Consider the following 1,150,258-nt stretch of genomic DNA (forward strand, 5'->3'; position numbering starts at 1 on the left):
CATCATTTAACTTCAGAAGTGAGTTTACTTCAAACCTGCTGGAGTGGCAGAGCAACCACACCCTCAGGTCCATGGGTGGTTGGGGGTTGTAGGAAAGTAGGATCTGCTTTCATGGTTACACCCATTTATTTTTTGCCTGGTGTCAGTGTGTTTTTGACCTAGTCTGCTGGGATCTTTCTAATCAGGACCCCAACTGTATCGCTCTCCGAAATTGGTTCTAGTACCTTGGTGCCTCCGCAATAAGATACTGGTGTACCCTTTATAAGTCCCTAGTATAAGGTACCCAGGGCATAGGCACCCCAGGGGTCTCCCATGGGCTGCAGCATCTATTGTGCCACCCATGGGTGACCACTTAAGCTGTGACTAAAGGCCTTCCATTGCAGCGTGTGTGAGTTAGGGTTTGCACCTCTCACAACTGATATGCGTTTCCCTATATCTAAGGTCACTGCACTTAAAACCTACAAGTCACTCCTGTGGCAGGCTCTTCAGTCCTGAGGGTGCGGTGCATGGTAATAAGTATGAGCATGCACCTGAATTAGCAGGACACCCCTACAAACCCAATAGTGGACTCTCCAGGCTTTGAAAGTGCAGTCCGCCATTTGAAGACATATATTGGGTATCAGTTATTACAAGATATCTAACTATATAACGGCTGCACTGAACTTGCTCTTGCTGAAATCATGCCCCAACACATGCCCCAACACTGATTCCAGTGTTGGAAGGACGATCCTGTGTACTGGGGGACTCCTTAGGGAAACCCCCTGTACTCCCGACAACCACCTTTCAGGATCTGCAAGCAAGCTAATGCTGCCGACCACAGACACGATTCTGCCCTCCTGCTGCTGAGCCAGTTTCGAGCAGGGGAAGGTAGAACACTAGGTTTCCTGTTACAGGGAGGTGTGAGCACCTCCCAGACAGGACCTGGGGGCATATTATCAAGCTCCTTATCGCCGCGCCATCGGCACTTTTCTGCCAATAACGCAGCGATATTTGCATTGCCCTATTATCAAGGTATTATCAAGGTGGAGTTAAGTCAATTAACGTGGCTTAAAGCCACGTTATTTGACTTAACGCTGCCTTGGTAATAGAGCCCCTTTCATGATAAACTCATTGTGAAAGGGGGCGTGCAGTGGGTGTTGCGGAGGGTGTTCCACCGAAACACCCATTCACTTCGACGCTGCCACCTATTATCAAGAGAGGCGATAACAGGTGGCAGCGCCGAATTTAAGAACAGGAAAGACCTGTTCTTAAGGTGGAGAAACGAGGGGAAATGCTTCATTTCTCCATGTTTTTGATTTTTCCATGTGTGCTTCCTTGTGCAGCACACATGGAAAAAGCAAAATGCCAAGGTTTGTTTATGTACAGGAAGGTATCCCTTCCTGTACATCAACCAACCTCTTTTTAAAAATGCCAATTTGTAACTTAAATGTGTGCTGCATGAAGCAGCACACATATAAGTTACAAAATGGCATTTAAGCTTTGTTTATGTGCAGGAAGGAACACCTTCCTGTACATAAACAAACCTTCCCTGCCTGCGCTGGCGTTAAGTTGTAAAACTTATCGCAATCTCAGGGGGAAATGCTAGGCTGCACCATATCTTTGGTAATATGGTGCAGCCTAGCGTTTCCGAAGTGGCGAAGAGCGGTGTTAAGCCAAGGCGGCTAACACCTCTCTTCACAACTTTGTGGGTAATATGCCCCTTAGTGTAGACTGCTTTGAAGTGCACATTTGGTGCCCTCCTTCCATACTCCAGTTTGAACCAGTTTAGGAATTCTTGGTCCCGCTCTGGCACGAAACTGGACAAAAAACATGGGAGTATCTTCCCCTATTCTCCAGCCCCTCCTCTAGGAGGGACCCCTGAGTCGCCCCAACCCCTTCTCAAGGGTACATAAGGACTCCTTTGTGGGAGGATCCTCAGACGCATCGTAGTGCCAGACTTCCACTCTGAAACTATGTCACTCTTCAATCATCTGGACACTTGGACTTTGTTGGACTTCGACTGGAACCGAGACTGCACCTAGGAAGACCCTGCTGTTCCGGGTCTTGCTGTTCTTGAAGTCTTCTGCGTTGTCTGTCTCTGTTCTTCATCCAGGTTCTCCAAAAGACCACTGGGCATCAAGGATACCCAAAGAAATCTCCCTTGGAGTGAAGAAGACACTCTTCTGCATCTGCAGGCACCATAACAAAGCTGACCAGTCTGCTGCTCCTGACATCCCACAGACATCCTTGTTGGGGCTACGGAACCGAACCCCTGTGCACTGCATCAACTTCCCTTTGCCAAGGCTTGTTGCCTCTGCACTCCACAGATCTTTGGGCTACAAGAAGCTGCAGCCTCCAACACCTCACTTTCTGAAGAACAGAGTCCTCCCTGCATCTCCTGCATCGTGGTTCTCCGACTTTGGTGGGTTGCTTGAGGTCCTCTTGCAACTCCTGTGCCTCTGGCCTGTGGCTCCTCTTGAGGGTCTTCTGTTGCTTCAGTGTGCTCCCCTGCTTGCTCCGGCCTGGTCTGACTCTCCTGCACTTGGTGAGTCCCTTGGACCTTGCTGGTCCCAACGGTTGCTCCAAGTCGCTCTCCACACCAGTTGTGGCTACCAAGGCTTGTTGGTGCTTCTGCCAGACACCAACCAACAAGACACCAACGTCTGATGTGGGACAGATCATGCACAGCTCCTGGTCTTCTTCGGCATTGCATGGTCCTCCCAGCTGCAGCGACAAGGTCAACCTCATCTCTTCTGAACCTCTTGAAATCGGTGGGCATTGTGCTTTCGGCCTCCTAGTCACCTCGTAGTGGCATATACTCTGTCCACTCGGCTTGCAGTCTCTTCACTTCCACTATCCACTCTTGGATTCCACTGGAATCCTTCACAGTCTTCTCCAGAGACATCTTCTTCAAAACTCCTATTGTTGTCTATGGCACAATCCAACGTCACTATACCCCTCTGCAGCTGGCTTCCCTGGTGCAGGTAACCTGGTTCCTGGGGCGTCCATGAATGGGGTGGATCTCTAAACTTCTGTCTTCTGAAGGGTTTCTTCAGGGTCCTCCGGGAAGGGTCCAGTTTCCTTAAAACTGCAACCGCAACTTCTCTATTGACTTCCACTGGGCACGCAGCTGTGTTTCCACTCTGCACACAGCCTCTCTGGGGTTCCTGGGTACTTACCTTGGGTAGTTCCTTGTGTCCCCAGCTCCTCTGAGTCTTCTGGTCCAAGTCCTGTTCTCCTTTGCACTTTGCATTCCACTTTCTTTCTATATGGTTTGGTCTCCCCCTGGAGACCAGTGTATATTTGTGCAACTTATGTGATTATTTCAAAGTATATTTCTGTAGTGTGTTGATATCTCTGGGTAAGAGATATGTCAAATGTTATAATGGGTGTATTGTTTATAAATAGACTTATTTTTATATTCTCATTGTGTGGTTCTTTTTCATTGAACGTACACTATTGATTAAAGTTGGTTAAACAACCTGCATTACGCTCCTTCAAGATGAGCCTGCTCTCCAAAGACCACTTTGAGAGCTTTCCATGGTTATCAAAGACCACTAAAATCCCCATAAGGGTTGTATAGATTAGTGCAAGGTGCATCACTTGAATATGTGTGCGCCATATACTAAGCTAGCCTTTCTACAGGGGTTTTAGGTAGTATTTGAGGTTTTGGGTATTTGGATGGGGAGGTGGAAGGTGAGCAACACCTTCAAAATCCATAGTCTTACAGAGTCAGAGCAGCACGGCCAGATGCCAGCTGACCCAGTAGCATCCCCATATCATCTAATGAACATAGTGTCATCCATTGTAGAACAGATGACTCCCACAGCCGTTACTGCATCATTCCATGACATACCCACAGCAAGTCCATCCAGAAGACGAAAGTTTGATCCAACAAGTGTCACTTGCTTCTCTACAATACTGTGGACCTATAATTTCTGTCAATGCAGCATATCAAATTTCATTAGCCTCTATCTAACTAAGCCACCCATAAGTGAGATAGGCAGATTGAGTCAACTCTCATGTTTAGGTATTAGCTGATTGAGTCAGAGGGAGTTTAGTCTCCATTCCAATACAATCCTTAGCTATTCCCTGAGTGATTTACCTATGAGGTTGCAATGAGTGTTCATGCTGATTGTCCTCTCATTCATGGAATGATATGTCCTATGGCAGCAGAGTATTACTTCCAAGTATAATGAATGCATAGCATGTCTCTGGAGAATAGCCTTATATACTACTGGGTGGATCAGCTCTTCATATACAAGATGAGCAGCAACTTTCTTGAAGTAGTACATTCTCTTTTGAAGAATTTCTCTAGATTCAAGAAATCCATTTCCAGGTTATCCTACATCTTCCCACGGTTCTCTAGCCTATTCAGCCTTCAGTCTCTTTGTGTCTTCAATTTCACAAAATGTATTCAATTTCATTGAAAACATTTCGAGAAAATATGCCCTACAATATTAGCAATAGGTGGTATATAGGAAGTGAGAAGTAGATGAAACACATAGACCAAGGAGGTGACGTGGTGGATTTGAACAAGTTAGTAAGCTTCAGATCCTGATATGAGTAGACAAAGCCTGAAGGGTGCAATGATAAAGGGAAGGGTAGAGTATAGCTGACAAGAGAATGCAGTTCACTTAAATGATTGGAAACAAGACTGCAAAGTATCTTCCAGTGCCAAAAAGGCATGGAAGGCTACGAGAATGTCTGCAATTCTGGCCTTTGAGTGGTGGTTGGAACATAAAGGAGAGCAAGGAAGTGTGTGGGTGTAATCAAAAAATAGTTTGCAAGAGAATACAAAAAAGGGATGTCTGCTATGGGAGATGTATACAAAATGAACAGGGACTAAGAACTGAGCCATAAATCTCCTGTGGGCAGGGACTGGTGGGAATTTAAATGAGTGGCAAATGATAGAGATTGCAGGGTGGTAGATGAATGAGATAAATCAGCTGGGGACTATGCACTGTTGCCCAGGGCAGATAGGAGGGGTTAGCAGATGTCCTCCAAGAGATCTAGGAAAAGGTGGCTGAGAAGTCTAAAGGTAAGGATCCCTTGGATGAGAGCAGTCTCTGTCATGAGTAATTGTTAGAATCTTGACTGTTGGAGATTGAACTTTTGCAGTCAGAAAGTTAAAAGGAGAAATGGATGAATGCTAGCAATCTCAGAGCTGTGGAGAACAGGAAATGGGAGACTGGTTGGGTTGTAGAGGGCAGCTGAGTCTGCCATGGCCTTTTAGTTAGGGAATTCTATAACTACTTTGAATAATTCTGGGTACTTACTGGTGATTGGTTGAGGAGAAGGCTGAAGTGTGCTTGTTGGCTTCTTGGCTAGTGGAGAAGACATTGGGTCTGATGTTTGGTAGAGCCAGTGGTAACAACCAGGGTTAGCTTCCTGGAGTATGGTGAAGAGGTCATTTAAGGAAGATATGGAAAAGATTGGCATCCTGCTTGAATCTAGAGAAGGGCACAGGTTTAAGAAAAGTGGTAATGAGGGCGGTCAGGAGTGAAGGAGATGTGTGAACGGGTCGTGTCACATGGTTAAGTGACATTTAAATAATCATCAGGGATTGCCATGGAGCGATGTGATGTGGCCTTGGCAGTGGCAGATTTCTCCTGTTCTGTAGGACAATGTACAGAGAGTGAAAGTAAGCTATACCAAGAATATCTAAGGGTGGAAGAGAGGGTTGATTTCTTTTCCTACAAATGTCAGCATCTTTGCATCTTTCTGGTCATATTGTAACAATAAAACTGTTATTATTACAGGTGCGGAATGGAATGATATCAAACGTTGCAAGCGGTGTATCTTCTGGGCTCTCCATCATCATATACGTTGTGTCCTTCCAATATGTCACTGAGGTGTCATCGCTTTGGGATAAAGTCTTCAAGGTGAGCTGCTCCTGTTTCTTCTTCACAAGAGGCCGCCTATGAGTAATAGCGAGATACTGAAGCTGTGACTAATATTAGAATCATAACGTATGATACCCCTGTATTAAAATCTTCTTGGACCAATGTTTGATCCATTCACTCTTTGAGATCCATAGTGTACTGTACCACAAATGAGGCTCAATTTGGCCAAAGTCTGCATATAAAACACTGGTCCAGCAAAAGCATGTGTTTGGTTAGTGAGCTCCTGTGTTAGTCTAAGTAAGAGATTTTCTGGGGGTTTATGGGGCCACTTAAACCAATAGCATAAAGTACAATGCTCGGTAACATTGCGGGCACTGACATCTGAGAGAGGCTATGGAGTATTGCCCAAATATGACAGTGGAGATACTCAAAAGAGCCACCTAAAATATAATACAAATGAGAGAGATTGGGGGAGAGAAGAGAGCATAAGGCTGTAAACAGGAGGCTAGATTGAATGGAGAATCTTAAATCCCCTAGCCAACTTTAGCTTGAAGTTTGAGGGTTAGATATGATTAGAACCTATGAGTAAAACAGACAGATATGTTAAGTGCTGTCCCTTCATATGGGGTGCAACTGAAGTGTTGTCAGGCACTGCCTTTAACAGAGCAAGGTGTAGGCTAGGGACTCCAGTCAGTTGAGAGTTAATTAATTCTATGAATTGGAAAAGTGCCAGGAGGTCTTGCTGAGTGATGAAGTGACAAATATCCCACAGAAGATACAGATAGAAAGGTGTTTATGTTAGCAGATTTAAGGGTCCTCTGTAGATACTTGGCTACAGCACACCTCTCTGTTCATGGTACGGACAACCATCCAACCTATATAGAGATCCCCGCCAAGCTGTCTGCGAACACTGCTTGAATATCTTGGATGTTCACTATTTTGAACAGTGTGGCAGGAGCTGCTAAGTCAGTCCTTTCACAATGTTTGCTGAAACCTGCTCAGAAACACAGTTAACGTGTTTCCCTTTTGCAATTATTTTTTAACCAAACAACATCTGAAAGTTTTATCAAAATGAAACCAATCAAATTAAAATTAGATTTACAAGTAAAGACCATTTCCTTCTGTGAATCAGAAAGAAGTGGCAATGATAGCTCAATGGAGTTAACTTTCTGAAGAAAGAATTTGACCAATTCTTCAGGCTTAGCAGAAGTCGGCTGTGAGTCAGAGTGAATGATCATTTGCAGAACTACTTCACAGAACTATTTCGGGGGATTTTTGGTTTTGTAAATAAGACATTTGATTAGATTTGGTGAGAGTTTTCTTTGAAAATATTTCTGTCACAAAGTTTTCTTGTAGCCCTCAGGATTTCTTGATAAGAAATGGGGTGGGGGTTATTTCCAGTTGCAATGCAATGCTATACAGATTTTTCTTCTTTAACCTCTTCACTGCGGCAGTTATTCCGCCGCAGTGCTAGACATTCCAATCCCGGGTGTGGTCACAACAGCTCCCAGCCGTCATGAGCACACGCCCACTGTGACTCATGACGGCTGGGAGCCTTCATGAGCATGGAAGAGGTTAAACATATCTTCAGAGGAGCATGGAGTGGAGTAGTTAGGTATTTTTCTATAGCTCCTATGAAGAGCAAAACCATCAAGAAGTTTCATTATACATTAAATTAATAAATGGGCATTTATCAGGTGCTCTGGTACTTCACAAAGTGTCCTGGCGTTCTGCACCGCTTCCCACACATAGAAGGCCAACTCAGTTTAGACTTGGTTAAACAGCTATGTTTCCAATCTTTTCCTGAAATGAGACATATCCGTAATATCTGAATCACAGAGGGAAGTTTGTTCCAAGCTGACGGACCTAAGAAGGAGAAGGATCTTCCATCAGTCCTAGTGCGTCTAATCTTATCAATTTTGGTTAAGAAGGCTTTGACTGAACTAAGGCATCTGGAGGGTGCATAAAAACTAATGTGTGCCGTAAGATATTTGGTGCCCATCTGATTAAGGGCTTTATGGACCAGAACGAGAGTCTTAAATAAGATTCTCTTTTTTATAGATTGCCAATGCAGTGCCTTTAGATGTGGAGACACAGGTGCTCTCAAAAGCAAACCAAGGAGAGTATGTGCTGCTGCATTTTGGACCGCTTATAATTTGCTAATAAGTCAGTCGGTCAGGCCCAGGTACAAGGCATTGCCATAGTCCAGCCTAGATGACACCAGCGCCTGTATCACCTGTTTCCTGGCTAAGAAGGACAAGAACTGAAGAAATGTTCTTAAAATATAAAATAATCCGAAGATAGGGATTAATCCGAAGCAGGACCCTGCTACTGTGTTCACCTGCTGTAAGAATGAAAGGCCATGGTCGATTTTAATACTTGTATTCTTCACTGAGTTTGCTTGGTGCCCTGGAAAGGGGATTTCAACTGGCCAAAAAGATTGTCATGATTCCAGGGCCGTAGTACAAAAAAATAACTGCTCTGTTTTTTCTGCATTACATTTGAGCTGATGAGAAATTAGCCACTAGGAGATAGCTGCCAAGTAGGTTCTAATAATTTCACCGGGGAACCCTGTCTTGCAGTCCCATGAAAAATGTTTCTGGGTGTCATAAGCAAATGAAATTATTTTTGCTCCCAAGGGCTCCACAAGTAGAGCCAGAGGAGTAAGGTAGATGTTAAACAAGGTAGGCCTCAAAGCTGTGCCCTGAGATACTCCAACTTGCAATCCATGTGGTTCAGATGAGAAAGGAGGGATCCAGACATCTTGCCAACATCCTTCATTCAACGATGTCAGCCAGTCTAAGGCTAGACCCCCCAATTCCACTATTTTTGAGATAGGCCAGTAGAGCGTCATGGGCAACTATATCGAAGGCAGCTGAAAGATTGAACATTATCAGCAGTGCCTCCCCCCAGAGTTTAAAATACTCTTGATATAATCCGCCACCTCCACTTATGTCGTCTATTTACTGAAACATGGGCAGACCACAGACTGACTACGGTGTAATAAATTGTTGGTTTTCATATATTTGGAGAGCTGAGAGCTGATATGTCTCTCCAAAACTCTTGACAGAGCTATGAGCAAGGATATGGGTCTGTAATTAGATAATTTGGCTAGGTCTGCTTGAGATATTTTTGACAGAGGCTGGATCTTAGCCTGCTTCAAGGCCTGGGGTACCAATGCTGATGGAAGAATTGTGTCAACTGCTCACACTATTCTCCTGATGGGTCTGGACATCTGGAACTTGCTTCTGGTAGCATAAAGCTTTGCACAATTTAAAAAGATTCTTGTGATCTTTTCCCAGCTAGCTCAATTCTCTCCGAAATAGGCTTTCTTTGCAAATCGAACCTCTCTAAAGTACTCAGCCTTATACTGAGCTTTAGTAATGAGACTATAAGATTTCCTCCTTTGTCTTTCTAGAGCCTTGCTCTGTTTCTTACCTTATTTGAGAGTCAGTATACCAAAGACATGTAGGCTTGACTCTACTTGGGACTCGCTTGATTTCTGACAGTATCTCCTTAGCTGAGTCTCCAATTCAATTGTCCAGGATACGAGTGTCAAGATTCATATCAGCTGACAAGGACGGGGTTCTTGCCTCCAATGTTTGAAGAAAATCCTCTGACTGGATTTCATAATAGGCTCTTTAACCACGAGGAGCTATCACTGACTTCCGAGGAGAGTTCCCTGCGCTCGTCCAATGACATTTGATCAAAATGTGATTGGACCAGATTTTTGGTTTGGGAGTGTCCACTTCCAGAGACTCACTAAAAAATATCTGGTCCAACACATATCCTGCCTGATGCGTAGGACTAGATACAAAGCGTGACAGCGCCAGGGAGGATATAGTGTCATATAAGGAGTAAAAAAGGGGGTGGTGATGGACAGAGTATCTGAATTAAGCAAGACACTCCTACCCAGTCAACAGATCAGGGCTTGATCCATCACCGTTTTTTAGCTCACTGCACCATCCCAGCTCAGAACCTGGCTACATGCAAATTAGTCTGTCCATGGCCCAGTGCATCATGGGAACAGGGCAGACCAAACTACCGAGCCAATTCTTTACCAGAAAGGAAACAAGCTTCCGGGGACCGGTTTCTGGCATTACAGCACCATCAGTCACTGCACCATCAGGATTCAAGCAAGCCGGGCCGAAGACGGCTGTATTTATTTATTTTATTTTATTTTAATTTCTTCTATAGCGCAGGAATCAATCCCGTAAGGGTATCTCCGCGCTTTGCCAGCTATAGAGTTATCAGGTAGTGCATCCTAGGAAGTTAAATGGACAGAAATGCTTCTTGATAGAGAAGGGTTTTTAATGTCTTTCTGAAGGACAAGAGGTTAGTGGTCGTTCTGTGTAATGCCAGAAACCGGTCCCCGGAAGCTTGGTCCTTTCCAGTAAAAGAATTGGCTTGGTAGTTTGGTCTGCCCTGTTCCCATGATGCACTGGGCCAGGGTCAGACTAATTTGCATGTAGCCAGGTTCTGAACTGGGATGGTGCAGTGAGCTAAAAAACGGTGATGGATCAAGCCCTGATCTGTTGACTGGGTAGGAGTGCTCTGCTTAATTCAGATACTCTGTCCATCACCACCCCCTTTTTGAATCGTTTTGGCCACTACGAGTGTGGAAGGGTATGCTCAGACATGAGTCCCTTGCTCACTGCACCATCAGGATTCTAGCAAGCCGGGCCGAAGACGCTGTAATGCCAGAAACCGGTCCCCGGAAGCTTGGTCCTTTCCAGTAAAAGAATTGGCTTGGTAGTTTGGTCTGCCCTGTTCCCATGATGCACTGGGCCAGGGTCAGACTAATTTGCATGTAGCCAGGTTCTGAACTGGGATGGTGCAGTGAGCTAAAGAATGGTGATGGATCAAGCCCTGATCTGTTGACTGGGTAGGAGTGTTCTGCTTAATTCAGATACTCTGTCCATCACCACCCCCTTTTTGAATTGTTTTGGCCACTACGAGTGTGGAAGGGTATGCTCAGACATGAGTCCCTTGCTCACTGCACCATCAGGATTCAAGCAAGCCGGGCCGAAGACGGCTGTAATGCCAGAAACTGGTCCCCGGAAGCTTGGTCCTTTCCAGTAAAAGAATTGGCTTGGTAGTTTGGTCTGCCCTGTTCCCATGATGCACTGGGCCAGGGTCAGACTAATTTGCATGTAGCCAGGTTCTGAACTGGGATGGTGCAGTGAGCTAAAAAACGGTGATGGATCAAGCCCTGATCTGTTGACTGGGTAGGAGTGTTCTGCTTAATTCAGATACTCTGTCCATCACCACCCCCTTTTTGAATCGTCATATAAGGAGGCCACCTCACTCTGCTCCTTTTTTTCCTTATGGAGATTCAAGTCTTCTAATAGTGGACCAAGGCATTTGACAGGGAGTTGAGAAAACAGCCTGCATGACCCGGGGGATGATAAATGGAAGCTCTGGACAGAGATTGATGAGGTAATAAAGAAAGGCAGAAACCAAGAACCTATCAGCCTGATTCATCAAAGGGCCGTTTTGCGAGTCAGTAATAGCAATTCATAAGGAATCGCTATTACTGACTTGCAAAATGGTATTCATGTAGGAATCGCAAAATAAAATGCGATTCCTACATATTCCTTATTTGCGATTAGCTAATTGCTAATCGCAAATAAGGAATAACTCCCCATTCATTCCTATGGGCCAAAAGGCCCATAGGAATGAACGGGAAGTATTCCTTATTTGCGATTAGCAATTATCTAATCGCAAATAAGATAGTGATTTAAAGGGTGCCAGGGGTGTCCAAAGGACACCCTGTAGCACCCCTTAAATGCAAATTTAAACAGGTGTTGCGCACACACATGTCCAAAGGACATGTGTGTGTGCAACATGCAACTTCGAAAAATGCTTTTAAAAGCATTTTTCTATGTTTTCGCTATTTACCACGAGGTTTGACCTCGCGGTAAATAGCGGCCCAAAATTGCGAATTCGCAATTGTAAAATGGATGATGAATTGCATTTAAGGAATCTCTAATAGAGATTCCTTAAATGTAATTCCTCGCTAAATAGCGAAATCGCTATTACCGATTTTTGCATTTGGGATGATGAATCCCAAATGCAAAAATAGCGCTCGCAAAGGACCAGATTCTCAGAATCTGGCCCTTTGCGAGCCCATTTCGGCTTGATGAATCAGGCTGTATGCATCTTCTAAGCCCTCTATGAGAATTAATGTACAGACAAAGTTCTCTCTATAAATCACCTCCTGTACCACTCAGGCAGTCTTTGTTGTATATTTTATAACCTTTTGGAATGGCAGAGGTGATAGCCAGTTCGATTCTTGACCCAGCCCTGAGGCGGAAGCCGGGCGCTGGAGGTACTCTGTGCAACTGCATATTTGTTGTGTTTTAAACTTATGTGTGGTGTCACTTCCTAATAACTTGCTGTTTTTAAACAAACTTCACTTACTTGCACGCAGCCGATCTCAGCGCTGTCGCGCATTCAATCCCCCTTCAGCCGACGCCAATAGCACAGGCGTGTGAGCTAAACCACGCCCACCTGACAGGCCACGCCCACCAACAAGACTACTTAAACGCTGAATACGAGCGTGTAAGCATTGATTCTTGACCCAGCCCTGAGGCGGAAGCCGGGCGCTGGAGGTACTCTGTGCAACTGCATATTTGTTGTGTTTTAAACTTATGTGTGGTGTCACTTCCTAATAACTTGCTGTTTTTAAACAAACTTCACTTACTTGCACGCAGCCGATCTCAGCGCTGTCGCGCATTCAATCCCCCTTCAGCCAACGCCATCAGCACAGGCGTGCAAGCTAAACCACGCCCACCTGACAGGCCACGCCCTCTCCGCCCCTGCTAGAAATGTGTGTTTACAGGAAGCGCAGCGGACGAGCGCAGCGGGAGCGCCGTTTGCGCGCCAAAGGCGCACCTAAGGCAAGCCCGTCTGCGCCTGTCCGGGACAAGACCGCGACAGGCGCAGGAAACTCTGCCCATTCTTCCTCCCTAATCTCTTACCAACCCAACGACCTCCCTCAACTACAGGTCACTAAGCATTGTCCATGTATACTTGACCCTGTTGCGTTGGCAGGCCCAGTTAGTTGCAAATTCTGCCGCTGGACCACTGACCAACACTCTGCCCTTTCACCGACCAATGTACCACCCCCTCAGGTCGCCCAGCCCTCCTTTAAAGGTGGTCTGATCAATGCACGATCCATGTGCAAACATAATCAAGATATACATGACCTCATCCTGGAGTCCGATTTCGACTGCCTTATGATAACGGAAACATGGCTCACGGTAGACAGCAATCCTGACATCGCTGTCGCCCTTCCCCAGGGCTATTCGCTCTTTAGGCAAGATAGAGTTAAGGGTCGAGGTGGAGGTGTCGCAATCATACTTAAAGACACCCTCCCCAGTTTGGAGCCCTTAAAAAAGACAGAAGGCCTAGGCTTCTCTATTAAACTGAACGAACACACCTCTTTCTCAGGTGGACTTATCTACCGTCCACCCGGCAATGCCACCGAATTCCTTGACTCCTTGTGCGATTCTTTAGGACAACTTTCACTTAGATACCCATCCTTCACCCTCCTAGGGGATTTTAATCTACATCTTGAATCAAAAACAGATGTACAAACTATTAACTTTGCCCAAACCCTCGACATGTTCAATTTTAAGCAACTTATCACTTCGCCCACCCACTCCCTGGGTCACACCCTTGATGGAGTTTGCACAAACTCTTCCTCATTAATCACATTGCCCCCTTTGCCTCAGATCTGGTCTGACCATTCCCTAATCCCATTCCACATCATGAGCACAAATCCGACCGCCTGCAATAAAGTTAATTTCTTCCCCAACAACCACATCAACTGGAAAAAGGTCCAAGATAACATCATTCTTAAACCCCTAATTCAAACTCAAACCCCCATCCTATCTGGCAACGTCGACACCGACGCTGACCTCTTCCATAACTGGATCACCCAGGAAATGAATTCCAGAATCCCTTCCTCACGCTCCCGCACCTCCCGGTGTAAAACCAAAACCAATGCCCCTTGGTTCACACCTGAACTAACCAATGCTCATTTGTTATGTAAAAAGGCAGAACGTAAATGGCGAAAGTCATACGAAGTGGCAAATCGTCTTTCCTATATCGCCACAAGGAAAAACTATCTCTCTGAAATCAAAACGGCTAAAAAAAACTACTACGTAAACGCCATCAAAAACTCCTGCCAAAAACAAAAGGCACTGTTCGCGATAGTAAAATCATTCACGCAGCCCAAGGCACTTTTGCCTGAAATTCCCCCTTCTCAGAAATTCTGCGACCAAATTTCTGATTACTTTGAGGATAAAATTGCCTCTATTCAAATCAACTTTCCCCCCCCAGCTACTCCTACCATGCCCCCTTCACCGGACCCTCAAGGTAGCACTTTCAGTAGCTTCTCCCCGGTAACATTAGATCAAACTAGAGAAGCCATCCTGGCTTGCAAATCAGGTTCCCCGTCTGATCCCTTTCCCCCCAAAATACTTCACCAATTAATCGACGTAGTTAACCCGATCATTAACAATCTAATTAACTCATCGCTCAGCACAGGCTTAGTCCCCAGCCGTTGGAAAAAGGGAACTGTCAAACCCCTTATGAAAAAGGCAAATAAACCCCCGACAGACCTTACCAACCTTCGCCCGATATCGCTGCTCCCGGTCTTGGGGAAAATAACGGAACAACTAGTTCATAGTGAATTAAAACGCTACCTGGACGACAACAACATTCTCCACCCCCAACAATCGGGTTTTCGGCCCAAACATTCGACCGAAACCGCACTAATTGAACTGTCTGATACCATAAAAACCCTACAAGATCAGAGGAAAAACTCCATTCTCATCCTTCTCGACCTAACGGCGGCGTTTGATACCATCTCCCACTCCATTCTTATCAGTAGACTTATGGACATTGGCATCTCTGATTCCGCCCTATCCTGGATAAAGTCTTTTCTCTCTGACCGATCTCAAACTGTCGCTCTGGGCCCCTTCCACTCCAAAGATAAGCCAATTTGCTCAGGTGTCCCGCAGGGGTCCATCCTGAGCCCTCTCCTTTTTAACATTTACCTTATTCCCCTCCTGACCCTGATTGAATCATTCGGCATACCTGTCACCTCGTATGCCGATGATACACAACTCATTGTGCCACTAGAGGATAACTCCACTGACGCAGAACTCAATCTTAAACACTGTTTGACCGAAGTCTTCCGATGGATGGAAAACAATCACTTAAAATGTAACTCAAGTAAAACGGAGATCCTCCCGATCGGAAAAAACATCTCCTTCTGCCCAACACTCTGGTGGCCAGAAAATTCAGTTGCTCCCCCTCAGACAGTGTCATCGGCCAGGAATCTTGGTGTAATCTTTGATTCCGACCTCTCTTTTGATCAGCATGCCAGAACCGTCGCAGGCAAATGCTTCGGAATGATCAAATCCCTCAGAAAGTTCTTCGACTTTCTCCCCATCGACGCCAGAAAAACGGTGACAGTAGCACTCATAATCTCACGCCTGGATTATTGTAACGGACTGCTCGCAGGGGCTAAAAAGAGCACGATTCTGAAACTACAGAGTGTACTACATACAGCCACGCGTTTAGTCCTTGGACTGCCCCGTAGATCTTCCATCACCACAGCGCTTCGTTCCCTCCACTGGCTACCTCTTCACAAAAGAATTCTCTTTAAAATGCTGATCATAGCCTTCCGGGCCTACAACAAAACTGGCCCTAAATACCTTACCAGGCGTTTTCCCCACTTTACATTAGAAATATGTGGAAATGTCAAGCCCAAGCCATGCAAGAGCAAAGAATTCCGCAAATGGAAATCTATGGACCTTCCGGGATTTATTGATGTATTAAGTAAAACCGTACCACCACCGTACGATGATCTGGACACTGGCGAGAGAGCGCTGTCTAACTGGCTACTCAACGCAGCTGACCTCTCAGCCCCCTTAGTACTGGTCCCTAATATTAGAGGAAATGAAGCTCCCAAATGGTTCTCCCAAGAACTGAAAGATCTCAAACTGGGGGTTCGACAGAAGGAACGGAAATGGAGACAAAGCTACTCCCCTCAAGCTAGGACAGTGTATTGTACCGCAAGAAAGGAGTTCCAAAAAATCTTGCTCCAACATAAATCTAATTACTTCTCCCAAAATTTTTTAACTTCTTCAAACAAAACTAAAGATGTTTTTAACATAGTCAACGAGCTCTGTGACGATGATAGGACAGCCCCTTCAGTAGCCCCCACCCAGAAGTTGTGTGACTCTCTGAATGAATTCTTCAGAGAGAAAATTGTAACCATAAAACGCAACATTGCTAGCTCTCCTAAATCGTCTCCTTTGGATGATATTTTTAATAACCCTACTACACTAGATACCCTTCCTGCTATAGATCCTAAAACTTTTTCAACTCTCCTGGCACGGGTTAAGTCTGGTTCACCCGATGACATCTGCCCACCCCACATTTTTACAGAGATTGGGCACTCTATCCCTCACGGGATCCTTTCTCTACTTAACGACTCACTTAACCAGGGAAAGGTACCTGCAGGGTTTAAACATGCTCTACTGATTCCCCTGATCAAAAAACCCAGTCTTGATCCTCACGATCCATCTAACTATCGCCCGATATCCTTGCTGCCATTCCTATCAAAAATTCTGGAGGCACACGTTGCTAGCTGTCTCTCTAGCTTCGTTGAAACCACTGGATATCTGGAGCCCAATCAAGCTGGATTTCGACCAGGGCATTCAACCGAGATGGTGACACTGGCGGTCCAGAATGTACTAAGAAGCAATGCAGACAAGGACATTCACCAAGCACTGGTACTTCTTGACCTGTCGGCCGCATTCGACACGGTCGACCATACCATCTTGGTCGACCGTGTCGAACAGGCTGGCCTGAGAGGCTCGGCACTTAGATGGCTGAAGTCATTTATCTCGGAGCGTACCCAGGCAGTGAGATTAGGAACTTTTACAGCCCCTAAAATCAAAAACGAATGTGGAGTCCCTCAAGGCTCGTCCCTGTCCCCACTTTTATTTAATTTGTATTTACGACCCCTGTTATTTTCATTAAAAAAGTTTAGAGCCTTAATTTTTAACTATGCAGATGATCTGCAACTGATCTTCTGTTTGGACTCCCCGGCGCGGCCACCGAATTTCGGGAGGCCATGGTTCACATTCAGAGATGGATGGGCCTAAATCACCTGAAACTCAACCCAGGCAAAACTGAATTGATTTTGCCTGGGAAGAGTGAACTGTATTGGGGACCACACTTCTGGCCTCCAGAAATGGGAGACCCTCCAGCTAAATCCCAAACAGTTATGAGCCTAGGAATCACTTTCAACGAAGATCTTTCGCTCAAAAGTCAGGTAGGGACTGTGGTATCTGCAAGTTTCTTTCAACTTCGCAAGATTAAGAAGATTGCCCACCTTTTAACCCACCCTGCTCTGATTCAGGTCATTATCGCTCTTGTGCTGTCCCGTCTGGATTACTCCAATAGTTTATATTTGGGTCTACCAGCGGGGCAGCTCAAGAGACTTCAACTGGTCCAGAACCAAGCGGCCAGGTTGATTTGCAAAATTCCTAAGTGGCAGTCCATCAGATCTGGACTGGCCAGTCTCCACTGGCTGCCTGTAGGGCAGAGAGCAGCATTCAAAGCGGGATGCATTATCTTCAGGGCTCTACAAGGTAAGGGCCCTGGATTCATTAGCAGCCTGCTTGTCAGTTACACTCCCTCCCGTGCTCTCCGCTCCGGCCAAAAGAACTTGTTAGTGGTGCCTCGGATCAGGAAACAACGCCAGGGAGGAGGATCCTTCCACTTCCTAGCTTCCTCCCTGTGGAACTCCTTGCCACTGCCGCTAAGGCTCCATGAAGATCTGTTAGCCTTTAGACAGGCTTTTAAAACTTGGCTCTTTAAGCAAGCTTATCCTTAGTTAATTTTTCTTTCTGTCACATGTTATGTTTTGCCAGTCTTCCACAGCGCCATGAAGCCTACGGGCGTACGTGCGCTTAATAAAATTAATTTAACATAACATAACATAACACTATACCCCTAGTCGCCACCTTCGCTCGACCCATGACAATCTCATCCTTCCCTCTAAATACAATTTGAAAACTAAGGGTGGGAAAACCCTCAGTTTCCTTGCCACAAAAGCTTGGAATAAACTGCCTAAAACCCTCAGACAACTAACCCAGGAAAAACCTTTTAGAAAGCTTCTTAAGACCTGGATTTTTACTCTTCCTGACGATTACTCCAAAGCAGCTATCTAATTCCTCTTGGACTGGTCTCATAGAATCTTCAGCGCCAAGATGCTCCCTTCGGAGCGAACGCTGCGCTCTAAAAATACCCCCCAAATATCAAATATCAAATATCAGTTTAGGAGATTCAGTTAGCCATGTTTCAGTCAGAAACAATACGTACAGCTTTTCACCACACAGACTCAGTCCAGGAAGACAAATTAGATGAAATGAGCTGCTGAGTAAGGTTAAATTTAAAGCTGCAATGTGAACAAGGAGAGTCATTGTGCAGTGTATAAGGACAGTCAGTCATGCACATGGGAAATTAAGAGACTAATGTACGTTTCCGTGTAGGGGCAACATTGATTCATTAGTCAGCACTAGAACTAAACTGAGTCTTACCTTCTGTGGTGTTTCGGGCATTATGGCTGGCGCTGGCTGCTTCTGGGACGCTGACGGGCGCAGATGGATTTGCCTAAGGCACGCTTTCAGTGCGGCACGTCCACGCTTCATGCAGGTTTAAATACATACTGGGACCGGGATGCTAGAGCACACACTGACCAAGATGGTGGCTTTAGGTATCCCGTTTTAGTAAAAAAAGAAAGTGGACCAAGGTTTTAGCTACTTCCACCTCTTTAACTCCCGAAGCATTCCGATTCCCACCCGTGCAAAGTAAGTTCGATTTAAAATTCAATTTGTTTTTTAAAATAGGTTAAAATTCAGGTTTATTCAATTTCAAGATTAAAGTTGATTAAACAATTAAAACATTTGCCCACTAAAAGCATTCAAAAAGCAGTAAAACATTCTGAAGACGACACCACCCTCTAAGTCGGTGCTTCAGTGCCTCAGGGGACATTAATTGTACCTGAATGTGATTACATTGACATCATTGTTGGGGCCGATTGGAGATAAATATTTCAAGACAATTTCTGCAGTATTGGTACTATTGATGTTTTTAGTGTCCCAGAACTATGTGTAAAAACTATTGAGCGAGATCTAGGTGTCATTGGACGAATGTTCAGGGACTCCATTTTTTATCATAAACGATTAATTATATTATTGGGTAGATCCAATATACAGCCTTTGCAGAGTGGGATTACTACAGTGTCAATACCTTTGTCGGAGAAACAAGTTGAATAAATGGACAATAATATTGTGGGTATCACCACAATGGAGATTAAAATCCTGTAGAAAGGAGGTTTGCATTGGAAAGTGTTGTTGGTAATGTGTTCCATGCATTGTTCAGTAAAAGTCATGTAGTCACCAGGGGGGTGATAGATGACATTTTGGTTGGGCAGAGGATCTATAAAGAATTGATTACCAAGATCAGATATAGAAAGAAGAGAAGGAGTCAGAGAATAACATCCAGAACGGCAAAGACCTCTTGCATCTTACTGCAATCTCTTCACCATCCTTGCCTGGTGATCACAATGCAGTGTGGAGTACTTGGGTGGCAGAAGTTGCTCAATGATGATTGGTGAAGAGTCATTTAATCATGATTTCTTGAGCAGTAGGCAGTTATGAATTCGGTTAATAATAGTTCTAACGATTTCCACCATGTCATGACCTATCTACACAATCCACAGTTATGTGACAAACAAGGTAGAGATGGGTTTTTTTGGGGGTGAATGGTGTAGACATGGGTTCCAACTGGGACTGGGCAAGCTTACTATGAACAACATTCATTTGACAATATGTATAGAACATCTGCCAGTGTTCAGAGCCAACTGGGATAGCTGGGATGGAATTAAGATCAGTAACAGACATAGCAACCACAGAATTAAGGTCAGGAGCAGTCGGAGGAGCCCCCTTTCCAACAGCCACACTGTAGGCTTCCTCAGACCTGCCATATGTCAATGACTTCCAAAGTACCTGCCTGAGAATGTATATCAGGGCCTTTGAAGGGTGATGGACCACGCATTGCCATAGATAATCAGCCAAGGCCCTATGTAACATATAAAGGAGTGCCTACACAGGCGTGTATCTTCTCTTTAATAATATAGTTTTACAATTGCAATTTTTCGCCCTGTACCTTCTGTCTTTGGTATTGGTGGATCCTCGTCACTGGGGTGATCGGGAAGTGTCACTGCCTGGTCCATCCAGTTGGGGTCTTTAGTCTCTTTTGAGATAAACAAGGACTACATTCTCCTTGCTCTGACAACCCTCACTTTTCCAAAATAAGGATCACCTCTAGAGGTGAGTAAGAGATTGAGTATCATATTCAGTGATTCCTTGATGTTTACCCTCCTCGACCCCCATCCCTGTTTTCAAACTTCTTTCATTCACGGTTAATAACTAGTGTGTATAATCCATTTTTTGACTTCCACAGGTGAATCCCCTTAGTTCTGCGAGCAGGACAGTTGCTCAGTGTACATGGTTTGTTACAGATTTGCCACTAATTCAGCAGTGATTTAGTCTAATTCTGTCTTCTGTGCAATTAGTTCATAGACACATTTCTAGCATACATACCTTTAACTCTCTTCACTCATAACAATGGTGGGTAAAACCTTATCTGCAGACTCCCTGTCATGATAACATAGAATTGTGGGTATACAGCTCTGATTCAATTCTTTGGTCACTGCGTTAAGTCTTCAGTATGCATCGTAGAGAGTGACCTTACATCCATTGGACAACTTATAAAAGCAGAGAATCCCCTCTGAATCAATCCTGTAATCATTTGAGTTAATTCCATAGTATGTATTGTCCTTGGCAGACCACATCTAGTGGAGCCTTGTGATCACAGCATGGAATAACAGATATATATATCTGATTCAATCCTGTGATAATTGAATTATGTTGGTAATATACATTGGCCAAGGATATTTCTCTCTGTCTGTTGGGACCATGTAACAAGAGAACACAATTGTGTGTGTATTTATCGGATTCAATTTTCTGATAAATTAGGTAAGTCCCCAGCATGCAGTGCCCACGGATGTTCTCTCTTGCAACCAGTATCATGGCAGCTGAGAATAATGGACACCTACCGGGCATGGCTCAAAACTGTGATCAGTAGGACAAGGGCATAGTATTCATTGTTCAAAGTCAGCCTAGATTCTGTCATCCTCATATGACAAAATAAACAAATGATTAGTAAATATGTCTGATTAGTGTGTGTGGTATTGGTATGTATTGATCATTGATATCCCCATCACTGGCAGCCAAGTGTCTTGAGAGAATCACAGGTGTATATTTCTGCCTTAATTCTGTAATCAGAAAGTAAAGTCCCTGGCGTGAACTTTCATTGGCCTGTTTCTATATCTGAAGATATCCTATAATCAGTGATGAGTTTCCCATGGGTGCATTTATCATGACTTCATTCCCACACGAACTAGTGATTTGAGAGGTGAGCGTGAGACAGGAAATTGTCTTGACGCTCTTTTCCTACCTCTTGTGATGCATGGTCAAGTGGCAACTGATGTCCATTGGGGTGCTCAGCATTGAATTTCATACCTGGATTAAAGTCCTGATGCAGCATGTGCATCCCATGGTAAAATTTACTGCCACTGTGGTCAGTGATTGAAGCTAAGTTTTCTCTTGTACCCACAGGTCACAATATTGATTTTCCTACTGGCTCTCCTCTTCCTGAGCGCTTTTGAGCTACTTCTCTCCATCAAATCTGTGTACTACGCCAGCATGGCCTTGTGTCGTAGAGATTTCGGCGAAGGGGTATGGTAAATTCCAGTCTTCCATTTGCAATACGCTCCAATATGTACAGTATGCTATGTGCAGTTATGGCAACAACACCTTTGCAAGAATGTTTCACAAGCGTCAACTTGAAATATAGACATTCCAAACATGTCACCTGAAGGGAATCGACTATCAAATCAAATCTATCAACAGGTCACTATATCGTGACCATATAATCAAGGGTCAAAATAGCCAAAAGGCAAAATGCACACATGAAGGTTAAGAGTAACCATCTGTAACTCCACATTTACATACCATGAAGATATATGTATCACAAAAGTAAGTATATGGGGAGTTAAGTATAGAAAATGTGTACAGACCCTCAATATGCTGGCCATGATATTGTGGGCAATCAATGTTTTGGATAAAATATTTCCAGCCCACACCATCACACCCGAGCAATCCTCCACTGATGCAACTACTACCCCCTTGAACCACCATACACATTGACATTATGAAGAAGCCCACCTTTCACACCTTCCGAAAACATCTAAAAACCTGAATTTTCTTCCATCTTATAACCAAATTCCTCCTATACTGAATTTACATATTGAGTACAAGTCGATGTTCTGTTATTAAATTCCACTTTGTGGTCTAACACATTCTGTGCTGTTCTGCTTAAATATTAGTTTTATTGCACATTGCGGTTGAATTGAGCTATATAGGTATGGTAGAAGAGTATCATTGGCAGAATATCATCTGATATAAATATTGTGTTTAATAGGAATCCATTAGAATTAATAATTAGAAATCTACACTTAATGGAACAATATTTTTCCAAATGATATCCAAGACAATTGATATTTCCATATGCAATTTTCTGATTTAAAGGCGGCTCTAAAGAGAGGGAGGATCAAATTAAATGCTGGATGAAGGGCAGAGATGAGCGGAACAGCAAGATTGGAAGGATCAGTGGTAACGGGGTCCCAGGGCAGGAAAGACCTTCTATGAGACTCTAAGGCTGGCATGGTGGTCTTATAAATGATACATAAAAATGTATTGGCTTTTTTACTATTTCCCATACTCTAGGATTACAACAGCAACTTGTTAAGTACCTACTGTTAAAGATTGAAGCATAACCAGCTAATCCTGCTGATTATGACTATTTCTATAGCACACACTACAAACGTTTCTCTTGTCACTCACAAGAGGTGTTGCTATTACTCAACTCAGTGGTATTTACTATGTCAGCCTTAGACATTCTGGATTGGAACCCTTGACCCTCAGGTTTCTGTGGGCTGGAAGGGAACTGTTTGGAGTATGGATGATCATGTCAAATATATCTTTTCCACCAGCCCATCCATGAATGGTGAAGCTTGTAATGTTTTCAACAGAAAACTTAAGACTCAAAAGTAATGTGACTGTGTTTCGTACACCATCTCTACCGTATTGCATATGACTCTACCTAATGTACTCATCCATGCATGGCCTGTGAATTAAGCAGACTAACAGTGAATACTATTGCACTTGAGAAAAGGTGGCTATTCGTAGCTAACCTGTTCTGCTTTCTGCTCACCACATCCTTAAAATGAAACGTAGGCCCTGATTACCTAGTTTCATGGCTTAATCCAAATAGGTGTAGTTGGGACGGAGAAGTCTCCTGCTTGGTGATGGATGTGCACACCTGCTCAGAGTACCAGAGCTGCATGGATATCTGAACCGGTGGTAATGTATTTTGGAGATAGAGGAACATGGATCATGCATGTGCATCATGACCTAGGCTTCCCTCTTGATAAAAATATCTTGTTAGAGGGGGAGGGTGCAGGAAATGCTACCCATTAACTGGTAGAGGGCTATTGCTCTTGCCAGGAGTTAAGTGTGCTGATGACAGCATGCCCATATTGTGTTTGACAGTAATCAGTAGTGTGAGCAGGCCTCTTCGCCTGTGTCACTGCAGTGGTGCCTACCAGCCCATTAATGTAAAGTTCTTCTGCTGTATACTTGACTAGCCTTTGCCTATGTGCTGACTGTGTGTAGTGCTGGGCAGTGCGTGATAGTTGCATTTGCGTGTTTAGATGTATTTGCACCTGTGAAGAGTACATGACAAGAATTCCAGTTGATTCCGTTTTGGAAGCCCAGGGCCTGGAAATGCTATGGGAGGTGAGCATTGCAGCCCCCATGCAGCTTCTGTGGATTGCCAACATTTCTGAAGGTTGGAGGAGGGGAGCGGAGCATTCTTTGTGCACATGTCTTATTCCACTGAGAGTTGCTGGTCATTGGGGTCTGGGTTCTTTCTAAGGCAAGATGGTGAGTTTGATAAGCTTGGCACTGTGGGAATATTGATGGAGGGGAAAGCTTAAGGGAGGCTGGGAAGCCAGATGTGATCCCAGGTTACTCCCTTAGCCGAATCTAGGATTGTGCCAAAATCCATAGGTGGAAGCGTGGGAACACCTACGCTCCACACATGGAATGCCTCCATGCCACAGAGTAATGCAAGGCACCGAGTTGCGATGCCATATGTTACTCTAGATTTCTCAAGACATTTAGGGTGGCCTTGTGTGGCTTGATAAATCTCACGTAGGTAAACCTGGCCGTACGTTTCTACCCAAAGCATAAAGGACATTTTTCTTTTCCTCCTTTATTCCAAGTATTTCATCATGCTGGGGCTAGTTGGCCCAACAGTAGGGCCAGCTAGATATGCACTGGGTAACCTGCAACCTTGGATGGTGTCATCCGGATTAACCACCTACTCACAGAGGGGCATATTTATGAGCTCCATGTGCCACCGTAGTGTCAATTTTTGTGAAGCTCAGGAGGGGCAAACCAACAAGTCATATTTATGAGGCCACACATAGTTATTTAACATGTCTTTGAATGGTCTCATAGATATGGAGTAAGACAGACAGATTGGTCATCTGTTGAGAATGCCTTTTTAAGTTTCTTTCTTCCCTAGTATACCTGACAACTATGCCTAACTGCAAATTGACGTATAAAAAGGTACATGTAAATTGAAATTGTACAAATATTTGACACTCGAAGGGAATTCAACCCATAAGGGTGCTGCTTCAATCACAACACAGAAATCCAATTTACTCATTGATGACATTGAGAACTTACATCCACTATATGATTTGAGTAAGTCTTTTGACACTGACTGTGCCAGTGGTACAGCCTCCCCACCTTGTGATCCAACAAGTGTGCCTCCATCTTGGGTGAGGGAGCAGGCGAGCGGACTAGCGCTCGGCCCCTCCCACCCTCGGCCCTACAAAAACCCGAGCCGGTCACTTCACGGGTGATTAGGTACTAGTGGGTGGTCTCAGGCGCTAGCTGGGCTGGGGCACGCTATTTTAAAAACCTGCTTCGTATTTACACAGCCGGCAGCATTGTTACGCTTACCTGCCTGTATTTGCACTCTTTGTCTGCTTTTAACCCTTTTGTTGTGCAGGTCCCGGAGCTGCTGACATTTGATATTATTTTATTCATTCACCCTGCTTGCCCCCACCTCGCTCCGAGTGCACGCTGGGACCCTTCCTGGTCGCGCTGCACTCCAGTGCGGAACTTCTCTGCCCCACCTCCTGGCCCGCCCATCGCAGACGAGATAGGTTCTGCCTGGGTCGTGACCTAGTGTGCCTCCATCTTGGGTGAGGGAGCAGGCGAGCGGACTAGCGCTCGGCCCCTACCGCCCTCGGCCCTACAAAATGGTTCTTCCTTCCAGGGAGCGCAGCGGACGGGCGCAGCGGGCGCGCCGTCTTCGCGCCGAAGTCGCGCTTAAGTCCAGCCCGTCTGCGCCCGTCCGCGGCCGGACGGGTCCAGGGGCCAGGGACGCTGTCTCTGTTATCTCCTACACTCCCTCTGTTCTTAAGAGCCTACAACCTTTTCCATGTTCCCTATCCCCTGCCACCAGGGCTCGCATTTCTGCACTTGGAATCGAGGGGAATATCCCCCTCTACTCGGGGTCGGATACGTCATATATTTTACCAACTCCTATTGAGTCACATATCCGAATATTATATCTAAACACCGCTCTCTTATTAGACACCAAACTGACATCTTTCTCTTACTTATGGCCGAGAGCCCGGACATTCTCTTACTATCGGAAACATGGCTCACTGACGACTCCCTCCCTGATATTTTGGCGGCATTACCCCCAGACTACTATCTGCTGAATGCTAATCGCCCCGGGGGACGTCTTGGCGGCGGGGTGGCAGCGGTAATACGCAAGGACTTAAAAATTATAGCTACCACCTCCATGACTCTTCCTGAAGTTGACAACTTGGTTCTCAGCCTGGGAACTGAGGTGGGCGCAGTTACTATCATAATACTCTACCGCCCCCCCCACCCTATGCCTTTATTCCCCTCTTCCTTTACTGAGCAGCTTGCTAAACTCACTACATCCTCCTCTCGTGTCGCCATTTTCGGCGATTTTAATTATTGGTTCCAACACGAGGATGCCGGACCTCACGCCACTGAGCTATTTGAAGCCCTTTCTTGCTTAAATCTTATACAACTTGTCAAGTCCCCCACCCACAGTAGAGGTCATATTCTCGACCACATCTGGACTAACGGGGTTAAGTCCTCTTGCCCGTTGATCACTCCCTGTGTGTGGTCTGACCATTCTCTGATTGAGATTGTAATCTCTGTCGATGGTCACACCAGGGCCCCACCACTAGAAGGCGGTGCTGCCCGCAAGTGGAGGGCTGCTGACTCTCATAACTTGCTCTCCCATCTGTCAGAGACCCGTCCCTCTCTCCCCAACGATATCTGCATCAACGAGCTAGACGGTAACATCTCTCACTGGCTCACGTCAGCTAGCGATATTTTTGCCCCTCTAACCAAGTTTCCTCGTTCTCGGCACAGCAACTCCCACAAGTGGTTTGACTCCCAACTAAAAACTCAACATCTGGAGCTACGCCAATTGGAGCGTAAGTGGAGGAGAGATTACTGTACCACAGGCAGAGATACTTACGTAGCCGCTCGTAATAAATATAAAAAAGCCATCATTGCGGCCAAAACAGCATATGTCTCCAAGAGAATTTTGTCAGCCCCTTGTAAGTCGAAGGAGATTTTTAAAGTCCTCGATGAATTTACCTCTGACTCTAGGACGCTCCCGAGCCAGGCTCCTACTCAGGAATCATGCAATGCTCTTAGTACATTCTTCCTAGAGAAAATTGTTATGATTAAGGATACTATCCCGGTCACCTCTCCTGGCACTGACATTGTCTGTCCCCCTCATAATGCACTCTCCTTTACACTTTTCCCTCCTCTTGACCCAGAATCTTTGGCCAGACTGGCCGTTCGTGTCAAGTCTGGCTCACCTGACGATTGTTGTCCACCATCTATACTACGGGACATCTGCCTTACCTTACCTGACTGCATTCTCCCTTTGTTGAACTCTTCTCTTTCTTCTGGCACGGTGCCCAGCTCCTTCAAGGAGGCCGTTCTGGTGCCTCTATTAAAGAAGCAGGAGCTGACCCCGCAGTTTTGGCGAACTACCGGCCTATCTCTCTTTTGCCTTATTTCTCTAAAATTCTGGAAGCCCACGTCACCGCCTGCCTCTCACAGTTCATCGAGAGCTCCAACTTTCTGGAAGCCAACCAGGCTGGTTTCAGACCCGGCCACTCCACGGAGGTAGTGATCTTGGCCGTGTTGGATGCTCTGAGAGACGGCGCCGACAGGGGTACCCCCCAGGCCCTGGTTCTTTTAGATCTGTCGGCCGCTTTCGACACGGTGGACCATGACATCCTTCTCCATCGTGTCGAGCAGGCCGGCATCCAGGGCCTGGCGTTGGCATGGGTTGAATCCTTTCTGACTGGGAGGTCTCAGATAGTTAGCCTGGGTACCTTCAGGGCTCCAAAGGAACGTTCTCATTGCGGGGTTCCCCAGGGCTCCTCTTTATCCCCCCTCCTCTTTAATCTGTATCTTCGACCTCTTCTCTTTTCTTTGAGGCAGTGGGACGTCACCGTCTTTAACTACGCTGACGACCTGCAACTCACCTTTCTTCTCAATTCTTCTTCTGCTATCACTAATTTTCAGGCGGTCATGTCCCACACTCTTCAGTGGATGAGCCAGAATCCACTCAAACTGAATCCCGGGAAGACGGAGCTCCTTCTCCCCGGCAGAGCTAGAACCTCCTCCCACCCCTGTGGCCTCGGTGAAGAGTCTCGGGTCATTATTGACTCCGAGCTATCCCTTAAGCCCCAGATAGGGGCGGTGGTTTCCTCCTGCATGTATCAGCTGCGCAGGATTAGGAAGGTGGCCTATCTCCTGACTCCCGAAGTTTTGATCCAAGTCATCATGGCTCTTGTCCTCTCCCGCTTGGATTTCTCGAATTCTCTCTATCACGGTCTGCCCAAGGTCCTCCTCTCTAGATTACAGATCGTCCAGAACCAAGCGGCGAGATTGGCCTTCGGGATCCCGAAATGGCAATCCGCTAAACCTCTTCTTACCAACTTGCATTGGCTTCCTGTCATTTCGAGGGTAGCCTTTAAGATCGGCTGCCTTGCCTTTAAATCTCTAACTGGTCCCTGCCCTGCCTTCCTGAAATCCCTTATCAGTCCCTATTGTCCCTCACGCAACCTCAGATCCTCTCACCTTCGTCTCCTGGTTGTCCCCTCTTTCAAACTTTGCAGAATCGGAGGTCGGAGATTCACACATTTGGCCCCTAAATTCTGGAATTCTCTCCCATCCTCACTTAAATTCTCCAATTCGCTCTTCCAATTCCGCAGATCTTTGAAAACATGGCTCTTTACACAATCTGGCTAACTCCCCCCTGCCCGCCCCAGCACTAGATCAGCGCCAGGAAACCCACGGTGACAGAGCGCTCTATAAGCTCACCTTGACATAACATAACATAACAATGATAGAAAGCATTCAAAGAGAATTTGGGATCATTACAGGCATGTCTGCAGAGATTAAATTTAAACCACCATTTAAATCCATCCCTCAGACTGCGAAATATAACATTGAGGTTTTCTGTGATCTTGTAGCCGAATATTTCTTGAAATTGAGCAATAACAACCCTGAAACACATAATCTAAGCCAGGAACACTGGAGGGCCATTGGAAATCTGCAAAGTGATGAAACCATCATATTTAAACCCTCTGACAATGTAGGGAATGTGGTACTGATGTCCAGAGCTGATTATGTAAATGAGACCCCACGTCTACAGAGCAATACAGAATGTTATAGTAAGATTGACAAAATGTATTATATTGAATGTTCAACAGAGGTTCTCAGACATTTAAAAAAATGCATGACACATCCCCCAGGCAGACTGATAATTTCATCCAAAAACAGTTTATTATTATATGTCCATCTATGTGGACCATCTCCTCTTTTCCCTTGTTTAGAGTCTAAATTTATACTTAAGGGATACCAAAGATTTCTTGACAAGAATTGAGGATTTAAGTTGGGAAGACTCTCACATCATGGCATGCTTTGATGTTGCGAGCTTTTATATGAGCATCCGGCATGAAGATGGTCTTGTCACATGTAGGTACTTCCTGAGAGGTTGTGAAATCAATCTTCTAGCCCACACACATTTGTTTCTAGAAATGATTAACAACATCTGCCTCACCAAAAACATTTCCGTGTTTGAGAAGGTGCTATAGAAACAATTACAGGTAATGGAGTTGGGCACCTGTTTAGCCCCCTACTACGTCAACTTGCTGGGAGTAACAGGTGCCCTGGGAGGCTGTACTCTCCTTCAGGCCCTGGAAGCCTGTGCTTAGTCTCCCAACTGGCCAAACTGACATGCATCTAGCTAGCTCCTCCAGGTCTCTATGCTGCTAATTGGCAGCAGAGGAGGACACGCCGCCATTTCCCCCAGCTGGGGGCAGGATTTGTCACATTTAGTGCGGCTGCAGCGGGCAGGGGGGGCATTGCTGCCCCTTCCTCATGCAGAAACCGCTGCTGATGTCGCACAATCAATACCACCTCCAGACCCAACAAACTACTTTTGACCAGCCTGATGGAGCTAAGGTGATTCAGGTGAGCTGGGGGAGGTAAGGAGATGTTTATTCAGAGGCAAGTTGCTGCATAGATGTATACAGCCAAGGACTGACTTGTAAAAAGAGGATGCTGCCTCGTTTTCCTAGTCACCGGCAGTAAGGGCGGCACATTTCTTAATGCCAGGGCACTATTGAAGCAATTGCCTGGCTCTGACAGTTATTGTTGACAGTTATTGTTGACGAGGACAAACAAGATGGCGGTGGATAAAGCAACATGGCGTCAACTACTTCTGTACTTTTAGAGCAAAGGTGTATACATTCGTGTGATAACATTGTAGAACATGAAAAGCTTTTTTTTCCTTTGCCCAATGCATTAATATTTGAGACGGAAGTGGCTTAAACCTCTCCTTCGTGAATATGGGATTATGGAATGTTTGAATTTGCAAAGTGCTGAGTTGCCCAGGTGTCTTAGCACTGGTCACGTATATCTGCTTCGTTGCTGTGTAAGGTATCCAGCAATGATTTAGTTCAATGTGGAATAGTATGTTATGAATGGATAGTGTGGTTCCTAAGAATACAATTGATGATAACTTGTGTCTTGGAAGCAGGATGAATGAGCATTCAATGTGGATCATTTTATTATTTGTTTTTAAGTGAATGTCCCACAATGAGATGTCTAATTATATTTTGAAGAATTTGGCATTGATAGCTTTTTAATAGTTTTATACATCTACAAAATAAATCTATATTAAGCAGCACATTTTGGAAAAAAATAAGTGGCAATGGTGACGCCATGAAAATCAAAACTAGAGTATCCATGGCACACAATATTGAGGACCTAATATCAAAACTGAAATGTTGGTCGGTATGTAAGTACAGATTTTCTATACCTAGCTCCACACATATGTAGTTGGTGATATGTATATATATCTTCAAGGTACATAGATTTGAAGTTAGTAATGTTAAATCTATAGTTCTCTATGGGCCCGATGTAGGTAAATGGCATTTACCGATTTGTAAATACCGAATTTTACCGATTCGGTATTTACAAATCAGTAAATGCTATGTAGGTATTTTTACCGATTTTTTTACCGAATCTGTAACATTCGGTGATTACCGAATCGGTATTTACTGATTCAGTAATTGCCATTGATTAGGCCCATAGGAACCAATGTCAATTACCAAATCGGTAAATACAGATTCGGTAAAATTACCGAATTTACAAGGGGGACAGGGTGTCACTTTGACACCCTGTTGCACCCCTGTTTCAGGCTTGTGTGCCATGTGACACACATACATGCCCTCATGTGTCACACATACATGCCCTCAGGGCATGTATGTGTGACACATGGCACAGGTGTACAAGCACAGATGTGCATGTACACAGGAATTTGTTATTTGCCATGCAATAATATTACATGGTAAATAACGAATTCTTAGGGGCCTGTGGCACGGTTTCCAGTGCCACCTACATATAGATTTACCGAATCAGTAAATTTACCGATTCTGTATTTTACAGAATCGGTAAATTTACCGATTCTGTAAAATATAGGCCCCCACATCTCAATCACCAAATACCGTTCGGTAACGGCCGAAATCTGTCATTACCGACCGGTATTTGGTGACCTACATCTGGCCCTATATGCGCTTACCTTTTGTTATTTTGTACCTCGAAATTCGGCCAATGATATTCTTGTAGGTCAAAATTCTAGGGATCAGTATTCATCAGCAAAACCAGAAAAAGGTTACGAAAGAGTACAAATAGGCTGGTCTTGTTTTATTTACTGGTCACTGCTTGGGGACACATGACACCAAGAGCCCTAATGTGACGGATGGATATATTATGAATCACAGTGAGGAAGGCCAGATTCACACAACTTCTGTTTTTCACTCTTTTAGAACATTCCTGCTCTGAAGATTTGTGCTTCAGGACACCTGTGTGCCTTGCAACAATCCCAACAAACAACTGAGGTAAGAGAATGTTCTCTCCAGTTTCATTCAAACTTGGTCCCTGGGAATTCATGTTAAGGGACCCGATTCACAGAACTAACTTAAGACAAAATCCTAAACTTACTACTTTTGGTATTCACAGAAGTTAGGATTTTGTCTTAAGACAGACTTCAGACAGACTTAAGACAAAATCCTAACTTAAGTCTGTCTTAAGACAAATTTAAGACAAAATCCTAACTTCTCTGAATACCAAAAGTAGTACGTTTTGGATTTTGTCTTAAGTTAGTTCTGTGAATCGGGCCCAAGATGAGGTATGGGAGGCATTCAAGGGTTTATTGTTATGTCTTTAATCCTGCAGACAGGCTATTGGGCAACATCATCACAATTCTTTAGGCTAGCTCATACATTCTAGATGTTTATATAGTCCAAGAACTAAGCTATTCTTTAATATCAGAGTCACTCCAGCAGAGCTGTGGCCAGGCTCAGTGGCTGCTGCTTCTTCACTCGAAGGTCATCATTAGAAAATAGCTGGCAAACGATCAGGGAATCCTGCACTCAGCTGGCGAGATATTAACCCAATCGAGGATTCCCACCCAATTGCAAGTTGTTTGTCTTCAGAATGAGGAATAACTGGAAAAAATGGTATTTGTGTGACATTTTCTACACGTCTCTAATCATGTGAAACACTTTTAGCTATATTAATCTCTTAGGGCAACATGTATCGAAGTTCCATTTTGTATTCCCTAGATAGCGAATTTTAGGTAATTGTTATTTAAGGAATGTAAAATGGTATATAAGAAAATATCGATTCCTACAGAGTCGGATTTCCAATTAGGGAGTCGCTGATAGGAAAGGCTACTCCATTCGACCCTAGGTGCGCATGGTTTTGCATTACCTAATTTGCCATTGCATAATTGCTAATCACAAATTAGGAAATGCAAAACCAAGGGTGCCCAGCGGTCTAAAGTCTCCCTGAAGCTCCACTAAAAAAAGTGCTACATGGCAATTAGAAAAATTTATTTTTTGTGCATTTTCACAAATTGCACATGGTTACCATCAACTTGGAGTCGATGGTAATAGCATTTCGTAAACGTCCAGTTTGCATTTAGGAAATGCTTGCCACATGTGCTTAGGGAATCAAAAATTGTGATTCCCTATTTGGAGTCTCAATTTTAGATCATGAGGTAGAAGATGACAACAGAAGAGGTATACTTTCTATTTGCATAAGGTGAAATAAACACTAATTATTTTGTATGTATGCCTTTCTCCACTGTTACTTTGCTTGACTATAGTTTAGAGTCAAATGGTTGATGAGGATACAGGGAAATGTGTGACATAAATGTGTACTTATTACTGATGAGATATTTTCACCTCTGTTCTGAGCGACATCCTATGCAACTAAAGTTTAGTTAAGGGTGTGCAAAGGTATTACCCCAGTGAAGCCTTGCATATATTCTGATGACTGGATTACCATTATTTAACATCGTTTTCTGATTCTGCGCCACTATCCCAATGTAGGTTTTTCAGGTGCACTGATATTATTTCCACACACTTGCTAGTTGGCTGCAAATTGATATATTATCTCTTTAGCACTGGGACGCCCTATTGCTGGGGCAGCCATGCTCGGTATAAGTTCTCCTAACATAACATTACATAACAAGTTACCTTTAAAACCATTTCCCTACAGACTCTGAAACTACCTGATTTTTTATTTAAACTTTAGGAGGTGACCAAAAGTTCAGTTTGTAATGTAAAAACCTATCTACAGAAACGAAGTTTGGGGCCAGATGTAGGTCGCCCAATACCGGTCGGTAACGGCCGAAATTACCGAATTTCAGCCGTTACCGACAGGTATTTGGCATTTGGAATGGAGGTGGCATGATTGTAGGATTCGGTATTTTACCGAATCAGTAACTTAAGGAATCGGTAAATTACCGAATTCTTAACAAACGGATACGGTAAATTACCGAATCCGTAATGTAGGGAGCACTCAAGTTAGTGCTTTTCTGAGTTAAGGATTCGTTATTTACCACCAACTACAAGTTGGTGGTAAATATCGAAAGCCTTAGAAAAAGTTAATGTTTTGCTTTTACAAAAGTGCGATGTGGCAGCATACATGCCCTTAGGGCATGTATGTGTGCCACATGTGCACACATGCACGATTCAGGGGTACATCAGGGTGTCAATGTGACACCCTGCCACCCTTGAATATGTGCCCCCTATTACTGAATCGGTAATAGTGAATGGCTTCCCATTCATTCGGAATGAATGGGAATTACCGAATCGGTAAATACTGATTCTCAATTACCGAATCCTACCGATTCGGTAAAATTTACCGATTAATTAGCTACATCCCATTTACCTATTCTTAAATACCGAATCAGTATTTAGGAAATAGGTAAATAGAGATTACCTACATATGGCACTTGGTTAGTAATCTTAGGATTTATTATAATTACTGAAAGTTAGTAGAAGACAAACTTTCGACTGGGGGCGTGGCTTGGATGCCGAGGGGATAGGCAGCGTGAGCCCGGAGCTCCGCGCCCGATCCCCGGGATTATCCTGTTAAAGCACGAAATCCGTCGTGCGCAGGGTTCTCCGGGCACCACTGGAAATCGGAACGGCGGCAGACCCCCAGACAAGGGTCTTAAGGCGTCTCCAGCAGCCCATTAGCCCGGCAGGAGAACAAAGCGACATCGAGCGCGCTGTTCTAAAATGGCGGACGAGACCCGGAGCCGGAGGGATTAGAGACCGGGGGAAAACAGGGCTCCCCCAGCAACGACCCGAGGAAGAAGCGGTGCCGCTCGGATTTGCCTGGGCTTCCATGAGCACGAACAGTGGAGCCATTCACTCCGGCGGCTGGGGCGAACTGGATCGCTGACGGATTGCGGCGATGGCGGACAAGATGGCGGCCGCCCCGGGACTCGGCAGCTGAGCGCGGCCCTACGAGTAGCTGCGGGGCAGAGAGGCGATAGCCGCGCTGAGCGGCGGAAAACCCTGTTATCGGCTTTGCTGCGGGACGAGCGGCGAACTGGGACTTCAGGGGGTAAATCCTTCGGAGGACGACGGCCGGCGCTAACCGAGCCCAACGGGGCCATGCATGGGGGAGAGCAGCAGGTGATGGCCGTCTGACCAGGAGCCTCTGCTGGCACGCCGCGGAGGCCGGAGCACGGGACTTGGGCTGCGCTAGGCCTAATTACGCCTCTGGTGGTGCCGGGTCTACGAGCGCTGCCTCAGCTGACTGCAGAGAGAATCCCACAAAAGAGACGTAGTCCCGATAGATGGGAGGCTTGGCTGCCAGCGGAGCCGACTGCATCGGTGCGCCCTGATGGAGAATAGGAGGACAAACGGTTCCTGGCGGGTGTATGCCCTGGGCAGGGCTAAGACTGGTGCTGGGGAGTTGGCTGGGGAGGCCTGGGATGACCCTAGGATAGCGCCAAGAGATCCCGTGACTCCCTGCCGGCTGGGCCTGGGCTGTGGCAGCGCCGAAGGTCCCAGGGAATAGCGGAACATTGTGAGGGGAATAAGAGCGAGTGCCCGGGAGCTGTGGAGACCTGAGGCCCCGCGGGTGGTGCGCGGGGCGAAGAGTGTGAGTAGAGCATCGAGTGATCCTCCGAATCCTGAGAGAGCGGCCACTAGAAAAGAACACTGAAGCACCGACCGGTACACCGGGACTGGCCGAATCCAAGAGGGAACGACTATGTGGATCTGATGTGGGACTGAACTACTGGAACGGGAAGCCAAGATGGTGCAGCGCTTGAAAACTGTCGGGATATCGGCGCTAACTGATGCCAACGATCCGCTGCCTGAGGGGTATTGGAGGCAACCTGAGGCCTGGCACTCGCCACTCGTTACACCTGAAGACCAAACCCGCTGGATCCCGACATCCGGAAGAGAGCGGAGAGGAGGCTTCCCCCTTTCCCCCCCTCGTCTGAATTAGCGAAGCAGGCGCTGGCGGCTGACACACAGATCAAGATGGGGAAGCCCAAGGGGAGAGCTCTGGGGCATCGGATGGCACGACACAGGGCCCTGCGGACCTACAGCAGCTACAAACCTGTATCCTAGAAGCTAGCAAGGCCACGAAAGAGGCGCTGCAGCAAGATATAGCCCAAGTGGTAACGGGGCTGGGACGTCTGCGAGCCGATCATGATAAAATGAAAGACAGGGTTAAAAGTACAGAGGACACCCTGCAGGAGATATTACCTGAGCACAAATCCATGGAGGGGCGGCTGGCAGATGCGCTCGATCGAATGCAGGCACTGGAGAGGAGAGCGGAGGATGCGGAAAACCGCGGCAGGCGCAACAACGTGCGCTTGGTGGGCCTTCCGGAGAAAAAAGAAGGTGATGATATGGTGGGATACCTAGAGAACTGGCTGAAGATGGAGGTGGCGCCGGAGGGTCTCTCGCCTTTCTTTACTTTGGAGCGGGCGCATCGGGTCCCAGCTCGACCACCCAGACCGGGCCAGCCGCCCGCCCAGTGGTGATAAAACTGTTACATTACAAAGACAGAGACTGGTTGTTGCAGAGGGCCAGGGACGTGGGCCCTTTCCAAGTGGACAACAGTAAAGTCACGCTTTTTCCTGACTATACGTTCGAGACCCAGAAACTCCGCGCCTCCTTCCTGTCACTTAAACGAGAACTACGAGCGGAGAGCATAACATACTTGCTTCTTTTCCCAGCCAAACTCAGAGTAGTAGTGGATGACAAGACGCTCTTCTTCCCTACATCGGCGGACGCCTGGGCATGGTGGGACACTTACAAGGCCGGAACGGATGGCGCGAAATTCAGAGCCGAAGAGGAGCAGAATTTTCAACCCATCCGGAAATCGCAGAGGCTCTGAAAGCACCGGCAGAGATCCAGAAAACCAACAGAGTCCCAAACGGAAGGCGAGATGAGGGCAGCGCTACAAGCGGTACTTGATTTGTCAGGGACTGTGAGGACTCGTTCATGCGAGAGCTCGGACTTGGAGGGCCATGTTACTGTTACCGGCTCGGAAACGGACCCATCAGAACTAAATGGTGCCAAGGGCCCGTGGTGACACCGCAGACGCTTGATAATGTAGATGATTCATGCTGACTTTGTACGATGCCTGGGGGGGCCGGAGCCAACCGATGGTGAAGCACACAACAAAGCAGGATGGATGTTCGTGAGTGTTTGTGGGGGATTGTGGGGTGGGGGTATGGGACTGTGGTGACCACCTTCGGAGCCGAGTTACGCCTTCCAGGCCCCTAAGGCCACCGTGGTGCAGACTACGGAATAGTTGGGTAGTTGGGGGGGTTATTTAACTAGCCCTCACTAGGTTTGGATGGGAGCTGCTTTCGCGAAGCTGGGTCCTGTTCTGGGGGGGAGGGAACTGAGAGTAGTTGGGGGGGCTCGAGGCGGGGTGGTTGGGGAGGGGGAACTGTTGTTTTGGGGTCGGGGTGGGAGAGTTCAACCCTGGGTGCCTGGATGCGGACTACTGCTGGCTTACATTGGACAACATGGGACTATGGCTATTACAGGAACAGTGAAATGTGTAACCTGGAATGTGAGGGGACTACATACGATGACTAGGAGGCATAAAGTCCACGCTTATTTGGTTAGGAGAGGGGTTCAGATTGTGCTTTTGCAGGAAATACATCTGACAAAACATGAGGGCATTGCGCTGCAAAGAAGATGGAGAGGGCAACTGTTCAATACCACATACTATGCATTTGCAAGGGGCGCGCTAGTTTGGATACGGGCGGGGACTCCTTTCCAGGTGATCAGGCACACAATAGACCCAGAGGGTAGGTTTGTGGCAGTTGAAGGGAAGCTAAAGGGCAAGGATATAGTGCTATGTAGTGTGTACGCACCCAACACTGATCAATCATCTTTCTTCATGAAACTTTCTGGAGAATTGGCAAGTTTCTTAGCGGGCCCCATTATCATGGGAGGAGACTTTAATTCAGTGGCAGATACTGAGTTAGATAGGTCCCATCCACCCTTGGGAACGTCCCCAGTGCACCGTCTGGCGAAGCGTAGATTCGAATGGCAAGAGAGTTGGGAGTTGCAGGACGCCTGGCGAGGGCAGCATCCAACTGCGAGGGATTACTCATACTATTCTAGCCTGCATGACCTTCATGTCCACCTTGACACCTTCCTGTGCTCCCCACAGGTGCTCCCGGCGGTGACTAATACGGAATACTTAACCCGCACGTTATCCGATCATAACCCTTTGCTGCTTACGCTGCATTGGATGACTGAGACCTCGCGGGTGAGGTTCCGTGACAATTGTAAGTGGTGTTTTCGACTCGCACGAATATGGTCGAGTCTAGTATCTATGAACCGCAAATGACGAGTTTAGTGGGTGTACGCGTTTTCGCTGTGCTAGCCTAAATCGTTCGTTTGTTTCGTGGGTTTCTTCATCTGAACCCACGGGTTCCATCTTAGATACGGCATCCATTTTGTTTCTTGCCCTCAAGTAGCCAGCGAACGGACGCTGTCCGCTTCGCGACCCTGGGATTCCCAAGCTCTTGCGGAAGACACGTTTCCTTTGAAGGTGTCTTTATGATGAGGGGGATGGCACTGTAGGGCAGATGGCCCCGCTCGAGGCTCATCTTGCCGTGCCGGTCTATTGTCTTAGTTGTGTATTCATTAGGCACATCCCCTTTGATGCCTGCAGCTCGTGTTTCCCGATACCTCCCCTTTTACACCCTTCCCTGATCTGCTCACTGTTCCTGTCTTCCTCTGCACCTGTTTCTGTCTCTTCCTTGATTCGTTTACTGCTGATTGGAATGTACTAATGGTGGGAAGATGTGCTTTTACAGTTGGGAACTACCAAACATTACTGTACTTATGTTCCGGGCCCTGAATACATGAAAGCGACCCCTTTTGGTCTTTACGATGGGAACCAAGTTGTAAACCTTTGTGTACCATGTTATCCTATGCACGAAAACTGTATAAAAGGAGCGATCCACAGATACAAGTTGAAGCAGACTCCTCGAACCTACACGTGTTGTACTTCCTGTGACTTCTGTGTTTCCCTGCAGTAATAAACCTCAAACCTTTGACGCCGAAGGAAGTGTCCCGTGTCTCTGTCATTTGTACGCCGGAACAGGTTACCCACGAAGGTTTTAGGTGTTATCCCTGGCACCGCTGGGTCTTAGAAAAACCCAGTCCTTCAGTTGGCGCCCAACGTGGGGCTGCATCAGTGGTACCGGTCCAAAGCCCGACGATCGTGAGGAACTTCGTGTGAAATCTCCGAGGGGAGGTGCACCCCGCTTCATCGATCCTGTTGTCGAGACAAGTGGCCCGACGACTTTTCCCACGAAGATCCCCGCCTCCTGACGGCTGCGACGGACTGCTGCCCTGACTGTAGACCTGTTTTGGCGCCTGGCGTAGACCTTGGTACAGCGAGACGATTGACGGGCCTTCCTGGTGACGCCATTGATCTTTAAGTTAAGTATTTGTGGGTCGCTCCCAGAGTCCTTAGTTGTGGGTGCTTAGTTGTTGCATGGTTCCATTGCATTTGTGGTTCTTAGTACTTTGTTCTTTGTTGTGATATTTGACGTCTGCAGTCACCAAAAACCGAGGGTTTTTGCTCTTTGCAGGGACATTGTAAATCCTATAACCCTTGACGTTTGTGAAACTCGGTTAGTGTGCACGATGCCTGGCCGTAGTACTTTGTTCAGTTGCTTCAGAAGTTGTGGTGCGGATTCCCGGCTGGAGGACTCGTGTCCGATACCTCCGGTTGGAACTCCAACTTATGAGCTGTACAGTAGACATGGTTTGGGTCCAATTACATTCAATGAGTGTTGGGTTCGTTATACTAAAAAAGACGGTGTCCTTAGTTGGCCACCTCATGGTAGTTTTGAGACCCCGATTTTAGATAATCTAGAAGCTAAATTGTTCCAAAGAAAAGCAAGGCAGGCCATGTTTGATTCCTTTCGGTTGTGGCGTAAAGAAGCCAAGCAGAAAGAAATCAAGCAGATTAAACGTAATAAGAGAGAAGGTGTTGTTACAACGGTAAGAAACGCAGAGCAGTTCCAGCGAGATAAGGAGGAAAAGGAAGTTTTCGATAGATTGCAGCGTATGACCATGGATAAGTGTTACCCCGCTTTACCAACGGGTACAGATAAGAAGGAGGAATCAGTAGAGGACCCCTTGTTGTCCTATCTCTTGAAGTCACCACCTCCGTACGCACAGGGTACCATAGTTCCAGTGGTTCCCCCTGTCCCTGTTCCTCCACCTGCTCCCGTTCCTGCTCCACAACCTGTCCCCGTTCTTCAACCTGTTCCTACTCCTCTACCTGTTTCCGTCCCTACTGCTCCCCCACTTGTACTTCCTCATACTCCTGTTCCCGCTGCTCCTACTGTTCTGGTTACTCCTGCTGTCTCTTCTGTTCCTGACGCTTCTCTTGTTACCCCGTTGAGTTACTCTTCTTCTCCATCTGTTCGAAGTCGTACCCCCTCTGTTGCTGCTAACTTCTTTAATTCTCTTGGACCCATTCTTGAGTCCGCTGGTTCTGATGGTCCTCAACGGCGAAGTCAGCTTCCCGGTAGTAGGGAACGTGACTCGCTGTATAATATGGCGATGGGTTGGATTAAATACCCCCTTAGAAATCCTCCGCGTGTGGTGCTTGATACGTTTTGTCAATTCAACGTACCGACACAAAGGTTCGTGTTTGAAGAAATGTGCAAGCTTTTACGTGACCAAATATTGGTTGATGCATCTGACGATGTATTGACTGCTCTGACTAATCTTCAGCTTCAGTTTGCGAGCGGAATACTGGTGGGTACCAATGTTCGACGTGCTGTCGAGCAGTTACTATCTTTTCGTCTTTCTATAATGCCTCGGGCATTGTTTTTAGAAGACATTGAGGGACCGCTTGCAGCGCCTGGTCAGTATCCCATGCGCGAAGTTCCACCAGTATGGATGGCTGGTGATGCACAGGCTGTTCCTATTGTTCCGCCACATTTTCAGAGAGTGTGGATACATCTTCCGTGGAAGCGGTCAGAAGTTTTGCAGGTGAAGCAATCTCTGCCCGACCCTCGCAAAAATCCTGCAGGGTATTATAAGGAATTGTCGCAGCTCGTGGATGCTACGATAATGAATCTTGCCGATATCGATATGCTATTTGGCAATGTCGTGCCGCAACCGGTATCGGCAAAGATTCGTCAGGAAGACCATGCGGCGGAATTAGGCGGTGATTGGAATGCACTTCTTGCTGCGGATGCCTTGCAAGTTGGTGGGGCCAAGCCTGAACAGCTAATTACGGCTTTGCCCCAGAGAATTATTACTCTTATGAAAACGCCTATGCTAGCTATGAAGGTGAATTGGGACAAACTGTCCGCTTGCAAGCAGAAGAAGGATGAGAGTGTCTCTGATTTCTTTACGAGATTTGAGGAGGCATTCATTGATCATAGTGGTCAGGATATGGGCACTGAGGGAGGTCAGCGATTGTTTGTGAACAAGTTTGTCTCAAATTTGTTGCCGGACCTAAGCAACAAATTACGAAATTCAAAAAGTACGTGGGCTGTTTCCACTTCTGCTCAAATATTGGCCACGGACCAATATTATGAGAATAGAGAGAAAGAGGAAAGTGATCGTGCCGATAAAAAGACAAAAGAACTCAAAACTAAAGTATTGTTGCAACAAGCGTATCCTCCACGTTCGAATCAGAATGATTCGCAACAGCGGAATCGATCGCAGTCTCAGTCGAATAGGTCGCAATCACGTAATGACTCCTCTTCGCAGAGATCTACCTTAGGATACAATCAGTGTGCCTATTGCAGGGGAGAGGGTCATTTGAAATTTGATTGTCCAGTTTTGCGTGATCGAAATAGTGGTAATTCATTTAGAGGAGGTCGTAGTGGTCCTCAACAGGCATCACATGGTAGAGGTCGTGGTGCTCAAAATGATCGTTCTAACAATTCTTCTGATTCTAATAATTGCTTTGATCAGCGCGGATCGTCGCAAGGAAGATCTGCGCAGTACAATGTGGACGATTATTACGTCGATCAGGATGCTGACGACGGTAATTACTAGGACAGCCATAGACAAGGAGAGGGAGTAGTATCAGTTCCGGTTGATCAGAGAGGGCCTTACGTCACAGTTGCCACCTCGGGCGTCGTTGAGCCTTTTCTGTTGGACACTGGTGCAGCGAAAAGTTCCATCATGCATTCGAAACTCCCTGGCGCACCTTTGTCTGGCTTAACAAATGTTTCCGTTGGATTCTCTGGCGCCCCTGTTAGCAATCCGGTTTCGTGCCCTTTGCCTCTTACAATTGGGCCTCGCGAGCTGAAAGCTCCTTTGATTTTGACTACTGGTTGTGGTGAAAATCTCTTGGGCCTGGATTTGCTAAAACGTCTGTATGCGACTTTGTATTGTTCTCCTGCGGGAGTAAAGCTTACATTGGGTGAGAGAGTTGTCTCTCCTATGTACTTATCCATCGATAATCTTCCACCGGAATTGAGTTCTCTTCCTGCATCTTTGTGGGCAACAGGTCCCAATGACGTGGGCCTGCTTGACATTTCCCCTTATGTTGTTCACTTGAAATCTAATGTGCGATTGCCACGTATTCCCCAGTATCGTATCTCCCTTGATGGTGAGCGAGCGTTGTTAGCAATCATCTACGATTTGATTGAGAAAGATGTTATCGAGGAGACTCGGGGAAACGTGTGCAATAGCCCTGTACTGCCCATTCTGAAGCGCACTGATCCATCAAAGCCACCTGTTTATCGTTTTGTTATCGATTTACGGGAGGTGAATAAAATTGTGATTCCTCAGTTCCCTGTGGTGCCTGACATTACAGCTCTACTGACTCTGATTCCAGCATCTGCATCTTGGTTCTCAGTGATCGATCTGAAGAATGCTTTCTTCAGCATTCCGATTGCTGAGGAGAGTAGGGACCTTTTCGGTTTCTCTCTTGGTGGCCGCAGCTTTAGGTTTAAACGCGCTCCTCAGGGCTACTGTGAGAGTCCATCGATATACAGTCAAGCCTTGAAGGGCCAACTTGATGTGTTTGTGTTGCCGGCCGGTGCGGCCTTCATCCAACATGTCGATGACTTATTGGTGGCTGCGGATACTCAGGACATTTGCAAACTTGCTACGGTGTCGTTGTTGCAGCATCTCTGTGACTTACATCACAAGGTGTCACCTTCTAAACTGTAATATTGTTGCCAAGAAGTAACCTATCTAGGTCACTTATTGTCAAAGGAGGGAAGAAGGTTGACCCCAGAGAGAATTGCAGCGATTGCTCGAATGACTGTGCCAACAACTCAGAGAGATGTGCGTGCCTTTTTAGGTATCACGTCATACTGCAGAAAATGGATTCCGAATTTTTCATTGCTAGGGAAACCATTGGTGGCTCTTACGTGCAAGGATGTTCCAACTCCTTTACCATGGACGGAAGAATGTCAGAAAAGTTTTTCTGAACTACGTGATGCGTTGTGTTCGGCTCCTGTGTTAGGTACCCCTGACTACAGTAAGCCGTTTACACTATACGTTCACGAGAGGGAAGGTTGTGCGTTGAGTGTTTTAACGCAACAATTCGGTGGTAAGCAACGTCCATGTGCATATTTTTCCTCGACCTTGGACCCAGTAGCTAGAGCATTGCCGAGTTGTTTGAGAGCAACAGCGGCAGCTGCGGTGTGCATCCGACAATCTGCAGGATTGGTCATGGATAATATGCTTACGGTGATGGTTCCGCATGCAGTTGACACTCTCTTGAATCGTACGAAAACTCAACACCTGACGAGTGCAAGGTTGTCTGGGTATGAGTTGACGCTTTTGGCAAGTCACATTCAAATAAAACGTTGCAAAGTCCTGAACCCGGCGACTTTATTGCCAATCAGTATGGAATCAGACGAAGTAGCACCTCATGACTGCTACTTACGAACGGAGGAAGAAACAAAAGGTCGTGTAGACCTGAAAAATACTCCATTGGAAGATCCCGATGGGACCCTGTATGTGCATGGATCGTGTTTTAAGTTGCCGAATGGCGATGTAACGACTGTGTATGCTGTGGTGACATTGAGTACGGTTGTGGAAACTGCGAGATTGAATCAGAATTCTGCTCAGGCGGCAGAGCTGATTGCTTTGACTAGAGCGTGTTTTTTGTCGAAAGGGAAACGGGTGAATGTGTTTACAGTCAGTATGCATTCGGTGTTGCGCACAGTTTTGGACGTTTGTGGAGAGAGAGAGGTTTTATGACATCGCATGGCACGAAGATTCAGCACAGACAGCTCGTGAATGATCTTTTGGATGCACTTACATTGCCCAAGCAGGTGGCGATTATTAAATGTAGTGCACACCGTAAGGTGACGGATGATGTTGGTCGTGGTAATGCGTTTGCGAATGAGATTGCTAAGGAGACTGCCCGGAATCTTAGCCCTAGAATGTATGTGACGAGTTCGGTTAGGTGGCCTACAGAGACTGGTATGTGTGAGGACACTATCGAGAGTGTGAAAGCGATTCAGAACGAGGCCACTGAGTCTGAAAAGACGAAGAGAGTACGGGAAAGCTGGATGCGAATGGTTGCTGGATTGATTTGTCGGAGAATAAGAGGTGGATGTTGCCGGATGCGTATGTACTAGCTGTTGTGATGATGGCACACGGCTTGGCACATATTAGTGCGAAAGGTATCTGCAAGTTGTTGTCCCCTGTATGGAAGAATGATGGTATCGCTAAGTGTGCTGAGAGATTGATTAAGAATTGTATGATATGTATGATGTACAATCCTGGTAAGGGAACCCCTACACCTCCTGGCCATTTTGCTCCCCCTTCATGTCCCTTTGAGGTGATTCAGCTAGACTTCATTCATATGGAGCGATGCAATAACCTGAAGTACGTTTTAGTTGTGGTTTGCGCATTCTCCCGATGGATTGAAGCCTACCCTCTCAAAGATAACAGTGCTTTGTCCACTGCGAAAATCCTACTGAAGGAATACTTTCCTCGGTATGGAATGCCACGGATTGTATGGTCTGATAACGGAAGTGAGTTTGTGGGGAGTGTGATGAAGAGTGTGTGTAAGGGCCTTGGAATGGATCACTGAAATAATATAGACTGCCAAAATATCGACCTGCAAAAATATCGTTGCCAAAATATCGACAGACAAAATATCGACTTTCTATCTACAAACAGGTAAGTACAAAAATATCGAGTACAAAATATCGTTAACAATAATATAGATGTAAAAAATATCGACTTTATTAAAAACAGTGTTAAATTAAATTAATATTAAATTTAAATGACTAAAATATACTTAAAAATACTTAAATTAAATTATAATAATTAAATAATAAATGAAAATAATAAAAAAAAAAATTACAATCTTATTTGTTGACCCTGAACCCTAAAATATACCCCTTTACCCAAAAACCCAAAACTGACCCTGAACCCTAAAAATACCCCTTTACCCAAAAACTAAAAACTGACCCTGAACCCTAAAAATGCCCCTTTACCCCAAAACTGAAAACTGACCCTGAACCCTAAAAATGCCCCTTTACCCAAAAACTGAAAACTGACCCTGAACCCTAAAAATGCCCCTTTACCCAAAAACTGAAAACTGACCCTGAACCCTAAAAATGCCCCTTTACCCAAAAACTGAAAACTGACCCTGAACCCTAAAAATGCCCCTTTACCCAAAAACTAAAAACTGACCCTGAACCCTAAAAATACTCCTTTACCCAAAATTTATCAATATTATTTAATTACCAATTAATTATTAATTAACAATAACAATAAAGTAAATATATTAGCACATTAGCTGTAATTATTTTAATAATTAATATTATTTTTTCCCAATTAATTACTTAAGAATAACACAAAATTATATATTAAAATGTACTCTAATTAATGTAATTAACTAATTACAATTAATCAATTACCAATTAATTACTAATTCAAAATATGTACAAAATTATATTAATTAATTAACTAATTATTATTAATTATCAATTAATTATTAATTATAAATATTTACAAACATATATTAATTAATTATTATTAAATTACTTCCCACCCTATTCCCCTATAAACCCACAACCCGCTACAGAATTACATAACGCAATTATTAAAAAAACAAATTCCATTTAATAAAATATTTTATAACATTAATACACACTTTTCACACATATTATTACATAAAAATACACTATAAAATATTATATATCATTAAAAATAAAATTCGATATTTTTGCTATCTATATTTTAAACAGTCGATATTACTTCACTTACCTGAAAAACGATATTTTTGTAGTCGATATTATGTCCAGTCGATATTTTGTCCAGTCTATATTTAAAACTCAATATTATGTCCAGTCGATATTTTGGAGTCGATATTTTGTCTGTTCACCCCTTGGAATTACACAGAAATTCCACAGCGCCAATCATCCCCAGTCGGCAGGTTTGGTTGAAGGGTATAATGGCACCCTTAAATTGAAGTTAGCGAAGATTCAGGCTACGACTGGTCTCTCGTGGCCTGACGCTTTGCCTCTAGCTCTTCTGTCAACTAGGGCGACTGTACACTCCCGAGTAGGGCTTAGCCCCTATGAGATTGTGTTCGGCCGCCCTGCCAATGTTTGGGGGGTCCCTAGACCCAGTGTGTTTTCTGATCTTGAGTATCCAATGTTGATCGATTATCTTCATGATCTGACTGCTAAACTGAGGTTAATTCACCAACAGGTCTTTGAAGCACTGCCGACGCAGACGGAGGGTCCAGGCCACCAGCTCCAGCCTGGAGACTGGGTGGTGACACGAAATTTTGCCCGGAAGCGTAACCTTGAGCCTCGTTTTACCGGACCCTACCAAGTGCTCCTTGCCACAAGGACTGCTGTTCGTTTGGAAGGACGCAAGAATTGGGTGCATGCCACCCATACCAAGAAGGTACCTATACCTTTACCAGCAGACTCGTGGGTGAGGAAGGGCATTGCCTCGTCTGAAGCAGAAACTGTGCCGACTTTCGGCCCTTTTAGCGATGCTCAGCCTGTCGGAGAGACCTCAGTGCAGCAGAACGACATTGTTGAACATTTGCCATCGCAAAACTCAAGATCTGAACAATTGACTGATCAGCAGAACTCTGTCTCATCATCGGATCAGCTGTTTGACGAACAGACACGTCCTGGGAGACGCCGATATTTTCTTCGATCCAATGTCAAAGACTAATAAATATTTTTGCCTTCTCCCCTGACATCCACGTTACCCCATTGCCACCATTCAGTTTGAACACACTTGTATAATTGTGATTTTTGTAAATTTTGAGCCTTTTTCTACGTATGTGTTTTTGCTTCCACAGCTAGGAGATTTTGTATATATATTGTTGATTAAAGATACCTTACATCCGGGTGGACCGTAGGGCCGCGCGGGTACTTCCTTCTGGTTAGTAGGTCTTGACACTAGGTCAGAGACCGTCGATTCCTGGGAACTCCTGGGGATTGACTATTGCTACACAGAACGAAGTGCGTCAAGAACGTAGCGGACGGTTTTAGAGGATGGCTTTCTCAAAGCTGTTGGATTTGGAAAAAGCTCAGGCCCAAAGATTCAAGTTGCAACAAATTGCTCGTACAAAATGCTTCATGTTTCAGGTGTTCCTTCTGTTCTTAACTGTTTCTTCGTTATTGGTGGGTGGGGTGTATTACATGATACAGTCGTTCTTGCCTTCTGCCTCACCTACCCCTTCTTCTGAACCTAAACCTATCTCCACTGTTTCTCCTCATTCCTTCCACATCTTACCCCAACACGAGCAGGTTAGACGTGCGGAATTTATGAACAATTCCTTCGTTCAGTTCCTTCATCAGCATCAGTTGGTGGTGAATACTACCAATTGTTGGGTGTGTGGGTTAATGCCACATACCACCGATAAGGGAATTCCGTACTTGGTCCTTCCTTATAGTTCCCTGGGTTCAGCTCGAGCATTCCAAACAATGTTTCAAAGCGCACTAGATTCCTACCCCAATCGAGAGCCACGTTCTCCACACTTTGGTCCCGGTCCGTACCATAAGCTTTTGGCAATAGCGATTGCTGATTTAGATAGGGATATCTATGAGCCGTCGCTCATCCCAGAGGAAGAGGTGCGAGCCTATAGGGATCTGAGTGAGGTTGAATATAGTGCGCTCGTAGGCGAAAGACAGCTTAAAAGCTCGTCCCCAATATGGATCGTACCCACCTTGGTAATTTCTGTCTAAAAGGTCGTGGCCGAAGCCCGAGAGCTCACCTTGGAGAGAGTGCTTGCTCTGAGACGTATGTCTTACCAATGCTCTCTTCCCCTGTTCTCCTGACTGCCAAGGGTACGTACTTTGTCTGTTATGACCGTGCATATACATGGTTGCCCCTTGACTTTGCGGGCACATGTTATATTGCAAACTTGTTGCCACCGACTTTTACAGTCGCCTCCGATTACCACAAGACCAGAGTTGTGAGGGGCGTGATTAGCGAAGAGGACACCGCCGGTCAAGAGGCAGGAGACTTTTTCAAGGGTTTCTTTCCGTTCTGGGGACCTATGGTCAATAGTAGGAACCTGAGACAGTTGACTTGAGTGGTGGAATCGACAGCTAATATCACTGCCAGTGCCCTTGGTAATATCACAGCAGAGCTTCAGGCGGATAGGCTTATGACGTTACAAAATCGTATTGTTTTAGACGTTGTTTAAGCAGATCGAGGTGGAGTATGTAAGGTGATCCATTCGAGCTGTTGTATTTTCATTCCAGACAACGCTCCGACTGTCTATCAAGCCATCTCGAAGTTGCATAAGATCTCTGAGTCCATACACGTGGACGTAGGGGATTGGACGCTACTTGGGTGGTTTTGGGGCCTGATGTCGACTTGGGGTTGGAAAATTCTGATGATTATCGGAGTTGTTGTAGCATTCCTGTTCACGTGTTGTCTTTGTGTGCAGTGTGGCCCTGCCTTATGTGGCCTCTGTGCTACGACGTGTATAAGGCAGCCGCCTGTTACCAAAGGAACTCTGATGGATAGAATTATGTTGCAGCAGCATCTAGATGGTCTGATGAATATCGAGATCGATTATGATTCCGACTAGTGCTTGCCTACATGAGGGCAAAAGGAGCGTCTGAGGTTCCGTGACAATTGTAAGTGGTGTTTTCGACTCGCACGAATATGGTCGAGTCTGGAATTTATGAACCGCAAATGACGAGTTTAGTGGGTGTACGCGTTTTTGCTGTGCTAGCCTAAACCGTTCGTTTGTTTCGTGGGTTTCTTCATCTGAGCCCACGGGTTCCATCTTAAATACGGCATCCATTTTGTTTCTTGCCCTCAAGTAGCCAGCGAACGGACGCTGTCCGCTTCGCGACCCTGGGATTCCCAAGCTCTTGCGGAAGAGACGTTTCCTTTGAAGGTGTCTTTATGATGAGGGGGATGGCACTGTAGGGCAGATGGCCCCGCTCGAGGCTCATCTTGCCGTGCCGGTCTATTGTCTTAGTTGTGTATTCATTAGGCACATCCCCTTTGATGCCTGCAGCTCGTGTTTCCCGATACCACCCCTTTTACACCCTTCCCTGATCTGCTCACTGTTCCTGTCTTCCTGTGCACCTGTTTCTGTCTCTTCCTTGATTCGTTTACTGCTGATTGGAATGTACTAATGGTGGGAAGATGTGCTTTTACAGTTGGGAACTACCAAACGTTACTGTACTTATGTTCCGGGCCCTGAATACATGAAAGCGACCCCTTTTGGTCTTTACGATGGGAACCAAGTTGTAAACCTTTGTGTACCATGTTATCCTATGCACGAAAACTGTATAAAAGGAGCGATCCACAGATACAAGTTGAAGCAGACTCCTCGAACCTACACGTGTTGTACTTCCTGTGACTTCTGTGTTTCCCTGCAGTAATAAACCTCGAATCTTTGACGCCGAAGGAAGTGTCCCATGTCTCTGTCATTTGTACGCCGGAACAGGTTACCCACGAAGGTTTTAGGTGTTATCCCTGGCACCGCTGGGTCTTAGAAAAACCCAGTCCTTCACGGGTCCCGATGTGGCAACTAAGGCCGGACACATTGGATGATTTCGTGTTTTGAGAAGCGTTGGGGGATAGGATTACACATTACTTTGAAGAAAACGATGGCACCACGACATCCAGAGCGATGGAGTGGAACGCTTTTAAGGTTGTTGTTAGAGGCCACTGTATCGGGAAATATGCCGGAGCGCGCAAGGCCTTACTGATGATCTGGATAAGGCAGAGAGAACTCTGCGGAAGGTCGAAATAGCGCGCCCTAATCATCCGGAATTGCAGGAGGCGGTATGCACGGCCAAAGAAGTGGTTGCCGTCGAAATGGAGCGACTCCGCAGCTTTGATCATAGGGCCTATACGACGAGAGCGCATGCTGAGGGGGATAAGGCGGGGACGTTGCTTGCCTGGCTGGGTAACCCCACTAGGCGCAGCCACCCGATCTTAGCCATAGAGGGGGAGGATGGTCATACGCACGACACCCAAATGGAAATACTGGACTGCTTCCGCTCGTACTATGAAACGCTCTATAGGAGCGCGCTAGAAGGGCAGGACAGTGAGATCGATGCCTTTCTGGAGGGACTGCAGTTGCCGCAACTAGAACAAGAGCAGGCGGAGGCCCTGGGCAGGAATATAGAATTAGGAGAGATTAGGGGTGCGGTGAAGTGTATGGTTCATAACAAAACCCCGGGTCTAGATGGGCTGCCCATAGAATTTTACAGCAAATATATAGAGCAACTAGCCCCACGGCTCCAGATAATATACAATGAAGCTAAGTCTCGAGGGAGATTACCTGAATCCATGTGTAAAGCTTTGATGATACCGTTGCTGAAACAAGGGAGAGAGAGTAGAAATCCAGCATCCTATAGGCCGCTGTCCATTTTGACGACGGACTACAAAATCCTGAGCACTATATTGGCGACCAGGTTATTGCAGCACATGTCGGAGCTGGTCCATAATGATCAGTCTGGCTTTATTCCGACTCGAAACACAACTGTTAACATACGCCGTCTGGTATGCCTGCTGGAAGAGCCGATGCCAGAAACGCAAATGCCTGTAGTGCTATCGATTGACATTGAGAAAGCATTTGACAGCTTAGAGTGGGAATATCTGTATAGGGTCATGAAAAGTTTTGGCCTCGGAGACAGCTACATATGCTGGAGGAAAGTGCTATACGCCTCGGCGATGGCACGAGTACGGGTGGACTCCCTCGTGTCGCACCAATACCCGGTGTGTCGCGGCACTAGACAAGGGTGCTCACTTTCCCCCCTGCTATTTGCATTGGCTATAGAGCCCTTTGCAGCGGAAGCCAGGAAGGGATATTATTATAAGGGCTTAGTCTACAGGGGAAGTCCGCAGATTATTTCACTGTCTGCGGACGACCTCTTGTTATTCCTAGAGAACGCGAGTGAGGCGTTAGAGGGTGCAGAGAGACTCCTGATGCTCTTTGGCAGGCTGTCTGGCCTAAGAGTTAACTGGTCTAAATCTTGCTTATTCCCGTTGCGACAGGGGGAAATGAGACCTGCCACCCGCCCACTGCTTAATTGGGAGCCCAATTGTCTGAAATATTAAAGAGACCTGCCACCCGCCCACTGCTTAATTGGGAGCCCAAAAGTCTGAAATATTAGGGAGTGCACATATATCATAGAGTTGGGGACCTGCTCAAGGGAAATGTGGGCCGCTGTATACGGGCGTTGCGAGGCAGTTTAGCCTTTTGGGCCACCCTCCCGATTTCGGTGACGGGACGTATATCCCTAGTGAAAATGATAGCCTTGCCACGCCTCCTTTACTACTTTCGCACGCTGCCTGTGTGGATACCTAGATCCATCTTTCAGCAATTGAAATCATTACTGATATCGTTCCTCTGGGGTACGGGCAGGCGCAGAATAGCTCTGACCACGCTACTTCTGCGGAAAGATGAGGTAGGCCTAGCGGTCCCTGATTTCGAGCTCTATTACTTGGCAGCTCAATTGCAGATTTTCACGCAGGAGGTGGCGAGGGTATATCGAGGGCGGAGCATGAGAGAGAGAGGGGCACCTCCCGGCATGTGCTGGCGTTTATCGCCCTGCAGCAAAAGCTGACCGTCAGAGATCTATCACTGGAGGAGCAGACGTTCAGGCTCTGCTGGAACCGAACACAGAGACGGGCAGGGGTACACTGCATGTATGCGCCTGAGATACGGTTGGGCATGGTGACTGCACTCCCTCATGGCGGCGATTGGTCGCGACTGCAAGGTTGGAATGGATGCAGGTCTGCAAATTCTGGGGGACCTATACGAGGATGGGGCGCTGATCCCATACCAAACCCTGCAGGAGCGGTTTGACCTCCCGAGAGGGGACTTCCTGATGCATGCGGCTATAATAAGGGCGATACAGGTACATTGGGGGGAAGGGATCCAAGAGCCCACCACGTCCATGGCTTGCCAATACACCATGATGGCAGCTGGCACGTATAAAGCGGTGGCGTGCCTTTACTCAAGAATGCTGCATGAGGCGCTGCAACCTTTAACGGCGCTGAAAACTGCATGGGAATCAGATTTACAGGTAGAGATCCCTGACACCACTTGGGCGCAGATAGTGAGGCGGGCAAGGAAGAGCACGAGAAACGCACGCTTTCAGTTGATACATTTCTACCTCCTACATAGAGCCTACCTTACACCAGGGAAGATCGGGAAGTATTTTGGTGTGGAGAACGCAGCATGCCCTAGGTGTAACACGATAGGAGCGGACCTGGGACATATGCTCTGGGATTGCACACACCTACGGGACTATTGGAGGGAGGTCATCGAGACATTAAACAGCGTGACGGACAGGGAGTTACAATTCACCAAGGCTGTGGGTGTGCTGCACTGGTTTCCGCATACACCTCGGAATAGGATTTCGAGCAAGTTTATAGACATGGGTCGGGTCTTAGCCAAAAGAGAGTTAACAAGAAATTGGAAATCAAAGAAAAGTCCCACGCACAGACGATGGATTAATGAGATGCTGAAGTGGGCAGCGAGTGAAAGTACACTTAGATACGAGCTAGCACGCCGCAGGTCTGATGACAAAGCAATGGAGGCGGCAATGGAGTGGGAGATGCTAGGTAAGAGAAGAAAGTTCCCTTGAGGTAGAACTAAACACAGGTTTGAAATATAAAACCTTACAATGTCACAAGTACATACAACAAAAGCATGAGGAAAGTTAAAAATGCATTTATTTTGAATAATTTAAAAAACACAATAATCGGGATTACTGCTCTAGATCCCTAATCTAAAACAAAATTAAAACAGTACAATTAATTGCGACCTGCACAATTAGGAACAGACAGACCAAGTACAACATAAAATTGTTGGATACGATTTGTATATTCTTGCTCCGATCTGATAACACCAGTGTTGTATCGCTACCACCTCAGCATATCAATTATGGTGTTGGAGGCTTGAATTATACAGTTTGTTGCGTCAACGCATTTCGGTGGTGTCTCCTTATTATTGCCACCTTTATCAAGACATGTGATTATCTGTCAATACCAGGGAGTATATACAATCGCCCCTAAGTTTTTTGTTGAGGGTCTCTTGTTATGATCAATTATCAATTCCTGATTGAACCATAGACTCCAACTGGGGGCTCGTTAACTTGCTGCTGCCAGTTGTATATTCTGTTAGGTTTTTATACGACATTTATTGTCCCCACTGCATATCAGTATCCAAAGTTACATTCGTTATACTGAAGACCATTTGATTTGTTTGTAGTTAGGCCTCCATTGCCATCTGCGGATTTCGCGAGGTTCCAGCTTGTTGCAGTTATTGATAGAGTAGGTTGGATAAGTACCTCACTATTGGCCTTCACGGGAGTTACCTAATGGGATGGTACGTAGTTCCGCTGTCCCTTTAGATTTCTTTCTTGGCCATTAAAAAGACTACCTTGTCAGTAGCTCAAAGTTCCGCTCTCTGTGGGGGTCCGCGTCGTGTGAGATGCTAGTGAAGGCTCTGCGAGACAGCACAGTGGAGGAGGAGGAGGGACTTTCTGAATTAGGCGATGAGGCCCCTTCACACACACTGGGAGCACATTCTCGATAGTGCATTAGTCACTCCTAACAGTACCGACACACGTACTTCAGCAAAGAGCTCAGGTGCAGGTGGGAGCACTCGTGGGTGGGAGGGAGGGGGAACCAGGGTGGGGGGAGTTGAGGGAAAGATGTAGATCGGGGTGGGATGGGTGAAAAAGTAAAAAGCGGAATAAGGATCTCCTGGCAAGTAGAATAACCATGTTCAAGAATTGTTAAGAAGGGGGATCCACCGATTGACGCCGCCCGACCTCCGGGTTGTGGGCTTAATGGCTGTGTGTGAACAATTTAAACGGTGCAAGGGATGAGCATTAGCGTCAGCGGAGCAGGATCGATATAAAGATATGCTGTGTATTGTGTTGTCTGCAATAAAAACGGTTTTAGAAAAAAAAAAGGCAAACTTTCGACTTTTGTGGATCCTTTGTTCTATGGCGGCTCCCCCGCAATAGCGGGGGAGCATCGCCCCACTTCCTGCCTCAGAGTCAGTAAATGTAAAATAAAAGGATGTTCTTGCATTGTTTTATTTTATATTTTCTAGCTCCTAGGCAGCGCTGTTGGGAGTGGCGGGCCAAGGCCTGAGAGGGGGGAGGAGTGCTACGTGCACTCTACTCTGTAAGTGCTCATGTGTGTTTGGCCAGCTATCTCAAGTTGACAAAAGCACACATGCATACTTAGGTTTTCTCCAGCCCAGCTGCATTGAGCAGCTGGACTGGAGAAACTTCCTGATCTGAGCAGGGGGTCTATCCAGCCCACTCGGTCCAATCTGCGTCTGTCCCAGGGTCTGCTAGTACCAGGAAGGAAGAGTAGAGGCTGCGCAACTAGATGCAACGCTGGAGGCGGCCAGCGGCAAAAGGTACGTTTTTATTTTGTTGTACAATTTTATTTCTAACCAGCGTGTGTGACGCCTCCCACGTGACACCGACAGATTCGCCACCTTTTGTCTACGGCGGCTGCCTCTGCCTTTATTTCAGTTTCACTCTCATTGCAGTAACTAGGAGGCCATCAGTAAAGAACGTGTACCCTTCTTCATGTCCATAGCACAACCCTCGGCATCATGCCAAGTGACGGCCCAGGTTAGATTTGGAGCCTGAACAGGAAGAAAACTGTGAAGGAAAGGAAGACACTGAAGGTCCCCATTCTGAGTTGGCCGGCAATTAGAAATGGAAATCTGGGCCTGGCAATGCCGATTCTGGCCAGGAGGAGCACTACAATTAACAACCTTTATTGGTGTATATATGAACCTACACAAACACATACTGGCATTATTAATTTTCAGGCGTGGATGAAGAACAACATGGCAAAGCTCAACAGGTCCAACACCACGCGTGCTGCCCTATTCCAGGGACATTAGAGAGCAGAAACACTCTTGGTTTTACCGGGTTTGGGCACACCCATTCAATCTTATCATTACGGGTGGGTCCGTCTGACTCAGTATGAGACCCTAAGGATCCTTCTCTAGATAGAGTGCTCAAGGGAGTGAGGAGAGATCTCTTTGCAAGAAGAGGTCTCTGAAATGATTCATGCCAAACATTCAACCCCCTTAGGCAATGCCAAAGCCATGGATAGAAAGCTCGACCCAATCTGAGGAACTAGTAATAACTCAATGCATTGCATTAACGGCCACATGCATCATTGTTGCCGTTTGCGATTTCTTAATTGCGAAAATTAAGGAATCGCAATTAAGAAATCGCAAACAGCTATGCACCAAGAAATCGCAATTTTTTTTGCGATTTCTTAAATTTCCTCAATTGCGATTCACAATTTGCGAATCGCAATTAAGGAAACCCTTCCCATTGATTCCTATGGGCCTAGAGGCCCATAGGAATGAATGGGAAGTCATTTTCAATTTTCGATTCGCAATTTGCGAATCGTAAATTGAAAATGCAATTTCAAGGGTGCAGGGGGGGTCCAAAGGACCCCCCCTGCACCCCTGAAATTTAACTTTAAGGGCATTTTTCACACACACATGCCCCAAGGGCATGTGTGTGTGTAAAATGAAACTTTCAAAAATGCACTTTTGGGCATTTTTGAAAGTTTTAGCAAAGTACCATGAAGGTCAACTTCTTGGTAATTTACCTCCCCCTATTTGCGAATTCGCAAATTTAACATGTTCATGCATTGCATTTAAGAAATCTCAAATTGAGATTTCTTAAATGCAATCGCAATTTTAGAAATCGCAACGTGATTGCGATTTCTAAAATTGCGAAAAACATGATGAATCCCAATTTTGTCAATTGCATTCGCAAACGGCCGAAAATTGCGATTCACACCGTTTGCGAATGCAATTGACAATGATACATGCCATTAAGTCCCATCAGGGCTGCTGCAGATAGAAACCGACCACATGCACATCGTTAGTAGTCCCTGGAGGCCTACAGTACAGCCGGCACAAGGGTACAACTCGGAATCCATGTTGTTTTTGAATATCCTTAAAATATGCCATGGATTTGACTCTTCTAGGCCAGTATTTACAGCTCATGAGCTTTAGAAATGCAATCCCCTCGATTGACTGACAGATGATTGTAAAATGCATTTGGTTTTTTAAAGTCTCGCGCACATTCCGGACTTTGACACTAGATGAATATTTTTTCTTAAACTTTTAAACAGGCATGCCGTAGATTAAACTCGCTCTCTGGCGCTCTCTCCCCACAAGAGACTCTGGTTGGGGGCGCATGCGCAGATGACACTTGTATTGCACGTGGAAGTTATGATTGCCCCTTTTCTATCCTTCTAGCTCGTCGATGAGGTGGAGAACATTCCAGTGAGCTCAGCGATCCCTAAGGATGTGACAACAGTTTAGGGAGTAAAATCCTGCCAGATTAGCAGTAATCCAGTGCTCTACACAAAGAAAGAAGAGGCTACCTGGCGTGTGGGGAATGGTACATTCCACTAAATATCTGCTCCAATCAAATCCCTTTATAGTGAATAAAGAAACTAATGTGTTCCCTCAAAGGAACAGTGAAATACCTTCATATGTACCACGTCATGGCTGCATAAAATGGCACCTGAAGCACTGGAATTCGTTGTGGATTGATATTGAGAGGTTAGACGTGCAGCTTTGTTGTTGATGTAGCAGGAAAAGCAATTAGGGGAAGAAGTGTTGTCATACACCAGTCTCACTGAGGTGACAAGCCCTATATGGCAGTGCTTGGCCTGACACTACAGAAATGCTGCTCTCTCTGGCTACTCCCCTCAGAGAGCCCTACTCTGGGAGTAGTAACCCACGGGATTGTATGATGGATGGATTGTGCAGTTAACCTCATCCGCACTAGCGGTTTTCCCGCTGTGCGCTGGGTTTTTGAAAATACCTGAGTTCAGCTCGTCATGAGCGTCGAAGGGGTTAAAAAGACTGTGAACCCTCAATCAAATTTTGTATGTAGCTTCATCATCAGGGGTTGGCCCTACGTAGGGAAGTAACATTCACTGGAACTAGTGAAGGATGTGAGATGTCTGTCAGTCAAGTCCTACCACAGTCTGCTCAGTCTCACCCTGCTACACTGAGTATTCGTCATAGGAATGAACCCCAAACTAAAATGGTGGAAGGATGGGTTCTTAGCCACCTTACCACAAGTCTAAAAACAAGAGGAAGTTATCCATATGCCCTTCATTTATCTCAATTTTACTCTTTCCAGCGCGTGCTCACTCTTTACCTCTGTCTTTCTGCATCTCTCTTGGTTTCCTCTTGACTCTTGAGTCTCAATGTCGGTCGCTCTCTGTTCTCTAACTACCAGTCTCTCTTACTCAGCCTCTCCCTCTGTAGCTCTTGCATTCTCTGTATCTCATGTTATCTGTCTCTTTCTGTGTTGGCTTCTCTTTATGTCATCTCTCTCACTTTGTCTCTGTCTCAATCTCCATATCTATGCGGTCTCTCTCTCTGTCATTGTCAGAATATCATCTAATCCACATTTGTAAAGCGCAAATAATCACCCATAAGGATCTCCAGGCGCTGGGGGCCATCGGGAAGATTAAGCAAGCTATTGCCCTGAGTCACATGCTGCTGGGCTAATCTGCCGCCAGCGCCGGGGATCGAACCGTGATCCCCAGATTCCAGCGCCAGTCGCCCTGGCCGCGGTGCCACACCTCTCCCTTCTGACAAATCCTGTGTACTAAATATTGTTTACACCTAATTTGATGATATGTTTTCAAACAATATTAGGAAACAATAGTTAGGTCTGCCATTTCTGGACATGAACTGGGGCGTCATTTACGCCCCTACCAATTGCACAGATAAGGTGCCTTTTTGGCTATATTTTATTCCAAATGAGTCCCAGTACTCCAAGTAATCCAGTTTTGTAACCGTTTCTCTTAATTCAACTCTTGTTTTCAATTATCCACACACAGAGGGGTAGGCCAATGTTCATGTTTCTTATATTCAAATTGGGCCCTCCGGTCCTCTGTCCCAAGAATACGATAGACGCAAATTCGTCCAAGACAGTGGGCCCGATTCACAGAACTAACTTAAGACAAAATCCTAAACTTACTACCATTTTGGTATTCACAGAAGGTACTTACTCATTTTGGTATTCACAGAATGAACTTAGGGCCAGATGTAGGTGGCCGAAAATAGCCATTTACCGATCGGTAACGGCCGAATTCAACCGTTACCGACCGGTAAATGGCCATTGACATGTAGGGGCCCTTAAATGTTGCATTTTCGGTAATTTTACCGAATCGGTAATTTTACTGATTCGGTAATTTCACCGAAAATGCAAGATTGAAATGTGGGTAGCCAATTTTCCATTGGCACATGGCTTTCAGAATCGGTATTTTACCATGGAATACAAATCCATGGTAAAATACTGAATCCTGTGTACATGCACATCTGTGCATGTACACATGTGCCATGTGACAGACAGACGTGCCCTTAGGGCATGTCTGTGTGCCACATTGCACACATGCCCGTTTTGGGGGTGCTAGAGGGTGTCAAAGTGACACCCCCTGCACCCTTGACAAAATCGGTATTTACCGATTCGGTAAATACCGAATCGGTATTTGAATTGAATCCTATGGGCTTCAAGGCCCATAGGATTCAATAGCAAATACCGATTCGGTATTTACCGAATCGGTAAATACCGAATTTCAAGGTATCGGTAAAAAAACCAGATGTTGGTACCTACATCCCATTTACCGATTTTGAAATACCGAATCGGTAAAATTCGGTATTTCAAAATCGGTAAATGGGATTTACCTACATCTGGCCCTGAGTATGTGTACGTTTCTGTAGAAATAAGTGTAGTGGTGTGTGTAGAGCTGTATATGCAAGTAAATGGATTGATAGTTTATTTGCATGTGTGAGTATATGTGTGAATAACTCTATAAGTGTAGGTGTGTAACAGGATGTATAGGTGTATGAGTACATATGATGAGTGAGTACATGTATGAGTGACTATATAGAACTATTGGTGAATGAGTGGATGTGTATGTAGATTTTGGAATTATTGAATAGGTTGTTCTAACTGGTATTTGTATCTCCTTTTTTATTAAATTGTAGGTTCTATTTTTGAATGTGTGTATCAAAGGTCATATTAGGGTGAGAGGAGGTCTGCCACTCTTTCACAGGTATGATGTCATCAGTGATGTCATCAGTGATGTCATTTGAGATGTCATCAGTGATGTCATCAGTGATGTCACTGACCATGTCATGAGTGATGTAATATGTGACGTCATCAGCAGTGCATTGCAGGCGCGCGGGTTATAGTTAGCTGAACTAACTATAACGGGGGAATTTCAATGTTTTTTTGTTTGAGTGAAATGTCCAGCTAACTATAACATGTATGAAACCTATAGTTTTTTTCGGTGAATATATATATATATATATCAATGCTCCATTGCCAATCCCACCCAGGTGAGCAGCACTCGAACACGCACTAAGGTGGCAAGCCTTTAATTCGGGGTACAAGCAGGTTCAAACAGCCAGAACGCGATCCGCCTGACGCGTTTTGAAAGTCTATCTTTCTTCTTCAGAGGCAATCGCTGTAATGAATACGTGCTCCGGTCTCCATTGTTTAATGCCAAAATCACCCCCCAGATGGGCCCGTCCAATGACCCTCGGCATTGTGGATAATGAAGTCCCAGTAATTACAATCTCAGATAGTGCATTAATTTCTGATAAACATTTCAAGCCTATAGATGGGCCACCGCAAACAGCGCCTGCTTTCAATCCCAAATGTGTGTTCCCACTTCACGGCTCGACATATGCTCTGCCGCATGTCCCCCTCTCTTCACGGGGTGGTGCAGGCTCGACGGCTGGGTCACCGCCCATCATCAACTCTCCATTGCCAATCCCACCAGGTGAGCAGCACTTGAACACGCACTAAGGTGGCAAGCCTTTAATTCAGGGTACAAGCAGGTTCAGTTTGTAGTTTAAATCAAACAGCCAGAACACGATCCGCCTGACACGTTTCGAAAGTCTATCTTTCTTCTTCAGAGGCAATCGCTGTTATGAATGCGTGCTCCGGTCTCCATTCTTTAATGCCAAAATCAAAGTGGCACAGGATATTATTCTTATAGGGTCAGTTCTTGCAACATGCTAGAGTTATAGCCATAATCAGGGAAATATGACCCACGTTCCCTGCGGCCCCTAGCACGTCACTCACTTTTCAGGGCTTGATGGAACTGGACGGGTGTCAACACCTGGTCTCTCTCCTATATAAAGCCATGACAGCTGATTGTTTGCAAGTTCTGTTTCTTTTCCGGGCAGCCTATAGTGACATAGGAATACAACTTGGAAATGCCCAATAGGCAAGAATGTGTGCATTAGTAAAGTGTGTTTCGAGCAATGCCAGATTGAAGCATATATATTTTCATTTCTTTACACTGCACATATGTCACATTAATGCTTCTACATAAAATGGACACCAGTAAGCTGGTTCTTTGTCCTAGATGTCAGGCCCGTGGCTCTTTTTTGCATTTAGCGTGGGCCTGCCCAGAGGTTGTGCATTTTGTTTGATATTACTGGCTCGGCTAAGGATAGTGGTGCGGATACCAGTTGCCACAGACCCTGCTATTTGCCTGTTGTGTTGAAAGTCAGCCCAAATTACAACCGATGCCCAGGCTGCTGGCGCAAGACGCCTCTTAGTTCCCATCCTGAATAGTTACCAAATAAAGAGACGGGCGCTGGAGGCAGGAGCACAAGAACAGAGTTTTATTTCTCATGAGGAGAGCCTGTCATTTCGGACACGAAACACAGTGTCTTTCGGGAGGTGCTCTAACAAGTTCTCTGAGACATCGCCTTTTATACATTACAAACATTCCTTATTACAATAACGACATTGTGAAAACAAGGAAAAGACATCCCCAACCCCTCCCCGGCCCGGCTCATTCCAACATGTGGCTACAGTACAGGTCCTTATCCCTCATACACAAGGAGGGGGCTATCACGCAGCAAAGTGTTCCGCTGATTCCTTTGGAATGTGTGCGCCTGATCGATTATCGGGGGGGGGGGAAGTCATGATCAATAGTAGCTCCTTTGAAGAGGGGCGAGTGTGTACGGTAGTGGGCAATAAACTGTATCCTCAGGCGAAGGGGATGACCAGTGGTCCGGGCAGACAATCGGGCTCAGTGGAGGAGTCATCAAGGGAGAGGTATTCATGAAGGAAGGGAGGTGTTGGTCAGGCGCGGGGTGTGATTCCCAGGGACAGAGTCGCACAGAGAGAGAGGTCTTATGACCCGTACATGAGGGAGCGGGGGCAGTCAGGTACAGCTGGGGGGGGGGTTATGTCAGCTGAGGCGAAGGATGCTTCTTCGAGAGGAAATGGGGGGGTTTGCGTGGGTCAAGCAGGAGGGTTGCTTTTCAGAGCAGGGTCGCGCAGAAGGAGAGGGTTTTTATGGTCTATGCATGTGAGAGGGGGGGGTGTTCAAATACGCGCAGGAGGGAAGCCGGGGATTCCAACGAGCGGGCAAAAAAAAGGCCATGGTGCCTAAAATGGCTGTCATGTACATATGGGCACGGGCTTTTACTGGCGGAATGATGCGGTCAATGTTTCACGGTATTCATGGTGCTTACAGGGAGGGGAATGGGAAAAGGCAAATGAACGCCGCTTAGGTACATTAATTTTGCTAATTTCCACAGTCACCGCTTTTACCATAAGCTAGTTCATTTCCTAATTGATGGGTGTACATATAAACATGTATGGTTGATGAAAATTTGTCAATACTAGCAGATTGCATATAACCATGAGCAGTCGATGTGATTGGCAGAATGCAATACATAGAAATGTACATTTGTTGGGTTACTACAAGCCTAGGGTGCAGCATACTACACAGTATAAATGCTTCTGACTTTCTAAAAAAATGGCATCAATGTACAGCTCTAAAGGTGACCGACAAACATTTTGAAAACAATACCAAGTGGTTGAGGGAGGAATTCAGTCCAATATATCTTCGTCACAGTGTCTTTTTAGCAGTGAGCCATCACTGGTAGGCTCTCGTCCGTATCTTTTCGTTGGCGCTGTTGAGCACCGGCGGTGGAGCTATAGGTCCAGCTCGGATCTATCCTTACGCGTTGCAGGGTGCGGTCAGTCCTCTGCTGTTAGACCACAGTCCTGTTCCCTAACCAATCCTTTCGGTGGTGCCTTATGCTCGGCACCTATATTTCTTTTTACTTCCGTTTGCAAACCTCATTTCCACCAAAATGCTGTTTCTTCTTTCTGAGTCAAAAAAGTCATGTGGAAAAAGAGGGGGTTGTTGGATAGTCGAGGGAAGAGAGGGTGGAGTGGGATCAGATCTTTTCGGACACTTCCAAGGGACCAAGGGAGCAAAGGATAACGAGCAGGCAGGCCCATCAATCGGGCCCAAAAAAGGGGGCGAAGACGTCAGGCACACATGGGTTAGCAGACTGAGGGCTTCAGGGCAGCCCGTCAACTTTTCATTTTCCACATTTGAGATTGCTGTCTCGTCCCGTATCTTGTTGCTCTGCAGCGCCACCTTTGGTCGAGGTCACATGTGTCTCAAGATCTGCAGCCAGGCCGTACGTCACGTCCGACCCTTCTCCTCCGGTGATCGTATATCTTTGAATAGGTACAAAACAAGCTTTAGAGAACTGGCAGGAGAAGACATTTATGCATGTGAATTCCTCCTTCAATCCTACGCACTTGGGAGATACGTTCATCGGTCACAGTCAGAAGTCTATTACCATGCAGTGTATATGTCGGCATTCCTACTGGGTTCATGCCAAGTTTATTCATCGTCTATTCATGACACATATGGAGAGAAATCAGACTCCTATCAACTGCGCATTTCATCAAATTCAACATTTCGGAACCTCCAGCGGAGACTCGTCTTTCTAACCCGAGCCTTAACAGTCTAACATTTCCCTTCAGAGCTGGTTAACCCTTTCAAACAGGGCAGGGGTGCTATCATCGAGAGAGGGGGGGTAAACAGACTTTCATCGAGGAGCGACAGTTAATCAAGGTCATCAGTTATACTTCGGGGGTAGCTGATATGGAGCAGGGGTCAATGGGAGAAGCGGGGACGCTTTGAACATTCGCGCTTGAGTACATAAGGGTGGGGCAACCTGGACATTGGGGATCAATCTGGGCATTGGGGATCGTATTCCTAACGAACTGAAGAATAGGAAGCCATTGACATATAGTCCCCCCTATAAAAGGTCAGATTGGGGGATATCAGTCGTCTTACCTGCCCTTTCTTTTTTAGCCAATTCAAGTTCATTTATTTTGCAGAAAGGTGAGGTAGTAATATGGCAAGTCACAATCGTTTTACTTTCTGTCAATTTTGCTGAACACCTTTGCGTTCAAAAAAAGGGAACCCAATTAGACTGGTGCCGACGGGGCACAATTTTACCACGAAAGGGAAGAGGGAATAGGGAGACTCTCATAGAGAGTGAGAGTCGTCCGCAACCTAAACGAGCCATTCGGTACACGTATGACATGTAGAGAGAGAGAGAGAGAGAGAGAGACGTGTACAGTAATAGGTCATTTAGTGCGCTCACAACACAGAACAGCAGGGGTCAGGTAACACAGAGACGCGAACAGAGGGGAGACATAAACCCATACATTACATACACACAAACTCAGTCAAAGGAAGACAGTACATGTATTACATACAAAAAAGGTTCATGACAAAACATAAAACAGTTATTGGCCAAAAAGATCTCTTTCTGCATGCTGCGTATCTTTAGTATCCTATTTATCTACGTGCTGAGCTCTTTTTACCTTTTCCTCCTTTTCCTTTCGTTTGCTATCTTTGCGAGCGTTCTCGATCGCTAATACTTACACCTCCGTCAGTTGGTCAGGAATTAACCTGGTCGGGCTATTGCCCACGGTTGGATCTTGAACCACTTTTTTTTTTTTCTTCTTTTGGCGAGAAGTTCTCCAGGCTGAGGCAACGGAGGGCATTAATCGGGAGAACAGTCGGACAGCTTGGCTATATCTATAAGAGTGCGAGAAGGAGGTGGTACATTTTTGAACATCAACATCATTCCTACTTTTCCAGACGGGTGGTGCCTAGGTAAACCTTACCCCGGAACTTTCCTTGTCCTTTCCCTATCTAGTAAAACGTCATAGTTGCACTATCTGGCGTGCTGGTACGAGTCAAATTCTGTCATACAGTACTAACCCGTCAAGTTTCTATGTCAGTCCATCCTCCCAGTCGCTACGTTCTAAGGAGGAACAGTCATATCTAAGTCTACGCCTTTCAAAGCTCGTTAGCATAAGCACTATGCTCAGATCCCCTTTTTCCCCTTCTGTCGGTCGTTCGATCATCGCTCTTCCATACTTCAACCGATGTTCCGACGTGACCTGCAGAAGGGAGGAGAAGAAGGGGGGTGGGGGCAGCATTCAAAACACATCAGCGCGCATAAATCCGAGAATGTTTTTACCTACCACATACTCGACCTATCTCCACGGGGTGCATTCCCTACCATCTCGGCGTTTAAGCCCAGAGGGACCAGTAGTGTTAGATAGATAATCATCGATGGTCTGCGTATCTACATGAATCACTTGATCGTGGCCTTTTAGGTCATGTGCAAGGGTGATGGTCAGGTGGCATTTCTTCGGTATCGCTTAAGGGCGTCTAAAACACTTTTCCGGCTGCCTGTGACACATAATGTAGCTGCTAAGTATCGGGCCTTTTTTAACCTTCAACCTTAATCATGCTGCATGTATTTTACTTATATCGGTGACAGTAGCCATACATTTCGAAACTCATCAATCCAAACGCTACAATTATAATTGCGAGTTCAAAAAACCCTTTAATAAAAATGTTGGTGCACAAATACGGGCCTACAACCCAGTGGGCCGGCTACGGAGCAGACTGGAACTGTGCATAAGAGGAACGAAGTCGGTGGCCATTCATTTCATAATATAAAGCGCATCAGTGCAATAAAATCGTATCGAAATTCATTGGGAGCAAGCATCATAAATGTCGAAAAATTCGAACTTTCAATAACCATTGGTTTCAAACTTTACATCATCTCATTGTCCAACTATTCACTCAATACCTATCGTGCATCAATCCATTGAAAAATCACGTAACCAATATTCATCTTATGCTGAATTCATTGTTGAAATACATGATCAATACCCATCTCATATCTATTCATTATCCATCCACATAATTAGTACCCACCCCCTATCAGTTCATTGTCCCAACATATAATCAATACCTGTCCTATATCACTTCCTTTTCGAACACATAATCACTATCCATCTTATATCACTTTCATTATCAAAAACTACATACATGTCTCAGAACATCATGGCTTGAGCAACCATGGTACAACAACGAGTTGAAAGTTTCATTTGTATCGGCGCCATTTTGGGCGAGGTCAGGCAGGTCCCAGTATAGTCAGATTGTCTCTACTGACTCGTGGTTGGACCAGAACCTCTTTTGGCAGTTCAAAAAGTTTTTCGTAATAGGGTAACAGACTGGCGATATGAGCCATCAGTCAAAAAGTGGGGAGGGAGGCAACAATCTTTCCTACCGGGTCATTCTGGTGTTCCACCGGAACTGAACAAATCTGTATCTTTGCAGGATTTTTAGTCATTTCCAAACTGAGGCTGGCGCCGGCAGGAGTGCGCCGACGTCTCGTGGCTCCATCGGAGGACGGGGGCGGAGGGCGCCTCGTGGAGAGGTCGGGCCCCCCCCCGGCTCTTTTAGAATCTTCAAGGTCGATGAGCACAGGGCGCGCGTCAGTTCTGGGCAAAAAAACCCACCTTTTGATATGGACCCTCTTTGAGTAGGAGCGTTGGGGTGTCGCTGGAAGCCTCCACCTGGGGAGGTGGGGGAGGCTCGTTCGCGCCGCCTCCCCCTTCCAGCGACCCCGCGCCGTTTCTCCGCTCCAGCACTTTGGTATGGCCGTACCAGGCAATGAAGATGGGGGGGGGTCGGAGGCAGCAAGACACCCCCCCCCCTTTGGTGGCCTGCAAGGCACTGTTTTCCCTGGACCTTTCGTAGCGGCCAGACCAGCAGACCAGGTGATGCGAGGGGGAAGGGGGGGTCGGTGGCTGTGGCAAGACACCCCCCCCCCCTCCGTTGTCACGGCCATCATAAAAGAAAGAAGAAGTGCCGCCATGTGCAACCCTCCAGCGTTGTCGCAGAAGGGGCTACCTGCAACTCTCCAGTGTTATCGCTGAAGGGGCTACCTGCAACTCTCCAGTGTTATCGCTGACGGCCGGAGCAGGCGATAGAGAGGGGGGGGGGGGTCGGTGGCTGAGGCAAGACATCCCCCCCCCCGTGGCCCGCAGGGCAGAAGGAAAGAAGGGAATGGGGAGACCATAACAACCTTCGGGCCGTCCGCCCCACAGCCTCCCCTTCCGATGGCGGCCAGCCGAGCCCTGCTCTACACGCGCTGAGGCCTCGCCTTCCGGATGGGCGTAACCGCAGACCCGTTGCACTTCGGGAGCTTCCGGAATGGGGGTAGGTATCTGCTGATTTGTATCTATTTCATGTTACCGTTATTTGGGCGTGGCGGGCGGTGGGACAGACATGTTTGGAGCAGCGATAGGCAGCGGAGCCTAGTTACCTCGTGGCTGTCTTGACGTCAAGCTTTCGCCATTTTATATATATATATTTTTTTTTTTTATTCGTATTATTTCTAATGTTTCGTATTTTTAGTGAAGTCGAAAGCTCATCAGGGGGTTACTGACTTAGCCCGATTTCTTTTATTTTTCCTTCCTTTCCTTAGCGTGTTTCAGGCTAAAGTTTCTGTTAACAGGGTACGGTGATCACTTCATATTTTTATATGTCCTTTCATTAGGGGTACTCCTGGACGGACCAGATGAGTTACCTCCAATAAATGGTCCGGGTGGAACTAGATTATCAATCAGTGGGGAGCATGTGTCCTCTCATTAAGGTACCTGGACGGACCGGATGATTACCTCCAATGAGTGTGGAGCACATGTCTCTTCGTTAGGGTATCCACCTGGACGGACCAGATGGTCTACCTCCAATAAATAATCAATCAGTGGGGAGTGGGTAGGCCTGACGAATCATAAAGGGGCATTACCTACCCTTCTCTATCTGCAAAGACTAGACAGAATATTTCTATTCCACGTTATTTGCAAACATAAAATACCTCAAACGAACAATTCCTTGAACAATAAATGTCCAGTCAATCAATCAATCAGTGGGGAGAAAAACAGGCATGACGGATTACAATGGGGACAAACGTCTGCATTACCTGCCCTTCGCTATCTGCAAAGGGAGACAGAATATTCCTATTCTTCTCTGTTTGTAGACAGGGAAGATCTCAAAGAGCAACAATCGATATAAATCGATATCAAACAATCAGTGGGGAGAAAGGTAGGCATGACGAATCATAAAGGGGCATTACCTACCCTTCTCTATCTGCAAAGAGAGACGAACGTTCCTATTCGCCGCTGTTTGCAAACAGAGAATGTCTCGTTCTCAAGAAGAGAACCAATATTTCAAGTAGCAACCAAAGCTAAATGAACCAATAAACAAACAATATCAGTATTTAAATACCGATTCCAATACAATCAATCAATCAATCAGATGGATAAAAACCATCCTACCAATCAGGCGTAAAAACGCCCTACTTAATCTTACCCGGACCGGACCATGTGGACAGTTCTTCGTCTTCCTCCTCCAGCGCCCGATCGTTCTCTTACTCCATGCAGAATTCCTGTGGGATTCAAGTCAGGACAATAGGTCACTCGAGAGAGGTCCGTTCAGAATCGGTGAAGTTCATTCAATCGGCAGCCGGACGAGGGCCCTCTCAAGGCAGGTATACTCCAATCATTTAGATGTTCACCTCATCGTCTGGATCTCTCTTACTGGACCTTATGTCACTGAAGGACCCCGCGTTGGGACGCCAATTGTTGAGAGTCAGCCCAAATTACAACCGATGCCCAGGCTGCTGGCGCAAGACGCCTCTTAGTTCCCATCCTGAATAGTTACCAAATAAAGAGACGGGCGCTGGAGGCAGGAACACAAGAACAGAGTTTTATTTCTCATGAGGAGAGCCTGTCATTTCGGACACGAAACACAGTGTCTTTCGGGAGGTGCTCTAACAAGTTCTCTGAGACATCGCCTTTTATACATTACAAACATTCCTTATTACAATAACGACATTGTGAAAACAAGGAAAAGACATCCCCGACCCCTCCCCGGCCCGGCTCATTCCAACACGTGGCTACAGTATAGGTCCTTATCCCTCATACACAAGGAGGGGGCTATCACGCAGCAAAGTGTTCCGCTGATTCCTTTGGAATGTGTGCGCCTGATCGATTATCGGGGTGGGGTGGGGAAGTCATGATCAATAGTAGCTCCTTTGAAGAGGGCGAGTGTGTACGGTAGTGGGCAATAAACTGTATCCTCAGGCGAAGGGGATGACCAGTGGTCCGGGCAGACAATCGGGCTCAGTGGAGGAGTCATCAAGGGAGGGGTATTCATGAAGGAAGGGAGGTGTTGGTCAGGCGCGGGGTGTGATTCCCAGGGACAGAGTCGCACAGAGAGAGAGGTCTTATGACCCGTACATGAGGGAGCGGGGGCAGTCAGGTACAGCTGGGGGGGGGGTTATGTCAGCTGAGGCGAAGGATGCTTCTTCGAGAGGAAATGGGGGGGTTTGCGTGGGTCAAGCAGGAGGGTTGCTTTTCAGAGCAGGGTCGCGCAGAAGGAGAGGGTTTTTATGGTCTATGTATGTGAGGGGGGGAGGGTGTTCAAATACGCGCAGGAGGGAAGCCGGGAATTCCAACGAGCGGGCAAAAAAAAGGCCATGGTGCCTAAAATGGCTGTCATGTACATATGGGCACGGGCTTTTACTGGCGGAATGATGCGGTCAATGTTTCACGGTATTCATGGTGCTAACAGGGAGGGGAATGGGAAAAGGCAAATGAACGCCGCTTAGGTACATTAATTTTGCTAATTTCCACAGTTGGGTGACATCTGTCAGCAGAAGGGCCAGAAACTGGCCTTTAAATGTTTGCACTCGTTGCTGCTCCTGGCTAAGCAGTGGGTATCAATCACATGTCAGGTCCTAGTGAGGAGCAATGGGTGGCGGATGTGACTGAATGGGCAGTGGCTGAGGAAGTACATCTGAAGCAGTGCAAACATGATGATAAGGCTGGGGAAGACCTGGGAGTGTGGGAGGAACTCTTGGCCTGCTTCATGGACCTCGAGGGCTCTCAACTGCACTCCTCAATGAAGATGGGGGGTCTACTGCCATGGATGAGGGCTGATTTTGTTTCTATAGAGTCTCTGGGACCATTCAGGCATTCTATGCTCTGTACAGGAAAGTGTGTGATTTGGGCATGACACTGCTATGCTTTTGATTTATATATGCTGACAATGTGAATTTTGTAACCTTCTTTTAAAGATATATGTGTTATATCTAAATAAAGATAACTGATTTGATTTGATTTGATATATGCTGACCCTATCTGTGCCATGGTGGAAGATGGCTGTTGTTTCTATAACTGTTGTTTTTCTCTTCAGTGAAAACAATAGAAAATGTCATTCAAAAAATAAAACTATACCGATTGGTAGGTCAACAGATGCCCTAGGTGGACAGAAGCTGGGCTGCGTCTATCCTTGTCTATTCAAGACGGCTACCCAACCATCTCCAGGAATTCGGAATGTCAATTATATGTTTCTATATGGAAATTATCTGTTTATCCTCAGGATAGTTTACCCGGATGGAGATCTTATGATCCATCTGTGTATCCAGCACTAAAAGGAGCCCCCTGTTCTGCAGATTATTGGGGGGTTTCTATATGTCCCAAATGACAGGTTGAGCCTTCCATTATTGAATAGCATGCTTTTGCTACTCAGCTAGGTACCTGATATATTAAAACATTGCATACATACACAGACATATTGTTAGGTTAAGAGAATAAGAATAGCAGAATGGGTTTAGAGTCTTGCTTAAAGGTCGTTATGGTTGACAGTGTGTTGTGTTCTAATTCTTAGTTTGATAGTCGGCTTTTAAGATAACATCATGTTGGGGGTTGTGATGATCTAATTTATGAGGAAGACAAGCATGTGAAAATTAACAGTATTTCTATGGCTAGGAGGCACAGTTGAAATGTGGTGTGTTGTATCTTTTCTATCTTCATGAGCAGATTTGTGATTTATTGGAGTGTCAAGGAATCTATTTTTGTGGGGAGAACATGTTGGACTATCAAGCCATGGTGGAGAAGTGTGGCTCACTGGTTAGAGGAGGCAGACCCGGACGCTGAGATCAGACCCGGGACCAGGGTTCAATTCCCGACATGGCAGGCTCTTGAGCCCAAAATGTCTACGGACTCAGTAATTCTCGCTTCGGTGCCTACTCGAATCACAGGTTCACACTCTGCAACTCTGGGCAACAGCTTGCTTAATCTCCACTATGGCCCCCTGCGGCGAGATGCCTGGCTTTCACCTTGGGGCTATTTCACAGGGAAAAACCAGGACAGGTTCCCAATACAAAGCGCTTTGAGACCTGGCGGTGAGATTGCGCTATATAAAAACCTATCCATCCCATCCATCCCATACCATTTCTTTGAATTTGGGCCCACTGGACCTGATTTCCCAAAGACTTTTTAATAAGTAGGTATAACTTACCTTTGTGTTATTTTAGCATTTCACATGAACCTCTGACTTACTCCTAGCTTACTCTTGGAATTCAGTAGGAAGCCAAGAGTAATATAATCAATTTTGTTTCCCAAAAGGCAGATTGACAGATAGAACCCGGGATGTGCAGTGATGGAATCCGAATATTACAAATGGCCTTAGTTTCAATTTGGCAGACTGGATGCTCCTTCGTAATTGTGGCAGATATACCCCCTGTTAGACCTGGTACCATTGGCGTGAGTCTCCCTTCCTTTTTTAGCTGTTGTCTCCTCTGTTGTTAATATGTTTTGCTGGTTTAGATGCTTTGGGCACTGTGCCACTGCTATTCAGTGCCATAGTGCAAGTGCTCCCTTTTGGAAATTGATGTAATGTATTAGTGACTCCATAATTGGCTTACTTGATTTACTTGTCAGACCCTAGTACAGTGCACCATGTGTGCCCAGGGCCTGCAGATCAAATGCTGCTAGTGGGCTTGCAGCACTGATTGTGCCACCCACAGAAGCAGCTTGTAAAATGTGTCTCAGGCCCGCCATTGTAGAGCCTGTGTGCAGTCTAGTTCTGCCATGTCGACTTGGTAAGTGCCCCCACTTACCAGTCCCTAAACCTTCCCTTTTCTACATGTTAAACACCCCTAAGGTAGGCCCGAGGGCAGTGTGCATTGTATGTGAAAGGTAGGACATGCCCTGATGTGTGTGGCATGTCCTGATAGTGAATTACAGCCAATTTTGTTTCTCACTATTGCGAGGCTACCTGTCCCCATAGGCCAAAATGGGCAGTTTGATATTAACATCTTATAATCCTAACTGACCCAGGGAACATGGTAGAAAAATGAATTTAGTATGCCTGAACTCAGAATGATAAAATACATTTTATTAAAGTTGGTTTTAACATTCTGTATTTGAAAATACCACTTTTAGAAAGTAGGTATTTTCTGACCTAACCATCCAGCCTACCTCTGCTAGGTTGTGTATTGCATGTATGGTTTGCTGAGTGACAGGAGGGCTTGGGCTCCAGCAGTCTTATGAGTCAGGGATTGGCTGAATAGGACCTTGGCTGCACAGAGAATGTGGGGGGGGGGGGAGGCAGAGATTTTCTTTCACTCCTCTGAGGAGTCATAGAATAGAGAGTAGGAGGAGGAGAATTCCTTTCAGCTACCTGGGCCAGGTCTGCTTTCAACAATGCTGTCTCCAGCTCCTGCCAGGAAGCTGCACAGAACTGGTTCTGGGTAGGTACAGGCACACTCTGCCCTCAGAGGACAAAGGATTTAGTAATATAAATATTGGGACCCAGACCCATAGCCTTTAGATCACTCCTGGACATCAAGACGGTATCTGTGCATCTGTGCATGTACATCTGTGCATGTACACATGTGCCATGTGACAGACAGACGTGCCCTTAGGGCATGTCTGTGTGCCACATTGGGGAAAACCAAAAGAGTGTCAGAGGGTCTGGTTTATCTATGTGTGGGTCATTAACCTAACAGGACCGTGTCAGATCATCTAACCAAAACAGAAAAGAGAGAGAATTGTTGGATACCAGTGATCACTTACAGGTTATCCATCAGTCACCACACGGAACCGCCCTTCATCATTTGGCATTCCTGTTATTCACAATCATTGGTACGTCACTGGCTCAGGTGACACGGTCCTGTTAGGGTAATGACCCACACATAGATAAACCAGACCCTCTGACACTCTTTTGTTTTTCTACATGTAGCTAGGGAATGTGTCTTGGTCTCTAAAATCCCTCAGGCCCTCCTCATATCTTTCTGTGTTCGTTGTGTGCCACATTGCACACATGCCCGTTTTGGGGGTGCTAGAGGGTGTCAAAGTGACACCCCCTGCACCCTTGACAAACTCGGTATTTACCGATTCGGTAAATACCGAATCGGTATTTGAATTGAATCCTATGGGCTTCAAGGCCCATAGGATTCAATAGCAAATACCGATTCGGTATTTACTGAATCGTAAATACCAAATTTTTAAGGAATCTGTAATAAATCCAGATGTTGGTACCTACATCCCATTTACCGATTTTGAAATACCGAATCGGTAATATTCGGTAATATTCGGTACTTCAAAATCGGTAAATGTTATTTACCTACATCTGGCCCTTACTACTTTTGGTATTCACAGAAGTTAGGATTTTGTCTTAAGTCTGTCCTAAGTCTGTCTTAAGTCTGTCTTAAGTTTGTCTTAAGACACACTTAAGACAAAATCCTAACTTCTGTGAATACCAAAAGTAGTAAGTTCATTCTGTGAATGCCAAAAGTAATAAATGCATTCTGTGAATACCAAAATAGTAGTACGTTTAGGATTGAGTCTTAAATTCATTCTGTGAATCGGGCCCATTGTTTTTATTAATAGCCCAATGCATTTCGGGAAACTGGTGCCCTTCATCAGGGCACCAATTGCCCGGTCATCAGGGGTCACTGTCTCTCATCTTAACAAGCAGTCAGCCTCATCTCCCGTTCCGTAAAATGATTATTTCTGGATACCATATGTTGACATACAGTCCTTTCTCTGTCTCACCCTCTGTTCTTTGATCTTATTAGTATTCCTCTCTTTCTTTTTCCCTCTAAAGCTCCTGCTATTCCTTTTCACTTCATCCATTTTCTTGTGCCAACCTGCATGCAGGGGCCACTTCCCTTGTGGCAAAAGGAGGATTAGTAGGGATGCAGTCCATACAACTTGGGGCCAGATGACGTGAGTTGGAGCACGAAGCCTGGCACAACGGGAGGCTGAGCTAAAGCTATGATGAGGTCCAAGAAGGCAAGCCGCCTCCAGGGGCTTTGACTGACTGCAATTGTCCACAAGCCCTATAATGGTTATCACTAGTCTAGAGAGATGTGATGTTGTGTTATATGGTATGTTATGTTATATGTTATGTTGATTTGTTTGTTGCAGCTTATCACCCATCAGGGTATCATGGCGCTGGAGCAGGACTGTAGGTTGTGTGGAGCTCCTTGTTAATCAGCCAGGTCTTCAGTTTCTTGTGGAAGTTGAGTAGCAAAGGGGCAGTCCGGATGTGTTGGGGGAGTTCATTCCAGGTCCTGGTGGCTATGTAGAAGAAGCAGCACCCTCATGACTTGCTTCTACGGATGTGGGGGACACCTGCGAGTGTGAGTGAGGCCGAGCGTAGCTTTCTAGTTGAATGGTAGAGTTGAAGTCTGTTGTTGAGGTATACAGGTCTTGAGTGCTGGAAGGCTTTGCAGCCGTGGATGAGCAACTTGAATTGGCATAGTGTCTGAATGGGTAGCTGTAGGAAGCTGGCTCTCTATATAGTAGACCAAAATGAAGTACAGAGAGTCCAGGCAGCCCTTATAGGTTTACAGGGGTTTAAATAGTAATCCTAAATTCTCTCTTTTGTGGTAGTGTGTGCGAGCAGTGTAGGCTTATCAGAGGATAGTGTTAAGCACTTATTGCATACACATATTCAGTAAAGGAGACACACATTCAATAAAGAAATCCGACACCAATTTATAAAAGTAACACAGATTTTTATAAAAATGTAGACACCAAGATTATTGGAATAGTACATTTTAAGGCATAAACAAAGAGAGAGAAAGTGTAACACTCTTCAACCCCTGATAACTATATTGAAACAACAAAAGAGTGATCAAGGGTGTGCATCCAAATCAAATTAAAGCTTATACTCCCCAAAGGAAAGCTACGGAAGACAACAACAAAGGTGGGGGCGGGTTAGTGAGGGGACAATTTCTTGTTTAGTATGAAGAACCCTAACTCACCGACCTGGTCGGTGACATGCTTCATAATAGGGTTCCCGCCGGGTAGATCGAATGTCTGCCCGGTGTGCTTCAACGCCGGATGTTACAGTGGAGCTGGTTTTTGTGTTTGTGAGTAGTGCAAAAAGGCTTCTGTGGTGTTAAAAGAAAGCAGTCTGTGTCTCAAAAAATTCTTTATTGAGAGACCAGATTGCATTCGTTTAAAAACAAGTGTGGCGGATGCCAAAAGGTTACAAGTTTGAACCAATAGTGTTCTTAGTGTAAAAGAATTGTGTTGGTCGACATGTTTCTGCTCAAATTGGCTTGGTCAGCAAAGCTTTCATCAGGACCAGAAAGTACCCCGGGTGGTATACACGCACTAAGGTGTATCCTAACCTCAGGGTTGGATTTGTTAATGAACCAAACTCACGGTTTTGTGGACCGTCCTGGAATTATCCCAGCGTCCAATACAATGTGGAAGCGTTGCGTCCCGCTTTCATGGGCTCATGGCGGGTTTTTTTTCTTCACGCCAGGTATTTATTCAACTCTGGCGACTGCCCTCCTGCACACCTACCTATTGCACGTCCGCGGCCCGTGCAGCGGGACACAACGCTTCCACATGGTATTGGACGCTGGGGAAACTAGGGACTAGGGACTGTGAGAAGTTGGCCTGGCATATGCTGTCCACTATTCTAGTGGGCACATTGCACCAGTCCAAATGACCCCTTATTGATGGTAGGTTAAAGACAACCTTATAGAAAGCTATCCTAGTGGTAGCTGTGGAGAGCAGCCTTCAGGCTAAGTCTTGAAGGAATGTTAAGCAGCTTGTTTTACCAGTCTATAATCTCATGTAATGTCCAAATGAAAGGAGAACCACACCAGATTTATATGTAAAATATATGTATTTATTCTAAACACATCCCTCTAGTCTCTTTATGAGGCTAGAGGCAAAAGTACACAAGTAAACGTATTTAGCACACAGTAAATTAGCACAATATATGATTAGCCCTAGGGGCGTCAAAAACTATATACTAAGAAAGTGGTATAAGAACCACGACTGACATCGATACAAGGCCTAGAGCCTTTAGAACCACTGGGGCCACCAGGAACCACCCAAGGTAATGACACAGGGGACCGACGGGGGATGCATTCAGTGTCTAAACACAGCCGCAAATCACCAATAACTTTTATGGGGAAAGCCGCGGTTGGAAAATTACAGATGAGCCACTTAGGAGTGGACTTGGAGTGGATTTAGAGCAAACCCCTTTAGAACTAGGCAGTTCTAGAGTCAATACCCACGGGAGCACCGGAGTAAGCGAGTTACCGCACCCAGGGAAGCCGGGTGCATAGGTTTCTTTTGGTGTCAGGTTTTGTTGTTGTTTTAGATGGCAAGCTGCTGAAAAGTGTTGCAGGCGACCAAGTGGAAAGTGTCCGGATGGATCCAAGGGTAGATCGAAGATTTGAGGAACCTGAAAGCAGAGGGGACAGAGTCTGGGTCACTAGCCAGTGACCAGGAAGGCGAGGAGAAGATGCCAACCATTGCCGGGGAATTTCGTGACGAAGGTGAAGCTTGATTCTTCAGCCATGAGGACCAGGAGATGTCGTCAATGACCAGGAGCTGGATTCAAGCTGTCCCACGAAGGATGCTGAGTGCTGCAGCTTTGGTATCTGGAATGGACCCAACAAGCCTTGGCAACAGCAACCCACTCAAAAAAGCAAAGATGGGCTTCGGTGCAGACCAGCAAGGTCTGAGGGACTCACCCTTTGGAGGGGAGTCAGGGCACGTCTGGAGCAACCAGGAAAGCCCGAGAAACAGAAGAGTTACCTTCGTGGGGACCCACCAGTCGATGAACAAGGGATCGCGAAAGAGCCCCTAGCTGCAATGCTAGAGGCGGGCCCACGAAACACTCATGGAGTGTAGGCCTACAATCTACAGGAGCCCCGCAGCCTTTCCGCGCTGTTTTCCCAGCACTGCTCCGCCTGCCGCCGCATCACCCGGACATCGCGGCACGGCGGACTCCATTGCCCAGCGGCCCAAGCGACCGGAAGTCGCGCACGCCCTGTACCGCCCCCGGAGGTGCTCTAAAGTCCAGCTAGAGCCCCAGGGGTGCGGGGGACACAACGCAACTGACCTGGGAGTGGTGGAGGGTTACAGGAGCCCCGCAGCCTTTCCGCGCTGTTTTCCCAGCACTGCTACCGCCTGCCGCCGCATCACCCGGACATCGCGGCACGGCGGACTCCATTGCCCAGCGGCCCAAGCGACCGGAAGTCGCGCACGCCCTGTACCGCCCCCGGAGGTGCTCTAAAGTCCAGCTAGAGCCCCGGGAGCGCGGGGGACACAACGCAACTGACCTGGGAGTGGTGGAGGGTTACAGGAGCCCCGCAGCCTTTCTGCGCTGTTTTCCCAGCCCTGCTACCTCCTGCCGCCGCATCACCCAGACATCGCGGCACGGCGGACTCCATTGTCCAGCGGCCCAAGCGACCGGAAGTCGCGCACGCCCTGTACCGCTCCCGGAGGTGCTCTAAAATCCAGCTAGAACCCCCGCGTCGCGGGCAGCATGCGGGCAGCGCCGGGCTGAGCCCGGGCAGAGGGCGGGCCATCTGTGGCCATCAGGGGCCAGAACAGGCCGGGACGGGACAACCCCCCTTTCAATTCTGAACTGCGGAAGGAAGTAAAACAAAGACAAAAGGTACAGATATTCATTGACATTCCTCAGTGTATTACAGGTCCCTCCAGAGCGTCACCATAGTTGAACTTTTCCCCAGTGGTTGATTTTGATCCAGTTTTAACTTATATAAGCATTTCGCTATGACCCGCGAGGCGGATACCAGAAATACTCCCTCCCAGAGTGACTTGCTTAAGGGAACAATGGATTATTTCATTAAGAGGGCAACTCTACCCATTTCAAGTGAACTAGAGAGAATAGAACGATCCCCCGTCATGGATAGTCCTTCCAGTATATGTTCTCTTGTACAGACTGCCGATGCAGCATCAGATTTATCACTACTGGAGGAACTAAATAAATTATGCAAATCCACGTACGCCCCTGTGGAATCAGGAATTATGCAAATTAGTGCCCCTATTTGCACTATAGAACTCATTAGTCCCCAGCCCTGTAGAAAATTCCAAATAGCTGAAAGCTCCCAGGGTACTCCCCTTTCTGCACGACCAAAGTTAAATCTCAAATCTATAGTGTCGCCACAGGTCTCCTCCGCCAAAAGGAAGAGAGAGGGGGCTAAACAAATGGGGAGTCAGGCAAAGCAACAAAAACTAAATCCAAATCCCCCACTGCCCAACACTCCCAGCACTGCCACCGATAAAGCACCTATTCAGGCTTCCTTATTGGCCTCGATCGAAAACATGTTGAAAACTTTAATATCTCCCCTGATTGAAAAAATAATCAGCTTAGGGGATAGGCTCACGGGTGTCGAGGAAGCGATTAAGGCCAACTCGCCTCCCATAAAAACTCTGGCAGGACCCTCTCAGCCACAGCGCCTAGCCTTCATAGAAATGCCTAAAACCACCATACAAAGTAAGACCACCCGTAACCAATTAGTAACCCAACAAAAGACAATTTTAAATTCTTTGAAAGCAGGCCCAACAGTACGGAGCTCTGATTCTAGAGTAGGGCCGAACAAAGCATCTATAATTCATAAGGGATTAGCGGCCAACAGTAAGAATATGCCATATAAAACCAATCTCCTACATTTGCCACCGGAGGCCGCTCCTTTTGTGTGCGTCATCTCGGGTGTACCAGAACTCACTAAGGGGAATAACGAAAGACAACAGGACCTAAGAAATAAGGTCACGTTCTGTCTAACAAAAAATAGACCTCTGCCATCCAACATCGATGGTACTATACTAAGTGTTAGAAGGGTGGGCTGGCTAGGACCTCTTCCTAAAGACATTGCAGGCGATTTGGTACTTGTTAAATTCAGGAGTAAACATGTTGTCCCACATCTTCAATCACGGCAGCCACAAATAGGAGATGGTCCCATATCAACTTGGAGCATAAGTGAATTCTACCCCAGAACATTATATGTCCCATGTCAAAAAGCACAGAGTAATTACCTGATGGGTAGAAGTGGTTTTGTATCGAGTGGCTACATCATCTCCACTTTTAATCAATTTGACCCACTCTCTGGTCTAACTCTGATGGATTAAAATGTATGGACAGAGACACTATTTTAAAAAGCAATGAATCAAACTCTTATTTTTGTATTAATAATTCTTTTATCACTTTGTTTTTTCACAGTCTGTGACTATCGAATTACACCTTTTACTGAAATCTTCGGATATTTTATTTTTCTTGTGAATGTAATATTACGTGTCATGCTTTTATGGTTATATTTCTAACCGAATAAAGTACTTTGAACTAGTGTGTTCTGTGAGTAAGTAGGTGACCCACTTGAGGGTGTTTCCTCTGATGCCGATGTAGTGGAGTCTGGTGATGAGGGTGTGGTAGGATACGGTACTGAATGCTGCTGAGAAGTCCAGGAGTATCAGGGCTGCTGTCTCGCCCCAGTCAAGGATGGCTCTGATGTCGTCAGTTAAGGCTATCAAGGCTGTGGTTGGAGTGGAAGCCAGACTGGGTGGCATTGAGTACGTTGTTTTCTTCCACGTGATATGTGAGCTCGCTGTTCAAGGCTTTCTCCAGGACCTTGGCTTGGAAGGGGAGCAGCAAGATGGGTCTGTAGTTCTTGAGCTTGCTGAGGTTAGAAGAGAGTTTCTTCCAGAGGGGGTTCACCTCTGCGAGTTTCCAGGCATCAGGGAAGGTAGCCATGGTGAAGGATGAGATGAGGACGCTGGTGAGTGAACTGCTGATTTAATTCTGTCCCAGGTTGAAGGTGTGGTGTGGCAAGGGTCTATTGATGCTCTGGGGTGGATGGAGGTCATGATCGCTTTGGTGATTGGCGTGTTGAGTGGTGTCCAATCGGTTAGGTGGCTGTGGGAGTTGTTGGTTAGTGTCAGGAGGTGGCTAAGGTCAGTTGACTGCAGGTCGAGGTTGCTGTAGTTGTTTGCTATCTTGTTGTGGAAGTAGTCTGCCAAGGAGTAGCAAAGGGCTTGGAAAGGACAGATCGTGGTCTCGGTGGCCGATGGGCAGGAAAATTATCTGATGATGATGAAGAGTTTGTTTTTGTGATTGACGCTGGCCTTGATGTGGGTGGTTATGGCGTCTGTGTATTGGCTTCTTTGAGACGGTGGTGGGATTTGCAGAGGGCAGACTCAAGGTGGTGAGGTTGAGGGCTTCCTGTAGGAGCACCATCGTCTCCTTAATCACTTGTTCTCACGTGTGAAGGCCTGGTGTTTAGGTGTAAACCAGCAGGCGTGTTTGCTGGGTCTTCTGGTGCTGGCCATTTTCCTGGGCACTATAGTGTTTGCGCAGTTAGAGATCCTATTGGAGAAGTGTCAGGCGTCTAGCTCAAGGTTGCTGGCGGAGTAGGTTTTGGTGGTGTTGAGGGTGGCAGTCAATTGAGCCTTAGTGATTTTGTTCCATCTGCGGTGAGCAAGAGTGGGGAGCATAGGGGTAGGTCATAGAGGTTCTGCGATAGCGAAGTGGACAATGCTGTGGTCTGTCCAGGCTAGTTTGGCGGCATGCCTGAATTGGATTGTATAATTGACTGTGAAGACTGAGTCCAGGGTGTGTCCTGTGTGGTGTGTGGCGTTGGTGACCAGTTCCGTTAGTCTGATGCTTCTCATGGTTTCCAGGAGGCAGAGTTGGTGTCATTGAGGTGGAAGTTGAGGTATTGAAGTCTATTGCTGTGGGTTCAATAAATTCGGGGATGGTGTTGCAGAAACTCAGGCGAGGGTTCCTCTGATGGGGGTGTTGCTTCGATTCGGATTTGAAAATTGAGGTGCTCCATGATTGATCAGGTGTCATCTTCGGTGGTGTGGATGATGGCGATGCCTCCTCTGCTTTGTTAGCGCTGTCTCTGTGTATCTTCTTGAAGCCTTGGGGCATTGCGGTTATGATGTCGGTGCTGAGGATGGTGAGAGCCAGTTCTCGGTGAGGAACATCATGTCAGGGCTGGAGGTTGTGGTGGTGTCACAAATCTCGGTGGCAGGTTGCAAAGGGATCAGGCATTTAGTAGTAAGCAGTAGAGCTGATCTGAAGGGTTGGAGGTTAGCTGTGTGGGTGCGGCGATGATTTCGGTGTTGCAAGTGAACCAGCATCGGTGGCAGCCGAAGGGCCCTTTAGTGTCTCTCGGGGATGTGATGCAGCAGTTGTTCTTGTGGCCCCTGGGGCCAGGGCTAGGAGCTCGGAGGTGGTGTAGTGATGGGAGGCAGGAAAGTCAGGTTTCCGGGCACCTGGAACGGTCAAGGTGGGGATGGGCACTGATGGACTTTCCTTTAGTACGCCTTATGACTGCCCGCTGCGCTCTGCCATGCAGTTGCCTCCATAAGTAGTGCTAGCAGGTCGGAGGGGTTGGCATGGAGGGCGGGAAACCAGCAGGAAGCGACAGCAGGAAATAACGGTGGGTGATGTAGGTTCGAAACAAAAACCTACTAGACTGTGTACTAGGCCACAGGCAAACAGTTCGAGAATCAGGAGGAGTATAAAATAAATTTGAAAAAAAGCACAAAAGTACAATGTAGGGTTATGCAAACAAGTCTCAATCACACAAAGTCACTATGCAAACAGATCGACAGCAGCTGCATTCCTGGCTTCTTTGATTTGGGCATGATATCTTTCATAGCAGTATTGTAGGTGTCTCTTGGAGGTCTGTCTCGGCTGGTCCCCCATCTTCTCTCTAGTGTCTTACAATGAAGTTTGGAGTTTCCTAAATCTCCCACATTCCAGGATACTTGAGTGGTAGTTCTTGCCTGTCAAATTTTTCTAAGAGGAGCCAGTGTGTGGGCTCAGTCTGTGATCTAGTTGTTGAATCAGGTTAAGTCGTTGTGCAGGTCACCGGTAGAGATAGTCTGGTTGGATCCGAGGGTGAGTCCTCTCTCCCTACACATTAGCTTGCAATGATTCATCTGTTGTTTTCATATCAGAAATAGTAGGATATAAAATAAAAATAAAAACACTAGACCATTACAGATCAGATACACAGACGGCTGGACATAGAGATGACAAGACAGACAGGAAGACCTAACCATTGCTAACAGGGTGTGTAAATTCACCAGATTCCACTTACTCTCAAGCCTAGAACTTGGTTCCGGGTAGAGGGGCCATAAGTTGTTGGTCGATCTGACTGTGTACCAATGTAAAAAGCCGTACAAAAGGGGGGTGGTAATAGAAGGAGTATCTGAACCAATCAAACACTCACACCCAGTCAAAAGATCTCGTTTAAATCCATCACCGTTCCGTTTGTACCACCAGTGTAAAAAGCCAACAGCATTACAGTTCAGAGAGTGGAAGAGGCAAGATATCATTGCTGTGGTGGAGAGCAGGGGAGATGCTGTTCCATGTTTTTAATGGATCTTTTGTATTTTATTTTGTTTGGGGCAGGTTTGTGGAGAAGCAAAAGAAAAAATATGTTACATCTATCTATTTATTTTATATGTTTTAATAGGGAAAATATGCTCAGATCTACCCATGTATGCTAATTCTTACTAGATGTCTGTTTTTTTAATAATACTATCTTCCAGGCCCTTATATTACCCATTGTATACATATTTTACCTCTTTTTGTCTGGTTCTTTTAAAATCTATTACCCGAATGTTGAATGCACCTTTTTCTATGGTTCTAGAGCGCCATGGGAGGGGACCCTACCTCCCTATTCAGGTAACTGCTTTTAATCTTAGCATTCTCAAATGTTCTCATTTACCTTGTATTGGTTTGGAGTGGAGTGATGTGGCTCACTGGTTAGAGGCAGCAGATCCGGGAGCAGAAATCGGCCTGGGACCAGGGTTCAATTCCCGACGTGGCAGGGTCGTCGACCAGGGTCTGCGGACTCGACAATTCTCGCCTCGGTGCCTACTCTAACCTGGGGTCCCACTCGGCAACTCTGGGCATTAGCTTGCCTCAGCTCCACAACGGCCCCATCAATGCTGGGGATGCCTGACTCCACCTTGTGGATTCCCAGTAGGGACCATCCCACAGGGAAAGCCAGGACGAGTTCCCCAGCGGTATACAGTGCAGGGACGCCCCTTTGCTGGGGCAGCTGTGCGCTTTACAAGTATACGACATTTAACATTTAACTTGGAGCCAGTGAACTGAGCCATGATCCTGGCTAAATAAAATTGTGAGTATTTCATCAGATTGGGACATTTGTGTTAAATTGAGTGAAAAAATGCAGCAGTTTGTAGTTATGTGTGACAAAGTAGGTCAAAACATATTTAAGGAGGTAGAGTTGCAAAAATAATGCACACGGACAGGCAAACCATAGGATGCCTGTTGCGTACTCGGTTGTATCCCTTTAGTGTGACAATCTTGTCTTCCCTGTACCTTTCCTTTCCTAACTTTCTTTGTGCTACCTGTATTCCACCAACCTTCCACCACGGTCGAACTGGGAAAGGAAAGTAGTCCTGTTCACCTTGTTAAAAGTTGCCCCTATTAGCGGATTAGAAAGCTGAAACTGTGACAGACATTTGCAAATCGGGGCAGTTTTAAACGTGTTAGTGCTTTTCACAGTATCAGCAACTGTAAGCATGTGTGCTTGCTGAAGGAAATTTCTGTGGTAATATCAGCGAAAACAACAGTAAAGACAAGTGAATGTAAATGTATTTATATAGCGCAAATCACCAACCGGTCTCTAAGCGCTTGCTTAGGGAACCCGTCCTGGTATTCCCCTGTGAGATAACCCCAGCAGGGTATCCGCAAGGTGAAAGCCAGGCATCCCGCTGCGAGGGGCCGTTGTGGAGATTAAGCAAACTATTGCCCAGAGTCGCAGAGTGTGAACCAAGTAGGCACCAGAGCAAGAATTGTCAAGTCCATGGACATTTTAAGACTCAAGACCCCACCGAGCCAGGAATTGAACCCTGGTCCCGGGCTGAACTCTGCTTCCAGGTCTGCCTCCTCTAACCAGTGAGCCACACTTCTCCACAAGCACTGACAAAGCCAGTAGGTCTCACCAATGTGAGAGCTATTGGCTTTTTCAATGTCTTTTAGCCATTTTGTACAGCAGAACAGCTGCGGCGCTGCAGGGCTGAAGTAAATCATGCAGCATAGCTCTTTTTTTCATAACTTTCAGCCATGCAACGTGACTAAAAGTTATGGAAAAAAAGGCGCTAAGACGTCAAGGTTGGAGGAGGTAAAACACCATGAATAAGTGGATTCTAGGAGGTAAAGTTGCATGAGCAACAGGAGTGATGTCGCCAACAACTGGGGCATGGCAGATAAAGCAACGCAACCAATCAGCTGTCCTGTTCTGGATTGGTTTCTCTTCACAGCACTGGCAAGCATAACACACTGCATAAAAAGACAGCACCTGCATTAGGCTATTAACTCATCTTTATTAATTTCTCAGCTTTTATACATGGCCTACTGATGTGGAGCTACTTTCCACATGTCCTCTTCTCTCTGCTTCCCTCAATGTAGTGAGAGGGAAAACTAGTACTTCCTATCTCCACCCAAGAGGTTCCTGGCATCTCACTTCTGTCTGAACCAGCTAGACCCCTGACCTACTTATATAACAATGTCCTTTCCTGGAGGACATGACACCTGCTTGATAAAGAACTACAACCAACGGGCACAGTTTATTGTGTCATCGAAGCACAGATTTGAAACTAATATACAAGTATATTTTTTTTCCATGTTGGGACAGTGAAATGTGAGTGCCCTGCTTTGCCTGCTGGTGCATACATTCTCTACACATGTGCACAAAGGATAGATTAGATTGTGTATATATGAGCACCTGGCATGCTTTATAATATGAGCTTATCATAGAACCTTAAGGTCAGCCTGCGCGTGGATTAGGCCCTGCTGCTGCCTCTGCTTTCTGTTTGGAATCCTTTTTTAGGTCTCGCTGAACCAACATGCATGCGTTGTTCTGCGAGATTATAGTGGGCAAAACAGCTCTTGAAACCAGCGAGGATTGTCCCCAATGCATGTGAGTTACTCAAGTGTGACACTTCCCCAGCGCGCTCTTGAGCTCACTTCTTAATCACACCCCATATGGTGTTAACTCCCACTCGCTCGCACATCAAAGGCTGCTGCTCCCCCGCCAATGCGCCCGCCCCGCCCCCCCACAGCAATGCCAAGAGCTTATTAAGAATTTTACCCTTCATGTAGGCTAGCCACCTCAAACCACAGTGCCTTTCTTTCTTCCTCTTTCGGCTACATTTCATACCCCGTTTTGTTCCCAGAAACCCATTTCTCTCCATCCTTTCTAATGCTCCTCATGCCTCGATGTTCTCTGCCTCTTATGTCTCTCCTGGCCCAGTTTCCTTCGGAGTTCAGTTGTTATGGCTCTTTTCTTCCTACTTCGTCCCATCCAGAGTGGTTGAGTTTCCAAGACTACAAAGCCTAGAATACAAAATAAAAACAAGGACTGGGTAAGGTACTCACACATGAACCTAGGAAATATGATGCTTTTTATTAATTAACCCTTCCTCTCTGCATTCTATGGGTCTCCTTGGAATACTTATACCTTATTGTTGTCCTGCCCGTGTCTCCTACTGCTCAATCCAAATGTTCTGTCTCAAGATTACCAGAGAGCTCCAAGTGGACAGGTAACCTTTATATCCCGTCCTGTGCGTAACCTGCACAAATCTAATTTATCAGATTCATTATAATAGTCATAGTAGTTCTCAAGTGGACCCATGTCATGTGATGTGTTCAATCAGGTCTAACTCTTTTAGCAAACAGACGGGTGCATTGAGGGACTTGTAGTTTCGTTCCTAAAATTGTAACGGTAGTCCGAAAAAATTGCAAAAAGTTGTCGGCTAAAAACAGTAGGTGTTTGAAACTGTCACATGTGATATGAGAACACTTAGCTGCTATTCTTGGTGGCTGATGGTGTCTTCACAGCCTTCGTGGTTCTAAACTAGCACCCTAAACAACATTTCCGCAGACATCATGCGCCATAGGAAGAGCGGAAAGGCATTATATAATGCACGTATGAAGATGGATTTCTGTTCTACAGTGCAATCATGTTGCACTTTCAAAGTATGCCTGGAAATAGCTGACACACGCTCATTTCCTGATCTTACAATCCTACCACGGTTGATATATGTGTTGCGCAGCCCCACCCCCGCCTTCTTCCATAATCCTCTGTGTGTTTTATGTGCTCTTCTACTATAAACAACACGGGAACGGGCCAAGGCCGCAGCTGTCGCAGCAGAGGGCACCTGGCGCGATGCTCGGATCCATTTCAGACTGTTGCTGTTTCCTGTAACAGTCTTTGCATTACGTATCAGCGTTTGCACCCATTGACCTGTGGAAATCAGCCTGGGTCATGGGCTCTAGCTCTAGTTCTCTGACACAGTGGCACGTGACCTCAGCAGGTCAGCGTGGTCGCATTTCCTTAAAACACGGCGGAGGCGTCCCGAATGTCGTGCATCAAACCGCATGGAAACCATGCGAAGGACTTTTTGGTGGAACTTTCGTTGAGTTGCCACGAGTTTCCTTTCAACAGATGTTTCAGTCGGCTCATTGCAATTTCTTTCACTCTTTACTCAACCGCACTTTTTGTATCAATTCCAGATGGTTTGCTGTCTGACCAGTAACGCCAGGTAATTTACTTTTACTACACAGGACTATTTCTCACTTTAAATGAAATGAAAATGAAATTAAATTTGTAGAGCGCAACTAAACCCGAAGGCATCAAGGCACTTAAGATATTACAACTGTTTGGTCAAACGAGAACTGGGAACGGGTTACTGGTAAGCTTTCTGAAAGAGCCAGGTCTTGAGTGCTTTGCGAAAAAGGGCATGGGAAGCAAGACCCTTAAGGTCCTTAGGGATGGAGTTCCAAAGTCTGGGGGCGAGAGCTCGGAAAGCCCTTCCGCCCCATCTGGCCTTGGATACTCGAGGGACAACGAGCAGATTTTTGTTGGAGGAGCAAAGTGCTCTACCAGGGACATAAGAGGACACAAGTGACCCAATGTCTTCGGGCCCAGTGCCATTCAAGGCACAGTGCATAAGGCAGAGGGCCTTAAAGTTTACCCTAGCCTACATGGGAAGCCAATGCAGGTTCTTCCTGATAGCCGAGCCTGAAAAGTGTTTCGGGGCATCCATGACAAACCGGGCCGCTGCATTTTACACAATCTGGAGGCGTTGGACCAAGCCGTTGTTAATGCCTAGATAAAGTGCATTGCAGTAGTCCAGCCTGGAGGCTATAAGAGCCACTGCGACCTGTTTACGGGCTTCTAGAGAGAGGTAGTGGGTGATTTTTCTTAAAATCCTGAGGGCACCACAGCAGGTGGAGACTGTCCTGCTGACCTGTTTCTCAAGGGAAAAAGTGGTGTCCAGGATAACACCCAAATTATGGGCGGAGGAGGAAGGTGTGGGGCAAATGCAAAGGACAGGGGGCCACCAGTCCACTGACCAGGTCTCATGTTTGAATCCAAAGGTAAGGACCTCGGTTTTCTCCCCATTCAATTTAAGGAAGTTCTTGACCATCCAGTCAGCGACCGCCTCCATACAGTTTTCAAAGTTAAGAGCTGTAATATCCACAGATTGAGTTATGGAGACCATGATCTGTGTGTCGTCAGCATAGGAAAGAACTTCTAGGCCAAAGGATCTTACAAGCCTGGCGAGTGGGGCCACATAAATGTTAAAAAAGCATAGGGCTCAGGGAAGAGCCATGGGGGACACCACACTTCACAGGCTTGATTGGCGAGATGAAGTCGCCAAGCTTTACCCTTTGCTGCCGTTGGTCAAGGAAGGATGTAAGAAGGTTGAGTGCGGGACCATCTACTCCCACCCTACTAAGGCGGCTAGCGAGAATAGATGGAGAGAGGTATCAAAAGCCGCCGTTAGGTCTAGCAGCACCAGTAAAGTTGTTTGGCCACTATCAACCTTGGCCCGAATGCTGTCGACAACCACAGTGAGTGCCGACTCGGTGCTGTTTGCCCTTTGGAAACCATGCTGAGAGGGGTCCAGGGACCTGGATCTGTCGAGGAAGGCCCTCAAGTGGTTATTAAGGTGTGCCTCCAAGAGCTTAGCGGGAGCAGGGAGAAGGGAAATGGGACGGAATTTTTTTAACGTCCCGGGGTCAAGAGTGGGCTTTTCAGAAGGGGTTTGACAATGGCCATTTTCCGCGTCGAGGGATAAACCCCTTCAGAAATAGCCAATTTTCATTACCTCTACGCGAGGGGGCAGAAGTACCTGCCTGCATTCTTTTAAGATTTTCACAGGGCAGGGATCAAGGGGGATCCGGACTTAAGCCTGTCCAAGAGCAGACTAAGGTGGTCGGGAGTAAGGGGGGGAAAATGGGTAAACCGAGTGGGGGGCTCGGTAACCTGATTTTCCAGAGAAACGACAGATGAAGGAAGGGTCGCGGGGTTGAGATTGAGGGTTTCCAAGTCTGTGTAAATATCCAGGATTTTAGTATGGAAATAGGTGGAAATCCGATCACATAGATCTTGGGAGGCTATTATGGGATCGGGTGCCTGAAGGAGGGATAGGGTGTTGACTATATTAAACAGGTCTCTGGGGGATGTAAGTGAGCCAGTTAGTTTGGAAAAGTGTGCCTTCTTTTCAGCCAACACTGCCGCTTTATAGCCCTTGAGGAGGGTTTTATGTTTGTCCTTCTCTATGGGGTCCAAGCGAGATCTCCATAGTCTTTCTTGCCTCCTACAGCCCTGTCTAAGGATCCTAAGAGAGTCCGAGAACCAGGAGGCCAAGGGTCGCTTCCTGGCTGAGTAATGTTGCCGAGCCGGGAAGAGAAATTTGATGGCCTCCGCCAGGGTGTTAGAGAGCTCGAGAGCCGCAGCTTCGGCTTCCTTTATAGGCAAGATCGTACCTATGGATAGGAAGGGAGTAAGAGTATCATTATTTATCTTCCTGAAATTCCTCCTCAGTTCCCACTTGTTACGATCCGGCTTAGATCCAGTGGGAAGAGGGGGTGCAAATTCAAGGGGAACGGCCAGATGGTCAGACCAATTCAGGGGGAGGGGGAGACCAGTCTGGACCCGGGGGTCGTTAGTAAATACCCCATCCAGTGTATGCCCAGCTCAGTGGATCGGGCTACCCACTAGCTGCAGCAGACCGCAGGAGGCTAAGGAATCCAACAGATGGACGGTGTCGGAAGAGTTTTGGTTTTCTAAATGGAAATTAAAGTCCCCGAGGATGGTAAAATTAGGGGTGTCGATGTAGGGTTCCAGGATCTTTAGAAGTCCGAGACAGAAAGCGGACCTGGGGCCAGGGGGTCTATAGATCAAGATCCCTGAAAAGGAAATCGTAGGGGAAGGATTTAAAATGAAATGCATAGCCTGAAAGGGGTCGTGCCGGGAGGACAGGTAAGAGGTATGGCATTTTATCGAGCTATGGTATAGAATCCCCAAGCCCCCTCCCACGCGACCTATTCTATCCATTCTGCCCAATACATACCCTTCAGGGATAGCATTTATTAGGTCCGGCTCGGAAGAGTCCATGGCCCAGGTTTCGGTGCTAAAGACCCACGAAGGTTGATTCTCAGAGGTAAATTCCTTAGAAGTGATATTGTTTTTGACTAGCGAGCGGGTGTTAATGAGGAAACCGGTGCGGATAGACGAGAGAGGAGGACCTGGCCTTAAGGGGGAGGCAGATTTTTAGCGGTATCCGAGACAAGCTGATGTTTAACTATATTGTTCCAGCAGCACTCAGGAGTTTCCGGGGTGAGGGAATAGTGGCAGGGTAAGCGAGGGGGTTTGAGGGCACGTAGGGTGCTAAAGGTATAAAGGGGTTGAACTATGGTAGGGGGCAGAGGGGGGCAGCATACCTGGCCCCTTGTGCCTCCTTGTCGCTGACGGGCGCAGACGGGCTGGACTCTGGTGTGACTTCAGCGCTGATACGGCGCGTCCGCTGATCGCGTCCGCTGCGCGGAGGCATGGCCGTCTCCTTAAATACTGTCCCTCTAGTGCGGAGAATGAAGTCTCCCAAGCCAAAATGGCCGCTACAGGAAGCCCGGGACCGAGGGGCTCAGCACCTGACTCGGCTGAGTACCACTCGGAATGCGGGGAGAGCGAGTGAATAAGTAAGTTTTAAAACTGCTAGAAATAAAGCAGAGTGCAGGAGGGGTTTTAAAGTGAATTAAAAAGAAGGGGGAATCGCCGCGATAAAATCAGCGAGGAAACCCCAGTGATAGCATACTTAAATCTGGCTACACACTTGCTTGTCTAGTTGGAGGTTACTCTCTTTGCAGCGCTCCTGCGTGCCGTTGCGCTTTATGTTTTTGTATTGCCCCAGGCATAAGATGATAGTTGTGTGTCAAGACTATTTCTCACTTGCTTGTCTAGTTGCAGGTTACTCTCTTTGCAGCGTTCCTGCGTGCCGTTGCGCTTTGTTTTTTTGTATTGCACCAGACATACGACGATAGTTGTGAGTCAAGTAGGTGGTTTCTTTGTCTTTTTCGTTTTTTTGTGTTCACTTTAGTTCTTGGGTGCAGTTCATCTTGGCATGGTGGCACTGTAGCATGCTTAGAGCACTATTGATCACGCAGGAACAGTAGGCAAATTGGTGATGGCAACTCTTGTACTTTTTTCTACTTTTTCATTTTCTTCTTCACTCGAGAGTAAAGAAAATGGTAATGTCACCTATATCTTTTTGTAGCGAAACAATGGTATCTCACTATTTTGGTAGAGACATAACAAGCCAATTTATTAATGCTTTGACTACCTTAATGCATACATTTAGCATTAATTTGTATGTTTCTTGTATTGCAGTGGCCCCACTCTATCTATCGCCCTCACTCTATCTATCTATTGCCCTCACTCTATCTATCTATCGCCCTCACTCTATCTATCTCCCTCACTCTATCTATCTATCGCCCTCACTCTATCTATCGCCCTCACTCTATCTATCTATCGCCCTCACTCTATCTATCTATCGCCCTCACTCTATCTATCTATCGCCCTCACTCTATCTATCTATCACCCTCACTCTATCTATCGCCCTCACTCTATCTATCGCCCTCATTCTACCCATCTATCGCCCTCACTCTATCCATCTATCGCTCTCACTCTATCCATCTATCGCCCTCACTCTATCTCCCTCACTCTATCGCCCTCACTCTATCTATTGCCTTCACTCTATCTATCGCCCTCACTCTATCGCCCTCACTCTATCTATTGCTCTATCGCCCTCACTCTATCTATCGCCCTCACTCTATCGCCCTCACTCTATCACCCTCCCTCTGTCGCCCTCCCTCCCTCTATTGCCCTCCCTCTATCGCCCTCCCTCTATCGCCCTCCCTCCCTCATTCGCCCTCCCTCTATCTATCGCCCTCCCTCTATCTATCGCCCTCCCGCTATCGCCCTCCCTCTATCTATCGCCCTCCCTCTATCTATCGCCCTCCATCTATCGCCCTCTCTCTATCTATTGCCCTCCCTCTATCTATCGCCCTCCCTCTATCTATCGCCCTCTCTCTATCTATCGCCCTACCTCTATCTATCACCCTCCCTCCCTCTATCGCCCTCCCTCCCTTTATCGCCCTCCCTCTATCTATCTATCGCCCTCCCTCTATCTATCTATCGCCCTCCCTCTATCTATCTATCACCCTCCCTCCCTCTATCTATCGCATCACTCAGCACCACCACGGCATCACTCAGGGGTACCACAACATCACTATGCGCTACCACAGCATCACTCAACGGCCCAGCATCACTCGTCACCACCACAGCATCAATCTATGCAACCATTCAACAACTGGTTAAAATATGTTCTCTCAATGTTTCAAGCTTTATTACAAATGTCACAAAAAGATGTTAATATTTCACTGCTGTTCTTGGATTTTCGTCACAATAAAATACACTGAACATAATCTTCACAAAAGTTATTTACAAAAGTTTAAGCTATTGCCAATATAAATTACAATAACTTTTATTTAAGTATTAATTATTAAAAAAAATAAAAGCCATTGTTATTTGTAATATCAATACATCTAAGTCACTTCAAGACAACACATATTGCATTACAAATGTTCTAGGTGTCACATTTGCGAAAGTTAAAACTATTGGAATTGTAAATGACAAATGCTATTAATTTCGCTATTTTCAAAGTCAATACATAAATAAAAAATGTGTCATTTACAATACCAATATCTCAAACTTTCCTAATACAAGACCTATTGCTTGTTGTTGTTTGCCTGTGCTATGCTTTTCAAAGCTCCAGACACACATTTTCATTTATTACTTGCTTTTCCCTTTTCTGGTCACTCCCCTCCCACGCCACTCGACAAACAGTCACCTGTGAATGTGTCTCTTTTTACCTGGAGGTGTTGTGTACTACTACTGACGTGTTGAACATAAATAGGCTATGTTTTCTAAGGCTCATTGGCGGCCCTCACAATTTTTCCAAGTGACACAGTAAGGCTGGGACTGCACGGCGCTTGGGCCACACTGGGCATATGACCATCCCTCCATCCCTTTTCACTTCATGAGTAGAAAATGTCTCTATTTTGGTATCGCAATGTCTCAGCCATTGAGGTCTAAGGTCAACTGAAATACATGCATGTGAATGTCAGTAGTTGGACCTAAATTAAGTGAGACTGCAGCACAGCTACATGATATGGCACCAGGATTTACAGCAGCAACAGCACATCACCGAGTGACAGCAGCAAACTTTCAGGAAGCCGACAAGAACATTGTAGCCAATGGCACTTTGAATTATGCAGATAGGAATAGGTTCATGAGTGGATAGTGGTAAAGCGAGATAAGAGTAATTTTATAGCTATGGGATGGGTAAAGGGAGGTAAGGGTAATTTTAGGGTGGGTAGTGGTAAAGGGAGGTTAGGAGTAAATGAAGAACAAGGGGTTCCCCCCCCCAAAAAAAAATCAAAAAATGAAATTAAAATTAAATATATATTAGTGATTTTATCAATTGTGTCATGTAAGATGTCAGTGGTGTCATAAATGTCATAGGACATAACATGAGTAATATGTGAGGCCATAAGCAGTGCAGGGCGGGGGAGCAAATTATAGTTAGCGGATTAGCTCCGCTAACTATAACTGTTGAAGTGCTGTGCTTTTTTAGTTTAAAACGTTAATGTTGTCACTGACATATTCACCTTATTATAGTTTCACTTTAACCTTTGTGTTTTTTCAGTGAATACACACACACGCACATACACAGGGGTCTTACCTCAATTATACTTACTGTGCGTGGTAAAGGCATGCATGGTAAAAGCATCTGTGTGGAAAAGGCATGCGTGGTAAAGGCATACATTGTAATGTCATACAATCGTGCCACATTAGTACCAGTTTTACACCTGAATACATCAGTCAGAAACTGAAAGTGACTGGATAAACTCCTCCAAGGATCTGCCACTGCTTAGAAAGGCATGTAGTGCTCATTGTTTAATAACGTTTGAGATAAAATCAAAATTTCCTCTTTTGGACAAATATTCAAAAAAATTGAGTTTCTAACTATCTGCCAGGGGATGTAAGGGCTACATAAATACAAGTTCTGCCTTTTTTCTTGTGGGCAACATAATGTTAAAGAGCCCGGTGTGTGAGCAGCAAACCTTTCACTTTTAATGGGCGAATATTACCACCCCTTGGATAAATAAATTGGGGTTTACAAGTAGCGATGGGAGCAGCTTAGCACAGATAAAGTGTCTGAAGAGAACAGAAAAGCAATGTGCTAGCGCCGCCTTCTGAGCCTGTCCTCAGCCTTGAGGATGGTGTGGATAAGGTGGAGGCCGAAACAGGCATTTCTTTGACAAGTGCAGCATGGGCTGGAGGTGCTGCCCCAAGAAGGCCGCCAGGTCCAAGGACCCTCAGCTATGAATGGTTGACTGGAGTAACTCACGTGTCTCAAACACTGCAAACCTATCTTACTGTATGAATGAGCTATGCCTCATGGGTTGGTTCGAGCCCAGCCTTGAACAGCCAAAGATGTGTTTTCTTAGGCTAACCCAGACTGCCCGCACCATAGCGCTTTTTGATAGCACTATAATTTAGCACAGTACTATTTTTTTCATAATGTTCAGCCATTCAAAATGGCTAAAACGTATGGGAAAAGCTCTCTGATGGCAGGGTCGGAGGTAAGGTTGCCACCAGTCCAGATTTCTGCCACTATCACTGGTATTTTAATGTCATGATGGGTGGTCCCGGCAGCATTGGGTAGGTCCTTGGACACATTGCGTACTACGCAAACTACATGGGGAAGTTCCTCATATCTAGCAGTAGTATATCCCAATTAGGGTAGAACCAGTACTACCAGCCATTAGACAAAGTAAGTAATGCTGGCTTAAATCCCAAGCATGAAATCATTATTGTTTTCCAGTCCACATTAGTGTAGATAGTTTTTTAACTGTAGCTCCTGACGAATCGCCTCTAGGCTTGTAGAATTGCGAAGAAACATGTGGACCAACCACACGGAAGAGCACCACACCTAAGACATTAATTTTGCATTGCGCCTTTCCTCTTTATTTTAATCAGGGTAGGAGACCCCACAATTAAAGTTTTTTTTGCTGGTACTCCCAACCCTGTTTTAACTCACATAAACATCACACACCACTTATTCATCTACACTCACCAAATCTCTCACCCCCAAGGCACCAAACGGCTATTTGGAAAAAGATCTCCACCAAAGTGCCCCTCATCGAGATTCTGTCAGGCATTGCAGCGCTGGCCAGAGGAGCAGCCCGATGATGAAGCATGACACCCATGGAAGTGTGAGGGCATTACATTCCAAAGAAATAGATTCCCATCTCTTTGACTGTAGTCTGTTGTCCTTTGTACATTGCTAAATTCTAGATCATTCAGGAACAGCACAACTTTAATTTTCATCGTGCATTAGGGCAACTGTGTTGGACCTCATGTATAAAAGCCCTTTGTCCCTCTATTTGTGAATATTCCACCACACTGAATCAGTTTTTACTTCTTCCACTTTACTTGGACATTCAATCACTTTTACCCCTATAACTGACCCTGAACGTTATCCTAATGCTAAGAACTTCCTTCATCTATATATTTAATATAGCCTTGTAGCCCTCTATAGGGGGCTAAAGTAGGCATTAAAGGCCAGCTCCAGCGAGGGTCTTTTACAAGGGAGCTGGACTTTAATGGCCGCTGTAGCCCAACTACGGAGGGCTACAAGGCAATTAGAACATTCTGCCACTAGAGGGCAGAATGTTCTAACAAATATAACAAAGGCCTCACAGAGACTGATGGGACTGAAATCCCTTCGGCTCTGTGAGGCCTTTTTCTTTAAAACTTTTTATTAAAATATAAAAAAGTAGAATATACATGTTGGCATTCTTATATACAGTACATAATGTGGTACGCTTCGCCTTCGTGTTCTCCGAGGGAGAGAGGAGAAAAGAAAAAGAAGAAGGAGAGGGGGGGGCCTTAGTTGTATGTCCTTGGCTGGGCTTGTGTCAGCTGTGCGTCTAGGAGCTCCCACATCTCTTCTTTTGAGTTGTGTTCCTTTGAGAATTTCCCTGTTATGTTGTCTGCTCCTCTGAGAAAGGTGACCCAGTTCATCCACGTTTTAAAGTTAGCTTTGGCCGTGTTTTTCCAGTTCGTCAGGATTATTTTTAGGGTCGCTGTGAGCAGTAAGTCTAGTAGGTCTCTTTCTTCTTTGCTGTTTAGGTCTGCTGTCATGTGTTCTGTGGCCAGGCTTACAAAGCGGATTGTTAAGTCTTTGTTGAATATATCGTTCAGGAAGCTGTTCACTTTCATCCAGAACTTCCTGACCTTGGTGCAGTTGACGATCAGGTGTTCTAGAGTTCCTTCCTCTTTCCCGCAGTTCCAGCAGTTGCCTGATTCTGTAATGCCAATTTTGTGGAGTCTTGTCGGTGTCCAGTAGGCTCTGTGGAGGAGCCAGAATTTTGTCTGGGCTAGTTGTGGGGTTATCTTGTTTTTCGATGCCGAGCGCCACAGTTTGCATTGTTCGCTGTCGTTTAGCTGCCTTCCCAGGAGTTGTTCCCATGTGCTCGTTGTTTTCTTGTTCAGTGACGATGTGGATGGGTTGAGGAGCTTGTATATCTTTCCCGTTTGGTGGCCTGCCGAGTTTAGGCTTTGCATGTATTTGATGATGGTCGGTTCTTCCTTGCTTAGGTTCGCTTTCGTTATGGCTGTTTTGATCTTCAGGAAGGTGTAAAGTTCCCGGTTCGGGAGCTCGTGTAGTTGTTGCAGGTTTTGGAATGTTAATGGTGACTGTTTAGTTTCTAGCTGGCTTGGGAGGTTTATTCCTTTCTCTATCCATGTATCATTGTGCATTGTTGCTCCTTGGTAAGTTATCTTTGTGTTGAACCAGATCGATTCCCATGTCGTGCCCTTCAGTTTCCGTGCCATTCGTTTGTCTATTTTCATCAGTGCCTCCTTGGTGTGTCTCAGTATCGGGTTTATTCTTTGGGGGTGCCTGTTCGCGGTTAGAAGCGCTACGGGGTTTAGCCCCCCCAGGATGTTCCTTTCCACCTCTAACCAAACAGGTTCGTAGCTTTGGGTGTTGTCTAGCCAGAAAATTCCTTGCCTCGCTAGACATGCGGTTTGAAAGTTTTTAAAATTTGCTAAGTTGAGTCCTCCAAGGTCTTTCGTTAATCTCAGCTTCTGTAGGTTGATTCTGGGTTTCTTGTTTCTCCATATGAAGTTGTTTATGAGTTTGTCCAGTTTTTTGTGGAATGTGTCTGTCATCGGGAGCGGTAGCATGCTGAGCATATAGTTGATGGCTGGCGTTACCTTCATCTTTATTGTTTCGATCCTGCCCCACCAGCTTATGTATTTGGGTGACCATAGGCCCAGTCTTTCCTTTATCTTCTTCAGGCTTGACTCCTCGTTGTGTTCTAGTGTGGATGTTACGTCTCTCCCGAAAAGCAGGCCTCGGTATTTGAGTGGTTTAGTCTGCCACGCCAGTCCTGAGTCTCCGAGCACCTCTCTGGTGATGTGGATGTTCATTGGCTTACATTATGATTTGTCTTTATTGAGCTTGTATCCCGAGGCTTCAGCGTATTCTCCTATTGTGTGGATGAGGGCTGTTATTGACGTTGACGGACTGGTAGTTGTGATGAGGATGTCGTCCGCGTATGCTGCCAGTTTGACGTTTTTTTCTTTGATTTTGACGCCTGCTATTTCGTTGTTGTCTCTTATTCTGGCTAGTAGTGGTTCTAGTGCTAGAAGGAAGAGGCCTGGTGAGAGGGGGCAGCCTTGCCTGGTGCCTCTACCTAGTGTGAGTGTTTCCGATGTGCTTCCATTTACTACCACTTTTGCTTTTGGTTCGTTGTACAGGGCCATTACCATAGATCTGTATTTGGTCCCTAGCCCGAACCTGCTCATACAGTTGTTTAGGAATGGCCAGGAGACTCTGTCAAACGCCTTTTCCGCGTCTAGTGCTATCATCACCGCCTGCTTGCTGCTGTGTGTTGTGTGGTTGATGAGATGGCACAGTAGTCGTGTGTTGTCTTGCGATAGTCTGTTTTTGATGTATCCTACTTGCGAGTTGTGGATCAGGTTTTGGCAGGACCTTGTTGAGTCTGTTAGCCAGTATCTTCGCGTATATCTTACAGTCAACATTTATGAGCGAGATCAGTCTGTAGTTCTGTGGGTATTGTGGGTCCTTCCCCTCCTTGGGGATTGTTATGATGTTCGCTTCGCCCATGGACTCAGTCATCTTGCCTCTCTGTATGCAGTGAGTGTATGTTTCCGCCAATAGTGGTTTTAGTTGTTGGCTGAAGGTTTTGTAGAACTTTGCCGTGTACCCGCCTGGACCTGGTGCCTTGTTTGGTTTGAGCTGGTTGATGACTGCTTCGATTTCTGTGTCTGCAATGTCCACTTCCAGGGATGTTCTTTCGTCTGCAGTGAGCTCTGGCAGGGTGGTGTTGTTGAGCATGGCTGCGCCGCCGTCTGCTTTTAGATTCTTGTCCTCGGTGTATAGTTCCTGGTAGAACTGCCTGAATACCTCGAGTATACCTTTGTTTGTAATTTGGGACTTATTCGTTTTGTCTGTTATGGCTGCGATAGTGTGTTGCCTCTGTTTTGCTTTTAGGTATGATGCCAGTTGTTTCCCAGCCTTGTTGGCGGCACATAAGTTTATGGATTTGAATTTATTCAGCCACGTGCCAGCTCTTTCGCTTAGAATCTTGTTCAGCTCATATTTCTTCTTCGTTAGTGTGGTGAGGGTATTCTTGTCCATTATGTTAGCGCAGTGCCCTCTCTCCAGCTGTGTTATTTCCTCTTCCAGTTCACTGATCTTTTTGTTCCTGCCACGGTTCATTCTTGCTTTGATGTTGATCAGTTTCCCTCTTAGCGTAGCTTTGAGGGCGTCCCAGATGGTACCTTTTCCTACCTCATCGTTGTTGTTGTGTTCTAGGCAGTCGTTTATTGCGTCTTCAATTTCCTTCACATTGTCGTTGTTCTGCAGGATGTTGTCATTTAGTCGCCATCTTCTCGTTGGCCTCTCGTTGTGTCTTCCATTTAGTGATAGTGTGACGTGCGCATGGTCAGAGATGGTTATTGGCGCGATTTCTGTGTGGTCGATTAGGTGTGTGTGGGTATTAGACATCAGTATGTAATCTATCCTGCTGTAGGAGTTATGTGGATGCGAGTAGAAGGTGTATTCACGTGCATTTGGATTTTGTAGCCTCCACGGGTCGGCAAGGTATAGTTTGGTGCACAGGTCTTTCAGTGTGTTGGTGTTTTGAGATTCGTGGCTTATTCTATGTGGGTGTCTGTAGCCTGGTCCATTACCCTGTTCATGTCACCGGCTACCAGCATGAGGTCTTCTTGAGGAATGTTGGAGAGCATCGTGTCCACCTCCTGCCAGAATTTCTTATCCTCGGAGTTTGGCCCATAAATGTTGGCTATATGTATTTGTTCTTCTCCTCTCAGTAGGCTTGTTATTAGTACTCGCCCTTCCTCGTCTGCGCTTAAGTTTTTTAGGGTCAGGTTTGCCTTCTTGCTCAGTATGGTGATTACACCTCGTTTCTTCCCGTTTGCCGGCGAGCAGAAGACTTCCCCTATCCACCTCGCTTGTAAAAGCTTTGCTTCTTCTTCTGTGAGCTTGGTTTCTTGCAGTGTGTAGATGTCGCCTTTCAGTTTGGCTAGGTGGTCTAGTACTTTCCTTCGTTTGACTGGGTGGTTGAGGCCTTTTACGTTCATGGACACCACCTTGAGGTTTGTGGTTGGTTTGGTTTTTGGTGCGTTATTCATGGTGGTCTGGTGTTATCGCTGTCTTCTATGTTCTTCACTAGATGCATGGCTGAGGGTTTTATCTGTCTTCCTTGGATCTTCCTAAGAACCTTCCCCGAGGACTGGCGTGTGGGGTGTGGGGTGATAGGTGGAAAGAAGATATAAGAAGAAAAAGATGATCTAGTTACACATTTACGTACTGTACCATTCGCCTTTCGGTCTACATGTCCCCCCCTTCTCCCTCGTCCTCACCCCTCCCTCCCTCCCCCCCACCCTCCACCTGTGGAATTGTGGGTGTGTGACAGCAAAGGTCCTCCCGCTCTCTCCCCCCCAAGTCTCTGTCTGGTGGGAAGATGTAGCGCTCTTGCCCTTGTGTCTTTGCATAGTGTTGGCACACTTTGTTCAGTTAGTGACTATTTGTTGTTATTATGAATCGGCATGGATTACAGGGTTTTGAAAAGGATATAGCTGGTTATAGCTGGTTATCTTCTTCTTGGTAGGTCGCAGCTGTTCCCTTTCCCCTTGTAGAGGTAGATGCGGTTGTGTCTATGTGCGTACACCAATGTGCGTTATCTGAGGTAGTTTTAGTTCGTACCGCGCCTTGCGTGGTTTGAGAGTTCTGCTCTGCTTTGGTTCTCTTGATTGTCAGTGCGTACATTAGCAGGTTCCGTGGATAGTCTCTGTTGCGTCTGTAGACCGGGGCAGAGTCTCACAAGGTTTCCGCAGGGTTGGCCAGTGTTATATTGTTCCTTGCCCTTGTTTCACTCCCCTCCTCCCTCAGCTCCGTCCGATGACGCTCTTCGCTTTGCTCCCGGGCTTTGTAGGTCCATTTCCTCTGGTTCCGGGCCATTTAAGTATCTTCGTAGGTCGCTGGGGTCATCAAAGAGTCTGCTTCCGTGTCTGTCCGTTATCCTCATTCTGGAAGGCCCAGCGAAGGTGATGTTGTTCTGCGCAGTTGGTCTCATAGGGCTAGGAACCCTTTCCTCACTTCAACCGTGATTTTTGAGAAGTCTTGAGTGATTATCACCTTTTTACCATTGATCAACATTGGCTGGCCTTTCCTAGTTACAGCGAATATAGCGTCCGTATGATTGGCTCATAAGGGCTTGCAGATTATTGGTCTCGGGATGTTGCTGTTTGCCGGTTTCTTAGCTGGGATGCGGTAGGCTTTTTCGATCTCGAAGGGCCTGTCAAAGCTAAGGCCTGTAAGCTTCGGAATTATGGTCTCCACCATCAGGGCACACGCGCCGGGGGTGTCTTCTTCCTCTTCGGGGACTCCCAGCAGTCCCTTTGCGGCTTCTGTCCTCCTGCTCCGCCAGTGCTCTTTGTAGTGTTGAGGTTCTCCTTATCACTAAGCCCAGGTCTTTGTGCATTGACCCTGTGCGGTCCTCGAGATGGCTCACTCTTTTCTCCACTTCATCTATCCTTCCGTTTGCTCTGCTCTGCTCGGCTCTTATTGCTATCAGCTCCATTTGGATGTTGTCCACAGTCTTTTTTGTGGCCTTTGTTAGGTCGTTAACTTCCGTGATTTTCTTCAGTAGTGTGTCCAGCGTTATCGTTTCGTTGCCTTGGCCGTTTTGTTTTTTTGCTGGTGAGTCCGGAATGTCATTCTTGCTCTTTTTGGGGTCATTTGTGATCCTCTTGTCCTCCTTCCCTGCCATGGTGTTGAAACCTCTTCTGACCTGGTGGGTCAGAAGTCTTCCTTCTTTCTGTTGCTGTTTAGTTGGTTCCACCCTTGGATCTTTTGCTGCTTTGGTGGTTTGGGTGCTGAGTGGGGCAGGGTGCCTTCTCTGAACCTGCACGGCCACTTAATGATGCGGGTCCTGGTCTTCGCCCCCGCCAGCCTCCTGCGCTTGCGTGCACCACCTACGCCTCGTGTAGCCTGCACTTCACTGCAGCTGTCGCGCTTGCTTAGTGATTTATCTTGGCTCGCCTCTATCTCTGTTTCCCGCTGCGCGGTCCACCACGCGCTGAGGGGGTATGCGCTGTCGTGTGCTGACTGGCGCCCCGACCGGCTTGTCTAGGCCCGCTTATTGTCCGGGCGCCCCCCCGTGCTGTTCTCCCTCTTGGGCTGTTGTGACCTCTCTGCACCTTAGGGTGGCTGCCCGTGCCTGTGCCTCATATGTCCTTAGTCGGCTGTTTGTTGCGGCTGTTTGTTGCGCTTGGCCTTCTTAGTTTCTTTTCCGTTTCGTGCTTGTCTCTGTCCACCCAAGTTTCTCCCACTCGTGTATGTCGCTTTGTATGTTTTTGCTAGTTCCTCGCTGTATCGTTTTACTGCTGCATTAAGATGGCCGCCACATGCTTCTTTTCTTTACTAAGATGGCCGCCGTGATATCGGCTTGCTCCACGGCTTGTTTGTCTGCTTGAGGCTTGTGTGTGCCGCCTTGCTAGTTCCTGCTTTGCGCCTTATCTCAGCGCCACAGCGCTTTGTCTCTGTCTGCGCTTCTCCGCTCGTCTATGTCGCTTGACTGGTTCCCCGCCGTTCCGCTCACCGCTGCATACAAGATGGCCGCCCCGTGCTTCTCTCCTTTTGCAAGATGGCCACTGCGTTGTCGGCTAGCCTCTTTGTCACAGCTGTTTATGCTGTGACAAGATGGCTGCCCCCTGCTTCTTTGCCTTTGCCAAGATGGCTGTTTGTGTGCTCGGTGGGCTCGTTTGCTGCGCGCAGGTTTGGCTGCTTAATCTGCGGTGCGCGTTTGAGCTGCCTTTCGCCGGGGGCGCGCTTATTTGGTTATCGCCTCCCGGCAGTTCTGAGGTGGCAACTTCAGGGCTGGTTGCTTCCAGTCGCTCGTGATGTCATGCCTCTCCTTTCTTCTTTCTGCGGGCAGTCCGATGTGGGGGCTCGGTTGCTTGGATGCTGCGGCCGATGCTGCTTTGGTTCTGCCTGTCGCCTCCCGCGTTCCTCTTTCCGCCTCCGGAGTCACGCCGCCATCTTGTGGTCGCTCCTTCCTCTCCTGCCCCGTTCGCCTTCTTCTCCGCCATTGCTTCGTTCTTTACCCTTTTGGTCTTTTAAGCCTCGCGTGGGGTGCCGTTTCGGTTCCTGCACGCCCTCGTTGCTTTTGGTTACGTTTCCTTCGTGTTAACCTTCGTTGCGCGCTGCTCGTTCGACCTTGGGGTCGGGAGCTCCGGACTTAGGTATCCTGCCTCCTTGCCATCCAAGCCACGCCCCCGGCTCTGTGAGGCCTTTGTTCACAGCTGTTGCTATGAACAAACATTGGAATGTTGGAGCCTTGGGCTTCTACCAGCCATTCAAAGCCTGGAGCACTCCATTGTTTTCAATGGAGCTTCCAACATCCCAATGTTCTAATATAATTTAATTAATTTGTGTTTCATTAATACTAGCCCTATAACTTCAAATTAAATTACACTTTTTTAAATCAATTACATAATAAATCACTGTAATTCTAAACTAATCCTAACCCCACCCCTAAATTAAATTAATTTAACCCATCCCTAAATTAAATTAATGTAACGGCAAACCAAAGTTAAATTAATTTAATGTTTTACAAAAAATGAATACTAACCAGAATCCAATTTTCCTTTGCTTAATGCTATTAAAAATATATTACACCTTTGTAATCCTAAAGCTAAACCTCACCCGAAAATGAATTGCATTTATAGAAGTGGAAACAAATTACATTGTTATAAACTGAATGTAAATACGGTCGTAGGATTGTGCACAGCGGGTATGCAGACCCCTGTGTAAAATGTACGTTTTTTTCCTGCACGTGGAAAACTTTTTAGGTTTTGCCTGCAAGTGCACACGTAGTGTGCATGCGCTAAAAAACCTTTTGAGTTCTATGTCGGATCGATGACCCGCCTCTGTCTCTCATTGGCTAGCTCCATAAATGGGGGCTAGCCATTGGGAGACAGAGGCTGTCAATCACGCTTTCCCCTGAAAACGCGATTCGGGGGCGTTTCTCTGACTTTTTTTAAGCCCCGCCCCTTTGTCCTGGGCCGCGCTGTGATTGGCTGCCGGCCCGGGACACCCCTGTGACGTCATTCCCGGGCCGCGCTGTGATTGGCTGGCCGGCCCGGGACCTGACTTGTTTAAAGGCTCCTGTCACTGTCGTCTGAACGCACCCCTCCTGTCTTGCCTACAACCGGAATACACTGACCATTGCCGTCTGAACACGCCCCCATCCCTCCTGTCTTCCCTTAATACACGAACAGCGACACATAATGTATAATATAAGGGGTAGGGGAGGTTCACTGAGACCAGAGCTAGAAAGCGCAATTCGTGATAAACCGGGTTTTACGGCCATCCTTTTTCCCCAACAACCTGCTCACTTTCCACTCCATCTAAACTCTGACAATTTCTCCCTCCAAATTTACCTCTGGCGTCACAGCAAGTCTTTTATGGTCCGGAAGTATCGCCACCTCTCAGTATCTCTCATGTCCATTGGTCAGCGTCACACCGAACCGAACCGGGCCATGAACCAATGGTTGCTCGTTACTGAAATAAGTACCGGGTTAAGCTCAAACTCCGTAGAGGAGAGTGGGTTTTGCCATAGAAATGTGTGCATGAATGAGAACGATATCGTTGATCAAAAAAGTTCTATAATAATACTGTGACTCGGTGCCTCGTCGGGTCTGCGGGAGCAAATATAGGCACCGAAGAAGCCACGCCCTCTGAGGCGCCCAGGCAGACAGCCGCTTCAGCTCAACTTGGCACACTCATGGCAGTGAGCGACTGAGTGGAGTTGCAGTGACACCCAGAAGCGCAGCAGTGAGGGGGTGCTCAGTGTGCTGCAGCGAGTGCCGCCTGCTCATGAGTCATGCAGTGAGACCCCTGCGTGTTGTAGTACGTCAGTGAGCAAGGATCCAAAACGGCTCCGTGAGTGACAGTGGGATACTGAAGCCAGTCAGAGACGGGCTCAAAAGCATTGGAGTGCACGAGTGAGTGAGGCCCAAGAGCTGTGGTCGTGACACAAAGAGAGGTACACCCTGAGCCATGCCATGCGGCCGGGAGTTATTGCAGTGTGTCACTGAGGCACGGTGGGAGTGCTACTTTTGAATCCGTGAGTGAGACTCGGAAATATTGTAGGACATCAGTGGGAGAATGGCAGAGGTGCTGCCAGTGAACCGGAGGTTGTCACTCTGTAGTTCAGCCGGGCATGAGACTCCGCAGCGCAGTGGTTCCGATGTCAGACTGCAACACTCTGGAGACCTCACCAAGCGACAAAGAGATTCGCCGCGGGCTTCAGAACGCATGCAATTACGACGCATGCTATAACATCGCATGGACCATCACATCGCAGGCTATTACATAGCATTCCGCTTGAAATTGAAGGCAGCAGCATTCCGCTTGAACTTGAAGTTATGTAACGTGAACAGAAAGTCCTTTAATAAAATTAATTTTGAACTTGAACTTATGTAATAAATAAACAATAAACACGGCTCTCGGTTGCAGTGGCATTTGCAGGTTAGGGGCATTCGCAGGCTATTACTTTAACATAAATTCATTTAATCAATAAAAAAATTAAAAAGCGACATAGCATTACACTTGCACTTAAAAAGCATGGATCTTGGTTGCAGGGGCATTCCGCCTCGCTAGTGAAATGCACGTGATATTCCTAATATGTGTGCATGGCCTGGGGGAAATTATTAATAAATAGAAATGCAGGGGGATAAGTGAAAGGCGTGTAAAATACACGGATAGCGCTGACGACTTTGGTGCTGGGAACCAAGGCTCGAGACTCGCCTGAGCCACATAAACAAACAAAAAAATTACAAGTGCATTAAAAAACGACACTTACAAATGCTCCATCCATTCTTCCACGCACCATTTCATTCATCCATCCTCCCACCAATCCGCCATTCATCCAGCCTTTCACCCGTCCAATCATACACCCTTCATCCATCCACCCTCTCATCCATCCATCCACCCATCATTCATCCCCGCCTTCCATCATTCAGCCATCATCCAGCCATCGTCCATGCACCCATTGATGGACATCACGAAGCAGCTTTATTAATAATTATACAGCTTACAATAATGACTGTGTTAATGAATTTTTCATGTGCACGTGTGCCGAATAGCTTTAATTCTGTCCCTCAATTGTTCTTTTTGCATGAAGCAATGCAGACAGCAAACATGGTTGCTCCTGTCCCAGCCTAAAAAACAGGCCACCACCAGCAGTAAAACGGACCCCCACCCTGCCAGTCCAGCAGAAAAAAAACAGCAACCTGGTAGGGCCTAAGCCTGGACCCATTACCGCTCACAAATCAGAACCTCTGAAGCTTGAGCGTCAGAAACTGATTTCATCTAGGAGACCTGCTCTTGCAATAACCGGTACTGTTAATACACAGCATTAATTTTATTAAACAGATTGCATACAGAGGCAACAGGGGGATAAGTGATAGGCGTGTAAAATGCCGGACCTGCAAAGCGAGAGAGGAGGTGGCAACACGGATAGCGCTGCTGACTTTGGTGCTGGGAACCAAGGCTCGAGACTCGCCTGAGCCACATAACAAAAAAAATTACAAGTACATCAATAAACGACACTTACAAATGCTTCTTTTTTATATGTCGCATGTATGATTGCCAGCTGTTGATTCGGATTATACCACAGAATGACACCGTTGGGTGGATGCAGGATGGGTGGATGAATGGGTGGATGGATGCATGATGGGTGGGTGGATGAATGGGTGGATGGATGCATGATGGGTGGGTGGATGGATGCATGTGTGGATGCAGGATGGGTGGATTAATGGGTGGATGGATGCATGATGGGTGGGTGGATGGATGCATGGGTGGATGCAGGATGATGGATGCATGATGGGTGGGTGGATGGAAGCATGGGTGGATGCAGGATGATGGATGCATGATGGGTGGGTGGGTGGATGGATGCATGGGTGGATGCAGGATGGGTGGATGGATGCATGATGGGTGGGTGGATGAATGCATGGGTGGATGCAGGATGATGGGTGGGTGGATGGATGCATGGGTGGATGCAGGATGATGGATGCAGGATGGGTGGGTGGATGAATGCACGGGTGGTTGCAGGATGATGGATGCATGATGGGTGGGTGGATGGATGCATGGGTGGATGCAGGATGGGTGGATGGATGCAGGATGGGTGGGTGGATGAATGCATGGGTGGATGCAGGATGATGGGTGCATGATGGATGGATGGGTGGATGGATGCATGATGGATGGGTGGATGGATGCATGGGTGGATGCAGGATGATGGATGCAGGATGGGTGGGTGGATGAATGCATGGGTGGATGCAGGATGATGGATGCATGATGGATGGGTGGGTGGATGGATGCATGGGTGGATGCAGGATGATGGATGCAGGATGGGTGGGTGGATGAATGCATGGGTGGATGCAGGATGATGGATGCATGATGGGTGGAAGGATGGATGCATGGGTGGAGGCAGGATGATGGATGCAGGATGGGTGGATTAATGGGTGGATGGATGCATGATGGGTGGGTGGATGGGAACATCATGGGGGGGGTAATTGTAATTGCATGCGTTGTGAAGCCTCCTGCGATGTCCTAGTTGCGTTGCGATGGAAGCGCGATGTAATGCTTTCGTTTTAACGGGTGTTTCCCACAGAAGGGCAAGGAATGCTATGGAAAGTGTCTCTTCTTGGTCACAGACAGGTGACCAGTCATCCTCAGATTCCTAACAGCAGGTGCAGTAAAACTGAGAAGAAAGAGAAAGAGTTTGTGTGGACCACTTGACATGTTGCATTGAGCCACAGCAGGCAAAGAATAACAGCACAGCTGAGCAGAGTAATGGGCTCAAAGGATAGCGTTTCTTTGTCAACAGATGGTAATCGTCATGGGAAAGAGTGCCTATCCAAGCGTCCCTGTGTGCGTTTTCTATGAATGTATGCATACGTTTGACAGCGTGTGCACCTGCATATACTGTTTTGACTGTGTGCGCACCTGTGTACTAAGGCCAACGGATTGTTCTGCGCTTGCAGGGCCTGTCCTACCTACAAAGGTGGGGGGCGAGACTTTTGTGCAGGTATTTCTGTACCTACATCGGCATCTAGGACATTATGGGGCCTACATATGAAAAATGCTCATGCTGCCGTTATACAGAGATATTCTACAAACATTCGACCACCGTTGTCTGGCCATGGCGTAAAGGCACGGTGTGAAGCCTGTAATTCCTGGTAAATATGCACAATTAATTAAGGTGACTTACTTCGAATGGCGGAGGTCGCTGCACACGAACGTTGCTCTCACGTCTGGGCCACTGGACTAGAGACTGCAAAATGGATGGAGGGAGGGGGGCCACTCCTTTTATACAGCCCTACCCTCCCCCCCCACCCCCTCCCCGTTCCTCGGGAAAAAAAGTAATATAAAAGTTTTACATAAATAGGGTTGCATTACTTGCAATTTAACAAATAATAATATACGATACTAAGAAAGTAAGAAAATTAGAAGATTTGGTGGCGAGGGGGACGGGAAGGGGGGGCAGGGGTAGAGTTGGGTTCATGCGGGATATACAAGAAATCGCGTTGTTTTGCCCTGCGACGTAATCGACTGCGGGGTGATGTTCGGGCTAATGGGAGTCAATGCAATCGCGTTGCAAGGGGATGCGATGTCATAGATCACGATGTAATGGCGGAAGCAATATAATAGACGCGATGTTACAGCGTGCGATGTAGCTGACCGCGTTGTAGCGTCATACATTCACTAGGAACCAGTGACGTAACCAGTGTGTCATGAGATCTAGGAAACGGGCCTCCGGCCGCTGTTTGGACTGGGCAATACAGCAAACCCCAGGATTCAAGGGGTCCCAGTGCCACTGCATCTGCTGCCTCGATGGAAGCTATGACGTCATGCGAGCTGACGCTGCAGAGATGCCCTTTTCCCAAGGTCGCAATGTATTCACTCACATGAATCACTGACTCAACGGATGTCATGCCTGTTTGCACGGTTCGTTCTCTAGATTAATGTTCCCCGCCTGCCTCACAGCCCTTGAAATGACTGATGTCTTTAGCAATAAGAAAACACACGTGGCAGGGAGGAGGTTGCAGGGGTTGCTCTGTAGAGCTTGTTTCTGGACAAAAGTGAAAGCCTAACGTGCTTGTTTAGAGTAGCCTTGCTCCTCAAATGCTGTTGCTGTGTTGCCATCTCTCTAGGGACACTCAGCTTGAAAACACTCGACTTGCTAGCTGCAATGCTACATCCGCTATGCTTTGCCTCTAGACACGTTGATCCCTCGCAGACTGTGCTGACTGCCCCTCCGGATTCTGAAACTGACCAACGCAGTCAGCACGCAGTCTCTTCTCTCTGTCTTATGATTTCTGCCCTGCCACCATTTACTGCGGACCCTCACCCTCACACCTCCTCACCCTCACCCCCGTCACCCTCACACCCCCGCACCCTCACACACCCTCACTCATCCTCACAACCTCACACCCCTCACCCTCACAACCCTCTCACCCTTACTCATCCCCTCACACCCCCACACACCCTCACCCTCACACACCACATCACTCAGGGACAGCACCACATCACTCAGGGACACTGCCACATCACTCAGGGACACCGCCACATCACTCAGGGACACCGCCACATCACTCAGGGGCACCACCACATCACTCAGGGGCACCACCAGGGGCACCACCACATCACTCAGGGGCACCACCACATCACTCAGGGGCACCACCACATCACTCAGGGACACCACCACATCACTCGGGGACACCACCACATCACTCGGGGACACCACCACATCACTCGGGGACACAACCACATCACTCGGAGACACCACCACATCACTCGGGGACACCACCACATCACTCAGTGACACCACCACATCACTCTGGGACACCACCACATCACTCTGGGACACCACCACATCACTCTGGGACACCACCACATCACTCTAATACACCACCACATCACTCTAATACACCACCACATCACTCCAATACACCACCACATTACTCTAATACACCACCACATCACTCAGCCCAACCACATCATCACTCAGCACCACAACAGCACTGTCCTTGCTTGCTATCAACAAGCATTGCCATAGCCAATAGGACTCGCATTAGGAAAGTGTAAGCTATTGGCTTTGTGAATAACAATGCTATTAATTTATATATTTTCAAAGCCAACACATATTAAAAAATAATTGTCATTTACAATACCAATAGCTCACACTTTCCTAATGCAAAACCTATTGCATTGCAAATGCTTGTTTTATCTGTTGGAGAAAGTCTATAACCCCAGCAAGTCTGGGGGTGATCAGTTCTCCCAGTCATCCTGTGGGGAGGGAGTGTTACATGAAATATTAAGTCGTGAAGGGGCTCCTCTATTAATGTAAATCATTTGGGGCTTTGAAGAGCTACTCTGCACGCGCGGCCTGTGAGAGTAAATTCCTGACCGCAACGGTGACTGCACGCGCGGCCGGAAACAGTCCGTGCGTCACAGGGGCGGAAGTAGGAGCCTTGCGGCACAACATGGGTATACGCGGCTGACTGAGGCAGAACCGAAACTAACTCTGCAGCTCTCGCTTCTCGTCTTGACTCGTTTTGAGAAAATCAGACTCCTTTGTCCATATCCGATTACAGTTTCCAGTTTATTCGCGAATGTAAAAGGCGAGGCTCGTTTTCATTACCAACGCGTGTGAAAACGAGTTCTATTGAAGTATATGAAACAAACCATGATAGCTCAGTGGGTTCGGCGCCTGCGGACAGCATTCGGGTTAGCGTGCCTTTCAAGGGTCGGTTGAATTATTTGCGAATGAAAAATGTCAGAAACGTTAGGAAACTGGGCGGCTTGGGAGGGAGAGCTGTATAACTGCCCCCGCATAGTACGCCTGAAAAAACTGAAATGAAACACCCCCGCGTTCAATTGGCATTTTATAATTTAACTTTCATAATATTTTTAGCTGACTGAACAAACACACCCAGTGTTGATATATCTGAGTGCCATAGCGGCCTTTTTACCATCCGTATAAATACTTACTGGCGGGGTATGCACCCCACCCCTGCTGAAAGGTCTCATACCACAACGGGGCATTTCGGTACAAACATTTTCTGATAAGATAGCTTTGTGGGCTAGGCGCCACCTGCTGAGCTATAAACAATGGCACTTCGTGGTAAGATAGCTCAGAGGAATAATGCCTGCCCCGCTGATATCCGTGCTTTACAGTAAGCCCCGACAAATATTTACAGGGAAGATAGCTCAGTAGACTAATGCATTCACCGTCGAGGTCTGAGGCGAGGCGCTGTGTGCAGGGTGCCCTTTTCCTGCCAGTTGCAGGAAGCGTCAGTTGTTACAATCACAGGTTGTTAGGATTGTGTGGAGACCTCTATAAACTTAAAACTGGAAGACACAGAGGCTCTTTAAATTCATACCTGCTCCAGTATTTGGATGCGGCTCAAAACACTTGCCTCTTTTCTTGCTCATTCAATATGCATTGGGTTTTTGGGCCCACCTACCAGACAGCTTTGGACTGTCTGTTCCAGGGCTTTAAGTGGGATGAAAAAATAATGGGGTCTCTCCAAAGGGCGTGTTCAGGGTAATTAAGTGCGTGGCTTAAAAACACATAGCTAAAAATCGGTGCTTAGCATAGTGTGCTGCCTGACTTGTATTTTGCTGTTTGTGTCATTCCATCCAGCTATATGATCCTACAAGTAATATCATATCTACAAGTCAGGACTATTGGCCTTGTCAATGGTTGTCTGTTGCATAAAATAAACAACAGATTTAGGCCCAGATCTCTGTACTGGGGTGAATGTATGACTCTGTTCTGCATTCTGTCCATTATCTGTTGTTTTTGCATTTGTCACCCTGAGTGGGCTGGGTATGCTCAGACGTGAGCCCCAGGCTCTCCACATCACTGGAGTCAAGCTATCCTGGCTGAAGACGGCTGACAGCCAGAAAACGGTCCTAGGAGGCTTGATTCCGGTCCAGGAAAGACATGGCTTGGCAGTTCGGGCTGGACTGTTCCCATGAGGCACAGGGTCAATGCTGATTTGCATATGGCCATGTCTGAACTGGGGTGGTGTGGAGTGCAAAAAAACGATGGATTTAGGCCCAGATCTCTGTACTGGGGTGAATGTATGACATTGTTCTGCATTCTGTCGATCAACTGTTATTTTTGCATTTGTCACCCCTCCTGGACCAAAGCATGGGGGTCCTATGGAACAGAGCTCCCTTGACGCAGGTGCTCCTAGAGCACAGAAGAGTGTAACCACAGCTTTTGTAGCTCAGTGTTCCACTAGAAGCCAGTATCATCTACCTGTCCCTCCCAAAGCAGAGTGACCCACTGGAGCACTGCACCACGCAAGTGCCCCTCTATGAGCAGAGTGACCCACTGGAGCACTGCACCACTCAAGTGCCCCTCCCAGAGCACGACACTTAACTTTACCTCCGGACGGTACCAGAGAGCCCAACTGAAGTACTACACTATTTAACTCTACCTTCATTAGCAGAGCGGCCCTCTGTGGTATTACACGATTTAACTAGGGCTTTAAGTGGGCTGGGTCTCACTGGGTCCGAGCACTGGCAGTTTTTTAAGGGGGCCTCGAAACGGGTCTTTATCAGGCTCTGTTTTGTGCCCTGGCACAGGCGGTCCATTTTCTTTTTCCAGACTGCAGTGACAGCAGGCACATTGATGTGCACGTGGTGAGCGTTGTAGGGGAAGGGAAATCCCTTAAAGAGAGTAATGTTCTCTCTGGATTTCCCTTCTCTTTTTGATTCTTAGGAGCAGTAACATTGTCGTGGTGTCACCACCAGGGCTTTAAGTGGAAGTGCTGCTTATTTATCTTATGCAACCAGCAACCATTGACAAAGCCAATAGTCCTGACTTGTAGGTATGATGTGACTTGTTCTATCATATATCTGGACGCAATGACAGGAACAGCAAAATACAAGTCGGGCGGCATACTGTGCTTAACACAGATTTTTAGCTGCAGGTTTTTTTAAGCCATGCCCTTAATTACATTGACCACGACCCTTTGAGAGACCCCCCAGTTTTCCCATCCCACTTAAAGCCATGCATTTAACTGGATCTCTCCTAGCACTGTGGCCCTCTGGGGTCCCACCCATTTAACTGTACCTCCCATGGCAGAGATCCCTCTGCAACTCTCCCCCTTTTAACTTTAACTCCTGGAGCACTCTTCCAAAACCCTACTAGCTGGAGAATAGTGCTCTCCTGGAGCAACTACATTCCTTAACTTACTCTACTGATCTATTTCATTATCCCCCCAGGGACAATCATACCTACTGAAGTAGTGTTTCTTTACATGTACGGTTTAACCCTGTCCTCAAGAGAAGTGTTGCCCTTGTACCCCCTGGGGCATCGGACTATTTAATTGCCCCTGTTTCTTGGAACAGTAAATTCAGTTTACAAAGGAAGGTGGAATTTGTAAATGTCGTAAGTGATGGCTACAGCTGTTCGTATATTAGATCCTTTGTGGTGTTTAATAAGTGCGCATGTCTAAACAGGAGGGCAGTGTACAGTTCTAACTTCAATGCATTCCAATTTTCAATTTGGAGCAAGAAAATTGGTCATTTTTTAAATTACTTTACAAATACTTTTTTCTCTTGCTTAAAATGTCTTTCCTGCGCACTCACAGACACCTGGGCGCGCGCGCACACATACATAAACACCTCCCCCCTCAACTAACACAAACATAAATCATACCACGTTAGGTGACGGGGGCAAGGGTGTTTACTATACCTGATAGAGCAGATAGTTTTAAACTTGCACTTCCTGTCACCTCAGCCAAGTGGAAGATATTGTTAGCACCTTGTGAAACCTTTATTTTTGGCCATTGCAATTCCCCCATAAAAGCAGTGCCATAAACATTGTTCCATGAGGTACCAAAGTGGGGGAGTGATTCAATTCAGGAATATAGAGGCTGGAGTTAGATACATACAATAGTACAAAAAAGTTACCTCTGTAAGCATAAATGAAACAATTGTTCATACTGGTAGGACTCTGACCTCTTCAGGACTTCGACATTTCAAAAACATTGAGGACGTATATACAATAAGTCCCAATACCAGATAGAACTATGTAGGACACGAAGTCCATGTGTAAACATCTGTAGGTTGCAAATAGACTGAAATGCACATAAATGTTTTACGTTGTTTTCATGTTTGTGCAAAGTATCAGTTATCATTTCTATGTACGTTATGTAAATATTGTTCCTCAGACACGTTATTTGTAAATATTGAAACAGACTTAGAGGTGTATCTTTGAATATATAATATGGGGAAAAAACATTTGAAAAAACTAAAGAAAATATAAGTGAATTAAGCACGGAGTCAATAAAAAGGACTACTGTGGTATGAACAATTGTTTCTTTTATGGTTACAGAGGTAACACTTTTTTGTATAATTATAAACAGAATTCAAGGCACTACAGAAAGAAAATATTCGTTTTTGTCAGTTTTCAACCCTGAGGTATTATGAGCCCTCTGTAAATAAAGCACAACAGTTCATCATTCATTGTTAGGGTCCAGGGCTGTGACAGGTCTTTATTTGCATCAGAAGTAAATTAATCACAATTTACAAAGTGGAAGTTCGAGGTTTCATACAAAATTTGTTTCTTCCAAAAAGTTCACATGAACTGTAAAATGTCCAAGTTGGCAAACATCAGAGCACCTGAGACTCCCTTTAACTTGGCCCCTTAATCATAGAGCCCTTTAACTCTTCCTGCTGGAGGTACAGTTTCATACATGGCAACGTTATAGAAGAATGTATTTCTCCCATTGACTTCTGTTGGAGTAGAGGCAGTTTCAGGTGGGAGACAGCCACAATTAAGCCATAATGCCTTCAAAAATCGTGAATCTACCGTCTGAATTGGGTCTATTGACATGTATGCAGTGTGACCTTTAAATGCCCAATTTGGAGTAATGTGTCATTTCAATGTACCGCCTGCACCAGTACGCCTCCCACTCTGCCGCCTGCCTTGTAAGCATGTCTTCTGGGGAAATGTGCTCTTATATCACGCACTCGAGAGCAGTGCCCCACTTAAAGTGTCCCCGGGAGCAGTGTGCATTTGACTGTACCAGTGAAGAAGTCCAACTTTTAATGAGCCACTTGAAGCACTGTTCCCTTGTAATGTGCATTGTGGAGCGAGGTACATTTTACTGTGCTTCCTACTTAGTCCCTCTCACAAGGGCTCCTGGTTAAGTATGCTTTTCACTATGGTACCTGGCGACTTATTACCTTTCGCACAGCCTCCTGGAGCAGCGTGCCTTTAATCACACCTCATGGAGCAATGTTTACTGATCTTTCGGAAGAAAAAATCCCTTTCACTGTCCCTCCTGAAACAATGTTCCCTTTCACTGGCCTGCCTGGAGCAATGTTACCTTTCACTGTCCATCCTGGAACAATGTTCCCTTTCCCTGCCGCTCCTGAACAGTGTTCCCTTTCCCTGCCCCTACTGGAACAATGGTCCCTTTCCCTGCCCCTCCTGGAATAATGTTCCCTTACCCTGCCCCTCCTGGACCAATGTTCCCTTTACCTGCCCCTCCTGGAACAATGTTCCCTTTCCCTGCCCCTCCTGAACAGTGTTTCCTTTCCCTGCCCCTCCTGGAACAATGTTCCCTTACCATGCCCCTCCTGGAAAAATGTTCCCTTTCTCTGCCCCTCCTGAACAGCGTTTCCTTTCCCTGCCCCTCTTGGAACAATGTTCCTGTTCCCTGACCCCCTGGAATAATGTTCCCTTACCCTGCCCCTCCTGGAACAATGTTCCCTTTACCTGCCCCTCCTGGAACAATGTTCCATTTCCCTGATCCTCCTGGAATAATGATCCTTTACCCTGCCCCTCCTGGAACAATGTTCCCTTTCCCTGCCCCTCCTGGAACAATGTTCCCTTTCCCTGTCCCTCCTGGAACAATGTTACCTTTCACTGTTCCTACTGGAGCAAAGTCCACTGAACATCCTGGAGCAATTTCCCCTTCAGCTGACCTTCCTAGAGCAATGCTCCCTTTCACTGCCCTTCCTGGAGCAATGTTCCTTTTAGCTGACCCTCCTGTAGTAATGTTACTTTCAGCTGACCCTCCCGGAGCAATGTTCCCTTTATCTGGCCCTCCTGTAGCAATGTTCCTTCAGCTGACCCTCCTGTAGCAATGCTCCCTTTCACTGTCCCTTCTAGAGCAATGCTCCGTTTCACTGTCCTTCCTGGAGCAATGCTCCCTTTAGTTGACCCTCCTGTAGCAATGTTCCCTTTCGCTGACCCTCCAGTGGCAATGTTCCCTTTAGCTGACCCTCCTGTAGCAATGTTCCCTTTAGCTGACCCTCCTGTAGCAATGTTCCCTTTCGCTGACCCTCCAGTGGCAATGTTCCCTTTAGCTGACCCTCCTGTAGCAATGTTCCCTTTAGCTGACCCTCCTGGGGCAATGATCCCTTTAGCTGGCCCTCCTGTAGCAATGCTCCCTTTCACTGTCCCTCCTAGAGCAATGCTCCCTTTCACTGTCCCTCCTTGAGCAATGCTCCCTTTCACTGTCCCTCCTAGAGCAATGTTCCCTTTAGCTGACCCTCCTGGAGCAATGTTCCCTTTCGCTGACCCTCCTGTAGCAATGTTCCCTTTAGCTGACCTTCCTGGAGCAATGTTCCCTTTCGCTGACCCTCCTGTAGCAATGTTCCCTTTAGCTGACCCTCCTGGTCCAATGTTCCTTTTTTGACACCCCTTGAGCAGAGTCCTCTTTCACTGTACCCCCCTGAAGCACTGGACATCTCCTTCTGACTCTTGGCAGCCTCTCCTGGCCCCATGCCACCTATTTTCCTTGGGACATTGTAAATATTGTCCCCGTTAACTTTGGCTCCTGGTGGTTTCTATTTTGTTCTGAAGAGCACTAGTCTAAGTTGTTATTAGAAGGCATGCAATAGGCTCTCAAACACTGCTGGGAAAGCACAGACCTAAACTTCCCTACAGCTGTTTTTTTTTAAACGGGGACTTTCCCTAGAAAATCAAGACCGGTGATACCCCTGCACCTCCACCAGTAGATCCTAGCTAGCTGTGCCTGTGACCTGGTGCCCCTGTAGCAGGGTTTAAAGGCAGGAGTAGGTAAAGGCTAAGAAATGCGTTGCATTGAAGAGTAAAATGAGAAGCTTGTCCACTAAAAGGCAATGGGTGAGGGAACTTGCCCGCTGGGTCCAGGGGCTTGGGGATCAGGGAAAGGTGACCACAGGCAGGAGAAAGGAGAACAGGGAGCGGCCGGGATTTGGGGCTGGTTAACTGGGGTTCATGGCTCCATGTTTGAATGTAGGATTGCGAAAGCCGCTGTGCGTGGGGGCGGAGTGTGTGAGGGAATAAGTCTGTGTTTTGATGAGGGCAGTGCTTTAAACTATTTAATCCAAGGTACTCCCTCTCCCAGAGTACCTGTTTGCTACATCGAAGTGTTAGTAATCCCACATTTAAAGTATTGTACTCCTGTTGAGAAATGCTACCACTCAACCTTTCAAATGAAAGAAGTGAAGGTACTCAGATTGCGTGAAGAGATGACTGCACACAGGTAACAAGGGAAGCCTTTGTTCTGAAGTAATGTCCCAGGCGAGTGTGTGCAAGAGTAAGATAGATGGTTTTGAGTGTATTAGTGCAAGGTGTGTCACGTGGTGAGGTGGGTTGGTGGGTGTGTCTACATTTGTGTATGGAAGTGAGTGCACATGGTAGCCCGTTCGGCTTGTAAGATGAAATGTAAGGCTGCTAATGACGGAGAAATGTGTTAGAGTGAGTGTATGAATGCAAAAGGTAAGTGTGTGGGTGTGAGCCATGAATAAGTGTGCAGAAGGTGAATGTGAGTGAATAAATGAAGGAAAGACACCATTTGTGAAGTACTTTACTCCCCCAATGGTTTTTAGACGCTACCTAGTGGTCTCTTACTCCTAATAGTTCAGAATGTGAGTGAATAAATGAAGGAAAGACACCATGTGTGAAGTACTTTACTCCCCCAATGGTTTTAGGCGCTACCTAGTGGTCTCTTACTCCTAATAGTTAGGATAAATGTATTGGTGAATGTGTTTGAAAGTCAGTGAAAGATTGAGTGTACCAAGACGAAGGTGAGAGTGAGGTAGGTTGTGTAAGTAGCTTTCTGCCCTCGTCCCTTGTATCAACACCAGTATCTTATTCTATCCAAGTCCTGCTACTCCCCTTCCAACCTTATTCCTTTTTTTCTCTCTAGTTGCCTCATTGTGTATTCAACCCCACAGCGCCTCACCTGCACTTAACATCAGCCTCCTATCTTCTCTAAATGTCCAGAAATACATGGAATCCTCAGAAGACATAACCAGGGAACCAAAAGTGTTGTCTGTCCTTCATCGCCCTCAAATGTTGCATCTCAAGACCTTCTGCTCAGGCGGTGCTGATGGTCACTGGCTCTGCTGAGTCCCCCATGGCTCCATAGCTCCCCTGATCCTCCACCAGACGACTGGGCTGGATCTCTTTGAACCCCTTACTGCCACGAAAGCGCTTAAAACCATATATCACTGCGATGATGGCTGCAGCCAATACGATGGTCACTGCTATGGTGATCCCGGCAATATCACCACCACTGGGCCCAGTGCTGGAAGACCTTGCACCCAGGAGCTCAGCCATATTCTGCTCGTCGGTGGCGTTGGCCAGCCTCCAGATCTTTGTGCCCTGTACCTTCACCCAAGCCTTGTCACCTTCTGCACGGACCAGGATTGTCTCATTAATGTTCGAGTTGTATGCTGGTGGGCGGATAAATGGTGGCAACTTGATTGGAGGCAGTCGCTGGGCAAAGAGTGTGCCAGCTTTCAGGCAGTAGAGCACCTCACAGCCATCACTTATATATGCTTTGTGCTGGCTGTACCCCTGTGGGCACTTCATGGGATAATTTGTGGGGTTCTTGTAGAAAAAATCCTGTAGGACACCGGGACTTTGTCCTTTCAGTAGGCCAGTCAGCGGATTTCCCGCTACACAGCTAAAGAAACCCCCAAATGGCACTGAAAACTCATAGCCCATCTCATAGTCATCACTCACGCACACCTTCAGGTTGTCGAACAGCGGCAGTGGGTAGAAGTAGGAGGGGCATGCAGTATTGCCTGTCAGTGGGTTTGCTTCTCCAGCACTGTACAACCCACCAAAGAGAAACCCAGATCCCTGCGGCACAGGACCCGTGGCAGCGCACCAATACGCATTGAACTCAACTTTGCTAGTGTAGTAGTTGATGCCACACTCGGTGTGGCAGCACTTGGCTACCAGCCAGCATCGGTGGCATTGGTTGTGGCACTCAGTCTTTGGCTTGGTCACTGACCTCTGCTCGCCATGCAGCAGGACCGGGCTGTAGTTTGGCGGACATGAAAAGTCACCACTCTTTGGGTTCTTGGTGCGGTATTGCTGGCAAAGCTCCTCAGTGTCACCTCCAAATAGTCCATGACACTCCTGAAAGACACCCCCAAAGGTAAAGTTGGTGTTGGCGCCAAGGCACGAACCATCATCCACATTAGCTTCAAAGTTGAAGTTGCGTGATTTTAAGTCGACGCATCCCGGGTGGGTGTTGACAGCATAGTACAGACGGATGGCGTTCTCCACAGTGACTGCCACCCGCTTCACTGTGGGCTCAGGCAGGTCTGGCAACATCTCAGGGTTGATGAAGAATGGAAGTGGAAGTCCAAACTTGTCAATAGCCACAAGGCGGTTATTGATACCGTCTTGCCATTTTGGAAGAGTGATGCCTGGATAGAAGGGAAGGCTGCCATGACTCTCAATTTTAGAAGACACAGTATTTTCCAAATAACTCTTGGCAACTTCGTCCGAAACTGTGGTAGCACCTCCAATGCCTACGTTGATCTTGCCGAAGAAACTGGCGGAAGCTGAAGCTGTGATGGCCGCCTTCTGGCTGGCATGCTGTTCCATGAAGACCTTGGACACCTGGTCCTCCTGCACCAAGGTGGCCCCAGCCTCCAGGTTAGTGAGTACGTGCGTCCCATAACTGAGCACAAGCATCTCCGCCCAGTACTCTGCATCGCGACTCTGATTGTTCTCCAGATGATTGCCAATGTCAACCAGCAGGTTTTTAAAGCCGGGATCAAATGCAAAATTTGGAGCGGCCTTCACCGAGTAGATATGATGGCGTATCTGCACCCGGCTGGTCATCGTCTGGTCAAAGACATTGCATGTCTTGGTCTCCTGGCTGCTGGTGGAGAACTTGCCATTGACCACTGAGAGGAAGGAGGCCTGGGCGTTGATGGAGCGGGAGGTGACGTCTGTGTAGTTGAGCCAGCTCTCAATCAGCTCTGAGTTGACCTCAATGTTGCTCTGCTTGCGCGGGATGACGTGCACGTCGTTGGGGATGAGGTACTCTCCGTCCTCCGTGGTGCGGCACAGCGAGTAGTTCATGCTCATCACGATCCCCATCTCCACATTGCGCAGGTTGTCCCAGCCTCCTCCGGGCAGCACCTCCAGGACGTTCAAGCCAGAGGCTTTCTTGCACTCCAAGAACCCCAAGTCCTGAGAGGTGGCGCTGACGGCAGTCAGAAGCAGCAGGGCCCACGTTTGAGGTGGCATCCTCGTCTCAAAGTCAGTGGACAGCTGTGGGCTGAGTTCACTCTTTCCTCGTGTTCTGGAAGCAGCACTGTGGAAAACGTATTTTTATGACTGCCCCAGAGGACACTGCCCCTGCCTCGTCTCCCTCTGTTGCCTATGTCTCTGCTTGTCGAAAGTGTCTGCGTTTCTCCTTGAACTCTCGGCTGCTCACTCACCAGACGAGGAAGTTCTTCAACTTAAGAAAGCCGCAGGAGTCGTAAAAAAAACGGGGAATTCGTCACTCGGAGGAATCGAGCCAATCAGAGCCCTTCACTGGCCAGGTGGAAATTCCAGAGGCTGTGGAGAGGGCGACAGACAATCACATCAGTGCCCTGTTTACAGCAAAGTTGGCAAAAGCAACAAGCTGAAACTGTGCCCAGGGAAACTCCGATAAAAACATGGAGGGGGAACTCTGTGCGTGCCGGGCCGCATTATCAGCAGGGGTGAGGCACACATTGCCAAACTCCTCCACTGAGTCACGGCAGCTCCGGGGGAGGGGGAGGGGCGACCGGGGAGGGTGCATGGACTAAACCGTAACAACCGGCCCGGGAAGCCCCGTTCTTCATCCCTGCAAGAAAGTGATATAAAATACCCCGCCTTTCAAAGGAGACTTCAGGGTCGAGGACTGGGGGCTTTGTTTATAGAGTGGGAAGATTCGTAGGTTCAGCGGGCGGTTATTGTGCATAATAAAAAGTTTAGAGTAGAGAACCTTGAACCTGAGAGGAGGGATGGGTCGGGGAGGGAGGGGCCAGAGGCTTGGCTGAAACTAACTCCATGATCAATCTGTTGGAGTAACATATTCAGGTAAATACCTATAAAATATAACGCACGTTAGATTAATAATAAATGTAGGTTAATCAGGGAAATGCACTGTTTTATACGATGCCAGCTGAGTTGGTTAAGGTGGTCACTTCATGTGTCTGTGAGTGTTACCAGGGAGTCGCAAGGCTGAATCCTGGCTGCGAGGAATAATGACGTGTATTTTTTGTGCTATGCGGTTCCAGCACTATTCACATGAAAATGATTATTGTTTAATTATGTCCCACACAGTTGCACACATATATGACTAACATAAAATGTGACTATACATTTACTGTTTAAGATACAGCAAATGCACAAGACTGGGTGGCACTGGGTATGACAATAGCGAAAAGAAATATAGAGCAGCTCTGGGGCTCCAGATCAACCCCTATCCTTAGACGATGGTGCCAGGACATGGACGATGTGATGATAACTTAAAAATCTGTATTTTTGCACAGGGCATAGTTTTGGGGCAATATCTGTGAACCCCCACAAGAAGAATTACTATCAGAGGACAGTGCCTAGCTACTAAACTGAGAACAGTAAGATGTGGACAATGATGAGGGTGCAAAAGAAAACCCTAGATATGCAATGTCGGAATTAAAATACACTGCTTTAGTCGGATGTTCTAAACTATAATGTATGGGTTAGTGACTATTTAATGTAATGCATCACTGTTTTATAACACAAAACGTCAAAGAGAGATGTAAACATCCCATCTCTCAAGTGCATGTTTAATATTCCCAATAACAGTCCACAGTTGACCTCAACCAGCTCTTTCAGACACACCCGTATCTTGATACCCACATATATAACCTCGTTAACGACTCTAGAATCATTAGCCAGAATGTGCCAGAATGTGATTAGTACAGAGAATCTGCGTTTTAGACGTGTTAAGCTTATAGCCTGACATGCAGCCAAGTTCATGTGCCAGATGTTCGATTTCAGGTAAAGCCATTACAGGATCAGATGTTACAATGGCTATGCCATTCACGTATGCGAAGACACAGAAATGATCCTGCCTAACAGAAAACGGTTTTATCTTGACATTTCTCTCCAACATATCCAAAAGAGGGTTGATATACAGCTCAAACATAGCGGGGAGCAGGGGCACCCCTACTGTGTACCTCTAGAAAGCTGAACAGGTTCAGATGCCAATCCCATTGAACATATCCTGGCCGCAGGAGAATGATATAAGACCTGCAAGGCCTGAATATACCCTTGGCCGAACCCCATCTGCTGTAGGATCCCCCAAAGGAAATCCCATGCGACGCGGTCGAATGCCTTTTCAGCATCAACCAAAATAATTCCTAAATCCCTGGACTCAGCCTGTGCAATATCAAGCAGGGTCACACATCTTGCAATATTATTCACTGTCCCCTACCGGGTATAAACCTGTGTTGTCTTAGGGAAACCAAAGGGAAGATGACCTTGGCCAATTGGTTCGCGAGGATTTTAGCATACATTTTCCCATCCCAGTTCGTAAGTGAAATCGGACGAAAAGACCCCAGAAGGTCAGATGGGTTGTCCTTCTTCTTGAATACAAGAATGTTAGCCTCATCCCATGATTGCGGTGCACCCCCAATTTGAGCTGCTTTGAAGATGGCCAGCTAATCCATTTTGAGGTTTTGCAAAAAGTCCTATAGACCTCAGAAGGAAGCTTATCTGGACCCGACGCCTTACCTATCGTCATACTATTGATAGCCTGCTCTAATTCATCAATAGTAATAGGGCTATCCAGTATCTCACTTCCTCCTGATCTAACCGCTTAAATGGTAAACGTTGAAGCCCCAGGTCCCTAGCGTTTCGACCCATATCCTGTTCTGTATAGAGTTCTTTATAAAAATTATGAAAGATCTTTAGAATCTCCTGGGGATCGTGTGCCATGTATTCTTTAAGCGGCCTCCTTTGAACGTAACCTTTGAGCTAAACAACGCCCTGTGGCCTCACCATACTTATAACATTCTTTTTTATAAAGCTGATATTTTAGGGCAATTTCTTTGCTCCATGCCAGGTTGATGTTAGCCTGATCTGGCCACATTTGTTTGCAGCTCTGTAGTATTATTTCCCTGCGAGATCCCACATGCAAATTTTCTTCAGCTGCTTCAAGTTTGTTATACAATTCCTGTAATATACATTTAGCTTGCTTTTGTTTATTTAGTCCATAACTCAAGACTTCCCTTCTAAAACACGCTTTAAAAGTATCCCAGACAACCCACACATCGTGGAGTGATGATTGATTTGAAAAAAGTCCTTATTCCAGACTCTCATATGATTGATAAAAGTATTATCCAGGAAAATCTTCCTATCAAAAGTAAAGACCCTTTAAGCTGGGCTAATACCGAGTGTAGGAATGTCCAACACAACTGGAGCATGATCAGAGGTGATTCTAGGGAAAACTTGTATCTGAATAATAGAGGAGATAAAAAAAAAATTAGGGTCACCCTTGGTGCCCTGTGCAATAGTGACCCTACACACTTCTCAGACCAGCCCCCTATACACTGCGCCATCACTGCTGCTCTTTTTAGGGCTGGGCCAACGTCAACCACAGATGATAGTCTCTCCCAGCTCACCAAGGCCCTTGTCCCATACGCGGCCCCACAGACTGATAATGTCGACCAGACCTTATTCAATACATTTGTCCCCTGTTTATGGGGCACCGTACCATACAGTTGACCGTGTTGCTTGGTACCACAGCAGGTGGTGTTCCCTCTGGGGCTCCTAGGACTGGCTGCCAGCAGCTCCAGAGCAAGTCGGGCCACTTCATTGGCCTCCTTGTGAGCCACCTCCACTGCATTTCACGTGGGTCTATTGGTGTCCGGAAGGACCAGACTCTCCACTCTAGGGACCCAAATAGTCCCAAGCGACTTCTCAGGCAGTTCCCAGATCTGTACAAACTGCAGGATATGCAGCCACATGTGCTGAGAGCCTCCGCTGATCAGAACCACAGCGCGGGCCTGTTTGTGGACCCCACAGCGTTTCCAAGGCCCACCAAGTACCCAGTTGGGGATGTCACTGCGGCCCAGTGCTGGGCGATGTCACTCCACCTCACCTCATGTTGCGGCTTCGGGCACTTCAGCAGCCCCGCCGACAGTCTCGCAGTAACTTCTGGGCGGCACAGTTGATCTCCCTCAGCAGCTTCTGCAGTTCGCAACGGAGACAGCCCGCCGGCTCAGGGGCGTTGTCACCCATGGCGCCTCTTCATTCAGCCTCAGTCCAGTCAGCACGCTGTATGGGCCAAGTCCAGTCCTCACCCACAGGCTAGGAGATCTCTCTCCAATAGGGGCACTAAACGGACTATTCAGGACCAATTGCCATGGTGCTGTTAGGGTGACCAACCGTCCGTAAATTTCATGGACCGTTCGTAATTGGGACCTCACGTCCGTTGTCCGCGAGGATCCCTTTTGTCCGTAATTTTGGCATTTGGGGAACAGCACTGTTCCCCTCCCCAACTCCCTGATGGGGCGCCTTGATCTATGCTGAGCTCAAGAGCAGCCCCACCCCGCCCATTGTCATTCTGTATGGGGCTGATTGCCACATACAGAATGACAATGGGCCAGTCTGGCTTGAAAAGCATGTGGTGGGGCTCCTCCAGCCTCGGGCATCCTGTCAGAAGGAAGAAATGTACAAAACGCCCAGGCTGCTAAGAGAGAATATAGTTCCTCAAAATAAGGTAGTGAAAGAATTTAAAAAAAGGGTTATAGTTCTTTCACAGTCCCATCGTTTTAGAACTGATGCATTTTAAATATTATATTCAAGGAAGCCATTGTTTCTGCTTTTTTATTTGATAAAACGAACATTTGATAAAGCCAGTAGTCCTGGCTTGTTGTAAGTGTGATTTATTATATATCCGGGAGCAATAACAGAAGTAGCAGAAAATCAGTCAAGCGGCACACTATGCTAAGCACAGATTTTTAGCTTAGGTGTTTTAAGCTATGCCCTTAATTACATCGAACACCCCCTTTGGAGAGACCCCACAGTTTTGTGATCCCACTTAAAGCCCTGGAAACAACTCCATGCCACAGTCACCTCACGTCCTAGCACTGTGCATCAAGCATGACTCCCAAGGTTTCAGATTGACTATGTGCAGGGACATCTTGAACACCTCCCTTTGTTTTAGGAAAGACAGCAAGGTGTGAGTTCCTGATGGGTCTCTTCTGTCTGCAACTCTGCAGCCAAAGGCTCAGCTCAGAATTAATGTGAAAAGGTGGATGAGAGAGTAAGTGAAGGGATGGGTGGATGGCTGGATGGATTAGTGAAAGGGTGAAAGGATGAATTAAATGGTGAATGGATGGATGATGAGAGAAAGAATGGGTGGATAGATGAGTGAAATGATGGATGGATGGATTGATGAATTGATAAGTGAAAGGGTGAATGGATGGACAGATGTGTGAAAGGGTGGATGAGTGAGTGAAGGGGAGGGTGCATGGGCAAAAGATTGGATAAAGAAGAGTGGATGGATGGGTGTGCAGATAGGGTGAAAGGGTGTATGGATGGATAATGGATGGATGAGTGAAATGATGGATGGAAGGATACATGATGGATAGGTTTGCAAATGGTTGAATATGTTTGGATCTGGATTAGCTGCATCTTATGCGTGCCACTTTACATTTCACAATGTCTATCCGAGCAGACCTTCCCAACCATTTCTCTCACCAAACATGCCAGCGCAAGACCATGTATTGTAAACAAAATATCAGACTGGACAACCCAGTGCTGAAACCATATATATAGATTATCATATGAAATACCACAAAAAGACCTGCACAGTTGATCAAAGCTGCGTGCATACTTCAAAACCGGGAAGTGCACGATTATTTCAACCTAATATCAATTTATTTTGACTAGTGCTTAAATGGTTGTCTATTTACTTACTTACATACTATTGCACCACCTCCTCTGATGTGTCTGCAAAACTTAACTTTTTTGTCCAGAAGTTTTGTCCTGAATTTTGACCCTGTGTCTTGAATTTTTACACTCACCGTCCTGAATTTTCACCCATGCCAGTTGGTCACTCTAGGTGCGGTGCCCTCAGCAGTACTTCCAGGTCCGTGCTTTTGTTCTTTACTGTTAGGGTGCGCCGGGTCCTCAGGAGGGAAGGCCTCCATGGTCTGATGCTAAGCACTGAAGCACCGCCTCGCTTTACACTCCAGCCTCGGACTCAGTCGCAGTCTCGCCAGTAGACCCGCAATCTCTGAGTGGCACTACGGATCGCCCCCTTCAGCCGCTGCCATTTGCACTTAGCCTTTTGTCTCTCATGGTGATGGCCGCTTTCTCGGGAGCGCTGCCACTTGAAGCACCACCTCACCCAGCCTTCGCCCCGGCATTGCGTATCACAGGTCCAGTCTGGTCTTCCCCTCCAGCTGCGAACGTGGCCGGGAGGTCGTTGATAAACAGGGGCACCCATCCACTTTTTGTGGCCCGCCTTTCGAGGTGTTGCGCCAACAGCGTTGCCTTCAATTCTCGACCATGCTGGGTAGTGTTAGGCTCCAGCACCAGCGATGTGGTGTATGGCTTTTACTGGGACGCACCCGAATCCAGAGCCCACAGCTTCATTCAGGGGATTCAATATGGAAATCAGGCAGCAACAATTGCATGTGGGGAGGGCTGTTCTGCAGTTTTTTTCCTGGATTTGTTGCCGGAGCCAGGATTGAGCCCTACACTGAGCGGATGTACGACATTACAACGCATGCTTTTACATTGCATGCTTTTACAACGCAGGTTTTACAACGCATACCATTACAACGCATAGTGCTTTGGGGTGCTGGATAGTGAATAGTTTAATTTACTATTCCAACTCCAGTCTCCGAGGATAGTAGGGAAGGTGTTGGACAGTAAATTAAACCTATTCCCTATCCTAGAGCGCCCACCAGCGCAATGCGTTGTAATGGTTTGCGTTGTAAAAGTTGCGTCGTAAAGGCACTGCGTTGTAAAAGTTGCGTTGTAAGTGATGTTTCCCTCACTGAGCATCCAATGCGGTCACCATCTGGGCCACGCCCCTTGACACCGTTCTAACTTTAGTGATATTCCACGTCAGCACACTGAAAATCCTGCTGCTGTCATTCTGAGACCTGATTATATTGATTCTTTGTTTTTTCACGTATTGAGAAATTCCACTAACCTAGTAGGCCATTGTAATTTGAAACAGCCTTGTTGCTTCCTAAGTAATTGCGTACATGCCAATAGAACAAATTCAGGTGGGGTTCATTATTTTTTTTACTCCAAAAATAGCTTTATTTTAGCTAGATCCAGCCTGAAACTGCCTCTGCTTCAATTGAAGTCAATTTAGGGAAAATTATTTTCTTGATTTCATTTTGTTTGTCAAAATTTCACACTATTATGTTGGCATGCACAGAACTGTTTTTGTAAAATTAAAAAAAGACTGGGAACATTGTTTTCAATAGACCCTTTCCACTTAAATCACACATTGTTAGAGACTTTTTTTTGTCTGTGTGGGCCTGAGCGACGAGCTAATTATGGACCAAAAAGCATGGTTCCTGGGGGAGACAAAATATTACTTCACTTTGGGCAGTTAATATCAATGTACTGGTGCACTGTCCTAACTAATGTTAAAGTTTAGGCGAGTTTATAAGAAAGCCATAGGAAGTTTGTGAAGATGTTGAAAAGTTAGTGGCCAGACCTGAAAAGACATAGCTGGGTAACAAGTTGCCAAGAACTGTTTGATTTTTATGATATGATATGTGTAAGATTACTGAATGACTCCACGTCATCAGGTATACCATTTCCCGCCAGCCCTCAACTCTAAAAATGAAATGCATTCTTGGTCTTCTAGCTCAACTAATTGGACTGCCCACCTGAAAAGAATGATTTGCAAAAGGGAAGCCAACGACTTGAAACTGTGAATACTAAGTCAGCTGGTTGGAAAGGAATGTGACTTCAGTTTGGTTGTCAACCTCTTACATCTTTGTACAGTGTTTTTTCTTTTTTTTTACATTTCATCTAGTGATCTGGTTATGAAGTTTACTGCTGAAAGACTAACATTAGTATATATCTGTATATATATACTAGCAGCCCGTCCCGACGTTGTCCGGGTATGAATTGCTGCCGGCCAGGAGTATATTGTTTTGTAGAATTTCGTTTTGATAGGCATTTCTTATCTGTGACAGGCCTGTGAAATGCTCCGATTCACAGTGCACTGCTGATGCACTTAAGAGTGCGCGTTCAGTAGTGTGTGAACTCGAGTTTCCCTACTTTATTTTTCCTTGCAATATTATATAGCGCAAACTCGACAACATGGCATGAGCACAATTTACATTACAGAAGAACACATTCATTTGTGGTAGGCATGGGGAGACAAAGCGATTTGCCTGGAATCACAGGATGTTGAGCTGATGCCGAGATTCGAACGTAGCTACCCAGCTCTAAAGTTCGCAATTCTAGAACTTGTGGCAAGAGGTGTGTCTAAAAGTGTATGTCGGTGCTGGCCATCAATGAGAGAGACCTGTGCATTTTTCAAATGGGTGGTGAAAAAACATGAGTATGTTGCTGGAGATGTGGGCCGCCGTGCCACCAATGTACTTGCCGGGGGAGGGTAAACACCCATTATTCTGCAACTTTCTTTCCGCATACCATCACTCCGCATACTTTCATTACGAAAGTACCATGGGCCTAATTTATGAGAAATGACGCATCGCTGCGTGAAAGCAGCAATGCGTCACTTCTCAGAGCTCACTCCTTGCGACATTCCTGATGCGTCATATTTAATGTATGACGCATCATGTCGCAAGGAGTTACAGATACGTCAGTATTTCTGACGTATCTGTAAGCGCAAAAGTGAAGCATTGCTGGAGAGTGTCACAAAAGTGACGCAACTCCAGCAATGCGTCAGTCTTACGCCTGCTGTGAGGAAGGCGCAAGATTGTGACGCAACGGTGTCCTAAAAGTGACGAAGTGAAATCTCATAGATTTCACTGCGTCACTTTTACGACCCTTCCTTGCGTCAATATGTCCCCCTTGCATACATTATAACTGGCGCAGGTATAATGTGGCGCAGGGGTTTACAAAGTGACGCATCTACCTAGATGCGGCACTTTGTAAATATGGTGCAACAAGGCACATTTTTTACGCTGCTGGTGCGTCACAAAAAGGGACGCACCTGTGGCGTAAAACTGACGCATGGCCTCATAAATGAGGCCCCATGACTCTGCAATGCCATTATAACGCATGGCATTACATTTTATATGCTTTTACCATGCATACATTTACAACGAAATTCGTTGTAAATGCATGAATGGTAAAAGCATCTTTTTTTTAAATGTTTGGATAAGGTAAGTATGGGTATTGGGGTATATGTTTTGGGGTACTGAGGTATTTGTTTTGGGGTGTTTGGGTATTTTAAGGGTTCAGATATAGTTTTGGGTTATGGGGTACATGGGTAGTTTTAGGGTTTAGTGATAGGTATGGGTTTTGGGGTACAGGGGTATTTTTAGGGTTCAGGGCTAGGTTTGTGTTTTGGGGTATAGGGGTTTTTGTTGGGTTCAGGGGTAGGTTTGGGTTTTGGGGTACAGGGGTATTTTAAGGGTTCAGGGCTAGGTTTGGGTTTTGGGGTACAGGGGTATTTTTAGGGTTCAGGGCTAGGTTTGGGTTTTGGGGTACAGGGGTATTTTAGGGTTCAGGGGTAGGTTTGGGTTTTGGGGTACAGTGGTATTTTTAGGGTTCAGGGCTAGGTTTGGGTTTTGGGGTACCGGGGTATTTTTAGGGTTCAGGGGTAGGTTTGGGTATTGAGGTACAGGAGTATTTATAGGGTTCAGGGCTAGGTTTGGGTTTTGGGGTACAAGGGTATTTTTAGGGTTTAGGGGTAGGTTTGGGTTTTGGGTTACAGGGTATATTTGTAGGGTTAAGATGGGTTAGTGTTTAAGGGTGTTGGGGTATTTCAAGGAGTAAGGGTGGGTTATGATTATGGGGTGCAGGGGTATTTAAAGGGAGCAGGGTGGGATTAGCACACGATATGAGACATGGCATGAAGGGCGGAACGTACCACACGCCCCCAGAGTTTGTCACGCCCCCAGCACACGCCCACAGCACAACGCAGACATGCCCACAAGGGACTACTTTGCTGGCACGGTTCTTTTACCTTTTAAATGTATATGGTGGGCGTCTGCATAGCCTATGTCCTTCTGCTGCAACTGCTCTTTCCAACGCTGTATTGGGTGTTGTGATTGGTGCTGTGGTTCCTGAGATTACCCGCCTCAAAGGTTTGGGCTCTCTTTATTATATTAGTATGGATATATATATATATATATATATATATTACCTACTGGCTGTCGCCAGTAGGTATATATAGTTAGGATTTTTTCCCTATGGGATTTTTGAAAATTCTATGTCTAATAACTTTGGCGTTTGTGGACGGAATCGGCTGAAATTTTCAGGAAAATGGCACATTTTGTTTCTGAGCAGCCCTTGATAATTTGGGAGGGTTTCGTCAAGGGGGGGCCGAGAAAAAAGGGGGGTCCCAAAACGCGTTTTTCCCATGTTAATTTCCATAGGGCGGTTGGCCTCACTTTTAGCTCGAACGGCTGAATGGATTTGCACGAAACTTGGCAAAATTGTAGGGACTGTTAGCCCGATGTGCCTTTGCTAGGTCTCAATATATGTGCTCCAGTAGTTTTTGAGAAATTAACGTTCAAACCAAGATATATATCTGTAACAGCGCTCTGGGCAGCGATCCGGTCCGCTTACTTTTCGCTTATCGGAACTTTGCGCGCAGAAAGCTGATTGGCTCTCCGGTGTCTGTCAACATTCTAAACAGTCCGGAGCGGACGCCATCTTGTCTCTCGGTAGGATCGAGAGAGAAGAAGAGGTGGAAAACGAAGGGGGAATTTAATGAAAGGGGGCAAGGTATCCCCCTCTTGACCCCCTAGGAATGTTGTTGGGGTTATTAAAGGGTCCCGTGGGGAAAATAAAAAAAAAATGATTTTTCACGGTAGAAGCGCGGCCGCGAACTGGTAGCGAAACGGGAATTCGCCATTTTGTGCTTCGTAAATTAAATTACTAGTTATAAGTGGGTGCGGGAGACGTATCCTAATCCCCTATGTTTCCTGAGGGTGGGTGAGGAGGCTGATATATGTTGATACATCTCTTCCAGCGGCTGTGCGTGAGCTTTTTTTTTTTTTTTGCTGCGTGACAGTCCGGAGCGGCCGCCATCTTGTCTCTCGGTAGGATCGAGAGAGAAGAAAAGGTGAAAAACTAAGGGGGAATTTAATGAAAGGGGGCAAGGTATCCCCCTCTTGACCCCCTAGGAATGTTGTTGGGGTTATTAAAGGGTCCCGTGGGGAAAATAAAAAAAAAATGATTTTTCACGGTAGAAGCGCTTCACGGGCCGCGAACTGGGCCGCAAACTGGTAGCGAAACGGGAATTCGCCATTTTGTGCTTCGTTAATTAAAGTACTAGGTATAAGGGGGTGCGGGAGACATATCCTAATCCCCTATGTTTCCTGAGGGTGGCTGAGGAGGCTGATATATGTTGATATATCTCTTCCAGCGGCTGCGCCATCTTGCCTTTTTTCGAATGCCACAATTTTGTCGTGCACGGCAGCCATTTTAGATGCCAGGCTGGTCCCAGGCTATCACCTACCCCTGCGGATGTAGTTTATGGCCCCAGCTGTAGAGAATTCAGACATGCCAATCCTCCTGATTCAGGCGTGTGAGTACTGATTTCAGTGCTAGTCTCCCGCCTCCCGATTTCTGCAAGCAAAAACCCGGGGGCATATTACGAACTAGCGATAATTTTTGTCTATAACTTGTTTAGAGACAAAAATTATCGCCGCACATCGGCGATTTTTATCGCAGATAAACCTTGCTATTATCGCAGAAAAGTCAGCGATATTCATGTATTATCGACCTAATGCTCTTAGCCATGTTATCCACCTCCCATTGGATAACATGGCTAAGAACTGCTCAGGGCAGGTGTTAGATTTTGGAGATATTCGCGCTTAGCGCGAATATCTCCAAAAGTTGGTAATAGAAGGTAGCGATGTTAGGGACTGTTTCCAGTCGCTAACATCTTGGCACGCCACTTTGCATGTCATTAGTGATAAGTATCACTGACATGCAAAGCCGGGCCCAAGATGGTCGCTATCTCCTTTTAGGTGTCACTAACTGGTGTTAGCGACAGCTTGATAATAGGGAAATAATTTTATCTCCGCTTTCATGGTTTTTAAAGCCAAAAAAGCGGAGATAAACCCCCTTGATAATATGCCCCACGATTCCTTGGGGGTTTCAGCTGACAGGGCTTGGTATTGTGTTACATGGTAATTTTTCCATGAAACGTCAGAGGGTCGATGTAGGGGTTCTAGAAGAGGTGATAAACCATTTAAGCCTCATGAACAAGCGCATGGTCTTTTAAAGATTTGTGAAGTACTCGGGGCGGCGGTGTGTGTGTGCCCTCTTTCAGGAGCGGGCGGGGGGGCACTGCCAGCAACTTGCCAGGTCAGGTAGTGTTCAACACGTGCATCACCCTTTCTCTGCCTGCTATTGCGCTCCATGCTTCGGAAAGGTAAGAAAAAGAACGTGCATTTGAGTTTGAAATGTCCGATCCTGCAGCAGCACACTTCCAAAGCCCACACATGACAATAACCCGATTCAAGGCCCCATTCACCCGTTTTTCAAAAAATAGATAACACTCCAACAAATTAAGGTTATAAAACTTTATTAACTTTTAACGATAATGAACAGAACAAAAACTAAAAACATTTAAACATTTATTAACACAAAAAGCAACAATGGTTAGAAGCTGTCTTTTGTGCGAATAGTCCCAAGGCAGCACAACGTGCAGAGTTCTGGACGGCACCCAGGTGATGTCGCCTGGGTGCCGCACTGGTTTAGGGATCCTACAATGCTGCTCCGAAAATTGGCGTGGGGCGTCCCGGGTGGGGCGGGGGGAGGCCTCGTCAGTAGCGGTCTGTTGTGCGAATAGTCCCAAGGCAGCACAACGTGCAGAGTTCTGGACGGCACCCAGGTGATGTCGCCTGGGTGCCGCACTGGTTTAGGGATCCTACAATGCAGCACAGAAAAACAGCGTGGGGCGTCCCGGGTGGTGCGGGGGGAGGCCTCGTCAGTAGCGGTCTGTGTCCAGTGTCACATGGCTGACACAACATGTACGACAGGCACCCAGGTGATGTCCAGTAAACTGCCGCACTGGTTTTGGTATCCTACAATGCTGCTCCGAAAATTGGCGTGCGGCGGCCCGGGGGGGGGGGGGGGAGGCGGCGTGAACGGGCCTCCCCAGGTGGCGGCCATCTAGCTGAGTTGAGCTCGCTCTTGCGGCCACAGCGTCTCGCTCACCATGTTGTGGAGTTGCTCCCACTCTTGCAGTGCAGCGATAGGCGGCTGCCACATGGCTGTCAAAATGGCGGACGGCTCTTCGGTTTTGGGCCTGGTCCACTGAAATGGCCCTGGGACACCTTGGAAGTCGGACGCTTGCCTGCTAGGGCTTGGGCTCCATTCTCGAAAAGCGTCCCCTCAGCCGTGAAGATTGTATAAAAGTCTTGGGGGCCCCCGACTCCCGCAGGCTTCCGGTGGGGAGCGGCTGACATGATTGCTCGCGGAATGACCACGACGGAGCCAAGAGATGGTGGTGCTCTCATGCTGACGCCAGCTTCAGTCTGAATGATCCAGAAACAAGGTGGGGCTTTCATCGTTTGGGAAAAAAAAATGTTCTAAACCAATGAAAAGTGTTATTTTTAGGTCATATGACCAAGCCTTCCATCTTTAGGAAACCAAAAGTAAAATGAACCAATGAAAAGTTTTATAAACAAGTCACATGACCTGTTATGCGACATAGGGCTACAAAAAGCGTAGAAAATCCGTTGGCACGTGAGGCGGCGTCAGTAGCGGACCGATGTGCGAATAGGCCGAAGGCAGCACAACGCGCCGAGATCCGGATGGCACCGAGGTGGTGTCCAGCAAATTGCCGCACTGGTGTGGCCATCCTACAATGCTGCGCCGAAAGACGGCGTGTCCAGCTGAATTGCGGTCACTGTTGCGGTACAGTGACTCGAACGCGCCGAGATCCGGATGGCGCCGAGGTGGTGTCCAGCAAATTGCCGTACTGGTGTGGCCATCCTACAATGCTGCGCCGAAAGACGGCGTGTTCAGCTGAGTTCCGGTCACTCTTCCGGCACAGTGACTCGAACGCGCTGAGATCCGGATGGCACCGAGGTGGTGTCCAGCAAGTGGCTGCACTGGTGTGGCCATCCTACAATGCTGCGCCGGAAGTCGGCGTGGGGTGCCCCGTTGGCTTATGAGGTGATGTCAGTAGTGGACTGATGTGTGAATAGGTCGGAACCAGCACAAGGCGCCAAGATCCGAATGGCAAGTCCTGGATGTTGAGTGCCTCAGTTGAGATTTCTGAGCAGTGCTTGTAGAACTGTCTGAAGCTTATTTGCACCTGCTGCAGCTTCACTAGGTCCGGCGGAACTTGTTGCCTTTTCCTTTCTGCTTCTTTTCCTACAATGCGTTTCTTCTGAAGACACGACCAGGTCCTTGAATGTGTGCAGGGGGACGCTATTGAATGAATGAACGCGCCGAGATCTGGATGGCACCGAGGTGGTGTCCAGCAAATTGCCGCACTGGTGTGGCCATCCTACAATGCTGCGCCGAAAGTCGGCGTGGGGTGCCCCGTTGGTTTATGAGGTGATGTCAGTAGCGGACCGATGTGTGAATAGGTCGGAACCAGCACAAGGCGCCCTGCACTGTTGAGCCTTTTTCAATGTCTGTTTTTTGTTCTTTCCCCTCCATCAAAAACAAAACAAAAATACAAGGCGCCAAGATCCGAATGGCAAGTCCTGGATGTTGAGTGCCTCAGTTGAGAGTTCTGAGCAGTGCTTGTAAGACTGTCTGAAGCTTATTTGCACCTGCTGCAGCTTCACTAGGTCCGGCGGAACTTTTTTCCTTTTCCTTTCTGCTTCTTTTCCTACAATGCGTTTCATCTGAAGACACGACCAGGTCCCTGAATGTGTGCAGGGGGACGCTATTGATTGAATGAAAATGGCGGCTTGACACAAAGCTGACTCAAGCGTTACTGTTGGTGCTATACAGACAAAAATTGGTTTTCAGTTTGTACATTCTTCAGGTTTTTTTTTCCATCCAAGTCTGATTGAGAGTTTGTAGAAAAATGGCTTCAGATTTTCCACATACTACTCTTCAACATTCTTCCTAAATGTAACAATGTGAAACTCACTAGGAGAACGGCTGTTTCTGTTTCCTTTCAAAATGCTGCCACCAATATTTTCTGAATGGAAGACACCATCTTGTAACATAAAGGGCCGAAAGGGGTTCTGGTCTGGCCGATGGTTGGTGGAGACATTTTGACTATATCTTGGACCTGCCCGGCCTCGCCCAAAATGGCGCCGGTATAAATGGGACTCGTAACTCTTTGCCCGCAAATGTATATCTAGAAAATGTTATTGTAAGTGGCCCTGTCGTATTTTAATTACAAAATGTACGTCCACCGATTCCGCAACTGTTAGACACCTTTGTTCTTGTCACCTAATGGCCCGCTCGTTACGTTCTTCTACAGTGTAAATGTCTCCTCATCATATACGATTTGAGTTTGCTCCGTGGCCGGCCCACGTGGTTATAGGCCCGTATTTGTATACTGACATTTTCACAATAAAGGTTTTTAAAACAAAACACGGTAGTAGTATTTTCATTTGTAAAGTTTTTACTTTTAGTGACTGTTTTCGAATCAGTAAAAGGCAAGTGAAATAAAGCAGTCCAATTACATGACGGATAAAAGGTATAATATGTAGGAACGCAGTAAAGATAAATGGTCAAGGGCAGTTGTGTTTTTCATGTCTGCAACATAAAGTGATCGATAAGAATCTGATAATCAGGCGTATCGGCGACTAAGACAGCAGGCCGAATCTCTTTTACTCAACGGCTCCGTCATGGAAGGAAGAAACGCCCTTTTTCTCGAAAAAGGAATATATTTTACTTGCAAGACAGTTGTACATTTTCCGGGAAAGTACATTAGCCTGGAATATTATAACATATGTTTGAAAAAAAAATATTGTTCGAAAATAATAAAAAGCGTAATTTTTAGGTCATATGACCAAGCTTTTCATCATTAAATTAACAAAAGTAAAATGAACCAATGAAAAGTTTTATTAACAAGTCACATGACCTGTTATGCTTACGTTACGCGCTGCGCGCCGCGCCTCGGATCACTTCCGGGTGCGCTAACGCGGCGTGTCATAAAACGCATTACGCGACAACGTAGGTCAAGAATATAGTCTAAATGTCTCCACCAACCAGCGTTCAGAACACAACCCCTTTCAGCAGTCCAAAAAGTTCTGTTAAATGACAACAGAGGGGACAGGCAACAAGAACCATCAGTCAAAGAGGGGAGGGCAAGTTCTTCTCTTCCGGGTCATGTTGGGGCGCTACCGGAACTGATCGAATTGGTAGTCTACAGTGTTTCTGGATGTTTCAGACTAAAGCTGGCGTCAGCATGAGACCACTACCATCTCGTAGCTCCGTCGTGGCCATTCCACGAGCAATCATGGCAGCCGCTCCCCACCAGAAGCCTGCGGGAGTCGGAGGCCCCCAAGACTTTTGTAGAATCTTCACGGCTGAGGGGACGCTTTTCGAGAATGGGACCCAAGCCCTAGCAGACAAGCGTCCGAGTTCCAAGGTGTCCCAGGGCCATTTTAGTGGACCAGGCCCAAAACCGAAGAGCCGGCCGCCATTTTGAGAGTCCTGTGGCAGCCGCCTATCGCTGCACCGCAAGAGCGGGCGCATCTCAACTACATGGTGAGCGAGACGCTGTAGTCGCAAGAGCGGGCGGAAAACAGCTGAATGGCGGAAGAGGCACAGTGTAGCAAAAGCGGGCGGAATGGCAACTAAAACGATAAAGGGGCGCCTCACTACAGCTTGTCTTCAGGTCAAACGGATTGTGGGACAAGGTCCAGAATTGAAGAGTCATCAAAAGGCAAAAAGTACCGCCGGACCCCGGGAGCCGGCCGCCTATGTCGGGGGCGATCTCAGGCTACACCAGTGCTATAAGACTTGGGGAGGGTGTCGGAGCCAAGCGTCTTCTCCGAGTCCATGGCCATCACAGCGCCCCTCAGGGGCCTCCGTCAAGCTGTTTAGGAAGGTAACATATCACATTGTTTTCTAATGCAGTCAGGTCCACAAACGACACTCACTTACTTTGAGAATAGTGAAGCTGCAGTAGGTGGAAATAAGCTTCAGACAGTGTTACAAGCGCTGCTCAGAACTCTTAACTATGGCACCCAACATCTAGAACTTATGCTATTTGAGAATGGTAGTGACATCGAAGCATCTCAGGGACCAAAACCATTAACGTACTTTCACGTATGAAAATCTTACTTGGGGAGGGGGCAGGAGCGAAGCGCCCCCTCCCAGTCAGCGCCACCACACCGTATGTTGAAAATCTGAAGCCATCGTTCTACAAAGTCAACCAAACTTGGATTGAAAAATCTAGAAAAATGTACAAACTGAAAACCAGTTTTGGTCTGCATAGCATCAGTAACAACGCTTGAGTCAGCTTTGTGTCAAGCCGCCATTTTGATTCAACAAAGCACAGGCATTGAAAAAGGCTGAAATTCAGAACTCTAAACTATGGCACCCAACATCCAGGAGCTTGCTATCCGGATCTTGGAGCCTTGTGCTGTTTTCGATCTATTCACACATCGGTCCACTACTGACATCATCTTATAAACCAACGTTATGTAAATAGTTTTTTAATAAAATGTTTTACCCTGTTTCTTTGCTGGTGTGTTGTCTATATTTTTAATATTTGCATAGGGTTTGTCATTATTTTGTGCGGGATGGGTGATGGAGCCGAGCTGTCTTGCAGCCCTCATGGTGTGGAGCTCAGTTCATCTCACTATTTTCGTATTTCTCAAGAAGGGTTGTTCCTAATATTTCTATTTTAGCGAGGTCAAAAAGAGATCCAATTAGTGGCCTACTGATTTTGCTCGATTACTTTTATTTTTTTACACGATTTTTCACTATCTGCAAAGACTAAACAGAGTATTGCGACTTTGTGCTTGTTTGTAAATAGAGAATGATCCAAAGAGAACCAATTCTAAAACAGTAAATGCTTGGACAACAATCAATCAAATGGAGAGACAAGGAGGTACGACGGATTACAACGGGGGTAAAGGCCTGCGTTAACTACCCTTCTGTATCTGCAAAGAGAGAGTACTACTAAGGCAAAAGAGGGGAGGGGGGGGGCAGCGTTCAAAGCACATCAGTGTGCATAAATACGAAAATGTTTTTATCTATCACGTACTTGACATTTTAAAGCTTTTCATATTTGCTATTAAAAAACCAATGAAATTCACAGAAAAAACCATAGGTTATAGTGGATATATAGTTAGGAATTTGCATTTACAAAACCTTGAAAAATCAATGAAAAAACCATAGGTTATAGGCCATATATAGTTAGGAATTAGCATTTACAAAACCTTATTTTACTCGCATAAAACCATTGAAATTCCATATATAGTTAGCTAACTATAAGCGCTAACTATATATCGCGCACCCGCAATCCACTGCTGATGATGTCACATATTACATCATTCATGACATGGTCAGTGACATCACTGATGACATCACTGATGACATCTCAAATGACATCACTGATGACAACTCAAATGATATCAATGATGACATCTCAAATGACATCACTGATGACATCACTGATGACAACTCAAATGACATCACTGATGACATCTCATTTGTCATCACTGATCACATCACTCATGTGATAATACAATGAACCTCTTCAGACTCTAATATAACCTTACATACACTCAGTATAAACAGACACTCACAGACTGTCACTCATCCATGGAGTTACTCACACACCTAGTCAGTCATGCAAAGAATCAATCACAGCTCCATTTCCTCAACTATACAGTTATACACATCTTACTTATTCAAACATATAATAACACATATTTACTCTCTTATATAATCCCTGATACAAGCTCACAGTGATCGATACAGCCACTCACACATTCACTGGGTCTTATGTTCAGTTATTTATATATCTCAACTCTCACATGTATTGTGTTTTACATACGTACTTACTTGCACATGTAGCAATGAGAAATCCATTCACTCACCAACACACCCATGCACAGTCAACCGCCCATATAGCTGTTTCCACATGCACTCTTGAACTCATACTCCTAGTGAATCAACTGCTTACACATCTATGCACAGAGTCACGCACCTCCCAGCCACCCACACACACACTCAGCCTCCCATTCAAATATTTGGGCAACCAATCAATAACCCATATGGCCACTCTTATAGCTACTGATCAACACATGCAGCAGCTTACACAACAACAAACATACTGATGCACGAATTAAGACAGTTTAGTCACTAACCCATGTACTCAGTGAGACACATTTAATCACTCACTCATACAGTCAGTCATGCACCTACTAAATTCTTCATCCAGACACTTATACATCCACTCATTCTTCAATATGTGAAACATATTTAAACTTTACAGACACATACAATCACTGGTTGTTTTGATCAGTGATGTCATCAGTGATGTCACTGACCATGTCATGAATGATGTAATATGTGACATCATCAGCAGTGGATTGCGGGTGCGCGATATATAGTTAGCGCTTATAGTTAGCTAACTATATATGGAATTTCAATGGTTTTATGCGAGTAAAATAAGGTTTTGTAAATGCTAATTCCTAACTATATATGGCCTATAACCTATGGTTTTTTCATTGAATATATATATATATATATATATATATATATATATATATATATATATATATATATATATATATATATATATATATATATATATATATATATATATATATATATATTTATAATATCTTCCAGAGAATGTACAGTGACCGTTGGAGGCAACTTGTGGAGAAATAAAGATTGTGCCCCAAAGATAAGCACTTATATAACAAGCACTGGCGTTGCCAATAGGTTTCGCATTTGGAAAGTTGGAGCTATTGGTTTTGTAAATGACATTTTATATTTATATATTGTTATTGACAATGCCAATAACGATATATAAATATAAAATGTCATTTACAAAACTTATAGCTCCAACTTTCCAAATGCGAAACCTATTGGCAACATCCTTTTGTTGAAATTGGAGGAGAAGTAATTGAGGCCGAGCCCGCTGGGGGAAGCAACAGATGGCTTTGGTGTGGACGCGCATCGTGCGCAGGATGATCAGATGAGGCCGGCGCAGCACAATTACAGGGCATCGGAGTGGCGCTTCTCGAGTTCTCGAGGGCATGTGAAAATCTGCCCAGCTGATGGGAAGGTATGCCTCGGCCCTTACAGACACTGATGAAGGCTCGTGAGCCGGCATCAGGTTACCCTCGCCGTGTTTTTGCATGCAACATATTCATTTCGTCGAGGCATACCTGCAAGGCCTAAGAAATGTTGTGGGAAGAATGTGAGGTTTAGTCCTAAAAACATAACACCAAAATGGATTTTAGATCAGACTGGGTGGAGGGTATAGCCAGAGAAAAGTGGGAACCAGTAGACAAATCCGCCTATGATGGCAAATACAGCGCCTATAGACAAGACATAATGGAAATGTGCCACAACGTAATATGTGTTGTGCAGAACAATGTCTAGCGATGAGTTAGCCAGTACAATGCCTGTTAGTCCCCCTACTGTAAATAAGAAAATGAAACCGAGGGCTCAGAGTATTGCAGCGTCTCATTTGATGGACCCTCCATGTATTGTTGCTAGTTAACTAAATACTTTTACACCAGTAGGGATAGCAATGATTATTGTAGCGGAGGTGAAATATGCTCGTGTGTCCACGTTTAAGTCGACGGTAAATATGTGGTGAGCTCATACAATGAATCCTAGAAGTCCAATAAATATTATAGCCCAAACCATGCCTATGTGTTTGTAGAAAATAGTAATCGAGTGATTATCACAGGATAAAGTGGCCGAAGCAGGCGCAAGGTTGTAGCCCTTGCCATAAAGGATATGCGCGGAGGGAAGCCGGATGGGGGCGGGAGAGCCTGGTGGGGGGGCGGGAATGCGAGCGAGGGGAGGAGATTGTAGCGGAGGTGAAATATGCTCGTGTGTCCACGTTTAAGTCGACGGTAAATATGTGGTGAGCTCATACAATGAATCCTAGAAGTCCAATAGATATTATAGCCCAAACCATGCCTATGTGTTTGTAGAAAATAGTAATCGAGTGATTATCACGGGATATAGTGGCCGAAGCAGGCGCAAGGTTGTAGCCCTTGCTATAAAGGTTATGCGCAGAGGGAAGCCGGATGGGGGCGGGAGAGCCTGGTGGGGGGGCGGGAATGCGAGCGAGGGGAGGAGAAGTGTGGCAGGCGAATTAGGGAGATGCGCGTGCTTGTGTCGTCACGTGACCCGCTTTTGTGGTCACGTGACTCACATGCACTGTGGAAAAACCGCAGTGGTTTGACGAGTCGAATCGAGCACTTGAATTTTCGCCTATTACATTCGCAAGCGAATGATAATAGGCGAAACCTAAAAACTGCAAGGAGTTAAAGGTGAAAAGTTGTCTTATTGTGTTACATTGCTGACATCTTCTGTGAGGTTCAAGCCACGAGACTCGGTCTTTGCCACTCACTCCAACTCAGCTTTCCTAGGGGCACCTTCCTTCACAGAAACAATCCTGAGAGGCATTTTTCCCTTTCAATTTGGTCTGCAGAATGAAGCACACTTAGAAAGTGGAACTAACGAGGAGAAATAAAGATATTTCTCCTCGTATGCCTCACCTAGGGTGGTGTAGCATTTTGACGCATTCTCTGGTCAGCAAGTAATGGTAAATATGGGATGCGCCAATATCTATGGGTGGATACGTGGGAGCACTCAAGCTCCACCCATGGAATGCCTCCCTGTTGCTGTGTAATGCAAAGCAGCGATGTGCACTGCGTCACTCTCAGTGCTTTAAATGGGTCGGTGCTGTCCAGTACGGAGTACCAGCACTTTTTTATTTTGAGAGGGAGAGTACCGGCACTTCTCGAGAGAAATTTAATACTTCTAATTGGAAAGTACCGGCACTTCTTAGTGACAAGCAGGTACTCTAGTACAGAGTACCTGCACTTCGATTTTTCCATTTCAAGCACTGGTTTCTCTAGACCTATCAAAGCCACGCGGGGCCATGCAAGGTAGCCTTGCGCGAATTGATAAATCTTACTTAGTAGTTGCGTCGCCCTTGTGCCCCATTGCGTGATGTAATGGTGATGCAATTGCTTGATAAGTATGCCTCATGTTTCGTGGAATCTGTCTTTTTCACCCAAAGTTGAAGGAACAATGTTCCTAACAATGCAAGGGACGTAGATTGCAATAATATTCTGATGGTGTCTGTGGTTCCACACTCTGAGAGGCAAGAGTGGATTGAACATCATGAGTGGAAGCACCTAATGGCACTTCAACAAAGGGCATGGAACGACTGGCGAATCGACCTGATAAGCAGAAAAGAGTGGTCCCCTTAGTGAGCCCTGAACCGGTCGCAAATACTCCAGAAATAACATCTCACATGGAAGGACTTGTTCTTACAAGTGATATTTTTTTATCAACAAGTTATTTTATATTGAGAACAATAATGAACACCCATCAAGGTATTTTGTCGCTTATTAGGTGAATATTGCATCTAACTTGGTTAACTTTCATAAAACAATTGCCACATCTGCGATATTAGGTCTGTTTTGCGAAACGAAAAACAGCTTGCTGCGGTTTCCACCGACCCGCCCTTTGCCTGCAGGGAAATGAGTGGGCTAAGTGCTTAACCTGTCACGGGATTACAAAATTGAGCTAAAACGAAACCGAAAGGTTTGCGGAACCGGGATGCAGAGTTCATCGCGTACCAGACGGAAAAGAAGAAGTGGAATAGATTGCGTGATATTTCTGAGAAGTGCACTGTATTTCCAAACTTTCTGTCTCTTTGATATTACTTGAGCCGGAGCAGCAGGTTAACAACTCATTTTGGACTAGTGCCAGTAACCTGATCCGTACCTTTTATACCCGCTATTGTCAGGGAGCACTTTAACATTGCAGTGTCAACACCGGCACTTGTGACGGCCTGCCACAAGGTGGCGCTGTCTCGGATGACCACAGCAACACTCAATTATCACTTCAATATACTTTAAAAATGACTATTACCAGACTCCCAAGCCATTCTTATTGCTTTGGGGGCTTGGAATAATCTGGATCGTCACACTTGTAGGAGTGTGATGGTTAGCACTTGTGTTGATACTATCAGTGGCAGCATGGCAGGGCAATCTGTGATTCAAACTGCAGTGGTCTGCTGAGGAGAGCCCCTCACATATGTATCTACAAATTAAGCACTGGGTGGCTCACTGTGCGAGAATCTTTTTTGATGCCCCCCCATTCCTAACCACCTCCTTTTCCACAGACTCCATTCCTCCACCCTTCCTCGGTGCGCCTCATCTCTTCCCATAGCCAGCCCCTCCCGTCACACGCAGTCTATCTGTTTTATAGCGCTACTCATACCAGAGTAGGGTGTCAGAACACTTTGCATCACACACATATTATATAGAGAGACAACAAGTCATACGTGTGTAAAATCAGTCTACAGGCGGGGTATATGAGTCAACGAGGATTACAAGGTGTAGGCAGTATATTTTGAGTGTTATGTCTAGAGAAGCACACACCCAGGATTTAAAACATTTAGTAATAAGAATGTATTTCTACCCAAACAAAACATTTTTAGCAACATTAGGATAATGAAATACTGTGAAAAATATTGTTCTAACTTATACGTTTGCACTTTGTAAGCAGCTCTTTGATGACAATTTGCATGTCACTGTGCTATATTATTATTGTAATGTATGAATTGCAAGTATTAAAAAAGGGTCTCTGCTGCAAAAGCAGTAACCCACTGAGCGTCCACATGAAATGCAGTTTTGTGATCTGCATGGTACACGTTTTTGCAGCAGGCATTTTAACCCTCTGCACTACTTCATGATGAGTTAAAGCTGCCACTAGACAAAACTCCAATCTTCTCCAACAGGAAGAATAAGCACCGAAGTTATCTTGAAATTTTTATTGTTGCCTGAAAACTGCTGTCCACAAAAGGAGCTATGTAGCAGGGGCTTTTAAAAACAGAAGTTATTTCTATATTCAGCGCCCCCTAGGTCAGTGCCAGGTGTGGCTGCACCGGTTGCACTGCCCTAAAGCCAGCCCGGCTTATTCTGCTTTAACTTGGCAGCCTTTTGAACAGAAGTGGGGTTTTCCCACAAGAGGCAATATCTGATCACGCGCTGCATTAGCTTGTTTAAGCAGCACAACTTCCTTGTTTTGTCTGATAAATGATTAGGTTATAAGGACAGATTAAGGGGCATATTTATCAACAAGTCATTCAGAGCAGCTCAGTAAGTCACCTTGCTGTGCTCTGCTGCGTGACAGGGAAAGGACAGGAATGCACTGTATTTTACATACTACGCAGTGGTGTCTCACTGCCTTCAAGCCGGAAAAGAAGGGATACAAATTAAATGATACATTAAATGTAATGCTATTATCATTTTATTTCATCCTCCTGCTGCAGCAGCTTGTGTCAGAGGGGCGGGGCGGGCTGAAGAGCTGGGGAGGAGGGTACAACCCTCCTAAGTGCGCAATGACTGTTTGGTTGGCCCTCTCGGGCCACCCAAACCAGTCATGCCCACTTTCCCTGTTCTCCAAGCAGGCTATGTGTGGCAAACATGTCCACCCCTCTAGTCCCTGGCTAAGCGCCATGTTACAGCGCTCAGACCTATCACAACGCTGCATTGCAACATTATGATTGGTCAGGGGAGCCTGTGTGCTGGTTGCTTGCTGTTCCTGAAAGACTAGAGCAGGAGCAGAGCCGCTGGACTCGGCGGGAAGGTATGTTTTTTTTTATTGTGACCCGTGCGCCCCATTACTCCCCCACTCCGCCTCGCCACCCGCGAGCCATGCCGCCCGACACTCTAATATGGTGCATTCCTGTCTTTTCCCAGTCCTGGCGCACAATGTCCTGCTTATCGTCAATGTAGGCACCCTTCCACTGTGCCTGCGTTTCAGCAAGATTGTTTTTATGCAGTAAGGGACACCTGCCTGGACAAAAGCAATCACCGAGGCATTTTCCTCTTTCTGCAGCACACAAAGAAAGAGAAAGAGAACAAGGAGAAATAAAAATATTTCTCCTGATTATGCCTCCCCTAGGGATGCGTAGCAGTTTTGATGCATACCCAGGTATACCATTAATGGTTAATTTGGGGATGCAGCAAAATCCATGGGTGCTGCATGGGACCAAACACCCACCACACATGGAAGCCTCCCCGTGGCAGAGTAATGCAACTCAGCGATTTGCGATGCGTTACGCTTCTGCAGATTTATCAAGCCACTCAGGGCAACGCAAGGTGACCTTGCGTGGCTTGATAAATCACACTTATTTATTTATTTACTTATTGTAGAATTTTGTATAGCGCTAGCCAGACCCGAAGGTATCGAAGCGCTTCACAACATGGGTTTAAGCAACATTTTTAGGCGGTTGTAACACATTGATTCAAGGCGTAATTGGAAGTCCTGAGTGATTGGATAATACATACAGGGAAGGAAGACATAGAGTCACAGTAATGAGCACATGCAAGGAGGGGAAGAGGTGAGGCAGTGATTCTGTCCTGCAAAGTGCAGGATTAGACTTTTCGGCCTCAATTATCCATTCGGGAGAGACCTGTTAAGGAAGTGGTCTTTGAGTTGTCTTTTGAATTGTAAGGAGGGGGTAGTTCTCATATGAACTGGGATGGAGTTCCCGATTTTGGGGGCATTTCCAGAGAAGGATCGCAAAGCGGTTTTTTGTTTGCAGATTTTTGGTGGAATGAGGAGTAGAGTGTTGGAGCTTCTGAGGCTTCTTGTCCGACTGGACTTCTTGAGTTTGATGGCCAGGTAGGCTGGTTTCCCTGTGTGAAGGGCTTTGTGTGTGAGGCAGGCCGTTCTGGCACGCATTTCAATTGGGAGCCATTTTAGCTCTCTGAGTCGGGCGAGATGTGATCAAACTTCTTCACTCTGGTGACCATTCTGGCTGCTGCGTTGAGCGTCGATCTGAGAGAGGCTAGGTGGGATTTTGCTGTACCTGTGAGGGAAGCATTCCCATAGCCTAGTCTTGAGAGCACCAGGGATTTACTGGCTTGTTTGAGGTCGTTAGGCAGGATGAAGGGTTTAATTTTTGTTAAGAAACTTTCGGTTGAGGAAGGCACTCTTGGCGGTGTTCTTATAGTGTTTGGTCATGTCAAGTTTGGGGTCAAGGGTGATTCCGAGCGATTTTACTGAATCGGCCAGGGTGAGATTGACATTTATGGCGTCGATTGCTTTTAGCCTTCTGCGATTTGGTGGTTCTCCTGTTTGTTGGAGATGAGGAGGATTTCCGTTTTTGTCTTTATTGAGTTTCAGGTGGTTTTGTGATAGCCAGTGTTGGACTACTCTAAGAGTGTCGTTGAGTCTGTGAATATCATCAACGGAGGATGTTTCAAGTTAGATCTGGGTGTCGTCCTCATAGAGGTGGAAGGGGATGTTCAAGTTTTTGAGTATGGTGGTGAGGGGTTCCATGTAGATGTTGAACAGTTGAGGATAGTACTGATCCCAGGGGGACACCTCTGCTGATGGGGTGAAGGTCTGATGAAAAGTTTCTAATCTTTATTCTTTGGCTGCAGTTCTGGAGATAGGAGGAGAACCACTTGAGGACCACTTCTTCTGCCCCTACCCTATCATGGAGTACCTTGATGAATAGGTTATGCTCTACCGTGTCGAAGGCAGCCGATAAGTCCAGGAGAATTAGTAGGGAGCATTGGCCTGCATCGAGTGATTTGTGTAAGTCGTCGATGACATTGAGGATCATCGCTGTATCTGTGCTGCTACCTTTCCTGAAGCCTGATTGGTGGGTGTCTAAGAGGTTGGTGCTGTCTGTGTGTTGAGTCAGTTGGAGGAGAACGCACCTTTCCGGGATTTTGGCTAGGAGAGAAAGATTGGAGACAGGTCTGAAGTTGTTCAAGTCGTTAGTGTCTAAACCCGTTTTTTCAGCAGAGGCGTGACTTGGCCGACTTTGAGGCAGTCCGGTATGACTCCAGTAGTAAGGGAGCTGTTAATGATCTTGGTCCAGTGAGGGGCTAGGGAGAGATTTAGCTTTTTGGGTAAATGGGCCTGTATAAGATCGGAGGCGTGAGAGGAGGATTTGGCGATGGAGATCACTTTGGCTATCTCCGATTCGGAGATAGGGTTGAAGACTTTCCAGTGTATTGGGGGAGCTTGTGAGTGGTAGGTCCTGTCCCAGGGAGGCACTCTTGTGTGGGGGAATGCAATTGACCTCAAGAGAGAGCTCAATCTTTGAGATGTTGTCATTGATGAAGTTAGCGAAGTTCTCACACAAGTCTTTGGAGGCCAGAACTGAGGATGCAGGGGGTTTGGAAGTTTGTTGGCGAATGATCTTGAAGAGCTCCTTAGGCCTGTTTTTAGTATTATCTAACGCATTGCAAAAGAAAGAAGTCTTTTCATTCTGGTTGTGTTTTTATCCATCCCATGTATTGTTTTGAGTTGGTCTCGGAGAATTGGGGATGGGTTGTTCTGCCAGAGTCTTTCAGCGGCTCTTAATTGCCTTCTTTCAGAGTTTATGTCTGTGTTAAACCAGGATGTAGATGGGGTGTTTCTGACTATTTTTAATTTCAGAGGCGCTATTTCGTCTAGAATGTCAGTCATAGTTGAGTTGTAGTGGGCGGTGAGATCTGTTGTGGTAAGATCCTCTGTGGGAAGAAGAGAGCTTATCCTGACTTCCAAGCCCGCCAGGGGAATCTGAGTTAGATTTCTCACCCATTGAGGGGTGTTCCGCTTGGAGGCCTGGCCTAGGAGCACTTGGTTGATATTGAATAAGATGATGTGGTGGTCGGACCAGTCAACGGGCAGGATGTGGTCGATCGTGACTGAGTCAGGATGGGCAATAATGGCATCAAGGGTTGATCCTCCGTTGTGGGTTTTCTCTCCGCAGTGTTGGGTGAGGTTGTTGTTGTGTAGAAGAAACCCTATGAAAAATATGCTCCTAAATTTATAGAACCACTTTAACAACCACAATACCTGCAAAGATCAAGGTGCCCCTAAATGTTTGTTGTATGCACGTCTGTTTAAAAGGCAGGTAGGTGTAGGTCACTGCCCAGCCCAGCTTGGTTTGGATGGTCCATTATGCTAGACCCCCTTTAGTGTGTATAAGGTTGACTAAATGCGACAGTGTTTGGAATGATCATATTCTTGCTTGGTTTTCCTCCAGATTGTTGCCTCCTTTTGCTAAATCCGTTTGTGTTAGCATTTGGACTTTACCCTGGCTAACCAGTGGTAAAGTGTGCGTGCTCTTCCCTTTGAATATGGCAACATTGGCATTTACATGATTGGCATATTTAAGTTATATAATTCCCTTGTAGATTGTAAAAGTAATGGCTACCAGTGGACTGCAGCACGCATTATGTTTCCCACTAAAGTAGCCATGTAAATCTCTTCTCAGACCTGCCAGTTCAGCTCTTAGCGGTACAAAAGGGGGTGGTGATGGACGGAGCATCTGAACAAATCAAACACTCACACCCAGTCAACAGATCTGTGTTTAATCCATCACTGTTCTTTAGCCCACTCTGCCACCCCAGTTCAGACATGGCCATATGCAAATCAATCTGACCCTGTGCCTCATGGGAACAGTCCAGCCCGTACTGCCAAGCCATGCCTTCCCTGGACCGGAAACAAGCTTCCTAGGACCGGTTTCTGGCATTACAGCCGTCTTCAGCCAGGTTTGCTTGAATCCAGTGGCAAAGTGAGCAAGGGACTCACGTCTGAGCATACCCTGCCAACTTATGGCGAACAAAGCGGTACAAACGGGGGTGGTGATGGACGGAGCATCAGAACAAATCAAACACTCACACCCAGTCAACAGATCTGGGTTTTGTACCGCTTTTTTCACCATAAGTTGGCAGGGTATGCACAAACGTGAGTCCCTTGCTCACTTTGCCACTGGATTCAAGCAAGCCTGGCTGAAGACGGCAGTAATGCCAGAAACCGGTCCTAGGAAGGTTGAATCCGGTCCAGGGAAGGCATGGCTTGGCAGTTCGGGCTGGACTGTTCCCATGAGGTACAGAGGCAGACTGATTTGCATATGGCCATGTCTGAAAAGGGTTGGCAGAGTGGGCTAAAGAACGGTGATGGATTAAACCCAGATCTGTTGACTGGGTGTGAGTGTTTGATTGGTTCAGATGCTCCGTTCATCACCACCCCCTTTTGTACCACTTCAGCCTTTAGGGCATTTTTTTTCACAACAAATTTTATTGTTGACAGACACAAAAGGGCCAGGTGACACCAGGGCAGCATATTGTATACGTATCATTGCGATAGTAAAGATGTCAACTTTTACAATATACAATTGTCAAAAAAAGGAATATGCAAAAAACGGAATTAAACATATATAAACATTATTAACTAGAAACATCACTGTCACAGAGTCCATATGTATGTTATCATACAAAGTTTCCTATCGTAACATGTGAGTACAGATATCGTTATTCTCAATATAAATACCCAACGTTTGATCTTTATGACAGATCTTCATTGCGCAATCCTGATAATCAGCCCACCACTTCCATATCTTTGGGTGTTTCTGGAGACTTCCCAGTTCTTTAAAAATCAGTATTTTTAACCCCATGGAGCAATCAAGGCCCTGTTTCCAGGCCCCTACAGATGGAGGTGAAGTCGCCTTTCATGCCTTAGCAATGTCACACTTAGCATCAGGAATAGCAGATGTTTTTTGTATCTCTTACCTCCAATGCCCACCCTACTGTGAAACATAGACGCGGTGACTGTGGAACGTCCCACCCCAGCACCTCAGAGAGACAGGTTAGTGCCCCACGCCAAAACCGCTATAAAGCACGTTCCCATATTGCGTGGAGGAAAGTGTCCTCGGCCATTCCGCAGTGCAGAGGGGGGATGTAATCATCTTGGCTCACCAAAGCATGTAGCGAGTGAAATACACATGGTGAAGATATTTAAATTGCATAAGATGAAGGCGCACAGCAATGGCTGCCTCACGCGGGGACTCAGGAGCCTGAACCCAGTAGTCTTCATGAAGTGGGCCCAAATGTTCCTGCCAGGCATCTCTGGTCTTATTGATTGTAAAGTGACTGTTAGCGACCAATCTGCGGTAAAGCGCTGCGATTTTGTGCGGCCCCATCTTGCCAAGGAACACCTTGGCCTCAACGGGTTTAAAGTCAAATATTGTCTTGCTGAGCAAGGTACAAGGAGAATGTGTGGCAAAATTGTAAATATCCATAAAATTGAGATTGAGGCATTTGAAAATTGGTTTGTAACTGCTGGAATGACTTCAGAGTCTGACCATGGAGGACAACGCCAACTGTTGAAATTCCAATAGTACCCCATCCCATGAAGCCCTGTAGTGCAGACAGTTGTGCTAGGAGGCCATTGCGCTAAATAGGAGTCTGTTTCGTGAGTTTGCCCCACCACCCTTTCCTACCAAGTGCTTGTCGATATATCACAAAGACCATCTGGGTTGCGGGCGGTAGCGGGTTGAGCATCACACTAGAATGTAGAATTGTGATCAGAGATTTGCAGTTCATTAACCAATACTTGATGGCGTAAGCAGGGTCACGTCTATCTCCGTACCACCAATTATTCAAAATAAGAAGAGGAGACGTAGCATGAACCTGATGTCTGGAGTAGCGATACCCCCACATTATATGGACTGGAAGCACGTTCTTGGTGCGGCACGTACGGAGCTTCCCCCCAAAGGAAATTACTAAGGGCTGTGTTTAATTGGCGGAACCATGTATGCGGTATTGGGGAGGGATAGTTTTGAAGATGATAAAGAAGGCAGGGTAGCGACACCATTTTAAAAATGGCCTATCTGCTAAATAGTGATAAGGGCAAATGGGACCAGGAGCGTACCTGTTCTTTGATCTGAGTCAACAGAGTGGTTAGGTTATTATCCCAGGAGGTGGGTTGTGACGCCAACAAGAACAACCCAAGATATTTGAAGCCATTAGGTGTGAGCAGGAAATCCGTTACGCTCGCGGATTTTGCGGATTTTTGGGAAATCCGCAATCCGCGAATTTTGCGGATTTCCCCCAAAATCCGCAAAAAAAAATCTGCGAACGTAACGGGTTCAAAAGTTGAACCCCCACTCATGCAACTATTTTACAATGGCGCCAGCAAGCTGCCAGCGCCGTTGTAAAATAGTTACAAAGTTAGCTTACACAGGAACCACTAGATAAAACGAAGCAGGTGCTGCTTTATTTTATCTAAGTGCTTCCTGTGCAAGCTAACTTTGTAACTATTTTACAGCGGCGCTGGCAGCTTGCTGGCGCCATTGTAAAATAGTTGCATGGCTGAGCACAGGTCTGCAGCTCACTCAAGGGACCCTTGCGCCCTTCGGGGCGATTGCATAGTAAAACACACATGGTCGCTCAAACTAGTTGATGCTCAAATTCAGTGACTCATTCATTAGCCCAAAAACAATCGTGAGCATCGTCGAGGCTGGACAGGTGTGCCTTCTTCCCAAATCTACCGTGGAAAATCAGCTGTGATGCTGGATAGGCTTTGCATCCTTGACTTTCACGAGCGCAATACCCGTGCTGTTCCTGTGACCAGGAGCTTCTTTCTCTTCATCTGCTGAACTGATCTTTCTCTGACCTTTCATTCACACAAGAGGCACATACCCTACTGGGCAGCACATTGTGTTCGCACGGGTTTCTGCAAGTTCGCACGCATTTTGTACAATTTCGCAATTTGTGAAATTGTACAAAACCTTCGCAAACTTGCAGAAACCCGTGCGAACATAAAAAAAAAAAAATCTGCGCGGATTCGCGGATTTTGCAGATTTTGCGGATTTTCGCAATCCGCTAATTCACAAATCCGCAAATTCGCGGATTGCCAATCCGCAAAATCCGCTCATGCCTAGAAGCCATCCGTCGCTACAGTAACCTTATGTGTCCAAGTCCCGAGCTGATCACCACCTTACAAGGGCCATAGAAACGATTTGCAAGCGTTCATATAGAGACCAGAGTTTTCACCAAAGATTTGCATTATTCGAAGCAGGCGTGGGCCGGATCTATTTGGGCGTGTGAAAAAAAATAATACATTGTCGGCGTACAACGCTATATGATCGGAGACCTCCAGTGATCACTCGAAGCTCTGTACCTGGGCATCTATTCTTACCCACGGCATAAGTGGCTCCATGGCGAGTGCAAAAATATAAGGAGATAGAGGGTATCCCTGCCTGGTACCCCTTCTGCTGCAAAACGGCAGTGAGATTGAGTCAGTAATCCATAACGAGGCAGAGATGTCTGTGTATCGGAGGCAAATGTATTTAAGAAGTCGTTGGCCGATGTTAAGGTGGTTCAGGAGAGCAAAGAGGTAGCTCCAGCTAAGGAAATCAAAGGCCTTATCGATATCAGCAAGAAGGAGTGCTGCCAGCTCATTCAGTTGGTCTACAGAGGCAATATCATTGTGTGCACGATGGATGTTATGTCGGATGGCACAGCTGGGCATAAAGCCTGCTTCATCTGGGTGAACTAATGTTGTTATGTGCGGGACGATGTGGTTCGCAATGATTCTGGCCAACAGTATCGCCTCCACATTGAGTATGGAGATCAGTATATATGAGGTCCAACCTCCCCGACACTTTCAGACCAATCTCCAATATCCCGCTACTAGCCAAAATACGCGAGAAATCTGTACAGCAACAACTAATTCAGCATATCAATAACTTCAACCTACTTGATGACTTCCAATCTGGGTTCAGACCAGGGTATAGCACTGAAACTACTATGCTCCACATCGTGGACGATGCCCTCCAAGCCCTAGACCAAGGCAAAACCTGCCTTCTAATCCTCTTAGATCTATCCTCCGCCTTCGACACTGTCAACCACGATAAACTTCTTGAATGCCTCAATCTCAGGATGGGTCTGGATGGTGTGGTCCTAGAATGGTTCAGGTCCTTCCTCCATAATCGATCCCAGAGATTCCTCATCAACGGCATCCTATCAGCTCCCACCCCGGTCATGGTTGGAGTCCCTCAAGGCTCAACCCTGTCCCCCACCCTCTTTAATCTTTACTTAGAGTGACTCACTGAAGTTCTCCATACCGCCAATGTTTCCTGCCTTATGTACGTAGACCATACCCTGGGCATAACACTAGACGGTAACCTGAACATGCAGGACCACATCAACTCAATGGCTAAAGCAGCTAGATTTGACTTGAGCTACCTTTGGAAGCTGAAACCTTTCATTAAAGCTCCTGACGTAAAAATGGCAGTTCAAGGTCTAGTCATCTCCAGACTGGAATATGGTTGCTCCACCCTCAGTGGTCTATACAAGATCTCCCTAGCACCCTTAAAAGCTTGCCTCAACGCGGTCGCCAGACTACTCACCGGCACCAGGACATTCGACCACATCTCTCCACATATGAAAGCACTGAACTGGCTCTCCCTAAAGACCAGAATTCAGCTGAAACTGGCAGGCATCACACACAAGGCTCTTTACTCAAACTACCCTGCTCATCTGGCACAAAAACTAGTGGTATCTGGAGGAAGCAGGAACTTCCGGTCAGCCAGAAACCTCTTACTCCAACCCACCTTTTTTTAGAAAAAAAGAACCTATAATAGGGCATTCCCCGGGGCAGCACCAAGAATCTGGAACTCTTTCCCATCCACCATCAGAAGAATCCCTTCTCTAGCACGTTTCAAGAAGGAGGCCAAAACCTTCCTCATAGGTAAATTCCTCGTCCAATGCCTGCCATGCCTGACCACAAGTCTGATGATTCTAAGACTATCGCTTCTTCCCCAGATCACCAAATCTCCCCGCAGAGAATTTATGGGACCTTCATTTTTACCGACTTTAATTATGATTGCAATCTTACTTTTCTATACTCAGTATCCCCTATGTTCCCTGCACCCCTGCCCCTCGCCATCCCTTTGTACAGTTCTGTATATTTCTGCACCTTGGACTTTGTTTGTACACCTCTGTATATCTTGTAAAGCGCTCTGATACCCTCACGGGTCAAGTTCGCGCTCTATAAAACACTAAAATAAATTAAAAATAAATATGTGGTTCTGGGGGCCGACCCAGTTTTAAGAAGATCACTATTTCAGAATGACACCAGTCAGCCAGAAGCTGGTCGTCTTGCACTGCCACATGGAGTGGCACCAAATAATGTGCTGATATTTGAGATAAGTATTTCTAATAGAACTCACAGGGAAATCCATTTGGTTCCGGTGCCTTACCCGAGCTCATGTCCGCGAGGGCACTCTGCACTTCCTAAGTTGAGATCAGGGCATCCAGGTAATACCGCACAGAGTCTGACAGAGGCCTTGGGTTCAGATCAGTCAGGAATCAGTCAATGGTGGCCTCGGGGAGAATCTCCCACAGGGTTATAGGTCTGTGAAATAATCAGCAAAGCTGGTAGCATTTTGAGCGAGGTCTGTGAGCACATCGCCCACCAGTCCAAGGATTTCGGGAACAATCATGGGTCGGAGCATCTGCTGGCATAGATGATGTAAAAGGGCACTAGATTTGTCCCCCCACTGATGAATACGCCTACGCGTAGCAAGCCAATACATTTTGGCTTCGTCCAACCGGTTGCTAGCATACATTTGTTGTGTTATGGAGAGCTGAGGGCGAATCACGCCACCATCTGCATCCCTACTTCTACGTTCCAGATCAATGATTTGGGCCTCAGTGCGGGTTAGTTTTTCCCAGCGCTGCCGACGTTGTGCAGTACAAAAGGCAATGTCCACCCCCTTAGTGTTGGTTTTATAGCCTCCTAGAGAGACCTGGAGGAGTCGACAGTGCCGACATTGTGGGAAAAACATTCAATATGGCGGTATACATCTGGTTGTGATAGTGATCATCCTGTAGTAGCCATGAGGAGAGGCGCCAATGGGCAGGGGAGCATCCGGGGCCCAAGTGCAGTAGTAGTGTAACAGGAGAATGATCTGACAAGCCCTGGGGCAGGATCTCGGCTGTCTATATTTTGTGGATGTGGGGAGCAGAGATGAATTTATAGTCAAGGCGAGAGAAAGAATCATAAATGCTTGAGATATATGTGTATCAGATGTAATTTCCACCAGTTGTCAATCCATCCCACTCCCTGTGTCAGTGTTTGGAGTTTCGACTCACGCGTGTTGGCTAGCAGCTCCGTGCTACGCCATCTGTCTGTTGAAGGGCACATAATATCATTCCAATCACCCCCAGCTATCGTCAGGCCTTGCGGAATCTCCACCCAAAGGGAAGTCAGTCGTTCCACCAAGTTCGACGACAGGGGTAGGAGGGGGGCATGTAGACAGACAAGAGTCATATAATTTGCCTGTCCCCACTAAATATCTTCCCTGGAGATCAGACCAGGTCTGATCATGTACAAATGGCACCCTACGATGAATCATTATTGCTACTCCCCCGAGATCCCCTAGTGAATCCAGAGTGGTAGGTCTGGACAAAGCCAAAACGTGCGAGGCAGGGTTCTTTGTTGCCCAGTGGGGGGGTTTCTTGTACCATGAGAATATCTGTGTTGTAGTGCTTGGCCTGGTGGAGCATGGCCCCTCTTTTAATCTTGCCAGCTAACGATATTTAGTCGCCGCAGAGAGGTTTTAGTCATATCGGGTATCTGAAATACAAAACGAACAATATGTGGGTAATATGATATGATCAGACCCTATATATGACCCTATATATGAGATAGAATATTGTGACATTAAACAACAATGTAAACTTCACATTAACACCAACCCCTCCCCCCAATACCTCAAGAATTGTGAAGCATCTGTCACAGTATGGCCGGCGTCCCCCCTCCGCCATTAGGATCCGCTCCCAACCAATGGATCACCAATAAACTTGTTGTACATTAAAGCGTCTTCTAACCCACTAAAATGTTCAAGTCAGTGTAGCCCATCAAGATTAATGTGTCTTTACAAACAATTCTGCCAGAGTTTGTAGAAGATTGTTGACCCTACATTTCCCGCTGATCCTGGATGGGGCCCAACCGGGGCCCCCTGATGAAGTGTGTGAGTCTACTCTGGATGGATCATGGGGGTTTAATGTAATCGATTCATCCGTCCAACTGATCACCTCTTCGGGTGACTCGTAGAAATAGGTCCGAGATTTGTAGTAGACACGCAGGCGGGCTGGAAATAGTAGGGCATTTTGAATTTTCAGGCCACGCAGATGGGCTTTTGTCTCAGCCAATGATTGTCTGCGCTGTTGGACCACTTAAGTATAGTCTGGGAACATTTTGATGGGTTGGGAGCAATAAGTAAGGACCCCTTTCAGTCCTGCATGTTGGACGATCACATCTTGGTCCTTGTAATTAAGGAAACTGACAATTATTGGATGGGGACTTGCCCTGGGAGGCGGATCTGCTGCAGGGCAGGATATGCCTGTTCAATTATGAAGCATGTAGACAAAGAATCGGGAGGGAGCCATTCCATGAGCCATTTGGTCCTCCAAAAAGTTCTGTGACACGTGATAATACACGGTCAAGTAAGCTGTGCCGTCATTGTTGGTTGTTGTCATGGTTTCATTATATGACGGCAGTTCATTTGTCTCCCAAATTTAATTGCTTGGGAGAAAATTCAAATGTCCCTGGCTGTTACCATGGTATCATCCTAGATACAAAGGCATCCACTACTTCCACGCCCCAGTGGGCAATAATCAGCCTGATCATGATTAGGAGTCCAATATGGCCACATTGTCCTAGTCCATGCCCAAGTGGGCAATCATTCAGCTTCCTTCCAATTTTACCCAGCATCATAATAACTTTGTCCGTCAACAATAAGTAGAAGTGCCCACATCCTAGAAAATAATTAAAAACAGCATATCTTAAAAACAAGCAGAATATTAAAGTGCAGAATAGCCAACAGTCAAATTTAAATTTAAATTACTCATACAGATGAATTGATAACTCCTCACTTACATTAAGCCCTTTGGGTGTCGACAATAGAAATCTATGATGTAACGAGATTCTAGTTTGCGAAGTGACAGTTCTCTATTTCCACCTTGCACACCCAAATTTACACAGTCAATTAAAACCATCTGTACTAGATTCTCATCTTGCATGTGCATCTCACGAAAGTGACGAGCAATAGGATATTGTTTGTTATAGCCCCTTATAGCACGTAAATGTTCAAGCACCCGTTTTTTAGCCTCATGTTTGGTGCTTCCAACATACCATTTGTCGCATGGACAAATTAGAACATATACACTGTATGGAGTATTACAAGACAGTTTCTTCCTGATGACAAATTCCCTAGATGAATTGGGAACTAACAATGTCTTGGTATCTTTGCTGTTTTTGCATGCTTTGCATTTGCGACAACACCTAAATCCCTGGGAGTTGCTGTTCAGACTAAAATCAGTGCTAGTCACATAATTGTGACTCAGTTCGTCTCGTAGGGATCTACTTTTCTTAAAGGTAATTTGTGGGTTGTCACTCAATTCCTTTTTCAGGTGGTCATCAGTCATGAGGACATGCCAATGTTTCTGAAAGATTCTACGAATCTCATTAGCCTGCCCTGGGAATGTAGTAATGAATCTCACACTGTTACTGTTGTCCTGGTCTTTATTAGGGTGTAATAATTCTTCCCTGGTTTTCATTTCTACTCTTGTAGCAGCATTAGTTATCATTTTTCTGCTGTATTCCCTCTCGAGAAGTCTCTCATACATCAGTTTTTCTTCCTCTCTGTAGGCTGCCATGGTGCTACAGTTTCTCTTGGCGCGCAATAGTTCGCCATAGGGAATACTTTGCACCAAATTTCTAGGATGGCAGCTTTTGGCACTTAGAATGCTGTTGCTCGCAGTTTTTTTTGCGGAATAGTTTAGTTGTTAGTACTTCATCATATATATATGTAATCAAAGAAAACAATCCTGCTCCAACGAAGAAGAGGCACGTACACGAGGTTTGTATAATAAGGCTTCTTTATTGTAAGTCAGGTCTCCCTCGACCTCACATTGAAAGAGATGCGTTTCACCTGCGTGGCAGGCTTTGTCAATCTATATATATGTATATATTACCTACTGGCAGTCGCATAGGAAATCCGCAACATTCTATTTGGAATAACTTTGGCGCCGGTTGACGAATCTTCGAGAAATTTTCAAAACTGGTGGCCTGCTACAATCCGCTACTATCCTGAAAGTCTCGGGGTGATTCATCAAGCGGGGGTCGAGAAAAAAGGGGGTCCCAAAACATGTTTTCCCCTGCAATTTCCCATAGGAACCTTTAATGGCAGCTACAGGCTGAAAGAGGTAGCCCTTTGTCCAGAGTCATGCCTTTTGCTTAAATGGTGTAAATCCGTTCAGTATTTCCTGATGAAAATCATAAGTAAAATCATAGATATATCTATGGCCACGGAGGATCCGTGCACCCTAAGCGCACCCTACCGAGCACGAGCTGTATTCTAATTGGCTGTCAACACTCCAAATCAGGAAGTGTTGGCAGCCATCTTGTGCCTTGGTAGAACCGAGGTACAAGAAACCTAAGAAAAAAACACGAAAAACGAGAAAAGGGGGCAGGGTAGAAACACTTTGACCCCCTAGGCCTGCTCAGGGGGTCCCAAAATTATTATTATTTTTTTAAAAATGGGCAAAATCTGCGCAGGATGCGCGGATCTTGCTGATAAAAAACGGACCCTCAGGATTCAAGGGGAGTTAATTCCCCAACTTAAAACGCGCCACGGGCGCGTTTGCACAGTGGTGAAGGGAGGGGATGGGGTCTGAGTTCACATGTGTGCAAACAGACCCTGCTGCACGCTTTAAGTTGGGGAATTAATTCCTCGTCAATCCTGAGGGTCCCTGGAGGCCAACGAGCCCACCAGGTACCTCCAGTAAGCGCCACAGTGCTGAGTGTTGTTAAAAGGGGCGTGGCCTCAGAATACCTCTCTGCAATGCAGCCCCCTGGCGCATACTGGAGGTACCTGGTGGGCTAGTTGGCCCCCAGGGACCCACATGATTGAGGAGTAATAACACCTTACACTACAAATCCTTCCATCAGACTCCATTAAATAATCATCTGCCTTTCTCTCAACTTCTTGGAGTTAAACGGATTGTATCGGATGCTACTAAATTTGAGGAACAAGCCACCAGCATGATGAAACGCTTTGAACAGAGAGGTTACCCTCAATGATCTTGAAGCATGCGAAGGAACACTGTGACAAACTTAATCGTCAAGACATCTTGACTGTGAAGAAAAAAGACAACATCAAAAGACCTGTGGTCGTTTCTAAGTACTCGGTTGTTTCTAAATGTTATAAGGCATCTATACTCAGACATTGGTCTATCATCAGCACGGAGCCAGATTTCAAGCACATTTTTCAAGGTCAACCTTTATTTGCTTACAAGAGGGGTCACAATCTAAAAGAAATCATTTAAAAACCCAGACAAATCACCCCCACTGTATTCAAGGGAAATCAGCCATGCCTCAATTGCAAGAATTGCAATAACCTAATAAAAGGACCCACCATAAAACATCCGATGAAAGGCACAAACATCAATTTGAAACTCAATGCTACATGCGACACAGAAAATGTAATTTATATCATCAAATGTCCTTGTGGATTGATATACACTTGCAAAACTTCACGTAAACTGAAGACGCGGATAAATGAACACAAAAGTAATATAAGGACTGAGAACGTAAAGTCCAATTTGGCAACACACTTCAAAGAGAACAGACACAATGTTAGCCAACTCAGATTTGCTGCTGTTGAGGTAGTGGTTAAGCGTGACGACAGCGACAATAACAACTTTCTTTTACAACGCGAGAACCACTGGATAAAATGTTTGCAATCTTCCAAACCGCTTGGTTTAAATGACTGGGTGGAATTTACATGTTACTTATGATTGAACAGATTTCCTTGTAATGTTATGTTTCTGTGTGTTTTATTGTTGATCACCATTTTTTGTTTAGGATTTATTCATTTACTGTTATTTTCACTTCTCTTGATTATACACTATTACAGCATGGCCGCCATTCACGTAGTCCTCTTTCTATGCACACGCACATGCTTCACGTTGGTTTACTTCCGTATATACGGCACACGCAATCACTTTCATAGAGCGAACGGCGCCCGATGTAGACGCGCGGGTCTACGCGTTATCACCAGTAAGTTTTGTTGACGGTGTCTAACTTGGGTTATAGTTGGTAAACCTCATAGCACATAAAGAAGATCACGTTTTGGGTGTTGGACACGTTGAACTTAATTGTTTTCTTCACTTACTCGAATACGCACTCATTACACTCTGTTACACTTGGTTTCATATTACTTCCAGTTATCTCTCTTTACTTGGTGCTATTGGGATAATTATTCACGCCAGTTCATTTTTCTTATCACCGGTTTACTTTGCTTTCAATCACTTTTGAAATGTTCACTTTTCTGATATGTTTGGACGCTTCGATGGATCATACATATATTGTATTTATATTGTTTGCAGAACACCCCTGATGAAGGACTTCCCCAGTCCGAAATGCATTGGGTGAATTGATGAGCTTATTATGTAATCGATGTATTACATCTGAAAGGAGTGTTTGAAAAAATTAACTTCATGAACAAACAATTCATATGAAAACAACATGGAATAAAACGATGAGATAATCTACTACATCTCTCATTTGAACTTTATTGATACAAAATTTTATAAAACGTTCTTCATTTCCATTGGTTGTTGCTCAGAGAGTTGGCACTTACCCTAAATGTCACGTACTATATTAAGAGTAGATATCGGTCATGGACGATCTTACTCTCCATGACCTAATAACTAAACCCCTGATATGTCTATTGGCAGATGTTGTTGGATATTAAACCATGGAATGTGTTGTGTCATGCCCTCCCATGTCATGTATATCGATATGTAGATGGGCAGTGTGGTGCGTGCCTCCCCATTTGCTGACAGCGCTTAATTTGTGCAAGTGGTTACAGGAGGTGGGCAAAGGCACTCGTTTTTTGAGGACGAGGGCTTATTTTCCATCATCAGACTGAGCAAGAAAGAGAAAGTCAGAAAAGGAAGAAAATGCAAGAAAGAGAATGACAGGAAAACAGTAGAACATTGAGAAAGCAGATATCACAAGCATTTTCAAAGCCAATAGGTCTATCTGAGAGCTATTGGTTTTGTGAATGTCATTGTTTATTAACCTTGTGTACGGAGCATGCCATTACAGCTGACCCTGCCCGGTACATATGCTGCCGGATTATAACTGGCGCTCGTTGTGAACTGGGTTTGGCCGATCGCATGGCGGAGAAGCCGAGAAGGGCTTCACACAGCGATAACAACAGAGGGAACATGCCTTTAGAGCTGGCTCTGCCCGGTACATATCTTCAGGAAGTTCTGCACTTAAAGTAATACCACTGAATTTTCATTGTGTTATGTTAAAATTCTGTACACCCAGCAGCTGCATTCTCCAGAGAACTGCTGATGACCCCAGGTCAGTAGATGTGCTTGTTTCTTGTACAACTCCCGAATGTAACATCAACCATGTCTAATATTTGTAATACCTACAATGTTGCAGGCATTTACAGGCTGTATTGTGATTTAGTTCTTTTCTAAAATAAAACATGAAAAATAATTATGCAGAAAGCACTTTGGGGGGAAAGGAAACATCGTGGCAAGTGTCACACTAATCAATAGAATAAGCAGAACGTATGTAGAATACCCATTATTTCAACAATGCGCAGCCACAGGGTCAGATAAAGGGTGTGCTTGAAAGTAACTCAACTGAGTAGTGCAAAACTGTTTTTTTTTTTAACGTAGGGCGTAATTTTACTGCAAGAAGCGATCAAAGGAGGGTAAAGGAAGGTTGAGCAAGTCCTTTCTTTTCACTTGTGCCTCATCTGTGGGAAACAATTTCCTGACGGGAGAGCCAGACTCCCCAAACCCAAGTCAGAAAAAAACACCTCGGTCTAAAAGATAAAATTCATGAAACTAATTGATTATAAAGACGATTGGTGTAAACTGGGCTTTGCCGATAGCATGGCGGAGAGTGATAAGTGTAATAAAAGTCAGCTATACGGAAGCGGGGAAGCTGAACAAAATGGAAGAGAGGAAGGAGGCAAGAGAAGAAACAGATGGGGGTCAGAGGGGTGAAAGAGAAAAAGCAGCACCATGGAGAAGGGAGACACCCTGACAACACAATGGGGCATATTATCAAGGGGGTTTATCTCCGCTTTTTTGGCTTTAAAAGCCAAGAAAGCAGAGATAAAAGGATCTCCCTATTACCTAGCTGTCACTAACACCAGTTAGCGACAGCTAGTAGGAGATAGCGACCATCTTGGGCCCCGCTTTGCATGCCAGTGATATTTATCACTAATGACATGCAAAGTGGGCGTGCCAAGATGTTAGCGACTGGAAACAGTCGCTAACATTGCTATCTCCTATTACCAACTTTTGGAGATATTCGTGCTAAGCGCGAATATCTCCAAAAGCTAACACCTGCCCCTAAGCAGTTCTTAGCCATGTTATCCAATGGTAGATGGATAACATGGCTAAGAGCATTAGCTCGGTAATGCATGAACATCGCTGACTTTGCAGCGATATTCATGCATTTCGGCCGATTTTTATCGCTTAGGAGATAAACCTTGATAATAGCAAGGTTCCTAAGTGATAAAAATCGCCGCAGCTCGGCGATAAAATATCGCCGCTAAACCAACATAGCGATAATTATCGTTAGTTGTTGGTAATATGCCTCAAGAACTTTTATTGAGTGCTTAAAAACAGAAAAAAATAGCTCCAAAAACCAGGAGCAGTAAGAGGAGACATGTACTTGGTCCATGCTCTATGGGAGGGCCAAAACCAAGTAGAGAGCATGACACCCAAATCCCATGGTGAATGGCATCAAAGAAAATTAGAGCGATCCTGAAGTTTACCAAAAGTAGGCTATGGGCAAGCTGAAAGCCCACAGAACACATCACTTCTCTTCTAGACAGAGTATGAACTGCCTAGCCGAGACCTAACAACAAATAAATAAAGAGGCAGGAAGTGTAGGGTGGATGAGGAAGAGGCAAGAGTTGGATTCAAGTCTGGGCAGGCTAGGTATTCGCAAATCCATGCACGCAGCTTTCAAGACAAACATTGACCTCCTCCACGTATTTATATATTTATTTATCTATTTTTACACTTTTGACAACAAGTTGATCATGTGCCAATGGCACCCAAGAAGAGGTGCACAGAACAGGTTTGTCTGGTGTGGCCTAAGCACTTTCTCTCCAGCAACAATAGCAGAAATAGGAGCCCTGGTAGTTAGTTCCTTAGTAACAGCATGCAGCTTATCTTTATTGCAATGGCGTTAGAGCGGTAAGGGTGGGACGGGGTGGGATGTAAGCATTAAAATGTATACTTGAAGAGTGAGAAAGTGTGAGTTTGGAACTAGAGTCTGGTCACCACTGGCTCACTTGTATTTACTTCGAAGTGAATTTACAAATATACTTATTTATTTATATGAATATTGCTGAATATATATTTTGTATAAATAATGATTTTCTGGAATTACATTTATCCATTTGTACAGAAAAACGTAGTTATGGTTAGTTAAACACAAAACCGAGTACCCCCTGAAATTCATCAGGTTTGGTATACAATGCAAGACATGCTGATTATCTCATGCCCCAACATGATTTTTCTTATGGTAGAGAGACCCCTTGTATGCCATGATTTTGGCAAAGAGATGAGGTGAGCTCTCCACTGACTGCTGGTGGCTCCCAGAATAAAATGGAAAACTCTCTACATCAGGATGCATAGTTCTTTGGTACCTCTACAAATGTGTTTACCATTAAAGTCCAGCCAGGAACCTGGGTCCTCTCAGCTGAAACAACAATATAAGACCTCTCTTTTTAAGTGACTAACATATGAGAGAAGATGCAGAGGGGGCTGATTCACAGAACTAACTTAAGACTACCTTAAGACAGACTTAAGACAGAATCCTAACTTAAGTCTGTCTTAAGTCTGTCTTAAGACAAAATCCTAACTTCTGTGAATACCAAAAGTAGTAAGTTTAGGATTTTGTCTTAAGTTAGTTCTGTGAATCGGGCCCGAGGAGTTCAGGGTCCAGTCTGACACATCCTAGGCTCTGAGACTTCAGTTCAGACAATTCTTAAAACTGATCTTTTCTGTGTGAACAGATTTAGAGGGTTCTTTTGACAGCTTGATTGATTCTACCCCCCCTTATTTTGATACTTTGCTTCTTTTCAAGTGTTCTCGAGAGAAATAGGGGAGGTATCAGTCTTATAACACTTTCTAGTCTGATAAAAACTGTGTAAATGAACAAGTGTCAGATTTTCCATGTTTGGGATTCTTTAACATCCATGCTAATAATGCAAGTGAATTGTGGGAAACCTAGGATCAGGGGTTCCTCGGTGTAAAATAGCAGGGCACACTGAGATCCTGGGCCCTTTTGGTTAATATAAAAAAGATCCAAAAGGGAACGCCCTGGATAAGAGCAGAAATAGGACCACCACGGGAATAAGCTTTAAAAAGTCTTCCAAGCAGCTACTTTCTGCCAATCAGAAAAGGATATCCGAAGCTGCTACATTCATGCAGATGGCATGTGGATGTAGGACTTACATGAATCTGACCATGTCACATGAACGAGCAGGCACCATGAGATTGTGTGACTATGGAGGAGAATGTCAATTCTCATAGATTTTTTGCTTTGAAATTTGTGATTTTATTAAAGACAAGGAGGCTAGCATTATGCACATTACTTTTATTTACCACTTCAAAGGAGCAAATACTTCAAAGAACTATCTAAATAGAACTTTAACACCAAAAAATTGAAAAAGATCTTTAAGCTCCCATAAGATGCACCATCTTCTCCTGCTTTTGTTTGCTGATTCTTGAGCAAATAAGTACTCAATGTTTTATCTGTAAAGTTTTAGAAAATATGTTTAGATCAAGCCCTTACATTTAAAGATCATGTACACCAAGTTGCCGGTACCTGTTTTAGGACCATTGGACTGCTGAGAAGGGTGTTTCCATATCTACCTGACAGTCATAGGAAGACCTTGGTCCAGGCATTAGTCACTAGTAGACTGGACTATTGCAATGGCCTTCTTCAATCAACTAACGAAGAACAACTTAACAAACTGCAAATAGTCCAGAATACCGCGGCAAGGTTAGTCCTAAATGTTCCACCTAGGACTCCCTCCCGCCCTCTACTGGCTAAATTACACTGGCTCCCAGTGCGGTAACGCATCAAGTTTAAAATTCTATGTGCCATCCATAAATGCCTGTTAGGTACTGGTCCAAAGTATTTTACAAAAATCTTCTCACCCTATATTCCAGGGCGTTCCTTACGCTCCAGCAACCTCCAGCTACTACAAGTTCCCAGAATAAAAAAATCTAAGCAGGGAGGCTGTGCCCTAGCCTACACTGGACCAGCTCTCTGGAACTCACTGCCCCAGTCATTAAAACAGATCACTCATCACCTGACCTTCCGGAAAACTCTTAAAACCCATCTTTTCACAAATAGTTAAAACACCTATTTAAATTCAATCTATCACTTTGAACTCAGACCAGCATTATAGTGCGTTCCCTTCATCATCAAAAGCGCGGAGATACCCCTTCGGGAGTCTATTCAGGCGCTCTACAAGAACATAAATAAATAAATAAATAAATAAATAAATAAATAAATAAATGAATGTCATACTGGAACAATGAATCAACACTTTGGGGATGCTAGCTGACTTCAGCTGAAACAGATCAATATGGAACTGGAGGGCCGGGCCTTCGCTGCCATTGCACATGGACTACGTAGACCATAGATAGCCCTTCGGCTGCCTATATTCCAGAGGATTTTTAGCAAACAAAAAGATATATTTGTGCATGGTGGTCTTGGGGAAGTAGCCCTATTAGACTGTCTGCCACGTGAAAATGATGTTTTTAAAACAAAAAGTTCCGCAGCAATAGAGGCATTAATTTAAATGTCACACAGAGGAAAACAAACCAAGTGATGTTCTGCTTTAATGAAAAGGGAAGTGCTGAAATTCCATCTATTCCAGTAAGCAGCGGCCTGACTCACAGCGGGAGCCACTGTGGTGCACAGTGTGGTTGGCCATCTTGTGATGTGCTTCCTCCTGGGCAGTTGCAGCCTTCGGGTTGTGGCGGCGTGCTCTCTGCTTTAGCGATGATGGTGATCCTCTTCGATGCATCTGATGGTGAGCAGTGGTAGCACTAGGATATACCAGCCTGCACGCAAAGATCTTGAGTTGCAAGCTTTGTTTACAGAGTCTGCCACATGAAGAATGTAGGTAGATCTTTTGATCAGTGCTGGTTGCACTTCCAATAATAGTCAGCTTCATCTATGTGCTCCACATGCCAAGAATTTGCGAGATTCTCCTCCTTGACAGTCTCTTCTCCTGCAGGGTCAGGCATTCCTTCCCTCTCAGTGTGGGCAGGCAGGCTTCAGTGTGCTAGGCAGGCCCTAAGGTTCTACAGCAAGCTTTCAAACTCCAGGTGATATCCTGTTCCTCTGGGTGATTGGCCGTCATGCAGACACCAGCCCTGGTATGACAGCAGTGCGTCAAGTCCCTACAATCTCTTTGATCAGTTAAAACTGGAACCATGTAGTGTGGTTTGTGTCCAATTATTATACTCAGTGTCTAGACAGGGGATGCAGTTTAACTGTCCAAAGTCCTGGAGCTGGTTTGGGGTGGTTCTCTTTCTTATTCTGGCTGTAGTGCAGTCAGTTGATGATTCTCTCAGTAGGTACTGATGGCGCTGGCTTCAAGCATTAGTATCCAAAACATGGGCACCATGAGCTGTGATGACTCTATACTTGGCTGTCCTCAGCCTTCATGAAGTAGAAATCAGGGTCAGACAAAAGAGCAGCCCCTACCTAGAAAGCTCCCCTCTTTTAACAACAGGGTCTGCTGATTCACCCCCTTTCCCCAACCAGGTAAATGTAATCAGTAAACCCTTGCTAAATGGTGCTCATAGAAATTCTAAGGGCAGTTCTGACTTCGTCTTCTCTCATGTTAGTGTCTGGGTCTCCACTCTTAACCTTCAGGAACATATCCAATACAATTCCACCATCTGGAGAACCCTCCAGCATGTGCCATTCTATTTGAGAGGCCATCCTACATGGATCCTGCTAGTCCCAACGACCATACTCACAATACACACATTCTTACTGTCATGTATGTGCCATGCCCACAGTAGTTCCGGATTATTCTGCTACTCATTGAAAGAAGCACTTCAATGCCTTTTTAGGGATTGTAAGCACTATAAAAATACAGTTACAATGACAATATTCAGACCTACTCAACACACACAGAATGTCAGCACAAGATTCTGTGTTTTTTTAAACAGACCTTCTTAAGAGTGTGACCAGCAGGTCACTCTCCCTCCTAGAACAGAAAAATGGTCTACTCAGGACTATTAATCTTGAAAAACTGTTATGCTGCCACCACTGATATATGTGAACAACACAGGACATGCTTAGTAGTCCCTTGTCATAAAAGAGGGCACACTTGCGGCACCTCTGTAAGTCACAGAACGGGTGCTAGACCTTAGTTTACCATGGACAGGACTAGGCTTCAGTACACCCACCAGATTAGTATGCTCATTTGTGCCCATTTGAAGCTGGCCATATAACTGACTCTACATATTCTTGTGTGATGATATCATCTTCCCATGTCCACTGGCGATGTCTCCCTCCCAGGTTCTCTGTGCTGGGCTCTATTAGTGCTCTAAATGCTGTAAACTATGGGCCAGATTTATCAACATTTGGCGCAATGTGACACAGCAAGACAACTTGCTGTGCTGCATCAAATAGAGAGAGCATGAATGCACCATAATTATTAAAATAAGGCCAATTCTTGCTCACTTTCTGCACGGGTGCACTTGTGGCTGCTACACACCAAAGCAGGCCTCCTTGCACCATGGTGAAAGGGTGCCTGTGTTACAGCATGGATTGTTTTTTATACGGTAAGGGACACCTTCCTGCACTTATGCTGCAGAATTCAGCGCACACAGAAAGAGAAATAACTGGAGAAATAAACATATTACTCCTCATTACACCTCACCTGGGAAGGAGTAGCATTTTGAAGCCAATGCACCATAAACCATGGCTCAGATTTATGAAGTCCTTGAGTTGTCATTGTATCATGAAAGGGCTTCAATGAGATTTACTATGCCACGTAGAGCCACTTAGCATGGCTCTGTGTGGCTTAGTAAATCCAGAGTAACACAAGGCAGCGCAAGTCGCTTTCTTGCATTACTCTGCATTGGGAAGGTGTTCCATGGGCGGAGGATGGGTGTTCCCACACATCCAGACAGTTTTTGGTGCATTCCCGGATCTACTAAGACTAGTAAACCTGCGAATGTGATAAAATGGTACATTATCTCAAAAAAAGCATAATGGGGAGAAATATCTTCATTTCTCCTTGTTATTATTTCCTCTTTCTTCGTGTGCTGCATTCTGGCTCTGTCCTGCCTGTAACACAGGTTCCCAACTCAGCTCCCAACTCTTACCTCTCTGAACAGACACCTGACTCCACCGCAAAGAACTTCTCTCTCGGGCTTCAAAAAATCAATAGCATCTCAAATGGCGTATCTCAGAATCTTCCTGTAACACTCTCTCCATGAGTGCTCACAAACAAAGACACACATTCACACACCTTCCTACAGGAGTCAGCGAAACATGCTTACAGCATGGCACACTACACAGACTTAAATGACGAGAAAAAGTATGTATGTATGTATGTGATTTCTAGAGCGCGACTGTTACTCAAAGGAGTGTCCTGGTGCTAATGCAGAAGGAGGACTAACCGAGGGGGAATAAGGGTATGGACTCAGAATTTAAGGGAAAGCCAAGTTTTAAGCTTTTTACGGAATAAGGGGGTAACCCTTATTCCGCGGGGACACGCCGAGAGGGCGTCACCATGCCCTTTATAAACCCCTTTATTATTATTATTATTATTATTATTAATAACCTCAATGCATCTGAGTTCCAGAGACAGTTGTTCCACAGAGAGAGGACCAGGAAGGAGAAAGATCTTCCCCAGGACCTTGCCTTCTTAACCCCGCAGAACTTTGGCAAGATAGAGATTGATAGAGTACAGGTTTCCCCTGGGGGCTATAGAATGTAACTCTAGCTCGTAAATAGCCGGGGACGCTCCCATATAAGGCCTTCTGGGTGAAAAGCAGATTCTTAATGAATGAAATGAAAAGGGTTCTTGTAAAGCGCATGGCTTCCCAGAAGTGTCCCAGCGCTGGTCAATTATAAGAAAGGTAAACAAACCTAAGCTGATCCTCTTCCTGATTGGGAGCCAATGAAGATCATGAAGAAGCTGTGATACGTTGGAATTATGGGGCAGACCAAAAATAGTTCACACAACTGTGTTCTGGACTAGCTGCAACCCTATCAAGCAGGTAGTCAGGTAGGCCTAAATAGAATACATTTCCATAATTCAGTCATGCTGTGATGAGGGCTTGGGCCACTTGCTGTCACACTGTTAAATACAGAAGATATAAAAACTTTCTCGACATATGTAGTAAAGCGAAACAAGTGTCCATCACGGTGTTGACTTGGGAGCGAAACAACAGTTGTCCTTCAATTTTATTGCCTAAGTTATAGACTGATGAGGTCTGAGTAAGCGGAGTGTTGGCATCAGTTGGCCAGTAGGACTGCTAAGAAACGTCTTCTTCATGCCCAAAGGAAAAAAGCTTGTTCTTCCTGGCATTGCATTTGAGTAGATTTGATGAAAGCCAGTAAAAGACTGCGCTGAGGCAGTTTCTAATTTTCTCACCCTGAAATGCCTCGTTATTTTTCCAGGAAAACAGCAGTTGGGTGTCATCAGCGTGTGACACAATTTTGTCCCCTTGTGATTCTGTCTGGAATGCCATGGGGATGACATACACATTAAACAGTGAGGGCTCAACGACGAGCCCTGTGGAACTCCCACCCTCAGTTTACGAGAATTGGCAGAGAAAGGGGGGGCACCATATCTCCTCTCAAGAAAAGATGATAGCCAATTTCAGGCATGCCCTCTGATTCCAACAGGCCTGAGACGGGTCAGTAGGATGTAGTGAGAGATGTTATTGAACATGGCAGATAAATCTAGCATAACCAGCAGCGCCCTGTCACCTGCATCAAGGGTAAGTCTGGTGAAATCAACTACCTCAAGCTGTCTCAGTACTGGAGTTGGGACGAAACCCTGATTGACTAGCATGTAGCAGGTTGTTGATTTATAAATCGGAGGAAAGCTGCTGATCTATGTGTTTTATCAATAACTTTAGACAGAGCTGGATGTAGGGAGATTGGTCTATAATTGGCCGATCTGTTGGGTCGGCCTGTTTTTTGTTTAGAAGAAGCACCATTTTTGCCTGCTTCCATATATTGGGCAGTATAGCTGATGAAAGGGAGGCATTGAAAAGCTGATTTACAAGTGGGTTGATAGTCTCTGCTCCAGATAGGATAATGGCGGTCCAAGGGTGAACCTGTTTTAAGGCTCCTCAACGCTGATAGGGAGTCTTCCATGGATATTTGACAGAAGGACTTTATCATGAGTGAGGGGGGCTAGTTGAGCAGACCCAGGAGTGATCTCTCCCATATTATCCACAGGAGTTGCCATATCCCTGCTGGAACCGACGACACTGCCTTCATCCCTAGGGAAGGGAAGTCTGGCCTAGTTTGCAGCAATTTTCTCTTGAAAGAAGAGATTACGTTTTTCACACCATTCCTGGGATAGTAGTTTATTGCCTCTGCAGGATTCAGGGGAGGTGAAAGGTTTGACAGTTTTAAAGATTCTCTTGGTGTGATTTCCGTCACTTAAAATTTTGGCTTCAAAATAAAGTTTTTTTGCTAGTTTAATTTCTATGTGATCTTTCCTTAATGATGACTTGTACTCCACTTTTGCGACAAGGCAGTATGCCACCCTCCATTGTCTCTCCCTTTGTTTGCACTCTAGTTTGAACGTTTTAAGGGAACGACTGTTCCATGGACAAGATGGCTTATTCCGGTGTAGTTATTTTCATCTTTCTGGGGCTAGGCTAGAGGGGAAGACTCAATCCAACTGCCAATAAGACTAACATCCTTGTTTACCCTGCCGGAGAGAGAGGGCATTCCCTCTTCGCACCTGCTACAGAGGACTTCAGATTGCACTTTATGGATATCTCTTACCTTTCTGGATAAGAAACCTTTATTGATAGGTGAACTCTTTAACCTAGCCCATCTGAACCTGAGCATGTAGTGGTCCGACCAGATCAAAGGGATAGGGGCATAAACTTTGAGAGGTAGAGAGGTGAAAATGTGATCTAGAGTGTGACCAGTAAGATGAGTGGGACCGAATATTGACTGGGTCAAGCCTATAACTGCCAAATTCTCTTGAAGAACAGATATTTCTCTCAAAATCTCGCACTCCATGTGTAGGTTAAGGTCCCCTAGCAGGATACAGTGGGCATATCTAAGAGTTAGGGGAGCAAGAGCATTGCATAGCAAGGATATCAACCCTCCCGAGGGACCTGGGGGCCTATATATTAGTGCCCCGCATACAGATTGATAGGGGGAGCCAAACAGTCATGCGCACTTAGTAGTGCCCATCACCCCTCCTCCCCACTATTTCACATAGAGTGCATGGCTCTGCCCCGCCCTATGACGCGCCTTGCCTGCAGGTAAAAATAAATGATAATAAAATTGATTTATTATAATTTTTTTATTTTTCATATCTTTAACTTTGCTGCCATCTAGTGGGGCAATGCTCCTCCGCCATAACAGATGAGCCTCCCCTGACTTGTGGGCTTGAAGCACTGGTTGTGCCACTCAGTTAGTCGCAGGTCTGCCATTGCAGAGCGTGTGTGTGCAGTTTACACTGACATTTCAACCTGGCAAATTACCCCTTTTGCCAGGCCTAAACCGTCCATTTTTATACATAGAGGCCACCCCTAAACTAGGACCTGGACAACCGAGAGGCAGGATGCAATATATTTAAAAGTTAGGGCATTTAATTTTACTCTTTGCATGAACTGGAAGTGAAAAATTCTAGAATTGGTTTTTCACTACTGTGAGGCCTATCTCTCCCATAAGATAACTGTGGGATTACCTTATTACATTTTTTAAATGTAATTCCCAAATGTGAAAAGATAGATTTTTCAAGTTTGGTGACATTGGCTTCCCAATTTATGATCCCAATTTATAGTGAAGTCGGATTTTAAATTGCAATTCTAAATATGCCACTTTTAAAGTTCGCATTCTGTTACTTTAACCATTTGGTGCTGGCTGCTTGTCTCTAATACACGTCTGGGGAGGGTGACAGCTGGGCCCTGTGTTTCCCCCCAGAAAGCCACACACAATGGGAGCTTATGTGTGACCTAATGGGCCATCCTGGTAAGATAGGAGGGAGGATCTGGACCCAGCCTCACTTACACCTGAATAGGTTGTGTCCTGTCACCACACAAAGGGCAGCATACCCCTGGCAGTGAGTCTGGAGCCGGGGCAGGAAGGGAGGAGCTCTGTACACTCACTTCAAATACCTAACTTTGAAGCTTTTTCCAATTCAAATACACACCTACGTATAAGTACTGGGATCTGACACCACCACTTGAGTACACTTCTGGACCTGTGAAGACTCTATCATTAATAACTGCTGTGCTGCTGAAGAACTGCCGCTCTGTTGGACTCCTACTTTGCTGTGCTGCCGTGCTGCTTGCTGTCCCCTGCCTGAGTGAGAAGGAATGGGCTTGCTTCACTTGAACCCAGAGTGACTCCATGGGCTTGCTGGCTTTCCTCCTGATTTGAAGTCTCAAGGACATAAAAGAATTCCAACTTTTCTGCTGCTGCACGTGGACTCTGCCATCTGTGAGTCTGCTGTGCCAAGTTGTGCAACCCCAGAAGTGAGGCCTAAGGTGCTTGCTCCAGTAAAAAACCCACATATCTGCTTTCGAACCGGCACATCAGTACTGTTGCTTGGACTGGAACTAGTGGATCGTCCTGATTGTGTGACAAGAACCCATGCATTGAGCCCTGTTGCATGAACGAGAACCGACACATAACTACCTTTGCGTGGCTCGGAGACACCGCTCTACATTCTGAACCAGCACTGCACGCTGCTATTTAAATCTCCATTGACTGCCACTTCGACAACTCTGTATCGCAGCCCCTCTACCCATCGGAGATGACGAATTAACGCTGTTGTGCGGATCAGGATAGTACATGGTTGCCATTGCAAGGATCGACCTCGACTGCATCCTGCATCTTCCTTGACATCGATGCAGCCAGGATCAAGGTACTTTTATTTGGCGGGCTTAAGAGGGTCCCTGTATCCAACACACCCTCCATCACGGTTGACCTGAACGTTTGACTATGTCCCGGTCCAGCTTGACCAGATATGCCAAATAGGTTCTTATGGCTTTTAAGCACTATCTCACAGTTTATTCTCTAAAAATTCATATCTCAAGTTCTACTTATTGGATTTTTGTCATTTTGGTCTTGTTTATTTATTAAATTAAGCTCTATTATTCTAACCTGTGTGGAATCTTTCAGTGTGGTGCTTTCACTGTTTTACTATTGAAAGTACTGCACAAATACTTTACAAACTGCCTCTAAAGTTAGGCCTGACTGCTTTGTGCCAAGCTACCAGAAGGTGAGCACAGATTAATTTAGGGTTTGCCTGTCTCTTACCCTGACTAGGAATGTGGTTGCTGCTTGCCTAGGGCTCATACCCCAGTCAGCCAACAATTACATTTCTAACACACGGATCTGGTAAATTACACTTGCTAAATGAAAGTGATTATGACATTTTACAGTGTGCTACAGAATTGTTATTTACCATATGTGTTGAATACTAAATGTACGTTATTTACCACATGTGATAGAAAATGCACCCGATACATGGGTCATGGGACATGCAAAAAGCATCGGAAGGGGCCCATTTTCAGGCATTAGAAGTTCCTGGAGTAGGAAATGAATTCCTAGAGAACATAAACAGCCAGAACATCACACAGAAGAACCTCAGGACATCTCCATAGTCCATCAACAACTCCTTCCTGCGTGGGAGTGTGCACACATTTATTTTGTGCAGGCAAAACAACTTGAATCAAAACAAAGGCCCTGATTATTACTGACTCATCACAAGCAGAAACCTGCTAAACCCTTCCATCATGGACTCCAGCAGAAAAAGGAAGTAAAGGCGGTGTATGGGCCCAACTACGTGGCCAGAGAAAGTGTTGACTACTATTCCCGATAATGCTGTGCTGCTGGCGGCCATCACTCAGTCCAGGGACACGCTGAAAGCTAAAATTGGTGCGGTCGCTCGGACATTATGCTCCTTTGGCAGGACCTTCGCAATCCCCTATCTGCGTTGAATTGCGCTGTACAATTGCTCTGTGTGCCTAGTAATTTTGGGCCAATTAATACCTCTTGGGGCCTATCTCCCATGTTGACATGAGTGGATTTGATAATATTACCACCCTGAGCTTCCCCATCATGGTGTACAATTCTATCCACTCTCTCATAATTTCCCCTACTTAACGCGTCTATTTTTCTGCCCTCCTTATTATGGCCTAAATTTTTTATTACATTTTCTAGATGGTTCAGTTTGTCCCAAAGCTGTAAAAATCTCTTCTTGAGCAAGTCTTGAACATTATTAACCAGTACGCCTGTCATTGCATCATTAGTGGCGGCGTCCGTTCCAGTAGTAGCTTCCTTGGTATTAATGAGGCTAGAATCAGAGAGCACCTGGACCATGTCTGTCTGTGTGCCAACAGAAATGCTTTTGGGTTCACTTGTAATAGTGTTATAGACTGTGTTTGAGCAATCCGATGTTTGGGGACACATCATAAGCTTAGGTTTCTTTGCAGGTGCCCCCCATTTTTTTTTTACTGGTAAAGCTTCTGTTTTTCGTGCTGGCACATTTTTCAGGGCCCTGGTCCTAGTGGCTCTACCCACACCCACAGCCTCTTTTGCCACAGTTTCTGGGTCTTATACAATGGTAGGAGGGCACAACGAAGGTAAAATGCTAGTGGGGGAGACAATAGACAAGCCATCATCAACACAGACTCCTGTTCCAACTGCCTGCATGTCCATGGCCCTTCCCTGGACCCATCTACCCTCCGTTAATTTTATCTCATGAATCAATAATGATTCTGCCCTTATTAAAAAAGCATCTAGTGTCCCTGCCACACCCTTTCATTTCTCCATTCTATAATAACTCTCAATTGATAATAGAAACAGCCAAAAACTGAGCAAGGAACAGAGCAATAGTGTATAAGGGATCCACAATGGGCAGTACCTTCATTTGCCAACACATTTCCAGTCCATGGCTTTCAAAAGCAAGATGATAGGGAATTTGCCCAGCCCAGCCTATTCGGGCTTTGACGGGCCCGCCCTTGGCCCGGGCACGAACGCGCGCGTCCTGTGTTGCGGAAGCCCGCTTCCACTTATGAAGCACCACCTGGTGCGCCCTACTTGCGTGATGGCCGAGCGCACCACAGAGGGAATGCTGGGTGATGTAGTCCTCCCCCAGCCCGCCGTTATTATCAGCAGATGGAGAACAAGTGCTGGCGTTGCAGTCCCCTCAGACCGGTGGAAGGTAGGCGGCAGAGTAAAGGTTCTAGCGGGACCCTAAAGCGGGAGCCCACTTCCGCTTATGAATTGCCTCCTGGCGCTTCCTACTTGCATGGTGGCAAGAGGGAATGCTGGGCAATTTTAATCACTTTTTAATTTTTTACTATTTTCAATGCTACTAATATTTGCTGTTATTTGTTACAGTTCGTGGGCTTGGTTTTCTGTTCCGATGCCGACCGGCACAACACCGCAGGAGTGAAGAACGTCCCAATCCTCTACCCACGCCGTGACCCCCAACACCCACAATCAAAACGGATGGTGGAGAACACGACACCGGGTGAAGGTGGGTAACAAAACAAGGGAACCGAAGGTCTTGGGGAACACAACTCGTCTCCTCTGGCTTCTTGGCAGCTGACAGCTTGACACAGACGAGACCGCTAAAATGAAAAAAGGGGACAAGATTAAACACACCCCTACTACTATTACCAGTGCCAAGTACACACACGAACTACCGACCTCCCTGCTTACCCCAGATAACAAACGGGAGTGGCTTGATACGAAACAGGAATTCTTCCACTGCAATCGTATTGTTGTTTCTTGCGTAACCCCAGACCAACCACACCCCCTCGGGAAACACCGAGAATGTCAAAGGGGGTGGAATTCACAATTCTTAAGAAAAAAAGGGATAGGGGAAAAAAGGTATCAAGGGAATACGAAAGACACCCAAAAAAACCCTGGAAGCTAAAAAAGAACACGAAGGTAGCGCAAAAACGGCTGTTATTCAGCTCCTTCGTGAAACCACCCAAACACAAAGTACAACAAGATGGTTTGGATACAAAAAGGGATATTAACGGGACGTCAATACTCAAAGGAAACGCAGCCGAGAATCCCAGAACGTCACCAAAGATCAAAAACAGGTCCCCACAAAGGGTTCAGTAATGCCCACGGGAATAGGAAAACAGGGGAACAGGGAAAAAGGGGATCAAAATCCAGCACTGCTAAAGACCGCTGGAACAGAGCTCAAAGGAAGGGGAACAAGGTAGAACCACAGGAACAGGAATCACACGGCAAGGGACCAATAAAGAAACCAAGCACCTGTTTCCTGTTGGCAACCCCCTTTTAAAGCGAGCCCTAGGGAGCGTCCATAAATTCGCATATGCACTTGGCACTTTTAAGAAACACCGCTGAATGGGGAACTAGACAGAAGGCACCAGGCCCCCTTGAACCCCAACAGTACCCCCTCCCGAAAGCCTTCCTACAGGCCTAGGCTTCCCAGGGTGCAGGCGATGAAACAGACAAACTAACCGGGCAGCATGAACCTTACTTGCCGGAACCCAAGAACGGTCCTCTGGGGGGGTAACCCTTCCAGTCAATAAGGTAATACAGCCGTCCCTTCATCCGCTTGGAATTCAAAATAGTTTTAACCTCATACTCCACATTATCATCTATTAAAACGGGAGGAGGAGGTGGCAACTCTTGAGAAGTGGTGACGTATGGCTTCAACAATGAAGTCATAGGCGAAACAATGTAAGAGAAATGACTGATAAAATGCCTGTAGAAGTTGGCGAAACCAAGTAGCACCTGTATATCTTTAACACATGTGGGTATGGGCCAGTTAACAATAGCTTCGATCTTCCGGGGATCCATCTTTATACCATCCGCAGAAATCAAGAATCCCAAAAACTCAACATGTGTCGCACCGAAAGTACATTTATCCAGCTTGACAAATAAACGGTGTTCCAACAACTTAGACAAAACCTGCGAAACATGAGCATCATGTTCCTCAAAGGACGGGAAAAAAAACCAAAATATCATCAATGTAAACAATCACACTGACATCCAAAAACTCATGCAAAACCTCTTTTATAAAAAACTGAAAAGCGTCAGGGGCGTTACACAAACCAAAAGGCATAACACAATATTCAAACAAACCAAACTTAGTACGGAATGCCGTTTTCCATTCGTCGCCCTCGCGGACGCGAACGAGATGGTAAGCACCTCTTAAATCAAGCTTTGTGAACACCTTGGAATGTCGCAGCTGATCTAACAACACCGGTATGAGAGGTAATGGGAACTTGTTCTTTATTGTGACCTTATTCAACGCTCTGTAGTCCACCCAAGCGCGAAGATCACCCTCCTTCTTCGGTATAAAAAATATGGAGGAAGACACAGGCGAAGAAGAAGTTCGAATATACTCATTCTTTAACATCTCATCCAAATACTGCCGTAGATGTTTCTCCTCCGGCTCCGACAACGCATAAACCCTACTACAGGGCAAAATGGCCCCCGGAATCAAATCAATACGGCAATCAAAAGCCCAGTGTGGTGGCAAGACACACACCTGATCCTTATCAAACACCTCCTTATATGCCACAAGCGAAGGAGGCACGCTGCTCTGACCGCAATCACTCACTGCACAAGACAACGGAGACACCCAATCAGTCGCCTCACAATAACAGTGAAGAAGACAATACTCTGAATCAAGCGTGACCAGCCTCCGCGCCCAATCGATTCTGGGATTATGGGCCTGTAACCAGGGCACCCCGAGTACCACACCGAATGCTGGTGTGGCAATCAGATCGAAACAGACCGTCTCAGAATGCCCATTATCGAATGTCATCAACAATGGTTCGGTTTGTCGTACAATCGACCCAGACGTTAGCTCCGTGCCGTCAATAGCCCTCTCGGGTTCAGGTTGTTTCTTCATCACACAGGGAACCATCAACTTCTCGGCCAACCCGATGTCCATAAAGTTCCCTGTGGCCCCACAATCCAATAATACCGACAAGGAAGCTCTACCACAAGATGAATAAGCGAAACAAGCCGATACCGTGAAACGATGCGGACTCTTTGAACCGCCCCTTGTACGTCATATGGATTACAAATACATCTTTCATGGACAATAGGACTCTCACAATCCCTTCCCACGAAAGCCACAGCCTTATTCTCCGGGATCCGGGACGGTTTCACTGGACACTCTCAAGCAAAGTGTCCACCCCTCCCACAATACAAACACAACTGCAACTAGCGCCTTCGCTCCTTTTCCTCCTTGGATAAGGGACCCCGCACCCCACCCAAAGGCATAGGTTCAGGATCTGTTTTTACGCCCCCATTTTCAGATGTTTCTCTCTTGGTTACAGTTGTCCTTGGGGGTTGAAACCTTATCTTTTCCCCTTTTCTTTCAATCATTCGATGGTTGAGTTTAACAACCAAATCGACAAACTCCACACAATCTTCAGGGGGGGTCTACAACCTGTGAGACTATATCTTTTAAGTCCTCGCACAAGCCCTGATAAAACAAAGAGGTTCTTTTTGACATGGGCCATTGTGTCTCTGCTACTAGGCGATTGAAAGTAGCCACATAACCCAAAAGATCCTGCTTACCCTGCCGTAGCTTTAACAATTCAACATCGCTTGCCTGCATGAAAGCATGCTTAGCAAACAGACTATGCATCTGGTTCTTAAAGGCCGGGAAACTACTTAACACAGCATCATAGTTTTCCACTAAGGGGACCGCCCAACTAGCTGCAGTACCCGAGAGATATGAGATCACAAACGCTACCTTAGTAGTGTCATCAGGAAAAGCGGTTGGTCGACACATGAAGTGCAAATGGCACTGGTTTATAAATATAGCATATCTGCTACTATCCCCGGAAAACCTCTCTGGAGCTGCTAGAGGCACCGGCACGGGAGTGTTCACTGTAACGGACAAAGGAGAAGGAGACCTTCTCTGTCCCCCACTCCTCTCATATTTAAATGTGGCTGGTTGAATCAATAGGGGCCTAGCCTTAACTGAGGGATCCCTGCCTCTTCTCTTAGTGCTTTCCTTCACCTCACTCAGTGTCCCCCGTAGCTCCTGATTCTCCTGACGCAGGGATTGGACTTCACCCTGCATGTGCGCTAAAGCCTGCATGATTTCCTGCACCGAAGAAGCCCCCCCTGCTGCCTCCTCAACCATTCTTCACTCGGGCGGTGTATTAATTCGTGGGCTTGGTTTTCTGTTCCGATGCCGACCGGCCCAACACCGCAGGAGTGAAGAACGTCCCAATCCTCTACCCACGCCGTGACCCCCAACACCCACAATCAAAACGGATGGTGGAGAACACGACACCGGGAGAAGGTGGGTAACAAAACAAGGGAACCCAAGGTCTTGGGGAACACAACTCGTCTCCTCTGGCTTCTTGGCAGCTGACAGCTTGACACAGACGAGACCGCTAAAATGAAAAAAGTGGACAAGATTAAACACACCCCTACTACTATTACCAGTGCCAAGTACACACACGAACTACCGACCTCCCTGCTTACCTCAGATAACAAACGGGAGTGGCTTGATACGAAACAGGAATTCTTCCACTGCAATTGTATTGGTTGTTTCTTGCGTAACCCCAGACCAACCACACCCCCTCGGGAAACACCGAGAATGTCAAAGGGGGTGAAATTCACAATTCTTAAGAAAAAAAGGGACAGGGGAAAAAAGGTATCAAGGGAATACGAAAGACACCCAAAAAACCCCTGGAAGCTAAAAAATAAACGAAGGTAGCGCAAAAACGGCTGTTATTCAGCTCCTTCGTGAAACCACCCAAACACAACGTACAACAAGATGGTTTGGATACAAAAAGGGATAATAACGGGACGTCAATACTCAAAGCCGCGAATCCCAGAACGTCACCGAAGATCAAAAAAAGGTCCCCACAAAGGGTTCAGTAATGCCCACGGGAATAGGAAAACAGGGGAACAGGGAAAAGGGGATCAAAACCCAGCACTGGTAAAGACTGCTGGAACAGAGCTCGAAGGAAGGGGAACAAGGTAGAACCACAGGAACAGGAATCACACGGCAAGGGACCAATAAAGAAACCAAGCACCTGTTTCCTGTTGGCAAACCCTTTTAATGTGAGCCCTAGGGAGCGTCCATAAATTCGCATATGCACTTGGCACTTTTAAGAAACACCGCTGAACAAGGAACTAGACAGAAGGCACCAGGCCCCCTTGAACCCCAACACCCTCTCCATAAATTCCTGGGTACCAACTCCGTCCAGGCAATGCAAGCCTAGACTTCAACACCTCCAGATCCCTCTGCATCAGCTGTAAAAGCGCCAAACCTGACAGCTGAACCAAGTAATTTTCTCCCAGATGGATAATCAACAAATCCGGGCATCCCCTTTGCGGAATCATCTTCGCGAGCCAGGGCAGTAGTGCCCCTCATCGCATGCCTCCTATGCCCCACCATTGTACCTCATGCAAGTGTCCTTTCAGTCCTAGGTTACGCCGTACACCTGTTGTTTCGCATATTTAGACGCGCAGTGCACGAAGTAGTGCCCAACAATCCATGTCACCGTCTTAGTCCCCGGTCCACCCACGCAACCTACGAAGAGAAATATGTTAGAAAAGAACACAAACTCCATGTCCCATCAACTGACGACGTAGGACCTTCTTATTTTCTCACATACCTCTCACAACATCGAGACTTCCACCGCCCAATCTGCCTAATCCTGTCCCAGGACCACCCCAAAAGGGCCGCAGCTGTCGCAGCCCCAATCCTAAAGGAGTGAGTCCCAAAACCAGACGCATCCAAACCCAATCTTCCCAAGGCCTTGCACAACACTGCCAACAATTGGCCAGCCGCCATTCGCGCGCCCGATGCGTGACAGAAAATCTCACCTTCCAACACACGTGCCATCCCCAGGAAAGTCCGCCACTCAGCCACCGGGCAGACCGCCCCAACATCCGTCTCATTCAGCCACACCCATTTACCCCAGCCCAACTGATCAGTCTTCGAGCACCGCAACCAAATCCCCAGGCGACCTCCATCCACCCGAATCTCCTCCACCAAAGCATCCGCAATGTCATTATTCGCCCCCGGGACATGCTTCACCCGAAACACCACATTCAGCCGCAAACAAGCCAACATGAATCTCTGCAACAGCCGCAGCACTCTCAGGTCCCTAGCTCTCCGATGATTCACCAGCTCCACCACTGTCATGTTGTCAACGTGGAAGAGCACTGACCTGTTCCGAAATTCCTCCCCCATACCTCCAGTGCCACCAGTAAAGGGAAGAATTCCAAGAAAGCAATGCTCCTCCCCTGTTTGAGCCAGTGAGCAGGCCAGCTCTCAGAGCACCACCTTCCGTCCCAGAACACACCAAACCCCGCTGACCCGGCTGCATCAGAGAAAATTTGGCATTGCCAACCCGCCCTCTCCTCATCCAATTCCAGGGACACACCATTGAAGTCGTTCAGGAATGCAATCCAGGTCCTCAAATCCGCCCACACCCCCATGGAAATCCTTACTCTGTGGTGTGGGAGTATCGCCCCCGACATGGCCATGCCGAGCCGCCTACAGAACGTCCGCCCTGCTCTCACCACTCTACACGCAAAATTCAGGAATCCCAGGAGTTTCTGCACCGCTCTCAAGGGGATTCGCTTTTCTTCAACCGCCCATCTCAAACATGCAAGGATTTCCGCCACCTTGGTCTCAGGAAGGCGCGCCAGCCACTGCACCGAGTCCAGCTCAATCCCCAGAAACGTCAGGCAACAGCTGGGACCAGCCGTCTTCTCCGGCGCCAGAGGCACACCAAAATGTAAGGCCATCTCCTGGAATGGCGACAGGGCCCTGCCGCAATCCCCGGAATCCGCCCTCCCCAGGAAGAGGAAATCATCCAGGTAGTGGGTGACTTCACGGCACCCACTGACTCTTACCATGGCCCACTGCAGGAAAGTGCGAAATAGCTCAAACAGTGCACAAGAGATGGCGCACCCCATGGGCAAAACCTTGTCCACGTAGATGGCCCCCACTAAACTGCATACCCAAGAGCAAGAAATCCACCGGATGAATCGGCAGCAGACGGAAGGCTGAATTGATGTCGCACATGCGCTGTGTCGCGCATCCACAAAGCCACCATGGGGGGAAGATCCTTCTCCTACTTAGCGGCCAAAACCTGGAACTCCCTTCCCATCCACCTCCGCCTTACCCAAAACCACCTAGCATTCAGAAAACAGCTTAAAACCTGGATATTCGATAAGTAAACCTCCCCCCTTCCTCAAGCGCCTTGAGACCCTCTAGGTATGTAGTGCGCTATATAAATCCTGACTTGACTTGACTTGGCATTTCTCCAATTCAGCCCCCGATCCACACACCCTCACCAAACGGATCGCATCGTCCACCGACGCATAGGGCACCCTAAAATCCTCCTCTGCAATGAAATCATTCACTGACTGGCCCTCCGGCCACGAGAGATGGTGTATCATCCGAAACTCACCTTCCTCTTTCTTCGGCACCACCCCCAATGGAGAAATGATCAGATCTTGCAAAGGCCAATCAGTAAACGGGCCAGCTACCCTTCCTTCCTCAACCTCCTTCCTCAACTTGGCAGACACCACACTGGGCAAATCCTTAGCCGATCTCAAATTGTCTGCCCAGCGGCGCACCCTGGGGCCTTGATAGCCCACCCTAAAGTCCTCCGTGAAACCCCAGAAAAGCTGCGATGCCGCCTCCTGATCTGGGTAGCACGAGAGCCACGGGGCAATCGCCTCCACTCTAACTGGTGTAGGCGCCCTTCTGTCTAGGGTGGCCCCGCCCTTTGGCGTTCCTCCACTGTTCTGAGGGAGTGGCAAGTGTAAGGCACTGGGTGAGGGCATGCTTCCCGCGCATTTCAAGCATTCATGCTTAAACTTACAGGGGTATCTGGAGCAGTACCCCCTGTTGTAGCTCCAACAAGCCCCCGTGGAATATCCCCCTGACTTGTTCGGCTGACCTGAGACAATGGTGTTGGGCACCGCACCTCCCCCCGCCCCGCCTTGGACGGGACAAGGCGGAAAGGACCGATACACTACCGCCTTCCGCTGGCTCTGTGTGTGGATGCGGTGGAGTGCGTGGACGCCATCCACTGTACCCAGAGTTCCTGATCTACTTCCCCCAACTCTTCTCCGGATTTGCACTAACCCGAGCCCTGAATTCCTCGTCATAACTCAACCAGGCAAATCCCCCAAACTGCATCTGGGCCTTGCGAATGATGTCCATGTACTTAAACAACGCAATTGCCCTATCTAAATACCTCTCACAGTAGATACTGGCATAAATCAGAAACGCTAACGTCCAGTTCTCCATTGTCACTGGCACCCTAGGGCGCCTCGTCAGCTCCCACTCTTCCTCCTTCGATCCCTCTTTGGCCTGCACCTCCCTATGCAGCAACTTAAACACATGCACGAATTCGTGCCTCCAAATCCGTGCCCTGAGTTTTTCAGAAAGATGCGAACCCAAGGGCATTGCCAAACCCATATATGGGAGTTTCTTCTGTACCTTCAGTTCTTTCTCCTCCTTACCTTCCCCTTTGTCCGTCTGCACCCCCGTAGTCACCGACTTACCGTCCACCTTCTCACCTTCCCCCGGTGGACTGCCCGATGGCCCCTCCGTTTCCCGAACTGAGCCATCCCTCACACCCACTGACCAGCAAGTCCTCTTTCTCCCCCCTCGGGGACCGTCATCCCAGGCTGCCCACCAGGAGCCCTCACCTGTGAGTTCTGTGGTCCGCTCCGTGGGCCGTCCTCTGGGCGCTGCCACCTGGACCGCCGCCGTCTTGGTCTTCTTCGCCGTCGGGGCCTGTAAGACACCAAGGTTGCCGTTGTCCGCTGCCCCCCCTAAGCCCTCTACGTCATCCCGCACCTCCCCTTCTTCCAGTTCCTCACTCTCATCACCATAATCCAACTCAAGCACCGGTTCCATTTCCACACGCGCACTCACCACCTCTTTCACTGCCCTCCTCACACCCTTCTGCACACCCCCAGGCGCACGCGTTCCAGACTCTACACGCGTCCCAGCTGGGGCCCGAGTGCTCGGAAGAGGGACAGCCGCCGCAGACTGCCTGCTGCTTCTGTCCTGCGTTTTAGAGCTGTCTTGCGCCCCGCCAGGCACCCCCCGGGCTCTGCCAACAGCCGCCGGCTTGGTTCCCCTCCCGCCCCTCAGGTCGCTCCAGCCAGAGCGGGTCCCAGCACCATCGGGCCTCAAAGCCGTCCTGGCCGCCCCTACACCGGCCATCACTCTCTTGCGGGGCTCCTCTACCGCCTTCTTGGCCCTGACTCGCCTCTGTACCTCTTCTAACTCTGCCTCCCGTTCCTCCTCAGAGGTCGGGGTAGGAGGCCCCTCAATCTCAGGCCCCCACACTGCCCCCACTCTAACCCTGGTCTGCTCCGCCCATCTGACCTCACGGATCTGCTCCAGGATCCGCTCCTCCCTGGCCCTGTTCTCCCAAGACAAGGAACCCCAGATCTGCGGGGGTGGGCAGTAGCCAAAAAACTCAGCCCCGGGGGGAAGAAACCCCCTGGAACAGGCCCCGGGACCCACCCCCCAAACCCAAGGGAACAGGGACAGCTGACCCTCCCAGACCTGCTGTACCCCCAGCCGCCTCACGCCCCGCCGGGGCAGGGGTGGGCACCCTGGAGCTGGTGGACAGGTCGATGGGCGCATCGTCCCACTGCCCCATGTCCACAGACACAGCCCCCTCGATCCAGTCCTTCCCAGAGGTGAGGGCCTCCACCTGCTCCCCATCCCCGGTGTCCCCTACCTCTCCACCAGCTCCCACAGTCACCAATGGGGCCACAACCTGGCGGTCCTCTAGCTCCACCCCACCTTCCTCACCCTCCGGTACCTGCTCCTGCAGGAGCAGCTTGTCGGAGGGGCCGCGCCCTTCACTGCTGCCCCAGAGGCACCTGGCATGAAATCGAGCGGAGGGAAGACTCGCGGGGGCAGGCTCTTGTGCTTCCCGCCCCTCGCCGAGTCTCTGGGCGCCCACCCCCCCTCCGCTCCACCATCTGCCCACGTGTGCCCAGCTCATCGTCCAGACAAGCTACTACAGCCGCTTTTACCCCGGCCGAGGCCGCACGCGTGCCCCTCGTGGCCCCCACCCACGCTTGACCCTACACACCTGGTTGCAGCAAGTCCTCCCTGCCAGCCCGGGCCAGCAACAGCAAGGCCGCCCGGACCTCCTTGGACGAGACGCCCGACATCGTGCAAAAGCTCACGACTCGGCTGCCGTGTAACAGCCCCCGACGCCAAAACACAGGCCAAACTCGCTAATCTAACTACAACTTTCACTGTCCCTACACTAAGCTCTCCTTTCGCTACCCTCCCGATGGTGCCAGGCGCAGGAAGAGGAAGTTCCCTTCCTCCCCTGCACCTTATACCCACCCCCTAAACTCCTCCCCTTCCCCTGCCTACCCTATCAGTGCACGAATGACCCCGGGGGAAGACTAGTCTGCGACTGTGCTTCCCCCGGGGCCCGGCAGTGTTACATCACTTCCTGATGTGCCGACCTTTTCTGTGATGTTCTCGCCTGCCCATTAACTGGCGAAAAATCGCAATTAGGTCGCTCACTGGAAATGTTGGTAAATCCCTCGACTACTGTAAGTGTGAATGTCAGGGCATGCATACCATTTATTTTAAGTAATTGAGCCCCTAAAATTGCTGCCCTCCCATTCCTGAGATCTCGAGAGGTCACTCTAACCTCGCTCATGATTCTGCATTGGATAAACATTGGGTTTTGATCACTTGAGCACACCATAACATGCACTAAAGAGATCAATCAGGTGGTGGTGGAAGAAAAGGGTACTCAGTGAAAATGAAGACTAGGCAGCCTTGGTACACGGCACGCCGACATTCAATAGCGCCGGCCGCGGGTTTATCAGAAAAACTTTGAGCTGGGCCGCCTATTGTTTTTTACAAACTGGTCCACACGTAGATGTAGGAAGAAAAATGGGCCTCAGCCTGTGGGGGACCCCCACTCACCAGGACACGGGTAAATACAGTGAGACTCAGACCACAGGATAGTCTGTGATTAAGGCTCTGTGTTTTCCATTTTTACTGACTTATACAGAGAATATAGACAGAAAACCACGTATTTTCCTGTCTGTATTTATTTTTAAATGTGGATAAAAATGTAAATTAGGTTGCTTTTTGAGTCATCCAAACGCTATCACTCATGACTGCCAGGTCAATAGCTGTGCTGATTGAGAGGTAAGAGGGTTTTAAAAAGCAAATACATTTTAGTAATGGGGCTTAAAATTCAGTATATAAGCACAAGTTCGATATTTATATGAATATTATTGAAACATGGCAGGCATTCCAGTAAGAGTGCATATTGTGACCTTCCATGACAGTGTTCAGAGAGAAAATCCAAACTTTTTCTCTCTGTTTGCGAGTCTGTTCTGTTGATACGCCTTGTTTTGGTCTCACCTTTTTTTAAATGTACCATTGAAGATCTGTGTCAGGATGATTTTTGTCCTGGAAATGTTACACTATAGGTGCAGTTTTTTGCTTGTGCGTATTGCAGACTTATGTCTGACACAAAACTCTCCACCTGTCCCACCAATGTACCCCAAATTGCATGGGCACAATGTGATATTAATTATATTCTGGCTTCTGCAATTGGCCATGTCCTTTAGTTTACCTCTCTTGCCTCTATAGTCCCAATAATCAGTTATAATTGCATTTGTGATTTCCCATAACAGGTGTAAGGCCAGTGATCGTCTTCTGAGTGGTCTTAGTTCTTGGTCTGTCGCTGGTGTTCACTAATGCGTCTTTGAGATTGCTATTTCTCCTGCATGCTACCCAAGGGAGCTGTATTTTTTACTCTTCATCATGCACATTCAGTATTTTCCAGTTTTTGTTCAAGATGTTCTTTACTTTGAAGTTTAGTTGTGAATGATTAATAACACATACTAGTTAGTCGCTGGTTTCTCGAGCTGTGCCTTGTAATAGTGCATCTCGATTGTAGTATTTGGCGCGTTTGAAAGAGGTTTTGACTAAACGCCTAGGATATTCGCAATCCAGAAGTTGATTCTTCAGAAATTCTCCATGCCTATTAAAATCTTTTATGTTCGAACAGTTTCTGCGAATTTGAAAGAATTCACCAAATGGGATCAAGTCTCTTTGGCTTGAAGGGCGAAAACTCTGGTGCTGAAGAATTGTGTTTTTTGCTGTTGGTTTCCTAAAGGAGCCTACCTGCAATTCACCTGTCTTCCCTGAGATGAGTATATCCAGGAATTCCACCTCTAAGGTACTGAATGTGGCCGAGAAATGAGGTTGGTATCGCTGGCATTGAGCCATTCGATATATTCTTGAAGCAAGAAAGCATCAACTATGCATACATAAAATATATCATCTATAAAAAGTCTCCATGTTTTAACATTTTCATAGAATGCTGCTACCTTGTTGAAAACGAAGCTTCAACTCATATTCCCCCATATACATATTTGCTATACTGGGGGCACAGCATGCCCCCATGCTGGTTCCTTTGATCTGTTCGAAAGCTTGTCCAATGAATTGAAAGAAATTATTGAATAGGACAACTTCAAGGCATTCCAGGATGAAGGCATCTGGTCTGTTGCAAGGTGTTCTATTTAAAAGGGACGCTACAGACAGTAATGCTTGACATTGGGGAATGTGGTATTGAGTGCCTAAATGTAAAGTGTTAACTGCAGCCCTCATCCTACTGGACCTCTCAGCTGCCTTCGATACCTTCTGCCACTGCACCTTAATCACGAGCCTCCATGACGCCGGTATCTGCGGCAAGGCCCTGTACTGGATCCACTCCGCCCTTACCAGCGGAACACAGGGAGTCAGACAGCATATGTTCCTCTCAGAACCTACAGAGACCAGCTGCAAAGTGCCCCAGGGCTCCTCCCTGAGCCCCACCCTCTTCAACATCTGCAGGGCCCCCCTCATGGCCATTGTCAGAAACCACGGACTCAACATCGTCTCATACGCCAATGACACCCAGCGGTTCCACTCCCTCACCAATGAACTCACAGCTACCAAAACCAACGTTCACAGCAAGATGGAGGCAGTGACAATCTAGATGAAAGATAGCTGCCTCAAGTTCAACTCAGTCAAGGCTAAAGTTCTCATCCTGGGACTCGACCCCCTCAGCCTGGGATGGCTCCTGGTGGCCTACCGCACTGGGAATCACTCCCACCATCAAGGACGCTGCACATAACCTGAGCATCATAATGGACTTCTCGCTCACAATGAACCACCAGATCAACACCATTTCCTCATCTTGCTTCCACAACCTCCGCCGTCTTCGAATCACATTCAGATGAATCCCCAAAGAATCCAGAAAGACTGTCACCCACGTATTTATCGCTAGAAGACTCGACTACGACAATGCACTCTACACCGGCATCACCTGATAAAGTGCAGGAAACGTTCAAACGGTTAGACTGGTCCTCGACATCCCCCACCACAGCCACATCAGACAACACCTTTGACAACTCCACTGGCTCCCAGGTGACAAGGGAATCAACTTTAAGCTCCTCACACATGCCTACAAAGCTCTGCATGACGCAGGACCAGCATATCTGAACAAACGCCTCTCATTCCATGTACCCACCAGACAACTTCGCTAAACCCAACTTGCCCTGCCACCATCCCACAGATTCACAGGCCCAGAACCTTGCCACCAAAACCTGGAACACCCCGCCCCTCCACCTCAGACAATCCCCGTAAGTGATCAAATTCAGGAAGGATCCCATGACTTGGCTGTTCGACCGAAACTCCGCACCCCTAAGGATCAGCAGCCCCCCCCAGCACCTTGAGACCTTTATGGGTGAGTAGCTGCACTGTACAAACTCCAGATTGATTGACTTCAGCCTAGCTAGGCAAACTGGTGAGGGATGAACTGCGCCACATGGAAAGGACCCTAGTTAATTTGGCTCAGTCTACGAAGTGCCAGGATAGAATCCTCCATTGGATAAGTATTTATTTGTTTTCCACTTCACCTGTCTCTCTACCTCTAGCCTTGGGCTCATAGACTTCTACTTGTGTATCAAGACCTTGTGGCACACTTTGGAACTTCGTTTACCTGAATCCTTTGTCTGCAGCACTAGATTGCTAGGCGGCTATTCACAAAGGTATACATACACACAAGTAAAACTTTATGTGTAAGGTTAGTCTTACACTTTTGAGTAACTTTGCTACTTTTGGCTGGTCAACATTTACAAGTGTAAAGTTACTCCTTGCAACTTCACATGTAGACTGTTGTCTCTACCATCAGGATGGGTATTTCACTGTTATACATTTTAAGGAGATGATTTCAAGTTTATTAAATGTAAAAAAAAATACTAAAGATATTTTAATTACAAAATAAGTTCAAATTAATTCAACATATAAATTTTACATGTAAACAAAAATGATGGAATATTGAACATTAACATTTTTATTAACCCCTTCTGTGCTCCCGTCGGTCGTTGGCTGGCGCAAGCACTACCTCGCTGGTACTGCGAACGGCAAACGTCCGACACGGCCCGTCCCCTCGCGGAACACCCGCCCTGTGGCGAAATAAGGGCCACAGTAAACGGGTTAATTAAAATGTTAAATTACTTTGAATGTTTTATATTTTTTTAAATATGTGTAAATATGCAAAAGAAAACAACTTAAAAGAAAACATTTGTATGTATTTATTGTGTAGTAAACATTCTAGAATTTATTTTAATTATGTTTTCATTATTTGTAATTTAAGGTCCATTGATTTGTAAATTTAAAAAAGATTATTAACATTTTATAATAAACTAATAATTATGTTTAATGTATATTTTTTAAAATGAAATTACATTTATTTATATTTGAAAAAAAGTTAAAATTAGGTAATTTATTTTAACATTAGTTCGTATGGGTTTTTATTACAAGTCCCTGTCCTGTAATCTTTCAAGGGAGAATGTTGCAGTACCAGCCGTTGGCCATGTGTGGTGCTGGACTTACACCAGGTCTGAGCTGGAGTACATTTACTACTGTTTCTGGTTCTTTTTTACTATAGTAATTATAGAAGTGCAGTTTGTGAATAGCAATGGGATTACTCTTTTGTGGGTAGGTGGGTGCATGTCGAAACCGAAACCCCTTATAATCTTCCCTAAACTCCTCCTAATTCCTCCCATTTAGCAGCAGCACTGAAAACACACTCTGCAGAGACACTTGCGACAGGGCAAGCCAGATAGTTTATCACCAGCTTGCTGAGCACTGGTCATTGGCGGCTTTTCCCATTCCAATACACCAATGGGTTTTGATCAATGTAGACCTCTTTTGGGTCATCCAGATAGGACTGGACCATACGTTCAATGCTTTGGGGTGCTCCGCTGTGCTGGGCATCTTTTGCCTTTGCATTAGTACTGGAACTAGCAAGCCCTTGTTGTAGAAACCAATACTGTGCCGATTTTACTTGACTGATGATCCTGTTCTTGCTGTTGTTCATGTTGTTATTGGTAGTGTTGGTGACTGCTGTGAGCCAAACACACTGCCCTTAGGCTCTAAAGTTGAACTTGACGCCAGATGCCCTGCAGTACTTGTTGTGGGCTGGGGTAGCGTGCCACTAATTATCAGCCGCTCTTTTTCAAAGTCACTGGCTACCTCAGCTATCCAAGTTTTCTACTTGTCAACATCCACTTCTGAAAAAAGAATTAATGTCTTAGTGTTCAGTACTGCTTTGTACTGTTGAACCAGATTTGTGGCAGAAATGTAATGTTTGTCTGACACAATCCTAGTTTGCACCCTTGCATTTTCAGCTAAGTGAAGGGTTAAGCTCTCCACCAACTCATATGTGTATTTTCCTTCCTCCACACCTCTGTACGTTGCAGATACGCCCTTCAGCTGTTGCTCTAGCATGTGCAACAATGGGATAGCTTTGCTGACTTCACGTGTGAAGATCTCAAAAGGAAGTAGCATCTCTGTCAGGCATTTAACTAAGCCCATTGGTCCATCTCAATGGGCATGCCTTTCACAGAGGGATCCCCTAGTCTTTGCATGACATAATCATTGATTGGTCTGCACTGATCAAACAGATGATCAAGCATCTAATAAGTTGAGTTCCAACGTGTTGGCACCTCCTAGATGAGTGTTTTGACTGGCACTCTATGCTCATGGGTACCGTGCTTGCTTGGTTCCAATCATTCCTTGAAGACAGGTACCAGCTAGTCTCCCTCCCTCGCCCTAATATGTGGTGTGCCCCAGGGGTCGGCATTGAGCCCAACACTATTTAATGTCTATCTGGCCTCTCTGGTTGAGGAATGGGATGTTAAAGCTGTCTCCTACGCTGATGACACCCAGCTGGTGTTCTCCTTTAAGGAGCACACGGAGGCAGCCTTCTCCAACTTCAGGCAGTGTCTGCTCAATATTGCTTCTTGAATAACAGACAACTGCCTGAAGGTAAACACCAATAAAACAGAGGTGCTATTTTTTAAGCAGATACAACCGCCAAGAACAGAACTATGGTGGCCTGTGGAGCTCAATCCCCCCCTGGAACCTGCTCAGGTGGCAAAAAACCTGGGCTTCAAATTTGACTCTACACGCACAGGCAAAGCACAGGTTAATCATGTCTCCTCTCAATGTTTCTGGAAACTAAAAACTCTTCGTAGGTTTCTACATTTCCTTCATATGGATAGCAGGAAGTCGGTGGTTCATGCTCTGATCACCTCACAATTAGACTATGCCAACAGTCTGCATTTGGGCCTTCCTGCATATTTAATTAGGAAGCTTCAGATCATCCAAAATTCAGCCGCAAGGTTGATCAGGAACGTCCCACTCCGCCATCACATCTCCCCTCACCTGTGGGCGCTCGTTTTCTGTTAAAACAGCAGCACTCTGGAACACCATGCTGATACACATCAGGAAAGCCAAGACAGAGAGACTGTTCAGGAAAACATTGAAAACCTGGCTGTTCAGCCTTCCATGAATTGGTTAGCTACCATCATCCTGCTGCTGCTAGCTCCGGGACCCCCCTGTTGGGGGTAGCCGTGCGCTTTATAAGTGGTAATAATAATAATAATACTAATAATAATAATAATTATAATAATAATAATAATAATAATGATTCTCAGCTGCTTCCGGGTTTTACAAGAATGGCTTAAATGTGTGTATATTCTTCTGCAGGTGTTCAGTAAGTTGCTGACTCTGTCTTCTTTTTTCAGAAAGTCTTGAACAATGATGTTAATGCAGTGCGCCAAACACAGGACCCTGCATCAGCCACCATCTTTCATGGCCTTAGCAATATTACTGCCATTGTCTGTTGCAACAAAACCAATGTTAAGCCCTCTTGGCCGCAGCCACTTAAAGACCTTGCTGTAAAACTCTTCCAAAACTTTTGCAGAAGTATGAGATTTCTCCATGGCGAACATGGCTACAGTTGCATGTTTGCAAGAGGCATTAAAAATCTCATCAGTGTCAACACCTGCAGATATCTTTTCTGTAACCCCTTTAAAAGAGATCCAGTGTGCAGTGGCTTGGCACTGGTCCACATGTCTGTTTTCAGGTGGATACTGTGAGCAGCACTCTGCTGCAAAGCTTGTCGAAGCAATTCCAGCATGTCATGATGTAGTGCTGGAACAGCAACTCTGGCGAAATAGGACCGGCAGGGAAACTTCAATTTTGGGCAGATGGCTGTCACAAATTCCAGAAAATCAACCCCTTCCACAAAAGAAAAAGGGAGAAGGTCCAGCGCTAACTTTTTAGCCAGCTTCGTACTGTGCAAAAGTGCCGTTGGGTGGATGAGTTTGTTCTGCCCCTCCTTCAGCCTAGACAGGCTGAGAAAGGTAGGCTGGATTTTTTTTCTTTCTGATGCCGCTGATGAAGATGACTTCTTGAACACAGATTTTTTTAGGCTCAACGCCACACTTTTTTTAATTGCGGTTCTCAGTTGCCTTGGTGTCTCAGCCTGACTATTACTCTTGTGCCACTGAGATGTTTCTGAGGCTAATGAGGATGTGGGCGGTACCAGTGTCACTGCACTGCAGGGGACAGGGCTACTTTGGGTACCTGAGAAAATGTCTCCCTCTGTTCACCTTCCACGGTGATCGTATCTACGTCTACATCCCCACCAACAGCAGTGGGTGCCGTTTTTAGGCCGCTAAGGTACGCCTCTCAATGGATCAAGTGGTGTTTTTTCAGATGGGTTGTTTGGCCTCCAGTACCATAGTTTGTACCAAGCTTACCCCGACTAACACCATATTTACAATTGGAGCATATAGTAATGTTCTCCTCCTTACTGCTAACTGAAAAGAAGTTCCACACTGGGGAGGTCAACTTTCTCGCGCTGCTGGATGTACCACTTGCAATGCCGGATAAACTGGAGGGTGTGCGTGGAATTTGACTCTGTGCAGTACCTACTTCTACTGAGGTGGTGGTTGTGCTGGATATAGGTCACGGCCGGGCCTTTGCAAATGCAAATATGGAAGCTGGAGGTGGTGTTGGTGTTACCTGTGTTAGTGGTATCCTTGTCACATCCCTCACATCAATTTGGGTTGTAGTAATGTTGGTCTCCACTGGAGCGTGACTGATGTTCATGGTGATTGGCTCATCATCATCCTCCTCTTCCACATCTAGCTCCAGAACTCTAAGGCTTTCCGGAACCTTAGCCTTGTCTCGTGGGGTCTCTCACTCTAAGACTGAGGTGGTGGGATCCAAGTGGCATCTTGATCATCAGAAGGGGGGGCTTGAAGAAGAAGTTGATGGACTAACCCTCCTTTTCCTTGCTTGGGATCTGGAAGATAATCGATGTTCCGAAAAAGTGGCTTGCTCCTCTTCTTCCTCTGCAGGAAGCTCGATTTTCTGAACTGCCCCTACTTCAGGAGGAACAAATGCTATTGCCTTCTGCGATGATTGGGTTCTACTTTGCGATAACGATAAGTTAATGTCAACATCATTGCTTGTTGGCGTTCTGGTGATTAGACCGGCTGCCTCTGCGACACTCATGGGCTTGGCCCTAGGTTGATGGGGTGGGCCCACTGATGCGGAGGTGCTTCTCCCAGCGTGATCCCCAGACACTGCTGCTGCAGGCGCAATTTTTGGTTTCCCAAAAAAGATCGTGGTCGGCACACCAAAAGTAGTAAGTGGCACTTCCTTCTTCTTCTCACTGGCAACTTTCTTGGTACTGGAGGACCTGGTACCTTTATTTGGGGCCATCTTCTTCAGATGTCAGCAGCAGTCAGTGGCACAAGTTGAAGAGATGTCTGTAGTCACACGTCACATGACGTCGTGCGTAGAAGGACTTCTGTCTGGCAGTACCATGGGTAATGACGTCTCCTCCTCATTTGTGCACCTAAATGCAAAGAAGCAAGAAGAACATCAGTGAAACGTGGCGTTTATGGTGTGGTTCAAATTAGTAGTTCAAACAAACAAATATAATATATAACTTAGTGTGTGGTCACATTTGTTAGTGTTATAATTAATATTATTAAATGTTATTAACTTAGTTATTCAATAAACATAACAGTGTAGCCATTTGTGAGACTTTGACAGCAAGGGCTTTCATGGTGTAAGGTGTACACTCAGGAAGGATAGGAAAGAACAAAAACAAAAATACAAATGTAATGGAACCTGTTTGGCATTAATTTGTGTATCATGTTGGACTCCCCTCTTACCAATGACGAGGTAGCGCACGCCATCAGGGGAGTTAACTCTGGCAAGGCCTCGGGGTCGAATGGCATCCCTGTAGAACTTCACACACTGGCTTCTAATAGACTCGCTAAATTTCTCCGATCTATGTTTGTGGAGAGCAGGGATAGAGGGGAGCTTCCATATGATCAGCGTATTTCCAACATTGTAGTTATCCACAAGGAGGGTAAACCCAAAATGAGTTGTTCATCGTATAGGCCCATCTCACTCTTGAATGTGGAACCTAAGGTCCTGGCGAAACTGCTGGCGACGAGGTTGACTAAGGTCATCACCTCCTTAGTGAATCCGGACCAGTCGGGCTTTATGCCGCATTGTAACACGGCCCTCAACCTGTGCCGACTCTACGGGGTCTTAGGCCGAGCCCCAACAATTCAGGAACCAGCAGCGGTGGTATCGCTGGACGCTACCATGGCGTTCGACAGAGTCGAATGGCCCTATATTTTTGCGGTGCTGGAGAAGCTCGGCCTTGGACCAGAATTTATAGGCTGGGTGCGCCTTCTCTAATCTGCCCCTTTAGCTCGAGTAGTGGTCAATAACCTTAAGTCCTCCGATTTCCCCCTGAACAGAGGGACTAGGCAGGGATGCCCTCTGTCCCCGCTATTTTTCACCCTGGTTCTGGAGCCTTTGGCGGCAAGGGTCCGGTAGGACAACTCCATACACGGGATGCAATGGACTCTCACGTGGGAGGATAAAATCTCGCTATATGCGGACGACATCCTGCTTTATCCCACTAACCCGAGGTGGTCCTTGAGCTGGTTTTTGGATATACTGGCGATCTTTGGGAGGCACTCAGGCTTCGCTATCAATTGGTCCAAGTCGGTTCTTTTCGTCCTTAGGGGAAACATGCAGGTCATCCCCAGAGCCTACCCTATACAAGTTGCCCGATCGGGCTTCCGATACCTCAGTATCTATATCACCCTGGATCCCCGGGCCCGCTTCGCTAATAACCTGTCCCCCCCTCTGACCCGCTTTAGGGAAGATGTGGCACGCTGGAAGAAGCTCCCTTTCTCCCTTTTGGGCAGAGCGGTGCTCATCAAAATGTTGGCCCTTCCCCGGTTCCTGTATGCTCTACAAACCGCTATGGATCCAGTTCCTGCATCATATTTCAAGGAAATAGAGTCCCTCCAGAGGCAATTGCTCAGGGACGGTAAACCCCGTATTGCTTATTCCAAACTCACCCTCCCCTGGTACGATGGGGGCATAGGGCTGCCAGATCTCAAGAAATATTATTGGGCCTCTCAACTGGCGGCAGTTAATCACGGGATATATGGGGCCCCTAATGACCCCGGCTGTGCCATGGATCGTTGGCAGATGCCAGGGGAAGACTACATCAGAGCGCTATATGCGGGACCCCACAGATTCTTACTCCCGGGTCCCTCGGGGCATGCCGTCTAGGTGTGGCATGCGGCCAATAGACATCTTAAGTGGGAAGGAAAGCTTACGCTCGCCACCCCGTTATGGAGCTTGGAAAAGTTGGGAAGGGTGTGGAAGTCGAAAGGCTTCGACAAATTGGACCTCATTGGCATTACATGCATAAAAGATATCTGGGAGACGGCGCGATCTTGTCATTTGAATCCCTTAAACTACAATATCACCTGAGTGACGGTGAATATTTTCAGTACCTACAGGTTTGACTTGCACTACTTACACATATTCTCCAGGACACAACACTCCCTGACGCTTTTCCACTAGAAGATAGGGTGTTAGATGGCCACCTTCCAGACTATTTCCTTATTATATAAAAAGCTCATAAATTATATGGAAGACCCACTAGGTCTCCTTAGAAGACAATGGCAAGAGGACGGATTGGAACTGGATGATAAAGACTGGCAGGAGGCTGTGTCATCCCCGCGGGTTGTGGTAATCCTGATGAGGCTTAGACTGGTGCAGCGGAAGATTTTGCATAGATCGTATGTCACCAGGCCCGATTGGTCCACATGGAAAACTCAGAGAGAGGGGAATGTAGGAGGGGATGCGGGGAACTGGGGACGTTTACACATACTTTATGGCATTGTGCCAGGGTGCAGGGGTTTTGGGAGAGGGTCCACAGCACGTTGCTGGCAATCCTGGGTATGGAATTGCTTAGGGAAGCCCGTAGATGTATCCTGAATATCTGGGAGCCAACTGACCTCAACGCATATCAAAAGCAGTGGGTAACATTGGCGCTCATGATAGCGAAGCGCAATGTGGCCCAGTTGTAGGGAGCCAGTCAGCCATCTCGGGTGGAAAAATGGAGGGAGGACTTGGACTGGTGTATGTTCAGGGAAAGATCAGTATATTCCGCCAGGCGTTGTCCAGGGAAGTGGAGCAAGACCTGGGAGGCCTGGAATAAATATAGGGGGGACATCTGCACCCCCCTGACGAGTCCCAATGAAGCCGAGGAGCACGTGTCCCCTTGATCCGTCAATTGAGATAACTGCAGTATATTTTGGAGGTATTGAATGTCATCCATTGATCTGTAATATTTTGTACTACGTCACCTGATGTTTCTTTGTTGATTTTGTTTAATAAAAATAATTTAAAAAAAAAATGTGTGCCTCACGTGGGATGGATGCAGCATTCAGGGAGCTGCAGCTGGCAATAGGGATGGAAGCAGTGAGCCAAGAGGAACAAAGGAAAGACATGCAGGCCTTTTGGCAAAAGCAGCAAACTACTAAACTACCACCACAAAATGGCCACCAGCCACATGGTCACTCACAGTCACAAGCAGGAGGCCTGGAAAACAATTACCTAAGCAGGCCTATAGGGCCAGACAAAGGAGGCATGCTAAACAATACAGCTTTAATGCAAAAATGCAAAAATGAAAATCCACAGAGCCCAAAAAGGGTCGAAAGTTACACAACAGCCACAACACACACATCCAACAAAGGCATTTATTTAACACAATAAAAAAGTGAAATAACACCCCAAAACACAGTTTGCAATTCAATCCAATGCCTTCCATGCCCTAAATGATGTTTAAATTCAACAGACACCACAGAAACAGTTGTTTTATGCACCCATGAGCAGCTTTGGGGCTACTGGTAGAAAGGCCTATTGGCAGACTAGGGCACAAGCTTGCAGGCCTATGGCAAAAGCACAATGGCTGGCTCCACAAAATGGCCGCCAGCAACATGGCGAGGCAGCCCACAACAACAAGAAAAGGAAGACAGACAATGCAGGCCTACGGCAAAAGCACACTGCCTGGCTTCACAAAATGACCGCCAGCCACATGGCCAGGCCACAACAACAAGAAGCATAAGCCAAGAAAAACAAAGGAAAGACATGCAGGCCTATATGGCAAAACCAGCACACTACTAAAGTACCACCACAAAATGGCCACCATCCACTTGGTCACTCACAGTCACAACAAGCAGGAGGCCTGGAAAACAATGAACTCAAGCAGGCCTCTATGGACAGAAAAAGGAAGCAGGTTAAACAACATAGCTTTAATGCAAAAATGCAAAAGCAAAAATCCACAGGGCTAAAGAAAGGTTGGAAAGTTACACAACAACCACAACATACACATCCAACAAAGGCATTTATTTACCACACACCAAAAAAGTGAAAAAAAACCCAAAACCACATTTTTCAATTCAATCCATTGCCATACATGCCCTAAATAATGTTTAAATTCAACAGACACTACAGAAACAGTTGCTTCATGCACCCATGAGAAGCCCTGGGCTTACTGGCTGAAAGGCCTATTGGCAAACTACTGGGCTGGTGAATTAAATAATTGTTGCAAATTGATAGCAAAAGTTGGAGAATATGTAGTGAACTTCACAACATGTTACCTTTATAAAGCAAAACAAGTAGAATAATTACATACAAAGTAAAACAACTAGGCCCTTAAAGAAACTACAGGCCACCCACAACAATACATTTTTAAAAAATGATCAAAAGTACAAACAAATGTAGGTGCAATGCTCCAATCAAACAAACAAACACCAATTCTCCAACTTACTTGTAAAATCTCAAATCCAAAAATCCTCAAATCCAATGATAATGATACAGCAGGCACAAAGAGTGATACTTATCTTGAAAAGAACAAGGGCCCCTCTGTATCTAGGATAAACAAGCCCGGACAGGGAATGTTCAATAACATGAAAGGACACACCTGGGCGCAGTGGATTACAATTGTAGTGGGCAAATGAATCCTAGAGTTCCAACATCATAACATTAAATATGATAAACAAGTCTTTAACAGTATTTGTTTACTACATCTATTTTATCATTTTTTTTCTAAATATATCAAAATTCTTCCACAATTATTTTTTGTCAATAAATGTACATATTTGTTACAAATAGATACATTTTTGTTAAAATTAATTTACAGCTGTCATTCTTCATATCATTATTATTTTCTACATTAATACAGATTCCGTGTTCTTTTGTTTCCCAAACAAATTGTTGGGATAAGCAATTATTATAATCAAACAATAAAGTGATGATGTGCAGAGACTGGCGGCATGTTGTCAAACTACGCGCGTTTCGGCTAGGCCTTCATCAGGACTCTGTCACAGTGATTACTAAATGAAATAGACAAGAATAATGTCAACAATAATTAATAAGCCCACTAATTTAAAATATTACCACTAAAATGACAGGTAACCAAAAACGTATTTTTACAATTTAGAAACACTGTGTATCAAGTTGATGTAATATCCAAAAGAATGACCAGGAATCGCCACCAACCACCAAAAGAGTTTCATATTAGAAAGTGCCAGTGCAGTGAAACTAAGAAGCCTTTAGTGATTTAAAGTCATTACATGCATGCTTTAAAGATAAAGAAAGAAAAAAGATTGTGGCTTCCTAGAAAACTAATAGGGAAGATAAAATAAAATAAAACATCCCTTATAACCCTTTTTAAAGCCAACCTAATAAGCCCTCAGCTATGAACACGATAATTATGTGTGGCATACCTACTGTTTGGTCAATATTTGAATTTCGGCTTAGGGACATGTGGCTGCTAGCTCTTATCGATGAAAATGCCGGTCTTAACACCTGGGGGCAGATTTATGTTAACTGGCACATCCCCAGGGATGCTCCAGTTAATGTGCGCCACAGTGCGCCACAGCTCCGCCACCCATGGTGCGCCGCATTTACAATGCAGCGCTCCATGGGGCAAAAACGGCACAGATGCGTGAGGCATCTGTGCCGTAAAGGTGGCGCATTGCTGGAGTTGCGTAGCAAGCACGACGCAGCTCCAGCAAGGCTCGGGGGTGCCCCATCTTCACAATGCTGCGTCAAGACCTACGCCTGCTTCAAGCAGGCGCAGGGTTTTGACGCAACATTGGGCTGAAAGTGACTGAGTGAAATCTCATAGATTTCACTCAGCCACTTTTAGGAGGCGTTCCTGCGCAGGAACGCCTCCCGCCCCCCTGTGCAGGAACGCCTCCTTATGGTGCAGGGCTTTACAACGTGACGCATCTTCTAGATGCGTCACGTTGTAAATAGGGCGCATTGTTTGCACCGCCATTGCGTCAAATAAAGTGAAGCAATTGCGGCGCAAAGAGGCGCAAGGGCCTCATAAATCTGTCCCCTACTCCCTATTTGAATATAGAAAGAGAACATAAAGATGCATACTAATTGTGGTTAATGACCCACCAACATAATAAGCGCATCGCTACTTCTGGGTAGAGAATTACCTTGTAATTCTAAATCTGCTTGTGTAGAGGGCAAACCCCTATAGTTTCTCTCGTACCACAATTTAATTCGCTGATGTATAAAGGTGTTGTTCTGAATGATGAAGATAGATACAACCGAGACAGGAAAAGGAAGTAGTATGGAGATTAGTCAATATATTCCTCCCTAGTCAGACTCAATGCCATTTTTAGGGTTTTAGGAATGAATACTGTAATCTTTACCCATCATTTTTTTGTTTGGGGTCCAAACACACAGCGAAGGATGTTACGGGGACGGAGCAGATGTCCTGGTCTTGTCCGAAAGAATATAATGGGCAAAAATGCCCTATAGATAGATAAAAGATAACGGTAAGCCTCCGCCTGGACCCAATTCCTTAATTATAAATGAAGACTGTGTCTAGATACCAACCATTAATACAAACTTTTTTCATGTAGTCGTGGTCATCAATTGATATGCTTATTGCCTGGAGTGAGAATCGTTCTAGAAGTCTCTCAGAGCAATCCAGCTCCACTATGTGGCTAGAATAAATTAATAAATGACAAAAGTGCAAATTAATAATAGATAAGCCACGGATTTGTTTTTACGATTGTTGTTAAGAACCCTTACACCCGGTGGCAATGGCATCCTAACCGTAACTCGTAATGGCAATGTATATTTATAACCATTCACCAAACTGTATACATACAGATGGCCCTGTTTTGATTGGCCTTTGTGTTTAAAGCGAAAAGCTTAAACTAACTCGATCACCAATGGTCATGCCCTGCCCTTGACTTCGATAAACACATAAGGAACATGCTATCTATATCGTGACCTCTGTTAATATAGAGGAACCTTGTGGTTTATGCAAGGTAGAAAGGACTACATGGCTGTAATCACGGGTGCCATATTTGAATGGCTTCCAATGTGTATGGCCCGTTGAACCATATTGACTCAGTGAAAGGATAGCGTCAGAAGGGCAATATTTTAGAGAGATGTATCATTTGCAGAATATATTGCTGGATTGAAGAAAGCCTTCTATCAAATCAAACACATTAGTTGGCTGAATCATTCCTATTACTATACGAGCGGTATTGGCCTGCTTAGGAAATATCTATATTTATTATTGATGAACCTGAGTCCAGAATGAATTTAAGACTCAATCCTAAACTTACTACTACTTTTGGCATTCACAGAAGTTAGGATTTTGTCTTAAGTCTGTCTTAAGTCTGTCTTAAGTCTGTCTTAAGACAAACGTAAGACAAAATCCTAACTTCTGTAAATACCAAAAGTAGTAAGTGCATTCTGTGAATGCCAAAAGTAGTAAGTGCATTCTGTGAATACCAAAATAGTAGTAAGTGAGATGAGGATTGAGTCTTAAGTTCATTCTGTGAATCGGGCCCGATGTGTATATTCCTATGTTGAATGTTAGAGATACTCAAAATGAAAATAATCCATGGGTGCCATAATGTTGTTACTGATGAAATTCAAACTTCAGTAAGACGAGCGTCCTGATGGGTATGTTGCAAATTTAAACTAGATAATGTAATTGCTCTGATCGTAATACAAAGATTTTGTGTCTGTACATAATCCCCCTAAATATGCATGTTCTCATATGTAATTATCTCTATATCAGGTTGAGAAGAAGAACAATGATCCATGAATGGACCATGAGACTATAAAGATGAACACAGATGATTCAGTTAAGCATTGCACCTTATTGCCTGATCCCACTGTATTTCCTGGTTCAACCCACTTTTTGCTGTTCCCAACATAAAAATCCAGTAAACCGCCCTATGTTTTCGTATGGCTTCACTAGTCATTCCCGGTTTACTGTGGATTTTTTCTAAGATATACCATTGTATATCTTCGGGAGCATGATTGTTGTCAATATAATGTTGAACTATTGAGGCAGCAATTTTTTTGTTCTTATCGCTGACTAATGTTTCTGATTTGATAGAAGGCTTTCTTCAATCCAGCAATATATTTTGCAAATGATACATCTCTCTAAAAATATTCTTCTTGGGGCGGGGCCAAGATGGCGGCGTGAGCAGACGTACTGCTCCAGAGCTCTAGCCGACGGCCTGCCATAGCACCGACTTCTTTGCCGTCTTAGCTATTGTCGGCCCAGGCATTGCGAGTGGTTTTGGTCCCGATTTTGCTGAGCTGTCATCCTGGGGTAGTAGCGGAGACAAGATGAGCGTATTTCCACGGCAGTGAGATGGAGCCCAGACACACCGCTGGGGCCATGAAGAGAGGCCTGGGGTCTGCAGACGAGCCGTGAGTGGCACGGAGAGCGGAGTATTGGTTCCCGCATAGCCTGGCAGGAGCAGTGACCCATACCAGGGACCCCAACCAGCCAGAGGTAGTTCGGACAGCAGCAAACTGCAGGGACATCGCGAGTGAGACTCAGTAGGTCACAGAGGAGTGAGAACCCGAGCTGCCATTTTGTGGAGAAGACTGCCACTCCCGGGCTAGCACGGAGGAGAGTGCAAGCCACCTGGTGACTGCGGCGCCCTTCAGCAGCGAGATGGAGAACGGGTACGGTGGTACTCCCTGCAGCAAGGACGATCCATTGGGGGTCACGAGTCGGGGTGGCCACTGAACATCTGTCTACACCGACCAGGGTGCGGAGTGAGGAGCTGCCTGTGCCAGGGGCCATGACTCCTGCCCGGACTGTCTGGAGAGTGCGGCGAGCTGGAGTGGCGCCCACTGCCGAGGGACTAAAGTACGGCCCGGTGAGTGAGGCTACCGGCTGCTTTGCCGCATTGTGAGGACGGGCACAACTGGCTGGACGTGCAGCGGCCAGGCTGCTGGGCGAAAGAGGATTGACTCGTGACCTGTCCTTGTGGGCCTCACCGGAGATACATTGAGAGAACTGCCGGCAGATGGTGAGAGGAGGTGCCGGCCAGGGCTACTACAGATTGTGGAGAGGAAGGGTTGTGTCACCGGAGGCACAGCAGGACGTTGAGGAGCAGATAGGCAGTCCGATCCGCGATTTGGTGACGGTGCCTCCACCGGCCCTGGACTCACGCGGCTGAAGCAGAGGGCCCACAGTGAAATGGAGGGCCCTCTTAGAGGTTTAGCAGTACCAATCCAACAAACTTTCCGCAATATGGAGGAGACGCAGTGTACTGTGAGGTAGGAGTACACGCTGATTGTTGATCCACTATGTCTGAGGTACAGAGAGAGGAGCAGGCTGTGCCCAAGCCTAGGCCCGATCCTTGGGCTGACCCAGAGGGTGCTGTGCTTCGAGAGGACGCAAGTGAGCTGGAGTGCGGCCCGGCAGACTGCACGGCAGGTAGAGGGGAGGTGCCAATTGATTGACTGTGGCAGCGAGTGGGGACAAGTGGAGCAAGCAGCGGCCCGATCCTGGAGCTACGTGAACCCTTAGAGAGCTCCGCCCCTGCAGGCCTCTGCCGGGGGAAATCAAAAGGGGGCTGGGGACTGCCTTCAAGGGGGAAAGTCGCCCGGTGCAGCAGCCAGGGGCTCCAGCAGAACACCAGGTAGCTGCATGATTACTGACTGCCACATGGTGACCGCCTTTGTGCGGGAGAGCATGACCTGACTTGGAGGCGTTGGTGTAGGTGTGGAAATGCTTGGATAGACAGTTGACCACGGCCTGGTCTGGGACGAATGGACAGTGCCACGGTCCATTTGCAGGGCTGTGGGCCAGTGAGATAAACACAAGACTGACTGGGGCTCCCAGGAACCAGAGAGGCCCCCCGCGCTGGGACGCAAGTCTGAGGAAAGCTCTTAAAAGCCGGATCTGCCACGAAAGACTAGGGGCCCTATTCACAGAACTAACTTAAGACAAAATCCTAAACTTACTACTTTTGGTATTCACAGACGTTAGGATTTTGTCTTATGTTTGTCTTAAGACAGACTTAAGACAGATTTAAGACAGACTTAAGTTAGGAGTCTGTCTTAAGTCTGTCTTAAGACAAACTTAAGACAAAATCCTAACTTCTGTGAATACCAAAAGTAGTAAGTTTAGGATTTTGTCTTAAGTTAGTTCTGTGAATCGGGCCCTATGTGCAGATAGTCAGGAATCTCGGACGCTTTGAGCACTGCCACTCTATGGATGCAGATACGGGATGAGAGTGTGGGGCGACGGCGCCTGTTGATGAGAGCAGTGAACCGACAGAGGATCTGGGAGTCACCTGGAGCAAAGGCAAGGGGTCCAGCCTACCAGAGGGAGTATACAGTTAGAGAAGCCGCGGACCCCCACCCTGAACGTCAACACAACCAACTGGACCGCCCGGTCCCACCGACCATTGCTCCCAACGACCCACTAATGCAAAATATAGCGGAACGGACAGTCACTCTACCCTTGATGTTTCCTGTGGTGGTGGTCTTGCTGCCCAGGGAAACGTGTTCAGCTCACAACTCCTCCAGTGCCTGGAACGCGTAATGTCCACGTCCAGAGGACGTAAAGATAAGACTTTGAAAGATTTGTTCGCCAAGGCCAAAGCGAGTCAGCAATCCACCAGCTTGGCTTCAGGCGCTGTCCAGCCTGGCTCGGAGCGGGATGATGGAATGGAACCGATTACCAAGGCATTATTGGAATCAATGTTTGTAGCACTGAGAGATGGAAGGTTTATTTGAGCGAGTTGCCAAGCTAGAGAATAAAAGCAACGGAAGGGACACTGAAATAGCAGCACTGCAGCAGGAAGTCCTTCGGATTCATGACCAGCAAGTTGATTTCCAGACCCATCTTGAGGACCTGGAAATCCGTTCCCGGTGGCATAATATAAGGATCCGTGGAGTGAGGGTTGAAGACCACACAAATGACCCTTTCAGGTATACAAGAGAACTATTCAATCACATTTTAGGGAGGCCTCTGGAAACGGAACTCCGTCTAGACAGGGCACACAGGGTGGACCCCCCAAGTGCCTCCTTGGCTCCACCACCGGACATACTGGCCTGTGTGCAGCATTATTGCACCAAGGAAGAGATCCTCCAAAAAGCTTGAAAGCTACATCCTCTGATATTTCGAGATCAGTTGCCGGTTCTATACCAGGATTTGTCAGCACTCACCCTGCAGAAGCGTAGAACATTTAAAACCATCACTGCTCACTTACAAAAACGCAACTTCTCCTACAGCTGGGGCCACCCGTTCTACCTGGTGTTCCGAATGGACAACAAACTCTATCAGCTACGATCCCTGTCGGAGGCCTGCCACTTGTTGGGCATAGATCCTCCTACCGAAGAGAATGACACAGCGAGCCACACAGCAGAAATGGACGGCTCCAAGCCCCGGTGGCGTCAACAGGGCCGAAGACGTTGTGCTAGGAAACCTCCTGTAGCAGAAATTATGAAGGGCCAGCAAGCCACATTGGAAGCAGTGATGATAGAGCTGATAACGTCCCAACCTAGCTGAACTTCATGATATCATACTGCCAATTGATTATTTATTTTTTCCCCCGGGCCGTTGGCTGGAGGGGGACTTCTCGGATCTTGACGGACTATCCCAAATCACTACACTTCCAATCACCTACGGATGATGGACAATATGTTTTTATTCTCTTTTTTCCAAATTGTGTTTTTTTGGGGGGGAGGGAGGGTTGTTTGGGGGTGGGTTCCAGTGTTCCTTGTCCACCTTCCTCGCAGGGCTAGCATAGGCCCACATCACTTGGGCTCTCTAGAGTGGAAACACACCCTGTGCCTTGATAGTATCAGATTCAGCGCTCCACCATTGCTTTTAGTAATTTTAACAGAGTGAATGCCAGTTACCAAGCTTAAAGTACTCACCTTAAATGTGAGAGGTCTTAACAACCCAGTGAAGCGCAAAGCAGTCCTTTCGTGTCTAGGTCAAACCCAAGCAGATATCTGTCTACTGCAGGAGATGCACCTTTTGTCGAAAGATTGTCACCGCCTCCGGTCCCGGAGGTTCCCACTGCAGTTCTTTTCTTCAGGCAATACTAAAACGGACGGGGTTGCTATTCTGGTAGCTCAGCAGTTTAAGGGAAAGGTCTTACACAATGAGGCTGAGATAAAAGGCAGGTTTCTCACTTATAGATTTGCCATAGGCGAGTCCACGTTCACTATTGGTTCAGTGTATGCCCCAATGAAGGCCAAAGCGATTCTTTCACTCGGCTCTTACAGAAGCCTCCGCCACACCAGATCGCCTCATCCTTCTGGGGGGAGATCTAAACCTTGTTCTTGACAACACCCTAGATAGATCATGTCAACGCACACACCAAGCAGGCGCACTTTCCACAGAGGGACTGACCCGTCTACATGACTTAGGATTTAGTGACATATGGCGTAGCTTCCACCCCCAGGAACATGAGTACTCCTACTTATCCAATGCGCACAAAACATACGCTCGGCTGGATTACCTGCTAGCATCTGTGCCCATACACGTGCTGGCGACAGAGGTGGAAATAGGGGTCGTCTCCTTCTCAGGCCATGCCCCAGTGACGGTTGTTCTTTCTCTTCCACCAACCCACCGTCCCATTAGGACATGGCTTCTCAGAGAGACACTACAGCACTGCAAAGATGTTGTCACACGGATATAGCACGTCCTCACTGACTATCTCTCTCACAACAGTAACACTGACACCACTCTTGCTACTCAGTGGACAGCACTGAAGGCAGCCATAAGGGGGAGTTAATAGCCATCTTAGCCACCGACGTCGAGCGCAGGCGGAAGCGGGAAGAACTCACCCAACCGACTAGGGAACTGGAGAAAAAGCACCAGAGAACAGGAGCCCCTTGTGTGTGGAGGCAACTTAAAGCTGTGCGTCAACAACTTGCAGCTATTGACTAAGACAGGGCAGAATTTGCAGCCTTGCGGCTAAGACACGCTTATTACACAGGGGAAAAAGGTGCGGGTGCTTGCTTGCCCATAAATTGTGCAAGACTAGACAACAGCAGAAAGTGCAGGAGATTCTCCGGAATGACGGTAGGTGCGTTTCAGAGGACAGCGACATTGCTGGTGCATTTCGTGATTTTTATGCCGACCTATACGCTAACTCTCCACTAGAGAGCTCAACTGGGGAGGCCCTCCTTGAACTAAAGATCAAGCAGACTACCTTGACAGAGACATTCGGCCAGAAGAAGTTATCGCCGCCATTTTGCGTCTCAAGCTAGCGAAAATGCCTCGGCTGGATGGCTTCTCCAATGTCTTTTATAAAACAGTCTATGCCCAAGTCGCCCCTCTCCTCACTCACCTTTTTAATTCCTTCTCGGAACCCGGTGCGATCCCAGGGGACCTTCTGGAGGCTTCCATAGCAGTAATCCCCAAACCAGGAAACGACAAGTCTCAATGTGGAACATACCGTCCTATCTCCCTTCTTAACATAGATCTTAAATTATACACTGGGATTTTAGCTTCCTGCCTCGCACCTCAAATGACTGGTCTAGTTGATCTGGACCAAGTGGGCTTCATCCCGGAACAGCAAACCTCTGACAACACTAAGTGGGCCTTGCATCTTATCGAAAAAGCCACACGCACACAGAGAGAATACATGATGCTGGCTATCGACGCCGAAAAAGGCGTTTGATAGGGCCCAGAGGCCCTATCTAGAACAAGTCCTGGAAAGAGTGGGGCTGGGCGTGAAAATTCGCACATACGTCTTGAATTGCTGCAAGATTCCGATGGCCACGGTTCGAGTCAACGGATACACATCTCCCCGTTTCACCATTGAGAGAGGTACAAGGCAGGGGTGCCCTTTGTCCCCCTCCTTTTCCCTCTTTACATGGAGCCACTGGCACAGAGCTTGAGGCTCAACCCGTTGGTTACTGGGATCAAATTTGGCGGTTACGTCAATACGATTAGTCTCTACGCAGATGACGTTTTGATTTTGTTATCAAACCCGCCTGATGCGCTGCCAGCGAGCCTGGAGGACCTAGATTTCTTTGCACGAACTGCCGGGTTCAAAGTGAATATGGACAAGTCGGTGGCCCTAGACCTGTCTCTGGACAAATCCACTCGGGAACACTTGCAAAGTTTACTCCCTATCCAATGGGCAGCAGACATGATCCCATATTTGGGGATCTAGTTAGCCCCTCACTTTGGGAAACGGCTATCACTAACTACACCCTACTGCGAAAGAAGATTTGTCGGGAACTGGGGCGAAAGAAACATTAGCCTTTGTCGTGATTAGGCAAAGTAGCCGCAGTCAAGATGACCATTCTTCCACAGATCCTATATCTGGTTCCGATTCACAGAACTAACTTAAGACAAATTCCTAAACTTACTACTTTTGGTATTCACAGAAGTTAGGATTTTGTCTTAAGACAGACTTAAGACAGAATCCTAATTAAGTCTGTCTTAAGACAAAATCCTAACTTCTGTGAATACCAAAAGTAGTAAGTTTAGGATTTTGTCTTAAGTTAGTTCTGTGAATCTGGCCCTCTGTTTTGTACCATCCCTCTCAGGCCACCTTCTGGCTGGATACAGCAAACACAATCAGAACTGACTCAGTTCATATGGAACGGTCTGAAGCCATGCCTGAAATAGAGGCTAAAATTACAAAAAACAATTTGATGGACAGAATGTAGATCAATGTCTTACATTCACCCCAGTACAAGGATCTGGGCCTAAATCCATTGTCTTTTGCACTCCACACCACCCTGGGTCAGATAATGGCTTTATGCAAATCAGCTCTGACCCTGTGCCCCATGGGAACAGTCCAGTCCAAACTACAACAGCCATATCTTTCCCAGACCGGAATCAAGCACCCGAGGACCGGACCGGTTTCGAGGTAACACCTCTCATCGGCCCGGCTAGCTTGACTCCAGTGGTGTGGAGGCTCTGGGACCCAGGTCTGAGCTACCCCAGTACACTCAGGGAGAAAATTACAAAAAACAATTTGATGGACAGAATGATGGACAGAATGTAGATCAATGTCTTACATTCACCCCAGTACCGGTTTCGAGGGATTTGGGCCCAGATCTTTTGGCTGGGTTGAATGTGTGACATTGATCCACATTCGGTCCATCACCTGTTTTGTTTGCAATACCGCCATAAGTGCGCTGGGGATGCTCAGACGTAGGTCCCAGGCACTCCACACCACTGGAGTCAAGCTAGCCGGGCTGATGAGAGGTGTTACCTCGAAACCGGTCCGGTCCTCGGATGCTTGATTCCGTTCTGGGAAGGACATGGCTTTTGTAGTTCGGACTGGACTGTTCCCATGGGGCACAGGGTCAGAGCTGATTTGCATATCGCCATTGTCTAACCCAGGGGGGTGTGGAGTGCAAAAAAACGATGGATTTGGGCCCAGATCTTTTGGCTGGGTTGAATGTGTGACATTGATCCACATTCGGTCCATCACCTGTTTTGTTTGCAATACCGCCATAAGTGCGCTGGGGATGCTCAGACGTGGGTCCCAGGCACTCCACACCACTGGAGTCAAGCTAGCCGGGCTGATGAGAGGTGTTACCTCGAAACCGGTCCGGTCCTCGGATGCTTGATTCCGTTCTGGGAAGGACATGGCTTTTGTAGTTCGGACTGGACTGTTCCCATGGGGCACAGGGTCAGAGCTGATTTGCATATCGCCATTGTCTAACCCAGGGTGGTGTGGAGTGCAAAAAAACGATGGATTTGGGCCCAGATCTTTTGGCTGGGTTGAATGCGTGACATTGATCCACATTCGGTCCATCACCTGTTTTGTTTGCAATACAGCCATAAGTGCGCTGGGGATGCTCAGACGTGGGTCCCAGGCACTCCACACCACTGGAGTCAAGCTAGCCGGGCTGATGAGAGGTGTTACCTCGAAACCGGTCCGGTCCTCGGATGCTTGATTCCGTTCTGGGAAGGACATGGCTTTTGTAGTTCGGACTGGACTGTTCCCATGAGGCACAGGGTCAGAGCTGATTTGCATATCGCCATTGTCTAACCCAGGGTGGTGTGGAGTGCAAAAAAACGATGGATTTGGGCCCTGATCTTTTGGCTGGGTTGAATGCGTGACATTGATCCACATTCGGTCCATCACCTGTTTTGTTTGCAATACCGCCATAAGTGCGCTGGGGATGCTCAGACGTGGGTCCCAGGCACTCCACACCACTGGAGTCAAGCTAGCCGGGCTGATGAGAGGTGTTACCTCGAAACCGGTCCGGTCCTCGGATGCTTGATTCCGTTCTGGGAAGGACATGGCTTTTGTAGTTCGGACTGGACTGTTCCCATGGGGCACAGGGTCAGAGCTGATTTGCATATCGCCATTGTCTAACCCAGGGTGGTGTGGAGTGCAAAAAAACGATGGATTTGGGCCCAGATCTTTTGGCTGGGTTGAATGTGTGACATTGATCCACATTCGGTCCATCACCTGTTTTGTTTGCAATACCGCCATAAGTGCGCTGGGGATGCTCAGACGTGGGTCCCAGGTACTCCACACCACTGGAGTCAAGCTAGCCGGGCTGATGAGAGGTGTTACCTCGAAACCGGTCCGGTCCTCGGATGCTTGATTCCGTTCTGGGAAGGACATGGCTTTTGTAGTTCGGACTGGACTGTTCCCATGGGGCACAGGGTCAGAGCTGATTTGCATATCGCCATTGTCTAACCCAGGGTGGTGTGGAGTGCAAAAAAACGATGGATTTGGGCCCAGATCTTTTGGCTGGGTTGAATGTGTGACATTGATCCACATTCGGTCCATCACCTGTTTTGTTTGCAATACCGCCATAAGTGCGCTGGGGATGCTCAGACGTGGGTCCCAGGCACTCCACACCACTGGAGTCAAGCTAGCCGGGCTGATGAGAGGTGTTACCTCGAGACCGGTCCAGTCCTCGGATGCTTGATTCCGTTCTGGGAAGGACATGGCTTTTGCAGTTCGGACTGGACTGTTCCCATGGGGCACAGGGTCAGAGCTGATTTGCATATCGCCATTGTCTAACCCAGGGTGGTGTGGAGTGCAAAAAAACGATGGATTTGGGCCCAGATCTTTTGGCTGGGTTGAATGTGTGACATTGATCCACATTCGGTCCATCACCTGTTTTGTTTGCAATACCGCCATAAGTGCGCTGGGGATGCTCAGACGTGGGTCCCAGGCACTCCACACCACTGGAGTCAAGCTAGCCGGGCTGATGAGAGGTGTTACCTCGAAACCGGTCCGGTCCTCGGATGCTTGATTCCGTTCTGGGAAGGACATGGCTTTTGCAGTTCGGACTGGACTGTTCCCATGGGGCACAGGGTCAGAGCTGATTTGCATATCGCCATTGTCTAACCCAGGGTGGTGTGGAGTGCAAAAAAACAATGGATTTGGGCCCAGATCTTTTGGCTGGGTTGAATGTGTGACATTGATCCACATTCGGTCCATCACCTGTTTTGTTTGCAATACCGCCATAAGTGCGCTGGGGAATGCTCAGACGTGGGTCCCAGGCACTCCACACCACTGGAGTCAAGCTAGCCGGGCTGATGAGAGGTGTTACCTCGAAACCGGTCCGGTCCTCGGATGCTTGATTCCGTTCTGGGAAGGACATGGCTTTTGTAGTTCGGACTGGACTGTTCCCATGGGGCACAGGGTCAGAGCTGATTTGCATATCGCCATTGTCTAACCCAGGGTGGTGTGGAGTGCAAAAAAACGATGGATTTGGGCCCAGATCTTTTGGCTGGGTTGAATGCGTGACATTGATCCACATTCAGTCCATCACCTGTTTTGTTTGCAATACAGCCATAAGTGCACTGGGGATGCTCAGACGTGGGTCCCAGGCACTCCACACCACTGGAGTCAAGCTAGCCGGGCTGATGAGAGGTGTTACCTCGAAACTGGTCCGGTCCTCGGATGCTTGATTCCGTTCTGGGAAGGACATGGCTTTTGTAGTTCGGACTGGACTGTTCCCATGAGGCACAGGGTCAGAGCTGATTTGCATATCGCCATTGTCTAACCCAGGGTGGTGTGGAGTGCAAAAAAACGATGGATTTGGGCCCAGATCTTTTGGCTGGGTTGAATGTGTGACATTGATCCACATTCGGTCCATCACCTGTTTTGTTTGAAATAGAGGCTGGCAATGCTTCCATATCCGGGGGGACTCGGACTCCCCGATTTACTGCTCTACTTCCAAGCTGCACAATTGCGTCTCTTGGTGGAGCGGAGCCGATGGGAGTCAGAGAAACATTGGTTATTCCAGGACCAGGCGATAGCTGGCTGAATCCTGCAGGAAATTCAATTTCTTCTCAAACAACACAGACCCCCTAACTTATATGCTTCATATATCACAAGGGTCCCCATGGAGATATGAGATCAAACCAATATTAAACACAAACTTATCACTTTCCCGTCCCCACTCACTCCACTGATGGACAACCCAGACTTCACTCCGGGTATGGACATGATGGCTTTTGCGAGGTGGCGACCCTCTGGGTGTCGATACCTCTACCACATGTATACCGCAGAGGGAGTTATTCCTTTCTCCCAATTTAAACAAGAATATGGGATGCCAGAGTCGGAGAGACTTCCATATCTGCAAACGCGACATTGGGTGTTCAGTGATCAAGTCCGTCCAGTGGCTGATAGACACCTCCTTCCCTGTGAACACTGGCTTATTACACACAAGACAGACAAAAAGCTAATATCCGATTCATACAAGATGCTACAGGCCAGATTTGCTCACACTTACAGCTCCAGAAGGGCACGATGGGAGAGGGAACTAGGCAGGAAACTCAGTCATAATGAGTGGGAAGGCATATAGTATAGAGCACGTCATTCCGCATATCACATGGGACTCACTGACACACTTACAAAGATAGCAACCTACTGGTATTATACTCCTGAACGTATCCATGCCATGGCCCACACTAAAGAAGCGACATGTTGGCAGGGCTGTGGACAGGTGGGCACATCGGTACACCTTCTTTGGGACTGCGTTCACCTCCAAGGCTATTGGAAACAGGTATTGGACGAAGTAGATGCGCATTTCGATGCATAAATTACACTATTCCCCTCATACATCCTCCTGGGCCTCCTAAATCCTTTGACCTATCAATTGCGCTCTTGCAGATGTCGCCAGATAGCGATTGGGCTCAGCACAGCAATGCAAAATATACTCACACATTGGCGGACCGCCCATGTCCCGACATTCAACGGCTGGCTCCACAGCTTGTGGCAGGTACTTGCTATGGAGAAGCTTAAGCTGACTATGGCAGGGGAAGGATCCAAATATGTAGAAGTGTGGCAGCCCTTCTTGTCCTTGTTGGCCTCTGAATTTCGGGAAGTCACTTGCCCTCTATACCTCCGTTTACTGCGCCTCTCTGATACGAAACTGATAACATAAGGCTAGCGGTCGCAAATGGCCTAGATAGTTTAAGTGGTGGACTTGGAACACAGGTGGTGGGTGGGAAGGGGAAGGCAGTGGCGTTACTAGGAGTGTGCGGGGGGTGCGGACCGCACCGGGTGACACCATCACATGGGGTGACACTGTGAGCCTCTGCTTTAAATAATTGCTACGTAAATCAGGAGCCGAGTGTGAGAAGTTGGCCTGGTATATAATGCTCACTAATTCTAGTGATCACTTTGTACCATGCCAAGCAACCCTTATGATGATTGGTTGTAATTCAACCTTGTAGACCAGTTATCCTAGTGGTAACGTGGACAAAGCAGTCTTAGGCTAAACTCTGAAAGGCATGTGAAGCCAGCTGTAATACCATACACAACCCCCTTGAATACCAAATGAAAGGGACACCACACAGATATATATTGAAAATATATATTGATTTATTAACTATAAAATCCCCTGGACTCTTTATGAGCACAGAAGCACAAGCGTTAAATCACAAGACAGTTTAAAATACACAAAAGATGCACAATATGGATGAGCCCTAGGGGCCACCTAAACCATATACTAAGAAAGTGGTATAAGAGATACCAATCGGAATGGGAACAGGCCTAGGGCCTTGGGAATCGCTGGAGCTATTCGAGACTAGCAGTGACTAAGTCGGGAAAGGCCCGCGGGACTCGGGTGCAGTGTTCAAAGTGCACGCACTTTCCAATGTAAAGTCTATGGTGCGTAAAAAGTACAAAGTTTGATAGTTAGGAACCTTCCGAGTGACCTAGAACGCTGAAACTTAAGACACAGGCCCTTGAGATGTGTACCAGTGTAGGAACACCGGCGGAGCTGAGTTACCTCACGCACAGGAAGCCGGTGCACAGGGTCGAAGTAGTGTCGGGTTTCGTCACGCTGGTCGATGGTGCTTGGAGCTGAAGATGCTGCAGGCGGCTCGATGTGAAGAGTTCCGGTGGATCCAAGGGTGGATCTGAAGATGTGAAGACCTGAAAGCAGAGGGGACAATGTTCAAAGTCACTAGCCAGTGACTACCGTGGAACCAGATTGGAACCAGGCGATGTCGGGTGCAAACAGGCGTTGTCAGGTAGCTTCTCTCTGCAGCCGCGTGGACACCGGGGGTCGAGGACGTCCAGGAGTCGGTCACGAGCTGTCCCACGCAGGCTTCTCGCTGATGGCAGTGTCGGCGACCTGATCGGAGCAAACAGGCCTTGGCTAATGCAAACCACGCAGGAATCGAAAGATGCTTAACACTCGGACCAGCAAGGTCAGAGCGAGTGCTCCTTTTCACAGGAGCTTGGGTGAGTCTGGAGCAACCAGACCCGCTGTGTAGTTTGTCGGTTTCGTCGCCAAGATGGCCGCTGACCACGTGGCTAGTGGCCGGGATGGCGCGTCAAGTGGCACAATGCAAAAGGGCCCCACGCAGATCGTGGAGATGCTGGAGGGCTCTTCTTCGGTGCAAGGGCTGCTCAGGGGTGGGGGTTCTCAGTCCCCAAAGCACAACGTCGAGGATGCCTCAGATGCTGCGCAGTCAGCTTTTCGAGTGTCTTCCAAGATGTCCGGTCCCACGTCACTCGGCGCCTCCACGGGTCCCTTCTTTGCAGGGACTGTGGATCGGGCTCTGAGAGGTCTAGGAGTCTGGGTCTTGTCGGGCTCTGGGCTCGGGCTCCGGTGGGAGGCGGTGGCAAAGCAGACGTCGAGTTGCTGGTTGGTGCCTGTGTTCACAGGGTGGCCACTCCTAGGCCACAAGGGAGATTCTCTTCAGTCTTCTGAGCAGCAGAATGTCGAAGTCCAGTCTTCTTCTTTGTTTAAAGTTGATTCAGGATGATCTGCCGTGCAATGGCACTGCTCCCACTCTTATTCCCAATCTGAGGGGTGGATCACCTACTAGGTCCCTCCTCTGGGAGGAACCAGGAAGGGGGGCGGTTACACCCCCTTTCCTTTGTCCAGCTCCTCGCCAGGCCTGGGCCTGGAAAGTCCCAGGACCGGTTTGGACTGGCCTATGCACGGGGACACCTTGTGTGCCCCGGGCATGTCTGATTCAATTCAGGCCTGTCCTACCCAATACACAAAACACTGTCTGGGGTGGTGCTCGCACCTCCCCAGGCAGGAAACCCTTTGTCCAGGCCACCATCTGCCGAGTTTCGGTCAGCAGCAGGAGGCCAGACTCGTGTCTGTGGTGGCAGCATCCATTTTGTGATGCTGAGGCTCTGGTTAACTTTAACCGGGGTTAAGGCTACACACATGTCGTGTCCCTCTAGAAGGGTGGAATGCTATCCCCGTCGACAGAACTGTCGAGGGGATAGTATTCCAATTCGTATGACACCTTACTCGACATGTTTTGATAAAGCCAAACCAAAGATAGCATTTAACCGCAAGGATTATAATGCACTTAAGAGTATATGGTATGGCAATATCCCGGAACAGCTTAGGGAGTGGTTCCCGACAGCTGCAGACAGGCTCAGCTCATGCTAGAGCACCATCTCACATATTTCCAAGCACTCTGCCTCCAGGATTGATGAGGCCTTCCATAGGAGTGGCTGATAGGAACATATGTGTCCAGTTTAGGGTTAGGCACAGGCATACTGTACCTAAGTAAGAGGTGATTACACCAACTTACCCCAGCTGAGTGATCAGCCAGTTGTGTCAAATATGGAGGCCAGGCCAGGGGTGGCACAATACATGCTGCAGCCCCTGGTAGGCCTTGGAAACACCTATGCCCTGGGTACCTAAGGTACACTGTTACAGGGGCCAATAAGGTGAACCAGTTCCAATTCGTAATGCACCTAAAGTGCATTGGCAGTAATTTAGAGAGAGAACAGCAGGCTGTGGGTCTGATTAGCAGGCCCACAGCCACATTAAGTCAGAAACCAGTGAAGCAAAAAGCAAAAATTTGGGGTGACCATAGGATAGCAGACCCTACTCTCCTACATAACCCCCCCCCCCCCAAACGCAGGGGCATTAGACTAACCTTGACCAGTTGTGTCTTCATGTTCTAAGTGGAAGTACCTGGAGAGACCATCTGCGTTGCCATGGTCAGTCCCTGGGCGGTGCTCCACTGTAAAGTCCATCCCCTGTAGGGAAATGGACCACCTGAGTAGTTTGGGGTTTTCACCCTTCATCTGATTAAGCCATAAGAGGGGCTTATGGTCGGTCTGAATCTTGAAGTGAGTGGCAAATAAGTATGGTCTCAACTTCTTCAGGGCCCACACCACAGCAAAGGCCTCCCTCTCTATAGCTGACCAACGTTTCTCTCTGGGGGTCAGCCTTCTGCTAATAAAAGCAATGGGCTGGTCCTGGCCATCTACATTAAGCTGTGAAAGCACTGCTCCCACTCCCAACTCAGAAGCATCTGTTTGGACAATGAACTCTCTTGAGTAGTCAGGAATCTTCAGGATAGGTGCAGAGCACATGGCCTTCTTCAGGTCATCAAATGCCTTTTGACAGTTTACTGTCCACTGAACCTTTTTGGGCATCTTCTTAGATGTCGGATCATTAAGAGGAGTCACAATGGACCCATAGTTCTTAACAAACTTCCTGTAGTACCCAGTCAGGCCCAAGAAAGCTCTGACCTGAGTCTGGGTAGTGAGAGGGTACCAGTCCTTGATGGTCTGGATCTTACTCTCCAGTGGTTGAACTTGGCCTCCACCTACAAGGTGGCCCAGGTATACAACCTTGCTCTGCCCTATCTGGCACTTTGTTGCCTTGATAGTGAGGCCTGCCTTTTGCAGAGCCTCAAGCACCACTTCCTTCAGGTGGACCAGGTGATCCTCCCAGGTGGAGCTAAAGACAGCAATATCATCCAGATAAGCTGCGCAAAAGTCATCCAACCCAGTGAGGACTTGATTCACCAACCTTTGGAAGGTGGCAGGTGCATTTTTCAAACCAAAGGGCATTACCACAAATTGATAATGCCCACTAGGGGTAGAAAATGCTGTCTTGGCTTTAGACTCCTCAGCTAACCTGATTTGCCAGTAGCCAGCTGTTAAGTCAAATGTGCTCAAATATTTGGCAGAAGCCAACTTGTCAATGAGCTCATCTGCCCTTGGAATAGGGTGTGCATCTGTCCTGGTGACAGCATTGAGTCCTCTGTAATCCACACAGAACCTCATCTCTCTCTTGCCATCTTTGGTGTGAGGTTTGGGGACCAGAACCACTGGGCTAACCCAGGGGCTCTCTGAAGGCTCAATGACACCTAATTCCAGCATCTTTTGCACCTCAGTCTTTATACAGTCCCTGACGTGGTCAGGTTGCCTGTAAATCTTGCTCTTTACAGGAAGACTGTTACCAGTGTCCACCACATGTGTACACCAGTTAGTCTGACTGGGTGTCAATGAGAACATATGCCTGTATGCCTGTAGAACTTGTCTGCAGTCATGTTGCTGATGTTCAGTGAGGCTGCCACCTAAGGCCACACCATCAACTGAGCCATCCTCAGGGTTCTGAGTGAGCAGGTCTGGGAGAGGGTCACTCTCTTCCTCCTGTCCCTCATCTGTAGCCATGAGCAAGCCCATGTCTTCCCTGCTGACATATGCCTTCAATCTGTTGACATGGTGCACCCTGTGGGGGCTCCTGGGAGTTCCTAGGTCCACCAAGTAGGTAACCTCTCCCTTCTTCTCCAGAATTGTATGGGGTCCAGACCATTTGTCTTGGAGTGCTGCTGGGGCCACTGGCTCCAACACCCATACCTTCTGTCCCGGCTGAAACTCAACAAGGACAGCCTTTTGGTCATGCCAAGCTTTCTGTAATTCTTGGCTAGCCTCAAGGTTTTTGGATGCCTTTTCCATGTACTCTGCCATCCTGGAGCGGAGACCAAGTACATAGTCCACTATGTCTTGCTTAGGCTTTTTGAGAGGTAACTCCCATCCTTCCTTCACCAGACACAGGGGTCCTCTTACAGGGTGCCCAAACAACAATTCAAAGGGGCTGAAGCCAACCCCCTTTTGAGGGACCTCTCTGTAAGCAAACAAAAGGCAGGGCAGTAGGATATCCCATCTTCGCCTGAGCTTTTCAGGTAATCCTTTAATCATGCCCTTTAGGGTCTTGTTAAATCTCTCAACAAGCCCATTACATTGTGGATGATAAGGAGTGGTGAACTTGTAGTTGACACCACATTCCTTCCACATAGCTGTCAAATATCCTGACATGAAGTTGGCACCTCTATCAGATATTACCTCCTTAGGAAACCCCACTCTGGAGAAAACTCCAAGTAAGGCCCTGGCCACAACAGGAGCTGTTGTGGTCCTAAGTGGAATTGCCTCTGGGTACCTGGTGGCATGATCCACTACCACCAGTATGAACCTGTGCCCAGATGCTGTATGGGGATCCATTGGACCTACAATATCAATCCCCACTCTTTCAAAGGGAACCCCCACCACAGGTAGTGGTATTAGGGGGGCCTTTGTTGTTCCACCTGCTTTACCACTGGCTTGGCAGGTTTCACAGGAGCGACAAAACTCCTTGGTGTCTTCAGACATGTGAGGCCAGTGAAAGTGAGGGACAAGCCTGTCCCAGGTCTTGTTCTGGCCTAAGTGTCCTGCTAGAGGAATATCATGGGCTAAGGTGAGAAGGAAACCCCTAAATTGCAGAGGTATAACCAACCTTCCGGTGGCACCAGGCTTGGGGTCTCTACCCTCTGTGTAAAGGAGTCCTTCATCCCAATAAACTTTATGGGCACCTTGAGCATTCCCAGCAGCCTCAGCAGCACCCTGCTGTCTGAGGGGTTCAAGAGAAGGACAGGTTAACTGAGCCTGCCCCAAGTCTGCCCTAGAAGGTCCCCCTGTCCCCAGAAACTCAACCTGACCAGGTTCAAGTTCTTCAGAGACAGTTCCTTCAGGGGTCTCAAGACCAGCTTCCTGTGAAGCTTGATCCTCACTTGCAGGCAGTTGGGAAGGCACAGCCTTAACCCTCCTGTTCTTCTTCTTGGAAGGTGCTTGGTCCATTGTTCCAGGATCCAAGACCTGAGGTTCAGAGAGGCACTTTTTGGCCTGTGACCTGGTCACAGCAAGGACATGTGATGATATCCCTAACATCTCTGCATGAGTCCTGTACTAAACTTCTGACCATAGAGAGTTCTCCAGGTCATTGCCCAACAAACATTCAACTGGGAGATCAGCACTAACCACAACTCTTTTTAGGCCAGTTACCCCTCCCCAGGAAAAGTTAACAAGTGCCACACTATGTGTAGTAGTGACATTGCTGGCATTGGTCACCAGGTAATTATCACCTGGCATGTATTGTCCAGGGTCCACAAAGTTAGGTGTCACCATAGTGACACTGGCACATGTGTCCCTGTAAGCTTGAGCCACTCTGTTATTAATCAAAGGCGTCTGTCTGTATTTGCCCAGGTTACTGGAACGTATGTCAGGGGTCAAATCTATGTCCCCTTCACAAATCAGAACAGCCTGTGTAAGGGTTCTGACTAGGTCAGAATCTCCTTCAGTTCCCAAGGTGATACCCACTACCCCCTTGGTTTGTGGACCAGCACTGCTAGCTGTACTAGTGGGTGCAGTTGCCTTAGGGGCTGCAGTGCTGGGGGCTCCACCCTTTTTACACTCACTTGTCCAGTGAGAGGTGTTTTTACAAGTTTTACACCAGGGTTTCTTCTGACCTTCTTTCTTCTTCTTCTTGGAAGTTTGGGACCCACCCTCTGTATCATTTTGGGGCCCTGTTGAAGACTTCTGGTCTTTAGCTTTCTGCTCCCCACCCTTCTGGTCTGTTTTCTTCTGGTCACCACCCTGGTTCTGGTTCTGGTTCTTTTGCTTAACTCTGGTTCTTACCCATTTATCTGCCCTCTTTCCCAATTCTTGGGGAGAGGTCAAATCTGAGTCAACCAAATGTTGATGCAACTGCTGGTTCTGACAATTATTTAAAATTTTTTCTCTCATCAGCAAATTATACAATCCTTCATAGTCTGTAACTTTGCTTCCCAGCAACCATCCCTCCAGAGCCTTAGTGGCACACTCAACAAATTCAGACCAGTCCTGAGTCTGTGTCTTCTGGGTATCTCTGAACATTAACCTGTACTGTTCAGTGGTTAAGCCTAACCCATCAATCAGAGCACTCTTCAGGACCAGGTAGTTTCTAGAATCCCCATCACTAACTGTGAGGAGTCTGTCTCGGCCTCTACCTTCAAAGGAGAGCCACAAGATTGCTGCCCACTGCTCCTGAGGGATCTGCTGTACTCTGCAGGCTCTCTCCATTGCAGTGATCCATTTATGGATATCATCCCCAGCTTTGTAGGGGGGCACAATCTTACTCAGGTTTCTGTTATCAAAAGACCTGTCGTTATCCTTGTGGATATTGCTGCCACCAGTGGGTTCTATTACCCCACTCTCTCTAGGCTGTCTTGCTCTAGCAAGTCTCTCTTGGACCAGGGCAACCTCTAATTCTCGCTTCTGGATCCTAAGCTCAGCCTCTCTCATTTTGGCCTCATGTTCCCTTCTCTGAGGGCTAGTCATCTCCCTTCTGGAATGACCATGAGAGCCTCTAGAAGCATGGGAGTTGTCAGAGTCACCTGAGTGAGTCCTTCTCCTCCTAGGCTTCTGGTTAAGTCCACCTGGGGGTCTGAATGGGTTGTTACCAGATTCATTCCCAAGTAGGCTTAAGTTAGCCTGGTTCAGTCTACTGACCAGCACCTGACTATTTCTGTCATCATCTGACTCACTGCATCCCCCCTCTTCCTCTTCTTCCTCTTCCTCTTCCTCCTCATCTACCTGAGGAGCTCCAGTGATGGGGGCTTCCTTATCTACTAGGATGATAGGTACAGGGGTGTCTACAGTGTCATCCTCTGAAGGATGGCCTCCTTCAGCATCCCCTGTGGGGTTTGCCTTAGAGGGCTTTAGAGTCTCAGACTGGTATAAGAGCTCTCTTAGGTGGTCTGTAGTAGGGGAAGGCCCTGTCTTCAGACCCCTTAAGACACAAAGCTGTCTTAATTCCTTAAAGGAAAAAATAGCACATTTGGATGGTGCCCTTGGAGGGTCACTCTCAACAGGGATGTTCCCAGTGGAACCCTCTGCTCCAGACATTGCTCTAGTGTGGGTGGATGTGTTGCAATCTACCTACACTGGTGTTTACCTACTAAACCTATCTAGTAGTTGTAGTCAGGGTGTGCTACTCCCTTCACTCTACAACAACTAAGTTCAGTAGAACTTAAGTATACTAGTCTTGTTTTATATGTACCTAGCAGGTTCCTGTATGATCTTTCAAATGATAATCTCAAAGATTGTAATGGTAAAACAACAGCAAGCTCAGATCCCAATCCGCTGCTCACCAATGTGAGAAGTTGGCCTGGTATATAATGCTCACTAATTCTAGTGATCACTTTGTACCATGCCAAGCAACCCTTATGATGATTGGTTGTAATTCAACCTTGTAGACCAGTTATCCTAGTGGTAACGTGGACAAAGCAGTCTTAGGCTAAACTCTGAAAGGCATGTGAAACCAGCTGTAATACCATACACAACCCCCTTGAATACCAAATGAAAGGGACACCACACAGATATATATTGAAAATATATATTGATTTATTAACTATAAAATCCCCTGGACTCTTTATGAGCACAGAAGCACAAGCGTTAAATCACAAGACAGTTTAAAATACACAAAAGTTGCACAATATGGATGAGCCCTAGGGGCCACCTAAACCATATACTAAGAAAGTGGTATAAGAGATACCAATCGGAATGGGAACAGGCCTAGGGCCTTGGGAATCGCTGGAGCTATTCGAGACTAGCAGTGACTAAGTCGGGAAAGGCCCGCGGGACTCGGGTGCAGTGTTCAAAGTGCACGCACTTTCCAATGTAAAGTCTATGGTGCGTAAAAAGTACAAAGTTAGATAGTTAGGAACCTTCCGAGTGACCTAGAACGCTGAAACTTAAGACACAGGCCCTTGAGATGTGTACCAGTGTAGGAACACCGGCGGAGCTGAGTTACCTCACCCACAGGAAGCGGGTGCACAGGGTCGAAGTAGTGTCGGGTTTCGTCACGCTGGTCGATGGTGCTTGGAGCTGAAGATGCTGCAGGCGGCTCGATGTGAAGAGTTCCGGTGGATCCAAGGGTGGATCTGAAGATGTGAAGACCTGAAAGCAGAGGGGACAATGTTCAAAGTCACTAGCCAGTGACTACCGTGGAACCAGATTGGAACCAGGCGATGTCGGGTGCAAACAGGCGTTGTTGGGTAGCTTCTCTCTGCAGCCACGTGGACATCATGGGTCGAGGACGTCCAGGAGTCGGTCACAAGCTGTCCCACGCAGGCTTCTCGCTGTTGGCAGTGTCGGCGACCTGATCGGAGCAAACAGGCCTAGGCTAATGCAAGCCACGCAGGAATCGAAAGATGCTTAACACTCGGACCAGCAAGGTCAGAGCGAGTGCTCCTTTTCACAGGAGCTTGGGTGAGTCTGGAGCAACCAGACCCGCTGTGTAGTTTGTCAGTTTTGTCGCCAAGATCGCCGCTGACCACGTGGCTAGTGGCCGGGATGGCGCGTCGAGTGGCACAATGCAAAAGGGCCCCACGCAGATCGTGGAGATGCTGGAGGGCTCTTCTTCGGTGCAAGGGCTGCTCCGTGGTGGGGGTTCTCAGTCCCCAAAGCACAACGTCGAGGATGCCTCAGATGCTGCAGTCAGCTTTTCGAGTGTCTTCCAAGATGTCCGGTCCCACGTCACTCGGCGCCTCCACGGGTCCCTTCTTTGCAGGGACTGTGGATCGGGCTCTGAGAGGTCTGGGAGTCTGGGTCTTGTCAGGCTCTGGCCTCGGGCTCCGGCGGGAGGCGGCGGCAAAGCAGACGTTGAGTTGCTGGTTGGTGCCTGTGTTCACAGGGTGGCCACTCCTAGGCCACAAGGGAGATTCTCTTCAGTCTTCTCAGCAGCAGAATGTCGAAGTCCAGTCTTCTTCTTTGTTTAAAGTTGATTCAGGATGATCTGCCGTGCAATGGCACTGCTCCCACTCTTATTCCCAATCTGAGGGGTGGATCACCTACTAGGTCCCTCCTCTGGGAGGAACCAGGAAGGGGGGCGGTTACACCCCCTTACCTTTGTCCAGCTCCTCGCCAGGCCTGGGCCTGGAAAGTCCCAGGACCGGTTTGGACTGGCCTATGCACGGGGACACCTTGTGTGCCCCGGGCATGTCTGATTCTATTCAGCCCTGTCCTCGAGGATTATAATGCACTTAAGAGTATATGGTATGGCAATATCCCGGAACAGCTTAGGGAGTGGTTCCCGACAGCTGCAGACAGGCTCAGCTCATGCTAGAGCACCATCTCACATATTTCCAAGCACTCGGCCTCCAGGATTGATGAGGCCTTCCATAGGAGTGGCTGATAGGAACATATGTGTCCAGTTTAGGGTTAGGCACAGGCATACTGTACCTAAGTAAGAGGTGATTACACCAACTTACCCCAGCTGAGTGATCAGCCAGTTGTGTCAAATATGGAGGCCAGGCCAGGGGTGGCACAATACATGCTGCAGCCCCTGGTAGGCCTTGGAAACACCTATGCCCTGGGTACCTAAGGTACACTGTTACAGGGGCCAATAAGGTGAACCAGTTCCAATTCGTAATGCACCTAAAGTGCATTGGCAGTAATTTAGAGAGAGAACAGCAGGCTGTGGGTCTGATTAGCAGGCCCACAGCCACATTAAGTCAGAAACCAGTGAAGCAAAAAGCAAAAATTTGGGGTGACCATAGGATAGCAGACCCTACTCTCCTACACCGAGGAACCCATTACCCGGCCAAGATTATTTATTGTCCAATTACAATTAGCTATACAACGTCGGCGTCCAGCCGTCGCCGATGTTTGAAAGGTCACTCACGCAAGGAACGGCACGCTTTTGCGTGAAGCACCAACGGAGAAAAGTTAAGAGGAAAATCCACGGTAGAGGAGGTGAAGGGCAGGTAAGGAAAAAAGTTGCGCGCGCAGTGGGGTGGGTGGTTCAAAAAATGCCACTGCCACATACACCACCAACCGGGCTATATATCGAGCTGACCACTTACAAATGGGTCCTACTAGGTACATATCACTCAGAGCTTGCAGGTGACTGACGGCGCGCCTAATTTTCCCACACCAATCTAATAATATTTTATCCAACTCAGATATTTTTCTCTTTGTATTCTGGCACTTGTAGACAGAGGGCCCGATTCACAGAACTAACTTAAGACAAATTCCTAAACTTACTACTTTTGGTATTCACAAAAGTTAGGATTTTGTCTTAAGACAGACTTAAGACAGAATCATAACTTAAGTGTCTTAAGTCTGTCTTAAATCTGTCTTAAGACAAAATCCTAACTTCTGTGAATACCAAAAGTAGTAAGTTTAGGATTTTGGCTTAAGTTAGTTCTGTGAATCGGGCCCCTGGTATTTTTGTAGGCTAAAGTGGATTACATGTGACAGAATAGAAAGAAAACCTCAAATGATGAAGTACTTTGAGACCTGGGACACGTGATGGTTCTAGTCTGAGCCCATAATAGCACGGCAGGAAGTCTAACATCCAAAAATTATCAGTCAGCAAGTGAATTGAGCGAGTGATACTTTAGATAAGAAGCTAGCAAAAATGCACATTGCTAGCCACTCGGTGTCATCTGTAATTTATGAAGCGTTTAGTTATATCTAGCTTTTAGCTAATGAACTTTGCATGCTAGGCATTTCCAAGGCTTTTTCTAGAGGAGGGACTATAATCCCAGAACCACAGAACGCAATGTGTCATTTTTAGCTAAAAAGCTGCGGTTCTTTAAAGATGCCGCACATGGCATGGGACGGTGGGAGAAAGTTAAAAAATGGCATAGATTTAGGCAAAAAATAAAGAGCCTCACATTAGTGTGCCACTCTGTACCTTTGGAGGCACGGTGTTCGAGTCCTGGGCGTTTGAATAATCAATCTAGTGCATTCTGGGAGTTGTAGTTCTGAGTCATGTCAGTTGGTGAAAACTATTGTATTTTCGCAATTGTCTCATTTTACACGCATGTGTCAATCTCAGCACCCTGCCCACAGCACATTGTCATTGTGGTGTCTTCGGCAGACAATGCTTTGGGGCTGAATGCCGACCCTAAGATTCAAGTGTTCATCCATACTAATATAATAAAGAGAGAGCCAAAAACCTTTGAGGCGGGTAATCTCAGGAACCACAGCACCAATCACAACACCCAATACAGCGTTGGAAAGGGCAGTTGCATAGGCTATGCAGACGCCCACCATATACATTTAAAAAGTAAAAGAACCGTGCCAGCAAAGTAGTCTCTTGTGGGCGTGTCTGCGTTGTGCTGTGGGCTTGTGCTGGGGGGCGTGACAAATGTTGGGGGCGTGTGGTACGTTCCGCCCTTCGGGCTGGACTGTTCCCATGAGGCACAGGGTCAAGGCTGATTTGCATATGGTCATGTCTGAACTGGGGTGGTGTGGAGTGCAAAAAAACTATGGATTTAGGCTCAGATCTCTGTACTGGGGTGAATGTATGACATTGTTCTGCATTCTGTCCATCAACTGTTGTTTTTGCATTTGTCACCCCGAGTGGTATGGGTATGCTCAGACGTGAGTCCCATGCTCTCCACACCACTATCCTGGCTGAAGACAGCTGATAGCCAGAAATTGGTCTTGGGATGCTTGCGTCCGGTCCAGGAAAGACATGGCTTGGCAGTTTGGCCTGGAATGTTCCCATGAGGCACAGGTTCAAGGCTGAGGTGGTGTGGAGTGCAAACAAAATGATGGATTTAGGCCCAGATCTCTGTATTGGGGTGAATGTATGACATTGTTCTGCATTCTGTCCATCAACTGTTGTTTATACATTCCGCCCTTCATGCCATGTCTCATATTGTGTGCTGGGGATGCGGGGCTCATATCGTGTGCTGGGGGTGTGGGCGGGTGCGGGGCGCGTGTTGTGTCAAATATTTCATTGTTTTTTCTTCCCAGGTTCTGTACATTCCAGCTCTGGGTGTTCACCCTGCTCCCTTGAAATACCCCAACACCCTTAAACACTAACCATCTTAACCCTATAAATACACCCTGTACCCCAAAACCCAAACCTATACCTAAATCCTAAAAATACCCCTGTACCCCAAAAACGAAACCTACCCCTGAACCCTAATATACCCCTGCACCCCAAAACCCCAAACTACCCCTGAACCCTAAAAATACCCCTATACCCCAAAACCCAAACCTAGCCCTGAACCCTAAAAATACGCCTGTACCCCAAAACCCATACCTATCCCTAAACGCTAAAACTACCCCTGTACCCCATAACCCAAAACTATATCTGAACCCTTAAAATACCCAAACACCCCAAAACATATACCTCAGTACCCCAAAACATATACCCCAATACCTATACTTACCTTATCCGAACATTAAAAAAAACATGCTTTTACCATTCATGCATTTACAACGAATTTCGTTGTAAATGTATGCGTGGTAAAAGCATATAAAATGTAATGCCATGCGTTATAATGGCATTGCGGAGCCATGGTACTTTCATAATGAAAGTATGCGGAGTGATGGTCTGCGGAAAGAAAGTCGCGGAATAATGGGTGTTTACCCTCCCCCGGTAAGTACATTGGTGGCACGGCGGCCCACATCTCCAGCAACATACTCATATTTTTTCACCACCGATTTGAAAAATGCACAGGTCTCTCTCATTGATGGCCAGCACGACATACACTTTTAGACACACCTCCCGCCACAAGTTCTAGAATTGCGAACTTTAGAGCTGGGGAGCTATGTTCGAATCTCTGCTTCAGGTCAACATCCTATGATTCCAGGCAAATCGCTTTGTCTCCCCGTGCCTACCACAAATTAATGTGTTCTTCTGTAATGTAAATTGCGCTCATGCCATGTTGTCGAGTTTGCGCTATATAATATTGCGAGGAAAAATAAAGTAAGGAAACTCGAATTCACACACTACTGAATGCACACTCTTAAGTGCATCAGCAGTGCACTGTGAATCTGAGCGTTTCACAGGCCTGTCACAGATAAGAAATGCTATCAAAACGAAATACTACAAAACAATATACTACTGGCCGGCAGCAATTCATACCTGGACAACGTCGGGACGGGCTGCTAGTCAGTACATAATATGATGAGTTGCAAGCAGTGTCATTGTTTAGGGCCATAGGCCAAAAACAATTTTTTATGGCCGTAACCTATATACAGCTCTGTAGTAAACGTAAACCCTTCCAAGTAGATATGTGGAACTTTCTTGAGGAGGACTTCAGAAGTGTTGCAGTAAAACCGTCAATTTTTTATTTAATGCTTTATGTTGTCATTATTTTCAGAAGTGTGCTAAGTTTTTATTATGTGAGTGAAGTCTTATGCAGAACCCTTTCATTGCCTTGTCTGTAGCTCACGGCGCTTCCTGCTTTTCGGCCCTGATGCAGTGTTTACTTTGTAGATGCGCAATATTTCGCTATGATTGGTATTTGGTGCTGAAAATAGATGCACCACTTGACTTTGGAATTGGAGGAATGTTGGGGCATATTATCAAGGACTGGTGTTAAAATTATCGCCGTTTTATCAGCAGTTTCCTGCCGATAAAAAGGCGATAATGGGCTTGATAATACGCCATTGTTAATTCCCATAAAAGCCCATGTTAACACCAGAACATGGGCTTCTATGGGAATTATCAAGGGCGTATTATCAAGCCCATTATCGCTGTTTTATCAGCAGTTTCCTGCCGATAAAACAGCGATAATTTTAACACTGGTCCTTGATAATATGCCCCGTTGGTTTTTCTTTTTTGTTCTTTTCATTTCAACAACCTAAAAGGGGTGTAAAACTCCTTATTTTAACATACCCTGCGCATAAAGCTGTCCGGATCAAGTAAAGGAATTGTAGTATTCTGTGAAATTACCAGACGTTTGCACAAGACAAACCTACATTTGTGCACCTCATGTTTCTTAGCGTAATAAATAGCGGGGGGTGACACCATGAGTTACCGCACTGGGTGACACCAACCCTAGTGACGCCACTGGGGGAAGGGAAGGGTTTAGGGTTTTCCATATTGTTTTGTTTTTTCTTGCCATTTATAGCATATACAAGGCTTCCTTACAGTGGCACAGGTCCACTTTAACACTGATGGACTTAGCTTGTCCTTTTCGAGTCCTGGATTTAGCACTGTTAAAGGATACGATGGCTACACCTGCATGTTTATTTCTTTGTGTATGCTTTACATTTTTCAATAAAAAAGATTTAATACTGAAATATTCCCCTTCTGATGCTATCATTTCAATTAGTCAATTTGGTCAAAGTGCCATACACATTAGGAACCATTCAAATATGGTGCCCGCAATTACTTCCATAAAGACCTTTCTACATCGCATAAACCGCAAGTAATTAATATGTGACAAATCCGGAAGAGTGTGAGTATAAAATGGCAGGCATTCACCACAGATGCGAACCAGCGTTTTCCATGATAGGCACCTCTATTGATACGGACAGTAAGCCTAGTATTTTAGGAAGGAAATTAAAGGGAGAGATACATGTGAAATGGGCAGCGTAATCATTGCGATTATATTGGGTTGCGCTTGTCTTAAAACTATTACATTGTGATGCATCTGTAGGACATGACACCCTCACCATTGAGTTCCTGCCGCTAAAGTTCCTCTATATTAACAGAGGTCACCATATAGATGGCATGTTCCCTATGTGTTAGTCTAATTCCAGGGAGGAGCATGATCATTGATGATCGAGTTACTTTAAGCGTTTCACTTTAAACACAAAGGGCAATAAAAACAGGGCCCTCGGTAGGTATAAAGTTTGGTGAATGGTTATAGATATATTTTGCCATTACGAGTTACGGTTAGGAGGCCATGGCCACCGAGTGCAAGGGTTCTTAACAACATCATAATAGCAAATCCGTGGATTATCCATTACTAATTTGCGATTTTGCCATTTATTAATTTATTCTAGCCACATAGTGGAGCGGAATTGCACTGAGATACTACTAGAACAATTTTCACTCAAGGCCATAAGCATATCATTTGATGACCACGCCCACATGAAAAATGTTCGTATAAATGGTTGGAATCTAGGCACAGGGCCCGATTCACAGAATGAACTTAAGACTAAATCCTAAACTTACTACTATTTGGTATTCACAGTATGCACTTACTACTTTCGGGATTCACAGAGTGAACTTACTACTTTTGGGATTCACAGAATAGATTTAAGACTACTAACTTTACGTCCGCACTCGGGCCGGGAATTCCAGCCCGTAATCTTTTATCTATCTATATACATCAGTGTATTTTATTGTGGCACAAGAGAAACTATAGGGGTTTCCTTCTACGCAAGCAGACTTAGAATTTAAGGTAATTTTCTACCCAATGTAGTGATGCTCTCATTAAGTTAGCGGGTCATTAACCACAATCAGTATGCATCTTTGTTCTCTTTCTGTATTCATATAGGTAGTACTTGTTAAGACCGGCATTTTCATCAATAGGAACTAGCAGCCACATATCCCAAAGCTGAAATTCGAATATTGACCAAACAATAGGTAGGCCACGCATTATTATGGTGTTCATAGTTGAGGCCTTCTTAGGTTGGCTTTAAAGAGGGTTATAAGGGATGTTCTTTTTTATTTTATCTTCCTTACTAGTTTTCTAGGAAGCCACAATCTTTTCTCTTTCTTTATCTTTAAAGTACCACCTGTGTAAATCACCAAAGGCTTCTTAGTTTCACTGCACTGGCATTTTCTAATATGAAACTCTTTTGGTGGTTGGTGGCGATTCTTGGTCATTAGTGGGCTTATTAATTGTAGACATTATTGTTGTCTATTTCATTTAGTAATCACTGTGACGGAGTCCTGACGAAGGCCTAGCCCAAACGCGCGTAGTTTGACAACATGTCGCCAGTCCCTGCACATCATCACTTTAATGTTTGATTATAATGATTTATTATCCAAAAATTTCTTTTGGAAACAAAAGAATCTGGAATCTGTATATATGTGTATAAAATAATAATGATATGAAGTATGACAACTGTAAATGGATTTCAACAAAAATGTATCTATTTGTAACAAATATATACATTTATTGACAAAAAAATCATTGTGGAAGAATTTGATATATTAAAAAAAAAGATAAAATAAATGAAGTAAACATATACTGTTTAAGACTTGTGCATCATAATTAATGTTATAATGTTGGAACTGTTATTGATCAAAGAGTGATCCTTCCAGCTCCAAATCCAAATCCAAATGAAAAGTGAAAAGAACATGGACAAAGCACTGGGAGGAGCGTGCTGGACAGGAACAGGAAGTTGGAGACTCTGGGGCCCTTCCTTCCTCTTAAAATAAAGTTAAAACAAGAAAAAGGCCTCCCTGCACAAAAGAGTACAGCCAAATGTCAATCTGAGGAGTTTTTTTCATCCAAGTCATCATTTTCAAGAACGTTTTATGCTGCCCGAGAGTTATTTTTCTCCAGATTGCAAATTCTGCATGTTCTTCATCGCGATCTTCACAAAACTTCCTCTGGATGTCCGATGGCGCGTCCGAATGATGTGTTCGCGATCGCACAATCTCGCAGGACCGTGCGGCTAGCTATCAAATCTTGTGGTGCACGCGAACGGATAGGAAATCTCGTCGGCAAATGCCGGGATCCCTGAAACTCGCTACAGTGTGTGTGCGAAATTGCATTTTGTGGAATGCAGAGTTTTCAGTAACTCCGCATTCTACGTGTAACGCGTAGGTGCCAAAACTCCGCAAACTCTGCAGGCGGAGCAGAGTTTTACCCCCAGGGTTAATCTATTGGTTTAATAAATGTGGAAATTTACAAGTTTCAGCTTTTTTTTTTCACTAACCTCAAAATAAATGTGGATAAATAAAGATAAAATTAGCAAAAAAGAAAAATGGATAAATACAGATGGAAATAGCAAAAAAGACTATTAAACCGAGAGCCCTAATATGCTCCTTTCTCACCTGGAGCCAGTCTTTCTATAAAAAAGAGCAGGCAGTTCAGAGGCTGCGGCCGCACCCTCTGGAACCTGTTCCCAGCCGCAGGAACAACTATTCTTTGTGCATGCACTTTGTCTGAACAGTTATAAATAGGCATGTACAATAACAACCAGTCTATTGCTCAAACTGTTTGGTCCACTGGAATGTTATAGGAGAAGTTTAAACAACAACCAGAGCAACCTGACACTTAGAGACCTGGTACCTGCCAATCAGCATGGGCACGTAGAGGGTCAAAGGTCCCAGGCATAGTAACGCTGTGTCTCACAGTCCCTGATTTTATAGGTTCAGATAACGTTTGCTTGCTTTTCTGCTCGGGATACTTGTACCCAGAGTCCCTTGAGTGGAGCTTGGCATCAGACCTGGCGTTGCTCAGAGAGCGCCCTGGGCGAAACCAAATTTAGCCTTTTCCCCCTCCCACTTGTTCTCTTTGATAAACTATGTATGGAAAATGGGAGGAGGAAGGTGAGAGGAGGGAAGCAAGATGAGAAAGTGCAATAAAAAGAAAAACTACCAAAAAGAAATCAAGGGCGGCAGCAGCGTTCAGAACATTATGTTTAAACACACTTTTCTTTGGACCTAAGTCGTAAAGAGACCCAGAGCCCATCTGGAGGTGGGCACCGTGGTCCCAAATAACACATGTTATAGGCTGCCCTAGCTGAGCATGATTTGATAATAATTTTCCCCGGCAAAAAAGTACGAATAGTAGTGGTGGCTGCTCCAATTTTGAGGTAGTGGGGCAATGCAGAGGGTGGGAGGGACGGGTGATGGGTTGAGGGGAAAATAATTTAAAAGAAACTTACCTGCTCTTGCAGCCGCCACTTCAGTGCTCCTCTTCTGAGGCTGGTCACACTGCACAGGTTCCCAGGGGAAATTTGCAGCACTGCTCTCATACTGGTAATACCAGCCAGCGCTGCTCTGACGCTGGTAACACCAGCATGAGAGCAGCACTTTGATTGACCTGAGTGGGCCGACTGGATGCTCGTTCAAGCCCAGGGAGTCTGTGGCTTTTCTCCAACTTAGCTGTACAACACAGCTGGGTTGGAAGAAACATGAGTGCATGAGCGCGCATGTCTGTTTGTCCGGCCTAAAATGGTGGCCAAACAGACATGCACAGTTACAAGTGCCCAAACGCTCCTCCCGGACTGTGGTGCTCGGCAGGATGGCCCGCTCCAGAATGAACCTAAGCTGGGAGTAATGACAAATAAAATGATAAGTGGGGCAACTTGCCTCCACCATAACCGATGAGCCATCATTCCATAGTTTTTATAAGATAATACAAAAACAAAGAGATGTTTGCTCTAAAAAGTAAAGTACAAATATCTCATTATATTTTTATTAGCAGCGTGGAAAGAACAATTAAGGCACTTAAGTCAAGTGATGGCCAGGACCCCACTGTAAGCATTGTTCTGGCACCACTGGTCAGGGGTGCCACAAAGATATTTGTCTTCTTTGTGATTTCCTTGAGCAGCTCAGTCACTGCTAGTTCCTTCTTTGCACTATACTTCTTGAAGTGTTTGTGGGTGCAGGAGGTGCTGGAAATCTCTGTTAGAAACGAGTGGATGCCAATCAAAGATAATTCACCCATCTACCGTAATTGCAGCTGAACAATTTATAAAAGTGGCTCTATCCAAACAGATGGTGTGGCTGTGACCCCTTTAGCAAAAACAGTCACCAAATAGCTTCATACCTTTTTTTCATAGCTCTTGACTTATTTGATTGCTGGTGTGCAACTGCAGAAGGGGGTGACGTACCAATACCAAACATGTTCTCATGTTTCAAGCTGCGAAACTCATGAGCTTATTTACAAGCCCCTTGCGCCGCTGGTGCAACCTGCTGTGTGACATTTGCAAGCATACAAAAAACCACCCTGCGTGGCTTTACGACTGCTTGTAAATATCGCCACTTTTCACACAACACTTTGCATGTTAGAGACGTGACATGGGTGTTGCTGTAGGTGTTACGACATAATAAACCATGAGCAATCATAAACCTGGAATGCGTCAGAATGCTACGCCACTCCAGGGGTGGCAAAGCAAGGCGCAACAAGGAGAAATGTTTTCATTTCTCCTCATTTTTTCCTCCTTTAATGTGTGCTGCATCTGCAGCATGCATTGGAAGAGGAAATCACCTCAATGTATTGTTTTTGTGCAGGAAGGTGGCCCTTCCTGCCCAAAAACAATCTCCCCAAGACGCAGGCCATGCACCGTGGTTAAAGGGTTTCTGCGCCGGCGCATGGAAGCAGTTTGACATGTTAATATGTTTTATCCTTGTGCTTTGAAACAAGCACAGTGCAGCAAAATGTCTTGTGGCACCGCGCTGCGTTGCCACAAGACATTGAGTCCTCAGAATGATGTGGTATTTTCTTGCATACATTCAACCAGGTACTACATAGAGTAATTCATTCGGTCACTATCCCAATTCAAGAAAAGGACTGGTTTGTGCCTGAATATGGGTTATTGGACTAAGTAGAATTAGGGCTATTCTGAGATGGGTTTTTTTTTAAAACAAAAGGAATATTTTTGGAAAGCAATTTTAGAAACATTACACACACAGCCCTGCACATGCGCAGATGTATTTTTTTTTATCAAATATTTAATTCTCGCAAGCTGTCCCAGTCAAACGCACCGTTAAAACAGGCACACCGTGGTCTCGGCTGAGTAACCATCATAAATCACAAACAGGCACGGGTCGTCCTTCAGCATAAAAACAAGTTACTCACATCTTATCCTTTTCTTCACCCCAACAAGACAAACGAAACCGCAGACAGTGGTTGAAATAATAAACTATTTTGGTGTTTTTGGAAAGCTTTTTTTCAGTGTCATAATATGCATGTGCAGGTGTGTTTTCACGACCTATTCTGGCATGAACAACAAGATAAATGCTTGAAAACAAAGGGCCCGATTCACAGAATGAACTTAAGACTCAATTCTAACTTAGTACTATTTTGGTATTCACAGAATGCACTTACTACTTTTGGCATTCACAGAAGTTAGGATTTTGTCTTAAATTTGTCTTAAGACAAACTTAAGACAGACTTAAGACAAACTTAAGACAGACTTAAGTTACGATTTTGTTTTAAGTCTGTCTTAAATCTGTCTTAAGTCTGTCTTAAGTCTGCCTTAAGTTTGTCTTTAGACAAACTTACGACAAAATCCTAACTTCTGTGAATACCAAAAGTAGTAAGTGCATTCTGTGAATACCAAAATAGTAGCAAGTTTAGGATTGAGTCTTAAGTTAATTCTGTGAATCGGGCCCAACTACAATAAATTGTGATTTCTTCTGAAGTCTGTTCCCTAGATGGGTTCTTCGGACAGTACTTAAACTTAACATATTCACAGTAAATATTTTTGGCAGGGCACCAAGGATCAGGGCTTACCACAGTCACAACAGAGCTCTACCCTGCGGCATCCCTGGCTCCGCATCTGGCTTGTGCATAACTTACATCTGCTTTGCCAGCTGCTTCTAGATTTGCAATGTAGCTCTGCACAATGTGGTAGGCGCCAACTCATCAGCAGTGCAGTCAAATTCTTGTATGTGCCAAACACACAGTGGTGCATTTTCAGTGTTTTCTGCATATGTTCACAATTTACCAAATCTCAGATTGGTTAAGCAATGCTCTCTTATAATGCATTCTTAATTAATTTAATCTATAGGGGAGTAGCTTTGGGGGTGTGAGGGGACATCTTACAAATAAATGTAGGGAGGGGGGGTCTGTGGTAAAACCCTCCAAATAAATGCATTCTTGGCTTGATAGTTGGGTCAGAGGGCCCGGAGTGGGATGTCCTATTTATGTGTTGTTTTTTTCTAATTGTTCTCTTCTCATTAAGAGGTTTTAACTTGTTAATCTTTTGGATTTAAACTTAAATGTATATATTGATGGTTTTACCACAAAAGTAGTAAATCTGAACCCATAGATGTACTCTTTGAATGGGTGCAAATGCACAACTTTTTTTAGAATTCCCAAACAATAGTGGGCTTGGAAAGCTGTGCCAGAGTCAAGTATCCAGGCATACTGCTGGCATCAAACACCAAAAAGATGATGGGTAGAATGCTTGCAAATTGTGTAACCAATGGCATGCGCTCAAGGTAGCATTCCAAGCCATCATTTTTTTGCCATTGTTCCATTCTAGACAAAGGCCCATCGAATGTAAATCAGTGCAGACCCTGTTCCTCGTGTGAACAGTTCATCCAGACGCATCGCCATCTTACCCATCCAACCGGCGACCCAGCGCTTTTTTAGTTAGGAAAGGTGGACATTTGAGATTCACACCACCCAATCTCACCGACTAAACTATGTCCTTGGTAATCTACTTGCTTTCTTGGATTAAGAAAAGTTTTCAAGTTTCACAATAGAATTATATTCCTGTGAGACCTGAGAATAGCTGCGGAACAGTCTTTAGCACGAGGGGTGGGCGGGGTCCTGTCGAAGAGGAGTCTTAAAGAGGCAGAGTCTAGTCCAGGTCTTTTGTAACCTACCAGGTGACAGTTCTACCAGTCCTTGCATGGGCTTCTCTTCAACTGTGTCTGTCCACTGCTTGTATACACAGGATTCAGGGGGAGGAATTGCTGCTGTTCCACAATTCACATTTCAAAAATGGGGGTGGAGCGGCGGCGATCTGTAGCGTGAGGTCACAGATGGATGTTGTGAGATAATTCCTGAGAGTGTTGGCCGCCATTTTCAGCATTTGTTGGACACACTGCTTTCTGGTCCGCGGAGGGAGAGGAGGTCTGAAAAGAGATGTCGGCGTTCTCCCTGACAGGCAGAGGCTGGTAAACGATCGCAGGCTGAAAAGTGAACAGAAATCAGGTGGATATTAGTGAGACTGACTTTGTTGTGCATATTGCAGGTAACACCAAGAATCTGTCACACCAGCAGCTGCTACATGTACATGAACAGCATCTATGGTAGCGCGCAGAACCAGATTTCTTTACCCACCAAGAATGTAATGTAATGTAATGTAAAATTTTATTTATATCGCGCAGCAATCACTCCAAAGGGTTCTGTCCCAGGATACAGGAATCCCAAACTATTGTATGCTGGTTGCTTACTGTCTTGTCTTTCCAAATGCCATGTTTTTAGTTAATAAACATCACAGGGCTTATTTACAATCCTGTGCGCCGCTTGTGAGTCACTTTTTTTGATGCACTGGTGGTCCAGTGTGCCTGCCCATATTTACAAGGCCACATAAAGCCACCCTGTGTGTCTTTTCATGGCCTTGTAAATATGGCCCCCTTTCATGCATTACTTTGTGTGAAAGTGGCATTTCATGGGTGTTGCTGTGGGTGTTCCCACGCAGCAATCATGGTTTGATAAACCTTCAAATATGTTGAATTCCTGCGTCTCCCAGGGGTAGAGGTACCTTTATTTTTCATTGTTTTTTCTTTTTCTCTGAGTGCTGCATTCTGCAGCACTCAGAGAAAGAGGTAAACACCTGTTGTGATTGTTTTTGTGCACATAGAAATTCACCCTTACAATGCAGACAGCCTTGCAAGATGGCACCCGTTGTGCAACAGCACAGGGAAAAAAGGCAGGAATGTGACGTATCTTGTAAGTACAGCGCATTCCTGTTCTTTTCTTTTGGTGCACGGCAGCGGAGCAGGAAGGATTGCTACGCTGCCGTGTGTCAAAATATTGTAAATGAGGCCCCGTGTTTCTAAAAATTCTGAAAACAGATATCACTAGTGTGATTACAGTGAACATGAAAAATATACATTGGACGCAGTTTCAGGGCTCCTCCTCTTTCTTATATTTACTCTTCTTCACGGTCCTGATCTGGGTTGTATGACATGACAACGCGTGGTATTACCACGCGTGCCATTACAACGCAAGAATTACAACAAAAGTTGTTACAACGACTTTCGCTGGAGGGTGCTGGATAGTGGAATAGTTTAATTTTCTATTTCAACTCCAGCCCACGTTGACAGTAGGGAAGGAGTTGGATAGAAAATTAAACTATTCCCTATCCAAGAGCGCCCTCCAGCGAAAGTCGTTGTAATGACTTTCGTTGTAATTCCTGCGTTGTAATGGCAGTGCGCGGTAATCCCCACGTTGTCATGGCTGTTCACCGTCGGAATGCCCAACTCAGCCTTTCATTCTTCTAAGGGTGAGTACTATGAAAACATAAATAGGTTCTCCTATGCTAATGCTGCTTGCGCATAGATCTCATCAAGCACTTATGTGTTACATAACCATATTTGGATTTTTTTCCAATATCACTTTAAAGTACTTGTTGGACTTAACAAGCAAGGTGGGTTTTAGGATTCTAACTGGCCCTCATGCAGTCTTGGACACTGTCGCACAGTTGCACATTCCTGTAGAAGATTGGCAACTAGGAGTGTGATTTTAGGAAACGTGAGTAATGTATTCCTGAACTCATCACCCTCTGAAGGAAACAACGCATCTTCTCCATATCAACATCCTCCCACCTTTCACAACTTTCAGTTACATGTTTTTGATCTATAGACTTGCACTGCATAAAGGTGTTTGTAAACTGTTGATATTTTACTACCTTTAGCTCGATGCTAAACTGGAGTGGCATTCTCTGGTCAGTTGAAATGCATTCTAGTTATTGTTAGTGATGTCGTCTCCAGCTTTCTAAGTGCAGACAGTGTCACTGGCTCGTCAGAAAGGTGTAAAGGGTTGAATGACGTGAGACCCCAGAGAGGAGTCGGAAGACAGAAATGAGAAAACGTAATTCCATGAGCTGTCATGCTCATCAGTTAGTATGTCTGCTTTCACCAGTGAGTATGTCTGTTCTCACCTGTGACTATGTCTGTTTTCACCTGTATGTCTGTTTTCACCTGTGACTATGTCTGTTTTCACCTGTATGTCTGTTTTCACCTGTGACTATGTCTGTTTTCACCTGTATGTCTGTTTTCACCTGTATGTCTGTTTTCACCTGTGACTATGTCTGTTTTCACCTGTATGTCTGTTTTCACCTGTGACTGTGTCTGTTTTCACCTGTATGTCTGTTTTCACTTGTGACTATGTCTGTTTTCACCTGTATGTCTGTTTTCATCTATGAGTATGGCTGTTTGAATAGGAGACTTTAATCCGCATTTTTTTACTCCGTATGCTATTATCCCACATGTTTTACTCCACATGAACTTTTACAATGCAGGGCTTTACAACGAAATCTGTTACAACGCATTCCCCATTCCAAAGCAATTACTATTCTAACTCCAGGGTTGCGTTACTTTGTAGCAGTTCACTGTGTAAAGTCCTGCCTTGTAAAAGTTAATGCGGAGTAAAAAATGCAGTGTAATACCATGCAGATTAAAGCATGCGGTGTAAAGGATGTTTCCTGCTTGTTTCCACTTGTCAGTATGACTGTTTTCACCTGTGAGTATGTTTGCTTTCACCTGTGAGTATGTCTGTTCTCACCTGTGAGTATGTCTGTTTTTCCCTGTTTTGGCCTGTGAGGATGTCTGTTTTGGCCTGTGAGTATGTCTGCTGTGAGTGTGTCTGTTTTCACCTGTGAATATATCTGTTCTCACCTGTGAGTATGCCTGTTTTCATCTGTGAATACGTCTGTTTTGGCCTGTGAGTATGTCTGCTGTGAGTGTGTCTGTTTTCACCTGTGAATATATCTGTTCTCACCTGTGAGTATGTCTGTTTTCATCTGTGAATACGTCTGTTTTCACCTGTGAGTATGTTTGCTTTATGTCTGTCCTCACCTGTGAGTATGTCTGTTTTCCCTGTTTTGATCTGTGAGTATGTCTGTTTTGACCTGTGAGTATGTCTGCTGAGAGTATGTCTGTTTTCACCTGTGAATATATCTGTTCTCACCTGTGAGTATGTCTGTTTTCACCTGTGAGTACGTCTGTTTTCACCTGTGAGTATCTTGGTTTTCACCTGTGAGAATGTCTGTTTTCACCTGTGAGTATTTTGGTTTTCACTGGTGAGCATGTCTGTTTTCACCTGTGAGTATGTCTGGTGTGAGTATGTCTATTTTCACCAGTGAATATATCTGTTCTCACCTGTGAGTATGTCTATTTTCACCTGTGAGAATGTCTGTTTTCACCTGTGAGTATGTCTGTTCTCACCTGTGAGTATGTCTGTTTTCAAGTGTGAGTATGTCTGTTCTCACCTGTGAGTATGTCTGTTTTCACCTGTGAGTATGTCTGTTTTCACCTGTGAGTATGTCTGTTCTCACCTGTGAGTATGTCTGTTTTCACCTGTGAGTATGTCTGGTGTTAGTAGGTCTGTTTTCACCTGTGAATATATCTTTTCTCACCTGTGAGTATGTCTGTTTTCACCTGTGAGAATGTCTGTTTTCACCTGTGAGTATGTCGGTTTTCATCTGTGAGCATGTCTGTTTTCACCTGTGAGTATGTCTGGTGTGAGTATGTTTATTTTCACCTGTCAATATATCTGTTCTCACCTGTGAGTATGTTCTCACACGTGAGTCTGTTTTCACCTGTGAGTATGTCTGTTTTCACCTGTGAGTATGTCTGGTGTGAGTATGTCTATTTTCACCTGTGAATATATCTGTTCTCACCTGTGAGTATGTCGGTTTTCACCTGTGAGAATGTCTGTTTTCACCTGTGAATATGTCTGGTGTGAGTATGTCTATTTGCACCTGTGAATATATCTGTTCTCACCTGTGAGTATGTCTGATCTCACCTGTGAGTCTGTTCTTACATGTGAGTATGTCTGTTTTCACATGTGTGTATGTCTGTTCTCACCTGTGAGTATGTCCGTTCTCATCTGTGAGTGTTTTCACCTGTGAGTCTGTTCTCACCTGTGAGTCTGTTTTCACCTGTGAGTCTGTTTTCACCGGTGAGTATGTCTGTTCTCACCTGTGAGTCTGTTTTCACCTGTGAGTCTGTTCTCACCTGTGAGTCTGTTCTCACCTGTGAGTCTGTTCTCACCTGTGAGTATGTCTGTTTTCACATGTGTGTATGTCTGTTCTCACCTGTGAGTATGTCTGTTCTCACATGTGAGTCTGTTTTCACCTGTGAGTCTGTTCTCACCTTTGAGTCTGTTTTCACCTGTGAGTCTGTTTTCACCTGTGAGTAGGTCTGCATCCTCCCCGGGGCTGCCGCTGTGTTGCGCGCTGTACCTCACAAAGCACAGTCAGAGCCATGAGATGCAGACTCCATCTCCAGTGAGACAAGAGTTCTCTTTCTCCTAGATTCTCATCTCGTATAGTCTGTCTTTCCCTCTCAGTCACTCTAGACGTCTGTGGTCTCTTCCCAGTTCAACAGTCACAATGATGCCGTGCATGGGTAGAGGAGGGAGGTGGAGCCCCACAGGGACAGTAAACTGAGCGGAATTTCAAGAACTCTGCTTCCAGTCATGAACCGATGCCTCTTTGTTGCCCCCTTTTCTTCTCTATAGGAATGCAGCTTCACAGGGCCATACGTTTGAGTTGCGTCGCCCTTGCGCACGGCATGGTAGCGCAAGGGCAATGCAACTACTAAGATGTATCAAGTCTTGCAAGGCCACCTTGCGTGTCCCCGCTTGGCTTGATAAATTGAGGGTAACGCAACGCAGCGAAAATTGCTGCATTTTATGACTCTGCCCCGGGGACACGTTCCATGGGTGAAGCTTGGGTGTTCCCTCGCATCCACCAATCGATTTTGGCGCATTCATTGATTTACCATTACTGGTAGACCCGAGGAAGCGTCAAAATACTACACAACCCCAGGGCAGGTATAACGAGGAGAAATATCGTTTCACCTCGTTTTTTCCTCTTCTAAGTGTGCTGCACTGTGCAGACCATTTAGAAAGAGGAAACTGCTTCGAAGGATTGGTTTTGTGCAGGAAGGTGTCCTCCTGCACAAAAACATTCCTGTCTGCAATGCAGGCACACTTGCGCCACGGTGCAAGGGAAGGACAGGAATGCACTGTATCATGTTAAATACAGTGCATTCCTGCCCTTTCAGGTAGCACAGCGCAGCACGGTGGTTCACTGCGCTGCGTGGAATAATGCTAAATCTGCTCCAGAGACTAACAGAGTTAAAATATAGGGGGCATATTTACAAGCAAGTGGTGAAGCCCGGGTTAGCTCAAAAACTGCTAATGCCCCACCCCGTCCACTTTAGAAACGCAGGGATGCATCGTATGTACAATAATACGGTGCATCCCTGCATTCCCCCCTGGGTTGGCGCTAAATTAAGTTGCCTAGAATGAATGTGTCTCTTCCTGCTCATAAACAATCCAGATTGGCAATTTATAACTTCTATGTGTGCTGCATTGTGCAGCACACTTTGAAACAGCACATCGCCATGAATGATTATTTATGTGCAGAACCTTCCTGAACATAAAGAGGAGAAATTATGCATTTCTCCTTGTTTTGCCATGTTAAGACCTGGTATTCTCTGGTCTTAATTTTGGCACTGCCTCTTTTTAACACCACCCGTGTAAATAGGGGGCAACATCAAAATCAATGAGTGTTGCAGTGGAACACCCACCACAGTAACCACTGCCCACCCCTTTCACACGCTAGGTATAGCGTGAAAGGGTGCCTTATTTACAAGGCGTCGCTAAGCCATGTTATGTGGCTTAACGCCACCTTGTAAATAAGGCGAAGCCCCCATCACCACAGGAACGGCGTCAAAAGTTACGTTCCTGTGGCAATAGGGGCTTGTAAAAATGACCCCACCTGTCCTCACTCTGTTCCTGCTTCGTCCCATTCGCGGATACAGTCCCTTCTGAATAAAGTCAGACTCTATAGATATAAAAAAGAGGGAACAAAGAGGTTGCAAAATTGCATACCTTTGCTTGCAAAATCTGGGAAATCCCATGTTAATTTTTTTTAAATTAAGATTAAGCTTTGGTGGTGAACTGTGGTTTGCCAGAATCTCGCATCACATTTGTGGGTTTTTTTCCATTCGAACATGCACCTCACAATTAGGTAGCAAGAGACTGGTAACAGTAGAAAGATTCCCTTGGCAAAACTCTTTGTGGGCTAACCAGTCTCCTGCTGGTATCTCACGAGAATTTTCAAAACCAAGGGGGTCATTAGGATGGCGGGTGACTCTGTCCGCCCGCCATCCTGTCATGGAATGGGACCACCTGCCATTTGTGCGGGGGTCCTGTTGGTGGCATTAGGATGCGCCGCCACACTGGCGGGCGCATCCGGCATTCTTGACATTGCGGCGGGCGGTGCTAAGAGCACCGCCCGCCGCAATGCCAAGAAGGCATGTCGTGCAGTTCCATGCACAACGTGGCAGGAACCGTGCGGTGCCTGCCATGTTGTGCATGGAAGTGTGCACACCCCGGAATCCCTGGGGGCCCGCTACGGGCCCCCAATGAAGAAAACTACCTGCCTTTCCGTGGCCACAGAAAGGCAACGCCCCGCATGCAACATAATATGGATGGCAGTGTCTACCAGACACCGCTACCATATTAACTGCTTTTCCGCCCGGTAGGCAATCGGGCCAATTGCCTACCAGCGGTCCACCGGGGTGCCCCCTGCCATAGAAATGTGGCGGGGTGAATTGGCATGCGGGCGGGCTCAAATGTCGGGCGGATCGCCACCCCCATGCGGGCTGTGGCGATCCGTACGACATGCTAATGGGCCCCCAAGTGTGCACTCTGGTAAAAGAGAAGTTAAATTACATAATGTGAAAATTCTAGAATTTAGCAAATTTCACCAGTGTAATAAATCATTTTACTCTAGCCTAGCTAAGAGAAAGAGAGACACGCTTAAACAGTGGCACACTGAGTACAGGAGGCTGGTCTCGCACCCTCAAACTGATAGATTCACGGGGAAAGTCCGGAATCCTGACTGCTTTGCAGCATGGGGTAGTAACAGGAGATCTTACCACCCACTGACTATTCCAGGTAAGCCCCTGAGAACCGGTATTGTGGTCACATGTCCTACAAGAGCACAGGGATAAAAGACAGAATTGTATGCTCAGGTAACTGCTGCCACTTCTTGGAAATAACTGAAGTCAGAGCCTGAAAAGGGAGTGTTGTTTGTGCAGGTAAAAGGGGAGGAGATTGCTAACAGTTTGCTGATGACCTGAGACCATGGAATGTTAGGTTTCTATACCTCTAGACAAGAAATCACGGGATGCGTGCATTGCTCCACCACAGTTTCAACGTATTTTTGTTTGCAATATATCAGTGTTGGTTTTCTCGGTTATTTTCAGAGTTCTCCCTTTTTGTCGTAATCTTTTATACAAGATATCTGGGAGGAAATCTGGGTACCCTGAGGGTACATCTGGATATGAACTAAATAAACACTGTTTAACTAACTATACAAAACAACGACACCGCAAGCCCTTTGACTGCGCCACGCTGCGGCCCTTTCAGAGCACAGGAAAGCGACATATCTACAATGATATGTCTCATTCCTGTGCTCTCCCCTGCGCTGGCGCAGAAACAGCTGCCATGCGCTGGCGCAGGCACCCTTGCACCATGGTGCAAGGATGCCTGCGCCATGGTTAGATTGCTTTTGTGAATGAAGCGGCCCCTTCCTGCACAAAAGCAATCACTGCAGGCATTTTCCTCTTTCAATGTGTGTTGTAGAATGCAGCACGCATTGAAAGAGGAAAAACGAGGAGAAATGAAAACATTTCTCCTCGTTACTCTTGGCTACGCTACCCCTATGATGGCGCAGCAAACTGACGCATTTCCAGGTTTACGATTTCTCATGAATCTGGAAATGTATCAGTGGACATGGGTGTTGTGTGGGAACACCCACAGCAACACCCATGTCCCGCCGCTAACACGCAAAGGTGTTACCTGAACAGGGGTGATATTTACAAGCACAGGTTAAGTCTCGCAGGGTGACTTTACCTGTGCTTGTAAATATCCCTTAGCAGGCTGCGCCACCGGTGCGTCACGCAACGTGATGCACCGGCGGCGCACGGGGCTTGGAAATCTGCCCCTTACTTTCTGGAGGTCTGATTGAGCAGCAGGGCACAATCAACTTCTCAGCTTCTCGACTCTTAGTTTTGCGCTAGTGCCCTCTCTCATTAGTGTCTAAGGTTTTGAACCCTGGTCAGTGTAATTAAATTAGTCAGGCGCTAGGTAAAAATCAGCACTGCTGCGTTGGGGAAAAATATGCTGCGCCATATTTAGCAAGAGTAGCTTGCTAATGATGACATCGGCCATGCTTGCAGGGCTCGAGTCGGGGTACCACGGGGGTGGATGGCGTCCCCCCACTTATTTTACGGGGGGGACGTGGTCCCCCCTAACAAACAGCTGGACTTCACTCTTTGGCCTCTCTGGGACAAGGAGCTCGGTACCTTTCATGACGTCACTTCCTGTCGTGAGGTCACTTCCGGGGACAGCGTCCCCCCACTTCTTTTTTTACGACTTGTGCCCTGCATGCTTGCATGAATAAAAGCTATCAAATGGTCACTTTCCAGTGTAAATTTCAATGCAAGGATGAACGTCCACCATTAAGCCACTTAAAATGTTTAATTTTGCATAAGTTACACGTTGCCCTCAAAAATAATACGTGATATTACACTAAAGCGACGAGCCAGCGGTGCATGAAAACCTAACGGTGTTTTCCCAATTCCTGTCCCATTACACCACCACCTCTGCATAGATGATTTCGGGTTGGCAATCCCCAGCATAAAACAATTCAAGATTGCAAAACTTTTGATATGAAATAACTTGTGTGGCACAAGTTCATTGGTGCAAAAAAACAGCCTGCCACATTGAGAAAAATAAACATGTATTGTCTGGTGGTAGAACAAGGAGGCACGTGAGGTGGAGTCAAACTAGACAGCCTTGGTATTCAGAAAAAAAAAAGTTTATTTACCTGTACAAGTTGTGTTGTAGCTTGAAGCATTTCTGGATTCACATGCGTTGCAGTATTCGGCCATCTAGTGGCTCTGTGCGTAATTGCCTCTTTTTTTCTATGGATGTCCTCAACTATTTAGGTGGCTTATTACCGGTCGGTAACGGCCAATTTCCGACCGGTAATAGACTTATCCTATGTAGGGGGCATATTTACCGATTCGGTAAATAACAAATCGGTATTTACAGATTCGGTATTTACCGAATTATCATTTACCGATTCCTTATTTACCGAATCGGTAAATGAAATGTAGGAAGCACTTCAAACAGTGCTTCTGGGCTTAAAGGATTCGTTATTTACCACCAACAATTAGTTGGTGGTGGTGGTAAATAACGAATTCCTATGTAAATGCAAATATGTGCATTTACACCTGTGCCATGTCACAGACATACATGCCCTTAGGGCATGTATGTGTGCCACATGTGCACACAATCACTAATCAGGGGGGCCACCCTTGACTTTTTCACAATTTTACCGAATCGGTAATTACTGATTCGCTAATTGACATTCATTCCTATGGGCCTCCAGGCCCAACGGAATGAATGGCAAATACCGAATCGGTAAATACTGATTCAGTAAATACAGAATCTTACTGATTCTGTATTTTTTACTGAATTATTATCTACATTGCAATTACCGATTCGAAAATACAGAATCGTAAAATTTGGTATTTTCGAATCGGTAATTTACAATTACCTACATCTAGCCCTTGGTGACCTATGTTCACCCCCTGTGATTTCAGACGCTAGCCCATGACTACTGACCTGCCCTGGCATTTGGCAGTGCTGGACGCAGGCACCTAAGATTTTTTTTCACACATTAACATACCTGCTAACTTGAGCAAAAATGTCACTGTGTGAAGAGGGGGGGGGGGCGAGACCTTGGAGGGGCGGAGCCTCATGCAGAGAAGTACCTACAAGCCCTTTTAAACTCCACCATGCTCCAACGCCCCTTCCACTCCCCCACCCTCCTCCAATGAACTTTAGCAGCTCAAAGCCTCAGAAAACGAGCTGGAAAACCACTACTTACAGTGGTTTACAGCTAATTTTTCCTGCTGCCGTGTGGTATCAGCTCCTCACCGGGAGATAGGTGATTATATTTATTTTATTTTATTTTATTTTTATTTGTTGCGTTTTTATATAGCGCGGACTTTACCCGAAGGTGTCAGAGCGCTTCACAAAAGGAACAGTAGTGAAACATGAGGAAAATTTACAAGTCAGCATGTTACAAAAGCAAACGTTACGTTACATAAGGCAACAGTGACAATTGTGAATGTATCAAGAGCAAACAAAATACAAGAGGTAGCAAATGATACGTTACAAGAGGAAAAAAGTGACGTGTGTATGTTACAAAAGCGTACAAAGTACAAATAGAGGTATAATATTGCACTAAATGGCAGATACTCAAAACACAAGAACAAATGTTACATTACATGAGGCAATGGTGGCAATTGTGCATGTATCAAAAGCAAACAAAATTCAAGAGGTAGCAAACAATATATTACAAGAGGGAAAGTGACGTGTGCATGTTACAAAGGAGTACACAATACAAGTAGAAGTATAATACTGCAATAAATGGCAGACTCTCAAACCAAAAGAACACATTGGGAAGGCACTTCTATAGTCCTGTAGAACAGAATTTCCTATAATGGAAGGACTTCCTTCAGATAATAGAGAGGGCGTGAATTAAATTTGGTGGTGTCTTTGAAGGAGGAGAGCTTTAAGGTCAGTTTTGAAGGCCTGGGAAGAGGTGGTGGTCTGGAGCTGAGGCAGAAGTGAGTACAAGATTCTCACTGCGTTGCCTGAAAAGGATTGGGCCATCGACCTTTCCTTCTTGAAAGTGGGGGGTTCAAGCAGTAGATTTTCCGCATTACGTGATGGTCTAGAGCCTCCAGAGAGTTTCAGTTTATTCGCCAGGTAGCGAGGAGAGGAGGAGTGCAAGGCTTAGTGGGTGATGCAGGCAGTCATGAGGATAGATCTTGCCTCGATGGGAAGCCAACGGAGGGTGCAACAAGACCTGAACTTTGGTGGAGGGGAGGCTAAGACTCCCAGCCAGTGCTGGACCTAGCACTGGTGCAACAGTTTTTTTTGGCACCCCACTCCCCCATTTCCTCCTTATCCATGAATTTACTCACTATCACTCGCCAACAATGCACCTCATCTCTCTATAGCCCTTCTGACAAACATTCAATTTTTTTCTAGGGCTACTCGTAGTTTACTCACACTCAGTTCTGTGATCTGCATGGTGCACATTCTTTGTAGCAGGCACATTAACCCTCTGCACTGTGTTGGTGACAGGAGTGCCCATGTGAGTGCACGGTAAGCGATGCAAAAGTGTGAGAGTAGGGTTAAAGGAGTGACTGCAGGGCGAGTGAGGTGACCATATGAATTTGGGTGCAGATGAAAGTGCAGAGTGGAACAAATGAATGTATGGTTAGTGATGGGCTTGTTTGATTGAGATTGCAGAGGGAGTAGTGAGGGGGACAGGTGAGTGAAGTGTCCCATGACTGCAGGGTGAGTAGTGTGTTCATTTTAACGGCTGGGTGAGGTACAGGGTTAACAGCGCAAGTGCATTGTGAGTGCAGAGTGATCACTGTGAGTGCAGAGTGAGTGGTGTACTCATGTGACCGCAGGGTAGTGGAGGCAGAGCGGTGTGAGTTCATGTCGAGTGGCATAAGTGCTGTGTGGTCTTTGTGAGCACAGGGTGAATGGTGTGAGTGCATTGTGATTGCTGTGAGTGCAGGGTGAGTGTGAAAGTGAAGAGAAGGGAATGAGGAGTGAGTTGTCTGAATGCAGGGTGCATTCCCAGACACTTGAAGCAGCTCGGCATGTTATTATGGGATGGCATAGGGTTTCAGATATAAGTTAAACAATTGCTATTATGGTATTATTCAGGGCCGGCCTTGCGATACCGGGCACCAGGTTTTTTTCTCTGTGGGCTGGAAAGGTAGGTGCCGTTTTTGGTACAGGGGGGCCGGTTTTGCAGCAGTCCAGCAATATTGCCCCCCTGTACCAAAAGCAGCTTCAGTGCTTTCCACATTCACCTGCCATAAAACCCCCACCACCCCCCAGCCGTACACCCCTCATCAGCGGCCGGTCAGACTCAATTGGCAAGGCTAGTTTGCGTTCCCAGCCTGGCTCTGTCCAGGGATCGAGGGTAGAAGAAATAAATGGGTATGTAAATATGCAAATGGTCTTCAAAGACCTGTGAAAAACTTGGGCGTGCCAGAGATAAGACTCCAGACACTGTCCAGCCGAGCCCACAGCAGCTCAAGCGGCAACAGCCCTGGCTGAGACAACATGACAGGGGGCGGGGGAGGAGGAGGAGCGCCCTAGGTGGGTTGCGTGCCTGATGGGATCCGCTATTGTGTGTCACACGGTGGTACAGTGTGAGTTGGAAGGTATGAATAAAGCCCACAACTTGTGCCTATCCTTGCCCTGTAGCTTCTGTGTCTGCAAATATTTCGCTGAATTTGGTGGAGTATTACTAGCCACAGTTCAGTAATAAATAAATAAAACATAAATAAAATAATACAAAGTATTTATTTTTATAAATCATTTAAAATAAATACAATGAACCCATAAAATAAATATTAAAAATCATTCAAACTAAGCAATAGTAGAGAAAGTATTGGATTTTGGAGGGGGTCAAAGTATTTAGCAAGAAATCCATAAAGGCACAGCAAACCAAATGCATATCTTTAAGACTCTCACCCAGAGCCAGCCTTAAATGTTGCAAGTACACAAGATCGAAATAAAATAACACAATACATGAGTACATCATTATATTTACTATTCCACTCCAAAGTAAGCAAAGAGCAGGGAAGGTGATGATCGTTGAAGGGTTAGATTTACTCTCACCAATCCAATCTTAGGAACAGTAGGGAGCACATTTTATAGCACCACTTCAACGTGAACAAAAACAAGGAAAGTGTTGGACTTTGGAAGGGTTTAGTTTGCTGTTCTCATTCTAATGTGAACAATGGTGTTGAATTTCTTTCACTTTAGAGGGGTTAGATTTACTCTTCCCACTCCAATCTGAGCAAGAGTTGGGGAATTCTTGCACTTTTGAGGTTTTAGGCTTACTATTTCCACTCAAATCTGAACAGTAGTAAAGAAAATGTTAGTCTTTTGATTGGTTTGACTCACTCTTCCCACTGCAGCTTAAACAAAAGCATGAACAGTGTTGAACTTTGGAGAGGTTAGAGTTACTTTTCCCACACCAAAGTAAACAACAGTATGGAAAGTGTTTGACGTTAGTGGCTTAGATTTACTCTTCCATCTCATAACATTTTTTTCTAAAAGCAAACATTTAAATATAAAACAAAATATAACAATTTTAAATAAACAGAATATTATAGATATATGAAATTTTAAAAATCTGAATTTCATATTACAAGATAAAAAAACAAAAAGTTAAACGTGTTTAAAATAAATTCGCTACCCTTCCTACCACACAAAAATCACAATTAAAAGTTATTATATTTTTTTAAACATGAAAGATCATTAGCAACAAATTAATTATTGAATAAAGCAATAGAAATTAAAACAAATACATATTAAAATATTTTCAAAATCTTGCAATTAAATAAACAAGCCATTAACAAGTAAAAACAACGAATAATCTAAATAACATTTATTCCATAAATAATTTACATAATTATCGATTATCAATGTAATTAACATACACATTAATTACAAATAAAGGGCAATAATTTGTTATTGAAATAACTTCCCTACTCTACTTCCCTGCAAACCCAACAAGCCGCTAATCTAGCGGTTCCCAAACTGTGCACCGCTGCACCCCAGTGTGCCATCAAAGCTAGCCAAGGGTGCCGTGAACAGACGAAACTATGATGTTCTGATGGTTCCAATTAATCTTATGACCTAACAGTAAGCCATAAAACTGTAAATTGATATGGTAATTGGTCTTTTTGTTCATTCCTCTGTTACTGGATCTCTTTAAATAGCACAAGTCACAAAATTAAAGCATACAAACAGATACCAATGCCCTAATTTGGGATTTTCTTCAGGAACTACGCTAGTCACAGACATAATTTCACAGACTCTTCCGCCATCTACTGGAAAGGGATTGAATAATTCTCAAGTAAAACCACTCCATTTATTTCTGTAATGTATATCATGGTTATTTATTACCTAATGTCCTTGGTTTTTCCAATGCTCCACATGCTGGCTGGAGGGTAAACTGCTAACATAGATTAAACATCGAGCGTTGCCCACTGGTACTGTGTAAGCATCTTTACGTTTTTCATTACACAAGCCCATTCCTATGGTTGCCTTTTTTCTGCACATAAGAAAATTCTGTCATCGTCGCCCACTATTCTTAGGCCTTGCTGGGTCTATCGTTTTACTGATTTTCCCCTCTATTTTCCCCTCAGATTGGCCTATTTATGCTACAGCGCCCTGCTTACTCTTATAATCGCAGACATCTGTATTTGGAGAGTACACATCTGCATTCTGTGCACCACCAACAGTGTGAAGACTTTTGGGAACAGCCTGGCTTGCCTATAGAGTTGGATCGATCCCCTAACCAGTGAAGTAGTGTGGCTCACTGGTTAGGGGCGGCAGACCCAAGAGCAGAGGACGGCCCGGGACCAGGGTTCGATTCCCGGCGTGGCAGGTTTCTGGACCAGGGTCAGTGGACTCGATAATTCTCTCGCCTCGGTGCCCACTCTGATCAGCGATCACACTCGGCAACTCTGGGCATTAGCTTGCCTCATCTTCACTAACGGCCCCACCAGACCGCCGGGGATGCCTGGTCTCACCCTGGAGATACCCATTAAGGGACCATCTCTCAGGGAAGCCAGAAAGGGTTTCGCAGCGGTCGAAGCGCCTTGGGACCCTACGGGTAAGTAGTGCGCTATATAAATGCCTATACATTTACATTTACATTTACATCGATCCGGAAAAGGGTTCGATTGTTTCACTATTGGTGTACATAAGGTTTACCACACACATTTAATCTCACTTCGATCCCTATTAAAAATGTACACCCAAGTGGTGCAGAGTATTGTTTCTGACTTTACCAATTAAAGTGTTTTTTTCATTAAACAATTGTTAATATTTTAGTTTGTGGCATCTATGATTATGATAACTTCATCGCTTTTATTCCAATTATTTTCTGGGAGAAAAATGTAAGTACTCCCAAGGCCAGGCTTACATACCCCCACATGCCCAAAAATCTAAATTTCACATTACAAACCTAATAAAAAACAAATATCATAATACTAACACCTGATAATTATAATAACTAATTTATATTAATTCAAAAAACGACCTTCTATGCAACTATATTAAAGAATGCAATTTTATACAAAACAATTAATTTTTTAAAGCAGTATTATTCCTACAAAAAATTCTTACCTTCTATATTCTGTCCTACTATTGTTTTTGAATTGATGATATTTTTGACACAATATTCTGGTATCTTAATATTTTGGTTGAATGCCACCATGCGGCAGAGGACACCTCCTGCCTGTTTCTTCCAGAACCAGAAAACTGTCCCTTGAGCTATCTTAGGAAGGTACCGTCGGCTGTCGTGGACTTCAAACAGTGCTATCCAAGGGTAGTGATTGCTACCTTTCACATGCCCTTTGGACTCCTGGCAATGTGCTGCCAAGGGTAGTGATTGCTACCTTTCACATGCCCTTTGGACTCCTGGCAATGTGCTGCCAAGGGTAGTGATTGCTACCTTTCACATGCCCTTTGGACTCCTGGCAATGTGCTGCCACGGGTAGTGATTGCTACCTTTCACATGCCCTTTGGACTCCTGGCAATGTGCTGCCAAGGGGAGTGATTGCTACCTTTCACATGCCCTTTGGACTCCTGGCAATGTGCTGCCAAGGGTAGTGATTGCTACCTTTCACATGCCCTTTGGACTCCTGGCAATGTGCTGCCAAAAGTAGTGATTGCTACCTTTCACATGCCCTTTGGACTCCTGGCAATGTGCTGCCAAGGGTAGTGATTGCTACCTTTCACATGCCCTTTGGACTCCTGGCAATGTGCTCCCAAGGGTAGTGATTGCTACCTTTCACATGCCCTTTGGACTCCTGGCAATGTGCTGCCAAGGGTAGTGATTGCTACCTTTCACATGCCCTTTGGACTCCTGGCAATGTGCTGCCAAGGGTAGTGATAGCTACCTTTCACTGCCCTTTGGACTCCTGGCAATGTGCTGCCTAATCAGGTGTACTGATGCTTACCTAGGGAGGACCTGGGCCATGGTGGTGGTAATCAGTGTGAGGGTCTTGGGAGGAGACGGTAATTGCCTATGATGAGGTGTAGCATTTATAGAGGTGAGACCCTTGCCAATTGGGGGTAGACACCCTATTGGGAAACTACTTCATATATGTATTAACTATTTTATTAGAAATCTCCTACTGCGCCACCCTGATGACTCCTCATAATGTTGCCAAAATGAGTGGGTAACTGTATGTCAGGGAACATACTTCTGACAGCTAGATAAACGATGATTCTTTGAGAGGTTAGAGGCAGATTTACAAGCCCCTTGTGACACTTTTACCCCGCCTTTGCGTCACTTTTGTGACACAGCAGTCGTAAACAATATGCCACGTTTCAACACATTTACAATGTGACGCATCTAGGTAGAAGTGTCACGTTGTAAAACCCTCCGCTACATTATACCTGCATCAGGTATAATGTATGCAGGGTGGCCGTTACGACGTATGAAAGCCTTGTAAAACCTCTACACTTCTACTAATTCACGTCTCAAGCATAGTCCCAGATATCAAAATGGAAATCTACAAGATTTCACTGCGTCACTTCTACGACGCCACTGCGTCAAAACCTTACGCCAGCATATTAGGAGTGATGCAGCATAATAGAAATAGGCATTTTGAAGCATTGCTGGAGTTGCGTCGTGGCTGCAACATGACTCCAGCAATGAGTTGCCTTAATGCAAACAGATGCATCACACATCTGTCAATCCTTGCACCACGGTGCAAGACATTGTAAATGCGACGCATCTATGGTGGCGCAAGGGGTTTTTTGTGTGACGCAAATTAACTGACGCATCCCTGCTAATATGAAGAGATGTGTCAGTTTTCGTAAATCTGCCCCTTAGTTTCCTTAGAAAGTTTTTCTGAACTCAATGCTGTGTGGAGTGTCACGCATGCCCTGTAGCATGAGTTGGCAGGGCGGGTCTTAGCATGGGACCTCTTCCGGGACAATGTTATCAATCTGCCCAAGATTTAATTAATTGTTCTATCCTGTTTTAATGTCTCCACATAAAGAGAATCATAAAATATATATTGTTAGAAATCGGCTTTATAATTTGAAATGAAAATCACAAACAATACAGGTTTTATTTGATGAACAGCTAAAATAGGGATTCCAATTGACTGCAGACAGGACACCCTGTGTGAGAGAACCTTTCGAAATAATGCAATAGGTACATTTAAAATGCAAAATGTTATGTATTCTTTTAACGTTTTAAAATTTTGTTGTGGATTCCAGACATATTCACATACCACACAACTTTAATCAAACTTCAGGATGTCCGAAATGTAGTTCATTGCGATCAGTTTGACCTCAATTCTGTTTCAAATCCTCTACCCTCCCCCCAGAACCTCTACACTTCTTCTATTAATTCACGTCTCAAGCATAGTCCCAGATATCAAAATGGAACAATAATCAATCCATTTAAATACACAGGCATATTTATCATGATTGTTGCTTCGGCCTTGCACAATGAAAAGGGGCGCAAGGACGACGCAACAACAAAGTCAGATTTATCAAGCAACGCAAGGCCACCTTGTGTGGCCATGCACGACTTGTTAAATCAAGAGTAAAGCAAAACAGCACAAATGGCTGCATTGCACTACTCGGCCCCAGGAAGGCATTCCATGGGTGGATGCATGGTGTTCAAAGCAAACACAAGGAGATGATGGACTGAGCGCTGAAACTTTATAAACACTCACCCCCCGTCACAGATCTGGATTAAATCCATCATCACTCTTTAGCTCACTTTGCCACCCCAGATCAGACCCAGCTATATGCAAATCAGTCTTGGCCCTGTGCCTCATGGGAACATTCCAGCCTGAACTGCAAAGCCATGTCTTGCCTGGACAGGAAACAAGCCTCCTGGGACCGGGTTTGGGCTAACAGCCCTCTTCAGCCAGGCTAGATTGAATCCAATTGCAAAGTGAGCAAGGCACCCACGTCTGGGCATACCCTGCCAACCTAGGGCGAACAAAGCAAAACCAAAGGGGATGATGGACGGAGTGTTGAACAATCCAAGCACTCACTCCCAGTCAACTGATCTGGGTTTACTCCATCACCGTTCTGTAGCCCACTCTGCCACCCCAGCTAATCAGTTTGACCCTGTGCCTCATGGGAACAGTCCAGCCCGAACTGCCAAGCCATGTCTTCCCTGGACCGGAAAAAAGCATCCTGGGACCGGTTCCGGGTTCATAACCCTCATCAGCCAGGCTATCTTGAATCCAGTGACAAAGTGAGCAAGGGACTCACGTGGATGCATGGTGTTCCCACACATTCACCCAAGGATTTTGGTTCATTCCCAGATTTATCATTACTGGTGAGATGTAACAAGGAGAATTATCTTTATTTTTGTTTCTTCTTCATTCTATGTGTGATGCATTCTGCAGCACACATAGAAGAGTAAAATGCCTCGGAGGATTGTTTTTGTACAGGAAGGTGCCGCTCCCCGCACAAAACCATCCTGCTTACACAGGAGGCTCCCTTGCACCATGAGGCTCCCTTGCACCATGAGGCTCCCTTGCACCATGAGGCTCCCTTGCACCATGAGGCTCCCTTGCACCATGAGGCTCCCTTGCACCATGAAGCTCCCTTGCACCATGAGGCTCCCTTGCACCATGAAGCTCCCTTGCACCTTGAGGCTCCCTTGCACAATGAAGCTCCCTTGCACCATGGTGAAAGGGTGCCTGCGTTTGCACTAGGCAGACAGCCACCTTGCTTCACTGCATGGAAACCACAGGAATGTGCTGTATGATGTTTATGCTGCATTCCTGCCCTTTCATGCAGCGCAGCAAGGTGGCTTGCTGCATGAGCTGCGTATGAATTTGATAAGTGTGCCCTCAATCCTTAATCCAAGTCGTAATGATAATCGGGTTCACTAAAATTGCAAAAAACAAAGCAAAATATAATAAATATAGCAATTCCCGATGATAAAAGGCCCCCATCGTTTTCAAAATTCCATAAGAATATTTAAAACGTTTCGAAAAAGGCCAAACCAGGAGAATTTACATGAAGAAGTAACAGAGTTTACTTTTATTCCAGACTCTACAAGCAACACTTTTCATTGGGAGCCTAGATATCCATCAATAAAAGACTGTCATTACATTCACCACTTATTTTCAAGCTGAAATTACTAGTATTGCTTTTGAACACTTAAAACATTTATTAAAGACATGCTGCTTGAGATTTATACTATGTGTTACATTTTAGGAGTAGAACACCTTTGCTGAATCAGTAATTGATTTTGAACATTTTGGGCCACATGTACGACCATTTCATTTTGCGAGTCGCATATTGCGGTTTTTAGCGACTTGCCATTTGCGAATCTCAAAATTAAATGTTCCAAAATGTCGCAGGCACATGTAGCAATTCCCAATGGTGTCGCAAATGCCCTACCTCATTAATATTCATGAGGATGGCAGTTTGCAATCCATTAGGAATGAGCTGTAATCATAGGGATGGTGGCCTGCTGAGGTCAGCAGCCCATCATTTCTGTGATTGCTTTTTAAATGAAGCACTTTTTTGCTTCATTCCTTAAAGGAAAACAGGATGCATTAAGTAAAGAAAAATTAAAAGATTCCTTTTTAAGAGTAGGCAGTGGTCTGTGGGACTACTGCCTGCTCACCCTGAGGAAGAGGTCCCCTGGGGACACCATCCTGTGGCTGGCTTCCCACCTTCTTGAAGAGGGCAGTAAACTGTGATTGTTTTGCAACCACATTCCGGTCGCAAAACAATCATGCATCACCCTGTGACTCGCTATTAGGAAGGGATGGCTTTGGCATGCCAGTTCTCAATGGCAACGCGCAAACCTTTTTTGCGAGTCCGAAATAAGTTACCGACTCGCACAATAGGGTTGGTACATGGCAGAAGTCATTATAGCAGTCACAAATGGGCTGAATCTCCGTGTAGACTGCTAAAAATTGTTGAGCACGTGCCCTCATGTACCTTCACTTCTGAAAGGTGTTTTTCCAACTAGTAGCAAAATTATTTTTCAAAACTGAAGTCAGCAAATGTATTTCATTATTATTATTATTATTATTAATTTAGACTTTTAGAGCGCATACCTGCCCAAGGGCTTTCCAGCGCTGAGAGACAGGATGCAGACAGAATAAAGTACATAACTAGAGGTACTGCCTAAACAACCAGGTTTTCATAGATTTCAGGAATTCTAGTTCCTTGTCCAGGGAATGGCATTCCTTCAGTAAGGTTTTCCAGAATTGGAAACCTTGTCCAAGGTCCGGTAAGCCGTGATCCCAGGTGAAGTGGTATCGTTCCCACATCTCCGCTGCATGAGGCTCCCTTTACGCAGTTGACTCTCTCAGGAGGGTCTCTGAGACTCCAAGGCCTACCACCTGGATCCTTCCCCAACAAGGGGAGAGGGAGCGCTTTGGTAAGGGGCGCATACCATGCCTCAGCTGTGCGTGATTCCCTTGATGCTGTGGACTCTCTCAGACTAAGAATATTGGATCTTTCCCCAACAAGGGGAGAAGGATTGCTTAGTCAAAGAACAACAAGGGACAGGAGGCTAGAAGGCGGGTTGGAACTGGCAGGTCAACAGGGGGGAACATACAGCAAAATAAAAATCGCATTAATTACAGAAAAATAACACATTCAATACCAGGGTAAATTAGCGATCCAGAAAAAGGCAGGATCCACGAAAGGCAAGGGTCAGGGAGGACAACAGGAGGGAGTCAGCACGTTGAAGAGCCCCACAATGAAGAGATACAGATAGCAGAAAAGGAAATGTATATGTTGTAGAGTCAATCAGGAAAGAGATGCAAATAGGAAAGCTCAGAATCACAAAATAGTGATATCAAGTACAATGTAACTACATATACTAGTGGTTAGAGTTGTAACTATGCAAAATAGTAAATTCACTCAGGGTTCCATTTTCACAACGATTAGGCTAAAAACTATTGTATATTACTTTTCAACAGAATGAACGGAGAAATAGGACCTCCAAGGGGGTAGAGAGAGGGAAGGGAGGGAGAAGAGATTGGTGACAGTAGAGACTGGGCCTAGGGGGAGGAGAAAGAGATAAGGCCTTCCAGCCGAGGAGCAATGTCTGAGGGTCGAAAGGATGAAGTCCAATGGACTAAGGCAGAGGACAAGAAACAACAAAATGGTGGCTCCGTTCGGGATCCGCCATTTTGCACCGTCAGTTCCCAGACACATCACTGGACCGTCACTCTGATGTATCTCCAGCTATGCATTGATAGGGAAAACTAAGCAGTCACATCTGTGGAATAAATGAGGAAGAACAAACTCCAAGGAGGCAGTCTGTGTCTATAAATCCTCAGAGGGAAGGCAGTTCAGGCAGGCCGATTCATACAAAAACTCAGAGGGCCCGATTCACAGACTGAACTTAAGACTCAATCCTAAATTTACTACTATTTTGGTATTCACAGAATGCACTTACTACTTTTGGCATTCACAGAATGAACTTACTACTTTTGGTATTCACAGAAGTTAGGATTTTGTCTTAAGTCTGTCTTAAGTCTGTCTTAAGTCTGTCTTAAATTTGAATACCAAAATAGTAGTAAGTTTAGGATTGAGTCTTAAGTTCATTCTGTGAATCGGGCCCAGAGGGTTCCTCTGATTCCTGGGCGGCCCTCATCTGTCTTGCACTTGGTTTACCCATTTCAGTGGTAGTGTCGTAGGCACCACATGGCTATGCAATGGAATTATAAATACTATTGCCTGGGTTCACTCTCTCCCTCTGTCTCTCTGTCTCCATCTGTCTCCCTCACTCTGACTGTATCGCTCCCTCTCTCCCTCTGTCTCACTCCCTCTCTCCCTCTGTCTCACTCTTTCTCTCCCTCTGTCTTGCTCACTCCCTCTCTCCCTCTGTCTCACTCACTCTGAATGTCTCACTCTCTATATCTCCCTCTCCATCTCTGTCTACCTCTCCATCTCTGTCTACCTCTCCATCTCTGTCTTCCTCTCCCTCACTCTGTTTTCCTCTCCCTCAGTTTTCCTCTCCCTCACTCTGTTTACCTCTCCCTCAGTTTCCCTCTCTCATACTCTGTTTCCCTCTCCCTCAGTTTTCCTCTCCCTCACTCTGTTTCCCTCTCTCTCACTCTGTTTCCCTCTCCCTCAGTTTCCCTCTCTCTCACTCTGTTTCCCTCTCCCTCAGTTTCCCTCTCCCTCACTCTGTCTCCCTCTCCCTCAGTTTCGCTCTCCCTCACTCTGTTTCCCTCTCCCTCCTTCCCTCTGTCTCCCTCTCTCCTTCCTTCCCTCTGTCTCGCTCTCTCCTTCCCTCTCCCTCCTTCCCTTTCCCTCCTTCCCTTTCCCTCTTTCCCTCGTCTCCCTCTCTCTCCCTCCCTCACTCTGTCTCCCTCCCTCACTCTGTCTCCCTCCCTCACTATGTCTCCCTCCCTCACTATGTCTCCCTCCCTCACTATGTCTCCCTCCCTCACTATGTCTCCCTCCCTCACTCTGTCTCCCTCCCTCACTCTGTCTCCCTCCCTCACTCTTAGCGGGCTCCCTCACTCTTAGCGGGTTCCCTCGCTCTTAGCGGGCTCCCTCGCTCTTAGCGGGTTCCCTCACTCTTAGCGGGCTCCCTCACTCTTAGCGGGCTCCCTCACTCTTGGCGGGCTCCCTTACTCTCCATCCCTCTTACTCCTTCCCTCTCCCTCCCTCCCTCACTCTCCTTCCCTCACTCTCTCCTTCCCTCACTCTCTCCTTCCCTCACTCTCTCCTTCCCTCGCTCTCTCCTTCCCTCGCCCTCCCTCTCCCCTCGCCCTCCCTCTCTCCTCGCCCTCACTCTCTCCTTCCCTCACTCTCTCATTCCCTCCCTCTCTCCTTCCCTCACTCTCTCCTCCCTCACTCTATCCTCCCTCGCTCTCCTCCCTCCCTCTCCCTCCCTTCTCTCCCTCTCCCTCGCTCTCCCTCGCTCTCCCTCGCTCTCCCTCCCTCGCTCTCCCTCCCTCGCTCTCCTTCCCTATCACTCTCCTTCCCTCACTCTCCTTCCCTCTCCCTCCTTCACTCTCCCTCCCTCTCTCCTTCGCTCCCTCTCTCCTTCCCTCCCTCTCTCCTTCCCTCACTCACTCTCTCCTCCCCTCGCCCTCCCTCCCCCTCGCCCTCACTCTCTCCTTCCCTCACTCTCTCCTCCCTCACTCTCTCCTCCCTCACTCTCCCTCCCTCACCCTCCCTCCCTCGCCCTCCCACGCTCTCCTTCCCTCGCTCTCCTTCCCTCGCTCTCTCCTTCCCTCGCTCTCTCCTTCCCTCGCTCTCTCCTTCCTCCCCCTCCTTCCCTCCCCCTCCTTCCATCCCCCTCCTTCCCTCTCCCTCCTTCCCTCACTCTCCCTCACTCTCTTCTTCCCTCAATCTCCCTTCCTCGCTCTCCTTCCCTCGCTCTCCTTCCCTCGCGTTCTCCTTCCCTCACTCTCCCTCTCCCTCCCTCACTCTCCCTCCCTCACTCTCTCTCTCTCTCCCTCCCTTGCTCTCTCCCTCCCTCACTCTCTCCCTTCCTCGCTCTCTCCTTCCCTCGCTCTCTCCTTCCCTTGCTCTCCCCCTCCCTCTCCCTCGTCCTCCCTCTCCCTCGACCTCCCTCTCCCTCACTCTCTCCTTCCCTCGCTCTCTCCCTCCCTCGCTCTCTCCTTCCCTCGCTCTCTCTTTCCCTTGCTCTCCCTCCCTCTCCTCGTCCTCCCTCTCCCTCGACCTCCCTCTCCCTCACCCTCTCCTTCCCTCGCTCTCTCCCTCCCTCGCTCTCTCCTTCCCTCGCTCTCTCCTTCCCTTGCTCTCCCTCCCTCTCCCTCGTCCTCCCTCTCCCTCGTCCTCCCTCTCCCTCGACCTCCCTCTCCCTCACTCTCTCCTTCCCTCGCTCTCTCCTTCCCTCATTCTCCTGCCCTCTCCCTCCCTCACTCTCCTTCCCTCACTCTCTCCTTCCCTCACTCTCTCCTTCCCTTGCTCTCCCTCCCTCTCCCTCGTCCTCCCTCTCCCTCGTCCTCACTCTCCTTCACTCTCTCCTTCCCTCGCTCTCTCCTTCCCTCATTCTCCTGCCCTCTCCCTCCCTCTCCTTCCCTCACTCTCTCCTTCCCTCGCTCTCTCCTTCCCTTGCTCTCCCTCCCTCTCCCTCGTCCTCCCTCTCCCTCGACCTCCCTCTCCCTCACTCTCTCCTTCCCTCGCTCTCTCCTTCCCTCATTCTCCTGCCCTCTCCCTCCCTCACTCTCCTTCCCTCACTCTCTCCTTCCCTCACTCTCTCCTTCCCTTGCTCTCCCTCCCTCTCCCTCGTCCTCCCTCTCCCTCGTCCTCACTCTCTCCTTCCCTCGCTCTACCTCTCCCTCGCCCTCACTCTCCTGCCCTCACTCTCCCTCCCTCTCCTTCCCTCACTCTCTCCTTCCCTCACTCTCTCCTTCCCTTGCTCTCGCTCCCTCTCCCCCGTCCTCACTCTCTCCTTCCCTCGCTCTACCTCTCCCTCGCCCTCACTCTCCTGCCATCACTCTCCTGCCATCACTCTCCTGTCATCACTCTCCCTCACTCTCCTTCCCTCCCTGTCTCCCTCCCTCCACCTTGCCCGTTTGTGCCCGGGCTGAGACAGCTTCTGGGCAGGCACACCCACAAATACAGCCTCCCCGGAGCACTTCACACGTCTTCAAAAGACACTTCGTATGTTAATGAGGCTTTGTCACCTCTTAGCCCCCCTGCAGCCCCACTCTGACTACGAAGGGAATCGCCCGGCCCCCACAGAGCAGTAGTCTGAGTCGCGCTGCCGCAGGGGTTTTTGCTGACACTGTAAAAAAAAAAAATTTAAACAAGGGTACATGTCTGCAAGGTCCGCGGGCCGCCAGGGAAGGCTTGCCGGGCCGCCCCTGGCCCGCGGGCCGTACTATGAGTACCCGTGCTCTACGGTATTACCCCACTCCTCGGGCGTTGAGCTTAGCCCAGCACCTTTTCTTTGTCTCGTGTTTCCGGGATGCTCCCTGCTGAGCGCTCCCTTTTTTCCGATTATAGAAAGATATATATCAATGGTCTGACCAGGGGACTGGTATTGAGGATCCGACTGTGAGGTTCGAGTCACTTGAGATAACTTGGTCTAGTGTATGTCCCTTGGAGTGTGTGACACCCAATACCAATTGAGAGAGTTAGAAAGCTTCAAGATCTGCAAGCATTCTTTTTAAAACTAGGAAGGTTGTGGTTCTCTACGTGTCGGTTTAGATCTCCTATTATGGTTATGTTAGCTTTCTTTAAAGTTAGGCTGGCAAGTGAGTCCAAAAGGCTTTCTAGGAACTCACTATAAGGGGCAGGGGGGTATAAATTAGAAGCCCTGAAAAGGTGTGGTTGGGTGACAAAGATAATGCAAATTGGAGACATTCGCAACTTTATCCGGGAAGGTCTCGGTGGTGCATTTGTATACACTTTTTATTATAATTGCCAGACCCCTCTCCCCCTTTTCCTCGAGTCGTTCCAGTCTAAAAATGTTATAGTCTGAGGGCAGGGCCAATACTATGTTGTGGGAGGAGCATTCTGTAAGCCAGCTTTCTGTTTTACACCGACTGCAGGAAAATGCCACCATCTTCCTCCCCGTGCGAGGCTCTGGGGGAGGAAGACGGTGGCATTGTCCTGCAGTTGGTGTAATTAGCACTAATACCCCAACGTCTTGAAGGCTCATGATGCAAAATAGTACCTCTACAGCAAGTCTCTCAACGTAGATACGACTGGAATAGAGAGTAGGCACATGTAAGCCCTTCTTTGCTTTTTCGAAAAACTATTTTTTGAAAGACGTGAGTAAGGTGGGGACCTGTGCAACCTGTCCTGAAGAAGAAACCTAGCTTCGAAACATGTCGACACCGCACAGGTACTGTACATTGACATACTAATTACCTCATTATCACCCTTTTAACAGTACCAGCACGAGGGCACATTAAAGTTTTTTGTCAAACCTACGCACCAGGTACTTTGTAAAACCTCACTTTTCAGAACTCACCACTCACATAAACTACACAAATACCTCACACACACCACACATAGTCAAAAAGTGAAAGTGCTCCCGCGTAGTCTCTGGTAAGTAGCACGCCGCATCCCGTAGAGGGGTGCGAAGACCCCAGTGATGAAGCATGACACCAAGGGTCCTTTTGGTGTGTGAGGGGTATTTAAAGAACACTAAGTGCTCCCCACCATTGTAGGGATCACCAAAACACTTTTTACTCGTGGATTCTTTTTGTTTAACTAAGCTTGCAAAGGGAGAACGAATCCATTTTGTCTCTCAACTCCCCTCTTTTGTTATATTTAGCAGCCTGTGAACTGCCATGTCCTCCTGGTCAGTGCCCCCACTGACCAGGCCTAACCCTTCCCTTTCTGTGCACATTGGTCACCCCTATGGAAGGCCCAAGGTACCCCCTTGGGATGGGTGCAGTGTATGTGAAAGGTAGAGCATGTACTTGTGCAGGTGACATGCTCTGGTAGGGAATTACAGCCATTTTCGTTTTTCACTGCTGCAAGGCTATCTTGCTCCATTGGCTATCATGGGGGATGTTGGCTACAGTGGCTACCAGCATATCTTCCCATAGGAACAAGATAGGACATAAAAGTCTAGTATCCGTGAACTCAGAATTTAATTACACATCTTTTAGGAAAGGTTGTTTTTAAATCATGTGTTTGAGAACAGCACTTTTAGAAAGTTGCTGTTCTCTTGTCTGACCTTTCTGTGTGCCTTGGCCTGCTTGTGAATTGACTGTCTAGTTTGATAGTGACAGAGGCTGGGGATTCCCCGGAAGGCTGGCTGAGTCAGCCCTAGGCTGAAAGACTGCATTTGCAACTTGAGTGGTGTGAGGAGATAGCACCTGGGCCTGAATAGTGCTGTGCCTGCCTTTCACAATGCTGGCTCCACCTCCTGCTGGGCGGCTGCCGACCCTGCCCCTCACTCTGAAAGGAAAGGAGAAGCCAGGAAAACAAAGTGGTCAAGGAACACCCAGAACTGGTTCAGACTGGGCTCAGGTCCCACTTGCACAAAGAGAACAAAGACTTTTAGGGGTATAAGTACAGGACCCCTGACAACAGAAAATTAGATCATCCTGGAATAAAGAAGGAACCTCTGCCAAGGAGAAAGCTGAAACTGAAGAAGGAAGACAGTCCTGCTGTTGCTCTGCTGTATTGCCCTGCTGTTGCTTTACTGCCAAGGAGAGGGGAATGACTTTGCTTTGTGCTGTGTCCCCTTGCTTGAAGGAATCACCAAGGGCCTGAGAAAGAGCTGGCTCCCTGTTATGAAGTCCCAGGAACAAAAGGACTGCACCCCCAGCTTCCCTGAACTCTACTGAGGGAGTTCTGTCCTTCCTGGAGTGTGTGGCCCAGTCGTGGTGCCTCTGGAAGTTGTACCTGTGCTGGGAAGCTGGAAACCAAGCTTGCGGAGTGCATCCCCGACGGTGCAAGGAAATTCCCGCCGCTACGAAGGCCGAGATCATTGCAGCGCCTGTTGCCCCTGCCAGAGCCATCGCATCCATCGTTTGCTGGACGCACCAGACCGGTGCGGGAAGATTACCATTGCTGCGAGTGTCGTCGCAGAGCCTGTCGTCGCTGGGTGAGATCGCCGCAACGCTTGCTTGCGGACCGCATCACGTCGCTGCGAGTGTCGTCGCAGAAGCCATCGCATCGAGGAGCTGCGAGAGAGAGATCAACGCTGGTCCGTGCATCGTCGCCCCGGAGATCATCGCAACTCCAAACATCATCGCATCGTGCCTTTGCGAGAGAAAACTTCCTACGGAACCTACGCACCGGAATCCATACGAGTCCGCCTTCCTCCCCATACAGACCGGATTCGTCGCAGCACGCCCGCTGCTGCTGCGGGGTTGTCGCATCGCCAGGGTCTCAGGAGCAACGCATCGCTTGTTTTCCACCGCACCAGCTTCTGCTTTGGAACTTTGTCGCATTTAAAAGGTACTGTTGGATAAACGTGAGGCAACTGTGAACTTTTCACGCAACTGTGGACTATTTTATCGCAACCTTAAGAACTCTTTTTGCAACCATATTCTTGAACTGTGTATGTTGGATTTTTTTTGTCGTTTTGGTCTTGTGTAGTTTAGATTAAATACCTTTATTTTTCTAAACTGTTGTGGAGTCAGTTTGTGGTGTTTTCACTGTGTTACTGTGAGTGTTGGTACAAATACTTTACACATTGCTTTTGGATAAGCCTGACTGCTTGTGCCAAGCTACCAAGGGGGTGAAATGAGGTTATCTAAAGAGTGTTTCTTCCTTACCCTGACTAGAAGCAAGGGTCCCTATTTGGACAGTGGTACCTACCTCTGCCGACTAGAGACCCCCAGTTCTAACAGTTTTGTATTATTGACACTGGCGTGGCACATGCTACCACAGCACCAAATCTCACCCCCGGCCGCCAGATTACGAGTTACCTCGTGGTCTGGCGGGTGTTCCTTTGGTGTTCAAACAGCAGTGCCTATTAAAAAGGCATTGCAGTGGGAGTGCCACGTTCTGTTCCTGCACGGCATGGACTGTATAGTTCATTCTGTGAAGTAAAGGGGGTGCATGCAAACAGGGGGCACATCATGTGCCCCCCTGCATGCATCCTATGGCCCTGAGGCAAAAAGGGGCCCTGTAGGGCCCCCTTTGTTTCCTCGCTGCCACAGTTTTCATGGCGGCCTCACCACCATGAAAACTGTAGCGGTGAGGAAACTCCATATATGGTTGGCTGTGCTGCAACGGCATCACCAAGCATATTGGAGCCACTGACCGATGTGCCATCAGCTGGGATCGCGAATCTCTGGTGGTTGAGGCGATTTTGGGTGGTCCGACCGACATAGTTGTAAAAAAGGCAGTTGGACTGCCGGTGCAGTGGCCCCTGACCGCACTACCGTCACTTGTTTGGCGGTCCGATGGACCTCCAAACTAGTAATTAGGCCTTTTGTTTGCAAGTGCTCTCTATCTCACTCAGTTATGTTATGCTACACTATGAACATTTGCAACGCAGGGAACTGCTAAATGCAGGGCCTTGTAGAGCTGTAAGCTATCTTCAATATGAATGTCACTCCCTTAGCAGGCCAGAGTCTATGTCGTCGTAACATGCTATGAGTTGAGTATTGAAATCAAATCCAACTCTATCTCTGCATGCCCTATGTTGTATACCATGCCTGCATTCCATGCCTGCATTTGTCTTACCTCTGGATCAAGGTCTTTCTGTCGCAGGGTTTTGCACCCGAATGCAGAGGCGGAGATGGACACGCACAGCTGCAGCATGCTGAAGAAGAGAAACAGCAGGAAGATGCCTAGAGTAAAGGCCTGTGAAGGAAAAATGGACCAAAGAAAAGAGAATAACATTTATTGATGTGGAGGGAAAGAGGATAACGAGATGGAGGAGACAGACAGAAATAAATCTAACAAGTGATGGATGCACTGGGATGGGGAGAATAGCAAAAGTACAACATCGATGGACGGTAGGGAAGAGGAGAGAGAAACATCCCCTCCTTTGGATTGTCGAATAAAATAATAATGGTATGTAACTGGAAACACGATCAGTTTTCCTAATTGAAAGCTACTGAGAAGTTAAACAATGCAATGTGTAACATCATAGTCATGACCCTCTTTCAATGCTGCGTTAAAGAGGAGCAAAACAACAGCATCATCATACAGTCCATGTGACAGTAGCTGAGCTCATCCCACAAGGGGCACAAGAGCCTGGCCTGGAATATTGAAGGGTTGCCCACAACAAGACCCTTCCAAACCGCCAGTTGGTAACTATTCAGAATCCTATTTTAGGAGTCTCTAAAAGTTTACCAAATCCTCAAATGAGATTTGTGCAACGGAAAAACCTCTTTTCCACACCAGAGCCTTTGCACCGCAAAATATGTTAGTACATCTAGCACACTGTTCGAACCAAAATGGTGGTTTCAAATGTTATTCGCATTTCTACTCAAATAATATTAGTTTGAATGATTTATGTTAAAACTACTTAAGCCAATCACTAATCTTTAAACTAAACCTTATCCTGTCTCTAACATTAACTAACTGCGTCTCTAATTTAAACATATACAGTGAACACAATTTATTCCTAAATCTAATACCAACTTTCATCCAAACAGAACCCCCACTTTTAAATACATACCAGACACTATACAGCTTTGAATATTAATTGATTTACGGGAAACGTTTTCAATATAGTAAACACTGTGCAAATAAGAAACATTGGGCCCGATTCACAGAACTAACTTAAGACAAAATCCTAAACGTACTACTTTTGGTATTCACAGAAGTTAGGATTTTGTCTTAATTTTGTCTTAAGACAGACTTAACACAGACTTAAGTTAGGATTTTGTCTTAAATTCGCCCCCAGTGCGATTAACAAGCAAGATTTGGGAGCGAAGTTGCTTTAGAGTTACAAACTGAATCAATGGCCTGAGGCAATCCAGGGGACTGGAAGTCATTTGTCATTTCAGACGGTCATATTAGTTACATGTGGAAAATGTGGAATCTACATTTCTCTCATGACAAAAAATGGATTTCAATATTTGGGTGTGGTACCAAAACGAAATCAATGAATTTTCTTTTGATACCGACAGCAAATTGGAAACCACATCAGCCAATCTGAGATACGAGGGTCTTAATCTAAGCATAGAGAGGAGACGCAGAAGCAGAAAGATTGAATTTAAACCAGATTAAATATGCTTTCATGAATCCAACCTGAAAATAATACTTTAAACATAATGAAATCTGTGGATTTCCAGGCTTCAATCTTTGGTGGGTTTTGTCCTTTCCTAGGATAAAAAACACCCCAAAAGGATTAATTTAATTCACAGCCCAACAAGGGCAGCTTGCCTAAGAGGATGCAGCGCTACCAGTCTTCTACCATCACCGTGAGCGTCAGAAGACATGGAGAGATGATACACAGTTCCAGAGAACAGAAAAATAAATTCACAGTCTAATGGGCTGGCAGTCCAGCTTAACCAATCAAACTTGCCCAATTTATAATGTTTAAAGCACTGATGCACTAATTGACAGACTAATTCAAATTTTATTTGATTCAGATCTCGCCTGATGTCAACAAATGCAAATACATACTATTAAATTGTTGTATTTATATTTTTAAGACTTTCTTTAAGGCAGGTTATAGACATAGGGCCCGATTCACAAAACTAACTTAAGACAAAATCCTAAACGTACTACTTTTGGTATTCTCAGAAGTTAGGATTTTGTCTTAAGACAGACTTAAGACAGACTTAAGTTAAGATTCTGTCTTAAGTTTGTCTTAAGTCTGTCTTAAGTCGGTTTTAAGACAAAATCCTAACTTCTGTGAATACCAAAAGTAGTAAGTTTAGGATTTTGTCTTAAGTTTGTTCTGTGAATCAGCCCCGTAATTAATGCACTACATCTTGTGAAGGGGATCAAGCCTAGGACTGCGAATCCGCCCCTCGCGCATGTCTGGGGTTAAACACAAACAGTCCTCCAAAGAGGCACTGTTCTGTCATTTAGACTGTTCATGTGGTGGAGTTGTGGTCCAGAGAGCTGAACCTGGAACGCTGGGTTCTTTATAAAGTTCTGGTGCATTGCTGGCATCGGCCTATTGTTGCTTATTCTGGGATACTGAAGGCAGCCATGCCATGATGAAAGCCACCCTCGGCACAATGCTGACCTTGGCATTAAGCTGGTTATTGGCAGCACAGCATGGAGACTCGAGGCATGGAACTGTGATGCTAGACAGTCATGCAGAATCCATCCGTATGTGGCAGTGGTACATGTGAGCACTTGATGAAAATGACAAGCTGGTGCACGGGCAAAACCATGGATTTGATAAAAAGGAAAAGCCAACCCCTCAGGACATTTGCAGTGCTTTTCTCAAGAAAATAATGGGCATGAGTTTTGGGCAGTTGTTTATTTTTCCAAAACAGTTAACGTTATAGCAAAATGTATGAATTTTCATAAACTAACAAGCTTAAGTTTGGGGACAGATGATCGAATTTTCAAATATAAATTTGACAACTGTTATTTAAGTGATATTATTATTATATATATATATATATATATTATTATTTAACTGTTATTTAAGTCACTCTGCTACCAATGGGGCCGATTACGATGGTGGTGAATCTGCGACTGCCAGGCCAGCGGTCGCGGATTCACCGCCATCACCCTTAAAATTCCCACTGCAATATTAGGATGGCGGTGGGAAGGGAAAAGGGACCGCGGTGGACGGAAAGACCATCCGCTGTGGTCCCGCAAGGCGGGCCGGTATAGCCTGCCTTGCGGGACCAGGTACCGGGGGTCAATGGAGGCGGTGCCGTGCAGGCACCGCCGTGGGTATTTGGATGCCTTTGGATGTATTTGGATGCCTGTCTTTTGCGGCGGAGTTTCTGCTGTAAAAAGACAGGCGGAAAATGCCTTCGGCGGCCCGTTCTGGGCCCCCAGGGGGGTGGGGGTTAGGGTGCTGCACGTGGGGGGTACCTGTGGTACCCCCCTACATTTGCATGTACAAGGTGGCAGGCACCACACAGTGCCTGCCATGTTGTACATGCAAATGTGAAACATGTATTTTTACATTGTGGCGGGTGCTGCCACCCGCCACAATGTAAACATACAGGATGCGCCCGCCAGTGTTGCAGGCGCATCCTAATTTGTTTTGCGGAACTGCCGCACCTGTGGCGGGCGGTCCCTTTTGCACCAAGTCCGCCCGCCATCGTAATCAGCCCCTAAGACTCTATCCTGTGAAACTGGAGTAAGGCAACTTTCTCTGAACCTCTATGGTCTCTGTAATCTGACCGACAGGACTGATGTTGTAGCCTGTAGAGTATGTCTACCTCTGTTGAGCCCCGGGGCACTCCCTGGAGCAGGGGAAAGATTTTGGAAGTATGCGCGCCTTGTGTGACCTGGAAACCTCGCGGCGACAGGAAGGACATCATCCATTGCTGCGCCATGCCCCTAATTCCACTTGTTTCTAGTCTTTGGAGGAAGAGGCCATGTGATACGGTGTCAAATGCCCCACTGAGGTCCAGCAAGATCAGAGCAGCTGTGTGGCCTTCATCCGCTTGCTGTCTTAGGGTTTACATAGCCAGGAGGAGGGCTGTCTCTGTAGAATGAGCAGCTCGAAAACCTGATTGTGAGGGGTGCAACAGATTATTTCTGTTGAAATGGTTGGTCAGCTGAATGTTCACAGCCTTTTCTGCTATTTTTGCGAAAAAAAAGTTAGCAGTGAGATAGGGCGCAGGCTCTCAAGTACTGAATGGTCAATATGGGGCTTTTTTCTAAGAGGGCGGACCATAGCTTGTTTCCATTCATATGGAACTTCTCCCAACTAGAAGAAACGGGTGATTAATTCAGATATTATGGGTAAAATACATTCCGCTCCCTGCATCAACAATTCTGGACGAGCTGGGTCCTTCAGGGCTCCAGATCTTATTCCATTCACTAGTTTTCTCAACTTTTTTAATTCATTTAAACTCATTTAAACTCTTCTCCCTTAAATATTGTGGCCATAGTGCAGTCGCTACTTCTTCCCAGTTAAGCTTCTGCAGGGAATGTGTCATAGATCTTAGCTACTTTATCTGCGAAAAATTCAGCGATTTTATTGCATGACTCCTCTGTGGAGATATGCAGTTCGGTTATATTTTCAGCTGAATGTAGGGATTTTAGAATGGTAAACATTTATTTGGAAGAGTTTCTAGCCTTTTCTATTGTTTCAGTATAAAATGCACTGCGAACTTCTTTAATTACCGTGTGGTAGTACTTAAGTTCTGTTTTATACTCCTCCTTGCTTTTGGTGCAGTATTTTTTACGCCATCTGCGTTCTGTTTCCATTTTTGTTTTGCTTCCGTTAATGTCTCATTAAACCAGGGGGCCATTGTTTTTGTCCTCTTGGTATTAGTTATGGTCCATGGTGCTACTTCGTTCAGAGCTTCTATTATCCAAGCTCCCAATTGCTCATTGGCAACTTTTATGCCCTTATCCAAATCAGGTACTTTGGGGCATATTATCAAGGGGGTTTATCTCCGCTTTTTTGGCTTTAAAAGCCAAGAAAGCGGAGATAAAATTATCTCCCTATTACCAAGCTGTTGCTAACACCAGTTAGCGACAGCTAGTAGGAGATAGCGACCATCTTGGGCCCCACTTTGCATGTCAGTGATATTTATCACTAATGAGATGCAAAGTGGGCGTGCCAAGATGTTAGAGACTGAAAACAGTCGCTAACATCGCTATCTCCTATTACCAACTTTTGGAGATATTCGCGCTAAGCGGGAATATCTCCAAAAGCTAACACCTGCCCCTGAGCAGTTCTTAGCCATGTTATCCAATGGGAGGTGGATAACATGGCTAAGAGCATTTGCTCGATAATGCATGAATATCGCTGACTTTTCAGCGATATTCATGCATTTCGGCCGTTTTTTATCGCATTTGCGATAAACCTTGTTAATAGCAAGGTTTATCTGCGATAAAAATCGCCGATGTGCGGCGATAATTTTTGTCTCTAAACAAGTTAGAGACAAAAATTATCGCTAGTTGTTGGTAATATGCCCCTTTGTTTTTTAGTGCCTGTGTGAATATATAAGTGTTAAAGTTGGCCCATTTCCAACGGGTGACTATCTTTTTGGACTTTCTCGCCATTGAGCTCTGTATTGGAATCAGGAAAGGGATTATACGGTGGTCAGACCATGGGACTGGTAGAGGTACCCCTACTTCGAGATCTTTTACATTGGTAAAGATTGGGTCTAGGATGTGGCCAGCTCGATGTGTTTGCGAACTAACCTTTTGTGCTAGGTTAAACATCCTGAGGTCGTTACACACAGCTTGCGCTTCAGGATTTTCACATTCGTCAAAGTGTATATTCAGGCCACCTAAGACAAGAAGTTTATTATGGTGTATTGCTGTGTATATTACTCTTTCTACCAGGCTCCCGGGGAACTGAGTGGTGGGGCCAGGTGGGCGGTAGATAAGAAATCCAGCCATGGTGTCCTTTTCTGTTACTGAGAGAGAAAAGGAGAACGCCTCGCACTGTTCAAGATTAGCTTCATTAATTCAGCATTTCATAGGGAATTTGTAGACTATTGCTATTTTTCCCCCTCTTTGCCCTACTTGGTCCTGTCTTGCTATTCCATAACCTTCTGAAAGTGTGTCCGGTATGTAAAGGGTGGAGCTTTCATTGAGCCATGTTACAGTGAGAAACATAGCATCAGGCCTTTTATTCTTAGCCTCTTCGAGGCTCATGACGAGCTCAGCTCGTCATGGAGCTGTGCTCATGACGAGCTGAGCACGTCATAACCGCCGTGGAACGCCCACGCGGTGCTAATTCCCCTCATGTGTCATGATGAGCTGATCTCAAATTTGTGTTTAACTAGAGATCGGCAGTTCATCAGTATGAAAAGCAGTTTTTCCCTCTGTTGTAGGTCAACCTCAAACTGTCTCAGATTCTTATTGAGGTTTTTGCATGACAAGGAGCCTATGTCAACATCTACCCTATGCCAGATTTTTTATTTCTTCCGCCGTGTATTGGATTTGTTGATCGGGATTCAAACCAGAAGGGGTTCTGGCCCCTGGTCCAATTCCGGTGCGGAGGGGCGCGGACGGGCTGCGCACATCCGCTGCAGCATGTGAAATTTACAAGGCTCAAATTTCAATGACTACATCCTTTCAACAGGTTTTCTGGCATGGCTGATTGTGCGATTTTTGGACTGCTTACCATTTTAAACACCAACAGGTAGGGTAGAGAATAAAGTAAACTGAAGGAGACAGAAATGTTTGAAATAATGCTACTAATCAACAGCAAATTGCTCTAATTACACTAAGAAACGTATTCTCAATTTGTATCTCATCTGTCGCATTATTGGTGGGGAGAACTGCCTGGAACTCACTCCTTTTACACTCCAGCAGTCTCTCCAAATGTGCTAGGTCATGTCATCGACTACAGATGGCTTCACAGGGCCTTGTCAGTGAGGCGCATCTTGGTAAAAACAGGGGGCCCGATTCACAGAATGAACTTAAGACTCAATTTTTATTTATTTATTTATTTATTTAGTTCATTTGTATAGCGCAACAGCTACCCAACAAAGGGTTTCCCGGCGCTCATGATCCAGTGATTTGATTGATTCAGGTCTTTAGATGTTAAACAGCCAGGTTTTTAAGGCTTTTCTGAATTTCATGTAGTTGATTTCATTCCGTAGTGTCAACGGAAGAGTGTTCCAAAGTGAGGGTCCAAGATATGAAAATGATTTGCCGCCCATTCGTGTCAGCCTGATTTTTGGAATCACAAAGTGGTTAGCCGTGGCTGATCAAAGAGTTCTTGATGGGCGGTGGGGATTTACAAGATTTTGTAAATATTTGGGGGCATTGTTAGTAGAGATCTTATGCATAAAACATAGGGATTTAAACTTCACCCGATTCTCAATTTTCAGCCAGTGCAGTTCCCGAATGTACTTGGAGGTTGGTGTGGAGATGGGAATTTTCCACAGTAATCTCGCGGCTGCATTTTGCACTGTCTGTAAACGGCGGGTTGTAGCCTTATTGGCCCCCAAGTATAGCACGTTACCATAATCAAGTCTGGAGGTTATTAAGGCATTGATGACTGTTTTCTGAGTATGTTTGGGCAGCATCCAGCAAATTTTTTTTAACCACTTTAGTATCGCAAAGCAGGTGGCTGAAGTCTTCGCAGCTTGCTGATTAAGATTAAGGGACTCATCAATGATGACACCTAGGTTGCGGGCTGATTTGGCTGGAACCGGGAGGGTACCCATATCATCTGGCCAATGTTGGGGTCCCCAAAGTTCTTTGTTCTTACCTAGGACAAGTAGCTCAGTCTTCTCACCGTTGAGCTTGAGAACATTTTTTCTCATCCACTAAGCAATCTTACTTAAGCCGAGTTTTAATGCAGAGGGGTTCTCAGACTCCGAAGATGATAAAGAGAAGATGAGCTGAGAGTCATCAGTGTAGGAGAACATAAGTAACCCAGTCTCTTCTACCATTTTGGCCAGCGGGCTCATATAAATGTTAAAGAGCAGCGGGCTCAAAATGGAGCCCTGAGGTACTCCATGTTTAAAAGTCATAGTATCGGAGCAAGCGGATTGGGAGAAGACTTGGAATGTACGCTGTTCCAGCAGGGATTTAATCCAGTTACAGGCTGCGCCCCGGATGCCATTGGAATGGAGTGTTTGTGCAAGGACAGAATGTGACACAGTGTCAAATGCTGCACTGAGGTCGAGCAGCAGCAAAGCTACCGTTTCTCCCCGGTCCAGCATTAGACGGATGTTTTCTGTAACGCCTAGCAAGGTTGTCTCCGTGGAGAAACCTGTGCGGAATCCTGATTGATGGAGGGGTAGTAAGTCATGAGTGGTAACGAAATCAGTGAGAGACCTATGAACTTACTACTATTTTGGTATTCACAGAATGCACTTACTACTTTTGGCATTCACAGAATGAACTTACTACTTTTGGTATTCACAGAAGTTAGGATTTTCTCTTAAGTCTGTCTTAAGTCTGTCTTAAGTCTGTCTTAAGTTTGTCTTAAGACAAACTTAAGACAAAATCCTAACTTCTGTGAATGCCAAAAGTAGTAAGTTCATTCTGTGAATACCAAAATAGTAGTAAGTTTAGGATTGAGTCTTAAATTCATTCTGTGAATCGGGCCCACATGCTGTAACACAAGCACTTAAGAACAGAAATACAAGCACTTAAGAGCAGAAATGCAAGCCCTTAACAACAGAAGTACACTAACACAGCCCACTTGGTATGAACCCCACTTCACCTCTACTGCCCCATTGACCATCTACTGGTACTGCCTACACCTGTTCACTCATTGTTTCTCTCCTTCTCCTTTCATTCCATCCCAAATCTTTTCCTTCACCCTACAGCTTTCTGTCCTACTTTTATTTTCACCTCTTCCAGGCCTGTCTACTACATTCCTTCTAAACTTTACCTTGTTCTTTCCTACCAAGTTTTCTCTGAATGTCTTTCTTTCAAGTGAATCCTTTTAAACTCCCACCTTCACGAGTCATTTTCTCCTCTGATTCGAACTTTTTTGTCTCTGGAGCAAATAAAAAGCTCCCATATATCTGTTTTTGTTTGGTTCCCTCCCTGCCTGCCTTCTGGCCCATCTCTCCCTTTGATGAACTACAAGTACCCTGACGTGTTTCGGTGCTGAATAGATTATATCTAAGTTAGATTTGGGAGTAGAATACGATGAAAGGACAGAGAGAAGAGAGAGAGGGGGAGAAAACAGCAGGGACAGAGAATGGTAATCATGACAAAAAGAACAGAAGAGAGTGGAGTAAAACTGTTAAATATAGCAATAGACTCACGAAAACATGGTGCTTTGAAGTGTCACACTTTGGGCGCTGCGGCGTGCAGCGCACTAGCAGTAATGCCAAGGCATGGAAGACGATGGTGACCAGGTACACCACCCCGGCCACCCCAGCAGCAAAGGCACAGATGATGTTCAGGACCAGGCCACCTTTCACCTGCAGAGGGGTTTAAATGTTATGATGTTATGAGATGGTTACAGAACACGTTGTGAGAATATACCTCTTAGTGCAATCCTACGGCACAAATTCGCCCAGCCTACCTGCTACCCCACTCTAGCTGGCACTTACATCACATGCCCTGGAACTCTGAACCCTCCTTCCCTGGGGCAGCGCCCCCTTCTGCCCCATCCCCCCCCCCTATTCCACCCCCCTCCCCCTACTGTAGGAGCCCCACCTCATAGCCCTCTCTTGGCAGTCTCTACCAGTCATACAATATAATGCAGCTTTGTACCTAAATATGTAGGTCCACAGAAGTGAATACATTAGCACAATATATGACATTTGCATGACCTATGAATAAGGGGGCGGGCAAATATTTCACGAGATGTGCGCTCATAGGGGGTGTCTGACCTTTCAACCTTCCACTGCGCTGATAGGTGGAGGCCCCAGTCCCACAATGATGGAGTTCGATAGGTACCATAAAAAGAATGGGCTCTGGCGAGTTCTTTCTCGCTTTGCTGGGAGAGATGATGACATTAAAGCTGAGCTCCAGTGCTGTTTTCTAAACGCCACAAGGTGGCGCTAGTGTACCACGGCAGGTATAGGATTCGCAATATATTATGAGGTGGAAAATGGAAATATCCTGGTAGCATAGTAAACTAACCGAACTTCAGAAATTTGAAGACCAAAATACAAAAGCACACAGCCACCTACTTAATGTAAAGGCAACCCCTGCTCAAATCAATGTATCAAACAGATGTGAAAGTCCAGCCGCAAAACAAAGCATCTAAATACGTGCCAAAAACTGGGTCAGTATAAACTGCAGTAAAAGAGGGGCCTCATTGCAGGACTGTACAGGGAGAAGATCCCTGCTGGGGCCCCTCCCACATCCAGTAGTCGGCCTGCCTCGGGTCCCACATGGCAGAGAACCTGGACAGACTCTGGCAATTGATCATGATCTGATCATGTCATTAGTTTTATTGGTTGCCAGGCAGGGAGGCTCAGGCTGGCTAAGGCAAGGAATCTCTCTTTAATTTATTGTTTATCTGCTGCCCACCCAGCAACAGGTGTCCGACCTAGGCTGTGGACTGTGCCATGCTACTACTAAGTGTGGGTGACATTATACTGCTTGCGAGTAAGTGTCACTCATAGTCGTTAAATGTCACTCATAATTACTCTGAAATTATAAAAAATATCACACATCAAGCAATCTGAATCCTTGGCAGCTTTGTTTTTACTTTATTTATCTCATAAAGTACACGTATAGCATGCGTTCACCTGAATAAACCTTGGCACTAGCAGAAAAAGGTATAAAGCAAGCAGGCAGCGTTCACGAATAAAGTAAGTGTTTAGTCCGCTTTAACTGTGTGAGTACAGAATGTGGCATCAGTCACTGGGTGAAGCCTTCCAGGGCTGAGGCCCCAAGACTCTGAGAGCCCGGCCACCCACCACGCCCATTTACATCATGTGGACAGAAAAGGAGGTCCGAGGACAATCATAAGGACCTACAGCGGATGTAAGAGATGAATGGGTCAGTTAAACAGGCAAGTCCAACCTTGCTGAACAGGCAGGCAGCGGAGAAAGCAGGGGTCAGAAACACACAGTAGCATGCGCCCACCCCAGGCTGGCAGTCTTTGCAGTTTACTGACCAAACATCCAGGCAATCAATACAGAAAGCACTGCAGGAACCCACTGCCCCCTGCCCCTGCACATCTACCACAGAGCCTCCGCAGCCATCGCACCCGAACTGCATCGCACCATCAACACCACCTTCAAGACAGACACCTTCCCAACGACTGGAAGTGCGCAGATGTCAGGCCCCTGCTCAAGAAGCCCACAGCCGACCCCACCGACCTCAAGAACTACCGGCCCATCTCGCTCCTCCCCTTTGCAGCCAAAGTGGCAGAGAAAACAGTCAACAGGGAACTGACACGATTCAACAAAGAGAATGCTGTCCTCGACCTGTCCCAATCTGGATTCCGAAGCAACCATAGCACTGAGACCACCCTAATCCCCGTGCAGACGACATCTGCACCCTCCTGGACCAGGCCACTCCACAGTCCACATCCTCGACCTTTCAGCGGCCTTCATCACTGTCTCTCACCGCACACTAGTCGCCACAATACACGACGCAGGCATCCAAGGAACAGCACTGGACTGGATCCAATTGTTCCTTCCCAGAAGAAGCCAAAGGATCAGACTACCACCCTTCCTCTCCGATCCAATGAAAATCACCTGCAGAGTCCCACAGGGGTCAAAGCTGAGCTGACCCTCTTCAACATCTACATGGCCCCCCTTGCAGCCATCATCCGACAACACAACCTCAACATTGTACCCTATGCCGACAACACTCAGCTCATCCTCCCCCTCACCAGAGACCCTACAACCACCAACTCAACACCCAGAAAGGAATGCAAGACGTCACAGTCTGGATAACCAACAGCTGCCTGAAGCTCATCTCTGAGAAGACAGAAGCCCTCATCCTTGAAACCCCCCCCTCAGCATTGGACAACACCTGGTGGCCAACTGCCCTCGGAAGCCCATCTACCCCCTGGGACCATGCCAAAAAACCTCGGCATCATACTCGACTCAGCACTCACCATGAGGCGACAGGTCAACACCATCACTTCCAGCTGCTTCAGCACCCTCCACATCCTTTGCAAGAACTTCAAATGGACCCCCTGAGTCAAGGAAGACCGTCACCCATGCACTCATCACCAGCAGACTGGACTATGGAAACGCACTCTATGCCGGCATCAACAGTTCCCTACGCCGCAAACTCCAGACAATAAGGAACACCGCGGCCAGACTCATCCTCGGCATCCACCGGCACAAAAACATCAGCCAACACCTACGAAGACTCCACTGGCTTAGCATGGAGAAAAGAGTCACCTTCAAAATCCTCACTCACACCTACAAATGCCTTCACAACAACAGACCCAAATACCTCAATGACAGAATCAACTTTCACATACCCAAAAGAAACCTCCGATCTTCCAACCTTGCACTGGCCGAAACCCCGCGCATCCACAGAGCCAGAGCAGGCGGAAGAGCCTTCTCTCACATTGCAGCCAAGACCTGGAATGAGCTACCGGCACACATCAGATGCGCCCCCTCCCTGAACACCTTCAGGAAGACTCTCAAGACCTGGATCTTCGGCTAACAGATCTGCAGCCATCCCCCCTCCCCCCATCAGCGCCTTAAGACCCACACAGGTGAGTAGCGTGCTTACAATTCCCCTGATTGATTGATTGATTGATTGATGGAGGAGAGAGAGAGAGGCGACGCAGGCACTAATCACAAAAGTGTCCATCAAGAAGTGACAATCCTCTGCACCAGTCTGAGCTACAGAAAGCTGTATTTTTGTCTCTGTGCCTGGCTGGATAGGTCCTTCACAAAGTTTCGCCTTTAGTGACCAAAGGAGATAGTGGTCCAAAAGGGTCTGTTTAGCTTCTGGCAGACAAACAGTGCATCCTGCTTGTGAACACAGGTGCTATTCGGGCAGTCAATCAATCAATCAGGAGTTTGTTAAAGCGCAACTACTCACCCGTAAGGGTCTCAAGGCGCTAGGGGTGGGGGGGTGCAGGTTCCATTCCATCAAGGAGGGGTCTGCCGAAGAGCCAGGTTTTGAGGTTTCTTGCGAAGATGGGGAGCGATGTTGTCTGTCTGAGGTGGAGCGGAAGGGCGTTCCATGCTTTGGCCGCGAGGAAGGAAAAGGAGCGGCCTCCCGATCTGGTCTTTCTGGTGCGGAGGACCTCGGCGTAGGAGAGCTGGGCTGATCGTAGGGTCCTTTGGGGTGCGTGGAATTTGAGCCGGCTGTTCAGGTATGCTGGTCCGGTGCCGTGGAGGGCCTTGTGTGCACGGGTGAGCATCTTAAAGGTGATTCTCGCCTCGACGGGGAGCCAGTGGAGTGTGCGCAGGTGCTGGGAGATGTGGCAGTGTTTTGACAGGTTGATGACCAGTCTTGCGGCGGCGTTCTGGATGTTCTGTAGCTTGCGGATGAGGTTTTTGTTTATTCCGGCGTAGAGTGCGTTGCCGTAGTCGAGTCTGAGGGTGACCAGGACGTGAGTGACTGTCTTTCGGTGTTCGAGGGGGATCCATTTGAAGGTCTTACGAAGGAGGCGGAGGGTGTGGAAGCAAGATGAGACAGAGTTGATCTGGCGGTCCATTTTGAGCTCGGAGTCCAGGATGATTCCCAGGTTACGTGCGTGGTCTGTGGGGGTTGGCGGGTTTCCGAGGGCAGTGGGCCACCAGTTGTCGCTCCAGGCTTCGGGGTTTGGGCCCAAGATGAGTTTATTTTTGTTTTGTTGGTGTTTAGTTGTAGGCAGCTGTTTTTCATCCATTTGGCGACGGCTTCCATGCCTTCTCGAAAGTTGCGTCTTGCGGTGTTGGGCTCGTTGGATAGGGAGAGGATGAGCTGGGTGTCATCTGCGTATGAAACGATATTGAGTCCGTAGTTTCTGACGATGGGGGCAAGTGGAGCCATGTAGATGTTGAAGAGCGTCAGGCTGAGGGAGAAGCCCTGGGGGACTCCGCAGGTGGTAGGTGTGGGGTCTGAGAGGAAAGGGGGGAGTCTGACCCGTTGCGTCCTGCCGGAGAGGAAGGAGCAGATCCATTCGAGGGCCTTGTCCTGGATTCCTGCGTCGTAGAGTCTGCGTATTAGGGTGCGGTGGGAGACTGTGTCGAACGCCGCTGATAGGTCTAGGAGGATGAGGGCTACTGTTTCTCCTTTGTCCAGTAGGGTGCGGATGTCGTCTTTTGCGGCGAGGAGGGCGGTTTCCGTACTGTGGTTTTTTCTGAAGCCGGATTGGGAGGAGTCGAGGATGTTGTGTTCTTCCATGAATGTGGCGAGTTGGCTGTTGATGGCTTTCTCAATGACTTTCGCTGGGAAAGGGAGCAGGGAGATGGGTCTGTAGTTTTTGAGGTCGGTGGTGTCCGATGAGGATTCCTTCAGGAGGGGGTTGACCTTGGCGTGTTTCCAGTCATCGGGGAACGAGGCGGTCGCCTGGGAGCGGTTGATGGTGTGGCAGAGCATGGGTGCGATGGTGTCAGCGGCTCAGTTGAAGATGTGGTGGGGGCAGTGGATTGACGTCATTGTCTTCAGTGTGTCTTTGGTAGTGAGGGCTGTCCAGTCATCAATCGCTGGTTTCCGGGTGTCTGGGTGGTTGGTGAGGGTTCAGTGTGTTGGTTGTCTTTGTCGAAGTTGTCGTAGATGCTCTTGATTTTGTGGTCGAAAAAGGTGCTGAGTTTGTCGCGGAGGTCTTGTGAGGGAGGGATGTCGGTAGACTCGCTGGTGGGTTGGGCGAACTCCTTGATGATGCTGAAGAGTTCCTTGCTGTTGTGTGCATGGGTGGAGATTCTGTCTTCAATCACTTTTTTCCTCGTTTCTCTGATGAGTTGATGGCGGCTCTGAAGTTGTTGTGGGCTTCTGTGGATTTCGTGTTTCTCCAGGCCTTTTCGAGGTGGCGGCATGTGCGCCTGGACTCTCGAAGTTCAGTGGTAAACCATCTGACTTTCTTGGCACGGGTATTGTTGTTTTTCTTGAGGGGGGCTATGGAGTTGGTGCTGTCCGAGATCCATCTATGCAGGGTTCGGGCTGGGTAGTAGATGAATGTGCCATTCTCAATAAACCTTCACGATGCTGAGGCATTCGATTATTTAGTTTGCTGGAGTATGCTCATGGGGTGAATGGTTGTTTCAAGCTGTCCCGGTACCCTCATGGGGTGGATGGTTGTTTCAGGCTATCAAGGTGCCCTCGTAGGTTGGATGGTTGTTTCAGACTGTCACGGTACGCTCATGGGGTGACTGGTTGTTTCAGACTGTCATGGTACCCTCTTGGGGTGAATGGTTCTTTCAGGCTGTCACGGTACCCTCATGGGTCGGATGGTTGTTTCAGGCTGTAATGGTACCATCATGGGGTGGATGGTTGTTTCAGGCTATTACAGTGCCCACATCCGTTGGATGGTTGTTTCAGACTGTTACGGTACTTTCATGGGGGGAATGGTTTTTTCAGGCTGTCACAGTACCCTCATGGGGTGGAGGGATTTTTCAGGCTGTCCTGGTACCCTCATGGGGTGGATTGTTGTTTCAGACTGTCACAGTACCCTCAAGGTCTGGATGTTGTTTCAGGCTGTCACGGTACCATCGTGGTCGGGATGTTGTTTCTGGCTGTCGGAGTACCCTCAAGGTCTGGATGTTATTTCAGGCTGTCATGGTACCATCGTGGTCTGGATGTTGTTTCAGGCTGTCACGGTACCATCATGGTCTGGATGTTGCTTGAGGCTGTCACGGTACCATCGTGGTCTGGATGTTGTTTCAGGCTGTCACAGTACCATTGTGGTCTGGATGTTGTTTCAGGCTGTCATGGTACCATCGTGGTCTGGATGTTGTTTCAGGCTGTCACGGTACCATCGTGGTCTGGATGTTGTTTCGGGCTGTCACGGTACCATTGTGGTGTGGATGTTGTTTCAGGCTGTCACGGTACCATCGTGGTCTGGATGTTGTTTCAGGCTGTCATGGTACCATCGTGGTCTGGATGTTGCTTGAGGCTGTCACGGTACCATCGTGGTCTGGATGTTGTTTCAGGCTGTCACCATTGTGGTCTGGAAGTTGCTTAAGGCTGTCACGGTACCATCGTGGTCTGGATGTTGCTTGAGGCTGTCACGGTACCATCATTGTCTGGATGCTGTTTCAGGCTGTCACAGTACCATCGTGGTCTGGATGTTGCTTGAGGATGTCACAGTACCATCGTGGTCTGGATGCTGTTTCAGGCTGTTACGGTACCATCGGTACCATCGTGGTCTGGATGTTGCTTGAGGATGTCACAGTACCATCGTGGTCTGGATATTGCTTGAGGCTGTCACGGTACCATCGTGGTCTGGATGTTGTTTCAGGCTGTCACGGTACCATCCTGGTCTGGATGTTGTTTCAGGCTGTCACGGTACCATCGTGGTCGGGATGTTGTTTCTGGCTGTCGGAGTACCCTCAAGGTCTGGATGTTATTTCTGGCTGTCACGTTACCATCGTGGTCTGGATGTTGTTTCAGGCTGTCACAGTACCATCATGGTCTGGATGTTGCTTGAGGCTGTCACGGTACCATCGTGGTCTGGATGTTGTTTCAGGCTGTCACAGTACCATTGTGGTCTGGATGTTGTTTCAGGCTGTCATGGTACCATCGTGGTCTGGATGTTGTTTCAGGCTGTCACAGTACCATCGTGGTCTGGATGTTGTTTCAGGCTGTCACGGTACCATTGTGGTGTGGATGTTGTTTCAGGCTGTCACGGTACCATCGTGGTCTGGATGTTGTTTCAGGCTGTCACGATACCATCGTGGTCTGGATGTTGCTTGAGGCTGTCACGGTACCATCGTGGTCTGGATGTTGTTTCAGGCTGTCACGGTACCATTGTGGTCTGGAAGTTGCATGAGGCTGTCACGGTACCATCGTGGTCTGGATGTTGCTTGAGGCTGTCACTGTACCATCATTGTCTGGATGCTGTTTCAGGCTGTCACGGTACCATCGTGGTCTGGATGTTGCTTGAGGATGTCACAGTACCATCGTGGTCTGGATGCTGTTTCAGGCTGTCACGGTACCGTCGGTACCATCATGGTCTGGATGTTGCTTGAGGATGTCACGGTACCATCGTGGTCTGGATATTGCTTGAGGCTGTCACGGTACCATCGTGGTCTGGATGTTGTTTCAGGCTGTCACGGTACCATCATGGTCTGGATGTTGCTTGAGGCTGTCACAGTACCATCGTGGTCTGGATGTAGTTTCAGGCTGTCACGGTACCATCGTGGTCTGGATGTCGCTTGAGGCTGTCACGGTACCATCGTGGTCTGGATGTTGTTTCAGGCTGTCACGGTGCCATCGTGGTCTGGATGTTGTTTCAGGCTGTCATGGTACCATCGTTGTCTGGATGTTGCTTGAGGCTTTCACGGTACCATCGTGGTCATGATGTTGTTTCTGGCTGTCACGGTACCATTGTGGTGTGGATGTTGTTTCAGGCTGTCACGGTACCATCGTGGTCTGGATGTTGTTTCAGGCTGTCACGGTACCATCGTGGTCTGGATGTTGCTTGAGGCTGTCACGGTACCATTGTGGTCTGGATGTTGTTTCAGGCTGTCACGGTACCATTGTGGTCTGGAAGTTGCTTGAGGCTGTCACAGTACCATCGTGGTCTGGATGTTGCTTGAGGCTGTCACGGTACCATCATTGTCTGGATGCTGTTTCAGGCTGTCACGGTACCATCGTGGTCTGGATGTTGCTTGAGGATGTCACAGTACCATCGTGGTCTGGATACTGTTTCAGGCTGTCACGGTACCGTCGGTACCATCGTGGTCTGGATGCTGCTTGAGGAAGTCATGGTACCATCGTGGTCTGGATATTGCTTGAGGCTGTCACGGTACCATCGTGGTCTGGATGTTGTTTCTGGCTGTCACTGTACCATCATGGTCTGGATGTTGCTTGAGGCTGTCATGGTACCATCATGGTCTGGATGTTGTTTCAGGCTGTCACGGTAGCATCGTGGTCTGGATGTCGTTTGAGGCTGTCACGGTACCATCGTGGTCTGGATGTTGTTTCAGGCTTTCACGGTACAATCGTGGTCTGGATGTTGTTCCAGGCTGTCACGGTACCATCGTGGTCTTGATGTTGTTTCAGGCTGTCACGGTACCATCGTTGTCTGGATGTTGCTTGAGGCTGTCACGGTACCATCGTGGTCTGGATGTTGTTTCAGGCTGTCACGGTACCATTTTGGTCTGGATGTTGCTTGAGGCTGTCACAGTACCATCCTGGTCTGGATGTTGTTTCAGGCTGTCACGGTACCATCGGGGTCAGGATGTTGTTTCAGGCTGTCACGGTACCATCGTGGTCTGGATGTTGCTTGAGGCTTTCACGGTACCATCGTGGTCTGGATGTTGTTTCAGGCTGTCACAGTACCATCGTGGTCTGGATGTTGCTTGAGGCTGTCACGGTACCATCGTGGTCTGGATGTTGTTTCAGGCTGTCACGGTACCATCGTGGTCTGGATGTTGCTTGAGGCTGTCACGGTACCATCGTGGTCTGGATGTAGTTTCAGGCTGTCACGGTACCTTTGTGGTCTGGATGTTGTTTCAGGCTGGTACCATCGTGGTCTGGAGGTTGCTTGAGGCTGTCACGGTACCATCGTTGTCTGGATGTTGTTTCAGGCTGTCACGGTACCATCGTGGTCTGGATGTTGCTTGAGGCTGTCACAGTACCATTGTGGTCTGGATGTTGCTTAAGGCTGTCACTGTACCATCGTGGTCTGGATGTTGTTTCAGGCTGTCACGGTACCATCGTGGTCTGGATGTTGCTTGAGGCTGTCACGGTACCATCGTGGTCTGGATGTTGCTTGAGGCTGTCACAGTACCATCGTGGTCTAGATGTTGTTTCAGGCTGTCACTGTACCATCGTGGTCAGGCTGTTGTTTCAGGCTGTCACGTTGCCCTCATGGTCTTGATGCTGTTTCAGGCTGTCACAGTACCATCATGAGCTGGATGGTTATTTTAGGCCTTCTTGGTACCATCATGGTCAAGTCAAGTCAAGTCAAGTCATAAAATTTGTATAGCGCACTACATACCCAGAGGGTTTCAAGGCGCTTAGGAAGGGGAGGAGGATTATTTGTCAAATATCCACGTTTTAAGCTGTTTTCTGAACGCTAGGTGGTTCTGGGTGAGGCGAAGGTAAGCAGGGGAGTGAGTTCCATGTTTTAGCAGCCAGGTATGAAAAGGATCTGCCTCCCATGGTGGTCTTGTTGATGCGAGGTACAGTGGCGAAGGCTTGGCTGGAAGAACGTAGTTGGCGGGAGGGGGTGTAGAAGGACAGTCGAGAGTTGAGGCAATCTGGTCCGATGTCGTAGAGTGATTTGTGTGCGTGGGTAAGCAGTCGGAAAGTGATCCTCTTATTGACGGGTAGCCAGTGGAGGTCTTTAAGGTGACCAGAGATGTGTTCGTTGCGTGGGATGTCTAATATGAGCCTGGCTGAGGCGTTTTGGATTCGTTGGAGTTTCTTCTGGAGTTTAGCGGTGGTACCTGCGTAGAGGGTGTTTCCGTAGTCCAGTCGGCTCGTGACCAGAGCGTGGGTGACTGTTTTCCTTGTTTCGGAGGGGATCCAGCGAAATGTTTTTCTGAGCATGCGAAGAATGTTGAAGCAGGAAGAGGATACGGCGCTGACTTGTCTGTTCATTGAGAGTGATGAATCCAGGATGACGCCAAGGTTCCGTGCGTGGTCTGTCGGGATGGGTGCTTTTCCGAGGGCTTCCGGCCACCAGGAGTCGTCCCAAGCAGAGGGGGATGTACCTAAGATGAGGACTTCTGTTTTGTCTGAGTTCAGTTTCAGACGGCTTTGTTTCATCCATTCGGCGACTTCTTTCATTCCTTCGTGTAGGTTAGTTTTGGCGGTGCTGGGGTCATTGGTGAGAGAAAGGATCAGTTGAGTATCGTCCGCGTAAGAGATGATGTTGAGGTTGTGTTGGCGTGCGATGGCCGCGAGGGGGCTCATGTATACGTTGAAGAGGGTGGGACTGAGTGAGGATCCTTGAGGTACGCCGCAGATGACTTCAGAGGCCTCGGACTTGAATGGAGGAAGGCGGACTCTCTGGGTTCTTCCGGTGAGGAACGAGGTGATCCATTCAAGTGCTTTTCCTTGGATTCCGATGTTATTGAGGCGTTGTAGAAGGGTGCTGTGGCAGACTGTGTCGAAGGCTGCGGAAAGGTCGAGGAGGATGAGGGCGACTGTGTCTCCATTGTCCAGTAGAGTTCGAATGTCGTCTGTTGCTGCGATGAGGGCGGTCTCAGTGCTGTGTTTTGCTCGGAAGCCAGATTGTGAGGGGTCGAGGGATTTGTTGGCTTCGAGGAAGGCGGCGAGCTGGTTGTTGACGGCTTTCTCGGTGACTTTGGCCGGGAATGGAAGAAGCGAGATGGGGCGGTAATTTTTGAGTTCGGTGGGGTCCGCTGTGGGTTTTTTCAGAAGGGCGGTGAGTTCAGCGTGTTTCCAGTTTTCTGGAAAGGTGGCGGAGTTGAAGGAGCAGTTGATGACGTCTCGGAGGTGCGGTGCTATGACGGAGTCTGCTTTGTTGAAGATGTGGTGAGGGCATGGGTCTGTGGGGGATCCAGAGTGGATGGAATTCATCAGGCGGATGGTGTCCTCAGTGGAGATTGGGTTCCAGGCGTTAAGGGTGTTCACGGGGGGAAGATGGACAGCAGATGGTAGGGTGGGTTTGTTTCCGGGTTGGTTGTCAAAGCTGTTGTGGATGTCTGCAATCTTGTTGTGGAAAAAAGAGGCTAGGGAGTCGCAGAGGGTTTGAGAGGGGGTGATGTCGTTGGAGTTGGCCGAGGGGTTGGAAAATTCCTTGACGATGTTGAAAAGTTCCTTGCTGTTGTGGGCGTTGTTGTCAAGTCGATCCTTGAATGCTGTTTTCTTGGCTTTTCGGATCAGTTGGTGGTGAGTGCGGGTGGCGCTTGGATTTCTTAAGATCATCGTTGAACCATGAGGCCTTCTTGCTGCCAGGTTTGCTTTGACGTTTTTTCAGTGGTGCTAAGGTGTCGGCGGTGTTGGATAACCATAGGGTGAGGTTGGCGGCGGCTTCGTTGGCGTTAGAAGAGAGGGCTGGGGAGTTTCGAAGGAGCGATGCGGAGATTTGGTCCGTGGTGATTTTGTTCCAGTTTCTTTGCAGGGTAGGTTGGGAGTGGTTGATGGGTTTCGGCTTGTTGTAGGTGAAGTGAACGCAGCTGTGGTCGGTCCATAGGAGATCTGTAGTGTGGCTGAAGGAGACATGATTGCTGGATGTGAAGATGGGGTCGAGTGTGTGACCTGCGATGTGGGTGGGGGAAGTGACTAGTTGTTTAAGTCCGAGGTTGGCGAGGTTGTCCACGAGGGTGGCGGTGTTGTGGTCGTTTAACTTTTCAAGGTGAAAGTTGAGGTCTCCCAGAAGGATATAGTCTTTGGAGGGGAGCGCGTGTGGAGAGATGAAGTCCGTGATGTCTTCACTGAATTTTGCGCGGGGTCCTGGTGGTCTGTAGAGGAGAGTGCCTCTGAGTGTTGTTTTGGGGTCGATGTGGATCTGGAAGTGAAGGTGTTCGGAGTTGGCGAGGTTGGCGTCAGAGCTGGTTGAGATGCGGATTGATTTCTTATGGACGATAGCGATTCCTCCTCCTGTGTGGCTGGTACGGTCTTTGCGAGTGATCTTATAGTCTTCAGGGATGGCAATGGTGATGTCTGGTGCGGAGGAAGCATTCATCCATGTCTCCGTAAGGAAGGCGACGTCTGGAGAGAAGGTGTCTAGTAGGTTCCATAGGTCAATGGCGTGCCTGTGCACCGATCGGGTGTTGAGAAGGATGCAATGTAGGTGGTTGGGGTCGGGAATCTGTGGTGTAGTCGTAGCGGAGATGTTGACGGTGCCGCTGAATTTGCAGGAGTAGCAGGAGAAAGGTCCATGGGTGCGTCCAGGAGCGGCTTGGACGCAGTTGGGGGCGCGACCGGGGTTAAGGGCTAGGAGGGTGGCGGCATCGTAGGTGATGCGGGGGGGCTGGGCAGCGCCAGGGGCAGGGGGTCTGGCGCTGGGCGCGGTCTCGGCGCGGACGGGCGTAGACGGGCTTACCTTTGGCGCACCTTCGGCGTGGCCGTAGCGCGTGGACGCTGCGCGTGGGACCATTGGCCATAAATGGATGGTGGAGGGGGCGGAGCGTGGGAGGGTCAGCAGCTGGGAGGCGGTGGCGGGAGGAGGGGCGGCAACAACAACAACAACGCAAAATGGAGGGTCAAAGGCGAGAGCCTTACACGCAGTAGCAGCTGAATAAAGTTTAAATGCAAAGTAACTGCCTCAGCGACGTCGCGTTAAAAATTAAATAAGGGCGACAGTGCGGCGCTGATTAAATGAGTCAAATACACAGAGCAGCACAATTAATTAAATAATTAAGTTAATCTCAACAGTGCAGCGCTATGAAGCGATCGTGTAGCGCTGTAAAATGAAAGGTTATCTGAGACAATGCAGCGCTAGTATCTCGAAGGTAGGAGGTTAAACGATACCAGGCTGGAGCGTGGGGGAGCAACCGTGCTGAAGGAGGGTCCAGGCGGTCACAGTGATCTCGGCAGCGAGGAAGGGTTCTAATCGTGGGTGGGAGGGTCAGCAGCTGGGACGCGGTGGCGGGAGGAGGGGCGGCAACAACAACAACAACGCAAAATGGAGGGTCAAAGGCGAGAGCCTTACACGCAGTAGCAGCTGAATAAAGTTTAAATGCAAAGTAACTGCCTCAGCGACGTCGCGTTAAAAATTAAATAAGGGCGACAGTGCGGCGCTGATTAAATGAGTCAAATACACAGAGCAGCACAATTAATTAAATAATTAAGTTAATCTCAACAGTGCAGCGCTATGAAGCGATCGTGTAGCGCTGTAAAATGAAAGGTTATCTGAGACAATGCAGCGCTAGTATCTCGAAGGTAGGAGGTTAAACGATACCAGGCTGGAGCGTGGGGGAGCAACCGTGCTGAAGGAGGGTCCAGGCGGTCACAGTGATCTCGGCAGCGAGGAAGGGTTCTAATCGTGGGTGGGAGGGTCAGCAGCTGGGAGGCGGTGGCGGGAGGAGGGGCGGCAACAACAACAACAACGCAAAATGGAGGGTCAAAGGCGAGAGCCTTACACGCAGTAGCAGCTGAATAAAGTTTAAATGCAAAGTAACTGCCTCAGCGACGTTGCGTTAAAAATTAAATAAGGGCGACAGTGCGGCGCTGATTAAATGAGTCAAATACACAGAGCAGCACAATTAATTAAATAATTAAGTTAATCTCAACAGTGCAGCGCTATGAAGCGATCGTGTAGCGCTGTAAAATGAAAGGTTATCTGAGACAATGCAGCGCTAGTATCTCGAAGGTAGGAGGTTAAACGATACCAGGCTGGAGCGTGGGGGAGCAACCGTGCTGAAGGAGGGTCCAGGCGGTCACAGTGATCTCGGCAGCGAGGAAGGGTTCTAATCGTGGGTGGGAGGGTCAGCAGCTGGGAGGCGGTGGCGGGAGGAGGGGCGGCAACAACAACAACAACGCAAAATGGAGGGTCAAAGGCGAGAGCCTTACACGCAGTAGCAGCTGAATAAAGTTTAAATGCAAAGTAACTGCCTCAGCGACGTCGCATTAAAAATTAAATAAGGGCGACAGTGCGGCGCTGATTAAATGAGTCAAATACACAGAGCAGCACAATTAATTAAATAATTAAGTTAATCTCAACAGTGCAGCGCTATGAAGCGATCGTGTAGCGCTGTAAAATGAAAGGTTATCTGAGACAATGCAGCGCTAGTATCTCGAAGGTAGGAGGTTAAACGATACCAGGCTGGAGCGTGGGGGAGCAACCGTGCTGAAGGAGGGTCCAGGCGGTCACAGTGATCTCGGCAGCGAGGAAGGGTTCTAATCGTGGGTGGGAGGGTCAGCAGCTGGGAGGCGGTGGCGGGAGGAGGGGCGGCAACAACAACAACAACGCAAAATGGAGGGTCAAAGGCGAGAGCCTTACACGCAGTAGCAGCTGAATAAAGTTTAAATGCAAAGTAACTGCCTCAGCGACGTCGCGTTAAAAATTAAATAAGGGCGACAGTGCGGCGCTGATTAAATGAGTCAAATACACAGAGCAGCACAATTAATTAAATAATTAAGTTAATCTCAACAGTGCAGCGCTATGAAGCGATCGTGTAGCGCTGTAAAATGAAAGGTTATCTGAGACAATGCAGCGCTAGTATCTCGAAGGTAGGAGGTTAAACGATACCAGGCTGGAGCGTGGGGGAGCAACCGTGCTGAAGGAGGGTCCAGGAGGTTGGTTCAGATACACTTGGCATCAGAGAACTTTAAGGACAGGACGTCAATAAAAGTTCTAGTCATCAAGAGTAGATTATGCAAGGCAAAGCATTTTTACTTGGCATTTGCTTATTGAATAGTTTCCATTGTGTGTTTTTTTATTGTGACTGAGATTTTGATAATTGCCAATTTACATTATTCCTCTACAGCAACAGGAAGCAATTTCAACAAACACGATGTGCAAGAGCATATAGTACATAAGGTCTAAATATGTAATATTTATTATAATGTATTCATGAATTAATTTATTTTTTCAAACTAATGTATGATCATGTATTTAATAATATCACAGTAAGTTAGTACTTTTTAAAGTAAAATGTTTAAATAAAAAAAATAAAAAAAATTAAAAGTATATATGTAGGATATAGATCATCTATACCTATGTACTTCATAAGCAGCAAGGGGAGAAGAAAGCAATAGGAAATAATTCTGGCTACTTTCCAGGATAAGAAGGTGCAGTGGCAGAGCAGGTCTGAAGGTGCACGGGGGAGGTGGAATGAAGGCAAGGGGGTGGTTTCCAATAATATGGATCGAAGGATCAGAATTTCAAAGTGACAGCGAGAGATGAGTAACAAGGGGATTTAACTTGGCTAAGCCCAGGTTGGACAAGGGAAGTAGAAGAGGTCAAGGGGTAAATCCTCCCTCAAACTTCGTAGCTGTTGTACTTTGATCAAAGTGTGTGATCAGGGGCTTCAGTTGACTTCTTCTCTGGTAGTCCTAATGAACAGTATATGCTTGTCGAGTAAGTCAACCTATCCATTGGGTATGCGATAATGTGTCATGTTGCAGAAAAGCAAAGCTACAAAAACTATAGCCGGCATGTTTTGCGCTGACTTGTAGCTTGTTCTTGGCACTAATTAAGTGTGATTAAGCGCTAAATTCTTGGCATCAATTTGCTGTTTAGAGAGCCTGGTCAGCTCATCTCTTTGTGGTCAGCCTCAACTCCAAGACATCATCCTCGGTGTGCAGAGAGGTAGGGACATGTCCATGGCTGTCGACCACCTTGAAGACATGGGGCCCGATTCACAGAATGAACTTAAGACTTAAGACAGACTTAAGACAAAATCCTAACTTCTGTGAATACCAAAAGTAGTAAGTTCATTCTGTAAATGCCAAAAGTAGTAAGTTCATTCTGTGAATGCCAAAAGTAGTAAGTGCATTCTGTGAATACCAAAATAGTAGTAAGTTTAGGATTGAGTCATTCTGTGAATCAGGCCCATGATTCGTAGTTTGTGCGTCGTTATACATCCAAATCGATAGCCAGCAAATTTGGTTATGATAATGAGAGGATATTTGGGCAGGTTGTAGAGAGTCCAGTATAAGGCTAAGAAAGCATAAACTACTGGAGAAAATTAAACTCCACAAAAGCGATTCAGTGCACACTTCAGGAATCCCTGTCTGAGCTACTGGAATCCTCATGAGAGGCAGCCCATCGGCAGCACACAATGGACCCACGAAGGCCCCCCGATGCTTGAAGAGAAGCATTAACACTTGGAATGCGAGACCCACATAAATGTCTTCACTTCATTACTCAACCAGCGAAAATAATCCACTCCTAGCAAAAGGGTGAAGCCTAACTTTGGTGCATTACCCAATGCTCAAATCCCATGCGTCGAATTCAAAGCTGGCCCTCCGGAAACAGTCTTCTCTATTGAGCAGCGGACGGAATTATTCTCCAAGGTGTAAAGGTGGTCTACACCCCAAATTCAAGCTGACCTCACATGTCACTCTTACCTGGTTCTATGCAAGCACCCACAAAGTCTTGGACTGTTCTATCTTCTCAGTAGCAGAGAACACACGCTTACGCATTTATGCCGGAAGCGTACCACCTCCAATACTCATCAGTCCAGCACTAAAACAGTTTGCACATTCAGGACTACACAGTAGAAAGGGGGCACTAATCCAATTGTTCTTACACTATCTGAAACCACCACTGGTCCAAACAGTGACCAAAAACGGAAGTCTGTCAATAATCATCACATTCGACTTTTTGTTGCCGTTGGAGCAGATATGTGTCGGTGTCCTTTTGTAGCGCTCACTTGTCATAGAACATTTAGTAGAATTTCCAACATACAACTATTGTACTTGTATCCAGCAAGTTCCAGTTGATTCCACTTGGTCTGAGGAGGCTGGTGTGAGTATCACTGTAAAGGGGGCACTGCACTCTATAAAATATACCATAATGCCATCTTCCATTCTGTGGGCTCCCTCACCTCATTTACAGACCAAGGAAAAGTAATGTTCTGAACTGCAGACCAAGAGCTGCTCTGCTTTTCTGAAAAAAAGTCTTGACACAGAACAGACGCAGGGAGGAGTGATATTGAAAGGTAATATATTGGAGACAACAGGTCTCCAACAGACAGCTAAAGCTGTCTTAGCAATATCTAAAAATTTAAAAAAACAGTCACATAGAATTGCTGTTAAAATTCCTACTAAAAGAAACCAGTCCGGATCACTTCACTTAATGCAGCAATAGCTTGCACTGTCTATAAACCTTTATTCACTCATACAGCTATTTGCTGCTACTAGCAAGTACTACATGTATTGTTACAATCATTGTAAGGGGAGCAAGCAAGGTATTGCACGAACAAGTAGAATTAATATAATAAATTAAGTGCAATGCCCATAGCGCCCATCCATACTAATATAATAAAGAGAGAGCCCAAACCTTTGAGGCAGGTAATCTCAGGAACCACAGCACCAATCACAACACCCAATACAGCGTTAGAAAGGGCAGTTGCAGCAGAAGGACATAGGCTATGCAGACGCCCACCATATACATTTAAAAGGTAAAAGATCCGTGCCAGCAAAGTAGTCCCTTGTGGGCGTGTCTGCGTTGTGCTGTGGGCGTGACAAACGCTGGGGGCGTGTGGTACGTTCCGCCCTTCATGCCATGTCTCATATCGTGTGCTAATCCCACCCTGCTCCCTTTAAATGCCACTGCACCCCATAATCATAACCCACCGTAACTCCTTAAAATACCCCAACACCCTTAAACACTAACCCATCTTAACTCTATAAACATACCCTGTACCCCAAAACCCAAACCTATCCCTAAACACTAAAAATACCCCTGTACCCCAAAACCCAAACCTAGCCCTGAACCCTATAAATACCCCTGTACCTCAAAACCCAAACCTACCCCTGAACCCTAAAAATACCCCTGTACCCCAAAACCCAAACCTAGCCCTGAACCCTAAAAATAACCCTGTACCCCAAAACTCAAACCTACCCCTGAACCCTAAAATATCCCTGTACCCCACAACCTAAACCTAGCCCTGAACCCTTAAAATACCCCTGTCCCCCAAACCCCAAACCTACCCCTGAACCCTAAAAATACCCCTGTACCCCAAAACCCAAACCTAGCCCTAGCCCTGAACCCTAAAAATAACCCTGTACCCCAAAACCCAAACCTATCCTTGAATCCTAAAATACCCCTGTACCCCAAAACCCCAACCTAGCCCTGAACCCAATAAATACCCCTGTACCTCAAACCCCAAACCTACTCCTGAACCCTAAAAATACCCCTGTACCCCAAAATCCAAACCTAGCCCTGAACCCTAAAAATAACCCTGTACCCCAAAACCCAAACCTACCCCTGAACCCTAAAATACCCCTGTACCCCAAAGCCCAAACCTAGCCCTGAACCCTTAAAATACCCATGTACCCCAAAACCCAAACCTACCCCTGAACCCTAAAAATACCCCTGTACCCCAAAACCCGAACCTAGCCCTGAACCCTAAAAATAACCCTGTACCCCAAAACCCACACCTATCCCTGAATCCTAAAATACCACTGTACCCCAAAACCCAGACCTACCCCTCAACCCAAAAAATACCCCTTTACCCCAAAACCCAACCCTAGCCCTGAACCCTAAAAATACCCCTGTACCCCAAAACCCATACCTATCCCTAAACCATAAAACTACCCATGTACCCCATAACCCAAAACTATATCTGAACCCTTAAAATACCCAAACACCCCAAAACATATACCTCAGTACCCCAAAACATATACACCTATACCCATACTTACCTTATCCAAACATTTAAAAAAAACATGCTTTTACAATTCATGCATTTGCAACGAATTTCGTTGTAAATGTATGCATGGTAAAAGCATATAAAATGTAATGTCATGCATTATAATGGCATTGCGGAGTCATGGTACTTTCGTAATGAAAGTATGCGGAGTGATGGTATGCGGAAAGAAAGTTGCGGAATAATGGGTGTTTACCCTCCCCCGGTATGTACATTGGTGGCACGGCGGCCCACATCTCCAGCAACATACTCATATTTTTTCACCACCCATTTGAAAAATCCACAGGTCTCTCTCATTGATGGCCAGCACCGACATACACTTTTAGACACGCCTCTCGCCACAAGTTCTAGAATTGCGAACTTTAGAGCTGGGGAGCTACGTTCGAATCTAGGCATCAGCTGAACATCCTGTTATTCCAGGCAAATCACTTTGTCTCCCCGTGCCTACCACAAATGAATGTGCTCTTCTGTAATGTAAATTGTGCTCATGCCATGTTGTCGAGTTCTCGCTATATAATATTGCAAGGAAAAATAAAGTAGGGAAACTCGAGTTCACACACTACTGAACGTGCACTCTTAAGTGCATCAGCAGTGCACTGTGAATCGGAGAGTTTCACAGGCCTGTCACAGATAAGAAATGCTATCAAAACAAAATCATACAAAACAATATACTACTGGCCGGCAGCAATTCATACCCGCACAACGTCGGGACAGGCTGCTAGAAAAATATATAGGGCAGCCCCTTTGATATCTTTCCACCTTTAGTCATTCTGTCTTAAGCAAATCGAAAACAAATTAAAGAGGATACACAAAACTGACACATGCAGAGCTTAAAAAACACAAAAGTATTAAACTCAGTGGAAATACAAAAATATATACATTCAGGCACTCAAGACAACACATATACACACAGCACTAAGGAAAATAAATGAAATTCACCTTCACTCATAGCATAAACATATAAAAGCAGAACCGAACAATCAAATGCATTAAGAAGCCAAACAAATATATATACATAAAAGGAAGTCCCACAATTCACACACACTCATCTCATTTGCTAACCCACTCCTGTCAGATTCTCTATGAATGACTTACCAAGGATGTCTTTGGACAGCATGCTGTGACGACGGACAAGATTCCTGAAATCGTGTACTGTGAAGAGAGAGCGAGGTAGCATTAGTAGGATATGATAGTTAGGATTCTGCAATCGCTGTATAAAGTCCTGTCTCTAAGGGGCATATTATCAAGGACCGGTGTTAAAATGATCTCAGTTTTATCGGCAGGAAACTGCTGATAAAACGGGGGTAATGGGCTTGATAATACACCCTTGTTAATTCCCATAGAAGCCCATGTTCTGGTGTTAACATGGGCTTCTATGGAAATTAACAAGGATGTATTATCAAGCCCATTATCGCCGTTTTATCAGCAGTTTCCTGCCAATAAAACGGAGATAATTTTAACACTGGTCCTTGATAATATGCCCCTCAATTCTTTATAATACATGGGATTCAGCAATCCCTGTATCTAATGTCTTTATAACACATTGGGTTCTGCATTCCATATATTAAAGCCCAACTCCAATTTCTATATAATACATATGATTCTGCAGTCCCTGTATAAATGCGTGTCTCTAATTTTTTTACAATCAGCGTCTTGTGACACACCCAGTCACCAATTATAAAGGAAAGACGTCAGATCTCGGCTATTATATGTTATTACAGTTGAGTTCTGATGTCACAATGTGAGCTGGCTGACCCAGCAGCCAAGGTGAAATGTTGGTCAGGTCATGAAGCATAATCGAAGCAGCTGCTGAAACAAACCAATGGTTTTCTTTCTTCTGCTCTATTTTCTAGCTTACAGTGATGAACTGAGAGAACATGTTTATTTTTGCACTCCTTAGATAATTAGAGAAAATGTAGAATCCTTCTGCATGTCTCTACACATTCCAACTAGTGCAGTTTTTTTTTAAACTGACTTCTATTGAACTGTTTCTAATAATTGTTTGCAACAAATATCTAACAGGTTTTTGATGAATTTGCTTGGGAACTATAGGTTTCATTTTTATTCTTCCTGTTTGCAAACATGCTGATTCTTTCATGTGAAAAAGCTACGTACCAAGGTTTTAAGTGGTGTGTGGGGAAGGTGACGGTGGGACCATGTATTATTTGGTATAAAGTACTTCCTAGTGTACATGATAAGGATATTGCAAGTCATCTCAGAGTTCCATAACATTATAAAGTAACTCGGCTTCGGCCTCGGTCTTCTCTATGGTTATGAAAATCCTCTGTGACTTGCAATAGCCCTATAATGTACGGCAGGGGGAACTTTATCCCATATATAAGCAGCAATTTGTGACACAATCAGTCATCCATTATAAAGAAAAGAAGTCAGAACTATAATAAGTTATTACACTTGAGTTCTGACATCACAATACCTGCTGTCAGAGCCTGTAACTGAGTTGAAATGCAGGTCAGGTCACAAAGCAGCTGTTTAAAGCAATGAAATTAAATGTTGCTTTTCTTCTTCTGCTCTATTCTTTTAGCTTACAGTAACAAACAGAAAGAACATGTTTATTTTGTACACTCCTTAAATAATTATAGAACAGTTAACCGCATCACTGCGGCGCGAATTCCCCGCCCATGCTGACTCCGCCTTGCGCGGGCGGAGTCATGACGGAACGGTTCCGTCATCCGCACAGCTCACCCGACGTGCATGACGGAACCGTTCCGTCAACAGCATCGAAGGGGTTAAAACCTTTCTGCATGTTTCTATGCACTTTGAGCTACTGCAGCTTTTTGTTTTTATACTGACTTGTATTGAACTGTTTCAAATATCTTTTTGCAACAAATATCTAATGGGTTTTTGATGTGTTTAATTTTGCATTCGAAGTTCTATTTGTATTCTTCATCTGTTCAAACATGCTCTCTCTTTCAAATGAAGAGCTACATACCAAGGTTTTAAGTGGTTTGTGGAAAAGGTGATGGTGTGACCATGTATTATGTGCAAGTCACCTCGGAGTTCCATAACGTTATAAAGCTACTTGTCCTTCGGCCTCGTTCCTCTATATGGTTATGGAACTCCTAGTTCACTTACAATATCCTTATAATATACCGGAGGGGGTACTTTATCACTTATATAAAACTCACGCAGGACCAAGAGGGGCCCTCAGATTGTGTACACAGATAAGAATGAATTTTATGATTCTATAAACACGTTCAATAGGGAGTAGCACCAATCTATTTATTTATTTTCATGGTTTTTATACCAAGGCCTAAGTCCATCAGAATATCAGAGCACACAGCAACAACAGTGAGTGTATGCTGGATATACAGAGTGAAACAAATTATAAAAATACAGAAGTGAGAGGCATGGTTGATGGCCTTGCAATCCATAGTTAAATCACAGATTTCTACTCTGATACTGTAGTAAACATAATCTTACATCTGGCCAGAGCAGCATGCACCTTAGATATGAGGAACCGATGTGGAGCTGAACAGTGTAAGACATGAGTGGAGTGTTTTGGTTCCACCACTGTGAAGAGGCCACCACCTCCTTCCTCTAAGAGGAGAAGTTATGACTCACCTCCTGGTGGTGGGGCCTCTGAGAATTAGGGAGCATGTTTATGAGAGTCTTGCATCATTTTTGCACCATGCAAAGTGGTATATGCGTGATGCAAGACACTGAGTCAGATTTATGAAGCCACGCAGAGCCACATTGCTTGGCTTTAAGCTGCCTCATAAATCTTAAGTAAGACAACACAGCACAAATCACTGTCGCCCTGCGCTGTGCAAGGGAGGTGTTCCATGGGTGTTGCTGTGGGTGTTCCCATGCAACTTCCATGGGTTTTGATGCATTCCCAGATTTACAAGGACTTGTAAACCTGGGAATGGGTCAAATGTTACTCCTCCTCAGGGCAGGCCTAATAAGGAGAAATATATTTATTTCTGATAGTTTTTCCCTCTTTCTATGTGTGATGCATTCTCCAGCAAACATAGAAGGAGGAAACGCCGCTGGATTGTTTTTGTGCAGGAAGCTGCCCCTTCTTGCATGAAAACAATCTTGCCTACAACACAATTCAGAAAAGGGGGTGGTGATGAACAGAGTGTCCGAATTAAGCAGACCACTCTTACCCAGTCCAAAGATCAGGGCTAGATCCATCACCGTTATTTATCTCACTGCACCATCCCAGCTCAGAACCTGGCTATATGCAAACCAGTCTGTCCCTGGCCCAGTGCATCATGGGAACAGGGCAGACTAAACTACCAAGCCAATTCTTCACCAGAAAGGAGACAAGCTACCGGGGACCGGTTTCTGGCATTTCAGCCGTCTTCGGCCCGGCTTGCTTGAATCCTGATGGTGCAGTGAGAAAGGAACTCATGTCTGAGTATACCCTGCCACACCTATAGTGGCCAAAAACGATTCAGAAAAGGGGGTGGTGATGAACAGAGTGTCTGAATTAAGCAGACCGCTCTTACCCAGTCCAAAGATCAGGGCTAGATCCATCACCGTTATTTATCTCACTGCACCATCCCAGCTCAGAACCTGGCTATATGCAAATCAGTCTGTCCCTGGCCCAGTGCATCATGGGAACAGGGCAGACTAAACTACCAAGCCAATTCTTCACCAGAAAGGAGACAAGCTACCGGGGACCGGTTTCTGGCATTTCAGCCGTCTTCGGCCCGGTTTGCTTGAATCCTGATGGTGCAGTGAGAAAGGGACTCATGTCTGAGTATACCCTGCCACACCTATAGTGGCCAAAAACGATTCAGAAAAGGGGGTGGTGATGAACAGAGTGTCTGAATTAAGCAGACCACTCTTACCCAGTCCAAAGATCAGGGCTAGATCCATCACCGTTATTTATCTCACTGCACCATCCCAGCTCAGAACCTGGCTATATGCAAATCAGTCTGTCCCTGGCCCAGTGCATCATGGGAACAGGGCAGACTAAACTACCAAGCCAATTCTTCACCAGAAAGGAGACAAGCTACCGGGGACCGGTTTCTGGCATTTCAGCCATCTTCGGCCCGGCTTGCTTGAATCCTGATGGTGCAGTGAGAAAGGAACTCATGTCTGAGTATACCCTGCCACACCTATAGTGGCCAAAAACGATTCAGAAAAGGGGGTGGTGATGAACAGAGTGTCTGAATTAAGCAGACCACTCTTACCCAGTCCAAAGATCAGGGCTAGATCCATCACCATTATTTATCTCACTGCACCATCCCAGCTCAGAACCTGGCTATATGCAAATCAGTCTGTCCCTGGCCCAGTGCATCATGGGAACAGGGCAGACTAAACTACCAAGCCAATTCTTCACCAGAAAGGAGACAAGCTACCGGGGACCGGTTTCTGGCAATTCAGCCGTCTTCGGCCCGGTTTGCTTGAATCCTGATGGTGCAGTGAGAAAGGGACTCATGTCTGAGTATACCCTGCCACACCTATAGTGGCCAAAAACGATTCAGAAAAGGGGGTGGTGATGAACAGAGTGTCTGAATTAAGCAGACCACTCTTACCCAGTCCAAAGATCAGGGCTAGATCCATCACCGTTATTTATCTCACTGCACCATCCCAGCTCAGAACCTGGCTATATGCAAATCAGTCTGTCCCTGGCCCAGTGCATCATGGGAACAGGGCAGACTAAACTACCAAGCCAATTCTTCACCAGAAAGGAGACAAGCTACCGGGGACCGGTTTCTGGCATTTCAGCCATCTTCGGCCCGGCTTGCTTGAATCCTGATGGTGCAGTGAGAAAGGGACTCATGTCTGAGTATACCCTGCCACACCTATAGTGGCCAAAAACGATTCAGAAAAGGGTGTGGTGATGAACAGAGTGTCTGAATTAAGCAGACCACTCTTACCCAGTCCAAAGATCAGGGCTAGATTCATCACCGTTATTTATCTCACTGCACCATCCCAGCTCAGAACCTGGCTATATTCAAATCAGTCTGTCCCTGGCCCAGTGCATCATGGGAACAGGGCAGACTAAACTACCAAGCCAATTCTTCACCAGAAAGGAGACAAGCTACCGGGGACCGGTTTCTAGCATTTCAGCCGTCTTCGGCCCGGCTTGCTTGAATCCTGATGCTGCAGTGAGAAAGGGACTCATGTCTGTGTATACCCTGCCACACCTATAGTGGCCAAAAACGATTCAGAAAAGGGGGTGGTGATGAACAGAGTGTCTGAATTAAGCAGACCACTCTTACCCAGTCCAAAGATCAGGGCTAGATCCATCACCGTTATTTATCTCACTGCACCATCCCAGCTCAGAACCTGGCTATATGCAAATCAGTCTGTCCCTGGCCCAGTGCATCATGGGAACAGGGCAGACTAAACTACCAAGCCAATTCTTCACCAGAAAGGAGACAAGCTACCGGGGACCGGTTTCTGGCATTTCAGCCGCGGCTGAAATGCCAGAAACCGGTCCCCGGGAGCTTGTTTCTTTCCCAGTGTAAGAATTGCCTTGGTAGTTTGGTTTGCCCTGTTCCCATCATGCACTGGGACAGGAACAGACTAATTTGCATATAGCCAGGTTCTGAGCTGGGATGGTGCAGTGAGCTAAAAAACGGTGTTGGATCTAGCCCTGATCTCTTGACTGGGTAAGAGTATTCTGCTTAATTCAGAAACTCTGTCCATCACCACCCCTTGTTGTTAAATATTTTGTCCACCCTAAGCGTGGAAGGGTATACTCAGATGTGAGTCCCTTGCTCATTGCACCATCAGGATTCAAGCAAACCGGGCCGACGACGGCTGAAATGCCAGAAACCGTTCCCCGGGAGCTTGTGTCCTTCCCAGTGTAAGAATTGGCTTGGTAGTTTGGTTTGCCCTGTTCCCATCATGCACTGGGACAGGAACAGACTAATTTGCATATAGCCAGGTTCTGAGCTGGGATGGTGCAGTGAGCTAAAAAACGGTGTTGGATCTAGCCCTGATCTCTTGACTGGGTAAGAGTATTCTGCTTAATTCAGAAACTCTGTCCATCACCACCCCTTGTTAAATATTTTGTCCACCCTAAGCTTGGAAGGGTATACTCAGATGTGAGTCCCTTGCTCATTGCACCATCAGGATTCAAGCAAACTGGGCCGACGACGGCTGAAATGCCAGAAACCGGTCCCCGGGAGCTTGTTTCCTTCCCAGTGTAAGAATTGGCTTGGTAGTTTGGTTTGCCCGGTTCCCATCATGCACTGGGACAGGAACAGACTAATTTGCATATAGCCAGGTTCTGAGCTGGGATGGTGCAGTGAGCTAAAAAACGGTGTTGGATCTAGCCCTGATCTCTTGACTGGGTAAGAGTATTCTGCTTAATTCAGAAACTCTGTCCATCACCACCCCTTGTTGTTAAATATTTTGTCCACACTAAGCGTGGAAGGGTATACTCAGATGTGAGTCCCTTGCTCATTGCACCATCAGGATTCAAGCAAACCGGGCCGACGACGGCTGAAATGCCAGAAACCGGTCCCCGGGAGCTTGTTTCCTTCCCAGTGTAAGAATTGGCTTGGTTGTGGGATTGGTTGCTGGGCGACCCGGAAGCGCTAACACTACGGACGAATAACATGCTGTCAAAGATTGGTTACTGACCCAGACATGAGGTTGGATTTACGGACTATCCCTGCCCTGTGATCTGGTGTGTACTTGGACTTTGCATAAATATTTAACCATCCAATTGTTCCAGGATAACCTCGTCTTCTAGAAAGACACTCTTTTGGGGGCCATCCTCTTCTGGGCAACAGCTCCACCGTCACTGCTGTTTCCCTCCCGCCGCCGCTAACCACCGCGCCCGCTGTGCGGAGGGGGACCACAAATCCCATCATCCTTTGCAGCGGAACCGGAAGCCGCAGAATGAGATCCCACGCCTGGAGGCGCTTAAAGGCCAGCTGACACCCCGGCAGAGTGGGCGAGGTTTTCACCTACCAGAGACTCTTTTTGGGGCCATCCTCTTCTGGGCAACAGCTCCACCGTCGCTGCTGTCTCCCTCCCGCCGCCGCTAACCACCGCGGCCGCTGTGCGGAGGGGGACCACAAATCCCATCATCCTTTGCGGCGGAACCGGAAGCCGCAGAACGAGATCCCGCGCCTGGAGGCGCTTAAAGGCCAGCTGACACCCCGCCTCGCGGGGACCGCGCGTGGGACAACGCTCGGGGCTAAGCCCGGGCAAAGGGCGGGCCCTCTGTGGCCCTCAGAGGCCTGAGGAGTCTGGGCTGGGCACCACCCCCTGGCCGATCCGCCGCCCAATAAAAAGGTATTTACACACTTGACCAAAATAAGCATACTGTAAATCGCACCTATGGAGCCAAAGTCAAATGTTAAGACCATGGTCAAAAAAACACCTATCCATACACGCTCTGTCACAAGGAATACTGCCCCAGTAAAAACTCCGCTACCAACTCTAACTGCAATTGACCGCATGCTACAACAGACAATTGTGGTGGTAGCCAACGCCATTGAAAATACTGAGAGACGATTATCCTTACCACCTAGTGCTTGTTTAATCCAGCAGACATTACAACCCGAAGATCACAATGTAAATAACATAAATGTGACATCACTATCAAATGACTCTATACTAATGCAATCTTCCACGGGTCTTCCTGGGGCCGAGCCAACCCATGTGGAAGATCATCCCATAGTTCCTGCAGTGTTTCAAGATAGGGAAAGTCGGTTGTCCCTAACCCCAAATTTACAGATTAATGTTACACCGGCTGGGGCACCGGGGCTCAGTAACGTGCCTGAGACCAGCGCAGTTCTGATTTCACACAGGTTCCTCCCGCCAGAAATGTGGCCCCCACGGCAGCTACCGGCAAGCCCAGTAACTTACACACCTATATCCCAGGTAACACCACAAGTGGGCCCTTTGGGGTTAGAGGTAGAGAGGCAACGGGTCATACCCCAGTAAACGGGAATCCACCAGCACGCAGCTACTACAATAACATCATTCCTGCAGTGATTAATCTCCCGCCAGAAAGTAGACCATATGTGGCAATTCTCGCTAATGTCCCGAAACTTAAACCCTCTCAATTCGAAAATAACGAAACACTCAAAAACAAAATCTTGTACTGGCTTGTCCACAACTGTGGATTCCCCCTAAGAGGGGCAAGTCAGATCCTCTCAACCCAAAGGGTAGGGTGGGTGGGTCCCAGTAAAAAGGAAATAAGTGGGGACTGCGTAATCATAAATTATAAGACCACTGAATGGGCAAGGGATTCCATCTTGAATGCGCCGATCCCATCAGATAATGATTACAACACTACCCTGTTCCCACTGGACTACTTTTACAGGAATCAGGTGGGATTTAAAATTCCCGTGCAGAATTTTAAACACCCCAGAGCAATACACATGCCTCACCCACCTGTACAGCAGGCACCAGTGCAATCAGCTGGGCACCCTATGATTCCTTATGACCCAAACAACCAATATGTACTACAGCAACCACTGAACTTATTCAGAACACCAAACCCCAATTATTTTAATAACCCTAATGTCTCCGGGTTAGGAACTAGCGTTTATGGCCAATATGCAGTCCCAACATCTAATAGATTTCAGATATTCAACTCCCTAGATGAAAATGACTGACTAGGGGATACTCACGTTGCTAAGCCATCTGTAACTGAGGAACCTAGGTTGATGGCCGCTAATACAGTTGAGAAATTTCCAACAGACACCGCTGTAGCAAACTCTAATGATCCAACCCTGATAGATGCAATTATATGTACTGGTGAAAATCAACTGGAGAACCCGATAACATCTTCAGTCATAATAGTTACTGATCCACCACATGTAGTTTTAGAACCTGAGAACCTGAGGGTCATTACATGGAATATAGCAAATACACCCCCATTTGGGATGACTTTATCAAACAGGGTTACAACATAATTTGTCTGCAAGAAACCTGGGACAGGGAGGATGTACACGTCGAGGGATATATTTCCTTTAGTGTGCAGGCTGTGGCATCCCAGGCTGGTAGAGCCAAGGGTGGACTAGCGACCTGATATCCACCGCACTGACCGAGTTTAGTGTTAGCGATTATGTAGTACTAGGAGACCACGCTTCTGTTCTGCGCATGGTCCATAGCAGATGTAGAGATCTAATAGTAGTGAACTTCTACAATAATATTGCGGGGCACAAACGGGGAATGATCATTTCTGATATAGAGCAGGCCATTGACGTGACCTTATCAAGTACATCCAAACCAGCCGCAATCCTATGGGTAGGAGACTTCAACATCAAAACATGTAACCACGCACTCAAGGGGGCATGTGGCCACAGGGAGGAGTACTCGGGAAGGGAAACAGGTGTATATAACCACTTCCCACACAATAATTATGGCGGTGCTTTAAATAAACTACGTGCCAAATATGACCTGGACCTCCTAGAATGTAACAAGAACATAAACAATGTCAGGTGTCCGACATTTCATGGGAGAAACAGCCAATCATTCATTGATCACATTGTGATATCTTGCTCCGTAGTTTACATCAATGTCTGGGTAATTGAACAAACTGTTAGTGACCATAATAGTGTAACCGTTGAATTATTGGACTGGGGAACCAAAAGGAATACCTATGGCCAACCAATCCAGGACATTGTGGCAGAAAGACCTAATGGGATGAGGGTGAATTGGATAAAAGTTGACCCCACTCAATTTGTAGCCAACGTGATCACAAATTGTTGCAGAGAGGTTGAGTACTGCTTGTCCTCTAATCCATGCCCACGAACCTTGTTATTCTACTTCCTAAACATAACAAAAATGATTGAGAAATCCTTGACACACAAAGCTCGGAAATTAAGGAAGGTCAAGGCGATGTGGTTTGATGACCATTGTGCCCAGTCACTAAAAAGGCTGAAAACTTCACTTGATGCTACACCAAGGGACGCTAGCAAGCTCAGGGAAGAGCGCCACAACTACAAAACTGCACTCTCCACCAGGAAGAAGGAATTGCAGGACGAGGCATGGGCAAAACTAGATTTGGCTGCAGATACCAAAGATCACAAACTTTTTTGGGACACTGTAAATAGTCCGTTCCTGAAGAACGATAACATTCCTGAATTAACTTCGCATGTCAGTTGCCGGGCTTGGATAGCACACTTTACAGGGATTTTTAACTCTGATTTTACTTTTGGTTTTACTTCTGATTTTAATTCCAATGTTTTACCTGATACATCAAACTGTTTTAAATGGGAGAAAATATTGTTTTCCGTGACATTATGAGAGGTGATTGAGGCAATCGAGAAGAGTAAGGGGGGGAAAGCCCCGGGACCGGATGGGGTCCCTGTGGACTTTTACAAATTTGAGATTACCCTATGGGCCCCCATTTTGACCCGTTACTTTAATGCTGCAATTGAAGATAAGTTACCGATTTCATGGGGACAATCAATTATAGTGCCACTTTTTAAAAAGGGCTCCAGGGCAGAAGCACAAAATTACCACCCAATTTCACTCTTGGACTCGTCGTTAAAGATTCTGAGTCGTGTACTCTTGACGAGACTAGAGTCCTGGGTAGAAGACAATAACATCCTTTCACCTATCCAGTACGGGTTCCGAAGGGGTCTAGGAACTATGGAGCAGTGCGTGAACCTGGAACTTATTATCGGCAAGTACACGAAAGCCAAGGAAGGGAATTTGTTTATGTGCTTCGCTGATTTAAGTTCCGCATTTGACCTGGTGGAACACGCACTGCTCTGGCCAACACTACTTGCCATGGGCGCACCACCCGAAATCATCCACCTTCTGGCTAGAATGTACAGTAGTCTCTCAAGTAAGGTTAGATTCGGAACAGATGGTGAATGTACTCCCTTTTTTAAAATTGGCAGAGGGATCCGACAAGGGTGCGTGCTAGCCCCTCTTTTATTCTCCCTTTTTATCAATTATGTTGACCAATTTTTACGAGAATCTAATGCCGATGCCCCTATCATTAATGGAAAGCAAATACCCGTCCTTTTATACGCGGACGACGCGGTCCTGATTTCCAGGACCGCGAACGGGCTGCAAAAGTTAATCGAGAAGTTCCATATTTTTATTCAGGGCAGAAAGCTTAAAATTAATAAGAGTAAGACAATGACTATGACCTGCGGAAAGAAAATGAAGAAAAACAAGACATTTTTTTTAGATGGGGATAAACTCGAAGCTGTACAATATTTCTGTTATTTAGGTATTACCTTTTCAGGAGATGGGAGATGGGTAAATGAACAATCTTGTGTTGACCTGAAAATGATCAGAAATGTAAATTGCATTTTCAGATTTGCCTCAAAACTGGGGGGCCGTAGAATCCGAGAGATGATCTCCATCTATAATTCAAGGTGTATGTCCTCTGCCCTGTATGGAGCTGGGATATGGGGATATAATCCCCAGATTGCCCTGTCCATCCAGCGGGAGGAAAACAAGTACCTAAAACGACTACTATGCCTCCCCGTTTCTGCTTCAACTGAGATTACTCACAGAGAGTTAGGCCTAAATTACGTTACAGATTTGATTGCATTGCGTCCCCTGTCCCTATGGCGATCCATATGAGCTAAGGAAGAAACCAGGTTTACCCAGGAAGTAATTATGGATTGTATTAAACTTGATCGTCACTCGAAAATCCCCTGGCTAAAACACATTCAATTTTGGTATAAGACCCTCTTTGGTCAGGACATTTTTAAAGATATATTAACAGAATCAGTTTTAACAAAGCGTGACCTCAAATCCACTTACCTGGGCCATGTAAAAGGGACCAGAATGAAGGAGTGTGCAATGCAAAGTACGTTTAAATTATACATGGAATACAATCTTAGCACAGGTCTCTCCCCTTATCTCACATTTGTCAGTATTAATTCCCATCGCTTTGTTCTAGCTCGCCTGAGGCTGGGAATAGTTCACCATTTAGTGGCTTTCCCCACAGTAAAAAAACCTGGGATATGTCTGTGTCCATGCGATGGGAAATCTAAACAGAGCATCTGCCACTTTTTACTTTTTTGTAACTTTTATACTGGTTTTAGAAAGTTTTATCTGAAGCAATTATTCCTAAATTATAACATGTGCAATACAAGAGCCGCAATGCAATTGATGTTTGACTTGGCTTCCCCGGATGTGTGTTATCGTGTGGCCACTTATATCTTAAAATGACTTCTTTCCCCCCCGAATACTCCCCTGGCTGCTACACTTTATGTCACGAATGTGTCCTATTCTGCCTATGATTCATTGTTCTAGTTACATTGTTTATATATGTATTTATTTGCAATGCACTTTATACTGCACATTTGCACCTGCAGAAAGTACTCTATGGTAATGATTGTGTCCCGGTATTTTGCATTTTACACTGGCGTTTTGCACATACCTTTATCGTAAACAAATTGCTGCTAAAATGTTTAAAGTGACCAAACAGCCGTCGCACTTTATTCTTAATCCTGCCTATTTGCACATGTCAATAGCACTTTATGTATATGATAAGTCTCTAGAATTTTGCACTTTACATTAGCGTCTTTTGCACTAACTCTTTCTATAATAACTGCTGCTAAAACGTATATAGTGACCAATTTAACTTTGTACTCAAGTGAGACACACCTTGTATTACAATTGAACTAAAACGAAACTAGTGTATGGATACGATGTAATTTTAACTGTTTCATTATCTATAACTTACATAAATGTGAATTTGAAACTGTATTTATGTATGTTGCTACATGGTTGTACTTGTACAAACCGAATAAAGCATTTTGAAACTGAAACTGGCTTGGTAGTTTGGTTTGCCCTGTTCCCATCATGCACTGGGACAGGAACAGACTAATTTGCATATAGCCAGGTTCTGAGCTGGGATGGTGCAGTGAGCTAAAAAACGGTGTTGGATCTAGCCCTGATCTCTTGACTGGGTAAGAGTATTCTGCTTAATTCAGAAACTCTGTCCATCACCACCCCTTGTTGTTAAATATTTTGTCCACCCTAAGCGTGGAAGGGTATACTCAGATGTGAGTCCCTTGCTAATTGCACCATCAGGATTCAAGCAAACCGGGCCGACGACGGTTGAAATGCCAGAAATCGGTCCCCGGGAGCTTGTTTCCTTCCCAGTGTAAGAATTGGCTTGGTAGTTTGGTTTGCCCTGTTCCCATCATGCACTGAGACAGGAACAGACTAATTTGCATATAGCCAGGTTCTGAGCTGGGATGGTGCAGTGAGCTAAAAAACGGTGTTGGATCTAGCCCTGATCTCTTGACTGGGTAAGAGTATTCTGCTTAATTCAGAACCTCTGTCCATCACCACCCCTTGTTGTTAAATATTTTGCCTACAACACAGGCACCGTTGCACCATGAGGCAGATGGAAAGAACAGGGATGCACCGTATCAGCTAAATATAGTGCATCCTTGCCCTTTCATTTTGGCATGGGGGTAAGCGCAGCATGGTGACTTGCTGCGCTGCCCTACACCAAAACCCCATGAATGAGGCCCTAGGAGTCTGAGCTGTTTAATGGGTAGAGACAGCAAATGACCTGCCGTACTACATCCCTCAATTCAGTGTACAGAGGTAAATAGGTTTTCCCACATGGCATTCGTTGGCGTGTGGTATGAGCAGAAAGGCTAGACTATAGTGGAAAGTGCATGTGGTGTGTGGGTATATAACAATAGAATCTCATAAAAAAGTTTCAAGGTGTAAATCAAATTTAAATATAAATTTTAACTGACTAATCAGAAGCAACAATGATCAACTCTGTTGTGGGCGCATGGCGATGCTAAACCTAAAATAAGATTCACCAAGACAGGCGAGCCCACCTTGGAGTAATGCAAGGCAGCACAAGTCACTGCCCTGCGTTACTCTGCCCTGGGGAGTGTTCCATGGGTGGAGCGTGGGTGTTCCCACAAATCAACCCATTAAGTTATGTACATTACCATGAGCTGAAGACCTGGGAATGCGTCAAAATGCTACGCCTTCCAAGGGGAGGGGAAAGAAGGAGAAATATGTGTATTTCTCCTAATTCTTTTCTCTTTCTAGGTGTGTTGGATTCTGCAGCACACAGAAAGAGGAAAACGCCTTAGAGGATTGTTTTAGTGCAGAAAGGCAGCCTTCCTGCACAAAAACAACCCTGTACAAAAACAATCCCGCCTGCAACGCAAGCACCCATGCACCAATGATTGGAACCTTTTCTCCCACCCTTAGTTCAATTTGAACTTTATCACTGAAGTTAGTAGAAAAATGTTGTTTTGTATAGTCACTTCATGAAGGTCGAGTTAATACTTTGGGGTTCAGCAGGGTACCTATTGTTGTTGATTGCACTGCACAAAGTTAGACTGCTGCAGCACTAAGAAACCTATGCATTGTTCATGCAAGTTAAGAAAAATGAACCCGCAGCCGGTGAGTTGAGTGTCTACAGCACATGTAATAATGAGTGGTCGGGCCATTTCTAGCACCTCGTGACCTTACCAAAGCTCCAGACCAGACAGGAAGATTCATGGAGAGAGCTGGGGAGCCGAAGCTTACTCTGTGTCCCACCTCCTGCAGGATGATTCCAAAGCTGATCTGGAAGAGGCCAGTTAGGATCTGTGTGATCTGAGAAGAAACATGAAATTAGCGACCTACTGATCTCAAATTTGGCGAATAATAGCGCAGTTCAACAACACATACACCATTCTCAGCGTCAGTGTATTTACTTAAAATTGATGCCATTTGGTAGGCTTATTCACAAAGATTACTCACACTTTTGAATAAATTACACATGTAAGCTTACTCTTACACTTTTGAGTTACTTTAATACTTTTGGATTTTCACCACTTACAAGTGTAAATTTACTCAAAAGTGTAAACTTAAATTCCTCGAGCTCCTGAAACGGGGTGAAGACAAAATTACTACAGCTAATAATGAGCAGTCGTAAGTCCAGCACCACAGGCTGCCAACCACTGATACAGCAGCAACCTCCTACAAAATATAATGAAGGAAAGGACTTAAAACTGAACCCCATAAGAAATAATGGTAAATTAAAATAATGTATTTTGACTTTAAAAAATATATATATATATATTTTTATATATGTTCAAAAAGTTCCAAAGTAACGGTGCTCTCAGTCCGCAAAATATCACAAAACCGCTAAAGACTCCAAGGGTGTTTATTTAAACTAACAACATGTTTCGGCTGCGGACAGCCTTGATCACGTTAGTTTGAAAGTGCACAGTTTCCGGTAAATAATGCCAGGGTTCATAGCCAAAGAAACAGGACTTGGTCACATACAATTTAAATGTAAAATTTCACATTCATAACAAGCATATAAACATTTGTCACGTAATATACTATGTCAAGTGTTGTCCAACACATATTTAAACGATATAAAATAATTCTTTCACATCGTACAACTTAGTTGCAAATATAGAAATTCATGTGTGCCCGTTTTCTTACATTCTCCTGTTAACTGCACAGAAGAAAAATGATGCCCCTTTGAAAGCAACTACCTCAATGAGATCAAAATTAACAAAGGCGTCTGCCGCCATAATTGTAGTCAAACAGCAACTCCGAACTACAAGTTGCTATGACAACCATGCAAGAAAATACATTGTAGCGGTGGAATCCCAACCCAGTACCAATGCGCATTGCCTGGAAAAGAGGTTTGACGCCCTGCATATATGTATGCCAGCGTAAAACAAGTACGTGCAAATTGTATGTACATATAGCCCAACGTGCAAGATAAATTTGTACAAGTAGTTGGAAGCAATCTCCAGCATTCCATGCTTCCAGAATGTGCCACGCCCATTGAGGGAGGATACATTCGACCAAATAAATGGTTTAAAAACAGCGCTGCAGTCTGACTACTTTGTGACACACTCCATGATTACGGGGCGTTCCAGCCTCGAAACGCGTCGGAAAAGGTTTTATTTATGAGGGAAGATGCGCAGGAAGGCAAACAACAGCGAGGCAAACCACAGGCTTTTCAAGCCAGAGACAACATCGAGTGCTACTCTGAAGCTCCAGGGCTTTGCTCAGTCACATATTACACGGCCCCTGGCCGTGAGAGGAGGCACCAGTTTCATCGAGATCACCCAAGGTCAACATGAAAACGGCGATGGATAGGAACTTTTCCTGTCTGCATCAGCATGCTGTCTCGAGGGAGCTTACAGTTTGCATACCTGGACAATCCCGCCTACTTAAGGTACTAACGAAACAATGTGTAATACCGTCACAAACAGTCAGAACCTACTTAAGGAAATCACTGAGCAGCGCTGTAAGGACTTCAATCTCCAGCATTCCATGCTTCCAGAATGTGCCACGCCCATTGAGGGAGGATACATTCGACCAAATAAATGGTTTAAAAACAGCGCTGCAGTCTGACTACTTTGTGACACACTCCATGATTACGGGGCGTTCCAGCCTCGAAACGCGTCGGAAAAGGTTTTATTTATGAGGGAAGATGCGCAGGAAAGCAAACAACAGCGAGGCAAACCACAGGCTTTTCAAGCCAGAGACAACACTGAGTGCTACTCTGAAGCTCCAGGGCATTACTCAGTCACATATTACACGGCCCCTGGCCGTGAGAGGAGGCACCAGTTTCATCGAGATCACCCAAGGTCAACATGACAACGGCGATGGATAGGAACTTTTCCTGTCTGCATCAGCATGCTGTCTCGAGGGAGCTTACAGTTTGCATACCTGGACAATCCCGCCTACTTAAGGTACTAACGAAACAATGTGTAATACCGTCACAAACAGTCAGAACCTACTTAAGGAAATCACTGAGCAGCGCTGTAAGGACTTCAATCTCCAGCATTCCATGCTTCCAGAATGTGCCACGCCCATTGAGGGAGGATACATTCGACCAAATAAATGGTTTAAAAACAGCGCTGCAGTCTGACTACTTTGTGACACACTCCATGATTACGGGGCGTTCCAGCCTCGAAACGCGTCGGAAAAGGTTTTATTTATGAGGGAAGATGCGCAGGAAAGCAAACAACAGCGAGGCAAACCACAGGCTTTTCAAGCCAGAGACAACATCGAGTGCTACTCTGAAGCTCCAGGGCTTTGCTCAGTCACATATTACACGGCCCCTGGCCGTGAGAGGAGGCACCAGTTTCATCGAGATCACCCAAGGTCAACATGAAAACGGCGATGGATAGGAACTTTTCCTGTCTGCATCAGCATGCTGTCTCGAGGGAGCTTACCGTTTGCATACCTGGACAATCCCGCCTACTTAAGGTACTAACGAAACAATGTGTAATACCGTCACAAACAGTCAGAACCTACTTAAGGAAATCACTGAGCAGCGCTGTAAGGACTTCAATCTCCAGCATTCCATGCTTCCAGAATGTGCCACGCCCATTGAGGGAGGATACATTCGACCAAATAAATGGTTTAAAAACAGCGCTGCAGTCTGACTACTTTGTGACACACTCCAGGATTACGGGGTGTTCCAGCCTCGAAACGCGTCGGAAAAGGTTTTATTTATGAGGGAAGATGCGCAGGAAAGCAAACAACAGCGAGGCAAACCACAGGCTTTTCAAGCCAGAGACAACATCGAGTGCTACTCTGAAGCTCCAGGGCTTTGCTCAGTCATATATATATATATATGTATATATGAATTGGATTGCATGTTATGTTAAAATAAATTATGTTTATATAACAAATACATATTATTTATTAATAATATATGTTATGAGCTTTAAAAAAAATTAAATAAATGTTAATACTTTTTTAAAGAAAATACAATTAATTTGAGTTGTTTCTATATATAATTGTTTACACTTTTAAATAGGTAATCAGAAAATCCCTCTATTAACACTCAACTATAGCTGGGATTTTCTTGTAATTCATTTAAATTAAATAAAATATTTAAATTAAATAAATATTTAATTCAAAATTAAGTTAATAGTGCTGTAGCATATGTTTTATTTTGTCCTAACTTTAAAATAAATACATACAAATGCATTACTTAAAAGCTCAAATAAAATTATGTTTGTACTATTTAAAAATAAAGTTTAATACATCTTTTAAATCTTCTCTAAACTTTACTGTAGGGAAATCTCAGCCTCAGTGGCAGAAATCTCCTTATGGTGAAGTATAAGAAAAGTAGATAAGATTAGTAACGTTGAAAAAAAAATGTAAGCTATTTTTATGTTAATATTGATTTAAATTAATTTTATATATTTATTTTAAATGTAAAAAATAAAATAAACAAGCTTTGGCACATTTAATAGTAAGTAAAGTAAATCTTTCTTTATTCGATTTTCAAGTTAGATAAAAACCATAAAAGAATTTCAACAAGTATATCATGATGTACACACTCAACAAGTTACTATTTTACAGCATAAAAAAGGACAATCTTTCCCCTAATCGTTTGTGATATCTCTAATCTTCTAACATATACAAGTGGATTCCAGTCAAAGATTTACCCTATACATTTAATAGGTCTCGCCTATGCAATATCTATTTGCTTTGGTAATGTTATTTAGCCATGTTATACAGCTGCTTTGCAGCATGGCTGGAAGTAAAAAAAAAGTGATATGATGCAGTCAAAGTTGGATGTGATTCTGTACAACATGGCTAAAAAATCACATTGATTAAGCCACTGTGTATGTGATAGCTGATTGGCTTTGTCATTTTTTTTGTGGCCTTACAGGTGTGGGTAGGATGAGGCAAACAACAAACGGTAGGAGGTGCATGGGAGGGATGGGGCAAGTAACAACGGGTGAGAGGGATTGTGAGCGGTTGGTCAGGGTGTCGGGGCAAGCAAGAATGGAGGGGAGGTGGGACAGGGAAAGGATCAATGGGTAAGCAACAATATGGCAAGCAATGATGCAGGAGAGGGCGCAGGACAAGCAAATATAACGGAGAGGGTTAGGTGGGGGCAAGGGGAAGTACCACGATGGAGCAAGCAGCTACGGGTCCTATGAAAGTAAAATTGGCGGATTCAGAGAACAAATGCCATCCGCAGCTGAGTGAGGGACACGTGTTGATTCCTCTATGAGGGTGCTGACTTCGCATATGTACGCATCACATCAAACCAGCTCACTTGCATCCCAGACACCGAACATGCATCCTAGACACCTAACATGCATCCCAGACACCTAACATGCATCCCAGACACCTAACATGCATCCCAGACACCTAACATGCATCCCAAACACCTAACATGCATCCCAGACAGCTAACATGCATCCCAAACAGCTAACATGCATCCCAGACACCTAACATGCATCCCAGACACCTACCATGCATCCCAGACACCTAACATGCATCCCAAACACCTAACATGCATCCCAGACACCTAACATGCATCCCAGACACATAACATGCATCCCAAACACCTAACATGCATCCCAGACACCTAACATGCATCCCAGACACCTAACATGCATCCCAAACACCTAACATGCATCCCAGACACCTAACATGCATCCCAGACACCTAACATGCATCCCAAACACCTAACATGCATCCCAGACACCTAACATGCATCCCAGACACCTAACATGCATCCCAGATACCTACCATGACTCCCAGACAGCTGACATGCATCCCAGACACCTAACATGCATCCCAGACAGCTAACATGCATCCCAGACACCTAACATGTATCACAGACAGCTAAAATCCATCCCAGACACCTAACATGCATTCCAGACACCTAACATGCATCCCAGACACCTAAGGTTGGCGCCCCGCACATCTAGCCTCTGTTCAGGCCACGACGATCACTGGCATGTACACAGACACACAAACACACATAGCAGCTTATGAACAGCTCAGTAAGCAGTTTCTCAATTTGCTTTCCATTCTCTCTCAACCAAGCACCATTTTAACTGAAATGACAGTAGACATTAAGCAGAATCCTCCTATCTGAAAACATTTCACATTTTACTTCCATGTCTGGACAGCCTGCTCCATGGTGGAGGGCTGCCCACATACCAAACATTCCCAAGGGCCCTGTCTCCCTGGCAAGGAATGCTAGTTGCAGACACTGCGTGGTAAATATATAAGTTTAGTACATTCATAGGTTATTACCCTTTCCCACTGGGGAGGATGGCGGTCAGCCACACAGAGGCTCTTTGTTGAGGAAAGGTGGCTTCATGGAGGCGCCTACGTATTCTGAACACAACCAACCATCCAATAGATGTTTGGGCCTCAGTTTCAACAATGACCAAAGTTTAGGGTGAGGCCGCGGTGCCTTGACACCTCTCGCTCTTTCTTAGCTCTATTATTACACTTACCTTGACCTTCTGCCACCTGTCTCTCCGCCAGGATTACTGTGGTCTTAGTGAACACCTAGTACTTCATATTCAGAAACTTCCAATTAACATAGAACGCCAATCGTTTATTGTTCCATCTTATTTGCTAACTTTCACCAATCAGAAATAACTTGCTCTAACTGTTTATATCTGCCCACCTCTCACTGGGGCATATTATCAAGGGGGTTTATCTCCGCTTTTTTGACTTTAAAAGCCAAGAAAGCGGAGATAAAATGATCTCCCTATTACCTAGCTGTCGCTAACACCAGTTAGCGACAGCTAGTAGGAGATAGCGACCATCTTGGGCCCCGCTTTGCATGTCAGTGATATGTATCACTAATGGCATGCAAAGTGGGCGTGCCAAGATGTTAGCGACTGAAAACAAGCGCTAACATCGCTATCTCCTATTACCAACTTTTGAACATATTCGCGCTAAGCGCGAATATCTCCAAAAGCTAACACCTGCCCTGAGCAGTTCTTAGCCATGTTATCCAATGGTAGGTGGATAACATGGCTAAGAGCAATAGCTCGGTAATGCATGAATATCGCTGACTTTTCAGCGATATTCATGCATTTCGGCCGATTTTTATCGCTTAGGAGATAAACCTTGATAATAGCAAGGCTCCTAGCGATAAAAATCGCCGCAGCTCGGCGATAAAAATATCGCCGCTAAACCAACATAGCGATAATTATCGCTAGTTGTTGGTAATATGCCCCACTGTTCCTTCCTTTTCTTGCGCAGAAATTCTGCCGCCACTTTCATGAGGGTGCACAGGTCTACCACAACTCCCCCGAAGGATAGGTGAACCAATTCCTGTCTAAATAGCTCAGGTGAATCTTACCTTATTAAATGTTTTTCTACCCCAGCTCCTAACATCTCATTAAAATCCCCTCATCTCCCTATTCAGTTCCCCTCTAGCTTTGTCTCCAGTGGATTCTTTCCATGCCTCCCTCCAAACTCACCTAAGCAACAAGCGTGTCCTGCATCCTGGCACCATCTGCGCACTCCCATCCAGTCTCTTTATCACCTTCAATAATGCCAGATCTGTCATGTTTAGTACCTCATTAACTCTGAAGACACGCAGCGGAACCTATAGAAGGCGGTCTGGGTGCTCTAGAATGAAACACTGGGAATGCAGAGGTAACCCGGGGCGTCTGGCTGGGTGGAGGTCACAGCAGTTGATTCCCAGTGGGTGAGTTGTGAGTGGGGGGATCATTACATGAAGTGGTGTTATTATTGTTATTCTTCTGCCCCGCTTATGGAAAGTCAAGGTCTCTGTGGCTGCTACAATTGTGCAGGAACATGGGGACTAGACAGTGTACTTCACGCAACTTCACGCAGTGGCTGACCACCTGCGCCGACGACCTCGCACCACTGAAGAACCCTCCCAGCAGACCCAGAAGCAAGAAGGCCCCCTGGTTCACCGACGAACTCAAGGACTCCAAGAAGACCTGCTGCACCCTCGAGAAAGCCTGGCTCCTCGACCAGACCACTGACAGCATGACCCCCCACAAACAAGCCACCCGCAAGCACCACCAGCTCATCCGCACCACCAAGAAGAAATCACTGAAGGAACGACTGGACAACAACGCCCACGACAGCAAGGAACTCTTCACCATCGTCAAGGAGTTCTCCAACCCCAGCACCGGCAACAACAACATCACTCCCACACAAGATCTCTACGACTCTCTCGCCTCGTTCTTCCACCGCAAGATTGCCAACATCCACAACAGTTTCGGCGCACCATCCACGCACCCAACCGTCGAACCAACGCCCCCCATCGCCACCCTCCGCACCCGGACCACGGTGACCACCGAAGACACAGCCCGCACGATGAATACCATCCACTCCGGATCTCCGACCGACCCCTGCCCCCACCACATCTTCAACAAGGCCCACTCCACCATCGCACCCCAACTCCGGGACGTCATCAACACCTCCTTCAACACCGCCACCTTCCCGGAGAGCTGGAAGCATGCCGAGCTCAGCGCCCTACTGAGGAAACCAACAGCGGACCCCACCGACCTCAAAAACTTCTGCCCCATCTCGCTCCTCCCTTTGCCTGCCAAAGTCATCGAGAAGATCGTCAACAGACAGCTTGCCACCTTCCTCGAGACGAACGGATCCCTCGACCCCTCGCAGTCCAGTTTCAGAGCCAACCACAGCACCGAGGCCGCCCTCATCGCAGCCACCGACGACATCCGAGCCATGCTCGACAATGGGGAAACAGTGGCACTCATCCTCCTGGACCTCTCTGCAGCGTTCGACACTGTCTGCCACCGCACCCTAGTTCAACGCCTCAGCAACATTGGCATCCAAGAGAAGGCACTGGAGTGGATCATCTCGTTCCTCGCCGGTAGAACACAGAGAGTTCGCCTTCCCCCGTTTCGATCCGAGGCCACCGAAGTCATCTGCGGCGTTCCGCAAGGATCATCACTCAGCCCCACCCTCTTCAACGTCTACATGAGACCTCTTGCTGCCATCGCACGCCAACACAACCTCAACATCATCTCCTACGCCGACGACACCCAGCTGATCCTCTCCCTCACCAGAGACCCCGACACCGCCAGAACCAGCCTGCACGAAGGGATGAAAGACGTCGCCGAGTGGATGAAGAACAGCCGCCTGTAACTGAACTCAGACAAGACGGAAGTCCTCATCCTGGGACCATCACCCTCCGCCTGGGACGACTCCTGGTGGCCCTCAGCCCTGGGCACCGCTCCCAAGCCAACAGACCACGCACGCAACCTAGGCTTCATCCTGGACTCCTTCCTCTCGATGACCAGACAAGTCAACGCCGTCTCCTCATCATGCTTTCACACCCTACGCATGCTTCGCAAGATCTTCCGATGGATCCCGACCGAAACCAGGAAGACGGTCACCCAGGCCCTCGTCACCAGCCGACTGGACTACGGAAAAACCCTCTATGCCGGAACCACAGCCAAGTTACTTCCAACGCATCCAGAACGCCTCCGCCCGACTCATCCTGGACATCCCCCGACGCAGCCACATCTCCGGCCACCTGAGGGACCTGCACTGACTCCCTGTCAACAAGAGGATCACGTTCAGGCTCCTCACCCACGCACACAAGTCTCTCCACGACCTGGGCCCCAAGTACCTCAACGACCGCCTGACCTTCTACACGACCACCCGCCAGCTACGGTCTACTAGCCTCGCCTTGGCCGCCGTACCACGCATCCGAAGAGCCACCGCCAGAGGCAGATCCTTCTCCTACCTGGCGGCCAAGACATGGAACTCCCTCCCCATCCACCTTCGGCTGACCCAGGACCATCTCGCCTTCAGGAGACAACTCAAGACCTGGCTGTTCGAGCAGTAGCGGACCCCTTCCCCCAAGCGCCTTGAGACCCTTCCGGGTGAGTAGTGCGCTATACGAGTGTTATGATTGATTGATTGATTGATTGATTGTACTGAGGTGTTTAGGCTCTTGAAGTATGATACTGACACACCTATTGTGTTCTCCATCTCGCGTTTCTTAGATCTGCAGTAATTATTAGTCACGCTATGTTACGCACCGCCTAGAACAACGTGGTATGTACACATTGTATTATATGTTTATCCCTATTGTATTAAACCTATTTCCCAGGTGTTTTATAATCTTCACAATGTTAGTTGTTTTAATTCGCATTTCGTATTCTTCTTCTAGTATTTACTAGACAAAGTCGAAGTTTTTTGGACCAAATAGGTGTTTTAATTTTTAACAAAATAGTCATTTTATTATAGCATGTGTCATTGGGCCAGATGCATCAAGCATCCATTTTGCGATTCCTTATTAGCGAAAAATAAGGAATCGCTAGTAAGGAATAGCAACATGGAATGCATCAAGCAATCACACAAAAAATAGCGATTCCTTAATTGCGACTCGCAAATTGCGAGTCGCAATTAATGAATACCTCCCCATTCATTCCTATGGGCCTCGAGGCCCATAGGAATGAATGGGAAGACAATCTCAATTTGCGAATCGCAATTAGCGATTCGCAAATTGAGATTGCGAGTTCAAGGGTGCAGGGGTGTCCAAAGGACACCCTGTTACACCCCTGAATGTGATCTGTGCACATATGTTGCGCACACACATGCCCTTAGGGCATGTGTGTGCGCAACATGAAACTTTGAAAAATGCACAAAAGTGCATTTTTCAAAGTTTTTGCAAATTACCATGAAGTTGTACTTCATGGTAATTTGCGTGCCCTATTAGCGAATTCGCTATTTTTGATACTTTCATGCATTGCATTTAAGGAATCTCAATTAGAGATTCCTTAAATACAAACAATCGTATTTTAGCGAATTCTCTATTTGCGATTTTTGCATTTGGGATGATGCATCCCAAATGCAGGAATTGCACTCGCAAAGGGCCAGATTCTGAGAATCTGGCCCTTTTGCGAGCGCATTTCGCTTGATGCATCTGGCCCATTGCTCCCTACTTTGCACCCAATACAGAAATTACATATTGTATTGCGCATAGCACTATTTTCTGCCACAGAATACTGAGCAGGTTTGTGGGAGTTAACCCAAGAACGCAGCCAAAATTTGCACATTCAAAGTGTTTTAAACAAAAAACATAGAAACAAAGTATATCGTTTTTAAATCGACATGCTGTATTTTTCTAAAATGTTTTGTACTGTTTTATGTGCTTTTATGGCCTGTATGGCTGAAATAAAGTTTTTGGGACTGACTCACTGTTATTATTGTTGTTTTTCTTGTTGAAGTATTGACTTTTGGGCTGCTGATGGAAGTTACAGCCCTCAGTACGAATGGCCCGCCAGAGATGTCCGTATTGCACGGGGTCTGAACACAGGGTCATTGTGATCCTTGCCGATTCTGGAGGTTTGACTGTACAAGTGCGGTCTAGCAATATAACAACAAATTGTAAATGCTAATAAAGATACGTGAAAACATATTTTGTCAATCATTCTCACAAAAAATGTAAAACCACCATAAGGAGTCATCTTTTATTTTCCTTTAATTCTCACAATGTTGGCAGGAGTTCCTGTTTGGAGGGGTGGATGATGGGAAAAAATGGTGAGAGAATGTGCAATCATCTCCTGAGGGTGGCGGAGGAGCTGGGAGTACCTTTGGCGAGTGAAGAGACAGAAGGGCCACCAAAGACTCCAGCATTCCTTGGAATAGAGTTGGACTCCATGATTACTATGTTTTGATTAGTAATGGAACTCTAATGAGCAACTGATAACTATCACTTCCTAGTGACATCTTTAATTGACGTCTTATGTCCAGCAAACTTGCGTCAAACCCGGCACCTGTCAGGTATAAATATTACTAACGTTGCCTTAAGCAATGCCTGTTGTACGAGCTACTGAAGCCAGCTGCCTGCACGACCCCGTGTTGGTAAATCTAGCACTCTGTCGCTGCAGCCTGCTATCCTGTGGTGGTGAAGCTGCTGATACCATTATCGCCGCTAAAGCACGAACTATGGTGCAGTACGCTTAAGGAGCTGAACAGCCGTCCTCTGCGAAGACATCCAGCAGATTCCAGCTGCCCGCGGACGCTGTCCCCCCTCCTTCCTCGACGCGCTGAAGAGACCCGCTGCCTTTCTCGTGCAGAGAAATCCAGCCACGGCTTAGTTAGAAGCACCAGTTGAGTATGTTAGCCTAATGTATATATGACTGTATATATGTTTTATTACTTTTAAACCATTGTATGGCTAAGAAACCAAATCAATGCTTTTACAGTTCTATTTCGCAATACTTATCTTACTGTACGTACTTTTTATAATAACAATTATTGCAATTGTGGCAATACATTTCTCTTGTACGAGAAGAAAGACTGTTCAATAAATGTTAACCCTTTATTGACAAACGCCCGTCTCTCTATTCTCTACATCTCGTGAAAGTAAACTGCACTAGACTGACTGAGTGAAATACATGTCTATTGTTTCACACGACCCTAGAGATTGACTCTTGATCTGAGGAGCAAAGTTGTCATGTTGCACGGTTGTTGGAAAGCTGAATCCCTTCTTGTCTGTGCCAAGGAAGCTGATCACTTCCTATGCAGAGAAGAAAGTTTCCAGTGACCTCTGAGCTAGTTGGTAACACAACCCAATTAAGTTTAGCATAGTCAGTGGAGGCCTGGAATATCCGCAGTTCCACGTCAATACTACTGTTTATGTTATTCCAATGCGCAGGGCCTAGTGGGAAACTAGGAACTACACTACATGGCGCCCAACGTTTGGTAAGGCGATAAACTAACGCAAGACTTTTAGAGTAACTCAGTCGTGCATATTTCAAACAGACCCCTTTCTCCCGTAAATACTCCAATAGACGTCTGGAGTGGGTGAAAGGTTAAAATCCGCCCGAACTCAGTAGGAAGAGATTCCTATGTAAAGCTCTGGTTTATTCAACGTTGAAGGATACAGTGTTCCAAAATATTGTGCACCTAATCTTTGTCTCCTTGGAGACCTACTCTGCAAACCTCGCATTTTTACAATGCCAGAAAACGGAACCTCTGGGGCCGCAGCAGATGCGACTCAGCAAGGTCCCGAACACACTGACCCGGATGCTATTATCATCCCGGTCCACTTAAGTAAGAAGATCTATAACTTTAAAACTTATAGATAACGGACTGACACCTCAAGGTGGTACAGTAATTTTCGTGATAGAGGCTCACGAGTATCGGCAGACAGAAGTATTCTATTCATGGATAAACTTTCCAGCGGTAAACGCTATAACAAAAGAGTTTCAATATTACAAAATAGAGAAACCTCCGGAAGAGTACGCTCCTTTCGAGGAGATTGAAATCCCACTTAAATTTCAAGAGCACCTGCTCTGGTTTAATGGCGCCCTAAAACACACTGATCACATAACTAGGCTCGGTCCACTAGGTAGACCAGGAGCAACGTGGCCGGTTCTAGCCAGCTACACACCACATCCTGACATTGTAAAAATGTCTAGAGAAGAGCTGTTAGTACAGCTAAACACATTAATAAAAATACATAGGCAATTAGTCCAATATGTAATGCGGACTGCAACAGTCCAGCCAGCTGTTAATACACCACAGCTGACCCCTCATCAGGGGAACACAAATAAAATTACACCACAGAACATACAATCATGTCTTGGTAAAACACCCGTAAAACGGGAACAAATTCCTTTCTGGTTAGCCCAGAAAATCACTCAAATAGAGGCAGTATTTCCTGATACTACCCCTATTGAGAAACACAGAATCTTGACCATCTGCCTTCCTATGGGAATCGCACCACACGTGGAAGACTGTGACACTTGGGGTACAGTCTTTGCTTCCATTTACACAAAAACACACGGTGTTCCGTCTATGGCCGTAATACCAGAAGTGCAAAAACAGATTCAAAATGAATTCGGTCCAGAGCCCGCTTTAAATCTAGGTATGAAATTACTGAAAGACTTCAAGCAGGTCACGGCTATATTATTAGCCAACATAAGAGGAGAAGCAGCATCTGTGGTGATCCGCCAGAAGTTGAAGGAAACAGATATAAAAGATCCTGTTGAGCTTGCCAAAATCATAGAAAAATGCTATGAAGAATTAGGTAGAGACAGCTTGGGTGGAAAACCAGTAAAGCCACAACTGCTGAAAAATTATTTATTAAAAATAATTTAAACACTCCTAAAAAGAGCTGGGATGGAAATAAACAATCCACTCCCAAGGAAAAAGTTTTTCCAGTCCAGAGGAAGGTCTCCTCTACGGAGGGAAAGAACTCCGACTCGAGAACTCCAGTCTCCCCAGAGGGAGCCCTCTGAGAAAAGATATAACCTTAGAAATAGATATAATCTGAAAAAACCTGATAGATATCAAATTATTGATACACGTCCCTCTCGATCTTTTCCACAGAATTCGGAAAGAAGAGGACGGTCAGACCCAGGAGAGCACACCAAGTCCAAAGACAAGGAACCTGCTCAAAATAAGAAATCTCAATTTCAGAAAAAGAAGGTAGCCAGTATTAGAGTAATCAACCATGCCGAGAATACTGAGGACACAGTTGAAAAACGGGGAGTGGGCATTGACAATGTTGGACAGTGCAGCAGAAATCAGTATAGCGCGCAAGATCTTGATGTGTCATCTGGAGTCAGTGGACACGAATGAATACATTCAGGTTGAAACTGCCGACGCCAGACTTAGCATAAAATATACGAAATAACATTGCGTATGGAGGGTGATAAGACTAGGAAAATTAAGGGTCTATTTTGGGATAAGCTCTCAAAAGGCTATGATATTCTGTTAGCTGAAAAAGATTGGCCCCCAGAGTTTGTCAGGGAGTGCCCTCGTGGCGAAGAAGTGATTATGCCTGCCTTCTCGAATCACATTCCGATTCACAAAAAATATACATATGCAAGGAAATGGGCAGTGGCCCAGGCACCTGCATTATATAAAAATCATGTAGGATGGGATGAGGATTCACCTCCTCACAAAATCCAACTAAAAAGTGAACCAACTGCCCAACGGCAGTATCCCATAAAGCAAGAAGCTAAAAAACTAGTCAGGGAGATCTTAGATCAACTTGAGTACCAGGGGGTGATTGAAACATGCACCTCTCAAATGAACAATCCTTTGTTTCCTGTCTCCAAGCCAGACAATTCATATCGTCTAGTTTTGGACTACAGACACCTTAATACATGTTGCAAAACTTTTGCAGTACAAAACTCGCATAGTGCAGCCCTAATGAATAATATAGTTAGGAAAAAATATAAAACGACATTAGACATATCTAATGGTTTCTTTTGTCAAAACATTGCACCAGAAAGCAGATATTTGACTGCTTTCTCCGCATTTGGGTCACAGAAAAAATTCTGTCGACTCCCACAGGGGTTCAAGAACAGCCCAGGACTATTCTCAGCTAGTGTAACAGAGTTACTACAAATCTATGATGATGAAGCATTGTCTTACGTAGATGATATTTATCTCACAGACGACGACTTGGATACTCACTTGAAAAGAGTGAACACCATCATACTTGGGTTCGCAGCAGAGGGTTACAAATTCAACTTTAAAAAGTCCCGAATTGCCCATCTGACAGTACTATTTTAAGGGTACGAATTATCAAGTGAAGGGAAAAGCCTAGCGGACAACTTCTTAGAGAAGTGCGCTGTACTCCAAGCTCCAAAAACGCGGAAGAATTTACAATCCATACTAGGTTTTCTGAATTTCGGAAGAACTTACATTCTAAATTACGCAGAGAGGGTTAAACCTCTCTACGAACTAATAAAACCTGATTTTAAACAAATCAATTGGACTCAAAAACACACAGAAATTTTGAGATCACTGCAAACAGACATGTTAGCAAAAACAAAATTAGATACACGTGACAACACGATCGATCTTGTAATCCGAGTCATCCCAGGAAGATGCGGATTCACATACCTGACCTCTAATGAGGGGGAAAAGGTACCAATTTCAATTAAATCTCACTTGTACACACAAGCAGAAAAAACATTCAGTCACACAGAAAGAACTGTGAAAGCAGTGCAAATCGCATTTGCAAATGAACGAGAACTAGCACACGGCAAACGGATTAATATGCTTACAGCGGAATCCTGCCTTCGAAGCGCTATTCAGCCCAGTAAACCTGCCTACAGTGTCACTGGATCCGAAATGGATACAGTGCATAGATTCTCTAGGAGCGGAAGACGTGAAATACTATTTCGCCCCGCAATTTTAAGAACTGAATGATTTAGAATATGAAGAAGAATATCCTCTGCCAATCGAAATTCTGCCTCTCCCACAATACGCCTGTATAATCTATACAGATAGCTTTGTACAGCATTTCAACGTAGAGAGAGAATCCTACGATGCAGCATGTACGATCATTAAAGGTCGTTGGCTGTGCGGTAAATTCAGACCGAAAGTAACAAAAACTGAATCTGTAAGAAACTGTTCGGTTCAGAGAACTGAAATCAGATCTTTAAAGATGGCGCTAGAAAATGCAGAACGTGAATTCCCGATACTTATAGTGTGCGATTCTCATTTTTGCGTCAACTCTTACCACAATAAACTGCAGAGTTGGATCAAAAATGACTACAAAGATGACACAGGTGCCACAATAAAGCATAAATTGCTCTGGAACGAGGTAGCTCTTTTACACAAAGAACTACAAAAGACTCACGTGATTCACGCACAGAGTCTTCGACGTGATGGCGTTCACGTTGCAGGGAATTCATTGGCTAATACAGCCATAGCGGAAGCAACTAAACCGGCTTCCGTAGCCACAAAAAAGCGTACAGATAAATACATTGACGGGGAAACCATGCTGGCAGTAAAAACGACCGTAAAAGGCGACTGTGCAGCACTACCCGTAAACTATCCACTCAATTATGCATACATAATCGATGCAAACTCCGTTCCTTTTGCTCGAATCCCTGGAGTGGGGGACAGAGTAATTCCAAACAGGAGCAGGAGGGGCTTCCTCTTACTGGAAGCACACATGGGATTGGGTCTGAGACACCAAACAATTAAGGATTCTCTGAAAGAATTGCAATCAGAGTACTGGTGGCCGGACATGAGTGAAGGAATTCATGACTTCGCAAAGAACTGTCCAGACTGCAACAGAGATCGCAGTGAGGAACCGGCAAGTATAGTTTCAGAAATCCTGATAGACTGCATAACGCGATCTATCTGCGCAATCAAAGAAGAGAAGCGCGTCCCAGTGTACACCATTAAGACGAAAAGCACTTAAAAAATGAGGCCTCCAGCGCTCGGCTGACGCTAGAACGGTTATAAAAGATTTGCGAGTCAATATCGGCACATACGCAATTACCACGTTCCATTCTGACCAGGGTCCTGCTTTCAGCTCTCGAGCTTATAGGGAGGCCATGGCCAGCATGGGAATTGGGTTGCGGTATTCTTGTCCGTCATACCCCGGAAGGGAACAGTGTGGTAGAAAGAAAAAACCGTGACATAAAGCAATCTATAACAGCGAAGGTATTAGGTTCAGGCGCTGGGTGGGTCAAACATTTAATAAGTGTCCAGACTAGTCTTAACAACATGCCAAGAAATTCTCTAAAAGGTTTCAGCCCATACGAACTATTGTTCGGAATTAGAATGCGAGTTCAGGACCTCGATAGTCAGATGTCAGTGGCACAAGAAAAAACAACAGACTTTGACATCAAAGATCGTTTGGCTGTTTTACAGGAACTGAATGAAACAAGAAAATCATTAAGCAACATAAAGTTAAAACAACAGCCAAGTACCACTGACGAGGCACCACCCGCAACAGCCCCAGCAAGGCCTGTCTGGATTCCAAAGATTGGGGATCTAGTCAGAGAAAAGATTGCGGTTAAGAAGGAATTTGGGCCTTCTTACAGAAAAGCAGTACCTGTCTTAGCAGTCACCGGAACAAGATCAGTTGTGCTACCGCCCCTTGCTGGTAAAAAGGAGAACAGAGTTGTGTCTATCGATCTGGTAAAACCACAAGCATGTGGCCTATAATCAACAGTAGGCCCAGTGGACTCCCAAGAAACAACAGAATACCCAAACTTGCAACAATCCAAGAGGTTCGAACTGAAAGACTAATCACATTCGATCAGCCTGCAGTGCACAATGAAGGACTATGCAATAATGCCATGGAACTCGTGCCTCTTGAGACACAGATTGAAACAGTTCGTCAAGAAACAACACTGGTCTACAATGATGTGGCATCAGAAAGTGCTACCGAGAGACAGATTGAAAGAACAATCCCATCAATTGACAGAACTGCCTCTGGTTATTTCATCAACTTCGACAACTTCTCTGAAGATTTAAACGACCCCGAAGTGATGCCAGAAACAAAAAAGACTTTTAAAGAAAAAGCAACGGAACTCTTTCAGCAACTGAAGGAAATCTACCTTATTTCCCCTTGGCTAGAGTTCTGGTTCGGTCTAGGTGTATTTTTCCTCCTGCTTTGGCTCATCATGGTACTGTGTTTGGGAAAATTCATTGAAGGAAAATATATTACAATGGACACAGCAAGTCAGAACATCAACCTAGTCCTGAAACCACACAGATCATCCCACGTGAAGAAAAGAGAACTGTCAACAGTAAATGTCACAGCAATTCCAATACCTGGTGGGGTAGTATGGGAGAAAACAGACTATGAGATCTATGGTCCGGTCGAAATCCTGAAGTATCCTCATCAACTAAAGGTTTCCTTAAGTGACTTTGTGACACCTAGTACATTCTCTGATGATTGGGACTTTAACAGTATTAATGACATGATGTCTGATTTAGTAATGTCAGCTAGATTCACAGATCATGATTATTTACAAGGTTCATCTAGTTATGAGCAATTATTCTGTTACACCCATTATGGGGATCATTACTTGCATAAATCTGCACAGCCTAGAAATGTTTTTATGTATAATCAATGGGAACATTGTTCGACACCACCTAAAAGCAGTTCTAAAGCATTTTTTGAGAAATTCAAATACTTCTCAGGGTTTAACACCAGTGATGCAGAAACGTTTTATTACAAACTGTTAGATAAAACAGGAATGAAAACAATGCTGACAAATTCTAAATTGATATATTCAGAAGCATTTTATGACAAAATGATGACATTTGGTTTTGATTATTGGAAAAATAATATTGAAACGAAAACAATTTGAGGTACAAAAGATTGGCAGGTGCAAGGCACAGAAGCACTATTTAGAACCTGCATGATACCAGAACAAATGTTATTTTTAAATGACACAATACACCAAACATCTTGTCTTGGCCTAGCTAAGATCAAAGACCTTAAAACACCGTCTATACCAAAGCCAATACCTGAGAATACAACCACAGATATTGAGTTAGACGTGTCACAAATTTTACATTTCAACAGAACAAATCCTGATTGGAAAAAGTGGTTAATCTGGCCTACAGACACAAATAGCTGTCAAGATAGATTCCTGAATAAAACACAGGGGTTAATAATGACCAGATTAGACCCTAGATACTCCCAGAGACAACATCCAGGGATTATAACAACATACAGTGTAGGGAAACTCTGCCTTGAATGGCTAACTTCGTCCACACTGGCAGAAATTAAGCAACACTTGTCTTTGCTAAAAGATGGTGCTGATTTGCGCAATTTCATTTTTGGACCACGCAAACAGCGTCTTAAGCGTTTCATAGCGACCAGTATCTATGCTGCTTACAACGAGGCTTGGAAAGTAAAGCAAATTGAAACTGCTGAAAAAATACGAGAAATTGATCGTATTAATTTGGAGAAATCACTTTCTGTAGTAGACAATGGGTTAACGACTCTGTCTTCCAGAATATATTCGTTGGACAATATTGTATCCTCTGCCTTTGATGTGATAGACAGAGGTTTGCTAATGTTACAACATGGCCAGTCTCAATTACGCTCTATTATAGAATTAGGCTGGACGCTGCAAAATCTTCGTTCAGGCTATGTGCCTTGGCGTTTAATCAACACAACGTCATTATTTTCCAGTTTTAACCTTACTGATAAACAGATCAGTTTGGCACAGAAAGGAGCAGACTATACAATCCTGAGCATCGAAAAACTCGAGAGATTACCATTGACAATGTCAGAGAGTCCTGTCATTGAATGGATAATACACGGAATTATCACAATTCCGATAACAACTTTCCGATTTAAAAAGTGCCTTGAGTACATACCTGCTGGCCAATATGAACAATTGGGTAAAGGATATGTAAAATCCGAATGGAAATTACCATACACTCATTCTTGCTATAGTGACAGTGACAAAAATGTATTTCTTAGTGGTGAAAATTTAGATTTTTCACAGCCTGCTGAGCAGAAAATCTGGATTTTATTAAGGACACGGAGGCTAATATTATGCAAATCTCCTTTATTACTACAACTCAGTAGCAACAATTGAAGAACATGGAACTTCAATGAACATTCTAAAGAGGTATAAAGTTCCTTGTACACCAACACTCTTCCTTCTTTGTTCAGGAAAAAACTGCGAAGAAAGATCCACATGAAGAATAGAAATCTAAGATTCAAAATAACTGGAGGACCAACAACATCCAAGTACGAACTTCCAGAAGAGAAGAATCACTTTTACTCTGAAAGAAAAATAAAATATTATAATATGACATAAAGAGTAGGGTGGGGTACAACATAAGAGGAGGGATAATATTAGCCTCCGTGTCCTTAATAAAATCCAGATTTTCTGCTCAGCAGGCTGTGAAAAATCTAAATTTTATGGCACGACACGGAGGCCATATTATGCAAGTTTAAAGTGCATTGAGAACATTATCAATCACATTATTGATTGGTTTGAAGTAACAAGCTTTAAACATACTATCATTTGACCAATCTGCAGCTCTAAGGATATCTTGTAATCCTCCACCAAGACAGTACGCTTTAGATGCAGAAGCACCTCTAATAGAATGAGCACCAAAATTTGAGACATCCACACCACTTTCATTCATGACATTTTTAACCCATCTAGCTAAAGTTGGAGAAGAGACTCCTTTATGAGGAGACCTGTAAGAGATTAGTAATTGAGATTCATTCAATCTTAAATTTCTTGTTCTTTTTTCATATTCTTTTAAACACTTAACTACACAAAGTCTATTATTTCCATTAAAATAGGGATAGAAAATAGACGAAGATAGCGTTTTAGTTCTCTTTTTTAGGAAAAAACAAACTCCTTCAGGTTGAAAGGCTCTGCTTGAGATATCTAAAGCTTTAACATCTGAAGTTCTTCTAAAAGAAACTAAGCATAAAAGAACAGTAAGTTTAAAAGAAATACGTTTAAGGGAAAGAGAAGAATTATCTCCCCATGAAGATAAAGTTCGAAGGACGAGGGTAACATCCCAGAGGGTAGTATATTTTGGACCAGGTGGGTTAATAACCCTCATACCTCTCATTATTTTCTTAGTTAAAAGGTTCTGTCCTACAGAAATTCCATTAATTAAGGAATGACCAGCTGATATTGCGGATCTATAAACGTTTACGGTTCTATAAGATAGACCGGAGGTGAAGAGGTCTGAAAGGTAGTTAACAACATTAACTAAATCAGTTGAAATGGGATCGTAACATCGTTGAACGCACCAACGAACCCATTCATTCCATGCCAATCTATATGCTTTCCTTGTTCCTGATGCCCAGGATTCAGAAATGAGTCTGAAAGCATTAGACGAAAGGCCAGGGATTCGCCATTGTCGCCGGAAATCTTCCATGCCGTCAGAGGGAGAAGTCCCTGTTCTACTAGTGGATGGCAATGACCCTCTGGATCCAGGAGGATTTCTTTGAAAGAGGGGATTAGGATGGGAAAATCTATGCTCATTTCCAGGATGATGGGAAACCAGGCTTGGGATCTCCAAAGAGGAGTTATTATTACCATGCTTTGTTTGTAACGCCGAGCATGAAGGAGAACTCGAGGGAGCATTGCAAAAGGAGGGAAAGCATAAGGTGCTAGACCTGTCCAATCTTGAAGGAAGGCATCTACACTCATGGATTGAGGATCCGTCCTCCAACTGAAAAAGTTCTTCAGATGGGTATTCATACGGTCCGCAAACAGGTCTGTTTTGAAGGGACCCCAAATGGATTGAATTGTTCAGTCTCCAGTTGCTGGAGTCTCGGAAATTCCTCGAGTACCAGTCTGCTACTTCGTTGTTCAGACCGGGAATATGTTCTGCCACAATTGAAATACCTTTGTTCAAACAAAAGTTCCATAGACTCTTCGCAAGGTCTGTTAAGTCCTTGGAGTGAGGACCTCCGAGTTTCGAAACATACCGAACTGCTGAGACATTGTCCATGCGAAGGGTTACACAACATTTCATGGAGTTCTGAGTAAAAGAACGAATTGCAAAGGAACCTGCTAGTAATTCCAGGCAATTGATGTGTAACAACTTCTCCTGAGGAGTCCAACGATCCCCGGTAGTCAGATTTCCACATCTGGCTCCCCATCCCTCCAAACTCGCATCTGATTCTATTATAAGGTCTGGTTCTTCTCCAAAAATGGCTTTGCCATTCCATGCTTCTAGATTCTTTAGCCACCAGATCAGTTCTGTTTTCGATTCTTGATCTAAAAGGATTAATTGGGAATAGGATTGGTTCAGTCTCAAGTAATGTGTCTTGAGTCTCTGTAGTGCCCGATAATGAAGTGGGCCTGGGAAGATGGCTTGAATTGTTGAAGAAAGGAGGCCTAATAATTTGGCTAAAAATCTCAGGGGAAATTCTTTTAGTTTTAGGATTTTCCTGATTTCCTTCCTTACCTTCCTTACTTTGTCGCTTGGCAGGCGAAGTTCTGCTTTCACAGTGTCCACCAGGAAACCCAAAAATTGAGTTTGTTGGGAAGGAATTGTGCACGATTTTTTTAAATTTATCACGAAGCCTAAGTGTTCTAATAGATTGATTGTAAGGTTTGTAAGGTTTGTATGAAGAACAACAGTTTTCCTCGACTGACCCATAATGAGTATGTCGTCGAGGTTTATTATTAGTCTTATTCCTTTTTCTCTTAGCCAAGAGGCAACAGGGCGAAGAACTTTGGTGAAACACCATGGGGAAGAAGATAGACCGAAAGGGAGGCTGCAAAATTGATATAAATGGCCTTGCCATGTGAATTGGAGAAACTTTTGGTGGTGTATCCAAATTGGTATTGGCGTCTTTCAGGTCTAATCTTGTCAACCAGTCTCCTTTCCTTAAGATATCTCGTAGGAGGTGAATTCCCTCCATTTTGAAATGTTGATAAACTACCCATTGGTTTAATTCTTTTAGATTTATGACTGGTCTTTGTTCCTTGTTTTTCTTTTCCACAAGGAATATATTGCTCAGGAAACCCATTTGAGTAGTCTCTATAATTGCACCTTTTTAGGTCTCGGCATCGAGACCTATTGTCATGGAGTTCGCTCTGAAGGGACCTAGAGCTGTGAACGCGCCGACCAGGGTCTGTGAACGCGCTTATGCAGGCCGGCCGAAGGCAGGCACACACACACGCACGCGCAGTCTCTCACACACACACGCAGACACACCCACACACGTGCAGACACACGCGCGCAGACACACACACACACGTGCCAAGCCCCCCAAGCCCCACTTACCGCATCAGCCGCCACTCCTGATTTCTGCTGCCACCAGTCTCTGGGCCATCCACTCCATGGGCGCGGGCTTCTCGCAAAGACGGAAGTCCCGCCCCACGACAGCCGTGAGCTTGCACATCCCGAAACCGGAAGTTCGGGAGTGTGCACGCTTACGGCTTGGTTTTTTTTTGTGATCGTGTTAGGCATAGCACCATACGTGCAGAGATTCCCACCCACGAGAAGCAATTATTTCTGAAAGGAGTCACAAAACGCTGTTTCACTGTGGCTGTTTGTCAGTCCTGCTTGTGTGAGTGAACTTCACATCAAGTGATGCAGATGCTGTCAGCTGGCCGCCGCAAACCAACAGAAGAAGCCTGAGTGAGGACTGAGCAATCGTATTTATTCCTAGACATTTAATACAGTTTTGAACCATATTTCATAGTTTATCTTCTGTGCGGTATAGTCTGCGTGGTTGTCCGGTTGCTTGAGAAAAATATTTCTGGAGTTGCCCAGCGTAGTAGTGAGTGTGCAGGGTAGTGAGTGTGCAGGGTAGTGAGTGTGCAGGGTAGTGAGTGCAGAGTAGTGAGTGCAGAGAGTAGTGAGTGCAGAGAGTAGTGAGTGCAGAGAGTAGTGAGTGCAGAGAGTAGTGAGTGCAGAGTAGTGAGTAGTGAGTGCAGAGTAGTGAGTGCAGAGTAGTGAGTGCAGAGTAGTGAGTGCAGAGTAGTGAGTGCAGAGTAGTGAGTGCAGAGTAGTGAGTGCAGAGTAGTGAGTGCAGAGTGCAGAGTAGTGAGTGCAGAGTGCAGAGTAGTGAGTGCAGAGTAGTGAGTGCAGAGTAGTGAGTGCAGAGTAGTGAGTGCAGAGTAGTGAGTAGTGAGTAGTGAGTGCAGAATAGTGAGTAGTGAGTGCAGAGTAGTGAGTGCAGAGTAGTGAGTGCAGAGTAGTGAGTAGTGAGTGCAGAGTAGTGAGTGCAGAGTAGTGAGTGCAGAGTGCAGAGTAGTGAGTGCAGAGTAGTGAGTGCAGAGTAGTGAGTGCAGAGTAGTGAGTGCAGAGTAGTGAGTGCAGAGTAGTGAGTGCAGAGTAGTGAGTAGTGAGTAGTGAGTGCAGAATAGTGAGTAGTGAGTGCAGAGTAGTGAGTGCAGAGTAGTGAGTGCAGAGTAGTGAGTAGTGAGTGCAGAGTAGTGAGTGCAGAGTAGTGAGTGCAGAGTAGTGAGTGCAGAGTAGTGAGTGCAGAGTAGTGAGTGCAGAGTAGTGAGTGCAGAGTAGTGAGTGCAGAGAGTAGTGAGTGCAGAGTAGTGAGTGCAGAGTAGTGAGTGCAGAGTAGTGAGTGCAGAGTGCAGAGTAGTGAGTGCAGAGTAGTGAGTGCAGAGTGCAGAGTAGTGAGTGCAGAGTAGTGAGTAGTGAGTAGTGAGTGCAGAATAGTGAGTAGTGAGTGCAGAGTAGTTAGTGCAGAGTAGTGAGTGCAGAGTAGTGAGTGCAGAGTAGTGAGTGCAGAGAGTAGTGAGTGCAGAGTAGTGAGTAGTGAGTGCAGAGTAGTTAGTGCAGAGTAGTGAGTGCAGAGTAGTGAGTGCAGAGTAGTGAGTGCAGAGAGTAGTGAGTGCAGAGTAGTGAGTGCAGAGTGCAGAGTAGTGAGTGCAGAGTGCAGAGTAGTGAGTGCAGAGTAGTGAGTGCAGAGTAGTGAGTGCAGAGTAGTGAGTGCAGAGTAGTGAGTAGTGAGTGCAGAGTAGTGAGTGCAGAGTAGTGAGTAGTGAGTGCAGAGTAGTGAGTGCAGAGTAGTGAGTGCAGAGTAGTGAGTAGTGAGTGCAGAATAGTGAGTAGTGAGTGCAGAGTAGTGAGTGCAGAGTAGTGAGTGCAGAGTAGTGAGTGCAGAGTAGTGAGTGCAGAGTAGTGAGTAGTGAGTAGTGAGTGCAGAATAGTGAGTAGTGAGTGCAGAGTAGTGAGTGCAGAGTAGTGAGTGCAGAGTAGTGAGTGCAGAGAGTAGTGAGTGCAGAGTAGTGAGTGCAGAGTAGTGAGTGCAGAGAGTAGTGAGTGCAGAGAGTAGTGAGTGCAGAGAGTAGTGAGTGCAGAGTAGTGAGTAGTGAGTGCAGAGTAGTGAGTGCAGAGTAGTGAGTGCAGAGAGTAGTGAGTGCAGAGTAGTGAGTGCAGAGTAGTGAGTGCAGAGTAGTGAGTGCAGAGAGTAGTGAGTGCAGAGTAGTGAGTGCAGAGTAGTGAGTGCAGAGTAGTGAGTGCAGAGTAGTGAGTGCAGAGTAGTGAGTGCAGAGTAGTGAGTGCAGAGTAGTGAGTGCAGAGTAGTGAGTGCAGAGTAGTGAGTGCAGAGTAGTGAGTGCAGAGTAGTGAGTGCAGAGTAGTGAGTAGTGAGTGCAGAGAGTAGTGAGTGCAGAGTAGTGAGTGCAGAGTAGTGAGTGCAGAGTAGTGAGTGCAGAGTAGTGAGTGCAGAGTAGTGAGTGCAGAGTAGTGAGTGCAGAGAGTAGTGAGTGCAGAGTAGTGAGTGCAGAGTAGTGAGTGCAGAGTAGTGAGTGCAGAGTAGTGAGTGCAGAGTAGTGAGTAGTGAGTAGTGAGTGCTGAGTAGTGAGTAGTGAGTAGTGAGTGCAGAGTAGTGAGTAGTGAGTGCAAAGTAGTGAGTAGTGAGTGCAGAGTAGTGAGTGCAGAGTAGTGAGTGCAGAGTAGTGAGTGCAGAGTAGTGAGTAGTGAGTGCAGAGTAGTGAGTAGTGAGTGCAAAGTAGTGAGTAGTGAGTGCAGAGTAGTGAGTGCAGAGTAGTGAGTGCAGAGTAGTGAGTGCAGAGTAGTGAGTGCAGAGTAGTGAGTAGTGAGTGCAGAGTAGTGAGTGCAGAGTAGTGAGTGCAGAGTAGTGAGTGCAGAGTAGTGAGTGCAGAGTAGTGAGTGCAGAGTAGTGAGTGCAGAGTAGTGAGTAGTGAGTGCAGAGTAGTGAGTAGTGAGTGCAGAGTAGTGAGTGCAGAGAGTAGTGAGTGCAGAGTAGTGAGTGCAGAGTAGTGAGTGCAGAGTAGTGAGTGCAGAGTAGTGAGTGCAGAGTAGTGAGTGCAGAGTAGTGAGTGCAGAGTAGTGAGTGCAGAGTAGTGAGTGCAGAGTAGTGAGTAGTGAGTGCAGAGTAGTGAGTAGTGAGTGCAGAGTAGTGAGTAGTGAGTGCTGAGTAGTGAGCGCAAAGTAGTGAGCGCAGAGTAGTGAGTGCAGAGTAGTGAGTGCAGAGTAGTGAGTGCAGAGTAGTGAGTGCAGAGTAGTGAGTGCAGAGTAGTGAGTGCTGAGTAGTGAGTGCAGAGTAGTGAGTGCAGAGTAGTGAGTGCAGAGTAGTGAGTGCAGAGTAGTGAGTGCAGAGTAGTGAGCGCAAAGTAGTGAGTGCAGAGTAGTGAGTGCAGAGTAGTGAGTGCAGAGTAGTGAGTGCAGAGTAGTGAGTGCAGAGTAGTGAGTGCAGAGTAGTGAGTAGTGAGTGCAAAGTAGTGAGTGCAGAGTAGTGAGTGCCGAGTAGTGAGTGCAGAGTAGTGAGTGCAGAGTAGTGAGTGCAGAGTAGTGAGTGCAGAGTAGTGAGCGCAAAGTAGTGAGTGCAGAGTAGTGAGTGCAGAGTAGTGAGTGCAGAGTAGTGAGTGCAGAGTAGTGAGTGCAGAGTAGTGAGTGCTGAGTAGTGAGTGCTGAGTAGTGAGTGCAGAGTAGTGAGTGCAGAGTAGTGAGTAGTGAGTGCAAAGTAGTGAGTGCAGAGTAGTGAGTGCCGAGTAGTGAGTGCAGAGTAGTGAGTGCAGAGTAGTGAGTAGTGAGTAGTGAGTGCAGAATAGTGAGTAGTGAGTGCAGAGTAGTGAGTGCAGAGTAGTGAGTGCAGAGTAGTAAGTGCAGAGTAGTGAGTGCAGAGTAGTGAGTGCAGAGTAGTGAGTGCAGAGTAGTGAGTGCAGAGAGTAGTGAGTGCAGAGAGTAGTGAGTGCAGAGAGTAGTGAGTGCAGAGTAGTGAGTGCAGAGTAGTGAGTGCAGAGTAGTGAGTGCAGAGTGCAGAGTAGTGAGTGCAGAGTGCAGAGTAGTGAGTGCAGAGTAGTGAGTGCAGAGTAGTGAGTGCAGAGTAGTGAATGCCGAGTAGTGAGTGCAGAGTAGTGAGTAGTGAGTGCAGAGTAGTGAGTGCAGAGTAGTGAGTAGTGAGTGCAGAGTAGTGAGTGCAGAGTAGTGAGTGCAGAGTAGTGAGTGCAGAGTAGTGAGTAGTGAGTGCAGAATAGTGAGTAGTGAGTGCAGAGTAGTGAGTGCAGAGTAGTGAGTGCAGAGTAGTGGGTGCAGAGTAGTGAGTAGTAAGTAGTGAGTAGTGAGTGCAGAATAGTGAGTAGTGAGTGCAGAATAGTGAGTAGTGAGTGCAGAGTAGTGAGTGCAGAGTAGTGAGTGCAGAGTAGTGAGTGCAGAGAGTAGTGAGTGCAGAGTAGTGAGTGCAGAGTAGTGAGTGCATAGTAGTGAGTGCAGAGAGTAGTGAGTGCAGAGAGTAGTGAGTGCAGAGAGTAGTGAGTGCAGAGAGTAGTGAGTGCAGAGTAGTGAGTAGTGAGTGCAGAGTAGTGAGTGCAGAGTAGTGAGTGCAGAGTAGTGAGTGCAGAGAGTAGTGAGTGCAGAGTAGTGAGTGCAGAGTAATGAGTGCAGAGTAGTGAGTGCAGAGTAGTGAGTGCAGAGTAGTGAGTGCAGAGTAGTGAGTGCAGAGTGCAGAGTAGTGAGTGCAGAGTAGTGAGTGCAGAGTAGTGAGTGCAGAGTAGTGAGTGCAGAGTAGTGAGTGCAGAGTAGTGAGTGCAGAGTAGTGAGTGCAGAGTAGTGAGTGCAGAGTAGTGAGTAGTGAGTAGTGAGTGCAGAATAGTGAGTAGTGAGTGCAGAGTAGTGAGTGCAGAGTAGTGAGTGAAGAGTAGTGAGTAGTGAGTGCAGAGTAGTGAGTGCAGAGTAGTGAGTGCAGAGTAGTGAGTGCAGAGTAGTGAGTGCAGAGTAGTGAGTGCAGAGTAGTGAGTGCAGAGTAGTGAGTGCAGAGTAGTGAGTGCAGAGTAGTGAGTAGTGAGTAGTGAGTGCTGAGTAGTGAGTAGTGAGTGCAGAGTAGTGAGTAGTGAGTGCAAAGTAGTGAGTAGTGAGTGCAGAGTAGTGAGTGCAGAGAGTAGTGAGTGCAGAGAGTAGTGAGTGCAGAGAGTAGTGAGTGCAGAGAGTAGTGAGTGCAGAGTAGTGAGTAGTGAGTGCAGAGTAGTGAGTGCAGAGTAGTGAGTGCAGAGTAGTGAGTGCAGAGTAGTGAGTGCAGAGTAGTGAGTGCAGAGTAGTGAGTGCAGAGTAGTGAGTGCAGAGTGCAGAGTAGTGAGTGCAGAGTGCAGAGTAGTGAGTGCAGAGTAGTGAGTGCAGAGTAGTGAGTGCAGAGTAGTGAGTGCAGAGTAGTGAGTAGTGAGTAGTGAGTGCAGAATAGTGAGTAGTGAGTGCAGAGTAGTGAGTGCAGAGTAGTGAGTGCAGAGTAGTGAGTAGTGAGTGCAGAGTAGTGAGTGCAGAGTAGTGAGTGCAGAGTGCAGAGTAGTGAGTGCAGAGTAGTGAGTGCAGAGTAGTGAGTGCAGAGTAGTGAGTGCAGAGTAGTGAGTGCAGAGTAGTGAGTGCAGAGTAGTGAGTAGTGAGTAGTGAGTGCAGAATAGTGAGTAGTGAGTGCAGAGTAGTGAGTGCAGAGTAGTGAGTGCAGAGTAGTGAGTAGTGAGTGCAGAGTAGTGAGTGCAGAGTAGTGAGTGCAGAGTAGTGAGTGCAGAGTAGTGAGTGCAGAGTAGTGAGTGCAGAGTAGTGAGTGCAGAGTAGTGAGTGCAGAGAGTAGTGAGTGCAGAGTAGTGAGTGCAGAGTAGTGAGTGCAGAGTAGTGAGTGCAGAGTGCAGAGTAGTGAGTGCAGAGTAGTGAGTGCAGAGTGCAGAGTAGTGAGTGCAGAGTAGTGAGTAGTGAGTAGTGAGTGCAGAATAGTGAGTAGTGAGTGCAGAGTAGTTAGTGCAGAGTAGTGAGTGCAGAGTAGTGAGTGCAGAGTAGTGAGTGCAGAGAGTAGTGAGTGCAGAGTAGTGAGTAGTGAGTGCAGAGTAGTTAGTGCAGAGTAGTGAGTGCAGAGTAGTGAGTGCAGAGTAGTGAGTGCAGAGAGTAGTGAGTGCAGAGTAGTGAGTGCAGAGTGCAGAGTAGTGAGTGCAGAGTGCAGAGTAGTGAGTGCAGAGTAGTGAGTGCAGAGTAGTGAGTGCAGAGTAGTGAGTGCAGAGTAGTGAGTAGTGAGTGCAGAGTAGTGAGTGCAGAGTAGTGAGTAGTGAGTGCAGAGTAGTGAGTGCAGAGTAGTGAGTGCAGAGTAGTGAGTAGTGAGTGCAGAATAGTGAGTAGTGAGTGCAGAGTAGTGAGTGCAGAGTAGTGAGTGCAGAGTAGTGAGTGCAGAGTAGTGAGTGCAGAGTAGTGAGTAGTGAGTAGTGAGTGCAGAATAGTGAGTAGTGAGTGCAGAGTAGTGAGTGCAGAGTAGTGAGTGCAGAGTAGTGAGTGCAGAGAGTAGTGAGTGCAGAGTAGTGAGTGCAGAGTAGTGAGTGCAGAGAGTAGTGAGTGCAGAGAGTAGTGAGTGCAGAGAGTAGTGAGTGCAGAGTAGTGAGTAGTGAGTGCAGAGTAGTGAGTGCAGAGAGTAGTGAGTGCAGAGTAGTGAGTGCAGAGTAGTGAGTGCAGAGTAGTGAGTGCAGAGAGTAGTGAGTGCAGAGTAGTGAGTGCAGAGTAGTGAGTGCAGAGTAGTGAGTGCAGAGTAGTGAGTGCAGAGTAGTGAGTGCAGAGTAGTGAGTGCAGAGTAGTGAGTGCAGAGTAGTGAGTAGTGAGTGCAGAGTAGTGAGTAGTGAGTGCAGAGTAGTGAGTAGTGAGTGCTGAGTAGTGAGTGCAGAGTAGTGAGTGCTGAGTAGTGAGTAATGAGTGCAGAGTAGTGAGTAGTGAGTGCAGAGTAGTGAGTAGTGAGTGCAAAGTAGTGAGTGCAGAGTAGTGAGTGCAGAGTAGTGAGTGCAGAGTAGTGAGTGCAGAGTAGTGAGTGCAGAGTAGTGAGTGCAGAGTAGTGAGTAGTGAGTAGTGAGTGCTGAGTAGTGAGTAGTGAGTAGTGAGTGCAGAGTAGTGAGTAGTGAGTGCAAAGTAGTGAGTAGTGAGTGCAGAGTAGTGAGTGCAGAGTAGTGAGTGCAGAGTAGTGAGTGCAGAGTAGTGAGTAGTGAGTGCAGAGTAGTGAGTAGTGAGTGCAAAGTAGTGAGTAGTGAGTGCAGAGTAGTGAGTGCAGAGTAGTGAGTGCAGAGTAGTGAGTGCAGAGTAGTGAGTGCAGAGTAGTGAGTAGTGAGTGCAGAGTAGTGAGTGCAGAGTAGTGAGTGCAGAGTAGTGAGTGCAGAGTAGTGAGTGCAGAGTAGTGAGTGCAGAGTAGTGAGTGCAGAGTAGTGAGTGCAGAGTAGTGAGTGCAGAGTAGTGAGTAGTGAGTGCAGAGTAGTGAGTAGTGAGTGCAGAGTAGTGAGTGCAGAGAGTAGTGAGTGCAGAGTAGTGAGTGCAGAGTAGTGAGTGCAGAGTAGTGAGTGCAGAGTAGTGAGTGCAGAGTAGTGAGTGCAGAGTAGTGAGTGCAGAGTAGTGAGTGCAGAGTAGTGAGTGCAGAGTAGTGAGTGCAGAGTAGTGAGTAGTGAGTGCAGAGTAGTGAGTAGTGAGTGCAGAGTAGTGAGTAGTGAGTGCTGAGTAGTGAGCGCAAAGTAGTGAGCGCAGAGTAGTGAGTGCAGAGTAGTGAGTGCAGAGTAGTGAGTGCAGAGTAGTGAGTGCAGAGTAGTGAGTGCAGAGTAGTGAGTGCTGAGTAGTGAGTGCAGAGTAGTGAGTGCAGAGTAGTGAGTGCAGAGTAGTGAGTGCAGAGTAGTGAGTGCAGAGTAGTGAGCGCAAAGTAGTGAGTGCAGAGTAGTGAGTGCAGAGTAGTGAGTGCAGAGTAGTGAGTGCAGAGTAGTGAGTGCAGAGTAGTGAGTGCTGAGTAGTGAGTGCAGAGTAGTGAGTGCAGAGTAGTGAGTAGTGAGTGCAAAGTAGTGAGTGCAGAGTAGTGAGTGCCGAGTAGTGAGTGCAGAGTAGTGAGTGCAGAGTAGTGAGTGCAGAGTAGTGAGTGCAGAGTAGTGAGCGCAAAGTAGTGAGTGCAGAGTAGTGAGTGCAGAGTAGTGAGTGCAGAGTAGTGAGTGCAGAGTAGTGAGTGCAGAGTAGTGAGTGCTGAGTAGTGAGTGCTGAGTAGTGAGTGCAGAGTAGTGAGTGCAGAGTAGTGAGTAGTGAGTGCAAAGTAGTGAGTGCAGAGTAGTGAGTGCCGAGTAGTGAGTGCAGAGTAGTGAGTGCAGAGTAGTGAGTAGTGAGTAGTGAGTGCAGAATAGTGAGTAGTGAGTGCAGAGTAGTGAGTGCAGAGTAGTGAGTGCAGAGTAGTAAGTGCAGAGTAGTGAGTGCAGAGTAGTGAGTGCAGAGTAGTGAGTGCAGAGTAGTGAGTGCAGAGAGTAGTGAGTGCAGAGAGTAGTGAGTGCAGAGAGTAGTGAGTGCAGAGTAGTGAGTGCAGAGTAGTGAGTGCAGAGTAGTGAGTGCAGAGTAGTGAGTGCAGAGTGCAGAGTAGTGAGTGCAGAGTGCAGAGTAGTGAGTGCAGAGTAGTGAGTGCAGAGTAGTGAGTGCAGAGTAGTGAGTGCAGAGTAGTGAGTGCAGAGTAGTGAGTGCAGAGTAGTGAGTAGTGAGTGCAGAGTAGTGAGTGCAGAGTAGTGAGTAGTGAGTGCAGAGTAGTGAGTGCAGAGTAGTGAGTGCAGAGTAGTGAGTGCAGAGTAGTGAGTAGTGAGTGCAGAATAGTGAGTAGTGAGTGCAGAGTAGTGAGTGCAGAGTAGTGAGTGCAGAGTAGTGGGTGCAGAGTAGTGAGTAGTAAGTAGTGAGTAGTGAGTGCAGAATAGTGAGTAGTGAGTGCAGAATAGTGAGTAGTGAGTGCAGAGTAGTGAGTGCAGAGTAGTGAGTGCAGAGTAGTGAGTGCAGAGAGTAGTGAGTGCAGAGTAGTGAGTGCAGAGTAGTGAGTGCATAGTAGTGAGTGCAGAGAGTAGTGAGTGCAGAGAGTAGTGAGTGCAGAGAGTAGTGAGTGCAGAGAGTAGTGAGTGCAGAGTAGTGAGTAGTGAGTGCAGAGTAGTGAGTGCAGAGTAGTGAGTGCAGAGTAGTGAGTGCAGAGAGTAGTGAGTGCAGAGTAGTGAGTGCAGAGTAATGAGTGCAGAGTAGTGAGTGCAGAGTAGTGAGTGCAGAGTAGTGAGTGCAGAGTAGTGAGTGCAGAGTGCAGAGTAGTGAGTGCAGAGTAGTGAGTGCAGAGTAGTGAGTGCAGAGTAGTGAGTGCAGAGTAGTGAGTGCAGAGTAGTGAGTGCAGAGTAGTGAGTGCAGAGTAGTGAGTGCAGAGTAGTGAGTAGTGAGTAGTGAGTGCAGAATAGTGAGTAGTGAGTGCAGAGTAGTGAGTGCAGAGTAGTGAGTGAAGAGTAGTGAGTAGTGAGTGCAGAGTAGTGAGTGCAGAGTAGTGAGTGCAGAGTAGTGAGTGCAGAGTAGTGAGTGCAGAGTAGTGAGTGCAGAGTAGTGAGTGCAGAGTAGTGAGTGCAGAGTAGTGAGTGCAGAGTAGTGAGTAGTGAGTAGTGAGTGCTGAGTAGTGAGTAGTGAGTGCAGAGTAGTGAGTAGTGAGTGCAAAGTAGTGAGTAGTGAGTGCAGAGTAGTGAGTGCAGAGTAGTGAGTGCAGAGTAGTGAGTGCAGAGTAGTGAGTAGTGAGTGCAGAGTAGTGAGTGCAAAGTAGTGAGTAGTGAGTGCAGAGTAGTGAGTGCAGAGTAGTGAGTGCAGAGTAGTGAGTGCAGAGTAGTGAGTGCAGAGTAGTGAGTGCAGAGTAGTGAGTGCAGAGTAGTGAGTGCAGAGTAGTGAGTGCAGAGTAGTGAGTGCAGAGTAGTGAGTAGTGAGTGCAGAGTAGTGAGTAGTGAGTGCAGAGTAGTGAGTGCAGAGTAGTGAGTGCAGAGTAGTGAGTGCAGAGTAGTGAGTGCAGAGTAGTGAGTGCAGAGTAGTGAGTGCAGAGTAGTGAGTGCAGAGTAGTGAGTAGTGAGTGCAGAGTAGTGAGTGCAGAGTAGTGAGTGCAGAGTAGTGAGTGCAGAGTAGTGAGTGCAGAGTAGTGAGTAGTGAGTGCAGAGTAGTGAGTAGTGAGTGCAGAGTAGTGAGTAGTGAGTGCAGAGTAGTGAGTAGTGAGTGCTGAGTAGTGAGTGCAAAGTAGTGAGTGCAGAGTAGTGAGTGCAAAGTAGCGAGTGCAGAGTAGTGAGTGCAGAGTAGTGAGTAGTGAGTGCAAAGTAGTGAGTAGTGAGTGCAAAGTAGTGAGTGCCGAGTAGTGAGTGCAGAGTAGTGAGTGCAGAGTAGTGAGTGCAGAGTAGTGAGAGTAGTGAGTGCAGAGTAGTGAGTGCAGAGTAGTGAGTGCAGAGTAGTGAGTGCAGAGAGTAGTGAGTGCAGAGTAGTGAGTGCAGAGTAGTGAGTGCAGAGTAGTGAGTGCAGAGTAGTGAGTGCAGAGTAGTGAGTGCAGAGTAGTGAGTGCAGAGTAGTGAGTGCAGAGTGCAGAGTAGTGAGTGCAGAGTAGTGAGTGCAGAGTGCAGAGTAGTGAGTGCAGAGTGCAGAGTAGTGAGTGCAGAGTAGTGAGTGCAGAGTAGTGAGTGCAGAGTAGTGAGTGCAGAGTAGTGAGTAGTGAGTGCAAAGTAGTGAGTAGTGAGTGCAGAGTAGTGAGTGCAGAGTAGTGAGTGCAGAGTAGTGAGTGCAGAGTAGTGAGTGCAGAGTAGTGAGTGCAGAGTAGTGAGTGCAGAGTAGTGAGTAGTGAGTGCAGAGTAGTGAGTAGTGAGTGCAGAGTAGTGAGTAGTGAGTGCAGAGTAGTGAGTGCAGAGTAGTGAGTGCAGAGTAGTGAGTGCAGAGTAGTGAGTGCAGAGTAGTGAGTGCAGAGTAGTGAGTGCAGAGTAGTGAGTAGTGAGTAGTGAGTGCTGAGTAGTGAGTAGTGAGTAGTGAGTGCAGAGTAGTGAGTAGTGAGTGCAAAGTAGTGAGTAGTGAGTGCAAAGTAGTGAGTGCAGAGTAGTGAGTGCCGAGTAGTGAGTGCAGAGTAGTGAGTGCAGAGTAGTGAGTAGTGAGTGCAGAGTAGTGAGTAGTGAGTGCTGAGTAGTGAGTGCAGAGTAGTGAGTAGTGAGTGCAGAGTAGTGAGTGCAGAGTAGTGAGTGCAGAGTAGTGAGTAGTGAGTGCAGAGTAGTGAGTGCAGAGTAGTGAGTAGTGAGTGCAGAGTAGTGAGTAGTGAGTGCAGAGTAGTGAGTAGTGAGTGCAGAGTAGTGAGTAGTGAGTGCAGAGTAGTGAGTGCAGAGTAGTGAGTGCAGAGTAGTGAGTGCTGAGTGCAGTGAGTGCAGAGTAGTGAGTGCAGAGTAGTGAGTAGTGAGTGCAGAGTAGTGAGTAGTGAGTGCAGAGTAGTGAGTAGTGAGTGCAGAGTAGTGAGTAGTGAGTGCAGAGTAGTGAGTAGTGAGTGCTGAGTAGTGAGTAGTGAGTAGTGAGTGCTGAGTAGTGAGTAGTGAGTGCAGAGTAGTGAGTAGTGAGTGCTGAGTAGTGAGTAGTGAGTGCAGAGTAGTGAGTAGTGAGTGCAGAGTAGTGAGTGCAGAGTAGTGAGTGCAGAGTAGTGAGTAGTGAGTGTGAGTGCAGAGTAGTGAGTAGTGAGTGCAGAGTAGTGAGTAGTGAGTGCTGAGTAGTGAGTGCAGAGTAGTGAGTAGTGAGTGCTGAGTAGTGAGTAGTGAGTGCTGAGTAGTGAGTGCAGAGTAGTGAGTAGTGAGTAGTGAGTGGTGAGTAGTGAGTAGTGAGTGCTGAGTAGTGAGTAGTGAGTAGTGAGTAGTGAGTGCAGAGTAGTGAGTAGTGAGTGCAGAGTAGTGAGTAGTGAGTGCAGAGTAGTGAGTGCAGAGTAGTGAGTGCAGAGTAGTGAGTGCAGAGTAGTGAGTAGTGAGTGCAGAGTAGTGAGTAGTGAGTGCTGAATAGTGAGTAGTGAGTGCTGAGTAGTGAGTGCAGAGTAGTGAGTAGTGAGTAGTGAGTGCTGAGTAGTGAGTAGTGAGTAGTGAGTGCTGAGTAGTGAGTAGTGAGTAGTGAGTGCTGAGTAGTGAGTAGTGAGTGCAGAGTAGTGAGTAGTGAGTGCTGAGTAGTGAGTAGTGAGTAGTGAGTGCTGAGTAGTGAGTAGTGAGTGCAGAGTAGTGAGTGCAGAGTAGTGAGTGCAGAGTAGTGAGTGCAGAGTAATGAGTGCAGAGTAGTGAGTGCAGAGTAGTGAGTAGTGAGTGCAGAGTAGTGAGTGCAGAGTAGTGAGTGCAGAGTAGTGAGTGCAGAGTAGTGAGTGCAGAGTAGTGAGTGCAGAGTAGTGAGTGCAGAGTAGTGAGTGCAGAGTAGTGAGTGCAGAGTAGTGAGTGCAGAGTAGTGAGTAGTGAGTGCAGAGTAGTGAGTAGTGAGTGCAGAGTAGTGAGTAGTGAGTGCTGAGTAGTGAGTGCAGAGTAGTGAGTGCTGAGTAGTGAGTAATGAGTGCAGAGTAGTGAGTAGTGAGTGCAGAGTAGTGAGTAGTGAGTGCAAAGTAGTGAGTGCAGAGTAGTGAGTGCAGAGTAGTGAGTGCAGAGTAGTGAGTGCAGAGTAGTGAGTGCAGAGTAGTGAGTGCAGAGTAGTGAGTGCAGAGTAGTGAGTAGTGAGTGCAGAGTAGTGAGTAGTGAGTGCTGAGTAGTGAGTAGTGAGTGCAGAGTAGTGAGTGCAGAGTAGTGAGTGCAGAGTAGTGAGTGCAGAGTAGTGAGTGCAGAGTAGTGAGTGCAGAAAAGTGAGTGCAGAGTAGTGAGTGCAGAGTAGTGAGTAGTGAGTGCAGAGTAGTGAGTAGTGAGTGCAGAGTAGTGAGTAGTGAGTGCTGAGTAGTGAGTGCAGAGTAGTGAGTAGTGAGTAGTGAGTGCAGAGTAATGAGTAGTGAGTGCTGAGTAGTGAGTGCAGAGTAGTGAGTAGTGAGTAGTGAGTGCAGAGTAGTGAGTAGTGAGTAGTGAGTGCAGAGTAGTGAGTAGTGAGTGCAGAATAGTGAGTAGTGAGTGCAGAGTAGTGAGTGCAGAGTAGTGAGTGCAGAGTAGTGAGTGCAGAGTAGTGAGTAGTGAGTAGTGAGTGCAGAGTAGTGAGTAGTGAGTGCAGAGTAGTGAGTAGTGAGTGCAGAGTAGTGAGTAGTGAGTGCAGAGTAGTGAGTAGTGAGTGCAGAGTAGTGAGTGCAGAGTAGTGAGTGCAGAGTAGTGAGTAGTGAGTGCAGAGTAGTGAGTAGTGAGTGCAGAGTAGTGAGTGCAGAGTAGTGAGTGCAGAGTAGTGAGTGCAGAGTAGTGAGTGCAGAGTAGTGAGTAGTGAGTGCAGACTAGTGAGTAGTGAGTGCTGAGTAGTGAGTGCAGAGTAGTGAGTAGTGAGTAGTGAGTGCTGAGTAGTGAGTAGTGAGTGCAGAGTAGTGAGTAGTGAGTGCTGAGTAGTGAGTAGTGAGTAGTGAGTGCTGAGTAGTGAGTAGTGAGTGCAGAGTAGTGAGTAGTGAGTGCAGAGTAGTGAGTGCAGAGTAGTAAGTAGTGAGTGCAGAGTAGTGAGTGCAGAGTAGTGAGTAGTGAGTGCAGAGTAGTGAGTAGTGAGTAGTGAGTGCTGAGTAGTGAGTAGTGAGTGCTGAGTAGTGAGTGCAGAGTAGTGAGTGCAGAGTAGTGAGTGCAGAGTAGTGAGTGCAGAGTAGTGAGTGCAGAGTAGTGAGTGCAGAGTAGTGAGTGCAGAGTAGTGAGTGCAGAGTAGTGAGTAGTGAGTGCAGAGTAGTGAGTAGTGAGTGCAGAGTAGTGAGTAGTGAGTGCTGAGTAGTGAGCGCAAAGTAGTGAGTGCAGAGTAGTGAGTGCAGAGTAGTGAGTGCAGAGTAGTGAGTGCAGAGTAGTGAGTGCAGAGTAGTGAGTGCTGAGTAGTGAGTGCAGAGTAGTGAGTGCAGAGTAGTGAGTGCAGAGTAGTGAGTGCAGAGTAGTGAGTGCAGAGTAGTGAGTGCAGAGTAGTGAGCGCAAAGTAGTGAGTGCAGAGTAGTGAGTGCAGAGTAGTGAGTGCAGAGTAGTGAGTGCAGAGTAGTGAGTGCAGAGTAGTGAGTGCAGAGTAGTGAGTGCTGAGTAGTGAGTGCAGAGTAGTGAGTGCAGAGTAGTGAGTAGTGAGTGCAAAGTAGTGAGTGCAGAGTAGTGAGTGCCGAGTAGTGAGTGCAGAGTAGTGAGTGCAGAGTAGTGAGTGCAGAGTAGTGAGTGCAGAGTAGTGAGCGCAAAGTAGTGAGTGCAGAGTAGTGAGTGCAGAGTAGTGAGTGCAGAGTAGTGAGTGCAGAGTAGTGAGTGCTGAGTAGTGAGTGCTGAGTAGTGAGTGCTGAGTAGTGAGTGCAGAGTAGTGAGTGCAGAGTAGTGAGTAGTGAGTGCAAAGTAGTGAGTGCAGAGTAGTGAGTGCCGAGTAGTGAGTGCCGAGTAGTGAGTGCAGAGTAGTGAGTAGTGAGTAGTGAGTAGTGAGTGCAGAATAGTGAGTAGTGAGTGCAGAGTAGTGAGTGCAGAGTAGTGAGTGCAGAGTAGTGAGTGCAGAGTAGTGAGTGCAGAGTAGTGAGTGCAGAGTAGTGAGTGCAGAGTAGTGAGTGCAGAGAGTAGTGAGTGCAGAGAGTAGTGAGTGCAGAGAGTAGTGAGTGCAGAGTAGTGAGTGCAGAGTAGTGAGTGCAGAGTAGTGAGTGCAGAGTAGTGAGTGCAGAGTGCAGAGTAGTGAGTGCAGAGTGCAGAGTAGTGAGTGCAGAGTAGTGAGTGCAGAGTAGTGAGTGCAGAGTAGTGAGTGCAGAGTAGTGAGTGCAGAGTAGTGAGTGCAGAGTAGTGAGTGCAGAGTAGTGAGTAGTGAGTGCAGAGTAGTGAGTGCAGAGTAGTGAGTGCAGAGTAGTGAGTGCAGAGTAGTGAGTGCAGAATAGTGAGTAGTGAGTGCAGAGTAGTGAGTGCAGAGTAGTGAGTAGTGAGTGCTGAGTAGTGAGTAGTGAGTAGTGAGTGCAGAGTAGTGAGTAGTGAGTGCAGACTAGTGAGTAGTGAGTGCAGACTAGTGAGTAGTGAGTGCTGAGTAGTGAGTGCAGAGTAGTGAGTAGTGAGTAGTGAGTGCTGAGTAGTGAGTAGTGAGTGCTGAGTAGTGAGTGCAGAGTAGTGAGTAGTGAGTAGTGAGTGCTGAGTAGTGAGTAGTGAGTAGTGAGTGCTGAGTAGTGAGTAGTGAGTGCAGAGTAGTGAGTAGTGAGTGCAGAGTAGTGAGTGCAGAGTAGTGAGTAGTGAGTGCAGAGTAGTGAGTGCAGAGTAGTGAGTAGTGAGTGCAGAGTAGTGAGTAGTGAGTGCTGAGTAGTGAGTAGTGAGTGCTGAGTAGTGAGTGCAGAGTAGTGAGTAGTGAGTAGTGAGTGCTGAGTAGTGAGTAGTGAGTAGTGAGTGCTGAGTAGTGAGTGCTGAGTAGTGAGTGCAGAGTAGTGAGTGCAGAGTAGTGAGTGCAGAGTAGTGAGTGCAGAGTAGTGAGTGCAGAGTAGTGAGTGCAGAGTAGTGAGTGCAGAGTAGTGAGTGCAGAGTAGTGAGTAGTGAGTGCAGAGTAGTGAGTAGTGAGTGCTGAGTAGTGAGTGCAGAGTAGTGAGTGCTGAGTAGTGAGTAGTGAGTGCAGAGTAGTGAGTGCAGAGTAGTGAGTAGTGAGTGCAGAGTAGTGAGTGCAGAGTAGTGAGTGCTGAGTAGTGAGTAGTGAGTGCAGAGTAGTGAGTGCTGAGTAGTGAGTAGTGAGTAGTGAGTGCTGAGTAGTGAGTAGTGAGTGCAGAGTAGTGAGTAGTGAGTGCAGAGTAGTGAGTAGTGAGTGCAGAGTAGTGAGTGCAGAGTAGTGAGTGCAGAGTAGTGAGTGCAGAGTAGTGAGTGCAGAGTAGTGAGTGCAGAGAGTAGTGAGTGCAGAGAGTAGTGAGTGCAGAGTAGTGAGTGCTGAGTAGTGAGTAGTGAGTGCAGAGTAGTGAGTAGTGAGTGCAGAGTAGTGAGTAGTGAGTGCAAAGTAGTGAGTGCAGAGTAGTGAGTGCCGAGTAGTGAGTGCAGAGTAGTGAGTGCAGAGTAGTGAGTGCAGAGTAGTGAGTGCAGAGTAGTGAGTGCAGAGTAGTGAGTGCAGAGTAGTGAGTGCAGAGTAGTGAGTGCAGAGTAGTGAGTAGTGAGTGCAGAGTAGTGAGTAGTGAGTGCTGAGTAGTGAGTGCAGAGTAGTGAGTAGTGAGTAGTGAGTAGTGAGTGCAGAGTAGTGAGTGCTGAGTAGTGAGTAGTGAGTGCAGAGTAGTGAGTAGTGAGTGCAGAGTAGTGAGTAGTGAGTGCAGAGTAGTGAGTAGTGAGTGCAAAGTAGTGAGTGCAGATTAGTGAGTGCCGAGTAGTGAGTGCAGAGTAGTGAGTGCAGAGTAGTGAGTGCAGAGTAGTGAGTAGTGAGTGCAGAGTAGTGAGTGCAGAGTAGTGAGTGCAGAGTAGTGAGTAGTGAGTGCAGAGTAGTGAGTGCAGAGTAGTGAGTGCAGAGTAGTGAGTGCAGAGTAGTGAGTAGTGAGTGCAGAGTAGTGAGTGCAGAGTAGTGAGTGCAGAGTAGTGAGTGCAGAGTAGTGAGTGCAGAGTAGTGAGTGCAGAGTAGTGAGTGCAGAGTAGTGAGTGCAGAGTAGTGAGTAGTGAGTGCAGAGTTGTGAGTGCAGAGTTGAGTGCAGAGTTGTGAGTGCAGAGTTGTGAGTGCAGAGTTGTGAGTGCAGAGTAGTGAGTGCAGAATGCAGAGTTGTGAGTGCAGAGTAGTGAGTGCAGGTGCAGAGCAGTAAGTGCAGGTGCAGAGCGGTGTGTGCTGTTGAGTGCAGAGTGCTGTGTGCTGTTGAGTGCAGAGTGCTGTGTGCTGTTGAGTGCAGAGTGCTGTGTGCTGTTGAGTGCAGAGTGCTGTGTGCTGTTGAGTGCAGAGTGCTGTGTATTGGCAATGTAAATGACAATGTCATTTGTTTATGATTTAAAGAAAAAAAAAGAAATGTCATGAGCAATGCCAATAGCTCTTCCTTTAATGATGCCGAGACCATTGCATTGTAAATGCTTGTTTTTGAAGTTCTTGAACCTCTTGAGACACTAGTGTTATGTCCTTCCCAGAGAAAACTATTTCTCGGGGAGGTTTTGGTTGATGAGGGGTAGCTATAAAATCTATTTTGTAACCCTTGACAGTATTGAGAACCCAAGGGTCTTTTGTTATTAGATTCCAGTTCCCAGCGAATTGGAGTAGTCTCCCCCCTACTTTTGGAGGGGTATCTATAGGGTCTGAGAAGGTTCTTACCTGCAGAAAAGGAGCGTTGTCTTAGTTCTCCTCTAAAGTTGCGTCCGCGGTTTCTTTGTCTTTGCGGGAAGAACTGGTTGAAGTTCGAATTATTGGTGTATCTTCCTCCTCCGCGGGAGATAAAGGGCCTTGTGTTTGAGTTTCCACGGCCGGGAAAACGACCCCGCATTCTCCCGGCCCGTGTAAAAACACGATCTTGAAAGACTTTTTTGATGTCTTTTTGGGATTTTTGAATTGAGCTGAACGCTCCAACATATCTGGCCATGTCTTTTATGAATTCATCTCCGAAAAGGAAGCCTTGTGTATTTTCTCCTCCATTACCTTTGGCCAATTCAATTAGTTTGGGATCTATTTTAAAGAGGATCCCTTTTTTTCTTTCTATAGACAATGCAGTATTGGCATTACCAATTAAGCAAATGGTCCTTTGAACCCATTCCCTGAGTTCCTTGGGGTCTACTTGGCGATCCTCCAGGTAAGCTGATTCCGCCATCTCAAAAATTTTAGTAATGGGACCCACCGTATCAAGGAGGCGATCTTGGCAGGATCTTAAGCCTTTGTCAATGCCTTTCCTTGGATCTCTAGAGGTCTTTGAGATAAAGGCTACAACCTTTGGGTCGAGTTCGGGGGTAGCTACAATTTTGTTTGGTAATGAGGGTCTTGGGCATTCAGAGCGCAGTCTAGCTCTGACTTCTTGTGGGATCTCTTTTTTAAGCCAGAATGAAAGGTAGTCTCCCACATGTTGGGAGGGGGTCCAATCAGGAGACAAGGGATGTTTGATTAGGAGGGGATCAAACATTGGGTTACCTAAGGGGTCCAGGAGACCCATGTTATTATCTTGGGCCTTTGATGCCCCTCGTGAGCTACCCGTTCCCCTTTCTTGCGCCTCTTCCTCGTCTGTATTAAACTCAGAAGAATAAGAGAGGTCTATTTCCGGTTCTGAGTTGTCATCACTATCAATATCAATTTCAGTACGGGGCTCTGGGCCTTCTGTTTGCCCGATTGGGGTGCCCGAGGCACCATTGGTGTCACCACCCCGAGGGTGTGAGGGGAGGGAGGATGATTTTGATCTTTTAGGGTCTTTCCCTTTAGTACCTCCAATTCTCTGCTTTTTTGAAGCCTTTAATGCTTCATCTTGGTAATTACTACTGGAAGGGCGTGGGGATGTTAGAGATTCTAGCCTTCTATTGATTGTTTCATCAATAGATCCAATTACTTTTTCAAAAGCCTTATTTACCAGTCTTTCCAGGTGCCCTTCGATGTTAGCCAGTGGTTCAGACATTTTCTTATCTGTTTTATCTTATAGATAATTATATAAATGTTCCTTTTTTGAAAGGTCGATTTAAGAAATAATTTAGGTAATGTAGAGCGTCTTGGTTAAGACGCTGTATTCGACGATGTGTGAAGAGAAAAAACGGTGTAACTGTCATATATATAACAGTTATAATTACGAGGGTTTACGTTATCCCAACGTTAGAAATGGCCGCTTAATGTTGTTTAATGTGTGTTTCCCAAAGGTCTAAAATGGCCGTCACGCACGTTATGACGTGCGTCGGCCATCGCTTAATCCATTTCTCTAATCCTTCCCCTTCCGAGCCTCGTTGTCGGAGGGGAAGGCTGAACCCAAAACAAGTTTGGAGATCGGGAGGTCGGGAGGTCGGAAGCGTTAGGTTGGAGAAGTGCCGGTACGCTACGAGGTGTGACGACGGTAGGAGACACCGGGTAGAGCTTAACGCGGGTTTAATGCGGTCTCGCGCTGTGATATATTTGAATGGCAACAGACTAGATAATCCGGCCCGAAATCGGACCGGAGGGGGACTCACAGTAAAACAGGGGTCGCAAGTAGTACGAGCCCAATAAGGAAGTACACAAAAGGGTATTAAGCAATGGAGATCGAGGTGATCGATTGTTAAAAGGTCTTAAAAAGGCAGATATGAAAGGTAAAGCAATCATGATGGTAAAATATAGGCAAAACCCATGAAATATAACATGTCAATTATAAAAGCATATCAAATAATGAAAAATCAGTTTAAGAGTTATGGAGATATACTTATCTTTCTGAGCAGTAGCAACAAAGAAGGAAGAGTGTTGGTGTACAAGGAACTTTATACCTCTTTAGAATGTTCATTGAAGTTCCATGTTCTTCAATTGTTGCTACTGAGTTGTAGTAATAAAGGAGATTTGCATAATATTAGCCTCCGTGTCGTGCCATAAAATTGTAAACATTCACTAAGCGGTATACTTTTGTGTCAGGGTATTAATTTACACGGAGCATGTGATGGAAATTCAAACAACCTTTCATGCCACCAGCTAGTCACACCTGCAACTCAGATAGAGCCCTTCTTTATGCAACTTTCGAACGGGAGTTACATTCTTAGAACGGATCACAGATGTTGTGGCCTCGTGCCAGGGAAAAGTTATCTAGTAGAAGTAACATCCATGGTCAAATGCTGTATGCAAGCATTGTTTCCGAGTGGGCCTCCAGACATAGTGACTCCCATCTGGCCTCGTCTGAATCTCTATTCTATACGAATTGATACATTAAGCAAAATGAAATCTGTACTTTTACAGACAACAGTGCCTATAACGTCATCTAAAGAGACGTATGATCTTCTAGTTGCAAGGACAGCTACTGAAGTTCATGACCTTTTATCAACAAATTGCCCCGTGCATTTCGTAGAAATGTTCAGCCAACTCCTTAACATGTCTAGTGCAACAAGCATCCCAGGCATATTTAAGACAGTCTTTACGGGACTGCTAACACCCTTCCAGGCAATTTTGGGAATCTTTCCTAATTTTGTGCACTACATTTTTGGCGGCATACCATTATTTTTGGGACTCGTCGCAGGGATTCTATTTTTGACCCTCCTGCTTCGTTATGGCAAGCCTCGGCTCAGACATAGCTCCCATGGGAATGGAAGAGACAATCCTAGCAATGCGCTACCGGGACAGGATAACTAACGTCCTTGGATTGGCCAGGCTGAGAGATCTAAACATGACCTGGTTCCTTTCATTCAGACCGATATGGCAAAATTGCATTTTACCTGTGCTACGGTGTATGCTTTGTGGCGATGAATGCGTGTTGGACATCTGTCTTTCACTTCCATCAGCAGTACCAATGGACGTCGATACTTTGCTCAGTCCAATAACGGCTCACGCATTGTGTTGTCCCCAGCGGCTACCAATCCTGATGACGGCATTCGTGGAGACTCCTGTACTACAGCCAAGTGGTAACAGTGGAGCGAGTGACAAAAGCAACATCATCCAGGTACAACGTTCTGTGAGCATTGCTGGTCCTGCCTTCGATGACAGCAATCATTCTCACATCTGCCAAGTTACAGCGCTATCTAATTTGGTTGAACTATCACCTGAATTTGTAGACCAATTCTTTGAGAGCCTGTCTGATACGATGTTCTCACCCACAGTGAAACAATAACTTTTAGAAGCTTTCCGACACACAGCGTTCCCATGAACTCTGAATTCGGCCTTCAGTTTTGATCAACAAAAACTGCCAAGAGCTTTGGAAATCTATTTTTCCCCGTTCAAGCAATAATTCTTTAAATTGGACAATTTTTTCTAATATTGACCTTTTTTGGCACGAACAATTCTATGCTTAACGTAAAAACTATTCTTAGAGAACAGAAGCTTCACACTTCTATTTCTAAACACATCTAGAGACATAACAACATTACACCAGCCTCTAGCACACATGTTATTACAATGCATTTTTATGTGATGATTTATCTCGCCTTTCTTCTGTCAGAGATACTTCATGTGTAATTCCTTTTGCATAATCGTTCATTGATTTCATATGCAATAATTTTTTGAATGATTACCATGCTTTAAAAAACGTACAGTACCTAAATTCATGTATTACAAGTACGCCTATTTCGAATGCATTTATGTATTTTGGGGTGGGCAATGTTACACATGCATCTAATTGCTTTAGTTTTAGTAATTTTAATGGACATTAACCCGTGGAGTGGGTGTTGCGTGTTTATCTAGGTTCCTGATCGATACTGTGACCTTATGCCCCTATTCGGCTATAAATCCATTTATTCCCTATATTGGCATAACCGTTCAAGTGCGATTTTCTGAAAAGTCATCTCTGGCCTCACACGAACAGAGCCACATTCCAGCATAGTTCCCTCTGCCACTTCCTTTGCGACCAATTAGTGCAATGACAGAGCAGTAGTCACTATCTGATATTCCTAGATAACACTCCGAGTTCTTCAACAAGATAAAAACTCAGCAAACCTGGAAATCCCCGCTTGCTATGTTTTGATTAGTAATGGAACTCTAATGAGCAACTGATAACTATCACTTCCTAGTGACATCTTTAATTGACGTCTTATGTCCAGCAAACTTGCGTCAAACCCGGCACCTGTCAGGTATAAATATTACCAACGTTGCCTTAAGCAATGCCTGTTGTACGAGCTACTGAAGCCAGCTGCCTGCTCGACCCCGTGTTGGTAAATCTAGCACTCTGTCGCTGCAGCCTGCTATCCTGTGGTGGTGAAGCTGCTGATACCATTATCGCCGCTAAAGCGCGAACTATGGTGCAGTATGCTTAAGGAGCTGAACAGCCGTCCTCTGCGAAGACATCCAGCAGATTCCAGCTGCCCGCGGACGCTGTCCCCCCTCCTTCCTCGACGCGCTGAAGAGACCCGCTGCCTTTCTCGTGCAGAGAAATCCAGCCACGGCGTTTCCGGTTTACCCTCGCGGGTGACTGGGATATCGAGAGAGACCCCTGAAGGAGATACCAATCCTCCATCATTCTATTCAGAGGTATGGTGTTGACTAAACCCTTAGACGAGAATTCTTGAAACAAACCTTGGCAAAACCAACTTAATTTAAAGCTACTTACTTACTCCCCTTTCACGTGTTAGGCTTAGGTCAGGCACACTGGGGTAGGCTTAGTTAGAAGCACCAGTTGAGTATGTTAGCCTAATGTATATATGACTGTATATATGTTTTATTACTTTTAAACCATTGTATGGCTAAGAAACCATATCAATGCTTTTACAGTTCTATTTCGCAATACTTATCCTACTGTACGTACTTTTTATAATAACAATTATTGCAATTGTGGCAATACATTTCTCTTATACGAGAAGAAAGACTGTTCAATAAATGTTAACCCTTTATTGACAAACGCCCGTCTCTCTATTCTCTACATCTCGTGAAAGTAAACTGCACTAGACTGACTGAGTGAAATACATGTCTATTGTTTCACACGACCCTAGAGATTGACTCTTGATCTGAGGAGCAAAGTTGTCATGTTGCACGGTTGTTGGAAAGCTGAATCCCTTCTTGTCTGTGCCAAGGAAGCTGATCACTTCCTATGCAGAGAAGAAAGTTTCCAGTGACCTCTGAGCTAGTTGGTAACACAACCCAATTAAGTTTAGCATAGTCAGTGGAGGCCTGGAATATCCGCAGTTCCACGTCGATACTACTGTTTATGTTATTCCAATGCGCAGGGCCTAGTGGGAAACTAGGAACTACACTACAGAAGAACTTATGAGGAGTAGAGAACCCGGCAGTTTGAAGTGCGCTTGGATGCATCTGATGCAATCGGTTTTGGTATATCCTGGAATGGCTCATTCCTGGGGTGTTGGTGCTGCATTACATGTGCTTGAAAATTGTTCTGCGTGCAAAACGTGAACTTGGTCGGAGTAATAATGTGGCTGAAAGGTATACCAGGGCAAGTAAGAATATTTGTTAATCTGTTAGGGAAAAATCCTTTTAATGAATCCAGTGTGAATAAAAAGGAGACTCTTGAACTTTCAGAGTCTCTTTCAGGACAGGGTAAGTAGCAAAACCAAAGAAATGTGTGGTACAACCAACATATCTTTCACCCCATATTTTTGGCCTTTTGCCTGGGGCTTCTTCAGGGCACAAAAATTGTGCAAATACCATATTCAAAGTCGAAATGTACAGTAGGAACCGAGATGGGGAACCTCCTTTTCAACGCAACTTTTACAACGCATGCCTTTACATCGCAAGCCTTACAACGCATGCCATTACAACGCATTGCGCTGGGGGGCGCTCTAAGATAGGGAATAGATTTAATTTACTATCCAACACCTTCCCTACTATCCACGGGGACTGGAGTTGGAATAGTAAATTAAACTATTCACTATCCAGCACCCCTCAACATTATGCGTTGTAACAGCATGTGTTGTAAAACCTGCGATGTAAAAGCATGCGATGTAAAAGCATGCGTTGTAATGTCATACATCCAACAGAGATATATGGCATACCAAGGGAAATTTTACAAGAAAGCATAAAGTGTTTTTGTCTGAGTAATAATGTGGCTGATGCACTGTCTCGTTCACGGTGAACGAGATACCGTGGTATGATCCTAGAAATGAATGTGCAGCCCAGCATGATGACAGAGAAACTTTGGCTGCTAGGCGATTGATGACTGAATGACTCCTAAGAACATCATTGGCACCTTCAACCTTAGGCACCTACTGGTGGACCTTGTTGTATCTGGTGTGGCAAAGTTGAGGGGTAGTCACAGACGTGGAATGCAAAAAAGGAAACAAGATATGGAGAGACATTAGCTAGCAGCGGTTACCCAAGAGCTGGACCCTGGGACAATCAATGGGTTAGCAGGAATGTAGTTCTCAGGCAGATGTTTTTAGGGCTATAAGCCAGCATGGGGAGAATGTTTCAGGACGATGGAAGAAGGATGGACTACTTGGAAAGGAAAACAAAGGAATGGCAGACGACTTATATGTTGATACTGAAGAAGTTGGTGGAAAGGTTGAGTGAGATATGTCACTCAGAATGGGAATGCGAGCTCAGGACATTTTTTGTAACTATGTTTTTTTTAAGCTTTCAGGATTTTGGAGATGATGAAGGGAAAATGAAGTACTGGTTTATTGCATGAAGAAGTAGAGGCGAATAGGGAGTGGGTATGTATGTGGATTAGAAAAAGCAAAACAAACCAGAGGACCAAGGGGTTAAAACAATGAGGTAAAAAGGAGTGTCTACATGGTCTTGGGTCACTAGGTTTAGCAAGAGTTAGGGGAGTGAAAGAGAGAGTTTATTTGTGTACAAGAATGAAGACAGAGTAAAAGGAAGCCAAGAGTTGGAAATGATGAAGTAAGGTGTCGCTAGGTTGGGATTGAGAGAACATATAAAGTGGCTTCAGAGTGAGTACAGATTGAACTAAGCTGAAAGGAGGTTGGGCAGATGAAGTTCAGGAAATTAACAGGTAAATATGAGAGAAGTTAATGAGCAGGAATGAATTGGAATATGCCTATTATTTTTGAGATGTAGGTGAAGCCGATGAAACAATGTTGCCGCTTACCCAAAAGCCCGTCTATCACCTCTTTTCCCTCCTTTGTCACTACTCCAATGCCCTTCAGGTGTCACCGGGTATTTCATTATTGCACAAATCCTCCAGTTTTAGAGCATTTGTGTTTGAACTTGCAGTAGTGTTCCGTGCCAGACCCTTATTAAACGACCATCACACTCCACCATATTGTCCTGCATTTTTATTATAATTGTTTACCACACCCGGAGTGGGGTACCCTGGAAAGGGCAACTGGTAAGTAGTTACTAGATGCTCACTTGCCATGTGGCTTACCACCCAGGGCCTTCTGGGTGTCATTAAGTGAACCCATAAATTATTGGCTAATTCACCTTCAGACGCGCGCCCACTTCTGGCACTATATTCCAAGTCATACCGTAACCAAACTATTCCTTTGAAACAGGTGTGAGCTTGTCAGATCACATCTATTTACTTCTATTTAGAAACACTGCATTTGGATTCCCTCTTACATATCACGCTATCGTAAATAGAGAAGGACGTAGCCCAGTTCTCTATGGTTGCCGGCACTTTTGACCAATTCTTTCTTTTTTTCTTGATCACCCTTTGCTCCTCTCTCAGTGTCTAACAGTTTAAAGAAATCAAGCATTTGCCCCATGTTTTTTCTTTTTTTGACATCACCCATTTATGTTGTTTACACGCTTCCATTAGTCTTGCCATCCTGCTTTTGCAACTCGACTGCATCAGCATACTTTTCCCTACTTACTTCTGCCAGAATCTTTGTTTTAGCTTATGCTCATTACATCTCAGTCACCCTGTGTCTTTTTCATTAACACGTTTTTCATACTCGGTCTAAGCCTTAAACTGTCTTCCTGTTGTCATCCATACTAATTTTCATATCTCCCAGTACTAATTCACCACTAATCCTCTTTGGGTTCCGGAGTAGCATGCTACTCGCTGGAAATCACTTGAACACCTCGTATGGGGTATTAAGCGCTATATAAGTGCAATCACAATTACACAATGTCATATTCCAAGATGCCTTTGTGGATTGTCCGCCCAAATTCCGGTTAAGAGGGTCATGGCATTCAATAAGGTGACCACTTCAGTAAGCGCTTTACTTCATAAAAAGGAAATACTTTACTACACACAGGAAAAGATGCTGAAAACGAAATGACTAAACAAAGAACAACCACAACTCTCTAGCTCCGATCAGGGGCCCGATTCACAGAATGAACTTAAGACTCAATCCTAAACTTACTACTATTTTGGTCTTCACAGAATGCACTTACTACTTTTGGCATTTACAGAATGAACTTACTACTTTTGGTATTCAAAGAAGTTAGGATTTTGTCCTAAGTTTGTCTTAAGACAAACTTAAGACAAAATCCTTACTTCTGTGAATACCAAAAGTAGTAAATTCATTATGTGAATGCCAAAAGTAGTAAATTCATTATGTGAATGCCAAAAGTAGTAAGTGCATTCTGTGAATACCAAAATAGTAGTACGTTTAGGATTGAGTCTTAAGTTCATTCTGTGAATCGCGCCCAGCTAGTTTGGCATTGGAGTCTGTGAACACAGTTATTCAAAGAATTATGTTGGTGAAGATCATGTCCGTGACCTTGGAACGCAGTCCAAGGAATTGAAGAAAAGGACCAGGAGAACCACAGGAGTAGGATCACAGTCTCATAAGGATGATGCACTTTGAAGAGAGGCCAATGAAGAATCGCCATAAAAACATGCACTTGGATATAGTAACCAGAAGGTAAATGGCCAAACACCCAAACTGGGGGGTCCTCACACACCACAGGCAGGAGAAACCTAATAAACCATAAACATATATGACCAGGTTACCATTGATTCAATAAGCAATATATACTTGGGGCAGATTTACAAGAAAGCGTGGCATCTGTAAAGATGTGTCACTTTCCTTGCGCCACATTAGAAACCCTTGCGCCACTATGGATGCGCCATATTTACAATACGGCAAACCACGAGGCAAGGATTGACAGATGCATCAGAAATTCGGACGCATCTGTTGACACAAAGGTAACGCATTGCTGAAGTCGTGTCGCAAGCTTGACGCAACTCGAGCAATGCAGGGGGAGGTCTATCATTGTGTTGCGTCACTCCTTACGCCTGCTTCAAGCAGGCGTAAGAATTTGATGCAGTCTCGTCCTTGAAGTGGCGCAGTGAAATCTTGTAGATTTCACTGCGTCACTTCTACGAGGCTTTTTTGAGATGGAACACCCACCCTGCGTACAATATACCGGACGCAGGTATAATGTGACGCAGGGCTTTACAACATGATGCCCTTCTTTGGTGTCTTATTATAGATGTATACGTCTTTTAAAACGCACCTATAAAAGGAAAGGGATGCACCCAGTCACTAAAATACGTTATTTCAGGTGAATGGTGATGTTGTTGTCCTCTACTGGCACAACAATCGTCACTGCATAAAGGAAACTGGTTCACAGCAGCCCACATTGCATTTTGCAGTTCTTGGGAAGAAGTGCGCCAATTTCTTTCATTACCTTATATATTTTTTTTCCTAGGCGCTGCGATTATTGCACATTATCAATTGATTCCAGAGCTCTGCTAATAAAGCATAATTCAAATAGTAGAGTTAAAATGTTTCACAGTTTGCCAAGCAGGCATGTATCAAGTGTGACACCTACAACTTCTCCTGCTTGTTTAGTTTAAAAATGTTTCATTCTGGGATATGTAGTTTTGATTTCTACATTGAACGTATGAGCGCAAATATGCTGGATACAAAGTAAGGGTAACTGTGTCACGAATGACACAGACCCACTAGAAGTTAATAAAGGCCACGTTATATCGAAAAATACCACTTTTCATTTATTAAGCGTATTGCCTCGGAATTCAGTAGAAATATAGCCAATCCGCCTCTCCTCTTGGTTTAGAGCGGTCTGTACTGTCCCCCTATCAGGCACAGACACAATAAAGTGTGAGGTTTTTGTACCTGGCTGCCATCAGCTTCTCTGAAGTGACATAAAGGGCAGCCCTGACCTAGAAACTTCATCCCCTTGCTCAACAGAAACCTTGCTAGTAAAGGTCCTTGCAGGAGCATCTAAAGGTAGCCCAGCCTCCATCCCCCCCAACCTCTGTGTCTGGATTTAGACCCTACAGCCACAAGAATGCAGGCAACCCACTCCCACTCTCTAGGGATCTAGGGAAGCTGTCCTCGTGCTCCATCGTGTGTCATGTCTGGCAGGGACACCCAGAATGGATCCCACTGGCTTTAGTAGTCAAGCTATTTCACGCACAGAGCCTTATGGCTGCACGTGTTCTATACACTCTCTCTCTCTCTTTCTCTCTCGACATACATGTAGAATGCCACTGAAAAATACAGAGCAAACACATAACAGCAGGACTTTATATAAAATGAGCTTGTATGCCACTCTCTCAGTAACACAGATAACAAGCATTTGCAATGCAACAGGTCTCGCATTTGCGAGAGTTTAAGTATTGGTATTGTAAATGATAATGCCTTTTATTTATCTGTTTTGATAATTAACACATAAATAAAAGGCATTGTCATTCACACTGCCAATAAATCAAACTCTTGTAAATACGAGACATATTTCATTTCAAATAAGCGGCCACCATTGCCCCAGGCTGCTTGGACAGTGAAAGCATGCATGACGTGCTGAATGTTGCAGGAAAGCATGTCCTGCCTGTAGAAGGAGAAATTCATTAAAGAAAATAGTGCTTACAGGCAAAATAAGACACTATCATGTAACATCATAAGTAAAATGGCCAGTACTCATAGAAAGTTACAAATGAAGACAAGGCGGTACTAGGGAGGAACTAATAAGCCTATTAAACCTATTAAACCCAGCTTACAGAGTACGAAAATGCTAATAAATAAAATATTAAAAAAAACACTGAACTGGAGCAGCATGTCATGCACGCACTTGGGGAATAAGGCAATTATATGAAAAATTGGACTGATGAATATATTAGCTTTATCAAGTTCTGGACCGGTGAGGCTTTAAATTGCATCCATGAAAAGCTGCGAAGTGGTCAACTTTAATTATATTGTAAGCTACACTCAGTCATGGTCACTCAATAGCGGCCACCGCATAATCATCTGCCCCAACTCCGGCTGTTTGCATTCTGGGACCTGTAATGTATTATTATCTACCACAGTCCTAGATGGGAGAGGAAACAGGACTTATAGGGCTCGTCAAACAGACCAGGGTGTATTCCAATTTTGCCAACAATCTTAAGAGCGCCCATCTTTCCAGGCCAATGCAAGGGCAGCACCTTCAGGCCCATCTTCCTTTGCGTATTAAAGCTTGCAAGGTTTGTCACAGACCATAAAATATGTACCTCAAAGTATCAAAATGTGGAATAAGTATGTGGACTGGACTTGAGAAGAATTTTGAAACTGCCCCAGAGTGTACCGGCCTACATAATCCATGAGGAAGTGGGAGAACCCTTTATAGAAGACCGGATTAAAACCAAACCTCTTCTTGCTTGGGTCAAAATATGGACCAACCCTGAGGCGACCTTAACAAGACAAATTATATTGGATTGCCTCAAACGAGATAAGGGTCACGCCATATCCTGGCTGAAGAATGTCAAGACCTCACATGCAGAGATTGATTGTGTAGACTTCTTTACATTTCCAGACTCTCTAACCATCGGGAGCAAAGCTCTGGTGAAAAAACTTTTTCCCACACGGGTTCAGACATTAAGGGCAGAGAAAGAAAGCCACAAATCCACCGTTTCATCTTATAATGAACTCACAGTGAAGCGAGGAATGGAACCTTATTTGAGGGTCATGTACAATGCTAAGGACCGCTATGTCATGACCCGGTTTAGGCTGAACATGCTCCACCATCTTTTTGCGGTCCCGGCGGGGTTCACACTTACAGTGGTAGAGAAGGGTACCTGCGGCTGCGACCACAGGTCTCCGCAGGACACCCTTCACTTCATTTTATTGTGCCCGTTCTACACTGTACCAAGACGCAAGTTCCTGGTGGGGCTCCTGAAAGACTTAAAGTTCAAACATGCAAAACTCGCCCTGAAGTGCCTAAAGGAAGCGGAAGACGCTTACACCCTTTTCTGCATTATAAATTTCATCCGGATGGCACTACGGCTGAGAAACACTAGAGAATCTTGACTATAATATCACCTGACCCTTTGGATAATTGATTCCTGCCCCCTTAGCTTAATGAACCATGGTGTTAGAAAAATTTAAACATTTTAACTTTTATGGAACTTTTTTTTAAAAAAAGGAAAAAGTATCTTTTTTAACATTTTTCTGTGTGTGTACTTTGTATATGTGCTTTTATGGTGTCTTTTTAAGAACCCGAATAAAGATTATATTTGATTTGATTTGATGTGGACTGGACAGCATAAGATACAACTTGGACAATTTAAAAGCTGTCCATTCAGTTCATACTTGGTTATATTAAGTCAATACTACAATCCCCAGAATGCTGTTGAAAGCACCTCAATGGGCTGATACACAGGGCATTAGGTGTAACTTGCCAATAATGCCCATACTCACTGGTGTCAATCAAGTGCCTGGAACTTACATATAGAATTGACTTCTCATTACTGGTCTTTTAATTAGACTACAACCTTTTACCTATCCATCTGGAGTGGTGTGGCTCACTGGTTGGAGGCGGTAGACCCGGGAGCAGAGGACGGCCCGGGACCAGGGTTCAATTCCCGACGTGGCAGGGTCGTGGACCAGGGTCAGCGGACTCTATAATTCTCACCTCTGTGCCTACTCTAACCAGGGATCACACTCGGCAACTCGGGACATTAGCTTGCCTCATCTCCACAACGGCCCCCCACATATGCCGGTGATGCCTGGTTTCACCTTGGACATACCCAGTTGGGACCATCTCACAGGGAAAGCCAGGACGGGTTCCCCAGCGGTCTATTCGCGCCAGGATACTCCGGCAGTAATTGAGCGCGGTATAAAACAGCATATAACATAACACCCATAACATACGTGCCCTCAGGGATTTGCTCTCCTTTTGTCGAGCTGTTAAAACTTTTTTGTTTCCTTAGATCCTTCCTTTCACTTTGTTTCAGTTGTGTTGTGTTGTTACCTTGTCGGGCGCCAGGACGCTCCTTTGCTGGAGCATCTGTGCGCATAATAAATGATACTAACATAACATAAAAAATGATACTAACATACCATCTTTTGACCGCTCTGGTCCTACGAAGGAAAGCTGCCACTTCCAGTACTCAATGTAAGACAGGGTCTCCCACTCCAGGCTCGTCTTTGCATTCTGGAGAACAACAGCCATGTGTTCCCCATAATATAACCAGGGCCACAACTCTCAAAAGGCAGAGACATGAGGCCTGGACGGGGGCAACTGATCACCCATGGGCCTCGGAAACTAAGCAGCTATGGCACAATTTATCAGTGGTGCAGTCTGAAAAGTTAATGTTATCCTTAAAACACTTGTTAAGCCTCGGAGAATCGCCTTGTAATAGTAAACACCCTGTACGCCGGTACCGCCGCAAAACTTCAGAAAAAACTCCAACGCATCCAAAACGCTTCAGCCAGACTCATACTGGACATCCCTTGCAAAGATCACATTTCCGGGCACCTGAAAAACCTCCACTGGCTCCCCGTCAATAAGAGGATAACGTTCCACCTCCTCACCCCCGCACACAAAGCCCTCTACGAACTTGGACCCGAATGCCTCAACACGCGACTATCCTTCTACACCCCCACCCGCCAGCTGCGTTCATCTAACCAAGCCCTCGCCGCTGTTCCGCGCTTCCACAAACCCACCATGGGAGGAAGATCCTTCTCCTACTTAGCGGCAAAAACCTGGAACTCCCTTCCCATCCACCTCCGCCTTACTCAGAACCACCTAGCCTTCAGAAAACATCTTAAAACCTGGATATTCGATAAGTAATTCTCCACCCTCCCTCAAGCGCCTTGAGACCCTCTGGGTATGTAGTGCGCTATATAAATATATTGACTTGACTTGACTTGACTAGTCCCGCAGAACAAACCACGCATACCGCGGCAAATCACGCTGTGTCATACAGAACAGACCACACGCCCCAGGGTTGTCACCCAGAACAGACCACGGAGTGGCACACTGTTGACTTGTCAACCAGAGCAAGCCACAAACCCCGTATCCCAGTCCCTTACCGCAACCTCAGATCACAAGGAATGAGCGCAGGAGCCTGTAAGGAGAAGAGTAGCAGACTGTCAGTCTCAGTGGCCACCTTAAAGCCCCCCCATCGCCTCCCCTTTACTCCAGGTGAGGGACGCACACGGCCTGCTTCACACTGGGTCGGACTCACTGAAAGGGCAGTCAGTCAGTGCTCGAAGGGCTGGGCTGATGGGTCAGTGTGTGGCCCGTTTTTAGGTTTCGCCTAGCAAAGGCTGCGCTTGCGCAGTCTCCGCTGGAGAAACTGATGTTTTCAGAGTGGGGCTTGAACCCGCCCCTCTTCTCTATTGGCTGGCTTCCTAAACGAGGGCCAGTCATTGGAAAACAGGGTTGTCCTTCAATTTAGGACGGGATTGAGGGGTGTGTTTTTTAGTTTCTTTCTGTTTTCTTTCTATCCTCTTCCTATTGGCTGGAATTTTACATTCCAGCCAATGGGAAGAGGAGAGAACGAAAACACGCCCCCCAATCACGGAAATGGCAGTGGTTTCTCCAAGGCATTTCTGCCTCACCTCGGAGAAACGTGGTGGTGTTCCACTGCCCTCCTGACGGCTTGCTTTTTCTTATTCCTAAGAGGAAGTTTAGGGGTATACTTAAGGGGTACGGATTCATTTTGGGCGAATAGGTGTGCAATTATTGGAAAGCGTGGGGTTTGAGGTGCGGAAGTTAGTGTTGTGTCAGCTCCCTGTGGATGGGAGCCCTTCGGTAGGGGGATGTGTGCCTGTTCTTTGTCAGCTCGTATACTTATTGTTGCTGTTTTCTGTCCTTCAGGCCCCTGCTGCTGCCTCTCTCTCTTAGGCTCCGCCGAGACTGCACGTTGCTGTCTCAATTTACACTTTGCTGGAGCATTACCCTCCTTAATACTTTTCAGTCCCGTCGATCAAAGCCTTCTGTGCAGCAACTGTTTTTCCACCGTTTATTTAAAGTGATTTTTGATCCCGTTCCTTCTTAGTATGGTATGGCATCCTAGCTGCGTGCTGACGTTACACAGCTTCTACTTGCCCACGTCTCCTCCGGCAGATCGCACCCCACACAGGAGCCAAGATGGCGCCCTCGCACATCCTCACGTGCTGCCAGCGGGTGCTGGGCTGGGTCCCGGTGGTCTTAATCGCGCTGGTGATGTGCTGGTCCTAATATGCTTACGTGCTGGAGCTATGCATATGTAAGTATCGCTCTTCGCAGGACGTGCCGCCTTCATCCCTAGGACCCGGGGGGAGGGAGGGAGGGTGTAAGGGGATGCTGGGCAGAACTCGGTCAATATGACCAGCCGGGGTCTGCATAACTATAACCACTCGCCAGGGGGCGCCGCATTCGCAACAGCATCTCAGTTTGTTTGCTGACATCAGTAAGGGTCTAAATTATCTGTAAAGGGGGCAGATCAGAAGCTGGGGCCATTTGGCGAGACGTTATTTAATGCTCAGAAGAGTAGCATCTTGACTTCTGACACAGTGCTCTATTTGCACCTCATAGAAACAGTCTTGCATGCGACCCGTTATGTGTGCTGCATGATTTTTATTTTTTTTAACTCACCCTCCATGTGTGCCACTGCACTGTTTTTTTTATATTTTTTTACTTCTAATCCTTCATTTGTGTGTGTGGGGTGTTGTGTGTGTGGGGCGCTGTGTGTGTGGAGCTGTGTGTGGGGCTGTGTGGGGGGCTCTGTGTGTGTGCGTGGGGCTCTGTGTGTGTGCGTCTCTGTGGGTGTGTGGGGGGCTCTCTCTTTGTGTGGGGCTCTGTGTGTGTGTGTGGGGGACTCTCTGTGTGTGTGTGGGGCTCTCTGTGTGGGTGTGTGGGGCTCTGTGTGTGTGTGGGGGCTCCCTGTGTGTGTGTGTGTGTGGGGGGGGGGGAGGGGGCTCTGGGTGTGTGTGTGTGGGGCTCTGTGTGTGTGTGGGGGGGGCTCTCTGTGTGTGTGTGAGGGGGCTCTGTGTGTGTGTGTTGGGGGCTCTGTGTGTGTGGGGCTCTCTGTGTGTGGGGGGCTCTGTGTGTGTGGGTTGGGCTCTGTGTGTGTGTGGGGGGGCTCTCTGTGTTTGTGTGGGAGGCTCTGTGTGTGTGTGGGGTGGCTCTGTGTGTGGGGGGACTCTGTATGTGTCTGTGTGTGTGTGTGGGGGGGGGCTGTGTGTGTGTGTGTTTGGGGCTCTGTGTGTGTGTGGGGGGGGGGAGGCTCTGTGTGTGTGTGTGGGGGCTCTGTGTGTGTGTGTGTGGGGCTCTCCATGTGTGTGTGTGGGGGGCTCTGTGTGTGTGTGAGGGGGGCTCTATGTGTGTATGTGTGTGTGTGTGGGGCTGTGTGTGTGGGGGGGCTCTCTGTGTGTGTATGTGGGCGGGGCTCTGTGTGTGTGTGTGGCTTTGTGTGTGTGTGTGGGGGGGCTCTGTGTGTGTGTGGGGCGGCTCTGTGTGTGTGTGTGTGGGTGCAACTGCAATAGGTCTCGCATTTGCAAAAGATTAAGCTATTGACATTGTAAATGACAATGTAGGCAAGCTGTGATGGGAAATCACTGTAAGGCGCGCAATTTCACATGAAACTGGTGGGTTTCTTCACATATTATAATCACAAATCCAAACTACAACTTCTTTTCAAGTTTGAATCAGAATTTATTTCATTCCATTGTGGTATTCATTTCTGTAATTCATTATCCAACAAAAATCGAACATCATTCCATTTTCATAGTTACTCATTCATTGCCCAATGCATTTCGGGTTGGTGGGAGTAACCCTTCGTCAGGGGCCTGAAAAATGAAAACATACAAGACCTTAACTTTCAGCAAAACGAACCATGGGGTCAAACTGACCAATAATGTACACAACATAAATGCTGAGATTATACACACTGAAACATGCATTCTAACATTATACAAAAACAAAGAATGTTGGTCATTGCAGAGTGTTGTGCATTTAATCAACGAGGACATACCTCACCAGCTAGTATCTAATACGAAAGCGGAGAAAAACTAGCGAAAAATGACAAGCAAATAGTTGGCAAACTGCCAAAATTCTGTGAGTCAATTAAACAGAAGGACGTGCGCTAAAAAATAAAGAAGAGCGGAACGCTAGCCTAAGGGAAAGGACCAACTCAAACCGGCAGCTTACCGTGATATGAACGAGTACTCGTCTCACAGTTCCGAACGCGGAACTGATCCTGCTGGATAAATGTCCAATAGGAAGCCTGGTTATAACTAGGTCCCGGGATCACGTGGTGCGGGTCCCGAGAGTGGTGATCGGGAAAAAATATATATATATACCGAAATGTGGGAAATGAATACCCGGGTAATACGAATCCCGAAAAAATTAGAGTTGGAACAACAAATGTAACTTTACGAAAAAGCGCTGTGGAAGCGTGGAGATTTCGGCGTGATCTGATAGGTCTACAGGGGTCACGTGTGGTGCCGAGTGAAGGTAAACAAAGGCTGATAAATGGGCAAATTCGGCAGAACAAAAAAGAAGAATGCCCTGCACAATTGTAAATCAAGGATATACAAACGAAAAAACAAGTATTAAGATAAAAATGTGAGAAACATAGTTGACAACGTACAACACCATGAAACATAAATGGAACATAAAGCTATATGAAATTACTCATGAGAAATAATGTGCAAAAAAGTGATATAACAAAGCGATACCTGCTGATGAATACATCTATTGATAATGTCAAGCATTTGAACATGACTAACGAATCAAGAGGGTTCAGTTAACAAATGTTCGTGGGGTCATCCTGAACCCTCTTGATTCGTTAGTCATGTTCAAATGCTTGACATTATCAATTATCAATAGATGTATTCATCAGCAGGTATCGCTTTGTTATATCACTTTTTTGCACATTATTTCTCATGAGTAATTTCATATAGCTTTATGTTCCATTTATGTTTCATGGTGTTGTATGTTGTCAACTATGTTTCTCACATTTTTATCTTAATACTTGTTTTTTCGTTTGTATATCCTTGATTTACAATTGTGCAGGGCATTCTTCTTTTTTGTTCTGCCGAATTTGCCCATTTATCAGCCTTTGTTTACCTTCACTCGGCACCACACGTGACCCCTGTAGACCTATCAGATCACGCCGAAATCTCCACGCTTCCACAGCGCTTTTTCGTAAAGTTACATTTGTTGTTCCAACTCTAATTTTTTCGGGATTCGTATTACCCGGGTATTCATTTCCCACATTTCGGTATATATATATATTTTTTCCCGATCACCACTCTCGGGACCCGCACCACGTGATCCCGGGACCTAGTTATAACCAGGCTTCCTATTGGACATTTATCCAGCAGGATCAGTTCCGCGTTCGGAACTGTGAGACGAGTACTCGTTCATATCACGGTAAGCTGCCGGTTTGAGTTGGTCCTTTCCCTTAGGCTAGCGTTCCGCTCTTCTTTATTTTTTAGCGCACGTCCTTCTGTTTAATTGACTCACAGAATTTTGGCAGTTTGCCAACTATTTGCTTGTCATTTTTCGCTAGTTTTTCTCCGCTTTCGTATTAGATACTAGCTGGTGAGGTATGTCCTCGTTGATTAAATGCACAACACTCTGCAATGACCAACATTCTTTGTTTTTGTATAATGTTAGAATGCATGTTTCAGTGTGTATAATCTCAGCATTTATGTTGTGTACATTATTGGTCAGTTTGACCCCATGGTTCGTTTTGCTGAAAGTTAAGGTCTTGTATGTTTTCATTTTTCAGGCCCCTGACGAAGGGTTACTCCCACCAACCCGAAATGCATTGGGCAATGAATGAGTAACTATGAAAATGGAATGATGTTCGATTTTTGTTGGATAATGAATTACAGAAATGAATACCACAATGGAATGAAATAAATTCTGATTCAAACTTGAAAAGAAGTTGTAGTTTGGATTTGTGATTATAATATGTGAAGAAACCCACCAGTTTCATGTGAAATTGCGCGCCTTACAGTGATTTCCCATCACAGCTTGCCTACATTATTTAAAGGCACTATCAGGCATAGTGCGACAAGGGAACGCGCTTGAACTAATTCAATCTCATACTAAGAGTGAGTGCACGGAGATACTATTCATCAATTATCATTGTAAATGACAATGCCATTTATTTATCTGTTTTCAAAACCAACGCATAAATAAAAGTGTTGTCATGCCAATAGCTTTAACTTTGGCAAAGGCGAGACCGTTGCATTGTAAATGCTTGTTAGAGAGGTTAAGGGTTGCTATAATTATCTATTGGGCCGCAGGTAGTTTCCCAAATTTTAAAACACACATTGTCTGCCACAACATCAGATCCGTGCAGTCTGCCCTACATTGCAAAACGCTTACAGAGCGTGTCTTTTTATACTTTGAAAATTGCCCCAATTTGCAAATAATATGGGACACTTTTTTTAGCTTCCTATTTCGCAAATGGGGGCACTTTTACTTTGGTGTCCGGGTCGATTTTATAATTTTATATCTCTCTCCGACCCTGTTCAACTTCAACAGGTTTAAAGCGACCGAAAAAAAAAATATAAAAAATCACGAAGCTGATTCTTCGGACACCAAGCCTTGGTTGACGCCTACTCAGAGCAAACACCAGATTTTTTTTCCGGAACGGTCTGAGTTCGCTAAGTCTATAATTAATAATATTTTCTTCCTTCTGGATATTTAGACATATACAGAAACTCCAGCCCGGGAAGCATTGCTTTCATCGACGTTTTCTCCTTTGTTTGTCGCATGAGTAGGCCTGTTCAGTTTGTTATCCCTCACTCACCTTGACACAAGAAGATGGATTTCCACGGCTCTCAAGTTCCCGTTTCCATGCGTAACTCACCTCGTTATTGTTTCTACTGTGCATTGTGGGATTTGTAGTCTCGTTTATCCCAATAGAATAGAGAGACTACAAATCACAGAGTGCAGAGAAAAGTCCTGGACTGGATGAGCCACTGATTATGGACCTGGGAAACTCGGGAGCTCCGGGATTTCTTGTCCTCGCCTTAAAATACAAACAGGAGAATTGGTTGTCCTTGGGGACCTCTTATTGGGCCCGATTCACAGAACTAACTTAAGACAAAATCCTAAACGTACTACTTTTGGTATCCACAGAAGTTGGGATTTTGTCTTAAGACAGACTTTAGACAGACTTAAGACAGACTTAAGTTAGGATTCTGTCTTAAGTCTGTCATAAAACAAAATCCTAACTTCTGTGAATACCAAAAGGAGTAAGTTTAGGATTTTGTCTTAAGTTAGTTCTGTGAATCAGCCCCATTGTTTTTCCACCAAATGCATCTCATGGATGCTTACTAAAGAAATGTATTACCTTATTTTGCCGTGGGAGTAACTAAACGCACTGCAATGCACGTACGGATACATTTTATGAAGCATATACTCTGGACTGAACAGCTTCCAGGCACTTGAGATAACATTGTGTGTTGTATATTTGGATTCTGTGTAAAGGCAGCACCAGATCCTGAAGTCCTCGACACAAAAGGCCTGCTTCTCACTCTGCCCAACAGAGACCACCGAGGTCCGCAGCAGGTGATCGAGTCCAGACTCCCATGCCCATTCAGTGCTTGATGTCTCTGCTGAGATGGCTACAGGGGTGGGTGAATCGGACAGGGTTTTCGCAGATAAGAAGTAGTGGCGCTCAGGCAATATTTACGTTAAGTTTTTAAGTGGAAAGGAATTTGGTATGGTGCTGCCAGGAAAGGGGAGACCCTAAAACCCCTTAATTTGTGAAGGAGAAACCAATCACAAATACATATAGCAACAGTCCCACGCACTCATACAATATAATAAAACATCATGTAGACGTGATTCGAAAGCAAATGGAGCCAATCCAACGTTGAAGTCTTTGGTTTCTTTAATCGGTCATCAAACAAAATACACACAGCCAGCCAAAACGTGTTTCATCAGAGAAACAGTGTTCTCAGACTCTTCAGGGCTCTGGCCCAGCTTGGATGGGCAGCTTACCGTGGGGAGGGTGCAGGTTGTAGGTGGCGCTTGGCTCCAAAACAAGGGGGTGAGTGGATTTTCCCTCATGCTGGACTGCCTTCTCTGTGGGAACACTAACATGGGAGGCCATTGCACAGGCCCCCTGGACTGACAGCATTTGACTTCCACATGGCAACTTGTGCTGCCTGTCCCCACATCAGCAGATGGTATAAGCAACCCAGGCGAAGCAGCCCTTCTTACTACTGGGAAGACGAATGAAGTGATGTGCCCCCCACCATTGTCCCACCAGAGAAAAACAAACCAGCCCACCTATTGATGGCACACTCCAGCCTCGGGGGTGCAGAGCTCACTCATGGGCAGGTCGCAAGCAAATGGAAGACTCCCCAGACTCCTCTGGAATGGACATTAGCCATCCTCACACAGACAAGGAGGCCCCGGGGATTACTACAAACTGAGGATTTGGAGGGACAAATCAGCCTCGTACACCAGAGGTGGAGAGCCCTCCATAAGGATGGATATCTTAAAGGGGCACTGAATACACAGGGTGGCTGCGCGCGCCCAGGGCACTAGCCCGAGAATATAAAGTATTCATCTTGGGGCCAGGTGCATGGTATGATGAATATTTCAGTGTAGTGGATATTCTGCAATTGAAGGAAGCATGGGGGGAAGCCAGTCTCTATCATTTTCATTTATCATTTGCTGTTTGAGTTTGCTATTAGAAGGCTTTGAAAATGGTCTACTAGTAGTTGCGGGGGTTTCGAGCAGGGAGGTTGGAGGGTGGAAGATGGTGGAGTGACAGACCTTTCTGAAATTGGGGGAGTTGGCGGTTTGAAGCCTATGAACAGGAAATGTATGGGTGAACAGTTATTTTTTCAGTTTGCTAGGTTAACAACACACACACCATGTGCACTGACTCTCAGATGAAGGAACACTGCTCCATCCTATCGGGAAATTATGGTTGTTAGAAATGGGGTTTTTAGTTGGCTAAGTAACTTATACATCCTAGGGTAGTAGAACCCATCACTCTAGTCAGGGTAAGATAGATACACAAATGAGATAACCTGTGCCCACCCTCTGGTAACTTGGCGCAGAGCAGGCAGGCTTATCTAAAGAGACAATGAGTAATTTGTGCAACCTACACACACAAACAGTAACACAATGAATACACTACCAAAGATTCCACAAAAGTTCATGAAAAATAGCTTTTGTAATTTCAGTAAATAAAGATCAAAACAGTAGAATTCTAATAAGTACCTTTCAAGTTATATTGGTTCAGAGTATCACAATAAGTGCAATATTTCCAATCAGTTAGGTCAATACTGTGCTAGTAGCACTTGCGATCAGGTGGAGACTGATGTGTACTTTTTCCTCACCCTTGTGGGAAAAACAGTGCTACAGATAGCACTCTGGATATGGTTTTGAATAGGTCCCTCTGAACCCAGAGAGTCCAACAAAGTCCATGAGAGCACAGCCCAGTATGTGGGACTGACTTCCAATTACAGTATCTTTCTGTCTGGAGTCGCAAGAGACAGGCGGCCCTCGCTTGGTTGAGGTAGTCATGGTAGTTTTTCTCTGGTGTCACAGCGGCAGCGGCCAGACTAGGAAGCACTGTGTGCATAGAGTATTGACCCTCCTTGTGCCTCTGGCCATGCCCCTCATCACAGGGCAACACATTGTGATGAAGCCGAACTGGAAGGCGCTGCTGCGGGGTTGAAAGCGGCATGCACAGCTGCTGGAAGTTGCAGCACAAGCCAGCCTGACTGGAGTGCTGACTCTGGGAAAGATAACAGCTGCATATTCCACACTTGAGCAGGGCACTATTCGATGAATAGAGTCAGCTAACTACCCAGGGTGCTCTGCTTCTTCTCAGGGCTCAGCCACCTGACTCATAACGGCACTGAAGTCTTTGATGACCCTGAAACTTTAACGAACCGGGGGGACACCAACAAGCCCTTGGAGAACACTGGTAGTTAGTCACAAGGCAGAGGCAGCAGGGCAGCACAGCTATGCAGGTTGAAAAGAGGCCGTCCCTCCTGCACCTCAACAAGCGGTAGCCCAACACAGCAGAGCAGTTAGCAAAGTTACAGTCCTTCTGACAATGTGCAGTTGAAGAGTCAGCGATGTCTGGTAACAAGTCCAAAACTGTCTGATTCTAGGGGGTCAGAGCCCCAGTACTTATACACAAAAGTGCTTTTGATGTAGGGGAGACTTCAAAGGAGTTCTCTGAAGTGCATAAGTGTCCATTTCAACCCAGTCCTGTCTGCCAGGATATGGATGAGGGGTTATCAATACTTTGTGTGTTGGCCAGATACTACTTATTCAAGTGGAGTGTGCTCCCTACCACCCATCTCAGTCCAAAAAGACCATCAGAATGCAGATGGATGCAGTTGAGTGACCTGTATTGTGGCTGTCTAGAAGTAATGCACAACTGTAGCGATCACCCAGCCCAACCCAGATGTGTATTGGAGACATTCTGTCAGGTACAAACAGAAGTAAGTGCAGAACAATGTCCTCTTTCTAAAAGTGCCATTTCAAAAATAGTTACGTTAAATCCAACCTCACCAGTAAGTAGGATTTATCGGCATCATTCCAAGCATATGAAACATCATAAAGCTACTGCTCTCTGATCAGGAATTACTACTTAAAAAGGTATAAGGGAACTCCCAAAGCTAATCAATGACAGGGGTAGGCCTCACAGTAGTGAAAAACAAAACAAAGGATGTTTGTCACTACCAGGACATGCAAACCACAACAGTACATGCCCTCACTTTTACTTACATAGCACTTTGCCTTTAGGGCTAGGTAAGGCTAACCTTAGGGGTGATTTATTTGTATTAAAAGGGGAGTTTAAGGATTGATAAGTAGTGTTAAATGCCACATCAAAGTGGCAGTAAACTGAAGACCCAGGCACTGCAGTGACAGGCCTGAGACAGGTTTGAAAGGCTACTTCTGTGGGTGGCACAAACAGTGCTGCAGCCCACTAGTAGCATTTAACTGAAAAGGCCCTAGGTATATTATATACTACTTTACAAGGGACTTACACGTAAATTAAATACGTCAATCAGTTATACAACAATCACACAAATGTTTAGGGAAGAAGCACATGCATTTAAGCGCTGATTAGCAGTGGTAAAGTGCTCAGGGTCCCATGGCCAACAAAAGGATACAGCAAAACATGGAGGTAAAAAGCAAACAAATTGGGTGAAGACCACCCTAAGGGTGCCAGGTCTGACAATAATGTAGGACCCACCGTCATGAAAATCCTTTCTTGGCATTTAATGGCCTGACAAATAGAATCAAAAGGGATGCAGTTGCTCAATACCTCTACCAGCAGGCCCCAGACATGGCCTGCCTGTAGGAAACCCACTTGCTGGGATTACAATCTTAATGTCGCCAGTGGTGCCCTTATGAGTACAAGGCCGACGCCGAATTTATTGAGTGTTCAAGAGGAATGGGAATCCTTATCAGACAGAACCCCCAGTTTCAAGTACCCAAAGAAATGGGATTTTATGTCAGACTGCGGAGCATGTGGGGCCAACAATCTGGTCTGATCCTCAGCATAAACGCTCCCCCCAGGGTCCTCGAGCGATAAGCCCCATGTTATTGGAATATGAGGCTAATAGTCATATCATTGGTGGTGATTTGAATGATGTCCTTGACAGAGGCACAAACATATCCACACCAGACCTAGAAACACATCAAATGCAGTTTGCCCGTGTATTGGGCCTAGATTATGTGTTCATCCCTCCTGATGAAGCTAAGGCCATACAGGATGCTGAATACTTAGAACTGGGCATCTTGGATGACCCCCCTCTCATAGTTTCCCCAGGGGTAGGTTATCCAAGTGTCTTAGTGCATAGGAATTACAGACCATGGATGTGGTAAAGGGGCTACTTTACCAAAAACTAAGGTATGGTGGATTCTCCAGTTACCCACTGGAAAGCCTATAAAGTTGTCCTTCGAGACAGAGCACAAAATGTGGTAGCTCAGGGTAAAAGACGGAGGATCCAGAGAACAGAAGTCTTAGAAAGAGAGATCACAGAGGGGGAAGCCCACTACTTAATCACTGGTGCACTGGCTGATGCATGGCATCTGGAAGTGCAGTGGGGGGAATAAAAAAGTATGCCCACCCACGCAGCAAAAAAGCACTACCTTGTGCAGCAGGTACAACCTTGTAAAGGTTGTACAAAGTAGGGGATCAATCCGGCTGCCTTCTGGCCTGGCTCAGTAAGAGAGGCGGAATGAAGATGGGTGGGGAAAATCCTCTGGAAGTAGGCAGACAGTACTGACTGGGAAATTACTCAATAGTTTGCACGATACTACAAACAGTTCTATGGGGCGTCAGGCTGCTTGGTCCCAAATATAGTCGAATTTTTACAGGAACTGTATCTCTCAATGTCAATAGGAAGGAGAAGATGGTGTTGAAAGAAGAATTCTCACTGGCAAAGCCCCTACGCGATCGCTGCCATGACCAATGGGAAAGCGCTGGGACCTAATCATCTCTCAATGGAGCTGTATAACTGGCTTTCCTCAGTTTTCAGCCTGCTTATGCTTAAAATGCTCTAAAGAGCATGCATATAAAGACAAGACGCTTCCCACTGATCTTCACCAAGCCATTGTAGTGGTGATATTGAAACCGGGCAAACCCAAGACCCTCTGCAGCTCATACAGACCCATTTCTCTCTTAAACATAGAAGCAAAGGTGTTGGCCAAAATGCTAGCCAATCGTTTGGTGGGATTGATTTCCACATTGGTACATGTGGATAAAACAGGTTTTATGCAGGAGGCCACTCGACAAAACCGTAGGAGAGTCAATAATTGGCTAGATGCAGTGGGACATACACAGGAAACACTGGTTATATTATCCCTTGAAGTGAAGAAAGCGTTTAGCTTTATTGATCGGACGTACCATCGCCAGATGCTTGACACATTTGGGTTTGGAACTCAGTTATGCGACTGGATAACCCTATTCTAGGAAGTGCCCGCAGCAGCAGTTAAAGCTAATGGGGAATTGTCTGTTCCCGTAGTTAAGCTTCATAGTGCAATGTCTGGGATGTGGTACTAGACATGAGTGCCCTCTCTCACCCTGCTTTTCACCCTGTGTATTGAACCATTGGTGTGCATGGTGAGACAGAGGGGATATTACTGGATTCCCAAATGTCATGGGCCAGCCGGAAAACAAAATTGCTATATGGGGATGCTATCTTATTGTGCCTTTCAGGTCCAGAAATGGCTATCCTGAAAATTACTCCAGATATGGGGTAAACTGGGGGAAATCAATACTGTATAACTTGGGCACGTGGGATATACAGGCGACTCCTGAGTGGAGAGGGCATGGATAAGATACCTTGGGATTGAGGTAACCATTGACAAAACACAGTTACTAGGGAATAACTGAGAAAGGGTTATTCAAGACTATCAGACGGACACCAAACGATGGAGACAGCTGCCGCTGTCAAGCTGGGAAGTGCCACAATCTTTAAAATGATTACGCTGACAAAATTACTGAGGGCCCGAATCACAGAATGAACTTAAGACTCAATCCTAAACTTACTACTATTTTGGTATTCACAGAATGCACGTACTACTTTTGGCATTCACAGAATGAACTTACTACTTTTGTCATTCACAGAAGTCTGGGCCCGATTCACAGAACTAACTTAAGACAAAATCCTAAACTTACTACTTTTGGTATTCAAAGAAGTTAGGATTTTGTCTTAAGACAGACTTACGACAGACTTAAGTTAGGATTCTGTCTTAAGTCTGTCTTAAGACAAAATCCTAACTTCTGTGAATACCAAAAGTAGTAAGTTTAGGATTTTGTCTTAAGTTAGTTCTGTGAATCAGCCCCTTAGGGCATTGTCTTAAGTTTGCTTTAAGACAGACTTAAGACAAACTTAAGACAGACTTATTACAGACTTAAGACAGACTTAAGACAAAATCCTAACTTAAGTCTGTCTTAAGGCGGTCAAAAGTAGTAAATGCATTCTGTGAATACCAAAATAGTAGTACGTTTAGCATCCCTGAATCTTCGTTTGATAGAATAGACAAAATCAGACCTAGTCTACTTTGTGTTTGCATCATGCCCAACAGGATGAGAACAGAGTTTGGATGTCAGCGACTGCTGAGCCTGTGTTCAGGCCTGGTCGCCCCCACGCTCCTCTGCTGCTCTTTGCCTTCTGCTGCCGCTTCCTGATCCTGGTTCCTGCTCGGGCGACACAGCCGCTGCTGAGCCAACCGCCCGCACCAGCTCCTTCCCAACGCTGCTTCCCTGCGGCCCGACCCCCGCCAGCCCATTCACCACCCCACTCCCGCCAACCAGCTGATCCGCCCACCCGGCTCCCTACTTATGATGCCCTCGCGTACGCGCAACGTTGACGCGCAGCGGAGGCGTGCCGATTGTGCGCCGAAGGCGCGCCAAATGCAAGCCCGTCTGCACCCGTCCGTGCCTGGACCACGCCCAGCGCCCGGACCCCTGGCCCCTGAGAACGCCAGCCTACACGACGGACTTATGACCAACAACCCTCAACGCACTCAGCGCTTGCCGGAACCCTGCCAGCTACCGAACCACCCCGAGACGCACCCACGGACCCTTCGCCTGCCAAGCCTGCCGATTCACCTGCCTCCGGACCTGCACCACCCCCGCTAAGCCGAGCACCAGCAGCAACCACCTGAAGTGCATCCTGCTCAACACCCGCTCCGTCCACAGGCACGCCGTGGAACTCTGGGACCTGCTCGACGCGACAGCACCGGACGTCGCCTTACTCACCGAAACCTGGATGAACACCTCCTCAGCGCCCGACATCGCCATAGCCATCCCGGACGGATACAAGATCACCCGGAAGGACCGCATCAACCAGACGGGAGGAGGCATCGCCATCATACACAACAACTCCATCCGCATCTCGACTAACTCCGACGAAACCTTCACCGCCGCCGAACACCTGCACTTCCAGATACACACCAACCCCAAGACCACCCTCCGAGGCACCCTCATCTACAGACCCCCGGGACCATGCACACAATTCAGCGAAGACATCGCAGACTTCATCAGCCCGCATGCCCTTCCCTCCGCCGACTACATCCTCCTAGGGGACCTCAACCTACACCTGAAGAACAACAATGACAGAAACACCACCGCCCTGCTGGACAACCTCGCCAACGTCGGACTCAAGCAACTGGTGAACACCCCCACCCACTACGTCGGCCACATGCTTGACCCCGTCTTCTCATCCAGAAAGCACATCTCCTTCAGCCACTCCACCGGACTCCACTGGACCGACCACAGCTGCGTCCACTTCAGCTTCAGAAGAACTACGACCCACCACCACCCGCAACAGGTTCCCCGCCGGAGCTGGAGCAAGATTACCCCCGAGCAGCTCACCTCCTCCCTCAGCCAGAACACTCCCACCAGCACAACGGACCCTAACGAAGCAGCCAGCAACCTCACCAAGTGGGTGACCGCCTGCGCCGATGACCTTGCACCACTAAAGAACCCTCCCAGCAGACCCGGCAGCAAGAAAACCCCCTGGTTCACCGACGAAATCAAGGAATCCAAGAAGAGCTGCTGCACCCTCGAGAAAGCCTGGCGGCTCGACCAGACAACAGGACCGCCCTCAAGCACGCCACCTGCAGACACCATCAGCTGATCCGCGTCACCAAGAAGTCGGCACTCAAAGAACGACTGGACAACAACGCCCACGACAGCAAGGAACTCTTCAGCATCGTCAAAGAGTTCTCCAACCCCAGCGCCGGAAACAACGACATCACTCCCTCGCAAGACCTCTGCAACTCACTCGCCTCGTTCTTCCACCACAAGATCGCCGACATACACAACAGCTTTGACGCAAAGACCACGCACCCTACCACGAACCAACGCCCGTCAACACCACCCTCTGCAACTGGACCCCGATCAGCACCAAAGACACCACCCGCACGATGAACTCCATCCACTCCGGATCACCAACCGACCCCTGCCCCCACCACGTCTTCAACAAGGCCGACTCCGTCATCACACCCCTTCTCCGGGACATCATTAACTCCTCCTTCCATACCGCCACCTTCCCGGAGAGCTGGAAGCACGCCGAGCTTACCACCCTCCTGAAGAAACCAACGGCGGACCCCACCGACATCAAGAACTACCGTCCCTTTTCGCTCCTTCCTTTTACGGCCAAAGTCATCGAGAAGACCGTCAACAGACAGCTTGCCGCTTTCCTAGAGAAGAACGGATCCCTCGACCCCTCGCAGTCCGGGTTTCGGGCCAACCACAGCACCAAGACCACCCTAATCGCAGCCACCGACGACATCAGAACCCTGATCGACAACGGGGAAACAGCGGCCCTCATCCTCCTGGATTTCTCTGCGGCGTTTGACACTGTCTGCCACCGCACCCTAGTGAAGCGCCTCAGCAACATCGGAATCCGAGAGAAAGCACTGGAGTGGATCATCTCGTTCCTCGCCGGAAGAACCCAGAGAGTCCGCCTCCCCCAGTTCAGATCCAAGGCCACCGAAGTCATCTGCAGCGTACCACAAGGATCTTCACTCAGCCCAACCCTCTTCAACGTCTACATGAGCCTCCTCGCAGCCATCGCACGGCAACACAACCTCAACATCATCTCCTATGCAGACGACACCCAGCTGATCCTCTCCCTCACCAACGACCCCACCACCGCCAGAGCCAGCCTACACGAAAGGATGAAAGACGTCGCCGACTGGATGAAGAACAGCCGCCTTAAACTGAACTCAGACAAGACGGAAGTTCTCATCCTGGGATCATCACCCTCCGCCTGGGACGACTCCTGGTGGCCCCGGCACTGGGCACCGCTCCCAAGCCAACGGACCACGCACTCAACCTGGGCTTCTTCCTGGACTCCTACCTGTCGATGACCAGACAAGTCAACGCCGTCTCATATTCGTGCTTCAACACCCTGCGCTTGCTCCGCAAGATCTTCAGATGGAGCCCCACTGAAACCAGGAAGACCGTTGCCCAGTCACTCGTCACCAGCCGACTGGACTATGGGAACACCCTCTACGCCGGAACCACAGCCAAACTTCAAAAAAGGCTCCAACGCATCCAGAACGCCTCCGCACGACTCATCCTGGACATCCCTCGACACAGCCACATCACCGGACACCTGAGAGACCTGCACTGGCTACCCGTCAGCAAGAGAATCACGTACAGACTCCTCACCCACGCACGCAAGGCTCCCACGACCTGGGCCCCAAGTACCTCAACGACCGCATGACATTCTACACACCCACCCCCCAGCTACGATCGACCAGCCACGCCCTCGCAGAGCCACCGCCGGAGGAAGATCCTTCTCCTACCTGGCAGCCAAGACTTGGAACTCCCTCCCCACCCACCTTCGGCGAACCCAAGACCATCTCTCCTTCAGGAAGCAGCTCAAGACCTGGCTGTTCGAGCAGTAACTTACCCCCCTCCCCCAGCGCCTTGAGACCCTCCCGGGTGAGTAGTGTGCTTTAAAAAATCCCGTGATTGATTGATTGATTGATTGATTAAATACCCGATAGCAGCCCCTTAGAGGCCACAATACTTGGAGAAGAAATGACCATCAAAGTGGTCTCCCAAATATATTGTGTTAATCTGAATAACATGTCTGACATGCTCGTATGACAAAGGACATCCTGGGTAGAAACTTAAGACCCATGGAGACAATGGACTGGGAGACGATCTTAATTTACCCCAAAGAAGTGCCCATTAAGTTCAAACTATGGCTCATTCAGCTGAAAATCCTCCACAGAATGCATTATCATAGGAGACGGCTATTCTGAATAGACAAGTCCCCAAACCCTCAGTGCCAATGATACGGATGGGTGAGGGGCGGATGCTCTCTTAGGGCTCCAAGGCCGCACCCTTCCTACGTTCTGCATCATTGTACTTGTCATTGTAATGCTCTCCTTAACACTAATTTTTAAAGGAGTACTTTTAAAATTAGTGTTAAAGATAGAAATGTCAGTCCCTGGCTGGCTATTGCTCATTGAATCTTGACTTAGCAAGAGCCACAAACTATTTAATAGCAAATGCTGGTGCGCATGTATTTGCTTCAAGTACGTAATTTAAGCAAGCTCTGGGCTTACATGAATTCAGCCCGGGACTGTCGTTGTAAGTGTTTCCAAGAACCACCCTTTGATGACACACGGGAGTGTCCCATTTTTACAGCACTCCTGGGCGCATTGGGCTTAAGGCATATGGAACTCAGGCGGTATGCCAATCATGCTGCTTCTGTGACGTAAACTGTCTCACTGCGCGTGATCGAGTTGTGCTGTAGCTTTATTTCAGTCTCGCCTAAGCAGTTCTTGCGCTGTAGCCCCACCCACTCTCCGCCCAAATTTTTTGTTGGCTGCAGTGATTGTCCTTTGTAGATGTTGGCTTTTGATTTGTTAATAGGCTTATTAGTCCCTCCTTGGTACCTCCCTGTCTTCTGTTTATACCTCCCATCAGGACCGGCCCTCTTACTTGTGTTGTTACTCATTTTGTTTTATTTACAGTCTGTGAGCACTATTTTCTTAAATGAGGTTCTCCTAGCTGCTGTTGGAGGTAGGACACGCTCTCGCACTTCGTGTCTGATTTACAAGCCCCTTGCGCCACTTTTGCGTCACTTTTCCCATTTTAAAAATTACGCAAAAGTGGCGCAAGGAGCTTGTAAATCTGCCCCCTTCATGTTTTACGACCACAACGTGCTTATGTGTGCTCATAGGATTGTTGTTTATAAGCTTCCACAGCAGGTGCGTTCCACAATACTGTTTGCAATTATGCGCGCTCCTGGTTTGTCTTGTTACATACATAGGGCCTCAGAGGCTGCGCGTCACTTTTACGCCACCGGTGCTTAATTTTTTGGGGCGCACCAGTGGCGTAAAAAATGCGCCTTGTTGCGTCATATTTACAAAGTGACGCATCTAGGTAGCTACGTCACTTTGTTAACCGCTGCGCCACATTATACCTGCTCCAGGTATAATGTGTGCAGGGGGGTGTATTGACACAAGAAAGGGTCATGGAAGTGAAGCAGTGAAATCTATGTGATTTCACTACGCCACTTCTAGGACTCAAATGCGTCAAAATCTTACGCCTGCCTCACAGCAGGCGTAAGACTGACGCAGGCCCTTTCACATGGGGCCTGCCCCATTTGAAAGGACACATTGCTGGAGTTGCGTCACTTTTGTGACACACTCCAGCAATGCCTCACTTTTGCGCCATACAGATACGTCAGAAATACTGACGTATCTGTAACTCCTTGCGACATGATGCGTCATACTGTAAATATGAAGCATCATTGGTGTTGCAAGGAAGGAGCAATGAAAAGTGACGCATCGCTGTTTTCACGCAGCAATGCGTCACTTTTCATAAATGAGGCCCATAGTTTGGTGTCTGTTCTCAGCCGAGTGTGTTGTGCTGTGTTATCGCGTATGAAAAATCGCCCAGGTATTCACACACCGCAGATAATTGGTTTAAAGATAAGGGTTGAAATATGAGCAATGCCGAGTGCCAGCAGCTGTGCTGCTGCCGTCTGTGGGTGTACGTGTCTGTAAACAAAGAAGGGGGGGTTTCTTGATGGGGCGAGGTGTGCGCTGCCCCAGTGTCTCCATTCTGAGGGGGTTGAGAACATTCCGCTGATGGACCCCGGCTGGGGCCGCTCACTCCCAGACAGGATTACCCGCTTCACCTCTCTGTTATGCAAGAGGGTTTTTAGCACCTTGGACTTTGTGACGTTGCGTCTTTGTGGAAAGAGAGTGGCCATCAATCTGACGCTCGCCCATCAGCAGCGATCCCCGCAGAAACCATTCGAAGACGCGGGGGGGAGATGCCTTAACCGGTAGAATGAGTGAATCATCCGGAAATGGAACGTTACAAGCAATAGGACACATTTATCAGGGTCTGTAGGTTTTATTGTAGAACAGTGAAGTTTGTTGACAGTTTATACTTAGAAATGTTTAAATCAGTCCAGAGTTTGTTACTGAAGCACTCTGTTCATGAGCTGTTACAATAAAGTGGTGATTCGGCTCCATGGGAGCACTGCGGCTGAACGTGAACTTTTTAACTCTGCAATATCTTTTTTACCTTAATGCATATATTTTGTGGGCATCTCGCGCATTTAGAGTGAAGACAGACATTGACTAACTTGAGGCTCAGGAAGGAGACCCGCGGGACCTAGCAAGCAATTGTAGAAGAGGGCAAGTGAAAAGGAGGGTAAGGAGGTGGATTAAGTTCTAGGGGGCAGATTTACAATAACTGGCGCATCCCTGCATATCAGCAGAGACGCGCCAGTTATTTTGTGTGACGTTTGAAACCTCTTACGCCACCATGGATGCGCCGCATTTACAACGCGGCGCATCGTGGCGCAAGGATAGAGAGATGCGTGGCGCGTCCGATGGCGGAAAGGTGGCGCAGTGCTGGAGTTGTGTCACAAGTGCGACGCAACTCCAGCACTGCTCAGGGGTGCCCTATAGTTTCTGTGCTGTGTCACTCCTTACGCCTGCTACAAGCAGGCGTAGTAGCAGGCGTAAGGTTTTGACGCAGCAGTAACGTAAATGTTACTCAGTGAAATCTTGTACATTTCACTGCGTCACTTTTACAGGGCTTCCTTAAGACGGAACGCCCAGCCTGCATACATTATACCGGATGCAGGTATAATGTAGCGCAGAGCTTTACAACGTGACGCATGACATGTCACGTTGTAAATATGTTGCATAGTGGCACATTGTTTATGCCGCCGCTGCGTCACAAAAATGACGCAATGGAGACGTAAAAGTGTCGCAAGGGGCTTAGAATTCTGCTCCTAGATGTCAGACACGAGTAGACACATTTGCGCACACAATTGCAGACTACTAGGGGCATATTTACATGCCCTGTGCGCCATTGGTGCGTCAGTTCGTCCCATATTAAAAGTGACGCACCAGCGGCACAAGGACCTTGTAAATATGCCCCCAACTTTAAAGTGTAGAGATTAGTAGAAAGAGTGAGGCACCGTGTCAAATGCGGCAGAGAGATCAAGTGGCTTCTGTGGTGATGGCGCCTGATACTACTCGCTTGGATAAACGGACCTTCTTTCTTCTCTTGGGAGCGGCCCTTTAAACTTGACAAGATTGCTCACTACTACGACCCCTTATCAGCTAAGGTGCCTGTTGGACCCGGCCCGTAGGGCAGGTTCACCCCTAGACTTTTTGCTTTTTCCTAGCCTGTTTATGGAACCTGGTGTTGGGGATTTTAGGCCTCTGCGCACTTTTTCACTGTGGTACAGTGTAAAGTGCTTGAGCTCTCTGTATGTGTGGTGAGTGACCTGCCCTCCCATAGGAATGAATGGGGAATATGTACGCCCATCGTAGTTCCTGATGTGTGGGGAGTGAAGGGGCGAGTTTGGTATGTATGAACTCGTGAGAATGAATGCTGCAAAATGATATATGCGGCATGACTGTGTCTAGTCTAGAAGTACTACTTTTGGAAGTTGGCATATTTGTGTAAGTTGGTGCTGGCGTGTGATTGGCTGGTGAGCCTGGCCCAGAGTGCCTGGGCCTGCTTGTGGATTGCCTGTCTGGTTTGAGGATGACAGGGGCTAGAGAGCCCAGGAGGTTGTCTGAAGTCAGCCCATGGATGAAAGGCAGCATCTGCTGCCAGGGAAGTGGGAGGAGATGGCACCTGATAGTGAAGGGCTGTGCCTGCCTAACTACAAAGCTGGCTCCACCTCCCGCTGGGCGACTGTCACCTCTGTCACTGATACTGAAGGAACATCCCTGTAACCAGTTCTAGCTGGTTCTCACACTGCCTGCTTCAAAGGACTTCAAAGGACTTCAAAGACTTTTCTGTGTATAAGAAGGGGCTGTGTCCCCTTCCAAAATGTTCTTGTTTCTAACTTGAATCTGCCAAGGGCATGCTGCTGCTGGGGCTCAGGGGAATCCCTGGGCCCTGCCCAGCTCCTGGACACTTGATGGACTGCTGGGGGGACTCTTCCTGGCTGTCCCCCTGTCTGCTGCATTTCTTTGGACCCTTCTTGCTGTAGGGGTCATTTCCTGCTGGGGGCTATGTGCTCCCTCTCTGGACTTCCTGAGCTGCTGGGACCCTCCTTGCTGTGGGGATCCTTGCTGGGGGCCTTTTTGGGTGATTGCTAGGCCCCCCAGTGCCTCGTGGGCGCTTTATCTGAATTACGAGCATTTTTTGGCGCCTCACGCCCGATGCGTGAGACTTGGCAGGTGCCTACCCTGCGATGTTGTTCGTGGTTTTATTATATTGGCATGCGAGTGCCCGTCTTGCTTATATTTGATTTATGTGCCCTCTGGCAGGTGCCTACCCTGCCAGGGACTTTGCGCAACTTTACTTTCCACGAGGGAGCCCACTCCTCGGGAAAATCTCTGCCCGCCTGCCTGTCTGAAAACGGGCCGCCACGCTGCCCACGACGACCCGGAAGTGCTCGGCCGGTCGGCCAATTGCAGCGCGGCTGGCCGGAAGTCCCGCCCCGCAGGGGGAGAGAAGAGAGGACGCCGCAGGAAGAAGGCGCCCAGGAGATGGCGGCTGGTGGCGCCGGTGCAGGGCTCCCATTGCTGAGGGAGCCCTGGAGGAGCGGAGCGGAGCGGTAGCGGAGGGGGCGCGAGGCACATTGTCGGTGCCTGCCCCCACCGCGGAGAGGAGAAGAGAGGAGAGGGGCGGCAGGCGGAGACTTGCGGAGGGGGCGCGAGGCACATTGTCGGTGCCTGCCCCCACCGCCAACGAAGAAAAGCAGCCACCCGGAGGAGCCCCCAACTGAGTCCCGGTGAGACTGGGCTGGGGCCGGGCAGAGTGAGGCAGAGGAGAAGGGAGGGGCGCCGGGACACATTGTCGGTGTCCGCCCCTACCCCAGTGGCGCGAGCTCGTGCCTAGTGCCAGTAGGAAGCCATGAAGGCTTCAAGGGCGGCCCCGGTTGGCAGTGGATTGCGTGTCTGGTTTGAGGATGACAGGGGCTAAAGAGCCCAGGAGGTTGTTTGAAGTCAGCCCATGGATGAAAGGCAGCATCTGCTGCCAGGGAAGTGGGAGGAGATGGCACCTGATAGTGAAGGGCTGTGCCTGCCTAACTACAAAGCTGGCTCCACCTCCCGCTGGGCGACTGTCACCTCTGTCCCTGATACTGAAGGGACTTCCCTGTAACCAGTTCTAGCTGGTTCTCACACTGCCTGCTTCAAAGGACTTCAAAGGACTTCAAAGACTTTTCTGTGTATAAGAAGGGGCTGTGTCCCCTTCCAAAATGTTCTTGTTTCTAACTTGAATCTGCCAGGGGCATGCTGCTGCTGGGGCTCAGGGGAATCCCTGGGCCCTGCCCAGCTCCTGGACACTTGATGGACTGCTGGGGGGACTCTTCCTGGCTGTCCCCCTGTCTGCTGCATTTCTTTGGACCCTACTTGCTGTAGGGGTCATTTCCTGCTGGGGGCTATGTGCTCCCTCTCTGGACTTCCTGAGCTGCTGGGACCCTCCTTGCTGTGGGGATCCTTGCTGGGGGCCTTTATGGGTGATTGCTAGGCCCCCCAGTGCCTCGTGGGCGCTTTATCTGAATTACGAGCATTTTTTGGCGCCTCACGCCCGATGCGTGAGACTTGGCAGGTCCCTACCCTGCGATGTTGTTCGTGGTTTTATTATATTAGCATGCGAGTGCCCGTCTCGCTTATATTTGATTCATGTGCCCTCTGGCAGGTGCCTACCCTGCCAGGGACTTTGCCGCAACTTTACTTTCCACGAGGGAGCCCACTCCTCGGGAAAATCTCTGCCCGCCTGCCTGTCTGAAGACGGGCCGCCACGCTGCCCGCGACGACCCGGAAGTGCTCGGCCGGCCGGCCAATTGCAGCGCGGCCGGCCAGAAGTCCCGCCCCGCAGCGGGAGAGAAGAGAGGACGCCGCAGGAAGAAGGCGCCCAGGAAATGGCGGCTGGTGGCGCCGGGGCAGGGCTCCCATTGCTGAGGGAGCCCTGGAGGAGCGGAGCGGTAGCGGAGGGGGCGCGAGGCACATTGTCGGTGCCTGCCCCCGCCGCGGAGAGGAGAAGAGAGAAGAGGGGCGGCAGGCGGAGACTTGCGGAGGGGGCGCGAGGTACATTGTCGGTGCCTGCCCCCACTGCCAGCGAAGAAGAGCAGCCGTCCGGAGGAGCCCGCCCCTGAGTCCCGGTGAGTCTGGGCTGGGGCCGGGCAGAGTGAGGCAGAGGAGAAGGGAGGGGCGCCGGGACACATTGTCGGTGTCCGCCCCTCCCCCAGTGGCGCGAGCTCGCGCCTAGTGCCAGTAGGAAGCCATGAAGGCTTCAAGGGCGGCCCCGGTTGGCAGTGGGTCGCCCCAACGTGCACGGAGCCCAGAGAGGCTCCCCGCCCCATTTTGTATTTAGAGCCATGAGAGGCTCTGAGGGGCATTTGGTAAAGTTAGAGTCCCCCGTAGGGGACTCCACCGTGAAGGGAGAGTCAGGGCGGTCTCATTTGCCAGTGGGCCGCCCCAACGCGATAGAGAGCCCAGGAGAGGCTCATGGGGGCACGATTGTATTTAGAGCCCTGAGAGGCTCCAACGCTGGGTGCACAGTAGTTTTAGAGCCTGTGTGGCTCAGGTGGCGCAGATTTGTTCTAGGGGCTACTGAGAGTCCTGCCACAGCTTTTTGATCCCAGCTGCCCAGCACTTTGTGGGCAGCTGCCACGTTTAGGCTTTTTGTACTCTGTGACTGGCGCTGCATGGCAGCGCGCTCTGACATTGGACTCAGGGCATCCTTGCCCCACAAGGCCAGTTGGCCTAAGGACTGCCACAGGTGGTGGCTTTTGTAAGTTATGCACAATGTGATTCCTATGTTTTTAATAGTAATTTCCTACTGTGTGTTTTTGCGCTATTGACTTATGTTCTGGCACCTCTGAATGTGTAGGTTTATGCATTATGTGTCTTTCTTTCTATGCGCTGCACCTCTGAATGTTTAGTCATCATGTGTCTTCTTGCGCTGCACCCCTGAATGTATTTTATTGCATCATGTGCTTTATTCTTAACACCTCTGAATGTATTTTATGGTATCATGTGTTTCTCTTTATTACTCCTCTGAATGTGTTTTATGCATCATGGGTAAGGTGTTCTGGTTTATACCCCTAAATGTGTTTATTCTTGGGTGGTTGTCCTTTTTAGTACAGGTGGTGCTAGTAAGGTCCTGGTTCCTGTTACCAGTGGATACTGGTTGTGATCTTTGTGATTACCATTTTATGTTTATTATTTCTTATTCTAGAAGTGCTATATCTGAATATGACAGTGGCCCATGTGGCCCTGTCTTGTGAATAATCCCATGTGAATATTGCCCGTGCCAGTTGGCACAATGTATATGTGTGATCTTACCTGATGTGTTTTTACAATACAAAAGTTATTTTTATAATAACCTTGTGTGGAGTCTCTTTTGTGGTGTGCCTAGTATGTTGTTGCTGTTGTGCGCTGGCGCAAATGCTTTACACATTGCCTCCGAGTTTAGCCTTACTGCTTGTGCCAAGCTACCAAGGGGGTGAGCAGGGGTTATCTTGGCGTGTGACTTCCTTGCCCTGACTAGAATGGTGGTTTCTGCCTGGCTTTGGCGTCAGCCTTAGCCTACCAGAAATAGCCAGTTCTAACATTGTTGGTCAGCGGTGCGGATTTGGACTTGTGTTTGCGCAGTGCCATAGCGACAACTGGCTACATTACAAAACTTCATATAGTCACATGTTTGGGATTATTGTTTTTGATTTTTTTCCTCAAGAGTGTCATTTTCAAATGTGTTCCTGCGCTTTATGTTTAGTGGCAGATGAGAGAAAGTGACAGGGCAGGACGCCAGTAGAGGGGGAGGTTCCCATAGATTAGGAATCCCTTGCTGGGTCCAGTGTCCAATCCCAAATCCTGTCCCTGTGTGGGTAGATGGAAGAGAGGGAGTGTGAGGAGAAAAGACTAGCTCAGGAGGGTGGTTGTTCCCTGAGTGTAGTGTGTGTGTCTGGATTCCCCAGTGTGGTAGGATCCAGTGGTGGCAGCTTAAATGTGTCCAGTGCGTGTGAAGTCCCATTCCCAGTTCCCAGAGTATGGTTCCTGGTGTTCAGTAAGAGGGGTACAGGTTGTGAGTCAAAGGCAGTGAGGAACTGTCTCACCAGTCTGGAGGGGGCGTGTGTGGATGAGTGGTGTCTCGAACTGGAGGAGTTGGTGTGAGTTTTCTTTTTGTTAAGGAGCTTGCACATGAGGTGTACCTCTGGTGGTGTGCAGGAGGTCCTGCAGAGGCACTGGACAAGAAGGTGGATGTCTGGCGGTGTGCTAGATGTCTTGCAGAGGCATTAGGGAGTGGTTCCAAAAGGAGTGGCTTGTGTATCTGATGATCCTGTGAAGGGGAAGAGGTTCATGTGTAACCCAGTTAGGTCCCAGTAATATGGTAGGGGTGTAGGGGCTCACGCCCTGTCTCAGTGGAGGCGGAGTGAGTGTGGGAAGGTGTGTCCCACGTTGGCCTGAAACCCTATCTCAGGGCCTGGAGGGTTCCCTAAGGGAGCGCCAGGTCAGGGGCCTAAGCTGTACGTAGGTCATTTGAGGAGGATGTTCCTGTGTCTAGAGGACGGGGAGTGTCTGTAACCAGAACTCAGGCGGTCCTGGTGTTGGGCAGTACCGCTCCTAGTGGAGGGTGCAGAAGTCCTGGCTCGCTGAGCATTTGACCGTCTAGAGTGCTTGACCATTTGTGGGGCATCTGGAGGTCGTTCCCCGAGGAGGGGGGAAAGCCAGGTTGGGGTGTGGCCTGACCTGGGAGGAGTACTGGAGGAAAGTGTGTCACTGATACGCCGCTGGCGTGTGCTCTGTCTAGCCTGGGACATACTGAGAATTACCCTGTGATAGGGAGTACTGGAGGAGAGTGTCGCTGATACGCCGCTGGCGTGTGCTCTGTCTAGCCTGAGACATACTGGAACTGGAAGGGGGTGCAAAGGGACGGTGTCCTTACTTCTGACCCCGGTGTAACCTGAGGGTTTAGATCTTAGGTTGGTAGATTAGGAAACTTCTAGGTCAAGAGGAATCTCTACCAAAGTGGATCAGCTGAAGAGACTGAGGGGGCTGCCCTTGCTGTGTGATCTGGGGCTCACCTGCAGTTTGTTGTTTCCACTAAGGTAGAGGAAAGGGGGCTTTGCTGTGTGCTGTGTCCCCCCACCTGCTTGAAGAGGGACTGTGCTGTGTGCTTTGTACCTCAGAAATGGAATAGTTTCCAGGTGGTAGACCAGTGATGGAGTGAGGTCCTGATCTGGTAGGAGAATTGTGTTCTGGTAAAGTGCTTTTCTGTGAGGGTGCGGAAACCCAGAAGTAGAGGTAGGGTGGGGCATTCTTGCCCGTGACCTCTGGTCAGCCTGGGGGTGTGGACCCTAGGTTGTTGGATCAGTGGTAGTTGTAGCTACACTGAGAGAGAGAGAGTGGAGAATGGCTATTGTGTGCCAGGGGTTACTACACCCCACTCTGTGGATTGGTTAGGACCTGTAATTTGGATGGCCTATGGCCTGGTCTTGGCTGTGGATGACTAGGGAGTACCAGTGGGGTACCCTAGTTGTGTCAGAGAGTTATTGTTTGGAGGTAACCAGGTGGGTTCAGAGTGGCGTAAAACCGGAAGGTGTCCCTGCTGTGCGGGTCCGTGTCCGTGTTTTGTCGCCCAAAGCAAGGAAGCCCATCAGTGGAGTGATTAGTCTACCCTGCGTTTTGGCTGGAAGGGGGTTGTGTTGGACCCGGCCCGTTGGGCAGGTTCACCCCTAGACTTTTTGCTTTTTCCTAGCCTGTTTATGGAACCTGGTGTTGGGGATTTTAGGTCTCTGCGCACTTTTTCACTGTGGTACAGTGTAAAGTGCTTGAGCTCTCTGTATGTGTGGTGAGTGACCTGCCCTCCCATAGGAATGAATGGGGAATATGTACGCCCATCGTAGTTCCTGATGTGTGGGGAGTGCAGGGGCGAGTTTGGTATGTATGAACTCGTGAGAATGAATGCTGCAAAATGATATATGCGGCATGACTGTGTCTAGTCTAGAAGTACTACTTTTGGAAGTTGGCATATTTGTGTAAGTTGGTGCTGGCGTGTGATTGGCTGGTGAGCCTGGCCCAGAGTGCCTGGGCCTGCTTGTGGATTGCCTGTCTGGTTTGAGGATGACAGGGGCTAGAGAGCCCAGGAGGTTGTCTGAAGTCAGCCCATGGATGAAAGGCAGCATCTGCTGCCAGGGAAGTGGGAGGAGATGGCACCTGATAGTGAAGGGCTGTGCCTGCCTAACTACAAAGCTGGCTCCACCTCCCGCTGGGCGACTGTCACCTCTGTCCCTGATACTGAAGGGACTTCCCTGTAACCAGTTCTAGCTGGTTCTCACACTGCCTGCTTCAAAGGACTTCAAAGATTTTTCTGTGTATAAGAAGGGGCTGTGTCCCCTTCCAAAATGTTCTTGTTTTTAACTTGAATCTGCCAGGGGCATGCTGCTGCTGGGGCTCAGGGGAATCCCTGGGCCCTGCCCAGCTCCTGGACATTTGATGGACTGCTGGAGGGACTCTTCCTGGCTGTCCCCCTGTCTGCTGCATTTCTTTGGACCCTTCTTGCTGTAGTGGTCATTTCCTGCTGGGGGCTATGTGCTCCCTCTCTGGACTTCCTGAGCTGCTGGCACCCTCCTTGCTGTGGGGATCCTTGCTGGGGGCCTTTTGGGTGATTGCTAGGCCCCCCAGTGCCTCGTGGGCGCTTTATCTGATTTACGAGCATTTTTTGGCGCCTCACGCCCGATGCGTGAGACTTGGCAGGTGCCTACCCTGCGATGTTGTTCGTGGTTTTATTATATTGGCATGCGAGAGCCCGTCTCGCTTATATTTGATTTATGTGCCCTCTGGCAGGTGCCTACCCTGCCAGGGACTTTGCCGCAACTTTACTTTCCACGAGGGAGCCCACTCCTCGGGAAAATCTCTGCCCGCCTGACTGTCTGAAAACGGGCGCCCCGCTGCCCGCGACGACCCGGAAGTGCTCGGCCGGCCGGCCAATTGCAGCACGGCCGGCCGGAAGTCCCGCCCCGCAGCGGGAGAGAAGAGAGGACGCCGCAGGAAGAAGGCGCCCAGGAGATGGCGGCTGGTGGCGCCGGTGCAGGGCTCCCATTGCTGAGGGAGCCCTGGAGAAGCGGAGCGGAGTGGTAGCGGAGGGGGCACGAGGCACATTGTCGGTGCCTGCCCCCGCCGCAGAGAGGAGAAGAGAGGAGAGGGGCGGCAGGCGGAGACTTGCGGAGGGGGCGCGAGGCACATTGTCGGTGCCTGCCCCCACCGCCAGCGAAGAAGAGCCGCCGCCCGGAGGAGCCCGCCCCTGAGTCCCGGTGAGTCTGGGCTGGGGCCGGGCAGAGTGAGGCAGAGGAGAAGGGAGGGGCGCCGGGACACATTGTCGGTGTCCGCCCCTCCCCCAGTGGCGCGAGCTCGCGCCTAGTGCCAGTAGGAAGCCATGAAGGCTTCAAGGGCGGTCCCGGTTGGCAGTGGGTCGCCCCAACGTGCACGGAGCCCGGAGAGGCTCCCCGCCCCATTTTTTATTTAGAGCCATGAGAGGCTCTGAGGGGCATTTGGTGAAGTTAGAGTCCCCCACAGGGGACTCCACCGTGAAGGGAGAGTCAGGGCGGCCCCGTTTGCCAGTGGGCCGCCCCAACGCGATAGAGAGCCCAGGAGAGGCTCATGGGGGCACCATTGTATTTAGAGCCCTGAGAGGCTCCAACGCTGGGTGCACAGTAGTTTTAGAGCCTGTGTGGCTCAGGTGGCGCAGATTTGTTCTAGGGGCTACTGAGAGCCCTGCCACAGCTCTTTGATCCCAGCTGCCCAGCACTTTGTGGGCAGCTGCCACGTTTAGGCTTTTTGTACTCTGTGACTGGCGCTGCATGGCAGCGCACTCTGACATTGGACTCAAGGCATCCTTGCCCCACAAGGCCAGTTGGCCTAGGGACTGCCACAGGTGGTGGCTTATGTAAGTTATGCACAATGTGATTCCTATGTTTTTAATAGTAATTGCCTACTGTGTGTTTTTGCGCTATTGACTTATGTTCTGGCACCTCTGAATGTGTAGGTTTATGCATTATGTGTCTTTCTTTCCATGCGCTGCACCTCTGAATGTTTAGTCATCATGTGTCTTCTTGCGCTGCACCCCTGAATGTATTTTATTGCATCATGTGCTTTATTCTTAACACCTCTGAATGTATTTTATGGCATCATGTGTTTCTCTTTATTACTCCTCTGAATGTGTTTTATGCATCATGGGTAAGGTGTTCTGGTTTATACCCCTAAATGTGTTTATTCTTAGGTGGTTGTCCTTTTTAGTACAGGTGGTCCTAGTAAGGTCCTGGTTCCTGTTACCAGTGGATACTGGTTGTGATCTTTGTGATTACCATTTTATGTTTATTATTTCTTATTCTAGAAGTGCTATATCTGAATATGACAGTGGCCCATGTGGCGCTGTCTTGTGAATAATCCCATGTGAATATTGCCCGTGCCAGTTGGCACAATGTATATGTGTGATCTTATCTGATGTGTTTTTACAATACAAAAGTTATTTTTATAATAACCTTGTGTGGAGTCTCTTTTGTGGTGTGCCTAGTATGTTGTTGCTGTTGTGCGCTGGCGCAAATGCTTTACACATTGCCTCAGAGTTTAGCCTTACTGCTTGTGCCAAGCTACCAAGGGGATGAGCAGGGGTTATCTTGGCGTGTGACTTCCTTGCCCTGACTAGAATGGTGGTTTCTGCCTGGCTTTGGCGTCAGCCTTAGCCTACCAGAAATAGCCAGTTCTAACAGTGCCTCTTCCGAAAACCCAAAAATAAAGAACATTAGCTTCAGGAAACTGAACATGGGCCAGTCGTTAGAACACTAGATGCTGCTTTCATCTGATGTCCTGCCCATTGCAAATATCCACCCACAATCCGAAGATTACAATTTTACATTTTGATGGGCAAATCTGCTCTTCATCCTTTTAAGGTCGATAAAATCATTTGAGTTGGGGAAACAATAATAGCTGTTTTCAGAGAGTAGGGAATATGGCAGTGTGTGTTATACAAGTGCTGTACTTAGTAACGCCTGTCAGCACTCTCCATGAATGATGGGCGACAATGGAGTTAGTGGCTAGAAAGCAAAGTTTCAAAGGAGAGGCAGCCCCGACTAAGAGAACCGGAATCGTCAGCAAGGATTCTTTCCTGTTCTGATCAGGGTTCATTGCTACAAGAAGTTGACAGACGATAAATCCACCAGTGTGTGTAGCAAGGAAAAATAAAATAGAATCTAGTTAAGAAATTCCACCATTCGCATTCAATAAATACCCTGCATTCTAAGCACACTAACTGGGCCATTAACACCGAAAAGCAAATCGTGTGCAAAATATACTATAGTGCAAGTAAAATTTGCACTGCGCAGCAAGTGCATTTTTTATCCCATTCATACCTTGCTCACGTTACGTATACATGTTTGTTTTAGTGACATGGAAAAAGATTTTATATCCCATCTTCTAACCATCCGTATCCCAATTTTTAGATGTTTCATGGGCACTTGCGAGGAAGCAAATCAAGCTGGTAAATCCCTGGCCTACAGGAGGGGGGAGCACATTTTGCACCCAACTCCTCGTAGGCTGGGGCACCAAAAGACTGCATATTAAAATTGCCTTTGTTTCATTACTAGCAGATGAGCAGAGTGATCTCATAATAAACAAGCAAGGTTTCTGCCTCACCAAGCGTTAATGAAAGGGTGCATTTTAAGGTAAAAAAAAAAGTCATTTAAAGTAAAAATATCCCATTGTGAAATATGCATGGCTTTCCCTTCACACAGAGTTCAAGACCAGGGTCACCGATCGATGCCATCAGGTTTTTTACTTTTGTCTGGTCATGGATTATGTGTAAGGCTTCCAGTTTTAATGTATTTATTTTTGTTTTGTAATATTTCCATTATATTAGTTGCCAAGTCTGGACTGCCAGCATTTGTGCAGGCCGATCAGCCACACGGTCCCCTAGAACACCAGAGAACCATTGACAAAGCCAATAGCCCTGGCCCATTGTAGGTGCAATGTTCTGTATTGTATAATATTTCTGGATGCAATGTCAGGAGCAGCTGTTCGCGCTATATAACTTTATAAATAAAATATCAGTCTGGCGGCGCACTATACTAAGCACAGATTTTCAGTTTACAGGTTTCTTAAACCACAGCTTTAACTACATGGGCCACGCCCCTTGGAGGGACCCCTCCTGTTTTTTCACCCCACTTACAGCCCTCCATGACACCTGCTTTTACTTCTCCCCGCAATGCGTCCACACAACCGTAGATGCTGCGCCCCCCAATCCACGTCACCACATTTTTCATTAATGTGTTTTTGAGACATTACAAAATTTACAATATCACCCCAAAGTATCGGGGCTCACCAGCGAGGTCCAGAGTTTACCATCTCAGGCCATGCTTGTAACTCGGCGTGGCTGCCTGCTAATACCATGCTGGTTGTTTTTACGAACGTCTTTTTCAAAGGTTTTCACAATAGCAAAGGTGCAAAAAAATATGACTATGTCTAAGCTTCAATCGCAAAACTTAAAAGAAACTTGCTTATTCAGCTGAGTCACGAGCTGGCGACGTGTGTCACTGCGAGGGTGTCTGCATGCAGATGGGTAATCCTGTGTGATGCTTTCTGTACAGAGAAGTGCCAGTATCACAGAGTGGTTGGTTAAATGGCGACAGATTTACTCCTAATACATTTGAGTAGTATGTTAAGGAGTCTGTAAAACACAAGTACTGGAATTATGAAAAATACCTCCCTTTTTCCTTTTCTTCTGGCTCTTATATTAATGTAAATATTCCTGTTGCATCGTAGGCCATTTTTTTTAGCAAACATGAAATTCACACATTTATTGCTTTAAGGCCGCGTTTTCGCGTGAAGCAGATGATCAAATTAAGAATCTTAAACCTCACAGAATGCACTTACTACTTTTGGTACTTTTGGTATTCACAGAATGAACTTATTACTTTTGGCGTTCACAGAATGAACTTATTACTTTTGGTATTCACAGAAGTTAGGATTTTGTCTTAAGTCTGTCTTAAGTCAGTCTTAAGACTAATTTAAGACAAAATCCTAACTTCTGTGAATACCAAAAGTCGTAAGTTCATTCTGTGAATGCCAAAAGTAGTAAGTGCATTCTGTGAATACCAAAATAGTAGTAAGTTTAGGATTGAGTCTTAAAAGATAAAAAAACACCTTTTAATTGGTATTGGCCATTTAAAAATAAATACTTAATAAATATATATGCTTAAAAAAGTCATTTTCTAACTATAACAATGAAAGTCATATTCAAAATTACACCACTTACACTTAGGCATACAAATATGTACACGTATTTTTTTTAATAGAACAAAGAGAAAAAGCTTGTGCAGTCGCTCTATTTAACTCACGCATTTATTATTTAATGAATTGTCGGACGTCGGGTTTTAGCGATTTTTACATTCAAAGTATTGTATGTGTACTGCAGACCATTGTGTGGATTTTGCGATATCAACACGCTTCAGAACAAATTATCGCATTCGAAACAGTTATCAATATTCATACTACGCATATTAATATAGGAATATGTCAATTAGTATAATTTTCAATGAACACTTACAGAATAAAATAAAAAAACACTGTGCACTTCCAAAACAGTTGAAAGGATTATACATATATTTAAATATATTTTTTCCTATGAACTGAATTCACGAACGCGGAAAAAGTTTTTTGTCTTTGATTTTTTAATTGAATATTTAATTCGATAGATCAACAGCGATTTAGTCTGTTTACTGGCGCTTTTTATTTGCCAATGCTTTATATTCTCATGTTATTGAAGTCCCAGTGCACTTTAGGGTAACGGAAGTGTCTTACTTTAGTGAAAACTGTGCCACCTGCTGGGGAAACATTTTCTTTTCAAAGGACCACCAGAGCCTAGAGAATGTTCGCTTTATTTCGACCATTTAGCACTCTTTTTGAATGTGCGTTCTGTTCTGTATTTCTCTCAGTACTTTCCTGAATTTAACCACTTATAAGTGTGTTTTTGTTGTCGACATTTCTGAAGTATTATACTCTCTTTCCCTTCTTGGTACTGACTCCAGGGCACCTGCCGCGCAGTGAATCTAAGCCGGATGCCGGATTTATCCCAGCAGCCAGCTTCTCTTCTGTTCCAGCAATGTTTCACCAAAGGCATAGTTTGTTTACTGTCTTTCTTTATTTTCTGCCTCTGAACGCGCGTGGCAGCATTTTGAAGGTGCAGAAAGTGAATTATTTACACAGAACCAGGATTTTAAAGCTAAACTGACAGAAAGGTGAGGGACTTTGGCAGGAAAAGAAGCGCTGGTATGAATTGGTGTCGTCCTATTTCACTGTAGCGCCTAACTTATAACTACCGCGACTCAAACGCATGTCACTTGTTACATCCACTACCACCACCACATCCACCACCACGTCCCCCACAAAGTCCACCACCAAATCCACCACCACGTCCACCACCACCACGTCCACCACCACCGCGTCCATCACCACATCCACCACCACCACCATGACCAACACCACCATGTCCACCACCAACACCATCACATCCACCACGTCCACCACCACCACATCCACCACCACGTCCACCGCCACAACGTCCACAACCACCACATCCACCACCACTACGTCCACCACCACTACGTTCACCACCACTATGTCCACCAACACTATGTCCACCAACACCACGTCCACCACCACCACACCCACCTCCACCACCACCACGTCCACCACCACCATGTCCACCACATACACCACCACATCCACCACCACCATGTCCACCACCACCATATCCACCACCACCGCCACCACCACGTCAATCACAAGGCCACTACCACGTTCTCCACCACCACCACGTCTACCTCCACCACCATGGCCACAACCACCACCAAATCCACCACCACTACGTCCACCGCCACTACGTCCACCACCACTACGTTCACCAACACCATGTCCACCACCACCACGTTCACCTCCACCACACCCACCTCCACCACCACCACGTCCAACACCACCACCACCATGTCCACCACATCCACCACCACGTCCACCACCACCACCAAGACCACCACCACCATGTCCACGCCAACACCACCACATCCACCACCACCACTTGCACCACCACCACCATGTCCACCACCACCACGTCCACAACCACCAGCACATCCACCACCAATACGTCCACCACCACTACATCCACCACCACTATGTCCACCAACACAATGTCCACCAACACCCCGCCCACCACCACCACACCCACCACCACCACGTCCACCACCACCATGTCTACCACATCCACCACCACCATGTCTACCACCACCTTGTCCACCACCACCGCGACCACCACGTCAACCACAAGGCCACTACAACGTCCTCCACCACCACCACGTCTACCTCCACCACCATGGCCACAACCACCACCACATCCACCACCACTACTTCCACCACCACCACGTCCACCACCACCACATCCACCACCACCATGTCTACCACCACCTTGTCCACCACCACCGCCACCACTACTACGTCAACCACAAGGCCACTACCACGTCCTCCACCACCACCACGTCTACCTCCACCACCATGGCCACAACCACCACCACATCCACCACCACTACTTCCACCACCACCACGTCCACCACCACCACATCCACAACCACCACCACATCCACCACCACTACGTCCACCACCACTACGTCCACCACCACTATGTCCACCAACACCACGTCCACCACCACCACACCCACCTCCACCACCACCACGTCCACCACCACCATGTCCACCACCACCATGTCCACCACATCCACCACCACCATGTCCACCACCACCATGTCCACCACCACCGCCACCACCACCGCCACCACCACCACACCCACCACCACCACGTCCACCACCACCATGTCTACCACATCCACCACCACCATGTCTACCACCACCTTGTCCACCACCACCGCGACCACCACGTCAACCACAAGGCCACTACAACGTCCTCCACCACCACCACGTCTACCTCCACCACCATGGCCACAACCACCACCACATCCACCACCACTACTTCCACCACCACCACGTCCACCACCACCTCATCCACCACCACCATGTCTACCACCACCTTGTCCACCACCACCGCCACCACTACGTCAACCACAAGGCCACTACCACGTCCTCCACCACCACCACGTCTACCTCCACCACCATGGCCACAACCACCACCACATCCACCACCACTACTTCCACCACCACCACGTCCACCACCACCACCACCACATCCACAACCACCACCACATCCACCACCACTACGTCCACCACCACTACGTCCACCACCACTATGTCCACCAACACCACGTCCACCACCACCACACCCACCTCCACCACCACCACGTCCACCACCACCATGTCCACCACCACCATGTCCACCACATCCACCACATCCACCACCACCATGTCCACCACCACCATGTCCACCACCACCGCCACCACCACCGCCACCACCACGTCAACCACAAGGCCACTACCATGTCCTCCACCACCACCACATCTACCTCCACCACCACGGCCACAACCACCACCACATCCACCACCACTACGTCCACCACCACTACGTTCACCAACACCATGTCCACCACCACCACGTTCACCTCCACCACACCTACCTCCACCACCACCACATCCACCACCATGTCCACCACCACCATGTCCACAATCACCATATCCACCACCACCGCCACCATGAGGCCACTACCACGTCCACCACCACCCTGTCTACCTCCACCATCACATCCACCACTACCACATCCACCACCCACGTCCACCACCACGTCCACCACCACCACGTCCACCACCACCACGTCCACCACCACCACATCCACCACCATGTCCACCACGTCCACCACCACCATGTCCACCTTCACGTCCACCACTACCATGTCCACCACCACCACGTCCACCACCACCATGTCCACAACCATGTCCACCACCACCAGCAAGTCCACCACCACCACTACCACCACATCCACCACATCCACCACCACCAAGTCCACCACATCCACTACGTCCACCACCACCATGTCCACCACCAGCACCACACCCACCTCCACCTCCATCTCCACCACCACCACACCCACCTCCACCTTGTCCACCACCACTACCACCACCACCATGTCCACCACCACCAACACCACCACATCCACCACCACCACATCCAACACCACCACATCCACCACCACGTCCACCACCACCACGTCCACCACCACCACATCCACCACCACTGCATCCACCACGTCCACCACCATGTCCAACACCACCACATCCACCACCACACCCACCACCACCTCCACCACCACGTCCACAACCACCACCTCCACAACCACCACCTCCGCCACCACATCTACCACCATCACATCCACCACCACGCCCACCACATCCACCACCACCATGTCCACCACCACCATGTCCTCCACCACCACCACCAAACCCACCTCCACCACCATGTCCACCACCACCACGTCCACCAACACCACGTCCACCTCCACCACGTAAACCACCAGCACATCCACCACCACCATGTCCACTACCACCATATCTACCACATCCACCAACACGTCCACCACCATGTCCACCACCACGTTCACCACAAGGCCACCTCACTCTATCTATCGCCCTCACTCTATCTATATATCGCCCTCACTCGATCTATCTGTCGCCCTCACTCTATATATCGCCCTCACTCGATCTATCTGTCGCCCTCACTCGATCTATCTGTCGCCCTCACTCTATCTATCTATCTATCTATCTATCTATCTATCTATCTATCTATCTATCTATCTATCTATCTATCTATCTATCTATCTATCTATCTATCGCCCTCACTCTATCTATCTGTCGCCCTCACTCTATCTATCGCAATCACTCTATCTATCTGTCTCCCTCACTCTATCTATCGCGCTCACTCTATCTATCTATCTATCGCCCACACTCTATCTATCTATCTATCGCCCTCACTCTATATATCTATCTATCACTGGCAGACTCCTGCAGGATTACCACCACACCTACCTCCACCACCACAATGTCCACGTCCACCACCACCAACACCATGTCCACCACCACTACCACCACCACCACATCCACCACCACATTCACCGCCACCACATCCACGACCACCACGTCCAAAGCCACAACGTCCACCACCACCACATCCACCACCATGACATCCACCACTACCATTACCCCCACGTCCACCACCACCATGTCCACCACCACCACGTCCACCACCACGTCCACCACCACCACCACCACCACCACAGCATCACTCAGGGGCACCACAACATCATTCTGCGCTACCACAGCATCACTCGTCGCCACCACAACATCACTCAGCGCCACCACAGCATCAATCAGTGCAACCATTCAACAACTACTGGTTCAAATATGTTCTCTCAATGTTTCAAGCTTTATTACGAATGTCACAAAAATATGTTAAAATTTCACTTCTGTTCTTGGATTTTCATCACAATAAAGTACACAAAAGGGATAATCTTCACAAAAGTTAATTACAAACGTTTAAGCTATTGCCATTATAAATTACAATAGCTTTTATTTAAATATTAATTATTAAAAAAAATAAAAGCCATTGTTATTTGTAATATCAATACATCTAAGTCACGTAAATACAACACATATTGCATTACAAATGCAATAGGTGTCACATTTGCGAAAGTTAAAACTATTGGCATTGTAAATGACAAAGCTATTTTCAAAACCAACACATGAATAAAAAATGTGTCATTTACAATACCAATAGCTCAAACTTTCCTAATGAGAGACCTATTGCATTGCAAATGCTTGTTTACATGGTGGATACCTAGCTCAGTGACCCACTATATGTGTTTTGCAAATGTACGTAATGTAGGAGTTGTCATTACCCTTTGTGATAATTAAAAACAGATTTTGAAAAAATGGTGCTGCTTTATGTTTTATTTTCGAGCTTGCATTGGTGCATTTAATAAAAATATTTATTTATTAAAGGAGAGAATGTGGCATAATGGCCAAAGCTGCTGACTTCAGTGCTGGGGAACCAAGTTCGTATCACAGGGTAGCCTCAACATCTTGTGATTCTTGTGATACTGGGCAAATTACTTAATGTCCCTGGCCTACCAAAGATGAATGTGACCTTGTGTATTATAGCTGGTGCTTATGTAAAGCTCTCCAAAACCGTTGTGTCTAATTTGCGTTGCTAAAAATAAACAGCAAAAAAAGGCCGCACTCCTTTCAATTTTTGTATTGGACAGTGCTGCAGTATCAAAAGCAGCAAGAGCCCCTTTTATTTTCCACGTTCCTTCTTCTCTGTTCCTAACGATATCTCACCTTAAAAGAAAGTGCGGCTACATTAAAGCGCACGTAAAATAACTGCTGAAACACGCATTGTTGCACATATAAAGTACCTGCACCATCTCAGATAGAATGTAACTCTTCCAAAAGAAATTTCATTACAAGACCGGGGGCTACCATTATGCATACAACTTTCAATGCAGTCCAAGCATAGCCCCATACATTACAAAGCAATAGTTCCAAGATAGAACGTAGTAAACTAAACAATATGCATGAACACTAGGCAACCAGCCTCTTTTAAATGCGGCTCCAAGCAGATAAGTTCATTGCCTTTCACTCCTTATTTGACCATTTAATATATTCATTTTCTCCTATTTGATGGTTAAATATATTCTTTTCTCTTTATTACCCTTATCTTGTGATATCAATAGTGTACTATTATCACATTTATCATTTATATTGGTCTATTTTACCTCTGTTTTAGCCTAGTTTAACATGTGCTTACCTATATTAGCCTATGTTTGCCTATTATGCCTTTTAGCATCTATTTATTGAGATTGTATAACGTGTAGGATTTGTTCTGCCCTTTCCGCATCCTACTCCGCGCAGCTCTTAAACCCCCCTATTCTGTTTTGTTTTATTTCATACTCGGGAGAGGTTCGCCGCTTTAGACACCTCTCTCCTGTGCGCTCTTATACATTATTGCCCTTAATGCCTTTGAAAAATGCCTTGCTTACCGCTCGACGCTCCTCCGGTGTTCGGAGCCTCGCGAGCAAGCGGGATTAGATAAAAGCACCTTGGCAGTACCCGCGTCACGTACGCACGCTGCCAAGGGACTTTCCTCTTCGTGTTATTGAGGAAACAAACTGATCCGACGCTCGAGCAGGATTTTACTCCTTTAATCGCGGCGTGAATCAGCTGGACATTACTGCACTTCGTTTTTGGGTCGTTTTTTGCCTAAATTCCCTATTATTACTCCCCTCATTGATCTACTTAATACTCACCTCATTAATTTGCATTTGAGTCTCTCTTTTTGTCCTCTCCACTCCCCCACTCTTATTTAATATACATGAAAAATAAAAACAAATGCAAATATACATATATAAAAAAAGGGGGATAAAAGGGACTTTTACTTACCTGTATTGAAAAATACATTTAACTATTTATTATCAAAAGGATCAGACTTTTTCACGTATTTTACTCAATGTCTGACTTGGATTCAGATCAGGCTACTGCAGCCAAATCTAACTTCTGTAATGAGGCATTAAAAACCTTATTCATAAAGAAATGAGATCATGTATGTTCTCTACGCTCTCCCAGGTTATGTCTTCTAAAAGATCTTTCCTTCTAGACATAACGGAGGAGAATGACCGAACTGAAACAAGGGGTAAGAGGAATAAAAAAACAAAGAATACTGATTTTACCCCAGAGAGCACGGGAGGTCCTAGCACCTCGAGATTTACAGGAGGTCCTCGCACCTAATTTGCCTCAGGTGTCCTTAGCGGCACACAATTAATGGGTGTCCCTCGCGGCACAATTCACGAAAGTGCTCAAGATGATACAGATGATCTCAATTTTAATTCAAATGATAATGATGATGGCTCAGCATTTCCAGACAAATACATCCTTGATCTCGATGAGGACGATCAGGATATTGATTCCCTTCTTTTTAATGATAACGTCCCATCCTCATCTAAAGATAGTATTCTGGACCCCTTGGGTGAGGAGATGTTTTCTCCTTTCAATATTAAACACCCTAGAAGTTCTGAGTGGACCCCACATGACCATGTGTGTAAATTCATTACTAAATGGCTTAGAAACCCTTTGGAGAGGGAGACTAGCAGCCTCTTAAGAGCCTAGTGCTCGAGGCCTTTGATCGAGGGTAGAGTTTGCCAGACCCCAAATCTCGACCCTGAGCTAATTGCTTACCTTTTTAAACTTGGCAGAGACCCTCGTAAAGGGTTGGAAAGATCTCTTAAGATCTGTCAAGATAAAGTTCTTGACATTCTGGGTCCCCTGACCAAGATTATCGACGCATCTGAGGAGAGTTACCTTAATGGTTGCCCTCTCGATTCCCACTCTATCCGAGGCTGGAGCCAAAGGGCCCTTGTGCTATTAGGCAATGCTAATGCAGGCCTTAATTCTGGTTTTGACGAAAATTAGCCCTAAACTAAGTGACCTGGCTGACAAAGAAACCTCCATTAACCCTAAAGGCTTACTTTTCGGAGAGGATCTAATTAAGAGCCTGGGCAAATATGTCTCTACATTTACCGCTCTAGATGAAGCTCATCAGAACATGAGAAAGGTGTTCAATTCCAACAAACTTTTTGGAAGGGCTGGAAGAAGGGGCCAATCTTCCGGCCAGTTCAGCCGACGGCCCTTTTCCAGGTCTAGAGGTTATGGTGGTAGAGGATACCAGCCACCCAACCAACCTCAATTCTACCCATCGAGAGGAAGAGGCTTCCGCTTGAGAGGATTCAGAGCGAGAGGAGCTTCTGCCGACACCACCCTTCAAAGTGAGTACTCCCCCACTCCCCTTTCTTCGAATCCAAAAGTGGGAGGGAGGCTGAAGTTCTTTTACCACAACTGGAAAACTATCACTCAAGACCCCCGGTTCTGAATACCGTGGTCGGTTTTTCCATAGATTTCATCCAGACTCCAGTTCGGAAGTCACTTCCCAGGGTGATTCCCCTTACCTTAGATCAAGAAAAAATACTAGAAGAAGAAATTTCCTCAATGCTCAAGAAGGGTGCAATATTAGAGGTTCCTATGGAATTTCTGAGATTTATAAGCACTCTCTTCCTTGTAGAAAAGAAGGACAAAGGTTGGAAACCCGTCATAAATCAGAGGGAACTCAACAAATACCTTGATTACAGACATTTCAAGATGGTGGGCATCCATCTTCTCAGAGACCTCTTATTGGAAAGAGACTGGTAAGTCAACTTGGATCTGAAAGATGCCTACTTTACCATTCCTATGGCAAAGGAACATCAACCCTTTCTTCAGTTCATTTGGAAAAACCGTCTTTTTCAATTTCAAGCCCTCCCCTTCGGCCTCTCCTCTGCACCCTGGTGTTTCACCAAGGTGATGAGAGCAGTCGCCTCATCTCTAAGAGAAAAAGGTATTTGTCTCATCATTTATTTGGACGACATCCTTATCCTGTCTCAAGATTATGCACAAATCATCCAAGATCTCAAAACTGTTATAGACCTCTTAGAGAGCCTGGGTTTTATCATAAACAGGGAAAAATGTATTCTAATCCCCTCAAAGACGATGGAATTCCTGGGTTTTACCGTAGACACCACAAACTACCTTCTCCTTCCTCCTCCCAAGAAAATTTCCAAAATCAGGAAAGAGATAAGACATGTCCTGAAACAGCAAAATCTCTCCCTAAGAGAACTAGCCAGACTCTTGGGCCTTCTCTCTTCTTCCGTTCAGGCTATTTTTCCGGGCCCTTTGAATTATCGAGCCCTTCAAAGATTAAAAGCAAGGGCTCTCAGATCAGGTCTCTGGTATGGAGATGGCATTTCCTTAAACCCAGAAGCAATATCAGAACTGATCTGGTGGTTAGACAATCTAGACGCATGGAATGGAAGAGCGATCTTTGGTTCGGCACCAAACTTTATTTTGGAATCGAATGCCAGCCTTCATGGCTGGGGAGCTTGTCTCCAGAATCAGAATACTGGAGGAGTTTGGTCTCAGGAGGAGTCTCTGCACCACATCAATTTCCTGGAGTTAACTGCAGGCCTTTATGCTCTGATGAGCTTCAAACACTTTCTTCTAGGCAGATCAGTTGTATTGAAAATGGACAACATGTCTGCTGTCGCTTACATAAACCGTTTAGGTGGAACCAAGTCCAACCTAGCAAAAAAGCTTTGGATTTTCTGCCTGGAACACAAGATCTCCCTCAGAGCAGAATATCTCCCCATGAAATCCAACCTTTGCGCAGATTGGAACTCGAGGTTCCTTTCGGACTTCAGCGACTGGAAACTTAACACCTCTGTTTTCAACTCCCTCAACCATTTCTGGGGGCCTTTCCAAATAGACCTTTTTGCGAGCAGACTGACCTTCCAATTGGAGTCTTATTTCAGCTGGATGCCCGATCCAGGTGCTCTAGCAGTAAATGCCCTTCTCCAATCATGGAAAGGGATCAACGCTTATGCTTTCCCTCCATTCGCAATGATCCAGAGGGTCCTTCAGAAAGTGAGACACCAACGCTCTTCAATTGTCCTGTTAACTCCTTTTTGGCCATCCCAAGCGTGGTTACCTACTGCTCTGGAACTAACCTACGATCTTCCCTTTCTAATTCCGTCTCTGACAGACCTTCTTACAGACGTAGACGGTCTAATTCACCCTCTTGTTCAAACAGGGAATTGGAACCTTCTTGCTTGGAGGGTGTCAGACTTTCGTCGACAGCTTCAACTCTCCTTGGAGAGTCCTGGGCCCCTGGCACACATTATCGGTACAACAACATTTGGAAAGTCTGGTTCCGTTGGTGCTTGGAAAGGGATCTGAATCCCGTGGAGGTACCTATCGTTGATGTAGTTTATTTTCTTGGAGAACAATTCGATAGAGGTCTAAGTTACTGGTCTCTCAATTGTTATAGATCTGCTATTTCCGCTGGTCATTCACTAATTAACGGTAAAACGGTAGGTAAAAATCCTATTATTTGTAGAATACTTCAAAATATCAGACTTAGAAGACCTCCTAGACCTAGGTATCAATCTCTATGGGATGTTAATTTAATTCTCGACCTTTTCTGTAGTTGGCCAGATAACTCACTTCTGAGCAGGAAGAATCTTTCTATCAAACTAGCTACCCTTCTTTGCTTGATTTCCTGCCGTAGAGTCTCTGATGTTAAAGCTCTAGATATTTCTTATAGATCTTATGATATGTTTGGAGTTAATTTTGAACTGCATAAAAGAACCTAAACTATGTCTGATTCTATTTTTTACCCTCGCTTTGACTCTTGCACTAAACTGTGTGTTGTTATCTCGTTTGTTAAACCCCACAAAGGTATTTCTTCTACTTCTATTGCAAGATGAGTTAAAACTGGCATGAACCTCGCTGGAATCGATTTGAGTCTATTTAAACCGCATTCTATCAAAGGCGCAATGGGCAGTAAGTCATTCTGGTCAGGTGGTAAGTTGGATGATATTCTCAAGGCTGCTGATTGGTGTAACTCTAGGACCTTTGCTCATCATTATTGCAAACCTGTGTCGCATATATCTGATGCTGTTTTATATGGCTACCAACATACATAATGGTAGCCTCTGGTCTAGTAATGAAATTGCAATTCTCCTATTAACATGACCAGAGAATCTGGATTTCATTAAAGACACGGAGGCTATCATTATCCCTCCCACCCTTTCCCTGGGTGCTTGATTTTACTTATGTTGTTTGTTTATTCCTCAATATGTTTATCTGAATATTTAACATACATATTTTAATCCTTTTAGGATTTTATTTTTTTCAGAATTGTTTATTATCGGTTTTATTTTGGAATTATTAACACACTTTTTTCCTTTTCAGATAATCTCTCTTGATTTCGACATGTTGCAATGGTCCTGGAAGGTTTGTTCTTCTTCACCCCTCTTCAAGTTTGATGCCTCATGGATGTTTTAAAGTTTATTGGATTTTCCTTTGGAGCTTATTGACTTTACTTCTCTTCCTATCACCACTTTTAAAAGAGGCTGGTTGCCTAGTGTTCATGCCTTTTGTTTAGTTAACTATGTTCTATCTTGGAACTATTGCTTTGTGATGTATGCTAATGCTATGCTTGGACTGCATTAAAAGTTGTATGCATAATGATAGCCTCCGTGTCTTTAATGAAATCCAGATTCTCTGGTCATGTTAATAGGAGAATCGTAATTGTTTTTAATTCTCTTTTACACATTTTAGTAATATATTTTTTTAATACTTTTACGTATGTGCTTTACTACAAACAAAAGCCAGCTAACCTTCTTAATTATATATTTTGTATTAAATAGGGCTTAATTATAATTGAATGGCCGCGTGTTTTTATATGTGGAATGCTTTATTTTACATGGGGTAGCAGCACGTTAAAGTGACAATAAGTATTGTAGGTGCTACTTCACCAAATTACACTTCTCGCAGCGGTACTTACATCTGAGAATGGGGTAAGAGCAGTCGCGGCTGGCATGACTCGCAGGTGGGGCAACCAGGGGGCTTGCAGGGATGGGTACATGCGGGGAGCGTGGGGCGGGTTAATTTGAATTATTATAATTTTTCAAAACGTAAAACTTATCTTCGCGTCTGGTCCACCGTTGCGTCTCCTTCTCTCTGTTCCTTGCAGGAAATAGAAAGCAGGCAACCTCCCTCATTCCCTAGGACAATCACAATGCTGCAATGGCAGCATTGTGATTGGCTTGGACGCCGACCCCACAGGCATCTATGGGGAGGGCGTTTTCTCCATGCATGATGGATGCAGCCTAGATGGAGAAAACGGAGAGTGTGCATTGTTATGTTCCTGGAGGTCCGCCCCCGACGCCACGAGGGCTGGACGTGTTGGTCATGTGACTCCCTATAATAAAAAGAGGTCTAGCACGTGCGAGGGCGGTCAGAGAGAGACGCACAGACCGAGCAAGCAAACTTATTCCCAGTGTCTGGCTGAGTTTATTATAGGGCCACGTGTTAGGCCTAGTTAGGATTAGATGCCCCGGAGTGTAGGTCCCAGGGCGATCTCCCTAGGGCAGTCCTGTCCCCATCTCACGACACAACAATTGGCGACGAGGGTGGTTGTCGACCCCTCGCTCCGGGTGTGTGTGTGCCCCTCCTGGGGTGAGGCGGCTGCGGGTACTCCCAATTGCCCGCGGTGCTCGTGCCTTGCTGCCACGCACACCCCCACACTGCTCGCCTGGAGGAACGACTTGTATCCCTGGCTCTCGACAGGTGAGCGGCGCTGGCTTGCACCTTCCTGCTGCGTACAAGTGCTCGATTGGTCGCGCGAGGTCATCCCTCCGTGGACCCTCCACGCCCGGTGCCGCACCGTGCTTGGCTGCACGTGCGTGAATCGCACCTCAGCACGCCTGGTGAGGCGCTCCGGTCGGCGCCCGGTCCTGCCCAGCTGTTCGAGGGGACGTGGTGCCGACTCGTCCCAGGCCTTCACCCTGCCACCCGATTCTGGTGCGCAAGGGCCATCATTTTGCCCGGCCCGTGGAATCAATCTCGCCTGAGCGCGTCCGCCGCTCTCTCCGCACTAATCGGAGTGCCCCTTCGGATCATCCCCCGGCTGCCCACGGACCTGCCCCAGAGCGTCCAGGGCGATGGCGACCATTCCGCCCATTGAACCGTTTGTGGTAGAGGGTGCGCCCTCCACTCTCGCACCGAAGTGGAAGGAGTGGGTGGACAGGCTCCTGATATTCTTCGAGGCCACCAAGGTCCACAAGGAGCAGAAACGCGCCATGGTCCTCCATCTTGGTGGCAAAGACATCCACTCCATCGCCCGGACCCTCACGGAAGCGACTCCCAAGACCCATAACACCCTCATCAATGCACTCAACGCGCATTTTGAACCAATGGCCAACCAGGATTATGAGCGGTTCATCTTTCGGCAAGCAAGACAACTGCCAGATGAGTCACTGGACGCATATCACTCCAGGCTAAAGAAACTAGCACTAACATGTGGTTTCCAGGACGTCACGGAGGAGATCAGGGGCCAGATCATTCAAGGATGCGCCTCTGCTAAGCTGCGCGAGAGAATACTGGAGGAGTCGGGGAAGCCTCTACCAGATATCCTCACGCTGGGTCGCACAAAGGAACTGTCCAAGGCCAGGGCAGCCCACATGGAAGTGGCGCTACAAGCCAACATGAAAATGGAACCGGTTAACAAAATACAGGTCCGCCCGCAGCCCAAATGGGCTAAACGAACAACAACCCCTCAGGGCGGAGCTTCAGCGCAGTCATGTGGCTACTGTGGCGGCCCAAGACATCCGGCGCCAGAATGTCCCGCACGGGGCAAGAGATGCTCAGGTTGCGGAAAAATGAATCACTTTGAGAAAGTGTGCAGGTCCAAAAAGTTCAGCAAGCCGCGCCAGTCAATAAACACGGTTGCTGAGCACGAAGGTGCTGAAGAAGAACCCAGCAACAGTGATATGGACGACGACGAGGAGGAGCGATCCGTACACAAGGTGCACATGATCGGCACTGCCACCAGACGCACCAGGACGCTGCCACAGTGCTCCATACAGGTGGCCGACCAGGACATCATGGCGACAGTCGACACGGGTGCCTCGATAAACCTCATGAGTGCATCCCTCTACAGAGACATGGCTACCCCTCCCAGCCTCCGCTCCACTCCGATCACCGTTTTTGCCTATGGTCAGGACATTCCCCTCCGCATCCGTGGAAAATTTAAAGCGGCGGTCCGACACGGGGACAAGATCACGCGAGCCAACATCTTTGTGTCGGAAGAGGGTCAAGGTATGCTCCTGAGTTGCCGGACGGCAGAGGACCTGGGGGTGGTCACTTTCGCATTTGGTGTGCATGAGGAATCGGTACAGCAACTCATTGTAGACTTTTCTGACCTATTTGAAGGCATTGGATGTTTCAAGGGCCGGGAGATACATCTGCACGTGGACCCCACGGTTCAACCGGTGGCCCTGCGCCACCGTCGCGTTGCGTTCCACTTGAGACCACTGGTCGAGGAAGAGCTGCAGAAACTGGAAGCAGCGGGGATAATTGAGAAAGTGTCCGGTCCCACCCCCTGGGTGTCGCCCATCGTGGTCACGAGGAAGCCAAAACAGCCTGGAGCGGTCCGGATTTGCGTAGACATGCGCTTACCCAATGCTGCCATCAAGAGGGAGCGCCATATCACCCCCACGATAGATGACCTGATTGGGGAGATGGCTGGAGCCCGGTGGTTCTCCAAACTGGACCTCCGGGCGGGGTACCATCAACTTGTACTGGACAAGGAGTCCCGGAACATCACAACATTCTCCACCCACATTGGACTGCGCCGGTACACCAGGCTGAGTTTTGGAATCTCCAGTGCTGCCGAAGTTTTCCAAAACGTCATCCAGGAACTGATTGCTGGTATACCGGGGGTGATCAATGTCAGTGATGACATCATGGTACACGCAAGGACAATCCCAGAACACAACCAACGCTTGGCGCAGGTCTTCCGCAGACTCCGAAGTGCGGGGCTCACACTGCACCGAGACAAATGCGAATTCCTTCAGAACAAACTGGGATTCTTCGGGTATGTGTTCTCAGCCGACGGCGTCAACCCTGATCCGGACAAGGTTAAAGATATCAAGGATGCACCACCGCCCACAACCATCACGGAGGTCCGAAGTTTTCTCGGAATGGTAAATTACTGTGGCCGTTTCATAAGGGACTTAGCCAACCTGACTCTTCCCCTGCGTGAATTAACCAAAGACTCCACCCCATGGAGCTGGGGACCTGAACAGGAAAGGGCATTCCAAGACATTAAGAGCGCACTCTCCAGCAGCACTACGTTGGCGTTCTTCGACCCACGACACTTCACTCTCATTGAAGTAGATGCCGGACCAGCGGGACTGGGGGCCGTTCTGATGCAGAGAGCCCAAGACGAGATAGACTGGTCCCCTGTCGCCTTTGCTAGCCGGTCACTCACGGACACCGAACAAAGATATTCCCAAATTGAAAAGGAGGCCATCGCAATACATTGGGGATGTCGTCACTTCCATTTGTACGTCTACGGCAAGCCCTTCACAGTGGTGACCGACCACAAACCGCTGCTGGCTCTGTTTTCAGGCACCTCATCCAAGCCACCCCCAAGAATAGAAAAGTGGATCTTACAACTGCAAGAATATAATTGCACTATTGAATACCAGCCAGGGGCGAAGAATCCGGCCGATTATCTATCACGACACCCTAGGCCCGCAACCCCGGAAGAGATGGATGAGGCCGAAGAGACGGAAGCCTATGTGCAGTGGGTCGTAGCCCGATCATGCCCGCGGCCCATATCTTTGGAAGAGGTTGTGAGCGCCACGGCTCAGGATGCTTGCATACAGCGGGCCAAGGACCTTCTCCGAACTGCCAACTGGCAGAAAGCCAAGGAGGGCTGGAAAGTACTCACCCCTGAGGCTCAGAAGATCATGGACAGCTTGTACCACGTGAGGGCTGAATTAAATGAAGATGCGGCAGGATGCCTCCTGCGGGGGCATCGCCTAGTAATCCCAACGGCTCTGACAGGACGAGTAATCCAACTGGCCCACATAGGACACCAGGGGATGGTCAAGATGAAGGCCCGACTGCGGACGAAGGTATGGTTCCCGCTCATGGATGACATGGTGGAGAGTGTGGTGCGATCGTGTGCGGCCTGTCAAGTTACGGGCGACAACCCCCGTGAGGCCCCCATCATTGTGGAACCCCGGCCACAAGGACCCTGGGAGAGAGTCAGTATGGACTTTGGCAGTCTCCCGGATGGAAGACACACGCTAGTAATGATAGACGACCACTCAAAGTACCCTGAAGTCGAAATTGTCACAAGCACCAGTGCAGACTGTGTCATCCCCAAAATAGAAAAAATCATTGCCACTCATGGAGCCATGAGAGAACTCAGAACAGACAATGGACCGCCATTTCAGGGTCAAGATTTTGCTGAATACCTATCGTCTCTGGGAACACGTCACAGGCGCATAACACCTAGGTGGCCTCAAGCTAATGGGGAGGCCGAGAGGTTCATGAGGACTTTGAACAAGGTTATTCGTATTGCCCACGGCAAAGGGCAGTCAGTGGAAATGGCCATTTTCACATTCCTCCGAAGTTATCGCCAGACCCCGCACTCCACAACTGGGGTGGCCCCCGCACACCTCCTTCTAGGAAGGGTGATAACTGACTCCATCCCTCATCACCCCCAGTGGACACCGGCAATGATAAGTGAACACGCAGTGGAACAGAAAAGAAAGTCTGCATGTGAAAAGATCAGTCAGAAACGCCGGGCTGTGGCCCCGCACTTCAAGAGAGGTGATGTGGTGCTCATCAGAAATCGTGTAACTGGGGGCAAGTTCAAACTTAACTACGAGAAGCGACCATGGCGAGTGATCGGAGTGAAAGGCACCCGCCTCACGGCCATTCGAGGACGAGACAGGGTGACTCGCAATGTGTCTCATTTCAAACTGTATCATCCTTCAAGCCTCGAGCCAGCGTGCCAGCAAGGCGCTGAACAAACCGAAACTGCAACCACTGTGCCAGCCGTTGAATCAACAACTCGTCAGGAGGTCAGGCAAAGTAGCAAGTATCAGGTTTCCAGCGAAGAAGTGGGAGGTGACGCGGAGGTCCTGGATGAGGCCCCAGATCCGGAGGGGGCAGACAGAGAGGCGCCAAGTCACGAGTTGGAGGTTGGAACGGAACTGATGACTCACCGGGGGTCCCAACGTCAGCTACGTGACAATCCCACCCCCTCTGGCTGGCTGAGAGACTACTTTACGTAAGACTGTTCCCATTTACACATATATGCATGTGCGGTTTGAACTGAGTGGCTGTTAGTATAGCCTGGCAGCTAAAGGACGCTGAAGGTATCGGTCCCAAGGTTTCATGAGCAAGAAAAAGTTACGTTTCATTGTGTTCATTGTTAGCATTTTGGTTTTTCCTTATTTTAGGAGGAATGTTATGTTCCTGGAGGTCCGCCCCCGACGCCCCGAGGGCTGGACGTGTTGGTCATGTGACTCCCTATAATAAAAAGAGGTCTAGCACGTGCGAGGGCGGTCAGAGAGAGACGCACAGACCGAGCAAGCAAACTTATTCCCAGTGTCTGGCTGAGTTTATTATAGGGCCACGTGTTAGGCCTAGTTAGGATTAGATGCCCCGGAGTGTAGGTCCCAGGGCGATCTCCCTAGGGCAGTCCTGTCCCCATCTCACGACACAACATGCATGACTGGTTTGTTCGGCCCTGGGCAGACCAGACATCGCCCAGCGCACTGCGAGAAAGAAGTGGGGCGACGCTCCTCTGCCTGCGTGAAGGCGACGCTCCTGGGTCAGCGACCACTCATCACTACTTTTTATGTGGATTAAATATGAATCACAATATAGGTACAGCAGCGTAACATCCACAAAAGCTGCATTAGGGTAAGGATAGGAGGCGTTATAGCAAAATGAAATTTTATCTGTTGCTGTCACTTATACAGTTCGGCATCCAGTGCAAATATTGCTAGTCACCTTTATTGTTTGTTCATTTCATATATGTATTTCGTGTGAACATTTTTATTTAGATTTTAAATCGAGGATGTTGACAAATTGTTTCAGTTTTTTCTAAATATACGTTTGCATGTTGACCTTTAGTCATATTTGTTGAGTGCACACTATGGACGACTAGATGTAGTGGCTTCTTTTGCTTTTTGTTAGCTTGTTGGGATTTGCTGTCCTACTCATACTCTGCCAACGTTTTGTTTAATGAGTCCAAAGCTTCCTTTTTTTGTAATTTCCCCAGGCACTGCTGTAGCTGCTTCTCTGATCCATTGGTAATTGTTAATTTTAAGTCCTCAAGGCAGTGCTGCTAGCTGCTACTCTGGTCCCTTCAGTAATTCCTCATTCTAAGTCATCTAGGCAGTGCTGCAGCTGTGTATTCCTCGTTCTAACTCTTCTAGACAATGCTGCAGCTGCCTCCCTTGCCCGAGCGGTAATTACTCACTCTTAGTCCTCTAGGCAGTGCTGCTAGCTGCTTCTCTGGTCCCGTAGTTAATTATTAATTCTAAGTCCACTAGACAGTGTTGCTAGCTGCTAATCTGGTCCCATTGGTAATTCCTCATTATCAATCCTCTAGGCAGTGCTGCAGCTGTGTCTCTGGCCACAATGGTAATTCCTCTGTCTAAGTCCTCTAGGCAGTGCTGCAGCGGCCTCTGCTCCTAATGGTAGTTCCTCATTCATAGTCCTCTAGGCAGTGCTGCAGCGGCGTCTGCTCCTACAGGTTATGCCTCATTCCTAGTCCTCTAGGCATTGCTGCTAGCTGCTTCTTTGATCTCGTTGGTAAATCCTCATTCTAAGTCATCTATGCAGTGCGGCAGCTGAGTCTCTGGACACAGTGGTAAATCCTCATTCTAAGTCATCTACGCAGTTCTGCAGCTGTGTCTCTATTCCCACTGGTAAATCCTCATTCTAAATCCTCTAGACAGTGCTGCAGAAGTCTCTCTGTTCATACATCCACTACCTTCACTCCAAACCGAAACACATAGATAAAATACATTGTCACTTACAACCCCAATAGCTCTAACTGACAAATGCATGACTTACTGCATTGCAAATGCTTGTTTTTTCACTGTTGAAGCGACTGCATCTTTCCGCAAATACTTACTTACTAATCTAATCTCACGATTTCTAGTGATTTCAGTGCTTGATGACACAAGCTGGTGCCTGTTCAAGCGTCTCCTGTCACCTGTGGCAACCCTAGGACTGGGGCAGACCAGCCACAAGCCAGGAACCATGACCTGCCCGGTCTGAGCCCCGCGTCAGTAGCCACGCGCCATGTGCCTTGTCCACAGGGAAGCCCTTTTGCCAGGCTGTCTCCTCAAGAGTCCTCTGGCATCGGCTCAGGGACTGGTTCCTCCAAGAGGTGCACCACAGCCAGCCTGCAGGTTTACCTTTGATGCCAGGTTCTGGCAGGTACTGGATCTGGGGCTGGGTGCCAGTAGCTTGAAGGGTCTGAGGCAGGTGTGCTAAAGGTTGCCTCATAATCAGAAAGCACAGGTACTATTCAAGGTGATGATCCCCAAACGGTTTAAATATGTCGGTAATTGTTAATTACCCTTAAGAGGTGCATGTGTTAACTGGCAGAGTAGCATTTAAAAGAGCGCTGACATCCAATTATGGAATATGGTATTTCTTTCACGTGGCGAAGCATTTCATTCAAGTGCATTAAATTATTACAGTGCTACCACTCGCGGTTTAACAATGTATTAAATGAAAGTTAAATGCTGTTGCGTATTTAAGAAATCCTGCATTATTTAACATGCAAAAGCATTTCATTTAAGTGCATTAGTACAATAAGTGGCATTTATCAGAAAGCTAAGCTTCCAAACATGAGACCTTTTGGCCCTCACCCCCTGGCTGGATGACATGCCAGTGAAGAACGACAGACATGTGGTTTATCAAACCCACCTTAGTCCAGGATTTTGATAAAAGATGGGCCAAATTGGTGTTTATTAGAAACTGCTGGAGAGGTTTCTTTTCATTCGAAGGTGCTATGTGTATCACAGCTTTACTGTTTGATCCTGTTCAACTGCTGTATTTCACTGTGCCGCTTCAGGGCCAGACTGGCCGTAGCGGGCATTGGGCATTTTCCTGGTAGGTTGGAAGGGTGGGGGCTGGTTTTGGACTGGCGGGGGGTGTTTTTGGTACAAGGGCCAGTGTTGCAGCAGTGTTGCAATATCGGCCCCGTGTACCAAAAGAAGCAGCAGAGTTTCCCACTAGCGGTAAACTACCTTCACCCCGTATCCGTGACCCCGCATGCTGTCACAACGCGGTCGTAACAATGACCGCGTTGTGACAACGCATACCATTACCCCGCAAGTCGTTACAACGACTTGCGGAGTGGGGAGAAGGTGTTGGATTTAAAATCCAACACCTTCCCTACACTACACACAGACTGGAGTTGGAATAGTACATTTTACTATTCCAACATCCAGCGCCCCCCTCCGCAAGTCGTTGTAACGACTTGTGGGGTAATGGTATGCATTGTCACAACGCGGTCATTGTTACGACCGCGTTGTGACAGCATGCGGGATAATGGTATGCGGAGTGAAGAGGCATATTCGCTACTAGCATCTCCCCCTGCCAGTGGCCGGTCAGATTTAATTGCCAGGGCCAGTTTGCGTTCCCAGTCCAGCCCTGTGCCGCTTCATGTTTTATCATCACATTTGATTCGAAGTGATGATAAAGGACAAAGCAGTACAGTGAAATATGGCAATTGCCTAGAATTACACAACGTAATGATGAATGGCAAAGAGTTAAAGTCAATTAAAGCAATTGCCTAGGATGACACAGTTTGGTCAAGGGAGAAAGCCGGGCTTGATGACTGGTTTCCTGGTTTCATGCTGGGCAGTACAGCCACTAGATGGATATTTTCAAGTATAAAGCATTCATGACAACCACCTTTTCCCTCACGATGATGCAAGAAATAAATGGAGAGGCGAGTCAGGTATCACGTGCACCATATGTCTGCTAGGTTGTTATCATACATGAAGCAACATTATAGTCCATTGCAATAGCTACAAGAGAGATTTTTTAATAGTGCACATCTTGAAATAAAGAATGTCTAAGCATTCACAAATGTGATGTTAAAGGACAAGAAACCGGTCCCCGGTAGCTTGTTTCCTTCCCAGTGAAAGAATTGGCTTGGTAGTTTGGTTTGCCCTGTTCCCATGATACACTGGGCCAGGGACAGACTAATTTGCATATAGCCAGGTTCTGAGCTGGGATGGTGCAGTGAGCTAAAAAACGGTGTTGGATTAAGCCCTGATCTCTTGACTGGGTGAGTGTATTCTGCTTAATTCAGAAACTCTGTCCATCACCACCCCCTGTTGTTTAATTATTTTGTCCACCATAAGCGTGGAAGGGTATACTCAGACGTGAGTCCCTTGCTCATTGCACCATCAGGATTCAAGCAAGCCGGGCCGAAGACGGCTGAAATGCCAGAAACCGGTCCCCGGTAGCTTGTTTCCTTCCCAGTGAAAGAATTGGCTTGGTAGTTTGCTTTGCCCTGTTCCCATGATACACTGGGCCAGGGACAGACTAATTTGCATATAGCCAGGTTCTGAGCTGGGATGGTGCAGTGAGCTAAAAAACGGTGTTGGATTAAGCCCTGATCTCTTGACTGGGTGAGAGTATTCTGCTTAATTCAGAAACTCTGTCCATCACCACCCTCTGTTGTTTAATTATTTTGTCCACCATAAGCGTGGAAGGGTATACTCAGACGTGAGTCCCTTGCTCATTGCACCATCAGGATTCAAGCAAGCCGGGCGGAAGACGGCTGAAATGCCAGAAACCGGTCCCCGGAAGCTTGTTTCCTTCCCAGTGAAAGAATTGGCTTGGTAGTTTGGTTTGCCCTGTTCCCATGATACACTGGGCCAGGGACAGACTAATTTGCATATAGCCAGGTTCTGAGCTGGGATGGTGCAGTGAGCTAAAAAACGGTGTTGGATTAAGCCCTGATCTCTTGACTGGGTGAGAGTATTCTGCTTAATTCAGAAACTCTGTCCATCACCACCCCCTGTTGTTTAATTATTTTGTCCACCATAAGCGTGGAAGGGTATACTCAGACGTGAGTCCCTTGCTCATTGCACCATCAGGATTCAAGCAAGCCAGGCCGAAGACGGCTGAAATGCCAGAAACCGGTCCCCGGTAGCTTGTTTCCTTCCCAGTGAAAGAATTGGCTTGGTAGTTTGGTTTGCCCAGTTCCCATGATACACTGGGCCAGGGACAAACTAATTTGCATATAGCCAGGTTCTGAGCTGGGATGGTGCAGTGAGCTAAAAAACGGTGTTGCATTAAGCCCTGATCTCTTGACTGGATGAGAGTATTCTGCTTAATTCAGAAACTCTGTCCATCACCACCCCCTGTTGTTTAATTATGTTAAAGGACAAGTAGGCACAATGAAGTAAGTCAGTTCTATAGGAACCCACAATTTGGATGAGTGGGTAAGCTGGGATTGACCCAAGTTTTTAGATTTCACATTGTACAATTCTGCCATCAGATGAGTTTCTCAATCAATCAATCTCTGCCTTGTTAGCGCTTTACCCAGTCTCAGCCCAGCTGCAGGGAGAACGCGGTGGAGGGGTGGTACTGGGCCTACCCCCGTGGGCGAACCGAACAGTGAGAGACTGCCAAGGAAGCCCGGACAAGGAGTAATGGAGTAGGCCCAGTCAGACCCAGAGTGGGGCCGAGCACAAAGCACAGACCTGACCGCGATCAAAGATCTTAAGAGTGTTATTCTGAGCCTAGAGACCCAGTGGCGAGGGAACGCTTTCAGAGTTGAGACACCGCCTCTGCTTGTGCCAGAGGGAGGTAAGATAGTTACTGGGGGACAGTGCCAGAGTTTAGGACCTAGCTATACAGCACAGGCTTTACGAGGTAGGAAATATGGCCAGTAAATTGCTTGCGTGGCTGGACAAGTAAGCAACATCGTCTAGGTGGGTTTCCGGAGATAGTGGATAAAACTGGTCATAGACATGTTACTGGGAATGAGATAGCAGAGGTGTTTGCTACATACTATGAAACAATACACATCCTCCGTCAGGCACACAGAGCGGGCCTGGAGAGACTTCCTACAAGCCATAACCCTGCGGTGCCTGGCGTCAGAGGACAGGGAACCGTTGGAGGGTGATCGAACGTCAGAGGAGATTAGCTCAGCCAGCTGAGAACTCAGTCAGGGAAGGCTGCAGGGCCCAATAGTTTGCCATTGGACCTGTTCAAATGTATGCTCAACAAAACAGCGCCACAACTTCTTACAATGTTTCAGGAAGCTAGACATATAGGGTTCCTGTCACAGGACCAGGAAATGGAAGTGATAGTAGTTATACCCAAGGAGGGCAAATCCCAGACGAGTTGCGTATCATACAGGCCGATATCCCTCCTCAATTATGAGGTGATGGTTTTGGTGAAGGTTCTCTCCATGCGTCTCGTGAGGTGATCTCCTCTCTCATACACCCATACCAATCTCGATTTAAGCTACACAGGTGAACCACGCTAAACCTGCATAGATTATTTTTGATCCTACATGAAACTGAGGCCGACTGCTCAGAGCCAGCAGCCCTTCGTGCCCTGGACGCAAGAATGGCCTTCGATAGTGTGGAATGGAATTACTTATGGGCCGTTTTGCACCGCTTGAGGTTTCGACCAAATTTAATTGGCTGGGTAAGAAGGCTATATGAACAACCATTGGCCAGTGTGAGAGTTAATTCAGCTGTGTCTCTGGTGTTTCCCTTACAGAAAGGGATGAGACAGGGATGCCCCCTGTCTCCGATTTTATTTGCCCTGGCAGCGTGGGTACTTCACACCCCTTTGATATGGGGTATCCCAGTGGGTGTTGATTGGGATGAGTGCATATCAGTATTTTCGGACGATATTCCTTTGTATGTCAGGCGACCACGCCAGTCCATAGACAGAATATTGCAAATATTCTGTATCTTAGGGACTATTTGGGATACCCCATTTACTGGGATAAATCTCTGCTGTTTCCATTGATGGGCGGGGGGAGGCAGGCTGACATCTAGGTGCGAGGTTCCACTGACCTGAGGGGATTCAAGTACCCGGGGATATATTTATATATAATGAGAGATCCCCAAGAGTTTTATGAGCGGAACCTGGTACCTCAACTAGATAGATTCACGAGGGACGCCCAACACTGGCAGTCACTGCCATTGACACTAATGGGCCGCACCCCCGTATTTAAAATGATGACACTCCCACGCCTGCTCTATGCTTTGCAAAATACACCCCACCAAATTCCGGCACCATTTTTTCACTCAATGGAGGCCACTCTGTGGACCATGCTGTGGAGCGGGGAGCGCCACGCATAGCTCTGCACAAGCTGCAGAGGGGTATTTAAAGGGTGGACTGGCAATTCCAGACTTCAAGATATACTACTGGGCCTCCCAAGTGGTCTTGGTGAACAACTGGATTTTTGGGGACCGGGCAGAGCCAGCATACAGAGAAGACAAGTCCATCATGGGGTCTAGGGGCTACCTCCCCTTACTATAAAATAAGAAGGTGGAGCAGGGTCTCCCGTCACACAAGCAGACTGTTGTAAAGTCCTGGCGGGCGACAATGAAGTATCTGGGCTAGGAGGGCAAGCTGACAGTGATGACCCCCTTATGGGCCAGTGATCAGCTCAGCGGGTGGGCAGGTTGTGCGGTTTTAGTAAATGGAAACTTTTCGGTTTGGAAAAATTGGGTGATGTTTGGAGAGGACAGGCGTATATGGGATTTGCCGCCTTCCAACAGGAGTACGACATGGGTAACAGAGAGTGGCTACAGTATCTGCAGTTGGATCATGCACTTCGGAGATATTTTGCACGGGGAAGAACTAGCTGAAGAGTCCCCCCTGGAGGACCGACTATTGACGTACACCTGGGAGGGAAAAGCAATATCATTCATCTACAGGAAGGTGGTGAATAACGTCCCGGAGCCAATGGGACCATTGAGAACAGCATGGAAGGATGACATGGGCATTCAATTATCAAGGAGAGAGAGAGGACTGGGTACCCAGTCTGAATCCCCAGGTTTATTATATGTAATCAAGAGAGGACTTGCCTATTTGTACGTGATCCAGGACTCAGGACTGTATGGAGAAGGAAAAGGAACTGTTTGGTTTCCTTATGAAGCCCTCACCCACCAACCTAGTGGGGGTCATGCTTCAACATCGGGCCCACCCAGTGACACCGAATGTATCCCGGGTGTGCTTCAAAGCCTGCAATTACAGCGCAGCAGGTATTTTACTGAGTGTGAAGTGAAAAGTGAAGGTTTAAAAGCTATCCAGGGGTCCCAGGGCCCACGAGGGGTTATCTTTAATATCTGGGCCTCTAGTAGCAATAACAGCAAGGCAATGGATATAGGTGGAGTGATAATTAGGACCTCCTGCATGTGGTGGGTCGTCTACATGTTTCAGCCAGGCCTTTTATTAATACTGGCTTTCCTCAGGACCTTAAACTATGTGAAAGTGAGATCTACACTTACAGAGAATGTGTGATCTAAAATGTGTTGCACGTGCTAAGGTGCCATAAATGTGGGAGGGCGCTTCACTCTCCGGGCATTAGCGTGCGATTTGCAGCAAATGCCCCTATAGAGATTTCCGGCAGAGGTTCAGACCGACTTTGTTGGTCAGGACCTTTGTGAAACCTGTTGTACTGCAGCGGATCTCCTGGAGAGCGAAACCCCCTCCCACACGTATGGCACCTTAGCGCGTGCAACACATTTTAGATCACACACTCACTTTAAGTGTAGATCTCACTTTCACATAGTTTAAGGACCTGGGAAAGCCAGTATTGATGAAAGGCCTGGCTGAAACATGTAGACCACCCACCGGATGCAGGAGTTCCTAATTATCACTCCACCTACATCCATTGCCTTGCTTTTATTGCTACCAGAGGCCCAGATATTAAAGATAACCCCTCGTGGGCAATGGGCCCCTGGATAGCTTTTAAACCTTCACTTTTCACTTCACACTCAGTAAAATACCTTATCTGCTGTAATTACAAGTGTTGAAGCACACCCGCGACACATTCGGTGTCACTGGATGGGCCCGACGATGAAGCATGCCACCAACTAGGTTGGTGGGTGAGGGCTTCATAAGGAAACCACACAGTTCCTTTTCCTTCCCCATACAGTCCTGAGTGTTGTATCACATATAAATAGGCTAGTCCTCTCTTGATTACATAGGATGACATGGGCCCCATCAATGGTGAAGATTGGGTGGAGGCCCTACAGGGTCCAAGATTCCGATAAATCCAACTTAAAATCTGTCATCGAATATACTACTTACGAAGGTTATTACATCGTCTGGGCCACACGGAGACTGCCCTGTGTCACAGGGGGTGTGGACAAGAGGGAACTTTCCACCACTTGCTATGGGAATGTCATGCGACATTGCAATATTGGGCGTGAAATCGGGAGGGTCATGGCAAAGGGGTTGGTGGTGGACGTCCCAGTGGAACCGAAGTGGTTCCTGTTGTTGATCCCAGGGGATGAGGCCTGGCCTAAGTACATAAAGATATGGCTGGTGTCGGGAGCGGTAGTAGCTATGGGTAACATAGCAAGTAACTGAGGGGACCCGGCCTTGCCGAAGGTCTTCGACTGGAAAATTGACTTGGACTGATGTTGGGAAGTAGAACGCACAATATATTTGAACAGAGGATGTACAAAGAAATGGGAAAAGATCTGAGGACACTGGCGAGCTTATCGAGGGTTGTAGGGCGTGGAGGCAGAGTAAGCGAGGACTGTTGCCACAATATGTTGAATATTTTTTCAGATTACAGCAATGATAACTTTAACTCACTGACTAGAATAGGATGTGTGACAATTGTATCCCTGATGTACTTTTTATTGAGCGGACTGCAATAAAAAGAAGTTAAAAAGAAAGCCTGAAACGAAGGGCCCGATTCACAGAATGAATTTAAGACTCAATCCTAAACTTACTACTATTTTGGTATTCACAGAATGCACTTACTGCTTTCGGTATTGTCACAGAAGTTAGGATTTTGTCTTAAATTTGTCGTAAGACAAACTTAAGACAGACTTAAGAGAGTCTTAAGACAGACTTAAAACAGACTTAAGACAAACTTAAGATAGACTTAAGGCAGACTTAAGACAAAATCCTAACTTAAGTCTGTCTTAAATTTGTCTTAAGACAAAATCCTAACTTCTGTGAATACCAAAAGTAGTAAGTTCATTCTGTGAATACCAAAAGTAGTAAGTGCATTCTGTGAATGCCAAAAGTAGTAAGTGCATTCTGTGAATACCAAAATAGTAGTAAGTTTAGAATTGAGTCTTAAGTTCATTCTGTGAATCGGGCCCAAAGTTCTTTGTCAATTTCTTATACAAATTGTGCTGGAAAAAGTCATCATTCTACACCAAGTTTTTTGGGACGTGAACACCACTGAACACCCTTGGGAAAAGTCCAGCTTGCTGGCTATGCTCACACACCAAATTGAATGAATTGATCTTACGCCTTCACTACTATCAGACTACACCAGCCGCCAATGGGTGAGGGTACATTTATGCACGCTATTCGAGAGTGCACCCCTATCTACAGATATTTGGGCTCCATTGTCAATGAATAGCAAGCTATTCTAGAAGTGACAGTCCCAACAATATTGCAGTTTATCCTCATTCAATCCCTTGTGTCGTGGATCTCCCTAGGGCCACCTTTTATTCTGGAACTTAGGATTCATGATTGCTAAAAGAGACATCGCCCGGCTCGTGGAGGGTCAAAGGTCCATCTATGCAGCAATGGCATACAAGCATGGATATGTGCATAGAGGCGGAGAGGAAGGTTTATACTAGCAGGGGATCCCCAAACAATTTGACACAATATGGGGAAAATGAAAGGAACACTATGGACCTGGGTAGAAGGAGGAAGCAGGGACATTTTAAAGCTCGCTGCCATGCTATGACCAAAAGAGGTCCCGCCATTACACTTAGACGGGAACCTACAGTGGAAATGCTTAACCCCTTCACTGCGGGGGCTATTCCGCCACTGTGCAAAAGGGGCGGGCGGAAATGCGGCGGGCGCATGCTGGTGACGGAACCGCTCAATCACCAGCGTCGGTTGCGCTGTGCTTATGACGGAGCGGTTCCGTCATGGCCCCGACTGCTCAATAGAACGCTCAGCGCAGGCGCGGAATTTGCGCTGCGCAGGAGCGTCGGGCGGGACATGACGGAACCTCTGCGTCATCAGCACAGCGCCACCGCAGCTGATGACGGAGCGGTTCCGTCATCAGCGGTTCCGTCATCAGCATGCAACGGGTTAAAAGGTTGATTTAGGGGGGAGAGATGAATGGGCTGGACGATTGTATAGGAGACTGATGTGCAACAGATTATATGTATGGATTTATCCGTAATGTAATTTGGTCACATTATTTAAAGGGGATGTTGATTTTTTTGCAGTAAAATTAATGTGAAAACACAAAATAATGATTATTTTTTTTTTAAAACAAACATTTAGAGGACATGCTATTTTTTGCCCAGCCAGGTCAATGGGCAAGTCAGGACCTATAGTCTGCACTTATGGTTAGATTAGCATGACACTAGAGACAAAAAAAAGACATGGCACCAGATGAACTCCAAGCCAGGCACTCAGGGCAGGAGAACCCACCTGTATTCAAGGTAGGGAACATTCCTGTCCCAACACGCGCAATATATTTATAGAGTAGAACAGGATTCTATAGCACAGAACCCGAGCTCAGTTTTTGGAGTCACCACGTTCGCTACAAATAAGTGCTGAGTAGCAATTTGTTACGAGAATCTCACGTCAGTGGCAGAAGTATGGACATAAATAAACGTTAGGTACGTCTTACACTGCCAAACACACAAACCCAGTACAGTAACCAGCTAAGCAGACTATATCATATGAAATACTATAAAGAAACCTGCAGAGCTTTTAAAGCTACCAGCATACCGAAAACCACAAAACTGCACGTCTTTCTCTTGCCCGTCACCACCTATACCACAACGCTAACCACTACCTCTCATTACACGACAACTGCCTCTCAGTGATAAATACGTATGGCATGGAAACACTTCCCACATAGGATCGAAACAAAGACAATATCCTTTCAACCACACACCCTACATAGCGCTGCGGGCAACCTATGTAAGTAAGCGCTACAGCACCCCACACAAGTGTAGTAAGAGCTATGTAAATGCTATAATACAATACAATACCATATCTCCGAGGCATGGTCTGGGCTTTAACCCTTGGCCGCAGGGGTAATTCCCTCGCTGTGCTGGAGGGCGCGCGCACAGCGCCACAGTGCTCATGACGAGCTCAGCTCGTCATGAGCCACGGTGGCCGTGTGCTCATGACGAGCTGAGCTCATCAAGGCCACACCGGTTTCTTTGGAACGCTCAGCACAGCGTGGGAATTCGCCCAGCGTGTGAGCGTTGGAGCCGTTATGACGAGCTGAGCTCGTCAAGAGCACACAGCAAACATGGCTCATGACGCATGAGCATGGGAGGGGTTAAGTGGATGAAAAAACTGGGGTGTCTCCGAAAGGGGTGTGGCAGATGTCATTAAGGGCATGGCTTAAAAAAACCTAAGCTAAAAATCTGTGCTTGCATACTGTGCCTCCCCACTTTTTGCTGTTTCTGTCATTGCATCCATATATATAATACAAGTAAAATGACACAAGAACCCAGGACTATTGGCTTTGTCAATGGTTGTTAGTTGCATGTAATATTGAAAATGTTTCAGTTCTGGATTGATGAGACTGTATTGTAATTGCATTTATATAGCACTTACTTACTACCCCTGATGAGGCGTCAAAGCGCGTTTTCGGCGCGAAGCACGCTACTCCAGAACCCATAACGGATTAGTGTTGGATTAGTATAGTGAAATATGAACGTAATTTCAGTGCTGGATAGGTTAGTCAGTCATTTGGATTCAGAAGAATAGCAGAAGAATAGAAGAGGGAAAAAAGGTTTGAATGTATATAGCGTTTGTTACCTAGATGGGGTGTTAAAGCGCTTTCTCTGTAAATAGCGCGCTACTCAGGAAACCCATAAAGGATTAGAAAAATAACGAGTCTCTTTGCTGCAGAGTTCAGATTTTTTTTTCACCCTGAAGGTGAGGGCCAACATGGAGAGCCCAATAGTTACCAGTCTCAGCACCTACTTTTAAGAACTGCCGGTGCTGAGCACCGGCATGAACCGGCCCACTTAAAGCCGTGGGTATGATCTTTGTACTCACCCCAAGGGCTAAAGGCTCTCCCTGGTAGAACTTCTGCAGCGACCGAGGCAGATGCGCCGGAGGGGCGTGGCCTTCTTTATCTTTGACGGGCAGTGGTCGGGGGTCCGTATCAGGGGGCATCTTCACCGCACTGCTGAGGACTGTCGGTTCTGGGGCCATAGCGCTCCGAAACTGCCTTCAGGGACATGCACCGCTACACACGTGTATCTAATGAAAAAATGAAAAATATATAAGTAGCCTGCTTCTGCAAAAAAACGAAAAGAAATGTTGAAAGACAGATAAGAAGTAAGAGGACAAGAAAAAATAATAAACGTGGCCAAGGACAGAAGGGAGACATGACGCTCGAGAATAAAATATGTAAATATTAAAGTGAAAGTGCAAGGGTGGGACAAGAGACAAGAAAAGGCAAAGTGGGATGGATATAGAAATAGACAAGAAGGAGCGACAAAGGCAGCCGAGCAGAGAAGAGACAGCAGTGTTAAACGGCAGGAGAGAAGAGACGGAGTAAGAGGTTGCCCTGGGGTGAAGCAGCGAGCCGAGGTGCAGAGACGCTCACTTACAGATCCGAGTAAAGAGAGAACAGCGGCGCCAAGAAGCGCCGCGGCAGAAGCGCCCTCTGCTCGCCAGAGGAGTATATGAAATGCGCTGTGCAGAGGTGAAAGGTGAAAGGATGAGAAACGCAAAGAGCTGCCGAGCCCGCCCAAACCATTCTGATAAAAAAAAAAACAGCGTCGAAAGGGGAGGTCTGTTTAACTGTGCCTGGCTCTGTTTATAGATATATCAAGTAAAATGCCAAGTGGGCGTGTCCTACTGCACGGCTCCAGATACAGCGGAAATCCCAGCCCGCCCTGCGCCAACAATAAGAAGTTGTTCATATATAGTGCTTCACGCGGCACTTCTGCAGTTTCTAGGTGCTCTAAATAACGGGTGTTTATAATACCTTATTTAATTGCACTCAATTTCCCTATTTCAGAAAGATGGAAGATGGAGACTACGCTGAGGGCGTCTTCTCACTTCAGATCACTGCAGATGGCCACAGCTTGAGCTAACATGTGGGATGAACATGATCTGCAGCCAGTCACATCACAGTACATTAAACATGGTTCACTGGAGGAGATTTAAAAACAAGCATTGGCAAAGCTGATAGGTCCCGTCTTTGGAACCTTTTTGGCTTTGCCAATGGTTTTCGCCATGTGGTACAGCATGGCTAAAAAACAAAGAGCTTGACATGGCAAAACAGCATCATTTTGTTGGGCACACCAAGCATGTGAATACCTCCCAAATGATGCAAGAATTTTTTTCTTTTAGTTCACTGATCTGAGTTGGATCAGTAATCAAAATGAAAACATGCGTTGGTAATGTATCGGTTTTTCCTATGTAATGAAAAAAGAACAGTTTTCATCATCATCAAAGCTTTATTTCGATATGCAAGATATCATGAAAGCACATACAAAATATAAAATCCACAATTCATAAAAATTACATTTTACAAAGTAGGTTACAATAAAAACATTCGTATTACAATAAATAATTTAAAAGGCATATTAAACATTAGCAGCTTTGTGTACATTAAAAATTTTGCTAAAACTAAGATCATCTCACAGCCTTTTATCTGATCAGCCAAGCCCAGATCAAAAATTTGGCAACCCCACACACTAAGCTTGTACTAGTGTCAGCCTTGAGTATTATAAGTGCGGAGGAATGATCGCTGGTTCCAAACACACGGTTTTGAGCCATTTCTGTCTTGGTTTTACATAAGCTGGACATGCACAGAAAACGTGGGCGATACTTTCAGTGACACCTTTGCAAATTGGGCAGTCAGGTGAGGTTTGGTACGGGGGCTTCCACTTACAGGTATACTCATGGAGGGGAAGGTTACCCAACCTGAACTGAATAAATAGGGATCTGTCTCTTGGTTTCTTGATAAAATCCAAGTAAGGCTCCAAGAGAGGCTTAGGTTTAGGCTGTTTAAACGCTTCAGTCAACCTTCCTTTTCCTGGGTCCCTTAGGTCTTGCTCATCAACCCAATTCCAGTAAACTCGCTTGGTTTCGGCCTTGGATAGAGGAACTCCAAGCACCCAATCAGTTGGCAAGCCGGTTTTATGTAGAAGTTTCTTTAACCCCTCCCCTGCTGATGATGGAACCGCTCCGTCATCAGTTACGGTTGGGCTGTGCTGATGACGGAGTGGTTCCGTCATGGCCCGGCCGCCGCGCCTGCGCGGCGCTGATTTCGCGCCTGCGCGGCAGTTTTAATGAGCGGGCGGGTCATGACGGAACCGCTCCGTCACCAGCACAGCGCAACCGCGGCTGGTGACGGAGCGGTTCTGTCACCAGCATGCGGCCGCCGAGCGGCCGCCCCGCCCACTTAGCGCTGCGGCGGAATAGCCGCCGCAGCGAAAGGGTTAATTTGCAAATCCAATTAATTTTATGGGCGCCATTAAGATTCATGACCTCTTTCAAACCATCTAAGCACTTTGAGAGCTCTGGGGTCCGCCATAACCTAGCCCAGTATAAGAGGGGCCGTAGCCTGGCTAGGTCCTGAATGGAGTGACGGCCCAGATCACTCAATAGTGCTTTTATGGGGTGCACCTTGGAAGGGATAACAGCTCCCTAAGGAACTTGTTCTCAGAGGTAATCATGCTGTTGATGCAATCGAAACCCCACAACTCAGCATCATAAAGGGCGCTGCCGGAGGAGGAGCCAAGATGGCCGACAGGACAGACGTGTAGGCTCCCAGCTCCGCGAGCCTCTTATTCCCGCACTGGTATCCTGCCATTTATCCTGAGTTACTGCTGCGGCGACACGGTGGAATGAACGCGCTGATTACAACCGCGTTCCTCCGAGGCCTCTATCAGCCGTGTGGATGGAGATATCGTCGCGCAAGCCGTCCGCCATTGCACCCCCTGGACCCTGCTCCGATCGCCGCCGCGGGATACTGTTGCACCGGGAAGACGTCTAGTGGAGGCGTCGCTGCTCGCAGCGAAATTGCTGCCTACGAAGTGAGACGGTGAGGTCACTTTCGGAACCTGTGGCACTCCGGACCTTGATGCGGTGGGCGCTGGCGGGACAGGACCCCTTCCCCCCTCGTTTCTTTGTGTGGTGCGACTGAAGGGCTGACTCGGCTCCGGCTGGCGGAGCCGTCTGTGCCGGGAGCTGCCTTCGGACCAGCGGCGAAGGGGCGCTTACAGTTTGCCATCCTGTCCTGAGAGCCGCTCTCCTGCTGGCGCCCCCGCCTGATGCTTCCCGACATTTAGATCGCCCCTCTCTCCCCATTGTTACCAGATTGCCGAAGTAAAGATGGCGCCGGTCTCTAAGGACGGGGAGAAGAATGCTTCTTTGTCCCCTGGACGTGCTGTCCCGCCTGTTCTAACCCACTCTGATAGACCGGGGATGTCGACCCAAATATCGTCTTGTGTGGGACTGCAGCGGGCCCCAACTTGTGGGGATATCCTGGCAGCTATCGCGGACTTCAGGTCTACATGTCGGCAAAATGCTAGTGATTTGTGCCGTAAGATTGACGAGGCGATGCTTGCGCTGGGACACCGGTGGCGTTCTGGTTCCCAGCTGCCTACAACTATCCCTTTCCCGGATACTATGTTTCAGCAGGCGCCTGACATGAAGCTGACGATCTCTGGCTACAGTGTTGATGATTTGCCCGCCGACGTGGTTGTGGATACAATGTCTTTCTCCACTCCGCAATCCGAGGTTCAGCTTCCGCCATCACTGTTTCTGCATGGTCTGCTGACTCCCCGGCTGCTAGACTTCCTTGCTGTTTTTGCCTCTGGAGCCTCATCCTTTCCCCAGTCGGTTGTACTTCCTCCTGTAAGTGCTGGGATGCTAGTCTTTTTTGCCATTCAACTCATTGTTAACTGGGGACATTCACCTTCTCCTTTAATGCTTTCTCTTCGTCCGGGACGGCCATCTTGTCCCTTTGTTCTGCCTTCGGCATGTTTCCAGCAGTGGCCATTTCTGGGAGGATTTCAACGCTCAGGCCAGGGGTGATGGGTCTTTGTTCTGACTTTGTTTGCCTGGCTGACGGAGACCGGGATTTTAACACTACTTTGGAACTTCCGAATGCGCTCTGTTTTCCCCTACATAGGGTTGTAACTGGTGGGCACAGCTGCTGATTTCTGTTTAGGGGATGGGGGTTCGGTGTGCGTGCGGTCCTGGGGTACGTGCAGAAGGAGGGGTCCCCACTATGTTTTCTTTGCTTGGCAGGTTGTATTTTGGACTGAATCATCCTTAGATGTAATGGGCGGCTGCATTGTTGCTATAATTCCTCGTCTCGGGCTACAACTGGCATGGTCTCTTGTGGGTCGTGGTTGTTGGGATGGAGGTTAGGTGCGGGCTGGGAGTCCGGGTTAAAGTGTTTCTAGCCCTCCTCCGGGCTTCTGTTCTATGGGAGTTAGATTGGACTTTCTTCTCTTGCTCTCATATTTCAGTTACTACCGTGCTTCCTTTTTCTTTCCTCTTTCTTTCTTGTGCTAAATTTCGGGTTTATTGGGCGACAGACACACTGCTGGGGGGGCGGGGGGGTAGGTCGTAGCCTCTGCATGCGTGTAGGGTGGTGGGTTGGGGGATGGGTTTTCTTAGTTTCGGTTTCTATGGTGCCTTGTTTTTCCTCTTTATGATTTTTCTCTTTCTTCCTGTCTTGGGCCTGTGTTGGGATTGTGAGCGGGCGGATGGAGGTGCACACCAGTTAGTTTGTTGATCCTGATACCCCTGTCGGTCGTATTTGACCCCCATGCCGCCTGCGGGACTTTGACTTTTGAATTGTTAACTGTATGGTGGAAGTACCGCCACTGTTACGTTTACGCCTACATGGGCCCTGCTTCTTTATTTCTTTAACCTTAATTTGTATTTTATATTAAAACAGAAAAGTTGGACTTTAATTGTTGCAGAAAAAACCTTTAAAATTTAACCTTACAGCTCCTGTGACGCGATATCACGTTGATCTATAGTGTAACTCTTTAATGTCTGCCTATGTTCCTTATGTGCTATCGTGTCATCGTATTGCTTGCGACAGTGCTTCAACAGTTTTTCGTGGCCGGCCTGAGGGTTGTAGGCCCGTATATGTACTTTTACAAATGCACAATAAAGGTTTTCCAAAAATTAAAAAAATAAATAAATAAAGGGCGCTGCCCACAGCTTTTGCAGCGTAGATATCCAAGGCAGGAGCAATGGGCTTGGAGATGGACATACGATATTCTCGCCCCAATGCACCAACCACCCTTCTATGATTTAAAACCATTTTATCCATGTGTGGCTGCCACTTTAAGTTTTGTGAGATTCTAATTCCCAGGTAGTCAAATTCTTTTACACGCTCCAGTGGTTCTCCATCAAGGGAGATGGTGGATCTGGAAGACTTACTTGGGTTAAAATAAAGGAGCTTGGTTTTCAGGGTATTTATGACAAGGCCCCTAAGCTTACAAAACAAACTGAAGTGATTCAACAACTTTTGCAGACCCATGGGGGTTTTTGAGACCAACAACGTGTCGTCTGCAAAAAGCAGGGTGGGCACTTTATCACCCGCCAAAACCGGAGCATCTGCGTTTTCTTCAAGCAAAAAAAGAGACCACACCATTCACAAATAACGAAAAAAGTGTTGGTGCTAATACACAGCCCTGGTGTACCCCTCGATTCACAGGTATTCTATCGTTTTTTTGGCCTTGAGATCCCCATCTAATACGGGCATAAGTGCCGTCATGCATGCGGGCCAAGAGGTTTAGGATTGGTAACGGGATCCCCATCTCCTCCAGGATTAACCACAGGCAGTCTCGGGGAACCAGGTCAAAGGCGGTCTTCAGGTCAATAAATGCCAAATAAAGACCGCCCTTGACAATGGTAACCACCTTCCAATGAAGGAGTAACAACCTAAATGCTTGATCAACTGTGCCTGTGCATGCCCTGAAGCCTGCCTGAAAAGGAGAGATGATGTTATTCTCCTCTACCCACAAGAGGATCCTCTCCAGGAGAACCCTACCAACCAATTTCTGCCCAGCGTCTATAAGACTAATTGGGCGATAGTTGGCAGGGTCCTCCCTAGGACCCTTCTTGTAGATAGGAATTACCTGAGCCGCCTTCCATGAGTTAGGAACAGGTGAACCTGCTAGCAGTGCATTTATCAGAGTAGTAAAATAAATTGCCCAACCGTCAGGATTGGCTTTAAATAGGTCACCTGGCACACCGTCCTGTCCTGGGGCTTTGGCTGATACTATTTTAGCTATTGCTGTAAGGACCTCATTTTTATCAACTCTAGTTGGTACGAGCTGACGGGGACCAGTATCCAGAGCACCGCTCAAATGCTCTGGGGCTCCGGACAGCTCATTCCCACCATAGAGTTTAGCAAAATGTTCAAACCATTCTCTATCCGTAATATGGTTTGGAATTTAGTTCGAGTCGCAGCCTGACGATTTTCTAACTAAGGTCCAGAATAAGTTACCATTTTTAGTTTGGCTTGCATCTCTGAGATGTTCCCAATGGGATTCTTCCCAAGCCTTTTTGGCGGCTATTATAGCCTGTCTATAGTACATCCTGGCCAGCCTGACAGATGCTGGATTATAAGATTTAATGGCAATAATTTTATTTTTTTTCCTTCTTCTACAGTTACTATCAAACCAATTCTGGGCTGGTTTGATAGTTGCCAGATTCTTTTTAGCTGGGACCGTAAACAACTTGCCAATCTGATCCATAGTGGCAGTATAGATGGCTTCTACCTCTGCTGGCCCAGCCACCTCGCTGCATGCTGCGGATAGACTTAGTGTCTGCTCATCAAGGATACCATACAGTGCTCTCAGTCTAGGTTCGTTCAAGCAGAACCTAGGCCATTTAAGAAATCTATTACAGTTCGATGGTAAAATTTGCTTGGTTATTAGCCCCCCACTATTTGATGATATACACTCCCTTCTGTGCCATGGATCTAGGAATATGAGGGACAGGGGATTATGATCACTCTCCACCGATGGTATAATGACCATATCCACCACAGACTTCCAAGCCCTCCTGTCTACCATTATGTAGTCAATCCTACTCTCACACGATACTCTATTATAAGTGTTTGCTCCCTGAGCGTCGGAGGTAGTATGACCATTGGCAGCTCTTAGACCTGTTTCGATCATTAGAGCATTCAAATGAATGACTTCTTCACAGGCTTGAGGGTCAGAGACGGGACGCCCCATTGTGCGTCATCCTCATGCACTCCAAGTATATCATCTACTGCCAAAGGTTCAAACGAGCAGTTAAAGTCCCCAGCGACCAGGACTAAGGAGTCAGGGGCACACATCCTCAGCGAGTCAGCTAAAATATCAATGGTAGACGACTTGGCCCCCCCTTGAGTACCTCTTGCATATAATTAAAGAATTCCCAAGCCGGGGCACCATTCACACCCTCAATGTGGAGTCTCATAATATCCAGACAGGTGGAGGCGTGATGAGTAATCTTAAGGTTAAGGTCAACCCTTACCCATACCAGAACAGTTTTCATCAAACATCATCCTGGAGAAGGAAAGAGCTTCCTCACAGATAACACAGGAGTGGGGAGGATGTGGCGCAGCAGCCAGAGCTGATGACTTGAGAGCTAGAGATACCGAGTAACAGGCGGCGCCACAAAACAGCCTGCAGTTCTATGCAAATCACTTAATCTCCCAGATGATAAATTGTTATATAAAAGGGGGAGGAGCCACGTGCGTGACCAAGATGGCCTCCTCCATATGAATCCTGACATAAATCCTGAGACCTGAGCCCACCACCCGACGGCGGAACTGCAACGACGCTCCCTGCGGCATTTCTGGGACAAAACCAACATCAGGGCCCCAAGATATGCCGCTTGCTAACTAGCAGCCTACTCGCCTCCCAAGCCGGGGGCTGGAGTAAGGACCGAGTCCAGCCACAAGTTGAACAACATCGGGGCCGGAAACCGGAAGTCACCAGTCCGGTCCCGTAAGTCATATCGGCGCTACCGGCGTTTGGAGAGGCAGCCCGGACGCACGGGGACGCCAAATTGCGATGCAAACCTGCCCTGCTGGAGCACATAACAGTCCATGCCTGCAGGGCGTTGGCCCGAGTACAGTACGGGACGGGAGCTCAGCTCCGCGGGAAGAACTGGATGGAGGAGACCCTGAGTGAGGAGCCGTGTCTGCCGGAACAGACAAACAGCTGCGGTGGCCCCTGAGGGCCATGGGAGGAGGCACTAACTCTAAGGGCCCGAAAACTACTGCATTATCAGCCTGCCCGGGCGTAATGCTCTAAAGTGAAACAGTGGAGCACCAGGGGGCCTACGACTCTGGGTGAGAGTGGTGAACCAGCACAAGAAGTCGGCAGAGGCACCTGGCCATTGAGAAGAGCGCAGGGAAGGGAAGGGAGCCACCCCGGTGCGCCTGATTGCGATGAGGGAGGCTGAGAGCCCTTGTGTGCCTCGCTTGTGGAGACGGCCGTGGGGGAGTGCCCACACACTTATCACAGACAGAGGTAGGGCACCGTATCTGGACTATAGCACGTCGCTCCCCTGAGTTTGGAGGGGGAGGCGGCGGGAGCCACTACAAGGAGGTGTCACCTTTGTGCCGCTTGCGGATTGAGGGGCCCGGCAGTGACTACTTCTCATGCCCTTCGCATAGTGGTCTGCAATGCAGGTCGGAGAAGAATTAATTTCTTGTGAGTGCCAGACCTCATGAGGAAGTGGCGGCCTTCGTTTGAAGGGGGAACCAGTATGGGTGCTGGGGTCCCTGGTGAAAGGTGCTGTGCCCAGGCTTGTTAACTACAGTGCAGGGAGGTGTGTTGGCCGGCCATCGGTTCTGTGACAGGGCAGATAGTGACGCGGAGCGTCGTAGACGGCGCATCGGTGGAATCGGATTCCCGGACCTCAGGAAAATTGTCGTGATTGGCGGAGGTGAAGCGGGGAGAGGTGACTGCCCGGATGGCGACAAAGCCAGACGCAAATAAGGCCCTGTCCAGGTCCTCGAAAGGATCGAAGCATATCCAATCTAATAAGCTGGACCACTACACAATGTCTAAAGGACCCCTGGTGGAATCAAGGAAGACCCAGTCGTCGTGTGGAGACTCACAAGGCGCCCCCGCGGAACCAACGCTAACAGATGTCATGGTGGCTATAAATGGGGTCCAGTCATCCCTGGGGGAAAAAATTGAATCCCTGGACAATAAACTAGACACGGTCACGATAGAGGTTAACCTGATACAGGCAGATCTCACTAAGGCGAGTGAGAAAGTAAAATCACTTGACATTAAGACCGCTAGTTTGATCGACGATATGGCGTTGCTGCAGCAGGAGATACGTGACCTCAAGACTTCCCGAGATGTTACGGACCGGAAGCTCGATGAATATGAGGGGAGAGCCAGGCGTCATAACATACGCATTCTTGGGGTGCCCGAGAAATTTGAGGGCCCGGTGCCGGATTTGTTTGTTGAAGACATTGTCCTTAATCATCTCAAGCCTAAGGGTCATAGCAACTTTTTCACCCCCCTCGCCTGATGACTGCCAGGGTGCTGAATTTCCGAGACAGAGATGCGATCCTGCAGGTGGCGCGAGCAGGGGCCTCCCTGAGATACGAAAATGCAACGCTTTCTTTCTTCCCAGACTTCACCCAAGTGGTACAAAAACAAAGGCAAAGTTTTCTTCTGGTGAAGAAGAAACTCAGGAAGAAGGGCCTTAGATATGCCATGATGTTTCCGGCTCGGCTGCAGGTGGAAATTGAGGGAAGGCCTGGTTCTTTGATAATCCGGAAGTGGCATCGGACTGGGTCGGCAGTAGGCCCTCGGGTCAGGCCGGAGGAGCGAGATCGTGGCGGAGAAGAGGAACGACTGGAACAATAATGTTGGAGGCTTTGGGAACCATTACACTGTTTGAGAGAGTCGGGTGGCAAAGCGGTTCTGCAGCTCATTATTAGCTAGACCTATCGGACAGTAAGACTGCTGTGAACTGACCCGGGGCTCAGGGCAATACCCAGGGGGAGGGAGGGCGGGCAGGGCATTGGGCACCTCCTCGTTACTTAGTCTATTAGGTACTGGGCAACAGGCACACTGCAAGAGGGGATGGGTGTTAGCCAAATGCAGGGGTTCAGGGTGGGTGGGGTGGGACGGGGGGCAAACGTGGTTGTTTGGTTCAGAGATTTCATGGTATGCAAGAACGTTTGCAATGTGTTTTTTATTTGTTTAATTACTTTTTCGCCTCAGGTGACAATGTCGTGACTGTATTGTACCCATATCGGTTAAATGTCAAGCGTTAGTCAGGGGTCGGGGATAAAAGTGCTAAACTGGAATGTTAATGGCTTGGGGGACAGGATTAAGAGAGGAATGGTCAACCAGTTGATTAGAAGACACTCGCCAGACGTAGTGCTACTGCACGAGACTCATCTCATTGGCAATCCCTGCATGGCGCTCCATAAAGGGGATTATAAATTGGTGGCACACGCTGGGTTTACCACAGGGTCCAGAGGTGTTGGTATCCTGGTAAAGAACTCCTTTCCCCTAACCATTCAGGCTACGTGGTCTGACCTGAGAGTTCGTTATATCGGTATTTCAGGGCAATGTGAGGGTTGGACAGTTACCTTCGTATTAATGTATGTCCCGCCTGGTCTTCCAACTGACACTTTCCATGACTTGGGGACTGTCTTTCTCACTTTGCTCACTTTGCCTCTGGGCCTCTTAGTGCTAGGGGAGACTTCAATGCGGTAATGGATGGAGAGACTGACAGGTACCCAGCCAGGCCACTGAGACCGGCATATAGATGGCTTCTCGACTTCCAAGAAACGACGGGGCTGGTGGATAGCTGGAGGTTACATAATCCGACACAGGCACAATATACGTATTTGTCCGCTGCGCACCACAGTATGTCCAGAATAGACTACGTATTTATACCAGCGGACCTGGCTACCACGGTTAGAGAGGCACGTCACCTGGGTAGGGGGATCTCCGACCACACTCCCATCTGGCTACAAATAGAAATCGGTCAGCCTGCAGTAGGTAGGGTGGCTCCTATTAGCGCTTGGTATCTGAAAGACCCTGCTACAAAGAGAGAGGTTGCCAAGATATCAGATAGGTATTACCAGGAAAATGTAGGAACTGTTGACTTGGCGCAGATCCTGAGGAAAGCGTATAAGACCGTTGTGAGAGGGGAGGTTTTATCGTTGGTAGCGGGGAAGAAAAAGAAGCACCAGGCAGAAATGGAGAGGGCACAGGCAGAGGCAGACGTGACGAGTTTGGAAGAGGAGGTATCTAGGGCGGCAACTCCGGAGGGAATTCACCTTTTGAAACTACGACAAGATGAGTACAGAGGCCTCGCCAGAGACAGGGCGATAGCTCAGAATAAGGACACCCAGAGTAGGATATACGAACACGGGGACAAAGCCGGCAAATTAATAGCATGGCTCGAGAAGGGAGAGTGGGCGTCGAGGTTGGTACCGGAATTACAGGGGGCGGATCTACCCTAGTCACAGACCTACAAGCAGTGACGGATGAATTCTCTGAATATTACAGAGAGGTATACACCTCGGTCGGAGGATATACAGAGGAGGATAACAGTGCTATGATTAGAGACATCCAGATGCCTTCGCTGTCGGATGACAACCGGGAATACTTGGATTCCTCTCTTATGAACGACGAAGTGGTGCAGGCAATCAGAGGGGTGCGCTCCGGAAAGGCTACAGGCCCTAACGGAATCCCTATAGAGCTGTATAAATTGAATGCTCATGAACTCGCCTCATTTATCGGGTCCATGTTCATTGAGAGTACAGAGGTAGGTCACCTCCCATATGACCAGCGAGTGGCAAACATCGTGGTTATCCATAAGGCGGGTAAACTCAGGATGCTCTGTTCCTCGTACGGACCAATCTCACTGCTCAATGCCGAGCTAAAATTCTGACAAAGCTGCTTGCGGGCCGAGATTGGTCAAAGTAATCACCACCTTGGTACACCAGGCTCAATCCGGTTTCATGCCTCACCAGAACACGGCCCTTAACTTGCGCAAATTACACAGAATACTGGGCAGGACTCCGACGATTCAGGAGCCAGCGGTCCTTAGACGCCACCATGGCGTTCGACAGGGTCGAGTGGTCCTACCTATTTGCAGTGTTAGGGAAAATGGGCTTTGGACAGGAGTTTGTGAGTTGGGTACGTCTGTTATATACAAACCCCCTTGCCAGAGTGGGTGTAAATAATCGCAAATCTGACGATTTTACCCTTGGTAGTGGCACGAGACAGGGGTGTCCTTTGTCCCCGCTTCTCTTTGCTCTGGCCTTGGAGCCCCTGGCGGCGTGGGTTCGGTGGGACTGATTGATACAGGACCTGCGATGGATGTTAGAGTGGGAGGATAAAATTTCATTATTTGTGGACGATTTCCTGCTTTACCTCACTAACCCTAGGGGATCCCTGATCTGTTTCCTAGATGTTCTAGCCATATTCTGCAGATTTTCCGGTTTCGCAATTAATTGGGCGAAATCAGTGCTATTCGTCCTCAGGGGCGAGCCACCAGTAATCCGGCAGTCATACCTAGGCTTTCCTGTTTTCAGTTTCTATTTTCGGTAAATTCTGGTGGTGTTTTTTCAGTGTTTTCCAGTGATTTCAATACCTCAAAAAAACATTGCTTTTCAGTGGTTACTCATTTTCGCGCCATAAAAAACAACTGAAACAGTGTTTTACCGGTGTTTATGGAACACTTTGCTTTTATTATTGCTTGCTTTCTTCATTGATGTATGGTATATAGACACCGTGCCACAGAGCTTTGGGAGGATTAGGGTCCTCGAATAAAGTATAACTGTTTGTGAATTGCCTCAACCTACTCTTTTGTGCATGTGTCCTTTAATTAGATGTCAATGCTACCCTTGAGTCAACGTCAAACTAATTTTAACTGGAAACTGAAAAACTAAAACTGTAAAGTGAATTAATGACATTTGTCTCGTATTTTCCGAAACGGAAATGCAATCTTATGTTAATTTCTGTTTGGAAACTGGTGTTCTAAATGAAATGGTCGTGGTAAAGCACCAAATCCTTGAATGCTGTCTTTTCTGAAAACCGGCACTAGTAAAACAAAATATAACAAGCATTGGCATAGTCAATAGGTCTCGCCTTTGGGACCTTAATAAGTGTTTCGCCATGCAACAGTTGATGTTGCACCAAGGATATTGTGCTGGATAACTAAACACTTATAAAGTCACTTATCTTGTCCTATTGATGTTTGGTAATTAAATGTTATTTATTTAAATGTTGCGCATGTGTTTTATATTTGCACTGTACCTTTTGCTGTGTTATTTTGTTATTTAATGAATAAAGATTTTAGGATGAATCTTCATTGGATTTACCTTACTGAATTAAAATTTACACCGACAAAAAACCCATTATTATTTAAATCTGTTTGCCTTAAAGGCATATATCAACTGAATTTAAATTTTTTCAGGCAGCTCTAACAATACATGAACCGGAGAGAACTAACTGCAATTGGCGAATTGATACCGATGGCTTGTTTTTATGTAGAGCTTCATTGTGCACTTCTGTTGTTAAGTACCTTTAACAACGTGTTACTATTACTCAATGTGATGGGATTTTAGTTAACGTACTTCTAAAGGATTGCAATTATCATTGCTCAGATTCAAGCCCATAGCACGCAAATCGCCAAAGATGTCAGCAGTGAGCTTTTAAATCAGTGCGCCTTCTTACCTGCGGTCTGTGCCTTAATGCCTTTAATTTGACTGCTCCTTGCCAAGAAAAGTCACCTGCGCTTCTTGTTTACCTCACATGTCCTTTCAGTTGTGCATGCCAATTTAATTAGCAGCCGCTGCCCGCGAGGGCATCCAGCGCTGGTGTGTATTCCACCCCAGGCCAGACAGGAGAAAACAACTCATTACACGCTTAGCAGACTGTGCCAGTTCCCCGCTGAAGGTCAGCTGTGGGTGCAGGAGATATGTAATGACCAGCAGACCCGTGATGTGAATCCGGTTCTCCTTGTAACCTCCACGAGCTGGTAACTCAGTGTGTTATTGCACCTGCTGCTGAGATCTCATGTGATGTATGTGTCCGTGCCTCGAACCTCATTCCCCGGGTGCTGAGTGCAACCGCCGCATCCCTCCACCTACCGCTTCAGGGCTGTTGCCAGACCCCAGGCAGGAAGGAAGGCGGGGTCTGAGAGTGTGAGGTGTTGTGGTTAAGGGGGGCTGGCCGTGGGAGCATGGGCTGGGAGAGGCTGATAACATATACCTGTCCGTGGCCTATTGTAGTCTGTGCTTTGTGAAGTTGCGCTTTTCTCTCACATGCCAGCCTTAAGCCTTTTCTTAAACTTTTGATTGTACTAAAACCTGGATATTCTCCCAAGAGAGCAACACGTCATGAACAGAGGCTGTTCATCAAATGAAGTCTTAGGAATGTCACATTCCAAGAACACACACATAAACAAAAAAACACAGACAAAACAAACTGCAAAAGTCTTCATTAGCTGCGTCCATTACATGCGATCTCAGTGTGGGCTGGCCATGTTAATCAGGACACATCGGGGTCCGCGCTATATAAAAACGCATAAATAAATAAATTTAAAAAAGCAAGACTCTTACCCTGTCCCTGAATTAACCGGAGAGGCGTGGCTATGCTATACTTCTCATCCCCACCTCGGGGATGAGGAGAAGACACAGGAAATGGCCGGTTTCGATCTCAAGCAGAATCCCACATTGCAATCTGTCATGATTATTTTAGTGAGGGAGGTCTAAAAGCTGGGAGTGTGTTGAGTTAAATTCATTCTTGAGCATTTTGGGTTTCATATACAACATTGCAATTGCTAGTGTATGAGCTAATGCCAGACCTTTTTTTCCACAAAAGTGTCTTCATATTTTTCTCTGAACACTCTTCTGTTCATCTGATAGTCACCTCAGTCTGACAATTTTTAGTGTGCATCCGCATTCAATTTACATTAAATAGTTGCAAATTATTGATTATTTAATTGCAATATTTCAAAGTAGTTCACACGTTATCTCTGCAAACTAATATTTGTGTAACAAGACTGAATCGCAAGTCATTTCATCTTTGACGTGTTGCACCTTAGAATGAACATAACCTTGCCAAAATGGCGCCATGGTTCAATAACAAAGGGCCCGATACTTTCAGATCTGGTAAATGCCGGGCAGGGCGCCACGAGCCGAGCTGGAGATTAGGCTCAGGCGCGCACTCACTCGCTATTATATACCAACTAAGTATCTGCTGCGAGTTCAGACATCTGATAACAAATAAACATAACTTGTAGGAGCGTGGAAGCTGCCCGGCCTGACCCCTCAACCCTTTCACATGTTGACAGCTGCAATCGCCGTTCACTGCTTCACCATTACCCCTCCTTTCCCCCCTTCCTCCCCCCGACACACACCGCACCTGATTCCATCAACTCCTGCCAGGACTTGAAGTGCAGATTATGTGCCATTGAACAGCTATTCATGTTACTATTTTTAATTTTGAGTGGCGACTAATATGGGGAAAATGCGCTAGCAGCTTTGGGCCAAGTTCACGCTATATTCTGCACTATGCAAGATGAGCAAAGGCAGCAGTGCAGCGGCTGATTGATTGGCTCCAGCCGCAATGGGTGCCCTCAGCGGCTAGGAGCAGGGCACAGTCATGAGCAAAGCCGGAGACAGGGTAGCTGCAGGGGCTCTAAGAAGTGCCGAAATAACAACAAAGACTCGTTAAGCAAATGGTCTTTTTAAAGACGTGTGAAGTACGTGGGTGCGGCGGCCGCAGTAAGACAGACGGCAGATAACAAAAGCTCCTCTCCCCCACGTGAGCCAGGCAGGGTGACTGGTGTTGGCCTGCACCTTGGGCCATTCACACCTAATGGGGTGACTCACCTTCGGAGCTGCTTTTCTTCGCGGGACAAAATTGCTGTTTGCATGTAAAGTTTTGGCTCCACCAAGTGGCCAAATGATGCAATAACTCTGAAAATCAGCGACACTCGGTTTAAACCGAGTCAGCTGATTTTCATCTGGTAGGGTATTATCGGCTACATTCAGTATTAACCGAATTCCGGACAGCCTAGTCATACCCAATACAAATCGAACCGGTAGGGTTTAAATACCTTGGTATCTATGTCATACTTGACCCGAAGTAACGATACACCAATAATTTTGGCCCTCCATTGACTCGGTTTAGGAGAGACGTGGAATGTTGGAAGGCTCTTCCGCTCTCTCTGTTGGGTAGAGCGGTGTTATTTAAGATGATGGCCCTCCCTCGATTTTTGTATGCGCTCCAGAACACAATGGACCCAGTACCGGCATCCTACTTTAAAGAAATAGAGGGCCTCCAGAGGAAGTTTCTTTGGGACGGTAGACCCCACATAGCTTTCCCTAAACTCACTCTCCCTTGGTATGATGGGGGGATTGGACTGTCAGATCTTCGGAAATACTATTGGGCCTCTCAGCTGGCGGTGGTAAATCATGTCATATATCTCTGAAGCAACAATATAGCCTTCACAATAGTGAGCACTACCGTTACCTCCAGAATAGACATGCTCCACTTACACATATTCCTAGAGACACTATGCTTCCCCTCTCAAAGACCGAGTGTTAGACGGACACCTCCCTGAGAAGACTGTGGGCCCGATTCACAGAATGAACTTAAGACTCAATCCTAAACTTACTACTATTTTGGTATTCACAGAATGCACTTACTACTTTTGGCATTCACAGAATGAACTTACTACTTTTGGTATTCACAGAAGTTAGGATTTTGTCTTAAGTTTGTCTTAAAACAAACTTAAGACAGACTTAAGACAGACTTAAGACAAAATCCTAACTTCTGTGAATTTTGATTCAGGGCTATAATTTGACTACACCTGCTAATAACCAAGTACAGCGTGATTCATCTATCCCCTCGCTCACCATCCTCTATTTAAACACACGCTCCCTTGTAAAACACCAGATGGATATTTTCCTTCTGCTGGATATGGAGAAACCGGACATTCTCTTACTCACGGAGACTTGGTTAACTCCCAACTCCGCCCCTGATATAATAGCGGCGCTCCCACCTAACTATTATATTATCCATGCAGACCGTGGCACGGGGAAAGGGGGGGGAGTTGCGGCCATTATCCGCTCTAATCTGGTCGTTACCACTCTGCCCTGCCTCTCATTGGAAAATATAGATAATCTAGTATTGAAAATCACCACCTCCCACACGACGATAGTATGCGTCCTCCTGTACAGACCCCCCACCTCGATGCCATCGTTCCCTATGACCCTTAGTGAACAAGTTGCTAACTTGGCACTCGAACATCCCAGGATCTTCCTAGTAGGAGACTTAAACTACTGGTATAAAGATCCTCTGGATGGCCCTCAATCGGCCGAATTGACTGATCTTTTGTCCAACTTAAATTTCACTCAAGTAGTGCCCTCCCCAACCCATTGTAAGGGTCATATCTTAGATCAGGTGTGGTCCAATACCACCTGCGTAACAACCCCGACCACTTTACCATGCCTCTGGTCAGACCACCTACTTCTTCAATTTAAATTATGTATTACCCCCGCTACAATTACCGCACCAGGCGCTGGCGGGTTAGCTAGGAACTGGAACGCGATGGACAAAACTGCCTTTTTACTGTCATTAGCCAATCCCATCCCACCCTTCCAGAACGAGATCAATTCTTCAGTATCCACTCTTACTAGCTGGCTACAAACGGCCAGCGATCTTCATGCCCCTTTTAAAAAAGTTAGACTAGCACGGCGTGTCGACGCCAATAGATGGTTTTCTCCTGACCTAAAATCTAGGAAGCTGGCTCTACGGCAGTTAGAACGCCACAGCGCCGCGACTACAACCTTGAGCTAAAAAGGAATTATACAAAGGCCAGGAAGGAGTACATGACCGCCATCTCCGCTGCAAAGGCGGCTTATTTTTCATCCCGAATCTTAGAATCCTCAAACAGATCTAAGGATGTCTTTTCCATCCTTAATGAACTGACAAACTTAGACACTGTCCGCCCCAAGATAATTCCAACCCAGCCTCTTTGTGATTCACTTAATATTTACTTCACTGATAAAATAATGGATATCAAAGCCAGTATTCCCCAACCGGTGTCCCTTCTCACCTCTGGTATGACAATTAAGCCTAACCATAATACTCTTAGCAGTTTCTCACCCATAACCCAGGACCAACTTCGGGAACTACTGACAAGAGTAAAATCCGGTGCTCCCTCAGACAGCTGCCCCCTCACATCTTGAAAGAGTGTTTTTACACATACCCAGCCCCTGCCCTTACACTTCTGAACAACTCCTTGACCCTCGGTAGAGTCCCCTCAGAGTTTAAAGAGGCCTCGGTCATCCCGCTTTAAAAAAATCCCGGGGCTGACCCAGCTTGTAAAGCCAACTATCGGCCCGTCTCCTTACTGCCCTATCTGGCAAAAGTCCTGGAGGCTCATGTGGCTGAATGCCTCTCTAACTTCCTTGAGTAGTCCTCCTGTTTTGACCCCCACCAGGCAGGCTTTCGGCCGGCACACTCTACAGAGGCAGTAGTCACCACAGTCTTGGATACGCTGCGAGACTGCGCTGACAGACGCTCCCCACAGGCCTTGGTGCTCCTGGACCTATCTGCCGCATTTGACACGGTCGACCATAACATCTTGGTCGACCGTGTCGAACAGGCCGGCATCCGGGACTTAGCGGCCTGTTGGTTGAGGTCCTTCCTGGAAAACCGCACTCAAACATTACGTCTTGGAAACCTAGTAGGTGCCAAACAATCCATCACTTGCGGAGTGCCACAGGGCTCTTCCCTGTCACCCCACCTATTCAATTTATACATACTCCCTCTGATCCAGACTCTTAGAGACAAATAGGTGAGAGTTTTCAACTATGCCGATGATTTACAACTACTTTTTACCCTCGACAACACTGAAAACTCCATCCTGCATTTCCAGTGTACTATGAGATTCATTAAATCATGGATGGACCAAAACCAGCTTAAACTGAACCCAGGAAAAACTGAGTTAGTACTGACCGGGGACAGCGCTAAGTACTGGGGCCCTCACTACTGGCCTTCTGAACTGGGCCAAGCTCCAACACCCTCCACGTCGGCCAAAACACTTGGAGTCACCATGGACTGTGACCTTTCATTGAAAGCACAAGTAGGCCAGGTGGTCTCCAAGTGTTTCTTCCAGCTAAAAAAAATCCGGAAGGTCCGTCGTCTACTCACGCCCAAGGCAATCACCCAGGTTGTGATCTCCACTGTTCTGTCCCATCTGGACTACACGAATGCCATCTATCTAGGTCTTCCCAACTACCTATTTAAACGTCTCCAGATGGTACAGAACCACGCTGCGAGGCAAATCCTGAATCAACCGAGGCGACAGGCAGCTACTCCCCTACTCAGGAAACTGCATTGGCTTCCAGTCACCCAGCGCTGTGCGTTTAAAACAGGATGCATAATATTCAAATCCCTGTACTGCAAAAGCCCCAAATTCATTAATCAACTAATTACCAGATACATCCCATCCCGAAACCTACGCTCACTCCATCAGAGCCTCCTGCTGACGCCCCCTTTCAAACTTATTGGGAACAAAAGAGGTTAGGTCCTTTTTGTGGTGAGGGCTAGACCTAATATCAATAGTGAACAACACAAAGTACCCAAACCACAGTGACTCAATACGTTTTTTTGATACAGGGTAAGAAACCAATTTATTGTCGCTTCCCTAGACACCATTATTTTGTGTCAATCATTTTGTATTTTTTATATTTTCAAATAATTGCTGACCGAAAAAGACATTGATTGCAAATATTTACAAGGCTAAACAAACTTTAACAAACATTAAAGGCAAAGACTTTTTACACATTTAGAAACCATTTTGTCACACATTAGAAAGTATTCTCACATCAGACATTAAATAAAACAATTATTGAAAAAATAATACAAACATTTTTATCACAAACAGCAAAAAAATTGCAAACACTGAATGAGAGAAACTAGGGGTTGGGAGGATAGAATATAAGTAATTAAATGACTTATATATTTTAATGCTGTGCCAGCCGGTCCTAGCTTTTGTACAACAATGATACTTTGTATCTCCCAAACAACACTGCCGACGCGTTTCTAGACCAGACTGGAGTCACTGGTCTGTCATCAGGGCTGTATGTGTCTTGTATCAAGGCTGCTCAATGTAGAATTTCAGAGGAGGTCTTTTGGATGTCCGTTTAAATGAATAGCGTGGCCGAACAGAGAAGCCTTTTACTTTGGGTAGTGCCGAGTGCTGGCAGGATCCATTAGGAGCGGCGTAACCATCAATTTGGATTCTTGATTTGATCTCTTGTTTGCGCATGAAAGGGGTTGTTAATTTCAGGGTTCTGTAGCTGGAGCTGTGAGCAATGAGAGACATTCGAATCCAGCAGCACAGAGCAGCAGCTCCAGCTACAGAACGCTGAAATTAACAACCCCTTACATGCGCAAACGAGAGATCAAATCAAGAATCCAAATTGATGGTTACGTGAGAGAGCAGGTGGGGAAACAACGAGGTGGGGAAAGCAACACAGGAATCACAGAGAAAGTAGTTGGGGAAGCAACAGGATAGTGATGAAAGTAACACGGGGCAGGCGGAAGCAACACCGGGGGAGGGTGGCAGAAAGCAACATGGAAGGCTTGGGGGTAAGAAAATAGAGCGAGAGTAGTGTGAAGCAGGGAAAGCAAACAGACAAGAGAGCACAGCATGAAACAGGGGGGAGCAGCACACAGGTGACAAAGCAACATTGCGGAGAAGTGCACAAGGGCAACCATATCACAGAGGGGAGGCGATGAAAGCAGTCACACAGGCAGAGAAACAGCAACACAAGTGCAGCAGAGGGAAGAATTGCATGAGAGAGACAGCTAGAAAACAAGTACTCTCATGGATTGCTCAAACAAAAAGAAAAATTAGTGCTTGACAAGTGAGCAGTGACTGGACACAAGTAGTACCTAAAATCTCTGGGGGGGCAAATGAACAAAAATGGAAGGAAAGCCCATAAAAGCTAACAAATAAAAAGCAAGCACATGAGAGTGACAATGAAGCCAACCAATGATAAGCAATGGCAGGACTCTTAGCCCACCCCTTGTAAACGGACAATATGTCTCTCAATAAACAGCACATACCAACTATGCCAGTCTGTTTCCTTCACAAACACCTACATAAAGGCAGTCCTTCAGAAAATGGTCTTTAGTGGCAAAGTTTGTAAGGGATTTACAAATCAGGGGCATAACATAGAACTGGCAAGTTACCACTACTACATCCCTGTTAAATAAACTTGGTTTGACTAGAATGATATATTGGCTAGTAACTTTCTTGCAATTTTCCAAACAAGAGGCGCAGTTTAAAATCTGTTGTTCATTCATAAAAGTGAGTAACCGTAGACAAGTTAATATATCTCACTATACTTTGATTTCCCTACATGACAAACTTAGATGCAATTCTCTTTGTGTGAATGTTTAACTGTGATAAATTCTCATATTTTAGTCAGTGAGTGATTAAGCCTGACATTATCCACGTGGTAACAAGAAAGCTGATCCCATACTGAAAACAGAAAAATGGTGCCAGACTTGGCATTTTACAATTTTACAACATCGTTTTACAAAGATTGTGTATATACATCATTATGCACTAAAGACAGCATAAGGCTACATAATGGATGTTGGGAAGAGAATGTCCCCTGATTTGTAAATATGCACACACCCTTGTGCAAAGTGGCACACGTGCACATGAAACAGGCATCCTGATTTTTGCTGGCCCACTAACATGCTAATGTAGAATGTGTGCTAATGCCTAGAACCTGTTCGGTGACCTGGAGGGCCAGACCCAGCATGCCCTCTTTGCTGTCATAGGACTACTGCCCATGCCCTGCTTTGCTAACATGAAGCAGTTGTGGAAGCATACCTATTTTGGTAAATGCTGAGTAGAACTTTTGTTCCTGTTTCAGGAGTGCATCCCACCATCCCCACTTGTGTAATGTTCCAATGTGACACGTAAACTCTGCTCTGACAACCTTGTGTGTGGCAAGTGTGTGCATATATCTTGTGGTGAGGATATGACTACTGCGACCTGAGGGATCCTTGGGGAATAACCTCTGGTTTTGACATAGCACATAGTAAGGCTCTCAGCTTCACCAGACAGTGGAAGTGTAATTACGTGCATTCCTGCTGCTGAAAGGAGAAGGCCCTGACACTGAAGTGAGGGAGGGCATAGACAAGGCTGGCCTTGGAAATTGGACATTTTAGCTGGGGGTGGTGGAGTAGTCCTCCCTTTGCACTGCCATTTGGATAGGTAGCGGATAGGGGTGACTCAGTAGACTTGTTGTTAAAGTTGAGAACTTTTTTAGGGAGGGCTTCCGTCTTTTGTTTTTCCCTGGTTGCTACTTCAGTATGGCTGATGGTAGCCAGGTGCAGAATCTTCACACTTTATTGTGCTCTTTTTTTGGGATTCTCCTGCTTGGAGACAGCATCATCTCTAGCTGCAGTGAGAGCCATCACTTTGCACAAAGGCTGTCTGTACTGCAGCCAGAAAAGGACATATGCAAGGGAACTACCTTGTAGTGTTTCCTGCATGGCCCATTGTAGTTTTCTTAGGTATCAAGGGGAGTGGGAGGAACAGCAAGGCTAGTTCACTTCCCCTAAAATATATGTATTATCAATGGGACATAGCCTCAAAGGGCATAGGGATAGTGTGTTTGTACAGAAGAAAGAAATTTTATTTTGTATGTCTCCTCTCTATCTTAATAGAAGGCTTTCCTAAGCCGATCCCAATGCCGGATACTCGTGAAGCTTTGCTCTGATAATTTAAAGAGTAAGCATTTATAATCTTTTAACTGTCCGCCACCAATTCGACAGCATGGTGTGATTCGGCTATTGATTATATGGACATATAGCTTTTACCTCCGACCAACTACCACGTCACAGTCCGCACCGCGCCACTATTTTAGCATCATGGTTACTACACGGACACAACGGCATTTAAGCACATAAAATACATGTGCATTCTGGAATGCTAATTGCCATTAATTATGTGTTTGTTTGCATTGTTTTATGTCTTTTATTTTTAAAGGTACAAAGCACAGAGGGAAGTACCCTCTTACCCATATTGCCCCTTAGCGAGGGCAACACATAGCGGGTCACTTACACTCAATTCCTGACCCTGCCTTTTTTTAAATCACTTCTGAGCACTTCACACATACATAGGTCCTGAAGACCATAGATAAGTCCGCAACACATCCATTGCCTTGTTTTTAACACTGCCCGCTAATAAAATTACCTAGTATAGGAATTGGGACACAAGGAAAGTTATTCATTCACACTCACACGCTATCACTGCACACTCATTCACCACGAAACCAGCTCCGCTGTAAACAGGCGTTGAAGCACACCCGGGACACATACGGTGTCACTGGGTGGAGTCCAATGATGAAGCATGCCACCAACTAGGTTGGTGGGTGAGGGCTTTCAAAAGAAATAATATTTCTTTCTTCTGTACAAACACACTATCCCCATTGTAGATTTCCGCATTTTAGCCTAACTGTGCACATTGTAGGCCGCTGTTATTTTCCACATATTACCACATAACACGCTTGTTTTTGTGCCGCATTGTATTTTCACACAGAACATGCACATATTTTCATATTTTATTCTTTCCTTGGAATTTAGTCTGAACATGCTAAACAAGGTCAAACAAACATGCCCCTTGTTATACTACCTGGTCAGACACTAGTGCTGAGGCATAACAGGAAAGTGCAGCTGCTGTTTGTGAACACACACGTCTTGTCATATAACAGAGGACAAGGAGTCTGAAAAACACACACACACTGAGCGAAGGTCCTGAAGCAAGAGTGCTGCATCAGCTAAGATGTAGAACATCCACCTATGTATGCTAAGGTACAGAGTCTGCCAATAATCCCAGAGATATATTATATATACACATTTAGCTTCAGTAGGAAAGGGGGAGGGCGTTTGGGTTAAATCTGTTTTATGAAATGACACAGCTTATTATGGTCTATGGTTTGTTGGCCATGCTAATGATATTTGTGGCATGCATTTGTTTTCTAATTGTGGTGCAAATACCACATCTTAGAGCACAATAGTATAAATTAAAATTGTAAACTTCATTCATGTCCTGTTTTTATCTTATTTGAAACAAGTACGAATGAGTGAGCGAAAGGGTGTGTCCTGTTACTGTGATACCTGAGAGGGTTGTCTTCTGGGGTGCCAACTCACCTGTTTCTCTGTAAAGGTTAGGAGGACAAGTGAGGCACTATACCTAGCCGGACTTGGGCTCATAGATACTGAGGTGGTATGGTGGCTCAGTCCCTACAAGCTGATGTTACATGGTCACAAGTATAGTTCTGTTCCTGCACAGAATCCCTGCAACATGGCACCACCAACGTTTTGTTCAGTTACTTATTTGCAGGAACCCTGAGTAGTGCTTGTGCTTGTCCACAATACCCTTGCACCTTTTACCCGAGACGTCCGTGGTGTTAGGGATTTATCCCCCACAGGTTTTAGGTAACACCTATTTCTAGTGGTTTTTCAAGCTTGAATATTAAAAGGTTAAATACCCTGTTTGTGCTAAGCTTTGAATCCTTCCTAAATGAATCACGGTGCAGCAAGTTGCTAGTGGAGCCAACTGGCGACCGTCAGAATAAGCGCATTTCCGACAACATGGAGTCCCTAGGCATTGGAGCCATCACTAAAGCCAGCATCCCTAATGCTAAAGCCCTCCATCCTAGGTGGATATAGTGGGACACATCCTTTACAGCTGCTGATGTCGACTTTGTCTTTGACCCTTCTTTGCAAATACAAGATTTTCTGCAGTATGAACATGTTTATTCTATGCCATCTACTGATCAGTATAAATATGTTATTAAAAAAGTTTACAATTCAGCTCAATCTGCTATAGGTTCTAAGCAGAAATATTCAGCCCCATGTGCCATAGTTATTGGTATTATGTAAGATGCGGTTTTTCACCCTCAAATAACTCACACACTGTCTCTAGGAGACTGCACTGCGCAATTGACTGAACTGAAGGCTTTGCTTCTTGCACTCAAACATACAGATCCTGAATTCCACACACTTATAGTGTGTGATTTATATTACTGTGTTCAGCCCTTTAATGATAATTTACATTATTGGTGACAAAATGGTTTTAAGGATTCAAAGAGTAGCACAATCAATCATAACCTACTTTAGGTTAAAGTGGCAAACCTCCAAGATAGGTTGCCACAGGCTCATGTAATACATACAACTGAGTCACCAACATGTGGGAGCACAGACTGTAGGGAATTGACTGGCTGATGAAGCACCCAAATCTGTAGTGGCCACATCTTTAGTGCTCTAAAACTTATATCGATAGTGATGTATTGGCTGCCGTTAGTGCACTGAAAAATGGCACCCCTTTACCAAAGAGTTTCCCTTCGAAATATCCATACAATTTAAATGACCAGATTGTTCCTTTTGTAAACATTGCTGCGGTGTGCAATGGCTTGATTCCTGTTAGACTTGGCATCATTGGCGCGGGTATTCCTTCCTCTTTTCACTTCCTATCTTTTATGTTGGCTGGATTTAGATGCACTGGGCGCTGTGCCACTGCTAATCAGAGCCACAGCGGGAATGATCCCTGTGTAAAGGTGACTGTATAAATTGGATAACCATAATTGGCTTGTTTGGTTTACTTGTCCCTCCCTAGTATAAGTTCACTGTGTGTGCCCAGAGCTGGTAGACCAATTGCTGCTGGTGGGCCTGCAGCGCTGATTTGCGCTACTCACATAAGCAGCTTTTAAAGTATGTTTCAGGCCTGCCATTGCAGAGTCTATCGGCAGTCCAGAACTGCCTTTGTAACTGTGAGGTGCACCCACTTCCCAGTCCCTTCACCTTCCCTTCGCACCATGTAAGACACCCCTATGGCAGGGTGCATTGTCTGTGACAGGAAGACCATGCCTAGGTCTGTGTAGCATGTTCTAATAGTGAGTTACCCTCCATTTCACTGTTTACGATTGTGAGGCTATCCATTCTCATAGGCCAGAATTGGCAGGCTGAGTATTACATTCCATAATCCTACCTGACCCCAGGAACCTGATAGGAAATTCAAATTTGATATGTTTAAACTCAGGACATTGAGAAACATTTTAGTAAGGATCATTTGTATATCCCGTGTTCGAAAATGTCTCTTCTAGAAATGAGGTATTTTCTTGCCTAAGCTTTCCTGTAGGCTTTGCTAGTATGTGTATTGGCCGTCTGGTTTTGGAGCAGTAGTGCCATCTAGGTCAGAACAAGGCTGGAGAGAGAGAGATCAGCATTCAGAGCATGGGGAGGGGTGCCCCTTTGATCTGAGCTGGGCCATGCCTGGCAAGGTGAATGATGGCTCCACCTCCCACTGGGCGTCTGATAGCAGACACCCTCATTCTCAAAGGGCAGGATGTCGCCACGTAAACCAAGTGCTCCCCGACCCCACTGAACTGGTTCTGGCTAGATTCAATGATTTGTGACTTTAGAGAACAAAGACCTTTTAGGTATAAAAGGCTGCATCAAAACCTCTTTCAAGGGTGTTCCTTCTAGATGTCAAGACAAAACTCTGTCCCAGTGAACAGAGGAAAGGACTTTGAAACTTTCACCAAACTTGCTGAAGAAACTACCCGAGGGCCTGAATTGAGAGTGCCTCTTGCTGAAGTCTCAGGGTCATTAGACTTCAACCCGTCAGCCGTCTGAATTCCTGTGCAAGGAATTCTACTTGCAGGTGAGGCCTCTGTCGAGTAATCCGGAGCCTCTAGTTCTGCTGTGAGGAATGCGGACTGGTAACCCTTGTTAACCCTGTGTGGGCCGCCGCAGCTAAGAGAGAGCTGCTGCCGATGAGAGCCCGCATCTTCGCCAACCTTCATCATAGTGATTTGTCCTGTGGGCCGCCGCAGCTAAGAGAGAGCTACTGCCGCTGAGACCCCGCACCTTTGCCAACTTTGCATCATCGTGACTTGTCCTGTGGGTCACCGCAGCTCAGAGAGAGCTGCTGCCGCTGAGAGCCCGCATCTTCGCCAACCTTGCATCATCGTGATTTGTCCTGTGGGCCGCCGCAGCTAAGAGAGAGCTACTGCCGCTGAGACCCCGCACCTTTGCCAACTTTGCATCATCGTGACTTGTCCTGTGGGTCACCGCAGCTCAGAGAGAGCTGCTGCCACTGAGAGCCCGCATCTTCGCCAACCTTACATCATCGTGATTTGTCCTGTGGGCCGCCGCAGCTAAGAGAGAGCTACTGCCGCTGAGACCCCGCACCTTTGCCAACTTTGCATCATCGTGACTTGTCCTGTGGGTCACCGCAGATCAGAGAGAGCAGCTGCCGCTGAGTGCCTGCACCTTTGCCAACTTTGTATCATCGTGATTTGTCCTGTGGGCTACCGCAGCTAAGAGAGAGCTTCTGCCGCTGAGTGCCCACCCCTTTGCCAACTTTGCATCATTGTGATTTGTCCTGTGGGCCGCGGGAGCTGAGAGATAGAGCTGCTACTGCTGAGTGCCCACACCTTTTCTGACTTTCCATCATCGTGATTTGTCCTGTGGGCCGCTGCAGCTAAGAGAGAGCTGCCGCCGCTGTGTGCCTGCACCTTCGCCAACTTTACTTCATCAGGATTTGTACTGTGGGCCACTGCAGCTAAGAGAGAGATGCCGCCGCTGTGTGCCCACACCTTGTTCACCATTGTCAAATATTCTCGCTATCGTCTCGTGGGCTGCCGCAGCTGAGAGAGAGCTGCTGCCGCTGTGAGCCCACCATGGAGTTGCACGACGAGAGTCATCGCCATCATCAGCCCAGGCCACCGCAGCCACGTGCTGCTGCCACAGATCCCGCCTGTCCCCGAGTGCCCGAATCATTGTGAGTGCAGACGATTGCAGCCAAGAGTTGTGGTAGCTAGGAGTCTGCCTGTCACAGTCTCCGCTTCTTCAAGAAGCTGCGTGCTGTGTACCTTTCCAACTTTAAGAACGAAAGGGGATAGGGCCATAAATAAGTGGTGAGGGCTAGACCCTTTTTAGAAGTACAACAACACGTAATGCCCAGACCACAATTACTTAAACTATTCTTTTACGGGGTTAGAAAACAATTTATTATACCAACCCTCGACATAATTATTTCATGTCAATCACTTTTTACTTTTTGGATTTTCACAAATTAGCAACAGAAAACGGACTGTACACTTCAATATTTACACATCTATATATGCTTTGAACACGCATAGAACCACACAATATTTACACAATAAATGAATTTTCTGCATCAAACATTACAAAAATTATAAAAACATCACAAACATCAATATCATAAACATTACAATCAACAAATGAGAGAAATCAAATTTTGGGGGAGTATAAGCAAATTAATGACTCATAACCTAATGATTCCTGGACCAGCCGGTCCTAGTATCTTGGAGATGGTAGTTTGCTCCCCCCAAAAAAAGAAGACTGCTGACGCGTTTCAAGACCAGGTGAAAAGTTACTGGTCTCTCATCAGGGCTGTTAAATCTTTGTAACAAGCTTATTTGTAAGGAAGGCAGGGCGGTTAACCTTCGTGATGTCCAAAGGACTGTTCGTGCCGCCGACCGGCGTATTTATTTGTTGCGTGACACCATAAATTGTGAGCCTTTCCGTAGTTTTCTTTGCTCATGCAGTTAAAAATTGTGCATCAAAGACGGTCCTGTTCTGCTAAACAGCATCCCGCTACTGGGGTCTCTCGATTTCTCTATTCTCGGTCGGCGGCACGTGCACATGAGTAAGAAACTCCTGCCCATCCATGAATAACGAAGAGTCCTTTGGACATCACGACGGTTAACCGCCCTGCCTTCCTTACAAATAAGCTCGATACAAAGATTAAACAGCCCTGATGAGAGACCAGTAACTTTGCACCTGGTCTTGAAACGCGTCGGCAGTCTTCTTTTTTTGGGTGGAACAAACTACCATCTCCAAGATACTAGGACCGGCTGGTCCAGGAATCATTAGCTTATGAGTCATTAATTTGCTTATACTCCCCCAAAATTTGATTTCTCTCATTTGTTGATTGTAATGTTTGTGATATGGATGTTTGTGATGTTTTTATAATTTTTGTAATGTTTCATGCAGAAAATTCATATTGTGTGGTACTATGTGTGTACAAAGCATATATAGATGTGTAAATATTGAAGTGTACAGTCCGTTTTCTGTTGCTAATTTGTGAAAATCCAATAAGTATAAAGTAATTGACATGAAATAATTATGTCGAGGGTTGGTATAATAAATTGTTTTCTAACCCTCTAAAAGAATTGTTTAAGTAATTGTGGTCTGGGCATTACGTGTTGTTGTGTTCCTTTCCAACGGCAGGTATCTGGTGCGCAACGCGTCGCGTAGACCCAGGCCTTGGACTCAGTCAGTGCCACATTCTGGTGAATACGTTATTGCATTCTTAAGTCCATACTGATTTACGTGCATTGAGGCTTGTTAAAACGCTTTGAGAGACTTGTGTTAACCTTAGATAAAGATACTATTTTTCTATACCTACTTGAGTTGTGTCCTTTTGTGGTTCTCCTAACTGCCTTATTTTGCATAGTCATAAATGCCTCACACACTGCCTCTGCGATAGGCCTAACTTCTCGTGCTACGTTACCACAGGGTTGAATAGGGGTTATCAAAGGGGGTAGCCCACTTGCCCTGACTTAGAAAGAAGTGTCCCTATTTGGACATTGGTACCAGCCATTGCCAACTAGAGACCTCCATTTCTAAAAATTCCCAACCAAGACCACAGACATGCCTTAATTTTAGCGGCACATGAAGGTGTTGCTTCCGTGCATGCAGGGTTGGCTGCCACAATTTTGCTGCTACAGCTGCGATACTGGTGGCAAGGCTTATATCAACAGGCCAAACAATATGTCCTACGTTGTGACATCTGTCAACAAGTTGTATCTCCGCTGAGGCTCATCCTCAACAGACACACCACTTAATTTCCAACAAGCCTTTTGGTTGTATTTACCTAAATCATTGTGGTATACTGATTTCGGATACTGCATTAAAATTTATTTGAGTTGCAGTTGATTCTTGCTCTAGAATCCTTTGGGTTGGGCCACAGTACTCAGCTGACTCTCGAACTATTATTAAAGACTTGCAAGTCTTTATCAGTACTTATGCTTACTGTGCATTCCATTCAGACCAGGGTCTGGCTTTTGCTTCTAACGCATACTGTGATTCGATGGCGTCCCTGGGCCTGAGGGCAATTCTGTTGAGGAAAGAATGAACCATAACTCAAAGCAGTCCTTAACAACTATAGTATTAGGTACAGGGTATAGTTGGTTGAACCATCTTTATGGGGTTCAAGGAGTACATAATAACGTCCCTAAAAGATCTCTGAGTGGGAGGACTCCGTATGAAGTACTTTTTGGCATCAGGATGTTTGTTCCAGACCTTGAAGGTCCTGGCTTTGTGGGGGCTGACTCAACCTTTGAAGTAGATAACCATTGTGCTGTCTTACTGGACCTACAAAAGTTTTGCTTTGCTCAATCCAGCAATTTCTTACCTGTGTCTCCCTCTCCAGCAACGGACATACAAATTACAGTTTCTGGCTGGCTTTCGAATGTTTTAAGACTCGTTTGAGAAAAGTTGGCAATAAAAAAAGAGTTTGGCCCTTCCTACCTTGCTTCTGTTCCAGTCTTTGGTTTGCAAGTTACAAGAACTGTGATCTTGTCACCACTTCCTGGTTCTAAGGACAAAAGCTTTGTCTCCGTTGAACATGCCAAACTACCCCATGTGGCTTATTTTCATAATATACCACGCAATGTTTGTGCTTTTAGACAAGAATTTCCTTTATTGCCTGTGAGCTCAACTGATGCTGATTCTCCTTGGAGGGGGCAGAGGGGAGGCTGAGTCCTCTGCTGAAAACAAGACGGAAAGAATATAAGTTGCTATTGTTACATCTTCTACAGCGTATGTTGCTTATGCTGATCCACCGCTGGTGCATCACTCTAAGTTGGAATCCCACTGAATCCTAGCCCCAGCTTTTCAGTTAAGTACCTCCAGGTACTATATAGATCAAGAGGATTTTTCATCAGACAATTCTACTTTTTTGCATCTGCCGCCAACATGGATTTGAGTTTTTATTTCATGGTTGAAATGCACTTATTTAGTCCCAACTTGGAAATATGTCTGAACAATACTCTCCATGATTGTCATGAATATGTGGATTGGATTTGTGACTTTTTTTTCCTGTTAATCAATGGTCGCTACCAATTGGAACGCTTTGCTATGAAACATTTCGACGGGGTGTTGCCCCCCCTTCCTCTTCACATACATTGTAGAGAGGCTTGTCCCTCATTAACATTTCAGTCGTTCCAGTGACTGATGGGATTGTTTGATATAAAGTTCCTTTTAACATATTCGGCCCTACGGGGACCCTGCAAATACCAATTGTGTTCAAGTTTTCTATGGGTGATGTAATGGTTCCAGGGTTACATTCAGATGATTGGGATATTGAAACTGTACATTATATGCTTCCAGAGTTGGAGTACCGTACTGTTTTTGCATATGAGGACCTATATTGTATTACTGCTAACTATGCTGATATGCTCTGTTCTCACTATTAACTATTATGGACATCATGTTTTACACAGAATGTCCACATTTTAATTATACATAATGGGAACATTGCCCGACTCCCATACAAGGGAGTTCTAAAACACACAATGAAAAATTCACATATTTTACAGGATATGACACTTCAGATTCCACCTCATACTATTTTGAAATAGTTCCAACCGCACCCAAAAAAATGCGTACACAGACCAAGCTTATATATATAGCTTCATTTGTCAATTAATTAGCCCTTAGAGGCTATAAATACTGGAAAAATACAATTGATTTAAAATTAATTCAGGAAACAAAATCTTGACAGCTTCAGAGAGCGGGAACACTGTTTCAAGCCTGCTAAAGCCCCACACAAATGATCTTCTTGAAGGAGACACTGTACAGCAGACTACATGTATAGGTTATGGCAAAAATTTAACAAATGAATGCCCCAACAGTTCCCTCCATTGTCCGTTTTAATATTTGGCAAAGTTCAATAAATTACACTGAAGAACAATTAAATAGAATGGTGCTGAATGGTACATTAAATTCCACCCTTTCAGGTCCTCACAGGTGGTTATTGTGGCCAGTAGACACCAGTGGTTGTCATGATCGTTTTCTCAAACCCACACCTGGGTTCAAATCAAGCAGACAAGATCCCTGATCCCCATAATCACAACATTCTGGTATTATTATCACATATTCAGTGGGATAGTTGTGCCACAATGGTTGGACATTCCAAACTGTCTGTAGTGATATAATCCTTTTCTCTCCTGTCTGAAGATATGGACTTATCAGATTTTATCCTACATCTAATGAAATTTGTAAACGATCCCAGATGGAAGCTGCTGCACGTTTAGGAAAAATTGAGTGCCTGCTGTTGTTGATAATAGTATTAGCACAATTTAAATAATATTGTATAATCTGTATTGATATCTTGCAAAGTGACATGTCAACATTGTATCATGGGGAAAGTCAGCTTAGATCTATTTCGCCATTTAGCTGGATGCTTCAAGACTTAAAATTGGGGGCATCCAAGAGCACTACTTAAACTGTTGTAATTTTTTCCTGCTCTTTAACATTGACACGTAAACAACAACTGATGGTGATGAAAGACGCCACATACACAATGCTGCATTTGGAGAAATTAAACCAACTTCCATTTACTATAGCTAAAACACCTTCGGCTGTGTGGTTAATACATGACGTTATTTCTTTGCCTATCTCAACGCTTGCATAAAGCATTTTCCTGTTGGTAGATATAAACCCCTTTGGAGCAGATTCATTCACAAAGTATTGTCATTTTCCTTCACATATCGTTGCGAACAGACCAATAAGGAAGTTTTCCCCAGCAGAGGAGTGCAAATCTTCTTTCATTCACTCACTTGCAAACATATTAAAATCCATGGGGCATTTAATACTTCAGTGCTAAATGTGGTCAGTTATTTTAAAGGAATACCCGTCCCTTCAATTCTTTCCCTCATTACGGTTCTTTCAAATGGGAGTTATTTAATGCTTTGCGAACAAGATTACTCTGGAATGCGATCTGGAGCCCCCTATATTTTGTCCATATCCCAGCTTGTCACTTGTTGCAGCAATATCTTGGTACCCCCTCCGCATGGGAATGTAAATAGCTCGTTGTGGTTTTTCATTTCAATTTTGTAGGCAGACTTCAACAAGCTAAGCAGACTCAAATCATTATTGTTTCAAATGACGTGGCTCTCACATCTCCGTGCAACACCTTCGATTTGCAGGTGGTTAGAACTTCTAGTGAAATACAGTCATTGTTAAATACAAACCTTCCCCTGCATTTTGGTCAATTAGTACATCAAATCTTTAATGCCTCTAGTACAGCTGGACTTGCACACATTTTTAAGGCTGTCAGTGCCAGCCTCATCAGTTCATTCAAAACTATGGGGTCCATTACCGTCCGCCATCATGTCAAAGATCGGTACCATCCGCCACAAGGGCGGAGGAACCGTGCCCCCAATTAGGATGCACCCGCCACAGTTGCGGGTGCATCCCGCATTTTTTACATTGCGGCGGACGGTGCTTAAAGCACCGGTCGCCGCAATGTGAAAAATGCTTGTTGTGCGTTTCACAGCACTACATGACAGGCACAGCGCGGTGCCTGCCATATTGTGCTGTGAAATGCAGGTGGGACCATAGGTACCCCCCATGTGCACCCCTCACCCCCCCCCTTCACCCTGGGGGCCCGCAACGGGCCCCCAAAGCAGGAAACGTATGCCTTTTCTGTCGCCATGGAAAGGCATTCCTCCCAGGCCATCCTAATATGGCTGGCGGTGTCTGGCACCGCCACCATATCAGGCCTTTTCCGCCGCAGGCGCAAGGCGATCGCAGCGGAAAAGCAGCGGACCGTCTTCCCCTCCGCCACGGTCCCACCGCCATTGTAATATGGCGGGGGGAAGAAAGGTGGTGGACAGGCAAGGATGGCGGACGGATCGCCACCGCCTGCATCGCGGTGGTGATCCGTCCGCCATCCTAATGGACACCTAACTTTGGAATAATACCAGCTTTTATCCATTTTATTTTTTCAGGTGTGTTCAGAGGATTCCCTCTGCTGTTATTTCTCATTTGCGGCATTCTCATCCTCTTTCTGCTTCTCCACAATGGATGCTCCTTTTGCTGGCACTCTGGAACTACATCCGCTCAAGCACTATCGTGACCGTATGCTTCAGATTTGTGGAGTATATCTACTGCAAGAGTTGTATCTTGACTGTTCCTTAACATTCCCACCTGCTTGGTTTACCTGCGTACAACCCGTGTTCCATTGGCAATGGTGCCCCTTCCAATGGGCATTGGATAAGGGCCTGGCTTGGCAGACACCCACTGCCTTGGACATTGAACTGCTAATGAGTCCCTTAGCAACTCATTTTCAGGTCTGTCCTTTAGGTTTGCGACTTCTTCACCATGCGAAGTTTGAGCCACTCACTATTGAGGAAATATGTGCATGGATTCAGGTTGCCAAGTAATTATTCCAGCATCGTCTGGGACAGAGGATCATGTCTGTTCTGTGAAATGTGTGGATTGGGCAGTTAATCAATCAATGTTTGTGGAGTAATTCCAATGCCATTATTTTTTCTAAATTGACAAATCCATGTTAACAATGTTTTAGACATATTGGGCCCGATTTACAGAATGAACTTAAGACTCAATCCTAAACTTACTACTATTTTGGTATTCACAGAATGAATTTACTACTTTCGGTATTCACAGAAGTTAGGATTTTGTCTTAAGACAGACTTAAGACAAAATCCTAACTTAAGTCTGTTTTAAGTCTGTCTTAAGTTTGTCTTAAGACAAATTTATGACAAAATCCTAATGTCTGTGAATACCCAAAGTAGTAAGTTCATTCTGTGAATACTAAAAGTAGTAAGTGCATTCTGTGAATACCAAAAGTAGTAAGTGCATTCTGTGAATACCAAAATAGTAGTAAGTTTAGGATTGAGTCTTAAGTTCATTCTGTGAATCGGGCCCTAAAATTGTACAATCTATGCTTTGAGTTTGTTTATTTCTTAATTATGTTTCAATTCTTTTTTTTCCGTGCTATTAACATGACCAAAGGGAGGGAGTCTTGTGTGGCCCATTGTAGTTTTCCCTCTCTTAGCCTAACTCGGCGTGTTAAGGCTAGTTTTATTTTGCATGTTACTACATAATATGTTTGTTTTTGTGCCATATTGAATTTTCACACAGAACCTGCACATGTTTTCATATTTTATTCTTTTCCTGGGATTTAATCTGAACACGCAAGACAAGATGTGGCCTAATGGCTAGAGAAGTCGACCTCGTTGCTGGGGAACCATGTTCCAGTCTCGGCATAGACGCTCAACATTCTGTGATTCTGGTCAAATCATTTAATCTTGTCGTGCCTAACAAAATTAATGTGTCTGTATGTCATCACTTTTCTTGTGCCAGTGATAGGATTCGGAAGGTCTCCCTGTCCCATAAACATAGTTTAGGAAGGTAGGGCTCAAGGGAGTTAACTGGAATGACAGGGAGGGTTGCGCCTTTCTGAGCCTGTCTCTTCAAGCAAAATGCTGTGGGATACCAGAGAAATTCTTTCATGCTCTTCTCACCACTCTCCAGTAGACACCATCTCATCACCTGAGTACCAAAGCAAACTTGGAACACCCTGAACAGTCAGTCTTCTGAGCATGAGATTCTCAGAAAAGTGAGGACTCAGGAAGATCCATGGCATTTCCATCCACAGCTCTCTGCGGACGTGTTCATGTATCCCTGACTCCAAAATCGCTAACTCAGACTGCTAAGCCCTTTATGGCAAGTCTTGGTTTCTCTGTGTTGCTACAGAAACTAATACTTTGGTACGGGTCTGAGTGCTCCAGGACGCTTGGGCACCAGTATTGGGTATCAAAGCACTTTACACGAGCACCAGTTGTGTAACACATTCATTTTTGTTAGGCATGGGGAGATTAAGTGATTTACCCAGAATCACAGGATGCTGCACGTCCTTGCCGAGAACCAAGTTCCCCAGATATGAAGCTGACCGCCCTAGCCATTAGGCCAACTCCCGACCCCTATCCTTGGCCCTCTTAACAGTCCTGGGTTCCCCTTACCTACCTCTTATGTTGTCTTCAACAACTATGGCATTGCTTGGGTATTACAGGAATTTTGGGTGAGAATTCAGGAACTTAGGGGTATCTTTATTAATATTTCACACAACGCAGAGCAGCTAGCAAAGTTGATGTGCTGAGTTGAATGAAAGGGAGCAAGCAGAAATGTTCCATATGTCTATATAAGGAGCATTTCTGCTCTCTCAATGTGCAGTGTGCAGCCTAGGCCAACTCAGGCACCTGTGCACCATAGTGCAAGGGTGTGTGCTTTATGGGAAGAATTTTGGCAGGGTCACCTTCCTGCACAAAAACAATCCTCAGATGCATTTTACTCTTTCTGTGTGCTGCAGAATGCCACAAATGTGAAAAGAGCAAATAACGAAGAGAAATATAGATATGTCCCCTTGTTATGCCTCAGCATTGTGATGCATTCCCAGCTTTACTAGCTTTAGTAAATCAGCTGTTACGTTACAACGCTGTAAAAAGCCATGCAAGGTGGCGCAAATTATGCTTTGCGTGGTTTTGTAAATATTAATGAAGCCTTTGCATTGTCCTCCACATGCTTCAAACATCTGGGTCGTTGTTCATCAAGACAAGGAGCACAGCATGTTTTCTAAATGTCAAGGGCTAGTGCAGTTGTTTATTCATCACTCTGCAAAGTCCTGTGACATTAAAGGGAATATTTCACAGTGGAATGTGAATAGCCAGTAAATAATCAAATTATATATGTCTTCCTTCGCCTGTGATGTGATGTTGCAATCATGTTGACTTCACGCCATGGGAAATGCTAGACATCAGTCCACATGTTAGTGCCAGTTCTCACAACATGAGGCTATTCCACAGATGCTGCATCCACCTGCATCAAACCCAAAGCTGCTTTATGTAGAACACTAGGGATTAAGTACACTTGACTTAGTGAGGTGCAGTCTGTGTTAGTGTTTCTAATCCCATCACCGGATGATTCTGTTTGCTAATGTGATGCATGTGTTGAATTATCCCAAGTAGATGATTGTGCATGCCATTTTCAGATATGTCGATGGATAACAGTATACAGCTGTATTGGCATATCACATTGAGAAATATAATTGAAACAGACTATATAGTTGATAGTATTTGGCCCTGTGCGAGAGGGATTTGAATCTTCACTGTAAAATGGGCATCGAATTATCACATGGGACTGGTTCCATATGCCACTATGAAGGGCAAGATGGCTCATCATGTGTGGCTGAACCCACTTGCCACTTTCAGGGATTGGTTGAACCATCTAGTGTGGCTTGCCACTTGCCACTACCAGTGAGGTAGATAAATCATGTGTGTCTGAATGCACTTATCAAGGTAAGGGGGGGGGTGCAAAATCTCCTGCTTTATGAATATTAATAAGGTAGGGAGGTATTCTATGATCTTCTCTGGCAAACGGCTGTGGGGGTAGGTAAAGGGACCAGCCATGAAACAGCGGACTTCCATTCCAGGATTTGCATACACTGCCTGTAAACATACCCAAAGAGTAAGCTGCCCCTGGAGAATACTACCCTTTGCAAATCAACTACAACTAAGGTGCTGGTAAATAAGTACTCAATTGTAACTATAAATCCAGTTTCAAACCATTCATACATACGTTTGTGATTCTCAAATAGGAGAGGGATGGCTCTTTAATTCGCCCTTCCACTTGTGATTTGGTCATGGTCGCCAAAGCCTTTTTGCGCGTTGGTCAGAATTTATGATTTGCAAAATCGCTTTTCTACATTACACAAAGGTATTTTGCAGTCAAAAACAACCTGCGATTTTGTCAATCTGAGGCTCTGCAACTGCCTTAGCGCTGTGTCTTGGCGCTGAGAACACTGTAAGCCCGCTCTGGCTCTTATTTGGTGGTGCTGATTCCACCCGAGGCTGTGAGGGACAGTGGTGAATCCTCCTGTGCAGCTGATTCCACCTGGGGCTGTGAGGCACATTGCTGAATCATCCTGTGCAAAAACAACAGTTAATGGACAGAATGCAGAACAATGTCATACATTCAGCCCAGTACAAAGATCTGGGCCTACATCCATCGTTTTTTTTGCACTCCACACCACCCCAGTTCAGACATGGGCATATGCAAATCAGCCTTGACCCTGTGCCTCATGGGAACAGTCCAGCCCGAACTGCCATGCCATGTCTTTCCTGGACTGGAATCAAGCATCTTAGAACCGGTTTCTGGCTATCAGCCGTCTTCAGCCAGGATAGCTTGACTGCAGTGGTGTGAAGAGCATGGGACTCACGTCTGAGCATACCCATCCCACTCGGGGTGACAAATGCAAAAACAACAGTTGATGGACAGAATGCAGAACAATGTCATACATTCACCCCAGTACAGAGATCTGGGCCTACATCCATTGTTTTTTGCACTCCACACCACCCCAGTTCAGACATGGGCATATGCAAATCAGCCTTGACCCTGTGCCTCATGGGAACAGTCCAGCCCGAACTGCCAAGCCATGTCTTTCCTGGACTGGAATCAAGCATCCTAGGACCGGTTTCTGGCTATCAACCGTCTTCAGCCAGGATAGCTTGACTCCAGTGGTGTGGAGAGCATGGGACTCATGTCTGAGCATACCTATCCCACTCGGGGTGACAAATGCAAAAACAACAGTTGATGGACAGAATGCAGAACAATGTCATACATTCACCCCAGTACAGAGATCTGGGCCTAAATCCATCGTTTTTTTGTACTCCACACCACCCCAGTTCAGACATGGCCATATGCAAATCAGCCTTGACCCTGTGCCTCATGGAAACAGTCTAGCCCGAACTGCCAAGCCATGTCTTTCCTGGACCGGAATCAAGCATCCTAGGACCGGTTTATGGCTATCAGCCGTCTTCAGGCAGGATAGCTTGACTCCAGTGGTGTGGAGAGCATGGGACTAACGTCTGAGCACACCCATCCCACCCGGGGTGACAAATGCAAAAACAACAGTTGATGGATAGAATGGAGAACAATGTCATACATTCACCCCAGTACAGAGATCTGGGCCTAAATCCATAGTTTTTTTTGCACTCCACACCACCCCAGTTCAGACATGGCCATATGCAAATCAGCCTTGACCCTGTGCCTCATGGGAACAGTCCAGCCCGAACTGCTAAGCCATGTCTTTCCTGGACCGGAATCAAGCATCCTAGGACCGGTTTCTGGCTATCAGCCGTCTTCAGCCAGGATAGCTTGACTCCAGTGGTGTGGAGACCACAGGACTCACGTCTGAGCATACCCATCCCACTCGGGGTGACAAATGCAAAAACAAGCATTTACAATGCAATGGTTTCGCCTTTGGAAAAGTTAGAGCTATTGGCATTGTAAATGACAAAATTTGTATTTATGTGTTGGTTTTGAAAACAGATAAATAAATGGCATTGTCATTTACATTGCCATTAGCTTAATCTCTTTCAAATGTGAGACCTATTGCATTTGCGCCCACACATACACACAGAGCCACACACACACACACAGAGCCAGCCGCACACACACACACACAGCCAGCCGCACACACACACAGCCAGCCGCACACATGCACACTCACTCACGCCCAATTGCAACCTTGTATTATTTATTTAAAGTTCCTACAACAGATGTATTACACACACTGACACCTGTTCAAATATGGTAGGAGGGGATGCAAAGTGCATCAGTGGCCTATTGGGGTTAGGTCAACTACTACAACCAACACAGGTTTACAGAGGTGGCACCGCTTCTGGCTAAAAGGAGCTTGGCAAGACATTGGGAAAAGAACTGCAGCCAATTAGAAGCACTGTCTGCTGGATATGGTGTACTATAAAGATAACTTGAACATATATGCAGAAGAGCTGCCGGCATCCTCACTTTCAAGAGACATATGAACGCCCAAAGCAGCTTACCTTTTTAATAACGAAAAATCGCTCTCCTGCGAGATGATGCAACTAGGAAGATGTGCACTTCGACTAGGTAATATAATCTAGGAAATGTATGTCAATTCACTGTAATGTACAGAAACAGATGTCTGGTTATATTTGTTTTGATCTAAAAGATTTTGTTTTTTTTAAGTGTCCCTAGATGCATGAACAGCAGAAATCTAACATCAGTCCATATGGAGAATATCATCCCAGAAGGAATGCCAGAAATATGCTACGCTCTGAAGAGTTCAGTCCCAAAAAGATCCTTAAGGATCTAACATCCTTACCAATGCTAATCTTTAAAAAAACACCGGTATTACAGTTTATAGAGCACACAATAAAGAGACTTGAGAGGGTATACTGAGCTATGTGCGATTCATTCCATTCACACGCAACCTCAGCATTCGGCGATCCTAAGGTTAGAATGTTTAAGTATTGCCAGGCTCTTAATTTAAAGGACTGTCTTACTGTGATTTGCCTTTAGATGGCCTTGCGCCTCCTGCGCTAAACTCTTAAAAATAAGGTCTTATTGTTTTCCGTCCTCCACTTTTCAGTTTGCTCCTCCTCAAAACACTCACTTTTGCCAGTCCAGTTAGAAATAAAAGGTGTTCTCTTCAACCACTACTAATGACTGGAAACTTTCATCACCACAACATCAAAATATCAAATACTAAACAGGTGTGGAATCAGTACTCATAATGCGTATTAATTACAGTGCGATTGACTAATCAAGCAGCCACTCTAGTATAAAAAAAAATGTTGCCCAGGAACACTCAAAACAACCACAGCACTGACCAAAAATATCATGGAAACTCGTGTGTGAGAATATAAAATGGATGAAGCTTATTCGCTTTCGGAATCTGTCACATTCTACATAGCAGAAAGCACAGACCAACCTAAGTCGATCGCCGAAGATTTCCCAATAAAGTAAAACAATTCATTTGGGCCACAAGTGCCAACCTCTGGATCTCATTACGCACACCCCCGAGAAGCCAGCAAAAACAAATAGCCTGCAAGAGTTTGAAAACGTTCGTTTCTCAAAAAGCACCACTGACAGCACCGAGATTCAGCAACTTTCCCAAATGTCCAGCCTTAGACAATACAATTAAATTCATGTCAGTAGCGTCATATTCTCACTTTAAATTAAGACGAACCTAATAAAAAGCAACATACTGGTACTAAAAACAGTCGTAGAGTGAGGAGTTTGGATAGCATGTTCTGTTTCAGAGAGGGCCACAGGTTTAAAACTGACAAGGAAGCGAACGAAGATCGGTGCGCCATCATCGCCTTTATTCAATAACGCAAATGCGATGTCCTAGGAAGGCGAACCAACAGGACAGCTAGCTATCATGACGGAGGACACCTCAGTTCTTCAATATTGTAAATATTTGGGGTTTGAAAAGAAGCCAAAACAAAGTTGAGCCTTCAGCCTCAAACACGCAAGCTTACGCCCTAACACAAATGTTCAGACACAGATGAAGCACTGAGTTAGGGTGAACAAAGGTAGCGGATTTCGTGGGACATTCCTGTTTTTTTCTTTCATCTTAGGTCTCAGCAGATTTCCGTTTATTCTGCACGTCCCGTTTTTAGAGAGTCGACTGAACACAGATGGAGACCAACTGTGTTGCGATACAGAGCTTTTATCCAGAGGCCTTTTCAGCCAATCACTTTCATTAACAGAGATGATATACTATATGTAAAAGACACGTTTATGGTATCCCCAAAAATGCTTAGCTGGCTGTTTAAAATATTGGCGAGCACCGTCCTAAGTCATTGTGTCCTTCGGTAGATGTTATAGTCCTACTTATGTCTGGGCAATGTTCCGTTTTTTGGTTTCCTAACATTATTTTGTCTTCAGTTTTATATAGCGCGAAGTCGACCTGAAGGTATTGAGCCCTTTTACAGGGGCACCAGTTACATTACACAAGGACATTCATTTGCCCAGAATCACAGGATGTTGAGCTAACGACGAAACACGAACCTGGTTCCCCAGGTCCAAATTAGGCAGCTATGGCCGTTAAGCCACATCCCTTGGTCACCTTAGTTGGAGACATTCCACCTACAAGAATTACTTGTTGATCGGAAAAAGGACAATACGCTTTCAAAACATTAATTTATTCTTGGGGGTAGGAGGAGGCGGCCAGAATGGACCCCCGGTGCATTTCGAGCAGCGATTGCTCATCTTCAACACTTCTCACCGACATAGAAATACGGGTGGGATAAGTCAAAGAGCAATCTAGTGTACGGCTAAAAATTGTTTCAATACTATGAACGCCATGGTGAAACTAAAAGCATTAAGTAAACAAAATATGTGCAAACACATCTAAGTATTCCGAACCACAAGGGTGTGAATAATCTACAGGCTCCTAACTTCATGAAACCACAGGCTTTCTCTAATGACAAAGGGAGTGGTTTCAACATCTGAGGCAGGCTACATATATTCAGAATTTGCCCTGTGAGACTATAAAAATCACGCCTCTAACAAGATGCTATGGCACTTCAAATACAATAAAAAGCTTGGCTCTTCACTATTGGGTTCGCTATTTTCCATAAAATTGAATGTAGAATAACGCATTCTATTTCCTCTCAACTACTGATACGTCCCTCATTACTTCAACTTAGAAACGAAATATCGATCCTTTAGTTCAAGGCACCGCAAGGACAAATCATACAACCAAGGCATGCTAGTGGGAGAGGGCACACGGACAGCGGGAGGGGGGCAGGTTAACGGGCACAAGGACAGCGGGAGGGGGGGCGGGAAAGGCACGGACAGCGGGAGGGGGGGCGGGAAAGGCACGGACAGCGGGAGGGGGTGCGAGAAAGCAGAAGGCAAGAAAAAGCACTCATCTGGACTTCTTCCGGCGGCGGTCGGCCTGCAATGACCAAAACAAACCTCCCTCCCCCCAAAAAATAGGAACCGCCCACCGCCGCAATGACGGCAACAAAGGGGCTGGATGAGAAAAAATCTCAGGAACTGCCACGAGTCGCCTCGCAGAATGATGGACACCTCCTCTTCCAATGGATAGCCTCCATTTATGGAGCTAGCCAATGGAACAGAGAGGCAGGACTTTTGTCCATACTGGTAAACAAAAGTTTTCGCCTGCGGGAAACGCTGCTTGGGCAGCTGTTTGCCAGGCGAAACCTAACAACAGTTGATGGACAGAATGCAGAACAATGACATACATTCACCCCAGTACAGAGATCTGGGCATAAATCCATCATTTTTTTTGCACTCCACAACACCCCAGTTCAGACATTGCCATATGCAAATCAGCCTTGACCCTGTGCCTCATGGGAGCAGTCCAGCCCGAACTGCCAAGCCATGTCTTTCCTGGACCGGAATCAAGCATCCTAGGACCCGTTTCTGGCTATCAGCCATCTACAGCCAGGATAGCTTGACTCCAGTGGTGTGGAGAGCATGGGACTCACGTCTGAGCATACCCATCCCACTCGGGGTGACAAATGCAAAAACAACAGTTGATGGACAGAATGCAGAACAATGTCCTACATTCACCCCAGTACAGAGATCTGGGCCTAAATCCATAGTTTTTTTGCACTCCACACCACCCCAGTTCAGACATGGCCATATGCAAATCAGCCTCGACCCTGTGCCTCATGGAAACAGTCTAGCCTGAACTGCCAAGCCATGTCTTTCCTGGACCGGCATCAAGCATCCTAGGACCGATTTCTGGCTATCAGCTGTCTTCAGGCAGGATAGCTTGACTCCAGTGGTGTGGAGAGCGTGGGACTAACGTCTGAGCACACCCATCCCACTTGGGGTGACAAATGCAAAAACAACAGTTGATGGATAGAATGGAGAACAATGTCATACAGTCACCCCAGTACAGAGATCTGGGCCTAAATCCATCATTTTTTTGCACTCCACACCACCCCAGTTCAGACATGGCCATATGCAAATCAGCCTTGACCCTGTGCCTCATGGGAACAGTCCAGCCCGAACTGCCAGGCCATGTCTTTCCTGGACCGGAATCAAGCATCCAAGGACCCGTTTCTGGCTATCAGCCGTCTACAGCCAGGATAGCTTGACTCCAGTGGTGTGGACAGCATGGGACTCACGTCTGAGCATACCCATCCCACTCGGGGTGACAAATGCAAAAACAACAGTTGATGGACAGAATGCAGAACAATGTCCTGCATTCACCCCAGTACAGAGATCTGGGCCTAAATCCACTGTTTTTTTGCACTCCACACCACCCCAGTTCAGACATGGCCATATGCAAATCAGCCTTGACCCTGTGCCTCATGGGGACAGTCCAGCCCGAACTGCCAAGCCATGTCTTTCCTGGACCGGAATCAAGCATCCTAGGACCAATTTATGGCTATCAGCCGTCTTCAGCCAGGATAGCTTGACTCCAGTGGTGTGGAGACCACGGGACTCACGTCTGAGCATACCCATCCACTCGGGGTGACAAATGCAAAAACAACAGTTGATGGACAGAATGCAGAACAATGTCCTACATTCACCCCAGTACAGAGATCTGGGCCTAAATCCATTGTTTTTTTGCACTCCACACCACCCCAGTTCAGACATGGCCATATGCAAATCAGCCTTGACCCTGTGCCTCCTGGGAAAAGTCCAGCCCGAACTGCCAAGCCATGTCTTTCCTGGACCAGAATCAAGCAACATAGGACCGATTTCTGGCTTTCAGCCGTCTTCACCCAGGATAGCTTTAATCCTGTGGTGTGGAGAGCATGGGACTCACGTCTGAGCATACCCATCCCACTCGGGGTGACAAATGCAAAAACAACAGTTGATGGACAGAATGCAGAACAATGTCCTACATTCACCCCAGTACAGAGATCTGGGCCTAAATCCATTGTGTTTTTGCACTCTACACCACCCCAGTTCAGACATGGCCATATGCGAATCAGCCTTGACCCTGTGCCTCATGGGAACAGTCCAGCCCGAACTGCCAAGCCATGTCTTTCCTGGACCGGAATCAAGCATCCTAGGACCGGTTTCTGGCTATCAGCCGTCTTCAGCCAGGATAGCTTGACTCCAGTGGTGTGGAGACCACGGAACTCACGTCTGAGCATAACCATCCCACTCGAGGTGACAAATGCAAAAACAACAGTTGATGAACATAATGCAGAACAATGTCATACATTCACCACAGTACAGAGATCTGGGCCTAAATCCATCGTTTGTTTGCACTCCACACCACACCAGTTCAGACATGGCTATATGCAAATCAGCCTTGACTCTGTGCCTCATGGGAACAGTCCAGCCTGAACTGCCAAGCTATGTCTTCCTGGACCAGAATCAAGCAACATAGGACCGATTTCTGGTTATCAGCCGTCTTCAGCCAGGATAGCTTGACTCCTGTGGTGTGGAGAGCATGGGACTCACGTCTGAGCATACCCATCCCACTCGGGGTGACAAATGCAAAAACAACAGTTGATGGACAGAATGCAGAATAATGTCATACATTCACCCCAGTACAAAGATCTGGGCCTAAATCCATCGTTTTTTTGCACTCCACACCACACCAGTTTAGACATGGCCATATGAAAATCAGCCTTGACCCTGTGCCTCATGGGAACAGTCCAGCCCGAACTGCCAAGCCATGTCTTTCCTGGACCAGAATCAAGCAACATAGGACCGATTTCTGGTTATCAGCCGTCTTCAGCCAGGATAGCTTGACTCCTGTGGTGGGGAGAGCATGGGACTCATGTCTGAGCATACCCATCCCACTAGGAGTGACAAATGCAAAAACAACAGCTGATGGACAGAATGCAGAATAATGTCATACATTCACCCCAGTACAGAGATCTGGGCCTAAATCCATCGTTTTTTTGGACTCCACACTACCCCAGTTCAGACATGGCCATATGCAAATCATCCTTAACCCTGTGCCTCATGGGAACAGTCCAGCCCGAACTGCCAAGCCATGTGTTTTCTGGACCAGAATCAAGCATCCTAGGACCGGTTTCTGGCTATCAACCGTCTTCAGCCAGGATAGCTTGACTCCAGTGGTGTGGAGAGCATGGGACTCACGTCTGAGCATACCCATCCCACTCGGGGTGACAAATGCAAAAACAACAGATGATGGACAGAATGCAGAACACTGTCGTACATTCACCCCAGTACAGAGATCTGGGCCTAAATCCATCTTTTTTTGCACTCCACACCACCCCAGTTCAGACATGGGCATATGCAAATCAGCCTTGACCGTGTGCCTCATTGGAACAGTTCAGCCCGAACTGCCAAGCCATGTCTTTCCTGGACCGGAAAGAAGCACCCTAGGACCGGTTTCTGGCTATCAGCCATCTTCAGCCAGGATAGCTTGACTCCAGTGGTGTGGAGAGCATGGGACTCATGTCTGAGCATACCCATCCCACTCGGGGTGACAAATGCAAAAACCACAGTTGATGGACAGAATGCAGAACAATGCCATACATTCACCCCAGTACAGAGATCTGGGCCTAAATCCATCGTTTTTTTGCACTCCACACCACACCAGTTTAGACATGGCCATATGCAAATCAGCCTTGACCCTGTGCCTCATGGGAACAGTCCAGCCCGAACTGCCAAGCCATGTCTTTCCTGGACCAGAATCGAGCATCCTAGGACCCGTTTCTGGCTATCAGCCGTCCCCAGCCAGGATAGCTTGGCTCCAGTGGTGTGGAGAGCATGAGACTCACGTCTGAGCATACCCATCCCACTCGGGGTGACAAATGCAAAAACCACAGTTGATGGACAGAATGCAGAACAATGTCATACATTCACCCCAGTACAGAGATCTGGGCCTAAATCCATCGTTTTTTTGCACTCCACACCACCCCAGTTCAGACATGGCAATATGCAAATCAGCCTTGACCCTGTGCCTCATGGGAACAGTCCAGCCCGAACTGCCAAGCCATGTCTTTCCTGGACCCGAATCAAGCATCCTAGGACTGGTTTCTGGCTATCAGCCATCTTCAGCGAGGATAGCTTGACTTCAGTGGTGTGGAGAGCATGGGACTCACGTCTGAGCATACCCATACTACTCGGGGTGACAAATGCAAAAACATCAGTTGATGGACAGAATACAGAACAATGTCATACATTCACCCCAGTACAGAGATCTGGGCCTAAATCCATCGTTTTTTTGCACTCCACACCACACCAGTTTAGACATGGCCATATGCAAATCAGCCTTGACCCTGTGCCTCATGGGAACAGTCCAGCCCGAACTGCCAAGCCATGTCTTTCCTGGACCAGAATCAAGCATCCTAGGACCCGTTTCTGGCTATCAGCCGTCTACAGCCAGGATAGCTTGGCTCCAGTGGTGTGGAGAGCATGAGACTCACGTCTGAGCATATCCATCCCACTCGGGGTTACAAATGCAAAAACCACAGTTGATGGACAGAATGCAGAACAATGTCATACATTCACCCCAGTACAGAGATCTGGGCCTAAATCCATCGTTTTTTTGCACTCCACACCACCCCAGTTCAGACATGGCCATATGCAAATCAGCCTTGACCCTGTGCATCATGGGAACAGTCCAGCCCGAACTGCCAAGCCATGTCTTTCCTGGACCGAATCAAGCATTTTCTGGACCGGAATCAAGCATCCTAGACGGCTGATAGCCAGAAACTGGACCTAGGATGCTTGATTCCGGCCCAGGAAAGACATGGCTTGGCAGTTCGGGCTGGACTGTTCCCATGAGGCACAGGGTCAAGGCTGATTTGCATATGGCCATGTCTTAACTAGGGTGGTATGGAGTGCAAAAAATGATGGATTTAGGCCCAGATCTCTGTACTGGGGTGAATTTATGAATGTATGACATTGTTCTGCATTCTGTCCATCAACTGTTGTTTTTGCATTTGTCACCCCGAGTGGGATGGGTATGCTCAGACGTGAGTCCCATGCTCTCCACACCACTGGAGTCAAGCTATCCTGGCTGAAGACGGCTGATAGCCAGAAACCGGTCCTAGGATGCTTGATTCTGGTCCAGAAAACACATGGCTTGGCAGTACGGGCTGGACTGTTCCCATTAGGCACAGGGTAAAGGCTGATTTGCATATGGCCATGTTTCAACTGGGGTGGTGTGGAGTGCAAAAAAACGATGGATTTAGGCCCAGATTTCTGTACTGGTGTGAATGTATGACATTGTTCTGCATTCTGTCCATCAACTGTTGTTTTTGCATTTGTCACCCCGAGTGGGATGGGTATGCTCAGACGTGAGTCCCATGCTCTCCATACCACTGGAGTCAAGCTATCCTGGCTGAAGACGGCTGATAGCCAAAAACCGGTCCTAGGATGCTTGATTCCGGTCCAGGAAAGACATGGCTTGGCAGTTCGGTCTGGACTGTTCCCATGAGGCACAGGGTCAAGGCTGATTTGCATATGGTCATGTCTGAACTGGGGTGGTGTGGAGTGCAAAAAAACGATGGATTTAGGTCCAGATCTCTGTACTGGGGTGAATGTATGAATGTATGACATTGTTCTGCATTCTGTCCATCAACTGTTGTTTTTGCATTTGTCACCCCGAGTGGGATGGGTATGTTCAGACGTGAGTCCCATGCTCCCCAAACCACTGGAGTCAAGCTATCCTGGCTGAAGACAGCTGATAGCCAGAAACCAGTCCTAGGATGCTTGATTGGGGTCCATTAAAGATATGGCTTGGCAGTTCGGGCAGGACTGTTCCCATGAGGCACAGGGTCAAGGCTGATTTGCATATGGCCATGTCTGAACTGGGGTGGTGTGGAGTGCAAAACAACGATAAATTTAGGCCCAGATCTCTGTACTGGGGTGAATGTATGACATTGTTCTGCATTCTGTCCATCAACTGTTGTTTTTGCATTTGCCACCCCGAGTGGGATGGGTATGCTCAGACGTGAGTCCCATGCTCTCCACACCACTGGAGTCAAGCTATCCTGGCTGAAGACAGCTGATAGCCAGAAACCGGTCCTAGGATGCTTGATTCCAGTCCAGGAAAGACATGGCTTGGCAGTTTGGTCTGGACTGTTCCCATGAGGCACAGGGTCAAGGCTGAATTGTATATGGTCATGTCTGAACTGGGATGGTGTGGAGTTCAAAAAAACGATGGATTTAGGCCCAGATCTCTGTACTGGGGTGAATGTATGACGTTGTTCTGCATTCTGTCCATCAACTGTTGTTTTTGCATTTGTCACCCCGAGTGGGATGGGTATGCTCAGACGTGAGTTCCATGCTCTCCACACCAGTGGAGTCAAGCTATCCTGGCTGAAGACCGCTGATAGCCAGAAACCGGTCCTAGGATGCTTGATTCCGGTCCAGGAAAGACGTGGCTTGGCAGTTCGGGCTGGACTGTTCCCATGAGGCACAGGGTCAAGACTGATTTACATATGGCCATGTCTGAACTGGGGTGGTGTGGAGTGCAAAAAAACGATGGATTTAGGCCCAGATCTCTGTACTGGGGTGAATGTATGACATTGTTCTGCATTCTGTCCATCAACTGTTGTTTTTGCATGAATCATCCTGTGCAGCTGATTCCACCTCGGGCTGTGAGGGACATTGCTGAATTATCCTGTGCAGCTGACTCCACCTGGGTCTTTGAGGAGCATTGCTGAATCGTCCTGTGCTGCTGGTTCCACCTGGAGCTGTGAGGTACATTGCTAAATCACTCTGTGCCGCTGATTCCACCTCGGGCTGAGAGAGACATTGCTGAATCATCCTGTGCCGTTGATTCCACCTGGGGCTGTGAGGGATATTGCTGAATAATCCTGTGCTGCTGATTTCACCCGGACTGTGAGGGACATTGCTGAATCATCCTGTGCTGCTGATTCCATCCGGGGCTGTGAGGGACATTGCAGAATCATCCTGTGCAGCGGATTCCACCTGGGGCTGTGAGGCACATTGCTGAATCATCTGGTGCATCTATTTCCACCTGAGGCTGTGCTGGATATTTCTGAATCATCCGGTGCAACTGATTCTGCCTGGGGCTGGGAGGGACATTGCAGAATCATCCTGTGCAGCTGATTTCACCTAAGGCTGTGAGGGACATTTCTGAATCCTCCTGTGCTGCTGGTTCCACCTGGGTTGTGAGGGACACTCGTGAATCATCCTGTGCTGCTTATTCCACCCACGGCTTTGAGGGATATTGCTGAATCATCCTGTGCTGCTGAGACCACCTGGGGCGGACAGGGACATTGATGAATCATCCTGTGCAGCTAATTCCACCTAGGGCTGTGAGGCACATTGATGAATCATCTGGTGCATCTTTTTCCACCTGAGGCTGTGATGGATAATGCAGAATCATCCAGTGCAACTGATTCAGCCTGGGGCTGGGAGGGACATTGCAGAATCATCCTGTGCAGCTGATTTCACCTGGGGCTGTGAGGGACATTGCTGAATCATCCTCTGCTGCTGAGACCATCTGGGGTTGTGAGGGACATTGCTGCTGATTCCACATGGGGCTGTGAGGGATATTGCTGAATCATCCTGTGCTGCTGATTCCACCCGAGACTTTGAGGGATATTGAAGAATCATCATGTGCTGCTGAGACCACCTGGGGCTGTGAGGGACACTGATGAATCATCCTGTGCTGCTGATTCCACATGGGGCTGTTAGGGATGTTGCTGAATCATCATGTGCTGTTGATTACACCTGGGCTGGGAGGGACACTTCTGAATCTTACTGTACTGCCGATTCCACGTGCCCAGGAAGGGATGTAGTTAAATCCTCATGGTGGGCATTTGATTTTGCTTCCTAGAGAGATACCACTGCTCTATCCTGACATCTCTTTCTATTTGCCTCTTTGAGTTTTGTGGTTGAATTATCTTGCAGAGGATTCCCATATGTTTGTGAGTTATAGTAAAAACATATTCTTGGCCTTGTGAGGGTTATAGTTCAATAATGTTTAATGGCCGTGTGTGCCAATTGCAGTGATATAATTGGTGCATTCAGTGCTCCTAACTGCTGTGAGGAATGTATCTGAATTCTATTACAGGACGGGAGGCTTCGTATTATGCTTTCTCTTTCATTTATTGCTACACAGAGCAGCAAATGAAATTTAGTATTGCATATCAAAAACTACTTTTCCCATGATGCAAACAACACATCACATCCTGTCATAGCCCATATAAGCCAGTCAAAATCAGATATCCTCCTCTTTCTTTGCTACTCACGCAGCCAGTTAAGTGCTTTATTACTTCTTGTCTTAAGAATATGCTAATGTGAATATTTGCATGCCGCTTGAGTGTTTTACATTACATGTTTATCGCGTTTGTTATTGCTGTACTTTTTCCCTTCGTTTTTTCCTTGCGGTGAGCCTGTGCTCCTATCCTCGGCCCGCCGCGGCAACCCGCTGTCATCGGGGGTGAGCGCGCTTTGCCGGTGAGTCCCTGCTGGGACAGATGTGCCTGATTAGCGCAAGCATCGCGCTGCGGTTTGAAATGCCCCCGCATCTCTCCCGCTAGGTTGGGAAGTGCGCGCTGCTCTCTCCGCTGTGAGCGGAGTCGCCCTGCATATTTCACCCGCTCGGCGGGTCTTATTAGTACAGCGGCCACTGCGGGCAGAATTTATTACCAACGGCGGGGTCTGTTTTGCATATTTTGGAGCACGGAGGCCCCCCTCATTGGTCGGAAGAGCTGGGAGCAATTACTTTCACTTTTCCCTAGGTTTCGATGTGCATAGCCCAATTAGGCTGGTTTTTGGTAGGATTGGGCTACGCACATCGGTACTGCCCGATTTTTAGTGGTTTTCTTGCCATTCCAGCTAGGATTCTTTTCTGAACAGAACCCATATGCCTGGCAGGCTGCAAAAAACGCTGGGCCTGGAGGGAGCACACCTCATGTGTATCTATTAATGCTCTTTGCTCCACCTACGCCCTGAGGGCTGCAAGAACTTTGGCTACAGCTTTTGCTGAGGAGCTAGGTACCTGGTGATTTTCCTTGTGCTGTGGGTTGGCTCCCCCATTACTCCCCTCAATATATATTGCCTCATGAGCAGATCTATTTATAAATTTGGCACTACCATGGAGGATTGGGTTACCTATGAGGAGTATGACACGGTGTGTGAAGAGGAAGTGGTTAATCCTTCCATAGAAGATAATATTGTTGAGGCCCTGGACGCCTCAGTCCAGGACTCTGTCAACAAGGCCCTAGAGAAGACAGTTCCGGGAACTGTACAACAAGCACTGGCAACTGCTTTAAAACCTATCACTAAGCAGTTAGAAAAATTTGCTAAGCGCCAGGGCTTCACAGTTCCTAAGAAGGACGGCGCAATGTCTGGTTCTCAAGCTGAGTCCTGGCCTCATTCCTATGCCTTGTCCTCACTGCCTGCCCCCGACGCCAGTAAGTCCAAGGCTCCAGACACTGATACCGATACGGACACTATGTCTACTGACACCCCTGACAAGTCTCCTCCTTGGAAAAAGACTGGGAAGTCCAAGAATGTGGAGCCTTCGCAAACTGTGTCCACCCCCTTTACCTTCAATCCAGCCGACATTGTTCACCCGAGATCTTCCAATAGGCTTCCAGCACCGGAAGTTGCTGCATATTTGCATGACAACCTCCGCAAAAGTTTCGACAAGGAGGTGAGGAATAGACTCCGGTCAGAGTGCCCTAGGCCGGATATCTCCGATAAAGTCGCAGAAACCCCTGACATAGACTCTAGCATGTTGACCTTTCTAAAAAAGTTCACCAAAGACCCAAAGAAGGGTATTGATTGTGCCTGGCGGGGCTGCCAGGACGAGCTCCTGGATGTTGTGGGCCCCCTGGCAAAAATCTTGGAGATGGCCTTAGAGGCGCAGGAATCAGGTGCCGTGATGGATCCGCATGTCTTGGCGGGTTGGACCCAGAGGGTGATATGCCTCTTGGGTAATGCTAATTGCGCCATATCCACGGAGCGCCGGAAGTCCCTTCTTATGAGGATGGATTCCAACCTCACTGAAGCTAGCAGCGACGGAGCCTGGTTCTTATCTTATCTTATCTTATCCAGAATTTGTGCAGCGCACGTACACCCAAAGGTTTCATGGCGCTAACCAACAATGCTGGAAACTAAATCCAGGGAAGAAAGAAAACAAAGAAATTACGCCGATGTCTGCACAAATAGCCACGTCTTGAGCTGCTGCCTAAACTGGAGAAGAGAGGTAGATGAGCGAATCTCCAGGGTAAGAGTGTTCCACAGCTTAGCAGCAAGCGTGGCAAACCTGCGTCCTCCCTTACGTTGGAATTTAAAGCGGGGGACAATCAGAAGAGTTTGAGAGGCAGACCGGAGGTTGCGCGAGGGAATGTATTTGGGCAAAAGATCCTGAATGAACCTAGGGCTGCGAGCATTAAGAGCTTTAAACGTCATGCAGGCAGCTTTAAAAAGAGTGCGTTGTACAACAGGAAGCCAATGGAGTTGCTTAAGTAGCGGCCTATCAGATTGCCAGCGAGGGAGACGATAGATGAGTCTGGCGGCTTGGTTCTGAGCCAGCTGCAGACGCTTGCTAAGAGAGACCGGGAGGCCAAGGTAAATAGCATTGGAATAGTCCAAGTGCAACAGCACCAGGGCCATTACAACCTGGGTCAGGGCGGGTTGGGTGAACAGTCGGCTTATCTTCTTTATTTTCCGAAGCTGGAAAAAGCACGAAGACACCACAGCATTAACCTGAGGTCTCAGCGAGAGCTCATCGTCAATCAGTACCCCCAAGCTTTTCACAGATTTAGATGGAGTTGGGGGGACCAAGTTTAAAAGGACAATAATGTGCCCCCCAGAAAAGCTTACTTTTGCCGAAAAGGACCAATTCTGTCTTTCCGGGGTTCAGCTTAAGCTGGTTACTGTCCATCCACTGACCTATAGAAAGCAAGGTGGATTGAAATTGAAGAACAGATTCAGAGGAGTCATCGATGGTGAAGGTGAGTTGCAGATCGTCTGCGTAGTTGAAGGTGTTAACTTTGAAAGATTTTAGCAATTTCAACAGAGGGTACATGTTAAACAGAATCGGTGACAAGGAGGAGCCCTGTGGGACTCCACAGGTAGTGTACAATTTTGACGAAGAAAAGGGCGGGAGACCTACTAATTGAGAGCGAGAACCAAGGAAAGACCTAACCCAATCATGGACGAGGCCACGTATGCCGGCCAGTTTGACACGGTCGAGAAGGATGTCATGGTCGACCGTGTCAAACGCGGCCGACAAATCAAGCAGAACCAGGGCCTGGGGAATGCCTAGGTCTGCATTGTAACGTAGAGAGTCCAGGGCTGCTGTAATAACCGCTTCAGTAGAGTGGGCTGGACTAAATACCGCTTGAGCAGGGTCCAGAAAATCTGACTGCTCGATGAAGTTGGAAAGATGAGTAGTGACATGAGCTTCCAAGACTTTCGCTAAATAAGGTAAAAGAGAAATAGGCCTATAATTAGAGAGTATGGTAGGATCCCAGCCTGGCTTCTTTTGTAATGGTACCACCACAGCCTCTTTAAAAGAGCTTGGCACCACACCTGATGCTAGAGAGTTGTTAAGAAGACTCAATATGGGCAGAGGAAGGGCAGTAATCACCTTTTTTAGGATCTGAGGAGGACAACAGTCATAAGGGGAACCTGACTTGATCCTAGCTATCAAAGCGAGCAAGGACATGACATCCAGCAGAGGGAAGAAGTCAAGGAAGGAAGTATTGGAGAAGAAAGTGGCATCATGGGGAGTGGGGAGGGTAACTGGAATGCTAGACTTGATAAGCCTAATTTTGTCTTGAAAATATTTATTGAGGGTGTCGCAAAATTCTTGTGTTGCTTTAGGTTTGGGCTGGGTTCTTGCCGGATTGGTAAGTTTATCGACAATAGAGAAAATGTCCTTCGACCTATTGGTGGAATTTTCAATGATTTTAGAAAAGAATTCTGCTTTGGCTGAAAGAATGGCCTTCATATAGATGGAACGGGCAGCCAAGTATTGGGTTTTCTCAGAAGGATCATAATGCCTTCTCCACTCGCGTTCTTTCTGACGAACAATGAGTTTTTTGGCCCTGAGATCTGGGGAGAACCATTTGTGGGCCTCAGCATGACGCAGAGTTTTCAAAATTTTTAAAGGGGCGTGCGTATTGCTGGCTTTAACAAGCCATTCAGAAATGTCAGCTGCAGATTGATCAAGGTTGTCATGCTTGACAGGAATAGTATTCTGCAGACTGTCAAGGAAAGCAGAAATGTCCAAAGAACCCCACTTCCTAATCATGCCTCTTTTAATTTCAGTGCTAATGGAGGGCTTAGGGATGGATATATGGAATTGGATCAAGAAATGATCAGACCATATACACGGAGAGATCGTCGGAGATGAAACGCTGGGATTGGAGCTCCCAATCTGATCCAGCGTGTGCCCTTTAATATGTGTGGCAACATCAATATGGTGACTGAAATTAAGTCCTGTAAGGAGATCCCCAAATTCGTTTGCTGCCGAGTCTCCGGACCCCTTATCCAACCAATAATTGAAGTCACCGACCAACAGAATCTTAGTGTAATCAGTGACCAACATAGCCAACTGATCGCAGAAAGAAAGTGGGAAAGAGGGCATACTCTGGGGGGGTCTATACATTAGTATACATAGAAAAGTATCTGGCCCAGAATCGAACCTAATCACCAAATTGTCGACTGCTGGAAGGTCGAGTGACGTCAATTTGGTGACTACTAGCTGTTTGTTTATAATGGCCGCAACTCCACCACCCATTTTACCCGGGACACGGTCCACCTGAAAAATATAGTAGTTCTCAGGGAGTGCTGCCAAAATATCAGGTGAGGAGTCGGTGTTAAGCCACGTCTCTGTAAGAAGGAGAATGTCAGGTTTTTGATCAGCTAGGAATAGGTAAATATCCAGTTGATTTTTTACGAGCGATCTTGTGTTGAGATAACAAATAAATAAATGTTGGTCAGTATTGGCTTTAATTCGGCTGGGTGGAGAAGGCTCACAAGACATAGTAGGCGGGGACTGATAGATACTTAGTTGAGTAAGATGTTTAACCATGAAAGGACTAAGGGGACTGGCGGTGTTACAAAGGTGCAACAGGAACTGCGAGGGGTAAATCAGGGAGGAAGTTAGGGGGATGGTCCCTGGTCCCGGGCCGTCGCAGACGGGCTTGCCATTGGTGCGCCTTCGGCGTGCCATTTGCGCGTCCGCTGCGCGGCCGGGAGGGGATGCACATTTATGATGTGCTCAGGGTCGGGCATGAGGAAGCTGCAATGCCAACCCTGGGCTATCCCCAAGATGGCGGACCCCCTGTCATACCCAAAGACAACACCTAATCGGCTGTTCGGGATGAGCGGCAAAGACAGTGCGGCAGAAAGGTATGAGCCAAAGTGCGAGTGCAATTTAAAACAGTAACAAAAAGAAAAAGAAAAACGATAGCAATATTTTAAAAGGATGAGCGTTGCTCCCGGCTTTCCGCCTCAGGAGTTAGGTAGCAGATTGTCAGTAGTGCACGCGAGGGACAGGGCGTGACTTATAAACTGTGCTACAAGTAAAATCAGCTGTGCTCAGGGTCGGGCGTGAGGAAGCTGCAACGCCAACCCTGGGCTATCCCCAAGATGGCGGACCCCCTGTCACACCCGAAGACAACACCTATTCGGCTGTTCGGGATGAGCGGCAAAGACAGTGCGGCAGAAAGGTATGAGCCAAAGTGCGAGTGCAATTTAAAACAGTAACAAAAAGAAAAAGAAAAACGATAGCAATATTTTAAAAGGATGAGCGTTGCTCCCGGCTTTCCGCCTCAGGAGTTAGGTAGCAGATTGTCAGTAGTGCACGCGAGGGACAGGGCGTGACTTATAAACTGTGCTACAAGTAAAATCAGCTGTGCTCAGGGTCGGGCGTGAGGAAGCTGCAACGCCAACCCTGGGCTATCCCCAAGATGGCGGACCCCCTGTCACACCCGAAGACAACACCTATTCGGCTGTTCGGGATGAGCGGCAAAGACAGTGCGGCAGAAAGCTATGAGCCAAAGTGCGAGTGCAATTTAAAACAGTAACAAAATAAAAAGAAAAACAATAGCAATATTTTAAAAGGATGCGCGTTGCTCCCGGCTTTCCGCCTCAGGACTTAGGTAGCAGATTGTCAGTGTGCGCGCGAGGGACAGGGCGCGACTTATAAACTGTGCTACAAGTAAAATCAGCTGTGCTCAGGGCCGGGCGTGAGGAAGCTGCAACACCAACCCTGGGCTATCCCCAAGATGGCGGACCCCCTGTCTCACCCGAAGACAGCACCTAATCGGCTGTTCGGGATGAGCGGCAAAGACAGTGCGGCAGAAAGGTATGAGCCAAAGTGCGAGTGCAATTTAAAACAGTAACAAAATAAAAAGAAAAACGATAGCAATATTTTAAAAATATGAGCGTTGCTCCCGGCTTTCCGCCTCAGGAGTTAGGTAGCAGATTGTCAGTGGCAGGTTCTCTGGCAGACGGCAACTTATTCGGTGAGCGGTTTGTAAAAGACGTGGCAAAGTATGTGGGCACCTTCACGACTCTCGATAAAGCCCAGTCAGGGATCAAGAGAGTCTTTCAGGCTGATGTTTTTAACAGGGCAGGATGAGGACGGGGATGCTCGTTTGGCCACTAACCTTCCCAAGGCCCCCAGAGAGGTGACTTTGGCCGAGGCAGAGACGATTGGGACTCCACCCTTGGGGGAACATTCTACCCTACTAGGCAACGTTTCAACAAGAGATGTTTCAACAGGGGAGCATATCGTGGAAGCTTCCAGGCCTCAGAATCTTCAGGTGAGAGCTCCAGACCCCTTACCACTCCCTTTGGAGGGTCGTATTCGATATTTCTTTCAATCTTGGATTCAATTGTCTCAGGATGCTTCAATATTACAAACTGTTCAGAGTTTCCATCAAGATTTCTTTCAGGTCCCCTCTCAGAACAGACAGCACAGGCAGCTGTCTTTTTCCCAAAAAGAATGCGCTTTTAAAGATTCAGAAATCAAAGAATTGCGACGAGGGCACTTGCAGCTTCTGCAGCAATATTTTTCTGGTTCAGAAGAGAGGCGGAGGTTACTGGTTGGTACTCAATTTAAAAGATTTCAATCATTACATAGTCTACAAACATTTCAAGATGGAGGGTATCCATCTCTTGGCGGACCTTCTGAAACAGGGAGACTGGATGGTCCGCCTGGATTTGTAGGATGCCTAACGATCAGTTTCGATTTTTGCTCCACATCGGAGATTTCTGCAATTCCAGTGGAGAGACCGGTGGTACGAATATTTGGTCCTTCCTTTCGGACTTTCCTCAGCACCATGGTGTTTCACCAAGGTGTTGAAGCCAGTGGTAGCCTATCTCAGAGAGCAAGGGATTCGCATGATAGTGTATTTAGACGATATACTGATCATGGCGCAGACGCCGGAGATGGCGGCACAACACCTGCGCATGACCATTGCTACGCTGCAAGATCTCGGGTTTGTGGTCAACAAAGCCAAATCCGTACTGTGCCTATCACAGTAAATAGATTTTCTGGGTTTTGTCATAAATTGTCAATCGGCTCAGTTGAGCCTCCCCCGTTCGAAACTGCGAGACATAGAGAAGGAACTACGCTCTCTGTTGTCCAAACAGACAGTCTCACTGAGAGCCATTGCCAGGATAGTGGGTCTCCTAGCGTCATCTATTCAGGCGATCTTCCCGGGTCCCCTTCACTATCGAGCCCTTCAGAGATTAAAGATTCAACATCTGTAGAAGGGTCTCTCGTACACGGACCTGGTTCCTCTGTCATCGGAGGTCCGCCAGGAACTTCAGTGATGGCTAGGCTACGTGGAAGCGTGGAACGGTCGAGCCATTTACGGCTCCCTTCCAGAAGTTGTCATAGTATCCGACGGCAGCCACTGGGGCTGGGGGGCGCGCTGCAGAAATATTTCCACAGGAGGACAATGGTCCCTTCAAGAACTACATCTCCACATCAATTGCCTAGAGCTGCTTGCCGTGTTGCATCCTACTAAGGATGGACAGCATGTTGGCAGTTCACTACATCAACAAACTGGGAGGCACAAGATCCTCCATGTTAGTAGAGATAGCGAAGGACTTCTGGCACTATTGCCTAAGTCACCAGATATCGGTCATAGCCGAATATATTACGGGCTAGTCGAACGTGGTGGACTTCAGCGACTGGCAAGTCCAACCTCAGGTAGTTCATCGGTTACAGGCGATCTGGGGGCCATGCCAAATCAACCTCTTTGCGTCCAGGTTGAATCAGCAAATGTCTCCATTTTTCAGCTGGAGACCGGATCCGTTAGCTCTGGCAACGGATGCCTTCACTCAGGACTGGTCTCAGTCTCTAAATTATGCCTTTCTCCCATTCATATTGGTCCCTTGAGTGTATACACAGATAATGCGACAGATGGCGGAAGTGATCTTAGCTACTACCCCATGAAAGTCTCAGCGGTGGCTCCAGAGTCTTCTGGAGGTGAGCTGCGACTTCCTCAGGAAGATTCCGGAATCCCCGATGATGCTCCAGGGCCCTCATGGAGAGATGCACCCGTTGGTGGTGTTGGGGCAGTTGTCCCTGATGGCCTGGAGACGTTCCGGCAACGTTGGCAAATGCCATGTTTTTCGGAGCAAGCTGCAGCCTTTATCAATCAAGCTTGGGCTCCATCCACCAGAAAGAGATATACTTCAGCCTGGAAGGGTTGGGTTCGTTGGTGTGTGGAACAACACGTCGATCCTGTGGGGGCGGTATTACCCTGCATTGTGAACTTTCTTTCTCAGAAAGCTTCCGAGGGATTGGCATATCGTTCCATTAATAATTTCCGCTCCGCTATTTCGGCGGGTCATTCTCAAATTGGGGGTAAACCTGTAGGTATGCATCCGCTCGTCTGTAAGCTTCTGAAAGGTATTAGAGTAGCGAATCCGCCCAAACCTAAGTATACTTCCTTATGGGATGTCTCTCTAGTTCTTTCCCTGTTTATTCTTTGGCCCCAAAATGACATGTTGACAAGGAAACAACGGTCGAACGGCCAAATTGGCTATGCTTTTATGTCTTGCGGCATGTAGACGGTCATCTGATGTTAAAGCTTTGGACATTACAGGTAGAGTATATACTCCGGAAGGAGTCTCCTTTAATACTACTTCCAGAACCAAGACAATGTCTAGAAGTGTTGATTACCATGCTTTTCCGAGTAATGCTAAGCTTTGTGTAGTACAATTTCTTAAGGCCTATGAGGAATGTACAAGGTCTATTCAGCCTACAGATATACCGCAAATATTGATTGCTTTGCAGAAACCATACAGGCCTGTTACTGCGCTACAATAGCCAGATGGTTGAAATATGTTATGCAAGAGGCGGGTTTTGATACCAAGGTTTATGGGACGCATTCTGTTCATGGCGCCTTGGCCTCTAAGAGTTTTATGTTAGGATCTACTGTTCAGGACATTATGCATTATGCTGACTGGTCCTCAGAATCCACTTTCGAACTGTTTTATTATAAACCGGTGGGTGATATTTCCTCTGTAGTGTTTCATCAGCGTTAAACTAGCATAATACGAATCCTCCGGTCCTGTCATAAAATAAAAAATTAGCTAGCTATCGCGCCAAGAATTTTCAATTCTATTAAGGACACGGAGGCGAGGATTATCCAACCCGGTTATATTACATGTATTGTAATGATTTTGCCCACCCATTACTTTATGGTCTGTTTAAGCAGAATTTACGGGCTCTATTTCTCATTCTTCCAGGTTCTGAGAAGAAGATGGACTAAATATGCTTCCTGTTAAGAAGAGATTCATTCCAGTTGGATGTTATCTTCCACATTGGAGGATGTTATTGTTGGACTTAAGTTATTGCCCCCACAGCCGGTCGCTCCTCCCCACTGCTCTGCCGCCTGCCTGCTTGCCGCTGCCTGGCGCCTGCCTACCGCTGTGTGTGCTGAGTGACGTCGCTGCCTTCTGCCTGCAGCCTGCCTGCCTCGTAGGAACCGCCGGCCGCTCTCTGCTTGCCGCTGCTGCTCCTTCCTCACCCGCTGACCGCCGCCGCTGACCCGGTCACTTGACCCCCGTTCTCCCGCCGCCGCCCCAGTCTCCTCCTCCGCCTCCAGTCCCGCCTCCCCTCCCTGCCCATTGGCCACCCCGCCTGACCCTCCCTCCCGGCTCCTTATTTATGACGCCCCCTCAGCGACCGCGCAGCGGACGCATGCAACGGGAGCGCCGTTTGAGCGCCGAAGGTGCGCCAAAGGTAAGCCCGTCTGCGCCCGTCCGCGCCTGGACAGCACCTAGCGCCAGACCCCCTGGCCCCCGCGCCCGCCAGCCCCCCCGCAGGACCTACAACTTCGCAACACTCATCGCACTCAACACCGCCCGAGCCCCCGGATGCTACCAAGCATCCCCGCGACACACCCATGGACCCTTCGTCTGCCGATCCTGCAACTTCTCCTGCCACCGAACCTGCACCATACCTGCCAAGACTGGAAGCAACAACCACCTCAAGTGCATCATGCTCAGCACCCGCTCCATCCACCGCCACGCCGTGGAACTCTGGAACCTCCTCGACACCGCATCCCCAGACGTCGCCTTCCTCACGGAAACCTGGATGAACGCCTCCTCAGCCCCCGACATCGCCATAGCCATCCCGGACGGCTACAAGATCATCAGGAGGGACCGCATCAACCAGACCGGAGGAGGCATCGCAATCGTACACAAGAGTGCCATTCGCATCTCGACTGACTCCAGCATCACATTCAGCGCCGCGGAATACCTCCACTTCCAGATCCACACTGACCCCAAGACGACCCTCTGAGGCACCCTCATCTACAGACCCCCGGGACCGCGTTCACAGTTCTGCGATGACATCACGGACTTCATCAGCCCACACGCCCTCCCCTCCACCGATTACATCCTCCTCGGGGACCTCAACTTCCACCTGGAGAACAACAACGACCGCAACACCACCACCCTGCTGGACAACCTCGCCAACCTCGGACTCAAGCAGCTGGTCAACACCCCCACCCACTACGCCGGCCACACGCTCGATCCTATCTTCTCCTCCAGCAAGCACGTCTCCTTCAGTCACTCCATTGTACTCAACTGGACAGACCACAGCTGCGTCCATTTCAGCTTCGCAAAGAACACGGTCCACCACCACCCGAAGCAGGTTCCCCACAGGAACTGGAGCAAGATCACCGCCGACCAGCTCGCCACCTCCCTCAGCCAGAACCCACCCGTCAGAACAACGGACCCTAACATAGCAGCCTGCAACCTCACGCAGTGGCTGACCACAAGTGCTGACGACCTCGCCCCACTGAAGGACCCACTCACCAGACCCAGAAGCAAGAAGGCTCCCTGGTTCACAGACGAACTCAAGGACTCCAAGAAGGCCTGCCGCACCCTCGAGAAGACCTGGCTCCTCAACAAGACCACCGACAACATGACCGCCCTCAAACTCGCCACCCGCAGACATCACCAGCTCATCCGCACCACAAAGAAGAAATCTCTGAAGGAACGACTGGACAAGAACGCCCATGACAGCAAGGAGCTCTTCAACATCGTCAAGGAATTCTCCAACCCCAGCACCGGCAACAACGACATCACCCCCTCACAGGACCTCTGCGACTCCCTCGCCTCGTACTTCCACCGCAAGATCTCCGACATCCACAACAGTTTCAGCGCTCAACCCCTGCACCCACCGGTCAAACCTACGCACCCAGCCGCCATCCTCCAAACATGGACCGAGGTGACCCCCGAAGACACGACAAGCATGATGAACACCATCCACTCCGGATCGCCGACCGACCCGTGCCCCCACCACATCTTCAACAAAGCGGCCCCCACCATCGCACCCCATCTCCGAGACATCATCAACACCTCCTTCAACACAGCCACCTTCCCTGAGAGCTGGAAGCACGCCGAGCTCAGCGCACTACTGAAGAAACCAACAGCGGACCCGACCGACCTCAAGAACTTCCGCCCCATCTCGCTCCTTCCCTTCCCGGCCAAAGTCATCGAAAAGGTCGTCAACAAGCAACTGGCCGCCTTCCTCGAGACGAACGGATCCCTCGACCCATCGCAGTCCGGATTCAGAGCCAATCACAGCACCGAGACCGCCCTCATCGCAGCCACTGACGACATCCGAGCCCTGCTCGACAACGGTGAAACAGCGGCACTCATCCTCCTAGACCTCTCCGCTGCATTCGATACTGTTTTCCACCGCACCCTAGTCCAACGACTCCACGACACCGGCATCCAGGGGAAGGCCCTGGACTGGATCACCTCATTCCTCTCCAGAAGAACACAAAGAGTACGCCTCCCGCCGTTCCGCTCGGAGGCCACCGAAGTCATCTGCGGCGTCCCGCAAGGATCTTCGCTCAGCCCCACTCTCTTCAACATCTACATGAAACCACTAGCTGCCATCGCCCGCAACCACAACCTGAACATCATTTCCTACGCCGATGACACCCAGCTGATCCTCTCCCTCACCAAAGACCCCAACACCGCCAAAGCGAACCTTCACGAAGGGATGAAAGACGTCGCCGAATGGATGAACAGCAGCCGCCTAAAGTTGAACACGGACAAGACAGAAGTCCTCATCCTGGGAACATCCCCCTCCGCATGGGACGACTCCTGGTGGCCCCCAGCCCTAGGCACCGCACCCAAGCCAACAGACCACGCACGCAACTTGGGCATCATCCTGGACTCCTCCCTATCGATGACCAGGCAAGTCAACGCCGTCTCCTCACACTCTGCATGCTCCACAAGATCTTCCAATGGATTCCCACCGAGACAAGGAAGACGGTCACCCAGGCCCTCATCACCAGCAGACTGGACTATGGAAACACCCTCTATGCCGGAACAACAGCCAAGCTTCAGAAGAGACTCCAGCGCATCCAGAATGCCTCCGCCCGACTCATCCTGGACGTCCCCCGACGCAGCCACATCTCGAGCCACCTGAGAGACCTACACTGGCTCCCTGTCAACAAGAGGATCACGTTCAGTCTCCTCACCCACGCACACAAATCCCTCCACGACCTGGGCCCTAGGTACCTCAATGACCGCCTGACCTTCTACACGCCCACCCGCCAGCTGCGATCGGCGAACCTCGCCCTCGCCGTCGTGCCTCACATCCAGAGAGTCACCGCTGGAGGGAGATCCTTCTCCTACCTAACGGCTAAGACATGGAACTCCCTGCCAGTCCACCTGCGACTGACCCAGGAACACCTCGCCTTCAGGAAACAGCTCAAGACCTGGCTGTTCGAGCAGTAGCAGACCCCCCTCCCCACGCGCCTTGAGACCCTTCCGGGTGAGTAGTGCGCGATATAAATGCCATGATTGATTGATTTCATGGACTTTACTGTTCGAAACAAAGAAAGAGGATATCCGGTATTGACTGGCTCTTATGGACTATGACAGGACGTGATGTGTTGTTTGCATCATGGAAAATGTAGTTTTTGATATGCAATACTAAATTTCATTGGCTGCTGTGTGTAGCAACAAATGAAAGAGAAAGCACAATCCTCGCCTCCGTGTCCTTAATAGAATTGAAAATGCTTGGCGCGATAGCTAGCAAATTTTTTATTCCCAGTTAAGTCGCCACCCTTGCTGCCTTAGCTTATGCTTGTTCATTTAACAAGGAGCACCTGCTTCCCGAGTCCATGATGCAATCACTCTTGCCCTAAATTCTTACATTTGCTCCCTAAGGCGAGAGTTCTGTGAGGAGAGATAAGGCAGCGGCCTCAGGGCATCACTGTGGCACCATTCCGGGCCCAAGGTGAAGCAACTTGCCTGTGAGGAATTCTACTCAGTGCCCGGTCATGGCTGGACGGAGTTGTGACACCCGGATGTACTGCGTGCGGGGCCACCGGAAACCGGTTCCTGATTTTACCGCCTGGAAACTCTAAACACTAAAATTGCTTGAGGTTTTGGTTACAATCGCAGCCAGGCCTTGGCCCTCAGTCCCTTTCCTCTGGCAAGGGGTAAGCATGAGATGCTCTTCCTAACCAGGAACTACTTCTCCTTCTCCCCCCTACACCTCTTGCCCCTATCCTCAAATTTGCCCCACATAGTAGCCCCTGTGCACCTTTAGCACCTGCTAAGCGTAGAAGATATATGTTTCTGCTACACTCCTTATAATAGGGAATACCAGGTGGAATGTAGTACAGTAATCAGTGTCCTCTCCATTATGTCCCCATTCCGAGAGCTTTAACCCATAATTGCACGGCACACACAGTTTGTTACTACATGTTTAAATGTATTACATGTGCAGAGTTTGCGCTCCAATAATACTAGCAAACTGGTAATAGAGTCTAAGTGGTGTTATAAAATTATTAGGAAAAAGCTTTTTTTTTTTGCCATGTACGCACAGCACTCATGGGCGAAACTCGGGGGCATATGTACAAGAAGTTAACGGCACCATAGCTTCACTTTTTTGACAATACGGCAGCGATTCTTTTTATTGCAATGAGTACAAGCTGTTGCTAACCTCAGTTAGCGACAGTTTTCTGGTGAAAACGTGCATTTTAAAGATCGCCACTTCTGTTTTTTTTCTAAACATATTTTATTGGCATTTAATATTCAGCATTACACATTCAATTTGTTTCACATTCATTGAAATTCCCAGTGACCCTTCTTATTTGCCCTTCCCCGCTGGCCATCTGGCCCCTTGTTCATATCTCCTCTTGCCATGCGACTTCCTGCTGCTCTATGCAGTTCTAGCTGTAACAGATCCTCATCTATTATAAGTCTAACAGTTCCCCCTCAACTATCCCCCCTATTTCCCCCCTCCCCCGTTGCTGCCAACTAACACGCCACTATGCCTCTCGCCGTATGTGTGGTCTGGGCCTCGCTCTTTGCAGTCTGAACCGTGGGCCGTACTCATATAAACCACCATGTTCGTGGATGCTCGGGTGCTATGATCTGCTCATGCCGCCCTTTCCCTCCCTTCTTGGCCTTGGCTATCGGGGCTGGCCGGTCGAGATCTACTCTGTGGCATGCTGGATGCTGACTCCTGGTCTACATTCTTCAGGCCATCTACCAACACCCCCCAGGCCTGTGCCCTCTCCAATCGTCCTATGTCTCTTTTTGCATTCCAAAACAGTATTCTATGTTCGCAGCTCACCCACTTCTCTAGTTCCTGTTTCCAATTACCCACCCCTGGACCTGTCGGGGCCTTCCGTTTGCTTTTTTAGTTCACGTTTTGCTAGTATATATGCTAGGTCTTGGTACCTGGCTGTGACCTTGGTTTTAGTGGAGTGGGGGAATAGGTTAAGCAGCACTTGACTGGGGGTGCACAGGATCTCCTTCTCTGTGACACGCGCTACCTCCCTAACCACTTCCTGCCAGTACCCTTCTAACTGTGGGCAGCTCCACATTATGTAAATGTAGCTAGCACCTATCTCCTGGCAGCGGGGGCAACTTGCATCCTCTCGATGGAAATAGCGATTAATTCTGTCAGGTCTAATATAGACCCTAAAAACGAATTAATTGTAATCGTGCATTACGGGATACCTTGGTGGCTCGGAGAAGCGTATTTCCCAATCCTTATCCGCTATAGGAATCCCCAGGTCCACCTCCCATTTATGTTTCAGTCCCACCAGTTGCCCCGTGGAGTCCCGCCGAATGGTTCGATAGAGGCACGATATCGCCTTGATTACACCTCCTGCTAGACTTATGCATTCGCATGTAGAGTACGTTGGTGGTTCTAATGTCCCTTGATCCCAGTGCGTGCGCATAGCTCAAGTAACCACCCCATATAGTAAAAAGTGTCCCTGTGGAATGTCCCAATTTGCTTGGAAGGCAGCGAATATAAGAAATTCCCCATCTCCGTATAAGTCCCCTATCTTAGTGACTCCCGCTTGTGCCCATTCCTCTAAACTCCCCAGGGATCCCCATGTGGTAGTGCCTCCAGTAACGCCACGGACATCTCTGGGGAGTAAGGACGTTTGGTTTTGATTTTCTGAAGACACCTGACCCAGCAATTCCTTATTACTCTGTGCTCTGAAGAGCTTATTGTTCGGTGTTTATTGGTGCTCATTAATGTGCTCAGGACATCCGCCCTATTCGGGGTGAATGGAGGCTTTCTTCTGTCCGTATCTAGACTACCTGACACCCACTGTGTGAAGCGTTGGAGCTGTCCTGACAGATAATAATTCTCCATATCCGGTACCGCTAGTCCTCCCTCTGCTTGTGCCCTTCTCAACGTAGCCAATGCCACTCTGTGCCTGTTGTGTCCCCAAATAAAAGTAGCAATAAGAAAGTCGAGGGAGCGAAACCACGCCCTGGGGATCCACACTGGGAGTGTGGTGAAAAAATGTAGAAATTGGGGCAAGGCCACCATTCTCAGCAAGGATATTCGCCCGCCACCGACAGGGGTAACGTCCCCCAGAAAGCCATACAGCCATTTCCTTCCTGAACATCAGAGAGATCATGATATACTCTACCCCCTATGTATCTAAAACAATACGGCTCACATTGTAGGTCTCCCAAGCCCTCGGGCGACAGAGCATCCCTTGTCATCAGGAAGAGTCGTGACTTCTGCCAGTTGAGGCAGAGTCCAGAGAGTGTGCCGAATTCGTCCATCATGTGCCGGGCCCGCCCTAATGCTGCAACAGAGTCCATCAGGAATAGCAGGAGATCCTCTGCATATAATGCGATGTGATGTGTCTGCTCTGCTAGCCTAATACCCTCATATGGCGTCCCCGAGCGTGCCACACACAGCAGTGGCTCTATCGTCAGTGCGAACAATAGGGGAGAGAGGGGACACCCTGGCCTCGTGCCCCTCTCTGCTCTGTATTGCATGGAAATGGTGCGGCTCATACGCACCCTTGCCACTGGGTCCTTATACAGTATTTTACCCCATTGGATGAACCCCTGCCCTAGCCCCATCCATGTGAGGACTGCATATAAAAATTCCCACTCAAGACTATAGGATGCTTTCTCAATATCAATAGCAAAGATCGCCCCCCTCCGTTGCCTCTTCCGCACTTTGTTGTATTTCTGCGAACAGTGCCTGATGTTAAGGGTGGTATTTCTGCTAGGGATGAATCCTGCTTGGTCGGAATGTACCAAGGAGGTCATATGTGGTAGCAGTCTGGTGGCCAATATCTTACCGAATTGAATTTGAATTTGAATTTAAAATACTTATAAAGCGCTGCGTTCACCGTGCGGTTTCTTGGCGCTATGGAGACAAATTTAGCAGAAGAAAGCAGTAGATACTGGTGCAATGAAATGGGCGAAAGATAATTTACATAGAGAAGGCCTGATTGAACAAGAAGGTTTTAAGATCTTTACGGAAGGATGAATAATGTTTAGCAGACCGTAAGCGGTCGGGGAGGGAATTCCAAAAAGTGGGAGCCAAAGTTGAAAAATTGGCTCCTCCCCACTTTTTGCGTTTGTAACGTGGAATTTGCAGAAGTGATTGGGATGATGAGCGAAGCTCTCTAGCAGGGACATACTCCCTAATCAAGGAGGTAATGAAGGCGGGAGCAGTACCCTGGCGGGCCTGAAAGACCATACAGCCAGTTTTAAAAAGGGATCGTTCCCTGACGGGAAGCCAGTGGAGCGCCTTTAGTAAGGGGGTTGAATGGTGGGAACGGGAGAGGCCGTACACTAATCGGCCGGGATGCCGTTGTACAGGGCATTGGCGTAATCCAGCCGGGAAATCACCAAAGCAGACATAATCAGTTTAAGTGCCAGGGGGGAAAAGAAATGAGAAACAGTGCGAATAGTACGAAGAGTGAGAAAACATGAAGAGACAACAGAACTAATTTGTGAGTGTAGAGTGAGATGATTGTTAATTTTGATACCTAAGGTCTTAACTGTGGAAGAAGGAGTGGGAGGGGGACCAAAGGAAGAGGGCCAGAATAGAGAGTTCCAGGGACTGGAAGAACCACCAGTGAGAACCAGCTCGGTTTTGTCCGGGTTCAGCTTCAGATGGTTGTGGTTCATCCAGTCCCTGATAAAAATCATAGTAGTCTGAAAATTAGAAACTGAATAAGAAGAAGAAGAGAGATTGAAGATGAGCTGGAGGTCATCCGCGAATTTTAAAATCTAGATTTAGCATCGACAGCGATCGGTATGCTGAGCACTCCGTTGGGATTTTGTCAGACTTAAGCAGGGGAATCATTACCGCCTCCCGCGTTCTTTGTGGTAGTCTCCCACTCTCCCACATTTCCTCATAGTGTTCCACTAATCTGGGGGCCAGCTCTGCTAGGTATGTGGCATAGAATTCCTGGGTCTGTGCCCCGGGTTTTCCCTCGTGCCATAGCTTTAACTGCCCCCTAATCTCCTATTCTGTTATTGCAGCTCCAAGCAACTCTGCCTCCCCCGCCTCAAGGGTATGGAGCGGGAAGGGTGAAAAGTAGTAGGTGCATTCTGTGAATACCAAAAGTAGTACGTTTAGGATTTTGTCTTAAGTTAGTTCTGAGAATCGGGCCCTTAATGTCTGTTGTAAGTGTCCTATGGACCACAATAGATGTAGCCATGCATTGCCCTCTGATTACAGCCTTAAAGGCCTTCCATTCCGTGATTCTGCAGTCAGTGGTGTCCACATTCTCAGCAAAATATTGTATGATATGTTCCCTAGTCTCATGTTGAAAGACCTGGTCTTCCAGTGCTTGAGGCACCATGTTGGGATGGGCTGAGATAACATCCCCCACTTGAACCTAAGCATGAGTGGGTTATGGTCCGACAATGTTCGGGTCAGGTACTCTGTCCCCCCAAGTTGGGTGTAGAGGCCCGGTGTGCTTAAAAAGTTGTCTAAGAGGACATGCAAATCATGAGTGTGGGAGAGGTGTGAGTAGTCCCTGTCAGACGGATGTGCACTGTGCCATGCGTCCACTAACCCCCAGCGAGCTTGCGCTAAGGTGTGTACTGGAGACTCTCGAAGAGGCGGGTGCGATCTGTCCATTTTGGGGTCTGCTATGCAATTAAAATCCCCCCTATTTAGACCGCCCCAGTCATGTACGGTGCCAGAACACCCGACAGCCGCTCCAGAAAATAAATGTGATCTACATTTGTGCCATGCACATTTACAAGAGTGATATCCTGTCCATCAAGCCTCTCCGAGACAATCACGTACCTTCCCTCTGGATCAATTCTATGCTCAATAGGTTGGAAGAGGACTCCCGCCCGCACCCAGATCAGGACTCCTCGGGCAAATGCTGAGTATGATGTGTAAAATCCTTGCCCTCTCCATCTCCTGCGCAGCGCCGCCCACTCCGTGTCCAGTGTGTGAGTCTCTTGGAGCATCGCTATCTGCACTCCCCTCCTATTTAGCTGAGAGAATATTTTATACCTTTTACTCATGGAATGCATGCCCCTAACATTCCACGACATTATGTTATAGCTGACCTGTGTCTGCTTCATGAGTACCCATAAGTGTGCCTCGCAGACATCCCATGTGGTATGTCATTTCATGGTCCTTACCCACGTCGACAGTAGCGCCCCCCTGCTAATAAGAAAACTAAATAAGCATCCCAACTCCCTCTCCCCAGGACAAGTGAGAACCTCTCCCCCATCCAAACCTAGCACTCTAGTGCCTTAACAGTCGTAGTCCAAAGTTTGTAAGTGGTGGCTATGCCAATGTACGCCTGGAGGACCGCCGTCCTCTACGCCCCCCCCCATGGATTCCGCCCCCCCAGCACAAATGCCACAGGGAATTATCTCAGGACCCTCCTGCCAATGTATAGGGCTATACAGACAGCATGCCCCCTCCCTCCTAAAATAGCCCCATCAATACTTGCTTGCGCAACCCTCTTCACATCAAGTCGTCCGCCGATGTGGGGTAACATGCGGTAGGGTCTGGCTAGCATCCACCACCGAGCTCGAGCTAGTTTCAGAGTCTGAGTCCCTCTGCTCTTCCCCGGAATGCAACAGCGGATCCCGGGCATCTGGCGCACTCAGCGATACCACCGCTGCAATTGCACTGGCTCTGGCCCGGTTCACCTCTTCCGTCTTTGAGGGCATCCCTCTGTCCGGAGAACGCGTCTGGCTCTTTTCAGCTGGGTTTTTACCCTTATTCTGCAGTCCTCGGGGTCCTGCTCCTCAATCCAGTGCTAGGCCTCCTGCGGGGTGGTGAAGAACAAAGTGCCCCCAGGACGCACAATGCAACGTTTTTCTGGGAAATCCACAGAGTAGGACACCCCCATCAAGCGCAGTTTCCTTTTGACGGTGAAGGATGCTCTTTACTGTTGCACCTCTGAGAGAAATCTGGGAAGATCCGCACAATACTGTTGTCCAACTTCAGGAGCCCTTTGTGTCGCGCCTGACCCAGCACATGGTCTCTGTCCTTGTAGAATAGGAGGCGGGCCACCACCGGTCTTGGCGGCCTGCCAGGTTGCGGGGCTCGGGCCGGAACTCTGTGTGCTCTTTCCAAGGCAAAAATGCTGACAACCCCTCCTCTGCTACCGCTGCGCGCAGCCAGTGTTCGAGGTATGCCACCATGTCGTTCCCTTCAACTTTTTTGGGAAGGCCCTGCGTTGGCCTCCTTCCATTGGGATCCCTATATGGCCTCCTCTTCTCTCGCGTGTGGGTATGCACCATGTCCCGGGGTCCGCTGTATTAATTCCCCGTGCCACCTCCTTACAGGCGTTAGTCCTGGTCCCCGTCTCCGCCAGTGTCACTCTCCCCACATCAGAGGCGGCAGCGCAAGGCGATCTTCAATCAGGCACACAGCTCCGATTCTCACCAGGAGCCGTTATTGCTGCGCGGCTGCTGTTTTGCGCAGCCCGCGGCCTCACCAGTCCATCCGCTCTATGGGCCCGATTCACAGAATTAACTTAAGACTCAATCCTAAACTTACTACTATTTTGGTATTCACAGAATGCACTTACTACTTTTGGCATTCACAGAATGAACTTAGTACTTTTGGTATTCACAGAAGTTAGGATTTTGCCTTAAGTTTGTCTTAAGACAGACTTAAGACAGACTTAAGACAAACTTAAGACAGACTTAAGACAAAATCCTAATTTAAGTCTGTCTTAAGTCTGTCTTCAATCTGTCTTAAATTTGTCTTAAGACAAACGTTTTTTTTTTTTATAACTTTCTTTTGCAGTTTTTTGAGTACAAAGCAAAGCACAAAACTCAATAGTGGCACATAGCAGAGACATCTCGACATTGACAAGTCAATAAACCCTCCACTGCAGATTATTTCAACACATTTTTGGCACATCATAGCAACTGGTACTAAACATAATCAGTTTGCAATCAAAGATATTCCCACCACCCTCTCCAGCGTGTCATCAAGTATCAATTAAATTCATAATCATTCATAATAAAGTAGCTTGTGCATGTAGGAATATGATTAGGAAGATGTCGCCCCTATCAGCCTATCCCCGCAGGTTCTTTGCCCTGACTTTGTTGTGTGGGGGGGGGGGTTGCTGCTGCAAGGTCAGGTAGTTACGAAGAGGTTCCTCAGATATCCCTGGGTTTGGAAGACACAGGACAAGTGGTGGCATACATATCACTATATGTTGTACAAGTTGCCATACTTTGTATACATCCATTCTTCGTCGGTGTTCTCCTGCCGCCCCAGGCTATCGCGGCCTCTTTTTTTGCTAAGAGCAAGGCAATGGCAGCGAACCTGCGAACTTTCAATGGAATTTGGATCACGTACCCCAGTAGAGCAATCTCTGGGAGGGGTTCCAGCGGAATTTGGATCATTATACTAAGGTGTCTATGCACTTCTGCCCAGTAGTCGTAGATTCGCGGGCAGCTCCAGGCCAAATGAGCAAAGTCCACGTGTGGCGCTTGACAACGCTGACATGTGTGTGGTCTGCAGGGGTCTATCCTGTGTGATCTGGCAGGTGTAGCATATAGTCTACGGAGAAATTTAAAGTGTAACAATCTATGTCTGCTATTCAACGACACCGTCCCGGTGACCTCGCAACATGCCAACCTCTGCTCATCTGTGATGGATATGCCCAAATCAGATTCCCACGCGGAGCTGACTCTTTAATCATCTAATGGCATCATCTCAGAGCAGGCCTTGTAAAGCTGTGATAAGAGGTGCAGTCCCTTGTCGCTGGTTATTACCAATGCTAGTAGGGGGAAGGAAGGCGGTTCCAACATATAATCAGGGAATTTAGCACATAGAGCTGCTCGCAACCTGGCTAATATAAACCTGTCCATGAACGAGGCCTCCGGAAAGCGCTGGCATGTCTTCCGGGTCAAAGATATGACCATCAGGAAGAGATCTCCCATGGTGTGGATATCGAACTTAGCACAAGTCCGTTGAACTAACTTTTCAGAGGTAATGAGTAGAAAGGGGGCATTCACTATAGGAAGGGAGGTGGAGTACAACGTGCTCATCTGTGTAATCTTACTGAGTGTCCGCCATTCCCAGCTTGTGGTGTAAACAGGCTGTACGATTTTGGGCACCCGTGGGTAGGACTGATATCAACAAATCAGGGAAAACCATGTCCGATTCAGGGCGGAGATAATTAATTCTGGCGTCCGGGTGATACCAAGAGTGTGCAAAACTGGCTCGCGCAGTAAAATAGTATAAACGTAGATAAGGTACGCCATACCCGCCCCGATCATATGAAAGGGTCATGATTTGCCACCGCACTCTGGGCCTCTTGTTTCCCGAAACCAACTTAATGAGTAAAGACCGTAGGATATTAAAAAATGTATTGTTTAGAGAAATCGGAATGTTCTGAAATAGATACAAAAATCTGGGGAGGACTATCATTTTTATGAGGGCTACACGACCCGCTATAGAGAGTGGAAGTTTTAACCAGGAATCGATTCGCGTCTCTAATTGAGAAATCGCCGTACCATAGTTCCGGCGCACTATTTGCTCGGTATCTCGATGGACGTGGATTCCTAAATATTTCACTGAGTCGGTACGCCACTCTAATGGGAATTCCGTGGTCCATCAATTCAGACCCTCAGTGAGTGGGAAGATGATTGATTTACACCAATTGATTTTTAGGCCTGAAAAAGTGCCAAAACGCAGGACCTCCCTAAGTAACGGTTCAAGGTTAATTTGGGGGTCATAGACGTACAGAATCGTGTCGTCAGCAATAAGCGAGACCAACAAAAGGCCCGTCCGGAACACCAAGCCTTTATGGAGATGTTTTTCTTGGAAGTGTCTAATCAATGGGTCCATAGCCAAAATAAATAGTAAGGGGGAAATGGGGCAGCCCTGGCGTGTTCCGCATGATACAGCAAAGGGGGCAGATAGCGTCCCATTTAGACACAGCCTAGCAGTAGGTCTTACATAAAGCAAGGTTGTGGTTGCAATGAATCCCTGAGGCATACCCATACGTTGCATTACGGAAAGAAAAAAAGGCCATTCCAGAGAATCAAAAGCTTTCTCAGTGTCCAGTAAAATCGCTGCTGTGGGTGTTTCTGGGGGCAGTCTGTGTATTGTATTAAACAAGGTACGGAGATTAAAGGCAGTGGATCGGTGTGGCACAAATCCCGACTGGGCCGGGGAAATTATGGATTCTACAAGCAGGGATAAGCGGCACGCCAACGCTTTCGCTAGAATTTTATAGTCTAAGTTTAGCAAGGAGAGTGGCCTATAGGAACTACAATGGAGGGGGTCTTTGCCAGGTTTCTGTAGCAGTATTATTACGGCCTCTCTCAGAGTGGGCGGGAGTTGTTGAGATTCCAAGGCCTCTGCGTACATATCCATATGCAGTTCCTCTGTAAAGTGTTCATCATCTAGTGCTCGTGACGGGAACCTCCACTGTCGTTCGTAACCTTCAGGGCGGGGGATATGGAGCCATAGCAGTACAGGAGAATGATCGGAATATGATCTAGGCAGTGTATGTATATTGTAGAACAAGCTGGAGAACTCGGGGGAGACTAGCCAATAATCAAGCCTCATCCAGGTATTGCTAGCACCTGTGTAGTGTGTGTATGTTACGTGGCTTGGGTCCCGTGTTCGCCCCAGATCTAGCAGGGAAAGGCGTCGCATAGGGAATGTAGGGCCTTACGTGCTCTGGGCTTCGGGTCAGGGGCAGTGGAAGTGCTATCAAGGCGAGGTTCAAATGTGACATTAAAATCCCCTCCAATCAGCAGCGGAACGGGGCCCAGTTGCAAAATTTTTGCATACTATTATTATTATTATTATTATTATTATTATTATTATTATTTATTTTTATAAAGCGCGATAGTCACCCGGAGGTATCCCAGCGCTGAGGAACCCTGAATTCACCAAATCAGCGGAGCAAGAGACTGAGATAGGAAGAAGGAAGAATGGGGGATCAGAAGCAAAAAAGGGGGGGAGGGGGTATACAGGTTAGGGAAAGAGATAGGTTTTTAACAGTTTCCTGAAGCGCAGGTATTGAGGTTCAAGACGTAGGTTACGGGGAAGTGAATTCCAAAGCTACAAAGCATACAAGTCATGAAAAAAATCGGGTGAATCAGTGTTGGGGCGTACATACAACCTATCGCCACTTTGTAATAGTAAAGATGTAGAAAAAGGTAGGGCTAGGACCTTTCTCAAGATTTGCCCGGCGCTAACCGCCCTTGTACCATTCAAATTACCAAGCAATGAGGCAGGCGCCGGAGACCAGAAGGCAGGAAACAGAAGTTTTATTCCGACGGAGCAGAACACATCAGATCAGACAACAAGGTATCGTCTCGAGGTGCTCTCCCAGCCTCTCGGAGGCCTGGCCTCTTATACACTGGTTTATGGCATGTGACCTTTCTTTATTACAATCAGAGCTTTGTAAAGTAAGGAAAAGACATCCCCGAAATCCTCGTGTCAATCCCACCCCCATATACCTTCACAATAGAGGTCCTCAACCTGCTGATAAGAGGAGGGGGTCATCACGCAGCTGAGTGTTCCGCTGATTATTAGGATGTGTGCGCCTGATCGTAGCCCAGGGGGTGGGGAGGCCAGGATCAATAGTGGGTCCTTTGAAGAGGAGTGACTCCATACAATAAAGGGCAGTAAACAGTGTCTCCCGGCTTAGGCGATGGCCTCGGACATGTGTGGACAGTCCATCGCGGAGGGAGGGTTTGCTAACAGAGGGGTTATTCATGAAAGGAAAGGAGGTGTTGGTCAGGCGCGGCCGTGACTCCCAAGGACAGGGTCTTGCAGAGGAGGAAGGTTTATGACTTGTCCATGTGAGGGAGAAGGAGGGGGTCAGGGTGCGCGCAGGGTCAGAGTCGCACAGAGAGAGAGAGGTCTTATGACCCGTACATGAGAGAACAGGGGCAGTCAGATACAGCTGGGGGGCTATGTCAGCTGAGGCGAAGGATGCTTCTTCAAGAGGGAAATGGGGGGTGCCTGGGTCAAGCAGGAGGGTTGCCTTTCATAGCAGGGTCGCGCAGAGTGCTGGGTTTCATGGTCTATGCATGTGAGAGTGGGAGGGGGGTGCTCAAATGCGCGCAGGAGGGAAGCCGGGGATTTTATAAAAACGGACAGAGAGGCCATGGCCTAAAATGGCTGTCATGTACATATGGGCACGGGCTTTCATTGGCAGAATGATGCGGTCAACATTTCAGGGTATACGTGGTGCCTACAGGGAGGGGGACGGGAGAGGGCAAATGAACGCCGCTTAGGTACATTAATTTAGCTAGTTTCCACAGTCGCCGCTTTTAACATAAGCGAGTTCATTTTCCTATTCTTCCTAGTTGATGGGCGTACATATAAACAACAAAGCTCATTTTCCCATCCTTCCTAGTTAAGGGGCGTACATATAAACATGTGGTTGATGAAATAGCATTTGTCAATACTAACATATTGTATAAAAATCATGAACAGTTGATGTGAGGGCAGAATGCAGCACATAGGAAATTGCATTTGTCGAGTTCCTATCATTTCAAAAGCACTACATAGCATAAATGTTCTGACTTAAAAATGTGACCAATGAACATCTTGACCAAGCAGTTGAGGGCGGAATCAGTTCAATATACAAGGTCTCTTCGTCACAGTGTCTTTTAGCAGTGAGCCATCACTGGTAGGCTCTAGTCCGTGTCCTTTCGTTGGCGCTGTTGAGCACCGGCGGTGGAGCTATAGGTCCAGCTCGGGTCTATCCTTACACGTTGCAGGGTGCGGTCAGTCCTCTGCTGTTAGACCACAGTCCTGTTCCCTAAACAATCCGTTTAGCGGCGCCTTATGCTCGGCACCTATATTTCCGTGGCAACACCCTATTCCCACCTGAATGCAGTTCTTCCTTTTGGCAATAAGTCACATGGAAAAGAGGGTGTGTTGTTTCGATAGTCGATGGGAGTGAGAGGGCGGAGTGGGGGCAGATTTCCTGGGACACACCAAAGGGACCAAGGGAGCAATGGATAACAAGCAAGCGGGCCCATCAATCGGGCTTGAAAAGAGGGACGGAGGCTCCAGGCACACGTGGGTTGGTGGACAGAGAGCTTCAGGACAGCCCTTCATCCTTTCTTTTACCGCCTTTGAGAGTGCTGTCTCGTCCCGTTTCTTGTTGTGCTGTGGCTCCACCTTTGGTCGAGGTCGCATGTGTCTCATGATCTGCAGCCACGCTGTGCGTCACGTCCGGCCCTTCTCCTCCGGTGATTGAGTATCTTTAAATGGGTAAAAACAAGTTTTAGAGAACTGGCAGGAGAAGAGATTTTTACATTTGAATTCCACTCGCATTCCTAGCACCTGGCGTTATGCTCATTGGTCATAGTCAGAAGTCTATTACCATGAAGTAAGTAGGTGGGTATTTCTACTGCGTTCGCACCAAGTCTAATCGGCGTTCGTTCATGACATATATGGACAGAGGTCAGACTCTTATCACCTGCGTATTTCAACAAAAACCCCAAGATTGACAACATTCAGGGGAGACTCGTCCTTCTAACCCGAGCCTTAACAGTCTTACATTTCCCTTTAGGGCTGGCTAACTCTTTCAAACAGAGCGGGGGTGCAATCATTGAAAGACAGGGTCAAACAGGTTTTTCTCGAGGGGCGGCAGTTACTCATGGTCATCAAATATATATATCGGGGACAGTAGCTGGGGTCAATCAAGTGGGGCGGGGACGCTTCGGGCATTCGCGCTTGGGTGCAAAGGGGTGGGGCAATCTGGGCATTGGGGGTCAATCTGGACCTTGGCGCTTGTCTCTAACAATAAAAATTAGGATGCCGTTGACATATAGTCCCCTTTTTAAGAGGGCCAGATTAGGGGACCTTAGTCGTCTCACCTGTCCTTTCTTTCTTAGCCAATTCGAGTTCATTCATTTTGTAGAAAGGAGAGGTAGTAATATGGCAAATCACAATCATTTTATTTTCTGTCAATTTCACTGAACACCTTTGTGTTCACAGAGTATCCAATCAGACTGGTGCCAGCGGGGCACAAAATATATACAAAAAGGAAGATGGAACAGGGGGACTCTCGTAGAGAGTGAGAGTCGTCCGCAACCTAAACAAGCTATTCAGTACACATATGACATGTAGAGAGAGAGAGAGAGAGAGAGAGAGAGACAGACAGATAGAGGGAGAGAGAGAGATCGAGGGGAGAGAGAGAGAAAGACGTGTACGGTAATAGGTCATTTAGTGCGCTCACAACACAGAACGACAGGGGTCAGGTAACACGCAAACACAGACAGAGGGAAGACATAAATCCGTACATTACATACACACAAACTCAGACAAGGGAAGACAGTACATGTGTTACATACAAAAGCGTTCACAACAAAACACAAAACAGTTGTTGGCCAAACAAAAATCTCCTTGCGCATGCTGCGCATTTTTAATCTCCTATTTATCCATGGGCTGAGTTCTCTTTACCTTTCCTCCTTCTCTTCTCGTTGGCTATTTTTGCGAGCGCTCCCAATTGCCAATACTTACACTTTGGTCAGCCGGTCAGAAATTAACCTGGTCGGGCTATTGCCCATAGGTGGATCTTAGACCATCTTCGAGTGTCTTCCTTTGGTTGGAAGTTCTCCAGGCTGAGGCAACAGAGGGTATTGGTCAGGAGAACAGTCAGGCAGCTTGGTTATATCTATAAGAGGGTGAGAAGGAGGTGGTACATTTCGAACATCAACAATATTTCTAACTTCCCAGACGGGTGGTGCCTGGGTACCCTTACCTCAGGACTTTTCCTAGTCCTTTCCCTATCTAATTAAACGTCATACTCGCGTTATCTAGCGTGCTAATGTCGAGTCAATTTCCGTCATACAGTACCCGTCCAGTTTCTATGTCAGTCCATCCTCCCAGTCGTTATGCTCTAACGGGGGAACAGTCATATCTACATCTACGTCTGTCAAAGCTTGTTAGCATAAGTACTATGCTCAGATCCCCTTTTTCTCCTTTTGTCGGTCGCTCGATCGTCGCTTTTCCATACTTCAGCCGACGTTCCGACGGGACCTGCAGAAGGGAGGAGAAAGAAGGGGGTGGGGGCAGCATTTCAACCACATCAGCATGCAGTAGTCCGAAAATGTTTTTACTTACCACATACTCGACCTATCTCCATGTAGTGCATTTCTCTACCATCTCGGCGTTTAAGCCCAGTGGGACCAGTGGTGTCAGATAGATAATCATCGATGATCTGCGTATCTACATGAATCACATGATCGTGGCCTTATAGGTCGTGTGCAAGGGTGGCGGTTAGGTGGTATTTCTGTGGTATAGCTCAAGAGGCGTCTAAAAACACCTTTCCGGCTGCCTGTGACACATAATGTAGCTGCTAAATATCGGGTCCTTTTTTTTTTTTTTTTTTAACCTTCAGCCTTCATCATACTTTCTCGTTGCTCTCAGTAGTAATACATTCAAAACTCATTAATGCGACCGCTACAACTATGCTTTCTTTTTCAAAATACTTTTAATAAAAAGTGCTGGTGTATAAATACAGGCCTACAACCCAGTGGACCGGCCACGGAGCAGATTGGAACTGTACATAAGAAGAACGAAGTTGGTGGCAGTTCATTGCATAAAGTGCAGCAGTGCAATAAAAATCGTATCAAACTTCCCTACAGAGCAAGCATGATGCATGTCAAGAATTCAGTTTTTCAATTAATTCACTAATTCATTATCCAAATGCTCATTCATTATCTGAATTACACCAATTCATTTTCCATATCATAATTAGTACCCACCCTAAGTCAGTTCATTGTCCAAACATATGATCAATATCTATATTGCTTTCTTCTCTAAGCACATAATCACTATCCATCTTATCGACTTTCATTGTCCAAAAAATGCACACGTATCTCAGAGCATCAAGATTCGAGCAATCCGGGTGAACAGGGAGTTTGACAGTTTTGTTTCGTGTATCGGCGCCATTTTGGGCGAGGTCAGGCAGGTTCCGGTATAGTCAGAATGTCTCCAATGACTCATGGTTGGACCAGAACCTTCCGTTGGCAGTTCAAAAAGTTTTGTGCAATGTGGTAACAGTCTAACAATATGGACCATCAGTCAAAGAGTGGGGAGGGCGGCAACAATTTTCCTACCGGGTCACTCTGGTGTTCCACCGGAACTGAACACGTCTGTACCTTGGCGGTGTTTTAGCCATTTCCAAACTGAGGCTGGCGCCGGCAGGAGTGCGCCGATGTCGCGGTTCCAGTGAGGGGGACGGGGGCACCCATGCGGAGGGGTCGGGGCGCCCCCCGGCTCTCATAGAATCTTCAAAGTTGAGGAGAGAAGGCATGGGGCGTGTGCCCATCCCGGGCAAAAGACCGCTTTTCGATGTGGACCCTCTTTAAGCAAGAGCGTTGGGGTGTCGCTGGAAGCCTCCACCTGGAGGGAGGTGGGGGAGGCTCGTTCGCGCCGCCTCCCCCTTCCAGCGACCCCGCGCCGTTCCTCGGCTCCGCCGCTTCGGTATTGGCCGTGCCGGCTATTGAAGATGGGGGGGGGTGGTCGGGGGCTGAGGCAAGACAGCCCCCCCCCCCCCTTTGACATGTGGCGGGACTACCTGTAACTATCCAGGCATTGACATGTGGCGGGACTACCTGTAAGCGCCGCTGTCCTTGCTTCGGCTTCGGCCTTCTTTGCGGGCCGGATCAGGCGAGAGAAAGAGAGGGGGGGGGTGGTCGGTGGCTGAGGCAAGACAGCCCCCCCCCCCGTGGCCTGCAGGGCAGCAGAAGAGGAGAGAAGGAGAGGCCATCACGGTTTTCTGGGCCGTCCGCCCCACAGCCTCCCCTTCCGACTGCGGCCAGGCGAGCCCCACGTGCCTCGAGGCCTCGCCTTCCGGATGGGCGTAACCGCGGACCTGTTGCACTTCGGGAGCTTCCAGAATGGGGGTAGGTACCTATTGATTTGTATCTATTTCATGTGACCGTTATTTGGGCGTGGTGGGCAATGAGGCAGACGTGTTTAGGGCAGAAATAGGCAACGGAACCTAGCTATCTCGTGGCTGCCTTGGCGTCAAGCTTGTCTTCCCTCGCCATTTTTTATGTTTCTTATTGCGAGTTATTTCTAACGTTTTTTATTTTATTTTTAGCGAAGTTGATGGCTCATCAGTGGCCTACTGATTTCGCTCAACTCTTTTTCTTGTATTTTTATGCCATAACCTATTATAAGCTATAGCGACTAGTCCACACTTAATGAACATGTCCTTATTAGGTGTGCCCTCCAGTGGAGCTGGATGGTTCATCTCTAATAAGCGGTCCGGGCTAAACAGGCTACCAACCAGTGGGGAGAAGATAGGCATGACGGATTACAACGGGGACAAAAGTCTGCACTACCTATCTTATCACGGCGGGCAAAGACTAGACAGAATATTTCTATTCTCCGTTGTTTGCCGGCGGTGAATACCTCAAACGAACCAATACCGAATAATCGGCCTATCAAACAATTCAGTGGGGAGAATAAGTGGGCACGAAAAGTTATCGTTACCTACTCTTTCTCTACCTGCAAAGAGAGACCTTGTTCTTCCCTGTTTGTAGACAAAGAATCTCCAGACAATAATCCACGAACGATAGTTCGGGAAACAGTGGGGGAGGAAGATAGGCACGACGGATTACAACGGGGACAAAAGTCTGCGTTACCTATCCTTCACTGCTTGCAAAGAGAGAGCCTGTTTGTTTTTCCCCGTTTGCAGACAGTGAATCTCCAGAGGTTTCAACAAAGCGTAATACTAGTATTATCAAAACAAAACAATCTTTTCTCAATTCGTCGTGTTTACACGACCTTACCCGGACCGCATGGACGGTTTCCTGTCCTCTGGATCCAGCGCCCGATCGTCCTCTCTCCTTCGTGATGCCCGTGGCACTCCTGATGGTTCCCAGTCAGGACCCTAGATCACTCGAGAGAGGTCTGTTCAGAACTAGTGAAGGTCGGATGATCGGCTGTCAGACGAGGGTCTATCGGACACGAGCTCTTCCCGATCGTTGCAGTCGTTCACTCTGTCGTCGGGACCTCTCCCACTGGATCCACGTGTCGCTGATGGGCCCCACGCTTTGGGACGCCAATTGTAGAAAAAGGTAGGGCTAGGACCTTTCTCAAGATTTGCCCGGCGCTAACCGCCCTTGTACCATTCAAATTACCAAGCAATGAGGCAGGCGCCGGAGACCAGAAGGCAGGAAACAGAAGTTTTATTCCGACGGAGCAGAACACATCAGATCAGACAACAAGGTATCGTCTCGAGGTGCTCTCCCAGCCTCTCGGAGGCCTGGCCTCTTATACACTGGTTTATGGCATGTGACCTTTCTTTATTACAATCAGAGCTTTGTAAAGTAAGGAAAAGACATCCCCGAAATCCTCGTGTCAATCCCACCCCCATATACCTTCACAATAGAGGTCCTCAACCTGCTGATAAGAGGAGGGGGTCATGACGCAGCTGAGTGTTCCGCTGATTATTAGGATGTTTGCGCCTGATCGTAGCCCAGGGGGTGGGGAGGCCAGGATCAATAGTGGGTCCTTTGAAGAGGAGTGACTCCATACAATAAAGGGCAGTAAACAGTGTCTCCCGGCTTAGGCGATGGCCTCGGACATGTGTGGACAGTCCATCGCGGAGGGAGGGTTTGCTAACAGAGGGGTTATTCATGAAAGGAAAGGAGGTGTTGGTCAGGCGCGGCCGTGACTCCCAAGGACAGGGTCTTGCAGAGGAGGAAGGTTTATGACTTGTCCATGTGAGGGAGAAGGAGGGGGTCAGGGTGCGCGCAGGGTCAGAGTCGCACAGAGAGAGAGAGGTCTTATGACCCGTACATGAGAGAACAGGGGCAGTCAGATACAGCTGGGGGGCTATGTCAGCTGAGGCGAAGGATGCTTCTTCAAGAGGGAAATGGGGGGTGCCTGGGTCAAGCAGGAGGGTTGCCTTTCATAGCAGGGTCGTGCAGAGTGCTGGGTTTCATGGTCTATGCATGTGAGAGTGGGAGGGGGGTGCTCAAATGCGCGCAGGAGGGAAGTCGGGGATTTTATAAAAACGGACAGAGAGGCCATGGCCTAAAATGGCTGTCATGTACATATGGGCACGGGCTTTCATTGGCAGAATGATGCGGTCAACATTTCAGGGTATACGTGGTGCCTACAGGGAGGGGGACGGGAGAGGGCAAATGAACGCCGCTTAGGTACATTAATTTTGCTAGTTTCCACAAAGAGTGCCCACCACTAAAACAAGTCTACCAGAGTTGTCATGCGTGACTGAGTGACATTTGAAGGAGATTCGCTTGTGGATTAATACACCGGTACCTCTGGCGTAATTACTATAGTTCATGAAATAGCAATTGGGGCCCCAGGCGGCTGCAAATCGGGAACGGTCCGCTAGGGGGAGGTGAGTCTCTTCTATTAGTGCAATGTCTATAGAATGCCGGTTTAAATAATGCAGGACCTGCCGTCTCTTCCGGGTATCGTTTAACCCTCTAACATTCCATGTGGCCATGGTAATAGTGGATGGGCCAGTGGTGTGTCCTACGTGTGCCATAACTGTATGGTAATCTCAACAAGGAAAAACAGTCTAGGTCCGTACTCCGCTAATGTGTCAACAGCCATAAAAAATTGAAACTTTGTGCAATGCAAATTAAACAATTCTCATCCCGCCACCCCCCACCCAGCCTTCCCACCCATTCGGAAAGGCAGCATCCAATTGTACAGAACAGCCCATAGCACCCAAAAACGTAAAATTGTGGTATCCCTTAAACCTGGGGGTGCATAATACACACGAATTACAAATCAACGGTGTACACCAAATAGGGGGACGTTCGCTATCCAGAGTGTAGCAACCATGTAAAAATACTGACAACATATCAAAAAATACTATCAGGAACCATTTACTGCGACATGGTCCAAAAGGATACTGTTCAGCCGGGGCCAGACGCGGAGAATAGGTCTGCACTGGCATCAGATTCACTCAGCACATGGGAGGGGGGGACAGCATCCAAAGACCTCTTGTTATTGAGTTTGAAGGTGTGGCAGAAGTCTTGTACCTCTGTTGGGCTCTCGAATATGCGGGGACGGCTGTTAATGTCCACACGTAATCTAGCAGGGTATAACATGCCATATTTCAATCCCAAGTTCCGAAGGGTAATCTTGACGCCCTGGAATTCCCTCTGGGCATCCTGTACCATGGTGGTAAAATCCGGGTATAGGGACAGTTTTGAGCCTTGTCAATGAAGCTCGCCCTTCTCTCTGGCCAACCGCAATGCGTGTCTCTGTCCCGGAAGTTCATTATCCTGGCAATGATGGGCCTAGAGGTAGGCCTGGGTTAGGTCTTGGGCCGAGCGACCTGTCCACGCGTTCCACCACAAAGCCTGGGGTGAACCCCTCTTTGCCAAAGAGATCCACTAGGACGTTCTCCACCAGATTGTCCATGCGCCCAGTCGCTGTAGATACCGGCAAGCCCACTAGGCGAACGTTATTGCGGCGGCTCCTTGCTTCTAAATCCTCATTTTTTATTGCCACTTCTTTTAGTATCTTCTCCATTCTGTCGACTCTCTTTAGGGACTGAGCCATGCCGTCTTCCAAGTCCGACGTCCGAGATTCCACCACGTCCAGGCGGCGATCGTGTACCTGAATTTTGGCCCCTAGATCCGCAATGTGTTTGTCTAAGATGTCGAATCGGACGACCGGTGCTTTAAATCCTGCCCGCATTTCTAGCAGTAGAGGCCCCAGCTGTCCCGAATCTTCTGTAGATGTAGATTTTTTTTGGCCGCCTGTCCCTATGGTGGTGGGAGGTCCCTTGCTCACGTCCGCCGGTTTGTCAAAGGGGAGCTGACTTTGCTTTAGATCTCTGCGGCCCATGCCGCAATAGCCTGCCGGGTGGGACCGAGGGATCACGATCGATGCTCTCAAGCGGCAGCAAGAACGTAACTCCAAGATTGTCTATCGCAGTGGGAACTCAGTCAGGGTCTGTGCGTTGATGATGGACAGTTATACCCGTACTGTGGGTGTGTCACAAGCGGGAGACCCGGCTAGTGTCCACTGGGCCTGCAGGGCAAGGCCACGAGCATACAGTGTTTCCAAGTGACAGGCGTGCTCTACTACTTCAGTGTCCTGCTGGTTAAAAATGCCACTGCAGTCTGAGAGCTTTGGGAGCAGGTCTAATCTGCGGGGATAGAGAGGGTAGCCCAGGTATGCAAGCAGCAGTGAGGTCGGCACGCAGTGGCGGAGGGAGGAAGAACACCGGTGGTGCACGGAGAGGTCAGCTCTGTGTGTCTCTAGGCGCTGTACTGCCTAACAGGTAAAGTTATTGCTGGGTCTCCCGCTCCTCCCCCAGCCACAGCAGCAGGTGTCCCAGGTCGTAGGGCACTCTTTTCCATCGTTTCTCGCCCACCGACAACAGAGATCGTGGCCCCCTCTCCCCTCGCACGGAGACGCCAGTTAATGGGGCTCGGGTAATGCAGTCGGGCCGTCGGTACAGGATCCCAAACAATAGGGTGGGGAGGGGGAGAGAAAACAGCCCCCGTGGCACCGCGCCGAGCGCGGTCACAGAGATCACCAGGGGTGCCCCCCACTCACCGCACCATGCCGCCATCACAGTGTGTAGGACAGCCTCCGGTCCATTCGCTCCTCCACTCTGGCGGCGGCACCCGGCAGGGGAAATGTACCGGGCGGGGCCGTGCCAGGGTCTGCTCAGGCCACCCGTTCCTCCCAGCGGTCACCAGGATGTCCGGGCAGTCCAAGACCCGCAGTGTACAGCTAGGCTCATCTCATCAGCCTTGGCGTCAGTAGTCGGGAGGGCGCCATCTGGATTCTCCTCCGCAGCACGAGTCGTCGGCCGTTCCAGCGTATTTCGTGGCACAGGTGGGGCAAATCACTGGGCAAGAGGTCTCCCTTGCACACTGTGGGGTCCGACTTCCAGCAGGATGAAATTTGGGTCGCCAGCATGTCCGATAGTATTGAATGGGCTGCATCACTCCGGAGAGCACAGCGCAACACGGCCATAACGATCGCCGGCTTAGCCACGCCCCCCTCTTAAAACAAACTTAAGACAAAATCCTAACTTCTGTGAATACTAAAAGTAGTAAGTTCATTCTGCGAATACCAAAAGTAGTAAGTGCATTCTGTGAATGCCAAAAGTAGTAAGTGCATTCTGTGAATTCCAAAATAGTAGTAAGTTTAGGATTGAGCCTTAAGTTCATTCTGTGAATCGAGCCCTATGTCTCTGGGGGAGGGCTATTAAACTCCTGCAGTGAGTGTCCCCGATGCCCGCGTGGATCCGACACCCCTAGGGCCGGTCACCTGGCTCGGGGCTCTTCTTTAGCGGGCAGGATGGTGCCAGAGAGGGGATCACTGGCTGGAGCTCTGATTCAGGCTCCCTTCTCCATCGGCGTCAGGCCACGCCCCCAAGATCGCCACTTCTGTTTGCGATAGTTAACGAAAATAAGATGGAAGGCTGCAAACCCCACTTCGCAATATTTACAAGGAATTTCCTGGAAGGAGCAAGATAAAAAAATGGCCTCTAACTGCAGAAAGAGGCCGCTTTTTAAGACCAGAAAAAAAGCTGGCCTTAAAAATGGTGCAAAGACTTGGGGCCTCATTTCCGCAGGTTTAGGTGCTGGACAGCGCTGCAAGGAATGTTGTTGCGCTGCCCTGCGACAAAACTACAGGGCAGGAATGCGCACCATTTATATGATAGGGCGCATTCCTGGGCCTTATTCATGAAAAGTGTTGCAGCACAGCGACAAAACAGCATGGCACCACTTTTGACTGCGCCCTTCCAGCAACACCATGATTGCACTATATGCACTGTAAAGAGCTCCATATTGCAATTAATGACAGATATGTCTGGAATCCTGATGTATCTTTCAGCACTAAAGTCACGCATTGTTGCAGTTGTGTCACAAGCATGATGCAACTCCAGCAATGCATGGGGCCAGTTATCCCTGTTGCACTGTCACCCTTACACTTGCCATGAGGCAGGCGTAAGGTACTGACGCAGTGCCAGCCTACCATTGTCACAGTGAAATCTGATGGATTTTACTGTGCCACTCCTATGAGACTTTGTTACGTGTGGACGCACACCCTGCATACATCATACCTGATGCAGGTATACTGTGGCACAGGGCTTCACAAGGTCACGCCTATGCTTACATGCGTCACTTTGCAAATACGGTGCAACGTGGTGCAAGAATCACGCTGCAAGTACATCAAGAAACTGACGCACTGTCGGGTGAAACTGTCAGAAGGAGCTCATGAATAAGCCCCTTTGTCTTTTTCACCTACGTTGGCACACAATGGCTGCCAGGCGCCAACGCAGGCACCCTTGCGCAAAGGTGCGAGGGGGACTGTGTTGCGGAGTTGATTGATGTTGTGGCTCCATCAATTCTCGAGACATCTGCAGAGCATCTGGACTAGTAGAGGGAGGGAGGGAACCAGTTGGCCTTCTTTGAGTGCCTAGTCTTTTCTTGGGTTGTGCAAAACCAAAGGGGATGATGGATGGAGTGTTGAACATTGAAAGTACTCACCCCCAGTCAACTGATCTGGGTTTAATCCATCATCATTCTTTATCTCACTCGCCACCCCAGTTCAGACAGGGCCATATGCAAATCATCTGACCCTGTGCCTCATGGGAACAGTCTAGCCCGAACTGTCAAGCCATGTCTTCCCTGGGCCTCAAACAAGCAACCTGGGACTGGTTTATGGATAATAAGCCGTCATTTGCCAGGCTTGCTTGAATCCAGTGGCAAAGTGAACAAGGGACCCATGTCTGGGCATACCCTGCCAACTTAGGGCGAAAAAAGCAAAACCAAAGGGGATGATGGACGGAGTGTTGGTCGGCTAAATAGCATGAGGCACTGGTGTGCTGATGTGGCAGAAGGTGCATTTTTAGTTTCAACAGGCGCAGGCTTTAAGAGAATTTCACAGTGTTGCTAGATGACAGGCAATGTGGCGTCCAGGGTGGATGGCGAGGAGGGTGCTTGTGTTGTAGAGATGGAGTGTCTGAGAGTAAGGGTCCTTGGTGCTGGGCGTGGTCCAGGGGAGGACGGATGCAGACAGGCTTGCCTGTGGCATGGAAGACGTCCATTACAATGAAGGCTTCACATCGTAATGCCTTTACAATGCAACTTTTACAACGCAAGGTGTCTTTACACCACATGACTTTACAACGCACTGTAAGGTTAGTAATAGAGAATTTAGAATTTTAGGGTGGGTTTGGGGTGCAAAGATTAATTTGAGGGTTCAAGGTGGGTTTTGAGTAGCAAAGGTTAGACTTAGGTTTCACTCACTGGAGTGGGAACAGTATTTATTTACCACTCCGCTATCCAGCACTTTCCCCACTGTTGCAATATGTGTACTATTAGTATGCATTGTAATGGAATACAATGTAATGGTATGCATTGTAGTGTAAAAATTCCTTTGGCACACCAGTGGTACTCCCAGTGGGCATGGGCGCATAGCAGCTGCCATTGAGAAGTGCTGCAGGGGGACTGGGAGGCGGGAAGCACAGGAAAGGATACTGGAGGGGGCAGGGATGTGAGTCTGCTTCCAGGAACTGGAAGCAGGCAGCCAGGCTCCCTCCCCTAAACCACTCACAAACCTGCAATTCAGCATTGTGATTGTTCTTGAGCGCTGTGGCATGGCATTCAGCCAGGGGCTGGAGGGGTGGGCATGTTCTCCATGCAGGCTGTAATGCAGCCTGCATTGCAAACAGGAAAGTGTGCATGACTACTTTGGGTGGCAGAAGAGGACCGACCAAAAAGTCATTGTGCACTTGAGTGGGCATACCACTCCGCCCCTGCTCTGCTCCATGAGTGGAGCAGCCCTATCCACTCTCCTGCCTGCAATGGAAACATAGCATCAGAAAGTTATCATCATGTTAATATTTGCCTCTTATTGCACTGCTTGAAAGCAGTGGGACAATTCTTTTCCGGCATAGCGGATGAGCCGCCACTGGGGGGGGATCATCCAAAAGTGCTAGGCCTGCGCGACTTGACCCCCAGGCCACCTCCGCTACGCATCCCACCTTCTTCTTACCTGGACATTGACACTGTGGCGCAATCCGCTGCACTCACTCCTAATCTGTGGCTCAGCCAGCAGGAGCCTCAGCCAGGTGGGATTTCAAATGCCTCGGTACAGCAGTTGCCGCCAAGTCCACTGGGGATCCTCCCAATGCAGGTGATGCAACAGGGCCCTCTTAGGCATGAAGTTGCAGTGCTACCGCCACACAAGTTCTGCACAGCTCAGGGGCCTCACCCTCCACAGTGTCCGGGCAGCGCAACATCATCCAGACTGTGATGCAGAGAGGCACCTCCCACCATTGGTAGTCTCCTCCATGCACCGCGGTGTAGTGGTAGATCATAGTATGCGATGCAGACCTCCCTACATTGGCGCGCAGGAGCGCCTCTACCGCTTACATCTCCAAGAGGCTCAAGGCGGTCTTCTCATACAGGTGAGGAACGTGTCTCCATGCAACCTGTCAGACTTCACCACCAGGTAAGGGCCATCGCCGCACCTCATTGTCTGCTGCCACGGCACAGCGACTGGACAGCACCTTCACATCCCATTCCGGGTCCTAGACGCAGGCCCTGCGAGGCCTCCAGGTCTTGGGGACTGTCTGAGCTTTCAAGGTTTTAGATGCCATGGTGTTGCAAGGAGTGTGCAATGAAAACTGATGCATCACTGGTTTTGCACAGCAATGCACTTCTTTTCATAGATATAGCCATGAATTTCTTCTTCTCCTGGGACTCTGGCTAGTCATCCTAGCTGTTGGGGGGCTTGAGGGGGTTGTTGATCTGTGCTGCACTTGGCCCTGGCTGCTCCATTTTGCATTCCATTGGTTTTATTTCCTATTTTTCATTGGAGGTGGGCTGATAGGCTATTTTTGCTTATAGGCAAAAAAAATCATGTGGGGCAGACCAACATGCGTTTGTTTTTGCCGCTAAATGGACGTTCATTAGTTTTCGCCTGCTAACAGCAGAATTTCTATCGCCTTCATGCTAGTGGTACTGGCAGGTTTCACCGTGGCTCCATGAAACTATCACCATATAGAAACGTCTTGGAAATACGTCACTAACACGGCGATAGTTTTCCGAGGTAAAAAAATTGCCGCTAACTAACATTAGCATTAGTTAATGCTAGTCCTTGTACATATGGCCCTCTATATTTTGCTGAGAGTGCTGAAAATTCGTGCACCATAACTGCATGAATCGCGAACCTTTTTTTAATTAGTGAAAAGTGAAATTAGCCCTGGTAATTCTGAGTTAAGTCACCCCTAAGCCTGAAGTGAGTCAATCCGACTAAAAGAAAAATCATTGTGAGTTGTTGAGATTCCAAGGCCTCTGCGTACATATCCAGTAAATGTGGGGTCAATAGGTCTTTGTATGCCTTACAGAATTCGGGCGTTTAGCCATCTAGTCCCCGGGCAGAGAAGTGTTCAGTGCTTCGATTGCCTCGTGAATGCTGAATAACCAAATCCCACGCACACACCCAATTGAATTAAAACACAAAATTGTGTGATTTAACAAATCGCATATAACAGTCTTTAAGGAATGATATCCACTTCTTCTTGTTAGAGCATTAATTTCATTTTATTGCTCAAGTTGTACCACGCCAGCCGACACGTGTTTCATCAGAGTACAAGTCGCTCTGACTCTTCAGGGCTGGAAATAAAACAAAATATGTACAATATACTTGATGCCTGTGCTGTGTATTCTTGTTATATCACTTAACATGTAAGTAACAATAGTTTACAAGGAGGTAATTTGATACCCGAGATATTTACATTTGCACACTTTGTACCTCACAACTGTCTCTAACATCCCCAAACACACAATAGCGCAGGGGGTGGGGACGAAGAGGCAACACTACCTATATTCCGTTATATTTAGAAATTGTTCAAAAAAAGAAAGAAAAAGAGGGTCGAACTTAGGGATCACATTCGATGTCATTCTAAGCCTATATCGTTCAGATTCCTCACACCACGTTTACATAGCAATGAATGTTTATGTACAATGCCGTCGACAATTAGATAGATATTCAGCAAAAGCATCTTCACTTGTGAATGTGACAAGTCCATGCAGTAGAAAAGTGACTGTGTGATCGATTTGCGGCGACGTTTCTTTTATAGCATTTATACACATCTTCACTGGTGGCCAACATAGTTGTCCATGTTTCTTTATGAATTCACAAAAAAGATGATTCAGAAGTCTAACAAAATGAATGTAAATATACAAATAAAGATTAATGATATAAACATGCCTGGGGGTACAAAACAACAACGGGCGAAGACGGAAAAGGTAAGTGATGTGAAAAAAAGGGTGTCAAAGATTCCAAGTTGAATCAGACCCAGTGTCTGCAAAACACGTTCTGTGGAGCGACGGAGAAAAGATGGACCCAACACCGTGGTTATATTATGTGAGAGCAAGAGAAGCTGATCTGTATAGGACATGCATAATCCTACCTTACTCTTTATGATGGCGTGTATTGTAGTTCCTATTAGAATATATGTGTGATATCAATTAGTAATAGTAGATGGATGAGTTTTATTGAAGAAAAAATATACTGCTGTCTGTGTAGTAACTTACCACTTAACCGGTGATAATTCCGACCCGGTAAGGGTATCTTTGACCTTATAATGGAGAAGTGAAAAAGTCTTCCGCACCTTCTTTGGCATGAAGTGGAGAGACGCAGTATTGTACCCAGAAAGCAAAAAAACGTCCAATAAGAAGAAAATTTATAACGTCCGCTGTCACTTTGTAATAGACTGTAAACTCTTCATGTGTCCAACATTATTGTCAAAATCACTTTCAAAAGACTAATCCGACTCCCTAGGTTCTACTACGCATATCACGCGTGTCACAGTTCTACACCCATTCTATTCGAAGAATCTATATAAGATAATCTCCATTGAAAGTCTGCTCTCGTTAAAATTGCCTATAGGACATTCTTTTCCTCCTTTGTTGAAAAGACATTCTCTATACCTCCCTTATGTCTACGTATATTATCACCCAATCACTAAAACACACCAGATAAAAAACATTTAGTTCGCCGGCTCACCTTAAAGAAAAAACAATGTTGATAGGGTTTTGAACGCCAAATCTTATTTATAAACGGTAGCCGGGCACATCTGTGTTCTAAAGTTGCACACTATCTATAATGGTAATATAAAGTGGCTGTTATATATTGCGATGATTAATCTATTAGCCATTCCTTTCTAAAAACAATTTTTCCCAAAAATTCCATGACACAAAGGGCATGCTTACTGTAACTTTTGTCGATCATCAAGTCCACAATATTCCTGCTGGTGGTAGCTGACAAAGTATTAGATCCTGTTCGGTTTACGCAGGACCTATGGACGTTTAAAACGACAGGCTTCAACATACACACTAATCCAAAGCGTCTCTGTCTCGCACAGTACCGCTAACGTTTAAAACAAAAGGCTTCAACATACACACTAATCCAAAGCGTCTCTGTCTCGCACAGTACCGCTAAAATAATGCTCAGTTTAGTTACCTTTCATTTTTACTGCCGCGAGTCCGGCGTCTCAGTCTGATGGCGATTCTAACAGTGGCGTGTAGTAGCGTTTCCGTGTCTGTTTTACACGTCACCCTACTTCCGGTTTCAGGTTGCAACCACTAGAGCGTTATGCCAACTTCCGGATGGCTCAAGACGTACGCACGGATATGTCAGTCTGGGACATTAGTTAGAATTGTGCTGGTGCCGTTCCCGTAAGCAAATAATGCTAATAATGCGCACGGGATTAATTGTTCCTCAGAAACCTGAGAAAACCCCTTTGTGTCAAAAGGACAAGCTTGTGGCTGATTGTTAAAAAGACTATTTAGTAAAAAAAAACATTCAAATCGATAGAAACAAAACTAGTAAAAAGAAAGGCAATTTTTTGAAGAAGCCAAAGAAATGTCAGTGTGAGGAATGTAGATGTCAGGAATAATTCCTGTCACTGTGCAATGGTATTAGGAAGCATATTTGTGAAATGTCACTCGTAATAAGCAGAGTGTGATAACTCATATCTTACATGACCTAATATGTATTAGTGGAGATCGACGTCATCAGATTGTATAATGCAAATCTGAGTAACTATAAAGAACCACGATTGCATTGTCAGTGTTAACTGTATCATATATAAGTGATACCCTATTTAAGGTTCAATGTGAAACCTGTACTATCGATGAATCATCTTAAAATAAGCTTATTGTGCGAATCACCCCATTGTGTGCCCTCAGTGACAGTTTTTAGTGACATCAATATATACTTCATACATTATATTGTGTACCCCTCAACTGTTATTTAACAGAGCACATTCTCTTATGGTAAGCACATATTGCCATTGGTTACAAACATTGCATTTCCACAGTACTGAATAAATGCTACCACAGTTGAGCATTTTAACCCAGGAAATATTGCATTTCTGAATCACAGTTCAATCCCCGTTTTACTGACTCCAAGCGCATTATCCATAGCGCCTCTGTTCGTCGTAGTTTCAGTTCCCTATTGCCCCCTCTTACGTGTTGCCCTATCATATCTATTCCAAAAAATGAAATTTCCTTGTGGCTTGTTTGGGCCGGGCAAAGGGAAGCGTGGATTGCTGCGGGGTATCGTGGGTCCCCACTTTTTAATGCTCTTATGTGTTCTGTGATGCGTTCTCTCAAGGGTCTAATGGTACTACCCACATATTGTTTGTTGCACTTGCATACCAGTAAATATACCACGTATCTACTAGTACAATTTAGATTTTGTCTGATTTCATAGCTTACGTTATTAGGTCCTTTAAAGGAATGAACCTTGTGTTGCGCCCACTTGCACATGCTGCACATGCCGCATTTGAAAAAACCTTTAGTGTATGGTGTTAACCAAGTGTTGTTTTCAGGAGTTCTGGGTAATGATGGACTGAGCCTATTGCGAAGCGTCCTCCCTTTCTTAAATGTAATCATTGGCCGCACTGGTATTCCCTGCGCCAAAATGTTGTCTCGTTTTAAGATGTCCCAATGTTTATTGAGACTCTTCCTTAAATTGTAGTTCATACCATTAAATTCTGTGATCATGCGTACTGTGGACTTATTCTCTTTACTAGTACTATTGATTTTGAGAGTCTCAGTTCTGCTTATTTTGGTTATTTTTTTGGCTGCTCTTGACAGAGTGATTTTATCATACCCCCTGTTCTTAAATCTTTGTTCCATCACATTGATGCAATTCGTGTATTCCTGATCATTGCTACAAGTGCGTCTAGCTCGCAGGTACTCCCCATATGGTATGGATCTGATTTGATGCTTGGGATGGCTGCTGCTTGCATGTAGTATAGAATTGCATGCAGTGTCTTTTCTGTAGAGTCTGGTATTTAGTTTGTTGTCCTCTATATACAGTTCTATGTCCAGAAAGTTAATTTTCTCCATGCTATGTTCCATGGTGAACTGCATGCCATATTTATTGCTGTCTAGATACTCCTTGAATTGGTTCAACTCACTGGTCGAGCCCGACCAGATGAGTAGACAATCGTCTATATACCGACCCCAGTATACAATTTGATCAATCCAGTGCGAGCCCTCACTGCCCCATATGTATTCTGTTTCAAGGCAGCCCATGTATAGGTTGGCAAATGAAGGTGAAAATTTCGATCCCATTGCCACCCCCTTATTTTGTTTGTACCATTTACGATCAAATAAAAAATAGTTATTCTTTAGAATTAATTCCATCATTTTGATAAGCATTTCATTATGCAACCACTGTGAGGCCGGTCTATTGCTGAGTAAGCGAGCAAGTGCTGCCAAACCCTTATCAATCTCAATGCTTGTGTACAAAGACACCACATCTAACGTTACTAACTGTAAGTTCGGTTGCCATTGTAAGTCCTCCAAAATGCTTAAAATGTGTTTAGAATCCTGTATGTAGCTAGCCATTGTTCGTACTAAGGGTCCTATAAAAAGGTCCACATACTCTGAGAGTCTTTCTGTTGGGCCCTCTATTCCCGCCACTATGGGTCTCCCTGGTGGGAAAGGCTTGTGTTTATGAATCTTAGGAAGTGTGTAAAGGATAGGGTAGGTAGGTCGTGTTGTTTTCAGATATGCAAGCTCGTCCTCATCCAATATTCCCTGTGTGTGCCATTTGGTTAGTTCTGTATTGATTTTTATACACAAAGGTCCCATTGGGTTGTGTCCTACTTCTTCATAGCAAGTTTTGTCATTCAATTGGGACATAATCTCTGTATTGTAGTCAATTAGATTCATTACCACCACATTACCCCCTTTGTCCGCCTCCCTTATGATGATCGTATGGTCATTGGATAGTTCCGTAAGTGCTTTTCGTTCCCCCGCACTAAGGTTAAAATGTGTGTGTCTCTTGGTGTTGACTTTGTGGAGTGTCATGTGTTCTATGTCCTCCAAGACTCGTTTATGAAAATCATCAATTACGTTACCACCCGGTAAAGTGGGTGTCCACTTAGATTTATTCTTGAAACTACTTGATAATGTAAGGTCGGTATCAATTTCAAGTTCCTCTAATAGCTGGGACATTGTATAAGGGTTTTCTTCTCTTTCTGTGATGGACAAGAGTATCCTAGTGGCTTCTACTTCCTGGATAGATGGTACGTCACACACAGGACCCAAATTTTTGTTTCACAATGATTTATTATTCATTGGGTTGCACAGAAAATGTTTTTTAAGTTTTAAAGTGCGAATAAATTTGTACAGATCTATTTTCAAATTACAAATATCACCATCCTCAGTTGGATTGAAACTCAACCCCCTGCTAAGCAGACTAGTCATATCCTTAGTCAATGTCTTAGATGACAAATTAACTACCTGTACTTCATCTTTTCTAGTTATTACTTCGTCATTCCTTTGCCCGATCTTAGTTTCTGCCTGTAAGTATCGTCTCCCGCCCCTGTTGCCTCTCCTGGTCTTGTACCTCCTGACGGGTTCGTACCTACTCGCCGGTTGCCTCTCCTGGCCGTTTTGACCTCTTGAAAAAAACTTGATCTTTCTACACTGGTGGTTACAGAACCCTCGTTTTCACTCTCACTTAGTGTAGGTACATTGAGTGAAGAGGTACTGGATGAGATAGATGCAGAAACGCTACGTGTGGTAGTAGTTGTTTTAGGATTGACCACTCTCACTGCATCGTATTTCTTAGCGTATGTAAAGACTCTACCTGTATTGTAATCTAACTCATCTCTCTTTAGTTGTCTTAGTTTTCTCTCTTTTATTTCTTTTTGATGGGCGGTTAGTATGTCCTTAAGAATGGCGTAATTTTTCTCTGTGGCCTCTTTCAGATTAAGTTCCTTGATTTCTTTTTCTACAGTTTCTATTTCTGATTGCAGCTTAATGACTTTTCTTTCTGATGATTCTATCAATATGTCTATCAGTGTAAAGGAGTTTATATTTAAAGAGTCCTCCCACCTCACTAATAAGTCCTCATCCAATTCATCATATGTCGGTAATATTTGAGCTCTTAGGCCTCTTGGACTCCTTTTAAGCCTCAGGTATTGTTTTAGTGTGGTGGCATCCCACCATCGGGCATTCTCTGTTTTTTTCAGTCTTTCCAATTTAAGGAACTTGTCCCTCAAACCCTCCCTGATGTTTCTATTGCCACTAGCGGATGTTTGGTTCAAATTGGACCCAGTAGTCATGTTGCCAAACAACTCATCTGCTTCTTTATCTCGGTCCATATTTATTTATATATTGAATGACTTGTCTTGCGTGTTGTATTCCTAATCTAGCTAAATATAGTCAGCGCGGCTGCAAAACCTGTTTGATACTAACAGTTCACCAAAGGCAAGGGTTTCTAAAACTACAGGGACTACTTGCGCTCTGCTTTATTGCTGACTGCCTGTCTGGCTGCTCTTGTTGCAGGTTGTGGTGCTATAGGGGAAGGGGGACCCTCTTAACCCCTCCAAAACGGTGTTGATTTACAACACTTTGAACAAATGAATAACCAAATCCCACGCACACACCCAATTGAATTAAAACACAAAATTGTGTGATTTAACAAATCGCATATAACAGTCTTTAAGGAATGATATCCACTTCTTCTTGTTAGAGCATTAATTTCATTTTATTGCTCAAGTTGTACCACGCCAGCCGACACGTGTTTCATCAGAGTACAAGTCGCTCTGACTCTTCAGGGCTGGAAATAAAACAAAATATGTACAATATACTTGATGCCTGTGCTGTGTATTCTTGTTATATCACTTAACATGTAAGTAACAATAGTTTACAAGGAGGTAATTTGATACCCGAGATATTTACATTGGCACACTTTGTACCTCACAACTGTCTCTAACATCCCCAAACACACAATAGCGCAGGGGGTGGGGACGAAGAGGCAACACTACCTATATTCCGTTATATTTAGAAATTGTTCAAAAAAAGAAAGAAAAAGAGGGTCGAACTTAGGGATCACATTCGATGTCATTCTAAGCCTATATCGTTCAGATTCCTCACACCACGTTTACATAGCAATGAATGTTTATGTACAATGCTGTCGACAATTAGATAGATATTCAGCAAAAGCATCTTCACTTGTGAATGTGACAAGTCCATGCAGTAGAAAAGTGACTGTGTGATCGATTTGCGGCGACGTTTCTTTTATAGCATTTATACACATCTTCACTGGTGGCCAACATAGTTGTCCATGTTTCTTTATGAATTCACAAAAAAGATGATTCAGAAGTCTAACAAAATGAATGTAAATATACAAATAAAGATTAATGATATAAACATGCCTGCGGGTACAAAACAACAACGGGCGAAGACGGAAAAGGTAAGTGATGTGAAAAAAAGGGTGTCAAAGATTCCAAGTTGAATCAGACCCAGTGTCTGCAAAACACGTTCTGTGGAGCGACGGAGAAAAGATGGACCCAACACCGTGGTTATATTATGTGAGAGCAAGAGAAGCTCGTCAGCAGTAATAGGTTCTGCCAAAAAATCTTGCATGAATTTTTCCAAGAAACCTAAGGCTATTTCTGAAAGATATTCTTCCTGTTCAGAAGGGTCAGATCCCAGCCAGGTAGTGTACAATGATTTAAAATAAGGACAAGAATTCCTCCTGCATCAGCACAGGGTCCGTAAGTGTAAGCCCTGCCTCCGAGTGTAGTTCTGTGATGTACGATTTTGTGTATGGAGGCCTAAGCATCTGGGCCAAAACTCTGCCAGGACGTTCCCCCTCTCCATATACTCTAGCTTTGTGATATTTACCCATGTATAAAATTTCAATGTCAGCTGCTTCCCTATACTGTGTAGAAATGTTGCCTTCTTGGCATCATACCCAGGGTCAGTAGTTGTTTGTTGCGAGGTATCCAACGCGGCCAGGTCTATTTCCAATTGAGACATGGTATGCCGTAGGTCCCTATACGTTCCAGCGCTCTTTGAGATGCATACGCCTCTAATATATGTTTTAAAGCCCTCCCACAAAACTTCCTCTGAGTCTACCGAGCCCGTGTTTATATCAAAATAAGTTTCAATAGCCATATGCAATTCCTCTCTAAAGTGTTCATCAACTAGTGCTCGAGACAGGAACCTCCACTGTCATTCATAACCTTCAGGGCGGGGGATATGGAGCCATAGCAGTACAGGAGAATGATCGGAATATGATCAAGGCAGTGTATGTATATTGTAGACCCAGCTGGAGAACTCGGTGGAGACTAGCCAATAATCAAGCCTCGTCCAGGTATTGCTAGCACCTGTGTAGTGTGTGTATGTTACGTGGCTTGGATCCCGTGTTCGCCCCAGATCTAGCAGGGAAAGGCGGTCGCATAGGGAATGTAGGGTCTTACGTGCTCTGGGCTTCGGGTCAGGGGCAGTTGAAGTGCTATCAAGGCGAGGTTCAAATGTGACATTAAAATCCCCTCCAATCAGCAGCGGAACGGGGAACAGTTGAATTGAATTGAATTGAAAGAGTATTTATACAGCGCCAGACTACCCGGAGGCCTCGTAGCGCTTCAGAACCAAGAGTGACAATTCAATGAAGACATTAGTTGAAGAAATGTGTCTTCAGGTGTTTGCGGAAGACAGTCAGGCTACGTATCTCTCTTAAAGACTGGGGGAGGGCGTTCCACAATTTAGCCGCTGGATGTGAGAAGGAGAGGCCCCCCCATCTTGCTTTCTTTATCTTTCTAGTGGAGGCTAAAAATTGGTTGCTAGATCGGAGCGACCTAGATGGTAGGTAGAGTGGTATTAATGGGTGGAGAATTTTAGGGCCTGTTTTCCAAATGGCTTTATGAGCTATGCACAGTGTTTTAAATTGAATTCTAGCATTCATTGGTAGCCAATGTAGCTGACGAAGAGCTTGTTTGGCCGATTGTCTCCTAGGGACTTGGAGGAGTAGTCTGGCTGCACTGTTTTGTACCACTTGTAATTTGTTAATGGTGGACAGAGGAGCTCCCAGGTATAGTGAGTTCCCATAATCTAGCCGGGAAAGAATTAAGGCCTGAATCATGATTCTTCGTGCTACAAAAGGGAGGAGAGGGAGAATTTTTCGCATCATCCTTAACAGGATGTAGCATATTGATGATAGTATTGTGGCCTGGTGATTAAAGGTCAATTTTTCATCAAGCCACACTCCCAAACTCTTTATGTGCGGTTTGGGTGGTGGGGCTGGACCCAGACATGTGGGCCATGAGGGCATGATGGAGGCAGGGGCGGCATTGCCCAACAACATGATTTCAGTTTTTTCTCCGTTAAGTTGGAGGCAGGAGTCCTCCATCCATCCGGCTACTGCTTCGAGGCAGGGTGTCAGCCTATCAGACAAACCCGTATCTTGGCCCAACGATACCACCAGTTGGGTATCGTCTGCGTAGCTGACGATCTTAATGCCGAAAGGATGTACCACAGCTGCCAGCTATATTTTATTATATCTTAAATAGTGTTGGACTCAATGCCGTACCCTGAGGAACCCCACATTCTAACAGCTGAACAGATGAGACTGTATGAGATGAGACTGTATCTCCCTCAAAGACTTGGAAATGGCGATCACTGAGGAAGGAGGCAATCCAATTCAGTGCAGCGCCCGACACCCCGCTCATTCTGAAGAGGTTGGTCAAGATGGAATGTTTGACAGTGTCGAACGCTGCACTGAGGTCCAACAGGATGATAGCTGCCCTTCCTCCTTCATCTACCAATTTCTTTGCCTCTTCTGTTACTAGCAACAGTGCAGTCTCCGTACCATGGTTAGATCGAAATCCAGTCTGGGTGTCATCCAACAGACTGTTTGATTCGAGATGATTGGTGAGAATGTTGTGTACATGTTTCTCGACCAATTTACTAAGCCAAGGCAGGAGGGAAATTGGCCGATAATTGGATAGAATGGAGGGATCCAGACTAGGCTTTTTAATTAATCAGTTGCAACATTTTTGCATACAAATCATGAAAAAAATCGGGTGAATCAGTGTTGGGGCCGTACATACAACCTATCGCCACTTTATAATAGTAAAGAGTGCCCACCACTAAAACAAATCTACCAGAGTTGTCATGCGTGATTGAGTGACATTTGAAGGGGATTCGCTTGTGGATTAAGACACCGGTATCTCTGGCATAATTACTATAGTTCATAAAATAGCAAACGGGGCCCCAGGCGGCTGCAAATCGGGAACGGTCCGCTAGGGGGAGGTGAGTCTCTTCTATTAGTGCAATGTCTATAGAATGCCGGTTTAAATAATGCAGGACCTGCCGTCTCTTCCGGGTATCGTTTAACCCTCTAACATTCCATGTGGCCATGGTAATAGTGGATGGGCCAGTAGTATGTCCTACGTGTCCCATAACTGCATGGTAATCTCAACAAGGAAAAACAGTCTAGGTTCGTACTCCACTAATGTGTCAACAGCCATAAATAAATTGAAACTTTGTGCAATGCAAATTAAACAATTCTCATCCCGCCACCCCCCACCTAGCCTTCCCACCCATTTGGGAAAGGCAACATCCAATTGTACAGAACAGCCCATAGCACCCAAAAACGTAAAATCGTGGTATCCCCTAAACCTGGGGGGTGCATAATACACATGAATTACAAATCAACGGTGTACACCAAATAGGGGGACGTTCGCTATCCAGAGTGTAGCAACCATGTACAAATACTGACAACATATCAAAAAATACTATCAGGAACCATTTACTGCGACAAGGTCCAAAAGGATACTGTTCAGCCAGGGCCAGACGCGGAGAATAGGTCTGCACTGGCATCAGATCCACTTAGCAAGGGGGAGGGAGGGACAGCATCCAAAGAGCTCTTGTTATTGAGTTTGTAGGTGTGGCAGAAGTCTTGTACCTCTGTTGGGCTCTCGAATATGCGGGACGGCTGTTAATGTCCACACGTAATCTAGCAGGGTATAACATGCCATATTTCAATCCCAAGTTCCGAAGGGTAATCTTGATGCCCTGGAATTCCCTCTGGGCATCCTGTACCATGTTGGTAAAATCCGGGTATAGGGACAGTTTAGAGCCTTGCCAATGAAGCTCGCCCTTCCCTCTGGCCAACCGCAATGCAGTGTCTCTGTCCCGGAAGTTCATTATCCTGGCAATGATGGGCCTAGGAGGTAGGCCTGGGTTAGGTCTTGGGCCGAGTGACCTGTGCAAGCGTTCCACCTCAAAGCCTGGGGTGAACCCCTCTTTGCCAAAGAGATCCACTAGGACGGTCTCCACCAGATTGTCCATGCGCCCAGTCGCTGTAGATTCCGGCAAGCCCACTAGGCGAACATTATTGCGGCGGCTCCTGGCTTCTAAATCCTCATTCTTTATTGCCACTTCTTTTAGTATCTTCTCCATTCTGTCGACTCTCTTTAGAGACTGAGCCATGCCGTCTTCCAAGTCCGACGTCCGAGATTCCACCACGTCAAGGCGGCAATTGTGTACCTGAATTTTGGCCCCTAGATCCGCAATGTGTTTGTCTAAGGTGTCAAATCGGACGTCCAGTGCTTTAAATCCTGCCCGCATTTCTAGCAGTAGAGGCCCCAGCTGTCCCGGATCTTCTGTAGATGTAGATTTTTTTTGTCCGCCTGTCGCTATGGTGGTGGGAGGTCCCTTGCTTGCGTCCGCTGGTTTGTCAAAGGGGTTTGTCAAAGGGGAGCTGACTTTGCTTTAGATCTCTGCGGCCCATGCCGCAATAGCCTGCCGGGTGGGACCGAGGGATCACGATCGATGCTCTCAAGCGCCAGCAAGAACGTAACTCCAAGATTGTCTATCACAGTGGGCACTCCGTCAGGGTCCGTGCGTTGATGATGGACAGTTATACCCGTACTGTGGGTGTGTCACAAGCGGGAGACACGGCTAGTGTCCACTGGGCCTGCAGGGCAGGGCCACGAGCATACGGTGTTTCCAAGTGACAGGCATGCTCTACTAATTCAGTGTCCTGCTGGTTACAAATGCCACTGCAGTCTGATAGCTTTGGGAGCAGGTCCAATGCACGAGGTCAGAGAGGGTAGCCCAGGTATGCAAGCAGCAGTGAGGTCGGCACGCAGTGGCGGCGGGAGGAAGAACACCGGCTGTGCACGGAGAGGTCAGCTCTTTGTGTCTCTAGGCGTTGTACTGCCTGACTCTCTGTTACTCTGACCGTTGCTGTGGTTGCCTTCTTTTCACCTGGACCCTTCTCAGCAGAAGCAGCACCTCGCCGGACCCGCTCCGCGGGTCCCGCTTCGCCGCGTGGTGTGAGGAGCTGTGTGCTTCAGGGGCGCTGTATCTCAGGAACTGACATCGGATTGGGCAAGTGAGGTCAGGCAGGCACAGGGCTGCGAGCGGACCGGCAGGGACTCCAACTACCAGGAGCCCCTGCGTGCTGGTCAACCCTCAACACCTGGGTCGCTCTCCCTGTTCGCCACGCCCCCTGCCCCAGCAGTAGTAAAAACAGCCTTTGGCAGGATCGTTGTGGGACTCTCTGTTACTCTGACCGTTGCTGTGGTTGCCTTCTTTTCACCTGGACCCTTCTCAGCAGAAGCAGCACCTCGCCGGACCCGCTCCGCGGGTCCCGCTTCGCCGCGTGGTGCGAGGAGCTGTGTGCTTCAGGGGCGCTGTATCTCAGGAACTGACATCGGATTGGGCAAGTGAGGTCAGGCAGGCACAGGGCTGCGAGCGGACCGGCAGGGACTCCAACTACCAGGAGCCCCTGCGTGCTGGTCAACCCTCAACACCTGGGTCGTTCTCCCTGTTCGCCACGCCCCCTGCCCCAGCAGTGGTAAAAACAGCCTTTGGCAGGATCGTCGTGGGACTCTCTGTTACTCTGACCGTTGCTGTGGTTGCCTTCTTTTCACCTGGACCCTTCTCAGCAGAAGCAGCACCTCACCGGACCCGCTCCGCGGGTCCCGCTTCGCCGCGTGGTGCGAGGAGCTGTGTGCTTCAGGGGCGCTGTATCTCAGGAACTGACATCGGATTGGGCAAGTGAGGTCAGGCAGGCACAGGGCTGCGAGCGGACCGGCAGGGACTCCAACTACCAGGAGCCCCTGCGTGCTGGTCAACCCTCAACACCTGGGTCGCTCTCCCTGTTCGCCACGCCCCTTGCCCCACCCTTTCCTCTTTATTAGTCTACTACAACGCCGCTGCGCGGGAGCGTGCGGGAGGGCGCCGGGAGAAGCCCGGGACAAGGGCGGGACCGTCTGTGGCCGTCAGGGGCCGAGGGAGGCCGGGCTGGGCCACCCCTCTTACCAGCGCCATTTAACATCTATCCCAGTAAGTGACATAGACTTTTCTGCATTATTTTGTAATCAATATGGCAATGACTGCTAATACAAGCCCTGCAATCAGCAATTTGATGCCTCTTTCTACGGAGCCTGGTCCACTGGCCATTGGTCCCCTTGACAAATTCTTTTTTAATCGCTCATTGACAATAGACAAAGAACTAACTTTGGCTGAGAAGCGTGCCGAGCGCAGGTTATCCATCGAAATACTTAAGAACTCTACAGACAAGTTTCCAAATGTAGCCTACCCCACTTTGGTAACCCCTTTATCATCAGTGAACCTCCCAGTTACATACGAACACCGTGAGGCTCAAGGTGACAAAGTAAATAAGAGTGTTGTGGCAGATTCATATAATTCTTGTGGTAGCATATCCCACTCATCACCGCACTCTGATTTGGGTCTTCAGGCTACATTGACCAATTCCAAAACTGGATCCAAAAGGAAACGTCCAGCTTCCGTAAAAAAATGTAAAAAGATGGTCAGACCTCCACAAAAATTCAGGAAGCTACATAAACCTGTCAACATCGGGAGGGCAGTCAATGAACAAGTCCAAAGTACAGGAAGTGTAATACCAACTATTCCTGTATCCCAGGATAATCAAGACAAAGAGGACATTTCTTGTTCTGTTTCTAATGTACCGAGTAATGAAAATGTTGTATCATTTATAAATGTGCTTCCAGAATTGGAAAAAATGTTTAAACTGCTACTTACCCCCATTGAGGATAGAATTGCTAAGCTCACAGATAGGTTAAACCACTTTGAGCAGACAACTTTAGACAATTTCTATTCTACAAAATCCCTGATTAAAGTAAGTAGGGTGGAAACAAACCCAAACCCCCAGGTCGTAAATAACCCTCATGTACAGGACAAGGGTAGAAATCCCCGAAATGGATCTCCTTTACCTCCCAAACAAAACAAACTTCCAGCCAAAGCCACTGCAAAAACTGTAGATAGGGCTGAGAGAGTGACTGCGGGTTCTGAACCATCGCAGTCGATCTCAACACATCCTTCACAGCCCATATTAGCACAGACACAAAACCAACCGGCAGTTGCAGACGCTGTGGTCACTTTGTGTCAACAAGTGGGTAAAGTACCAACATCAGTAAATGTAATCAACAATACACGTATACCTCCAAACATCCCGGGGGGTGGTAATGGGGCTATTGTATACCAGCCGGCTGGTAAATCCTTAACATCGTCCCAAGTAAATAACAAATTACAGGTGCAGAAACCTGCCCTCCAACTTGTTCCCCAAGTTCCCAAATCTATCCCACTGCCCTTGCCAAAGCCACCTCATAGAAAACCCCCAATAAATCTTACCCCAGACTCCTTCCCCTACGTGGCAGTGCTTATCAATGTACCACCTTTACCCCCAGGGCAGAGAGAAAATTTCCAGATGCTCAAAAACAAGACCATGCACTGGTTAAAGGAAAATCGTCCTCTGCCGGGTGATATTGATGGGCTAATAATAGGGGCTAGGAGAATTGACTGGATGGGTTATACACCAAAAACCCTGGGGGGGGGACTGTATAGTGGTTAACTTCCAAGACCCTAGGGTGGTGGGATGGATAACAAGGCAGGGATGGGGAACAAATAAGGGTGGTATTGGTATTGTGGACCTTACCTTCTTTTACCCCCGACCCTCAAGTGTAACTACAAGTCTACTCAACGAGCCTTTAATTCCCCCCATTGTACCATGGCCAGTTACTCCTTTACCACCTCCCCCTGTTGGTCATAATCATATTCCACATACATATTGTAATTACTATGTGGGATGGCAGGATTCGGGCTGGGGGTATTGACATACTGGTATTGATAGCATGGGTGGAATCATAAAAGAAGTGGAAGGGACACGTGATGCTTGTGGTAATACCATTTCTATAAATCTACTGGAGAACAACATCGAGGCTGGGTGTGTGGTTGGAGAAGGTGGTTTAAGACTGGGAACACTAAATACAAATGTCTTATACCCTGCAACAGATGATTTAATTGTGGACCCAACAGATGATTTAGATAGGCTGACTAGTCCAATGGAAAGCCCAATGTCAGCCCATGTATTTCCACTTGTCAAAGCTCGGGTCGGGACAGATGTGGCCAGTGGTACTCTTTTATCTTGGAATATCGCCGGGTTGGCTAGTAAGTTGGATTCCCAACTTTGGGTGGAGTTTATAAGTGGTTTTGACATCTGTTGCTTTCAAGAAACCTGGGCTTGTGATCCACTCTTTTGCCTAGGGTACTTGAATTACTGTATACCGGCCTCAAAAGGGGGAAGAGGGCGGCCCAAGGGTGGCCTAACTGTTTGGGTTAGACAAGGTTTGGACATTGATATAAAAATCCTAGATGTGGGAAATATTGATCTACAAGCTCTCAGACTCTCCTTCGTAAAAGGCCAACCAATAGACTTATACAATGTTTATGTGAGAGGAGATAAAGTAACAAGTCTATCCATTATTGAGTTGTTGTCTGATGTCATGGAGGTCAATTCCCGGGAAAATGTAAAGATAATTGTTGGGGACTTAAACAGGACCTTTGAACCCTTGGACTGTACAAATGACTTTATGGAGAGTGAAGAGGATAATCTCTGGGGAGTACCATCTCTAAACTTAAAACCCGTGAAGCGATGGACAAAAGAGATTGTATTGCTAAATGGAATTTGCTTGGAACATGGCCTAAGAGCTCTTAACGGCAGGACACCCGGTGACAAGGAGGGCAGCTACACTTTTGATAATGGTATTAATAGGAGCCGAATTGATTATATATTGTGTAGTCTCCAACTGTGGAATGGGGTTGTCGACATGGCTGTTAGGCCCCGGGTTGAAAGTGACCACAACCCCCTATGTGTGTCACATAAGTGGTGGAATACAGGTCTAGGAAACCCTACCGAGACACACGACGAAACCCCTCTTTTAAGCAACGATGAGCGAAGGTTAAAATGGCCCAAGGTACTAGCAAATGAGGCCATTCTGACATATATTACCAATGAGGTTGATCGTGCAATTTCAGAAATCGAAGCAGTAGTCCCAGTGGTGCCAGGGGACAACGGTATCACTGAAATCCACAATAGGTTATTCTCCCTCTTAAGACCATGTTTTTTCATTAGGAAAAGTAAAGGGAAGAAAACCAAGGTAGTGGGCAGGTGGTTCGATAACCACTGTAGAGTAGCACGTCTAGATTTGGGGCATGCAATAAGGAACAGGGATCGTGCCGCAGTGACAAAAAATAGAAAACTCTATAAATCAGCCATCTATCGCGCTAAAAAGAAATGGGACGAAGACCATTGGGCCCAATTAAAAGAAGCCTCTGATAATAAAGACTCAATGTTATTCTGGAAAATTATCAAGTGGGGTAGTGGTGCGGGCCCAGCTAAACCCGACAACAATGTACCAGTGGAATCCTGGGTCGATTACTTCGGGCCACAGTACGCGGAAAGTAATAAATCCGTGGTTGCTGACAATATAAAACTGGTTTATGCAATCGAAGATTTGTTCTCCCTTAGTGAAGCAGAAATTGCCATCTGTTCCACGAAATGTGGGAGGGCGCCAGGTCCAGATGGCATTCCCCCTGACATCTTCAAACATGATGTGACCAGATGGGCGAGATATACCCTCCTTGTGGCAAATGCCTTAGCAAAGGGGGCAGTGGTTCCAGATATTTGGAAGGGTGCAACCATTATCCCCATCCACAAGAAGGGCGATTGCTCATTGCCTGCTAATTACAGGCCTGTAAGTCTAATAGCCACCATGCAGAAAATAGTCGGGAGAATGGTAACAAACCAGCTAATGGACTGGGCAGAAGATAATAGCGCCCTTTCCCCATACCAAGCGGGATTCAGGCGAGCAACTAGTACCATCGATCAGGTCTTCCGCTTCACCATATTGCGGTGGAAGACCGTCGAACTGGGTAGGGGCAGCCTGTACGTCGCCTTTGTCGACCTGCGGGCGGCGTTCGATCTAGTCCCCCGGTACAAGCTATGGTCGGTTCTCCAAAAGCTGGGGATTCCTGCAGAACTGCTAACATTAATCATGCGACTGCATGAATCCAACTTTGCCAGAGTCCAGTGGGGAGGTAGCAGGGAGATAACATCGGACTTCCCTGTGGAAAGGGGTGTTAGGCAAGGCTGTTCCATGGCCCCTCTACTTTTCTCGTTATTCATTAACGGGATAGTCGAGAGAATGTTGAGGGCTAGTGTAGATGCCCCATCGTTAGCGGACACCAGGGTTCCGATCCTGATGTTCGCTGACGACACTCTTATTTTGTCTAAGACCCCCATGGGGCTGCAACGTGCATTAAGCATTTTCGATGCCTTTTGCCTGGAGCACGGGCTAGAGGTAAACGTTGGAAAAACCAAACTAATGGCCTTTTCTGCAGGACGTAGAAGCTATCCTAAAATAACTCTAAACAACAGCAGGCTCGACATAGTTAATGAATTCACGTATCTGGGAGTGCAGATCGCGGGGGGGACTGGCTGGACGCATCATGTGAACAAAGTAGTCCTGAAGCACCAGCAGCTCTCAAGTGCCCTAAGGGGGGAACACCGTAAATCAAAAACAAAACCTATAAAACCCCCAATGACAGTGTATGACGCGAAGGTTTTGGGTGCCACCCTATATGGCGCGGAACTATGGGCTTGGAATAGTCTGGTGGCTCTCCAGAATTCCGAGAACAAGTTCATGCGAGGGATTACTGGACTTCCACAGAGCACCCCCCTAATCCCATTGCTCCTGGAGTTAGGCAGACGAACGATTGTCGACAGAGCTCGACTGCGACCAGTTCTTTACTGGAGACGTCTTTGGACGACTCCAGAAATAAGACAGTACGCGGAGGGCTTTCTGTGGATAATCAAGGAAGATATCTTCCATAAGATAAAATGGTTAAAACACCTGAAAACCTGGGGTTTTCGAATCTCTGGAATAACCCCGAGGGAGAAATCTTCCCAAGCAAAGAAGCCCTCAAAGAGCAATATTGGGAATGGGTGGGAGGCAAGATGCTAAATAATACCAGGACAGATTCTATGTCTGGTCGTTTTCTGGAGACCAAAATCTTTCCTGTCCTAGAAAACTATTGGTCCAATATTACGGTACCGATGGACAGGAAACTTGTCTTCCAGTTAAGGTCAGGATCTATCCCCCTTAAGAAATTAACATCTGGCTGGCACAGACCCACTAACAATCTATGTCCTGCTTGTGAAAATGCCGAGGAGAGCTTAGGCCATTTTCTCTTCGCATGTCCAGCCTATGCAAACCCGAGGAGAAAATGGCTCTCGCCGGTATGTAAAAATTTGGGGACACGCGATAGTGCAGTGGCCTTAAGAATCCTACGCACAACAAACCAGGATTCGCTAGTGACAGGGGTAGCCAAATTCATGGGTTGGGCTTGGGCGATAAGACGACGGTCTTTGGGGGGCAGTAGGTAATCAGGGATTCCCTTTAATAATTTTTGTGTAATTGGTATAAATTGTTTTATCTGTGATGTTGTATGCGCTGCACTGTGTTTAATGAAGCTTTTATCCTGTGATTATGTATTTTGAGTAAATTGTCTTGATTTTATGTGCTTTTATGAGAATTGTCTCGAATAAAGCTTATACAACAACAACAACTGCCTAACAGGTAAAGGTATTGCTGGGTCTCCCGCTCCTCCCCCAGCCACAGCAGCAGGTGTCCCAGGTCGTAGGGCACTCGTTTCCATCGTTTCTCGCCCACCGACAAAAGAGATCGCCGCCCCTCTCCTCTCGCACGGAGACGGCAGTTAATGGGGCTCGGGTAATGCAGTCGGGCCGTCGGTACAGGATCCCAAACAATAGGGTGGGGAAGGGGAGAGAAAACAGCCCCCATGGCGCCGCGCTGAACGCGGTCGCAGAGATCAGCAGGGGCACCCCCCACTCACTACACCACGCTGCCGTCACAGTGTGTAGGGCAGCCGCCGGTCCACTCGCTCCTCCAGTCTGGCGGCGGCACCCGGCAGGGGAAATGGACCGGGCGGGCCGTGCCAGGGTCTGCTCAGGCCACCCGTTCCTCCCAGCAGTCACCAGGATGTCCGGGCAGTCCAAGACCTGCAGTGTACAGCTAGGCTCATCTCATCAGCCTTGGCGTCAGTAGTCGGGAGGGCGCCATCTTGATTCTCCTCGGCAGCGCGAGTCGTCGGCCGTTCCAGCGTATTTCGTGGCACAGGTGGGGCAAATCACTGGGCAAGAGGTCTCCCTCGCACACTGTGGGGTCCGACTTCCAGCAGGATGAAATGTGGGTCGCCAGCATGTCCGATAGTATTGAATGGGCTACATCACTCCGGAGCGCTCTGCGCAACACGGCCATAACGATCTCCGGCTTAGCCACGCCCCCCTCTTAAGACAAACTTAAGACAAAATCCTAACTTCTGTGAATACCAAAAGTATTAAATTCATTCTGCGAATACCAAAAGTAGTAGGTGCATTCTGTGAATGCCAAAAGTAGTAAGTGCATTCTGTGAATACCAAAATAGTAGTAAGTTTAGGATTGAGTCTTAAGTTCATTCTGTGAATCGAGCCCTATGTCTCTGGGGAGGGCTATTAAACTCCTGCAGTGAGAGTCCCCGATGCCCCCGTGGATCCGACACCCCTAGGGCCGGTCACCTGGCTCGGGGCTCTTCTTTAGCGGGCAGGATGGTGCCAGAGAGGGGATCACCGGCTGGAGCTCTGATTCAGGCTCCCGTCTCCATCGGCATCAGGCCACGCCCCCAAGAACGCCACTTCTGTTTGCAATAGTTAACGAAAATAAGATGGAAGGGTGCAAACCCCACTTCGCAATATTTACAAGGAATTTCCTGGAAGGAGCAAAAAAAAAAAAACGTCCTGTAACTGCAGTTAGAGGCAGCTTTTTAAGACCAGAAAAAAAGCTGGCCTTAAAAATGGTGCAAAGACTTGGGGCCTCATTTTCGCAGGCTTAGGTGCTGGACAGCCCTGCAAGGAATGTTGTTGCACTGCCGTGCGACAAAACTACAGGGCAGGAATGCGCACCATTAATATGATAGGGCACATTCCTGGGCCTCATTCATGAAAAGTGTTGCAGCACAGCGACAAAACAGCATGGCACCACTTTTGACTGTGCCCTTCCAGCGACACCATCGTTGCACTATATGCACTGTAAAGAGCTCCATATTGCAATTAATGACAGATAAGTCTGGAATCCTGATGTATCTTTCAGCACTAAAGTCACGCATTGTTGCAGTTGTGTCACAAGCATGATGCAACTCCAGCAATGCATGGGGCCAGCCTATCCCTGTGGCACTGTCACCCTTACACTTGCCATGAGGCAGGCGTAAGGTACTGACGCAGTGCCAGCCTACAATTGTCACAGTGAAATCTGATGGATTTTACTGTGCCACTCCTATGAGACTTTGTTACGTGTGGACGCACACCCAGCATACATCATACCTGATGCAGGTATAATGTGACCCGTCAGGGTCCGTGCGTTGATGATGGACAGTCATACCCGTACTGTGGGTGTGTCACAAGCGGGAGACCCGGCTAGTGTCCACTGGGCCTGCAGGGCAGGGCCACGAGCATATGGTGTTTCCAAGTGACAGGCGTGCTCTACTACTTCAGTGTCCTGCTGGTTAAAAATGCCACTGCAGTCTGATAGCTTTGGGAGCAGGTCCAATGCACGGGGTCAGAGAGGGTAGCCCAGGTATGCAAGCAGCAGTGAGGTCGGCACGCAGTGGCGGCGGGAGGAAGAACACCGGTGGTGCACGGAGAGGTCAGCTCTGTGTGTCTCTAGGCGTTGTACTGCCTAACAGGTAAAGTTATTGCTGGGTCTCCCGCTCCTCCCCCAGCCACAGCAGCAGGTGTCCCAAGTTGTAGGGCACTCTTTTCCATCGTTTCTCGCCAACCGACAACAGAGATCGCGGCCCCCTCTCCCCTCGCACGGAGACGGCAGTTAATGGGGCTCGGGTAATGCAGTCGGGCCGTCGGTACAGGATCCCAAACAATAGGATGGGGAGGGGGAGAGAAAACAGCCCCCATGGTGCCGCACCGAGCTCGGTCGCAGAGATCAGCAGGGGCGCCCCCCACTCACCGCACCACGCCCCCGTCACAGTTTGTAGGGCAGCCACCAGTCCACTCGCTCCTCCAGTCTGGCGGCGGCACCCGGCAGGGGAAATGGACAGGGCGGGGCCGTGCCAGGGTCTGCTCAGGCCACCCCTTTCTCCCAGCGGTCACCAGGATGTCCGGGCAGTCCAAGACCCGCAGTGTACAGCTAGGCTCATCTCATCAGCCTTGGCGTCAGTAGTCGGGAGGGCGCCATGTTGACCTGTTCACGGGCTAGCACATTTGTGGCGCTCAGTTGCGGTTAATGCTACCTCCCTCTCACTTAGCGTGGGGACACGCCGAGATGGCGTAACTATGCGCTTTATAAATTCCTTTATTATTATTATTAAGTAGTCTTGATTCCACTTCATGCATCAGTAAGCCATCATCAGATACTCCGTCCCCTCTAACTCACTCAGATCCTTCAGAGTTTTCCCAGGAATTCTGCGATAGAATATTAGATTTCTTTCGTACCAAAATCACAGATATTTATTCCTTGCTGGAAGCCTCAATCTTTAAAGCAGGGTAGCCTTTTCAGTCTACTTTCCACCTTAACGAAGGTGCAATTATGGAGGAGACACCTATGCTGCTTACGTTCCCTTGTATGTCGCCAGATGTTACGATCGGCTTCAAGAAGGAGATAAATCTGGCTCACCTCTTGATCCCTGTCCCCTAAGGTGTTAAAAATTGGTCAAGAGGTCATTATCCCCCACCTTACTTCTGTATTGAACGTAGCTATTTCAGTGGGGCACTATCCTAACCTGTGGAAGACTGCAGTGGTTAAGCAGCTTTTAAAAAAGCCTTCATTGAACCCTACAGAATTGAAAAATTATCGTTCGATCTCTCTGCTACCAGTCCCAGCCAAGATCTTGTAAACCTATTTAAATTCTCACCTTAGCGCCTATCTAAATTATTGCCAGTTACTTGATGGTTCACAACATGGCTTTAGAAGCCATCTAAGTACGGAAACAGCATTAACTGCTGTATTTAACAACATCCGTACGAAGGTGGACGCAGGGCACACCACTTTGCTGGTTCTACTTGACCTTACTGCAGCTTTTGATAACCTATCTCCTCTGAGGCTGGTTGAACGTCTCAGACAGATAGGGATTGGGGGCTCGGCCTTGGGGCTTCTTGTTTCCTTTCTGAGGGACCAGGCACTGACAGTGAAATTTGGCCAATTCTACTTGGCCTCCAACCCCCTGTTGTGTGGAGTTCCACAGGGCTCCTGTCTGAGCCTGACACTTTTTAATATCTATGTTGCCCCGCTGGCAAAGGTGGTGAGATCCATTGGGTTGGAGGTTTTGTCCTACGGTGATGACTCCAAAATAATGATGTCCATCACTCACAGTATATTAGAGACTCAGCCACTAACATCAGAAATTGTCTGCAGGCAGTCTCCTCCTGGATGGTGGAAAATTTCATGAAATTAAATGGGGGAGAAGACTGAGGTTTTGATCTTTGGCAGCACACTGGACATTTGCTCCATCGATTGGTGGCCAGACACGCTTGGCAGCTGCCCCTGCCCTGTATCCCATGGGAAAAATCTAGGGGTCATAGTGGACAACTCTCTTTCTTTGAGCCTGCAGGTTAGTAGGAAAGTGTCCAGCTGTTTTGGGATAATCAGGATCCTTAGAAAATCTCCCATTTCCTTTTTATTTGCCTCACGCTAACAGGCTGTTATTGCCTTGGTAATGTCCAGATTGGATTATTGTAATACCCTTTATTTGGGCATTAACAAAGGTCTGGTGCGACGTTTGCAGCTTGTGCAGAATGTTGTGGCCAGGCTGGTGATGGGTCTCCCGAAATACCACTCAGTCTCAGTCTCTCTCATTATGCGGCATTGGCTTCCTCTGGACCGCAGGGTGCTCTTCAAAACTCTTTACCTGACTCATAAAGCCTATTATGGCTTAGGCTCTGATGGTATTAATGCAATATTCCAATGCTAGGCAGCTCAGGTCCGCAAATAAAAATCTATTAAAAGTGCTGAGGTTTAAAAAGGCGAAATGGGGAGGCAGAGCTTTTTCTACTGCTGCAGCTAAGTTGTGGATCTCCCTCCCGGAAGATCTTGCTGGTCAGGTGTCACAATCTCTCCTCCGTAAAGCCTTGAAGACCTGGCTTTTCACACAGATCTTAGCTTGAGCCTATAATCATGTCTGCACATTGGTCCAACAATAGCGCCTTGACGCCCTTGGGCAAAGTTAGCGCTCTGTGGGCCTGATTCACAGAATGAACTTAAGACTCAATCCTAAACTTACTACTATTTTGGTATTCACAAAATGCACTTACTATTTTTGGCATTCACAGAATGAACTTACTACTTTTGGTATTCACAGAAGTTAGGATTTTGTCTTAAGTTTGTCTTAAGACAACCTTAAGACAGACTTAAGACAAACTTAAGACAAAATCCTAACTTCTGTGAATACCAAAAGTAGTAAGTTCATTCTGTGAATGGCAAAAGTAGTACATTCATTCTGTGAATACCAAAATAGTAGTAAGTTTAGGATTGAGTCTTAAATTCATTCTGTGAATCGGGCCCTGTAAGTTTAATATTCATTCATTCATTCACTCCTGCACGCTCTTTTTCATCCTTATATTCAACCTGTATTACACATTTTCTCTTCTTCCCTCTTTGTCCCTTTTGTGTTTTTCTCTATGATGAGGAATTAAAAGTGCCCAAAAAAAGGTAGCCCACCCCCTCCAACAGCCAGCTGAAATGAAGCTATCACGGGTGGTCTGGGTAAAGATGGCGGATGTTTACCCTCACCCCCTTCAAGAATGGCAGAGCTCCCCCGTGACGTCGAGCGTTCAGATGCCAGGCTGAAGTAGAGTACCAAACCTACATCTGTAGGCAGCATGATACTCACACACTGAAGGAAGAAACCACGTGGATTTCACTAGGCATCTATCTAGGCGCACGAAAAGATGCGTTAAGAGTTAAATCTGATTGAGCTGAAGTAAGTGCAATGCCTGACTACAGGCATTACGTAACAGGTAGGTCATCTAAATGTTATGAAGTGTTATTAATATGTGGCAACTGAGCACTACTAACCATGTACATTCTGCCAAGTCCTACTCATAAGTGGGGCTAATCATCTTCTGGGGCTTCTGTAGGAATCTGTAATTAAACCCTCATATAATGTAATGTCACTTCCGGTGATGTCACAGGGGTCAAGGGTTGTGCACAGCCATTTCCGGGTATTGTGCCTGAGCCTCAGAACTCAAGTGAAGGTGATTATATTACACGCACGCCAGTTGACAAAACACTGCCATTAGCAGATGAAAGCCTGCGTGCTAATGCAATATACATCATATAATCTTGGAGGCACGAGACACCTTCTTTAGAGGGGGCACGAGCAAGCCCTCTGCGGGGCTCTGGTGTTCTCACTGCCAGGTTCTCTCAACGTATAAAAGCATCGAGCAAGCAATCTAATCCCGCTGGCAGCTTTTATTTAATAAGGAACCGTCTGCATTTGCTTCCTAGAATACATTAAACGCTGTGAAATGAGAAACACGCGCAGAAACGCGTAAATATAGATGATTTTAGTTAACAGCAGTAGCACAATCAGACCCAATGTCATCAAACACGAGGCCCGTTTTGCTGCTTGGGGCAAGCCAATGCCACAATGTGCAGCTCACTGCCTACACAAGGCGCACTGTGTGATCTTTATTAAATCAGTGCAGGGCGCAGCCTGCTGCTAATGGAGAGGAAATGGCTGCTATTGAGAAGGCAAGATGCGAGCTCGGCTTGGACAGCAATACTTTGTGTGTCCATAAACGGCGCAGCTCAAAGAATACAGTGTCATGGACTCATTTTCCGGCCAACACTACTTTCGAAAGATAGTTGCTCCACAAAAGTGGCTTTGAACCAGGGCACAAGTCCTGAACAAGCATTGGAAATGCAATAGGGTCTCGCATTAGAAAAGTTGGAGCTATTGGTCTTGTAAATGACAAATATTTTATTTATTTTTTGGTTTTTAAAATAGCTAAATTGATAGCTTTGTCATTTACAATGCCAATAGTTATAACTTTCGCGAATGTGACACCTATAGCATTTGGAATGCAACATGTTTTGTATTTACGTCACTTAGATGGCAGCTCTGGTCTTTAGGCCACATCTCTAGAGAGCAGGAGAGTGCAGCAGGGGAGAGAAGCACAGCAATGCAATAGGTCTCGCATTAGGAAAGTGTGAGCTATTGGTATTGTAAAGGACACATTTTTTATTTATGTGCTTGTTTTGAAAATAGCGAAATTAATAGCTTTGTTATTTACAATGCCAATAGTTTTATCTTTCGCAAATGTGACACCTATTGTAACACAATATGTGTTGTAGCACTCAATGGTATGAGGGTGAGGGGTGTGAGGGTGAGGTGGTGTGAGGGTGAGGGTGAGTGGGTGTGTGAGTGTGTGAGGGTGAGGATGTGAGGGTGTGTGATGGTGAGGAAGTGTGAGTGTGAGGGTGACTGAGGGGGTGTGAGGGTGAGGGTGTGTGAGGGTGAGGGTGTGAGGCTGAGTGAGGGTGAGCGGGTTGTGAGGGGGGTTAGGGTGTGAGGGTGAGTGAGGGTGTGTAAGGATGAGGGGGTGAGGATGAGTGAGGGTGAGGGGGTGAGGATTTGTGAGGGTGAGAGGATGTGAGGGCGTGTGATGGTGAGGAAGTGTGAGGGTGACTGAGGGTGTGTGAGGGTGAGGGGGTGAGGGTAAGGGTGTGTGAGGGTGAGTGGGTGTGTGAGGGAGTGTGAAGGTGTGTGAGGGTGGGTGAGGGGTGTGAGGGTGAGTGAGGGGGTGTGAGGGTGAGTGAGGGGTGTGAGGGTGAGGGGGTGCGAGGGTGAGGGTGTGAGGGTGACAGGGTGTGTCAGGGTGAGGGTAAGGGTGTGTGAGGGTGAGGGTAAGGGTGTGTGAGGGTGAGGGGGTGAGGGTGAGGGGGTGTGAGGGTGAGTGAGGGTGAGAGAGTTGTGAGGGGGTTGAGGGTGTGAGGGTGAATGAGGGTGTGTGAGGATGAGTGGGTGAGGGGGTGAAATGGCCTTGGTACTGTGTGAAGCAACATCTAGGTCCCTTTGGCTGTATGCCTGTATGAAAAAAACAACACCTCAAATGTCTGGGCTCCGCGGTTGCAATGGACTGTGCTTACGACACAATTCAACAAGCACTGGCAAAGGCAGAAGCTAAACTGCTGAGAGAGGGGCCACATCCTGCACAACAGGAAGAAAACAAACAGAAACATGTCGGGCGGCACAACAGGGGCTGAAAAAAGGGGAGGCTGAAAAAATAAAGGTAGACACGGCCTGGCGGCCGTGAAACTGCAGGGAGAGAGAGGTGAGGTGCTGGCGGCTGGGGAGGGGGAGGAGAAATGCGAGCAAGGCTGTGTGCGGGGAGAGAGAGGGGAGGTGCTGGTGGCACCAAGCTGGCTGGGGAGGGGGAGGAGGCAGAGGTTTCCCCTAACGTATTCCTTTTACATTGTTTCAGAGACTGGACAAATTCGTAACTGTGGTTTCAATTCGATGTTCCTGTTGCAGGCAGTCCTCAAGACAACAAAAATTACTTGATTTGGTCTAGGGTATACAACGTTTCTGACTGATGCTAAATCACTGGAGGGAAGGCATTCTGAAAGAAAATACGGATTCAAAGGAAACCTCTGCGACTGTTTGGAATTATTAAGCTTGTAAAGCGCCAGGCTACATTGAAGTAGACACAACTCATGCCAAATCGTCAGAACTAACCCAAACGAGGAAGGCTTCTCTCTTAAGAATTTTAACAAAGCAAACGTCTCTGAGGACAGGGCAATCATTAAAAGGGTGGGGGCTCTCTAAATTGGGATGGGCAAACCTCTTTTCAAAACGGTAAAGGGTCCTTGAACAAATGCTAATTACATAGGGGTGGGACTTTTGCGTGTAAGGGGTTGACTTTCCAATGGAGATGGGATTCACTTCAAAGAAGAACACTACCCTAGAGGGCTCGATGATCCCAGCCCTAGAATGGGCATTTAGTGTCCTACAGGGATCCCGCTTGTCTATGTCCGCGTTCTGCACTCACAGAGTACATTTTTCAACCATCCAAGCAGCCGTCTGCCTTACTGAGCTGGTTTTCATCAGGGAGGAGGAAGATTTAAAAGCAGGGTTCGCAAGAACACTGACCGGAAGCATTACACAAGACAAACCATTGTGGCCAGGGACTTGAAGTGGGCCCAGGATTGGGGTTGGGGGGAGGGAGGGAGAGAGAGGACATGCAAGTGCACGTTATTAGGATGGAGGGTGAGGAGGTAGTGTGAGACGCACGGGAGAACGAAGTACGCATGATGATGAGATACATGGGAGTGGATGGAGGTAGACTAAGAATACAATCAATATGGAGGATTGGTGTGAGGTGAGGTTAGTTCACAGATCCGGGCTATGAAATGGAGGAAAGGGGACAAGTAATGGACCAACGGATAGAGGCAGAAAACAAAATGTTAAATTGCACACAAACATTTTAAACAGAGAAAGGAATGTAGCGGAGTACATGGTTAAGGAGTAGAAGGGAGAAAAGATGTGTAAGAGTGAACAAATCAGATGGAGTACCATTATTTTTTTCTGCAGGGAGAGAGAGGGAAGGTGCAGGCGGCTGGGGAGCGTGGTGTCTGTGGCAGTTCAAAACAAAAAAAAAACACAGTGAACAGCCAGAGAGACAAGAATATTGAGAAAATAAAACGAGACACGGCCTGCCGGCCGTGAAAGTGAAAGTACGGCTTCCGGCCGTGAATAATTAGGGGAGGAGCAGGCAGGAGAGAGCAGGAGCGGAGGCGCCAAGCTGGGGAACAGATGGCTGGCGATTTGATGCTGTGCACGTGCATTTTAGCTCAATGCGCTTGCGCATTGACCTAAAAGCGCACGGGCACAGCATCAAATTGCCAGTCTATTATTCAACTGGGAGGGTTTGGGGTTTTCCAGAAATGACAAGGCGCGCACCTGAGTAACCGCAAAGTATATACTACTATAAAGTACAGAAGTCCAGGCAAGAAGGGCGGGCGGTAATCCCTCGTAACCGCTCAAGGTTGGATCAAGAAGATCCATACAAATTGCACAGTAACAACAAAGCCCCTGCACTGGAGAAGAAACAGTAATGTCTGGGTGATTTTGAGTTTCAATGAGAAAGGTAAACTGTGCACATCATGACTTTCAAAGTAAATAGACCATTTGGTGCAATAAAAGAGTTCAAGAGATGTAAAGTTCTTGGTGTTAAACACCGGTTTAATGTTCCTCTGTACTGGCCAACACGTGTTTCATCGCAGGGAACAGACTGCGAATCTTCAGGGCCTCATAGATTATGGACCGGAATTGGTGTTGTGGCCAAACCCGATATGGGTGAAATATGTAGAAAGTAAACGTTGCTCGCGTAGCTGGTAGTTTCTCATTAGTATTCAATGGAAGCCATAACCGGGAGGAGAAGATTTGACGCAGTAGCGCTCAGAGTAATAGACAGGCGGATACACCTGACTGTCCGTGTTCCCCCTCCTGTAGTTCCCGGCGCCGTTTTTCAAAGACGGTCTTTGAAGATTCGCAGTCTGTTCCCTGCGATGAAACACGTGTTGGCCAGTACAGAGGAAACATTAAACCGGTGTTTAACACCAAGAACTTTACATCTCTTGAACTCTTTTATTGCACCAAATGGTCTATTTACTTTGAAAGTCATGATGTGCACAGTTTACCTTTCTCATTGAAACTCAAAATCACCCAGACATTACTGTTTCTTCTCCAGTGCAGGGGCTTTGTTGTTACTGTCAAATTGCCAGTCTAGTTAAAGTCTGTTTAAGCCCCTATACTCTCGCAAGCTCAATGCGCATGCGCATTGACAGGCGAGACCTAAAAAGAAGTGGGGCGACTAACCTAATTAACCCCTTAGCTGCGTGCATGCTTGTGACGGAACCGCTCCATCACGAGCCTCGGGTGGGCTGTGCTTGTGACGGAACAGTTCTGTCACAGCCCCGCCCGCCTAATAGAATCTTCAGCACAGGCGTGGAATTCGTGCCGCGCAGGCGAGCGGGCCGTGACGGAACCGGGCCGTGACGGAACCGTTCCGTCACCAGCACAGCCCACCCGAGGCTTGAGACCGAACGGTTTCGTCACGAGCACGCAAGGGGTTAATGAGTACGCAAGTGGCATCACAGCACGTGACGTCATGGCGCGAGACATTGCGGCGCGTGGAGTGTGTGACATCACTGCGCGTGACATCACTGGAAGTGGCATCACAAGAAGTGATTTCAGATCTTAAGCCCTCACATATATGTTTAGCAGGTCTATCATGAGTACATTTGAGCACATTTCGAGTATACTTGCAAACCCTCCTGATTTAGGCAGAATATTCAATTTTGTGAGCTTCACATAAACCAATGTTGCCTTTTGTCAGCATAAACAACGCCTCCTCAGGGGTAGTAAGCGCTATATAAATGCTATTTATTTTTTGCAAATACTGGGAAAGATCAACACATCTAACTTCTTACAGTGCATGCAAATCTCCTAAACAGCCTGAACAAAGTGAAAAGCTGCCTTGCTGAAGTATGTGTGAAGTGCTAACAAGGTGTGAGCTTTTGTTTCCCCGTTGCTGCCTTTGCGTCTAGGTGTGAGGCTCCTGACTGCAGCCAGCCAGGAGTCTCGAACAAAAGGAGGCTGGATGACCCCTCAAATTCGCCCTTTGTCATGGGCCCAGCAGAAGTCAGAAATAAGAGACCTCTGCCTGCACGTTGTTGTGATCGAAAGCAGATAACACTGTGCAGGCCCTGTTGCTGAAAGTTTCCCGGTGTTTGGAAAAAACACCAGGACGAATTCCACATCTTTTTCAGTGGGGCCCCACTTCTGTGAAAAAAGATGTGGGTGGACGCCGTCCACCCGTGTGTACATCCGACTCGTGCCCTACTTTGAACTGTTTTTTTTTAAGGCCACAAATTTTACAGAGAGAAATCTTGGCAACTGTGTTCACCATTCCTACAAATCAACAGAGTGGTATATTCCCATTACGTAGGGTCCCAAGTCCCGGGTGTTGTGTCTGAGGGACGACTTGCTCCTCATTTTAACGCTCTGGTGGACAGGGGACATTTTCTTGTCTGTCTCTCTGTCTATTTATCTCTATCTATCTATCTATCTATCTATCTATCTATCTATCTATCTATCTATCTATCTATAATATATTTTATGTCTGTATTTCAGAAGTTTCACAGTGGGCTAGAGCAGAGAGTCGTCATGCAGTCTGTACTCAAACTCTACAAGCAACCTGTAAAGGATTATATGAAGATAAACAAGCACTGGCGTTGCCAATAGGTCTTGCAGTAGGAAAGTTGGAGCTATTGGTTTTGTAAATGTTTTGTGATTTACAATGCCAATACTTTTAACTTTAGCAAATGTGACACTTTTAGCATTTGTAATGCCACATGTTTTGTATTGAAGTGACTTAGATGTATTGATATTACAAATAACAATGGCTTTTCATTTTTTAAAATAATTAATCCTTAAATAAAAGTGATTGTAATTTATAATGGCAATGGTCCGAAGTAGATAAAATAGTGGCAAAATAGAAAAACTGTGGCACAGAAAACAGGGCAGAAATTCATATCTGGCGTTTGCATAACAAACTAAATTTCAGCATAATTGTTATGGAAACTTTTACCAAAACAAATATTTTGAAGGCAGGTTAATGGAAAGGGGCGACCATTCGGTCCCCCCGAACGTATGGCAGAGTACCACGATCCCCCCGGGAAGCCATCTTGGGCGGGAGGCGAGTCTCGGCTGGTATGCCCGAAGCGGCGTAGCCGGGCGCGCCTTTTCCCGCCCTAGAGTGGGTTGGCCTAGACACGGACGCGGCTGGCCACGCCCTTGGGCAGGCAGGGGCGGGTTTACGCCCGCCCTGAAGACGGATAAAAGGAGAAGTAAGACCAGAAGGCATCCTCTTGTTCCTGTGCTCTGAAGCTGCACCTCCTCGCTGCACGTGAGCTCGAGACGGAACGAAGAGCCAATTTTGAGCGTTGTAATCGTTCTTGTTTGTTTTTCAGATACTCTGTTGGAGAATGCCGAAGAAGGCGGGAAAGCGAATGACTACCGACCAGATGCTGCGTGTTCTCATGAAAGAGGTGACCGACCTGAAGAGGCGAATGGATAAAGACGAGGAAGGGGGGCCGAAACGTCCTTTGGCGGGACCAGCCACGGGAGGAAAAGGCAAGAGGCCCAGGAGGGGAGCAGCTGGGGGAGACATCCCGGGTCCCAGTACCCCGCTCGAAGCACCCACTCCCGTGCCGGAAGAAGGGAACCCGATTCCCGTAGTGGTCACTCCCGTGTCCGGGGAAGATATGCCGCCCGAACTGGCAGCACAATTAGCAGCGTGGTTGGGTAAAGGTAGCGAGGGCGCCACGGCTGCCGACGCGCAGGTCTTGATGAAGCAACTGCGTGAAACTCGGGAAGCAGCGAAGGTATCCACGCCGGCTGCGGCAGTAGAGAAGTCACAGGGGACTGGTTCAGTCGCAGAGACAGCGTCCGGTTCAGGTAAGCGGCCATTGCCGATTGCGAGGGATGAGTCAGCACCCTCTCGAAGGGAAAAGTTGGGTCAGCATGTCCCTGTAGCTATTAAAGAAAAGATATGGGCAGGGGAGTATGTAAACATCTTCTCGTTGCTTACTGATCATTATGAGATGGAGCATGTTAAGGGCCAGAAAGACCTCATGCATCCGAGTGTTTGGCGCGCAAAGATGGCCGCCTTTAAGGTAAATGAAAACATTGGCAATTGGGGCAAAGCGTGGGGGATATTTATATCGATCTTGGGGGAACGAAGGCCCGATTTGCTACCCGAATTGCCGATTTATCAGTCACGGATCATGGGGTACTCTGTATCACACGAGGGTAATCATTGGTTCTGCTATGATAATCTGTTCAGAAAGGCAAAAGAACACGATAAGAATTTAACTTGGGATTGTTATGATTCTGTGTCCTGGTCCAAAATGGAGGATACTGGTATGTTGAAATTGCCATTGGTAGGGAGTAGCGTTGGCGAACCCTCCCGCCAATATGCGGGGACGCCCTTTCGATCAGGTACGGGTACCGACAGTCACTCGAGGCCTACCGGCAATACAGGTAAAAGGGGGGTCTGTTGGAACTTTAACAGGGGAAAATGTACTAGGCCCCAGGGGTTGTGCAAATTTAGACACGAATGTAGTGGGTGTGGGCAATCATCCCATCCTGAGTCCACGTGCAGAGCCAAAACGGGTGATAACGGGGGTAGAGGAAGCGCCAAACAGGTCTAACATAGTCCGAGGGGCGCCTTTACCTACCCCGATTGATACCTTGGCAATGATTCCCTGGCTCAACGAATACCCGGATCGTACTTCCGCTGGGGTGTTACGAAACGGTTTTTCATATGGTTTCCGCATCCCAGTGGGGGACTTTCAAGGAATAGAGAAATGTAAAAATCAGATATCGGTCTTGCAGCATACGACCGTGGTACAGGAAAAGATCCGGAAGGAGGTTACTCGAGGTCGAGTCGCCGGTCCGTTTAGTGTACCCCCGGTGGTTAACTTTGTTTGTTCTCCTTTAGGGGTGGTCCCCAAGAAGGACCCGGGGGAGTTTCGGCTGATACATAATTTATCAGCCCCACGTGGTGCTTCCGTAAACGAAGCGATAGACCCGGAAGTGTGTTCGGTGCGGTACGCATCCTTCGATGAGGCCGTAGCCATTTTGAATCGCCTGGGGCCCGGTGCGCTGATGGCAAAATCTGATATCGAGTCAGCGTTCCGGTTGCTCCCGGTACACCCAGACGATCGGCGTCTCCTAGGTTTCATGTTTCAGGGTCATTATTACATGGATAGGTGTATGCCGATGGGGTGCTCTATATCTTGTGCCTATTTCGAGAAATTCAGTAGTTTCCTACAATGGGTCTTCACAAAGAAGACGGGTTTCCAACGTGTGATGCATTACCTTGATGATTTTTTGTTCCTGGGGGCAGCCGGGGATCCGGAATGTGGGCAGGCTTTGGCTGCATTTTGTGTCTTGATGAATCAGTTTGGCGTGCCATTGGCACCAGGTAAGACTGTTGGTCCTTCGACTTGCCTCGAGTTTCGGGGGATCGAGTTGGACTCCGGAGAAGGTTGTTTCCGTTTACCAGGTGACAAAGTGTTAAGGTTCAGGTCATCCCTGCAAATGTGTATAAGTGAATCTAAGGTTAAGCTGCATCAATTACAGCAGTTAGTGGGACAGTTGAATTTTGCCCTGAGAGTTATACCAATGGCCCGTCCCTTTTCCCGCTCGATCGCTCAAGCCATGGTCGGCCTGAAGGAGGGCCATCATCGCACAAGGCTCTCGGCAGAGGTCCGCCAGGACATGCGCATTTGGTTGGCATTTCTGGCGGATTTCAATGGCCGAGTCGTCTGGAGCAAACCGGCCGTGTCCTCTGAGGAGCTGGGACTATGGACAGATTCGGCAGGGAGCATAGGTTTTGGTGCCATTTTTGGCACTCGATGGTCTGCACAAAGGTGGCCGGCATGGTGGCATGACAGTGGACTGACAAGTAACATTGCTTTCCTGGAACTTTTCCCCATTTTGGTGGCCCTGAGAACATGGCCTGAAGGGTTCAGGGATCACTCTGTGGTTTTCTGGTCTGACAATATGACCGTGGTTGAGTGTATCAATAGCCAGGCAGCACGATGCAAATGGATTTTGAGGCTGCTCAAGGAAATCGTATTACTGTGTATGCAATTGAATGTGCTATTCAAGGCAAGACATGTCCCTGGGGTAATGAACCAGGCGGCTGATGCCCTTTCTCGTTTTCGTATGCAGGCCTTCTGGGGTTTTCTTCCCACAGCGGACCCGGAGCCGGCACCCTTTCCCGAAGCTCTCTGGTCTCTCGGTGCCCCGAACTTCGTAACCTCGTGGGAGAGAGTTTAGCACCCAGGACAAGGAAGGCATATGAAGGGGCGTTCCGGTCCTATTTTGCCTTCTTGGGGACTGCTGGAGAGGAGCTTTGGGGTCAGGAGGAATGGGTAGTGAACTTTCTGATGTCTTTACATCTGGCGGGGAAATCGGTGGCCACGGCCCAGAGGCATCGGGCTGCCATTTCCTTTGTTGCTAGGGCTCATGAGATCCAGGACCCGACAGCGTCTTTCGTTGTACAAAAAGCGCTACGTGGGTGGCAACGCCTTGAGGGTCGCAGAGTAGATGAAAGGCGCCCGATAGGTTTGGATAGGTTGGCCCAGTTATTATCCAGACTCCCTGCAACTTGTTCGTCTCAGTTTGAGACAGTGCTATTCCGAGCCGCCTTTACGCTGGCATTATATGGGGCTATGCGGGTAAGCGAATTAGTGGCAAGGAACAAGCAGGATGTGACGGGAGGGCTGTGCGCAGAGCACGTACAGATCAGAGGGGAGACAATGACTGTCTCGTTTGTGAGGTCCAAGACCGATCAGAGTGGGAGGGGTGACTGCATAATCATACGCAGGATTCCCGGGTCCTCCATGTGCCCGGTGAAGTGTTTAGAGGATTATTTAACACGAAGGGTGGCATCATGGGGGGGGACCTTGTTGAGACACGCTGACGCCACCCCACTGACAAGGTTTCAGTTTCAGCGGGTGCTTGCGATGTTGATTACAGCTGCGGGCTTGAACCCGGGCGAGTTTGGGACCCATTCCTTTCGGATAGGGGCTGCTACAGAGGCTACAGCCAGGGGTCTGAATGTGGAACAAGTTAAACGGGTGGGGCGTTGGTCCTCCAATTGTTATAAGAGGTATGTGCGATTGCACATGTTGTGAAGCTGTAATGATGTACTCACGCTTCTTGTTTGTTTGGTTTTCAGTTACGCAAGCCTACGAGGCGGGGCGGACTATGCAGTCGACCCAACACCGGGCCAGCGGTCAGACATCACCGGCTGTGAAAAAGGAGGTGTGGGTCGTGGGCCACTCATACGTGAGGCGTGCCGCGGACGTATTCAAGACAGGTGACATGATTCACGGGGCTGGGGAATACGGGTACAGTGTGTCCTTCTACGGAAGGGGCGGTCTCTGTATTGACCAGTTTCAATCGTTTTTCGAGGGTTTGCTAGGGCGGATGAGGTCACCGCCGTCTGTAGTCATAGTACATCTTGGGGGCAATGATTTGGTCACCACTGGTAGACGACTTCTCCTTGAGGCAATGCTTTCCACTGTAAGTTGGTTAGCAAGGAGAGTTCCAGGGTGCACGATTGCGTGGTCCCATATGATCCCACGAAAAGTGTGGCGGGGGGCTTTTTCTGTTTCAGCTTTGAATCATTCAGTAAGAAAAATTAATAACAAAGTGAGTAGGTTGTTCCGTTCCAGTACACTGCATTCTATTTCGCATGGTTGTATTAATGGGGACAGTATGTATTTGGGGGATGGTGTGCATTTGTCTCGGGTGGGGAATGAGTTACTCATAGGAGACTTCATAGCTTGGCTAAAGACGTTAAAACATGACCTTTAGGTAGAAGTGTTGTGGGGGGTCCGGATAGCCGGTCAACTATCCGGTCCTGTGGCGGTAAGGTCATGATCGGTGAGCACTAATTGGAAGATCCCTATGAGTGGGCGTCACCCATTACGGATGGGAGCGCGCGGGGGAGGTGGCCATTGGCCCCTCAACGGGGAGGCGGTCCCTTCTAAGGATGGGTCGCCGAAAGGAAAGGAAAGGCGGTCAAGACCCCTTCCTGGGTAGGAGGGGTTACAGCCCCCTCCTGGGGAATTTCCCGGGGCCAGGACGTCTGCGACGGCAGATGTGGTAAGTTGTGTGGGGTTTGGGGGGGGGTCTACGCTACCTTCTAGATACCTCACACGAGTCCTCGTACGACCTTTAAGTGGCATCGAGTTTTATGGGGGCCCCCGTCAAGTCAAGGGAAATTGGTAAGTTGCACTTGAGGTACGCCTCTGTGCCGCCCCTCACAAGTGAGGGGGATATTTCTGGGTTAGGGATCTTGACACCGGTTACGACCTTGCCGTTGGCCCTTAAACGTTAGGAAGTACAATTTCAAAATTTCAAGTAAATGTTTTGTAGGATGTTAGTTCGGCTAGGAGGACCTTTGTATTAGATAATATGTTAAGGTTAGCCAAACATCGCAATGTGGTTATGAAATTGTACATAATATGAAACTGTTAATTTTGTTTTAATTTTGTTTCATATTTTAATAAATACGGCCGGGAGGGTCACTCCCTCCCGTCTTCCAAAAACTTCAGAATTGTTTCCGGTTTCCCATCCTTGGGGATTTGTGTTGAGAGGGGGTGGCGGGTATCTCAGCCATATGGAAAGGGGCGACCATTCGGTCCCCCCGAACGTATGGCAGAGTACCACGATCCCCCCGGGAAGCCATCTTGGGCGGGAGGCGAGTCTCGGCTGGTATGCCCGAAGCGGCGTAGCCGGGCGCGCCTTTTCCCGCCCTAGAGTGGGTTGGCCTAGACACGGACGCGGCTGGCCACGCCCTTGGGCAGGCAGGGGCGGGTTTACGCCCGCCCTGAAGACGGATAAAAGGAGAAGTAAGACCAGAAGGCATCCTCTTGTTCCTGTGCTCTGAAGCTGCACCTCCTCGCTGCACGTGAGCTCGAGACGGAACGAAGAGCCAATTTTGACCCACCCACCAGCCCCTGAAGACAGCGATTGGTTTTGAATAAAGTTTGATGTTAATTCTGAATTTTTCGTTTGCAGGTTGTCGTATTATCGTGATGACTTTGAGTATGCAATAAAGAATGGTCAATTGGTGTTATGTTTCGCAAATAAAGTAATTCTGCTTTAGTGTCCCTGAGTAAGCATGCATTTAATAAAGTTGTTGTTGCTACTGTCTTTTAGAATTAGTCATTTGTAATTTAGTTAGCATTGTCGTATTTATTTTGGTCGGGCGGTAAGGTCATGATCGGTGAGCACTAATTGGAAGATCCCTATGAGTGGGCGTCACCCATTACGGATGGGAGCGCGCGGGGGAGGTGGCCATTGGCCCCTCAACGGGGAGGCGGTCCCTTCTAAGGATGGGTCGCCGAAAGGAAAGGAAAGGCGGTCAAGACCCCTTCCTGGGTAGGAGGGGTTACAGCCCCCTCCTGGGGAATTTCCCGGGGCCAGGACGTCTGCGACGGCAGATGTGGTAAGTTGTGTGGGGTTTGGGGGGGGTCTACGCTACCTTCTAGATACCTCACACGAGTCCTCGTACGACCTTTAAGTGGCGTCGAGTTTTATGGGGGCCCCCGTCAAGTCAAGGGAAATTGGTAAGTTGCACTTGAGGTACGCCTCTGTGCCGCCCCTCACAAGAAAGGGGGATATTTCTGGGTTAGGGATCTTGACACCGGTTACGACCTTGCCGTTGGCCCTTAAACGTTAGGATGTACAATTTCAAAATTTCAAGTAAATGTTTTGTAGGATGTTAGTTCGGCTAGGAGGACCTTTGTATTAGAGAATATGTTAAGGTTAGCCAAACATCGCAATGTGGTTATGAAATTGTACATAATATGAAACTGTTAATTTTGTTTTAATTTTGTTTCATATTTTAATAAATACGGCCGGGAGGGTCACTCCCTCCCGTCTTCCAAAAACTTCAGAATTGTTTCCGGTTTCCCATCCTTGGGGATTTGTGTTGAGAGGGGGTGGCGGGTATCTCAGCCATATAAAACCCACAATAAGTATTGGCGTTTTGATAGAGAACAGTGTTGAAAATCAGGGGCTGACCCCCTATATGCCTTTGTGCTTTCACTGGAGGGACTTCCAATGGTTGGGGGGGAGGCAACCTTACTGCCCAGCAGCTAGCCGTAGCTTTGCAGACCTGATGCGAGTCACGGCCGCCAGGCCGTGAAGTGTGAAGCAGTGGGTGGGGAAGCAGATCCCTTTGAAGCTCTCGGAGGAAAGGGGAGGAGAAATGCTGCTGGTGGCAATCCTCTACAAAAGCACGAAACACTGAGGGGATATGTAGGTGGAAGGCCAGCAGGAGGGCCCGGGTAAAAAAAAAAAAAAACGGCAATGAAATGTAAATAAATCCTCCAAAGCAAACATCTGAAGTGCACGGTTAATTCAAATGCCTCACAGGGCTTCAATTTGTTTAAAAGGAAGCTACGTGATATTAACAATCACACAATCAAACTTAACCTGAATCTTCCTTAATGTCACCGAATTCGAATGTTTTTCCAGGGCTTCTCTCACGGGCAGTAAAAAAAACGTTTTGTGTCACCATAGCTCCGAGTCCTTTACTGATGACTGGGGATGGGGGGATGGGGACACAGTGGGAGGTGGACGAGCCTCAGTTCGCAGCCATTTGACTGCATAGATGGCGTCATGCAGTACAGTGTGTGCGGCAGTGGGTTTCATGGTATGCACACACTGCGTCTTGGTAAGAATCGTGCTTCACACCTGTGGGGCGGTGGGTTGCATGGTGCACACACTATCTGTTGGTAAGAATCGTGCTTCACGCCCTTGGAGCAGTGGGTTGCATGGTGCACACACTATGTGTTGGTAAGAATCGTGCTTCACACCCGTAGGGAAGTGGGTTGCCTGCTGCACACACTATGTGTTGGTAAGAATTGTGCTTCACGTCTGAGCGGTGGTGGGTTGCATGGTGCACACACTATGTGTTGGTAAGAATCGTGCTTCGGGGCAGTGGGTTGCATGCTGCACACACTATTTGTTGGTAAGAATCGTGCTTCACGCCCCGTGGGGCGTGGGTTTATATGGTGCATATGCTTAGTATTGGTAGGATTCTTGAGCTCACCTACGATTGGGTGAAAGGATGTGTGAAGCACACTGTATTTTGGTAAAGAACTATGCCTCACACATTATGCGGATGCCTGCATAGAGCACATATTACATGTTAGTATTAAGCATAGCTCACTCGCTCTGTTTGGGGTTGCTGATTCACATACCTTGAGGCCTCATGGTTCTCTACTATCAAAGAATGGATGGTTCAGACACTGCCCGGTGGAAGGCCGTGTGGCGCACACTGTCTGCGACATGCCTCGACACCTGGCGAAAGCCTGCTGTCTGCTGATGATTTGATCCTGAATCATATTCGGTGGACTGATCAAGTCTGGCAGAGACGCCGAGCTCCCCCCTCTCTGTTGGGGCTTTGGCGCCGAGTGCTGGGGGCGTGTTGATGCACACTCGGTGGTGCAAGACCGGGTGAGGGCTCCACACATCTTGTGGGCATGTTCTGGGGCATTCAAACACTACAAGTGTTCCACGCGGGAAATGTAGAGTTTTCACGCGTCGTAGATAAGTGCACTTGTTTCACACGCAAAGTGGCCTTTGCACGATTCCTGCATCTGTGTTTATATCGTACTAACGTATTATATATAGAAGATTGTTAAATTAAAAAGGCGATTTATGGAATCCATCAACCATACAGGTTAGGGTTGAGGAATTGAACCAAGAGCATTCTGAAGGGAGAGGTTGGAGCACTCAAAAGGCCAAGTATAGAAAGAATCCATATGCAATTAGGTGGGTGACCAGGCACCAGAATACTATGTTTATATACACTTGGGTACTACCCGCGGAAGAATATAGGGTTCGAATGGCTCTGTGTAGACCGAGTCGGGCATCAGAGGAAGCTGCAAGGATCAAAAGGTCACATTTGTATTTTATCTGCGTGATGTTCAAGAGGCAGCAGTGGTCGATCACACGCTGTACAGACTCCATACCATGAGAGACGCAGGACCCAGTAATCTGAAGGTCGTGTTCTGATGCTAGCTGAGGAAAAATGCAGGATTCAAAATGCTAGGTATAGAATCCATAATCTATACAATGAGAGGCGCAGGACTCAGAAGACGGTGTTTATAAAGGGTGCACATTCTACCTGCGGAAGGCCACGGGATTCTGAGGACGATATATAGAATCAATAAGGTGTCAGAGCGGTGGCGCAGGAATAAAAAGACTGTTTATGTAGAACCCACATGCTATCTAAGCAACACTGTAGGATTCAGAAGTTGATGTATAGAATCCATAGGGTGTTAAAGCGAAGGTACAGGAATAAAACGCCTTTGTTGATGTAGTACCCACCTACTATCCGAGGAAGACTATAAAGAATCAATAAGAGAACGGAAGACAAAGAAATGTGATAGCAGAGTCCACAGGCTGTGTGGGGAGGACTGCTTGATTTTAATACTATGGACAGTCCATAAGATCACACAGAGAGGGCGTGAATAAAAAGGCTGCGCTTACACTGGGTCCACTGTCTCTCTGCACACGAGTGCAGCTGGGCTCAGAGGGAGATGTACAGAATCCATAAGGAATCAGACCGAAGACGGAAGAATAAGAAAGCTGCGTTTTTGTGCGGTCCCCGAGCCCTCGGCGAAAACGGGATGAATGAAAGAAGGGACAGAGAGGAGGAAAGGTGGGAGGGAACACGGCCTGGGGGAAGCTGGCAGGGGAGGGGGAGGAGAAATCCAAGTAAGGCTGTGTGCGGGGAGAGAGAGGGGAGGTGAATGAAAGAAGGGACAGAGAGTAGGAAAGGTGGGAGGGAACACTGCCTGGGGGAAGCTGGCTGGGGAGGGGGAGGAGAAATCCAAGTAAGGCTGTGTGCGGGGAGAGAGAGGGGAGGTGCTGGAGCTGGGGAACAGATGGCCGTGAAAGTTTATGGCCCAAAAGCGCGTGCCTGTGGCCACGTGAACTCGAAGAAAACCGCACCAAAAAACCCTTGGTTTGACGAGTGTTTTGAGCACTTGAATTCTCTCCATTTTCCATTCCTTAGGAATGGAAAAGGCGAGACCTAACAACTTAGGACACACCAAACCACTGATGCCCTCTCAAGAGAACTATTTGGTGTGATCTTATGTGATTATATAAAGAAACCTGTGGGGCGAAATAATAAACTAAAATAATAAACTAACTATGATGCCATTGATGGCTTGTTAATGAATATCTTTTGCATGAACATATGTGGTTATCACTATGAATTTTGGTTCCTGCATTCTCTCTTACCTGTGTTATACTGATATTGGACAGGGGGCCAGATGCAGGATTTTATATTATCTATTGGCTTTGCTATTCCCATGTGAAACCGAAGGCACAGGGGGCTTTCTCCATACTCTTGGGAATACCTATGAATAAACGATTTTATGAAAGTAGTTTCAGAAGGAGGAGGAGATCTCTGATTGTGTCTTCTCATTTGTGGCCATGTCGAATCTGTTAGAGCGATTGAACTGATGCAACAGTTTCTTCAGATATTTCATCAGTCACAGGCCTTGAATCTGTCATAGAGATTCTTTGGAGTTCTGGTGCTGTTTCTATTAAAACGTCACACCAATGATCCTTATGTTCATAGGAGATGTGAAGTACAGAAAGTCTTTTAGCATAAGGAAGATATGTCAGACCCTGTTTGGCGGCCAGCGTGCAGATTGGGGCTACTGGACCACAACCAAGGTGACTGACGTCATCTGCCACTGGTGTCCTAGGATCTTTTCCGTTTCCACTGCAAACTGGGCCATGTGTACTCCTTTCTGTGCTTGAATGTCTTGTTGTTTAAATCCATCATTCATACACATTTTCTAGACAGAGGATGCAATTTCTCAAACTTCAGGACTGTTTCAGGTCAGTTCTTTTTTCCGGTGTCCTTCTCTGGCTGCTGTCCAGGCACAGCCTTTGTGTAAAGTGACAGTTTTCACAGCAGGTAGCACCAGGCCTGTCTCCAAGCACAAGTACCTACCACAAGAGGACAATGCAGTGTGAGATTTCTGCACCTGTTTGAACGTCACCCTGCTTTCTTAGTCAGTAGAGACAGAGAGAAGGACATCCCTGACCTAGGAACATCCTCAACAATGGAAACTGCAGTGCCACCCGTAACCTCTACCATCTAACAAATGGCAAGGCTCAGGAAGAACTAATTATCAGCCCCTTCCTGACTTAAAGTTCAGTGGATGGGTTACTCTGTTCCAAACACTGTGGTGGGGGTTATGGTGGAGGAGTGTTGCACAGCCTGCTACGAGAGCCGCAGGCACACACATTCATAAAATGGTTATAAATACCAGTTTATTATGTGTTGCAGGCTCGCGCTGTTATAGCACGAGGGCAGGGGGCGGGGCTGCTTAGTGCAATCGCACTATTACTTCTGCCCCCTGCCACGGCACTTGTCAGATTGGCTAACTGCCTACAGCCGTCCAATCTGACCTGTACATTCAACAGCCTGCAATTGAGAAACAGCTGAGGGATTGCAGCCACAGGCCACCAGCCTCAACATCAAAGCTGGGTTAGCCTGCTCCAACCAATCTGGTTGGATTCAGGTTGTACAAGGGAGGAAGTCCTTCCCTTTCTGCCTGATTGCGTGCCGAGGTGAGAAGAGAGAGACTGCAAACGGACTCTCCAACAAAACAGCACATGTATATGGTGAGGCTTTTGGGCATTGCGCCTCACCATATTTAAATGTTGCCGGCCGCTACTGCATAAACGCAATAGGCATTCCATCTGCTATATTGCAAGTGCCATAGGATATAATGCATTTGTAATAAGGAGGGTGGGATTTCCGTCACATTTGTGACAGAGTATCGTCCAAACTCTAAATCAGTCCAAAAATCCTAAAGGAATTTTGAAAAGTAGCTCTATCTCATCCTCGTCACTTCAGTGTGTGTCTGGCTTCCACTCTCCAGCCACAGAAATGCCGGCATTACACTTTATGGGCACGATTCACAGAATGAACTTAAGACTCAATCCAAAACTTACTACTATTTTGGTATTCACAGAATGCACTTACTACTTTTGGCATTCACAGAATGAACCTACTACTTTTGGTATTCACAGAAGTTAGGATTTTGTCCTAAGTCTGTCTTAAGTTTGTCTTAAGACAAACTTAAGACAAAATCCTAACTTCTGTGAATACCAAAAGTAGTAAGTGCTTTCTGTGAATGCCAAAAGTAGTAAGTGCATTCTGTGAATACCAAAATAGTAGTACGTTTAGGATTGAGTCTTAAGTTCATTCTGTGAATCGGGCCCCTCATGTCTGGGGAAGCTGGCCTTATCCTCAATGTTGTATCATGCTAAACGAGGGGCATCAAAACTGGGGCCCACTGACTTCAGTACACAGATCACACACAAGCACAGAGTACTACCACCACACCTGTAACACATCCTCACTGTGCACTCACACGCACATGCACATGACATACACATAAGCCGTCAAATCAAGATTTTGAGTTTTACATAACAGTGGAATTTTACACCAGAGTGATCAGTAAGTCATGCTCTCAGTGACAAATATCAAAGCTTATGTTCTCTACAAACCACAAAAGATGGTGCCATAATCATCACTTTATGAGCTACACGGATGACGTGGACAGCAATCCTCTGCCTACCATGATGGCGTGCATGGCACTCCCCTCCAGGTCACCAGACAGGTCTTGACCCTCACATTGTCAGGAACAAATTTAGGCCCCTTCACACATGCTGGGTTAGTGTGATGTCCTGTGCCTACTTCATGTAAGATGATTGAAAACATGGGCATCTGGTTAGGTGTCAAGCTCTCTAAGAACTTCAAAATTTAAAACAAAAATTGCTTTCTGTTCTCTGTTGCTTAAATGCCTTAAGAAGATCCTCTGGCTTTTTCCTGTAGAAGCTCAAGAAATAATTGTCAAAGCTGTAATTGTTTCCAGTATAGACTCTGGCACCTGTTATATTAAGGTGCCTCAAAAAAATTGATGATAGTGCAAAATGCAGCAGTCCATTTGATCTACCATGTTCCTAGGCATGTCTCGGTCGCCGCTCACCTCGGCTCCCTCTGCTGGTAGACTGTGGAAAAGTGCATTTATTTTAAAGCACTACGGGGTCAATTTACTCAGTGACGCAAAACAGCGCTAAATCTTTTGTTACCTATTTACTTTCCAGCGTAAAACCTGGTTTTCCCAGGAAAGTCACTATAAAGTAATATGCACTGCTTTGCATTACTAAGCACCAAGGAGGCATAGTATGGGCGGAGCATGGGAAAATAGTGAAGAAGCCATCAGTATGGGGGTGCAAGAACTGTCATGTTGATGTTCCTGCTAGTCTAGTGGCACTGAATGGCCACTTGGTTGAGCACAGAGCTGCCAGACACTAATTGATGTAACACCAGGTGCGGCTCCTCCATTTGGGGCGGAGGAGCGTCGCCCTACAAGCCCCAGACCTGAAAAATAAAATGGTAATAAAGTTTATTTATTACCATTTTTTTTCAGCAACCCGTCCCAAACTTAGGGTGAGGACGGGGCTGGACCAGTGCTGCACAGTGGCAGTAGGGAGCTGTGTGCTTTAAAACGCACATGTCTCTATGGCCGGCTGTCTTGGGACAGCCAGCCAGACACGCACATTTTAAAGTTCTCTAACCAAGCTGGGTTAGATAAAGTACAGGCCTCCAGGGCACTTAGGAGAGCTAAGAGAGCCTGCTCTATCCAATCCCGGTGCTGCTCTCATGCTGTGAGAGCAGCGCCAGGATTGGATTCCTGCATCCAGAGTTTCCTGAAGACACCAGAGGGGGAGGATGTTGTGCTGCGAAAATCAATGTATTTATTTATTTTGTTCCTCACCACCCTCGCTACAAGCCAGCCGCCACTGTGTAATACCTTCATCCCCCTCACCGACGACCTGGGAAAAATACTGGGGATTCCTGATACCGTGCCCACCCAATGTTTACCCTTTAGTAGAAATGGGACTTGAGCATGCGGAAGAAGGTAATCTTAAGAATTTCCAACATTTCTCAGGGTATGGGACCACTAGTACCCTAGACTACATCCCTAGAGGTAAGTAGGCTTCTATTGCTCCCACACGTCCCCTCACCCTGTTGTGTAACACTCAGGAACTCACCAAGCTTTAGAGAGGAGAATCAGGGGACACTGCCAGTTGCAAGATTTCGAGCTCAACATCAGTCCTCAACTTACCTTCCTTGCTGTTTAGCCAGTTGGACTTCAGCATTGAGAACTGCCACAGGAGTTTGCTAGGGATGCTGGTCACGGTATAGGCAGGGATCCCATTCCATTCCATTGCAAGGTTGCTCACTCCTATTTTAGACCTGTTCTTCTTCAGCCAGCGGTATCTCATCCACCTTTTAAAGTCATTGAAACACTTTTATATCTTCAAGGGCTAGCCTTACCAACTATCCACCTCACTTAGGGCCAAATGTACATAGACATCTGTTTGTGATTTCTTAATAGCAAATGTTTGCGATTTACTATTAGGAAACTGCAAACAGCTATGAACTACAGTGTGTTTTACACTGTTAGCGATTACCAGTGGGCCGCAATTGACCTACCTCATTAATATGGAAAACAGACATAATATTGATTCCAAAATATCGTTTGGACAAAATATCAAGTAAAAAATATAGACTAGCCAAAATATCAACCAGACATAATATTGACTACAAAAATATCGAGTAATATCGATAATAATAGCCAAAATATCGAATCATAATATAGACTAGGCATAATATCGACTAGATAGAATATAGGAAAAAAAAAATCAAAAATAAGGTAGTTTTAAATATTTTTTAATAATTGTGTAATATAAATCTGTAGCGGGTTGTGGGTTTATAGGGGAATAGGGTGGGAAGTAATTTAATTATAATTAATTAATTATGTAAATTAATAATAATTGTTAATTATTTATTAATTGGTAAATAATTAAAGTATAATTGGTAAAAAATAATAATTGATTAATAATTAATTTTTAGTAAATTATTTTCTGTAGCGGGTTATGGGTTTATAGGGGGATAGGGTGGGAAGTAATTTAATAATAATTAATTATTAATGTAAATTAATAATAATTGTTTATTAATTAATAATTGGTAATCAATTCAAATATAATTGGTAATTAATTATAAATATTTAAATGATAAATAATTAATATTTAGTAAATTATTTTCAGTAGTGGGTTGTGAGTTTATAGGGGGATAGGGTGGGAAGTTATTTAATAATAATTAATTAATTATGTAAATTAATTAAAATTGTTAGTTGTTAATTAATTAATAATCATTTTAACCCCTACGCTATCCAACGCTTTCCCTACTGTAGCACCCACTGGAGTGGGAATAGTAATCTTTACCCCTACGCTATCCAGCGCTTTCCCTACTGTTGCACCCACTGGAGTGGGAATAGTAATTTTAACCCCTACGCTATCCAGCGCTTTCCCTACTGTTGCACCCACTGGAGTGGGAATAGTAATTTTAACCCCTACGCTATCCAATGCTTTCCCTACTGTTGCACCCACTGGAGTGGGAATAGTAATTTTAACCCCTACGCTATCCAACGCTTTCTCTACTGTGGCACCCACTGGAGTGGGAATAGTAATCTTTACCCCTACGCTATCCAGCGCTTTCCCTACTGTTGCACCCACTGGAGTGGGAATTGTAATTTTAACCCCTACGCTATCCAACGCTTTCCCTACTGTTGCACCCACTGGAGTGGGAATAGTAATCTTTACACCTACGCTATCCAGCGCTTTCCCTACTGTTGCACCCACTGGAGTGGGAATAGTAATTTTAACCCCTACGCTATCCAACGCTTTCCCTACTGTTGCACCCACTGGAGTGGGAATAGTAATTTTAACCCCTACGCTATCCAACGCTTTCTCTACTGTAGCACCCACTGGAGTGGGAATAGTAATTTTAACCCCTACGCTATCCAACGCTATCCAACGCTTTCCCTACTGTAGCACCCACTGGAGTGGGAATAGTAATTTTTACCCCTACGCTATCCAGCGCTTTCCCTACGGTTGCACCCACTGGAGTGGGAATAGTAAATTTTACCCCTACGCTATCCAACGCTTTCCCTACTATTGCACCCACTGGAGTGGGAATAGTAAATTTTACCCCTACGCTATCCAACGCTTTATCTATTGTAGAATTCACTACAGTTGTTACAATAAATTTTAACTATTTTGATATGCTACGGTAAAATTAATATATATGTTTATTTAATTTAAAAAAATTATATAAATATATATGTATTTTTTTTATATATATTTTTTTTATTTACAATAAATATTTATTAATATAACATGAATTTATTAATTTTAAGTAAGTTTATAATAAATATATTTATTACTACATTAGTTTTAACTTAATTTAAAAACAAAAAAACCCAATATTTTAACAGTCTATATTTTAGTAACTCGATATTTTAGAGTCGATATTTTAGTACTTACCTGTTTAAAGATAGCCAGTCGATATTTTTGTCCATCGATATTTTTTCAACGATATTATTGCAACTCGATATTTTTGAGGTCGATATAATTTCAGTGATCCCATTAATATTCATGAAGTAGGTGACAATTTGCGACCCACTGGGAATCGCTAGAAACACAGGCACTGTGGCCTGCTGGGAACAGCAGACCAACATGTCTGTGATTGCTTTTGAATAAAGCAACATTTTTGTTTTTAAATGCAGCCTGAATTCCCAAAAAGAAAACATGATGCATTTCAAAAACAAAAATAAAAAGTTTTCTTTTAATTTTTTAAGAGTAGGCAGTGATCCAGAGGACCACTGCTTGCTCTTAAAAAACATTTTTGCATACATTTATGAAGAGGAAGGGGTACAATGGAGACCCCTTCCCATTTGCGAATGGGTTACCACCTACTTGAAGTAGGTGGTAAAATGCAAATGTTTTGCATCTGCATATCGTTCTCAGAACAGTCACACATACCACTGTGATTCGCTATTAGGAAGGGGCGCCCTTACCACGGCCCTTTCTAAAACCAATTAGCTTATTCATTTTGCGATTCAGTAATGGGTTGCCAAATTTCAAAATAGGTATGCTACATAGGAAAAAGGCATTTTTCAGGTTGCAAAATGGCCCGATTGTGTGAATCAGGCCTTTTCCGACCTGAAAATATTTATGGACATCTGACCCTAAGGATCGGTTGGAACCCTGAGGGACTGCCCAATTGAGTCTTGTGAGGTTAAAAAAGATACTATTTAGTCTCTTGTTTACCAGAGGCGTAATCGTTATAGTGCCAGACTGCCAACTCTACCACGGATACCAACCTACTCAAGTGAGGGTGGTGGTCAAAGCTGTGTCTAATGTGGCAGAAAGGCCTACTGGTAAGAGTTCTGCCATATCCTACTAGTCAATAGCACATCTGATTTTATTTTGACATCCGAAAGGCTTAGAGCAAGACCTTGACTGGCCATGTCCACCAAACAGGGTGCCCGATTCACAGAATGAACTTAAGACTAAATCCTAAACTTACTACTATTTTAGTATTCACAGAATGCACTTACTACTTTTGGCATTCACAGAAGTTAGGATTTTGTCTTAAGTTTGTCTTAAGACAAACTTAAGACAGACTTAAGACAGACTTGAGACAAACTTAAGACAGACTTAAGACAGTGTAAGGATCCCGAAGGGCTTGTAGTCAGAGAAACAAAAGGTGCACAGCCTAATTTCAACACACTGGCTATTATCAGGTGGTGCACAGGGTGAGTGGAGAGCCCTTAGAACCACTCAAAAAGTAAGTAGACTGAACTACCAACTGCAGAAATTACGGGGTTACCCAATGCACTCTTTAACAGTGAAACATTTGTTATGTAACAAACAACATTCAGTACAAAAGACAAAGTGACAGAAACTTCTAGGAAACTCCAAAAGGAGAGTCGTCAGTTGGAGTCCTTTATTGTGTCAAACAGCCAGCCGATACGTGTTTCATCGCTTTTGCGAATACTCAGGGCTATAATGGCTGTATTAGAACCAGAAGGTCGCACAGCTGGTGATAATTCCGACCCAGCCGGGCCGTGACCGTCAATGAAGAAAATGTAAGGAACTGGTCTTCACAATAGCCTGGAGTCGGGTGCGACTACAGTCGCTGTAGAGAGGACGCCAAACTCTGGTATAACCGAGTGCGGTAATAAGCGTCCAGCGTCCAGCGACTGTAGTCGTACCCGACTCCAGGCTATTGTGTATTTGACAAGATGCTCCTTTAGAACGCAACTAGAAGACCACTCAACCTTTCAACATTGTCAAGGACACATGACGATTTTCTTCGTATTTACCTCACATTGGGTGTGGAGACCAGTTCCTTACATTTTCTTCATTACTTAATTTGAGACACTGGTTTCCGGTGCTCGGCACCAGCACTTAATTGTCAACACCAGTGCTTGTGACAGTTTGCCACAAGGTAGCGCTGCCTGGCTAATTTAAGAGATGACCACAGCAGCAGTTAATTATTAATTCAATATACATTAAAAATTACTGTTACCTGCCGCTCAACACCCATAGAATTCAACGCTGCCCCAGATTTACAACTTCAGGTAAACTGGGACAGCCCTAAAACCTTGAGCCTTCCCAGACCAGGCGCCATGAAGAGAAATTTTTCATTTCTACTCGTTTCATCCTCTTTCCATGTGTGCATTTCGCGGCACTCTTAGAAAGAGGAAAACGCCTCTCAAGATAGTTTTTGGTGCAGGAAGGTACCCCTTCCTGCAAAAAAATAATCCTGCCAATAACCCAAACACCCTTGCACCATGGTGCTAGGGTGTCTGCATAGGAAAACAGCTGCTAAATGTGAGCCATTGCTGGCTGTAAGGACAGAAATACACCATATTTTGTAAATACGGTGCATTCCTGTCCTTATGAATTGGTGCAGGGCAGCCCAGCAAGAAGCCTTGCGCTGCTACCCTACACCAATTTCTTGTAAATATGCCCCATGGTACAATCCTGCCCCCTTGTTTTGATGGAAATAGGAAATGTATTTTGGAGATAGTTCATACAACATAACTCCTGTTACGGTACATATCGAAATTATAAGTTTTGCAGCAAATAGCGAACCCCTGCAATTTTCCCCAGGTAAAAATTGATACTTAATGGGGTAAAATACCCGGTAAATAAAGGGACATGCAGAATATGGTGCAGCAAGTACCAACAACGAGATGTTATGGTGAAATAGGTGTGTCAGAACCCCGTTCAAAGGGCCGCAAGGCAAAAAGTGAGGCCCAACCGTGGGGGGAGGACTTTTACTCCTGTTGTCCAAGCCCAACCTACTATGGATCCTGAGCAATAGGCCAAGTACCCCTTCAGCTCTTGACTCTCAGGAACAGTGTGGCCCGAGCACTTCAAGTCTCCCTCAGAGGGGAGGGGGATACAGGGGGTGAACACAGGCTTATAGCTCAAAATACACTCAGCAGTAGCAGCAAACTATTTCCAGCCAATTACTCACTTTCAGAAAAAAAGAACTATTTAATTTGATTCCTACCAACAAAAAGGGGACCATAATATTCACAAACAACTTCCAGAGTCCCCCTGAGGACAGGGCTCCAGTGATTCTTAGGAAGGCCCCTGTGTCTCACTCCCTCCTCACTCAAGCATTAGTGAATGCAATATTCTGCATTCACTATAGGCAAAATCCAGGGTAAGCCCCACTAATAGTCAGAGACACACTGTACAGCACTTCATCCTTCATGTATTGTATCACTCACAGCCACAAATACACCCAGCACTTGTACTCCACACAGGCTCTACCCAGTACTACACACCAAACCGATGAAGACCAAAGGATAGCTAAGCATACAGCAGCAGAACTTTAAATGAGTGAGGCTGTAGGCTACAGTCCAGTGACGTAAGTAAAAAGGATGTCTTCATTCCGCAGCTGCCACCGGAGAATCTTGAACCAGCACCAGATTTACAAGATCATGTAAACCTGGGGCAGATCCAAAATCTTATGCTTCCCCTGAGCAGGCCTAACAAGGAGAAATATTTTCATTTCTCCTCGTTTTTTCCTCCTTCCATGTGTGCTGCCTCTGCAGCACATATAGAACAAGGAAAAATCCTCTGTGGATTGTTTTTGCACTAAGTCAATCCTGTCAACAACGCAGACGACCATGCTCTTTGGTGCAAGGGTGCCTGCACTGGCATTAGGCAGCAATTGTGCGCTGCAAGGACAGAAAAGCACCATGTCTAGTAAATACGGGGGCATATTTACAAGCCTGTTGCGCCACCAAAGCGTCACTTATTTTTAAATGCTCCAGTGGCGAACTGTGCAGGCCCATGTCTACAAGGCCACTCAAAGCCACTCGGTGTGGCTTTCCATGGCCTTGTAGATATGAAGTAAGGTGAGGGAGCTCTAGTCACTGCCATGCCTTATTCTGCGTGAAAGAGGCATTGGATTACTATCATTGGCAGCATGGCAGGGGCAATGTTCGTGTACGCTTCACTGGCCTCCTGACAAGGCCCCTGGCATTTATATTTTTTACAAATTAAACACTGCGGCATTCCATGGGTGTTGCTGTGGGTGTTCCCACTCAACATCCATAGAATTTGACGCTGCCCCAGATTTACAACATCAGGTAAACCTAGGGCAGCCCCAAAACCTTGAGCCTTCCCAGAGCAGGAGTAATGAAGAGAAATGTTTAATTTCTACTCGTTTCTTCCTCTTTCCTTATGTGCATTTCGCAGGACTCTTAGAAAGAGGAAAACGCCTCTCAAGATAGTTTTTTGTGCAGGAAGGTACAACTTCCTGCACAAAACAACCCGGCCAACAACCCAAACACCCTTGCACCATGGTGCAAGAGTGTCTGCATAGGCAAACGGCTGCTAAATGCGAGCCATTGCTGCTGTAAGGACAGAAATACACCATATTTAGTAAATATGGTGCATTCCTGTCCTTATAATTGGTGCAGGGCAGCCCAGCAAGAAGCCTTGCGGCGCTGCCCTACGCCTATTTCTTGTAAATATGCCTCATGGTGCATTCCTGCCCTTTTGAATTGGCATAGGGCAGCACAGTAAAAAGACTTGCAGGACGGCTCTACGTCAATTCATAGTAAATATGCCCGCTTGTTTTGATGGAAATAGGAAATGTATTTTGGAGATAGTTCCTACAACATAACTCCTGTTATGATATATATCGGAGTTATACGTTTTGCAGCAAATAGCAACCCCCAGCAATTTTCACTAGGTAAAAATTGATACTTAATGGGGGGAAAATACCAGGTAAATAACGGGACATGCAGAATATGGTGCAGAAAGTTCCAAAATCGAGATGTTATGCTGAAATAGGTGTGTCAGAACCTAGTTCAAAGGGCCGCAAGGCAAAAAGTGAGGCCCAACCGTGGGGGGTGAGGACTTTTACTCCTGATGTCCAAGCCCGACCTACTACGGATCCTGAGCAACAGGCCAAGTACCCCTTCAGCTCTTGACTCTCAGGAATAGTGTGGTCCGAGCACTTCAAGCCTCCTTCAGAGGGGAGGTGGATACAGGGGGTGAACACAGGCTTATAGCTCAAAATACACTCAGCAGTAGCAACAAACTATTTCCAGCCAATTACTCACTTTCAGAAAAAAAGAACTATTTAATTTGATTCCTACCAACAAAAAGGGGACCATAATATTCACAAACAACTTCCACAGTCCCCCTGAGGACAGGGCTTTAGTGATTCTTAGGAAGACCCCTGTGTCTCACTCCCTCCTCGCTCAAGCATTAGTGAATGCAATTTTCTGCATTCACTATAGGAAAAATCCAGGGTAAGTCCCACTAATAGTCAGAGTCTCAAGAGTTACAACATACGCACACTGTACAGCACTACATCCTTCATGTATCGTATCACTCACAGCCACAAATACACCCGGCACTTGTGTATAACATGAATGCACTGCACTGCACAGTACTCCATTATCCCTGCATTGTACCACTCGCAGGCACACATACACCCAGCCAAAGGATAGCTAAGCATTCAGCGAGAGAACTTTAAATGAGTGAGGCTGTAGGCTACAGTCCAGTGACGTAAGTAAAAAGGGTGTCTTCATTCCTACTGATAACTACACAGTGTGCTGCTACCACTTCAGATGTGCTGATTTACTCCTGGTAAAGGCAGTAGCCTTCCACCACTATGATGGTAGCACTTTAGTTGCCCCTTTTGGTCCAACAAGACCATAATAAGTGAGACAAGCTATGTCCTGGCACACATGCATGATCATTGCTTGATTATGACAACAAAAATCAGCATTAGGTACCAGACATCGGTAGAGTTGGGACACTCAGGTAAGGTGCGCATGTCCATTACCATGCGGAGGACTTTTTAGTCCCAACGAGGTGATAATGATAAAACCTGATCAATTCTGAGCACCTCTGTGGATGCTATAATTGTCACATCCAACACCAAGGCACTCGTAAAAGAGAGCTCAGACCCTGCATGGGGCTTTCGCTCATGCCAGACTGAATTCCAGCCTTGCTGAAGAGGACTTGAAGCAGAACTCTAGATGCAGCTTTATTCTGTAAGGTGTACAGCAGCTACATGCGTCAGAAGAGTGTTCCCAAAACTCCTGTGGAAAAGGAGAGAGGCTTCTATACAGAATAACACTTTGGTTGTAATATAGATAACAACCGTTTAATTCAGCTCTTCATCCTTCTAAAGAAGATCAAATGCTTTCCATTTAGCATGATCATTGTAAAACCTGTTACTCAAACATTGCAAAACATTTTGTGGTTGACCAGGACCTAGGAACCATATCGGATTGACACAGATCGCGCTCAGGGTCAAGAAGGTAAGTAGGTTGCACCAATAAAAGATTTTATCAAGGCACTTAGGGTCTTTTTTACAAAGGACTTGGGTTATGCTTGCACCACGCAACGCAAAAGTCCAAGTTAGATTTATGAAGCCATGCAAAGCCACTTTGGGTGGCATGGAATGGCTTCATAATTATGTGTAGGAAACTGGCTCTGTATATACTTTACCAAAGTAAGGTATAGTATGCATAGTGTCCAGTGGATCACCAAAGGCTAACACAGGTAAATGTACATAATACCTTACTCTCTATTTGTGATAGTGTGGGCGAGCAGTAAGGCTTTATCAGAGGGTAGTGTTAAGCATTTATTGTACACACTCAGCCAAGAAATGATTTCACACATTCAAAGACTGAACTCTGACCAATTGTTTTGTATAAACATATTTCTTTGTGTATTTTATTTTTAGAACTAAGCAGGACTTGGTGCAGGTAAGTAAATATAATACCTTTCAGAATAATACAGTTGAATGTAATTGAATGTAGTTGGCTTTGTTACAGGTAAGTAAAATGTTCAGAAAAAGGTAAAGTTACTTTGCAGTTACTTTGTCATTACTCTGTGATTACCTTTTCAAATGACTTTTTCTACTCAGTGTGATTTCCTAGATAAAAGGTAAGTAAAAAGTTTTTTCTCGAAACACGGGCATATTTACAAAATATGTGACTGAGTGTAGCATTAGCCTTCTTGGCTTAACGCCATGCTATGCCACTTCTCAATGGCAGGGCTGCATCGTATTTACAAGAATACGGTGAAGCCTTGCATCTCTTCCTTCGCTGGCGCTAAGGTTAGCAGCCTAGTGTTAATACAGGCACCCTTGTACCAAAGTGCAAGGGTGTCTGCATTGCAGGGAATATTTGTTTATGCACAAGAAGGTGTCCCTTCCTGCACATAAACAATATCAAAATGTCGTTTGGTAACTTCTAGAAGTTGCAGCTCGTCATTTTTTTAATGATTGTTTGTGTGCAGGAAGGGACATCTTCCTGCACATAAACAATCAATGGCGTTTTGCTCTTTCTATTTGTGCTGCACAACGCATCACACATAGAAACAGCAAAAACAAGGATAAATAAAGCATTTCTCCTCGTTTTATCATGTTAAAACCAGATATTCCCTGGTCTTAAGTTTGGCTCTGCCTCATATTTATGCCACCCTTGTATATATGGGGCAGCGTCAAAATCAATGAGGGTTTCAGTGAAACGCCACCGCAAAACCCGTTGCCCTCTTCTTTCACGCTAAGTATAGTGTGAAAGGGGGCCTTATTTACAAGGCAGCTTAAGCCTGCCTAGTAAGTAAGGCGAAGCCTGTATCGCCACCAGAAGGTCACTAAAAGTGATGTTCTTGTGGCGACAGGGGCTTGTAAATATGCCCCTCAGTTTCTTAGGTTCCCATAAAAAACACCTTCCACACAGAAGTTTTTCAGAGGAAAACAGTCAAAGAGCAGCCTCAGCGGCACTTGGGTGGCTGGGAGCAGAGTGCTAAAGCCCAATGTTATCCAATGAGGGATTGGGGCCTACAGGTGGTGGCTGCTCACGGGCATGCCACTTGGATGTGGGAGCCAAGCTCCTAGGGTTTAACTCAGGGCAAAGGGGGATCCAAGATAGCATACAAAGTACACCCACAGCGACAGAGGGGTGGCCGGGTGCAGGCTTCTGATTTGGCGTCAGGTGCCCACTTGTTTTCAATGGGAGTTGCTAGTTTTGGGTTTTGGCTGCAGGCTCAGTCGAGGAAGAATTTTGGGCGGAACCAACAGTTGGGCAGGTAAGCTGGAGGGCTCGGGGACATAGGTGCACCTCAGGTCCTCTTCTCCAGGCACAGGGGGGCAAGATGCAGTGGTGCTATTTGAGGTCAGATTTCACCCTACCGAGTCACTCACTGTTGAAGGGATCTCCATGCTGAGGCTGCAGGTGACGTCGGGGAGACCTGGAGAGGTCATCCCATGGTGGACTCAGACTCTGGAGTGCTGGGGGACCTCACTGGGAACAGCGGGCTACTCGGACTCGGCCCTTAGTCGACGACTGCAGTTGTGGGTCCAGGCGTCAGGTTTCTTTGCCTTCAGCAGGCTCACGGTTTTTCTTTGGAGATTCTCTTGAACAGAGCTGCTTTTCACAGGATATCTGGTCTTTTTGAAGGCAATCAGTGGGTTCTAGAACTCTCTGGCTGCAAGACAAGGCGACGTTTGGCGCAGGATTTCTGGAAACTGCAGAAGGGCTAGTAGGGCTGGGGCCAAGTCAGTTCTTCTTTGTAGTCTCCTCTGCTGTGTGTCTTCTTTCATCCCTCTTCTTCATAAGTTGAGGGAATCTGCCTTCTGCGTTCAGGGATGCCCCCTAAATACTGTATTTAGGGGGCGTTTTAGTGGTCTCAAGGTCAGTAGCTCATTAATTACTGACCTTAGGGTGATTACACCCTTGGTGTGCTCACCCCACATGTGGGAGTGGGCACAATCCCTGACACTGATTGGAGAGTGCCTTGCATCTGCAAGATTGCGGGCACTGAAGAGTGGCATTCACTTCGCCTCCCCCACCTGAGGGGTGGGGTTGGCACACCTTCTGGGCTGTTCTAATTTTTCCCACCTGTCTTCTCACTGAAAAGGGAGTGAGACAGGAAGGGGGCCTGCTCCTTAAAGCAGAAGAGGCTGGGGGTCGCGTTGCAAAGGTAGTGAGGCGCTTCCTGACCTGGGGGACGTGTGTCCACCTCCGCCCAGGAAAGGCTTTGCTTCTGGGCCCAGTAAGCGAAGGCTCCCAGCCCAGGGGTCCAGAAACATGTCTTGTGGTGGCAGGGGCTGGTGTTTACCAGTCAGGGAACCCACTAGAGGCTGGTTGTTTTGCAGGGGACTTCTCTAAGATGCCATCTGAGTGCATTGCATAGTAAATCACACTAGTATCAGTGTGGGTTTATTATGCTGAGAAGTTTGCTACCACACTTACCAGAATTCAGTAAAGTCATTATGGTGCTGTGGGATTTGTAATGACAAACTCTCAAGCCATATCTATACTACTATTATAAAGAGAGAACAGAAACCTTTTGGCAAGGTAAACTCGGGAACCACAGCACCAATCCACACACCCAATACATTGTTGTAAACCACAGGGTGTGTAGATGGACATAGGCTGCATAAAATAAAAAATAAACGTAAATTAAAAAAATTAAGTTTAAAAAAAAGTAGTCCCCTAAAACAAGCGCCGGCAGCGACGTAGCGCTGACCGCGACCTACACCTGCGTGATGACGCGCGGGGAGGAGCGGTGACGAGCGGCAAAGTGCGGCGAGGAGTGACGAGTGGCGCGGCGGCTCAGGTAAGGCGAGGCGGGAGGAGCAATGTCGGGGCTGGCGTGGGCCCGGGAGTGGGGGCTAAGTCAGAGCGCGACTGAGGTAAGGAGGGAGGTGGGAGGCGGGTGGGGGGCCCGGCCGGGACTAAAGAAATATTCAAATTGCAGCCCCCAGCCCCCTTCTGCCCCCGGGCAACGCCGAGGCGGGCTGGAGGCGGGCGGGAGGCAGGCGGGAGGGCAGCGGTACAAGCAATGTCGGGGCAGGCGGGCGGGCGGTGGAGGCAGCCTTCCGGCCGGGACTACACTAATACTCAAAAAGCAGCCCCCAGACCCCTTCTGCCCCCCGCATCGCCGGGGCGGGCTGCTAGTACTTTTATATGACTTTACTGAACTGACAATGTCTAAGAATGCACTTAGACATTTTAGGGTACAGTGCTCATGCAACTGTACCCTCTCAATGGTATAGTGCACCCAGCTAGAGGGGTGTCTTACCTATACCATAGGCAGTGGATTGCAGGCATGGCACAGAGGTATGTGTGCCATGTCGACTCTTTACTTTTCTCTGCACCAAAACATGCAGCCGGCAATGGCAGTGTGTGTGTGTTAAGGAGTGAAAAACAGGACTTCCTTTGGTACCTTCAATATTCACCACCACTCATACTCAGTCACCCAACAAAGTAGTGTCACAACCAATCTCACTCAAGGGAGTCTAGCTATTAGCCCAACCAGTACACCAAAAATGCATCAATAGTAGATGATATACATGGGGGCGTGGCTAACCGCCGAACATGGCAGACATAGATTGAGAAAGCTCCGGAACCCAGGCACCAAAATCCTGCGCCATTGATGTGTGTTGTGCCCCATCGAGCCTCGTTGGGCAGGCTGGTGCAGCGGAGCACTCAGGGCTTTCCTGGGGGCTCATTGAAGCAGCTGCAACTGGAGAATCTTGAACCGGGCCTGGGCAAAAGCCACAATTCACCAGTGAGGCTGGGCCAGGAATATCACAAAGTGGGACATGGAATATGCCGGTCCTGCTGTGGTCCCGCAGCGAAGGACTATTAAGGCGGACGCTTCATGAGTGCCCATGCCACTCTCCGGTCGGGGGAGAGTGAGGTCTGAAGTGCTGATTGCTGACCTGGGCCTCTGACATCAGTGCTTACTTGCGGTGGGCCCCGAAGGTGCTCCGGAGGCAGAATACTGACGGCAGATGCCCGTGAGGAGGTACGGTCCTTTTGCTCCTCCCACTCCCCTCCTGAATGCGGGAAGCCCCTCTGAGACTTCCCGAGGTGCTGAGCGGGACCGCTGAGTGTGGTGGCGCAGGGGATGGCCTTACCCGCGCAATTGCCAGAAGATTACTGTGTTATCTGGCCAGGCCTGGGCTTCCCCCATGGAGCATCATCACACGCTAGCCTCCCTTGATCGAGTGGGGTGAATCAGCGAGAGTGTACTGGAGGGACGATGCCTGCCTTCTCCTTGCAGGCCCATCCTCCTCTCCCTCATCTAGTGTGGCTGAGACGACCCGGATGAACGTGACCAGAGCCTGGAGGTGTGCAACGGGGGTGCGGGGATGTGCGACTAGGGGAGGCACTGGCCCCAGTCGGGCCATTGCTGCACTCTTTGGCCCTGACCCTGCCGGCTCATGATTTTGTTGTAATCTGTGGACTGCGAGAAAGAGTGTTGTTGGGTGCCCACCAGGGAGAAGACTGAGGCACCGCAGAGTCATGCTACAGGTTGTCATTACTGATGGCTGCTGAATGGCATCCTACTATCTACTCACGTCTGCAAGATTCTACACACGTTGCGTGAAGGCCCGTGGGACGGCCCCAACACTCGGGCATATAGAACAGCATGAGGAGGAGTACATGGGAGGGAACAAGCAAGGACAATGAAACCAAGCAGCGGGTACGCAGCAAATATCACCTAATATGCAACTTGACCTCTAAGTGCCTGGAGCACGAAACTGTGAAGTCGCAAGCACAACATATAGACACACATGAAGTGGGGGTCAGGCCCTGTCCACCTACACTGGAAGAAACTCAACTCATATTGAAGGCAGGGCCGCACTGAGGAGTTCCAACCCCCATAATCTGAGATAACCCGGGAGCCAGAGCTGCAGTCACCAATCCAAATACGCTTAGCACACACCGAATCTGGTTAAAACAATAGATGCATAATCCCTTAGCCAATAACAAGCCTGGTGGTCCTTCTGCCGAAAGACATGGGCCGGCCAAAGGGGCAACTGCAGGAGGTGCCTTCTTCTAGCTCCAGTCCACAGATGAGCAGGAACACTCTGAGATCCCACCCTCATTAACCTGTGTACCGCCCATGAACAAAATGGCATCCCCAGACAAACTAGATCTAATACTACAGGAGGTAAAGGAATCCAACACGGCAATAGAGCAGCAGATCGGCTCGCTCACTGCCGGTTTCACGTTGCTCAAACCCGACCATACCAAGTTAACGACAAAGGTGAAGCTAACAGCGAAACACTGGAAGAAATCATATCCCAGCACAAAGAGCACTCATCACAAATACAGACACTGCAGCGACAAGTGCCAGGTCTCCTAGATAGGGTCGTAGATGCGGAAGGCAGAGCTAGGCGGAACAATGTACGCATCACTGGTCTTCCAGAAGCAGCGAGGGGCCTAATGCTGCCACCTTTATGGAACAGTGGTTCCAAGAACATGTAGCTCCTGAAGGGCTATTGGACTTCTTTTGTGTAGAAAGAGCCCACAGAATACCTTCTAGAAGACCTAAAGTGGGTGCTCCACCAAGGCCGCTGACAGTCAGAATTGTGAACTATAGGGACCGAGATGTATTACTTCAAAAGGCAAGGGAGCAGCCCCAGATACGTTATGAAAATTGTCAAATAACATTATACCTGGATTATACCCTCATGGTCCAATGCCGAAGATCCTCCTTTCCGTCTGTCAAAAAGAAATAGCGGGATATGAACCTCAAGTATGCGCTGCTATTTCCTGCTCATTTAAAAATTATACACGATCAGAAAACCTACTTTTTTTAAAGCCCGGAAGATGTGGAAGAGTGGATAAAGGTCATGGACCCAGCCTCATTATCTGATGCTACCTCTTGAGGTCTACCAAACAGCCCCACTAGAGCACAAGGAAGATGATCGCGTAGTAATGTGAAGGCCTCCAACACAGCATTGGCTCACAGTCCCACCCATGAATAGGTACAGAGAAGCAAAGACAAATCCCTAGTGACGGCAACCACGTTCAGGGATAATGCCCTGCGCAATGACTCAAAATCCTCGGAGGGAAATACTGTGCGCTCTGACTCTGAAAGCAGCCTCGCCTTGTTCCATCCATACCATCACGCCTCGGACTGCAGATGATCTGCTGGGCTGGTGAATGCTGAAAGCTGCTGCCCAGCATGCACATGGGACTATAGAACAGTAGTGGAGATGGCACACACTCTTATGGACATGCGTATCCTTTTTCCATGATTAAAATGGCAATGTAATGTTTCTTAAGTTAGCCCCGAGCTCCCTATTGTGCCAACATGGGTAGACACTACACCATGTCAGGCGAAAGCAACAACCCACAAACTGCGTATGTAATTGTTCAATGCAGCAATTTTTTTTTCTTTTTGTATTCCAGGTTTCGCCCAGCATAGTTCACCGACTGGGCCCTGTATTAGAAGTTCAATGTGTATTTTTGAGTTCTAACACATAACTGTTGTTACGTACTACATTGCGGTCCCCTTCCCTGGGCACCCACATATCCCAAACTACTCAGTGCATAAGCTTGCCACATATACCTTAATCACGTGGAATGTTCTGGTGTAGGCTCAGTACAGAAGCAGCATAGGGTGCATGCACAATTACCCAGGTCCAAGGCGCAGATAGTGTTCTTGCAGGAATCCCACCTAACTAAATAGGAAGTGTCAAAAATCCAAAAGAAATGGAAGGGGCATATATACTTTACTAACTACTCTGCTTTTGCCAGGGGTGTAACAATCTGGATTAGATATGGGGTCCCATTTGTGGAATTAGAGCGACGTATAAACGCACAGGGTAGGTATATCTTCCTACATGGGATACTAGATGGCAGACACATTGTACTTGGAAATTTGTATGCCCCAAAGTTTGAACAGAATAAGTACTCCATGGGCTTAAATACAATATTATCGGGATGGGAGACATTCCTGTGAATCATAGGTGGCGACTGCAATGCAGTAATGGACACCGAGCTAGACCGCTCACACCCCTACCCCAGCCCCCCTTCACGGCGAAGGAACCATTAAGCAGGCAAGGCTCTTCGCAGTTGGGTGGACGGATGGGCGCTGTGTGATGTATGATACAGGTGGCCTGTGCACACTTAATTTATGTCTGCAGAGCGAGTACTGCGTGTCTAGAGTACAGATACTCAACAATAACAGTAATCCAATGTTGCGTTTGTTCTTTGTTTAATGCAGGTCAGATGGCCAGCCAATACGTGTTTCGTCAGGGTATGGACCCACGACTTCTTCAGGGCTAAAGGATGTACAATGGCATTGTGCCAAATACTGTTACATACTGCATAAAAACTATAAATCGTGGGAAAAAACTGTGACCCAAGTGCAACCTACACCGAGGTGAAATATCCAAGAAAAACATTTGAGATCATGAAAAGAAGCAATGGTGAAATCTGTGGATCATTGAGGAGCCCGTGGGAATGTGTTCAAACAATAATTTAACAAAAAAACATCCACGCGAATACATACGTAATTAATAGACCGCCATAAGTAGACCAATATTAGAAGATTCTTAATACATGACTAATTGTTATGGTTTTGTACATACTGACCCTGGGTATACGAGCAAATTAAGTGGATCACCAATAAATATAGTAGCAAATGATAGCAGGACAGAAGATAGTCTGTGAGCAGAAAGAAAGTAGAAGAAAAGGGGCTGAGGGGAAATGCTCACTGATAACAGGGAAAAAAAATAAGTTCTTACCTATTAGACAGATGGACTGAGTGGAGATCAATCTGTAATTACAGAAGGATGTAAAAACCCCAGTAAGGGCCCGATTCACAGAATGAACTTAAGACTCAATCCTAAACTTACTACTATTTTGGTATTCACAGAATGCACTTACTACTTTTGGTATTCACAGAAGTTAGGATTTTGTCTTAAGTTTGTCTTAAAACAGACTTAAGACAGACTTAAGACAAAATCCTAACTTCTGTGAATACCAAAAGTAGTAAGTGCATTCTGTGAATACCAAAATAGTAGTAAGTTTAGGATTGAGTCTTAAGTTAATTCTGTGAATCGGGCCCTAAGTGATCAACCCAGCTAAAAAGTTTAATCCTAGAATAAGGGTGAATATGTAGGGGTCGGGAGGCTCACCTCTCCGCCGGTTGTACTTCCGTCCCGGCCGCAGTGGGTGAGTATCTCCAGAGGATGGACATCAATTCGAGGGGTGGTAAGTACCACCAAAAGAGTGCACTGAGGACAAAGGTGGGAATGATACGTCTACTCTCCAGTCCACCAATTACATAAGAGAATTGATAGAATTCGATGCTCCCTTCCCTTGGCCACGCAGGTGTTACCCGCCACATATTAAGCAAAAAACATTATCGGATCATAACCGATTAGAGATCGGCTTGACCTGGGGGAGAGTCCCCACCCCAGTCCCCACATGGAGGCTATGACCCCAATTATTAGAAGATACCGTGTTACGCTACACCCAGTCCACTGCAATCACAAACTATTTTTCAGAGAATGGTAACACTGCGTCCTCAGTCTTAGTCGAATGGGATGTGCTCAAGGGAGTAGTAAGGGGAACTGCGATCAGCACCACAGTGGGTGCGAGACAAGAAGTGCATAAAAAATGTAAATCATTAGAGGGTGCGATGGGGACGCTAAAGATATAACAGGGTAACGCCCATTCTCACTACTGGCGACCGAATACAAAATACTAAGCAAAATACTGGCTAAAAGGCTTCTCCCCTATCTAAATAAATTAGTACACATAGACCAATGTGGATTCATACCTGGCGCGCAGCACGTCTCTAAACATAAGGAGGCTGAACCATATAATGGCGACCAATCTAGACCATTTTGAAAATGCTGGCTGCATTGCACTTGATCTCTGACAGCCGTTTGACAAGCTCTCATGGGACTATATGCTTCAGGATGTCGCCCCCATGGTACATTTGCTGGCTGCGTCTACTGGTTGCAACATGAAGCAAACCCCCTTGGGATACCATTGGGCATCTCCACACATCTGATATCTGCATATGCGGATAATATAATTATTTACTTGCAAGACCTCCTGGGTGAGCTATACCCCATACCTAGAATTTTTGCATCATTTGACTGCATATCAGGTCTTGCTATCAACAACTCAAAATCGAATGCCTTCTTTTTCCAAGACCACACACGCCTCAAAATGATTCGCTTTGGCCTGCATTTACTGCCAGTGGCGCAGACCACTTTTAAATACCTAGGAATCCACATATACCGATCCCACACAAACATGATAGAGGAGAATCTCAACAGGGCAATAAGGGGGATACGTTCAAAAATCGCCTTCTGGGCTACGCTTCTACTCTCGGTAATGGGTCGTGTTGCGGTGTCCAAAATGGTGGTCCTCCATCGACTCCTATATTACTTTACTAACCTGCCGATCATAGTGCCTCCGTCTATTTTTCATACACTAGACATTGCACTCTAGGACCTAATCTGGGGGGCAGGGCGGTGAAGGATGAGTTTTAAAAAACTACAGCTGGCACCATGTGGAGGGGTTCTCGGGGTGCGGGACCACTAAGCGTATTAATATGCATGCAAATTATAGTGGCTGTCCTACTTGACTGCAGGCTGTATCCTACAGGAGATCGACTATACAGTGCAAAACATGAAGTGGGGGCTCTACACACCTTATTATTATCACAGTCTAAATTTCCCCCTGATTTACCTCCTCTACTGCGCACAACACTATTCTGTTGGATAAAGGTTCTACAATAGAAATCCCACTTCCCCCGCCATGCGCGTAACATACTGCTACTGGGGATACCGCTACCCAACCGATGGCTTAGGAGGCGCAGGATTAGGACATGGTCGGATGAGGGAGTGGACATGTTTGGGGAGCTTTTCAACAGCGAAATTTTAATGGACAATGAGAATTTTGTACGAGAAAATGGGGCACCAAATCACTTGTATATGCTGCACACCGCGATCCTGCTATATGTGAAGAAACACTGGGCCCCCAGAGAAAAGAGCCCCAGACGCACAAATTAGTTAAAACACTTTACTATATGGGGCAGGGAAGTCGCCTCATCAAATGGTTATATATAGGAGTATCGACACATGCTGCGTGTCTCTTGATGCCCTACAAGGTAAATAGGTGGAGGATGAGGGGTGGGAAATAACAGACAGAGAATGGGGGGCTGTACTGGAGCACCTCAAAAAAGTGACCAGGAACGCAAAGTTTAAATTTACACAATGCATGATACTGCTTAGGGCCTACCTTACACCACGCCACGCCACCTTCAGAGGATGTAACTAAATACGCAACACAGCTGCCCTAGATGTCAGCTGGCGGAAGCAGATTTCGCTCAGATGTTATGGGCATGTCCGCACCTGAGAGGGTTTAGGAAAGAGGTCTGCCGCTATATGGAAACAGCCTCAAAACTGTGTATTGTGGACTCCTTGTTGGAGTGTATGTTGGGTCTCTGGAGACATCCAGCCTCCCATAAAGCCCAGCTCTGTTTCTTAGACCCTGCAGTAATTCTGGGAAAAAGATCCATAACTATGAGATGGAAGTCGGTAAAACCTCCTGCAATTTATACCTGGCACAGTGAAATGTTGCGCTGGGGGGGTTAAGGGGGCTGAAAGTGCAGCTACACGCCAGGAGGAAGCACGGAGACAGCGGAAACATCAGATATCCATGGAGTGGGATGTAATGCTAGAAGCCTTTAAAGGTATAGCCCCTGATCACACATCTAGCACCCCGAACACATAGTAGATCATTCTGATGAAATGGCACGCTAGATCACAGTGCATGGATGACTGGGCTAGAGGACATGATCACAATAGTCTGTAGTTTCATGCAAATGTTACAGGACAGAAACAACAATTCAATATGGAAAAGATTGTTAGAACGTCAATGGGAGGGGGTCGGGGGAATTAGTTAGTTTGCATTAGTTAGGAGTTTATCTATAATTTAAATAACTGGACCTCTTGGGTAATCCTATGTACAAGTATGTCAGCTGCACATTGCACAGACAATATAAATGTTTACTGTACATTGTAGACAGGATAGACAGATAAGATGTGAAATAATGTAAACACTGCTACATTGTAACCCTCTGTATCGGATATAATTGGAAAACCAATAAAGTGAGTTTAAAAAAAATTGTAGAAGATATACATGACTTTTATTAAAAACACTAATAGCACATAAGGCGATATTAAAAACACAAGGTATTACAACAAATACATTTCATATTCCTGTAATATAACACCACTATAATAGCAACAAACAGCAAAATAACGTTTGCTACCACATACACAGTCAATATACAACACAAATTGCAAATGGACAATGAGAGAAGTTAAGACAGTACACTTTGTCATAAAAAACACATTTCTGTATAACAGTATAAAGACTGGAACCTGATATGTTGACACTGTTGGATATCTATGGTTCCAATGGAGCGAGATGGGTAAGGATCACACACTCACTTCGGGTGGATAGGAAGGCCCTCACACACCGACCTAGTCAGTGTAATGCTTCATCACTGGGCCCCACCACAGAGGCAGAGTGCCTCTATGGTGTGCTGCGACGCCAGAAAGACTGCGGAGCTGGTTGTGTGAAGAGGGATGTGTTGTGAGGCTAAATAAAATTAAAAGTGTCTAAAAGGGTATCAAAAAAGAAATGTAATATGTGATCCCTAAGACACAGATATAGAGTATTATGTGTCTGAATTTAGATGCCAAGGTTTAGGATTGGTTAAATTCAGAGAATACAATCAGTCAACATGTTTCTGCCATATGGGTGGTTTCAATTTACCAAGGCATTCATCAGGACTATACCCCGGCGGTATGGACACTCTAATAGTCCACCCTAACCTGGGGGCGTGAAAGTGAAAAGAGGGTGAAAAAAGTGCTTCAGAAAAAAAGGAAGAGCGAGTTGCTCATTCCAAAAATGCTCCAAAATAAGGAGTATATCAGCACTTTACAAATGGGCGCTACTTGCACCATGGGTCTCGGGAGGGGGGTTGGAGCGTACCTGGCACATCGCCCTCAACGCTCGCAGCCCGCTGAAAACCTGTGTTCAGCCTCAGAAACCACCCATATGGCAGAAACATGTTGACTGATTGTATTCTCTGAATTTAACCAATCCTAAACCTTGGCATCTAAATTCAGACACATAATACTCTATATCTGTGTCTTAGGGATCACATATTAAATTTCTTTTTTGATACCCTTTTAGACACTTTAAAATTTTATTTACCCTCACAACACATCCCTCTTCACACAACCAGCTCCGCAGTCTTTCTGGCATCGCAGCATACCATAGAGGCACTCTGCCTCTGTGGTGGGGCCCAGTGATGAAGCATGACACTGACTAGGTCGGTATGTGAGGGCCTTCCTATCCACCCAAAGTGAGTGTGTGATCCTTACCCATCTCGCTCCATTTTTTGTGGCAGTATTGAGACTGACTGAACCTCTCTTTCTTTGTTTACTTGCATATAACCGGGGACTAAGAGAGTGTCCTTGATTTTCCCTACCTCTCCCATTGTTGTCTTGTATCTATGGTTCCAGCCCACAACATGATTGTGTATCAGAGACATTGACGCGTTTCACTGGTGTTGTCTAAATTTATACCATCTTTATCAAGACTAAAATAAAACTCTCATAGCTTAAACATAAAGTTGATCCTAGTCATATTCCTGGCAAGTTATGCCCTGTTGCTTAACCAAGTTTTTGAGACAGCTGAATCTCCAAATGATGAACACTCTTCAGGTTTCTTGTTATCACTTGCAGTATTGGGAAACCAGTCTCGATAAGAAAAAGTCCATGAGTAATAAATTTTAATTCTCCAAAATACCTTTGTATTACTCGACATGTGAAAATCCGTAACTATCACTGGAGAAATCTTTTAAAAAAGCTAAGTATTAAAGTCAAGTTGAGTTAGGTTCCCAAGGTCTCATTGGGTATCCTTTGAAATATTCAATTCACGCCCTTCATAAATTTGGCCTAATACTCGGGACTCCTAAGATCTTCGTTGCTCTCCGTGGTGTTTTTGGATATAGAACCGTGTGTGTTAATGTTCAGGACGTCTAAGAGTGGCTCAGCATGTGCTGCAGCCCTTAGAGGCCTTTCCCTGGTCACAGTGTTCTTGGTACCAGTGGTACCTTTTACAAGGGACTTACATGTGGCCAGAGAGGTGCCAATCAGGGGTACCAAGGTACAGTTCTGGTAAAGAACACAGGCCTTGGGAGCCTGATTGGCAGGGACCTAAGGCACATTGAGTAAAAGTGCATCAGAAATCTGGCAAAATGTGTGGGGGGGGGGTTACTGCAACAGAACCCTACTTTCTTACAATATGGAGTAATGCAACGCAGTGCAAATCATTACACTGCGCACGAGAAGAAGCATTAAATCGGTGTTGTGGTCGGTGTTCCCATGAACATCCCATGGTTTTTGATGCATCCCCAGATTTACCAAACCTTGTAAACATAGGATTGCGGCAAAAAGATACGGCTCCCCAGGTGAGGTGTAACTAGGAGAAATATGTTTATTTCTCCTAGTGTTTTCCTCTTTCAATGTGTGCTGCACACATGGAAAGAGGAAAACCTCTCAGGATTGTTTTTGTGCAGTAATAAAACTGTACAGAAATGTTATGCAGTAAATTCTGATTGATGTGTTACAATCGGTTGCATGTTTAAGAACTAATACCCTCCTTCATTTTAGGTTCTGATCTGCTTTTATGTGACAATGGTTCTTTGATATTTCGGGCTCTGCTGTAAGCAAACAAAGGTCTGTTTTTGAATATTTCTTTAAAGTTTGGTTCTGACTGAAGTAATTCCCATCCGCTCAAAATTATTTTTTTGATGCAATTTGACTTTTTTTGAGAATGTAGTTATGAGCACCAATTGTTCTTTGTTGGATTTCATTTTTTTTTCTTCATAATTCCTGGCGTTCACGTTGTTTAATGCACTCCTTTGATCACTCTGTTACGGTGATGGGGTAACCCTGGTCTAAATATCTTTGTCATACTTTTCTCAGTGCTGAAAAACAAGTATCCATGTCTGAAGCAATTCTATTCACCCTCAACATTTGGGAATAAGGTTGATTTTCCAGCAGTTTAGGGGAATGAAAACTCAGAAAAAATAATGCATTGGTCCGATCTGTACGTTTGTGTATACACTCATTTTCAGATCTGTATGATTTTTCTCAATCCAGATGTCCAGAAATGCTAGACTTGTGTAACTAATGGTATGGGTAAATTTGATTCTGCTGTTCCTGGTGTTAGAAGTATTATGTTCTTAACCACATCGCTGCTTGACAAATCCCTCTGCTGTGCTGGACAGCAATGAAAACGGGTGTGGTCATGACGAGCTCAGGAGCACTGCACTGCATGAGGAGCTGAGCTCGTCATGAGCATGGAAGGGGTTAATCAGGTCTTCTTCGGCGTGACGTCAAATAAAAAAAAATCATCTATGTATCTAAAAGGTTCACTCGACTCAGGAATAGAAAAAAATTTAGTCCTGCTCAAATTTGGCCATAAAGATATTGGCATACACAGGTGCCCACCCCACAACCCTTGGAAGTGCCACTGATTGATAGAAAAAAATCTTCTTGCCATGAGGGTTGTGGGAGACCCTGGATGAATACCTTACCCCCTACAAACCTCCTTGAAATGCCAGTTCGCATCCTCCACAACTCCTCGACCATAATGCCCGAACATTCACGTTTGGCCGAGCCAACGGAACCTGTAGGGGGGGAATGTCTGTAATGTCTGTTCTCTATAGCGGGTGGCCGCGTGTACTTTTCTGGGTGTGAAGCATAACTAACGAGGCAGGACTCTCTCTTCTGGGCTTTTCTATCCTTCTCCACATAGTCCTCCTCTTTTCTCCTTTCCCACTTGCTGCATTTTCCTGTCCCCTCGGCTATCTCTTTCCTAAGAGTAAACCAAACCTGTACAAGAGCTGCATTTGACTTCTGTACTACTCATAAAAACCCTAATAAAAATATAAAAATAAAAAAATAATAATAATTATGCTGTAGACAAAATTGTAAAAGCTCTAACAGAAACACTTTGTTAGCTTTGACAGGAGGTTGGTGAAGTAATGCCCATTCTGCTGCTTCTAGACATTCAAGAAGAGGAATGGATGTGTAAAACGATGTAACATCAATAGTGCAAAATAATAGTTGTTCCATGTTCTCCCTGGTAGCTTTTGAAGTTGTATCAAAAAAATCTGTTGAATCTTGTACATACGAACGCCGTGATTGTACAATAGGTTGTAAAAAAGAGTCAGGGGCTTCTTTATGAGCCCTTGCATCACTTTTGCGCTGCCGGTGCGTCACTTTGTGACGCACCAGAGGCATAAAAAATGCGTCATGTTGCATCATATTTACGAAGTGACTCATCTAGGTAGATGCGTCACTTTGTAAAACTCTGTGCCACATTATACCTGCGCCAGGTATAATGTATGCAGGGTGGGCGTCCCGACGCAAGTAAGTCTCGTAGAAGTGATGCAGTGATATCTATCAGATTTCGCTGCACCACTTCTAGGACGCAAATTCGTCAGTATCTTACGCCTGCCTCACAGCATGCGTAAGACTGACGCAGGAACATTTGAAATAGGACTTGCCCATGTGAAATTACCCATTGCCGGTGTTGCGTCACTTTTGTGACACACTCCAGCAATGTGTCATTTTCGCGCCTACAGATACGCCAGAAATACTGACGTATCTGTAACTCCTTGCGACAGGATGCGTCATACTGTAAATATAACGCATCCAGCATGTCGCAAGGAGGGCACAGTGAAAAATGACGGATCGCTTTTTTCCGGCAGCGATGTGTCACTTTTCATAAATGAGGTCCTCAACATATTTACCAAGAGGTTTAGTGAATCAGAGCCTGACAAAATGGGTATAAATGGTGGATCTGTACTATTTTTCTGAATCTTTGGTAAAATATATAACCTAGGGCGTCTATGAAAAGATGTCATTAGTAAGTCAGAATTTTAGAATTGATCCACTCCTTGTTGACAGATCTGTCCAAAATCTTACTAAGTATATTTGTAATCTGAGTGGTAGGGCCGTAATCAAGTTTTAGGTACGTTAATACATCCATCACTGCTCGTCCACTTTCTTCTCGTAGTAGATACTGTCCATCATTACCAAAGCATCTCCTTTGTGCGCTTTTTGCAAAGTAAGATCAGGATTGTTAGATAAATTTATCAGGGTATCATTTTCTGATTTTATAGGTACGAATTTTTGCGGAGTTTAAAATGGACTTTGTTCAGATCTTTCTTTACTAATACTTCAAAAGTGTCTACCACCTTATGGGACGCTGGTGGCGTGAATGTGGTTTTGCTTTTAAATTCCTGGTATTCTGGGTCCTCAGTAGCTTCCTTGACAGGGATTACATTTCCAAAGAAATTACGCAATCTTAATGCTCTCATAAATTTAAATAAAGTTATCTCCGTTTCAAACATATTAGTATTTTAAGTTGGTACGAACGAAGTCCCTTTATTTAAAATCTTTAGTGGTTTCTTTGTCAAAGTATGTGAAGAGATGATAATCACTAAACTTTCTGGCTCCTCAGGTTCTTGCGACTTTTTTCTTTTTCCTTTTCCTCTGCGGGTTTGGGCCTGTTCCTGCCACTTTTGATGCGCTCAAATCCGGTGGTTGCCCAGCTCTTGTCCTTCGCATAAAAAAGATGCTGCACCTGAGGTTGGACCTGCTTCTGTCTGGTCTGTTACAATGTTCACAATATGGGGTTTGTTGCTTTGTAATTTATCTTTACTAACCGGTTTTTCTATTGTTTCCATCTCACAATCCGACACTACAGTTTCCTACGATGAGGCATTGGGTTTTTGAAATTGTCTTCTTTGGGCGTACACCTCTACCCACTGTAAACTTAATTGAGTTTATAATCTATGGTAATCTATGGTATCTCTTTTGAATTTCCGTAGTTTACCCTCTTGTAGTTCCTTGGCATAATTATCCAATCATGTATTGATTTCCTCCACTGTAATCTTCCAGCTCTCTTTTTGCATTATAAATTCCCTCCTCTAGGGCCAGATGTAGGTATCCAAATACCGGTCGGTAACGGCCAAAAATACCGATTTTCGTCCGTTACCGACTGGTATCTGGATACTGAGATGTAGGGGCATAAGAAAATGCAGATTCAGTAATTTTACCGATTCGGTAATTTACCAAATCGGTAAATTTAGCGAATCGGTATAATTATCGATTCAGTAAATTTACCGATTTGGTAAATTACTGATTCGGTAAATTTACCGATTTGGTAAATTACTGAATCGGTAAAATTACCGAATCTGCATTTTCTTAAGTAGGTGGCACTGTAAACAGTGCCCCAGGGCTTTAAGGATTCGTTATTTATCACCAACTATTAGTTGTGGTAAATAACAAATACCTGTGTACATGCAAATATGTGCATGTACACCTGTGCCATGTGGCACACATACATGGGCATGTATGTGGGCATGTATGTGTGCCACATGGCACAGGTGTACATGCACAGATTTGCATATGCACAGGTATTTGTTGTTTACCACCAACTAATAGTTGGAGGTAAATAACGAATCCTTAAAGCCCTGGTGCACTGTTTACAGTGCCACCTACATACATGCCCTTAGGGCATGTATGTGTGCCACATGGCACACAAGCCCTAATCAGGGTTGCAACAGGGTGTCAAAGTGACACCCTGCCACCCTTGAATTTTTCGGTATTTACCGAATCGGTAATTACCGATTCGGTAATTGGCATTCATTCCTATGGGCCTACAGGCCCATAGGAATCAATGGCAATAACCGAATCGGTAAATACCGAATCCTACCGATTCGGTATTTTTTACCAAATTTTTATCTACATTGTATTTACCGATTCATAAATACCGAATCGGTAAAATTCGGTATTTATGAATCGGTAAATCCAAATTACCTACATCTAGCCCCTAGTTCCTTAATAGTTAGTGATAATTCTTCGATCAGTAGTAAGATTAAATCCAGAGAACATTTATTAAGTATGGACCACCATTTCTCCATAACTACTTTGTTGTGCTGAAACCGGAATAACGTTCCCTTGGTCTTATGATATTGGATAAGCGTGGATGCCTGGCGTCGCTGACTGAGTGCTCCTCTAGAGATATATTCAAATTGTTTCAATTGTTGTTCAACTGACCCTTCTTGGACATTGAAAGTCTTGGTTTCCTGGATCAAAGTGTACATTTCAGAAGCTTGTTCTGATGTGTAACCTTTGATTTCAGCACGATTGTCCGTGATGTTGGTGATGGTTTCAAATTACATATTTCAAGGTGTGGATGTTGCCAGCCACAGTAGGCAGAACAAGTATCCCCCATAAAATGATGCGAATACTGCACACCTGTTTTGACTATATTTATCTGGGTTTTGAACAACTACTCAAAATGTTTGCATGCTGTACCAGGACGGGGCGAGAAAGCAAAAGACACACAGTTGATGGACGGAATGCAAAACGAATCAAAACATTCGCACCCAGTCAAGAGATCTGGGTTAAATCCATCATTCTTTTGCTCACCATGCACCCCAGTTTAGACCTGGCCATATACAAATCATTCTTGATCCTGTGCCTCATGGGAACAATCCAGCCCAAACTGCCAAGCCATGTCCTCCTTGGACCGGAAACAAGCATCCTAGGACCGGTTTTGGTGTTTGACCCCCTCATCAGCAAGAATATCTTGGGATAAGCTGGCTGAAAATGTAAATGCAATAACTGAGAGGATTTGCGACCCCAACTTTGAGGTACATTACCTGATAGCGCAATTTTAGTGTCTGCGCCATCGGTTCCATAACAGCCGACATGTACCACACTATGATTTCGAAAAATGTTTCGCTGACCCAGCGTCCCTCAACACTGTTTTATTCCTATAGCCCCATAGGCAAACCAGAGCAATACGCACAGTGAGATGCACAGCGTGAGTCTACTAAAGATTGGCTGCACAGTGCGCGGTGACTGAGATCTATTTACTCCAAATTCCATTGATAAATAACCCCTGATTGGGGCTGTTTGTCAGCCAGGGATTACAGAAAAACCTTGCTGTGATTATATATCTCAGACTGCCGTATGCAGTGGAAGATTTGTTCCCTTCAAAGCCTGCGAAGCCTGAGGTATGGAAGCTGCTCACCTTAATGATGGCGAACTCACATCTAAATAGCTGATCACAACATTGCATGCGCTATGCTAAAGATGATGGGGCATATTTATTAAAGAGTTGCAAAGGAGTGGAAGAGCGATGCAGCTCTCAAGTTACATTTTTCATGCCATGGATGGTCACCTTGGTCGTCTTATATATCTACAGTAGCGCAATGCAGTGCAAATTACTATGTTGCATTACCCTGCCCCAGGGAGGAGTTCCATGGGTGGGGCGTGGCTCTCCCTACGCATCCACCCATGGATTTTACAGCAGTCCCAGATTAATAATTAGTGGTAGAACTGGGAATGCACCAAAATGCCACGCCTCCCCAGGTGAGGCGTTACAAGGAGAAATATGCAGCACACATAGAAAGTGGAAAATGCTTCAGAGGACTGTTTTTGTGCAGGAAGGTATCCCTTCCTGCAGAAAAAACAATCCTGCTTACACCATGGTGCAAGGGTGCCTACCTTGGTGCTAGGCAGCACATTGTGCGCCAGTGGAGGCCTTTTTCTGCTAAATAAGGCACATTCCTGCCCTTTACATATCACCAAACGCAGCTAGGCAACTCGCTGCGCTGCGTGATCTTTTCATAAATGTACTCGATGGTTGTAGATAACACACATAGTAAATCCAAGAGGTTCCTACACCTAGGCTTTGAGATTTAAGAGGCTCAATGGGCTTTTTGTTGCCAGCAGACAAGAGAGTTCTCCACTAACAGTAGACACTGGATAATACACTTTAAATTCAGTTATAGAGTGCACCACACACTGGCAATTATGGCTAACAATGGTATGGTTGAGATGATGCTGGCGCTGCGCGACGCCAGAAGCGGGCTTCATGTGCTTGGCGCTGCTCCGAGATCTTGTTAGTTTGGACACAGGCTTTAGGGGCGGTGAACACCATGACAGAAAAAACCCTAGAGTTCACCCCATTTACAGCCTTGCAAGGATTTGTGAAATTTATATCCCCAAAATATACAGGAAACTGGCAGCTAAGCTCATGGGGAAACGGAGAGTTGTCATGACATGGGGAAGGGTCGATCGCCTGGATACAAAAAATGGTGAGAAATGTGATGGTGGCCCTCTAGGAAGTATAGAAGATGGCGAGGGACAAGAAGTGTTTCAACTATTGAAAGTTGAACTCTCTTGGACTTCACACAGAAGTAGCTCGAGGGAAGGAAGGAGTGCTGAAAAACTTACACTGATGCAGCATCCGACATAAGTTAACGTAACGAGTTCATGCTACCTTAGGTCGCCAGATGTGCCCATCACCCAGACATGAAGATGCTGTGTCCTAGCAGGGGAGATGCAAAAGTCGAGAAGTCACTTCCTCACCAGAAGCTGTTTGTATTGCTGCTGCTCGTGAAGGACACTCACTGGTTCTTATGATCTTAGCTGCTTGTGGGACTATTGTCATGTGATTTATATTAAATCTTCGCGTGTAGAGCACATATCTGAGCTCTACTTTCTGTCTTGGAGCCTGGCTGCAAATCTGATGCACAGGGCCCCCTTCCTGGATCACAGACTGGTAACATCTCAATAGATATGTTCAGGCCCAACCAAAAACGTGAGCCCAAGCTTTCTTAAACCAATCACAGAAGGAAATCGCGTCACCCTCACTTTCCAGCAATGAGGGACAGATTTAAAATAACTGGCGCATCCCCAGGGATGGGCCAGTAATTGTGCGCCGCAGCTCCGCCACCCATGGTCCGCCGCATTTACAATGCGGCGCACCATGGGGCAAAAACGGCACCGATGCGTGACGCATCTGTGCCGTCAAGGCGACGCATTGCTGAAGTTGCGTCGCAAGCGCGACGCAGCTCCAGCAATGCTCTGGGGGGCCTATTCTTCCAATGCTGCATCAATCCTTATGCCTGCTTCAGGCAGGCGCAGGGTTTTGACGCAGCATTGGCCTAAAAGTGACTAAGTGAAATCTTGTAGATTTCACTCAGCCACTTTTAGGAGGCGTTCCTGTGCCAGAACGCCCCCCTTGCGCAGGAATGCCTATACGTGGCACGGGGCATTACAACATGGCGCATCTCCCAGATGCGGTACTTTGTAAGTACCCCGCACCATGCCTCAGGATTTGCGCCACCGCTGCGTCATAAAAGTGACGCAACGGCGGCGTAAATGGGGCGCAAGGGGCTTGTAAATCTACACTAATATTACCTTTTTGTGATAGATTATTTGTGTTACAAACACCTTTAATAACGAAAATAACAGTATCGGTAAAAGAGAAACAACTTCACCTGGCAGAAACGCTTTTCTTCTTGCTTGTGCTTTAAAAGAAAGTTACTTTGGGCATTTATAAATACAGTCACCGAGTAGGACCAGAGGGACTATTTTACACAAATACATGCTGTAGCAGCCCCTCCGAAGCCACTTCCGGAGTCAGAAGGGTAAGTGGCACCCGCAGAAAGCCCCACAAGCCCTTCCTTCCTGGCACGTCTGAAACAAGTCTGGGAAATACGGAGCGAGCTGAAGATTGTGCCTCCAACAATGCAAGTTCAGAGCCTACCGTCCATCATTCTCTGAGCCTCGACTGTCTTTGGCAGCAGGACAGGCAGTTTCAGGAAACACAAAAAAAGCTACCCAGAAATACATCCTTGCACCTGGTTGGTTGGCTTCAGTGTACAGGCGTCAAGGTGACTCCTTGATTCAATGACTCATTACTGGCAACTTTTAATACCCACAGGGCCATAGTATTCTTTCCATGTTCTGGGTGAGTATACTCAGTATCATTACATTGGGGAATAATAGCGCCTCTTGTATACAAACTGCACCACTATGTGTGTTGGACCCGGCCCTTTTGGCAGGTTCACCCCGAAGCTTTTTGCTTTTTCCTAGCCCGTTTCTAGATCCTGGTGTTTGTGATTTTAGGCCTTTGCGCACTTTTTCACTGTGGTACAGTGTAAAGTGCGTGAGCTCTCTGTGTATGTGTGGTGAGTGACCTGCCCTCCCATAGGAATGAATGGGGAATATGTATGCCCATGGTAGTTCCTGATGTGTGGGGAGTGCAGGGTCGAGTTTGATATGTACGAACTCATGAGATTGTGCTATACATAAAAATAGATATTATTGGAACTTTGAAAGATGTGTTCCTCCTTTCCAAGATTTCACACAGACTCTCTTCTCATTTTCCTCTTCAAGAAATTTTTAGCAACTTTGGAAACGAAAGACTCACCACAGTCAATGGGACTGAGGCAGTTCACATTCATGTTATATGGTATTTTCTTTCTGTTTGTGGATCCTTTCAGGCATTGAGCACCACTGAAGCTGAATTTTCTTAATGTCTGCAGGAAGACTTGCTACCCCACCCTGAGCAGCTACCTCTTATGAAGCGCTGCCGATGGGATAGAATTCTGCTGTTGACATATTGCTTTATCACTATGGAGTTCATGGATGGAAATAAGAAAAAATGTTCAGTAGTACTTTTACTGTGAATGATTCCCCATTTATTCACCACGAACCCTAAATCGCGGCATTGGACCATTCCTCCTAACTGCACTTACGTTATCACCACACCAGGGGAATGACACTTTTCTTACAACAGGATTCTGGTGTGTAGACAGAATATCGGAAACAAAAATATCACGGGACAAAATACTATGCCAAGAATATCCTGGACTTAAATGTGGTGAAGTCAAGTTTCTGTAGGTAAGCAAAGATTTACGATATATAGCTTCATATATTTGTACCTTGACGATATATATCTTCATGTGGAGTTTTGAATAGTAAATCTATGCTTAACAATTTGTACTTACCTTCTTGATATTTTGGTTCTCAATATTTTTGACATAATAGTCTGTCCACATGATATTTTTGTTTCCAAAATTCTGTCAGTGATTCAGGATTCCTAAAGACCAAGGGCTTAATTTGAAGGTTGGTAGTAAAGGGGTGTCTGCAAAAAACAATTGGCTCCCCTTCTACAGTTTGAAGTTGGTAATGCTACTGAAAGGGCCCGTACAGAAAATCAGTATTACTTTTGCGAGTGCAGACTCCCCACCTTCCAATGGCAGGCCCCTTCTTCGAAAGATCTGCCATGCAGGAACATCATGGTAGTCCTGCGGTCAGTGTTGTATTTTGTTCTCGAGTTTGCATTTTATAAGGTGTGGGCATTTCTCTAGGATTTGTATAAAGGTAAAATAGAGGTTGTCTGCTGTGCAACGTCTGCTAAAACCTCTCTTTCATTTACATGTCAAGTCCGAGAAGGAGCATTAAAGTGTCAATTTTATTAGGAACATTCATGGGAAACATCCTTTTGTACTGAAGACAGAAAACTTCAAAGAAATGTATGAGGATTTGAGATCTGGAGATCTTTGCAAAACCAGTTGGGGTTCTGTTTTATTCTAGATATTGAGTAAAGGTCAGCTTCAGGAATCCCGATTCTACACATTTGTCTTTGTGTTTAAAGGATGGATGTGAGCCAGTATTGAGATTAGCCAAGCCAAGTGCCAATACTCTGCGTGGCCCACACTACATCAAAACTCACGCTTTTTCCTCCACTGAGAGTAAACCAGATGCAGTGATTTTTTTCCCCCCTTACGTAAAGTTCCCGTTCCCCCTCCTTTCCTAATGAGGTCATATTTGGTGTTTCTATGGACCATATGGCATCCTCAGAGGATTGCACCTCACACAGTATAACTTTGCCTCGCCTGGACCTATTCATAGCCACTTTATTACAGAAAATAGATACAGGTGGAGGTTTGCATGATTTGATATGTTTCCTTGACTTCCTTGTTTTTTGAAGATCCTTTCCTGATTGTCACGCGTGTGTCTTAAAGGTATACTCTGTGCTAGAAACATGCTCCCTATGGAGCATGTTTATCTTGTAGTGGAGCACGCTCTTCACTTGCTTGACTGTGCCCCTATCAGATAAACCACATTGAAGAAAGGAGTGCAAACTAAGCTCTCTTCTGTGTTTCCATGGGCAACTACCACCAGGAGCTCCTTTGTGCAGGATTCCTGTAGCACCATGGGTCTGCAACTTCTCACTTTTTGCTGCATTTCATTACTTGAGGTGCTTCAGTATTAGAAAAGGGGGCGCAGACTTCTGTGCGGCTCCTTCTGTAAGCAACAATGACAAGATAGTACCAAGGAGATGCTATGTCTCACAAATGAAGGAACGCCTTTGCTGTTGGACCTGGTCCATATGACCCCTTTGGGTGAAGGGGCAAACAGGTTCTCGAGAGGCACATCATGCCCACGCCAATGGGATAAATACCGCTCTATGAACATGCAAGCGTGATTTATTGTGTACAACTCTCACTTTGCGAGTCAGAATGCCTACTTCTAAAAGGCTTTTATGACTCAATATGGATCACAAACAAGAGGGGGCAGTAGAGGGCCATCCATCTCCTTCCTATATGTGGGCTGGAGAAGATGTACCAATCCTTTCTAACAGCAACTGCAGCTACAGACCACTGAAGTGATATCTGCACCTGGGATGGGGATCTCATCTGATTTGTAGAAATGAAGCCATCCCACCAGTTAGCTGTTGGGATATATCCCTACCTTCTCAGCCTTTTGCTGGGGGTCGCTAATTGTATCCTGCCTGAAGTAAAGAGGTTTTTCAACCCCTGCGAGCATCCTTTAGGTCTCGCCTAGGCAGCGCTTGCGCTGTCTCGTTGAGACATGCAAAATACACTTTAGTATATATAAACTCTGCCCACTCTCCACCCATCATTTTCATTGGCTGGTGTCTTAAACAGTGTCTTCTGATTGGTTGTAGGCTTGTTAGTCCCTCCTTTTGATGGACATGTCTTCATTTGTGTCCTTCCACGGCTATTGGCCCCTTTACTGCACAGACTACTTTCTTCTGATGCGTTCTCACACCCCTATACCATTGGGTTGCTTCATTGCCAATGCTTGTTTTACTTTATTTGTCTCTCCCCACTCTTCATCTGAGATCTCCATTTAATTGTTTATGATTAATACAACCTAAGCCAACTGTTTAATTATTTATGGGTAATACAGCCCAAGCCGAGGATCGAACCCTGCTCTCCAGCTCCAACGTCAGCAGCTTTATATGTTAAGTCACCTCTCCTTGCTTCAAGAAAAGCCCCTGAAAGGGGTTTATCTTTGTTTCCTTCACCGAGTCACCCTCCCACCATGCACCCACTCTTAACCCCTTCCTCCCTCTCGCTTACCCCAAGTTCCCCGTAAGTGCATGGGAAGTGTGCAAGCGCTATCACTTTAAATGTAAAGCAGCCTCAGAGCTCTCTTCCAAAGCCCCCCTTCCTCCCTCTCGCTTTCCCCGAGTTCCCCGTAAGTGCATGGGAAGTGTGCAAGCGCTATCACTTTAAATGTAAAGCAGCCTCAGAGCTCTCTTCCAGAGCCCCTCCCTTCCAGCCCTCACAACATCCATGCACAGTGCTTTAGTGATTTTGCAGGCAGGGGTGGTCACCATTTTATAAATGCCATCACAGAATTATTCTCGGGAAGTTGGGGCACACGTGCTGCCTCCATTCTGGTGCCTGCATTGTCATAGCAGCAACAGTCTGAAGAGGTACCGACTCTTCGCTTCCAGGGCCCCATATTTTCGGAACAAAAGACACACGTGAGATTACCTGTAGAACTACTTTATATAAATGTACCCATTTGTGGTAACTACTTATTGTAAATGAAAGTTTCCTCCCCTGGAGTATTGCTGTGGGTAGGAGCAGGGACACCCATGCAGTCCCTGCCTTTCCATTTCTAGCTCCATGGCACGGAATTGCGTGCACTTTACAGTGCCCCTGGGGCACAAGCAGGGACCTACTAGAGTGCTTCTCTATAAGAATGAACTCTGCAGTACCCCTGGGGCACAAGCAGGCATCCACTCCAGCATGCCTTTCTTGCTGGTAAACATGTGTACTACGATAACCCTTTAAAATTGTCGATACTTTAATAAATGCAATTTTAAATATGGGCCATCACAACCGTTGCTTTACCCTCCCTAATGAAGATCAGCCCATAAACCACCCCCCCCCCCCTCACTTCCCCCAGTTTGGTTAGCGCACTTGGCCGGGGCAAGCTTGGCCACCACTTTCATTTCCGCAGCTTATAAAGTGCGAACTCAAAGCCACTACAGGCAGCAACTTTATACCTTTGAGGTTAAACAGCAACACTTAACATCTCCAGCTGTCAGCATACAGTTATCATGCTCCCAGCAAATATATAAAAGTTGTTGCCTGGGATTGTTGGCTTCTGAAGTTAGTGCTTTATTTTAATTACCAGACATCCGTGTAATTGCGGCTGTTTAATGGCTGGGGATTGCATGATTTATTTTCCAAGTCAGTTTTATCTGCGGTAAACTGTGCTAATAAATCTGCATTCTAAGCCTCTTGGTAACCTCAGACCGCAATAAAAATACGTTCCGTGGCAGAAGTGGAATTTAAACAAAGTGTGTTCTATTTTCTGCAATACATGTCATCATATAAAAGGCAATTGTATACAGATACTTTCGCTAGTTTAGGGATTTAAAATGTTAGAAAACAAGTCAAGAATCTTGATGAAGTTGTCACATTGGGATGTAAATATACACTCAGAGCTCCTTAAATGCTTGTGTTACACCTGGCATCATTGGCGTGAGTCTCCTTTCCATTTTGATGGATTGCCTCCTTTGTTTTGATATGTTTTTGCTGGATTTATGCTTTGGGCACTGTGCCACTGCTAATCAGTGCCACGGTGCAAGTGCTCCCTATGTTAAATGAATGTACTAATTGGTTTTGTCATGAATGGGTCATTTGATTTATCTGTCAGCCCCTAGTACAGTGCACCATGTGTTCCCAGGGCTTGTAAATCAAATGCTGCTAGTTGGCCTGCAGCACTGGTTGTGCCACCCACAGAAGCAGCTTGTAAAATGTGTCTCAGGCCTGCCATTGCAAGGCCTATGTGCAATCTAGCACTGCCATGTCGACTTGGCCAAGTGCATCCACTTGCCAGTCCCTAACCCTTCCCTTTGCTTCATATTAGACACCCCTATGGTAGGCCAAAGAGCAGGGTGTATTGTAAGCATAACGTAGGACATGCTCTGATTTGTGTAGCATGTTCTAATAGTGAATTACAGCCAGTTTCGTTTTTAACTATTGTAGGCTATCTGTTCTCATAGGCCAGAATGAGCAGTTGGATTATTACATTCTTATAATCCTAACTGACTCAGGGAACACAGTAAAAAATTAGAATTTAGCATGCCTGAACGCAGAATAATAAAATACATCTTTTAGTAAAGTTTATTTTAATATTCGGTGTTTGCAAATACCACTTTTAGAAAGTAGGTATTTGCTTGCCTAACCATGTTAGCCTGCCTCTGCTGGGTTGTGTATACCTTGTCTGGGTTTGTGAGTGGCAGGGCTGGGGGATTCCAGGAGACAGGCTGGGGCAGCCCAGTGGTGAATAGAGAGATGTGCATCTAGATGGGAGGGAGGAGTTGCACCTGGAACCTGAATAGGGCTGGGCCTTCCCTCTACAAAGCTGGCTCCACCTCCTGTGGCTTGTTTCGTGTCTCTGCCCTGCACTGTGAAAGAAGAGGAGGAATCATGTCTACAGAGTGCTCCAGAGCTGTATCTTCCCTCCCCTGTGCTGGCTCCACCTCCTGTGGGGCGGCTGATGTCTCTGCCCTGCACAATGAAAGGAAGAAGAGAGTCATGTTAACAAAGTGCTCAGGAACTGGTTTGGACTAGGCAGAGGCCTCTCTGCCTTCAGAGGACAAAGGATTTTGGGATATAAATATTGGGACCCTGATCCCAAGAAATTAGATAACTTCTGGACAAGAAACCTTTCTGCCAAGGAGAAGAACCAAGGAAGCTGCAGGAGTTGCACTGCCCCTCTGCTAGTGTGCTGTTTGCTGGGCTGGCCTGCAGTGGCTGCTTCATTACCAAGGGAAAGGAGAAGGAACTTTGCAAGGACTTTCAGCTACAGAATATTCTCTGAGGGCTTGAACTGTGCTTGCCTCCTGCTGAAGTCTCAGGGACAAAAGACTTCACCTCCAGCTCCCTCCTGAATTTCCTTGCTGGGAATTCTGACTCCAGTCACTTGCGTGCCGTTGGGAGCTGGAAGCACGACGCATCGAGAAGAAGCGCGTCACTGCCGCAGCTGAAATCATCGCAATGCCGGAGAAGCGAGCCTTCGTCGCATCTCCCTGGAAACGTGTGTTCATCGAAGCTGCCTGCTGTCGCATCACCGGAGAAGCGTGACACCATCGAGAGAGTCGCCATCGCATCACTGGAAAAGCATGTCGCAGGTCCTGTCGCGGCTCCAAAGTACAGAGTTGTCGCAAGCCTGCCAGGGCGTTATCGCATCGTCATCGCATCGCCACCTCAAGAGCACCATCTTCCTGCATCGCAACCGGATCATCGCATCAAGGTGCCATCTTGCGCACAGCAACGGTCCCGCAGGCCGAGAATCTACGCATAATCTCCGCACCGGTAAGGCTCACGACAAGTCCCCTACTCTGCCCAAAGCATTGAGGAGGGACGCAACCGTTACCCCGGGTCACGGAACCAACGCACTCCCCTTTTGCAAGCCTTTTGTTCACTTTCCATTATGCATTCAGGTACTTTGTTGAGAACTTTGTCGCATTTACCATCAACTTGAACTAAGAGACTTTAATCATCTTTTAAGTAATTTTAAGTGTAGTATTGTGGATTTTTGTCGTTTGTGGTCTTGTGTTTAAGTCTATATAAAGAATACTTATTTTTATAAAACCTGTGCTGTGTCCATTTGTTGTGTTTTGACTGTATTACTGTGTACATTCGCAAATGCTCAACACCCTGCCTCTGAGATACACCTGTCTGCTCGTACCAAGCTATCAAGGGGGTGAGCAGGGTTTATTAAGGAGTGTAATCCCCTTATCCTGACTTACAAGTAAGGGTCCCTATTTGGACAAAAGTGAAGACCACTGCCAACTAGAGACCCTCAGATCTAACAGCGTGTTTCATATTTACCTTTGCAAAGACTTGCACAGAGCGAAGACATGTCGGTGTGAGTCAAAAGAAGAAAACCTGGGAGAGAATGTGGTCTGACGGCTAAAGCTGCCGACTTTGGTGCTGGAAACCAAAGTTGGAGCCTCAGGCTCGACTTCACATCCTGTGATTCCGGGTAAATCGCTTAATCTCCTCATGCCTACCAAAAATGAAAAAAATGAATGTCTCCTGTTGTAATGTAACCGATGCACATGTAAAGTGCTCCAATGCCCTCGGGGCGAGTTTGCGCTATGTAAATCAGCTACAAAAAAAACTTGTTTACTGTGCTGCAGCCTGAGTTTTCATGAAACAAAACTGCCCTTGCCACACTAAAGAGGTGAACGGTTGTGGGATGCCACGTCCTCTACTGTCGCTAGAAGATGAAGCAACACATGCTGTCTCCTATATGATGTTGGTGAAATTATGCCACTATGCTGGGGGCAGCTTGTGACGCGGCACCGATTTTCCGCAGCATAAGTGCATAGAACACAAACCACACACCTACCAATGCCACTTGAGGTCAGTTCTCAATATTTAGCTTGCACCCGTTGGATGTTACATTTCAAGATAAGTTAATTGAACAATTTAAGGCATTTTCCAGTGAACACAGATGATATCCATGTTGCAATTGCACACCATATCATTATTCAGGTTTACCTCCGATGCTACGGACCAATAGGAATCATCGTCACAAAGTTAACCATTGACTGGGGAGTTAGCGCCAACCTTGACAGAAGTGTGATCACATACATCCAGAGCTGGGGGACAAGGGTGCGGGGATTTTTCATTTGAGTGACACTTGGGAAAGCATGCAGTGACAGAGATAAGAGTTTTAATTGGTTCAAAAATCCCTAAGCACCTATCTGTCCTTTACATTCTAAAATGCTCTAATTTGTCTCTTTTCCGTCCATTGTACGGTTTTGCACTGGAGATAATATAGCACACTGATTGTGCGCGCTATTTTGTGAAGTATTCGGCATCATGAAGGAAGGACCAGATATTACTGTCTATAAACACAATCAGTGTCAAGTCTATGGAAAATTTGCCAAGGGAAAAATGGGGTCCTGGACTAAAAGAATCACACCTCATCCACCCCTCACTTGAAGAGCCCCTTTCAGCAAACCTAGAGCGGATCATGGCTACCTAACGTTTACTTCAGAGTGTGTGTCTTTGGGAGATGGTGTGGCGTTACGACCTGAGCCGAATTTGGAATGTGGAAACCAAGGGGCAGATTTATGTTAACTGGCGCATCCCCAGGGATGCGCCAGTTAACGTGCGCCACAGTGCGCCACAGCTCCGCCACCCATGGTGCGCCGCATTTATAATGCGGCGCACCATGGTGCAAAAACGGCACAGATGCGTGACGCATCTGTGCCGGAAATGTGGCGCATTGGTGGATTTGCGTCGCAAGCGTGACGCAGCTCCAGCAAGGCTCGGGGGTGCCCCATTCAACTAATGCTGCGTCAAGACCTACGCCTGCTTCAAGCAGGCGCAGGGTTTTGACGCAGCATTGGCCAGAAAGTGACTGAGTGAAATCTCATAGATTCCACTCAGCCACTTTCAGGAAGCGTTCCTGCGCAGGAACGCCCCCCCCCTGCGCAGGAACGCCTCCTTATGGCGCAGGGCTTTACAACGTGACGCATCTCCTAGATGCGTCACGTTGTAAATAGGGCGCATTGTTTGCGCTGCAGTTGCGTCAAAAAAAGTGACGCAATTGCGGCGCAAAGAGGCGCAACGGCCTCATAAATCTGCCACCAGGGTTCGAGACTCGGCGTCTGCTCAACTTTCTGCGATTCTGTGCAAATCACTTTATCTACCCAGGTCTGAAAAAAGCAGAAAGCGTCTTTGTGTAATGTATCTAGTTCTCATGTTTTTATCAATCTAGGCCCTCAGCGCCCCGCACTAGCGACATCATAACCTTTCTCTACCCTACAATATCCCTAGCGCCTTCTGGGTTTCCCTTACAGCACCTCTTATCTGTTTTAAATGCACCAAATTGTCACATTGTCACCCACGCTGACATGTTTATGAGTCCGTCCCCTTGCCTTTCCCACGCAGCTGTAACCCTCTGCTGCTCACAGACACTTTAACCTAGTTCACGTTTTATCCTCCCACTTTATATTGTGTCCAGGGCTACAAAGGCTGCGCCACCTTAGCCGTGTTGCTCTTAATTATACATCAAAAATGCGTATAGCTCAGTAGGTTAGCGTGCCTGCTGCATATACATGTGTCTGTATTCTTCTGTGTAGCTAACTTATATGTGCTCAGTAAAAACCGGGACCCACACCATTTAATACTCATTTCTTTTTCAGCATACAGATGTCCTTGCATATGTTACACAGACAAAGAAAACCAAACCTATAATTGCGCTTTTAGGAAACCGGTGTGAAAAAGCTTATTGTTTCCTTAGTCAGGGATAACATTAAGGTTGTCACTGGTGATGTGATTCATTGTTGTGATGTCCCGTCCTTGATGACCTTTGAGCTTATATGCAGTGCATGAAGCAAGTTGTGGATTGGATTCTAATTTATCATAGATTGCAGAAGAGGCTTCACCACCTTAGCTCTGCTACTGCTTTTTATATATCAAAAATACACACAGCTCACTAGGTTAGCATGCCTGCTGCATATGTGTGTGTCTGTTATCTTCTCTGTAGCTAACCTATGTGTTCTCCATACAAACAAGGATACACATTATTCAATAATCATTTTTTTAGCATACAGATATCCTTGCATTTGTTGCACACAGAAAGAAAACAAAACCTATAGTTGCAGTAGACCTCCTTGTGGGACTACTGCAGGGCAGGGGGAGGGGTAGAAACTCTGGCATTAAGACAAAAGTAGTTCACTTAATAAATACATAAATAAACCAAATTTCATTGCACGCACTGCAATGCAGCAATACGATACAGCACGTGCAATGAAATTTGGTTTATTTATTTATTTATTCAGTGCACTACGTTCAGCTTAATGCCAGAGTTTACTGCCCCACACCCTGCCCCTCTCCGCCATGCCTCACCGCCCAGCAGCACTTTCACGAAGAGCCACCCCTATAAACTGCAGACCTCTTTCATTTACCTACAAGTTTAAAAACATGTATGCTGTACCTTGATCCTAAAAAAAGACCTATTTTTCCTGTTGTATATAAGTCTAAAATAACAAAGTGCAATAAAAGTTATATAAAGTAACAATAATTACTTAAATATATTTTATTACTTACTGTTTTTATGCTTACAAATGTTTGCCGTGATAATAAAACGATTTTTAAACAAACTAAGCCATCAAATGGATTCTATTACACACTACTTTTACATGTCACAAAAACAAATTAGATTAAATATTTATGATATATTATAAACCGCTAACCTAATGAATATGGCGAGACAGATTGGCATTGCCAATGCTTGTTTTGTGATGTGACTGATTAGTACAAACGTTGCATTGCAAAACCTGAGAAGGTCATAAAAAGTTGGCACACTTGCTATTTTCACCAGCTGCTTGCAATCTGCCAAACGGTACATCAGACACCTACGCATGTTGAGTGGCTATTTACAAGAATATCTTATCACGCAGTGCAGCACACCAAATCACCGCGCTGTGCTTCATTGCGTGACAGGGAAAGAGAAGGAATGCACAGTATTTAAGGCAATATGGCGCATTCCTCTGTTTTCCCCTGCACTGGCGCCTTTTTTGCAGCCTAGAATCAACGCAGCCCCCTTGTGCTATGGTGCAAAGGGGCCTGTGTTGCATACAGGATTGTTTTGTGCAGGAAAAAATCCTGAGATGCATATTTCTCTTTCTGCGTGTGCTACAGAATACAGCACGCGTAGAAAGATGAAGTAACGAGCAGAAGTAAAGATAGTTCTCCTTGTTACGCCGCTCCTGGGAAGGCATATATTTTTGGCATTCTCAGGTCTACCAGTTCTGGTAAATCTCGGAATGCGGCAAAAATCATGGGAGTTTTGTGGGAACAACCATGCAACGCCCATGGACCACCCACGCAACACCCATGGATCACCCACACAACGCCCATGGAACACCCACGCAACGCCCATGGAACACCCACGCAACACCCATGGAACACCTTCCCTGAGAAGAGTAAGGCAAATCAGCGATTTGCGCTGCGTTCTGTACTCCAGATTGATGGAGCCACCCAAAGCGGCCTTGCGTGGCTTCATAAATCACTTGTACGGTTTGCGTCGCCTTTGCTCCACGTTGCGTCCTGTAAGAGCGACTCAGACCGGCTCATAAATAGGCCCCTAAGTATCAAGCCATATGAGGAAGAGCTGGTTAGACAGTTCAAATAGTGAACTCATGGGTCCTTTCAAGCAGCCGAATTCAATGAACACTGGGCCCGATTCACAGAATGAACTTAAGACTCAATCCTAAACTTACTACTATTTTGGTATTCACAGAATACACTTACTACTTTTGGCATTCACAGAATGAACTTACTACTTTTGGCATTCACAGAATGCACTTACTACTTTTGGCATTCACAGAATGCACTTACTACTTTTGGCATTCACAGAATGAACTTAGTACTTTTGGTATTCACAGAAGTTAGGATTTTGTCTTAAGATAGTCTTAAGACAGACTTAAGACAGATTTAAGAAAAAATCCTAACTTCTGTGAATACCAAAAGTAGTAAGTGCATTCTGTGAATGCCAAAAGTAGTAAGTGCATTCTGTGAATACCAAAATAGTAGTACGTTTAGGATTGAGGCTTAAGTTCATTCTGTGAATCGGGCCCACTGTCACAAAATGTAGTCCTTCAGTGTGTCCTGATTCCAGGGGCCCTCTCGATTGAACTATTCAATATTACTTAATGGATCCAGCTGCTTCTTGGGACTGCGACTTAAAATTGCACTGCAGATAACAAGTCGAAAACAAGGATATTCTGCTATTTAAATATATGAAATTAAACTAAAAGGTATAATTCGACTTCAACGTAAAGCAATGTATAGAATTAAGAGAGCTTTTAAGGGGCACATATGTTTTTTTAACAGGAGCTAAGACCTTTAGCTATTATCAGACGACACTTGACGTAAAAAAGTATAAATAAAACTCGGATCTATAGAAGGATGGACAGACAAAACGACACAAGGATTCAATGCCACGGAGGAAACTTAGCAAAGATGATAGAGAGGGTTCAAGCAAGAGCGAGACAGACAAACAGACAGTGATATTCAAAAATGCAATGAAATAAAATCAAGTGAGAAGTGTGACACAAATATACCACCCAGCTGTGCCTGTCTAGGGGTGTAACGGGGCACGCCCAGCCGCCTATTGCAGGAGGCCCAGTAGGTAAAATAGGATTGTTTTCTATCACCTCTTCCCCACCCGTTACTTTAAGTCTTATTTTTGTGTGTAACTCTTTGTTTTCGATCACTTCTTCCCTACCCTTTACTTAAAAGTAATATTTGTGTGTGTCTCACACTCGGGCCTGCTCTGCTCTCTCTCACCTCCGGGATGCTGGTCTCCGTCAATTAGCAGCACCCCACGGTTGCATCTCTTCCCCTGTGCCAGATAAAGTTCAAGTTCTGGTGACTGGTGATAAGAAATACACACAGGCCACGCCCACTTCCGGTGTACCGGAAGCTGAACGTCGAGAGAGGATATGTTTTCTCAGACTCTTCCAAAGGTTGTGGCTTTGTCAAAGTTTATTGGAGGGTCAGCTTCGGTTTCTTCTGAGAGGAGACATATTTCACTTTCGGTTACATGCCCTTAAGAGATTGAAGTTGAAATTCAATCCCAATAAAAACATACATTCGTACATATACACCCTGGAGCTAGTTAGGGCTGCTTCCTTTTCAAGAGAAAAATACCAGCCATTTGTTCTTGTTTTAAGAGTCTGCAAAGGCCTGGAGGTGATACTAATTAGAACAGTATACAATATGGCATAACTTCACTTGTAACATAACTTTTAAGCCTTTGTTAATTTAATTATTTGTCAGGGATTGTGAGTGCAATAGTGCTTTCTTTTTATATTTGCTGTTTGAAGTATGTTCAGATAAGGGCTAAAAATACCAGCTTTAGGAGATTTCACTTATCTTTCTAGCCTCCGGCACAGAAAACTATTGGTGGTGCCGGTGGAAACCTGACAGCTGGAAACCCTAGTGCGAAAGCGGTGCAAACGCAATGATGCCAATTCACAAACTGTACTAAGTACTACATTTTGTAGTACTACAGTAGTACTACAAAATGCAATTCACAAACTATGTGGTCGATTATGATGGCGGTGAATCTGCATCCTCCGGGCCGGTGGAAGCCACCGCCGGCCCGGAGGATGCGGATTCACCGCCGCGGTCCTTGAAAACACCCACCTCCAGATTATGATGGCGGTGGGATCAGTGGCGGATGGCAGGTCCGTCCTCCGCTGATCCGCGGGATGTTGACCACAATATGGTGGCGGTGTCTGCAAGACACCGCCAGCCATATTATGATGGATGTGGAGACATGCTTTTCTGCGGCGGATATTCAGCCGTGGAAAAGCATGTGGACCTTTGCTTCTGGGGGCCCCTTGCGGGCCCCCAGGATGTAGAGGGGTGGAGGGTGCACATGGGGGGTACCTATGGCACCCCCTGCATGTGCATGCACATGCAAAGCATGCATTTTTAACTTTGCGGCGGGTGCTGCTTTAAGCAGCACCTGCCGCAATGTTAAATATACAGGATGTGACCGACAGGGTGGCGGTCACATCCTAATTCCTATGGAGGGAACGCCGCTGCCCTTGCGGACAGTCTCTCCACCTCGCGTCCGCCATCCTAATAGGCCTCAATGTGCAGAGAACTACGCCTCCACCTATTTTTCTGTGTCGAGATTTCCTCCCGGACTCAGGAGTCCCTACACATTTAGGTATATGGTTTAGTAGTAAATGTGGCGATACACAGGGGAAGTGGCTGAAAAATTGAGAATTTTTATGATTAAAAGAGGGGGTGGGTTAGTGGGAGTAAGGAGCTGTTAAGAAAAGGTGTACAGAGATACATACACAAATCCACAAGCTCACTTCTATTAGAAACTGCACTTCTTTAGTTACTACTGCCAGAAATGACTCTAAACAGTCATAAATCATGTACTCCAGAGCACAGACCTGAAGTAAATCCAGCAACACCCAGGGCTACCTACATGTACTGCAACACCTCACACAGGAAGCAAAGACTTGAACTCAAAACCCCAAAGGAAATAACGTAAATATACATTCAATTATTTTAAATACTTACTTACTTTATCATCTTTATTTCGACAACATTGTCATAAAAGAGGTCACATCACATTCCACAATATAAATTAGCACAATCCAATTCAGTACATCGGATTAAGAACATAAATCAGGTGATATCCATTGAGCTAAATCATCACTGTGAAATACAAAATCCATAAAAGAAACATTTAAAAACATGATCGTCACTTCGCCCCGCCATTGCTTTGGGAATTCATTAAACTCTCCGAGGCTATGTGCTTGTATCTACCTTCTCCCACTGGACTAAACCTTCAGATAGTTCCGTCTCTTATTCCACATTGCTGCAAAAAATTTTGTTACAGCAAAAACGATTAATGGAGAGAGATCAGTTTTTAGTATCCAAAATGATTCAGAGCACTGTCTGATCTCCAAATTTTTACAAATTGGAACTATCCACTTTTTCCTTGGGATCTTGTATCCAGGGCAGAAAAAGACTACATGCAATTCATTTTCTGCATCCGCAGAACAGCCTGGACAATTCTTTGGGGTAGGTGGGCACCATTTACTTGTAAGGGATCTGATGGGCAGAGAGCCGTATCTCCACTGGAGATGGAGCTTTCTATATAGGCTGATATCATTCAGAACAGTCTCCAATTTATAGTAGTCTTTCGTAATTAGGAATGTGTTAGTTAAGGTTCCTGTTTGGGCACTCGCTAAATGGGCAGTTAAATTATATTCAAAATACAGATTAACCAAATGCTTGCATGATATACTTGTGCATGCTTGCTCCGGGTTACTCCACTTTAGAGGGAGGCTCAGCCTCTCAAATTCCTGTCTTATGTATTTTAACCAGGGGAGCTTCCACGCATTAGGCAATTTTTTAACCTCCATTAGCTCTTGCCTATAATTATTGAGTTCTGGAGTGACCCAGAGTCGCCTCCAAAAGGTTAGGGGTTTAAGGCCCAATTCCTCATTTAGAGGTCTGAGGCCCAAATCAAGCCTTAAGGGCAGCAGTGGCGTACTTGGTGGCAGTGATACCAACTGCCTAAGGAACTTATTTTCCGCGATAACCATCGCAGGTGCACAATTGCCTTGCCTGCAGTTTATAAATATCTAGCGGTGGTCCGATTGGCTCAACTGTAGCTTTACTCAAAAGTTTGAGGATGCCCCCTGCCTTTTAAGTGAGCTTTAACTGAGATTTTATTTGATGTTGAGCCCAGGTCATGCTTTCATTGAGAGTAAGACCCAAGTACTCAAACGTCTGCACCCTTTCGAGCCTAACACCTCCAATCAAAGGACTTGGACGCGTTGTTTTCGCGGGATTAAAAATCATGAATTTCGTTTTGGAAGTGTTTATTTCCAGCCCCCGATCATAGCAGAAATAAACAAAATCATCCAGGACTCACTGGATACCCATAGGAGTCTTCGAGAGGAGTAGGGTATCATCCGCGAACATGATCGCGGAGACCCCAACCCCTGCAAGCCATGGAGCGTCTCTGTTGGGAACCGCATTCAGGTGGGCAATTACCCCGTTGACGTAGAGGCAAAACAGGGTGGGCGCCAAAACGCACCCCTGCCTCACCCCTCTGCCAACGGGGAAGCTAGATGACAATTTGCCATCTCTCCCACACCTGACCTGCTCAAAATTGTCCGTGTGGAGTCGGATTATGTTGCGTAAAAGAGGGCAGGAATGCCCATATCTGAAAGCACGCGACACAGTTTCCTGCATGGGACCAAATCAAAGGCCGCACGAAGGTCCACGAAGACAGTGTATAGTGATCCGCCCTTAATTTTAACAGTTTTCCAAAAAAGCATGGTTAGTCGGAAAATCTGGTCCATGGTCGAGACGTTCTTTCTAAAACCAGCCTGGTATGGGCTTAGAATTTCAAACTCCTCGATCCAGCCCTCTAGGCTGTCTAAGATCAGCCTCGCAAAAAGTTTCTGTGAGACATCTATTAGGCTGATCGGCCTGTAGTTGACTGGGAACAGAGGTGATCCCTTCTTATAGATAGGGACTATCTCTGCTCCCAGCCAAGTACTTGGGACCGCCATACCCCCTAAACTAGCATTAAAAACCAGCGTCAGATAAGGTGCCCATATCCCAGGTTCATGTTTAAAAAGATCCCCAGGGACCTCCTCCAACCCCGGGGCTTTACCAGCAGAGAGTCTAGCGATTGCATTTGTGACTTCCCCCTCAGTGAACTCTTGCTCAGGTGTGACGGGGACAGGAGTAGGCTCTATGGCACATATGGGTAAATTCCCAGTTGAGTTATCCCCTCGGTATTGGGTATGAAAGTGGTCTTCCCACACCTCAGGAGCGATGTTGGGTGCTACTGCCAGCTCGGGTTCGGCTGAGCCTGTACTTATATTTTGCCAGAACTTGTGAGCATCCTTCACTGCTAGGGAAGATGTTAGGTTTGCCCAGTTATTTTTCCCCCACTCAATGTTAGCATGATGGATTAGTTGGCGGTATGTTGTCCTCTTGAGTTTTATGCATGCCCTATCACTGTTTTGCTTCAGTGCCTCAACGAGTTCTCTTTTCGCCATTCTGCAGGCCCTGTTGTACCATCTGGGCTTGCTACCTGCCCTACTCCCTCTGATCAGATGGGATTTCGAATTTCAGCCAGGCTAGCAAGTAGTTCCCTATTTAATTCTGCCAGCCTTAGGTAGGTTTCGTACGAAGGGTGTTGGGCCTTTAGGGCAGCGGCAACCTCAAGTGATGGGACAAGCCGAGCATATAGCTCCGCCACCTGATGTGAATGAGTGACCAACTTGTCCCATCTAACCCTACGTCTGTTTTTTGAGAGTAAGGCCCGGTTGGCTGGATCAACCTCAGATGTAGAGCTGCGGTTCGGTACAGTGGGAAGGGCAAAGTCAAGGATCAGTGCATTATGGTCACTCTCTGCCCTGCAAACCACTTTAAAATCTAGAACCCTGTGCCAGGCACTACATTAGACTAAAATATAATCGAGGCGCGCCTCCCTCCCTGGTTAGGTCTCGCCTCTCAATGCGCATGCGCATTGAGCGGAGCGAGACTATAGGGGCTTAAACAGAGGTTTACCTAGACTGGCGATTTGATGCTGTGCCCGTGCGCTTTTAGGCCAATGCGCAAGCGCATTGACCTAAAATGCACATGCACAGCATCAAATCGCCAGCCATCTGTTCCCCAGCAGCTTTTCCCGCTCCGCCCCACAAGCTTCCCCCAGCGTGCGCTCTGCCTCAGCCGCACTCCTCCCACACCTTTGAAGTGAAGCTTAGCTTCACTTCAAATGCCCCTGCTGCTTCACACTATTCACGGCCGCCAGGCCGTGTCTCTCCCTCAACGCCGCTCTCCCCGCTCCGCCCCCTGCTGCAGGCCATGCCACATTTCTCCTCCCCCCTCCCCACAGCAATGCCCTCCGTCTTGTTTTGTCGACTACTAGATTTGGTTATGCCTTTTCCTGTTCATTTAGCATGGTCTGGTGAGCCAAGCATGTGCTTGATACGTGCAAAAAATTTTAAAACTCGAATTGTTGGTGTCATCTTTTTTTGCATCATTGACGGAAGCCAAGTTGCCTCAAAAGTTGTGCGATTTGTTGCTATAAATGAGGGGTTTGTTTTTGGAATTTTAAAATATGTTTGAAATGAAATATATTTGGGTTGAATGTATATTCAGTTGCTGTAGGTAGTGTAGTATCCCTGTCTGGGAGTAGTTGTCCCTCATCTGTGTACAAGTACCACTGTCCGAGATGCAAACTTCCCATCCTGACCACCCCGCACACACACATTAAGCCATGTTTCACAACAAGGCGAGAACTATTGGCTCTGTCAGTGTTTTTTAAGAGTGCAGGCTTGTTTTGCTGATTTTCAGTCTGTCCCCTTGGTGAGATAGACCGGCACACTAGTGATTGCCGACGCACCCCCCTCTATCTGAATGTTTTCTTGGGCACTGTGTGTTCTCTTGTTCTACAGAGTACTTCTCTACATCTGGGTTAAGGAGGAGGAACTGCAGGGAAGTGCTGCTTCGTGACCTCCGCTGTGCTGTATTTGTATAGATTAAATCGCTCTAATGCTTATTCTCCCTCTCCCCATCTCCCCCTCTGTCTGCTCTCCTCACTCTGCCCCTCCCCTCTCTCTCCCCTCCATCCTTCGCTCTCGTCCTCCCCCTCTCTTTTTACCCTCCCTCTACCCTCTCTCCCTTTCCCTCTCTCCCTTTCCCTCACTTCCCTCCCCTCTCTTCCTGTCTCCCTCTCTCTCTCCTCTCCCCCATCTCTCTCTCCCCCCTCTCTCTCCTCTCTTCCTCTCTTTACCCCCTCCCTCCTCTCCTTTTTCTCCCTCTCCCCATCTCCCACTCAGCACCACCACAGCACCACTCAGCACCACCACAGCATTACTCAGCACCACCACAGCATCACTCAGCACCACCACAGCATCACTCAGCACCACTCAGCACCACCCCAACACCACTCAGCGCCACCACAGAACCACCACAGCACCACTCAGCACCACTCAGCAACACCACAGCATCACTCAGCAACACCACAGCATCACTCAGCACCACCCCAGCATCACACAGCACCACTCACCATCACCACATCATCACTCAGCATCACCCCAGCATCACTCAGCACCACCGCAGCACTTCTCAGCATCAACACATCATCACTCAGCGCTACCCCAGCATCACTCAGCACCACCACATTATTACTCAGCACCACCACATTATTACTCAGCGCCACTCCAGCATCACTCAGTGCCACCCCAGCATCACTCAGTGCCACCCCACCATCACTCAGTGCCACCCCAGCATCACTCAGTGCAACCACAGCATCACTCAGCGCAACCACAGCATCACTCAGCGCAACCACAGCATCACTCAGTGCCACCACAGCATCACTCAGTATCACCACATCATCACTCAGCGCTACCCCAGCATCACTCGGCGCTAACCCAGCATCACTCAGCACCACCACATCATCACTCAGCACCACCACAGCATCACTCAGGACCACCACAGCATCACTCAGCACCACCACAGCACCACTCAGCACCACCACAGCACCACTCAGCACTACCACAACACCACTCAGCACCACCACAGCACCACTCAGCGCCACCACAGCACCACCACAGCACCACTCAGCACCACCACAGCATCACTCAGCAACACTACAGCATCACTCAGCACCACCCCAGCATCACTCAGCACCACTCAGCACCACTCACCATCACCACAGCATCACTCAGCACCACCACAGCACCACTACGCATCACCACATCATCACTCAGCGCTACCCCAGCATCACTCAGCACCACCACATTATCACTCAGCACCACCACATTATCACTCAGTGCCACCCCAGCATCACTCAGTGCCACCCCAGCATCACTCAGCACCACCACAGCATCACTCAGCGCAACTACAGCATCTCTCAGCGCAACCACAGCATCACCCAGCACCACCACAGCATCACTGGTTCAAATATGTTCTTTCAATGTTTCAAGCTGTTTTCAAGCTTTCAAGCTTTATTACAAATCACAAAAAGATGTTAATATTTCACTTCTGTTCTTGGATTTTCGTCACAATAAAAAACACTGATTATAATCTTCACAAAAGTTATTTACAAAAGTTTAAGCTATTGCCATTACAAATTAAATACATTATTTAACAATTAATTTAAAAAAAAAACCGAATTGTTATTTGTAATATCAATACATCTAAGTCACGTAAATACAAAACATGTTGCATAACAAATGCTATAGATGTCAGATTTGCGAAAGTTATAACTATTGGCATTGTAAATGACAAAGCTATTAATTTAGCTATTTTAACAAACAACAAATAAATAAAAAAAATTCATTTATAAGACCAATAGCTCAAACTTTCCTAATGCGAGACCTATTGCATTTCCAATGCTTGTTTATTAAAAGTATTCATTGGGGGGGATGTCTGATTTCACCCTGCCATTGCAAGCCCCAATTGAATAATTTAACGTCAGGGTAGTTATTTGTATTGCGAAGGGCGCCCATGACATTACCGGCTGCCCCGCCACTTGCGGAATTTTCCACACATCATCCTCCTCCTGATTTACACCATCCATCTGACCCGCGAGTGGCTCAAAGTGAGAATTTAAATCACCCCATATCACAAGTGTCACTCCCTCCGGAATCTCCCCTAAAAAGAAGGCAAGCTCCTCAATGGCTCTGGACTCAGAGGTAACACTGACAGGTCTGGAATAAATATTAACCAGGGCAAGTCTGGCACCATTCCACCACTCCAGGATCACGAATTGCACATCTTCTGATGCTGTGTTCATGACCCTGACGGTACAGCCTAAATCAGCTCTAATCCATATCGTTAACCCTCCCGACGGTCTGCCCTTTCCCCCCCACCTTGCGGGGACTGAGTATGAGGCAAACCCTATTCGGAATTGTTCTTCCCGTGCCCACGTTTCGTGGAATAGGCAGACTTCGGTCGTATCTATAAAAGAGCCCCAGTCAGGACAAGCCAGTTTATTATTTAGACCTGCCACATTCCAGGAGAGTATTTTTATTACAGTTGGACTAGGAGAACAGGCCTGAGGTTGCGTTGAGGGTTCCTTAGTTCTAAGATATGTTGGGTCAAGATTTGTGGTTACTTGCTGTGGGACCCGGATAGCTGTGGCGTCTGCACCTGCTCCCAGCTGAATTCCACTCTCAGACACTATTTCCCCGGTGTTATTAGGGGTTATTGGGACTGACCCACCAGTACTACCCCGTGAGCCTATTTCCCAGTGGAGTCAGTCTACCTGATCGAGGCTAGAAAAAATGGTTAGGGGTTCTGCCCACCTCACCCTCCCGTACCTGAGCAGGAGACATCCACGGATGTAAAAAGTAGAGAAAAATGGTACTGAAGGGATCAATCCACTTTTATTTCTCAAACAAGAAACAATTAATTTTCTTGTGATTAGCAAATTAAATCAAGGAAGCATATCTATAAGTTCATATATACATATATGGGCGGGCAGCCAGAGAGGCACAACAAAAAACAATTTATATACAACACATCACATATACATTTTATACAAATATACAACATATAAAATATCAAAGACACTTTTATGTACCCTAAAGACAAAAAAAATATATGTACAAATATATATATACACACCAATTTACATATGTATCTCCTCTTAAGGTCTAGTGGAGTATACAATAAAAAAGGTAGTCCCAACAGACAAGCACCAGGGGGTTAACACATATACCCAACCTATATTTGTGTAGGTGCATCAATGAATCAATCAATCAATCAGTGACACTTATAAAGCGCGCTACATACCCGTAGGGTCTCAAGGCGCTGGGGGGGGGGGGGGGTGCTGCTACTGCTCGAACAGCCAGGTCTTCAGCTTCTTCCTGAAGGAGAGGTGGTCTTGGGTCAGGCGCAGATCGGACGGGAGGGAGTTCCAGGTCTTGGCGGCCAGGTAGGAGAAGGACCTTCCTCCTGTGGTTGCTCTTCGGATGCGGGGGACGGCGGCGAGGGCGTGGTTGGCTGATCGGAGGTGGCGTTTGGGAGCGTAGAAGTTGACTCGGCTGTTGAGGTAGCTCGGGCCTTGGTCGTGTAGGGCTTTGTGTGCGTGGGTGAGGAGGCGGAAGGTGATTCTCTTGTTGATGGGGAGCCAGTGAAGGTCTCTCAGATGTCCGGAGATGTGGCTGGAACGTGGGATGTCGAGGATGAGTCTGGCTGAGGCGTTTTGGATCCGCTGGAGTCTCTTCTGGAGCTTGGCGGTGGTCCCGGCGTAGAGGGCGTTGCCGTAGTCCAGTCGGCTGGTGACGAGGGCCTGGGTGACGGTCTTCCTGGTCTCTGTGGGGATCCACCAGAAGATCTTCCGTAGCATGCGTAGGATGTTGAAGCACGCCGAGGAGACGCTGTTGACTTGCCTGGTCATGGAGAGGGAGGAGTCCAGGATGAAGCCCAGGTTACGTGCATGGTCTGTCGGTTTGGGTGCGGTGCCCAGGGCGGGAGGCCACCAGGAGTCGTCCCAGGCGGAGGGAGAGGAGCCCAGGATGAGGACCTCCGTCTTGTCCGAGTTCAGTTTCAGGCGGCTGGTCGTCATCCACTCGGCTACCTCTTTCATCCCTTCATGTAGGTTGGCTCTGGCGGCGGCGGGGTTGTTGGTCAGGGAGAGGATCAGCTGGGTGTCGTCGGCGTAGGAGATGATGCTGAGGTGGTGTTTGCGTACGATGGCCGCGAGGGGGCTCATGTAGACGTTGAAGAGGGTGGGGCTCAGGGATGATCCTTGGGGGACGCCGCAGATGACTTCGGAGGCCTCTGACTTGTACGGTGGTAGGCGGACTCGCTGTGTTCTTCCGTCGAGGAAGGAGATGATCCATTCCAGCGCCTTGTCCTGGATGCCGATGTTGCTGAGGCGCTGTATTAGGGTGCGGTGGCAGACCGTGTCGAATGCCGCGGAGAGGTCTAGGAGGATGAGGGCCGCTGTTTCTCCATTGTCCATCAGGGCTCGGATGTCATCGGTGGCGGCGATGAGGGCGGTTTCGGTGCTGTGTTTGGCTCGGAAGCCGGACTGTGAGGGGTCGAGGGATCCGTTCGTCTCGAGGAAGGCGGCCATCTGCTTGTTGACGGTCTTCTCGATGACTTTGGCTGGAAACGGGAGAAGCGAGATGGGGCGGTAATTCTTGAGGTCGGTGGGGTCCGCTGTTGGTTTCTTGAGTAGAGCGCTGAGTTCGGCGTGTTTCCAGCTCTCGGGGAAGATGGCGGTGTCGAAGGATGTGTTGATGATGTCTCGCAGGTGGGGTGCGATGACAGCGTCGGCCTTGTTGAAGATGTGGTGGGGGCAGGGGTCGGTCGGTGATCCGGAGTGGATTGAGTTCATCGTGCGGATGGTGTCTTCTGTGCTGATCGGGGTCCAGGCGTGGAGGGTGGTGGTGGGGGGGGGTGGCTGGTCGGTCGTGGTGTGCGTTGGTTGAACAAATCAAATCTTTCTTGTATTAAACTAAGGGACTCCGTTCAAAGCCAAAGGTGTCGACGCAGTCGCGGTCGCGTTTCAGCCAGATGATATAGGCTTCATCAGGACATGGGTACTCTCATATGCACGGCCCTGGCCAAATCTAGGGCAAATATAATCAGTCAACCCACACACCCACCCAAGAGGGTGGGGTAGGTGCCACCGTCTCGGCTCAAGTCTCGAGTAATCTTAATCTCTTCACTGTGTCCGCCCAACACAATATATAGAATCAAAATAATTTGGTTCTTGGGGGTTGTTCAAGTCACACGATCTTCCTTCAATCTCCAACTGCTCCAATGGCGCGAGGAACCGGTATCGGCTAGCAACGTCTTCCTCCGGGAATCAATCCATATCGTTAACCCTCCCGACGGTCTGCCCTTTCCCCCCCACCTTGCGGGGACTGAGTATGAGGCAAACCCTATTCGGAATTGTTCTTCCCGTGCCCACGTTTCGTGGAATTGGCAGACTTCGGTCGTATCTATAAAAGAGCCCCAGTCAGGACAAGCCAGTTTATTATTTAGACCTGCCACATTCCAGGAGAGTATTTTTATTACAGTTGGACTAGGAGAACAGGCCTGAGATTGCGTTGAGGGTTCCTTAGTTCTAAGATATGTTGGGTCAAGATTTGTGGTTACTTGCTGTGGGACCCGGATAGCTGTGGCGTCTGCACCTGCTCCCAGCTGAATTCCACTCTCAGACACTATTTCCCCGGTGTTATTAGGGGTTATTGGGACTGACCCACCAGTACTACCCCGTGAGCCTATTTCCCAGTGGAGTCAGTCTACCTGATCGAGGCAGCTGTACCTATTAGTGTTAAAGTAATCAATGGGCCTCGAAGTTTCATAGGGATTTGGCCTAAACCCTCTGGTATGACCCCTTGGACCCACCCTGGTCCACCCATCATCAGACCCTGGGTCCCGTGGGGAATTTAGGGGTGGATAAAAAAAGGACAAGGGGAGTGGCTGAATTACTGTATCCCCCGTAATGCCTAACCAGTTGCAGATATGTGAAACAATCACTGGGTTCCTAAAATTTACCAGGATGCAGTCCGCCTTAATTTTATTTGGGGTAAATCCCACCCACGGGACTCTTCGGACCATCATCAGTTCAGTTTTAATATTAGGGGGGAGGGGTCTGTGGATGTTCAACCAACTCACCACTTTATTTTTCAGGGAAGCAAAATTTTCCAATACAGGATCACTATGCTCAGGGACACCAGTTAAAACCACTACGTATGGAGCAGCCTCAGGTGGTAAATTAACTATATTTTTCAAGTTTGGTCTACTTACGTCTTGCACAGGCCGCTCACCCCCCACCACCATTTTCCTAGTCAGCCTGTCTGGAATCACAGAAATAGTGGACGCAGATCTCTGCGCTGGGCTCGAATGAGTAACTGGCCCAGGGGCATTTGCTAAAATGGGGGCAGTAGGCAAGGGGATGTTGGCTACAGGAGGGGGATTAAGGGGATGAGTAGTTACTAAGCCAGATGGGTTAGGCGAAGGAACTATAGGAGGACTAAGTGGGCGGGGAATTGCTAGGCTGGGGGGTTTGATTGAGTAGAGGCCCTCCCATTAACCCTGGGGATTCTCTGGGTACTCCCCAAACTTTTCACGAGTTCCCCAATACTCCCAGTGGCCATTTCTAGTGCTTGTAACCTGTGCTCAATGCCCTCTAGTCTATCCCCCAGGGGGGCCAACAGAGATTTCATAGTTTCACCGAGGGTGCGAATAAGGTTATCTTCCACCGGATTAGAACCCTCCCCAAACCTAAAGGCAGCCGGCTGTACTACTGTCAGAGTTTGCGGGGACAAGCTGCAGATGTCGTTAGGTAGTGGAGGGGAAACCTGGTCCACTATAGGACCCGTAGTCTCAGTAGCGGTAGGGCGAGGATCTAATTTGGGCCTTTTTCCCCCCTTTGTCTGCGTCCCTCTTTTCCTCTTGGGAGCAGCCCCTTCCCTCACCCCTCATCACTGAGGGGAGCTAGAATCATGCACCCCTCCAGACATTAAACCATTAACAGACAGTGGGGCTGAAATGACCTCGGGGATAGCCGGTAAAGAGTCACTGGGCACAGGTGGGCTAGACCTTAACTCTTGCAGTACAGATGATATTGTTTGGTCAATACTGTCCAAAAGGGCATTATGTCAGTCCTCACCCTTATCAGGGGTTTTAGCATTCTCTATTATATCAAAAGAGGACATTCTGACACTTTCAATCCCCTGCAAGAGCCTTCTTTCAATTATCGTTAGTTCGTTTGCCACCAATGAGTTTGCCCTAATAAGAGAATTGTCCAAAGTACCTGCCACCATAGAAGAGGATGCCGTGGCTTTACTTTGGGTTTCCCTTGTTGCCATGATCCCTGGTCCTTGTAGAATCTCCAGCTAGGGTAATAAAGATCTTAAGTGTTGACCAAGGGTTAACAGCCAAGGAGCAAGAGAGATGGCCCGGTTGGGTCTTGCTCGGTCTGTAATGGGCTAGAACGGGCACGCCCTCGGCCCAGGCTTCGCCCGGCGCGCGCCCGCGCGCGTCCCGCATCGCGGTGTGCTGAGCCAATGATATAGAGGAAAAGCGGTGGGGGCGGGAAGAGGACGAAGCACTGCCGCGCGGACTGCCGGTCCTCGAAGTCCCGCCGGTGCTCCACAGAATGCCCCAACAAAGATTCACCAACTAACTGCCTCCGAGTGGCTCCCGCGAAGCGGGGGCCGCGAGGCGCTGTTTTCAGCTGTCAGGTGCGGTGGGGGCGGGAAGAGGTCGGAGCGCTGCTGCGCGGGCTTCCGGTCCTCGCAGTCCCGCCGGTGCTCCACAGAATGCCACAACAAAGATTCAACAACTAACTGCCTCCGAGCGGCTCCCGCGAAGCGGGGGTCGCGAGGTGCTGTTTTCAGCTGTCAGGTGCGGTGGGGGCAGGAAGAGGACGGAGCGCTGCCGCGCGGGCTGCCGGTCCTCGCAGTCCCGCCGGTGCTCCACAGAATGCCCCAACAAAGATTCACCAACTAACTGCCTCCGAGCGGCTCCCGCGAAGCGGGGGCCGCGGAGTGCTGTTTTCAGCTGTCAGGTGCGGTGGGGGCAGGAAGAGGACGGAGCGCTGCCGCGCGGGCTGCCGGTCCTCGCAGTCCCGCCGGTGCTCCACAGAATGCCCCAACAAAGATTCACCAACTAACTGCCTCCGAGCGGCTCCCGCGAAGCGGGGGCCGCGGAGTGCTGTTTTCAGCTGTCAGGTGCGGTGGGGGCAGGAAGAGAACGGAGCGCTGCCGCGTGGGCTGCCGGTCCTCGCAGTCCCACCGGTGCTCCACAGAATGCCCCAACAAAGATTCACCAACTAACTGCCTCCGAGCGGCTCCCGCAAAGCGGGATCCGCGAGGCGCTGTCAGGTGCGGTGGGGGCGGGAAGAGGACGGAGCGCTGCCGCGCGGGCTGCCGGTCTTCGCAGTCCGACCGGTGCTCCACAGAATGCCCCAACAAAGATTCATCAACTAACTGACTCCGAGCGGCTCCCGCGAAGCGGGGGCCACGAGGCGCTGTTTTCAGCATTCAGGTGTGGTGGGGGCGGGAAGAGGACCGAGCGCTGTCGCGCTGGCTGCCGGTCCTCGCAGTCCCGCTGGTGCTCTACAGAATGCCCCAACAAAGATTCACCAACTAACTGCCTCCGAGCGGCTCCCTCGAAGCAGGGGGCCGTGAGGCGCTGTCAGGTGCGGTGGGGGCGAGAAGAGGACGGAGCGCTGCAGCGCGGGCTGCCGGTCCTCGCAGTCCCGCCGGTGCTCCACAGAATGCCCCAACAAAGATTCATCAACTAACTGCCTCCGAGCGGTAATAAAGAAATATAATTTAATTGTAAAACAATTATACCAAATTCAAACATATTTTTAGTGTTATTGCAACATAATTACCTTATTAAATATAAACATTTATAAAACATTTATTTGCATTGAAATAAAATGGAAATAGTGTTATATATATATTTATGCATTACTTTTAGTACTTATCAATACATATTAGAACATTTCTACTTTCATTGGAAATTATTCAATTTAAACTGCAGAAAAGTACATTTGGTTAAATGTACTATTTTCAAAATAATTACATTTTATTTTTTAAATGAGGTAATAATGCTGTACCATGTTTTTGTAAGTTTATTGTACTGATAACGTACAAATATAAAATGGATTTGAATTAATATTTACCAAAAATATTTTTCTTTTTTTTTTATTTTAGTTAAATAAAAAACGTTTAGTTTTCCCTGTAAGTTACCCTAAAGAGATTAGGCAGTGGGTAGAAATCTCCCAATGGTTAAATATAGGAAAAAGTAGAAATGTTTATTAAACATGAAAAATACTAGAAAAATTATTTTTACGTTATATCTTCATGTAAATTAATTTTATGACTTTATTTAAAGTAGAAAAAAATAAAAAATGCTAGAGTACTTTAATTTTAATTTATAGGAAATTAAATTAGATAAAAACATTTAAGCATTTTATTTAAAAACTTTACATTTAAAAAATGTTTTAATTTTAGATCATTTTCCAAGAATTAAACTAGTTTTATTAATATGTGTGAACATTTTAAATATTTTTAATGTATTTTAACATTATTTGCTATGGCGGTCAATTTTAAATCCCTCCCTTTTTATTGTCTATTTGAGGGCGTTGCAGTATCATATGTAGGCCATGTGTGGTGCTGGACTTACTACTGTGTCTTTTTGACAGTAGTAACTTTTCACTCATTGATTTGCTCCAACCCATTTTCAGGGAACAAAGATATGTAAGTCTACACTTTTTTGTATTTTTTTATTGGTATCCCAAACGATTAAAATTACCCAAAAGTGTAAGAGTAAATATGCTCTTATAACTCATGAGTGTAAATTATCTTTGTGAATGGCCTCAATATGTTTTATTTAAGAACTGTGTGTAAATTGAGCTCGCTCTTATTCCGCATCCACTGTTCCACCAGATTTGGATGATAACGGCAGCACTAAAACTACCAATGAAGAAGAGTAAATGCAAAATACTTAACTCCAAATTAACAACAGAAGAAGAGAGATACTTATATTTAGAGTAGGATGAGCAGTCGACTTGCCATACTTCCACCTGTGTTGTTGGGTCAAAAGATGTTTGTCACACAAAAGTTAAAGAAACATTCTGTTTGACGCCAAGTTAAGCCAAGGGGTCCAGATTTGTGCTGTGGGTGGGAGTTGTTTCCAGGGCCGGCTTTAGCGCTGGTGCCAGTGCTTAATTTGTAAAATATGAAGTGCAGGTGCTCAAAAGTGTGTCAGAGGCTCCACCCACTTTTCCCAGGCTCCACCCACTTCCCCACGGCCTCCACCCACATCTTCAACTGGTACCGCTAAAAGTCAGATGTAGTCAGAACCACCCGTTAACAATGCCCTTGGCTTCAAGCCTCCATAACCATTGTCTTAGATTCATTTAGTTTTATAGCGCCTCTCATACCAGTGTAAGGTGTCAGAGCACTCTGCATCATTGACACACTGCATAGATACAATCCTACATGTGTAAATCAGTATATAGGGAATGTTACATACATTGCATAGATACATACAATCCTACGTGTGTAAATCAGTATATAGGGAATGTTACATACATTGCATAGATACATACAATCCTACGTGTGTAAATCAGTTGATATGGAATGTTACATCAGACAGGACTATATAGAGGAGTCACATGTCATCCATGATTGTCATTGTAGGCAATATAGATTAAGAGTTGTAAGTCTGGAAAAGCGCAAAATCTGAATTTAAAACATACCAGCATTGTTAGGGGTTCTCTTCAATAAAAATCGATTTCTATCCACATTAACCCTTTTTGCATGATTAGGATAATGAAAGATTGTCCCAAAAAACATATAGCGCTAATATATAACTTGCCGTTTGCATGCAGCTCTTTGTTGACAGACTAGTTAATATTAATAGCTTGCTGTTCTATGATAAGATGTTAATTTACAAACTGCAAGTAACAAAAGGATCTCTCAGACAGAAGCTGTAACAAACAGAGTGAGATATTTTATGTTATATGCATGGTAAACGTTCTTTGCAGCAGGTATATAACCCTGTACTACCTTTCAAGCAGTCACAGCTTCATCCACTCACAGACTTTTGGCAACGCACGCACTACAGAAATACCACAAAGGCGCAGCTTTGAATGGTTGCAGCGCAATACCCTCACTTTTCACATCACACTCCAGGGTGGCGCTTCTTTGCAGCCCTACAGATGGCAAGGTGGTTGTGAAACTAGGAAGGAAAGAGGGAATAGGTCAGAGCCAGGGCAGTAATAACCCTTTTTCATAATCCGGGCTGCGGTCGGAGGTTTGTAAAGCCCTAGTCTGGGGGGTTTGGTGTTCCTGTTCCCCAACCCGAGAACCCACCGGCCAAAAAGCCGGATTGGGTCCAGGGTGGGCGTCTGACTGTCGTCTGTGGTTATTGTAAGAGTCATGCGAATGCTTAACACATGCACTCATGTTTGCCATACAAATAACCACGGAGGCCTCTGCTTTGAGTGGGGGCAGCGCTGGCCTCATCTGTTTTAGTCAGATGTAAATACATTTCTTTATGAGAATAATGTCGATTTAGCCAGATTGTATTTGTAATAATGTAATGTGTTTGACAACAAGTTTAAAATGGATATGAAAGCAAACAAATGTCTATGTAGATAAATACAAGCCATTTTTTTTAAAGCGCATATTTGGGCGTATGTACATTTTAAGTAGAACGGGGGTCCCAATGCAAAGGCTAACCAGGGGCTTTGTTTCTCATCTCAAAGTTGCCTGTTATACAGTCAGCCCTGCCACACCCTCCTTTGGAGCAGCCTCGAGGAATGTGTAGGGTTATTGTGGTCAGCCCTTAGCCGACAGTGGTTGGGGACTTTCTTTCATCATCCCACTAGGTAAAAGGAGAACTCCCATAAGGATTCCTCATTTCCCTGCTGCTACTTTTTAACATCTACTTGCTTCAATTATTACACCATGAACACTCTCCAGAACATGTACAATGGCTGCCATCATTCAGTGAGCGAATTACTTGTAACACTGTGTAAAAAATCAAAGTGAATTAATAATCAGTTGACGGACATAACCAAAGGACATGAGATTGAAGTGCAGACCATGAATTCTGGTATTTGCGGGGATGAACACATATTTATGCTTTAATTATCGCGAGATAAGAGTGCCAGGGGTTGGTAACGGAACACTGCCTTTCGGTCCATGCGGGTGAAATTCTTGGCTCACACAATGCTTTTGACTTTTGAGTCAGTTTACATGAAACTGGTCAGAATGAGAATAACCCTGAGCTTCGGTGAATCTCCTTGAAGAGATTCAAGGATGGAAAACGAGCTACAGCAACGTTGTGCACAGGTCATTGTCAGCATTGTGAGCAGGTGTTGACAAATTGTAGTGATTCAACCGAGTTGTAGTGGGTAAGGTAAGGAGCTAGGAAACTGTCCTTGGGAGAACTCTGAGAGATATTTGGAATTGGACGCAGTTCATGCTCGAGCCTTGCACGGTTTTTGCTCACGCAATTCAGTCAATTTTGAGCCAGGGAAACGTGCGGAGAGTGATCAGATGTAAATACATTTCTTTATTCCCTACATCAGGGCTTTAAGTGGGCAGGGTCTCGAGGGGTCTGAGCACCGGCAGTTTTTTTCAGGGGGCCTCGAAACGGGGGGCTCTGTTTTGAGCCCTGACACAGGCAGCCCGTTTTTTCCCCCGGACTGCAATGACCGCTGTTTGCTGTCACTGCAGTCCGGAAAAAAGTGCCTTGGCGCAAAACAAAGCCTGATAGAGACCCGTTTCGAGACAGCACCAGGCACATGGATGTGCGCTGCTCACACTGCTCACTTCTCAGTAGTAGAGAAGTTACAGCATGAAGTAATGCCAGGGGAGCGTTGTGGGGGAAGGGAAATCCTTTAAGAGTCATTTTCTTTCTCGATTTCCCTTCTCTTTCTGAAACTCAGGAGCAGCAACACTGTGGTAGTAGGGTCACCAAGGATTTAATTGGAAGCGTTGTCAATATTATATACAAGTCATAGTTGCAACTTGTTTATCTTCTGCAAGTAATAACCATTGACAAAGCCAATATTCCTTACTTATTGTAGGTATGATGTTACTTGTATCAAATATCTGGATGCAATGACGGAAACAGCAAAATACAATTCGGGCGGCACACTATGCTAAGCACAGATTTTTTGCGTAAGTGATTTAAAGCCACGCCCCTAATTACACTGACCACTCCCCTTTGAGAGACCCCCCAGTTTTTTCATCCCACTTAAAGCCCTGCCCTGCATGCCTGGCCAGCAGCGCTCACCCGCCTAGACCAGGAGCCTGTGCGGGGCCCGGGTGAGATTGGGCGGACGGGCCTGTGCGAAGAGGGCAGAGCCTGGTGGCTCAGGCTGGGCTTGGACAAGTGCGCGGGTTCAGGCACCGCTGCTGACGCCCTTCAGTCATTAGCATGAGAGTAGCACGAATGGTGAGTTGAGGTGGGTAGCAGGCAGCAAGTGAAATGATGGTTGTATAACCTACAGCTAAAAGGCAAAAAACGCAGCCCACTCGAGCTCCCCGAGATTGTGCGCACTGCGCAGTTACATTATGGCTGGAGTGCCATCATTACCGTAAGGTAGAGGCTGCTTTTTCCACAGTTTGAGTGAGAAATGAATGGTGCACGGCACAGGTGCAGCTGGCACTGGATTAGAAGGCACTGGCAGGCGGCAGGAAGCAGGGTGGCATTGGGGTGTGTGGAGGGGTCGGGGAGAAGAAGGCATGGCGGAGTTGGACGGACTCTTCCATTAACCTACTGTGTGAACCATGCACAAGTGACAAAATAAATCCAGGGCCAGGCATCATCGCCGCTACGGTGGTAGTGAGTGACTGGTGAGCCTCAGTGCCTGTAGGCAGTGCGGGTATTCTGGGCCCCCTGGGTGGGGCAAAGCAGCGAATGCGCGCGCATTTGCATTGCAATGTGAAAATTAAATCTGCTCACGCTGCTTGCTGCGCACAGCCCCAACCAACCCCCCGCAGATTTGGTGACGAGCGAGCCTGAACCAAAACTGAAACCAGGGCTAGCCCAGTAATGTCTGATCCATCCAGGCAGCCCGGGATGGCCTGCAACTGCGCAGTCAATAGCCCCACACACTACTCCTGGCAACATGATCATGATGATCAAACTCAGGGCCCTAAACTAATGGCCGCGGCCACTCATCATCATTATCATCAGACCGGAAAAACCCTCACCAATCAACATTATAATAAAAATAAGTAAACCAGTAATCACGGCGGCACCTGCGGCCTGTGCCTGCCAGGCCCTGCCTCACCTGCGCAGCTTTATTAACGTTTTTAAATGATAATTAGGCCGCCGGCCTACCCCAGCAGGCCACCATGATCAGAACAACCAACAAATAAAAAAATAATCTACATGAAATGTTAACCAGACAGTAATCACGGCGCCTGCCAGACCCTGCCCCCTGCTCTGCCTCACCTGCGCAGCATTATTTATGTTTTTATAAATCATGATGCAGACAGTCCTGGATGCAGATCATTAGGCCGCCGACCTACCCCAGGCCATGCCTCACCGCCCCTCACCTGGTGAGCTAGTCTGCAACAGTAGTAGTCAGTCTCTACGTCTACCGAGTCACCCAACCTCAGGTCCGACCGACTCCCGCTACTTTCAAAGGCGGCAGCGTAGCGTTTAAGTTCAACCACAACCACCACCAGTTACTTGGTGGTGAGCACGACGACAACGAGAATGATGGGGCCGTGCGGGTATGCTGGGGCGTGCCGTGGCAAGTGAACGCGCGGGCATTCAATTGCAAAATCTGCGCACGCGTCACTCCCTCTGCCGCGCACAGCCCCAACGGCCAATCCCCGCAGAAGAAGAAGACCAGCCCAACTCAGTGCCCCGCCCACTAGGGGCCGGCAACACTGACCCACGTGACCTCGTCCGCTGGGCCCGGAAGTCTGCTGCCAGTGAAAAACACTAGACGAGTGAGGAGGAGAAATTAAGTCGGACTCGTCACCATTAAGACAGTAAGTTGTTCAGAGTCATGACTCATCATGATCAAACAACACAACCAGTCAGTACGCGGTAACTAAGTGAAAGCAGCACACATGCACAAATGAAATCATGTAACTGATGTGCGGACGGGGCACTCAATGCGATGCGTGACTCACTGTGTAGACCCGGCCCTGATAATTAGGTGCCGGTGCTAAGCACCGGCAAGCCCCGGCACAAATTAAGCCCTGGCTGGTGCGCCCTGTGCGACAATGTTTGTTGAAGCCCCCCCCCCGCGGGCGCTCCCTACAGACTCCCTCACTACTGCCCTTTAACAGTGCCGGCATAATCACTCTCTCGCAGATGTATTTAATAGCGCCGCCTTCTACCAGTGTAGGATGTCAAAGCCCTTTACATCACAAACACTACACAGAGACAATCAATCAGAGGTGTGTAAATCAGTGTATAGGAAATGTAACATAATACAAGGTGAAAGAGTTGCATGTCATCCATACTGGTAGACGGTAAAGTTTAAGAGTGCTTGGTCTGGAGAAGCACAAACTAAGAATTTAAAACCCAACACCATGGTTGGGGGTTACATTTAGTAATAAGGATTTTTTTTTACTGAAATGAACCCTTTTTGAAACATTAGAATGATGAAAGACAGAGGAAAACATCATAATGCTCTAAGCTATACCTTGCAGTTTGCATGACAATTATTAGCTCACTGTTCCATGTTAGGATTTTAACATCTACACTGCTAGTAACAAAAGGATCTTTCTTACAGAAGCACTAACCTATTTAAACTATATGCATTTTGTGATCTGCATGGTATACATTCTTTGTAGCAGGCACAGTAACCCTTTGTGCTATCTTAAAATGTGTTAAAACTTCCAGTTGACAAAACTCAGTTTCTCTCCAGGACGAACATTAATAACCAAGTTATCTTGACATTTTAATTTTTTTATGAAAATTGCGGAGGCCAGCAATGCAGCAGCAGGTGGTTTAAAAACCATAAAATACTTCCAAACACGGCGCCCCCTCAAACAGTCAGCACCCGGTGCAGTAGCACCGGTTACATCGCCCTAGAGCCAGCCCTGGTTGTTACCATCAATTTCCACAAGTGAAACCTATTTTGCCCCACCACTCCAAGTCAAATAAAGCCCTTTTGGCAAGCCCTGCAGTGAACTCCATACTAGACTATTGTAATAGGCTCTATTTTGACCCTCCACCTTTTGGAAACAGTGCAAAATGCAGCAATTCAGCTGATTACTGGTCTGAACCAGAGAGACCGCATATGCCATGTCTGACGTTCCTTGCACTGCTTGGCCATGAAAAATTGCATACATATCAAGGTAATAGCCATCTTGGGCCCGATTCACAGAATGAACTTAAGACTCAATCCTAAACGTACTACTATTTTGGTATTCACAGAATGCACTTGCTACTTTTGTCATTCACAGAAGTTAGGATTTTGTCTTAAGCCTGTCTTAAGTTTGTCTTAAGACAAACTTTAGACAAAATCCTAACTTCTGTGAATACCAAAAGTAGTAAGTGTATTCTGTGAATACCAAAATAGTAGTAAGTTTAGGATTGAGTCTTAAGTTCATTCTGTGAATCGGGCCCCTTGTTTAAATGCTTGAATAACTTGAGCTGCCCCTGGGTAGGTATAATCTAAAACATCTGCCCAGATGTGCAATCAGAAGCCACAACAAAATGTTCTGTCACTTCCTTATTTAAGCTATTATCTAGTGATAGAAATACTTTGTTGATTTCGGGCTCTCAATTCTGACATTCCCTATCTACAATTAAATGAAGCTGCTGTTCTCCCTTCGTGGTGACCAATTGCTGGTAGCGAATGAGTTGCGTGCTTGCATTTAAATGTATAAAATGGCTGTGCGGCATTTGTGCGATCAAGGCCGTGGGCAGTGGCCGAAATGCATAATGGCACTCATGGAACATCAATAAAATCTTTTGGATCAAAATCGAAGTGGCTGTGTCAATCCAGGGGGAGGAAGCACGTCGTGGAGGATTGATGGTGAATTGAAGTTTACAGAGCAGCTGTCTTCGAGATGCAGACCCCATCTGTGAGGGCTAAGGGCAAAAGCAACCTGGCTCGCTACTGTTAGATGTGACTCACAAGGAGATCAGAGATACAAAGCAGCTGGAGGCCCCCCGTACACCAAGAGATGCTGCTGTGGTGAGAGGATGCAGCGGAGAGGAGGGTTTGCGTGGGTTTCCGTTAACCTACCAGGGGAATGGGTCAACACGGGAGGAGGGCTGTATTCTCTATTGACTTGGTGAGGAGAAGTGCACACACTAAGCAGTAGTGGAAACATTATCAATCATGTCTGCCGAAATGCTGCGGGAGGAAGCCGCAGACAAAATGTTTGATGAACAACCATTGGAACGTGAAAACTGCATCAGCAGTGGGGAATAGATAAAAGTTAGCAAACACAACAAAATAATGGACATAGTGCTGAAACGTTTCAACCACTCACCTCCAGTCACAGTTCTTGGTTTATCTTAATCCTTTGTTCTTTTGCTCACTATGCCACCCCAGTTTGGACATAGCCATATGCAAATCATAGACGGGAGTGCTAAAACTTTTCAGCCACTCACCCCCAGTCACAGATCTGGGTTTCATCCATTGTTCTTTTGCTCATTATGCCACCCCAGTTTAGATCCAGCCACATGCAAATCAGTCTTGACTCTGCTCCTCATGGCAACTGTCCCGCCCGAACTGCCAGGCCAGGTCCTCCCCGGACCAAGGGACTGTGAGACTTATTTCACTCTACAGCAACCAGGGTAATGAATTGACAGCATTAATCAGGACGAACTGGCCCATTAAACGCTCTTAGCCAGTGATATGGGCATTGGTGCCCAGACAGCCACAGAACACATGTCGCAAAGCGGTATCAATGAGGGACACCTTGGTGAAAAACAGCCAGCCCTAAAATTGCTAAATCTAACAAGCATTTGCAATGCAATAGGTCTCGCATTAGGAAAGTTTGAGCTATTGGTCTTGTAAATGACAATTTTTTTATTTATGTGTTGGTTTTGAAAATAGCTAACTTAATAGCTTTGTCATTTACAATGCCAATAGTTATAACTTTCGCAGATGTGACACCTATAACCTGGGGTTGCGCTGAGTGATGCTGTGGTGGTGCTGAGTGGTGCTGTGGTGGTGCTGAGTGATGCTGTGGTGGTGCTGAGTGGTGCTGTGGTGGTGCTGAGTGGTGCTGTGGTGGTGCTGAGTGATGCTGTGGTTGTGCTGAGTGATGCTGTGGTGGTGCTGAGTGGTGCTGTGGTGGTGCTGAGTGGTGCTGAGTGATAATGTGGTGGTGCTGAGTGATGCTGTGGTGGTGCTGAGTGGTGCTGTGGTGCTGCTGATTGATGCTGTGGTGGTGCTAAGTGGTGCTGTGGTGGTGCTGAGTGATAATGTGGTGGTGCTGAGTGATAATGTGGTGGTGCTGAGTGGTGCTGTGGTGGTGCTGAGTGGTGTTGTGTTGGTGCTGAGTGGTGCTGTGGTGGTGCTGAGTGGCGCTGAGTGATAATGTGGTGGTGCTGAGTGATAATGTGGTGGTGCTGAGTGATGCTGTGGTGACGCTGAGTGGTGCCGAGTGATGTTGTGGTGGCGCTGAGTGGTGCTGTGGTGGTGCTGAGTGATGCTGTGGTGGTGCTGAGTGGTGCTGTGGTGGTGCTGAGTGGTGCTGTGGTGGTGCTGAGTGATGCTGGGGTGGCGCTGAGTGATGCTGTGGTAGTGCTGTGGTGGTGCTGAGTGGTGCTGTGGTGGTGCTGAGTGATGCTGTGGTGGTGCTGAGTGGTGCTGTGGTGGTGCTGAGTGATGCTGTGGTGGTGCTGAGTGGTGCTGTGGTGGTGCTGAGTGATGCTGTGGTGATGCTGATTGATGCTGTGGTGGTGCTGAGTGGTGCTGTGGTGGTGCTGAGTGATAATGTGGTGGTGCTGAGTGATAATGTGGTGGTGCTGAGTGATAATGTGGTGGTGCTGAGTGGTGCTGTGTTGGTGCTGAGTGGTGCTGTGGTGGTGCTGAGTGATGCTGTGGTGGTGCTGAGTGATGATGTGGTGATGCTGAGTGGTGCTGTGGTGGTGCTGAGTGATGCTGGGGTGGCGCTGAGTGGTGCTGAGTGTGGCTGGGGTAGCGCCGAGTGATGCTGGGGTAGCGCTGAGTGATGATGTGGTGGTGCTGAGTGAACCTTTTGAGGGGGCACCACAGGGGTGCCTCGACACATTGTACTGGGGGGCTGACATTAATTTTCTGGTTTTGAAGTCAGAAAGTTAAACAAATACTTGTACGATTTCACCTGAGAAAGAGTGGCACAAGACCACGTGTCTGTTTACTTCAGTATTGTGAATGGCAGCTGAGACAATTTCAGGGGTTCGGGACAGGCGTGTCTGGTTGTGCACGTGTGACCACTGCCAGTTTCTTTTCCAACCTGAAAGAGAGAAACGATCATACATTTTGTGTCCTCGTGTCGGTTGTATTTACAGCCCCCCCTCGTGTACATAAAACTTTCCTTATGATTCGCATTGAGGCAAGGGAATTCTTAAGAGTGCTTGTGTGCAAGAATCAGCACAGACTGACCAGGGAACAGGACGCCATTACGTCAAAATGTCGGAGTCTTAAGAGCTCTTGTGAGCACATGCCAGGACATATAGACCAGGATGCAGGGCGCCATGATGCCCTTGTGTGCACAACTCGGCACAAATGGAGCTCATAAACAACGAATCGTAAGAGTCCTTGGGTGCAAGAGCCAGACTGATAGGGTGCAGGACGTCATTATGTCATAATGCTTGAGTCTTAAAAGCCCATGTGTGCACAAGTCAGCACAGAAGAACCAGGGGGCAGAGCGTATTGATACCCTTGTGTTCTGGACCCCTATTAACCCCTGTGAGCAGACCTAGAAAAATGGCCAAAAGGACCTAAAACTCAACCCCACAAGATTAGAACACAAACACATAGGAAGCAAACTTCTTGTATACTATGTCTTCTCTCTCTCCCTTACTCTCTATCCTTTCCCTTTTCACCCATTCTTATTCTCTTAGAGAGACAGTGGATAGGGGGACAGCCAAACATATATATTGTGTAACTGTATCCTCGACAAACACAGCCAGTTTGAGCTGCCACCCTGTAACGACAAAGCATTGATGATTATATATGTAAAAAAACAAAATAGAAATATGTTGAAATAAAAAAAAAAGATGCTTGGTGGGCATGAAGGGGTTAATCCCTTGGAATAATTAGGGATATCTGCACTGTTAGGTAACGCAGGACTCCCGTGGGGCTTCTACAGAACAGACAATTTATAAAATGCTCAAATCCCATTGGCTGAGGGAGGCTTTTCTCTGTATCAGCCAATGGGGTACCACGGTACCCAGGATGGTGTATTCTTGCACAAGATGTCCTGCAAAAGTACTGAGGTGCACAACAACTGAAAAAGGAGAAGAGATTGTGGTTTGGTTGACCATGGCTGAAAAACGTACTCTATGGAGGTTGCTGCATGCATAGGGTTGGCCATTAGTCCAATTTGGGGAAAAAACACAGAAAAAGGTCAGAGTGATGTTAAATTCATGATAGGTTCTAACACCTTAACTTACATTACTAAAAACAGAAATTCACTGGAAAAAATAAGTTTAAAGGGATGGTATAGTTAAATGTTGTAACGAAACATGAGCTAACATTAAAAAAACAAAAACGATTGAAATACAATAGTTACAGTTTAGTAAGCTAAGTATAACTTGAGCCCCATCGTGCAGTGCTTATGATCTCACATATTGCATCACTTATGACATGTTAAAATTAAAAAAAGACCAGAATGTGGCTTGGGCATTTGCAGAGGGAATGGTCACAGTGCTTGGCTAAATGTACGGCCCATGAATGTAAGCATACAAAGGGTTGGGAGCAGTGCATGGCTGAAGGCACCACCGCTGTGAATGTCCAAAGGCCGTCTGTAGCCGTGGCTGGTTGGACACGCTGGGTTGTGTGTTGGTCATACATGATGTTTTGGCCATTGGGCTTATCTGAAGACTGTGTGCAGCTCACAGGGTGCTTTGTGTAGGGGTAGGTGCAGCTAAGCCCTGCTCTGCACATCCGAAGGTGTGTGTTGCAGGGGTCGGTGTTTGTATAGAGTTGGGTACATGGCCTGGCTAAATGTCCAACCATCTAACATTTTTATTGCATTAATCCTGCCCTTTGAAAGCTATAGTTCACTGTGGGAATTTCTGAATGATCTTATTAGCAATGTCATCAATGTTGCTATATAAATACAGTCAGTGATATAATCAATGATGTCAACAATGACGTCATTTAACATGTACACCAGTGATGTAATATGTGAGGTATTAGCTGGGGTGCCAGGCATAGTTAGTTTTCAAATTAAAGCATCACATACATGGACAAAATTGATCACTTCCAACTCATCACCTGAGATGTCTCATTTGAGAGTCCTCATTACGAAAATGCAACAGTCACAGCTTTCCAAGAGTAGTTCTGTTTTTTTTCTCGCACAAGTAAGCATTTTTCATATTTAATTTCATTATTTTAGGTTTATTTATTCTACATCTATCCTGAAAAGAGATGTCAATGTAGGACAAAATAGACAATGGATTGAGATCTGGATGTCTTTAAAATTAAAGTAAATTAAGAGAAAGAAAGAAGAAGAAAAAGTAACATTATTATATTATAGGTCTCATTCCGAGTTCCCAGGAGAGTGCAGAGTTACTGTGTACTAGGAGTGGAAGTCTGAGGGCTCCTGAGAAATAAGAAATTGCAGGGTGGATCTGGAATAGCAAACACACTTCTCCTGGTTATTCCACATTTCTCACTGGACTTTTACCTGGAGATCTCCAGATAACCTGTTCATGAGGCCCCTCCTGTATATCTAGATGAACAAGAGGTGGAGGAAAGATGAAGAGACAGAAAGAAAGGAGCGGGAATAGGAAATATTACCTAAATCATATACATGGCATAATAAATAAGGAAGAAACAGCCACAATTACATCAATGTAGGGATAGATTGAGGATGTAAAGAGGAAAGAGAGAGATAAAATTATTTAAACTGGACTACCCAATGGGTGTGGCGAAGATGGCGGCTGCAGAGAACACTTCTGCTGCTCCCCCGCTTGTCTGCCCCAAAAAGCCACCGATATTAGCAGATGGGAGGTTCCAGAAAGACTGTTCACCCGGGAGGAGCATGTTGGTGGACTAAGCCACCTGAAATCTGATGTAAAGGCGATCACGGTCCCAGAGTCATAATCCTATAAATGGCATCCACAATGAGATCTCTGGGGCCCAAACACGCCTACAGTCTTGTGAGCCATGGGTGAGCAACAACCCCACAGAAGACCTCCACAGGGCTCTGGCCCCTGCTGGGCTCCCGCAATCTGCGGTGCAGCCAGGCCTTCGCAGAGTTCCCATGGGAGGAGTATGGTGTGCGCGGATTCCTCAGCAGCCTATCATTGAACTTCCGAAATTCAGGGAGGGATTCAGTTTTGAGGCTAACAACTGCTCCCGACACTGGATGGGGTTGGGAGTTGAGACAGCACTAGAATATGTGTAAAAATTAACAGAAGAGATAGCAGAACTCAAGAAAAAAATCTTGTACGACAAATCACTAAGAAATCCCAAGGAAGCCCTTGAACGGGCAGAGAAAGCCACAGCGGAATTCAACAGTGTAACTTTGAATAGGAAACTAGAAAAACTAGCCAAAGACATCAAGGCGTATGACAAGAAAGTCACATATCCCTACATCTGTGACGACTACTACACCTAAGACTCACAGGGGTATTTCACCAACCGTAACAAACAGTATAACAGAAGATTTGCTACCTTTTCGGACTCTTCCTTTGGCAGTGGCCTGGAGAGTGATCCTGAAGGATCAAGCACCAGCACTGACCCTAGGACATACCAACAGGGGTCCTCTTACCAACCACAAGCACAGAATTTCCCCGGTGGGACATCTCACCAAGCAGGGTTACAATACCAGGAGAACTTCGGTCCCACTAATCAGTCTTTTTTAGGGTATCGCAACTGGAACAGCAGAGACCCCAACTGGGGATGCCCTCAAACATGGAACCAGGGGAGAGGCAACTGCCGGGCAACACCAGAGTCCGCTCCAGCCCCAACCACAGCAGAACCATGGAGAGATCAGTACGAGACGCCAAATATATCGCTGGTGACCACCATGGCGATAGATGAACCGAATGGAAGTATTTTCCCAGATGGAGAACAGTCAGTACAACAACCCACGACAAATACAAAAGACCCCATCCTGAACATTTACAAGTACACCTTGAATAGGGCCGAACATGATATCCTGGCAAAGGGCCTATCTTTTATACCAACTGCCCCCCGAACACCTTCAACATAAAGCTAGAGCTACAACAGTTCTTTCGAAAAATCCGTTTGAAGTATTTCTTCATAAAAAGGGATGAGTGCATCAGAAAGCCAGCAGCCACGGACTTCCATCCTCCTACCAACTTCAACCCTGCAGCACATCTCATGATACTAGCCTACGAAAAAGTGGTAATGACTGAAGTGATGAACTTACTACAGAACACCAAATATATCAAACACAACATTACCAAAGAGGAGAGGGAAGCTCTGCAAACTCTTAAAGACAACAAGTCTATCGTGATAAAGAATGCTGACAAAGGCAGCGCCGTTGTAATCCAAAATACTGAGGACTACAAAGTAGAGATCGATCGAAAAACAACTTCACTGCAAGAACAGCTACACACGCATAACACTAGACCCTACAAAGGATATAGCCAAACTTATTAAAGAACTCATTACACAAGGTCTAGAACAAGGATTTCTATCAGAACCAGAATTCAAATTCCTGAATAAGGACATCCCTAGGATTCAGACGATCTACACAATCCCCAAGGTTCATAAAAATCTGCAGAGACCACCAGGAAGACCAATTGTTTCTGGTTTTAGATCAATACTGGAACCCATAAACCAATATTTGGATAGCTTTTTACAACCATTCATATGGGAAACAAAATCATTCATACATGACACAATGCATACCATTCAAATCTTGGAGGACCATCCATTTGACAAATCTACGCAATTTTTTGTCACACTAGACGTGTGCTCACTATATACAAGCATGCCACAAGAAGAAGAAATCACTGTCATCAAAGAGATTCTAGATACTCGCTTATCTCCACACTGGATCCCAACTGAATTCATAGTCCAATTACTAACCATCGCCATGACAAAGAATTACTTCATTTTTCAAAACATGTTCTTCTACCAATGTACCGGATTTGCCCCTAGTCTGGCGAACCTGTGCATGGACAATTTTGAACACCAACACATATACCCAGATCAGAATCCATACATTGAGAATATAACCTCTTGGAATCGATATATCGATGACATTTGGAAAGGCACAGAAGACACACTCGGTTTTTTACTCACATGGCTAAATGCACGCTTGAGAGACATACAGTTCACAATGACATATAACAATGAATCCATTCCATTCCTGGATTTGACTCTGGAAGTCAAACTTAAGACAGACTTAAGACAGACTTAAGACAAACTTAAGTCAAAATCCTAACTTCTGTGAATACCAAAAGTAGTAAGTTCATTCTGTGAATACCAAAATGAGTAAGTGCATTCTGTGAATACCAAAATAGTAGTAAGTTTAGGATTGAGTCTTAAGTTCATTCTGTGAATCGGGCCCAAAGTGTTTTTTTAAAAAATGAACGAGCACGAATAGTCACTTTTATCTTTGGCATTTCACGGAGCGACTATTTTAACAACACAGCAACCCTGTAGCAATACTGTATCGCCACAGAAAGGAACGTACACAATCCTCTAGCACAAACTATGGTAATTAATTGTCGCATTCACCGAGCAATTTAACAACCAAGTATTTTTACGGGGAAGTATCGGGCCACTAGATCAGGCACCACACAAGACCTAGTTGGCAGTAACAACAACAGTTTTAATGATCAACACTTGATCGCCGTGTTTTTTTAAACTATTAATCGGGCATAAATGAACACCTCACATTAAATGCAAACTAAACCACCCGGCAAGGTTAACTGCACATGAGGGTTGATACGGCGGATCTTACCCCCTCACTCTGTCGGCATGGTTAATAGTAGCCATTTAGCATAAATCAACACTATTGTTTCTGTATGCATTGCGAGCACCACGCATGATACCTGGTCATAACTTGTCATCATGTTGATGGCCAAGCATTATTCACCATGAACTGGACTAACGTGGAGGTGTAGTTACCTTCACGTTTAGAAGTCACCTTTTCTATGACCCGTTTGTCACGTGCATGCTGCGCACAAGGCACAGACCAACCACCTTCTGTACCAGGCCCGTAGAATTTATTCAATGACTTTGAGCCAATCTAGACACAGTACTGAGAACGGACTCATACCTTTTTTCCAGGTGATCGCAAAAGCGGCACTGCCACTCAAGATCTTCACACTGGCTGGTGTTGAAGATTACTGTAGCAATTAAAAGTCCTTAATCCAGTAGATGAGAACAGAAATGATTTATTGAAGATTATGTTTCAGATCAAGTTGATAGAACAGAAATATATAAGTCCAATTGTAAAACCCAACCAGGAGCAGATGGACTCCTGCTCAGCCTCAGATGTAACTGTCTCTCCTTTCAAGCATACACAATCAGAACTCGAAGTGACATCATAGATGCAAGCTGGGCAAGTAATAACAAACACTAAAGAAGGACAGATAAGAATGTAAAGCAGGATGCAACACATCTTCCCCATTGACAAAATAAAAAGAGATAAGATGACAGAACATAAAGCACATACAACGTAAATATTACTGGAAAAGAAAACAGAATAAGTTACAACATCAAATGGTGAAAGTTAGAAAGAAAATACAGTCACCACAAAATAACTAAATCCACAAGAATGGAAATGACAGATTTGATAAATTAAACATATCAGTAACACCATCCAGAAGAATGGAAATGGATGGACTTGATAAAATAAATAAGAACTTCTCTAAAAACATTAGAGCATTTAAATGATTCATATCTATGAACACACATCCTCTCTTTAAACATCAAATAATTTGAACACCTCTAAAATATAAGAGCACATACATGGTTCAACAAATGAGCAACCAGAGGCTCTTTAAACATCAAACAATGGAACACCTCTAAAATATTAGAGCACATACCTAAATGGTATGTGTTTCAACAAAGCACTAAAACTCTTCAAAACATTGAAATTTCTGAAACATGGCTCATTCTCGGATGCAATCCATAAACACATACAACCAAGAAGCAAAGAACTCCTCACTTACACTGAGCACTAAACAGCACCTTGTATAATTGAGCACCTTCTGCAGAATAGAACACAGCAAAAGCACCTCAAAAATGAGCACAAAAGTGGCCCCAGAAAAATACACTAGGGCACCTCAAAATTGAGCACAAATGTGGCCCCGGAAATAAATCTCTACGACTCTTTGCACATCAAACATAGCGAACACCTGTGGTTCTACAACGAACATTAAACATAGCGAACACCTGTGGTTCTACAAATGAATATCAAACATAGCGAACACCTGTGGTTCTACAAATTAATATCAAACATAGCGAACAACTGTGGTTCTACCAATGAGTATCAAACATAGCGAACACCTCTAACTTATTAGAGCACAAATGTGGTTCACATCACATCCCAAAATAGAGCAGCCTATTGCTCATTTAAATATTTGTGAAACATTGAAATTTGTAAACAAGGTTCATCATCAGATGCAAACCTTAAACATATAACACTACAAAGCATTAAAACTCCTCACATTCAAATACACATTCAATAGGTCCCATGAGCACCTTTACCTAAGTTGAGCATATAAATGACTCACTCCGTTAAAAATAACTCATCAACTGCACCATTATAAACTTGTAACCAACATATGAAAGAAAATAACAAAGCTTCTGAAAATGTGATAAGTCCCTCTTTCCACTAGAACAAGGTAAATCACCCTACATTGAGCTTCTTTTGGAAATTGAAACTATTTAAAAGAACTGTTGATGAAACTAAAATATAGCTTGCACAATTTGTCATACTAAGATATAATGAAACATATATATAAACAATTGTGCTGTCTTCTAATCGTCACACACAAAAACTAGTTTAGCACCATGACTTTCTTAACTGTGCACATCATAAATTGTTCTTGTGCTGTGCACATCAGCGTAGTAAAAATCTTCAATCGATCACAAAATGTTACCACAATACTCCAGGATTGTGATCTTCACGAAATACCAAGTCAAAAGTTGTTGATTTCCCGTTTCCGATCGATGTAGGAAATAATTGCCAAATTGACGGCAAGATGAAATTCAAAATGGCCACCGGTGATGTAATGACGCTACTTTGCGTCGCGTGCGCTGCGCACGCAACCTTGATGACATCAGCTGCAAACTCGGACGGAGTGAAAATGGAGAGCTCTGTGTTGTCAAGGTGACGATAACGCTCTGAAAACGATGCAGGTGCACGAGCCATTGCACGTGTAAGTCGTCGTTATTTTTTTTTTTTTTAAATGCTTCAAGAGATTTAAAGTAGAAAACTTGTAGAATTCACCACCAGGTTTTAAAATTCTGCTTGAACAACGCAGCTTCTAAACACCGCAACAGTCGCACTCCCCAATCTGAAACTGCATATCCATTGCCGATGTCACCTCAGACACCGCACTCTGTGCTCCGCTCACAAATCCCAGCGTTTCCACCGCAGGGACTAAAATAAAATTGCATCTTTTTTTTCACGCTGCACACCCTCTTGTGGAGTCGAATATGAATGAACTTTGTACATCCACTTCCCTACAGCTGATGGCAGATACGTGTTATTTTCAAACATGACATACATCAAAGTCATGTACGTTACTGGTCACACAGTCACAAGCTCAAGTCAGTTTATCCTTGAAACAGGTCTTCTTAAATCCAAATGAGGCAAGAAAAACTCTCTCTTTGAAAACACAGAGGCCAAAACTTAATAATTCTCTCCAAGTTTCATCACAAATCATGCAGTAAGAACTCAAACACCCTGGGGAAACAGGCTGTCCAGATCACAAAGGACACTGGTGGGGTTGACCAGGGCGCTTCCACAAATTACCTTATCTTTCTTCAGTTGCAGTATTCTTAAATTCCTTAGTTGCAGTAACTCACAAATCATCTTCTTCCTTCACGCATAGGTTCAGTATCTCGTCGCCAAAATTGTAGCAATTAAAAGTCCTTAATCCAGTAGATGAGAACAGAAATGAGTTATTGAAGATTATGTTTCAGATCAAGTTGATAGTACAGAAATATATAAGTCCAATTGTAAAACCCCACCAGTAGCAGATGGACTCCTGCTCAGTCTCAGATGTAACTGTCCCTCCTTTCAAGCATACACAATCAGAACTCGAAGTGACATCATAGATGCAAGCTGGGCAAGTAATAACAAACACTAAAGAAGGACAGATAAGAATGTAAAGCAGGATGCAACAATTACGCTTAAGAACAACAGGTACGCACATGTCTAAAGTGAATCAGACACTAGGGCTTACATCGATTGAGCCTAACAGACTCCTGAATATCGTTTTACTTACCCCCTTAAAAATACTCGTGCGATTCGTGCACTGGGAGCGTGTCGGATGAAACTCTCCATCCTGCTCTAACAAGACCAGTTAGAAGGAACCACTACCTACAGGAAGGTGAGCATGACAGGGCCCACATGCTACCTATGATTTTTTATACTGTGACACACTAGACCCTGACCAAGTCCCCTTAATTACATCGGCAGGCTGTCCTACCCGCTTGCAGTCCTGATGAAGACCTGCCATTGATGCTCATAATAAGCGCATTTAACTAGGGTCGGAACGTCGACGTTCTGTTTTGGTATCAGTCCACACGGAGACGCAACGAAACAAAGAAATAAGCTACCTTGGTTGAGACTACTGTTTCTGAATGTGGACACACTGTTATGTAATGTTCCGTCTTTATGTATGAACATTGTTTGCCCTTAACTTATTGAAGTTCAGCACTTTGTCACCAGTCACTCACTCACCCAATGTATTTTCAGTTCATGCGTTATGTTTTTTGTTTGGACAGCATTGAGAAAACCGTGAATTGCTTCATCACAAGGTTAATACAATATATTTAAATATATAACTCTTCTGGTTAGTATGTGTGTTCTCCTATATCCTCCAGAGATATAGTTGTGTTTAAGCAGTCAATAATTTTCTCGATCTAATTGCGATTCCCAACAGAACCATTGTTTTTTGCTTAATTACCTCACCCAGATTCTGAGGGTCACTGGGTTCCCCCATTACTTCTAATGGTACTCAGCAGCCTAGGCTCATAGGCTGGCGTTGGCCCAAGACTACGCGGGAGATGCTGTGGCGCCTTTTCCCCAGCACCCTGCGAACTTGAAGAAACAGAGCATACCCCCTCTGAAGAACAGTGCTCCTGCATACACCAGGAACCTCCTAACTGGCATGGATACATGGGACGTAATGAGGTCAAGGGAAGACGAGCAACCAGCTCAGGAAAGGCCCACACAAGCAGAGACCTATTGCTGCTGCAGACCACAACATAACCCTCCTAGTGCAGCTTTGGCAGGCAGGCACCTCTGATACCTTGACATGGCAGTGGCTAGGAACAAGAAAGACCATAACCTTTAGGGGCGAGGATGTGGTCTAACGGCTATAGCGGTCAACCTCGAAGCTGGGGAACTGGGTTCGACTCACGACAGGGACACTCAACATCCTTTGATTTTGGGCAAATCACGAAATCTCCCCGTGCCTCCCAAAAACAAATGTGTCAATCTGTAACATAACTGGTGCTCCTGTAAAGTGCTCTGATACCTTCTGGTCAAGTTTGTGCTATATAAAACTCAAAAACAAAAAAAAGACATGCTCACGTGCACAATGAGCATGTCTGCCGAGGACAGACATCCATCTCACCGATCGCTTACTACAGCAGAGGGGGATGGTGATGACGCACCTGTGACAAAACCCCTGCGAGTAGTCCTCCAAATGAGGAGGCAGGAGCAGTCAAAGGACTAGAAGGAGGTGAAACAAGAGGTGATAGGCGACAGGGTCTTCACGTTGGGAGACAGAGAAACAGCATGAGGAGAGGAGCTCTACAGTGCCATGCTGAGGACCTGGAAAACCACTGCTGCAGGAACAACACGGTACAAAAGGGGGTAGTGATGGACGGAGCATCTGAACCAATCAAACACTCACACCCAGTCAACAGATCTGGGTTTAATCCATCACCATTCTTTAGCCCACTCTGCCACCCGAGTTCAGACATGGCCATATGTTAAACAGTCTGACCCTGTGCCAGCCCGAACTGCCAAGCCATGCCTTCCCTGGACCGGAAACAAGCTTCCGAGCACCGGTTTCTGGCATTTCAGCCGTCTTCAGCCCGGCTTGCTTCAATCCAGTGGCAAAGTGAGCAAGGGACTTACGTCTGAGCATACCCTGCCAACTTATGGCGGACTAGTCAGAAGCCAGCGGAGCGGTTAGTGCTTACTCTGCAACTCCTAATACTTGCTGCCAGAACTACCATTAATTTGGAATCGTGACCAATACGTTTGCGTAAAGCTTCGTTTTTATCGTGTATTTTAAGAACAATTGATTTAATAATTGTTTTGCCTAGCATGTTTGTAAATAGACTTATTTGCACAATTGATTTATAATTTGCACAACTACTCACCTGACACCCTATCCCTGTTCCGCCGCGGGAAGTCCCGTTTGAAGCGGAGAGAGACACGGGCTGTCTAAAGTCTATTAGCCACATAGCCGCCATCTTAGGAGTGGTGGGAGTGCAGGGACGCGCTCTAGCACTCGTGACTTCCGGGATACGAGCCTACATAGACAGGACTCGAACGGAGGTTCAACACTAGTCAGAAGCCAGCGGAGCGGTTAGCGCTTACTCTGCAACTCCTAATACTTGCTGCCAGAACTAATTTGGAATCGTGACCAATACGTTTGCGTAAAGCTTCGTTTTTATCGTGTATTTTAAGAACAATTGATTTAATAATTGTTTTGCCTAGCATGCTTGTAAATAGACTTATTTGCACAATTGATTTATAATTTACACTACTACTCACCTGACACCCTATCCCTCTTCCACCGCGGGGAGTCCCGTTTGAAGCGGAGGGAGACATGGGCTGTCTAAAGTCTATTAGCCACATAGCCGCCATCTTAGGTGTGGTGGGAGTGCAGGGACGCGCTCTAGCACTCGTGACTTCCGGGATACTAGCCCTACATAGCCCCATGTTTTCCCGGAAGTGCAGCGGGCGCGCCGGCGGCGCGCCGAAGGTGAGCCAAAGGCAAGCCCATTTGCGCCCGTCCGCGCCGGGCCCGTGCCCAGTGCCCAAACCTATGCCCATTTTACCATTAAAAAGTACTCAAGACAGGAGCTATTAGGCTTAGATCAAAAAATTTGCACACATCCTATAATGCTACACAATGGTAGCACCTTCACGACTCCAAGTTGCACCTCCTGTGGCTTTAGGACTCACAAAAGTCCAACTACCATACTACATAAGCTGCAAGACTCGCAGCTTATGAGTGAGTGTAATATTTATACCAACCACTTACTTGCCAATAATAACCATGAGTATGCGTCAGGTCATTCTGATAGCAGGAAAATCTGTTAGAAATGTATTCTTTTAAATGTTAGATCCATGGTGAAGCACAAATACGAGATTGAAGCGCTCATCACGGACCATGCCATTGATCTAGCGTTCCTCACTGAGTCCTGGGCATCTGGAATCTCTGGTCCGGATTGGAGCGTAGCAGTTCCCGAAGGCTGCACTGTAGCATATGTTAAGAGATCAGGATCAATAGGAGGTGGAATGGCGATAGTTCATAAATCTCATCTCAAAATATTCTCGCTCCCTCAAATAGATTTGGAGGCTGAAGCCATGAGCTTTAATGTCAAAGACAACAATCATCTGGTGTTCTCTGGTCTGCTTGTGTACAGGCCTCCTGGTCCTAGAGCCCCTTTTACTAGAGCACTTCACACATACTTGGAATCCACCTCAGACTCAATCACCTATACTATTCTGGGTGACTTCAATTTTCACCTCGAAGAGAATAATGATTCCGAACCAGCTATGCTAATTGATAATTTATTTATTTATTTATTTATTTAAACTTATAATGCGCAACTGCTACCCGCAGTGGGTTTCCCAGCGCAAGGGATAGACTGAAGTAGAAAGTAAGGACACAATAACAGTATCATAGACCAGCTAGAACGGCAGATAGATCTATTGAAAGAGTAGTGTTTTCAATTTTTTCCGGAAACAAAATAAGTTTGTCTCTGATTTCAAGGCGATAGGTAGCGCGTTCCAGGATTTAGGGCCAAGATGGGAGAAGGACCGACCCCCCATCTTTACAAGTTTAAATCTTGGAACAACAGCATTGCAATTAGCAGAAGATCTTAGTGTGTGAGTAGGCTTGTAGGGTTCGACAAGACTCTGTAGGTATTTTGGGGCCGAGCCCTGCTTAATTTTAAAAAGGTAGCACAGGGCTTTAAATTTGATGCGGCTAGGGACTCTAAGCCAGTGTAGGTCGCGAAGAGCCTGTGAGGCCGATGATCTCCTCGGGATGTTACATAGAAGTCGGGCCGATGAGTTTTGTACAACCTGGAGTTTGTTAATGGTAGCAGCGTTGGCACCGAGATAGAGGACATTTCCATAGTCCAGGCGAGAGGTTACTAACGCCTGGACAACGGTTCTCCTGGTGGCATGGGACAGCATCCATAAAATTTTCTGGAGCCATCTCAAGGTGGTGAAACAGATGGCGGCCAGCTTGGTGGCCTGCTGTCTCATAGAGACTTTGTCGTCTATGAGAAATCCGAGGTTGCGAACCACGGAGACTGGCTGGGGCAGGGGTCCCAAGTCACTGGGCCTGTGTTGCGGGCCCCAAAGATCTTTATGCTTCCCCAAAATGACGATCTCGGTCTTGTCACCGTTTCACTTGAGGAGATGCCTCTGCATCCACTCAGCTACATGTGACAATCCGGTTTTCAAGATCGATACACTGTTGCACTCACTGCTGGAAAGGGAGAAAACAATTTGAGTGTCATCGGCGTATGAAAATATAGTCAGCCCAACGTCTTCCACGATGGTAGCCAGGGGTCTGACGTAGATGTTGACTAGTAGGGGGCTGAGTATGGACCCCTGGGGGACACCATGCGCCGATAGACATGTGGCAGATGCGGCTTTCGTAGAGAAAACCTGGAAGGTGCGCTCACTTAAAAAGGAGGCAATCCAGGCTAGCGCAGGTACATCAACTCCCAGGGACCGGAGAGAATTCAGAAGGATGGGAATGGGGCACGGTATCGAACGCCGCGCTCAAATCCAAAAGGATGAGTGCAGATGTTTCCCCATGGAAACTTCTTCTCAGTTTTGGTATGAATCAACTAGTTTTGAATCCCACACATGTAGCAGGACACACCCTTGATGGGATCTTCACAAATAATGACCACAGAAGAGTAACTTCGGTCCTGACTGTTCTATGGTCCGATCATGCGGCCATCCTCTCCAAATTGCAATTGAATCTTCCTGCCAGCTGTCGAAGATGTCTCCTGCTTCCTGAAAAAACGCGCCCCTGGAAGAAGCTTGACCCCAATCTATTAGCTAGCGTACTTGCCAGGAATTCTCCTCTGCTCGAATCCCATAATAGTGAAACCGAGGCGACTATGTTCCACAATTGGATTAGCCATGCAGTGGATGAATTAGCTCAAGTGGAAAAAAAAAAACAGAAGACGATCTGCTACCGCTCAATGGTACTCTGCAGATGTAAAATTAATAAACTTAAGTGCCGGTGCTATGTGAGTATCTGGCGTTTGGACTACAGTCAGCACAGCAAGTTAGAATACACAAGTCTTGCACAAATATAAGACTGTGATAGCCCAGGCGAAAGCTGCCTTTTTTACAAAAAGAATTCAAGAAGCATCCAACTCCCCCGGGGAATTATTCAAAACAATCACCTACCTGACAAAGAGCCCCCGTGACACCATCTTTATACCTGACCAGAATTTTGTAGAGAATATCGCTACCTATTTCCAACAAAAGGTTCAGGCAGTCTATGATGATCTACACATTTTAGCAACAGGCACATCTGTTGATTATTGTGAGCACATAACCCCGGCTGACACCAACTATTCTCACTTTTCTCCTCTAGAAGAGATACAGGTCAGCGAGCTACTCACACAGATGAAATCAGGGTCCCCTCTGGACCCCTGCCCCCACAGGTACTGCATATGATCCCAGAGACCATTACCTTGCCCTGCCAAGCCATGCCTTCCCGGGACCGTTCCGGTCCCGGGAAGGCATGGCTTGGCAGTTCAGGCTGGACTATTCCCATGAGGCACAGGGTCAGACTGATTTGCATATGGCCATGTCTGAACTGGGGTGGCAGAATGGGCTAAAGAACGGTGATGGATTAAACCCAGATCTGTTGACTGGGTGTGAGTGTTTGATTGGTTCAGATGCTTCGTCCATCACCACCCTCTTTAGAACCGCTTTGTTCGCCATAAGTTGGCAGGGTATGCTGAGACGTGAGTCCCTTGCTCACTTTGCCACTGGATTCAAGCAAGCCTGGCTGAAGACGGCTGGAATGCCAGAAACTGGTCCTAGGTAGCTTGTTTCCGGGCCAGGGAAGGCATGGCTTGGCAGTTCGGGCTGGACTGTTCCCATGAGGCACAGGGTCAGACTGATTTGTATATAGCCATGTCTGAACTGGGATGGCAGAGTGGGCTAAAGAACGGTGATGGAATAAACCCAGATCTGTTGACTGGGTGTGAGTGTTTGATTGGTTCAGATGCTCCGTCCATCCCCACCCCCTTTTGTACTGCTTTGTTCACCATAAGTTGGCAGGGTATGCTCAGACGTGAGTCCCTTGCTCACTTTGCCACTAGATTCAAGCAAGCCTGGCTAAAGACAGCTAGAATGCCAGAAACCGGTCCTAGGTAGCTTGTTTCTGGTCCAGGGAAGGCATGTCTTGGCAGTTTCTGGATGGACTGTTCCCATGAGGCACAGGGTCAGACTGATTTGCATATGGCCATGTCTGAACTGGGGTGGCAGAGTGGGCTAAAGAACGGTGATGGATTAAACCCAGATTTGTTGACTGCGTGTGAGCGTTTGTTTGGTTCAGGTGCTCTGTCCATCACCACCCCCTTTTGTACCGCTTTGTTTGCCATAAGTTGGCAGGGTATGCTCAGACGTGAGTCCCTTGCTCACTTTGCAACTGGATTCAAGCAAGCCTGGCTAAAGACAGCTGGAATGCCAGAAACCGGTCCTAGGTAGCTTGTTTCCGGTACAGGGAAGGCATGGCTTGGCAGTTCGGGCTGGACTGTTTTCCATGAGGCACAGGGTCAGACTGATTTGCATATGGCCATGTCTGAACTGGGGTGGCAGAGTGGGCTAAAGAACGGTGATGGATTAAACCCAGATCTGTTGACTGGGTGTGAGTGTATGATTGGTTGAGATGCTCCGTCCATCACCACCCCCTTTTGTACCGCTTTGTTCGCCATATGTTGGCAGGGTATGCTCAGACATGAGTCCCTTGCTCACTTTGCCACTGGATTGAAGCAAGCCTGGCTGAAGATGGCTGGAATGCCAGAAAAAGGTCCTAGGTAGCTTGGTTCCGGTCCAGGGAAGGCATGGCTTGGCAGTTCGGGCTGGACTGTTCCCATGAGGCACAGGGTCAGACTGATTTGCATATGGCCATGTCTGAACTGGGGTGGCAGAGTGGGCTAAAGAATGGTGATGGATTAAACCCAGATCTGTTGACTGGGTGTGAGTGTTTGATTGGTTCAGATGCTCCGTCCATCACCACCCCTTTCGTACCACTTTGTTCGCCTTAAGTTGGCAGGGTATGCTCAGACATGAGTCCCTTGCTCACTTTGCCACTGGATTCAAGCAAGCCTGGCTGAAGACGGCTGGAATGCCAGAAACCGGTCCTAGGTAGCTTGTTTCCGGTCCAGGGAAGGCATGGCTTGGCAGTTCGGGCTGGACTGTTCCCATGAGGCACAAGGTCAGACTGATTTGCATATGGCCATGTCTGAATTTGGGTGGCAGAGTGGGCTAAAGAACGGTGATGGATTAAACCCAGATCTGTTGACTGGGTGTGAGTGTTTGATTGGCTCAGATGCTCCGTCCATCCCCACCCCCTTTTGTACCGCTTCGTTTGCTATAAGTTGGCAGGGTATGCTCAGACGTGAGTCCCTTGCTCACTTTTCCACTAGATTCAAGCAAGCCTGGCTAAAGACAGCTGGAATGCCAGAAACCGCTCCTAGGTAGCTTGTTTCTGGTCTAGGGAAGGCATGCCTTGGCAGTTCCGGCTGGACTGTTCCCATGAGGCACAGGGTCAGACTGATTTGCATATGGCCATGTCTGAACTGGGGTGGCAGAGTGGGCTAAAGAATGGTGATGGATTAAACCCAGATCTGTTGACTGGGTGTGAGTGTTTGATTGGTTCAGATGCTCCGTCCATCACCACCCCTTTCGTACCACTTTGTTCGCCATAAGTTGGCAGGGTATGCTCAGACATGAGTCCCTTGCTCACTTTGCCACTGGATAAAAGCAAGCCTGGGTAACGACAGCTGGAATGCCAGAAACCGGTCCTAGGTAGCTTGTTTCTGGTCCAGGGAAGGCATGCCTTGGCAGTTCGGGCTGGACTGTTCCCATGAGGCACAGGGTCAGACTGATTTGCATATGGCCATGTCTGAACTGGGGTGGCAGAGTGGGCTAAAGAATGGTGATGGATTAAACCCAGATCTGTTGACTGGGTGTGAGTGTTTGATTGGTTCAGATGCTCCGTCCATCACCACCCCTTTCGTACCACTTTGTTCGCCATAAGTTGGCAGGGTATGCTCAGACATGAGTCCCTTGCTCACTTTGCCACTGGATTCAAGCAAGCCTGGCTGAAGACAGCTGGAATGCCAGAAACCGGTCCTAGGTAGCTTGTTTCCGGTACAGGGAAGGCATGGCTTGGCAGTTCGGGCTGGACTGTTTTCCATGAGGCACAGGGTCAGACTGATTTGCATATGGCCATGTCTGAACTGGGGTGGCAGAGTGGGCTAAAGAACGGTGATGTATTTAAGATCTGTTGACTGGGTGTGAGTGTTTGGTTCAGATGCTCCGTCCATCACCACCCCCTGTTGTACCACTTTGTTCGCCATAAGTTGGCAGGGTATGCTCAGATGTGAGTCCCTTGCTCACTTTGCCACTGGATAAAAGCAAGCCTGGGTAACGACAGCTGGAATGCCAGAAACCGGTCCTAGGTAGCTTGTTTCTGGTCCAGGGAAGGCATGCCTTGGCAGTTCCGGCTGGACTGTTCCCATGAGGCACAGGGTCAGACTGATTTGCATATGTCTATGTCTGAACTTGGGTGGCAGAGTGGGCTAAAGAACGGTGATGGATTAAACCCATATCTGTTGACTGGGTGTGAGTGTTTGATTGGTTCAGATGCTCCGTCCATCACCACCCCCTTTTGTACCACTTTGTTCGCCATAAGTTGGCAGGGTATGCTCAGACGTGAGTCCCTTGCTCACTTGTCCACTGGATTCAAGCAAGCCTGGCTGAAGACGACTGGAATGCCAGAAACAGGTCCTAGGTAGCTTGTTTCCGGTCCAGGGAAGGCATGGCTTGGCAGTTCGGGCTAGACTGTTCCCATGAGGCACAGGGTCAGACTGATTGGCATATGGCCATGTCTGAACTGGGGTGGCAGACTAGGCTAAAGAACGGTGATGGATTAAACCCAGATCTGTTGACTGGGTGTGAGTGTTTGATTGGTTCAGATGCTCCGTCCATCACCACCCCCTTTTGTACCGCTTTGTTTGCTATAAATTGGCAGGGTATGCTCAGACGTGAGTCCCTTGCTCACTTTGCCACTGGATTATAGCAAGCCTGGCTGAAGACGGCTGGAATGCCAGAAACTGGTCCTAGGTAGCTTGTTTCCGGTCCAGGGAAGGCATGGCTTGGCAGTTCGGGCTGGACTGTTCCCATGAGGCACAGGGTCAGACTGATTTGCATATGGCCATGTCTGAACTGGGGTGGCAGAGTGGGCTAAAGAACGGTGATGGATGAAACCCAGATCTGTTGACTGGGTGTGAGTGTTTTGGTTCAGATGCTCCGTCCATCACCACCCCCTTTTGTACCGCTTTGTTCGCCATAAGTTGGCAGGGTATGCTCAGACGTGAGTCCCTTGCTCACTTTGCCACTGGATTCAAGCAAGCCTGGCTGAAGACGGCTGGAATGCCAGAAACTAGTCCTAGGTAGCTTGTTTCCGGTCCAGGGAAGGCATGGCTTGGCAGTTTGGGCTGGACTGTTCCCATGAGGCACAGTCCATTACCACCCCCTTTTGTACCGCAGGAACAACATGCGCATACTGGTGCACCTGTCGAATAGAGCACTCCGACACAATGGGCTAAATGCAGACCATCTTTCATCGAGCCAGGACCCAGCTGTGGAGACTGCCATACAGCTCGACTGCACACACAGAGTGAGCTGTTCAAATGCCAGCGGGTGATGTCCCCCCAAGAACCCCACATGCATCCATAACTTCCAACTCAAAGAAGCTATCCTTTTGAAACCGAGGGATGTCCATCCAGCCCAATCCCAAAGCCATGAGCTTGCTCTGTTCCAAGACCTCTTGGCTCTGACACTGCAGAAATGCACGGAATTTTGACCCATCACGGAACAACTCAGAAATAAAGGCATGTCGTAACGCTGGAGCCACCCGTTCCGCATCTTCTTCCGCTGGGACAACAAGCTTCACCAAATCAAAACCCTGGGTATCATAATCAGCTATGGATCTGCACTGTCAGTGTAAATGAGGTTAACTATAATTACAATCATACGCTAATGCACCCTTCAGTGCGAGCGGCTGCTTGAGAAGCTGGCAGAGTAATTACAGAGGGCCCGATTCACAGAACTAACTTAAGACAAAATCCTAAACTTACTACTTTTAGTATTCCCAGAAGTTAGGATTTTGTCTTAAAACAGACTTAAGACAGACTTAAGACAGAGTTAAGTTAGGATTCTGTCTTAAGTCTGTCTTAAGACAAAATCCTAACTTCTGTGAATACCAAAAGTAGTAAGTTTAGGATTTTGTCTTAAGTTAGTTCTGTGAATCAGCCCCAGAATCATTGACAGCGCTAATGAATAATTAAATAAAGCGCATGAGCAGTGTGGCATAAATTCTCAAAGCTACTCGAGAAACGTGTCAGGATAATAACTAGTGTTAATAAATAAATAAATAAACTGCTCGAGTAGCGAGGCATAAATGTCAATGTTATGGCCGGTACTTGCCTGTATTACAGCCGGGACGGGACCTTCCCTATCAGACGCATTTCTCTCTGATCGAGAGAATGCCCTCTTCCATATCCAACGCAACCACACGGTCAGCCTCACCCATCTTGCTTCCAGGCCCAACACTTATTTCAACCAGTATATATCCTTCTTTATTTTCTTTTTTTTATCATTAATTTTCCCTTTCAATTCAAGTTACTAAATGTCAAACAATTCTTCAGCTCCCCAGGTCGTCTCTAGTCCTGATGAGACCCTTTTATCCCACACAGGGTCGAAACGCCCTCGACACCATCTAAAGCCAGACCTAAGATATCACAAATGTGGTAATGGGGACTACACTGGAAGTAGGTTCAAGTAGATTTATTCACAAGAAGAACAGCTTAACAACCACAGGTAGCAGGAAATGTCTTCATACCCTCAGCCAGGCAGTAACTGTTACAATCAAGGGAAAACACTCTAAGCCCCACAGAACATTCTAAATGACATGAAGAGATTCCAGATGACAGAGGGTCATGGAATGACATGGGAAGATTCTAGATGACATAAGGAATACCACACACCTCCCCCCCTTTAAAAAAAAAAAAAAAAAAAAAACTAAAGCCTTAACAGAAACTAGAAAATACAATAAGCATTTAAGTTCTAATATAATCTTTAAACTTTGAAGGAGCACATTTCACGCGCTCACTACATCTTAACGAAATATCTTCACACTCTACATTTGATTGGTTGTCTATAGCGACACATGGAACAGGTCGAACATCAGAATTGATCACAACATCAGAATCATTTACAAAGACCTTTTCTAAATTGTCATAAACCTCATGCATACCAGAAAAACCATCTGGATTAGGGTGTGAAACAAGTTTCTCTGGAAGAGTAGTTTTTTGAGAAGGGGCAACAAAGGGTTTGCATAAAGAAATCCTTCTCAAATTCCATATTTTCCCCCCTTCGACTCTGACAGCCTTGCTAAAAATTTCAATAACTTTGACAGGATCAGACCATCTAGAGACATTCTTGTGAAACAAACCACCCATTTTTACACGAACTTGGTCACCAACTTTTATACTGCAAGTATTATACTTCTTTTTAGCAGAATGCTGGATCATTCTTTCCTGGTATTTCCCAATCTTATCCCTCAACTCCTTAAAGTCTACCTCGTAGGGAGAATCACCTTTTAGCCACCAGGGTAAAAGCCGAGAGCCTGGTTTCCTCCCTCGCAATAATTCAAAAGGGGATAGACCAGTGACTGAATTGGGAGACAACCGATAGGTTAATAAGGTTGCTTGAAGTGCTTTCTTCCACTTCAAACCACTTTTAATAGCCAGTTGGCAAGATTCTTTGATGACTCTGTTGAACCTCTCAACTTGGCCGTTAGCTTGCGGAAAATAATTAGAAGTCCTTTTGTGAATAATACCACAATTTCTGAGAAAACACTCAAACTCATTGCTAATGAACTGTGGCCCATTGTCTGAGATAAGTTCCTCCGGTAAACCCTCCCTAGCAAATATCTCGTCAAGAAAATCGATTACGTGCTCTGAGGAAATTTTGTCAACAATTTTTAATTCAGGCCACTTAGAGAAGTAGTCAATTAGAACTAATGCGAACATTTCCTTACCGGACTGATAACTGAAAGGTCCAATAATGTCAATTGCTAACCTTCGCCAAGGACCATTAGCGTACTCAATGGGAGAAGTGTCAACAGCCAAACTCTTCACAGATTTGTCACTCAACGAGCAAGGGGAACAATTCCTGACCCAACTATCTACCATGGCATCAATACCAGGCCACCAGTAGTGTTCCCTGATCCTTCTTTTGGTGGTGGACATTCCCATGTGCCCTTCATGAGCCAATTTGCAATTTTTTTCTCTCAGACTTGTGGGAGGTATGATTTTATCTGATCTGAGAATGATGTCTTGACATAACATTAAAGCATCCTTAACTTTGTAAAACGACCCTAACTCACCAGAAAGCTTCCTTTCTTCAGGCCAACCTTTAATCAAATACTGCTTAACTAGATTCAAGACAACGTCATTCTCCATAGCTTCTGACCAATTCTTTTCTGAAAGAATCAAACAATTTTCCTGATCTGAAAATATATTGACATCTGCAAACGAGTACGCAACATCACAATCTATGCTGTCACCAACTTCTACACTGGCTGGAAAACGGGACATGCAATCTGCGTGAACATTTAAACGACCTGGAATATATACAACCTCACAACGGTATTCTTGTAATTTAGCCGCTAGTCTCGCTAAGCGAGCAGTAAGAACTCTCCCACCACCAGCAGCTAACATGGTGATCAGGGGCTTATGATCAGTTCTTAAAGAAAATTTTGTCCCCCACAAAAACTGTCTGAAATGCTGAGAAGCCCAAGTACAAGCAAGTAATTCTCTCTCTATAGTTGAGTAATTCTTCTCAGCATCACGTAGAGCTCGAGAGGCATAAGAGACAACAAACTCACCAGATTTATCTTTTTGCATTAGAACAGCCCCTAAACCGACATTGCTTGCATCAACATAAACAATACGGGCCTGATTCACAGAATGAACTTAAGACTCAATCCTAAGCGTAGCACTATTTTGGTATTCACAGAATACACTTACTACTTTTGGCATTCACAGAATGAACTTACTACTTTTGGTATTCACAGAAGTTAGGATTTTGTCTTAAATTTATCTTAAAACAGACAGACAGACTTAAGACAAACTTAAGACAGACTTAAGACAGACTTAAGACAAAATCCTATCTTCTGTGAATACCAAAAGTAGTAAGTTCATTCTGTGAATGTCAAAAGTAGTAAGTTCATTCTGTGAATGCCAAAAGTAGTAAGTGCATTCTGTGAATACCAAAATAGTAGTAAGTTTAGGATTGAGTCTTAAGTTCATTCTGTGAATCGGGCCCTACATTCTTTACCCACTGAGTAAGGTTTCAAAAATGGGGCTTCAACAATTTTGCGTTTTAAAATTTCAAATGAATTCTCTTGTTCTTTCCCCCAGACAAATTTTGCATTTTTTTTTTAGTAGAATTCTCAAGGGATGCACAATATCAGAATAATTTTTAACAAATTTGCCATAGAATTCAGTCAGTCCTAGAAAAGAAAGTAACTGTTCCTTTGAACTGGGAGAGGGGGCATTGACAATATTTTGGACATGATTAAGTTTAGGTTTGATTCCATGACTCGATATTTCATGTCCCAGGTACTCAACTTTGTCTTGTCTGAATTTGCACTTGTTATATTTCAGAGTGAGACCCTTGGAACGAACTTTCCCCAAAACACGAGATAAATTCTCATCATGTTCAGTATGGTCTTTCCCAAAAATCAAAATATCGTCTTGGAAAGCTATGGCCCCTTTGCAATCTGTCAATAGTTCTTTCATAAGACGCTGGAAGACGGAGGCTGCACTTGCCAACCCGAAAGGCATGCGTAAATACTGAAACATGCCCTCTGGGGTAACAAAAGCAGTCAATTTCCTTGAGTCTTCATCTAATTCTACTTGGTGATAGGCACTAGCCAAATCAATTGAAGAAAATACAGTAGCGCCTGACAATGCGGAAATTAACTCGTGAATATTTGGCAAAGGATGTTTATCAATCCATATTTCTTTATTGAGGCTGCGCAAATCCGCACATAAGCGAAGTTCGCCTGAACTCTTAAGAGAAATCACAATAGGCGAAACCAAGGAGAAGATTCAATTGGCTCTATTATGTTCCTTTTTACTAAATCATCTAGAATTTCTTTTAATTTGGGACTGTAAGCTAAAGGAACATTTCTTACCTTATGCCTGACAGGAACAGCATTATCATTTAGGACAATTTTGTGCTTGAAATCAATGTATTTTCCCAGCTTGTCGTTAAAAGTTTCGGGAAAATTCTTGAGTACACTTTTAGTGAAATCAGAATTATTAGATGTATTCAAAGTTAAATTGACTAGCGAGTCAGTAATGTGTTTTTCAAACCGGGGCTCGTCAACGTAAACTGGTGGAACAGAATTTGGATCCAACTTGATCCCTAAAACACGTTGATGAGGCCAACCAAGAATAGAAACACCCTTGGTAGCAACATAAACCTTTGCTCTGACATCCCAGTTCTTAAAAAACAATTTAGCCCAAAAGAAACCCTCTAATGCAATCCTACGTCCTGTGTACCCACCAGGATATATATCTGGACTTAAAAGTTCCCTGTTGTGCCAAAGTTGTTCGAAAATATCCTTACCAATAATAGTGTACCATGCGCATGAATCGACAAAAATTTCAATAGGTTTGTTGTCCATAAAAATTGTACAAGAAGGAAAATTATTTTGAATACATTCATCAACAGAAAGTATGCAATTTAGACTATTTAGGACCTCTTCTTCTTCAGGAGAAATATAATTAATTCTTTGACCTGATTTGCACACATTGCCAAAATGTCCTTTTTTTTTTACATTTGATGCAGATTTTATCCCATGCAGGACAACCTTTGTAGTTACCAACATGGTTGGTACTACCACATCTGTAGCAAACTATAGTACTTTTCTTAGTAAAACTCTTATTATCGCTAGCATTCCTTACATATTCTTTCTTAAAGGTAGATCTAGGATTAAAAGTGTTCGAAGTGGTTTTAACAATGGCTACTTCAACTTCAGGAACATTAGTTTTCAGATTTTTTCCTCTAATTTCGGATACAAATATTTCAGAGTGTTCTATACCCTTAGCTATGTTCACTACTGCAGAAAGAGTAGTTTCCGTACCCAACCAAAGCCTTTCTTGGATCTTTTTGCTTTTTGTTTTCATCATGATCTGGTCCCTGAGAACTTGTTCGTATGATATAGTTTCGAAAGAACAAGTGCAGGCAAGTGAACGTAGTGCCGCAATGTAATCCTCAGTGGTTTCATCCGGTTTTTGTTCGCGAGAGTAGAATTTGAACCTTTCCATCACTGTATTTATCCTCCTACCAAAACGAATTTTCAATTGTTTAGAGGCTTTGTTAAATACATCCATGTCACCTGCATCATCAAGAGGTGGTAGGTTGTCAAATTCTTTAATCCCTGCGCCACCAAGACAATGTCTTAAAAGGGCAAGTTTTCTTTTAGGCGAACAATCATCTTTTTCTAATACATCGACATATGCAATGAACATGGGGAACCAAAGATCCCATTCAATAGGAGGATCACCTGCAATCTGAAGGAAGTGAGGTGGTGCTGCGATATTAGACATCCTGAAAATAAAGTTTTAATGTTAATACACAATTTACGATTTTTAAAACAATATAAGTGAATAAGTTTAAAAGTAAAATTATTATTACTTTTTTTTTTATAGAGAGGTGTGCAAATCACCGTAGAAATTTGCAGCAATATTCCAAAGAGGTGTGCAAATCACCGTTGAAGAGTACAGGAAAGTGTTAAAGTAGATATAGAGTTGAAAGTATTTAAATTCCAAAGTTCGCGTTGAATCCACGAAGAAAACAATGTGGTTGTTTGGAAACACAAAGTTATTGCTTCAAACTACATCAAGATGGCCGCCGTGAGCGTGTAGTCATGCGCGATGACGTGCGCGATGACGCTCGTGTCCCAGGATGCACTGCGAATGATCGGCAGTGAAAACAAACACAGAGTGCTCGAGACAGAAGCTCGAGGTGAGTTCTCTGAGATGTTTATTTCCAAAACGAGCGGTTTATTTGCAAAACGAGCGATGGTTCAAAGGAGCAAGCCAAAGTATCTTTAATTAATAAATGTGAAAACCGCTCGATGCATGCGGTCGAGTAGAGATTAGGTGATGTAGAAGCAGATGCTTGAAATAGAGATGAGAATCCAAAAGAAACTTAAATAGGCTCACTTACGTTTTAGTAGAAATGTCAATGTCCAGAAGTTTCTATAGAAGGTTCACTGGAGTATAAATGAGGTTTCTCACCGCAAATGAAGTTCTTTTTAGTTGGCAAAAGTAAATTTTGCATAAAATTGAAGACAAGGAGAAATAAGTGAACGCTGTCTTCATAAATCCACTGCTCCCAACGTCGCCAATAATTGTGTGGTAATGGGGACTACACTGGAAGTAGGTTCAAGTAGATTTATTCACAAGAAGAACAGCTTAACAACCACAGGTAGCAGGAAATGTCTTCATACCCTCAGCCAGGCAGTAACTGTTACAATCAAGGGAAAACACTCTCAGCCCCACAGAACATTCTAAATGACATGAAGAGATTCCAGATGACAGAGGGTCATGGAATGACATGGGAAGATTCTAGATGACATAAGGAATACCACAACAAACACACCAAGTATATCTATATATCTCTTATACCAATATGCTATTTTAATTGCACATTGTGAATTCCTTTACTTTGTTCGGTCATAGTACTTCTCACTTGGAGTTCTGTTGAAAAACTCTCTCACTACTCACTTGACCGTCTTATCTGTTGTAAATATTTGTAATGGTCTTTTGAAAATAAAGTCAATTTGGATGAATTGATTAATAAGCTGGATGGTTCTTTCAGTAATTTCATACTGAGATTCACTCATGACAGAATGTGAGGATTCTCCAATATTGATTAATTCAGCATAGGGGTTCCCTGTTGTATAATTTTGTTGCTCTAAATGAGTTTCATGTGAATGGCTGTTACAAGTTTATACTCAATACCCATGTTCACATGGACATTTGGGTTGTGCTTGTTTCTTTAAAATAATAATAATAAAGGCCAAAGGAAAGCGTATTATAAGGAACATGAACCAGCTCACACTGGACTATCTAAGATGTTGTGCGCCTCTTGAATGCACCCCTATCCATAGAGGGATGCCACTGGAGGTGCCAAAAGGCAATCCCGCTGACATCAGGCGTTGCTGCGGCCTACAACATGGTGGCGCCCACAGTAGACAATTGAAGACGCCTTCCACCCATCAGAGACTGCAGTGGGGGCCCAGAGAATACAGGACTGCTGTGGGGCGAGCCCGCCCCTCCCTCTTGTCATTGCCTCATCTGTGGGTAGAAGATCGGGTGCAGCTGCAGGGTGGAAGCCCTCTACAGCGGCTGTGGGAGAAGCATTCAGGACTGAGCAGGGGCGCGGCCTGCTAGGGATAAGAGGAGCAGAGTGAAGCCTGGCATATCTTGAAGGTGTAAAGCAGCCTATGAAGGCTATTCTGGAGACTTCTGGGGTGCCCTGCATGCCGTTGTTTGGTACTTTGTGTACCTTTCTGCAAGGGATTGTGACTGGCTTAAAAGGAGTCCACGCCTGTACCTGCCCCTTGAGAGACCACTAGGGTGTTGACTCATTGTAGGAAATTGTTCACCCGCATGTGACTGGCCTAGAGGGTGAATTGGAGAGCCTCGTTCCTTGCTAACTAGACCTGCTGGTGCTGGAAGTATGAGTTGTAACTCCAGATACAAGGTGCCCTAGGGAGATGTTCGGTCTCCGACGGGTGTATCTGCTACTACTGACATGGATGACACCTCGACCTACTCTCCAAAAGACTCCTCGACTACTTTGGACTTAATTTTGGTGGCCATAAAAGACTCCAGGGAGGCCCTGGAACACAAATTGGATACTTTGGTGATAGACTTGGGCGTTCTTAGAGATGAGTGACCATTGTTAGATCTGGGGGTCTCTAGTTGGCAGTGGTATTCACCTTTGTCCAAATAGGGACCCTTACTTCTAAGTCAGGATAACGGGATTACACACCTTAATAACCCCTGCTCACCCCCTTGGTAGCTTGGCACGAGCAGAGAGGCTTATCTCAGAGGCAGTGTGTTAAGCATTTGTGAATATACACAGTAATACAGTGAAAACACTACAGATGGACACAACACAGGTTTAATAAAAATAAGTATTCGTTATATAGACTTAACACAGGACCACAAACAACAAAAATCCACAATACTTTATTTAAGATTACTTAAAAGATGATTAAAGTCTCTTAGTTCAAGTTGTTGGTAAATGTGACAAAGTTCTCAACAAAGTACCTGGAAGCGTAATGCAAAGTGAACAAAAGGCTCGCAAAAGGGGAGATGCGTTGGTTCCGTGACCCGGGGGAAGGGTTGCATCCTTCCTCAATGATTGCGCAGGGACTCGTCATGAGCCTTACCGGTGCAGAGGTGAAGCCTAGATTCTTGGCCTGCGGGCCCGTTGCGGTGCGCAAGATGGCGCCTTGATGCGATGCGATGATCCGGTTGCGATGCAAGAAGATGGCGCCCTTGATGTGGCGATGCGTTGACGATGCGATGATGCCCTGCCAGCCTTGCGATGACTCTGTACTTTGGAGCCGCGACAGGCCCTGCGACACGCTTCTCCGGCGATGCGATGGCGACTCTCTCGATGGCGTCACGCTTCTCCGGTGAAGCCACAGCAGGCAGCTTCGATGAACACATGCTTCCAGGGAGATGCCACAAAGACTCGCTTCTCCGGCGTTGCGATGATTTCAGCTGCGGCGGCGACCCGCTTCTTCTTCATGCGTCGCGCTTCCAGCTCCTAGTGGCACGCAAGTGACTGGAATCCCAGCAAGGAAATTCAGTAGGGAGCTGGAGGTGAAGTCTTTTGTCCCTGAGACTTCAGCAAGAGGCAAGCACAGTTCAAGCCCTTGTAGAATATTCAGTAGATGAAAGCCCTTACAAAGTTCCTTCTCTTTTCCCTTGGCAATGAAGCAACCACTGCAGGCCAACCCAGCAAACAGCACACTGGCAGAGGGGCAGTACAACTCCTGCAGCTTCCTTGGTTCTTCTCCTTGGCAGAAAGGTTTCTTGTTCCAGAAGTGATCTAAATTCTTGGGATCAGGGTCCCAATAGTTATACCCCAACATACTTTGTTCTCTGTAGGCAGAGAGGCATATGCCTAGTCCAAACCAGTTCATGAGCATTTTGTTTACATGACTCTCTTCTTCCTTTCACTCTGAGGAGCATAGACATGAGCCGCCCCGCAGGAGGTGGAGGCAGCACAGGGCAGGGAAGATACAGCTCTGGAGCACTCTGTTGACGTGATTCCTCCTCTCCTTTCACAGTGCAGGGCAGAGACATCAGACAAGCCACAGGAGGAGCCAGCATTGTAGAGAAAAGGCCCAGCCCTATTCAGGTCCCAGGTACAACTCCTCCCTCCCATCTAGATGCAGATCTCTCTATTCACCACTGGGCTGCCCCAGCCTGTCTCCTGGAATCCCCCAGCCCTGTCACTCACAAACCCAGACAAGGAATACACAACCCAGCAGAGGCAGGCTCAAATTGTTAGGCAAGCAAATACCTACTTTATAAAAGTGGTATTTGCAAACACAGAATATTAAAATAAACTTTACTGAAAGATGTATTTTATTATTCTGAGTTGATGCATACTAAATTTGATTTTCTAAAACATTTTCTACCATATTCCCTGAGGCAGTTAGGATTATAAGAATGTAATAATCTAACTGCCCAGTCTAACCTATGGAGAACAGGTATCCTTCAATAGTGAAAAACGAAAATGGCTGTAATTCACTATTAGAACATGCTACACACATCAGAGCATGTTCTACCTTATACTTACAATGCACCCTGCCCTTGGGCCTGCCATAGGGGTGTCTAACATGAAGCAAAGAGAAGGTTTAGAGACTGGCTAGTGGGTGCACTTGGACAAGTCAACATGGCAGTGCTAGACTGCACACAGGCCTTGCAATGGTAGGCCTGAGACACACTTTTCAAGCTGCTTCTGTGGGTGACACAACCAGTGCTGCAAGTCCACAAGCAGCATTTGATTTACAAGCCCTGGGCACAGATGGTGCACTGTACTAGGGGCTGACAGATAAATCAAATAACCCAATCATGGAATAACCAAATAGTACATAAATTTAACATAGGGAGCACTTGCACTGTGGCACTGATTAGCAGTGGCACAGTGCCCAAAGCATACATCCAGCAAAAACATATCAAAACAGAGGAGGCACTCCATCAAAATGGAAGGGAGACTCACGCCAATGATGCCAGGTCTAAAAACCATCATAAGCAGTCTGAGTGCTTGGCAACAACGGAGTGCATTATTGCTAGAATGCAGCCTGTGGTGGGGGGCCTCACACACCAGATGACCGAGGTGTTGGAGCGGATTTGAATCCTGGAACCCAGAGCTGAGGATGTGGAGGGTGGGACACTCCAGAACAATAACTGTCTCGTGAGTCTCCAAGAAAGAATGGAGGGACATGACATGGTTTCCTTCCTGGAGGGTTGGCTCTGCTCAGAAGTGGGGTCTGATGGCCTTCCCCCCTTTTTCGTGCTGGATCAGGCACACAGGGTGTCGATGAAATCCCCACCACCAGGTGACCCACCGCAAACTGTGGAAGTCTGATGGTTACACTATCGAGACAGAGACCATATCTTCGTAATGGCATGAGTCAGGGGGACATACTTGTGGGCAATAACAGAGTAGTGATATTCCCAAACTTCACACTGGCAGCCCAGCGACAATGCTCCTCATTCTTGGCTGCCAAAACAAGGCTCTGACAGCTGGGGGTGACATATGCTATGCTTTTCCTGGCTAACCTAAACATATTAGGAGATACTGTACTGCGGTTTTTTACAGATATGAAAGATGTTTGGACATGGATAGAAGCTCACCCAAAGAACTCAGAAGTGCCTTGCATGATTAGGCATTTCCCAAGACTTCAGAAAAGGACTCACCCTGCATCCCTCCACTGCCCCTCCCAGGAACAGGCTCCGGAGGGGCGACTAAGCTCAGTAACAGTGGTAGAAAACTGTGGGATCTCAGCTTCGTGGACGCTGGAGCGGGTTCACAGGCCTCATCATCAGGCATGCCTTCAGATTTCACATTGCACCTGACCTTTGAACTTGCGCTGCGAAGAATCACCCCTTGTGTGGTTGACAACCTGGGCTGATGGCATCAAACAGACTGTGGACACTGCTCTTTAGTAACTGTGTGAGGAAGGGGGCTTGCAAGAACAGCATGATTCATTACTGACTGCTGGGTAAGATGTATTCTTTCCTAGGAGACCACCACAACCCCACAACTCTTCACTGTGTGATTCATTCATAGTTTCTTTGCTTACTGTTCTAGGTCAATAGACCTCGGATGGTGTGATTCACACGTGATTTCTTTATATTCTGTTGTAGTTTATTAGAGTTTGTGAGGAAAATGAAATTTTACATCGCCAATGTGTCCCCTGCGTGTACCCAACGTTTAGTGTACTTGCATGTCATCCATGCATTTTCCCTCTCATGTCTGTAATAATGATGCCTCTGCATTTACGTCCCACATTAGGATGTCAGTTACCAAGTCTCCCATGAAAGAAACTTTAATTCTGCACTGAGGCCTATGTTACCCATGTGTTTGCATTGTGCACTTTTAAAATCAAGATGAACCCATTTTGTGGCTCAGCCTGAGCCAGGACCCGAATTAAGGTTTCAGGCCTCCAGACACTCTGAGGGCTGCAGCTACGTATACCTGACCTTTGCATACTTTTGTCTAAGCCGAGAGGGGCCCAGCCCGGGGTGCCAAGACAGTATTTTGCAAAACAGTTATCTACTTGCTCTACAGAATCACATTCTTGCCTGGTGAAGAAGGTAAACAGAACCCGTCTGCAGAGATAGGGCCTAGCCTTACTGTCTCCGTTTAAGTGATTTGCAGAGCTCACGTCCATAGAAAGCTCAAAGCCCCCAGGCAATGAACGAAGAAATATATGAAATATATGCCCACACCGGCTCTTGGTGATGAGCAACCTTTGCTTGAGCGACCTTTACTTCAGATAATACATCCCCGGACCTAAGATATCAGATAATACCAGACGTGCAGGTCGTCCTGACACTGAAGGCCTCTCTACTAGACCGAAAGTCAGCTCCCCCCAGTTACACGTTAGTTGCACGTCATGACCAAGTTGCGCACACAAGTAGGGCAAAGGTTCCAGCTGGCCATGCGACCCCCTCCATGTATCCACCCACCTATGACTCACCTATGACTCCTCAAGTGAACGCCCACATGTACGCCCTCATGCACGCCCACATGCTCTTATCTCTTTCTTCCTCTTGCTCTGCCTGGAGCGCTCCTCCCTCTCTATACAATTGAATGTATAAATATTGTACTCTGTGAATAAAGTTCAGAAGACCCTTCCTGAACCTTAGTGGTGATGGAACAGATTCTCCCTTAACTCGAGTTACTGAAATAAAGCCCTTTTGAATCGGACACCACGGACTCTGCCTCTCATTATATGCATGACCTTTTGTTTAAGTATAGAAATTTGTTTGAGAAATTTGTTTAAGTATAGAAATTATGGTGAGACTGTAGACAGTCTATGCTGGGGAGCAGGGAGTGGTTGCTTGCTCCTGTGGGTGCTTTTGGATGCATGATTAAGAGGGACACATTGGCCATGGGCGGCACCCTTTTTGGGGCGTGTCACATGAGCATGCAGCTTGTAATGGCCTATATGCTTGATCACTGTAAGGTGATCTCCTGGAATGTTCTGAGGCTTAACAGCATGACCAAATGGCATAAAGCTCAGGCTTATCTTAAGAGATGGGGAACTCATACTGCTATCCTGCAGCAGACACACCTCACTACCACAGAGAGTGGGGCGCTGAAGAAACGCTGGTGGGAGCACCTAACATGCACTACATACTCAGCTTTTGCACGGGGGTCCTTATAAGGGTCTGCCTATGGGGTACAGTTCCAGTAGCTGGAGGAGTTGGACAAACAGGGGCGCTATGCTGTGCTGTCTGAGTGGACGCATGGGGGAAAACACTTAACATTAGTTATTATTTATACCCACATACAGATCAGCCAAGTTTGTTGGATGAGTTAGAGAGGGTTTAGCCCCCTTCATAAATGGCACCATTGTCATTGGGGGAATTTCAAATGTGTCGCAGTCCGCTATTTGGACAGGCCCACCCACCCCTGAGGGACTCCCCGTTCCTACAGACTGCTACAAAGGTAGGTGACTGGGCACAAAGGTGGAGCTTAGTAGACACTTGGCACACGGGACACCCCACTGAGCGGGATTATTTTTATTCACACTTACGTGACCTCCATGTGTGGATGGATATGTTCCTTTGTTCCTGATGTCCATATACTGTTACAGCACTCGGAAAACTTGGAGTAGATGCTGTCTGATCATAACCCACTCATGGTGATCCTGGCCTGGGTACCAGCCCCTCTTTTATACCCAACTGGTGCAGTGTTGCTGCAAAAACTTGGGGACCAGGTGTTCTGTGAGAGTTTGGGGAAGGATATTTGTAATTACTTTACCAATAATGATGGGTCTGCGGCATCGGTCTTAATCTAGTGAGAGGCTTTCAAAACGGTTTCTTAGGTGCTGTATCCCTTGGACAGGAGGGGTGCGAAGGACGTTACGGGAAGAGGCACAAGCACAGGAGGTGGTGCTGTGCACAGTAAAACGCTGCCACCATCCTGATCTCTTAGTGCACCACAACCTGGGATTGTGACATCACCTAGAGGTCAAATGTAATGTTGCTAAAGGTAATTACACCAGCCTTGTATATGTTTCTGAATTACTGTGTTGGATTGAGTAGTGTGTGTGTAATAAATGTACTTTTACTTTTCTAAAAAAAAATGCACAGACTGGACAATTATTTATTGAGTATTATTGCGCACTGGTGAATGGCAAGTACTACCCACCACCACATCACTTGAGTAGGCCTTGGACTGCTCTGCTTTGCTCCACTGAGAGAGTTAAGCACTATGATAGAGTGTTTGGTTCTCAGAGGAGAGTGAATGTGGATTCATTACTTGTGGAGACCACACAACTTATGGCCGTTTGTTGCAAAGTCATCCTGTGCCCTGTGCACCCCCCAACGTTTTGCTGACTGGTACTGGTGGTAACGGACTCAGACAGACCCTGGGCTCTGCCTAACCAGGACCAGGCCCAGGGCTATGCAGAAAGAGACACTTAGAATACAGTGAAAACACCTACATACACTAGGGTGCACTAAGGGGTGGGGTACCCCTGTGATTGGCATGACCTACCCTATAAGGCCCTAGTACATAATAGGGCAGGGGGATTGACACTACCTCTATGTCCCTAGTATATAATTGGGCATGGCAGTTTAGAGGCCAGCAGCCTTCTGCACTTGCATGTATGCACTGCTGAAGCCTGAGGTCAGTTTAAAAGGAGCTGTACGTTGCAGGACTGCTTTTAAAAACTAAATAGTGCCCAAACTCAACTTTGGTTTATGGGGCACTTAATAATGGATAACCTACAATGTTTGGGCATATTAGGTATCCCCAGGGTCTCCCCTAGGTGTCCTAGGGATAGGGATTAGGTATCTAAAAGGGGGGCCTTATAACATGAGTTTTATATGCTCTGGGTTAAGTGAAATTGCACATTTCACTCCCCACATTGAGATACAATGCTGCACAAAATCGACTTTGGTGCTTGGAACACCCTGGGGGGGATGATCTGCAATATTTCTACATATTCAGAACCCCTAAAGTCTCCCGTAGTTGTTCCAGGGGTGGGGGTCATGTAGATATAGGCAGAGTACTTAAACATTTGTTTTCATTAGCCCTGGTGCTGGAAAAATGGCCCAAGTAATTGTTTCCATTGCTAATCCCCTGCCACACAGGTTAACATGGCAATAAGATATTAACTAATATATCCTGATAGCAGAATGATAGAAATTGTTTCAAAGACTTCCCAGAATGGTAATAATAAATCCAACAATATGATATTATTGAATTTCTTCTAAAATGTACAGACAAGAAGTTATAAGACTTTCTTGTCTGTAAGCTCAGGTCCTGGTGTTAACCTGGGCTTCTATGGCAATTCACAAGGGCATATTATCAAGCCCATTATCACCACTTTAGAGGCAGTTTCCCCATTGATAAAAGCGGCGCTAATTTATCGCCCTTTCTTGATAATATGGCCCATAGTTCTTAGCCTGCCCAATCCCTTGACCTATCCCCTAACATCTTGGAGAGGTCGGCAAATTGGATTAGCATGGAGTGCAGTGATCCAAGCGATACTCCCACTGGGGTACTGCAAGGTTCCCGCACACAAGACCTGGTTGCATAGAACATGGCATATTCTGGGCATGGAGAAACTAACTGGGTGTGGCCCAGGATCCTGTAGCGTACCAGGTCCTGTGGGCACCATACACTGCTCTACATACAATCCACAGAGTTTAATGGACTGACATGTCTCAGATACTTGTGAGCGCTGAGCCTGATACCCACAAAAGACTCACATACTATGGACCGGAGACGACACAGTGTCTTAGGCCTCCTGGGCCCCAGTAGGGAGGGCTACAGGGGAGAGATCTATAAGAGCACTTTATGAAACCTTATGAATACTTTGGGGCGAGGTGAAGATGGGGGGCCTTTTGATCTATTGAAAAGGTTTGTTCTGTGGTTTTGTTGAGGGGCAGGTGGGGAGTGTGGAGTTTTGATCTACTGAAATGGGTTGTTCTGTAGTTTTGTTGAGGGGCTGGTGGAGTTTTGATCTACTGAAATGAGCTGTTCTGAGGTTTTGTTGAGGGGCAGGTGGGGAGGGTGGAGTTTTGATCTACTGAAATGGGCTGTTCTGTAGTTTTGTTGAGGGGTAGGTGGGGAGGGTGGAGTTTGATCTACTGAAATGGGCTGTTCTGTAGTTTTTTTGAGGGGCATGTGGGGAGGGTAGAGTTGTGATCTACTGAAATGGGCTGTTCTGTAATTTTGTTGAGGGGCTGGTGGAGTTTTGATCTACTGAAATGGGCTGTTCTGTAGTTTTGTTGAGGGGCAGGCGGGGAGGGAGAAGTTTTGCTATACTACAATGGGTTGTTCTGTAGTTTTGTTGAGGGGTAGGTGGGGAGTGGGTAGTTTTGATCTACTGAAATGGGTTGTTCTGAGTGTCGTTGAGGGGCAGGTGGGGAGGGGGGAGTTTTGATCTACTGAAATGGGCTCTTCTGTAGTTTTGTTATGGGGCTGGTAGCATTTTGATCTACAAAAATGGGTTGTTGTGTAGTGTTGTTGAGGGGCAGGTGGGGAGGGCGGAGTTTTGGTATACTAAAATGGGTTCTTCTGTAGTTATGTTGAGGGGCAGGTGGGGGGGGGAGTTTTGATCGACTGAAATGGTCTGTTCTGTAGGTTTGTTGAGGGGCAGGTGGGGAGGGTGGAGTTTTGCTATACTAAAATGGGTTGTTCTGTAGTGTTGTTGAGGGGCAGGCGGGGAGGGTGGAGTTGTGCTATACTAAAGTGGGTTGTTCTGTAGTTTTGTTGCGGGGCAGATGGGGAGGGGGGACTTTTGCTATACTAAAATGGGTCATTCTGAAGTTTTGTTGAGGGGCAGGTGGGGAGGGGGTTGTTTGATCAACTGAAATGGGCTGTTCTGTAGTTTTGTTGAGGGGCTGGTGGTGTTTTGATCTACTGAAATGAGCTTTTCAGTAGTTTTGTTGAGGGGCAGGTGGGGAGGGTGGAGTTTTGATCTACTGAAATGGGCTGTTGTGTAGTTTTGTTGAGGGGTAGTTGGGGAGGGGGGAGTGTGATCTACTGAAATGGGGTGTTCTGTAGTTTTGTTGAGGGGCAGGTAGGGAGGGTGGAGTTTTGATCTACTGAAATGAGCTGTTCTGTAGTTTTGGTGAGGGGCAGGTGGGGAGGGGGGAGTTTTGATGAACTGAAATGGGTTGCTCTGTAGTTTTTTCAGATGCACACTTGAGTCTGGTTGCACCCCCAAACAGGGACTCAGCCACTGAACAGGGTGCTCTAGGTTTGTATTTCTCTTTTTACTGTGATAACAATAAAAAGATTTGAACCATGAACATTCAACTGATTTGGACTACATGCATAGATTATGAATAAACAGGCATTTTTTTCAGACCTGTAAGTTTTCTTGAGTTCTTCAGGTAGTGACATCTACCAGCAAGGGGCTGCAATGCACAATTATGTACTTGCAGCGTAAACGTAAATAGTGTATAGTTGTGAATGCATAAATGTGTCCGCACCCCCCAGTGGAAACCCACTTGATAATTTTATTCTAAATGTATTTTCAGCATGTGAATCATCATTTTCCACTTTCTCTAATGCCCAACCCCCCAGAAAAATTCCCAACTCATGACCATCCTGAGTAGGATTTACTGCTGTCATTAGCAGGAGTAAATACAAGACTGTACTCAAGATCAGACTGAGCCTGTTAGGGTTTTGTGAAAACCCGTAAACCATGAGACGGCCATGAACCGCTCCTAGGAGAAGATTTGCCAGCATAATTTTACCCAAAATGTGAGTTTACTCTCTGAAATTGAAGCATTTGTGCACAAGCGTTTAACTCCCATTTCCTTTCCTGCCGTTGGTCAACACACACTAAAAAACATCAAACCTTGTACTACCAACGGGTCAAAGCTCAGGAACCATCGCGAGATCAGACTCTATCTAATAAGAGCTCTGGGCCTCATTTATGAGGTTTTGCCGTAGGGCAGTGCTCCAAGCCTTTCTGCTGCGCTTTCCTACGACAAAAGAAAAGGGCAGGAATCTGCGGTTCCCTACGGCAAAAGAAAAGGGCAGGAATCTGCGGTTCCCAACGGCAAAAGAAAAGGGCAGAAAATGCAGCACACATAGAAAAAGGAAAAACAAGGAGAAATAAAGACATTTCTCCTCGTTGCGCCTTCCTTACTACTCCCCCCCCCTCCCTCTGGGGCGGTGTAAGCTTTTGGCACTGCCTCAGATTTACGAATTCTCGTAAATCTGGGGAAGTGTCAAAAGCCCATGGGTGTTGCTGGGAACGCCCCCAGCAACACCCATTGCACGCCCCTATGACGCAAAACACTGCGTTAAAGGGGCTGATATTTATTAGGCAGCATTAAGCCAAAAAAAGTGGCTTACTGCTGCCTGATAAATATCACGCAGGCTTCTGCGCCACGGAACGTCACAAAAAGTGACGTTCCGGAGGCGCAAGGGGCTCATAAATAAGCCCCACAGTTTTTAGAAGAGCCATGAATGCTGCGGTGTGAGCTGCACGTGTTGAACTATGGGTGATGCAGAATATGCAGTGCACAGTAAGTAAGCTTTGATGACTGAAGAGACATCAAACAGTGCAATATCTGAACAACATGGCCTCTCAATCACTTTGTAAAACAGAACTTTCACTGTTAAAATCTTCTTCATTGCACTTTGATCCCGTTAACTTGTGTGTATGTTTCTTTTACATGAGTCCACGTGCATATCATCTCAGTATACTATTTTTAGGGCTCGCACCCTGCGTTGCACTGCGTAAGCAGTGCTTCGCAGCGCGAGGCATTTTGTAATTAAAAACGGGGTTTTAGCAGTCACCTAGGAATTGTACACGACTCGATTCCTTTTGTGGTACCCCATTGGCCTTTGCATGCGTCTTATTTTAAAAGACTGCACGCAATTGGCCCGGAGCACGCGCATAGCTCCTTCCATGGCCTATTGGTGTCTATTACGTGCACCAAGCGCGTAATCGACACCAATAGGTTGTGGGAGGAGCTATGACTGTGCCCACACAGGCACGACGTGCACGCCACTTGTTTATTGAAGGTGCCTTTTGTTCAGGACTGGTACTTAGGTTGTTGGCTGTGAAATCGAGCCAATGCATTTCTTAATGTCTGTGTCACTACATGTCTACAGTCGTCATCGTAAAGTCTTGTTATTACCTGATGCTTTAGCTCATTTGTCGGATTGCATTACTGTTGGACAGGCATTGTGTGAATAGAGAGAATTTACCATTTCTGACTTGTACAGAGCTCATGGTTCAACACATCTATGTTCAGCATTGTAAGCCACGCTAACTTCAGTCTAAAGATACCTGCCGTCATCCATACTATTTCCGATCCCAAGTAGACGTCATTCCATTTAATGCCGACATATTTTCAGTACATCACTTACTTTACAGGTTGCTGACCCGCCGACCCTTGAGGCTTGTGGGTTTCCTGCTTCTACCATCGCTGTCGGTAGTTCAGCGTTGGGAACAGTAAAATCTGAAAAAGATGTGGTCTGTCTTTACGACGAGGCACATTGTAGTTTGGAGGTAAATCGCATCTCATTTTCAGCCCTAAGAACATGGCCTCGGGGAGAGATAGTTTACTGCAGACGGTCATAGCCAGCCAACGGTCTCCCGCACCACAATCAACCAAGGTAAATCCTTGCTAACCTTGGATTTATTATATCAAAACAACATTCTGTATGACATACACGTGAATTATCGGTGTGCGCCGCACTGTTTGTTTGCTTCTGTTATTATTGTTCTTGCATAATATACAAATACCTATCATACAGTGTGAACATATCTGATGTTTACATTGGCTCTCTCCTCTCATCTGGATTGCACAGACTCCATTTGCAATTTGCACACAAATCAGCATTTGTTTTTATTTAGATGTCCAAGGAAACTGAGCTCTAAAGTTACCTTTGATTTTCTCAAATGATGCTGCCTTGTGCTTCTAGATCTTCATGTGTAGGACAGGTTTGAGCAACCCTTCACTGTAAACTTTAACCCTTTCCGTGCTGACAGAACCGCTCCGTCATCAGCCACGGTGGCGCTGTGCTGATGAGGGAGCGGTACCGTCATCGCCTGCGCTGGGCGTTCCATTGAGCGGGCGGGGCCATGACGGAACCGCTCCGTAATGAGCACAGCTCAACCGCGGCTGGTGACGGAGCGGTTCCGTCACCAGCATGTGCGCGCCGCGCGGCCTCCCGCCCGCTAAGCGCTGCAGCAGAATAGCCGCTGCAGCAAAGGTGTTAATATTGCAAGACCTATTGCATTGCAAATGCTTGTTAAATATGAAGTATTCACTTGTGATCACCCCCTGGCACTTTTGTTTTCTAATGGTTGATGTTTTATTTCCTCATAAATACATTTAGCAATTTTTTTAAACCATGCAGTATAAAATATAAGATCCACACAATGAAATTTTCCATGTCACAGCACCCTGGAACAATGGAGCAAATTCGACGATCAATTATCACCAATAACAATTGTCACCAGTGTCCTACTATACACCAAACAAGCTCCTGACAAAACTTTGCAAATATGTTTACATTGGGCTATATTGCTCGAAGGCAATATGCTTATAATACAATCTGACTACTAAATGCACTGGACAAAGTCTGCTTTTATCCTTATGAACCGATTGTGTTGTTCTGTACAATATATTTACCAATAATGTTATTCTGTCCAACGTTTCCAGCAGAAATGCTCGAAATAAATACACAAAAGTGCAAGATCCTTGGGGCCTCATTTATGAGGCTGTGCGTCACTTTTACGCCACTGGTGTGTCACTTTTTGTGACGCACCAGTGGCGTAAAAAATGCGCCTTGTTGCACCATATTTACAAAGTGATGCATCTCGGCAGATACAGAAAAGGGGGTGGTGATGAATAGAGTGTCTGAATTAAGCAGACATCTCTTACCCAGTCAAGAGATCAGGGCTTAATCCATCACCGTTTTTTAGCTCACTGCATCACCCCAGTTCAGAACCTGGCTATATGCAAATTAGCCTGACCCCGTGCCTCATGGGAACAGGGCAAGCCAAACTACCAAGCCAATTCTTCACTGGTAAGGAGACAAGCTTCCGGGGACCGGTTTCTGGCATTTCAGCCGTCGTCGGCCCGGCTTGCTTGAATCCTGGTGGTGCAGTGAGCAAGGGACTCATGTCTGAGTATACCCTGCCAAACCTGTAGTGACCAAAAACGATACAGAAAAGGGGGTGGTGATGAACAGAGTGTCTGAATTAAGCAGACCACTCTTACCCAGTCAAGAGATCAGGGCTTAATCCATCACCGTTTTTTAGCTCACTGCATCACCCCAGTTCAGAACCTGGCTATATGCAAATTAGCCTGACCCCATGCCTCATGGGAACAGGGCAAGCCAAACTACCAAGCCAATTCTTCACTGGTAAGGAGACAAGCTTCCGGGGACCGGTTTCTGGCATTTCAGCCGTCGTCGGCCCGGCTTGCTTGAATCCTGGTGGTGCAGTGAGCAAGGGAATCATGTCTGAGTATACCCTTCCACACATGTAGTGGCCAAAAACGATACAGAAAAGGGGGTGGTGATGAACAGAGCGTCTGAATTAAGCAGACCGCTCTTACCCAGTCAAGAGATCAGGGCTTAATCCATCACCGTTTTTTAGCTCACTGCATCACCCCAGTTCAGAACCTGGCTATATGCAAATTAGCCTGACCCCGTGCCTCATGGGAACAGGGCAAGCCAAACTACCAAGCCAATTCTTCACTGGTAAGGAGACAAGCTTCCGGGGACCGGTTTCTGGCATTTCAGCCGTCGTTGGCCCGGCTTGCTTGAATCCTGGTGGTGCAGTGAGTAAGGGACTCATGTCTGAGTATACCCTGCCACACCTGTAGTGGCCAAAAACGATACAGAAAAGGGGGTGGTGATGAACAGAGTGTCTGAATTAAGCAGACCACTCTTACCCAGTCAAGAGATCAGGGCTTAATCCATCACCGTTTTTTAGCTCACTGCATCACCCCAGTTCAGAACCTGGCTATATGCAAATTAGCCCGACCCCATGCCTCATGGGAACAGGGCAAGCCAAACTACCAAGCCAATTCTTCACTGGTAAGGAGACAAGCTTCCGGGGACCGGTTTCTGGCATTTCAGCCGTCGTCGGCCCGGCTTGCTTGAATCCTGGTGGTGCAGTGAGCAAGGGACTCATGTCTGAGTATACCCTGCCACACCTGTAGTGGCCAAAAACGATACAGCTGATGAGCTGGGATGGTGCAGTGAGCTAAAAAACGGTGATGGATCAAGCCCTGATCTTTGGACTGGGTAGGAGTGTTCTGCTTAATTCAGAATGCTCTGTCCATCATCACCCCCTTTTCTGAATCGCATCTAGGCAGATGCGTCACTTTGTAAACCCCTGTGCTACATTATACCTACGCAGGTATAATGCATCTATGGGGGGCGTCTGACGCAAGAAAGGGTCATAGAAGTGACGCAGTGAAATCTATAAGATTTCACTGCGCCACTTCTAGAACGCAAATGCGTCAATTTCTTACGCCTGCCTCACAGCAGGCGTAAGACTGACGCAGGCCCTTTCACATGGGGCTTGCCCCATGTGAAAGGACACATTGCTGGAGTTGCGTCACGTTTGTGACACACTCCAGCAATGCGTCACTTTTGCGTCTACAGATACGTCAGAAATACTGACGTATCTGTAACTCCTTGCGACATGATGCGTCATATTATATATATGACGCATTAGTCATGACGTAAGGAGTGCGCACTGAGAAGTGACGCATCGCTGCTTTCACGCAGCGATGCGTCATTTGTCATAAATAAGTCCCTTGGAAAGCTGTGAAAATTCATCAAATAAAACAGTAATATGTAATGTCATTATTTATTGATGACACTCTGATGCCAAAAAATGCATCTGTTAAAATCGTTAAATAGTGTTTTCAAGTCTACGGCCATCTTCTTGTAAACCCTTGAGTGATGGAAAAAGGCAATGGATTGATTATTGGACATTGTTTAGCTATGTGTGACTCTGCTATAGCCCTCATATTTCATTACCAGCTCCAAATATAGGGATTCATTTTCCAGGGCAGCTATTTATTACTGGTACAGTTCGCTGAGTGTTCTGGCTACCTTGACCAATCCGCCTACTCAGGAAAAGGGCAATAACTGGCGATATACGCCTGCTTTCCACACTTTTAAAGGTTTTAATCCAATAACGGCCCACTACTGATGGAGAATGTGACACTCGCAGTTTGTTCAGCTACTCCCATTGAGCTGTTTTCAGGGTGCTCCCTACGATGTCACACAACAATGTCCAAGCAACAGCTCCTCAGAGGTTTGCACATTTTAGAATGCACTAACAGTGAGACATTTGTCTTTAACTCATTAAGTCCCCCTGTTATCTCTCCTGGCCATAACCTAAGTTCATTAATGCATTCATTCATTGACTACATCTGATGTTGAATTCCTTGTGGATACCATTCCACCCACCAGGGCCGGCATTCTGCTACTCCTAGGAATGCTTGCATTGTTTAACATGTTGACCTGATGCGATACGGATTTCTGAAGCTGAAATGATCACCACTATTTACAAATCTTTCTAAATTAATGCCTGAAAAACATTGATAAATGCCAGTACGCGACTATCCACAGCCGCCATTTTAATGCCCAATTCTACTATGCTAAGTTTAACAGATCTCTGTCCTCCTTTTACTCACTGATAGACAACATGACTCTCGCTTCCAGCATCACTCTGGCACAGAGCTTACCTGCTGCTGATGGCGTTACCTGCCTTCTGTCCCTAGGGTTCACCTAACTTTCTTCAGTACACAATAACCCTAAGGTACGTGTGTGTGTGTGTGTGTGAGTGCATCTCACGAAGTATACACTTCAAAGTGCACATCCTTTCTACCCTCGTTGCAACCCTTATACACCGTCTCTAACTCTCAACAGTTTTACACTCACAAATCGTCCAGCAAACTTGCTCTCTACTCACCGTCCGCTCTCTTGTTTTAGCGCCAACTCCATTCCCTCTGTATTCTCATGGTCATCTAATTTTCCTAATTTCTCTCTACCACGTTTAGGTCTCTCACCTGCATTGTTCACCTATCTATTTACTCTTCTCCATGCTGCACCTGCTTTCCTACTGTTCACTATAATTCTCCCTCTCATCTCCTTATAATCGTACACTCTTGCCTACAATCTTTCTTTATTTTCTCTTATTTCTTATTTTCAACATTCTTCAACCTATTCGGATTGGTGAGAGTGATTTTGCATAATTTGCAAATGTTCCTTCAAGTAAGAAGATCGTGCAATGGAACAGAAACACTTCTACTCGGTGGAATTGCGAACCCTGACTCTTCGGCTGCTCACAGGAATTGTCTGAAAAGTCGGTGGCGCCTTCACCTGATAGCGCCCATTCTTGCTTAACTGATTCAGATCGCTGATGGACCTCCGCGCCCACTGCAAGAGCTCCTGGAGGACCTTGTAACCTTTCAGCTTCTTCTGAAATAAGGTCCCAGCCTCCGCCCCAGAGTTCCCCGGCTCCTTCTCAGGAACTGTGTGCTCCAGAGCCACCATCAGCTCCTCCAGGTGGTTCGAGAAGGTCTCAACATGAATAATGGCGGTACGGATGTCCTCATGGAAGTCTGTGGAGGCTGGAGTAAAGTGCTGCTTCTGGTCCTCCAGCACCTCAATGAGAAGGTCTTGAAAGGAGCGGTAGGCTTTTACATTCAATTCCAGTCGCTCGGCCTCTGCCAGGTTGCCCCACTGCTCAGTGCCGGCGGAGGGGATGCCATCCACATAGTCCAAATCCAGTTCAATATTCAAGCCTTGGCTTTCAACCTGAATAATAGAGAGATGGAGCGACAACATTAACATGCAGAACACAGTAAAGTAGGGCAGTCCAACAACTTTTCTTCCAGTTGCATCATTCTTATATATCTTTCGTAACCCATGCAAAGTAAACTTGAGACTATAACGTATTTAAAATAGGGAAAGAATAGGCCAGATACTTACCTGTAACTAGGGCCGGACCAGCCCTAGCAGTTACGTCCGACCGGCCCCAGAGTGGCGGCAGGCACACTGCTGCTGCACTTTTGTTACAAGAGGCCGATTTTGCGGCACTGCTACAAAACTGACCCCCAGTAACAACAAGAATTGAAAATGCAATAGGTCTCGCCCTCGTTTAAGTTAAAGCAATTCTGTTTGTAATTAGGTGGCTTTTTAGCTTTGCTTTTTTTTTAGTGTCTTCATAACATGCGTATGTATGCATATATGTATATGTATGCATGTTATGTTATGTTAAGTAGATTTATTCAGCGCTACAGCTACCCGTAGGTTTCCCGGTGCTATGGAACGTCAAAAACAGAGAGGAAGAATGCCAGAGAAGTGATCTATTGATTAAAGTGCCGAATCTTTAGATCCCTGCGAAACTGATAATATTGTGGTTCTGTGCGCAGCGAGAGTGGCATGGAGTTCCAGAGTACTGGGGCCAAGTATGAAAAGGAGCGTCCCCCCATCCTGGATTTCTTAATTCTAGGCACTAAAAAGTAGTGCTGACGAGCAGAGCGGAGGGATCGTGAAGGGTGGCAGTGGTGCACCAACGCTTGAAGATAGTGTGGTGCGACTCCGGCATTTATCCTATGCATAAAGCAGAGAGATTTAAACTTAATGCGACTTTCCACCCTCAACCAATGGAGATCACAAAGTGCACCAGAGACTGGCATCTTTGCAGGAAGATTGCAGAGCAGTCTGGCGGCCGCATTCTGGACTGTTTGGAATCTGTTCAACACCTCCTTGCCCACTCCTAGATACAGCACATTGCTGTAATCAAGCCTAGAAGTGACAAGCGCCTGAATTACCGTTCTCTGAGTGGGCAAGGGAAGCATCCACAGTATCTTTTTTAGCCATTTCAGTATGACAAAACAAACAGAGGCTGCTTTACTTGCTTGTTGTCTCATGGTAAGCTGGTCATCAACCACGAAGCCCAGATTACGGGCAGATTGAACCGGGGTTGGAGGAGGCCCCATTTGAGGGGGCCAATGTTGCGGGCCCCATAGGATTTTATCTTTGCAAAAGAGCAGAAGCTCCGTTTTGTCCCCGTTTAGCTTCAGTTTGTTGTCATACATCCAGCTGGCAATGTTAGTCAATCCTGTTTTTAGTGAGGAAGTGTTATTATTAGACTTGGTAGAGAAAGAGTAAATAAGCTGGGTGTCATTGGCGTATGAATACACCGTGAACCCTGCTTGTTCTCCTATAGCCGCCAAAGGGCTAACATAAATATTAAAGAGCAACGGGCTAAAAATTGAGCCCTGAGGGACTCCTTGCTGTGACCAATGTATCTCAGACTTAGAAAAGGTGGAGAAAACGTGAAAGGTACGATCTGTCAAAAAGTTCTCGAGCCACTTTAAGGCCTGGCCCGTGATGCCGCAGGATTGAAGGGTTTGTAGAAGAATAGAGTGTGAGACCGTATCAAATGCGGTGCTTAAATCCAGAAGGATAAGCTCCACAGTTTCACTGTTATCCACTAGGCGGTGGATGTTATCAGTAACGCCCAGCAGTGTTGACTCAGTGGAAAAGCCTGCACGAAACCCTGACTGGGAGTCGTGCAGTAGATGATGTGTCTCAATATGTTGAACCAGCTGGGTGTTGATGTGTTTTACTAAAATTTTGGAAAAGATATGCAAAAGTGAGATGGGACGGAAGTTGGATAATATTTCCGGGTCTGAGTTTGCTTTTTTTAGAAGGGGCATGACCATGGCGTGTTTCCACGCTGGTGGCACAACAGCTTCTCTTAGGGAGGCATTTAGTAGTTGCATAATTAAGTTAGTTGCTGGGAAACTGAGGGACTGTAAAATTGACGGGGGAAACAGGTCATCTGGAGAACCAGACTTAACTTCATTCAAGGTTTTATAAAAGGAAGTAATGTCCAGTTCATCCCATTGATTTAGAAAAGCCTGATTAGGATTAGAAATATCTGTCTTCATGGAAGTAGGCTTTTCTGAAAGGGCGGATGTTCCTAGAATCTGCTTTCCAAAATCTTTATAGATGGTTTCAATCTTGGAGACAAAGAAATCCGCAAGATCATTGCAGCGTTTAGCATCCAAACAAGGAGGCTTGGGCTGACATGTGGCTCCAGAAAGCTATTTTACTACTTTAAAAAGAGTTTTTGGGCAGTTTTGAGCTTCTTGGATGGTACGTTTAGTATGCTCAGCTTTGGCGTTGCGGCAAAGTAAGTGATAGCTGCTTAGAGCTAGTTTATATTGTGTTTTTGTTTTAGGGTCATACAGCTTCCGCCTTTGCCTCTCTAGATTTTTACACTTAGTTTTTTTTTTTTAAGGCCTCTGAAAACCAGGGGGCAGGGGCATGGTGGTAAGTATTCACTTTCTTATTAGAGACAGGCAGACGTACGTCGATGGCTGATTTAAGCCAAGAATGCATGACCACTTCCTCTTCCAAGGAAGAGATTCGGGCCATATGTAGGTAAATGGCATTTACCGAATCGTAAATACTGAATTTTACCGATTCGGTATTTACAATTCGGTAAATGCCATGTAGGTAATAATTCCTTAAATATTACCGAAACGGTAATATTCGGTAATTACAGAATCTGTAATTTTACCGATTTGTCAAGGGGGACAGGGTGTCACTTTGACACCCTGTTGCACCCCTGATTTTGGCTTGTGTGCAATGTGACACACATACATGCCCTTAGGGCATGTATGTGTGCCACATGGCACAGGTGTACATGCACAGATGTGCTTGTACACAGAAATTCGTTATTTACCATGCCATTGTATTTCATGGTAAATAACGAATTTCTAAGGACCTGTGGCACTGTTTCCAGTGCCACCTACATCCCAAATTTCCGATTCTGTACATTTACCGATTCGGTAATTTACCGATTCAGTAAAATTACCGATTCGGTAAATATACAGAATCGGTAATTTTCAGGACCCTTACATCTGGAATTACAAATACCGGTCGGTAACGGCCGAAATCGGCCGTTACCAACCGGTATTTTGCCACCTACATATGGCCCTAAATCAACTGGTTTTGTATTTTCGAGAAGCAAATTAAGTTTTGCTGTATCCACATTTTTCCAATTTCTGCCCTTGATCCGATCGGACTGTAAATTCTTCCATTGTCGTTGTTGCTGGATTTGAAATTCTATTAAAAAATGGTCGGACTAAAGGACGGGGATTGCAGGTTTACACATAATCGTGTGTAGATTGGAAAAAATTGGGTCATGCAGGTTACCCGCCTTATAAGTGGGCCCTGATTTGTGAAGAATGACGTTTAGTGATGCCAAGTCCGCTATAAAATTAGCATTGATAGGTTGAGATGTGTCATTTAGATGTAAGTTTAGGTCGCCCACTAACATAAAATTGGGAGCTTGAAGCATGAGTGGGGCAATAAAGTCCGGAAGGGATGCTGCCCATATATTGGCTGGTCCTGGCAGGCGATACAGTAGTACCCCGGAGAGGGTAAAGTTGGGCGAGAGACCAAGGTTAAATAGGCCGGCTTCACAGTCAGGAATGGGAAGATTAGTCCACTTACAGTTATACTTGTTCTTGTATATAATAGCGATCCCACCACCCTCTTTATCCACCCGATTTGTTCTGAGCAAGGTGTAGTTAGGGGGAAGGGCACTGGCGACATCTGGTCCAGAGCTGTCGCTTAGCCAGGTTTCAGTGAGAAAAATGGCATCGGGGGAAAGATCAGACAGTAAGTCATATATTTTATTCTTATGTTTTGGGAGAGATCGACAATTGAGACTTAGAAAAATAGGTTCTACATGTTTTTTCTTACTGACAAGACTTTTTGTACTGGGTTTTTGAGATGTAGTCGGGAAACCACATACATGGCAATGGAATTCAGCATCATAACTTAAATGAGTCAGGGAGGCACAGGTGTAATGTCGAAGAGATAAAAGCGACTTACGTGAATATATTAGTCTGCTGCCGTTAGTTTGAGCAGGGGGTATAGCCCCCAGCCCCATCGGGCCGCGGATGGGCTTGCCTTCTGCACACCATCGGCGCATCCGCTGAGCTGCCGGAAGGGGAGACACATTTAATGCTATCAGTTGTTGGCCTCCCACAAACTGGTGCGGCACCCCTGGGCTACTCCCAAGATGGCGGCAAGTTTCCAAGCAGTCCCCCGAGGCAGCACCTAAATCGGCTGCACGGGTGAAAATGCGGCGAAGTGAGGGTAGGAGGGAGGGTACGTGAAACAAATTACAAGTTAAAACACAGTATTTAAAAATAAGCAAAATGCTCTCGGCTTTCCGCCTCAAGAGCTGTTGACGTTCTGAGTACTATGCATTGCATATATTTATATCTCTCTTTATATAGATATGCAGATATATATATGTTTATATATGTATGTTTGTATATATATAAATACATATATATATACACATACATATAAATGCATATGCATATATATATATATAGACTCTGAGGCTAGTGGCGGTACAGGAGACGCATGGGGAGACTTGATGAGCGGACAATCGGCACTATGTGCCATCAAGTCTGCTTACATTGGGGGACCGCAACAAGAAAGCATCTTCCTACTCCCGCTAATTTTCCACCTACCTGCAGTGCTGCAACACGGCATTGAGGGTGCTGTAATCCAAGGATCACGACGGACTGCAACAGGTGCATGCATTCACCAGCGGGGGAGGAGCGGTCAAGCCTGCACTATTCTAAAGGCAGCGAGAAAGGACTGTGTTGATGTGACATTGTAATGGTGCTGGGCGCTGAGGAAGGCAAAGGAACGAAATGCATTCGCCGCCACCGGAGCAGTTGTTTGTTCAATAAACTCTCTCCAAACCATCCCCTTGGATTCCTGCTCTTTCTTGGGAGGGAGATGTATACCGGACATATCTGCGTTTGTCAATGGCGCACTTGAGGATCCCCTGCCACGCCTGTTGGGTTCAGACCATTATTGGCTCGCCGCCCGGCAATTTCCACGGTTCAGTTATGGACAGAGTCTGTTCCCGCCTTGGTGTCAGGAGGAAGGGAGCAGTTTGAGGTATCCTACCTCTCCTGGGCTAATTGCTGTCCGCATTCAGTCCCTGCACATTGTAAACCTGACTCTGAGGCTAGTGGCGGTACAGAGGACGCAAGGGGAGACTTGATGAGCGGACAATCAGCACTATGTGCCATCAAGCCTGCTTACATCGGGGGACCGCAACAAGAAAGCATCTTCCTACTCCCGCTAATTTTCCACCTACCTGCAGTGCTGCAACATGGCGTTGTGGGTGCTGTAGTCCAAGGATAAAGACGGACTGCAACAGGTGTATGCATTCACCAGCAGGGGAGGAGCGGTCCAGCCTGCACTATTCTAAACGATTCAGAAAAGGGGGTGGTGATGAACAGAGTGTCTGAATTAAGCAGACCACTCTTACCCAGTCCAAAGATCAGGGCTTGATCCATCACCGTTATTTAGCTCACTGCACCATCGCAGCTCTGAACCTGGCTATATGCAAATCAGTCTGTCCCTGGCCCAGTGCATCATGGGAACAGGGCAGACTAAACTACCAAGTCAATTCTTCACCAGAAAGGAGACAAGCTTCCGGGGACCGGTTTCTGGCATTTCAGCCGTCGTCGGCCCGGCTTGCTTGAATCCTGATGGTGCAGTGAGCAAGGGACTCATGTCTGAGTATACCCTGCCACACCTACAGTGGCCAAAAACGATTCGGAAAAGGGGGTGGTGATGAACAGAGTGTCTGAATTAAGCAGACCACTCTTACCCAGTCCAAAGATCAGGGCTTGATCCATCATCGTTATTTAGCTCACTGCACCATCCCAGCTCAGAACCTGGCTATATGCAAATCAGTCTGTCCCTGGCCCAGTGCATCATGGGAACAGGGCAGACTAAACTACCAAGCCAATTCTTCTCCAGAAAGGAGACAAGCTTCCGGGGACCGGTTTCTGGCATTTCAGCCATCGTCGGCCCGGCTTGCTTGAATCCTGATGGTGCAGTGAGCAAGGGACTCAGGTCTGAGTATACCCTGCCACACCTATAGTGGCCAAAGACGATTCAGAAAAGGGGGTGGTGATGAACAGAGTGTCTGAATTAAGCAGACCACTCTTACCCAGTCCAAAGATCAGGGCTTGATCCATCACCGTTATTTAGCTCACTGCACCATCCCAGCTCAGAACCTGGCTATATGCAAATCAGTCTGTCCCTGACCCAGTGCATCATGGGAACAGGGCAGACTAAACTACCTAGCCAATTCTTCACCAGAAAAGAGACAAGCTTCCGGGGACCAGTTTCTGGCATTTCAGCCGTCGTCGGCCCGGCTTGCTTGAATCCTGATGGTGCAGTGAGCAAGGGACTCATGTCTGAGTATACCCTGCCACACCTACAGTGGCCAAAAACGATTCGGAAAAGGGGGTGGTGATGAACAGAGTGTCTGAATTAAGCAGACCACTCTTACCCAGTCCAAAGATCAGGGCTTGATCCATCACCGTTATTTAGCTCACTGCACCATCCCAGCTCAGAACCTGTGGTACCATAATGTGGTATGATGAATTACTGCTACATATGTGCATTTTTTAATCAATATGAGCTATAAGATGTTAAATGCCAGCAATTTTTATGCGTCCATGCCAAAGTTAACCACTCCAATATGTCCGACGCGAAATGTTGATTTGTACATAGTCCTACTTTTGTTTTGACGTATCATGTTTGATAATGGCACACTTTTTTCACATTCTTTGTCACACATGATCAAGGCAAGCCGCCGAAACGCGTTGTGTGATTAAACCAAGGTTCTATCTCACTGTTGGACTGTGTTTTGAATCCTGAGAGCGTACGATATTGGAATTTCTTTGATTGATATATATATATATATATATATATATATATATATATATATATATATATATATATATATATATATATTACCTACTGGCGGTCGCCAGTAGGTATATATAGTTAGGATTTTTTCCCTATGGGATTTCTGAAAATTCTATGTCTAATAACTTTGGCGTTTGTGGACGGAATTGGCTGAAATTTTCAGGAAAATGGCACATTTTGTTTCTGAGCAGCCCTTGAAAATTTGGGGGGGTTTCATCAAGGGGGGGCCGAGAAAAAAGGGGGGTCCCAAAACGCGTTTTTCCCATGTTAATTTCCATAGGGCGGTTGGACTCACTTTTAGCCCGAACGGCTGAATGGATTTGCACGAAACTTGGCAAAATTGTAGGGACTGTTAGGCCGATGTGCCTTTGCTAGGTCTCAATATATGTGCTTCAGTGGATTTTGAGAAATTAACGTTTAAATCAAGATATATATCTGTAACAGCGGTCCGGGCAGCGATCCGGTTCGCGTACTTTTCGCTTATCGGAACTTTGCGCACGGAAAGCTGATTGGCTCTTCGGTGTTTGTCAACATTCTAAACAGTCCGGTGCAGCCGCCATCTTCTCTCTCGGTAGGATCGAGAGACAAGAGGAGGCCAAAACAAAGAGGGAAATTTCCATAAGGGGGCATAGTAGATCCTCCCTGACCCCCTAGGTTTTATGTGGTGTTTTTAAAAGGGCCCAGCAGGGTCCAAAAAAATATATATTTTTTTTTTTTTCGCGATGAGCGTCTAGTACGCGAACCGGAAAGCGTTCTGGGCAGCGTACTATAAGGATAATAGAATGATACACTTTTCAAAGACTGTATGTTAATTGTTTGGTTTTTTTTCTTTTTTTTTTTGTTGTCTTTATTTTTAAAGTTATTTTTGTTATTTTCATTGTTTTTCATACTTTATTAAATTTTCTAACATTTCATTGTCAGAAATGTCATAATTTATTATAGGGTGTAATTGTTTTTCATTTTCAAGCAAGTTGTCTACTGCTTCAACACATTGTAGAAGTTCGTGGTCTCTACTGTCATCCATAAAGTCATCAAGTTTGTCTTGGCTGCTCTCCTTCAGTTCAATCGAAAATGAAATTTGTTGTTCGCCTTCCATTTTGCCTGAAATTTTGAATAAGAAAATATATATTAGTAGAGATAGGGCACTGTTGGGATTAATTTTAGATAGTCATTTTTTATCAGTGAATTTATCTTTTGGCAGTGTATAGTATCAGAGTGGAAATAGGACTATAAAAAAGTGTATGTGATTTAACCAAGACAAGCCTAACTCCATTCATAACTATAACAGAGAAGTCTATCTAAATACATTACTACTACAGAGGGATAGTGTATACGTAGCAGAAAAATTCTATTATATTAAGTTATAGTGCACAATATATTTCGTTTTTAAAAATTATATCTTACCTTCACAAAGAAGTTGAAGTTTTTGGAAGCTATTAAAAGGTGTTGTACAACAAGAAGTAGTAGTCAAAATGGCTGTGTTTTCTTCTCTTCCTTTATATATATTCAAGTATATAACCAATCAAATGTCAGGTAATAAAAGTAGAAAATGAAAGTAACATTTTCATTGGTTGTCAATTCCAACAGTTCAGATGTGTTTTGTGAAGTAATTTACCTCACGGTATTTGGAGAGGTCTAAAGGCTAAATGGCTAAATGAAATTTCAATCAAATTTGTGAGAATGAAAGGGATTGTTATGTAGTATGAGCTAATTTATATTTGGTGAGAGTGTCTCTAGTCGTTTTTCTGTAAATTATTTTCCCGCCTTTTTTTTGGATCGCTTCCCGGATAGCGGTCCGGTCCGCGTACTTGGAGCGTAACGGGAGTCCACCATTTTGTGTTACGGTCGAATCAAGGAATAAAATGGAGGGTAAATAATGTTCTGAATGGGTAGAAGGGGGCATGGTACAAGTATTTTGCCCCCCTACGTTTTCTGAGGGTGGCTGAGGAGGACTATATTTGCGAAGAAAAAACTTTTTTTTGAAATTTTGCGCGGTTAGCTTCCAGTTCGCGTACCGGATAGCGCTCTTTAAGCGTAGTTTGTTGAAAATTACAGAAAAAAGTTAGAAAAAAAATAATAAAAGTGTGTGATCAGATGAAGGGTAGCTCTGAGAAGAGCTTTTGGGTTTATGGTACATTTAGGTACTTATAAGTAGGTACCAATGCACAGTCTTAAATTCAGAATGAAAATTCTGTTGCCCTCATCTGAGAAGTGAACTCCATCTCCTCTGTAGATATCTTGCATGTAGTAACGCAAGTTATTGTTGTACAGAGAGCCCATTCCATGGTCTCTCATGAAAGCTGACACAGATTTGTTTACATGCTTCCTCGCTTTCTCAATTTGTGGACAAAATTGGTTGGACCACCTCCATTTCTGTCTTTGGCATATATTGGAATATACCAAGGCAGTTTGAGGAAAAAGTGCCATTAATTGCTCAAAGGTGTCCTTTAAAAGCATTTCCAGACCTACCCCTGTCAAAGTGCCCAAATCATTACCTCCACAGTGCACTATTAACAGGTCAGGTTTTGGCAAATGCATAAAGGTTTTCACCAATGGTATCAATTGGTGACATTTTAATCCTCTTTGGCCCAACCACTTAATTTCCACATCTTGTAAATTGAGGTTAGGTAAATTTCTGCTCTCAGCATACCTTTGAGCCCAGTGGATGTAACTATGTCCAACAATCCAGACGTTAAACATGGTGGCTGAAGGTTGTTCTGCAGTCAGATGAAGTGTGGTAATGAAAGGGCAGTTGAAACAGTAGGAGTTTCTAAAGAAAAAAAACTGTGGATTTACAATGCTAATGATTCATTAGCAGTGATTGGTGCATTTACATTTCTGAAAACAGAAAGTTAGGGTGCATGGATGTGTTCTTTGAAAGATGTAATTTGAATGGTCAAGGAAGAAACATTTAATGAAAGATTGCACTGGATACGCAGGTGCACTGAGAGTTCAGAGTTCAATTGAAACATTGTTGTGTGAATTTGCAAACATGAGAGGTCTTCCAGGAGGTGGTTGCTATGGATACAAGGCAGACAGGGCAGAGGGGGGAAGGATTTTGATTTGAAAAAAGTGAGGGAAGAGGTATGATTGGCTAATATGAGAGATATGTGAAAAGAATATCTGTATTTCTGTGCTTTCAATAGCTGCAGCCTTTGGAGTGCATCCTTTTTCTTCTGCTGAAGACAATTTGGTGTATTTCTGAGACTGTTTTCAAAACTCAAAAAATATTTGCTAAGGTGAGAAAAGATTTATTTAATTTAGATAGAGAATAGTATGATTTAAGGAGAAAATGATGAAGAAAGCTGTGTTTTTAAAATGTGGTTTTGTCTCTAGTGATATACTAATAGAATTAGTTTCAAAGAGAAATTATAATTGCATATTTGGTGTAACATTCTGGCATGCAGTTACACAAGATATTGTAATACATGGAGGCCATTTCATGGTCTGTTATGTAAGCTGAAACAGATATGTTGCTTTTAAAAACGATTTAAGAAATCAATTACATTTCTAGATATGTACTGCTAGAGCTTCATAGGTTGTTTTGGGCCATATTTATAAGGTATTTGAGTGTCTAAGATGTTGTGTTCGCCTTTTAAAATGTAAAGTGTTCCTCATGGGACAAGTGTCTTGTAAATACGCTCCCACTTGTGCTTGGCAAATTTAGATTTTGATTATGGGAGTTACCTAGCCATGTTAATAGTGTCCCAAAAATGGTGCTAGGGCATTCCAGAAAACACTTTCATGTGTCTCAAGGACATTTTTAGTCATTTCTTCATGAATGCAGGTATACAATTGATTTATATGCTGTGTTTAAAAACGAATTTTGAAATGAATTAAATTTCAGGATATGTACTGTTAGAGCTTCATAGGTTGTTTGGGGTCATATTTAGAAGGCATTTTAGTGTCTTTGAAGTTATTTTTCCCTTTTTAAATGGAAAGCGTTCCTCATGGGGCCCTGAGCAGTTCTTAGCCATGTTATTTAATAGGAAGTGGATAACATGGCTAAGAGCATTTGCTGGGAAATGCATGAATATCGTTGATTTTTCTGCTATATTCATGCATTGTGGCCGTTTTTTTTCACATTGCTTCATAGGTTGTTTGGGTTCATATTTAGAAGGCATTTTAGTGTCTTTGATGTTATTTTTCCCTTTTTAAATGGAAAGCGTTCATCATGGGGCCCTGAGCAGTTCTTAGCCATGTTATTTAATAGGAAGTGGATAACATGGCTAAGAGCATTTGCTGGGAAATGCATGAATATCGCTGATTTTTTTGCTATATTCATGCATTGTGGCCGTTTTTTTTCACATTGCTTCATAGGTTGTTTGGGTTCATATTTAGAAGGCATTTTAGTGTCTTTGATGTTATTTTTCCCTTTTTAAATGGAAAGCGTTCCTCATGGGGCCCTGAGCAGTTCTTAGCCATGTTATTTAATTGGAAGTGGAGAACATGGCTAAGAGCATTTGCTGGGAAATGCATGAATATCGCTGATTTTTCTGCTATATTCATGCATTGCGGCAGTTTTTTTTCACATTGCTTCATAGGTTGTTTGGGTTCATATTTAGAAGGCATTTTAGTGTCTTTGATGTTATTTTTCCCTTTTTAAATGGAAAGCGTTCCTCATGGTGCCCTGAGCAGTTCTTAGCCATGTTATTTAATAGGAAGTGGATAACATGGCTAAGAGCATTTGTTGGAAAATGCATGAATATCGCTGATTTTTCTGCGTTATTCATGCATTGCAGGCCTTTTTTTATCACATTTGCAAGCACTTCTTAGCCATGTTATCCAATGGGAGGTGGATAACATGGCTAAGAGCATTTGCTTCAAAGGTTGTTTGGGGTTATATACCATTTTTGGGAAATTATTAACATGCCTATCTAACTCCCATAATCAAAATCTAAATTTGCCAACCGCAGGTGGGAGCGTATTTACAATAAATTTGCACCATGAAGAATGTAAAATAGCATACTAGATACTCAAATAACTTATAAATATGATCCAAAACATCTTATGAAGCACTAGTAGTGCATATTTCTAGAAATGTATTGGTTTTCATTTAATGATTTACTTCATTGGTAGGCCTTCACATGTTTTTTTACCTTGGTTTTTTTTCAGTGAAAATCTTATCTGCAACCATGTGTTGGCCTCACCTCAAATAAACAAAACAGGTGATGGACTGAATGTGGATCAATGACACACATTCACCCCAGTCCAAAGATCTGGGCCTAAACAAACCTTTAGATAGGCTACATCTTATCGTCATCCTGAATTAATGATTTAAAATATATGGGAGTGATTTATGAGTGTTGTATGCCTGTTTTGTACCATTGAGTGTCATTTTTGTGATGCAGTGCTGGTGGAAAATATTTGCTATGTTAAATAATTAGTACGGCATTAAGTTTTAGATGACTGTTATTTATTTACTGTTTGGTAATAGTGGTTAATAACATTTTATATTATATTTTTTCACAGATTCAACTGCAGATTCTTTCATAGTTTGGAAAATGCCTTCCAGAAGTCGAATACGAAAGGCTAGAAAACGTCAAAGACAGCAGGATGATGTTTTATTGCAGCAGTCCTCTTCCCCAAATACTTGTCAAAACACCAAGAAAGGTCCGGGTAAGAGCATGAAATCATTCTTAAGAAATATTTGTAGTAAAAAAAATTTTGCTCAAAAAAATGTGTCTCTTAACAAAAAGAGAAGTAATTTAAATGGAAAGGAGAGACCCATCACAAATGTTACTGGTAGAGGAAGAGATAACTCTGTGCATGATAGTAGAAGGAAACAACAGTTTAGGGACATTCGACAACGAATGTTCCGTAATAGGATATTAGTTAATTTATTGAAAAATATTAAAAAGAAAGGCCAACAGAAAGCGGCATTTTATAGGAGGAAGAAAAATGTAGAGAAAATTATTGATCATGCTTTTGAAATCAAGCGAAAGTTGTTTATTTTGGTAATCAATAGAATTAGGAAACTAAGCAAGGTAATTTCTGATTTCAAAACAAAAAGTAGATGGAAGAGAGTAGTAAATCGTACTAACTTTTGTGAAGTTTTTTCTGGAGAATGGATGCATAGTTCAAGTTCTGAGGCATTTTTTAATGAGGAGAGTTATTTTCAGGATAATGATTTGGTGCATGCAGTTGACATCAGTGGTCGAGCTTATGAAGTGAAGGATGGTTGTCCAGTTGAAAAAGAACAACTTGTGACAACAGAGACAGAAGAGGCGCTAAGTGATGAGGTTTTAGGAAGACGTCCTAAGGGTCCTGTGTACATTTGGAAGTGTAGTTCTATTTGCAGTGTGCGACAGGTTTCCATCAATTTGCTATGTGATTTTATACGGACATTTAATAAGAAAAGTTTGAAGCAGAAAATGAAGTTGTTGCAAGATTTAGATCCTTGCAGAGTGAGACAAATGACAGGTTTGCGTGGTCATTCACTGGCTTGTCTTTCCAGGAGAGTATGCCAGAGTGTTTTTCATCATTTCAGGATGCTAGCAGTGCATCATAATAAAGTGAGAAAATTAGTGAGAATGTTGTATTATGCTAAGAGTCCAGCAATTATGCTTAAACAGTTATGTGCTGCTCTTTTGCATGGTTCTGAAATAGATGTGAAGAATCTTTGTGAAGAAATTGAGTTTTGTTACTTTGGTAGTAAAGATGAGAATGTTCAAATTGACCCTGAAGTAGAGGGTAATGTGGAAGATAATGTACAGGTTTCCAGTACAGATAATTTTCAGAAGGAAATTGCCACGTTTCAGATGAAATCAAGTGAGAGGCCTAATTTCACTTGTGTATGTTGTCGACGCACTTATTATAAGAATCAGACTAAGGTAGTGGATTTATATGCAAAAAGTGAAAGGGAAAATAATAGTGAATGGAAGGATTTAGCCACATACTTGATGGTAGAAAATTATTTTGATTTGGGATCGGATCAACGTGTGTGTACTTATTGTTGTAATAAATTAAACCAAAACCAGATGCCTGCTAGGGCAGTTCATAATAATCTGGAATTGGTTGAGATTCCTTCTGAATTGAAGGATTTAAATACTTATGAATCTATTTTGATTCAAAGTATCCATCCCTTTCAGGCTATTGTAAGAATGGAGCCAAAGACAGGGAAATTGCCTCCAGCAGATTTACAGAGAGGATTAAAGGGAAGAGTTGTTTATTTGCCTCTAGATTTGAACAAAAACATTAACACAATTGGAATAGAAAAAGTGGAAGAGGAACCTCTGGTTATCTTGGTTAATGGGGTTCCGACAAAGAATAAGAAAATATGGCAAGATTTAGTGGATGTTAGGAAAGTCAAAAAGGTAACAGTGTATTTGAAGAAAAATAATAAGTACTATAAGAATGTATATGTTGCAGAAGAGGAAGTAAGTGATGAAGAGGATAGCGATTTGTGTGCTGGCCAAATTGAGAAAGTAGAGGCCTCTAAAAGTGAAGAAATATATGAACATTATAGTGTTCATCCTTTGCATTCGAAGGAAGTGATGGGGGATGCTATTGAGTTGTTTCAAATGAAACAAGCCAAAGGGAGTCCCATTAGTGTTTGGGAGGAAAGTTTGGAAGCTCGGTGTTTCCCACAGCTATTTCCCACAGGTCAAGGAGGAAGATATGATGAGCGACCTCGTGAAATTCCTGCGTCTGAATACCGGACTTTACGATTGTATGCAGAAGATCCTAGGTTTCGGCAATGCATTCCCTATTTGTTTCATCTCCTGTTTGAAAGCGATCTGTCTGGACTGTCATATGCAGTGAACCACATCTTAAAAAGTGGTATACAGATGCGAAACATCTCGGCAAGTGACTTTATGCATAAAGTCAATGTCCAAGACAGTATTTTGGATTCTCACTTAATTAATCTCATGGCGTGTCAGCGTGGTACTAATGAGTACTGGTACCGTCGTCATGGTGACTTAAAATGTATGCTGAGGAACTTAGGAACTCCGACATGGTTCCTCACTCTGAGCTGTGCCGAGTATGGCTGGGATGACTTACTTGAATTTCTACGAGAGGCAAATGGAAATATTGAAAACATTGAATTCAAGACACCTGGAGAACTGTGTTCTTTGGATCCTGTGAATGTATGCAGGTACTTCAATCATAGATTTGAAGCTATGATGTCTTTCATCACAAATAAAAAGAATCCACCTCTTGGAGAGGTGTTGGATTTCTTCTGGAGAAAGGAGTACCAAGCAAGAGGTGCCCCTCATATACATATGTTGCTGTGGATCAAGGATGCACCTAAATTTGGAACAGATCCGGATGACTTAGTGATGAATTTCATCGAACAGTATTCTACGTGTGCTGTTCCAAACGCAACGGAGAAGAAAAGTCTAAGAGAACAAGTTCTACGTTTCCAAAGCCATCGTTGTGGAAAGTACTGTCGTCGTAAATTCAGAAACAAGGACAAGTTCTACACCAAATGTCGTTTCAACTTTCCACGACCGGTGATTTCTAAAGGAAGAGTGAACAGTTTGATGTCTTCGCTGCGACATAATGTGACGAGGAAATCACCCAAGAATACATACAATTTGAAAAGGAACGAAGAGTCCAAGTACATCAATGACTACAACCCAGTGATTTTGTCCATGTGGAATGCCAACATGGATATACAGTTTGTGGCTGACAACTGTATGGCTGTGGCTCGGTATGTGACATCTTACATCACCAAAAAAGAAAAGACCGAACTGAAGGATATGTGGGAGGACATTTCCCATGAAAAGAGCCTCAGCAAGAAGTTGTACAGTTTCAGTCTGAAGATGTTGTCGCATCGAGAAATCGGAGCTTACGAATGTTCTGATCGATTGTCTTCAGCAAGTCTCTATGCCAAATCCAGGAGTCTCGTTTGGGCGAGTCTTGGTCTTGCTGCAACGCGAAATCGAGTTCTAAAACCTGTTCGGGAAATTGAGTATTTGGCAGAAAAGGAACCAAACAGTACCGACATTTTGAAGACCAACATGTTGGATACATATTATCCAAATCGAAGCAGTCACCTTGAGAATGTTTGTCTATATGAGGTTCTCCAAAATTATATATTCAAGAGGAACATCAAAGAAGATATTGAGAAAGGAGTGTATGCTGTAATTGGAAGTGAGGGATGCCTGGTCAAGCAAAGAAAATGCCAATTAGTAAACCATCGAAAATTAAGTGGCGAATCTCCAGAAAAAAAGGAGTTTTTCTATTTAGCACTTTTGCAACTTTTCAAGCCTTGGCGTGCAGAAGAGGAACTGCTTGGAGATTTCCTCTGTTACGAAGACTCTTTCAATGCAGCCAAGGAGTCCATAGAATGTCCTGCTTTTTCTAAATATCAAGAAATGCTAACTTTGGAAATTGAGCAGGAAGCAACGATTGCAGCCGAGATTGCCAGAGACAGTTCTCAGGACAGTCAGAGTTCTGTTTCATTGAGTCAAGATCCACTTGGAGGACCTATTATCGAAAATGAAGCTGCCACTGCTATGAATGAAGTAGAAAGAGCCATGGCACATGCTCAGGAGGATTCAGTTAACTTACAAGACTTGGAAAAACAACTCAACGTTGAGCAGAGGAAAATATATGATGAAGTTACCAAGGAAATTGAGCACGGATTAAGTCATGAGAAGAAAGAGTGCTCGTGTACGTCGTTGAAGCCTGTCCGACTGTACGTGAGTGGAGAAGCGGGAACTGGAAAAAGTTTCCTCATTAAAGCAATCTCTTGTTATTTGCAGGAAAGGACTGAGTCATCGCTGTCTTGTGTTGTCACCGCTCCTACTGGACTGGCAGCACATAATATTAAAGGTATTACTTTGCATCGTCTATTGATGCTGCCGGTGGAGCATGACAACAAATTACAATACAACAAGTTATCTGGAGATGCTTGCTGTGAAGTTTCAAGAGTCTTGAGGAAAATGAAACTACTTATCATTGACGAAGTAAGCATGGTTTCCAATGTCATGCTTGCCTTTGTGCATTTGAGAATGCAAGAAGTACTTAAAACTGAATATGATGTGTTATTTGGTGGGAAACACATCATTGTTTTCGGAGATCTTCTGCAGCTGACACCAGTAAAAGGTCAACCTGTGTTCAAAATACTCACGCATGAAGATACCAGGAAGTGCCTAGGGAGCATTGGCAACGTCAATATATGGTTAAACTTCAATTATGCAGAACTGCATCAAAATATGCGTCAGGCAAAGGATGAAGATTACAAGAATATTCTACAAGATATTAGAATTGGAAAAGTGACCGAGCATGGGAAAGAAGCTTTAAATGCACGATTACTGTCAAAATTATATCCCAAACAAGAGATTGTGCCTGAGAATATTTTTCGGAAAATTACTGAGAAGAAATCCGGGATATGTCTCATGCCAACTCTTGCAGAATGTGCCATCTTTAACAACAAAATGTTGAATTTAGAAAAGCAAGAGATTGTGAAACTTGAAGCTATCGACAAATTAGAGCATATGGGATCAACAATTATTTTGTCAGACAATTTGAAATCAAAATTGGATTCATTAGAGAAGACTATATCTAAAACAGCGGGTTTTGAAAAGACTTTGAATGTGTGTTTAAATTGCCGAATTATTTTGAGAAGGAATTTACATGTAGAAAGAGGTCTGGTAAATGGATCAATGGGTAATGTTGTTGATTTTGAGAAATACAGAAATAGAGATGGAATAGAATTTTTAAAAATTAAATTTGATGGCATTGAGGAAGTACAGCAAATTGGTCGTTGTTCTGCTAGGTTTTTGCTTGTTAAAGATTTATATGTTCGCCGTAAACAGTTTCCTGTTTGCTTGGCATATGCGGTGACAATCCATAAATCGCAAGGTTTAAGTGTAGACTGTGCATTGGTGAATATTGGCAGTTCTGTGTTCAAGGAGGGTATGGCATATGTGGCATTGTCACGAGTTAGAACTTTATCGGGATTGTACTTGATTGACTGTGATGTCACAAACATTTGTGCGGATCTAGATTGTGTTAAGGAATACAATAGGTTAAGAAGAGAGTATGCGCCACATTTGCCTCAATATCCTTTGTTTGAGAAACGTGTGGTAGGCCGCAAACGTAGAAATAGCAGTAATAGTAGGGAGGTTGTTGCAAAAAGACTAAAAGTCAATGAACCGAAAATTGTTAGCAGAAAGAAAGTGGATTCTGTTGAAGATGTTGTCGGTTTTCAATTTGAAAACAGTTCTGGTGTCAACTGCTATGCAAATGTAGTGGTTAATGTTCTCTTTTCACTAGAGAGTTTAAAAGAACAGATTCTGTTGAATTCTGAACAAATTTTATGCTGTTTGTTGAATTCTGTTTTCGAGAAATGTAGCACTGATCGAACAAAAGTAGAAAGTGTGTCTGAAGTTCGTTATCTGTTAGATGAATGTTCAGGTCAAACAGACTTCTCTGAAAATAATCAGCAAGATTGTCAGGAGTTTTTAATGTATATGCTTGATATATTGCAAGTTGAGGGTGTAGATGTAGATCACCTGTTTGGGCTTTCTTATCAATGGCAGCATGACTGCGAGAACTGTATGGTATCAAGTACTACTAGTGTAGACTCAGAAAGATTTATATATTTAACTTTGCCAGACAGTAAATCAGTCTCCTTTAATAAGCTAGTAAATGCAGCGGATCACAACATGGAGTGTAGCCAATGTAAATGTGATATGATGTCAACATTATTTATACGTAGATATGGCCAGTATGTCATTTTAATGATCCAACGTTGTAGGCCTGATGGATCAAAATTGTCAACTTTAATAAAAAATTTTGTGGCTTCTCAGCTGTCAATATCAGGGAGGACTTTTGTTACTGTAGCAATTATCTATCACGATGGTCCATCAACAACATCAGGACATTATACAGCTTACTTAAAGTCTGGAAACGGCTGGTCATTCTGTAATGATTCCGTTGTAACGTTCAAAAAAAAATTGCCGTTTGACCTTAAAAATTCTTACCTGGTGTTTTTAAAACCAAAATTTTAAGTAGAGGGAATGTAAGTCTGCAATGCTGTCTAGATTAAAAATCCAACTATATAAACCTAATGCAAGTAAGTCTGCTTCATAGTAAGCAGTATCAGTGTCATAGGAAAAGGAGAACATGAGTGACAAAGAAGAGTAAGTTATTAGTAGTCCAGGATTGTGAAAATAATCTCAAATATTTTATTTTTGAAAGTTGCGAAAATAGAAAATGTCGGGATTTGATTGGAAGAATAACAAGACTTGCGAATCGCGGCAACATGATTTGGCCTAGTGGAAACATGTGATATAATGAGAGAAGTCTTTTTTTCTATGTAACATATTTCACGTATCGATGGAGGTTTTCTTTCAGAAAGTGGCGGGCTGAAAATATTTGTAGCACAACAGAGTGGATGCTGTTCATCGGAGATCGTTCGACGTCATTGAAAGTAAGTTAATTTTAAGGAGTTTTGAAATCAGATTTCGAAGGTTGTATGGGTTTTTTAAACACAATCATTTTGATTGTGTTTTTTTTTTCCCGCTGTTACATGATGAATACCTTCAAGTCACTGATTTAAGTGAAATTTGATACATTCTGAGAACAGCAAAAATAAACCATTTAACATGTATAATTAATGTTATGCTTTTTGAAATTATGATATATATTTAGAAATGTGAGGTAGATATGGAGAAGCAGAGTCTTCTGTAAGTGTCAATTTTAATGCTTACAGTGCTGTACTTCTAGGTATTGTTTTTTTTTAAAAAAAAGAAATAGGCCTCACCTCAAAGAAAGCTCTTGAAAGCACACATCTTATTTGCATCCTAAAACAATCATTTAAAATGTTTGACACAATTTTATGATGGCTTTACATCTTTTTTGCGCTGTTATTGCATCACTATTGTGAGACATAAGCAATGCAAAAGAAGCATCATGTTTCAAAATAGGCCTCATTTCATCAGCATGAAGATACTGTTTTTTTAAAATAAATATCTTTAGGATTGTGTAGGGGTCGTAGGGAAGTAGAGGTTTCTGTAAATGTCAAAGTTGTTTAAAAACTGTTTCTTCTTGAACCTTTTCCCTTCTTTTTTCTAATTTATAAATACATGTTTTAATATTTTTGGAAATGTTTGTTCTCTCTTTTACAGATTGAATGTATGAAAAATTTGCTTGAAAAGTTAACATGAATTATAAGGTAAATGTTTTCTACTTTTTTAACCTACATTCCACTACTGATGATGTTACTGACTATGTTATGATTGATGTAATAAATGGGCATGTTTTACTGCAATGGTAGGTCTTCACATCTATTATCTCGTCTGTATTCTTCAACAAGCATAAATTTGATATGCAACCCAGAGTACGGTTCACCTTAAACAAACTTTTAGAGGGGACACACCTTATCGTCACCCTCACTCAATCATTTAATCTATCACATTTAACATCTATTAGTTCTACTGCTTCATTTCTTTAATCTTTACTTTCCTGTGTTTGCTACTTCTCTCCTTCCTTTCTCTATTACTTAATTTTTCTATTCCTTCCAGTATTTTTCTCAGTCCCTCTCTTCTCATACTTCTTCATTATTATTCACTAATTCTGTCTCTATTAATGTTACTGTTTCTGAATGATCTCCAAAAATTTTAAAAACAAGAACAGTAAGTATAAGGATAGGAAAAGACATTTATGTTACAAGAAAGACAACTATAGGAAGTAAACAGAAAAAACTGTTACTCGCAATCCACTGCTGATGATCTCACTGACCATGTAAAAAATTATGTAATATATGACATGATCAGAAGTGAATTGCGGGTAACAGTATCTTTTCTTTACTCCCTATAGCTGTCTTTTTTTGTAACATAACTGTCTGTTTCCTTTCCTTATACTTACTGTTCCTTTTTTTAAAAAAATTTTTTTGGTACGCTCAAAGTACGCGTACCGGAGTGCGAACTGGTAGCGAACTAATAGAAATAGAGCTTGGCAGAGTTCAAAGAATTCTACCAATTTTTTTAATAATCGGGAGGTAGTTCTGAAAAGAACTGTTTTTTTTTGTTTTTGTTGTTTTAAATTTTTTTTATTCGTTTTCTGAACATTTTTTATATTTTTTTGTTTTTTTCTGAACATTTTGTATTTTTTTTTATTTTTGGGGGGGAGGGGGGAAACAAAAATGATTCATCGAAGACGGCTCAACAGGAGCAACAAAAAAAAAAAGAATTTACTTTTTGGGGCGTTTTGGGCACACATGATTGGTGATGGCTCTCATTATCAGGGTAATGCTACTTTCGCGGTAGCAAAGTGTCTGGTTGCACCACACACAGACTTGCTTCACTTCTCCCATGTTGATTTGGATGTTCGGGATCACCTCCCTCGCCTCCGGTCCCGATACCTCCTGAACAACAGATCTTCTTGCCATTTCTGGCGGATTTTGTTGTTGGTCGCGAAGTTGTGCATTGCTGTAATTGTTAGGGTGCCATCGACTCATGTGCCTGTGCATTGTATGATTGCCAAAACTGTACTTTTTGTCTGTGCCCCTTGAAAGACGATCGCCGCAAATGCGACAAAAGACGTATCTGGCATTTACTTTCTTTTGGTCAGCAGGAAATTTAAAAAATTGCCAGATATAATTTTCTTTTCTATTATATCTTCTGGGCTCCTCTGGCAAAAACTCGTCATTTTCTTGCTGTTCTTCCTCTTCTTGATTTTCCTCCTCTTCTATAATTAGTGAAGCAGGTAGTCTTTTCTTCCCATGAGGAGGTGGAGGAGGTGGTGGGGGCACACTGGCAGAAGCAACCATTGAAGCCATTGCTGATGAATCAAAAAAGGTCTTTCTCTCACCAAGATGAAAGTCAGAGTGAGGAAAGAAGGAGGGGTTTTCATCATTTGGGAGAAGGAAAAATTCTAAACCAATGAAAAGTGTTAATTTTATATCACATGACCAAGTATTACATCATTAGGAAACCAAAAGTGAAATGAACCAATGAAAAGTGTTATTTTCGAGTCACATGACCTGCTGTGTTTACGTTTCGCGCTTTGCTCCGCTTTCCGGTCCACTTCCGGGTCCGCTAACTTGGCGCGTCCAACGACGTATTACGCGATAACGCAAAACGTCATGCAAACGTAACAGTTACGCTAAAGGAACGTTGACCGGTTCGCGTACTAAGCCGCGGCTTTAAATTGAGCTAACGGGAAGCAGACCGGTTCGCAGACTGGGAGCGGAACAAAAAAAAATGTTTTAAAAAAATTGTCTAAAGAACATGAAAAATATATTTCAAAATTTAAAGAACAATACATTGTACAGCTACAGATATTAGCTTTTAAAAAACCATTGAAATTCAATGAAAAAACCATAGGTTATACTCCATATATAGTTAGGAATTAGCATTTACAAAACCTTATTTTACTCGCATAAAACCATTGAAATTCCATATATAGTTAGATGCGCTAACTATATATCGCGCACCCGCAATCCACTGCTGATGATGTCACATATTACATCATTCATGACATGGTCAGTGACATCACTGATGACATCACTGATGACAACATCCAGTGACTGTATGTTTCTGTAAAGTTAAAATATGTCTTACATATTGAAGAATGAGTGGATGTATAAGTGTCTGGATGAAGGATTTAGTAGGTGCATGAGTGACTGTATGAGTGAGTGATTAAATGTGTCTCACTGAGTGCATGGGTTAGTGACTAAACTGTCTTAATTTGTGCATCATTATGTCTGTTGTTCTGTAAACTGTTGCATGTGTGGATAAGTAGCTATATGAGTAACTATATGGGTTATTGATTGGTTGCCCAAGTATTTGTATGGGAGACTGAGTGTGTGTGTGGGTGGCTGGGAGGTGTATGACTCTGTGCATAGATGTGTGAGCAGTTGATTCACTAGATGTATGGTTTCAAAAGTGCATGTGGAAACAGCTGTATGGGCGGTTGACTGTGTGCATGAGTGTATTGGTGAGTGAATGGATATCTCAGTGCTACATGTCAAAGTAAGTACATATGTAAAACACAGTACATGTGAGAGTTGACATATATAAATAACTGTGCATAAGAGCCAGTGAATGTGTGAGTGGCTGTATGGATCATTGTGAACTTGTATCAGGGATTGTATAAGAGAGTAAATATGTGTTAGTATATGTTTGAATAAGTAAAGTTTGTATAACTGTATAGTTGAGGAAATGGAGGTGTGATTGATTCTTTGCATGACTGACTAGGTGTGTGAGTAACTCCATGGATGAGTGACAGTCTGTGAGTGTCTGTTTACACTGATTGTATCTAAGGTTATATTAGAGTCTGAAGAGGTTCATCGTATTATCACATGAATGATATCATCAGTGATGTGATCAGTAATGTCAAATGAGATGTCATCAGTGATGTCATCAGTGATGTCATTTGAGATGTCATCAGTAATGTCAAATGAGATGTCATCAGTGATGTCATCAGTGATGTCACTGACCATGTCATGAATGATGTAATATGTGACATCATCAGCAGTGGATTGCGGGTGCGCGATATATAGTTAGCGCATCTAACTATATATGGAATTTCAATGGTTTTATGCGAGTAAAATAAGGTTTTGTAAATGCTAATTCCTAACTATATATGGAGTATAACCTATGGTTTTTTCATTGAATATATATATATATATTACCTATAGTTAGGATTTTTTCTCTATGGGACTTTTGAAAATTCTATGTCTAATAACTTTGGCGTTTGTGGACGGAATCGGCTGAAATTTTCAGGAAAATGGCACGTTTTGTTTCTGAGCAGCCCCTGACAATTTGGGGGGGTTTCATTAAGGGGGGGCTGAGAAAAAAGGGGGGTCCCAAAACGCGTTTTTCCCATGTTAATTTCCATAGGGCGGTTGGCCTCACTTTTAGCTCGAACGGCTGAATGGATTTGCACGAAACTTGGCAAAATTGTAGGGACTGTTAGCCCGATGTGCCTTTGCTAGGTCTCAATATATGTGCTCCAGTGGATTTTGAGTAATTTAGGTTAAAAAAAAGATATATATCTGGGCGGAGCCTAACCACACATCTGATCTGATTGGCTGTCAGCACTTCATCCAAGAAGTGTTGGCAGCCATCTTGGGACCAATATACATGATAGCACCTCATTAACAAGCATTTACAATGCAATGGTTTCGCCTTTGGAAAAGTTAGAGCTATTGGCATTGTAAATGACAAAATTTGTATTTATGTGTTGGTTTTGAAAACAGATAAATAAATGGCATTGTCATTTACATTGCCATTAGCTTAATCTCTGCAGTCACTCTGCAGTCCCTCGCACTCCCTCGCACTCCCTAGTCACTCTGCACTCCCTAGCCCTCCCTAGTCACTCTACACTCCCTAGCACTCTGCACTCCCTAGCACTCTGCACTCCCTAGCACTCTGCACTCCCTAGCACTCTACACTCCCTAGCACTCTACACTCCCTAGCACTCCCTAGTCACTCTGCACTCCCTAGCACTCCCTAGTCACTCTGCACTCCCTAGTCACTCTGCACTCCCTAGCCACTCCAACAGGGAATATGAACCTGCAAAGAGGCAACAATCCTGGTTTTTAACACAGTGGAGCCGTGTGACTTGGTGAAATTTGGCAAATACTTAAGCCTGCTACAAGTATAATTTAAGGACATTAATAATACTGATCACTGCTCCAATTAAAATCACCAAAACAGTGAATTTTAACGTTTTATATGGCAGGTTTAATCCACTTGGATAGATCTTTAAAATGTTTTCATTAGCCGCTCTCTGAGCCCATGATTTGAGAACTATCTGCTATATAATTCCCAGTCCGTATGCACTGTTGTGCACACGTAAATTAATTTGCACAGTAATTAGCTGATATTAAGCCACAGGTATTATTCATGATTCCCAAATTCTCATGACATTGATTTAAAATCTGTCCAAAACTGCTATATATTACTTACATTACCTATGCTTGCGATTAAAACAATATGCACATGTACTGTTTGCACAGCTAAGGTATTTTGCATAGCAATTATCTGGTTTCTAGCCATAGGTATGTTCACGATTTTGACATTTTTATGACATTACTTAAATTTGGCATATAAAAGGTAGTTTTGTCTGGTTAACTTAGAATCTATCTGCCCTCGGAGTTATATCTACTTGGCTGAGCTGCAGTGATCTACCCTGACCAGCGCACTGGCCAACTGAGAGAAGCCATTCAACAGTGAAACGCTGCTCGTCAGCCAGACCCTGAAAGTCGCATAACAATGAAGAACTAGGTTACCAGTTGTCTCCACACCAAACCCTGGGAGAGAGGGACCACCTCTATAATTGATGCCTGATGGGGAGAAGAGAGAGCTCAAGAAGCCGCGTGGAGGGAACGGCTCCCAAACACCAGTGGGCCCGGGATGCTCTTCTTTCTCTAGTCACGTGACTAACGTGTGTTTCAACACTTTGCAATGTTATTTTCCTTCTCACGCGTACCTAATATCTACCCAATGATCCATCACATGACGGAGTGATAGCCACGATCACAAGCCGCCGCGTTCTCCCATCTTAGGTGACATCATTCACTCCCCACTGAACTGAAGTGTAGGCATGAGATTTTAAACAGCTGTTCAACTGCACACCACTCAGCTACTGCACATACAAAATAAAGATCATTCTCTGTTACTAAAGACATAAAACTGGGCTCGTTTTCGGTCGCGTTGGATAGGCCACTAGCTATCTTCTACCCGTGGGATAGTGATGTCATACTGTGAGCCTCTCAGGACTCAATAAAGTGAAGCGAGGTGGGCACTCGCAAAGGGCGCCATAATCGGGGTGGCACCCGTCAATTAAGAATAAAGTGCAACGAAGCACTCGGGGGTACCAAATTACTGCAAACCCCGGAATCCAATCACCGCACGGCAACAGTGGTGACGCTGCGCCGCACGGGCCAATCCCGTCGCGGCGTTTGGTGAGGGGGCTCGGCTCTCCCGTCCAATCGGAGAGCAGCGGGCTCGTTTTCGGTCACGTTGGTACCGGCAAGGTACGGGGCCCTTCGTCGGGGGTTTACTGATCCCGGGTTGCGGTGGTGAAGCTGCACACAGGTTATTTTAGTGCGCTCTGCTCGGGGAAGGCTCACAAACCTTCAGTCTGCACCAAACACGTGTCGATGGATTCGGGGGCGTTCCCGGCGTCGCGTGACGTCGGCAAAAGCCAAAGAATCTCGGGAACGCCCCCGTGTCTGGTCCGGCATTGATGGACAGGCCCCTCGTCCAATGGCTAGGCTCCATTTATGGAGCTAGCCAATGGGACGGGGGGGCGTGTTCCAGAGTGCTTACTGTACTCAATAGATTTCTCTGGAGGAGGAGCCTAACGGCTCCGCCCCCCAGCGAAACCTAAAAATGACGCACAAGTGGCGCAAGAAGGCTTGTAAATCAGCCCTCGAGTCTTGTGGTGCTCCTGGGGGTCAGTTCTGTACTGGTTGCACTGAATACGGATTCCGCCATCAGTGACGTAGCCATGTGTCCTTGGCCCTGGGACAGGGAAGGATAGTGACCCCCCGGCCGCCGTTTGAACTGAAATACAGCAATAAACAGAGTTCAGTCGCCCCCCTCGGGACTCTGGGCCTCGGTTCTTCTGGACTGCACCTGACCTGCGGCACACGCACCAATAGAATGTACGCCCCTGTCGGCAGTCCGTGGTATGGCAGCACAGCCTCACCACATACATGATCGACGGGTATGTTCCTGGAGCGCTTAACCCCGGATGCCCACCTCCTACTTTACTACCACGACTGGACTCTACTGCCCGGTGCGGCGTGCGGCTCTGGAACACCCCCCTCTCTGTTAATATCAGAATTGAACTCGTCTGTCAATAATATAATGCACGTGAGTTCCAGTTCCGTGCCCTCCATCTTCAACACGAGGACTGCCCTGAACTCGCCTAGACGTACTCAGTGACGTAACAACGTGGACAGAGGGCCCCCACGCCCCTGACCCAGTCAGGAGCTCACAGACTAGGGGCCCGCTGCCCCTGCACTGTGCCAAAGAGGCCCACTTGGAGCTCAGTGCCCCCATCCACACGGGGCAGTTGTTACGCCACTGACTTACCTGGCCCGAGCCTCCGTCCCTCTTTAATAATTTTATGTATTTATTTATGCGTTTTTATGTAGCGCGGACTTTACCCGAAGGTGTCAGGGCGCTTCACAATAGGAACAGTACTGATACACGAGGAGAAAATTAGAAGTGAACGAATTACAAAAGTAAACGTTCAGTTACATGAGGAAAAAGTGACAATTGTCAGCAAACAAAACACAAGAGGTAGCAAAGGTACATTACAGGAGGAAAAAGTGACATGTGAGCAGGTTACAAAAGCGTACAAAGTACAAGTAGAGGTATAGTACTGCAATAAATGTCAGACACTCAAGCACAAGAACAAACGTTATGTAGGCAATGGTGGCATTTGTGCAAGTATATACAGCAAGGATATGAGGATATAAGAGAATGTAAACGAATACAAGATGATATAAGAGGATGTAAGAGAATACTGGGACTGGGTTCGTATTCTGCAGTCCCGCTGCGTGCTGTACGCCTGCTGCTCCTGACTTCACACTTAAAACCCAGGCCGGCACCAACCAGTTTGTCCCAAGTGACCTCGAGGCTCGTGATCCTAGCTTTAATAAACAGGGCTACATGAACGACTGCACCTAGTGATCCAAAAACCTGACAAGAAACTAAATATCGGACATGCCCCGCCCAAAAAAAGACAGTCTAAAGAAAAGCATGCAAAATTATCTTTGTTTTTTCTGCTTCAAGCACGAGATTTGGCTGCAGTTGCTATGTGTTCCAAGAGCATGACCCACCTCTGGAACACCCCCCTCTCTGTTAATATCAGAATTGAACTCGTCTGTCAATAATATAATGCACGTGAGTTCCAGTTCCGTGCCCTCCATCTTCAACACGAGGACTGCCCTGAACTCGCCTAGACGTACTCAGTGACGTAACAACGTGGACAGAGGGCCCCCACGCCCCTGACCCAGTCAGGAGCTCACAGACTAGGGGCCCGCTGCCCCTGCACTGTGCCAAAGAGGCCCACTTGGAGCTCAGTGCCCCCATCCACACGGGGCAGTTGTTACGCCACTGACTTACCTGGCCCGAGCCTCCGTCCCTCTTTAATAATTTTATGTATTTATTTATGCGTTTTTATGTAGCGCGGACTTTACCCGAAGGTGTCAGGGCGCTTCACAATAGGAACAGTACTGATACACGAGGAGAAAATTAGAAGTGAACGAATTACAAAAGTAAACGTTCAGTTACATGAGGAAAAAGTGACAATTGTCAGCAAACAAAACACAAGAGGTAGCAAAGGTACATTACAGGAGGAAAAAGTGACATGTGAGCAGGTTACAAAAGCGTACAAAGTACAAGTAGAGGTATAGTACTGCAATAAATGTCAGACACTCAAGCACAAGAACAAACGTCATGTAGGCAATGGTGGCATTTGTGCAAGTATATACAGCAAGGATATGAGGATATAAGAGAATGTAAACGAATACAAGATGATATAAGAGGATGTAAGAGAATACTGGGACTGGGTTCGTATTCTGCAGTCCCGCTGCGAGCTGTACGCCTGCTGCTCCTGACTTCACACTTAAAACCCAGGCCGGCACCGGACCAGTTTGTCCCAAGTGACCTCGAGGCTCGTGATCCTAGCTTTAATAAACAGGGCTACATGAACGACTGCACCTAGTGATCCAAAAACCTGACAAGAAACTAAATATCGGACATGCCCCGCCCAAAAAAAGACAGTCTAAAGAAAAGCATGCAAAATTATCTTTGTTTTTTCTGCTTCAAGCACGAGATTTGGCTGCAGTTGCTATGTGTTCCAAGAGCATGACCCACCGGACGCTCGCCCAGGGCAAGGGAGGGTTGAAAAACAGCTGCAGCCAGTCAGCCAATTGGCCCCTGGGACGCTCCACGTTTACCAGCCTTCCCCGGATCTGACCAATCGGTGCTCTCGCGGGGCGTGATCTGGATCTCATTGATCCCCGGCTAGACATATGCTGGAGGGAGGGGGGCCGAGGGGGGCAATCAGTATCATGCCAGCGCTCCAGCCGCAGGTGATGGAGCGGGGCTGCTGAGCCGGGGCCGCGGTGCAGGTGCTGCGATTGCCAGCTGGGACCTCAGCAGTGGCGGGGACTGTGCTGGCAGGTGCTACGAAGATTGAGCGCTTTGGCACGCGCTACGAAGACTGAGCGATGTGGCAGGTGCTACGAAGACTCTGAGCGCAGTGGCAGGTGCCACGAAGCCGAGACTCTGAGCGCAGTGGAAGGTGCTACGAAGCCGAGACAACACTCTGAGCGCTGTGGCAAGTACTACGAAGACTGAGCGCGGTGGCAGGCGCTACGAAAACTCTAAGCGCAGTGGAAGGCGCTACTGCCCTGAACTCGCCTAGACGTACTCAGTGATGTAACAACGTGGACAGAGGGCCCCCACGCCCCTGACCCAGTCAGGAGCTCACAGACTAGGGGCCCGCTGCCCCTGCACTGTGCCAAAGAGGCCCACTTGGAGCTCAGTGCCCCCATCCACACGGGGCAGTTGTTACGCCACTGACTTACCTGGCGGCAGGCGGGACTTCCCTCCAAATGCGGAAGTCCCGCCCCGCGTCAGGCACCGTAGTGCCTGGCTTCCTGTTTTGCGGCGCTCGGGCCGCGGCGGTGATTCTCGGGCATTTAAGAGGGGTGGACACCCTCGAGACCAAAATTAAACAGTGAAGCGAGGTGGGCACTCGCAAAGGGCGCCATAATCGGGGTGGCACCCGTCAATTAAGAATAAAGTGCAACGAAGCACTCGGGGGTACCAAATTACTGCAAACCCCGGAATCCAATCACCACACGGCAACAGTGGTGACGCTGCGCCGCACGGGCCAATCCCGTCGCGGCGTTTGGTGAGGGGGCTCGGCTCTCCCGTCCAATCGGAGAGCAGCGGGCTCGTTTTTCGGTCGCGTTGGTACCGGCAAGGTACGGGGCCCTTCGTCGGGGGTTTACTGATCCCGGGTTGCGGTGGTGAAGCTGCACACAGGTTATTTTAGTGCGCTCTGCTCGGGGAAGGCTCACAAACCTTCAGTCTGCACCAAACACGTGTCGATGGATTCGGGGGCGTTCCCGGCGTCGCGTGACGTCGCCAAAGCCAAAGAATCTCGGGAACGCCCCCGTGTCTGGTCCGGCATTGATGGACAGGCCCCTCGTCCAATGGCTAGGCTCCATTTATGGAGCTAGCCAATGGGACGGGGGGGCGTGTTCCATAGTGCTTACTGTACACAATAGATTTCTCTGGAGGAGGAGCCTAACGGCTCCGCCCCCCAGCGAAACCTAAAAAGCATTGTAGTTAATAGAGGGTTTTAGGACTTTAGTTACATTATAAATCATTTATTGATGGTACCATACTCGTTTTAGGAATTGTGGTGGGTTCTAAGGTGATTTTACCATGTGAAAAAACCTTCTGCTGTGATATCATGAATATTGTTTGAAAGGAAACTAATATCTCATGATTTTCCCACAGTGGTTTGGAAGGGGATCTATAAGCTAAACTGAAAGCATATTTTCTGTAAATTCACATTATCTTTCTCAGTCATTTGAAAATGAAGTCTGACATTCTCAGTAAAACATGTACATCCAACAAGGACAGAGACTGTCAGTTGATTCCTTTGTGTTCTACTGCAGCCTCCTAGAGTGTTCTAAAGAACAACTAGAGCGCTAACAGTCCTACTTATTACAAAGGTATGGCACACCTGAAGCCATCTTGATTGGAATAAAGTGGTAACTCTTAAAATATTTAATTTAAAAAGAAACAACATGAGGGGGTATATTTTGCCATAGAAAGTCTGATTAGTGCTGCAGAATGAAAAATTAGGGCACATTTTGAGTGACTTCTCAAATCCTTTTCTATTTCATTAAAACATTCTGACATGCAGTCTCCCAAATTGGCCACCAGAGACAAAAGAGCCCAAATGTAGCCCAAATATCACCCAGATGTAGCCCAAGTATAGCCCAATGACAGAATGTCCCAGAGTGTTCTAAAGAACAACTAGAGCGCTAGCAGTCCTTCTTATTACAAAGGTATGGCAGACCTGAAGCCATCTTGATTGGAATAAAGTGGTAACTCTTAAAACATTTAATTTAAAAAGAAACAACATGAGGGGGTATATTTTGCCATAGAAAGTATGATTAGTGCTGCAGAATGAAAAATTAGGGCACATTTTGAGTGACTTCTCAAATCCTTTTCTATTTCATTAAAACATTCTGACATGCAGTCTCCCAAGATGGCCACCAGAGACAAAAGAGCCCAAATGTAGCCCAAATATCACCCAGATGTAGCCCAAGTATAGCCCAATGACAGAATGTCCCAGAGTGTTCTAAAGAACAACTAGAGCGCTAACAGTCCTACTTATTACAAAGGTATAGCACACCTGGAGCCATCGTGATGGGAATAAAGTGGTAACTCTTAAAACATTTAATTTAAAAAGGAACAAAATGAGGGGGTATATTATGCAATAGAAGGTATTATTAGTGCTGCAGAAAGAAAAATTAGGGCACATTTTGAGTGACTTTTCAAATCCTCTTCTATTTCATTAAAAAATTCTGACATGCAGTCTCCCAAAATGGCCACTAGAGACAAAAGAGCCCAAATGTAGCCCAAATATCACCCAGATGTAGCCCAAGTATAGCCCAATGACAGAATGTCCCAGAGTGTTCTAAAGAACAACTAGAGCGCTAACAGTCCTACTTATTACAAAGGTATGGCACACCTGAAGCCATCGTGATGGGAATAAAGTGGTAACTCTTAAAACATGTAATTTAAAAAGAAACAACATGAGGGGGTATATTTTGCCATAGAAAGTATGATTAGTGCTGCAGAAAGAAAAATTAGGGCACATTTTGAGTGACTTCTCAAACCCTCTTCAATTTCATTAAAAAATTCTGACATACAGTCTCCCAAGATGGCCACCAGAGACAAAAGAGCCTAAATGTAGCCCAAATATCACCCAGATGTACCCCAAGTATAGCCCAATGACAGAATGTCCCAGAGTGTTCTAAAGAACAACTAGAGCGCTAACAGTCTTACTTATGACAAAAGTATGGCACACCAGAAGCCATCTTGATTGGAATGAAGTGGTAAGTCTGAAAACACTCAATTTAAAAAGGAACAACATGAGGGGGTTAATTTTGCCATAGAAAGTATGATTAGTGCTTCAGTAAGAAAAATTAGGGATCATTTTGAGTGACTTCTCAAATCCTCTTCTATTTCATTAAAAAAATTCTGACATGCAGACTGAAACATGCACTTTGAATACCAGCAGCAGACGTCCCTGGTGAGCAGTAGCTTTACTACAGTGATCTAATGTGCAACTAGAGTGCTAACATTCAGAATTTATGGCAAATGTGTGACACATCTGAATGCCTTCTTGATGGAACCAAAATAAACAAGCATTGAAAATGCAATAGATCTCGCCCTCGTTTAAGTTAAAGCCATTCTGTTTGTAATGAGGTGGCTTTTTAGCTTTGCTTTTATTAGTGTTTTTTCAACTTTCATGTAAATAACATGCATCTGTATGCATATAAGTATATGTATGCATGCATTTATGTTTGTATTTATATAGATATACAGATGATATATGTTTATATATGTATGTATATATATATATATTCACTGAAAAAACCATAGGCTATAGACCATATATAGTTAGGAATTAGCATTTACAAAACCTTGAAAATTCACTGAAAAAACCATAGGTTATAGCCCATATATAGTTAGGAATTAGCATTTACAAAACCTTGAAAATTCACTGAAAAAACCATAGGTTATAGACCATATATAGTTAGGAATTCGCATTTACAAAACCTTATTTTACTCACACAAAACCATTGAAATTCCATATATAGTTAGTTGCACTAACTATATATCGCGCACCCGCAATCCACTGCTGATGATGTCACATATTACATCATTCATGACATGGTCAGTGACATCACTGATGACATCACTGATGACATCTCAAATGACATCACTGATGACATCTCAAATGACATCACTGATGACATCACTGATGACATCTCATTTGACATTACTGGTCACATCACTGATGATATCATTCATGTGATAATACGATGAACCTCTTCAGACTCTAATATAACCTTAGATACAATCAGTGTAAACAGACACTCACAGACTGTCACTCATCCATGGAGTTACTCACACACCTAGTCAGTCATGCAAAGAATCAATCACACCTCCATTTCCTCAACTATACAGTTATACAAACTTTACTTATTCAAACATATACTAACACATATTTACTCTCTTATACAATCCCTGATACAAGTTCACAATGATCCATACAGCCACTCACACATTCACTGGCTCTTATGCACAGTTATTTATATATGTCAACTCTCACATGTACTGTGTTTTACATATGTACTTACTTTGACATGTAGCACTGAGATATCCATTCACTCACCAATACACTCATGCACACAGTCAACCGCCCATACAGCTGTTTCCACATGCACTTTTGAAACCATACATCTAGTGAATCAACTGCTCACACATCTATGCACAGAGCCATACACCTCCCAGCCACCCACACACACACTCAGTCTCCCATACAAATACTTGGGCAACCAATCAATAACCCATATAGTTACTCATATAGCTACTTATCAACACATGCAACAGTTTACAGAACAACAGACATAATGATGCACAAATTAAGACAGTTTAGTCACTAACCCATGGACTCAGTGAGACACATTTAATCACTCACTCATACAGTCAGTCATGCACCTACTAAATCCTTCATCCAGACACTTATACATCCACTCATTCTTCAATATGTAAGACATATTTTAACTTTACAGAAACATACAGTCACTGGATGTTGTCATCAGTGATGTCATTTGAGATGTCATCAGTGATGTCATCAGTGATGTCACTGACCATGTCATGAATGATGTAATATGTGACATCATCAGCAGTGGATTGCGGGTGCGCGATATATAGTTAGTGCAACTAACTATATATGGAATTTCAATGGTTTTGTGTGAGTAAAATAAGGTTTTGTAAATGCGAATTCCTAACTATATATGGTCTATAACCTATGGTTTTTTCAGTGAATATATATATATATATATATATATATATATATATATATATATATATATATATATATATATATATATATATATATATATATATATATATACTGACACTGACTAAGCTTTTATAGCGAAACGCATCTGTCTGGGGTGAGGGGGGTTTGCAATAAAGAATTCCTATATATCGGATTTTCTGCGTTTTTCTGACGACACAAAGTTGGATCGTGTTGTAATATATATATATATATACATATATATATGTATATATATATATATATACATGCAAATGTGTGCGCATAGAGAGGCAAGTGAGGTAGAGAGGTAGAGAGAGAGGCAGAGAGAGAGGTAGAGCGAGAGGTAGAGAGAGGTAAGAGGTAGAGAGGTAGAGAGTAGAGAGTGAGTAGTAGAGAGTAGAGAGTGAGTAGTAGAGAGTAGTGGAAAGTGAGTAGTAGAGAGTGGGTAGTAGAGAGTAGAGTGGGTAGTAGATAGTACAGAGTGAGTAGTAGAGAGTGAGTAGAGAGTAGTAGAGAGTGTGTAGTAGAGAGTAGTAGAGAGTGAGTAGTAGAAAGTACTAGAGTGAGTAGAGTAGAGTAGAGAGTATTAGAGAGTGAGTAGTAGTGAGTAGGAGAGAGTAGTAGAGAGTGAGTAGTAAAGCATGAGTGCTTAGAATCAAAAACCTAACAGAATTTCCATACAGTTTAGAGTTCGGATGTGTAGCCTTGACCCCGCTGGGCAGCGGGAATGTGCACAGTAAACTAAAGAAGTTACCATTAGTACCGGCTGTGGCAGGCAGCAAAAGAGAGAACTTTGGGGTTTGAATCCTGGCATTGTCACTGTGACCGAATGTGTGATTCTGTGTAAATAACGCAATATCCCCCTTCTGCCTTCTCTAAAAGAGCCTGGCCATAGAACCATGATTGTCCATCATTTTTGTGCGCAACGCAAATGCGATAAGCCAAGAGAATTTAAACTACTCTGATCTTTTCTGGAAAACTTGCTCAGTGTATGTAAATTAATTATTTTGTGTGCTAGTGTAAACAATTTTCTGTAAAAGTGCTAGGTTGTCAAGGTGTATGTAAACTTCTAATTTCACCGTTTGTTAAGTAAATTATTGATCATATAAAGCAGCTCTATTCGTCCTGGGGGAAGGGGGTGGGAGGTTGAATAAAAACTGATTTTTGAAGCAAATAGTTTCGGTCTGAAATATGGCTGTAGCAGGATATCACTCCCCACTGAATACCCCGTGAACAAATGCACCCAAAGAAGACAGCCCGATGGGTTGAGTCTTGACGGGCAACATCTCGAGGCCGGGGTCAGAGCACTAAATCCTCCCACGAACAGTGAAATCAGCGATCTGGAGTTACGAAGGCGCGCGACAGACCGCTGCGTTATTACTCATCATTACTAGAAGTAGTAACGGTGGCACTAACAATTATGATTATAGTATAAAATCTCAAATAAGGAATAATAACATGCGTAACATAATATAAATAAAAATGAAAACAGTAAACTGAATATTAATCTAAAATACCAACGCCTATATTAATAATAATCATTACAACACAAGAGAGGTAATAAAAAATATAATCAAAAACAACACTTGTAACAGTATTGGAGGGAAATGTTTTGTAGCGCTCCTGAGGAGGGTTCACTATCTGGTATACCTGGTGCGCCTCACATGTACCTCACAACATAGCTCTTTGTGCCAGGGTGGGAGGAAGGGGCTCCCAGAGGCACTGCAGGCCCCATTTACAGAGGGGCAGACCCCGGCAGGGCCGGTTGCGTAATGTATATTGCACCTGCCAGAAGTGACTTTCGTGGTGTATGCAAAAACCCACAGGTGAGTTGGGATCAGCGCCTCGAAGCGCCTCAGGGAAGAATACGCACTTTACAAATAGAGCATTAAATATCCATGCATAAAACACATCGTGGAACGACACCCGCATTGCATGTGGCCATAACATAAAGCAACAAGCCTAACGGCGGCAACATGTTATGTATTACGCAGTCATACCAGACCATAACAGTGCATAGCATAGCATCAGGTACACAGAATTAGATAATGGGCCAATCCAAGCTATAACATCCCAGTGCCAAGCTATATCAGAACCACCATACCATAATACTCCATAATATACCACCATATGTTTATTATTCCGTTTGGCGAGGCTCGTGCTACAAAAATGACATGTGCGCCCCTACGGTGTTAAGTACCTTTGTGTAACACACAACGTGCCCTGTCATTTTCATCATATCGCGCTAGGTGTATCATTCCATCCGCAACGCCCATACCATAACCTTGCTTTCTATACTATGCGGCGTCACACATGCTGTATATAGATTTCCCTAGCACACCATCTCATTACCTGTTGTACAATATCAGAATATTCTACTGAATGTTACACCCTTTGTTAACAAACCATCCAAAAGAATCCACGATATAGGAAGGCTTATGGCAACATTTCATACTCTACCAAGCCACCTTATCACCGTCCATAAAAGCCTGGTAATTTCTTAAAGTGCTATACCATAAGAGCCCATAGCATACCGTGCCATGCTGCAAGGTGTTTATGTCGCGACATGCATTGGACGCCTGGCACTGGTGCAGCCGGGCTGTTACCCTGGTTTATTTCCCGGCCCCACGAGTAGCGGGTTAGTATTTAAATAGAGAGCAGAGTTTTGTTGTTGAGGGGGGTCCCCGCGCAGCCCCGCTTCTCTGTCACGACTAAACGATCAGTAGAACCACACGAGGGGCTTCTGGGGGCAGCAATCACATCTTCGTGTACCCACATTTTGTTCTAGGAAACACTCGTAGTTTCTTTTTTATCAATAAAAATCTTATCTCATTTATGATATTTCTGTGTCTGATTTCCAGTGTTTCCAGCAAGTGATGTTGAGGCGCTGCATGAGGCACGTGCGTCAGATAAATGAGGGAGCAGATTACACTATCACACAGCGCCAACTCTGGAATATATCGATTCTAGGTCCAAAGAGTTTTAGTGCCTGTCAAAGGTGAATCCTACATATTGTGTAGCATCACAGGTGCGGTGGAGGTGGGGGGTATAGAGAGCACTATATAGAGAGGACATGCCCGCATCTGCAAAACATAGCAAAGGTTGCGTGAACCCACTGCCGGGTTTCATCGGGAGCTTCTCTGCTCACTGTCAGCAGCCGAGTGCTGCTTTTCTGCGGCTGCAGATCCCTGCAAAGCTGGGGGAGTGGGCTTTGTCCAGAAACGGCACTGGGAACCAAAGGCAAAGAGCAAACAAGCCTCGATCTCTTGTCTTTATGGGGCCATGTGTTTGAAACACATGGCCCCATAAAGATAAGAATCCTTTTGCGACGCACATGGAAGTCAGACGAGCCCATCCAAGTGGGCCGTCTGACAAAGAGAAAAGTGTACGTCACGCAAACCTCTTTCCCAACAGCTGGCCACCGTTTAGCACAAACTGTGATGCCGGCCAATGAGAAAGAGGTGCGGGGCTTGAAGTCTGTTACTGAAAACCCCTCTAAAACATAAAATCTCGCCAGCAAAACTGCGCTTGTGTGCAGCCCACGCAGGCGAGACCTAAAAATGGCCCCCACTGGTTCCAAACCGGCCCCACCCTTCCAGCCCACATGGGAATCGCCCAAGCCCGCTATGGCCAGTCCGGCCCTGCCTTTAACATAGTCTCTACAACTCTTCACTGTCAAGTGATTACTTCAATGGCACTGTTGGCAGGATATTGAGGATGATTGTGTAGAATTGTCTCTCTACTATTGATATCATCCAACATCACACTGATTGTCACATCAATCTTGTCTTACCTTGATTAAAGCAATGGTGTCTACACCTGATGCCCACCTAAAACCCTAGATAAGCTGCAGGATGTTAAACAACAACACTGCTTTACTCAAATTTGTTTAAATCTGTCAGACTGCAGCACCTCAGCCCAAAAGACGTGCCCATGAAAAAGAGCATCAAATTCAAGGCTCGTCGCTCAGCCGATCAAAACTCAAGATCTTGTGTCATATTATACTTAGGGCTCACTGTCCATTGTTGTGTCATGTCTCATCTTTAAACATTTTGCCCCAGGCTTATAATGAGACAATGTGCCCTATAACATTTAATGTGCACCACTTGAGTAGCCGAAAATGTGTGGTTTCCCATTAGTGAAAGGTGGAGCACTATTTGAAGATGCCGCTTTATCTTCCATAGTACAGGCGGCATGACTCTGCACCACAAAGGGAGGACAGAGAGCACCCTGCATTCACTCACTGCAACTACCTGCAGGAGGGTGCCTGGAGGGGTACATGAGATCCCGTTTCAGAGGTCACCTTTGGGAGTGTACTGACTGTGTGCCCTCTCTTTGTGGTAAAAAGTCCTGAAGGCCTCTTGCCTCTGCTCCCACATCCATAATAAGGCGTGGGTGAAGAGGCAAATTGTTTCACTCATTTGTATGGGGCCACGTTCCCACACAAATAAGGGAATGCAAACGTAAGATATTAGTGGCACTTTGGGCCTCATTTCCAAGGAATTAATGCAGCGCAGTGCCGCAAGCCATTTAGCTGCGCCATGCTAGATTAATTACGAAGCACAGGGATACATCATATCTACAATAATATAACAGACATCTTTGCTCTTCCCTGCACTGGTGCACAATTTGCTGCCATCCGGAGGAATGTCTGTGTATGTGCAGGAAAGTGTCCCTTCCTGCATATAATATAAAATGATGTTTTTAAACTTCTTTGTGTGTTGCTTAATGCAGCACACACATCGAAGTTGAAAAACTGAATTTTTTATAATGAATGTTTTTGTGCAGGAAGGTGCGTCTTCTTGCACAAACACAGGGCCCGATTCACAGAATGAACTTAAGACTCAATCCTAAATTTACTACTTTTGGCATACACAGAATGAACTTACTACTTTTGGTATTCACAGAAGTTAGGATTTTGTCTTAAGTTTGTCTGAATACAGACTTAAGACAGACTTAAGATAGACTGAAGACAAAATCCTAACTTCTGTGAATACCAAAAGTAGTAAGTTCATTCTGTGAATGCCAAAAGTAGTAAGTGCATTCTGTGAATACCAAAAAAAGTAGTAAGTTTAGGATTGAGTCTTAAGTTCATTCTGTGAATCGGGCCCTAAGTCATTTCGCCGCACTGCAGCAAATTGTGAAACTGTGAAAGAAATTGTGAGAAAATATATATGCCTCCCCTGTGAAGGCGTATCATTGAGATGCATTACCAGGTTTACGATTTCTTGTAAATCTGGGAATGTGTCAGGTTCCATGGGTGTTGCGTGGGAACATCCACAGCAACATCCATGGAATGCCCCTTTTACACAAAGTGCTGCATGTCAAGGGCCCATTTACAAGGACAGGAAAAGCGACGCAAAGTGGTTTTTCGTGTTCTTATGAATATGGGGCAGGAAAATGCGCTGACAGTGTGTCACAAAACAGTGACGTACAGGTGCCGCAATGGGCTTGTAAATAAGCCTTTATATGTGAACTGTATTGCAGAAAGGGCCACCCAAGCAGCTGCCAGGGGCACAGAAAGCAGGCTCACAAATCCGTGACACAGCCAAAGCACTTTATGTAATATGGCCCTGGTGGTTAATTACATTATTATGTTGCACTTTTCTAACCAGGTGACCAGGCACCTGAGGTCAGATTCCCAAAATCGTCGTGCCACTTCTGAGCTGAGTAATTAAATACTTGGAGCACTATTAGGACTATCCTCTCTACCTTGAACCCACACTTCTGAAATTCACAAGACATTCCCCAGGCAAGGACTACCGATTCTCCTATTCTTCTACGTCTTGTGATACTAGACTGCTGAACTACAGTTTAGACTATCCCACTCTGACCACATCAGCCCCTCAGTCTGAAGAGCTCCATTTAAGTAAGATGTCTGTATCTGAGCCCCAAAATCAGATGATTGCTGGTGTTTGTGAAGTCATTTTGTGCAGCCCTGAGTGAAGCCACAAATTGACTTTATCGAAACAGAAAAGGGGGTGGTGATGAACAGAGTGTCTGAATTAAGCATACCACTCTTACCCAGTCCAAAGATCAGGGCTTGATCCATCACCGGTATTTATCTCACTGCACCATCCCAGCTCAGAACCTGGCTATATGCAAATCAGTCTGTCCCTGGCACAGTGCATCATGGGAACAGGGCAGACTAAACTACCAGGCCAATTCTTCACCAGAAAGGAGACAAGCTTCCGAGGACCGGTTTCTGGCATTTCAGCCGTTTTCGGCCCGGCTTGCTTGAATCCTGATGGTGCAGTGAGAAAGGGACTCATGTCTGAGTATACCCTGCCACACCAATAGTGGCCAAAAACGATACAGAAAAGGGGGTGGTGATGAACAGAGTGTCTGAATTAAGCAAACCACTCTTACCCAGTCCAAAGATCAGGGCTTGATCCATCACCGTTATTTATCTCACTCCACCATCCCAGCTCAGAACCTGGCTATATGCAAATCAGTATCCCTGGCCCAGTGCATCATGGGAACAGGGCAGACTAAACTACCAAGCCAATTCTAAACCAGAAAGGAGACAAGGAGACAAGCTACCGGGGACCGGTTTCTGGCATTTCAGCCGTCTTCGGCCCGGCTTGCTTGAATCCTGATGGTGCAGTGAGAAAGGGACTCATGTCTGAGTATACCTTGCCACACCTATAGTGGCCAAAAACGATTCAGAAAAGGGGGTGGTGATGAACAGAGTGTCTGAATTAAGCAGACCACTCTTACCCAGTCCAAAGATCAGGGCTTGATCCATCACCGTTATTTAGCTCACTGCACCATCCCAGCTCAGAATCTGGCTACATGCAAATCAGTCTGTCCCTGGCCCAGTGCATCATGGGAACAGGGCAGACTAAACTACCAAGCCAATTCTTCACCAGAAAGGAGACAAGGAGACAAGCTACCGGGGACCGGTTTCTGGCATTTCAGCCGTCTTCGGCCCGGCTTGCTTGAATCCTGATGGTGCAGTGAGAAAGGGACTCATGTCTGAGTATACCTTGCCACACCTATAGTAAATTGACTGTATGACCTGAACTCTGACATTTAGGGAGGAAGAGTAGGTCATTTATTGAGTTGATGTAACTGAAAAAACACACAGACTTTTGCTGCAGTTTGAGCAGCAAAAGACCTGGCAGATTTAGTTAGAACTGATGACGGCAGCTCAGCAGCCAAAGTTTCTGAGCAAGGATGCAGGTAAAAGAGACAGTAGGACAGCAGCACATCTACAAGACTATAGTAGCAATGGTGCTGCTGTCATGCCCTGGTGCACTGCCTTGTGACACACACACCAGTGCACAATGTGCAAGGGCGTGTGTCTGCATGATGTCCAGCGTAGGTTTTGTACTGGAAGGGTACACGCTTCAGATGTGTCTTTTCCGCCACATGAAACACTGTGGTCAGGGGCACGAGCCTGCAGCTGTCCGCACTGTTTAAAATGAGGACCGGCCGCGCCATGGCTTGCTTGCATCGCCGTAATCTAATCGCCCCTGGGCTTTTCAGGCCCACTGACAGGCTGCACAGATTATGCAGCCTGGCAAACCGAATGTGCTTGATTTTGCAGAAACAATACCGTGTGAAATCCTCTCTGAGAGCTCTGCTGACTCGCAGCGCAGCCGGGCATCAATGCAAAGCTTCTGTTTGCACGAAAGGCCTTCTGTTTCCAGAATGTATCACTTTAAACCCTGACGGTGTTTTCCCACTTTTTTCCCCTATCAACACTTGAATATCACTGTTCAGAGACAACAAAACAAAAACAAGCATTTGCAATGCAATAAGTTTCACATTTGCGAGAGTTTAAGCTATTGGCATTGTAAATGACATTGCCTTTTATTGATCTGTTTTGCTAATTAACACATAAATAAAAGGCATTGTCATTTACAATGCCAATAGCTCAAACTCTTGTAAATGCGAGATCTATTTGAAGAAGCTGCCGCCATTGTCCCTCGGAAAGTGAAAGCACACATGGAGCGTTGAGTGTTGCAGGAAAGCATGTCAGGCCTGCAGTAGGAGAAACTTATTAAAGAAAAAGGTGCTTACAGGCTAAAAAAGAGTTACTGTGCAACAACTGAAATGAAAGAGCCAGCCCTCATGGGAGGGTAGAAATGACAACATGGCAGTACTAAGGAGGGACTTACAAGCCTATTAATGAATCAGAAGCCAACATTTACGAAGGACAATGACACAAGCCAATGACAAATATGGGCAGAGAGTGGGCGGGGCTTCTACTCTATTCTCTAATCCAGCATGCCGCAGCAGCGCATGCACTGCCCAGGCTCGACCTAATAATCAGGAGCGCAGTTTTCTTCGGGTGCCTGAAACTTTGTGGTGCATAACTGCCTTTATTATTGCATTCCTAAGTATATTCATTTATGTTTTGAGCTCAAATTACATACATTGTACAGAAATGAATAACTACATCCCACAACCCTCACACCTGGGAAACTGCCATCCCTTACTTCACAAACACAGCAGCACTGCCATTGTCCTGCCAGCCTCTCCCACTCACATAGCTGGCATGGCACATTCAGGACACTGCACGTCAAAGCAGGTGGAACTCGTCATCATTCAGTGCAAGTTTACAATCCATTTTGCCTCGTGATAGTTCTGGGCCATTGAAGACTCCCCCGCCCTCCAAATATGGAGGAATCAAGACCTGCCCGCTGGATCAATGTGAATTGTAGCCGGCACAGCACAGATTGCAAACTGAATTGCCTCAAGTCATCTCCACAGTTTTGGGCGGGCAATGGAATTAAGCCACAGGGGGGAAGGTGTTTTGCCCAGTGTTATGATGTGTGGAACCAGTGTCTCCTTGTTTCCTAGATAAATATATTTGCAGCAAAGCTCCAACTACCCCTGTGTATCTCCAAGCAAACCACACAGCAAGTCACCAATGCCAGAGCTTTTAAAAGGCTGTTACCAATGATATCAATCAACATTTCAATAAAAGCATTTTTACAGACAGAGCATTTAATATTTTATATACCCGTGTGAAACACACGGGAAATCACAGGATGACAGAAATGGTATGTGCACTCACTTTTAACCTTCTTAGCTTGCAAATTAGTAGGCAGCTCCAGAGAGAATATTTTTTGCAAATTCCCTATCTATTTCAAGAGTTAATATAAATCTAACATTATTTTGCTTAATGTTTACCTCGTTAACAAGTGATTCCTGATATAGATGAACATGAGCGATCAACTGAAACACACACACAATACAAGTTATATATCTTATTCTGAAATAGAGGGGATATTTATCTAAATGAAAGCATTGTACACTTCTGCTACTAACCTGTTGCAGTATGTCACTGAAGTCAGACGGCTAAGTTGTTAAAGAAGGTTAGCAACAGATTAGTTTCCCTGCCAAGCATAGCTCTCATAACGACGGGTACTGGAATCAACTTTGAGGAAACACACGTTACAGGAAGTGGCTGTAACTACTGAGCGTTGCCTCAGGAGGGCGCCAAAGCTGTTCCAATAAAGTGAAAATATGTACTGCATTAGTTTGTCACTGCATTTCTATAGCACTTGCTGCTCCTGGCAAGGTGTGGAAGTTCATTGCAGTAAGCAGCACACACCTACAGAACTCAAGGTTATTGGTTAGTCCAGTGGTTGCTGGCTATTGTTGGTTACTGGGAAAAGCCTTGTGCTCGCAGGGAAACTGTTCAAATGCTTTTGCTACAGTTTCTTTCTGGTAGAATAAATGATTAGAAATTAGGTGTAACCATTAGTGGGGGGAGATGAGTCTAGGCCATGGGTACTCACAAACTTTCTCTCGGGGGCCAAATTTACAGTTTGGTTTGTGTCCGAGGGCCGCATCGGTGGGGGGGCAGGGTCAGTGGGGGAGGGGGAGGGGCTAGAGCAACAACATAAAACTAACCATGAGGTTGATCATAGGTCCCTGCAGCGGACGCCTTCGTCCACTGAGCCGTCCCGGCATACACACATCTCTCTCGGTCTCCCTCCCTCTCTCTAGCTCTCTCTCCCTCTCTCCTGTCTTCCTCTGTCTCACTCCGACTGTCTCACTCCCTCTCTCTCACTCCCTCTCTCTCACTCCCTCTCTCTCACTCCCTCTCCGTCCCCCTCCCTTTCCCTCCCTCTCACTCACTCTCTGTCTCACCCCCTTTCACTCCCTTTCCCTCCCTCTGCCTCCATTTCCCTTCCTTTCCCTCCCTTTCCCTCCCTCTCCGTCTCCTTCCCTTTCCCTCCCTCCCTTTCCCTCCCTCTCTGTCTCCATCTCACTCCCTCTCCCTCCCTGTCCATCTCACTCCCTCTCCCACTCATTCACTCTCACTCTCTCCGTCTCTCTCACTCGCTCACTCCCTCCCTCTCACTCCCTCCCATTCACTCCCTCCCTCCCACTCCCACTCACTCACTCCCACTCACTCACTCCCACTCACTCACTCCCTCACTCCCACTCACTCCATCCCTCTCACTCACTCCCTCCCACCCACTCCCTCCCTCTCACTCACTCCATCCCTCTCACTCACTCCATCCCTCTCACTCACTCCCTCCCTCCATCCCTCTCACTCACTCCATCCCTCTCACTCCCTCCCTCTCACTCACTCACACTCATTTACTCATTCTCTCTCACTCACTCCCTCTCACTCACTCCCTCTCACTCACTCACTCCCTCTCACTCACTCCCTCTCACTCACTCCCTCTCACTCATTCTCACTCACTCATTCTCACTCACTCTCACTCTCTCACTCCCTCCCTCTCCCTCCCTCCCTCTCTCTCTCTCCCTCCCTCACTCCCTCCTTCTCACTCCCTCCCTCTCACTCCCTCTCATTCACTCCCTCCCTCTCACTCACTCTCTCTCATTCACTCCTTCCCTCTCACTCACTCCCTCTCACTCTCTCCCACTCACTCCCTCTCACTCTCTCCCACTCACTCCCTCCCACTCACTCCCTCTCACTCACTCCCTCCCACTCACTCCCTCCCTCCCACTCCCTCCCTCCCACTCACTCCCTCCCACTCACTCCATCCCTCTCACTCACTTCATCCCTCTCACTCACTCTCGCTCACTCACTCCCTCTCACTCACTCAACTCATTTCCTCACTCACTCCCACTAACTCCCTCTCCCTCATTCACTCCCTCTCCCTCACTCACTCCCTCTCCCTCACTCACTCCCTCCCTCTCCCTCACTCACTCCCTCTCCCTCACTCACTCCCTCTCACTCACTCACTCCCTCTCAACCCCTCTCTCTCCCTCTCACACTCTCCCTCTCACTCCCACTCACTCACTCCCACTCACTCACTCCCACTCGTTTACTCATTCTCTCTCACTCCCTCTCAGTCACTCACTCCCTCTCCATCCCCCTCCCCCTCCCTTGCCCTCCCACTCCCTCTGTCACCTCACCCTGCCTGTGCGCCAGCCGGGGAACACACACACAGCCGCACCGAGCACTTCACAGGTCATTAAAAGACCATTTGCATGTTAACGATGCCTTTGTATTTCACCTCTCCTTAGGCCCCTGCAGCTTTACTCTGGCCATTCCTAGGATCGCCCGCCGGCAGCCCCCACAAAGCAGCAAGAGACTCTCTCGCTGCTGCAGACACTTTTTAAAAAAAAACTCAGCAAACACAGGTATGATGTCTCGGGGGTCCGCGGGCCGTACTATGAGTACCCCTGGTCTAGGCAAACGGCTGCTGGGATGAATAACTAGGCTGGAGCTGATTAGGAACTGGGGTGTTCCAGGACTGTAGTTTCAATGAAGGGGAAGTTGTGATCTATGAAATGACGTCTGGGCAATTTACAGTAAGACAATAATAGAGAACAGGCAGGTCTCCATGAGACTTAGAGTAGGCTTAGAGTGGCATGCAGAGGATGGAAGGCATGGCGAGGACCATTAATTAGAAAGACAGGAGAGAGAAACAATCATTCGTTTTAAGCCAAAGTACATTTTCATGTAGTGTTTTAGGAATATGATGGGAGAAACAGTGCTTAGTTTGTAAAATAATAATTGCCAGGGCTCTGACCAGGAGGCCACTGCAGCTTGCACCACCCATCGCCCCTGTCATCGCTGCCAAAGCAACTACTGACCATCTCTCTCGCCAGCAAGTGCGGCAGTTCAGATCAGGTATTAGTAATTTTAATGTATATTGTATTCATAAACAACCGTTCTGCTCATTTTGAAATTAGTTCTCGAAATTAAATGAGCAGTGCCACCATGTGGAAGACTGTCCTAAGTGCCGGTGCCGAGAACCGAAAACCATCTGCTTAAATTAAGAACTAAGAATGAGGCTTTTGAAGACAGCATGCAATCTGATGAATGATGTAATGCTGTACTGAAAAACAGTATTATTTGCAGGTTAGATAGTGAATTTCTTATCAGTCGGGCTTTTAGCAGTTTTCAATTCTAAACTTAAAGCTGGAAGGCCTAGTCACACAAGGCCTGTGGGAAATGAATCCACCAACAAACCTACAAGGACTTAAAACACAGCGGATGCAGATAACTGGCCGTTCAGGATCCTAGACCCTCAATCATATTGAACCTAGGGAGACCAACCGTCCGTAAATTTCACGGACAGTCCTTAATTTCGCCCGTCTGTCCGTTGTCCGTAAGGGATTGTTTAACGGACGCCATTTGTCCATAATTTTAACTGGTCGCACAACCGACACAGCTGGCCCTTCACCTCCCTTCTTGACTGCGATGCTGCTGAGGTCGGGTGTAACAGACTCCGAGGCAGTACAAAGGCTCAGATACCCAGCAGCATTGGCGAGGCACAGCGGGATGGCAACCCTCACACCTTCAGCCCTGATGAGCTGTTAAGAGGTGCTTGAAGGTGACAGAGGGAGGGGCGGCAGCTTCAGGAGCAGGGGGCATCCATTCAGATGCAAACAGCACTGAATGCGTCTTGTATTTTCAATTGGTGTGAGACATTCCCTTTCTTTCCAGGGATCCAAATATCCTAGAACCGGCCCTGATTACACCGAGGCAGCATGTGGTTCACTTCACAGAGCTTAATTACTGTCACTAAATTGTAAACAAACCTCAATTCTTCAAACATGCAGTCTATATTGTAATAAAATAGAGAATTGGCACAAACACACTCACACTGATTAACAAAGTATGGAGGACAATCAGTTAAATCAGTTCTCTTCTATCTCCTTTCAGTACTGTACATTAGTGTGGGGGGAGGGGGCAAAACTAACATTTTGGAAACAGAGCCTGTCTTCTCGTTGTCTTATCCAGGAGGGGGTAAGGAGCCCTCCCCCACCCTGGAAGAGACCATCATGATACTAGGATACTGCATACCCACCCCTGTGTCCACCCTGGTGGATCCTGTTCCCCCTCCAGTGATGGCTCTTGTCCCCCCATGTGGTGGCTCCTGCCCCCCGCACCCCCCCCGCCTGTGATGGCTCATGTCCCCTCCTGTAGTGGATCCTGTCTCTGCCCTGGGTGGCTTCTGTCCCAGTCCTGGAATGTCTACTGCAGCGAGGGTGTAGTTCTTGATGGGCCTCTTCTCAAAAAGGCTCAGTTCAAAATTAATATGAAAAGGTGGGCGAGTGAGTAAGTGAAGGGATGGCTGGATGAAGTGAAGAAGTGTGGCTCAATGGTTAGAACGGCAGACCCTGATGCAGAGGTGTGGCCGGGACCAGGGTTCAAATCCCGACGCGGCAGGGTCTTGTGCTCAATGTTCACGGACTCGATAATTTTCGCCTCGGTGCCTACTCTAATCATGGGTCCCCACTCTGCAACTCTGGGCAATAGCTTGCTTAATCTCCACAACGGCCCTAAAGCGCTGGGATGCCTGGTTTCACCTTGGGGGTGCCCAGGAGGGAGCATCTCACAGGGAAAGCCAGGACGGGTTCCACAGCGGTATACAGCGCCACGATGCCTGTCAGGTTATAGTGCGCTTTACAAGTATACATACATACATGAATTAGTGAAAGGGGGAATGGATGAATGAAAGAATAAATAGATGGATAATGGGAGGGGATGGATGGATTGATGAGTGAGTGGATGGAAGAGAGAAACGGAAATAGCTGGATGTATGGGTGGAAGGGTAGCTGGATGGGTAAAAGGGTGGATGGATGAGTGAAAAGGTGGATGATGGGTGGATGGATGAGTGAAATGATGGATGGATTGATGAATTGATAAGTGCAAGGGCGAATGGATGGATGGATGAGTGAAAGGGTGGATGTAAGGATGGATGAGTGAGTGAAAGGGAAGGTAGATGGACAAAATGATGAATAGACCAGTGAAGGAGTGAAAGGATAAATGGATGAGAGAAAGGATGAATGAGTGATAGGGTCAATGGATGGATTAATGAGCGGATAAGTAGATGGATGGATGGATGGGTGGATGGATGGATGGAAGGGTGGGTGGATGTATGGATGGAAGGAAGGATTGCTAAGTGAAAGAGTCGATGGAGAGAGAAAGGGAGGATGATGGATGACTGAAAGGGTGGATGATGGATGACTGAAAGGGTGGATGGGTGGAAGGATCAGTGACTGGGTGGATGGATGAGTAGGTGAAAGGATGGCTGGAAAGGTGAAAGGGTAAATCGCTGGATGGATGAGTGAATGTATGGATGGGTAGAAGAGTGAATGGCTGAGTGTACAGATGGATAGGGTGAAAGGGTGGATGGATAATTGATGGATGAGTGAAAGGATGGATGAAGGGATGGATGAGTGAAATGAAAGATGGAAGGATACATGATGGATAGGTTTGCAAATGGCTGAATATGTCTAGATATGGCTGGGCTTACTTATATACAATTGCGCGACCTCTGATGTGTCTGTAAAACGTATCCAATTGTCCTGAAGTTTTGTCCTGAATTTTGACCTCCTTCCTGAATTTGTGTCCTGAATTTTGACCCTTTGTCCTGAATGTTTACACTCACCGTCCTGAATTTGCACCAATGCCAGTTGGTCACCCTGATTGAAACTACGGTAGAGGACAGAGCCAAACTACCTGCGCTTCAAGAAACTGAAAACCCAGAGCTACGGACTGGCCTTCCTGGTTACTGAGCATTCTAAAGTGGCTGAAATCCCAAATGTAGTACTTTGTAAATCTACTACTTCAATATGTGGACTATGGTGCCCCCAACTGCACATTTTAAGCATACAGTCAGTCACCCACGAGTTCTGCGACCATAATAGTGTACATTCAGTAATTATGATGTGTGTTGCACTCTTTTTCCTCTGCCTGTCTAGGATTAAAGCAAAAATAACAGTTGATGGACGGAATGCTGCGCAAATCAAAAATCCACTCCCAATCATGGATCTGGGTTAAATCCAGCGTAGTTTTGCTCCTCATGCCATTCCAGTTTAGACCCAGCCACATACAAATCAGTTGGGACCCTGGTCCCCATAGAAAGCATCCTGGGACAGCATCTTTTTGCTGCCCATGGCATTCCAGTTTGGGCCCAGCCATATACAAATCAGTCGTGATTCTGCTCCCCATGGGAACAGTCCACCCCGAACTGCCAGGCCAGGTCCTCCATGGACCGGAAACAAGCATCATGGGACTGGTTTCAGGGTATCACCCCAGATCAGCCAGGCTAGCTTGAGTCCAGTAAAGCCCCACGTCTGGGCATACCCTTCTCACTTAGGGCGACAAATGCAAAAGGAAAAAATCGGTGGATTTAGGCCCAGATCTCTGTACTGGGATGAAGGTATGACTTTGTTCTGCATTCTGTCCGTCAATGTTCTTTTTGCATTTGTCATCCTGAGTGGGAAGGGTATGAATAGACGTGGGTGCTGTGCTCTCCGTGCCACTAGTCAGGCTAGCCTGGCTGGTTAGGGGTTAAACCCCGAAACCGGTCCCAGGATGCTGTTTCCAGGCCAGGAAGGACCTAGCCTGGCAGTTTGGGCTAGACTGTTCCCATAGGGAGCAGGGTCAAGACTGATTTGCATATGGCTTGGTTCAAACTGGAGTGGCATGGGGAGCAAAGGAACAATGGATTTAGGCCCTATCCCTGTACTGGGGTGAATGCATGGCATTGTTCTGCGTTCTGTCCATCAATTGTTCTTTTTGCCTAACTATTTGGTGCCTGCAGCCTGTTCCTGGGTCACATCACTGGCTGTGGTTGACAGTAGGAGTTTGTTTATTCCTACCAGACAGCCACAAAATAGAGAGCTTAGGTGAGTTTGGATGGGCCATGAACTGGCAGGACTGGGGGTGGGGGGAACATAGCTGGCCACAGCCCCACTTGCAACTGAATAGTCTGTATACTGTCATCTTGGTACTAGGGCAGGGGAAGCAGGAAACTTTAAGGATGTCAAAGGGAATTCTGTAGAAACTTCTCCTAATTCAAAGAAGGCATCATGTATAAATAGTGGACTCTCAGATCCAACTCCCTAGTGTGATGACAGCAGAATTCCATTGTGCGTCCAATAATTGAGTAGCTAAGTCCATATCCCAGTGGTTTCTAAGTTGGTGGTGAACTCTGGGATTTCTCTTAATATAGTGGCATACATCAGAGTAATGGTTTTGGTGTTCAATGAGCTGATGGCGAAGACTCAGCAGTCTCCAATCTGCTGGTTCCGGAGGGTAAGGAGGGAACACCCTTCTCATTGCCCACTGCAATTCAGTAAATGAGAATATCATCAGTGGTGTAGAGCTTCCCTTTTTTTAGAGATTCATCAAGGGTAAGAAATCTCCCTTATTCATTTAAGTTCCCCAGCGTGAGGAGTTGTTTGTCCCATAAGTCCCAAGTAAGAGATACTTTGGGGTTGTCTATCAGATTTATGTGTAGGGAGTACATGACATCCATGACTGAGACCCGAGCCAGACATGTGCATGCCCATTTTGTGCAGTCCACTACCTGCTCAGATCTCGGTCTTGTTGAGGTTTTCATGATGATCTTAGTAAGCTTATGGGGGTCTGCCAGGCCCAGTTCAAGATCTCGGTATGGTACCTGTCGATGGTTATGAAATTAATGTGTGGAAAATTGTGCTTGTACAATGTAGTAACACAACTCTAAATGTTACAGAGTGAAGCCACCCTGCATGTGCATTCTGTGCAGTAAGCTCCAAGCACCATGTGGCTGCTTTCCCGTCCGTGTGAGTTTGATTAAAGAGAACTGTAGTCAGTTCAAAAAAAACACTGGTCAGTGGGATCAGGATATTTTGGATAAAATATAGGATGTGGAAATATCACCATCTTTATGAGGGTGGCACTGCCCGCCATTGTTAAAAATCAATCAATCAATCATGCATTTGTAAAGTGCACTACTCACCTGTGAGGGTCTCTAGGCGCTAGGGGAGGGTGGGGGTGCTGCTACTGCTCGATCAGCCAGGTCTTGAGAAGTCTCCTGTAGGTCAGCAGGTCCTGGGTTTGCCGCAGGTGGGTGGGGAGGATGTTCCATGTCTTGGCAGCGAGGTGGGAGAACGATCTGCCGACAGCGGTCGCTCTTCGGATGTGGGGATGGTGGCGAGGGCGAGGTCAGCTGAGTGAAGCTGGCAGTTCGGGGTGTAGAAGGAGAGTCGTTTGTTGAGGTATGCTGGTCCGGCATTGTGGAGTACTTTGTGGGCGTGGGTAAGGAGCTTGAATGTGATCCTCTTGTTGGCCGGGAGCCAGTGCAGGTCTCTCAGGTTGGCGGTGATGTGGCTGTGGTGAGGGATTCCTAGAAAGAGGTGTGCGGAGGCGTTTTGTATGCATTGGAGTCTTTTCTGGAGTTTGGCCGTGGTTCCCGCGTAGATGGCGTTGCCGTAGTCTAGCCTGCTGCTGACGAGGGCTTGGGTGACCGTCCTTCTGATTTTGGTGGAGATCCATCTGTAGATCTTGCGGAGCATGCAGAGCGTGCTGAAGCAGGAGGAGGAGATAGTGTTGACTTGTTGGGTCATGGAGAGCGTTGAGTCCAGGATGAAGCCCAGGTTGCGTGCGTGGTTGGTGGGTGTCGGGGCAGCTCCCAACGTTGCTGGCCACCAGGAGGAGTCCCATGCGGAGGTGGTGGAGTCGAGGATGAGGACCTCCATCTTTTCGGAGTTAAGTTTCAGACCCCTGGCCTTCCTCCATTCTGCGACGGCCTTCATTCCCTCGTGGAGGTTGGATTTGGCGGTGGCCCGGTCCTTGGTAAGGGAGAGGATCAGTTGAGTGTCGTCGGCATACGAGATGATGTTGAGGTGGTGCGCTCAGACAATGTTGGCGAGTTGTGCCATGTAGATGTTGAAAAGGGTCGGGCTGAGGAATGATTCTTGGGGTACGCCGCAGGTGATCGTGGTGGCGTTGGATCTTAATGAGGGAGACAGACTTTCTGAGTTCTGCCGGTGAGGAAGGAGGTGATCCAGTTCAGGGTTTTGTCACGGATCCCTGCGTCATGGAGGCGTGTGCGTAGGGTGTGGTGGCAGACATGTCGAAGGCAGCCGAGAGGTCCAGAAGGATGAGGGCTGTGGTTTTTCCTTTGTCCAGCAGGGTCCTGAGATCTTCGGTGGAGGCTTCGGTGCTGTGATTGCTGCGGAGGCCGGACTGGGAGGAGTCCAGGATGTGGGTTAGTTGTCTGTTGGTGGTCTTCTCAATGACTTTCGCCGGGAACGGTAGCAGGGAGATGGGTCGAAAGTTCTTGAGGTACTTTGGGTCCGCCTTAGGTTTCTTTAGAAGGGCGTTGATCTCGCATGTTTCCAGCTCCGCGGGAAGGTGGCTGTCTCGAAGGAGCTGTTGATGATATTTCGGAGTTGGGGTGCGATGATGGTGCTTGCTTTGTTGAAGATGTGGTGGGGCGAGGGTCGGAAGGGGAGCCGGAGTGGATGGTGTACATATATTGATAGTGTCTTCGTCATTGACGTGGTTCCAGGAGAGCCGTAGGTCAGTGTGTTTGGTGGGTTGAGTTGGGGGTGTCGGCGTCTGTCGTTGGTGTCTGGGTGTCGAAGCTGTTGTGGATGTCAGCAATCTTGCAGTGGAAGAAGATGGCCAGGGAGTGGCAGAGTTCTTGTGACAGTGGGTTGTCATCCGTCTTGGAGCTGGGGGAGGTGAGTTATTTAAGGATGTTGAAGAGCTCTTTGCTGTTGTGTGAGTTGTCGATGCATTCCTTATAGGAGGTCCTTTTGGCGGATTGGATGAGTTGATGGTGTTTGCGTCTGGCGTTCTTCAGGGCTACGTGGTTGTCTGGAGTTCGGTCTTGGCGCCACTGGTTTTCGAGTCTTTGGCAGGTTTGCTTAGAGGTCGGTGTTGAACCAGATGGCTCTCGTGTCGGTGCGCCTGTTAGAGGGTTTCCTGATCCGGGCGAGGGTGTTGGCGCAGTCGTCGAGCCATTGTCTGAAGTTGTGGGCCACTGCGTTGGTGTCAGAGGGCTCAGTTGGAGGGTCTTGGGCGAGGGTAGTGAGGAGCTGGTCTTCGGTGACTTTGTTCCAGCTGCGGTGTGGGATTTGTTGTGTTTGGATGCACGCAGTTTGTTTCTCAAAGGAGAAGTGGATGCAGTGGTGGTCGGTCCAGTGGAGTTCGGTGGTGTGGCTGAGGATGACGTGGCTGCTGGCGGAGAAGATGGGGTCTAACGTTTGTCCGGCGGAGTGGGTGAGTGTCGTGATGAGCTGTTTAAGTCCAAGATTGGCTAGGTTATCGATCAGGGTTGTGGAGTTGCTGTCGTTGAAGTTCTCGAGGTGGAAGTTCAGGTCTCCGAGGAGGATGTAGTCTGTGGAGGTGAGGGCGTACATGCTGATGAGGTCGGCGATGGAGTCGCTGAACTGTGGTCGGGATCCCGAGGGTCTGTAGACAAGGGTTCCTCTGAGGTTGGTGTTGTGATCAGCGTGGATCTGGAAGTGTAGGTGTTCGGCCATGCTGAGGGAGCCTTCGATGTTGGTCGAAATTCTGATGGTGTTCCTGTGGAAGATGGCGATTCCTCCTCCTGGTTTGTTGGTGCAGTCCCTGTGGGTGATCTTGTAGCCGTCCGGGATGGCAATGGCTATGCCAGCTGCCGAGGAAGCATTCATCCAGGTCTCTGTCAGGAAGGTGGCATCCGGGGAGGATGAATCGAGAAGGTCCCAGAGTTTGACGGCGTGCTTGTGGACTGAGCGGGTGTTGAGTAGTATGTATCTGAGACTGTAGTGGCCTGCTTTGGTGGGATGGGCAGGACGTGCCAGTGTGCACTGGCTGGTGTAACTGTAGTCTCAGCAGGTGAAGGGTCCATGGGTGAGCTTCAAGGTGGCCTAGAAGCAGGTGGAGGATCGGCTGACATTGAGTGCATGTAGGGTGCATGTAGAGTGTTGGAGTCATTGCGGCGTAGAGTATTGTGGCGCTCACGGGGGTCAGGGGGTCTGGCACGTGTGCGGTCCAGGCGCGGATGGGCACAGACGGGCTTGCAAGGCACGCCAGCGGCGCAACCACGCAGCAGTTTGCATTAAGTAGGGGAGGGGAGGAAGCCTCAGCTGGGAGGTGGGAAAACGGCACGGTGGAGGGAAGGGGCCGGGGCTGCAGTGGCGGGAACGGTGGGGAAAAGCGCAAGGGGGAGGCACAGAAATTAGCAGTGACACACAGCGAGCCCAGTTATCCAAATAGAAAAATATCACAATTTGACCAATGACAACAGCAAAACGAACAGAAGCGATGGAGAGAGCTCAGTTATACAATTATAAAAATATCACAATGTGACCAACGGAGTCGGAAGAAAAACCTCGGAGGCAGCAGCCTCGAACACCCAGGGAAGGGGACTGCGCAGGCAGAGGCGAAGAGCAGGAGCTGTGGGGAGAGTGCAGGCCTGTGACCGGAGTCAAGGTCTTACTTATGAGTAATTTGATCCATTTATCAATATTAGTTTTGATTCTGTCCATTAATGTGCCATAATTCACTTGTATTATGACCGTTGAAAGACTATGGATCTGTATCCCAAGATAGTGGATAGAGTCCACTTGCTACTGCAGCTGATATATAAGTTGTGGTGCTGCCATGAGCGATATTATAAGTGAATTGGACCAACTTACGGTAAGGTCTGTCCAATGACCAAAGTCAGTGATAACAGCTAGGATGCGATCAAAGTTATTGTTGGGGTCTCTGACAAGAAGTAATAAGTCACTGGTGTAGGGTGACACCAACACTCTGCAAGTCCCAAACTGAATACCCCTGTGACCGTACACTTCGCGGAGCACATGAACCAGAGGCTCCAATGCAAGAGCAAATATTATTGGAAATAGGGGACATCCCTGCCTTGCCCCAAATTGTTGCAATTGGAGCAGAGATGCAGTAATTCACATGTATTCATGCTGTCAGTTTGGTATGAAGTTAAATGCCTTGAAAGCGCCTAGGAACACCGTCACTGCTCCTAACTCTGGAATGATCTGGTGAAGAACTGTAACTGTAATTGCATTTATAAGCACCTACTACCCCTGACAAGGAGTCAAAGTGCTTTTTCGGCGAGTACCCATAAAGGATTAGTGTTGAATTAGTATAGTGAAATATGAAAGTAATTTGAGTAGTGGATATTAGTCAGTTATTTGGATTTGAAAAGGATAGCGGAGGGACAGAAGAGGGAATAATATAATTTATAATATTTATAGTTAAGCACCCATAAGACTATGGAATAACTAGCCCCCAGAAAACCCTCTTTTACAAGTAACATGACAACAGCTTAAGCAAGTCCTGCAGAGTAGCTCCATAGATTGCCTTTGCTAAAATTTTACCACTGTACATTCTTACAGGGTCTCAGAGGAACAGCCTCGCATATTATGATAAAAAGCTGAGTTTGTTCAAGACAAAGGAAGAGCAACATTCTGGATATGATCTTTGCAGGAGTGTTTCAACAAAAATCGAACCCTCAAATAACCATAACTGTTTAACTGCTGACCCCTCACCCTTTCATGGTGCTCATAGGCTTATGAGAAACATTTTGCACTGGGTTCCTCCATTTCGCAATAATTCCATGTTAGGACCGGAGACGAGAATTAGGCTTACCCCTCTCCACCTGTTGTAGAGCATTGCAGAATGAATTTTGACTGCTCTGGCAAAACTAGGCCATGCAGCAGCGGTGGTAGCAGGGCCACTAAGATTTTCAGCAAGATCGTTTTGTCAAAATGTATGTAGAATAGTGAGGGAACATCTCACAGGGAAAGCCAGGACGGGTTCCCCAGTGGTCTATAGCGCCAGGACGCCTCCGGGTAGCAGTGCGCTTTACAAGACACATACAAGACACATAAAAGACTATATCACCCTCAGTCATGCACAGGTTCCCCAGGTTCAAGTAGAGTGATGATCGCCGGATCCCGCTGAGTGTGCAGGATCTCTCCCTTCTGCAGGACCTCATTATACATGTCTAGCAGAAAGGGGGCCAGGAGATCAGTGTATTCTTTATAGAATTTTCCAGTTATACCACCACTGCCAGGTGATTTATCATTCGTTATGTACATTAGATCACTTCTTCCTACAAGAGCACGAAGGGCTCTGTCGCAACTTCGTCTGTCTCAGTTCTCTGTTCGCACAGTGTGGGGAGACTGTGGGTCATGTTTCAGCACTGGATCTAACCTTCCTGCGTTCAAATAGGAGGAAGAATAGGACAGATGCCCCTTCACCCTCTGGCCAGTGTTCCTAATATTTTCCACTTTGCTACACTGGGAGATGGTACCTGGGAAAAGACCATATCCAACTCAGGCACTTGGGGTTCACTAGAACTAGGAAAACCACATGTCTCAGAATCAGTTATCTTGAGAATAGCAAGCGCTCGCTTTTGGTGTGCTTCTCACAATAAGTCACCGCTTGGAATACTGTCCTTTCTCTCAGGTAAGGGGGCCCAATGTCTCTTCAGTGGCTAGTTAGCCACCTGGACACTCCTGAGTCTTCTACAACAATGATAAAGACAAAGCTTGAATGCCCTCACATCGATGACACTCCTTTGCCCCCTGGCTTGTCTTCAACAGAGCTTTCAAAACACTGCGAGCTTGCAAATGGGTTCGCGGTAGGGAACCCAGCTTCTGGCTGCAGGAATCATTGACACAAGCCAACCTAAAGCTGGGCAGACTTTTCTTTTCATGCAAAAACCTTCCTTTAAGAGACTTGCTTCTCTTTCCATCACATACAGGTCCTCTGCTCAGCTACAAGGTTTATTTCAGCTTGCTAGCTAACCCAGTGACTACAGTGAAGCATCTCGGCCTGGGGAAGGTACAGGTTACCCCAGCCTGTTAAGACTGCTTTGCAAGGAGCTCCTAAGTAGACTTCAAGAGCAGAGGATAGGGATTTCTCCCCCATTTCAAGAGTCGTTCCCCGAGGCTAGTCTCTCCTGGAGTGAGCCTACCCGCTGTAGAAGCAATATGCCTTTCACCATCACCACCCTTCACATTCTGGAATAGTATGTCCCCAATCTTACTATCTGTGTTCTCCTTTATCAAAGTCTAGCTACTTCCTGAATCCGAAGGTGCAGTATCACTGACCTATTAACCAAATCCACCTCTGGGGATTCAGTGGGACTCTAACCAGGACTTTAGGGTTTTGTCTATAAACATTTTAGCTATATTGGTGAGCCCAATAATCCAACCTATTAACAAAATACTAGGAAATAAAAACTACCTAATCCCCTGCCTTTGTTGGGATAAGGGCAGGTATTGGCTTCTTTCATGTAAAAGCAGACCTGGTAGACCCCTTCATCCCAACCCTTGGCCTTGTGAGAGGTGGGCTGCTTCCTTACATTCAATTAACACTCTTGTCCGCTAGACGTGCTTTGGTTTTAATTCGGCAGTGAACATTATTTGCCGACTGGTGAATTCATTCCTTGGTTTCCCATTCAGGGTAGGCTGCTCTGGACCACACATGGCCATCCTCTGCTCTCTAATACTCCTGCACTCTGCTGCTGACACAGGTATCAATTCAATTTAAACATCGCTAGGAACCATCAAATTTAAATAAACCAAATGCTGACAGAATCAAATACACATATGTGCTCTGTAGTAATGAATCTAGCCATCCAGGTATTTTAGGGACACATGCACAGACGTCCCCCATGTCTTATTCTTAATCTTACTGCTGTCCCTAAAGTTCAAACGAAACTTTTTTCTGTAAATAAGCAGTATACGTTCCTATCCCTAATGATTAATGAAGCAAGCACTATGTGCAAGTATTCTTTCCATTAGGACCACCTCCAGCACTCTTTCCTTCATAATGCAAGATACAACTCCTAAGTGACTGGAAACTGCTGAGTGATGACATACATTTCTATCACCCAACTCTCTAAAACGTCTTTAGCAATATGTAGCCAATCCAACGTTGCTACTTACTTCATCTGTTGCATTCCAATTGCCTCCAGTACTGCTCTTGTGTTGTACCTGAGGGGCCTATAAAATGACTCTCTTCCTCCTGTCTGCATGAGACAAGGTCTCCAGGACTGTTTTCACTTCTCTTTCTAGCTTTTGGCCTTGAAATGCTTAGTATTCTTTGAGGTCATGATCCCTTCACTCTCAGAGGCTATCCTACTCTCTCAGTGTTGGACTGGCTGTTGGGGTAGTCTGACACTCCAGATGCTCCACTATGAGGCGACCAGTGTGTGGACCAATTTATTTTTTGCTTCAATTTGTCATGATGGGACCAAACGAAAAACTCCATACAGTGACCAATTTAACTTAGACCAACACATTTTAGCATGGTGTCCAGACGTTTTGCTCTAATATGACTTGATTTGTGGTTCCCCGGGCGACAAAAAATAGGTGGTGCCACAATGTTTTGCATGGTGCTGATATCAACACCTTAAACACAAGGTAACAATGTTTAAATTGCTTCACTTTGATTTGTTTTATATTGGGTTCTAAGGGGCACATTTAGAAGGGTACTGCACCACTGGAACATCATTTTTTCTGAAGTTCCAGTAGCTCAATGCCTTGCTCCATATTTTCAAAGTGGCATTGAGCCATTTTGCATGGCTTTACACTGCTATGTATATATGGTACACTTTCAAGCAGATATCTGTGTGAAAGGGGCGCGCAATGGGTGTAGATTTTTGACCTGCCCCGGATTTACAAGGAAGTGTAAATATGAGACAGCACCAAAAACTATTGCCATTCAAAAACAGGTGTTGGATTGACATACTTTTTTCTACTTGTTTTTAGGTCAAGTCTACAGCAGCGCATGCGCTGTTGCCCGACTTTTAGTAAGTGGGTTTTAAAAGTGCTTCCCACCGGCTTTTGCTGGCCTAATGCTTGTGTTCACGCGAGCGTGAATGTGCACAGCTGCCAGCTTTCTGCACCCCGGCGTGACGTGATTACTTTCACTTTGGGCGCTGCTGCGCACGCCCCACTCACGTGTTTGCTGGCGTGTGTGCGCGCGTGCCCACAACTCCCTCTGCCTCTCTCTCCCACTGCAGCTCCCATCTTTGCATTCCCCATTCCAATGCTTGTTTCTTTTTGTTTCACTGAGCGGCCTCCCTTAAATGCACGAGAAGGGCATTCCCTTCATTACACAGACGTGTAGGACAAGCGCTTTCAAAATTTACAGAGCCGCGTATCCTGAGTCTCTCTTCCCGGGCCCCACCCTGCCAGCCCACACGTCTTGTCTGATAAATCCACAGAGCACTCGATAAACAGGGTTCTGAAACCACTTTGTATGCAGAGTCTAATCATGCCGTCAAGTGAACTGCAAAGGGAGCTCTCTCCTTTCACTGCCTTTAAAACATTTACACCCCACAGCCTGCTCACTGCAGACTTGTGCTCACCATGGACGGATGAAATCAACCATACTAGTAGAATACAAATTTGTGACATGCATCTCACAGCGGGCACACTGCACTCGATTGATAACATGAAATACATTCAAAATAGCTTTGTGAGCATTATATGTAGACAGACAGCAAAAGTATTACTTGCAGTATATACTTTGTACTTACATGAACGCAGTGTTGAAAAACCAGTCTTGAAGGGGGTTAGACACTCACAGTAGGTAGCACACGCATACAGCTGAGCACCGAATCCATTAATATGGGAATAAGGGAAAACTAACCGTGAATGGGAGCTTCTCCTGTAGGGGGACGAACAGATATTTTGTAGACGCAGGAAAGCTTGCAACATGAACAACAACCCATTAGAATATCGTCTCCAAGTGGGGTATACACGAACGGTAGACACGGACGGTATACGCGGACGGGCCTCATATAGACGTACTTTATATAATGACCTGCAAGCATGAAGGACATTAAAATGTCATCATGCACTTTTCACCAACAAGTACTTTATTGCCATCTGTGTGCGCTTTGATTCAGTAATCGTTTTTCTGGATATCTGCGTGGATCAGCACTTAGCAACATAGTCGCCTCTCCCGATGCAGTGCTGTATAGTAGCAGCTTACTTTAGGTAACGTGAGCTACACGCATCATTGTTGCCGTTTGCAAATTCTTAATTGCGAAAATTAAGGAATCACAATTAAGAAATCGCAAACGGCTATGCACCAAGAAATCGCAATTTTTTTAGGGATTTCTTAAACTTCCTTAATTGCGATTCACAATTTGCGAATCGCAATTAATGAATCCCTTCCCATTCATTCCTATGGGCCTACTGGCCCATAGGAATGAATGGGAAGTCATTTTCAATTTGCGATTAGCAATTTGCGAATCGCAAATTGAAAATGCAATTTCAAGGGTGATGGGGGGGGTCCAAAGAACACCCCTGTACCCCTGAAATGTAACTTTAAGTGCATTTTTCACACACACATGCCCTATCTGCATGTGTGTGTGTAAAATGAAACTTTCAAAAATGTACTTTTGTGCATTTTTAAAAGTTTTCACAAATTACCATGAAGGTCAACTTCATGGTAATTTACCACTCCCTATTTGCAAATTCGCAAATTTAAAATGTTCATGCATTGCATTTAAGAAATCTCAAATTGCGATTTCTTAAATGCAATCGCAATTTTAGAAATCTCAACATGATTGCGATTTCTAAAATTGCGAAAAACATGATGCATCCCAATTTTGTCAATTGCATTCGCAAACGGCCGAAAATTGCGATTCGCACCGTTTGCGAATGCAATTCACAATGATGCATGTGCCCGTAAGTCTTCTGCAACACAGCATGCAGTCATGCAACCAAGATTGCGAGGCTTACAAATGTTTACATTTCTTATTCCACTGGATGTAAAAAAGCATGTCCAAAGTACTCTCACACTGCCTTCTAGCAGGTGATCTTTAGGGCATTGAAACCACACACCTGCTACCCAACAAACCCGCCAGTAGCTATCAGAGAAAATAAGAAAGGAAATACAGTAGTCCACGAGCATGAAATGCATTCAATGAAAAACACTTTTCTTTCTGCAAAGTTGAGGATATATTGCATGTGATTTATTGTCTTCACATTCCTTGATCCAGACGTGTTATCCAATACAAACAGACAGACAACATGTGTTTCGTCATAAAAACTTTTTCAAGGCTGTAAAAGATAACGGTAATCAGCAATGATAGTATTCAGCACGTGGGTAGAAAGCGCCTCACTGAAAATATCTGTGTGCTAGCAAGCATGTACTACAAGCAATGAAACGTTTAAGAGCAAGGGGCCTTAATAAGCCCCTGAAATGTCCATGCATCGTGTGTCAATACGTTTTTGTAGAAAGTACCTGGCGCAACACAGGGCCATGATAAACCTGTCTGTTTGTGATGTCTCTCGAGAGAGATTGCCGGAAACAGAGTGAGCTATGAAGCAATGTTGTGACTTTGGCCACCAGCACTTGTTTTGAAAAAAATCAAATAAGCACAGACCAGAGCATCTATCCATCTAGCTGCACTCACTGTACCATCTATTCATCCATGCATCAATTATGCATACTATCCATCCATTTAACCGTTTCCATTATCCAGGGCATTCTTCTGGTCATGTATGCATGCATCCATCCTTCCTAGACAGACTCTGCCATTCACTCATTCACATATCCATATACGCGTTCACGAGAACACCATTCATTTATCCACATGCAATCTTCCATCTATTCATCTACCCACCCATCCATCTGCCCATCATGCAGAGCATTCATTCATCCATCCATGCACCCTTACTGACACACTCTCCTGGACATGGTTCCACCCATTCATCCATGTATTCTTTCACCAGAGCATCCAGCCATCCCCATACATTATGCCATCCATACCTCCACCCATCCATCTTTCCTTGCACCCATCTATGTTTCCTATCTCTAAAGCTCAAATTATCTAAACATGCTCTCCCATTAAACCATATTCAGGTTTTTAAGTCAAAAGAATAGAAACGTTGACATTGGCTTGCCATGGATGAATGTTTTTATTTTTGGTGAGGCCTCAAGAAGTTTCAAGCTTGAAGAGCACCAAATGAAAACAACCCTCTAAGAAGTGCGGACAGTGTCAGTGACAACCTTCGTCCTTAGCGTTCAGTCCCCCGAGTTATTTATTTATTTATTCATGTTATTTATACGTTTTTATATAGCGCAGACTTTACCCGAAGGCGTCAGAGCGCTTCACACAAGGAACAGAACTGTTACATGAGGAGAACATTACACGTGAACAAATTACAAAAGCAGACTTTAAGTTACATGAGGTAAAAGTGACAATTGTGAGCAAACAGAATACATGAGGTAACAAAGGTGCCATGAGGAAAAAGTGACAAGTGTGCAGGTTATAAGAGAAAACAAAGTACAAATAGAGGTATAATACTGCAAAATATGCTAGACACTCAGGCACAAGAATAAACGTAACGTAGGCAATGGTGGCACTTGTGCAAATATCAAAGGTAAACAAAATGTGAGAGGTAGCATACTGTGTGTTACAAGGGAAGGTGGTGTGTGCAAGTTTCAAAAAGGTACCAAACACAAGTACAAGGATAATACAGCAGTGAATGTTAAACACTCCAACCACAAGAAAACACTGGGAATGCACTTCCATAGTCAAGGAGAACAGAATTTTCAGTAAAGGGAGGTCTTCCTTCAGATAATAGAGTCGGCGTGGATTACTTTTGGAGGTGTTTTTGGAGGAGGAGAACTTTGAGGTCCGTTTTGAAGGCCTGGGAGGACGCGGTGGTCCGTAGCTGTGGCGGAAGGGAGTTCCAGATTCTCACTGCGTTGCCTGAAAAGGATTGTGCCATCGTTCTTTCCTTCTTGAAAGTGGGAGGTTCAAGCAGAAGATTTTTCGCATTACGTGATGGTCTAGAGCCTCCAGAGAGTTTCAGTTTATTCACCAGGTAGCGAGGAGAGGAGGAGTGCAAGGCTTTGTGGGTGATACAAGCAGTCTTGTAGATAGCTCTAGCCTCGATTGGAAGCCAGCGGAGGGAGGATAACATCGGCGTGACGGGGTCGCTTCTTTTGGCCCCATAAATGAAACGAGCTGCTGAATGGAAAACAGATTTAAGGGGGGACAAGTAGGATTTGGGGAGGCCAGTAAGAAGAGAATTTTAGTAGTCAAGTCTGGAGAGGACCAGCGAGTGCCTGCTGTAGGAGTTGATTCAGAGATCTGATGCCATTGGACTGTGCCGGACATGCTGACCTACTACAGACCGCAGCTCAGCCGCCAAGAAATTAACTGAATATCTCCGAGGTCGGCAGTTCTAAAATCTATAAGCTTGACAGATCAAAAAGAGAAAAATAGTCCGAGAAAGAAACCCAAGCGACACTGCAACGGCTAGAAAGGAAATGCCAAATACCATATTTATGCGACGCAGTACACCATTGGAGGAATTATATAGAAGAGAAGCTCCATTTGGACAGTGAATGCCAAAAAGATTGCAGGACACTTTCCAATAGTATAGGGTACAAAAGATAATTGGATAACTAATGGTGATAACACACCAACAAGCATTGCTGACGCACCAGCTCTTACTTGAAAAGGAGAATAATTCTTGCTCTCCCCCTCCTTCCAGACCGTTACAAACCTTCAAAGCATTATGTCCTGAAGAAGATGGCAAGAAAAGATAAATAGGCTACCGAAACGTGCGTTGACCAGTCTGTGTGTTATACCCCAGCTCTCAGCACAGCATTAGAGGGTTGAGTGCCTCACCCCATGGTTCCACCTGTGTATGTAGTCTGGTTTTGGGGTGTATAGTATGTATGTAGTGAGTGCAAGTGATGTTTATGTAGAGTGATTAGAGGTAGGAATGAGTATGGGGGATTGTGAGTGTGGATTTCCTAATTAGGTGTGAATTCCACAGACATTGGGTATTACTTGTGTATAGACTGTTTACTTTTATAGATATTGGTATATATATTCTTTTGGAGAGTTGTTTATACAAAAATGCCTTTTGAATATTGTATGTAATGAAATTGTAGATTAACTCATAAAAGATGACTATGTAATAATGTAAGATAAAAATACAATAGATGAATGTTTCTTTAAAAAAAGGTAAAAAAAAAAAAAATGAGAATAAATTAAACACCAGTTCTATGTGTAGCAGAGCATTTTTTGTGTGCCCCAGGTATGACCTTACAATAAGCCTTATGTAAAGCAATATAGGTCAAGAGGGATACTATCTTTGTGTAGTTTGATTGTTGTTTTCTTCCCCCTTTTCCCTGACCTTGCAGTTATTCCTTAGGGGGGTGCCTTTATTAATCTGCTGTAGGAGTTGCTACAGACATTAAAAACCTGCAAACAAAAAGCAAAAACTTCTGTTTTCCTGCATGTTAAAGAGAAAGCTTTTTGTATTTACTGCACTTTCTGAATCATGTGCTTTTATTATATTTTCATTAAGTGCCATCAAATAAACGTAATGTGTTAAGTTCCCTGACAACGTGACAGTGATGTCACTTTGTAGTCATGTGACAGCACCCCACCACCTCAGCATCACTCATCACCACCTCAGTCTGCCCTCGAATTCTGGCATCGGGTAATTCTTCCCTATTGTCCGTCCACTGTTCATGTTGTAATTCAGGTACTATTTCCCAACCTCCACCCTCCCGTTGTATACGTCCCCTACCGCCTTTGCCCACAAAGCAATAAAAACAATAACAAACAAGCATTAGAAACAGGCAAGAAGACGCTGCAAGCACTCCAAAGACAAAAACACTAGAAGTGATTTTTTTATGTTAATTCTTTTTTACTAGGGTTGCTCAGTTGTACCTAATGTTTTCTTGGTTATATATGAGGTAACAAAAATGCTTAGAACACTTTTTATTATAACTGTTCAACACACTGCACATCATCCACACTGCTCTACAACATATCTTAAAAACATTGCCAAAGCCAATAGCTTTTGCTAAACATTAAAAAAAAGTCTCAAAGGCATGACCAATTGGCTATGCCAGTGCTTGACTGACATTTTTCTACTCCAAAGTGCATCCTCGGGATGGGGAGAAATAAAAGGTTTTAAATATGAAAAATAAATACATGAATACATAAAGCAAGACAGAGTGGTTGCAAAGTGGCCAGGTTGGTTTTATTCACATCCAAACACATCAGCCTCACTTTAGAGACTTTGCAGTGAAGCGCTACTTTTCTTTTCTCGTCTTTCTTTGAACAGCATTGTTGTCCCCAGGTGGGGAAGTGCACCATTCATGGATGTATTGCAATACCTGGTTGATGGGTGGATTGAAAAGTAAAATGTGTACCTCTGTGTTTATGGACGTGGTCTTTTTAAACCATACTGTTTACGTTTATTTAAGGATTTAAGCAATGGACATTGAAACGGTTCCCTTCAGGGCCCTGTAGTCATGTTCTTAATTTTTCAGGTAAAACCACTTGCTGATTTCTGAATAGTGAGTGAGAGATCGTTAAGGTAACCATGTTGTTTTTGCTTACATTTCACATGCTTTACTTAATCTTGCACTCCCTCCTTCTTCCTCTTTTCTTAAGGCTGTAACGCAATGAGCCTCAAGAATTCTTCTGATGGGGACAGGGGGCAACATGTGTGAGCGTGGTTGCTTTTGTGGATGATCGGGGACGGGCAGAGAAGGAAAAGGACTGTCTCTTCCTTATTGCCCATAGAAGGCACGGACAATGTCCTCTTCCTTACTGTGCTGCCAGCTGACCCCCCCTCTTCCTATTATTCCCTCTCTTTCTGTCTTGCTCCTCACTTACTGAAAACCGTGACTTGAAGAAACAGTTCACAACCTCTTTTTCCTTCTTTTATTTTGTTGCTTCTCTGTGAAATGGATCCAAAAAAGACAAGCACTGGCATAGCCAATCGTTCTCGCTTTTGGGACCTTATAAGTATTTAGTAATGCAGCACAATATCCTTGGCGCATCAACATCAACTGTTGCATGCTAAACACTTATAAGATTCCAAAGGCGAGACCTATTGGCTATGCCAATGCTTGTTGCTCTTTCTATGTGTGCTGCTTTCTGCAGCACACATAGAAAGAGCATATCGCCTTCAAAGATTGTTTATTCCTGCACATAAAAAAATCCTTCCGTGAAACACAGACACCCTTGCACTGTAGTGCAGGTGCTATAATTCAGATTGCGGAAGATAATACTTCAACTGGACTGGACACTCTCTACCCCCTGTATTGTACCAGATCTTAGTTATGTACGGCACACTATCTTCTAAATCTAGGTCCACAAATGTCTAAATGCTGCAGCTGTGTGAAATGTATGAGTAACTATAATGGAAATATGAGAGGGCATTTGTCCATTTTTATCTACGTATCTATCTATATAGTGCAACATTTGTATTGCACATACACATGGGTTACTTCCCAAAGGTCTCCTTCCACATGAGACAACAAACCCATTGAATGGTCTATATACAAAATGACTGACCTCTGACACAAGCTTGTCAATGATGATGAGACATCAGGGTGACATTGGCATCGGTCACTGATAATGTTCACATGCCATTGAAAGGCACCATCACTTCATGCCAAGTTCATTCTTTGAGTGACACCAAAGCCACAAGCATGGACATGGCAAATAACATCAATGTATTTGTAAAGATTAAATCACAAATACTGATGCAGAAAAGAAGCGGCATGGAAAGCTGAGCTGAAATGTCACAGAGCCAGGAGAGCGGCAAGAGATTACTTGATGGCAGATGATAAGCAGTTCAAGGCATTGGGGCTCACAATGGCTTTGACCCTATGTTTTGGCCTCTGACTGTAACGTCAGGTCGCACCTTAACAAGAAGTTACAGACACTGCAGGTACTTTGTAGGTTCCTTCATTATTGGAGGGAGAGGGAGGGGCGTACGCTTCTCTCAGTGTCCCTGTCTGCAATGGCCGCTGCCTGTCCCATCAGCCCGGCGCACATCAAGTGGTGGTTGGGTAACTAGACCATAACACCACATATCTCCCCCAAATAAGTTGCTTAGCTATGCATATACAAAAGCACACTATAAGTGGTGCCTTAACAATAATTACGCAAGAACAACAGATAAACAAGTTCTCACAGCAATGGGGGGCAGGGAAGCTAGGTGGGAGGAACAAGGGAGAATGAGAGAATCAGAAATCATCGTAGTGTGAACGTCATGGGGTAATTGAGCCGTTACATATCAAATTCGCTATATCTCTTGGGTAATACAACCGCTCTACCCGTGCGGGTGCATGTTAGGGGTACCCGTAACTCATGAGCTTTTCTTGTGTGGAAACTTGCATCCCCAGTACTCCCTTCCAGGCCCCTGTCATGGGAGGTGGGAGTGCCCTGTGTGGTGCCTGGGTTGCGGCTGTCATTGGTATCTTGGGATGTAGTCTGTTGTGTAACCCCAGAGTTACTCTTTTCGCCTCTGGTCCCAATGTCACTCCCCATCTCCCTCATCGTGCCACTTCTTGGTGTGTTTGTGGCCAATCCATCTTCATCATTATCAAGCTCTCATCCTATATGTCCGGTGCTTGTAGTGAAATAGTGAAATCATATGTGTTCCATCTGATCACTTTGTTGCACTTGGCCATCCTACTCTGAGACCATACTTTGCCGTCTAGCTCAACAGGGCGGAGCATGAGTAAGTTTCCCTGACTTGTAAAGGCTTGCTGTCTCCCTTCTTACTTGGGTAGCCTAGCTTCACCTGGACCCAGTCCCCCGTTGCTAAGGAGACTTCTCGCACTCTGTGCTTCTTGTTATAGTTGTCCATGTAGATTCTCTGTGCCTTCTCCAAGTTGCTTCTGACCAGTGCTGGGAACTACTTGCTCTGTAGTTTGAGGTTCATCCAAACAGTGTTGTCCCACGTAAATGGTTCCTGGCCTCGTAGGATCTTGAATGGGCTGTAACCAGTCAGGGTGGGTGTGATGCGGTATGTCCATACTGTGTTCCTGATTTCTGTTTCCCAGTTCTTACCCACACTGATGGCTGCTTGAACGGACCCCATGAGCACTCGGATGAACTGTTCTGCTAAGCCGTTACCTGCAGGGTGATACACTGGAGTGTGTTTGGTCGTGACTCTGTTTCTTTTGATGAAGGCATTCCATTTCTATGATGTAAATTGGGAACTGTTGTCACACGTAATGACTCTCGGAATCCCTTCTCTCAAAAAGGCCATGGTGAGAAAGGCAATGGCGGCGTCCGTGTACACTTTCTCGAATACTTCTACCTTCCGGCCACTTGGAGTATCTGTCCATAAGGACAATGGCGTATTTGGGTACATCCCATGAGTCCAGAATGTTGATAGACAACTCCTCCCAGGGGTTGTCCGGGGTGGTGAATTTCTCCAGAGGCGGTCTTAGCATGGTCAGTGATTTGTCTGAATTCCTTCAATGCTCGCATGCTCTCACATACTTCTCCAGTTGGTTGTCGATGGCACGCCACCAGTAAGACTGTTTAATTCTTCTCTTCAACCTCACAATTCCCAAGTGGCCTTCATGTATGATGTTGAGTAGGCAATCCGTTAACTGTTGTAGAGGAATGACTTTGTCTCCTCATAGAAAAAATATGGCATCATCGCTAATGAAGAGTTCATCACGCACATCTCAAAATTTCCTGAGGTCATCGTTCACGTGCCTCTTTTCAGGCCATCCGTGTGTAACTAACATTTTGATGAAGGAGAGTTGGGGATCTGTATTGTATGTTGTCTCCCAGTATTGTGCACTAATCCCGTTTTCTTGGTCCGTTGTGAAAGCTATAGTGTGCTCATCCCATTCTGTGTGTATCGGTGCTCTCTCCATTGCAACTGACCAGCTTAGGTAATCCGCCACCTTTCTCCCTGGTAAGTACTCTACATCATAGACAAAGTCCAGCAGTCTGAGGTTCATCTTCGTGATGCGCAGGGTGGTACTGGCATGGCCACTGGACATGAGGACTTTAACCAACGGCTTGTGGTCCGTTCTGAGGGTAAACCGGGAGCTACAGAGATACTGTTGAAATGTCTCCATGGCCATATGGCTGCTAGCTTCTCCTTCTCAATGACACTGAACTTCTCTTCTCTTCATTTGGGGGCGAGGCAAAGGGAGGCGAAACTGATGGTGGTTTCCGTGCCATCTGTGGCCTTCTGCGGCAGGACAGCCCCTAAGCCTTTTTCACTGGCATCTGTGGTCAATATGCTGGGCAAAGAGTTGTCGAATCCATGCAGGGGACCAGCGTCGCAGATATCCCTCTTGACCTTCTCGAATTCTTCATTAGACTCTTGCGACCAGCTGAAGGCATTCTTCTCCTTGAAGATTTGACGTAGATGGTGCATCTTGGTGGCAAAGTTGCATACTAATTTAAAATAGAACTCGGCAAATCCTAGGAATGAGCGGACCTCTTCCTTGTTCTGAGGCGTGGGAGCAGACTGGATAGCTTCTACGTTGGGTTGCTTTGGAAAAATCCCACAATCACTTATTTCGTGCCCCAAGTATGTGACGGAGCGTAGTGCAAACCTGCTTTTCTCCAATTCCGCCGTGAGGCTGTTGGATGACAGTGTCTGTAGCACCGCTGTCAGCTTTGTGCTGTGGTCATCTTTAGTTTTCCCCATGACGAGTATGTTGTCTTGGAAATACAAGACTCCGCTGAGGTCTTTGAACAGTTTGTGCATCAATTTTTTAAAAACAGCGGCCGCAGACGCCAGACCAAATGGCATCCGCCGAAATCTGTAGCATCTGTATGGATTGATGAAGGACATTAATTTTCTGCAGGAGGGATGAAGCGATATCTGGTGGTACGCCCCTGTGAGTTCTATCGTGGAGAACCATTTGATCCCCTTGGTCTGAGCTAACATTTAACTAATTTTTGGTAACAGGATTGCAACCACGATTATATTTTTGTTCCATTCCATGAGGTCTATGCAGAGAAGCACCTTCCCACATGGTTTACAAGCCACCACCAATGGCGCCAGCCACTCTGCGCTGTCGATGGGTTTGATTATGCCGTTGTCTTCTAGGCGCTTCAGTTCCATCTGCACAGCTTCTCTGCAGTTGAATGGGATATTCCGGACTTCATGGCAGACTGGTGCGGTGCCGTCCTTCAGGAGGATTCTGTGCATGAATTTGTATAGTTTTCCCATGGCACCGCCGAAGACTGAGGGGAATTCTTCTTTAAGTTTGGCTTCTACAGATGCTGGTGGGTTGTCTGTCATGAGCACTTTTTTCTCTCTGCCAGGGTTGTGCTGGATTCCTAACGCTCCTTGATCGGCCCACCCCAGGATGGAGGGCCTTTTTTCAGCAACGTACAGTTTACCTACGGAGCTCCTCCCTTTGAGTTCAAATGTGAGTTGACTGAAGCCTACCATTGGAATTTTCTCTCCCGTGAAGGTGACAGGGCATACATCAGTGGAATGTAGGTGACTCCTTATGGTGCAACTAAAGTCTATTTCCAAGATACTACGTTGAGTTATGGTGTATGAGGACCCTGAGCCGGCTGCCATGGATACCTGGACACCCCCAATGGTCAACATACAAGAGGGCTTCCTATCGTTATTGCAATTGATCACCATGATTTGGTCATCAATGCATAAAATACAGTCATCATCAGCATCGCCCTCCACCCCCTCAGTTTCAGAATCGTACATAACACATTTGACCGTAGCATTGCTGGATTTCCGCCTGCAGTCTTTACCAAAATGACCCATCACACATAAAAGGAACATTTGACTCGAAAAGCAGGGCACTGCCTGTCATTGGCCATATGAATTTGACTCCCATATCTGTAGCGACTGCCTTGTTGGTCACTAGGGAATTTGTTGGGTCCAGTATTTTTTGAATTTAAACTTTATTGTTTAGTTAATTAAAACCATAACAAATTTCCTTTGCAATACTCATCCAAGGATTAAAAGTAAGATCTCATAGAGTAAAATCAACTAAACATTAAATTACAATGTAGTAAAATCCGAATAATACATCTCCGAAAAGAGAACTAAAATCAGTATAAAATGACAAAAAGACAAAATATTTAGTCCGGATATTAGATTGCTTTCAGGCGTTTTTCAAAGGACAGCAAGAACTTTACCATCTTACAGTTTATTTGAGGGGACATTGAGTCCAAACCACCTATAACTGCAGTCCTGCAAGTGCGTAGTCTCTTAACCAAAAAGATGTTCTTTAAAAAGAACCTTCGCTCCGTATTCAGCGACTTGCAGTGGCATATAATGTGAAATAAATCATCTTTTGTGTTACCACAGAGGCGACACGTAACAGAAACAGTGTGCTTCCAGCCAGGCTCGTCGGCCAAAATTGGAAATTTGCCAAATCTCAAGGCCATCAGCCTTTTTTTGATGAAGATGTAGTATGTCGTATCCAAATATGCCGCTGGAGTAAGTGATTTGTAACTATTGATCACAGTCCAAGAATGAGAACGATGAGAGAAAATGTCTTGGTCCGTGATCAATGAGTGAAATTTCGCGGCTTTATTTAAGGCCTGTTTGAATGACATAAATGCCAATTTTTTTTCCCAGAGCTTGGCAGTGCTTGTTAACTCCAAAGCACTAGAGAGGAATTTATTTGCCTCTGATTTTTTATTTTAGTTTCTAGTTCGTGCCATAAAAATGTGTTCAGATTATTATCGTTGGCTTTCTTCTTGATCTGATACCACACCTTAATGCACGAGTAAAGTCAACCCAGTGATTCGTTCTTTAAACCAAATTCCAGGCGCATTTGCGTGGGCGAAGCTGAATTGAGGAGACGTAAGACCTTTTTGTAGATTTTAGTGATTAGATTATTTAAAAGAACAGAATCCTTGCCATGCATTGCTAGGCTGGCATAAGCTAGGGTAGGCAAGGCTTTGTTAGCAATCACAGTTAGTAATGGTTTTAACGATGAACCTTCCAACTTAGTTGCCAAGGTACTGAGTGCAAATATTAAGGCTCCTGCTCTGTGTATCAAATAATTTTTCTGGTCTTTTAAGGAAAGCTTATCATCGATATAATACCCCAGGTATTTATAACTTTCAACCCTTTCCAGCTGTTTTCCTTCTAGCCAGATATTGTGGTTTGTTGTGCGACGATTGGTAATTAGCATTGTTTTGGATTTGGATGAATTAAGAACCAGCTTGTTTGCTGGCAGGAAAGCTGAAAGTACTGTTAGCAACCTAGATAAACCGACTTTTGTGAGACTCATGAGCACAATGTCATCGGCATATGCCAGGTGTGTCAGTTGTTGGTTGCCTAATTTTGGACAGTGAGAGTTACAGGAATTTAGCTTGCCAGAGAGGTCCGAAATGAATAAATTGAACAAATGAGGAGCCAGGACGCAACCCTGTTTTAATCCAATTGTTGTATACACTTTTCTCGATAAATGGGATCCATCCCCTAGTTTAATTTGTGTCCAGGTATCTGTATAGAATAACAACAGGCCCCTTAATATACTCTCTGGTATCGCCCAAGCTCTTAATTTAGCCCACAATAAATTCCGGTCCACACTATCAAAGGCCGCTTGCAAGTCTATAAAACACAAGTTCAAGTCCTGATTGGTGCGCTTACATTTTTCGGCTATCATTGCGATGGCTAAAATATTCGCTATTGTTCCGATCCCTTCTCTAAACCCGGTTTGGTTTATTGGGATCAGATCTCTTTCTCCTGACCACTTTACAAGATCTTTTAAAAGCAGCAATGCGAAATATTTAGCTTCAACATCCTGAAGTGCTTTTAATCTGTAATTAAATGGGCTGGTTCTTTCTCCGCCTTTGTATATAGGTATTATGATGGAGACTTGCCAACTTTCCGGAACTAGGTTAAAGGTTTGCACATCGGTAAAGAGTTTTTCTCGAGCAGTAAGCTCCAATATTCCGGTGCGTGTTTGTATGTCGCTTGAGGGATGCCATTTGGGCCTGGAGCCCCATTACTTTTTAGGTCTCGCCTGTCAATGCGCATGCGCATTGAGCTTGCGAGACTATAGGGGCTTAAACAGACTTTACCTAGACTGGCGATTTGATGCTGTGCCCGTGCGCTTTTAGGTCAATGCGCAAGCGCATTGAGCTAAAATGCGCGTGCACAGCATCAAATCGCCAGCCATCTGTTCCCCAGTTTGGCGCCTCCGCTCCTGCTCTCTCCTGGCTGCTCCTCCCCTAATTATTCATGGCCGGACGGCCGTACTTTCACTTTCACGGCCGGCAGGCCGTGTCACGTTTATTTTCTCAATATTCTTGTCTCTCTGGCTGTTCACTGTGTTTTTTTGTTTTGAACTGCCTCACACACTGCGCTCACCAGCCGCCAGCACCTCCCCTCTCTTTCCCTGCAGAAAAAAATAATGGTACTTCATCTGATTTGTTCACTCTTACACATCTTTTCTCCCTTCTACTCCTTAACCATGTACTCAGCTGCATGCTCGTGTGCAATTTAACATTTTCTTTTCTGCCTCTATCCGTTGTTCGATTACTTGTCCCCTTTCCTCCATTTCATAGCCCGGATCTGTGAACTAACCTCACCTCACACCATTCCTCCATATTGATTGTATTCTTAGTCTACCTCCATCCTCTCCCATGTATCTCATCCTCATGTGTACTTCGTTCTCCCGTGCGTCTCACACTACCTCCTCACCCTCCATCCTAATAATGTGCACTCGCATGTCCTCTCTCTCCCCCCAACCCCAATCCTGGGCCGCAATGGTTTGTCTCGTGTAATGCTTCCGGTCAGTGTTCTTGCGAACCCTGCTTTTAAATCTTCCTCCTCCCTGATGAAAACCAGCTCAGTAAGGCAGGCGGCTGCTTGGATGGTTGAAAAATGTACTCTGTGAGGGTAGAACGCGGACATAGACAAGCGGGATCCCCGTAGGACACTAAATGCCCATTCTAGGGCTGGGAACATCGAGCCCTCTAGGGGAGTGCCCTTCTTTGAAGTGAATCCCATCTCCATTGGAAAGTCAACCCCTTACACGCAAAAGTCCCACCCGTATGTAATTAGCATTTGTTCAAGGACCCTTTACCGTTTTGCCCATCCCAATTTAGAGAGCCCCCACCCTTTTGATGAATGCCCTGTCCTCAGAGACGTTTGCTTTGTTAAAATTCTTAAGAGAGAAGCCTTCCTCGTTTGGGTTAGTTCTGACTATTTGGCATGAGTTATGTCTACTTCAATGTAGCCTGGCGCTTTACAAGCTTAATAATTCCATACAGAGGTTTCCTTTGAATCCATATTTTCTTTCAGAATGCCTTCCCTCCAGTGATTTAGCATCAGTCAGAAACGTTGTATACCCTAGACCGGATATATGTCGTTACAACGCGCGCGTTACAACGACCTACCATTACAACGCGGTTGTAACAACGCAAGTCGTTACAACGACTTGCGTTGGGGGGCGCAAATTTAAAACATTTAAATTACTATTCCAACACCAGTCCCCGTGGATAGCAGGGAAGGTGTTGGGATAGTAAATTAAATGATTTACTATCCTCGAGCGCCCCCCAGCGCAATGCGTTGTAACAACTTTCGTTGTTACAACCGCGTGGTAATAGTAGGTCGTGGTAACGCGCGCGTTGTAAACGTTGTGCACCCCCTAGACCAAATCAAGTCATTTCTGTCGTCTTGAGGACTGCTTGCAACAGGAACATCGAATTGAAACCACAGTTACGAATTCGTTCAGTCTCTGAAACAATGTAAAAGGAATATGTTTGGGGAAACCTCTGCCTCCTCCCCCTCCCCAGTCAGCTTGGTGCTGCCAGCACCTCCCCTCTCTCTCCCCGCACACAGCCTTGCTCGCATTTCTCCTCCCCCTCCCCAGCCGCCAGCACCTCACCTCTCTCTCCCTGCAATTTCACAGCCGCCAGGCCGTGTCTCCCTTTATTTTTTCAGCCTCCCCTTTTTTTTCAGCCCCTGTTGTGCCACCCGACTTGTTTCTGTTTGTTTTCTTCCTGTTGTGCAGGATGTGGCCCCTCTCTCAGCCGTTTAGCTTCTGCCTTTGCCAGTGCTTGTTGAATTGTGTCGTAAGCACAGTCCATTGCAACCGCGGAGCCCAGCCATTTGAGGTGTTATTTTTTTCATACAGGCATACAGCCAAAGGGACCTAGATGTTGCTTCGCACAGTACCGTGGCCATTTCACCCCCTCACCCACTCATCCTCATACACCCTCACTCACCCTCACACCCTCAACCCCCTCACAACCCTCTCCCCCTCACTCACCCACACACCCCCTCAGCCCCCTCACCCTCACACACCCTTACCCTCACCCCCTCACCCAGACACACCCTGTCACCCTCACCCTCACACCCCCTCACCCTCACCACCCTCACCCCCTCACCCTCACACTCCTCACTCACCCTCACACCCCCTCACTCACCCTCACACCCCTCACCCACCCTCACACACCTTCACACACCCTCACACACCCACTCACCCTCACACACCCTATCCCTCACAACCCTCACCCTCACACACCCTCAGTCACCCTCACACTTCCTCACCATCACACACCCTCACACCCTCCCATCCTCTCACCCTCACAAACCTTCACCCTCCCTCACACCCTCACCCACCCTCACCCACCCTCACACTCACACCCTCACTCATCCTCACCCCCTCATCCTCACACAACCTCACTCACCCTCACACTCTCACCCCCCTCACAACCCTCTCACCCTCACTCAGCCTCACACCCTCACCCTCACACCCCCTCACACCCCCTCACTCACCCTCACCCTCACACACTCACACACCCACTCACCCTCACCCTCACACCCCCTCACCCTCACACCCCTCACCCTCACACCACTCAGTTCTACAACACATATTGTGTTACAATAGGTGTCACATTTGCGAAAGATAAAACTATTGGCATTGTAAATAACAAAGCTATTAATTTCGCTATTTTCAAAACAAGCACATAAATAAAAAATGTGTCCTTTACAATACCAATAGCTAAAACTTTCCTAATGTGAGACCTATTGCATTGCTGTGCTTCTCTCCCCTGCTGCACTCTCCTGCTCCCTAGAGATGTGGCCTAACGACCAGAGCTGCCATCTAAGTCACGTAAATACAAAACATGTTGCATTCCAAATGCTATAGGTGTCACATTCGCGAAAGTTATAACTATTGGCATTGTAAATGACAAAGCTATCAATTTAGCTATTTTAAAAACCAACAAATAAATAAAATATTTGTCATTTACAAGACCAATATCTCCAACTTTTCTAATGCGAGACCTATTGCATTTCCAATGCTTATTCCCTTTTTGATTATTTTTATTATCTCCTCTGCGGTGTAAGAGCCGTATGTTGAATCTAAAAGTGAGATTTTACATTGGCCGGTTGATAGTGTCTGAGAGCAGCGCTCTTCCTCAGTAATCCTTTTATTTTGATGTTTTACAATGAGTGCGCTTCCAGGGAGTTTTTCTAGACTTTCTTTATATTTTGACGAGAGAAAAGCGGGCCCATTCAATTTCCTGCACATTCGAGGATAGAACATTTCGCGGTCTTATTAACTGATTTATAATCTTCCAAAATTAATTTGAATTCAGAAGTTTGGAGCTGTAGAGCAAATTCATCCAAAAGCTCTCGTTTGCTCTCCTTTTAAACTCCCAGACCGTTTTTTTTGTATAAATTTTTTTTTGCGAGAAATGTATCCAGTAAACACGCATCTTTGTCATTCGACTGCAACCTCTTATGTGTTCTTCCAAAATTAATTTGAATTCAGAAGTTTGGAGCTGTAGAGCAAATTCATCCAAAAGCTCTCGTTTGCTCTCCTTTTAAACTCCCAGACCGTTTTTTTTGTATAAATTTTTTTTTGCGAGAAATGTATCCAGTAAACACGCATCTTTGTCATTCGACTGCAACCTCTTATGTGTTCTTCGCAGATCCCTCCTTAGGTCTAGCAGTTCCTTAGGTAATTTGCTGTTTGGGCCGACTCTCTTAGCCTTAGTAACTGATGATTTCATTTTAGTCTTTAATTTCTCCAGGAAGAGAGACCATGCTTGTATCTTATTCATTGGGGCATTACCTAAATCATTCAACGTATCCTCTATTATGGTGAACCACTCCATTTTATTGGAGTTGGACCAATTTATGCGCTTTTGATTAATAGTACAAGGTTGACCCTCCGGTAAATGTGATGATTGGAATCTTTCAGTGCAGATATTGAACTTAATATGTTGCAAAGCATGATAGCTCAGGGGTGAGCATTCAATGTGGAAACTTTTTATTAAGGGGATTAACGATAGGCTTACGATGGTATAGTCCAACGTTTATTGAGCATGCGGGCCGTAGTAAGTTTTCTTCGGTGGACGATCTCCGTTAGTCCTGCCATTCAGGACGCGCATGCCTTTATACTCTAGTTCTGTTACCAGAAGAGTGCCTAATCGATCCTTTCGAGGCCTTACCCCACCTTGTATCTGCTGTGGAATATCCAATGCATATTATCAGCAGTTAATATTTCGTCTTCCTCTGGGGTGTAAATCATGTTAGAATTAAAGTCACCAGTTAATAATATGTTCCATGAAGGATCTGTGGTGCGAAAGTCCATTATTACTTTGCATAATAAGGCATTTTTTATCCTTTTCACTACTGTGCTTGGTTGTGTATAATAATTAATGAGGATTGTTGTCATATTATTAGTTGCATTTCGTCCTGATAGTTTAATTAGTTGAAGACTTGGATCAGAAGAATTAAGCTGTTCCGAGTTAATTTTTAAGGAGGTTGATACATAGACGGATAGGCCTCCAACGGCTCGGCCATATATTTTGCATTTTTCAGCGGCTACGGTGTAGTGAATAAAGCCAACCAACGCAATCTCTTCTTGCAGCCAAGTTTCTTGCAAAGCAATTATATCGCCGTTAGCCCATTCGTCTTAGGGTAATCCATCCTCCAGCAGTCTTTTAGCACCGGCAATATTCCATGATATCACGTGTATGCCATCATTTACAGTTTGATTCTCCTTTTCTATGTTCAGTCAGTTCTTGCTCTTGTCATTTAGCATGCTGGGCAGCCATTTCCATTTCTTTGGTAAACACTGCGAGGATTTTCTGTGTGGCCTTGAACTACTATTACTGAAGCTGCTTGAGATGAGGGAGCAGACGTTACCCTTTCCCCTTCTTCAATGAGAGGAGCCGTTTGTAAGTGATTGGATATACCATCTGGTGTCCTGTTATTGCCTGCTGGGTGATTCGCAGCTAGCGGATTAAGTAATTTTGATTTCCTTATTAAACCGGTTGCTTGTGTATGACCCTCCATGATGTCGTTAACCCTGGGTGAAACAATGTCTTGAGGTGGCATGCTTTGTTGATTAATTTTTAACTGCATGATCTCCTCAAGGTGAGGGTCGTTGTCTTTTTCATACTTCGCAGTTTTTTTTTTTTATCTACACCGATTGTGTGTGAAGTGTTCCTCCTTAGCTGTGCATCATGCTGATTTTTTGCCATAAACAAATGGCTAGTCACACTTCCTATTAGTTGGGGGCTCTTAAGAGCCTTTTTTGTCACATTAATTGCTTTGGTGGACTTTACGTCTCTTTCTGTTACTGCCGAACATGTTTTCCCAGTACGATCCTCTTTTGTCGTTATTGCATTTGAAAAAATGGGGTATGTTCTAAAAGCAGACTGTAAGCCTGCTTCACATTTTTTATTCCTCGCTTTACGTTCTTTTTTCCTTTGTCTCTTTGTTAGAATTTGCTTTATTGGTTCTGAAATAATTGCCTCACTCGTGACTCTTTCAGTGGTATCATCACTTATTGTATTATTGCCGGGCCTAGGGGTTTCGACTTTATTAACGTCCCCAATGGAGGACTTGTTATCGACTGGTGGTTGACGCTCTATTTTGAGTTTGCCCAGTTGATCGGACTCTATGTCTGGATGAATAAGGTGTTTGTTTAGGGTGAGTATCTGTTCGAGAATAAGTGGTAGTGAGCTCAATTTATCAAGAACTGGGCCACAAGTACATGTGGTTTGTGGTTGAAGAGTATTGGCTAGTGCTCTGATTATTAAATTATTCAAATTGTCCAGTTTTGTATTTATCCCGGCTATATAAGATGCAATTACATTCATTAGATCGATTTGAATGTCCAGTTTATCAGATTACATTATTAGTGTTGTTGTGGATGTTTGAAGTGCTTGTTGTAGGGGAGCAACAAAATCTAGAGACCCTACTTCCTTGTTGAAATTAGTATTAGCCTCACTGTTTGCTGAATTCTTGTACCTCTCGTTTGTGGATAAAGAGTGGGCTTCGGTGTGGCCTTTTGACCTATGTTGATTCTCGATATGGCGCGAGCTCAACGATTGTTGTTCCATTTCGCTGCATCCATTTTCAACTACTACTTCTGCCTCCTCATGTGCTGAATTTATATCAGTCAGTAAATCATTCTCTTTGTCGTTGTCTATTAAATCGCTTGGGTTTGGCCAGAAATGGGAAAGCTCATTGAGGCTCGAATGCAAAGCTTGTATAGGATTATGTTGAGATTTCCTCATTACCTCCGTGCTTGTAATTGGATCTATTGTGTTTATGGGAAGCACTTGTAGTGTAGTAGTGGTATTAAGATCATCCATGGCTGAATGTACCATTGCTGTTATAACTGCACTGCCTTTTGCCTCTGATGGATTTTTTGTATGGTCTGAATTTTCCGATTGTTCCGGTCCGTTAGAAAGGTCCAGTTTTTCACTAAATTGAAGATTCAGTTTCCCTGGAGAGAATGTATAGATATCATCATTTGCTACTAAATTCTTTACCGGGGCAATAGGGGTCGACAATCCCACAACATCCCCTGTTGACGAGAACAATGCTGACCCAGGGTCTTTCAAAAATTGAAATCGCAGACTCATTGCAGTATTTTAGCTTGAGGCCGATTTTTCAAATAAGGAAGCAATTGGTGAAATTAATGGGTTTTTTGATGAGTTGCTTGCCTTGTTGGCATTGGTTTTATCAAGTCTTCTCCGTTTGGTCGATCCCCTCAGGGCTGTTGGCTTTTCTCCAGGAGCTTTCCTCACTTTGCCTGATCTCATGGTTGATCCGGGCTCCACTCAACTTATGCACCAGGTAAGCCGATGACCTGACGTTAATTACGGGGCGGCACAGTATCCTCAGTGCTGTAATACCGCTGTATCGACAGCAGCGTCTGCTCCATCGCTGCCTATGGATCTCCGGCTGAGTGGAAGGCTTTTTTAGGAACTCTTATTCCTCCTTGACTTTTAAGCTGACCCTTATCTGATGCCTAGGACCGGAGGTGGTGCTGGTGCTGGTGCCGGAACTAGGGCTAGGGATCGGTTGGCGAGAGCGCACCCAGTTGGTTACTTACGGGGGGAATACTGCTTCTCTCCTGAGCAGTGGCGGTAGTTGTCGTACTGTGGCGAGCGCAGCGAGCGAGCCCGAACAACCTTAATTTGTGTACTTCATTTGCATGTGTCATAGAGATGTTGGAAAAGCAACCCTAGTTCCCATATAACATTTTTGAAGAAGAATATAAAGCAAACTGCATCATTTTCACATTTGGAACATGGACAACATTTATTTATTTACATTTCCCATTATAAGAAGCCAGCACAAACATGGAGAAATCTCTTTAGGCCATATTTTACCATAGTCCGAAGTAAGTGTGTCCAATCTCATTATGCACAAATATAAAAATAAATTAAAAATACATTTGCAAAGTTTCCTGAGACTTGTACTTTGCTGAGATGCAAAAATCAATCTTCTGCTTTACTGAGACGAACACAGATTCTGGCACTGCGGTATTTTAAATATATTGTATTTCTTGCAGGAACCCTTTGTTTCTGTAATTTTTATTTCCCTGCGGATGCGAAACTCATTGTCTTTTCACTGTGATGGATGGCTGCTCCTAATCAAATGTATGTCTGTTGCGAGACATCTACCAACTCCGCACCTTATTACATTGCATTATAATTGTGTCATTTAGGAACAATCGAAAAGGCGGTCCCTATTTTGTACTTTGGAGGGAAGGGATTTAGACGTTTCAGGGCAGAGTCACAAATGCATGTAACAGCTGTGCCTCAAAAAGTATTTCCGCAGTAGCAATTCCCAAGTTCCCATACTCTTTAGTGAATTGGCTGATCTGCACACCATGGGGATGGCCAGGGTATAATGAGGTTATAATAAAAGGCTGCCTCTCTCTCTCGCAGGACTCGCACGGACTTGCACTCTCTCGCTCTCCGTCATATCACGAGGCAGCAGCAAGCACTTAATTGTAAGAGTATTTAAAATGTTGGAGAAGTAATTTCAAGTTCTACTTGACTTGGTAGTGAAAAGCTCCTAAATTAGTTACACTAATGTGAACCCTTCATCTCCCTTAAAAGGACGCGCAGAAGCCTTATTACATTTTACAAATGCTACATTTTTATTGGGGACTTCATAGTTAAAAATTTCAAATTTGAGCTGCAATGGAAGCGTTACCAGTCTGGAAAGTGTAATTTTAATGCCACCTACAAAAATAGGCTTGCACTAGGTACAGTACGATTGCGTATTACAAAAAATATTCCCATCAAAAGCACTTAAACAATCTGCAGTGGGAACAATAAACTAATCTCTGGTAAATACATTGATCGGGTAGGAAAGCTCAGTTGGTTAAGGTGCATTTATGTTTTTCCGATTTTCAGCGTGATGCTGCAAATGAATAATTATAAACGATAGATAAACTACGTATACATTACACCTAACTACTTCCACCACCCTCTTCTGTACCTGTGCTCAATTGTTTCCGTTTGTGCTCCTACTTACAGCTCCTGGAATAAAATCAATCCGCACCAAAGTGATCGAAAAGGCACTTTTCACCGTGGCCTTAAGGGCCGAAGAAAGTAAAGTAGTTTAAAAAGTCCACCATCCCTCTCGCGGCCTGCATGACTCTGGGGGTACGCATGGGGGTGGGGGGGTTGAGGGTGATAAAATACAGTAAAAGCAAAGAAAAGAAACTTACCATGCTGAGGCATCTGCTCCGCCGGCGGCCGTTCCCGTGTCATCACATTACGTCCAACGTGTCCGTGACAAATCAAAGGACTGGATGCGAATGGGCGCGGTATTCTGCCATTTGACACTGCATGGGGCGAATGTGCGTCACCGCCCGAGCAGGAGCCTATCTGGAGACTGCTTGCACTACACTAGGCATGCGCAGCATGCCTAATATAATGCCAATGGAGTGGCCGTGCTAAATCCAAAGCGCCCCTGGCTCGCAGATGCGCAGTAGGAGTCCACTTCTCTGGACTCCTGCTGCTCTCGCCTGCGAGCATGCACTGAATGGCGCATGCGCATTTGAGGCTTTGAAGCCGCTGCCAGCACAGGCAGGAAATGTAAACAGACGAATGAATTGCGTCTGCTTACATTTCTTGCTGCCTGCCAGTGTCAACGACGTTACTTGATTATGACAAGTGGGGCGCTGCCCCGACGCCCCTATTGGACCAGCCGCCACTGCTCCTGAGTGTTCCTGGCGTCACCCCGTATCACCCCCGTATCCTCGGTCACACCAAGGTGTATAATGGCAGCGCAGATCCGGCTGACAATTGATGGATCTTGCTATTAAGTCCTCTGTCAACACACTATTAATCTATTAGTCTACTAGCCGGGTGCTCCGCTCATCTATAGTTATAATTAGGCTGTGGGGTTTTAGGTTTAAACCTATAATAACTGATAAAACCCCACTGAAAGAAAAATAGCCCTCACTGGTGAAAACATATAAACACTGAAAAAAACACCTGCACAACCACAAAATAAATGCCATTCAAAGAAAGGAAAAAGAAAGTGAAAGAATCATTTTGTTCTTACTGAAGGGGTCAATAAAATGTAACTTTGTTATACAAGCTAGCTGTAAGCAGTAAGAAAGACTGGCTAACATTATTCTGCTTGAGTTTTGTTCTTTAGGGATGCCACTAAAATATTGTTTCTTCTTCCTTTTACTTTTTTCAGTTTTATGGCCTTTGGTCTAAAGATGCAGGGTTTAGTTTCACGTTTTAGGTTGAATTATTTTATAAACTGTAGAGAATCAGGACATATCAAACTCACATTTGATATTTTAGCTGCATTTGATTCTTTCACTAATAGGTAAAATGGCTAGTTTCATAAAAATCTTTCCTAATATGTGTCATCATATTTACCTCTCTCTAACAAAAGAGAGGGACCCAAACAAACCAAAGGGGTAGGGTACCAAAAGACAAATTGTCAGAAAAGATTCCCCTTTGGGTGAACTTTTAAGCTAACCTTATTTTAGAAACACACATTCACAATCAGTACAAATATCACAACTCAGTAGCAGCAAAGGATCTGTTTGTCCGAAAGAGCCGCCATCTTTGAAAGGACATTTAGGCCTGTGTCGTCAGTATATTCTCGTGTCTAAACTACTTTTTAAATTACAACTGACCGATGTTGCCGTCATAACGGTGCGGTATTACATCCCCAATAATAAGAGAAATAAATTACTCTCAAAATAATATTATATGCACCGAATTTTCAAATGAAGTCTTACTAACCAAATTATTCTTTGTGATTTAATATTTGTTTGACCATATTCATGCTAGTCAAATTTGGTTAATAAAAATCTATTGTCAAGTACTATTTACTCCCGTAATATTTTCATTGACGTTGGGCTTCGTGTCCGTCATCTAATTATGCTAAGGAGTGTGGATGGGATACCATGACCCGGAAGTATCTGCCTCTAATTAAAACTACTCGCGCAAAAGAATGCGTGGGAAAATTTCTGTATATATCTCTCGGAATCAGAGCCCAGTGATAGGTGCCGCCATCACGAGGAGCCAGAACCCCATCGGACCGTTCGTAATCGTCACTAGCAGGTACGCAATGAAAACAGGATCCTTTAGAGTCCGCAGAACATTGAAAGGACGGTATTTAATTTTCCCGTTTGGTTCTTTTAATATCCCCAGACTGCAGGCGGTCTAGCTAAAGAAAGGACTGGATACGTTCAAGACGAACGACGTAATTAAACATCACTGGTGAAAGAGTGCAATGTATATCTACGCGCACTGCTAGCAAAAAAAGAGAGGTAAATATAAAATCGAAAAATGATTCCCGTGTATTTACTCCTTTAAAGGTTTATGGGTGGTGCTGGTCACCACGGAGGGTAATATGAGTACAACTGGGCCACTTTTCATCGAATATAATAAGGAATTTCAAAAGTGAGGGCTACAAACGCCATTATTTGACGTAGAAATTATGTATGCCTACGAAATTACCCTCACTCTTTTTAAAAAAAGCATACTATGTGATAACTAGAGAGGTCGCAAAACTCATATCGTTAAAACTTCATGTTGCTTTGATTCTTTAGGCACCAGATGGTAGCTGAAGGTATCTGAATATAACAGCAGCACCAATACTGAGTTCATTTGACTTTACTAAAGGAAATCAATTATAAATAATAACCTTATCTCATTCACTTAGGAGCGTTTTGTGCCCCTCGTTTTGCGGTGTATGTTAAAAATGGCTATTCAATCTGTCCCGTTTCTGAGTTAATTAGTACGTGATTAACGAACAAAGTTCTCCTCTAATTAGATGTGAGATCTTTTTGCCCATTAAGACTATACTGGCGACTAGGTGACAATATTTTTATACACCGACATGTTGTTATCTCTATAGGGAACAATATGCAGTTGACCATTGCCAATGATCAAATATAGATTGTGACAATTTTATTTGCACACCAACATGTTGTTATTTCAACAAAGGAACAATGTGCTGTTGACCATTGCGAGTGATTAAATATAGAGTGTATGAATGTGTAGGAGCAGAATTCTGAGAATGATGTCTGTAGTGTTATGATCAGTCATGCAATGTATAGTGAGTATATCTTATATTTTATATATTTTTATTCTAGATACATGGTTATAGTGGGATACTATTGTTTTCTCCTGAAGAAGGTTTTTGGCTCTGAATCAATATTTGCCATAACCGAAACGCGTTGATGCTTTGCTGGGTGGAAATACACTAAGTCACTGGACAAAGAACTCCTTTCAAAGTGACCAACTATACATTTTGGAGTGTGATCCTATATAGTATTTAGGACTATTGTATTTCCCTCTTATGAATTAGGAATTATTTTCCTTATGTATTGTCCCATTATATATTGTATATTGTTTTTTAAATCTTTTTTTTAACCTTGTTTTTAATGTATCAAAATAAAATGTAAATTTTTTTTGTATGACTGTATCGGTTACATCATTTGCTGCTCCTGAGTTGTGATATTTGTATTATTATTATTATTATTATTATTATTATTATTATTAATGGGTTTTATAAAGCGCGTAGTCACCCGTAAGTATCCCAGCGCTAAGATCCGATCTGACCAGAGGGAGGCTCAGGAGGGTGGGGGGGGGGGTGGGGAGATCAGGGGAACAAGTGTGTCTTGAGCCATTTCCTGAAACGGAGGTAGTCAGGTTCCATCCTAAGGTCCCGGGGGAGGGAATTCCATAGACGGCCCGTATTGACGGAGAAACGCCGTCCACCCGTACGCACCTTCTTCACTCTAGGGATAGTGACTAGGTTTTCATGGTCCGAACGAAGGGCTCTCAAGGCTTTATAGGGTCTGATGAATTTTTTTTAGAATAGGCGGTCCTTTGTCCTGTAAGATTTTGTGTGACAGGCAAAGAGCCTTGAAAGCCACTCTCTCTCTCACTGGAAGCCAGTGGAGCTGCCTCAAGGCTGGTTTAGCGGAGGATCTCATCGGGGTGTTAGTGAGAATCCTTGCTGCAGCGTTCTGGATTCTCTGCAGTTTGTTGAAAGTTGCCTCGGCAGCGCCAAGGTAAATGGCGTTACTAAAATCCAGCCTTGATATGATAAGGCCTTGGATTATTAGTTTCTGGGAGATGGGAGGAAGCAGGGTCAGGATCTTTCTGATAGCTTTAAGAAGCCCAAAGCAGGTCCCGGCGATTTTTGCGGCTTGTGTCGCGAAGGTCAGATCTTTATCAATCCATATTCCCAGACTTTTAACCTCAGACTTGGGAGTAGGGGGTGCGCCCAAAACCGGGGCCCAGATGTTCTGCGGGAAAGAGAGCCCTTTCTGGCCAAGGAGGAGAATGTCCGTCTTTGAACCGTTAAGTTTCAGAGATGACCTATTTATCCAACCTTGAATTTCTACCAGACAGTTGTAAAGGTCTGATGGCTCCTGGTTCGGGTGGGATAGGGACACCACTAATTGTGTATCATCAGCATAGCTGACGATCCTCACCCCGAATGGTGTGACAACCTCCTCCAACGGCGACATGTAGATATTAAATAATGTCGGGCTTAGTGATGAGCCCTGGGGCACACCACATTGGAGGAGGGTTTCGGGGGAGCGGGCGTCATTCTCCCAGACCTGAAAGGAACGGTGGTCGAGGAATGATCTGAACCAATTCAGAGCCATGCCCTCAACACCGATGTTCTTAAGTCGCTCGATCAGCACCTGGTGTTTGACCGTATCAAAGGCTGCGCTGAGGTCCAGGAGGATCACTGCCACTGATCCTCCTGCATCTAACAGGGCTCTGGCCTCCTCCACTGCTGCGAGCAGGGCGATGTCGGTACCCTGTCCTGGGCGGAATCCAGTTTGTGAACATCTGAGCAAGTTGTTGGATTCCAGAAATTGCGACAGTTTTTTATTCACTAGCTTTTCCGCAATTTTGCTGGTGCCGGGGAGAAGAGAGATTGGCCTGTAATTGGCCCAATTCTGAAGGGTCCAAGGAAGGTTTTTTCATTAATGCCTTCACAACTGCCGCTTTCCAGCCTGGAGGGACTTTCCCTTGAAGCAGTGAGGTATTAATGAGGTGCGTGAGGGGGGGGGGGGGGGGGGCAATGGTGAGGGCCACTTTTTTCAGAATGCGTAGAGGGACCCGGTCCCTAGGAGAGCCGCTTTTGATGGAATCCAAAGTGGCTAACACCTCTTCAATGCTGACTGGCCCAAGGAAGCTTAAGTGAGGAGTGGTGTGGTTTAAGCTCATACCGAATTCTTCAGCCGTACTATAGTCAGCGGTCGGGAGGGAAACGAGGATGTTCTGAATTTTCTCCTCGAAAAATTTGGCCAGTTTGGTACATTTCTCTTCGTCTGCCTTGGGATCAGGTGGATGCTTTGGAGCCGAATCTGGGACTTTCAGCAGTTCTTTTAGAATGGTGAAGGACTCTTTGGCAGAGCAGGAGGAGTTGGCTATTCTTTCCTGGAAGAAAATACTCTTAGTGTTGCGCAGAGCAATTTTATAGTTTTTTAGGCAGTTGCGAAATGCGACTTTTTTTCCAGTTACTTTATCTTTTCTCCAAGACCGTTCTGCTCTCTTTCATTCCTTCCGGAGGAGATTAAGCTCGGGAGTGTACCAGGGAGCTGGGGTCACTCTTTTAATTCGTTTAAGGGTTGTGGTTTTAGGAAGGAGTTCGTCCAATGACGAGGTAATCCACGAGTTGTATTGATATTGATCGTCAGCAGTGGCTGGGTCAGAGGTCTGGTCAGGGGTGGACGCCATAAGAGCAGATGCCCATGTGTCCGGTGAAAGTTTGTGCCATCGTCTATCTGAGATCCGAGTTTTGATAAGTTGTCTGGGTGGGGTGGGCATGTCCCAAAGGATGGGTACTAAGAAGTGGTCAGTCCAGGGAAGGGGGAGAGGGGGACCGGTGGTAAGGGATACTATGGTAGTGAAAACGGGGTCCAGGAGGTGTCCTTTGTCATGAGTGGGTTCAGAATTGACTAAACGTATCTCAAATGACGTGAGATCAGCCAAAAGTTCGGAACCGGTCAAGTCACTGGGGTCTAGAAGATGAAGATTGAGGTCTCCCACAACGAGAAAGTTGGGGGCGATAGTAGCTGTTTGAGTAATAGTGTCCATAAAGCTACAGGGGAATTTACATGGGGTTCCCGGCGGGCGGTAAATCAGTAGCCCCGATAAGGAGTGCAGAGGGGATATTTGTAACATGAAATGGCAGCTTTCGCAGTCGGTAATGTTGGCGTCCCTTGTTCTGCACAGATAGGAATCTCTATGGATTATAGCCAGGCCACCTCCTCTGCCGAGGGGTCTGTTTTGATATTGAATTTGATATCCTGGAGGCAGGGTGTCAATGATGTCAGACTCGGACCCGGCGGTAAGCCACGTTTCTGTGAGGAACAAAACCTCGAATCTATGGTCACTGATCAGAAGATTAATTTCGTGAGAGTGTTTGGGTAGGGACCGGCAGTTGAGAAGGCCAAGCCGTATGCTGTTCTCTCCTGCCATGTTGGTGGGGGCGGGATTACATATGTCACACTTGGTAAAAGGTATTCCACCTGGGTGGAGATAATTGCATGTCGGGTTTTTGGAGGAGTTGAGTGCGAGGAGACTGTCGATAGTATAGACTAATCGTCCATCAGGGGATTTGGGCAGAGTGGCTGGGCCTGGGTCCGGTCGGGCCCGGACGGGCCCAGACGGGCTTGCCTTAGGCGCGCCTTTGGCGCGCAGACGGCGCGCCCGCTGCGCCCGTCCGCTGCGCGTACGTGTGGTGCACATGTTTTATAGGCGGATTATGGGGGGGGTGTGGCCTCGTCGGAGGTGGGCATGTCAGCAAGACAGGCTCTTTCGCTGATGGCGGCAAGCACCAAAATACAGCCCCGCCGCAGCGTTAATATCGGCTGCGCGGGTGTCACTAGTTCAAGTGAGCTGTCCCACCAGAGTGTGAGCAAGTGGAGACAGGTAGGATTATTTTAAAATAGCACCCAATACGTTTTTTAAAAAGTACAATTTTACACAGAGCTCCCGGCTGCGCCTCAGGAGTCGAAGGATCTGATGTGAGCTAGTGATCAGCTCGTTATGTAGGGCGGGGGGGCGTGGCCTCGTCGGAGATGGGCGTGTCAGCAAGACAGGCTCTCTCGCTGATGGCGGCAAGCACCAAAATACAGCCCCACCGCAGCGTTAATATCGGCTGCGCGGGTGTCACTAGTTCAAGTGAGCTGTCCCACCAGAGTGTGAGCAAGTGGAGACAGGTAGGATTATTTTAAAATAGCACCCAATACGTTTTTTAAAAAGTCCAATTTTACACAGAGCTCCCGGCTGCGCCTCAGGAGTCGAAGGATCTGATGTGAGCTAGTGATCAGCTCGTTATGTAGGGCGGGGGGGCGTGGCCTCGTCGGAGGTGGGCGTGTCAGCAAGACAGGCTCTCTCGCTGATGGCGGCAAGCACCAAAATACAGCCCCGCTGCAGCGTTAATATCGGCTGCGCGGGTGTCACTAGTTCAAGTGAGCTATCCCACCAGAGTGTGAGCAAGTGGAGACAGGTAGGATTGTTTTAAAATAGCACCCAATACGTTTTTTAAAAAGTACAATTTTACACAGAGCTCCCGGCTGCGCCTCAGGAGTTGAAGGATCTGATGTGAGCTAGTGATCAGCTCGTTATGAAGGGCGGGGGGCGTGGCCTCGTCGGAGGTGGGCGTGTCAGCAAGACAGGCTCTCTCGCTGATGGCGGCAAGCACCAAAATACAGCCCCGCCGCAGCGTTAATATCGGCTGCGCGGATGTCACTAGTTCAAGTGAGCTGTCCCACCAGAGTGTGAGCAAGTGGAGACAGGTAGGATTATTTTAAAATAGCACCCAATACGTTTTTTAAAAAGTACAATTTTACACAGAGCTCCCGGCTGCGCCTCAGGAGTCGAAGGATCTGATGTGAGCTAGTGATCAGCTCGTTATGTAGGGCGGGGGGCGTGGCCTCGTCGGAGGTGGGCGTGTCAGCAAGACAGGCTCTCTCGCTGATGGTGGCAAGCACCAAAATACAGCCCCGCCGCAGCGTTAATATCGGCTGCGCGGGTGTCACTAGTTCAAGTGAGCTGTCCCACCAGTGTGTGAGCAAGTGGAGACAGGTAGGATTGTTTTAAAATAGCACCCAATACGTTTTTTAAAAAGTACAATTTTACACAGAGCTCCCGGCTGCGCCTCAGGAGTCGAAGGATTGTGAATGTGTGTTTCTAAACTAAGGTTAGCTTAAAAGTTCACCCAAAGGGGAATCTTTTCTGACAATTCATCACATTTACCCACAGAGAATGGGTAAAAACCCTTAATACATCAGACCATAGTTTCTAGTGGCTCAGTATTGATAGTAGGTGAATTCCCAACACCTCAGGCTTTAAACGTTAAAGGCAAGGTATAGTGACAAGTATATATATTACCAAGCATCTGGGATAGTGGTGAAAACGTGACACTAGACTTTTGGAAAGCATGGAACGCAGTGTCACTTGTTATGCTCTGCAAAAAAAGTTCTTTCCAAATTCAACAAAGATTGGAGTGATATTGTTTGTATTTGTAGTGATTCAGCTACGTATATAAAAAATGTGTGTGATTGCCTGTCAAAATTGATACTCGAGCTGAAGTGATTCCCTGTAGGAGATCCTTGCCACTTGTTAGATGGTATGCTGAAAGCATCTTTACAATCTTCAGAGTTAATGAGGGATGCTATTGACTTTTTAGTCCATTCTGGTGCACTGTTTTCTTATGCCAAGGAACTAAAACACAAATATTTATCATTTCGGGCTTTATGTGGCATCAAAGAAAGAGTCCTCTGTGTCCCTTAGCTGACGGTTCTCAGCCCAAGGGTCTATGAATGCTGAGAGGGCCTTTTCACAGAAGTTTACATGGGAAGGAAAGCACGAGCGCACATGACCAAAGACTCACTGAAGAAGTATTGTATGGTGTAATCAATCAATCAATCAATCACAGCATTTATATAGCGCACTACTCACCCGGAGGGTCTCAAGGCGCTTGGGGAGGGGGGGTCCGCTACTGCTCGAACAGCCAGGTCTTGATCTGCTTCCTGAAGGCGAGGTGGTCTTTGGTCAGGCGGAGGTGGATGGGGAGGGTGCGTGGGTGAGGAGTCGGAACGTGATTCTCTTGTTGACCGAGAGCCAGTGCAGGTCTCTCAGGTGTCCGGAGATGTTGCCGTGTCGGGGGATGTCCAGGATGAGTCTTGCTGAGGCGTTCTGGATTAGCTGGAGTCTCTTCTGGAGTTTGACAGTGGTTCCGGCATAGAGGGAGTTGCCGTAGTCCAGTCGGCTGGTGACGAAGGCCTGGGTGACCGTCTTCCTGGTCTCGGTGGGGATCCACCAGAAGATCTTACGTAGCATGCGCAGGATGTTGTAGCATGACGAGGAGACGGCGTTGACTTGTCTGGTCATGGAGAGGGAGGAGTCCAGGATGAAGCCCAGGTTGCGTGCGTGGTCAGTTGGTTTGGGTGCGCTGCCCAGGGCAGGGGATGATTCAGAAAAGGGGCCACCAGGAGTCGTCCCAGGCGGAGGGCGAAGATCCTAGGATGAGGACTTCCGTCTTGTCTGAGTTCAGTTTCAGGCGGCTGTTCTTCATCCATTCGGCTACGTCTTTCATCCCCTCGTGTAGGTTGGCTCTGGTGGTGGCGGGGTCGTTGGTGAGGGAGAGGATCAGTACTGCAATAAGATTAATTTGCAAAAATCTCTTTGGACGTCATATACACGATACGTACACTGTCTATATACCATGTTCTTTCAGTGCAAAAAGCAAGCAATGATGAAAGCAAAACGTTCCATAAACACCGGAAAAACACTTTTTCTGTTGTTTTTAGTGGCGTGAAAGTGTGTAACCACTGATAACAACTGTTTTTTAAGATATTGAAAACACTGAAAAAACCCCACCAGAATTTACCAAAAATAGAAACTGAAAACAGGACAGCCTAGTTATAATATAACACATATTGTGCCGATAATTTTCTTCATTCGCGCCGATGGCTCAGCCAAGACTCATTCCTCTTACCAGAATGCCGATTGCTGCTGCTGCTGCCAGCTGAAGACCGTAGCAGGCCACCCCTGCAGGAAACCTTGCGTACGCCAGGAGATGCCTGGAGACGCTGATTAGGTTCCGTCGGATCTTTGGTCCTCGGCTCTCCACCTTAAGGTCACCTCAGTCCTCCGGCTTCCGCCCCCATATGCAGTACCGCGCCAGGTCAGGAGGGGGCCCGGTCCAACCCAATCGGTCCGGGAGGAATTCTTTTAATTCCTTTTAGATCTTTAATGGCACTGGAGCTTTTCTGACTTTTTGGGCTTTTCTGGTGAGCGCTGCGGAGAATGGCGGCCGGCGTTCTGCTCTGCCTCTGCCTCTGCCTTGTCGTCTGTTAGTTGCTCTCTGCTGCTCTCTGTAGTTCCAGCAGAATAATCATTTTCTGTACCTCCTGTGTCTGTGCTCTTTTTTTCTTTCTCGATCTTGCAGTGCTAGAAGGCACCGGAATCACATGCTTGGGGATTGTAAAACACCAGCATTGCAACCCAGTCCGGATGCAGCCGTAGCCTCTAGACCGCAAATTCGCTGTCGGCTCCTTGAATGCCTTGGATGCCTGGGCTCCTCTCGGTTCAACCGGCTCGCGGCTCCAAAGTGTTGCTGCCGCCAGGCTTCTCTTCCACGACTCACACTTCTCCTGCCCCCGCCCAAGCACTGGGTGAAGCGGGCGGCTGGCTGAAAGCGGGCGGCCGCAAACGGGCGGCCGCAAACGGGCAGGCGGGAGGGCAAACAGGCAAGGTGGGCAGTATTGCTTGAACGCCTCCCCCCCCAAAACCCCCGGCATCAACGGCTCAAGTCGGCTTGGCCTCCCCGCTGTAAAAGCCGGCTCGAGCAACACGCTGCAACCGCAGCAGCTCTCCACACTTCCACGCCGGGCTCGGCGATAGGCTCAATGCAAACCGTGGACTGGACTTTCCGTTAGCACTTGGGTCCAGTATATTTTTTCATCTGCTTCCTGCTGTTTCTGGTCCCAGCATTGGGCAGAGGTTTATCATTAGGCGCACTCATGTTGCTCACTCTGCACACGCTGGGTTTGCTGTCACTGTCTTTCTTTGCGGCTACTGTGCATCTTTTGGACAGTTCTGCCTTCTTTACAATCGCAATAATCGCAATAATCTCCTTAAGGGGGGCATCCACACTAACCCACAACTTCTCCTGTACATTCATTTTGACTGTGTGCATTATTATCTGGTCTCGCACTAGATCATCATGGCGGCCAAATTTGCAATAACTACCAGTCTTCTCAGCACACCCACGTAGTCTTCCACCCTCTCCGTATCATTTTGCTTCCTTTGAAAGAAATTGTAAATGTCTATGGTAGTGCAAACAACTGGTTGATAATGACAGTCTAAATCTTCCAATGCATGCTGGAATACATCAGTGTCATTGGGAATCCTAGTCTTTTTACCATACTCTCATAGAGTCGCAACCCCTCTGTCCCTAGATTATGTAACCGAATTTTCTTCCTGCGAAAATCTGGAAGTCTCTGCCACTACAACTAAAAAACTGCAAATCACTACTTGAATTTAGGAAACAGCTAAAAACAAGGCTTTTCAATAAATAGAAGAAATCATACATTAACAAAGCAATTGTGGTGTTGTTTTTCATCGGCTGGACATTAGCACCAAGACACCTTCGGGTAATCGAGCGCTTAACAAGTCTCAAATCCAATCCAATCCATCCTCCAGGGTAGACAGATAGTTTAGGAATTAGCCCTTCCTATCAGCCCATTTCATGGCTGGCTCACCTGGCTTCGGCATGAACAGGATGGGGCTAGTGAAGGAGAAGGTCTGTGCACACATATTGGCAGACCGGTGGATGTCAGACTGAGGATCCCCGTAGATGGAAGGAGTAGCGGTGGGTAGATTACCCTTTCGTACAGGAGTGGCACTGTGCAGGGGGGTTGTCCCAGCATGCCCCTTAACTGAGTGTAGCAGGGGTAGTTACTTGCATGGTCCAGGCTGCCCCACACAGCAAACCGGGGCAACTTGGCATTGAGGGCCTTGGAGCGGCAGAGAGTGTGTATGGCGCGGGAAGGACTACCAAGCCCGCAACAATAAGCCAGTACTTGAAGCAGCCTCTCAGGGAAGCAAGGTGTGGATGCTTGACTGTGTGTTGTGTCCTTGTGGTTGTTGGAGAGTGTTTTAATGCATTTTGCTAGCGCAGGGACGTATTGCAGGCACTTACTGCTTAATCACTGACACCTGGTGCTCTCTGTCTCGGGGCCTCGGAATTGGGTGCACACGTGTACCTGAGCATGAACTTGCCTTTTGAATGCGTCGGTCAGTGAGGCCTGTTTGTACATGCAGGAAAGATTTAGAAGACGCAACTCACTGGCGTGCGTCGCACCGTTGCACTCCCCCTCCGATGGCAGTGACGCGGGTCCGTGGTGGTGTGTGGCGGCTCGGTGCACACGAGCAGGTGCAGAACGTCGTGGCTGCAGATCGAGGTTCGTCCGCCTCGTCGCCACTTTGTAACATCAGGTCGCACCTTACCAAGAAGTTACGGACACTGCAGGTACTTTGTAGGTTCCTTTATTATTGGAGGGAGAGCCCAGGCATACGCTTCTCTCAGTGCCCCCGTCTGCAATGGCAGCTGACTATCCCATCAGCACTTGCGCACATCACATGGTGGTTGGGTAACTAGACCACAACACCACATTGACCTAATACACCCCTCTATGCTGATACCACGCGGGCTTCGATGGTGTCTGAACAGCTTATGTGACTTTGCCTATTGCGTAGCTCTGACAATGGTTTTGATTTTGGCAGCACGTCTGTATGTCCTATTGATGTTATCAGCAAATCACTTCTGACAGGTGGACGGTTTGGGTTCTCAAGATCACCACTGCGTCATTGTTAAAATGCTAATGAGGTGGGACGTGAAAAAATAAGTAAAGGTACTCATCATGCTGAGGGGGTGAGAGGGACTCATGGTTTATCTACGGGCAAGGGAGGAGAGGTATGGCTTGCAGACAGATCTCTATCGGGTTTTGTTTCGTCTCTACTTTGGGTTGGATGTCCCACCCTAGTCTGAATTTCCAACATGCACATAAACATGGCAGGCCATGTGGATCTCTGCTTTCTAATGATACCTCTCCCTTGTGTATATCTAATTGGGGATCGCCGCAGAAGGGCGATCCCCAAGCAGGGATCCACCCACTAGACACCCAGACTATTTTATAGGAGGGAGAAATCCCCTTGTAAAAGGTGTAGTGCTCTCCGAACTAGTCCAAAAGTCCACAGGGGGCAGGTTGCAGTTTGTTGCCTCCAATCTGGTCTGGGGGAGGGGGTAGAAAGCCCACTAGACACCAGGGATTTTTTTGGTGCCAAACTTGGTGGGAGATGGCCCTCCCAGGCCTCTGGCCTAGCCCCCACCTTCCCAAAAGAGTCCAGGCAGGTGGCAGAAAGCTGACTAGATCACGGGGGAGAAGGTTCTGAAGGTGGAAGTACCCCGCTTGCAATGGGCTAGTGCTTTCCCTCCCCCCTTCCAGGCCCAGAAGTCTTTCTGTTTCCATACCTCCAATATGCCCCCCGGGGTCCAGAAAGCCCACTAGACACCAGTTTTTTTAGGTGTATAAATGGGTGGGGGTCGTCTACCCAGGCATCTGGCCTAATCCCCATGCCTCCTAAATTACCCTCTGAAGTATTTCTGCTCATATAGGTGGTGTTGTCCTCCATTCTGCCCCCAGCAGAAGGCAGGAAACCTATTAGACCACCAGGGAGTGCAGTTAGAGGGGTAGTGGCCCCACTGGCATAGGTTAATGCTCCTGCTCACTCTCACCCCAACCCCTACAGTCTTTCTGTTCCCCCTGGGAGAGATCAGATGCAATTACATCCAGTTTGACCCTGGTGGGGTCGGAAAGTCCACTAGTCACCATGGTTCGTTTTTATTGTAAAATGGGAGGGGGTGCTTTCGACAGGGGTGACCCAACAGGCACAAATCAAAAGTGTGCCAATGAGAGTTGCTCTGCTTGTCGCTGGCACTACGCCCAGCCACGCGTGTAGAGTAACATTTTTATTGGCACATACAAGTGAGGTGATGTTATTAATGGGAGCCTTGGGGAATGGTAGGTGGTAGGAAATGTGTAGCTATCTGCAGATTCCAGAACCTTCTATCACAGAAATGGGAGGAAATGTTTTAAAGTCAATGTTTGAGGTTTGCAAAGACCTCTGGGTAGGAAACTCTGGTGGTAGCCACACAAGTCACCCCAGCCTGGATTCCTCTAGGTATCTAATTTTCAGAAATGTGTAGGTTTGCTAGGCTTCCCTACGTGTCGGTGGAGATAGAGCACAAAATCCACAATTAGTCAAATTGCAAAAAACAGAGGGTGAGTTTTCATGGAAAAATGTGATGTGTCCATGTCGTATTTTGAGGCCTTTGCTATTACGAGCACTAGTCCTACCCACACAAATGAGGTACCATTTTTATCGGAAGACTTAAGGGAATTATAGGTGGTAGGAAATGTGTGGCTCCCTGTAGATTCCAGAAGTTTTCAGCACAGAAATGAGGAAAATGTGTTTTAGGCAAGCTTTGAGGTTTTCAAAGGCTTATGGAAAGGACAACCTGGTGGGAGCCACAGAGGTCCCCCACGCTGGATTTCCCTAGGTGTCTAGTTTTTAAAAATGTACAGGTTTGCTAGGTTTCCTTAGGTGGCAGCTGAGCTAGGGTCCAAAGTGCACAGCTACGCATATTGAAAAAAAAGGGTCAGTTTTCAGTGGACCAGAATTGATGTGTCCATGTTGTGTTGTAAGCCCTTTCATGTTCCAGACACTAGGCCTACCCACACAAGTAGGTTCCATTTCTATTGGGAGACATGTGGGAATACAGAATAGTACAACATTTATTATTATAAATCTTATTTTTTTTCATATGTGCCTTCCAAATATAAGCCAGTGTGTAAGAAAGAAGACATTATGGAGAATGCTCTGAATCACATGTTAGTATTGGTACCCACAAATTCAGAAATGTACAAATAACCACTGCTCCTAAACTCTGTATTTGGTGTCTAATTCAGAAATACATATGTTTCCTTAATACCCAGTTTTCTTTCTTTATATTTTATCATATGAATTGCTCTATACCCTGTACCGAATGAAAAACTATTGTACGGTGCAGTTGAATTGTTGGCTCTGGGTACCTTAGGTTCTTAGGAAATCTACAAACCCTATATCTCACCACAACCAGAGGGGTCAAGTGGGCATAATGGTACATTGCTTTTGTAAATCACCCATTCTGAAAAGAAGTTACAAATTAAAGTATTGCCACAAATAGCTGTGATTTTCCTGCTCATTTTTAAATATTTTTTGTTTCATCAGTTAGTTTCTTCGCGAAACCTTGAGGTATCAACACAAATGATCCCTTGAGGAATTCAGACTGGTGTCTACTTTTCTGTACAAAAAGGCCATGGTAAATATTGACCACAAATTCTAATGGTGGGACCCATATATATCTGTATCCTCCGTGAGATATATTCACTTTTTCTGATACCAGAAACATAAAAACTTCCTATTGTGAGAAAGAACTGTAATTCCTCCCTCTCATCAAGCATGGCATATCATCATATATTTCTCTTATTAGAGAAGATCTATACCTCTTCTTACTCTACCTGGTGCCTCAATATTCAGATACAAATATCCCTTCTGGGTATCCAGGCAACGGATGCAGGCTGTGCAGTTCCTTTATGCACAGCATGAATGGAAACATGGTAAGCCCCAGTGCACCACGTAATCCCAATGGGGGAGCAGATTGCTTTCACACAACACTTGTAAGGCAGGAACAAGGCGACTGCCTTTGCAGCAGCAGAACCCTTCTGAGTCTCCAGAATCCAAATTTTGGATCATTGAAAAATTTGCTAATATGGTTGGTTAAACACATATATTTAAGCAGTCTTTATTGTGACAACAGAGAGTATAGTGTTTAAACCTGGACTCTGAAGAGTGGACAGTTAACTGCAGGAGCAGTACATTGAATTTGTATTTGTATTTGTAGTTAGACTTATAAGGCGCTCAGCTACCCACATGGGGTCTCCTGGCACCGCTTGAGGTGGCACTGAAAGCCCAACAACTATCACTGGGGGAAGAGCCAGGTTTTGAGATCTCTTCGAAATTTCATCCAAGATGGTTCGAGTTTCAGCGCGTCAGGGAGAGAATTCCACAGTTTAGGAGCCAGACAAGAGAAGGAGCGTCCGCCCATTCTCGTCAGTTTAAAACGTGGAATCCAAAAGTTCCCTAGGGATGAAGATCTTAGGAGACGAGTTGGAGAGTATTCTTGGACCAGAGACTGGAGGTACGCCGGAGCAGACCCCTGCTTGATCTTATGCATGAAGCAGAGGGCCTTAAATTTAACTCTGCTTTCGATGCGAAGCCAGTGTAAGTCTTTTAGATAAGGGGAAATAGAGGATCTCCAGGGGACATTGCAAAGAAGACGTGCGGCTGAGTTTTGGACAAGCTGGAGTTTCCTCTGGATTTCCACGGTAGCTACAAGGTAAAGCACATTACCGTAGTCCAGGCAAGAGGTGACCAAAGCCTGGACTACAGTGCGCCTTGTCGAGTCCGGGAGCATCCAGAGGATTTTCCGGAGCCACCCGAAGATGGAAAAACAGGTGGCTGCCACTCTGACCACTTGGTGCCGCATAGAAAGCGAATCGTCCAAAACAAAGCCAAGGTTTCGCACCTGCGCGACAGGCAGGGGTAACAGACCCATTTCCGGAGGCCAATGTTGGGGGCCCCAAAGATGTTTATGCTTGCCCAGGATGATCACCTCCGTCTTGTCGCCGTTCAATTTCAGGAGATTCGCCTGCATCCACTCTGCCACTCGGCTGAGTCCCTGTTTGAGAGCAGATGGAGCACTAGGCTCAGCCAAGGAAAGGGAGAAGTCAGCCGAGGAAAGGGAAAATGGCAAAAAAGCATGGGACTAGGCATTTAAAGCAGGTCTTTGGGGTGATTTTGGGCTTGATTGGTGTTTTAAATAGCTGAAGATCTTGAATAGTGGTATTTTACCACATTTGCCAATGGCAAATTGGTACTTTTTACTGGTACATTGATAGAATATGTTTGGTTTGGATGGAAATGACATTGAGCTGAATAAAACAAATGTTGCCCAGTCGCATTAGGAGAACAATAACATAACAAAATGCAAAACACAAAAACAACACAACTGTTTAGAAAACAACACAACACCAAGGCTACAAAATGTAACATAACCACTACACTGCATTGTGTAGTTTTCACTTTCAAGTAGGAACTGCGCATTTGCTGGGCAACATAAACGTTGGGAGGGTGCCAAACTGATACTGAGCAATGTGCTGTAATGATCAATAGACAGGATCAGATAAAAGTAATTAGCAGTATAAGGACAGTGAACAAAATGAATGGTTCTGCCATCTTGCTAAAACAATGCATATATGCAAGCATATAGAACAGTGTATATAGTAATATGTGTTCCCTAACCTAGATGTCTAGAGTGTATGTATGTGTTCTGCCAAGAATCCCCTATTGGATGATCCAACCCCCATTAAATGAAAGGAAGATATGTAGGTTGCTTTCTTGCTCACAGGTTGGACATCCCTCCTTGCAGAGGTATAAAGAAAGCAGCTTGGCTGAGATTTTAATGTACAGTGACCTTGCAATTACAGCAAGCGCTCCTCTGCCCCAACCCGGAAAAGGTTGTTTATTTATAACAAAAGGCATCCTTGCTCCCGAGCCGAGACCTTAGTCAAATGCCATTGTTTATGTTCTATTGATAGCTGCGTCGCCTCGTGGATGAATAACAAACAATCAAATATGCACAATGTATGTTCAGACCTTGTACGAGTTGTTCAAGGGGCCGTGATAGTGTTCTTACGAAGTGGAATATGTAAGCAAATGTAGTTTAATGGAAACTAATCCTGCACTGTCACACACTCAGATGTGTGTCAAAAGTCATAGTGTAAAAGAGAAGACAATTTAGGAAAACATGTGCATATTAAAATGGCAGCATTTCTCCCCGGGCCTAACTGAGCCATGTGACAACACTAATTCAAAACCCAATATGTTAAAGCTTACATTATATATGATATGGCCTGGATGCCTGAAGCATAAAAACACCCCTTTGTTGCTACCTTTTCATCCATAACTGCTTTTGCTGTGTGTTCCCCACTCTAAGTCCCCTCAACCTCCTCTGAGTGGAACCCCTATGGCCACTTTTCTCTGATGTGCGGAAGCCTTGAAACTGATTATGTACTGGGGTGGATCGCCATTAGCCATTCTACCACTTCCCTTGAGACTGTGAAGAGCCAGGGAAGGCAGGTAAGCCGGTAGAGGTGACGGCCATTCCAGTGCTTCCCGCATTTCTAGAGATAGCTCAGGAAACCAAAGGAAGACCGGTGAAGTGATGGATAAAGACCTGCCACTTTAGGGAGTTTGTGGAGGCTTGGGGTGGTGGAGCAGTCAGCACAGTCTGCTGATTACCAGTCGCCATTCACCCGCTTCCTTCGGTTCTTCAAAGACTAGGTGGAGGCAGAAAAGACAGAAGTGATGACCCACTATTTACCCATCCAGTGCTTCTCTCATGCCTTGAGGTGCCTTTGGAGATGAGAGAAGTGACTGATAACTATCTGGCAGGCCACCTTCCTTGGGTGTGTGGAAGCGACTGATCTTGTATTTGCCTCACGTCTGTAGTTACATCTGAGAGGTGGGAGAAGACAGGGTGATTGATACCACCCACCATTCTACCTTCTTTGGGTCTGTGGAGACCTGCAGATGGTAGGGGAAACTGTGGAGGCTACTGATCTTGCCTTTGCCCATTTCTCACAGGTCTGTGAAGTCCCTTGAGTCGGTGCAGTCTATCTGGAGGCGGATAAGACAGCAGAAGTGATGGCTCAGCATTTGCCCATCCTGCACTGCCCTCGTGTCTTGGAGATACCTTGGGAGGTGGCAGAAGGAAGGCAGAAGAGGTGTTGTGACGAAAAACCATCTGCAATCCTAAACTTTCCTTAGGTCTTTGGAGACTTGGGCCTGGAGGACAGTGGGATTGGGGCCCCCAACATTCAAGTGCTTTAATTGACTATGTGAATTTTAAGAGTGGGTGGTCTTTTCACCACTTTCAAGTGCTTTAATGGCAGGCACTGAAAATATGTTCTAATGTCACAGCACTGACTTACCAGCAAATGAGATCCATGCTTATGTACATTATAAAATGTATCACATCATCACTTCATAACAAAAGAAATTATGCTGTTTTGTAATTTTTAAGTGAATTAAACCCATGCATTCGTTTTCATTTGAACCAGCAAACACCATCACAGTCAAAAACTGGAAAGTGAGGTAATAGTAAGTTCCCTAAACAGAAGGTACATTCAATTTTGGGATTAACAGTTTTTTTGTGAATTGTAATAATTTCTTTACAAAGCAACAAACATGTTTTGCTTCTTATAAATCTAAGCAGCAAGGGACTAGCCTGAAAATTATAATACCCCCACTTTGAACCAAAGCAATTATGCCACCAAGCAAGTGAAGTCCAAACCTCCCTAAACAAGCATTTGCAATGCAATAGGTCTCGCATTAGGAAACTTTGAGCTATTGGTCTTGTAAATGATTTTTTTTTTATTTATGTGTTGGTTTTGAAAATAGCTAAATTAATAGCTTTGTCATTTACAATGCCAATAGTTATAACTTTCGCAAATGTGACACCTATAGCATTTGTAAATGCAACATGTTTTGTATTTACGTGACTTAGATGTATTGATATTACAAATAATAATGGCTTTTATTTTTTTTAAATAATTAATACTTAAATAAAAGTGATTGTAATTTATAATGGCAATAGCTTAAACTTTTGTAGATAACTTTTGTGAAGATTATGTTCAGTGTATCTTATTGTGACGAAAATCCAAGAACAGAAGTGAAATATTAACATCTTTTTGTGACATTTGTAATAAAGCTTGAAACATTGAGAGAACGTATTTGAACCAGGTATTGCTGAATGGTTTCACAGATTGATGTTGTGAGGGCGTGGAGTGATGTTGTGGTGGCGATGAATGATGCTGTGGCGTTCAGTGATGCTGTGGTGGTGCATAGTGATGTTGTGGTGCCCCTGAGTGATGCTGTGGTGGTGCTGAGTGGTGCTGAGTGATGCTGTGGTGGTGCTGAGTGGTGCTGTGGTGGTGCTGAGTGATGCTGTGGTGGTGCTGAGTGGTGCCATGGTGGTGCTGAGTGATGCTGTGGTGGTGCTGAGTGGTGCTGTGGTGGTGCTGAATGATGCTGTGGTGGTGCTGAGTGGTGCTGTAGTGGTGCTGAGTGGTGCTGTGGTGGTGCTGAGTGATAATGTGGTAGTGTTGAGTGATAATGTGGTGGTGCTGAGTGATGCTGTGGTGGTGCTGAGTGTTGCTATGGTGGTGCTGAGTGAGGCTGGGGTGGTGCTGAGTGATGCTGTGGTGGTGCTGAGTGATAATGTGGTGGTGCTGAGTGGTGCTGTGGTGGTGCTGAGTGGTGCTGCCAGACATGAAAAGCCAATTAAGAAGCGAGAAGGCTTGATACTTGGGCCTCCTGCACGTCATTACCTTTGAGTGGGTTGCATCACACCAGCTCCGTAGTAGACGGCACATATTCCAGTGCACTGGTAGAAGGTGGAGGTGGGCGGCTGGGAGCTACGCATGAAGTTAGTTGGATGTTTTCGCTGAGTTACAAACCACTGACTACTGTTTAACCAAGGTTCGGGATGAACAGAATGTGGGCAGGGACGAGGATTCAGTGCACAGGTGAACACATATACGAGACCGATCTATCAAAGCTCAAATAAGGCCATCTGAAACTCGATGCTTTGCGGTGCTAAGTTCTAACTAGCCTGGACAGCTCAGCTTTCTGCAGTACACTTTAAAACGAGGCATCAAATGCGTGCCAGAAGCCGACATCGGCTGGTCCCAAGTTTAAATCTTCCTAGCCTTTTGGGCAACAAGCGGAGGACCATTTAACTGAATAATAAACTGCTTAAGACCGGTATGAAACACTATATAACGAAAGTCATTTAGATGGGACGCTGAAAGTGCCGAACCATGCACTCTGACTTGTGGCAGAAAAAACAGTAAATGCTAAAATGACTGCCTTTTATGTCTCAGAAAAAAGGCTGATTTCCGTTTCTCCTGACTTGGCAATTAATTTTGAGAGCATGGATAATAAATAAAGGCCGGAAGATGATTCGAAACAAGCCATGTATCACGACTTTAGCACACCTGTTTACCGTACCCCATGGCATGGGTAAAGCTAGGGCCGTTCAATCCCCGTTCACAGAGTAGGTGCCGGACCTGAATGAAATAACTGAGAAGCATTAGCGGGCTCGAAGAAGTGTCATGTGTTTGGAGTCACTTGGCCATTAAACCTCATGACTCACCAGCGCAGGCATGCTGTAATGCTCCATGCAGCCAGTCTGCAGTGCCGCTGCAATATTTTTGGGTCACTCCCAGGTGGCAGGATAGTAAATACAGTTTCCATTCACAGATTGGTTTGGATCTCGACTGTAGCTTCCCTGTAAAGCTGCGGAACACAAGAGGCAGACAGGCTTGACACGAAACGAGAAACCCGACATTCAAATTGAGCAGGCGGGTGGTTGCACCCACCAAGGTAGATTATTGCTGACTTAGTTAACGCTTTTGTTGCAGAACAGCACCATGAGTACACACAAATCATGTTAGCTTTGTGGGTGTGGTGTGGTTCTGATATATCGGGAGAGAGGGGAGGGGAGCAGAAAAGCACGAGGGGAGAAGAAAAGCACGAGAGGATGAGATTCACAGATTGGTTTAGATCTCGACTATAGCTTCCCTGTAAAGCTGCGGAACACAAGAGGCAGACAGGCTTGATACGAAACGAGAAACCCGACATTCAAATTGAGCAGACGGGTCCTTTGAAGTGTGAAGCAGGGGGCGGGGGAGCGGATCCCTTTGAAGAACGGCCTTGCGGCCGTGAAAGTGAAACAGCAGGGAAGTAATTAGGGGGGAGGAGAAGTGAGCCCGAGCGCGTGCTGGAGTGATTGCCTGAGGCCGAGCGCACTCTGGGGAAGCTTCAGATGCCTGTGGGAGGGAGGCTGATGGGTTTGATGTGGACGCTCTTTCCGCACGAATGCACCACATGAACTGGACGAAATCCGCAATGGTTTCAGAGCTTGGTTTGCCCTCTATACTCTCGTCTATTTTTCCCTTATGGGATAGAATAGTCATGACCTAAAAAGCTCCCTAGTTTCTTCCATCCAAACATCTATCCATTCATGCATTTATCCTACTATTCACGCACTGATGTCCACCATTTCACCTTTACATTATGCCATCCATTTATTCTTTCATCCATCATTCAGTCTTCCACCATACCATCCACCCATTGGCCATTCCATCTATCCATTGATTTACTCATCCATCAATAAAGCCTTTCATCTATCAGTTGATCTTTTGTCCATCCATTCATCCATCCCTCATCTCAAATTTCCTTTCACTTTTTCATCCATCCATTTTTTTCAGACTTCCATTAACCCTGCTATCCTTTCACCCCTGATCCATCATCCTCTCAGATTGCCATTTACGCTGTCATCCTTTCATCCGCCCATCCATTCATTGTCCTCTCAGATTACCCTGCTATTGACCCATTCTCTCACCCACTCATCCTTTCACCCACCCATCTGCTAACCAACTCATCCACCCACCCTTTTACCCACTCATTCATCAATCCTTTCATCCATCCACACGTTCACTCATCAATCCATTGCGTCCCCCACCCATCCACTGATCAACTCACCCATCCATCCTTTCACCCATCAATACATCCTTTCACCCATCAATCAATTATTTCACTCATCAATGCATCCTTTCACACACTTGTGCATCCTTTTACCCACACATACATTTACAGACCCATCCATCCTTTTACCCACCCATCCTTTACCCGTCATCCATCCATCCTTTCACCCACTCATTCATCCATCCTTTCATCTAACGATTCCTTCACTCACTCATCCATCCTTTCGTTCATCCACTCGTGAAATTCACCCAGCCGCCTATCCTTCTTTCTCTTTTCTATCAGCCCATCTTTAGTTCTTCCTTGTAAAAATTAATTATGAGCGATTAAACTGCAGGTAAAGGAACCTACGCCTCACACCCTCAAGCTATAGCTGATAAAAACGGGAAGTTCACGACGTCCATGCTAGGCAGACCCAAATAAAGTCCATCGACGTATGATACCAAGTAAAAACACACAGATGAACGGGGCAGCACGGGCAAGCAAGTGCCTACATATATTATCCTTCTACCTGTGTTTGGTACTCTTTTGTAACATGCACACGTCACTTTTCTCTTGTGACACACTGTTTGCTACCTCTCACATTTCGTTTGCTTCAGATACTTGCACAAGTGCCACCATTGCCTAAGTAACGTTTGTTCTTGTGTTTGAGTGTCTACCATTTATTGCAGTATTAAACCACTACATGTACTTTGTATGCCTTTGTAACTTGCACACATGTCACTTTTTCCTCCTGTAATGTACCGTTTGCTACCTCTTGTATTTTGCTTGCTCACAATTGTCACTTTTGCCTCATGTAACTTAACGTTTGCTTTTGTAATGTGTTCACTTGTTATTTTCGCCTCATGTATCATTACTGTTCCTATTGTGAAGCGCTCTGACACCTTCGGGTAAAGTCCACGCTATATAAAAACGCATAAATAAATAAATAAATGTGAAACGGGTGCTAATAAAAATCGTTTTGAAGGGGACTTGTGCCCCACCAGCGACCCCATAACTAATGTATTCCATACATGTAATCATTACTGCAGGGCAGTGTGGTCCAGGACAACTGCGTCTGTGTGTATACAAATATTACAATTCCTACAGGCATTTCAACTAGGCAATTACGGTACCTAATAGATATGAAAATGAGCACTGACTCTACACAGGAAAAGACAAGGGAAAGCCCAGAGCAAAAGAACTGCGTGAAAGGGGCCTCGGCGACAGGAAGCCCCAGCAGAGCCCCCGCTGCCTCTCCCACCTGCGGCTCTGGAGCCCTCCACCGCCCCGGCGGCGTGAACAGCATCCCTGGGTATCCGCCCCTTTATCGACATCCACTGGTAAAGCCCCACCGTGCCCCGCGCTCTGTTGTTTCGCATTCATACATTCAGGCATTGTTAATACATCTTACATTTATTAAATGGCCAATAACCGTGGGCGTGATAATGTTTCTCACCATTCTCATTCTGTTTACAGTGTCTCAGATAGGGTGTGACATTGCCCACCATCAACAGCGCACAGTGGGCACCGCCGAGGGCCCCAGCGCATCGAGCGAGCACCCCAAGGCCCGCAGGGTGCCAGGAAGAAGCCGGGTGACAGCGCCGTGCCCTGAGTCACCTGTGCGCCAGAAGCCTGTCGCCATTTTCTCCAGGGGGCTGTTACCACGGGCTACGTGCGTCATCGCATCTCCAGCATGTTATACCTATGTGAAGGCTCCGAATGCATGTATTTTATTTATAAGCACTCTATTGGGGCCCCCTGCAGCACATCACCAGAGGAACGCGACAAGAAGGCGTGGCTGCAGAGGACATGCAAGGGATTTGCATAGCCCAAGGGGTACTTAAATATATCTGTTTAAATATATCTGTTTAACCTTCCCTCCATGGCCTTTCGCTGAACACACTAATCGAAATGTCAGTGTAGGGATTAGGTAAACAGCATGTGACGTAGATCTGAAAACAACCCGCGTCTGATCTCTCGCCAGCCTGTGCCGTACTTCCATGTTTGCCCAAAGTGTCATTCTTCAGTCAGTGAAGGAATACATTTCTGAATGGCCCCTTGGTAACGGGAGTCTGTAGTCAGAGGCGGGCCAAGATCACACAACGCGCCCAGTGTCTGCGCAGGGACTTAAACACACAAGTCGGTGCAAACTAGCACAGTGCCTTCAGTGCCTTGGCCTCTAAGCACGGGGTGCATGTCAATTCGTCACATTCGAGCCACATTTAGGGTCATCGCCTTTTGAAAGTAATTTCTTGGGACATTTTAGAACAAACGGATACTCTGAGGCAAAAAACTTAAATGAGGCTGAGATGAATAAAGATCTGCTGAGAAAACAATGCAGAAGGGAGTGTTCTGGAGCATCCAGAACTGCTCCTAAAATCTTTTTAGGTCCATTTACATCACTTTTTGAACCACAAAGAGCTTTATTCGTTATTTTGTTTTGTTGCCAATGGGGGCGTCCGATTTGTATGAGATTACATACACGGTGAAATCACAAATCAGGGGAGCGGGCGTGACTGGGACTCCGATACTGTGCATATACTGGCCGTCCTGTGAACTGCCTAACAACCCAGGAGCCCCAGATTGTAATTCTAGCTTTCCAAATCGACTACACCGTGTGATCCTAGGCAAATCGCGATCTCCTTATGTTTCAGTTGAAACTGGTGAAACGGATATTTTACTTATCTGCCTGGAATGTGTAAAATTACCCCTCGCGTGGAAACAGAGAAGCTGCAGATGTGGGGCAAAGGTCAGGGAACTTGCGTTTTCCATTAACCAACATCGTAGTGTGCGTGGGGACGCTGTTAAATAAGAGACGAGTTAAAAGACGGCATTTTGGCGCACGTGTCGGCAGTGTCCCAAATGAATCGTCAGTGTTGCCATGTACGCCCCTCCCCATCACACCTCCCCCTCCCCCAAGGCACACACAAGCATCTGCAATCTAATGGGAGATAGAGAGATTGAAAGCAGTTACATCCATGCAGGTTTAAGTGGGATGAAAAAATCAGGGAGAGGGGGGTCTCTCAAAGGGACGTGGCCGATGTCATACAGGGCGTGGCTTATAAATATGTAAGCTAACAATCTTTGCTTTGCATTAAGAACTGCCAGTGCTCAGCACCGTTAAGACCTGGCCAACTTAAAGCCCTGCATCTAGGTTAGAAGTATTATCAAGGTGGCTGGAGGGATTCCAATGAGTTGAGAGCGACCTGGGCACCAGATCCCAGCGCGCACACTGCACAGACTGGTGGAGAGCCCTTGGAGTCCGGGCAGACTCTCGACACCTCGATCCGTGACGCCCACCCCCTCACACAGACTGCACACGCACTATGCGCACACAGAATGGGCAGATCCCATGGCGTCCACACTATGCGCACAGGCTGCTGTGTACACGGAATGGCGGGCAGACCCCCTGGCGTCCAGGCAGACCCGGGACACACACCTCGACCCCTGCCGCCCTCCCCTCCCAGCCTGACACGCGGGATGCGCGCTACTCACATAGGCGTCCAGGAGGCGGGCCAGGTGGGCGCGCATGTTCCGTGCGTGCTGGATGGCTCGCTGGCACAGCTCCCGGCGGCTGGCGGTGGGCGCCTGTCCAGCGGAGGCCGAGGCCATGCTGCCCTTCACACCGGGCTCCCTGGGCACTCTGGAGGGGGAGAGAGCCGGCCGTCGCATTCCTGCGCTCTTTATAGCGGGGGCGCGCACTGCCCGGCCGCAGCCCTCCCCCCGCACTGTGGATTCCCGCATCTGACGAGAGAGCTGACCTGGGATTAATAGAGGCGGCTCTGGCTGCGGCGACGGGGACTGACAGACGGGTCCCGAGTGTGTCTGTGAGGGCGCCAGGAGCACACGCTGTGTGCGTGTGAACGCCGGGCTCGTACGGTGTGACCCTTACAGGCAGGCACAGTGTGCTTGTATGTGACAGCCAGGCTCACTCAATGTGTGCGTGACACACTGGGCCGGCGTGTGCCTGACTGGCACCTAGCGCACGCCACAGGCAATCAGGCATGCGTGAATACGTGACACAGCCAGGCTCAGCAGTGCGTGTGTCTGACAGACAGACAGATTGTGGCCTGCCTATGTTCTGTGAGTGATAGAGCGCACGCCAGCAGCACCGGGACTAACATGGAACTGAAAAGAAATGTGATTATTTTCTCATTTTTGTATTTATTTTATGTAGCGCAAGATTGGTCCCAGGGCGTTAGAGCGCTTTATACGATTACATAAAACCGATAATGGATAATGTAGTGCGGTTAGCACTCTAGTGGACGCACGCACGCATCCATGCATCCGCAGGCCAGGCGTGGCCTGCGGGGGTCAATAAAAGGAAGGCGCGCGCTCGGGCACGTCACTTCCGACTGGGACGAGTGTGTGGTTTACTGGCTGGCGCTGCGCGTTGACACCCCTGCGCAAGCGGCCATCCCTGCCTGACCAGGCCCACACACCCCCACACAACATTGGCGACGAGCGGAGGGGGCCCAACCCTCGCCCGTACACCGTGCTGTGAGCGGAGCGGTCCGCTCACCCCGCGGTGCATACCGCGTGTGGTCCGACGCACCCATCTGCGTCCCACGAGCCGGCGTGCTCCTTCCTGCCTGCCCTTGCCTGCTGAAGGGCGCTGATCGTCTGCCCTCACTGCCCTACCCTGGGGAAGGTCCTCAGTGCGTGTGCCTGCACCAGCGACCGCCAAGGGAGCGAAACGGAGCGGTCCGCGAGGCGCACGTGGTGCCAGGTCTCACACATTTCGCGTGGCACGCGAGGACGCCGCCCTGTGACATATCTCACGCATTTGGGGTGAGAAAACGACGGACTCCACGAGAGGAAGGCCATCTCCTGCCCTGCCTCATCTCTACTACATGTGTGGACCGGCTGCTGCCTGGTGCTGTCCCTGCTGGTGGTGCCTGCCTGATAGAAACTCCCTAAGGCCTCAGTAACCGCCCCTCACCCGAGAACCCAGTGGCACGCGGATCTGGCCAACGTGGAGGGCGACGCCACTGCCAAGGTACACTTTGCTACAAGCCTGTGCGGGAGCTGGGGTGATTCAGAACATTGCTTTGACAGTCCCTGTGCACCACCACTATGGGGGACGGTGATGCGGTGGCTCCCGTCATCAACATCCCGTTTCAGCATGCTGCCGCTGGGGTATTGCCGCCCTTCAGTGAAGCGAGCGACCCATCTACTGCCTCGCCCCGCTGGAAAATTTGGCTGGAAAGGCTCGAGAACTACTTTGTAGTCACAAGGGAAACGGACGACGCAGTGAAGAGATCGCTGCTTCTCCACTACGCAGGGGACGAGGTCTTCAGGCTCTTCAAACACCTACCCAACCCGACCGGGGTGGCCACTTATGCTGCTGCAGTTACTGCCCTGAACAACCACTTTGACCCTCAATTAAATGTGGACTTTGAGGTCTTCAAGCTAGGGCAAGCCCGTCAACGCGAGGGTGAGTCCATGGACCAATTTCACACCGAGTCCGGGAGCTGGCTAGCTCCACGGATGAAGACCAGCCAAAGGCCATACGACGCCAGCTAATACAGGGGTGCCGAGATAAAACCCTGAGGGGCCACATCCTGAGAAAACCAGGAATCTCACTGGAGGACATCCTCATTCTGGCCAGAGCACATGAGCTTTCAGATGCCAGGGCAACGGCCATGGAGCAGGCCTTACATAAAACTCCCGCCAAACCGGAAACCGTCAAGGTTGAGCGTGCTGACGCGGTACGCCCACGACCACGTGGCCAAGGGAAAAAGGGATTCCGAAGAGACACACCGCAAAACCGCTGTGGATACTGCGTACATGAACCGCATGCAGCCAAGGACTGCCCAGCTCAAGGTCAAACCTGCGGGAACTGCGGAATCCCCAACCACTTCGCGTCAGTCTGCCGCAGAAAGAGCCAACCCCGGAATGCCAAGAAGTCATGGACACCCACCAAAGCTGTCCGCCAACTATCACTCACGGACCCACCCCCGGAGAGAACAGACAAGTTCCTGCCAACGACCTATGATGAGTCGGACTCGGAGGACGAGGAGGCGTACGTAATCTCTTTTGCCAGGGAGCTAAAGCTCAGACGCCGACCACAGCCAACGTGTGTAGTTCAGGTGGGGGAGAACGAGGTGAAAGCCGTCATTGACACTGGCGCCACCGTCAACGTCATGGGATTGCAAGAATTCAACAAGCTACGCCCTCGTCCGGAGGTCCTGCGCTCCAAGACCAGAATCTTCGCATATGGAGCAGACACCCCCCTCCCTCTGAAGGGAAAAATCGTAGTACCCATACGAGCCGACGAGGCCGAAGTGACCGCAATGATACACATCATTGACCGAGAAGCCGACACGCTGTTGAGCAGCCACACGGCGGAGGACTTGAAGTTGATCGCCTTTGCCAACCGCATCCGGAACCACCAGGTAGAGGAGTTACTGGAGCGTTTCCCCGAACTGTTCAAGGGTCTGGGGTGCATCAAATGTGATCCGATAAAACTCCACATCGACAAATCCGTCACTCCTACAGCCCTACGCCATCGGTGGATACCTTTCCACCTGCGGCCGCTGGTGGAAAAGGAACTCGAAAAGCTAGAGAACATGGGGGTCATCGAAAAAGTGACTGGACCCACCCCGTGGGTTTTCCCTATGGTCATAGTCGAAAAACCCAAGCAACTGGGCGAGATCCGACTATGCATCGATATGAGGTTGCCGAACACCGCAATCAGAAGGGAGAGACATTTAACACCCACGATGGACGACATAATAGCGGACGTGAATGGATCGAGATGGTTCTCGAAAATCGACCTCAATGCGGGCTATCACCAACTGCCTCTTGCTGAAGAAAGCCGCTTCATTACCACATTCAGCACCCACCTCGGCCTCCCGCGGTACAAACGCCTCAACTTCGGAATATCCTCGGCAGCGGAGGTATTCCAGAATACCATCAGGGAGCTACTGTCAGGACTGCCGGGGGTCATCAACGTAAGCGACGATATCCTCATCCATTCCGCCACTGCATCTGAGCATTACAAACAGCTACGGGATGTATTAAAAAGACTAAGCACCTATGGAGCAACCCTCCACAAGGAAAAATGCCAGTTTTTCCAATCGTCGATCGAATTCTTTGGTTATGTGTTCAACCAGGAAGGGGTCCAAATTGATCCACGGAAGTCAAAATCCATCAAAGACGCCCCAGCACCGAAATCTCCAACGGAGGTGAGGAGCTTCCTCGGAATGGCCACATACTGTGGCCGCTTCATTCCGGGACTGGTCACCCGCAGTGAACCCCTCCGAGCACTAACGAAGACAGATGCCAGCTGGACATGGGGCCCAAAGGAGCACGACGCGTTTCAGGGCATAAAAGACGCACTCCTGGAAAACGCAACGCTCTCGTACTTTGACCCGACCAAGCGGACCGAGGTCATTGTGGACGCAAGCCCAGTGGGCCTAGGGGCAGTCCTGACACAAGAACACGAACCAGGAAAATGGACGGCCCTGGCGTTCGCTAGCAAGGCGCTAACCCCGACCGAGACCAGATATGCACAAATAGAGCGAGAGGCCTTAGCCATCAAGTGGGCCTGCAGCCACTTTCATCTTTATCTACAAGGACAATCGTTCGTGATGGTCACCGATCATCAACCCTTAGTGCCGCTCTTCAAGGGCACTGCTCCCCATCCGCCGCCACGCATTGAGAGGTGGGTGATCCAGCTGCAAACATACGACATGGAAGTGGTCTACAGACCGGGAGCCAAAAAACCCGCCGACTACCTATCGCGCCACCCACTACCCCAAGAACCAGCAGCTGCTGATGAAGATTGCGAAGAATATGTCCAGTGGGTAGCGCTCACATCCTGCCCCCAATGCATGACTATCGAGGAAATTAAGGAGGCGACAGTGGACGACAACCCGTACATGCGGTCACTGCAAGCGGTACAAGAGGGATCCTGGACCGACTACCTACACCCCCCCAACACCTGGACAGCATCGGATAAGGAAGCACTCACAAAATTCTGGCACATTCGTCACGAGCTCAGCGCCACGGAAGAGGGCATACTGCTGAGAGGGACACGTCTAGTGATACCAAAACGCCTCGGACACCGAGCTACCCAGCTCGCACACGGGGGCCACCAGGGTGCCACGAAAATGAAGGCGCGCATGCGCGAGAAGGTGTGGTTCCCTGAACTCGAAAACACCGTGGACGAGTATGTCAAGAACTGCATGTCCTGCCAACTGACCAGCGATCCTGAAAGGCCGGTCCCCATAATCACTGAAGAAGCATGCACAACCCCGTGGTCGAAAGTCAGCGTGGACTTCGGAAGCTTCCCCGGAAAAGGCCACACCCTGGTAGTCATTGACTCATACTCCAAATACCCCATTGTGGAAAGAGTGCCATCCACGGCATTTACACACGTGGGGCCAGCGCTAGAAAAAATATTCTCCCTGTTTGGACTGCCCGGCGAAATCAAAAGTGACAACAGACCACCATTCCAGGGAACGGATTTTGCCACATTCTTGAAAACCAGAGGCATCATCCACCGGCGCATCACTCCCCAGTGGCCACAAGCCAACGGGGAGGCAGAAAGGTTCATGCGGACTCTCAACAAAATGTTCAGGATTGCAGTGGTAGAGGAGGCCGACCCGGAGCAGAGACTGCATGAATTTCTGAGAGAGTATCGCGGAACGCCCCACTGCACCACTCAGAAAAGCCCGTGGTCCCTAATGTTTCAAGGTCAACGCAGGGACCTCCTCCCCATGTCCACAAGACCGACACCGGAGAGGGACGACATGAGGGAGGTTCAGGAACGCCGGCGCAGGAACAACCTGCGAGCGAGCCACCGACGTAGAGCGACACCAAAACAACTACACCGGGGAGATCGGGTTGTCATCAGGAACAGACGCCCAGGGGGGAAATTTCAAACATTATATGAACCAGGACCGTGGACTGTAACCAACACGAAGGGAACTATGGTGACTACCAGCAAGGAGGGAGAAGAAGTTTCGAGAAACACATCATGGTTCAAGATGGTCCCTCCCAGCTCAAGCGCGAACACCGAAGCCACCGATGGAACCATCGAGCCACCCCGAGCAGCGACACAAGAAGAAGGGGGCAGCTCAACACACGACATCCGGGGGCCGGTGCCGGAACAGGGAGCGGGAACGTCGATCATATCCACTCCCATACGGAACCCATCGCGCAGCGGGGAACGAGGGCCAGGTCGCACCCCCCGATACAGTCTGAGGCCCAATCCCCGCCCAAGTCAAAGACTCAACGACTACGCCTGTCAGCTGAGACCCTGAAGCCATCATCTAAGGGACACGCAAGTACAGAGCGTCTGAAGTAATTCATTGTGAACAGTTTTGTTTGAACATTCTCGAACTTGTGTATAGTTGGATAGAGATGTAGTGCGGTTAGCACTCTAGTGGACGCACGCACGCATCCATGCATCCGCAGGCCAGGCGTGGCCTGCGGGGGTCAATAAAAGGAAGGCGCGCGCTCGGGCACGTCACTTCCGACTGGGACGAGTGTGTGGTTTACTGGCTGGCGCTGCGCGTTGACACCCCTGCGCAAGCGGCCATCCCTGCCTGGCCAGGCCCACACACCCCCACACAACAGATAACATAACAATAGTCATGAATAATACATAGTTAAGCATCGAAACAAGACAGTTGTGAAACCGTAGCTCAGTCCTTGGTAGCTGTGGCCCAGATCTGAACACTTTATCAAAGGAACAAGTGTAAAGTGTCAAGAAGCACCAAAACAGAAAATAAGAAGAAAGCACAATACAATAAAACTCAACACCAATTTATAAAAATGGGTCATATTTTTATGTTTCAAGAGGCACCTGAACGACAAAACTCCACAGGAGGGATCTGGAGATATCATTGTTAAAATAAAAAATAAATCATTGTGGTCGATTTCATAGCAGTTTAGAGTTTACCACAACAATAAAGTTGAAAATCACTATGTAGGTACTCATGGATGGGTCAGCTCCACTAGGGAACCATCCATAAGGACAAACGAGGCCCAGGGGGACAGTTAGCTGCCACTTTTAGCAGTCTCCAGTCCAGTGCTGAATCCTTAGGCAGGACCACTATTGACGTCAATGAAGTGGTCCTGATGCAAGGGATACGGGATGCTGAAGGATGCTCAAGATGCTCTGGATGCTGGGCTGATGTGGTGGACATGCCTGTGGCACTTCTTGGTCCTCAAGCTTGGATGGATCGTCAGTAGTAGGGTATGATACCTTCACTTCAAACCTGGCCTTAAATTTGACAGCTCCGGCCAGGAATCCTAGCCTTAAATGTGATGATTCTAGTCTTAAATATGACAGGTCTAGTCTTAAACTTCTGTCGGGAAATTTGACTTCTCTGGCTGGAAACCCTGGCCTTAAATTTTGACAGGGTCTGGGCGCAGGCTGTTGGCCTTAAACAGGCCTGGTTTTAAAAGGGGTGACCTGTAGGGATATTCTCAAGAAGTAATGGATATGAATGCAAAACATGAGGCAATTGTGTATATGTTTAAAAGTGCATAGGAAAGTGCGTGCATGTAGCTGGAAATGTCTGTGCATGTTTAAAACTGTGGTGTGTATATGTTTTAAAAGTTATGTTATGTTATGTTATGTTAATAACTTTTATTCGGCGCACAGCTGCCCCAGCGAAGGGGCGTCCTGGCGCCTGATCAAGTACCACAACACAACAAATCGCCGCTGAAAAGAGAGGAGATCAGTCAACAGAGGTGAACAAATGGGTTTTGATCGCACGTCTAAAGAGAGTCAGGCTGTTAAGGGCACGAATATGGACAGGAAGGGAGTTCCATAATCCAGCCGCCATGACACGAAATGAACGACCTCCCATCCTACTCAGTCTGAATCTAGGCGTGCTTGCTAGATGAAGAGATTCCGACCTGAGAGACCGCCTGGGGACATACGGGGAAACAAGACCCGTCAGGGCAGGAGGTGACGAAAATTTCAGGATCTTGAATGTCAGACAGAGTGCCTTGAATTTGATTCTCTGTCTGACCGGCAGCCAGTGAAGGGAGGTCAGAACTGCAGATACAGAGCACCGTCTCGGGAGGCCCACAATGGCCCGCGCAGCGGCATTCTGCACCCTCTGCAGTCTGGTGGCCTCGGCCTGATTAACACCAAGCAGCAGAGCACTCCCGTAGTCTAGCCGAGAGAGAATAGAGGCTTGGACCACCAGTTGCCGAGTATGGGGGTCGAAGAATTTGAGGACTGGTCTCAGTCCTCGCAGAATACCATAGCAGGTAGCTGCGATCTTCTTAGTATGGCTGGTAAAAGAGAGATTGGAATCAAGCCAGACCCCCAGGTTCTTCACTTCGGCAACTGGGATGGGAGTCACCCCCAATTCAGGAGGCCACCATTGGTCACCCCACAATTCAGCTTGCTTTCCTAAGATCAGGACTTCGGTTTTCTTGGTGTTTAACTGTAAACAGTTAATACGCATCCAATTCGCCACGGCTAAAAGCCCTGCGCGAAACCTGGGGGCAGTCACCTCAGGGTCCCCACTGAGTGTCACCGCCAGCTGCGTGTCGTCGGCATACGATGTCATGGTTAAGCCGCTTTGTCTGACGACAGCAGCCAGCGGTTTCACATACAAGTTGAACAAAGTGGGGCTCAACGCAGATCCCTGAGGTACTCCTAGTCCCAAAGGGTGGAAAGAGGACTGACCAGGTGGGATAGCTACTTTAAAAAACCGGTCCGAGAGGAAAGAGCGGAACCATTGAAGAGCTTTCCCCTCAAGTCCCACTTCCTCCAGCCTCCGCAACAAAATGTCATGAGACACCGTGTCAAATGCGGCGCTCAGGTCTAACAAGATGAGCGCCGCTGTCTGCCCCGCATCCAGCACCGAACGCAGATGTTCGCTCATAAAGAGCAGCGCAGTTTCGGTGCTGTGTTGTGCGCGAAAACCATTCTGGCTCTCGTCAAGAATATTATTGCGAGAGAGGTGAGCAGACAAGATGGAATTCACGTGTGCCTCAGTGACCTTGGCGGTCCAGGGCAGGAGGGAGATGGGGCGGTAATTCTCAGGTAACAGAGGGTCGAGACTAGGCTTCTTCAAAATGGGGCTGACCACTGCTTGCTTCCAGGAGGCAGGAACCACGCCCTCAGCTAGTGAGAGATTGATCAGGTCCAATATAGGCTCACGGCATAGGGGCGGGAGAATAGTAATAAGCTCTGGCTTCAGAGGGTCTAGAGGAGAACCAGATTTAATTTTGAGGCTCAGAGTATTAAACGCCTCAGCCGACAAAGCAGGTAGGGAGGACAAAAGTTCACAGTCCAGAGCTCTTACAGCCTTGGGCTCGTCACTGGGCACAGATGGCATGAACCCTCGGTAGATTACCTGCACCTTCTCCACGAAAAAGGATGCCAAGCTTTCACAGTGGGAGTCCGTGCAGATTTCTAGCGAGGTGGCCAGTTTACCCATCAGATCTTTGAGCACCTTGAATATTAATTTAGATGAGTTAGGGCTGTTAGAAAACTCTGAGGCATAATATGTCGCCCGGGCTTGACAGATAGCTCTGTGATAGATTTTAAGCTGGGTGAAGTACAATGATTTTAATGTGGGGTCGAAGGATTTCCTCCACATCCTCTCAGCTTGCCGGCAAGTTCTCTTGAGCTCGGCAAGGGTCTCATTATACCATGGGCTGCGAGTTTTAGCATGACATTTCGACCAACGCATTGGTATAAGAGAATCAAGAGCAGTACGGACCCAGTTACAGAACTGTTCATATCCCTGTTCCACATTTGACAGGTTGCCCAAGGGCTGTGTCTCCAAGATTTTAACGAATTCCTCCATTTTGAGCTTACGCCAATTTCTTTTAAGGGTCAGTCTGTCCACAGGTTTAAATTGTTGATCATCCAAGGGGCATGATACTTTAACCAACAAATGATCAGTCCAGCCCACCGCCATCGGGTCAGATGCCCTGGCCCGATCCAAGGTGGTAAAGAAGGGGTCGAGGATGTGACCTCCTATATGGGTTGGGGCGGTGACTAGTTGGTTAAGTTGCATGGCTTCAAGGTCCGCTATCAAAGAGCTGATAGGTAAAGAGGACGTCTGATCAAGATGAATATTCAGATCGCCAACGATGTTAAAGTTAGCACATCTAGGAGCTAACGAATTAACCATGTCAACGAGAGCGGCCTTGAAGACTGTGTCATTCCCTGGAGGGCGATAGATAAGCAGGCCACTAAAAGTGAACTGATGGCTGACAGTGACCTTGAAAGAGGCGCTCTCGCACATCGGCAGATCAAGAACTTTCCAATCCGCCGGAAAGCAAGATTTTGTCGCCATGGCTATGCCTCCTCCCCTAGAAGTACGGTTCAGAGTAAATACCGTATAGGTGGAGGGAAAAGCCAGATTTATTATGGCAGAGTCGGCGTCCTGTAACCAGGTCTCAGTGAGAAAAATGAGGTCAGGTGAGTCCTTGTCAATCATATCACGAAGGGACTGATGGTGCTTGACCAGTGATCTCACATTGAGGCTCCATATACTAAGTGCTCGCTCAGAGTAGTCAATACGAGTACCTAGGGTAGGTCTTTCCATCGAGCGTACCCTGATGGGGGAATCAAGAGAGAAACTGCCACAAGGACAAACATAAGGCCCCGAGAGAGGAGACACCAGATCATGTGTACAAGCCGAAAGGCCGTCCCTGACGGAAAAGAGATCGGTGCGATTATACCTGATCGGCGCGATGGCGTCCATGGTGAGATGAGAGCAGGAAGCCAGAGTCCTGTGCCCGCACCCGCTACCTCGACGCGGACGAGCGCAGACGGGCAGGACTCTGGCACGACTCCGGCTAAGCGACGGCGCCCCCCTGCGCGTTCCCGCTGCGCGGGAGAGGACGACTTTAAATAGGCGTCTCAAAAGTCAGCTCGAGCGTGGGGATGCTCCAAGATGGCGCCCACAGGAAGTAGTACTCACCCAACCTAAAATGGCACCCACTGAAATCCACCCCGGGACCCGGACCCGCCAAAAAGCGGTGATCGTTCCACAAATTATGTGCAAGTGAGAGGACTTGAGCCCACACGAACGCGGTGAGTTAAAAGCAAGGGATAATGTAAATTAAAAGTAGAACCAAAAAACGAACCAAAATACAATAAAGGTAAGGTTTAAAAGTGCAGCGCACTGGCAGCGCGACCTGCGCAAATGCAGCAAAAGATCACAGCAGGAAGCGCTCGAGACCGCCTTAAATAGGCGTCTCAAAAGTCAGCTCGAGTGTGGGGACGCTCCAAGATGGCGCCCACAGGAAGTAGTACTCACCCAACCTAAAATGGCGCCCACTGAAATCCACCCCGGGACCCGGACCCGCCAAAAAGCGGAGATCGTTCCACAAATTATGTGCAAGTGAGAGGACTTGAGCCCACACGAACGCGGTGAGTTAAAAGCAAGGGATAATGTAAATTAAAAGTAGAACCAAAAAACGAACCAAAATACAATAAAGGTAAGGTTTAAAAGTGCAGCGCACTGGCAGCGCGACCTGCGCAAATGCAGCAAAAGATCACAGCAGGAAGCGCTCGAGTCCGCCTTAAATAGGCGTCTCAAAAGTCAGCTCGAGCGTGGGGACGCTCCAAGATGGCGCCCACAGGAAGTAGTACTCACCCAACCTAAAATGGCGCCCACTGAAATCCACCCCGGGACCCGGACCCGCCAAAAAGCGGTGATCGTTCCACAAATTATGTGCAAGTGAGAGGACTTGAGCCCACACGAACGCGGTGAGTTAAAAGCAAGGGATAATGTAAATTAAAAGTAGAACCAAAAAACGAACCAAAATACAATAAAGGTAAGGTTTAAAAGTGCAGCGCACTGGCAGCGCGACCTGCGCAAATGCAGCAAAAGATCACAGCAGGAAGCGCTTGAGTCCGCCTTAAATAGGCGTAAAAAGTGTATAGGAAAGTGTGTGCATGTAGGCTGGAAATGTCTGTGCATGTTTAAAACTGGGGGTTGCAGGCAGCTGCTGAGCAGGCCTGAGTCCCCAGCCCCAGTGTGTGGAAGGTATTTTTTTATGTTTGAAAAAAGATTCTTTCTGTAGAAGTAACTGATTGTAACAGGGGAGCTTTAAATGTAGTTGCGGGGAAACACATAGGATGTTTTAAAAAGCACAAACCATGTTCATTTTTCCCAGGGAGGCTTGGGCCTGTTATAAAATAATAAACCACAGCTACCCTGAGCTTTGAGATGTTGAAAAAGACAGATGTCGTGTAGTGGCAAAGCTTCCCATGAGAACCTGAAACAGGGTGCCAACTGTTAGGATGTAATTCACAAACCCCCAAAGCCACTGGTCCCAAACTTGACAGCTAAGCCAGGAAGATGACAGTTTAGGCCCAAACTTGATGCCTCTGGCTGGAAAGATGTCAGTTTAGGCCCAAACTTGATGACTCTGGCTGCAAAATGACATGTGATGGGTTTAGTGCTGGGACAAGAGCCTGTTCCCGGGGGTCCCTACTTCCCAGGAGCAGGACCAAACAGCTTTAACATATGAGGCCCATTATAAAAATGTCTAGAAGATTTAGATATGTTTGCGCTGGCCACCCCAGCATCAGTGATAATCCTACTGTTCCCAAGATAGGCCCAGAGTGTAAGTAACAGATATACAGCATAATGTACAAGGATAGAAAAAAAAAGTTCCCGTCCAAAGACCCCCATGACATTGTTCTAAACCCCCTCAAGTCATAAAGGGTGTGGGGGCTTCTAATTATCATGCATGGACAGGTATAAAAAGGCCCCCTTAAGGAACACTGCCAAACACCCATTCAGAAAACCTCTGGAAGCGTGTGGCGTGGATTGCTTTTGCTGCACCTTGTGGACTCCTTCACCAACAACCAAGTCAAGAAACCTTTGGGATTGCCTGGCCTGGATTGTTTTTTGCTGCACTTTGAGGATTTCTGCACCAACAAGCCCTTCAACACCCTTGGGGAGTGAGTGGATTGTCTTGGAGTCACAGCGCCAACCCTAGGATCTTAAGGCAAGAATGGACCTGAGCAACTTCTCCCAAATTGAAGCCGCCTGCGACAATTTAAGGAAGGTAAATAAATCATGGCACAAGGATGCATGTGTATGTGGTATTTAAAGTTTACAAAAACTGTAGTTTTGAAAATGCTAAATAGTACTTTGTAAACTGTTAATGTTTAAGGCGCTGCAACATGTTTAATGTGAATAATGGTGCCAATGAAGTTTTTTACAAGACGTGAAATGTAAATGTATTTAAAATGAATAAAGGCGTTGTTGAAGGTTTGAGTTTAAAGCTATGTGTGTATGTATTTAATGTTAATAGAGGAGGTGTTGTTGGGCGGGCGCAGAGTTTGCAGGGTTTGTATTTAAGGGGCATAATGTTGTAGGCCTTAGAAGGGTACATGCAAAGGGGGGAAACGTGTATTTTACAGAGCATAGAAACATTTTACCAGGATGCTGTACATGTAATGCTAATAAATGTTGAAGGCTTTGAGGTGTTAGTATTGCAAGCTTACCAGAGGGTCTTTAAATAATATACAATGCATACAATTTCAAAATAAAGCATTATTGTACTCACCAAGCCGCTGTTTTTGAGCGTCAGAAGTATGGGTCTGGATCCTTAAAAGAGTCTGCATGGGGTCCTTCAGTATGCTTGGAGCAGCAGAGGGGGGCTCTGGGGCAGGGTTCCATGGTCCTGGGGGCCCGAATGCTGCTTCTTTATGTTTAAAATGAGCCCCGAGCCCGCTTCTCCATGGCGTTGCTCGGGGTGAGGGTGCTGTGTTCCTGGTGTCCTTGTGGCTCCTGGGGCCCTTGTGTTGCTGCTTTTTTTTTTTATAACCAAATGCCCCCGAGCCCGCTTCTCCATGGCGCTGCTCGGGGGTACGATGGGGCTGTGAGGCTGTCCCGGGGGCTCTGTGAGGGCCCGAGCTCATACTGTTTGCCGCTTTTATTTTAATAATCAAATACCCCCGAGCCCGCTTCTCCATGGCGCTGCTCGGGGGTACGATGGGGCTGTGAGGCTGTCCCGGGGGCTCTGTGGGGGCCCGAGCTCATACTGTTTGCCGCTTTTATTTTAATAATCAAATACCCCCGAGCCCGCTTCTCCATGGCGCTGCTCGGGGGGTGCTGGAGCGTGGGCTGTGTGTCCTCGTGGCTCCTGGGGCCCAAATGCTGCTTCTTTAGGTTTAAAAAATGTCCCCGAGCCCGCTTCAGCAAGGCGCTGCTCGGGGGCTCTGAGGCGGGTGTCTGCTGGCCTGTGGGGGGTCAGGGCCAACAAGTGCCGAGTTTGCCGCTTTTTTAAAAAAAAAAAATTTCCACGAGCCCGCTTCAGCAAGGCGATGCTCGGGGGCTCTGAGGCGGGTGTCTGCTGGCCTGTGGGGGGTCAGGGCCAACAAGTGCCGAGTTTGCCGCTTTAAAAAAAAAAAAAATGTCCCGAGCCCGCTTCAGCAAGGCGCTGCTCGGGGGCTCTGAGGCGGGTGTCTGCTGGCCTGTGGGGGCTCAGGGCCAACAAGTGCCGAGTTTGCCGCTTTTTTTGTTTTGTTGAGCAAATGCCCCAGAGCCCGCTTGTGTCTGGCGCTGCTCGGGGGCTCCGGGGTGGAGGGCTCAGAGGGTCCTTGGGGCGCTGTGCCCCGCGCTATAAGTTTTTGGCGCTTTTTCCGCAAAAAATATCCCCGAGCCCGCTTGCATCGGGGCGCTGGTGGGGGGGCTGCTGTGGTGTCCGCGACGGGTCCTAGGCCATTTCCTTGGATCCCACGTGGATCCCCAGGGTCTGCGGAGGCAGGCGGCGGGGAGGCTTCTCCGGGACTGTTGTGTAAGGGCCGCCCCCTTCAGTGATGTCAGCAGATCATCACTGAAGGGGCGGGCCTTGCCCTACAGTCCCGGTGTGTTTTTTAAAAAAATTTTATATAGCGCAAACTTTACCCTAAAGTGTCAGAGGCTTCACAAAAGGAACAGTAATGATACACGAGAAAATTATCAGTGTGCAAAATACAAAAAGAAAATGTTAAGTTACATGTGGTAAAAGTGACATTTACGAGCAAACAAAATACATGAGTTAGCAAGTGGTGCATTACATGAGGCAAAAGTGCGCAAATTACAAGCGCAAACGATACATTACAGGCTGCAAAAAGTGACAGTAGTGCGCAAAAACAAAATACAAGAGGTAGCAAAACAGTGCATTAATGGAGGAAAAAAAGTGAAGTGTGTGCAGGTTACAAAAAAAACGTACAAAGTACCAGTAGAGGTATAATACTGCAATAAATGGCAGGCACTCCAGCATAAGAATAAGCGCTATGTAGGCAATTGTGGCGCTGGCGCAAGTATCAAAAGCATGCCAAATGTGAGAGGGCGCAAGCAGGGTGTTACAAGAGAAAAGTGGCATGTACATGTTACAAAAGAGGGCCCAGTACATAGGCGCAGTGGTTGCAGTAGTTGCATGGTAGGATGGTGGTGGTACATTAACGCATTTACCCAGAAGCACAGGATATGGCGCAGGGTGTTTCTATTTATTTTTAAAATGTCTGTTAACTCTATCCCCAAGGTGCATAACTATTACAATACATGCTTTTGGCGCTGTACAGTCACCCCTTTTTTAAACATCTGTTTTAGCGCAGCACATGCAATGCTTTTTTAAAAAAAAATGTGTGTTGTTGCAGCCGCCCTTGTAAAATGTATACATGAATTGTTTGAAGTTGTGATGAATGAATGAATGAAATTATTTGTAGAGCGCACGATGGCCAAAACGGCTTCCTGGCGCTGAGAGCTCTAAAGAACAGAACAGACAGGGCCAGGAGGTTTAGCGGGGGTAGGCCAGGGCAAACAGAAAAGTTTTGAGCGCTTTACGGAAAATGGGGATAGAACGCATAGAGATAGGAAGGGAGTTCCAGAACCGGGGTGCAAGAACAGAAAATCTAGTTCCACCAGTGCGAGATTTGTGGAAACGAGGAACAGTGAGGAGGGCAGAAGAGGATGAACGGAGAGTGCGGGCAGGGGTGTGAAGGGAAATCAGAGAATTGATGAAAGCCGGTGCAGAGTGATCAAGGGCCCGATAAACAAGGCACCCTAGCTTGAACAAAGATCTCTGCAGGATGGGTAACCAGTGGAGGGATTTGAGGACAGGAGTGATGTGATGGGTTTTGGGCAAGTGAAAGATGAGACGGGCAGCCTGATTTTGGATAGCTTGAAGGCGGCGGGTTTCGTAGGCAGGAATGCCTGCGAACAAGCTATTGCCATAATCAAGGCGGGAAGTGATGAGGGCAGAAATAATGATTTTAAGAGAGTCAAGAGAAAAGAAGCGGGAGATTTTCCGGATCTTCCGGAGGGAGAGGAAGCAGGAGGACACCACGGCACTGACCTGGCCGTGCATGGACAGGTCCTGGCTGACCTTGATGCCCAATGTTTTAACGGAGGGAACCGGGGTGGGAGGGGGGCCAAGAATAGGGGGCCAGAAGGCAGAGGACCAAGGGCTGGATGAGCCGCCAGTCAGGACAAGCTCAGTCTTATCTGGATTGAGCTTGAGGTGGTTGGCGCTCATCCACCCAGAAATAAAGACCATGGTGGAGTGGAAGAAAGATAGGGAGTGAGAAGAAGAAGAAAGATCAAAGACGAGCTGTAGGTCATCTGCGTAGTTATACACAGAGACCCCCAGCTCAAGGAGGGAAGAGATAAGTGGATGGATGTAAAGATTGAAAAGAAGGGGAGAAAGGGAGGAGCCTTGGGGAACCCCACAGGGCACCGGGAGGGGGAGAGCGGAAAAGCCGGGGAGGTGAACAGCTTGAGAACGTTCTGTCAAAAAGGACGTGATCCAAGAAAGGGCAGGGCCTCGTCTGCCCGCTGCGCTGACACGGTCCAAAAGAATGTTATGGTCGACCGTGTCAAACGCAGCGGACAGGTCGAGGAGAATCAGAGCTTGGGGAGAGTTGACGTCGGCCTTGGCTTTGAGCTCGTCAAGGACGGCTAGCACCACGGTTTCGGTCGAATGACCCGAGCGGAAACCTGCTTGGTGAGAAGCAAGGAGTTGGTTCTGTTCGACATAAGCAGAGAGACAGGAGGTGACGTAAGATTCCAGAATTTTAGCAAGATAGGGAAGAAGAGAGATGGGTCTGAAGTTAGAAGGGAGAGAAGAATCAAGACCAGGTTTTTTAAGAATGGGGGAAACAATAGCAGATTTAAATGAAGAAGGGACCAATCCGGTGGAAAGAGAGCCATTGAGGAGGGAAAGAGGGGTAGCAGGACAGGAAGAGAAGAGAGTTTTAAGAATACGTGTTTAAGAAAGACGCTTTTAAAACCGCTGCTTTCTTTTTTGCTTTTTTATGTTGTTTAATACAGATGCAAGACTCTGCAAAAGCAGCCGCCACCAATATACCACCTTCGATGGACACCCATGTAATAACTGGCAACGTCGTAGACTTGACAACCCCGCAGCCAGGTATATATATATATGTATATATATATATATATATATATATATATATATATATATATATATATATATATATTGATTTGTGTAGTTCTATGTAGTGTTGTACACCAATCTCTCAGAAGTTTCTTTTTTTCTAATGAGGGTCTCATGTATGTATACTTTTACAGCTTATGATCCCGACCTACAACAAGTTTTTGAAGATCTTATGGTGTACCTCGAGGCTCAAGGAGCTCTGAACAGTGTGCAAAACACTTCAGTTCCCACATGTAAATAAAAAGACCCCTGTTATTTAAACTGACTAAGACGCTGGGGAGTTGGAGGGTAGGCCCGAGTCCTGACCCTGAGGGTGTATAGGGGGACTCCTCAGAAAGATGACTAAAGCTGGGTATTATTTTTTCTTTACAGGCACCCCCACGTTATGCCCGAACGGCGTCGAGGTACAAGAGGCGGCGCGAGATTCAAAAGAAAGCCCTTTGAAGAGGAAAGCTTTACCTTCTAAAGTGGGACCACCGTCAAAGAAAGGAGTTGTAAAAAGACCTCTATCAGGTGTGTTTGTTACCAAGGGTGTGAAAAGTACTAGCGGTGTTACAGACTCTCAAGCAGAAGAGTACAACGACTTGTAGCAAGGCCTATATAAAAAGGTGGCTGTGTAGAACTTAGGATTGTGCTGATTGTATGTGTTCTTTTATGCTTTCTCTAACATATATATTTTTTCTGTTTATATTTTAGAAGCGGCTCAGAAACATGCTGCTGAAGAGAGGTCGGCGCAGCCCTTAAGGGACATAACAGCAACCGTCCAGAACAGCAGAAGCGCTACAAAAGGCGTGAGTAGGCGTGTACGCCACGAAAAACTTTCTGCGCACTACACACCAAACCTGATGAACAATCCTCTACAGCAATCTATTCTACACAGGGGTGGAGTCAGCACTGTCGGAGTCTTGACAAACACAGATAACCCAGGGCAGGGTCTGTGTAAAACAGCTACAGTGGGTCTTAGCCCTCTCATCGTATCAAAAGGGAAAGGTGTCTCAAACACTGCCGCCCTTAAGAAGAAACATAGGGACTCAGAGAACCGTCCCAACCCTTTAAAACGTGTGAAGTCCTCCAAGGTATTCACAGAACCCCAAACAGAACCCTTAAACCTAAAAAAGACGGCGCCGGTGCTCCCAGAGGTCCAGGCAAAACCCTTAAGCCCCGAGAAGAAGAAGCCCAGGACCCCTGAACCCCAAGATAACCCCTTGGACCTATCTGTAAAAAAGGCTGTTAAACCCTTGAATGAGGCCTATACACCCGGGAGCCCCAAGGAGGCGGTAGTTGTACCTGGGGGTGTAGAAGAGATGGCGCCGCCACAGCCCCTTAAAACATCACGCCTCTCAAGGAAACATCTGAAGCTGAAACCGGGGGTCCCTAAGCTACAGTTAGCAGAGGCCCTCAGTAACCCTAATGCAACGCCGCATCCACCCAGCATCCAGGAACCACAAACAGGGCCAAATAAAATAACTGTGCATGTAGAGGTGCACGCCCCTGAACAGCCCCCAAAGCCAATTGTAAGTGTGCAGGCCCAGCCTAGGGTCTCAATGGGTGATAATAATACGCAACCCCTAGAAGGTGATGAGGAGGATGGCAGACAACCTAGGTAGAACCCCAGAAGCTAGGACCCAGGATTACAACGACAGCTCCTCACAATCGTCATACCCTTTGTCCCCTAGTACCCCACCGGGGGCATACGACCCCACCAGCCCCGCTGCCAACAACGTGTACAGTCCTGTGTCCAGCCCCGCTGCCGACCCCGTGTACAGTCCCGTGTCCAGCCCCGCTGCCAACCCCGTGTACAGTCCCGTGTCCAGCCCCGCTGCCAAGCCCTTGTACAGTCCAGTGTCCAGCCCCGCTGCCAGCCCTGTGTACAGTCCAGTGTCCAAGCCCGCGGCCGTCATAAACCCCACACAGCCCTCAGCAATAAGTGTGGATGACAACACCACGGGGGCCCAGGGGGTACAGCCGAGTTTGCCATACAAAGTTTGCAATGTTCCGCTCCTGTCTGCATCAGGGCGTTCGCAGGGGGTCCCTATTTCCAGAACACTAGCGGAACCGGCTTTACAGAATGGGGCTAAGACTGTTAACAGTATAGAGGGTCCTGAGGCGTTGCAGCCCTTTATAAGGCCTCGCAAGGCAGGGCCCTCTAAGCAGGCGCAAGACGAGTCTGTAAACACATCTGAGGTATTTGCGGCTCATGTAAAAGAGATGCAGATGGCGGTTCGAAAACTAAAACGCCAGGCGCTCGCCGCAAACCTAAAATGGGGGGTAGGGATTACCAAGACCCTGTACACAAGGTTGGCCCATCAGAAGATCGTGGAAAGGGTTGGGAGGTGTAAAAAAGCGATCATCCAGGAGTGTCAGGCGGCTGTGGCAGACATACATGCTATACGGGCGTGACTATGGCAGCACAGGCCCCTAAAGACCACCACAGCCACTGGGGCTCATAAGAGGCCCCCAAAATATACCCGTAAGGTCCAGAGGTTAGTGACAAAGTCTGTACGCTTCTTAAGACTGCTCAAGCAGCGCCCATCTGCTGCCTCACAACCCTTCAAACAAGACAGCCCTGGTACCCTAGACCCCTTCAAACAAGACACATCTGTTTCCCTAGACCCCAGTGTTTCCCTAGACCCCTTCAAACACTGTACCATAGTTTCAAGACCCGCGCCAGAAACATATAAACGAACACTTCAACACCGACAATACATAGGTGCAGGGTCTAACATACCCAGGGTCGGGCCTTTGAAGGGGGTAGGGGGGCTGGCTTTAAAACTCCAAGCACAGTAACATTCAGAAGGACCTAGGGGTGGAACTGTCGCGGGTGCCTCCATGAACAAGTCGTACAATGACACCACCCTACCTGTTCAGATAGGCTGGGGCCTGGTGTCTACAAAAGCCTGGGCGCGTAAAAGGAAAAAAAAGTGGCTTAATAGTACAAAGCAACGCCGGCGTTTAATAAATAAGCTGAAGAAGGCTAGAATATGCGCTACCCGCAGGTTTACAAAGACCCCTGAGACATGTCCCACCAGGACCCCCCAAAATGACACAACAGAGAACACCTCCACAACTCACACTCCTACTGATGAGGGCCCAGAACCCTTGTTTTTAGAGAGTGTTAGAAGTTACACTCGCAATGTAGAGAGGTTTAGGGCCGTAGAACACTATGAGGAGTTTAGATTTATTAACCTCCATCAAATAACATCATCCGATCATGGTGTTCGGGCTATACATCAGGCTGTGCAGGAGCTCATAGAAAGGTTGTTACACAATGTGGGGCCTAATGACTTTTTCCAACTCCGCTTCCAGGGGCAGGGTTTTGACACTCCGTTGTTCACCAGGCGGAAGGCCCGAGATGTTTTTGACACTGTGCAATTTTTAGAAAACCTCTCAAGGCTTTTACAGAGTAAGGCAGAACTAGTCGCCTATGGCACTTTTAGAGTCATAGCCCTGATTGTCCGGGGGCGTGAGGGGGGTGTTTCCAGACCTTTAAAGAGCATACTCTACAGTCAAATAATTGGTAAGAAACAGAGGTGGCTGCTCAACTTTAACAGCCCCTCTGCCAACACATGTCTGGCGGCCAGCATTGTGGGGCTGCTGATGGCTCGCAAGACCCCTGACGCTGTCATCATGTCTAGAGCTGCTGAAGCCCACGAGGTTCTTGAAATACCTCCTGACCGAATGGTCGGCTTTGGCGATATAGGTCTTTTTGAGAACTATTTCGCCGTGACGGTGAAAGTTCTTCATCACAACGGTTCCTGGAAGTACTTTACAACCGGGGGACCTGTGAGAAACAAGACCGTATATGTCCTCCACGCCGAAAATCATTTTTACGGCATCTTGAACCTTAAAGGTTTTCTGGGGGTCAGGAATGTGTGCGCCCACTGTGACCATATATACAGCAATAAAACATACCACCAGTGTGAAATGCATTGCAAGATGTGTCAGAGGGACGGCTCTATAGAAGACGCTACCCTGAAGGTGAGGTGCGGCACATGTAGGATGTTTTGTCGCTCGCAAAACTGCTTGAGCATACACGAGAAATCTTTCACATGCGTCCCTAAAAAGGACTGCAGTGAGTGTGGGCGGTGTGTGGCAATGGATCACAAGTGCAAAGGTGTGATATGTGCCCGTTGTCATGTGTCTTACGAGTCCGGCACCAACCACCAGTGTTATATGGTTAAAGGTCTACCTCAGACCAAGTCCGAGGACTATATAGTGTTTGATATAGAGTGCACACAAGAGACGGGGGTACACCAGCCTAACTATATTTACGCCCACCATCTAACTTCCGATGACAGCTGGGAGTTTGAGGGACGAAAGTGCGTTGGTGATTTCCTGAGCACTTTCATTCAAGCCAAATACCAAGGATATACCATGCTCGCCCACAACTCAAAAGCCTATGACTCCTTCTTTATTCTACGAGACATGATTCGTGAAAAGATACAGGTGGAACTCATAACCCAGGGGTCTAAACTGATGCTGATGACGGTATGCCCTTTAAAAATACGCTTCATAGACACCCTGAATTTCCTACCCATGAAATTGAGCAAGCTGCCAAAGGCCTTTGGGTTCCCAGGGTGTAAAGGTTATTTTCCACACTTTTTTAACACCTGGGCTAACCAGAATTATGTGGGACCCATGCCTCCTACCGACAGCTACGGGGTGGAATACATGATGCCTGATGAGAAAGTGAGCTTTCTACAATGGTACTCTGAAAACCGTGAAAAGGAGTTTCACTTTCAAACAGAGTTGAAATTTTATTGTCAGGCTGATGTAATGATCCTGCGGCAAGCTTGTAACATCTTCAGAGATGCTGTGGTGTCTATGACTAAAGAAGTAACGGTCTTGAAGCCTGAGACACTGACTAAGAAAGTCAAGGCCTCGACATCCAAAACCCCTGAAACGCGGCATGCAGTCGAATACATAGACCCATTTCAAAACGTCACTCTGGCATCCATGTGTATGTTCATCTACAAACACATGTTTTTGAGGCCAGAAACTATAGCTCTAGTACCGCCAGACCTCTATAATGGTAAACAGAAACGTTATTCAACCCCATCGATCCAATGGCTCATGCACGTCTCTGAGAAGGAAGACATACAAATTCAACATGCCTTACAGGGTGGTGAATACCGCCTGGGCCCCTATTACCTGGACGGGTTCTCTGTAATTAAGGGTGTGCCGACGGCCTTTGAATTCAACGGTTGTTTTTACCACGGCTGCCCCAAGTGTTACAAGCCCCACGAGTATAACAAAATGCTGGGGGCCACATTTGAACACCTATACAGACGTACTCTGACAAAGGCCCAGTATGTTGAAAACCAGGGTTTTGCTCTGCGAGTTCTTTGGGAGCACGAGTGGTTAGACATGTTAAAAACCGACACAGACCTCTGCTCTTTTCTTAAGACTCGTGATTTACCAATACCTCTGGAGCCCCGGGATGCCTTATTTGGGGGGCGTACAAATGCCATACAACTGTACAAGGCCGCTGGTGAGGGTGAGAAAATACACTACTATGATTTCACCAGCCTGTACCCTTTTGTGAACAAGATGAAGTTGTACACTTTGGGGCATCCCACCATCATCTATAGAGATTTTAAGCCCCTATCCGAATACTTCGGGCTTATCAAATGTGAAATCTATCCTCCTAAGCAGCTTTACTTCCCTGTGTTACAAGTTGCCTTAGAGAAAGGGTACAGGCTAGGTAGAGTGCACGAAGTGTCGCATTTTAAGAGCACTACAACACAGCTCTTTGCCCCCTACATTAACTTGTTTCTCAGAGACAAACAGGAGGCCTCAGGGTATCCTGGATGGTGTACTAGTCAGGATGCAAAACAGAAATACATCGACGACTACTACGCTCACGAGGGTATCCATTTACGCCCCCATCTGATAGAGGTCAATCCTGCACGTCGCCAGTTAGCCAAACTCTGTCTCAACTCCTTATGGGGAAAATTTGCACTGCGCACAAACCTTTCAAATACTACCTTAATATCAGATCCTGATGAACTGTTCAAGTACCTGTTTGCCCCATGTTACGAGGTGTCCCGGTGCGACTTTATCGATGGCGATACCGCAGCTTTGTGTTGGAAATACACCCAAGAGTACCCCACATCGAGTAACAACATAAACATTTTCATAGCCTGCTTCACAACAGCCCACGCTCGTCTAGAGCTTTACGGGGTTATGGATAAGCTCCAGGATCGCTGCTTGTATCACGATACAGATTCTGTGATTTTTCTGAGCAAGGCGGGGGATGAAGACCCTCCTCTGGGAGATTATCTGGGTAATCTAACCAGTGAGCTAGATAAGGATGAGTTTATAAATGAATTCACCCCCTCCGAGCCTAAAACATACAGTTACCGTACCAACAAGAACAAGGTGTGCATGAAGGTCAAAGGGATAACATTAAATGTCAGCAACACCCTAAAAATCAATTTTGATAGTTTGAAGAACCTGGTGCGTGAATACGCTACAGCAGACAATTCTGAGAATGCTAAAACCATAGTCGTGAACCAGCCCTGCATAGTCAGATCCAAAAAGAAGTGGGAAATCACAACACAGCCTCTACATAAAACATTGCGAGTTGTTTTTGATAAAAGGGTCCTGACCACCGACTATAAAACACTGCCTTATGGCTATTAGACCCATTAGAGAGACACCATCCGCCTCAGCATGGACACTAGGCTACAGCATCCGTTCTCCTGCATGCTAGCAGGACCCTCAAACTGCGGGAAAAGCTACTTTATAAAAAAGCTGCTTTATCACAAACCCCTAACAACATTGTGTGGCTTTATTCATGCTGGCAGCCTCTTTATACAGATTTGGGCCGCCGGTTCCCACATATCAAATTTATAGAGGGTATACCGGATAACCTCAACGATGATGAGTTACTACCCCCAACCCTTGTAAATATGATAATTGTTGATGATCTGATGCGTGAAGGTGGTGATCATCCCGAGTTAGAGAGAGCTTTTACTCAATATTCACATCATCGCAATCTAAGCATCTGCTACATTGTGCAGAACTTGTTTTACAAAGGCAAGAACAGTAGGTCTATAGCTCTCAACGCTTCATACCTTGTTTTATTTAAAAACCCTCGTGACAAGCAGCAAATAGCCGTCATCGCTAAACAGATGTACCCAGGAAACACACACTTCTTCATGGAGGCCTTTAACGACGCTCAGCCTCTACAACCGCCTCCCGAGGGTGCGACAGCCTCAGATACCTTTGTTGGAGACCTCCTAAAAAATATAGGCCCGAGGCACAGAGGGGCTGCGCAGATGCTCATGAGTAAACTAGCAGCTTCTAAAGACCTAACCTCTTGGAATGATCGAGGCGAGTACCTCTACAAGGGCCAACCTGTTGCAGGGTCGCATATGTACGATCTAGTCAAAGGTCTCCCACACCCCAAAATCCTAACGCCTCAAAATGCACCGAGAGGCTGGGATCAGTTTCTACAGGCCGCTGCTGAACTCAATATACCCTCCACGATCGTTGGTAATAATGAACACCGCAGACTGCTAGACAATTTGAAGAGTCCCCTACTGCCATCGCCTACAGGGTCTGAGGTCCCAAGGCTATCCCCTAAATGGACTACTCCTGCACCGTCGGTGCCATCTCGAAAAAAGAGAGTGCCTAAATCACCCTTCGCATGGATTTTTGATTAAATGTGTGTGGTTTTTATTCCCAGGTTTCTTCAATAAAGTTTTGTCAACTAAAATATTTGTAATAAACACCTTGTTATAACTTTACAAACCGTCTCGGTCGTCTTTCAAAAACATTTTATGGTGCATGTATATTGAAATAACGAGTCTGAATGCATGTTTTTAAAAAATATAATTTCTTTTATTTTATACGTTCAACATTAAGCATACAACAGTTATAAACCCTTACAGTTTTGACAAGGTACATATTCTGTTTTCACAGGTCTGACCGACACCCTGGTGTTTTCTTTTACATATTTCGCAACTATACGGTCATTGTTAACAAGATCCCCCGGATATATCTTTAAGAAATTTCTAAATGAAAGACCCTGGGACATTTTACTGATAAAATAAATACAGTGTTCCCCGCATGTGATGGCCATGGAATCCTACACCCTTAGCTTGTTATACTCCACCACAGCTGCAGCTTTTTTCACAAACTTGAATATAGGGGATGTATAGAGTCTGTGCTCAGGGAACTCTGCGGTGCTGTCAAACACTGTAACCTTGTCAACATCTATAAACTTGGCTGCCCAATGTGTCCCAGCCTGGTCATGCGGGTCTGCGTTAAAGACCAGGGTGCATGGTCTTTCTGCCCCCAATTCGGTTGGTAACCCGTCGCTAGGGAAAACACCCAAAAAGTATTTCCTAGCGTATTTATGTCTGCTTAAGAAGTCACGTATCTGCACAGTATCCATTTCACAAGTGTTTTTAAAGATAGTCAAACAAAATCTGCCTGGCGTGGTTGATCTGAATGATGCTGTCGAATACAGAGAATACGACCATGTTCACATTAGCCGCCAGTGGAGCTTCGAATCGTATTTCAGCTTTTAGATTCCCATTTTTGACCAGGTTGTAGTGATCGCCATCTTCCATGTCCGGTGTAAGGTAGAATGCGAACAGCGCGTATCCACGGCCATAGCCTTCTCTTGACACCGCTACACCGCAGTCCCTTTGATGCTTTCCTGTTATCAAAACCAGTCCTTGATATTCCCTGATGTAATGACCGGCTGCAAAACTGGGTGTGTAGGGTTTTGCAGGAATCACATTGCCCTCGTGGACCAGCGCTGCGTAGTTGATGTTGTAGTGTTTAAAATTGAAGGGGTTTGAGGCATAGGTGCCACTAAAAGCGGTATTGTCCACAAACCCTATGATGATGAGCTTTGGTAGTTGTCCCAGAAATAGATTCTGCTGTTGTGTTAAGCGGGTACCTGCAGGGATGCTGAATACCTTCAGAGCTACTCTTTCCACAGCGTACTTGGCGTTGGATATTTGCAAAGCTTCGGCGTGCGCTAGCCTGACGCTCGGGGACACTTTCACTCTCTTTACAAACAGGCTCGCGGACAGTATGTTCAGCTTGTACTGTTCCGCATCCCCGTTGATGAGGCAGAATGAGTCCTTGTTACGATTGAGCTTGATCTTAAGATCAATTCCGTTGATGAGCAGTTTATCTTGGAAGAAGAGGTCCGAAGGTATGCGCCCCAGGAGGTCAAAGGTACGGCTGGCTGTAGCATGCCCCGCTCTTTTTATAAAGCCCTTATTATCACCATCCAGAGCTGTACTTTCAAACTGGCCGTGCGTATCCCTGTGAAAGAGACCGGCTGAAAGTTGTGTGTCAAGGGCATCGCTACTGTAATTTAGAATACTCTCTATGTAGGCTCTGTAGGCGTACATGTTATCGTTCTGGGTGATGAGTCGGTCGCCCAGGGTGATGTCCACTTGATTAAACATGGTCGCTAGAGGGTAAGCGATTGGTGCCACTTTAGAACCGTTGTCAATGTCGGTCCCATCCGCTTTTACGATTTTACACATAAGATGCAGCAGAGTGTAGTTGAGATCCAAATACATATCCGTGGCCCCTGACACATAAAACTCTATAGGTGCCAGCGGTGTCAATGCTTCTAAAGGCGACACCTCCATGAAGAAGCTGTTTTCGATGCTTGTCTGTGTGGGTTTTAGACTAAACAAGTCCAACTCTGATATGGCGCACTCTCCAGATCCACAATGTACGAAGGCCATGGTTGTGTTTACAAGGCTTTAAAAAATATTTACTTTAGAGCCGGGTCGCTTCTTTGCAGCTCTCTTCCGTCTTGGAGCTCTTCTTTTCTGAGGGCGTTTTGAAACGGTCCTCCTTTTTTTATAGGGGGCTGGGGGCCCCCGACGTCTGGAAACACCCCGTTTCCTTTTGACACTCGCGTGTGGCTTATACATCAAACCAGCTCCTTCTTGAGGCTGCTTGTTCATGCGCTCGGCAACCGCCGATGTAACAGACCCCACCACCTCCTGGGCAATGTTCGTGGCAGCCGCCTTAACATGAGGCTTTGCAATTTCATAGCTGCGTCTCAGGAAAGGCATAGCTCTTCTAAACAGACTCCTAAAGAATCCTCCTAATCCAGCCCCGTACATAACAGGCGAACCTTGAAAGTACGGCTTGACTTCTGTAATAGTCTCTGTACATAGACAGATCTCCGTAGGTTTTCATAACCACCATGATGGCTGCCTAATACCCTCTGTCGTGTCTAGGCCTTAAATGAAGCTTGACAATAACTTTCCCGTATTTAAAGGCCACCGGCTCAGACTGATCATCGTAGATCATAATTGAAATAGTGTCAAAACGGTTTTTAGAAACTGCTACGTAGTCAGGTTTGTTAAATTGTATGTTGACCATGGTATTATTATCACCCTGTACATGCACCCACCTTAACAACGGTGAGTAACTATCACCTATCGTCTGAGACTCTACAATATCGCTGTACACGTAGAGCGTGTAGAACCCCCCATTAATATCGGGGCACGTGTGATCTTGTTCCATGGGGCTTTTCACATGTTGTACTGTCCCTAAAATCCTTCTTAATTTACCTGAGCAGTTAAACAGGGTGTTTCGATTTATGGATTTAAGAAACACCTTCCTTCTCACATTATCTAACACCAGATGAATATTCGGATGTGGTTCTATACTGGCTATGGATTTGTTGATGGCTTCGATAATGCTTGAAACCTGTGGGTAGTAGCCGGGTGGGAAGGATGTGTGGATGCCAGTGGGGTCCTGTTCCCTCTTGATGTGAAACTTGGTTTCGGCCGCGGTAAATGTATTCCATGTTCTAGGGTATTGTATTTCTGTTAGGGCAACCTCCCAGTCCCCCTTCAGGTCCACAGCCTTACCCAATTTGACGGTGTAATTAGAAATCTGATTGTTGGGGAACATGTCCTTAGAAGCGTTGGATGGTAAGGTTATATAAAAGGGTGTAGTCTCCATCGTAGCAGCGGCTTTTAGCTCACACACCCTTCAGGGAGCTGGCCAACACCCAACTGTTAAATTTCTCAGGCCATCCGCGCCATTTGACATATGCCTGGCTCTTAGCCCCTGTACCTTTCCTTTTCAGAACCTTTTCAACCCTGTACACACGGTTTGGATCATAGGGCACCTTTTGTAACTCTTCCTTGTAAAAGGAGCCCGACACTGTTTCCCCATCGTAGTCCTTTAACCTGTAAATATACAGCCCTTCCTTAAGCTCCACACTTTCCACTATAAATATTTAATCACTAAAGGTCTGTTGGTAACCCTTTGTGAAGACTCCTTTCAGTTTTGAAATCCTTACGTGATCACCATTTTTAAATACAGACTTCTTCACCTTTGTCCCAAAGTTAGGACCATACAATTTTCTCCAAACAGTTAACGAATTACTAGGGGTTACCTCTTCAGGTGCCATTTTGATGGTCCTATGATAACTGGCATTATATACAGCTAAAAAAGCCTGTAGAACATCCACGTACGTATTGTTGGCCGTAAAATACCTCCACATCTTAGACTTTAAAGTTCTGTTAAACCTTTCTACAACCGCTGCTTTTACCTCGGTGTGTGTTACAAAATGTTGAACATTGTTCTGCTTTAATAATTTCTGAAATGACTTGTTTAAGAATTCTTTTCCTGCGTCTGTTTGTAGTTTTTGAGGAATACGACCCTTAGCGAAGATGGCTTTAAAAGCGGCCGTGACGCTAGCTCCACTTTTATCACGCAGCGCCTCTGCGTATGCGTATTTGGACAACACATCTATGACTGTTAATATATAACAGGCGCCGTTGTTATGTTTTGCAGTATCTTGAAGGCTGATTGTGTCCGCCTGCCACTGATAATCTATACACGCATTAACGATTGTAGGACGCCTCTTAAAGCGTCTTCTGGCTGGTTTATGTAGTGAATACGCCTCCTCTCCTGATAACCATGTCTTCACAGCTTCTCTGCTTACCGACTCCTTTTAAGCCCTAGCCCTTCTATATAGAGCGGCGCCGCTTCCAAAGCTGCCAGCCCCTCTTGTATCATAATAAAGTTTTCTTAACAGGCCCTCCGACATGTTAGCAGTCATTACAGTACAGGAAATGAAAGACTCTTGTTTTGTGTAAGAACATTTTATTAAAAATAATGAGTATTACCGAAATCACAGACAAAGGGGGTTTCATATCTTTTCACAGTATGCGTAGTAAGCACGGTTTAACACATATACGGTTTTTGGGTATAAGATTCTAATGGTTCACTTTAAATATACGCTACCACTTAGCAATACATCAGGACTTATCTATTATAAAATAGCCTTTGTGGTGCCATGGATAGCAGTTTTCTGTCTATTAGATACAGATTAAACATGCGCCTTTCTATGAGTCTTTGTGCCATCTTTTTGTCACAGCACACACCTGTGCCTGGCATGCTTCTTAGTTTTGCGCAGGGGTCGTTGGCATAGCGTATCTCCGTGACTGTCTTCACCATGATCTTCAGCATGTCCGGATGGACAAAAGTATTTTCAGCGCTCAGCCCGTGCACCACCTTTAGCAGCTTATACATCTTGTACGGGTCTAGCATACTACATATGTACCGTATCACGCGGTCTCTGTATGATCCTGTTAGACACTCGTGCACCCCCTGTTGCGGGTCCCTAATACGATGGCCGAAACAAAGGCTGTAATAGTCCCTTTTGACGCACGTGTATACAACCACAGCGGTGAAACCTTTAACACTTGATATGTAATCTCTGCTGAACCCAACGCTGGTGAACCCTGGCGTCGGTTTTTCAGAGTCGTCGTTCTTAGAACACTCTTCACACTCCATAGACACAGGTGAGCTCGGATTTGTGGAACTCCCAGTCTGGTTTGCACAGCATATACAAGACAGATTGAGGCTGCGACCTTTTGCAGTCTGCCCCTGGGCATCAATTCTTTTCGGTATTGCCTCCTCCTAGGTTCAAAGGATAAATATTGACAATCCGTTAGCGGTAGAAAGACAACAAACTTTTATGTAAAGGGTCTACTCCTAACATTTTTTTTGACTTACCACCACATTTTCACCACCCTCTGCAGCGCATCTGAAATCTTGAGAGTCGGTAATATCCATTGGGGACCCTTCATCTCCCACGGTTGTACCAGGTTGTTGCACAACTACATCCGGAGGACTTGTCATGTGAACATCCATGGTTTCATAGTTGTGTGTGTTAGGAGATGGTATCTTTTGATTTTCTTTGCGCATTTTGAAGTAAGTGATTGCTGAAGGGGTTGCTCTCTAGAGAGGGGTACAGAAGGAGAAATATTAACGTTCGATAGTTGAAGAAATAAAATACATCCTTATGCAAAATGGTTGTTCATAACATTTTAACTCACCTCCACATTTTCACACCCCTCGGCGGCTGCTCTGACATTTTGAGAGGCGGGAATATCCTGCGATACCCCATCAGGAGCGGTTCTGACATCTTGAGAGTCGGTAACATCCATTGGTGATCCCTCATCTTCCGCGCTTGTATCAGGCTTTTGAACAGGGGTCGTCTCAGGAACAACACCCTCGTGAAAACCCAAGTCTTCATAGACGGGTGTATTAGGAGGAACTATGGTTTCTTCCCCTTCCTCCAACTCCAAGAGCATGCTTTGCTCAGCCGCCATGCCGTCACTCGAACACTCGCTAGAGCTGCTGTACCTCTTAATCGGGGACACCCGGCGTGGCCATTGCTTAGCAAACCCACAACCATAAGGTTCTCCTGGTTGAGCATTCTCTTCCATTACCGAAGGTCTGGTTCTGTAAAAGCTACTGACGGGGATCTGTGAGCCACCAAACCAATGTTTTCTCTCAAATGGTTTGTAGCTCTTCCTTTCGGCCATGGCGCTCCTTCACATAGTCCAGCGGTTGCTTGCTATACCAGGCTCCTGACACCGGCTTATATGTATTCTGGCGGCTCCGCCACGCCTATGTCTCTAAAAAAAACTACACTACAAGTGTAGTAGGTGACATCTCCTCTCCCTATCAAGTCAGAGATGGCCCACCCTGCCAACACTTATTCCTCCTTTGCCTCACTGTCTGGGAGCAATACACAATCACTGCCAGCTATTCCTAGTCATATGACCCAGTATAGAGGCGGCAGGCACCAAATCGTTGGGAGAAGAAATGCCAACTATCTTAAAGAAAGGTTTTGGGATTAATCTGGCTTGGCGATATGTCTTTCGCATATGGAATCTTTTGCTGTTAGAAGGTGGTTCTGACCATCTGAGCTGCCCGGATTTTTCGCTTTTTGAAAACCTATGTGTTGAGCTTGTACTGTGGGAGAACCTTATAAGTTGGGACTCGCCCACAGTGAACTCATGATGAAACGGACTGTATGTGTATTTTACCGGTGTTCTCCTGGCACGAGTAGGCCACTGTGTTGCAGCCAGAGTAAGGGGCACTGGGCTGGTTACATGCGGACACGTATGTACATGCATGTGCACAGGTGTAAAGGTTGCACAGGGGAGGTTCCTAGTGTGCTCAGCCCAGGAGCACCTACAAATTGAATGGTGTGGCAGCACTTATGCACAACTGGCTCGTGACATGGAATAGGCTTTCGACAATGGGAAGAAACATTTGAGGGAAAGTCAGTGTGCTTTACTGTTTTTCACTCCATTACTCTCCTATGAGGATGGAGAGCGCATGGGCTAGCTTTACTTTCTTAGGGCCTACTGTAGGAAGGTGGAATCTGACTACATGGTTGCCCCCATTCTTTTCTGGTGTTTTGATGGTTTTTGAGTTAGTTTATCTGGGATCCTGCTATTCAGTGCCCCAGCCTATATGATTTCCTCTCTAAATTGATTCCATGAACTATAGGTACACTCCAGTTTGGTTAATGGGGAGCCCTTGTGAGTCCCTAGTATATGGTACACTAGGTACTAAGGACATAGGTACTCCAGAGGCCTACCAGGGGCTGCAGCATGTATTATGCCACCCCTAGGAAGCCTTCCAAAATGACACCGCAGGACTGCTACTGGGTAAGGTGGTGCATGCACCCCTTACTAAGATATAGGTTACCTATATCTACCTTAAATCTGCTACAGAAATCCCAGAAACTTTGACGATCTACCCGACTAGATGACTGAAGAATCTCCCTTGGAGTAAAGGAGTTACACCCCTGCTTGGCAGGCACCAATGAAGCATTTGCCGGTCTGCATCTCCGAAGCTCCCGCAGGACTCCAAAGTAATTTCAGCCCAGGAGGTGGTTTTGCAGACTTCTCAGAGTCAAAGCTGAGACCCACAGCCCTTGTGAGTGACGTGGAACCGGAACTCCTGGACACAGTGCACATTTGCAAGTGCATCAGCTTCTCAACGTTCTTTGAGGCTGTGCTTTGGATTACTTGTAGCCCAAGCAGTGAGCACCTTTTACACCGAAGATTGCTGACTCCACAAGTGTTCTGTGAGCCAGTTCTGTGTGCTTCCACTCGAGGCCTTCGCGATCCCTGGTCCATCGTCTGGTGGGTCCCTGCGAAGGCAACTCTGATTTTCCTTGAGCTTCCCTGGTTGCTCCAGATGTGCCCTGACTCCCTACTGCGTGGTGAGTCCCTCAGACTTTGCTGGTCCACACCAAAGCATCTTTCTCTTTTCTGTGTGGGTTGTTGTTGCCAAGGCTTGTTGGGTCCAATCCGGGCACCGACACCGCATCACTCGATATCCTTTGTGGAACAGCTCGATTCCAGATCCTGGTCATCTTCGACGCCTCCTGGTCTTCGTGGCTGAAGAGTCAAGCTTTACCTCTTTCACCTGAAACACCCAACATATGTAGGCATCCGTCTATTGTGCCCCCTGGTCACTGGCTAGTGACCCAGACTCTGTCCCCTCTGCTTTCAGGTTCTTCTCATCTTCAATCCAGGCTTGGATCACACCGGACACTTTCCTCTTTGATGGCAGCAGCATTTTGCAGCAGATCGCCATTGAAATCAATGACGATTCCCGATACCTATGCACCCGGCTTCCCTGGGTGAGGTAACTTGAGTACTCCGGTGCTCCCATGGGTGTTGGCCCTAGAACCCCTTGAGTCTAAAGGGGTTTGCTCAAAGTCCTCTTCCAAGTGTCCTTTATCTTAAAATTTCCAACCGCGACTATCCCCATTGAAGTTAACGGCAATTTGCGGCTGTGCTCCAACACAGCACGTTTCCCCTGTGGGTCCCCTGTGTCACTACCTTGGGTGGTTCCTTGTGGCCCCAGCACTTCTACAGTCAAGTCAAGTCAAGTCAGAGAATTTGTATAGCGCACTACAAACCCAGAGGGTCTCAAGGCGCTTGAGGGGGGGTGGGGAATTACTTGTCGAATATCCACGTTTTAAATCCACGTTTTAAGTTGCTTTCTGAATGCTAGGTGGTTCTGGGTAAGGCGAAGGTAAGTGGGAAGTGAGTTCCAGGTTTTAGCTGCCAGGTAGGAGAAGGATCTACCTCCCATGGTGGTTTTGTTGATGCGAGGTACAGTGGTAAGGGCTTGGTTGGATGATCATAGCTGGCGGGAGGGGGTGTAGAAGGACAGTCGTGTGTTGAGGCATTCAGGTCCGATTTCGTAGAGTGCTTTGTGTGCGTGGGTTAGGAGCCGGAAAGTGATCCTCTTATTGACGGGAAGCCAGTGGAGGTTTTTCAGGTGACCAGAGATATGTTCTTTACGCGGGATGTCTAATATGAGCCTGGCTGAGGCGTTTTGGATTCGTTGGAGTTTTTTCTGGAGTTTAGCGGTAGTGCCGGCGTAGAGGGTGTTTCCATAGTCCAGTCGGCTCGTGACCAGAGCGTGGGTGACCGTTTTCCTAGTTTCGGTGGGTATCCAACGAAATGTTTTTTTGAGCATGCGAAGAATGTTGAAGCAGGATGAAGAGACGGCGTTGACTTGTCTGTTCATTGACAGTGAGGAATCCAGGATGACGCCCAGGTTCCGTGCGTGGTCTGTCGGGATGGGTGCTTTTCCAAGGGCTTCTGGCCACCAAGAGTCGTCCCATGCGGAGGGGGAGGTGCCTAAGATGAGGACTTCTGTTTTATCTGAGTTCAGTTTCAGACGGCTGTGTTTCATCCATTCGGCTACTTCTTTCATTCCTTCGTGTAGGTTAGTTTTGGCGGTGCTAGGGTCATTGGTGAGTGATAGGATCAGTTGAGTGTCATCCGCGTAGGAGATGATGTTGAGGTTGTGTTGGCGTGCGATGACCGCGAGGGGGCTCATGGACACGTTGAAGAGGGTGGGGCTGAGTGAAGATCCTTGTGGTACGCCGCAGATGACTTCAGTGGCCTCTGACTTGAATGGTGGAAGGCGGACTCTCTGGGTTCTTCCGGTGAGGAACGAGGTGATCCATTCTAGTGCTTTTCCTTGGATTCCGATGTTTCTGAGGCGCTGTAGAAGGGTGCTATGGCAGACTGTGTCGAAGGCTGCGGAGAGGTCGAGGAGGATGAGGGCGACTGTGTCTCCGTTGTCCAGTAGAGTTCGAATGTCGTCTGTTGCTGCGATGAGGGCGGTCTCTGTGCTGTGTTTTGCTCGGAAGCCGGACTGTGAGGAGTCGAGGGATTTGTTGGCTTCGAGGAAGGCGGCGAGCTGGTTGTTGACAGCTTTTTCGATGACTTTGGCCGGGAATGGAAGGAGCGAGATGGGGCGGTAATTTTTGAGTTCGGTGGTGTCCGCTGTGGGTTTTTTCAGAAGGGCGCTGAGTTCAGCGTGTTTCCAGCTTTCCGGGAAGGTGGCGGAGTTGAAGGAGCAGTTGATGACGTCTCGGAGGTGCGGTGCTATGATGGAGTTTGCTTTGTTGAAGATGTGGTGAGGGCATGGGTCTGTGGGGGATCCTGAGTGGATGGAATTCATCAGGCGGATGGTGTCCTCAGTGGAGATTGGGTTCCAGTCATTAAGGATGTTCGAGGGGGGTGAAGGTCCAGCAGATGGTTGGGTGGGTTGGTCTCCGGGTTGGTTGTCAAAGCTGTTGTGGATGTCTGCAATTTTGTTGTGGAAGAATGAAGCTAGGGAGTCGCAGAGGGCTTGAGAAGGGGTGATGTCGTTAGAGTTGGCCGAGGGATTGGTAAATTCCTTGACGATGTTGAAAAATTCCTTGCTGTTGTGGGCGTTGTTATCTAGTCGGTCCTTGAAGGCGGTTTTCGGATCAGTTGATGGTGTATGCGGGTGGCGTTTTTGAAGGCGTCCTTGGTGCTGGTGGTTGGGTCTTTTTTCCAGGCTTTCTCAAGGGAGCGGCAGAGTTTCTTGGATTTCTTAAGATCATCGTTGAACCATGAGGCCTTCTTGCTGCCAAGTTTGCTTTGTCGTTTTTTCAGTGGTGCTAGTATGTCGGCGCTGTTGGATAACCATAGGGTGAGGTTGGTGGCGGCTTGGTCGGGGTTTGAGGAGTGGGCTGGGGGGTTTAGAAGAAGCGATGAGGAGATCTGGTCGATGTTGATTTTGTTCCAGTTTCTTTGCAGAGTTGGTAGGGGGTGGTTGTTGGGTTTGGGCTTGTTGTAGGTAAAGTGAACGCAGCTGTGGTCAGTCCAGAGGAGAGCCGTAGTGTGGCTGAAGGAGACATGATTGCTGGAGGTGAAGATAGGGTCGAGGGTGTGACCTGCGATGTGGGTGGGGGAAGTGACCAGTTGTTTAAGTCCGAGGTTGGCGAGGTTGTCTAAAAGGGTGGTGGAGTTGCGGTCGTTGTTCTTTTCAAGGTGAAAATTGAGGTCTCCCAGAAGGATGTAATCTTTGGAGGGGAGCGCGTGTGGAGTGATGAAGTCCGTGATGTCCTCACTAAATTGTGCGCGGGGTCCTGGTGGCCTGTAAAGGAGGGTGCCTCTGAGTGTGGTCTTGGGGTCGATGTGGATCTGGAAGTGAAGGTGTTCAGAGTTGGCGAGATTGACATCAGAGCTGGTTGAGATGTGGATGGATTTCTTATGGACGATAGCGATTCCTCCTCCTGTGTGGCCGGTACGGTTCTTGCGTATGATCTTATAATCTTCTGGGATGGCAATGGTGATGTCTGGGGCGGAGGAGGCGTTCATCCATGTTTCTGTTAGGAAGGCGACGTCCGGAGAGATGGTGTCTAGTAGATTCCATAGGTCAATGGCGTGCCTGTGGACCGATCGGGTGTTGAGCAAGATGCATTGTAGGTGGTTGGGGTCGGGAATCTGTGGTGTGGTCGTAGCGGAGTTGTTGTCGGTGCCGATGAATTTGCAGGAGTAGCATGAGAAAGGTCCATGGGTGTGTCCAGGAGCGGCTTGGACGCAGTTGGGGGAGCGGCCGGGGTTAAGGGCTAGGAGGGTGGTGGCATCGTAGGTAATGCGGGAGGGCTGGGCAATGCGAGGGCCAGGGGGTCTGGCGCTGGGCGCGGTCCAGGCGCGGACGGGCGTAGACGGGCTTACCTTTGGCGCACCTTCGGCGTGTCCGTAGCGCGTGGACGCTGCGCGTGGGTGCATCTGTCCATAAATGGATAGTGGGGGGGGCGGAGCGTGGGAGGGTCAGCTTGGGAGGTGGGAGCGGGGAGGAGACACTGGGGCAGGTAAACAAACAACAACAGCAAAATGGCGGTGGGGTAGCGCGATTTCAGCAGTCCCCGCGCTAAAGTTGCCAGATATCAGGAGCACTGATCAGAACAATAATATAAATTATAGCGCAGGAAAAACGCTATTAGTTAAAAGTTAATTATAATTCTTAACAGGAAGAAAAACGAAAAACGATACCAAGCGCTATACAGGAGCGCTATGCAGGGGAGAAGGCAGGCGCTGTGCAGCAGTACACTCTCTGTGGGGTAGGGCTCGAGGAGGAGCGAGTGGGAGCGACCTCTGAGAGCGAGAGTCAGACGGTCACAGGGCAGAGGGGGACGGGGTCTGCAGGTCGATACTAGTGTGTGGGAGGGTCAGCTTGGGAGGCGGGAGCGGGGAGGAGACACTGGGGCAGGTAAACATACAACAACAGCAAAATGGCGGTGGGGTAGCGCGATTTCAGCAGTCCCCGCGCTAAAGTTGCCAGATATCAGGAGCACTGATCAGAACAATAATATAAATTATAGCGCAGGAAAAACGCTATTAGTTAAAAGTTAATTATAATTCTTAACAGGAAGAAAAACGAAAAACGATACCAAGCGCTATACAGGAGCGCTAATTTACAGTGTGCTATTAAGTATAACTAATGTGTTTTGACCTCTAGCCTCATAAAGAGACTAGTAGGGTGTGTTTAGAATAAATACATGCATTTTATATATATATACCTGGTGTGTTTCTCCTTTCATTTGGTCATTCACGAGATTATAGACTGGCAAAATAAGCTGCTTTACATTCCTTCAAGACTTAGCCTGAAGGCAGCTCTCCATAGCTACCACTTGGATAGCTTTCAATAAAGGTTGTCTTTAACCCATCATCTCTAAGGGGCTGTTTGGACTGACACAAGGTGCCCACTATAACTAGTGGTCATCATATGGCAGGCCAACGTCTCACACCGACAAATTCCAGACAAGCACTGAAGTCCACTGTAACTTATGTGAGAAGAATTATTCCGCAGAGTCCAAAGTCATATTAGTACTGCTTTTGGGTCGTCCCGAAATGCTGAGTCAGCTCCTGACCAGGGCCTGGCTCGGGCTGACCCTGCCAGGCTGAATTAATGACCTTCCTCCCCAAGCTGTAGCCTCAGAGGCCCAGTCCTGCACGACAAGCATTCCAAGGATGAAGGCGACCAATCCAAGAAGAGAAGATGGGTGGAGCTACAGGTTACAACAATAAAGAAGGGGGTTCCCCTTTGGGTTTGTGTGATGCTGGCAGGAAAATAAAGGAAAAAAGAAAAACAGAACCCTGCCAGGGCATATATATATAAGTCCTACAAGAGGATCCTTTAGTTAAATACGAAGGTGACCAACTAAAGAACATCAGAGCCAATTACTACTCAGCACCCTTTCATTTTCTTTTTTTGTATACATTTATTGCTTTATCAAACACATAAACATTCATTAAGGACACAATTAATATTAGGATAATAAATAAATCAATCTTTTTCATATCATTCTCAGAGACAATATTTTAGAGATATAGGCGTCCCACACACACCCATTCATCACAACAAAATACACACTCAATGACAAACCATAAATAGTTACCAATCATACTCAATCACAAAAACATTTTCACTCTCATACTGGTACCACAGGGCCTACAGTCAAGATGGAAATGAGGCTGTACGAAAAAAAGTTTTTTAAGGAAGGTGAGGTGGCAGAGACACGATGAAACGGTTTAGCCAGAGTAACACAGCTTCTGCAGCTCACAGGAACCACGCCAACGGTGTGAGGCTCTATCGGACCACACCTTCATCAGGGCGATGATGTACCATGGGGTAGGGGGCACACAACCAATAGATTTCCGCAAAGAGGCGAAGTATTTAACTGAGCTTCAATCCACTGTCTTTAGGTATCCGGGGGAGAAAACGTCCTTGGGTACCAAGGGGTGTAGCGATTCCTGGAGATGTGCGGTCGTCCAGGTGTGTAAGCAGGGTCTCCGCCTCGTGGGCCTCATTGTCCTCATGAGAGAGCACTATCGGCGTCAGTACAGAACCAGTGAAGCACGCTTGCTTGCGGATTATTGATTCCAGAGAACCCGCCTTTTGAAGTGTAGCGCTATCTCCCGAGGACACATTGTTTCATTATCCCAGTGGATCATAAGGTATCGCTGAAATCAAAGTGACTCGATTCCCATTATGTGGACATAGAAAAAAAATCTCCCTCCTCTCTGGGCAGTCGGTTAGAGACACTGGAGGAGAGCGGCGCAGAAAACAATATATTCGACAAATAAACCCCTGACGTGCTGTGGAATCCTTTCCTACCTCACATAACGCGACGACGTTCATCTCCCTGAACCACCTCATGTGTTCCTTTTTACATTACCTCCCTACTGATAACTATCCAGGAAGCTGACTGATTGCTATTGTAGTTTTAAATAGTCTTTCTAAAGCTAATGTATTGCTGAATATATTTTTTGCTGTGTTAATGATTTGATGAATAAAAGTGCCACTTCAGCATAAGACCTTTGTTTCACTCCTGTGTTCATTATTTTTAGATTAGCTTAGCAGGGCCCGATTCACAGAACTAACTTAAGACAAAATCTTAAACTTACTACTTTTGGTATTCACAGAAGTTAGGACTTTGTCTTAAGACAGACTTAAGACAGACTTAAGACAGAATCCTAACTTAAGTCTGTCTTAAGTATGTCTAAAGACAAAATCCTAACTTCTGTGAATACCAAAAGTAGTAAGTTTAGGATTTTGTCTTAAATTAGTTCTGTGAATCGGGCCCTGCTTCTCTAAAAATAATGAACACAGGAGTGAAACAAAGGTCTTATGCTGAAGTGGCATTTTTATTCATCAAATCATTAACACGGCAGAAAATATATTCATCAATACATTAGCTTTAGAAAGACTATTTAAAACTACAATAGCAATCAGTCAGAAATAGTAACACAGAAATACATATTTGTAACGCGCAAGTGCCTAGAAGGCAAAACCTTAAATGAGAAAACTAACCATACAAGAATTACAATTTCAAAGTACATTTAAATGCAATGAATTGTGTGAGGATGAAAACCCGAGTATAAGAGAAGAGATCAAAAAAGGTAAAAATGTTAATCTAGATTGGGATCTACCACCTGAGAGTAGGCTCTGAAGATCTAATGCAGGTATACTGCCGGCCGAGAACGAAGGCTGTACATGGCACTGCAGAAGAGTTCTGGGCTCGATCTGGGGTGCAGGTCTTATATACCTGTTCAATGTAGGACAGTCATACCGTAGATGCTTGAACCACATTAACGCAGGTGCCTGACAGCAACCCTACAGTTGTGTGGCTAAAATCCTGAGAACACAGAAGTGGTATTACAGTGGACCAGGTGTTTGCTCGTGTGGGCGGCAATACTTGACTGCAAATTATAAACAAAGAACATTTTTAACGTGAGTTTCTCTGAAAATATATAAGAAAGCGGAACCTGAAACAGGTGTTATCATGGCAAGGTGCTGTCTTTGATTTCGTTTCAGCAAGCTTGGAAAGTTTCATAATATAAAAAATGAAGCAAACAATACTTGTGAAATGCCATGAATGTACCTCCTGCTCTTGTGTGTGGGTTAGGTAGGCTATTCTTGTAACTGTGGAAAGTTCTCTGTGGATTGCAAAGCTGCCTTGCAGTGTTGGACACAAGAGAAATGCATGTTTGAGAATATTCGGGCCTAGCAGATTTTAATATTGAAGAGGATAACATAAAGCAGTGGCCTTGGGCTAGGGGCTTATATGAAAACATATCAAGGAATGTGTGAGCTAGTACTTAATGATTGTGGAAGGTAAAAATGGTCAAGATAGTACGTTTCCCAGGTTTGAGCTGGTGAGGCCTATACTGGGACCTTCATGATGGATTGGTAGAGCAGAATGTTATGTCGGGTATATATATGGTAAAATGTGATCCTCCTTCAGTTTTTACATGTGTTTTTGCACGGGAATGCCTATTCTGCATCTCTGCATCTCATTTGGATTAGTTGGTGGTGTCCACCGTGGAGAAGCATTTTGAGGCACTTATCGCGGGAATACAGGCGATGTCTGCAGTTTGCACCAGCTTGTGAATGGGGTGTTAAATCTATCTCCACTTTGATGCGTTAAGGTGGGGATAAATCGGAGATAAGTCCTTGTGAATATCCCTTAAGTGTCTATCAGTCAAAGATGATGTACAAGGGTAGCTGCAAAACACTCCATAGGGTACATCATTATGAGTGTGAACTGTAAAAAGGTGGAAGACACAAGTTATGGTACACAGTAGCAAACTATACTGTAAGGAGTTAAAAAACCAATCTCCATATCTCGTGCCATATGTACAATCTTTACAAAATCAATACAGCCTGGTATGTGTCTAACCAATTTTAAGTGTGGAGATTTGTCTGGTAATCTCCTCATATTCGTTTAAGCCCTTATGTACAATGACGAAGATATGTATCCATTTACCTTCCCATGTATTCAAGATGCTAGCAAAATCCCCTCCACGTAGGCTGGTCAAAAAGGTGTTAAAGTGCTCCACAAGGGGGTGCACCCTAGACGTTGCAAAGTATCCTGTTGCAATGCTGCAGGATAAGTGCTTTTACTTTCTGTGCAGTTTAGCCAATGTACATAAAGTCACAGGGGCAGACTATGGCATAGATCACACCAACAGAATTGCAGTTGGTGTGTAGCTGCATGGTATGTGTGTCGTTGTTATAAGTGCACTGTTTAGTTTCTTTAGTCGGGGGCATGGCTTACATAGTCCAAATTTATAGTGTCCCAGTACAGATGGAGTATTCCAGAGTGTCATATGGCTGACGGAGCCAGCGGTCGTGTTAGCACACTGCACCCGTCTTCCATGGGGTCACTATCTACTCACCGACGTCCCAACGATTCTATATGCTCCAGACCTTGTCGTGACCCCAGTCATTATTTTTATACTACTTTTTTAATATATGGTTGGTCTCCCCCAGGAGCTCACTGTGTATTTTGCTACTTACAACTGTTCTAATGATCTCGTATTGTGTGCTTTGTGTTCTATCCTCATTTAGAGGTTACTAGAGAGTGTTATATTAATAAAAACATATTTTATATAACTACTGTGTGGTTCTCCTTTCATTTAATTAGTACAGGAGGTGATATTCCGGTAAAACAAGCTGCTTTACATTCCTTCAAGATGAAGCCTCAGCTACCACTAGGATAGCTTATTAAAGGTTATCTTTGAACTCATACATGATAAGGGTCATTTTGGACTGGTGCAAGGTGCCCACTCAAATTATTGGACAGCATATACCAGGTCATATTCTCACAAGTTCAGTTAAGGAGCCAACAATGGTGCCAGATCCCTTAACAAAGCAAAGCCTTCATCTCAGTCTGAGTTTTGAGGGGCTGCAATGTCGGGATGGTCTCAATCTTTGCCTGAAGGGGCTGCACCTTGCCCCACCTATAATATGCTTCAAATATAGCACAGTTTCCTACCCTTTCTGGCATTTTCAGGCCTTGCTAGTCAGGCCCACTTGCTGCAGGGCCTGTAGCACCTCCTGGAAGTAGTACGTTTGTTCTTCCCAGCTGGAGCCGAAGACAACTATGTCATCAGAATAGGCATTGCAGAATACCTTCTTCCCTGCCAGGATGCTATTCACCTCTGGGGTTGAGAATGCATACCTTTCTTTTGCCCCCTCAGTCAGTGCAATCTGCCAGTACCCCAAGGTAATATCAAAGGCACTGAGGAACTTAGCTGTGCCCAGCCTGGCGATGAGCTCATCAGTCTTCTTGATGGATTTGAGTCCTCAGTAGTCCACACAGGACCTAAGTTCTGGGGTGATGCTCAGTTAGGCAGCCTGGGGCACCAGCACAAGCGGACAGGACCAGGGACAGCTGGAGGGCTCAATCACCTCCAGTACTAGCATTATGGAAACTTCCTCCTTCATACCAGCCAGCCCTCACCTTGTCCGACAACCTGTAAATTTTGTTTTTATCAGGCATAGTATTTCCAGTGTCTATTTCTTAGGTAGACAATTTTGTAAGCCTAGCGGTGAGGGAGAACAGTGAGGAAAACTGAGTCAACATTTGGTGACATTCACTCTGCTGTTCCTCAATTTGAGTAGGGGAGAGGTTGACAGCATCTACTGACCCACTGTAAGATACGAGATCATGGAGAGGTTCACTCTCTTCTTCCACCCATCATCTGTCACCAGGAGCATGGCTCCTAGTTTGGTTTATCGTTCGGTTTGAGGCAGTGTATGTGGAGCACCCTTATGGGGTTTATAAGGGTTTTGAAATGCACCAGGTATGTGGTATCCCCCTTCCGCTCCTTTAACTCATATGGCCCAGTCCAATTATCTTGGAGAGCTCTGCGCTCTAGAGGCTCCATAACTCTCAGCTTCTGGCAAGGCTGACTTTGTAGCAGAGTGGCCTTCTGATCATACAAAAGTGTCATTCCTTCTTAACTGGCCTCAAGATTTTCTTTAGTCTTCCACCAGAAGCACTGCATTTGGTAACAGAGAGCCAGAATGTAGCTGAATACACCCTGATGGGGTTTTCTTGGAGCTTGCTCCAACCTTCTCTCACAAGGCTGAGCAGTCCTGTAACACGTTGTCCTTATAGACACTCAAATGGGCGAAGCCCAACCCTCTTCTGTGGTACCTCCCTGTAGGCAAAGAGCAAACATGGCAAGAAGACGTTCCACTTCTACCTCATGGGTAGGGTGACCAGTTTTTGAGAAGAGAAAATGAAGGACAGACCAGGCATAAAAGTAGGACTAAATCCTTTAGCCTTACCTTTATGTCTGACCTGTCCCAATTTTGTGTAGCCTTGTAAATATACACATGTGTGTGCGCACACACACAGATAAAAAGTCAATGCGTGTGTGTGTGTGCGCGTGCACGCATGCTTGTCTGTGTGTGAGTTAAAGTGTGAATGAATATGAGAATTTCATTATATTTGTGCCTGAGTGCATGTGTTTAATGGTTGTAAGGATGTCGCTGTTGGCCATGTCTGCATTTGGTGGGTATTCCTTCCATCTGAAGGTGCTCCCTGGCATGTCTCTTCCTGAGACATGCTGACAATATTTGGCATAGAGTAATCATACGTGGCATCTGGTGGGCATCCCTTGCATGTGGTGATCATCCCTGGAATGTGTAAACTTTCCTGGTGGGGTGACAAACATTGACACATGCTGCCCCATCATTAAGTAAGATGGCCATCCCTGGCAGAGGGTAGGAATCCCCGGTATGTGATATTCACTGGGTATTTTCGGCATGTGGTGGCCATCCTCGTGTGGTGACCATACCTGACATATGTTGGCCATCAGTGGCATTTTGCAGGTGTCACTCAACTATGGCACCCACACCGGGTGTCTTCCGTTTATTGGCCTGACAACGCCAGCGCATGTGGACTTTCCTGGCATGTAGCGTCCATCCATCCTGGCATGTGGTGGGCATCTCTGATATGCCACTAGACCATTTTCTCTCGCTGGCATACACTGGAAATCCTTAACATCTCATGACCATACCTGGGATGAGATGGGAACCCCTGGCACTGGGTACGCACAATGAAAGCTGAATGGTGGCATTTTTCGAAAACTCTTGACACATGGGTACATTTACTCTAAATGAAAGCAGGTACTAGGGGCAGAAAAAAGCATATGTTAAGACAATGACAAGTTTTTGTTCGGGGGGACAGCTTAATTGACAAAAAATCATTTATCGAGGTAAAAATTAGTTTATTTTCACAAGAAAATAATCTGGTGTTTAAGGAACCATGGGTTTATTTACTAAAAACGAAAAGCTAGTGCTTGGTGATCTGAAACGTGTTTCCAATAAATGGCATGCATTTTGTTGAACGAAAAAATTAACATATGCATTTTAAGGAAACGACTAGATAATGAATAGGAACAACATACGGCTGGTTACCAGGCACCACTGTCCAGAAGCAACCATTTCTAGCTGGTCCACTGTCGGTAAATTTCAATTGTTTGCCTTGATGTTTGATCCCGACACTGCATACGTTTTGGAACAGTAATAATTGACATAAACGAAGGAATGGATGCATTCGGAAATTCAAAGGTAAATATCTTGAAAGGTGCAGTCATACCGTGTTTGAGCCTGAACTAACAATTGCGGTACATCTCGTAGATGAAAATGATTTGCATTAAAATGTTTTGTGAACTATTCAAAAGATAAGAACAAAATGACAGAAGAACTTATACGAGTTAAAAAAGTATAGGACTCTGGTCACTAAATTGTCGCTTTCTCTTTGTCAGTGCCATTCTCTCAGCAGAAGCTGCTAACACAAACTTCATTGAATGGATCGTGCATGCGCATTGTCTTGCTTTTTGTTCTTGCATAAAGCAGGACATTGTTAGCAGGACAATGCAAGTCTGGCGCATGCGCTGTACTGTGAACACAGGTCTGAACATGGGAAATCGAAATGAAGGGCTTTGTGCTGAAAGCAGACATCAGGCATTAAAGAGATGGAGATATATACAGCAAACAGGCCTAACTGCTGGATAGGAGATCTTTACAATGGATCTCAGGCTGTTTCTTTTGTCTTGGCCTCCTCAATCCTCATTCAGTTCTTTGGTTCATTTTTTAAGGCTTTTTTAGGTTTAAATTGCTCTTCCAAAGTGCTTGGATCTGGGCAGTGCATCAGCCTTCACTTCCTGGAAATAACAGGGATCTTGCATTGGTTGAAAGAAGCCTTCTTCACGCCTCCAGGTACCACATAGAGTGAGTTTATTCGTAGGTACACCAGTAATCAATCAATCAATCATTACATTTGTAAAGCGCGCTACACACCCGTGAGGGTCTCAAGGCACTGGGGTGGGTGGGGGAGGGGGAGCTGCTACTGATCGAAAAGCCAGGTCTTGAGAAGTCTTCTGAAGGCCAGCAGGTCCTGGGTCTGTCGTAGGCCGATAGGGAGAGTGTTCCAAGTTTTGGCGGCGAGGTAGGAGAAGGATCTGCCACCGGCGGTGGTTTTTCGGGTGCGTGGAACTGTGGCAAGGGCGAGGGCGAGGTTGGCAGAGCGGAGGCTGCGGGTGGGGGTGTAGAAGCTGAGTCGGTCATTGAGGTATGCTGGTCCGGCATTGTGTAGGGCTTTGTGTGCGTGGATGAGGAGTTTGAAGGTGATCCTCTTGTTGACGGGGAGCCACTGCAGGCTTCTCAGGTGGGGTGTGATGTGGCTTCGTCGGGGAACGTCGAGGATCAACCATGCCAAGGTGTTCTGGATGCGTTGCAGCCATTTCAGGAGCTTGGTTGGTTGTTGTTCCTGCGCAGAGGGCGTTCCCGTAGTCCAGTCTGCTGGTGACGAGAGCCTGGGTGACGGTTCTTCTCATGTCAAAGGGGATCCACTTGAAGATCCTGCGGAGCATTCGGATAGTGTGGAAGCAGGAGGCGGAGACGGCGTTGACCTGCCTAGTCATGGAGAGGGAGAGGTTGAGGATGACCCCCAGGTTGCGTGCGTAGTCGGTGGGTTGTGGGGCTGTTCCTAGCGATGTGTGCCACCAGGAGTTGTCCCAGGCTGAGTGGGTTGAGCCGAGGATGAGGACCTCCGTCTTGTCTGAATTCAGCTTCAGCTTCAGCCTGCTGTCCTTCATCCATTCGGCGACGGCCTTCATTCCTCTGTGGAGGTTGGCTTTGGTGGTGTGGGGGTCTTCTGTGAGGGAGATGATCAGCTGAGTATCGTCGGCATAGGAGATGATGTTGAGGCTATGTTGGCATGCTACTAGAGTGAGTGGTGCCATGTAGCTATTGAACAGCGTCGGGCTGAGGGATGATCCCTGGGGAACGCCGTAGATGATCTCGGTGGCCTTGGAGCGGAAGGGTGGGAGGCGGATGCTCTGGGTTCTGCCAGAGAGGAAGGATGTGGTCCAGGCTAGGGCCTTCTCTCGGATTCCGGCGTCGTGGAGGCGTGCTGTTAGGGTGCGGTGGCAGACAGTGTCGAAGGCTGCTGATAGGTCCAGAAGGATGAAGGTGGCTGTTTATCCCTTGTCCATAAGGATCCTGATGTCGTCAGTGGCGGCGATGAGGGCAGTCTCGGTGCTGTGGTTGCTGCGGAAGCCGGACTGGGATGGGTCCAGGATGTTGTTGTCTTTGAGGTAGCGGGTCAGCTGCCTGTTGACGATCTTCTCTTTGACTTTCGCCGGGAAAGGGAGCAGGGAGATGGGCCAGAAGTTTTTGAGGTCATTGGGGTCCGCTTTGGGTTTCTTCAATAGGGCGTTGATTTCTTCGTGCTTCCAGCTCTCTGGGAAGGTTGCTGTCTCAAAGGAGATGTTGATAGTTTTCCGGAGATGGGGTGCGATGGTGGTGCTGACTTCGTTGAAAACTTGGTGAGGCCATGGGTCAGATGGGGACCCGGAGTGGATGGAGTTCATGGTCGTGAGGGTGTCTTTGTTGCTGACGTTGGACCAGGTGGTCAGGCGGCTGGTGTGCGTGGTGGTCGCAGGGGTGGTGGTCTCGGCGGTGAAGGTGGGTGGTGGTGTTGGAGCTGGGGTTGGAGAGTTCTTTCACGATGTTGAAGAGCTCTTTGCTATTGTGTGCGTTGTTGTCTAGTCGGTCCTTGAAGGCGGTCCTCTTGGCGGTCCTGATAAGTTGGTGGTGTCTGTGGGTGGCGTTCTTGTGGGCTGTGTGGCTGGCTGGTGTTTGGTCGCTGAGCCAGCTCTTCTCCAGCTTCCTACAGGTGCGCTTGGAGGTCCGGAGGTCTTTGGTGAACCACGCGGCTTTCTTGTTGGTGTGATTTGTGGCGTAGGTCTTGAGTGGGGCGAGGGTGTTTGCGCAGTCGTTGATCCACTGTTTGAGGTTGGAGGTGGCGGTGTTGGGGTCGGAGGTGGTTCCAGGGCGAGAGCGGTGGTCAGTTTGTCCTTGGTGACCTTGCCCCAGCATTGGCGTGGTATCTGTTGGGTGCGGTGGTGTGTGGTGGTTTCCTGAAGGTGAAGTGGACGCAAGATGGTGGGGACACTGGTACAAAGAAGAAAAAGTGCTTCCATTGACTGCTGTTTGGATAGTAAACTGCAGCAATTTACAGGGTTCAGTGGACCCCTCAGATCTATTGACCCTGGTGCCATTGCACCTGCTGTACCAATGGCTACACCCCTGAGTTACACATTACCTATACAATTCAAGTACTTAAGTAAGGTTAAAACCCACAAGGTGATTTTGTTCGCATATCAATTAACCATGAAGCAGTGATTACACAACAACAAACCTTCACAGGCTCTATCACAACCACGCAGACCACTAAGACAATAAAGCAGTTCTGGTAAACTCTACAACAGATCTTTCAACCCTTCAATGACAACATGGCTCCTCAAACCTCATGCCAAAACATAACCACAAGGCAATAAACAGTTCTGAATCACAACCTTTGCAACACCCCAAGTCCAGCAAGCCTCACAGAGCCTTAGAAATTCAATACTTGCACTGCATCAACCTTCTTCAACATGGATGTTTCCCACACCACTTATGTCTGCACACACAATTGCACACCAAAACACATAGATGTAGAGTGCAGCACGCTTTCACAAAAACTCACACAGAACCAGATTCTGACATTGCAACCCCCAGCAAACACATGTGCTTAATAAGAACTTGTTTTATATTCTCACACTTAACTCACACAGTTCAGGTCAATTTATATATACGTAACAACCAAATGGGAGAGTAAGGGAATTCTTCACCAGAAGTGAATGGGGATTACTCCTGTTCCCCTGGGTAGGTATGTAGCAAACAAAAAAGGAGTACCACCATACAGATTGAAAGAATCTTAATGGGATGTATGTTGGATAAAAGGAAAAGTTCTTCCTTCTATAAAAACCCCTCACTCACCAACCTAGTGGTGACATGCTTCATCATCGGGGTCTACCCTGATGACTGAATGTCATCAGGGTGTGCTACAACACCTGAATTACAGTGGAGCTGGTTAGTGTTTGGGTGCAAAAAAGAAATGTTAAAACTTGTCCTGGTATAAACTCAAGAAATATATTTTATTAGTGAGCAACTGGACAATGTTAAAAACAGTGTGGAGATACCTTGAGGGTAGTTATGACCAAGATTATCTCAGCAATGATGGTTGATGTGCGTCTCCCCATTTTCAAGTCCGGTATATATTGCACAATTCATAACCCGTCCTCACGCATAGTTTGGAGTGGATGGATTACCACGCCACATAAGTCTGGAGGCACGATGACTAGGAGAAGTGTGGCTCACTGGTTAGAGCAGGCAGACCCTGAAGCAGAGGTCAGACCCGGGACCAGGGTTCAATTCCTGACGCGGCAGGGTCTTGAGCTCAAATGTCCCTGGACTCGATAATTCTCGCTTCGGTGCCTGACCTAATCATGGGTTCACACTCTGCAACTCTGGGCATTAAGCTTGCTTAATCTCCACAACGGCCCCCCGCGGCGGGATGCCTGGCTTTCACCTTGGGGATGCCCTGTAGGGGCTATCTCACAGGGAAAAACCAGGACGGGTTCCCAAGGCAAGCGCGGAGATACCCCTTCGGGGGTCGATTCAGGCGCTTTATAAGAAACATAAGAAACATAATAATAATAATTTATATACGCCACCCTACACGCACGTATTGATAAGTGTGTGAGTTGTTGGCCCTCACCCACACTTGGGCACCTTGACCACCAGGATCAGTGACACCTGGCATGATTTTTAGGTACCGACTTACCGCCTGAATCCACGGTCGGATAATTATTTTAAAAGAATGGGATTGGCATGTTGCTTGTGATCACGAGAGAACCTTCACAACGTTACAGGCACGTAATTCAGCATATTTACGCTCCTTTTTTGTCTTTCCTTCCACAGGTCTCTTTTCTTGAGCCTACCAATTTTTGGTGGCTGCTCACATTTTGCATCTGATTATTTTTGCAATTTCTACAGGAATCTAGGATTGGGTACGCCTTTTAGGGGGTGTAGACCGTCCATTTTTGTGGTTTTATGGTCCTGAAGAAAACCTGGCATTTCCCACTATAAGGTTGAAACATGTAGACCAGACCACTTGCTGAGATACTCTTGGTCATAACTACCCTCAAGGTATCTTGCTCACTAATAAAATATATTTCTTGAGGACCAGGACAAGTTTTAACATTTCTTTTTTTGCACCCAAACACTAACCAGCTCCACTGTAATTCAGGTGTTGTAGCACACCCTGGTGGCATTCGGTCATCAGGGTGGACCCCAATGATGAAGCATGTCACCACTAGGTTGGTGAGTGAGGGGTTTTTATAGAAGGAAGAATTTTTCCTTTTATCCAACATACATCCCATTAAGATTCTTTGAATCTGTATGGTGGTACTCCTTTTTTGTTTGCTACAATTTATATATACACCAAAGTGAAAATACTGTTCTAATTTATATTTCTCAAACATACACCAAACAAGCCAATAAAAACACCACATAACTGTGAAAGATGTCGACTTCTAGCTGCTGGGGGTTCTCTCTTCAACACTCTACACCTAAATCTTCCCCCTTCAACTCCCTCCCCTACTGCTGAGCCCTTTTTGATGTCTGGGACACTTTGCGTTAAGGCCTTCATAATCTTATTTCCACAAAAGGCATCTAGGACAAATTTGTGTCCCCTTTCTCCAATTTTGAGAATTCTAAAGGAACTCAGAGTTGATGGGCACACACACTGACCACCTAGAAAAAGTCAACACAGCATGCACAAATACATATTCCATTAACACCTGCATCACAATAAAAACGCAGATCACCACTGCACACACTGCAGCAACAAAAGCACATCTATCGGAGGCATCGCACTGTATAGGCAAGACCTATTGGCATTGCCAATGCTTGTTTTATGTTCGTGGTTGGCAATCGAAGTAGTCTGTTTAAGCCACTACCGCAGCATTTGCCTACAGCGTTTCGGTCTTCCAATTTGGGATAAAGGGAGTCGACACAGTTTGCTGTCCCACCTCAAGATTGAGCTTGCAGCAGTGCTCAGGATTATGCAACTGCAACGCTACTAGCTGGAAGCCATTCCAACAGGCAGTCAGCACAACCCATTGGAATAAAGGGGCATCCCCTCATCTAAGATGGCTGCCGTGAACACGAGAGGGAAGTGACCTCCAGTGAGGGGATGGATGCCCTGTGACCCTGCACTCTGTCTTTATATGTGTTGGCTTTATGTAGCGGTATATACCCAGGCAGGCTATTGGTACATAAGTTGGCTATCTAGGAAAAATATATTCATATACATATTGTTGATAAATTTAAAATAAAATTAGAATTAAAGCAATGGACTGGAATGATATAAAAAATTACTTTTTAATATATATAAAAAAAGGATGAATAAATATACATAAATCCATATACATAAATCACATAATAAAAGTGCAAAACATTACATGTGGCTTTGTTTCAATTTTGTTAAACAAAAACAGTGTATTTAAAACAGAGCTAATTCTTTTGATTCTCTGAGTTTGAAGAGTAGGGCTGTGTGTCAACGCGTTTCGACAAAGTCTTTTGTCTTCATCAGGACAAGTAATTATTCAGCCACTTTTTCTAGACAGAATAAAACAGTATTTACAAAGACATTCCAATCACAGTGCATTGCTTTTTTGTCAAAATAAGATATCATTCAATTGATAAAACGTTCCTAGCCAGACTTATGTAATAGTACTATTTAAAATAGAACAGTTGGAAAGTACACATACTTCATAGTTCAGACATTCAACAATATAATTTCTGTGTTTCTGATAAGGCAATTGATCTTTGGACAAACATATTAAAAATATTATAAAAGAGATTGGCGCAACATTATCCCATTTCTAATTTTTCCATTATAGTTTTATCTTTACAACTATGGTTGAGGAAAAAGGCTTTTGGGTCACTATTCTAATTTATCTGACATTTACTTTATTTTCTGATAGGAACCACCTAAACATCAGAGCTAAGATAAGTGGTGTTGGCGGGAAAATTTTATCAGAGATTTTATGTTTATCAGCAAATTTAACTCATTTTACTTGGTAGAGGTACCCTATGTTACGTTGACAACATGTTAGATTTGGGGAGCAGAAGTGAGAGTCGTGAAGCAGATGAATATATCTAAGTTTTTTAGGTTTCAAGTATTTCGAGGGAAACTTCGAAAAAAACTGTTTATTTTAGTTCGATTTTAGTTCGATGTATTTAACAGGATTTATTCAAAAAGATTTTTTATAGTTTGTTGAAGCCATTCCTAGATTAGTGTTATCCTTACCTAAAATCGGTCAAAAATTGATAAAATCCAATTTGATGTAGGGAGTAAGGCACCTTTCCTCTAGTATTCAGAAACGGTATGTGATAACTATTTGGGGAAAGATAATGATAAACTGTAAGTCCTTATAGCGATTTGAATGATTTTCCAAAGTTTACCCTATTTCTTTTTTCAGGTTTTATTTGGTTGATTTTCTTACCTGTTTATGCAGTGTTCGCTGCTCCCATCTTACTTCTACCTACAAACACTTCTCAACGTCTTTTAAAAGAGAGGAGAATCTCAAATATTTTTCAGGCACCCTTCGTCATTTTCGTCGACGTGTCACGGCTTAATTGATAAGACTGGTTAGCTAGAAAAAAATATTCATAATTTTGTGTCAGTTATTTCGAAGGAAATACTTTAGGGAGTTAAAATAGCCTTCCTTTAGTGATATTTACCTTTCGTCTTAGTTGATTTGTACGAGAAGGATGCGGTAAAAGGCAGAGACTGATATGTTTCTTCACTCCGCTTCTGTTCGCAGAGGTTTCTGATTCAAACTTGTTGTCCGTTAACCGGATCACGCCCACTAGGTGACAGAAAGGGATACGTAAGCCTACTTAATTAGAGATAAGAATTAAGTCTGATGGTGGAGGTTTAGGTAGAACTCCGTTTGCATAGACCGAGGTTTTGTCTTGCCAAAGCGGAGTTCGTGCGGAGTTTGTGCGGAGTTTAGCGAGTTCTTACCGTTTTGATGGACGCGGAGCCCGAGGCGTCTCTACCTTCCGCCCGTAGATCCTGTAGAAAAGGGTAATTAATCTTAGTCCTTCTACTACTGCTATTTATTCCTGATTTAGGCTCCACCCTCACTTAAAGTGATACGTTGTTTCAGTAGACACAGGTCAGAGAGACACATTATCCTATCAGGTTGTCATCATACTATTGAGGTCTTTATCGGGTTTCTGCGTTGGGACCTGCATCAATATGACTCCTTTTTTTTAATGTTGTTCATATGATCGCATTTTCCCAAGGTAGATCCTGATTTAACCCATTGTTAAAAGTTCTGAGGGTGAAAATCCAAAAGACCTCTCTTTTTCTGCGGATTTCATCTCCTCCCTGGTGTTTATTTAAGTGAATTTTTTCTAGGATACGCCATTTTAGTTCTTCAGGTTTGTGTTTGTACTCCATAAAGTGATTTACTAACGGCGCTGTTGTTTTTTGTGTTTTTATGGCCGATCTGTGTTCGGTTAGCCTGGTTTTTATCACGCGTGACGTTTCACCTACATATCCAAGATTGCAGGGACATATGAGCAGATACACGACATTTTTTGTGTTGCAGGTCCAGAGTTCTTTTGCTTGGATTTTTGTATTGTTGAACTGCATTGTTTCACCTGTCATAATAGTATCGCAGGATTGACAGGTGCCACAGCGTGAGGTACCCTTGATGGCATTTTCTCCATCTATCGATTTCTGAATAAAGGGCGTACTCCTAGTGTTGCCCTTATGTCTAGAGTGGACCACTTGGTCTTTTAGGTTTTTATTTCGCCTGTGGGCAAACATGGGTTTCTGCAATTTGTGTTGGTTATCTAGTACGTTCAATACGTGCCAGTTTGAATTTATTATCTGCCTAACTGTGGAGTCCATGGTTGAATGTTTAGTAATACATACTAATTTTGGATCGGTCTTCTGTTTTTGAGAATTCAGCAGAGTATCTCGATCATAAAATCGGGCTCTCTTATACGCTCCTCTGATTAAACGATGCGGGTAGCCTCTCTCAATGAATTTTTGCTTCATGATCTCAGCCTGGGTGTCGAAGTCTTTTATATTAGTACAGTTCCGCCTTACTCTCAGAAATTGAGAGAAGGGGATACTGTCCTTCTGGCAACGCGGATGATAGCTTTTAAAATGTAAAAGCGTGTTTCGGGCAGTGGGCTTAGTGAACAGATCTACTTCAAGAGTGCCTTCTTTGTTTTTAATATTTATATCTAAAAACTCAACTTTGGATTCGTTGATATGTGCAGTGAATCATAGGTTTTCATCCGTTAGGTTCAACCATAGAAGAAATTCATTTAGAGTCTGTTTCCCATCGGTCCACATAAAAAAGATGTCATCGATGTAGCGATACCAATGGGAAACAGACTCGAAAAAAGGTGCCACTTCATTGAAGATGAATTTGCTTTCGAACAGGATCATGTAGATGTTGGCTATTGATGGGGCCATTGAAGCCCCCATGCTTACACCTCTGATTTGTAAATACAAATCTTCGCCAAATTCGAAAAAGTTCTCTTTTAAAACTAAAGTCAGGCAATCTTTGATGAATGATTTAGAACAGGGAATCTTGTGTAGGTCAATGAACCACATTGTAGCCTCAATCGCTTCTGCCTGGGGTATGTTGCTATACAATGATTCGACATCAAGGGTTACCAAGATATCATTGCCTTCATTGAAAATTAAATTTTCAACTTTTGCAATCATGTCGCCGGTATCTTTTACATAAGATCGCGAAAGAGAGATATATGGGTGTAAGACTTGATCAAGGTATTTCGAAAGTGCTTCCAAAGGAGTTCCGATCGTAGATACGATTGGTCGATACGGAGGATTTTTTTGGTCCTTGTGGATCTTAGGCAATCCATAAATACAGGATGTCTTTCTCTCTGATTTGTTGAGGAATTCGTATTCTTTTTTGTTTATTATCCCTTCATTCATAGCTTTTGTTGTTAGCCTATTTATCGTTTTTACGATTCTTTCAGTAGGGTTGGTTTTAATTTTTTCGTAAAAGATAGGGTCATTCAACATTCTAGTCATGTTCTCTTCGTATGTTTTGCAATCCACTACGACTATTCCTCCACCCTGTCATTGCTCTTGATCACAATAGTGTCGTTGTTTTTTAATCTTTCAAGGGATTCGTGTTCTTCTTTGGAGATATTGTATCTTGGTTTCGGTATGAATCTCAGGGCTTGATCTAATCGTTTTAGAACGACCTTTTCAAAGATGCCTACTTCCGGTCCTACCTGTTGTAGTGACGGAGTGAACGTGGACGGCAGAGATACAATGTTGTTGCTTATAAAGTCTAGATCCATTGGGTCGTTCTGTAAGAAAAATTTCTTTAATCTAACTTTTCTCAAAAAGGAGTGGATGTCCCGATAAAGCTCAAAAGTGTTAACTTTTGCGTGGGGGACAAAAGATAGACCCTTTGAGAGGAGAGACAGGTCTGAGGATTCTAGGTTATAGGAGGATAGATTGAAAATTGGGATTACATCCTGTTCCTCCAATACTGCTTGCTCCTTGTTTCTAGGTATTGCTGAGGTTCCTGGGCATATTGGTTCGTTTGATAGTTGCCCCTTGTGTGGTTCTGGAACCTGACTTTCTGACGGCCTCCCCTCCCCCCTCGGTGGCCTAAAAAAGGTTGTCGGGCGTTTCTTTGGCCGTTCATATGTGTTGGCTCCCATGCCTCTACTGCAGCCCCCTGCACCACAGCTGGCCCAACAACCTCCATGCACCGCAAAGCCCAGAGCCACCATTGGCCTTGGTGATTTCTTTGAACAACCATCATCTGCTGTTGCTGCTGCTGCTCCTTTTGATCTGCGTGACAGTGATGAGACCCTCAAGCACGATGTTCTTCTGCCACGTCCCTTGCTCTGCCTCTCTTCTTCTCGGTTTGTGTGCTGTGATCAGTGCAGGAAATGAGGCGATCCCGGTGGATCCCGGTTCCAGTAGCTATTTCTGAGATGGATCTGGCCGACCAGTGAAGGATGCTGAATGAGCCCTAGTGTAATTTTTTCGACATGGACACAGTTCAGCAGCGCCTGCTCCTTATCTGCTTTCTTTTCGTTGCAGCAAAGTGCAGCCAGGGGCAGCTCCTCCGTTTGAGCGGAGGAGTGTCGCCCCACTAGCCAAAATGCCCAAAAAAAGCCACTGAGATTAAAAATAAAATGGTAAGAAAGTTAATTTATTACCATTTTATTTTTCATCGACCCATCCTGAACCGAGCGTCAGGACGGGGTGGGACCTGCTGAGTGACAGCAGCAGGGAGGAGGGTGGCCTGCAAGGGGCTCTTTTCAAAGTGCGCATGTCCCTTCGGCCGGCCGTCTAGCGACAGCCAGCCAGACATGCACACTTTGAAACTTCTAACCCAGCTGTCTTGAAACAGCTGGATGAGACCAAGCCCATGCCTCCATTGCCCTCGGTATCGAAGAGAGAGGCCTCTCCCTCCAATCCTGGAGTTGCTCTCATGCTGATAAACAGCATGAGAGCAGCGCCAGGTTTGATTAGGGGAGTTGGTATGGCATGCTGGAGGAAGAGATGAGAAGATGAAAACCAGGGCGGAGCACGAAAGTCGTTCATGCAGGAAAGTGTGTTTTCATTTATTCTCTTTATTTAATGTGTTCCCCCACCCACCTAGGGTGACCAACTGGCATGGGTGCAAATTAAGGATGGTGAGTGTAAAAATTCAAGACAAAGGGTCAAAATTCAGGACAAAAATTCAGGACAGGAGGTCAAAATTCAGGACAAAACTTCGGGACAAAAGGTACGTTTTACAGACACATCAAAGGAGGTCACACAATAGTAATCCCATCTATATCCAAACCTATCCATCATATATCCTTCCATCCATCATTTCACTCATCCATCCATCCTTTCACCCTATCCATCTGTACACTCATCCATCCAGCCATTTACCCTTTCACCCGTCCAGCCATCCTTTCACTTACTCATACATCCACCCAGTAACTCATCCTTCCACCCATTCACCTTTTCAGTCATCCATCCATCCTCCCTTTCTGTCTCCATTGACCCTTTCACTTAGCCATCCTTCCTTCCATCCATCCACCCATCCTTCTACTCATCCACTCATGAATCCATCCATTGACCCTATCACTCATCAATCCTTTCACTCATCCATCCACCCATTCACTCGACAATCATACACCCTTTCACTTATCCATCCATCTTTTCACTCATTATCCATCTATTCACCCTTTCATTCATCCATTCACCCTTTCACTAATCCATCCAGCCATCCACCCATCTCTTCACTTACTCACTCGCCCACATTTTCGTATTAATTATGAGTTGAGCCTTTATTTGTGGAGTTGCAGACAGAAGAGGCCCATCAAGAATGTCCCCCTTGCTGTAGTTCCTACAGCAAGGGGTTGGGTTCACTATGCCCCTGCACATAGGCAGTCTGAAAAAGTGGAAGTCATGAGCCATGCATGATGGACAGTGACTGGTGACTGTGACATAGTGTTGTTTCCAGAGTTTTAAGTGGGATGAAAAAAAGGGGGGGGGGTCTCTCCAAAGGGGTGCTTGATATAATTAAGGGAGTGGCTTAAAACACCTAAGCTAAATATCTGTGCTTAGTATAGTGTGCCGCCGGACTGGTATTTTGCCTCTTCTGTCATTGCATCCAGATATATAACACAGCAAGTAACGTTATACCTACAACAAGCCAGAACTATTGGCTCTGTCAGTAGTTGTTAGGTGCATAAAATAAAAATACAGCAACCATGGCTTCGTTGAATATAATATTGAAAATGCACTTTTCTAAAATGATGTGACTGAAAGAACTCTAGCCCCTTCTTTTCAGCTTGTTTCAGCAGCTTCTTTTAATGAACTGGATTCTCACATTGCAGCATTGGCGGTTTTGCACATTCCTTCCATCTGACAGAATGCACTGCCCTAGACTGTGGCAGGAGGAGGCCAACACATGCAGTCACACTTCAAACTGTCCCATTGTCATTCTGTATGTGGCAATCAGCCACAGACAGAATGTCAATTGATGGGGTGGGGCTGCTCGTGTGCTCCCCGGAAGAGTGCGAGGCGGCCACATTAGGGTGCTGAGGCTTCATGCAGGGAACAGTGCTGTTTATTTTTTTATTTTTTTTATTTTTTTTATTTAATGCGATTTTATATAGCACAAACTTTACCCGAAGGTGTCAGAGTGCTTTACATAAGAACCAGTTGCAAAACATAAGGACTAAGGATTACATGCGTTACATAAAAGATACAAACAGAAACAATTGCAAATGTACTAGATGTAAAGTCACACAAAGAAGAGATATAAACAGAAAGAAAAATTGCAAATGTACAAATAGTAAAGTCACTCACGGAAGAGATATGAATGGATATACTCTAAGAGTCACAGAGGAATGGTAGAGAGTAATGCCCTGCAATGCCCAAAATTACGGGCAAAAAGCGTCCGTAAAAGAGATCCTCACGAACAACGAACGTGAGGTCCAAATTACGGACGGTCCGTGAAATTTAGGGACAGTTGGTCACCCTAAACCCACCACCACTCTCTAGTGCTGCCAGCCGCGACTGGTGTAGGCTGCGAGGAGGCTTTCTTATTTCCACTTCAAGCTGGGTCTAAAACAAAGGATTATTTAAAGAGCCATCAGCCCTTCTTTTGTTGAAGTATCATCGCTGCCGAGAGCCCTGTGAAGCCTAACACCTAGATACCAATGCAATGGAAGGAAACAAAGGCACACAGTGTATCCCTCTACAAGTATTTTAGAGGATCTATGATTCGGAGGCAGGTTCTTGACTTTGTGTGACCCAACTGTAAGAATGCCACTTCTGCATGTATGAGTAATTACACAAATAACAATGTAAATGTTGGTGAGTGAGTATGTAATGTGGGGTGTGATGTGTGCAACATATGTATGTTGGAGTGTGCAGGATGAAGCAAGCTTTCCATGTGAATCAGTGATAACATAGCTGCATATTTCTAAAGCACATATTCACCCAGAAGGGTATCATGGCGCTGAATAACACGTTTATTGTTACCCAACTCAATGGTACTCCTTTTATCGACCTTAGAAGGATGAAAGGCTGTGTAGACCCATAGAGATTTGAACCTGAGGTCAATACAGTGGAGACATTAGTCCACTAAGCCACCAGACTCAGTGCTGTGGTTAGTGCTGATTGGCTCTGTGTAAGTTCTGTGCAGAGTGCGATGTGGATAGGTGCTGGTGGTGCCTCTTAGAAGTGAGCGCCCGTTCATCTCAAGGTCAACTGATAAAACTTTATATTCGCTTAAAAACACAGACAAACACATGAACTATTGTCGGAGAGACTAGAGGCTAAATCTTCTTTGCACCGCTGAAGTATGTTTTGGCTCTGATATTAGCTTTTGTTACCCTGTTGTTGCTTATTTTATTGACCTCATAAATATGATACTGTTGCGGCTACACATTTAATGCAAGTATACACCGTGGCTGGCAGGGGGACACAAATCACATCACATATGCACATGGTGCATACACACTTATAAGACAGAACCTGTGCCGTTAGTGCGGCCGGAGAAGTTGACACTTGGTCCCCAATCACAAAGATATTTGAGACACTGGTGTACAACTCACTGGCCCTATACAACTTCATTCCCTTCTGAAGTAGTACAGATGCTCAGAGTGGCTCAAGTTATGGCAAAGCAAAAGGTAGTCCTTACTAGTAAAACTAAGAAAGAATAAGCATTGGCAAAGCCAAAGGTCTGGCTTCAATGTGCTGGCTCGTGCAAACAGCATTTGTACATGTTTGGTCCATGATGTGTTCAGGCTGGTTGTGGCACTTGAAGTCACGCCTTATGTTTGACCATGATTTCATCATATTGGCAGTTGTACTTCATTATGTTACTAATGGATCCCCACCGAGACCAGGAAGACCGTCACCCAGGCCCTCGTCACCAGCCGACTGGACTACGGCAACGCCCTCTACGCCGGGACCACCGCCAAGCTCCAGAAGAGACTCCAGCGGATCCAGAACGCCTCAGCCAGACTCATCCTCGACATCCCACGAACCAGCCACATCTCCGGACATCTGCGAGACCTTCACTGGCTCCCCGTCAACAAAAGAATCACCTTCCGCCTCCTCACCCACGCACACAAAGCCCTACACGACCAAGGCCCGAGCTACCTCAACAGCCGAGTCAACTTCTACGCTCCCAAACGCCACCTCCGATCAGCCAACCACGCCCTCGCCGCCGTCCCCCGCATCCGAAGAGCGACTACAGGAGGAAGGTCCTTCTCCCACCTGGCCGCCAAGACCTGGAACTCCCTCCCGACCGACCTGCGCCTGACCCAAGACCACCTCTCCTTCAGGAAGAAGCTGAAGACCTGGCTGTTCGAGCAGTAGCGGCTCCCCCCCCCCCCCAGCGCCTTGAGACCCCACGGGTATGTAGCGCGCTTTATAAGTGTCACTGATTGATTGATTGATAATGATGTCATCGGGCCGGAAGTGGGACGCTGCCACACTTCTGGTTTGCCCCGGATGTGAGCTGACTTGCTGCGTCAGGTTATCAGACTCGTTTATTTATGTGGCAGTGATGCGATGCTGGCAGGGGCTTGTTATCTCACACTCCTAGTTTGCTGCTGATGTCATCGGGCTGGCAGCCTGTAATGTTCCTTACTCCCCCACAGTATACACGGAGACTTCTGGTAGAGGAAACAGGTTTATTCATACAACAAGAAGTTCAATCGCTAAGGGCGCCGAGCGTCTGGCTATGACCATCTCCAGCCGCCAACTGACACTGTCCTGTTCGCGCCTTTCCTTTCATAGTCCTGCGCGTGCGCCGTGCCGCTCTAGCTTATGACGTAACGCGTCCTCGCGTAAGCGCCCATAAGCTAGAGCGCATACCACATATCTCCCCCCTTTATGAAACACAGAAAGCACGTTCCCCCCTTCTATAAAGGCATAGTCCACCTCTGTACCCATAGTCTATGTGAGGCGCCAGGGGCCATATACACTAGTGTCTTTCTACCACAAAGTCATTGTAACGAGAGGGCATCACTACTGCCCTTCCGCTGCGGGTGTGTCTTACCGGCACGTTCTCCCTCGTCTCAGTCTGTGCCTGGGATATCCCCGCATCTCTCACCACCGATCTCTGCCCTGCACTCTCTTGCGCTCTTCCTCCTTCGGCCTGCCCAGCTCCCTGGGCTCCCTCTTCACAGACTTCGCCTGCCTCAACTCCTTGGCTGTTCTGCTCCTGATGCAGTCTCTCTTCTGGGTGATCAGTGTCTCTGTCTGCTTCCTCCGTCCTCGGCCAGACCAATATTTTGTTGACCCTGGCCATGCGATCCTGTGACCAGACTTTTCCATCACTAAGGAGGGCTGCTCTGCCCCGCACTTCCTTAACTTGGAGCGGTTGACTGAACTTGCTGTCGCCCTTCTTTTGGAGGGTGGGCAGTTTGATCCTGACCCACTCCCCTTCTTCCAGCGACGTTTCTTTAGTGCCATGTCGCTTGTCGTAGTGCGCTGCATATATTCTCTGGGCCTTCTCTAGATTGCTTTGCACTACCGCTGGGGACCATTTGCTGGTGATGGTCTTTTCCCTCCATGCCACATTGTCCCTAGTAAATGGATGCCGTCCTCTTAGCACCTGGAAGGGACTATACCCTACCACCGAGGGAGTTATCCGGTAGGCCCATATCATATTCATTATCTCCACTTCCCAGTCCTTGCCTTGAGAAATGGCTGCCTGGATGGATCCCATGAGCACCCTGTTGAACCTTTCGACTTGGCCGTTGCACGCAGGGTGGTACACCGCCGTGTGTCTCACTTCGATCCCATTCCGTTTCATGTATTTTCCCCATTTGTCCGACACAAATTGTGGCCCGTTGTCACTGAGGATCGTTCTGGGTATTCCTTCCCTCAGGAACACCTCTGTTACGAATTTCAAGATCGTGTCCGTATCCATCGACTCCTGTATGTCCACTTCTGGCCACTTGGAATACTTGTCCATCAGCACGCAGATATACTTGTTCACTCCCCGGTTGTCCAGAACCGGCCCCAGAATGTCTATCGCCACATCCTCCCAGGGACCATGTGGCGTGTCAAATTTCCCCAGCGCCGGTCGGAGTGGTCGGAGCACCTTGTCCGCTCCTTGGCACTGCCCACACTCCCTGACTTGCCTCTCGATGTGGGCATCCATTCCTGGCCACCAATACGTCTGTTTGACCAACGCCTTAGTTTTCACTATGCCCAGATGGCCTTCGTGGAGTGTTTTCAGCAGTCTTGGTATCAATGACTTCGGGGGTACCACTCTCTCACCTCGGTATAAGAATATCCCCGAATCACTCAAGGACAACTCTTCCCTTATTTCATAAAAGCGGCGGACACTCTCCGTCAGTTTCCTTTTGTCCGGCCACCCCAACGTGAGGTGTTTCCTGACATCTCTCTTCTCCTCGTCAAGTTCATAGGCCTCCTGCCACTCCTGAGCGCTGATGGCTGTCTCGTGATCCTCCATGCAAGCGACCATCTCCTCTGTCTCGGGGGTGGCACTCGGGGCTTCTTCCATCGCCGCCGCCCTGCTGAGGTAGTCCGCCACCCTGTTCTGCGTGCCCGGAAGGTACTCGACATCGTAGGTGTAGTCTAGCAGCTTCAGGGACATCTTCGCTATTCTCGGGGTGGCAGTGTCGTGGCCGGATGACGTCAACACTTTGACAAGGGGCTTGTGGTCTGTTTGGAGCCTGAACCTCGTGCCCCATATGAATTGACGAAATTTACTCAACGCCCATGTGACGGCCAGCATTTCCTTTTCTATCACGCTGTACCTCTGTTCCGTTGGGGATAGTGCCCTGGAAGCGAAGCTGATTGTTTCTTTCGTTCCATCCGTCCTCTCCTGCGCCAGGACCGCCCCCAAGCCCTTGTCACTCGCATCCGTAGTTACGATGGTCTTGCCCGTGGGTACATATCCCTGTAACGGAATGGCCTGGCTGATGCATTCTTTGATGGAGTCGAATTCAGACTGGGCCTCCTTGTCCCACTCGAATTTCGTGTTGTGCCTGATCAGTTGCCTCATCCGGTGCGTCCTAGTGGCGAAATGTCTCACAAACTTGCTGTAATATTCGGCCATGCCGAGGAATGACCGCACCTCCTCTTTGGTCGCTGGGGCTTTGGCGTCCTTTATGGCCTTGACATTTAGTTCTTTCGGTAAGATGCCATGCGTTCCTATCTCGTGCCCAAGGTAGGTCACTGAGCGAGACCCAATTTTACACTTGCTCCATTCGGCTGTCAATCCCTTGTTCTGTAGCACTCCCAGCACCTGGTGCAGTTTCTTGTCGTGCTCATTCTTGTCGGAGCCCATCACCAGGATGTCGTCTTGGAAGTATTGCACTCCCGGGATGTCTTTGAATAGCCTGTGCATGAGCTTCTGGAACACGGCCGCGGCGGACGCCAGTCCGAAGGGCATCCTCCTGAATTGGTAGCACCCAAATGGCGTTATGAAGGCCGTGTATTTCCTGCTCGCCGGGTGCAGTTCTATCTGGTAGTACGCAGACGTGAGGTCTATGGTAGAGTAGTGCGTGATCCCTTTGGTCTTGGCCAACATCTCCTCTATTCTGGGGAGTGGGAACCTCTCCACAATAAGATTTTTGTTGAGCTCCCTCAGGTCCACGCAGAGCCTGACCTTGCCGTTGGGCTTTTTAACTACCACCAAGGGCGATAGCCATTCCGCGCTGTCCACTGGCTCGATGATTTCTAGCTCCTCCAGTTTCCGTAGTTCCTGGCGTACGGCCTCGCTGGTGGATATTGGAATGTTCCGAACTTTGTGCACTACCGGTTTTGCTCCCTCCTTGAGGACCATTTTGTGCACGAATTTCTCCAGCTTGCCCACTGTGCCTTCAAATACTTTGGAGTATGCTGCCTTCCAGTCTTCCTCCTTCGAGAGGGGCCATTCCTCTGTCAGCAAGATCTGTTCTCTCCCTCCTGGGTTGAGCACGATGCCAAGGGCACCCGCATCTCTCCATCCCAACACCGACGGACCCTTCTCCGCCACATATAGCGTGCACGTGGCCGTCCTTCCTCTGAACTCGAATTCCAGGTCTCTGCATCCCACCAGGGGAATGGCATTTTCAGTGTACGAGATGGGTCTAATGTCAGGTGGCCATAGGTCGGGTCCCAACACCGGGGCAAAATCTTCCTCCCATATTGACCTCTGCACTATCGTCCAGGGGGATCCTGAGTCCACCGCTACATAGACTTTGACGCCTCCGATGTGCATGTCTGTGCGTGGCTTGTCCCTTCGTTTCCCCGACACGTCCAGCACTTGGTCCTCTATGCATAGTACCAGGTCGTCCTCATCCGGTTCCTCTTCTTCACTCGCTTCTGCGGTGGCTGCTTCGATGCACTTTACCGTAGACTTCAACCCTTTCTTCCGGCAGACTTTTTCAAAATGCCCCGTCAGTCCGCAATAGGAGCACTTGGCGCGAAACGTGGGACAACGTCTGTCCTGGGCTGCATGGGCGGCGCTGCCACACCTGTAGCATGCGAACTTCGTCCCCTGGCTGGAGCGAGGCATCTGCTTCCCCGGTCCTTTCGCCTCCTTCCTCAGGTCTCCACTGGCACTTCTTTGCTTGCTGGAGTGGGGTGCCTCGTCTATTTTGTTGATCATCTGTTTTGGCGCGCTTTCTCTCTTTGCCGCGTCTGCGCCTCTCTTCGACATTTCCGCCTTTTTGACCATTGCCACGACCTCCTTCAGGGTGGTCTCGTTCATTGCCCACAGCTTGTCTTGGACTGCCCTGCTGGTGGTGTGCATTACGATTTGGTCCTTGATGTATTCGTCTTGCAGGTTCCCGTACCTACACGTGATTGCAAGTCGGCGGAGGGCAGCCACATAGTCGTCGATCGATTCTCCCGCCTCTTGCTTCCTCTGCTGGAAGTTGTAGCGGTCTATCGAGACACAGACCGCTGGGCGATAGTGGCCGTCCAGGTCGTCCAGTGCATTCACGAATACATCCGTTTCTTCTGCACCCCTCTCCTTGGGCACCAAGTTCTTATAGACCCGTACCCCTTCTGGGCCTAAATTGTGGAGCAATAGTCTTTTCTTTCTATCCGGTTTGTATTCACTTTCGCTTTCGTCTTCCAGCGCCTCAATGTAATTTAGGAAGTACTCTTTCCAATCTTCCCATTTTAGTTGGGGTTCGCCTGGTCTGGTCAGGAACGGGACGGGTGCCATTAGTGTTGACGCTTGACTCGTCATTCTGGCTTCACCTCTGGGTCCTCCTTCCTGGGGTCTTTGGGTAGGCTCACCGGACGCTCCTGCGTTCCCTGCCGTGTCGCCTGGACCCCTTGGGCTGCCCGGGGTATTATCCCTTGTGGCGTGTGCTGCCTGTGCGTCCTTCCCCCCTTCTTCTGAAGTGGGGGTGTCTCCCTTGGTTGCCAGGGTGCTGCCTGGGGGTCCTGGAGGCTTGGGTCGCGCGACCTTCTGCTATGCCTGGGAACGTTCCCTCCTTTGCTGTTGCGCTGCTGCCACGCCCTTGCTCCTGTGTAGTACCTGTGCCTCACTGGCCCGTGGATGTGGGCTGTGGAGGTATCCTGTGATCTTCTTCGTTTCTTCTCTTTTTCCAAGCACCAGGTGGTGTTCGAATCCCACCCTCGTCGCCACTGTAATGTTCCTTACTCCCCCACAGTATACACGGAGACTTCTGGTAGAGGAAACAGGTTTATTCATACAACAAGAAGTTCAATCGCTAAGGGCGCCGAGCGTCTGGCTATGACCATCTCCAGCCGCCAACTGACACTGTCCTGTTCGCGCCTTTCCTTTCATAGTCCTGCGCGTGCGCCGTGCCGCTCTAGCTTATGACGTAACGCGTCCTCGCGTAAGCGCCCATAAGCTAGAGCGCATACCACACAGCCGAGCCTTACCAGGCTCACGGCCTAATTTGCCCCAAATCTGATTACTCTGGCAGTGACTCACTGTAACTCTCGCACCCTAGCTTGTCAGTGATGAGATCAGGCTGAGAGTCACTCTCATCTGTTCAGTCGCCCCCCGCATGAGAGCACTATATGATGGTCTCAGTTCCATAAAGAGACATTGCTACGGAAGTGATACCATGTGATGCCGGGTCAATTGGGACGCCATGTTTCACTGTCTATGCGTTCCTAGTCTTTCTTATTAGAATCAGTGGAATGCTGGAGCAGAGTAAGACTACCGTGCCCAGAATGCATCCGTTGTTCAAGAAATGACATGGCTAGACAGAGTGCCCTCTGCCAATGCACATTAAATGCTGCCACGACAGGTTCTACTCGGATGACTCAGATTCTGGAGGCAAAGTCAAAAGATTCCACACAGACTATCGGGACATCATGTGGCTGCTGCGCTGTAAGATTATCTACAGCAAACCCACATTGGGAACTTTGCCAATGGGTGAGTCATTGGCAGTGACAGGGAGATCTGCCGCAGATATCTCAGTGCCTGTGTCTTGCATTCTCTTTCTGCCCAGTTTCCCTTTCTTTGCCCTTTGCAGAAAGCGCAGAGCTGGTGTCGGCTACAAGCAGGTCTTTGGATGGTAGGAGTGTCTGGCAAGTTTTTAAATTAAAACCAATATGCATGAACGTCACTTCACCAAAATGCCAAGGGTAGGGGAAGTGACATCACATGCCCTTTTGTCGTGTACTTTCCACTAATCAGTAGAAACTGCAAGTTTGCAGACAACATAAATGTAGGATGGTGCCAGACTGATTCCATGCACCTCAGTGGGATATATTGTCCCTTGGGCCAGCTGGCTCGCAGTGCCACCGTTAGCCCCCCCAAACCTGAAGAGGGAGCAAACCGTTCTGGCAACCACTGAGCATTAAACTATGTTCCCTCGGGAACTGTTGTGATAGACTTCAAATATTTGCTCAGACACTCACAGTAGCGGCTGCCCCTGCAAAGCACTAGTGGGGCAGGGAAGAAGTAAAAATACAATTTAAAAATCACTTACATGCCAGCCGGCTGGCTGGCAGGCCGCCACCTCTCTTCCGTCCTCTCCGTCCTCTTCTTGGCTTCTGTTCGAGCAGGAAGCAGGATAGGCTCCCCTAAACCAATCACAACACCCCAATGCAGAATTGTGATTGGTCTGAGTGCTGTGGTTTGGGGCTCCGATGGGGAGTGGAAGCCTGGGAATGTTCTCCACCCAGGCTGTAATGCAGCCTGGGTGGAGAACATGCAAAGTGCGCATGAATGTTTAGCTAGCCTCAGAGGGCCGGCCAAACATTCATGCGCACTTAGGAGGATGCCACCACTCCTCCCCAAGCGTAGCCTAGCCCTGCCCCACAGAACTGCCCCAGCACGGAAAAATAAAATGATAATAACATTGCGTTATTTTCATTGTATTTTTTTCCTTTTTTTGCCAGGCTGAAAGGAAGCGAGGCGGAGCTTCTCTGCCTCAGTGGAGGAGCCACCCCTGGTCACTCATGCTTTCTTGTACTCAGAGACTTCTATAATGAATACACAAAGGGGCGCTTCCAATATTTATTGAACCACAGTGATTCTTTTATCGAAGATATGGGCTTTGATGACTAATTCAAGCAGACAAATGTTATAATGAGAGTCAACACAGATAATAAAACAAAAAAGTTACATATTAAGAATTATAACAATCTAGCATCACCTGCGATGCTGACCCTACCTTACGGGTCTAAAATGTGAATGTAAGATCTGCCACAAAAAACCAGTCTGTATGATCTATCCCTTTTACCTGGTGGGTAAGAGCGTATGACCCTGTCTTGGTCACAAACTGGACACCCCTCTCGGAGATGTCAGTCAGCTGCTAGGTGAAAGTTTCAGCAGGCAGGGACCCCTTTGAGTCAACATAAGTGACTCCTACGATTATGTTATGAAAAAAAACCTATATATAGAAAATGTCGTCCTTGATTCGGGCTGAGATTGTGATCAGGCAACCATTGTTTGTGTTCAACAAATAGCTGTGAAGCCATATGGTTGTAATAATAAGGCACATTTGTATTACTACGCTTGTGAGAGGCCTTGCATCAATGCCAAGGCCGTTGGATAGTATTCTCACTAACCAGCAAGGTTGGTGTTCCTGCGTAACAAGTCCAAGCATCACAAATGCAAATGTGTGTCAAACGTTAATGTGGCAAAGAGTAGGAAAATTTAGGAAAAGAATTGCGTACATGCAAGAATCAAACTAATTCCTACTGGGACTAATTCGGGCACATGACACTTTGACCTTCAATTTCACTCACATGCTTACACATATACACACACATACAATATTTTGGGTCCACCCTACAAGTCTACATATACACTTTTTGCCCTGAAGAAGTTCCTTTCACAGGAACGAAACGTATTGGCTGTTGTTGAGTGTTTTTATGAAGAAAAATAAATAACTTTTTGAAACAAAGTGACAAGTTTGTGACTTCGCCCCTGGTGCGGCCTCTACTTTTGCATTGAATTTCGTTTCTGGATTTCCAGTGGGACTGAGCTGCAGCAGGTCCCAAGGTTGGCTGGTATATGACCTTACTTAATATGGGACTATATGATTGATGTGCTCAGTCTAGAGTCAGCTGTAGGTTAATTTTCTGTACTGAACCTTTGATTGATTGATTGATTGATTGTTTTTTGTTCTGACTAATGAATTGTGAGCTTCACTAATAGACGGTAAATACATGTTCCCACAATGTACATAACCAAGAACATCCTAACCTTCCCAGGCTGTTGCCTGTACAATGCCTCAACTAAAATGGTTGAATAAACTGTGAGAACGACTCTTGCTTGCTCCTCCTTGTAGCATTTCCTGAGAACTATGTAATTGTGTAGTAATGTATGGAACCCATTGGGGCATATTTACAAAGAAGTGGCGTAGGGCAGTGCTGCAAGTCATTTTGCTGTGCTGCCTTCTTCCAATTAGAAAGGGCAGGAATGCACCATATTTACATGATATGGTGCATTCCTGTCCTTTATTCATGCTCCGGCACACAATTTGTAGCTCAGCACCAATGCACCATGGTGTAAGGATGCCTACTTTGGAGCTTGGCTGCAAATTGCGCGCCGGCACATGCAGAAAGGACAGGAATGCACCATGGTGCAAAGGTGTCTGTGTTGTTGGCAGGATTGGTTTTGTGCAGGAAGAGACACCTTCCTGCACAAAACCAATTGCAAGAGGGGGTTTCCTTGATCCATGTGTGCTGCAGTATGCAGCGCACATGGAAATAGGAAAAACATGGAGAAATGTAAACATTTCTCCTCGTTATACCTGCTCTAGGGAGGTGCAAGGTTTTGGTGCTACCCCAGGTTTACAGAATATAGTAAATCTGGGGCCGTGCCAAAGTCCATGGATGTCCATGGCAACACCCATGGAACGCCTCTTTGATGCAGAGTAAGGCAAGGCGACAACTACCGTTGCTTTGCCTTACTTCATATCTACCAGGCCATGAAAAACCATGCACAGTGGCTTTACGTGACCTTGTAGATATAGCTACGCCCTGTGCACCACCGGAACGTCACAAAAAGTGATGCTTTGGCAGCACACAGGTTTTGTAAATAAGCCCCATCGTTTATAGTCCTACAAAAGAATGTACCTTTCTTTATGATACGAACCCCCCTATTCCCCATTCCTTTGAGCCAAATCTACGCTAGATTTTCTGTACAACGTTACTGAGTTCTTTGTATTTATGATTTGCACCCCTTGCTTCTCACTTTTTTAACAGCATATTTTATGTACTTTGCCTATTAATCCATTATATAAACCTTTAAAACGTCTGTCATTCTTACTGAGAATGTCACAGTTCTGATTATTGATCTTGTACTAAAGGGACAAAGAGACAGGTCCAGTCAGGAAGCACCAAAGTTTACATAGGAACTACAGCGCCCCCTGTCCTAGCCATTGGCGTATTGTAGGTATGATCATTAACCTCTTGGCTGCTAATGACAAGGGTAACTCGTCATGGACTTTCCATTGATTTCAATGGAAATTAAATAAGATCCGTAATAATGCCTTAGCAGCCAAGAGGTTAAAGACTTGTTTGTGCACCGGTAGATTTGGTAGCAGAGGTGATGGTTCCGATTGGATCCGAACCGATCAGTATTTGTCAGTCCCTCCTCCCCCTGAGATTCGAATTGTCCCTGTCCCAATCTGATCCTGGTTCCAGAAGACGAGGTGAGTATCAAAAGCAATTCTACGTATATGAATATTGGATGGGGCTTGAGGCAGTGTACGTTCGGAATTGTAGAGGGCACATTGTGGTAGAATGCTGCGAATAGATTTTTAGAGAAATTATTATTTGGCCTTAGCTCTTGGTTTTGTGGGAGCAATAGTGATTATGTTTCTGATGATATTAGTTGATGTTCGAAGTTGGCAAATGTGTGAATTGTTATTTGTACCATATAAAGTTGAGAAGAGTTCCCTCAAGTTAGAGTATTGAACTGGTGAACTTTGTCTGCTAAGGTGAGGTGTACTATGAGGTGCTACCATTTGCACCAAGATTGGGATGTGATTTTTCTCTTGTACCGCTGTACTAATTGAACTTTGTGGTGGTATATTCTTTGGTGCACAGGAGTGAGTGCACTCAGTACAGTGACCTCCACAGATGGAGCGTCTACTTTTGCGTGAAAGTAGGTATTATTCTTGCTATTGTAGAGATTTCTGTTTAGTCGAAGCAGGCAAACGAAGAACTGTAATGATAACTTTTAAATCTTTGGGAGTAGGTGGCAAGCTAAAAGGAAAGGAATACATTTGCACTAAAGATCTGCAATAGGGTTCATTCATGGGGAAGTGATCAGAACGAGGAAAGGCAGAAAAAATGGAGAGAGGAAGTTATTGAAACAATTGGGGTCTATCCTTTGATAGAGGGAATTAATTGCTCTTCTGGTGTGGTCACCGTGGTCACAAGTCACCAAAGCACCTCTTCACTGAGAATAAGCAAGACAGTTATGAGAGACAACGAAAATAATCGTTGAAGTGGCACTTTATTCGTTAAGTCATAAGCACATCAGAAAATGCATTTATCAATTCATTGACTGGAACACGAATAATTTAAAAAGCTGATTTAAATCCATCAGCACTAAAACACAAGTACACTTTTATAATGAGCAAGAGCCTAGAAGCCAGGCTGGAGCAAGGATCTTTAAAAAGGCACAATTGGAATCAATTAAAGAATAAAAATACAGAACACATTCTATAATGTTCTAGTGCCTAGAAGGCAAACCTTACTAGAGAAAACTAGCCGTGCAAGATTTACCATTTTAAGAGACATTAAATGCAATGAATTGGGTGAGGATGAAAAATACTGAGAATAGTTAGAGAGATTAAAAAGGGCAAAAAGTGTATCTAGATTGGGATGTACCACCTGAGAATAGGCTTTGAAGTCCCAAATCAGATAAATGGCCGGCCCGAGAACCCACGCTTGTGCCAGGCACTTGCAGGAGAGTTATGATCTCTAAGTGGGGTGTTGGACCTATTATACCTGTTCAATAAAGAACTGTTAAACCGCATTAAAATATTATCTGGTCCAAGTGGTTGACCGCACGTCCTAGGACACAGAAGTGGTCAGGTGCTTGGGCGGGTGGTTGGCCATGCTTGACCGCAAAATATAAACGAAGAACATTTGTAGCATAGACATCTCTAAAAAAACATATGAGAGCGGAACTTAAAAAACAGGTGTTACCATCGTAAGATGCTGTTGTGGTTTCATTTGAGCAAGCTTGAAACATTTCAAAATAACATGAAGCAAACAGTCGAAGATGTACTAACTGGTCTTATGTATGTGTGTGTGATGGTCTTGCAATTATGGAAAGTTTCTGTTCTGTGGTGGCCCAAGCTGCATCATCGTGTTCAGCACAAAAGAAATGCATGTTTAAGAACATTGGATCCTAGTGGATTTTACTATCAAAGATGGTAATATCGGACAGCAGGCTTTTTTGGCTTAGGCCTTTTCAGGGATGTCAATAAGGATATGAGGGCTACCACTTATTAATTGTGTTTGGCAAAATAGTCAAACTAGCACACTTCCAGATTTCATCTGGCATGGCCTATATAGGACCTTCATTCCACTTGGGTCGAGCAAAATGTTCTGTTGGGAAAACATATGGTAAAACGTGATCCTGATCCTCTTGTTAATTTTTGAACACACTCTTTACAGAGTATCTCCGTGACCCTTCCGCTAGTGGGGGGGTCCAGAGCGTGTCGTTAACATAATACTTAAAGCTGCCCTGGGGATGTTCTCTTTAGTTGGCACTTTCTCCAACTGATCTAATAAGTATTTCGGCATATTCTGCACTTGATCCATTAAGCAGTCATTCATATCGAACAGCTGCAGGGCCCTTGCTTAGGACGTCTCAACCTGGGGGAAGTGGAGGAGCTGACGGTATGTCGTAGTGAGTGCCAGGTGCTGCTAGCTCGCTCATTTCTAATTGCATCCCAGTCCCATCCCAAGGAACATGATCCATGTCCTCATACTTTGCTGCCCGGTAAATCCCTGTGCTAGCGTAGTTCATCTCTACTACCTTGGTGCTAAATTTCTTGACACAGTGGCTCCTTATCTGAAAGACGCAACACAGTAGCAACATCATTCCCACTATGGGTATCACTAATTTCAGAATCGCCATCAGCCATGAAGGCATCCAGCCAAAGTCGAACCAGTCCGTTGGAAAAATGTCCGCAGGGGCACCTCCTTCCTCGGCCATCTTCTTTCCCAAGTTGGTCAACTCCTCAATGGCCTTTGCTATTGATCCATTCTCCTTGTCATTTCCTGGTATAAAAGTGCAGCAGGATTTTCCTATCCTGTGACACACTCCACCATCTTTAGCAGTCAGCATGTCAAGAAATTTGCGATGCTCTAAAACCATTAGTCTTAAGGGGTGCAGCTCTTCTCTAATTGCATTTAGTCTGTCCCTAGTGCTGTTGATTGCCTTCATTACCTCATAGCGTATCACCTCGATCCAACGGGCATTTGCTTTAGTCTGGAAGAGTGGAACTACTCCTCCAAAGAAGAGCTGGGCATCGGTGAAGAGGTGGAATTCTTGAGGAATGTCATCAAAGGCATAATTTGCAAAGTACTGAGCTGATCACCGGTGGCGGTGGAGGATGGTGACATCACTCGTCATCGGGTGCAACAGGATGTGGGAGGCATTTGATGCCGGCACGACCAGGTGTACTTCATGCACTGTGACCAAGGAGCATGGACCATTACAGTGAGGAGGTAGTTGGAGGTAGAAGCGGTCTCCGCATGCCCAGTAGTAGTCCATCAGAGCGGAGGTGCCGTACTGCATATCAAAATTAAAGATAGTGGTGTGGCAATCTGTGTTTTGTCCAACAGGTACAGAGCCGTTACCTATAAAGCAAAGAAGAGGATGTTTTAGTTTAAATGCCTTCTTAGGTTTGGACTTTGTTCCTCCACTCCAGGTATACCTTCCGCCTCCCTGAGCCCATATCTGTTCACAGTTATCCTCAACATCCCAGTCAATGTTTTCTTCACATTCTGTCTCTTTAATCCAAGGGGGGGCCTAAGGCTGCTGCTTTGCATAGAATGTGTCCAGGGCTCTGTCACTTATAGTTAAGGTAGACATGTGCCCGGAGGCGCAGCACTGTCCTATTTTGGCATGGGCATGGTCCTGGGGGGTGGGAATTTGATAAGTCACATGATGCCCATGGTGATGATGTTGTTATGTATCCACACTTCCTTATGGCAGGAACCTGCCAATCCATGGTATCTACTTGAGTCCTACCCATTTCCTTAATTACCTTCTCATGGCCTGCTGGGTCAGTGAAAACCATGTGCGTAGTATAAGTGTAGTCCCATTCAGTGGTGTTCAGAAGTACAACCCACATCTCGGCTGAAAGGACCTGAATTTGCCCTTGCATGCGGCAGAGATACAAATGCAGAAGGAACATGGCAATATGTAGTGGAACTTCTTTAGGGAAAATCAGTCTGTCAGCTCCTACTGCATGGGGGATGTAAGAGCATATATAGCAGGAATTATCTATCACTGTTTTTCCTACTGCTGTCATCTCTTTGACTGCTTGGACTTAATATGGGCCCTAGGCCCGTCTGTATCTCTACGAGATGTTGGAATGTCTTGTACCCTGTCCTCTGCCACGTAGGTCTGTGGGGGGCGAGGGGCTTTGTTTACGAGGGGAGATAGCGAATTGGTGGACTCTATGGTAGTGGTAGGGCATTGGTGGAATGCTGGTGACCCTGTTGTGAAATTAGCCATCCCACCCCATGTGCTGCCTCTGTCGCCTGGGATGGAATTTGGGGGTCTGAGATCATACTGGCATGTGTGCTGCCAGTGTAATTGTCAGGGAGTTTTGGACCAAGTGTGTTGTGTGGTGCGTTCTTCTGGCTATGGGTGACCGCTGGTACAGTGGGAGGTACTGGGATAGCAAGGCATTGTTGCTACCTGTATTGAAATAACTCTTTACAGCAAGGAAAAAGATAGACCAATTAAATGTTGCTAGTGCAACTCCATCAATGATACATAACATTAATACAGAGAGAATACATATCCTTGCATCACGGCTGTCGTATTCATGGAGCAGTACGTGAGTGTCCTCTTCATCTTCATCAACAGTGGTAGGGAAGCTGCTGTCCTCATTCAGGGGGACCATGGGCATATCATCTTCTTCTTTCAGTCCATTGTCTGGTGCTGTGGAGGTGCAGGATTGAGGCGGATGTCCCTGCGATGTATCCATGTTTTCCTCTCAGCTATCCGGACCGCAGTTGGAGATGAATCGGTCACCATGAAGGGGCCTTCAAACTTGGGGTCCTTCCAGCGCCTGACGTGCTTCCGGATGAAGATCAGGGTCCCAGGATGAATTGGTGGGAGCTCAGGATCGATTGGACCCTTCTCTTTCCTCTTGGATACCTGGGCAGAAAGGAACTGCGCAGCGCATGTTAGTGTGCGCAAGTAATCGTAGAGTTCTGCTTTAACAATCTCAGAGGATGACTCACTATCTGTTTTGGGCCTGGTGGAAGGGACAGATACATTTATGGATCGTCAGGTGACAAGCTGATGGAGCGTGAGGTGGTGATCCGAACTTGGGGAATTTCTTAGTGAGAAGAGGGCAGGTGGGAGGTAGTAGAGCCATTTTTTACCAATGGTGGCTTATTTTGCTTTTGAGCAAGCCGTTGAGGCGCTCACAAATGCCATTGCTTTGGTCATGGTAAGCAGATGTCAGTTTGTGTCTGATGCCTAGCATTGTTGTCAGGGATGAAAGGATAACGTTTGAAAAATGACTACAGTTATCTGTCCGGATGGCGTCGGGGACACCCCAGCGAGAAATGACGTCACACAATAGAACTGTGGCTGCTGCTTTGGCATCGCAGTGGACGCATGGTCCAGCTTCGATCTACCGCGAGAATGGGTATACTACCACAATGAGATATCGGTAATTTTGGCATCGATCAATCATATCGGCATAGTCGATGTGGAGTTCTTTGAAGGGGCCAGAGGGTTTGGGGATGGTGGAAGCGACTGTTTTGAGAGTTGGGTTTGGTGAATATTGTTGTAGAGTTGTATCAGTTCATGGGCATTGGGAATTAACCAGTCTGTTTGTAATGTTGTGGACATGTTTCCTCGGGTGACATGTGTGGGAAGGTCTAGTTGGTCCAGTGCCACCTGCAGTAAGGCTTGTGGCATGACAGGCTTTCCAGTCATGGTCTGTCTGTAAATGAAATCAGCAGGGTCCTGCTGTACTCCCCTCTTCTTCCATAACTCTTCCTCTTAATGTGGTGCACTCTTTTGTATTTCTCTGAGATGTAGTTGGGCAGTGTGATCATACTATTGAGTGTTATCGACAGTGTAAGGAGTATTTGTGTCAAGTGTTTCTTCATTCATGTCTGTCTGCTCTGCTGGAGCTACACTTTCTTCATGCATGTTTGTCTGCTCTGCTGGAGCTACTGCTTGGGCAAATAGGATAGGGGTGTTCTGAGCATCTGGTGCAGTTATAGGTGGGGGGCCTCTAGCTGCGGCTTTTGCTGCCCAGTCTACCAGAGCGTTACCTCTGGAGACAAAATCCTGTCCATTAGTGTGCACTGGACATTTAACTACAGCTACCTCAGTTGGCAGTGTAAGGGCTTCAATTAATTCTCCCAAAAATTGTTTGTGACTTACAGGCGTCCCATCTGATTTAAGAAATCCACGCCTTTTCCAGCGCAAGATGCTGGAGTGTCTTGTTGTTGTGACATATGCAGAGTCTGAGTAAACGGTGATGCGGTCATCAGCCCCGTGGTTCAAAGCGGCAATTAATGCCACTAACTTGGCAACTTGGGCTGAGTATTGTGGGGTTAATGTAATCTGCTGTACAGTGTCTAGGGAATCCTAGGACTCATGCTGTTGGGCCCGAACCACTGCGGCTCCTGTGTACCTGATCTCTGTTTCCTGGTCAATGGTGGAGGACCCATCAACCAAATATACAGTGCTGTCTGGCAAGGGGTCCTCCTTTGGTGCTCCTGACTCATCTGGAGAGTATGTGGCACAATCATGGGTGTCATCATCTGAGGATGCAATGGGATGGGCAAAGAACGTGGCAGGATTGACTGTGTGACATTTGACAACTTTCAGGGAAGGTAATGACAATATGACCTCATAACCTGAAACTCTTTGTGTTGTTAATGTTGTCTTGGCTTTCTGAATTATGGCAAAGACGGCGTGCTCAGTGTACAGTGTTAACGGGGATCCCATGACAATGGGGGTGCTTTTCTCTACAGCGAATACTGCTGCGGCAAGAGCTTGCTCTCATGGGTAATGACCCCTCATGACAGATTCCAGCATGCCGCTAAAATAGGCAATGGGCTTATGGCCCATGAAGTATTTTTGCGTAAGTACAGCAGTCATGACCTGGCCATTGCAGTGAGTGAAAAGGTAGAAATATTTTGTGAAGTCAGGTGAACCTAACACTGGTATGTTTGTTATTTCATCTTTTAACTGCTTGAAGGATGCTGTCATCTCAGATGTCCAGTCTATTTTGTTGTGTCTGTCTTTGGCAGGTTTAACTGCTTTCAGCAAGGGGGCAGTTATTGTTGAGAAATCAAAGACCCATTGGCAGATGTAATTTACTAGTCCAAGGAACTTCTGCATGTCTTTGACTGTCTGTGGCTCAGAGGTGCATTTTATTGACTCGTCTTCCTGATGCTGACAGTAATTGGCCTAGATAGTGTACCCCTTTCTGGCAATACTGAAGTTTGTTTTTGTCAACTTTGTAACCTCTGTGTGCTAAGGTAGTAAGCAGAGAAGTGGTGTCTTTTTTGCACTGTTGTTCTGTGGAGCTGCAGAGCAAAATGTAGTTGACATATTGCTGCAAGGTGCTGTCAAATTGGAAATTTGATAAATCTTCTTTGACAACTCTGTTAAAGATGCTGGAGAACTCGCAATACCCCATAGCTAATCTTTTATAAGTCATTTGCACCCCTTTGTACGAAAAGGCCAATAGGTATTGACTGTCTGAGTGGAGGGGGACGCTGAAAAATGAATTTTTCAGGTTGATCATGGAAAAGTACTGTGCATTCGGGAGAACATTTGTGAGGATGACAGAGGGGTCTTGGACAATGGAAAACTCTGGTACCACTATGTTGTTAATTGCGCGAAGATCATGTACTAAAAAATTGGTCTTCCCCTTCCGCACAGGAAATAGGCACATATTACAGGGCGAGATACAAGGGTATATGACTCCCTGATCCAGCAAGGCCTGTATGGTGGGGGCAATGCCCTACTCTTCTTCCTTAGATAGTGGATACTGTCTTATCCTGGGTAAGATGGCGCCTGGTTTCAGTGTTATCTTAAATGAGGCGGCAGAGTGAATAAGGCCCACATCATTTGGGCCCGTAGTCCACAAATGTGCCGGGACTTGAGCCAGAAACAAGTCATAAAAAATCAGTGTGTGGATTCCGACCATTTTTTTGCGATAAGTCCTTTATGCATCTCTCCCCTAGAAACCACTAAGGCATTAAATTACCTATCTCAGAACTCAGAAGTACTTTGATGGGCTGTATGATGGAACCCCCCCATGCATTTAGCCCACATGCCTTTACAAAGAGTAAGGAGGAAACCCTCTGAGATAACCCCTGCCCAAGTATTTAATCTAAACTACACAAGAACAAAGCAACAAAAATCCAACATACACAGTTCAAGAATATGGTTGCGAAAGAGCTCTTAAGGTTGCGATAAAAATAATCCACAGTTGCGTGAAAAGTTCACAGTTGCGTCACGTTTAGCCAACAGTGCCTTTAGATGCGACAAAGTTCCAAAAACAGAAGCTGGTGCGGTGGAAAACAAGCGATGCGTTGCTCCTGAGACCTTTGGGAGGTGATGCAACAACTCAGCTGCGGCAGCGGGCGTGTTGCGACGAATCCGGTCTGTTTGGGGAGGAAGGCCACTTGTATGGATTCCGGTGCATAGGTTCCGTAGGAAGTTTGTTCTCGCAAAGGCACGGTGCGTCAATCTCGTAGGGGCTGCGACAATCTCCGGGGCGATGATGTGCGATCCAGCGGTGCTCTCTCTCTCACAGCTCGTTGCGATGGCTCTGCGACGATGTTCGCAGTGATGTGATGCGGTCCGCAAGCAAGCGGTTCGCAATCTCACCCAGCGATGACACTCGCAGCGATGTTAGTCTTTCCGCACCGGTTTGGTGCGTCCCACAAACGAAGGATGCGACGACTCTGGCAGCGGCAACAGGCGCTGGGACGATCTAGGCCTTCGTAGCGGCGGGAATCTCTTCGCATTGTCGGGGATGCGCACCGCAGCGAGCGATGCAATAACTTTTCTGTAGCAAAGTCTTTAAATCTTGGTTTCCAGCTTCCCAGCACAGGTACAACTTCCAGAGGCACCACACATGGGCCACACACTCCAGGAAGGACAGAACTCTCTCAGTAGAGCTCAGGGGAAGCTGGGGGAGAAGTCCTTTTGTTCCTGGGACTTCAAAACAGGGAGACAGCTCTTCTCAGGCCCTTGGAGATTCCTTCAAGCAAGGGGACACAGCACAAAGCAAAGTCCTTCCCCTCTCCTTGGCAGCAAAGCAACAGCAGGGCAATCCAGCATAGCAACAGCAGGACAATCTTCCTTCTTCAGTTTCAGCTTTCTCCTTGGCAGAGGTTCCTTTTTGATTCCAGGATGATCTTATCTTCTATAGTCAGGGGTCCTATACTTATACCCCTAAAAGTCTTTGTTCCCTTTGTGCAGGAGGGCTCTGAGCCCGGTCTGAACCAGTTCTAGGTGTTCCCTGAGTACTTTATTTTCCTGGCTTCTCCTTTCCTTTCAGAGTGAGGGGCAGGGTCGTCAGCCACACAGCAGGAGGTGGAGCCAGCATTGTGGAAGGCAGGCACAGCCCTATTCAGGCCCAGGTATTATCTCCGCCCACCACTCAAGTTGCAAATGCAGTCATTCAGCCTAGGGCTGACTCAGCCAGCCTCCTGGGGAATCCCCAGCCCCTGTCACTCTCAAACCAGACAGTCAATACACAAACAGGCCAAGCCACACAGAAAGGGCAGACAAGAGAACAGCAACTTTCTAAAAGTGCTGTTCTCAAACACAGGATTAAAAAAAAACTTTCCTAAAAGGTGTGTTATTAAATTCTGACTTGTATGCCCTATCTTGTTTCAATGGGAAGATATGCTGGTAGCCACTGTAGCCAGCATCCCCCATGATAGCCTATGGAGCAAGATATCCTTGCAGCAGTGAAAAACAAAAATGGCTGGAATTCACTACCAGAGCATGTCACCTGCACAAGTACATGCTCTACCTTTCACATACACTGCACCCTGCCCAAGGGGGTACCTTGGGCCTTCCATAGGGGTGACCAATGTGCACAAAAAGGGAAGGGTTAGGCCTGGTAGGCTGGTCAGTGGGGACACTGACCAGGAGGAAATGGCAGTTCACAGACTGCACACAGGCACTGCAGTGGCAGGCCTGAGACACCATTTTGGGGCTACTCCTGTGGGTGGCACAATCAGTGCTGCGGGACCACTAGTAGCATTTGTCATCACCAGCCCTGGCACACCCAGTGCACTTTACTAGGGACTTATTGGTGATACAAATATGCCAATCATGTATATCCAATCATAATAACTGTTAGAACCGGCTGTCTCTAGTTGGCAGAGGTATACACTTCTGACAAATAGGGACACACCTTTTCTAGTCAGGGCAAGGGGATCACACCCGTTGATAACCCCTGCTCACCCCCTTGGTAGCTTGGCAGAGCAGACAGGCATATCTCAGAGGCTGTGCGTTAAGCATTTATGACCACATACAGTAATAAAGTGAATACACTACAAATGGACATGACACAGTAGTATTATAAAAATAAGGATTTTTATATAAGGCTTAGCACAAGACCAAATAACGCCAAAAATATACACAATCTTAATAAATACTCTTGGAAGGGAAAATAATAGTTCAAATGTAGTTTCTTCTTTAGCACAAAGTCTTTCGTATCAAAATCAACTCTTCTTCCTGGAAACACAGTTCTTGGCAACAATGTAATCCACGAGGGAGTCACACGACGTCGAGGCAAAGTTAATCCAAAGGTTCGGCGTCGACCGCGAGGAGCGCTACGTCGAGCCCGGAGTCACACGGACCCCCCAACAACACAGTACCTTAGGAAAATGAAGCACATGATGATCAGCGGCGTCGAGCAATCCGGCGTCGTGTCGTCGGTGTCGATCAGGCCTCAGTAGTCGTCGATGGCGATGATGATATTGCAAGAGTGAGCAGCGCTCACGGCGTCAAGAGGGCTTCGAAGTCGAGGCGATCAGCAGCGGTGCAGACACAAGGTCCCTTGGAGCTGGAGCCGAACTCACTACTCACTGGCGTTGCTGCTGGCGTCGATCGGGCCCGGCGGCCGGCGTCGAGGAAGCGGGACACTGGAGCCGTTACTCACTATGTCGAGCTGGATTCGGCGACGTCCGTCGGCGTCGAGATTGCTGGATTCTTTCAGAGGTGCCGGATTCACAGGTTCCAGCAAATAGCACTTTAAGCAGATGAAGTCCTTTAGCCCTGTGACTTCAACAGGAGACTGGCACTCTTCCAGCCCTTGGAGATTTTCTTAGCAAAGTTTGAGAGTACACACACAGTTCCTCTCTCCTGGTTCCTTGGCAAAAATAAAGAAGCAATGCAGGATTCCCCACAGCAAACAGCACACTGGCAGAAGGGGTAGGCAAGTCCTTGGATCAGCAGGCTTCTTGTCCTTGGTTTCAGGGTTCCTTGTCAGAAGTGATCTAAATTCTTGGTTCAGGGGTCCTTCTCTTATACCCTTTTTGGCTTTGATCCCTTTGTCCATGCAGGGGGATTTCCCAACATCCTGGGTCTGTTTTGGGTGGAGCCAGGCAGAGGCACCTGGCCTATTCACTGAGCAGGGCTGGGTCCTCAGACGCCCAGCAGGAGGTGGAGCCAGCATTGACACTGGCAGGAGCAGAGCTATCTGCCTCCTGGTAGCAGGTGGGGCCAGGATCGTCCATAGCAGGCACATAGCCATCAGCCGCCTGGCAGGAGGTGGAGCCAGCATTGTATCAGGCAGGGCAGGCTATCAGCAACTACTCTCCCCTACTCTCAACGCAAATGTCCCACTCATCCCACACTGACTCATCCAGACCTCTGGAGCCACCCAGCTCCTGTCACACACACACCAAACCAGCAGAAACCAGAAATAGTTAGACAAGAAAATAGCCACTTTCTAAAAGTGCTATTTTCAAACCCGGAGTCCAAAAACCATCCGCACCAACGAATGCGTAATTAAACCCCGAGTTCAGGAATACCAAACTCGACATTGCACCATGCTCCCCGAGCCCGCTAGGATTATAGCATTAATAATCCTGGCAGCCCATTCTAACTAATGGAGAGCAGGTTACCTCGCAATAGTGAAAAACGAATATGGCTGTAATTCACTATTAGGACATGCCAACTTGGTCAGGCCTGTCCTACCTTGTACTTACAATGCACCCTACCCGTGGGCCTACCATAGGGGTGACTAACATGAAGTTAAGGGAAGGTTTAGGGACTGGCAAGTAGGTGTACTTGCGCAGTCAGCGTGACAGTACTAGACTGCACGTGGGTCTGGCAATGGCAGACCCTCAGACATACTTTTACTAGGCCTCTCTTGTGGGTGGCACAACGTGTGCTGCAAGCCCACGAGCGGCATTTGCATTTACACGCCCTGGCACTCCTGGTGCACTAGACTAGGGACTGACAGTAAACCAAATAAGGCAAACATGGAATTCAATCAATACAGTAATTTAACATAGGGAGCACTTGCACTGTGGCACTGATCAGCAGTGGCACAGTGCCCAAAGCATATACCAGCAAAACATTGTAAAACAGTGGAGGCAAACAGAAAAAATGGAGGAGAGACTCAAGCCAATGATGTCAGGTCTAACATGTGTCCCCTCCAGCTGAAATGTGGGGAGAACTACCCTTGACCTAAGGAGTCCTCATCACTAAGGCGGAAAAATCTGGACAGACCATCAGCATTGGCATGATCTGTACCAGGGCGGTGTTCCACCGTAAAGTCCATCCCCTGTAGGGAAATGGACCACCTCAACAGTTTTGGATTCTCACCCCTCATCTGCATCAACCATCTGAGGGGCCTGTGGTCTGTCTGAACCCGGAAGTGAGTCCCAAACAGGTAGGGTCTTAGCTTCTTCAGCGCCCAGACCACAGCAAATGCTTCTCGCTCTATCGCACTCCACCTCGTTTCCCTGGGAAGTAACCTCCGGCTGATGAAGGCTACAGGTAAGTCTCGGCCCTCTTCATTCACCTGGGCTAGAACAGCCCCCACGCCATGCTCTGAAGCGTCCGTCTGGACAATAAATTCTTTAGAAAAGTCGGGTGCCTGGAGATTCGGTGCTGTGCACATTGCAGTTTTCAGGGTGTCAAAGGCCGTTTGACAGGCATCAGTCCAGATCACATTTCGTGGCTGCTTCCTGGAAGTCAGCGAAGGCAAGGGGTGCACAATGTTACCGTAATCCTTGACAAACCTCCTGTAGTAACCTGTGAGTCCTAAGAAGGCTCTCACCTGAGTTTGGGTTTTGGCCGGTGCCCAAGCCAGGATGGTATCAATCTTGGGTTGCAGGGGGGCAACCTTGCCGCTCCCTACTTGGTGCCCCAAGTACACCACAGAACCCTGCCCAATCTGGCACTTACTGGCTTTGATTGTGAGGCCTGCTCGGCGCAGGGCCAACAACACTTCCTGGAGGTGGCGCAAGTGTTCCTCCCAGCTGGCGCTGAACACTGCGATGTCGTCCAGGTAGGCGGCACTGAAATCCTCCAGTCCAGCCAAGACCTGGTTGACCAACCTCTGGAAGGTGGCAGGGGCATTCTTCATCCCAAAGGGCATCACCCGGAACTGGTAGAGCCCATCTGGTGTGGAGAATGCTGACCTCTCTTTCGCCCCATCGGTTAAGGCGATCTGCCAGTACCCAGACGTTAGATCAAACGTGCTAAGGTACCGAGCAGCCCCCAACCGATCGATGAGCTCATCAGCTCTGGGGATGGGGTGCGCGTCAGTCTTGGTGACTGAATTGAGTCCTCGGTAATCCACACAGAACCGAAGTTCTGTTGAAGCACCAGGCGCTGCAGCCTTCGGGACCAAGACCACTGGGCTGGCCCAAGGACTGCTAGAGGACTCAACCACCCCTAAGGCAAACATTTTGGAGACCTCCTCCTTAATGAATGCTCTGACCTTGTCAGTCACCCTGTAAGCCTTGTGCTTCACAAGAGGGCTGTCTCCGGTGTCAACATCATGGACACACCAATGAGTGACACCCGGAACCAAGGAAAACAGATCAAGGAATTGTCCCAACAGTTGGCGACAATCCTGTTTCTGCTCAAGGGTCAGTGTGTCAGAGAGGACAACACCATCCACTGACCCATCTTGCTCTTTAGCACACAGGAGGTCAGGAAGAGGCTCACTCTCCTCCTCCATTCCAGCATCTGTAGCTAGGAGCATGCCCACTTCGGACCTTTCTAAGTGGGTCTTCAACCGGTTGACATGCAGGACCCTCAAGGGATTCCTGGGAGATTTCAAGTCCACCAAGTAGGTGACATCGCTCTTCTTCTACACAACCTTAAACGGTCCAGTCCACCTGTCCTTGAGCGCACAAGGTTCCACAGGGGACATGACCCAAACTTCCTGACCAGGCTGAAGCTCTACCAGAGTGGCATTCCGGTTGTACCAACGCTTCATCTCCTCCTGGCTGGCCTCCAGATTTGCCTGAGCAAGATCTCTGAAGCGCCGAGTCTGGTTCCTAAAGGCCAGCATGTAACTGTATACATCCTGGGGAGGTTTCCTGGGAGATTGCTCCCAGCCTTCTTTGACCAGACTCAAAGGTCCTCTTACCGGGTGACCATACAAAAGCTCAAAGGGGCTGAACCCTAGAGACTTTTGCGGCACCTCTCGGTAAGCAAACAACCGGCATGGCAAGAGGACGTCCCATTTCCGCCTCATTGGTTCTTCAAGACCCATGATCATGCCTTTAAGGGTCCGGTTGAATCTCTCAACCAGCCCATTTCCTTGAGGGTGGTAAGGAGTGGTGAACTTGTAGGTTACCCCACACTCCTTCCACAGAGACTTCATGTAATTGGAAATGAAGTTGGTGCCCCGGTCTGACACCACCTCTCTGGGGAACCCCATTCGGGAGAAAACACCCATCAGTGCCCGTCCCACCACGGGGGCCGTCACTGTTCGGAGAGGGATGGCATCCGGGTACCGTGTGGCATGGTCCACTAAGACCAGGATAAACCTGTTGCCCAGGGCTGTCTTGGGGTCCAGGGGCCCAACAATGTCAATCCCCACCCGCTCAAAGGGGGTACTGACCACTGGAAAAGGTTGGAGGGGAGCCTTCTGCTTCCTTCCGCTTTTCCCACTTGCCTGGCAAGTGTGACAAGTCTTACAATGGATGTCTACATCCCTTCGCATCTGAGGCCAATAAAAATGGGTGACAAGCCTGTCATAGGTCTTGTCCTGCCCCAGATGTCCAGCTAAAGGAACGTCATGAGCCAAACCCAGTAGGAAGGCTCTGAAGCGCTGGGGTACCACCAGCACACGGGCTGACCCAGGCTCAGCAGCCTTAGGCTCGCTATACAGGAGGTCGTTCTCCCAGTAAACAAAATGTGACCCTGACTATTCACCTGAGGTTTGGGCTGAGGCCTGCTGCCTCATACCCACAAGAGAAGGGCACACTTTCTGTTCCGCACAGAATTCCTCCCTGGAGGGACCACCATCCTGCTGCCAGTGGGTCAGCTCGGGCAGGTCTCCCAGTTCAGCAACTTGTTCCCCTGTGGGCTCCAGGGCATCCCCCTCAGGGTCTACCTTCTCCTGGACCACGGGAACTACGGGGGCCGGTTTCCCACGCCTCCTGCCTCTTCTCTTCACAGCTGGGTCCTGGGCCATTTTTTCAGGCTCCGGGACCCCATCAACACCCTTACTAGCTGTCATCGATCGAGTGGTTGCACACACCCACTCTGGCACACCCAACATTTTCAAGTGTGTCTCCCTCTCCACCTTAGCCCAAGGGGAGTCTTCTAAATCATTGCCCAGGAGACAATCAACAGGCATGGCGGGCCTTACAGCAACTTGAAGAGTACCTGAAACTCCCCCCCATTCAAAGGAAACCTGAGCTACCTCACACTCTTTCTGGGAGTTGTCAGCAGCTATCACAGGGTAGAATGCGTGGGGAACCACCTGCTCTCTGGACACCAAGTGACACTTGACAGCTGTCACACTCGCTCCGGTGTCTCTGAGAGCTTCCACTCTATGGCCATTAATGGTCACCCACTGCCTATATTTCTTAATGTTACTAGGCAGAGGAGGTGGAGGGACCATTTCCATGTCTCCTAGCGAGACCAGGGACATTTCTGCGGGACCCCTCCCACCAGGGACAACCATCTCCTCCCCACCCAGGGCTACACTCGCCAACTGACGGGGGGGGGTGCACGCGGCGGTGCATTCGAATTCTTCATGGGACACTGGGGGTCATAATACCGGTGTCCCACCTGCCCACAAACGTAGCAGGTCAGGGGGCCCCTATGAACAGGTTTACCCGTCGGGCCCCTGGCTTCTTCTCAGGGGGAGGCTGGGAACCCTTCCCTTGGTTCCCTTGGGGATTACTTTGGTGCCCTTCTGTTTACCCTTGTCCCCCCCACTCTTCTGCTGGGGACCCTGCCCACTTTTGGCTGAGTCTCCCACTGGACCCTTGTGGACCCTGGTACTGACCCAGCGGTCCGCCTCCTCAGCAAGTTTTCTAGGGTTAGATATCTTGCTATCGATAAGGTGCTGGCGCAGCTCTGGAAAACAGTTATTAGACAAATGCTCCCAAGCAAACAAATCATAAAGAGCGTCATAACTTTCCACTTTGCTGCCCTTTACCCAACCATCCATGGCTCTGCAAAAATAAGACACATATTCAACCCACGTCGTACCAGGCAACTTCTTACATTCTCTAAAAACTTGTCTGTACTTCTCGGGGGTTAGGCCATACCGCAACATGAAAGCATCTTTCATATGAGCATACGACATCCTATCCTCAACAGGCATGTCTAACAGGGTATCTCTCCCCTCATTCACAAAGCGACCCCACAACCCCGCTCCCCAATCCTTCTCAGGGACCCGGTGGGCCAACAATGCTAACTCATATGCTTTAAACCATTGACCAATATCTTCATTCCTATGATAATCTTTTATCACATCTTTAGGGAAATAAAACCTACTTTCTGCAGGCTCAGAGGGGATGCTGCCACCAGAGGGATTCAATTCTAAATTCTTAGCTTGGATGTCCAACTCCCTCAACTTGGTATCACGCTCCAAAGCTAACTTCTCTCTTTCAAAATCCAACCTTTTGGTCTCCAAATCAGCTTCTCTCCTACCTCTTGCATTTTCTAACTCCAACTGCCCATTTATCTTAAGCCTTGCCATTTCCATGTTGTATGCTCGCTCTTTCGCCCTTTCTTCTCTTTCTTCAGGGGAAAGACCTTTGGAGGAAACACTGCTACCGGGAGAGGACACAGGCCCATTCACTGGCGCCTCCTCATCCCCTTCCCCTGGCGGTACCACCACCGCATCAGAGGGATCTCTGGACTCCAACCAGGCCTCCAGTGCTTTGAGATGTTCCTCCTTTGCTGAGATGCCTTTGGTAGGGACTTTAAATTTCTTGCAAAAGGATTTCAGCTCCTTCAATTTGTAGACGTTTATCTTTGCCCTATCAAATTCCTCCTCAACAACAACAGGGGTAGTGGCTCCGGTGTCACTCATGGTCAAAACTGGCAGTGTTCGAAAAATCAAGCTTCAGAAAAGCGGAGAACAAAAATAGGATCCTTCCAAATTAGATTGTGGCTGCGCTATGGTCTGCTTTCACTATGTAGCGCACACTAACCACTGCACATGGGTCATAATTGCAAAGTTCAAATCCTCACCGCTGACCCACCAATGTTAGAACCGGCTGTCTCTAGTTGGCAGAGGTATACACTTCTGACAAATAGGGACACACCTTTTCTAGTCAGGGCAAGGGGATCACACCGGTTGATAACCCCTGCTCACCCCCTTGGTAGCTTGGCAGAGCAGACAGGCTTATCTCAGAGGCTGTGAGTTAAGCATTTATGACCACATACAGTAATACAGTGAATACACTACAAATGTACACGACACAGTAGTATTATAAAAATAAGGATTTTTATATAAGGCTTAGGACAAGACCAAATAACGACAAAAATATACACAATCTTAATAAATACTCTTGGAAGGGAAAATAATAGTTCAAATGTAGTTTCTTCTTTAGCACAAAGTCTTTCGTATCAAAATCAACTCTTGTTCCTGGAAACACAGTTCTTGGCAACAATGTAACCCACACAGGAGTCACACGACGTCGAGGCAAAGTTAATCCAAAGGTTCGGCGTCGACCGCGAGGAGCGCTACGTCGAGCCCGGAGTCACACGGACCCCCCAACAACACAGTACCTTAGGAAAATGAAGCACACGATGATCAGCGGCGTCGAGCAATCCGGTGTCGCGTCGTCGGTGTCGATCAGGCCTCAGTAGTCCTCGATGGCGATGATGATGTTGCAAGAGTGAGCAGCGCTCACGGCGTCGAGAGGGCTTCGAAGTCGAGGCGATCAGCAGCGGTGCAGACACAAGGTCCCTTGGAGCTGGAGCCGAACTCACTACTCACTGGCATTGCTGCTGGCGTCGATCGGGCCCGGGGGCCGGCGTCGAGGAAGCGGGACACTGGAGCCGTTACTCACTATGTCGAGCTGGATTCGGCGACGTCCGTCGGCGTCGAGGTTGCTGGATTCTTTCAGAGGTGCCGGATTCACAGGTTCCAGCAAATAGCACTTTAAGCAGATGAAGTCCTTTAGCCCTGTGACTTCAACAGGAGACTGGCACTCTTCCAGCCCTTGGAGATTTTCTTAGCAAAGTTTGAGAGTACACACACAGTTCCTCTCTCCTGGTTCCTTGGCAAAAATAAAGAAGCAATGCAGGATTCCCCCCAGCAAACAGCACACTGGCAGAAGGGGTAGGCAAGTCCTTGGATCAGCAGGCTTCTTGTCCTTGGTTTCAGGGTTCCTTGTCAGAAGTGATCTAAATTCTTGGTTCAGGGGTCCTTCTCTTATACCCCTTTTTGGCTTTGATCCCTTTGTCCATGCAGGGGGATTTCCCAACATCCTGGGTCTGTTGTGGGTGGAGCCAGGCAGAGGCACCTGGCCTATTCACTGAGCAGGGCTGGGTCCTCAGATGCCCAGAAGGAGGTGGAGCCAGCATTGTCACTGGCAGGAGCAGAGCTATCTGCCTCCTGGTAGGAGGTGGGGCCAGGATCGTCCATGGCAGGCACAGAGCCATCAGTCGCCTGGCAGGAGGTGGAGCCAGCATTGTATCAGGCAGGGCAGGCTATCAGCAACTACTCTCCCCCTACTCTCAACGCAAATGTCCCACTCATCCCACACTGACTCATCCAGACCTCTGGAGCCACCCAGCTCCTGTCACACACACACCAAACCAGCAGAAACCAGAAATAGTTAGACAAGAAAATAGCCACTTTCTAAAAGTGCTATTTTCAAACCCGGAGTCCAAAAACCTTCCGCACCAACGGATGCGTAATTAAACCCCGAGTTCAGGGATACCAAACTCGACATTGCACCATGCTCCCCGAGCCCGCTAGGATTATAGCATTAATAATCCTGGTAGCCCATTCTAACTAAGGGAGAGCAGGTTACCTCGCAATAGTGAAAAACGAATATGGCTGTAATTCACTATTAGGACATGCCAACTTGGTCAGGCCTGTCCTACCTTGTACTTACAACGCACCCTGCCCGTGGGCCTACCATAGGGGTGACTAACATGAAGTTATGGGAAGGTTTAGGGACTGGCAAGTAGGTGTACTTGCGCAGTCAGCGTGACAGTACTAGACTGCACGTGGGTCTGGCAATGGCAGACCATCAGACATACTTTTACTAGGCCGCTCTTGTGGGTGGCACAACGTGTGCTGCAAGCCCACGAGCGGCATTTGCATTTACACGCGCTGGCACTCCTGGTGCACTAGACTAGGGACTGACAATAAACCAAATAAGCCAAACATGGAATTCAATCAATACAGTAATTTAACATAGGGAGCACTTGCACTGTGGCACTGATCAGCAGTGGCACAGTGCCCAAAGCATATACCAGCGAAACATCGTAAAACAGTGGAGGCAAACAGAAAAAATGGAGGAGAGACTCAAGCCAATGATGTCAGGTCTAACAATAACAATTTACACTGGGAGCACATACACTCTGACACTGATCAGCAGTGGCAGAGTGTCCAACGCATCGAAACCAGCAACAACGAAATCCAGCACAGCATCAAAAATACAGGAGGTAGAGGCCAAAAAGACAGGGGAAACCACGCCAAAGATGCCGGATCTAACAACATGCAAGAAAAAATGGAGATCAAAAGAATGGAGACTGCGGAAGACGTGATAATGCTGCCTGGGGCTGAGATCCAGGAGCCAGGTCTTCAAGGTCAGGCAAAAAGTAAACTGGCAGCCAATCAGAACAACAGAAGGACGGCATCCAGGACAATTTAGGCAGACACATAGCGGGAACAAGTTGATTCAAAAATGCTTGGTTGCATGTACACTCACCTTTCTTACCATATTTGGAATTCTCTGCAGCTTTGTTTTATTTCCCTGAATTCCATTGTGTGTCCTTCCTCTATTCACTTAATACTTCGTAGAAGGCTACTATTTCCACCTTAGAACTTTATCACTTGGTTTCCAATCCATTGTATGGCCACTTCAGTGTCTCCTGTTCCACCCGAGCTTAAGTGAGGTCACCAGATACTGTTTTGTTAACTCTGTCTCTTACAGAGCATCATGGGCCGTACTATGGAAGGTGCATGCCCTGGGGCACTTGGGTACTACAGAAAAGGCCACAGACAATTGTGCGACCTTTCTGTAATACAGATAGTTCTGGTGTACATATAACACCAGCACTATCACCATATGGTGTTTCCTTCTTTGTATTGGGGCGTGGTCTCATGCAAATGAGAAAATCCCTTGCCTCTGTACCATATTATAGACGCGGGCGCAGAGGCAAAGAAGCTGTCAGGCTGCTCATTGACAATGCACCACCTAAAAGGTGGTGACTGCCAGTGCGCCCCCTGATGCAGCCCTCTGGAGGGGGATAGATATTCCCTTGCAGGCAGGTGCAGTCACTCACTGCACCCGCCTGCAAGGGGCTCAATCTCTTTTCTTAAAAACACAGGTGGGTTGCCGCCTGCACAGTGAAACACGAGGCAACTGCTTCAAAGTCTCTCAGTTTTTCACTTGATTGCAATGCCCCCAGGGCAGCATGACTTCATGGCTGCTCTGGGGGTAGTTCATTCAATGTATTAGGGCACACTTTCCTTGTTTGCGTCCTGTGGATCTGTTTTACGGTGCCATGTGGGGCAAACAGTGAAAGTGTGCCCTATGTGTGATAGGGACACCAGGTGAGTTAAATGGGAATAGGGCTTGTGTTCTGTTGTGGTGCATTTGTATCCAGTACACTGTCTAATGGTCTTCATCTGGTGGTATAATTAGAATAGCTGTACCAGTGGCATGTGCAGCACCTTTAACACCATTCGAGAGAGAGAGAGAGATAGACAGATAGACAGAGAGAGAAAGAGAGAGAGAGAGAGAGAGATAGACAGATAGACAGAGAGAGAAAGAGAGAGAGAAAGAGAGAAAAAAGAGAAAGAGAGAGAGAAACATTTATACCAACTTAAATCACTGTGAGACAAGTCAACAAACTCTTTTCCTATTCTTTTTCCTCATGCTATCCTAACAAGAACCTATAGTCTGAAGTTCTCTCACTTCTGAGCCAACAGCTCTTATTTGGTGGAAAGGGGTGGATTTGCATCAGAGCCCATTTATCTTAATTTTAACCCTCTTCGGTCGCGACAGTAGTAGAACCATTTGTTATAGAATGATTTTTGACACTTAGCATGAAAAGAAATAAGATATTTTGCAATAAGTTGTGATTTAGATAAATACATTGCAGGTTGGTTTAGTGATGTATTAAAATAATTTGAATCAAGAATTCAAGTAATTAGCAGTGCTTGGCTGTCTTGTGGCTAGGTTAGAGCTATAGAAATACCATACACATAGATACATATGAATGTCAAATATTCCTGTTCCAATTTCTACAACAAGAAAATTGGCACTCCAGGAGTCATTGCTTCATTATTTGATTCATGAGATGACATTAGCGTTTGGAAGAAAATGCATTTCGGATGAGATTTCAGCCTTTCTGATGCGCCCCTTTCCAGGTTCACCCTCTCTAAACCCACTCTGATGCTTATTGAAAAGGCAGAGCTAATGATTTCTACCTTATGAACAAGACAAGCATGTGTGTCCACTGAGGGTCTCACTGTCTACATGAGGGGCATGCAAAGTGCACCTCTCTTTTACAGAGAGTGGCTACTGCCCTCTCTAAAAAGGCTATGTTAGACTGACAGCTGTGTCAAATAATCTATACTCAGGAGTTCCTCTTTTGCCTGAAAGAGGTTAAGTCTGTTCAGTCTCCCATATTTGCGTTCTTTTTACCTCTATTATGTCTTGGAAATGTGTGTTGGCAACCAGTGTGTTTACCGCAGTGTTTAGTGTAATCTGAGTTGTCATATCTTCTGCTGGACATTTCAGCTCTCCTGTGCCCCTTCCTCGTGCTTGTAGAAGCTTGGTGGGTTGGGGAAGTGTTAGACCTGTCATCCTTGGGGTGGTCTTCCCCAAACTTTTTCATTGAAAAGTAAGGTGCACCCAAAAAAATCATTCAGGAAAACAAATCTGATCTGTCAATCTTCTTTAATCAAAGTGTTGTTCAAAACTGACACACAGCCAACACGTTTCGTTCCTTTGTGCAAAAGGAACTTCATCAGGGCTTAAAAGTGAAATGCAGATTAAACACTATGACGACCATTATTTGGTATCTGTGTCATCCGGTCATTCAAGTCACATGAAGATGGAATAATATCCAATCAGGCTTCAATTCTTTTGTGTAATTCAAATATTTATACACCATCCATATGTTAGCTAGACAACAGAGATCATGAGAATCCCAGAGTTCACTCAGTCAGAGAGAAGAATAATTCGATCCCTACTGTGAAATTTGTACGACGCGGGTAAGTAGAAGATACAGCATGATAACCGGTGAAGAATTGAAGCCTGATTGGAATGGGGAAATAGGGGCTTCTATGGTTAAGTCCTGGCAGACATTTCTGTTCTGCAAGCAGCTCCCTAGCCTGCAGCTCACTTGGGAAGTGCTAGAGCAGCAGAATGGCACGCCTGACCCTGAGAGGGACATAGCGACAACTGAAAAGTACAGAACAAAAGTTAGAGGGGAGCGTGTGGGCGACTGTGTTGACCCGGAATAAACACTGTACACACCAGACTTGAAGAAATGCTACTGCTGTCCAGATTCTTTGCCCACACAGCAGCTCGGAGCCATGTTGGTGGCATTGTTTATCCTGTAATCCTCTGCCCTCTCTCACAATAACTCATGAAGGAAGGCCTTTGTTAGTGGATCTGGGAGGCTGCACAGAACAGGGAGAGAACTGTTGGTTCAGGGACTTAACAGCTTTGATGGAGCTGTTTCAGTGGGTGTCACCAATTATTGGGGGCAGCATCGGAATGAAGAAATTGCAGCAGAAATAGGAATGAGAAACATAATGGCATACAACCGTTATGCTATGCTATGTAAAGCACGAGATGCCCCTTGTGGTAGGTCATAAATATATAAATACCACCAATATAATAACAGAAATGATTCACAGGTCACTTGGACCAAAGGCAACCCCTTCAACACATCCTAAGGGCAGGCAGAGTCATTCCCTAAATCTTTGCAATGTCTGGATGAGGAGGAGGGATCGAGGCATAGGCACTTAGGGACTGATGTACAAAGTATTTTTATAGTTGTTTATGCTCTACTTTAGAGTTTTCGAAAGTAAAAATTTTTTTTTCAGATGCATTAATCTATTTTAGGAATAGGGAAACTTTTTCTGATTCCTAAAATGGGATTCTGACCGGATTCGCTTCAGTGTCTGGAACGGGGTGTTGTAGGCTCCCTTATAAATTCCCAATCAGAATCATACGTCTCAATGTTTTGTATTCAATATCGGATCGAAATGCATCGAAATATTACCAACCCTCAATTTGAGATGCTAACCCATTCGCAAAAGAGAAAGGGTGCTTTTAGGACCCCTTTCCCTGTGCAAATCTTTCTTTTAAAGTTTGTTGAGGGGCCACTGTTATGTTTCAAACAAACAAAAAAGTAAACTTTTCTTTGTAAAGGCAGCTCTATTTCATGTAAGAAAAACACGGTGCATTAAACAAATTTATATTTATTAAATGCCAGATATGATGGTCTGCAGACACAAGTATCCCTGTGATGGCCCCAGTAGGAGGGAGTCGCGATGTGTGATCTACCTCATAAATTTTAATGAAGCACGTCAGATTGCAATCGCAAGTATGAATTTTCTGAATTAAACTATCTGTACTTAGATCAGTTCAGAAAATAATTTACTGTTCGCAAAAATAGTGTCTGCAAATTGTGATCAGTGTTTTGCTGGCAGTCAATCGCACACTTGGCCACAAGTTTCAGAAGCTCTTGGGACGTGGCTCCAGAGATGATTAATGTATGGGCCATTTTTAAAGCTGTTCAGTGCTGTCAGATGCTGAGGGGAGCACAAACACCAAAATAGTCCAGACTGCACAGCAAAGTTATTTTGGAAAGATAAACAAATTCTCACAGGACACAGAATGTTATATATTGCATTCTGATCTCTATGGAGAATAAAAAGAGAACACAGGATATTCAACACCAAAGCCAAAAATATGCAAGTTTTTGTAGTAAATACAAATGATTCAAAGCATGATAATTGTTGGCCCATCGGGTGCAATAGAGGTGCTTGTGCAAAGTGACAAAAAGCAACTACATGCAGCCTGTCTGAGCAACAAATAGCTGTCCTAATTAATATCAGACAGCTGCGAAAACGTGCCCCCCCTACTCACCTTCGTCACACTTAGAATGGCTGTATCAGCCATGATACTATCATGACTGGACTATGGAAACTCCCTGTATATCGACCTCCCGGGAAAACTGCTGGCCAGATTATAGTTCATATGAATGATGCCGCCAGATTAATTTTGCAAAAACAACAGTTGATGGACGGAATGTTGCGCAATGGCAAAACATTCACCCCCAGTCACAGATCTGGGTTTGATCCATCGTTATTTTGCTCACCACACCATCCCAGTACAGACATGGCCATATGCAAATCAGTCTTGACCCAGTGCCTCATGGGAACAGTCGAGCCCGAACTGCCAAGCCATATCTTCACTCGACAGGAATCAAGCATCCTAGGACTAATTTTCGGAGTGCCTAGACGAGACCACGCCACCCCCCTCCTATGTCAGCTGCACTGGCTCCCAGTCAGGCAGAGAACAAAGTTTAAAGGCCTCTGCATCGCACATAAAGCCATCTATGGCCAAGCCCCTAGTTATATCAAAGATCGTCTAATCAACTATACTCCTCACAGAGTGCTACGGTCCTCCGAGGCCAGCCTGCTGGCCTGCCCCCACTTCAGCTTGTCCTCTAAAGGAGGAAGAACCTTCTCAACCTCCATCCCCCAAATTTGGAACACATTGCCGGAGAATGTACGTAAGGAACATGCCCTTCTCCCGTTCAGGAAGACGTTAAAGACAGTCCTTTTTTCGGAAGCCTGGAGCACAATCTAATCAATGTCATCTCCTCGCGTGCTAGGGTAGGGCTCTCTCTCATAGTGCTTAGAGACCTAAAGGTGATAACGAGCTCTACAAATATGAATTACAATTACAATCTTTCTGGCAGAGTTAATGTTTTAATCAATCAGATTTCTCTTTGAGGAGAATGGTTCAGTCCAAACATAGACAGTAGGTTGTCGACATTTCGACCAAGAAAACATGTGGTCACTCTTAACCTTTCACATGGGTCTTCATCAGGACGGGTAAATGGGGCAACCTGCTTGGGGATACTCTCAATTAAAAACTTTTCTGGTGTGTTCTCATAAAACTCAGTGCTCTCCTGAAGTGCACAACTCTCCTATAGTTGCATAGCTACTCATTCCTCAAGTGAGCAAGCAAACACATATGAACAAAGGCGTATGGGCTCCTTGTGTAAGGCTCATAGGTCCTATATCTTCTGTAATGGGGGAAACATCCACATGTAAAATAATGTATGTGCCATAGTCACCATAAGGAAATAATAAATGTGCATTAGCACTCACCCATTATAAAGAAATGAATGGTTGGGCGCGGCATAGAACAACAGAGGGCCCTTCCTCATGAATGTAGATAGGGCTAGAGAAGAAAAAATGCTGGCTAGAAGAAATATTACTAATGTTTTTACATTTAAAGCAAAACATGTAGCTTCAACAAAGCTGAATGCAGAGTATTCACAATAGTCTCTTGCATTGTCCAAAAACTATACGTGCGATCACCCTTCGTGGGCTGAAAAAATGAATAATGGAAAGTTCTAAACAGGTCCATGTAGTAATAAAGGAACAATTTTACAATCAATAGAAGAGCAAAGTGGCATTGCTCTCTTCTCACTGCTCGTGATGCAAAGTATCTCCTTATCCCGCTAGGCCGTACAGACGACGAGCGGTCTAGTGGGAGAGGAGATAAGAAGAAGCTCCCCAGCATGAGCGCGCATGACGTCGTAATAACTCCTTGTGGAGTTATTTATTGCTACAAAATTTCATTGAGTGAATAACCTATTTTTGAGGATATCTTGATAACTGTATTGTTGATTTTTGTTGTTTGGTCTTATGTTGGTTTAGATAAAGATTACTTATTTTTCTAAACTGGTGTAGTGTTTTCACTGTATTACTGTATGTGTTAACAAAGGCTATATAAAATGCCTCTAAGATAAGCCTGTCTGCTCGTGCCAAGCTACCAAGGGCGTGAGCAGGGGTTATTATTTTAGAAGTGTATTCCCCTTACCCTCACTAGAAGCAAGGGCCCATATTTGGACAAAAGTACCTACCTCTTCCAACAAGAGACCCCCATTTCTAACAGCCTCCTTTTATCATACATTCAGTCAAGGAGTTTCTGTTACCTCGAACATGGCAAACAATTCCTCTGCACTTAGGTGTGTGCCAATCTGACATCTTCTTTGAGTAGTTGGATTCCCAAAATGCACAGGTATTCAAATCCTTAATTGATCTCCAGGCTGGTTGCAAAACAGCAAGCTGCTGACCACCTGCAGTACACTGTGGTGCATCTGCTGATCACCCATGGTTGTCCAACACAAAAACTGCTGCATGACATATCTCACACACTTACAATCTAAATAGCTTTGCAGCCCTAAACAAAGTGTCTTGGGCTATCATTCTTCTTTCTATTCTTGAGAAGATAAGTGCTTATACATGATACAGATGCCTCCTTCTGGGATGGTTGAGGAACATTCCATGATCCAAAGTTAGCACCAAGAGCCCAAATTCATGTAGTATGACTCTCCGATCCATTCCTCATCTTCCTGGCTGCCCTGTCTCCAAACTTTCCCTTAGTACAGGATAGATAACCCCTGAAGGCCAATCAGAAAGGAAGATGTCCCGTGCCCCCTGCTACCATTTACTCTTTAATTCTGCTTTTATCCTGATTCTCTTATACTTTCCCTTTTTTACCAATCGTTACCTCAAGGGTTTGTCCTTCACCCACGTGAACTTGTTTTGCTGCCTTCTAATGATTTCACAATGCATTTGCTAACTGTCATGTTGAGTAGTCCACAGACTTTGTGTAGGTCTATCTTATATTAATGTGCCTGAGTTCTCTCAATTTTGGACATGTTCGGTCTTGTTCCATGTCTGGCACTATGAAGCGAGAATTCTCAATTAAGATACCTTAGTGTCTGAGATCTCAATCAATCAATCAATCAATCAATCATGGCATTTATAAAGCACGCTACATACCCGTGAGGGTCTCAAGGCCCTGGGGGTGGGGAATGCTGCTACTGCTCGAAAAGCCAGGTCTTGAGGAGTCTTCTGAAGGTCAGCTGGTCTTGGGTCTGCCGTATGTGGGTGGGGAGGGCGTTCCAAGTCTTAGCGGCGAGGTAGGAGAATGATCTGCCACCGGAGGTCGCTCTTCAGATGCGGAGAACTGTGATGAGGGCGAGGGCGGCAAAGCGGAACTGGCGGGTGGGGGTGTAGAAGCTGAGTCGTCTGTTGAGGTATGCAGGTCCAGTGTTGTGGAGTGTGCATGGGTGAGAAGCTTGAAGGTTATCCTCTTGTTGACGGGGAGCCAGTGCAGGTCTCTCCGGTGGGGTGTGATGTTGCTGCGGTGAGGGATGTTGAGGATCAGGCATGCACAGGCTTTCTGAATGCACTGAAGCCGTTTCAGGAGTTTGGCCGAGGCTCCTTCCTAGAGGGCGTTTTCGTAGTCCAGCCAGCTGCTGATGAGGGCCTGGGTGACCGTTCTTCTCGTTTCGGTGGGGATTCACTTGTAGATCTTGCGGAGCATGAGGAGGGTGTTGAAGCAGGAGGAATAGACGGCGTTATCTTCTTAGTCATGGATAGGGTGGAGTTGAGGATGACCCCTAGGTTGCATGTGTGGTCGGTGGGTGTTGGAGCGGTTCTCAGTGCCGTCAGCCACCAGGAGTCATCCCAGGCCGAGGGGGTGGATCCGAGCATGAGGACCTCCGTCTTGTCCGAGTTCAGCTTCAGCTGGCTGTTCCTCACCCATTCGGCGACCGCCTTCATTCCTTCGTGGAGGTTAGTTTTGGTGGTGTGGGGGTCGTTGGTGAGGGAGAGGATCTGTGGTAAATAAAATTACCCGGACTATTTTTCTATACATTAATAACAATGAGGATAGCTCATAAAATGAGAGGCAGAGTCCGTGGTGTCCGAGTCAAAAGGGCTTTATTGCAATGGCTCGAGCCAGGGGAGAATCGGGTTCCATCACCACTAAGGTTCAGGAAGGGATATCTAACGTTTATTCACATCATACATTATATATAGTAAAACCATACAATTGGAATGAATAGAGAAGGCGGTACGCTCCAGGCGGAGCAAGTGAAAATAGAGAGATAAGAACACATAGGCGTGAAAGAAGGCGTAAAAGGAGGTGTGTACATGGGTGTTCACTTGATGAGTCATAGGTGTGTCATAGGTTGGTGGATGCATAGAGGCGGTCTGCAGGGTCAGCAGAAACCTTTGCCTTACTTGTTCGCGCAAAACTGGTCATGACGTGTAACTGACGTGTAACTGGGGAGAGCAGGGGGGAAACTGACTTTAGCACTAGAAGAGGAGTCTGGAGTCTGGGATGTCAGAACGACCTATACCTTTGGCATATCTGATATCTTGTGTTTGGAGGATGTCTTGTCTGAAGTAAAGGTCTCTCTAGCAAAGCTGTTCATCACTAAATGCTAGTGTGTGCATATATTTCTACGTGCATTGCGTGGGGGCCATGGGCCTACTATGGCAACGGGTTCAGTAAATCACTTATATGGAGACAGGAAGGCTAGGCCCTATGCTCTGCAGGCGGAATATGTTTACCACTTTCACTAGACTGGAATGTGTTTTCGCGGAGCTGAGCAGATAACTGTAGGAAAAATACCGTCTTGGCAGGCCAGACCGGGCACCTCTCGGCTGAGCAGGAAGTAAGGGAGAGGTCAGGGATGCATACCTAAACTGCAGCTTTCAGAGTCAGAAGAGGCTCGGAGCCTGAATTCAGGGCCTGGCTCGGCTGGGCCATGAAAACGTGTGCTTCGCGATATTAAACGTGTACCATGTGAATGCATTGGCAACGTAGGCCTCAGTGCAGAATTAACGTTTCATTCATGGAAGGCCTAATAACTGACATGCTAATGTTGAACGGAAATGCAGAGGCATTATTATTGCAAGCATGGGAAGGGAATTACATGATAATATGGACATACATGGGGCATAAGGTACATACATAGGGTGCATGTAGGGTACACACTGGCCACGTAAATTTCTATTTCCTCATTCCCTCCTTGTTCCCTACTGTGCCCTTCAGGATACATCTATTTTCATGAGACCATCTATCTGTTCATATAGCATCATTTGCTCGTCTTTATTCATTCGAGCACGGGAACGTGAACGTGGACGGGGAATACAAGCAGTGGCACACAAGCCGCAAATCGCTGGGCCACATTGCAGACAGAGACAGCAACTGAATACTATAAGCAGTATTATTCCCAGGAATGACAATACCTTCCATCCCCAGGCTGATATCACACTCCAGAGCCAACCGGACCAAGTCCAGGTGCCTGGATTCTGGTGTATCTCGTGAGCTATTTTATGGAGTTTTGTCATTGCTGCATACACTGATGGTGCGTTATTAGGAATAAACACACAACAACTGGAGCCGATCACTCTACAAGCTCCGCCCCTATCGGCCAGGATGACGTCAAGAACAAGGCGGTTCTGAAGAACAACAAGTCTCATAGCAGACTGTTCCTCGGTCAAGTTACCTAAGGCAGAAGTAGTCTCATTCACTACTGCTTCCAATGTTCTGGTTAATCTACGTATTAATTTACTATTTTGGACGGGACCTATGAAGAAAAAGAATCCTCTATTGAAATCGATATATTGTTCCAGAGCTGTCTCAGTCTGATCGACAACCGGGGACTCGGTCTCCCTTTTATGTCTTACATGTACGAGTCGGGAATCTCGATGATAATGGGATGGGGCTAGAAAAACAGGTGGCAGTAGGAACGCAATATAACACGTTCCACCCCAGTCTAAGGGCAGACGTACATAGGCTGTCTGACCACAAACGAAATAGGAATGGCGGGAAGCTTTGAAAGTAGATTTTCCTTTATCATTAAATTCGACCACAGTATTACAATCACTGTGTCCTAAGTGCACTGAACCATTTTTCCTAACACATAATTCACCTTTCACTGGTAAGACTGTTATAAACGGTAAATCTGTATTGGTCTCGGACTGGACGTTCAGAACCATGAGGCTAAGGGAAACATTCCCTAATTCGTACACTTCATTTTCTAGATCGGTCCCTTTCCTTTGGGGAAGACCGTCTTCGTCTGGAAAACATGCTTTATTCATGACTGTATTCAGGTCTCCCCGTATCCAATCGCCCTGGGAAACTGTGGACATACTGTCTAGTGATGACATTAAAGCAAACCATGCTCCGCACGAACCATTGTGCGAAAACGGATAAGGAAAAAGAGGCAGAGCTCTCTTCATTTTCTGGTAAGGTGGGAGTCGGCCACATACCCAGCAATTCGTAACATTGCTGGTCTGGTGAGAATGGTGTAACATACGAATAAAAGTATTGTTGCGCAGTGCTAGTCGATATGACAATTCATGAGGTGGCAGGTCGCTGAATGTGTGTTCTATAGTGTCGTTGAAGGAGGAATGTATATGGGAACCAAGAGGAGGAAAGAAAACATGTAGCGTCAAGCTTATACATATAATCGATATACTTAAACAAAACATAATGATCAGAGTTACTATGCATCTGCTGCGTAAGTTCTTGCAGTACTTCTCTTTCATTTTTTTCTGCCTATCTCTCTGACTATTTGGGTCTACGGTCTTATACATGTCAGGAACCTGTATAACCGCTTCACCCGAGGGGGACTTAAACAATTAAACGCTGTCTGACTTACTAGACCGTAACTTAGATTTATACTCCTGTTGCGGAGTTTTTTCTAGAAAAGGGGGCTTAATGTCAATGTTCTCGGGACAATTCTCAGAATTCTTTGCTGAACCAAGTCCATGGAAGCGCTTCACGTGATGGGCGTGGAGCCAGCCCTTCCTTCCCTCGACCTTGACGGCGGTTCTCGTTGTGAGCAAGACTAATTTAGGCGCACGCCAGCGGGGCTCCAGAGGGCTTGAACGGTCGAAGTTGCGGACAAACACCAGGTCTCCCGGAACAATGGAATGCGTTTTCACCTGGGTGTTGTCCGGAAAAGCAGCAGCAACCTGTGAACGACAAGAAAGTAGTGCAGACATCAAGGAAGCCAGGTAATCTGTCAACATAGTACTGTCAACATCTGTGATTTTTCGTGGCATAGGCGTACCCCACATATTCGGCGGTCTACCGAAAACCACCTCGTACGGGGATAGTCCGGTTCTGGAATGAGCTACCATACGCATGTAAAAGAGGGCAACCGGCAAGGCTACCATCCAATCCACGCCTTTTTCTGCACAGATCTTCGCTAACCTGGTTTTGAGAGTCTGATTGTGTCTCTCTACGAGACCTGCTGCTTCTGGGTGTCGTACGCAATGGAATTTCCACTGGTACCCTAACAGGAGAGATACTTGTTTCATTAATTCAGAAGAGAATGGCTGTCCATTATCTGAGTACACGACACGGGGCAAGCCGTATCGTGGGAATAATTCACGGACTAACTGCTTGGCAGTGGTCACAGCAGTGTAATCTGGGACTGGATACGCTTCTGTCCACCTAGATAGGGCACATACAACTACGAGGACATACTTGAAACCTCGACATCTGTCCATCTGAATATAATCCATCTGGAGGACTTCAAAAGGGTGGTCAGGAGGATGAAATCCACCTTGTTCCACAGGAATGCCTTTGCCTGGATTGAACTGACAACAGATCATGCAGGTACGCCCTTTCTGTTTCGCTGCTGCACGTAAATGCTTGTTGAACCAGATGTTCTGTATACTGTCTAACATGGCTTTTTCTCCTAAGTGTGCTGGACTATGTGCTGTATTAATGATAGCTTGAACCATGGAATCGGGGAGAAACCACGTGGCTTTGCCTTTTGTCATCCATCCCTGATCGGTTTGGACCCCTCCTTGTTCAGTCCATTTCCTGATTTCGTCTGGAGTGGCATGTGTCTGTATGTCGAGTACATCTTGTGAGGGATCCCTGACTGTCATGCAATTCGTCAGTAATGATACATCAGTCTTTGTCGTGTCAACTGGAATGTCTGTATGAGTCTGCGCTGTAAGTTTGGCTGTTCGATCTGCCAGGTCATTACCCTGGGAAATAGTATCTGTGACTTTAGTATGTGCTTTGCACTTCATGATGGCTATTGCTGTTGGCAAGTGTATTGCATCTAACAGAGCTTGAATGAGGGGACCATGCTGTATTTTGGCTCCGTGGGAGGTCAGAAAACCTCTCTCTTGCCAGAGGACACCAAAGTCGTGAACGACTCCGAATGCGTACTGTGAATCTGTGTATATGTTTACTCTTAGGTTCTTGGCTCGTATACAGGCTTGAGTTAGAGCGATGAGCTCTGCTGCTTGGGCTGACAGGGTGTCAATGCGATGTGCCTCTATGACTTCAGTATCAGTGGTCACTGCATATGCGGCCACTAACTCTCCTGTGCTTGTTCTCATGCATGAACCATCCACATAAAGTGTCAGGTCTGGGTCAGGTAATGCAATGTCTGTCAAGTCTTGTCTTGGCTTCGTCACTGTGTTAATTACTTCCACACAGTCATGTGGTGTAGGGTCTGATGTACTTGAGGGTAAAAGCGTCGCAGGGTTTAGGATGTTGCAACGTCTGATCTCTATGTGTGGCTGGAACAGTGTCAGTTCATATCCTGTCAGTCTTGCTATAGTCAGGTGTTGTGTCTGTGTCCTGTTTAAGAGAACTTCCACTGAGTGTGGAACCTGTACCGTCAGGGGATGTCCTAACACGATGGAATCACTTTGTCTAATTGCCAAAGCTGTTGCTGCAACTGATTTGAGGCACGCAGGCAGAGCCTGGGCCACTGGATCCAATGTACTAGAAAAGTATGCACAAGGCTTGTGTTTTCCTGCTTGATCTTGTGTAAGGACAGATAATGCTGTGCCATCGCGTTCAGTGACAAAAAGTGTAAAAGGCTAGCTGTAACATGGTGTCGCGAAAACTGGTGCTTGACATAGAGCTTTCTTCAATTCATCAAAAGCGAGTGTATGTTCTTGAGTCCAAGGGAGGACAGTCGAAGTCGCTGCCTCCTGTGTTGTCAACTGTATGAGTGGTTTGGCTAGATATGCGTACTGGGGAATCCATTGTCTGCAGTAAGAAGTGAGGCCAATGAAGGGCCGTACTTCTGACGTAAATATATAATTTACTCTCTTAATTTCTATGCAGGTAAGTACTTAATCAATAATAACTCAATCGGAAAGAAAGAAACCAGAGTCCGTGGTGTTAGAGTTTCTAAGGGGTTTTATTCCTCAAAAAGGAATGGTCATGACCAAGATATCATGTTCTTCCCACCACTGGGGTGGAAGAAGGGATAGTAAGAGCGCGCTACATTTTATTGACAGTACATAGCTTATATACTTAATTCATGTCATAAGAAAAATGGTATAGTAGGCGTAACAGCTGAGAGAAGACAAGATAACAGTATACACGTGTTACTAGTACGTAATCAGAAGGCGTGGACTAGGCGTGAACTGGAGGTGTGTGCTAGAAAACGTCACAGATGGGTGTCACAAAGGGGTGGCACTAACAGAAATGTTGCAATGTCAGCAGAAATCGGAGGCTTGGATGCGCGCGCAGCTGCATGACGTGTGATTGACGTGGAACTGGAGGGTGCAGGGACTTGACATTTACACTAACGGAAAGAGACAGAAGTCTGGCATGTCAGATCAACTTGTACTTCTATCATATCTGATATCTGATGTTTGGGAACCATATTATCTGGACGGAAAGGTCTCTAGGGCAGAAGCTATTCTATACTGACTGTGAATGCGTGTATATGCGCCTGAGTGTCTGCATGAGAAGCGTGTGGGCACGGGGCCTTCCATGGAAGCATGGTAACAGAAGCTATGAATTACTTGCCCTGAGACAGGTCGGCCCTTTGGCTCTGCAGCTGGGGAGGATGTTTACTGAAGCTAGTAGGCACGAATGTATTTTCGAGGAGCGGAACAGATAACTCGAAGGTTATAGTCAGTCTTGGCAGAAAGCAGGCTGAGCTGAGCGCGAGGGGCCGCGCTGGAAGTAAGTCAGAGTTCACGGGTACAGAGGCAGCCTGGGCTGAGGCTGTCAGAGTCAGAAGCCAGAAAAGAGGCTCGATGGCAGGAATTCAGGGCCTACTCCGCTAGAGCAGGAGAACATGTAAAGTACACTACAAAAAGACGGTGGCATAGCATACTTAGGAACGGACTATTCAACCCATTCAGGGTGGATCTGAAAGAGGACATATTAACGTTGGACGCAAATGTATTTGCGTCTTCATAGCTGACACAGGAGGGAAGTTACATGCACTTTAAGCTGGTACATGGAGTCGGTGGGGTACGCGCTAGGGAACACAACTTGACCATAAAATTTATATTTCCTCATTCCCTCCTTGTTCCCTACGGACCCTTCATGATATATCGATCCTCATGAATCGATCAGTTTGTTCTTGTAACATCATTTGTTCTTCTTTCTTTCGTTTACGTTTTGAGAGAAAACTGGAATGTTCAATACAAGAGGTGGCACACAGTCCACAAATCGCTGGCCCGCACTGCAGGCACAGGCAGCAACTGAATACTAGGACTAGGCCAATGCCTAGGAAGGATAGGATCTTCCATCCCCAAGCGGTTAACGTTGTCCAGAACCAACCGGACCAAGTCCAGGTGCCTGGATTCTGATGTATCTGATTTGCAATTTTATGGAGGCGTGTAATAGCTTGATATACAGATGGTGCGTTTTGTGGAATGAAAACGCAGCAACTTGACCCGATGACCTTACAGGCTCCACCTCTATCTGCCAAGATGACATCAATAACAAGACGGTTCTGAAGGACAACAACCCGCATGGCGGACTGCTCTTCGGTTAAGTTACCTAGAGCGGAGGCAGTTTCATTTACTACTGCTTCAAGTGTTCTAGTTAATCTGCGTATTAGTTTACTATTTTGAACAGGTCCTAAAAAGAAAAAGAATCCTTTATTAAAATCGGTATACTGTTCCCATGCCGTTTCTGTGTAGTCGACAAGTGGGATATCTCTTCTGGGTCTATTCTTTACTAGATTCGTATTTCTGTGGTAATCAGGAGGAGCTAGAAAGACAGGTGGCAGAAGGAATGCTATATAACAGGTACCATCCCAATCTGGAGGCAGGCGTATGTATGCGATATGACCACAAACAAAATAAGAATGACGGATAGCTTTGAAGGGCGATTTTCCATGATCACTGAATTCGATCACAGTAGTGCATTTACTATGACCTAAGTGTACTGAACCTTTCTTCCTGATACATAATTCACCAGTAACTGGTAATACTGACATAATGGGTAGAACTGGTGCAGCTTCCGCTTCAACAGTGAGAATCATGAGGCTAATTGTATAATTACCTAATCCATATACTTCATTTTCCAGATCAGTTCCTATTCTAGTGGGGAGTCCCTCCTTATCAGGGTAACAGACGTCGAGCAGGACCAAGTTCAGGTTTCCCCAAACCCAGCCCCCGTCGAAAACAGCAATATCAGGATCTAAGGAATTAATTATTTTAAACCATGCACCGCAGGAGCCATTGTGAGTGAACGGGTACGGAAAGAGGGGCAGAGCTCCCTTGTAATTCTGGTAGGGAGGGAGTCGGCCACATATCCAGCAGTTTGTAGCATTGTTAGTCTGATGGGAATGATGTAGCATACTAATGAAAGTGTTGTTGCGCTGCGCAAGTCTGTAGGAGAGTTCGTGTGGAGGTAACTCGCTAAAAGTATGTTCAGCAGAAACATTGTAAGCAGATTGTTCACGCTTGAAAATAGGGTAGTAGATAGGTAGTAAGATGCTGGCAACAATAATTAAAATACTCAGAATAAACATGATTAATAGTGTCACTATACAGTGACTACGCAGTGATTTACAATATGCATGTTTCTTAATTCGTCTCTCTCTCTCTCTATCTCGATCTAGGGGATACATGTCAGAAACTATTTAACCGATTCACCTAGGGGAGGACTTAAACAATTAAACTGTCTGACTTGCTAGATCGGAGTTTTAACCTATACTCCTCTTGGGGAGTTTTTTCTCGTTCAGATACTGTAAAGTCTTTTGGCTCAACACAGTCTTTGATGGGGGTGGACGAGTCTCGGTCTGGTTTCAGTTCATGGAATTTTTTCACATGACTCGTATGCACCCACCCCTTTCTCCCTTCGATCTTCACCGCGGTCCTCGTGGTGAGAAGGACGGTCTTCGGCGATTTCCAGCGGGGCTCCAGCGGACTCTTTCTATCAAAATTGCGCACCAACACTAGGTCCCCAGGACGGACATCATGTGGCTTTACATCAGTGTTGTCGGGGAAGGCTGCGGCAACCTGTGAACGACATGATTGGAGTGCAGACATCAAGGAGGCAAGGTAATCTGTCAACATGTTACAATCAACATCAGTAATCTTTTTCGGAATGGGCGTCCCCCACATATTCGGTGGTCTGCCAAAAACCACTTCGTACGGGGATAGCCCTGATCTCGAATGGGCAACCATTCTCATATAGAATAGTGCCACTGGCAGGGCGACTATCCAGTCGACCCCTTTCTCCTGACATATTTTTGCAAGGCGTGTCTTTAATGTCTGATTATGCCTTTCTACAAGGCCTGCGGCTTCTGGATGTCGGACACAATGGAATTTCCACTGGTACCCTAGCAATAAAGAAACTTCTTTCATTAATGCGGATGAGAATGGCTGACCGTTATCTGAGTACACGACACGAGGCAAGCCGTACCGTGGGAAGAATTCACGAACCAACTGCCTGGCAGTGGTCGGAGCAGTGTAATCTGGGACTGGGTATGCTTCGGTCCAACGGGACAGAGCACAAACAACTACGAGAACATATTTGAATCCTCGACAACGGTCCATCTGGATATAATCCATCTGGAGGACTTCAAAAGGGTGATCGGGAGGATGAAATCCACCTTGCTCTACGGGGACGCTTTTACCTGGATTGAACTGACAGCAGATCATGCAAGTACGCACTTTCTGTTTTGCTGCTGCTCGTAAGTGTTTATTGTTCCAAAGATTTTGCAAGCTGTCTAACATCGCTTTCTCTCCTAGATGTGCTGGACTATGTGCTGTATTAATCATGACTTGAACCATCGAGTCAGGGAGAAACCATGTAGATTTTCCCTTCGTCATCCAACCTTGATCTGTCTGGATCCCTCCTAGTTCAATCCATTTCTTTATTTCTTCTGGGGTATCATGTGTCTGAATAGCGATTACATCTAGTGCGGGATCCCTGACTGTCATGCAATTTGTCGGTCCTATTGTCTTTGTTGTGTCAGTTGTCTGAGTGTGAGTCAATGCTGTATGTTTTGCTGTCTGGTCTGCCAGGTCGTTACCCTGGGAAACAGAATCTGTGACTTTAGTATGTGCTTTACACTTCATGACGGATATGCCTGAAGGCAGATGTATTGCTTCTAACAGTGCTTGAATGAGGGGACCATGTTGGATCTTGGCACCATGAGAGGTTAAAAAACCTCGTTCTTGCCATAACATGCCGAAGTCGTGTACAACTTCGAACGCATAACGGGAATCAGTGTATATGTTAACATTTCTGTTTTTGGCTAGAATACAGGCTCGGGTCAGAGCAATAAGCTCTGCCGCTTGAGCAGACAGTGTGTCAATACGATGTGTTTCTTTAACTTTGGTTTCAGTGGTCACTGCGTATGCGGCCACTAATTCTCCTGTACTTGTTCTCATACATGAACCATCCACATAAAGTGTCAGGTCTGGATTAGTCAATGGAACATCTGTTAAGTCTCGTCGGGGCTTTGTTACTGCATTAATGATCTCTATGCAATCATGCGGGGCTGGATCTGTCATACTTGTAGGTAACAGTGTTGCGGGGTTCAGAATGCTGCAGCGTCTTATTTCTATGTGTGGCTGGAATAGCGTTAATTCATAACCTGTCAGTCGTGCTATAGTCAAGTGTTGGGTCTGAGTTCTGTTTAAAAGAACTTCTACAGAATGTGGAACTTGTACTGTTAACTGATGGCCTAGAACAATTGAATCGCTCTGTCTTATTGCTAACGCTGTTGCTGCTACTGACTTTAAGCACGCAGGTAGTGCCTGGGCTACTGAATCCAATGTACTTGAAAAATAAGCGCAAGGCTTATGTGAACCTGCTTGATCTTGAGTGAGGACAGACAGTGCTGTACCATCACGTTCTGTAACAAAAAGTGTAAACGGTTTGCTGTAACATGGTGTCGCTAAAACTGGTGCTTGGCATAATGCTTTCTTTAATTCCTCAAAGGCTTGTGTATGTTCCTGAGTCCAAGGGAGGGCAGTCGAAGTCGCTGCCTCCTGCGTCGTTAACTGGATGAGTGGTTTAGCTAGAAATGCATATTGAGGAATCCATTGTCTGCAGTACGAGGTGAGGCCTATGAAGGCCCGCACTTCCTTTTGTGTCTGGGGTCGTGGCATATTTACAATTAACTGAATGCGATCGGGAGTGAGCTGTCTCCCCACTTTGGACAGCAAGTGACCCAAGTACACAACTTGCTGAACACAGAATTGTAGCTTCGAAGGAGACACCTTGTGTCCCTTGTCTGCCAGGAAATGTAAAACTGTCAATGATGCTTGTTCACATTCGGGCTCACTTCGTGCGGTGATCAGTAGATCATCGACGTATTGCAGTAAAGCAGTGTTAACTGGCATTTGAATACAATCTAGTTGTCTTTTCAGTGCTTGACTATAGATGCTGGGGCTTTCTGTGAATCCTTGAGGTGCGCGGGAAAATTTGAAACTTCGTCCATTTAAACTGAATCCGAAGAGATATTGGCTCTCCGGATCAATGGGTACACTGAAGAAAGCGTTCTTGAGATCAATTACAGTAAAGAACGTTGCTTCTGAATCAATAGCTGTCAATAGGGAAGAGATATCGGGGACCACAGGGTACTGTGGTACAATACATTTATTCAGCTCTCGAAGATCAATCACCAGCCGATATACTGGCGGTGCATTGGGATCAGTACGTTTAAGAATTGGAATGATGGGTGAATTACAGATATTGGAGTCGGTCTCTACGACCACTCCTTGGGCAATGAGCTCTTCAATGATTTCCAGTAAAGCCACTACAGCATCAGGCGGTAACTTGTATTGTCTGATTCGGGGTAGAACAACTCCTGTCTTGAGTGTAACACGGTATGGTGTGATATGCATACAACCTACATCAGTTGGGCCTTTTGCCCACAAGTAATCTGGTACATTTTTCAATCTGACATCGAATTCTCGCAACACATAATGACCCTTGAAATCCCGTAGAAAGAGTCTAACTCCCTCCGGGGAACAGCAGATTATAGCTCCTAGAGCCTTCAGTGTTTTAATTCCTAACAGATTTTCTGGGCATGAGTTCGTAAGTAACAAATCTGTAACTCGTGATAATGGACCCACAGCCAATGGTACTGGTTCCGATACTTCATTTACAATAGGCTGTCCTGAAAAACCAAGGGAAACATTCTGTGAGCCTGAGAGGGGTGCCCCTGGGACTTCATTATGGCTGATTGTGGTGCGGCTTGCCCCTGTGTCAATTAAAAACTTTCTGTCTTTTCCCAATACCTGACTGTGTACATAAGGACCTTCTTGATCCACAGGAATTTCAATAAGAGGCAAGCCAAATTCCCTCTCTAGGCTGTTTCATGTATATCGGGGGTAATCTGGATATGCAGATTGGGCATACTGGTACATCTGTTGTGAAACTTGCTGAGTCGCGGCAATGGGCTGTGGTACTGCTACTGTCTGTGCTGTATGAGATGGGGCGTGCATAGGCTGTGTATTCTGCATGTGCTGTGCATTCTGTGAGGTCTGTTGCTGGACCTGATCTTGTCTAGGTGGATGCGGTCTTTCTTTAGTTTTCCCTGTTGCTATGTTATGTTTCAGAACTGGACATTCATGAACGTAGTGACCTGGCTGCTTGCAATAATTGCACGTTCCCTTAACGGGAGCTGTAGTGTGACTTGTCTGGGTCCCACCCTTTCTTTGACCGTCGGCTGGGACCGTCTGAGCTACTAACATTTTCATCTTTGTGTCTTTCATACGTTTCTGTTCTTGATCCTGTTCTTCTCTAATTCTATTCTGATGGTATTGTAACATTTGTAACATCTGGGATGGCGTATTTGCCTGCCAAGTACTTTCAACTTTGTACACTCTGTTTTTAACTAATGGTAGGGAGTTCTCGACTAATTTTGATACAAAAAGATGCGGATATGATTCGCTACTTGGTTTTAGGCCACTATTAATAATGAAACATTTCTCGAATCTTGAATAGAAGTCACTAGTATCTTCATCATGTTTCTGTTTACAGGACGAGATGGCGTCCCAATCTTCCTTTCTAGTTGTCAATAATCTTGGCAGAACCTGTACTATCAAACCTGGTAATGCTTTAGTTCTGTCCCCAAGGCCTACCCCTGGGACACGTTTGCTTTCTTCGTCTTCTATTTCTGCCCACACAATCTTTTTCTCTCCCACCTCCCATTCCTTTTCTTTTAGTTTCTCGTAGATGCCCGTGGGCAGCAGTACCTTTAACATTTTCATAATATCATCATACGTGTAATCCCCCATCAGTAACATGTCTTTAAGCTCTCTGTGAAAACCTGCAGGGTCTTTATCATGACTCGGGACTAGTTTCTTCATTTCTAACAGTTCTAACTTAGTCAGTGGCGTGTGTACATATACACGTTTCAAGGCATGATCCGCACCCATAACTGGGTGTACTTCTCGTAAAGGGTTCTGGCTTTCAATGCCACTCCCGCATTGCATGTGGTACATTTTCCTTTCTGGAGGCGGGGCTGGAACATATTCAGGGCTTATGAAAGTGTTATATTTATGTCGTTGTTCTAGAATTATTTGTATTAACTTGGTACTGAAACCTCTCCATCTATCCATGAGTAGTGCTTCTAATGTTTCGTGTAAGGGACCTGGATCGGAATGTTGGTTTCTGTATTTCGTGAGGAGGTGCTGTATCATGTATACACCTGCTAATTTCTGTTCGTCTGGGGAAAGGTTCAGAAATGTCTGTGCTAAGGTGTCATCATTGTATATGTCTGGATTTTCGGCCCATAATATGGCTGACCGGGCTAGTTCTTGTTCATCCATCGAATTGAGTACATGGTACCCCATTCTTTCTCGTAGTCTTTTATCAGTCTCCTGGAACTGATGTTCAGAAGAGTTTGGATTTGTTAAAGCAGAGAGAAAAACTCTCTTGCTTTCTGGACGGATGCCTTTCCTCAGGTAAGTTCCCTTACCTACATACGCTATAGTATCTGGAGTCCTTTCTAGTTCCTCAAGTTCTTCTTCCTCCTCGGAGGAAGCTTTTTCTTTCTGGTGTACTGTTATCACTGCTTTTCTAATTTTCTTGTACATACTGGCTATGCAAGTCCCCTTGTCATGTTTTCCTTCAGCTATATTTTGACCCCACTTGTTCAGTGCATCTAATTCACTTTGATCTGTTCCAGGCCTGTCTCGTTCTCTTATTAGACAATTTATGAAAAATCGTAGTATCTGTGCTTGAACGTCAACTTTCTGTTTCTCCATGGCATCCTTGATACTGTCAGGGTCTTTCCCTGTCTGAACAAACTCATATATTCTATCTAGACGGTCCTTCATTCCTACATAGCATAGCAAGATATCAGTAGCAGATCTTAACCGTAGTGATGCCAATATCATTAGATCGTCTTTTCCGGGTACTGGATCATATCTGCAAACTGAAATGTTTTCTTTTAATGCATCAAGGCGGGGTGACCTGAACGTGAGAGGACTCTGCATGTCCCTGAGATTGAATCTGGGTGTTAATGGCGGGGTCCGAAGACCCGCGGTCGCACCTCCTGAAGCGGATGCTTGGGCATTATCTCCCTGTGGAGTCTGTATCTGAACTTGAATTTGTCGTTTTGTAGGATCAGGTAGACGTTGTTTCGGTAGGTCAATTTTGGGTGCGGGAAGTGGCGGGGCTGGCGGAACGGGGGAGGTCTGTCGCGGTACCGGCGGAACATGATCTGGGGGCGGAGTGCCACCCCCGTCCCTGTCAGTAGGCAAGGCACGAACAGGCAGATTGGTGTAAGCCGGTGCTACGTCCTCTAGATAAGAATTTAGGAATATGTCTTTAGTAGTCTTATGCATTACTTTAGTTGGAACTAATGGTGGCGGTAGGTTTTTCGGTATTTCTGATAGGGCCTCAGATGAACCCTCAGCCGCGAGATACATACCGTTTACGAGATTGTTTCGGGCACGGTCTATTTGTTCTGTTTTTACTCGGATCCCTTCAGTGACTAACTCGTTTTCTTGGGCCTTGTCTGATTCTTTAAGTCTGTCCTCTCTACGGAGTGCTTTCTCAGCACGCTTATGTGATTCCTTACGCCAGAATTCTATGGCGTCTTTCTGAGATTGTCTAGCTTTCTTTTTCCATAATACTTCTTCTACCTTCATGATGCACTCGGCATCCCATGTTCCGGTAACAGGCCATCTGTGTCTTTCGTCTAGGTGTTAAGTATAGTCGGCCCATAAGTCTAGATATAATATGGCATCTATGCCGTGTTTGTGGTACATAAAGTTGCCTGGAGTGTCCCTAGGGGGAATAGGAATTTCTTCCTCTAGTATCCCTTTCCTAGTTCCTATCTGCTTTAGCTTGTTGAAAAACGGCATCTTGTTTACTTATTACTGAATGCTCAATCCTTACTACCTAATACTGGATACAACTAGTTTATACAAGAAACACAATAATGCACATTAAAACGGTCACATTCATACCACGACATTAATCACATGAAAAGACATTTGAGACATAGATGACTACCCTCTATACTGGATGTACTGCTCAACAGTACAGATACACTGGTGTAACAGTGCAGGAATTCAGAAATTCAGAATACTAGATATACTGCTAAACAGTACAGATACACTGCCTAAAAACAGTGCAGACCGGACTTGTGTACCCAAACCCGTCTAGATACGTCCCAGCAATGGTACTCACCGGGAAGCACGGAAACAGAAGGCCTCGGAAAACTCGACTGGACTGGACTCGACTCGGCTCGACTCCGGGAAACTTCGGAAAACTTCGGAAAACTGGTGGGCCTCTTGACACCTCGGACCTTGCTTCTTTCGGCTAGGCTCTGGTCGGGATCCTCCGCACTCCTCACCGCCTCGTCTGGGCACTGATCGCAGTCTTTGTCACCTCCGTGGGTCAGAGGGAGATGCAGGAAATCCTGCCGGTACGCGTAGGTTCCATCTAACTGATGGCAGGGGACATAGCTTGCAACGCACCAACCGGCGCGTGAGGTGGGGGAGGGGTCCCTATTCGGGCGCCAAAATGACGTAAATATATAATTTACTCTCTTAATTTCTATGCAGGTAAGTACTTAATCAATAATAACTCAATCGGAAAGAAAGAAACCAGAGTCCGTGGTGTTATAGTTTCTAAGGGGTTTTATTCCTCAAAAAGGAATGGTCATGACCAAGATATCATGTTCTTCCCACCACTGGGGTGGAAGAAGGGATAGTAAGAGCGCGCTACATTTTATTGACAGTACATAGCTTATATACTTAATTCGTGTCATAAGAAAAATGGTATAGTAGGCGTAACAGCTGCGAGAAGACAAGATAACAGTATACACGTGTTACTAGTACGTAATCAGAAGGCGTGGACTAGGCGTGAACTGGAGGTGTGTGCTAGAAAACGTCACAGATGGGTGTCACAAAGGGGTGGCACTAACAGAAATGTTGCAATGTCAGCAGAAATCGGAGGCTTGGATGCGCGCGCAGCTGCATGACGTGTGATTGACGTGGAACTGGAGGGTGCAGGGACTTGACATTTACACTAACGGAAAGAGACAGAAGTCTGGCATGTCAGATCAACTTGTACTTCTATCATATCTGATATCTGATGTTTGGGAACCATATTATCTGGACGGAAAGGTCTCTAGGGCAGAAGCTATTCTATACTGACTGTGAATGCGTGTATATGCGCCTGAGTGTCTGCATGAGAAGCGTGGGGGCACGGGGCCTTCCATGGAAGCATGGTAACAGAAGCTATGAATTACTTGCCCTGAGACAGGTCGGCCCTTTGGCTCTGCAGCTGGGGAGGATGTTTACTGAAGCTAGTAGGCAGGAATGTATTTTCGAGGAGCGGAACAGATAACTCGAAGGTTATAGTCAGTCTTGGCAGAAAGCAGGCTGAGCTGAGCGCGAGGGGCCGCACTGGAAGTAAGTCAGAGTTCACGGGTACAGAGGCAGCCTGGGCTGAGGCTGTCAGAGTCAGAAGCCAGAAAAGAGGCTCGATGGCAGGAATTCAGGGCCTACTCCGCTAGAGCAGGAGAACATGTAAAGTACACTACAAAAAGACGGTGGCATAGCATACTTAGGAACGGACTATTCAACCCATTCAGGGTGGATCTGAAAGAGGACATATTAACGTTGGACGCAAATGTATTTGCGTCTTCATAGCTGACACAGGAGGGAAGTTACATGCACTTTAAGCTGGTACATGGAGTCGGTGGGGTACGCGCTAGGGAACACAACTTGACCATAAAATTTATATTTCCTCACTTCCTTTTGCGTCTTGGGCTGTGGAAGATGTGCAATTAACTGAATGCGGTCAGGTGTCAATTGTCTACCCCTCTTGGACAGCAAGTGACCAAGGTACACAACTTGCTGGACACAGAATTGTAGCTTTGAAGGGGACACTTTGTGCCCCTTATCTGCCAGGAAGTATAAGACTGTCAGTGATGCACGTTCGCAGTCTCGTTCTGTTCGCGCTGTGATCAATAGATCATCAACGTATTGGAGCAGTGCAGTGTCAGTAGGCATGTGAATACTGTCTAGTTGTCGTTTCAGTGCTTGACTGTAAATACTAGGGCTTTCTGTGAACCCTTGAGGAGCCCTCGCAAATTTGAAGCTTCGGCCATTTAAACAGAATCCGAAAAGGTATTGGCTTTCCGGATGGATCGGGACACTAAAGAAGGCGTTCTTGAGATCAATTACAGTAAAGAACGTCGCTTCAGAATCAATTGCAGTCAATAGTGAAGAAATGTCTGGGACTACTGGGTACTGTGGTATTATGCATTTGTTCAATTCTCGGAGGTCAATCACTAATCTGTAAACCGGAGGTGCATTTGGGTCAGTTCGTTTAAGAATAGGAATGATAGGAGAATTACATACATTGGAGTCAGTTTCTACAACCACTCCTTGTGAAATGAGTTCGTCAACAATTTTCAGTAAGGCTACTACAGCCTCAGGTGGTAACTTGTATTGTCGGATTCGTGGCAGTACAACTCCTTGCTTGAGTGTGACACGGTATGGTGTAATGTGCATGTAACCTACATCAGTCGGACCTTGCGCCCATAAATGCTGTGGTACATTCTGAAGTCTGGGGTCAAAATCTCTCAACACATAATGACCTTTAAAATCACGCAAAAACAATCTCACTCCTTCTGGAGAACAACAAATCACTGCTCCTAGTTCTTTCAACGTTTTTATGCCAAGCAAGTTTTCTGGACATGATTTCGTAAGCAACAAGTCTGTAGTGCGGGACAATGGACCAACTCCTAGGGAAACTGGCTTTGACACTTCGTTAACAATAGGCTTTCCTGAAAATCCCAGGGAAATATTCTGTGAGCCTGAGAGGGGTGCCCCTGGAACCTCGTCATGACTGATGGTAGTTCTGCTTGCCCCTGTGTCAATCAGAAATTTTCTGTCTTTCCCCAATACATGACTATGCACATAGGGACCCTCTTGATCTACAGGAACCTCGATAAGGGGCAAGCCAACCTCCCTCTCTAGGCCGTTTCATGAATACTGTTGATAATCTGGGTAATCTGACTCTGCGTACTGGTACATTTGTTGCGTGATATGTTGCGTGGCAGCTATGGGTTGGGGTACAGCTACTGTCTGTTGTGCGTTTTGTGGAGGTTGCGTGTTCTGCGGGATGTGTTCCTGTCTAGGAGGACGCGGTCTTTCTTTCGTCTTGCCTGTGGCTATATTGTGTTTCAGGACAGCACATTCATTTATATAGTGACCTGGCTGTTTGCAGTAGTTGCAGTTCCCTTTGACAGGTGCCGCGCCCTTTCTCTGGCCTTCGGCGGCTGGAACTGATTGTGCGACTAGTACTTTCATTTTCGTGTCTTTCATGCGTCTCTTTTCATGTTCCTGTTCTTCTCTAATTCGGTTTTGGTGGTACTGTAACATTTGTAACATTTGGGAAGGGCTATTAGCTTGCCAGGTACTTTCAACCTTCAATACTCTATTTTTAATCTGGGGTAAGGAATTCTCTACTAATTTGGTCACAAACAGATGTGGGTACGATTCACTACTTGTCTTCAGGCCGCTATTAATAAGAAAACATTTTTCAAATCTAGAATAAAAATCACTAGTGTCTTCATCTTGTTTCTGTTTGCAGGCTGAAATAGCATCCCAATCTTCCTTTTTAGTAGTCAATAATCTCGGTAAAACCTGTATCAATAGCTCGGGTAATTCTTTAGCTTTATCCCCGAGACCAGTACCAGGGGTTCGTGTATTATCCTCGTCTTCTAACTCTGCCCAGTTAATCTTTTTCTCTCCCACCTCCCACTCTTTCTCTTTCAGTTTTTCATAAATGCCTGCTGGTAACAGGACTTTCAACATTTTAATCGTATCAGCATATGTATACTCCCCCATGCGGAGCATGTCTTTTAATTCACGGTGGAACCCTGCTGGGTCTTTATCATGACAGGGCAGTAATTTTTTCATTTCCAATAATTCCATTTTCGTTAACGGTGTATAAACGTATACTCGTTGAAGCACACCCGCGTCAGTTCTAACGGGATGAACTTCTCGTAGGGGATTCTGTCTGTCTATATAAAAGGTCTTTCTTTCTCGGTGTGGAACAGAAATCAAGTGTGGGGTCAGGAATGTCATGTATTTATGTCGCTGATCTAGAATGACGTTAATTAATTCGGTACCTAGACCTCTCCATCTTGCTAGGAGTAAATCGTCCAATATTTTAAACAGGGGACCTGGATCGGAATGCTGACTCTCGTACAGTGTGATGAGATGTTGAATCATGTAAATACCAGCTAAACGCTGTTCTTCCGGAGGAAGACTCAAAAATGTTTGTGCTACTATGTCATCCTTATATATGTCAGAATTGCCAGCCCATTGAACTGCTGACCGGGCCAGTTCCTGTTCATGCATAGTACTAAGTTCGCTACTCCCTACTCGTTTTTTCAATGCTTGATCAGTAGCTTGGAATATATGTTCAAGGGAATATTGTTCTGGTATGGGAGAAAGAGAACGTTTCTTGTATTCTAGGCGTATGGGTCTATCAAACGGTCTTGCCCTACCTACATAATGTATTTTACTTGTGTCTTTAGTTACTAAATCATCGTCCTCTGAGATTTCGTCATCCTCTTTCTCGGCTTCTTTCTCGGCCTGTTCTTTCTTGTGTATTTCAAGAATTTCTTTACGAATTTTTCTGTACATTGCGTCTACACAACTCTGTTTATCATGTTTACCGGCAGCTATGTTGTCACTCCAGTTTGTCATGACTTTAGTTACTTCTTTGTTTGGCTGGTCTTGTTCCCTGATCAAACAATTAATCAAAAACTGTAAGAGCATACGTTGAAGCTCCACTTTTCTATGTGCCATGGCCTCATGTATACTTTCTGGTCCCTCCCCCGTTCTAATGAAGTGATATATTTTGTCTAAATGGTCCTTCATGCCTGGTAGAATAATCAAATAATCTGCAACGCGTCTTAATCGTATTGAGTATATTAGCATTGGACCCTCCCCTGGTACTGGATCATATATACAATCAGTAAGGAACTGTCTAAGGGATTGGTATGTAGCTGCTTTAGGCGTGGATTGTAGTGCTAAATCTCGTAGTGATGATCGTTTTAATGGAGGTGGGGTGGAGGGACCCCCTCCCGCTGCTCCTAGACTGGAATCGCCTTGGCTTGAATCAGCTTTTACTGCCAACGTTGTCGCTGGTAATGCGGGTTGATCTTGTACTACGGGTGCTGTGTGAAAAGGATTTGTAGGGTCGGTGGCAGGAGGATTAGTAGGAGGATTAGGAACGATAGGGTTGGGAGGAGGTACATTTACATATTCTGGAGCAGCGTCATCTAAATAGGAGGAAAAGAAAATGTCCGCTGCGGTCTGTTTATGACTACGGAGTTTAGTCGGGATCAGTGGTGGCGGCAAGTTACTGGGTACTTCCGGGGTCTCTTTAGATAGGCCCTCGGCGAGGAGGGGATACATACCTTTAATAAGGGCATTTCTTTGTCTCTCTAATTGTTCTGCCTTAACCCGTTCACCTTCTTCTAATAGTTCTTTTTCTTTGGCTTTCTCTGATGCTTCTCTACTTCTCTCTGCTTTCTGGATTTCTTTCTCTGTTCTTCTATGCGCTTCTTTACGCCACAACTCTATGGCATCTTTCTGGGATTGTCTAGCTTTCCTTTTCCATAGTGCTTCCTCTACTCTCATGATGCAATCAGCATCCCATGTCCCTGAGACAGGCCATCTATATTTCTCTTCCAGATCCTTCGTGTAGTCGACCCATAAATCTAAGTACAGTATGGCATCTAGGCCATGCTTGTGGTACATAAAATGTCCAGGAGTGTCCCTAGGCGGGACGGGAACTGCCTCTTCGAGTATCCCTTTCCTGGTTCCTATCTGACGTAATTTCGAAAACAGCGGCATGTTTGAAATAGCTTGAACGAAAACACAATAAGCACAATAATAGACTGCAAACACTCATTCATACCACGACTTTAAAACATTACAGATACTACCTGGTACATAGAATAACACAATCCTAAAAATTCCAAAATACAATACTATACTGGATGCACTGCTAGAACAGTACAGTCATACCGGTCTCATAAAGAGACACGTCATACCGCATCCACCGAAATGGACACGTCTGTACCGGATCTGTGTACCCAGACACGTCTTGACCGGGCTCAAATAAATGAACCCGTCTATATGCGTTCCCAACAACGGTACTCACCGGGAAGCAAAACTGAAGGCCTCGGAGACTCGATACTGGACTGGACTGCTACGGCTTCTTGCTGCGCATGCGCCTCGGAACAGGTGGGCCTCGGGATACCTCGGACCTTGCTCTCTCGGCTTGGGCTCTGGTCGGGATAGTCCGCAATCCTCACCGCCTCGTGTGGATGCCTGGTCGCAGTCTCCGTCTCCTCCGTGGGCCTGAGGGAGTTAGCAGGAAAACCCGCGGATGTGCACAGAATGGGTCCGTCACGGCTGTAGAAGGGGTCAGGGGGCTGCGCTTATATCGCCGGCGCGTGGGGAAGGGGACTGGTCCCTATTCGGGCGCCAGAATTATGTGGTAAATAAAATTACCCGGACTATTTTTCTATACATTAATAACAATGAGGATAGCTCATAAAATGAGAGGCAGAGTCCGTGGTGTCCGAGTCAAAAGGGCTTTATTGCAATGGCTCGAGCCAGGGGAGAATCTGGTTCCATCACCACTAAGGTTCAGGAAGGGATATCTAACGTTTATTCACATCATACATTATATATAGTAAAACCATACAATTGGAATGAATAGAGAAGGCGGTACGCTCCAGGCGGAGCAAGTGAAAATAGAGAGATAAGAACACATAGGCGTGAAAGAAGGCGTAAAAGGAGGTGTGTACATGGGTGTTCACTTGATGAGTCATAGGTGTGTCATAGGTGGGTGGATGCATAGAGGAGGTCTGCAGGGTCAACAGAAACCTTTGCCTTACTTGTTCGCGCAAAACTGGTCATGACGTGTAACTGACGTGTAACTGGGGAGAGCAGGGGGGGAAACTGACTTTAGCACTAGAAGAGGAGTCTGGAGTCTGGGATGTCAGAACGACCTGTACCTTTGGCATATCTGATATCTTGTGTTTGGAGGATGTCTTGTCTGAAGTAAAGGTCTCTCTAGCAAAGCTGTTCATCACTAAATGCTAGTGTGTGCATATATTTCTACGTGCATTGCGTGGGGGCCATGGGCCTACTATGGCAACGGGTTCAGTAAATCACTTATATGGAGACAAGAAGGCTAGGCCCTATGCTCTGCAGGCGGAATATGTTTACCGCTTTCACTAGACTGGAATGTGTTTTCGCGGAGCTGAGCAGATAACTGTAGGAAAAATATCGTCTTGGCAGGCCAGGCCAGGCCGGGCACCTCTCGGCTGAGCAGGAAGTAAGGGAGAGGTCAGGGATGCATACCTAAACTGCAGCTTTCAGAGTCAGAAGAGGCTCGGAGCCTGAATTCAGGGCCTGGCTCGGCTGGGCCATGAAAACGTGTGCTTCGCGATATTAAACGTGTACCATGTGAATGCATTGGCAACGTAGGCCTCAGTGCAGAATTAACGTTTCATTCATGGAAGGCCTAATAACTGACATGCTAATGTTGAACGGAAATGCAGAGGCATTATTATTGCAAGCATGGGAAGGGAATTACATGATAATATGGACATACATGGGGCATAAGGTACATACATAGGGTGCATGTAGGGTACACACTGGCCACGTAAATTTCTATTTCCTCAGATCAGCTGGGTGTCATCGGCGTAGGAGATGATATTGAGGTCGTGCAGTCGGGCGACTTGGGCGAGCGGTGTCATGTAGATGTTGAACAGCGTTGGGCTGAGGGATGAGCCCTGGGGTATGCAACGGATTATCTCAGTGGCTTTGGAGCAGAAGGGGGGGAGACGGATGCTCTGGGTTCAGCAGGAGAGGAAGGAGGTGGTCCAGTCCAGGGCCTTCTCTTGCATCCCAGCGTCGTGGAGGCGTGTGATTAGTGTGCGGAGGCAGACATTGTAGAAGGCGGCTAACAGGTCCAGAAGGATGAGGGCCGCAGTTTCTCCGTTGTCTAGAAGGGTCCTGATGTCGTCGGTGGCGGTGATGAGGGTGGTTTCGGTGCTGTGGTTGCTGCGGAACCCGGACTGGGATGGGTCCAGTATGCAGTTTTCCTCGAGGTAGCGGGTTAGTTGTTTGTTGACGGTCTTCTCGATGACCTTCGCCGGGAATGGGAGCAGGGAGATGGGCCTGAAGTTCTTGAGATCTTTGGGGTCCGCCTTGGTTTTCTTGAGTAAGGTGTTGATCTCGGCATGCTTCCAGTTGTCCGGGAAGGTGGCTGTCTCGAAGGAAATGTTGATGGCCTTCCGGAGATGGGGTGCGATGGTGGAGCTCCCTTTGTTGAAGATGTGCTGCGGGCAAGTGTCTTACGGCGAGCCGGAGTGGATGGTGTTCATGATCTTGATGGTGTTGTCGTCATTTATGTTGGTCCAGGAGAGCAGGCTGTTGGTGCGGATGGTGGTCGTGGGTCTCAGTGGTTGTTGGGGCTGCTGTGGTGTTGAAACTGTCATGGATGTCTGTGAACTTAGATGGAAGAAGGTGGCTAGTGAGTCGCACAGGTCTTGCAAAGGTGGGATGTCGTTGGTGTTGGAGCTGGGCTATGTCGGGTGCAGAGGAAGGGATAATTTAGTTCTCTGTTAGGAAGGCGACGTCTGGGGAGGTTGAGTCGAGTAGGTCCCAGAGTTCAACTGCGTGTTTGCGGGTGGAGCAGGTGTTGAGAAGAATGCATCTGAGGTAGATGAGTTCTTTCCTGGTCGGTGGGTTGGCGGGGCGGATGCTGGTGAAACTCTAGTTCTGGCAGAAGAAGGATCCATGGGTGCGTTTTGGGGCGGCCAGGCAGCAAGTGCATGATTGTCCGGTGTTGAGTGCGTGGAGGGTGCTGGCGTTGTAGCGGAGACGGGCGTCATGGTGTTCGCGGGGGCTAGGGGGTCTGGTGCTGAGCACGGTCCAGGAGCGGATGGGCGTAGACGGGCTTGCCTTAGGCACGCCACCGGCCGCCAAATGAGGGGATGTGGGAGTGAGAAGCAACTGGGAGGCGGGAGCGGGTGGCAAATGGGAGAGCAGCGGGGCGGGGCCGCAGGGACGCAGCGGCGGGAGAAGAATGAAGGGCGGAGGGTGCGAGGGCATGAGGGCACAGAAATGGGTGAAAACACTAAAAAAAACAGAGAATTGGGTGAAGATGCTATGAACAGTACAGACTAAGCGGGGCACAAACCTAAGCGAGCGGCAGCAGAGGGCTCAGGGCAGCGTCACACAGGTGGTGCTGCTGAGCGGTGAGGGGAGCGACCTGCCTGTTATGTCTCTCTTCAATGTCCTTTTCGTTCTTTTCAAGAGAAACCCAGGCGCCTGTTAGTAACAGTTTTTCATGGCTTCCTTTTCTGTCATGTATATGCTGCTTCCACAGCCTATATGAAGAGTTGGTATAAACGTTGAGAACATTTGGGGAGATGTGAGCATTAGATGCTCAATTGCTTGGTGAGGTGAAGCTCTGTTTGGCTGGCAAGCAATATCCCTTTATTTTCTACTCAATAAATATGTTTTAGGCTACAAGTGGGCTCGGAGTTACAATGAATGCTTAATTTGAGCCAGTAGTTTCCAATGAGTGGCACCGGCAGGTAATTGACAACACTGGTACCTCTGACAGCTGCCACAGGGTTGTGCTGTTTGTATAATTCAGTGATGAACAAAACAGCAATTGTTTATTGCAGCTAATAACAACTAATTCCTACAGCCTAAGACATTTTTATAGCCCTGGGGGCCTAGAACAGTCTGAATTGTCACACTTGCAGCAGTACTGGTTAGTAGATGTGTAGCCACTGTAATTGGCAACACTGGCAGTGGCATTGGGTTGTGCAAGCAGTGGAAGCCTCCTGACTTGAGCACTAGAGCTTATTCTTTTACAAATGAAGCACTGAATATAATTTTTTCATGTCTGCTTTCTGTTTCACGTTCCCATCCTCCCTTGCCTCCAGGCCGCCCCGTGGCCGACCATGCTCTGGGCACTAAGCCCAATTGGCTCTTGCTGCCTTTTGCCTCTTTCCACATAATACATTTTTGTCAACACACAGCAGATTGTGAAAGCGAGTACACAAAGCTGAACTATTGCCTGAGCAAGTCAACAACATTTTTAGAATTCAGCAGATTTTCTGGATGACTTTTTAATAGGAGGGATGTGAGTGTGTGGGATTTCCTTTTATGTTTTGGTAATAGTCGAGTCAAGTTCAAGTTTATTGTTTGATTATTTAAAATCATTACAAAAATACCCCCCTAGAGAAATAGAATACATCTGCACAGGCGACTAAAATTGTCATACTATATAAAATATCGAAAAGCATCACTGTTTTGTCCTACAAAAATTGCATGTCTATAAAATTCAGTTATCATAAAATAGTACTTAAAACAATTTAAAAAAAGAAATACCAAAATTATTATATATATTTTTTTTTAAATATGTACCCCCAGAATAAGGGTGTGGGGTAGTTTTACATGAGTTTATATTTAGTCATCGTCAGCTTGCGATAGGAAACTATTGACGAGTTTCATGAATTTGACTCCTCGGCAAGCCAGGATGCACGACGAGCCCTCCAACCAGCGTATAACTGCTTGCCTGCTGGACCGGATGTTCAGTTCGTTAAAAATAGCTTTTAGGTACTGTCTCCTTTGGCTTAGGATGGCTGGACAGGCGCATAGCAAGTGGATTAGGGTTTATTTTTTAAATCCACATAGTCGACAAGCTTCTGAATCAAAAGCTGGCTTCCATGAGGGGGATAGGTCCTTGGAGTCATGCACACCCATTCTAAACTTTAAAAAACAAATTTTTAAATAAGAGCTGAAATGGGCAGATAAGTAAGCTTGCGGCTTTGAGAGCCTGTACGATTTTATCACTGTCCATCCGTGACGCCTCTTGGTAAGCGACATTTTATCCTCCAGTAAAGATTTCTTCTTGGCCGCGACATTTACTATTTTGTTGAAGGAAACTCTATCCATCGCATTGTCCCATGCTGGCTGGAGTTCCATCTTAACCAGAGAGGAAGCTCCTCCAGGAGTTTGGCGTTTTTTGCTCCTTCTGAGACTTAATTTCGTCCCAGCATAGGCTGTTCAGAGTGCCCGAATCGGATGAGCGGAGAGTATGGCAAAATTTGATGAAGTTACTCATTTGCCTGTATTTCTGATCCTGGAGACCAAATTCCAGTCTGACCTGGGCAGGCGAGGCGCATTTCGGCAGTTCAAAAACCGTTTTGTAAATTTTTGATTGTAACTCATTCTGTAGGTGCGAGTCTTTGCCACACCAAGGGACCAAGCCATAGGACAAACTGGGTTGAATTTGGGCGGCCATTACTTTTAACAAGTGAGAATAGTTCGGGCAGCCCAATTTTTTACGTATTAATCTATAGGCGTAGATCAATGATTGGGCCTTAGCTCTGAGGGTCAGTTTATGTTCTTTATGAATTGTACCCTGCCCGATAGTTACGCCCAAATATTTATATGAACTTTTTTCTTCAACGTTCGCCCCGTTGACCATCCATTTGAACTTTAGTTTTCTACTATCAACGAGGCTGACGATTTTTGTTTTCTTTTTATTTAGCTCCAGCTGTTCCTTGTCCAAGTAGGATACCAGATCATTTATTGATCTCTGTAACCCCACTGGGGTTTGGCTCAGCAAGACTATGTCGTCCGTGTATTGTAGGATTGCAACCGCCTCGTTTGCTAATTTCGGGGCGGTGACAGTCTGGTTTTTCAATGTGTGGGGCTATGTCAGATAAATACAGGTTCGAAAAGGCTGGGGGCCAGAACACAGCCTTGTTTCAAACCACTTTGTGTGTGAATACTTGCGGTGGTACTCAACCCATTTGCCAGCTTAACTCTGGCCCAAGTATCTGTGTACAAAGTGATAATGGCGATGAGCAGTACGTTCGGCAAGCCCGATCTATTGAGCTTTTTCCATAGGTGACTCCTGCTCACTCTATCGAATGTGGATTTAATGTCCACCAAATAGGCGAACAGGCAGAGTTTCCTTCTTTGCGCTTGTTCCGTCAGAAGTGCTAGCGTTGCGAGGTTGGATTGAGTACCCATGCCTTGCCTAAATCCTGTCTGGAATTTGGGAATGATGTTTTTTTCCTCCATCCAGCCTTTGCACCTGGATTAGTAGGCAAGACGAATACAGTTTTGCTTCCACGTCAATCAGTGAGATTAGTCTGTAGTTTCCAGGCTTACACTGATCTCCCTTTTTGAATATGGGGTGGCTGATAGTCCCCCTCCAGGAAGCCGGGATGTTGGAATGCGAATAAATCTCGTTGAAGATTGGGGTGAGGATGGAATACCAGAACTCTGGGTTATTCCTGAATATTGCGTTCGGTATACCGTTTGGCCCGGCCGCTCCCTGAGACTTTAGTTTCATTATGAGACTACTTAGCTCCTTCACGGTTGTCAGGGAGCTTGGCTCATTGATAAGAGAATTCGATTGAGATGTAATGTCTTCTACTGCGACCTGAGTGGATATGGCTTGGACTTCCTTCTGTTCGTGATGTAGCCCATGCGGTAATCGTTCGGGACCCGTCGTAGATTTATTAAGCAGGGTTTTCACATGGGAAATCCATATGTCAGCACCAATTCCTGCCTCTTACTGAAGTGTTAGACCGGCTGTTAAAATGTCGACAATGCCCCAGAAATGGCTGCTGTTGGATTTTTTGCTGGCAGATAATAGTTGCAGCCAGATGGATTCTTTATGCGCTATTTTTGCTCTTTCCAAGTTCCTTCTGTACGTGCTCCTTAGTGTTTGCAACTTTGTTTTTTCTTGTTTTTGACCCTTTTCTCCCGCTCGAGATAGGCGTCGCGCTTCTCTTGCGCTCTCTCTTTTTTGCATTTTGAGATCTAGATTGAACCACGGATCCCTTCTGGTGACTTTTGTTGAGATCCGTCGCGTGGAAACCGGGAAATTAAGGATAAAAAATTTCAGCCAGTCGCTCCCAGTGGATTACGTGAGCATGTTCTTGCACAGGGCTCTGGATTTCTTTGAAGGCCTTGACTTTCTCCTGAATGGACTGTGGGGCCACTCCTCACCATTTTACTTTACGCAAATTGAACTTTTCTGGCGGCTGCATGATGGTATTGCACTTTTGAGCGATTTTTGTTTTATTCTTCAAGTTCAAAGTCAACGGAAGGTGGCCACTTTCAGCTCGTGGGATAGTTCTAAAGTTGTTAATTTGTGGAAGCAGGTTATTGCTGATTATTATAAAGTCTATTGTCGAGGCGGCTTTTCCACTCAAGTATGTTGCTGCAGGTGGCGAATCCCCCGGAGCTTTACCGTTCATGATTGTCATGTCGAGTGCTGCTAGTTTGCAAACAAGGTCGGTCACGCCCTGTGAAGATTTACTGTTTCTTCCCTGTTCAGTCGTTAGAAGATTGCTGTTAAAGTCGTCTGAGATCACTATGGGGAAATTCCTGTGGCTTTTCTGCAATGAGTTTAATAACTTTAATAGGGTTATATGTTTACTGTTCTGCTTTTTTCTCTCCGGGTGGATGTAAACGTTAATTAGAAGGAGTTGTGTAGTTGGTTCCTTGCTGATTACCTTGATCACTTGGATCCAGTTTGCCCCTGTGTCTAATTCTTCCGTTGCCCAGTTAAATTTTTGAGTAATGAGGGTTTATAAGCCCCCTCTCGGATGGCCATATTTTGAATGTCTTTCTGCCAGGCAATGATGTTCAATGAAACCAGGAATTGAGCTTGCCCCCATATTCCATGTTTCTTGGAGCAAGATTATTTGTTGTTGCATAAGGAATGATACAGTTTCTTGGTCATGGCCCATGTCCCTAAAGCCATGCACGTTCCACGAACAGAGCGAGATGTTGGTTGATTGGGTGTCTTCCCTCGCCAGACTAATACTTTTTCTTTCTGGGTTAGGAATACTTATTGTTCAGCGTTTTTGGGATCCAGGACCAGTCCTTGATTTCCTGTAGGCTTCCCCCGGTATTACCAGGACATTCGCTTTTTGGGGTGCCTATTCTTGTAAAAGGGAGCTATTGGTGAATTGGAACTCGCACCACGTACGCATTTGGGCTGGTGTTTTCCTGGGCTTTTCCCTTCGTTTGGTTTTTTAAGAAAGGGATATGGATACCTTGGGCGTTGAAATGTCTTAAGCCTGATACCCCATGTTTTGGTAATAGTGTCAATAGCCTCCAGTACACTGGAATTCCCAGATTTATTTTTCAACACAATTGTTTGCACTGTGTACGCCTGCTGATTGCGGGAAGCAGCAGTGGGGAGGGGGTAAGAGATGGAAGAAGTGAGGATAAACAAATCAAATCCGCCACCTCTCCTCCGTCCTCTTCCTGTCTTCTTCTCTGAAAACAGGAAGTGGGAAGCACCCGGGTTCCCAGGCCAGAGCCAATCACAATGCTGCAATGCAGTGTTTGATTGGTCTGAGTGCTGTGGCTCGGTGCTCAGCCAGGGAATGGGAGCCTGGGCATTAATGCAGCCTGAGTGCAGAACATGCAAAGTACCCATGAATGTCTGGCCAGCCTGACTGGGACGGCGAACATGGTGCCCACCACTCCTCCCCCTGCTCCTAGAACAGAGCAGATCCACCCAGTCTCGTCAAGACGCTGCAGCAGGAACAAATAAAATGATCATTATGTCGAAAGTAATGAGGAGACGGAGCCACCACTGAGTCTGTGTATACACTTTGCTTTCTGTGTAGAAAGTGCAGCTACAGCAAGCAACTACATGAGTGTGCTCAATTCACAGATAGAAATCCAAGAATAAACATGGCACAAGTCATGTACAAAGTGCCAAACGTGTTCTTAGGTCTTTGTGCTGTCTGGCAAGGGCTCATGTGATCACCCTCCACGCAATGTACACATATAAATACATACAGATAGAGAAATAGACATTAGAGAAATAGGCATTTGAACAGCCTCTTTCCGGCAATGGCTACTGTGGTTCCACTTCGGTATCACCCCATTGTATTTCGTAGATGTGAGCTACTTAAGAAAGATGTTCACACTCTTATTCAACGTAATTTCTTTTTTGTGTGCACTTTTTAGGTCTCGGACTGGAAAAGCTGGCTTGCCAGCTTCCGGTCAGAGAATTAATGATTTTGAGTACGGAGCTTGAACCCGCCTCTGTACTTGACCTCTCCTCAATTGGCTGGCTTCCTAAACGGAGGCCAGCCATTGGAGGAGAGATCAGTCACTCCAATGTAGCCCCGTCCTTTTCGGATTTGGGGGCGTGATTTTTTGCGTTCTTTAGACAGTGACGTTGTCCGTCACTCAGAACAGCAAAACACGCCCCCAAATGCGAAAATGACCATGCTTTCTCCGAGGCATTTCTGCTTTGCCTCGGAGAAAGACGGTGGTTGTTTCCAGAGCTGCTCTGAGCTGCTCTGCTCCTCCGTCGTCCTGCTCTGCCCCCCCCCTTCCCTCCGCCCGCAGCTCCGTCGTCCTGCTCTGCCCTCCCCCTTCCCTCCCCCCGCAGCTCCGTCGTCCTGCTCTGCCCCCCGTCGTCCTGCTCTGCGTAGTGATCTTTCAATGCAGTAACTCCAGCAGAAGGGCCGCCCCCACTGTTGATCACCCGGTAAGGACCCAATATCACATTGCACAAAAAACCAAAGCTGGAGTCCCTTACTTAGAGTGGGTTTCCATCTCGTATCACAAGGAGGCTCTTCCCAGCACTTCCTCTTCTGTTCCCAGTTTCTGTTAACTTGGAACGTTTTAACTGCGGGTCGATCTCTTTCTCTTCTGCAGCCCTCGCCGTCAGGTATGTTTTCGCCGCTCGTTTTTTCCTAGTTTTCCCCCTGCTCTTTCCCTTTTATTTCGTTGCCCGTCTTCCCAGCACTTCCTCTTCTGTTCCCAGTTTCTGTTCCAGAGAAGAGGGAAAGGCCGGGTCAGCCCTGCTAAGCATACTCATTAACCCCCTCCCTCCGCCCGCATCTCTCCTTCGTCCCCCGCTCTCATGCGACATTGTAAATGTATTTGAGCTGCTTCATAACCTCTGGTGCAAGTGTAATTGCTGCTGTGTGCGGTGGCCAGCTCGCACGTGACTGCACAGGCCCTGCTCCGGTTTATGGGACCAAAACTGAAATTCTTTACGAGTAGTCATACAAGAGACAAAAGTACGATATTTATTGCGAGGGTTGAGGAGCCGCCACACCTCCACTAAAGCATAGTCATGGAGCAGGTCTTTGATCATGCCGGAAAATATGCCACAGCTTCATCCTGCTAGATCGGTCTATCCGAGGCCCACATGACACTGTTCCTTTGCTGCTGCTCCCGACTTTTGATCCAGACGTCCCTGTTTCCATGCTGCTTCTCGCTGTTTCTTATCATGTGCATCCAGCCTAATCCCGAGTTTCTGTCTATCTCCCCCAACCCCCCCTTCCCTCCTTCGTCTCTCGTCGCACACTACCCCCCCCTTCGTCTCTCCTCGCACCCCCGTTTCCGCTGCTCACCTCCCCCCACTCTCCCCCCACGGAGCTCCCATCTCTCTCGCCTACTTAGTTCACTCCAGCAGTCACGACGCCGTGGAGTACACACCTCAGCCCCAGGACGCAGAGAAGCCCCCCGAGCCCCCATTTTGAATTTGCGCAGAGTAGAGGACAGCACCTCATGCCCTCACGCGGCGTTGTCGCGGGCCGCAACTTTACCTCGCCAGCCTGGACTCTGACACTTAGACACAGTAAGTACTGAGGCAGCCTGCTTGCCATTTAGTGCGCTGTTGCTAATTGTCACACTCTGCTCCGGTGCCCGATAGCTGAATTCAGATATCCAAAAGATCAGGAGCCTTCCACGTGATATGTGTCTCAGTGTTCTGTTATTGTCAAACAAATTAATGCGACCTAGCAGACAGTGCGTGCCCAGCACCCCCTCGTGGATCCGCGCCCTGCCTGCTGTTTTTTCCGGAAAGGCCTTCGCCCTGCTGACCACGCGTGCGGTGCCTTTATTGGCCAGAGGCAGACAGATGGAAAACTAGCAGGCAGCTTTGATTTTCCTTCCCAATACACTCGCTGCCTGCCTAAGTTGCCGTTTTAGTCCACAGCACCCGGCCCACATGTGCAGCCCGGTATTACAGCCTGATCCCGAGTTTCTGTCTCCCCCCCCCCCCCCTTCCCTCTGCCCGCAGCTCTCCGTCTCTCGTCGCACCCCCGCCCCCCTTCGTCTCTCCTCTGCCCCCCTTCCTTCTGCCCGCAGCTCTCCTGCTCTCAAAAGTTACATGCAGCGTTTTAAACTCTTTTGCTGGCTGTTGTATTCTGTGAACTGTACACCATGACGCCCAGTGCTTAATTTTAGCCGGTGGCTAGAGACGCTCATTTTTGTAGACCAGGGCATTTTTTATCGTCAGACTTTGGTTGGTCTAAGCTGGAAAGGCAGAAAAGGTGGAAGACAAGGATGAAGAGAAAGATAAGCAAAAGGTGACAAAGGGAGACACATTGGCGAAAATACTGCAAGATTAAGATAAAGAGACAGGGAGTGTAGGGTGGTGTAAAAAAAGGCTTGCTTGAAGTGGAATCAACTTAATCGGCAACCCCGGCATTTGGCAACAACACGCCTCTAAGAAAACTTTGAGCCTCTGCACTTTTCTTTAGACAAATTCCATGCTAATTTGTTCCTGCATTATTATTTACGTTTGAACTTTGAGCTTTTGTATAGCATTGCAAATAATGTGTGTTTTTGGCAGATTAAACAGACTCATGGCAGTTATCCAGCCAATAAATATTCATTAACTATCAGAGCTTTGTAGCTGGCTAGATGTGTGCCAGGTTGAGGTAATATGTGCTTACATAGTAACAAAATAAGGTAAGACGTGGTAAAAGTGAATACAATTACTTAGATTGGCAGGTCTCCCACCCCAGCACTCTAACACTAATCCTAGGACTGTATGTGTAAAGTTAACGCTGCACCTGAGATCACCTATTATGCTGTGCAGGTGCAGAGCTGCGAGTGCAGGTGCAGAGTGGTGTGTGCTGTTGAGTGCAGTGTGGTAGTGTGTGCAGAGTGGTGTGTGCTGTTGAGTGCAGAGTGCGAGTGTGTGAAGAGTGGTGTGTGCTGTTGAGTGCAAAGTGTGAGTGCAGGTGCAGAGTAGTGAGTGCAGGTGCAGAGTAGTGAATGCAGGTGCAGAGTAGTGAGTGCAGGTGCAGAGTAGTGAATGCAGGTGCAGAGTAGTGAATGCAGGTGCAGAGTAGTGAGTGCATGTGCAGAGTAGTGAGTGTGTGCAGAGTAGTGAGTGCAGGTGCAGAGTGCTGTGTATTGGCAATGTAAATGACAATGACATTTATTTATGATTTAAAGAAAAAAAAAGAAATGTCATGAGCAATGCCAATAGCTCTACCTTTAATGATGCCGAGACCATTGCATTGTAAATGCTTGTTATGTTTGACACCTTTTTAAGAGCCCCACCCTTCTGCTTAACCTCCAATGCGCCTAAGTCATCGATGCTCCACGGTGCTCCCCAGTTCTCCCTCCACCCAGACACAGTGCTCATTTTTTTGTTTTTCATTTTAAGGGATTTTCTTTCTTTTTTTTTTGCAGCTGCTAATGGCTACAAGCCGTTTGTTTTCCTTTTTTGCGCTGCTGTACATATTTACTTTGGTGATTTATTTTACCATTCGAACATTACCATTCCAACATGGCTGTTGGCCATGTTGAAATGGTAAAGTAAAAAAAGCAAAAATGGCCGACTGTGCACTGACTCATACGTTACGCACATTCGTCATGCCGTTTGTGGTGAATACATATCGTCCCGGAGGCCTCGTCTCTGTACTGGCTCCTGAAGACATCCCTGTCTCCCCAGACAGAACGGGTACTGCACATCCCTTCCGTTGGTCCTCACCAGTCCTCAGATGTGTGATCTGAGGCAATCAAAGCAGGAAACATAAGTGAAACTGAGGCATCTGCATCAATATGGGAACCCCACAGCCTGTAAATCACTGTTGATGTGCACAATGGTGTGCAGTGATGGCAATGCACGCACTAGTGGGCAGTGATGGAGGGTCACATGCTGGTGGGAAGATGTATACATTTATGGGTAGTGTTGGAGATGCACAAACTAGAGGGCAGTGCTGGAGATGAGCGCACTGATGGCCAAAGTTGGACATCACATGCTGAAGAAGAAATGCTGGTGGTGCACACATTGGTGGGCAGTGCTTGAGATGCATACGCTGGTGGGCAGTGCTGGAGATGCACACACAGGTTAGCAGTGCTAGATATTTATATAATAGAGAGGAAGTGCTGGAGATACACAGAGCAGTGTGCTTAGGCAGTGCTTGTGAATCGTACACTAGTGGACAGTGTTGGAGATGCATTTACAGGTGGGTAGTGCTGTAGATGTACAAATTGATAGACACTGCTGGAGATTCACAGGCTAGTGGGTAGTACTTAAGATGAACATAATAGTGAGCCAAATCAGAGATACACAAAATGGTGGACAGTGAGGGCTCGATTCACAGAACTAACTTGAGACAAAATCCTAAACTTACTACTTTTGGTATTCACAGAAGTTAGGATTGTGTCTCAAGATTGTCTTAAGACAGACTTAAGAGAGGATTTTGTCTTAAGTCTGTCTTAGGTCTGTCTTAAGACAAACTTAAGACAAAATCCTAACTTCTGTTAATACCAAAAGTAGTAAGTTTAGGATTTTGTCTTAAGTTAGTTCTGTGAATCGGGCCCTGATAGAGGTGAAGAGAGTATTGGGGTGGGCAGTACTGGAGATGAACAAGCTGGGGCGGTAGAGATAGAGATGCACAAGCTGGTGCGTAGCGCTATAAATGCAGAAAAACTGACGGGCAGTACGTGACAAACACAGATTGGCGGACCGTGCTGTATCAGTGAATTGAGAAAGGGCCTCTTTTTGCGTGGTCACACCTTTTTTTGTGGACAGATGCCATTCATTTTTTCACTTTGTGTACTCGGGTAATGCTTTCCAGGACCCAGTGTATGTGCTCTGACCTCTAAAACAAGGTAACATTTGCTAATTCCTAATTGGCATATTTAACTTTCCAGTAGACCAGAGAATATGGTGTAAGAAAATATACCTATCGTGGAAAAGGATAATTGTCACCTCTGGACTGCAGCATCTATTGTGCCACTCACTGGGCTCACAAAGAAAACATGGCTTCAGGACTCTATGTGTAGCCTGACTGCTGCGGCGGTTAGACCTGTACACAGGTCCCTCACAATAGAGCTTTTTAAAGGGAGAGAAATCCTACATTTAAATATTAAGTAAGCCACCCCTAAGTAGGTCTCCTACCGCGCAAGGTAAGGTGCCTGGTATTTAAAAGTGGAGCATGTCGGAATGTAATCTTTGGATATTCCTACAGCGAGTAGCCTCCAAAAGCTTTTTTTACTGTTTGGGCTGTAGCTAGTTATAGGAAGAAAATGGTAAAGTGCAGTTAATATATTATACTTGTGCTTTTGGTTTGGAATAAGGTAAAGAGAGTGTTACAATGCTGTTTATAATACATATTACAAATTCAACTCAATGGTGAAGTTGGATTTTTGATAAACATGTATGACAAGCAACTTTTAAAAAGTTATACTTTCCCTGCCTGAAGTCCCAGCGGGCTAATTAGCATTGGTCTGCCTGCAGCTGACCTATCAGTGCTGCTTTATTAAATATAGCATAAAAACAACAATGTCCCATCTGGTATTAGTTAAAGACAATTAGTGAAGATATGCAAATACATTATCTGAAAGGAAAACAAGGAGTCTCTATGTAATTCTAACAGGTGCTAAAAGCATCATTTTATGTATAAAAGATTTTTTGAAAAAGGAACAAAATTATAATTAACAGTTATAGCAGCACTGCAGTATATAAATGACAACAATTGGAGAAACAACCCAAATTGTACGAGGTGCTCTAGGTGTGACAGTGAAACCCAAAATACCGACGCAGGTGACAATGTACAACAGCGTGAGTGGCACAAGGAGACTGGTGAATAAATATACAGTGTATTCTTTAGCATACGGCGGTTCCAGATGGATTAAAAATTCATTTTACAGGTACTCAAATGTTCAACCGCTTCGTATTTCGCGCCAATATTCGCGCTGAAAGGTCGACGGCGTTTCGATCCAGATAACTATAGGATCTTCATCAGGACTGGGTCGTGGGCAGTGCAGAGTGAGAGTGATTTGGTCCCGTGGCAATCACAGGGGTGGGATTGGCAGTAGTGTCGCCCAACACACACGTATTAAATTAGTAGTGAAGACCGGGGTCAGAAGTGTAGAAGTGACTCCCGATCGTGGAACTAGATAGTTACCAGGGCGCCGATCCCTAACGTGGACGGCTAGTAGAGAATTAATCTCTATCAAAGACAGGCTCACGGTCTATCCGGGGGAAGAGCAATCTCAGAATCGGGATGAGCCATATAAAATATAAATATAGCAGCACTACTATTAAATATAGCAGGCCACTGTCTCTAATCAGAGACAGTGGCCTGGGCCTTTCAGGACTGCTCTGGGGAGGGATGTGACCTAGCCCAACATAATCATAGCGATTTAGGAGTGCCCAGGAACTTCACTAGTAAAAGAGACTAGGGGGAGACCTGTACTTTCATTGTTAAGTGATAAGGGATGCCTGAGCTAGTCAGTTGGCTGACGTTCTGTGACATCAAAAGCTGCAAGAGGCCTTTTGCCAGGAGGGACTAATTGACCTGTTCAACTGGACTTGGACAGACCTAGCAGGTGGCAAATGTTGGAGTGTGCCTGGCTGCTGAGTGCTGTCCTTGAGCCCTTGGGAGCTAAGAGGAACTGCTAAAAAAAGTCTGAAAAGTTGGAACTTAGAAGGAAGATGCTGATCCAAAGGCACAGTTGTCAAATGTGCTGTACTTTGCACTGTCTCCTGCCCAGCAAACCCTTGATAGGGGCACAGCTCAAAGTTACTTGTTTACCCTTTAAGCCTTTTCTTTTTTGCGACATAATTAATTGCTTTTTAAGTTTCCGATCATTATGCCTTTTTTGAAGAGGTTGGCCCATTTGTTTTCCCCCTACCAGTGTGTTATGCCTCAGTGACACCTTTATCTGGTGCTGACCTTTATCAGTTTACCCTTTGAACCCACACACAGCACTCCATTGAAACTCTAAAGACTGTGTTTCTAATTCCCACTACATTAGCTAGGCATGTTAGCGAGCAACAGGTGCCTTTCTGTTCACCACGCTGGTCTTTCGAACTAGAGATTCCTTCCTTTCTAAAGCGGTCACTTCATTTCACATGGGACAATTTATCACCTCAACAACATTCTATCTGCCTTCTCATTCCACCAGGGAGGAGTAAAGGGTACACAGTATGGACCCTTGTAGATTTCTCAGCTTTTCTATTGACAGAATATATATATTTTAGGTTAATCACTATCTTTTCCTGGGCTAAACTAGTTCCAAGAAGGGCATTCAGACACAGAAAATGTCCAGGCTGGGTTGTTCTATGTATGTAGGTCAACTATGTCCTCACCAAGAATGAGTCTATTGAAGACATTAGAGCCCATTCTTACAGAATGATGGCTACTTCTTCAGCATTACCTCATGTGCTCCTGTTAGATATTTGCCAAATTGCAACATGGGTTATGGTTCACACTTTTACCAGGCATCACTGTCTGGACTCCGAAGAATGCAGAGACAGCTATTTAGCCAGAGGTACGTTGCAGGATTTCATGGTTTGACCATCTTCTCAAACCCATCACCTTGGAGTTACTGCATGGGTATTAATTTGAAAGGTGAAGAATCTGCAGGTGGACATTTATTTATTTATTTAAAGAGTTTTGTATAGCGCGAACAAGACCTTTGGGTATCAGAGCGCTTTACATTGCATGAGGTAGAATGGAGACAAATCTTGTACAGTAAATCTAAACACAGTGATATGACGTAATTTAAGTATACATCCCTAAAGATAAAAACAAAATACCCGGTTAACACAATATATACAATGCATGAGTTAGATTTGGGCTATAACTCTCTATATGCTGGAATTTGTAATTTCCTGATCGCTAAAAGTCTTTAAGTGTCCTTTCCTAAGCATTCTATATTCTACAGATTCTGGATCCAGGATTAGTATAGAACCGGACGAGGCTATCCCCCAAATAGTTGTAGGCCTATAAGTAACGGGTTAACGTAGTATGTTCAGTGACATGAGGTAGATTTGGGATAAATCTCAAGGATTTTAGTTGACTTATCCTGTAAATTCCATCTTCTCCAACCCTGGGTATTGATTTGTGTAGTACCGCCCCGAGTATGCCCAACTCAGCTGGTGGATTTCTTTTCTTATGTTATGTTATGTTATTGGTCTCTTGTATAGCGCATGACTCACCCAGAGGCATCTCAGCGCTTACTTAGGCAGAAAGAAACCAGAGGAGACAATGGGATAACAGAGCCGAAGAAGGTTAGAATAAGAAGGCCTTGAGTTGTTTCCTAAAGACCAGATAGGAGGAACATTTACGTAAAAACTCAGGAAGAGAGTTCCAATATTTAGGGGCAATATATGAGAAGGCTTTGAGAAGGCTTTTCCTCCCAGACGAGTGCGTCGGATATGAGCGATCTTCAACAATGCCTTAGTATTTGATCTCAGATAGTGGCAGGAGGTCTGTTTACAAAGTTTCTTTTGTAGGTAACCAGGACCTGTACCATTGATGGCTTTAAAAGCAGACCTTGAAAAATGATCTCTTTTTCACTGAGAGCCAGTGAAGCTCTCTAAGCAGGGGAAGGGATGGAGATCCTGGGTATGATTTAAGACCATCCTTGCCGCAGTATTTTGGATGACTTGAAGGTATGCTACTAGCGTTTCACCCACTTCAGCCAGAAGTGCGTTTCCGTAGTCCAGGTGGCTCACCACCATCGCCTGGACCACCGTTCTGTGATGTTTCACTGGTAAGTATGGAATAATTCTACGAAGTAGACGAAGGCTATAGTACCAAGAGCTTGTGATGTTTTTGACATTTTCCTTTATAGTCAGTTTGTCATCCAAATATATACCCAGACTCTTCACTGATGGTGATGGGTTCCCCCGCTGGGCAGGCCACCAATCTGCCATATTGAGATTATTCGTCTTTCCCAAAAGCATAAGTTCCGTTTTCCCTGGACTAAGTTGGAGACCGCATTCTGTCATCCAATTTGAGATGGACATCATTCCATCCGAAAACCGCAGTCTCTCCTCGTTAGGATTGGATCCCATAGGGAAGATCAGATGAGTGTCGTCAGCATACGACACCCTTTCGAACCCAAAGGGTCGAACAATTTTGGCCAAAGGAGCCATATATACATTAAAGAGCGTAGGGCTCAGGCATGAGCTCTGTGGTACTCCCTTATCTAGCTGGTATTTTTGGGACCTAAAAGGACCCAAGGTGACCGTTTGCCCTCTATCCGTCAAAAAGCTCTTTAGCCAATTGAGGGCAGTGTCCTCAACACCCACTCCCGTAGCCTATCCAGCATCAATCAATGGGAGACAGTATCGAAGGCTGCGGAGAGGTCCAAGAGAATGAGTATTGCGGACTGACCTTCGTCCAGGGAGTGTCTTATTGAGTCAGTGACCGCCAATAAGGCGGTCTCAGTACTAAAGCCCGGCCTAAAGCCTGATTGTGAGGGATCCAGAAGATTATTCATCTCCAAGTAATGGCTCAGTTGTTAATTTACATGTGTTTCCAATATCTTCCCCAACAGGGGTAGCAAAGATATTGGTCTACAATTATTCAATACTTTGGGATCTGCCGTCGTTTTTTTAAGAATTAGTCGGACATATATGCTTCCTTCCAGTCCGTTGGGATAGAGCCCGTTAAAATGGAGGAATTAAGAATTTCTTGAATTGATGGAGCACAAGTGGAAGAGAGAAGAGCCATTATATTAGGGGAGCAGATGTCACTTGGCGATCCCGATTTTGCTGTCTGAAGTTGATGTTTTATATCCTCCAAAGAAATAGTTTCAAAGTGCTTGAGGTAACAGCCATGTGCTATAGTAGTGGCACCAGTGGCCCCAGTAGATCTACTATCATCAGAATTGCTGGTAAGAAAACTATCATAAATTAATGAGATTTTATCATATATCAGAAAATATGTCGCTAAGGTGTCACAAAGCGCTTGCGTTTCTAGAAATGATTGTTCACAGGCCGGAGGGGAGGCAAAGTCTTTCACAATATCAAAAAATGTCTTAGAAGAAATTCCGGCTTGTTCTGTTTGAAGCTGTATAAATGTGCATCTAGCATTTTTGATTTTATGATGATAGCGAGATAAAGCTGCTTTATAGCTTTGTTTATCCGCTTCATCTTTGGTTCTTCTCCATCGCCTCTTTAAGTTTTTACATGAAGATTTGTCAGTTTTTAGGTCACCTGTGTACCAATGGGCCGATTTCCGTTGGGTCGAGGGTTTCTTGTTGCACTCTGGAATAATTACATCCAGAGTCTGAGTCATCGCAAAATTGAAACTAGCCAACTTTATGGAGGTGTCCTGAAGTTTTGACCTGGGTCCTTGTGCAAGAGAGGGAAAGTCTCCTCGAATGCTTCCAGGGTAAGTTTCTGCCAAGATCTACCCCTTTGAGAATTTACCGGGTTACAGAGCCTTCGGTTAGAGCAATCCATGTGAGACAGGCATAAGTATAGGATCAGATAATGATCCGTCCATGGCAGAGGACGAAAAAAGTGAAACTTTAATTATTCCATACTCGTTAAATCGTAAAAATCATATCCAACATGTGGCCTGCGCTATGGGTGGAGCCCCTCACCTGTTGTTTGGACAGAACCTCTCCATGTAAATTAAAATCCGCCAATAGGGTAAAATTATTTGACGCCAAAGCCTGCGTAGCTATGAATTACGTCAAATAATTGACAAAATTCAATTTCTGTCCTGGTAGCGCGGCAAGCTGAGCAAATATTGCGGTGAGTGAGTTAAAAATATAACAAAGCAAGAATTAAAAAGCCTCAACAAACTCTGACTCCCGGCTTCCGCCTCAGGAATCCCCTAAGTAACTGCGCGTGCAGCCAAGTCCGGTTTATATGTGTTGGTGGCAATAGGTGGACAAATAAACTAGCCTGCTACCTCAGATTCCCCCCAAGATGGCGCCTAGTGTACTGCGCCGGGAAATCCTGCCTGTGTCCCCCAGCAGCTCCTAATCAGCTGCGGTGCAACAGAAGAGTAGCGCAGCAAGCTAAGCAAATATTGCGGAGAGTGAGTTAAAAATATAACAAAGCAGGAATTAAAAAGCCTCAACAAACTCTGATTCCTGGCTTCCGCCTCAGGAATCCCCCTGAGTAAATGTCTTGGTCATAACTCTGTCATGGTGCTAAAGATGAGCCATCTTGTCTATGGGAGGAAATTGCTCATTAGAAACATTTTCGTTTCCCTCTAAAATGTTGTTGTGTTTGTTATCTTTCTAATGTTTGGCGGAAGAGAGTTCCAGATTCTGGGGGCTGCTCCTGAGAAAGCTCTATCATAAGGTCTCAGAACCAGCTCCTTGGCACTCCTGGCTGGTCTATTTCCTCCAGATACTTCAATATTCTGGGCAAGGTATCTTGGTGTATTGTAGTGAAGCGCTTTGTGTGTGATACATGCCATTTTTAGCTGACTTCTGGCTTCGTACGGTAGCCAGTTTAATGCTTTCAGGTGTGGAGAGATATGGTTGAACTTCCTCGAACCAGTCAAATTCTTGCAGATGCGTTGAGGCATGCTTTTAGTGGTGCTGTGGAAATTTATGTAAGACCAGCTAAAGTTGTGCAACCATATTCAATCCTCGAGATGACCAATGATTGGACTGCTAGTTTGAGATCTGCCTTAGAAATGAAAGGTTTCACTGTTCTAATGTGGTTCAAGTGAAAACGGGCACATTTTGCTATTGATTTGATGTGGGCATATCTACCAGAAGAAGTTACTTACCTTCAGTAACAATATTTCTGGCGGATACACTAGCTGCATATTTTTCACTGATCCTATCACCTTCCCAACTTGGTCATGTAACTGTTAACCAAGGTTGCAAGTTGTCTTGGTACAATACAAAATTTGCTAGTTCTTAGGAGCCTTGTCTCGGCCTGAGGGCATGGAAAAAAGGATGGGAAATGTACATAAGTGTGCTGAGGGATGCCTTAAAGCGCTCTGAGATGTCATATCCAGGGTAATCTCTGGAGCTGGGGCATAACTTTTGGCACAGGAGAGCTCTCGACCTTTCCAGATCAAGTATAAGGCCTAGAAAAGGATTAAGAGGAGAGGAATCGGTAGGCAGAGAAAGAACCACAAGAAAGATTGTTATCAATGAGAAGTATTTTCCTATTTTAGAATCTGAAATCTTGTTGAAAGTCATTTGGGGATGGGTTTATGGCAGCTGTTATCAAGTCAATGGACTTTTTCAGTTGTGAGTCCAATAGACTTTCTTCGCCATGGTATTTAATACTGTTGAGAAGGTGACCAAAAGGTGCTCATGTTATGTTATGTGAATTGTAGCTTATATCGCGCTTAATCACCAGCAGGTCTCTTAGCGCTTGTAGAGAAAGCTCAGTTAGCCACTGATGTCCCAGAATAGCACCAATCCAATGTATTAGACTATAGCCAGGGCTTCCCTAAATAAATAAGTCTTAAGACTCTTCCTGAAAAGGAGGAGGGCGGATTCCTTACGAAGGTTCTCCGGTAATTCATTCCCGATTTGAGGAATTAAAACTGAAAATGCTCTGCCACCTTTCGATGCCCTTTTGGCTTGTGATGGGGCCAAAAGGCCTGCCAGGGTCGATCGCAGTGTGCGTCCCGGAGCATATTTAATCAGGCGCTCCTTAATATAGCCCGACGCCTGGCCAAAGATGGCTTTATGGGCAATGTAAAGGACCTTAAACTTGGCTCTATGTTTGAACGGGAGCCAATTCAGCTTAAGCAGTAGAGGGGTGGCATGAGCCCATCTGGGGAGCCTAAAAATAAGCCTATCTGCATTGTTTATGATCACCTGCATCTTGCTGATTAGTTTCTCAGGGAGGCCGATATAAAGGGCATTACCATAGTCCAACCTGGACACGATTGTGGCAGATACGATCATCTGTAGAGTGGTAGGTGAGAGCAAGGGGCCAGCTTCCGCCGCAGTCGCATTATGCCCAGGCAGGTACCAACCACCGAGGACACTTGATTGGTCAAGGAGAGGTTGGCATCGATCTTAATACCCTGGCTTTTAATGTCAGGCACTAGCCTTGGGGCAGTGCCAAGCTCTTGAGGCCAAAAAAGCTCATTCCAAGGGTTCCCCTCAGGAGAAATTACAAGGATCTCAGTCTTGTCCGGATTGACTTTTCATGAATTGGCTGTCATCCAATTCACAGTGTATCTAGGGACGTTCTATACGCAAGACTGAGCTTGCGGGGAAATATTAATCTGCAGAATAAGTTGGGTATCATCTGCATAATTAAATACTTGACAGTCCATAGCGGCTAGTGCTGCCACTAATGGCTAGAGATACACGTTAAAAAGAAGAGGAGACAAAACTGAGCCCTGGGGGACCTCACAGGTGAGGTCACCCCTGTTTAATGTTTGATTGCCCAATTGAATCCTTTTGGACCTCCCTGACATAAAAGACTCAATCCACTGATGAGCCACCCCACAGATATCCAGATTGGCAATTCGCAGTAGGAGTTGTGCATGGTTGACCATGTCAAACGCCGCTGACAGATCTAACAAAATCAGGGTGCTCGCATCTTTATTATCAGCTCTGACTCTGAGCTCATCAAGCACAGCCAACATCACAAGTTCAGTACTATGATGAGCCCTGAAGCCAGCTTGCCTCACTTTGGTTACATTGTGTTCCTCTATAAAAGGTGAAAGTATTATGAGTACATGTTTCTCCATAACCTTTGCTAATAAAGGGAGCTGGGAGATGGGCCTATTGTTCTTAAGATTGGCCGCATCCGACCCTGGCTTCTTCATTAGTGGGGTGACCCTGGCTTCCTTCATACTAATGGGCAGGTAGCCTGTCTCCAAGGAGTGATTGAGTAGAGAGAGAATCTCTCTTTCTAGCTCAGGCAGGGGTCTGCAGGGGAGCCAGATTTGATGCGGTTCATCAGGCATGATATGCGAGCTAAGTCTAAGTTTGGAAAAACGGTGAGCTTCGAACCTTGATTGCGGGGGACTAGAATCTGATCCAGGACCGCCTGATTTGTTGGGCTGTTGTTTATCTCAGTGAGAATATCCCCAACTTTCTGGAAAAAGAAGTTCCTGAAATTCATTGCAGTCTGTCGCCTTAGCTACCAATTTTTGTTCTGACTTCTGGCTGAGCTCCTTGTATCGTCTCCCAGCATAAACCTCACTTATTCCTTCTTCTAAAATGTTGCTTCATGTTTTTTTACAAACGGTGACCAATGGGAGTTAAGAACCAGTACAGGTTAGTGTACTGCAAAGTTACATACAATTATAAGATTTCCAGCAAATTCTTCATTCACATAAAAACTTAAAACCAACACAGGAGTAACACAACTTTTGCCCTGGCCCTTATAATCAAGAGCTACAATCTGTGTTAATTAGGAGACCATGGTTCAAATAAAATAGTCAACACAGACTGTTGAATAAAATCACAAAAACCATAACAGCTTTCAATTTAGCTAACGTGCAATGAACTCCGCTTGCAAGTTGCCTAAGAATTATTCATGAAAAAATCAATAGTGTGTTAGATACATTTAATTAAACAACTTAACTGCTGGATGAAGCCGGGGGTATGTATCCCTCCTAGTTGGAAGTGCAGCTGTTTCAAATTAAAGTGCCTAATCCTGTAATCCTGTTTTGGTCATTGCAGATTACTTTTCTTTCATCCTACAACAAACACTGCGTGGCCCTGCATGACTTCAGCGTTGTATTTAAATAGATGTGTTTAAATTCAGGCACAGCAAAGTCCCCTAAATCTGCTGTGAGGGCAACTGTAAAGGGTATAGGCAAACCAGGAATATTGGAAAACTGTCAATTGTGATTTATGATGCTGTTGTCTTGTCTGAACAGTAACCCAACACAAAGCAGTGCAATGTGTATGGCGAAATCAGATATTTTGGTCCAATGTGTCAGTTACAGGGTAACTGTAGGATGTTGGCTCTCTATTGAGGGCATTAAAATGAAGTACACTGTGTGGAGAGTCCAGTGAGACCCAGATTGGTATACAGAGGCAAAAATAGATAATACTAGCACTCTATTTGTGGTAGTGTTGGTGAGCAGTTAGGCTTATCAGAGGGTAGTGCTAAGCATTTGTTGTACTCACAAAGGCAATAAAAGAGACATACACTTAAGAATAATTCTGATACTAATTTATAAAAAATAACACAGACTTTTATGTAATTTTTCAGATCATAAACTTTGTTCTACTGTAAATATTTTTTAGGATATGAATTTTCAAAGTTTGCAAAATGAATTTCTTTTGAGCGCAATTAAACATCATTGAAGTCAATGGGAAGAAACAAGAAAATGCATACAAAATCATACAGTTGGATTTCAAGGTTCACTTTTGGGATTTAAGTAAGTAGCAAGGCCAGGTCCAATGCCCCACCAGCAGATTCTCTGGAAAATTCTGGATTTAGCAAAGAGCAGGGTGCTGAGGTTTTTGGTAGCTGGTGCGTTACGAAGAAGGGGGCCACCTGGCAACACACTGTACAAGAGGACTTAAAGGTAAGTCTGAGGGGTCCCACTCGAGGGAGCAGGTCACAAGGGCCTCAGGACCACAGCTGGTTAATCAGTACCCAGGCCAGGCAGGCTGGGTGCAGAGTAGATAGGTCAGATGTCAAGATGTGTCAAGATGTCCTCGCAGTCAGGAGCAGGCATCTTGGAGAGGCAATTTCAGGACAGCTGTCCTACTCATGAAGGGAGTCTCGATGTCCCTCAACAGGTGCCTGCTTCCTGGGCAATTGGAATTCGGATTAGACTCTTCCATTTGGTGAATGGTGCAGAGTGTATTGGTGCGGCACGACTCCAGTAGGTCCTGGTGTCTCCACAATTGGAGGGGAGACAGATCTGACCCTCTGGAGCTAGTGTAACACTTTTGCTTTGGGTGCTACATCAGAATCGCCGGGCAGCAGTAGGTTGGTAAAACCGAATTCTATAGTTCGGTGCCTGCTGGCTGCAGGGGAGTGGTACCTCCACTCCAAGGGATTTCTTTGGCAATTTGTAGAAGGCTGAAGGAGGCCTCACAGTTGTAGGACAAGGCAGTACACCACAATTGTCACATCCTTAAGGCAGGAAGCCAGGTTTATCGCCAATTTATTGCAGTAGGTCTTCAGTTCTCAGGTCAGCAGCTCTTCTTTGTCCTTTTCTTCTTTGTGTCCGTCGAATCTTAGTTCAGGGTCCAGGGATGCCACCTAAATAGTGAATTTAGGGGTGTTAAAGAGGAATACAGCCAGTAGCCAATGAGTCGCCTACCTTTAGGATGTTTACACCCTCTAAGTGCCCACTTATTGTGTGTGGGAAGGGGTACTACCCTGACCTTAACCGGCTAATTCTCCCTCAAACCAAGATGGAGGGAAATGAAAATTGGTGTTGATTTTGCCTGCTCCACCTTACGGGTGGTGCTGGCTGAATAGGGACAAACCTCCATTTTACCTAATTTTACCCCCTGTCCTCCCTCCAAACATGGACCAGGAAAGGGGGGGTCCGGCATTCTCCACTAGCTGGAGCTGCCTGGGTCGTATTTGAAAGGCAGCATTGATTTTGAAGCTTCCTGCCTTGGAAGGCTATCCTGTCCTGGGAGAGGTGTGAAGCACCTCTGCCCAGATCAGGCTTTGTTTCTGGCCTCTTAGAGCGATGACCCTCACCCCATGAGGTCAGAAATATGTCTGGTGGTGGCAGGCTGTCTAAGACTAGCCAGAGACTACGTCAGGGATTGGTAGGTTTTCAATCAATCAATCAATCAATCATTGCATTTATATAGCACACTACTTACCCAGAGGGTCTCAAGGCGCTGGGGGGGGGGGGGGGGGGGGGGGGAGGTCTGCTACTGCTCGAACAACCAGGTCTTGAGTTGCTTCCTGAAGGCGAGGTGGTCCTGGGTCAGGCGGAGGTGGGTGGGGAGGGAGTTCCATGTCTTGGCGGCGAAGTAGGAGAAGGACCGTCCCCCTGTGGTGGCTCTACGGATGCGGGGGACGGCGGCGAGGGCGTGGTTGGTCGATCAAAGCTGGCGTTTGGGAGCGTAGAAGTTGAGGCGGCTGTTGAGGTATCCTGGGCCTTGGCTGTGTAGGGCTTTGTGTGCGTGGGTGAGGAGACGGAAGGTGATTCTCTTGTTGACCGGGAGCCAATGCAGATCTCTCAGGTGTCCGGAGATGTGGCTGCGACGGGGGATGTCCAGGATGAGTCGTGCTGAGGCGTTCTGGATCTGCTGGAGTCTCTTCTGGAGTTTGGCGGTGGTTCCGGCGTAGAGGGTGTTGCCGTAGTCCAGCCGGCTGGTGACGAGGGCCTGGGTGACCGTCTTCCTGGTCTCGGTGGGGATCCACCGGAAGATCTTACGTAGCATGCGCAGGATGTTGAAGCACGACGAGGAGACGGCGTTGACTTGTCTGGTCATGGAGAGGGAGGAGTCCAGGATGAAGCCCAGGTTGCGTGCGTGGTCTGTTGGTTTGGGTGCGCTGCCTAGGGCGGGGGGCCACCAGGAGTCGTCCCAAGCAGCGGGTGAGGATCCCAGGATGAGGACTTCCGTCTTATCTGAGTTCAGTTTCAGGCGGCTGTTCTTCATCCATTCGGCTACCTCTTTCATCCCTTCGTGAAGGTTGGCTCTGGCGGTGGCGGGGTCGTTGGTAAGGGAGAGGATCAGCTGGGTGTCGTCGGCATAGGAGATGATGTTGAGGTTGTGCTGGCGTGCGATGTCTGCGAGGGGGCTCATGTAGATGTTGAAGAGGGTTGGACTGAGCGAGGAGCCTTGAGGGACGCCGCAGATGACTTCGGTGGCTTCAGATCTGAACGGAGGGAGGCGGACTCTCTGTGTCCTTCCGGCGAGGAAGGAGATGATCCACTCCGGTGCCTTCTTCTGGACTCCGACATTGCTGAGGCGTTGTACTAGGGTACGATGGCAGACAGTGTCGAAGGCCGTGGAGAGGTCGAGGAGGATGAGGGCCGCTGTTTCTCCGTTGTCGAGCAGCGCTCGGATGCCATCGGTGACTGCGATCAGGGCGGTCTCGGTGCTGTGGTTGGCCCGGAAGCCAGACTGCGAGGGGTCGAGGGATCCGTTCATCTCGAGGAAGGCGGCCAGCTGCTTGTTGACGGTCTTCTCGATGACTTTTGCAGGAAACGGGAGCAGCGAGATGGGGCGGTAGTTTTTGAGGTCGGTGGGGTCAGCCGATGGCTTCTTGAGTAGAGCGCTGAGTTCGGCGTGCTTCCAGCTCTCCGAGAAGGTAGCGGTGTCGAAGGAGGTGTTGATGATGTCCCGCAGGTGGGGTGCGATGATAGCGTCGGCCTTGTTGAAGACGTGGTGAGGGCAGGGGTCGGTCGGAGATCCGGAGTGGATGGAGTTCATCGTGCGGACGGTGTCTTCGGTGGTGATCGGAGTCCAGGCGCGGAGGGTGGTGGTGGGGGGCGGTGGTTCGGTCGTGGTGTTTGTCGGTTGAGTGCTGAAGCTGTTGTGTATGTCCGCGATCTTGTTGTGGAAGTAGGAGGCGAGGGATTTGCAGAGGTCTTGCGAAGGGGTGATGTTGTTGTTTCCGGCGTTGGGGTTGGAGAGCTCTTTGGCGATGTTGAAGAGTTCTTTGCTGTTGTGTGCGTTGTTGTCCAGTCGTTCCTTGAATGCAGTTTTCTTGGTGGCGCGGATGAGTTGGAGGTGTTTTCGGGTGGCGAGCTTGAGGGCAGTCATGTTGTCCAGTGTTGGGTCTCTGCGCCAGGTTCTCTCGAGGGCTCGGCAGTTCTTCTTGGAGCTCTTGAGTTCGTCGGTGAACCATGGGGCTTTCTTGCTGCCGGGTCTGCTGGGCAGGGTCCTCAGGGGGGTGAGCTCGTCTGCGCAGTCGCTGATCCACTTCGTGAGGTTGGTGGCCGCCTGGCTAGGGTTCGTTGTGCTGGTGGGAGGGTTCATGCTCAGGGAGGACGCGAGCTGGTCGGCTGTGATCTTGTTCCAGTTCCTGCGTGCAGCCTGTTGCTGGTGGTGGTGGATCGTGGTCCTTGCGAAGCTGAAGTGGACGCAGCTGTGGTCCGTCCAGTGGAGTCCGGTGGCGTGGCTGAAGGCGATGTCCTTGCTGGATGAGAAGACGGGGTCGAGTGTGTGTCCGGCGTAGTGGGTGTGGGTGGTCACCAGTTGCTTGAGTCCCAGGTTGGCGAGGTTGTCCAGCAGGGTGGTGGTGTTGCGGTCGTTGTTGTTCTCCAGGTGGAAGTTGAGGTCCCCTAGGAGGATGTAGTCAGCGGAGAAGAGGGCGTGTTGGCTGATGAAGTCGGCGATGTCTTCGCTGAATTGTGTGCGTTGTCCAGGGGGTCTGTAGATGAGGGTGCCTCTGAGGGTGGTCTTGGGGTTGATGTGGACTTGGAAGTGCAGGTGCTCGGCGGTTGCGAGGGTGTCATCGGTGTTGGTCGTGATGCGGATGGTGTTCCTGTGGACGATGGCGATGCCTCCTCCGGTGTGGTTGATGCGGTCCCTTCGGATGATCTTGTAGCCGTCTGGGATGGCGATGGCGATGTCAGGCGCTGAGGAGGCGTTCATCCAGGTTTCCGTGAAGAAGGCGACGTCTGGGGCTGTGGTGTCGAGCAGGTTCCAGACCTCGATGGCGTGCCTGTGGATGGAGCGGGTGTTGAGCAGGATGCATTTCAGGTGGCTGCTTCTGTTGCTCGTCTTGGTTGGTGTAGTTGTAGTGCAGGCCCGGATGCAGGTGAACTTGCAGGAGTTGCAGCAGAAGGGTCCATGGGTGCGTCTCGGGGTGGCTCGGTAGCAGCCCGGGACTCGGCCGGCGTTGAGTGCGTTGAGGGTGGCGACGTCGTACGTCCGGCGGGTGGGCTGGGGTCTGCGAGGGCCAGGGGTCCTGGCGCTGGGCGCGGTCCAGGCGCGGACGGGCGCAGACGGGCTTACCTTTGGCGCACCTTCGTAGCTCAATCGGTGCTCCCGCTGCGCGCGTCCGCTGCGCGGTCGCTCTGGGGACGTCATAAGAAGGGAGCCGGGAGGGAGGGGTCACTATAATATTTCTCCTCAATGCATTTATTACTAAATCCAACATTGGCATTAGTGAGAATTTATTGAGACAAGATGTTTGGTACCTAAAATCTTAGGTTACAGTGAAGCCATCATGGAGCTAGGAAACTTGCTCACATACTCTCTATGGCTTCCCTGTGCACTTACAATATTCAAGAATTGCTCAGATATGGCATGGTCATATCTGTTACTGCTGATGTGGCCACACGGTGGATATAGTGCACCTTGCCTTAGGACTGTAAGACCTGCAGTAAGGGTGACTTACATATACCTCATGCAATGTTTGCTGGCATGGCACACAGGGATGTGTGTCATGTTGACTCTTCAGTTTCACCTTGCACCAAGACACACAGCCGACAATGACAGTTTGCATGGTCTCAGTGAAGGGTTCCTAGGGTGGCACAATTTGTGCTGCAGCCCTAGTGGACCCTCTTCAGTTACAGTGTCCAGGGGTACCATTTACTAGGGACTTATAGGGGTTGTTGAAGTTGTGCCAACTGTTCTACTGTTTTAGGGAATGAAGACTGGTACAGGGAACCTGGTTAGCAGGGACCCAGTACACCCCAGTCAAAGTTGCATCAAAAACCGGGCAAAACGTGGGGGGGGGGGGTACTACAAGAACCCAGTTTCTCACAGTAATAAACAGGCTAGTTGAGGAGGGACCTTGTCCCTTGAATCCTATTATGCCTCCCACTGAAACCCTGTTGTGGTATCCCCGTTTGTATGGTACCTTCAATCATTAGTAGAGCACCAGAGAAAATATACTACACAGTTCAGGAGAGCAGTTTTTTTAATTCAACAGGATTTTAAGCAGAAGGGGAAACACAAAACTGAAGACAAGTTTTAGGACATACCTGGAATGTGACTTTATGCAGGAAAAAAAACATTAATAGTTAGTCAATAACATTTTGACGATGATCTCTTTTCTGTTGAAAGAAGTATGTGTTTGTAATAATGTTCGGATTTCTTGTGTGTACATTGTAAAATATAAAAAGCTAGACAATGCCACAGAATATATAGCATAATTTACTTTGTAACTGCATAATATGCTTTATAACATGGTCCTCCGCTACTGCATCATTCCAGAGGCCCTCCCAACAGTTTACATATGGATCTGTGGAGCAGGAGCATCAACAATAAGATTAATCAAGCTTGCTTTGTAACCTGTGAGCTGCCAGTCTTTGCAGCAGGTTTGTCGATAACAGAACCACATCCCTGTCATTTGACCTTTGAACAGTAAGATACCTAGATCCTTGTAGCAGACTCACTAATCTCTATGTATAATAACAGACTAAGAACCTCTGACCTGCAGCCTAGACACATTTTAAATGTAGGTACATTACACCTTGTCAGTACTTGGGGATCCAGAACGGGAGGGTCAAAGAAGGGGTATAATTATCAAAGTTCTGTGGCTGTATTAGCATTGGGAAATGTAAGGATTAGGCATATCAGGGTAACAAAGCTTCACAAGCTTTCTGGATGTTTCATTACTGGCACAGCATCGCCTGAAAGATCAGAATAATGGCTGAATGAGCAAGATCCGTGGAAGTCTCAGTATTGGTCCTGTACAGCCGTGTACTGTGCAGGTCACAATTGGGGAGCACTGTAGGGGCTCTAACTGCATAAGATTAGCCTAATACTGGTAGTGTTTCCTAGGATATTGGAAAAACATTCATAGTTTCATCAAATACCCTTTAAAATGCTGTGGGTTTGATGTGCTACTAATAGACTAGTGGTTCTGTTCTGTGCTGCCTGCTTTTTCCTGGAGCTCTCTACACCAGTGCCCCCACACTCTTTAGAACCACAGTCCAATTTTTAGAATGACAAACTTTTGTGGCCCACCTAATATTGGACCTGGCTCTGCAGCCTTCCTCTTATTTTTTCTGACATGTTTTTGATGGCTTTAGAACTCTGGGTACTTTACCACTGTTAACCAGTGCATATGCTCATTGTCTTAATTGTACTGGTGATTGGCTTATCCATAATTGACATATGCAATTTACTAGTAAGTCCCTAGTAAAGTGCACCATGTGTGCCCAAGGCCTCTTAATCAAATGATACTGGTGGGTCTGCAGCACTGATTGTACCACCCACAAGAATAGTCCTGCAAACGTGTATCAGACCTGCCACTGCAGTGTCTTTGTGTCTACTTTTAAACTGCCATTTCGACCTGGCAACTTGCCAGATCCAAACCTTTCCTTTTACTACATGTAAGTCACCCCTAAGGTAGGCCCACTGCATCCCCGTGGGCAGGGTGCAGTGTATTTAAAAGGTAGGACATATGCTGGCGTGTGTTACATGTCCTAATAGTGAAATACTGCTAATTTAGTTTTTACTATTGCATGGACGATCTCTCCCACAGGGTAACATAGGGATTGCCTTGAAATATCTTTTGAGCATAATTTCCCATTGGGAGCAGATAAAGATTTGGAGTTTGGAGTCCCTGGGCTCACAATTTAAAAATACATATTTTGGTGAAGTTGGTTTTTAAATGACGTGTTTAAAAATCCTACTTTTAGCATGTGGCCATTTTCTTGCTTAACTTTTCTGCCTGTCTGTAGAATACACGTTGGGTTGGCTGACAGTTGGGCTCTTGTGTATTCACTCTAGATAGTCACAAAAAGGGAGTTGAGGTGTGCGTTGCATATCCTGATGAGCCATCACCACACTGATAGGCCTTCATGAGCTAGAGTGGTAGGAGGAGTTGTCATTGACCCTGTGCCTGCACTCACATAAAGCTGACTCCGCCCCCTTGTAGTGTGTCAGTAGCCAGTTCAGGGAAAGTCAGGGGCTTGTGCACTACAAAGACTTTCCTTTTAAGTTTGCCTGCTTCAACGGCAGTATAAGTATTGGGCCTCTGAGACCCAAAAATGAGAATGCTTCTGGACTGAGGACATTCTGTCGGGAATAAGAGCTGGATGCTGTGGGAGGGACTGCCACTCTGCCTGTTGCTTTGTTGTGCTAGCCTGCTGGTTGCTGAGTCAGGACGGGAGTGAAATGCAGGGAATTTGCTTTCCACATCCTGCTTCCAAGGTTCTCCAAGAGCTTGTGCGTGCTTGTCTCCTGTTAAGATGTCTCAGGGCCATCAAAGACATCACCTGCCAGTGCCTGGGCTCTCTGCTGAGAGTACTGACTTGCCAAGTGATGCTTAAACCAATTCCTAGACCCTTGGAAGAATAACCTGGAGACCTTAAGGAAAGAATCCATGCATCGACTCACAGTGCCTGTTTTCACGACGCATCGCCGCTGCCTGCACCGCAGTGTGGTTCCTGCTGGAAGCATCCACCACTGCTTTCACCGCAGGCCTCAGCTCACCATTGCAGCGCGTCCAAAAAATCACCACAGTGTAAGTCCGAAACACCATGTAACCAATGTCCGCGGTACCCACTACTACTCCGACGTAGGACATGTTGGCGGCTTAAGAAAGGACGCAGCGCCTGCCTCGCGGCTGTGAAACCGACACAACATCTGCATCACCGCAGCGCATCTGGATTTCTGGTGCATCGTCCCTCTACGCCAACTCTTCCTGGACACTGCACCGCAGTAAGGAAAAGAAGGCCCCATGTTCGGAATCCAATGCATCACCTCCCCTTCCAATAAGTAACCGATGCATCACCTACTCTGCCTAGCAGTAAGGAACAGACACATCACCTCCCCAGTCTATGTAAGGAATCAAAACATCGCTTATCTTTTCCAGTGCTTCACCTCCCCTGAGCCTTGCACCATCTTTGATGTTTGCCGCAACTAGGGTACTTTATGCTTAGACGAATGCATCCATTGATTTCTATGGACTAATCTTTTTTAACAGATTTTTTGACTTGTGCATGTTGGATTTTTGCCTTTTTAGTGTTGCTTTATTTAGATAAATATTGGCTATTTTTCCAAACTGGCGTGGACTCCTTTTGTAGTGTTTTCCCTGTGTTTTTGTGTGTGCACAAATACTTTACACATTGCTTGTGAGATAAGCCTGCCTGCTCATGCCAAGCTCCAAAGGGGTTGTACATGGGTTATCTTAGCTGTGTAACTCCCTTACCCTGACTAGTGTGAGGGTCCCTACTTGGACAGGGTGCAAACCACTGATAACTAGAGACCCCATTTCTAACACCTACCTTTTGGTAGGGTGATTTTTTTATTTAACTAAAGCATTGTGTGGTAGTGCATTGCCATTTACAGACAGCTCATTTTCCATTGAAATGGCCACTAAATTTGCACAGCCATACAGTTGTACTGATAAAACCATATAGCAAACAAATGATAATGTGTGGAAATCCGGTCTTGGTGAATATTTATCACTTGTGTATCACCAAATAAGGTGTCTTCATTTTTTTGATTCTATTAAAATCTCTGTTTCCAGCACAGTTCAAAATTGTGTACAAAAAAATTGCTTCATTTTTGCTTTCCTAACTGATGAATGCATACATTTTATTTACAGGTGTTCACATTTTGATGTGCTTGTTTCAAAAATGCAAAATCCTACAGCCTTACCTTTCACACTCCTTGTACTATAGTAAGATTGTCACATAATTCTATGTCAGGACCGGAGGCTTCTAATTATACTTTCTCAATTTCTTTACTGACTCAACATCAGACAGTTAAAAGCAAACTACACAAGTAAAAAACATCATTTCCCATGAGGTTTTGAAACACGCCTTCTCAAACAACCAATGGCAACATGTCTAAGTATAGAAAATAGAGAGACACCATCTTGGCTTCCTCTTTCTTTGCTGCTCCACAGTCTAGATAAGTGTCTCTCTATTTTGTCTACTTTGCCATTGTGCTTTGATTGCTATTTTCATAATTGGTATTTTTATTAATGATATTGGGCTTCTACATGTAGTGTTTATGCATTTGTTTGATGCTTAATTCTCGACTTACTTAATGCAGCGCTGTAATTGTTTCAGATGTCGGGTGTTTGAATGCTCCGCTTCAAGCGCGCACTTCTCTCGTTAATATTTTCCGCGTAATGAGGTTTCTTCCCCCGTCTTAATCCTAGCGCTGCCGCCAGCGCCGGTGGCTTCCCCGTTTACCGCGCACGTTCGGAAAGGATTGTTCCCCCGCAGGCAGCGAGACACATGCCGGAACCCGGCCGGGTTGCCAGCGTGCGTCTTGGTAGCTCGCACGCGCCTGTGTGCGTACGCGGCTCCCTTCCTTATTGCTGGACTGACGCCCTGCCCCGGGCTGAATCGGGGACATACGCAGCATTCTCTGGAGCTGATGACGGGACGTTTTTTCTCCTCAGTTAAGGCAGCGCTTCTAATCTGATTGTAGTGAACATTAGCCCTTCAATTTCCAGGTCCACTAGAAAGTAATTTTTGGCACTCCTGCTCTGCACAGGCAGGTGGGTTTTTTCACTCCCTCCATTAGTCCTGTGCTGTGCAGACTAGTTTTGGTTGATTTATTCATTGTTTCTTTTACCCCGGCATTGCTCCCATCTGACACCCTAACTTGCTGAAGTGTGGGTTGATAATTGTGCTTCCCTCTGGGGACTTTTTGATTGAATATTGGCAATATTCACTTGAAGTATGTCAGACTCCAAGTGCTACCAAGAGGAGGTAGCTGCGTGTGATGACCAGGGGGATGACGCATAATATTATGATGAATCATTGGAGGACACTATTGACAAAAAGTTGGATGCCAAACTTGATAAGGCGCTCTCCTCTGCCTTGTTACCTATAGCCCAAAGATTAGACCTTCTTGTTCCTCCTAACCCTTCTCCCTCAGGGCCTTCACCTGTCCCAGGGCCCCTTCCCCCACCAGAGCTTCCCGGTCTTCCCTGGCCACTTACTCTAAGCTCTACAAATCCTTAGAGCAGGCTCAGGATGGCACCCCGGCCCTTCCATTTTTTTTTTTTTTGTAAATATATTTTTATTGCAGATATTCTTTTACAGATATACATCGGTCAACAACTGTACTATCATCGTTGATAGCGACGAGTCTATGGTATTCTAGTTACACAGCCATTTAGCCCACAACCCGGAGGTCGGGCGGCAAGTATCAATCCCGTACTGTGCGTGTGTACTGTACATTGATAGCCATGACCGGCTATCAAAAACGGCTTGTATCTGCTTTTCTTTTACAACCTGTACCCCAGCCAACTAAACTAAACTGCCCCTGAGGTCTATCAACAAGTCATCAATCTCGGGACTTATAGAAGTTTATATGAAGCTTGAAAGTCCGCCCACTCCCCCCCCCCGCCTCCACCCTCACCCCGCCATCGGTGCATTGTTGATAGGACAGACAGTATGAAGCAGGAGTCTCACAGTCAGCAATTGGGGAGTCATGTAGTGTACCTGTCGTGCTACGGGGATATAGTCAGATCATTGCCTTCGAGGTCTAAGTCACTTTGTGTGTTGTGGTCGCGTAAAGCCTGCACCAAAGCCTCTCATGCATGCGCAGATTCCAGTGCCCTTTCATTCTGCTGTTGCCGCGCTAGCTGGTATCTCAAGGTGCTCTCTCCCCCAGCCCATTTAAGAAACTCGCTGCGCCATTTAGCCCCTGTTGGACCCATTCGTGCCTTCCAGTGTCGCGTAACTTCCCGTTTCGCTAGGAGTAGTCCCATATCTATAAATTTGCTGGTGATTTTCGTATTAGGGGTATGCGGAAACCAATGAAGGATCCCCACTGCCATGTCGTACTGCAGTGTTCGTTCTGTCACCTCATTAAGAGTATTCCCTACCATTCTCCAGTAAGAGGTCAGACCAGGGCAAGTCCATAGCATGTGACCCAGTTCCGCACCACTTGCCTGACATCTGGGGCAGGCCGCGGTATCTGAAGCAAAATATTTTTGTATCTTTCCTGGGGTCAGATATGCCCGGTGTAGGATGTAGAAGTGGACTAATTGGAACCGCGCATTGCGCATGCTCTTCCAAGCCCGGCGCATCAGCTGAGCCCATGTGGTCTCCGGAATTTCCTTCCCTATGTCCGCTTCCCATTTGCCCCTGAGCGCCTCTAGTGGAGACAGTCTCTCGTTAATCATCCTGGAATACAGACATGTCACTGCTTTGACCGTTCCTGCTGCCATCATGACATATTGGCATGCCATTGTCGTCTTTGGTTCCTCTTGTCCCCCCTTCCAGTGCGCCTGTATTGCTCTCGTGATCTCCGCGTGTAGTAAAAAATCGCCTCTCGGTATGTCGAAACGGTCCGAAATTCTTCCTCTCCCATCCATATCCCTGATACCACTACCGATACAGACAAGGACACAGACTCATCTCAGGAGTCTAGGCCTCGCATATGCGCAAAGAAGCGCAAACACTCCTCTTCACCTATCCAGCCCTCTCCCTTTATGTTCAACTCCTACTACATTGTCCACCCTCGCTCTGCCGATTGGGTCCCACTCCCTGCTGTTGCAGAATACACACAGACACATTTAAGTAAAGGTTTTGATAAAGATGTGAGGGTTCGCCTTAAATCCGAATGTCCCCGTCCAGATTTAGCTCATAAGGTGGCGATTACCTCATAGACTCTTCTATGACCACCTTCTTGAAGAAGTAAAAAAAGAGATTGACCGCGCCCTTCTGGCGTGTCAAGTTAAAGTGCTAGACCTTGCCGGCCTCTTGGCCAAAATTCTGGAGTTAGCTCTACAGGCTGTGGAGGAGTGTGGCTCAATGGTTAGAGTGGTACAAAAGGGGGTGGTGATGGACGGAGCATCTGAATCAATCAAACACTCACACCCAGTCAAAAGATCTGGGTTTAATCCATTACCGTTCTTTAGCCCACTCTGCCACCCCAGTTCAAACCACCCCCTTTTGTACCGCTTTTGGCCGCCATAAGTGTGGCAGGGTATGCTCAGACGTGAGTCCCTTGCTCACTTTGCCACTGGATTCAAGCAAGCCGGGCTGAAGTCGGCTGGAATGCCAGAAATTGGTCCTCAGAAGCTTGTTTCTGGTCCAGGGAAGACATGGCTTGGCAGTTCAGGCTGGACTGTTCCCATGAGGCACCGGGTCAGACTGATTTGCATATAGCCATGTCTGAACTGGGGTGGCGAGGTGGGCTAAAGAAGGGTGATGGATTGGACCCAGATCTTTTGACTGGGTGTGAGTGTTTGATTGATGCAGATGCTAGGTCCATCACCACCCCCTTTTGTACCGCTTTTGGCCGCCATAAGTGTGGCAGGGTATGCTCAGACGTGAATCCCTTGCTCACTTTGCCACTGGATTCAAGCAAGCCGGGCTGAAGACGGCTGGAATGCCAGAAATCAGTCCTCGGAAGCTTGTTTCCGGTCCAGGGAAGACATGGCTTGGCAGTTCGGGCTGGACTGTTCCCATGAGACACAGGGTCAGAGTGATTTGCCTATAGCCATGTCTGAACTGGGGTGGCAGAGTGGGCTAAAGAACGGTGATGGATTGGACCCAGATCTTTGGACTGGGTGTGAGTGTTTGATTGATGCAGATGCTCTGTCCATCACCACCCCCTTTTGTACCGCTTTTGGCCGCCATAAGTGTGGCAGGGTATGCTCAGACGTGAGTCCCTTGCTCACTTTGCCACTGGATTCAAGCAAGCCGGGCTGAAGACGGCTGGAATGCCAGGAATCGGTCCTCGGAAGCTTGTTTCCAGTCCAGGGAAGACATGGCTTGGCAGTTCGGGCTGGACTGTTCCCATGAGGCAAAGGGTCAGACTGATTTGCATATAGCCATGTCTGAACTGGGGTGGCAGAGTGGGCTAAAGAACGGTGATGGATTGGACCCAGATCTTTTGACTGGGTGTGAGTGTTTGATTGATGCAGATGCTCCGTCCATCACCACCCCCTTTTGTACCGCTTTTGGCCGCCATAAGTGTGGCAGGGTATGCTCAGACGTGAATCCCTTGCTCACTTTGCCACTGGATTCAAGCAAGCTGGGCTGAAGACGGCTGGAATGCCAGAAATCGGTCCTTGGAAGCTTGTGTTCAGTCTAGGGAAGACATGGCTTGGCAGTTCGGGCTGGACTGTTCCCATGAGGCACAGGGTCAGACTGATTTGCATATAGCCATGTCTGAACTGGGGTGGAAGAGTGGGCTAAAGAACGGTGATGGATTGGACCCAGATCTTTTGACTGGGTGTGAGTGTTTGATTGATGCAGATGCTCCGTCCATCACCACCCCCTTTTGGCCGCCATAAGTGTGGCAGGGTATGCTCAGACGTGAATCCCTTGCTCACTTTGCCACTGGATTCAAGCAAGCCGGGCTGAAGACGGCTGGAATGCCAGAAATTGGTCCTCGGAAGCTTGTTTCTGGTCCAGGGAAGACATGGCTTGGCAGTTTGGGCTGGACTGTTCCCATGAGGCACAGGGTCAGACTGATTTGCATATAGCCATGTCTGAACTGGGGTGGCAGAGTGGGCTAAAGAACGGTGATGGATTGGACCCAGATCTTTTGACTGGGTGTGAGTGTTTGATTGATGCAGATGCTCCGTCCATCACCACCCCCTTTTGTACCATCAATGGTTAGAGCGGCAGACCCTGATGCAGAGGTCTGGCCCGGGACCAGGGTTCAATTCCCAACGTGGCAGGGTCTTGGGCTCATTTGTCTGCGGACTCGATAATTCTCGCCTTGGTTCCTACTCTAATCATGGGGTCCCACGCTGCAACTCTGGGCAATAGCTTGCTTAATCTCCACAACGGCCCCTACAACACTGGGATGCCTGGCTTCACCTTGGGGGTGCCCAGGAGGGGCATCTCACAGGGAGAGCCAGTAAGGGTTCCACAGCGTTATACCGCACCGGGACGCCCCGGTGATCGGCAGCTGTGCACTTTACAAGTATCCTACATTTTCATTTACAAGAGATGGGGGCCACTATTGACCCCGAGGTCTTCGCAGGATGAGCTCAAAGAGCAATCTACATTCTTCGTTATGCTAACTGCGCCTTGGCCTCCGAATGGCGCAAATATGTTCTACTTAGAATTGATCCGCAATTGGTGGAGCTGAACCGGGCCTGCTAGCGGAAGGTCAACTTATTGGCGAGAAGTTTGTTAAAGACATTGACCAATTTGTGAGTACCTTCACCTCACTGGATAAGTCACAGTCATCGTTGAAGAGATTTTTCATCAGGTCTCTGGTAAGCATGGGCGGGAAATCCGTTACGCTCGCGGATTTTGCGGATTTTCGGTAAATTCGCGATCCGCGAACACTCGCGAATTTACCGAAAATCCGCAAATTCGCACGCAGCGGATTTTTTTTTCTTGGTGATACAATTTTGCGGCGTGCGGTGTAAGTTCGCAATTGCGAACATGTAGGTGCGGCGGGCAGTAACATAACATAACATAACATATAACATAACATAGCATGTGTATTTGTAAAGCGCACGTTCACCCAGCGGTTTCTTGGCGCTGAATAACAGATGTTTATTGTTACCCAACTCAATGGTACTCATTTTATCGACCTCAGATGGATGAAAGGCTGAGTGGACCCGCCGGGATTTGAACCTGTGACCATGAGGTCGAACACAGGCCCCTGCAGTGGACGCATTAGTCCACTGAGCCACCAGACCCGGCTCGTAACAATCTCGCACTCGCGAAATTACAAAATTTGCAATTCTGCACAAGAAATCCACTAGCAAGCAGCATAGACCTTCTGAAAATGATGATTTTTATCAGAATAACTCCTCAGGTTGACATTTGCCTGCCCTTTTTTGGATTTGAGGCCTTTTGACTTTCTTTGGATCACTTTTGGATTAGAAATAAACTTTCACAAGTAAGTTTGTTTGGGGCATTACATTTGCTGTTCTGCAGAAAAACGAGTTTTGCTAAACTGAAAGCACTCAGCAGGTGCAAAAGTTCAAATTCATCATTAGTAACCATTCCCTGTAGTGCTTCCTGACTGGGGCCCCACCAGAGTTCAGTTGCTAGTTGCCACAATTGTATGACCCTGCTCTGACCCTCACAGCCGGATCATGGAATAGCTACAAGTAGGCCACAAAGGTCCTGGAAAAAAAAATTGCACTGCAACAGAAAGCAAATTACAGATAAGGAAGCAGGTGCCAGACTGGAATTTTAAAACAGTGAAACATTAATAAATCAACCCCAAATTAATTCATGTCAGTTGAAGCAGGGCGGGTGTGCTTGCTTTCCCCCCCCCATAATCTACAGTGATGATGATGAACCAGAGGGTGGCATTGATGTACCAGAGGGTGGCATGGGTGAAACAGAGGGTGGCAGTGTTGAAACAGAGGGTGCTGGGAACCTGTGATGATGAACCAGACGTAGAAACAACATAGTCGCGACCGTTGCGAACCGACAAGTAAGTTCGCAATCGCGAACTGGTACAAAATCCTCGCAAACTGGCAGAAACCCTTGCGAACACTATAAAAACAAAAAAATCTGCAAATTTGTGAGAATTCGCGGATTTTGCGGATTGCAAGTTCACAAATACGCAAATTCGCGAACACCAGATTCGCAAAATTCGCCCATGCTTAGTCTCTGGTAGGGCCGGGTGTGGCAGAGGACGCTCGACCGGCCGCTACACCAACCCCAGTCTTCAGAGAGGGTTCGCTCCCAGACGCAGGGGTACCACCCAAGAACGAGAGCAAACCGGCTTCTATACCTTCAAGTCTCGAGGCTACAGGGGATGCTTCAACAGAGGTGTCAACAGAGGATACAAAAACGTTGACTCCCAGTCTTTTGGTAAGTCCTGTGTGTCCGGCAATTCCCCTAGGGGGCAGATTGTTGCATTTTGTTGTAAATTGGACATGCCTGACCACCAATGCGTTGATCCTTCAGGCTGTTCAGGGTCATCAGATAGAACTTCTAGATCCCCCGTGTCAGGTGACTCGTCCTCATCCTCCCCTTTTTTTCCCTTCAAGAACAGATTTTTATAGACTCGGAACTTCAAGAGCTTTTGGCCAAGCAGGCTATTGCCCTAGGATCCTTCATTCCCGGAGGATTTTGCAGCAATATCTTCCTGGTGCAAAAGAAAGGAGGAGGTCAGAGACTGGTATCTCATCAGAAACTCCTTCAATTCCAATGGAAAGGGCAATGGTACCGCTATTACACACTCCCTTTTGGTTTGTCGTCAGCCCCGTGGGTTTTCACCAAGCTCCTGAAACCAGTAGTTTCCCGCCTTCTATAAATGGGAGTGCGCATGATTGTCTACCTCAACAATATGCTACTACTGGCTCAAAATCAGAATCTTCTCCTCAATCATTTGGATTGGACGATGTCCCTTTTACAGGAACTGGGCTTCGTCATAAACATCAAAAAGTCAATGATACTTCTGAGCCAACAGATAGACTTCCTGGGCTTCCAAATAAATTTGGTTTCTGCGCAACTGCTCCTTCCACTGACCAAGATCAGAGCTATCAAAAGGGAAATCAAACTCACTCTGTCCAAACAAATGATTTCGTTGAGAGTATTGGCGAGGATAGTGGGCCTTCTGGCCACATCCATCCAAGCCATCTTCCCAGGTCCTCTACACTATCGGGCCCTTCAGCGCCTCAAGATTTATCACATACAGAAGAAGTTTCATTACAATCATCTACTTCCTTCATCTCCAGACGAACTTCTTGAGAAGAACTTCTTTGGTGGCTGGAGCACATGTCGGCTTGGAGCGGAAGGGCGATTTTTGGCACCTCCCCGCATGTCATTGTCGAGTCTGATGCCCGGGGCTGGGGCGCTCGATGTGGAGACTTTGCCACAGGCGGACGCTTGTCTGCCAACGAGTTAAAGTTGCACATCAACTGCCTCAAATTACTAGCAGGATCATTTGCGATAAGATTAATATCTCCTCTAAAGCGCAATTGTTGCATCCTCCTCCGGATGGACAATGTGTCAGCGGTGAGATATATCAATCCTCTAGGGGGAGCGAGATCTCGTATGTTGGTCAATATCGTGAAAGAGTTCTGGCATTTTTGCCTAGATCACAAGATCAATGTCATAGGAGAATATTTACTGGGCAAACTCAACCAAGTGGCTGATTGGAATTCCAAGTTCCTTCGGGATTAAAGCGACTGGAGGCTTCACCCCATGCTGTTTGCGGAGATCATGAATATGTGAGGCCCCTGCAAGATAGATCTCTTTGCCTCTTGCCTCAATGCTCATCTCCCGCTTTTCTTCAGCTGGAGACCGGACCCGATGGCCATCTGATCAGACGCGTTCCTTCACCATTGGGGAACTCAGAGGAATTATGCGTTTCCTTCTTTTGCTTTGATCCCGAGAGAGCCAGCCCTGGTCCGTCGTCAGGCGGCCTCAATAGTGTTGGTGACACCGTTATGGAAGACTCAATCCTGGTTTCCCACACTGTTGTAGGTGTCTGTGGATCTTCCATTTCAGCTTCCGATATTCCCAACGCTTCTCCAGGACCCAGTCGGAGTTTGCCATCCCCAGGTCCTGCAGAACCAAATATCTCTCATGGTGTGGACGCTCTCAAAAGACACAAGTGCATTGAAGGCCTTTCACAGGCGGCTGCCGGCTTTATACAGCAAGCTTGGGCTTCATCCACCCTGAAACTATATTCAGCTTCCTGAAAGCGATGGGTGGGTTGGTGCCTTCAACGGCAGGTGGATCCCGTGGGATCAGATGTAACAGAGATTTTGAACATTCCCTCTGAGTGTGCGGAATCGGGCCTTTCTTACCGGTCGGTTAACAACTTCAGGTCTGCAATCTCAGCAGGCCATGATTCTATTGATGGTAATCCTGGGGGGGATGCATACCCTGGTATGTAAGTTACTCCAGAGTATCAGGGTGGCTAATCCCCCTCGTCCCAGATATTCAACGTTATGGGATGTCTCTAAGGTCCTCTCCTTACTGGAGTCTTGGCCAGATAATAAGGACCTTTCTTTAAAACAGTTATCAGCCAAACTCGCCATGCTGTTATGTTTATTCTCCTGTCGTAGAGTGTCTGATGTGCGTGCTCTAGATCTGGCAGGCAGAATGTTTTCTCCACAGGGTGTCCCTTTCATCATCACGAGACGGACAAAAACGATGTCACTTTCAGTTGAGTATCCTGCTTTTCCTCATAAAAATAAATTATGTGTTTGTAATGTTTGAAATGTTATGAAGAACGCACTCTTGCACATAGGTCTGATCCGTTGGGTCAGTTGTTATTAGCGATTCAGAAACTTTTCATACCGGTCTCAGCTGCCACCTTGGCTAGGTGGGTCAGATGGGTGATGTTAGAAGCGGGCATTGATATCTCGGTATATGGGGCTCATTCCGCTAGAGGAGCTATGGCCTCTAAGGCTTACATGTTAGGATCTCATTTAGAAGATATACTGAAAGTGGCTGACTGGTCTACTGATTCAATGTTTAAGGTGTTTTATTACAAACCTATTTCTCATGTTTCTTCTGTTGTTATTGATGATCTTTGAACCAGCATAATCAGAAGTCTCCAGTCCTGACATAGAATACAAAAATTTCCAGCTATCGCAACAAGAATTTTAGATTCTATTAAGGACACGGAGGCGAGGATTATCCCACCCGTCGGGACAGTTAATACCAACTGTTATGTTGTGTAATTGTTATATTCATGAAATTGTTAAATGCCCACCCTAAAAGACTCAAACCTTGTGGGTTCCCTATTTTCAAACCTTGTTTCTATTTTCAGGAAATGATTCTGATAAGAACTGAAGTGCTGCTCCGGCTGGAGGTGGATCACCTCTTTGTGAAAAGATGGATGTTGATCGCAGGACTTTTGTATTATATTCGCCGTTGAAAATGGAAATAAACTGTCTCTCCATTGAGAGCTGGAAATGTGTTTTTCGTTAGGACATTATGGACTAGTTTTTCGCAAAGAAAGAGGAAGCCAAGATGGTATCTCTACTTTGTATACTTTGAAATGTTGCCATTGGCTGCTTGAGGAGGCGTGGGTCAAAGCCTCATGGGAAATGATCTTTTTTACTTGTGTAGTTTACTTTTAATTGGTTGCTGTTGAGTCAGTAAAGAAATTGGGAAAGAATAATCAGAATCCTCTGTGTCCTAAATAGAATCTAAAATTCTTGTAGCGATAGCTAGAAAGTTTTGTATTCTCTCTAAAAACTCCTCTCACTTTGTATTCAGAGAAAGAAATGTAAACACCAATCCCTATGTTAGAAAAGTGAGCAGCAATTTGTCAGCAGACATGCCCTGACGTTTGCCTCTGTCATAGGAGCACTGACAAATGTGACCCAAAGTCAACGAAACGCTGGTCTGAATGTTTATTCGACTCTCATTCTCTTTTTTAGCACTCTGCACTCGCTACCTCCTTGGACTTCCACTACTTTCCCTCATATGCTCCTAACTAGCGCTTACGTAAAAAAAAAAAAAACTATAACTGATTAGCATATTTGGTGTTTTCCTAGGAGATGGGATGAGATCACATGCGATCTTAAAATGAACAACAGAAGCAGTGACGTGAAGTGCTAAAAAAGAATTTAAATAAACGAACTGACACCAAAACATTGTGAAAGTTGCCATGCAGCGTACTTAAACAGTGAAGTATCCGCCATGCCAAGTATCACGCATTAGGCGTGAAACTAACGCATTTCAGTGTGGTGGTCCGCACCACCGCACTGAAATGCGAAGTCACGCATATCAGGGCCTGTGCCTATCAAGCGCTGGTATTATAAAACACTAGTGTCAGTGGCACAGGCAGGCAGGCCGCGCTGCACGGGAGACTTCTTAACTCTGCTATGAGTTGCCCACGTGATACAATGTAAACTGTATTGAAACGCCAGCCCTGCGGTAGCGCTGCACACTTTCACTTTCGTGAGTCCATGGGCAGGTGGCACTGAACTCAGAATGGCTCCAAGCTGGTCTTGATGAGGACTTCACAGCCGGTGCTGTAATAAATCCCGCGGCCCGCTGCATCACGCACGCTCGACCCAGCCTGTCCCCCCATGGCCCAGGTGGCGGCAGGGTCACTTAATACACCCGGGCAGACTGCAGCAGCCGGAGGGGTTCATTTGCGGCCCCAGAGCACCAGGAACTGTGCAACTGAGCCGGCCTCCCCCAGCGAGTCTGATGTGGGCGGCCGGTCACAACAGGGAGAGAGGCTAGCAAGGCTGCTGGCATGGGGAGACCCAGGGGAAGCAGGGCGCGAGCCGGTCTCCCCCTGTGCTGTTTCGCATGGTGGGAGTGGCGCACAGGTGGGGGCAGGGGTCAATTAGGGCAGCTGGAGTGCGGCGGCTAAAGTTATTTAGCAGGGCGGGCGGGGTGGAAAAACTACTTTGCCCTTGAGAGGCGGGAGGAGCGGAGGAGTTTTTTGTTCGGCATCAGGATAATTTTGTGACATCATTCACCCTGCTCGGAGTTCCTTTCACATGGCGGGGCTTAAGGACACCAGGGAGGCGGTCCGGATTCTGCAGGAGGCTGGGAGGAGTGATTTTTTGGTGCCTGGGGTCCCGGCAGGGCCGGACTGGCCGTAGCGGGCACCGGGCAATCCTCCGGTGTGCCGCACGGGTGGGGGCCGGTTTTGGGTCCCTGGGCGCCGTTTTTGTTACAGGGCCGTTAAACGGCCCTGTAACAAAACTGTCCGAAAACCTGCCCCGGCAATGAGCTCGGTCACACCCCCAACCTCCCCCGAGGGACCGGCCAAGCACTTAGCCAAGGCCAGTTTTGTTTCCCCGTCCAGCCCTGGGTCCCGGGTGCGGCATGGCTGGGAGCAGCTCGCCGGAAACCAAGGAGGAAGGCAGCTCGCGGTGTGTCCGCAGTGGTGGCTCCCTGTTTGCCCCCTGGTATACTGGACGTTGGGGAGAGCATCGAGGACATGCTGCTCGCCTCAGTGCAAGATGAGTCGGGGGATGAAGAGCGTGGCGTCCCGGGAGAGGCGGCCCCCACTGACACTCAGGTATCTGCTGGTGCTGCGCAGGTAGAGAGGGGCTTGGCGGTGGGGGGAAGGAGGGGGCGGAGTTCAGTGGGACGGGCTGGGAAGTTAAGGGGTGGCGCCCTGGGCCGGCTGCATTTAGTCACCAAAAAAGCAGGGAAGAACAAGCTTTTAAAGAGCGCTGTGACCACAGCTGCTAAGCTGGGCCAGCGCCGGGAAGTCTCTGCTGCCCCAGTGAACCCTCAGGTCAATTTGCCTGTACAGGGAGTTCCACAATTGTTTACTGTCCAGGGGCATACTTATTTATGGAGCCCTGCCACAGCGTTTAATGGCTCATTTTCTAAGGCTGGGTCCCCTGAGGTTTTAAACACGGGCCCCATGGGGTTTGGCACCTGGTGCTGTATGCCCAGAGCAGGGTGGGTTGGGGGTAGTACAGGTTCCCAAATGTGAGATGCTTTGGTACCGGCAAGTGCAGAGGCGGGGCAGTGACCAGGATTGTCCTCACAGGTGGTGGTGCGAGCACACAATTTACACAGCAAGTGGGCGCAGGGCAGGTGGTAAGGCACTTGGCCCCCCCTGATATGGTGTTAGGTCAGTAGGGCGCGGCGGTGGGCGGTCCTTTACACCAGGTCACACAGGAAGGTGGGGGTGGTCACTGGGTATGGGTGGGTAGTGGGGTTTCGGACATTGGGGCACAGGGGGTAGGAAACAGGGGAAGCAGGTTATTCCTGGTGTGAAGGAACAATCAGGTCAGAGCGGCTTGGCTAACGTGGTGCCAGATTTACCAAAAAAGGTGGCTGGCAAAAGAGCGGCTGGTTTAGAGCACACTGCGGCTCTGCCACAAGGGCGCTCAGCGGGGGGAAATCTGGAGAAGATTTTCCCTCTCATCCTATTCCACAACAAACTACACAGAGTATTCAGTGGGATTTTTATGATGGGGGAGTGGGGGATGGGGAAATGCCGGGGGAAAGTGGGGAAATGTCTGGGGGATTGGGTGATTCTTTGATTTTTGATGGGGACAATGATGATCTGGAAGAAGAAGAATTGAGAGATGAGTATTGTGGGGAACGTGGGGAGAAGTTTTTGAAAATGGCGGGGGAAAAGAGGGGTGTTTCGGGCCGCAACAGTGTTCTTAGTCTTTTGCAGACGTCAAGTGCGGACCGTGCAATTGTACGGGACCCTCCAAATGCCAGTCAGCTACAAGATGATCATCAGGAGTTACAGCAGAGAGCGTGCCAGTTACCGAAAGGTATGCAGGGATGGTGGACGGTGTGGCAGCTAAGGAGTCAAACAAAGAAAAATACCAGATCTATTGGAGTTGGGGGTGACAAAGAAGAGGGCCAAGTTTCTGCTGGGTCTGGTCCGATAGCTGCTCTGCAGGATAAGGCAGGGGTGGGTGGCGTTCCTGCAACTGTGGATACAGAGGTCAAGGCATTGGGAGCACAGGAATCAGGGGCTGTGGAGGAGGATAAGAACATTCACAAGAAACTGCCTTACATGGGGATTGGTATGCCATTAGGCTCCCACCTATCGGAGAAAACTAAAAGCAGGATTTGGCACCACAAATTTGTGGATGTTTTTAAGTTGTTACATCGGGATATTCAGGCCAAAGAAGGCTCAAAGGAGGAGGAGTGGGAACTGGCCAGGAGACCTAGAGTCCCTAAAACAATTAAAACTGGACTTTAGCATTTCTTATATATGCTAGCATATATTGTGAAAAACACCAGGACAGAGCCATAGCGATGTTTAAGTACATGGACATCATCAGGAAAGCTCAGAGTTATTTTGGGGGTTATGCTTGGTTGTCCTATGATTAGGAGTTTAGAGCACGCATGAGCATTTTCCATGACAGACCTTGGGGAGATATGGACTCGGAGTTGTGGTTACAGTGGATGGCGTCTTCTCAGCCGCCTGCTACTACTCATACCACCAGTGGATTGCCAGTATCTTATCGGCCCTTTCAGTTCCGTCCCACCCAGCCGGGGTGGGGTTTAGTGGCAGGGGTCAAGCACCTGTTTTTGGAGCCTGTTGGAACTTCAACAGGGGGTTTTGTAATCGGCAATTCTGTAGATACAAGCACGAGTGCTCCCAATGTGAAGGGCAGGCATCCCCTTACTCAATGTTTCCCTGGGCAGGGATTTGGAGAGCAAGGACGGGGCAGAGGGGTAGGGGGCAGACTTTCCAGTTTGTACCAAAGAGCTCATACACCAGTTTAGCTGGACATCTTGGCACGATGGCTGGGAGATTACCCGGACACGGACGCTGCTTCCAGGTATTTTTGGGGTTTCAAAGATGGCTTTCGGATAGGTTATCAGGAGCCCCGGCAGAGCAGGTGGTCTGATAATCTGAAGTCTGCTAAACAGTTTCCAGAGCAGCAGAAGTCCAGCCTGCAACTTCAGCAGAAGTTGCAGACTGAGGTAGAAGCAGGCAGAGTTGCGGGTCCCTTTGTTCATTGTCCACTGCGTACCTTGATTGTCTCTCCTCTGGGCATGGTGCCTAAAAAGAAAGCTGGGGAGTTCTGTCTCATTCACCACCTATCCTGGCCGAAGGGCTTCTCAGTCAATGATTTTATATCACCTGTGGACTCCAGCGTGTTCTATGCTTCTGTGGATGATGCGCTTAGGTTGGTTAGGGCAGCAGGGAGAGGGACGCAGTTGGCTAAAAGTGACATCCAGCCTGCCTTTCGGCTCCTGCCCATCCATCCTTCTGATTGCGAATTGTTAGGCATGCACTTCCAGGGACAATTTTACGTGGATAAAGTTCTTCCCATGGGGTGTTCGGTATCATGTGCCCTATTTGAAACATTTAGCACCTTCCTGCAGTGGCGCTTTACCTACATTAGTGATCATGAACTTGTTTGCCATTATTTGGACGATTTTATGTTCATAAAACAGCGGCGTTGGTCCTATTGGACCTTAGTGCAGCATTTGACACCGTGCTGCACTCAACGCTGCTGTCTCGTCTCTCGGACATGGGAGTAATGGGCCCAGCACTTGCTTGGCTACGCTCCTTTCTGACCGCCAGAAGCTTCCAGCTACACTGCCCACCCTTCAGATCATCTCCTCGGAAGGTGAGCCATGGGGTTCCACAGGACTCGAGCCTCAGCCCTACGTTATTTAACATCTATATGGAACCCCTGGCACACATTGTAGAGGGCTTTGGGGTGGGCATTGTCAGCTACGCTGACGACACCCAGTTGGTGTTTAAGCTAACCCCTGACCGAAGAGAATATGCCACCAATTTCTCGGACTGTATGTTGGCAGTAGCGGCCTGGATGAACAACAACTGTCTCCGTCTGAATGGCGATAAGACCGAATTACTGGTGGTTGGGAGAGCTGCTTCTGCGTGGTCTCATGCATGGTGCCCTAGCGAACTGGGCAATCTGCCTACCCCCGCAGAGGCGGTTAGAAACCTAGGCATTATGCTGGAATCCGACCTCTCCGGTAAGACCCAAGTCAACAAGATAACGGGAGAGTGCTTTGGCATATTAAAAGTTCTTCGAAAGGTGCTGGATCTTCTTCCCACCGAAGCAAGGAAAACCATAGTCCATGCACTGGTGACACCACATTTGGACTATGGAAATGCCCTCCTGATTGGACTCAGCCAGAAGGGCCTTCATCAATTACAATGCGTGCAAAATGCTGCCGCACGATTGGTGCTCGGACTTCCAAGAAGAACCTCTGCTAAAGCTGCCTTATCCAAACTCCATTGGCTCCCAGTCAAGGAGAGGATTAAGTTTAAGACCCTTTGCTATGCCCACCGCATCGCTCAAGACAAAGGTCCTGAATACTTAAAAAATCTCCTCACTATACATCGCCCGACTCGGAATCTAAGATCATCGGGCATGATGCTATTCAAACTTCCTCGAATCACCAGAGCCAAAATGGGAGGAAAATCCTTTAGATACTTAGCCTCCAAACACTGGAATGCGCTACCGCTCCAACTGCGGATGGAGCCATCCAAACTGAGATTTAGGACAAAATTAAAAACGTATTTGTTCCCTAGCATGTAATCCCTCTCTGAGCTCCACTGCCACTACTCCTCTGGATTTCAGTATTGTATTAGCAGTCAGCGCGGGGACACACAGTTCTGTGCAGCCAGGCGCTTTATAAATGCCTTATTATTATTATTATTATTATTATTATTATTGGTGTTCAGAATACAGGGTTCGCAAACTTTCCAGGATATGGCGTGGGAGCTAGGTGTGCCGCTGGTGCCTGACAAAACAGAGGGACCCAGTACAAGAATGAGGTTTTTAGGAATTGAAATTGACACTATTGAAATGGTAACGAGGTTGCCGGCTGAGAAAGTGCAGGAGATTTCCGCCTTTTTGTCTTCGGGGATGGAAGAGCATAGGCTGGAGCTTAGGAAGGTGCAAAAGTTGATGGGCCAACTCAAATTTGCGTGCAGGGCGGTTCGGGCTGGGAGAACATTTTGTAAGAGGCTGGGTATGGCAATGTCAGGGGCTTATCTCCCTCACCATAGAGTACGTCTTTCAGCAGCCACTAGGGCGGACTTGTAAATTTGGTTGACTTTTCTGGCAGACTTTAATGGCGTATCTTTGTTTTTTGTGGACGAAGATATGATTTGGCTAATTCAGATCTACTCAGACGCTTCTGGTGCCAAAGGTTTTGGTATATTCTGGGAAGGGCGTTGGTGCACCGAAAGCTGGCCGGACCATTGGTTACAGCAGGGTAGCAGTATTGCCTTTTTGGAGTTTTTTCCTCTTCTTGTAGCTTTTTCATGTATGGGGAGACAAATTCCAGAATAGACCTGTTTTGTTTAATGTGGACAATAGAGCAGTGGTTGACTTGATCAACAACCAAAAGGCCAGGGATTTGAGAGTGCTGCGGTTATTACATGCCTTTATGCTCAAATGTTTGCAGCTTAACATTGTCTTTAAAGCGAGGCATTTCCCAGGAATCAATATTTCTCTTGTTGCAGTGGGCGACATTTTGCAGGCTAACTCCTGGGGCAGATGCTCACAAGACTCAGATCCCTCAGTGTGGCTGGGCGTGGGGGGAATGAGAATTGTCGAATTGGTAGAGAAATCAGTAGCTGCCTACATGAGACGAAGCTATCAGCAAGCCTGGGACTAATTCTTGAGTTATGGTAACTCTGTTGCTGCACAAGGGGAAACGGTGTATGGTGAGAGGTTTTTATTGGGTTTTGCGTTACACCTGATAGACAAAGGATTTTCCTACACTACTATTTCTGGCAAGTTGGCAGGGATTTCTTTTTATGGGCAGTTGAGGTGGGGGAGGGATCCGGTGGGAGGGGTGTTAGTGAAGAGGGTTTTTAAGTGTCTAAGTAGGGAGCAGGCTGGTAGCAAGCAGCTATGGCAGCCAGTAACATTTTCTTTGTTGCAACGGATGGTGGCGCAGTTATCTGAGTCCCGTTACAATGAGTTTGAGTGTTAAAATTTAGGTTATGTTTTGTGTGGCTATTTTTTTGGGGCTTTCAGGGCATCGGAGTTGCTAGGTTTATGCAATAGGGTAGGCATTAGCAGTGAGGAAGTTTTCCTAGAGGACTACAGATTGAGAATTTGGTTGAGGGCTTCCAAGACGGATCAATTGGGCAGGGGAAAATGGGTTTTCTTGAACAGAAGCGGGTGGGGGCGTGCTGTCCTGTAAGGGAGTGGGAGGTTTTCGCAGCTTCCAAATTTTTTACTCCAGGTACCATTTTTTGTAATGGGCAGGGACGTCAGATTTACATAGCTCAGCTGTTGGCTTTGATGAGGAAGGTACTCCTTACGTTGGGTGAAGACCCTCTGAGATTTGGCACACACTCTTTTTGCATTGGGGCGGCAACGGAGGCTGCAAGATTGGGGTGATCTTGGTCCATCATACGTAGGATTGGGAGATGGAGGTCCAAATGTTGTGAGAAATACGTTAGGAAATAAAGTTCAGTACTCCGTTGTTTCTTTTGTTAATGTTTGTTTTTCCACCTAGGTCAGCTTCCGAGGCTTGTAAGTTTGAAAAAGACTACTTGGATAGTAGGACATTCCTTCGTAGAGTGGGCTTCTGTTTACGCGGAACAACAGATTTTTGGGAGATCTAGGGCCTCGCCAGTGGTCGACATGAGGTGGCATGGAAGGGGAATGGGGGAATGCGTTGGGATTGTTTATTTCCAATGCTGTCTATGATGTGCCTTAAAAGAGGGAGCCCTCCGGATCTGCTTCTCATTCACCTTGGGGAAATGATCTTTTTGCCTTGTCTGGTCTGACTCTAATAAAACTGGTGAAACTGGACCTGGCCGCCATCAAGTCTATCTGGGTTGACACCACGGTGATATGGACTGCATTCATAACGCGGGTGCACTGGAGAGGTCAAAGGAACTATGCAGCTTTGTAAAAGGCGAGACGGAAGCTCAACAGAGCAATGACACTTTACTGTGGAGGCATTGGAGTCAAGGTGCTATGTCATCCTTCCATACAAAGCCCAGAGGGACATCTTTTCTGCGAGGATGGGGTACATTTGTCTAAAATGGGGCTAGCATTCTATTTACTCGAATTGAGGGATTTGATTGCGGAAATCTGGCAGGAGAATATATGGTGCTCTAACACAACGTTATAATTTTTTTTTCCTGGGTGGGGCAGGAAAACTCTATTCGGTTTTCCTGGTTGGCGGAATTTTTCTGGGGGGGTGGGCAGCCTTGAGCGGGTTTGTCCATTCTCAAAGGTGGGAGGTGGGGTATACAGTCACGGGGGAAAGGAAATGAGAATGAGGGGGAGTTATCAACGGGGGTCAGTTCTTCTGGGTTTGTTAGGGGATCAACATTTTGGGGGGTTAGGTTGTAGATAGTTTGGTATAAGCTTAGGGATTAGTTTTATCATAAAATGGCTAAATGTTTTTTTGAGAAAATAAATGGCACCTGTCTTAATAAAGTGGCCTTTATTGCTAAACTAAAAACTTCTGGTCCGTGAGTCATTGTGCGAGGGGGGACCCAGGGGGAGCAGGGCACGAGCAGGGCTCCCCCTGGGCTGTTTCACATGGTGGGAGCGGTGCACAGGAGGGGGTAGGGGTGAATTAGGGCAGATGGCGCGGGGCTGCTAAAGTTATTTAGCAGGTCGGGCGGGGCGGGAAAACTACTGTGCCCTGGGGAGGTGGGAGGAGCGGAAAAGTTTTTGTCCCACCCACCCTTCCCTCTTTTTTTTCATTTTGTTTCACTTTTTGTACAGAGTCCATTTTCCTTGGCTACTGCCAGGGGTTTTTTGTCCTTGCTTTCGTGCCATGGTAAGACAGGTTTTTCTTTAGTCATTTTTGGTAGGCAGAATTTTTCTGGGGGGGTGGGCAGCCTTGAGCGGGTTTGTCCATCCTCAAAGGGGGGAGGTGGGGTATACAGTCAGGGGGGAAAGGAAATGAGAATGAGGGGGAGTTATCAAAGGGGGTCAGTTCTTCTGGGTTTGTTGGGCAGTCCTGCCAAGCGTCACGCAACACGTGTGACGCCCACGCATTTCAGTGCAGTGATCCGCATCACCGCACTGAAATGCATTGTCACGCATTTGTGCTACTGACCGGCACTCTGATGACAGCGCTGAAACCGCGCCTCGGACACCTGTGTGCTGTGCGCCCGGCTCGGGCCACAGCAGACTTTACTTTGACTTGCCAGGATCAGTAACAGTTAAATATCATGCTCCCACAAGTGTGTGCTACAATGTCGCAATCTGCCTGGAGACCCGGGCGGGGCCTGCCTTCAGCAGTTACGTTACGGGCAGCTCTGTGGCGCCGTTGTGCTGCTGGCTGCCTGCGTAGGAGGGCGAGGGCGCAAGACAATACTTTATTAATATAATTATATAATTAACCCGGCGACCGTTGCAGAGGCGGGACGGGCACAGCATCTACCTGAGAGTGACTCCTAATGTTAGCCTCCCCTTCATGTTGCCCCGTATGCCTGGACACAGCAGTCGAAAGTGCGCCGGCCCGCTCCCCCTGTCACAAGGCCTGGGATGGAGGCCTTTTAATGCACATCCCAGGGAAGCCGTCTGCTCTGGATCACGGCAGTCGTCGCCCTGCTCGCCTAATGTTAGGGCCAGAGCTGAGCCCAGCTGCTATCAGGCCTAGCTGTGGCCAGGAGACAGGCTGTAGACACTCAAGGCGGCAGAGACCCAGCCCCGGAAGGCCTGTGGAGAGTGTGAGTTGCAGCAGCATGACACTTTGCACCAACCGGCCGCGCTTCAATGAACACAGTCTGATCCCGAGGATGGACCGAGAGATAGGGCAGCAGTGTGATTGTTAGCGAGGGGCTGGCTGCCAGTTACATGGTACACTGGCCTAAACCATGCACCGACGGCACACAGACAGGGTTATTATTAGCTGTTTGAACTCCACTTTCCATTCAGGTAAGCCAGAAATATGCCTGCTTTATAATTTACTATTTCTTTTGCGAAGTTTTTGATTGTATCCGTAACAATATATTTTTGGGACATGTGTATCATTGACTGGTGACTGTGGGTAAACTTTCGCTGTGTGACGATTTAAAAACGACATGCATTACTGGGCCTATGCAATCGATAGTAATGCAGCTGGTTTTGGCATGTTGTCCCTTTTCAGCAGTGGGTGCATTTACATAAAAACATGTTACTTTTTATTTTTCCCTTGCCACCTGCCCAGTTGGCGCCGTGCACAACACTTAATACGCTGGTCTGTTCTGTGCTATGATGTTAAGTTTTTGGTATGGGCTCAGGATGTTTTCTCTAACTGCAGCCTCCCCCAACCCATCTGGACAGAATTGGCAGGCCAAACGGATCTGAACTTCCCACTTACCAGTGAAGCCCTTCAGTCATGTGCGTTTGTCACAGTTTGTAGGACAGGCTTTTATTGCATCCCTAACGTGACCCATGGAAAAGAGATACTACAACAGAAAGGCTGTCTGTCAGATGACTCAAGCACCCCTGCAACACTTTCAAGGAGCAGAGCTGGCCAGAGGAGCCAAGAGCTTCACTATGTAAATCACCGCTCGGGTGCAAGGCCATCCCTGCAGCTGTAGTGTGCACTTGTCACAAGCTCTTTTAGTTCAATAGCAATTTTGCATTCATTTATCACTACAGGCCCTCATGTGAAGTTGCTGCCCTTCCATTTCTGGTGCTGTGCAAAAGTTTTAAGATTTCCTTAGAATGTTTTGTTGCTCAGATTTGTGTAATTTCTGATATTTATGTTTCCCTCATCTTCATTGCTTGATTTTGCACACAAGAAAGTGTCACTCATAGTCACTGTATGTCACTCTAATTACACTGAAATTATGAAACTGTCCCATAGCAATCTGAAACCTTGGCGGCTATGCACAGTTTAATAATTAGTGCTTGTGTTAGTGCCGCCGCGGAGGGGCACGCACAGTCTGATCTATGATAAATTATTTTAGTCACGCACAATCAATTTAGTTGACAGGCAGGGCTGCTCTGCCTCCTCATCCTCATCCTTATCATGGGCGCCCTGACTAACTGGGTTTATCCTCCCAGACTACGGGTCAGTGCGTGACTTACCAGCCAGGCTAGCTCTCGCTGTTCTCTCTGCGCTGGGGCCCAGGCGGGACAGGTGATTGGGGGGCAGGGTGAGTTTCTTGTTGCTCAAATGTTTGTCATTTCAGATATTTATGAGTTTCCCTAGTCTTCATTGCATGATTTTTGCTCGAGAGAAAGTGTCACTCTTAGTCGTTGGAATGCCACTCATAATTTCACAGAAATTGTAAAAATGTCACACATGGCAATCTGAAACCTTGGCAGCTATGGTTGGGGGGTTAACTTTTTGGGGGGTTAGGTTGTAGATAGTTTGGTATAAGCTTGGGGATTGGTCTGATCATAAAATGGCAAAATGTTTTTTTGAGAAAATAAATGGCACCTGTCTTAATAAATTGGCCTTTATTGCTAAACTAAAGAATTGTAGTCCGTGAGTCATTGTGCGACGTGTGAAATGCAGCTGCTCTCGAGCTGGTCGCAATTGCAATTTCTTTTTAAGTATGTGTGTGCCGTCCTGGTCCAGGGTTAAAGAGGGGTGTACTTGCTTGCAATAAACAGTTCCAAACTATCTGTGCTCCCGAGACCCGGCTCTGCATTCCGATCTCCTCCAAATTCTACGCAGGGCTCGTTTATGATTTGTTTGTTGTGCCATCAGCCCCGGGAGATCAGAAGGGGTTTGTGAATTGTTTCAAGGTGTTTTCTGTGGCGGAAGAAAGCCATGTATTCAAAACATAAATCGCACTTATATGTCCGATTTTCCACCAAAACGTCATGCGGTGCTGATGGCTCTGAGGATAATTGTCTAAGAAGCACGAGCCACGTATTGTATGACCAGAGAAAGGGAAATGAAACCCACCACCGACACTCATGGAAAGATGAATAATGGGGTAAAATCTACGAGGATGTGTGTGTTTTTTATTAGATGTGCACAGTTATAGAGTACACTGCTCTGTTAAGTATCATTTCAATATTCAACTTTTCAATTTTTCTTGAATTTATAAAGAATATTTTAAGCAATATTAAGGGTGATTGAATTTTTTTTATCTTTCGCTCTGACTTACCCTAGCCTAGCAGGACTGCCTAGGAAATGCTGTTTATTATTAAATCTGACAATTAAAGGATGATAACAATTACGCCACCCACATAAAGGGAACGTTTATTGCACGCCAGCGACTAGAGGCCAGGCTCTGACGGTCCTGGATCACAGCTTGCACCGGTCTCCAGCTCCTCGAGGTTAACGGCAGCTCACTGGCTTTTGGAGACAGAGGGAAAGAGGGGCAGAGAGCTGAGAGGGAAAACAGACCAAAGTGGAGGGAGGGAGGGTGTGGCTAGAGAGAGACATAAGCTATCAGAGGCAGAAGAGAGAGAGAGAAGAGACAGAGAATGGATAGATGGAAAGATAGAGAGCAAAAGAAGGGAAGGAACAGGGCTGGCTTGGACATTTTTGCCAACCTTACTCTGGGTGAGCTTCCAGCTCTAGGCAGAGGTTCTGAAGTTTTGAAATCCATTAGGGATTTCTCAGGCTCCCCAGAGCACACGAGGAGCGACTTCAGAATCCTTGTGTGGTTTGATCAAGGTAGAGAAGGAGTGTCCCATCCCAAGTCCATCCATGACCACTCAGGCAGTGATGGGGTGAACTCCACTTCCATCTCTAACCCTGCCCCATCTGAGTCCGCGCTGTGATGTTGCTCATGTTGTAAAATGACTGACACAGACACCCTCAGCTACAGGGTACAACTGGCCCAGAGCACGTGCGCTCGGCCTCTTTTATTAGAACTGTGTCACATGACCAGTGACATCAGTGGTGGGTGGGTGTTTAGTGTAGGGCATACAGAAAACAACTAGACTGCTGACTGTGACTCTGGGTCACTACATCCCTCCCAAACTTGGGGGAAAATGAAAGCAAAAGAAATTCCAACCTGTGAGAGAAAAGTACAGTTCGCAAACCCCACGACAAAGTTCAACCTGTGGGAAAGAAAATGTACATACAATATAACACTGGACTCTATAATTTGAAGTGAGTCTCTTTGGTGGATTACAGGTCGCAGATGGTGTGGTTACTGCATTCAGGACTCATAAGTCACTGTGGCATGGTTTGCCGTTGTTCGGCAGGTCCTGTCTTCTGTCTGCGCCGCCTGGACATTGTCCTTTGCCTTGTCTTTGCTTCACACCACTGGTGACAGTTGGTAGCTAGATAGAAGGGTGACGTGATCCGAGTATTGTTTGTCTTCTCGGCTCTCCTCTTCAGTCCTGGTCCTTGGTGATGTCTTGGGGCAGGCTTAAAAGTATTTCTGGGCAGATGAAAAGAGTAGGTGCATACATCCCTCTCACTAGGATGCCCCTCTCGCCGGTATTCCTCTCTCACAAGATGCCTGGGAGGACCTCTTTGCCAGGTTTCCACTGGACTGGTGTTTTCGGTCATGTTGCTCCACCATAGCCTTCGGGCCATGAGCGGGGCGCTCCACGATCTTCACTGTTGTGTCCTAGTTCCACCTGAAGGTTACTCTGTTGACTCTTTTCTTGCACGCAAAGCTTTCCTCTCAGTGGGTCTTGCAGACGCACCGTTGTGGATCTGTCTCTCTTGCGGGACTTGCTGCCACCAGAGTCCCTTGAGGACTTTGCTTCTTGGGCTGCCACGGGTTGGTGTGGACTGGTCAGTTTCTCAGCCAGATGTGTGAGCACTCTCGCCATCCAATCTTCCGCTCAACCCCAAAGGTAGATTATTGTCAACAGTCCAAACTTGCCCTCTTCTGCGATTGCCACATTGATGGCTGGCTTGTAGGTGGATATCTTTGACTTTTGCCGCCAGTGTTCCTGCCAGGCCTTGTTCTCCGCTGCACTCCGGTGTTCTGGTGCATGTCACCATCTTCTTCTGATGGGTGTGTGAGTTGACTGGTTACACCTCTTCTCTTCTTGTGCTCTTCTAGTGGCACCGTGGCACTCACTACCCTTCTTCTCCTCCATTCCTTTCACGACGTGGTCGGTCCCATTTCTTGTCTTCGCTGCCCAGGCCATCTCCGTGTGGCGTGCACTCCACACGTGTCTCCCTGGTTGTGTCCTACCCTTAGGACACGCCTTCTCTTCTTCCAAAGACCAAAACCAGGCATCGCACCTTTCTTCCTGTCGCTCCTCCTTTACTTCGGGTCAATGTTATCAGACCTCTTCTGGGTCCCGTCCATGGACCTCTTCTTGAACTTCACATTGGTCTTTATGTCAGACTATTCAGTTACTTTTGCTTTGACCTTTCTGGCATGTCTTCACCGTTGTGACCTTCTGGCAGGTCTTCGCAGCCGTGACCTTCTGGCAGGTCATTTTCTCCTTTCCTTTCCGGGCGACCATTTGGCTGGTCATATTCTCCTTTTCTTTCCGGGCGACCATCTGACTGGTCATCTTCCTTTCCTTTCGGGCGACCATCTGGCTGGTCATTTTCCTTTCCTTTCGGGCACCCATCTGACTGGTCATCTTCTCCTTTTCTTTCCGGGTGACCATCTGACTGGTCAGCTTCTCCCTTTCCTTTTGGGCGACCATTTGACTGGTCCGCTTCTGGCGGTGACTTCCTGGCCAGTCATCTTCGCTGTGACCTATTGACAGGTCTCCGAGGACGCGATCCCTGCGTCACTCAGTCGCGGTGGCGTGGAGTTCCTTCACTCCGTGCGCAATCCTGCGCAGTGCTGTTCGATCCTGAGGTGTGGAGTTCCTTCACTCCTTGCGCGTTCCTGCGCAGTGCTGTTCGGTCCTAAGGTGTGGAGTTTCTTCACTCCTTGCGCGTTCCTGCGCAGTGCTGTTCGGTCCTGAAGTGTGGAGTTCCTTCACTCCTTGCACGTTCCTGCGCAGTGCTGTTCTGTTGCATTGGCGTGTCGCTGTGCAGCGTCACTCTGGCGCTCCTGATTTCTGGCGCTCCTGGCACGTTCCGGCGCTGTATCATTGGCGCGCTTTTGTCCACGCTCTTCCTGTGCTTCTTTGGTGCGGAGGGTTACGTCACCGCTCCGAGCTTCTTCGTGTTCAGTCACTTCCCGTTACGCCACGGGGTGTGCTTGCTTTCTTCTGAGATCTTGGAGCAGTGTCGGCGGTCGTCGCGCTTCTTCACTGTGTCGCACTTGCCTGGTGGGGAGTCTCGTGGTGGTGCTACTTTCTCTTCTTCCGGCAGCGGTGACAGCCTGTGGCCACTAGGCGTCACCGTGCTTTCCGTTGGCGTGGTGTCAGTGCTTTCGGCGGCCTGTGCTTCTGCTCCGTAGTCCTTCTGGCGCGTAGAGTTCCTTTACTCCTTGCTCTATCCTGCGCATCGCAGTGCTGTGCTGTCCTGGGGTGTGGAGTCCTTGCGCTCCTGCGCACACTTGTCGGCGGCTTGTCATTTCTTTTGCTGTGTGGCGCCGGTGCGTCAGTCCTGCGCTCTTGGCACGTTGCTGCTTAGTGCCTTTTGTCCTTACCACTGGGTGGTGCCCTGACACTGTTCTGGCATGTTTGTGTGCCTTACGTTGTCCTGGGAGGGGGGTGGGGGGGAGTTTGTCCCTTCTTCTGGCCAGCTTTGGCACTGTTCTGTGGTCACTAGCGCAGCCCTTTCTGTGTGGGGGTCGCCACGGTCTGTGCGTCTCGCCTCAGGCTCTGTCCTGTAGTGTATCGGATTGGGGTGCAGTACATCCTATTGCCACTAGATGGCAAAGAAACCCTTTCCAGGCACCGGCAGTCGTCACACACTGCGTGTATCGCCTCTTAACTGCTGGGGATGTGGTCCGGTGCAGCTGCGAAGCTGGGCGTGGGGTCTCCCTCCGGGCTCGGGACATTACTCTTGATGCATCCACCGGACACCCTCTCACCGGACTGTCAACCGGATTTTCCAGTCCTCCGGTAAGGCTCCTCTTGACGGGGCTGCACGGGTAAGAAAGGGGGGGAGGCTAACGCCGCTCCTGTCAGCTGCGGGCAGCTGCTGACTTCTGCCCTTGTGGTGTGTGTGCTTGCCCTTACTGGCAGGGGTGGGGGAGCTGCTCCTCTTGACTGCGGGTGAGCTCTGCATTGTGCACTAGCGCCCGGCAGCTCTTCACACGCTGCCGGTCGCACTCTCCTCCGCCCTGCAGCAACTTCATCACTCACTCGCTGCCGGGGGAGGGGGGAGGGGGGGGGGGTTAGTGCCGCCAAGGTTTCACCCTGCACACTGCTCCTCTTCCTGCAAGGTGGGTACTCGCAGCGTCGGCCTCTCCTGCTGCGCGGGTGGGCTCCGCAGTAGTTCTCATCGGAGGCGCAAGCTGGAGGCCGCCATTTCTTTTGCTCCTACCGATGCGGACGGGCTCCGCTTTGCCCTCACTTGGTCCGTGGCCTCTTCCCTTCACGCGGGTGGGCTCCGCAATGTCTGGTCGCGCTGGTGGGGCAGTTCAGATGCGGCCCGACAGTGGCCGGTGCGGGTGGGCTCCGCTCGGCCTCTCACATTAGAGGACACTTCAGGCAAGCGGCGGGTGGGCTCCGCTGGCCTTGCTCCTCTCTATGTTCTTTCTCAGCCGCATCACGCCCGGCCAGGCGCCATGGTAATGCGGGTGGGCTCCGCTTAGTGTACCGTCACACGGGGGTCGCTTCTGGCGTACGCGGGCATTTCCTTGCGCTTGGGCTCACCTCCGGCCGACGGGCCTATTCACATCGCGGGTGGGCTCCGCATCGGTCCTCTCCCTCCCGGGCACTTCTTGTCGCGCCTCCACGTGGCGCTCAGTGGCGGCCGGCACAGGTGGGCTCTGGTCGGTCCGCTGCACTTTATCGTCGCGCCGGGAGGCTCACGCTGGACATGGAGGTGCGGGGCGGGCTCCCGGTCACCTCCTCCTGAATGTCTAGGCCCGGGGCACTGCACACGCCCCTCGGGCCTCTCGGCGGCCGGCGCCGCTTCCCCGGAGGGGTGCCTTGCACATGGGCACTTCCCTTCATCTTTCCGAGGTTTTTCCTTTTGTCTGCGGCACGCGTGGCTTGCGTCCGCCCGCCTCGTCGCCAATGTGATGTTGGGGGCCCTGGGCCCTCATGCTGTAAAATGACTGACACAGACACCATCAGTTACAGGGTACAACTGGCCCAGAGCACGTGCGCTCGGCCTCTTTTATTAGAACTGTCACATGACCAGTGACATCAGTGGTGGGTGGGTGTTTAGTGTAGGGCATACAGAAAACAACTAGACTGCTGACTGTGACTCTGGGTCACTACACGCGCCTCGGGCCGGCAAATCAAATTGCAGCATCCAACAGTGGCTTGCGGCCTGAGTCTTGCTGCCTACAGCCAGCCTTGCACACCAAAGTCGTTGCCTGTAATGGAAAACCCAAAAGCGCAAGGCCAGAAGTAGTTAGTTATGGGAGCCTCTGAAGATGTCCAGGGTTTCATCAGAAGGCAATTGACATGCGTACCTGGATGATGGTAAGACAATAAGTTTATAATAAGTTGACAATAACTTGATAATCATGTGACTTGTATAAATTCAGGTAGAGTCATCATGATGGGTCATTCATTTGAAGGATATCCACTGATGAATAGGACATGAGCACACTTTGTAGCATTGCTGAGTGCAGGCTCGAGGCAGAGCCTCAAACTCTAAACGCTAGGCTATTTTCATTTTGTGCACAGTACAAGCTATTGCACAGACAGGTTGTAAATGCACTCCACACCGGGATAGGATACAGTTAACACTTGGTTTTGTGTAGCATTTATTCAGTCTAGGTAAACTTGCTGGCGAGTGTCACTCGTAGTATGTCACTCATATTTAGACTGAATATATGAAAATGTCACACATAGCAATCTGAAACCTTGGCAGCTTTGGAGTATCTTCAACTGACGGAGCGTTACACCGTATTACCATACTTTTTAAGCCCTTGTTGACTTTTCAGCTCACGCCCTCGCCAACCCAATACTATTGACATCAATAGGAACCAATAATGATCGTGGACTCTGGGAAGCAGCTAAAACAAGTGTCCACTCTCAGAGCCGCTTACAGGCAAAGACGCGCAATCGACGGCGTGACGTTGCGTCGCGTGCATGGCGGGCGGCGTTGCTGTTGCTGTTTCCAGGCTTGAGCTTGTAAATGGGGTTCGGCGCCCCTTTCTGGTCCGGCTGTCGACGGACCCTGACCGGACGTGTTATTGAAACGACAATATCACGCTCCCCTCGTTACAGAAGAGGGCTAGTTCTCGCCGCTTGGAGCAACGCGCGTCAGTTTCCACTTAGTTATAAGTTAAAAATGTAAATAAAATATCACCATTAGAAATGCGACTGCCTGAACGTGGTTTATATGTGGCTAGGGGCGGGGACAACGACGTAGACAGCTGGTTAAGTGTCGGTCTGACTCAGTACGTGGTTCTGTCTTCACGGAGCAGCGGGGGTCTGGGGTATTCCCTATACTTTTAATTTAAAGCATGCATTATACCAGCCGCCGCGAGTTTTAAACTCCACGGCGTGACTGAAAGCCGCCCTGCGGAGCATGGCTGGGCTCCCCAATTCACTGGGCCTGCTGGCTGACTACGCCTCTTCCAGCGATGAAGGAACGTCCGACGAAGGAGATACTCTGGCTGGAGGTGTCCCCTCTGGCGGTGCCCTGAAACCCCATCTGTCTGGGTAAGTCCTTCGCCATAACTCCGAGAGCGCTGTGCTTGGCTTCAATGGGCGCAGAGTTCCTGTTACAAAAAGGAGATATGTAAAAAAAAATATATATACTGATAGGCGCTATGACCAGAGTGTCCATGAGAGGAAAGCATAAAGGACCGCTGGAATAGATGTACGAATACAAATTAGCAGCAGTAATGTTTATATGCATGGTAAATCAATCGCCCACCAATATAAAACTACACTGGTACAGATAACCGATATGGCAGACACGTGATTTACAAGCAATAATAGGCTGCATTGTTTACTTATTGGAACATCCCATGTTCTTTCATTAACTGTGGACCTCCTAGTTGATACCAAGCTGCAGTCTTCTTAAGTAGCACTAACTGTGTTTACTTCGAAGTTTGGAGGCCTCCCATCTCCCGCTATTCTATGCCTTCTAGCTAAGTAATCACAACGTTGACATTTTAATGCCAGTTTGAGTGTCTTCTCCGCACTATTCATCAGGTCACTGCAATGACATTGGTATAGTAGCAAAACCTTGGAGCATAAATGGGGTTTGTACGAAAAGTGCGGTTAGGAAGGTGACCGGGAACATTGTGTGTGGTCCAGGTCAAGGAGAAAAGAGACTTTCAAATTCTGCAGGAAGTACAGAACTGGCTTTCTCTCTGTGTGTACTGCTCCTGAAAAAAGATAGGCTGTCTTGCATTGTTAGAACCTGCCTTGCACTGCAACAGCCTGAAATCCTCTCGTAGCCTCCACTGCTCTGGTGTACTTTGCAGAGTCAGACAAAGAGCAGGTGTGATGCTTCAATGCCCATCTCAACCGGAACCCCAAGCAGTGTGCTAGATGCAGCAATATTACAGATGCGAAGCCACCATGTGCATCTGTAAGTGACTCCCAGTGTTGTGTAGCATGTGATTGCCTAAACTTTGAACTTTCCACAGAAACTCTGAAGAGTCGTAAGAGCCTACTGAACGGCAACATATGCGCTCACTTTGCTCCCTGATCAGAGACTACACTTGGATACCCTATGTCAAGCTCAACTATGATTATTATCCTGATTTCATATACCCCTGCCCCCCCTGCTGAGCAGATCACGATTTATCATATTTATAGGCTAACGCAAACCATACAACTTCTCAGTGCAGCTGAACATGTTTAATCAATTTTTAATCCAGAATAACACTGCATGGGCAATACATTTTTTGAGTGATACGTATGCATCCTGAATTAGTCGTTCTGACCAACACTATGTTAAAAGAGTAAGCCTCAGGTGTTCAAACTCTCCCTTTCCTGAAAGTCACAGCCAAAATAGAGGGACTCTAGTACCTGTGTTTCTAAGGTAGGTAGCAGTATTTGTCACAAGGATTGTCAAGCTGCCCTTGAGTCACATATCCCCCAGAGAACAGGCCTAACAAAAATATTTAGACTTTAATTAAAAAAAAACAATTTTCAACTATTTCGAACGAAGTATTCAACTTGCAAAAAAAACAAGTATTTGCAATGCAATAGGTCTCGCATTAGGAAAGTTTGAGCTATTGGTATTGTAAATGACAATTTTTTTATTTATGTGTTGGTTTTGAAAATAGCGAAATTAATAGCTTTGTCATTTACAATGCCAATAGCTATACATTTCGCAAATGTGACACCTATAGCATTTGTAATGCAATATGTGTTGTATTTACATGAATTAGATAAATTGATATTACAAATAACAATGGCCTTTATTTTTAAAAAATAAGTAATACTTAAATAAAAGTTATTGTAATTTATAACGGCAATAGCTTAAACTTTTGTAAATAACTTTTGTGAAGATTTTGTTCAGTGTATTTTATTGTGACGAAAATCCAAGAACAGAAGGGAAATATTAACATCTTTTTGCTATATTTGTAATAAAGCTTGAAACATTGAGAGAACACATTTGAACCAGTTGTTGAATGGTTGCACGGATTGATGCTGTGGTGGCGACAAGTGATGCTGTGGCGTTCAGTGATGCAGTGGTAGCGGATAGTGATGCTGTGGTGCCCCTGAGTGATGCTGTGGTGCCCCTGAGTGATGCTGTGGTGGTGCTGAGTGATGCTGTGGTGGTGCAATAGATAGAGTGAGTGCGATAGATAGTGAGTGCGATAGATAGATAGAGGGAGGGCGATGGATAGATAGAATGATGGCGATAGAGTGAGGGCGATAGACAGATAGAGAGAGTGAGGGCGATACAAAGAGTGAGGGTGATGGTTAGAGTGAGGACGATAGACAGATAGTGAGGGCAATAGATAGAGTAATTATGTGGCGTGTAATTATGTGGCACTCAGTGGCATTTGGAGTGTATGTTTCGTTGAGCGCAGTGTAAAGATGTAGCATATAATTATATGGTACTAAGTGGAATTTGGAGTGTATGTTGCGTTGAGCGCAGTGTAATTATGTTGCATATAATAATGTGGCACTCACTGGAATTGTGTGAGTGTATGTTGTATTCAGTAGAGTGTAATTATGTGGCACTGAGTGGTATTTGGAGTGTATGTTGCATTGAGTGCAGTGTAATAATGTGGCGTGTAACTATGTGGAACTGAGTGGTATTTGGAGTGTATGTTGCATTGAGTAGAGTGTAATTATGTTGCGTGTATTATGTGGCACTGAGTGGTATTATGAGGAGTGTATGCTGTATTCAGTATAGTTTAATTGTGTGGCTTGTAATTATGTGGTACTGAGTGGTATTGTGTGGAGTGTGTTGCATTCAGTCGAGTGTAATTATGTGGTGTGTAATTATGTGGCACTGAGTGGTATTTGGAGTGTATGTTGCATTGAGTGCAGTGTAATTATGTGGCATATAACTTTGTGACACTGAGTGGTATTTGGAGTGTATGTTGCATTGAGTGCAGTGTAATTATGTGGCACTGAGTGGTATTTGGAGTGTATGTTGCATTGAGTGCAGTGTAATTATGTGGCATATAACTGTGGCACGGAGTGGTATTTGGATTGTATGTTGCATTGAGTGCAGTGTAATTATGTGGCACTGAGTGGTATTTGGAGTGTATGTTGCATTGAGTGCAGTGTAATTATGTGGCATATAACTGTGGCACGGAGTGGTATTTGGATTGTATGTTGCATTGAGTGCAGTGTAATTATGTGGCGTGTAATTATGTAGCACAGAGTGGTATTTGGAGTGCATGTTGCATTGAGTGCACTGTAATTATGTGGCATTGAGTGGTATTTGGAGTGCATGTTGCATTGAGTGCAGTGTAATTATGTAGCATATAATTATGTGGCACTGAGTGGTATTGTGTGGAGTGTATGTTGCATTGAGTGCCGTGTCATTATGTGGCATGTAACTATGTGGCACTGAGTGGTATTTGGAGTGTATGTTGCATTGAGTGCCGTGTAATTATGTTGCATGTAATTATGTGGCACTGAGTGGTATTATGAGTGTATGTTGTATTCAGTAGAGTGTAATTGTGTGGCTTGTAATTATGTGGCACTGAGTGGTATTGTGTGGAGTGTGTTGCATTCAGTAGAGTGTAATTATGTGGTGTGTAATTATGTAGCATATAATTATGTGGCACTGAGTGGTATTGTGTTTTGCTATGCTATGCTTTGTTATGCTATGCTATGTTTTGTTATGCTATGCAAAGTTTTGTTGTGTTTTATTATGCTATGCTTTGTTTTGCTATGCTATGTTTTGTTATGCTATGTTTTGTTATGCTATGTTTTGTTATGCTATGTTTTGTTATGCTATGTTTTGTTATGCTATGTTATGCTATGTTTTGTTATGCTATGCTAAGCTTTGTTTTGTTATGCTATGTTTTGTTAAGCTATGCTATGTTTTGTTAAGCTATGCTATGTTTCGTTGTGTTTTGCTATGTTTTGTTATGCTATGTTTTGTTATTTTATGTTATGCTATGGTTTGTTTTGCTATCCTATGCTTTGTTTTGTTATGCTATGCTATGCTTTGTTATGCTATGTTTTGTTATGCTATGCAATGTTTTGTTGTGTTTTATTATGCTATGTTTTACTATGCTATGTTTTGTTATGCTATGTTTTGTTATGCTATGCTATGTTATGCAATGTTTTGTTATGCTATGCTAAGCTTTGTTTTGTTATGCTATGTTGTGTTTTGTTATGCTATGTTTTGTTGTGTTTTGTTATGCTAAGTTATGTTTTGATCTGCTTTGTTATGCTATGTTTTATGTATGCTGTTTTGTTATACTATGCTTTGTGTTTTGCTATGTTTAGTTATGCAATGCTTTGTTTTGTTATGCTATGTTTTATCTTATGATATGTTTTGTTATGCTATGTTTTGTTGTGTTTTGTTATGCTATGCTTTGTTGTGTTTTGCTATGCTATTTCTTGTTTTGTTATGCTAGGTTTGGTTTTGCTATCCTATCCTATGTTTTGTTTTGTTATGCTATGTTTTGCTATGCTATGCTAGGTTTTGTTATGCTATGCTGGTGAGGGTGTGCGAGGGTGAGTGAGGGTGTGTGAGGGTTAGGGTGTGTGAGGGTTAGGGTGTGTGAGGGTTAGGGTGTGTGAGGGTTAGGGGGTGTGAGGGTTAGGGGGTGTGAGGGTTAGGGGGTGTGAGGGTGTGTGAGGTTGAGAGGGGAGTGAAGGTGAGTGAGGGTGGGTGAGGGTGTGAGGGTGAGTGGTGTGAGGGTGAGTGAGGGGGTGTGAGGGTGAGTGAGGGGGTGTGAGGGTGAGTGAGGGCGTGAGGGTGTTAGTGAGGGGGTGTGAGGGTAAGGGTGTGTGAGGGTGTGTGAGGATGAGGGGGTGAGTGGGTGTGAGGGTGAGTGGGTGTGTGAGGGTGAGTGAGGGTGAGAGGATGTGAGGGAGGGTGAAGGGGTGTGAGGGTGAGGGGGTGTGAGGGTGAGGGTGTTTGAGGGGCTGAGGGTGAGGAGGTGTGAGGGTGAGTGGTGTGTGAGGGTGAGTGGGGGTGTGAAGGTGATGGTGTGAGGGTGACAGGGTGTGTCAGGGTGAGGGGGGTGAGGGTGAGTGAGAGGGAGAGGGTTGTGAGGGTGTGCGAGGGGGTGTGAGGATGAGGATGAGGGTGAGTGAGGGTGTGCGAGGGTGTGAGGATGAGGATGAGGGTGAGTGAGGGTGTGCGAGGGTGTGAGGATGAGGATGAGGGTGAGTGAGGGTGTGCGAGAGGGTGAGAGTGGGTGAGGGTGAGGGTGAGTGGATGTGAGGGTGTGTGATGGTGAGGAGGGGTGACCAGAGACAGACAGAGGCCACTGGAGACAGTCAGAGAGCAGCCTAGACAGGGAAGAGAGAGGGAAGAGAGAGCGGAGAGTGAGAGGGAAGAGAGAGCGGAGAGTGAGAGGGAAGAGAGATTGCAGAGTGAGAGGGAAGAGAGTGAGAGGGGAGAGAGAGTGGAGAGTGGAGAGGGGGGAGTGAGAGTGGAGAGGTGAGAGTGGAGAGGTGAGAGCAGAGAGTGGGGAGAGAGCAGAGAGTGAGAGGGGAGAGAGGTCTGACTCTGAGATGAGAGCGGAGAGTAAGGGGGGAGGTCTGACACACTGAGACGAGAGTGAGAGAGGTCTGACACTGAGACGAGAGTAAGAGAGGTCTGACACTGAGACGAGAGTGCAGGGACGGTGACAGCAGAGTGAGCTCTGACTCAGAAGTGACAGGCGGGTGAGTGCGCCGGAGGTCGAGTCTCCGGCGATGGTCGGGGTCCGAGATGAGACAGAGGCCGGGACTCAGCAGTGCTGCGCTCCACTGCTCAGCATCAGATTCACTCTTTCCCCCCCCCCCTCCTCCCCTCCCTCTACTCGTGCGCTTCACACAATGGGACATTAACGCAGGGCTAGAATACACTGCAGGAAGGCGCTTGTCCCCACGCAGGCCAGGGAGCGGTGACTCGTGTACTATACAGCGCACTGTGCACGTCACGAGGACACACCACTGAATCACACAGTGAACGCAGGCACACTCCCTCCCGCCCCTGGGAGCACCCCCCCCCCACCCCCCCCCCCCATTATTCCTAAGAGTCTAATTAAGTGCTAATATGTACTGATGGGAGGTGGGGAGGGCATGGGCTTGTGAATGACCTATTTGTGTGTGCCCTACAAAGATTCGGCTTAAACAATAAAGAAATATTTTAAAGAAAGGGGGGGTGGAGTACAGTGTGTGAATGGAGTAAAGGACAGATGGGAGAAAGATGGAAACGGAAGAAAAGAAAGTCATACGGGTGAAAACAGAAAGGTGAGGCAGGGAAAGGGAGAAAAAGAGGAGGTTTTGTGCCAGAGCGAGGAGAAAACGTGGTAAGAGCAAAATGAGAAAACAAAGACAGTCTGTTGAAGGAACAGCAGGGATGTCAAGAGAAATAAGACAAATGAAAGAGGTAGCAGACAGAAATGTGAAGAGTGAGAGGAAGGAGAAAACAATACCAGGGCCGGATGACGAGCAAAATAGGGATACAAGGTTGGGGATTAGGGAAAAGAAAAAATAGCAAGCAAAGGGCACAAAAGAAAGAACGAAAGAGGAGACAGGGTGAAAGAGGGAAATCACGCCCCGTGAGATCTAAAAAAAGAGAACACACCAACTGTGACAAGCTCTTGGCATTGCTGTGGGGAGCGGCCGTGAAGTGTGAAGCAGTGGGCGGGGAAGCAGATCCCTTTGAAGCTGCTGGGCAGAAATGCGAGTAGCAGCCGTGAAGTGTGAACCAGTGGGCGGGGCAGGAGCAAATGGTAAGGGCAGCCTTTGAAGAGCAAGGCAAGGGGACAGAAGCGCGGTCACGAGCACGTGCACTTCTACAAATCTGCATCGTGAAGTCAGCTTTGTGGTTTGACTGCAATAGGTCTCTCTGCGAAACCTAAAAAATGAAATTGAAAAATGAAGAGATTTTTTTTTTCACTCCACTTGATTGGGAAAAAAAATAGTCATGCTCATTCCATTTACATAAATAAATACTTCTTTTGAAACATATTTTGGCATTTTGCTTTGGACCACAAACACCAGGTGTGCTATAAGATCACCAAAAACTTGGACTTTTATATTTATAAAGAAACATTTATTTATGTTTGATCGAGAATGTGCACAAAAGCCAAACCTGAAAAAAGGGGATAGTGATGGGATGTGAAGCCCTTTCTGTTAAGTAATTAAATATTTGTTGGTCCTTTTTGCTGATTGTCGGCGTCTACCAGTAATTGTACCATAAAATATTTTTGGACTGCTGTATACAAAATGAGTTTTGTAGTAGGAATTTTGCCCTTGAGTGTTATTGTTTGTAGTTTCTTACTGATTAATGTTCCTAAAAACTTCTTTCCCATCTTACAGAACAGCAGTGAATTATTTTGAAGGCAGCGACAGCAGCAGCAGCGATGAAGACACCGGTAACAGTACTGTTGACACGGCCTGCTCAATGGACGCTGCACCTGCCTTACCAATGTCCTCTGTGGATTATTACTCAGAAACACGTCTACCAGCCCCCAAACTAGGGCCAGTGGCTGAGTCTTATCAGATGCATGGACAGTCTGGTGTCTTTGCCAACCCATTTCGGGAAGAACAGAAAGCAAAGCTCAGCCTTTTAGAGAAACATGTGCAGCTGACATTGCAGGAGAAGCCAATGGAAATTGGTGGCCGCAAAATCTGCCTGGCATACCGGAAAGATGGGCGATGCCGCTTTGGCAGCAACTGCAAGTTTGCACATGATAGTGATCTACTAGTAGCTGCAAATGCTGTGATCCCAGGAATGCATTCTGAGGAGGCACCTGCGTTTACCTCTACCAAAGAGTGGGCTGGCGAGGAAGGAATTGTTGTTTTTGAAGATGTGCAGCCTCAGCAGGGGAAAAGAAAGTCTGGACTTAGCCAGACATTAATACCCCCAAAGCGTGCTTTGAAACATTACAAAGCTCAGTTGGGCAAGGAGCAGCCCTGGGTTTTATAGAGTTTTCGACAACTACCAAAAGTGATGAAAATTAACTGATGGACCTAAGCCAATGGTTTCTGCACCATTTAAACCACAGGATGAGCAGCTTTGTTTATTTAAAGTAAAAAATGCCATTGATTACCACAGTGAGAAGAGCAGTCACACAATCCATTTTCAAAGACCTGGACCTTAGATCTGTCCTTGTTGTCCATGAGAATAACCAGAACTGTCTGGTTCTGTTTTTTAAAAAAATCAATATTATGAAAGAAACCATGTGTAATTCAGTCCAGTTCATCAGAACACAGGATTTTGTCCTTAGTCTATGCCCCTCCTGGTGTACTGCGAGCAGGACAGGTGTGTGACCCTTAATGTTGTTAACTTCTTATGAAAGGCAGACCTAAATGTTGAAAAAAAATGGTTTGCCATCGAAAGGAATATGAATACTGCATGCTTATCGCACCTTACCAGACCTACTCATTTTTTGGATAGGGGCTGTCATTGAAACAAAACCTTTCTTTCTAATTGCTCCTTGGCATTTTGCACTTCCTTCATGAGGTGTTCTGATATTAATTCGGATATTAAAAGTTGCTGCTATTCCCGTCATGTTTGTGAAGTACATTGTGTAGATATTGCATTATCTTGTGCTTTAAATTAATTCTGTACGGTACAACCAAATTTCCCTTTGGGTGAGGGAGTAATACGTGTTTGCATATCCTCTCTTAGGCATCCTGACGTTAGGATAAAAAGAGCTGATAATATGTGAATACGATCAATTAACAATATAGTTGGGACTGCAAAGGTTTGTGAAAACCTACATAGATGAACACTGAATCCAAGTCGAATTGCTTGGGTGCAGGTACTAACTTCGCCCAGCCTCCTATATGTGCACATTTAAAACGTAATGACTTCCTGTGATGGTGTATAATTCCAGGACAGTTGCTGACTAGGCTGATAAGCCTCAGCTTCTTTTAGAACGGTGGACACAGGTGACGTGAGGCCTGTTGAGCAATACAAAGTACCTTAAACAGAATGCTCTCCTGCATCCACAACTAGAAAAGTTGTTTTCTGTGGCCACAAAGATACAGTCCAAATAGTTCACAGAATAACTACAGTAATATTTTGAATGTGCTGAAGCAAAGCATACAAGAGAAGGCCCAGCTATAGCTTGTTATATTCTACAAATGGTGAAGGTAAAGGCATTCATCAACATTGCATATTGATCGAAAAGGAGAAGATATTAGCCAGATGAATAGCAGATGTTTTATTGTAGTTCGTGGAGTATCCACAGACAATGATAACCAAATTGTAAAGGTATCACTGAGCATTTTAGTCAGCCACAATCCGTATTTAGGTTGAATTTAAGAACATTCTGACTTGTCTATTGGTCAATGGTCGTTAAATAATCACTAAACGGTAAAATGGTATTGCTAGTGTTCTGGTTTAGTTGCATGACAATCCAAGTGTCTTCTGCGATTCCGGCTGAGGCCAATCGATCATTAAGTTGGTGCTGCAGAAAAGGGCCAGCATGTCTGTCAGTATATTCTTGAATTATCTGGCGGGGAGCAATGATGTCTGCAGTATAGTCTCTGTGCTTGTGGGCAGTGTAAATCAGCAACAAAGCAGGCCAGAAGTTTCAGTATAGTTTCATTGAGACATCATTTTCTCTGCAAGTTTTGCCACCAACAAGAGCAGTCAGTGAAAGGGACCTGAAGCTTGAGGGATCAGGAAGATCTAGATTTTTTTTTTTAAAGTGGAATAAATAGCTCCTACTTCATGGCTTGAAGAATAATTCCGATAGTAGTTTAGGATGTTTTCTCTGGTAAGAACTATAGCTGGTGGAAGGAGGTATAAAATGCAGATGGGATAGAGATTACCAGGAAAGCCTGATTTTCAGGAAAATCAGTTGCTAAGTTGCAGTGATAATAGGGCGCAGTGAGCTGGTAGAGAAGTTACTATGATGATGTAAGCCGGGATCAGAATGATTTAAGAGGAAGCTTGAATGCAATAATTTGTTTTTGTTTTTCAGTAAGAATTGTAAAATTGTTATTATAGACCAGTTGAGGGGGGGGTCAGTATTTAGAATTTGCACTACATTTGTTTTAAGTCCAGAGACAATGGAAGAAAGCATGCTTAAAGTATTGGAGGAGGGCCTCATCAGGGTGAATTTTTTTGCTGTTAGTAGAAGTTTTTATATTTTTTGTTGTTGGAATTTATATCCGAAAATCTCCTGCTGGGAAGAATCATTTCCCAAATCTTCTGAGTCTACTTGAAAATGTGAGGTTCCATGATCATGGCTAACCTCAGTGGAGCAGGTATTGCAGCCACCAACACACATGCTATTATTCTCTGGGGCAAGCCTTATCCATAACAGCATATGAGGGCCAATTTTTGCGAGGTGTCTTGTTCCACCTGGATGAGCTCCACTGCAGCGAAAGAGGCTGGGAGAATGAACCATTGGGGAATTGTCCATCCCTGAATGGCTAAGTGGTGTTTCTAGGATTGATGTTTGGACTGATACTTGTACTGGCTGCTCCAGTTGGGTCAGGTGGACTTGTGACCAGGGCTGATCCTCTGCCCTTAGAGCAGCCCTGAAGACTGTAGAACCTAAAAAGATATTTAGGCTTAGGGGCAATGGAACCTTTTCCAGCATTTTGTTTCGTACCAGGTAAAAATATGAGAAGAATGTTGAGGATGTCACAGAGTCACAACATATGCTGCAAGATCTTGGATCAGATGGCTGTGGCAACTCCTAAGGCTTGGACAATTTTGATCTATCAGCCATGGAGTTCACGAATACAGAGGGAGAGCTAGCCAGTATAGAAACCACTGGGGAACTTTATCCTGAGGTGATGCACCACTGGTGCAGACTCCTAAGAACACAGCTTTGTCACGAAGCTCATTGCTAACCCTTGCTCTTCCAAGAAGTGGACGAGCACTAATGGCAGTCACATACTCTGACGTGGATCGTCTGGTGTTGGATGTCCTTTAACAGTGCTGGAGGGATAGATGTCCTGAATGACTAGCTCTTTGGGGGATTAGTGTTTCCACTTATTCAGAGAAGACTTTTAGCATGTTTGAGGACTTGGATACCTACCTTCTGTGAATCTTCTTGCGTTGAGGCTCTCTAGTCACTTACAAGGTGGTGCCCCCCTTAGCAGTCACCTGAACAGCACCAGAACTGAGCTAAACTGCAGGGGCAAAGATGTTAGGAGATGACTCACCGGATCAGTGTCCGAATGCACAGCATCAAAACCTGTTTCTTATATAACTAAAAATTCAACAGTTTTCATAGTTAGACTTGATAGCAATAAAAGTCAGTCAGTATATTATGTAAAACAAACTAATTCTCAGGTAGACTGCTGTGGGATCAACAATATTACGTTTTCATACAGCAAACAAGGCAAATTATTTCGAAACTTGACTTTACAAGAGGACAAATATTTGTACTATTGACTGTTTACAAACAATAAAAAAAATTGTCTTTTTTTCTTCTCAGACAGTCACCTCACCGCTTGCTGATTGTGCAGTTCTCTGTTCTTCTTGTTAATAGTATGCTATTGCACAACTTAAAAACAAGCACTGTCTGGACTCACTCCACAATGATATGCTCTCTATTATGAATGTTGATTCATGCATTATGTACATACCATACCGTTTTCAAAGTTGTCAATTTCTAGATTACTTGAAAGAAATAAATAAATATATATATATATATGTCTTCACACGCCGGTTCCCAGTTTCCCGGCCATTGAGCGCTCGATATGGGTGCGATCCCTACGGCAGAACCTCGCCGTTAATTATTTAACACTCCTCTGCTGTTTAGACGAAAGTAATGGGCACACTCCCTCTGAGTTCCACAAATAGATTTATTTAAATCTCATCAGCAATGAAAACAACACGATCTACGCGTTTCAGTGCTCCTAGCACCTTGCTCACGATCACTTTCTCAAGATTTTTTCAACACATTTAAAGCAATCTTAGTGTTTGATGTTACATCACATCCTGTTCTTAGTAGCTAGGCATTGTGGTATTTGTGGTTTTTAACAATTTGTTTATAAAAAAAAAGTCTCTAAGTGAAATTAAACCATTCATTTAACAAGAGAATTCAATAAACCCTTTGCTCTCTTGCTTGAGCTCTTTATGATATTAGCTGACGTTATAATTTTCGCCATTATGTTTAGCCAACTCAGTTCATCTTGTCCCTTTCAATCCCTCTAGTGGGATTTGTCAACTGTTTGTTGATTGGGTACCCTTATTTTAGGATCATCAAGTCTTGTTTTGAAATGGTTTTCAACCTCACAAGTTCACTTGTTATGTTCCTCATTTGTCCATATTAGAGATGAATATATAACTCCTCCGATTGGTTGAGGCCATGCGGACTTAAAGTTCTGAAATTTAGGATGTGGCGTGACTCCTTTTGTCTCAGAATTTTTTCGCGATCTCCTCCACGTATGTTCTTTGGTATTGTTTCTATCCCAAAGAATTTCAGTTTCAGCCAATCTCCATTGTGCTTTAGCTCCATATGTTTTGCCACTGCATTAGCTCTGTCCTTATGTACAGTGGCTCTCACATGTTCCATTATTCGTTTTTTTAGTTCTCCTTTGGTGCTACCTACATACATTAGGGGGCACGGACATTCTATTCCGTAGTCTGTGAATTCCGTTTTGCATGAAATTAGTTGTCGTATCTGCCATTTTTTGTTATTACGCATTGGTATTTCCTTGGTCTGTTTGGCAATTTGGCACATTTTGCAACCATAACATTTCACGAAGCCAGTGGTTTTGAGCCAGTCTTTCTTTTTGTTGGGTTTGCAGTGACTATGAATCAACTGATCCTTCAAGTTCGGTGCTCTCCTGTATGTAACCACTGGATGTTGACCCACTAGCTTCCCTAATGTGTCATCCAAATGTAGAATCTTCCAGTTTTTTCTCATGATTTGGACAAGTTTTTTACTGTTTTCAGAGTAATCAGTGATGAGTCTGATGGGTTCTTGATCACTTTTATTTTTGTTTGATCGTTTCAAACATTCCTGTCTAGGTTTTTCATTCGCTTTTTTCCAACATTTCTCAATGTTGCCCTGATTATATTTGCGATTTTTGAATCTTCGTTTTGTTGTAGCACTGTGTTTCTGCCATTCAGAATCTTCGCTACATATTCTTCTGATGCGAAGAAACTCACCATATGGAATGCTTGAGATCAGGGAGGCCTGGTGGAAACTGGTCGCTTCTAGTGTTGCATTGGTAGCCGTTTCTTTTCTGTGCAGCGTCGTGTGGATCTGATTATCTTTGATGTAGATACGCGTATCCAGGAATGTTACCTCTTTTTTGTTAATTTCATATGTGAAAGTTAATCCTGTCATACTGCTGTTGATGATCCTGTAATAATCCTGGAATTCTTCTTGGGTTCCATCCCAGATGATCAGAAGGTCATCTATAAACCTTATCCAGCACATAATTTTGCCAGTGAATTGATCATATTCTGATGCCCAGGCTATTTCCTTTTCCCAGTATCCCATTGTGAGACACGCGTAATTTGGGCTGAATGAAAAACCCATTGCGGTTCCACTGGATTGTCTGTATAACTCTTCACCAAACAGAAAGATATTTTGCGATAGGCATAGTTCAATCATATCTAATAACATTTGGTTATGGTTTTTATATTTGATGTCTCTGTGTTGCAAAAAGTAATTGCATGCCTTTATTCCAGTGTCATTTTGTATGTTCGTATACAAAGATACGACATCCATGGATATCAGTTGATAATTTTCTTGCCATGGTGTATTTTCCAGTCTTCTTAAGAGATCATTAGTATCTTGAATGTATGAGCTTAGTTGTATGACATGTGGTTTTAGGAAGTGATCAATATAGTTTGAGACAGGTTCCAAAAGGGAGCCCTTTGCAGATAAAATTGGTCTTCCTGGAGGTTTATTACGATCTTTGTGGACCTTTGGCAGGAAATATATTGTAGCTGTTGTCGGGTGGCTGGTTGTTAGATACTTTTGTTCATCTTCATCAATCAAGTTATTCAGTTTCCATTGTCTTAATTTTTCATCCAACTTGTTCTTTATTTCGGATGTAGGATTAGTTTTTAGCCTCTCGTAGTATTTGATATCTTTCAATTGTCTATGGGCTTCAATGATGTATGAACTCTTTTCCCAAATCACAATATTTCCTCCCTTGTCCGCCATTTTTATTTCTATCTGGTCATCTTTGCATAGATTTTCTAATGCTTTTCGTTCCTCTGGGGTTAAGTTATCTTTGTAGTTGGATCCCTTGATTTTATACAAGTCCTGGATCACAGCTTCTTGAAAACTATCCACCTTGTTTCCAGCCGGTAACTGGGGATAAAATTTCGATTTGGGTTTTAGTTTGCTGATGCCTGCTCCTGTTTGTGCAATTGCTTGACTGACCGTTATTTCATTTTCATCGGTTACATCTAGATTCGGAAGTGTGGTGTATGCCTCTGCTTCTTTTACACATACATTTGAGGTGCTTTCTTCTTCCATTCGTATATTTTGGGAATCTTTTTTGTTTTTATTTTCATCAAAGAACTTGGCCAATTTGATCTTTCTTATATATAGATGGAGGTCTATTCGTACTTGAGCAATGTTCATCTTTTTCTTAGGGCAAAAGTGTATGCCTCGTTTTAATAACATTGTTTCTGTTTCAGTGATTGTTCTTTTGGAGAGGTTAATGATTTGCAATTCATTATTTATTTCCCCCTCTTCTGACGCATACTCCGTGTTTCCGTGCCCACTTTTTTGGTTGATTGATTTTGTTCCTGTTGCCCCTTCTTGTCTTTTTTTGTTTGTGGTCCATCGTTGTCCTCTTCCCCTTCCTCTTGATTGATTTTGTGCACCTCGGCTCTGTTCCCACTGTCTTTGTTGTAGTACAAGGCGCATATCTCCTAAAAAAGGCATCCTTTCGTTGTTTGCTGATGTACTTGGTTCGCCTTCATTTCCTTCCATTGAGATTAATGAACATGAGGAAGATGCACTGCTGGAAAGATTTGAGCCACGTTTTTGTGGGGACAGTTGTTTAAAGAAGTCGTATTTCCTGGAGAAGGTAAATATGCAACCCTCCTCATAATCCACAGTATCACGTATGAATTTATTATGCTTGCGTTCTCTCACTGTATCCTCATGTTTTTCAATTTGGCTTTCTAGTTCCTCCTTAAATTCGATCATTTCATTGTTAAGTTTTAAGGATGTGACTTCTTTCTCCATTTCCTTTAGTTCTTTCTGTATTTTATTCAGGCTGATTTCAATGTGTTTCACAAGAATTGCTACTAATCCCAGAGACGATTTTAAGATGAATTCACCCCATTCTTCAAGTAACTCATTTGATGTATCCTGATGGCTGGGCATCAACATAATTCTCAAGCCCCTTGGAATCCTTTGCACTTCCAGATATTTCTTAAGTGTAATAAATTCCCAAGATTTGTTTATCTCTTTGCGGCTCAATTTTTCCCACATTCTCAATTTGCTTTTAACATCCGATTTGGGGGTATCCGATTTTGTTTGTTTTTCCCCTTTATCTTTGTCTGCATTTCCTTTCACAAACATCGTTGTCAGCAATTCATCTCGTTTTGCTGCCCTTTGTGCCATTATGTTTGCAATTGCTGATGTTTATCTTTAGTCTTTTTATCGTGGCCTTGGTAACTCAAAGGTCGTACTTGTACACATTAAACAGATAGGTTATTTCCGCGCGTTTCATACCGTGATGAAATTCAAGTCGCGATGCTTCCAAAACCCAATGTGTAACATTTCCGACACAAAACTTACTGCTTTGCTTTTTTTCAAACGCCTTACTCTTGCGGCTTAACTCCTTTCCCACACAAACACACTCTTACCTCCTCACAGAGCGGTGTGTATGTTACGAGTTGTTGCCGTCTCCTCCTCTCGTCAGCGTTCACTCCGGTCGGGTGAAATTGAATCTTCACACGCCGGTTCCCAGTTTCCCGGCCATTGAGCGCTCGATATGGGTGCGTTCCCTACGGCAGAACCTAGCCGTTAATTATTTAACACTCCTCCGCCGTTTAGATGAAAGTAATGGGAGCACTCCCTCTGAGTTCCACAAATAGATTTATTTAAATCTCATCAGCAATGAAAACAACACGATCTACGCGTTTCAGTGCTCCTAGCACCTTGTTCACGATCACTTTCTCAATATTTTTTCAACACATTTAAAGCAATCTCAGTGTTTGATGTTACATCACATCCTGTTCTTAGTAGCTAGGCATTGTGGTATTTGTGGTTTTTAACAGAGACTTTTTTTTATAAACAAATTAAGTGAAATTAAACCATTCATTTAACAAGAGAATTCAATAAACCCTTTGCTCTCATGCTTGAGCTCTTTATATTAGCTGACGTTAAAATTTTCGCCATTATTTTTAGCCAACTCAGTTCATCTTGACGGCAACAACTCGTAACATACACACCGCTCTGTGAGGAGGTAAGAGTGTGTTTGTGTGGGAAAGGAGTTAAGCCGCAAGACTAAGGCGTTTGAAAAAAAGAGAAGCAGTCAGTTTTGTGTCGGAAATGTTACACATTGGGTTTTGGAAGCATCGCGACTTGAATTTCATCACGGTATGAAACGCGCGGAAATAACCTATCTTTTTAATGTGTACAAGTACGACCTTTGAGTTACCAAGTGCCACGATAAAAAGACTAAAGATAAACATTAGCAATTGCAAACATAATGGAACAAAGGGCAGCAAAACGAGATGAATTGCTGACAACGATGTTTGTGAAAGGAAATGCAGACAAAGATAAAGGGGAAAAACAAACAAAATCGGATACCCCCAAATCGGATGTTAAAAGCAAATTGAGAATGTGGGAAAAATTGAGCCGCAAAGAGATAAACAAATCTTGGGAATTTATTACACTTAAGAAATATCTGGAAGTGCAAAGGATTCCAAGGGGCTTGAGAATTATGTTGATGCCCAGCCATCAGGATACATCAAATGAGTTACTTGAAGAATGGGGTGAATTCATCTTAAAATCGTCTCTGGGATTAGTAGCAATTCTTGTGAAACACATTGAAATCAGCCTGAATAAAATACAGGAAGAACTAAAGGAAATGGAGAAAGAGGTCACATCCTTAAAACTTAACAATGAAATGATCAAATTTAAGGAGGAACTAGAAAGCCAAATTGAAAAACATGAGGATACAGTGAGAGAACGCAAGCATAATAAATTCATACGTGATACTGTGGATTATGAGGAGGGTTGCATATTTACCTTCTCCAGGAAATACGACTTCTTTAAACAACTGTCCCCACAAAAACGTGGCTCAAATCTTTCCAGCAGTGCATCTTCCTCATATTCATTAATCTCAATGGAAGGAAATGAAGGCGAACCAAGTACATCAGCAAACAACGAAAGGATGCCTTTTTTTTTAGGAGATATGCGCCTCGTGCTACAACAAAGACAGTGGGAACAGAGCCGAGGTGCACAAAATCAATCAAGAGGAAGGGGAAGAGGACAACGATGGACCACAAACAAAAAAAAGACAAGAAGGGGCAACAGGAACAAATCAATCAACCGAAAAAGTGGGCACGGACACACGGAGTATGCGTCAGAAGAGGGGGAAATAAATAATGAATTGCAAATCATTAACCTCTCCAAAAGAACAATCACTGAAACAGAAACAATGTTATTAAAACGAGGCATAAACTTTTGCCCTAAGAAAAAGATGAACATTGCTCAAGTACGAATAGACCTCTATCTATATATAAGAAAGATCAAATTGGCCAAGTTCTTTGAGGAAAATAAAAACAAAAAAGATTCCCAAAATATACGAATGGAAGAAGAAAGCACCTCAAATGTATGTGTAAAAGAAGCAGAGGCATACACCACACTTCTGAATCTAGATGTAACCGATGAAAATGAAATAACAGTCAGTCAAGCAATTGCACAAACAGGAGCAGACATCAGCAAACTAAAACCCAAATCGAAATTTTATCCCCAGTTACCGGCTGGAAACAAGATGGATATTTTTCAAGAAGCTGTGATCCAGGACTTGTATAAAATCAAGGGATCCAACTACAAAGATAACTTAACCCCAGAGGAACGAAAAGCATTAGAAAATCTATGCAAAGATGACCAGATAGAAATAAAAATGGCGGACAAGGGAGGAAATATTGTGATTTGGGAAAAGAGTTCATACATCATTGAAGCCCATAGACAATTGAAAGATATCAAATACTACGAGAGGCTAAAAACTAATCCTACATCCGAAATAAAGAACAAGTTGGATGAAAAATTAAGACAATGGAAACTGAATAACTTGATTGATGAAGATGAACAAAAGTATCTAACAACCAGCCACCCGACAACAGCTACAATATATTTCCTGCCAAAGGTCCACAAAGATCGTAATAAACCTCCAGGAAGACCAATTTTATCTGCGAAGGGCTCCCTTTTGGAACCTGTCTCAAACTATATTGATCACTTCCTAAAACCACATGTCATACAACTAAGCTCATACATTCAAGATACTAATGATCTCTTAAGAAGACTGGAAAATACACCATGGCAAGAAAATTATCAACTGATATCCATGGATGTCGTATCTTTATATACGAACATACAAAATGACACTGGAATAAAGGCATGCAATTACTTTTTGCAACACAGAGACATCAAATATAAAAACCATAACCAAATGTTATTAGACATGATTGAACTATGCCTATCGCAAAATATCTTTCTGTTTGGTGAAGAGTTATACAGACAATCCAGTGGAACCGCAATGGGTTTTTCATTCAGCCCAAATTACGCGTGTCTCACAATGGGATACTGGGAAAAGGAAATAGCCTGGGCATCAGAATATGATCAATTCACTGGCAAAATTATGTGCTGGATAAGGTTTATAGATGACCTTCTGATCATCTGGGATGGAACCCAAGAAGAATTACAGGATTATTACAGGATCATCAACAGCAGTATGACAGGATTAACTTTCACATATGAAATTAACAACAAAGAGGTAACATTCCTGGATACGCGTATCTACATCAAAGATAATCAGATCCACACGACGCTGCACAGAAAAGAAACGGCTACCAATGCAACACTAGAAGCGACCAGTTTCCACCAGGCCTCCCTGATCTCAAGCATTCCATATGGTGAGTTTCTTCGCATCAGAAGAATATGTAGCGAAGATTCTGAATGGCAGAAACACAGTGCTACAACAAAACGAAGATTCAAAAATCGCAAATATAATCAGGGCAACATTGAGAAATGTTGGAAAAAAGCGAATGAAAAACCTAGACAGGAATGTTTGAAACGATCAAACAAAAATAAAAGTGATCAAGAACCCATCCGACTCATCACTGATTACTCTGAAAACAGTAAAAAACTTGTCCAAATCATGAGAAAAAACTGGAAGATTCTACATTTGGATGACACATTAGGGAAGCTAGTGGGTCAACATCCAGTGGTTACATACAGGAGAGCACCGAACTTGAAGGATCAGTTGATTCATAGTCACTGCAAACCCAACAAAAAGAAAGACTGGCTCAAAACCACTGGCTTCGTGAAATGTTATGGTTGCAAAATGTGCCAAATTGCCAAACAGACCAAGGAAATACCAATGCGTAATAACAAAAAATGGCAGATACGACAACTAATTTCATGCAAAACGGAATTCACAGTCTACGGAATAGAATGTCCGTGCCCCCTAATGTATGTAGGTAGCACCAAAGGAGAACTAAAAAAACGAATAATGGAACATGTGAGAGCCACTGTACATAAGGACAGAGCTAATGCAGTGGCAAAACATATGGAGCTAAAGCACAATGAGATTGGCTGAAACTGAAATTATTTGGGATAGAAACAATACCAAAGAACATACGTGGAGGAGATCGCGAAAAAATTCTGAGACAAAAGGAGTCGCGCCACATCCTAAATTTCAGAACTTTAAGTCCGCATGGCCTCAACCAATCGGAGGAGTTATATATTCATCTCTAATATGGACAAATGAGGAACATAACAAGTGAACTTGTGAGGTTGAAACCCATTTCAAAACAAGACTTGATGATCCAAAAATAAGGGTACCCAATCAACAAACAGTTGACAAATCCCACTAGAGGGATTGAAAGGGACAAGATGAACTGAGTTGGCTAAAAATAATGGCGAAAATTATAACGTCAGCTAATATCATAAAGAGCTCAAGCATGAGAGCAAAGGGTTTATTGAATTCTCTTGTTAAATGAATGGTTTAATTTCACTTAGAGACTTTTTTTTATAAACAAATTGTTAAAAACCACAAATACCACAATGCCTAGCTACTAAGAACAGGATGTGATGTAACATCAAACACTAAGATTGCTTTAAATGTGTTGAAAAAATCTTGAGAAAGTGATCGTGAGCAAGGTGCTAGGAGCACTGAAACGCGTAGATCGTGTTGTTTTCATTGCTGATGAGATTTAAATAAATCTATTTGTGGAACTCAGAGGGCGTGCGCCCATTACTTTCGTCTAAACGGCGGAGGAGTGTTAAATATATATATATATATATATATATATATATATATATATACACATATATATACACACATACACTCTTGTACCTTTTACCACAGGTTGCCACTTGTTTGGAGGGTAGTCGGTTTTTTTATGCTACAGACAGACTGCAACTCAGACTGTACACGAGGACCTGGTCGTGACTCCCCAGTGCATGTCTCTGGAATCACAGAAACGGGTGGTGAATTGGTCTCAAGCTCAGGACTGCAAGGTGGAGACTGGCTCATACTCATAGATTCTGCAACACTATGCCCAGAATGAGAGTGTGAGGAAATGTATCTTTTTGCATAATCACCCTACAAAGTGGTGCTGGTCTTTTGACTATGAAAGTGCACTGAGGCCTGCTAACCATACCTCAGTGCCAGTGCTCTGACCCTCAAAGGTATATGATTAGCTTCAATTGACTTACTTATAAATCCATAGTACGTGGTACCAGGGGTATCTAGGGCCTGTAAGACAAAGTGTCCCTCATGAACTGCAGCAGTGACATTAAAACTTGTCTCACACCCTGCCACTGAAGACTGGCAGAGCGGTTTAAAGTGTTAACTTTGCTTTATTGACAAAGTTCAAACCTCCCTTTTTTAATGTATATGTTACCCCAAGGTAGGTCTATTGAGTCCTAAGGCAGGGAGCTTTATATTAAGAGGCAGGACATATATTTTTATATGTCCTAATGGTTAAAACCGTAAATTGTCATTTTTACTGTGGAATTGACAAGCACAGAGTCACACACTGACAACTCAGCTGTGCTAACTTCTGAATGTGACTATTAAGGTTGGTACATCAAGGTGACAACATAATAGTTATGTTAAACACAAATTGATGTCTAAGTCGAATTTAATGTAACTTTTAAGTAAAAGGCAAGTTTAGAAAGTTGCCACTCTCTTGCCTAAGGTTTCCTGTGGCTTTTTGCAGATGCTGACCGCAAGACAGTCTCTCCACTGCCTGGGGATATGTGTGAGCTACTCCCAGGAAAGGAATCAATTGAGCCCTGCTGTTGGAAGAGGTGTTAGCTCTCCCTGGCCGGAAGCCACACAGGGTGTGAGCCCAGAGGACGTGTTTCAAAGAGGAAGCTACCTTTGAAGGGCAAATGGTGGTTACACAAGAGAGAGACTGCTATTTTGTTCTGGTAGACAGGGTTGATGTCTGGGACAGAGTGGGGAAAACAGTTGGCTAGCTTGTTTCCCCATGGACTTGTAGCTCTCAGCTAGCCGCACCTCTGTTTTAGGCTGCCAGGCTCTACAGAATGAATGAGGGGTCCCGCCATCTTTGGGTGGGTAGAATATTGCACTCTGGGATAGGTCGATGCCATGCATTGTAAGAAGTCTTCAGGCTGGAGGGGGAACTAGTAGCCTATTGGCAAGTAACCACCACACCCGCCTAATGACTACCCTGCTGTTCCCTGGACCTGGTAAAGAGGAGATGCATCAAAGAAGGGACTGCTCCTGGGCTAGTAAGGAGAGGACTGTGCCTGTGGTATGCTGCTCAGGAATAGTTGACCCCTAAACCCTAGACGGAGGTGAACTCCAAGATTCTGTTGATTTTCAGTTACTGCTCCAGGACCACAAAAGCTGAAGAAGACCACCTTGGCTAGCCACTGACACCTGATATGCTGCCTCGGAGACATAGTCCGGATGCTCCAAAGTTGCAACCAAATCTGCTGGACCTGGGAGAGTAATCAGAGTGCACTTTGATTGCCCAAGAAAAGTTGTTGCCATTACCAAAAGGAAAACAAATAAGATACTTACCTTTAACTGTAATTAGCCAGTATTGGTAACTTTCATAGATTCGTATGCTTGAATCATTCCCCGTTATCAAATTGGGAGTCCCACAGTACCATAATAAAGCAGTTTGCATCACTATCATAGGCTGTAATAGTAATGAAAAGTCGGCTTAATAGCCTACCAATGTCGTTTTATAAAAAGGACAAAACTTGAACTATAACCAATCAGGCAATAACACCCTCTATAACCTTCCGAACAAAGGCTGAGTACCTCAGATTTTTGAAGCACAAGTGGAAATAATAATTCAGAATTACAAGGGCAGCCTCAGAGTGGAAGAGGGTAGGTCGCATGTGAATCCATGAAAGAGACAAATAATGGATAACTACAGTTACAGGTAAGTAACTTATTTTCTTATTCAGTATTGGATTTTATATAGATTCATATGCTTGAATCAGAATAGTAAGCAGTGTTATAGGTACCCTTAGAGGATGGTGGGTAAAAAGTAATATATAATTGAGGAGGTTCAAATAGAATTAAAATATATATATAACCTACTGGTGATAGCCAGTAGGTAATTATAATTAGGACCAAAGTGTCCATAGGAAAAGCGTTTTTTGTTATGCCAATAACTTTGTCGCCGCTTGACGAATCTTCCCGAAATATAAAATAAACACCCCCTTTTTGGTTCAGCTGCTGTGTTGAAAGTTTTATGGTGATCCGTCAAGCGGGGTCCAAGAAAAAAAAGGGGGTTGGGGTGGGGGCAAAGCGTGTTTTTCCCCATAATCTGCCTAAGGGTATTTTTCATTTTATTAACACTACTACATCACAAACCGCTGAACAGAATTACACCAAATTTGGCAGCAAGTTCAATGTTGTTCCAGAAAGCATGCTTTTTGTGATTTGGTGTAAATCCTTTCATTAGTTTCAGACACATTTAAGTGTAAAAAATATAGATATCTGGGACCCCCAAAAAATACGGAAATGCTACTGGAACTTGATTGCATGCCAACACTTTAACCAGGAAGTGTTGGCAGCAGTCTTGGGACCTGGCTTGAAGAATAGTCCCACAAAAAATTTAAACAAGAAGGAAAAGGAGACCGGGTAGGAATACCCTGATTCCCATACAGGGACCTTGCTGTGGGTAAAAAGTATTTTTTCGAAATTAAATTTGGCTGCGAATTCGCGGGTGGACCAGTGACGGAAAAAGACGCGTTCTTCAGCTCATCTTTTTTAAGAAGCCCCTTGTGGGCCAAATTCCGGGGACATGCAGGCTTATAGACAAGGAGGGGGGCTCCAGGGAACCCCCTCGCAGGCTTTTGAGAAGCCCCTGGGACCACCACCTCCCCCGGGCACTAAACAACAAATGGGTGGGGGCCCATGAAACCCTCCCCAGCCCCAGGGACAGCCAGTTCCCCAGGGCAATTAACAATAGAAATGCGTGGGGGGGGATGTGAGCAGCCCTCTCCCCAGGGCAATGAATTAAATAAACACAGGGCTCATGCGTTCCCTCCCAGCCCAGGTGACATGCAGCTCCATAGTATAGTGAATAGTAGGAATGCAGGGGGCCGCCAGTACCCTAAGATTTAAATATTGTAATGCTGGAGGTCCGTTGAAGACCCCCGGGACCACCACCTCCCGGGGGCTGCGTAGTGAAATGGAGCGGGGCCACGCAGCACCCCTTCTGGAGCCAAAGATGGCCCTGGAGACTGCCACCCCCCAGGACCGGCTCCTGCTATGTCCAGGGGTGCCCACCTTGGGACACAGCTGTATGCTATTGCTCGGTGGGAGCTTTTCCGCTCCCGCCAAGCCGTAGCAAACTCTGCTGGGCTTTCAGCAAGCAAGTGTATTTAAAATGCTTGCTTTTGGACAGAGGAAGATGCATGTTCAGCACCTACCTCTGTCAAAAAGCAATGGCAACTTCCGCAGACACGGAGATCCGGCAGGGACGGCGGTCCCCAACACTGCTATGTGGGTGCCCTGGGTGGGACCAGGGTACCCACAATAGAGGCCGGACCCGGGGGGATGGGGTCCCCATGGCCAAAATCGGCCCAGGATGTCCTTTAAATTATATAAAGAAAAAAATTAAAAAGAGGCTGGGGATAGGGTCCCTGTGGCAAAAAATGCCAGGGGATATCGTCCTTGGGGCCAAAAAAGACCCTGCGATGGGGCCCCTGTGGCTGAAAAAGGCACAGCGAAGGGTGGCCATGCAGCCCCCCACCCTTAAAATAAATTTCTTTTTTAGGTTTCGCCCTGGCCGGAGCACTAGTGCTCCGCCCAGGCGAAATGTTATGTCCTACAGTGTTGGGCTTAGTCCCGCCTCTGTCTTCCATTGGCTAGCTCCATAAATGGAGGCTAGCCATTGGAAGACATGGTTGTCCATCACTGTTTCCCCGTCACAACGCGATTCGGGGGCGTTTATGGGTCTTTTTTTTAGTTCCACTCTCTCCTCTTCCCATTGGCTGGAATTTTACCTTCCAGCCAATGGGAAGGGGAGAGCACGAAAGACACGCCCCGAATCCCTAGAGAGCGCGCTGTGCTTTCAGTCGACAACAACAACTTGTTTTATTTATGTGCAATGCCACGGACTTAGCCCAGGCACGCAGCTTTCCTCCCACAGGTTTTAGGAGACTCACAACGATAACTGCCCCGAAGCAGTACGGTGCGTACGCCTGAAGCGTACCCTTCCACACCGCAAGTTGAGCCGCCTGGCGACGTACTGCCTTACTTGGCTGCCCCGTACGTCTCGTACTGCCTGGAATTGTGTTGCCTATTGTCTGCCCCGTACGGGCCATACTACGGACCCAATTGCCAGGCGGCTGCCCCAAGCTGCACAGGTACGAGTCGTACGCCAGGAGCGTAACGAAGCGCACCGCACCGTGGCCCCCGCTCCCAGGCCGCGCCGCACCAGAGCCGTCCTGTACGTGTGGTACAGCCCGCCCAGTGCCGAACTGCCGCCCCAGTGAGAGCCGCCCCACCCCGAAGAAAATCCGCCCCGCTGGACTGTGCCCGCACTGGTGACCTCTCCACACTGCCTCTGGAAGTTCCGTCCTAACGCCCGCATCGCGGCGCTGGTGAGGGCCGAACTGAATCCCCCTGAGGCTGCCGACGTCCGTCTCCAGCTTTGCCTGCACCGATCCTGCAACTTTGAGGCACTGTTCTTCCCCGGACAGCTTAAGGGTGCGCACCTCGGGCCGGCGAGCCCGGGATTATTGCCAGCTTTATTTCCCTTGTTTGCTCATGTACTTGTCCCTGACTGCTCCATGTTGCTCTCTCGCCTGTTTGTTCCCCCACTTTGGTCTCCCATTTTTCTTTTGTATCACACTCGTACCAGCATGTTACTTCTGCCCTGTTCTCGTGTAACTTTCTTGCGACCTGTGTTGCTTCCCCCATGCTTAAAACAACATTTAGAACTTTCATTTCACCTCTGGAGAATTCACTGGCATCTCAAGCTCCCTGTTAGTGTGTTCCCGCCCCCCTCCTGCTGTCCGTGTGCCCGTTCCCGCCCCCCCTTCCCCAGTTTCCTCTCCCCCACTCACTCTGCATTGCTTTTTTGCTCATGTACCTGTTTCAGAATGTTTCTAGAATACAATGGCTAAGCAAACAAATGTACACTTGGAAAGCAAACATAAAAGCTGCATACGTATCTACATACACAAATATGCACAGACCCATCGCGAACATGTCCTAAAATGTACAAACGTGTTTTCTACTTTACACTACGATTGTTAAAATCAGTGTTCTAGAACACTTCTATAAACGTTCTCGTTTGAACAAAGCTGACCAGCACTACCGCATTTTTGCGAGGCAACACTGAACAGGGTCAGTGCACGCAAGTTACTTCGAAATAGAAATTAAATAAACAGCCCTGGGTTAACTTCGCTTCATTTCCTTTGCGAAGCCCGGACGCAATCTCGACTATGCAACGTGGTGCAATGGAGTAACAACTTCAGGCATTTTGTGTAACAACCAACACGAAATGTGCAAAATTGTGGGAGATTTCACGAGTGCAAATAAAATTTTGTCGAGCCACTTTTAAATCCGCTACAAGCGTTGCTGAAATAGGTTTCCGAATCATGAATAAAATGCAGCAAAGACAACTTGAGAAAAGATGAAAAGACAGGACCCAGATACAACGTTACTACATACAAGTATTGGTATGATTAGGATTTAAAAATGTTGAGACTGAAAGTGTAGTTGGATGTTAGCGAATTCTGGTAACAGAGCGCCCCAACCGACTTTCTGCAGTTGCCTGCTTCCTAATGCCTGGGTGCACACTGAAACATAAATGAGAGTATACAACGGCATACATTTCTGCATTTTGGGCAGGAAAATAATGTATTGCAACACATTTGTCTTTTTAGTTACAATTATACAAAATTACAATCGGCAAACGTAGCTATTAAACTTGCCAAATTGCAGTGCAGAATTCATCATTGTCTTCTGCTCGAAAACACGTTCATACAGAGATTTGCGCCTGTAAACTTGGACTATGTATTTATGTATGGTGACACGTGTGATGTGAACATTTCCTACTCAAAACGATCAGCGCTTCGTATTCCAGACTAAAGACAGCTATGGCTTTGTGGGTGTAGATGAATCATGCTTTTTCGGCCTTGGCTAGCGTAGGTGCCTTGCTGACGAGATTTAATGACTGAGTAGCGAGGTAGAGCACTGCCCCTCTTCTCCATTGGCTGGCCTCCTAAACGATGGCCAGCCATTGGAGAAGAGGTCCCAGTGACGTTCTTCTTTGGATCTAAGCCCCGTCATTTTCGGATTGGGGGCTTGTTTTTTACTTTCTTTCTACATTCTCAAAAACACGTCCCCCAGTCTGAAAAGGACTGGGCTTATTTTTTTTCCCAGCCTGTTGGCTGGGTAGAGCCTTGCGTTCGCCATCATCGCATAATTAATGTCATCAGATGGCGCATAATTACTTCAAGTCGCACGCATGTGTGTCAGTCTGAAAATGAGCGACACCGGAGGCGTTAAGAAGCGTAAAAGTTGCCCGGCTGAGTCCGAGGAACTGGCAGATGGTCCTCAGAAACTTCGCCAGGGGAAAATCAGATGGGATCCCAGCCCCCTCAGTGCCACCGAGCGCTGCTTGGAGCAGGCTGTGTTTGGAGACCCGGATGAGTTACTGGAAGCCCTTTGCAGGCACCGGCCGGCAGAGGTGTTGGTTCTTGGGAGCGAGGATGAGGGCCCGGGGAGCGACGAGTCTGGCGCAGAGGATGCTGCCCGCGTCGGAAACTCAACAAGCAACCTCCATGGCAGGAAGAGATCGAGGCTGACTCTGCTCCAAAGGATCTCCGGCACCGCTTCCCCCGGGAGCTGGCACGGAGCTCTGTGGAGCAGACACTGCCACGGGGGCAGCTCCAAATCCGCCTATGCACCGCTTTCAGCAGAGCCATGGGTGGCACCCCGGCCTGGGCCGAGCGCGGCCCAGCCGAGGACCCCGAGGAGGACAGCTTGGAACAGGGCCCTGGAAAACGACTCCGGGCTTCCCACACCCTGCCTAGAATGGATCACCTCGTTCCTTGCCGGAAGAACTCAGAGAGTCCGCCTCCCACCATCCAAGTCAGAGGCCACTGAAGTCATTTGCGGCGTGCCACAAGGATCTTCACTCAGCCCCACCCTCTTCAACGTTTACATGAGCCCCCTCGCGACCATCGCACGCCAACACAACCTCAACATCATCTTCTACGCTGATGACACTCAACTGATCCTCTCTCTCACTAAAGACCCTAACACCGCCAAAACCAACCTACATGAAGAAATGAAAGAAGTAGCTCAGTGGATGAAGCACAGCCGTCTGAAACTGAATTCAGACAAAACAGAAGTCCTCATCTTAGGTACCTCCCCCTCCACCTGGGACGACTCTTGGTGGCCAGAGGCCCTTGGAAAAGCACCCATCCCGACGGACCACGCACGAAACCTGGGCGTCATCCTGGACTCCTCACTCTCGATGACCAGACAAGTCAACGTCGTTTCATCATCTTGCTTCAACATTCTTCGCATGCTCAAAAAAACATTCCGCTGGATCCCCACCGAAACTAGAAAAACGGTCACCCACGCACTGGTTACAAGCCGCCTGGACTACGGAAACACCCTATACGCCGGTACCACCGCAAAACTTCAGAAAAAACTCCAACGCATCCAGAACGCATCATCCAGACTCATACTAGACATCCCGCGTAAAGACCACATTTCTGGTCACCTGAAAAACCTCCACTGGCTCCCCGTCAATAAGAGGATAACATTCCGCCTCCTAACCCACGCACACAAAGCACTTTACGAACTTGGACCCGAATGCCTCAACACACGACTTTCCTTCTACACCCCCTCCCGCCAGCTACGCTCTTCCAACCAAGCCCTTGCTGCTGTACCTCGCATCAACAAAGCCACCATGGGAGGAAGATCCTTCTCCTACCTGGCGGCTAAAACCTGGAACTCACTTCCCTTTCACCTTCGCCTCACTCAGAACCACCTAGCATTCAGAAAGCAACTTAAAACCTGGATATTCGACAAGTAATTCCCCAACCCTTCCTCAAGCGCCTTGAGACCCTCTGGGTATGTAGCGCGCTATATAAATTATTGATTTGATTTGATTTTGATTTTGATTTTGCCTCCCGGCACACTGCACATCAAGAGGTGTCCGCCCGCTATCCATGCGCGACCCTCCGAGGCGCGGCTCAGCAGCGTGCACTTCCACCCAAAGGCGGCCGAGCTGCTGGCGGCCGGCCTGGACCGCAGTATTAGGCTCTTCCAGGTGGATGGAGGCACCGGCCTCCTGATCCAGTGCTTGCATTTGGAGGGATTTCCCGTGCACCAGGCGCGGTTCACCCCCGACGGGCGCAAGTTCTGACCAGTAGCGAGCGCAGCCGCAGCCTGTACTTGTACAACATGATGGGTGGCGGGCTGAGCTCCGTCCAGCCCGCGGCCTGTATGAGCGCTGGTTGCGGGCCTTCGAGATCTCCCCGGACAGAACCCTGCTGTTGCTGCACAGGGTCTCCGGTTACCGGGGGGGGGGGGGGGAGTGCGGGTTTCCAAGCGCTACCATTTGGACTCTCGCTGTGTGCTGTTCGGGGCTCCTGCTTCACGTGTGTGTGTGTGAGTGGCTCTGCGTGTGCGAGTGGCTCTGCGGGTGCGAGTGGCTCTGCGTGTGCGAGTGGCTCTGCATGTGCGTGTGGCTCTGCGTGTGTGTGTGGCTCTGCGTGTGTGTGTGGCTCTGCGTGTGTGTGTGGCTCTGCGTGTGTGTGGCTCTGCGTGTGGGTGGCTTTGCGTGTGTGTAGCTGTGTGTGTGTGTGTGCAAATGCAATAGGTCTGGCATTTGCGAGAGATTAAGCTATTGGCATAGTAAATGACAATGCCATTTATTTATCAGTTTTCAAAACCAACACATATATAAAAATGTTGTGATTTGCAATGCCAATAGCTCTAACTTTTGCAAAGGCGAGACCGTTGCATTGTAAATGCTTGTTTAAAACCTCCGGCAAGTTGCTGGAGGCCTCCCCCCTTCACCACCACTCTGCAAACGCTCCTCCTGCTGCACTGCCGAACACGTCCATGGCTGCCAACAAGCCCTCCTGTTATGTCCAGTAAGTATTACACAGACTGACTGATGGGAGGACTTCCGAGGCCACGCCTAGTTTCTCCACCACTCTGCAAACACGTCTCCTTGCGCACTGTTAGTTGTGGAATGAAGTCCCCTTAGCTCCAGAGGGTCCTTGGGGGCCAACTACATCTCCTGTTTCCTCCAGTAAGTCTCCCACTGCGGGATTGCTAAGAAGGCTTTGGAGGCCATGCCCCTTTCTCCACCAGTCTGTAAACGCACCTCCTACTTCACTGCTGGTTGCGGGATAAAGTCCCCTTGGCTGCTGAGGGTCCTTGGGGGCCAACTACCCCTCCTGTTACCTCCAGTAAGTCCCAGACAGTAGGATTGCTGAGAGCTGGTCGGATGCCCTGCCCCATTTTCCCCACCACTCTGCAACTGTGACAATTAGTTACAAAAACTGAAATTCACTGAAAAAAACAAAGGTTACAGGAATGTTATAGTTAGGAAATGAAATAAAAAAACATAGTCACTGGAAAAAACACTCCTACAAAACCAGCGAAATTCAGCAGTGGAATGCACTGCTTATGACCTCGCGTATTACATTGTTCATGACATGGTAATTGACGTCACTGATGACATCATCCACAAAATCACTGACACACCCACTTATATCCCCATAGAACTTTTCATACACCCACACAACCATTCACACTCCCACTCACCCATACAGCCACCCACTTGCTAATACAGCTGCTGACATATTCACTCATATAACCACACACAGAGTCAGTCACCAATACAGCTACTCACACACCTAGTCAGCCACACATACAGCCACTCACATAGCCACTTACCCATACTAATACACACACCCACTAGCTGATACAGCTACTAACACATACTCACCTATATAGTCACTGACACAAGTACACACTCATACAACCACTCTCACATTCACTCATCTACCCCATCACTCACCTACACTGCCTTTCACATACCCAGTTACTCACCCATACATCACTGACATAACACCTCACTCGTCACAGCTATTCACTCATTCACCTATGTAGCCCCTCATACACACACACTCACTAACCCATACAACCACTGAGTCACTCAGCCATACAAGAAGTCACATACCCGCCTACACAGACACCGATGCAGGTACTCCGACAATGACCCACTCACATATGCATACAGCCACTTAGACACCAACTGATAGACTGATACAGACATTCACACAATCATTTACCCTCCCTTACATTCACCTTGACACACTCACCCTCCTCCGCTCCTACGACCCAGCTCCCCTAAACCACACAACCACCACACACCTCGCCATTCCCACGATACACTCAAATACCCTTATACCCCCCACACTAAACAACAGAATCTCCATCCCTAATAACCTTAGAAAAGTCCCCCTCTCTCTAGTACCCTCTACCACCCTCGACACACCCCGTCTCAAATGCACTCTCCTCAACTGCAGATCGGCCTCTAGACACTCCTCTGCAATCGCTGATCTCATCTTAACACTGGACCTTGACCTAATCATCATGACTGAAACCTGGCTAACTGAATCTTCTACACCGATAATGGACATTCTGGTTCCCCCCAACTACCACATCATTAGACTTAACAGGTCCGGCAAAAAAGGTAGTGGAATCGCATGCATTTACAGGTACAACCTCTCTGTTCTGAAAGTCACCTCCCCCTCCCTACCCTCCCCAACTTCCTGTGAATACATCTTCCTCGATATTATCAGTGAGGGCAAACCGATATGCTCTCTTCACGGCATTTACCACCCACCCGGGGACAACCTCACCTTCTCCCAACAAATCATGGATATGATCTCAACCAATTCCGGACGGCAGCTCACCCAAATATACCTTGGTGACTTCAACCTCCACTGGAACGCTCACAATGACGCTGTGGTAAATAGTCTTAAAAATTTCCTCAACGCCCTTGACCTCACCCAAATATGCAACAGCTCGACCCACGACAAAGGCTCTATCCTCGACCTTATCATCTCCAAGGAGGACTCTAACCAACTTGAGTCTATCCAACCCTGTGACTGGTCAGATCATCATATTGTCACATTCTTCATCAATGAAAAAGTAAAATTTAACCCGGTTCAATCCTCCAAGCCCAAAGTCTGGAAAAGAGACCTGAAAAAACTCAACCCAAACTCTTTACCCCCTAACAGCTGCAATCTCCTACTTCCCCCTACCGGCGCCATGGACGTTCAATCCTTGACTGACCACTATCTCAACGCTATGACCTCAATAATTAATGAGGCTGCACCTATGCAGCTAAAAAGAGTCTCCACTAAAATCTCCAATCCATGGTACGACGGGAGTCTCAATGAAGATAGACGAGCCATGCGAATGGCAGAGCGCACCTGGAGATCAGCTCCCTCTGCACTGCACCTAAAAACCCTGAAGAAAAAGAGAAACGCCTACTTCAGGAAAATAAAACGCTCAAAATCAGATTTCTTCAGCCTCCAGCTCGACCAAGCAAAAAACCGTCCGAGAAAACTGTTTGAGCTAATCAGAACACAATCCAAGGAACAACCCCAACCACTCAGCACTCTGCGCGAAGCACCCTCCTGTGAAGACTTCTCCGCTTTCTTTACCCAAAAAACTGACAACATAAAGAGCGATCTCCTCATTGACTCAAGCCTTTACTCCAAACCCCACTGCATAGCACCCACTGAACCAAAAAACAATGCTACATGGTCATCCTTTAGCACCTACTCTGAAGAAGAAATTGGCAAACTGCTCAGCACCTTGAAACCATCCAATCACCTCACGGACCCCCTTCCTGCTAACGCTGTAAAAGACTTTACCCCTTTGCTCCCCCCACTCTGGACTAAGATTATTAACAGCTCACTTCAACAAGGAACCATCCCTGACTCCCTCAAAGTTGGACAAGTCACACCTTTACTAAAGAAACCTACAGCCGACCCCTCTGATCTAAACAATTACCGTGCCATTACCAATATTCCCGCTCTCGCCAAACTGTTGGAAAAATGCGCACAACTACAATTGACTAAACACATAGATCAGTTTGATCGTCTCAACCCTCATCAATCAGGCTTTCGAGCAGGACACAGTTCAGAAACTGCTATGACTCACATAATTGACGACGCCCTTCAAATCCTAGATCAAAACGATACCTGCCTCCTCATCCTTCTTGATCTCTCTTCAGCATTCGACACCGTTAAACATGAGAACTTACTCGAACTATTAAACACAAAGAATGGGTCTATCTGGGACTGTTCTCAAGTGGTTCACTTCCTTTCTACACAACAGGTCGCAGAAATTCAAGAGCAACAACCTGATGTCCTCGCCAATACCTGTATCGTTAGGCGTCCCCCAAGGATCCTCCCTATCCCCAACTTTGTTCAACCTAGTTATGGAACCTCTCACCACCTTGTTACAAGCATCCAATGTACACTTTCACATGTACGCCGATGACACCCAACTATATCTCAAATTACAATCCCCCAAAGACATTTTGTTCCTGAACTCAACGATCAGAAGCACCCAATCCCGGCTTGCCGATAATCATCTCAAACTCAATGCTCTGAAAACAGAGATCCTTCTGATCTCACCTCCCGCGAAGATCTCTACCACTCTAATTTGGCTTAAACACCTAACGGCACTCAATGTCCAACCCACCATCGTGGACTCAGCAAAATCTTTAGGCATAACAATTGAAACCAATCTCAACATGCAGCAACATATCAGCAAGGCAACTAAGGGAGCGAACTACCAAATCAATACCCTGAGGAAACTTAAACCCTTCCTCCCAGCCAAAGACTTCCAAACTGCAGTACAAACACTAGTCATCCCTCGAATAGAATACGGCAGCATCGCCCTCTGCGGACTACCCCTAACTACTACTGCACCCCTAAGAGCTTCTCTAAACGCTGCAGCGAGACTCATTACTGGGTCAAAAAAACACTCACATATTTCCCCTGACTTGAAATCCCTGAACTGGCTGCCTTTTGAAGCCAGAATACATCTTAAAATCGCATGCATGACCCACAAGGCTGTACACCTGAGCTCACCCGGCTACCTCACTCAGAAGCTGACAATTTCTAGCGGCTCTAGAAACACTAGAGGCACAAACAATCTTCTGCTGAAGCCTCGAAGATTCCGGAAGGAAAAAACGTATAAACGCTCCTTCTCAGGAATGGCACCCAGGATCTGGAACTCACTCCCTCCTGAAACCAGACTCATCTCCTCCACTACACTTTTTAAGAAAGAAGTAAAAGCTATCCTCATGGCTAAATACACTTGAGCTATTATTTTGGATTTTTTAAAGACTCTGCATCGATCTGTACTAGTTTGATCCCTTTGATTATTTGTATTACTTGTATTATCGACTTACCTGATTGTCTATGCTCCCACTTATTTGTACTATTAACATTTTTGACGTACCTGTTTGACTATGCTCCCTCATGTACCTACCCCACCCCACTTATTACCTACAACTACGCTATGCCCAATTGCCTGTTATTCACTCTCCTGTTCGTACCCCTTCTTTGTAAAGCGCTCTGATATCTGCAAAGATCTTGTTCGCGCTATATAAAACTTTCAAAATAAATAAATAAAAATTTAATCACTCATACACCCACTGATTCACCAATACACCTTCATTTGTATATATATTTGTTACACACAAATGGAGCTGCTCCCAGAAAAAATTACCACTAGTGCTCAAAATTCAAAGTTAAACTGTGTATTGACATCTCACAAAAAGTAAAGACTGGCCTCACACACCACCTGGTGTCCTGCTTCATCATCAGCAGTCCTCGCCCTCTAAAAACTTGGTATGATAGAGGGCGGGAATACATCTGATGACAGGGATGCACTTCTAAGCTAAGTGGGGGCCTGTGAATCGTGAATGTGATTTAAAAACCATTACAGTTGTCAAATTAATTTTAATAAGGTGGGCACCTGTATGATATTAAAACTGCGGTACAGTGACTTGGGAAAATTATTATCCCCTCACAGTGGTGTATAGGGTCAAAATGTTTCTGCCTAGTGTCCCGAAAGGGTACGCACCATTCATCAGGACCTGTTCTTCAGCGGGCTCCGGCCTTATCAATCTCGTGTTAAGGGAAAACCATTACGTAAGGTGACCTTTTGCCACTCCTCTCATTGAGGGGGCTCCACGTCAGCCCAAGTTTCTTAACCTATGTGCTCCATGGAAGGAGTGGAGGTAAGGCCCTTTTAGTCACACTTGTGTCAAGGTGCTCCCTCCACTAAAACACCTAGCTCTGTCCGTATCTCCTTCCCGTCAGAGCTAGGTATTTCACGGAACTGCGTTGGAACTTAGCCAGCAGTCATGCATGGAGGGAAATAGTTAATAATCTTAATGAGTGAGAATAGCTGGTACTGAAGCCAGGCAGCTTAGAACTTTGGAGAATGCATGCAACGATCCTGCTACTTCTCGTATCTTAAGCAAGTTCTCTACTATCTGAGTTAATTTCGTGCCTGGTGAGAATTGGCAGTGGTGATGCGTTGCCGAACAGAAAGATTCGGAATTGCACTGGGTGCTGCATGAGCTACATCGAAGATTCTCAAAGAATTTGTAACGAGAGGGAATGGAGGCATAGTTGTCCTGTAAGTCCAGCTATTTTGTGTATTGCGTGTGCTATTAGAAGATTATAGATGTGTGAGATAGGAACCATCTGAGAGCAGGATCGATCATCATTTTTTGTGGGTAATTAAAAAAACAGGAGGGAATATGTTCCCTTGAAGTATTGATCTTCAGAAAAACTCCATGGAATTGCCTAAGTGACCAATCTAGTAACTGTATGATTGAAATTATCCTTTCCAAATGAGGAAGAAGGTGGAAATGTTCAGAACCATGTGAAGAGGGGGGACTGGAAGCAGGCAGCACCTGACTGAGGTCACTGATTTCGAGCTGTTTCACAACCCTGAGAAACAGTTAGCAAAGGATGGGTTGGATTTATCGACCTGTGGGTTATGGATCAGCGTTATTACGCTGCACCTGCCTGCTGTCTCAGGTGGTATATGATATTGTAGTTGCTAGAAAGTATGCCCTTCTGAATAGTGGAGGGGTAGGAACTGTTAAGATTGGAGGTATTATTCCCTAATTGATGGGAATGGTTATTTTTTACCCAACCTAAAAAAAAGGACAACCATAAACATTAAAGGAGGCCAGGGATGTGGCCGTGTCTGTTACCCTGTAAACCGAGAAAGGTTAGGCAAGTGATGTTCAGAATCTTAGACCACACTTAATGGTGTAAAAATGTTTGTTTGAGTGTAAGCAATGGCTATTGTACAGACAATGAGCCCAGATGATGGTGCCAGCTAACGGAATCCTATATCAAATCTATGAGTGCATTCAGGCAGTACCACAATTGATGGTTATACCAACCCAAATGGGAAATAGAAATAGCAAAAGTAAAGCTAATAGCGGAGAACCTTTTGCGTACATTGTCTAGATGATTACTTATTGACCTGCTTGGGTAAGTAGATATTGCGGTGTAGAGTTATTTACTAGAGAAGGCCAGCCTTTATTTTTATCTACTGGTGACAATACAGCTATTACTGTGACTGGGTTCCACAACATTAATATGCCTTCTAATGCAGCATAATACGCTATGGGAATAATACACGCGGAGTACGCTGTAATGGTGTTAGAAGTTATCTAACAAACAATTTGTCGTATACGAGAATAGACCATCAGTAATATGATCACCTTTGTGTGATCGTTCTGAGATGAGGTATAATTATACCTAGTAGAATGCGCAATCCCAGATGGAGGCGTGAAAGCAGAAGTTATAAGTGGTGGGTGAAAGCAGAAGTTATAAGTGGTGGGATGTTAGAGTGGTAGATGATAGGCTGGTGGAACATCCCTTGCAGTAGCATAAATGGCCCTTGAAACCTTTTGGTAGTTGAGGAGCAGAGCTCATAGCTTTTGTCAAAGGGATAATGCCCATTAAAGCGCTTTCATAGAGTGAAAGTGCACGTGTAGTCGCCACTATAAGAAATTATGCAGATGAGTATGTTGCCCTTGGGTACATCGCAGGGGTCTGAGCAGAACCAAAGAGCGATGAAGAGCCTCGCCCTTGGAGAAACACCTTCTGTGATGATGGTACTGCGTGGTAAGTAATGTTATAAGTGCCTGTGTATGTAATGCAAGAGAAGCCATCCTTTACAAAAAAAAATCTTTTTAGGAGTGGTTTGAACCCTTGTGAAAACGGATCATATTTCATGGAATTATAGCCATTTAAACTAAAGTTAGCAGTTGGGATTGAACCCTTGGCCCACCAACCGCTACATGAGCAGTGGCATTGTCGATGACCCACCATCGACGTTCAACCTCGACTATGCCCCGGGCAAGTCGAGGACGACCATGTGTCACTCTAGTTGAAGAGTTGGTCGTCAATGTGGTAATGCCAACAGGGGTTTGTGGACGGCATGGGCGCCTGTAGACCACATCAACGATGTTGATGCAGTAGATGCTGTTGACGTAAAAGGATCATTATCTAGGGTATTAACCACTATACCAAGCATTTTATTGATTCCTTGAAACACCCATCCTCGTTGACGATGGGAATGTGGATGACGAGGTAAAGTCGTCAGCGACGGCAAAAGCCAACGATGACAGCTAATCACACGTTGATGACACGTCACTCTTGCTGACAAAGTGGTCGTGATGTCAGGGTTTCATGGACAGCATGGGCACCTGAGACAACAGCGACGATGTTGGTGCAGACAACGCTGTTAGCGTCTTTGCAAAAGTCCATCCTCGACGATGGGAATGGCGACAATTAGGTGTGGATGCTTAGGCTTAAGTTTTGGGCTTTATATCGACTGATATGAAGAGGACATTTGGAAAGTATTTCAAAGGCTATGGTATTATGGAGGAAAACATTAATTCTGCTTGTTCTTTTGAACTGCCCTCTCTTGACTCTCAATGAAATCTTGGTTGCGTTCCTCTCTTTATGTGACCCTCGGAGAGGTCAAAGAATTCCTCTTTAAAGTTTTTTTCGTCCTTGTGCAGAGGCTTTAAAAAGCCTTATGAGCAATATTCTCCCTCTAAGTTGAGGGACACAGCAAAAACTCCATCTCTGTGGTATAACGATATCCCTACCACAACCAACATAGGGTCCGAAGAGCCGTTTTATAGGGGCGATGTTAATAACATCTTTCATAGCAGTTGGTAGAACTGAGCAGAGCTCAGGGAGACTCCCTGCACACGACATGCAGTAAACAAGCATTGCTAATGCAAACGGTCTCGCATTTGTTGGATTTGGAGCTACTGGCATTGTAAATGGCAATGTTTTTTACTTATGCATTATGGAGTGTATGTATGGGGTGTGAAGTGTAATTATGTGGGTTAGATTGGATTTGGTGTGTAATTGTGTGGGGTGGAATTGTGTGGAGTGGATTTGTGTAGTGGTATGTGGGATGGTGTGCTGTGGAATTATGTGGATAGCAATTATGTGGTATTGAGTGTACTTGGAATTTTGTATTGAGGAGTCTTATGTAGTGAAGTGCTGCCTTTTATGGCACACAAATGCATATAAATAATACTTTAAAAATTCAACAATACATGATGTAAATGGGCAAAGTCAACCTAAAAAGAATGCATTGCTATATTGTCGTGGACGTAAAAGAACTAATACATGAATTTTTCAACACGCTCTGTTCCAGATGTAAATCAACACTTTAAGAATGAAATTCTTACTGTTGTAAATGGTTCACGCTCACATCTCTCACTGGAGCAGGATTTTATATATTCACACCTAATTTCACTGAAAAATTAGTTAAAGTGTATTGGTTGTTTGTTAACAGATGTGTCACTAATCTCCTTCCTGAGATTGCAACAAGGTTGCAGGCATCGTAAAGTACTTTGACGACATCATCCCCGTCCGTTATTTTGAGTATGGCACAGTACAACGAGCATACAAAGAATGAGGAAGAAAAGAAGATGGAGAAAAAGTCAAAGGATTTAAAGACAAAGGTGTTGATGCAGCAGGTTGCGAGGGGTAGAGGCAGGGGGTTGGGTTCAGCTCAGCGGTTACCCAAGTCCAATAGGGGTGGTGCTTCAAGTGCACCCCTTGGACTTTATCAATTTGCGTATTGTAAGAAGGAGGGACATTTGCTGAATGAGTGTCCGGAGTTGTTGTCGATGGTTTATGGGACATGGAAGAGGAGGAGGAGGTTGAGGAGGGACGCAGTCAGAGGATGCATCGCACAATAGGCAGAGCGGGAAGTATTTTGACGACCCCCGAAGCCAACAGTACTACCACGATGACTATGACGTGGCCGAGGTGATTGGGTTGTCTCACTGCTAGGACAGCCAGGACAGGGCGAGGGACCAGTTCCAGTGCCTATAGACCTTACGTCACTGCTGATTTACAGGGCACCACAGAAAAATTTCTAGTTGATACAGGGGCTATGAATAGCTTTGTTTCCCATTCACTGCTCCCAAGGGCAGCTCTGTCTGACCAAAATAATGTTTTGGTTGGTTTCTCAGGTGTGCCGGTTGTTAGACCCATTTCTAAACCCCTTGCCTTGTCTAATAGTCCCTTCAAAGTTGATTCACCATTTTTATTGATGTCAAATTGTGGGGAAAATTTGTTGGGTTTGGATTTGCAAAAAAAGTTACATGCAAACATATTTTGTTCTCCTGATGGTGTATACATGACTATTGGACCACAGGTAGCCCAGCCAAAACAATGCTTTGCAAAAGATGCTCCCCTCCCTACAGAGTTCAAAGATGTGCCGCGCACATTGTGGCTATGGGGGACACGGATGTGGGGTTGCTTCAGATCCCACGGGTCTCCATCCAGATAAAGGACAATGCCAAATTGCCATGCATTGCCCAGTTCAAGATCTTGCAGGCAGGAGAAAAAGACTTTGATTAAGTCTGATGTGGTTGAAGAGACAGTGGCGAATGTGTGTAATAGCCCTATTCTTACTATTCTTAAAAAGACACCCTTGGACTCTTCCGATACCCACCCTGACATTTACCGTTTTGTGATAGACCTCAATAAAATAGTGATTCCCCAGTACTTTTTAGTCCCAAACATTACCACGATCCTGACAATGATTCCCCCATCCACCAAATGATTTTCTGTGATTGACCTAAAGAATGCTTTCTTCAACATACCGATCCACACAGATAGCTGATATCTGTTTGGTTTTGCAATAGCCAGTCGGAGCTTTAGATTTTGCTGTCCTCCACAAGGCTATACAGAAAGTCCTAGTATTTATAGCCAAGCTTTGAAAATCTGGCTATTCATACACTAATCCACTTTGTTATGCACTCTAGCGGTCAACTAGCGCCAGGACACCTTCTCGGTAACAGTGCGCTTAATAAATGTGTAAAATAAATAAAATAAAATAAATAAACACATAAAGGCTCAATTGGATTCCTTGGAGCTCACACTCGTAATGTGCTGTTGCAGTACATTGACAACCTCCTTGTGGCTTCGGACACCACAACCGCCCCGACTACACCAGACTCCACCTCCCCCACGAACACCACCAGCACCAACCGCCTGACCTCCTGGTCCAACGACGACAAAAAGCGCAAGGTCATGTACTCCATCCACTCAGGATCGCCGCCAGACCCGTTCCCACACCACGTATTCTGTAGTGTAGTTCCTATTTTCCCAATAGGCTCTGCGCATTGGAATAACATAAACAGCAGTGTAGACGTAGGACTGAGGTCATCTAGGTCTCTACTGGCTATGTTAAACTTAATTTAGGTTTGTGCCAGCTAGCTCAGAGGTCACTGGAAACTTTCTTGAATGAATAGGGAGGGACACCCTCCCCTGGCTCAGACAAGAATAGATTCAGTTTCCGACAACCGCATAAACATGACAACTTTGCTCCCTCAGAATAAGAGTATATCTCTAGAGTCGTGTGAAAACAATAGACAGCTATTTCACTCAGTCAGCAGTGCATACTTAGTTTCACCAGAGTGCAGAGAAATAGAGAGACGGGCGTTTTCAATAAAAAGATGTTATTTATTGACTAGTCTTCTTTCTCATGCAAGAGAAGTGAATTGCCACAATTGCAATACTTAAAGTAAAGTAAAGTGCGTACAGTAAAAGTAGTATTATAAAATAATACTGTAAAAGCATTTATATGGTTTCTTAGCCATATGATACTTTAAAATGGATAAAATATATACATACATAAATACATTGACTAACGTACTCAACTGGTGCTTCTAACTAAGCCTACCGCGGTGTACCTGACCTAAGCCTAATACATGGCAAGGGATGAGTAAGTAGCAGTTTAAGTTAAGTTAGTTAAGATTATTTTTGCCAAGAATCTGCATCAAGAATTCTCTCAAGGGTTTAGTCAGCTCAGTACCTTGGTAATAGAATGTGGGAGGACTGGTATCTCTTTCCTCAGGACTCGATGTTCCAGCAACCCGCAGGGGTAGGCTGGAAACACCGGAGCTGGATTTTCTCGCTGTTTGACGCACTGAGAGAGACATTGTCTCTCTCAGTGCGTCAAACAGGAGGGGCGGGTTCCGTGGGCACTCGCATCAGCTGGGCTCTCGGACAAGTGGATGGCCGCTCTGCTCCAAACCACTGTGTGTTTGCTTAAGGCAACTGTTGGTATTTTATACCTGGAAGTTGCCGGGTTTGACGTAAGGATGGACATAAGACGTCACTAAGAACTAACAGTTGTTGCCGGACTTCAGGAGTTCTTGTTCAAATCAAAACAAAAGCAGGGGTGAATTTCCCGGGCTGCTGGAGGCTTGGTTTGTTTAAAGAACGCGTTGTGCTTTCTAGGAGTCGATGGGAGTAGCCGTGCTGTGCTTTGGACTGCATGGGTTATTACTGAATATGAATCTGATTCCTATGCCTTTATCAGGATATTATTGATTATAACCTCACAAGGGCATAAATCGGGAATATAGAATTAGGGTCCTAGATATGAACACGACACCCACTCCACGGATTGATGTCCATCATTACTAAAAACTAAGCAATAGTAAACATATAACGATGTATGTGTGTTTTCCAACCCACCCCAAAATACATATTTCGCATTTGAAATGGTATATGGTAAATACACGAAAAAGAGAGTTGGTACTGTACGTTTTTCAAGCAGTGTCATCATTCGGTAAAATGCATATATTTTTTAGCTGAATGATTTGCGAAAATGACACATGAAATGGCTCTAAATACAGAAAAGAAGGTTGAGACCATTCCATCACATATTTATACAAATTGCTGTATATGTGCTAGAGGCTGAGGTAAAATATTGTCTCTAGTATCCAAAAATAGAATCTCTGTTCTCTAAGAATAGTTCTACTTCAAGCAGAGTATGTGCCAAAAAAAGGTAAATATTTTGGAGAATGAACAAAAATAATTTCGCTTTCAGGGGAAAAAAATAGTTCCAAATGTTTTCTGTAGTTTTGTTTTTCAAAACTGAAGGCCGAATTCAGAGTTCAGGGAACGCTGTGTGCTCATTGTTTTTATTAAGAGTTATTCTTGTTGACTGGAGAGAACATTATTTCAGAGAGACCTGCAAAAAATTGGTCTACCACATCAGGTGAAAGTTCGGCTAAGTTTGAAAATGCTGCAACTGCGCAGTTCTCTGTGTGAGTGCTATCATCGATGGTTGGATCAGCAATGCTCACAGAAGGCTGTACCTGTTCGGTGCTGCTTTCCTCTCGTACATCACCGCCACTTACTCGTAGTGGTGAAGTCTCAACGAATGCCGTCATCAGAATCGGTAGCCGCTGGGGATAACATGATGCCACTGGTATCAGACATGTTTAAGATTTGGCTTAACACTTCTACGAAATGTACGGGGCAATTTGTTGATAAAAGGGTATGTATCTCTGCTGCTGTCATTGCAACTTGCAGATCATATTTTTCTTTTGATGACGTTAAAGGCACAGTTGTTTGTAAAAGAATAGACTTATTCTGCTTAAAGTATCAATTCGAATTGAAGCCATATTCAACGGAGGCCATAACGCAGCCCCCATATCTGGATTGCTGTGTGGATACAATACTTGCATACAGCAAATGGCCCTGGAAGTTACAGTTGTCAGATAGGCTTTTTTTGGCAGCATTCCACAACAGCTGTGGTCACTTATTAAAATGTAACTACCGTTAGAAAGTGGTCTAAAAAATGGGTCTATCTGTTTTGCAGGCGTGCCATGCAGGTGACATGAAAGGTTGTTTGAAGACCCTTCGCAGGCTCCATGCAAATTAATTCCTTGACACAGAAGTGTACCACTTAGTGATTTTTTACAATTTTTACCACTAAGAAATACCTCCTTGTTTCCTTCACTATAACATCCGTGTGTATAAGGTAAATACCAGGTTGATTTGATGTATTCTTTACCGAACCTTTCATACTAGCCTGCTGGTATATACTCTTGGCAGTATTTAAACTCGTATTTTTTCTGCTGTCTCAATTTGCATTACTTTCCATGCTTCGTTGTACGCAGCGTATATACCGGCCGCTATGAAACATTTTTGACGCTGTTTGCGTGGTCCCATTATGAAATCGCGCAAGTCAGCACCGTCTTTAAGTAAAGTCAAGTGTTGCTTAATTTCAGCCAGTGTGGATTTCTGTAGCCACTCAAGGCATAGTTTCCCTACACTGTATGTTGTTACTATCCCTGGGTGTTGTCTCTGGGAATATCTAGGGTCTGGTCTGGTCATTTTCAACCCCTGTGTTTTGTTCAGGAATCTATCTTGACAGTTATTAGTGTCTGTTGGCCAGATCAACCACTTTTTCCAATCAGTATGTGTTCTGTTTTGGTGTAAAATATTAGATATGTCTATCTCCACATCAGTAGTGCTGTCACTATCAGGTATGGGTTTCGGAATAGACGGTGTATTCAAGTCTTTTATCTTAGCTAGGCCAAGACAAGTAGTTTGTTGAATTGTGTCATTCAAAAATATCATTTGTTCTGGGATCATTCAGGCCCTGCATAGTGCTTCTAGACCTTGTTCTTGCCAATCTTTGGAACCCCAGATTGTTTTTGTTTCAATGGTGTTTTTCCAAAATTCGAAACCTAATGTAGACATTTTGTCATAAAATTTGACTGAATAAATCAATTTAGTATTTGTCAACATTGTTTTCATTCCTCTTCGATTTAACATTTTAAAATAAAACGTTCTTGGATCACTGTTATTAAACCCTGAGAAGTATTGGAATTTTTCAAAAAATGTTTTCGAACTGCCTTTTGGTGGAGTTGGACAGTGTTCCCACTGGTTAAAGGATAAAACATTTCTGGGCTGAGCAGATTTATGCAAATAGTGATCACCATAATGGTTGTAGCATGATATCTCTTCATAATTGGATGAACCCTGTAAATAATCATGTTCTGTAAATTTGGCTGACATTACTAAATCTGACATCATATTATTAATGTTTTCAAAGTCCCAGTCATCAGAGCAGGTACTAGGTGTCACAAAGTCACTTAATGAAATCTTGAGCTGGTGAGGGTACTTCAGGAGCTCGACCGGGCCGAAAAGCGCATGGTCATGTACTCCATCCACTCAGGATCGCCGCCAGACCCGTTCCCACACCACGTATTCTGTAGTGTAGTTCCTATTTTCCCAATAGGCTCTGCGCATTGGAATAACATAAACAGCAGTGTAGACGTAGGACTGAGGTCATCTAGGTCTCTACTGGCTATGTTAAACTTAATTTAGGTTTGTGCCAGCTAGCTCAGAGGTCACTGGAAACTTTCTTGAATGCCAGGTGCTACATAAATTATGTCACTATCATTATTATGGCTATTAGAGTACGGAGGCAAGAGCAGCCTGTGAACATGAAGATGCCAAAGACAATGGTCAGAATAATTAAATCAGCCGAACCCAGAAATTAGCAGGAAAAGAATGTTAAGCACGTGAAGGTGATTAGAAATGTGGTAACAATGAAGGCACAGCGTTCACACGAACCCTGTTCTCAGAACTGTTGCTGGTCTGTGTCTACCCAGGCAGCCCAGGACACCCCATGCGCTCCATAACAGCCCGGTTCACTCTTGTTCTGGCCCGTCACTCATCGGCTCCTCTCGGTGCTTGATTTTGAACACACCCGCCTCCCCTTTCAAGACGCCGGGACGCAATATTTTTTTCGATTAAAAGTGCCAGTGTCTCGTCAAACAGTTCCTAGGCGCAACAGGCATCTGGGGAGGGGCGTTACTTTCGTTTCACAGTTTGCTGTCACCTGACATCCTCGGAGGTCGAGAGGGGACACATGGAGCGCGGAATTTGTTTGGTGTGAAAATATTCATTTGTTTCCCCCTCCCTGCCTCCAATCAGTGGTTACTCCCTCGGCTTCCTGCCAGCCCCCTTCTCCCAGGAACAAGGAGCAGGTGAGGGACTCCGGTCCAAGCCAGGAGGGCTCGCACAGTGTGGACAACCCTTGTTTTATTTCTTTTTAAGTCTCAGGTAAATCGCAGATGTGGCCTAACGACCAGAGCTGCCATCTAAGTCACGTAAAAATACAAAACATGTTGCATTACGAATGCTATAGGTGTCACATTCGCGAAAGTTATAACTATTGGCATTGTAAATGGCAAAGCTATCAATTTAGCTATTTTAAAAACCAACACATGAATAAAATATTTGTCATTTACAAGACCAATAGCTCCAACTTTTCTAATGAGAGACCTATTGCATTTCCAATGCTTGTTTATGCACTGTAGGTTTATCAAATGTGATTAGTCTCTCAGTTTGAACCTCTTGGATAGTTGCAAATTTTGGTATTCTGCTATTTCTTGGGAGTCCACTGGGCCTACTACTTATTATTGGCCACATGATTGTGGTTTTACCAGGTCGATGGATACAACTCGGTTCTCCTTTTTACCAGCAAGTGGCGGTAGTACAACTGATCTTGTTCAGTTGATAGCTAAGACAGGTACTGCTTTTCTGTAAGAAGGCCCAAATTCCTTCTTTACCACAATCTTCTCTCTGACCAGATCCCCAATCTTTGGAATCCAGACAGGTGTTGCTGGGACAGGTGGTTTTTCTTCAGTGACATTCGACCGTTGTTTCAACTTTGTTACTCAGGTTTTTTCTTGTTTCATTTAAATCCTGTAAAACAGCCAAACGATCTTTGATATCAAAGGATTTTTCTTCTACCACTGAAGTGTGACTATCAAGGTCCTGAATTTGCATTCTAGTTCCGAACAATAGTTCGTATGGAGTGAGACCTTTTAGAGAATTTCTTGGCAGATTATTAAGACTACGTTGGACACTTGTTAAATGTTTGACCCACCCAACACCTGAACCTAATACCCTCGCCGTTATAGATTGCTTTATGTCCCGTTTTTTTCTTTCCACAACTGCATTTCTCTCAGGATGGAAGGGAGAAGAATACCGCAATGCGATGCCCATGCTATTCATGGCCTCTTTGTAAGCTTGAGAGCTAAACGCAGGACCCTGATCAGAATGTAGCATGCCAATTGCGTATGTGCCGATAAAGACTCGCAAATCTTTTATAACAGTTCTGGCGTCAGCCGAGCGCTGGGGTCTTCATTTTTAAGTGAATTTAAGTCTTAATTATTACTGGGACGCATTTCTCCAACTGGATTTCTGCGCTATAGATAGCCTGATGCTATCTAATAGTGGTATCTGGGCTACAGACTGGTCAGGTTCACAACTGCGATCTCTGTTGCAGTCCTTGCAATTTTTGGGAAAATAGTAGATGTCTACGCTCATTCCCGGCCACCAGTATTGTGATTGTAATTCCATCAGAGATTTCAGCATCTCTTGGTGCCTCAGACCCAATCCCATGTGTGCTTCTTGTATCAAGAAGCCTCTCCGATTCGTGTTTGGAATTACTCTATCCCTCACTCCAGGGATTCGAGCAAACGGAACGGAGTTTGCATCAATTATGTATGTATTACTGAGTGGATAGTTCAGAGGTAATACTGCAAAATCGCCTTTTAATGACGCTTTTACCGCCAGCATGGTTTCTCCATCTATGTGTTTTTCTGAATGCTTTTTTGTGGCTACGGAAGCCGGTTGAACCGCTGCCGCTGTGGCTGTGTTAGCCAATGAATTCCCTGCAACGGGAACGCCATCACGTTGATGACTCAGTGCGTGTATCACGTGAGTCTTTAGTAGTTCTTTCTGCAAAAGAACTACTTGTTCCCAAAGCGATTTATGCTTTATTGTAGCACCTGTGTCATCTTTGTAACCGTTTTCACTCCATGTCTGCATGTCACTGTTGTATGACTTGACGCAAAAATCTTATTTCAGCTCGCTGAGCTGAACAGTTTCTGAGTGATTCAGTTTTGGTAATCATCGGTTTGAATTTACCAGAGCACCAGCGACCTTTAACAATCACACACGCTGCATTGTAGGATTTTTTATCTACATCATAGTGTTGTGCGAATCTGTCCATGTAGATCACACATTTATTTTGTTCGAGAGGCAGAATTTCGATTGGCAGAGGATATTCTTTTTCATATTCTAGATCATCTAGTTTTTTCAGTTTCGGGTCAAAATAGTGTTTCACGTCTTCTGTAGCGAAAGAATTTTCCCATTCTATCCATTTTGGATCTAAGGCCACTTTGGTCAGATTGCGTGGACTTGTTAACGCCTCAAGGGCTGATTCTGCTGTAAAAACAGATATTCTCCTGCCTTGGGCTAGGGCTCTTTCTTTAGCTACAGCAGTTTTAACCGCTGTCAGAATTTTCTCTGTAGAGCTGAATTTCATCTCAGCTTCAGTGTACAAATGTGATTTGTAAGCTATAGGTACCGTTTCTCCATCATTAGAGGTCAGGTATGTGAATATGCATCTTCCTGGGATGACTCGGATTACAAGATTGCGTGTATTTTCGCGAGTTTGTAATTTTGTTTTAGTTAACATGTCTGTTTGCAATGATCTCAAAATGTCTGTGTGTTTCTGAGTCCAATTGGTTTGTTTGAAATCTGGTCTTATTAATTCATAGAGAGGTTTAACCCTCTCAGCATAATTTAGAATGTATGTTCTTCCGAAATTCAGGAAACCTAGTAATGATTGTAAATTCTTCAGCGTTTTTGGTGCTTGGAGTACAGCACATTTCTCTAAGAAAATGTCTGCCAGGCTTTTGCCTTCACTTGATAATTCCTATCCTAAAAATAGGACTGTTAGATGGGCAATTCGTGACTTTTTAAAGTTGAATTTGTAACCCTCTGAAGTGAATCCAGGTATTATGGTGTTCACCCTTTTTAAGTGAGTCTCCAGGTCATCATCTGTGAGATAGATGTCATCGACATATGATAATGCTTCATCATCATATATTTGTAGTAACTCTGTTACCCTTGCTGAGAATAATCCTGGGCTATTCTTGAATCCCTGTGGGAGTCGACAAAATTGTTTTTGTGATCCAAATATTGAGAAACCGGTCAAATACCTGCTTTCAGGTTCAATGTTTTGGCAGAAGAATCCATTACAGATGTCTACTGTTGTTTTATATTTTTTGCGCACAATGTTATTCATTAGTGCTGCACTATGTGAGTTTTGTACTGCAAATGTTTTACAACAGGAGTTAAGGTGTCTGTAGTCCAAAACTAGACAATATGAATTGTCTGGCTTGGAGACAGGAAACAAAGGATTGTTCATTTGGGAGGTGCATGTTTCGATCACCCCTTGGTATTCGAGTTGATCTAAGATCTCTCTGACTTCTTTTTTAGCTTCTTGCTTAACTGGATATTGCCTTTGTGCAGTGGGTTGATTTTTGTAACTGAATCTTGTGGTGAGGTGAGTCCTCATCCCATCCTACATGATTTTTGTATAAAGCAGGAGCTTGGGCTACTGCCCATTTTCTTGCTAATGAGTATTTTTTATGAATCGGGATGTGATTCGAGGCATAATCATTTCTTCGCCATGAGTTCACTCCCTGACAAACTCTGGTGGCCAGTCTTTCTCAGCTAACAGAATGTCATAGCTTTTTGAGAGTTTTTCCCAAAAGAGACCTTTTATTTTTCTAGTTTTATCTCCCTCTATACGTAATGTTATTTCGTATAGTTTATGGGGCACACTAACTCGTGTGTCTGCAGTTTCCACCTGAATGTACTCATTTGTGTCCACTGTCTCCAGAAGATCCATCAGGATCTTGCGAGCTATGCTCACTTCTGCTGCGCTGGCTAGCATTGTATGTGCCCACTCTCCGTTTTTCAGCTGCGTCCTCAGAATTCTCGGCATGTTTAATTTTAATACTTGCTACCTTCTTTCTGGAAAATTGTAATTTTTTACTTTGATGAGCAGGTTCCTTGTCTTTGGACTTGACGTGCTCTTCTCTGTGTTCTGACCGTCCTCTTCCTTCTGATTTCTGTGAGGAAGATCTAGAAAGATTGAGTGAGAAGGATCGAGAGGGACATGTATCAACATCTTGATATCTATCAGGTTTTCTTATTTTATCCCTATCTCTAAGGTTGTATCTTTTTTCAAAGGGTTCCCTTTGGGTAGACTTGCCTTCTCGGCCTGGAGATCTCTCTCTACTAAGCATGGGCGAATTTTGCGAATCTCGCGTTCGCGAATTTTGCGGATTTGCGAACTCGCAATCCGCAAAATCCGCGAATTCTCGCGAATTTGCGTTTTTTTTTTGTGTTCGCGCGGGTTTCTGCCAGTTCGCGAGGGTTTTGTACAATTTCGCAAAAGCGAACTTACCTGTCGGGTCGCAAGTTTCGCGAACTTGTTGTTTCTACGTGTCCAGCCTGTTTGGGACACTCTTCTTCATCACTTCCACTCTCTGTCACCACTGCCACTCTCTGACTACTCATGCCCCTCTCTGGCCCACCCATGCCACCCTCTGTTTCATCACAGCACCCTCTGGTTGTCCAGTCAGTGTACATTATTGTGGCAAAGCAAAGCACACCTTCCCTGCCTCAAGTGACCTGAATTAATTTGGGGCTGATTAATGTGTCACAGAATATTTTTTTAGCTGGCACCTGCTTCCTTAGTGCTTCCTGATTAGTGATCTTTTGCACTTGCTAAGTGCTTTCATTGTTGCAAAATTAGTTACAACACCTGCCCTGCCCCAACTGACAATAATGAATTAGGGGCTGATTAATGGATTTGAACTTCCAGCCTGGCTCCTGCTTGTCTCCCTTAGCTGTAATTCAGGACCTTTGTGGCATATGTGTAACTATTCTGAGGTTCAGAGCAGGGTCACATAATAGTTGCAACTGATCGTATTTCTGCAATTTAGCGCTTATTCGCGTGGCGCGAAGTTGTACTGGGAAGCCGCGAACTCACGCGAACAGTGCGAGCAAGCCATAAAATCCGCTGCTCGCGGATTTGCGGATTTTGCGGGAGATTCGCGAATCTCGCGGATTGCGAATTTACCGAAAATCCGCAAAATCCGCGAGCGAAACGGATTTTCCGCCCATGCTTACTCTCTACGCTGAGGAAACCTTCCTCTGGACTGGAAACGTTTTTACCTGGGAATGGTTTGTTTATTACCTCCCCAACACTTTTTTGGAGTTTTTGAATTATTTTTAATAAATGTTTTTTCAGGATTTTCAGTTAGTTGGGGTTTTACCGGTTTCCCACCCAAACTATCTCTTCCTAGCTCTTCATGGGATTTTTCTATGATTCTGGCGAGTTCAAATGGTTGTTCTGCTATATCTGTTTCCTTCAATTTCTGGCAGATTGCCACACATGCTGCTTCACCTTTTATGTTGGCTAGTAATATAGCCGAGACCAGCTTGAAGTCTTTCAGTAATTTCATACCCAGAGTTAAAGCAGGTTCTGGACCGCATTCATATTGAATCTGTCTTAGTACATCTGGTATCACCGCCATAGACGGGACACCATGTGTTTTTGTGTAGATGGAAGCAAAGACTGTGCCCCAAGTGTCACAGTCCTCCACATGTGGTGCGATCCCCATCGGGAGGCAGATAGTCAGAATTCTGTGTTTCTCAGTAGGAGTAGTATCTGGAAACACTGCTTCTATTTGAGTAATTTTTTGTGCTAACCAGAATGGAATTTATTCCTGTTTTATGGGTACCTTACCAATACATCATTGTATGTTCTGGGGTGTGATTTTGTTTATTGTTCCCATGGTTAGGGGTCTGCTGTGGAATATTAATTGTCGGTTGGACTATTGAGGTCTGCATGACATATTGGACTAATTGTCTATGTATTTTAATTAACAGTTTTCGCTGAGCTAAAAGTTCAGGAACTGACATTTTATCAATGTCTGGATGTGGTGTGTATCTGGCTAGAACCGGCCACGTGGCTCCTGGTCTACCTAGTTGACCGAGCCTGGTGATGTGATCATTATGTTTTAGGGCGCCTTTAAACCAAAGCAGGTGCTTTTGGTATTTTAGTGGAATTTCAATCTCCTCGAAAGGAGTGTATTCATCCGGAGGTTCCTCTATTTTGTAATAGTGGAAGTCTTTTGTTGTAGCGTGTTCTGCTGGAAAATTTATTCATGAATAGAATACCTCTGTCTGCCGATATTCATGTGCCTCTATCACGAATATGACTGTACCACCTCGTGCTGTCAGTCCATGTTCTATAAGTTTTAGAGTTATAGTTCTTCTTACATTGACCGGAATGATTATTGCATCCGGTTCAGTTTCATGGAGACTTGCGTCTTCCTCTAAGAGTCGAGCAGCTATTCTTGTTCGCTCCCTCTCTTCGTCACTTTCTGCCATTTAACTGACTGAAAGCTTTTCTGTTGCAGATCGAGTTTCAAGGAAACAAAGATTAGGTGCACAATATTTTGGAACACTGTATCCTTCAACGTTGATCAAACCAAAAACTAATACATAGGATTCTCATCCTACTAAGTTCCGGCGGATATTAACCTTTCACCCACTCCAGACGTCTATTGGATTTTTTACGGGGAAAGGGTTCTGTGTGAAAAAGCACAACTGAGTTACTCTAGTGTCATGCGTTAGATTATCGCCTTACCAAACGTTGGGCGCCATGTAGTGTAGTTCCTATTTTCCCAATAGGCTCTGCGCATTGGAATAACATAAACAGCAGTGTAGACATAGGACTGAGGTCATCTAGGTCTCTACTGACTATGTTAAACTTAATTTAGGTTTGCGCCAGCTAGCTCAGAGGTCACTGGAAACTTTATTGAATGAATAGGGAGGGACACCCTCCCCTGGCTCAGACAAGAAGGGATTCAGTTTCCGACAACCGCATAAACATGACAACTTTGCTCCCTCAGAATAAGAGTATATCTCTAGAGTCGTGTGAAAACAATAGACAGCTATTTCACTCAGTCAGCAGTGCATACTTAGTTTCACCAGAGTGCAGAGAAATAGAGAGACGGGCGTTTTCAATAAAAAGGTGTTATTTATTGAGCAGTCTTCTTTCTAATGCAAGAGAAGTGAATTGCCACAATTGCAATACTTAAAGTAAATAATATTGTAAAAGCATTTATATGGTTTCTTAGCCATACCATATGATACTTTAAAATGGATAAAATATATACATACATAAATACATTGACTAACGTACTCAACTGGTGCTTCTAACTAAGCCTACCCCGGTGTACCTGACCTAAGCCTAATACATGGGAAGGGATGAGTAAGTAGCAGTTTAAGTTAAGATTATTTTTACCAAGAATCTGCATCAAGAATTCTCTCAAGGGTTTAGTCAGCTCCGTACCTTGGTTATAGAATGTGGGAGGACTGGTATCTCTTTCCTCAGGACTCAATATTCCAGCAACCCGCAGGGGTAGGCTGGAAACACCGGAGCTGGATTTTCTCGGCTGGAGAAAAAGACAGCGTCTCACTCAGTGCGTCAAACAGGAGGGGCGGCTTCCGTGGGCACTCGCATCAGCTGGGCTCTCGGGCAAGTAGATGGCCGCTCTGCTCCAAACCACCGTGTGTTTGCTTAAGGCAACTGATAGTATTTTATACCTGGAAGGTGCCGGGTTTGACGTAAGGTTAGACATAAGACGTCACTAAGAACTAACAGCTCTTGCCGGACTTCAGGAGTTCTTGTTCAAATCAAAACAAAAGCTGGGGGGAATTTCCCGGGCTGCTGGAGGCTTGGTTTGTTTAAAGAACGCGTTGTGCTTTCTAGGAGTCGATGGAAGTAGCTGTGCTGTGCTTTGAACTGCATGGGCTATTACTGAATATGAATCTGATTCTTATGCCTTTATCTGGATAATATTGATTATAACCTCACAAGGGCATAAATCGGGAATATAGAATTAGGGTCCTAGATATGAACACAACAATTCAACAAAGCAGACGCAGCCATCGCCCTCCCAACTACGGAAGGTCAACAACATCTCCTTCGAAACAGCGACAGTCCCGGAAACCTGGAAGCACGCCGAAATCAATGCCCTCCTCAAGAAGCCCAAGGCGGACCCCAAGGACCTCAAGAAATTCCGACCCATCTCCCTGCTCCCGGTCCCGGCGAAGTTCATAGAGAAAATCGTCAACATACAATTGGCCCGCCACCTCGAAGACAACAACATCTTGGACCCATCCCAGTCCGGAAACAGACAAATTCACAGCAATGAGACAGCCCTCATCACCGCCACAGACGACTTCAGGCACCAGCTAGACAACGGCGAAACATCAGCCCTCATCCTCCTGGACCTGTCAGCCGCCTTCGACACGGTCTGCCATGGCACCCTAAAGACACGCCTCCAAGAAGCCGGAATCCAAGAGAAGGCCCTCGACTGGACCATGTCCTTCCTCTCTGGCAGAACCCAGAGCGTCCGCCTCCCACCCTTCCGATCCAAAGCCACCGACATCATCTGCGGCATCCCCCAGGGCTCATCACTCAGCCCGATGCTGTTGAACATCTACATGGCCCCCCTCGCACAAGTCGCCCGCCATCACAACCTCAACAGCATCTCCTATGCTGACAACACCCAGCTCATCCTCTCCCTCACCAAGGACCAACACACCGCCAAAACCAACCTCCACGAGGGAATAAAGGTCGCTGCTGACTGGATGAGGAGCAGCCGTCTGAAGCTGAACTCAGACAAGACGGATGTCCTCATCCTCGGACCCACCCCCTCAGCCTGGTACGACTCCTGGTAGCCGACTACACTGGGAACAGCACCGACACCCACCGACTAGGCACGTAACCTAGGATTCATGCTCGACTCCTCCCTCTCCATGTCTAAACAGGTCAGCACAGTCTCCTCCTCCTGCTACAACACCCTCCGCATGCTACGAAGGATCTACAAGTGAACCCCGACCGAAACGAGAAGAACAGTGACACAGGCCTTCGTCAGCAGCCAACTGGACTACGGCAACGCACTCTATGCAGGAATCCTCGCCAAACACCTACGACGACTACAAAGCATCTAAAACGCCTCTGCCCGACTGATCCTCAATGTCCCCCGCAGGAGCCACATCACCCCCCACCTGAGAGACCGACACTGGCTCCCCGTGAACAAGAGGATCACCTTCAAGCTCCTCACCCATGCACACAAAGCACTCCACAACACCTGACCAGCCTACCTGAACAGCAGACTCAGCTTCTGCGCCCCCACTTGCCAGCTCTGCTCCGCCAGCCTCGCCCTCGCCGCTGTCCCCCGCATCCAACGAACGACCTCCAGCGGCAGATCCTTCTCCTACTTCGCCGCTAAGACCTGGAACACCCTCGCTGCCCACCTACGGCAGACCCAAGACCTGCTCGCCTTCAGAAGACTCCTCAAGACCTGGCTCTTCGATTAGTAGCGGCACCCCCTCTCCTCAGCGCCTGGAGACCCTTACGGGTAAGTAGCGTGCTTTACAAGTACTCGGATTGATGGTTACAGAGCAGCCACAGTTAAATTATTGTTGCATTTGGCCCATCATGGACAAAGGTGTTGTTTCGAAATTTCAATATTGTTGACAGGAGGTTACCTATTGTCGAAGGAAGGTCGCAGACTAACGCCTGAACGCATAGCTGCTATTACTAACGTGAGGTACGCGCTTTCATTGGGATAACTTTGTATTGTCGGCATTGGATTGCTAACTACTCCCTACTAGCAAATCCCCTTCTTTACCTGACTATCAAAGATGTGCATGAACCCCTACCTTGGACATCTGAATGCCAGCAAGCTTTTGAGCATTTAAAGGTTGCGCTTTGCTCTGCTCCTGTGCTTGGTACTCCTGATTTCCAGAAGCCTTTTGTGCTCATGTGCATGAGGCGGATGGTTGCGCGCTTTCTGTTCTAACACATGGTTTTAGTGGTAAGCAGAAACCCTGCGCCTACTTCTCTACCATGCTTGATAACGTCGCCAGAGCTCTCCAGATCTGTCTGAGAGCTGCCACAGCAGCGGCAGTTTCTATCAGCAGGGTTTGTCCTTGATACTGATCTCACAATAATGGTACCTCATGCTGTGGATATGTTTTTGAACAAGACAAAGACACAGCACCTTACTAGTGCACGTCTTAATGGATATTAGCTGACTTTGTTTGCTCCACACGTTACCATCAAAGGATGTGCCACTCTGAATCCAACCATGTTACTACCCCTCCCTTTGGAAGAAAAGGACAATGTCCGCGATTGGTTTTTTCAGAAAGAGGAAGAAACGAAAGGACGGGCGTGACCTGATTGATGTTCCCTTATCTGACCCCCAAGAGGAACTATATGATGATGGCTCTTGTTTTAAGCTACCAGATGGCACCACCACTGCAGCCTATGCAATTACAACGTTACACACTATAGTTGAGGCATCCCGTATCCAACACCAATCGACTCAAGCTGCAGCATTGGTTGCCCGTCTCAGGGGTTGTGAGTTGAGTGAGGGACTGGCTGTTAATATCTACGCCGACAGCCAGTAGGCCTTTGGGGTGGCCCATAATTTTGGGCGCCTCTGGGCAAAGAGAGTGCTCTTAACCGCGCATGTACAGCGAATACAGAACGGCCCATTGATACACAGATTACTGTCTGCATTGACACTTCCTGTTAAGTTAGTAGTAGTAAAATGTAGCGCTCATAAAACTATCACAGATGATGTTGGGAGGGTAAATGCGTTCGTGGACCAGACAGCTAAGGAGACAGCTCGATCAAAGATGAATAAGATGTTTGTGGCAGGTCCAGCTAGGTGGGTCCCAGACAATGAAATTTTCGAGGACACATTGGAAAATGTCAGGGAAATTCAGGCTGAGGCGACTCTAGATGAATTGGCAATGTGGGAGGAGAGAACAGGTTATTTGGATGAGGATGGATAGGTGTTGGACTGACTTTTCTGGGAAACAGCGATGGTTACTGCCTAATTCCTACGTGCTCCCTGTCGTTACCATGACCCATGGCCCAGCGTATATCAGTGCCAAAGGAATAGGCAATCTACTAGACCCAGTAAGGCAGAATGATATCGCTAAGGTAGCCACACACCTAGTGAAGCATTATGCTTGAATCATAATCCTGGAAAAGGTACTCCTACATCCACTGGTACCTTTGCACTGCCTTCTTTCCCTTTTGAGGCTCTCCTGATGGGCTTCATTGAACTGTAATGAGTGAATAACTTGGCGTACGACTTGGTAGTGATTTGCGCATTCAGTAAATGGATTGAGGCTTACCCCACTAAAGAGTATACAGCTATGGCGACGGCGAAGGCACTTTTAAATGAGTTCTTCCTGCCCTATGGATTGCCACACTTGATTTGGAGTGACAACGGAAGTCACTTAAATTCAAAAGTCATTGAATTGGTGTGCAACGGCTTGCATAATAAGCAGAAGTTTCATGCAGCAAACCACCCCCAGTCAGCAGGCCTAGTTGAGAAGTGCAATGGTACTCTCAAGCTGAAACTAGCAAAGATTCAAGAGAGCACAGGATTACGATGGCCAGATGCGTTACCCTTAGCCTTGTTATCTATCAGGGAGACAGCGCACTCTAGAACAGGGTTGTCCCCATACGAAGTGGTCTTTGAATGCCCTGCTAACGTCTGGGTGTCCCAAGACCCAAGCATGTCTCCGAGATAGAGTACTCCCTGTTCATGGACTATTTATACGAGTTGTCTAAAGATCTCTGTTCTCTCCACCAATATGCCGAGTTGCAGCTGGTACCAGAGGGGCCCGGCACTGCATACAGCCAGGAGACTATGTTCTAATTTGAAATTTTTAGTGGAAAAACAGTTTGGAGCCGAAGTGGAAAGGACCTATCATCGTTCTACTCGTCACTCGCACCGCAGTCAAGTTAGACGGCTGAAGGCACTGGATCCATGCCTCTCACGTGAACCGGCTGCCCCTCCTGCATGATAGCTGGGCCAACGACAGCATTGCACCATCGTCGATGAACAATAGGAGCTTACCGGAGAGGCTCTAAACGGACGCTGGGTGACATTTGCCCCTTTGGTGCTGTTGTTACAATAGTGGCTCTAGCCTGTGAATATTTATTTTCCCTTGTGACACATATAAGTTGCCCTTGAATTTTGAGGAGCAGCCCTTTGCGGATCCGACTTCCACTTCAGATGGGCCTGTTTGAGTAAGAGTAAAATAGTATTCATTGAAATAATTTTGTTTTCTCTGCTGGTAGTTTTTGGGGTGCTGTTCTTCTTAGAAGAAAAATATCCTGGGCATACTTAAATAGGTACTACGCCAACACCTCCTGAACATACTTTTGGTACCTTGGCGCCTCACAAAGAGGTACACCGGAATTTCTACAAAGATAATATTTGTATCCAAACGTTGCACCAAACGCATGCTGTTTATAATACAACGAAATGTTGGGTGTGTGGGTTGTTATCTTCTGTCACGCATCAAAGTGAGAATTTACTGCCTATGCCCTTATCTTATGGTTATCGTTGTGAGGGATGGTTCACTTTACTTAGTTTGATCTGCCACTTCTCGTAAGTTGACTCCCTGGACAAAAGAAATACTGGTTCCCGTTCTTTGACAATGAATGTATACTCCCATCATAGGTCCCCACCTGGTGTTTCCCCTAGAGGTGGGTGGTTTGGTCAAGTGTTTTAGAATTCCTGCCTCAGAGCCGCAGACAAAGGTAGAAAGGCAAACAGAACAGAGATGGATAGAGATAGGTTTTCGCAGTTTAATGTATCAGAATATTACCAATCCTTCCAAGCCTGTAAGTCACCAAAGATAAGCCCATACCCCTGGCAGTGGTAGATGTACCCATTCCTTTTTGTGTCCAAGGGATGGGAGACATAGAGGTGAGGGGACAGTAAATGCAACATCACTTCCATGTTGACAATGGCCAAAAGTCCTCCCCTGATTCCACCACCTAATGTTTATTTCCTTTGTGGTGATCGTGGTTATGTGTGACTCCCTGAAGGATGGTCTTGGAGGTGCTATCTTTCCTACCTCCTTCCCCCAATCTATATAGCCCCTCCCAACTACCACAAGACTCATCGCCTACAAGGCAAGATTGCCTTGGCTCCCCGGTTCACGAGAGTAGTCAATGCAGACAATATTGATCACACAAATACCTCTCTACAGCAATTCACTGACATAATGAAGGGGGGAAGTCTGCCATTCTAGGGTCCCATGTTCAATAGCCATAATATTCAGCGTTTGGCCAGAGTAGTTGAGGGAGTTATTAATACTACTGCAGGTGTACTGACCAATATTACAGTCAAGCTTGAGGCTAAGAGGCTTGTTGCTCTTCAAAATCGGATAGTTTTAGATGTCATTCTGCCTGATAGGGGTGGAGCCTGCTGCGTCATCGGCATTAGTTGTTGTGTATACATCCCAGATAGTGCCTGTACTGTATACTCTGCAATACAGAAATTACACAAACTTGCCTCAGAAATCCACCAGGATAATGGTTTGTGGTCCCTCTCGGGGTGGCTCTGGGGTCTATTGACATCATGGGGTTGGAAGTTACTAATGGTTCTAATAGCTATTGCAGGTGTCATCTTTACATGTTGTTTGTGTATTAATTTCCTTCCCGCATGTTGCACTTATTGTGTGAGCAAGCTGACCCCTACTCCTAGGCTCCCAAGACGTGATAATAAAGTCTCCACTATGATGATGCAGCGTATACAGGACCTAATGCTTATAGATGAGGGAATTTTTTAATATTAGTTGAAATTTCATAATAAGTGTGCTGGCTTCTTTCCTATCGTTATATGATTGCTACATGGGTACCTATGCATTTACTTTCCCATTAGAATTGTAAAGACCCTATCGGACATCCAAATAAAGTATTTAGCCACTTCTGCTAAAAGGAGGGTCTGTTAGGTTTGAAATCCCCATCCCTGTAATGCACCCGTTTCATGCTATATTAGTTAGCAGTGCATGGCTAAATAGACAACATTTGTATTCACACTATGCAACCCACTGAGTTATCCCCATAATGTGTAGGCTTTAGTTAGCAAATGTGACTCTATTTTGCATTTCGTAACCTACATTAGGCTGCGTAGACTGTGCCTGAGTTAGGCTTCACTGTCGTATTGCTTACCGCAGCAGAACACTGTATTTCATTATTATGAAATGAAATGAAATGAAAAGGGGATATGTATAGCGCGGCCGCTGCCCGAGGGCGTCCAAGCGCTGAGTAGAGGGCATAGTACTCTGAGGGGCTGGGGATGACTTCGTTTCTGAAGAGGAAGGTTTTTAGTTAATTGTGGATGGACGAAAGGCTCTGGTTGGATCTTAGGGAGAGGGGAAGGGAGTTCCAAAGCTTGGCGGCATTGAGCTCGAAGGACCTGCCTCCAGCCCTGGACCTTTTGATTCGAGGAATTGCGGCAAGACAGGCATTCGCTGATCGAAGTTGTTTACCGGGGCAGTAGGGGGTAAGAAGAGAGTGGTTGATTTCGGGGCTGGCTCTATAAAAGGCCTGATGGGAAATACAGAGGGCCTTAAATTTCATTCTGTCCCTGACAGGGAGCCAGTGGAGAGATCGGATCCCTGCTTTGACTGATTCTCTGCGGGGTATCTGGAGTAGGGTGCCGGCTGCGCAGTTCTGGGTCCGCTGGAGCTTTTCCAGTACGTATTCTGGAGCACCCAAGTAGAGGACGTTGTTAAAGTCAAGCCGAGACTGAATGAGGCCTTGAATGACAACTTGTCTGGCTTCAAGGGGTAAGATTGGAACCGGATTAACCCGAAGCAGGTTGCTGATGTTTTTGTTGCCTGAATGTTAAGAGTAAGGGTTTTATCTAGCCAGACTCCTAGGCTCTTGATGTCCTCCTGTAGGGGATGGAGGTGTGCCCAAACTGGGGGGGGCCATAACTGATTGATGGTGGTGGGGGAGGGGGGACCGAGAAGCATGATCTCGGTTTTGTCACTGTTTAGTTTTAAGGAGGATGCCGTCATCCATCTTCTACCTCTTCCATACAGGCGGCCAAGTTGACCTGTGGGTGCCCGCTGTTCTTTTGTGCCAAGAAGACCACGAGCTGGGTGTCGTCCGCATATGATAGGATCTTGATGCCATATTGACGGACGACCCCAGCCGGCGGTCTCATGTACACATTGAACAGCGTGGGGCTTAAGGAGGAGCCCTGAGGCACCCCACAGCTAAGAGGTTTACTGGTGGAACAGGAGTCGCCATCAAAGACCTGGAAGATACTTCCGCTCAAAAAGGATCTCAGCCAGGTAAGAGCATCTCCGGAGACTCCCAGATCGTACAGTCGTTGCACCAGAGTTTTGTGGCATACCGTGTCAAACGCGCTGAGATCGAGGAGGACCACTGCCACTGATCCCCCTTGATCTAAGATCCTCCTGGATTCTTCCACCACGGCTAGAAGGGCCGTTTCGGTGCCATGTTTTGGGCGGAATCCTCTTTGGGTGGCATCCAGTAGAAGGTTTTCTTCGAGGTGTTTTGTTATGTGGAGGTTTACATGTTTCTCTAGTATTTTGCTTGCCCAGGGTAACAAGGAGATGGGTCGATAGTTGTTGAGGTCATTCAAATTGAGATTAGGCTTTTTCACTAGCGCTTTGACCATCGCCTGTTTCCAGATGGCAGGTACAACTCCTTTTTATAATAAGCTGTTCAGTAGCTCTGTAAGGATAGGGAAAATGGCTTGGCAGGCCAAGGTCATTGTAAGGGGGGGTGCTGGGTCGGAGGGGGAACCTGATTTTATTTGTTGTGCGAGAGGTTGAAGTGATTCTAGATCTAATAGTGGGAAGTTACTCAAAGTTACTCAGCAGGGGAGTATTGTATCTGTTGAGAGCTGGGGCTCACTGACGCTTGGCTGGGGAGCGGAGGTCGTGAAGGAGGAGTATATTTTGTTGATTTTTTGGAAGAAGAAGTCGGCTAGATCGTTGCAGCGAGCTGTAGGGCTATCTGCTGGAACTGTAGGGGGGGAGATTTTGGAAAGGCTTTTGATGATTTGATAAATTTCTTTAGGTTTGGATCTAGCGGACATAATTTTTCCTCTGTAGTAAGTGGATTGGGCTGTGGTAATCCCAAGTTTGTACGCCCTTATGGCTTCCCTGTATCTGGTTTTGTCAGTGATGGTGTACTGAAGGCACCATTTTCTTTCAGACCTTCTGCACTGACGTTTTAGTTCCCTAAGCTCTTCTGAGTACCAAGGGGCCGTTTCTCGTGCTCTTTTTAATACTGTTTTCCTGATGGGGAGAGTAGAGTCGAGAGAGTCCTTGATCCACTTGTTGAATATCCCACTATCTAATAACGGGTCCTGGGAGAGCAAGGGTTTAGTTGCAGTTAGTAGGTTCTCCCACTGCTCTAGAGGGAGTTTTGACCAGTTTCTCCTTTTCCGTGGGATGGGGGTATTTAACGGGGTTTTGTGGGTGGACCAGGTGAGGGGAATGAGGAAGTGGTCAGTCCAGGGGAGGTGTGTGATGGAACCAACCAAAAGGTTGGGACAGTTGCTGAACACAGGGTCAAGCAGATGACCTTTATTGTGAGTGGGGCATTTAATTAGTTGCTCCAGTTGAATGGAGGCTAGGCTGGAGACTAGCTCATTAGTGGTGTTGCCAGTGCAGTCGTCAAAGTGTACGTTGAAATCGCCAAGTACCGTGAAGTTGGAAGAGGACATGGCAAGATCGGCTGCTTGCGAAGGTAGTGAGGAATGGAAGTGGTTCAAGGGGCCTGGTGGGCGATACAGGACTATCCCAGTTAGGCTATCGTTTGGGGTGAATTTTAGGCAAAAGGACATGCTTTCGCAGTCTGGGATAGGATCCGGTGTACAGTGACACTGATATGCAGACTTGTATATGACTGCAATTCGTCCTCCTTTCCGCCAAGTGCGGTCCCTGCGAGCGATCTGGTAGCCAGGGTGGGGTGCTTGGATTACGTCTGGGTCGCAATCAGGTGTTAGCCAGGTCTCAGTTAGTAAAACGGCGTCGGGGCTTCGCTCGTCAATTAGCAAGAAGATTTCTGCGCTGTGTTTAGGCAGGGATCTGCAGTTTAGGAGGAGTAGGGTGAAGCTTTGCTGTTCCGGTCTGTGTCGGTAAAAATTGAGGCTAGTGTTACAATGTTGGCAGGAGCTGGGAAGGTCTAAGGGGTGATGGCGGTGATGGCAGCAGGTTTCCTTGGGAGGTTTCAGTTTGAAAAGTGCATTTATACTATATTGAGTCCTAGGAGGGGAACCAAGGGGGGTGGCCTCTAGCCCCTGTCGGGCGCGGACGGGCGCAGACGGGCTTGCCTTTGGCGCTGACGGCGCGCCCGTTGCGCGCGTCCGCTTGGTGTCCGGGGGAAGCACATGATTTAAGTAAGGAGAGGGGGCGTGGCCTCACGTCCGTGGGCGTGGCCTGTGGGCTTCAGCAAGATGTCGGCGAAGAGAATCTCCAGCCCGCGGCAGCGTTCAAATCGGCTGCGCGGTAATTATGAGTGACTAGGAGGGGGGCGAATGCTGAAGGGGAAGTGCAGCAAGTTAAAACAACAGTTTTTTATTCACAGTTTTCGTTTTAAAAATAGCGTGCTCCTGGCTTCCGCCTCAGGAGTAAGATACCTCTGATGTGGGCTCTGGTGCGACTCGCCTTAAGTAGCGTTTCAGGGGGGCGTGGCCTCACGTCCGTGGGCGTGGCCTGTGGGCTTTAGCAAGATGTCGGAGAAGAGAATCTCCAGCCCGCGGCAGCGTTTAAATCGGCTGCGCTGGAATTATGAGTGAGTAGGAGGGGGGCGAGTGCTCAAGGGGGAAGTGCAGCAAGGTAAAACAACAGTTTTTTATTCACAGTTTTCGTTTTAAAAATAGCGTTCTCCCGGCTTCCGCCTCAGGAGTAAGAAGCCTCTGATGTGGGCTCTGGTGGTGACTCGCCTTAAGTAGCGTTTCAGGGGGGCATGGCCTCACGTCAGTGGGCGTGGCCTGTGGTCTTCAGCAAGATGTGGGCGAAGAGAATCTCCAGCCCGCGGCAGCGTTCAAATCGGCTGCGCGGGAATTATGAGTGAGTAGGAGGGGGGGCGAGTGCTCAAGGGGGAAGTGCAGATGGTTAAAACAACAGTTTTTTATTCACAGTTTTCATTTTAAAAATAGCGTGCTCCCGGCTTCCGCCTCAGGAGTAAGATACCTCTGTTGTGGGCTCTGGTGGTGACTCGCCTTAAGTAGCGTTTCAGGGGGGCGTGGCCTCACGTCCGTGGGCGTGGCCTGTGGGCTTCAGCAAGATGTCAGCGAAGAGAATCTCCAGCCCGCGGCAGCGTTCAAATCGGCTACGCGGGAATTATGAGTGAGTAGGAGGGGGGCGACTGCTCAAGGGGGAAGTGCAGTAAGTTAGAACAACAGTTTTTTATTCACAGTTTTCGTTTTAAAAATAACGTGCTCCCGGCTTCCGCCTCAGGAGTAAGATGCCTCTGATGTGGGCTCTGGTGGCGACTCGCCTTAAGTAGCGTTTCAGGGGGGCATGGCCTCACGTCGGTAGGCGTGGCCTGTGGGCTTCAGCAAGATGTCGGCGAAGAGAATCTCCAGCCCGCGGCAGCGTTCAAATCGGCTGCGCGGGAATTATGAGTGAGTAGGAGGGGGGCGGGTGCTCAAGGGAGAAGTGCAGCAAGTTAAAACAAAAGTTTTTTATTCACAGTTTTCGTTTTAAAAATAGCGTGCTCCCGGCTTCCGCCTCAGGAGTAAGATGCCTCCTAGTTCTCGACTCGCTAATGAATAGGCCATTCTGCCCTTTCATGCCTATTTGAATGTGTCGTTTCTGCTTGCGACACTAGGAGATGCTGAGACTTAGTACCGTGGTCTTAGGGCAGAGATAACGTATACCCATCTGGCAGGTGTTAGCTCATCCTACTGTGCCTCTTTGTTCATGCTTGGCCCAGGCCGGTATTTTTCCATTGTATGCGTGGTTGGGGGCCTCACGAGAGGAATCATCCACTGTAGACTGTTGTGGGCCCAGTTCCTCTGCAGACATCTTAGGGTGCAGGTCATGATGGACTCCACTGCAGAGTATTGCTAATAAACTAACTGCTTGCATTCTCTTCTGTCTGACCGACTCTTCATTCTTTGGAAGGCATAGCAGGTGGTTGTAAGTAACCCGCCCGGCCCCTGAGGGCCACGTCCTTCAATTCACAGGCACCACAACCAAGCTGACCAGTCTGCTGATCCTGAGCTCCTATTGACTCTGAAAGGTTCAACAACACAGGTGGTAGTTCTCCACAGCTCTTGAGTCCTGCCCTTCCCTGTCACCAAGTTTAAGGCCAGTATCCCTGATGGCAGTTGCAGGAACCGGACCCCTGTGCACAGTGTCGACTTGCCATTGCCAAGGCTTGTTGACTTCCTTCAATCAAGACCTTCAGGCTCCAAGTAGCCCCAAACTCTAGCATCTCCAGTGACCAGAATCTTCATCCACACCGCATTGCTTGCATCGTGGCCTGTATCTTTTGGCGAGCTGCTCAAGGTCCTCTTGCGACTCCAGTACCTCCGAGCTGTGGGTGTTGTTGAGGGTCACCTTTGTTTCTTTTGGGCTCCCCTGATTTCCCGGGGCTTGCCCTGACCCCCTGCTTGTGGTGAGTTCCCTGGACCTTGCTGGTTCCAACATAGCACCTTCTTCGACATCCACGTAGGTTGCAGTTGCCTAAGCTTGTTGGTTCTTCCGACGGACATTGACCACTCAACTGATGACATCCGATGTGGGACAGCTCATGCATGGCTCCTGGTCTTCCTCAACATTGCCTGGTCCTCACAGCTGCAGAGTAAAGGTTACAGTCAACTCTCCTGCAACACCTGACATCGATGGGCATTCGTCTTCCAGATCTCCTTGTCACTCCTGAGTGACATAGGCCCTGTCCCCTCTGCTTGCAGGTACCTCTCAACTAGAATCCATCTTCAGATTCCACCGGACACTTCCTTCTTCTTCAGCAGCTGCACTTTCCTGAAGTCCTCCATTGGGTTCAATAGCGGTTTCCGACACTACTTCACACCTATGTACCCAGCTTCCCTGGTGTAGGTTACGTGGGTACTAGGGTATCCACAGGTGGGGTGGCTCTCCAACCTTCTGTCTTCCATGGGGTTTCCTCAGAGTCCACTGGGAAGGGTCCTTAATCCTTAAAACTCCAACTGCAACTTACACATTGATTTGTACAGAGCACGCAGTAGTGTTCCCACACTGCACCCGCTCTCCGTGGGGTTCCTAGTCACTTACCTTGGGTGGTTCTTGGGTTCCCAGCACTTCCACGTCCTCTCAACATTGTCTTGACCAGAGTCTGGATTCTTATACCACTTTCTTAGTATATGGTTTGGTCCTCCGCGGGGTCCACAGTGTATTACGTGCAATTTACTTCATTTCTATGCAAGTATTGTGTGCATTGTGCATATATCTGGGTAAGAGATATCTGTATGTGTTAGAGAGTATTATATAATAAATACTTTTTTTATAAATAGCTTGTTTGGTTATTTTTCACTTAATGTATACATATAAGATTGTGTTCTTGTAAAACAAGCTGCTTTACAATCCTTCTGGACTAAGCTTGAAGGCTTCTCTCCACAGCTACTGCTTAAAGAGCTTGTATGGTTGTCTAAGACCTCCTAAATCACCATAAGGGTTGTCTGGACTGGTGCAGGGTGTCCACTTACATAAGTGTACATCATATCACAGGCAAGCTACTCACAGAGAACCTCGTAATGACCCAGACTGTTGAAATCGTCACACTAAGGGGTCAAATTGGATGTGGTCCGGAAAGCATTCCGACCGATTCAGTTCCAGAATGTTTTCAGAACGACTCGGATCCAGGGAGTCCGAATGAGCTATTTTGATGCATTCGATGCTTCCGGATACGATTCGGTTGGACTCATATTGACTTCAATGGTAACCTGTGTTCCGAACAAGAACAGAGGCTCCCATTGAGAAAAAGGGTGGTTGGGGAAAACCTTGCACACTGTGCATGCCTGGCTAGGGGGGACCCATTGGTCTGCTATGGGCCCCCAAAGTCAGTTTCCAATAGCTGATTAATTTCGGAACAACCAATTGGAAAAGGCTGTCTGAATATGACATCCTAATCGCTCGGCTGGAAACACGCTCCATAGACCGTTTCGATTTTGCTAGGAACGACTCGGTTACTCCCAACACCTTTCAGAACTGAGTTACACAGTATGAACGCTTCCGAGCCATTGTAATATCTTGTTGGGAAACATGTCCGATCCGGTCCGAAAAGCGGGTTCCGAATCGGAATCGGACAAATCGAATGCCATTCGGAGCCTTTCCGGACGACATCGTAATCAACCCCTAAATGTGAAAGGGCTCAACAACCCAGTCAAAAGACGTGCCATCCTTTTCTACCTTGAGCACTCTGGAGCCCACATTTGCCTTCTCCAAGAAACCCATCTCCTCCCTGGAAATACCCACAGGCTTCGATCCAAGGCATTCCCCCATCAACTTTTTTCCTCCTACTCTACTAAATCTGCAGGGGTTGCCATCCTTGGCTCTTCTGCTTTCCCCGGAAAGATTGGTTCCAAAAAAAGCAGACTTAAGGGCAGACTACCAGCCTACTCCTTCAATCAATCGGTCAGGGATTTTTGATGCGCGCTACTCACCTGTGAGGGTCTCAAGGCCCTGTGTGTGGGGGGGGGGGGTAGTATGAACAGCTCTGTAGGTCATCGGGAGAGCCAGGTCTTGAGATCCTTTCAGAATAGGTGCAGTGTTGGGCTTTGTCTGATTTGGGGGGGGCAGATTGTTCCAGGTCTTGGCTGCAATGTAGGGGAAGTATCTGCCACCTGCTCTGGCCCTGTGGATGCAGTGGCCCGTGGCTAGGGCTAGGTCATCAGAGGGGAGGTTTCTCTTGGGGGCATGGAAGGAGATTAGTTTGTTGAGGTATTGGGGTCTTGTGTTATGGAGTGCTTTGTAGGCGTGTGTGAGCAGTTTGAAGGCCATTTTATTTTTTCGACAGTGAGTCAGTGGAGTTGTGGAGGTATTGGGTGATGTGGCCATGGCCTGGGATGTCAAGAGCGAGTCTGGCTGAAGAGTTCTGAATGGTCTGGAATTTGCTGAGTTTTTTTTTCTTGATTTCGGCATAGAGAGTGTTTCTGTAGTCCAGTCTGCTGGTGATGAGTGCGTAGGTGATGGTCTTCCTGGAGTCGGGGGGGATTCATTTGAAGGTCTTGCAGAGTATGCGGAGGGTGTTGAAGCATGTGGAGGACACAGTGTTGATCTGGCAGTTCATAGTGAGTAAAGAGTCAAGTATGATGCTGAGATTGCAAGCGTGGTGTGTAGGGGTGGGTGGGTTTCCGAGGGCAGAGGCCACCAGGTGTAGTCCCATGCAGAAGGGGTGGAGCCGAGGATGAGGACTTCTGTTTTCTCCGAGTTGAGCTTCAGGCAGCTGCTGCTCATCGATGTTGCGACATCCTTTATCCCAACTGCTACTGGTGATGCCGGGTTCCTTGGTGAGGGAGAGGATGAGCTGGGTGTTGTTGGCGTATGAGACTATGTTGAGACTGTGTTTTCTGATGATAGTTGCGAGGAGGGGTATGTAGACATGGAAGATGCGAGGAGGGCTATGTAGACATGGAAGAGCGTGTGGCTGAAAGCACGTAGCATAGCAGCTAAGTCAACAACATCCTCAAACGCTTTGAAAAAGCAATTTTACATGCTTAAAAGCATATAACAAATTCACAAAAGTGAACTTTTAAAATGACAATATTAGGTTAAAGAGAGAGCTGAGGATTTTGGGGTCCCCCCTAACTTAGGGGAGGACCAAGCAGATGCCTTGAACACAAAGAGCATAAACAAAAAGCACATTTTGTTGAACTTCAGTGGTGGTCCCATCCTCTTAGGAACACCCCAAGCACAGTGATTGGCAAACAAACAATCCCAACCAAAGGCCCTGCAAAGCATTATGGGACGAGATTAGCAGTGGGCAGTGAATATTATAGTATCCAAAGAGCTGCAGTTCACCTATTCTAGATGTCCCTCACGAGTCAAATGCAAAGCATTGAAATTATTCTTACATCACGCTGCAGTTCCTCTAGTCGTTACTAGATATCCCTCACGAGTCAAATGCAAAACCCTTGAAACCCTTACATCAAGGATTTGCATTTGACTCGTGAGGGACATCTAGTAACCACCAGTTGAACTGCAGCTCTTTGTAGAATTATTTTGATATTGGATACTATATAATATTCACTGCCCACTGCTAATCTCATCCCATAATGCTTTGCAGGGCCTTTGGTTGGGAATGTTTTTTTTGCCAAACACTGTGCTTGGGGTGGTCCTAAGAGGATGGGACCACCACCAAATCGTTCAATAAGATGTGCTGTTTTGTTTTCAAGACCTCTGTTTGGTACTTCCCCTAGGTTAGGGAGGAAAATCATCACCTCTCTCACTGCTTGCTAATTTTTCAGTTTCACTTTTGTGAAAGTACTATATGCACTTAAGCATATAAAGATAGAGATACATATTTTATCATAAGTGGCACTGTGCTGGATGCCATATTCAATTATTTAGCAATTTTGTTCACAGTGAAGACAAGTACACAGTGTCATCAGCTACGCTACGTGAAGTTTAAAGTATACTACGTGAAGCTACTACGCCCAGGCCTAGATACTCCGCATCTTATCTCTGTAGGTTCAGATAGAAAGGGCGGGAGTCTTATTCCATGTGTTCTGCCTATGAGGAATCCATGCTATGCTTCCACACTTAAACTATAGGATCGGTCTACATCCCAAATGAGGGTCTAGAAGGCTTCCTGCAAAGGGCAGTGACTGAGCTTACTGGATCATCTGACCAGATGCTGCTGCTGGAACACAACTTAAACGTTGCCTTTTATAATGCTCTAGATAGATCGGCTCAATGCCAGGGACAATCTCTGGCTCTCTCTGAGGAGCGGCTACAGACGCTTAAAGAGATGGGGTTTATAGACATTTGGAGAGCTTTGCACTCCACGGCCCGATAATACAATTTTTATTCCCTCTACCATAGGACCTATGCAAGAATTGACTACTTTCTGAGCACCAAGAGCATCATATCCCACACCCAACATGTAGACATATGGACACGCACACTGTCGGAACCCTCAGTAATGACATTGGCTCTCTCCCTCTCTTTCACTCACCCTTCACCATGATCTTGGTGCCTAAGAGGCACATTATCGCATCGTCCTGAGGTGATCCAACAGGTCTAAAAGACACTACTAGTCTTTCTGGTGACAGATGATACTCACAAGACCCCCACCGCTATCATTTGGGAAACCCTGAAAGCAATGATTAGAGGAGAATTTATTGTGATTGCCTCTTCAGATAACAAGATCCGAGTGAGACAAGAGGGACGTACTGACAAAACAGGTACAGGAGTTAGTGCACATACACCAATAGACTGGCGCCCCCTAGATCTGGCGACAGCTTGAGTCCGCACAAGCCCAATTGTCTGGCATGGATTTGGACAGGGCAGAGTATGCAGTGCTTAGATTGATCCACACCTTTTACACTGGGGGGACAGATGTGGGAGACTGCTGGTCAATAGGCTGAGAGCACAGAGACAGGCATCCGGGATCACATCAGTGGTTATCCCGACTGGAGAGGAACAAGCCACAGGCCAGCAGATTGCCGAAACGTTGTGCCAATAGTATGCAGGGCTCTCCGAGGTGAAAGACTTCTCCCCAGATGCCCCGGCTTGCAACATTTGAGAAGCGGCCACCACTAGATTAACACAAGACCTGGCCGAGTCTTTCAAGACCCTGATCAGGATAGAGGAGGTGATATCTGCCATCTCAAAACAGAAATTGCTTAAATCCCCGGGCCCTGACGGGTTTACTTCCCTCTACAAGACCTTCAGCCGCCCTTTTCTGGCCCCTGTCATCACTAGAGTCTACAATGCCATTGGAATCTCTTCATCACTCCCACCAGATAAGCTGGAAGCTTCAGTGGTCGTAATAGCCAAGCCAGGTTAGGACAGGCGCCAGTGTGCTTCTTATGGGCCAATCTACTCCTAAAATTTAGATCAGAAACTGTTTACTGGGATTCTGGCATTGCAGCTATCCCCCCTCCTTCCCAGTCTGATTGACCCGGATCAGGCAGGATTTGTTCCCAATCATCAATGTGCTGACATCACAAAATGACTACTCCATATCATTGATAAAGAGCAGTGCTTTGACACTGACTGCATGCTCTGCTCTATCGACACAGAAAAACCGTTTGACAGAGTACATTGGCCCTACTTAAGAGAGACCTTGCTGCATTTCAGTCTTTCCGCTAGATCCATAAAATGGGTCTTCAGTAGCTACACCAGGCCTTTGGCAATGGTATGAGTAAATGGCTACACCTCTACCCCCTTTCCCATCCAAATAGGTATGAGACAAGGGTGCCCACTCTCCTCCCTCCTCTTCACTAAATACATGGAGCCAATAGCCCAAAGGACTCGGGACATCCCTCTTATAGCTGGGGTGCGCTTTGGGGGGATAAACATACGCCTGGCTTATATGCCGACGATGTGGTGGCAACATTGAAAGACCCCCAGACTTCCCTCTTGGCCTATATGGGCGAACTGGATCCATTTTCACAGGCGGCGGGCTTCAATGTCAATATTCATAAATCCCAAGCTCTTAACATATTCCTTAAGAACCCCACATTGGTGGAACTGCAATGCACTTACCCTTTACAATGGGCTCCATCCGCAGTGCCTTACTTTGGGTAACAAATAACCGCTAACACACAACGGACTGTCACTGAATTACATATTGCTCCACCAGATACAAGTGGACTTGCTCCGCTGGATACTGCACACATTGTCCTGGCTAGATCAAGTAGCTGTGGTAAAGATGACCATACTACCGAACATATTTAACCCCTTTTAAATCCTCCCGCTGGAACCCCCCCAGACTCACTACGCTCCATCCAGCTTGAGGTGGACCATTTCATATGGCAGACAAGAGACCTCATCTACACAGAGACTTGTGCTATAGATCCCCGTGAAGGGGTGGTCTTGGGGTGCCGAACTTGCAGGAGTATTATTGGGCGGTACAGCTGAAGATGTTCGTGGAGTGATCGCACCCGAATCTCACAAGCACTGGCTTTTTTTGGGTAGAGCAGTAGCGGGACAATCCATATGGAAGATCCCCTTCCTTCCAAAGTCGGCATGCCCAAAAAGTCTCTATTTGTCTCCAGTCACGTGGGCCTCTCTGGCAGCGTGGGACAGAGTGACTGAGAAAAAGCTTTAAAAACATTCTCCTTGCCGCCAACAACCGTAGTGGATAACCCAGAATTCACCCCTGGCCTGGACACAGGGATCTTTCACCCAGTGGACCCAGAAAGGGCACAGATCCATTAGAAACTTCTTTGATGAGTCCAGACTTTTGACTTTCGAGGACTTTCACTTGCATCAGGGGCTCCCTGAAACTGAATGTTATTGATACCATCAGATCAGACATTGGTTGATGGTGGGGGCGTGACTTGCCGGCTGATGGAGGCAGATGCGTGAGCACCGGCCCCGTGAATTATCCGACCATCCTATCCCTGAGAGGTTGTGTGGGACACCGTGAAGCTGATTGTGGCTCTTCTTCAAGCTATGTTACCGCGGCGGCGACTGCAAGAGCCCGCGGGCTGAAGAAGGCAAGATGGCGCCAGCCCGGGAGAGTATCGCATAGGGGCTGTCCCGTGACTTTGGCTTGAGACGCATGGAGCCCAGTGACAGAGGAGTGTGTGCCTGAGCATCCTATTGCAGTGGAGGTGACACAGACTGCGACGTCTCAAAGCCGGAGACTGCTGCTCCCTGCGGTTAGCTCCTGATATGATCGGCCGGAGCTGAGTGACGATGTTCATCTCCGGCGTATGGCGGTGCTTCTTGGTTCGAGACACCCGCCCAGCTTGCCACAAGGGGGAAACAGCCCCCGCTTGAGACCCGGCGGCGCTGTTTATCGCGGACTGCTCTGGCCCAGAGGTGGACTTCGCAGTGCTCTGCTTGGCTGACTGGTGCGGCCTGCGCAGTTGTGGGTGGCAGTGGTACAGAGCCAGAGGAGAAGGCGCCCGGACTGCAGCGACGGTTGCGCACCTCATCTGAGCTGCCCTGAGTGTGTTGGGGACACACGGCTGCAAATAAAATGCCAGTTTAAGCCCCAACAGTAAAGACTGAGATCCTGGGCCGCTGACCTTTGTGGTGGGCTCCTTGCGTGATCGTCTGAAAGGGGAGGCAGAGATTAACTCAGCGACTGCTGCTCCTGGAGCTGATCCTGGGGTGCCTTGGGGTAGCCCCTTACTTGCAGGAGGCCCCTCTATCTGAGATCTGTTAGCACAGAGAGCGCTCGAGGGTGAGTGTTGGCACACGCGCTCTTTCTTGGACTGCACATTGGATTTGTTAAGGGCCTCCTATGATGCTACCCCTGGGGCCTAATCACTGCAGCTAACAATCTGGGCACTCCAGAAAACTGTGCTGGTTATTGCGCATTAACACTGGACTGCCTAGAAATACCACAGGAAGACTGGCAGCCCCCCGGGTATGGTTCATTACTTGTTTGGTGGATGGATTGCGCTGAGGGCTGGGTATCCTGCTTCCCTTCCGGTGGAGTAGGTGGCCTGTGACCCCGATAGATCAACAGTCGTGGGCCTCGTATTTGGTATAGCTGGGGCGTTGGTGGGAGCTGGTTGTGGTGAGCATAACGCTGCAGAACGGGAGTGCCCTGATCCAAAGAAGCAGCTCTGATTCACAGCCGCGCTATGGGGAAGCTTCAGACGGCTCCACCGGATCAAGAAGACTTGGGTCAGGAGGAGAAACGTCCGACTTCTCCGGAGGATGCAGGGGTACAACTGCAATTGGCCCGTATACTTCAGGCTATCACTGATATCAGGAAGGCCCTGCATCAGGACATTGCAACAGGTTTGGTGGGCCTGGGGCTGCTGCAGGCTGAACACACCAAGTTGGCGGACAGAGTAGAACAGGCTGAGACCTCCCTGGCGACTCTGGAAGCGGCGCAGAAGACCATCGCTGACCAGGTAGGAGATGTCACCCGCAGACTTTCAGTGCTGGAGAAAAGGGCAGAGGACGCCGAAGGGAGACATTGGAGGAACAACATACGTGTTTTGGGCCTTCCGGAGGAAATCGAGGGGTCCAACGTGGTCCAGTATCTAGAAGACTGGCTCTGTGACAAGGTGGCACTGGAGCAGCTGATGCAGTTCTACATGCTGGAAAGGGCTCATCGAGTCCTGGCCTGCCCCCTGGTGCCGGGTCGCCCTCGCCGTCCAGTGGTGGCCAGGCTCCTTCACTACAAGCATAGGGACCATCTTCTGAAGACGGCGTGCATGACCGGGCCGTTTACAGTGGAGAACAGTGAGGTATCCATCTTTCCAGATTATACGCTGGAGGTGCAGTACCACTGTACGTCTTTCCTAGCTGTCAAAAGAGCTCTCTGTGATGAGGCTCTTCAATATTCACTGATGTGTCCGCCCCAATTGCTGGTTATCCTGGATGGTACAACGCACTTCTGTGAGGATCCATCGGAGGCATGAGACTGGCTGGAGTCATATAGAACAGGCAAGAGACCGGCTGGGGACTCTGGGACAAAAATACCACCAAAGCGGCTGTAACAGCGCAGACGAGGACCACAGCGGCGTCCTGTCACTTTGAAGGCACCCAGCGCTTCCCAAACAGAGAGCGAGAAAAATGAAGCGCTACGTACAGTATCAGAGTTGCTCTGGGACCCTGCGAAGGGTTTGGGGTCTGGCACAGTAACGGATGAGTCCGCTGCAGGCACGGATATGGACAAGTCCCAGGCTAGCGGCCTGCAGATGCCACATGTCACACCAGGAACTGCTGACGATATTGTTTGATATTGTTAATCATGTCTCCTTGATTTAATTTCTTGTAGGCTGTTGGACAAGTAATTGATCTTTTTGCTATAGATATTGTATGTATTCGGTCTTTATTGTGATGTTGATTTAGGGCTGGGGCCGGGTGGGGGTTGGTTGCTCCTGCTGGCGCGGCACCTTCTGGGGATGGGAGCGGATTGTACACTGTGGGGCATGGGTGTGGTCTTTTCCTCATAATTTTGTAGTTGGTCATTGACGGACTGCAGCCATCTTCCCCCATTGTTCCTCTGTAGTTACTAGAGGGAAACTAGTTTAGAGTAGTTTGGATGGGGACTAGTTTCATAGTACCTATCCTGGGGTGGGGTTGTTGGGGTTTATGATACAGGAATGTTACAGGGTGTATGGCGTAACCTTTTTAAAGCAGCTGGGTGGAGTCGGCGCGGATCAACACCATGGGTTCGATATCAGATTTGAAATGTTTATCTTGGAATGTCAGCGGTAGGCACACTATGGTACGGAGGCATACAATACACGCATACTTAGTCCATAGGAGGGTCCAACTAGCTTTTCTGCAGGAAATACACATAGCGCTAAAAGAAGATGTGGCATTGCAGCGTAGCTGGAGAAGGCAGATTTTTTGCACAATGTATTCTGCCTTTGCACGAGGGCTCCTGGTATGGGTCAGGGCGGGTGTTCCATTTCAACCTACTCGGCAGCTGAAGGAACCCGAGGGTCGTTATATATGTATGCTAAATGGTAGGGATGTAGTGCTGGGCAGCATATATGCACCAAACACAAAACAATCGGCCTTTTTCACACAATTGTCTGGGAAATTCACTCCATTCTTAACTGGATCAGTGTTCGTGGGTAGGGATTTCAACTCTGTCACAGATGTACACTTGGATAGATCTCATCCTCCCCTTCCAGCCTCACCTACTCATGCTCTCTCGAAGATCAGGCAGGAATGGCAGCATAGATGGGGGCTGATAGACACCTGGAGGGCGTACCATCCGACTACCAGGGATTATTCATTCTTTTCTGCCTTACGTGACCTTCATGTGCGACTTGATGCAATGCTTTGCTCTCCTAACATACATGCTGTAGTACAACATAGCGAATACCTAACTAGAATGCTATCTAAACATTATCCATTGTTATCACAGGTGAATTCTTAGAGGTGTGGGGGGACCAATGCAGCAAACAGAGGCCTATGGTGGGTTCTATGTCCCTGTCTGTAACTATATGCAAAAGAGCAACCACCTCCTCCCAGAATTTATTGCCTGATCGCCCCAAAATTCCGACTTGGAGTTTGAACCCAGAATTGCTGGAAGAGCAAGCATTTCGCAAAATGGTGGAAACTGGCATTAGTGATTATTTTCAGAGAAAGACTGGTACTGCCTCATCGCTAATGGTGGAGTGGGATGCTTTCAAAAGTGTAATACGGGGCAATGCATAGCGTATAAGTTGGGAGTGATAGAGTGCTACTGCAAGATTTAGAGAGGGCAGACCAACAGTTGCGGTATGTTGAAAGGGAGAGGCCTGAACACCCGGAACGCCAAGATTTATTGGCAGCGAGAGAGGAGGTAGCAGTACAAGTGGAGCGATTATGCTGCTTTGACTATTAAAAATACGTTGCCGGGGCGCATGCAGAGTGTGATAAATCTGGGGCACTATTGGCATGGCTAGCTAACCCAGCGCGAAGAGGGACGGTCATTTTAGAACTCTATGCCCCTGATGGGGAAGCTCACTATACGCAGGAGGGGATAAATTACCTATTTTTTGCGTACTATAATGATTTATATCAAAGCAAAGTATCCCCTGGCAAGGAGGTCGTTCAGGAGATTTTTGGCGGCAGCGGGTCTTCCAGTGCTAGATAGTGAGAGGGCGGAGCTACTGGATCAGGACATCACCCTGGGAGAGGTCCGTAGTGCGATTAAGCATATGGCCTGGAAGAAAACCCCTGGTGTGGATGGTCTCCTGGTGGAATTTTATAGCTCGTATGTTGACCTGATGGCTCCTAGGTTGGTGACACTGTAAAATACTGCGAGGAAGAAGAGCCTTTTGCCTGCCACCACTCGAGAGGCGTTAATCACACCGCTTCTGAAACCGAGGTAAGCCTCATCATGACAGTTCCGCCTATCGTCCATTGTCAGTGCTGACCAAAGATTATAAAATATTGAGCCGGATCCTGGCGACCCGCCTACTCCTATATATGATCCACTTAATAGACACAGATCAAGAGGGATTGATTCCAACACGGAATACGGCTCTGAATGTTCTCGCCTCATTGCTATCTTGGAGGCAGACACTTATCACAAAGAGTCTGCTGCCGTTCTGGCAATAGATATTGAAAAGGCCTTTGATAGTTTAGAATGGCCATATGTGTTCCAGGTCATGCAGCAATTTGGATTGGGGATGGTTTTGTGAATTGGACATCTCTCTTGTATAAACGGGCCACAGCGCGGGTGAAGACGGAATGACAATATTAGACACCTGTTCTGTGGGTCGAGGGATGAGAAAGCGTTGTCCCCTTTCACCTCTGCTGTTCGCTCTGGCCATGGAGCCGCTGGCGGCACTGGCTAGGACGGGCTTGCACTATTCAGGACTGAGAGTACATGAGCAAATTCATCATATAGCATTAAATACTGATGATCTCCTTCTGTTTTTGGTGGATGTAGAGTGTGCCCTTCGTGGTGCGAAGGTTTTATTGGAAGATCTTGGCAAGGTTGCCGGTCTGAAGGTAAACTGGACAAAGACTTGCCTGTTCCCTGCGGCGCTGCAATCTGAAGGCTGAGAATCGATGCAACGGGTTCGTTTGGGAGCGACAATGCTTGACGTACCTTGGCACTCACATTTATCACACCCAAACTGACCTATTGGAGGGTAACGTGGGCAGGGCCATTAGGGCATTTAAGGCTTGTATTGAGTTTTGGGGTATGCTCCCACTCTCGATAGCTGGGCGAGTGGCCAAGATGGTAGCACTCCCTAGACTGTTGTACTATTTTAGAACACTACAGATCTGAATTCCGGCAAAGGTTTTTAAGCAACTTCAGTCAATGGTGGTTGGATTTCTTTGGGCTAGGGGACGATGGAGAGTAGCTCTCAATACACTAATGAGGCCACGATCCCAGAGTGGACTGGTGGTCCCTGATTTCTAATCGTATTATTTGGTGGCACAACTACAGTGGCTTACTCAAGCGGTTGCATGATCATTCCGCAGTGATGATGATGGGGAGAGGGATCAACTGCAAAGGCAAACACTTTCCAACATACTATTGCAATGACCACTTCCGGCCTCCTCCCTGACCCGAGAGATGGGGACGTTTAAGCTCTGCTGGAATAGGAGTCAGCGACGCGCACAAATAGTGCATCCTTTTGCCCCTGAAGTCCCGTTGGCAGTATGTAGGGGGGTAATTGGGCGGCGCTGGGGGACTGGGCAGAGAGGGGGTGGATCACCATAGGAGATCTGTACGAAGATGGCTCTGTGATATCATATGAGACAGATATGAACTGGCCAGGAGAGATTACTTACTACACCTAGCACTCGTAACGGCCATCCAGGCGCATAGGAAAATGGGACTTAGGGAACCACCCACCTCCATGGTTTGTCAGTATGTAGTCCTAGCTGCAGACATTATCAAGATAGTTACTTGTTTGTATCGCCGTATGATGAGTGAAGGTCTGACTCCACTAGTAATGCTCCGGGGGCGGTGGGAAGAAGACCTAGGTGTTGAAATTCCTGAGAAGGCATGGGCAGGATTGGTGGAACGTGCATGGAAATGCACTCGGAACTCACGCTTCCAGCTGGCACATTTCTTTATTCTTTATCGAGCATATCTTACGCCTGAGAAAATGAATACATATTTTAATGTAGCGGATTTCTGCCACATACTGTGGAATTGTCCTCAACTTGATACATTCTGGGAGGAGGTGGTTGCTCTTTTGCATATAGTTACAGACAGGGAAGTAGAACCCACCATAGGCCTTTGTTTGCTGCATTGGTCCCCCCACACCTCTAAGAATAAGATACCTAGTACATTTATAGACCTGGGGCTTTTACTGGCAAAGAGGGAAATAACAGCCCATTGGAAGGCTGTGAAGGGCCCCAGTTTTCAGAGATGGTGCACCAAATTCCTTAAATGGGCAAAATGTGGGGGAATCTGGGCAGTGCGTCGTCTCCACAGCCTGGAACCGCTGTGATTTTATGTCTTTCAACAGATTTGCCCAGATACGAGACCGCACTCCACTCCAGGTAGGTACAACCTTTTGTTTGAAAGGCATTCGGCTTCCCATCCCGTTGCTAACTGCCTTGACCTGACGCATTTCAAAGCTGTTTTGCTTCTCTTCAGAGGCCCATGTTGACAACCATTGCAACTATTGCTGCCACATCTTCCCCTGCGCGCTTTTTCAAATTTAATGGCTTCCGGTGCGCCACCATAGTAGGAATTAGTTGAACAATGCACTCTCGGACGTGTAGTCATTATTGTAAATTTTTACCCTCCAATGGGTTGGTTGTAGGCACACATTTAGGGACATCTTTTTACAGTCCTCCAGTGGGATCCAGGACAGGATTCTGAATGCCTTATTAATTTGCCTGTTGTGCCACAGAGATTAAATCTCTCACTCTTCCGGACCCTGGTTTAATTTTGGGCGATGCGTCATCTCCATGGCCTGGAACCGCCATGATTTTAGGTCTTTATGTCTTTTAACAGATTCACCCAGATACAAGACCGCAGTACACTTCAGGTAGGTACAACCTTTTTTTTAAAGGCCCTCGGCTTCCCATCCTGTTGTTAACTCCCTTGCCCTGACCCATTTTGAAGCTTTTTTGCTTCTCTTCAGAGGCCCATGTCGACAACCTGTATACAGTAGCGGTGGGTGAGATTTTAAAGTGGTGGGGCGCAAACTAATTAGCATACAGCACCGTAGCGAGCGAACCCGAACCCCAAAAGGGGGGTTTTGGGGGATTACCCCCCCCCCTCCAAGAAAATTTTGAAAAAAAAGAAGAAAAATCGTGCATTTTCAAGCAAATTTGATAAAGCAGGAAGGTCAATAAAGCAATTGTGAAAGTGCAGTTATTACATTAATAGATGGCATAACATAGGTAGCTGCTTATTCAGTATTACCACAGAGCTTCATACATTCTGTCCTATTATGCTCAGGTGCTGATTCAGACTATAAGACTTTCATGGAAATCTCAGCTCTAAGAGTAGAAGAAGTTGCACAGCAGTGTAATGGTTGCCAGGCTCGTTCCGCAGGAGCGTCAGGAACTTGAAGAAAAGTCCACAGTCTTCCCCTATGGCCTTCCGACTCTATTAGACTCTAGAGTAACGAATGGCACGCAAGGGGAAAACAGGGAAACAAAACAAGGAAAGGCGGGGGAAGAAAAACAGTCTTGCAACATACTGATTAGACTCTAGAGTAACGAATGGCAAGCAAGGGGAAAACAGGGAAACAAAACAAGGAAAGGCGGGGGAAGAAAAACAGTCTTACAATATACTGAATATAAAAGAGGCAGCGCAATGCGCTGTTACCGTGATTCTGGTTGAGCTGAGCTTTGTACACAGACTTTACATAGGTCCACGCAAGTACCCCAAATATAAATGGTGTAAAGGTTTTCGTAATTTGCCATGGGGAAAGTTTTGATAGGCAACACAAGCAACAAATCGTTCACCCTGCGGGAGACCGGTCCGGCCAGTGAACAAAGGTGAGCAAATCTGTGTAGTCTCCAAATAGAACAAACACTACAAAACTTTTAAAAACAGAGATAACAATGCATTTCTTACCTCAATCAGAATTTTTTGTATTCAACAAACAAGTAGCAGCATTCACTTTTTGTAAATGAAATCCGCACGTCTTTCTTTCAGTGTAGCAAACTTGTCAATTACTTTCATGTTGAAGACCGGTATCTTTTGGACTAGCTTGCTCTCTACAGATAGCATCGCCAAAGCATTTAGTCTTTCCTCTAGCATGGTGTTCCATGCTGAGGAATGTCTTTATGCGCTTTAAGGCTGAAAAACATAGTTCAGCTTCTACTGTTGTCATTGGAGTCGTAATCACAATTTTTAGTAAAGTCACTATCTCTGTAAGTGAGTTTTCCATATGCAGTTTATGAATTAAACTCAGCAAAGTCAAGGCGCTTTTGGCCTTCCGGTACACAGGCATTTTGTAGAGTACAGATAGCTCAGTTCTCAGCGGCTCTTTTATGAGCATAGGATATGCTTCCACAGCCTGATTCAGAGCACGCTCAGGGAAGGATTCATCATATTGTGCAAAGTCTTTACTTTGCAATAAAGTTGCACTCACCAAATGTTTTGTGAATGAAAAACGTTCTTTTGCCTGCACAATTACAATGTCACATACCTCCTTTCCAATTCGAACCAGAGAGGTGATGTTTTGTCTGCGGTTTGCAAAAATAGAATCCTCCGGCAGTTTGCTCTCTAAATCGTCAACCCCATCTCTCACTTTCATAATCTGTTGTACAAATGCAGATGTATTGGCTTTCACAGAGACAGTATCTAGGTCTTTTTTTTGCAACTGATCGTATAACACCTCAACAGGAGTCATTATTTGATGAAATAAAAACAGTAAGAACTGAAACTCTTTGTCTTCTAGTGTTCTAATAAAGCCATGGGCTTCACCCTGACTTGTGTGATCAAAGTCTGCTCTGGATGCTATGGCGAGAAAACATTTATGAAGCCCTCCCTCTGTTCAAAGATTAAGTTGACTGTACGAGTGTGAAAGTTCCAACGAGTTGAGGATCCCCTTGGTACACTTTTGTCCACAATCTCATGAAGGGCTTCTGTTCTTTTTGGGGAACGTGTGAAGAATGGTGCTATGCCTCCGATATCCTGAAAGAAAACTCGTGTCTCTCTGATCTTTGATACCGCCTGTTGCATAATAAGATTGAGTTGGTGGGCGTAACAGTGCACAAAATGAGCATTAGGGTACACATCTCAAATTCGTTTCTGTACTCCACTAAGGCTTCCACTCATTACGGACGCACCATCATAGCTTTGTGCGATAAGTTTTTGTTTTTGAGGCAGGTCCGGGAAAATTAAGTCCAGTTGATCCAGTATTGCTTTAGTGATGGTTGCTGCACTAGAGTCACTTAAATGTGTGAAGCCATAAAATCTTTCCACAACGTTTCTGTCACTGTCAAGGTACCAAAACACTAACACGGACTGTGTTTGAGTGGACGTATCAGTGGTGTCATCAGCCTGAATAGCCACAAAGTCTGTGTTTTGCAACTCTTCCACAATATGGCTTCTTATAACTTCGAGCATACAGTCAAGGAGTTCATTTTGTATTGTATTAGTGGTGCCCTTAAAGACTGTAGCCCGTGCTAAATGTCTTTCCAAATCCTGGTCTATGGTTGACATTAAATCCACTAGGCCTCGGAAGATCCCAGGTTTTGAGGAAGTTTCTGATTCGTCATGGCCTCGCAATGCCAGTTCGAAAGCACCACAGAAACGAATGCAATCAATGATCCTGGATAGATTTTGTCTGTTCTTATCAACAGCTTCATTGTGTTTTTGAATGGATTTGCGATACGCATCATTTATCTGCTGCTCAATTGGTGTGTCTTCCCCCAACATTCCCAGTCTTGTCAGGTTTTCCAGATGATTTTTTGTGAGCGCATGCTTCTTTATTTTTTCAGCGATGTGCTTCAGGTCGACCATTCCTTGCCGTGTCCAAGAAAAGTCACCGCCAAACAGCAAGCAGGGGAAGCAGAACAGAGAATTTCTTATAGGGCACCCTGTAAGCCAATCAGCTTTTTTGTACCAGGCATTTGAGAATGTACGTTTTGACATTTTTCCTCTGTCCTGGGTAGTTTGCTGTAGGTTTATTTCAGGCTGATGAGGTCCTAATTGTTTTATCTGTAGTTTTTGTTCAAGTGGCCGTGACTGGAATGACTTTGTAATCAGCTCTTGTACTGTATTCATGATGGTGTGTTGCTGGCCTTACCAGTATATATATATTAAAGAAACCTGTCAATAATCAAAGTACAACGTATAAGGTGCAGTGCAATAATATCAAATTTCAGTATAAATACATTATACATATATCTTGTGGATTATCCTAATACATCTCAAATGACTGCTAAAAATAGAGCCGTACTCGCTCCTGCCTCTCTGTGCCATAGTGGTTGCTGGAGGCACTGAAAGAGATACTGCTTCAGGGCCTGGAGAGTGACCAGATACATAGCCCTAACTCCCATGTAAAAAGAATATATAGCATCAGTTTCCTTACCTTTAACACTGGTCACTGGTGTTTGCTGGGTTGTAGCTGGGGTCAGGTGAGAGAGCAGCAAAGGAGGTTGGGGTCCTCTTGTTGTTTGCTGATAAACCTGTCAATAATCAAAGTACAACGTTTAAGGTGGAGTGCAATAATATGAAATTTCAGTTCAAATACAAATACATCTCCAACAGCACCCCTTCCCACAAAATGACTGCTAAAATAGAGCCGCACTCGCTCCTGCCTCTCTGTGCCATAGTGGTTGCTGGAGGCACTGAAAGAGACACTGCTTCAGGGCCTGGAGAGTGACCCGATACATAGCCCTAACTCCCATGTAAAAAGAATATATAGCATCAGTTTCCTTACCTTTAACACTGGTCACTGGTGTTTGCTGGGTTGTAGCTGGGGTCAGGTGAGAGAGCAGCAAAGGAGGAGGTTGGGGTCCTCTTCTTGTTTGCTGATAAACCTGTCAATAATCAAAGTACAACGTATAAGGTAGAGTGCAATAATATGAAATTTCAGTACAAATGCATCTCCAACAGCTCCCCTACCCACAAAATGACTGCTAAAATACAGCCGTACTGCCTCCTGCATTTGATTCATGTTATAGCGTCGCCCATGGCAGTGTGGGATGTCAGAGCACATTACAGCACACACATATTACACAGAGACAATGAATCATTAGTGTATAAATCAGTTTATAGGAAATGTTACATAAGACAGAGGACTACAAGGTGTAGTAATCACATTTCATACCTACTGGTAGGCAGGATAGTTTAAGAGTGCTTGGTCTGGAGAAGAATAAACTCAGAATTTAAAAACGTAACACCATGGTTGGTGGTTCACTAAAATATTAAGAATTGATTTCTTCCCAAATGAACTGTTTTTGCAACATTATGATAATCAAAGGCTGGGGGAAAAAATCATAACCCTCTAATCTATGCCTTGAAGCTTGTATGCAGCTCTTTGATGACGGTTAATAGCTCACTATTCTACATTAGAATTTTAACTTAGAAACTGCAAATAACAAAAGAATCTCTTTGACAAAAGCAGTAATCCACTGCCCTATTTACATTATATGCACTTTGTGATTTGATTGGTACACGTTCTTTGCAGCTGGCATGTTAACCCTCTGCACTACACCGGGCCTCCCTGCTGCCCCCTCCCGCCCCCAATGCTGGTAATATAGTTCCGCAGGATAAGGCGCCTGCTCGGGCTGAGACTTGTGTAACATTCCGCAGTTCTCAGGTTTGGTCACGGAGGGGTGGATCAAACGCTCGCCCTTGCAAGTTCTTTCACATTATTGCCGTTAAGTTGGTAACAATAACGTGTTACTTATATCTCCTCACAGCACACGCGGCGACAGTAAGCACCACCACACACAAGCACTGTGTTATTTTTCAGCGGGTCAATAATGCATCAGCGTTTTCTCTGGAATGCAGTAAATAGAAACGGTTTGAGGTCCCTTCCTCAAAGAGATGCCACCTCAGAGATACCACAGAGACCTGAGCAAGGCAGGCACCTCAGCCAAACATCACAAGAGAAAGTGACACATTCACATTCATTATTCATTTCAAATTTCGCCAGTTAGTTATTTCTTTTACTCTGTTTGCATGCAAGCCCAGAACCGTGGACTGCCCAACCACGTATACATGAATCCCTGGAAGAGGTGGGGTGAGATCACACCCCACACTGGACGCACAGCATTCCTTAGTGCATAACAAAGATGCCACCATTAATACAATTTCATCCGTATTTTATTTTTCATTTTATCCACTTCTTGTCATACATTTTTCCTTTTAATCCAGTCACATGAAAGACTCTTGTGTTCACATTACATCCTTAATGCTGTAGACATGCCTTCCAGGCCTTATGCTAGAGCACGGAGTTTCACACAAGTTTTCCCTCAATCGATAGTTTTCATCACCCAATCCATTTCGAGCCCTTCATGACCCTTCGTCAGGGGTTATCCACAAATTTAAAACATTACTGTTAAGCTATATTCTTACATGGCTCATGTTTGTTAACTTAGTGTAAACAAAACAAAAATAATGCGTAATAATGGATTAGGTTCACCCCACTATCAACGTTATGCCCGCTGAATTCATAATAATACGTTACTGGAACATTCAAGGGATGAGCTTAGTGAAATAAGGTTCGCCCTATATAAAGCTGCCATTTTATTTTTTTAAACTGCCATTTGTTCATGGTTTAAGATTCTACAAAGAAGCGCACAATAGTTAAAGAGGACCCTTTATATATAAAAACATATATATTCTTTTTTAACATGACTTTTCTGCCTTTGTTCAGTTTAACTACAAGTCACTGATCAATAAGGAAGCTTTAGAACACACGTGAAAGTGCTTTTGCCTTACATTTCAGTTTAAAATAGATACTGATCAGTGGAAATATTGTCTGTTTTTGGGTGATTTAAAAACCGGCAGGTGGCTACCCTAGCCAGATCAGATGTCGTGGCCCTTGAGCCATTTCATTTCACCTCACATGCCCAGAAAAAATGCAGTGCTTCTAGAGTTCACCAATCCTACTGGTTTCATAAGCTTCAAAACGCCTAAGTTATCAAACATTTCTCTAAAAAAAAGGACGCGTATGAAAGTGACACAACCAGGTCTAAGTGCAACAGGCGTTACACACAGAAACCACGGAGCTTCACACAGAAACCATGGAGCTACTGTTCTGAAGCACGCCAGTGCACAGACATCAGAAACACACACATGAGAGCCGCTGGCTCTACACAACGCTCAGATACCCCTCGTCCCCCTCTCCCCAGCCCCTGCCCCACCCCCACCACCCCCTCCCCCCCCCAGGCGCGCACGCACACAACTCGGAGGCATATAGGTCAGGTCTGAGGGGAGGGGTTTGAGCTGTATGCTTCAACATTTTAACAGACCCCGCCAGTAGGTGCATTAACCCACAGAGGTATCTCAATTTGAATTGAACACATCACACACGTCACGACGCAACAGCTTGAAATGGTAGATAACAAAAGTGCACTGAAGCTTATTCTTCATAGAAAGGAGCGACCCAGAAACAAAACGCAGCTGCTGTGCCTTCCGATTTTTTTTGTTGCTGGGAAGGCATTGTGGGTATAGGGGGGAGTGTTGGAGGGGTATGAGGATCGGGCCCTGACCAGTCACCTTCTCAAGAGAAGCTCGCAGGAGACCCTCTTTGGGGTGCGCCAACCACTACAGAACACCTCACTTGGCTCACATTTCCCAAGGATCGCAAGGGGCCCTCCCTCGGGGCCAACTACATACCAAGCAGGGCTCTTCGCAGATTCAATGAAATACACAGTGCAGTCCACTTCATCATTGCACACTATGGGGGTCCAGGACACACAAAAGAGATCAAGGAGAAGAAAGGTGCATAACTTGAGCCACTGAAAGCAATTCTGGCATTGACAGCCCAGAAACAAAAATTCTGCATGATTCTGGTAATTAAAAAAAAGCAATGGTTATGATTTGCCACACGGAAGCTTCAGGGGTTGTTATTTGTAGCCCCATTCTTCGTGGGTGGGGGTGGTCATGCAAAGCCTGGGGCCGAGAGCGAACATATGAGGACACCCTGTCCACAAACACCCTCCAAAGCATTAGCCATGCTCGGGTCTTCACCTACCATCTTACTTCCGTGCGGCCCAGAGCCATCTTACATTACAGCCAGATAACAGCGATGTCTGCGCGCCCCTTCCCAGAGTGTGAAACTATCCACCTGCTCGAACTGCGTAAGGAAAGAACATGCAGTCGGGTCATTCTGTAAGAGCCCTGGATACCGGGATACACCCCCCCACACACCGGCAAAGAAAGCATCAGGAATCTCGAGGCAGACGGGAAGGCTGGAGCCCAAGACAGACACTGTCATTCCAGAGAGACTCACTCATAATAAGGAAAGTGACAACTGGCTCCAAACCACACCAGGTCTTCAAATGATTCCAAGACAGCGGGCAGAAGCCACTCCAAGAGGACAGCAAGCACATGAACGGAAGGGGGCTACAGAGGGATCAACAGGGATATAAACAAAGGGGCATGGTAGGTGGTGGTTTTAAAATCATTTATTTTAATGAGTGAAAGTTGTGGAGAGCGGGGTGGTGAAGGGGCGCAACACACAGAGAGCAAGGGGACTGAAGTGGGAGCAATACTACAGTGTCTGCGTAGATGTGGGCCTAGGGCCCAAGACACAACAGTAGTAGTACCCTAAAATCACAGCGTGTGCTTACCACCTGCTACGTATTGGAATCTTGTATTTTTTTTATGTAGTCAGGCCTCCTTAAAAACGAATATAAAGCACGGGCAGTAGTAGTATTTCAGGGTGATCAAAGCTCCTGGAAAAAGAGACATTTATTTTATAAGAATACAGCACCCTCACCAACCGTCAGATATTAGCGTCTCTACTCTTACCCTGTTTTATGGACGAGGGGCCGCATTCCCACCTCGCAGCCAGGCCCCGAAGACAGGTGCGGGCCGCCGGCCGGTGTAGACCGCAGCTAGCGTGATCCCAGCTGACCACTCGCACGTGGAGCCAGAGAGAGGACTGGACTGGGAACCGAAACTGCCTGCCAGTGCCAAGAGATCTTCAAATGGGCTATCAGGTATGTTTGTTTGTTTTTCACTCGTTTGCACCTACTTCTCACATAGAGACCTGGAACCGGAGTGAAACCAAGACGCTGGAGCAGGCACCCGCAGTAATGGGTTCGAATCCTAACGGAATAGACTAGACCTATCCTTGTTAAGAATTCCCGTCATTGCTTATGGGAGTCGGGAGTCAGCAGTCAGTCAGGCACTTAAAATTAAAACGTCCTGATGCAAATCTTCTTGTTTTTGTTACTGTGACGTTTACGACTTGGCTGGAATCTTAAACGAGAGTGCCAGACGATTCAGATCTCAGAAATAAGTTCAAATAACCGGCACCACATGTAGCGTTTAGCGTCTTTAATTTAAATTAAATGCACAAATTAATTCACCGGCGTTGCTGCCTGGCAGTAGTACGTACCTACTAAAATCGACGATCTCTTGAGTCTTCCTTCTTCTTCAGACGGCGGATGAGTGTGACTCTCGTCTCACAGACAGTCGCAGAGAGAGGGATGATTCCAGAACAACTTGAACTTCTAACTGTGTGCATGGCCAATCACTGAATGGCTTCATATGTGAAGTCACAGTGATTGGCCAGCATACAGTCAATGCTGAGCGGCCTGCCTGAGCAGAGCCACCCACGCGGCATCCAATGATCGATTTGCCTGTCCTTTGCGCTGTTCACCAGCCAATCCTGGTGCTTATACAGCGCCAGGATTGGCTAGGGGGCCCACACAGCACTCGCCCTCTCGCCTTCTAAACGACGGGGCTGGCTAAACGCGCCCCCCCCCTGGCCCCTTCTGTCTTTTCTCGCCTCTACATGACGCTGACGCGCATGCTCGGGTAAGTTTCTGCCCTTAATGCGCAACTCCCGTTTCCTAGTACAGCCCTTAGTTTAAATGCCACCAGCCAAGTTGCCAACCCGGCCCCACCCCCTACGCACTCCCTATTTCAGCGGGTGTGTCCCGGCCGGAACCCCCGCTGAAAGCTTTTATATATTATATATTATTAGGACGGATTCGGAAAGCTCGTTGTCAGCAGGTGCGTCCACCAGGCTTAGTGGGGCTACGCCCCTACGCCCCAATGGACGCACCGCTGCTGCCTGTATATATATATATATCTGTATATCTATATCTATATTTATATCTATATCTATATTCATTGAAAAAACGATAGGTTTCATGAGTGTTATAGTTAGCTGGACATTTCACTCGTACAAAACCATAGAAATTCCTCTGTTATAGTTAGTTGTGCTAACTATAACTCACACGCCCGCAATGCACTGCTGATGATGTCACATATTACATCATTTATTACATGGTCAGTGACATCACTTTAAAATAGGCATAACTACTATTGCACTTAAAAATTTGCATTAAAAAAACCTTTGAAATTCACTGAAAAAAAGATAGTTTTAGAGAAGTTATAGTTAGAAATTAGCATTTAAAAATCCTTTGAAATTCACTGAAATATTTTATCTATTAAACAACATTATATATTTTTCTGAAAATTGCAAAAAATTATTAAAAATAAATTTAAAACTGAATTATTTTTAATTATTTTGTTTTTTTTATACTTTAATATATTTATATAATTTTCGTTTTGAATTAAAAAAAAAATTTGGGGGGGAAGTCGCGCACCCAAAGCGTACCTACTGCAGCAGGTCCGCGTATTCTAGGTGCCATTTTAGAAAAGTCGTGAAGGATCCACGTATGGTAAGCGACGAGTGTGTGTTTTTTTTTTTCAGTTAAGTTAATTACGTGCAATGTTACGTGGTGTGCAACCTGTATGCGATCGGTCCGCGACTCCTGCTCCTGCGCATTCGCGACACATGCGTATTACAGTACATGATGCTTGCGTGGTGGCGGGCCCCACGTGGCATCATATACGTGCTGGGGCGCGCTGGGCGCACGACTCCCGCAAAATTGTTTATGTTCTAAAATGATATGTACATGTCTTTAATGTACATATTAGGGCAAAAGATTATCTAAGGTATTCATAAAAATAATATATTTCTACTTGTAATAAACTTATATTATTTTTAAATATATTTTCACGAAGTCGTGTCAGGTGCGCGGTTCGTGAGCGCACGGTGCGCGGATCCCATGTGACCTAAAAAGAAATGATTTGATTGGTTCATAACATTTCCCACTGTAACTATTGAAGGAACCCAACCATTTTAATTATTCTGTTGGAGCAGTTGATGAGAGACATCTCTTCATCTACCAGAGTTGGTTTTGGAATTTTTTTTGTGTTTTTAAAAAATTGGAGAAATGGCATCTGGTTCGCAAGGTCCTCATCATTCTTCAGATGAAGATATCTTGGAGAAATATCCACCCAAGAAGAGGCCTGAATCAGTGGTATGGGCATTCTTCACCTTTCCTACTGGAGAAAAAAGGTCAATGCAAGAAAAGTCACATGCTTGCTGTGTGACAGGGTCCTGTCGCGAGGCAGTGACAAGAGATACTCCTGTGGAACAGTGAGTATGTATAAACATCTGGGGACCATTCACCCGAAGAATCTGGCACGAGAAGAAATGAGGCGTGCAGCAAAAAATCCACCACCAGGCATTGCTAGCACCTCCGGAGCGTCCACTTCAGCACCACCAATAGACATTCGCCCAGAATTTGCTTTTCTGCAGCAACACTGCACTAATTGCAAAACCATCATCTGTTATGGTGAACAGTCAGTGGACGCTATTTGTGACGCTCAATGGAACCATAAATGCAACTTTTGTTTAGTTTTTGGAATGATGTTGAATTCCAAAAGCTAACTGTTTACTTAGTTCCCTTTTTATTCAATTTCTAAAAAACACCAAAAAAGTACATTGTTAAAAAACTACAAAAAAATAGAAAACAAAAAAACAGAAAAAAAAAAAAATTCAGAACTACCTTATCTGGTTTAAAAAAAACTATAATTGCATGGTAATGCCTGAAAGTTTGGTTGAATGTATGTGTAGAGCATGATTGACTGAAAGAATGCATTAGTACTGTATGGTGAATTTTTAGGGGCAGATCTATGAGGAATTGCTGCAGCGTGACACGGCAAGCCCTTTAACTGCACCGCACTGTGGCACTTCTGAAGTACAGGGATGTGACATATTTACATGAATATGTCGCAATTCTGTGCTCCCTCTGCACCAGGACACAAACTGCAGCCATGCAGTGACGCAGGCACCCTTGCACCATGGTGCAAGGATATCTGTGTCGTGGGGAGATTGTTTTTGTGCAGGAAGGGACCATGGGTGAATTTTGCGAATTCGCGATCCGCGAATTTGCGGATTTGCGAATTCGAGATCCGCAAAATTCGCGAATTTGTGCGAATTTGCGCATTTTTGTTTTTTTGTGTTTTCGGGGGATTTTTTGCGTGTTCGCGGGGTTTTTTGCGTGTTCGCGGGGCTTTTTGCGTCTTCGCGAGCCGCTTGCATAGCGAAGTTACCCATGCAGTCGTTTATGGGAGAGGGAGAGAGAGATAGATAGATAGATAGATAGATAGATAGATAGATAGATAGATAGATAGAAAGAGAGGGAAAGAGAGAGGGAGAGAGAGAACGAGAGAAAGAAAGAGAGGCCGGATCTCTGAAGGGCCAGATTCCTGAGTTGCCCCTACAGAACATACAGCTTTTTATTTTTAGCAAAATGCATATGAAAATTGTGCTGTAAAGGTCTTTTTTAGTTTAACCCCTCCTGACAACTCAAAATGGGTGTATTTGCCCTCCTCTCCCTTCTTCCTGTTTTTTATATCTGTAAGTGCTACCTGATGAGGTTTAATTCCTTGGACAGGTGCCTCGTTGCTTCTCTGACCCTGCTTCAAGGGTCAGAGCAGGGTCAGAGAATAGTTGCAAGTAGATAACGAGGTGCCAGGAAGCAATTAGCAGCATGTGTCCAAGTTGAAGTTAATTTGTTTGTAACCCTTTTGTAAAAGGTTACAAAGAAATTAGGTTCAACTTTTGCACCTGCTGCTGTAACCCTTGCTTGGCTGAAAATTCGTCCCCGCTGATTCGCGTATTTTACCGCGATTTCGCGAGATTCGCGGATCACGAAATCGCGGAAAATCCGCAAATTCGCCCGCGAAACGGATTTTACGCCCACCCTTAACTACTTCCATTCTCAAAAACAATCACTAAAGGCATTTTCCTCCTTTAATGTGTGCTGTGGAATGCAGTAGGAAAAAACGAGGAGAAATGAAAACATTTCTCCTAGTTGTGCCTTGCTACACCACCTCTAGGGTGGCCCACCATTCACACATATCTACAGATTTACACTTTCTCGTAAATCTTGAGATGTGTTATTCCATGAGTGTTGTGTGGAAACAGACACAGCAACACCCATGGAACGCCCCTTCAACACAAAGTGCTGCATTTGAATGGATCGTATTTTCAAGGAGGAAAAGCCACGCAGGGTGGCTTTTCCTCCTTGTAAATATGGAGGAGCCCCCAGCGCGATTACTACGTTACAAAACGGGATGCACTGTTGGCGCAGGGGGCTTGTAAATCTGCCCCATAAGTGCTTAGGTATTGGCAGAGTGATACAATAAGATCATAGTGCTGGATGGGTGATTGATGAACTGCATGAGATTGACAGGAGGCATCCTAGGCTGCATGAGTTCTATTTCAGTATTTAGTGGAGTGTACCAATAGTATGTATCTGCTTAGAGATTTGTAGGGATTTTGCACAGAATATTGTACATGTACTTGTGTTGGTGCCTAGGTCATTCTATAAGAACATCACTAGTACCTAGAATGATGACAGTGCTGCAAACAGAGTGCTCAGTTAATTTATAAGTGATTAGGTATTGTCTCAATACCTGAGTCATTCTGCAAGTACATAGAGAGCAACTGCGTTCCTAGAGTGCTAGTAGTTGACAGCAGGATAAGTTTATAAGTGCTTTTGTTTCAGCAGAGTGATTAGATAAGGACATGCTTCTGTTGGGATGATTGTAGGAGTGGACACAGACTCACAGTGTGATTCCAGACAAGCATGACAATTACCTGGACTTTGCAGGACTGACTCAGTAGTCTGCAAGGGGTTAAGGGACCACATAGACAGTGACTGGGTTCCTAGAGGGCTAGTAGTTGACAGCAGGATACGTTTATAAGCACTTGTGTTTTAGCAGAGTGATTAGATAAGGATATGCTTCTGTCAGGATGATTGTAAGAGTGGACAGAGCTGCTTTAGAGCCATAGAACAGGTCAGCAGAGCTGCTTTATAGCCAGAGAACCAGGCCAGCAGAGCTGCTTTAGAGCCAGAGTACCAGGTCAGCAGAGCTGCTTTAGAGCTAGAGAACCAGGTCAGCAGAGCTGCTCTGGAGCCAGAGAAGCAAGTCAGCAGAGCTGCTTTAGAGCCATAGAACCAGGTCAGCAGGGCTGCTTTAGACCCAGAGAACCAGGTTAGCAGAGCTGCTGTTGATGCCTAAGAACCAGTTCAGCAGAGCTGCTCTAGAGCCAGAGAACTAAGTCAACAGAGCTGCTGTAGAGACAGAGAAACCAGGTCAGTAGAGCTGCTTTAGAGGGAGAGAACTAGGTCAGCAGTGCTGCTCTTGAGAGAGAGACCCGGGTCAGCAGAGCTGCACTAGAGCCAGAGAACCATGTCAGCAGAACTGCTTTAGAGCAATAGAACCGGGTCAGCAGATCTGCTTTAGAGCTAGAGAACCAGGTCAGCAGTATTGTTGTAGAGCCAGAGAACGAGTTCAGCAGAGCTGCCTCAGAGCCATAGAAACAGGTCAGCAGAGCTGCTGTAAAGCAAGAGAAACCAGGTCAACAGAGCTGCTTTAGAGCCAGAGAACAAGGTCAGCAGAGCCATTGTAGAACCAAAGAAGCAGGTCAGCAGGTCTGCTCTAGAACCAGAGACCCAGGTCAGCAGAGCCACTGTAGAGCCAGAGAAACCAGGTCAGCAGAGCTGCTTTAGAGGGGGAGAACCAGGTCAGCAGAACTGCTTTCGAGCCAGAGAACCAGGTTAGCACAGCTCTATAGTGGGAGAGAACCAGGTCAACAGAGCTGCTCTACAGGCAGAGAACCAGGTCAGCGGAGCTGCTTTAGAGCCAGAGAACCAGGTCAGCAGAGCTGCTTTAGAGCCAGAGAACCAGGTCAGCAGAGCTGGTGTAGAGCCAGAGAACTAGGTCAGCAGAGCTGCTTTAAAGCTATTTAACCAGGCCAGCAAAGCTGCTCTAGAGGCAGAGAACCAGGTCAGCAGAGCTGATTTAGAAGGAGAGAACCAGGTCAGCAGGGCTGCTTTAGAGCCAGAAAACCAGGTCATCAGAGCGGCTCTAGAGCCAGAGAGCCAGGCCAGCAGAGCTGCTTTAGAGCCATAGAACCAGGCCAGCAGTGCTGCTTTAGAGCCAGAGAACCAGGTCATCAGAACTGCTCTAGATCCTAAGAACCAGGTCAGCAGAGCTGCTCTAGAGGCAGACAACAAGGTCAGCAGAGCTGCTTTAGAGCCAAGTCACCAGGTCAGCAGAGCTGCTCTAGAGCCAGAGAACCAGCTCAGCAGAACTGCTTTAAAGTCATAGGACCGGGTCAGCAGAGCTGCTTTAGAGCCAGAGAACTAGTTCAGCAGAGCTGTTATAGAGCCAGAGAACCAGGTCAGCAGAGCTGCTGTAGAGCCAAATAAACCAAGTCAGCAGAGCTGCTTTAGAGGGAGAGAACCAGGTCAGCAGAGCTGCTATAGAGCCAAAGAAACCAGGTCAGCAGAGCTGCTTTCGAGGGAGAGAACCAGGTCAGCAGAGCTGCTTTAGAGCCGGAGAACCAGGTCAACGGAGCTGCTCTGGAGCCAGAGAACCAGGTCAGCAGAGCTGCTCTAGAGCGAGAGAACCAGGTCAGCAGAGCTGCTCTAGAACCAGAGAACCATGTCCGCAGAGCTGCTGTACAGCCAGAGAAACCAGGTCAGTAGAGCTGCTTAGAGGGAAAGAACCAGGTCAGCAGAGCTTCACTAGAGCCAGAGAACCATGTCAGCAGAACTGCTTTAGAGCCATGAAACCGGGTCAGCAAAGCTTTTTAGAGCCAGAGAACCAGGCCAGCAGAGCTGTTGTAGAGTCAGAGAACCAGATCAGCAGAGCTGCCCTATAGCCTAAGAACTAGGTCAGCAGAGCTGCTCTAGAGCCAGAGAACCAGGTCAGCAGACCTGCTGTAGAGCCAGAGAAACCAGGTCAGCAGAGCTGCTTTAGAGGGAGAGAACCGGGTCAGCAGAGCTGCTTTAGAGCCAGAGAACCAAGTCAGCACAGTTGCTTTAGGGCCAGAGAACCAGGTCAGCAGAGCTGCTCTAGCTGACACTGACTGACTGACACTGACTGACACTGATTGACTTACACTGACTGACTGACAGACACTGACTGACACTGATTGACTGACACTGACTGACACTGACTGACTGACACTGACTGACTGACACTGACTGACACTGACTGACTACTCTCTACTACTCACTCTTTACTACTCACTCTCTGCTACTCGCTCTCTACTACTCGCTCTCTACTATTCTCTACTACTCAATCTCTACTTGTCCCTCTCTACTACTCTACTACTCTGTACTACTCTCTCTACTACTCCGTCTCTACTACTTACTCTGTCTACTACTCTACCACTTACTCTCTACTACTCTCTCTGTATTACTCATTCTCTACTACTACTACTCTCTACTACTCTCTCTCTACTACTCTCTCTCTACTACTCACTGTCTACTACTCACTCTCTACTACTCTCTATCTACTACTCCCTACTACTCACTCTCCACTACTCACTCTCTACTACTCGCTCTCTACTACTCTCTAGTACTCACTCTCTACTACTCACTCTCTACTACTCTCTCTTCTACTCACTCTCTATTACTCACTCTACTACTCTCTACTACTCACTCTCTACTATGCTCTTTACTACTCACTCTCTGCTACTCTCTACTACTCACTCTCTACTGCTCACTCTCTACTACTCGCTCTCTACTACTCGCTCTCCACTTCTCACTCTCTACTACTCGCTCTCCACTACTCTCTACTACTCACTCTATTACTCACTCTAGACTACTGTACTACTCTCTACTACTCTCTCTACTACTCACTCTCTACTACTCTCTCTACAACTCACTCTCTACTACTCTCTCTACAACTCACTCTCTACTACTCTCTACAACTCACTCTACTACTCGCTCTACAACTCAATCTCTACTACTCTCTCTCTACTACTCACTCTAGACTACTGTACTACTCTCTACTACTCTCTCTACTACTCACTCTCTACTACTCACTCTACTACTCACTCTCTACTACTCTTTACTACTCACTCTCTACTACTCCACTACTCACTCTCTACTACTCTACTACTCTATACTACTCTCTCTCTACTACTCACTCTCTACTACTCTCTACTACTTACTCCTTACTACGCTTTACAACTCACTCTCTACTATTCTCTCTCTACTATTCCCTCTCTACTACTCACTCTCTACTACTCTCTCTCTGCTACTCACTCTCTACTACTCACTCTATACTACTCACTATCTACTACTCTCTACTACTCCCTCTCAACTACTCTCTACTACTCACTCTCTACTACTCTCTACCACTCACTCTCTACTACTGCCTACTACTCACTCTCTACTACTCACTTAATACTACTCACTCTACTACTCTCTACTACTCACTCTCTGTTACTCTCTCTATTACTCTCTACTCCTCTCTACTACTCTCTATTACTCACCCTCTACCTCTCTCTACCTCTCTCTCTACTTCTCTCTACTACTCTCTACCTCTTTACCTCTACCTCTCTACCTCCACACCTCCACCTCTACACCTCTGGCCTCTCTACACGCACACATATGCACATATATATGCATATATATGCATTTATACATATGTATGTGTGTATATATACATACATATATAAACATATATATAATCTGCATATCTATATAAATACAAATATAAATGCATGCATACCTATACATTTAAATGCTAGTTCCTAACTATAACGTGGCTGAAACCTATAGTTTTTTCAGTGAATATATATATATATATATATATATATATATATATATATATATATATATATGTATATTCACTGAAAAAAGCATGTTATAGGTAGCTGGACATTTCACTCGTACAAAACCATTGAAATTCCTTTGTTATAGTTAGTTGTACTAACTATAACTCGCACACCCCCAATCCACTGTTGATGATGTCACATATTACATCATTTATGACATGATCAGTGACATTACTGATGACATCACGGATGACATCTCAAATGACATCACTGATGACATCATTCAGTGAATGTTGTTTGGTTCGATATTCAAATATGTATTATATATATAGCAATCTGCATTGATGAATGAGTTGATGTATAAGTGTCTCGATGGAGGATTTAGTACCAGTGTGATTGACTGTTTAAGTGACTAATTTAAAGTGTCTCACTAAATATATCTGAAAGGGTGGTGGCAGCCCTCGCGAAGACCCGCTTGTGCACTTTTGGGACAGATTGCGATAGGGTAGCAGCGTGCAGATCTTCCTCTGCCTCCCAGTTTTAACCCTGTATTTTATCCTTGTGTTAGCGCGGACTTCGTAGCGCTCTGCATATTTTTTTAAAAACTCAGCACTTACTTCATTTTATGGCCTGACTTAATCCGGGTAGCACTGTGGGTGATTTAATACCTGCCTCCTCCCTTGGGTGTGCCTCCCTGCCCCGGTCCATCACAGCTCATGTGCCGCTTGTAGTGGAGGGCAGGCGCCATCTTTGGTGAGGGCCTGGATCCCGGCGCTGCCGCTTGCCTGCGGTCTAGCTGGGGGTGGGGCTATCTCATAAATTGACTAAGAGCGCTGGGCGCCTTGCGGTATCTAAAAGGGTGATGGCAGCACTCGCGAAGACCCGCTTGTGCACTTTTGGGACAGATTGCGATAGGGTAGCAGCGTGCAGCTCTTCCTCTGCCTCCCAGTTTTAACCCTGTATTTTATCCTTGTGTTAGCGCGGACTTCGTAGTGCTCTGAATATTTTTTTAAAAACTCAGCACTTACTTCATTTTATGGCCTGACTTAATCCGGGTAGCACTGCGGGTGATTTAATACCTGCCTCCTCCCTTGGGTGTGCCTCCCTGCCCCGGTCTATCACGGCTTACGTGCCGCTTGTAGTGGAGGGCAGGCGCCATCTTTGGTGTGGGCCTGGATCCCGGCGCTGCCGCTTGCCTGCGGTCTAGTTGGGGGTGGGGCTATCTCATAAATTGACTAAGAGCGCTGGGCGCCTTGCGGTATCTGAAATATTGGTGGCAGCACTCGCGAAGACCCGCTTGTGCACTTTTGGGACAGATTGCGATAGGGTAGCAGCGTGCAGCTCTTCCTCTGCCTCCCAGTTTTAACCCTGTATTTTATCCTTGTGTTAGCGCGGACTTCGTAGCGCTCTGCATATTTTTTAAAAAACTCAGCACTTACTTCATTTTATGGCCTGACTTAATCCGGGTAGAACTGCGGGTGATTTAATACCTGCCTCCTCCTTTGGCTGTGCCTCCCTGCCCCGGTCCATCACGGCTTACGTGCCGCTTGTAGTGGAGGGCAGGCGCCATCTTTGGTGAGGGCCTGGATCCCGGCGCTGCCGCTTGCCTGCGGTCTAGCTGGGGGTGGGGCTATCTCATAAATTGCAATGGCTACCCAGACGCGCAGCCTACGGGCGCGACGGAGGCGCGCCGAAGGTGCGCCTAAGGTAAGCCCGTCTGCGCCCGTCCGCGACCGGCCGGGACCAGGGGCCTGTCACTCTGCCCAACTCGTCACTTATTCCATCTCTGACTTGACTCGCTTGCATGCTAATTGGCCTCTTTGCCCTTCCATCCCTCCCAGATTACACTGTGTGGGACTTTTTAGCCACCGCAATTCCTTTCCCGAGCTTAAGCTCCCCTTGGCCATTGTCCATGCTTCCGATACCCCGCTATCTGCAGCTACGTCATCCCCTCCCAACAAGACCTTCACTACCTCTAAATTCTCCCTGATTTATTTAAATACACTCTCGCTGGTCAAGAATCAGCTAGAGATCTTTCAACTCCTTGACTCAGAACAACCCGATATTTTACTTATTAATGAAACTTGGTTGAACGAAGAGTCCTCCCCGGATATCCTTGCAGCAGCCCCGTTAGGTTACTACATCCTTCAAACCAACAGAGGCAAGCATGGGGGTGGGGACGCAGCGTTTATTAGACATCCTTTTAGGTTTTCTGCTTTACAAGCGACGACTATCCCCATGGTTGACTGCCTCATTCTTAAGCTGGAATCTCCTGTGGCACAATTCTTGTGTGTTTTGGCATATCGGCCTCCCCACCATATGCCCAACTTTCCATCGCTATTTAACGATATGCTATCCGAATTGATCATTAATAATTCCAAGGTTCTGATTGTTGGAGATTTTAATTATTGGCCTTCGGACGCCAGAGAGGATGTTTGTTCTTCTACTTTCTCTGATTTCCTGACGGGTATGAACTGCCTTCAACACATTCATTCAGCTACACACATCAAGGGTCATATCCTCGATCAGGCCTGGTCATCAAACCTAGAGATCTCTTGCCCTCTTATTCTCCCATGTCCCTGGTCGGACCATTTTATTATTTCCTTCACTTTTACCATCACTTCCCATGTTAGTCGTATTTTAGAGGGCAATCTATCAGCCAGGAATTGGAATAGGGCTGACCTTGGGGAATTTGCTACTCTCCTTGGAGCTTCTCTTCCTCCCATGGAATTAGGGGGGTGGGAGCGCACCAGACAAGCCCCAACGTAATTACCTCTCATTATTTCTCACTCAATACTCAATTCAAAGTGTTCATAGCCAGTGATGTATTATTTGTTTCCAATTCGTATCCCCAGACACATGTTTCATGATTCCTCAATCGTCAGTGGGGAAAAAAGCAAAATTCATTGGTGGCAGGGAGTGCTGCCTCATCTCTCAGGACCAGTTCCACTCACAGCATGAAGGCGCAGGCTCCTGAGCTCGTCAGCTCCTTTTCAAACTATTAGGGGGGTGGGAGCGCACCAGACAAGCCCCAACGTAATTACCTCTAGCATGATGGTTCACGTAGTTCATTATTTCTCACTCAATACTCAATTCAAAGTGTTCATAGCCAGTGATGTATTATTTGTTTCCAATTTGTATCCCCAGACACATGTTTTATGATTCCTCAATCGTCAGTGGGGAAAAAAAGCAAAGTTCATAGGTTGCAGGGCGTGCTGCCTCATTTCTCTGGACCAGTTCCACTCACAGCATGAAGGCGCAGGCTCCTGGGCTCGTCAGCTCCTTTTCAAACTATTAGGGGGGTGGGAGCGCACCAGACAAGCCCCAACGTAATTAGCATGATGGTTCACGTTGTATTGTAGTTCTTATTTTCCCAATAGGCCCTGCGCATTGGAATAACATAAACAGTAGTATGGGCGTAGAAGTGCGGATCTTCCAGGTCTCTACTGACTATGCTAAACTTAATTGGGTTTGTTACCAACTAGCTCAGAGGTCACTGGAAACTTTCTTGACTGAATAGGAAGTGATCAGCTTCCCTGGTACAGACAAGAAGGGATTCAGTTTTCCAACAACCGCATAAACATGACAACTTTGCTCCTCAGATAAGAGTCAATCTCTAGAGTCGTGTGAAACAATAGACAGTTATTTTACTCAGTCAGTTGTGCAGATTACTTTCACCAAGATGCAGAGAATAGAGAGACGGGTGTTCTCAATAAAAGGTATTATTTATTGAACAGTCTTTCTTCTCGTGCAAGAGAAATGTATTGCCACAATTGCAAGACTTGTTATTATAAAAAGTGCGTACAGTAAAATGAGGATTGCGAAATAATACTGTAAAAGCATTGATATTGTTTCTTAGCCATACAATGGTTTAAAATGAATAAAATATATACATTCATATATACATTTAGCTAACATACTCAACTGGTGCTTCTAACTACGCCTACCCCAGTGTACCTGACCTAAGCCTAATACTTGGAAGGGAGTAAGTAAGTAGCAGTGTTAGTTAAGTTGGTTTGCCAAGGTTTGCTTCAAGAATTCTGTCTAAGGGTTTAGTCAACACCATACCTCTGGAATAGAATGTTGGAGGTCTTGTATCTCCTTCCAGGACTCGATATCCCAGTCACTCGCAAGAGTAGGCTGGAAACCCCGGAGCTGGATTTTCTCGGCAGGAGAAAAGACAGCGTCTCTCTCAGCGCATCAAGGAGGAGGAGGGGCAGCGTCCATGGGCAGCTTGCATCTGCTGGGCTCTGCAGGGGACAGCTGATCAGCTCCTATGTTCACCACACCATCGCTATCATCGATGTCGTTGAGGCAGCGTTTGCTTAAGGCAACGTTGGTAATATTTATACCTGAAAGGTGCTTGTTTTGACGTAAGTTTTTGGACATAAGACGTCAATAAAGATGTCACTAGGAAGTGATCGTCTCTCAGTGCTCATTAGAGTTCTATTACTAATCAAAACATAGCAAGCAGGGTTTTTCCAGGTTGCTGAGTTTTATCTTGTTGAAGAACTCGGAGTGTAATCTAGGAATCTTAAATAGTGGCTTCTGCTGTGTCATTTGCTCTAATGAGCTGCAGAGGAAGAGATTCTGAAATGTGGGTCTGATCGTGTTAGGCCAGAGGCGAGTTTCTGAAATATCACACTTGATCGTTTATGCCATTGTAGGGGTATAAATGGATTATAGCTGTATAGGGGCATAAGGTCACAGTATTGATCGGGGTCCTAGATTAGAACGCGACACCCACTCCACGAATTTATGTCTATCAAATTACTAAAAACTATAGCAATAAGATGCATGTGTAACATTACCCACCCCAAAATACATATTTGCAATTGAAATGGCGTATTCGAAATACATGGAAATATTGGTACTGTACGTCTTTAAGCATAGAAATCATTCAAAATTATAGCATATGTAATCAATGAACGATTTTGTGAAAAATTACACATGAAATGTCTCTTTATACAGAAAAGAAGGGCGAGATAATTTCATCACATAGGAATGCATTTGTTGTAACATGAGCTAGAGGCTGATGTAAAGTTATTATGTCTCTAGATCTACCTAAAAATAGAAGTTCTGTTCTTTATGAATAGGTCTACTTTAAGCAAAGAATTTTTGTGCCAGAAAAAGGTAAATATTTTTTTAAAGTGTTCAATTAAAAAAAAAAAAAATCTTGTTGAACGTAGTTCGTTATTTCTCACTCAATTCAGAGTTAATGGGAACGCTGTGTGTCGGAATGCTTTTAAAAAATTATTGTTTCTGTTCGGGGGAGAATATCATATCAGACAGGCTCTTAAAGAATTGGTCTACAAAATCAGGTGACAGTTCGACCAAGTTCGATAACGCTGTAACTTGGCAGGTGTGAGAATGATTGCTATCATCAAAGTCTGGATCAGCAATGCTCAGAGAAGGTCGTACCTGGATGATGTCGCTTTTATTTCTCGCTCCACTGTTACCACCTAGTCGTAGCACAGGAGTCTCAACGAATGCCGTCATCAGGATTGGTAGCCGCTGGGGACAACACAATGCGTGAGCCGTTATTGGACTTAGCAAAGTATCGATATCCATTGGTACTGCTGATGGAAGTGCAAGGCAGATGTCTAACACGCATTCATCTCCGCATAGCATACATCGAAGCACAGGTAAGATGCAGGTCTGCCATATAGGTCTAAATGAAAGAAACCAGGTCATGTTCAGATCTCTCAGCCTGGCCAATCCTAGGACTCTAGTTAAGCGGTCCCGGTAGCGTATTGCTAGGATCGTTTCTTCCATCCATGCCGGAGTCGTGTCTGAGTTTTGGCTTGTCATATCGGAGCAGGAGGGTCAAAAATAAAATACCTGCTACAAGTCCCAAAATCAGGGGTATGCCGCCAAAGACTGAATGGACAAAATTAGGAATGATTCCTAGAATTGCTTTGAATGGTGTTAACAGTCCCGTAAAAATGGTCTTAAATATGCCTGGGATGCCTATGGCACTCGACATGTTAAGAATTTGGCTAAGCATTTCTGTGAAATGCACGGGGCAATTTGTTGATAAAAGGTCATGAATCTCTGATGTTGTCCTTGCAACTAGGAGATCATACGTCTCTTTTGATGACGTGATGGGCACTGTTGTCTGCAAAAGCACAAACTTCATTCTGCTTAAAGTATCAATTCGTATAGAAGAGACATTCAGACGAGGCCATACGGGAGTCTCTGTGTCTCCAGGGCCGTTTGGAAACAATGCTTGCATACAGCATTTGACCATGGAAGTTACGCTTACGAGATATGCTTTCCCTGGCAAAAGGCCACAACAGTTGTGATCCGTTCTTAGAATATAACTCCCATTAGAGAGCTGCATAAAGAAAGGCTCTATCTGCGTTGCAGGTGTGACATGTTGGTGGCATGAAAGGTTGTTCGAATTTCCTTCACAGGCTCCGTGTAAATTAATACCCTGGCACAAAAGTATACCGCTTAGTGAATGTTTACAGTTTTCACCATTAAGAAATAAATTTTTGTTGCTGTCACTATAGCATGTGTGTGTATATGGTAATTTCCATGCTGACTTAATGTAACCTTTACCCAATCGTTCATACTGGCCAGTAGGTATGTATTCAAGGCAATTTTTAAATCGGAAAGTTGTTATCGGAATTGTGATAATCCCGTGTATTATCCATTCAATGACAGGAATTTCTGACATTGTCAAAGGTAATCTCTCAAGTTTTTCGATGCTTAGGATTGTATAGTCTGCTCCCTTCTGTGCCAAGCTGATTTGTTTATCAGTAAGGTTAAAGATGGAAAACAATGACGTTGTGTTGATTAAACGCCAAGGCACATATCCTGAACGAAGATTTTGCAGCGTCCAGCCTAACTGTACAATAGAACGTAATTGTGACTGGCCATGCTGTAACATTAGCAAGTCTTTGTCTATTATATCTATGGCAGATGATGCAATACTGTCCAGTGAATATATTCTGGAGGACAGAGTCATTAACCCATTGCCCACAACAAAAAGTGATTTTTCTAAATTAATACGGTCAATTTCTCGTATTTTTTCAGCTGTTTCAATTTGTTTTACTTTCCAAGCCTCGTTGTAAGCCGCATATATACTGGTCGCTATGAAACGTTTTTGACGCTGTTTGCGAGGTCCCAGAATGAAATCGCGCAAATCAGCACCATCTTTAAGTAAAGATAAGTGTTGCTTAATTTCTGCCAGTGTGGATGATTCTAGCCATTCAAGGCACAGCTTCCCTACACTGTATGTTGTTACTATCTCTGGATGTTGTCTCTGGGTGTATCTAGGGTCTTGTCTGGTCATTGTTAACCCCTAGGTTTTATTCAGGAATCTATCTTGACAGTTGTTTGTGTCAGTAGGCCAGATTAACCACTTTTTCCAATCAGGATGTGTTCTGTTTAGATGTAAAATTTTAGATACGTCTATTTCAATATCTGTAGTTGCATTATCAGGTATTGGCTTTGGTATAGACGGTTTGTTAAGGTCTTTAATCTTAGCTAGGCCAAGACAGGTTGTTTGGTGAATTGTGTCATTTAAGAACATTATTTGTTCTGGGATCATGCAGGCTCGAAATAGTGCTTCTAGGCCTTGTACCTGCCAATCTTTTGTACCCCAGATGGTTTTCGTTTCAATGTTATTTCTCCAATAATCAAAACCAAATGTCATCATTTTTTCATAAAATGCTTCTGAATATATCAATTTAGTATTCGTCAGCATTGTTTTCAACCCTGTTTTATCTAACAGTTTGTAATAAAACGTTTCTGCATCACTGGTGTTAAACCCTGAGAAGTACTGAAATTTCTCATAGAATGTTTTCGAACTGCTTTTAGGTGGAGTAGCACAATGTTCCCATTGGTTATATTTAAAGCATTTCTAGGTTGTGCAGATTTGTGCAAGTAATGGTCACCATAGTGTGTGAAGCAGTACATCTGCTCATAACTAGACGAACCTTGTAAATAATCATGATCTGTAAATCTTGCTGACAACACTAAATCAGACATCATATTATTAATACTTTCAAAATCCCAATCATCAGAAAATGTACTTGGTTTTACAAAGTCACTTAAGGAAACCTTGAACTGATGAGGATATTTCAAGATTTCGACCGGACCATAGATTTCATAGTCAGTTTTGTCCCATACTACCCCCCGGGTATTGGAATGGCTGTGACATTTACTGTTGACAGTTTTCTTTTCTTCACGTGGGATGATCTGTGTGGTTTGAGGACTAAGTTGATGTTCTGACTTGCTGTGTCCCTTGAACTGTATTTTCCCTCAATGAATTTTCCCAAACAAAGTACCATGATGAGCCAAAGCAGGAGGAAAAATACACCTAGTCCAAACCAGAACTCTAACCATGGAGAAATAAGGTAAATTTCCTTGAGTTGATGAAAGAGTTCAGTTGCTCTTTCTTTAAAAGTCTTTGTTTCTAGCATCACTTCGGGGTGTGTTTGATCTTCAGAAAAGTTATCGAAATTGATGAAGTAGCCAGAGGCAGTTCTGTCAATTGTTGGGATTGTTCTTTCCATTTGTCTTTCGGTCGCACATTCTGATGGCACATCATTGTAGACTGGTGTTTCTTGACGAACTGTTTCAATCTGTGTTCCAAGTGGCACAAGTTCCATGGCATTATTGCATAGTCCCTCTCTGTGCACTGCAGGCTTATCGAATGTGATTAGTCTTTCAGTTTGAACCTCTTGGATTGTTGCAAGTTTGGGTATTCTGTTGTTTCTCGGGAGTCCACTGGGCCTACTGTTTATTATAGGCCACATGCTTGTGGTTTTACCAGGTCGATTGATACAACTCTGTTCTCCTTTTTACCAGCAAGGGGCGGTAGTACTACTGATCTTGTTCCGTTGATTGCTAAGACAGGTACTGCTTTTCTGTAAGAAGGCCCAATTTCCTTCTTCATCGCTATTTTTTCTCTGACTAGATCCCCAATCTTTGGAATCCAGACAGGCCTTGCTGGGGCTGGTGGTGCCTCGTCAGTGGTAGCTGGCTGTGGCTTTAACTTTATGTTACTTAAGGATTTTCTTGTTTCATTCAAGTCCTGTAAAACAGCCACACGATCTTTGATGTCAAAGTCTTTCTTATCTTCTACCACTGATACCTGACTATCTAAGTCCTGAAAGTGCATTCTATTTCCGAACAATAGTTCATATGGGCTGAAACCTTTTAGAGAATTTCTTGGCAAATTGTTAAGACTTAACTGGAAACTTATTAAATGTTTGACCCACCCATCACCCGAACCTAATATCTTCGCTGTTATAGATTGCTTTATGTCCCGGTTTTTTCGTTCTACCACACTGTTCCCTTCGGGGTGTGACGGACAAGAGTACCGCAAGCCAACGCCCATGCTGGCCATGGCCTCCTTATAAGCTCGAGAGCTAAAAGCAGGACCCTGGTCAGAATGGAACATGGCAATTGCGTATGTGCCGATAAAGACTCGCCGATCTTTTATAACCGTTCTGGCATCAGCCGAGCGGTGGGGCCACATCCATATGAACCTCGTACAGGAAACCACTGCTACCATGATATATTTATAGTTGCCATCCCTTTGTAGGGGACCACAGTGGTCCAGGTAAACACATGCAAATAGTTTATCCGAGATGAGAAGGGGTGTCTGCGCTGGTCGTTTTACTGTTGATACTTTCATTCTTTGGCATATTTCGCATTCTAATACATACTTCTTAGTTTGTATTCTCATGCGAGGCCACCAATATCTCTGTTTTAATAGTGATATTGTAGCGGAAACTCCAGCGTGTGCAGAAGCGAGCCCTTCATGTGCCGCTTTGATTAGTCCTAACCTGTGTTCCATGTTTGAAATTACTCCATCCCCCACTCCAGGGATTCGAGTAAAAGGAACATTATTTGTATCTGTTAAATATAAGTACTCTTCTGGAAAGCCTTTTGGGAGTGTTTTCTTATCATCTTTTACTGACGCACTGACAGCTTGTAGAATGTCGCTGTCTATTTTTGTTTGTGACCGAGTAATCGCAGCTACGGAAGCCGTTTGCACAGCTGCCTTCGCGGCTTCATCAGCCAATGAATTCCCTGCAACGTGAACGCCATCACGTTGATGACTCAGAGTGTGTATCACGTGAGTCTTTTGTAGTTCTTTCTGTAAAAGAACTACCTGTTCCCAAATCATTTTATGCTTGATTGTGCCACCTTTTGCATCTTTGAAACCATTTTCCACCCAATTCTGCAAGTATTCATTATAAGATTGTACGCAATAATATGAATCGCACACTATGAGTGTGGGGAATTCGCTATCGGTATTTTCTAGCGCCATCTTAAATGCTACCAATTCTGCTCGTTTAGCTGAACAATCTCCTAGAGATTGTGTTTTAGTGACCATTGGTCTAAATTTTCCTTTGTGCCAACGACCTTTAACAATCGCGCACGCAGCACTGTAAGCTTGTTTGCCCCCAACTGCGGGTTGTGCTGATCTGTCAGTATATATAATACATTCCGTATTCCTCCAGAGGCAGGATTTCAATTGGCAGAGGACATTCATATTCATATTGTAAAAATTCCTGTGTCTTTAAGTTAGGATCAAATTCGTAAACTACGTCTGTTGCAGCAAGAGAATTAACCCATTGTATCCATCTCGGATGTAAAGCTTTAGCATTAGGAATGCTCGCTTTAGTTACCGCTTCTAAAGCCGGTATGGGTGTAACGATTATTATTCGTTTACCTTGTGCTAGGGCCCTTTCTTTTGCTACAGCAGTCTGAACCGCAGTTAGAATTTTCTCCGTTGAACTGAATTTTATTTTAGCCTTTGTGTACAAATGTGATTTGTAAGCTATTGGTACCTTTTCTCCCTCATTAGAGGTCAGGTACGTGAATCCGCATCCTCCTGGGATGACTCGGATTACAAGATTGCGTGTGTTGTCACGTGTATCTAATTTTGTTTTTGCTAACATGTCTGTTTGCAGTGATCTCAAAATTTCTGTGTGTTTTTGAGTCCAAGTGATTGGTTTAAAATCAGATTTTATTAGTTCATAGAGAGGTTTAACCCTCTCCGCATAATTTAAAATGTAAGTTCTACCGAAATTCAGGAAGCCTAGAATCGATTGTAAGTTCTTCAGCGTTTTTGGTGCTTGGAGCACAGCGCACTTCTCTAAGAAGTTGTCCGCTAGGCTTTTTCCTTCACTTGATAATTCGTATCCTAAAAATAATACTGTCAGATGGGCAATTCGGGACTTTTTAAAGTTGAATTTGTAACCCTCTGCTGCGAACCCAAGTATAATGGTGTTCACTCTTTTCAAGTGAGTCTCCAAGTCGTCATCTGTGAGATAGATATCATCTACGTAAGATAATGCCTCATCATCATACATTTGTAGTAACTCTGTTACTCTGGCTGAGAATAGTCCTGGGCTGTTCTTGAATCCCTGTGGGAGCCTACAGAAATTTTTCTGAGACCCCATTACTGAGAAAGCGGTCAAGTATCTGCTTTCTGGTGCAATGTTTTGACAAAAGAAACCATTTGATATGTCTAATGTCGTTTTATATTTTTTCCTAACTATGTTATTCATTAGTGCAGCACTTTGCGAATTCTGTACTGCAAATGTTTTGCAACATGCATTAAGGTGTCTGTAGTCCAAAACTAGACGATATGAATCGTACGGTTTGGAGACAGGAAACAAAGGATTGTTTATTTAAGAGGTGCATGTTTCAATCACCCCCTGGTATTCAAGTTGATCTAAAATCTCCCTGACTTGTTTTTTAGCTACTTGCTTAATGGGATACTGCCTTTGTGCAGTCGGTTGACTTTTTAACTGGATTTTGTGAGGAGGAGAGTCCTCATCCCATCCTACATGATTTTTATATAATGCTGGTGCCTGGGCTACTGCCCATTTCCTCGCATAAGTATATTTTTTGTGAATCGGAATGTGATTTGAGAAGGCAGGCATAATCATTTCTTTGCCACGAGGGCACTCCCTGACAAACTCCGGGGGCCAATCCTTTTCAGCTAACAGAATGTCATAGCCTTTTGAGAGTTTATCCCAAAATAGACCCCTTATTTTCCTAGTCTTATCACCCTCTATACGCAATGTTATTTCGTATATCTTATGGGGCTCGCTAACTCTGGTGTCGGCAGTTTCTACTTGAATTTATTCATTCGTGTCCACTATCTCCAGATGACTCATCAGGATCTTGCGAGCTATGCTGATTTCTGCTGCACTGTCTAGCATTGTCTGTGCCCACTCCCCGTGACAACATCAGCAGGGGATTGCGTGCACGCGAGTTAGAGTTAGTACAAGTATCTATATTGGAGGAATTTCAATGGTTTAGTACGAATGAAATGTCCAGCTAACTATAACACCCCTAAAACCTATGTTTTTTTCAGTGAATTTTTAAGGTTTTTTAAATGCTAATTCCTAACTATAACATGTCTGAAACCTATGGTCTTTTCAGTGAATTTCTAAGGTTTTTTAAATGTTAATTCCTAACTATAACATGTCTAAAACCTATGTTTTTTTTGTGAATTTCAAAGGTTTTTGAGATGATAATTTTAAAATATATTTATTGTTATATATGTTTTATATTTTTTAACTACATTTTTTTAATCTTTTTATTTTTTATTTTTTTATTTTTTTATTTTTTTATTTTTTAGATAGGTTATTTTTTAAATTGCATTACACATATCATATTTAAAAAAAAAATGTTTTTTTAATTATTTTCTATTGTTTAAAATATATTTAAAAAAAATGTTTCCTTTTTTTCTGGGAGTCGCGCACCCAAAGCACACCCTGCTCGTTCACTGCCCGAAACGTTTCTGCCATTTTAGGATTGCTGTATAGGATCCGTGTAGGGTGTGCGACGAGTACGACTTTTCCACCGCGGATTCTATGTGACTTGTACACGACTTCTGGCGCATACGCAAGATGTGCGTATTACGCTACATGAGGGGTGCGCAGTAGCACGTGACGTCATATGCATATCGGACACGGTGGGTGCGCTACTCCCGCAAAGTTTTTTAATGTTTAAATACTTCTATATATATATTTAATATAAATATTAAGAAAAGCCATTGTCTGAGGTACTTACAAAAATATTATTCTTTAACTTTCAAAAAAAGCACATTACTTTTAAATGCAATTTTGCGAAGTCACGCTGGGTAGCCTTGTCTAAAGTTTCCTTTGGAAATTAACATGGAGAAAACATGTTTTGGAACCCTCATTTTATCTCGGCCCCCCCTTGATGAATCACCCCCACACTTTCAACATAGGAACTGATATGAACAAAGAATTTGTTTTCAAAATTTCATGAAGATTCATCAAATGACGCCAAAGTTATAAGCAAAACAAAAAAATCTCTTCCTATGGAAACTCGGTCCTAACTCTATAGCTACCTGCTGGCAACCACCAGTAGGAAATAAAGAACAAATTAGAATATGTCCTTGATTCTTTTAGCTTTCAAAACTTTTCTCTATTACTGTCTTTCTAATTTTCCATATGAACAGTTTTTTTAATATTCAAGTACACATAGAAGTCAGAAATGAAACATATTCTATCAACACACTTTCTCGAACATTCTACTACAATTGGAGGTTAAACATTCATCAATTTTTTTAAACCGAACAATATTTTTTTGCAACATTTTCTCGAACATTTAATGGCACGTGCAGGTTGAAAGTTCACGATTGTTTTAAGTTCGAACACTGCATTCCAAATGCAAGTGGCAGGTGTAGTTAAGTTGATCAAATGTTATCCTATAATATGTACTCCACGTTCAAACTGCTTTTTCTTAACCAATCACAAAGATGCTTTTCCACAAAACAAATGTGCACCATACTTTTAAAAAACAATGCTTTTCATCTCCCAATCAGGTACCGGTTTGTATGTGAAAAGAAACTAGATCCCCATATTTAAATATATCTCTTATTCTACGAAGGAACTGCATGAGCTACAGACATCTTTCCATACCTTCCAGCCATACCTTCAAAATGCTAGTGTGGCTCGTACGACATAGCTATATTTTTTAGTGCAAGAGGTATGCAGAACAGAGACGTATTGACTTAGACCTCGGTTTACAAAATGTGGACATTAAATGGTTTGGACAGAGAGGATTGAAGCGGCACCAATTGTTGCCTTTGGTTAAAACCTGTTTGCATCCTGACCTTGTGATTGTACACTTTGGTGGAAACGACCTAGGCACATTGACTGGGGTAGGTATGGAAAGGCTTATGAATGACACCTTTAAACAATTGATGTTACTTTTGCCTCAAACTTTCTTTGTATATTCCAATATATGCCAAAGACAGAGGTGGAAAGGGTTCAAACAATGTTGTCCTCAGATTGAAAAATTTCTGAAGAAAGTCAACAAAGCTGTGTCTGCATACCTCAATGACCACAAAATGAGCTCCATCTACAACAAGAACATACGTTTTGATATGGCCAATACCAACAGAAGTGATGGAGTACACTTCACAGATCAGAGAAACCGAGTTTTACTGAATAACTTGAAGCAGTGCATCCGCACTTATATGTAGCTCCAACTAATGAACACAAGGGCTCTTTTTAGAGCCACCCTATAACTTACAACTTAGACACGCTATTTTAGGGCCAGATAACGGCAACTTCCGGACCCTCGCCAAAATGTATTCTCCACACAGCTGTGGTGCAGCGCCCGGACCATCCCACTTTGCAGCACAGACCTCTCGCTTTGATCCCCGGCTCTACTCAGCCATAGGGGTGAGTAGTTTGCACCTTACAAATACTCTATTGATTTACCTTCGCACTCCCTATACAACACCCCCTAAGCACTACATACAAGTTGAACACGTGTGGCACCGTGCCCAGAGCACATGACTTCACAGCATAGCACCCACAATTTAGGCTCAAGGTTTCATCCACAAGTCAGGCAGCACCTCAATTTAACAGCATGAAACTCTAGGCAATTTCTCACTTAATTTCCGTACCCCGCACTTTCAGACCAGTAGGGGTCAGTAGTTAAACAGCTTTACCCCGAATCCGTCAGCAGCTCAGCTTACACCCCTAGTGCCATCAGACCCGTAGGAGTGAATAGTTAGCACTTCACAAATACTGAATTGATTTGATATGTGCGAATTTACCTTTGCACTCCCTCTATAACACCCCCTAAGCACCATACACAAGCTACAATGTTCGAAACAAAAGTTCATCCAAGTAGCTATAACTACATGCTCACACTACTTGGACAGGTATGGCACAGCAGCCAGAGCACATGACTTCACAGCATAGAACACACAGTTTAAGCTCACACTTTTCATCCCCGAGTCCGGCAGCACCATGAGACTCTAGACAATACCTCACAAATTTTCCGTACCCAGGACTTTCAGACCAGTACGGGTCAATAGTTCGTCCTAGTAGGTATAAACACATGCTGACACTACTTCCACAGGTGTAGTGCAGCCGCCACGGCACATGACTTCACAGCATAAGACACACACTTTGAACTCATGCTCTAATCCCTGAGTCCAGCACCAGCTCACCTTTGCAGCAACAGACGCCCGGCAATACCTCACTTAATTTCCATAACCCACCACTTTCACACTGGTAAGAGTGAATACTTCGCTTCGCACCCCCTCTATAGCACACCTTAAACACCCCCCAGAGGTTACAGTGCTCCTACCCTCCTATTTCCCACTTTTTTTGCCCTTTTTCCCCTTACTCGCTTCAACTGAATCACAAAATTGCAGCCAACACTTCCTAGTTGCAACAGCTCGCACCGCTCGCAGCCAATAAGCAGCAAGCTAGTAACGCCTCAGCCAATCAGATGATAGAATTCCCAAATAACGATATCGGTAAATTTCGATATTTCTCAGAAACTAACAAATGCATTTACACCAAATGAACATAATTGTGCTTTCTAGACCAAGACACTACTCTCTGCCAAATGTGGGGTAATTCCATTAACCCGTTCGACCTGTAGCCTTGTCTAAAGTTTCCTATGGAAATTAACATTGAGAAAACAAGTTTTGGGACCCCCCCTTTTTCTCGGCCCCCCCTTGACGAATCATCCCCAAAATGTCAACATAGGGGCTGATATCAACAAAGAATTAGTTTTGAAAATTTTGCGAAGATTCGTCAATTGGCATCAAAGTTATTGGGAATAGAATATTGTGATTTTCCTGTGGAAACAAGGTCCTAACTATAACTACCTACTGGCGACTGCCAGTAGGTAATATTTATATATATATATATATATATATATATATATATCCAACACAACAGTCGTCTCTTGCAATAAACCTTACAACAAGCTTTGGCCCAAATTGCTTCCTTAGTGAGTTTCAATGGGAAAATCTACCCGACGCGTTTCGCAGCGTCCGCTGCTTGTTCATGAGTACGGGTATATATATCTATATATACACTTCGCTCCCATATGCCCACTGTATCACAGACACCCTCCTGCCTGACAACTTCTTCGCCTGGCATAAATTCAAAGCACTGTGCTGGATTCAGTAGACTCTTTTCGTGGGTAGAGCATTCAGCCTGCTGGCGCAGCACATCAGGGCTTTTGTCACAAACTTCCCTCATCTTAAGTGTGTGAATTAGACCTCACTACAATTCGGATATAGTAGCCACTTTGCAATCTTTGACAAGTGACAGGTTGCAGTATGTAAGAAATGTGATAGTGAAGGAACTTGTGGGCTTTTGGCAGCAGCAGGAAAGTCAAATAAGGGATTATGTAATTACGTGAAATACCACCAGCATCACCACTACTTGAAAATAAAGTCAGTTAAATGTACATGGATATATATACACACACGCACACACACACACACACACACACACCCTTGTCCTACAGTGACACATGTAAGACTATAACCGCGCAAGCTGGCAAAATACAGCAGGTCAGGATCTTGTCCAAGGGACGTTCCTTTATTAATTCACTGTTGTTCTAAATGATGACACATCAGAGGCCTTCCTAACACAGGGGCACAATGAGTGCAGCTGTGTGGCGGGAGGGAATAGTTGTGGGACATGTGCAGTTCTGTGAAGCATACTAAACATGGTACAGCAACCAGAGATCCGTAGGAATTGATTACCACACATAATTCCTCCACACATGCCCCAGTGCTAGGAAATTAAAAGAATGAATATGTGCTAATATAAAGTGTATTTCAATGTAGAAGGACAATATGCATTAAGTAGCGATGCTCAGTATTGCAATATTTTCAGAATACAATGTGTGTAGATTTAAAAATGCCTTTTATGCTAGAGGTGCAGACTTTAGGGATGGTTGCAAATATTTTGAAGTTTTTCCACTAAGAGTTTGTTTCCCAATTGTGTTACTGGGACAGAGATTCTTAAGATGTGCCTTGCTGTTGGGAACAATTATAGTACAATGTTTTGGTTCTTTATTCACTTTCGGAGTTAAATGAGGTTTTGCATACTGCAGACATTATTTTTGGGTTCTTCCCTTCGTCCTTACGTAGTGTACTAGGTTTCCTGTTTTCAAGATGTTTGCATACATAGGTTCAAGTTTTCCCCTCCTCACGTCTGGTTAGGTGTTCCACCAGTGCATTTGTTTTTTTATAATTTCTGAATATTGTGCTGGCACAATTGCACAACTACTGTTTCACACCGAGCCACTGGTCATTGTTAGAGAATGTTTGGTGAGGAGTAGAGAACACATTTGGTACAACGGGTGAGTCAGGTGTGAACATATATAAAACATAATAAATAAAAAGGGGAGTACAACTGGATCCCTCAGGGTTTTTTTAAAAGGCAGGCTGTCACAGAAAAACATGTCACGCCACAGGCCATACTACAAGTGGCATTAGACCAGCTACATTTTCCCACACATTTGGATCAAAGCTGTACTATGTGTCCACTGTGATGCTAAGGCAGCAGCCAATTGAGCACTGCTTGAACGGGCTGCTTAAAAATAAAATAAGCAAGATAAGTGCCACAAATGAAAGAGAAAATAAATTAAGAAAACAAAATGACTTTATTGCCTACCAATTACCCTGCTTTCACTCAGAAATACTCCAAGTTCTGACCACCACCTAACGCATCATATGCTTGTCACTGAAAAATTAATGAATGTATCAGTGCCAGCAACTAGATCTAAAACTGATACTGAAAGTCCTTCTGAACTTATGCAAGCTGAAATATATGAGTATCTGTATAAGTTAACATGTGCGGCACAGTTTCTTTCTACTCAGATATCCAAGCGGAAGGAGAAAAGGCCCCATCGATCCTGAGCTCCTAATCCCTCCTAGAACACAGATCTTTGTCAGGAAGGTCTTCATCTGTGGAAAAATCAAAAATTTCAAGGACTATTTAAAGTCACAGATTGCGCACCAACAGCTGAAGAGCGACATCAGGGCCAACACTGCACCACCTCAGCACTGAACAATAATCAAGAGGAGGGCAACTTGTTCCCATTGATTATATGAGAAGACCGTGACCGATTCTGTAGTCTATGGATACAGCTGCAACACCAGCAGTACAGAGGTCTTTATAACAGGATATGTTGCTTTATTTTATGTTTTTATCTCATTGTTGGAGTGGCACTAACAATGTTTTCATTGGTTTGCTTTTCTTTCTTATTGCTTGGCTCAAAAGACTTGTATTCCTCACAAGATTGAAGTTGTCCACACTACTGTGTATCCCATATCCTGTTTTTCCCTCTCACAAAATGTATTGCTTCGCACTCCCAGATGATAAAGAATACTACCCTCCCACATGGAGACACAATTATGACAAAGCAATAAAAACAACACAACACCACCTGGAAAGGGATTTCACTTTAGGAAATGAAGCACATCAAAGACTGTTTTCAGAATAAGGATTGGGGTTTTATTTATGCAGTGCTCTATGGCAGAAAGGCTTTCCCAGATGTCAAATGAACAACATTCAAATGGATATGGATATATGGATATGGAGATATATATGTATATATATATATATTCAATGAAAAAAACATTGGTTTTAGGCCATATATAGTTAGGGATTTGCATTTACAAAACCTTATTTTACTCGCATAAAACCATTGAAATTCCATATATAGTTATAAGCGCTAACTATATATCGCGCACCCGCAATCCACTGCTGATGATGTCACATATTACATCATTCATGACATGGTTAGTGACATCACTGATGACATCACTGATGACATCTCAAATGACATCACTGATGACATCACTGATGACAACATCCAGTGACTGTATGTTTCTGTAAAGTTAAAATATGTCTTACATATTGAAGAATGAGTGGATGTATAAGTGTCTGGATGAAGGATTTAGTAGGTGCATGACTGACTGTATGAGTGAGTGATTAAATGTGTCTCACTGAGTGCATGGGTTAGTGACTAAACTGTTTTAATTTGTGCATCATTATGTCTGTTGTTCTGTAAACTGCTGCATGTGTTGATCAGTAGCTATATGAGTAACTGTATGGGTTATTCATTGGTTGTCCAAGTATTTGTATGGGAAACTGAGTGTGTGTGTATGGGTGGCTGGGAGGTGTGTGACTGTACATAGATGTGTGAGTAGTTGATTCACTATATGTATGGATTCAAAAGTGTATGTGGAAACAGCTGTATGGGCGGTTGACTGTGCATGAGTGTATTAGTGAGTGAATGGATATCTCAGTGCTACATGTCAAATTAAGTACATATGTAAAACACAGTACATGTGAGAGTTGACATCTATAAATAACTGTGCATAAGAGCCAGTGAATGTGTGAGTGGCTGTATGGATCATTGAGAACATGTATCAGAGATTGTATAAGAGAGTAAAGTAAATATGTGTTAGTATATGTTTGAATAAGTAAGGTGTGTATAACTGTATAGTTGAGAAAATGGAGGTGTGATTGATTTTTGGCATAACTGACTAGGTGTGTGAGTAACTCCATGGATGAGTGACAGTCTGTGACTGTTTGTTTACACTGATTGTATCTAAGGTTATATTAGAGTCTGAAGAGGTTCATGGTATTATCACATGAATGATATCATCAGTGATGTTATCAGTCATGTCAAATGAGATGTTTTCAGTGATGTCATCAGTGATGTCATTTGAGATGTCATCAGTGATGTCATCAGTGATGTCACTAACCATGTCATGAATGATGTAATATGTGACATCATCAGCAGTGGATTGCGGGTGCGCGATATATAGTTAGCGCTTATAACTATATATGGAATTTCAATGGTTTTATGCGAGTAAAATAAGGTTTTGTAAATGCAAATCCCTAACTATATATGGCCTAAAACCAATGTTTTTTTCATTGAATTTTCAAGGTTTTGTAAGTGCAAATTCCTAACTATATATCCACTATAACCTATGGTTTTTTCTGTGAATTTCATTGGTTTTTTAATAGCAAATATGAAAAGCTTTAAAATGTCAAGTACGTGATAGATAAAAACATTTTCGTATTTATGCACGCTGATGTGCTTTGAACGCTGCCCCCCCCCTCCCCTCTTTTCTCTTAGTAGTACTCTCTCTTTACAGATAGTGAACGGTAGTTAACGCAGGCCTTTGCCCCCGTTGTAATCCGTCGTGCCTGCTTGTCTCTCCATTTGATTGATTGTTATCCAAGCATTTACTGTTTTAGAATTGGTTCTCTTTGGATCATTCTCTATTTACAAACAAGCACAAAGTCGCAATACTCTGTTTAGTCTTTGCAGATCGGGAAAAATCGTGTAAAAAAATAAAAGTAATCGAGCAAAATCAGTACGCCACTAATTGGATCTTTTTTTGACCTCGCTAAAATAGAAATATTATAAACAACCCTTCATGAGAAATACGAAAATAGTGAGATGAACTGAGCTCCACACCATGAGGGCTGCAAGACAGCTCGGCTCCATCACCCATCCCGCACAAAATAACGACAAACCCTATGCAAATATTAAAAATATAGACAACACACCAGCAAAGAAACAGGGTAAAACATTTTATTAAATAACTATTTACATAACATTGGTTTATAAGATGATGTCAGTAGTGGACCGATGTGTGAATAGGTCGAAAACAGCACAAGGCTCCAAGATCCGGATGGCAAGCTCCTGGATGTTGGGTGCCATAGTTCAGAGTTCTGAGTTTGAGCCTTTTTCAATGCCTGTGCTTTGTTGTTTCCCCTCCATCAAAAACAAAAAAAATATATAAAACTGTGCAAAAATACAAAAAAAACAAAAAATGTTTACAAAAGCAGTGCTTGTAAGACTGTCTGAAGCTTATTTCCACCTACTGCAGCTTCACTATTCTCAAAGTAAGTGAGGGTCGTTTGTGGACCTGACTGCATTTGAAAACAATGTTATATGGTACCTCCCTAAACCGCTTGACGGAGGCCCCCGAGGGACGGTGTGATGGCACGGACTCGGAGAAGACGCTTGGCTCCGACACCCTCCCCAAGTCTTATAGCACTGGTATAGCCTGAGATCGCCCCGACATAGGCGGCCGGCTCCCGGGGTCCGGCGGAACTTTTTGCCTTTTGATGACTCTTCAATTCTGGACCTTGTCCCACAATCCGTTTGACCTGAAGACAAGCTGTAGTGGGGCGCCCCTTTACCGTTTCAGTTGCCATTCCGCCCGCTTTTGCTACACTGTGCCTCTTCCGCCATTCAGCTGTTTACCGCCCGCTCTTGCGACTACAGCGTCTCGCTCATCATGTAGTTGAGTTGCTCCCGCTCTTGCGGTGCAGCGATAGGCGGCTGCCACAGGACTCTCAAAATGGCGGCCGGCTCTTCGGTTTTGGGCCTGGTCCACTAAAATGGCCCTGGGACACCTTTGAACTCGGACGCTTGTCTCCTAGGGCTTGGGTCCCATTCTCGAAAGCGTCCCCTCAGCCGTGAAGACTCTACAAAAGTCTTGGGGGCCTCCGACTCCCGCAGGCTTCTGGTGGGGAGCGGCTGCCATGTCTGCTCGTGGAATGGCCACGACGGAGCTACGAGATGGAAGTGCTCTCATGCTGACGCCAGCTTTAGTCTGAAACATCCAGAAACACTGTAGACTACCAATTCGATCAGTTCCGGTAGCGCCCCAACATGACCCGGAAGAGAAGAACTTGCCCTCCCCTCTTTGACTGATGGTTCTTGTTGCCTGTCCCCTCTGTTGTCATTTAACAGAACTTTTTGGACTACTGAAAGGGGTTGTGTTCCGAACGCTGGTTGGTGGAGACATTTTGACTATATTCTTGACCTACGTTGTCGCGTAATGCGTTATATGACACGCCGCGTTAGCGCACCCGGAAGTGATCCGAGGCGCGGCGCGCAGCGCGTAACGTAAGCATAACAGGTCATGTGACTTGTTAATAAAACTTTTCATTGGTTCATTTTACTTTTGTTATTTTAATGATGAAAAGCTTGGTCATATGACCTAAAAATTACGCTTTTTATTGTTTTCGAACATTATTTTTTTTAAAACATATGTTATAATATTCCAGGCTAATGTACTTTCCCGGAAAATGTACAACTGTCCTGCAAGTAAAATATATTCCTTTTTCGAGAAAAAGGGCGTTTCTTCGTTCCATGACGGAGCCGTTGAGTAAAAGATACTCGGCCTGCTGACTTAGTCGCCGATACGCCTGATTATCAGATTCTTATCGATCACTTTATGTTGCAGGAGTGGAAAACACAACTGCCCTTGACCATTTATCTTTACTGCGTTCCTACATATTATACCTTTTATCCGTCATGTAATTGGACTGCTTTATTTCACTTGCCTTTTACTGATTCGAAAACAGTGACTAAAAGTAAAAACTTTACCAATGTAAATACTACTACCGTGTTTTGTTTTAAAAACCTTTATTGTGAAAATGTCAGTATACAAATACGGGCCTATAACCACGTGGGCCGGCCACGGAGCAAACTGAAATCGTATATGATGAAGAGACATTTACACTGTAGAGGAACGTAACGAGCGGGCCATTAGGTTGCAAGAACTAAGGTGTCTTACAGTTGCGGAATCGGTGGACGTACATTTTGTAATTAAAATAAGACAGGGCCACTTACAATAACATTTTCTAGATATACATTTGCGGGCAAGGAGTTACGAGTCCCATTTATACCGGCGCCATTTTGGGCGAGTCCGGGCAGGTCCAAGATATAGTCAAAATGTCTCCACCAACCATCGGCCAGACCAGAACCCCTTTCGGCCCTTTATGCTACAAGATGGTGTCTTCCATTCAGAAAATATTGTTGGCAGCATTTTGAAAGGAAACAGAAACAGCCGTTCTCCTAGTGAGTTTCACATTGTTACATTTAGGAAGAATGTTGAAGAGTAGTATGTGGAAAATCTGAAGCCATTTTTCTACAAACTCTCAATCAGACTTGGATGGAAAAAAAATCCTGAAGAATGTACAAACTGAAAACCAATTTTTGTCTGTATAGCATCAACAGCAACGCTTGAGTCAGCTTTGTGTCAAGCCGCCATTTTCATTCAATCAATAGCGTCCCCCTGCACACATTCAGGGACCTGGTCGTGTCTTCAGATGAAACGGATTGTTAGAAAAGAAGCAGAAAGGAAAAGGCAAAAAGTTCCGCCGGACCTCGGGAGCCGGCCGCCTATGTCATGTGCGACCTTTGGCCACACCAGGGCAATAGTGAAGCTGCAGCAGGTGCAAATAAGCTTCAGACAGTCTTACAAGCACTGCTCAGAACTCTCAACTATGGCACTCAACATCCAGGACTTGCCATTCGGATCTTGGCACCTTGTGCTGGTTCCGACCTATTCACACATCGGTCCACTACTGACATCACCTCATAAGCCAACGGGGCACCCCACGCTGACTTTCGGCGCAGCATTGTAGGATGGCCACACCAGTGCGGCAACTTGCTGGACACCACCTCGGTGCCATCCGGATCTCGGCGCGTTCGAGTCACTGTACCGCAAGAGTGACCGCAACTCAGCTGGACACGCCGTCTTTCGGCGCAGCATTGTAGGATGGCCACACCAGTGCGGCAATTTGCTGGACACCACCTCGGTGCCATCCGGATCTCGGCGCGTTCGAGTCACTGTACCGCAAGAGTGACCGCAACTCAGCTGGACACGCCGTCTTTCGGCGCAGCATTGTAGGATGGCCACACCAGTGCGGCAATTTGCTGGAGACCACCTCGGTGCCATCCGGATCTCGACGCGTTGTGCTGCCTTCGGCCTATTCGCACATCGGTCCGCTACTGACGCCGCCTCACGTGCCAACGGATTTTCTACGCTTTTTGTAGCCCTATGCCGCATAACAGGTCATGTGACTTGTTTATAAAACTTTTCATTGGATCATTTTACTTTTGGTTTCCTAAAGATGGAAGGCTTGGTCATATGACCTAAAAATAACACTTTTCATTGGTTTAGAACATTTTTTTTTCCCAAACGATGAAAGCCCCACCTTGTTTCTGGATCATTCAGACTGAAGTTGGCGTCAGCATGAGAGCACCACCATCTCGTGGCTCCGGCGTGGTCATTCCGCGAGCAATCATGGCAGCCGCTCCCCACCGGAAGCCTGCGGGAGTCGGGGGCCCCCAAGACTTTTGTAGAATCTTCACGGCTGAGGGGACGCTTTTCGAGAATGGAGCCCAAGCCCTAGCAGGCAAGCGTCCGAGTTCCAAGGTGTCCCAGGGCCATTTCAGTGCACCAGGCCCAAAACCGAAGAGCCGTCCGCCATTTTAAGAGTCCTGTGGCAGGCGCCTATCGCTGCACTGCAAGAGTGGGAGCAACTCAACAACATGGTGAGCGAGACGCTGTAGCCGCAAGAGCGGGCGCAACTCAGCTGGATGGCCGCCACCTGGGGAGGCCCGTTCAGGCCGCCTCCCCCACGCCCCCCCCCCCCGGGCCGCCGCACGCAAATTTTCGGAGCAGCATTGTAGGATACCAAAACCAGTGCGGCGGTTTACTGGACATCACCTGGGTGCCATCAACATCTCAGCGCGTTCTGCTGCCTTGGGACTATTCGCACAACAGACCGCTACTGACGAGGCCTCCCCCCGCACCACCCGGGACGCCCCACGCCAATTTTCGGAGCAGCATTGTAGGATCCCAAAACCAGTGCGGCACCCAGGCGACATCACCTGGGTGCCGTCCAGAACTCTGCACGTTGTGCTGCCTTGGGACTATTCGCACAAAAGACAGCTTCTGACCATTGTTGCTTTTTTTGTGAAAAATGTTTAAATGTTTTTACAGTTTTTGTTCCGTTCATTATAGTTAAATGTTAATAAAGTTTTAAAATCTAACTTTGTTGGAGTGCTATATATGTTTAAAAAATCGGGTGAATGGGGCCTTGAATCGGGTTATTGTCATGTGTGGGCTTTGCAAGTGTACTGCTACAAGATCGGACATTTCAAACTCAAATGCACGTTCTTTTTCTTACCTTTCCGAAGCATGGAGCGCAATAGCAGGCAGAGAAAGGGTGACGCACGTGCTGAACACTGCCTGGCCTGGCAAGTTGCTGGCAGTGCCCCCCCCCGCCCGCTCCTGAAAGAGGGCACACACACACCGCCGCCCCGAGTACTTCACAAATCTTTAAAAGACCATGCGCTTGTTCATGAGGCTTAAATGGTTTATCACCCCTTCTAGAACCCCTGCATCGACCCTCTGACGTTTCCTGGAAGAATTAGCACGTAACACAATACCAAGCCCTGTCAGCTGAAACCCCCGAGAAATCATGGGGCATATTATCAAGGGGGTTTATTTCCGCTTTTTGGACTTTAAAAGCCCAAAAAAAAAGAGATAAAATTATCTCCCTATTACCAAGCTGTCGCTAACACCAGTTAGTGACAGCTAAAAGGTGATAGCGACCATCTTGGGCCCCGCTTTGCATATCAGTGATATTTATCACTAATGACATGCAAAGTGGGCGTGCCAAGATGTTAGCGACTGGAAACAGTCCCTAACCATCGCTATCTCCTATTACCAACTTTTGGAGATATTCGCGCTAAGCGCGAATATCTCCAAAATCTAACACCTGCCCTGAGCAGTTCTTAGCCATGTTATCCAATGGGAGGTGGATAACATGGCTAAGAGCATTTGCTCGATAATACATGAATATCGCTGACTTTTCTGCGATAATAGCAAAGTTTATCTGCGATAAAAATCGCCGATGTGCGGCGATAATTTTTGTCTCTAAACAAGTTAGAGACAAAAATTATCGCTAGTTGTTCGTAATATGCCCCCGGGTTTTTGCTTGCAGAAATCGGGAGGCGGGAGACTAGCACTGAAATCAGTAGTCTCACGCCTGAATCGGGAGGGTTGGCATGTCTGAATTCTCTACAGCTGGGGCCATAAACTACATCCGCAGGGGTAGGTGATAGCCTGGGACCAGCCTGGCATCTAAAATGGCTGCCGTGCACGACAAAATTGTGGCATTGGAAAAAAGGCAAGATGGCGCAGCCGCTGGAAGAGATGTATCAACATATATGAACCTCCTCAGCCACCCTCAGGAAACATAGGGGATTAGGATACGTCTCCCACACCCCCTTATACCTAGTAATTTAATTAACGAAGCACAAAATGGCGAATTCCCGTTTCGCTACCAGTTTGCGGCCCAGTTCGCGGCCCGTGAAGCGCTTCTACCGTGAAAAATCATTTTTTTTTTTATTTTCCCCACGGGACCCTTTAATAACCCCAACGACATTCCTAGGGGGTCAAGAGGGGGATACCTTGCCCCCTTTCATTAAATTCCCCCTTCGTTTTTCACCTCTTCTTCTCTCTCGATCCTACCGAGAGATAAGATGGCGGCCGCTCCGGACTGTCACGCAGCAAACAAAAAAAAAAAAGCTCACGCACAGCCGCTGGAAGAGATGTATCAACATATATGAGCCTCCTCAGCCACCCTCAGGAAACATAGGGGATTAGGATACGTCTCCCGCACCCCCTTATACCTAGTAATTTAATTAACGAAGCACAAAATGGCGAATTCCCGTTTCGCTACCAGTTTGCGGCCCAGTTCGCGGCCCGTGAAGCGCTTCTACCGTGAAAAATCATTTTTTTTTTTATTTTCCCCACGGGACCCTTTAATAACCACAACAACATTCCTAGGGGGTCAAGAGGGGTATACCTTGCCCCCTTTCAATAAATTCCCCCTTCGTTTTTCACCTCTTCTTCTCTCTCGATCCTACCGAGAGATAAGATGGCGGCCGCTCCGGACTGTTTAGAATGTTGACAGACACCGGAGAGCCAATCAGCTTTCTGCGCGCAAAGTTCCGTTTCGCGAAAAGTAAGCGGACCGGATCGCTGCCCGGAGCGCTGTTACAGATATATATCTTGTTTTGAACGTTAATTTCTCAAAAACTACTGGAGCACATATATTGAGACCTAGCAAAGGCACATCGGGCTAACAGTCCCTACAATTTTGCCAAGTTTCGTGCAAATCCATTCAGCCGTTCAAGCTAAAAGTGAGTCCAACCGCCCTATGGAAAACTCAATGTTAAAAACGCGTTTTGGGACCCCCCTTTTTTCTCGGCCCCCCCTTGACGAAACACCCCCAAATTTTCAGGGGCTGCTCAGAAACAAAATGTGCCATTTTCCTGAAAATTTCAGCCGATTCCGTCCACAAACGCCAAAGTTATTAGACATAGAATTTTCAAAAGTTCCATAGACAAAAAATCCCAACTATATATACCTACTGGCGAACGCCAGTAGGTAATACACACACACATATATATATATATATATATATATATATATATATATATATATATATATATACACAATAATAACTCACTTGTGAAATGCAACTATTAAATGCATGGATAATAATATTAAATGAAACACAAGCATATAATACTGGTGTATTCCAAAGGCAAAAGTGTTCTTACGTTATTTCTACATTCTTACATGTTCCAGCCTTTATCTTAATGAAGCTTACAAAAGTCCCCGGCAGTACATTCAACAATCTCCAAAAGTACAGAAAACAACCTTGAACATGAATAACCTAAACAACTTGAGTAATCTGGGGGCCTGCCTGTGTGCGCAAAGAACAAGTTACTTACCTGTGGTAATGATATCTCTGTATGACAAATTAATCAGTTATAGATTCCTAACCTTAGAATTACCCCCAGTCGTCAGATTGGATCCGGAAAGTTTTTTCGCCAGTAGAACCTCTGCGTGTCGGAAGGAGGCGTCGGTCAGCTCTGTGTCTGTCGTTAGCATCGTGTCACCGGGATCATGTCGCAGCAGCTACTTTGTCCGCTGACGTCAGTTCTGTACACGACTATCCGCACCACAAACGCAGAGCCATGCAAGACATGGCCACTGGTGCACAAAACTAGGGCCCTGAAAGGATAACCTTAACCCTAGAAACCAGTTCGCAGAACGGGGAGGATGGGTGGGGCAGTAAGGAATCTATAACTTACTCATGTTTCTTACAGATATATAGTTACCGTAGGTAAGTAACTTGTTCATCTGAAAGAAACACGTTAGTTATAGATTCCTTACCTTAGAATAGATATCCCAGCAATATCAATCCCGGTGGTGGGTCTGCAAACCAATCTCACACCAGAAAATCCTGGCGAACAGAACACCCGAAGAAGCCGTCTCTCTGGACCTGACTGTCAAGAGAAGAGAGTAGTGTTTTGTAAACCTGTGCAGTGAGGCACACGTAGCTGCCTGACAGATGTCATTTAGAGGTGCGCCTCGTCCCAGAGGAGTAGTTGCTGCTGTTGCGCTGGTAGAATGGGCACGCAGCCCTACTGGAGGCCCCTTCTTCGCCATAGAATAGCATGCTTTGATACACAAAATGACCCATCAGGAGATAGTTCATTTGTGTACAGCCCAGCCTTTGCACCCACATACCCAACAAAGAGCTGGTCATCCACCCAGAACTGTTTTGTGCGATCCAGAAAGCTCATGTTTTGGGTCGAGACGGTGGAGCCTCTCCTCCTCTTTCGAAGGATGTGGAAGTGGGAAGAAAGTGGGCACAGTGATGGTCTGCCCAAGGTGAAAGGCAGTGACAACCTTTGGCAAGAAGGATGGACTTAGTATAAGGACCACTTTGTCTGGATGGACAGACAAGAAAGGAGGTTTTGATGAAAGAGCCTGGAGCTCACTCACTCTCCTGGCAGAGGTGATGGCAACCAGGAAAGCCGTCTTAAGCCTGAGAAGCCTTAAAGGACAGTTGTGGAGTGGCTCAAAGCGAGCACACATTAAAAAGGTCAAAACCAGATTCAAGTCCCACTGAGGCATAACAAAAGGAATAGGAGAAAAGAGGTGAGTTATGCCTTTCAAGAAACGATTAACAACCGGGGACTTGAAAGAAGAAGGCTGATCTGGAAGCCGAAGGAAGGCAGAGATGGCCGAGAGATAGCCCTTGATAGTGCCCAGAGCAGAGCCCTGCTGGGTCAAAGAAAGGAGGAACAAGAGAACTTCCGAAAGAGGGACAGAGATGGGATCCACAGCCTTTGCTGTGCACTATGCCACAAATTTGTTCCACCGAAAGGCGTATACCGTCTCAGTTGAGGGGAATCTGGCGGCCAGGATCATATTGCAGACTTCGGGAGGCAGGTCAAACGACGTCAACTGCCGCCGCTAAATCTCCATGCAAGGAATTGGAGGCTGGACAGGTTCAGGTGGAGGACTGTCCTATGCTGCAGCGACAGAAGATCCTCCAGAAGAGGCAGTCTGATTGGAAGATTCAAAGACCATGTTGAGCAGCTCGGGATACCAGTCTCTTCGTGCCCAATCAGGAGCCACAGGAATGACTTGGTCCCGATTGCGCCTGATCTTCTTCAGCACTCTGGGCAGAAGTGGTATAGGCGAATGGCCTACAACAGACCGCAACACCACTCGCGACGAAAAGCGTCGCCTAGCGAGTGCCACTTTGGAAATTCCAATGCGCAGAATTGCTGATATTGTGCGTTCTCTTCAGTGGCTAATAGATTTAACCAAGGCTCTCCCAACTGCTAAAAGAGACCTTACACCACCTTGAGTGAAGACTCCGTTGTGATCCATCATGCACCTGCGGCTGAGTTCGTCCACCCTGGCATTCAGGGAACCTGCCAGGTGTTAAACCACCAGGGATATGCCCTGATGTTCCAGCCATGTCCAGAGGCGTAGAGCCTCCCCACATAGGGTCCACAACCCCACCCCGCCCTGTTTGTTGCGGTACCACATGACGGTGGTGTTGTCCGTGAACACCTGCACCTCTCTTCTCCGGACAGATGGAAGGAATGCTTTTAGTACAAGACAAATTGCCCAAAGCTCCAGAAGGTTGATGTGGAGCCTGGACTCCACAGGAGACCAGAGGCCTCTGATCTCCGCCTCTCCCATGTGGTCACCCATCCCAGGAGGGTCGCGTCCATCACCACTGTGTGGTCTGGTTGGGGAAGATAGAGGGATTTGCTGTGGCCCAATCCTGGTTCGTGAGCCACCACTGCAATTGTTGTGTAGTGCCCTCCGAGAGCTGGACAGAATTGGACAGATTCCCCTGATGCTATGCCCACTGGAACTTCAGGTCCCACTGCAGAGCCCGCACATAACATAACATAACATAACATAACATAACATAACATAACATGTGTATTTGTAAAGCGCACGTTCACCCAGAGGTCTCTTGGCGCTGAATAACAGATGTTCATTGTTACCCAACTCAATGGTACTCATTTTATCGACCTCAGATGGATGAAAGGTTGAGTGGACCCGCCGGGATTCGAACCTGTGACCATGAGGTCGAACACAGGCCCCTGCAATGGACGCATTAGTCCACTGAGCCACCAGACCCAGTTTACCACCTGGCATGATCGACCAGCAGGATGCAGGAGGTCATGAGGCCCAGCAGCCTCAGAGTCATTCTGATTGAAACTCGAGATAGAGGCTGAAAGATCAGAATCATAGCCCGAATATCCCGGACTCACTGCTCGGGAGCATAGACCCAAAACTGCGTCGTGTCCAGAACCGCTCCGATGAAGAGGACATTTTGAGAGGGTATCAGGTGTGACTTCGGCACATTGATGGAGAACACCAACAAATGCAGGAGGTCAGCTGTAGTCTGGAGGTGGGAGACGACTGCCTGGGGCGAGCCCGCCTTCAACAGCCAGTCGTCGAGATAGGGGAAGACCGAGACCCCTGATCTGCGCAGATGAGTTACGACCACCGCAATCACTTTCGTGAACACCAGAGGGATACTGGTAAGGCCAAAGAGGAGCATTGTAAACTGAAAATGCTTGTGGCTTACTGTGAACCACAGGTAACATCGGTGGGCTGGCAGGACAGGGATGTGAAAATAAGCATCCTGTAAGCCCAACACTACCAGCCAGTCTACCGGGTCGAGGGCAGACAAGACCTGAGCAAGCGTCAACATCTTGAACTTTTCTTTTGGAGGAAGCGGTTGACGTTCCTGAGATCCAAGATAGGACACAGGCCCTTGTCTTCTTGGGGAAAAGAAAGTAGTGGGAGTAACAACCACGACCTACTTCTGGTACAGGAACGCACTCGATGGCTCCCTTGGCCAAGAGAGCTGTAACCTCCTGCTGGAGAAGGGCCAGGTGATCCTCCGTCATGCGGTGGTATTGCGGTGGCATGGCTGAAGGGATAGCCTCAAAGGGGCGAGAGTAGCCCCTTCGGAATATCTGCAAAACCCACCTGTCCGACGTGATGGTGCACCAGTGGGAGAGGTGATGGCTAATCATGCCACCCACCGGCGTTTGATGGGCCTAAAATGTCACCCACTGGCCCTTGGAACCACGACGGTTGTTCCTACGTCCCCGGCCACGCAGAGGTTAAGTAACTTGCTGCGGCCTGTGGCTCTGTGTGTGACATAGCGGGGCACCCCATCTGTAGCCACGAAAGGGGCGAATTGCAGACTGCGCAGAGTGGGTGGAGAGCCCCAAGGACTTGGCTGTAGTCTAGAGCGTTGTCTGGTTTGTCACCAAAAAGGCAACAGCCATCAAAGGGCATATCCATCAAGGCGTTATGGACATCCCCCGAAAAGCCAGTCGACCTCATCCTGGCATAGCGATGAAGCGCTACTGACATTGAAATGGTCCTGCGCAGAGAGTCGGCGGTGTCCAGCCCACAACGGATGGCAAACTTTGCTGTATCCCTCCCAGCGGCAACAGCCTGGGAGAGCACTGTCCGGGCCTCCTCCGGACACTAAGGCAGCACCTGCGCAACCTTATCCCACACAGAGTGGGAATAACGGCCCAAGAGACATGCAGTGTTTACCGACCGCAGTCCTAAGTTGGCGGAAGAGAAAATCTTCTTCCCAAGATGGCCCAGTCTCTTGGATTCCCTCTCTGGTGGGGGGGTGGTAGAGGCTTGGAATACCAAGCTCCCAGGGGGTGGGGTGTTGGGAAAGGAAAGCGGGGTCACCTGGAACCGGGCAGTGGCATCGGGCGATCATCCTATGCACGGGAGCCCTCATGTGGGGCCTGGCCAAGTGCCTAAAAGTATGTCAGTGAGGGCCTTGTTGAACGGAAGCAGAGGATCCGAAGAGCTTGCCGCTGGCTGAAGCACCTCTGTCAGGAGGTTAGTCCTGACTGCCAGGGTAGGGAGTTTGAGTTTGAGAGCCTCGGCTGCCCTACGCAACACCACTGCATACAAAGCTCCCTCCTCCGTAGCCACGGTAGGAGGAGACAACATGCCAAGGTCGAGGGAAGGTGTCCAGACCACTGGCATCCCCCAGTTCCTCTCTTCAGTCCTGTTCAGATTCTATCTGATCAGCTAAAGGGTCTCCTGATGCCTCCTGGTCCTTCTGCTCATCATCTGGGTGCCAATCGGGCTGAAAAGGGACCCCAGGAGTGAACAGGGGCAAAAAAACCCTCTTGGTGCAAGATCCAGCATCGTCGGTCCGGCTCTACATCAGGATGGAGGCCGGGGTCGACGTTGGCCGGGGGGCTGTCGGTATTGAATGTGGTAATGGTGCCGGAGGAAGCGGCGCCGGTGGAGGTGTAATGAGGTCAACCGGCGCTGATCCGGATCCAGGCCTGGATTCAAGGGGGGGCATGCACGCCGGGGCCGTTGCCAGAAAAAGCCTAGGCCCCCCAACCGGTTCTGTGGGGCTGGAAGGTGTACCAGCAGGTCAGTGCCGCCTGAAGATGCCAGGCATCACCTCGTAGACTGTACAAAGCTGGGCGGGAGTCGCTCTGGGTCCTTAAAAGGGAGGAAAATGCAGAGTCAACTCTTGAGGTGCCGCACGCAGAGCTACTGGAGGGGCACTACCCGCATCCCTCCTCGGATCGGCCGACCAACGAGGAGAAGTCGAAGAGCGACAGCGCTTCTTCTACTTGCCTCGACTTACCCGACCCTGAGTGCGAAGACTTCGATGACTTGGACGATTGATGGTGGCTCTGTGACTGGTTCCTCGTCCTCCCTCACGACCGGGACCTCGAACAGCGCGGAGCCGACTGCCAGCACTCAAACAGCTTTCGGGACCACTGCCGCAAAGCCTTCCGCGCCATCGACCAGCAGTTAGCTCACGACTTGGGGTCATGGTTGCGCTCCAGGCAAAAGAGTCACATGCGGTACGAATCCGTCACCAACATCAGTCAGTTACAGGAACCTCATGCCTTGAAGCCGGACATCCCTCGTCCATCAGAAGTCAAAGACTCAAAAAATAAGTCGACAAAAGTCGAGAAAAGGTCAGTTAAAAAGTGACTGAAGGTACCGTTCTTCCCAAATCTGCACTGGATGGCGCGAAAACTGAAAGAACTAATGTCAGCGCGTGAGGGCGTTGTCTAAGTAGTTGCCGCGATGTCATCCCGGCGAGACGATGCCAACGTCGAACGAGGAGCCGACCGATGCCACCTTCCGACGTGCAGAGGTACAGCTGAAGAAAAAACTTTATGGATCCAGTCTGACGCCTGGGGGTAATTCTAAGGTAAGGAATCTATAACTAACGTCTTTCTTTCAGAAAGCTCAAGCAAGACAGAGTCAAAATTCAAGATGACATGAGGACATGTCAAAACCAATAGTAAGAACTTCATAATACTTCCCAATGTACAGCACAATGCACATTTGTGCACCCCGGCCGATAGCATCACATACTTCAATCTCCCAATGTGCAACATAATACATATTTGAGCACCACTGCTTAAAACACTGCACTTTGAGACCAAGAAGTACATTCCACACCTCTCTCTCTCTCTCTCTCTCTCTCTCATGCTTTCAAATACGCATTCCCACACGTTCGGTTCTTGGCAAGGCTGTTCTACTCTGTGAAAGCTCTCGCACTTTAAAACTAAAAGGTTACACAAAGAAATAATATGCACATGCAGGATGGTCAAGCTAGAATAAAATAAAACACAAAAAGTATCAAAACAATGGTGTTCAAAGGTCATCACATGGTTTCAAAACATAGTAGTGTCTCTAGCACTACACCTTTTTACACTTTTAGCAGTAGCACTGGTGTTGCAAGGATCCTTCTCGCACCCAGAACTGTGCACAGAGACCCAGGACATTAGTGAATTGTGGTGTACCAGAAACTCACCTCAGTACCTAGAAAACCCCAACCAGCTAGCATCAGTGTCACATTAGCTCTTCATCCTATAGCAAAGCAACTAATGATTAGACAACCTAGAAAATGCGACTTAGGATACACTCAGGAATGGTGGGAAGTGAGAACACTCTTTCGTTATACTCTCATACCAGTCCACAACAGGAGTAAATAAGAGACACAGGTAAGGTTTAATTATTTATTTTAATGACATCCTCTCAGGTGCAGTATCTTTGCCAACATAAGCAGACATGTGATTAGAAATAATATGATCAGAATTGTTTTGATTCCATAAAACACAAAGGGAGAAACCATATTACAATGATGGTGAAAACAGGTTGTATAGTGCCTAGTTATAACACCCTCACTAGGAACTATGTTTTATAAACTAAAGAAGGTCTCTTGTGCTTGTTTGGGGGACCCCATTACCATCAGGATCAGCAACAGCTCTCTGCATCCCTCAAAACTGAAAATCTTCCAAGTGTGTGAAATCATGGCTCCTGTACAAAAATAAAGGCACCAGGATTTCAGTTGGTTTGCAGCTGCCATTTGTTGTGTCTAAAAACGTTAGCTGATCAGTTCAAACAACAGCTACAATGTTATGATAACCTTGACAGCTTCAGCACTCACTGTGCAGACTAGGGTCACAATGTAAGTCTAGGGATGTCGAAAAGAAGACTTTCTCATGTGAAGACATTTGCGCAGCCTAACTTACAAAAACGGCTATATGCAGGGTCAAGTGCAAAAGAAGCAAAAGGTAAAATGGCGTTTAAACTTCTAATAAGCCATGCTAACATAACCTGTGTGCAAACCAGGCCTAGCCCACACTACACCTTCCCTTGATAGGACAACGCACAATAAAGGGGGCAATATTTGTAGAACGCAGAGTACAAGTAAGAATGAGACAGAACCAAGTTCAGAAATTTTGCCAAACATGGTAATTGGAAGAAAAATCCGAATTAATAATTATCCAACGTATCAAAACATTCATGGGTGGCCATGGTGTGAAGAAGACTTAAAGAAATGTAGAAAAAATCACGAGTTAAGTACGTGTCTATGAAGGAGAAAAAGTGACACTTCAATCCAACAGCGTATAGACACAGTATGTCGCAACCGCCTCCAATAGGAAGTCGTTGTTATCATCCGTGAACATTTCAGCCATCCAGTTCAGTAATGGAAAGGAACACACATGTTCTTCAACAGCCGGAGCCTCTAGCACCATCAGAGGACAACTCGGGTGTTCTTCGAGATAACTGTGTGCCAAGAAGTCATGGGCTGCAGACCATATATTCCAACTGCCTAGGACTCCATGAGCGCGTGCGCAGGCCATAATCCCGATACCAGAACAATCTAGTTCATGAGCAACTAAGGGACTCATTAGTAGATCATAATCCGGGTTAGGAGACACCTTATTGCAGAGACACAAATCCAGAGCCCATTCAATATCGCAATCCAGGCAGTGGAAAACTGGCTGCACACATGTAAAATATGAAAACCAGAAGGATAAACCATACGCCTCACTCAAAGTAGCTAAGGTAGCGAGCCATAGTATTCAAGCATCCGGTTACGAAGCTAGAGGAGCCAGGGCTGGTTGTCGAAGAGCACAGGGTGTGCAACCATTTTTCAGCAAGAAAATCAACAGTAGTACACCGGCTCCCAAAGCGAGAATTAACGGGAATCCTCCAAAGAGGCTGGAAAAAATAGAATGAAAAAATGCTGGTTTCACACCAAATAAAGGGCCTCATTAGGATGGCGGTGAATCCGCATCCTCCGGGCCGGCAGAAGCCACCGCCAGCCCGGGGGATGCGGAGAACCCTGCTAATCTCCTGAGGCGGAAGCTGGGAGACGACCGATTTTTAAAATTGTAACTTTCTTGTGTCACTAATTTGAATAACCTGTATTTTAATAGCGCACTCACCCGGCTGGCACCTCTGCAGCGGGCTCGAGACACGCCTAAACAGCGACCCCTTCGCTGCACCGAACAAGGAAAAACAAAAATATTGCCGCCATTGACGGCGAGGAACTGAGGCCACGCCTACTCTCAGGCCACGCCCACCCGCCACAGTACAAAAGCGCTGTCAACAGCGTAAACTAACCAGAACCCTGCTAATCTCCTGAGGCGGAAGCCGGGAGACGACCGATTTTTAAAATTGTAACTTTCTTGTGTCACTAATTTGAATAACCTGTATTTTAATAGCCCCCTTTCCACCTATAAGGATGTGCAATCACCGGACGCGCAGCGGACGGGCGCGGCGGGCGCGCAGTCAGCGCGCCGAAGGCGCGCCAAAGGCAAGCCCGTCTGGGCCCGTCCGGGCCCAGCCGGCCCTAGGCCCAGCCACTCTGCCCTCTGCAGCCCGTAACGACCTGACTTATACTCGGGCTGACTTGTTAGCCTTGAACCCCAACAAACATCCCTCCTGCTCGCGCATCTTGAATGGAGACACTCAATTCTCCGGCTGTGACCACTGCGACCCCGCCAATCAGACCAAGGCATCAAAGGGTTTGCACCTAGGCCTACTTAACTGCAGGTCGCTCGTGAAACACGCTCAGGAAGTGAACCTCCTAATCACTAATAATGCCTTAGACATTCTGTTTTTAACAGAAACCTGGCTTACCTCCAGTAGTGGCCCAGACATCGTTCTAGCACTCTCCCCCGGGTACGTCATGTGCTCACAGAACAGACCAGAGGGCAGGGGAGGTGGACTTGCAATAATCTTCAAAGACACCCTCACCTGTAGAACGTCTGATGGCAACATCAAGGGATACGAAAGCTGCCACTATACTATTATAATCTCCCCTGTCACTTCGTTATCAGGAACGCTGATATATCGCCCACCAGGCAATCTAGGAGACTTTCCGACCAAAATTACTGACCAGACCTCCACCAAATGCACGTCCACTACTAACTACCTATTATTAGGAGACCTGAATGTACATTTCCTGGACCCAGACGACAAGCAGGCCAATGATCTACTCCAGGATCTCACCTCAATGGGCCTCAACCTTAAAAACCCACAGGCCACTCACGAAAAAGGGCAACTGCTTGACCCCATTCTCTCCAACATCCCCAACTTGAGAACCCTTGACCATATCCCCCTTTCCTGGACGGACCACTTCTTGGTCCCCCTAGTATGGGACATCATCACTCTGCCCCCTCCACCCCCAAAAATCAGAACGTATACCAGACGATGGCATAAACTGGAACCAGACGTCTGGGCAGCCAAACTCAGAGAAAACGTTCTCCATCCCCCCTATGACACCTTAGTAGGGGACAAAAAATTCAGTACCTGGATTACCCAATCGCTCGACGCCATTCTGCCCAAAACCCACTCTCTCAGACACATCAAGAGAGTTAATCCCTCACCCTGGTATACCCCGGAACTCAACCTGCTACGTAAGGCTTGCAAAAGAAATGAACGTATCTGGAGGAAGGAAAAAACCGAGGAACGGAAAGAATCATTCCGCACCTCCGTAAAAACCTACAAAAAAGAGCTCCGCAACATCAAAACTAGTTTCTACGAGAACAGAATTAAAAACGCTGCCTGCTCGGCCCATGAAACCTATTCAGTTCTTAAAGAACTACTCCACGCCCCTGATCCCCCACTCAAACCCCTCGATCCCAAAGAAGCTGAAACTAAATGTAACAAATTAGCCACCTTCTTTGACGAGAAGATTCAAAACATTCTTCTTACCATACCCCCCCCCCCCCGAACAGGACCCCATACAGCAGGATCCTACCATCTTCACCACCAATCCTCCTTTGCTGCCAGCCCCCCAACCCTCCCTGGACGCTTTCGGTCCCGTAACAACGGAAGAAGTAGGAGCAATGCTGGCCGCAATCAAAAGTGGCTCCCCCCTCGACCCTGCCCCCCTCCGTTTCCTAAAAAAAGTATCAAGTACCATCATCCCTCCCCTCACGGCCCTGATAAATTCCTCTTTCTCGGAGGGCATTGTCCCCCCCAGCTGGAAAGCGGCAGCAGTCAAAGGTCTACTGAAAAAACCCTCCTTAGACCCGCAGGATTTCGCCAACTACAGGCCCATATCCCTTCTCCCTGGAAACAGCAAGATCGCAGAGAAGCTGGTAAATAAGCAATTATCGCTTTACCTAGAAAACAACAACCTCTTAGCGGCCTCCCAGACAGGATTCCGTCCAGGTCAGGGCACGGACATCGCCCTCCTGACAGCAGTGGAGAAGGCCAGAAGCATTCTGGACATAGGAGGATCAGTGGCAGTGATCCTCCTAGATCTCAGTGCGGCCTTCGACACTGTAGACCATCCCACCCTAATCCACAGACTGGGAGAGATCGGACTAAAAGGTATGGCCTTGAAATGGCTAGAATCCTTTCTAACAGGACGCTCCTTCCAGGTGCGGGAAAACGACAGCTGTTCATCCACCATCCCCCTCCGGTGTGGAGTACCGCAGGGCTCATCTTTGAGCCCTACACTTTTCAACGTGTACATGGCCCCACTGGAGAAGAGGGTCAGCTCGTACGGCATGTCAGTTATCAACTACGCCGACAACACTCAGCTGGTCGTAACCCTTTCTCACCCTCACCACGCCCCATCCGATCTCCACAGCTGCCTCTCCGAAGTCCACCGATGGATGAATCTCTCTTCCTTGAAATTGAATGGGTCCAAGACTGAGATCGTCCTGATGGGCCACAAGGGACCCTCTCTACCATCTCACCTTTGGCCTAGGTGCCTAGGGGACCCTCCCGCACCCAAGGAAGAGGTCAAGAGCCTTGGTGTGTGGATTGAGAAGGACATGAGTTTTAAAACCCAGGCTAAAAGAACCGCAGGGACATGTTTTGGGCTACTCAGAGCCTGCAGGAAGATCTTTCCCCTGCTTCCCGATACCGCAAGGAGGCTCCTCATTCAGGGTCTAATCCTGGCAAGATTAGACTACTGTAACGCCATATACCTGGGAGCCCCTGAAGCCACCCTGAACTCACTGCAGAAAGTCCAAAACGCCGCCGCCCGTCTACTCACGGGCACACCAGGAAGATCCTCTGCCAGGCCGGCCCTCAAATCTCTCCACTGGCTCCCAGTCAGAGAAAGGGTCGTTTTCAAGGCCCTCTGTCTGGCCCATAAAACCCTCAACAACAACGGCCCCCCACTTCTGAAAGAACTCTTAATCCCATACAAAGCAGAGAGAGATCTCCGGTCCAATGTTGAAAATCTTATTGTAGTCCCTAGAGTCAGAAAAGCCAAGACCGGTGGCCGTCGCTTTTCGGTTCACACGGCCAAACGCTGGAACCATTTACCACGAAAACTCAGGACAGAACCGAACTACCTCCAGTTCAGAAAAATCTTAAAGACCCTCCTTTTCCCGCAAATTTAATTTCATTAGTTGGCTGAAACCCTTGGAGATGCAGGTCAGCGCTGTGATGCTCTCCCGAGTTACTACGCGCTTTATAAAAACCATTAAATAAATAAATAAATAAATTCAAAGCCGCGGCCACAGAATACACCCACCGCCAGATTAGGATGGCAGTGGGACCAGTGCCGGACGGCAGGTACGTCCGCCGCTGATCCGCGGGGTGTGGAGGGCCATTTGGTGGCGTGTCTGCAAGACACCGTCAGCCAAATTAGGATGTGCATCGTCACATGCTTTTCCACGGCGGCTTTTCCGCCGTGGAAAAGCATGTGGTCTTTGGTGTTTGGGGGCCCATTGCAGGCCCCGAGGGTGTTGTGGGGTGGGGGGTGCACATGGGGGGTACCTATGGTACCCCCCAGCATTTACATGCACAAAGCGGCAGGCACAAAGCGGTGCCTGCTGCTTTGTGCATGTAAATATTAAACATACATTTTTAACCTTGCGGCGGCTGCTGCTTCAAGGAGCACCCGCCGCAAGGTTAAAGATACAGGATGTGCCTAATTGCACCGGAGGGACCGCCGCTGCCCCTGAGGACGGTCCCTCCACCTGGGGGTGGCAGACGGACGCAGGTCCGTCCGCCATCCTAATGAGGGCCATAGTTTGGAATGAGGTCACAAGGCCAGAACATATTACTTTAAAAAAGTGTGCCAGGCCCGTGATGGAAGAGGCATTGAATATTGTGTAAATCAAAGCACCGAAATGCAGGGGCAGATCTGTATTTTATAAAGCATGTACCTCAGAACGAGTGTAAGCAACGTGAAAGACAAATGTTTCATGTGCAGATGTAAGGGCGACTTCTTTCTGGGACAAAAGAGCCCTTATTCGACTCATCTTGCTGAACTCTACTTTCTAGGTCGGAATAGAAGGCCAGATGGATACATTTAGCCTCCCATGTGGAGGAGGAAATAGAACATTCTTACAGCAAACAACACGTTGGGAAACAGTAATGTTGTACGGAATTGCCGCAAGCATACCACAGCAATCTTCATTATTTAATAACAAAAAACTACTGCTTGCTAATAATATGAAAGTGGGTGTAATAGCCGGGGTGGAGGTGCCTTTCAAAACACACACCAGATTTGGTGCTGTCATATTACACAAACTGTGCCATTGCAAATTCCGACAGACTAATGAGTGATCAGGAGTGGAAGTTCACCTTTTAAATAAACTTATTTACCTTCCCTCAAGCACCTGTATGTAAATGGGAGATTCCACACCACATGAAGAAAAGCGCTACCTAAATGCTCAAATCTGCCTATGGCATAATGTTTCATGCATGCTTCAAATTTGAGCAGAGGGAAAGGGAGAGTTATTAACCCATGGATAAGCCAAGCTGCCAAATTCGTTTCGGCCACAGAAAATGCTAATTGTTCTCATTTCTACATATGTAACAGAGAAAACATGGCATCTTTCATCTACATAAATTGTGTTTAACAGTCAAATTAAAAGGCAGAAATAGTTAAGTTGTACTCATTTAATCCCAAGGCACTTTCCCAGCCTTAAGCGTTTGTAAAGTCCATGCAAACTGCATAATCGAACGCAATTAATTTTGACCATGGTATAGAACTGCAACATCTTCTTGGACAATATCAGCAACAGAAGAAACAATATGATCCAGAGTGCAAATTTGGGAAGAAATAGTGTTAATGCTGTTATCTACGACTGCAAGCACTTTTTCCAAATTGGCTTGATCAATAGCCCTGAGCCTAGAAGCAGCTTCAATTTGGGACAGCTTCCAGACCTCGTTGTAAATAGCACAGTTCCATCTTTTTCATCTGCCAGCAGCAGGGACTTTCACAAAATCATTCAAATCGATGGTGTCAGTTAATTTCGGAGAAGTTTACTTTTACTGACGCCAAGGTGGAGCGTTTAATCCAACTCTGAAATAACTTACTCACAGAATAGGTAGTGACAGAAGGGCCATTCTCAAAACGGGGATCTACTCTAACCTCTGTATAGCCAGGGGTCAGACCCAGAAAACGGTGCTGGCAGGAATCTGCCCTTTGCTGCCACAGCAGCCAGCCTTCGGGATTCATGCTGAAAACATTAAAAGAGGAGTTTTGCAACAGGGTTTGTAAATCACTAAGGGACGTAGCCAATCCAAAGCAGGTGGTTTGTGAAATAGTAGCATTCAGAAACAACATATGGTTTGGGATGAGACATGCACGATGCAAAGCCTCGGTGCCTTGCACTTTGCAACTTTTAGAACCCCAAACAGAGTTAAGATCAATGGTATCTTTCCACAGTTCATAGCCCCCTACAGCCAACTGGTCATTAAAGGACTTTGAATACAGTCATTTTGTGTGGGTAAGTCTAACCTTGGAAGAGGCCGTCTCAGTCATCTTAAAATAAAATGCATCAGGGTTGGATTGATTAAAATCAGTAAAATGAGAACACTTTTTTAAAGAGTTTTAAAGCTGCCTTCAACAGGTGGGGGACAATCGGTCCGATTCACAGAATGAACTTAAAACTCATCCCTAAATTTACTACTATTTTGGTATTCACAGAATACACTTACTACTTTTGGCATTCAAAGAATGAACTTATTACTTTTGGTATTCACAGAAGTTAGGATTTTGTCTTAAATTAGTCTTAAGACAGACTTAAGACACAATCCTAACATTCTGTGAATACCAAAATTGTAGTAAGTTTAGGATTGAGTCTTAAGTTCATTCTGTGAATTGGGCCCAATGTTCCCATTGAGTGTAATTAACCACATTTCTAAACGTGTTTGCTTTGCGCAGAAAGTGATTTCCATAGTGCTGGTAACAGAATAAATCGTCATAATTAGCAGAATCTAGATACAAATCTTCAGCATCAATGGCAGCATAATATTTCAAATCAGAAAATAGAGCATCTACGGCCTGGACGTCCCAATCATCAGAGCGAATATTTTGTTTAACCACATCCCCCATAGAAACACGAAGTACATTAGGGACATTATTAACCTCTGTGAGACCATGAATCTGGAATGTTACAGCATCCCAAACAATCCAATCTAAGACAGGCCAAGCAGTGATATTCACAAATGTCTGGTCCCTCTTCATTCTGTATGATGAGGAGTGGGGTGCCAAAGTTCCATCAATAAGTCTAATCCTAGATCTTTCTTTTACATAGTGTCTGTTGACAAGACGGAACAAATACACCACTAATCCAAAAGACATGAACAAAACAATTGGAAAAAACATCAGCCAAATGTAAGTCTAAGGGGGAATCAAAAAATATTTATTTAACCAAGCTACAAAAATCAAAAGTTTGGAAGGGGACTTTGATGTGGTAGAGCCAGTTTCAAATGAAAAACGTGATTGATTAGCCACACACATCTCCAAATCAGGCATAGACAAGTCAGTGGGGTAAGTATAGTCAGTATCATTAAGAGGATCACCAGCCGGTGGATTCAATAAAGGATTCATAACTGTATTCATCTCAATGGAAACATCAGGCCTGATGGTAGGATCTGGGGCCAAAACAGAATTTCACAGCATTGCTGGACAAGAGACAGCAGGTGTCATACTAAGAAGAATCAGCCACTCTGTGTAGTTTGACATTGTCAATAGAGATGTACCTGTTCCCCTTTCGTCCAGGAAGAGGAGGTAAAATTACTGTTATTGTACCCCGCACGCCAAGCACAGGGACTTGAGCTCGATAGGAGGGGCTGAACTCCTTCTTGTTTTTTTACCTTCTCTCGGACCAGTTCACCAACTTGGGGTAGCCAGCCGACTACCGGAATCTGCAACGCAGCATCAGATGTGGAGGGCAAATGTTCCTTTGTAAGACTGTCTCAGGTCTTTGTAGATTCTTGAAAACAGTACAATGTTCATGTAAGTCAAAGGGAGCGGCCAACGCCGCTTGGTCTAGACCCTCAAGGTCTGGAACAAACATTTTGATACCAAAGAGCATTTTGTATGGGGTCCGCCCACCCAGAGACCTTTTAGGGAAATTATTAAGTGCACGCTGTACGCTTTGGAGGTGGGCTAGCAGGCCGGAACTAGCCAGTTCCGGCCTGTACCTAATTCCTTCGCTGTCAAGGATTGCTGTAAGTCACGGTTCATCCGCTCCACAACACTACTGCCCTCAGGCCGATATGGAGATGAAAAGTTGGACTGGGACCCCCAAAGAACTCATGGCATCCTGTTATGCCTTAGAGGCAAACGCAGGACCCTCATTCAAATGGGTGCCACATGCAAAAATTCCCATAAAGACACGCAAATCCCTTATGGCAGTTCTGGAATCAGCACTGTGTTTTGTTCACACCCACACAAAGCACGTGCAAGAATCAAGAGGTACTTATACGCAGTATCATATGAAAAAGGACCGCAGTGATCTAAGTGAACACAACCAAGAGGTCTATTAGACATGAACAACTGAGTCTAGGGCGGGCGTGCAGCAGTAAAAGGTTTAATCTGCTGGCAAATTTCACATTAAAGGACATAATCACGCGTTTGTTTGTACAATCCGCGCCACCAGTAACGCTGTTGTAGGAGAGATACAGTAGCTGACACGCCGGCTGCTGTAGTGGGCTGCTGTAATCAAAGTTTGCCTGCGGTCCACGTTGGGAATCAGCCTGGCACCAACGTCATTAATTCTCACTTAAGGTACATTATCAGGACTTAAATGATAAGAGTATTTAGAAGGCAAACCTTTAGGGTAATTACCTGCCTCTGTTGTGGCAGTAGCTGCCAAGATGTCATCACCAATCTTACTTTTGGAACTTGTAACTACTGCAACTGAATATGTTACAACTGCTGTCTTGAAGGCCTCGTCGGCAAGACTGTTGCCCACAGCGTGAACTCCAAAAGGCTGGTGACCAAGAGTATGAATTACAAACACGAGTGGGAGCCATTCTTTAAGTTCAGGCACTCGAACCCAGATCATTTTATTTTGTATTGTGCTGCCTTTGGAATCATAATACTAATTTTGAGTTCAAAAGAACAGATTGTCATTGTATGATTAAACACAGTAGAAAGAGTTACTTACAATAAGAGTAGTCACACTGGGATCTGCGTACTCCAAAGCAAGCATCAGAGCTCGAAGCTCTGCCAACTGGGCGGTAGAGTCCCCTAAGGTCTGTGTATGCACGCCATCGGTCTTTAACTCACCGTTCACCATACTACCCACCACAATTGCGCAGGCCGCAGAAAATGCATGCTTTGACCCAGTCGCGGGCTGCGCTGACCCGTCTGTGTAAATGATATAATGGAAATCCTCTAGCAGGCGCATGGTCAGAGGAGCTGGATGAATGACTTCATACTGTAAAAACTCCTGTGTCAGCAAAGAGGCGTAAAAAATAAACGTGACATCTGGTGATGACAAGGACGTGGCCCTTTGTATCCAAAGTGGGTGCAAAGCTTTTGAATTAGGTACACTGGCTGTCCTCACTGCTTCAAGGGCAGGATATGGGGTTACAACCAAAATGCGTATTCCCTGCGACAGCGCACGTTCCTTAAGAATCACCATCTTCACTGCTGTCAAGACTTTTTCCAAAGTGGAAAACCGCAACTCAGCCAAAGTGTACAAGTGTGACTTGTAAGCAATAGGGACTGTGTCGCCCTCATTTATTTATTTATTTATTTGCAGGTTTATAACGCGCTAGGATCACCTCCCAAAGGAGTATCTCCGCACCTTTGGCAACCTTCCAGCACATAAACAGTGGGTATATACAATATACACTAGTTTTGAAATAAAAAGGTTTTTAGCTGTTTTCTAAACAGGAGATACTCCTTGCAAAGTCTCAAGGAAAGTGGGAGGCTGTTCCACAGCGTTGGGCCAGCAATTGAGAGGGCTCTACCACCCTGTCTAGCCTTTTTTGCTCTCGGGACCTGCAGCAGAGCTTGTTCACTAGATCTCAAGGATCTCAAAGGTTTATAGGGGAAAAATCTGTTAGACAAATACAAAGGGCCTTTCTTCTGGAGACACTTGTGTATAATGCAACAAGTCTTGTACTTCACCCTTTGCGTGACGGGAAGCCAATGCAGGGTGTTCAAGAGGGGTTTGGAGGGGGTGCGAGGGGGCTGGTTTAAAACAAGACGGGCCGCGGTATTTTGGACTACCTGCAATCTGGCAGTTACTCCCTCATTTGCTGATAGAAGCAACCCATTGCAATAGTCTAAGCGACTCAACACTAAGGCCTGCACTAACGTCCTTCTGGTTGAGTGAGGGAGCAAGGGAAAAACTTTCCTCAGCATTCCGATGACATGGAAGCAGGACCCCACCACTTGGTTGCTATGTTGCTTCAGGAACAGCTCCTGGTCCAGACGCACACCGAGATTTTTAACCACCTGCTTGGGCTCTGGGACTGGGCCAAGATCTTGCGGCCACCAGTCGGGGGACCACAGGAGTTTGGCCTCACCGAACAGCATCACCTCCGTTTTTGCAACATTGCATTGCAGGAAGTTAGATGCCATCCAGTGGGCCACTGCCTTCATCCCCTGGGAAAAGGAGTTCCTGACCTCATCCGTAAAGTATTTAAAAGGAAAGAGGAGTTGGGTGTCATCCGCATATGACACAGGGATAAACCCATGGGACCTCATGATGTTCATTAGGGGGGCCACGTAGATATTAAAAAGAGTGGGGCTCAAACAAGAGCCCTATGGCACCCCCTTCGAGATCCCCAACTCCTCTGACCGATAGGCACCCAAGGTGACTGTTTGGGTGCGATCTGTCAGGAAACTCCTCAACCACGCTAGAGCCACACCTTCCAGGCCAATGTTAATAAGCCTGGTGGTCATGATGTCATATGACACGGTGTCAAACGCCGCAGACAGATCCAACAGAACCAGGATAACAGAATGACCTTTATCCTGGAACATGTGTAGATCGTCTGCGACTGACAGCAAGGTGGTCTCGGTGCTATGTCTCGGCCTGAAACCGACTGGGATGGATCCAATCCATTTGTCTCCTCAATGTATCTAGAGAAATGCCTATTAACAAACTTCTCTATCACTTTACTCATGAAGGGAAGGAGAGAAATAGGTCTCAAGTTGGTTAGTTCCATCCAAGGAACAGTGGTTATAAAGGTCAGATAAGTGAAACCCACCGCCCCAGGGACAATTCTTATGACCAGGTTGGTGTGGTTATAACGAGTTAACAAGAATTTTGATTCAAGAAGATCAACCTGCAATTATTGCAAAATGGCTGAATGTTCAGGCAGCCAGCAAGATTTGGAAAAAGTTGGTTGTACCAAGGCATAAAGAGGCTTGATACGCTGGGCATATTCGGGAATGTAAGAACGCCCGAAATTCAGAAAGCCCAGTAAAGACTGTAGTTTCCTCAGTGTTGTGGGTGCGTGCAGCCGCGCGCACTCCTCCAGAAAGTGAGGAGCCAAACCCCGACCTTCATTTTTGAGCTCAGAGCCCAGGAACAACACTGTAAACTCTGCAATGAGGACGGTTGTTTAGTTTTGCGGCCGCCAGACTCTGGAACTCCCTCCCGCTCTCGCTAAGAAGTCAGGGTGAATTCCCAGCCTTTAAAAAAGGGCTGAAAACTCATCTGTTTCCTAGAGCAGCCTAACTCCGCATCGATGGTTTGGCTTACTGAGTCAAAGCGCCAGGATGCCCTTTGGGTGACAGATTAGCGCAATATAAGTATGCCAAATAAATAAATAAATAAAATAAATGTGAGACTTTGTAAAGTTGAATTTGTAATCGAAGTCCGCAAACTGACAAGTTATGCGGTCAACGCAACACAGATGCAGCCACAACTCGTCGTCTGTGATATAAATGTCATCTATATACAAACAAGTATCTGGGTCGAGCCTCTCCAAAAGAGAGACAATTCGGGCGGCGAAGACGCCTGGACTGTTCTTGTAGCCCATCGCCAAACGACAAAATTGGCTTTTTTTGCCACCACTGGTAAAAGCTGTCCATTGACTACTGATAGAGGACAGGGTATGGGTGAAAAAACCATTAGATATGTCAAGTGTGGTTTTAAACCGTCTGCGCACAAGACTATCACAAGGGCAGAACTGTAAGTATTTTGGACCACACACGTACGACAACGTGAATTCAAGTGGTGGTAATCCAAAACCAAACGGTAAGAGCCGTCAGGCTTAGTCACAGTAAAAAGAGGGTTATTCATCGGAGACACACATGTTTCAATCACACTTTGATATTCCAATTGTACAAGGATTTCTGCCACGGGAGCTTTCGCTTCACATCGCTTGGGGTATTGGGGTTAAGCCTGTGAAATAGACCGTAAGGGAATCTCATGTCTGGGGGAAAATTTATCCCAGCCACAATGTGTACGGTACAAAGCCGGTGCAAGCGCCTTAACCCAATCTTCTACAAAACGCAGAGCCTGCTCCTTCGGGACTGTGTGCACGAAACTGGGGAGGATTACCTCTTCCCCTTGCGAAGCAGCTAAGACAAAAGGAGGGGGCCAGTCAACCTCCGCAAACAAAATGTCATAAGTAGTAGCTAGATTTTCCCCCAAAAAAACGTTTATTGTACGCTGTATGTCTCCTTCAATTAAAAGGTCAATTTCAAAAAGCCTATCAGGGGGAGCCACTTTAGTATCAGCTGTCTCGACTATAACAAAGGTGTCAGTGGCTGTCACCTTCAGTAGTGGATGAAGCGCCTCTCGCACTATGGTAATCTCCGCTGCGTTGTCCAACAGCGTCAGTGCCCATGTCAGATTCCGAAGCTGCGTTCTATCTGTGGCATATCTCGCCGTTAAAGCTGCAACTTTCTTCTTTTGAAACTGAGGCCTTTGACGCAGTGAGTCGGCCTGCTTGCCTTTTCCGTCAGCCTTACGTGGCTGCTCACGGCTCTGTTGGGCACCTTGTCCTCTGCCGCTGTAGTGTAGTTCCTATTTTCCCAATAGGCTCTGCGCATTGGAATAACATAAATGATAGTTTAGACGTAGGACTGAGGATCACTAGGTCTCTCTTGAATATGTTAGACTTAATTTAGGTTTGCCAGCTAGCTTAGAGGTCACTAGAAACTTTCCCGAATGAACAGGGAGGAGTGAACTTCCCTGATTAGACAAGAAGGGATTCAGCTTCTAACAACCGCATAAACATGACAACTTTGCTCCCCCAGAATAAGGAGTATATCTCCAGAGTCGTGTGAAAACAATAGATAGCTATTTCACTCAGTCAATCGTGCATACTTAGTTTCACCAGAGTGCAGAGAAATAGAGAGACGGGCGTTTTCAATAAAAGGTGTTATTTATTGAGCAGTCTTCTTTCTCATGCAAGAGAAATGGATTGCCACAATTGCAATACTTGTTATAAAGTAAAGTGCGTGCAGTAAAAGGAGTATTATGAAATAATACTGAAAAAGCATTGATATGGTTTCTGAGCCATATGATACTTAAAAAGGTATAAAATATATACAGTTACATACAATGATAAAAGTTTGACTAAACGTACTCAACTGGTGCTTCTAAGATATGCCTACCCCGATGTACCTAACCTAAGCCTAGTACGTGGGAAGTAGTAAGTGAGCTGCTGTTTAAGTTAAGTTAGTTTTTGCCAAGAATCTGACTCGAGAATTCTCTATGGATCTAATCAGCTCCGTACCTTGGTTTTAAAATGAAGGAGGTCTTGTATCTCGCTCTCAGGACTCGATCTCCCAGTAACCCGCCAGGGTGTCTGGAAACACTGGAGCTGGATTTTCTCGGCAGGAGAAAAAGGCAGCGTCTTTCTCAGTGCGTCAAATGAGAGGGACGGCTTCCTTCGGCACTCGCATCAGCTGGGCTTCGGATAATTAGATAGCCGCTCTGCTCCACACCACCGTGTGTTGCTTAAGGCAAACGCTGGTATATTTATACATGGAAGGTGCAGTGTTTGACGGAAGGTTGGACATAAGACATCAATAAAAGATGTAATCAAGAACTGGCCGTTCTTTCAATGCTCGCAGGAGTTCTAGGACAAATCAAAACAAAAGTATGGGGAATTCCCAGGTTGCTGGAGGTTTGGTTTGTTGAAAGAACTCGTTGTACTTTCTAGGAGTCTAAGGAAGCAGCCCTGCTGTATTTGGTTTGCATTGGCTATTACTAAATATGGATTTGATTCTTATGCCTTTATAAGGGTATGATTTGTTATAACCACATAAGGGCATAAGTCGGGATTATTTAATTAGGGTCACAACACCGCCGCCTCCTCCACCGGTGGGTGAGACCGATGTTTCCTGCAAAGAGCGAGGAGAACGTTGATCAGGAACCTCAAATCTATCAGGTGACTTAATCGTAGTGCAGTTGCGCAACTCATATGTACGCTCAGTAGGTGCAGGTATTGGCGAAGCAGGACGAGACCCCTGTTTCTGTTGCTGTCTCCCCAGTTATTTATTCTTACTCCAATTTTGTTTCGGAACTTTCTGGCGATCATCTTTATCTGAATTTGCCGACTGAGTTTGCTGCTGTGCTTGTTTTTTTAGCGAAAGGCTTAATACCCAAACTATTTCTCTGCCTCGGGAACATCGTGCAAAGCAATAGACACCTGGAAGCTTACCGCATCTCCCTTAACATTAGCAAGGACGAGATCGCGAACCATGTCAAACGCTCCTACGAGGCGCATTCCCAACTCAACAGCCGCCTCCGGCCCGTGTTCATCTTGAACGCGTTTAATGACAGAGGGTAGGACAGCCATTGACGGTGTGCCAAAGCACCTAGTATAAACTGCCGGAAAAATCACACCCCCTGTGGTACAGTCATTTAGGTCAGGCACTAAGTCTTTCTTCAAACTTATGGTAAGAGTCCTGTTTTTTCCACAGGAGTGGTATTAGGAAAAACTGCCTCCAGTTGGTCAAATTTCTCGGCAAGCCAGAAAGGCATCTCATGCTTATCCTGGGGACGCTTGCCCATAACCGCATTAAACATAACAGGACTAAACTACAGCCCATTCAGTCCAACTGAATGCGCCCCACCTCCAGGGGCCCCACCTGGGAGTTGCGGGAAATTTAATGAACCAGACCCCTTATAACTGCTACTGCAGGGGCATAAAGGGGTCTTAATTCAACAGCTGTACATCACGCCGCAGCATGGTGCGGGGTAACACCAGCTAAAACAGGCCAAAAGGTGCCTGGAATTGACAACAGTCCCATTCTAACCGCTATTAAAGTGTGGGGGAGGGCGTCATCAAACCAACCGCTGTGATATCGGAACTTCCTGTGTTCTATATGGAGCGTACTCTGCAGGCACGACAGTCGGAGTGTAAGAATGAAACACATTAGTATTAGCATCAACCGCAGGAAACTTGACCCATGAGTAAAACAGCTCAAACAGGTGAACTGCGTAAGCAGATACAACAAAAACTACTGCCATGCCTTCCAAGTAGAATTTGCAATCCTGCAAATAGCCAAATGGGATATCAACGGCAGCCATAACGACACAGAAAGAGCTAAGTACAATGCAATGAAATGTAGCACAACTGGGTAGTAATTCAATAGAAAACAACAAGCTTGAAAATACCTATTTAACTATAGGTAGGTTTATCCTTCACCATTGTCAACCAGAAACAATAGTTAGGGGGTCGTGGACTGATACAAGCACTACTCAAATTAAGACCACTACGTTAGGTGCGTAATGTTGCAAGGATCCTGCTCTACACAGAACTGTGCACAGAGACCCAGGACATCAGTAAATTGTGGTGTACCAGAAACTCACCTCAGCACCTAGAAAACCTCAACCAGCTAGCATCAGTGTGACATTAGCTCTTCGTCCTATAGCAAAGCAACCAATGATTAGACAACCAGGAACATGCGACTTAGGATAAACTCAGGAATGGTGGGAAATGAGAACACTCTTTCGTTATACTCTCATACCAGTCCACAACAGGAGTAAATAAGAGACATGGGTAAGGTAAATGTTTTTTAATGACGTGCTCTCAGGAGCAGTATCTTTGCCAACATAAGCAGACATATGATTAGAAATAATATGTTCAGCATTGTTACTATTTCATTAAAACACCAAGGGAGAAATCATATTACAATGATGGTGAAAACAGGTTGTATAGTGCTGAGTTATAACACCCTCCCTATCTAGGACTATGTTTTATAAAAAGGTCTCTTAGGGTTGTTTGGGGGACCCCATTATCTCTCAGCTCAGCAAGTGTGAATCACATCAGGATCAGCAATAGCTCTCTGCATCCCTGGAAACTGAAAATCTTCCTAGTGTGTGAAATCATGGCTCCAGTGCAATTATAAAGGCACCAGGATTTCAGTTGGCTCGCAGCTGCCATTTGTTGTGTCTAAAAACGTTAGCCGATCAGTTTGAAAAACAGCTACCATGTTATGATAACCTTGATGGCTTCAGCACTCACTGTGCAGACTAGGGTCGCGATGTAAGTCTGGAGATGTCGAAAACAAGCCTTTCTCATGTGAAGACATTTGCGCAGCCTAACTTACAAAAACAGCAATATGCAGTCTTGTGTGCAAAAGAAGCAAAAGGTAAAATGGTGTTCAAACTTCTAATAAGCCATGCTAACATAACCTGTGTGCAAACCAGGCCTAGCCTACACTACAGTGGTACCTATAATACCGCAACACGTTCTAATACCTCTATTGCCTGTGATGGTACTACTAATGTTACAATGTGTCCCTCTCAATGTGTCTAAGTCGTCCCATGTTATGTTATGTTATGTTATACTGGATTTCTAAAGTGCACAGCTACTCAAAGTGTCCCGGCACTGCTACCCCGAGACCCCCACCAGCCAGCTAAAAGGAAAAGCATCAAAAGGAAAAGGTTCAGAACAGTAATGTTTTTAATTTCTTCTTAAAGACTGCAGGGTCAGCGACCCTCCTAAGAGCAAAAGGAAGCTCATTCCAGGCTAAACCAGCTTTGCGGGTGAAAGAACACTGACCCAACCTGTGACGCAGATACCGCGGGTTCTGTATGAGGAGTTGGTCCGATGACGGCAGATGCCTAGAATGGGTATAAGAAGCAAAGCGCTTCTGAAGATAAAGTGGGCCCTGTCCATACAAGGCCCATTGGACAAGGCCAGCATTTTGAATTTCAAACGAGCCTCGAATGGGAGCCAGTGAAGGTGCCGAAGATGAACCTGCACACTCTGTCTGGCAGAGAGACCCAGCAGGAGTCTTGCAGCCGCGTTTTGGACTACCTGCAACTTTTTTATCAGATAGCTCGGACATCCCACTAGGAGCGCGTTAGAATAGTCCAAACGGGAAAGAATCAACGCCTGGACCACCGTTTCCTTAGCCTCCGCAGGCAGAAGGGGGAGGAATTTACGCAGCGTTCTCAGTATGCCAAAGCAAGTCCCTGTAAGCTTTTTGACATGCGTTGCGAAATTCAAGTTTTCCTCGAACCAAACCCCCAAATTTTTCGCCAGTCCTTTGTCTGACTGAGGGGGGGGGGGGCGGAAAGTCCGGAGGCCACAGTCTGGTTCTGAAATCTGCAGGAAACGCTCCAAAGAGGAGTACCTCCGATTTCTCCCCGTTGCACTTGAGCTGTGCATTGGCCAGCCAACGGAACACAGGAGAGAGACAACGCTGAGTCGTGCTGACCGAATCCTCACCTCTGCTCCAGGTGAACAATAACTGCGTGTCATCCGCATAGGCCATCACCTTAGCCCCCAATGACTCTGCCAGATAAACCAGGGGAGTCATATAGATGTTAAACAAAAGGGGGCTAAGCGAGGAGCCCTGCGGGACACCAGTGGAGAGAGCGGAGGGGGCCGAGGCAAACCGTGGTAGCCAAACTTGCTGTGACCTATCCTCAAGGAAAAATCGAAACCAGCTCCAGGCTGTACCAGCAATACCGATGCCAGCAAGCCGCTCGAGGAGGAGAGAGTGAGGAACTGTATCGAATGCCGCCGAGAGAACCAGCAGCACCAGAGCAGCTCTCCCGCCGGCATCCAAACAGTCCCGGATTGCCTCCGCCACCTCCAGCAGTGCTGACTCCGTGCAATGAGAGGCCCGGAACCCCAATTGCGCAGGATGCAACACACCTGCCTTCGTCACATAGTTGGTAAGCTGCGAGGTGACCGCCTTTTCGCAGACCTTAGCAAAGCTAGGCAAGAGAGAAATAGCTCTATAATTAGCGGGGAGCGATGGAACGAGGGTAGGCTTCTTAAGTAAAGGGAGAAGGAGGGCCTGTTTCCACGCATGTGGGACGTGCGCCTCGCGAAGCGACTGGTTAATCAGAAGGTTAACTTCCGGATTGACCGTGTCGGATAGTTCAGCCAACAGCCGAGCCGCGCAGGGGTCTTTGGGGGAGCCAGATCATCGTAGGAATGCCCCATTGGCCTGACAGCATAGTGTCCATGAATCTCTCCAGGATTATATATGGTAAAGCCAGATGACAATAGCAGGGAGGCAGAAGACTAATGAATCCTGTTGTGTGCTCACACATTCCCCATGCAGTAGGTGCAGATAGAATGACTTTCCCTCTGGAACTATTACCACAGACTGCAGTGTCTCTCACACCTGGTCCTCTGCTGAATAAGAGGACAAGACCAGGTCATTAGGGTTGAGATTCATTGCGCATTAGTTAATGCCACAGTATGGGACCACACCCCAATAATGCACAAGGTTATCACTGAGAATTCCAGAATAGAGGGGGAGGTAACAAAGATGCTTAAGATAAGAGTTCCCGATATTGACCTTAGTGCAGCTTTTGGTATGAAGAATGGGTTTATGATAACAAGATCACCCTCAGACTGTAATGACTCTATACCACACATCTTACCTAGCCCATGCAAAAATAGAACTGTTCCACGATTATTTGCCAGAATTTATGTCCATTCCAAGTGGAGTGGCCTAGTTTACTTGAGGTGTAGAACAGCTTCCTTAGGGCCACCTAGGGTAGACTCAGATTATTAAGATGGGATAGACTGGAAGGCACTTTTGGGGTCAGGAGAAAATAGCTAAACCTCTTTTCTGTTTTCTAGGAAATGGCATGGTACCTGTTGGGCACAACTCAAGATGCAATAGCACCATTTTCACTTTGAACATGCAATATGGCACCTCCAGCCTAATGGATTTCTACTGGGCTTCCGGAGGACATCTCTTTGTCTAACTGGCTCCTCGATGGATCAGCCTGTGCTCACTAGAACAATGCACAAAGTTTCCGTGGTTGTTCCTACAGCCAATATCTCCCACCTTCATGCCCATCCAATGACTGGCTCTGTTGCCTTGATCCACCGACATCGGTGGTATGCGGAGTACTTTGGCTGGACAGCCTTCAAAGACGTACACCAGGCGTTCCGCCTATTCGACCAGGTCCAGCTCTTTTTTTTTACAACATCATAATTGTGATGTTCCAGATCAGGGCAAAGGCACACTAACTTCGAAATACTAAGTGGAGGGTATACCTTCGGATTGGAAGTTAGTGCTGCACATTGCCAATGTTGAAGAAAATGGCGTCATCACCAAGGCCATCGACACCTTGAACAACATAGAAAAAAAATGATTGCTGAAGGAGGTGCCATAGCAGACTTAGCCACCGATTGGTTGAACTTTGACTGGATGCCTTTGTGGCTGTCTACCATTATAAAACCTTTTTTACCAGTTTTCAGTGCGCTTCTGCTCTTTTTTTGTGCCATGCAGGCTTTCTGTCAATATTCTAAAAATGCTGCCAATAAATTAGTAGGTATGAATTATGCAGGGACAGGAACATTCAGAAGTCCTACACAAAAAAAGGGTGGAATGGGGATAATTTAGTGCTCACAGAAGTTGAGACCTCACAATGCCAGGACCGCACTCAATGCAGCCCACTACCATTACCCAGTGCCAGGTCAATAGCCGCCCACCATGCGACTAGTAGATACCAACTGAGATAGGATTTTAATGTAGATACACCATTACTTACACCGACAGCCTATGCATCCCTCGTTGACATACCTGAAGGAGAGGCTATAGAATTAAGGAAGCAGCAGGAGAGCCAATGTTCCTATGTGAATGAAACCCCTTGGATACCCCAACTAGGAGGAGGGTCTGCAAAGTATGCTGTAAGAGTTTTGTTCAAGAATCAACAAGATGATTTAATGAAGCAGGGTCTAATTTTACCATATATTGCCACAGGCCCATTCTGCTCACATCTGAAGCACAAGTCTCAAATGTCCCTACCTGCCCATAGCCAGGGCAGTGCTAAAATTGTCCGCACTGCCTTGAGTTTCAACAGAGGCAGTAGGCCTCATGCCCCCCTGTAACCTCAGATGTATCTCTCCAATGAAGGCCAATAAACTCAGGTCACGGTCTTTCTGATGAACAAGTCTCCGAGCCCCTGTCCTCTGCGTGTTCATCTTTCTGAACATCAAGAAGACGTAGCAATAACAGGATGCAATCTGTCATCTAGAAGTACAAGATAGGCTAAGAGTAGGAGTGGGGGCCAACTGGGATTTAATACAGCTTCTCACCTGATGTTTTGCTAGCTTAGGAAACTAAAAGAGCGACATGGCTTCCGAAAAGTGACACAAATTGTTTTCAATAACAAGTTCAGCTTTTCTTTTGTTCTGTGGTCCAACACCTGCTAATGTTAAACTTTGCGGTCATCAGATCCTCACTAAAAGAGTATAAAAGGGCTACTCAATGACTTACTCGTTGACCATCTCTCTCAGTGTATTTTTTCATGACCAAGGTGCTCCCAGTTAACTGATTTATTAGGCATTTTTGATAAAGGTTATAATGCTTCATTGTACTTTAATATTGAATTTCTGTCCCTCTATTTGAATCGCCACAATTTTAAATGTATTAGATTGCATGTTTTTGCTCTTGATCAAACAATGTGTCTTTGACACTGCTTACTTGCTAGATAGCATGGTGTTATTTTTGATGAATGTGTCTTTGACATTTATTGTTTAATTGTTTGAATAAAGTGTCACTACATTCTCAATTCCTGCATTTTAAAACTTGTGTCTTGTTATTTCAGACAGCACATTTCCATGTCAGTTTGTAGTAAAAAAAAAATACTCTCCAATAGGTCAATGATATGGACGCTCACTTCGATACACAGCTCCCCGCTTCCCAGCCAACACTCTCCTAGGCTTGCCCAACACTCACTTTTCCCTCCGAAATCACGTAGAGGCCGCATGCTAGGACTGGCATTAGGAGCAGCCCTTCAGAATATCCCGACGCATTGGGGGTCGGGACACCTTCCTACCTATCGGGGGTGGCTACAACCCATAAGGTACATACTGGGTATGGAACATCTATCTCTATCTCTCTCTCTCTCTCCTTTTCAATCAAGGGACCTAATTCCCAGAACTCGGGAAACCGTTTCTATCAATGCTTACCTCCGAATTCCAAGAACTCACATGTCCTAAGTACCTACGGCTTCTAAGACTCACGAAGCTCCCACCGGCTGCAGAGGTGGCATGCATAGATTTACCCAACACATGACAGGTGGGAAAGGAACTGGGGGGAGGGTCCCGGGGAGGAAAGAGGGTTATTCTGGGGTTGTTTTCTTCTATTTTCATATGATTTCCTATAATTAGTAGTGTCACAGATGTGTTTGTGCATTTTCTCCTGCCTTGTCTCCTTTTGTTTCCTGAAAATCAATAAAGACATTTAAACATAAAGCCTGCTTGAAAGGAAGGGCTGAAGTGCTTCTCCTCTAGCCATATTTAATGTTGTTGTAAAAGGATCCTGGAGGAAGTTTGACCTGTGATGCCTAACACAAGGCTATTTGATGGACCTGATTTATCACCCTTATTTTTGTAGCAAGGACACAAGATGGAACCATGCCAAGATGTGGTGAGCAAGGAAGAGTGGAATGATGCACTGTATATATATGTCAGGTTGGTTTCAAAAAATCTACATCCGCTTAAACAAGGGTCTAAGGATTACGTTTGCCCTGGGAACTAACCTACTCCGTTAGAATGCTAGTTTAGTGCTCTTTCAGTTAACTGTATGGCAGGCGTTACAATTTTTTACTTCGTGATTTATCAAAGTCATTCTGGGTTGAAGATCCTCTGTGGGCAAGATGTGCACTGCAGTTTAGGATTGTTAAATACTTGTAGGATATAGTACTCCCATCTGTCAATGCTTCCTTTTATTCTGGAAATTGTGGCTTCCATCAGGTCTGTTAATACTTTCTTCCTACAGCCTTTTTCTCTATTGAGCTTTTAACTCGAGTAATGTCTGCTTGGGGTCCAAATCTTTACCACCTTAGTTGTACCTGCTTGGTATTTTCCCTGAGTTCTTTTTATATGTGTGTTTTCGTTGAACCTAAAATTCTGTCTACTCTGCTGGGGTACTTTCCTGGAAGTGTTGTCCTATGCCACTGCAGCACTGATCATTTCAGACCAAAGTAGTAGGGCAAGACAAGGCAGTGGGTGCTAAAAAATATGTCTATTAATTCCTAGCTTCGAGTGAGGTTTTCCATTCTTTTAATTTCTCTACATTCAATTTGATCTTCAGTGCACAGAGGTGATAGTCCTTTCCTTAAAGTTTTGTTTTCCACCAGAGCAGGTCTCAAAATAGTTCAGGTCAGATATGATCACTGTCGGTCTCTTCTATGACAGAAAAGTCCGCATATTTTGAGAATAAGTAACTTGAAACTGAAACATAGTCTAATTTGGTCCATATTCCATGTCAGCAGTTTGTCACATTTCATGCAGTTACATTTTTTGCATAATTAGACGTAGGGTTTAGGGTTTTGTGCCTGATTGGGTGCTTGGACTAGGGCTGTGATTGGTTGTAAGATATTGGTCCCCTATTGGTTTAGGGATAGCGTTGTGATTGGTTAGGGTTCCCATTGGCTGAAAGGGTCACCTGATAACTAGGGCTTTTAAAGGCCAGGGCTTAGGGCATCTCAGCCCTGGCATCAAGGCTAAGTGTGGAGAGGACAAGGGTGAGTGACTGTTTCAAGACTGGTCAGGACTAGGGCCAGAAACGCTGCCAAATTTCATATACAACAGCACCCACCCTGCACCACCCACAACCAGAGTAACATACTGCACATGTACTCTACTCATTTACTACAAACTAATCCTATACAAAATTCAATGTCTCAGCAACGACTACAAAACCACACAAACCACATGTATGAACTCTTCTATCCCAGTTAAACCACATTTGCACCATCACCTACAAACAGAACACAACACTATCATATACCACTAGTCTATCCACTCATGAATAACACAACCCAATTCCACACCACTCTGAACTATATCCCAATCAGAAACACACTCTGTGCTCTAATTATACCTAACTTACCCATTTTTGTCACTAACAAACCTATACTCATCATTTCTCCAATCAACACCCTCCTCTTCTTTCAACCACAATAAAACAACCACACAATACCACACTAATTACCTCTTGCAGCAAACGTATCTAAGACAAACACAAAGCTACTTCATCCCTTCTTACACACATCATACACTCTACTCACAAACATATCACCACCCGCTTTACCTAACAACTTTCACTAACAAACAATACTAAACTAACAAATCAATCTCATAAAACAAATAAAATCAGCGTCTCCTTTCACTACTCACGCATACCAGCACAACAAAATCTCTCAAGCGCAACACCTCATAATACTTACCATCACAAACTACAAACATACACCCGCCTTTTTAAAATATACAAATGAACAAACTCCTCTACCAAGCTTTCTCTATTCCACCACATCCAACACATATACAGCATCACTGTAACTCTCTTTTAACCACCTCTCATGCATTGGAAAATTTAGGCCCTTACTGTGAGAAAGTTCCCCTTTCTACATGGTGGTCCCCACTTTTTGCTGAACAGCTGATGTGCTTTGACTGAGTTTGCCCTGGGCTCCTGCCAATCAGGTGCCCAGGGCCTATGTTCTTTCCCTAAACCTGCATTAAAAACAGAACCCAATTGGCATCCCTGGCCACAGCTCAGCCCCTGGTAAATAGTACCAGTTACCCAGCGCACTGTGACCAGGAAAGACCTTGAAGGGCTGCAGCACTTATTTTGCAACCCTTAGAGGCCCTGTATCATTACACTCACTGTTGGACTTGGTCCTGCTTGCAGTCATCCCGAAACTTTTTGCCTTCCCCCTAGCCTTTTTGCTGCTGTAGAATCGGTGGTTTCCGCACCCTTTAACACTGGTTAGCAGTGCTAAGTGTGTGTGCTTTCTGACTTACATAGGCTTACCCTAGGAACTCCCCACCCCCATGGTAGAAAATGTAGAGACCATGTGTGGTGTGGAATGAAAATATTAAAAGCTGGGCAATGGTGTGTGCGAGTCCATTTTCACTGTTAAAGGAAATGTCACTTTCAATTGTCGTCATTTCTTTTTGCTTTGTGCTGCCTGCCTGAGGTGGGTTACAGGTCTAGTGTTTAAAGTGACCAAGGATGGCTCCGCCCCCAGAGGTGTGTCTGTCGCCCACACCCCCAGCTTTTGGAGGGAAGTCTGGCAGACAGGGTGCTGTACGCCTCCCCAAAACCAGTTGGTAGTGGTTTCCGGAGAGCCTTATGGAAGGTTCTGGCCCATTCTGGTAGGTGGGGTGAGGGTTGTATATATAGTGGGGCTGTGCCTCCATTTGACAGACTGAGCGTGGACTTGATTGAGGGGACACTCTGCCAGGAGGTACTGCCGCAAGGGCCTGTGTGCTGGCCCCTGAGCTCATCTGTACCCCTCTGATGTCCACAGGGCCAGTGACAGCCTGTGCTGGAATGAAGACTGCTATGCCAGGAGGAGTGCCACTCTAAGGGAGTTGACTGTTTCTAGGAACTGCTATCCTGTACTGATGAGTGCCCACTGTCTGCTGATCTTGCCCAGCCTTGCCTGCCTGCCTGCCTGTCTGCTTTGCTGCCCTAGCGCCTCGTGAGCACTATACTTTGACTATCTGTATTCCAAGGAGGTGAGGAGTGTGTGAACTACTTTCTTGTGTGAGACTCTGCACCCTCGCCAGCTCTCTAGCGCTTGGGAGGCCCCATTCATCTGATTGCCAGAGGAGGAGCTGACGCCTGCAGCGCGGTGCTGTCATAGCGCTATATCTCCATCCCCAAAGAGAGGAGGAGCATGGATCCTGCAGCTGATATCTGGTGAGGGAATCCCCACTGCATGTTCCCCTAGCACCTCGTGGGCACTATATACAAATTGCCAGTAGAAGTGGAGTGCGTGGGTATGGCAGTGCGGGGCTGCCGACGTGCTGTGCAGGAATCCTGGTGTGAGAGGGACTCCCCCTGCGGCTTGAATCAGCGGGAGCTCACCCCACGTATTTGCGGAACCTTCCATGCATAGTCACATACAATGGGAGCCTACCCTGTGTTTATTCTCATTTGTGGCGAGCGGGTGGCCACCCCACATTGCCGTCAAGGAGAAGAGAATCACCGCCGTGACCAGAGGTTCCATTGAGGGCCGCCGCACTATCTGCAGTTACCCGGAATCCAGGCAGACCAGAGGAACTTAATGCAGGGCCCCCGTGTCAGTGGGAGCCCACGCGTCTGGCCAGTGAAGTGAGGGGGCCCTGGTGAAGCCAGAAGAGGTGGCTTGTGGTGGGCGGGACCGACAGAGACTTCGCTCCGTGCACTGGGAAGTGCAGCGGTGCTAGCGAGAGGAGCCAGACTGTCTCCCCAGGCAGGCGTGCGTGAGGAGGAGCCCCACCAGCCTCCAGGACATGCCTTTCAGGATTGCCGGTGAGTGGGGCTGGGATCCGGCTGCTGTCCCAGTGTTGGGGTGCCTGGGCTGCATGCTTCCTCAGCAGAGCCGAAGTGGAAGGCCACTGCAACTAGGGGGGGGGGGCGGGTAACTTTTGTTTTGTAGAGCCCCAGAGCAGGGCTCTTTTCCTTCCCAAGGCACTGTAAGGGCCAGCTCCAGTGCTCCTTGGTCTCCACAGCGGTCTGCCAGACAGTGGCCACTGCAACATTGGGCATCTTTGATCTCTAAGTCCCGAAGGGGGGCTCTAACGTCCAAGGACACAGTGGGCCAATTCTACTGGTGCTCATCACAGCTGCATCGCAGAAGAGCGCGCAGCTGCACCGAGTGGGTTCCAACGTGCCAGTTTGGCCCTTGGGTGTTTGTTTGCACAGCTGCACCGCAGCTGCGGACCGCTGCAATGTTGGCAAGTCTTGCTAGGCATTAGTCTTCAGTCCAGAGTGCCCCAGTGGGGCTCCAACAGACCAGTGCCTCCCTGCTTGATTTCCTGAACACAACTGCCCCGCTGGACAGTGGACAGTTACAACGGTGGTGCAAGCCTGTTGTTGAGAGTTCCCGAGTAGGGGCTCCCCAGGCACAGTGGCCAAAGACTAAACTGCAACACTTGGGCAATTATTGTTGTTATGCCACTGTGTGCGCTACTGATTGCATTTTAGGCCTTCATTTAATGCCCTTACACTGCTGAGGTGTTTATGCCCACTGTCAGGCATAATGTGTTTACCTGTCAATGTGATGCTGATGGTTATGCCTAACGCTTTCTAGCCCATGTGATTATGCAGTTACGTGGATGGTTTTGCGCCTAGTGTGTTTAAAGCTTAATATTAACGCCATTGCTAATGCTGTATATGCTAATGAGGTTTTTAGGCCCTATGTTATGCCTTCATGCTCCTGATTTATGCCTAATGTCACTGCATTTATGCAAATGTGTGGATGCTTTCTGATATAGTCTCATGCGTTAAGCCCCACTTTAACCCCCTCCCTGTGGGGCTAATTCCGACGCGGTGCAGGGGGGAGAGGGGCAATGCGCGGCTCCACCGGTGCTTGTGACGAGCTCAGCTAGTCACGCTGCACAGTGGAGCTGTGCGCATGACGAGCTGAGCTCGTCATTAACCCACTCACTTAATGGAACGGCCAGAACAGCTCCACTGTATCCTCATGATGAGCTGAGCTCGTCATGAGCGCCGAATGTGTTAATAGGACGGTGCCTGATGCATTTACACTGAAGGTTTTTGTGCATAAAACGCCCCTCTGCTCACATGTTCATGCTGTTGTGTTTTTCATGCTAATGAGGTTTATGCTTCACATTTAGGCCTGCCTTGATAAATGCCTAAAGTGATTTATGTGAAGTACATGGTCTTGCCAGTAGGTAATGGCCGTTATCCCTTTACCACTAATGGACTTTCATTTATCCTGTGTACTTGTGATGGTTCTGGCAGCGCCCTGATTGGCCCTGCCCTGTAAATAATTCCCCCTGTAAATGATTGCTGGGTGTCAGTGGGCACCATGTTCATAACTGTGATGATATTCTGTGTTTTGCATAATACATATGCTGCTTTTATACAACCTGGTGTGGAGTCTCTTTGGTAGTGTGCCCAGTGTGTCGCGAGTGGTGTGCTGCGCAATTGCTTTACACAATGCCTCAGAGTTTGACCTACCCACTCCACACCACGCTACCCCATTTCTAACACTCACACACTGCCTTTGCAGACTGCGTGTCTTGGTGCACAGCAAAGTGAAAATTCAACATGGCACACTGTGCCATGCCTACAACCCACTGCCCTGGCATAGATCCGTCACCCCTCTAGCTGGGTGCCCTATACCACTGGTGAGGGTGCAGGTGTCTGAGCCCTGTACACCTACAGTGTCTAAGTCCATTCTTAAACATTGTAAGTGCAATGCTACCATTAATCGTATATGGTGCTGGGAGTTTGTCATTACGAACTCCACAGCACCACATGGCTGCACTGAAAACTGAGAAGTTTGGTATTAAACTTCTCAGCACATTAAACCCACACGGATGACAGTGTGAGATTTAATGAAAAATGCACACAGAGGGCATCTTATGGATGCCCCCTGAAAACGGCTTACCACTAGTGTCCAGGCTGAGTGGCTAGTTTCAGCTGCCACCACCAGCCATGTTTATGGATCCCTGGGTTGAGAGCCTGCTGCTCTTGCACCTGACACCCCACGGCCTTTGGTGGCCCTATTGACGGTGCCTGGCCAACCCCCCACCATACCGCTCCAAGTGGTGGTCACACCCAGAAGACCTTCGCCCCCGAGCCTGCAGTGCTTTCGCAAACCGGAGACTCCCCATTGAAAGCTACAGGGCTTCCGATGCCAAAACATCACTCTGCACCCAGTCGCCCCAGTGCCGCTGAGGGTGCATCTTTTATGCTGGCCTAAACCCCCATTTGCCCCAAACGTATGTCCAGGAGCTTTGCTCCCACAACTCAGTGGCCTGCTAGTCAGCAGCCATCAACCGGAGGCCCCCTAACCCCCATTGGCAACATTGGGCCTCAACACTCTGCATCCGGCCGCCCTAGTGCCGCTGAGGGTATAACAAGAGTGCATCCTTGACCCTGGGGGACCCCTGAGTCTAACCTCAGAACACCACCTCCCACAACAAAGTCCTTACCTTTGAATCAATAACACTATTTTCCTCCATAGGATAAAATTTACTGTTTTTCTATGAAAAGTTTATACATGCAGAGTTGGAAAATCTAAGAAATCCTTTAAAACTGTAACTAAATAACCAAAAGTATTTTACTTACCTGTTCACAGGAAATGTCCCAGTGCAGTATGCAGGTATACTGCACTGTGTAAGAAAAGTAATCGAAAAGTAATCTAAAAGTAACTTACATGTTATTTTGCTAAAAGTCCTATACAAAGTATATGTACTGCATTCTGAAAAGCATAGCATTATCAGTAACACTACTGTAATCAAATCAAAGTACATTTACAATTGCAATCCAAACTATGTTACAACTGTATGTTTTCTGCAAAGTATTTATCACTTACCTGTGCCAGGATTGCTTGGTTCTAGGCAATAAAATCACTAAAAGAATATTTTTATACAAAAACAATTGGTCTGAAGTTCAGTCTTTGAGTGTGTGAATTCATTTGATGGCAGTGTGTACAAAAAATGCTCAACACTGTCCTCTGATAAAGCCTTGCTGCTCGACCACACCACCACAAATAGAGAGAAAGGTGCTCCCTTATTTTACTTTCACCTACCTTTGGAGTTCCACTGGACTTTGTGTACACTATACCTCACTTTGGTATAGTATATACAGAGCCAGCTTCCTACAGCAGGCCTCGCTATCAAGGCTACTAATTGCCAGATAGGGCAGAGCAAAGTTGTGCCACCTGGTAGGAGGAGGCCTAGTTCAACCACTGCAGAGCAAAATCCAGACCATCATGGAATGGATTGCTCCAACTACCCAGACTCAAGTCAGAGCTTCCTTGGTCCTGGCTGTGTATTGCAGAAGATTTGTAAAAGATATATGGGTCCATAGTGACTCCCTTGAATGATCTTACATCTAAGAAAATGCCCAAGAAGGTTCAGTGGACAGTAAGCTGTCAGAAGGCATTTGATGACCTCAAGCTGGCCATGTGCACTGCTCCCATTCTGCAAAGTCCTGACTACTCTAAAACTTTCATTGTCCAGACAGATGCATCTGAATTGGGGGTAGGGGCTGTGTTATCACAACGGAATACAGAGGGTCAGGATCAACCAGTAGCTTTTATCAGCAGAAGGTTGAACCCCCAGAGAGAAACATAGGTTAGCCATTGAGAGGGAGGACTTTTTTCTGTGGTCTGGGCTTACTTTGGTATAGTATATACAGAGCCAGCTTCCTACACTCACTACATGACCCAAATGCTGCACCGCCACCCCTAACTCATTCACCTTCCGCCCTTAACAGACACAAACAAAATAAGTAATGCGCCACATCTCACAAATTCACTTCTCCATGTCTACCGCACAACGTTACACTACATATGCAGACCCATCAAAATTCCTTCTTAGCCTGCTGGCCGAAGAACTCAATACAGAAAAGCTACATGATTGCTATCCTCATATACCTAATACCAACACTAAGGACACACCTGCTGCAAGCCCACAAAATACTGCTCACTCCTCTACAAAACAAAGTAACACTGTCTCCAAAGCACATTCTCAAAACTGTCTTCTAATAAATGCTTGATCGATCTCTAAAAACAAATATCACATCGATTACCTTCTCACTGACGCAAAACCAGACATACTATTCATAACTGAATCATGGTTTGGAGAGGATATGGCTCCAGTCCTGCATGAAGCTGTTACTCTAGGCTATCAAACGATCACCCAAAATCGTACAGGCAAAAAAGGAGGTGACCTGGCTGTTGTGTTCAGACAAACATTACATTTTACTTACCTGGACGACTTTTCCATAAAAAAATTGAGGCACTTTTCACGAGATGCAATCTTACACCATCTTCCTCCTGTAACTTCCTGCTCCTTTACAGACCTCCACCTAGCAAGGCAACATTCCCAGATGCACGTCTAAACACTATTTCAAACCCAATAACACTACACTCCAACCTATGCGTTCTGGGTGACCTCAACATTTGGTTTGACAAACCCAATATGCCCCATCTAAAAACAATCATCGCTGGCCTAGAAGCACTGAACCTACATCAGAACGTCCACGAACCTAAACACATCGCTGGACAGTTCCTAGATGCCATTTTTGCTAATGCAAAACTAGCTACCTTTCAAACAATGACTCCAGTCAGATGGGTGGACCATCATTTGCTTGCCGTCCAACATAAAACTCCAAGCGATCCACCTTAGACTACCTTGCGTGCATCCTCCTATTGACCATGAAACAAACACAATTTGGAATACTTAGAAACACAACTAACATCCAGTAGAGATCTAGAAACAAATTCTGTTCAAGAACTACGAGTGGCTATAAGAAGCTTTTGATACCCTGATACCATTAAAAACACAACAAACAGTAACAAGCACCCTGGAGAAATAAAGTGATGAACAGGTTACTTACATTCGGTAACAATGTATCTGTAAGAGACATACATTAGTTATAGATTACTTACCTTAGAATTACCCCCAGGCGTCACAATGGATATGGAGAATTTTTTCTGTAGCCGTACCCCTGTGCGTCGGTAGGAGGAGACGGTCGACTCCATGTTTGTCGTCAGCATAGAGGTCGCCGGAATGACATCAAGGTGTCTACTTAGACACCGGCACTTTAGGCTGACGACAGTTCTTATCAGACTTTCCATGCCAGAAGAGCAGAGCCATGCAAGACTCTGACCATTGGTGCACATTATTAGAGCCTTGGAAGGTAGTCTTTATCCCTACAAGTCAGTTTGCAGAACAGGGAGGATGGGTGGGGCGCTAAGGAATCTATAACTAATGTAGGTCTATTACAGATACATCGTTATCAAAGGTAAGTAACTTGTTCATCTGAAAGAGACCATTATAGATTCCTTACCTTAAAATAGATACCCCAGCAATGCCAACCCTGGAGGTGGGTCTGTGAACTAAGTTCACACCAGAAAGTCCTGGAGAATAGAATGGCTGAAAAAGCGGTCTCTCTGGATTTGGCTGTCCAGGCAGTAATGTTATAAGAATGTGTGCAGGGATGCCCACATGGCTGCTTGGCAGATGTCAATCAGTGGAACTCCACGTCCCAAAGCAGTAGTAGCTGCAGTCACCCTGGTAGAGTGGGTGAGCAGTCCCACTGGAGGTTCCTTCTTCACCAAAGAATAGCAGATTTTGATGCATAGGACAACCCATTGAGAGATGGTACGTTTGTGCACAGCCCGACCTTTCTTGGTGTCTACATAACCCACAAACAGTCGATCGGCCACCCGGAAATCTTAAGTGCAGTCAAGTTAGAAGGACAGCGCACATTTTGTGTCCAGACGATGGAGTCTCTCCTCTTTGGAAGGGTGCGGAGGTGGGCAATGTGATTGTCTGACCTATGTGGAAAGAAGTAACCACTTTGGGCAGAAAAGAGGGCCTAGTATGAAGGACCACTTTGTCCGAATGAACAGCAAGACAGGGAGGCTTGGAGGACAGAGCCTGAATCTCACTCACCTTGCAAGCAGGAAAGTGGTCTTCAAAGTAAGAAGACAAAGAGGACAATTATGTAGTGGCTTGAACGGAGCACACATCAGATAAGTAAGGGCAAGATTCAAGTTCCATTGTGGCATTACGAAAGGAGAAGGAGAAAAGAGATGAGTAATGCCCTTCAGAAATCTATTTACAATCAGGGACTTGAAAAGAGAAGGCCGACCAGGAAGGTGGAGAAAGGCCGACGTGACTGAAAGACAGCCTTTAAGAGTGCCCAGAGCAGAGCCTGGCTCGGCCAAAGATAAAATGAAGAGGGGCAGAAAGGAGATCCAGAGCCTTTGCTGTGCACCATGCCACAAATTTGTTCCATCTACAGGCATATACCGTTTTAGTGGCAGGACGTCTGGCTGCCAATATGACGTTACAGACTGCGGGAGGAAGGTCAAAAGCTGTCAGCTGTTGCCGCTCAATCTCAACGTAAGGAGGTGGAAACGGGACGGATTTGGGTGGAATGCCATCCCCTGCTGTTGCGACAGAAGATCCTCCCAAAGAGGCAGTCTGATTGGAGGATAGATGGCCATGCTTAGGAGTGCAGGGTACCAGACTCTTTGTGCCCAGTCTCAGCCACAAGAATGACTTGGGCCCGAACACGCTTGATCTTCTTCAGCACTCTGGCTAGAAATGGTACAGGCATAAAGGAGGCAGCAATTCCACTTGCGATGAAAAGCGTGGTTGAGCGAGTGTTAGCTAGGAAACGAAGAATATGCAGAACTGCTGACATTGCGCGTTCTCTACGGTGGTGAACAAATCTAACCAAGGCTCAACCGACTACCGAAAGAGACCTTGCACCACCTCAGAGTGAAGGCGCCATTTGTGCATTGGTGTCTGAATTCATCCACCCTGGTGTTCAGGGAAGCTGCCAGGTAAATGCTTGGCTGTCCCAGCCATGTCCAAAGGTGAAGAGCCTTTTGACATGGGGTCCTTGACCCCACCCCACTGTTAGTTGCAGTACCACATAACGGTTGTGTTGTTTGTGAATACCTGCACTACTCTTACTTTGAAGGAAGAAATACCTTCAGTTCAAGACCGATTGTCCAGAGCTCCAAAAGGTTGATGTGGAGCCCAGACTCCAACGGAGACCAGATACCCCTGATCTCCGCCTTTCCCATGTGGCTTCCCCATCTCAGGAGTGACGCATCTGTCACCACTGTGAACTCTGGTTGGGGAAGGTAGAGGGATCTGCTGCTGACCCAATCCTGATTCGTGAGCCACCACTGCAATTGATGTGCAGTCCCGCCGAGATCTGGACATCGGAAAGGTTCCCCTGATGCTGCGCCCACTTCAGCGCCCACTTCAGCTCCCACTGCAGAGCCCGCCTTTGTCATCTGGCATGATCCACCGGCAGGATGCAGGAGGTCATGAGGCTCAGCAGCCTCAGGGTCATTCTCACCGAAATCCGGGATAGAGGCTGAAACACCAAAAAGGACCTTCCTCCACAACAAAATCCTCACAAACTCCAAGGAACTCTTCAGTGTCATCCAGGAATTCACCAGTCTCTGTACCGAAGCCACGGAAATCCCCCCCCTCCCAGGACCTCTGCTACAAGGTCGGATCCTTCTCCCACCTGAAGATCAAAAACCTCTATGTCAACTTCATGGACTATAAGCCAAACTCCAAAGCCAGCCTGCCCTCCAGCCACACTAGCCAGCCCACCATCTCCACCTGAACACCGATCATGGCCAAAGAGACCACCTCGACAATGAAAGGCATCTACTCAGGGGCCCCCGCCGACCCCTGCCCACCACACATCTACCACAGAGCTGCACCCGAACTACAATGCACCATTAACAAAACCTTTGAAACCGGCACCTTCCCAGACGACTGGAAACACGCAGAGGTCAGGCCCCTGTTCAAGAAGCCCTCTGCTGATCCCATGGACCTAAAAAACAACCAGCCCATCTCGCTTCTCCCATTTGCTGATAAAATAGAGGAGAAAACAGTCAACGCAGAACTGACAAGATTCATCAAAGACAACACCGTCCTTGACCTGTCCCAATCCGGATTCCGAAGCAACCACAGCACCAAGAACTCCCTCCTCACCCAAGGCTACACCGCAGCCCTGATTCTACTCGACCTATCAGCAGCCTTCAACACGGTCTCCCATCACACACTCGTAGCCAGACTACACAATGCTGGCATACAAGTAGCCACCCTCGACTGGATCTGATAATTCCTCACTGGCAAAAGCCAAAGGATCAGATGGCCGCCCTTCCTCTTCAATCCCACAGAAATCACATGCGGAGTCCCACAGGGTTCATCTCTCAGCCTTGACCCTCTTCAAAATTTACATGACCCCCTTCGCCGTCATAATCTGACAACACAGCCTCAGGATTGTATCCTACGCCGACTAAATTTCCAGAAAGGAATGCAGGACGTTGCAGCCTGGATGACCAACAGCTGCCTAAAGCTCAACTCTGAGAAGACAGTAGCCCTCATCCTCAGAACCACCTCCTCAGAATGGGACAACACCTGGTGGCCCTACACCCTCGTCAGCCCACGGACCATGCCAGAAACCTTGGCATCGTACTTGATGTATTCCTCTCCATGAACTGGCAGGTCAACACCGTTGCCCCCGGCTGCTTCAACACCCTCTGGAAGCCGCTCAAATGGATCCTCCCCGAGTCAAGGAAGATAGTCACCTATGCATTCATCACCAGCAAGCTGGACTATGGAAATGCCCTCTACGCCGGCATAAACATGTCCCTACTCCGCAAACTCCAGAGAAAACAGATTACCGCCGCCAGACTTGTCCTCTGCATCCCCCGACAAGAACACATCAGCCAACACCTACGGAAGCTCCAATGGCTCCTCGTGGAGAAAAGAGTCACCTTTAAGATCTTCACCCAAATACCTCGACAGTCACCCTCCACATACCGAAACGAAACCTCAGATCAGTCAACCTCGTCCTTGCCAAATACCCACGCATCTGCAGAGCCAAAACAGGAGGAAGATCCTTCTATGACATCGTGACCTGGAACGAGCTCCCGACAGACATCCGATGCGCCCCCTCCCTGAACACCTTCAGGAAGACTGTCAAGACCTGGCTCTTTGGCTGAACAGCACTGCTGAACCGCTTCCCCCCCCCTGCACCTTGCCTACAATTCCCTGATTGATTGATCGGTATCATAGCCCGAATATCCAAGCTCGAGAGGATAAGCCCGAATCTGCGCTGTATCCAGAACTGCTAGGATGAAAAGGAGTTTCTGAGAGGGAATCCGGTGTGACTTCAGTATGTTGACAGTGAATCCCAGCAAATGCAGGAGGTCCACCGAAGTTGGGAGGTGGGAGACAACAGCCTGGGGCGATCCCACCTTCAACACCGAGTCGTAGAGATAGGGAAAGACCAGAACCCCTGATTTGCACAGATGAGCCGCGACCTGGGCCATCACTTCCTTGAACCCCTGAGGGGTGCAGGTAAGGCCAAAGGGGAGCATCCTGAACTGAAAATGCTAGTGGACCTACCGTGAACCATAAGTAACGCCTGTGGGCTGACAATAATGGTTATGTGGAAATAGTCATCTTTCCAGTGCAACGCCACCCTCCAGTCTCCGGGATCGAAGACAGAGAGAAAATGAGCCTACGTGAGCATTTTGAACTTCTCCTTCTGGAGGAAGCGGTTGAAGGACCTGAGATAGCAAGGAGTCCTTTTTGGGTACCAGAAATTAGTGGGGATAGCAACCACCACCTACTTCTGGCACAGGGGGGACCTGTTCAATAGCTCCCTTGGTCAAGAGAGCTGCAACTTCCTGGTGGAGAAGGGCCAAATGATCTTCTGACATGCCATGGAGTGCTGGTGGCATCGAGGGAGGGTTTGTCTCTAAGGGGTGGAGAGTAGCCTCTTCGGACTATTTGCAAAACCCACCTGTCAGACGTGATGTTTGTCGGTGGGAGAGATGGGGAATCCTGCTGTCCACTGGTCTCTGGTGGCCCTGAAAGGTCAGACTAAAGGGGCTTGGGGGAGTATGGGTGGATTGGTCCACTTTCCTGGGTCCCACGTCCATGTATAGGCTAGGCAGCTTGCGTGGCCCTGTGGCTCAATTGGGTGGAACCTGGTGAGGCACCCCTTCCGTAGCCATGAAAGTCAGAATGCGTGGGGCGCGATGTTGCCATTAGGCCCAAGGATCTGGCCCTAGCCCTAGAATCCTTTAAGCACTCAAACGTCGATTCCTCCTTGTCACCAAACAGGTGCCGGTCATCAAAGGGCATGTCCAAAAGGGTGGGTTAGACATCACCCGAGAAACCAGACGTCCTCAACTAGGTGTAGCGCCTCAAGGCTACTAATGTGGAAACCGTTCTGCCCAGACTCTCAGCGGTATCCAGCCTACACCGAATGGTGAACTTAGCTGCGTCTCGACCCTCAGCAACTGTGCAGGTGAGAACGGCCTGGGCCTCCTCCGGGCACTGTGGCAGCAGTTGAGCAACCTTATCCCAAACCATATGGGTATAACGGCCCACGAGGCACGCGGTGTTCAACCGCCGCGCTAAGCTGGCAGAAGAAAACATCTTCCTTCCAGCTGAAGGCACGCCAAAGGCAAGCCTGTCTGCGCCCGGCAGGGACCAGGGGCCATGACCCCTGGTAGTTCTCAAAGAAAGCTTTGCATACAACCCTAAGACGTTGTTGAACTTGCAAGGAGACACAGGTACTAATTGCCTACATTAATTGACCACCCGCAAACAGTCCCGCCAACTGCCCTCACTGCGACTTTAAGATCCAACCTCATAGTAAGGATGTACAGGAGGCTGGCCTCCCTCTAAAACATTTTCTTTGAAACTGTTGTTCTCTTCCAAAACACTCAGTCGAACTGGCACTCCTCATTGAAGATCCTAAACCGGATGTTTTATTCCTGACAGAGACCTGGCTACTGGACGAAGCTGACCCAGCTATCATCCAGATCTTGCAACCAGGGTATTTAATACATAAAGTGGACCGCAAGACTGGAAGAGGCGGTGGTCTAGCCATAATTTTCTAACACAACTACTGTTGCCGGTCTTCTACTGAGGAGCTACCTGACTGTGAAAGTATGAACTTCTCCTTAGAACTTTCACCTACTAATACATTTTCTGGTCTGCTACTCTACCGCCCCCCAGGACCCATAGGTCAATTCATTAGCACACTCCCATCTTTTGTTGCCGACTCCGCACTAACCCCTGCAAAATTCACAGTACTAGGAGACCTTAATATCCACCTGGACGACCCCTCTGACGATATGGCAAAAGACTTACTAATTAGCCTCTTGGCACTCTAAATTACACAGAAAGGTTTTGCCCCCCAACACGACAAGGGCCATCTCCTTGATCCTGTGCTCAGTAATGATCAGGCTCTCTCAGAAGGCTCTCTTATCCCTCTCCCCTGGACTGACCATTTATTAGTTCCCCAAGTATGGGAAACCGCAGTCGCCCCCTCCTCTGCGGAGCCTTACTCTGGCTGGAAAGGAAATGGCCAAAGCTGTCCTTTAGCCAGTGGTTTACTACTTTAGCCACCACTACCCCCTCTGCTGATCCGGATCCCGAAAGGGCAAATAGCAACTTTAATCTCTGGATCAAAAATTCACTAGACTCACTACTTCCAAAAATAACTTCCAATACGAAACTCAAACTAAGGGAACTTAAACAAACTTGCAGGAAACTTGAAAGGAGATGGAGACAGAACTTAGCAGACGAGAGGAATTTTTTTATAGAGAGGCAATAAGATATTACAAGGCTGAACTTGAAAACACCCAATCCTCATTCTATGAGGAAAAGATTAGTGCAGCTGCGTACTCACCCAAAGAGATCTTCCGTATTGATAAATCCCTCACTACCATACCACATAAATCTGCCAACTCAGAAGATGCAAAAGTCCGCTGTGACAACCCGGCGAAATACTTCCATCAAAAAATTCACCGGATATCCCAATCTTTCCTTCAATACCAGTGTGAGTCCGCAGCCTCTAGCAATGAGAGTTCCCTCTCCGTACCAGTGTTCGTTAGCTGAGATCACCTTGTTAGACGAGATCTCACTGAAAACACTCATCTCTAGGGTAACTTTGAGCTCTCATGTGGACCCGGCTTCTCCGCATAATCTTACTCTAGTCACTGATGCCCAGTAATTTTGAATACTCTAAATGCCTTCATCACTACGGGAAAGGTGCCACCAGCCTGGAAATGTGCGCAGGTCAAAGCCCTTTTGAAAAAAAATGTTTAGATATTTCCAACCTGGCCAACTACCGGCTCATCGCTCTACTTCCCTGGTTGAGCAAGTTGACTGAGAGACACAACCTTCACTCTAGTCCACTATCTGGAGTCTAATAATCTACTCCATGACTCCCAGACAGGAGTTCGTCCTAAGCTCGGGACAGAGACGGCCCTTTTAGCGGTAACAGATGAGGCAAGGAGACTGTTAGATCAGGACAGCTAGCAGCAATCATCTTGCTTGACCTCAGTGCCGCTTTTGACACTGTTGATCACAACATCCTGCCTGAGCGATTAAAAAAACCTTGGAGTGACACACAAGGCTCTCACAGTCTTCGGCACTATCCTGGCCGACCTGTCTCGGCACCATGCCTACCCCAAAGCACCAGATTAAGAGCCTCAGCATATGGCTTGACAGTTCCCTTTGTTTTAATCATCAAGCCACCAAGCTCTCAGCTACCTGTTTCGGCCTGACGAGGATGTTAAGGAACATTCTTCCTCTACTCCCCTTTCAGGTGTGTAGGATTATGGTACAAGCCCTTATCTTGCCTTGTCTGGATTACATGGCCCCTCAGGCCACTATCAAAAAACTTCAAGTGACCCTGAACTGCGCAGCTCGCTTACTCCTCCAGATTCCTCGGAGGCAGTCTGCGAGTCCCGTACCGAAGAAACTTCACCGGCTCCCTATCCAGTCCTTAATATGATTTAAGGCCATGTGCCTGGCCCATAGAGCCATTTGGAAAACTGGACCTGCCATCATCCATCCTCTGGTTACCCCCTACCATCCCGCTAGGAGCCTTCGCTCCAGCGATGCCTTCCTTGCTTCCACAAGGAAAGAACGAAGATCCAGATGGGGTGGACGTTCCTTTTCTTTGCATGCCTCCAACCTTTGGAATTCTCTCCCCTCCACTCTTTGTAGCGAATCCAACCTACAGTCCTTCCGTAAACTGCTTAAAACTCATCTTCCCCTCAGGGTAGTTATGCGCTATAGAAATCTAATTTCATCATTCATTCAAGGTGGTCCAGCTTCTTGGATTCCCTATCTGGGGGAGTAGTAGGGAATGTGCCCTTAGACGATTAGGCTTGAACCAGCAACCAGTGTCGTGTGTTGGGAGAGGAAAAGTGGGTTGCACGGGGCAGGGCTATGGTATCAGGCAATCATCCTGTCCACAGGAGGCCCTGTGCTGGGCTTGAACCAAGTGCCCAGAAATATGTCAGTGAGTGCATCATTAAAGGGCAGCAGGGGCTCCGAAGAGAAACTGCCGGTTGAAGAACTTCTGTCAGGTTAGTCCTGACTGCTACTGTAAGAAGCTCAAGGACTCAGTCACCCTATGCAACACCACTGCATACGAAGCTCCCTCCTCCATAGCCATGGTGGTGGGGGAGGAGAAAGCATGCCAAGGTAGGCAAACCACTGGCATCACCCAGTTCCTCTCGCCAGTCCGGTTCTTTAAGCTGGGCGGCTAAAGGGTCTACAGACCCCTCCCAGTCCTCCTTACCCTCCTTTGGCTGCCACTCTGGGCGAAAAGGACTGACAGGAACGAACACAGGCACAAACATTCCAGCGCCAGTACTGATGTCAGTCTGGCGCTGTGTCGAACTCGGGGGTGAGGCTGGGCGTCGTCACTGGAATCAGCACCGGGGAAGGTACCGAGAGGTTGACCGGCGCCAACCCGGATCCAGGCCTGGACCCTCAGGGGCCCGTCGGGTCCGCCAACTTCAAAGGCCAAGAGCCCCCTGCCAAGTCTGCATGCCCGAAGGCACGCCGGCAGGTTGGGCTGCCCAAAAATGCTATGCAGCGCTTGGTTAAAAAAAAGTGGAGAAGTGTGGCTCAGGGGTTAGAGGCGGCAGACCTGGAGCTTGAGTTCGGCCCTGGACCAGGGTTCAATTCTCCGCCTCGGCGGGTCTTGGGCTCAAAAATTCCGCGGACTCGTTAATTCTCGCTCCGGTGCCTTCTCGACTCACGGGTTCACACTCTGCAACTCTGGGCAATAGCTTGCTTAATCTCCACAACGGCCCCTCGCGGTGGGATGCCTGGCTTTCACCTTGTGGATACCCTGCCAGGGTTATCTCACAGGGGAATACCAGGACGGGTTCCCTAAGCAAGCGCGGAGATGCCCCAGGGTAAGTTGTGCGCTATATAAGTTTCATTAATTTCATTTCATTTCATTTCATTAAAAGCTCGAAGCTGGGCAGGTGATACTCCGGCTCTGGGAAAGGGAGGGAAGTGCGGAGCAGGCACAGAAGTCAGAACTGGAGCGCAACGATGCTCCGGGTCCTGCATCGCGTCAGCCGACAGACAGAGAGAAGGCAAAGAGCAACAATGCTTCTTCACCTTCTTCTGGTGCTTCGACTTACCCGAGTGAGAAGACTTCGATGATGAGTGGTGATGGCTCTGCGACCAGTCCAGAGACCGTCCTCTTGACCGGGACCTCGTACGGCATGAACCGGGCCTCCAAGAGCTATTGAGACCACTGCCGCAAAGACTCCGGATTCATGGCCCGGCAGTCTTTGAGTCATGGTCACACTTAAGGCACCAGAGTCACAGGAGATGTGGATCCATCACTGACCTCAACTTTCAGTCACAAGGCTTGAAGCCGGTGCGACGATGGGACATATTTTGTGCTACCAGGAGTCAATGGACTTAGTCGACCAAAGTTGAAAAAAGTTAAGTCAAAAAGTGACTACGGGGCAAACTCATCGGATGTGCGCTGGCTGGCGCAGAAAAAGAAAGAACTGTGTCGGCGCCCAGGGAAGGCGTCTAAATAGACACCGCAACGTCATCCCAGCGACCACGATGCCGGACGTGGTGTCGACCGATGCCACCTACTGATGTACAGGGGTACTGCTACAGAAAAAAATTCTCCTGATCCAGTTGGGACGCCTGGGGTAGTTCTAAGGTAAGGGATCTATAACTAATGGTCTCTTTCAGATGTATGGATCAAAATCAGGAAGAAAAAAAATTCAAAATCATAAAACAAACCTCTATTTCAGAAAAAAAGAGGGATGTAGCTGAAACTATAAAAATACCAGGGGAGAATAATCATCTTGACAAGGTCACAATCCCCAATGAAGCTAAGAGGAAGGAAGTTCAATTTAGTAAATCCACATAAAGCTTTCTGTACTTATTCTCTATTATATTTGCAATGAAGACAGATAGGGTTAGTCCCAGATAAACCAGACTGTACGCATCTTTCATCCTGACCAGGAGAGGACGCATTATACAAGACTTGAGTCTTATCTGAATTCACCTTAAATCCTCAGACTTGCCCAAATACTTGAGCCACTGCACATACGCCAAATGATTGGGGTGGGAGGGAAAACTGCCACATCGTGAGCATTAGCTAGAACTTTGACTTTGTAGCAATGTATTCAAGGCCAGGATCTCTTCAGACTATTTAAGGGATTGAATGAAAGGCTCTACATATAAAGTGAATAACTGGGGGGGGGGGGGGGTTACATAGGACAACCCTGCCTAGTAATATCTTCGGCGGAGGAAGTACAATTATCACAATAAAGGTCTTAGTAGAACTGTCGAAAGATGCTTCTGATGGCCACTGGATTAGCCACTAGTTCCCCATTCTTACCCCCAATCTGATGAATAATGTTCAAGCTGGAGCAATCCCTTACTATAAAAGAATTTGCTGTTCTCAAAATAAACCATTTGCCTGACTCAACCATTTTTTTTAACTCCCGACACAAAAATCTGTTTTCTAAGAAGCCCTGAGGGCAATAGACTGCTCCAGAAGTCTTTCAGCCTGAGATACATCCTTCACAATGATACAATATCCTAAACTAAGTTTTAGAGACCTGAGAATCCAACAAGTAGCAGTTTCTATGAACAAATAGGGAGCCGCATGGAAAGATTAAGTTGTTAGAATAGCCCAAGGAGGTTGGCGGAGTCTCGCTCCCTGTTTTACAGTTCTACTATCTGGCTTCATTTTTATCACAACTTTGTGGGTGGTGGCTGTAGGAACAAGGGCGCATGTTTACGGATTATTTGCCGCAGAGTAAATCTATTGCCCCTGGTGTCTGCACTGAGGGTACATAGTACTTACTTTTACAGAACTCTGTTCAAGACCGTAAAGGTTTTCCATCTTATTTGGGGCTCCCTTTGGCGTATTTTTCTGGTATTACTCTGGTTAACCAGCTCATATATTGAGGATACAATCCCAATCTACTCTCCCATTTATGATAGCTTACTGGGAGAGAGCTAATCTCCTTATCTCCCCAGTGAAGAGAACTATTCTGGTGGTTTATAAGGTAATCTATGTTCAAGGCATGTGTGGCTGTAGAAACGCATGCTTTGCATAACTCCATCTAATTTTGGGCTTGGATGATTACAAGTTGTTTTTCTTGGAAGAATTCCTTTTTAGTCACAATTCTATGCGACTCCTCCCTTCGGTAACAATGCGCATTGGAATAGACTCCATCTTTAGATTTTTTTTTTTACCCCAACAGGTTCGGACACACTCCCTCTCACTCAAGTTCAGGATCGTTATTTCAGCCTCCATTCCGTTAGCTAGTTATCTACATTCTACGGTATTGTTTCTATCAGGTAGTTTATACTATGTTTCGAATATCTTCAAGAGGTTGGGATATCAGATAACCTCTCAGCTTAGGGGCCATCCCGGACTTTGTTTCCTCTAAGTCAGTTCACCAAGAAAAGGAGTTGCTAGTGGACAGCACCCTGTTTAGATTCTGTCCTAAGTGCAACTCCAAATATCCCCATACAGATCTGCATACGGTCTGTAACCTATGCCTCTTGCCCAAGCCTAAAGAAGATACTTGTGAAGCATGTAAATTGTTCCATTTGAAGAATCTTTGCGACCAACATGTGCGCTGTCTTGAGATGCAGCGCAGAAACACAGACAGGCCAGATATCTGCTGTGTGCAACATGATCAAGATGAGGAGGCATCTGCAGACCAAGAAGGATCCTTATTCATCCACAGTTCTGGTTAGGAATAAGACTAAGAAATAGCAGAATCTTTCCAAGAACGTCAGATCGTGAGTACCTCTGCCGCTGATCCAAAACATAAAAAGTCAATTTACACCAACAACCTGCTCACTGGCCGCCACTGCATAAAAGCGATGGCACGGACCGAAAATCCTCTATGGAACCCACGCCTTCGGACTTGGCACTGAAATAAAGTCTTTCAACAGGAGCCTCCATCTCCAAATCTAACAAAGGAGCCTTCCGACGGAAACATAAAAAGTTTTAACTTTCGGGCCCAAAACTTTTAACTAGGTCTGGGTGGTGAACACAACTCCATTCGCGGAGTTTTCTACACTCTGCGCTCCAAGGAATGTAGAAAAACACTGCTCCACTTAGTGTAGCAGAGATTTTTCCTCACTTGCGCTCGCCTACGGTAAGATGACTAGTGCGAAGGAAGATCATTGCGAAGGGTAGTTCAAGCTGAACTCCGCCACTTGCGGAACTCCCCAGAGTTTGTCACTTAGCGAAGTTCCGCGTAGCGGAATCCAGTCCCCGCAGGCCTACTTTTAACATCGGACCATAATCGTTTCCACAACCAATTCTCAAGGCAATGGAAAAAAAAACTCGACCCGAAGCAAAAGACATTGCAGATACAGCCTGGCACAAAAAAAATCATTGTACAGCCAGCAAAGGCTAATTTTTATAAAAAGCCCTGGTCCTTTCAAGAGGCCCTGGGCACTTCACCACCCCCTCTTAAACAACAAAAGGACAAAGACACTAGCCATACACATAATTTCCCTTCATATATTGAAAAAACAGATGATTATTTGTAGACCATCCACAACCACAAGACTCTTGGGATGATTCTATGATGTTGAACCACAGGATAATACTGAACCTGACCTGAACCCATCAAGGCCTTCACCACCGGCAGATTCCTCAGCTTTTCAAGATTGAATTGCTAGGGTAGCAGCCTTCCATCAGGCCCCATTACACAAGGCTCCCTTTGATGATGATTTTCTCTTTGTGACTCTTACTAATGCTCAAAGAGGAGCACAATGCTTGCCAATGTTATAAGGGGTTTAGGGCATGCTGACAAAATATTTAAAGTACCAGTTAAAGCGTGCATTGCCACACAGAGAACAGATGAAAAGAATAAAGCAGCCTCTTCAGACCCTTACACATTAAAGGACAACGAACACCAGACTCTTTAGTGGTAGCAAATGCTAGAAAAAGAGCAAATTCACAAATTACAGGAGATGCTCCTCCTCCAGACAAAGTCAAAATTAACTGACTCTTCTGGCAAAAGGGTTTTGGCACAATCTGCAAACCAATGGAGAATAGCAAATACTCGAGCCCTTTTTGCCTGATACTATCGAGCGCATTGGGATGAAATGGAGGGTCTCCTCCAACATCCCCCACAAGAATTTAGAAAAAGAAGACACGAATTAGTTACAGGAGCCAAACTAATCTCATAAAATTCTATTAAATGTGCTCTTGTGGCAGCAGATACTGTGGCTAGAAGTATCAACATCAGTATTTTACTTCGCAGGCATGCATGGCTTAGGGTATCGAGTTTCAAACCAGAGGGTCAACAAGCTGTCCTAAATTTACCATTTGACAAAGAACAACTGTTTAGGCGGCAAGTTGACACAGTCCTCAATAACATCACCAAGGATACAGATGTGGCAAAATCAATGTGGGTGCTTTAAACTACATTTCGTGGTTCCATTCTCCGCCCATCATTTAGACAAGGTGCTAGGTCTGCCATTACTGAAACAGCAGCATCCTAAAGCAAGGGCAAATCCACTCTTCACCTCCAAAGGGGTATACAGAGGATCTTATAGAGGAAATAATTTCAAGGCTTGTGAAAATCCCACATGCACAGCCAATAACAACTCCAAACACTGACGTAAGTCAGGTTCTCCCTGGACATTCAACACCTGTTGGAACGTCTGCAACTCTTTCTGCCACAATGGAAAAACATCACCACAGATAGCATGGTTACCTTCTGGAACTCAACATTCTTCCTACCAAACACAACCTCATTCAGCACCAACTTCTGTTAAAAACAAGAGATAGCAGCTCCTTTATAGAGCCAATTCCAATGCAGCAACAGGAAACAGGAGTATATTCCCTATGCTTCCATATTCTCACTCAAACCCATTTTATACCTCAGAGTATTAAATCAATACATTCAGTCAGAACACTTTCACATGGTCAACCTTCAGGTGGTTATACCTTTACTTCAGCAGGGAGATTTCATGGCCACATTAGACCTGAAGGACACCTACTTTCATATACCCAGCGCATCGCAAATACCTACGTTTTATTTTTCAAGGCAAACATTATCAATTCAAAGTACTTCCTTACAGAGTCACCACAGCTCCAAGGGCATTCACAAAAGGTCTTTAAGTGGTAGCAGCACATCTAAGAAGGGCAAACATGTATGGTTTTCATTACCTAGAGTACTGGATTCATAAAGCAAACAACCTAAAACTATGCAGTCAATATAGTCGCCAGACCCAAATTCTTCCACAGCAGTTAGGGTTCATGCCTATCTGCAAAAATCCCATTTGCAACCTGCACAAATACAGCCATAACTAGGGGCTGTTCTCAACATACAGCTAGCAACTCAAAATTCAGTCTGAATTCAAAATATTCTGTTCTTAGCGCAAGAATTTCAGATAGAAATACACATTCAAGTCCAACTGGTGCTATGATTGCTGGGCATGAGGGCATCATGTATAGCCATAGCTCCAAATGCCAGATTCCATATGTGACCACTGCAAGAATTCCTCTCACGTCAATGGAATCAGTCACAGGGTCTGCCTCAAGAATGTATAGTTGCGTACCTGTCGGTGTAGTTTCGCAGCTTGAATAATTTTTGAGATTCACTATACTGTGCATTATTCTGCCATCTAGTGGTTGTGTCCGGAATTGTGGCATTTCTTTCTTTGTTTTTTCGTGACAGATGGGTGTCGACCTACCACCATTTGGTGTCCTTCTGTGATGTCGATGTGCTTCCTTCGGAAGCTCCCACCATTGGTCGTCATCTTTGGATTCTTTTTTTTTTTGTTCGTCGTGGTTTCATTTATTTCTTCCTCCCGTCTCATCTTTCTGGCGGAGGAGGGTGGGTTCACTCGTGAATCCAGAAAATTCTTCAAGCTGCTAAATTACACAGCCAGGTAAGAAACTATACTTTTTGCATCGTGAATCTTTTCTGGATTCACGATGCTGTGCATAGACTTCCTAGCCATTTGCTAGTCTTGCGGTGGTTGGGTGGAAGAGTGCCACCTTGGAAATTCCAACATGCAGAACTGATGACATGGCGCGTTCTCTTTGGTGGTGAATAGATCTAACCAAGGCTCTCCCCATTGCTGACAGAGATTTTGGGCCACGTCTGAGTTCAGACGCCATCTGGATCCATCAAGCACCCGCGGCTGAGTTTGTCTGCGCTAGCGTTCAGAGAACCTGCCAGCTGTTGAACCACCATGGTAATGCCTTGATGTTCCAGCCATGTCCAGAGGCGCAGATCCTCCTGACCTAGGGTCCACGACCCCACCCCGCCCTGTTTGTTGCAATACCACACAGCGGTGGTGTTGTCTGTTAACACCTGCACAACACTACCCCGGACAGAGGGAGGGAATGCCTTCAGTGCAAGACGGATCGCCCGAAGCTCCAAAAGGTTGATATGGAGCCGGGACTCCGCCGGAGACCAGAGGCCCCTGATCTCTGCCTATACCAAGTGACCGCCACATCCCAGGAGGGACGCATCAGTCACCACTGTGTGCTCCAGTTGGAGACGGGGGAGGGATCTGCCATTGACCCAATCGCGATTTGTGAGCCACCACTGCAATTGTTGTGCAGTGTCCTCTAAGATCTGGACATGATCGGACAGGTTGCCCTGATGCTGTGCCCATTGGAACTTCAGGTCCTACTGCAGAGCCTGCATATGCCATCTGGCATGTTGCACTAGCAGGATGCAGGAGGCCATTAGGCCCAGGAGCCGGAGGGTCATCCTGACTGAATCCCGGGATAGAGGCTGAAAGATCAGAATCATAGCCTAAATATCCCGTACTCGCTGCTCGGGAGGATAAACCCATAACCGCGTCGAATCCAGACCTGCTCCGATGAAGGGGAGATTCTGAGAGGGACTCAGGTGCGACTTTGGCACGTTGATGGAGAACCCCGCAAATGCAGGAGGTTGGCCGTAGTCTGAAGGTGGGTGATGACTGCCTGAGGCGAGCCCGCCTTCAACAACCAGTTGTCGAGGTAGGGGGGACACAAACACCCCTGACAAGCGCAGATGAGCTGCTACCACCACCATCACTTTGGTGAACACCCGAGGGGCACTGTTAAGGCCGAAGGGGAGCACGGCAAACTGAAAATGCTAATGGCATACCATGAACCGCAGGTAACACCAGTGGGCGACAAGACGGCAATGTGAAAATATGCGTCCTGCAAGTCCAACGCTACCATCTAGTCTCCAGGGTCGAGGGCAGCCAAAACCTGAGCCAGAGACATCATCTTGAACTCCTTCTGGAGGAAGAGTTTCACGTTCCTGAAGTCCCAGATGGGGCGCAGGCCCCCTTTGTCCTTCTTGGAGACCAGAAAGTAGTGGGAATAACAACCACATCCTACTTCTGGCCCAGGAACGTGCTCGATCGCCCCCTTGGCCAGGAGGGCTGTGACTTCCTGTTGGAGAAGCGCAAAGTGATCCCCCGACATGCAGTGGAACTGAGTTGCCATGGTTGGGGGGATAGACTCGAAGGGGAGGGAGTAACCCCTCTGGACAATTTGCAGCACCCACCTGTCTGAAGTGACAGAACGCCAGTGGGGGAGGGATGTTGGATCCTGCCGCCCACTGGCGTGGGGTGCACCCCAAAGCTCGTACTAGGAAGGCTTTGAGGTTGACTGACCCACACGATGGCCCCCTGTACCGCCACAGCGGCCTCCACGCCCACGCTTAGTTTGGATCTGCGCAGGCTTCTGGCTGAACGAGCGTGCAGGGACGCCCCTTCCGTGGCCATGAAAGGAACGAAAGGTAGACATGGCCAGGCGTGTATGGGAGAGACCCAAGGACTTGGTTGTAGCCCGAGTCCTTGAAACACTCCAGTGCACTGCCTGCCTTATCCCCAAACAAGCGAGTACCATCAAAAGGCATGTCCATGAGAGAACTCTGGACGTCCTCCGAAAATCCAGTGGACCGCAACCTGGCATGGCTACGCAGGGCCTAAAGAATCCGCGGTGTCCCGCCCACACCGACTGGCGAACTTCACGGCATCCTTCCCCTCCCCAACAGCCTGGTAAAGTATTGCCCGAAACTCTTACGGGCAGTGTCTGCACCACTGTGTCCCACACAGCGTGAGAGTAGCGGCCCAAGAGGCATGCAGTGTTGACTGACCGCAGACCCAAGCTGCCAGAGGAAAATGACTTCTTGCCAAACTGCTCCAGTTTTTCCCATTCCTTATACGGTGGGCCGGTAGGGAGCGCACTTTGGGAAGTGGAGGCCTGAATGACCAGGCTTTCCGGAGTCGGATGATTTGTCAAGACGGGCAGGTCACCCGGAGTGGGCCAATGACGCCTGGCCACATTCTTATCCACAGGAACCCCTGTGGCTGGTCTAGACCATGTGCTCATCAAAACATCTGTCAAGGTCTCATTAAACGGAAGCAGAGGTTCCACAGAACTTGCTGCCGGCTGAGGCACTTCAGTAAGGAGGTTCATCTTGTGAGTGACAGTAGGCAGATCAAGGTCAAGGGCCTCAGCTGCTCTACAGAGCACCACAGTATATGTGGCACCCTCCTCCATGACAATGGGAGGCGACATAAATCCAGGCTCAGAGGAGAGGCCAAGGCCACCTGCAACCTCCGAGTCCTCCGCCCAGTCATGTTCAGATTCGCACTGCAGTGCAAGAGGGTCCTCCGACCCCTTCCAGTCATCCCCCTCCTCCACGGCCGAGGCACAGGCGGCAGCGGCGGGGAGGCACAGGGGAAAACAAATGCTCCAACGGCAACGGGAAACCGGCACTGGTCGGCACCAATCCGGCTCCATGTCCCAATTAGGGTCCCAAGAAAGAGCAAAATTGCCCAGAAACTCTGGCATGGGCAGAGGTGGGACGAACGGGAACGGAGCCGCAGGGGGCATCGGGCCAGAGCCGCCAGTGGAGGACCTTGACCAGAGCCGCCGGCTGCGCCAAACAAGGGCCCTCAATAGGGACCGCGGGGCCCGAAGGCACTCCGGCGGGAGCCCTAGGCCTGAAAAGGCAGTCCATGGCGGCAAGAAACTCGTGCACCTGGGCCCGAGTTGCCGACAGACCCGGATAGGGTGGGTAGACAGCGGGACTCCCAGGCTCCAACGGAGCCGCAGGGGAAGGACCCCTGGCCCCCTTGTCCGCAGGCCGATGGGCTTCTTGGACTTTTTTCTTGTGACGCCTCTTACCTGATTCCAAGAGTGAAGACTTTGACCCCAAGTAGCGATGATGATGGCTCCACGGTCGGTCCCTCGAGCGACCCCTGGGCCTCGAACGGCGCAGAGACGACTGCCTGTCCTCCAGCAGCTTTCGGGACCGCTCCCGCAAAGCCTTCGGAGCCATGGCCAGACAGTCTGAACCTGACCGGGAGTCATGGTCTTGCTCCAGACTGTAGAGACAGACGCCATGGGGGTCGGCCACCGACATCGTACGGCAACAGGCCCCGCAGGATTTAAACCCAGGCATCCCTATCTGGCACGAGGAGTCAAAGACTGAAAAGAAGTAGAGACAAAAGTCTCAAAAAGTTAGTCAAAAAGTGACAAGGGGGGGGGCGTGGCCAAGATGGCGGCGGAGTAGGACGCCTTTTCGTGCCGCTCCGGCGCTGATCCAACAAAGCATCTAATAGCACGGTTTTGGGGGTGCCCACGAGCCCCTACAGTGGCGGAGACGATCGCCTCGCGGAGCGGCGGACGTTGGTGGGGTCGCCGAGGCGGTGTGACCTTGGAAGCGCCTGCGAGAGCGAACGCAATCTGCGGCCTGTGAGACCCCGGGCTTTCCAGACATCGCGGCCCGGCGTGGTCGAAGGGCGGGGCCCCAGATCCGCCTGCAGACTCTGGAGTGGACGGAAGGCTGTTTGGACCTGAGCTTGGGCGAGGGAGGTCCTGGCGTCGGGACCCGGCTCGTACCCCACCACACCTGGGGGAGGTGGAGCACCGACCCCTGGCCAAGCAGTGGCACTCGGACGACCAGTAGCACTTTACTATCTCCATCGACCAGCCCTCCCCTCGCGGTTGGCGCCAGCGGCCTGTTTGAACTTTCGAGGCCCCGGGCCTGGGAGCTGCGCGAAGCCGGACGGCGGTGGGGCTGAGGAGTGACTCTGCCGCTAATTGGAGGTGCAACGCGTGCAGAGCGGAGGCACGGAGGGCCGAGGCAGAAGGACGCCGGCTCCCTGGGGTTCCCGCCTGGGATACAGGAGACGCCCACGGGTCGGGTGCCTGAGTGCGCTTGGAGGCGACGGCGGGCGCCGAACATTTGGTTCGCCTGCAGGCCCCGCTACTTTCCTTAGCCACGTGGAGCCGGCGCAGGGCGCGGTGAGCCGCCATGTCCACTGTGCAGCGCAAACGAAACCAGGGGAAGGACAAAGCCTCCCAACAACCCGCCTCCCCTGGGGCGAGTGGGTCGTCGAAGCACTCTGATGAAGACGCCCCGGCGACGAAAGCCTTCATGTCGGAGCTGTTCGCCTCCATCAAGGAGGATATATCAGAACTCAGGACGCAACTCGCCTCCGACCTACGGGAAGTGCGGAGGGACGTGGATGGCATAGGAGAGAGGGTGGCGACCCTGGAAGACAGGGACCTGAGTGTGGCCACCGATGTTCACATGCTCCAGCAAGACATAATCCGCCTCACCGAGCAAAATTTGGACCTTCAACTGCATACGGAAGACCTTGAAAACCGCTCCCGTAGAAATAACATCCGTATACGGGCGGTGCCATGGGACGGTGAGGCGGGGGATCTCCGGGGGTACGTTCAGGAGCTGTTTCTCCAGGTCTTAGATGAGGCGGACACGACGGAGATACGGATGGACAGAGTGCACCGGGTGGGATTGCCACGGCGCGGGGGGGCCCTCCCCCTGAAATATTGGTGTGCATCCACGATTTTCAACTTAAGGAGAGGATACTGCGGAAAGCCCGGGCCATCGACTCACTGCAATTCCGGGGCCATCGGCCACAACTATACCAGGACTTGGCTGCTTCCACCCTGCAAAAGCGGAGGGACTTCCGACCTGTCACATCGTTTCTGAGAGAGAGGGGGGTCGCCTATTCCTGGGGGCACCCCTTCAGGATTATCTTCAGATGGCAGAACCGCCTGGCCCAAATCCGCACACTTCAGGCGGCAAAAGAGCTCTTGGGTTTGGAGGATGTGCTGTCCTCGCAGGCCACGGCGGCCTCTCCGTCTCGACGGCGCCGCCGTTCGAACTCATGGCATAGGGTGGGGCGCTCCCCCGCCGGTTCCCCTGCTAGACAACGTCCGGATCTTTCTACCAGCCTGCAGGAGCGAGGGGCAGCAGTCGCTTCAGTGGCCTCGGCCACGTTGGCCGACTCACAGCTTAGCTCTGAGGCGGCGTAATCCCCGAAGAATGGCGGATCGGCGCCGGGGAGGCTCGGGCCTTCTGATCGAGGGTTTTGCAAGTACTCTGGTGGGAGACGACCTCGATTGCGGCCGAGGGGAATAGTGGTTTCATTCCTCTGGCCTGTCTCTTGATTGGGGGCTTCCTACGGACTTCGGCCTACTGATCTCGATGAGTATAGTTATTGCACTTTTTTTTCTATTTTTGTACAATGTTCTGTGTTGGTTCGGGGGGGGTTTGGTTGGGGGACTGTTGGGTTGGGGGGGGGGCCCGTGACGGTAGGCCTTTGGGGGTGAATGCAAAGTGTGAACGGAGGAATGTGTGCCATGCTGTAGAGGGGCTGATCCATCAACTATTCTGGAAACGTTTGGGAGCACGTGGCTGGGGGGAGGGGAGGAATGCAAGCTGGGCGCCGATTGTATTACTGATAGCGAGTTCTCTGTTTGGTGTCTGCCATGCCGATTAGTATAGGCACTTGGAACGTCAAGGGCTTGAACTCCCCTCAGAAGAGACAGAAGGTCCTGAAATATGTTGTAGACCATCATCTTGATGTTGTGGGGCTGCAGGAAACCCATCTAGCACGAAAGGATGAACTGCGGCTCCGCCACAGGGCGTACCCCATTGTGTACAGGTCCTCAGCAGTCACGAAGCACCGGGGAGTAGCTCTACTGTTTAAGGCAGCGTTGCATTTTCAACCTATGGGGGTCCGCAACGATAGAGAGGGGCGGTGGCTGATGGTCAAAGGGCATGTTCAGGGCAGGCTATGTACATTTGTGGTGCTCTACTTGCCTAATACCGGTCAGAATAAGTACTTGCAGGAGCTACTGGAGAAGGTGGGGGACTTTGCGGAAGGTCTTGTGTTCATGATGGGTGATTATAACTTGGTTTGGGACGGAGAGGTGGATAGCTCGGGGGGGCGGCGGGCGGACACAGGGGTCTTCTCGGGGGCTGGAGGAGATGGGTCTGGTTGATGCTGGAGGTTTTTTCACCCTGAGGTACAGGACTATACATTCTTTTCCCATGTGCACCACTCCTACTCCCGTTTGGACTACATCTTCCTTAGTCAGTCACTTAGAGGGAACATTTTAGATGCCGCCATTCTCCCGATATCTGTGTCGGACCACAGTCTCATGGTGCTCACGCTTCGGTGGTCGCCTCCTGACACCGCGAACCGGAAGTGGTACTTCCCGGCCTCGGTGATCAGGGACGAGGTGTCCCATCAGGCCTTACGGCTGGCTATTCGGGACTTTTTTGAAAGCAATCCCCCTTCGGACACGTCCTTGATGACCACGTGGGACGCCTTCAAGGCGACGATCAGGGGGACGTGCCTGGGCCTCAACTCGCAATTGAACGCTTTACGTAGGAAGGAGAGGGAGGCGCTGGAGGCAGAGGTGCTCACGCTGGAGAGGGAGCACAAAGCTAATCCCTCGAGGGTGACCCTACGTCCTCTGACGGCGGTGAGGGGCAAGTTGAAGGCGCACTATACAAATAGGGCTGAACTCACCCTATTGAGGCTGGGTCGGCACTCCTACTCCGGGGGTAACAAGATTGGCAGACACCTGGCCCGGCAATTGAAAGACAAGAGGGAGCGTGAATACATAGGTGGGATTAGAGATGCTGCGGGAGTGCTCCATCACAGTGACGGGGCGAAGGCGGATGTCTTTGGCCGCTTCAACGCCGCGTTGTACAAGGGGGATGAGCTGGACACTGCTAAACAGCGTGAATTCCTGCAGCGCTTATCGCTTCCGCAGGTATCAGTGGCTTGGAACGATTTACTTGATGCTCCGATCACGAGGGAGGAAGTCCTCTCTGCCATCAAAAACCTGAAATTGCACAAAGCCCCCGGACCCGATGGGTTCACCGCAGTCTTTTATCAGACCTATGCGACTGAGGTGTGTGACTTCCTGGTCGCCCTCTTTAACGACATGGTTGGACCTGGGGTGAACTCTGGGACCCTTGCGGAGGCAGTGATCACGGTCCTGCCGAAGCCGGGGAAGGACCCGGAGCAGTGTGCCTCGTACCGCCCCATAGCATTGCTCAATATCGACGCAAAGCTCTACTCGGCTATTCTAGCGAGTCGCCTACAGGACCTGCTGCCGTCGATTATCCACGCGGACCAATCTGGCTTCATCAAGGGCCGCCAGACGCATGATAACACTAGGAGGGTAATCCACCTTATTGAGAAGGCGGACAGGTTCCGCATCCCGGCGGTCTTGGTGGGGCTGGATGCGGAGAAGGCCTTCGACCGAGTGGACTGGGGCTTCCTATTCCACACGTTACAGGCGTTTGGTTTCTCCGATCGGTTCATCGCGATGGTGAGAGCCAACTTTTGCAGCCCGCGTTCGAGAGTGGCGGTGAACGGCCACCTGTCGTCCTTCTTCCGGCACACACGAGGCACCAGGCAGGGGTGCCCCCTCTCGCCCTTGCTGTTTGCACTCCGCATTGAACCTCTGGCGCTGGCCGTCAGGGAGCATGAGGGGGTGAAGGGCATCCCTTTCACGGGGGAACAGCACAAGATCACCCTTTTTGCAGATGATGTCCTATTGTCGGTGGCCGACCCCGCTAACTCTCTCCCATGTGTACGGGACATATTGCTGGAATTTGAAGCGGTGGCCGGCTTCAAGGTTAAGTATGGCAAGTCGCATGTCCTGAACCTGACCCTATCTCAGACGGAGGTGGCTCGGGTGAAGGCGATGACACCTCTGGCCTGGGCCTCGGGCTCCATTCTATACCTAGGGGTTCACCTCACCCCCACAGTGGGCGGCCTTTTCGCGGCCAATTTCCCGCCCCTCTTGGCCAAGACGCGGGCGGAACTGGAGAAATGGAAACCAAAATTCCTCTCCTGGCTAGGACGGATACATGCTATCAAGATGGTCCTTCTCCCCAAGTATCTATACCTGTTCCAGGCCCTACCGATCCCACTGCCCTCCACTTTTTTTAGCCACCTTAAATCGGTGATGTTGAAATTTGTTTGGCAGGGTGGTCAAGCGCGGCTTTCGTTTACACTCCTGCAACGCCTGCGGAATGAAGGGGGGGTAGGCCTTCCGGACTTCAACCTCTATTACAAGGCGGCCCAACTTAGAGTCATGGTGGAGTGGTCACAACAGTTTTCTGACAGACACTGGCTGCATATGGACCGGAGTGTGGCAGGCCGGTCCATCTGGGACCTGGCATGGAAGCCGAAGCGGGACCGCCCGGTAAACGCGGATATTAGTACCCCCACGGGGACTACGCTGAAGGTCTGGGACACACTGGCGGGCGATGAGAGGTGGACGACCTTTCCATCCCCATTCACCCCATTGCATTTTAATCCGGAGTTCCCACCGGCGCTCGCCGAGGGCCCCTTTGACGGCTGGAGGGAGGGGGGATGCCGGGCGTTACTTCACTTGTTCCATGGCCCCGATCCCCTGACGTTTGAGAACTGCATGCGAGATTACCAAGTGCAGCCAGGGGAGCGGTACCGGCATCTACAATTGCTTCACTGGGCCACATCGCCGGGGGTGCGGGAGGCGGCGACGAGACCTCTGTCCGACTTTGAAGCCTTTCTCCTGAAGACCTCTGCCATGAAGGGGGTCATCTCTTTTCTATACCAGCTGCTGCTCCGCTCGGCCCTTTCCCCCAGACCGCGCTACATGGAGCAATGGGAGGAGATGGTGGGGAGAGATATCACGGATGGAGAATGGTCGGCGCTTTGGAGGGACATGACGCAATTTAATCATTCCATACTCCTGAGGGAGGCGCATTTCAAAACTCTTACGCAATGGTACATGGTCCCGGCTCGCCTTCACCGCATTTTCCCGGCGGTCACGGACAGGTGTTGGAGGGGTTGCGGCCTCCTGGGGGACTTCCGCCACATTTGGTGGGATTGCCCGATCATTAAGCCCTTCTGGGTCGAGATCTTGTCCCATATTAAGGACATTCTGCAGTACTCTGTCGACGATTCCCCTGAGTTCGTGCTACTGGGATTGAGAGACCCCGGCCTTGAACACCAAACGCGAGCCGACAAAAAGATCCTATGGCTGTGTCTCGGCGCGGCTAAACTCACGTTGGCTTCGGCCTGGAAACGGAAGGAGGCCCCGGCGGTTTCCCTTTGGCACTCTAGATTGTGGAGACTTCTGAGTCTCGAGAGAATGGCGGATATATTTATAGGCAACTACAAAAACTTCAGGCACGAATGGGGCCCCTTGGTGTCCTTTCTTTCTGCTGGCTTGCCTTCGGCTGTTTGCCCGGCGTCATTGAGGAATTTACACTTATTTCAGCTCTAGAGTATGCTTGTTGGATGAATGGGGAATGCGAGCGGCGCCGTCACGGGGGGGGGGGGGGGGGGGGGGAGGGGCTGGGTGCTGCATTGGGACAGTAGCATCACCGAGATGAGGCTTACTTAGAGACTGGGGCGATCCTGGACTTTTTATCGGCTGCACTAACTGAGCTACCCCATGCTGGGGGATAGATGCGGGACTGCCGACACTCTCAGCACATGAAGACTTCACCTGCTGGCTTTCTGTTTTGCTGCTCTGCCCCATCTTACTTTCACGCCCCAAATGTGGTACCTTTTGTTTATTGTTATTTTTTCTGTGTCTGC

At 46.5% G+C, this 1,150,258-nt stretch overlaps 3 protein-coding genes and 1 pseudogene across 6 annotated transcripts; 2 read left to right on the top strand and 2 right to left on the bottom strand.

Moving 5' to 3' along the window:
- Nucleotides 1-116,488: 116,488 nt before the first annotated feature.
- On the bottom strand, nucleotides 116,489-119,128 carry LOC147735032 (macrophage-expressed gene 1 protein-like). Its single transcript, XM_086953130.1, has one exon. It carries the CDS (start codon nucleotides 118,936-118,938, stop codon nucleotides 116,761-116,763), a length of 2,178 nt encoding a protein of 725 aa, XP_086809256.1. The 5' UTR covers nucleotides 118,939-119,128; the 3' UTR covers nucleotides 116,489-116,760.
- A 112,673-nt stretch (nucleotides 119,129-231,801) lies between these two features.
- On the bottom strand, nucleotides 231,802-782,128 carry LOC147735033 (ciliary neurotrophic factor-like). Of its 4 annotated transcripts, XR_015307550.1 has the most exons (8): nucleotides 425,839-426,004; nucleotides 425,279-425,485; nucleotides 308,162-308,287; nucleotides 293,879-293,935; nucleotides 273,728-273,886; nucleotides 264,615-264,734; nucleotides 233,683-235,267; nucleotides 231,802-233,449 (listed from the first exon to the last, which is right to left on the bottom strand). XR_015307550.1 is itself a non-coding variant. In XM_086953133.1 (7 exons), the coding sequence occupies exons 2-7, from the start codon at nucleotides 425,435-425,437 to the stop codon at nucleotides 235,112-235,114; spliced, it is 777 nt and encodes a 258-aa protein (XP_086809259.1). In that variant the 5' UTR covers nucleotides 425,438-425,485; nucleotides 781,880-782,011; the 3' UTR covers nucleotides 231,802-235,111. The 4 variants fall into 4 exon arrangements, 3 of the variants coding, with proteins under 3 accessions (XP_086809259.1, XP_086809257.1, XP_086809260.1); XM_086953133.1 differs by lacking the exon at nucleotides 425,839-426,004 and adding an exon at nucleotides 781,880-782,011 and having other exon boundaries at nucleotides 231,802-235,267; XM_086953131.1 differs by having other exon boundaries at nucleotides 231,802-235,267; nucleotides 425,839-426,019.
- A 180,381-nt stretch (nucleotides 782,129-962,509) lies between these two features.
- LOC147735034 (uncharacterized) lies at nucleotides 962,510-974,485 on the top strand. Its single transcript, XM_086953135.1, has 2 exons — nucleotides 962,510-963,128; nucleotides 970,386-974,485. Exons 1-2 carry the CDS (start codon nucleotides 962,995-962,997, stop codon nucleotides 970,993-970,995), a joined length of 744 nt encoding a protein of 247 aa, XP_086809261.1. The 5' UTR covers nucleotides 962,510-962,994; the 3' UTR covers nucleotides 970,996-974,485.
- A 15,707-nt stretch (nucleotides 974,486-990,192) lies between these two features.
- LOC147735035 (U3 small nucleolar RNA-associated protein 18 homolog) lies at nucleotides 990,193-1,031,912 on the top strand (annotated as a pseudogene).
- The last annotated feature ends 118,346 nt before the right edge of the window (nucleotides 1,031,913-1,150,258 follow it).

The sequence above is a fragment of the Lissotriton vulgaris genome, chromosome 1_2 (genome assembly GCF_964263255.1).
Source record: "Lissotriton vulgaris chromosome 1_2, aLisVul1.2, whole genome shotgun sequence".
Taxonomy (NCBI): domain Eukaryota; kingdom Metazoa; phylum Chordata; class Amphibia; order Caudata; family Salamandridae; genus Lissotriton; species Lissotriton vulgaris.

Bases quoted from the DNA above. Each gene is read 5' to 3' on its own strand.
- LOC147735032 (XM_086953130.1), bottom strand. From the start codon at position 118,938: ATGCCACCTCAAACGTGGGCCCTGCTGCTTCTGACTGCCGTCAGCGCC.
- LOC147735033 (XM_086953133.1), bottom strand. From the start codon at position 425,437: ATGGCCCCAGAACCGACAGTCCTCAGCAGTGCGGTGAAGATGCCCCCT. The intron at 308,288-425,278 runs GTGAGTACAAAG...GTTTCTTCTCAG, and splicing joins GAGAGCCTTTAGCCCTTGGG to ATCACACAGATCCTAACTGG. The intron at 264,735-273,727 runs GTGAGTCTATTG...TTTCCTTCACAG, and splicing joins CTTCAAAGCACCATGTTTTC to GCCTTTACTCTAGGCATCTT.
- LOC147735034 (XM_086953135.1), top strand. From the start codon at position 962,995: ATGGCTGGGCTCCCCAATTCACTGGGCCTGCTGGCTGACTACGCCTCT. The intron at 963,129-970,385 runs GTAAGTCCTTCG...CCCATCTTACAG, and splicing joins CTGAAACCCCATCTGTCTGG to AACAGCAGTGAATTATTTTG.